Genomic DNA, 1,144,330 nt, shown 5'->3' with positions numbered 1-1,144,330 from the left:
AAAAGCAAGAAGAGATATGAAGTAAGAGAAACTATTTCAGGGGTCTGAGGAACTTGGTAATCTCCTTAGCCTCTCCTGGCTCAGCCTGCTGGAGGATGGAAGTAGGATGACATGTCCAGAAGACTATCTTTTTCCTGTTCTTGTTTTGTCATTAGCTTCCAAGTATTGAATCTTTACAAAATCCTAAGTGCTTTTCACATGTAGACAAAAACCCTACCAAGGTTATTATTATTTTAATTTCACCAATGAGAAATTGAGGCTCAGAGGTGTTAATTCAGGCAGGTACCACAGTTGGAAGTGACAGAATCAGAATGCAAAACCTGGCCATTAGCCTCAAGAGTCTATGCTCTGAACCACTCCAGTTCAACAGGTCCATTCTAAGGTTCTTCTGCAGAACTTGGATCTCAGTTCAACAGATAATCATTGCACACTAACTCTGTGCAAGACATTGACCTAGGTCCTAGGGATACAGAAAGTCATTCTTAATTCAGCAAATATTCATCAAGCACCTCCCATGTACTAGACACTGTTCTGGGATTTGAGGATACAGGAAAAAAAAACAACACACAGAACAAAACACAACAAATGCCTATCCTTGGGGAGCTTACATTCTAGTGAGAGGACAGACAAAAATTAGCAAAATAAAGAAATGAATTATATAATCTATATAATGATAAGTGCTGTGAAAAAAAATAGAGTAGAGAAAGTGGGATTGGGAGTGCTAGTTGTGATAATTTTTGTTAGAGTTTTTTACCCTCACGTTTTTTAAAAAATATGTTTTATAAATTTCAGAGAGAGAAAGGAAGAGGGAGATAGAAATATTGATGAGAGAAACATCAATCTGCTGCCTTCTACACAATCCCCACTGGGGATTGAGTCCAAAACCCCAGCATGTGACCTAACCAGGAATTGAACTGGCAACCTCCTGGTGCACGGGATGATGCTCAACCAACTGAGCAACACCAGTTGAGCTACCCCCCACATTTTTAATGTGAAAAATTTTAAACATACAGAAAAATTGAAAGAAATTTACAGGGAACAAACACCAAATTGCCATCTAGATTCTTTTTTTAAAAAAACAAACAAACATTTAATCACCTTTATTTATTTTTTGTTTGTTTGTTTTTGTTAATCCTCACACAAGGATATTTTTCCATTGATTTTTAGAGAGAATGGGAGAGAGCGGGAAAGACAGAGAGAAACATATCAACTGGTTGCCTCCTGTACGAGCCCTGACCAGGGCCCCAGCCAGGGAGAAGTCTGCAACCAAGGTACATGCCCTTGACCAGAATCGAACTCGGGACCCTTTGGTCCGAAGGCCCAAACCAGTAGGGCTGCCATCAGGATTCTTATTAGCATTTTACTACACTTGCGTTTATCATGTATCTATCCTCCACATAGCCTCTCCAAGTTTTTTAAAAATGAAAATTTGCAAAAATACAGAAATGCTGAAAAATGAAAAGATAACTCACTGAATGAGAGAACATATTTGCCAGTGATACATCTGATAAGGGGTTAATATCCAAAATTTATAAAGAATTTATAAAACTCAACACCAAAAAAACAAACAACCCCACAAACAATCCAGTTTAAAAAGTGGGCAAAAGACCTGAATAGCTATTTATCCAAAGAAGACATTGCAGATGGCCAATAGACATATGAAAACATGCTCAATGTTACTCATTGTCAGAGAAATACACATTAAAACCACAATGAGGCATCACCTAACACCTGTCAGAATGGCTATCCTCCTATATAATAAAGAGGTAATATGCAAATTGACCATCACTCCAACATATAAGATGGCTACCTCCATGTGGTCAAAGATGGCTGCCCCCATGTGGACACAAGATGGCCACCACAGATGGCCTTCAGGGGAGGGGCCAGACCTGCAAGGGAGGACAATTGGGGGCAATCAGGCCGGTAGGGGAGGGCAGTTGGGGGGGGGGACCAGGCCTACAGGGGAGGGCAGTTGGGGAGAGAACCAGGCCTGCAGGGGAGGGCAGTTAGGGGCAATTGGGCTAGCAGGGGAGCAGTTAGGCTTTGATCAGGCTGGCAGGGGAGTGGTTAGGGGGTAATCAGGCTGGCAGGCAGAAGTGGTTAGGGGCAATCAGGCAGGCAGGCAGGCGAGCGGTTGGGAGCCAGCAGTCCTGGATTGTGAGAGGGATGTCTGACTGGGATCAGGCCTAAACGGGCAGTCGGACATCCCTTGAGGGGTCCCAGATTGGAGAGGGTGCAGGCTGGGCTGTGGGACACCCCCCACATGTACGAATTTTGTGCACCACGCCTCTAGCCATAAATAAATCAACAAACAAGTGTTGGTGAGGATGTGGAGAAGAAGGAACCTTAATCAGTGCAGTTTGTGGGAATGCAGTGCACTGTGGAAAACAGTATGGAGTTTCCTCAAAAAATTAAAAATGAAACTGAATTATGACCCAGCAATTCCACTTCTAGGAATATATCTGAAGAAACCGGAAACACTAATTTGAAAGAATATATTAATCTCTATGTTCATTGCAGCATTATTTACAACTAGAGGCCCAGTGCACGAAATTCATGCACGGGTAGTGTCCCTAGGCCTGGCCGGCTATCAGGGCTGATCTGTGGGGTTACTGGCGGGGTGATGGGGGGGGGGGGCCCTGCTGGCGCTGCCCACTGGCTGGCCCCACCCCCACTGCTGCTGCTGGTCACCTCCCTCTGTGGGGCAACCGGTAGAAGCTATTGGGGGGCCCCTGCCGGCACCCACCTTGGGGGGCCTGAGGCCTGCGGGCTAGGGGCAGCTCCTGCATTGAGCATCTGCCCCCTCATGGTCAGTGCATGTCATAGCAACCAGTCATTCCACCGGTCATTCTGCTGTTTGGTTGTTTTGCATATTAGGCTTTTATTATATAGGATAGTCAAGGTCTGGAAACAGCCCACGTGCCCATCAGAGTAGATGAGTGGATAAAAAAAGCTGTGGGACATTTACACAATGGAATTATATGCGGCCATAAAAAAGGAGGACAGCATAGATGGACCTGTAGACTATTATGCTAAGCAAAATAAGCCAGTCAGAGAAAGACAAATATCACACAATCTCACTTATATGTGGAATCTAATGAACAAAATAAACTGACAAACAAAATAGATCCGGAGACACGGAAGCATGCAACAAACTGACAATTCTCAGAGGGAAGGGGGGGGGGGGGCGGTCAAGAGGAGATTAGTCAAAGAACTTATATGCATATATGCATAACCTAAGGACATGGACAATAGTGCAGTGAAGGCCTGGGGAGGGGGCAGAAGGGGAAGGAGGAGGTCAATGGGGGATAAGGGGGATAAATTAAAAGTGGCTAAAGTTACAAATGCAATGTGAGAAACTGTAATACTTTCCACAATAAATACAAATTTTAAGAATAAATAAATTAACAAAGTGGAGGTAGATTCATGGATACAGAGAAAGACTGACAGCTGTCAGAGGATAGGGGGTTGAGAGCTGGGCAAGAAGAGTGAAAGGATTAAGCAAAGAAAAAAGAAAAAGACTCGTGGATACAGACAACAGTATGGTGATTGCCAGAGTGGGGGAAGAGGTAGAAGGTAAAGGGGGGATAAATAGTGATGGAAGGAGACTTGACTTGGGGTGGAAAACACACAATACAATACACAGATGATGTATTGTAGAATTGTATACCTGAAAACTGTATACTTTTAACCAATGTCACCCCAATAAATTCAACAAAAAAAGAAATGTTGAAATAATATCTTGTGACATTTGCTCTATGAATCTACCAACACTTTTTTCTGACCCATTCAAATGTAAGTTACAGATTTCATTTCACTTCTCCTCTAAATACTCCAGCAGGCATGTTGTAAGAATAAAGACCTACATACCTCAATATTATTATGCCATCAAAGAAAATTAACAATATTTTATATAATCTAATATCATATAATGTCCAGTTCTATATTCAAATTTCCCCCACTTGCCTTTTATATTTTTAACATCAAGAATCTAAGTAAGTTTCTCACATTGCATTTGTATCTTTAGCCACTTTTAATCTAGAACAACCCCAATTTAAAAAAAAAAACTTTATTTTGAAATAATTATAGATTTGCAAGGAAGTTGCATAGATAGTACAGAGAGGGCTGGTGTACCCTTCACCCAGCTTCCCTCGATGATTACATCTTACTTACTTAGTTATAGTACAACTAGAGACCCTGTGCACAAAAATTTATGCACTGCCGGCGGGGGGGGGGGGGTCCCTCAGCCCGGCCTGTGTCCTCTCGCAGTCCAGGAGCCCTCAGGGGATGTCCAACTGATGGATTAGGCCCTCTCCCAGTCGGACATCCTTAGCGCTGCCTCGGAGGCGGGAGAGGCTCCCACCACCACCACTGCACTGGCCAGCCATGAGCCAGCTTCTGGCTGAGCGGCGCTCCCCCTGTGGAAGCACACTGACCACCAGGGGGCAGCTCCTGCATTGAGTGACTGCACCCTGGTGGTCAGTGCATGTCATAGCGACTGGTTGTTCCTGGTTGTTCCATCATTAGGGTCAATTTGCAAATTACCCTTTTATTATATAGGATATCAAAACCAGGAAATTGACACTGGTACAATGTGTGCATAATTCTATGCCATTTTACCACCTGTGGAGATTCCTGTAACAACCACTGCAATTAAGATACAGAACTATTTTGTCACCACAAGATCTAGTAATGTCATAATTTCAACAGGTTGAGGGAAGTATTGAAACCCTACCTCCCTTTAAGTCCCTTTCTCCTGTCCCATTTATAGTATGATTATCTTAAATATTTCCTCTACATATATTGAACTCCACATCAGATGATGTTATACTTATTGCTTCAACCATCAAACCGAATTAGACAACTTAAGAGGAAAAGGAAAGTCTATGTACTTACATTTTTACTTATTCTATTATTTCTTCCTTCCTGATGTTCCAAGTTTTCTTCTTTTATCGTTTCCTTTCTGTTTTCAGAACTACCTTTAACCATTTTTATGGTGGATCTACCAGCAACATTCTCTTTGCTTTCCTTTGTCTGAGGATATCTTGATTTCCCCCTCATTTCTGAAGGATACATTCACTAGACATAGCATTCAAGGTTGGCAATTCTTTTCTTTCAACACTTGAAATATGTTGTGCCACTTCCTGCTGGCCTCTATGGTTTCTGGTGAGAATCCACTGACATTTGTTTTTCCCCTGTAGGTAACTTGCTACTTAACAATTTTTTCTTTGTCTTATTTTCAAACTAGAGGCCCGATGCACAAAATTCATGAATGGGGCTTGGCCCTTGCAGCCCAGCCGGCCCTCACAGCCCTGGCTTCGTCCAAAAGGTCATCCGGATGGTCGTTCTGCTGTTCAGTCTAATTAGCATATTAGCTCTTTATTATATAGGACTAGAGGCCCGGTGCACGAAATTCATGTGCTCTGGGGATGGGGGGAGCGGGGTGGTCCCTCAGCCCAGCCTGCACCCTCTCGCAGTCCAGGAGCCCTGTGATGGATTGCCCCTGCAAAGAGAGGCCCCACCCACCCGCCGCAGCCCGCCGGTTGGTGGCCTGGGCCTCTCTCTTTGCGGCGATCACAGAGCCCCCCAATTGATCGCCCCACTGGCCAGTGGCCTGGGCTTCCCTCTGTGGGGTGATCATGGGGTGATGGTGGCCCCCCCCCCAACCAATTGCATTGCACCTGCCTTGGCTGGCCGGGTGCCAGTGGGTATCATAGCATGGTCGTCCAGAAGGTCATTCCACTGTTTGGCCGTTCAGTCAATTTGCATATTATGCTTTTATTATTATTATAGATGTTTGATTGTAATGTGTCTTGACGTGGATTTCTTTGAGTTTATCCAATTTGAGATTTGTTCAGCTTCTTAAATAGGTAGGTTTATGCCTTTTGCCAAATTTGGGAAATCTTCAGCCATTACTTCTTGAGAACTTTTTCAGCCCCACCTGCTTTCTCTTCTCCTGGGACTCTGATGACACAAATGTTAGGTCTTTTGTTATAATCCTACATTTCTCTGAGGCTCTTCTTCTTCCTCCTCCTCCTCCTCCTCCTCCTCCTCCTCCTCCTCCTCCTCCTCCTCTTCTTCTTCTTCTTCTTCTTCTTCTTCTTCTTCTTCTTCTTCTTCTTCATCGTCTTTGTTGTCGTCTTTTTCTTTGTCTATTTTTCTGTTGTTGTTCAGATTTGATAATTTCTAATGTTCTATTTTCAAGTTCACTGATTCTTTCCTCTGTCCTTTTCCATCCTGTTGATGATCCCATCCACTAAAATTTTTAGTTTGGTTATTGTATCCTTCTGTTCTAAAGTTTCTATTTGATTCTTTATTGTATCTCCTGTTTCTTTGCTCAGACTTTCTATTTACTTTTCATTTGTCTTAATCTTGTTTGTAACTGTTTACTGAAGTATTTTTTGGTTTATGTTGGACAATTTAGGATCCTTGTCAGATCATTTAAAGTTCTCTGTCATCTTGGTGTTGCTATCTGTTGATTATTCCTCATTCAACTTGAAAATCTCCTGGTCCCTGGTATGATAAGTGATTTTTTTTATTGCATTCCAGATATTTTTGGATATTATGTTATGAGACTCTGAAACTTATTTAAATGTTTTTTTTAGAAAGTTTACTTCTGCAAAGTAGTTACAACTTTTTATTATTTTAAAATATATTTTATTGACTTTTTACAGAGAGGAAAGGAGAGGGATAGAGAGTTAGAAACATCAATGAGAGAGAAACATCGATCAGCTGCCTCCTGCACACTCCCTACTGGGGATGTGCCCGCAACCAAGGTACATGCCCTTGACCAGAATCAAACCTGGGACCCTTCAGTCCACAGGCCGACGCTCTATCCACTGAGCCAAACCAGTTAGGGCTAAATGTTTGTTTTTTGATATGCTTCTTCTGACACTGTTGCCAGGTAGGGGTAGAAGTTCAAGTGTCCTCCCCGCCCCCCCCCCCCCCCCCCCCCGTGGCACCAGTTGGTACTCCAAAACGGGGGCTCCTCCTTACTGTTGGGCAGGGGTAGAAGTTCCAGCTCTCTAGTGACACCTCTCTGTCTGGAAGTGGTTGAAGTGCCTTCTTCCTGATCTCCAGGGGGCTTCCACTGACCATGGTAGGTGTGAGGGTGGTAGAGAAGTGGGGTGGGGAGGAAAGGAGGGATATGTCAGGGGCAGAAGTCCTGGTGCTCCCCTAGGCCTCCTCTGGCACTCTGCTACCACCTGGTGGGGAGGAGAAGCCTTGTACTTTGTGGTGATAGAAGCCCAGACTCCCTATTCAGCCTTCTCTGGCACCACCCCAGAGAGTGTATGGGAGTCTGATGAGAGTGGAAGTTTGGGTTTCTACTTAGCCTTTTCTGGTATAGGTGGGGCTGAAGTTTTTTCTGTGATGTTCAGTTGCAGTAAAATGGTTACTGTCTAAGAGTTTTCTGTCTGGCTATGCTACCCATTTCCTAGTCTTTTAGCTAGAGAGAGCAGGCTTTTATTGAGGCCTTTCTTGGTCTGTGATCACTGGTATTTCCAGGCTGCTGACTTCTCTGGTACCCAGTCTGGGATATAAGAGGCATCAAGAAAACCCAGGGAACTCATCACCATGAGTTCAGATCACTGGAGTTCCTAGTCAGTCTGCCTTTTCCTCCTTCTTTCAGAATCTTATGTCTGTTTCATATATAATGTCAAGGGTTTTAGCAGGAGGGATAGGGAGAAGTGTGTCTACTCCAGCTGGGCCAAGAACTAGAAGTCTCATCTTTTTTCTTTTAATTAGCTTTCTGAAGTTTACAAATCAGCTGTTTTGTAGAATAGCCTATGTTCTTGATTTGTCTGCGCCCCCCCCCCCCATGGTGTCATTTATCTCATTCCTCTATGCCAGTGATGGGCAACCTTTTGAGCTTGGTGTGTCAAACTTTGCCAAAAAACTGAGCATAACTCGGGTAGTGTGTCACTTTGAGGAAAAAACATTATTTCGCAAATGTTTCATCCTCAGGAGCAGCAAATGTTTCATCCTCGGCATGCGGCTGTCTCAGCGGCTGCGTGTCATCAGAAATGGCTACGTGTGTCAGTGCTGACACGCGTGTCATAGGTTCGCCATCACTGCTCTATGCCCTGTATGTACTGTACACTGGAAATTAGAATAGAGGCAATCTTAAATAGGTTTATCAACGTCAGCCTCACTGAGAAGGTGACATTTGAGCAAAGACTTGAGGGAGGTGAGGAAGTAAGCCATGCAGAAAAGTAAACCTAGCCAGGGAACAGTCAGTGCAAAGGTCCTGGGTAAGCAGTGCACCTGGCTTGTTCAAGGAACAGCAAGGAGGTCCAAGTAGCTGGAACAGAGTGAGGGAGGATAGTACTAAGAACTGAGATCAGAGATTTAGTAGGGACCAAATTGTGTAGGGCTTGTAGGCCATTGTAAGGATTTTGGCTTTACTCTTAAGGGGATGGTGAACCATTACAGGGTTTTTGTGCAGAGAATTGACATGACATGACTTGGGTTTACCAGGATATCTCTGGCTCCTGTATGGATAATAGGTCATAGTGGACAAGGATGGAAACAGTGAGGCCAGTCAGGAGACTACTGCATTGATCTAGATGACAGGTGATGGTAATTTGGATCATGATGGCAGCACTGGAGGTGATGAGAAGTGGTTGGATTTCAGATGTATTTTGAAGGGAGAGTCAACAGGATTTGCTGACGAATTGGACATGAGGTGTGGCTCCAAGGTTTTTGGTCAGAGCAACTTGGAAGATGAAATTGCCATCAACTGAGATGATGACAGCTTTAGGAGGGGTCATTTTTGGGGAAAAGATCAGGTGTTCAGATTTGGATATGCTGATTTTGAGATGCCTATTATACTTCCAAGTGAAAATGAATAGTAAACAGGTCCTGCTGCTGAGGTGCTCAAAGTTAGAGAAATAGAAATATGGAAGCCAATTTTTACAATACCTGTGAAAAGTGCTATCTCAGAGGAGTGTATAGAAAAGCAAGTTATCAACTCTACTTGTGAGGAGAGAATGTAAGAAAAGTTTTACAAAGGACATGACATTTGTTATTTGATCCTGAAGGGCGATTAGGTGTTCATTAGGTAGAAGAAAGAGAGAAGAGCCTTGTTTTCTACATTCTTAGACCCTGGCACACAGTGGTTGCAGTCAGACCCAACCTAGTCACTAGTTGTGTGAACTTAGATGTTATTTTATTTTTTGTTAATCCTCATCCAAGGATATTTTTTTCATTGATTTTTTAGGGAGAGTGGAAGAGAGAGGGAAAGATAGAAACATCTATGTGAGAGAAACATATCAATTGGTTGCCTCCTGCATGAGGACTGACCAGGACACAGGCCAGGAAGGAGCCTGCAACCAAGGTATGTGCCCTTAAGCAGAATCAAACTTGGGACCCTTTGGTCACCAGGCCAACGCTCTATCCACTGAGCCAAACTGGCTAGGACAACCTTGGATGTTATTCTACTTCTCTGAGCTTCAGTTTCTTTATCTGTGAAAAGGAATAATCATAGGGTTTTTGTAAGGACTAAATGTGCGGGTGTACCGGTTAATAATGTGGATTTTTTTAATAGCTGGAGTTACACATATGTTGATGTATATGCAATTTGATATATTTGCTATTTTGTTATATTGACAGCAAGCTTCAAAACTTCATATGTCAAAATTTCTAAAGGTGTTAGCATCATAGATACTTTTTACGCTTAAAAATGTCAAATTTCATGCCAAAAAAAGAGCATTTGCGGGAAGTTTTAATTCATTACTTTATTTTGAAGAAAAGTGCTGCTGAAAGTTATCGTATACTTCGGGAAGCTTATGGTGAATATGCTCCATCTCAAGATACTTGTGAACGCTGGTTTAAATGATTTAAAAGTGATGATTTCAATGTGAAAGACAAAGAACATCCAGGTCAACTGAAAAAGTTTGAAGACCAACAATTACAAGCATTATTGGATGAAGATGCATGTCAAACTCAAAAACAACTTGCAGAAAGATTAAACGTTGCTCAGCAAACAATTCCCAATAATTTACAAGCAATAGGAAAGATTTTAAAGGAAGGAAAATGGGTGCCACATCAACTGAATGAAAGACAAATGGAAAACTGAAAAGTCATCAATAAAATGTTGCTTCAACAGCATGAAAGAAAGTCTTTTTTGCATCAAATTGTGACTGGCGATGAAAAGTGGATTTATTATGAGAATCCCAAATGCACAAAATCATGGGTTGATCCAGGTCAACCATCAACATCGACTGCAAGGCCAAATCACTTCGGAAAGAAGACAATGCTCTGCGTTTGGTGGGATCAGGAAGGTGTGGTGTATTATGAGCTTCTAAAACCAGGTGAAACCATTAATACTGATCACTACTGACAACAAATAATCGATTTGAACCATGTTTGATTGTAAAACAACCAGAATGGGCCAGAATACATGGCAAAGTAATTTTGCTTCCTGATAATGCACCATCACACACTTCAAAACCAGTTAAAGACACGTTCAAAGATCTTGCCTGGCCCTAACTGGTTTAGCTCAATGGATAGAGCATCGGCCTGCGGATTCAAGTGTCCCAGGTTCGATTCTGGTCAAGAGCATGTACCTTGGTTGCAGGCACATCCCCAGTAGGGGGTGTGCAGGAGGCGGCTGATCGATGTTTCTAACTCTGTATCCCTCTCCCTTCCTCTATGTAAAAAAATCAATAAAATATATATTTTTAAAAAGATCTTGCCTGGGAAGTATTAACCCACCCACCTTATCCACCAGACATTGCTCCTTCAGATTACCACTTGTTCCGATAGATGGCGCAGGCACTTTCTGAGCAGCACTTCAAAACTTACGAAGAAGTAGAAAATTGGGTCTCTGAATGGTTTGCTTCAAAACAAGAAAAGTTCTATTGGGACAGTATCCACAAATTACCTGAAAGATGGGGAAAATGTGTAGCTAGCAATGGACATTACTTTGAATAAAGAACTTTTGATGTTTCCCTTGACATTATCGTGTTTTCTTTGATTACAAAATCCACATTATGAACCGGTACACCCGTAAAACACTTAACACAATACCTGGTATACAGTGGGTTAGAGTTAATTATTATTGTTAAATGAACAAACGAGTGAATATTTTCCTTCATGCTAGACTGATAACCTAGGAGATTAAAGTCTTTTATATACTCAGCAGTTTGTCAATACAAAGTGGCTGGGGGGGGGGGGGCGGGGCGCTATATATAGCCTGGGCCCTCTGAATTGCTCTGATTGAGCAATGAGCATTGCTAAGCCTGGAGTGAGTGGAGAGGGTCAAACTATCCTTCCCACACCCCATCCCCATTGACTGGTTCTCTCTCTCTCTCTCTCTCTCTCTCTCTCTCTCTCTCTCTCTCATCTTTTCTTTTTTAATGAATCTGAGTAAAATCCCTTGAGATTCATAGTGAACTTCTCCCCACTCCTCAGGCTCTCTGAGACTCAGACTGGACTGGGTTGCAACCCTGAAATGCTTTGATATTGGAACTCCCTCCCAAATGCTAGAGCCTGGGGCACCAGGAAGATAGGAGTTCCCTACAGGTCCAAAGAAGCCCTGAGCACTGGCAGGCACTATGATTGGTAGGCTGCTCAGACTGAGGCAATGAATGAATGGGGAAGGGATTTCAGAAGAGAGAGACCATTTCTCAACCCATTCACCTTCTCTCTGGCGCCCTCAAGTAAATTGATGGAGTTGGGGCAGCACAGCCCATTGCTGTCTGATAATCTTGGCTCATTCTTAAAAGTAGAGCTTCGTTGGGTGATCTCAGTCTCTGTATGTGGAAAAATAATCACCCTTTCCCCAAAGCCATCTGGTTTCACCTGGGAACCAGAGTCTGGGGTCGCTGAATGCAGAAGTTTCTGGTTTGCAAGTAGGGGGCACGACTGTGAGTGTACATCCTTGGTCAATGGGAATTCTAGCAAATTGGGCATGGGTGTGAATAATTTGGGTGATTAGTCCAGTAAGATATCAAGATTTCCCCATCATTCCCCATGTATAAATTAGGGAACTCCTACTTTAGCTCATCCTATCTAATAAAAGAGTAATATGCAAATTGACCATCGCTCTGACACACAATATGGCTGCCCCCATGTGGTCAAAGATGGCTGCCCCCATGTGGACACAAGATGGCCGCCACAAGATGGCCAGCAGGGGAGGGCAATTGGGAGGGACCAGGCCTGCAAGGGAGGGCAGTTGGGGGTGATCAAGCCTGCAGGGGAGGGCAGTTAGGGGTGACCAGGCCAGCAGAGGAGGGAAGTTGGGGGCGAGCGGGCCTGCAGGGAAGGGCAGTTGGGGGGGGACCCAGGCCTGCAGGGGAGAGCAGTTGCGGGGGGACCAGGCTTGCAGGGGAGGGCAGTTAGGGCCAATCAGGCTGGCAGGGGGGTAGTTAGGCATCAATCAGGCTGGCAGGAGAGTGGTTAGGGGGTGATCAGGCTGGCAGGCAGAAGCAGTTAGGGGCAATCAGGAAGGCAGGCAGGCGAGCAGTTGGGAGCCAGCAGTCCTGGATTGTGAGAGGGATATCTGACTGCCTGTTTAGGCCCGAACCTACTGGGATCGGGCCTAAACGGGCAGTCAGACATCCCTTGAGGGGTCCCAGATTGGAGAGGGTTCAGGGTGAGCTGAGGGATACACACCCACCTGTGCATGAATTTCATGCACCGGGCCTCTAGTTAAAAATAAAGGCCTCATAGGAATGGCAGTATACAAAGGATCATTCTTACCTTGGTGGAGACAAGTTTCTCACGAGCTTTCCTGAACTAGTTTTCTCTATGGAGTAGAGAAAGATTCTGAGGTCTGTTGACCCCTGTGAGTAGGTACAGAGCCCAATAAGAGGGGAAAAATAAAAAGAATGGAAGGATGGTAAACAAAGAATTAGGCAGCTTTCCAGTGCTGTGTCTGGTTTGGGGCTAGCAAATTCCTGGCTCTGTGCCCTCCCTCTCTGCTACCCTGTCTTCATGAGAGCTTTTGAGGACCAGAGCTTTTTCTACTAGTAACCTAGCATTCTGGCCCAGGAGTAGGTCTAGGCAGTCCAAGGCTGGGGCCACAAAAACCCCTCCACTTGGGACTGTTTCTAGTAAAACAGGAGTGTCATTGTGGTGGAGCCCCAAACCACTGCAAATTTGGTGGAGAGTTGTGCCCAGGAGTCTCATGGTGGGCTTTTACTCAAGAGTTTCAAGGTATAGACACCATGCTAAGATTCTAGCAGCCAAAGAGGTACTGGTCCAGCTACTGCCCCAATCCACCACACCTCCACAGGGCATGATGGCAGGGGGAGGCTCCTTGTTCTATATGCTTCCACACTGAACTGGGTCGGGACTATGCCTCAGCTCTATTAATAACCCCCCTAACCCATTCTGGTTGTCCCAAACCCGGATGCTAGAAGCTGTGAGTCAGCAGTTAAAAATAAAGGAGAGCAACTGCACCCGAACTCCAATGAGCAGCTCCCCCTGACCCTCTGTCCTCAAGGTTTTGTCAGTTTCAGTCTCCAGTCCGGAGCCTCACAGAGCTTAAGTGTGCTGTCCAGTTCTCCTGGAAAGGCAGTAAGGATTTGCGGTGGCAGACTCAGAGCTGAGTACCCAAGGCTAGGGGCAAGGGGTTAGGGCCTGGGGCTGGGTTCTGCATTCTGTTGGGGGTCTGGAAGCTGAGGGTCTGGGAGCTGGTGGTTTAGCAGGCGGGGACTGGAGACCCTGGAGGTTGTCAGGGCGAGGTAGGAAGGAGGAGGGGAGGAAGAAGCTGCTGGGCTGTGAGGCTGGGCTACTGGGAGGGGAAAAGAAAAGTAGTGATGGGAAGCGGAGGTACATGCTGAGAGGTGAGAGCCTGCAGTGCCTGACAGGCTTGGCGCCCCAGAGCTGAGGCGGGCAGTCGGCCTGATTGAGGGGCGGGATCGGGAACGGGCAAAACTTAGGAAGGATATGCAGCCCAGAAAGGTACTGTGTGAAGGAGATCTGCTGGGTAGCAGGAGGCGTGGACCCGAAAGGACCAAGGACCGGGACTGCAACAGCCGCGGCGCGCGCGCGCAGCACGCCATGCCCTGCCCACCGCGCCAGCTGCAGGCCAGGTATGTTGGCGCGCACAGCGGCCTATGTGAGTGTGTATGTAGGGGCGGGGCGGTGAGAGGGGAAGGGACGAGGTCTGGGAGGAGTCGGGGTGGGAACAAAAATTCAAATTCGTCCTAAACTAAATCTGAGGCCGGAAGTGGCCGGGGATTCTGGGAAATATAGTTCCAGGGGCTTCCTTGCGACCGAGTAGGGGCTAGTCTCAAGGTGCTAGTGCACTCCCAGGTTCCAGTCTGGGTAGAGGGGAGGAATGGAGAATCGAACCTCCCTTGCCAAAGCCTCAATTCGATTTGGCTTCGTGTGGAGACACAAATTGGGGCGAATGTTGGTGCGGTGGGGTACCGAAGAGTCAGCCACAGGGCCCCTCCTGTTCATCTTTTTGCCTTAGTCCCACCCCTTCTATCTGACTGCTTATCCTAGGCCAGCTCCGCGCTAGTCACCCGGGAACTCACAAGCAGAAAACACACTGGAAACTTGCTCTTCGAGGGAAAGGCAGGCCGGGGACCCAGACCCTGCGCGCAGCCCAGATAAGCGAAAACGTGTGGAAACTACGACTCTGCCCTCAGGGTTTGCAGTCAAGGACACAGATCCCCAGCTGGCAGGGGAAACAAGTGTCATTCAGCAAACACGTCACAGCGATGACCGACGCGGCCCTCCTCTTGGGGAAGGTGACCACAAGGTGGAGCTACAAAACAACTCTATACTGTGCTCCTTGGGCCACCTGACACCCTCCCTTGGCAGTGACTCCCTCACTCCCCTCTTGCAGTCCTTCATTGCCTCAAGTGGTCCTCCTCCCACCTCCAACCCATACATCTCCTCATGACGACCCCTCATTGTCACGTCACATACAACCCTAGATGGAGGGTGTATCCTCCCCCTAGCACCAGTGCTGAAAAGATAAGACTGTGGACAAATGGAAATTAAATTCATCCATAAAAGGATTAATAGACAAGAAACACGAACCAAGGTGTCCTGAAGACAAAGGCTGTACGTAGTAAAAAGCCACCCGTAGGCATAGAACTACATGGTTAGATAGGCTCTTTAGCCCCCAGCCTCTACGCAGGAAAGCAGCTAAATTGCTGTGGTCGGGGCGACACAGTGAATGGAGTGGGGTGGGTTCTCCAGGAAGGCCGTTTTCATCTCTCCTTCAGTCACTGTTCCCAGCTGTTCCATCCCTGACACACCCTGTGCCTTCTACACAAGAACATGTGCACACAAGTCTGAAACATTTTCTTGGCAATCTCCCCTGTTCTAGAACGTTTTATTTTGGGAGAAATTTCTCATGATTTACTGTCTTCCACCACCACCTCAGGTCAAAACCCAAAGGGAAGAAGATTCCATAGAAGCTTGGGGCATATCCACCATTTCTCTCATAGTTCAAAGTTCACTCCACCCTCACCCCACCAACATTCCACTGTAGCCATGCTCCCTTCCTTGCTCTTGACAGATGTAGACAGGCCTCAGACTCTGGCTGGTGGGGGCCTAGAGCAGGGCATTCACTCCATTATGAGATTGTTGATCCTGGTCAGCAGCACAGCTGTTTCTAAGCCTGGAGAGAGGAGGGGGACATGGCAAGAGTGAGTAATGGGAATGCTAGTGGAAAAGAAAAATGAGGTGAAGGAAGAAAGTTCTTACCTCTTATCTCTCTCTTCTCAGCACATCTCCTACAGGGAGAAAAGCTTCCCATGGTGAGGTCAGCCACCTTCAAGCATGACCTTTTGAACCTGGGTTCCCCCAAACTGCTTTACCCAGGTTCAAGCCAATTTGGTGTCCAAGGAAGGGTCTAAGAATCTCAAAGGAACCAAACAGACCCAACCCCAAACTCTGGGCAGCAAGAGTCTGAATCAGTCCCATCACTAAGACCCTGGGGAGAATAAAGGTCCAGAAAGCTAAGGCACAAAACACTCACCCACGGAGGAGGAACAGCCACAAAATCAGCAGGCTGGAGACACAATCAATGAGGAGCCATATCATTAGGTAGGTTTTAGGGGGCTGTGAGAATTTAAAAAAGGCCCCTGTTGGTTGCCAGAGCCCCAAAGGTAGTATATGGGGAGAAAGGAAGAGAGGGACAGGGTTAAGGAGAATCAGGGAAGGGGAAATAGGAGGAGGGTGACAGTCTTAGAGTTCTCACAATAAGCCAGACGGGGTAACGCATCTGCTGCAGCAGCTGGCAGTCATTGGTAGTGACCGAATTCACCCCTGCACACCAGAGTATGGAAAAGAGCCAGGGCTTGTTCACGACAAATAGGTTCACTGAGACATTATCCTCATGCAGTGCCCTATGGAGGCAAAAAAGAAACAGGTGACATCCAGAACCATGGGGCACAAGGCACGGGAGGCAGCTCCTGTCTGGCTTGAATCTCCAGTATCACTGCAAAGGAGCTATCAGTTCAACCTTTGCTTGTCAGCCCCTGACCAAAAGTGATTTTCTTTGCATAGCTGAACTCTGTCTTTTGGTGGATTCTTAATTTTGCTGTCTGGGGTCACACAAATGTGTTTCTCCTCTTTGTTCCATGACAGCCCTTCAGTGGTCTGAGGAACATTGATCATGTCCCCCTGAGTCTTCTCTTTTGTAGGCCCAACAGTCACTGTCCTTTTAGCTGGGGCTTGGACCCTGGCTTATCATATCCTTCACTATACAAACCCATTTAACTTAATCTTACTCCAGTTTATCAATGTTCCTTTCAAAGTATGGGGTCTGCATCTGCACATGATATCCAGGTGGCTTGCATAAGCTTTGAGTAGAACAAAACTCTTCTTGCCTTCTCGGCACTATGCCTGTATGAAGGCAGCCCAGGGTCAGGTTAGTTTCAGCAATATGATGTGCACTAATGACTCATTATGCACAGTGTTCAATCAAAGCCCTGGTCTTTTGCACACATTTCTGCTGATGCCAGTGTCTCCTATCTTGTCTTTGGGCAACTGAGCTTCTTTTGGGCCCCAAATATAGGTTTTTACATCTATCCCTGTTGCATTTCATCTTGGTACCTTTGGCCTATCATCTCAGAGTGTTTAGACGTTTCAGGGCCTTGATTTCAACATTGGTGTATTCATTACCAATTCACATGTTTTGGAAATGTGATCAGCAGTCAGTGCTGACCAGGACAAGACTAAGGTGAGGGCCACCCCAATGTTGTCTCCCTCCATGGTGACAACTTGAGGAAAGGTCTTTGAAATATTTATCATAACTGGGCTATCTATCATTCAGTACACATTTTTTCCCTATCTGACCAGAAGAACATTAGAAGAGATCTTGGCGGCTGAATGTTTTGAGGTTGATCATGTTTACTGGATGGGTCAGCTTTGGGGGCCTAGCTCACATCAGTGACTCTATCACCTCTCTCCCTTGCATTCATCCTCTCTAGCACTTATCTCCTTGGTGTAGAATGAAAGCTAAAACACTTCTCTTGACCTACAAGGTCCTATCCAATTTGTTCCCTGCCTAACTCTCCAGCCTCACCTCCACCTTGCTCATTAGGCTGCTGTTCCTGCTCTTCTGCAGCTCTCCTCATTGTTCACTCCTGTGATGCATCAGGTCTCAGCCTAGGCACCACTTCTTTAACCATTCTTCCTAATGTGGCCCTTCCCTAACCCCTCCTTCCCAACTCCAATTGCTCTATTGCATCTCCCCATTTTATCACCTTCATATCATTTATCAGTGTCCAATATGCATATATTTTGTTCAATGGTTTATTGTTTTCCTTTCACTTGTATGCCCAAAGACGGCAATAAATAGTGCCTGACATACAGTAAGCATTTGATAAATATTTGTTGTATGAGTGAATGAATGAATGGTCTTTGCCCTCCCCGCATTGGCTCTTCCCCACCATTAAGCTGCATGTGATACCCTCAGCACCTTTCCTCTGGCACTTACTTCATATCCAACTGTGGTAGGTCATGATAGGGGAGGTTGAGAAACAGGGGCCTCTCAGTTCTGTTGACTCCCAGCTGTCCATATATCTGGCGCATTCTGGGTGCCCGTTGTTGGACATTAGCCCGATCTTCATCCGGGAGCCAAAGGACCTGTGGTTCAGGGAGGATGGATGTGAAGCTGGGGAAGGCCTGGGGATTCCAGGGGCAGGGGAAGAGCAGAAAGATTTGACCACAGAATGGGGTAAATGAGCTGGGTGGGGCCCTGGGGCAGGGACAGCTCAAGATTGTCACCGTGGCCTAGGGAAGGCAGTGTGGGGGGTGGTGAGGGGCACTTGGGATCCTGGCAATATCACCGTGGCTTGAGGGACCCTTGAATTCAGCACAGTCTCCAATGTCAGGTTCACATAAGTGTCATAGTATGTGTGGTTTCGTGGTGGGCGGCGTAAATCAAACATAATGGAAAGGTTGAGGACTGCAGCTTCCTTCAATAACTCTTCCAATGTTGGTACTGTCTGATTCTCAGCCTCTTTCCGATCAAGGCCCGATAGCTGTGTGGCCTCCCAGAAGGGTGGCCTCTATAAGAATAGAAAAATTATTTCAAGACCAGAAGAAGCCTCTGGGTCATTCCCCCATCCCCATTATCCCACTCATTCCCTGACTTGGGGTCCAGCTTCTGCCCACATCGTTGCCAGGGTCTTTCTTTCCTCAAACTATGGCCTTTTCCAGACCTTCTAATGCCTTAATCTGTTAACCCACCCTCCTACCTTCCCAGTTTCCTAATTTCCTTTCTCCCACTTCACTTTCTCTTTGGTTTCATGAAGATCTCTGGGATTGTGACCCCTTGGTTTTCTCCCAATATCAGCAGCTTTCTGGCTACACCTACATCCCCTTCCCATGGTCCCTCCACAGCTTGAACTACTCTTTCACAGCACCATCAACAGCTTTCTTAACCCACCTGTTCTACAGATCCCAAATTTTGATTCAATTTTACAATTGCCCCTAGTAGGCAGAGCACACTATGTAGACTTTTGGCACTGCAGTCCTGTTTTTCTCTTTGGTGCCACTTAGCCATCTGTTTACTTGTCCTTGGTATACTCTCTCTCCCATTTCTCCTAGAGGCTATTCCAAACCTGGGTCACTCTCCTCTCCTCCTTTTGTAATCAACAAATTACCTCCTAATCCCTTACCTGGAAAAAGCAAGCCACCTAGCACTTATTAAGTATTTACTATGTACCAGGTAGTGTTAGAAGTACTTTATGCAATAGACCAGTGATGGGCAACCTTTTGAGCTTGGTGTGTCAAACTTCGCCAAAAAACTGAGCATAACTCGGGTAGTGTGTCACTTTGAGGAAAAAACTAACTCCAAGACTCTAGTCGCAAATGTTTCATCCTCAGGAGCAGCAAATGTTTTATCCTCGGCATGCGGCCGCGTGTCATCAGAAATGGCTACACGTGTCAGTGCTGACACGCGTGTCATAAGTTCGCCATCACTGCAATAGACCCTGTCTAGGAGGCAGGTGAAAATGTCCTCTTTGAATGTTGCAAGATTAGGTAGACAAGAAGCACTCTGGAATGTCATAGTAAGGACTTCCATATATCCACATTTCCACAAAAGCAACAAGAACATGGCAAAAAAAAAGGTAAAAATTATGATTGATTTCTTGAATATAATAAAGATGTCAAGTATGACATCTTTAAAGTTATAGGGAAAATATCATTGATGAATTTTATATCCAGTGAAAATATCCTTCAAAAATAATGTCGGCCATGGCCGGTGTCTTGATTGGTTGGAGCATCATCTAGTGTACCAAAAGGATGTGGTGTACCAAAAAGGTTGCAGTTCAATTCCCGGTCAGAGCACATATCTAGGTTACAGGTTTGATCCCCAGTCGGGGCACATATGGGAGGCAGCCTATTGATGTTTCTCTATCACATCACATCAATGTTTCTTTCTCTCTCCCTTCCTCTCTCTCTAAAATCAATTTTTAAAAAACATCCTAAGGCGAGGATTTTTAAAAAGGAATAAAAAGTAATGGTGGACCCAAGCTCATTTTATGAAGCCAGCATTATCCCCCAAACCAGATAAAGACACTACAAAGAAAGAAAAGTATAGGCCAATATCCCTGATAAACATAGGTGCTAAAATCCTTAACAAAATATTAGCAACCAGATCCCACAATACATTAAAAAGATCATACACCATGATCAAGTGGGATTTATTCCGGGGATGCAAGTTTGGTACCATATTCGCAAATCAATGAACGTGAAATGCCACATAAACAAAATAAAGGATAAAAAGCACATGATCATATCAATAGACTCAGAAAAAGCATTTGATAAAACCCAGCACCCATTTGAGATAAAAACTTTCCTCAAAGTGGAAATAGAGGTAACATATCTCAACATAATAAAGACCATATATGACAAACCTACAGCCAACATCATACTCAATGGGCAAAAACTAAATCCATTTCCCCTAAGAACAGGAACAAGACGGCGATGTCCACTTTCACCACTCCTGTTCAACATAGTACTGGAAATCCTAGCCACAGCGATCAGACAAGAAGAGGAAATAAAAGCCATCCAAATTAGAAAGGAGGCAGTAAAACTCATTTTTTACAGATGACATGATATTGTATATAGAAAACCCTAAATATTCCACTAAAAATCTCCTAGATCTGATAAACGAATTTAGTAAAGTAGATACAAAATAAATATTCAGAAATTGGTTGTGTTTTTATACACTAACAATGAACTATCAGAAAGGGAAACTTGCCATGGCCAGCTCGCTTAGTGGTTAGAGCATCAGCCTGCACACTGAAGGATCTCTGGTTCAATTCCCAGTCAAGGGCACCTACCAGGGTTGCAGGTTTAATTTCTGGCCCTGGTCAGGTGCGTGCAGGAAGCAACCAATCAATGTGTCTCTTACATATCAATGTTTCTCTCTCCCTCTCCCTCCTTTCCTCCCTTCCACTCTCTAAAAGAAGCAATGGAAAAAATATCTTCAGGTGTGGATTAACAACAACAACAACAAAAGGGAAACTAAAAAAAAATCCATTTACAATTGCAGCCAAAATAAAATACCTAGGAATAAATTTAACCAAGGATATAAAAGACCTGTACTTGGAAAATTATAACACACTGAAGAAAGAACTGAAGAAGATACAAACAAGTGGAAGCATATATCATGCTCATAGATAGGAAGAATTAACATCATTAAAATGTCCATGCTACCCAAAGCAATCTATAGAATCAATACCATTCCTATCAAGATTCCAATGCGCCCAGCTGGCATGGCTCAGTGGTTGAGTGTCGACCTATGAACCAGGAGGTCATGATGCAATTCCTGGTCAGGGCACATGCCCAGATTGTGGATTGTGGGCTCAATCCCCAGTGTGGGGTGTGCAGGGGGCAGCCAATCAATTATCCTCTCTCATCATTGATGTTCTCTCTCTCTCTCTCTCTCTCTCTTCTCTCTCTCTCTCTCTCTCTCTTCATCTCTGAAATCAATAAAAATATACTTTAAAAAATATTCCAATGGCTTATTTCACAGAACTAGAACAATATTCCAAAAATTTATATGGAACCACAAAAGACCCCGAATAGCCACAGCAATCTTGAGAAAGAAAAACAAAGTTGTAGCCCTAGCTGGTTTGGCTCAATGGATAGAGCGTCGGCCTCCAGACTGAAGGGTCCCAGGTTCGATTCCAGCCAAGGGCACATGCCTGGGTTGTGGGCTCAATCCCCAGTAGGGGGCGTGCAGGGGGCAGCCAATCAATGATTCTCTCTCATCATTGATGTTTCTATCTCTCTCCCCCTCTCCCTTCCTCTCTAAAATCAATAAAATATATTAAAAAAAAAAAGAAAAATAAAGTTGTAGGTATCATACTACCTGATATCAAACTATACTACAAGGTCACAGTAATCAAAACAGCATGGCAGTGGCATAAAAACAGGCATGTAGATCAATGGAACTGAATAGGGAGCCCAGAAATAAACCCACACTTTTATGGTCAATTATTATTTGACAAAGGAAACAAAAACATACAATGGGGTAAAGATAGCCTACTCAATAAACGTGTTGGGAAAATTGGACATATAGGTGCAAAAGAAAGAAAGAAAGAAAGAAAGAAAGAAAGAAAGAAAGAAAGAAAGAAAGAAAGAAAGAGAAAGAAAGAAAAGAAAGAAAAGAAAGAAAGAAAGAGAAAGAAAGAAAGAAAGAAAGAGAAAGAAAGAAAAGAAAGAAAGAAAGAAAGAAAGAAAGAAAGAAAGAAAGAAAGAAAGAAAGAAAGAAAGAAAGAAAGAAAGAAAGAAACTGGACCATTTTATACTACACATAAGAATAAACTGAAAATGGATTAAAGATTGAAATGTTAGACTTGAAAATATAAAACCCCTAGAAGAAAACATAGCAGTAAAATCCTGGACAGTGCTCTTAGCAATATTTTTTCTAATATATCACCTCTGGCAAAGGAAACAAAAGAAAAATAAATAAATAGGACTACATTGAACTAAAAAGGTTTTTCACAGCAAAGGAAACCATTAACAAAAAGAAAAAAACAGCGCACCAAATGAGAGAACATATTTGCCAGTGATACATCTGATAAGGGGCTAATTTCCAAAAAATATAAAGAACTTATACAACTCAAGAAAATGAAGACAAACAATCCAATTAAAAATGGGCAAAGGACCAGAATAGACACTTCTCCAAAGAGGACATACAGATGGCCAATAGACATGAAAAAATGTTCAAGGTCACTAATCATCAGACAGATACAAATTAAAACCACAATGAGATATCACCTCACAATGCCTACCATCAATAAATCAACAAACAAGTGCTTGCAGAGATGTGGAGAAAAGGGAACCCTAGTACACTGCTGGTGGGAATGCAGACTGGTACAGCTACTGTAGAAAGCAGTATGGAGTTTCCTCAAAATATTAAAAATGGAATTGCCTTATGACCCAGCAATTCCACTTCCAGGAATATACCTGAAGAAACCCAAAACACTAATTTAAAAGAATATATGCACTCCTATGTTCATTTCAGCATTATTTACAATAGCCAAGAGCCCATCATTAGCTGAGTAGATAAAAAAAGCAGTTGTACATTTACACAATGGAAAACTGCTCAGCCATAAAAAAAAAAAAAGAGAGAAAGAAAGAAATCTTACTTTTGCAACAGCATGGATGGACCTAGAGAGCTAAGTGAAATAAGCCAGTCAGAGAAAGACAAGTACCATATGATTTCACTTATATGTGGAGTCTAATGAATAAAATAAACCAACAACACATTCATAGAGGACAGACTGACAGCTGTCAGAGTGGATGGGGGTTGCAGGGCTGGGTGAAAAAGGTGAAAGTATTAAGCAAAAAACAAACAAACAAAAAACAACCAAAAAATGCCTGGCCAGTGTTGCTCAGTGGTTGAGTGTCGACCCATGAACCAAGAGGTCACCAGTTCGATTCCCAGTCAGGGCATGGGAGGCAGCTGATCGATGATGATTTTCTCTCATAATTGATGTTTCTATCTCACCCCTTCTCCCTTCCTCTTTTTCTAAAAATCAATAAAAATATTTTAAAAAAACAACAAAAACTCATATACACAGACAACAATATGATGATTATCAGAGAGAAAGGGGGGTGGGGGAAGATAGAAGACAGCAAAGGGAGGATAAATGGTGATGGAAGGAAACTTGACTTAGGATGATGAACACACAATACAATATACAGATGGTGTATTATAGAATTGTACACCTGAAACCTCTATAATTTTAGTAACCAATGTCACCCAATAAACTCAATAAAAAAAGTTAAGTGATAATACACGTATTCTCTTAATACATACTTTCACATTTTCAAATAAAGGCCTAATAAAAAAAATAATGGTGCAAAAAAAGACTTTTCCAGATAAGTGATTATTGGGTGGATTTGTCACCAGCAGGAAATTGGAGCACAGTCATAATAAATATTACTCATTGTGTAAAATAAGAACAGATATGCCCATATTTACATGAGCAAATAAATTAATACAAAAATAAATGTGAGATAAAAGAAGTACTTTATGTGTATTAATTTATTTAATCCTTCCAATAATCCTGCAAGGTACGCTTATTATTCCCATTTCACAGATGAGAAAAAATGAAGCACAGAGAGACTAAGGAATGTAGCCCAGGCTCACAAGGCTAGGAAGTGGTGAAACCAGGATTCGACCCAGATATCCCTTGTTCTTAACACTCTGATATGTAAATATATAGTTAAATGGGGAAAAAAAGAAAGTTGCAAAAGAATATGTGAAGTGGTCCTATTTGAGCAAAATGAAAAATATATGTGTGTGTGCATATATCTGTATGTATGTATACATATGTATATATAGAATATGTACCCAATTGTTAACAGTGACTATCTCAGGGGGGATTGGATTATGAGAGAGTTTTCAATTTTTAAGTTATTTCTCTGATGTTTTACTTTTTTACAAGGAACATGTATTACTTTCATAATCAGGAAAAGAGGAACTGAAAAAACTAAGTATCCTTTGCAATGTATTCCATCACCTGCAGGATTGAGTCCACACACCTGGGCCTAGCATTTGAAGCTTTCTAAGACCAAGCCTTTGCTCCCCTCGCCAGTCTCCCCTCCCACTGCTCTTATCTCCTGGTGCCAGCCACTTTGTGTTCCCTGGAAACACTTCTTCATACTTCTGGGCTTTACCTATGCTCTTGCCTCTGACTAGAATTTCCATTTCCTGCCTTGTCCATCTTAAAAACTGCTCAAGTGTCCTCTCCTGTGAAACTACGCCTGACCCTCTCCCACACACACCCTGCAAACAGTGACCTCTCTACTCAGTAAGGATGCTGTTACCGCTCTAGGTTTCATATTCTGATAGCCTGTTGCCCAAGCTCTCATTTATACTAGGAGGTTATGACCTGAGGGCAGAGACTGTATACCTATTGCCCAGCACAGCACTCAGCACGTGCTTATCAATGATTGAACTCTGCCCCGAGGGCCCCTGCAGGTGGCTATCTCTTCCAGGATGCTGTCCTCACCTCTAGGAACCAGGCTCCGGCATTGAGTCTCTTCAGTTCAGCCCAGGAGAAGTCGCTGCTGTGGGCGGTGATTCGGGTTGGGAACACAGAGGCCACATCTGTGGTTCTGCTTAGGTGCTCATCATGCATGAGGAAAGGGATCCCATCGGAGCTGAGGGCACAAGGGATGTCAGAGGGCCAAGCTCTGGGGCTGCTCTCATTTTCGGAGCTCCCCTGCTATGTCTGTCAGCCCCCAGCTTTCCTCACCTGACCATCACATCAGTCTCAAACACATCGGCTCCACATTCTGCTGTCTTCCGCAGGGACATCAGGGTATTCTCGGGGGCCAGCTGGAAGAGGGAATTGGTGAAGAGGTCACAGGGAAGGGTAGGAGCCTGGGAACCCACAGGCCTAACCACTGCAGACCCTCCCTGCCTTGCCAGCATTCTGCCCACACTCACCATGGGGGCTCCTCGGTGTCCAACCAGCCCAGGCTTGGGGGATAAGTCTCCGGGTTCCATGATACAGGTTGAGGAGATGCATAGGGGGGCCAGGTAGATGGCCAGTACAATTGTAAAATACATGAACAGTATCACAATCTTGTGACCTGTGAGGAGTGGAGGACCAGCTGTGGAGAAAGGGCAGTGGGCAAGCTCTGGGGGCAGAAAGCAGAGTGAAGGTGCAGGGAATCAGGCAGCAGGAGGCTGAAGCATGGATGGCCAGCGAGGGTGTGTGTGGGAGTGGAGTTGGCACCTCTTTTGCGGATATGGTAGAAGTTATCAGCCACAGGCCAGGCCAGGATGGTGATGAAAGCAACAGCTCCAATGTGAAGGAACGGGGCTGTGGCCTATGGAGGAGAGTTGGTGAGGAGGGCTCTGTCCTCCCTTTCTCCTCTGAGGACCTGACTTTTAGAATTTAGAGCTACTTGCAGTTTTGGGGGACGAGGGAGCAAGATAGGTCCTGGGGTTGGCCACAGGCCCAGGCTCCCAACCAGGGAGTGGATATCAGCCACTCACCCACAGTGACAGACGTAAGCTAAGCCACTCCTCCTGCCATTGGACGTCCAGTACCACAAGGCCAGCGAGCACAAGAAGCACAATGAGGAGCAGCAGCACCTGGGGGACCCGGGATGAATAGGCTACCTGGGCTGCTCCTCATTCTATGAAAACAGAACCATTCTCTTCCTCTGACTCCGCTACTTTCCTTCTTTCAGTTAACAAATATCTACTGGGCTTCGGGTCTCGAGTTTGAGCCCGGGGTTAGAATAGTGAGGTTTTCGACAAATAGCCAACCAAATGCTGGGCTCAGGGGCCCCTTTTCCTGCTCACTCCCATTCCCACTCTACCTTGTGGACACTGTGCAGGTGTAGAGGCTGGCCACAGAACCACAGGAGCACAGCCAGGAGCTGGGGGTAGAGGGTGTTGGAAGTAATGAGGCGCCAAAAGAGGAGGACCACTGAGGTGGGCTTCCCAGGCTGACACCTCCCTCCTCCCCTCCCCACAGTGGGGCAGGGTAGAGCTGAACCAGAAAGAAGGGCCGAGGCGGGGGCTAGGCAAATGTCCCCCTGTACCCACCAATAGCAGGGATGCATATGTGACCAGTAGAGAGACAAAAAGCATAAATGCCAGGGACCAGTCCATCCAGTGTCCCCAGTGGCGGAACAGGAATCTGTGGGAGGGGAGAGGGTGGCACCCGAGTGCAGGAAGGGGTGTTAGCAGGGGCCTGAGGGAAGTTGGGGTGGGTGGACCCAGAAGGAGGACTACAAGGTAGTGAGGGGCAGCCTTTCACAGGGCCAGGGACTCCAAGGACTGGGGAGCCTTTGTGGAGGGGTCTTCTAAGGATGTTGGGCAGCAGGAGAGATGGGCAGGGCTGGGAATGACTGAGCACCCAGGGGTCCAGGGTGGGGAATAGGTTGACATGTTTGCTGAGGCAGGGGGTCCATGACACACTCATTGAAGTTGTGCAGGTCATTGAGAAGGATGAGCCCGATGTACAGCCAGGCCAAGGAGAGGAGGACAGTGAAGAAGAGCAGGCCAAACCACATATATTCACACTGTAAAGGAGCAGGAGAGAAGCTCACAGCCGATTCCCACTTTCAGCTCAAAGTCCCCAACAGATGGCAGCGCAAAGGACTTCCTGCCAGGTGTTGGGTTGCTTTGCTTTGCCAGCAGCTCTTTCCATATTTGAGAGAGATTTTCTTCCTGGGGAGAGAAAGCCCCTTCCCTCCACCCCCAGCTGCCTCTGAGCGCAGTGGCCTCCTTAGCCTCCTTCTCCCCTTCACGAGGCCTCTGCCTTGGACTTCAGGTGCCCCCATCCCTACTCCACCTGGCTGGTTTTCATCCTGTCTTTGGGGCACTTCCTCCAGTGGCAGCTATACAGGCAGTGGACGCTGCGGGCCCAGACGGAGCAGCAGTTGGGGTACTTGGCCATGGTGAGGGCCTGGGGGAAGAGATACTCTGCCATCAGGGACCCTGGTGAAGGCAGATCCCAGCCTTCCTCCCAGTGTATCTGAGGAGCCTGACGGAGAAGCAAAGGCCTGGGCTGCTGCCCAGCAATGGAGGTCATGGAGCAGGCCCCGTGTGCCAGAGTGGATAAGGAGGTGAGCAAAGGACGACAATCTCCAGGGTCTTTCCCTTTAATCTGGATACCTGGTCAGTCTGGGACACCTGGGACATCCACTCTGTTGGCCTGCAGGATGAACACGCAATCTCTCCTACTTAACAGCATGCCCATTTAACAGGAGAAACTGCCTGGGGTGGGGCAAACTCAATTCAACAAGTTGAGGCAGATTTAACCAAGCTTCGGGCAGCCCCAGGAATCAGGAGTAACAGGAGGCTGAAGTTCCAGTTCTGACCTGGGGCTAAAGGGAGGCCTAGCTAGTGGGCCAGTTACTATGGATACAGATTACACACATCACAAAGCCCTGACTGAAAGATCCTCTGTCTCCACCTTCCAGGGGGCAGGGGGCACAGTAAGAGGAAGCCAGGGGAACAGGCAGTCTGGGTCACTCCCAGAAATTGTTAAGGGGCTCTTTTCCTGTCGGCACACCTGGAAAATCCAAGCCCTCTTGCCCCAGTCAGATCACTTGCCGCCCAGTCATCCCCCCTCCCCACCCCATTCAGTAACCCAGTCTCCACTTCCTTCTTTTCAGGGCCCGACCCTCTGAGGTCCCTTAGGTGAAAGTGCAACAAATACAGGCCAAAGGTATGGGGGGTGTGGTTGTCCTGGGGCAGGCGATCCCTATACCTTGTGCTTTTGGGTCAGGCTGAGACTGAGCTGGCTTAACTGATCCCAAACTAGGCTGGGTGTGTGATGGTGATTCTCCAAAGAAGGGGTGCGATCTGTGTCAGCACTTGTCTGTGCGTGTGTACTAGTGGCTGGCAGTACAAATGGGTTTGTTGATGGCTTTGGTGGGTAAAGGAGCTCCTAAATATACCCAAAGTATGTGTGGTCTATGGGACACAACCCCTTGTCATCTGGGCTCTCCTGAGGCTGTGGAGTCTTAGAGGGGTGCACAGTGGCTGGGCCCCTAAAAGGAGGGAGGGTGTAGCTACTCCTGAAACTGCCCTCCTTACAGTATGCTTGCCTTGGGAAAGGAGGTTAGGGTAGGCTGTGGAGGGGTGGGGGCCTGAGACAGGGGGAAGGAAACCTCTCTGCTTCCTGAGCTGCCTCCCAGGAAAAAGTCATCCCAAATGGAGGCTCTGCCTCTTCCCACCCTGGGACTGGGTTATGGTAGCCTGCCCTGGGCTCCATCAGCACCTCCTGCCTCCCCTCAGGCCCCATACCCCAGGCACTGCCTGCCAGAGCCCCACCTCCCTCCAGGAGCTGTCTAGAGGATGGGGTCAGGTCTGAGCAGCCTGAAAACCCCTCAGGGAAGCTGAGCAGGGGTGCTACCCGATCCCTGCTGGTTGGAGCCGGCCTCTGCCCCGCTGCTCCCGCCTGTAGCCCCCAGCCTTCCCAACCCTCACACCTTTTCTCAGCGGCAGCTCTGCTCTCGGCTCTGCACTGCACTGCTTCCCAGATCCTCTCGGAGTTGTGTCTCCTCTCTTTCAGTCCCCCGCTCAGCCCCACCAAACAGGTGGCACTGTTGCCACCTACAGGAGGCTGTGTGGGTCCTCTCCGAAGGCCTGCAGCTGCTCTCTGGCTTGTGCCTTCAGGGCAGGAAGATGGGAGGGAGAGCAGATCTGCTTCTTTACTCGCTGCCGCTTTGGGGTGAGGAATTCTTTTGTGCAGCCTTCCCGGTCCCTCGGTCCCTCTCTCCCTCCTCCTGCTCCCCTCAGTCACTGCCAGGGCTTTGTCCTGCCTCTGGGAGGCGGGGGCTTAGGGCACTGGCAGGCGGGAGGGAAGCTGGGGGGAGGTGACTACACAACTTTGCAACTTGCCAGAGAAGGGGCCCAGCCAGCCCCCTGGGAAGGGGTGTGTGTGAGGGAGTCCAGCATTTGGTCTCAAGCTTCATGGGAGGACAGCCTTCGTTCATCAGCCTCCCTTCCCTCTTGGGAGTCTACTTCCACTTTTGCAAAGTGCACCAAGAAGAGAGAATTGCAAGTTACTTTCTGGTATCTGGATAGCAGATCACCCTGTTTCTAGGCCAGAGGTCCCCATGGGCTTTGTGGCTCCTACCCTTCCCATCCATCACCCCAGACAGTATATGCTCATTCAGGATGGCTGAGACTCGCATCATTCCAGCTGCTTTATCTCCAAGGCATCTAAAGTATCCTTCCAAGAATCATTTGAGGAGTGTCGGGTGTTAGGGTCACTGGGTTGTGAAAGATGAACACATTGTTGACGTAAGAAATGTTCAAACCTGTAGATAATTTTTATGAGTTTATTTGAGCCAAACCGACAATTGCTGGGAAGCAAAATCTGAAGGGATTGAGAAAATGCTCTGGAGAATGGCAGTTTCACAGCCTAGTTTATACACTAGAATCAAAGGAGGAGACTTAAGGAGGGTTACATGAAATCCATTGGTGGTAGATTAAGGGGTCAGGAGAAAGAAAAGAAGGAAAATCTCTAAGATTGGATAAAGAGTGAAATGGAGAGACTCAGACTCTTTTACATTGGTGGGTACAGGACAGTTAGCATTTACAGCACATAGAGATGGTATGTAGGCAACAAGATAATAATGAAAGGTTCATAGTCTCTGCTCTGGTGTGCCCTGAAGGGTCTGGATGAGATTACTCTGACATTCCAAGGATATGTTATCTTAGATGCAAAGACAATATACAGGCTCACTTAGGGTAAAGATTGAACTATGTCAAAGAAGATATACAGGCCTAGAATGTGACTCCCCCCATAAACTGGTTTTAGTTAGGAATTTTTATGTTCAGACCATCCTATGTGGTTACTTTAGGTCTCGGAGTCTGTAAGGCCACCACGCAGGCCTCCCTTGAGCTTGTCAGGTTTACTATGTGGCCTTTTTTTGTCCACATCGTACAAAAGATACTGTTACTACACCATCAGCAGACAGCGCTGGCTAGCACTTGTAGTCAGCTTAGCGCTAAAATGTAGGGCTCTGGGTGGGACTGACCTTCCCTCTATGATGCGATGGCTCAAAGCCTGTAGGTTAATGCAGTGTTGGTGGGAAAGGATGCCTCTCTGGGGATAGCTTGCTTACCCATCATCCCCCACACACTGGGTTTGGGAGAGACGACTGGCTCTCTTATGCCAAGAGACAGCCCTCCTCCCTCTCTGCCTTCTCATTGTATCCAGGGCCTCTAGTTGGCAATGGAAGAGGCTCTCTTGCTTCCTGGACATTAAAATGCAGAGAAGTAGGGCTGCCTGCTGGCAGAAGGCCAGAGAGGGCTGCAGGGCAGTTAGTCCTCCTGCAGGCTTCATTCCCAGCAGGCCGTCCTTCAGTTTCCTTTGCTTGGCTCTGGTGGATTTTAGAGGAGTCTGGGCTTTCATGTGCTGAGTTCTGGGGGGAACTCTGGAAGCTTTTACTGGGGGGGGGGGGAAGGGGGGGCTGGGATTCAGAATGCATGGATATGAGAGGCCCAGGGCTTGAAAACTCTTCAGAAGGCTGTAAGGCCAGTCAGCAACCTGTGTTTGGCATTTTAGGGCTGGCCCCCTTGCAGTTTTAAGCAGAGATGGAGAATTCGGATGCCCAGTAAGGAGTAAGCCACAGCCCTCTGCTCCCCTTTCAAAGGAGAAAGCAGGCAGCAGTGTGGCCCCATGCCCATGCTCATGTAAGAAGTCAGGATGCAGGGCTTTAGGGATTGGCACCACTGCCACTCTAGTAACACACGAAGCTTTGGTGTTAGACCTGGCTTCAAGTTCTAGCTCTATTACTCACTTACTTTGTGACTTCAAATAAAACTGTGGCAGGTGCATGGGGATGCCTAGTAAATATGTCCCTTCCTCATAAATCTAGAGGCTGGGCAGGCTGTACAGTGGAGATCGAGCCACTGGCCTTGCTAGTTTTATTCCAGTTTCCTGAGATAGCAGAGGGACGTGAAGACATGATGTACTGCTCCATATGGCCCTCAGGGGATAGGGGCCACGACAAGGCAGTGGGACCTGGCTACTTGCCTGGCGTTCCAGGGGCAAAGGAACATGGGTTGAAAGTATAGCAGAGAAGGATCTTTCCAAACAATAGAAGCACTAAGCTTTATTTCTTTTAAAAAACATTGACATTTTAAAAGATTTCATTTACCTCAGCACCATGGAGAGCCCCTTCCTGAGGTGGGTTGAAAGATGGGTGTCAGGCGTCCCACCCAGGGCAGGCTCTGTCATTAAGCTGAGAGAGCCTAGAGATAAGACAGCTCTGGGAGGCAGCCTGAACTGCTGGCAAATCAGGAAGAGCTAGACTATACGTGGGATTGGTTCCCAAAGAGTCAGCAGGAAGGTCAGCTGGTTCTGTCTTCAGCAGGCGGCTTAGCACCCTTCTAGAGAGGAGAGAGCAATCAATAATCTGGGGCTGGAGGGCTAGAGACTGAGGACTGAGAGCCAAAAAAATTCCTTCTTTTCAGTAACATGCTGTCCCTTTTATCAACAGCAAGAAACCTGAAATCTAGAGGAGTCATTAAAAAACCTCCTCTGGCTGTAACCAGAAGGCGTCTTGTAAACCAGACTAGGGCAGAGATGAGTCCAACTTTAGGGGGCTTCTTCTTCAATAGGGGAGCGGCCAGAGAAGAAGCTGACATTGCTGGCCAGAGCTCGTTTCTTTTTCTTCCCTGGAGCTTTATTTTCTTGGGATTCTGTGGCTACATGTTTCAACTCTGGGAGGCCAAGGGAGGAGGTGTCTGGAGAAGTCTTGAACAGAATCTGCTTTACTTCACACATATCTTTCAGGATCTAGGAAGGACAGAAACAGATATGACTACATCTCAGGTGGGGGCAGAGGCTCAGCCCAACTTAGCACCCACAGAGGCCCAGGACACTTCCAATAGTATGAGGTGTTCCATAAGATTGCTCTGCAGGAAGCAGGAAGAAACAGACTCTATGCTCCATTCCCCGTTCCCAACAAGCACACTGGCACTTTTTCCCCTTTCCCCCACCACTGTCGGTCAGAGCTAAGGCAGAGATGGACCATAATATAGCTGGAAATGCCTGCCTTTTAGCCTACCTACCTTGCTGTTTGGAGTGGCACAGACGGGGTTGAAGAAGCTTAATCCTGGGGTCACTTCTGTGGGATCCTCCAGTTGGAAGGAACCTTCAGAATCCTGGGTCCTCTCAACAGTTCCCAAGCTTTCCTGAGAATCAAGCAGACAGGCTATTAGAAATTCAGTTCCCAGGGTTATAGAATCACTGTTCTTCAACCAGAGAGACACCAGCTTGGAGGGCCTCATCAGTTTCTAAGCAAGTCTCAGGGAGACCCTGCTTGGGGGTCATAGTGCTTGACGGCAGCTTCTGAAGGCAAAGGACTAGGGAGGATACTGGCACAGGACGCATCACGAGGCGAGGTTTAAACAAGACCAAGCCTTGGTGATTTCTTTAACTTTCCCTTTTTCCAATCTGCAATATTCTTTTTAGTACCTATATAGGGTGTTGTCTGTATTATTATTTTTTTTCAGAGAAGGAAACCGAGGCCAAGAGAAAGAAGTTACTTAAGCAGTGAGGTGACTCTGGGGTAGCGCTTAGATTAGAATTATAACCTGCTGTTATGAAAAAAGAACTGGATTAAGAGTCAGGAAGCCTAAGGTATAATCTTTTATTGGGGTGACACTAGTCAATAAGATTATATAGGTTTCAAGTGTAAATTTCTACAGTACATGATCTGTACATTGCACTGAGTGCCCACCACTCAAAGTCAAATCTCCTTCTGTCACCATATATTTGACCCCCTTCACCCTTTACTACTCCTACCTCCTTCCCTCGGGTAACCAACAGGTTGATTGTTTCTATGAGGTTTTGTTTGCCTTTCTTGTTTATTTGCTGCTTTCAATTCTATATCCCACATGAGTGAAATCATATAGTTCTTGACTTTTTCTGTCTGACTTTTTTTACTTAGCCACAGGAATAGACTCCCAAGGTCCCTGAGACATCTACAATTGTTAGCCTTACCTCTAGCCTGCCGTTTTAATCCTCTAATGACTGCCTACCTTAGAAGTATTTTAAATAGAAAATCCAGGGCAAAACTGCTCACATGTAGATGTTCAAGAAATACATGATGAATGATCATTAGACTAAGCTTGCTAAAATTATTGTTTATCACATAGAGAGCTGTAGGAATGAGCTTTTGCCATGGGCACAGGTAGGCATAAGGCAAGTATGTGGACCTGACCTGCTTGGTGCTGCCTTTCTCAGCACACATTTTGTTTCCCTGAGATTTCTATTCCTGGAAGCAATATAAGGAGGACAGCTACAATTACCTTGGCTCACAACAGTGACCATCAGAAAGACCAAGTTCCTGTGAGTCTTTTCCTAGAGAATAGCTGGTTCCCATGGAGAGGGGCTAGGTAACTAATGTCTCAAGATGTCAGAAGGATTAACTTCCTTCCTGGAAGCTGCCACCTCAGCATGTGGCCCTTACAGTTCCAGCTAAGCCTCTGGATTAGCCTGATCCTGCATGTCTATATGCCTGTAAATGCCTGTTTTCTTGTTCCTGCCTCAGAAACGATAGAAACGTTATAGCCAAAGTGGGGAATGGGGAACTCATACCTGGGAATCTTCTGGGAAGGGCTGTGGTTTCTGAAGGGGATGTGTGGACAGGCTAGCAGTGAGGAAGTAGGATTAAGCGAACTGTGTCTTTTTCTGATTGCAGAGAAAAGAAGAGTAGAAGAGCTGTGCAGGAGATTCCAGATTTCACGAAGAAAAGGGCAGAAACTAGTGGGGAAAATGAGGGGCAATGGCACTGATCCTACCTTGTCTTGCTGACGGTTCCTACACTTGGTGGGGTCACAGCTGCAGTCCACGCCACAGTTCAACTTCTGTCTCCTGCACCCACACTGCTTATTCCCACACCAACCCTTGCAGGAACACTGCAAAACAGGTTTGTAGAAAGACTCATTACCACCTGGCCGGCGTGGCTCAGTGGTTGAGCGTCAATCTATGAACCAGAAGGTCATGGTTCGATTCCCAGTCAGGGCACATGCCTGGGTTTCAGGGTCAATCCCCAGTGAGGGGCATGCTGGAGGTAGCCAATCAATGATTCTCTCTCATCACTGATGTTTTTCTCTCTCTCCCTCCCCAATCCTCTCTGAAATTAATAATATATATATATTTTTTTTAAAAAGAAAGACTTATTACTGTCACCTGAAATGACATTGAATCAGTTTAACCCCACTTTTCACAGGGTAGGATAACTAGTTTAAAAGGCCTTCCCTTCATTTGCAAGCCTTTCCGAAAAGATGGAAAGTACCATCAACTTTACCAACTTCTATCTCCTCAGTCCTCTCTTGTTAATCCTCACTCGAGGCTATTTTTTCCATTGATTTTTTTTTAGACAGAGTGGAAGGGAGAAAAGGGGAGAGAGGGGGAGGGAGAGAGGGAGGAGAAAAGCAAGACATCAACGTGAGACACACTGACTGATTTCCTCTCACACATGCCCTGACCAGGGCCGGGGATCGAACCTGCAGCCCAGGTTCATGCCCTTGACCAGGAATTGAACCCAAGACCCTTCAGTGCACGGGCTGGCACTGTAACCGCTGAGCAATACCAGCCAGGGCTCCTCAGTCCTCTCTTTAGTGAAACAGTGATTAATGTGAACCACCAGAGGTTTACTAAGAACAAGTCAAGCCAGGCAAATCCATTTATTTGGGGATAGGATACTTGAAAGACATATCAGAAGGCTATAATAACAATGAAGGGCAACTGAAAGAGACTCTCATGATCATTTTAGGGGCAAAGTGAAGAACTGTGAACTAGATGGTAGTGGAGTTAGGTACAGTATATTTAAGGACTGAGCACAGTTGCTTGACATCTTTTGATCTACCTAACTGTTCTTCATCCAGCTCACTTTCTACAGTTTGTTCAGTGTCAGCCTGAACTTTGTCCTCAGCACTTTAATAATTTAGCAGTTTAATGAATCACTGATGAATGAAATGAGATCATTTACATTTGTATAGCACTTTACAGTTTTCAGAGTACTTTCATATAATATACAAATACAAAAATCTCATAACCGGTCTACAAGGTAGGCATTTTAATCTGCTGTAACAACACAAAACTGGAAGGATGATTAATATGTAAGATAATAGAATCACAATTCAAAAATATTTGGACAGGCTGAAATTATCGGCCCAAAGTAAAAGTTATAACAGGGATCAATTTCGGTTTGACATTTAGGTTCTTCCCAAATCAGCCATCCTATATAATAAAAGTCTAATATGCAAATCGACCGAATGGTGGACCGACTGGTTGCTGTGATGCGCACTGACTACCAGGGGGCAGATGCTCAATGCAGGAGCTTCCCCCTGGTGGTCAGTGGGCTCCCACAGGGGGAGCGCTGCTCTGCCAGAAGCTGGGCTCATGGCTGGCGAGTGCAGCGGCAGTGGCGGGAACCTCTCCTGCCACCATGGCAGCAGCGCTAAGGATGTCTGACTGATGGCTTAGGCCCGTGGGGACATCCCCCAAGGGCTCCCAGACTGCGAGAGGGTGCAGGCCGGGCTGAGAGAACACTCCCCTTCCCCCCGAGTGCACAAATTTTGTGCACCGGGCCTATAGTTAAAAAATAATATGGGAGGAAGATCTGGCTTAAAAGTAGTTGTGTACAATGGCTGTCAAAAAGCAATAGTCAGACAGAAGTTTGTAATTCAGAAATCACGGGGAGCAACTGCTCCCAGACACCGTTTGAAGTAGTCTATCCCGTTAAACAAAATAGAGATGCGTGACCCGTGTTATAGGAAGTGATGTTATGCCCTTACTGGTGTGGCTCAGTAGATAGAGCGTCGGCCTGCAAACTGAAGGGTCCCAGGTTCGATTCCGGTCAAGGGCATGTACCTTGGTTGCGGGCACATCCCCAGTGGGGAGTGTGCAGGAGGCAGCTGGTCGATGTTTCTCTCTCATTGATGTTTCTAATGAGAGAAACATCCCTCATTAGAAACATGGATGTTTCTAATCCCTCTCCCTTCCTCTCTGTACAAAATTAATAAAATATATTTTAAGAAAAAGAAGTGATGTTATAAGAGAAATAGTGGGAGAAAGTAGGATAGTTTGGCTTGAAACAAACAAGTGGCAGACCTCAAAGAATGATGGATGAGTCAGAAGAGACGTCGGCGACCATGTAAAGTCTGATGTGATGTTTGAAGCACCTCTCTAATGTCCCTGGTCTAATGATCCCAAACTCTATTTATCCCGAGATGAAAATTGTTTCCTATAACGTTTGACCATAGGACACAATTCTGTCATCTGGAATGACATGGAATCAGTTTAACCCCCTTTCACAGCACAGTTGTTCAAATCCTGAGCATAATTTTCACTCCCAGTGCCCCTCTGTCCAAATCGTCTCAAAGCTAAATATATCTAGCTCCTTCAATGATTCACCACGACATTGTTTCCAAGAATCCTTGCCATCTTAACTATATATCAGTTTGTCCAAGTTCATCTTTAATTGTGACATCCAGAAATGAGCATAACTTTCTAGATGTGGTGTGACCATTATGAAGTAGTAGGGTACTACCTCCCAATATTCTTATTAATGAGGCCTAAACTCACAGTAGCTTTCCCCCCACCCTTGTCATGTCTTTGTGGATTCATACTGGGTTTACCGTTAAATTCAAGCCCTTACATCTCTTTCATATGACAACCATCATCATTATTCTGCAGTTGTGAAGGTAAACTAAACCAAAATAACATCTTTTTGATTATGAGAATAATATATATCACTTTATAAAATTTGAAAATAAAAAACCATGATTTTAAAATTTAATAATTGTCTATAGTATTTCATTATGTGGAAATGTCGATTTATGAAATCAGACCCCTACATTAGATATTAAGATGGCATTAAAAGAAATTGTTTGCTATTATAAATCATGTTACAGCAAACATCCTGATACATAAATATAACGCAAATGTTACCATGATTGACAAGGCCCTCCATGATGTGGCCCTGACTACCCCTCTGATCTGCCCTTGTACTACTCTCTCCCACTTTTCAATACACTCTAGCCACACTGGCCTTCTCAGCTGCTCCTTCATAAACCAAGTTCATCCTGCCCCAAGATCTTTGCATTTGCTGTTTCCTTTTCCTAAAATGTTCTTCCCTGATTTGCTCCTTCACTTTGTTCAGCTCTCAGCTTAAATATCTCTTCCTCAGAGATACCTCTCCCAAGCACTCTTCTATCTATCTATCATCTATCTATCTATCTATCTATCTATCTATCTATCTATCTATCTATCTATCTATTTTTTCCAAGCCCTCTTCTGAAGTACTCTTTTCCTATCCTATCTGTGACTTCGCTATATTTTCCTATCTCTTATCATCTAAAATGATTGTTTTTCAGGTTATTGTGTCTCTCTTTCTCCACAAGAATGTCTTTCTTCAGTTTCATGAGGCCAAGGATCTTACCTGTCTCATATGCTGTATCCTCAGCACCTAGAAACAGTGCCTGATACTTAGATGCTCAAAAGATTTGTTGAGTAAATAAATCTTTTTTACACACCAATAACTTTTTTAGTATAAATTCTTATGTGTATAATTACTGTGCCAAAAGATAGGAACATTTTTAAAGCTTTTGATACATATTTTCAAGTTGCTTTACAGAAAGTTATACCAAATTTACATTCCTAATAGCAATAGACAGGAATGCCCATCTTAGTCATACTTGCCAACATTGGGCATTAAAATAAAATAAAAAATCTTTGCGTCTTTGAATAAGATAGGAAAAATGACAGAATTCTATGACATGTCCTAGACATATCTCACCAGGATGACACTGAATTGATTGCTATAGACTGGGTATGGTCCTCTGGCCATTTACAAATTCATCCAAAAACATTCTAGTACCCTACCCACATGTCTCTATTTTATGCAAAGGCTTAATAGTATGAGAGTATTATCTGAAAGGCTGTCATAAATAAGAACAATTAGACTTTTATATAGCCAAGACCTACTGGGATGATTTACAGGACAGCCTATTTTAGCTCAACAAGGAACAACTTTCTAACAGTTATGGAATACAATGGGCTTCCCGGTGAGATTCATCACTATCAGAAGTTTTCAAGCAAGCAGAGGCTAGAAATACATCTGGCAGTGTTGTTATAGAACAGTCATGACACACGTAACAGATGTATTCACATGAATGCCGTATGTACTACCTACAACTTCATCTTATTCTTTCTTACACCAGGACAAGATCAGAATGTGAGAGGGAGCATGACCTTGCCACAGACATAACCTCAATTATATAGCTATGTGTACACGTGTATCAGAACTGTTGGCAACCCACCCAGCATGTCCCAACACCACAGTTAAGAATCACTATAATCGAGGGACTCTTTACTATATAGAGTGGGAAGTAGAGCTGAAAGGAACCAGTGGGGTTTCTTTAAGCCAGTAGTTTTCAACTCCGATTGCACATATGAAATCTCTGGGAGAGTTTTCAGAAAGGCCAGGTTCCACCTCAACTAAATCAGAATATCAGGGGGTGGGGTCCCCAGCTCCCATGTTTAAAAGCTCCTTTGGGGATCCTAATGTGCATCCAGGCTTGAGAACCATTGCTTTAGAGTGTATAATTCTTCTAGCACTGATTTCAGCATTGTATTGTATCTCAGAATAAGATGTGATAAAAAAATTTTTAAAATATATTTTATTGATTTTTTACAGAGAGGAAGGGAGAGGGATAGAGTGTTAGAAATATCGATGAGAGAGAAACATCGATCAACTGCCTCCTGCACACCTCCTACTGGGGATGTGCCCACAACCAAGGTACATGCCCTTGACCGGAATCGAACCTGGGACCCTTCAGTCCACAGACTGACGCTCTATCCACTGAGCCAAACCAGTCAGGGCTGATAAAAATTTTAACATAAAGAACATGAGGCTAGGAATTAGGAAACTTGGGCTCTCATCCTATCCTATATAATAAAAGCCTAATATGCAAAGTTTCCCCTCGGGCAGCCGTTTGACCGGGAGTTCGGCCGCTTGCTATAACGTGCACTAATCACCAGGGAGCGGTGCGGAACATGGCGGGTGTCAGTGACTCGGCATTGGCAGCAGGGTGGCAGTGGAGGTGCTGCCAGTGCTGATGGGCCCCGACAAAAGTGGGATCGTGGCGAGATGGTGGAGCAGGTGAGCGGGTGGTGCCAGGCCAAGGCAGGTGCAAGCAGGGGCCTGACTGCCTTGCCGGGTTACCATGCAGACGGGTGACAGGCGGCAGCTGTGGGGGGTGGGGCCACCCAGATCCCAGGCATTCAGGGAGCTGGGGGGGGGGGCGCGTGGTCCCGACCTATCGCCCAACAACCAGAAGCGGCAGTGCAGTGGGCCCCCCCCCCCCCCGGCCCTGATTGATCACCTCGCAGGCAGGATGGTAAAGCAGGTGAGGGGGCGATGCCAGCCCAAGGCAGGGTGCAAGGCGGGGCTGCGAGGCTGGAGGCATGAGCTGGGGCCTGATCTCCACAGGCCACCCCAAGGGACCCCACCTGTGCACGAATTCATGCACTGGGCCTCTATTATTTAATACTTGGCATTACTTTGGATAAGTCACTTCATTCAAGTTCATCTCCATTCTTTCACTGCTAAGATGGAGACAAAAATACCTGCTTCCTAATTTCTGCCAAAGTATTAGTAAAATGCTTACTATGCTGTAATAACAATACCTGCATGATATTTTGTCACAAGGCGCTTTAGCATACATTCCTTCTTTTAACTTCTCAGATTACCATACAACACCATATAAAGGTAGAATTATTAAAACCCATTTATTAAAAACAATAACAACTTTGTTATTCTGACTCAGGATATTAGTGCTGGAAAGGGACTTTATATATCTCTTCTAATATAATCCCTTCATTACATAGATGAAGAATCTGAGGCCTAGGGAGATTAAGTGACTTGCTTAAGGTCATCTAACTCACCAGTGGCAAACTCAAGACTAGAATCCATGTCTAACTGGCTTCTAAGCTATTACTTTTTAAAACTATAGCACATGGCCTATCCCTCAGCATGTCCTTAGTATACACAGGAAACATGGCTGAGTGAGGAAGCCAACATTTTCAGCAGTAGCTTTGGACAAATCATCATTTTGGTGCCTTGCTGTAGTCTCCCTTTCAGTAAACTAGTGGTAATACCAGTCTGCTTCAGTTGGGTTGGAACAATAATAATCAGGATGGCCTTCATGCAAACCCTCAAGGTCTACAGTGTCTGTCTATGAGCAGTCTGATCAAAGAGCAGTCATAGCATCCGTGTACTTTGAGGTCACACAAAGGGAGAAACTAGATGGTATGCCAGCTTGCTCCCCTTAAAGCCCAGTTATAGTCTCTTCTTGAGTTTTAAAATCAAGGGGAAAGCCTAGAAAATAATCATCTCTCACTGTTTTAGGCATAGGATTTATCATTGATAGCAATACTATTTACTTGAAATATTTGTTATATATTTCTTTTTCAGGCTTAGAGCAACAGTGCTATAACATATAGTAAGTTTTCCTTCAGGAAAGTATACCTGTATTTGCTTCTCATTTGGAAACTTCCTCACCAGTTTTAGGCCTTCTTCCATGTATTTCTGTGAGTATTTTTCAACTCTGCTTCCTGTTACTTAGCTGACCTTTTCATCTGTACTCAGTTCATGCGCTCCACTTCAACCACAGTAGAGTCCATAAATGTTTGTTAAGTAAATGAAAGCCAGACATGTTCTGTCCCATTTCCTCTAAGTGTCTCAACTCTCTGTCCCTCTACTACTTCTACTACCAAATCTTTGCAATATGCTATTAATTGGGCCAGAAATGCTCTCCTAGTTGCCCCCAACTTATATTTCCCTTTCTATCCTATAATGCAGCAATAGTCATCTCTTCCCTGGCGTCTTCCTAAACTCTATCTACTTGGTTTGGCTTTATAGTCAGTCACCCTTAAAAACCCCTCAGTGCATGTCTCTGAGATGAAGATGCTGAGGTTCTACGGTGTGCTTCTATTTCTTTGCCTTGTTTTCCTATTAGATTATAAGCTCTCTGAGGCTAAGGACAAGCTGTTAGGCCCAATACGTTGCATTTTTGACTATTTTCAAATGACCGAATGCCAGCATGATTATCTAGTCCTCATGACTTGCTTCTCTCTGATGTTGTGGCTTTAGAAGGCTCAGTTCCCTGTGTGGTTCACGATGAGCTAATGAAATCAAGTAACCTTCCAGGAAGCCAGCTAGGATAGTTTGTGAACTGCTCTTAGGCAGAAGTGACTGTAGGGCACAGTTGTGGTAGCAGTAAACTGTAGTGCCCAGGAAGTTAATGTTTTAACATAAATTATCTACATTTGATAATTATGTAAGCCTGTCATCATGTAAATAAATAAAATATGCCTCGAAGTCAGACTGTTCCTAACTGACCTTAACTAGTGTGTTTGATCTGAACTCTTAGCCTTTTCTGTAATTCTCAATGTCCCTTAGCCTAGTCAGCAAAATCACTCTATTAGGCACTCAGCTTCTGGTCTATACTTTTTACTGATATGACCATGATGTGACAGCAACAAACTGGACTTGGAGTCAGAATATTCTATTTCAAGTCCTGACTATCACTTGTATAACCTTAGGCAAGTCATTTCCCTCCTGTGGGCCGCAGATCCATCTGTAAAATAAATAATAAGTATCTCACTGAATTTTTGGGCGACAATTGAAAAGAAATAACATATATGAAGATGCTTTATAAACTGTAAAGTGCTATAAAAATGTGAAGGATTATGATCACATTGGAACCAGCCTGAAGAAATGGTATAGAACACTACTACCTTTCAGACTGGTAAGAGTCCACAGACATGAAAAGAATCACCTGCACACTCAGGCAGCTCCTTCTGCTGGCCCCAGGTTCCACACAGAGCTGGCCTGATGAGCACCCCTCAGTAGAGCCAATGCCTCTGAATGGGATCCAGGGGCTCAGGTGCAGGGTATGGGGCCGGTACATTCCCATTGGCAGTGAAGACAGACTAGAACCCCATACAGAGATGAGAGCTGCCTCCTACCACTTGGATGTTCCTCTTGGGTATCTTAAATAATTTTGTTGGCTTCCATTCCTCATCATCCCCATCGTCAATATCACCATCCTCAGGCTCATTCACAGAATGCTCTGAATAATATTTTAGATCATCGATGTCCATGCTTTGCTCCAGGAACTTTTCTTTAAAATGGGAAGGTCTTGGCTAAGAACAAAGGTTTGGAATGGTTATTAATTAAAAAAACAACACATGTGGATTATATCACAGTAGCTGTTGCCAGCTATCTTCTCAAAGCAGAGATTTCAGACTCCCTCAAATATACTCCACTTGACTGTACTAATCAGAAGAAATTCTGCTTCTGCCTTTGGCCTTGCAGAGTGTTTGAAGAGACAGAAACTGCAGGGAGAGGTTGAGTAATCTGAGGAGGGAGGGACTCATGATCTGATAAGTATCTAGGGATGGACAGCTGAGTTCTGCTCTTTTACTCTGCTCCTCCTCTTCAGCTGTGTTACATGTCTGTACATGGCCAAGAGTCCATCTTCCAGGAAGGGAGAAGGCCTATTTCCCTCAAGAATGTCCTAGAGCAGTGGTTCTCAACCTTTCTAATGCTGCGACCCTTTAATACAGTTCCTCATGCTGTGGTGACCCCAGCCATAAAATTATTTTCGTTGCTACTTCATAACTGTAATTTTGCTACAGTTATGAATCGTAACGTAAATATCTGTGTTTTCCGATGGTCTTAGGCGACCCACAGGTTGAGAACTGCTGCTGTAGAGTCCACAGTCCGATGGTCTTAGGCTGCTGTAGAGCCTAAGACCATCAGAAAACACAGATATTTATGTTAGGATTCTTAACAGTCGCGACCCACAGGTTGAGAACCACTGCTGTAGAGCCTAAGACCATCGGAAAACACAAATATTTATGTTACGATTCATAACATTAGCAAAATTACAGTTATGAAGTAGCAACGAAAATAATTTTATGGTTGGGGGTCACCACAACATGAGGAACTGTATTAAAGGGTCGCGGCATTGAAAAGGTTGAGAACCACTGTCCTAGAGTTTTATCTGGGAGTCCAAAGAAAATCGTGATGCTGGAATTTGGATATTTAACTTCTCAACCTCTTCTGAAAGGCAATTTTAGTGTACTCACTCCAAACCTTGGCTATGGGAAGGCATCATAGGCACTGAGCAATTTACCTTAGGTGGGATATATTCGAAAGAAGAGTCTGGAGATAGAAGGGTATCCTTAGGAAGATGAGGTTTCTGTTTGCTGGCTACTTGGAGGAGAGTCAGTTTCTATTTGAAAAGAAGAGACAATGTGTATATTGCAGGGCAGCTTCTGAGAGTGTTCATGGCTCAAACATAAAGATTTCTAAGCTAGCTAAATTTGAAAGCATATTAAAGTGAGGCAGGATAGTAAAGTAGGTTGAAGGACTCCCACTTTACAAGATCAGGATTCAATTCAGAAAAGAGCAAAATAAAAAGTGTGTTTATATAATTTGAAATGCACATAACTATATCACATGGAAACTCGATGTCGACCTCATAAAATACAGCCAAGTCATCATATTCAGGCTTACTCCCAAGGATTGGCTTCAGTTGCAACAGGGTCTCCCCGGGCTTGTTCAGTGGGTGGGAGGCTGTATTACCTGCTTTATGATTTCATTCTCTCGGAGAAGCTGCTTATTTTGCGCATACACTTCTTGCATCTTCTCAAGTTCTTCTTCCTATTTCCAGAGAGTATAGAGATCAGTGGGATTATTTTGGGCACTACATGTGGGGTACCAAACAACTCACAGATATGAAAACATACTGCTGCCAAGTTTCTGGCAGCAGATGGTTTTTGTACAGCAGGCACTGGCACCCAGAAAAATGCCTGATTGCCACCAGTTTTTAGGTGTCCTGAATGCCACTCTATTCCAACATCCCAAGCAGCCCTGACAGCCATCATAGAAACCATGGACTCTGCCCTACATGCCTTCTTATTCTTTTCCATTCTCCAGTCTCTCACCCCTCATTCACATCAGGAAGCTGATTAAGAAACCTATGCAGACAGCTCTGTTTCTCTGAAGTCAGAGATGCTTTTAATCATCCTTCTCAACATAGACTAGGCACTTTATTTGCTACTCTAATAAGCCTGATTAAACTTCCTGGCATTTAAGACAACCAGATTCATGCATACGACCTTAACTATAGTTTGGTTATATCTTCGATGGGAGGTACCAAGGAAACCCTAGAGACTGGTGTTTCAGGAAGAAGATTCTAAGTTGGATAAAACAGTGCTCTGACATGCTAGTAAGGGTGTGGTGTTCCCAGCCTCTGGAAGAAATTTAGGCATTTTATAAATGTCAAGTCTCAGCTCAGAAGAACAGACTCAGGAAGAGACAGCTGAATGTCCCTAGGATTCTACTGGATGTTTTAATTTTCTCAACTATTTAGAGCTCATGTTGAGGCAAAGAATCAGGAGGCCTCAGAGTCTGGTATTGAGTATGCACCGTCATTTCTGTACCAAAAAGGAGGTTATTCTGTGTGGCTACCTTAATTTGATCAACTAGGACCAAAAAGCAATAGAACCTGCCATTATCAACCCTGTTTAGCACCTAATTGCTCTCTGCTGTAAGTACAATGGTCTAAATCAGATAATTCTGTCAGGCCCTCAGAACCCATCTCTGAAAACCTTTGCCTCATTATACCTGACACTTCAGTGTGCTCCGCAGCTGTTGTTTCTTTTCACTGACTGACACTTCTGGCTGCTTCTCTGCCATCTGGCTTTGCTGCAACTGGCTGAGAAGGTACAGCACCTAGAGAAAGATACAACCCAACGGGACCAAAGGAATAAGACAAAAAAGGAAATCGGGCTCAGTCCAAGTAGTGATCAGATGGACTCCTCTGTGATTCAGCAGTGAACTGTTCTCTCTCTTTTTTAAAATCCTCACCTGAGGATATGTTTTTATTGCTTTTTTAGAGAGAGAGTAAGGGATGGGGGAGAAACATCATGTGATCAGTTGCCTCCCAGACATGCCCCAACCGGGGATGGAACTCAAAACCTAGTTATGTGCCATGACCGGGAATCAAAACCACAACCAACTGAGCCACCAGGCCGGGGCTAAAGGTTCTCTTTTGCTCTCATGGCTTGAAGTAGTAAGGAGCAAGCACAACTGCATTGTTCACCAGTCATGTTAATCTTTTTTTTTCCCCCAGCTCCCCCCGCCCAGTCATGTTAATCTTAATACCAAAATGGAGGCTAAGATCTCTTGTCACTGGTATGTGTAAACTTAGACAAGTCATTTATTTCTCTTTGTTTCAGGTTTCTTATCTGAAAAATTTGGAAAAGACTACATGGTTGTTTTTATTGCTCAGAAAACTTTTTATAAAAGCAGCTTTCTAGCTTTTAAGTTTGTTTCCAGTGTTATATTTGTAAACCCAGAGTTGTTTGGTGAATGAAAATCTGAAAGTGCTCCTCTCCCGCAGCTTGTATATTTAAGGAGCAAATGACTGGAATCCTAGGTTAACCAGGATTTGGTACCTGGAGACTTCAGGTGAGTAGCTGGAGAACCATTTCTTATTTTGTGAATAACCTTAACTGCTTTCAATTTTGTTTCCTATAAATGTGTAGCCCAAACTTCATTTGTTCCAGCATTGGGGTGCTCTCTTGATCATCTGAGTATCCCAAATATCCAATTCTATTTTTTAGAGGCAAACCTTGAGTAAAGCCTGACCCCTTTGGCATAGCTTATAAGGCCTCTATGACCTTGATTCTGCTTAGGTGTGTAATACAGGCTATTCAGATGCCAGTTCTTCCATTTACGTGTGACCTTAAGCATGTTAACTGTTGGAACACAATGCCTGGGCGAGGTCCCCGGGGGGGGGGGGGAGTGTGTGTGTGGCACACAGGAGCTCAGGGGCAGGGGGTACCAGGGGAATCTGCCTCAGAGTTGTTGAACTCGGACGGAACATGAACAGACCCCTCCCTGCGCTGCCCAAACTAGCTGCTCCGGCTACATGGTCTTTTGAAGGAAACATCATATCCCCCACTATTTTTTAAAACTAACAACAGAAAGCAATGATGATTTATTCCTCAGTATTGCTTCTTGGCTCGCTAGTTTACCTTCTCTTGATGCTGTTGCTCCATTCTGAACAGCTCTGCCTGTAACTCTGTCTCTTTTTCAGCAATATGATTTCGTTCCTCAAACAGCATCTTCTGCATGTCAGCATAGCTGGCCTTGTTCTGTTTCAGATTGCTTTCAAGCTTGCTGACCTGTATCTTGGAGGAGACCAGCTGGAAGAGATAAAAGTAGAACATTTTCTTTGGAGAATGGCCACCTTTCCCCAATCATTAGGCAGACAAATGTCTGTTTTCTTGAAATGGGCTAAGAAAAGTTCCACCATATCCAAGTCCATTCTTATGTTTTCATGACATATGAATTCTACCATTGAATAGTAACAACACTACTCAGGTCAAGAGCCGATATTTCTGTTGAGGTAGATAACTTAAAGCCAGAAGCCATCACTAAGGTCATTCAATCTCTTGCTCTGCCTCAAGGCAAGAATAAACCCAACATGAACAGTAGCTGACAACTCCATATTCTGATATGTAAGAAGTTCTTCCTTAATTTTAAAGAGAAAAATCATAAGACACACCCTTATGGCCAATTATGTCCCATTTCAGAATGTCTGTGTTCACATGCTGAAACCCGTAGACATGTTAGCTGAGACTGCAGATCTGGCTCTTCAGGCTAGATTGATATCTTATGCTGGCCTAGTTATATATTCTCTATTAGCCTGGATGGCGAACATCATAAGCACCAGTGCTCATAAGACTAATGAGGATTTCTTTAGTAAGATAAATCTGCTAACCGAACACAAAATGTAGAAAGGATAGCATTGCTCACACTTGCAGAATCGGAGGAGTTTGTAAAGCTTGTCTCAAGAGAAAATGCTTTAATCACCAGAGGTGACCAACTTTAATTCCTCGTGATAATGTAAGATGATAGACTATTTTAAGTTCAGTGAAGATGCATTTTAAAATAAATCTTTGTATGCCAATTATTATTTTTTTAAAATATATTTTATTGATTTTTTACAGAGAGGAAGAGAGAGGGATAGAGAGTTAGAAACATCGATGAGAGAGAAACATCGATCAGCTGCCTCTTGCACACCCCCTACTGGGGATGTGCCCGCAACCAAGGTACATGCCCTTGACCGGAATCGAACCTAGGACCCTTGGGTCCGCAGGCCGACGCTCTATCCACTGAGCCAAACCGGTTTCGGCTGTATGCCAATTATTAATTTGTCTGTCCTAGATTGTATCTTAAACTTTTTTTATTGTTGTTAATCCTCACCCAAAAATATTTTTCCATTGATCTTTTTTAGAGAGAGTGGGAGAGGGAAAGACAGAGAGAAACATCGATGTGAGAGAAACACATCAATTGGTTGCTTACTGCATCGTGCCCCGACCAGGGCCTGGGCCGGGGAGGAGCCTGCAACCAAGGTATGTGCCCTTGACCAGAATCAAACCCGGGACCCTTTGGTTCATAGGTCAACACTCTATCCACTGAGTCAAAGTGGCTAGGGCTTAAACTTTTTGAATATGGGTGTTTCAAAAAGTACTACAGTATAATAGTTTATGTTTAGGTAGTGGCCTACTATGGCATCCTGATCTTTTCCTAATAATAAGAGCAAACATTTATTGAGCACTTGCTCACACCAACTTTTACCCATAAAACTATTTCTCTAATGTTAGTGTCATTGTGGTTTTTACCAGGAAAAGTGGCAATGACACAATGACAGTATTCCAGGCTAACATCTTATTTCAATCTACCAAGCCAGATCCCTAATTGCTGGTAGGAAGAGTAATATTTACCTCTCCAATTAAATATTTCATGGCACACTTGGCTTCCAGAATGGTAGCAATATTCTCCCAGCGATGTTTTGGCCTGTCTTCACTTTCTGCATCCAGTAGCTTCTGCTGCAGGTCAGCAATCTGAGCACTCCTGCAAGGAAAGAAACAGTGAGCCTTATTACCAGTAGTCTCCACACCCAGGACAGGGGAAAAGTTCTGAGGAGAAACTTCAAATAGTTTTACAGAAGGAGGTATCAGTTAAATATTATTTATATAATGATTTAGTCATTTGGTTAGGATGTGTGCTCAAATGTGAGCTCTTACAGTAGCTCAAATCCTGTTACAAAGAGACTCCAAAGACCATCCAAATGGTTTCATTTCATTAAATACTGGTTTAAATAAATGGATCATAAACGGGACTTGGAAAGATTTATTTTAGTAAGGCTTATTAGTAGTGCATCGACTGTAATATGACTTGTCTCAAGGCCACATAAGCTCAGATTGTGATATGGTGGTTCACCTATACAAGAACAAGATTCAGGTTGGAGACTGGAAAGAAAAAACCCCTCAAAATAACAAACACGTGGATGCTTTTTGCTGGAATTGAATACCAAATTGATACCTATGGTGTTGTGAGAGGTTATCTTGAAGTGCCTGCCACATGACTGAGAAGTTTCTGAGAAGACAAGATACCCTGATTCTGGTTATAGCTTCCAGATACTTTCTGATTGAGTATGGTCTGAGAGCAAGGTCGACACAATATTTTAGTTTCATTAATAGCTTCCTTCTTAAATTTTCTATGTGACCAGTGAGAGGGAGCACAACAGCATGTGCACAGCATGCAGTGCTATGTAAGGTACTATAAAGAAGATGGGACCCTAATCAGTTTGGCTCAGTATATAGAGCATTGGCCCACGGACTGAAGGTCCCAGGTTTGATTCTGGTCAAGGGCATATGCCTTGGCTGCAGGCTCGATCCCCAGTAGGGGTTGTGCAGGAGGCAGCTGATCGATGTTTCTCTCTCATCAATATTTCTATCTTTCTATCCCTCTCCCTTCCTCTCTGTAAAATTAATCACACACACACACACACACACACACACACACACACACACACACAACGAAGATGGGTACCAAAATAATGGGTACCAAGATAACCTAACATGGCAGTTCTCAAATTTAGGTCTCAGGACTTCTCTACACTCTTAAAAAGTATTGAGGGACATGACCACAAAACATTTTCCCAATAGGTTTTCTTTCTGCTATATTGGTAGCGTTCAGCCTATTGGGAATGTTAAAAAAAAAAAAAAAAAGCACCGAGGACCTAAGAAATTCCATTCATATACACATTATACCTACAGCATTAGAAAGTAAAACTGATAAATATTAAATATTTATTAATTCATTTAAAAATAAACACTCACTAACATTTTATGAAAAAAAAACATTTTTTTAAAACAAAAAATAATTTAGTGAGAATACTGGGATTATTTTTCACTTTTACAAAGCTCTATAATATCTGGCTTGGTAGATGACACCTAGATTCACACATCTCCCTCTGCATTCAGTCTTTGTTGACGTAAATGAAGACAATCTGGCCTCACATGGATATGTAGGTGGACAAGGGAGGAGCATTTTAATAGCCTTTTCAGATAATTGTGGCTATTCTTCTTTGAGAATACACCAAAACCCTACAAGTGGTAGCTTCTTAAAAGTTAGCTGAAAAGTAGAATCTGAAGAAAACAAAACAAAACAAAGTGGAATCTGAAACAATTATTAATAAACATTTCATACTCTCTTACATTAAAATTCATTGGTCTATCTTGAAATCTGAATGGGTCTTTTACCCATACGTGATTCTATAACATGCCATTTGTACAACACTGAGGCATGTAGCGTCTCCAAATATTAACACATTTCTTTATACAGTATAGAAAAATCACATTTGTTAATATCCCTATTGGTCTCATCAGAAAAGTAATGAAAAACTGTCAAGCTCACAGTAGCAGATATACATTTTCCAAAATTCTGACTGTCTCTTGAAAATTCAAATTTTTGGCGACAAACACTGTCAGCTGTTTTCCTTGAAGTGACAGGCTCACTCAGTTCATTTCTGAGAAATGTCTGCCACGTACCCAAGTCTGAATAACCATAGTCGGTCTGTCAGTCATTCTTCAAGTAGAAATGAAGTTCCATGCACAGAGGCCTGCTGTTCACCCTCCCAGCGCCAAGCGCCTTTCCTGGAGACACTACCACACACCTGCACGCTGCACATGCGCTGTGTTCTTCCCACTCCGTCACACGTACCAAAAAGCGCTGAACTCAAGGGTGCAGATTTCATGAAATGAACACTTTTTACTGCTCTCTCAAAGTCACTCTTAAGTGAGACTCGCTTTTTAAATCTGTGAGTGTGTGGTGGCGATGTATTCAGTGACCACTGCTACAGATTGGTACCACTGCTTTTGTTCAAGCCAAGCTGTCACCAGTTTGGTCCACTGTTGCTTTTGCACTATTATGGCAAATAACATCTTAATGTTATTATGAAAATAGTTTTGATCAGACTCCCTGAAAGGGTCTCAGAGACCCCCAGGAGTTTTCAGACCACACTTTGACAACCTGGTCTAATATGTAGTCCTTTCCTTCAACGGCTTACAATATTTCTAGATTGACAAGACTAATAAACATAAAACAGCTAATAAATATAAAGATAACATGTGTCATCTGTATCACATGATTGAGTACTGTAAGTTCTGAAGGAGGTTAGAGAAGAGGAAAAGAGGGAGATTAGTGAGGGATGAAGGGTCAGGGTAGGCTTCTTAGAAGAGGTGGGCCAGAACACTTCAGAGTTGTTGTCCATCATATGCCCTTTCCTGTTGTCTCTGACAATTTATGACCCTTGGCTATTTCAAAATTTAGTTTATGCCTCATAAATTTTAGAAAAATTTTCTTGATTAAACTCACCTCTGTCTGATTGCCCTCTACTCAGCACTTGCCCTACATTTAAGTAATCATTTACTTATGCCCAGTGGTATGCGGGTAAATGTTTAACATCCAGCACTTAAAAAACCAGACCTGATTTGTAGCTTTTGTTAGTTTCTGTTGTGTAAATCCCCTCACCATAACCAATTGTAAGCTATCAATGGCTTATAATATTTCTGAAATTTCAACAAATGATTCTTTCACATTATACTATTTCCACTTGAGAGTAAGGGTGATGCCATCTATTTTTTCTATATATACCAATTGCACCTAGGGCAGCACAAAGCAGAAACTCAAATGCTGAATGACTTATAGATGTATCCAAAGATAAACAGCTAGTGTGTATTGCTAAAAACAAATTAAATGACCTCCAAGCTCTTCTGGGCAATAAAATTCTATTATCTTAAGAAATTTATAATGTCTACATTCTGATTCTTATAGAAATATATTTTTAAAAAAGAAAGAGAACGTTCACTGAGCACTTCTACTATGCCAACTACTGTACTGTTATGTACTTTACTTACTAATCTCATTTAATGCTCATAATCACTTTGTTCTATCTACTTTGCTGTTGATCTCTAAAGTTCTCCTTCTATGTTGTTGCTCTTCTAATTTAAAAAAATATTTTTATTGATTTCAGAGAGAGGAAGGGAGAGGGAGACAGAGATAGAAACACCAACGATGAGAAAGAAACATCATTGATCAGCTGCCTCCTGCACGCCCCCCACTAGGGATCGAGCCTGCAACCCGGGCATTGAACTGTGACCTCCTGGTTCATAGGTTGACGCTCAACCACTGAGCCATGTCAGGCTGTTGTTACTCTTCTGATATCATTTCTTGGGTTCCTCTAAAGTTTTGTTTTTAGTCAGTTCCACATTTCAGAGATATTACTGCATCAAAAATTGTGGTGCAGCTTAAAGATCATGGGCTTTGGAGTTAGACAGCCCAAGTTCCGAATCCCAGCTATATATAATCTATAGCAAATATATTAAGATCTGTGAACTTCAGATCTCTAAAGTAAGAAGAATCATACATAACTCATAAGGTATACCTCATAGGGAAGGACTGAATGAGAAAATGTATCTAACTTGTCTAGTGACGTATATATTTAAAAAAAAAATTGCTACTTTCTCTTGTTTCTCCACCATCACAAAACTTTTGAATCACTGGACTAGCATGTTCTATTTTGATTCCAGGCATACATTTTTATAATGCCTTACAGACAGTCCCATTACCTGAGTTCTATTTCAGTCTCTAGGCTTTCAATCTGCTTTGTAATGGAATCCTCTGACTCAGAAACTTGGCCATGAAGTTCAGCAACTGAGAATGTGCGCCTCTGTAAGGAAGAATAGTGAGAATGAGGGTGAAGTACTCAAAGGAAAGTAACCGTCCAAAGCAGTGAGTGTATCTGGGGAGTACAAGAGTCTGATAATTGGTCAAATATTTCCATAATGGCACTTACCCGGAATTTAGAAGGTAGATTCTCCCCAGATTGCTTTTGTTCTTTGAGTTGAGCCAGATCCTGAGCCAGGATCTTTCTATCTTCAAGAAGGTCATTCAGATGGCGTTTGGCTTCCTCAGTACTAACCATAACCTCAATTTCATTTCCAAGCCAACTCTAGAAGAGTAATCAAGTGATGTTGGGTTAGGGATGCGGGTTCTCTGGCCCAAGGGCTCAATTCAGCTCCAGACTTAATTTTCCTCAGACCAGAGCTCAAGTAACTAGAAGTGAGATTTCCATTTGTACCTACACTCACCAAAAGTTCGAATAGGTCTCCAAGAGCCTTTACAGCAATATCCTAAAAGGTCACAATAAAGAGACTTTCTGCAGAAAATCTTCAGATATTCTATATTTCTCTGTACTCTGTCTTATCTTCTCCATTTTCTCCTTATCTAGTCATGATATAGAATTAAAGTATATTTTGACTGCCTGTTCTATTTAGTAAATAGATATTCATTCTTAATCTTTAAAGATAAAATATATTAAGCAAACAAAATTAACTAAATTCAGTTTTAAAAAAAGGACCATCCCTGAGAACACTTTCACATCAGATGACATACCACAATAAGAGTAATCAAAAGAAAGCTGGAGCGGATATATTAATATCAGGTAATGTAGAATTCATATCAAAGAATTACCAAGGATTAAAAAAGATGATTTCATAATGGTAGAGGAGTCAATTATTCAAGAGAACTTAATCCTCTAATAAAGCACCAAAATATGTGAAACAAAAGGAGATAATATGGAATTATAAAAACACTCAATTGATCCAAAAAGAAGCCAGAAAACTAGGAAAAAGTGAATGAAGAACAGGTGGGAAAAATAGAAAACAAATAGCAAGATGAAAGATTCAAAACTACCAATTGTAAGATTGGATTAAAAAAGCTAGACCCAACTACATGCTGCCTACATAAATCACACTTTAAAAGTGAAGGCATAACTTTTACCCTTTGTGACAGCATGGATGGACCTGGGGAGTATTATTCGTGCTAAGCAAAATAAGCCAGTCAGAGAAAGACAAATACCATATAATCTCACTAATATGTGGAATATAATGAAGAAAATAAACTGATGAACAAAATGGAACCAGAGTGTGGATACATGAAACAGACTGGCCAGTACCCAAGGGGAGGGGAGTGGGTTGACTAGATAAAGAAGGTGAAGAGATTAGCTTAAAGAACATATATGCAATACCCCATGGACACAGACAATAGTTTGGTGAAGGCCAAAAGAGAGGGAGGCTGGGGTGGATCGAGGTGGGCAAAGGGGATGGGGGAAAGGAGGACAACTTGCAATTATGTCAACATTAAAATTTTTAATAAAAAAAATACGAAGGCACAAATAGGTTAAAATTAAAAGGATTACAGTAAATACCTGTACTTGCTGCCTCTCACAACCACATCAAAACTACAACTAAGAGACAAAACAACTATCATCCAGAACCACGGGAAAGCTGGCTAAGTGGAAGTTCTACAACTAGAAGGAAAGAAAAAAGTGCATTGAGACGGGTAGGAGGTGTGGAGGTGAGGAGGTGCGCATGGAACGGGCTGGCAACCGGGTGCACTGCTATTTTTTTTTCAATTGGGAGTGGGATACAAGCTCCCACTTGCTCTGAACTCCAGTTCCGGGTGAGACTCTGGGGACCCAGACTCATACGGGGAAAAACTGTGCTATCTGGCATCGGGGCAGAATGCACAACCCCACCCAATCTGTGCACAGCAGCTTTTGCATATGAATGGCCTGTCCTTTCTAGCTTAAAACCTGTCAAACTGCAGCTGGGTCAGAGAGACCCAAGCTTCCTAAAGAAGGTCCAAGGCCCGGCAGCAGAAGCCTGCCTTGCTTCATAGCTGGGCTTCATCTGGGCACTTCCAAATCCCATACAAAGAGGAGGAATCTGAGAGCTCCTCAGAGTGCTTCAGTGTGCCTCGCTGGCAAACTTACCGAGGGTGCTCCTCTGAGCTGCCACTGGGAGTAAGCACCTATCCACCACAGGTACAGCATTAAAAACTGAGTCTGCCCACCCCACAACTACAGAACTCTGGGCAACACAGTCACGCCTTTCCAGAGTGCAGGCCCCCCGAACCACATCACCCCAACAGACGGTTCCTTGGAGCCACTGTGAGTCCCCACTGGGCAAGCGTAATTTCAATTTAGGGTGCAAGACAGAAAAATTGGAATACTACCCTCCACGACTGCTGACCTCTAAACACTGCAGTTGTGCCTCTCAAACTCGCAGGCCTACATCAAGAGAACCCAAATAGTTCAAGTAGGGAACTACACTAGATTACCAAGCCCAGGAGAACTGAGAGATTACATCAGTAGCACCATCACCAAAAGAACCTGGGTAGCAAAGCAATTGAAACTACAATCAAAACATTACAGGAAAACATGGGGAGACAGAAAGGAAATTCTCAAAGGAAGGAACAGGAAGAATCACCAGAAAGGGAGTTAAATGAACTTGAGGCTAGCAGCTTAACAGAAAAAGAATTCAGAGTATTCGTTATAAGGATGTTTAAACGGATGGATGACAAATACACACAACTCAATGAGAACTATAACGAGCTGAATGAAAACATCACCAACATGAAAAGAAACCAAGAGGAGATGAAGAACGACATAGCTGCAATAAAGAACACAATGGAAGGCTTAAAGAGTAGAGTAGAAGAGGCTGAGGACCGCATCAGCGAATTAGAGGACAAGGTAGGAAAAAACACACAAACTCAGCAGCAACTGGAAAGAAGACTTAAAAAGCAAGAGGAGAGCCTAAGGGAGCTTTGGGACGACAAAAAACGAAACAATATTCGAATAATGGGGATAAAAGAAGGAGAGGAAGAGAAGCAAGGACTAGAAAACTTGTTGGAAGAAATAATGACAGAAAATTTCCCTGATATTGACAAGAAAAAAACTATCCAAGTCCAAGAAGCATTCAGAGTCCCAAACAAGTTGAACCCCAAAAGACCGACATCAAGACACATCATAATTAAATTGACGAACACCAACGACAAAGCAAGAATCTTAAAGGCTGCAAGAGAGAGACAGAAAGTTACCTACAAGGGATCTCCTATCAGAATATCAACTGATTTCTCAACAGAAACACACCAGGCCAGAAAGGAATGGACTGAAATATACAAAGTGATGCAAAACAAGGGACTGAACCCAAGAATACTATATCCAGCAAGGCTATCGTTCAAAATTGAAGGTGGAATCAGAAGCTTCACAGACAAAAAAGGGCTAAAAGAGTTCATCACTACCAAGCCGGCAATGAAAGAAATGCTCAAGGGGCTGCTGTAAAAAGAAGATAGAGAAAGTCAAGAAGAAACATAAACACTAAGGAAAAATATGTCAACAAACAGGTACTTATCAATAATAACATTAAACGTAAATGGATTAAATGCACCAATCAAAAGACATAGGGTAGCTGAATGGATAAGAAAACATGACCCATATATTTGCTGTCTACAAGAGACCCACCTTAGAGCAAAAGATTCACACAGACTGAGAGTGAAGGGATGGAAAAACATTTTTCAGGCAAATGGAAATGAGAAAAAAAGCCGGGGTTGCGATACTTATACCAGATAAAATAGACCTCAAAGTAAAGGCCATAATAAGAGATAAGGAAGGCCACTACATAATACTAAAGGGAGCAATCCAGCAAGAAGATATAACTCTGGTAAACATTTATGCACCTAATGCAGGAGCGCCCAAATACATAAAAAATCTCCTGGAAGATATCAAGGGAGAGATCGACATCAATACAATCATAGTAGGGGACTTTAATACACCACTGACATCAATGGATAAATCCTCTGGACAAAAAATCAGCAAAGGAACAGCAATTCTAAATGACACACTAGATCAGATGGACCTAATTGACATCTTCAGAGTATTTCACCCCAAAGCCATGGAATATACGTTCTTCTCAAGTGCACATGGGACATTCTCAAAAATAGACCACATTTTGGGTAACAAGCAAAGTCTCCCCAAATTCAAAAAGATTGAAATCATATCAAGCATTTTCTCAGACCATAATGGCATAATATTAGAAATAAACTACAATAAAAACATTCCTAAAAACTCAAACACTTGGAAACTGAATAGCATGCTACTAAACAATGACTGGGTTATCAATGAGATCAAAGAAGAAATTAAAAACATCCTGGAAATATTTCGGCTCGCCGCGCCATGGCCTGTTGGCGCCCTGAGACCCCGCCCCACCCTGGGACCCGCCCCGCCCTGAGACCCGCCCCGCCCTGGTACCCGCCCCGCACGTTTTGAAGACCCGCCTCGCAAGTCTTGCAGGCGCACCTACGCTCCAAGCAAGGGCTTATGCATGTGGGTGGCCTGCCCTCTGGCAGCGGACCAGATGAACTGCTGTTCTAGTTGGACTGCTCCAGGGCCACTCAGACAGGAGGAGGAAACTACAGTTTTTGCTGTAATCCCTGCTGAGTGCCTAAGGCAGTGGCTGATATACGCCCCATTGGGGACCCAGAAACGAGGGCATCTGGTGGTCTGTGGGAAATGACACCAGACTTAAACCACGCGCATAAGGGACACATCCAACAGGCAGATTCAGTGAGCGCCAAAGCCTTGCTGCACCAAGACCCGGCCCATAGGAGTGTCTCCTGCACAGCAACTCTTCCTTTATAGACAAAGAGAGCCCTCCCAGTGGCACCAGCAACAATCAAGACTTAACTATACAACGGAGGACTGGGATGGAGGCATAGGGCGGAGGCCTCGATGTTGCCTGCCACAACAACTTTGAGGCTGCGACGGGAGAGCGGAGCAGACACCACCCAAGACCACCGTAGGGCTGGCTGAGTGGATGCTCTGCAGCTAGAATAAAAGAGGGGTATGCGGGATGATGCTGATGCAGATGACCCAAGGACCACACTTTGGGAACTGCGGCTCGGGCGACGCAGTGACGACCTGGAGCGTGCTCGACGCGGTCCCCCCGGCGGTCTCCGGCTGAGGGGGCGGCTCCACTGGCTGCCGAGCAAGGACAGACAGGCCCCTGTGAGACGTGGGGTGGGGGACTCCGCGCTTGCTGGCCTCCGAGTCCTTCAGGAATCTCGGTGCCCCGGGGGCGGCTGGGTGCACATGCTCGGCGACCGGCCGCCGCTGCGGACCCAGGGGCCGGCGCGGCGACGCCGGACCGGCCCGCCGCCACGCACCGGGCGCACCGGAGCTTCGCCGAGCAGCCGCCCGACGAGTTCTGCGGCGGCCGTCCTGGAGCTCTGGCAGGATGGCCGGGGGGGTTGCTGGGGGGGGGTTGACCGGCGGGAATTGGGATCGGGAGGACGGGGGCCCCGCTGGGACCCGGGTGCGGGCGGGGTTGCGCGTCTCTGGGCTCGGGAGTGGTCGCGTGCCTCCGGGTATGGATGGGGCCTCGCGTCCCTGGGTCTGGGAGGGGCCGCGTGCCCCTGGGTCCAGGTGAGGCCGGATTCCGGGTCCGGGTGAGGCCAAGTGCCCCTGGACCCGGATGACGCTGGGTCCCGTGCCCGGGTGAGGCCAAGCGCCCCTGGGTCTGGGAGAGGCCAAGCGCCCCTGGGTCCAGGTGAGACCATGTGTCCCTGGATCAGGGGGAGGCCTCATGCACCTAGGTCCAGGTGAGGCCACGTGCCCCTGGGCCTGGGAGAGGCCACGCACCCCTGGGTCCGGGCGAGACCATGTGTCCCTGGATCCGGGTGGGGCCTCGTGCACCTAGGCCCGGGTGGGGCCGCGTACCCCTGGGTCTGGGGGAGGCCAGGCGTCCCTGGGTCCGGGTGAGACCGTGTGTCCCTGGATCCGGGTGAGGCCTCGTGCGCCTAGGCCCGGGTGAGGACACATGCCCCTGGGTCTGGGAGAGGCCAGGCATCCCTGGGTCCGGGTGAGACCACGTGTCCCTAGATCCGGGTGAGGCCACGTGCCCCTTAGTCCGGGTGAAGCCGTGCCCCTGGGTCCGGCCGAGACCAAACCAGAGGGAGTCGGACCTCCGTTACCACCATTTGTCCACCATCCAGAGCTGAGGGGTCAGTGCTGACATGTACACATAAGGAACTGGTGGACATTGAAATTGGGTCTCAAAAGAACTGTTGGTCCAGAAAGAAACTCACTACAGACTGATCCATCTGCCTGTCAGCATAACTATTATTGCTCGTCTCACATTCAGTTCTCATAAGTATATATCTAGTGACATATGATCTTGCTCATCTAGGGGAAATGATGAACAACATAGACTGAGGAACAAGAACAGAACCAGAAGCAAGGAGGCATCGATCGGACTATCGGGCCTCAGAGGGAGGATAGGGGAGGGTGGGGGGAGGGGTAGAATTCAACCAAAGGACTTGTGTGCATGCATATGAGCCTATCCAACGGTTAAGTTCAACAGGGGGTTGGGGCATGCGTGGGGAGGGGGGGCGATGGGAATGGGGGGATGAGGACAAATATGTGACACCTTAATCAATAAAGAAATTAAAAAAAAAAACATCCTGGAAATGAATGACAATGAAAACACAACATTGCAAATCCTATGGGACACAATGAAAGCAGTCCTGAGAGGGAAGTGTATAGCTCTACAGGCCTATCTCAAAAAACAAGAAAAAATGCTAATAGATCATCTAACTCAACAACTCAAAGAATTAGAAAGGGAGCAACAAGAAAAGCCCACAGTGAGCAGAAGAAAGGAAATAATAAAGATCAGAGCAGAAATGAATGACATAGAGACCAAAAAAAAATACACATGATCAACAAAACCAAGAGCTGGTTCTTTGAAAGGATAAACAAGATTGGTGAACCTCTCGCCAGGCTCACCAAGAAGCAAAGAGAGAGGACCCAAATAAACAAAATCAGAAATGAAAGAGGTGAAATAACAACAGACCCCAAAGAAATACAAAGGATTGTCAAAAAATACTATGAACAACTCTATTCCAACAAAATAGACAACCTGGAGGAAATGGACACATTCCTAGAAAAACACAACCTTCCAAAACTTACTCAGGAAGAGACTAAAAATCTCAATAGGTTGATAACTATGGAAGAAATTGAAGCAGTCATCAAAAAACTTCCAGCAAACAAAAGTCCAGGGCCAGACGGGTTCACAGGGGAGTTTTACAAAACATTCAAGGAAGAGCTAAAACCTATCCTCCTCAGACTATTCCAGAAAATTCAAGAAGAAGGGACACTCCCAAGCTCCTTCTATGAAGCCAGCATCACCCTAATACCAAAACCAGATAAAGATAACACAATGAAAGAGAATTACAGGCCAATATCCCTCATGAACATAGATGCCAAAATCCTCAACAAAATTCTAGCAAATCGAATCCAGCAGTACATCAGAAACCTCATACACCATGACCAAGTAGGGTTTATCCCTGGGATGAAAGGATGGCACAATATTCGCAAATCAATAAACGTCATACATCACATAAACAAATTGAGAGATAAAAACCATATAGTCATATCAATTGATGCAGAAAAAGCATTTGACAAAATCCAACACCCTTTCTTGATAAAAACTCTCAGCAAGATGGGAATAGAAGGATCATACCTCAACATAATAAAAACCATATATGACAAACCCACAGCCAACATCATACTCAATGGGCAAAAACTAAAACCATTTCCCCTAAGAACAGGAACAAGACAGGGATGCCCACTCTCACCACTCCTATTCAACATAGTGTTGGAAATACTAGCCATTGCAATCAGACAAGAAGAAGAAATAAAAGGCATCCAAATTGGAAAAGAAGAAGTAAAACTGTCCTTATTTGCAGATGACATGATACTGTACATAGAAAACCCTAAAAACTCCATCAAAAAATTATTAGACTTAATAAATGAATTTGGCAGAGTAGCAGGATACAAAATAAACGCTAAGAAATCTATGGCAATTATATACACCAATAATGATCTTACAGAAAGAGAGACTAAAAAAGCAATCCCATTTACCATCACACCAAAAAAATTAAGATACCTAGGAATAAACTTAACTAAGGAGGTAAAAGACTTATACACGGAAAACTATACAACACTGAAAAAACAGATAGAGGAAGACATAAACAGATGGAGGAACATACCATGTTCATGGATTGGTAGAATCAACATCATTAAAATGTCCATACTACCCAAAGCAATCTATACTTTCAATGCACTTCCCATTAAAATTCCAATGGCATACTTCACAGACCTAGAACGAACTTTTCAAAAATTCATCTGGAATAAAAAAAGACCCCGAATAGCCACAGCAATCCTGAGAAAGAAGAATAAAGTAGGAGGGATCTCAATACCAGATTTCAAGCTGTATTACAAAGCCACTGTTCTCAAAACTGCCTGGTATTGGCACAAGAACAGACATATAGACCAATGGAATAGAATAGAGAACCCAGAAATCGATCCAAATTGCTATGCTCAATTAATATTTGATAAAGGAGGCATGAACATACAATGGAGTCAAGACAGTCTCTTCAATAAATGGTGTTGGGAAAATTGGACAGATACATGCAAAAAAATGAAACTAGACCACCAACTTACACCATACACAAAAATAAACTCAAAATGGATCAAGGACTTAAACATAAGACAGGAAACCATAAAAATACTAGAGGAATCTACAGGCAGAAAAATCTCTGACATATGCCAAAAGAAATTCTTCACTGATACTGCTCCTAGGGCAATGGAAGCTAAAGAGAAAATAAACAAATGGGATTACATCAAAATAAAAAGCTTTTGCACAGCAACAGAAACCATCAATAAAACAACAAGAAAGCCCACTGCATGGGAGAACACATTTGCCAATGATGTCAACGATAAGGGTTTAATCTCCAACATTTACAGGGAACTCATGCAGCTTAACAAAAAGAAGATAAACAACCCAATCAAAAAATGGGCAACTGATCTAAATAGAAACTTTTCGAAAGAAGACAGAAGGAAGGCCAAGAGACATATGAAAACCTGCTCTAAATCACTAATCATCAGAGAGATGCAAATCAAAACAACAATGCGGTACCATCTCACACCTGTCAGAATGGCCATTATCAACAAGTCAACAAATGACAAGTGCTGGCGAGGATGTGGCGAAAAAGGAACCCTAGTGCACTGCTGGTGGGAATGCAGACTGGTGCAGCCACTGTGGAGAACAGTATGGAGTTTCCTTAAAAAACTAAAAATAGAACTCCCATTTGACCCAGTGATCCCTCTTCTAGGAATATATCCTAAGAAACTGGAAACATCAATCAGAAAGGATATATGCACCCGTATGTTCATAGCAGCACAATTCACCATAGCTAAGATTTGGAAACAGCCTAAGTGCCCATCAGCAGATGAATGGATTAAAAAACTGTGGTACATCTACACAATGGAGTACTATGCTGCGGTAAAAAAGAAGGAGCTCTTACCATTTGCAACAATATGGATGGAGATGGAGAACATAATGCTCAGTGAAATAAGCCAGGCAGAGAAAGATAAATATCACATGATCTCACTCATTTGTGGAATATAAGGAACAACATAAACTGATGGGGGAAAAAATAGATCCAGAAACAGAGAAACATCAATCAGAATGTCAAACCTCAGGGAAGAAGTTGTGAGGTAACCAGAAACCCAAGAATGCACGAGAACGCCTTTCCAGCCATGCTAGCAATCATCAGATGTAAGGTAATTTTACTCGGGACAAGAGGGTAAGTATTTTGGACTTATGCTCCTGACTCTCCATGGGTAAGACCACTCATATAGGCTGATCCCCTGACTAACATAGTCACCAATAATACCAAACACCTTGGTTATCCAGGAGGTCCATGGGGGGGGGGGGCAAGAAAGTATATATACACAGGGGTCTCCACTCAGCTTCCCTTTTATATGACACAAAATCAAAACAATGCCCCTTTGTGTGTAAAATTAAAGAGAGGTTTCTGGCTTGTGTGGACACCAAAGAAAGGGTGTCACTACTATCACTACTTGCCCGTGGTAGAAGTGCAGAAAATGTAACCAAGACCTTGTCTATACAAAAAGAAATAGACAGCCAGTTTGAAAGGGTAATGCCATGGACTAGAACAAAGAATATCCTTACATGATATTATTCTACACTGTCATTAAAAATTTTCCCAGACTTGGATCACCCCCATTACATATAATAATTCCTCACACCCATGGGGGGGGGGAGGGGGAATCATCTGTTTGGTGCTTGGAGACAAACGTAACACATCTCTAGATATTTTAGAATTACAACAGCATATTATATAATTACCCCAAACAAACTTACAAACTAATTCTTTGAATGTCTGGCAGCAATTTAAAAAGGACATGAAAGGGTTTAATCCCTTCCACTATGTAGAGGGCCCCCTGCGAAGGCACCTGAGCATTCTAAATTGGCCCCTCTTGCCCTTTTAGCCAAGAGGGACCTGCTTCTCACAATCCAATTGTCCACAGCTGTTGCCTGAGCTTCTGTTCATGCCAAGGGTGAAACCTCATGATGGCTGGTACCATGGATGTGTCTCTCGCCCAGTGGGGTGAGCTGGGCCTCCTTGGAGAAGAAACCTGGGTTCCACAAGATATGTGATCAGTGCTGGGACCCTGCCAGCAGGCGAGGGGATCCCAAGACAGGTGCTGGGCGCGGAGGCCATGGGGGCATAGGCGACCAAGGAGACAGAACTAAACCTCACATCACCCTGCTTGGCCCCGGAGGATGGCTGGTTAGCCAGAGACGGGTAAGATTCCTCAGGGAAGGAACAACCTAAGACAGGCACAGTCGCACAGGGGCCATCAGGAGAGAACTTGGGGGTCAACAGAGGTGGGGCACAGACCTTCACCCCCCCCCAAGTTTGCAGGGGCCTGAACCCTCACCCCTGCTGAAGGAGATCTCCTGCCCCCATGGCTGCTCAGCTTCAGATGCCCAGCTCAAATCGGGAACCAGGCAACAGAGACTTGGCCGACAGCAGATGCCCTCTCACCGCAACAAGACTTGATGGAGATGTCTTGCACCCATGATCCGGGGAACTGGGGTCTAGGATATCTAAATCCAGCCTAGCACCAGGAATGCTCAGGGCCTACTCAAGAAGGCGAATAATCCTCTCCACTAATAATTACAGGGTAAAACAAGATGGTTGTTAGAATATTAAATTTGACAGTAAGATAGTAGTCAAGTTTTCAGACTAATTTAAATTGGCCAATCAAAATAAGCAAATACTCTAGAAAAATCAATTGTACTGGACAAAAAAGCTGTTACTAAAGTGTTAACTAAAATTTTTATTGGTAGTTCATCTCATGGTAAAATTGCATAACATATAATGAACCTAAAGCAGTCACATTTTAGTGCAAAAAATAAAATTTAAAAGCTATCAAGATTACAGCATAAAATTTCCAAAAGCCTCCCAATATTTAAACCAAAAAAGGGGGGATAGTAGAAGAATATCATGTAAGGAAAAATATCCTGCAAATAAATTACATCTAGAAAATTTTTACTTTAGAAAATTAACTTTCATTTGTAATGCTAACGGCAAGACACCCAGGTAAAACATACATGGTGTCAAAACAAGCCAAAGGAAAATCATTTGGGCAAAAAAATGAAAAAGGATCGCAAATCAAATTCATAGAAAATATTCCTTTATTAACTTTTGGTCGAGAATATGTTTGTATATTTTCAGAAAACAACTCCGAGACATGTGGATTCCTGCAACAGAGAGGAATTGACAGGAGTGCTCCAGCCATGAAGTCAGAAGAGAAACAGTCCAGAGATGGAAGACGCTGACGATGCCTAGCCATACTAGCAGTCAGCAGATATGCGTCACTGCAGATTGCCCAGGACCAAACCAGAGAGGGTCAGACCTGCAATACCACCATTTGTCCACCATCCAGAACTGAAATATCATTGCTGTTATGAACACATTAACAACTGTTGGACATAGAAACCGGGACTCAAAAGAACTGTTGGCCCAGAAAGAAACTCACTACAGACTGATTCATTTGCCTCTCAGCATAACCTTTATTGCTTGTCTCATTTTCAGTTCCTATAAGTGTATTCCTAGTATCACATGAGCTCACTCATCTAGGGGAAAAGATGAACAACATAGACTGAAGAACAAGAACAGCATTGATCAGACTGTCAGACCTCAGAGGGAAAGTAGGGGAGGGTGGGGACAAGGGAGATAGATCAACCAAAGGACTTGTGTGCTTGCATATGAGCCTAACCAATGATCACAGACAACAGGGGGAGGGGGGCTTGCGTGGGGGGGGGATTGGGAAGGGAACGGGGGGAGGGGGTTGAGGACAAATATGTGATACCTTAATCAATAAAGTAATTAAAAAAAAAAGAGGAGGAATCTGAAGATCTCTCTGTAGCTCCTGATGGGTGGCCTCAGCCAGTGGCTGACTTTGCACCTCCTTGGAGATCCAAGAGCCAGTGTACCCAGTGGTCAGTGTGAGACCATACTGGATTACAACTCTTCACATCCATAAGTGCCACATTCAAGGGGCAGACTCAGTGAGCACCAAAGCCCAACTGAAGCAAGCCCTGCCCCATAAGGGTGTCTCCTGCACAGCAGTCCTTCCATTGTAGACACAGCTGGTCCTCACAGCCAATTGGCTTAGAGGTCAATTCCTCCCAGTGATATCAACAGCAATCAAGGCTTAACTGCAAGACTGTGCACACAGCCCACAAAGGGGTGCACCAAGAGTGTCCACCTCAGGTGATTGGGGAGGCTGAGCCACTGGGCCCTATAGGACACCTAGCACACAAGGATACTCTATCAACACAGGGAAGCAGCCAAAATGTGGAGACAAAGAAACATGTCATGAATGAAAGAAATGGAGGAAAGCAAACTACTGAATATAGAGTTCAAAACCACAGTTATAAGGTTACTTAAGAATCTTCTAAAAACCTCCGAGGAACTTAGTGAGACCTCTGAGGAACTTAGTGAGACCTTCAAGGATCTTAATGAAAATGCCAAAAAGATGGAAAAGGACCATTCAGAAATTAAGCTTACACTGACTGAAATAAAGAATATACAGAGCTTCAACAGTAGACTAGAGGATCCCAAGAATCAAATAAAAGATTTGAAATACGAGGAAGCAAAAGACACCCAACCAGAAGAGCAAAAAGAAAAAAGAATAAAAAAATATGAAGATAGTGTAAGGAGCCTCTGGGACAACTTCAAGTGTACCAACATCTGAATTATGGGGGTGCCAGAAGAAGAGAGAGAGAGCAAGATATTGAAAACATATTTGAAGAAATAATGACTGAAAACTTCCCCTACCTGGTGAAAGAAATAAACTTACAAGTCCAGGAAGCGCAGAGAACCCCAAACAAGAGGAATCCAACGAGGACCACACCAAGACACATCATAATTAAAATGCCAAGGGCAAAAGACAAAGAGAGAATCTTAAAAGCAGCAAGAAAAAAACAGTTAGTTACTTACAAGGGAGTACCCATACGACTGTTAGAGGATCTCTAACAGAAACTATGCAGGCCAGAAGGGAGTGGCAAGAAATATTCAAAGTGATGAATAGCAAGAACCTACAACCAAGATTACTCTACCCAGCAAAGCTTATCATTTAGAATTGAATGTCAGATAAAGAGCTTCACAGACAAGAAAAAGCTAAAGGAGTTCATCACCACCAAAACAGTATTATATGAAATGCTGAAGGGTATTCTTTAAGAAGAGGAAGAAGAAGAAAAAGGTAAAGATAAAAAATTATGGACAACAAATACATATCTATCAACAAGTGAATTTAAAATTCAAATGAATAAAAAATCTGATGAACAGAATAAATTGGTGAATGTAATAGAATCAGGGGCATGGAAAGGGAGCGGACTGACAATTCTTGGGACGAAGAGGGTATGGGGTTGCGGGAAGAGACTGGACAAAAATCTTATATGCATGTTTGCAGTACCTATGGACACAGACAATAGGGTGGCAAGGGCCTGGGGTGGGGTGGAAACTGGGTGGAGGGGAGCTATGAGTGAAAAAAGAGGAACATCTGTAATAATAATAATCTCAACAATAAAGATTTTTTAAAAAGTAAATGGATGAGAAAAGAAATATCATGCAAATGGAAATGAAGAAAAGCTTGTGTAGTAAAACTTACATCAGACAAAACATACGTTAAAACAAAGGATATAATAAGAGACAAAGGAAAGCATCACTTAATGATGAAGGGATCATTGTAAATTATCCTCAAATATATCTCTAAATTCTATGCAGTCCCAATCATTGGAAAAAATCTTACACCTATGGACGAGGACATGGGGGGGGGGTGATGGCATGGGATAGGGTGGGAACTGGGTGGAGGCGAGCTATGGGGGGAGGGAAAGAGGAATATCTGTAATAATCTGAACAATAAAGATTAAAAAACACACCATAGGGAGAAATAAGGATCTCAATAGAGATCAATAGATGGGTAATTATAAAAGCTACTGTTGTAACAAAACAACAGCAACAAAAAAGGATAACAAAATATGCCATGCTAACATAAGTTGAAAGAAAGCTTTTTGTGTTATTAGCACAAAAAGTAGATTTCAGAGCAAATATTACCAGGAATAGAAAAGATTATTTTATAATAATGAAGGGATCAATTAATCCTAAGTGTTTGTTCCTCTAATAACAGCTTCAAAATACATGAAGCAAACCAGATAGAACTACAAGGAGAAAAAGAAAAAAACAAAATTTTAGTTGGAGATCTCAATACCAATTTCTCAATAACTGATAGAGCAAGTAGGCACAAAACCAGTAAGAACACAGTAAAATAAATAGCACAACCAATCACATAGACATGACTGACATTTACAGAATACTATCCAATAACAGCACTATACACATTCTTCTCAAGTACATCCAGAACATTAGCAAAGACTAACCATATTTTAGGCCATAATAAGTCTCAGTAAATTCAAAGGATTCAAGTCATACAAAGTATGTTCTCTAACCACAAAGGAATTAAATTAGAAATCACAACAGAAAGATATTGGGAAAAATTCCCCAATATTTGGAAACTAAATAACACATTTCTAAATAACCCATGTGTCAAATAAGGAATCAATAGGGCAATTAGAATGTATTCTGAATTGAATGAACATGAAAACATAACTATAAAAAATTGTGGGATGTCGTTAAGAGTACTTGCACCCTTATGTTCATAGCAGCATTATTTACAATAGGCAAGATCTGGAAACAGCCCAAGTGCCCATCAGTAGATGAATGGATAAAAAGCTGTGGTACATTTACACAATGGAATACTATGCAGCTATAAAAAAGAGGGAAATATTGCCCCTCGAGACAACATGGAGGGACCTGGAGAGTATTATGCTAAGCGAAATAAGCTAGTCAGAAAAAGACAAATATCAAATGATTTCACTTACTAGTATATGTGAACTCTAATGAACAAAATAAACTGTCAAAAAAAAATAGAGCCAGAGACATGGAAGCATGCAACAGACTGAGAATTCTTAGAGGGAAGTGGGGCGGGGGGGGTGTGTGGGGTGGGCAGGAAGAGATTAACCAGATAACTTATATGCATAACCTATGGAAACAGACACTAATAGTGTGGTGAAGGCTTGGGGAGGATCTAGGAGGGGTAAGAGGGGGTCAATGGGGGGGAGGAGAAAGGGGACATCTGTAAAACTTTTAACAATAAAGATAAAATTTTTAAAAAGAGCACTTAAAGGAAAATTTATAGCACTAAATGTTTATATTAGAAAAGAAGGAAGAATTCAAGTCAATGATGTCAGCTTGCCTGTGGTGGTGGGGAACTGGGTAAAAGGTGAAGGCAAAGAGAAGTACAGATTTGTAGTTACAGAATAGTCTTGGGGATGTAAAGTACAGCACAGGGAATCTAATCTAAGAATAGACAAATATGCAAATTGACCGCACCTTCGCTACACCTAAGCCACGCCCACCAACCAATCAGGACAACTATGCAAATTACCCCAACAAAGATGGTGGCTAATTTGCATATCAAGACAGCGTCGAAAGAAGCCAAGAGCTGCAGAAGGGAGTAAAGCTTCAAAGAAGCAAGCAAGCCGGGGGTGGGGGGTGGGGGAGGAGAAGGGAGGAGCGAAGTCAGGGCCGGGGGCGAAGGGAAAAGCAGGCGGGCTGGTGGAGAAGGCAGGGCGGGTGACAAGGGCGGAGCAGAGGTGGGGCCGGGGGAGAAGGGAAAAGCAGGCAGGCTGGCAGAGAAGGCGGGGCGGGCGACAAGGGAGGAGCGGAGGCGGGGCCGGAGGCGAAGGGAAAAGCAGGCGGGCTGGAGGAGAAGGCGGGGCGGGTGACAAGGGAGGAGGGGAGGCGGGGCCGGGGGAGAAGGGAAAAGCAGGCGGGCTGGCAGAGAAGGCGGGGCGGGCGACAAGGGAGGAGCGGAGGCGGGGCTGGGGGCGAAGGGAAAAGCAGGCGGGCTGGAGGAGAAGGCGGGGTGGGCGACAAGGGAGGAACGGAGGCGGGGTAGAGTGCAGCAGGAAATCCTATTGCAGGATTTTTCCTGCAACGGGAATGCTAGTATAGTCAATAATAATGTAATAACTATGTATGGTGCCAGGTGTGTACTAGACTTAGCAGGGATCACTTTGTAAGTTATAGAAATGTCTAACTACTCTGCTGTACACCTAAAACTAATATAATTATGAATGTCAACTGTAATTTAAAAAATAGACTGAAAGTGAAGGGATGGAAAAATATTTTTCAGGCAAATGGAAATAAAAAAAAAAGCTGGGGTAGCAATACTTACATCTGACAAAATAGACCTCAAAGTGAAGGCCATAACAAGAGATAAGGAAGGCCACTTCATAATGCTAAAGGGATCGATACAACAAGAGGATATAACCCTGATAAACATATATGCACCCAATGCCGGAGCACCCAAATACATAAAAAAAACTCCTGGAAGATATCAAGGGAGAGATCAACAACAATACAATCATAGTAGGGGACTTTAACACACCACTGACATCAGTGGATAAATCCTCTAGACAAAAAATCAGCAAAGAAACAACAATCCTAAATGACTCAATAGATCAGATGGACTTAATTGACCTCTTCAGAACATTTCACCCCAAAGCTGCAGAATATAAATTCTTCTCAAGTGCACATGGGACATTTTCAAAAATAGACCACATATTGGGTCACAAGCAAAGTCTCCCCAAATTCAAGAAGATTGATATCATACCAAGCATCTTCTCAGACCATAATGGCATAATATTAGAAATAAACTACAATAAAAACAATCCAAAAAACTAAAACACTTGGAAGCTGAATAGCATGCTATTTAATATTGATTGGGTTACCAATGAGATCAAAGAAGAAATTAAAAACATCCTGGAAACTAATGAAAATGAAAACACAACAATCCAAAATCTATGTGATATGATGAAAGCAGTCCTGAGAGGGAAGGTTATACCTCTTCAGGACTACCTCAAAAAACAAGAAAAAATGGTAGTAAATCATCTAACTCTACAACTCAAAGAATTAGAAAGAGAGCAACAAGAAAAGCCCAGAGTGAGCAGGAGTAAGGAGATAATAAAGATCAGAGCAGAAATAAATGACATAGAGACAAAACAAAACACAATACAAAAGATCAACAAAACCAAGAGCTGGTTCTTTGAAAGGATAAACAAGGTTGATGAACCTCTAGCCAGGCTCACCAAGAAGCAAAGAGAGAGGACCCAAATAAACAAAATCAGAAATGAAAGAGGCAAAATAACAACAGACCTCACAGAAATACAAAGGATTGTTAAAAAATACAATGAACAACTCTATTCCAACAAACTGGATAACCTGGAGGAAATGGACACATTCCTAGAAAAATACAACCTTCCAAAACTCAATCAGGAAGATTCTAAAAATCTCAATAGGCTGATAACTATGGAAGAAATTGAAGCTTCAGTCATCAAAAAGCTTCCAGCAAATAAAAGCCCAGACGGTTTCACAGGGGAGTTATACCAAACATTCAAGGAAGAACTAAAACCTATCCTCCTCAGACTATTCAAAAAAAATTCAAGAGGAAGGAATACTTTCAAGCTCATTCTATGAAGCCAGCATCACCCTAATACCAAAACCAGATAAAGACAACACAATGAAAGAGAATTATAGGCCCATATCCCTCATGAACATAGATGCCAAAATCCTCAAAAAGATTCTAGCAAATTGGATCTAGCAGTACATCAGAAAGATCATACACCATGACCAACCAGGATTTATCCTGGGGATGCAAGCATGGTACAATATCCGCAAATCAATAATAAACGTGATACATCACATAAACAAATTGAAGGATGAAAATCACATAGTTATACCAATTGATGCAGAAAAAGCATTTGACAAAATCCAACACCCTTTCTTGATAAAAACTCTCAGCAAGGTGGGAATAGAATGATCATACCTCAACATAATGAAAGCCATATATGACAAACCCACAGCCAACATCACACTCAATGGACAAAAACTAAAACCATTTCCCCTAAAAACAGGAAAGACAGGGATGCCCGCTTTCACCACTTCTGTTCGACATAGTACTGGAAGTACTAGCCATTGCTATCAGACAAGAAGAAATAAAAGGCATCCAAATTGGAAAAGCAGAAGTAAAACTGTCCTTATTCGCAGATGACATGATACTGTACATAGAAAACCCTAAAGACTCCATCAAAAAATCATTAGACTTAATAAATGAATTCAGAAATGTAGCAGGATAGAAAATTAACACTAAGAAATCTATGGCATTTCTATACACCAATAGTGAATTTACAGAAAGAGAGACTAAAAAAGCAATCCAATTTACCATTGCACCAAAAAAATTAAGATACCGAGGAATAAACTTAGCTAAGGAGGTAAAAGACCTATATGCAAAAAACTACAGCACACTGAAAAAATAGAGATGAAGACATAAACAGATGGAAGAATTACCGTGTTCATGGATTGGTAGAATCTTCATCATCAGAATGTCCATAGTACCCAAAGCAATCTATAGATTCAATGCAATCCCCATTAAAATATCAACGACATATTTCACAGACCTAGAATGAACTTTCCAAAAATTCATCTGGAATAAAAATGACCCCGAATAGCTACAGCAATCCTGAGAAAGAAGAACAAAGTAGGTGGGATCTCAATACCAGATATCAAGCTGTAGTACAACGCCACTGTTCTCAAAACAGCCTGGTACTGGCACAAGAACAGACATATAGATGAATGGAATAGAATAGAGAACCCAGAAATCGACCCAAACCACTATGCCCAATTAATATTCAACAAAGGAGTTATGAACATACAATGGAGTCAAGACAGTCTCTTCAATAAATGGTGTTGGGAAAATTGGACAGATACATGCAAAAAAATGAAACTAGACCACCAATTTACACCATACACAAAAATAAACTCAAAATGGACAAAGGACTTAAACATAAAATGGGAAACCATAAAAATACTAGAGGAATCCACAGGCAGCAAAATCTCAGACATATGCTGAAGCAATTTCCTCACTGATACTACTTCTAGGGCAATGGAAACTAAAGAGAAAATAAACAAATGGGACTACATCAAAATAAAAAGCTTTTGCACAGCAAAGGAAACCATCAAAAAAACAACAAGAAAGCCCACTGCATGGGAGAACATATTTGCCAATGTTATCACAGATAGGGGTTTAATCTCCAACATTTACAGGGAACTCTTACAACTTAACAAAAGGAAGATAAACAATCCAATAAAAAAAAATGGACAACAGACCTAAACAGAAACTTTTCAAATGAAGACAGAAGGCAGGCCAAGAAACATATGAAAACATGCTCAAAGTCATTAATTATCCAAGAGATGCAAATCAGAACGACAATGTGGTACCATCTCACACCTGTCAGAATGGCTATCATCAACAAATCAACAAACGACAAGTGTTGGCGAGGATGTGGAGAAAAAGGAACTCTTTTGCACTGCTGGTGGGAATGCAGGCTGGTGCAGCCACTGCGGAGAACAGTATGGAGTTTCCTCAAAAAATTAAAAATGGAACTCCCATTTGACACAGTAATCCCACTTCTAGGAATATATCCCAAGAAGCTAGGAACACCAATCAGAAAGGATATATGCACCCCTCTATTCATAGCAGCACAATTCACCATAGGTAAGATTTGGAAACAGCCTAAATGCCCCTCAGCAGATGAGTGGATTAGAAAACTTGTGGTACATCTACAGAATGGAATACTATGCTGCTATAAAAAAGAAGGAATTCTTACCATTTGCAGCAGCATGGATGGATCTGGAGAGCATTATGTTAAGTGAAATAAGCCAGGCAATGAAAGAAAAATACCACATGATCTCACTCATTTATGGAAAATAAAGAACATTATAACCTGATGAACAAAAAGATAAATACAGAGACAGAGAAGTATTGATCAGACTGTCAATCCTCAGAGGGAAGATAGGGGAGGGTGCGGGTAAGGGGGAGGGATCAACCAAAGGACTTGTATGCATGCATACAAGCCTAACCAATGAATACAGACAACAGGGGGGTGAGTGCATGAGTGGGGGGAGTTTGGGGGGGGTAATGTGAGGATGAGGACACATATGTAATACCTTAATCAATAAAGAAATTTAAAAAAAGATAAAACCTTAAAAAATAAATATAAATTAAAATTGAAAAAAAAGAGAAACTAAAAATATATGAGCCAATGAAATCCAAAGAGGAAATACGGAAATAAAAAAGATCAGATCAGAAATTAATGAGCTGGGGTTTTGGGGATATTTTTTATTGTGGTAAAATATACATAACATGAAATTTACCATTTTAACTATTTGTAAGAATGAACTGGTTCTTTGACAAACCTCTAGCTAAACTGATCAGGATAAAAAAGACACAAAATATCAATAACATGAATGAGATAGATGATATTAGTATAGCTTTTACAGACATTAGAAAGATAAAAAGGGAATATTATGAATAACTTCATAAAGAAAAGAAAATGATATAAAAGACACATATATTAGAGAGGAAGAAATAAGACCAGATTTACAGGTGGTATGATTGTCTACAAAGAAAATCACAAAGAACCTACAAAATAGCTACTAGACTAATAAAGTCACAAGAGAAAAGTTAATATAAAAATTGTATGTCTATTTACCAGCAATGAAAAACTAGATAAACAATTTGGCAGTTCCTTATACATTGAAACATACACTTACCATGTGACCCAGTAATCCCACTCCTAGGTATATTTACTCAAATGAATTGATTATCTATGTTTATACAGAAACCTGCATGTGAATGTTTTTATAGCAGTTTTATTCATAATCACCAAAAACTAGAAGAAAACGCAAGATATCCTTTAAAAGGTGAATAAACTGTGGGACATCCATTTAATAGAATGCCATTAAGTAAAAAAAGGGCCCAGACAACTGGTGCAGGTAACAACATGGATGAATTAAAAATACATTATACTAAGTGAAGAAAGCCATATTGTGTTTCTATTTATATGACACTGATGGTAAAGGAAAACAATAATGACCGAATACAAATCCATGTTTGCCAAGGGCCAGTGATGTGGGAGGAGTTTACTATAAAGGGATAGAGGAGAAATTAGGGGGATAATAGAACTATTCTATAGGTTGATTGTGGTGGTGGCTATATGATTGTATGTGTTATAAAAACTTGCAGAACTATATACTAAAAAGGGTAACTCTTATTATGTCAGTTATGCCTTCATAAAGTAAATTGAAAAAAATCAAGTCATTTGCCATACAACAGAGTAAAAACAAATAAACCATAAGATCATCTCAATAGGATTCAGAAAAAACTTTTGAAAACTACACCAACATCATTCATGATAAAAAACTTTCAGCAAACTAAGAATAGATAGAAACTTCTTCAAGCTGATAAGAACATATATATATAAATAAAAACTCCTTTCACCTACTCTACCCAATATTTTACTGGATATTTTGGCAAGTGCAATAAGGCAAGACAAAGTTAAAAAAAAAGGTATATAGAATGGCTAAGAATAAATAAAAATTGTCCCTATTTGCAGATTACATGATCATCTACAAAGACTCTATAAAAAAGCTACAAGAACAAATAAGAAGGTCCAAACAGTTGGAAATGGAATTTAAAAAACACATTTCCAATATCATAAAAATATGAAATAATTAGGGATGTATTTGACAAACGTGCAACACCTGTATACTGAAAATGAAAACACTGCTGAGAGAAATAAAAGACTTAGATTAATGGAGAGGTGTACCGTATTCATGGATCAAAAGACCCAATGTTGTTAAGTTGTAAATTATCCTCAAATACATCTATAAATTCTATGCAGTCCCAATCAAACTCTCAGCAGATTTTGTAGAAATTGACAATCTGTTTTTAAACTTTATACGGAAATGCAAAGGACTTCGTTTTCCCAAAATAATTTTGAAAAAGAATAACAACTTCAGAGAACTTATACTACCTTATTTCAGCACTTATTATAAAGCCAGTGCATCAAAGATAGACATGTAGATCAATGGAACAGAATCTAGAAATTGACTTATGGACAACTGATTTTGACAAAGGTCTCAAGTCAAAATGAATCATAGACCTAAGGATAAAGCTTAACATTATGTGACTTCTAAAAGAAAGCTTAGGGAAGGCAGCTATGCTCACCACTATACCAAGCAGGAAGGTTAGGGAGAGGTGGGGAAGATAAGAGATCAATCAAAGGACTTGTATGCATGCATATAAGCATAACCAATGGACACAAAACTCTGGGGGGTGAGGGCATATATGGGAGTGGGGTGGGGGGGCAATGGTAAGATATGTACACATATAATACTTTAATAAAAAAATTGAAAAAAAATAAAAAAATAAAAGAAAGCTTAGGGGTAAGCACTGACAAGCACTGACCACCAGGGGTCAGATGCTCCGACTGGTAGGTTAGCTTGCTGCTGGGGTCCAGCTGATGAGGACTGAGTGAGATGGGCTAGACACCCCCTGGAGCCCTCCCGTGGTCCCTCTCCGGCTGGCCAACCTCCTGTGTCCCTCCCTGGTCCTGATCATGCACCGGTGAGGTCCCTCGGCCTGGCCTGCGCCCACTCGCAATCCGGGACCCCTTGGGGGATGTCGGAGAGCCAGTTTCGGCCCCCATCCCGCAGGCCAGGCCGAGGGACGCCACTGGTGCAGGAATTCATCCACCGGGCCTCTAGTTAAAGCAGGGGTCCTCAGACTTTTTAAACAGGGGCCAGTTCACTGTCCCGCAGACCATTGGAGGGCCGGACTATAGTTTAAAAAAAACTATGAACAAATTCCTATGCACACTGCACATATCTTATCTTGAAGTAAAAAAAACAAAATGGCAAAAACACCCGCATGTGGCCCGCGGGCCGTAGTTTGAGGACGCCTGAGTTAAAGTAAAAAAGAAAAATGTCAATAAATTGGATGGCATCAAAATTAAGCTTTGTTCTTCAAAAGATACTGTTAAAAAACTAAAAGGTGCCCTAGCCAGTGTTCTCAGTTGTTGGAGTGTTGACCTGTGCACCAAAGGGTCATGCATGAGATTCCCAGTCAAGGGAATGTACCTGGGTTGCAGGCTTGATCCCTGGCCCCAGTCAGGGTATGTGCAGGAGGCAACCATTTGATGTGTCTCTCTCACATAGATGTTTCTCTCTTTCTCTCCCTCCCTCCCTCCTTCCTTCTCTCCCTCTTCCCTCCCTCCCTTCGTCCCTCCTTCCCTCCTCCCCTCCCTCCCTCCCTTTTCACTCCATTCCACTCTCTAAAAGTCAATGGAAAAAATATCTCCAGGTGAGGATAACAAAACAAAAAACAAACAAACAAAAATTTAAAAAAATGTGGTATATCTCTAGAATGGGATGCCACTTGGCAATAAAAAAGTATTGAGCTTGAAGATGGCGGCTGGCAGGACAGAGGTGAGGGAGAGGAAGTGAGTGAGGGATGAAAGGAGAGTGTGGGGATGTGTGTGATGAGTGTGTGAGTGGGTAAGGGACAATTAAATCTCACAGGAGCAGCAAGGGCTGGCAGACCAGGCTCCCTTGGACAGGGAGAGACTACCACCACTGCGGAGACTCCCCGGACTGCTGGACTCCTGCACGGTGCCCACACCATCTTGAAGGGGAGAACGGCCTTTTAAGGAACTCATCAGCACCACCAACCAGACAGGCCTTGGAACTGCCCCTTGACCCAGCAGCCACTCCAGCCAAAATCCTGCTGCCCTAGCTGCAGACCCGTGGACCCTGGGACCTCCACCTCCAAAGGTGCACGGCTCGGCAGCAGTAAGTGCAACCTTCCCCGTCCCCAGCGGCAGAACTCCGGACAACACATTAGTGCGTTTCCAGCACGCAGGCATCCAGGGCACTCCACTCCGTAGGCAGCGCCTGGGAGCCACTGGGAGCCCCCGCGGGTGTGATTTTGTACAGACAAGGGTGCGCGGCCCTGCAGTAGAAATTCTGAACCCCCTCTTCCTGAATAACTGCCCACAGACACCCCAACTGTGCAATTTCAGTGCCAGGGCCCCTCAGAGTGCCTCACAGCTCTGCGCCAGCAGAGGCACCTCCACAGTCACGCATTTCCAACGAGCAGGCCCCCTGAGCCCATCTACCCACAGCGCACTCAGAGGAGCAGCTGTGAGACTCTGCTGGGTGTGATTCTGCACAGACAAGGGTGCACTGCCCCGCAGTAGAAATTCTGAATTCCCACTTCCTGAATAACTGTCCACATGCACCCCAGCTCTCAACCTCAGTCCCAGGACCCCTCAGAGTGTGTCATAACTCTGCGCCGGCAAACGCACCTCCAGAGATGCGAATTTCCAACAGGCAGGCACCCTGAGCCCATCTATCCACAGCGCACTTGGGGGAGCAGCTGTGAGACTCTGCTGGGTGTGATTCTGCACAGAATTCCCTCTTCCTGAATAACTGCCCACATTCACCCCAGCTGCGCAACCTCAGTACCAGGACCCCTCAGAGTGTGTCATAGCTCTGTGCCGGCAAACGCACCTCCAGAGATGCGAATTTCCAACAGGCAGGCACCCTGAGCCCATCTACCCACAGGGCGCTCCTGGGTGCCACTGTGAGCTCTCCCTGGATGTGATCTTGGACAAACAGGGGCACACTCCCCTCCCCCTACCCCTCCCCCCCGGGCAGTACAAATTATGAATTCACTCATCGTGGATACCTGCCCACAGGTGCCTCAATTACACGGCTACACTGCCAGGGCCCTTCAGAGTGCTTCAGTGTGCCTCACAGGCAAACTTACCGCGGGTGCCCCTGGGAGCCGCCACAGGGAGTGAGCGCCTATCCACCACAGGTGCAGCAGCAGAAGCTGAGTCGGCCCACACCACAACTACAGAACTCTGGACACCACAGTCACGTCTTTCCAGAGTGCAGGCCCCCTGAGTCCCATCACCAACAGACAGTTCCTGGGTGCCACTGTGAGTCCCCGCTGGGCACGCGTGATTTCAATTAAGAGTGCAAGACAGCAAAAATTGGGACACTCCCCTCCATGGCTGCTGACTTCTAGACATCGCAGTTGTGCCTCTCCAGCTCACAGGCCTACATCAAGAGAACCCAAATAGCTCAAGTAGGGAGCTACACTAGATTACCATGCCCAGGAGAACTGAGAGATTACACCAGTAGCACCATCCCCAAAAGAACCTGGGTAGCAAAGCTACTGGATCTACAACTAAAACATTACAGGAAAACATGGGAAGACAAAAAAGCAATCCCCAAAGGAAAGAAAGAGGAATCACCAAAAAGGGAGTTAAATAAACTTGAGGCTAGCAGCTTATCAGAGAAAGAATTCAGAGTAATGGCTATAAGGATGTTTAAATGGCTGGATGACAAATACACACACTCAATGAGAATTATAAGGAGATGAATGAGAATGTCGCCAACATGAAAAGGAACCAAGAGGAGATTAAGAACGACATAGCTGCAATAAAGAACACAATGGAAGGCTTAAACAGTAGACTAGAAGAGGCTGAGGACTGCATCAGCGAATTAGAAGACAAGGTAGGAAAAAACACACAAACACAGCAGCAACTGGAAAGAAGACTTAAAAAGCAAGAGGAGAGCCTAAGGGAGCTTTGGGACAACACAAAATGAAACAATATTCGCATAATAGGGGTACAAGAAGGAGAGGAAGAGAAGCAAGGAATAGAAAACCTGTTTGAAGAAATAATGACAGAAAACTTCCCTGATATTGGCAAGAAAAAAAACCATGCAAGTCCAAGAAGCACATAGAGTCCCAAACAAGATGAACCCTAAAAGACTGACACCAAGACACATCATAATTAAATTGGCAAACACCAAAGACAAAGTAAGAATCTTAAAGGCTGCCAGAGAGAGACAGAAAGTTACCTACAAGGGTTCTCCTATTAGAATATCAATGGATTTCTCAACAGAAACACTCCAGGCCAGAAGAAAATGGAATGAAATTTACAAAGTGATGCAAAGCAAGGAACTGAATCCAAGAATACTATACCCAGCAAGGCTATCATTCAAAATTGAAGGTGGAATCAGGAGCTTCACAGACAAACAAGGGCTAAGAGAGTTTATCACTACCAAGCCAGCAATGCAAGAAATGCTAAAGGGATTACTGTAAAAAGAAGAAAGAGAAAGGCAAGAAGAAACACAAACATTAAGGAAAAAATATGACAACAAACGTGTACTTGTCAATAATAACATTAAACAGAAATGGATTGAATGCACCAATCAAAAGACATAGGGTAGCTGAATGAATAAGAAAACATGAGCCCTGACTGGTTTGGCTCAGTGGATAGAGCGTCGGCCTGCGGACCGAAGGGTCCTGGGTTCGATTCCGGTCAAGGGCATGTACCTTGGTTGCGGGCACATCCCCAGTAGGGGGTGTGCAAGAGGCAGCTGATCGATGTTTCTCTCTCATCGATGTTTCTAACTCTCTATCCCTCTCCCTTCCTCTCTGTAAAAAATCAATAAAATATATTTAAAAAAAAAAAAAAAAAAAAAAAAAAGAAAACATGACCCATATATTTGCTGTCTACAAGAGACCCACCTCAGAGGAAAAGACTCACACAGACTGAGAGTGAAGGGATGAAAAAACATTTTTCAGGCAAATGGAAATGAGAAAAAAGCTGGGGTTGCAATACTTATATCTGATAAAATAGACCTCAAAGTAAAGGCCATAACAAGAAATAAGGAAGGCCACTACATAATACTAAAGGGAGCAATTCAACAAGAAGATATAACTGTGGTAAACATATATGCACCCAATACAGGAGCACCCAAATACATAAAACAACTTCTGGAAGATATCAAAGGAGAGATTGATAGCAATACAGTCATAGTAGGAGACTTTAGTATCCCACTGACACCACTGGATAAATCAACTGAACAAAAAATTAGCAAAGAAACAGCAATCCTAAATGACTAATCCAGATGGACTTAACTTACATCTTTAGAACATTTCACCCCAAAGCCACAGAATATACATTCTTCCCCAGTGCACACAGAACATTTTCAAGGATAGACCACATATTAGGACATAGGCAAAGTCTCTTCAAATTCAAGAAGATAGAAATCATATCAAGCATCTTCTCAGATCACAATGGCATAAAACTGGAAATCAACTACAATAAAAACAATTCAAAAAAATCAAACACTTGGAGACGAAATAACATGCTATTAAACAAGGACTGGGTTACCAGAGAGATCAAAGAAGAAATAAAAAACATCATGGCAACAAATGACAACGAAAACAGAACAATACAAAATCGATGGGACACAGCGAAAGCAGACTTGAGAGGGAAGTTCATAGCTCTACAAGCCTACTGCAAAAAACAAGAAACAATGGTAATAAATTATCTAACCCTACAAATCAAAGAGTTAGAATGAGAGCAACAAGAAAAAACCAGTGTAAGCAGAAGGAAGGAAATAATAAAGATCAGAGCATAGATAAATGACATAGAGACCAAAGAAACAATACACAAGATCAACAAAACCAAGAGTTGGTTCTTTGAAAGGATAAACAAGATTGGTGAACCTCTCGCCAGGCTCACCAAGAAGCAAAGAGAGAGGACCGAAATAAACAAAATCAGAAATGAAAGAGGCGAAATAACAACAGACTCCAAAGAAATACAAGGGATTGTTAAAAAATACCATGAACAATTCTGTTCCAACAAACTGGAGAACCTGGAGGAAATGGACATATTCCTAGAAAAATACCTTACAAAACTCAATCAGGAAGAATCTAAACATCTCAATAGGCCAATAACTATAGAAGAAATTGAAGAAGTCATCAAAAAGCTTCCAGGAAACAAAAGCCCGGGGCCAGACAGCTTCACAGGGGAGTTTTACCAAACATTCAAGGAAGAATGAAAACCTATCCTCCTCAGACTATTTCAAAAAATTCAAGAGGAAGGAACACTTCCAAGCTCCTTCTATGAAGTCAGCATAACCGTAATACCAAAACCAGATAAAGACAACACAATGAAAGAGAATTACATGCCAATATCCCTCATGAACATAGATGCAAAAATCCTCAACGAAATTCTAGCAAATCGGATCCAACAGTACATCAGAAAGATCAAACACCGTGACCAAGTAGGATTTATCCCAGGAATGCAAGGATGGTACAATATCCGCAAATCAATAAACATGATACATCACATAAACAAACTGAGAGATAAAAACCACATAGTCATATCAATTGATGCAGAAAAAGCATTTGACAAAATCCAACACCCATTTTTGATTAAAACTATCAGCAAGGTGGGAATAGAAGGATCATAGCTCAACATCATAAAAGCCATATATGACCAACCCACAGCCAAAATCACACTCAATGGGCAAAAACTAAAACCATTTCCCCTAAGAACAGGAACAAGACAGGGATGCCCGCTTTCACCACTCCTGTTTGACATAGTACTGGAAGTACTAGCCATTGCTATCAGACAAGAAGAAGAAATAAAAGGCATTCAAATTGGAAAAGAAGAAGTAAAACTGTCCTTATTCGTAGGTGACATGATACTGTACATAGAAAACCCTAAAGACTCCATCAAAAAATTATCAGACTTAATAAATGAATTTGGTGATGTAGCAGGATACAATATTAACGCAAAGAAATCTATAGCATTTCTATACACCAACAGTGAACTTACAGAAAGAGAGATTAAGAAAACAATCCCATTTACCATCGCACCAAAAAATTTAAGATACCTAGGAATAAACTTAACTAAGGAGGTAAAAGACCTCTACTCAGAATACTACAGCACATTGAAAAAAGATATAGAGGAAGACATAAATAGATAGAAGAGCATACAGTGTTCATGGATTGGTAGAATCAACACCATTAAAATGTCCATACTACCCAAAGCAATCTATAGATTCAATGCACTCTCCATTAAAATACCAACGGCATATTTCACAGACCTAGAAAGAACTCGCCAAAAATTCATCTGGAATAAAAAAAGACCCGAATAGCCACAGAAATCCTGAGAAAGAACAAAGTAAGAGGGATCTCAATACCAGATTTCATGCTGTTTTACAAAGCCACTGTTCTCAAAACAGCCTTGTACTGGTACAAGAACAGACATATAGACCAATGGAATAGAATAGAGAACCCAGATATCCACCCAAGCCACTATCCTCAATTAATATTAAACAAAGGAGGCATGAACATACAATGGATTCAAGACATTCTCTTCAATAAATGCTGTTGGGAAAACTGGACAGATACATGCAAAAAAAAAAAAAAAAAAAGAAAAAAAGAAAAGAAACTAGAACACCAACTTACACCATACACAAAAATAAACTCAAAATGGACCAAGGACTTAAACATAAGATGGGAAACCATAAAAGTACTAGAGGAATCCACAGGCAGCAAAATCTCAGACATATGCTGAAGCAATTTCTTCACCAATACCACTCTTAGGGCAATGGAAACTAAAGAGAAAATAAACAAATGGGACAACATCAAAATAAAAAGCTTTTGCACAGCAAAAGAAACCATCAACAAAACAATAAGAAAGCCCACTGTATGGGAGAGCATATTTGCAAATGTTATCACTGATAAAGGTTTAATCTCTAAGACTTACAGGGAACTTATACAACTTAATAAAAGAAAGATAAACGACCCAATAAAAAAATGGGCAACGGACCTAAATAGATACTTTTCAAAAGAAGACAGAAGGAAGGCCAAGAAACATATGGTCAAAGTCACTATTTATCCGAGAGATGCAAATCAAAACGACCATGCAGTACCATTTCACACCTGTCAGAATGGCAATCATCAACAAATCAACAAATGACAAGTGCTGGCGAGGATGCAGAGAAAAAGGAACCCTCGTGCACTGCTGGTGGGAATGCAGACTGGTGCAGCCACTGTGGAGAACAGTATGGAGTTTCCTCAAAAAACTAAAAATGGAACTCCCATTTGACCCAGTAATCCCACTTCTAGGAATATATCCTAAGAAACTAGAAACACCAATCAGAAAGGATATATGCACCCTTATGTTCATAGCAGCACAATTTACAATGGCTAAGATTTGGAAACAGCCTAGGTGCCTGTCAGCAGATGACTGGATCAGAAAACTATGGTACATCTACACAATGGAATACTATGCTGCTATAAAAAAGAAGGAATTCTTACCATTTGCAGCAGCCTGGATGGAACTGGAGAGCATTATGCTAAGTGAAATAAGCCAGTCAATGAAAGAAAAATACCACATGATCTCACTCATTTATGGATAATAAAGAACATTATAAACTGATGAACAAAAAGATAGATACAGAGGCAGTAAAGCATCAAACAGACTGTCAAATTACAGTGGGAAGGTTGGGGAGGGGTGGGGGAGATAAGAGATCAAACGAAGGACTTGTATGCATGCATATAAGCATAACCAATGGATGCAAGACACTGGGGGGTGAAGGCATGTATGGGAGTGGGGTGGGGGGGCAATGGGAAGATATGTACACACGTAATACCTTAATCAATAAATAAAAATGATAAAAAAGAAGTATTGATACACATAACTACATAGATGAATCTCAAAACTAATTATGTTTAATAAAAGTCAGAAGAAATGTATTATTCAATTTTTAGAAAATTATAGAAAATGAAAAGAAATATATAATTACAGAAAATAGGGAGTAGGGAAGAATTGCAAAGGGTACAAAGTTTTACTCGTGATGGATGTTGATGTTATCTTGATTGTGGTGATTTCATGGGTACATGTCTGTGTCTAAACTTATTAAATTGTACACTTTAAATATGTACAATTTATTACAGGTCAATTATTCTGCAATAGAACAGTCAAAAAATTAACTGAACCTCAAAAGGGGTAGGGATAGAAAGGGTTCTCTACTTTTGGTCTTTAACAACCATTCATATATTCATATCTTTAGGAAATAAGGCTTTCAGGCAGACCTTCATATTTTGCAGTTTACTTCTAAATGAAAAGAAAACTATTTCCCATGTTCACCTTACCCAATATACAAAAAAGAAAAGGCCATTCAAGCTGTCCATACCTTCACTCGAGCTGCAGTGCCTTCCATTTCACGGCTCTGAGTCTCTTTCCGCTTATCTGCGACCTCCCGTTGTTTTTGGAGAGCATCCTTGAGCCTCTTGTTGGCAGCTGCTGCCTAAATAAAAACGGTTCACAGTAATGTTGAATTTAAAGGTAAAAAGAAGAACATTATAATTTTCAGCATATTAGTAAAGAAAAATAAAAAATTCTATGGTTTGAGTTTCTCTAGGAACCAAGTTTATAGGTCTCCATGTCAAATGTGTACTTCCCCTAGGTTCTAAAGCAGATACTGGTCAACAGTTACTGCTTTAGAGCCCAAAAGAGAGGTACACATTTCAAGGAAGTACTGCAGGCTTGAAAGTATATAGAAATGTCACATATAATATTATTCTGTGACTTTTTAGAAAGAAGCAAGCCCAATTAGAAAAAAAAATCCTTATTTGGATAGTACCACTTCATCAGGTTATCTGCTCATAGTTCATGACATAGAAACAGGGATCAAGACTTCGGAATTGCTAGTCAGGACTGGTATCCCCTGCCCTGGCCGGGTGGCTCTGTTGGTTGGAATGTTGTCCCATACACCTAAGGGTTGCAGGTTTGATCCCCAGTTGGGGTGTGTATGGGAGGTAACCAATGGATGTTTCTCTCTCATCCTCTCTAAAATCAAAAAAAATATATCCTTGGTTGTTGAATACTGATTGGCATCCTTAGTTTCTCAGGACACTGGCTCATTTAAGGGATACTACTTTGCCTGAATCTAAGCAATACACTTGACCTAGCAGATTGGAATTTCTTACCTCTTCAGTTTTACGTCTAAGCACATTAGACTGTTTCTGGAAGTTTCTTTCGAGTTTGAGCAGTTCATATTGCCTCTTTCGGTCCTGAGAAGAAATGAGACAGACAGCTAGATAAAATAAAACCTTATAATGTAAATAAAAAGTATTTCAATGGTATAGTCATTATGGAAAACAAGAGGTTCCTCAAAAAATTTAAAATAGGCCCTGGCTGGTATGTTTAGTGGTTAGAGCACTGGCCCACCCTGAAGCATCACAGGTTTGATCCCTGGCCCTGGTCCGGGCGTTCGTTCGTGGGAGGCAACCAACCAATCTCAATCTCTCTCTCTCTCTCTCTCTCTCTCTCTCTCTCTCTCTCTCTCTCTCCTCTCCCTCCCTCCCTCCCTCCCCTCTCTCTCTCTCTCTCTCTCTCCTTCTCTCCCTCCCTCCCTCTCTCCTTTCCTCTCTCTCTAAAACTCAATAAAAAAAATCCTCCGGTGAGGATTAACAAAAAATTTTTTAAAAATAGAACTACTATAAAATCTAGCGATCCCACTATTGGTTATATATTCAAAGGAAATGAAACCAGTATCTTGAAGGGATATCTGAAAAGATGAATGGATAATGAAAATGTGGTACATATACACAATGAAATATTATTCAGTCATAAATAAGAAGGAAACCCTGCCATTTGCAACAATACAGATCAACTTAAACTAGGCTAAGAAAGACAAATACTGTATGATGTCTTATAATGTGGAATCTAAAAGTCGAGCTAATAGAACCAGAGTGTAGGATAGTGGTACCAGGGACTGGGGGATAGGGAAAAGGTTAGTCAAAGGGTACAAATTTCAGTTATAAGATAAACAAGTTCTGGGGATCTATGTATAGCTTAGTGACTATAGTTAATAATACTATATTGCATTAGTTAAAATTTGCTAAGAGAGTATAAAGTATTTTCAACACACTAACAAAAGGGTGATAGATGTGACATCTCCAAATTTATTCTTCTCTTTCAAAATTATTATGACTATTCTGGGTCACTTGTATTTACATATGAATTTTAGGATCAGAATGTGAGTTTCTGCAAACAAGTCAGGTGGAATTTAGATTGGGATTGTGAAGGTGTACATCAATCTAGGGAGTATTCCATCTTAAGAATATGAAGTTTTCCCATCCATGAACATGGGTTATCTTTCCATTTAGATCTTTAATTAATTCAATGATGTGTTGTAGTTGTTAATGTCTAGGTCTTACAACTGTTTTGTTAAGTTTATTCCCATGTATTTTATTCTTATTGATGCTTTTATAAATGGAATTGTTTTCTTAATTTCATTTGTTAAATTGTTAGTTGCTAGTGTATAAAAAAACATCTGATTTTCACACATTGAACTTACACACTGCAACTTTGCTAAACTCATGCATTAGTTCTAATAGTTTTTTAGATTTTCTAGGATTTTTTGTCACCTCTTAACAGAGGTAGTTTTGCTTCTTCCTTTCCAATCTGGATGCTTTTTATATATTTTTCTAGCCTAAGTGTCCTGGCTAGAACCTCCCAGACAATATTGAATAAAAATGGCAAGAGCAGATATCATTCTCTTGTTCCTGATCTTAGGGTGAAAAGTATTCTGTCTTTTATCATTAAGTATGATGCTAGTTGCAGGGTTTTCATGAATGCCTTTTTATTAGGTTGAGGAAGTTCCTTTCTACTTGTTTTTTGAGTGTGTTAATTATGAAAGGATTTTATCAAATGTTTCTTTTGTGTCTATTAACATGATCCTTAACTCTAATAATAAGGTGTATTACATTAATTGATTTTCAGATGTTAAAGAAGCCTTGCATTTTTTTTTTTTGGACCTTACTTCGTCATGGTGGATCATTCTTTTTATATGTTGCTGGATTTATCTATATTCATGAGATGTTGGTCTGTGGTTTTCTTTTCTTAGAATGTCTTTGTATGGTTTTGGTATCAGAGAAAATACTGGCCTCAAATAATATTTTTGAATTCATTATGTGTCTTCTGTATATAGTATATATTAATAGATCTTGATTTTTTAATTCAGTCTAACAATCTCTGCCTTTTGAAGAGATTGCTTAATCTATTCAAATTATGCTATTGATATGACCAGATTTATGTTTTTGAGTTTATATTTTGTTTTCTTTTATCTTTTTGTTTGTAATTTCCTCTTTTAATTTTATTTTTATTTAAAAAAATCTTTATTGTTGAAAATATTATAGATTTCCCCTCCCCCCCCCCATTGCCCCATCCACCTGGATCCCACCTCACCCCAGCAGTTCACTACCCTATTGTCTGTGTCCATGGATAATATATAAATGCATGTAAGTTCTTTGGTTAATATCCTCCCACTTGCACCCCCCCCCTTCCTCTGAGATTCATCACAATTTGTTCTTTTTCATTCATTCGTTTATTTTGTTCATTAGATTCTTTGTTCATTTACTTTGATTTTTAGATTGATTTACAGATATGTATTTACTGACATTTTATTGTTCATATTTTTGTTCTTTCTTCTTCCTTTTCCCACTCTCCCTCTTCTTCTTCAAAAAGACCCTTTAATATTTCATGTAATACTGATTGGGTGGTCATGAACTCCTTTAGCTTTTTCTTGACTGTGAAGCTCTTTATCTGACCTTCAATTCTAAATGATAGCTTTGCTGGTCAGAGTAATCTTGGTTGTAGATACTTGCTTTTCATCACTTTGAATATTTTTTTGCCACTACCTTCTGACCTGTAAAGTTTATGTTGAGAAATCAGCTGACAGTCATATGGGTGCTCCCTTGTAGGTAACTAACTGCTTTTCTCCTGCTACTTTTAAGATTCTCTCTTTGTCTTTAACCTTTGGCATTTTAATTATATGTCCCGGTGTAGGCCTCTTTGGGTTCATCATGTTTGGGACTCTCTGTGCTTCCTGGACTTGTAAGTCTATTTCTTTCACCCGGTAGGTTAAGTTTTCTCTCATTATTTTTTCAAATAGATTTTGAATTTCTTGCTACCTCTCTTCTCTTTCAGCCCCTCCCCCTCCCTGCCCATGAGAACGTTGGTACACTTGAAGTTGTCCCAGAGGCTCCTAACACTATCTTCATATTTTTGGGTTCTTTTTTCTTTTTGCTCTTCTGCTTGGGTGTTTTTTGCTTCCTCATATTCTAAACCACTGATTTGATTCTCGACACCCTCTATTCTACTGTAGATTCCCTGTAAATTCTCACTAAGTCCATTGAAGCTTTCATTAAGTTCCTTAAGCACCTTATAACCATTGTTTTGAACTCTATCTAGTAGTTTGCTTGTTTCTGTTTCACTTAGGTGTTTTTTTCTAGAGATTTCTTCTGTTCTTTCATCTGTGACATATTTATTTGTCTCCACATTCTGGCTGCTTCCCTGTATTTGTTTCTATGTATTAGGTAGAGCTGCTGTGTCTCCTGGAATTGGTAGAGTGGCCTTGTGTAGTAGGTGTACTGTAGGACCCAGTGGCTCAGCTTCCCCAATCCCCTAAGCTGGGCTCTAGGTACACCCCTGTGTGGACTGTGTGCACTGTCCTGTTGTAGTTGAGCCTTGATTGCTGTTGGTATCACTGGGAGGGATTGAACCCCTCATCTCAGGCCAATTGGCTGTTATTACCAGTTGTGACTATAGTCGAAGAGCCCCTATGGAGCAGGACTTACTTCAGTGGGGCTTTGGTGCTCATTGAGTCTGCCCCTTTAGTGTGTTGTTTTTAGATGTGGTAGGGTTATAATCTGAAGGGTGTGTGGTCTGAAGCTGATCACTTGGTGCACTGGCTTTGGGGCTTCCTGGGAGGTGCAAAGTCAGCTACTCTCTGTGTTCTGCCTTGGGCCACCTGGCACGAGCTACACAGCAATCTACAGATGGCTGCTACTTGTGTTAGGGTTGGAGGTGCCCAGGAGAAGCCAAGCTGTGAATCTTGGCAGGCTGCTGCTAGTCAGGCCTGTGGCCACTTATCGAGAGGTATGGGGCACACTGAAGTCAGCTGCTACTTGTTTGAGAGATTTTAGAAAAGTCTGAAGCCTGAGCCAGGACAAGCCATTCACATGGAAAAGCCACAGAAAACAGTTTGGGTGGGGATGCAAAATGGGTGGGGTGGGGTCTCAGGGAATCACCAGGGTTGGGCAAACTGTGTGGGCCAGGTTGATGAAGACTCAGATCTGGCACCTGCCAGTCAGCTCTGTGGTGGGGAGGTCTCTGTAATGGAACAATGACCTCTGCCAGCATTTCTTCTGGGAGAAAGTTGCCCACCAGTTCCTGCCCAGATGCCAGACAATTTAGTTCTTTCCTGTATGTTCCTCATCCTTTCAAGCTAATGCCCCAGCACTGGAGCTCAGAGATAGTGAGGCCTAGTAAGTCTGTGCATGGACCCTTTAAGAGGACCTGCCTGGGAATCTTAGCAGCCTTTCATCTCCCTCAGCCTCAATCCCCACTGGTTTTTACAGCCCAAAGTTATGGGGACTTCTTTTCCCTGCACTGGAACCTTAGGCTGAGGGGTCTGGTGTTGGGCTGGAACTTCTTGCTCCTCATGGGGGACCTCTGTCACCAAGATATCCCTCCTGATTAAAAACACGCCACACATGGGTGTCAGGACCAGCCTGTTCTGTGCCTCCACCTCTCCTACCAGTCACAATGTGGCTTCTTTAATTCTCTAGTTGTAGGGCTTCCATTCAGCCGAATTTCAGGCAGTTATGAATGATGGGTGTACTTTATTTTAGCTGTAATTGTGATGTGGTTGTGGGAGGAGGTGAGTACCACATTTACCTACACTGCCATCTTGACCTTCCTTCCTTTATCTTTTTTTTTCCTTTATTCTGCCTTTACTGCTTTCTTTTACATTAAGGGAATACTAGTATAAATAATTTGTAGTATAGCATAGTAATTAGTTTAATGATTATTTCACTATATTTTTGAGTTACATTCTTTTTTTTTAATTTCAGAGAGGAAGGGAGAAGGAGAGATAGAAACATCAATGATGAGAGAGAATCATTGATTGGCTGCCTCTTGCATGCCCCCTACTAGGGATCGAGTCTGCAACCCGGGCATGTGCCCTTGATTGGAATCGAACCTGGGACTCTTCAGTCGGCAGAGTGATGCTCTATCCATTGAGCCAAACCAGCTAGGGCTTGAGTTACATTCTTAATGATTGCTCTAGTGCTTATAATAAATATCTTATCAGAATCTACTTCAGATTTCTATTAACTTAATTCCAGTGAGGTATAGAAATGTTATTCCTGTATTGCTCTGTTCTCTCTTCCTTTCTTGTGTTATATTGTTATGCATTTTTAGTCAATATATAACCCAAAATACATTATTATAATTATCCTATCTAATAAAAGAATAATATGCAAATTGACCGTCACACCAACACACAAGATTGCTGCCCCCATGTGGACACAAGATGGCCGCCACAAGATGGCCAGCAGGGGAGGGCAGTTGGGGCTGATCAAACCTACAGGGGAGGGCAGTTAGGGGTGACCAGGACAGCAGAGGAGGGAAGTTGGGGGCGACCAGGCCTGCAGGGAAGGGCAGTTGTGGGGGGACCCAGGCCTGCAGGGGAGAGCAGTTAGGGGCAATGAGGCTGGCAGGGGAGGGCCAATTAGGGGTGACCGGGTTGGCAGGAGAGGGCAGTTGGGGGGGACCAGGCCTGCAGGGGAGGGCAGTTAGGGGCAATCGGGCCGGCAGGGGAGCAGTTAGGAATCAATCAGGCTGGCGGGGGAGTTGTTAGGCATCAATCAGGCTGGCGGGGGAGTTGTTAGGGGGTGATCAGGCTGGCAGGCAGAAGCGGTTAGGGGTAATCAGGAAGGCAGGCAGGTGAGCAGTTGGGAGCCAGCAGTCCTGGATTGTGAGAGGGATGTCCGACTGCCCATTTAGGCCCGATCCCACTGCCTAAATGGGCAGTTGGACAACCCTCGAGGGATCCCAGATTGGAGAGGGTGCAGGCTGGGCTGAGGGACAGACTCCCCCCCCCCATGTACGAATTTCGTGCACAGGGCCTCTAGTATAATTATACTTTTAGAATTACCTATGCAATGCCTATATTGGCACTCTTTGTTTTTGTGTGCGTGTACAGATTCAAATTACTGTATCACTTGCTTTAGTCTGAAGTTCTTTTAAGTATTTCTTGTAACGTAGATCTTCTAAAAACAAATGTATCTGGCTTCTGTTTATCTGGGAATGCCATTTTGCCTTCATTTTTGAAAGAAAACTTTGCTCTCTATAAGATTCTTGGTTGATAACACCTTCAGATTTTAACTTCCCTAAATAAAGCCAGTACCCTTATGGAAGGCAGGATTCCTATGGCTGTTCCTATGGCCAGCTTCTCTCCCTGGGCATAACCTTGGTACCATAGCTCAGGATCTGGAGGCAGGCACAGCATCCTACTTCTTAGAGCAACATTTCTGTTCTGAGTTGGATGCTGGGCTGGGGCACTAGACTCTATTTTTCTTGGCTTGCCTCTCCTGACATGGAAGTGACATACTATGGTTAGATGGGTTGGGACAATCAGGCCCCAGTATTACTGGCTTTCTGCATCAGCGGCAGAGTTTCCACCCTATACATGAGGACTAGGTGGAAAAAGGGATACACAGACTTCTTATCTGCTCTTGCCTGAAACAGAGGTGTAGTAACATGGAGGTGAAGGCAAAGAAACAGAAGAAACAATAGCCATAGAATGGAAACTGGAGGGTCAGGGGAGGGAGTTGGTCATGGCTCAAATGACACAGATTCTTGCTATTCTTCCTGAGATTTAGTAGAGTTCCTTGAATAATTGTTTATTTGGTTTACACCCTTAGGACAATTTCTAGACCTTATAAATAGTTGTTTTTATAAACTTTATCAGCTGTGCTTCTTTCACTGAGTCCACAAAACTCCTCATGCTATCTACCATTCTGAAAGTATTTCTAATCTTATTTCTTGACCCAATGTATCACATTCTGGCCAATTCTAAAAATTTCTCCAAATCAATGTCTTTTCCAGTGTGCTTTCCAAGAATGCTGCTACTATTCTAATTTGGGCCCTTACTATCTTTCGGGATGATATAATGTCTTAACTTATATGTGTTCTGGCTTCCGATTTATCAATACTTCAGTTTGTTCTACACATTACTCCCAGACGTATCTTTCTAAAGCAGTATTTTGCTAATATCACATTGTTTCTCAAAAACCTTAAAAATCTTTACTCTGCTAACAAAATAAAGTTCAAACTTCTTGGATCTTTAACAATTCAGCTTCAATTTGTCTTTCCAATAGAATTTTCTACTACTATTCCACCTAGACCATTAGTCATGCCTTGAATATGCCTACAAAGTTGTCATTTCCTGCTGTCCCATCTATCTGGATGCCTGCATTTATCTCTAACAAAATCCTCCCTATTATTCAAGGCTTGTTCACCTATTGTCTTTTCACTCCGACTAGAAGTGTGCTTCCCTTTCTTAATTACTTTGGTGTTTTAGACCAGCGGTTGCCAACCGGTGGTCCGCAGACCACTTGTGGTCTGTGCGGTCCAAAAGGTTGGTGACCGCTGTTTTAGACCATTTGTAAAGCACAGATCTCTTTATTCTTTATATTGGTGAAAACCATGTTTATGTCTCACATTCCCCTTATACCAGGCTTCAAGGGCAGAGTTCATATACCACTCATCTTTATATTTTCCAAGGTATATATAGTGGATAATACCTTGCACCCAATAGACATTTAATAAATAGCTGTTAAATTCATGAATGTGTCACATTTTTGGAGACACCAATTATTTAAAATTAAAAAAAAGATTTCATGTCAGTCAGCCTAGAGAAGGGTTTATTACCTTTGAGGAGTATACTTACCTATTCTTTTTTTAAAAACTTTATATTTATTGTTAACATTATTACAGATGTCCCCATTCCCCCACCCCTTTGCCCACATCCACCCAGCTTCTGTATCCCTTCCCGCTGGCACTTACCCGTTCTTTTAATTGGATTACTTCTTTGTCTTTTTGTTGCTTCCATTGTCTAAATTTCTCAGCATCCTCTTTCATCTGACGCATTAACTGTACCCGTTGGTTTTTCATCACCTATAAAAACAAAAACCAGTACAAGTATTAGTCATCTGCATTTACTCTAGGTTGATGTGCATATGGACAGACTAACCATTAAGAGAGAAAACTAAGCTGAGAAAGCCGCCAATAGATTTTATGATTAAGCTTATCATACCCCTTGCTGTGCTTGCACAGGTTCTCTGAGTATAGACTACACAAACACTCTGAAGCAATAAAACCAAAAGTGTACCTACAAGCTAAATCCAGTCCTAAATTCATGCTATATAAATGAAGTTTCAAGGAAATATCTACTAATCCTCAAGAACAAATCCACCTAGCAACCATTATATCTAAAGGTTTTAGTACAAGTAGCCTGAAGCAACTACTTTGCAGATAAGTTTGAATATTCAATAGCTGAAAATTTTCTCTAGGTGTCTGTCATTTTGCAACTACTTTACAAAATTATTCCACATGATCATGGAAGGTGGTCAGGATATTACCACTAAATATTAAGGTACTTTTTTGCCCTTTGGTTTCAGAGAATCTAACATTAAACTCTGAATGTCAAAGAAGGGTTTTGTTATTCAGATTCGAGACGTCCACTAGAACAATGTTCTGCAAAAGGAACTTTTGTGGAGATTCACACACTTGAAATGATGACCCTGCCTGGTACTCTCTCACATGAAAACACTTCTATAGTATAATTCCATACAGAACACTTATGCTTATAAGTTTCCGTAGGATAAAATGCATCGATAGAGTTTAATACCCGTATCTCCTGGTTCAGTTTGGAGATGGTACACTCTGTGGATTCTTTCAGCTTCAGAAGTTTGGACTGTTCATTCAGTTTCTTCTTTAGATCAGCTATTTGACCCTCTAGCTCCTGGAGACGTTTGCGGCGGCGCTCACTCAACCTAAACACAGATGTTGTAGAAATAAAGACTAGAAACAGCAAAGCCTGACTTCAAAAGACATAATGTTAGACTCCCAGGCTCACAACCCTGATACATATAAAATAGGTGGCCGTCACATAGCCATCTTTAAATATGAATACCACCCAAACAATCAAAACTGCCTTAATAATGGGGCCTTAATACAAAGTCAAAGAACAATTTTTTTTGAGTATATAACAATGCAATTGCCTCAATACACGCCAACCCCCATACCACTATGTGTTAAAAGGATGGTTCTTTGAAGCCATTTCACTTCACTTTAACTGTAAGAAATAATTCTCATAAGTATGAGATAGAAAGTAAACATTTAGCATAACTTTTAAAAACATTACCTTTAGACTCAATAGAAAGATATAACAGTCACTGAGTAAAAAGAAGATAGAATAGCCAATAAGGCAGAAATTTGAGGGAGAGAAGGGTATTCTGGTTATCTATCTTGGTTTTATTCTTTTTTTTTTTTTTTTTTTAATTTCTTTATTGATTAAGGTGTCACATATTTGTCCTCATCCCCCCATTCCCATCCCACCCCTCTCCCCACGCATGCCCCAATCCCCTGTTGAACTTAACCGTTGGTTTTATTCTTAACTAAGAAATAGCTAGATTGATTTTTCATTTACTAGCCTGGACATTAATTCTATTCACAAACTAATTTACCATCAGTGCAGGGATAAATTGTTGCCATCTGGTAGGCCTGATAATTTTTCAAAATCCAGCACAAATGCTAACTTCTTGTAAAGCCTTCCTTGATCATACCAGCCTAAACTGATATCTCCTGCCTCTGAACTCTTAAAGCAATTACTGCCTAAGAAATTTATGTGGCTACTAATCATGTGCTGTGTTGTGTTACAGCCTTCTTTTATTGTCATCATGAGATGTTATTAAAAACCTCAATTAAATAACTTTTCTTTTGCTTAGGTCTCTCCTCCACAACTAAGTTTAAAATTTGTGGGTGCAGAATATGGCTCTTTTACTTCTCTACTTCCTCCACAGCTCCTCATACATAGTAGGAACTTTGATATGATATTTATTGACTTTATTCTTACTTGGCTTGGTTGATATCCTTTTTTGTTGTCTGAAGTTCAAGAACCAATTCTTCCTTTTCCTTTTGCAGATTGATGACTTCCAATTCTAGATTTTTAATGTTATCCTACAAATGTTATAGGTCAGAGAGAAAGAAGAGATTAAAGGCAAAGGAAGAAAATCACTTGAACATTCCACATTTAAGAAACTATGCACTCAATTTCACCACTTCAATTGCATACTAAAAACATTTGTACTTGATCTGATGGAGATTGATGTCATGTAGTGGGAAAAGTATGGACTTGGACCAAAAGGCTGGGCTTAAGACTTGATTCCAGCACTTACTATCTAAATATCTTAAGGAAAGTAACTTCATTTCTTTTCGCCCTAGTTTTTGTGCAGAATAGAATTAATATAGCAGGCATGAAGCTACTATCTTTATTTTTTAAATATATTTTTATTGACATCAGAGAGGAAAGGAGAGGGAGAGAGAGATAGAAACATCAGTGATGAGAGAGAATCATTTATCAGCTGCCTCCTGCACCCCACACTAGGGATTGAACCTGAAACCTGGGCATGTGTCCTGACCAGGAATGGAACCATGACCTCCTGGTTCATAGGTTGATGTTCAACCATTGAGCCACGCAGGCAGACTACTATCTTTTAAAAGGCCTGCTTGTAAGACTAGCCCATGGCTCATGTCTGGAAACTTGGATTTGGGTAGAGTTTCCACCATTCTCTAATTAATGAGTGGCTCACTATGCCTAAACTGTTCAAAAAATATAATTTATCCTAAATACATGCTTTCCTTCTGGGAGTTTAGAATTTTGATATATGCTAGGCAGAGAAGACTTATATAAATGACCCCTGGTAAAATCCCTGGATTCCTACGCTCAAGGGAACCTCCCTGATAGACAACATTTCACACGTGTGTCACAACCCATTGCTGGAAAAAGTAGGCACATACTGGGTGATTCCACTAGGAGAAGATTCTTAGAAGCTTGTACCTGGTTTCCTTGAGATTTTGCCCCATGTGCCTTTTCCCTTTGCTGATTTTGCTTTGTGTCCTTTCACTGTAATAAATCTTAGCTGTGAGTATGATTATATGCTGTGTCCTGTGAGTCCTCCTTGGAGAATTGTCGAACCTGGGGGTGGTCGTGGGGGCCACCAAGCATTTCCCTATCTATATAAACAGGTAACAACACCATTTACCTCACAGGGTTGTTGGGAAGATAAATAAGACAAAAAAGTAGACATTTTGTAAACTGTAAAGGGCTGCACAAACATCCTTATATTCAGAACTTTCAAACATATGTACTAGTATTCAGTAGCAACTGTAGTTCTGCATGCATTTAGGAAACCAATTCTAGAAAGTTAAGTTTGGTAATTTTCAAGATTGGGAAAACCCAATGAACAGATTATTTCCTGTTATCATAACTAAAAAAGATGAAAGGAAAATAGGTGACTGAGTGGTTGACAGCCAAGAAGATTATAAGCAGGCCTTAGACCAGTAGTGAAATCACACAAAGAAGCAGAGGCAGGTTAGGTGGGGTTTTATCAAACAAGCTTTCTAAATTGGCAAGAGCTGTTTTCCACAAAATATACTGAGCCACTTCTGTATAACCAACAAAAATCCATCTCATTGTTTATAGTTACCCTGCATATTTAAACTGGCAATAATGTATGTGTATATTTATAGAACTAACACATGAACACATTCTTGTAAAAAAAAGGTCCAGATAAAACATATAAAGGGCAAGTCCCCATGACTGCCCCACCCCTGCCAAAATTCCAGTCCCCTCTCCAGAAGTAACCACTGTTATTGGCTTAATCCAGACTTTCCAGATATTTTTCTAGATGTTTACATAGTCTAATTATTTACACATATATGTAAGTGCATAGACTATATACGTAATTAATAAATATACTGTAGAAAATTTCTAGTATATTATATGTCAGTAGATAATATATAAAGTATATACACACAAATGTGCATATATGTATCTGTGTGTACCTATTACAATGTATTACAGATAAGTAGAATTACACTTTATGTATATATTATTCTGTAACTTGCCTTTTTTAAAACCTGGTCTTGGAGATTTATTTATATCAGTGCTTATATAGATCTATCTCATTCTGTTTTTTTTCCATAATTAAATATTCTTATACTAGTACATGCCTTGTGCACATGTGCAAGGTTTTTCTAGGGTAGAGACAAGTGGAATTACAGGATCATGGCGGGTACACATTTTCAATTTCAATAGATACTGCCAAATTGTCTTCCAAAGTGGCTGTTCCAATTTACACTCTTGCCAGCTACGTATACGAGTGCTTGTTTTCCTGCACCCTTGTCAACATTTGATATTACTACACTTCCAAATTTGTAGCAATCAGACGGGTAAAAAATAGTATGTCTTCATTATATATCCCATATTCAGTCAATAATTGCCTCACCAACTCCACAAAAGGAATTATTCAAATGTGTGAGTCCTAGGCTATTATAACTCATGGTAATCTTCATTAGAAGCTATACCTTCTCAAATTTTTCTATGGCAATGCTTCACAGTGACAGAAAAATAGTTTAGAACAGTGGTTGCCAGCCTTTTGGACCCCGTGGACCACCAGTTGGCGAACACTGCTCCAAAGGTTTCCTTAAATCAGCAGTTGCCAACCTTTTAGACCTCACAGACCACCAGTGGTCCGCGGACCACTGGTTGGCAACCGCTGTTTAGAACAAAAAACTACCTTATTTTTTAGAAAAAGAGAGACAGTTGATGGGCAGAGGGCAGGGGGGTGGTGTAAGAGATCAACCAAATAACTTGTATGCACGTAACCATAACCAACGGACACAGACAATAGGAGGATGGTGAAGGCCTGGGCTGGGGAATGGGGGTGGGCTGGCAAAGGACAATGGGGGATAAAGTGGACATATGTAATACTTTTTAACAATAAGAATTAAAAAAAGAAGTACAAATTAGCAGGTATAGAATAGTCATGGGGCTGTAAAGTACAGCACAGAAAATATAGATAATAATCTATATATATAAAAGCCCAGTGACCAGAATGATGGAAGGACCAGTCGCTATGACACTCACTGCAGCAGCCAACTGGCCTGATCAGGACCCCTATTGGCCTCCCCAAACTTCTGCAGCCCCTCCCCCGGCCAGCCTGGCCCCCAATTGGCCCCCCCACCCTGATTGGGGATGGGGCCGGCTACCCAACTGCCCACAGTCCCTCCCCCTGGCCAGCCCCACCCTCAATAACCCCCCACCCCAATCGGGGGTGGGTCCATCCAGCCAACCACCCATGGCCCCTCTCCTTCACTGACTCACCCCCGATTGGCCCCCCCACCTCTACTGGGGGCGGGGCAGGCCAACCTCTTGCATCTCCCCCCCGCATCTGGACCAGCCGGACCCCACCTGTGCATGAATTCGTGCACCAGGCCTCTAGTCTATATACTAGTATATAAAAGGCTAATATGCTAAGTGTCTAACCAGTTGCTATGATGCGCACTGACCACCAGGGGGCAGACGCTCAACGTAGGAGTTGCTGTGATGTGCACTGGCCATTTACAGAGAAACGGCACTACGGACCTGGCACCCACAAAGCAACACTCAGCTTCCCCACAGTGGGACACAGGCCCTGCCGCCACACTGGAGTGACAGCCCACCAAATCGCAGCTGAAGCTGCTGAGACCCCATGGTGCAAAATGCGGCCCACAGGCCAGCCCAGCCTAGAAACGGTGGGTGTGGGTGCTGGGTAATGATGTCACGTAGCAATGCCCAGCTTACTCTCCCTAGCAACTAGCCTCCTTGGAGTTTCTTCAGCCCAGGAACACAACTTGCTTTATAGCAGGTAGAAACATTTTTACATTTTAACCAAATGTCTATGAAGGATTTTCCATGCCTCATCTCATTTGATCCTCACAGAAGTCCTGGAGTAGGTAGATAGGAGACTCAGTGGAATCCTATTTCCTTTTCATTAGCCAGAAAACGGAGATTTAGAAAGCTTAGAAACTTGACCCAACTGAAAAGAAGAAATGGTGTACCTTGAAAATGACTTCAGGTTTTCTCACTGTGCAGAATGTAGTCAAACACTGCTGCAGTTAAATATTTTACCCTTTGTTCTCTCTGCGTGATCTACAACAATAATCTACTTAGTGTTGATATTTACTGCTGTGTTGCTGACAATTACCTGAAAGAGAAGTTTCGTTGCTTCACTGGGCTGGAAAAAGTTTAGCTAAATCAGAAAGCAGGTCTAATTAAGCAAGTTTATATACACTGAGTGGCCAGATTATTATGATCTCTGAATGCATAATAATCTGGCCACTCATTGTGTGTGTGTGTGTGTGTGTGTGTCCATATATATATGTGTGTGTGTGTGTGTGTTTATATACATACACACACAAACACACACACACACACACACACACACACACACACACAATGAGTGGCCAGATTATTATGCGTTCATAATAATCACTGACATTTGAGGCATGTTTCTCATATATATATGTGTGTGTGTGTGTGTGTGTGTGTGTGTGTGTGTGTGTGTATATAAAAAGAAGGAACTCCTACCATTTGCAATAGCATGGATAGATCTGGAGAGCATTATGCTAAGTGAAATAAGCCAGTTAGAGAAAGATAAATATCACATGATCTCACTCATTTGCGGATTATAATGCACAACATAAACTGATGAACAAAAACAGATCCAGAGACAGAAGCATTGATCAGACAGTCAAACCTCAAAGGGAAGGTAGGGGAGGGTGGGGGTAAGGGGGAGAGATCAACTAAAAGACTTGTATGCATGCATTATAAGCATAACCAATGGACAGAGACAGCAGGGGGGCGAGGGCATGTACAGGAGTGGAGTGGGGGGGCAATGGGGGATATGGACATGTATGTAATACCTTAGTCAATAAAAAAATTAAAAAATACATAGACTAGTAAAGAAATAATACAAGAAAACCTCCCATTAAAGGAGAATTCAAATTTCTAGTTTGAAAGGACACACCAAGCACCAAGCACAATAAATGAGAAAAGACCCATACCAAGGTGCATCGCTATGAAATTAAATAACACTTTGGGACAACGAAAAGATTCTAAAAGTTTCCAAAGGGAAAAATACAGGTAAAATAAAAAAACCATCACAAATTATAATGGACTTCTTAACAGCAACAATGGAAAAAGAAGACAAGGGAGCAAAGCCTTCAAAATTCTGGAAAAAAAATTTCCATTGTAGAATTCTAAATCTAGCCAAATTAACAAGTGTAAGAAGAACAACAACAAAAAGTATTTGCAGGCATGCAACTGCTTAAAACATTTTCCTTTCATGTATACTTTCTTAGAAAGTTATTATGGTTTGTATTCTACAAAAAGGTATATCACAAGAAGGAGGAAGACATGAGACATGAAACAGATTCCTAGGATGATGCTCACAGATTAACGGCTGGGCAGTAGGCCTAGAGAAAGCAAACCAGGACAGAGGATTTCAGGAGGGTTGTCTCCAAAAAATAAAGGGATTGATAAATCATCTGGTGTAGCTGACCACACTGAGAGGAGTTTCATCATTCTGTTAAGTTTGGAGATAAATTATTAACAGGTATATAGAAGACTAAGTAAATGAAAAAATGAGATTATTATAGTCAGTCAAAGATGGTACCATAGATGCTGAGCTCACATTCTTGCAAGAATATATCAAATGTACACCTGTATTTAGATCAAATCCTCCTAAGAAAAAAATGTGAGCCAACTGAACAGCCTCTGCACAATAAACAAGAGAGAATGACTATCTAGAGAAGGTTGGGGAACCACGAGGGCTCTCTTGGAGCAGAGAAAACAACCCAGTACTGGAGGAATGGGTGGGCCCCATTGTTAACATCTCCCCTGAACCTGGATAGCAGGTGAGAGCTCCATCCAGGTTCTCTAGCAGACCTGCAGGGTGCTTTAGCATGTCCCCAGCCACCCCTACTTGAGCTAGACCCAGCAAAAACAGGAGAGTACCAAAGTGTGCACACAAGGGGACCATCTAATCCAGCAGGTGCAGCTGCTTTGTGCTCCCACTTGGCTGCACACACAAGGGTTTCTCCTACCTGGAGAAAGTATGGAGCCAACAGAATACTGCAGTACTCACTTGTAGGCTGACCTGTCCAAAAACAGTGTGGAGATAGTGGGGTGCTACTGTGTGCTCATGTGGGGTCCTCACTCCTAGAAAGAATGGGGAGCTAAAAAAACACTATGGTGCCCACACACAGGACTGCCCATTCCAGAGAAATTGCGGAGAAAGTGGGGCACCACTGCATGCATAAATGGGGCTGCCCAACCAGAAGAAAAGTGTGGAGTCAGAAAAACTGCGTGGTACCCACATACCAGACTGCCCCATGTGGAGTGAGTGGGATGCTGCTGTGCACCCACCCATGGCAGGAGCTCCTGCCACCGTCCAGGAGAGATTTCAGAACTACCAAAGTGTTGCTATGTGCACCCATGCAAGGCTGCCTCAACAGGAGAAAGGGCCTAGCGAGCAGGACATTGAGCTGCAGGAAGGCAGAGTGGCCCAGCCCAGACCCTGCTCTGACTTAGGATAATTTAAGCAACAGGGCATGTACACAGGGCTGCCTATGGAGTGAGAGGGGTGTGGTTGAGCTTGCAAGGAGCTGTACTGCTCAGAAAGGGAGCAGAACTAGTAAAGTGCTGAGGTGTGTACACACAAGGCTGCCCCAATGGGATAGAGAGTGGATTAGGTGGGGTCTAAAGATGCAAGCTCACAAAGCAACTCTGCACAGACCCAGCTCATATCACAGCCAATTAAAGCAACAGGGCACTCCAGGAGCCCAGGGAGCAGCCCCATGTACATTAGGCAACCCCACCCAGATAATAAGGACAAGGAAGCAAGCACACATCAGGCTACTCCACCCAGAACACACCCACCCCTTCAGCCCAGGTGACGCATCGGGCACCACACATACCTGCCCCAACCAGCACCCGCCTGCCAAAACTATTCAATACACAATCTACTCAGAATCTACTCTTTCAGACTGAGAAAGATACTTATTCTATCCAACTCACAGTAATAAACACATAAAGTCAAACAAAATGGGGAGACAGAACAATATGCCTCAAATAAAGGAACAAGGAAAAACCCTAATGAAATGGAGATAAATAATTTGCTTGATAAAGAAGTCAAAGAAACAGCCATAAGAATGGTCAACAAACTTGTGACTACAAGAAAAACTTCATAGAACACTTTAACAAAGAGATAGAAAATGTAAAGAACAAATCAGAGATGAATATAATAGGTGAAATAAAAAACACATTAGAAGGAATAAACAGCAGATTAGTTAAAACAGAAGAATGGATTAGAGACCTGGATGGCAAATTAGTGGAAATCACCCAATAAGAACAGCAAAATGAAAAAAAAGAATTTCAAAAATGAGGATAGTATGAGATCTCTGGAATAACACCAAGTACACTAACATTTGCATTATAGGGATTCTAGAGGAGAAGAGAAGAGAGAAAGGGGCAGCAAGAATTTATTTGAATAAATAATATCTGAAAACTTTCCTAATCTAGGTAAGGAAACAGATATTCAGGTTTAGGAAATACAGAGAGTCCCAAGTAAGATGAACCCAAAGAGACTCATGCCAAGACATACTCTAATGAAAATGGCAAAATTTAAAGATAAAGAGTCAATCATAAAGGCAGAAAACAAAAACAAACAAGTCACAGACAAGGGAAACCCCACAAGACTATCATCTGATTTCTCAGAAGCAACTTTATTGGCCAGAAGGGAATGGCAAGATATATTTAAAGTGCTCCAAGATAGGAATCTATATCCTAGAATACTTTACCCAGCAAGTTTATTACATTCAAACCTCAGTTCTCGAATGTCTCCCTCCCATCTCCAACAATTCGCTTCTCAACCTGACAACACTTTCATGTCTCTCAGGTGACAAACAAAGGAGAGAATGCGAGAGAGTATGAGTCAGTTTACCACTAAAGCTCATATTGTTAACATCTCAGGAAATTGTGCTATGAATATTTTTGTGTTATTTTGCTTTTGTTGCTGCTTATTATTAATTTTTCATTTTACTGTATATTTCATAACCTTTTTGTTAAATTTTCATTTACATTTCATGTCCCTTTTGCATCTAAAGTGTTTATTTGTAAATTAAACATTACATTAGACAGGTATTGTACATAAGAAAGTTTAAAACATGGAATCATTTGGGGGGGGTCTGAAATGGATTAATTCAATTCACACTAGTTCTAATGGGAATAATGATTCCATTTTCGAACAGCCCTCTAAAATGAATTAAGTTCTAGAACCAAGGTTTCATTGTATTTAGAATTGAAGGAGAGATAAAGGATTTCCGAGACATGCAAAAACTAAAGGAGTTCACCACACTAAATCAGCCTTGCAGAAAAGAACATACCGAGAAATAAGAAATGACAAGAAAGAAGAAAATCTCACTGGTAAAGGCAAATATACAATAATCAACCACTTAAAAAGTTAATAGGAAGGTTAAAGGACAACAGTAGCAAAATTAACTATAAGTACAATAAATAATCAAGATATACACAAAACAAAAAGATATAAAACATGACATCAAAAACAAAGAGGGGCCCTGACCGGTTTGGCTCAGTGGATAGAGCATCAGCCTGCGGACTGAAGGGTCCCAGGTTCGATTCCGGGCACATCCCCAGTGGGAGGTGTGCAGGAGGCAGCTGATCAGTGTTTCTCTCTCATTGATGTTTCTAACTCTCTATTCCTCTCTGTAAAAAATCAATAAAATATATTAAAAAACAACAACAAAAAAACAAAGAGGGGAGGAAGAGTACATATGTACTGCTTTTAGAATGCAATTGAACTTAAATGGTTATTAGCTTAATAAAGACTGTTATAGATATAGGTTGATATATATGAATCTTATAGTAACCATAAACCAAAACCATGCCAAAAATATACAAAAAAAATGAAGAGAAAGGATTCCAATTGAAACACTAAAGAATACCAACAAATCAGAAAGAGATCAAAAGAAGAAAAAGAGTAGAGCAACAAAAACAATAAAAAACAATTGACAAAATGGCAAAAAGCACATACTTATCAATGATTAATTTAAATGTAAAGGTTGTATATATGACAAGCCCACATCTAACATCATAGTTAATGATGAAAAGAGGAAAGCCTTTTCTCTAAATCAGGAAAAAGACAAAGATGTCAAATTAAATAACTATTATTCAACACTAGTGCCCTGGTGAACAGATTCGTGCACACTGAAAGGAAATTAATTAGAAGGTGGCTGGCTGGTCGGGACTGGGAGAGATGGGCCAGACACGCCCTGGAGCCAACCTCCCGCAGTCCCTCCCCGGCTGGCCGCATCTGGGGCGGCTCTATGGCTGGAAGGGCTGGAAGGGTGTTTGCGGAGTGAACGGGGTCTCTCCGGCAGGTGAGATCCCTTGGCCTCTCCTGTGGGGATCGGGCTGAAACCGGCTCTCTGACATCACTTGAGGGGTCCTGGATTGCAAGAGGGTGGTTCTCGGATAATGCACCCTGGAATCGGGCTCCCTCCTCTCTGGTTCCGGGGTGCGTCACCCGAGAACTGCCACTGCCAAGTCACTGCAGCTCGGCAGCTTCTGCATTGAGTGTCTGCTCCCTGCTGGTCAGTGCACATCATACCTACCGGATGGTCAGATGGTCGCTTAGCCTTTTATATATAGAGATAGTTCTAGACAGAGGAATCAGACAAGAAAAAGAAATAAAAGGCATCCAAATCAGAAAGGAAGAAACAAAATTGTCACTACTTGCAGATGACATAATACTGTATATAGAAAACCCTAAAGCATCCACCAAAAATTAATAGAATGAAAGAATTCAGTAAAGTAGCAGAATGCAAAATTAATATATGGGAATCTGTCAAATTCTTATATACTACTAATAAGCAATCAGGAGAAATGAAGAAAAACTCCCAGTTACAATTGCATCAAAAAGAATAAAATACCCAGAAATAAACTTAACCAAGGAAGTGAAATACCTGTACTCTGAAAACTATAAGATATTGAAGAAAGAAACTGAAGAGGACACAAGTAAATGAAAGGATATACTGTGCTCATGAATTGGAACAATTAATATGGTTTAAATGACTATACTACCCAAAGCAAGTTACAGATTCAATGCAATTGCAATCAAAATACCAATGGCATTCTTCTCAGAACTAGTACAAATAATCCTAAAATTGATATAGAACCACAAAAGATCCTGACTAGCCACTGAAATCTTGAGAAAGAAGAACAAAGTTGGAGGTATCATGATCTCAAACTAAAGTACAAATTTGATTTATAATAATCAAAACATATATTAAAAAGATCATACAACATGATCAAGTGGGATTTATTCCAGGGATGCAAGACTGGTACAATATTTGCAAATTAATAAACGTGATATAACACATAAACAAACTGAAAGTCAAAAATCACATGATCACATCAATAGACGCAGAAAAAGCATTCTACAACATCCAATACCCTTTTTGATAAAAAAACACACACACAACAACCTCTCAGCAAAGTGGGAACAGAGGGAGCATATCTCAACATGATAAACCATATATGACAAACCTACAGCATATCTCAACATGATAAACCATATATGACAAACTAAAACCATTTCCCCTAAGAACAGGAACAAGACAGGTATGTCCACTTTCACCCCTCTTATTCAACATAGTATTCGAAGTCATAGCTACAGCGATCAGACAAAAAGAAGAAATAAAAGACATCTAAACTGGAAAGGAGGAAGTAAAACTCTCATTATTCACCAAAGACATGATATTGTACATAGAAAACCCCAAATACTCCATCAAAAAAATACTAGATTTAATAAATGAATTTAGCAATGTAGCAGGATACAAAATCAACACTCCAAAATTGATGGCTTTTTTTATACACCAATAATGAATTCTCAGAAAGAGAAACTAAACAAACAACCCCATTTACCATTGCAACAAAAACATTAAGATACTTAGGAATAAACTTAAACAAGGAGGCAAAAGATCTGTACTTGGAAAATTACAGGACATTGAAAAGAAAGAGAAGATATAAACAAATGGAAGAATATACTGTGTTCATGGGTTGGTAGATTCAACATCATTAAAATGCCCATACTACCCAAGGTAATTTACAGATTCAATGCAATCACGATTAAAATACCAATGGCATATTTCACAGAGCTAGAACAAATACTCCAAAAATTTATATGGAATAAAAAAAGACCCCAAATAGCTGCAGCAATTTTGAGAAAGAAAAATAAAGTTGGGGAATCACAATACCAGATATCAAGTTATACTACAAAGACACCATAATAAGAAAAAGCCTGGTACTGGCACAAGAACAGGCACATAGACCAATGGAAAAGAAAAAAAGAACCCAGAAATTGACCCAAGGCATTACGCTTAATTAATATTTGACAAAGGAGGCAAGAGCATACAATGGAGTCAAGATAGTCTCTTCAATAAATGGTGTTGAGAAAATTGGACAGATACATACAAAAAAAATGAAACTAGAACACCAACTTACACCATACACAAGAATACACTCAAAATTGATAAAAGACTTAAATGTAAACCAGGAAACCATAAAAATCCTAGAAGAAACCATAGGCAGCAAAATCTCAGACATCTCTTGTAGCAATATGTTTACAGATATATTTCCTAAGCAAAGGAAACTAAGGAGAAAATAAACAAATGGGACTACATCAAAATAAAAAGCTTCTGCACAGCAAAAGTAACCATCAACAAAACAAGTAGAGAGCCCACTGTGGGAGAACATATTTGGCAAGGATACATCTGATAAAGGGTTAATATCCAAAATATATAAGGAACTCATACAACTTAACAAAAGGAAGACAAACAAGTCAAGTAAAAAAAATGGGCAAAGGACTTAAATAGACACTTCTCCAAAAATCACATACAGATGGCCAAGAGACATATGAAAAAAATGCTCAAAGTCACTAATCATCCAATAGATGCAAAGAAAATGTCAATGAAGTACCATCTAACACCTGTCAGAATGCCTACCATCAACAAATCAATAAATGACAAGTGTTAGTGATGATATGGAGAAAAGGGAACCCTAGCACACTGCTGGTGGGAATGCAGACTGGTGCAACCATCTGGAAAACAGTATGGAGTTTCCTCAAAAAATTAAATATGGAACTGCCATTTGATCCAGTGATCCCACTTGTAGGAATATATCCAAAGAAACCCGAAACACCAATCAGAAAGAATGTATGCACCCCTACATTCCTAGCAGCATAATTTACAATAGCTAAGATCTGGAAACAACCCAAGTGCCCTTCAGTAGATGAGTGAATAGGAATTCTGTGGTACATTTATACCATGGAATACTATGCAGCAGTAAAAAAGAAGAATATCTTATCCTTTGAGGCAGCATGGAGACCTGGAGAGTATCAGGCTAAGTGAAATACCAGGGGTACCAGTTAATAACATGGATTTTGTAATCAAAGAAAACACGATAACTTCAAGAGAAACATCAAAAGTGCTTTATTCAAAGAAATGGCCATTGCTAGCTACACATTTCCCCCATCTTTCAGGTAGTTTGTGGATACTGTCCCAACAGAATTTCTCCTGTTTTGAGGCAAACAATTCAGAGACCCAATTTTCCACTTCTTCGTACGTTTTGAAGTGCTTCTCAGAAAGTGCCTGTGCCATCGATCAGAACAAGTGGTAATCTGAAGGAGCAAAGTCTGGTGAATACGGTGGGTGGGTTAATACTTCCCAGGCAAGATCTTTTAATGTGTCTTTAACTGGTTTTAAAGTGTGTGATGGTACATTATCAGGAAGCAAAATCACTTTGCCGTGTATTCTGGCCCATTCTGAAACTATCGTTTCATGATCAAACGTGGTTCAAATTAATTATTTGTTGTTGGTAGTGATCAGTAATAATGGTTTCACCTGGTTTTAGAAGCTCATAATACACCACACCTTCCTGATCCCACCAAACGCAGAGCATTGTCTTCTTTCCGAAGTGATTTGGCCTTGCAATCGATGTTGATGGTTGACCTGGATCAACCCATGATTTTGTGCATTTGGGATTCTCAAAATAAATCCACTTTTCATCGCGTCACAATTTGATGCAAAAAAAGACTTTCTTTCGTGCTGTTGAAGCAACATTTTACTGATGACTTTTCGGTTCTCCATTTGTCTTTCGTTCAGTTGATGTGGCATCCATTTTCCTTCCTTTAAAATCTTTCCCATTGCTTGTAAATTGTTTGCTGAGCAACGTTTAATCTTTCTGCAAGTTGTTTTTGAGTTTGACACGCATCTTCATCCAATAATGCTTGTAATTGTTGGTCTTCAAACTTTTTCGGTTGACTTGGATGTTCTTTGTCTTTCACATCGAAATCATCACTTTTAGAGCGTTTAAACCAGCATTCACAAGTATCTTGAGATGGAGCATGTTCACCATAAGTTTCCCGAAGTATACGATAACTTTCAGCTGCACTTTTCTTAAAAACAAAGTAATGAATTAAAACTTCCCGCAAATGCTCTTTTTTTGGCACAAAATTCGACATTTTTAAGTATAAAAATATCTATGATGTGGGAACGCCAAATCCATTTGCGGCTAGGGTTCAAGGTCTGGAGAAGGGGCTGCGCACAAATGAATATTCTAGACAAGAAATATAAATTTAGAATGCATGGGGAGCCAGGCGGAGACCTTTCTAGCGGAGAGGCTCCCTGATTTCTTGGTCTCCTTTGCTTTTATTTACTAGAATACACATTTGTCCTTAGCAAAGCAAACAGGGATATCAAAGGTAATGTTTGGTAAACAGTAAAAGGATTATCAAGGTTAGGGGATTGCCTTCAGCCATTCAGGCAAAAGCTGGGCAATATTATGTTGATTTTCAGCGCTTGTTGAATATCAAAGTCTATTAGCCTTCCAGTGGACCTCTCGCATAATTATGCTAACTACTTGTTGGTCTTAGCCTCTGGCATTTTCCCTTTTTGTTTTCTTAATAATCTTAGAAAGGTGTATGCCATTCGCTGGGCTTGAGTCCTTTTAAGACTTTTAGATTCAATGAAAAGGATTGAGTTCTTTCATGTCCTTTTAAATTGCTGCCAGGCATTTAACGAATTAGTTTGTAGTAGGCTGCTTTCTGGGCCATCAGTTCTTTGAGTCACTGTCCCCTGTGACATGACAGCAATGATATTCGAGTTATCAATGGTGGACAAACAGTGGGCAATGGCAATGCAGATCTGACCTTCTTTGGTTTGGTCCAGGGCAACCTGTACCAATGCACAGCTGATGACACCTAGCATGGCAAGGTGTCTTTACCATCCCCCATCTCTGGACTGTTTCTCCTCTGTCTCGTCAGCGTGTTGCTTGGGGCTACTGCTATCTGTGGTTGGAGTAGTCTGGTCAGCTCCTCTCTCTGATCCATTGTTGAAGTTTCCACATGGATTTGGGAGAGTTTTCTGGAAATACACAAGCATATCCTAGACCAAAGGTTAATAAAGGGACCCTTCCATAAACCAGACTGGGGATCTTTCCATTTAACCAGACCATTTTCTTTTGGCTTATTCTGACACCAGTGTAGTTCCATGGGTGCTTTGCAATCAGCATTACAAGTGAAAAAATTTAAAGTAATTAGGGATTGATGTAGTTTACTTATAGGATATTTCTCAACTATTCCCCCTTTTTTGTTTTAACATGCAAAGGGGATATTTTTTTGCTTGCTGTACAATATTTTGGCTTTTGAAAATCCTTCAATGCAGCCCTGATAGCTTTTAATTCAATTCTTAGCACAGAAGTATGACTGGTCTAGATGACTTGGTCTTAATTCATTGCATGATAAGCAGCTTTACTATAAGATGAACCATCAGTAGAAAATAGTTAATGATTTAGGAATAGGTTCCTGCCTAGTACAACTAAGGTCCCCTGAATATTCACTTATTTCAATTTGCCAACTTAAATCAGTCTGAAATAAGGCTTATTTTCTAACTTCATTTGTCCTTAGGTGTGGACAGTAAATGACACTAATTGTATTTCTGCTATTAGTCTTTGAGTATATTGACATAAGCTTTTTTAGGGAGGCAAAATGCAAATTATTTACTTTTCTTTTTGAGGCCTAATACATTGATGTTTAATTACAATTTTCTAGATATTTGAAGGGAATCTCCTTCTGCTTTTTTTTTCTCCCAGAGTAATTTCTAGGCCACATCTAGTGAGTTTCTTTAAAAAACTTTTTCTTTCTTTTAAACAGAGCAACAAACTTGGTTGCTTTTCAGACGCTGGCCAATACTGCAATGCATACATATCAAGTAAAAGTAACTCTTTTTACTTATGGTGTCTTATTAATGGAGAGATTCAGTGCTTGAAGAGTAACTTTTAGTTTACTTTGTAAATAGTAGCAGAAGAGATTTTAAAATTTCTTCTTTTTATTAAGCTTAAAATTTACTTTTAAACAGCATTCTTTTTGGCTAGTGCTCATTTGCATATGTATGAAAATTTTTACTTTGGCCTTTACTAGAACCAGGTTGCTTATAAAATATTGGCTTCTCATATAAATGAGTTTATATGAGACCTTGATTATATTGTAGAAAGTTAACTTATTAAGTAATTAAAGTATGCACCTTTATTGAAAAAACAGGGTAAGCAAACTTATACATTTGACCTATGAAGTACAGATGCTGCCCCATCCCCCTAGTATATTTGAAGAGCAGGCTGTTTGAGGCTTCTTGTCTTAAAATTCCTATGCTAAATAATCTGGTTTTGCTTAAGAGGTATTCAGCAACTTTGTCCTGCCCTCCCTTAGAGGTTGAAACTTTTATAATATTTAAAATATATGTATGTAAATAGAACAGTTATTAATTTTTATTTGATAAAGCTTCCCACGTGATTTCAAGCACATTAGATTGGCTTAATTTGGTTTAAAAATATTTCTTTTAAGAAGAGAGAATAAATCCTTGAATCATTCCAGGGCCCTTGAAATGTCCCAAGGCTATCTCTCGGTTAAAGTCTTGAAATTTAACTTGGAACGACCATCAAATATACATAACCCAAAGATTATATTATATACTTTTTGTAATTATTCTAAAAGATATTAATTAAATTTAAACTGGTTTTTATATTAAAAATTTGGTTCAGATCATAGAATTAATTCTTCTTTTTTAATTAGACCATATAAAGTATTATATTCTAGGTTGAAATTTTACCACATGTAGTACACATAAGGACAACAATATATTTTGAACTACTAATTTCTCCAGAGAAAATACAAGAATTATTTTTTCAAAAATGAATTTCTATACTTTATGTATTTTATTATTATAACTATATAATCTTTCCCAATTTAATTTGAACTTAAAACTCTTAGAAGCTTCAAAAAAAATTTTTTAGGTGGCAAGTTAAATACTTAGCATTTCTCAGATTAGTAATACCTTCACATTTTTAAGAATATGTTTCAAATAAAATATAAGACATATTTAATTAATAGATTCAAATCTATCCTCTAGATTTTTCATATGAGGCAAACTCAGATTACTAGTTCAGTATTTTGTTATTTTAAAATATCTATTTATTTAATAATTTTTTATTATTTAATTTAGTAAACTCCAAAGCTTTAAGTTGCCAAAGACTTTGGAAGCAGGCCTGTAGCCCTTTGAATTTTAAAATTGCCACATTCTTTCTTAGAGATAACATCTAAGGTTACTGCTGCAGGAAATGCGACTGGCCCCCTCCTCCATCAGAGAGCGCAGCCAGTCTCCCCCCGAGTGACTGGGCCCCCACCATTAATATACCTATAGTTATCACTGAAAAACTCCACCACAAATTCTTCATTTAGTTACATCTATCCATTCATGTTTCAACAATTTTGAGATTATAAAGCCAATTATTATTATCCAAGGCATTTACTTTGGCAAATTGTGTAACAGAGATAACTTACTTTCAGTGGCTTTAATATTAACCTTGGAATGCAGTCTATTATTATTCAAGAACTACCTATTATTATGGAAACGCTAATCTTGTTGCCCAAACACAGCCTGTATATTTTTCTTGTGTCATTTTTGCCATCTTTTAAAGAAAAACAGTCTTGAGTTTATTCTATAGCATCCTTAAAGAGATGGGGCTCAAGAGGCCACCCAAAATCAGGCGGGGCACGCCTTCTCTTAAGCTAGCCTTTTTCTCTTCACAGGTACAGAAATCCCAGATGCATCCCCAAATTTTGAGAAATGTCTTATTTATCCAAATTTCAAATGACAGACTGGGAAATAAAAACATGGGAAAAACGAGACTTTTAATAGCACTCTCGGGAGTGGGCGTCCATTTTACAGGATCAGCAAGACCTAGTAATTAATGGGCTGGGGCCTTTTTTAGTTCTCTATACCTCCCATTGTCTCCTAGGATATGTACCATAGGCCACGTGTCTCCCCACCCCCACATCCTGTTTGCTCTGGGAAAATTCAGTAAATGGCCTGGCCACCTAGGTTTCTTTTCTTATTAAATTAAATCAAATCAAAGGCATGCTTAATAGACTAACAATAAACAATAAAGACAGATAAAACAACAATCAACAGACAAGCCTTAACAAATCAGAGTTCTTTTCATGGATCTTTTCCTATTCTGCTCTCCATAGCATTGACTGGCCTCTAAAGTTATTTTAGGTAGAGACAGAGGATCCAGGGCCTTAGTATGACAGACTGTTGATCCCCAATATGAATTAGGCATAATGCAGTTTGAACAAGAGCCCATCTAGTTAAAGATGACAAGGGCATTCGTTTTCCTTGAGCCTGATTTAAGAGAGTACCTTTTGACATTTTAATTTCTTTGTCCTTGAGCATACAAGCTAAAAATTTACAATATTTTTGCCTTTTATTCGAATTCTTCACCATTGTAGCCTGGCTTGAAATAAAAGACGTCCCCGCCTACTTATGGCTCGCGACTTCCGAAGCTTGGCGCGGGCTTTGTGCGCAGTGAGTCTTCCCACCTTTCCAGTGCACTTCCCACCTTTCTGGTGAACTTTATTTGTTTTTCACTCTGGTGAATCTTCTTCTCCATGTCCCTTTCCGAGGTGCCAGATATGAACGCCGCATCCATTTGTGGCTAGGGTTCAAGGTCTGGAGAAGGGGCTGCACACAAATGAATATACTAGACAAGAAATATAAATTTAGAATGCATGAGGAGCCAGGCGGAGACCTTACTCTCTAGCGGAGAGGCTCCCTGATTTCTTGGTCTCCTTTGCTTTTATTTGCTAGAATACAAATTTTCCCTTTAGCAAAGCAAACAGGCATATCAAAGGTAAAGTTTGGTAAACAGTAAAAGGATTATCAGGTTAGGGATTGTCTTCAGCCATTCAGGTAAAAGCAGGGCACTATTATGCTGATTTTCAGCCCTTGCTGAATATCAAAATCCATTAGCCTTCCAGTGGACTTCTTGCATAATTATGCTAACTACTTGTTGGTCTTAGCCTCTGGCAATGATGTTAACACCTTCAGCAAATTTAACATATGAAGTTTTGAAGCTTGCTGTCAATACAACAAAACAGCATACATATCAAATAACATATATATCAACATATTTGTAACTCCATCTATTGAAAAAAAAACACATTATTAACCGGTATACCTGGTAAGTCAGTCAGAGAAAGACAAGAATCACATGATTGCACTCATATGTGGAATTTAATGAACAAAATAAACTGATGAATGGAGTGGATCCAGAGACATGGAAGCATAGAAAAGAGTGTAGAATCTCAGAGGGAAGGCAAGGGAGGGTAGGTGGGAGGTAATCAACCAAAGATCCTGTATGCATACATGTATAACCCGTGGACACAGACAATAGGGTGCTGAAGGCCTAGGGTGAGGGAGGGGAGGCAGAGGTGGGCTGGAGTGGGTCAATGGGGGAAAAATGGAACATATGTAATACTTTCAACAATAAATAAAAATAATTAATTAATACAAAAATATTCAAAACAGTATGATACTGGCATAAAAACAGAGAGCCCAGCAACAAACCCTCACTTATATGGTCAACTAATCTATGATAAAGAAGGTAAAAATAGTCCGATAAAAGAAAATGGCGACGGAATAGAGTCGGGTTTGGAGTCTGTTCCTGGGGCGGAGAGTCGGAGCAGCAGAGGCTCGCAGAGGGAGTGTATGTGGGCAAGCCAAGGGACAGCTAAACTCCAGGAGAAGGCGGGGGAGTGCTGGGCAGTGTTCCTCTGACCGCGCAGCACCCACAGGGGCTGGGTCCCCTCCTGGAGCTGCGGGCTCGCCGGGTGCCTCGCCATCTTGCAAGGAAAGGAGGATTTTAGGGGAAACCTGACTTTCCGCGACAACTGCAAACACTGAACTGCTGGGAGCACCAGACCACCGGTCCCCTATCAGCGCAAACATTCGGATTCAAAGAAACTCTTCACTGCACCACGGAAAGGTCAGATTTTGTCTGAAATAAGCTGCGGTTTCTGATCCCCGCGGTGGGTGAGGGAAGCGCTGGGTGAGGGAAGTGCGGCAGCCGCAGGACCGGCAGGAGCCGGGGGAGGTCTGTGCCTAGAAAAATCAGCGGCAGTTGGAACTGCCGTGATCCGTGAATGAGGAGGGGGGTCTTCTGAGCTGCTAACAGAAGTGATCTCTTGAAAGCAACTCATTTTAATCTGACCAGGAGGGTCAGACTAAGAATTTTCAAAGGAGCGCAGGCTCCTTAGTCTGGGGCACAGACCCACGGTCCGCACACCTGGGCTCTTTCCGACTCTGATTGCTAAGCCCAATACAGAGGCAAACCCAGGTGGAAACCCTGAAAGACTGCAGGGGGAAGGTGTTTTTTCGGAACCTGGGGCCAGAGCTGCGTGTGACCATCAGAGAGGCAGCTCTGAGGCGCACACCTCTACAAACCGGTAGTGAGTGCCATAGAAGGGGAAAAAAAAAAAAAAGAAAAAAGAGCTAGAGAGGCCCGGAAGTCAATTCAGAAACACTGCCACCCAGGGGCTGAAACGCTAATTGTCTCTGGTGTAATCAAAAATAAATACGAGAAATTAAGATAGGGCTGGCTTAAAAAGCAGGACTGGCTTCCAACACTGAGGAGCCCTGGAATGAAGCTGAACTGAAATACCGCCCAGACTGGGAAAAAGGCGTACCAAACAGAATAATAGAGGAAGTGAATGACAGCCGCTACTGCACATTTTAGTCTTCCTATTTTTTAATTTTCAATTCTTTTTTAAATTTTTTAAATTTTTTATTCTCATATTTTTTTATTTTCATTTTTTGCATCTTTTACTTAAGAAACTAATATTTTTTTCTTTTTCCTCACTTGATTTTCACCTTTTTAATTATTACATTTTTATATTCAATCAGCACTATTATTACTATTATTTTACTTTTTTTTTTTTTTTTTTGTAATGTCATTTGATTTTCTCTTTCTTTTATTTTTGGATTAGTGTCCTACATTCGATTTGCATCTTTCCCTTACAATCGCTTTACCCTATCTCAAAGCTAACATTATGCCATCACTCTCCTCCTAACCTTTCCCCCTTGGTCCCCAGTTTATCTTAACCCTTTCTGGCTTTAGATTTTCCCTACTTTTTCAGTTTACTCCCTGCTAAAACTTCACCCTACTTATATATCTAATTCCCAACCCCCTGCTCCAAATCCATACAAACCTCTCTCTACGCTACCTTTAAAAAATTATTTTTCTCTCGGGCCTTTTGTTGTTGTTTGCTTGAATGTTGATTAGATTGAATTTTTATGCTTTTTTATGAGATTGTTTAGATTATTCTTTTTGTTGGTTTGGTTGGTTCTTTTGTTTGCTTTGTTTTTGTTTGTTTTTTACTTTTGTTTTCCTTTGCCTCACTTGATATTAGCTGCTGTTGCAGTTTGTATTAATCTCCAGGCTCGTGTTGCTGGAATTTGCTGGGAATAGTGGTTGTTCTAGTGGAGTTTACTCCCCATATATATAGTTTGTTCCCCTTTTCTCTCTTAGTATCATTCTTGTCTCTCTTACTTTTTTTTTCTTTTCTTTTTCTTTTCTGTTATTTCTTTTCTTTCTTTCTGCTCTTTTCCCAAGTTCAGATTCACACTCTTTGTTGTTGTTTTTTTCTTCGTTGTTGTTCTTTCTTTTTACTCTCCCTCTTCCACTCCTATTCCCTAATTTGTCTTTCTCTAGTGGTTACCTTTATTGGAGGTTATTAATATCGTGAATACAATTCTGTTCAGTGCCTTTTCTGTTGTGCCTGGTTGTGTTGTATTTTATACCTTTAAATCAACGCCAGAGAGAGAAATCTATATAACCAGACATCCGGAGAAGAGAGACCATGGGGAGACAAAGAAACAGCCCCCACAGGAAAGAAAAGCAGGCATCACCAGAAAAGGAAGTAAACGATTTAGAGGCAAACAACCTATCAGAGAAAGAATTCAGAGAAATGGTCATAAAGTGGCTGAAAAGGATGGAAGACAAATTCGACAATATGAGTAAGAACCAAGAAGAAATGAAGAAGAACCAAGAAGAAATGAAAAGTGACATCGCTGCTGTAAAGAACTCAATAGAAAGCATCAAGAGTAGACTAGATGAAGCAGAGGACCGCATAAGTGAGCTAGAAGACAAGATGGAAAAAAATACCCAATTACAACAGCTTCTAGAAACAAAAATTAGAAAGATTGAGGAGAGCGTAAGGGAACTTCGGGACAATACAAAACAAAACAACATCAGGATAATAGGGGTGCCAGAAGGAAAGGAAACTGAGCAAGGAATAGAAAACCTGTTTGAAGAAATAATAACAGAAAACTTCCCTGATATAGGGAAGAAAAAACCCACACAAATCCAAGAAGCTCACAGAGTTCCAAGCAAAATGAACCCCAAAAGACCGACGCCAAGGCACATTATAGTTAAGTTGGCAAACACCAACGACAAAGTAAGAATCTTACGAGCGGCCAGAGAGAGACAGACAGTTACATACAAAGGAACCCCCATCAGACTAGCAACTGATTTCTCAACAGAAACTCATCAGGCCAGAAGGGAATGGAATGAAATATACCAAGTCATGCAAAGGAAGGGTCTAAATCCAAGAATACTGTACCCAGCAAGGCTATCAATCAAAATTGAAGGTGAAATCAGGAGCTTCAGAGACAAAAAAGGACTAAGGGAGTTTATCACCACCAAACCAGCAATGAAAGAAATGCTAAAGTGTCTGCTGTAAAAGAAAGAAAGAAATAGGAAGCAAAGAAGGTACACAGGGGTATAGAATAAAAATGGCGTCAAATAAGTACCTATCAATAATAACTTTAAATGTAAATGGATTGAATGCCCCAATCAAAAGACACAGGGTAACAGACTGGATAAGAAAACAAAACCCAGATATCTGCTGTCTACAGGAAACCCACCTCAAAAAAAAGGATGCATACAGACTGAGAGTAAAGGGATGGAAAAAGGTTTTCCAGGCAAATGGAAATGAAAAAAAAGCTGGGGTTGCAATACTTATATCTGACAAATTAGATCTCAAAGTGAAGGACATAACAAGAGATAATGAAGGCCACTTCATAATACTAAAGGGAGAAATCCAACAAGAAGAAATAACTCTGGTAAACATATATGCACCCAATACAGGAGCACCAAAATACATTAAAAAACTCCTGGAAGATATCAAAGGAGAGATTGACAGTAATACAATCATAGTAGGAGACTTCAATACCCCACTATCACCATTGGACAAATCCTCTAAACAAAAAATCAGCAAAGAAACATCAATCCTAAATGACTCACTAGAACAGATGGAATTAATCGACATCTTCAGAACATTTCACCCCAAAGCCACAGAATATACATTCTTCTCAAGTGCACATGGGTCATTTTCAAAGATAGACCATATGTTAGGACATAGGCAAAGTCTCTCCAAATTCAAGAAGATAGAAATCATATCAAGTATCTTCTCAGATCACAGTGGCATAAAACTGGAAATCAACTACAATAAAAACAACCCAAAGAAATCAAACACTTGGAGACTAAACAACATGTTATTAAACCATGACTGGGTTACCAAAGACATCAAGGAAGAAATAAAAAACATCATGGCAACAAACGACAATGAAAACACAACAATCCAAAATCTATGGGACACAATGAAAGCAGTCCTGAGAGGGAAGTTCATAGCTCTACAAGCCTACTTCAAAAAACAAGAAACAATGGTAATAAATTACCTAACCCAACAACTCAAAGAGTTAGAGAGAGAGCAACAAGATAAGCCCAGTGTAAGCAGAAGGTAAGAAATAATAAAGATCAGAGCGGAGATAAACGACATAGAGACCAAAGAAACAATACAAAAGATCAACAAAACCAAGAGCTGGTTCTTTGAAAGGATAAACAAGATTGATGGACCTCTAGCCAGGCTCACCAAGAAGCAAAGAGAGAGGACCCAAATAAACAAAATCAGAAATGAAAGAGGTGAAATAACAACAGACCCCGACGAAATACAAAGGATTGTTACAAAATACTACGAACAACTCTATTCCAACAAACTGGACAACCTAGAGGAAATCGACATATTCCTAGAAAAATACAACCTTCCAAAACTCAATCAGGAAGATTCTAAACAGCTCAACATGCCAGTAACTATGGAAGAAATTGAAGCAGTCATCAAAAAGCTTCCGGCAAACAAAAGCCCGGGGCCAGATGGCTTCACAGGAGAGTTTTATCAAACTTTCAAGGAAGAACTAAAACCTATCCTCTTCAGACTATTCCAAAAAATTCAAGAGGAAGGAACACTTCCAAGCTCCTTCTATGAAGCCAGCATCACCCTAATACCAAAACCAGATAAAGACAACTCAATGAAAGAGAATTACAGGCCAATATCCCTCATGAACATTGATGCCAAAATCCTCAACAAAATTCTAGCAAATCGGCTCCAGCAGTACATCAGAAAGATCATACACCATGACCAAGTAGGATTTATTCCAGGAATGCAAGGATGGTACAATATCCGCAAATCAATAAACGTGATACATCACATAAACAAATTGAGAGATAAAAATCACATAGTCATATCAATAGATGCAGAAAAAGCATTTGACAAAATCCAACACCCTTTCTTGATAAAAACTCTCAACAAGGTGGGAATAGAAGGCTCATACCTCAACATAATAAAAGCTATTTATGATAAACCCACAGCAAACATCATACTCAATGGGCAAAAACTAAAACCATTTCCCCTAAGAACAGGAACAAGACAGGGATGCCCACTCTCACCACTTCTATTTGACATAGTACTGGAAGTATTAGCTATCGCAATTAGGCAAGAAGAAGAAATAAGAGGCATCCAAATTGGAAAAGAAGAAGTGAAGCTGTCCTTATTTGCAGATGACATGATATTGTACATAAAAAACCCAAAAGATTCCATCAAAAAACTAATAGACTTAATAAATGAATTCGGCAATGTAGCGGGATACAAAATTAACGCCAAGAAATCTATGGCTTTTCTATACACCAATAATGAACTTACAGAAAGAGAGACTAAAAAAGCAATCCCATTTACCATCGCACCAAAAAAATTAAGATACCTAGGAATAAACTTAACTAAGGAGGTAAAAGACCTATATGCAGAAAACTACAGGACACTGAAAAAAGAGATAGAGGAAGACGTAAACAGATGGAAGAACATACCATGTTCCTGGATTGGTAGAATCAACATCATTAAAATGTCCATACTACCCAAAGCAATCTACAGATTCAATGCACTCCCCATCAAAATACCAACAGCATATTTCACAGACCTAGAAAGAACTCTCCAAAAATTCATCTGGAATAAAAAAAGACCCCGACTAGCCTCAGCAATCCTCAGAAAGAAGAATAAAGTAGGTGGGATCTCAATACCAGATTTCAGGCTGTATTACAAAGCCACTGTTCTCAAAACAGCCTGGTACTGGCACAAGAACAGACATATTGATCAATGGAACAGAATAGAGAACCCAGATATCGACCCAAACCACTATGCTCAATTAATATTTGACAAAGGAGGCATGAACATACAATGGAGTCAAGACAGTCTCTTCAATAAATGGTGTTGGGAAAACTGGACAGATACATGCAAAAAAATGAAACTAGATCACCAACTTACACCATACACAAAAATAAACTCAAAATGGATACAGGACTTAAACATAAGACGGGAAACCATAAAAATACTAGAGGAATCCACAGGCAACAAAATCTCAGACATATGCCACAAGAACTTCTTCACTGACACTGCCCCTAGGGCAATGGAAGCTAAAGAGAAAATTAACAAATGGGACTACATCAAAATAAAAAGCTTTTTTACAGCAAAAGAAACCATCAACAAAACAACAAGAAAGCCCACTGCATGGGAAAACATATTTGCAAATGCTATCACTGATAAAGGTTTAATCTCCAACATCTACAGGCAGCTTATGCAACTCAATAAGAGGAAGATAAATGATCCAATAAAAAAATGGGCAACAGACCTAAACAGAATATTTTCAAAAGAAGACAGAAGGAAGGCCAAGAGACACATGAAAACATGTTCAAAGTCACTTATTATCCGAGAGATGCAAATCAAAACAACAATGAGGTACCATCTCACACCTGTCAGAATGGCTATCATCAACAAATCAACAAACAACAAGTGTTGGCGAGGATGCGGAGAAAAAGGAACCCTCGTGCACTGCTGGTGGGAATGCAGACTGGTGCAGCCACTGTGGAGAACAGTATGGAGTTTCCTCAAAAAACTGAAAATGGAACTCCCATTTGACCCAGTAATCCCACTCCTGGGAATATATCCGAAGAAACTAGAAAAACCAATCAGAAAGGATATATGCACCCCTATGTTCATAGCAGCACAATTTACAATAGCTAAGATTTGGAAACAGCCTAGGTGCCCGTCAGCAGATGAGTGGATCGGAAAACTGTGGTACATCTACACAATGGAATACTATGCTGCCATAAAAAAGAAGGAATTCTCATCATTTGCAGCAACCTGGATGGAATTGGAGAACATTATGCTAAGTGAAATAAGCCAGTCAATGAAAGAAAAATACCACATGATCTCACTCATTTAGGGATAGTAAAGAACATCATAAAGTGGTGAACAAAAAGATAGATACAGAGACAGTAAAGCATCAAACAGACTTTCAAAGTACAGGGGGAAAGTTTGGGAAAGGTGGGGGAGTTATGAAATCAAACGAAGGACTTGTATGCATGCATATAAGCATAAACAATGGACGCAAAACTCTGGGGGGGGAGGGCATGTGTGGGTGTGGGGTGGGGGGGGTAATAGTAAGATATGTACACATATAATACCTCAATAAAAATATTAAAAAAAAAAAATAAAATAAAATAAAATAAAATAAAAAAAAAAAAAAAAAAAAAAAAAAAAAAGAAGGTAAAAATATACACTGGAGTCATAACAGTCACTTAAACAAGTGGTGCTGGTAAAACTGGACAGATACATGCAAATAAAACCCCAAAACTGGACCACTCTCTTACACCATATATAAAACCCCCTCAAAATGGGTTAAAGACTTAAATGTAAGGACTAAAACCATAAAAACTATAAGAAAACATAGAAAGTAAACTATTTCACAACAGTCTGAGGTAATATCTTTTAGGGTATGTCCCCTCAAGCAAGGGAAACCAAAGCAAAAATAAACAAATGGGACTACATCAAATTAAAAAGCTTCTGTACAGCAAAGAAAGCCTTCAATAAAACAAACAGGTAACCAACTAAATGGGAGAAGATATTTGCAAACAACACCTCCAACAAGGGGTCAATATTCAAAATATATAAAAAACTCATACAACTCAATAACAAAAAAAGTAAATAATCCAATTGAAAAATGGGCAGAGGACATGAAAAGACATTTCTCCAAAGAAGACATACAGATGACTAAGTCATGAAAAGATGTTCAATATCAATTATCGTTAGGTATATGTAAATAAAAACAATAATGAATGGCTATTATTAAAAAAGTCAACCAATAACATATGTTGATGAGAATGTATAGAAAAGGGAATCCTTTTGTACTGTTGGTGGGACTGCAAACTGGTGCAGCCCTATGGAAAAGTGTGGCGATTCCTTAAAAAAACTAAAAACAGATACACAATACAACCCAGCAATTCCACTTTTGCATATTTATCTGAAGAAATTCAAAATCCTAATTTGAAAATATTCATTCACTGCTATGTTCACTGCAGCATTATTTACAACAGCCAAGATGTAGAAGCAACCTAGGTGTCCATCGATAGATGAATGGGAAAAGATGTGGCATACATACACACACACACACACACACACAATGGAATATTACACAGCAATGGTTTCATTAGTATGTGGAATCTAAAAACAAAACAAATAAATAACAGACCCATGGAAACAGACCAAAGAGATGGTGATTAGAAGGGGTGGTGGTGAGATGCCCTTGCACTGAAAGAGGCCCTAGCCTAAATAGGGGAAGGGGAATATAGTAAATAATATTGTGACAAGTTTACACAGTGAAAGATGATTACTGGAACTAGTGGGGTGGTCACACTGTAAAGTGTAAAAATGTCAAATCAGTATAGTGTACACCTGAAATGAACATAATATTGTATACCAACTATACTTAAATAAAAAAAATAAATTTAAAAATGATATTATTAACTCCAGGATAAACAAAAAGCTATACAAGAAAGGAAAGGAATCATATTATACTATGTGACTCAGCTGTAAAACATTTACATACAGACATAGTCATAAAAATGTAAACATTAACTATTCATTTAATCAAACGCTGTGATATAATACTTTTTATTTCTTTCTTTTTATATATAATCATCTTTAAAGATAGAGGTGAGGCAGTGTGCATGGGTGGCTGTGTAAGAGAACTATGTTCCAATCTTCCAAAGTGGAAAATCAATTGATGATGTTAGTATTGTACTATCTGACTTTTACAAATTATAGACATGAATTTGTTTGACATAAATAAAAATTAAGTTTTAAAAAAGTTAAGTAAGACTGTGGTAATAAAAAAAAAATAAAACCTCTATTGGCATATTGGCAACTCAATTATTACTTTGGAAGCAACCTCTACTCTAGGGGTATAAAGTGGCAAAAATCACATAGTAAAACCCCCCCTTTTTTTGTTTTTACTCTGAAAAACTAGGGGAAATGGTGGTAGAAATGCATTAGTGTTTCAGGGATTTCTTGATACTAGCATATAGGACTTTGGGGTTATAGCTGGATGGGAAAAGAATGCACCCTTTTCCACCTACCAGCCCTGTTAACAGCCCTTTGTGGATGGGAAACACTGGGCTGCAAGGAAAAATGAGGTCTGGAGCAAGGGTAACCTTGTGGATAACCTGAAAGCCAAGACTTGTGTTTAAGTAAAGATAAATCCTCTTAATTAACAAGAGCAAATTAAAACCACCACAAGGATAAACAAGTTCAGCCATTTGCCAAGTCATGTGATATCCACTACAAATCTCTTTATAATTGACACTCTGAGACCATGTACCATTCTCAGAACCCCATCATAGTTATTAGAACACAATTTCTCCAAGCAGGGACCATTTCTATTATAACATTATCAAACTACTAGAGGCCCGGTGCATGGATTTGTGAACCAGTGGGGTCCCTCGTCCTGGCCTGAGCCTCTCGAAATCTGGGACCCCTCAGGGGATGTCGGAGAGCCGGTTTCAGCCCGATCCCCGCAGGCCAGGCTGAGGGACCACACTGGTGCACGAATCCATGCACTGGGCCTCTAGTATGCATATAAAATCTTTGGTTAATCTCTTCCCGTCCTCCCCCTTACCCCCTTCCCTCTGAGATTCATCAGTCTGTTCCATCTTTCCATGCCTGTGGTTTCCATTCCTGCATTGAGCGTCTACCCCTGGTGGTCAGTGCGCGTCACAGCTACCGGACAGTTGGCTGGTGGGCCGGTCACTTAGGCTTTTATATACATAGATTTATTAAAACCTATTGTAGAAGGCATTAAATTAAGTAAAACAAAATTATAGGTTCCCTACCCAGAATGTATTCTTTTTTAAACCAATAGTAGTTGTACTACACACATTATGTTGTCTTGTCAACATCAAAAACAGTGTGCCTGTTTTCTTTGCTTACAATTCAAGAGAGATGGTAGACATTAACAAATACTGCTCTAGTAAAGATTTTACCTGGTACTGGAACTGAATTGGTTGTAATTGGCTGCCATCTTGAGTCATCTTCCTGGCTAGGGCCTCTTTCAGTGCAAGGGCTTTATTCAACTCAACCAGCTCCTTAGACATCTGAGCTTGACGGAGAACATGTTGAGTGGTGAATCCATCAGAAGATCTGCTTGTCTGTAGACAGGTTTCCACTTTCTGGAAAAGATCAGGATAATGATTTGTAAAAGAAACAAGCAATTGGAGCTCCTTAGACACTACTTAATCAAGTCTCACAGCCATTTCTCCATTACCAGTACCTTTGATCTTTTAAAACTCTGGTTTCTCATACATTCAATTTAAATATCTAAAATAAATTGAGCTAGCCTATTTCCCTGCTCTCACAAGCATTTTATTTCTTATATCCTTTAATTTACTATTTTAGAGCAAACTAAGTTTCTTATTCTTTTCTTTTTCTTTTTTTAATCCTCACCCAAGGATATGTTTTTATTGATTTTTTAGAGAGATGAAGGGGGAGAGAGAAAAAAAACAAAACACAATGATGTGAGAGAGAAACATCGATCATTTGCCTCCTGCATGTGCCCCGATTGGGGATTGAACCTGCAACATTTTGGTTCACAGCACAACACTTCAACCAACAACCGGCCATGGCTCTTGATTTTTTTTTTTTTATTAATCAGGCCAACATTTCTCACTTTTACCTCATTCTAAGGGATCCTTAAAGGAGAGAAGGCTCTGGAAATGGCACTTTAGGAATGGTGGAAATGGAGAAGAGGTTTCATTTATTCTCAAAAACCTGACCTCTGGCACCTGATTTATCTCTCATCTGTCTTCTTTCAGAATATGAAAATTACCAATATGTATTGGCTTTAGGGAGAAAAAGCTGTCTCAAGTAAACCATTGTCCAGGCTTTCATTTTGACTTTGCTCTATAACCTTTAGCCAACATCTAATATATTTTATCTGTTCTTACAACTTGAATACTCAAAATGTTTTGGTTCCTTTAGCTTTTAACCATCCCATACATAGAAAAGTATGCTGAGAAAAAAATTCTCTTTCATTTCCTCTCTAATGCTTTTGTGACCTTGCCATGATTTCCTAATTTGTTCCCTTCCTCATTTTAACTTACTAGATAGTTGATGCAGAATATTAGCACCTAACAAGAAATCAGTAAGCCAGTCTGAAAATATAGAAAGTGACAAACCTGAGAAGCCTTGCCACCCATTACCACTAATGTTAGAGATAGAGCCTACCTGAGTTAGGAATTTTACAAAGCTGAGATTTATATTCAAGATTTCTGGATTTCCATGGCATTCTATGGAGGATGGCAGCAATCAGGAATTCTCTTCTCAGCTGAGTGATAAATTATAGGCAATGGCACAGTTAAAGCTCCTGATTCTACATAAGGGGCAAATTACTTACAGCTTCTGGATCCACTCCAGCATCAATGGCTGCAGCCATGCAAGCAACAGTTTCATCCTGCAATGACAAATGATGTCTCATTTTAGAAAAAAATTCTGAAGTGAAGCTTACTAGTGGATTTTATACTGGTTATTTAATTTTTTCAACTGTATACAGAGACCATCTAAGGTGCTAAACACTTTTATAGTAACATATACTCCAATAGCCACATGTTTCCATTTCCCACCTCTCAAGAGATTCTCTTCTTTATCTAGATCAATTGTGCAGTCTTTGTAAAAAATAGGGTCATGTGGCAACTTACATACAAGGTGGGGCAAAAGTAGGCTTACAGTTGTGAGTTCATGAAACAAAGTTTACTCTTGTATTTTTATTTATTAACTAGTGGCCTGGTGCATGAAATTCATGCAGGGGGGGGGGATTTGTCCCTCCGCCCAGCCTTCACCCTCTCCAATCTGGGACCCCTCGGGGGATGTCTGTCGGTTTAGGCCTGATACCTGTGGGACATCTTGTGACCACATGGGGGCGGGCATCTTGTGACCACATGGGGGCAGCCATCTTGTGCAAGGGTGTGATGGTCAATTTGCATATTACCTCTTTATTATATAGGACTAGAGGCCCGATGCATGAAATTTGTGCATCGATAGGGTCCCTAGGCCTGACTGGCAATCAGGGTGGATCTGTGGGACAACTGGAGGGGTGATCGGGGGGGCTCTCACTGGCACCCACCTTGGCTGGCCTGGCACCGCCTGCTCGCCCACTCCCTGCCATTGCCACTGCAGGTCACCCCCCTTTGTGGGGCAACCGTTGGGGTGATCAAGGGGCCCCTGCTGGCACCCGCCTCGGCTGGTCTGGGGCCTGAGGGCTGGGGGAAGCTCCTGCATTGAACTTCTGCCAATGGTGGTCAGTGCACGACATAGCAACCGGTTGTTCCACTGGTGGTTCCGCTGTTCAGTCGATTTGCATTTTAGGCTTATATTATATAGGATTATTGCATTATTTTCCATACAAAAGACTGTAAACCTACTTTGCCCCACCTTTCCTGCTTGGATAGAGGTCACAGGGCCAGAGTGAAAGACTTAACCATTTCAATAGGTGAAAGTTTAAGCTTTATAGACTACACCCTTTCTTCTTATGTTTTTAAAAAATTAAAGGAGATATCCTTGTCAGAGGACATGCAGAGAGGGAGGCGAAAAGGGAGAGAGTGGGAGAAATAGAGAGGAGGAGAGGGAGAGAGGGGGAGGGGGAGAGAGGAAGAGAGGGGAAGAGGGGAAGAGGAGAAAAGGGGGAGAGGGGGAGAGGGGGAAGGAGATTGATGTGAGAAACATCGACCAATTGCCTTCTGTACGCTCCCAAACTGGGGAATGAATCTGCAACCCAGGCATGTGCACTGACCGGGAATCAAACCAGCAACCTTTCTGTGCACAGGATGACACTCAACCAACTGAGCCACTCTGGCTGGGCATCTTTTTATGTTTTTACCACTAAATCTACTTTATAATACACAGGTGTAGCCAGTCCTCATGGACACACAATCCTAAGAAAAGACATCCTATATAATAAAGAGGGAATATGTAAATTGACCACAGCACAGGCGGGGTTTCTGTAACACAAGATGGCTGCACCCACAGTGGAGGCCAAGTTCATATAACGAGCCTTAAGGAGCAATCAGCAGGGACCTGAGGCTGCACCTCCCACCCCCGCCCCAGTGGGGCTTGACAGGGGACCTCAGGCCACACCCCCCACCCTGGCGCCAGGCTGGGGGACCCCCACCTGGCAGGGCTTGACGGGGGACCTCAGGCCACGCCCCCCACCCGGCAGGGCTTGATGGGGGACCTCAGGCTGTGCCCCCACCCCGGCTCCAGGCCAGGGGATCTCAGGCCGTGCCCCCCTCCCTGGTACTGGGCCAGGGGACCTAGGCCATGCCCCCTGCTCCGGCGCCAGGCCGGGGAACCTGAGGCCACACCTCTCACCCGGCAGGGCTTGACAGGGGACCTCAAGGTGCACTCCTGCGCCCCAGTGCTGGGCTGGGGGACCTGAAGCTGTGCCCCCCACCCAGCGGGGCTGGACAGGAGACCTGAGGCTGTGCCCCACGCCCGGCGGGGCTTGATGGGGGACCTCAGGCCATGCCCTCTGCCTGGTGGGGCTTGACAGGGGATCTCAAGGCGTGCCCCCTGCCGCGGCTTGGGCTGGGGGACCTTAGGCCATGCCCCCCACCCCGGCGCTGGGCCAGGGGACCTGAGGCTGCGCCCCTCACCTGGCAGGGATTGACAAGGGTGGGACCGGCCAGGTCTGGATCTAGCCCAATGGGGGGGGCGGCGGGGCGGCTGGGTCTGAGTCTTGCGCGATTTTGAAGTGCACGTGGGTGGGCAAGGACTTGACTCTGGGTCCTGTGGTGCACCCCAGACTCTGACAGGAGGAAGATTTTCATATACATTTTACTAATTTTCTTTCATCTCTGACACTTCTATTATAGAGAAAGGGCAAATAGCAGTATTAAAATATTTCCTCAAATTAATCCCCTTTTAATGTGCACAAATTTTGTGCACTGGGCCACTAGTATCAAATAAAGGCAATGCAGCAGAAGACTGATTAGAATAAAGAATTATTTTTGATTTTTATTTTATAGTCAGTCAAGGTAACAAGAGCTTACCCTACAAGGAAATAAATGCCATGGTAAATACCCCAGAAAAATGTGCCCCTGAAGTCAAGACAAATAACTGTAGCCTCTGTCCCTCTTACACATCACAACTGCAGCTACTCCAGGTAGTGGAAGGAAAGGATAGGCACTGATTCCCTCCCAGAGAAGGGCCAATTCCTTTTATGGGCAATGGAACACCACCTAGAAGGGAAATCTAAACCATTTATTAGGATTAATGTGTTTATAGGTTAGCACATGAGCAAGCTTAGTTCTCCTGGTGAAATTCAGGATTTGGCATGGCAATATATGAATTACCACTACTGTGTAAGTGATCCTGAAAAGCCCTAGCAAGAAAGGATTATTTCTGAAAAGGAGGTCGTAAGTGAAATTGCTACTGGCTCAACACCAAGGAAAGAATTTAGGGTTAGCACATGGAGTCTCAGCACCAGCCCAGTGAAACATTACATAGTTGATGAAACTTAAATCTCAGTACCTTTAAGGTAAGGAGTGAAATGGCCCTCAGTAAGTGCTGTTTATAAAGCATTTCCCTTATTCTGCCCAGAAATTCTCAACTAGTGAGACTCAAAGAGAATTCAAAGGAAGCTCCAATGTTCCTACATCCTGTCTCATCATGATTTACAATACTGGCAATTCTTTAAGAGCAAGACATACTAAATCCTTCTTATAAAAAACAGAACTACCACACTTCAATATATTATAGGTTAACAGTTACCTCTTCCTCTCTCCCATATTATATATAAGTTTCAGTAAAAGGACTAGGTATAGGCCTAGTCTAGATTAGTAGGGCCTAGAACAATGGCTTTTGGAGACTTTTTCTAGTACCTTCCAGAGGATCAGGAATCAAAGTAGATTTGTTACTGTTGATTTACTTTGTGGCCCAATGAAATTTTACAATGTTAAGGTTTTAGCTTTGGTGACATGTTCTACATGAACATGGCAAGTTTCTGCCTTCATAATCCTAAATGTAAATATCCTATATAATAAAGAGGTAATATGCAAATTGACCCTCACGCATTCATATCACAAGGTGGCCGCCCCCATGTTGTCACAAGATGGCTGCCCCCATGTCGTCACAAGATGGCCGCCACAAGATGGCTGTCCCCATGTTGTCACAAGATGGCCACCACAAGATGTATGTCCCCACGTTGTCACAAGATGGCCACCCCATGTTGCCACAAGATGGCTGCCCCCACAACGTCACAAGAAGGCTGCCACAAGATGGCCGACCCTACATTGTCACAAGATGGCCAGCAGGGAAGGGCAGTTGGGGTGACCAGGCCTGCAGAGGAGAGCAGTTGGGGGGGACCAGACCTCTAGGAGATGGGTGTAGGCTCAGCTGAGGGACACCCCCCCCCCCAGTGCATGAATTTTGTGCAACAGGCCTCTAGTGTAACAATAAAATTTATTTCGCTCTAACAGCCTCTTTCTCCTTCATTCTAAGGCTACAACTAAGAACCTTTTGTAAGGTAAAAAGATATGATTTGCTGAAGGTGATGATCAGGTGAATAAGGCTCAGGTTCAGTGAGATACATTAATCAGCAATACCCTCCAAAATGAAATCTGTGCTTGTAGGTTGTAGGCAATACAATTACTGGGCATGCAAAATGCATGTTATGGAAGTAGTCTTGAAGTAGGGGATAAAAAAAATGATTTTGTTGAAAGGAATGCATGAATTTCCTTATAGGTAACTATAACAAGGAGGCTAACTTGAATTATATTTTAAAGAAATAAATGGTGCAATTTAGTGTTTAAAGCCCCAGGAAAAAGATCTGAGAACAATGGCTGCCTTCATAACTGAAAAGGGGGTGTTCACCCATTACTTAAAATAAAAATAGTTTTAAATCAGAATGAAGGGCACAGCACTTACATTTGAAACATTTTGCTTTCACGGTAGTGTGTTTTAATAAAAGCCAAAGGACACATTGTTGCATATTTCCAAAAAAAATATATAGCTGGGAGAGTCTCCAAAGAATAGATATGGAGAACTCTGATTTAAGAGTCCAGCAGGAGCCGTGGGTAAAAAGGGTTTATTCTGCCTGTGACAGTGGATGGAAGCCAGGGACTTTATCAGTTTGTAGCAATCTTTAACACCCTCCTCCTGCGTGTACTAAATGAATTTCAGTGGCAGACACAGTGACTCTACAGAGTTCCCCTAAGCCGGCCCCCATTAGCAACTTCCTCTATAGACATGACTGGCACCAGTCATATTGCCAGATCCTCACTGAGGCTATGCCTTCTCTTCTTCTTTTTTAAGAAAATATGTTTTTATTGATTTTAGAGAGAGAAGGGAGAGGGATAGAGAGACAGAAACATTGATTGGCTGCCTCCTGCACACCCCTTACTGGGGATAGAGCATAACAATCCAGGCATATGCCCTTACTGGGAATGGAACCAGTGACTTCTTGGTTCATGGGTCGACACTTAACCACTGGGCAACACTGGCCGGGCTATACATTCTCTTATCTTGGTTCCATGGGTTTCCCTTTTCACCTTTCCTATGTGACTCAAAGACCCAGAAATGAGGTTGTGTGACCATAAACAATGGTACCCTGGATCACTCTTTTCTGATCTTATAAGTTTTGGCTCCAGTAGGGTTCTGCAGCCTAGATTACTTTAATTCTGAGGCAACTTATACGAGGTTTTCATACATTAGATGTTCCAGCTATAGTTAAGTGGAATTACAGATTAAAATGACCTTGTGATAGCCATTCTCTGGCATATACTCTATACTTCAGCCACACCATTGTATTCTTACTGTGTTCTAAATTTGCATACCATTGTTTTTGCATATACCTTTTCCTCTCTATAGATGGTCCTTTCTCCTTGGTGTGGGTGGCAATCTCATTCATTTTTAAGGACCCAGTTTCTTCTGTGCTGCCTTCCTTAATTTTCTAGGTAGTTAATCACCCCTTCCTTTGTGCTCCCAACACACTTTGCTCATAGTGCTAATGTAAGAGGATTAAAACACATGAGACCGGGTTCCTAGTTTTCCCTTGCCTCCTTTCCCTTTCCACCTTCTGTGCCACCTGTGAACCTGGCCCAACTGACAAACTACAAGGCTTGCAAGAATAATTGTTGAAAGTAATTGAATAGTTGTCAGGATGGAACTGCACTGACGTTCTTGAGCAAAAGCCAGGAAAACTCTAATAGCCGTCACCCAAAAGTTTCGCAGCAATTAATAACAAAAACTGCTATCTGAGCCCAAATCCAGGTAACTAGCCGAGTCAAAGTAGGATTGGAGTATGGTAGGCACTCCCTGATTGCATCAGCTGAATAATGCTTTTAACTGCTATTGAGTCACTAAAATTATTTTCTTTTGCTATTAATACATACTTAGCAAGGGTACACAACTAGTGAGTGGCAGAATTGGCTTTAAACCAGGGTCTGTCTGGCTCTGGAGCCCAGGTTCTCAATTACTATGGTCTGTTTGTTAGATAAATGAACTGTCATCCTGAACTGCTCCTGACAGTTTTGTATAGTACCACTTATGAAACACTTTCTAGTATTTTGGGAGTTTAGTCATTTAATTTCTTGGAACTGGCCACCCTAACCCCTTTCTCCAGAATACTATAAGGTACTTTTTCCAGTGACTCTTTAGAGCAAAATATAGGTGTGGATGATTTTGTAATACCATTCTGACAACTCTAAAAAACACTGGGCAAGACCTGGGATGGAGAATCACTATTCTGATAAAAGTAAAACCTCTGCCCAAGAGCTAGGAATTACCACCAGGCATTTACATACACATTACTGCTTTAGAATGATAAGTAAGAGGGTATAGATGGGACAAAGCCAACCATAACCCCTTAACCAACCATGACCCCTTAATATAATATGATTTCAACTTTTAAAAAGTATATATGCCTAAGTACTAAGAGAAGCAAGGCTATAAATAGAAGAATTTTTCTTCTGGGAAAAGCAACAAATAACCACACCCTCCAAAAAACCCACTCACAACTACCATAATAGTTCTAAAAATAAAACAATGGGAACTTATATCAGAATGATGATTCAAACTAATTTATGACTGCTTATAAAAAAGAGCTAAGTATTCCCTGGTTATTATAAGCTACCAGTGGCCTGGTGCACAAAATTCGTGCACGGAGGGGGGGGTTCCCTCAGCCTAGCCTGCACCCTCTCCAATCTGGGACCCCTTGGGGGATATCTGGCAGTCGGACATCCCTCTCACAATCTGGAACTGCTGGCTCCTAACCGCTCTCCTGCCTGCCTGCCTGATCTCCCCTAACTGCTTCTGCCTGCCTGATCTCCCCTAACTGCTTCTGCCTGCCTGATCACCCCTAACTGCCCTCCCCTGCCAGCCTTATCTCGCCCCTAACTGCCTCTGCCTGCCTGATCTCGCCTCCAACTGCCCTCCCCTGCCGACTTGATATCGCACCCAACTGCCCTCCCCTGCCGGCCTGATCTCACCCCCAACTGCCCTCCTCTGCCAGACAATTTGGTTCTGATTGGTTGGTTTCTATGTCAGTCAGCGTCAAAAGCTCTGCCTCCTAGGCAGCCATTGGCTCCTCACAGTTGACCCAGATTTGGTTCTGATTGGTCAGTTTCTATGCCAGTCAGTGTCAAAAGCTCCACCTCCTAGGCAGCCACTGGCTCCACACAGTTGACCCAGATTTGGTTCTGATTGGATAGTTTCTATGCCAGTGAGCATGAGAAGCTCCGCCTCCTAGGCAGTCATTGTTTCCTCATACTTCACCCAGATTTGGTTCTGACTGGTCAGTTTCTATGCCAGTCAGCATCTCTGGGCCTGTCAACGGGGCCTGATCAGAAAGGCTGGGCTGATCAGCAGCCCCAGTGGAGGCCTGGAGAGAAATGGAGGCGCGGCTGCTGGCCAGACTGGGAGAGAAAGAGAGAGGCAAGTGCTGATCAAAAGCTGCCGCAGAGGCAATGGATCAGTCCCTGCTTCTCTCTTCAGGCCTCTCTCTGGCCCTGATTCACAGCCCCCTCAGCAGTCAGTGCTGGGGCACCACGCTTACAGCAGAAGCAGTCAGCGCTGGGTGTAGGACTTACTTCCAGTTGGTCGAGCCTCGGTCATTACTGGTCATTACAACCCAGGGTTTTTATATATTAGGATTTGTCAGAAACCAGCTTATGTAAGATTGGGGTATGGTACAGGGCCTCTTAATTAAGTTAGCCTACACTGAAAGGGAAGCAAATCAATGCTGCTTGTGCTATCTGGCAATTTCACACTGCATAGATAATGGGGGTGTGTGCAAAAGTAGATTTACAGTTTCCATATGGAAAATGATAAAATAATAAATAAATAATACAAGAATAAACTGTGCTTTACTCACAACTGTAAATTTGCTGTTGCCTCACCCTGTATGTTGTTGCTCCAGTATTTGATTAATGTATTATTGCGTATGTAACCTCAGGGTGTTTAATTTAACAAATTCATACATCATATTCAATGACCCACGATATCTGTCCTCAAACCTAGCTCACAATCTAGGTTGTTTCAGCAAAAGACACAGAGTTAGACATGTTTATATACAATAAGAGAAACAAATAGGACTTTTGGTCAAGATGGTAGCATAGGTAAATGCAGTACTGGCCTCTTTCCACAACCACATATAAATTACAACTAAAGCTTGGCTGGTGTGGCTCAGTGGTTGAGCATCGACCCATGAACCAGGAGGTCACAGTTTGATTCCTGGTCAGAGCACATGCCCAGGTTGCAGGCTCGATCCCCATTGGGGGGCGTGCAGGAGGCAGCCAATCAATGATACTCTCTTATCACTGATGGTTTTTATCTCTCTCCCTTCCTCTATGAAATCAATAAAAAAAAATTACAACTGAACTACAGAAAAACAGTCATTGAGAACCACCTGGCTCCCCCTCCAGCGATCTCCCTACACTCCCCAACCCCCAACCCCCAACCCTTAAATAAAAAATAAAAAAAGAAAGAACCACCTGAAGTCTAGCCACTGGATGAGGAAGCCACATTCAGACTGGTAGGAGAGATGGAGATGCATAAGAGGCTGGTCCCATGCCTACAAGTAGCAGATAAAAATTGGGAGAGAAATCTTGGATGCAGAGGTACCCCATGAGGCGCTAGGAGCCCCAGCCCCATACCAGGGCCTCAAGACCAAGGTTCCAGTGCCAGGAAGATAAGTACTGACAACTTCTGGCTGTGAAAAGCAGCAGGGATTGAAGCTGAGTGAGATGGAGGGCTGCTGGAGTCCCTGGCAATTCCTCTTAAAGGGACCATGCACAAACTTACTCAGCCACACACTCTCTGAGCTCCAGCACTGGGAAAACAGCTAAAAAGGCTCCAGGAACTGAACTGTCCAGTGAGGGCTGGAGGGGCAGCTTTCTCCCAGACAGAAGTGCAGGCAGAGGCCATTGTTCCCTTCCTGATCCCTCCCCACACAGAGTCGGGAGGTGGGTGCCATCAACCTGGTTAATACTGTTTACCCAGCCCTGCTGATTCTCTAAGATTCTGACCCACACAAGTTTCAGGCTCTCCCAAGCTGCTTCTAGTGGCTTTTCCATACAAATGGCCTGTTGTGGCTCATGCTGTGGACTTTTCGAAAATCTCTCAAAGGACAACAAACCCCAAACAAGAGTTAGTGTGTCCTTGCTTATAGCTTAGTGGCCTGAGGCACCAGACTAGCAGCAGCCAGCCTTGGTTTACAGCTTGGCCTCTCCTAGGCACTTCCAAGTCCAGCACAAGTACCAGACAACTGTAGATTTCTCTGTAGCTCATGCCAGGTGGCCCCAGGCAGAACACAGGTGGCAGCTGATCTTGGCCTGCACTTCCCAGGAGGCCTCAGAGCCAGCATACCCAGTGGACAGTTTCAGATCAAGCTGGAGCACCAGCCAATTATCTCCATGAGTGACACACTCAAGAGGCAAACTCATTGGGACCAAGAGATCTGCTGAAGCGAGTCTTGCTGAAGATACCTGTGGTTTGCTCCTGAACAGCAGATCCTCTGTTGTAGTCTTGGCTAGTCCTTTCAGCCAATTAGCCTGGGAGTAAATCCTTCCCATTGAGATGCCAACAGCAATCAAGGCTCAACAAAACAGGAGTATGCACACAGCCCACACTGGGGGCACACCTTATGCACCCTGGTTGGGTGACTGGAGATGCTGCACCATTGGCCCTTCAGGACACCTACTACATAAAGCTACTCTACCAAGCCTGGGAGACACAGCAGTTCTACCTAATACATAGAAACAAACACAGGGAGGCAGCCAAAATAAGACAAAGAAACATGTCCCAAATGAAAGAACAGAACAGAACTTCAGAAAAAGAACTAAACAAAATGGAGATGAGCAATTTACCAGATGCAGAGTTCAAAATACTGGTTTTAAGGATGCTTAATGAACTTAGGGGAAGATTAGATGAACTTAGTGAGAAGAACCTTAAGAGAAAGATAGAAAACATAGAAAAGAACCAGTCAGAAATGAAGAATACACTAATATGAAGAATGCATTACAGGGAATCAACAGTGGGGTAGATGAAAGAGAGGATCAAATCAGAAATTTGAAAAATAAGGGAGCAGAAAATACCCAATCAGAACCGGGGGAAAAAAATGAATCCAAACAAAATAAGGATAGTTTAAAAAGCCTCTAGAATTTCAAGCATACCAATATTCACATCATGGGGATGCCAGAAATAGAAGAGAGCGCATGGAATTAAAAATCTATGTGTGAAAAAATAATAACAGAAAACTTCCCTAACCTGGTGAAGGAAACAGACATACTAAACCCAGAAGCCCAGAGAATCCCAAACAAGGTGAACCCAAAGAGGCCCACACCAAGACACATCATAATAAAAATGCCAAAGGTTAAAGACAAAGGGAGAATCTTAAAAGCAGCAAGAGAAAAGCAGCTAGTTACCTTCAAGTCATCTCTCATAAGACTGTCAGAGGATTTAACAGAAACTTTGCAAGTCAGAAGGGAGTAGCAAGAAATATTCAAAGGGATGAAAAGCAAGGACCTGCAACCAAGATTACTCTACCCTACAAAGTTATCATTTAGAATCATAGGACAGATAAAGAGCTTACCAGACAAGAAAAAGCTAAAGGAGTTCATCACCACCATAGAAATGTTAAAGGTACTTCATTAAGAAGGAGGAAAAAAGAGAAAAATATGAATAGTGAAATGGTAATAAATACATATCTATCAAAAATTACTTTAAAGGACACATATGTAATACCTTAATAAATAAAAAAATTACTTTAACTGCAAATGGATTAAATTCTCCAATATAAAGATAGGATGGCTCAATGGATAACCGAAACCCTTACATATGCTGTCTACAAGAGACTCACTTCAGATTGAAAGATACACACAGACTGAAAGTAAAGGGATGGAAAAAGAAATTTCATGAAAATGGAAACAAACAAAAAAACACTGGGGAAGCACTGTTTATATCAGACAAATTAGACTTTTAAAACAGAGAGATAATGAAGTACTCAGTAATTCTACTTCTGTGTATTTATCTGAAGACATCAAAACACTAAGTCAAAAAGCCATATGCATCCATGTTTGTTAAATTACAACTAGAGGCTCGATGCATTAAATTTGTGCAAGGGGTTTGGCCCCAGCTGCTGTGGTGTCTGCCTTGGCCCCAGCATGCTACAGTGGCCAGATGCCTCTGCCACCTCTGCCTCGGCCCCTGCCTGCCTGCCACAGCAGCCGCCTCTGCCTTGGCCCCCGCCACAGCAGCTTTGTCCAGAAGGTCATCTGGAAGGACATCTGGTCTAATTAGAATATTACATTTTTATTATTATAGAGGCCCAGTGCACGAAATTCATGCATGAGTGCAGTCCCTAGGCCTGGCCGGCAATTGAAGTATGAGTGACTGACATGGAAGGGCAGGTCCCAGCTGACCTCTGTGCCCTAGGCAGCACTTTGGCCCTCCGGGCATTGGCGTGCCCCCCTCCACTTGAGTCATCGGGCCCCGCCCAGCTCCCCAGCGCCAGGAGCCAGGTGGCGGCCCCGCACCCAGCCGCCGTCAGTCGTCAGTCGCCATCTGCAGGGCGATCAGGCCCTGCTAGCACCTGACTTAGTCTGGCGTCCCCCGCTCACCAGCTCCACCATCCCTCTGCGGTCCCACTCTCGTTGGGGCCCATCAGGGCCAGCAGCGCCACTTTGCCAACGCCCTCCATGTTCTGCGCCACCCTCTGGTGGTCAGCACACATCATAGCGAGCAGTTGAACTCCCGATCAAACTCCCAGTTGAGGGGACAATTTGCATATTAGGCTTTTATTATATAGGATAGCCAAGAGATGGAAGCAACCTAAGTGTCCATTAATAGATAAGCGGATAAAAAAGTGGTGGTGCATATATGCAATGGAATATGACTCAGCTATTTAAAAAACTGAAATCTTGCCACCTGCAACAACATGAATGTCCCTAGAGGGTATTGTACCAAGTGAAAAAAGTAACACAGAGAAAGACAAATGCCATATGATTTCACTTATATGTGGAACCTAAAAAGAAAATAAACAAGCAGAACAGAAACAGACTCAGATAGAGGCTCTATCTCTCTACCTCTCTCTTCTTCTCTCTTAAAAAACAAACAATCGAGGAACCAAGATGGCGGCATAGGTAAACACCTGTACTTGCTGTCTCCCACAACCACATCAAAATTATAACTAAAATTAAAAAAACACATCATTCAGAACTGTCTGAGAGCTGTCTGAATGAAAGTCCTACAACTAGAGAAGTAAAGAAGAAAGTGCATTGAGACTGGTAAGAGGGAAAGAGGCATGGAATGGGCTGGACTGGCACCCACGTGGGCTGTTTCTGTAATCTGGAGATCGTCTATGCCAGGTGTCCTCAAACTACAGCCCGCGGGCCACATGCGGGTGTTTTTGCCGTTCTGTTTTTTTACTTCAAAATAAGATATGTGCAGTGTGCATAGGAATTTGTTCATAGTTTTTTTAAAACTATAGTCTGGCCCTCCAATGGTCTGAGGGACAGTGAACTGGCCCCCTGTTTAAAAATATTGAGAACCCCTGGTCTATGCAGAGGCTGCCCATGAGGAGCAAGGGGTCCCAGCCCCACACCAGCCCCCTAGCCCAGGATTCCAGAGCTGGGAAGACCAGTAGGGATAACTACAGGCTGTAAAAACCAGCAGGGATTAGGGCTCAGGGACATGGAGGCGGTTGGGGATCCAGGTGTTCCTTTATTGTTTTGTTTTATTCATTTGAACATATTTTTATTGCTTTCAGAGAGGAAGGGAGAGAGAGAGAGATAGAAACATCAATGATGAGATAGAAACATCATTGATTTGCTGCCCTATGCACACTCCCCACTGGGGTTCCAACCCCCCAACACATGCATGTGCCCTGATTGGGAATCGAACCATAACCTCTTGGTTCATAGGTCAACGCACAACTGCTGAGCCACATCGGCTGGGCCCAGGTGTTCCTTTTAAAGAGCCAGCACATGTGCTGAACTTAACAAGGTCCCGCTTCCATTGAGCTCCAGCTCCAGGGCGAAGCTCTGGGGGACCCAGGCACATAAAAGGAGGAACTGGATTATCTGGCATTGGGGCAGGAACTTGGGGTCAGCTTTCTTCCAGAAGGCGGTGCTCACGAGGTCCTTGTTCATGTGAGGCTGACTGGCAGCCATATCTGTTTCCTCCACCCTAGTGATTCCGAGACCCATCCCCATCCAATTTGCAGCCCCACCCAACCCATGTGCAGTAGCTTTTGCATATGAATGGCTTGTCCTTGCTCAGGCTTCAGACTTTGCTAAAATCTCTCAAACAAGCTACAGCTGGGTCAGCATGCCCCAAACCTATCAATACTAAAAGGCCCAAGACCTAGCACTAGCATGAGCCTGCCTTGCTTCACAGCCCAGCTTCACCTGGGCACCTCCAAGCTTAATACAAATAGCTCATGCAGGGTGGCCCTAGGCAGTGGCTGACTTTGCACCTCCTATGTGGTGTCAGATGGGTACTAGATTTATCAGGGTTATAATTTTGTAAGTTCTATAAATGTCTAATCACTGGGTTGTACACCTGAAACCAATATTATATTGTACATCAACTGTAACTGAAAAATGAAAAAATAAAAAGAGAGAAACAAATGAAAACAATGTGCCTGTTTACACTGTCCCTACTTGGCTTACCGATATCTGGTTAATCAGTTCCTGCAGGTTACAAATTTTCTCTACATTTTCTTTTAATTCCTGGTCTTCCAAATTTCCCACTAGCTTTTGAAGATCCACTTTACAGCTGAAAATTCAAGCAAAGGAATCCAAGAGTTAATCACACTGTCAAGGCCAGAGCATCTATGATTACATATTATGTGCTATAAGGTCAGTAACAAACATCTGGTAAGAAACTTACGCTGCATGCTGCTTGAGTTCTTCTAGCTTGGCATTCATTTTTTCATTCGCTTGTTCTGTCTATAACAAAGACCCAGGAGATCATCAGTGGCAGTGCCTGACAGCCTCACTTAAGTATGCCTTCTCTCCTACTTCTATAGTTTAAAAGCCAGGTAGAGTGGCTGACTCCTTTACTATAATAGAAGATTTAATGGGCTTTGTTTATTTAGTGAGAAATGTTTTATAACAGTCATGGAAATTAGCCCTTCAGTCAACATGAAATACTAAAAATAGCATCTAAGCAGCTGGGTCTAATGTTTGCCATGAAGCACAAACTATGGGGTGGAGTGTGAAGCCTCAATTCCATAGAGAATTTTGCAACTGAGGGAGAAAGCAATAGTTTCTGGCATGCTACACCCTGCTGTTTGCAAAAAAAACCACTTACTTTAAACTACCTCCTACACTATACTGTTCCCTGGTCCCAGCAGAAGGGCATTTAAAACATAAAAGGGCCTCACATTGCATATGAGCTAAATTTTTTCACATTAAACTATCTGATATGGTAGGCTAGTTTTAACAAAAGAAAGTAAGAAAAAGGGAGAAGCACAAGAGTGATGGCAGAGAAGAAATGGCAGAGGCAGCTACTTTTGGGCAGGGTAATTGACAGTTTCTGTTCTATTCCAATCACAGTATCTATAATGTACTAAATGCACTGTTGGGGAAGAACAGTTTATATAGGACAACAATTTGTGCTTGCTATGAAGTTCTGATAGGACATCAAACAATAAGCCCATCGGGCAGCTACTGTAACAATCTTGTAAAGGTCAGATGGGTATGTGGCTAGAATAACAAGTACTGTTTACATCTGCCACACTCACAATCATGTGAGGCATATCTTCTAGAATTACTTCACAGGCAAAAAATGCATCATGGAGACAGAAAACTATATAAAAATCCCCTAAATCCCATTTTAACTCTTCTGCTAATAATGGACAATACAATGGACATAGGATTTGGCCCCCTTTAAAGAAATCTTTAAGTAGCTTACCCTTTCTTGACAAGAGAGCACACATTTTGATGGAAACTCATTTTTGCTTCTGGCAATCATTGTGCTATCAAAAACTGAATTGTATTAAGACTAGTAGAAAAATGTTATTGACAGAGCCAGCATGCACTGATCCAGGAGGTTACTATCAGACAGATAGTAGGATACAGACTAGTGTAATAAGTTACATAGTGATCCACTATTTGGAAGTTAACCATATGTGAAAGGAATTAATTTCCTAGCCATTCTATCTCACCACTATAACTGTTAGGATGGGATATGAATGTGACCTCATGATAGAGGAAGTGAGATAGAGAGGAACTAAAATCTTATTGAGGGAATAGTCACTTGGTATTATAGATAAAGATTAGTCAGGACTTAAGGTGAGAGGGACCTAGTTCTGTCCTCTCTGGCATTTTAGAACAAATCTATTTTAAAATGGGATTCATGTAGATTCTTTGTGGTGGATATATAGGTGTTCACTGTACAATTCTTTTAACTTTTCTGTATGTGTGACTATAAGCCCATGTATTTACCTCAGAGGGGCTCGATGGAGAATATGGAGGATATGGTAATACTATCCATTTCTTTCCATATAACTTGCCTCTCATAATGAGAAGCATGTTAAATATTTCAGAAACTAAAGCTGGTAAATGTCCAGATTGCCAGTAGTTTAGTCTTGGGGTCTCACCAAAATGATCCTCTCCAATAGCTGGGATGTCTGACCAACTGCCTCACTCAGACCACGACTTAATTTTTCATTCTCCTCCACCAGGGACTGATTCTTCTCCATCAAAGACTGTAGATTCTCTGATGGTTTCACACTAAAACAAAGAAAGTAACATTAGGAAAATACATGATTAATAACACTTATATCAAAGATGGATAAAAGTATATCCCACAGGCCTTTTGGGTGGAGCAGCTGGTTTAAAATTACCCCCCAAAGTCTGGAAAAAGTGTGTCTATTCCAATCTATTCTCTCAGTCAGGGAATATGTTGTAAGAATAAGAAACATATGCCTGCAATACTTTATTATTTTTATGTATTTTTATTGAATTTATTGGGGTGACATTGGTTAATAAAATTATACAGGTTTCAGGCATACAATCCCATAATATATCATTTATATATTGTACCACCCCAAGTCAATTCTCCTTCCACCATCATTTATCCCCCTTTTACCACTCCTTCTACCTCCTCTCTCCTCCCTTTTCCCTCTGGCAATCACCATACTGTAGTTTGTGTCTATGAGTTGTTGTGTGGTGTGTTTTTTGCTTAATCCCCGCACTCTTTTCACCCAGTCCTCCAACACCCTTCCCCTCAGATATCTGTCAGTTTGTTCTCTGTATTTATGAGTCTGTTTCTCTTTTGTTTGATAGTTTATTTTGTTTATTAGATTCCACATATAAGTGAAATCATGATTTGGAGGACAATAATGATTCAGGGACAGATATGGTTGCAACAGGAAGGACTAACCTCTATCCTTGGTTCTTGGTTTAGGATCTTTGTGCCACATAGATAAGAAGTGAAGGCTAACTGTGGCTAAGACAAATGTTTTCTCCTCCTTCCCACTCTTAATCTCTTATTAAAGATTAGGGATATAGGGAAGAAAAGGTACAGAGGAGATAGGGTCTAAATTTTACCTCATAAGTCAATTACCTATTTAGTGTATAGTTTACTTCCAATAGAATTTAAGAAGTCAGAAAGTTGAAATGGTGAACAGTGGCCACTAAGACCTCATTTCACAATTCTCCATAAATATGTGCTCCCTTCTTAAGTGCTCGTCTTGTTTGAAACTGATGACCCATAGCCTTCTGTTCATTTGTCTATCAGTTTTAAATTGCTTAGAGTGGGTGGAGGCAACAATAATTTCCATTTCAAATAGGAGTGGAAGGGACAGAAAAAAATTTCAAGGATACCTATAAATAAGAACCTTTGGAATTTATGCAGATTACTTCATAGTGGTCCCAGACTAATGAAGCAGGCCATTAAGAAGTATAGTTTTGGGGTATGTTTTGTAATCCACTGGGATTAGCTATTCACAACACTGAAAAGTTGGACTGGCGAAAAAAGATCAGAAGAGCCTGGCCAGTGTGGCTCAGTGGTTGATTGTCGACCCATGAACCAGGAGGTCACAGTTTGATTCTAAATCAGGGCACATGCCAGGTTTGCGGGCTTGCTCCCCAGTGGGAGGTGTGCAGGAAGCAGCCAATTCTCATTCTCTCTCTCCCTCCTCCCCTCCCTCCCTCCCTCCCTCCTCACTTCCTTTCTGAAGTCAATAAAAATATATTTTAAAAAAAGATCACAAGAAATATGAAGATTTGATCTTAAGAAGACTGAAGGGAAAAGTTAATAGCTGTCAAGGCTATAATAAAGGGTAAAAGGACAGGGAACAGCTGTTCTCAATCTCAATAAAGGATAAAAAATGATTACAGTAACAGATGCCCTCTCACATCCATGAATTATCTTTTTATTTTTTAAAAATTATGTTCAATTTCTCTTGAACTCTAAGTATTTTTTTTCTAATATATTTTATTGATTTTTTTACAGAGAGAAAGGAAGAGGGATACAGAGTTAGAAACATCGATGAGAGAGAAACATCAATCAGCTGCCTCCTGCACACCCCGCACTGGGGATGTGCCTGCAACCAAGGTAAACGCCCTTGACCGAAATCGAACCTGGAACCCTTGAGTCCGCAGGCCAAAGCTCTATCCACTGAGCCAAACCGGTATGTTTTTATTTATTTTTAGAGAGAAAGGGAGGGAGGAGAAGAGGGAGGGTGGGAGAGAGAAACATTGATGTGAGAGAATCATTGATTGGTTGCCTCCCTCATGTGCCCTGACTGGGGACCGAAGGAACCTTCAACCTAGGTATGTGCCCCAACAGGGAATTGAACCCGAAACCTTTTGCTGCACAGGACGACGTTTTAATTAACTGAGCCACCCGGCCAGGGCAAGACCTCCATGAATTTTTATGGAACATCTTTATCAAAAAGTTAATAACAAGGTCACACTATAAGGTCTCATATTACACTGTTGAGAATTTACTAAGACTCTTATGAAGGAATGTTCAATTAAAATGTGTATTATAAAAATGAACTATCAGTACATTTAGTGTTATTTTAGATTGCTCTGATATTTCCTTCTTTCCTTACTGATATTAACTGAAAACTTCCATGCATCATTCATGAAAGTGAACAAGTGCCAAAGTAATTATATTAAAGTACAGTTGACATAAAATATATTAATTTCAGGTGTATAACATAATTCAATATTTATAAAGCTTACAAAGTAATAGCCACATTAAGTCTAGTAACCATCTGTCACTGTACAAAGTTATGATATTATTGACTACTAGAGGCCCGATGCACAAAATTTGTGCACAGGGGTGGGGGGGGGGATCCCTCAGCCTGGCCTGCGCCCTCTTGCAATCCGGGACCCCTTACTCCTAACCACCCCACCTGCTCACTCCTTACCTCTTGGCTCACAACTTCTTAGTGCTGCCGTGGAGGCAGGAAAGGGTCCCATCACCGCCACTGTGCTCCCCAGCCATGAACCTGGCTTCTGGCTGAGCAACGCTCCCGCTGTGGGAGCGCACTGACCACCAGGGGGCAGCTCCTGCATTGAGCATCTGCCCCCTGGTGGTCATTCTGGTCGTTCGGTCATTCCGCCTTAACGGTTGCTGGGCTTTTATATATATAGATGTTCCATATGCTGTACATTATATCCCTGTACATTTCCCCCCTAACATTTCTAAGGCTTCTCTAAATGGGGAAAAAATACAATGGAAAACAAATGTTTCCTCTTTCACAAGCTATTTAATTGCCAAAGTAGGAATTCAAGTTAGCTGAGCATGTGCAAATTGACAAACACTTGCAGAAAATCAATATAAAAGCTTCAATGACACACATTCAAAAATAGAATATGATACAAGGACAAAAAGCAAAAAAAGTTTATAAATTGTACATTTTGTTAAAAGACTTACTATGAAAGGTCTCTAAAAATATAAACATATTTTTGAGATAAAGAGTAGCATGTTTATTTATCTGGAAAACATTGAACAACTGATTTCAATTGTTTGATTCAACAACTGTTTCTTAGAATTGATTACTTTTGCAGCTGAAAGTATATCCTATAGTATATCCTAGGTCGTTGGAAGTCTGGAATGGTCTTCATTAGTCTTGTGTTACATAAAATAGGCCTGTGCTAAATTCAAAGTAAAGGAAGATGGGCCAATTGCTTCTAAATCAAGTATACTAGAATATGTCTTTAAGAGACCCTTTAAGAGAACACAGCTTTCTTCAGTTTCTTTATCCAACATTCTTAAAATATTACCAAGGAAATCAAGATTAAATTACCAAAAGGGGGAGAATTACAAAGACAAAGTTGGTCATCTGTGGGTGACAAAATTATGGCAATTTTAATATTTATTTTTTTATACTTTCTAAATATAGCAGTGTATCACTTTTATAATAAAAAAAACTGATTAAGGGTTACTAAAAAGTTAGTAAAAAAAAAAATAGGCTCACACCATTCATAAGAATAAACTCCAAATGAAAAGTGAAACATAAAACCAACATAAGGACTAGAAGAAAACATTGGTGAATTCCTCTCTAACCTTGGCATAGGAAAAGGTTTTCTAATTATGAATCAAACTCCAGAAGCATGAGGAGAATGTAAACAGTAGTCACTTTGGAAAACAGTTTGGCATTTTCTTAATCATACAATCTAGCAATTCCACTTCTAGGTATCTATCCAATAAAAAACACATGCCCACAAAAAAAATTGCCAGTGAATACTCATAGCATTACTCATAATAGCCAAAAAGTTGAAACAACCAAAAAGTTTATCAACTGCTGAATGGATAGACAAAATATGGTCTATCCAGACAATGAAATACTATTCCGCAATAAAAAGGAATAAAGTACTGATACAACATGGATGAATCTCAAAAACATTACAGGTGAAAGAAGCCAGACAAAAATGTCCACAAACTCTATGATTCCATGTATATGATATGTTCACACTAAGCAAATCTCTAGGAACAGAAAGAAGGCTAATGGTTGGCTGGGGCTGGGAGTGGGGTGACTGCAAATAGACAGGAGGGATCATTTTGAGGTGATGGAAATGTTCTAATATTGGGTTGTGGTGATCGTTGTACAACTTGGTGAATTTACTAAGGGCCATTGAATTGCCCTAGCTGGTTTGGCTCAGAGGATAGAGCATCAGCCTGAGGACTGAAGGGTCCCAGATTTGATTCCCATCAAGGGCACATGCTTGGGTTGTGGGCTCAATCCCCAGTAAAGGGTATGCAGGAGGCAGCCAATCAATGATTCTCTCTCATTGATGTTTCTATCCCTCTCTCCCTCTCCCTTCCTCTCTGAAATAAATAAATATATATTTAAAAAAAAAATAAAAGTCATTGAATTGTACTTAAAGTGAGTGAATTTTCAGGTATACAAATTATCTCAATAAAGTTGCTAAGGAATGCAGAAGCAATAAAAAATGACTGATAAACTTTTTACTACATAAAAATTTAAAAATTTTGCATGACAAACACTATAAACAAAGTAAAAGAGAATACACTTGAAGAAAAATACACTATAGACAAAGAACTAATATTCACCAATATATAAAGAACTATTTAAATAAGGGCCAAAATTAGGGTGACTATTATGCAGCCACTATGGAAAAAAGTATGGTGGTTTAAATAAAAAGTTTTAAATAGAATTACTATATGATCCAGTTATTCTCCTTTTGGTTACATATACAAAGGAATCAAAAGCAGGGTCTTAAAGAGACATCTGCACACCTATGTTCATAGCAGCATTATTCACAATTTCCAAAAGGCACCTTGTGTCCATTGATGAATAAATGGATACACAAGAAATGGTATATACAAGATGGGGCAAAAGTAGGCATACAACTGGGGTTACGCAAAATACAAAGAATTTATTCTTAGAGTATTTATTAACTAGAGGCCCGGTGCACGAAATTCGTGCACGCGAGAGTCCCTAGGCCTGGCTGGTGATCAGGGATGATTGGGGCCTCCTTTCCCCCGGCTGTCGGCTGGGGCCTTTCTTCATTCCGCAACGCCCGCTGGTGGTCAGTGCACGTCATAGTGAGCGGTCGAACTCCAGGTCGTTTGAACTCCCGAGGGGATAATTTTCATATTAGCCTTTTATTATATAGGATTATTGTATTACTTTCCATATGAACAATTATAAACCTACTTTTGCCCCACCCTGCATATTCAATGAAAAAGGCCAGTCACAAAAAGACAAACACTGTACGATTCCACTTATATGAGATATCTAAAGTAGTCAAGTTCATAGAAACAAAAAGTAGAATGATGGTTACCAGGGGCTGAGAAGAAAGGGCACAAGGAGTTATTGTTTAATGGGTATATAATTTCAGTTTTACAAGATGAAAAAGTTCTGGAGATCTGTTTCACAACAAGGTAAATATACTTAATGCTACTCAACTGTGCACGTAAAAATGCTTAAGATAGTAAATTTTATGTTATTTACCATAATTAAAAAAGAGAAAAAAACTTACAAGAAAACTAGAAGAAAATATAGGTGAGGGTAAAGAGCATTCTATAAATACAAGCAATGGCAGGAAACTCCAAAAGAATAGATAGGGGTGGGGTGGGGAGTTGTTGTTTAATGAGTATGGAGTTTCAGTTTTGCAAGAAGCAAAAGTTCTGGAGAGTCATTGCACCACAATGTGGCTATACATAACACTTTTTAACTGTACACTTAAAAATGTTAAGACGGTAAATTTTATGTCATATATAGTCAACCTTCCTCCTATATATGGGCATTTAGATTGTTTCCAATATTTGGCAATTACAGACATGCTGCAGTGTGTATATATATTTGTGTTGTTAGTGATTTATCTTCAGGGTAGATTTTTAGAAATGGGATTGCTGGGACAAGTTAAGTGCATGTCTGGTTTTGTCAGATATTGCCATATTCCCCTCCAGAAGGGTTATACCCATTTGCATTCCCAACAGCAGTGTATGACAATGTTTGCTTTCTCCATAGCCTCGCCAATGGAATGTGGTGTCATATTTTTCAATTTTTTACTAATCTAATAGGTGAGAAATACTGTCTCAGTGTTTTTTGAATTTGTATTTCTTTAATTATGAGTGGGCTTGAGCATTTTTTAATGTTTCAGGGCTATTTTTATCTCTTTTTCTGGTGAATTGTCTATTCATGTGTCCCATTTTTCTATTGAGTTTTTTGATCCCTTGGCCCTTTTTCTAAAAATTGTGGTAAATATACAAAACAAAAAATGTACCATTTAAACTATTTTTAAGTATACAGTTCAAAATGTACACTTGAAACCTATATAATCCTATTAACCGATGTCACCCCAATAAATTTAATTTAAAAAATAAAGTGGATTTGGGGCGGGGGAAGAACTTTCACAATGTTGAGCAACCATTACCAACATCTATCCTTAAAACTTGTTTATCTTGCAAAACTGAAGTACTGTATGCACTTACAATAACTGCCCATTTCCTCCTCTCCCCAGCCCCTGGCAAACATCATTCTACTTTCATTTGATTACTGTAAGTACCTCATATGGGGGGAAATCATACAGTATTTGTCTTTTGTAACTATCTTGTTTCACTTAGCATAATGTTTTCAAGATTCATTCATGCTGTAGCATGTGTCAGAATTTCCTTCCTTTATAAGCCTAAATAATAGTCCATTGTATGAATAGACCACATTTCTTTATCCATTCATGTTGATGGACAGTGTGTTGCTTCCCTGTCTTGGCTGTTCGGAGCATGGGAGTGCAGATATCTCTTTGAGACCCTGCTTTCAATTCTTTTAGGTATATATCCAGAAGTAAAATTGCTAGATCATATGGGATTCTATTTTAAATTGTTTGAGGAAACTCCATACTCTTTCACATAGCAGTTATACCATTTTACAACCCCTCCAACAGTGCACAAAAGTTCTAATTTCTCTACATCCTCCTCACATCCTTGACAGTAATGGTTATTTCCTATTTTGTTTTGTTTTTATAGTAGTCATCCTAATGGGTGTACAGTGATCGCATCATGGTTCTGATTCACATTTCTCTGCTGAGTATATTTTTCTGTATAACTCTGCCTTAGAGCATCATATTTCACATACCTTTCACATATGCAAAATATAAACAATTAAAACCAACCAAGATGTAGAGGGGACCCAACCCAAAATGGAATAAAAAAGGTGACTGTTGGAAATACCACGTTGCCTGGATTATCTAAGCCTAAAGACAAAAAGAACTGTACATAATCTAACTCATACAAGTGTTTCTTACAGTGTATGGGCTAGCAATCCTGAAACTACTTTATGTGTATACTAGAACTGAACAAGTAAGTAAGTAGACTGCAGATAATGACAGATGGTTTCTCACTGTTGAAGAAATAAGTTTATAAATAAGGAGAGGAAGGCTAAAATGAACCCTGTAGGATTGGACTGGAATCAGAGGTATCAGTATAAAATCATGGATTTTAATATACAGGGTTGGGCAAAAGTAGGTTTACAGTTGTTTGTAAGAAAAATAATACAATAATTAATAATAATAATAAAAGAATAACCTCTATTTCATGTACTCACAACTGTAAACCTACTTTTGCCCCACCTTGTTTATATAGGTACATAGATGTAAAAATATAGATATGAGCATATGTGTATTACTATGCATACAGATATTTCCTAGCATTACTCACTGAGGGTGCCTAGAAGTAGTGACACCCCAGTAACAATGAGCACACCTATATGCCCAGATCTGGTTTCTAAACACCATTTTCCATTTTAAAAAAATACCAGGGCTCCTTGGAGATTTGGTTGATTCCAGAACTGGGGTGGCAAAAATACAAGACAGGTGTGGAACATTTTATGGAAAGGCTCAAAAAGTTGAGGATATTTTAAAGAAGACAAGAGCCACCCTAAAGGAGCTCCTAGTGGACAAAACATGAACAATTTGAGCAATAAAACAAATAATAAATATCAATGAGACTATATGGATATAAATAAGAAATCAAGTAAATAAACGGGAGAGAAGTGACAGCTCTTTCTCATAGAATTCCAATTAATACATTTCTAAGGCCAACCCTAGCCAGTTTGTCTCAGTGCACAGAGCATCGGCCTGCAGATTGAAGGGTCCCGGGTTCAATTCTGGTCAAGGGCACATAGATCGGTTGAAGGCTCGATCCCCTGTACCAGTCAGGGTGTGTGCAGGAGGCAACCAATCGATGTGTCTCTCTTACATAGATGTGTCTGTTCCACATTGATGTTTATCTCTGCCTCTCCCCGTCCCTTCCACTCTTTCTAAAAATCAATGGAAAAATATCCTCGGGTGAGGAATAATTAACTAACTAACTAAATAAGTAAATTCCTGAGGCCAGAACCTATGTTCTTCCTATTACATCAGGCTTACTCAAAGCTAACTAGTTAAGTCCAAAACAGTCAGCAGGTTTGGTAAGATCCCAACCTTGACATCAGTGTTACTAGAAACTTTAATATATCAGGGGAAAACAACCATCAGGAGAAATAGCCTTTGCTAGATTTTACATTTAAAATTAATATATGACTCTTACTTTATAGATCCAGGCAAGGTACCTCCATGGGCTTGTAGCAACAAGACCTGTAGCTGCTGTACCTGGGAAATGCAAAGGAAAATAGTCACCAATCAAAAGCTATTCATCCCTTTATCAGTGAAATTACTGCAAGAACCGTCACATAATTGTATTCAATACATAGGAAATCTAAGTCACTATCTTAGGTATTACAGAAAGCATCAGGGTTGATGATTCAATGATTAAAGGACAATCAGCATTACATGAATAACTAGTATTTAGAAGATAAGCTGTCCCTTTCACCTAAGTCTCTTAATGACTTTAATTGAGACTCTTTTTTATTATTAAACTAGAGGCCCAGCCTGCGAAATGGCGCGAGACCCAGACCCACCTCGCCACGGAACCCATCACTGCACCTCCTGGTGACCGGTCATTTCGTTGTTATGGCCACAGGCCTTTTAAAATATAGATTTATTGGGGTGATATTGATCAACATGAACATACAGGTTTCAGATGTGTGGATTTTTATTTTTTGTATTAAATTTATTGAGGTGACATTGGTCAACATGAACATATAGTATTGAGCCTTGATTTAAAAAATAAAAAACCAAACCCAGCCCTGTGCTAAGCAATGTGAAGGGGAATATGAGAATAAACTCTTGTGGTTTATTCTCAATTTTACAATCTAGTTAATGAAGACAAGCCTAAGGCCTGAAATAGTAGTAGGAAATAATAAAAGACAGAAGATGCTAAGTCATCAAGTATAAACTAGAGGCCCGGTGCATGAAATTCGTGCACAGGGGCGGGGGGGTGTCCCTCAGCCCAGCTTTCACGCTCTCCAATCTGGGACCCCTCGAGGGATGTCCCACTGCCTGTTTAGGCCCGATCCCACCAGACATCCCTTTGACAATCCAGGACTGCTGGCTCCCAACTGCTCGCCTGCCTGCCTTCCTGATTGCCCCTAACCGCTTCTGCCTGCCAGCCTGATCACCCCCTAACCACTCCCATGCCAGCCTATGCCAGCCTGATTGATGTCTAACTGCTCCCCTGCCAGCCTGTTTGCCCCCAACTTCCCTCCTCTGCTGGCTTGGTCACCCCTAACTGCCCTCTTCAGGGTTGATCGCCTCCAACTGCCTTCCCTTGCAGGCCTGGTCCCTCCCAACTGCCTTCCCCTGCTGGCCATCTTGTGGTGGCCATCTTGTGTCCACATGGGGGCAGGATCTTTGACCACATAGGGGCAGCTATCTTGATCTTGTGTGTTGGAGTGATGATCAGTCTGCATATTACTCTTTTATTAGATAGGATAGAGGCCTGGTGCAAGGGTGGGGACCAGCTGGTTTGCCCTGAAGGGTGACCTGGATCAGGGTGGGGTTCCCTTGGGGCGTGGAGAGGCCTGGGCGAGGGGCCTGTGGTGGTTTGCAGGCCAGCCACGCCCCTGGCGACCCAAGCAAAGGCCCTGGTATCTGGAATTTATTTACCTTCTACAATTGAAACTTTGTAGCCTGGAGTGGAGACAAGCCTCCTGCTCGCTCCGTGGCCAGCAGCCGTTTCTGTTTGGATTTGTTTACCTTCTATAATTGAAACTTTGTATCCTTGAGTGGAGGCTTGGGCCCGTCAGAGTGTGTGGAAAGCTTGGCTTCCTCTGTTGCCGGGGAAACCCAAGCCTCCCTCCTGGTAGCCATCTTGGTTGGGGTTAATTTGCATACTCGCCCTGATTGGCTGGTGGGCGTGGTTTGGCTGGTGGGTGTGGTTTATGTAGCAGAGTGATGGTTAATTTGCATATTACTTTTTTATTAGAGAGGATACTTTAGGGTTCTGGGAAGTGGCAAGTGAATGGAATCCTAAAACAATCAAAAGGAGGATTCATAGGGATGTGTAACCATCCTCTCCCATTCCCTTGTATGATAGAAGAGGAGCTGTTCTGTCTCCTACAACCAGTCTCCTCACTTATAATTTGGATCCCAACTCTTCTTGCCTCCTGATGAATCTTCCTCTATTCGTTATCCCTTCTCTCTTCTCCATCTTTGACTTTTCCCTTTTTTCAGGATACTTCCTATTAAGATGAAAACATGTTCAAATCTCACCTATCTTAAAAGTATGCTTCCCAATCCCACTACCTTTTGCCCTATTTCTCTCCTTCACAAACTTTGAAAGAATAGTTTATACCCATTGCCTCCATTTCCTTTTGCTCTTTTCTCTCACTTGCTCCTCAACCTCAATATTGATTTCTGCTCACAGTATTCTACTGAAATAACTCTTGCTAAGGTCACCAATGATCTGCATACCACTACATCCCATGGTAATTTTTCAGTCTTCAGTTTACTTGACTATTTGGTAGTATTTGGCTTAACAGACAGCATACTTTCCTGCTTTTCCTTTTATTCCTCCAGCTGATCTTCTAAGTCTCTTTCTTGGCTCATCTTTGCTCCAACTGTCCTTTAAATGGTAAAGTTCCTCAAAGCCCAGTATCATGCTATTCACTTTATACTCTCTTTTTAAAGTCCCAACTCTGCCTATGGCTTCAATTACCATCTACAAACTAGTGACTGCCCAAATATATCCAATACACAGATCTTTCTGAATTTAGACCCATATATTCAACTATGTACTTAATATTCCACTTAGTTGTCTCCTATATCCAAACCTGGCCCTTCTCCAGTGAGCTCCTGCTCAGGGAATACGCAGCTTCACACACTGGAAATCTGGGTGCTGTACCTTCATCCCTTTAACTAATCTACTGGTCACTTCTTTTTATCACCACTACCACCCTAAATGTAGCCACCATTATCCTCACTTGGATCACTGTAGTTAGTAACTTCTCAGGCGGTCTCTAGGAACCTACTCTTCCTCCATTACAATCCATTTCCACACAGTGGCCAGACCATCTTTTAAAAATGTAAATTATCAAGAGAAACCAAGATGGCGGCATAAGGTAAACACCTGTACTGCTGCCTCGCACAACAATTTTAAAACTGCAACTGGAAGACAGAGCGGACATCGTCCAGAACTACCGGAAAGCTGGCTGAGTGGAAATTCTACAACTAGAAGGAAAGTGAAAAGGACACTGAGACTCAGAAGCTGTGGAGGTGCAGAGACCCGTGCGTGCGGAAAGGGCGAGTGACTGAATACACGGCTTGCTTAATCGCGGCAGCGCTCAGAGTCTCGTGGCGGCACTCGGAGACTCACGGTGCACAGAGAAGGTGGGCAGTAAATGCGCAGCTAGCTTTCTTGTTCGGGAGGAAAACAAAACCTCCCACTGCACTGAAATCCAGCTCCGGGTGAGACTTTGGGTACCAGACTCATTCGGGAAGAAACTGGACGGTCTGGCAGCAGGCGAAACTTGACAGCAGCCTTCTCTCAGAGGTGTGTGCAGCCATTGCTGCGGGGCAATGAGACATAGGCCCTCTTAGGGCGGGGCTGACGGGAAACCAAGGCTGTCTGCTCCACCATCCCATCCAAGCTGAGAACAGAGGCCCTCCCAGTGGCTAGCTTTCTCCTTTGGGAGGGAAGCAAAACCTCCCCATTCTACTGAAATCCAGTTCCGGATGAGACTTTGGGTACCAGACTCATTCAGGGAGAAACTGGACTGTCTGGTAGCGGGCGAAACTCGAGAGCAGCCTTCTCTCAGGTGCGCAGCCATTGCTGCGGGGCACTGAGACACAGGGCCCTTTTAGGGCGGGGCTGAAGGGAAACCAAGGCTGTCTGCTCCACCCTGAGACTCCGCCCCATCCAAGCTGGGCACAGAAGCCCTCCCAGCGGAGATACTGCTGATCCTCACAGCCAATTGGCCTGGAGGTGAACTCCCCTCAGTGATACCAACAACAATCAAGGCTTAAATACAACAAGACTGCACACACAGCCCATAAAGGGGTGCACCAAGAGTGTCCACCTCAGGTAACTGGAGAGGCTGAGCCACTGGGCCCTGTAGGACACCTAGCACACAAAGCAACTCCATCAACTCAGGGAAGCAGCTAAAATGCGGAGACAAAGAGGCAGGCCACAATTGAAGGAAATGGAGGAAAGCAAAAGACTGGATATAGAATTCAAAACCATGGTTAAAAGGTTTTTCAATAATTTCCTGGAAAAGGCTGATAAATTTAACAAGACCCTCGAGGATATGAAAAAGGATCAACTAGAAATTAAGCATACACTGACTGAAATAAAAAATTATACAGAGATCTAACAGCAGACTAGAGGATTGCAAGAATCAAGTCAAAAGATTTGGAATACCAAGAAGCAGAAAACACTCCTCCAGAAAAGAAAAAAGAATCCAAAAAGTTGAAGATAGTGTAAGAAGCCTCTGTGACAACTTCAAGCGTACCAACAACAGAATTATGGGGGTCCCAGAAGAAGAGAGAGGGCAAGATACTGAAAACCTATTTGAAGAAATAGTGACAGAAAACTTCCCCCACCTGGTGAAAGAAATAGACTTACAAGTCCAGGAAGCACACAGAACCCCAAACAAAAGGAATCCAAAGAGGATCACACCAAGACACATCATAATTAAAATTCTAAGAGCAAAAGACAAAGAGAGAATATTAAAAGCAGCAAGAGAAAAACAGTTAGTTACCTACAAGGGAGCACCCATACGATTGTCAGCTGATTTCTCAACAGAAACTATGCAGGCCAGACAGGAATGGCAAGAAATATTCAAAGTCATGAATAGCAAGAAACTACAACCAAGATTACTCCACCCAGCAAAGCTATCATTCAGAATTGAAGGTCAGATAAAGAGCTTCACAAATAAGAAAAAGCTAAAGGAGTTCATCACCGCCAAACCAGAATTATATGAAATGCTGAAAGGTATACTTTAACCCTTTGCACTCGCTTGCTTTTTTCTCGATTCCTTTATTCTACTCGGGATTTAATTTTTTAAATACCCCAGATTTTACAAAGCGCAGCAGTAGAATAAAAAATTGGAGTTTCTTTTCATACAAACTTATTTATTTGGATTTTTTTATATTTCAAATACATATGAGCTGCTACCTATGCTAACTGTGTCCGAGTCACACTCGACATCCGAGTGCAAAAGGTTAAGAAGAGGAAGAAGAAGAAAAAGTTAAAGATAAAAATTATGAACAAATATGTATCTATCAACAAGTGAATCTAAAAACCAAGGGAATAAAAAATCTGATGAACAGTATTAACTGGTGAATATAATAGAATCAGGGGCATAGAAGAGAGTGGACTGACAATTCTCGGGGGAAAAGAGGAGTGGGGGGTGTGGGAAGAGACTGAACAAAAAGTGTATACCTATGGATGAGTGTATACCTATGGAGGGGTAAGGGAAGAGGGTGGGGTAGGAACCGGGTGGAGGGGAGCTATGGGGAGAAAAAGAGGAACAATTGTAATAATCTGAACAATAAAGATTTATTAAATTTATAAAAAGTAAATTATCAATAATTTTTAACACAGTCCATGAGGCTTTGATCAGGACTCTACTTTTTCTCTAGTCTAATACTGGAATACTCTTTCCATGCTATCTCCACTCTAGCCACATTAGCATTATTTGATTTCTTCAAATGCACTATACTTCTTCCTCACTTAAGACCTTTGTAGACTTGTAATATACCTGGTACTGTTCTAAGTTCTTTACATGTATTAACTCAACCCCCACAAAAATTCTATGAAGCGGGTACAATAGTAATTTCCTTTTTATAGATAGGGAAAATAAAAAACAAAGAACTTGCTCAAGGTACATAGCCAGGATTTGAACCTGGGCAATCTGGCTGCAGTGTCACTGCTTTTAATCACTGTACTTTGCTACACATCCTATTTCTTTTCCCTGGAATCCTCTTCCTTCTTTTCTGCATAGATAATCCCTATTCAATCCCTTAAACCTCAGCTCAAATGTTGCTTCCTCAGGACGTCTTCTCAGATTAGATATATAACAGAAGATCCTATTCTATACTTTCACAGCACACTAGCCCAGTTTATAAGGATGTGTTGGTATGATTATCCTATATAATAAGAGGCTAATATGCAAATCGACCAAATAGCAGAACAACAGGTCACTATGATGCACACTGACCACCAGGGGAATACGCTCAACGCAAGAGCTGCCCCGTGGTGGTCAGTGTGCTTCCACAGGGGGCACACCGCTCAACAGAAGCCCTGAGCCGGGCTCAAGGCTGGTGAGCACAGCCACGGTGGTGGGAGCCTCTCCCTCCTCTGAGGCAGCACTAAGGATATCTGACTGTGGGCTTAGGACATCCCCGGAGGGCTCCTGGACTACAAGAGGGCAAAGGCTGGGCTGAGGGACTCTCCCTGAGTATACAAATTTCATGCACTGGGCCTCTAGTAGTTTGTAAGGATATGTTGGTATGATTATAGTTTATAAGGATATGTTGGTATGATTATGTATTTAGTGTCTATTTCTCCTAATAAGTTCCATGAAGGCAGCAACTGTGACTGCTTTGCTCAACAATGTATCCTAGCACAGTACCTGATACATAATAGTGTTCAATAAACATTTATTGTTGGGTCTTGACCACCCACCAAGACCCAGTTAGGAACTTATGATCTATCACAACATCCCTTTTTTCATCCACAATGTAAACTTGTCAGGGATCCATAATCCTGAGTAGTGGGATCAAACCTGGGAATCGACATTGGCAATGCATTCGGGGTAAAATCTTCAGCATCCAGCACCATGAAGGAGTTAAATGAATAGTTAAGTACTACATGGAAAAAGACGGAATTTCTTAATTCCCTGTCCAATGTGCTTTCTTTTTAAGAGGAAGAAGAAGAAAAAGGTAAAGATAAAAATTATGAACAACAAACACATATCTATCAACAAGTGAATCTAAAAATCAAGTGAATAAAAAAATATTATGAACAGAATAAACTGGTGAATATAATAGAATCAGGGGCATAGAAAGGGAGTAGACTGACAATTCTCGAGGGGAAAAGGGTGTGGGGGGTGCGGGAAGAGACTGGACAAAAATTGTACACCTATGGATGAGGACAGTGGGGGGCGGGAGGTAAGGGCAGAGGGTGGGGTGGGAACCGGGTGGAGGGGAGCTATGGGGGGAAAAAAAGAGGAACAACTATAATAATCTGAACAATAAAGATTTATTTTTTTAAAAAAAGAGAGGAGACAGTAAATAAGCAAGCAAACAAATAAGAATGGCTTAATCTAATCTTCCTGCAACCCCTTAGTTGAAAGTGATAAATACTTTATCTCTTGGGAACTTGTGACACTCCAATACGATATGCATATCAGTGCTTTGTCATATAAATGCCTGATGTCAAGGTATCAAATGACTTGGCCAATATAACATAGCAGTCTGCAACAAATGTTTAGCACTTAATTATATAATTGCCTTAAAAATTTATTAGCTACTCTGGAAGGGCATCCTGTACAGATTTCCCTAATTTCATCTTTGAATTGGACAATTGTGAATCCTTTCTAAGTGGCCTCTATGACTCTATGGCTTAGACTTGTAGGGCCCCTTTATATTAGAGACTAGAGGCCTGGTGCACGAAATTTGTGCACTGGAGGGGGGAGGATGTCCCTCAGCACAGCCTGCATCCTCTCCAATCTGGGATCCCTCTCATAATCCGGGACTGCTGGCTCCCAACCACTCGCAAAAAAACACACAAACATTTATTGTTGGAACACATAAATGACTAAGAAGAAGAGCATTTTGGGCAATAAGCACACACATGAAAGAAAATAGAGGGAAAGATCTGAGTGTGTGGTATTTTATAATTTAGATGATACTGTGAACAGGTAAATTACATGTATTTCCTATAGTGACTCCCTGGGAGGGAAGGAGATAAACGAGGAGAAGGGGAGAGAAGAAGAGAGACTACCTGAATAGTAGTTGTTATCACTGAGAAGGAAGGCCAGAGGCGGAGTGAGCTCTGGACAGTTGGCAAAACACTGAGAAGATAAAGTCATCAGGATGAAAAATCCTCAATTTATCTTCTCCCTCTAAATTAGTGTCACTGTATTATTCCTATCTTAACCCTTTTCTTCTAGTCTTAGGGCAGGTGATACCTCTAAATTAGTGTCACTGTATTATTCCTACCTTAACCTCTTTTCTTCTACTCTTGGGGCAAATTGCAAGTCCCTTGTCTAAAGCAAATCCATCTTTATTTTTTCTCAGAACCTCAACTACTCAGACGACCCCCTATCAACTAGTCCCAATTATCAGTTTCAATCTCTCCCAATTGGTTCTTTCACTTGTTTAAGTTTCTTCCATATTTTAAAAACAAACAAACCTACATCCCTTGACCCTTGATTACTGCCTCTTGTCTTCTTGTATCTTGCCTTCTTTCAAGAAGAGCCTATCAGCTTCTATCACTTCCTTATCTAGTATTCACTATTTATTGGACAGCATTTTGCTCTTTTATTAAGCAACTCTATTTAGATATCCCCTCAATCCCTTCAAATTCAAACAACACAAACTGAGTTTCATCATTTTCTACCTGACACTGTTTTTCTAGCCTATATTCCCTGACTTAATCACTGGTACTAACATTTATTATTGTGTCCAAGCAAGAAACCTGAAAATTAACCTTGATTATCCTCTCCCGCCCTTCCACATCAAATTTGTTACTAAGTAAGCCTATACATCCTACTGTACTTCCTTATTTGTTTGTTTTTCTAATTTGTCCCCTTCTCTCCACCTCTATTGCTATTGTCTTTAGTTCAGGCCTGAGCTATTATAACAGCCTAATTTCTTTTCCTATTTCTAGTCATGCCCCCCCAAAATCCACTTTCTTGAGACTTGTTAGAGTGATCTGCCTCTTCCAATGGCTTCCCAAAGCTTTCAGGTTGAATTCCAAATTCTTTACAAGTCATGTGAGGACCTTCAGGATCTGATCTGATTCCTGCCTACCTTTCATCTTATCTCTTAATGTTCACTTCTTTATCAGTAAAATCTCCAATGCCCCCCCCCCATCTTAAATGTGACAACAACCATATTAATAGAAATTATTAACATGGTAATAATTCCCCAACAAATATGCTTAACCAATATGTCTAAATTTCTGATAAAGGAGAAACTGAGAAAGAGAAGAAGCTCTATCATTCCATTCACATTCTTATAATTTTTCTCATCAAATTGCAAGTCCCTTATACCTGTTGCTTCAGATGATTAAGTTCAGCTGTCCGGGGATCAATATTAACAATAGGTTTGTTCTTGATTTTTCTTGCTCTGTCAGCATAGCGAAGGGTATTTAATGTTTCTTCTAGATTAGAGTCAGCAGGACTCACACAGGCTATCATAAGAGTGTGGCTATTACCTCCTAGAGAATCTGAAAAGGAAATGAAATCAAACAAGTAAAATGCAAGCAAAGCTGTCTATATGGGCTGGTGACTTCAAAACCAGAGCTGTAACAACAACAAAATGAGTATCTACCCATTTCCTATTTGTGACAATATAAAAACACAAAGATGTTTGATGTATAAAATAATAATAGCTTAAAATCCTATTGGATGTGTCCTCATGTGATTTCAGCAGTTAATCATGTTAAAACAACTGGGGGCTGGCCTAAGTCAGTCAGGAGCCACTATAGAGATTAAACATTCCTAGGATGTCCCCACTAGGTGGGTTTTAACTCTTCAGGGAATTCTGCTTATCAGCACTAATTAAGAAATAGTAACCAAATTCATTTTCAAATACAAAGTATAAGTACAGTTGGCATTCTGCAGACTTCTTGGCTCTCAAACCATATATGAAGATATCTTCCAATTATCTTACAAGTCTGCTTGCCAACAGGTCTCTCTCCTATTTATCAATTAGACAGCTCTGTATGTGACAGTCCAAAAATCTGGCTTTTTACCTGTTCCATTTCTGCTTTCTCAGCACTATCATAATTACTCTCTTATTTTTAGAGGCACTTTGTGCTTACCTTGAAGCAGTCGAGTCAACTTGGAATCTCTATAGGGCACAAAGCCACCCTTTTTGTCATCTCCAAGAGCACTGATCACATTCCCCAAGCATAGGAGGCCTCGGTTAATATTAATACCTAATAGCATGAAACAAAATTTAAATTGCTTGGTAAAGCATCGAACTTATAACTTACATTTATCCTAAGAAAGGTAAAACAAATAAATACCCCATAGAAATATTCACTCATCAATCTTAAGGAAACTTCTCAATCCTGTTCACTTTTCTTAGAGTGCCTGCCTCTTTAAATAAAATGCAAAGGACAAAGGTCCAAATATTAGATATACACAATTGAGTCTGTTGCCACTTCTCATACTTTCCCATGGAAACAAAGCAGACAGACAGATAACTATCACTATGTCAACAATCATTTGCATAGTTACTTTCTATATCCATTATCACACATAATCCTTAAATTAATTCCCTGAAATTAGAAGAAAAGCTATTTTTTATCATCTTATTATCATTACTAAAGTGCCTGCAGAGGGATGATAATGAGGAAGAGAGTGATAACAGCTAAGTTTATACAGTGTTTAATATAAGCCAGACACTGCTTTAGGTACTTCATATAGGGGTGGGCAAAAGTAGGTTTACAGTTGTTTGTATGAAAAATAGTACAATAATCCTATATAATAAAGAGGTAATATGCAAATTGACCATCATGCCAACACACAAGATGGCTGCCGCCATGTGGACACAAGATGGCTGGCAGAGGAGAGCAGTTGTGGCGATCAGGCCAGCAGGGGAGGGCAGTTAGGGGCGACCAGGCCTGCAGGGAAGGGTGGTTAGGGGCAACCAGGCCAGCAGAGGACGGCAGTTAGGGGTGACCAGGCCTGTAGGAGAGGGCAGTTGGGGGGGGGACCAGGCCTGCAGGAGAGAGCAGTTGGGGGGGACCAGGCCTGCAGGAGAGGGCAGTTGGGGGCGACCAGGGCTGCAGGGGAGGATAGTTAGGGGCGAACAGACCTACAGGGGAGGGCAGTTGGGAATAACCAGGCCGGCAGGGGAGGGCAGTTAGGGGCGACCAGGCTGGCAACCGGGCCCGCAGGGGAGAGCAGTTAGGGACGAACAGGCCTGCAGGAGAGGGCAGTTAGCGGTGACCAGGCCAGCAGGGGAGGGTAATTAGGGGCAATCAGGTTGGCAGGGGAGGGCAGTTAGGGGTGACCAGGCCAGCAGGGTAGGGTAGTTGGGGGCAACCAGGCCTGCAGGGGAGTACAGTTAGGGGCAACCAGGCTGGCAGGGGAGGGCAGTTAAGGGTGACCAGGCCAGCAGGGGAGGGCAGTTTGGGGTAAACCAGGCTGGCAGGGGAGGGCAGTTAAGGGTGACCAGACCAGTAGGAGAGGGCAGTGGGGGGAGACTAGGCCTGCAGGGGAGGGCAGTTAGGGGCGACCAGGCCTACAGGAGAGGGCAGTTTGGGGGAACTAGACCTGCAGGGGAGGGCAGTTAGGGGCAACCAGGCCAGCAGGGGAGGGCAGTTAGGGGCAACCAGGCTGGCAAGGGAGGCAGTTAGGAGTGACCAGTCCAGCAGGGGAGGGCAGTTGGGGATGATCAGGCCTGCAGGAGAGGGCAGTTAGGGGGGCCCAGGCTGGCAGGGGAGGGCAGTTAGGGGCAATTGGGGTGGCAGGGGAGGGCAGTAAGGGGCGACAAAGCTGGCAATGGAAGGAAGTTAGGGGTGACGGGGCCAGCAGGGGAGGGTAGTTGGAGACAACCAGGCCTGCAGGAGAGGGCAGTTGGGGGTGACCCGGACTGCAGGGGAGGGCAGTTGGGGGCGACCAGGCCTGCAAGGGAGGACAGTTAGGGGAGACCAGGCTGGCAGAGGAGGGCAGTTAGGGGCAAATGAGCCGGCAGGGGAGGGCAGTTAGAGGGGACCAGGTTGGCAAGTGAGGGAAGTTAGGGGTGACTGGGCCAGCAGGTGAGGGCAGTTGGGGGCGACGAGGCCTGCAGGGGAGGACAGTTAGGGGTGACCAGGCCTGCAGGGGAGGGTAGTTGGGGGCGAGCAGGCCTGCAGAGGAGGACAGTTAGGGGCAACCAGGCCGGCAGGGGAGGGCAGTTAAGGGTGACTAGGCCAGCATGGGAGCAGTTAGGCATAGATCAGGCTGGCAGGGGAGTACTTAGGGGGTGATCAGGCTGGCAGGCAGAAGCGGTTAGGGGCAATCAGGTAGGCATGAAGGTGAGCGGTTGGGAGCCAGCAGTCCTGGATTGTGAGAGGGATGTCTGACTGCCCGTTTAGGCCCGATCAGGATCCTAAACGGGCAGTCGGACATCCCTCGATGGATCCCAGATTGGAGAGGGTGCAGGCTGGGCTCAGGGACACCCCACCCCCCATGCACGAATTTCGTGCACCAGGCCTGTAGTTAATAAATAATAATACGAGAACAAATTCTGTTTCATGTACTCACAACTGTAAACCTACTTTGGCCACCCCTGTACATAACTCATTTAATCCTCACAATAGTCCTATAAAGTATGTATACAGTATGATTACCCATGTATTGACAGATATGAGAGTTGAGGCACAAACAGGTTAGATCACTTGTCTTAAGGTCACATAGCTAATAAGTGGCAGACTCAGATTTCAAATGTAGGCAGTCTGGCTCAAAAGTCCATGGTCTTAATCTCTGTGCTCTATGGAAATGAACTATGTTGCTCACTTAAAGGCACCAGGTACCTTGGAAAGAGGAGAGACTTAAAGTAAACAAGAAGTGATTGACAGAATATGTATATAAAGAACTATTTCTCTCACATCGATGTTTCTCCCTCTCTCTCTCCCTCCCCCCTCCATCCTTTCCAATTTCTCTAAAAATCAATGGAAAAAATATCATCAGGTGACTATTAATAAACAAACAACATTTAATAAAAGAACTCTTGAACCCTGAAGTTTCTCCTCTAGAGCCATGCAACTGTTTCCCCATTCTCAATCATTCCCAGTCTACTTAATGGTATAGTCTTCCCAAATTCCATCAAGTGTTGGTATTCTCTTGGGACTGTCTAAGCTCTTTTCTTACTATATATACTCATCCATTCCTAGAATTCCAATAAATACTTATATTAATGATTTCTAAAATCCATATCTCCAAGCCAGACCTCTTTCCTGTTGTCCAAAGCGATATTTTGGTTGCCTGCTAAATAACGTCCAGTGGGCTGTGCCCGTGTAAATTTGCATAAAAACATTGAACAAAACAGAATTCACCTTTCGGTGCAAATATATTTCCAGTACTATTCCTTTTCACTGTCTAACCATCTAACCAGTTACCCAACAAACAGCAAACCTGAGACATCCTGGACTCTTCCTTTTTTCCTCACTCCACACATCGGAGGCTTTTCACTGAACACTTAGTGAATCCATACAATGCTCTAGGCACTCTACCAGGTATCATAGATATAATCATAGATATAAAGATGAATAAGTCACAATCCCTACTCTCAAGGAGTTCAAATCTACCAGGAGAGATAGACACACAAATAATTGCAAATATAATGTTAAAGGAAGAGATGTGTATAGTAAAAATGGGTTCACATAGGAGGAAGTGATAAACTTTACCTGAGAAGGTAAAGGAAGGCATCAGAGAAGAACTGAAAATTTGAGCTGAATTGTGAAGGATAACCAGGACAATGCTGATGGAGGAGGGAAGGGTAGGAAAGAAGAATGTAAGTGAATTCCAGGAATATGAAGCAGCACCTATCAAGGCACATGTTTGTGAGAGAGAATTATACATTTAGGAACTACAGGTAGTTCAATATGAATACAAAAAAAGCTATGAGATGGAGAGTGACAAATAGTGAGGCCAGAAGATAGCTGAGGACATATTATAAAGGGCACGATAGATATGTCATGTTAAGGTATTTGCATTTATCCTGCAGGGCAGTGGTTTTCAAATTGTGTCCCTTAGAACCTTAGGGATAATTTAGGGAACCACAGAGATATTGCAGAGTTTCTGCCACTGCAATTTGGATTTTGTTTTTAAAATTATTTTTTATTGGTAACAAAATTTACCATTTTAACCATTTTAATTTTAAAATTGAGTGGCATTAAGTACATTCACATTGTTGTACAACCATCACCACTATTTAAAGTTATTTTAAGTATTTAAGAAAACTGCATTTAAATGTCTCACTCCAATGTGCTATATAGTACCAAATATTAACATGCTGAAGTCTACCAACACATTATATTGTGTAGCAAGGTTTATTAATTTTCTGCAATCTTTAAAAATACCTCTATTATTTGTGCATATGTTTGAATATTTTGAAAATGTATAATTTAAGGTTGTAGCTTTGCACTAGACTTTTTGCCAGTTCACATGCTCACTCATGGAAAATTGTGCAAGTAATTATACCACTATAGCATGTGAGCTTATAGTAAAACACCAGACAGAGGCAGGTACACAATTCATGTGCTCATCAGTGCATCCAAGTCAGTTGGGAAGTACCAGATGAATATGGAACTCAACATGTTAAGGTGATATAGTATTAAAGGTAGATTCACAATCTAAGCGTCCATTGATGGATGAATGGATAATTAATATGTGACACATATATATGCATGTGAGTAATGGAATATAATTCAGCCATAAAAAGAAGCAAGCCCTGGGTTTTGTGATATGATGAACCTTGAAGCATTATGATAAGTGAAATAAGTCAAAGATAAGTGAAATAAGTCAAAGACAAATACTGTATGTTCTCAGTTATACGTGAAATCTAAAAAGAGCTATACTCATAGAAAGATAGAAAGGTGGCTGCCAGAGATTGAGGGATGAAAGAAATAGGGAGATTTTGATCCAAGGGTATAAACTTCCAGCTATTAAGTGAATAAATTCTGGGGATCTTATGTATAGAATGATGGCTATAATTAACAGTATTATATTATATACTTGATAGTTGTTAACAGAGGAAATCTTAAATGTTATCACCATACATGCAAAAAATTAAGGATATAATACCTGAAATGAAGAATATACTAGGAGGAATTAATAGCAGATCAGGTTAAGCAGAGAACGAAATCAACAATTTGAAAATCAAGGTAACAAAAACACCCAGTTGGAACAGCAAAAAAAGAGAAAAGAATCCAAAAAAATGAGGATACTTTAAGGAACCTCTGGGACAACATAAAGCAAAACAATATTCATATCATGGCAGTACCAGAAAAAGAGGAGAAAGAGCAAGAGGTAGAAAATGATTTGAAAAAATAATAATTGAAAACTTCCCTAAACTGGCAAAGGAAATAGACATAAGAGTGAGGAAGTGAAGAGTCCCAAACAAAATGAACCCTAAGAGACACACACCAAGACACATCATAATTAAATTATAAAAATTATAGAGAGAGAATCTTAAAAGCAACAAGAAAAAAGCAGCTAGTTACCTACAGGGTGCTCTCATAAGACTATCAGTGGATTTCTTAGCAGAAACTTTATAGGCCAGAGGGGATTGGCAAGAAATATTCAAAGTGATGAAAAACAAGCATCTACAACAAAGATTACTCTATGCAGCAAAACTATCGTTAAGAATTGAAGGACAGATAAAGAGCTTATCAGACAAGAAAAAATTAAAGGAGTTCATCACCACCAAACTAGTATTATAAGAAATGTTAAAGGTCATTCTTTAAGAAGAAAAAAAAGATTTAAAAAATCTGATAATAAAAGTGTAATATGCTAATTAGACCAGACATCCTTCCGGACGACCTTCTGGACGAAGCCGGGGCTGCGAGCAAAGTCCCAGTACCGGGTGCCTGCCATCAGCTGGAGGAAGAAAGGCCTACTCTTGCACGGATTTTGTGCATCGGGCCTCTAGTGAATAATAAAATGGCAATCCTACCTTATAATAGGGAAACATGCAAATTGACCGCACCTCCGCTATGCCCATGATTGGGCCTGCCAGAGGCTGGGGGCGGGACTCCAGGTGGCCTTTCCGGCTGTTGAGAAGACCAAGATGGCGGCTCCAAAACCTCTCAGTTCCAGGGGTCCCGGGTGGCAATCGCCACACGGGGGCGTGGCCGAGCCCAGCGGGCGCTCCCGGGGTGATCAAGGAAGCAATCGCCACCCGGGGGGCCGTGGCCGGGCCCAGCGGGCGCTCCCGGATCAAGGCGGCTATCGCCACCTGGGGGGCGTGCCCGGGCCCAGCGGGCGCTCCCGGGTGATCAAGGCGGCGATCGCCACCGGGGGGGCGTGGCCGGGCCCAGCGGGCGCTCCCGGGTGATCAAGGCGGCAATCGCCACTGGGGGCCGCGTGGCCGGGCCCAGCCAGGCGCTCCCGGGTGATCAAGGAGGCGATCGCCACCCGGGGGGAGTGGCCGGGCCCAGCCGGGCGCTCCAGGGGTGATCAAGGCGGCAATCGCCACCCGGAGGGGAGTGGCCGGGCCCAGTGGGTGCTCCCGGGGTGATCAAGGAGGCGATCGCCACCAGGGGGGCGTGGCCGGCCCAGCGGGCGCTCCCGGGTGATCAAGGCAGCGATCGCCACCCTGGGGGCGAGCCCGGGTCCAGTCGGGCGCTCCCGGGTGATCAAGGCGGAGATCGCCACCTGGGGTGGCGTGGCCGGGCCCAGCCGGGTGCTCCCGGGTGATCCAGGCGGCGATTGCCACCGGGGGGCGTGGCCGGGCCCAGCCGGGCGCTCCTGGGGTGATCAAGGCGGCGATCGCCACCCTGGGGGCGTGCCCGGGTCCAGCAGGGCGCTCCCGGGTGATCAAGGCGGCGATCGCCACCGGGGGCGCTCCCGGGGTGATCAAGGCGGCGATCGCCACCTGGGGGGGCGTGGCCGGGCCCAGCCGGGCGCTCCCGGGGTGATCCAGGCGGCGATCGCCACGGGGGGCGTGGCCGGGCCCAGCCGGGCGCTCCAGGGGTGATCAAGGCGGCGATCGCCACCGGGGGGCGTGGCCGGGCCCAGCCGGGTGCTCCCGGGTGATCAAGGCGGTGATCGCCATCCTGGGGGCGTGCCCGGGCCCAGCCGGGTGCTCCCGGGTGATCAAGGCGGCGATCGCCACCCGGGGGTGCATGGCCGGGCCCAGCGGGCGCTCCCGGGGTGATCAAGGCGGCGATCGCCACCGGGGGGGCGTGGCCGGGCCCAGTGGGCGCTCCCGGGGTGATCAAGGCGGTGATCGCCACCCTGGGGGCGTGCCCGGGTCCAGCAGGGCGCTCCCGGGTGATCAAGGCGGCAATCGCCACCGGGGGGGCGTGGCCGGGCCCAGCGGGCGCTCCCGGGGTGATCAAGGAGGCAATCGCCACCCGGGGGGGCGTGGCCGGCCCCAGCCTGGCGCTCCCGGGTGATCAAGGCGGCGATCGCCACCCTGGGGGCGTGCCCGGGTCCAGCAGGGCGCTCCCGGGTGATCAAGGCGGCGATCGCCACCGGGGGCGCTCCCGGGGTGATCAAGGCGGCGATCGCCACCCGGTGGGGCATGGCCGGGCCCAGCGGGTGCTCCAGGGGTGATCAAGGCGGCGATCGCCGCCCGGGGGGGCGTGGCCGGGCCCAGCAGGGCGCTCCCGGGGTGATCCAGGCAGCGATCGCCACGGGGGGCGTGGCCGGGCTCAGCGGGCGCTTCCGGGTGATCAAGGTGGCGATCGCCATCCTGGGGGCGTGGCCGGGCCCAGCGGGCGCTCCCGGGGTGATCAAGGAGGCAATCGCCACCCGCGGGGGCGTGGCCGGCCCCAGTCGGGCGCTCCCGGGTGATCAAGGCGGAGATCGCCACCTGGGGTGGCGTGGCCGCGCCCAGCCGGGTGCTCCCGGGTGATCCAGGCAGCGATCGCCACCGGGGGGCGTGGCCGGGCCCAGCCGGCCGCTCCTGGGGTGATCAAGGCGGCCATCGCCACCGGGGGGCGTGGCCGGGCCCAGTGGGCGCTCCCGGGGTGATCAAGGCGCGATCGCCACCGGGGGGGCGTGGCCGGGCCCAGCGGGCGCTCCCGGGTGATCAAGGCGGAGATCGCCACGGGGGGGGGTGGCCGGGCCCAGCCGGGTGCTCCCGGGTGATCAAGGCGGTGATCGCCACCTGGGAGGTGTGGCCAGGCCCAGTGGGCGCCCCCGGGGTGATCAAGGAGGCGATCGCCACCCGGGGGGCATGGCCGGGTCCAGCCGGGCGCTCCAGGGGTGATCAAGGAGGCGATCGCCACCCGGTGGGGCATGGCCGGGCCCAGCCGGGCGCTCCCGGGTGATCAAGGCGGCGATCGCCACCCTGGGGGGCGTGGCCGGGCCCAGTGGGCGCTCTGGGGGTGATCAAGGCGGCGATCGCCACCCGGGGGGGCGTGCCCGGGTCCAGCCGGGCGCTCCCGGGTGATCAAGGCGGCGATCGCCACCCATGGGGCGTGCCCGGGTCCAGCCGGGCGCTCCGGGGTGATCAAGGCGGCGATCGCCACCCGGGGGGGGCGTGGCCGGGCCCAGCGGGCGCTCCCGGGGTGATCAAGGCGGCGATCGCCACCCTGGGGGCGTGGCCGGGCCCAGCGGGCGCTCCCGGGGTGATCAAGGAGGCAATCGCCACCCGGGGGGGCGTGGCCGGGCCCAGCCGGGTGCTCCCGGGTGATCAAGGCGGTGATCGCCACCCTGGGGGCGTGCCCGGGTCCAGCAGGGCGCTCCCGGGTGATCAAGGCGGCGATCGCCACCTGGGAGGTGTGGCCGGGCCCAGTGGGCGCCCCCGGGGTGATCAAGGAGGCGATCGCCACCCGGGGGGCGTGGCCGGGTCCAGCAGGGCGCTCCAGGGGTGATCCAGGCGGCGATCACCACCCGGAAGGGCGTGGCCGGGCCCAGCCGGGCGCTCCCGGGTGATCAAGGAGGAGATCGCCACCCGGGGGGGCGTGGCCGGGCCCAGCCGGGTGCTCCTGGGTGATCAAGGCGGCGATCGCCACCGGGGGGGCGTGGCCGGGCTCAGCGGGCGCTCCCAGGGTGATCAAGGAGGCCATCGCCACCCGGGGGGGCGTGGCCGGGCCCAGCCGGGCGCTCCCGGGTGATCAAGGCGGCGATCGCCACCGGGGGGCGTGGCCGGGCCCAGCCGGGCGCTCCTGGGGTGATCAAGGAGGCGATCGCCACCTGGGAGGGCGTGGCCGGGCCCAGCAGGGCGCTCCCGGGGTGATCAAGGCGGCGATCGCCACCCATGGGGCGTGCCCGGGTCCAGCCGGGCGCTCAGGGGTGATCAAGGCGGCGATCGCCACCCGGGGGGCGTGGCCGGGCTCAGTGGGCGCTCCCGGGGTGATCAAGGCGGCGATCGTCACCGGGGGGGCGTGGCCGGGCTCAGCGGGCGCTCCCGGGTGATCAAGGCGGCGATCGCCACCGGGGGCGCGTGGCCGGTCCCAGCGGGCGCTCCCGGGGTGATCAAGGCGGCGATCGCCACCCCACGGGAGGGTGGGCGACTTGCCCAGCTGCTCCCAGGGTCCCTGGGAACATTGCAGGCATGTGGTTGCTGAGACCCAGACCAGGCTTCTGGCCACAGATTCATAGCTTTGCGGAGACCTAGGGCAGGGATCTGCTTCATCTTCAGAGAGACAGAGGTTCTGCAGTGCCCCCAAGACGTGGGTGGGCCCAGCCAGGGATCAAGGGGCATGGAAGGACTCTTGGCAGAGGGGCAAGGACCCTCACCCCTGAGGCGGGGGTTGAAGGGTGGGGCCACCTCAGTGAAGGGGTGCTGCACTGCAGGGTACTGGACTGACTGATGTGATTCAGAGAAGCTCCCAGTGCTAATGAGCCTCGCTCAGGCGGCCTTCACACTTCAGAGGCAGTGACTACTGCTCCTGCCTTCACCCAAAAGCAAGCTAGCTACACCCTGCCCCATAGCAGAGCATGCCTAGGCAGTGAGTGGGAAGCCTTCCACCTGCTTCGGAGAGGGGGCGTGCAGTAAAGAATGGGGGGAGAGGAAACAATGTGGAGCATCCGCAATGAAGAGGTGCTTGAGAAAGAGGCTGGGAAGTCTGACTGGAACGTTTGTTCTGTTTGCTGGGCCGCTGCCCCTTAGGAAGCGAAAAGAGCATGGCTCTGAGGGCTTCCTGTGTGCTCTGAGGGCTTCCTGAGTCAAGTTCCACAGCCAACTGGAATTGGCCTCAGTTTCCTGGTCTGTAAAATGGATGAAGCATGTCCCAGTGCCTTCACTGATCTTTGATGGCCAATTGAGATACTATATAAAGAAAATGAGGGAAGAAGTGACAAAGAAAAGGAAGGACAAAAAACACAAAAGAAAGATTGAAAGGAACCTGTAAACCCATTGTCACTTAAATAGGGAATATAGTCAGTAGTGTTGTAATGATGGTATGATGCCAGGTGGGTACTAGAAATATCGGGTAACACTTTGTAAAGTATATGATTGTCTAACCACTATTCTGTAACTAATATAAAACCTGAAACCAATACAAAATAATGTTGAATGTAAAGAAATGAAAATTGGAGTGAAATTTTTATGAATTTCAAAGATTAAATAAAAGCTGTAAAGGAAAGAAGGGGAGAATAAAAAGTGTTTTTCATTTTGCCACTTCATTAAAAAGACAGTTGTCTTTATGTGGTGCTTTTATGCTTTTCTAAGTCATTATCTCATTTTAATTTCCGGGCAACTTAAATACAAGATAAGTATTCCCTCCACTATTCAAAGAAAGGAAATCTTGGTGTGTGGTCCTAATGATTCAATCATCAAGCCCTTATTGTAAAGCAGGGTTAGTAAAATTTTCTGTGCAGGGTCATATCTATACTAATAAAAGCCTTGGGGGTGATCAGGCCCGCAGGGGAGGGTATTTGGGGGCAATCAGGCCCGCAGAGGAGCAGTTAGGGGTCAATCAGGCCATCAAGGAAGCAGTTAGGGGGCAATCAGGCAGGTAGGTGAGCGGTGAGGAGCCAGCAGTCCCGGATTGTGAGAAGGATGTCCCCCGAGGGGTCCCATATTAGAGAGGGTGCAAGCTGGGCTGAGGGACACCCTCCCCAGTGCACGAATTTCGTGCACCGGGCCTCTAGTAACTACATAACTATCAATAAACATGTTAAATGTAAATGGATTAAATGCTGCAATCAAAAGACATATAAGGTGGCTGAATAATAAGAACATAAAGCCCTAGCCAGTTTAACTCAGTGGATAGAGTGTTGGCCTGCAGACTGAAGGGTCCCAGGTTTGATTCTGGTCCATGGCACATGCCTGGGTTGTGGGCTCGAGGCAGCTGATCCATGATTTTCTCTCATCATTGATGTTTCTATCTCTCTCTCCCTCTCCCTTCCTCTCTGAAATCAATCCTATATAAAAAAAGAGGTGATATGCAAATTGACCGTCACTCCAACACACAAATGGCTGCCCCCATGTGGTCAAAGATGGCCGCCAGGGGAGGGTAGTTGTGGGTGATCAGGCCAGCAGGGGAGGGCAGTTGGGGGGGGGGACCAGGCCTGCAGGGGAGAGCAGTTGGGGGGAACCAGGCCTGCAGGGGAGGGCAGTTGCAGGGAACCAGGCCTGCAGGGGAGGGCAGTTGGGGAGGAGATCGAGGCCTTCAGGGGAGGGCCTTTGGGGGGGGCATCCCTGCAGGGAGGGAACCAGGCCTGCAAGGGAGGGCTGTTGGGAGGACCCAGGCCAGCAGGGGAGGGCAGTTGAGGGGGACCCAGGCCTGCAGAGGAGGGCAGTTGGGGGGAGACCAGGCCTGCAGGGGAGAGCAGTTAGGGGTGACCAGGCCAGCAGGGGAAGGCAGTAGGGGGGACCAACCCTTCAGGGGATGGCAGTTGGGGGCGACCAGGCCTGCAGTGGAGGGCAGTTGGGGGCAACCAGGCCTGCAGGGGAGGGCAGTTAGGGGTGACCAGGCCTGCAGGGGAGGGCAGTTAGGGGCAATTGGGCTGGCAGTGGAGCAGTTAGGCATAGATCAGACTGGCAGGGGTGTGGTTAGGGTTGATCAGGCTGGCAGGCAGAAGCAGTTAGGGGCAATAAGGCAGGCAGGCAGGCGAGTGGTTGGGAGCCAACAGTCCTGGATTGTGAGAGGGATGTGCGACTGCCCGTTTAGGCCCAATCCCACCGGACAGTCAGACATTCCTCGAGGGGTCCCAGATTGGAGAGGGTGCAGGCTGGGCTGAGGGAAACCCCCTCCCCATGTATGAATTTCGTGCACCGGGCCTCTAGTAAAAATATATTTAAGAAAAGAATATAAGACCTATACATATGCTATCTAAAAGAGATTATCTTCATATCAAAAGGCTAAAAGTAAAGGAATGAAAAAAGTTCATGCAAATGGAAAAAAAAGCTGAGGTAGCAATATTTATACCAGAAAATAGACTTAAAAACAAAGGCTATAATAAGAGACAAAAAAATACATTTCCTGTTCATACTACCCAAAGCAACCTATGGATTCAATGCACTCCCCATTAAAATATCAATGGCATATTTCACATACCTATAATAAACTCTCCAAAAATTCATCTGGAACAAAAAAAGACCCTGAATAGCTGCAGCAATTCTGGGAAAGAAGAACTAAGTAGTAGGGATCTCAATACAAGATATCAAGCTGAAGTACAAAGCCACTGTTCTCAAAATTGCCTAGTACTGGCACAAGAACAGACATATAGACCAATGGAATAGAGAACCCAGAAATCAACCCAAACCACTATGCTCAATTAATATTTGACAAAGGAGGCAAGAACATACAATGGAGTCAAGACAGTCTCTTCAATAAATGGTGGTGGGAAAATTGGACAGATGCACGCAAAAAAATGAAACTAGACCACCAACTTATACCACACACAAAAATAAACTCAAAATGGATAAAGGACTTAAACATAAGACGGGAAACCATAAAAATAATAGAGGCCTGGTGCATGAAATTCGTGCATGGGAGGGGGGGTCCCTCAGCCCAGCCTGCACCCTCTCGCAATCCAGGACCCCTCGGGGGATGTCTGACTGTGGGATCAGGCCTAAACCAGCAGTTGGAAATCCCTCTCACAATCCGGGACCACTGGCTCCTAACCGTTCGCCTGCCTGACTGCCTGACCTACCCTAACCTCTCTGCCTGCCTGCCTGACCGTCCCTAACCACTCTGCCTGCCTGATCTCCCCTAACAGCCTCTGCCTCGGCCCCCACCACTGCGGCTTTGTCCGGAAGGATGTCCGGAAGGTCGTTCGGCTGTCTGGTCTAATTAGCATATTATGCTTTTATAATTATAGATTAGAGGAATCATAGGCAGCAAAATCTCAAACATATGCCGAAGCAATATCTTCATCGATACAGCTCCTAGGGCAATGGAAACTAAAGAGAACTACATCAAAATAAAAAGCTTCTGCACAGCAAAAGAAACCATAAAAAAAAAAAAGCCCACTGCATGGGAGAACATATTTGCCAATGTTAACACCGATAAGGGTTTAATCTCCAACATTTACAGGGAACTCATACAACTTAACAAAAGGAAGATAAACAACCCAATCAAAAAATGAGCAACGGACCTAAATAGATACTTTTTGAAAGAGGACATAAGAAAGGCCAAGAGACATATGAAAACATGCTCAAAGTCACTAATCATCAAGAGATGCAAATCAAAATGACAATGCGGTACCAACTCACGCCTGTCAGAATGGCTATCACCAACAAATCAACAAATGACAAGTGCTTCGGAGGATGCGGAGAAAAAGGAACCCTCTTGCACTGCTGGTGGGAATGCAGACTGGTGCAGCCACTGTGGAGAACAGTATGGAGTTTCCTCAAAAAACTAAAAATGGAACTCCAATTTAACCCAGTAATCCCACTTCTAGGAATATATCCCAAGAAACTAAAAACACCAATCAGAAAGGATATATGCATCCCTATGTTCATGGCAGCACAATTTACCATAGCTAAGATTTGGAAACAGCCTAAGTGCCCATCAGCAGATGAGCGAATTAAAAATCTGTGGTACATCTACACAATGGAATACTATGCTGCGGTAAAAAAAGAAGGAATTCTTAACATTTGCAACAGCATGGATGGAACTGGAGAGCATTATGCTAAGCGAAATATGCCATTCAGAGAAAGATATATATCACATGATCTCACTCATTTGTGGAATATAATGAACAACATGAAGTGATGAACAAAAACAGATCCAGAGACAGCGAAGCATGGATCAGACCGTCAAACCTCAGAGGAAAGGTAGGGAAGGGTGGGGGTAAGGGGAGAGATCAACCAAAGGACTTGTATGCATGCATGTAAGCCTAACCAATGGACACAGACACCAGGGAGGTGAGGACATGAGTGGGGGGTGGAGGGGCAATGGGGGAATAAGGATACATATGTAATACTTTAATCAATATAGAAAAAAAAGGACATTTCATAATGTTAAATCAACAAAAGGATATTACGTTTGTAAACATTTATGCACCCAACATAGGCACACCTAAATATATAAAGAAAATATTGATGAACATAAAGGTAAAGATCGACAGTAATACAGTCATTGCAGAGAATTTTAACATCCCATTGTCATCAAGGGATAGATCTTTCAGACAGAAAATCAACAAGGAAACAGAGGCCTTAAACAACACATTAGACCAGATGGATTTAATTGACATTCTTAGAGCATTTCATGGCAAAGCATCAGAATATACATTCAAGTGTACACGGAACATTTTCAAGGACAGACCACATGTTAGGCCAAAACACAGTTTCAATAAAATTTAAGGAGACTGAAATCATAGCAAGCATCTTCTCTGATCACATTGGTATGAAACCAGAAATCAAGTAAAAGAAAAAAAACCTGTAAAACACACAAAAACATGGAGGCTAAAATAACATACCACTAAACAATGAATGGGTTAACAATGAGATCAATGAAGAAAGCAGAAGATTACTTGAGACAAATGAAATTAAATCACAATGACCCAGGCCCTGTCCGAGTAGCTCAGTTGATTAAAGCATCATTCCAATTCGCCAAGGTTGTGGGTTTTATTCTTGGTCAGGGCATATTTAAGAAGCGACCAATGAAATCATAAATAACTGAAACAACAAATCTCTCTCTCAATCTCTCTGTCTCTCTGTCTGTCTCTCTCTCTCTCTTTCTCTCTCCCCCCCTTCTCTCTAAAATCAATTAAAAAAAATAAAGAAAACCCAAAATCTAGGGTACAAAGCGAAAGCAGTCCTAAAAAGGAAAGTCATACCAATAGAGGCCACCTCAAGAAACAGGAACTTGGATTTTTAGAATGAATAATAGTGATAGAAATAGTGAGAGCTCCAGAATTACTGAGTCTTCTGTCACCAAATTTTTTTTAAATGAATAGAATATAATGACCAAATGCATTTTAACTTGATGTTGAAACCTTTGAGCAACATGAGCATCCACTATAGTCAGTTTCATTATCTATAAAATTGGCATAATTATATCATCTCAGTAGTGTGAGATGATTGTGAGATATTTGAACTTCAATGGTGAAAAAGCCTTTGGTTCTAATAAGAAAAGAAATTCCTAAAACATCTGTTAAGTGGTCAAACAATTAAGAGGGTTGTCTGTCATTACAAGGACTTCAAGAACAGGAGAGTAGAAGCCATCCATTCTTTTTTTTGTTGTTGTTGACTTTGTTCTAAGAATGTTTCTTCCCAGGTTCACTAGGGAATGGCAGAAAATATAAGAACCATACTTGACATGATGCCCAGAGACAGAAAACTGTCCTTACTTGGGTCAAATGATAATAGGTCTTTTGATGGAGTCAACCAGAAGACATCTGTAGTGGGTTAAGTGGCAACCCTCAACACAATGTGTCCATATTCTAAACCCCCTAATGTCTGATTCACTTATTTGATAAAAGGACGAATGTTACTTATTTGGGGGAAAAGAGGGTCTTTGCAGAGGATACACTTCTCCTGGCTTTACTGGGTGGCCCTAAGTATAATGCCATGTATCCTATCTAATAAAAGAGTAATATACAAATTAACCATCACTCCACGACAAAAATGGCGGCACCCATAGACACAAGATGGCGGTGCCCAGTCCTCTCAGGCCCTCAGGAGTCCCCCAGTCCCAGGGAAGGCTGCCGCTGAGAGCAGGCAGCAAGCAGCCCAGCCTGTTGGCCTGAGAGGCGGCTTTTCCCCCCCGGCAAGATCCTCACCTAGCCCTGAACCTGGCCGTGGGTCTGGGAGGCGCTGCCCACGGAGGCCCTGGCCATGGGTCTGGGAGGCACACGCACACGGCCTGCACGATCAGCTGCCCACCCCGCCCCGGGCCGTGGGTCTGGGAGGCGCCTACGCATGGCCGGCGCGATCAGCTGCCTGCCCTGACCCGGGACGTGGGTCTGGGAGGTGCCAGTACTGGGCCGGTGCAATCAGCTGCCCACAGAGGCCAGGGACGTGGGTCTGGGAGGTGCCAGTACTGGGCCGGTGCAATCAGCTGCCCACAGAGGCCAGGGCCGTGGGTCTGGGAGGTGCCCACACTGGGCTGGCGTGATCAGCTGCCCGCGGAGGCCCCGGCCCTGGGTCTGGGAGGCTCCTGCGCATGGCCGGCGATTCAGCTGCCCGCTCGCAACCCGGGCCATGGGTCGGCACGATCAGCTGCCCACAGCGGCCCGGGCCTTGGGCCTGTGAGGTGCCCGTGCAGTGCTGGTGCCATCTGCTGCCTGTCCCAGCCTGGGCTATGGGCCTGCGAGACCCAGGAGCTGCCTATACACCTCCCCCTACTCTGATATCAGCTCTCATTTGCAGCTGGGGGTGTAGGTCTGGGAGGCAGCCGTGCCTCCCAAAGCTATTCCCTCCAAGAGGCAGCCTGGGGTGTCAGGCTGCACCCCCATGGAGTGATCCCCCCACACACTATAGCCTTGGAACGTCCCTTGCCACCAGCCGAGTGATTGGAGATGGGCGGTGATATGTGGGCGATGCTGCCCAGCAAACCTCTCCCATTGGGTAGAAACTTCTGATCAGGTTAGGGAGGTAAATGGGTTTTGTTTAAAATCTTTAGAAACCACAATGGAAATGTCTGAGGTAGGGTTTCACATCGGAAGTAACTTACAACTAATTTCTGAAGGCAAACCTGGACATTGCAGTTACATTACTGGAGAGTACCCCAAGGTCCGGAGGTTGGCTCTGCAGTGGCGGTGCAGAGTGCTCCCCACCCTGGTTCCTCAGCACCTTGGGCAGGGCTTGAGCCCTCCCAGGAAGGCCTTTTCCCCTACAGTTTTCACCAAGGCAGGGAGGTTTTGTAGACATGAATAAGAAGTGCCCATGCACAAGTCCTGAAGATACTGGGGCTGGAAGAAATGAAAAGAGCAAAACCAGAAACACCACCGATCCCATCATAGATCATCTTTTTCTTCAGATGACTGTGTGTTTCCCTCTTCTTTGTCTTCTGGAAGCAAGACAGATTCAAGTACTGACGATTCTACCAACAGAAAAGTTAAGAGAAAGAGAGGACAGAAAAGAAATAAAAGGAAAAAAGAAAGAAAGGACAAAAGTTGAAACATCAAGAAAAAGAAAGAAGGAAAAAAGGAAGAAACAACCACATCATATCACCTTTCTAAGGTCTCATGAAATTCCTGTTTAAGTTTATTTTATGACACTTTTAGTTTGGGTTTACATTTTTACTGGTTTGTGAAGACCACGGCAGGTACACTGTCCAATATGTTAAAGAAAAAAACCCTATCTACTAAAGAGGTAATATGGAGGGGAGAGCATTTGGAGGTGACTGGGCTGTCATGGGAAGGCAGTTAGGGACGACTGGGCTGGCAGGGGAGCAGTTAGGCATTGATCAGGCTGGCAGGAGAGTGGTTAGGGGGTGATCAGGCTGGCAGGCAGAAGCGGTTAGGGGCAATCAGGAAGGCAGAAAGGCGAGCAGTTCGGAGCCAGCAATCCTGGATTGTGAGAGGGATGTCCAGTAGGATCGGGCCTAAACGGGCAGTCGGACATCCCTTGAGGGGTCCCAAATTGGAGAGGGTGCAGGCTGGGCTGAGGGACACCCAGCCCCGTGCACGAATTTCGTGCACTGGGCCTCTAGTTTTTAATAAAACAGAAGTGGAGGAGACAGAAAGGAGGAAGCAATGTGACCAGGAAGACATATTGGATAGATGCAGCCAGTATTTCATTTCTGGTATTTGATCATTTTTGCCTTACAAATCTGTCATTTTCATTGGAGTCTAATGTAACTTTTATCACTCTTTTCTATTTCCCAATAATATATGTTAAATAAATTTGCCCTAATACTGAAAAAGAAAGAAACAGGAACAATATCTAATAAACTATCTATCCTTACACCTAAATGAACCAGAAAAAGAACAAACAAAACTCAAAGTGAGTAGAAAGAGGGAAATAATAAAGATCAGAACATAAATAAATGAAATAGTACCAAAAAAAATCAATGAAACCAAGAAGTAGTTTTAAAAAAAGATAAACAAGATTGATAAACCTTTAACCAGAACTCATCAAGAAAAAAGAGAGGACCCAAATAAATAAAATCAAAATAAAAGAGGAAAAATGACAACTGACACAATAGAAATACAAAGGATTATAAAAAAAAATACTATGAACAATTATATGTCAACAAATTGAACAGTCTTGAAGAAATGGATCAATTCCTAGAATCAGGCAGTCTTCCAAACTGACTCAAGAAGAAACAGAAAATCTGAACAGACCAATTACTAACAAAATAAAATCAGTAATCAAAAAACCCCCAACAAAAACAGTCTTGGACTGGAAGGCTTCCCAGGTGAAGTTTACAAAACATTCATAAAAGAATTAGTACCTATCCTTCTCAAGCTATTCCAAAAAATTCAAAAGAAGACTCCCAAGCCTATTTTATGAGGCCACCATTACTGATTCCAACACCAAATAAAGACATTACAAAAAAAAAAGAAACTTATACGCCGATATCCCTGATGAATATAGATGAAAAAAATCCTCAACAATTATCAAACCAAATTCATCTCTACATTAAAAAGATCATACACCATGATGAAGCAGGATTTATTCCGGGGATGCAAGGTTGGTTCAATATGCACAAATCAATGAATGTGATACACCACATAAACAAAATATAAGATCAAAACCATATGATCATATAAATTTAAAAAAAAGCATTTGACAAAATCCAGCACCCATTTATGATAAAAACTCTCAGCAAAGTGGTAATAGAAGGAACATACCTCAACATAATAAAGGAAATATGTGACAAATCCACAGCTAACATCATACTAAATGGGGAAAAAGGTAAAAGCATTTTCCTTAAGATCAGGAGCAAGATAAGGATGCCCACTCTCACCACTTATTCAACACAGGATTGGAAGTCCTAGCCACAGCAATCAGAGGAAAGGAAGGAAGGAAGGGAGGGAGGGAGGAATTTAAGGTATTTAAATTGAAAAGGAAGAAGTAAAAGTGTCATTGTTTGCAGATGACATGATACTATATAGAGAGAACCCTAAAAATCCCACCAAAAAGTATTAGAACTGATAAATGAATTCAGTAAAGTAGCAGGATACAAAATTAATATTGAGAAATCAGTTGCATTTTTATACCCAATAATGAACTACCAGAAAGAAAAATGAAGCAAACAATCCCATTTATAATTGCATAAAAAATTAATCTAGGAATAAATTTAACCAAGGAGGTAAAAGACCTTTACTTGTAAAATTATAAGACATTCAAGAAAGAAGTTGAAGAAGATACAAATAAATGGAAGCATGTACCATGCTCATGGATGGGAAGAATTAATACTGTCAAAATGTCTATACTACCCAAAGCAATCTATAGATTAACCCTTTGCACTCGCTTGCTTTTTTCTCGATTCCTTTATTCTACTCGGGATTTAATTTTTTAAATACCCCAGATTTTACAAAGCGTGGCAGTAGAATAAAAAACTGGAGTTTCTTTTCATACAAACTTATTTATTTGGATTTTTTATATTTCAAATTATTGATACATTCAAAGAGTAATTTTAATCTCTATAATTTTTCAAGGTGTGATATTTTTTGAAACATTCACCCACATGAAGACCTGGTTTACATTCACATGTTTTGCAAATATAAATCGTCTCTCTTCTTCCTCCTTTGATTTTTCTATTAGAACAAACAACATAATTTTTGTGTTTTTTTGTTAGGGTGAGGTGTGATTATATGGAGCTTTCCATCTAAACGTTGCTCTAAGTTAGTGGATAATAATCTACCCCTGGAAGTTAGTGTACCATCTCTGAATTCTCCAACAAGATCATGTACTAGTTTCCTAATAAATTTCACATGCGTTATCGGTTTTTCTTTTTTTTTTTTTTTTGGCATTCTTTGTACAATATATAGGAATTTACAACACTGACCTCAAGCCCCCAGAAAAACAATTTACGCCACCATTTTAGAGTCTTCCTCATAAAACAGTATGTGCCTGTGTAGTGATCAGCTATATCAACACCCCCCATAAACTTTGTATAGTTGGTCATGACCTTGGGTTTGAGAACTATTTCCTTCCCACCACCACGCACTCTCCTTTCCACAGACTCAGTCTCTGAAGTGTCCCATGTACTGAGCATTGTGACTATCCTCTTGTCTTTCCACGCAAGAAGCATTCCATTTTCATCCCTGAAAGCCACTATCTCTCCTTTCATTAGCTTTGGATGTTTGATAACAGGTGGATTATCTTTCCTATTGGGCATTATTGTCCCTGTCAAGTGTGTTTTTTCCTTGAACAATTCCTTTGCAAGAGTGACACTAGTGTAATACCTGTCAGTGAAGAAATGATAACCTTGAGAACCAGGTACTGAGTTCTTCAATCTTTCATGAAGCTCTAAAACTATTTATTCTGCTAGTAAAAGGGAGATCAGGTCTCACCAACGTTTCAGATGTTATTCCTCCATAATAAGGGACAAATGAATGCACGTAACCACATTTTGAATCTGAGAGGACATATAGACGAATACCCCATTTTGTTGGCTTTTTAGGATTATATGTGATGAAGTGTATCTTTTCCTTGAAACCAACAACAGCCTCATCAACAGCAATCTCTCTTCCAGGACAGAATCTCTCCCTAAATTTCATTTCTAAGTATGACAAGAAGCAGTTTACCTTCTCGGTTCTTGTTCTCAAATCTTTACTTGACTTTTGGTCGTTTTTCAAGTGTAACATCCAAAATATTTGCAAGAACCTTTCTCTTTTGATAACAGATCGAAAAAATGGTATATGAGACTCAAAATCCATGGACCAATAACTCTGCAAGTTGGGGTGATTCAATACACCCATATTTAGTATTACACCAAGAAAAGCCTTCATTTCCTCTATCGTCACATCTTTCCAATTATTCCAAGTGGATCGCTGGGATAGTTCTTTCTGGCTAATTTTATGCCTAGCATACTCATTTGTCTCATCTGTTATATTTTTTATCAACGTCTCAGTAAAAAACAACTGAAAAAAGTCTATTAGTGTGGCACATCCAGAAGGAACTTGAGGTCCAACATGTAACTGACCAGTGGAGAAAGGGATTCTGCTAGGCTCTTTTGTCATTCACAGATGTAGATGTCCACTTTTCTTTTTCCTGTTTTCCCCTAGAAATGTAACTTTTCACTGGGTCTTATACCCGATTTCTCAATGATATCACCTATATCTCCATCACTCTCACTCGAATAAACAATTATGCGTCTTTGTTTTGCCTTTATGAATTCAATGTCACTATCCCTGTCAGTACTTTCAGCCAGATCTTTGGGCAAAGCAAGGGACTTTTTCCTTTCTGTAGTTCCACTAGGACCAGCAATTTGTTCATCATCTCCACTCGCATCCTCGGAGAACTCACTTTCGTCACTATTACATTTTTTCACTTTTTTCTTCGTTTTTGAAGTAAAATTCATCATCGCTGCTTTCTATGTCTTTGGAAAACTTATCCATCCTGAGGAGGGGAAATTCACTCAGAACGTGCGACTGCTAGGGGGCAAACCAATCATCCAACTAAACCCTGTGTCATGACAACATCTGTGATATGCTAATAGAAACCTAAACAAACCTAGGAGACGAAAAGATAAGGAAGGTTCTTTACCAAGGGAAGATGATGCAAGCTCAAAAAGGCATGATGCAAGGACTCATGCCTTGGACCCTCCTGCTCAAGATTGCTGCCTATGCAAAAGATAAGCTTAGGTGGTGGCATCAGTTGAGAAGGCATTTACATTTTACTTGTCCTTTCATGCTAATGAAAACAAGAAAAGATACTGGAAAAATAGACAAAAATCCCCCTCCCCCACCCCCCGTGGTGAAACTATGTGTGGAGTGTGGCTCGACATAGGAGCTGCTACCGATGCTAACTGTGTTGAGTCACACTCGACCTCCGAGTGCAAAAGGTTAAATGCAATCCCTATCAAAATACCAAAGGCATTTTTTACAGAACTAAAAGAAATAATCCTAAAATTTATACAGAACCACAAGAGACCCTGAATAGCCATAGCTACCTTGAGAAAGAACAAAGTTGAAGGTATGCTACCTGATATCAAACTATATTGCTACAAGGCTATAGTAATCAAAATAGCATGGTACTGAAAAAAAAAAAGATCTGGGAACAGAATAGATGACATTAAAAAGATCTTTGGAACAAAACAGAGAGCCCAGAAATAAACCCACACCTACATGGTCAATTAAACTATGACAAAGGAGGCAAGAATATACAATTGGGTAAAGACAGTCTCTTCAATAAATGGTATAGGCTTGGGGAGGTCAATATGGGGAAATGGAGACATATGTACTAATATTTGTAATTCTTTAAACAATAAATAAATAAATGATATAGAAAAAAAACTCTATAGATACATGAGTATCTCAAAATGGACTAAAGACTTTAAGTGTAAGACCCCAAACCACAACACTTCTAGGAAACAACAGAGGCAGTAAACGCTCTGACTTTGCACTTGGTAATATTTTTAAAGATATCCTCTTTGGAGAAATGTCTGTTTAGGTCATTTTTATTGTTTCCCTAAGAAGGCAAGGGAAACAATAAAAAAAGTAAACAAATGGAACTACATCAAACTAAAATGCTTTTGCACAGCAAAAGAAATCATCAACAAAACACAAGACAACCTACTTAATGTATCACCAATGATACATCCAATAAAGGGTTAACATCTAAAATGTATAAAAAATTCATACAACTTAATACCAAAAGAGCAAATAATCTGATTAAAAATGATCTAAACAGACATTTCTCCAAAGAGGACATACAGATGACCAATAAACATATGAAAAGATGCTTAAGGCCACTAATCATAAAAGAAATGCAAATTAAAATCTCAATGAGATATCACCTCACACCTGTCAGAATGGCTATCATGAATAAATCAGCCAATAACTGCTGGCAAAGATGTGGAAAAAAGGGAACCATGTGTGTTAGGACTACAAATTGCTACAACCACTAAGGAAAACAGTATGGAGGTTCCTCAAAAGTTAAAAATAGAGCAGGACCACCTTACGACCCAATGATTCCACTTCTGGGAATTTGTCCAAATAAATCTTAAACAGTAATTTGAAAAGATACAGGATATGCATCCTTATGTTCATTGCAGCATTATTTACAATAGCCAAGATATGGAAGCAACCCAAGTGCCCACCAACAGACACGTGGATAAAGAAGCTGTGGCACATATATACAATGGAACATTACTAGGCCATAAAAAGGAATGAAATCTTACCATTTGTGACAACCTGTATGCATGTATATTATGGTAAGTGAAATATAACAGAGAAAGGCAAACATACCATATAATTTTAATTATATGTAGAATCTTAAAAAAATAAATGAACAAGCAAAACAGAAACGGACTCATATATATAGAGAACAATGTGACGGTTTTCAGATGGGTTGGGATTAGGGGCTGGGTGATAGAGGTGAAGGTATTAAGAAGTACAAACTGGGCCCTAACCGGTTTGGCTCAGTGGATAGAACATCGGCCAGCAGACTTAAGGGTCCCAAGTTCGATTCCAGTCAAGGGCATGTACCTTGGTTGTGGGCACATCCCCATTTGGGGGTGTGCAGAAGGCACCTGATCGATGTTTCTAACTCTCTATCCCACTCCTTTCCTCTCTGTAAAAAATCATAAAATATATATAAAAAAAGAAGTACAAATTGGTAGTTATAAAATAGTCTTGGAGATGTAAAGTATAGCAGAGGGAATATAGTCAATAATATTGTAATAACTATGTATTATTGCAGGTAAGTACTATACTTGTGGGGAAATCACTTTGTAAATTACAAAACTGAGTAACCACTATGCTATACACCTGAAACTAATATAAAGTAATACTGATGTCAAGTGTAACTGACAAAAAGAACAAAAGAGTTCCTCTGCTTTAAAGGGAAGGAAGATTAAAAACATCTGTTATAGATGGTGGGAAGAAATGAAAGTTTTTAAGGAGTGGTAAACATGATCAATTTTGGATTTAAAAAATATTACATTTGGAAGATAGATTTAGGAATAAAAAACTGGTGTTTAAGAAACCATTTCGGAAATTTAAAAATATTGTTTTACAAGTTCAGGTGAGGATCTCTAAGGACTGGAACAATGAAAGTTATTTAAGACATAAAAATGACATTACCAAGCGACCATTTGGATGTGGAAGATGAGGAAAAATAGAGAACAAATATAATCTGTGCTTAGACATAAAAATGACATTACCAAGCGACCATTTGGATGTGGAAGATGAGGAAAAAAAGAGAACAAATATAATCTGTGCTTAGACATAAAAATGACATTACCAAGCGACCATTTGGATGTGGAAGATGAGGAAAAAAAGAGAACAAATATAATCTGTGCTTACATTCCAGAAATAAAGCAGATATTCATCCATTCGGCCAGCCAATAATTGCTGAACACCTGCTGTGAGCCAGGCACAGTGCTTGGCTCAAGTGACAGGAAAATAAGAATTGGTTTCTACCTTCAAAGAACTCAAAATCTACTGGGAAAAACAGACAAGTAAATAAGTACAATTAAAATGGAGAATACTGTGAGACCTCGTAGGGTAGCAATAGACTGGGAAGAGAGGTAATGTATATCATGATAAGGCTTTGGGTTAAAGGCTTTTAGGCAAATGGATTTGTCAAAACCCAGTTAATATATATTTAAAATTTGTGTTTCTCGGAGAGTCTTGAAGATGGCTGCTGGCAGGATGGAGGTGAGGGAGAGGAAGTGAGTGAGTGAGGGATGAAAGGAGAGTGTGTGGATGTGTGTGGTGAGTGTGTGAGTGAGTGAGGGACAGTTAAATCCCCGTAGGAGCAGCAGGGGCTGGCAGACCAGGTTCTCTTGGACAAGGAGAGACTACCACCACTGCGGGGACTCCCCAGACTACGAGACTCTGGCACGGAGCGCACGCCATCTTGAAGGGGAGAACGGCCTTTTAAGGAACTCATCAGCACCACCAACCAGACAGGCCTTGGAACTGCCCCTTGACCCAGCAGCCACTCCAGCCAAAATCCTGCTGCCCCAGCTGCAGACCCGTGGACCCTGGGACCTCCACCTCCAAAGGTGCACGGCTCAGCAGCAGTAAGTGCAACCTTCCCCGTCCCCAGCGGCAGAACTCCGGACAACACATTAGTGCGTTTCCAGCACGCAGGCATCCAGGGCACTCCACTCCGTAGGCAGCGCCTGGGAGCCACTGGGAGCCCCTGTGGGTGTGATTTTGTACAGACAAGGGTGCGCGGCCCTGCAGTAGAAATTCTGAACTCTCTCTTCCTGAATAACTGCCCACAGACACCCCAACTGTGCAATTTCAGTGCCAGGGCCCCTCAGAGTGCCTCAGAGCTCTGCGCCAGCAGAGGCACCTCCACAGATGCGCATTTCCAACAGGCAGGCCCCCTGAGCCCATCTACCCACAGCGCACTTGGGGGAGCAGCTGTGAGACTCTGCTGGGTGTGATTCTGCACAGAATTCCCTCTTCCTGAATAACTGCCCACATTCACCCCAGCTGCGCAACCTCAGTACCAGGACCCCTCAGAGTGTGTCATAGCTCTGTGCCGGCAAACGCACCTCCAGAGATGCGAATTTCCAACAGGCAGGCACCCTGAGCCCATCTACCCACAGGGCGCTCCTGGGTGCCACTGTGAGCTCTCCCTGGATGTGATCTTGGACAAACAGGGGCACACTCCCCTCCCCCTACCCCTGCCCCCCCGGGCAGTACAAATTATGAATTCACTCATCGTGGATACCTGCCCACAGGTGCCTCAATTACACGGCTACACTGCCAGGGCCCTTCAGAGTGCTTCAGTGTGCCTCACAGGCAAACTTACCGCGGGTGCCCCTGGGAGCCGCCACAGGGAGTGAGCGCCTATCCACCACAGGTGCAGCAGCAGAAGCTGAGTCGGCCCACACCACAACTACAGAACTCTGGACACCACAGTCACGTCTTTCCAGAGTGCAGGCCCCCTGAGCCCCATCACCAACAGACAGTTCCTGGGTGCCACTGTGAGTCCCCGCTGGGCACGCGTGATTTCAATTAAGAGTGCAAGACAGCAAAAATTGGGACACTCTCCTCCATGGCTGCTGACTTCTAGACATCGCAGTTGTGCCTCTCCAGCTCACAGGCCTACATCAAGAGAACCCAAATAGCTCAAGTAGGGAGCTACACTAGATTACCATGGCCAGGAGAACTGAGAGATTACACCAGTAGCACCATCCCCAAAAGAACCTGGGTAGCAAAGCTACTGGATCTACAACTAAAACATTACAGGAAAACATGGGAAGACAAAAAAGCAATCCCCAAAGGAAAGAAAGAGGAATCACCAAAAAGGGAGTTAAATAAACTTGAGGCTAGCAGCTTATCAGAGAAAGAATTCAGAGTAATGGCTATAAGGATGTTTAAATGGCTGGATGACAAATACACACACTCAATGAGAATTATAAGGAGATGAATGAGAATGTCGCCAACATGAAAAGGAACCAAGAGGAGATTAAGAACGACATAGCTGCAATAAAGAACACAATGGAAGGCTTAAACAGTAGACTAGAAGAGGCTGAAGACCGCATCAGCGAATTAGAAGACAAGGTAGGAAAAAACACACAAACACAGCAGCAACTGGAAAGAAGACTTAAAAAGCAAGAGGAGAGCCTAAGGGAGCTTTGGGACAACACAAAAATGAAACAATATTCGCATAATAGGGGTAACAGAAGGAGAGGAAGAGAAGCAAGGAATAGAAAACCTGTTTGAAGAAATAATGACAGAAAACTTCCCTGATATTGGCAAGAAAAAAACCATGCAAGTCCAAGAAGCACATAGAGTCCCAAACAAGATGAACGCTAAAAGACTGACACCAAGACACATCATAATTAAATTGGCAAACACCAACGACAAAGTAAGAATCTTAAAGGCTGCCAGAGAGAGACAGAAAGTTACCTAAAAGGGTTCTCCTATTAGAATATCAATGGATTTCTCAACAGAAACACTCCAGGCCAGAAGAAAATGGAATGAAATTTACAAAGTGATGCAAAGCAAGGAACTGAATCCAAGAATACTATACCCAGCAAGGCTATCATTCAAAATTGAAGGTGGAATCAGGAGCTTCACAGACAAACAAGGGCTAAGAGAGTTTATCACTACCAAGCCAGCAATGCAAGAAATGCTAAAGGGATTACTATAAAAAGAAGAAAGAGAAAGGCAAGAAGAAACACAAACATTAAGGAAAAAATATGACAACAAACGTGTACTTGTCAATAATAACATTAAACAGAAATGGATTGAATGCACCAATCAAAAGACATAGGGCAGCTGAATGAATAAGAAAACATGACCCATATATTTGCTGTCTAAAAGAGACCCACCTCAGAGGAAAAGACTCACACAGACTGAGAGTGAAGGGATGAAAAAACATTTTTCAGGCAAATGGAAATGAGAAAAAAGCTGGGGTTGCAATACTTATATCTGATAAAACAGACCTCAAAGTAAAGGCCATAACAAGAAATAAGGAAGGCCACTACATAATACTAAAGGGAGCAATTCAACAAGAAGATATAACTGTGGTAAACATATATGCACCCAATACAGGAGCACCCAAATACATAAAACAACTTCTGGAAGATATCAAAGGAGAGATTGATAGCAATACAGTCATAGTAGGAGACTTTAGTATCCCACTGACACCACTGGATAAATCAACTGAACAAAAAATTAGCAAAGAAACAGCAATCCTAAATGACTAATCCAGATGGACTTAACTTACATCTTTAGAACATTTCACCCCAAAGCCACAGAATATACATTCTTCCCCAGTGCACACAGAACATTTTCAAGGATAGACCACATATTAGGACACAGGCAAAGTCTCTTCAAATTCAAGAAGATAGAAATCATATCAAGCACCTTTTCAGATCACAATGGCATAAAACTGTAAATCAACTACAATAAAATCAATTCAAAAAAATCAAACAAACACTTGGAGACTAAATAGCATGCTATTAAACGAGGACTGGGTTACTAGAGAGATCAAAGAAGAAATAAAAAACATCATGGCAGCAAATGACAACGAAAACAGAACAATACAAAATCTATGGGACACAGCGAAAGCAGACTTGAGAGGGAAGTTCATAGCTCTACAAGCCTACTGCAAAAAAACAAGAAACAATGGTAATAAATTATCTAACCCTACAACTCAAAGAGTTAGAACGAAAGCAACAAGAAAAGCCCGGTGTAAACAGAAGGAAGGAAATAATAAAGATCAGAGTGGAGATAAACAACATAGACACCAAAGAAACAATATGAAAGATCAACAAAACCAAGAGCTGGTTCTTTGAAAGGATAAATAAAGTTGATGAACCTCTCGCCAGGCTCACCAAGAAGCAAAGAAAGAGGACCCAACTAAACAAAATCAGAAATGAAAGAGACAAAATAACAACAGACCCCACAGAAATACAAAGGATTATAAAAAAATATTATGAACAACTCTATTCCAACAAACTGGATAACCTGAAGGAAATGGACATATTCCTCGAAAAATACAACCTTCCAAAACTCAATCAGGAAGAATCTAAACATCTCAATAGGCCAATAACTATGGAAGAAATTGAAGCAGTCATTAAAAAGCTTACAGCAAACAAAAGCCAGGGCCGGACGGCTTCACAGGGAGTTTTACCAAACATTCAAGGAAGAACTAAAACCTATCCTCCTCTGACTATTTCAAAAAATTCAAGAGGAAGCAACACTTCCAAGCTACTTCTATGAAGCCAGCATTAACCTAATACCAAAACCAGATAAAGACAACACAATGAAAGAGAGTTACAGGCCAATATCCCTCATGAACATAGATGCCAAAATCCTCAACAAAATTCTAGCAAATCGGATCCAGCAATACATCAGAAAGATCATACACCATGACCAAGCAGGATTTATCCCAGGGATGCAAGGATGGGATAATATCCGCAAATCAATAAACGTGATACATCACATAAACAAATTGAGAGATAAAAACCACAGTCATATCAATTGATGCAGAAAAAGCATTTGACAAAATCCATCACCCTTCCTTGATAAAAACTCTCAGCAAGGTGGGAATAGAAGGATCATAGCTCAACATAATAAAAGCCATACATGACAAACCCACAGCCTACATCATACTCAATGGGCAAATCTAAAACCATTTCCCCTAAGAATAGGAACAACACAGGGATGCCCGCTTTTACCACTCCTGTTCAACATAGTACTGGAAGTACTAGCCATTACGATTAGACAAGAAGAAGAAATAAAAGGCTTCCAAATTAGAAAAGAAGAAGTAAAACTGTCCTTACTTGCAGATGACATGATACTATACATAGAACACCCTAAAGACTCCATCAAAAAATTATTAGACTTAATAAATTCGGCAATGTAGCAGGATACAAAATTAACGCCAAGAAATCTATGGCATTTCTATACACCAATAGTGAACTTACAGAAAGAGAGACTAAGAAAACAATCCCATTTACCATCGCACCAAAAAAATTAAGATACCTAGGAATAAACTTAACTAAGGAGGTAAAAGACCTCTACTCAGAAAACTACAGGACACTGAAAAAAGAGATAGAGGAAGACGTAAACAGATGGAAGAACATACCATGTTCATGGATTGGTAGAATCAACATCATTAAATATCCATACTACCCAAAGCAATCTATAGATTCAATGCACTCCCCATTAAAATACCAACGGCATAGTTCACAGACCTAGAAAGAACTCTCCAAAAATCCATCTGGAATAAAAAAAAAAGTCCCCAAATAGCCACAGCACTCCTGAGAAAGTAGAGCCAAGTAGGACGGATCTCAATACCAGATTTCAAGTTGTATTACAAAGCCACTGTTCTCAAAACAGCCTGGTACTGACACAAGAACAGGCATATAGACCAATGGAATAGAGAACCCAGATATTGACCCAAACCACTATACTCAATTAATATTTGACAAAGGAAGCATGAACATACAATGGAGTCAAGACAGTCTCTTCAATAAATGGTGTTGGGAAAATTGGACAGATAACATGCAAAACAATGAAACTAGAACACCAACTTACACCATACACAAAAATAAACTCAAAATGGATACAGGACTTAAACATAAGATGGGAAACCATAAAAATACTAGAAGAAACCACAGGCAGAGAAATCTCAGACATATGCCGAAGCAATTTCTTCACCGATACCACTCCTAGGGCAATGGAAACTAAAGAGAAAATAAACAAATGGGACTACATCAAAATAAAAAGATTTTGCACAGCAAAAGAAACCATAAACAAAACAACAAGAAAGCCCACTGTATGGGAGAGCATATTTGCAAATATTATCAGTGATAAAGGTTTAATCTCCAACATTTACAGGGAACTCATACAACTCAATAAAAGGGAAATAAACGACCCAATAAAAAAATGGGCAACGGACCTAAATAGATACTTTTCGAAAGACAGAAGGAGGGCCAAGAGACATATGAAAACATGCTCAAAGTCACTAATTATCCGAGAGATGCAAATCAAAACGACAAGGTGGTACCATTTCACACCTGTCAGAATGGCAATCATCCACAAATTAACAAACGACAAGTGCTGGTGAAGATGGGGAGAAAAAGGAACCCTCATGCATTGCTGTTGGGAATGCAGACTGGTGCAGCCACTGTGGAGAACAGTATGGAGTTTCCTCAAAAAATTAAAAATGGAACTCCCGTTTGACCCAGTAATCCCACTTCTAGGAATATATCCTAAGAAACTAGAAACACCAATCAGAAAGGATATATGCACCCCTATGTTCATAGCAGCACAATTTACAATAGCTAAGATTTGGAAACAGCCTAGGTGCCTGTCAGCAGATGACTGGATCAGAAAACTATGGTACATCTACACAATGGAATACTATGCTGCTATAAAAAAGAAGGAATTCTTACCATTTGCAGCAGCCTGGATGGAACTGGAGAGCATTATGCGAAGTAAAATAATCCAGTCAATGAAAGAAAAATACCATTTATGGATAATAAAGAACATTATAAGCTGATGAACAAAAAGATATATACAGAGGCAGTAAAGCATCAAACAGACTGTCAAATTACAGCGGGAAGATTAGGGAGAGGTGGGGGAGATAAGAGATCAACTGAAGGACTTGTATGCATGTATATAAACATGACCAATGGACGCAGGACACTGGGGGGTGAGGGCATGTATGGGAGTGGGGTGGGGGGGGGCAATGGGAAGATATGTACACATGTAATACCTTAATCAATAAAAAATAAAAAAATGAAGAAAAAGATCTGTGTTTCTCATTGTAAAATTTACATTAAAAGTAAACAAATATTAAACTGCAATTAATAATATGTAAGTTTAAGTATTTAGATGTAAGTATACAAATGTATGCAATTTACTTCAAAAGGCATTTTAAAAAAGAATATGACTTAATGAGTAGATAGATGGACAGATTTGTAATAAAGCAAATATAGTAAAATGTTGTTCCTGTAAAATATTCCAATTTTGTCATATCTTTGAAAAATTTCACAATAAAATGTCACAAAAAACACTATGGAGCACCAATTGATGGAATAACTTTGATCCAAAGTGAAGGTTTCATAAGTGGGGGAGTCAGCCAGGTAAGGCGATGACTGTAATACTGATTTGGGGTACTGTTAGTGTAGGAAAAAGGTAAATACTAGATGTCATAGGGGGTAGGAAGTGGGTGGTCAAATAAAGTTTCTTCAAGGGGATGAAATTGGAGCTGAGTATTGAAAGGCAAAATAAAATTAACCCAGTGAAGACAGAAGGAAGGCATTTCCAGCAGAGAAAGCAGAATACATAAAGATGCACAGACAAGCGAGAACCTGGCACACTTAGTATGGCTTAGCTGATTGCAAAGAAAGGGTGGGGAAAGGGGAAGCTAGCCAGGTAGGTAGGGCTACAGAACAAAGGCTATGTTAAGCAGCGAGACAATGAGCTCTGGAAAGAACTCTAACCAGGAATATCCAGTTTATAATGAACATATTGGCTGCTAGTTGGTGGATGACTTGAAAGAGTAGATGACTTGAAAGGGAAACCAACTGGAAAGCTTGCTGTAAGCTAAGAAATGATGAAGGCCTGAACTAAGGTAGTGAAAGAAAGCAATTTGAGATATAAGAGTCACAGGACTTGGTGATTGATGGGATTGGGAGGAGCCAGTGAAAAAAGAATATGGAATGATGCCAAGGATTCTGGTATAGATGACTGGGGGGATGTTGGTATTATTTACTGCAGTTGATGGAGGGGCTGGTTTAACAGGGGCAGGAAGAGATGAGGAGATCCGTTTTAGATATGTGGAAAGGGAGGTGCCTGTGGGTCATTTATGAGATGCCCCACAAGCAACTACATTTATATGCTAAAATGTAGATGCCAGACACGAGCTGGAGATAGAAGTTTGGGATCAGCAGCATAAAGGTAGAAGCCATAGGCATCTAAGTGGGTGAGACTACTTAGGATGTTGCAGAGGTGGCAAGAAGATGGATTTAAACAATGGGAAGAGAGAGAAAAAAAATCCCAGGACAACCTGGGCTATTTCAGGGTGGGTGGATAGAAGAAAAGGAGCTTGAGAGAGTCCTCAAAAAAGAGGATACACAGGAGACAGGGAGGAATGAGACTGTCCAGAGAAGGGGCAGGGTGTCAGACACTGCAGTCACCAAGTAAGGGGAAGACTGAAAAGAGTCCAGTGGATCCGGTTGTTCAGGTCATTGGTGACCTCAGCAGGGACAGTTTCAACGGGATGAGGATGGAGGTCTAGCAAAAAAGCTGAGTAAAAGGAAAAGGGAAGAGAGGTATAGAATGAGGGGGATGAAGGATTCTGTTTTGTTTTAACATGGGGAAAACACATTAGTACTAGGTTGAGGGGGGAAAGTCAGTAGAGAAGGGGAGTTAAACACCGAAGAAATAGGAACACTTGATGGAACCGGATTTCAAAGGCAGTTGAGGAGAAAAAAAACAACACAGCGGAGAACCTATGAGTACAACAGCACAGAGATCTGAAACAAGAGTACTGTTTGGAAAATGATGAGTAAACTGCTGTGGCTGGAAACCTGTAGTTTGTGAGGAAATTCTGGGAAATGAAACTGGAAATACAGAGAGGCCAGAAAATGGCAAGGTAGTCACCTGATACTACATAATTTCAGAGAGAAAAAAAGTACATTAGATGATATGGTTACAAAAGGCAACATCAAAAACCCCAAAACTAAAGTTGGACCTTGAAAGATGACTATGTTGAGATAGTCTGATGGGGGAGTAGGGGAATCATAGCATTCTGGAAGAGAAGAAGAGACGGTTATAATGGAAGTGCACAGAAGCCAGAATTAGCAGGGCATGTGGTGGAGGGATTGTAGCTGGAGTGGAGAGTGTGGGTAGGGAAGCTGTAAAAGATAGCTGAGGAATCAGCTGGGTATGAAGGGTCTGGAAGGCCTGGCTATAGATTTTATACTTCATCCTGTAAGCAGTGATGTGCCACTTAGTTTCTAACCAGGGAGGTACCATGTACAAAGTGGTATTTTAAGGAGATTAATGTAGCTGTGGTATTTAGAATTGAATGCCTCCTAAGAGCCAAAGTGTTAGGAGGCTCTTGACCAGGTGTGTGCAGTGTGAAGGCATGGACTTTGTAGAGAAAGCAGGAACAGACTGGAAGTGTATGCATCTCTATAATAGTGCTAAGGAAGAACTCACAATAGATAGTGGGTACTTATTCCTAATTGAGATCAAGCTTGAGAGCAATAAATAGCACAATGGAATAGGAAGAAAAGGAAAGAGACTGAAAAGGAATAGTTTGAGTTAGGAAAAGAACTAGGAGAGTGAGGATTTACAAATCAGAAGAGTTTCAAGAAGAGTATGTTCAAGTGTCAATGTCACAGAGAGGTTAGATAAGATGAGCACTAAAAAGAACCAAATGGTTTTTTTGTTGTTAATCCTCACACGACGATATTTTTCCATTGATTTTTAGAAAGAGTGGAAGGGAGGGGGAAAGAGAGAAAGAGAGAGAGAGAGAGAGATGTGAGAGACACATCGATTGACTGTCTCCCTGGCAAACAGATGGAGCCTGCAACCAAGGTACGTGCCCTTGACCAGAATTAAACCCAGGATCCCTCAGTCCACAGGTCAACGCTCTATATGGCTAGGGCAATAAAGGTATCACTGTTGATATTTTACACATTGGTTTTGGCAAGGTAGCTAAAGACAGACTACCAAGAGAGTGAATCAGTCAGGTCCCTAGATACAATATTAAAAATGTTATTTCCATACACTATAAATAAATTTAGAATACAAAATTTTAAATGATTCTATATATGCTGTTTACATGGATTTATTCAATTTGTGAAAATTCAGTGAGCTATTCACTTATGATATACACTGAGTGGCCAGATTATGATCTCTGAACGCATAATAATCTGGCCACTCAGTGTGTGTGTGTATACACACACACACACACACACACACACACACACACACACACACACATATATATTTATATATGTATATTAGAGGCCCGGTGCATGAATTCATGGGTGGGGTCTGGCCAGCCTGGCCAGGGGGAGGGGACATGGGCGGTTGGCCGGCCTGCCTGCTGGTCGAACTCCTGGTTGAGAGGACAATTTGCATATTAGCCTTTTATTATATAGGATATACACTGAGTGGCCAGATTATTATGATCTCTGAACGCATAATAATCTGGTCACTCAGTGTATGTGCTTTTCTGTTTGTATATTATACTTGAATAAAAATATTTTAAAATATCACTTCCAATACTGTCAAAATATTAGGGGCAGAATTAGAATATTGGGGACTAACTATTAGTTATAAGAAATACCAGTCATGCTCTGTTAACTGTGATTGCTTTGTTCTGATTAAAGAAAGCACATTCTAACCTAGCTGGGAGTTGTACGCCCCAGGTCCTGGAAGTCAACCTTGGAATATGGTCCAGTCTCATCTGAGAATTGCCTATTATCATACAAAGATTAACAACCTTATTACCCAAACAGTAGAGCCCCGCCCTAGCCCCACTGTAATCTGTAATCATTATACTTATTTTTATTCCTTTTGCCAACTTTCCCATGCCTGTAATACCCATTTTGCATACCCATTCTTATTCCTTTTGCCTACTTCTCCTTGTAATCTTTGTCCTTGTATCCCACATAGAAGCAGCTGATTTATGGGGAGGTACAGAGCAGATTTTCCTGGATGACCTGCTGCTCTCCCATACTGCCTATATTACTGGAATAAACATTCATATATGATCCAACCCTGTCTCTGCTTAATTGGCTCAAGTAGTGACAGGCAGCCTGGACCCATTGGTTTTCTGGTTTCATATTCTGGCTACTTCGGTGGGACTGGCTAGTGAGGGACTCTCTGGGGTGAATACCGGGGATCCCACTTGCTGCTTGGATTGGAGTTCCTGGGGTTGAGGCCTGGACTCTTTCATTCACAGCGCTACCAGGAAGTTTCCTGTTTTGAGTCCCAGCCACAGCCTCAGCAATCCCTTGGCTCTCACCTAAGAGTCAAGTTGCATCAAGCGTTTTTGTATGACATGGGAAGCATTTGCTGCCTCTCATCCGGGCTTCTTTGTAAGGCATGGGAAGCATTTACTGCCTCTAGTCTGATCCACTCAGGGACGAGACACATTGTTCTGCATCAGTGTTGTTTAACACAGGACATTCTGAGGTTTCTGTGTCTGGACAGGTAAGCACGGTGTGAAGCTCTTGCCTGTGGGTTATGCATGCCTATAAATATTATATATAAGAATATCTGTTGTTGTTTTGTATCTCTTTGTTGTTTGGTTTAATTTCTTTAAAGATGGGGGCACATTCCACTTTGCTGGGGGCCCCAAGCTGCTTATGGCAGGTTGAACCCTTGGCAGGGATTGCAGGAAATTCCTAGCAGCTGCCGAGAATTCTTAATCTTGGGGACCCTCTATGCTCTCCCATCTCAAGGCATCAGTGGCCTGAAATCTTAGCCAGTGAGAGTTCTTGTCTGTCTGTAATGTAACTTTGGTTACAGATGTTCCTTGCTTGCTTTCTTACCTTCTGGGGACTTAGTTTACGCTTCGCCATTTTATGAACACAGGGAATCCTCTGTCTCTGCTGTTTGGGCTTTGTGCCACTCAGAACTGAAGGTCCCTTGATGTGCTCAGTTAGTGTGAGATAAGATTCTAAGGCTATACTGTCCCAGTCTCTCCTTTTGAGAGTATTCATTTATTTACTTTAGGAGTTTTGTGTTTCTGTTTTGAAACAGAATAAGATATCTCCTTATATGCAAGATTTCATGTTGTTAGAGTCTACTCAGAAAGAAAAATATGGGGAATAAAACCTTCTGAACCCCCCCAAGTATTTCCCCTAGGACAGTGGTCAGCAAACTCATTAGTCAACACAGCCAAATATCAACAGTACAATGATTAAAATTTCTTTTGAGAGCCAAATTTTTTAAACTTAAACTTCTTCTAACGCCACTTCTTCAAAATAGACTTGCCCAGGCCGTGGTATTTTGTGGAAGAGCCACACTCAAGGGGCCAAAGAGCCGCATGTGGCTCACGAGCCGCGGTTTGCCAACCAGGGCCCTAGGAGGACCGGAGCTGCAGAAGTGCCCTCCATCAGGCTGCAGAAGCAGCAGTGGGGCCACTCCAACTTTGTAAAGGAAAAAAATGGTGAAGTCTTTGGTAACTTAAAACTTTGGAGTTCTGCTGGGTTAAATAGTAAAAATTATTAAATATATAGGTATCTATATATAGAAAAGCCTAAGTGATCAGCCAACCTTTTGACCGTTAGCTATGACGTGCACTGACTACCAGGGGGCAGATGCTCAATGCACAGGCATGGCAACATGGAACAGACTAATGAATCTCAGAGGGAAGGGAGGAGGAGGGAGGGTGGAAATAGATTAACCAAAGATCTTATATGCATACTAGAGGCCCGGTGCATGAATTCATGCATGGGTGGGGTCCCACGGCCTGGCCTGCGGGGATCGGGCCAAAACTGGCAGTCCACATCCAACAAGGGGCCACGGATTGTAAGAGGGTGCAGGCCAGGCCGAGGGACCCCACCGGTGCACGAATCCATGCACTGGGCCTCTAGTTTTGAAATAACAGGATACTAAAATATTAATTAATCTGAGTTTGCCTGCTTTTGGCTTCTTATTATAGAGAATCTAGAGGATGCATTTGATTCTGTTAATGAATACATCTTGTATCTTATTTGAAATATATCTCTTAAGAATGAGAATGTGTTGCTAATCTGAGGAATGTTAATTATTTACTTGTCACCTAAAAATCAAAGTTTCTAAGAGTTAAGAATTCTAACAAAATGGAAAGAAATTGTAATAGTTTTTGGTAATAGAAGGCATGAGGTATAGAGATGCATTTTGAAGGAAAAAAATAAATTATCCTAAAGCTTATTATTTCTGAATGGGTAAGAAGGTTTGGGTTGTGAAGAGAAATCTTAAAAGGAATTTATAATCTGAATAATAAATTTAATTATATAAATGACTCTAAAGCTAATACAGAATTTGTTTAGTCCTTTCCCAGTCTGTTAAAAGGGGGAAAGTCCTGTATTTGCCCAGGATGCAAAAGTTCTATTATATATTATGTTATATTAATCAGTTACTTGATTACTTTAAAAAGCCATCTTCTTAATTATAGGAATTGAAGTTTTGCTAGCCCCGTGGTCGGCAAACTGTGGCTCGGGAGCCACATGTGGCTCTTTGGGCCCTTGAGTGTGGCTCTTCCACAAAATACCACGGCCTGGGTAAGTCTATTTTGAAGAAGTGGCGTTAGAAGAAGTTTAAGTTTAAAAAATTGGGCTCTCAAAAGAAATTTCAATCGTTGTACTGTTGATATTTGGCTCTGTTGACTAATGAGTTTGCCCACAACTGTGCTAGCCTATGTTTGTGTTTAATACCCTCTTGTTGTCACTTTGAATGAATAAATAGTCTAATACTGTTTCATAATCATAAAATATACAATCTTTTGATAAAAATAAGTCTGAGAACCTTCCTAGGGTTTGAATTTTAAGAAACTTTTTCTTGACCTAGAATTGGCTTTAAGTCATTCCAATAGGCCCTGGAATGGCTCAAGGATTTCTTTTCTCTACTTATAAAGAAAAAATGTATACTTAAGGTACATGGGAAGCTTTGCCCAATAAAGAAGTAATAACCATATTCTATTTATATATACATACTATTAAAATAGTAAAATACTCAGGAATCCATAAATTCTGATACATGTTCATTTATAACTCTGATTGTTAATTTGGAATATTATGTTTTGCAGAAAGAACAGGATTCCATGTCAACTGCATTACAAACAAACCTTCTTGTCATATAGAGACAGTCACTGTTTTGTTATATAACACATTTGCAAAAATGTTACATCTTCTGAGAGATCCATAGAAAGGACTCTGACTTGCTTTAAATTACATTATCTCTGAGAATAAATTTTCAGATCATCCCCTTCGAACTAGATGAAAATTATTAGAACTCTATATAGAATATCTGGATTTATATAAGTACCAGAGTGGCCTGGTGCATGGATTCGTGCACCAGTGGGGTCCCTCAGCCTGGCCTGTGCCTGCTCAGAATCTGGAACCCCTCTGGGAATGTCAGACTGCCTGGCCTGTGGGAATCCGGCCAAACCCGGCAGTCCGACACCCCCCAGGGATGTAGTAGTGCGCAAAGCAGCAGGTGGCTGGGTGCCGCACCGCTCCCACTCATCCCGGCCTCACTGTGCCTGCTGCCGCCGCTGCCACCACTGCCGCTCGGTAGCACTGTAGTGGAGGTGGGAGGCTCGTGCTGCTACAGCTGCGCTCAACAGCCATGAGCCCAGCATCTGGCGCCCAATGGTCCGCTAAGCGGCATTCCTGCAGTGGGAGGGCACTGACCACCAGGGGGCAGCTCCTGCATTGAGTGTCTGCCCCCTGGTGGTCAGTGTGCATCATAGTGAGTGGTCGACCAGTCTTTCGGTCGCTTAGGCTTTTATATATATATACTAGAGGCCTGGTGCATGGTGGGGGGGGGGGGCCTCAGCCTGGCCTGCACCCTCTCCAATCCAGACCCCTCAGGGGATGTCTGACTGCTGGTTTAGGCCCGATTCCAGTGGCTCCTAACTGCTGGCCTGCCTGCCTGCCTGATCACCCCTAACCCCCTCTGCCTGCCTGCCTGCCCCTAACCACCTCTGCCTGCCTGCCTGATCGCCCTTAACTGCTCCCCTGCTGGCCTGATCAACCCTAACCACCACTGCCTTGGCCCCACACCCAGGACCCAGGATTCCCTCCTCCGGCCAGCTGCAGGCACCCGGGACCCGGGCTTCCCTCCCTCTGGCCGGCCGCAGGCACCCAGAACCTGGGCTGGCTTCACCGGGCTAGCCGCAGCTGGCAGGCACCAGGACCAGCGGTGGCTGGCTTCGCCCAGGCCACAGCTGCTGGCGCTGGCACACTGGGACCGTGGGTGGGCGGCTTCTCCTTCTCCCAGGCCACAGCCACAGCCACAGCCACTGGCAACCCGGGACCACGGGCAGTCGGCTTCAGCTTCTCCCAGGCCGTAGCCGCAGCCACTGGCGCCCGGGACTGTGGGCGGGTTCGCCCGGGCCAGGCTTTGTCAGGAAGGACGTCCAAAAGACGTCCGGTCTAATTAGCATATTACCCTTTTATTAGTATAGATAGGCAAGAAAAATCAGGAGAAACAAATTGATTATGGGACTGAATTAACTGAAAATATAGTTTCTATAATTTTCTTGTCAAAAGTATTGCTACTTTTTAATCTGTTTGCTTTTCAGACATAAGGAAACTTGTGTTTTGTTTTTTTCTTAAAGCAATTTAGTGAATTATATATTTTTCTCCCTACCTGATGGATCCAGAATTTGGCAATTCTTAATGAGTGAGTCATGCCAACACATTTCTTTGCTTGAATTCAATAAAATCAGTTTCCAATTTTGGTATTATTAACCAAAACTTTGACTAGAATGTCATGTCTAAGAAGGAGACATGCCTGGCTCTGGATGTCACCAGAAAGCCTTAAGAAGCCAATAAGAGTCTTTGGAGAAAGTCTGGTACCTTACTTGATCACCTGGTTCATGGCAGTCTTTCCAGGTAAGGAACAAAGTTTGCTTTCCTGAGAGGTGGCAAGGAAGGAACTTCAAGACCTCATTGGAGACCTCCAGAACTTGAGGAATTCACCCAAGTCTACAGGTATTGCAGGAAAACCTGATGGCAGCTAGGTGGCTCAGCTTCTTTGCCCTGAGGGACTAATTAAAGCTCAGTGATGAGATTCCAGCAAAGCAGATTTTTTAAAGCCTATATAACCAATTGCTATTCTTTTTTTTAAAAAAGGATTTTCTTTTTTAAAAATATATCTTTATTGATTTCAGAGAGGAAGGGAGAGGGAAAGAGAAATAGAAACATCAATGATGAGAGAGAGAATCATTGACTGGCTACCTCCTGCATGTCCCCCACAGGGGATCAAGCCCGCAACCCAGGCATGTGCCCTTGACCAGAATCGAACATGGGACCCTTCAGTCCGAAGGCTGAGCCAAACCAGCTAGGGCAACCAATTGCTATTCTTATTGTGTCCATGAAATCAGGTCAATTTTAGGGGGGGAAATTGTGTTTCAATAGACTCTATAATACACAATTGTGAATATTAGCCTCTAATTCAATTGTCTTCAAAGTTTTCTTTCTGTCCTAACTTTTGCCCCAATCATACAAAATTTTATACTTAAGTGTGTCTCCACCAGGTTATAATCCCTACTAGCACTCAAGGAATACCATCTCTAGACACCATTGCCACCTCCTTCCATGCCCAGGCCTCATTGTCCCTCTGACAGCAAAGATCTCTTGGCTCTGAAGGAGAGATCTTGCACCTCCTTTCTTTTAAAAGATTCAGAGCCAAGATCCTTGAGGGGGGATGTGGTAGGCAGTTAGACAGATATGATTAGAGCAAGGATGATGGGCCAACAGAAGTAAAAATGGATGGGACCCTGACATGCATCTCAACCACTCCAGCTGCTCTGAAGCTGGCAGTGGTAAAGCCCTGGATCCACCCACCAGAGTGAAAAGAGCGCCAGAAGGAGAAAAATGGGTAGCTGAACCCAAGGAACATCTCAAGGTCGTCTTTTGAAGGCAACATTTATTATACTTGCGCTCATGACCACTGCTGATCTGGTTGAAGGAGAACTAATTCCATTTAGAAGAGATAAAAATATTTGGGTACATTTAGCAAAAAAAATGTTAATTATCTCTGACTTTTGCCTTTCAGGAGGAACCTATATAGAACGGACTTCTACATCTTGCCTAGTAGGAGTTGGGACCCACTGTCCAGGAAAAGGATGCAGGGATGTTTTCTCTAAAGGTTGCTGCAATAGCTTCCTGTGGCAAATGTCTGACTTTTACTGAGTGTTCTAGTTATTGTCTTTCAGTATCTAATAACTACAATATAAATTGTTCTGACAATTTCACCCTCTCTTATAGTAATAGACATACTAAGCTGATAGCTGGTTGGTTTCTATTGCCCTGCCAACAGCACCGGGGGTTGGGGAATGCTTGTTCCTTAGGATGACTGACTGTCTTTATGCCCCAGAAACATCACAGGGTCCAAACCAAAAGTGACCTTCCCACACCCATGGCACCAGACTACAATGATGATCACCTGTGGATCCCTGCTGAACATATTATTTTAACCATTTTTATCATGCTAGTAACAGTAGGCTCCCTTAATATAGACGTGATCCAACTGGCTTATAGCATGGTAAAAGCCCTGAATGCCACTCCCATAAGCTATACATAGGATAAATCAAGAGCCAGGTTAGGGAGGCAGTTCTAGAGAATCAGACAGCAATAGATTATCTACTGTTGCAGCATAACCACATTTGTGAGAAATTTAAAGGAATGTGATATTTAATCTTTCTGACAATTCTCAATTGATAGAAAACAACATTCAACAAATTAGGGAAACCATTTCCAAGGTAAAACAATGAAAAGGATTTTTAAAATTTTTATTTTATTGTTTAAAGTATTGGATTTGACTTATCCAAATTAACTTCCTGGCTATCCAATCTGTCTGGTTGAAGGAATTCTTTTTTTTTTGTAGTCTGATTACTTACTGCTGTATTCAATGTCTTCCTCTTTTTACCGGTAGATACTGCATTTGCTGTATTCCACCCCCATGAACTGCTTTCAAGGCAGAAACAAATGTAATCCAGCAGGATGAGACTTTTCATCTAAAACTTATCTCACAGATATGAGATGATAGAAATAGCAGTGGGGAATGTAAGGAGCCGACATAGAATACTGGAGACTAGCTATTAGTTATAAGAAATATTAATCATGCTCTGTTAATCATGATTGTTTTGTTCTGATTAAAGAAAGCACATTCTAACCTAGCTGGGAGTTGTACACCCCCAGGTCCTAGGAGTCAACCTGAGACCTGGAAGTCAACTTTGGACTGTGGTCCATTTTCATCTGAGAACTGCCTATTTTCATACAAAGAATAACCACCTTGTTACACAAACAATAGAGTCCCACCCCAGCCCGCCTGTAATCTGTAACCATTATACCCATTTTTATTCCTTTTGACTACTTCCCCATTTTGCGTACCTATTCTTATTCCTTTTGCCTACTTTCCCATGTAATCTTTGTCCTTGTACCCCATATACACAGCTGGCTTATGTGGGGGTGGGGGAAAATGCAGAGCAGATTTTCCTGGATGACCTGCTGCTCTCCCATACTGCCAGAATTATTGGAATAAACACTCATATATGATTTAACCCTATCTCTGCTTAAATGGCCCAAGTAGTGACAGGCAGCCCAGACGCATTGGTTGTCTACCTTCAAAAATGCAAATTACCTAAGAATAGAACAAAAGATGTATAAGATTTCTACAGGGAAAATCATTGAAAAGTATTAAAGAAGTTTAGGGGCTATATAGTATGTACATATATTTAGAAGACTTAATTTGACTTAACAAAAGGAGTGCCACTGCTTATGGTGAGGGGGGCAGGTGGGAGGAAGGATGGACTTTTTAATACATAGTGCTAGGACAAATAGGAAAACAAAATTGGATCCCTACATCATACCATGCACAGAAAACAGTTATGGGTGGATTAACGACTTAAATGTGAAATGCAATACTATGAAGCTTTTATACAAGACATAAAATTTAAAAAATCAAATGAAAAGAGTAAAAATATAAGCCAGAGATGAGGCATAAGATATTTGTAAAACGTGTGGGGGTGGGGAGGCTTGCTATTATTATAAATGAACAGTGACTAGAATCTATAGTATATATATATAGCATACTATTTTTGAAATCAGTAAGAAAAAGACAATAGAAAAATGGGCAAGACTAGAACAGGCATTTTATAGAAAAGAAAATATACATGGCAATATACATGAAAAGGTGATCAACCCTTTAGTCATGGAGGTAATGACAATTAAAATCACAGTGAGGTCTTCCACACCTGTTAGATTAGCAAAAATTTAAAATTCTGACAAAATATTGTTTGGGGAATGTGGAGCAATGACTCTCATACATTGGAACACTTAGGAAGACAGTTGGGTGTATATGTACCCTATGACCTAGTAATTGTACTTCAAGGTCTATACCCTAGAAAATTCTTACACATACTAGTATGCACCAGGATACATAAACAAGAATGTTCATAAGGTCATTTTTTTTAACTTTTTAAAATTGATTTGAGAGAGAGATTTGTTGTTTCACTTATTTATGCTTTCATTGGTTGCTTCTTGTATCTACACTGACCAGAGATCTAACCTACAACCTTGGTGTATTGAGATGACTCTAATCAACTGAACAACCCAGTCAGGGCCAGGGCATTGTTGATAATAGCCCCAAACTGGAAACGACTGAAATATCCATCAGCAGTAGAAAGAATAAATAGTGGTATAGTCATACAATGGAATACTGTACTGAAATGGAAATAAAGGAACTATAGCTATATGCAATATAGATGGATCTCACACAATATTGAATGACAGATGTAAAATGCAGGATTATATACAATATGATTCCATTGATATAAAGTTTAAAAATAGACAAAACTAAATTATGTTCTTTAGAGATGTATACACAGGGCATCCAGGAAAGCAAGAGAATTACTATCACAAAAATCAGGAGTAGTTACCTCAAGAGGGAGGGAAGGGGATCGTTACGTGAGAGGAGTATACATGAGTGTTGAAAATGACAACTAAGTGACAGTTTTACTTTAAAATATACACAATTTATGCATGTGTGCTAATTAATATCTTACCAAAAAAAGCAACTAAGAATGAATCATGTGTGTTTCTAAGCAGAGTGAACTTTTTTGAGGAGCTTGACTCTGAAGGGAAGGCGATAGAGTAGCAGTTATAGGATTAAAGATTTAAGGAATTTGTGTACATATGCTCACCAAAATATATGCACAAGAATATTCATAGCAGCACTATTTATAATAGCCCCAAACTGGAAATTACCTAAATGCACATCCAACAGTAGAAAGGAAAAATAAAGTGTTATACATTCACCAATGGACAATGCATAGTTATGAAAATTGATGAACTCTAACTACATGCAATAATATGGATGGCCCTGGCTCGGTTGGAGTGTCATCCTGCACACCAAAAAGTTGTGGGCTCCATTCCCAGTCAGGGCACATACCTAAGTTTCAGGTTTAATTCCGGTTGGGGCATGTACAGGAGGCAACCAATTGATGTTTCTCTCTGATATCAATTGTTTCTCTCTAAAAATATATTAAAAAAGCATATCCTTGTGAGAGGATTTAAAATAATAATAATATTGATGATGATGAATCTCACAACGTTGAGTTAGGGTTACTAGATTTAGCAAAAGAAAAAAAATGAAGGCATCCAGTTAAATTTGAATTTCAGATAAATGATGCATCATCCTATATAATAAAAGGCCAATGTGCAAATTGACCAAACTATGGAATGACCGGTAGCTATGACGCACACTGACCACCAGGGAGCAGACGCTAAATGCAGGAGCTGCCCTCTGGTGGTCAGTGCGCTCCCACAGGGGGAGTGCCACTCAGCCAGAAGCAGGGCTGATGGCTGGCAAGCGCAGAGGTGGTGGCAGGAGCCTTTCCTGCCTCTGCGGCAGTCAGACATCCCCAGGGCTCCCAGACTGCGAGAGGGCGAAGGCTGGGCTGAGGGATCCCCCCACCCCCGGCCCCGAGTGCACAAATCTCATGCACCGGGCCTCTAGTTTTTAATATAAGTATGTTCCCTATCAAATGATTGTCATTTATCTGAAATTCAAATTTAACTAGCATTCTTTATTTTTCTCTAGTGATCTTACATTGAATAAGAGGAATCGGACACAAATGTTACCTTTTGGGGAAGACTGAGACTGAAGTGGGCACAAGTGGTACTCCTGGAATGCTCGTAACATGTTTGTTCTTTTGGTTAATCCTCACCCAAGGATATTTTTCCATTGTTTTTTCTTTTTTCAGATAGTGGAAGGGAGGGGGAAAGACAAAGAGAAACATTGATGAGAGAGACACACCAATTGGTTGTCTCCTGCACTCGCCTCTGTGCAAATCAAGCCTGCAACCGAGGGACATGCCCTTGACTGGAATCTAACCTGCAACCCTTCAGTCTGTGGGCCGATGCTCTGTCCACTGAGCCAAACTGGCCAGGGATTTAATATGTTTTTTTTATGTGGGTGCTAGTGATATAGGTATATTCACATTGTGAACATTCATCAGAGTAGAAAATTATGATTTGGGCATTTTTCTGTATTCTGTATCATACTTCAGAATAATCTCTTATCCACCTGTAATCTATTTATAATCTACCTGGCATTGAGCTGAATATGTTTTATATTCAAAGTCACAACAAAAAATAGGGATAAACTTAACACGAAATGTGCAGCACCAACACACTGAGTAAAGGGAGATAAATACCTTGAATAGGTGAGTTAATACAGAATATAATGGTCTATAAATATAAAAGTATTTTTAACTTCACTGATACCTACAAGAAAGAAAATAAGATAGCATTATTCACTTATCAAATTGGTAATAATACTTAGTAGAAAAGTTAGAAAACTTTACAAAAATAAGTAATAATATACCTTTATGGGAATTTGGTAGTGTATTTTTTAAATGTAGATGGATTTTGGGAAGATTGTAAGTTAAAGATAGCCCAGATCCCCTTTATTACCAAGTCTGTTCCATCTACTCTGTTCTTGAGCCAAGTAGTTGCTGAGAGTGAGCTCACAGGATAGATCTGAGATCTGTGAGTAAGTTCTCTCTGGTACCGATGAGAACTCCAGGCCACGGATCAGGACTCTGATGTAGTATAGCCAAAGTGAAAGGATGGGAACATGGCTTGCAGGACTCTATGAATCCTAGAGAACAGTTGATATTGCCTATGTGAGTGTGCCAGGTTTCGCTGGACCTGAAAATGCTGAGAAGAAACTGAGGGGTTGGGTTGAGTCCTCTCTACCTTGAGACAAGGATAGCACCAGAGAACAAGAGTACAGAGAGGCGTCCTCTTGATGTCTCCCAAGGGTGTGACAAGCTGACTGGCAACATGATGCTCCTACAGTGCTGTCTCATGGGTACAAACCACTGTGCCTTTTCCACACACACAGCTGCTATGACTTAAGGGACCCAGCATTAGACTTGAGCCCCGATGAGCAAAGTAAGGAAAATAACAATACACATAAATAGATCCAGAAGCCAAAGAGAGAGAGAAGCAGAAAATTTCAAATAGGCATTTAATGAGAAGGAAACAGACAACTTGAGCCTTAAAAAAGATAACTGAAGGAGATTAAAGTACAGCATAAAAAAGACTTTTTGGAACTATAAGAATTAAATACCATTTACTAAAATCAGTAGCAATTATTCCAAATATTACAACAATAAAACCATTCCAATTAAAATCAGAAACTAGATTATTCCCCCACCTCTCAAGGAAAGCAATTTCCCAAGTCCAGGGTGTATCCTTCAACATCCTTTTCCTTACTAATAAACAAAAAATATGAGAAATGGTAGAAATAAATATTGGCAAAGAGATCACTTTCTTTTTACTGATATGATTTTATACTAAGAAAACCCAAGACTAGTTTAAAATAAAAAGAATACAGCTATATGCATCAAGATGGATGAATCTCACAAACATAACATTGAGCAGGAAAAAAAGTGACAAAAAAACCCCCACATATTTTATGAAACTATTTATGAAAAGTTTAGAAACAGGCAAAATACCACCACATTGTTAAGGGATACAAGAATAAGAAATTTAATAAAAAAGATAAACACCACATTCATAATGGTAGTTAAATTCTCCCCTCAACCTGATATAACCTGCCCTGATTCCTTACCACTCAACCTATACCACTGTGGCAAAGATCCCCAAAACCTCAATGGACAAATCTCTTCTCAGTCCTCATCTTATGTAACCACTCTGAAGCATTTGACACAGGTGACGATCCCTTCTTTCTAGACACTACCTTCCATTGACTTTAGTTGGCTCTTTTACCCTTGACCCTTAAGTATCAGTGCTCCTTACTAATAGTTAATGTTGTCTCACTCATAATCTAGTCTTTCTCTATACAACTCACCTGGGAAACCTCACCCATAGATTCCAAATGTTTATCTCCAGCCCACATGTTACTTCTAAGCTCAAGCTCAGAATTTCCCTTTTCTTTAGGGACTCTTCCAATACTCATTCTAAATCTGACATGTCCAAAATCAAACTCATTATCTTTCTCTCTGCTGTCTGCTTCCTATATACCTATGCCTGGTTTTCTAACTAGCTTCCCTTCAGCTAATGGCAGCTCCACTTGATCTAAGACTCAACTGTGATTTGTCATAAACCTTTTGGCCTCACAAAACAAATCTGACACTTGAATACACCCCCTTCTTTCACCCCCAGTAATACGCAACACAATTCTGTTGGGCCATATCCACCCTCTGAAAATATTCTAGAGGGGCTAGCAACTTTTCTAGTTCTCAAAAGGTATAAAATCATTCCCTCTAACAGTGGGGAAGAGCTTGGCTTTGGTAATACTGTGTTAGCTAAGAAAAAGGTTTTTGTCACACACCTATAAGCCTCTTCCACCCACAGAGTCTACCTCAAATGTTGACAACCACCATCTCAAGCTTCTGGGGGGTCTTAGTTCAGCTGGATTTATCTACAAATATCAGTAAGGTCCACATATTCCTTATTAACCACCACTCAGATCAAGTAAAAACACAGAAGACAGAATTACAAAGAGGATACTATACACCAGAAATTATGTTATATGTCTTACATACACTGAGTGGACAGATTATTATGATCTCTGAACGCATAATAATCTGGCCAGTGTATATCCTTTATAACAAAAGGCTAATATGCAAATTGTCCCCTTGACCAGGAGTTCGACCAGCAGGCAGGCCGGCCAACCACCCATGTCCCCTCCCCCTGGCCAGACCCCACCCATGCACGAATTCATGTACTGGGCTTCTAATACACACACACACACACACACACACACACACACACACACACACACACTGAGTGGCCAGATCATTATGCGTTCAGAGATCATAATAATCTGTCCACTCAGTGTCTATAAGTTTACTTAATCCTCACATCTCTGTGGGGAGTATATATGCAAATCCTATCTTATAAATGAATACTTTGAAGCTCTGAAGCAAAGATGGGAGGGGGTAGCTATAGAAGACCTATCTATAATAATAAAAGCGTAATATGCTAATTAGACCCAACAACCTTCTGGACGAAGCCGGGACTGTGAGGGAAGCCTGAATTCTGGGTGCCAGAGGGAAGCTGGTGCCAGCAGCCGGGGGAAGGAAGGCCTACTCTTGCATGAATTTCGTGCATCAGGCCTCTAGTCAATTAATAACAATGTATGGACTTTGTTTGGATCCTGATCCAGATAAATAAAATCCTAAGACTAATGGAAATGTGAACACTGACTAGACATTTGATGATATTAAGGCATTATTATTAATTTTATTTATTTATTTATTTAATATATTTTATTGATTTTTTACAGAGAGGAAGAGAGAGGGATAGAGAGTTAGAAACATCGATGAGAGAGAAACATCGATCAGCTGCCTCTTGCACACCCCCCACCGGGGATGTGCCCGCAACCAAGGTATATGCCCTTGACTAGAATCGAACCTGGGACCCTTGAGTCTGCAGGCTGACGCTCTATCCACTGAGCCAAACCGTTTTCGGCTATTATTAATTTTAGGTGATTATTTATTTAAAACTAGTGACCCAGTGCACGAAATTCGTGAACATTAAAAGGAGATTAGTTAGAGGAAATAATTTAATATTGCTATTTGCCCTTTCTCTATAACAGAAGTGTCAGAGATGAAAGAAAACTAGTAAAATGTATATGAAAACCTTCCTCCTGTCAGAGTCTGGGGCTCACTATGGGACCCAGAGTCAAGTCCCCGCCCACCCACATGCACCTCAAAATCGCGTTGAGACCCAGACCCGGCCGGACCGCGGCCCCATTGGGCTAGATCCAGACCCAGCCAGTCCCACCCTTGTCAATCCCTGCCAGGCAGGGGGCATAGCCTCTGGTCCCCTGGCCCGGCGCCAGGACGGGGGGCGTGGCCTGAGGTTCCCCAGTCCAGACCGGGGCGGGGGCGTGCCTTGAGGTCCTCCTTCAAGCCCCACCAGGTGGGGGACACAGCCTGAGATCCCCTGTCAAGCCCCGCTGGGTGCGGGACATGGCCTGAGGTACCCCGTCAAGCCCTGCCAGGCGGGGGGGGGGGGGGTGGGGGTGGAGGGGGGCACAGCCTCAGGTCCCCCGTCAAGCCCCGCTGGGCAGGGGCGCGGCCTGAGTTCCCCCAAAACAGCACTGGGGGTGCACCTTGAGGTCCCCCGTCAAGCCCCGCTGGGTGGGGAGCACAGCCTGAGGTCCCCTGTCAAGCCCAGCCAGACAGGGGGGCGCAGCCTCAGGTACCCTGGCCCGGTGCTGGGGTGGGGGGCGTGGCCTGAGGTCCCCTAGCCCAGCACCAGGACGGGAAGCGCACCTTGAGGTCCCCTGTCAAGCCCTGCCGGGTGGGGGGTCGCAGCCTGTTGTCCCCTGTCAAGCCCTGATGGGTGGGGAGCATGGCCTGAAGTACCCTGTCAAGCCCCACCTGGTGGGGGGTGTAGCCTGAGGTCCCTTGGCCTGGCGCTGAGGCGGGGGGAGCAGCCTGAGGTACCCTAGCCCAGCACCAGGACGGGAAGCGCATCTTGAGGTCCCCTGTCAAGCCCTGCCAGGTGGGGGACGCAGCCTGAGGTCCCCTGACGAGCCCCATGGGGGTGGGGGAGGGCATAGCCTCTGGTCCCTGCTGATTGCTCGTTAAGGCTCTTTATGGGAACTTGGCCTCAGCTGTGAGTGCAGCCATGTTTGTGATGGAGTGATGGTCAATTTGCATATTGCCTCTTTATTATATAGGATAGGTCTTTTTTTCAGGTACAAACTGAAATAAACATGTCTGAGATTTGGTTCAAAATAATATCAGAGGGAGAATACAAATGCAGCAAGACTATTTGGTCAAAATTAGTCATTGTTGAAACTGCATGACAGGTACATGGGGGGATTCATTATTCCATCCTGACCTCTTTTGAAATACTTGAAAAGCTTTTAAAAAGAAAAAAGAAGAGAACTAGGCTTTCAAACTCAGAAAATGAGAAGACTAGAACAAACCAAAATAAAGCTACCTAGAAGGAAATCATTAATTGAGAGTAAAAAAAAAATGGGGAAAAAAGTTGAGTTAATCAATAAATCTGTCAAACATGATAGAAAAATAACATATAATCAAATGAAGTTAGAGACATAATTTATGAAAAATGTAGACATGAAAAATATAAAGTAAATCAATATATAATATAACAATAAGTTTGACAATCTAGACAAAATGAATAATTTTATAAGAAAATATAAATGAACAAAATTGGCTCAAGATAAAAAAAAACAAATCTTCAAGAAACCTTTAGAGATAATTCCCATCCTACATAATAAAAGCCTAATATGCAAATTATCCCCTCAACTGGGAGTTCGACCGCTCTCTATGACGCATGCTGACCACCAGGGGGAGGCACAGAACATGGCGGGCATAAGACATGGTGCTGGCAGTAGGTGGCAGTGGAGGCACTGCAGGCCCCGATGAGAGTTGGATTGCGGCGGGGTGGTCGAGCTGGTAAGCGGGAGGCAAAAAGCCAAGGTTAGTGCGAGCAGGGGCACAATCGCTCCATAGACAGCAACCAGTGGCAGTGGCAGGGGGCTCAGCCCCAATCGATCATCCAAAAGGCGGGATGGTGAAGCAGGTTAGGGGGCAACGCCAGGCCAAGGCAGGGTGCCATGTGGGGCTGGGAGGCTACAAGGCTGGGGGCGTGAGCTGGGCCTGCAAGCCTGGGATGCGATCTCCACAGGCCACCTCAAGGGACACCAACCATGCACAAATTCATGCACCAGGCCTCTAGTGTTAAATAAACTGTACTAGAGCATAGAAAAAAATGAAAGCTTCCCAACTCATTTTATACAGTTGGTAAAACCTTTAAACCTTTAAATCAGAAAAAGGAGAGCAAACATGCAAAAATGTTATAGGTCACTCTTTCATAGGAACAGATATACAAATATCCTAAACTGAAAAGTAGTATATGAAACCCAGGAATATACACAAATAATAACATATCCTGGTCAATCAGAGGGGATTCAATGATGTTGCATTTTTACAATTCCTTCTATAAACAGGTCAGAAAAAGAAAAAGTACATGATAATTAATTTTCAATCAATGATAAAACTGAGCACTCATTCCTTATTTTAAAAATATCTAATTCTTAGGAAACAAGAAATGAAAGGTCACTTCCTTAACTTGATAAAGAATATCAGCCAGAAATGTACAATAGAGAGTTAAAGATGAAACACAACATTTCAGTTAGAGGAGGAAAAAAAATAATTGCTACTATCACTGGTATTACTCAACTTTATAATAAAAGAAGATAAGCCTGGATGGTGTGGCTCAGGGGTTGAGCAGCAACCTATGAACCAGGAGGACACGATTCGATTCCCATCAGGGCACATACCCGAGTTGTGGGCTTGATCACCAGTAGGGGACATGCAGGAGGCAGCCAATCAATGATTCTCTTTCATCATTGATGTTTCTATCTCTCTCCCTCTCCCCTACTTTCTGAAATCAATAAAAATATATTTTTTAAAAATTAAAAACAGAAGGTATAAATGTTGGAAAACAGTGAGCCAAAGTGTTTATTTAAAAATGTTAATATCCACCTAGAATATCCAAGAAGCACAACTGACAATGAAAACCTAAGAAAGCATTTATTAATGTGGTTACAAACAAAACCAAATTTTGAAAATTAATTAGATAGGATTACAGAATAAAATACTGTCACATAAACAAATAGAGAGATAAAAATCACACAGTCATATAAATTGATGCAGAAAAAGCATTTGACAAAATCCAACACCCATTTTTGATAAAAACTCTCAACAAGGTGGGAATAGAAGGCTCATACCTCAACATAATAAAAGCTATATATGATAAACCCACAGCAAACATCATACTCAATGGATAAAAACTAAAAACATTTCCCCTAAGAACAGGAACAAGACAGGGATGCCCACTCTCACCACTCCTGTTCGACATAGTACTGGAAGTATTAGCCATTGCAATTAGACAAGAAGAAGAAATAAAAGGCTTCCAAATTGGAAAAGAAGAAGTAAAGCTGTCCTTATTTGCAGATGACATGATATTGTACATAAAAAAACCCGAAAGACTCCATCAAAAAACTATTAGACTTAATAAATGAATTCCGCAATGTAGCAGGATACAAAATTAATGCCAAGAAATCTATGGCCTTTCTATACACCAATAGTGAACTTACAGAAAGAGAGACTAAAAAAGCAATCCCATTTACCATCGCACCAAGAAAATTAAGATACCTAGGAATAAACTTAACAAAGGAGGTAAAAGACCTATACGCGGAAAACTACAGGACAATGAAAAAAGAGATAGAGGAAGACGTAAACAGATGGAAGAACATACCATGTTCATGGATTGGTAGAATCAACATCATTAAAATATCCATACTACCCAAAACAATCTTTAGATTCAATGCACTCCCCATCAAAATACCAACGGCATATTTCACAGACCTAGAAATAACTCTCCAAAAATTCATCTGGAATAAAGAAAGACCCCGAATAGCCACAGCAATCCTGAGAAAGAAGAACAAAGTAGATGGGATCTCAATACCAGATTTTAAGCTGTATTACAAAGCCACTGTACTCAAAACAGTCTGGTACTGGCACAAGAACAGACATATAGATCAATGGAACAGAATAGAGAACCCAGATATCGACTCAAACCACTATGCTCAATTAATATTTGACAAAGGAGGCATGAACATACAATGGAGTCAAGACAGTCTGTTCATTAAATGGTGTTGGGAAAATGGGATAGATACATGCAAAAAATGAAACTAGACCACCATCTTACACCATACACAAAAATAAACTCAAAATGGATACAGGACTTAAACATAAGACAGGAAACCATAAAAATACTAGAGGAATCCACAGGCAGAGAAATCTCAGACAAATGCCGAAGCAATTTCTTCACCGATACTGCTCCTAGGGCAGTGGTCGGCAAACTCATTAGTCAACAGAACCAAATATCATCAGTACAACAATTGAAATTTCTTTTGAGAGCCAAAAACCGACTTCTGCGCATGGGCCATGAAGTTTCAATTGCACTGTACGTTTAAAATGCACAGATATTTTATGGACGAGCCACACTCAAGGGTCCAAAGAGCTGCATGTGGCTAGCGAGCTGCAGTTTGCAGACCACTGTCCTAGGGCAATGGAAACTAAAGAGAAAATAAACAAATGGGACTACATCAAAATAAAAAGCTTTTTCACAGCAAAAGAAACCATCAACAAAACAACAAGAAAGCCCGCTGTATGGGAGAACATATTTGCAAATGTTATCACTGATAAAGGTTTAATTTCCAACATATACAGGCAACTTATATAACTTAATAAAAGGAAGATAAATGATCCAATAAAAAAGTGGGCAATGGACCTAAATAGAATCTTTTCAAAAGAAGACAGAAGGAAGGCCAAGAGACACATGAAAACATGCTCAACGTCACTAATTATCTGAGAGATGCAAATCAAAACGACAATGTGGTACCATCTCACACCTGTCAGAATGGCAATCATCAACAAATCAACAAACGACAAGTGCTTGCAAGGATGTGGAGAAAAAGGAACCCTAGTGCACTGCTGGTAGGAATGCAGACTGATGCAGCCAATGTGGAGAACAGTATGGAGTTTTCTCAAAAAACTAAAAATGGAACTCCCATTTGACACAGTAATCCCACTTCTAGGAATATATCCTAAGAAACTAGAAACACCAATCAGAAAGGATATATGCACCCGTATGTTCATAGCAGCACAATGCACCATAGCTAAGGTTTGGAAACAGCCTAAATGCCCATCAGCAGATGAGTGGATTAGAAAACTATGGTACATCTACACAACGGAATACTGCACTGCTATAAAAAAGAAGGAATTCTTACCATTTGCAGCAGCATGGATGGACCTGGAGAGCATTATGTTAAGTGAAATAAGCCAGACAATGAAAGAAAAATACCACATGATCTCACTTATTTATGGAAAATAAAGTATATTATAACCTGATGAAAAAAAAGATAGATACAGAGGCAGTAAAGCACCCAACAGACTGTCAAATTACAGCGGGAAGGCTGGGGAGTGTTGGGGAGGGGGGGAAAGAGATCAACCAAAGGACTTGTATGCATGCATTTAAGCACCACAATGGACACAAGACACTGGGGGGGGGTGTGGAATGAGGGCATGCAACAGGGGTTAGGGGAGGCTGGAGGAAGTTCAATGGGGGGCAAAAAAGGTGATATATGTACTAATATATGTAATACTTTAAACAATAAAAAAAAGAAAAAAAAGTTATATAAATAAATAAATAAATAAAAACTTTGTAGCCTTAAGCGGAGGCCAAAGCAGGCCAGGGCTGCAGAAGCTTCGCTTCCTCCTTCGCTGGGGGCAACCCTAGCCTCCTGCTCTCTCAAGCTCCTTGGCTGATGCCATTTTTGTTGGGATTTATTTATCTTCTAAAATTGAAACTTTGTAGCCTTAATGGGAGGCCTGGGCCGGCCAGGATGTGCCGAAAGCTTGGCTTCCTCTATCGCCGGGGAAACCCAAGCCTCCCTTCTGCTCTCACTGTGGCCGCAGCCATCTTGGTTGGGTTAATTTGCATCCTTGCTCCTCATTGGCTTGTGGGCGTGGCTTGTGGATGTGCCGGGGTGATGGTTAATTTGCATATTACTCTTTTATTAGATAGGATGAAATATAGTTTAGTGGTTGCCTAGGACTAGAGAAGGTGGAGGAATGGGGAGTGACTGCTTATGGGTATTGAGTTTCTTTTTGGAAATAAAGAAAATATTCTAAAATTAGATTATGGTGGTGGCTGCACAACACTGTGAATATGCTAAAATCCACTAAAGTGTACAGTTTAAATAGGTGAATTTTATGTTATGTGAATTATATCTCAATAAAACAATTAAAAAATAACTCAGAACTGTACACCTGAAAAAAAGATAAAGGGGGCACAAGAACCTTTAAATAAAAGGGTTAAATTGCAAAGTGCAAACATAGAACAAAAAGGGCACTTTTGAATACATTTAGAACAAAAAATTGAATGAGGAAGAAATAGGTCTCTGCACTGTGCCAGCAGTATCCTATATAATAAAAGCCTAATGTGCATATGTTCCCTCAGGCGGTCGTTTGACTGCGAGACCGGGAGTTTGACCCCTCACTATGACATATGCTGACCACCAGTGGGTGGTGCAGAACATGGCAGGCATCGGCGATGTGGCACTGGCAATGGGTGGCAGTGGAGGCGCTGCTGGCCCAGACGGGCCCCAACCAGAGTGGGACTGTGGTGGGATGGTGGAGCAGGTGAGCAGGTGGCGCCAGGCCAAGGCAGGTGTGAGCGGGGGCCCAATCGCCCCGCCGATTGACCTGTAGATGGTGACCAGCAGCAGTGGCGGGGGGCAGGGTCACCACCTGGCTCCCAGGTGCTGAGGGAGCTGGGTGGGGGGCCCGGCCCCAATTGATTGCCCCACAGGAGGGATGGTGGAGCAGGTGAGGGTGTGGCGCCAGGCCAAGGCGGGGTGCCAGGTGGCGCTGGGGGCTGTGAGGCTGGGGGCGAGAGCTGGGGCCCGATCTCTTCAGGCCACCCAGAGGGATCCCACCTGTGCAAGAATTCGTATACCAGGCCTCTAGTAATACTGATAAATGACAAAGAGGTAAAATACCTTAATTATTACTTTTGCTTCTGCCTTCTCAGTTCCGGGGGAAATGAAGCCCAATATGAGTAAAGAGGTAGTGATACCTCAACTACTTTAATGAAAGTTCAAACATCTTGGACCAGATGAATTCTTGCCAAGGAAACTAAGAGTAATTCAAATGAGAGTGCTGAAGCTATATCAAAGACCTTTGAGAAATCACGAAGAAAAGATGTTCAAGAACATTGGGCAGATATAATTTCAACATTAACAAAAAAGAGGTAAAAGTTAATTCCATAAATTACAGACCAGTATATTTGATACATATTCTAGTTTATAAATGGATTACTTGCAGTAACATAGAAACAGAAGAATGAGCACTAGAAGCCAACTTGAATTCACTAAGAAGTCAGTTTAAGCTAATCCTTATTTCTTTTTTGTATTGTTACTAAGTCGGTGGCTATGAGAAATATGGTAGACATATTTAGCAAGGCATTTGGTGAAATCTTTTATGAGATCCTTAAGCACAAAACTGAGAAATAGGAGCTGGTTAATTTTCGTTAGGTAGATTAATAATCGATTAAAAGACTATTCGCACAGCATGCAGATTACCATGCTAGATGAAGGTTTCTAACAGCAAACACTATGGTTGTCCTAGCCTTAGAAGTTTCACCATGTATATCCAACAACTTAAATGAAGCCAAGCTGATAAAGTTTATGTGACAACATCTGGGAAGAACAGTAAATAGTTGAGGATATTGATTTTAATAAGTAGTTGGGGATAAAACAAAACATAACAATAACAAAAAATTGCCTGGACCAGATAAAATCAAACCAAGGGCCAGATCCAAATCTCATACTTAAATTAGAAAATGACTGCAAGGGAAAGAAACAATTTTTTAACTATTTCTGAAATCAGCCTCAAGCTTGAATTGTAGGTACTATTATATTGTGACCTATCCAGTCAAAACACCAACAATACCAATAGCAGGACTAGAAGTTTTTATCTACAACTGTGGCCTTAATTATTCTCACCCTCTTTTAAACGATCCCCTTCAGCCTTGGTTTTCTTTTGTCTTTCTGATCCAGCAAGGTCTACAAGATGCAGCTTGGAGCGAAAGCTGCTACTCCTGTGATAATGACAGGAAGACACAAGTGAGAATAATACACAAGCTTAAGGATAACTGAGTATCAAAGTTGAATTGCCAGCTCTTCTTTTCCTTTAAGTCAGTCAAAATGGCCCCAAAGGTTACTAGTGCTCAGAGTATTGATGTCAGATATTTGTCAAATCAATTAAAGAAGCAACCTAATATTCAACTTCAGTAGAACTAACATTAAAAATCTTGACTCTTTAAATTGTAACTTACTTGTCACTTTTCTTTCTTTGCTCTATGGAGATTGTAAAGATGGCATGAGATCGGGATGACTGGGAGTTCATAGCTGTGGAGGCTACAGTCCTACAGTTGTTGCCCTGTTCCAAACAGGAAACAGTATCCTGGGCAACTAAAACATTCTTCTCAGTGAGTCCCACAATCTAATTCAGAGAAGGAAAAAAAATTCCCTTATGATTCATACTTAAATACTTCATCAGAAATATAAGAATTGGTGGTTTAAAAATGTCTTGATGTTCCAGTACAATCTTAATAAATGGAATAGTCATGATTTTATCTAGCAACTCTGATCATTGTGATCCCTGCAAACCAAGGTCTCCAATCTCCACTAGGGGCTTCCAAAACAAAGGTGCCAGCCAATACTAGAGCTAGAAAAAATCTCTAGAGTTTTAGGGTAGCAATGGATAAGATACCTTTCAGGGAGCCCCAAGTGAATGTAAGCTTTGGCCCAAAGGACAGCAAGGGCAAACAACAATAATATTTCTCTTTGCTACTTTCTCTTCTATGTAACTCTAGGCTCCTCCTTATACCTCTGATCTGTTTTTGTTTTTGTTTTTTGTGTTGTTTTAAATATATTTTTTTATTGATTTCAGAGAGGAAGAGAGAAGGAGTTAGAAACATCAATGATGAGAGAGAATCACTGATTGGCTGCCTCCTGCACACCCCCTACTGGGGATCGAACCCACAACACAGGCATGTGCCCTGACTGGGAATCGAAACTGGGACCCTACAGTCTGCAGGCCAACGCTCTATCCACTGAGCCAAACTGGTCAGGGCACCTCTGATCTGTTTTAAACGTATGCATGTCATAGTTTTCACTGGATTATAAAGCCAGAAAAACAGGGGCCTAGGCTTGGTACTATATTTAGCTATGAGGGCTTATACAAGTTAAAATCTCTTGGAGCCTCTGGAGATTGAACTAGAGTATGTCCCTGCTACCCCCAATATGCTATGATTTTATTACCCCACTAGAGGCCTGGTGCACGAATTCATGTACGGGTGGGGTCCAGCTGGCCTGCCCCAATGGGGGCCGATTGGGGCGGGGCTGGCGCAGGGGAGGGGCTGCAGGAGGTTGGTCAGCAGCCCTGCCCCAATGGGGATGAGGGGGGTCAATCGCAGGTGGGGCTGGCTGTGGGGAGGGGCCGCGGAAGGTTAGGGGTGGGTGATTGGGGCCTGGATGGGGCCGGTTGGCCACCACGTGCGTATCATAGCAACTGGTTGTTCCATTGTTTGGCTTTATATATATATATACTAGAGGCCTGATGCACGAAATTTGTGCAAGAGTAGGCCTTCCTTCCCCCGGCTGCCAGCACTGGCTTCCCTCTGGCACCTGGACCCGGGCTTCCCTCCGGCCGCTGGCAGGCACCCGGGACCTGGCCTTCCCTTGCAGCCCCGGCTTTGTCCAGAAGGACGTCCAGTCTAATTAGCATATTACATTTTTATTATTATAGATAGCTCCCAAATCTACATTGGTACCCTAATTTCTAGTCTTCTGTTTATAATTGTCTGCTACTTACTTTGAAATCAGTAAATTAAAAATCAAACTCATCTTCCTCCCACCAATACTGATTCTATCCACTCCTTCTCCATTTCTATTAATATCTGTAATCTCAAAACCTCAGCTTTATCTTCAACTCCTCTATATCTCATCTATCACCAACTCCTAGTCATTCTTTTTTTTTCCCTAGTCCTTCTTTTGAACCCATTGCTTCCTTTTCCTTTATACTTGCCTAGTCCAGGCCCATATTACCTCATGCAGGGAAAATAAGGCAGTTTTCCAAATTGGCTTTTCTCATCCTAGTCTTTCTCCTTTTCAATCCATGTCTGTTTAGTCTTCCTAAAAACCTTGTTTCCTAAAAATTTATCAAACTACAAAGCCTTGTGCTAGATAATGAGGATAACATCCAGGAGCTAACTTAGCTAGAGAGATAAGCACATTAAGATAAAGAATTGGTAATAGTAGCAACAGCAAACCTTCATTCAGAAGTATTAAATAGCTTATACAGTATTCATAGGAATAGAAACTAAATTCTTTAACCTGGACTCCTAATCTGCTCCTAACATATCTCATATTACTTCCCAACCCATATCCCTGAATTCAGACTGACTGGTCTGTCTTATTACCCCTAGGAGTATATTTTCTACTTTCTTGCTTAACCTATTCTTTACTACAAGAATACCCTTATTCTTTTCTCTACTGACTTACGGTCCATTCACCCCATCTGAAAAGTATTTACAAACTTGTCCTTACGCGCCCCAATTTGAGTCCAAAATCTACACATCTTTGTATTGCAAATTTCACCTCAAATAATGCTTGACATTTAATTCCTGTTTTAGCATGGGGCATATAAAATATCTTGGAATCCAATCAAGAGCTAGCTCTCCACCAAACATTATTTTTGGTGATAGCATGCATTTTGTCCAGGTTTATCCCCACTATCCAAATCTATCCCCTATATTCCAAGCTTATCAGGCTTTCAAATATGTCTGATTCTTTAAGCCTTGCTTTAGCACTTGGCTAATGGCTTAAGGATTCAAAAGGGGAAAAAAACACACAGAAGCGCAAGCATCTGCCCCTCAGGCACCTGTACCCTAAACCTTCAATTTTCTGTGCAGGGAAGAGTGAAAGGAGAGAAAGATGGGTAAACTATTATTTTACCAACCTTTCCCATGTCTATACTACCTATTCTCATCTATTTCTAGCCTCAGAGTCTCCCAAGCCTGAATACTCAAATTGGTGCTAGACCCAAGCTCTGCCTGTTTTCAACACTAGCTTCTGGATTTGGCCCACTCCCAGATACAAAACTCCCAACCTTGCCTCAAATTTTCTGTTCAGCTATATCTCCACATCCTGCATTTACACCATGTGACAGAAACCTCTCAAATAAGTAATTGCTTTTTTCCTAAGGTACTTATGAATTTGAAAAACTTTATATTACTTAACTTTTTAATTTTTAAATATCATCCCAGACCCTAGCACAATGTCTATTCTAGTGATGTCCAACAGACTTTTCTGACCATGGATAAGTTCTGTATCTGTGCTGTCCAATACTATAGCTACTAGCCACATGTAACTATTAAACCCTGATGTGTGGCTGGTGTAACTAAGGGACTGAATTTTAAATGTTAGTCAATTTTAGTTAACTTAGGTTTAAATAGCCATTTGGGGCTAGTGGCAACTGAACCGGACAGCCCAGACTTAGAACTCTATAAATAGTTAATAAATATTTAATTGATATTAGCATTCTTTGAAGAGGTAACAGGAAGGTGATAATACATCCTCCCCACAAGAGATCCCATTTAGGAATTCTAGATTAACAAAGGAAATTAGGACCACACAAAATCTGAAAGATGTTAGTAGTAATTTAAAACCACAGTGGTAAATAAAAGGGATGTTAAATTTAGTAGTGAGCAACGTTTTTAAATAATAACAATAACAACAACAACACACATACCTTTATGCCTTCCTTAGGATCCTCTCGTATATTTATTTGAGAGGCTTTCTCACGAGATGAGCATAGAAGATCCAAGATTTCTTCATTGTAAATCTGTTATTGTTGAAAATAAAGTGGTAAAAAACAAGATGTTAACAGTGGTAATCTTGGGGTGGTGGGATCGTAGATGATTTTTAAATTCATTGTGACTTTCTGCATTAAAATATTTTTACCACAAACATATTATGTTTTTAATTAAGAAAAGGACTTTATACCTACATACAAACATCTGATACTTGTAAGAATTACTATAACAAAATTGAGAATGCTCTCTTAAAACAGTCTCTTAGAAATAGCAGACATAACAAAAAGTAACATGAGTGCCCAAATTCAATTCTTTGATGGTGTTATAACCGTGTCACCTTCACCCATTTTGTTATACTGTAAGTAATGTGCCCTTAGTGGAGGGTGGGAAGTGGGAAACAAAAGGGAGAAGTGACAACTGATATTTCAACAACCAGAACTTTTAAGTATATACAACAGTGTTTAAATAGTAAGTACTATATTTGTTTACTAGTACTTACACATAACAATAATGTATTATTGGATGTATTAACACATAGTAAGCACTATATTTGTTTGCTAGTATTGTTGTTCCTGCTATTTAACATTCCTAAGTTATTTTTTTATTTGATTACCTTGACCACAACTGGGTTAATGAAGATTCAAGAAGGCTAATTAATTTTAATGATTTTTAACTTCCCATCTTCCAACTCTAAACCTCCTATACCTATTAAAATTCAACTTCAGGATGAAGAATTCACATACAATTTATAATTGCATGCTTAAATCATATATGTTTAATTATTGCTCCTTAAAGATATGTTATCACTGCTACGGGACCAACCAGAAGCCATAAGTTCCCTAAACAAGTGTTTTTGATGTTAGAAGGTTAGATATAACTGGTCAATCTATACTGATATACACTAGAATGAAAACACCTACAAGGGCAGAGATTTTTATCTATTTCGGTCACTGATATAACCCAAGTACCTAGAATAGGGACTATAACATAGTAGACACTGAATAAATATCTTTGAATAAACACACTCTATCATCACCTATACAACTCAATATGTCACCCAAATTTTGTAACATTCTTCATGAATTAGCAGAATTATCACTTAAGCCTCAAAACAGTAAAAGGAAATCAAATATTTTTCTGCAGACTCTATAGGGAATCAATACAACAGGCCAAATTGGAATTAAAAGAATGCCTATCATCTTTCTATATGGCAATGCCAAGTCTTCTAACAATCAGATTAAACAGACTATTCTGACAATGAGGAAAGAACTGGGTGGAAACCAGATCCAATGGAGCCAGTAAGTTCTTCCTATCAATTTATAAAAATGTAATTTACTAAAAATGCAATTTATTAATTTGAGTCATGCCAGGAAAAACCTGATTAGGATTTATTTTTCTACCCAAAGATAAATTTAAACTCAGAATAATTAAAGATAAATCATTTACCTCTAAGTATGACACTTTCAGAGTAAATTCAAAGTCACTCTTCTTATCAATTTCTTTGAAGAGCAGTCGTATTACCCTAGGGATGACCCCAACTGTTGGTTCATTCTCTTGCTCTGTAGTGTATGCACTTCCCATTGAATAGGTTTTTCCAGAGCCAGTCTGTCCATAGGCCAGGATGGTTGCATTGTATCCTGGCAAAACAGAAGTCACATGCATGGTGATACTCAAAAATTTTAATCCAATCAATATATTCCATTTCCTTCAGTGATTGCTTGTTACAAAATTGAGACTGCTCTCTTAAGACAAGGGACTCACTCATGAGTAGCAAACACAGAGAAAACCTATATGGGTGTCATGAATTTGCACTGCTCCAAATAAGCAAAGAAGAAAAATACCAAACCCAAAATGTGTGCCCCTCTTGATAGCCTTTAAAAGATAGGAAGTAAAACACTTAAAGATATGACTGAGATCATGAAGATGGCCAAGTCACTGTCAAAGAGCCAGAGTTTTATAATTTTACTTTCTATCTACTTCAAGCAATTATAAATTATGGGAACTAAAGTCTTAGAAGCTATATAAATAGAAGGAATTCAAACTTGTATTTATTTAATAGCCGTCATTTTGTTAATACTCACTTAAGGATTATTTTTACCATTGCTTTTATTAGAGAGTGGGAGGGAGGGAGGAACCTGCAATCCAGGTACGTGCCCTTGACCAGGAATCGAACCCGAAACCCTTTGGTGCAAGACCTGATACTCTAATCACCAAGCCAAACTGGCCAGGGCAAAGTTGCTTTTAACAGTCAATGAAAGCATCTAATCCTTATCTGAACTCTCAGACTGTATCTGGACCATATTATCAGGCTCCTCATAAAAATGTCATCTTTTTAAGTATGATTCAATTGGATATGTGCCCTTTGCTTTTTTCTGAAAGAAGTTCTTTGTATAAATGAAGATCTTAATATACTGAAAAATCATAAGATGTTAAATTGAGGAGACAAAATGGCGGAGGAATAGGCAGACATGTCCTGAGCCTTGTCCTGGAGCAGATAGAAGGAGCAACTAAATCGAATAACATCCACCGCGAATTGGTGAAGTAGACACAGCTGGTGAGACAATTCACAGCCGGGAAGGGCAGAGGATGCCTGGAGAATGGTAAAATCAGGGATCTGGGCTGGAGAGAATTGCAAGACCTGAGTCCAGAGGGTCAGAAGGAAGCTGCACAGCACCAATGCCACATCCCTGGGGACAGGAGTAACATCTGACTGTGGAAAGGAAGTTCACAGGGCTGCTGGCGGCAGGGTATTCTAGATCTAAGCCCACAACCACGAGAGGCTGAGCCTGGAGGGGGCAGCCTGAACAACTGCCCAAGCCATGCCATGCCGGGGGGAGATAAACTCACAGTGGCGCAGCTCTTTCCCTTCTTTTTGGTCTTCACTTTTATTCACTAAACCAAGCTCATATGACCTTTCAAATACAAGCACCGTGGCTGAGGTGTGAACTTGTGGAGTCTGGGGAGAGGCTCGGGAGAAGAGCAGGTCGGGGAGAGGTGGCCGGGAGTCTGGCACTGAGACATACCTGACACGTGAGCCCTAAGCAGCCATTTTCTCCTGAAGAGATAGCCCCTCCTTGCAGTCTCCAGGAAACCAATACAGCCATACCCAGACTACAGCCTGAGCGGTACAAAGAATACAAAAAATAATCTAAATAGTCCTTGAAAGCCCTCAGGGACTGGCGTGAAGAGAGGCTGTTCAGTCCCGGAAAGCCATACAGAAACCTCTCCACCTATAGCCCTGTCAGAAACAGCCGCTTGAGAGATTTAAGATTGAAAGTGGGCAGACAGGCTAAGTGGGAAGATTGATCCTGCCAGCTGGCGGTCAAGGCTGTGGATATAGACACAAACAGAGGAGCGGTGGACCACTTGGAACTTCAACAATCTAACAGGAAACTGAGAAGTAGCAGACAGTACAGAACTGTGGGATCTTAAACCAGCCCCCACGGGGCATTAAAACGTGGTGGAAAAGAATGACACTTAAATTTTTCATTTTTATTGTGTTTTACTATTATTTTGTTATCTCTCTTTTTTTCTGTATTTCCTTTTGTCTTTTCTTTATTTTTATTTTTTATCGCATTATTTTTTCTTCATTCTATTTTTTTATTTTTATATTTTAACCTATTTTTAAGTATTTTGTTCTCCTTTCCTTTCTCTTTCTTCTTATCCACTCATCCTCTTTCTATTTCCTCTATACTGAACTAAGGTCCTCCCCATATTCATCCAATTCCTTAACCTTACTTTCTGTATATAAGCTCGGCCTCTACAGATTCTGCCCCCACCCTCTTTTCTGGGTCTTTGGTGTTTGCATTTTTTGGTTTATCTGTTTGTTCTGTGGTGTTTTCTCCGTATATATGTATATATGTACACACACACACACACACACACACACACACTGAGTGGCCAGATTATTATGATCTCTGAACGCATAATAATCTGGCCACTCAGTGTATATCCTATATAATAAAAGGCTAATATGCAAATTGTCCCCATGAACAGGAGTTCAACCAGCAGGCAGGCCAGCCAACCGCACATGTCCCCTCCCCCTGGCCAGGCTGGCCGGACCCCACCCATGCACAAATTCATGCACTGGGCCTCTAATATATATATGCCAGATTATTATGCGTTCAGAGATAATAATCTGGCCACTCAGTATATATATGTTTTTTTCCTCTGTTCCTTTTTCTTATTCTTTTCTCTCTTACAATTTATTCTCTCCTTGATATCATTTGTGTTCTCTTTTCTCTCCCCTAATTCTCTTTTCTCTGGTGGTCACTTATATTGGGGTTATCGGTGTCATGAGTACATTCGTGTTTTGTTTCCTTTGTGTCGTGTCTTCTCTAATTGCATTTTGTCCTGTTTGGTCAATGTGGTAGAGAGTGGGCCACATAACCAGACACCCGGAAAGGAGACTCCATCCACAAATGGGTCAGTAACACTCCAGACCAAACTACAGAGACAGGAAGATGGCGGCAGTGAGGGAGAGAGCGTGAGTGAGGGAGCAAAAGGGGAGTGTTTGGATGTGTGTGTGTGTGTGTGTGTGTGTGTGTGTGTGTGTGTGTACGTGAGTGAGGGACAGTTTGATCCCGCAAGACCTATGGGGGCAGGCAAATCGGACTCACCTACAAAGGCAGCCTCTGCTACCGTTGCAAACACTCCCGGGGGGGCTTGCTCTAGAACAGAGGCCACGCCATATTGAAGAGGAGAGCTGCTGTGACTGGGAGCACAGCCTCACCTCCACCCAGGGTGCCCTCAGACACCATCCGGGTCTATACAGACACCCCCGCTAGGGAACTGCTTCCTCGGCTGCGGTCCCATGGTCACTGAGACTCCACTACCCCGGCCACAGGCTCCTGTGAGTTCCAAAGTGCACTCTGCTCTGGCCGGCTTATCACTTTAGCCCAGGGCACTGTGACCATGTGTGCAGCAGCTACGCAAGCAGCCCACGCCCGTCCGAGGAGCAGCAGCCATGTGGGCATCTTGCACCCATCCAAACAGCAGCGAGACCGTGAGCAGCCCAGACCCATATGAAAAGCAGCAGCCTCACGTGGCCTGCCCCCGTCAAAGGAGCAGCAGCCCCACACAGCCCACCCCTGTCCAAGGAGCAGCAGCCCTGCAAGCAGCCTGCCCGCCCCCGTCCAAGGAGCAGCAGCCACACGAGCAGCCAGGCCCCATCTGAGGAGCAGCAGCCCAGCAAGCAAACCACCCCCATCTGAGGAGCAGAAGCCTTGCTAGCAGCCTGCCCCTGTATGAGGAGCATCAGCCCTGCAAACAGGATGCCCCTGTCCGAGGAGCAGCAGCTGTGCGAGCAGTCCGCCTACGTCCGAGGAGCAGCAGCCACATGAGCAGCCCGCCCCATCCGAGGAGCAGAAGCCTCATGAGCAGCCCACCCCCGTCAGCCAGAGGAGCCACGACTGCTGCAAGCAGCCATACAAACAGTGCCCACCAGAGGAGCCATTGCCAACTGAGGAGCAGCCGCTGCCATGACCGCCCAAGAAGCAGGTGCTGCCTGAGGAGGCACTGTTGCCCAATGACCAGCCCGCACACAACTCGACACCTAGATCCTTCGGTGACAGCAAAAATGGGGAGAAAAAAGAAACCCTCAAAAAAAAAAGAAAAGGAGGAATCACAAGAAATGGAGGCATGCAATATGTCAGAAAAAGAATTCAGAATAAGGGTCATACAGTTCATAACACAGATGGATGAAAAAATCAACAACTTATGTAAGAATCAAGAAGAAATAAAGAGTGCTATAGCTGCAATACAAAACACCATGGAAAGTTTCAACTGTAGACTAGGAGAAGCAGAAGACCGAATTAGCGAATTAGAAGACAGGGAAACAAAACACACCCAAACTGAACTGCAATTGGAGAAAATAATTAAAAGACAGGAGGAGAGCCTAAGGGAGCTTTGGGACAACATGAAACGAAGCAAAATACAAATAATAGGGGTGCCAGAACGACAGGAAGAGGAACAAGAGTAAGGAAACATATTTGAAGAAATAATGTCAGAAAACTTCCATGTGAGGAGGAAAAAAAATCACACAAGCACAGAGAGTCCCAAACAGATGAACCCAAAAAGACTCACACCAAGAAAGGTCGTAATTATGATGGCAAACGTTCAGGACAAAGAGAGAATCTTATGGGCTGCAAGAGAGAGACAAAAAGTTACATGCAAGGGATGTCCCATTAGATTATGAAATAATTTCTCAACAGAAATGCGTCAGGCAAGAAAGAAATGGAAGGAAGTACACAAAGTGATGCAAAGCAAGGGACTGAATCCAAGAATACTCTATCCAGCAAGGTTATCATTCAAAATTGAAGGGAAAATAAGGAGCTTCACAGACAAAAAAAAGGCTAAGGGAGTTTATCACCACCAATGCAAGAAATGCTAAAGGGACTGGGGTAAAGAGAATAAAAAGGGAAGTAGGAACACAGGCACAAAAAAGGAAAAAGGCTACAAACAAGTACCTTTCAATAATAACTTTAAATGTAAACAGACTAAATGCTCCAATCAAAAGACATCGAGTGGCTGAATGGATAAAAATACATGACCCATATATATGCTGTCTATAAGCAATCCACCTCAGAACAAGGGACTCAGATAGACTGAAAGTGAAGGGATGAAAAAATATCTTCCAGGCAAATGGAAATGATAAAAAAAAAAAAAAAGCTGGGATAGCAATACTTATATCTGACAAAATAGACCTCAAAGTGAAGGCCATAACAAGAGATAAAGAAGGCCACTTCATAATACTTAGGGATCGATACAACAGAGTATATAAACCTGGAAAACATATACGCATCCAATGCAGGAGCACCCAAATACAGAAAAAAACTCCTCAAAGATAACAAGGGAGAGATCGATAATAATACAATCATAGTAGGGGACTTTAATATACCACTGACATCACTGGAAAAATCCTCTAGACAAAAATAACAGCAAAGAAACAACAATCCTAAATGACTCACTAGATCAGGTGGACTTAAATGACATCTTCAGAACATTTCATCACAAAGCCACAGAATATTATGTTCTCAAGTGCATAAGGGACATTTTCAAAGATAGACCAAATATTGGGTCACAGGCAAAGTCTCTCCATATTCAAGAAGATTGAAATCATATCAAGCATCTTCTCTGACCACAATAGCATAATATTAGAAATAAACTACAATAAAAACAATAAAAAATATTCAAACACTTGGAAGCTAAATAACACACTATTAAACAATGATTGGGTTACCAAAGAGATCAAAGAAGAAATTGAAAACATCCTGGAAACAAATGACAATGAAAACATAACAATCCAAAATCTATGGGACACAGTGAAAGCAGTCCTGAGAGGGAAGTTTATGGCTCTACACGCCTCCTTCAAAAAAAACAAGAAAAAAATGGTAATAAATCATCTAACTCTACAACTTAAAGAAATAGAAAGAAAGCAATAAGAAAAGCCTAGAGTGCCAAAACCGGTTTGGCTCAGTGGATAGAGCGACGGCCTGCAGACTGAAGGGTCCCAGGTTCGATTCCGGTCAAGGGCATGTACCTTGGTTGCGGGCACATCCCCAGTAGGGGGTGTGCAAGAGGCAGCTGATCGATGATTCTCTCTCATCGATGTTTCTAACTCTCTATCCCTCTCTCTTCCTCTCTGTAAAAAATCAATATATTAAAAAAAAAGAAAGAAAAAAAAAAAGAAAAGCCCAGAGTGAGCAGAAGGAAGGAGATAATAAAGATCAGAGTGGAAATAAATGACATAGAGACAAAAAAAACAAAAAAAAAACAATACAAAGATCAATGAAACCACTAGCTTGTTCTTTTAAAAGATTAACAAGATTGATGAACCTCTAGCTAGGCTCTCCAAGAAGCAAAGAGAGAGGACCCAAATAAACAAAATCAGAATGAAAGAGGTGAAATAACAACAGACCCCACAGAAATGCAAAGTATTGTTAACAAATGCTATGAACAACTCCATTCCAACAAACTAGAGAACCTAGAGGAAACAGACTTATTCCTAGAAAAATACAACCTTCTAAAACTCAATCAGGAAGAATCTAAAAATCTCAATAGGCCGATAACTATGGAGGAAATGGAAGCAGTCATCAAAATGCTTCCAGCAAACAAAAGCCCAGGGCCAGACAGCTTCACAGGGGAGTTTTACCAAACATTCAAAGAAAAACTAAAACCTATTCTCCTCAGACTACTCCAAAAAACTCAAGAGGAAGGAACACTTCCAAGCTCATTCTATGAAGCCAACATTACCCTAATACCAAAACCAGATAAAAGACAACACAAAGGAAATGAATTACAGGCCAATTCCCTCATGAACACAGATGCCAAAATCCTCAACAAAATTCTAGCAAATCGGATCCAGCATTACATCCGAAAGATCATACACCATGACCAAGTAGGATTTATCCCGGGGATGTAAGGATGGTACAATATTGGCAAATCAATAAATGTGACACATCACATAAACAATTGAGAGTTAAAAACCACATAGTCATTATCAACTGATGCAGAAAAAGCATTTGATAAAATCCAACACCCTTTCTTGATAAAAACCCTCAGCAAAGTGGGAATAGAGGAATCATACCTCAACATAATAAAAGCCTCATATGACAAACCTACAGCCAACATCATACTCAATGGGAAAAAACTAAAACCATTTCTCCTAAGAACAGGAACAAGACAGGGATACCCACTCTCACCACTCCTGTTCAATATAGTACTGGAAGTGCTAGCCATAGCAATTAGACAAGAAGAAGAAATAAAAGGTATCCAAATTGGAAAAGAAGACGCAAAACTGTAATTATTCGCAGATGACATGATAATGTACATAGAAAACCGTAAAGACTCCATCAAAAAATTACTAGATTTAATAAATGAATTTGGCAATGTAGCAGGATACAAAATTAACGCCAAGAAATCTATGGCATTTTTATATACCAATAGTAAACTTACAGAATGAGAGATTAAAATAATCCCATTTACCATTACACCAAAAAATTAAGAAACCTAGGAATAAACTTAACTAAGGAGGTAAAAGACCTATACACGGAAAACTACAGGACACTGAAAAAAGAGATAGAGGAAGACATAAACAGATGGAAGAACATACCATGTTCATGGATTGGTAGAATCAATCTCATTAAAATGTCCATACTACCCAAGCAATCTATAGATTCAATTCACTCTCCATTAAAATATCAATGGCATATTTCACAAACCTAGAATGAACTCTCCAAAAATTCATCTGGAATAAAAAAAGACCCCAAATAGCTGCAGCAATCCTGAAAAGAACAAAGTAGGTGGGATCTCAATACCAGATTTCAAGCTGTATTACAAAGCCACTGTTCTCAAAACTGCCTGGTACTGGCACAAGAGCAGACATATAAACCAATGGAATAGAATAGAGAACCCAGAAATCGACCCAAACCACTATGCTCAATTAATATTTGACAAAGGAGACAAGAGCATACAATGGAGTCAAGACAGTCTCTTCAATAAATGGTGTTGGGAAAATTGAACAGATACATGCAAAAAATGAAACTAGACCACCAACTTACATCATACACAAAAATAAACTCAAATTGGATAAAGGACTTAAATGTAAGCTGGGAAACCATAAAAATCTTAGAGGAATCCACAGGCAGCAAAATCTCAGACATATGCCAAAGCAATATCTTCTTCGATACAGCTCCTAGGGCAATGGAAACTAAAGAGAAAATAAACAAATGGACTACATCAAAATAAAAAGCTTCTGCATAGCAAAACAAACCATCAACAAAACAACAAGAAAGCGTACTGCATGAGAAAACATATTTGTCAATGTTATCTCTAGTAAGGGTTTAATCTCCAACATTTACAGGGAACTCATACAACTTAACCTTTTGCACTTGGATGTCCAGTGTGACTCGACACGGTTAACATTGGTAGCAGCTCTTTTTATACTCTTTGAATGTATCAATAATTTGAAATATAAAAAAATCCAAATAAATAAGTTTGTATGAAAAGAAACTCCAGTTTTTTATTCTACTGCCGCGCTTTGTAAAATCTAGGATATTTAAAAAATTAAATCCCGAGTAGAATAAAGGAATCGAGAAAAAGCAAGCGAGTACAAAGGGTTAAGAAAAGGAAGATAATCCGATAAAAAAAATGGGCAACAGACCTAAATAGGTACTTTTCAAAAGAGGACATAAGGAAAGCCAAGAGACATATGAAAACACTAGAGGCCCTGTGCACGAAATTCGTGCACGGGGCAGGGGGTTCCCTCAGCCCTGCCTGCACTCTCTCCAATCTGGGACCCCTCAGACATCCCTCTCACAATCTGGGACCGTTGGCTCCTAACTGCTCACCTGCCTGCCTGCCTGATTGCCCCTTAGTGGCCCCCCCTGCCAGCTTGGTCACCTCCAATTGCCCCCCTCTGCCAGCCTGTTCGCCCCTAACTGCCCCCCCCTGCCGGCCTGGACACCCCATGCAGCCTGCTGTTCAGTTGTTTGGTTGTCCCTCATTAACTCCTCTGCCGGCCTGGTTGCCCCATGCAGCCTGCTGATCAGCTGTTTGGTCGTCCCTCACAAAACCCCCTGCTGTCCCAGTCGCCCCACACAGCCTGCTGTTTGGTCATTACTGTGATGGTGTCCTGGACAATTTGCATATTCCTCTATTATTAGTATAGATGCTCAAAGTCACTAATCATCCGAGAGATGCAAATCAAAACAACAATGAGGTACCATCTCACGCCTGTCAGAATGGCTATCATCAACAAATCAACAAATGACAAGTGCTGGTGAGGATACAAAGAAAAAGGAACCCTTGTGCACTGCTGGTAGGAATGCAGACTGGTGCAGCCACTGTGGAGAACAGTATGGAGTTTCCTCAAAAAACTAAAAATGGAACTCCCATTTGACCCAGTGATCCCACTTCTAGGAATATATCCCAAGAAACTAGAAACACCAATCAGAAAGGATATATGCACCCCTATGTTCATAGCAGCACAATTTACCATAGCTAAGATTTGGAAACAGCCTAATTGCCTATCAGCAGATGAGTGGATTAAAAAACTGTGGTACATCTACACAATGGAATACTATGCTGCTGTAGAAAGGAAGGAACTCCTACCATTTGCAACAGCATGGATGGTCCTGGAGAGGATTACAAAATAAGTCAGTCAGAGAAAGATCCATATCACATGATCTCACTCATTTGTGGAATATAATGAACAACATGAAATGATGAACAAAAACAGATCCAGAGACAGCGAAGCATGGATCAGACCATCAAACCTCAGAGGGAAGGTAGGGGAGGGTGGGGGTAAGGAGGAGAAATCAACCAAAGGACTTGTATGCATGCATATAAGCCTAACCAATGGACACGGACACCAGGAGAGTGAGGGAATGATTGGGGGAGGGGGGAATGGGGGAATAAGGACACATATGTAATACCTTAATCAATAAAGAAAAATAGATGTTAAATTGAGATCTTCACTAGTAGAATGCTAGTATCACCTCATATGGTATAGTATGGCATAACTATGGGTCAAGAGAATAACATTCCATAATCTTCTGCAATACTACAGTATAGTAATAACTGGGGAAACTAAGCTGCAGTACTTTTTACAAAGCACTCTGTGGTATTGAGAGTTCAGAGTACAAGAAGGTACTGTTGAGCTGACTGAAAAATACTAGTTTGTCTTTGCAGAGCAATGTTAACCAAGCGCATATATATTGGAGTCATTTTCTACATTATATTGCTTCTAAAGACTATAATTTAATTCTCATAGTTTCCCAACTTAAAAATATGAAAGTAGAAGTATAGTACTTTTACTAAACTGTAAAGGTATATTCTGAGGAAGATGCTCAGATAGTGAAGGCTTTGGAAACCATATTTTTTTCAGGAATGGCTAAAGGAAAGGAAGGATGGTTAATGAGAAGAGAATTAGAATCATATGATGGTCTTTCAAATATGTAAATAAGAAAAAGATTAATTTTATAGTGGAAAAACCTGGCAGATAACACCTTAATCAAATCATCAAAATGAACATCAGGATGTGAGGGCCATCTGGCTGCAACATCTGTCACACCATTGATCGCCACGGTTGGTTTGGCTGATCTGGCTGGGTAGGCAGGTGTCCTCTTCCTCCCTCACTGATCCATGTGTATCCCTCCAGAAGCTGCAAGCTTGGTTGAAGAGAACATTCCCAGATAGAGGAGAGGACCGTATTCCGGTCAAGGGTACATGAGTAGCTGCACTCCCCTGCTAAAGCCTCCATCAAGATCTCAAAATGAACATCAACAGTAATGGAACAAAACAAAATCATGTGTTGACTGACAGGATTCAAAGAGAACCTGAATCTAATCAGAAATAAACATCAGACAAACCAAAAATTAGAAATGTTTAATAAAATAATTGGCCTGTGGATCTTCAAAAGTGTCATGAGTATGAAAGTAAAAAAGAGAATGAAGGAATTTTAGAATGAAGGAGACTACAGAGGCAGTACAAATAAATATAACATGTGAATTTGAACTAGAACCTCTGCTATAAAGGACATAATTGAGACAATTGGTGAAACTTGAATGAGGTCTGAGGGCTGGATAGTAGTATTATAACAATGCTAATTTCGTTATTTTGATGGTCGTATTGTAGTTATGTAGCAGAAAGTCCTTGTTGGTAGCATATATACACTAAAGTATTCAGGGAGCATCAGGTCAACAACTAATCTCAAATGGTTCAGGAAAAACATTTTTTATGCTATTCTTGCAACATTTTTATAAGTTTGAGATTATCACTTTTAAAAATTTAAAACAAGTATTCAGAGTCATGACATCACTTAAAAAGTGAAAAAACAATGTGAATTGCTGTGGCCTGGAAGAAGGCTTCTGTAGACTCTAGAGAGATAAACTAACATCACTGGGTAGAAATTACCAGGAGGCAAATTTAATCTCAGTATAAACTAATACAATTAGAGTTGTCTGAGAACCAATCAACAGTACTACACTGTGAGTCAGTGAGTTCCCTGTACAAAAATGAAATTAAATAGACAATGGAAGTTCACTTTACAAAGGTATTGCTAGAAAGCATTTTTCTTTGGAAAGCTAGACTAGATGATGTAAATGTCCTTTTCAACTTTATAGGACTAGTATGTCATGGTTCTACTTCTTTTAAATAGCCCTCTGCTTTGAATCCTGAGTAACCGCTGTTCTAGAATAATAATTAAAGACCTCCTAGGCACTTCCCCCTTCTTCAGAGCCCTGCTATGGTCTTTAATAACACTAAAGGCTTCACTTCTGCAATAAAGATTAGTAACTGGACAGAGTATTCAGGGACTTTAGGAAATCTCCTTTACGTAAAAGAATTCTACTCATCATTCAAGACTTATCTCAAAGGTTCCCTATGCTGTGAAATTCACTGGATTCCCCAAATAGTTTGTGTCATCCTCTTTGTATAAAAGCACTGCTACTTCTAGAGCAGGACTGGTGGATTCTATTGTATATTTTTCACTCCTAAAATACTTTTCCTTAAAGATGGGTGCAAAAAGTTTAACAATTTTTTATGCATCAAAAAGTATGTGTGTAGTCATCTACTTCTACTCCTATCCCTAAACTTTGCAGTCCTGTAGGGTCTGGAAGCTATTATTCATTTTTTAAATCCTTTCACAGGTCTTGCAGTGCTTGAGCCTCGAGTAGGTTGGCACACTAATTATCATCAGCACCCATCAAAGAGCTTAGAATCTAATAATGTTCCAGGACAAACAAAAATATATGTCTCCCTTTCTCTCTCTTTCCCCCTCCCTACCTTCCACTCTCTAAAAATTAATGGAATATATAGATATCAAAGATGAGCAGAACCACAGAAAGCAAATACAGTACAAAACTAGTATCAAGAATACAGAGACTGGGGACTTTTTGAAGTCAGGACTCATGTTTCATCCACTCCTGTACTTACAACATCCAAGCACAGTACCATAATATATGCTCAAGAACCATTTGATGAATGAAATAGTCTCACCTTTAAATATGTCTTTTATGAGTGGTGCTACTGCTGTATTGAAGATTTCCTCCTGCTCAGTAGAAGGGTCAAACACAAAGTCATAGGTGAAGGATTTGTCAGTACCAACCACCACCTAGAGAAGGCAGGAGACAGAGGAAGAAAAAGATGAAAGGTCAGACCACACCCCTCACTGTCCATTGGCCTGAGGTGTTCCGATGCAGGCCCGGGACTGTTACGCACCTGCGGTTCTCCGGGTACAAAGGAAAGGCACATCTGACAGCCCTCGCTAATCTCTTTGGGAACTAGAGGGCGACATCGTAGTGCCACTCTTACAGGAATTCCCTTCACCTCTTCAGTCATGATCCTACCTCAGCACCGTCTCTGACGGAAAAAAAGAAAAGAGGCTTGCTGATGAATCTCAGTGGGTTGGGAGCAGCGGGAGAGCGTCCTCCTTAGTGCTGACCCTCCGCAGGGGGTGGGGGATGGGTTACTGACCTCGGCGTAGGTGAGGCAGCTCCTTCTCTCAGCAGGGTCGCAGCCGCTGGAGGGTCAATCTCCCTCGGATTTGGCCACCAAAAGACGGCCCGGCAGCCCGATACTCTAAAAACAGCGAAGTGTCCTCTAAAATAGAAACTCCCAGCGAAGGCGTCGACAAAGACCCACAGCCCCAGGGTACCGGGAAAGGCAGTTCCTAAGGTCTCCCCTTCACTCTCCAAACTAAACGTACCTTCTCTGGTCTTCCCGCTGCCCTGTCCTAACCGGATATTTAACCGCCAAGTTTCAAATTGGCCCTGGAGACGCCAGCCAATCGGAATGCAGACAAGCGGCCAGAGGTGCACGCACGTCGGTTTGCGCAAACGCTTTAGGAAGGGGTGGGCCTGCGCGCGGCACGTCGATCCCGCCCCTGGGGACCCGTCGTAGCATCTGCTTCCGGTTCTCAGGCTGATTTGGCGGTGAGCGGAACCTACGCTGGCTGAGGCCTGTTGGCAGGTGAGCTATCATGGCAGTTACTTCTTAGAATGCGCGGAGCTCAGGCAGGAGGCGGGGAGGAGATTTGGAGGTGGCAGGTGGTGAAGGAAGGGTTGATATGGGGACCGCCACAATTACCGATCACATCTAGGGAATGTGGGCGGTGCCGTGCCTCCAGCCCCTGTGTGGTGGGCAGTTAGACGTGAGCAGAGCAAGGAGGAAGGGCCAGGCAGCCAAGGTCACCAGGGTGGAAAGCCCCGGATGCCTAGCAAAGGACTATTGTAGGGTGGGATCTTGCCCCAGAGTGACCTTTCCTCCCCTAGCTGCTAGGGCCTAGCATATCCAGTTTTGGACCCCCTGACTTTTCCTCCCTAGAGATAACATCTAAGCCTCAGTTTTATTTCAGCTCCAGGACCAGATAAGCAACAAAAGCAGCCACAGCTGACCTCAGGACCAGCTGCATTGGATAATGACCCCGCCCCACCTCTGGTGCCGGCCAGTCAATCAGTAGAGACCTAGACCTTGAAAGGACACACCTGGAAAACTGCTGAACAGTCTATTGAGATCTTCCCCTTGGACCTCCCCTAATATCTCCACCCTTACAACCCTTAGGGTACTCTCTCCCTCCAGGGAGCACTCCAGTGCCTTTCCCTTTACACCGCCGCCCGCCCCTCCTCCCCCCCAGGCTCCTCACCATTATCTTCCTTACTTCCAAGCGCCAAGGGCCCTTCCTTTACTTCTATAACTTGTTTCCTAAGCCCACCTCGTCTACAAATTACTTCTTCCATCTTTGTAATTTTATAAATAAATGTTCTCTTATAGTTTGGGTCTTAACTGTAAATTCTTTCCTAGCCAGAATTCAAGTACCAAGGTGGCTGAACCTAGGTACCGTCTGACCCCAGAGGTGTAACACCATGCCTGCCACCTACAACACCTGTGGATAGTTGGAGTCAGCACTCCCTTGGACTTTGAAAGTAGACAGATCTTTGTAGACGCCATCCTGCTTGCCTCTTCTCTAGGTTGAAGAGAGTAACATCTATTTTTCAGGTTGTGAAAAAGGACATCATCTCTATAGAGGACCTAGCAGGTTGCTTGGCATCCAGATATCCAGCAAAGTTCATTGTTTTCTTCCATCTGTTTTCTTCTTTCCACCAATCTATCACCTAGAAGTGAGCTGATACCATAGGTGAAAGCCTTAGATAGATTGGAGTTGTTTTCTGAAACTTGCTGGGCTACTGTCCCTTTTGAACCATCTTTGTCAGCTTTGATTCACTCTTCCATTCCAGAGCCTTGCCAGAGATGGACAGCCGAATTCCTTATGATGACTACCCAGTGGTTTTCCTGCCTGCCTATGAGAATCCCCCAGCATGGATTCCTCCTCATGAGGTGGGAACCATCTATACTCTTGAATAGCTGATTTTTCCCCATGGACATGAGATGATATATGAAAAGTAGGATAGCAGGGTTAGAAAACTCAATGGAGAATGATTCTTAGCCTTTGTTGTAGCCAAGGGACTCAGAAATTGGATTCTGAGCAACTGGGCCCATTGGAAGCTTATGGAATCCTTCCAGAGTCCATTCATACAAGATAATTCTTGAAATTCAGAGCCCTGCTTTCCATTCTGTCAAAGTAAAGAAGTGGAGAGCTACTGGACTACTAGCATTTCCCCAAGCTATCCACCTACCCATTTGGACAGTATTATCTGTTCTCTTTAGCTAAGTCCATGACTTTACCTTTTCCTGACTTCAGGGTGATACATTTGTGTTCCAGATGAAGATGGTTAAAAAATCTAAGTCTGGTAATAAGATTTCTGGGGTTGCTGTGTCTTGCAGAGAGTATACCACCCAGACTACAACAATGAGTTGACCCAGTTTCTGCCCCGAATCATCACACTAAAGAAGCCTCCTGGAGCTCAGGTGAGCTAATGGAACAATGATGTCTTATTCCAGGCTAGATTTGTTCACACCAGACCCCAGAAGTTAGCTGTGGTTGGGAGTACAGATTGGGAAGCAGGTAGGGAGGTAAGGATACTACCTTTATTGGGCAGAAAAGCTGAGGTACCATTTCCATAACTTCTGACTTCTCTCTGAGGGACACTTAGCCAAGCTATCATATAGTGATGCTACTAGATATTCTTGTGTTTGTTGTCAATATTGAGCCCCCATTCTGTGCTCTTGTCTTGCAGTTGGGATTTAACATCCGAGGAGGAAAGGCCTCCCAGCTAGGCATCTTCATCTCCAAGGTGAGTGTACCTGGTAGGCAATATGGATAGCTACTTCCCGTCGTTATCAGATTGCAGAACTGTGATGTCCCGGGGCCTGGGAGAAGGATGATTTAGTAGACTCTGAGAAGGGCCATAATGGGGAAACTCTTTCCCACTTAAAACTTCCCACTTGGCAAGCATCTGTTTCCCTACATTTTCACGCACATGTGCATGCATGCGTACACACACACACACACACACACACAGACACACACACACACACACACACACACAATAGAACCTTACATTTGGATAGCACTTAATTTCACTTACAGTCTTTGAAATTATCCCACCTCAATCAGACATATTCTCTCCTTACCAACAGGTGATCCCAGACTCTGATGCACATCGAGCAGGACTTCAGGAAGGGGACCAAGTCCTAGCTGTAAATGATGTGGATTTCCAAGATATTGAGCATAGCAAGGTGAGCACAGCACTTGGGCTGTGGTGAGGCAAGAAGCGATCCCAGGTAGGACAAGTTGGACAGGATTAGCCTAATCCAGTGGTCGGCAAACTGCGGCTCATGAGCCACATGTGGCTCTTTGGCCCCTTGAGTATGATTCTTCCACAAAATACCATGTGCGGGCGCGCACGTACAGTGCGATTGAAACTTCGTGGCCCATGTGCAGAAGTTGGTTTTCGGCTCTCAAAAAAAATTTCAATCATTGTACTGTTGATATTTGGCTCTGTTGACTAATGAGTTTGCTGACCACTGGCCTAATTTGTATGTAACTTGGTAAGAAAGAATCTCTCCTGAGGAAGTGTACCAGAAGGAAGCAGCTGTTAGTGACCCAGAAGGTTTGAGTGGCAAATGACTTTCCTCCTGTTATGTTCTGTCCTGGGTCATATCTTCATTTCTACAAGCTGTTTTGCTCCTTTCAGGCTGTTGAGATCCTGAAGACAGCTCGTGAAATCAGCATGCGTGTCCGTTTCTTTCCCTACAGTAAGTGTCACTCTCTTTTTTCTTACTTGGAAGGGCCCTGGGTAGGAACTCTTGAAGTCCTGATTATTTGAGGCCCCATGAGTTGGGAGCTCAGGCCTCAAGATAACCTGCATATTTCCTCCTTTTCTTTCTTCTTTTCCCCAGATTATCATCGCCAAAAAGAGAGGACTGTGCACTAGAGAGCTGCAACCCACAGCCCTTCAGATGAAATCTTCTAGGACAAGCTGGGAAGGCCTCAGGGAAGCCACATACACTCTCATATAGTCTCAGACATTTCTGAGACTCCTGTAGGACCCTGTTTTCCCTCCTCTCCCTCCTATTCTCTCCTCCAGAAAGTAAAATGCCATGCTGAAGAAATGTTGGTGTGACTTTTTGGATGATACTCATTGAGTGTAAAATGCTATTGAGACAAAAATAAAAGCTCTTTCAAAGATAAGAGCCACAGGATGTAACAGCAACACTATACCTACTTGACAATTTTCTCTATTTGCCCAGAATAGCAGGGAGGTCAGGGAATCTTAGCTACAGTATAGCTGAGGAATGGTATATGGTAGAGAGTACTGGAGGAAACCTGCCATTTCCTCTGTGATCTTTGGACATTTCTCTGTGGAAGGGGGGAGGGGGGCAGTATTAATATTGTTCTGTCCTCTCCTTTCCCTGATTCTTTGATCTGGAACATAAACTAAGGGAGAGGCTTAGGTGCATTTATTTTCAGGGATAACAGTAAGAAATTGGTTCCCAATTTCCAACTTGTAGGTTGAGTAGTACTGACAGCTGACTTCCCCCTTTTCTTCACCCCAGCTCCAAATAACCTTCTGCCATGTTTTTAGTTCTTTAGTTACAATCTTTTGTTAGAGATTCCAGACCACACTTTATGTCATTTTCATTGGCATGTTCAAAATACCCATTCAGAATAGAAACTTTTCTAATGAGGCATGGGCTGAAGTTCCCCCATAATGAAAGTCCCAATTTTTCCTTGAAAGAATCCTGGGAAGCTTAAATATATATTTCCAGGCCCTTCCCCTGGAGAGTGATTTCGTTGGTCTGAGGTGGAGCCTGGAAATCTGAAATTTTAAGTAAGGTAAATAAGTCTTCAAATATGGGAAACAGTTCTAAATACAGTAGTAGTGCTATATTTCTATGAGGAAGTTCTGGCTATTCCTGTAAATCCATCCCAGCTCTGCTATGGTACATCTTCTAGAGGCTTGGTGCCATTGTTGTGTAGCAACATCCTTGTGTGCAGAGCTGGAGGCAGAACTCATTTAGCAGTCTCTATATGTCATGGAAATTCCCTTTTACTCTGTTCCTATTGCTATGCTGCCCCCCAGTGGCCATATGAGAAAGAAACTCTTACTTGCACAAAGGCATATTGGCTGAATGTTGAGATCCAAGACTATCCCTATTGTTAACTCATCTAAGAGGTGTAAAAGGTAAAAAGTCCCAGCCAGGTACCATGGGCCTAGGAGGCAAAACCCCTCCTGCCCTAAATTGGTTCTCACTCTGTGGTACTTGGAATGGTTCAAGGTTGGTTGGAGTAGCAGATGATGCAATTGCATTGTGGAAGTATAGGTATAGCATGGAGAAAGTACAAGCAGTGACCAGTTGTTTATTGAGGGTGTAGATAACAAAACAGTGGAGAATGAAGTGTATTGGCCTTTGAGGTATCCCAGCTGCTGTAGAACTGCATCCCCTATAGCAGGGGTCCTCAAACTTTTTAAACAGGGGGCCAGTTCACTGTACCTCAGACCATTGGAGGGCCGGACTATAGTTTAAAAAAAAAAAGTATAAACAAATCCCTATGCACAGTGCACATATCTTATTTCAAAGTAAAAAAACGGCAAAAACACCCGCATGTGGCCCGCGGGCCGTAGTTTGAGGACGCTTGCCCAATAGTGATGCAGTTCTTAGTGATCAGTGAAGGTAAGGTGAGATTCCTGAGCCCTGCAAGAACACTTCACCCATAACTGGGAGATGCAGTCAAGGAAGAAATGCTGACACTTCCAGGTGTTTCGTTTTACTTCTAAGCCCCAGAATTAAGACAAGAGCTTAGTAAGTGGCTGAATATTTAAACCATAAACCTGAGGGTGGAGGGTAAGGACTGGTACTGGGAGGCCCAAATGCAATAAATTCATCAAATTAGGCAAACAGCCTAAGCTATCAACAGGAACAATGACTTTTGATGCCTACTGCATCAGAGTTCTCCAGTTAGATTTCAACCACTGAAGTGTGTTAAGGAAAGTAATAGAGAGGTGGCTGGGGTCAAAACTCAACTCTCGGGAGCAGCTTCTAGAAGACAGAAGAGGAATTCTGATTTTACAATCCCTTTCACCTAAAGGCAAACCAGGGAACTACTTTAGGCTGAGTTAGTCCCTTGTCTTTTCAATATTAGGGAGACAAATTGGCCTGGCCATCAACTCAGCAAGGGAAGTTTGCCTTCTCTGCTTGTAACTCCCTACCCGAGAAAAAAAGCTGGAATAAAGGACACTCTTCTTCCTTCAATGGAGATAAATTACTTCTGGAAGGAAGTTCAGAAACAATGCACAGGAATAGCTCTGTGTGTATGTGCATGTGTGTGTGTGAGAGGGAGAGAGGCGGTGATGGAGGGAGAGAGAATGGTGATGGGCAAAAGGAAAAAGACATGATTCTGAGCCTTTTCACTGCATAATGGGGACATGAACCGTACCCTCACCCCATGATAGGACAAGCCAAGGTTATCTGAAAGAGTAAGCAGTGGTGGGTGGCTAGAGCCAAGAGTGTTAGGGAATTATAAAGAATAGTTATTTTTCACATTATAACTGGTTTCAATAAACATTATATTGAAGTCTTTGGATTTTTCTTCCCCTTTTCTGTAGAGACTTGTCTGGACAAATGAGAAATTATGTAAGGGACCAGGTAGTGATAAGACCCTTTCTGACCAGATTTAGTGGCTAGAAATAGGTCCTTCTCAGGTATAATAATGCCTCTCTAGGAATAGGAACCCTAGAAGCCTTGAACCCATAACCTTCCTGATTCCTGACACTGGTAACTTCTCCCAAGTAAATAGAGCTTAGTAGACCCTCCCCACAGAGATGAATCTCTAGGTATTCCAGAAAAAGTTGTAGTTACACCTTACCTTTTGTTTGGATCAATCTTGTTAACCACCAACATGATGACTACATTATCACCTTTCTTCCTAAACATCTTCTACACTCTTATCTGTCTCTTTGAAAGAATTGATGTATACAAGAGAATGTGTTGTAGAGTGTTGAAACATTCAGTAGAGGTTTGGAGAGAATAAAGTATCTGTCCTTCCTCTCGCCTTTTCTCACCAAACTTGCTATTGCTTACCTCAATCCCTTTTTCAAATAAAACAGCATAACACTCCCCTTGTGATCATAGACAACCCCTGCAAATATTGAATCATAATGTAGCTAGGAATCAGGTTGCAAAAGTGCTCCTGGTCAGCTATGTCCCATAGCTGCAGTTGAACCTGCATAAAACAAAGGTGGAAAAAGATAGACAAGAAACTAGCCCTTTAAAGGGTAGGACTTAATAAAGGCAAAATAAAAAGAGTCAAGGAATCTAGGTCCCTGAATACTGGCTACTATGGCCACAAACCAAGTGACCTACCATCCTAGGACAGGTCCAATGTTATACTGTTTTGATTAAGGAAGACCCTATAGAGCAGCAGATTAAGAATTCAAGGCCTCTTGGATTTTGTCTGTGTTACAGTTGAAGTTTAAATGAGGACATAGAGAACAAGACACAGGACAGGGCTGATTGATGCTTTCCTTCCCCTTTATCCATAAATAATCTGGGATAATGAGAAATTATGTAAGGGACCAGGTAGTGATAAGACTACCCCATTGTGACCCATTTGCCCAAGCGGTTGAGGTATAGGGTTAATGATATGAGGGTGAACATTCACTATTTAGTCCTCCAAGTACATTATCTTAGACAGGAAGTCAATCCAATGGTTGCCTGCAAATAGAGATACTTTGTACTCCCCTCCCCCGATACCAGGCAGCCTTAGAACTGTAGTGGAGAATGGCCCTTGAAAAGGTTGTCCTGCTCAACTTCTCAACACTTACAATAGATCACTTTGAGGAGAAGAATGCCTGGGTGAATGGGCCAAGGAAGGGGGCAAAAATGTACCTCATGATGCCTTGGTGGAGGGCTCACCTGGCCAGCGCAGGTGAAGCTCTGGATCATTGAAGCTCTGGATCATTGAAGCAGGTGGTGATGGATGTCTTCCCCACTGTGAGGCAGAGGAGTAAGACATTTGTCACCTTGGGCGAACCAGAGAAGTCTCTACTCCATTCCATACTGTCACACCTCCTTATCCCCCAAGCCCAATGCAGACCTCCATCACTCTGCTCCCCCAGGAACAGGAATTTGGATTTACACAGAGACCTGTACTGGGGTCTCTCCTAGGTTTCCAGGTGGAATACTCTCAGAGCTCTCAGTCCAACCGCTATTCAAAACACCTTCGGACCTGGGCGCATAGCACTGTCCACTGGCAGGCAGCTCTAGCTGTTCCTTTCTCTGGGGCAATGGGCGATCACGGGGTGGGAGTGGGGGGGGGGGTGGGGGCGAGGATAGACAGCATCTGAGGGAAAGTTGAAGGACCCACCAAGGGGGCAGCGTGCCAGGAGGAAGTCAGGGGGTCATTTAGGGGAAAAACACCTGCTATATGGTAATATAATCACTGACGGGGAAAGGAGTGCTCCTTCTGGTAGTTCCATTACCCTCCTGGAGGAGGAAATATCAAAGAGATTGCCAGCCATGTCTGGACAAGCTGATTTATTAGAGCATTACAATGGGGCTCACACACAAGCGCCAGAGCCAGCTGCTCAACTCCCCTTGTCCCGCTCCAGGGCCAAAGCCTTCTGGCTCTCCTTGATGCAGCCACTGCTGGGGCTCCTGCCGGGTAAACTCCTGGATGACTATGTTCTCAGAGCATGCAGAAGCAGCAGAGGCGACTGGAGGGTTAGGAACAAGGTTCTGGGCATCCTCCACATTTCCTCTTCCTGATCCCAGAGAAGTGATCCCTTTCCTGTCTCCCGGCTCAGATCCCTGGCTGTCTCTCAGTAGCCCCCCTGCACTCCCAGATCAACCACATGAGATTGTTTCCCTTCACTCACTCCTTCCCTAATCACCCAAACACAAATGTCGCCTGAGTACCGAAAGGGAAATTAGAATGGAGGGATGGATGGAGGGAAGGGATCGAAGAATGAAAGAGGGAAGTAAAAGCAAGAGGGCAGGCTGGAATGGAAGAGAAGAGGGGAGTGGAGATCCCTAGAGGAGCAGGGGTGGGGAGTGAGGGGTGCAGGAAGGGAAAGGAGAGTGGCTGAAAAGCATTGAACTATTACAGGAAGCTAAACCATAAGTTTTCACTGTAAATGCATTGAAAGCAACATTCCTGGGAGCTTTTTTACATTTCCACTGTCAAAAAATGGAGGATGGCAGTGGGAAAAGGAGGATGGGACTCCCAGGCTTCTCATTTCCTTACCTAGTGGCCTCTGAGGCAAGCCAGGAGAGGGAGGAAAAATGAAGCTGAAGCTGATAAGGGGCTCTTCAGTTTCTGAAGAAATGTCTTCCCCCTTTTTATTTAAATTTTTTTTTTAATTTATCTTGCCCTAGCCGGTTTGGCTCAGTGGATAGAGCATCGGCCTGCTAACTGAAAGGTCCCAGGTTCAATTCTGGTCAAAGGCACATGCCCGGGTTGTGGGCTCAATCTCTCGTGGGGGACTTGCAGGAGGCAGCCGATCCATGATTTTCTCTCATCATGGATGTTTCTATCTCTCCCTCTTCCTTCCTCTCTGAAATCAATAAAAATATATTTTAAAAATGTATCTTTATTGTTGAAAGTATGACAGATGTCCCTTTTTTCCCATTGACCCCTTCCACCCCCACACCCCCACCCCACCAACTCATCCACCCCTCCCCATTCTGTGTCCATGGGCTATGCATATAAGTTTCCCCTTCCTTTTTAACCTTCTCCCTCCCACACAACACACACACACACACACACACACACACACACACACACACACACTACTTCCCCTGAAAACCTAGACACTTAACCTGCCTATTGCTGTCTCCACCCAAACTGCTAGTCCCCATCCATGAGATCAGAACTGGAAGGCCCACCATTCCTGTGAGTCCCACCTGGTCACTCACCATGAGATGGCTTTGGATGCATCAGGATCAGGGGCAGCTCCACATCACCATCACTGTAAGAATTCCAAGGCAGAGTTATAGATTTCCCTCCAAATCCACTGTTAAACCTCTCTCCCTCAGTTTTCCTGTTCTGGGATGGCCTCAGATTCCCTCATCACTCTTTTGGTCTCCTTATCTCCTCACCCTCCTCTCTTGTCCTGGTCCTCCACTCTATTACCTGGCTGTCAGGTTGCCTATAATGCTAAGGGTAGAATGACACCATAAAATTAGCAGCTGGAAATGGAAAAAGGTAATCTATTTTTACTGGGGGATGAGGGAATCCTAAAACCAAGTTAGCCACAGAACGGGTTTCTGGAAGGAAAGGTGGTTTTCTCACTGAGTTCACAGGGAACCTGATCTGTGAGAATGGTAGGGGACAGCTTGATTGGCTCAGTCAAACTGGGAGGAAAACAGAAGGAATAAACGTTCAGCTTCTCAACCCCTGCCCAGACAGACCCTGAACCCTCCCTCACCCTCCACTGGACAGCATCAGATTGACTCTGACTTTTTGTAGGACACCAGGATCCCCAGAAGCTCCTTGTTAATTCCAGGTCTAAGACTGGAGGTGGTAGTTTTCATTGTGTGTTTGTGGGGATGGGGGAAGGGGAGGAATTAATCAAGTCCCCCAGTCCCTTCCTGTGCACCTTTTGTCTTCCAACAGGTCTCCCAAGCTCTACTCTCTCTTACTCATTGGGATCACATTTCTGTTCCTAAAATGCAGTTTTACCATGTCACCCTCTCAAAATCCTACCTCTCTGAATATAACTACTCTGCTTAACAATATTGCCCCACCCAGCCTCTCTAATCTTTTCTGTCCTAATTCTCTAATACCTGGAAAACAACCTAAATGGACCCATCCTCTCACCATGCCCAAAACATGCCACCTTCTAGCCTTTGCTCATGCCATGTTCCCAAATGGAATGCTCTTTTCTTCCTCTATTGCTATCCAGATTCTACACATTCTTTTTGTTGTTGTTGTTGTTGTTGTTGTTGTTGTTGTTAACCCTCACCCGAAGACATTTTTCCATTTTTTAAAGAGAGTAGAAGGGAGGGGGAGAGACACACGGAGAGAAACATCTATGTGAGAGAGATACATCAATTGATTGCCTCCCACATGAGCCCTGATCAAGCCTGCAACCAAGTTATGTGCCCTTGTCCAGAATCGAACCCAGGACCCTTCAGTTCACAGGCTGATGCTCTATCCACTGAGCCAAACTAGCTAGGGCGGATTCTACACATTCTTTAAGATCTAGCTCATTCTATATCTCCAGCTATGTTGGCTTCTTTTACCTTCTATTGGATCTATAATCTGAACCACCTATACTAACATTTAACTGTTAGATTGCATTTGCATTCCTCTTTGTTCCCCATCTAGGCCATAAATTGACTGAAGGCAGAGATTGTCTTAATTTTTTTGTATTTTGTAATAGGTGCTCAATAGAAAAAAACCCATGATTGAAAAATAAGACAAAGAAAGCTGTATGTTCTTGGGAAAGTCTTCATTGGTTGGGGGTATTGATCTTCTATAAAATAATGCTGTTTGGATAATTTCTAAGGGTCTTTCTAGCATTAGTAATCTATAGCTACATGATTGATGAGGCATGAGGAGAGGCAGGAGGGAATGAACATATGTCAGATGGTTTTTCCTGGGAGATACATCTAACACTAAGGCCTCTGAAGTCAAAAGACCAAATGAATGACTTGATAGAATTCTATCAATTTGTATCATATCTTTCTCATTGTTTGTCTTCCTTTTCCTCCATTTTTCATCTCCTAATCTTTCATCCATTTCTATCTTCCCTAGAGAGTAGATACTGTAGAGATCACAGTGTTAGAACCAGATGACATGTGCTAGAATCCTTTCCACCTCTGCCACTTATTAGCTCTGCATGCCTGGACAAATTCCTTTGTCTTTTTCAGCCTCAGGGTCCTTAAGTATAAAATTGAACAACAATTTTACAGCCTACTTTACTGGGATTCTTTTTTTTTAAGTAAAGCAAAGTGGGATTTATTGAAAATACATTCCAAGCAAGGAGTGGGCCAGTTGAGAGAGACAATGGCTCTGAACTCTTGGGTTATATGATTTAAACCAAAAAGATGTTACAGGGAGGATGAGAGGAGGAAGAGGAGAGGAGGGAGGGAATAGCAAGAGGGGAGTGCTCCCTGGAGGAAGAGCACCCTGGGACTGAGCTGCTACTCATTGCTCCCCTGGTTACATGTCTCATGGGAGCCCTTAGAGGTTAGGGGAGAGTGGGGGGGTGGGGCAGGGGGGAGCAGAGGGATGGGAAGGAGATGGGAAAGGGAATGGTACAGGCATTCTCCATGGAGAAAGAGCACCCTGGGATTCTTATGAAGAAAACATAGTAAGGCCTTTGTGAGCTGTGAAATATTATACAACAGGAATTTTCTCTCTCCACTTTTACCTTTCTCGATACCTATGACCTAAGCCTGCCATTGATCCCATGGGCATTATTTAGCTTACTGTTGGCCCTTAGGCCCAAGGGATCGCTGAACACTAACCTAGGGACATTTAAAAAATAGGTAGGCTTTATTGAAGGTGAAACCTCACAACTGTATATATAACATGCATATATAAAATGGAGGCTGGGAGTCGCATTGAACCTACATCATGCTAGAGGCCAGATTGGTATCACCATGCTTGAGTTTGCCATCCAGTGCCAAGCCTCGTTTCTAGCAGTTGGCAGCCAGGAGTGGGGTTACTGCAAAGCTCTTGAAGAAGCTGGAGTTAGCATCTATTGTCTCCTTTTGAAAGGAGAAGAAGAGAAGAACTTAGGCTATGCTTGCCAACTAAGTGTACTTTTATTCTCGAGTATCTTCCACAATTGCACGAACTTACTGGAGTATCCAAGAGAGCTGACATGTCTAACTGTGGAGAGTGGGAACTGAAAGGTTTGCGACGCAGAAACAAGACACAGAGTCCAGGCCATGGAAAAGGGAGGGAGGTTTTAATCTTGCGCTCCCGGGCGAAACTCACCGGTCCAAGAGTGGGTCAGGGGAGTTCGCGCCAAAACGGGGGCTTAGGTACTTCCTTTATACAGCCGTTTGGTGAGGGGAGGGTGGAGAGCATGAGAGATGTGGAATTCCTGCCTCGGGCAGGGGTCTGGGAAGGCGCCAGTTATCTTTGTCACCATCTACCTTGCGGATGCTTGCATGGCTGTGGTCTTTCCCCCATGCCTCAACCTAACATCCCAGCCTTTTTGGTGATAGGGGGCGCCGAAATCGTCCTGGCTACTTCCTGCTGACCAGGGGCGAAGAGGGTGGGGGATGTTAAAGGCCAGGGTCAGGCAGAGGCGGGTTGAGGGGCAGCCGAGTGTAGGGATGGAACAGGAGCTGGTTTACAGTCACATTTCTGCGATCCGGGAGCGGATGAATTTGAGGAGGCAGGGAGCCCCAACATGACAGGGAGGAAGGCGGCCCGGCGGGCCCGGGGGTGGGATGAAGGGAGCAACCAGGCAAGCTCCGACTCTCCATACAAGGTTAGTTGGGGAACTACTGTGACCCCGAAGCGGCCCGGGGTCAGAGGAGTTTATGCAGTTGCTTAAGGTGCCATTGCACCAAAAGAAGGTACCCGGGCTGGCCTTGGTGGGACTGGCTGCAGTGTGGTTTTGGGTACAGTTCAAGTGACTGTCCCAGTTATCGGTTGCTGCTGGTCTGGTAGCATATCCGTGGGGGCAAGGTGGGCTCTGGAGTTTCGGGTTCCCAGAGGGGAATGCCAGTCAGGGGAGGCTGACATTCACCATGTCCTTGAGTTCCTGGAGGAGTCATGAGTGGGACAGCAGCCAGCAAAGGTCTTTGGAGAGAGACACATAAAAAGCAGTGCGAGACATTGGGCAGGGTGCGGGTCTCGTTAAGGAATAGTAGAGTGTGTTGGATAAATTGGAGCCAAGAAGACAGGACTTCTACCCGGGGGGAATCAGGCAGCTTCCCTTTAAGGGAATTTTCGGCCTGTAGGATGCTTTTTGGAGACCTGGATTTGGGCCTCCTGGGCCATGACATATTCCCGGGAGATGTAGATGGTCCCTGAAGGGGTTAAACTCCAACCATCCCCATATAGTTTTCCCATAACGCCTGCAACCCATCGCTGGTCCCAGGGGTCCCGGACCCTGATGTTGAAGGTCCCGTCCTTCCAGAAAAAGGGACCAGACCTGACCTCATTATAGGCATCATGGATGACACAGCCTGACCAGCGGCAACCCCCATAGGTGTTGACGTCTCGATTACACCTGTCTGGGTTCCGTTGGTTGTAAGCAGAGTAGGCATATGGTCGGCCACCATTGCACACTGACCGGAGGTCGACAGCAATCAGGATCTCCGCCTGGCATCCGACCAGAGGGCAGTCCTGAGATCCTACCTGCCGGGTGACTTGTGTGCTGTCCTGGTCGTAGGTTTCATGGACCTTGAACCTCCACACATAAGCAGGTGGGGGTGGGTGTAGGTTGCCCAGGGCTGGGAGGAGGAGGAGGAGGAGGAGGGGGAGGGCGGCTAAGGCAGACCTTAGTGGGGCCCAACACCTCACATTTATAGAAGTCATGCTGCTCCGGGGTCCTCTTGAGTCTGGAGAGGTGGTGCCCTGATGGATCATCAAGTAGTTTGGCCGCAGTGGGGGTTGTGAGGATTACTGTGTGCAGTCCCGTCCACCTGTCAGCCTGTTCCCAGAGCAGCTGCCTGCCAGTCCTGCCCTGGGAGGTGTCCCCTCATTTGATGGGTAGGAAAGTTGGGGCGCATTCCTCCCTGGGGTGAGCAGGAGGAGCAGGCACTTGTGACTGCCTCTCGCAGTGTGGGCGAGGTGAAGAGGGATGAAGGCCGTATCCAGGGTCCGCTTGAGTTACTATCGCGTAGGAGGCTTTCTGACGTCCCTGGGGGTCTAGACAAGAGCTTCCATCCACAAACAGAGTTAAATCAGGATTAGAGAGAGGAAGATCTGAGAGTCCTGCCCGAGGTTGAGTGAGGGCCTCTGACGACCTCGGGGCAGGAGTACTTTGCTGCAGGTTGGGTGGAGGCAGCAGGAAGGAGTGTGGCTGGGTTCAGGGCTGGGGACTGAGTTAGGGAGATGTCAGGACTCTCCAGGAGCAGGAGATGGAGTTCCTGCATGGGAGAGGGGGCAAGGAGAGATAAGGACCGGTGTGACAGAAGATCCTGGAGAAGACCTGTAAGGGTTGCTGGAGGCAAATCTTCTGGGCCTCCTTGGTGAGAGCAGCAGCTGCAGCCAGAGCCCGGAGGCAGGGCTGCCATTCCCGAACTGTGGGATCAAGCTGTCTGGACAGGTAGGCTGTGGGGTGAAGGCTGGAAGAATCCTACCAGCGGAGGCCAGCTGTATGCCTCTGAGACGTGTCCAGGGAGGGGCTGCAGAGAAGGAGATCATCTCCATACTGGAGGAGAGTGCTGGGTTCTAATGAGCATTGTCGGAGGTCTCTGTTAGGCCTGGCCAAACAGATGAGGGCTGTCTCTGAACCCCTGGGGCAGGACCGTCCAGGTGAGTGGGTCCTTTTAAAATCCTTGTCAACAGTTAACTTTAAAACTTCTTGGAACAGGCCTCTAACTGCTTGAGTTCCGAACTGAGTTTCTGATAAGCCTGTGCCAGCAAGAAAGTTGTTCTCTAGGGAGGGAGAAGAGGGGGAGAGGGCGGGGTGAGAAGGCGCTGAGGCCAGAGCATGTTTGCCATCAATACCCATGACCGAGATCGTGGAAGGGGCAATGGCCTGGAAAAGGAGGGCAAGGACAGAGCCGTAGCCCCCGTATGATCAGGAAGGAGATCTGCTTACCCACTACCTTGAGCGTTTACCTGGGGGCCCGGCGAGGGTGATGGGTCGTCGAGTCCTGCCATCTTCAGCCTTCAGCCAGTTCCAGCGTGGCCAGCGGCGGGTCATGACCTTGTGGGAGACGGCCTGTAGGCCGGCTATCAGGCATTGGAGCATCTGGTCGCGATGTCGGCGCCCCTCTCGCCCTTCCGGGGTATCTAGTTGGTACACCCAGCCTGGTTCCTCACGAGGAACGGCCTGGGGAGGTCGGGGAGTGAGGATGGGGGAAGGGAGGGAGCGGACGGCAGGGCAGAAGGAGGCAGGGCAGAAGGCGAGTCGGAAGGGAGGAGGAGGAGGAGGCGGGGCTGCGGACCCCGGGGGCTCGGGGGTCCGAGCCCGGTCGCTGTCCGGGGCGTCCTGTGGCTGAGCCAGCGGCACTGCCCGCCCTCCCCACGCCTGCTCCCTTGCCGCCTCCGCTCCCCCACCCCGGAGCGCGGGAGCCAGCTGTTTGGAGCGGCTTGCGGGATGGCGGGCGGGTGGCTCTCGTGCTGTGCAGCGGCGATGCTTGTGGCGATGGTTGCATTCGCGGGGAAGAAAGCGCAGCGGCGGCCGCGGGAGGGAGCGGCGCGGTCGCGGTGGTGTTACCCACGGCCGCGGAAGCCGCGGGTGGGCAGGTGAGGTGCTGCCGAGAAAGCACCTGCCAAGGGGAAGAAAGGGAGCCGTGGCGAAGGAGGAGGAGGGGGCTGAAAGTGTTCGGTGGGAGGAAGAGGGGTGGAAGTGAGAGAGCAGCTGGGTTCAGAGAGTCAGAGAATAGAAGGAGCAGAGGACAGAGTCAGAGAGAACAGAAGGAGCAGAGGGAGGGACGGGAGCGCAGATTGAAAAAGGCCTGGACATATGGAACCTCCAGCCCCTTCCCAGCTCGTTGGCAGAAGTTGTTAAGGTCGGTCAGGATGTTAAAATTGAAAGTCCCATGTTCAGGCCACTGTGACCTGTTGTCCAATTCATACTGAGGCCATGCCACGGTACAGAAGTAAATGAGGCGTTTAGGACGCAGATCCTGGGACAGGCCCAGCTTAGCCGGATTGTTGAGTAGGCACCCAGCAGCGCCTGTGAGTCAGTTTTGGATTTCTGGTGCCCATTTTGAAACCTAGGGTCAGTAGCAGAGGCCCAAGGATCAGCGTCCCAATCGTTGAGCCAAGGCTACGGACGGAATCCGAGGGATGGTGGGAGACGTCTCTCGCTGACCCCCTGGGATCGGAGTGAGGCCAAAAGGCCGGAGACCAAGGTGGAGTAGGAACGTCTTCACTACACCCCAGGGTCAGAACCTTTCCTGGAAAGGTCCGGAGGGCTATGCCCGGAAAGCAATCTCTGACGCGGACCGCGGTTTACGGACAGAGACGCCGACGGAGGACCCTAGGAATCAATAGGGACTGGGACTCACCAACTGACGCTGCCGAGCTGGAAAGAAGCCTGAGGGTTCCGGGAGACAAGTGGGGAGGGGTACCCCAAATGGGATACACACTCAATCCCCACCCGGGTTTCGGCACCAGATGAAAGGTTTGCGACACAGGAAACAAGACACAGAGTCCAGGCCATGGAAAAGGGAGGGAGGTTTTAATCTTGCGCTCCCGGGCGAAACTCACCGGTCCAAGAGTGGGTCAGGGGAGTTCGCGCCAAAACAGGGGCTTAGGTACTTCCTTTATACAGCCGTTTGGTGAGGGGAGGGTGGAGAGCATGAGAGATGTGGAATTCCTGCCTCGGGCAGGGGTCTGGGAAGGCGCCAGTTATCTTTGTCACCATCTACCTTGCGGATGCTTGCATGGCTGTGGTCTTTCCCCCATGCCTCAACCTAACAGGAACAATTTGTTCTGATGGGAAGTCCTTATGCCCCTGCCCTCTACCAGTATTTTGATTATCCTCTTGTGGGTATATTCCCTCTAGTTCTCCTGGAAATCCTTCCCTTTATCCAGGTCAACCCTCACTTTGATCTTTCTCAGTCCTGTGCTCTTACCCACTTCCTACTTTCCCCTGCCTCTAGCCCTCAAGCCTTCTCCCACTACCCCAACCTTTGGCTTTCTGACCCAGGCTCCAGCTCCAGCTCATGTGAACTCCTGAATGAATACTGTCTTGGTGTACTTTCCTAGTGAATACAGGAAAACATCTGTGATCTGGTCAACTAAACAGCCAGGAAAAGCACATAATTATAATTAATCAGTCATCCTCAAGACCCCAACTCACTGCCCTCAGATGTGACCTTATACAATATGCAGGTGCACTAAAATGTGCTCACAGACAAAGATAAGTATTTTGATAAACCTAAATTGGATGAAAAGCCTGGATGAATGCAGATTGAGTAAGTGGGGAAGAGTTTTAGGAAAAGATCTATGGATTCGGGAACAGGTGCAGGGGGATAGGAAAAGAAGTTAACCTGAAATCTTGATTTTTTTTTTATGATCTTGCTGATGGAGTTGTTGATAGAAACATTGACAGAGATGGGTTGGCCATGGTAGTGAACCTGAAGTTGGAAGAGAGAGGTCCATCATAAGGTTGGATGGAGAATGCCAAGATCAAGACATAAAATTCCTGTTTCCTTAGCACTGTTGCCACCTGGCTTCCATCCCTGTCTACCCAAGTAGTAAATCAGTGAAGAAAGGGTTTTAGAGGGGCTGTGGGGTAGAAGGCAAGAAGTGGGGTCACAAACCTCGCTCTCCATCAAGGCCTGAAATTGTAGGGGCTGAGCTGACAGAAGAAAGTTGCAGATGGTTTGAGTTCAGGGGCCATGGCCTGGTTCCAGAGGTGCAAACTGTACTTTCCAAATCACCAGCTTCACAGAGTCTGAGTAGAGACCAAAGGGTTAGTCAGAGCCTTTCCTTTGTGACCCACAGACGTTTCCCATGCCAATCCTATACCCCAGTCCTTGCTTGGACAGTGGAAGTGGGTGAAGGCATGCCTCAGAGAACTCCTTTATATCCTTGATGTGGGCATCTAGACCAGTGGTCAGCAAACTGCGGCTCATGAGCCACATGCGGCTCTTTGTCCCCTTGAGTGTGGCTCTTCCACAAAATACCACATGCGGGCGCGCACGTACAGTGCTATTGAAACTTCGTGGCCCATGTGCAGAAGTCGGTTTTCGGCTCTCAAAAGAAATTTCAATCGTTGTACTGTTGATATTTGGCTCTGTTGACTAATGAGTTTGCTGACCACTGATCTAGACCATCGGTCAGCAAAATAGGGCTCACTGGCCAAATCTGGCCTGCTACCTGGTTTCTATCGCCCATAAGCTAAGAATGATTATTATGTTTCTCAATGTTTGAAAAAAATCAAAGAACAATATTTCATGACATGTGGGAATTATATAAAATTCAAATTTAGTATCCATAAATAAAGTTGTATTGGAACACAGCCATGCTCATTCATTTTTGTGCTATCTGTGGCTGCTTTCACACTACAGTGGAACAGTTGAGTAGTTGCAAGAGAAAATAAATGGTTCGCAAAGCCTAGTTGTTTTTTGGCCCTTTACATAAAAGCTTGCTGACCCTTGCCTTGTTTAGAGCAAAGCAGAGAAGTCAGAGGGGAATCAGAACCAGGAGATACATATGAAAATACCCATTGTCTCAATGTTTGTCATAGCATAAAATTGGAAATAATTTAAATGTCTGTCAATGGGTAATACAGTTGTGCTATATTTATATAATGGAATACTAAACTGAGATTCAAATAAATGAACTAGAACTTCATGTGTTAATATGGTTAAATCTCAAAAAATAATGAGTAAAACAAGCTAGCTGCAGAATGATATGCTTATAAAAGTTTATGTTTATAAAATTTAAAGGCATGTAGAACAATACCAAAGTTGCTCAAAGATATATAAATATGAAGTAGGAATGTAGAAACATCATGGGAATAACAAACAAATTTGGGCTAGTGGACAGAAGTGGGGTGGGGTGAAGAGAGAAGGAAGAGGGAGGGAGGAAGGGGAATGGGATCAGGGAACTACACATGGGAGACTTAAGTTGTTTCTGTGATTGTGTTTGCATGTGTGTGTGTGTGTATGTAAAAGTCATATTTTATTTCTCTGTAAGATTAAATTAGCTCTTTTTAATTTATTATTTTATTATTATTTTTATTGTTGACAGTATTACAAATGACCCCCATTTCTCCTCCCCATTGGCCCACCTCTGCCCCGCCCATGCCCCACCCCAGGCCTTTACCACACTATTGTCTGTGAACAAGGGCTCCGTATATGTGCATACAAGTTCTTTGGTTAATCTCTTCCAGTCCCCCCAACCCCTCCTCCTCTGAGATCTGTCAGTCTGTTCCATGAGTCAATACCTCTGGACCTACTTTGTTCATCAGTTTATTTTGTTCATTAGATTCTACATATAAGTGAGATCACATGGTATTTGTCTTTCTCTGACTGGCTTATTTTCCTTAGCATAATACTCTCCAGGTCCCTCCATGCTCTGCAAAGCTAGTTGGTATTTATTACAGAATTCTCTGGGGTCAGAATACCTGGGCTTGAATATGACTTATATAAATCCCTCTAGTTCTCTGAGCCTGTTATTTCACCTGTCAATAATGGGACTGCACTAGGAATTCTACGTATGTTATTTAGACCTCACAGAATTCCTCTGAAGTATTATCTCCACTTTACAGGCAGAGAAAATGAGCTCACAGTAGTTAAGTGATGGCCCAGGATTTCAAGCCAGGCCTGTCTGACTCCAAAGCCCAGACTTATGCGTGCCCCACCTTAACTCATAGGACAGTTGTGAGGAGTTGATGTATAGGAAATTATAAAGTAATTATAGATGGGGATGATGATGATGATGATGGGAATATTGGCAGAAATGGAACAGTTAGAGGTGAACTCATACTTTGCAGTTGGTACCTAAGATTAGTGGCAAATAGAAGCTGCTACAATGTACTAGTGGAGTGTGGGATGAGGTGCAGAGGGATAACTGTCCAACAACATAGTGACACAGATTGAGGAAAGGAAGGCTGTAGAACAGAGGTGGGCAATATTAATTATATCAGGAGCCCTGAGCCAAAGAAAATTACTGACAGCCACACACTAGTAGAGAGCAACTTATTTCAGTATTTTTGAGAGAAACAAAATATCGAACAGCCAGATTATCTGCTTTTAAAATTAAGAACAAGGAAAATGAACCTACATTCAAAATACACAACAAAGACTGAAAGTAATGATAATGGTTGTGTTTATAAGAACTGGGGCAATGGGAAGCCTCACACACTGCAGGAGGAAGAGTTAATTGGTATACCACTTTGGAGGGCAATTTGACAATAGAAAGCTTAATACATGTATGAATGACCTTTGACCATTCATTCCTTTTCTAGGCATTTAGTCTAAAGAAATAATTGGGGGGAAAAGATGGCGACTGGCAGGAAGGTAGGGAGGGAGAGTGTATGAGAGAGTGAGGGAGCGATAGAGCAGTGTGTGGACCTGCGTGGGTGTGTGTGTGAGTGAAATAGGGACAGTCAGACCCTGCAGGTCTTCCAAGGGGCTGCCAATCCGGGCAGTCTTAGATGGCAAAACCCAGCTGCCGCCGCAAACACTCCGGGGAGAACACCGGCAGCACAGAGACCACACCATCTTGAAGAACAGAACTGCTTGAGACTAGGATCCTAGCCTCACCACCACCCAGTCTGGTCTTGGGAGCAAGCCAGGACCCTACAGCCGCTCTGATAGAAGACCTGCGACCACAGCTGCAGACACCAAGACTCCAGGCACCCCGGCTGCAGATTTCTGTGAGTCACAAAGCCAATCCCCCTCCCCACCGCCCCCGCGGCAGGGGATAGGAACTGCCAGACCCCAGCCGCACAATAGGGCTTTCTGCACACTTACAGCAGTGGTAGCTCTACCTGACTTTAAGCCTTGGTGTGGGACATGGGAAGTTTGTTTCCCGCGAGCAGGGTCCGTGCCAAGGCAGGGAGACTGCTGAATTTGACCCTAAGTGCGCATCTTCGGGGAGATTGTTTGCTGCGACCAGAACCCGCACCCATGCAGGCCAGGGAGACAGCACTGAATTTGAGCCTGGATGTGCGAAATAGGGGAATTTGTCTCCCGAAACTAGGCTCCACACCCAGGCAGGGAGACCTTGCTGAATTTGACCCTAGGCGCGCATCCTTGGGGAGACTGTTTTCTGTGACCAGATCCTGCTCCCACACAGGGCAAGGAGACAGCGCTGAATTTGAACCTGGATGTGCAAACTAGGGGAATTTGTTTCCTGCAACTAGGCTCCTAGCCCAGGCAGGAAGGCTGTGCTGAATTTGAGCATAGGTGCTCGACCTTGGGAAGTTTTCCGCGACCAGATCCTGCACCCACGTGGGGAGACAGTGCTGAATTTGAGCCTGGGGGTGCAAACCCAGGGAGTTTGTTTCCCACGACCAATCCCTGCACCCTAGCAGAGAGGCTGTGCTGAATTTGAACCTGGACGTGCGAACCCAGAGAGTTTGTTTCCCTCACCCAGGCTCCATGCCCAGGCAGGGAGGATGTACTAAATTTGAGCCTAGGTACGTAACCTTAGGGAGATTGTTTTCCGCGACCAAATCCCGCACCCATGTGGGGAGACAGTGCTGAATTTGAGCCTGGGGGCGTGAACCCGGGGAGTTTGTTTCCCAAGACCCAGACCCTGCACCCAAGCAGAAAGGCTACGCTGAATTTGAACCTGAACATGAGAACTCAGGGAGTTTGTTCCCCAAGACCAGACCCCATGCACACACAAAGGGGCAGCACTGAATTTGAGCCTGGGTGCATGGACACGGGGAGTTTGTTTACTGCAGTGCATACCCGCGGGACCAGACCCCACACCCACACTGAGCGGCAGTGCCACCTGACTTTGATTCAGGGCAAGCACACACAGAGGCTGTTTTCCACAGGGCAAGAGTGGACCTCCTGCCAACACAGTGTGACTGTGCAACCTGGTCTCCCAAGCAGATCAGACACCCTGAATCTCCATGCAAGAGGCAGCAATGAGCACCAGTGACTATACTCTTTCTCATTGCATGCGCATGGGATCCCTGATTCCCAGGACATTCACAGTAAGAGCCAGCAACTCCAATTCTTGGTGCATGCACACACAGGGACGCTGATTCTCGGTGAGAGGTAGCACCAAGCAACAGAGACTCTGATACTCGATTCTCAGTGCAGACACAGGGAGCATCTGACTCCTGACACACACTAGGGGACTTTGAATTTTGGCACACCTCATCAGGTTCTCTGTTTCAACGTGACGCAGGCAGGGCCCCAGATTCTAGGTGCACAAATGAGGCCACACTAAGCGCCTGTGACTCTGACCCGGGGCAAGCGAGGCTCCTACCATCCCATAGCAGCCGCATGTCATGGTGTCAGAGCTCTTCAGTGACACTTGGGGGGTGCAAAACTCCCACTGCACAAGGCCCAGGCCCCCGCAACTTGACATTTGAACCCTCTGATAGTCAGAATGGGGAGACAACAAAACAATCCCCAGAGGAAAGAAAAGGAGGAATTGCCAAGAAGGGAAATAAGTGAAACGGAGGCATGCAACATGACAGAAAAAGAATTCAGAGTAATGGTCATACAGTTCATACACCGGATGGACGAGAAAATCAACAACCTATGCAAAAATCAAGAAGAAATGAAAAATGATATAGCTACAATCAAAAACACCATGGAAGGCTTCAGCAGTAGACTGGAAGAAGCAGAAGACCGAATTAGTGAATTAGAATATAAAGTACAAAAACAAGCCCAATCTGAACAGCAACTAGAGAAAAAAATTAAAAAGCAGGAGGAGAGCCTAAGGGAGCTTTGGGACAATGCAAAACAAAATAACATACGTACAATAGGGCTGCCAGAAGGACAAGATGAGCAGCAAGGACTAGAAAATTTATTTGAAGAAATAATGACAGAAAACTTCCCTGATATGGGGAAGAAAAAAGTTACACAAGTACAGAGAGTCCCAAACAAGATGAATCCCAAAAGACCCACACCAAGACATGCCATAATTACAATGGCAAATGCTAACAACAAAGAGAGAATCTTAAAGGCTGCAAGAGAGAGACAGAGAGTTACCTAGAAAGGACCCCCATCAGATTATCAAATGATTTCTCAACAGAAACACAACAAGATAGAAGGGAATGGAAGGAGATATACAAAGTGATGCAAAGCAAGGGACTGTATGCAAGAATACTCTATCCAGCAAGACTATCAATCAAAATTGAAGGGGAAATCAGGAGCTTCACAGACAAAAAAAGGCTAAGGATGTTTATCACTACCAAGCCAGCAATGCAAGAAATGCTAAAGGGAAAGTTGTAAAAAGAAGAAATAAAAAGGTAAGAAGGAACACAGGCTCAAAAAAATAAAAATGGCTACAAACAAGTATCTTTCAATAATAACTTTAAACGTAAATGGACTAAATGCTCCAATCAAAAGACATTGAGTGGATGAATGGATAAAAAAACATGACCCATACATATGCTATCTACAAGAGAACCACCTCAAAACAAGGGACTCACACAGACTGAAAGTGAAGGGATGAAAAAATATCTTTCAGGCAAATGGAAATGATAAAAAAAAAAAAAGCTGGGGTAGCAGTACTTATATCTGACAAAATAGACCTCAAAGTGAAGGCCATAACAAGAGATAAAGAAGGCCACTTCATAATGCTAAAGGGATCCTATACAACAAGAGGATATAACCCGATAAACATATATGCACCCAATGCAGGAGCACTCAAACACAGAAAAAAAAAAACACAACCTCCTAGAAGATATCAAGGGAGAGATCGACAACAATACAATCATAGTTTGGGACTTTAATACACCAATGACTTCATTGGATAAATCCTCTAGACAAAAAAACCAGCAAAGAAACAGCAATCCTAAATGACTCACTAGATCAGATGGACTTAATTGACATCTTCAGAACATTTCACCCAAAGCCGCGGAATATACGTTCTTCTCAAGTGCACATGGGACACTTTCAAAAAGAGACCACATATTGGGTCACAAGCAAAGTCTCCCCAAATTCAAGAAGATTGAAATCATACCAAGCATCTTCTCAGACCACAATGGCATAATATTAGAAATAAACTACAATAAAAACACTGAAACACTTGGAAGTTGAATAGCATGTTATTAAATATTGATTGGGTTACCAATGAGATAAAAGAAGAAATTAAAAACATCTTGGAAACTAATGACAATAAAAAACACAACACCCACTTTTGATAAAAACGCTAAGCAAGGTGAAAATAGAAGGATCATACCTCATCATCATAAAAGCCGTATATGACAAACCCACAGCCAACATCATACTCAATGGGCAAAAAATTAAACCCCTAAGAACAGGAACAAGACAGCGATGCCCACTCTCACCACTCCTGTTCAACATAGTGCTGGAAGTACTAGCTATTGCTATCAGACAAGAAGAAGACATAAAAGGCATCCAAATCGGAAAAGAAGTAAAACTATCCTTATTCGCAGATGACATGATACTGTACATAGAAAACCCTAAATACTCTATCAAAAAAATTATTAGAATTAATAAATGAATTTGGTAAGGTAGCAGGATACAAAATTAACGCCAAGAAATCTATAGCATTTCTAAGACTGGTGCAGCCACTGTGGAGAACAGTATGGAGTTTCCTCAAAAAAACTGAAAATGACACGGAAAACTACAGGACACTGAAAAAAGAGATAGAGGAAGACGTAAACAGATGGAAGAACATACCATGTTCATGGATTGGTAGAATCAACATCATTAAAATGTCCATACTACCCAAAGCATTCTATAGATTCAATGCACTCCCCATTAAAATACCAATGGCATATTTCACAGACCTTGAAAGAACTCTCCAAAAATTCATCTGGAATAAAAAAAGACCCCGAATAGCCACAGCAATCCTGAGAAAGAAGAATAAAGTAGGAGGGATCTCAATACCAGATTTCAAGCTGTATTACAAAGCCACTGTTCTCAAAACTGCCTGGTACTGGCACAAGAACAGACATATAGATCAATGGAACAGAATAGAGAATCCAGATATTGACCCAAACCACTATGTTCAATTAATATTTGACAAAGGAGGCATGAACATACAATGGAGTCAAGACAGTCTCTTCAATAAATGGTGTTGGGAAAATTGGACAGATACATGCAAAAAAATGAAGCTTGATCACTAACTTACGCCATACACAAAAATAAACTCAAAATGGATACAGGACTTAAACATAAGACGGGAAACCATAAAAATACTAGAGCAATCCACAGGCAGCAAAATCTCAGACATATGCCAAAAGAAATTCTTCACTGACACTGCCCCTAGGGCAATGGAAGCTAAAGAGAAAATTAACAAATGGGACTACATCAAAATAAAAAGCTTTTCCACAGCAAAAGAAACCATCAACAAAACAACAAGAAGGCCTACTGCATGGGAGAACATATTTGCAAATGGCATCACTGATAAAGGTTTAATCTCCAACATCTACAGGCAGCTTATACAACTTAATAAAAGGAAGATAAATGATCCAATAAAAAAATGGGCAATGGACCTAAATAGAATCTTTTCAAAAGAAGACAGAAGGAAGGCCAAGAGACACATGAAAACATGCTCAACATCACTAATTATCCGAGAGATGCAAATCAAAACAACAATGCGGTACCATCTCACACCTGTCAGAATGGCTATCATCAACAAATCAACAAACGACAAGTGTTGCGAGGATGTGGAGAAAAAGGAACCCTCGTGCACTGCTGGTGGGAATGCAGACTGGTGCAGCCACTGTGGAGAACAGTATGGAGTTTCCTCAAAAAACTGAAAATGGAACTCCCATTTGACCCAGAAATCCCACTCCTGGGAATATATCCGAAGAAACTAGAAACACCAATCAGAAAGGATATATGCACCCCTATGTTCATAGCAGCACAATTCACCATAGCTAAGATTTGGAAACAGCCTAGGTGCCCATCAGCAGATGAGTGGATTAGAAAACTGTGGTACATCTACACAATGGAATACTATGCTGCCATAAAAAAGAAGGAATTCTTACCATTTGCAGCAACCTGGACGGAATTGGAGAACATTATGCTGAGTGAAATAAGCCAGTCAATGAAAGAAAATTACCATATGATCTCACTCATTTATGGATAATAAAGAACATTATAAACTGTTGAACAAAAAGATAGATACAGAGGCAGTAAAGAATCAAACAGTCTGTCAAATTACAGCAGGAAGTTAGGGAGAGGTGGGGAAGATAAGAGATCAACCAAAGGACTTGTATGCATGCATATAAACATAACCAATGGATGCAAAACTAGGGGGTGAGGGCATATATGGGAGTGGGGTGGAGGGCAATGGTAAGATATGTACACATATAATACCTTAATAAAAAAATTGAAAAAAAAAAAAGAAATCTAAAGCATTTCTATACACCAATAGTGAATTTACAGAGAGACTAAAAAAACAATCCCATTTACCATTGCACCAAAAAAAAAAAATTAAGATACCTAGGAATAAACTTAACTAAGGAGGTAAAAGACCTATATGCGAAAAACTACAGGACACTGAAAAAAGAGATAGAGGAAGACATAAACAGATGGAAGAACATACCGTGTTCATGGATTGGTAGAATCAACATCATCAAAATGTCCATACTACCCAAAGCAATCTATAGGTTCAACGCACTCCCCATTAAAATACCAACGGCATATTTCACAGACCTAGAACGAACTCTCCAAAAATTCATCTGGAATAAAAAAAAGACCCTGAATAGCTGCAGTAACCCTGAGAAAGAAGAACAAAGTAGGTAGGATCTCAATACCAGATATCCACCTGTATTACAAAGCCACTGTTCTCAAAACAGTCTGGTACTGGCACAAGAACAGAGATATAGATCAATGAAATAGAATAGAGAACCCAGAAATCGACCCAAACCACTATGCCCAATTAATATCCGACAAAGGAGGCATGAACATACAATGGAGTGAAGACAGTCTCTTCAATAAATGGTGTTGGGAAAATTGGACAGATACATGCAAAAAAATGAAACTAGAACACCAACTTACACCATACACAAAAAATAAACTCAAAATGGTTAAAAGACTTAAACATAAGATGGGAAAGCATAAAAATACTAGAGGAATCCACAGGCGGCAAAATCTCAGACATATGCCGAAGGAACTTCTTCACTGATACTGCTCCTAAGGCAATGGAAAATAAAGAGAAAATAAACAAATGGGACTACATTAAAATAAAAAGCTTTTGCACAGCAAAAGAAACCATCAACAAAACAACAAAAAAGCCCACTACATGGGAGAACATATTTGCCAATGTTATCACCGATACGGGTTTAATCTCCAACATTTATAGGGAACTCATACAGCTTAACAAAAGGAAAATAAACAACCCCATCAAAAAATGGGCAACGGACCTAAACAGAAACTTTTTGAAAGAAGACAGAAGGAAGGCCAAGAGACATATGGAAACATGCTCAAAGTCACTAATTATCGGAGATATGCACATCAAAACAACAATGCGGTACCATCTCACACCTGTCAGAATGGCTATCATCAACAAATCAACAAAGGACAAGTGTTGGCGAGGATGTGGAGAAAAAGGAGCCCTCGTGCACTGCTGGTGGGAATGCAGACTGGTGCAGCCACTGTGGAGAATAGTATGGAGTTTCCTCAAAAAACTAAAAATGGAACTCCCATTTGACCCAGTGATCCCACTTCTAGGAGTATATCCCAAGAAACTAGAAACACCAATCAGAAAGAATATATGCACCCCTATGTTCATAACAGCAGCACAATTTACCATAGCTAAAATCTGGAAACAGCCTAAGTGCCCATAAGCAGATGAGTGGATTAGAAAATGTGGTACATCTATTCAATGGAATACTATGCTGCGCTAAAATGAAGGAATTCCTATCATTTGCAACAACATGGATGGAACTGGAGAGCATTATGCTAAGTGAAATAAGTCAGTCAGAGAAAGATAAATATCACATGATCTCACTCATCTATGGGAAATAATGAACAACATAAACTGATGAACAAAAACAGATCCGGAGACAGGGAAGCATTGATCAGACTGTCAAACCTCAGAGGGAAGGTAGGGGAGGGTGGGGGTAAGAGGGAGAGATCAACCAAAGGACTTGTATGCATGCATGTAAGCCTAACCAGTGGTCACAGACAACAGGGGCGTGGGGGCATGAGTGGGGGGTGGTTTGGGATGGGAATGGGGGGATGAGGACAAATATGTAATACCTTAATCAATAAAGAAATTAAAAAATAAAAAAAAATAAATAAAATAAAATAAAAACTGCACTATCTATCTGGTTCACAATTTGATTTTTTAAGTGTTTCCTATTACTATCAAAGCTCACTCAAGGGATTACACACCATTGACTTGGTCTTGAAAGCTAATAAATTAAACACATTACTTCTGCCCATGTGTATATAGGATTTGGGTTTGCTAACAACCAGTCAGTAAATTCAAAAAAGAATAACTATTTTTATTCCCATTAGTTAAATTTTAGCTTTAATAATGCTTTACCTCACTTGTTTAATAAAATGTTTATTGAGCTTTGTTCTACTGATATAAAATGTAAGGTGTTTTTTTTTTATTAAAAAATACCAAAAAAAAAAAAGAAATAATTGGACAAGTATGATAAGATATATACAAGTATGTACTTTACAGGGTTGTTTATATATCCAACAACTGAAGACTGGCTAAACCATATAATACAGGACTAGGCAACTTAAAAATTATAGATTTTTATATATTGACAAAAGAAGATTAGAAAAAATTATTTATAATAGCATTTTAAATAAAAATGTAGATATTCTGCACAGAGAATATGAATAAATATGAACTAAAATATTACTAGTAATTATCTTGATTATCTGGGTTTTAGGATTATAGTGTCTTTCTCCTTCACCTGTACTTTCTAATCTTTCTGCAATTAAGATAAAGAACAATTTTCAAAATTGACCACAAATAAATTCACCTTGGTTCTCAATTACAGCCAATTAAAGTGGGAGAACGAAGAGAGGAAAAAAAAAGGAAAGACGGGGCAAAGGAAAAGGAAAGATAGAGAATGTGAGAAGAGGAAAAGAAGTGGCTGGAAGGAAGCAGGGGGAGGGAGGGAATGAAAGAGATGAGGAATAAGACAGAAAAAGATCAGAAGGGGTGAGTCAGAGGGTATCTAGTATTTCCTGAGGTGAGGGTATTAGTCAGATGATTTGTTCTTAAATCCCACTGTTTGCATGTGGAGAGGGCATCGCTTTGTCCCTCAAGATCTTATTGGCTCTCAAAGCAGTTTAGAATCATCTTTTGTTTGTGCTAGGACATATCTTGTTTTTATTTTTTTAAATTCAACATCTACTCTAAAGTTATTAATTTATATTTGTGTTTATTATACTAATAATACATATTAATTGTGTGAAAATGAGAAAAAACAAACAAAAAGATAACTCAAACTCCACCATCATATATCATATTCCAGAAATAACTTCTGTTTATAACTGTTGCATTTGTTTCTCAACTTTGTTTCTATAATTAAACATAAGATCAACTTAGGCATTTATGACTTCTCTCTCACTGCCTTTTTTAAATTAAACTTTTTATTTTGAGGCCATTGTAGTTTCACATACAGTTGTAAGAAATAATAGAAATCCCAAATAGATTTTTAATAGACAATACTTCATTCACACAACCACATATACTGCCCTAGAACTGGCCTTTAATCACTTAATGGTCTAGAATAAGCATATTTTACATCAACAAATGCACCTTGATAGAAGAAAAACATTTTATAAAATGTGATGCAAATAAGTTATCTTCATAAAAGTAACAAAACAAAATAGCTAAGGAATTCACTTAAGAAATGTACACAACTTAAGTGAATAACAATATCAAACTCTACTAAGGGACATATAGATGATGAGAATAAAAGGAAAAATATATTCCTGGACCAACATGCATTTTTTAAACTAAAGGTTTCTTTCTGTATGTTATTCTGAAGATTTTGTAGGAATGCGAAAAATGACTTAAGCTTTAGAAATAAAGAGCAATTGAGAATCTTAAATAAGTTGCTTAATTTACTGGCTACACCCCAATATTTCTCTGATATTTAAAACTGGCTGGTCTGCTTATTCATACTGCTTAATCTGACAGATTAAGACTGTTTTATTATACAATATCTAAAGGTTACATCTGAATTACTATTCATTAATCTGTTCTGAGCCTTCTGTTTTTTAAAAAAGTATATTTCTTTATTAATTTCAGAGAGCAAGGGAGATGGAGAGAGATAGAAACATCAATGATGAGAAAGAATCATTGATTGGCTGCCTCCTGCACGCCCCCTAGTGGGGATGAAGCCTGCAACACCAGGCATGCGCCCTTGGCCAGAATCGAACCTGGGACCGCAGGCTGAGACTCTATCCACTGAACCAAGCCGGCTAGGGCTGTTCTGAGCCTTTTTCAAAATCAAATAGAATTTTCAATCAAATAAGATCACAGAGTAAGAATTAAAAGAAAATAAAAAGCAGTGAAAAAATATTTCAGTGTAATTTTGATTTCTAGTACTGTGGCCAAAGTAATGTTTCTTGCTGTTATTTACTGTGGCTATTGTTTTGTTTATTTCTTTGTTTGGGATTTTTTTTAATGGAAAAGATAGGAGGTTTCCCAACACAAAAGGAGAGATGGAAAGACATATACCACAGGTTTCAAAATGGCAACCTTAGGGTCACAGCCAGCTTATAGAAAAATACAGTTTTTAAAAATGTGTCCAGGCCTTTAAAAATCTTTTAATTACCTGCCAACATTTGAAAATCAGGAAATTTGCATAAAAGATGGATTTCTGACATATTGGATCTTTCCATAGGCTGTCTAAACCCATGTTCTGATAAGCAGTGAAGCAGGGGCACCACCAACAGTAATGGAGAAAATCAGAAATTTTAGAAACTATTTAAATTTCAGCATGCATGTAAGTTGTGTGTAATTTTGAAAAATAACATTTTATTTTTGCTTTAAAACTATATCTATTTTTAAATATTATTTGGGGAAGTGGCACCATAATCTTTTCAGATTTTGGGCCTCTAAAAGTCTTATTCTGAGCTTCATTTCCTGTTCCTCTTTAACAATCAGAAAATTTGGCCCCACTGGGCTGGAATTCCCAGTTGTTAGCCCCCACCAGACAAGGCATTCATAGTTCCCAGCACTAATTTGGCTTTCTTATATCCCTCTGGTCCACTTGTCTAGTCCACTCATTCAGGTTACTTGTCTGGCATGTGTGACATTTCAGTTTGAGGCCCTTGACACAAAGACCAACAGGATTTTTTCTTACTCTTTAGAACAAGCATGTCAAACTTGTGGCCTGCCAGGTGTGAGTTTAACATGCTTGCTTTAGACCAGTGGTCGGCAAACTCATTAGTCAACAGAGCCAAATATCAACAGTACAACGATTGAAATTTCTTTTGAGAGCCAAATTTTTTAAACTTAAACTTCTTCTAACGCCACTTCTTCAAAATAGACTCGCCCAGGCCGTGGTATTTTGTGGAAGAGCCACACTCAAGGGCCAAAGAGCAGCATGTGGCTTGCGAGCCCACAGTTTGCCGACCACGGCTTTAGACCTTTTAAATAATCAGGGTCAACAAGGACTACACTATCTGTGGAGAGTAGGAGCAAAGGCATACCTGGTCAGGAAAAGCTCTCACACCGTGAAGTAGAAGTGGATATGTGAAATGGTTCCTCTCATTTCCCCCTCTAATTGCCCTTCTCGTGTGCACTGTCCTTTCTTGGCTTTCTTTCACTCCCTGGCTCCCATTTCCTTCTCCCCAGGCTCTTTCCCTTTTTGGACTCACATGGTCCATGAAGTCCCATTTCCCCAGGTAGCTGGAAAGTTGTTGTGGAACAACCTCCCATGTTATTCCCATAATCATTTTTTAACATAGTCATCTGAATCCTTCAACCCAAAGCACTGAAGCCTTGAAGGATGTACCCAACTATCCCTTTTGCCCTCTTTTCTCTCATCTTCCCATTGGAGCAGGTCTTCTTAAACACCCTATGGGGAGAAAACCAGAAAGAGGATAGGGTGGAAGATTGGGAGAGAATGGAAGAGGAGAGGAAGGGAGAGGAAAGAAAGGTTAAGTGGTGAGAAAAGGAAATATTCCTAGGATTAGAAGAGGCATAGGAGCATGAAATGGTGCAAAGATGGAGGTTGGAAACCCCTCTGCCCCAAAGGCAAATGCTTGGATTTGGGTAGGGGAAAAGTCACAGAATAATAGAATTAGAAGTTCTTACTTACCTGGAAATTTTGGCCATGGAGTTGATGTAGAGCCTTTTCTGGGAGAGGGGGAGATGGAGGAAGGCTCAAGCATTTGGCCACTAGTCTCCTTAATCCTCTTTACTATACCATCCAGGCACACCTGCATAATGTAACCTTCCTTCTCCCTTTAGATAAACACCCTTCTCCCCCGTGAAGTGCCTTTTCTATTTCCTCTCTTGCTAAAGGTACTTATTCAGCCATATTCTCACCCATCCAGTACATGGGGAAAAACCCCTCCCTGTTTTTATTTTTTACAAATTGTTGGCTAACTACATTGTCTATTCTTCAGAAAGTGCTGGCTTCCCTGGAGTAGCTGGGGCACTCTTGAAAGCCTTAGAGGGAAGAAACTTGTCTAAAGGGCAATAGATAAGCCTCTATCCAGCAAAGTGTGAGGAAAATTGGACTGGATGAGGCTGGACATCAAATACCACACAGTGGGCTCTAAGTCATGTTTGTTAGCTACCCAGTTGAATGAACAAACAAAAACAGATACTTTTGCTCCTACAGTGGATTCTGAGCCTGAGTTCACTTCACAGTGGCCTTATCCCTCAGCTAAGAAAGGAGAGGTGAGGGGGAAAGATGGTTGGTGCCCTCATGCTCTCCGTTGTTGGTGGCAGATACCTCTATGGAGGTTGAAAGCCTTTCTTGAACCTGTTCATCACTCTTATCACTCTCTCCAGATATTCCCATCATTTTTCTCATCCATATCCTAGGTGCTAGGCCTCAGAGAAGGGTACCATTAGAGTGAGGAAGATATCTCTGTAGTGCTTCTCTTTGATGCATATTAGGTCTGACCCTAGGGTGAGCTTAGGGGAGCTTCCAGAGGTCTCTTGCAGGGTCTCTCAGCCTGAGTGCGTGCTGGATGTGTCAGGAAAGGTGCCCCTCAACTATTATTAAGGGGAATGCTAAAGGCAAGGGGTGTGGGGCATTGTTTGGGCTAGAAATAGAGGAGTTTGAACTATTACCTGGAGAGAGAGATGACGCTCACATCAGTCTCCAGTTCTGGTTGCTATGCCTCTCTCCCCAGTCTCTTATACCCAAGGTCCTCTGAGTGCTCAGATTGGTGGGGGTCAGGGAAAAAGAATAGGTTTCTGATGGGGGATAGGGAAGTTAGCATGAAATGCTGCTTTATAAATAGCTCAGGTGCCAAGAATTTGGAAAGCAGATTAGTGGCTATAAGATTAATGGCTAAAAGATTAGCAGGCTCTTCATGTTGTGACAGGGTGGGGCAGGGTTTTGAATCTGATAGTGTTAAAGGCAGGGGAGCTTGAGAAGGGGAAATATAGGGCTTTGGCCATGTGAGGCCTTGAACTTGAGGACTGGGATCAAAGGGAATCAGAGGCCTTAAAGGAAAAGCATGGTGAGGGATAGAAATAGGAGGACTTAAAGTATAAGCATTTGTGTTTCTGAAAAGAGAGCTTTGTATCACCCTCCTCTTTCTATATCTCTCGATCAGCTTTTACAAGCCACACCAAAGCCAAGGATATAGGAAAGAATATTCTTTCCTCAGCCCCCACCACTTAGGACTTGAGACTCTTGAAGCAGAAGTTTAGAAGCACTGATTATCTCAGCTTATGTGCACAGCAGAAATCAGTTGCCGGTAAGAGGGAGTGGAGGTAGGGGAGGGGGCAATGAGTGCATTGAGCTGTGTGTGTACAAGTCTGTGAGCCTTGAGCTTCTTTTCTTGTTGGAGAGAAGGTAACAAAGGATTCTTGGCCCAAGAACAGGTTCTTCTGGCAGAATTTTGCATGTGGAGGGAATAGGCAGTTGACATATGCATCACCTTCACTTGGAGTAAACCCTTCCTCTCCCCCCACCCAAGCTCTTGACTCTCCAATCCCTAAAACTAAGTCCATGCTATAGGATATGTCTGTCCTACAGTTGCCAGTACCCCCTATAAATATTTCTCTCTTTTCCACGTCCAATGCGGCTAGAGCGGTCCAGTTCCTGAGGAGGGGCAACTGGGGATTGAGAAAATGAAAGAAAGAGACAGATACAGAGATAGAAGGAAAAAGCTGGGGCCCAGTGGGACAGCTGTCCTCTGATGGAAAGACAGTGACCCAGAGCTGATACAGTGCATTTATTTTATACAGCAAAATACCAGGAAGTTTTACTAAAGCCCAAGACAAAGGAGATTATGTGCATTCTTGTGGCTTCTTTGTAATCATCACTTCTGGGTGGGCCCGGATAATTGTGTTTGTTCCTGGTGCTTGGCTGGATTTAGATAATGAATCCCACCCCCTGGCACCTGAGCTGAAGGTCAGGCTGACAACACACCTGCCTCTGGCAAGGTGTGTTTCCAGGACGTGTCTGTGCCAATGCCACTGGATTCAGCTGACAATAATTAAAGAAATGCTCATGTGCCTTCCCAGGCACTCTCTACAACCCCCATAATGGCAGCAACAAAATTAATCTTCATTACTTGACTGTCCTTCCCACAAGGCCCACACCTAGGCTTCCTAGACAGGAAGAATGTAGAGACAGAATCTCCAAGATCTGGGGATATAGGGCCCTACCCTCCTCATCTCCCCTTAGAGCTGGCTGGTCTTTAGTATCTATCCACAGATGCAGCCTTCAATCCTCCACAATCAGATGTTCTTTTCTCAGAGGGTGGCTCAGAGGGCTGGGCAGGGCCTTCCCTACTTCCTGTTCCCCACTGTAGGTACTAAATAGCTGTCCTGTATTCCCTTTGCATAGCTAGCTGTGTTAGCCCTTGTCATTCCTTGCCAGCATGCATCCCAGAGCCTTGTCTTTTAGTGGCTGTAACTCTCTCCTTCTCAAGGATTTTCAGGTAGAGCCAGAAGCCCAGGCTCTACAGGGATCATAGGGTGATTGAAACAAATGCTGGACATACATAAAAGAGTCATATAACACAATACAGTGTACAGATGATGTGTTGTGGAATTGTGCAACTGAAGCCTGTATAATTTTGTTAACCCGTGTCACCCCAATAAATTCAATAAAAAGAAAAAAGAAAAGAGTCGTATACTTGCCAAGGTTGGTGTCTGTGGGGAAGGTGAAAAGTCCAAATGAATGTACTTTTGGACTAGCCTTTAGCCCATTTTTTTGTCTTCAGACCCATACTTGAGGCTCATTACTCTTTCAACTTAGGTCTATGGTACTCTCAGCAGTAGATCTGGCAGGTCTTTACTTCATTATTATGCTTGAACTTAAACCATCATGTCTTTTCCAGGAGTCTATGCATTTCTTCACTGGAGTATAATTTACAAACAGTAAAATGCATTAATCTTAATTGCACAGCTTGGTGAATTTTGACCTACTGTGGAAGGCCTAACAATGGCCCCCAAAGATGTTAGGTCCTAATCCCTGGAACCTATGAATGTTACCTTGTATAGCAAAAGGGACCTTGCAGGTATGATTAAACTAAGGATCATGACATGGGGAAATTATTCTGGATCATCTGGATGGGCCCTAAATATAATCACTGGTCTCTTTATGAGAGGGGGGCAGAGGGTGATAGGAAAAAAGTTAACTACAGAGCCAAAAGGATATGTGAGGACTGATATGGTGCTGGCTTTGAAGATGGAGAAAGGGGCAACAGTAAAAGAATGTAGCTCTAGAAGCTGGAAAAGGCAAGGAAACAGGTTCTCCTCTATGGTTTCTCATGGTTGCAAGGTTATAGTTCAGGTGTAGTCCTGCTGACACATTGATTTTGGCCCAGTGAAAGTGTTTTTGATCCTTTTCAGGTCCTTACTCCCACTTACTCTGCACAACTCAATAATATTCCCAACCAGGCCTTCCAGTTAGGAAGTGATCACATCTCTAAGTGAGGAAGGGATCTGTTATTCAGTAAGGGATTGTAGCAGACAGGATTGTTTATCAACTCATTAGCCATACCCCCTTCCTTTTTGTGGGCAGAACCCCCATTTTTGGGGTACTCCATCATCTTCTACTTGGTGTTCTGCTCTTCTAAGCTAGTCATGGTAATTTCATCCCCCTTTCCAGTGATAGATTTAACTATACGCTTAATTATAGGCATGATGGGATTCAGGCCACTGAGATGTGAGGGAAGTATGCTGGGGAGATTTTGGGAAAGGTTTACTGAGTGATAAAAATAAGTGCACAGGATAGAGGCTTTAGTCTCCTACCACTGAATATTACCATGTTTGGATTCAATGCCTGAGCTGCAGTAGTCACCTTGTGACCATGAGAGTTGCTAAACAACATGCTGAGGGTTGCAGATCAGAAATATGGAAAGAAACAGGATTTTTTTTATAACATTGTTGAACTAGCCAACTCCAAAGCTGCCCACTCCTGGGCTTAGATGCAAGATAATACATTTCCTTATTTTAAAGCCAGAAGAGTTGGAATTTTCTGTTATTGCAACTGAAGGCATACCAGAAAACTTAAGTGGGTTCTGGATCATGGCATTGGCTCAGTGAGGGAGAATGGAAAGGAGACAGGTGAATCAAATGGTAGAAAGAGAGACTTCCCATGCTGTCCTAGTTGCTGGAAACAGCAGTACTGATCGCTACCCAAAAGTTGTTAATAGCCTTGCTGGAGATAAAGAACAAACATTTAGAAAGCTACAGAAAAGATACTGGAACAAAACTAACTTTAATATAATCATACTAGTGGCCCAGTGCATGAAATTTGTGCACATTAGAAGGGGATTAATTAGAGGAGATATTTTAATATTGCTATTTGCTCTTTCTCTATAATAAAAGTGTCAGAGATGAAAGAAAATTAGTAAAATGTATATGAAAATCTTCCTCTTGTCAGAGTGTGGGGCATGCAACAGGACACAGAGTCAAGTCCCCACCTACCTGCAGCACCTCAAAATTATGTGAGACCCAGACCCAGCTGGCCCCACCCCCATTGGGTAAGATCCAGACCCAGTCGGCCCCAGCAGGTGGGGGGCACAGCCTCAGGTCCCCCTTCAAGCCCCGCTGGGTGGGGGGTGCAGTCTCAGGTCCCCTGTCAAGCCCCACCTGGCAGGAGGCACAGCCTCAGTTCCCCCAGCCCAGCGCCAGGCGGGGGGTGCAGCCTCAGGACCCCCAGAACACCCTCAGGTCCCCTGGCCTGGCGCCAGGGCAGGGGGCGCTGCCTGAAATCCCTCGGCCTGGGCCTAGGTGGGGGGTGCACCTTGAGGTCCCCTGTCAAGCCCTGCTGGGTGGGGGACATGGCCTGAGATCCCCTGTCAAGCCCGGCTGGGCAGGGGGCATGGTCTGAGGTCCTCCATTAAGCCCTGCTGAGTGGGGGCCATGGTCTGAGATCCCCCATCAAGCCCCACCTGGTGAGGGGCGCAGCCTCAGGTCCCCTGCCCCGGCGCCAGGCGGGGGGCCTAACCTCAGGTCCCCCAGCGCCGGGGTTGGGGGGGCGCGGCCTGAGGTCCCCCAGCCCAGGAGGGATGCACCTTGAGATCCCCCATCAAGCCCTGCCGGGCGGGGGGCATGGTCTGAGGTCCCCTGTCAAGCTCTGCCAGGTGGGGAGCGCGACCTAAGGTCCCCCGGCCTGGCCCCAGGATGGAGGGTGTGGCCTGAGGTCCCCTGTCAAGCCCCACCGAGCGGGAAGGCACAGCCTCAGGTCTCCTGCCCCAGCCCAGCGCCACGCAGCCTTAGGTTACTGCTGATTACTCGTTAAGGCTCGTACAGGAACTTGGCCTCCACTGTGGGTGAAGCCATCTTTTGTTACAGAAACCCTGCCTCCACTGTGGGCGCAGCCATCTTGTGTTACAGAAATCCCCACCTCCGCTGTGGGCACCACCACCTTTGTGACAGTGTGATGGTCAATTTGCATATTCCCTCTTTATTAGATAGGATGGAGCCAGTCACTTTCCCATGATTTTATTAAGTTTGCATTATCCAGGATTTCAGATTAGTGTTCTTTGCCATCAAAGTTGAGTAACTGTCTTATTTCTCTTCACATTGCACCTTATTCTCAATAGGTGACCTCATTTTATCACTTTGTAAAGAAAACAGGCAATTGGGGTGAGCTCTATCTGCAACATCCTCTGAATTCACCTATCTTATAATTCCTATTGATGAGGAGGGTGATAACTACCAGACCCTATACATTACACGCATTGCCTCATTTTCTCTTCACAAGACACATGCTAATATGCTCATTCTACATATGAGAAAACGCATGTTCAGGAAGACTTACCCACAGCCATCTATCTAGTAGGTGATGGAGCCAGAGTTCATCTGATTCCAAAGTTGCATTTCTCCCACTATTTCACTTACCTTCCCTCCCTCATTTCTTTCCTTCCTTTCCACTTTCCTTCCTCCCCTCTTTTCCCGCCATCACTTTCCTTTCTTCCTCCCCCTGCCTCCAACTCAGAAAAAGAGATTAGAAATCATGCCTTTCCCTTCTTTATGCCCCAAGGAAACAGCAACTATTGCAGAGAATTTGAGGGGCAAAGAGGGAAGGACTGGAAAAGACTGGAGAGTAGGGGAATGGAAGGATACCAACAATAATGGTATTTATACACTTATTTATCTTAGTCAGGGGAAAGAAGGTAATACACTTTGCCTGACATACTAAATTCTAGATGTCAATGAGATAGCCAAGTGGATATGTCCCACAGCAAACAATATATACAGAGCTTAGATTATAGATATGGGAATCATTCAATTCAACAAACTATTAGTGAGTCATTCATTCACTTAACAGACACTTATTGAATACCTAATATGTGCAAGATATCTGTTTTGTTAACTGTGAACTAGAAGGAAGATTTTTGGACCACAAGATGTATAAATTTGGAGGGAAATACCTGGAACATGCTTGGAAGATTTTGGGAAAGACAGAGGTAAAACCAGGTGTTTGTCCTCAAGGAGCTTTGGGTCTGGTGAGGGAAGAAATGAACAAAAATGTAAGTGGGTATAATTCTAGGTAGTTTATGGTATGTTTCATAATTTCAGTAGAAATCTTATTTAAGAAAAAAAACCAAGATGGCGGCATAGGTTAAACACCTAACCTGCAGCCGGGCACAACAATTTCAAAAATACAACTAGAGGTCAGAACGGACATCGTCCAGAACCACAGGAGAGCTGGCGGACTGAAATGCCCACAGCTGGGGGGAAGGAGAAGGCCACGGGGACAGTCGGGGAAGCCGTAAAAGCCTGAGGTATGGAGAAACGGGCGGAGACACGAGCACACGCGCCTGCGGGGAGGATGGAACCGGAGAGGAGGGGGCGGCTGATGACCTGGCCGGAGTTCACTGGCAGGAAGGAGATAAAGGCTCCGGAGTGCGCTGAGCACCGGCTCCGATTGCACTGAACCCCATTCCGGGCGAAACCCTGGGAAACTCACTCACTTTCGCAACTCCGCCGCCCCCGCAGGCCGCCCGGCCCGGGACGCTGGGGACGCCGCCGCAGCGGCGGCGCCCGGAGCCCGGCGGCCTCCCAGCATCTGTCCCCGCCACGCAGCCCCCGCGCGCCTGGTCCCGCGGGCCGCGCGCCCCGCACACCGGACGGAGGCCCGGGCGCCCTCTCCGTGCACCTCCCGGCGGCGCTAGACTTCAGTAGAGTTGACTGAATTCAAGGGATTAAAAAGTATAAATTGGGGGGACGCCGCGGCGGCGACGTCCGGAACACGGTGATGGCGGTGCCTGGAGCTCGGCGGCCGCCCAGCGCCCGTCCCAGCCGCGCAGCCCTCGCGCACCTGGTTCCGCGGGACGCGCGCACCGCGCACCGGACGGAGGCCCGGGCGCCCTTTCCGTGCACCTCCCGGCGGCGCTAGACTAAAGTAGAGTTGACTGAATTCAAGGGATTAAAAAGTATAAATTGGGGGGGCGCCGCGGCGACGACGTCCGGAACACGGTGATGGCGGTGCCTGGAGCTCGGCGGCCGCCCAGCGCCCGTCCCAGCCGCGCAGCCCTCGCGCGCCTGGTTCCGCGGGACGCGCGCACCGCGCACCGGACGGAGGCCCGGGCGCCCTTTCCGTGCACCTCCCGGCGGCGCTAGACTTCAGTAGAGTTGACTGAATTCAAGGGATTAAAAAGTATAACTTGGGGGGACGCCGCGGCGGCGACGTCCGGAACGCGGTGATGGCGGTGCCTGGAGCTCGGCGGCCGCCCAGCGCCCGTCCCAGCCGCGCAGCCCTCGTGCGCCTGGTTCCGCGGGACGCGCGCACCGCGCACCGGACGGAGGCCCGGGCGCCCTTTCCCTGCACCTCCCGGCGGCGCTAGACTTCAGTAGAGTTGACTGAAATGAAGGGATTAAGAAGTACAAATTGAGAAGTTTGAAAAAGATGGCGGCGGAGGTTAAAGGCTGTTCTGTTGCCTCGCACCCAGCGAAATCGGAGGGGATGAGGTGTGGAGGTGCGTGGGTCTGGCTGGTGGCGGGGGAAAGGGGCTTTTGTTCCAAACCTAAGGGAGATTAGCTCTCCATCACCCTGAAACCCATCTTCTGGCGAACCCCGGGAGACCCAGATGCCTGCGGGGAGAGGCGGGACTCTTGCAGAGGTGCGCCCAGCAATCAGTGTTTGCTGCGCTGGAGTGCGGAACGAGGGGACTTAGATACATGGAAGGCAGAAGGACCAGACTCACAGCCATCGAGGCTCGCCGCACCATGGCCTGTTGGCGCCCTGAGACCCCGCCCCGCCCTGGGACCCGCCCCGCATGTTTTGAAGACCTGCCCCGCAAGTCTTGCAGGCACACCTGCGCCCCAAGCAATGGCTTATGCATGTGGGTGGCCTGCCCTCTGGCAGCGGACCAGATGATCTGCTGTTCTAGTCGGACTGCTCCAGGGCCACTCAGACAGGAGGAAGAAACTACAGTTTTTGCTGTAATCCTTGCTGAGTGCCTAAGGCAGTAGCTGATCTACACCCCATTGGAGACCCAGAAACGAGGGCATCTAGTGGTCTGTGGGAGATGACACCAGATTTCAACCACGTGCATAAGGGACACATTCAACGGGAATATTCAGTGAGCGCCAAAGCTTTGCTGCACCAAGACCCGGCCCATAAACGTGTCTCCTGCACAGCAACTCTTCCTTTATAGACAAAGAGAGCCCCCCCAGTGACACCAACAACAATCAAGACTTAACTATACAAAGGAGGACCAAGATGGAGGCATAGGGCGGAAGCCTGATTGTTGCCTACCACAACAACTTTGAGACTACGACAAGAGAGCAGAGCAGACACCATCCAAGACCACCATAGGGCTGGCTGAGTAGATGCTCTACAACTAGAATAAAAGAGGGGTATGTGGGATGATGCTGATGCCGGTGACCCAAAGACCACAATTTAAGAACTACAGCTCAGGCGACACAAAAGAACTATGGCTCAGGCGATACAACAGCGGCCTGGAACGTGCTCGGCGCAGTTCCCCCGGCGGTCTCCGGCTGAGGGGACGGCTCCACTGGCAGCCAAGCACGGACAGACGAGCCCCTATGAGACATGGGGTGGGAGACTCCGCGCTTGCTGACCTCTGAGTCCGTCAAGAATCTCAACGCCCCGGAAGCGGCCAGGTGCGCATGCTCGGCGACCGGCCACCTATGCAGACCCAAGGGCCGACGCAGCGACGCCAGACTGGCCCACCGCCATGCACCGGGTGCACCGGAACTTCGCCGAGCCGCCGCCCGACGAGTTCTGCAGCAGCCATACTGGAGCTCTGGAAGGATGGCCAGGGGAATTGCTGAGGGGGGATTGACCGGCAGGAATTGGGATTGGGAAGACGGGGCCCCGCTGAGACCCGGGTGCGGGCGGGGTTGCGCGCCTCTGGACTCGGGTGTGGTCACACGCCTCTGGGTATAAGTGAGGCCTCACGTCCCTGGGTCTAGGTGAGGCCACATGCCCCTGGGTCCAGGTGAGGCCGGACTCCGGGTCCAGGTGAGGCCAAGTGCCCCTGGACCCGGATGACACTGGACCCCATGCCCGGGCGAGGCCAAGCGCCCCTGGGTCTGGGAGAGCCCACACACCCCTGGGTCCAGGCGAGACCATGTGTCCCTGGATCCGGGTGAGGCTGCGTGCACCTAGGCCCGGGTGAGCCCAAGTGGCCCTGGGTCTGGGAGAGGCCAAGCGTCCCTGGGTGCGGGTGAGACCATGTGTCCCTGGATCCGGGTGAGGCCTCGTGCACCTAGGCCCGGGTGAGGCCACGTGCCCCGGGGTCTGGGAGAGGCCAAGCGTCCCTGGGTCCGGGCGAGACCATGCGTCCCTGGATCCGGATGAGGCCTCGTGCACCTAGGCCCGGGTGAGCCCAAGTGGCCCTGGGTCTGGGAGAGGCCAAGCGTCCCTGGGTCCGGGTGAGACCATGTGTCCCTGGATCCGGGTGAGGCCTCGTGCACCTAGGCCCGGGTGAGCCCAAGTGGCCCTGGGTCTGGGAGAGGCCAAGCGTCCCTGGGTCCGGGTGAGACCATGTGTCCCTGGATCCGGGTGAGGCCTCGTGCACCTAGGCCCGGGTGAGCCCAAGTGGCCCTGGGTCTGGGAGAGGCCAAGCATCCCTGGGTCCGGGTGAGACCATGTGTCCCAGGATCCGGGTGAGGCCTCGTGCACCTAGGCCCGGGTGAGCCCAAGTGGCCCTGGGTCTGGGAGAGGCCAAGCGTCCCTGGGTCCGGGTGAGACCAGGTGTCCCTGGATCCGGGTGAGGCCTCGTGCACCTAGGCCCGGGTGAGCCCAAGTGGCCCTGGGTCTGGGAGAGGCCAAGCGTCCCTGGGTCCGGGTGAGACCATGTGTCCCTGGATCCGGGTGAGGCCTCGTGCACCTAGGCCCGGGTGAGCCCAAGTGGCCCTGGGTCTGGGAGAGGCCAAGCGTCCCTGGGTCCGGGTGAGACCATGTGTCCCTGGATCCGGGTGAGGCCTCGTGCACCTAGGCCCGGGTGAGCCCAAGAGGCCCTGGGTCTGGGAGAGGCCAAGCGTCCCTGGGTCCGGGTGAGACCATGTGTCCCTGGATCCGGATGAGGCCTCGTGCACCTAGGCCTGGGTGAGCCCAAGTGGCCCTGGGTCTGGGAGTGGCCAAACGTTCCTGGGTCTGGGTGTGACCATGTGTCCCTGGATCCGAGTGAGGCCTCGTGAACCTAGGCCCGGGTGAGGCCACGTGCCCCTGGGTCTGGGAGAGGCCAAGCGTCCCTGGGTCCGGGTGAGACCATGCGACCCTGGATCCGGACGAGGCCTCGTGCACCTAGGCCCGGGTGAGCCCAAGTGGCCCAGGGTCTGGGAGAGGCCAAGCGTCCCTGGGTCCGGGAGAGACCATGTGTCCCTGGATCCAGGTGAGGCCTTGTGCAACTAAGCCCGGGTGAGGCCACGTGCCCCTGGGTCTGGGAGAGGCCAAGTGTCCTTGGGTACGGGTGAAGCCAGATCCTGGGTCCGGGTGAGGCCGTGCGCCCCTGGATCCATCCGGGTGAGGCTGGGTCCCAGGCCCGGGTGAGACCACGCGCCCCTTGGATATGGGTAAGGCCACGTGCCCCTTAGTCCAGGTGACGCCGTGCCCCTGGGATCGGCCGAGACCAAACCAGAGGGAGTCAGACCTCCATTACCACCATTTGTCCACCATCCAGAGCTGAGGGGTCAGTGCTGACATGTACACATAAGGAACTACTGGACATCGAAATTGGGTCTCAAAAGAACTGTTGGTCCAGGGGGAAGCTCGCTACAGATTGATTCATTTGCCTGTCAGCATAACTATTATTGCTCGTTCACATTCAGTTCTTATTAGTATATATCTAGTGACATTTGATCTCGTTCATCTAGAGGAAATGATGAACAACATAGACTGAGGAACAAGAACAGAACCAGAAGCAAGGAGGCATCGATCGGACTATCGGGCCTCAGAGGGAGGATACGGGAGGGTATGGGGAGGGTGGGGGGAGGGGGAGAGTTCAACCAAAGGACCTGTATGCATGCATATAAGCCTACCCAATGGTTAAGTTCAACAGGGGATTGGGGCATGCGTGGGGAGAGGGGTGGGATGGGAATGGGGGGATGAGGACAAATATGTGACACCTTAATCAATAAAGAAATTAAAAAAAAAAAAAGAAATCTTATTTAATAAAGAGGGAATATGCTAATTGACTGTCACGCCCTCAAAGATGGTGGTGCCCACAGTCACAAGATGGCGGCGCCCAGTCCGTCCAGCCCCCCAGCTGCCCAGGGCCAGCCCGAGGCTCAGGTAACGAAGGCTGGCAAAGGCATGTGCTACCGGCAGTGGCAGCAGCAGAAGTGTGATAGGGCGTCACCTTCCCCTGATCGCCGGGTCACCTCCCACCCCTGAGGACTCCTGGACTGTGAGAGGGGGCAGGCTGGGCTGAGGGACCCCCCCTCCAGTGCATGAATTTTCATGCACTGAGCCTCTAGTAAAATATAATAGGAATGTGAGATTAATTTTGATTAGAGAAAGATCTGTATGCTGGTGTCTCATATGTCAATATAATTATTCATAACTTCTAAGTTAAATCTTGAGAGTGGATGTTGAGAGAGAGAGGAGAAATGGGGGGGCGTGGCGAAAGGGGAAGAGAGAAGAAAGGAGGAGATTAGAAAAGGGGAGTGGAGAGAGGCTTTCCGAATAAGCCTTGGGGAAGGGTCCCACTTGGGGAAAGGAGGACAATAAGGAACCAGGGAAGGAGTCTGAAGGAATAGCCACAGGAACAGGAGAACCAGAGTAATCCCCAAATCACAGTTACAAAAGTGAGGAAGAGTTTCACAGAAGAGAGCAAGTCTGGACAGCAGCATTGCATAAGGCACAAATAATTTCTTCTGGCCTCTGTAACTTTAGCAGAAGCTAGCTGCTGATTGGGGAACTTTGGAAGAGGTCTTTTCCTGAAGTAGCCACTGGGTGGTAGTGGTGGCAGCAGTGGCAGCTGTAGCTGTTTCCAGTAGAAACCTAGCAGAGTTAAGCCAGTTTGAAGCTGTGGGAACCAGGAGCTGGCTTAGTCTAGGGCAACCCTAGTATAGTGGATATTGGACTGACCCTTTGGGTGTATGCCATGCCTCAAATCACACTTGTCCACTGAAGTGGCCATCTCCATCCCTGGGAGCAAAGTAATGATACAAAATATTTTATGGATTAAGCAGCATTTTATGGTTTACAAAGTGCTTTCACACCTATTAATCAATTCAATGTGCAGGAAACCCTAAATGGTTGTTATTATTATCCCCATTTCACTGGTGAGGACACTGAGTTACAAAGTGGTGTTCAGGGTCACACAACTCATACAAGGAAGAACAAGAATTTGAATTCAACTCCATCTGGCTCCAAACACCTGATGCAGTATCACCATCTTTTATGCAGTATCACAGCTGTTCAGGACTCAGGCTATAACTGCTTCCTCCATGCAAATACCTTTTATTTGCCCCCTACCATGACACAGAGCAAAGAACTCCACATTTCCCCATCCAGGTTTTTGGGTCTTCCAGGAGTTCTGAATTCTAGATTCTAGAGCCTCTCTTGTAGGCCTGCCTCCTCCTCTCACTTGTAGGATCCAGCTGGGCAGCATTCTTAGGACCTGAAGATCAGGTTCAGAGTCCCCATTGTTTGCCAGTTCCCTTCAGAGTGGATTCTGCTCTAGCCTGCTCCCTTTCCCCAAGCACTACCCACTTTATCCTCAGAGGCCTTCAGGCCCAGAGCTTGCCTCCTATGCCTAAGACCTCCATGATCACTAAGACTGTAGTTAGCCCCAAGAGAGCCTAGGGTCCAGAACTCCTGACAACTGGGCATTCCTGGACACATGACTCTCAAACATCTAGGCTTTATCTGCTATATTCAGACCAGTATTGCCTGTAGTGATAGAGAGAGATGAGTTGGTGTGTAGGAAGGGATGGAGTCTGTAAGGGAGTTGGCTAGCATATGTGGGGAGGAGAGAACTGCCTCCTGGCCATCTCCTCTGACATAAAGTAATAAACATCTTGAAATATTGACAGGCTGAACATTGAACTCCCTATCTTTCCTCTTACAGCCGTCAATAACTCCATCTCTGTCAACATTAACTCATTCTTCCAGTTGCTCAGGCCAGAAATCTTGTAGTCATTATTGACTCATCATCCCTTTTTCACACACCCCACATCAGGAAATCTGGTATCTACTTTGAAAATCTAGCCATAATCTGACCACTTTGCACCACTTTCACCAGCCTGGTTCACCATCATCTCTATTGGCAACAGCCTCGGAACTGGTCTGCCTCCTGTGTCCCCAGCCCTGCAGTCTATTCTCAACCTGGAGCTAGCCAGTGATTCTTCTGAAGGGTACATCAGATCCCGACAGTTGTCTCTTCTAAGCCCTACATGGCTTCCTATTCACTGAAAGTAAAAGCCAAGGAGTCCTCGCAATGGCTTCCAATGACCTTCATGATCTGGCCCCTGCCAAAATCTCTGACCTCATTTCTATGTTTCCCCTTCCTCACAACCACCTGGTCTTTATTCAAAAGTCACCTTAATATTTAAAACAGCAATCCTCTCTTCCTTCAGCATTCCCTTTTCCTCCTTTAGTTTTTCTCTATAATAATGATAAAAATCTATATATTTTACTTGTTAATTTTATCTTTTCCCTCCCGCTAGTGTGTAAGCTTCATTAGAGTAGAAGTTTTTGTCTGTTCTGTTTACTAGAGTTGGGCCAAGTACATAGTTATCTCTCAGGAAATATTTGCTTATCCATCTGTGGTTTATGGCCAGTGGCTTAGAGAGGTGACTAAGCATAGTAATTAAGTACATGGATGCTAGAGCCTGATTCAAGGGCAGGCCTGCTTGGATTCAAATCTTAGTTCTACCATGAATTAACAAAATACTTAAACTCTCTGTGCTTTAGTTTTCTCATCAGCAAAATAGGGACGATAATATTACCCACTTCAATAGAGAGCCTGGGGGCCATTAATAAGTGTAAAGCACTTAGTGCCTTGCACAAAGAAGGTGCTACATAAGCATTTGCTATAATCATATGCACATGGAGTTAAGATTTATATGAGAAGCTTAGATTTTATAAAATCTTTCAGTGTGTTATCTTGTAGTTGCCCATGTTAACATTTATTTATCATGTTTCTGCTCACTTACACAGAATGTATGATCATCTTGTAGTTTTATTTAACTCAAGTGGCCGGGCTCTTTATCTGTTAACTTAGACGTTTCCTTGTGTACTCTCTCCTACAGTCATTTAGAAGCTGTTAAATAGTAATCTCGCTGGGCCTCTTTTGCAATCTATATAGTGAGTGGGTTGGACTAGATAATCTTGATGGGCCTTTCTTGCTCTGACAGTCTCCCAGGACAGGAAGAGGGACAGGCCCCACCCCAACCCTGCCCCCAGGAACAGGCCCTCTGGCTGCCAAGGAGAAGGGTGACAGAGTCATCTGGGCTCAGCTTCAAGGGGACCAGGTAGGAGACCTGCCAAGTTTCTTGGGTAAGAGTGGTGATGGGGTTCCTGGGCTGGACCAGGCGTCAGAAGTAACTGTAGTGCAAAGATACTGGGAGCAGGGTGAGAGGAGAGGTGAAGTTCCCTAATGGAGAGATGTTCTCTTCACAGGGACACAGCTGCTGTGATGATCTAGGAGGTAATTAGAGGTTGGGCATCTTCTTACATTGGAGAGTCCTAGTAGGCCTCTACCCACTTCAGCTAGCCAAGCTCTGGAAGACAGAGTCAGCCCTAGAATGAGAACAACCCCAAAAAACTGACTGTCTTCCCAGCACTGCCTACTACTCACCACTCTCCTGGCTGGACCAAGAGATTTCGGGCAGGGGCCCAGCTGGCCTGGGTTACATCCAGATTTACTCTTCTCAGCTCAGCTCCCACTAATGCTTCAACCATTGCCCTCCCTGTTCTCTCCCTTCCCCTCCCCCCCCCCCCCAGATCAGGGCTGGGGGTAGGAGGGACAGGGAAATACAATACCCTCACTTCTGCCTTTTTCACCTCTAGGAGGGACCATGGCCAGTGCAGAATCCTCACTGCTCACAACCCCAGGGCCCAACTCAGATCCTGGCAACAGTGAGGTGGAGCTGGACTGCTGGTTTGATGAAGAGTTCAAGTTCATCCTGCTGCCTGTGAGCTACGCAGTTGTTTTTGTGCTGGGTCTAGTCCTCAATGCTCCAACCCTCTGGCTCTTCCTCTTTCACCTCCGACCCTGGGATGCAACGACCACCTACATGTTCCACTTGGCTTTGTCAGACACTTTGTATGTGCTGTCACTGCCCACCCTCATCTACTATTATGCAGCCCGAAATCACTGGCCCTTTGGCACTGAGCTCTGCAAGTTCATCCGCTTCCTTTTCTACTGGAACCTCTACTGCAGTGTCCTTTTCCTCACCTGCATCAGTGTGCACCGCTACCTTGGAATCTGCCATCCCCTGAGAGCAATACGTTGGGGCCGCCCAAGACTCGCAGGCCTTCTCTGCCTGGCAGTTTGGTTGGTTGTAGCCAGCTGTCTTGTGCCCAATCTGTTCTTTGTCACAACCAGCTCCAGGGGGGATACCATCCTGTGCCATGACACCACTCGGCCTGAGGAGTTTGACCACTATGTCCACTTCAGCTCAATAATCATGGGGCTGCTCTTTGGCATACCCTGCGTGGTCACTCTTGTCTGCTATGGGCTCATGGCCCGGCGCCTATATCGGCCTTTGCCAGGGGCTGCCCAGTCATCTTCTCGTCTGCGTTCTCTCCGCACCATTGCAGTGGTTCTGACTGTCTTTGCTGTATGCTTCGTGCCTTTCCACATCACCCGAACCATTTATTACATGGCAAGGCTGTTGGAAGCTGATTGCCAGGTGCTGAACATTGTCAACGTGGTATACAAAGTGACCCGGCCTCTGGCCAGCGCCAATAGCTGCCTGGATCCTGTGCTCTACTTGCTCACTGGGGACAAGTATCGTAGGCAGCTCTGGAAGCTCTGTACTGGTGGCACTCCCCAGCCCCCCAGGGCTGCCTCCTCCCTGGCACTGGTGTCCCTGCCTGAAGGTAGCAGCTACAGGAGGACAGCAAACCCCAGGATAGTGGCTGCCCTACCCCTAGGGCAGATAAATTGTAGCACTGGAAGCCTGGAAGGAAGAGAAAAGGGGGTGAGTGCAGGGCAGAGGTGAGGGATCCTAATGGTGACAACTCATATTGTTGCCTCCTCTTTGTTCCAGGCTCTGGTGAGAGGCCCTCCCTCTGAGGGTTAGGGGGAGCCAGGAAAATCACTTGTGACCCCATCTCTCATAAATCCTTCAGTTGCCCTCTACTTTTTAGCCAAAGGCAGTAGCAGCCACTCTTTCTCCTCTACTTCTTTCTCTTAGTTTTCTGGGGCCATTGGTCCTGTTTCTTGATCCTAGGAGGCTTCCTGGAACCTTTCCCCAGCCTTCCTTTCCCCCACATCCTTGTATAGCATGCGTTACTCTAGTCAGACCAGAGCATTCAACTGGAAGAGTGGAGAAGCTGGAGTAATCTCAGGGTTGACCTGATTTATCTGACGGTGACAGCCAGAATCAGGAGGTAGGGGCACCAGCATGTCACAGATGCCAAGGATCTGACATATGTAGCTCCCATAGCCACTTCCTGGTTTCCCTGTGAGGACAAGATAGTCTGGCCTACTTAGGTGCTGAAATAGGGCACAATCCAAGACAGCCTGCAGGGTTTCCACATTCAGCTGGAGGCATGGCACTGTTGAACTGGTGTGTAGCTGCTAGGTAGAGAGGGAACCCTGAGTCTTACCATGGGCTGGGAATTTTGAAGAACCTCAAGGGCAGGGCCCAATCTGATAAAAGACTTTGGAACAGGAATGGGACAGGACCTCCTTTATGAAGTTTGCTGAGAGTATATTTGACACTTCTGTATGTAATGAAAGGAAGAGGGGAATGGCTCAGAATGGGAGTGAAGATATTTCATGTCTATGGCTGTAAGTTCCAGCATCAAGGGGTAGAGCAGGTTTGTGCAGAGGTTGGGGGTGGTGACAGGGATTGACGTCAGAGCTGGCTGTTCACTGGTTTCTTCCATTTCTCTAGCTCCTGCCCTAGATAAATAATAAACCTGTCACCCATTATTTCAGATCAGGATTTAGGGTTTTGAGGCCAGAGAAGGGCACTGGGACCAGGACAGCTTCCCCTCAGAGTCTCCCATTCAGTCACCCACCCTCTCCCAGCTGCATCTTAGTGCTTAAGGGCTTATGGATATGGGGGGGGGGGAGCGGTTATGGAACTTGGGGAGCTAATTCCCAAGCATTGGGAAGTAGGAGTTTCTGGGCAGGCTTTCATGAGAAGGGTGGAATCACACTTCTAGGAAACCCCTTCTGAAATGGCCTTCCAGCCCATTGGTCTCCTGAGTCTTCAGCCTTCCTTTTCTTTTGCCCCACCCTTGCTGACCTGCCTCTGATCTTTCACTTATCTATTAGATTACTCAGTCTTACTAGTTCTCTCTGGAAAGTAAGGTTGGGACTGGTCTGGAGAAATAAAATGACTTCAATGCCCCCGAGTTCCCTTTTCCATTCTTTTAAATGTGCTCTTTTCCTCCCTAGATATCCAGGACCCAGCTGCTACCTGGGACCCTTTCTTTTAGGAGTAAATGAACTGGCCTTCTTACTAATCTCCCAGCCTCATAGCCACTGCCTAAACTGTTACACAACCTGTTCCTCATCTGTACTCACTTCCTTTTATTCCTACGACCACAGCCTCCTTGTCCATCATCTCTCCTACCCACAAGCCCCACCCATGAAAGCTGCTCTCTCTATCACAACAGACCCAGCCTCCTCCATTTTGACAGTTCATTTAATTCCCATATGCTTAATCGAGACTAACTCCCCAGACTTTGGACTGCCTTTCCTCTCACTCCAACCTTAGTTAAATATCTTGATTTTAACCGTGGGCCAATATTCTCCTCTCTCCTAGACTGTAGGAGACTGCAGATGAAGCCAGAACACAAGTATGGCTTGACCCACTAAAACTTGTCTTGGAATTTCATCTAAACCTCCATGCTTCTTAGTCTGCTGAGTTCCTAATGAACATTCCAGAGGGATTGTTTCCTATCTTTTCCACTTTCTCAAGACATCAATTTCATCCTGCCCTATGATCTCTTAAGATTTACCTTGCCTCCTGGGCCATTGGTCCTGTTTCTTGAGGCTTCATAGAATTGAGAAACTCTAATACCTCAACTTCTTTCTGCTTCATTTAGGATAACTCTAGTTCTATATCCATCCCATCTTTCTCCCTTTCTTCCCTGCAGTCCCAGAATAAGAGGTGGCCTCTTGTTTTTTCTTTTGTGTATATCTTTCCTCATCATTTTCCATCTCTTCCATAACTAATTTCGTTCTGTCTTAAAACACACACACACACACACACACACACACACACACACACACACACACACACCAAAAGCCAACCAAATGAAAATAAAGCATTACCACTGATATCTTAACTCTGCTGTCTCTTCTAGCTATCATTCTATTCATCTTATTCATTTCACTGTCATTTTTAGAAAGAGTACCATAAAACTTGTTTCCTCACCACAAAGTCACCCCTTAACTCTTCTAATTTGGTTTCCTTTCTACACTTTTTTTTTTGTATCTAGAAGAACACAAATTACCTCATAAGCAAGATCTTTAATGATCTTTTTTCTACCTTTATTGTCTTTGACTTCTCTAGGATGCCCTTATTGCATATTTCCTTTAAAATTTTTTGTGTATTTTATTTTTAAAATTTATCTTTATTGCTGAAAGTATTACAGATGTCCCCTTTCCTCCCCTATTGATTCCCTCCACCTCACTCCCGCACCCCCCCACTCCAGGCCTTCACCGCACTATTGTATGTATCCATGGGTTATGCACATATGCATGTAAGTTCTTTGGTTAATCTCTTCCTGCATAAAAACAGCACTAAAAATTCCACTATGACAACATCAAAGGAAATTTTTAAAGAAAATAATCACCTATACTTCGAAGCCCTCAACAATGGCTTTCATTTTTTCATGTTCCATGCTTTTTCAGTTTGTATAATACATACATATTTTATATAAGTATAATCATAGTGTACATATTTTTTGAAATTCTGCAAAAATATTTTATTGTAAATAGTCTCTTTGTGCTACAGTCTTTTCTGTTTATCATTTTCAATGACTGCATGAAATTATATCTATCAGTAAATTATACTTTATTAGACTATTCCCCTATTATTGGACATGTAGGTGACTCCCAATTTTTCTGTGCTTTGAATATCTTAATGCATATGGCTTTTTTCTTCTTTGTAATTCTGTTCCTAGGACAAGTTCTCAGGAGTGGGACTGCCAGATCCAAGAACATGAACGTTTTTATGGATCTTGATTTTCAAAAGGACTGCACAAATCTGCAATGCCACAATGACACATGAGTTTTTCCAGTTCCCTTACAGCTCTAGCATTGGACTTGATAAGAAATCTTTTGGAGTGATTTAAACATTAATTTGTTAATTTCACTGCTTTGGCTACTCATGGGATTGAACACTTTCCCATATGTTTACCATTTGCATTTCCTCTTGTGTTAACTATTTGTTCTTATCCTTCTTCAACTGGCATTTTAGTGGTATTCTTATATATCTAAATATATTCTTTAACATACATATTAACCCTTGTCATAGTTGAGATATTTAATTTCTTCCATTTATTGTAGTACTTTTAATTTTAGTTTCTTATTTTATACCACTGATTTAAAATTTATCTACTTTTATCTCTCTTATTACTTCTTCTCTCTTTGCTGGATTCTCTTTATCCTTTACTCCCTAAAGTGAACAGAATTCCAAGCTCTGTCATAGTTATAGCATTTGGGGATTATTTAACCCCACTGCCCATCAGATCCTTGATTTTTTTTTTTTTTTTGGAGAGAACATATATGCACAAGAATACAACTTAGTTGACTCATAGTCCTTGAGTACCGTAGAAATCTTCCAGGGCCTGAGCACTTCCTCACTTTACAGAGGACAAAACAGGCCCATAGATATGACTTGCCAGTGACTTATCAAATTAATGGCAGAGCAGGTACTAAGTTTCAAGTTTCCTGATTCCCAGAGATCCTTTTATAAGCTTGAAAACTTTCAGGCAACTTCATCTCTTCTCCCTCCCTGTTCCATGAGATTCTGGAATTTCTTTCTTCATCATGTCAATTACAATTTTATGATCCCAGCGCTACCATTCTAATATTGGCTCTTGTCACTTTATCCTTGACTGACAGTCTCAGCCTCCTAATTGATCTTCCTTGCCTCCAGTCTCTCCTCACAAGATTGCATTATATACAATGCATACTGCCGCCAGATGAATTGGCTCAAACACTGATTTCACTCTATTACTCAATACTCTTTCATGGTTCCCCCATGTCTACAAAACAAATTGAAATTCTTTTTTTAAAAAAATACATTTTATTGATTTTTTACAGAGAGGAAGGGAGAGGGATAGAGAGCTAGAAATATCGATGAGAGAGAAACATCGACCAGCTGCCTCCTGCAACCAGGGATGTGCCCGCAACCAATGTACATGCCCTTGACCGGAATCGAACCTGGGACCCTTCAGTCCGCAGACCGATGCTCTATCCACTGAGCCAAGCCAGTTTCGGCCAAATTGAAATTCTTTAGTCAGAAATTCAAGAGGGCTGTTTCAGTCTTATTTTCCATTCTTCCCCAATACAAATCTATCTTCTTCCACTCATTTGATCTCCTCATTCTTTCTGCAAATAAGACTTGCACTTTCCTACCTCTGTACCTTTATTCTTCCTTTGCCCCACACTAGAATGCCTTCCTTTTCTTCTCCCACTGTCTTTTTCCTACTTCATTACCAAGGCCACTTCCTCTTTGAGACCTTCTCTGCAGAATCTCACCCAGTGAACTTTCTGGTCACTCCTATGGTTATTATTATCTATGAGTCATTTGTCACTTTTATTGTCTTTTGCTATCTTATATAATAAAAGGGTAATATGCAAATTGACTGAATGGCGGAATGACCAGTCGCTATGATGCGCACTGACCACCAGGGGGCAGACGCTCAATGCAGGAGCTGCCCCCTGGTGGTCAGTGTACTCCCACAGTGGGAGCACTGCTCAGCCAGAAGCCAGGATGATGACTGGCGAGTGCAGCTGCAGTGGTGGGAGTCAGACATCCCCCGAGGGCTCCCGGGCTGCAAAAGGGCACAGGCTGGGCTGAGGGACCCCCACACCCGAGTGCATGAATGTGGTGCACTGGGTCTCTAGTTATTTATACTATTATCTTGAATTGCTATTTAACTCTTGATGCATGTCTGTTTGGGTTCCCCCCTGTAAACACCTTGACTTACTGTGATAGAAAGAAAAGAGCATAGAACGGAAAGTCAGAAGACCCAAGTTTGAGCCCTGGTTATGGAGTGGGACTCAAGTGTGTGACTTGGGCGAGTCGCTCAGACTCTCTGAGCCACAATTTGATCATCTGTAAAATGAGCATCATAATGTCAGCTTTAAGTATTTCAGATTGTGGCCATCTCTGCAAATTTAGAGATCTAAGCAAATATAAGTAGTTGTTATTATATCATCTCATTTGCTTAATAAATGGTGCTTAATAAATATTTGTTGAATGATTACATGTCAGTAATTCAGTTTAATGTTTCTTCTCCTGGGTATATTCCCATATTAAGGGGCCACAGGAACCCCAAGTGCGCCTTTAGGAACAGTGGGGGTAGGGAGGGCATTGGAAAAATATTTTGAAGAAAAGTAGGACTGTTCAGGATCTCTCACATCCCACTACATTGGCTACTCACTACTTGGCCCACCTGTAAGGCTAGCCTGGAAGTGAAGAAGAGGAGAAGGTGGTACACCTGAACTTTCACTTTCTCCACATTTTCTACTTTTTCATCCCACAATCCCTAACTAGTTAGGCTAAATGCTTCACCTGAGACTCTTCTCCTTCATTGATGGGATGAAGACCAGCATTTTGGTGAAGGAAGTGATGAGGAGTAGTAGAGAGAACAAGCAATTGTTGTCAGATAACCAGACTTGGCTTTGAATCATTGATGTTCAGTTTCTTAATCTCTCTGGGATTCAGTTTTCTCATTGGTAAATTGGGGATAATAATAGGTCTTTGGCAGGGCTGTTGTGAAGTGTTAATGGAATAATAAATGAATAAACATTACTTATAGTGCCTGTGCATGGAAACCTCTTTTCAACAGTTCTCAACTTTAGTGTAGCTGGACAAGGAATCAGAATTCTAGATTTGGATTTGGTGCTGCTTAGTAGTGATAGTCAAGATCATGACAAAGAATGAACCCTTGAGTGTGAGAAGCTGAAGGCTAAGAATTGATCACTGAGAGATGACCACAGTGATGGATAGGGAGGAAACAGATTGGGACTCTAGCATTGTACCAAGGGATAAGAGAGTTTCAAAAAGAAGGACTTATACAAGTTGTTTTTTTTAAATCTCTTTGAACAAAAGAAAAATATTAAGAAAGCAAGCAACAGGGAATGGAGGAGGCAGCTGTTCTATATTTCTCTTTCTCCCTCTCCCTTTCACTCTCTAAAATAAATGAAAAACATACTTAAAAAAAGAAAGCAAGCAACAATGTCAAATGCCTAAAAGAATTTGGGGAGGATGAGACACTCAGAAAGATAATGAAAAATACTTGATTTCCTGCCAACCTGAATCTATACATACAAAGGATATTAGCCAATGGCATTATCTAAAGAGGCCAATCTCAAATAACTTTTGTAATCAAGATCTGTTCACATGTGTTTATACTCCTCTTTCCCTTTGAGTTCCCTAGGTGCCTTTACCTCTTTCAATAGATGTAAGAATAACCCACTTGAATGGGTTACTTGCTGAAACCTACAGAGCTAATATTCCCAGTATGAGCTGAGATGTGGTTTGTCACTAAAAGGCAGACCAAAAACTGAGTCTGCCTATGAGGGCACCCTTATGTATTTGATTGCCAGAGCTTATGTATTTAGGTCACAAAGAAGGAAGAAGACAAATTATTTCTCCTGAGTTAAACTGTAAATTATTAAAATATGAGAACTCTCCAAGAGAAGGAGAGAGGTGAAATCTTTCTTGGGGCTGGCTGGTTATTACTGTAAAATTTGTACCACAGTTTGAGGCCATACCCATGCTCTTACATCTACTGTTGGAAAGAAGAAATCAAATGTACTTGGAAAACTCAAGAGAAAAATAAACTTATGCCCTCTCAGGGGACATCGTGCTGCTGGCACCTGGTCAATTTGTGTATTTCATTGATATTTAACTCACTGCTCATTGTAAGCCTCATTCTCTTTACTACCAACAGTCCTTTACCTACAATGTTAATAAAACATTTATTTTTACTCATTCAGACTTGCAAGATTCCTTTCCCGAAAATAGCAATTGTTCTGGTTCTTTGAAGATTTGAGCTAGTTTGATTTTATAAGTTTTTGTCTTTATTCATTTCTCTAATACACTCTCCCAAAACACACATTCCAGGATGGTAATTGGTATTACTAAGTTTTTAAAGGATTGGGTTAAGCAATAAGAAGAATTCTTTAGAGCCTTTAACATCATAATGTCCATGGTGAATTTCTAAGAGGAAGGGGTTCTATATGTGATATCTACCAAACTTACTGACCAACGGAACTTTACTTCTTCTTTCCTGAGGTGCATCTCAAGAACTTACTATGCCAAAACACTTTAGGTGACTGCTCTAGAAATGGAAATCTAATATTTTGATCCTACTTGATCAAAGGACAGGAGTTATCTTATGTTTCCTGTTCTCCTAGATTTCTTGCTCTCCACCATGGGCAGATACAGAACTGGAAAAGAAAAGTACTTTCTTGCCCAGCTGGTGTGCTTCAGTAGTTGAGAAGCACCCTATGAACCAGGAAGTCACAGTTTGATTCTCAGTCAGAGCACATGTCTGGGTTGCAGGCTTGATCCTCAGTAGGGGGTGTACAGAAGGCATCATTGGTGTTTCCATCTCTTGCTCCCTCTCACTTCCTCTCTGAAATCAATAAAAATATTTTTTAAAAAGAGAAAATATTTCTTTTTGCAGGAAATACCCTTGCTTTTCACATCCAAAGAAAGACTCCTCCTACTTCTCCTAACAAAACATAAAATATTTTTCCTGCAAATCTTTCTCTTTTCTCTCTCTTTTGTTAATCCTCACCCAAGGATATCTCTCTCTCTCTCTCTCTCTCTCTCTCTCTCTCTCTCTCGCCAAAGACAACCAAGAACATATCTGTAGTTGAACAAATTGTGTTTATTACTCATTTCTGTGTGGGAGAACACATGTCATGGGAACCATGGGATGTTTCAGTGAGAGGGTTTGGGGGAGGCTCTAAGGAGGTGAGGGTTCACTCTAAATTGAATGCTGTGAAAAACTGGGGAAAATTCAATGATTAGTTATCTCAATAAATCTTATTTACAGGGAGGGGAGAGGAGAACAAGGATAAAGATTTTATAATTTTTTTTATTGATTTCAGAGAGGAAGGAAGAGGGAGAGAAAGAGAAATATCAATGATGAGAGAGAATTATCGATCAGCTGCCTCCTGCATGCTCCCCATTGGGGACAGAGCCCAAAACCTGGGCATGTGTCCTTACCAGGAATCACACGGTGACCTCTTGGTTCATTCCCTTCTGGCCTAATGCATTTATGTTGAGATATCATTTGATAATATAATGGGAGGTCCCTTGTAGGTAACTCTCTCTCTCTCTTGCAGTCTTTAAGATTCTCCTTTTGTTGTTAACGTTTGACATTGTAATTATGATGTGTCTTGGTGTGGGTATTTTTGGGTTCATCTTCTTTGGGGCTCTCTGTGCTTGTTTAACTTTCTTCTTTCCCAAATCAGGGAAGTTTTCTGTCATTATTTATTCAAATAGGTTTTCTAATCCTTCTCCTCTTCTTGTCCTTCTGGCACCTCTATTATACAAATTTTACTTCATTTTATGTTGTCTTAAAGCTCCCCTAGGCTCTCCTCTTGCTTTTTAATTTTTTTTCTCCAATTGCTATTCAGATTGGGTGTGTTTTTCTGCCCTATCTTCTAATTCACTAATTCGGTCCTCCACTTCTTCTAGTCTCCTGTTGAGACCTTCTGTTGTGTTTTTTATTGTAGCTGTATCATTTTTTATTTCCTCTTGATGCTTACATAAGTTGTTGATTTTCTCATCCATCTGGTTTATGAACAGTATAACCCTTACTCTATGTTCTTTTTCTGACATATTTCATGCCTCTGTTTCATTTAGTTCCTTTTTAGCGATTTCTCTTTTTCTTTGCTTGGGGAGTTGTTTTTGCTGTCTCTTTCTGGCCCTGGGCACCCTGCTTAGGGTTTGAGAGGTTGAAGACCCTATTAGGGCAATGGTCCAGAAATCATTAACCCAGAGGCTGGGTCTGCCTTGAGTCTCACGCCTTTATTGTCTCTGCTCTGAGTTGTAGCCCCTTCTCCCATTGATCTGGCCACTCAGTTGTCTGCTTCAGATGCTTGGGGTGGTGGGAGTGTGTTCACAGTTCCACTGAAGTGAGACTCCCTGTGAGGACCCAGAACCCTCTGGCATGCAATTTGCTGTGAGGCCCCTGCACCTGTGGCAGAGTGGTGCCCTAGGTCCCTCTGGCAGTGCACTTGCAGCAGGGTCCTGTGGCCACTGGCTGGGCACACTGCATTGCTCCATGTCACCCAAGCAGTGTTCTCCTTTGGCCCAGAGTGGGGCATGTGCTGGGTTGCTCCAGGTAGCCCCTGCGGGACTTTCCCAGGGGCCAGGGAGAAGTGAGTGTGAGTTTCTCTGGGTCACACAGTCAGAGCTCTCCTGTGGCTTGGAGTGGGGTATGTGCTGGGTTACTCCAGGTCACCCCGGCAGCAAGTCCCTGCACTCAGTGTGGAGTGGGTGTGGGTTGCTCCGGCTCACATAGTCAGAGCTCTCCTGTGGCCCTGAGTTATGGGCATGATGGGTTGCTCTGGATCACCCCTCCAAGGCTGGGGTGGAGCAGGGGCGGGTTGCTCTGGGTCACACAGCCTGTACTCTCCTGTGACCTGGAGTAGGGCATGCTCTGGGTTGCTCCAGGTTGCCTCTGCAGCAGGTCTCAGGGCTGGGGGTGGAGTGGGCGCCAGGTGACTCTGGGTGAGGCTAGCAGCATGGTTCTGGAATCCAGGGCAGGGTGGGGCACAGGTTCCCCCTGGCTTCCTCTCACTGTGGGATCCTGGAGCCAGATCCAGGGAGGCTGGGTCCTGGTGGGCTGGTGAGGAGTCCTGGTTCAGGATGTCGCTCTGGCGAGCACTCCCTGCAGACATCTGGGTGCCTGCCAGGAGGTAGTGAACCACTCACTGCCAGGGCACAGTGGTGGTTCCATATGGATTATGACTGGAAAGCAGCATTCTCTAGGCATCCTCTGCCCTTTCTTATTGAAAATTGTCTCCTTGGCTGTGTGTAATTTGTTAATTCAGGGCGGATGTTCTCTAATTTATTTATTTATTTATTTATTTATTTTCAGTTATAAATATTTTATTTTGTCTATGCTTCTATGGTTACCTGTCAGAGATAAAATTCTGATTTCAAGAGAAAACAATTGGATTGTTACCTCTTTCTCTACCTCATACATAAATATTTATTTCTTCATAACTCACTATATTATGATTAATTGGTTTATATGTCTGTCATTCCCTCTAGATAATGAATCTCTTCAGGTCAGGAATTATATCTTTTAAAAAAATTATTTATTTTATTTTTTATTAAGGTATTATATGTGTACATATCCTACCATTGCCCTCCCACCCCACTCCCATACATGCCCTCACCCCCCAATGTTTTGCATCCGTTGGTTATTCTTATATGCATGCAAATAAGTCCTTCAGTTGATCTCTTATCTCCCCCACCTCTCCCTAACCTTCCCACTGTAATTTGACAGTCTGTTTGATGCTTTACTGCCTCTGTATCTATATTTTTGTGCATCAGTTTGTAATGTTTTTTGTTATCCACAAATGAGTGAGATCATGTGGTATTTTTCTTTCATTGACTAGCTTATTTCACTTAGCATAATGTTCTCAAATTTCATCCAGGTTGCTGCAAATGGTAAGAATTCCTTCTTTTTATGGCAGCATAGTATTCCATTGTGTAGATGTAACACAGTTTTCTGATCCAGGCATCTGCTGTCGAGCACCTAGGTTGTTTCCAAATCTTAGCTATTGTAAATTGTGCTGCTATAAACATAGGGGTGCATATATCCTTTCTGATTGGTGTTTCTAGTTTCTTAGGATATATTCCTAGAAGTGGGATTACTGGGTCAAATGGGAGTTCCATTTTTAATTTTTTGAGGAAACTCCATACTGTTCTCCACAGTGGCTGCACCAGTCTGCATTCCCACCAGCAGTGCACGAGGGTTCCTTTTTCTCCGCATCCTCTCCAACACTTGTCATTTGTTGATTTGTTGATGATAGCCATTCTGACAGGTGTGAGATGGTACCGCATTGTCGTTTTGATTTGCATATCTCAGATAATTAGTGACTTTGAGCATGTTTTCATGTGTCTCTTGGCCTTCCTTCTGTCTTCTTTCTAAAAGTTTCTATTTAGGTCCGTTGCCCATTTTTTTATTGGATCATTTATCTTCCTTTTATTAAGTTGTATAAGCTGCCTGTAGATGTTGGAGATTAAACCTTTATCAGTGACAACATTTGCAAATATGTTCTCCCATACAGTGGGCTTTCTTGTTGTTTTGTTGATGGGATCTTATGCTGTGAAAAAGCTTTATATTTTGATGTACTCCCTTTTGTTTATTTTCTCTTGCCCTAGGGGCAGTATCAGTGAAGAAGTTCTTTCGGCATATGTCTGAGATTTAGCTGTCTGTGGATTCCTCTAGTATTCTTATGGTTTCCCGTCTTATGTTTAAGTCCTGTATCCATTTTGAGTTTATTTTTGTGTATGGTGTAAGTTGGTGATCTAGCTTCATTTTTTTGCATGTATCTGTCCAATTTTTCCAATACCATTTATTGAAGAGACTATCTTGACTCCATTGTATGTTCATGCCTCCTTTGTCAAATATTAATTGAGCATAGTGGTTTGGGTCGATATCTGGATTCTCTGTTCTATTCCATTGGTCTATATGTCTGTACTTGTGCCAGTACCAGGCTGTTTTGAGAACAGTGCCTTTGCAATACAGCTTGAAATCTGGTATTGAGATCCCTCCTACTTTATTCTTCTTTCTCAGTATTGCTGTGGCTATTCGGGGTCTTTTTTTATTCCAGATGAATTTTTGGAGAGTTCGTTCTAGGTCTGTGAAATATGCTATTGGTATTTTAATGGGGAGTGCATTGAATCTATAGATAGCTTTGGGTAGTATGGACATTTTAATGATGTTGTTTCTACCAATCCATGAACATGGTATGTTCTTCCATCTGTTTATGTCTTCCTCTATCTCTTTTTTCAGTGTCCTGTAGTTTTCCGCTTATAGGTCTTTTACCTCCTTAGTTAAGTTTATTCCTAGGTATCTTAATTTTTTTGGTGCGATGGTAAATGGGATTGCTTTTTAAGTCTCTCTTTCTGTAAGTTCAAGATTGGTGTATAGAAATGCCATAGATTTCTTGGTGTTAATTTTGTATCCTGTTACATTGACGAATTCATTTATTAAGTCTATTAGTTTTTTGATGGAGTCTTTTGGGTTTTTTATGTACAATATCATGTCATCTGCAAATAAGGACAGCTTTACTTGTTCTTTTCCAATTTGGATGCCTTTTATTTCTTCTTTTTGTCTAATTGCAATGGCTAATACTTCCAGTACTATGTCAAACAGGAGTGGTGAGAGTGGGCATCCCTGTCTTGTTCCTGTTCTTAGGGGAAATGGTTTTAGTTTTTGCCCATTGAGTATGATGTTAGCTGTGGGTTTACCATTTATAGCTTTTATTGTGTTGAGGTATGATCCTTCTATTCCCACCTTGTTGAGAGTTTTTGTCAAGAAAGGGTGTTGGATTTTGTCAAATGCTTTTTCTGCATCAATTGATATGACTGTGGTTTTTATCTCTCAATTTGTTTATGTGATGTATCACATTTATTGATTTGCAGATATTGTGCCATCCTTGCATCCCTGGGATAAATCCTACTTGGTCATGGTGTATGATCTTTCTAATGTACTGCTGGATCCGATTTGCTAGAATTTTGTTGAGGATTTTGGCATCTATGTTCATGAGGGATATTTGCATGTAATTCTCTTTCATTGTGTTGTCTTTATCTGGTTTTGGTATTAGGGTGATGCTGGCTTCATAGAAGGAGCTTGGAAGTGTTCCTTCCTCTTGTATTTTTTGGAATAGTCTGAGGAAGATAGTTTTAGTTATTCCTTGAATGTTTGGTAAAACTCTCCTGTGAAGCCATCTGGCCCCAGGCTTTTGTTTACCAGAAGCTTTTTGATGACTGCTTCAATTTCTTCCATAGTTACTGGCCTATTGAGCTGTTTAGATTCTTCCTGATTGAGTTTTGGAAGGTTATATTTTTCTAGGAATATGTCCATTTCCTCCAGGTTGTCCAGTTTGTTGGAACAGAGTTGTTCTTAGTATTTATTAACAATCCTTTGTATTTCGGCGGGGTCTGTTGTTATTTCACCTCTTTCATTTCTGATTTTTTTTTATTTGGGTCCTGTCTCTTTGCTTCTTGGTGAGCCTGGCTAGAGGTTCATCAATCTTGTTTATCCTTTCAAAGAACCATCTCTTGATTTTGTTGATCTTTTGTATTGTTTTTTTGGTCTCTATGTCACTTATCTCCACTCTGATCTTTATTATTTCCTTCCTTCTGCTTACACTGGGCTTTTCTTGTTGCTCTTTTTCTAACTCTTTGAGTTGTAGGGTTAGGTAATTTATTACCATTGTTTCTTGTTTTTTGACAGTAGGCTTGTAGAGCTATGAACTTCCCTCTCAAGACTGCTTTCGCTGTGTCCCATAGATTTTGGATTGTTGTGTTTTCATTGTCGTTTGTTGCCATGATGTTTTTTATTTCTTCCTTGATATCTCTGGTAACCCAGTCATTGTTTAATAGCATGCTGTTTAGTCTCCATGTGTTTGATGTTTTTTGGATTGTTTTTATTGTAGTTGATTTCCAGTTTTATGCCACTGTGGTCTGAAAAGATGCTTGATATGATTTCTATCTTCTTGAATTTGAAGAGACTTTGCCTGTGACCCAATATATGGTCTATCTTTGAAAATGACCCATGTGCACTTGAGAAGAATGTATATTCTGTGGCTTTGGGGTGAAATGTTCTGAAGATGTCAATTAATTCCATCTGGCCTAGTGAGTCATTTAGGATTGATGTTTCTTTGCTGATTTTTTGTTTAGAGGATTTGTCCAATGGTGATAGTGGGGTATTAAAGTCTCCTACTGAAATGAGAGAAAGATGGCGGCAGAGGTGAAAGGCTGATCTGTTGCCTCGCATGGCAGTTTCGGAAATACAACTGAAACATGGACTGGTGAGGGTGGCGACTGCTGCTCACGTCTCCCCAGACCAGGCGGCTGCTCCTCTCAGTCAGCACCTCAGCCGGGGCCATGGGCTCATGGGCGCCGCGGCAGCTGCTGTGGCGGCGGCCACGGACTCGGCGCAGCGGCTCTTGGTGAAGGAAGAGACCATCTTTCTGCAGGAGGGGCTCATCTGCGCCACCGACCTGGCCGAGCTGCCCAGAGAGATCCTCGGGGCCCCGGAGGCCGCCAACACCGATTTGGAGGATTCTTAGGATTTCCCATCTTACATTCAAGTCCTTTAGCCATTCTGACAGAGGAGAACCAAGAAGGCAGCAAAGTTAAACAAATGAACCGCGCACAGCAATTTCAGGGGCACGACTGGAGGACAGAGCGTCTGCCACCCAGAACTACAGGAGAGATGGCTGAATGGTAGATTTACAGCTAAGAGGGAAGAGGAAACCAGAGAAATTGGAGGGGATGAGGTGCGGAGGCGCGTGGGTCGGGCTGGTGGCGGGGGAAGAAACGCACAGCTTTTGTTCCAACCCTAGGGGAGATTAGCTCCCCATCACCCTGAAACCCAGCTTCTGGGGACGCGCAGGAGACCCAGATGCCTGCGGGGAGAGGCGGGACTCTTGCGGAGGTGCGCCCAGCAATCAGTGTTTGCTGCGCTGGAGTGCGGAACGAGGGGCTTAGAAACGTGGAAGGCAGAAGGAGCAGACTTGCAACTTGCCGTGCCATGGCCTGTTGGCGCCCTGAGACCCCGCCCCGCCCTGGGACCCGCCCCGCCCTGGGACCCGCTCCACACGTTTTGAAGACCCGCCCCGCAAGTCTTGCAGGCGCACCTGCGCTCCAAGCAACGGCTTGTGCATGTGGGTGGCCTGCCCTGTGGCAGCCTGACCAGATGAACTGCGGTTCTAGTCGGACTGCTCCAGGGCCACTCAGACAGGAGGAGGAAACTACAGTTTTTGCAGTAATCCCTGCTGAGTGCCCCAGGCAGTAGCTGACCTGCACTCCATTGGAGACCCAGAGACGAGGGCATCTAGTGGTCTGTGTGAGATGACACCAGATTTCAACCACGCTCATAGGGGACACATTCGGGAGGCAGATTCAGTGAGCGCCGGGGCCTTGCTGCACCAAGACCCGGCCCATAGGCGTGTCTCCTGCGCAGCAACTCTTCCTTTGTAGACAAAGAGGGCCCTCACGGCCAATTGGCCTGGAGGACAATTCCTCCCAGTGACACCAACAACAGTCAAGACTTAGCTATACAAAGGAGGACCAAGATGGAGGCATAGGGCGGAACCCTGATTGTTGCCTACCACAACAACTTTGAAACTACGACGGGAGAGCAGAGCAGACACCATCCAGAACCACCAGAGGGCTGGCTGAGCGGATGCTCTACAACTAGAATAAAAGAGGGGTATGCAGGATGATGCTGATGCCGGTGACCCAAAGACCACACTTTGAGAACTACAGCTCAGGCGACACAATGGTGGCCTGGAACGTGCTCGGCGCAGTTCCCCCGGCGGTCTCTGGCTGAGGGGATGGCTCCACTGGCTGCCGAGCACGGACAGACGAGCCCATGGGAGACATGGGGTGGGAGACTCCGTGCTTGCTGACCTCCGAGTCCTTCAAGAATCTCAATGCCCCGGACGTGGCCAGGTGCGCACGCTCGGCCACCGGCCACCGCTGCAAACCCAAGGGCCGACACAGCGACACCGGACCAGCCCGCCGCCGTGCACCGGGCACACCGGAGCTTCGCTGAGCCCGCCGCCCAACGAGTTCTGCGGCAGCTGTCCTGGAGCTCTGGGAAAATGGCCGAAGGAATTGCTGAGAGGGAATTGACCAACAGGAATTGGGATCAAGAAGACGAAACCCCGCTGAGACCCGGGTGCGGGCGAGGTTGCGCGCCTCTGGGCTCGGGTGTGGTCACACGCCTCTGGGTCTAGGTGAGGCCTCACGTCCCTGGGTCTGGGTGAGGCCACGGGCCCCTGGGTCCAAGTGAAGCCGGATTCCGGGTCCGGGTGAGGCCATGTGCCCCTGGACCCGGATGACGCTGGGTCCCGTGCCCGGGTGAGGCCACGTGCACCTGGGTCCGGGTGAGGCCATGTGCCCCTGGATCCAGGTGAGGCCACACGCCCCTGGGTCTGGGTGAGGCCACGCGCCTCTGGGTCTGGATGAAGCCAGATCCCGGGTCCGGGTGAGGCCATGTGCCTCTGGATCCGGGTGAGGCTGGGTCCCGGGCCCGGGTGAGGCCACGCGCCCCTGGGTCCGGGTGAGGCCACGTGCCCCTGGGTCTGGGAGAGGCCACGCGCCCCTGGGTCCAGGTGAGGCCATGTGTCCCTGGATCCAGGTGAGGCTGGGTCCCGGGTCCGGGTGAGGCCACGTGCCCCTGGGTCTGGGAGAGGCCACGCGCCCCTGGGTCCGGGTGAGGCCATGAGTCCCTGGATCCGGGTGAGGCCTCGTGCACCTAGGCCCGGGTGAGGCCACGTGCCCCCGGGTCTGGGAGAGGCCACGCGCCCCCGGGTCCGGGTGAGGCCATGTGTCCCTGGATCTGTGTGAGGCCTCACGCACCTAGGTCCAGGTGAGGCCACGTGCCCCTGGGTCTGGGAGAGGCCACGTGCTCCCGGGTCCGGGTGAGGCCATGTGTCCCTGGATCCGGGTGAGGCCTCGCGCACCTAGGCCCGGGTGAGGCCACGCGCCCCTGGGTCTGGGAGAGGCCACGCGCCCCTGGGTCCGGGTGAGGACATGTGTCCCTGGATCCAGGTGAGGCTGGGTCCGGTTCCGGGTGAGGCCTCGCGCACCCAGGTCCGGGTGAGGCCACGCGCCCCTGGGTCCAGGTGAGGCCACGCACCCCTGGGTCTGGGAGAGGCCACGCGCCCCTGGGTCCAGGTGAGGCCATGTGTCCCTGGATCCGGGTGAGGCCTCGCCCACCTAGGCCTGGGTGAGGCGACGTGCCCCTGGGTCTGGGAGAGGCCACGCGGCCCTGGGTCCGGGTGAGGCCATGTGTCCCTGGATCCAGGTGAGGCTGGGTCCGGTTCAGGGTGAGGCCTCGCGCACCCAGGTCCGGGTGAGGCCACGCGCCCTTGGGTCCAGGTGAGGCCACGCACCCCTGGGTCTGGGAGAGGCCACGCGCCCCTGGGTCCAGGTGAGGCCATGTGTCCCTGGATCCGGGTGAGGCCTCGCCCACCTAGGCCTGGGTGAGGCGACGTGCCCCTGGGTCTGGGAGAGGCCACGCGCCCCTGGGTCCGGGTGAGGCCATGTGTCCCTGGATCCGGGTGAGGCCTCGCGCACCTAGGCCCGGGTGAGGCCATGTGTCCCTGGATCCGGGTGAGGCCTCGCGCACCTAGGCCCGGGTGAGGCCACGTGCCCCTGGGTCTGGGAGAGGCCACATGCCCCTGGGTCCGGGTGAGGCTGGGTCCTGGGTCCGGGTGAGGCCTCGCGCATCCAGGTCCGGGTGAGGCCACGCGCCCCTGGGTCTGGGAGAGGCCACGCGCCTCTGGGTCTGGGTGAGGCCACGCGCCCCTGGACCCGGGTGTGGCTGGGTCCCTGGGCCCGGGTGAGGCCACGCGCCCCTGGGTCCAGGTGAGGCCTTGCGCCCCTGGTCCCGAGTGAGGCTGGGTCCCTGGGCTTGGGTGAGGCCACGCGCCCCTGGGTCCGGGTGAGACCACGTGCCACTGGACCCGGATGAGGCTGGGTCCCTGGGCCCGGGAGAGGCCATGTGCCCCTGGGTCCGGGTGAGGCCTTGCACCCCTGGGTACGGGTGAGGCCGGATCCTGGGTCCAGGTGAGGCCGTGTGCCCCTGGATCCATCCGGTGAGGCTGGGTCCCGGGCCCGGGTGAGGCCACGCGCCCCTGGGTCTGGGTGAGGTCACGTTCCCCTTAGTCCGGGTGAAGCCGTGCCCCTGGGTCCAGCCGAGACCAAACCAGAGGGAGTAGGACCTCCGTTACCACCATTTGTCCACCATCCAGAGCTGAGGGGTCAGTGCTGACATGTACACATAAAGAACTGGTGGACATTGAAATTGGGTCTCAAAGGAACTGTTGGTCCAGAAAGAAACTCACTACAGACTGATTCATTTGCCTGTCAGCATAACTATTATTGCTCGTCTCACATTCAGTTCTTATAAGTATATCTCTAGTGACATATGATCTCGCTCATCTAGGGGAAATGATGAACAACATAGACTGATGAACAAGAACAGAACCAGAAACAAGGAGGCATCGATCGGACTATCGGGCCTCAGAGGGAGGATAGGGGAGGTTGGGAGGAGGGGGGAGAGATCAACCAAAGGACTTGTGTGCATGCATATGAGCCTATCCAACAGTTAAGTTCAACAGGGGGATGGGGCATCCGTGGGGAGGGGTGTGGGATGGGAATGGGAGGATGAGGACAAATATGTGACACCTTAATCAATAAAGAAATTAAAAAAAAATAATAAAGTCTCCTACTATGATTGTATTGCTGTTAATCTCTCCCTTGATATCCTCCAGGAGTTGTTTTATGTATTTGGGTGCTCCTGTATTGGGTGCGTATATGTTTACCAGAGTTTTTTCTTCTTGTTGGATTGCTCCCTTTAGTATTATGAAGTGGCCTTCCTTATCTCTTTTTATGTCCTTCACTTTGATATCTAATTTATCAGATATAAGTATTGCTACCCCAGCTTTTTTTTCATTTCCATTTTCCTGGAAAACCTTTTTCCATCCCTTCATCCTCAGTCTGTGTGCGTCTTTTTTTCTGAGGTGGGTTTCTTGTAGACAGCAGATATATGGGTCTTGTTTTCTTATCCAATCTGTTACCCTATGTCTTTTGATTGGGGCCTTTAATCCATTTAAATTTAAAGTTACTATTGATAGGTACTTATTTGTCGCCATTTTTATTCTTTACCCCTGTGTTCCTTCTTTGCTTCCTCTTTCTTTCTTTCTTTCTTTCTTTCTTTCTTTCTTTCTTTCTTTCTTTCTTTCTTCTTTCTTTCTTCTTTCTTTCTTTCTTTCTTTCTTTTTACAGCAGACCCTTTAGCATTTCTTGCATTGCTGGTTTGATGGTAATAAATTCCCTTAGTCTTTTTTTTTTTTTCTGTGAAGCTCCTGATTTCACCTTCAATTTTGACTGATAGCCTTGCTGGGTACAGTATTCTTGGATTCAGACCCTTCCTTTGCATGACTTTGTATATTTCATTCCATTCCCTTCTGGCCTGATGAGTTTCTGTTAAGAAATCAGTTGCTAGTCTGATGGGGGTTCCTTTGTATGTAACTTTCTGTCTCTCTCTGGCTGCTTTTAAGATTCTTACTTTGTCATTGGTGTTTGCCATTTTAATTGTAATGTGCCTTGGTGTCGGTTTTTTGGGGTTCATTTTGCTTGGGACTCTGTGAGCTTCTTGGATTTGTATGGGTTTTTTCTTCCCTATATCAGGGAAGTTTTCTGTCAGTATTTCTTCAAACAGGTTTTCTATTCCTTGCTCAGTTTCCTCTCCTTCTGGCACCCCTATTATGCAGATGTAGTTTCGTTTCGTGTTGTCCCAAAGTTCCCTTAGGCCAGTGATGGGCAACCTTTTGAGCCTAGTGTGTCAAACTTCGCCAAAAAACTGAGCATAACTCGAGTAGTGTGTCACTTTGAGGAAAAAACTAACTCCACAAGACTCTAGTTGCAAATGTTTCATCCTCAGGAGCAGTAAATGTTTCATCCTCGGCATGCAGTCGCGTGTCATCAGAAATGGCTATGCGTGTCAGTGCTGACACGCGTGTCATAGGTTCGCCATCACTGCCTTAGGCTCTCCTCCTGCTTTTTAATATTTTTTTCTAGAAGCTGCTCTACTTGGGTATTTTTTCCCATCTTGTTTTCTAGCTCACTGATGCGGTCCTCTGCTTCTTCTAGTCTACTCTTGATGCTTTCTATTGAGTTCTTTACAGCAGCGATGTAATTTTTCATTTCTTCTTGGTTCTTCTTCATTTCCTCTTGGTTCTTACTCATATTGTTGAATTTGTCTTTCATTCTTTTTAGCCACCTTATGACCATTTCTCTGAATTCTTTCTCTGATAGGTTGCTTATCTCTATTTCGTTTACTTCCTTTTCTGGTGATGTCTGCTTTTCTTTCATATGCAGGCTCTTTCTTTGTCTCTCCATGGTCTCTCTTCTCCAGATGTCTGGTTATGTAGTTCTCTCTCTCCTTACAAGCTCCTTGGAATGTCTTCAACACCAGTTTTTTTCAAAGATCCTAGCACTTAGTAGGTGGCAGCAGGGGGCAGTGTGACACAGTGATTCAGAGCTTGGACCATATGCTTGCTCTGGGCTTCCTCTTCCTCATCCTCCTGGGCTGCAGCTCTGGAGGAGGAGTGAAGGATTGCAACCCCGACTCAGGTGCTCGGATTTTAAGACCTGCACCTGTGAGATGCGACCCAAGTTTTAGCTTTGACCAGCAATGGCTTCTGGTGTCCAGGGGCCACCTAAAGTTCTTTATTGTTTAAAGTATTACATAAGTCTCCTTTTCCCCCATTAACCTCTCCCAAGCACCCCCACCCCCAGCACATACCCTCACCCCCCTACTGTCTGTGTTCATTGGTTATGCTCATATGCATGCATACAAGTCCTTTTGTTGATCTCTTACCCCCTCACCCCCCGCATTCCCTCATAAGTTGAATAGTCTGTTCATTGCTTCTATGACTCTGGTTCTATTTTTGTTCATCAGTTTATGTTGTTCCTTATATTCCACAAACAAGTGAGATCATGTGATATTTATCTTTCTCTGACTGGCTTATTTTGCTTAGCATAATGCTCTCTAGTTTCATCCATGCTGTTGCAAATGGTAAGAATTCCTTCTTTTTTACAGCAGGGTAGTATTCCATTTTGTAGATATACCACAGTTTTCTAATCCACTCATCTGCTGATGGACACAGGCTGTTTCCTAATCTTAGCTATTGTAAATTGTGCTGCTATGAACATAGGGGTGCATATATCCTTTCTGATTGGTGTTTCTGTTTTCTTGGGATATATTCCTAGAAGGGGATTATTGGGTCAAATGGTAGTTTTGTTTTTAATTTTTTGAGGAAACACTTGCTCTTCTTCTTGTCCTTCTGGCACCCCTATTATACATATGTTGCTTTGTTTCATGTTGTCCCAAAGCTCCCTTAGTCTCTCCTCCTGCCTTTAATTTTTTTCTCCAATTGCAGTTCAGATCGGATGTGTTTTGTTGCCCTGTCTTCTAATTCACTAATTTGGTCCTCCACTTCTTCTAGTCTACTGTTGAAACCCTCCATAGTGTTTTTTATTGTAGCTATATCATTTTGTATTTTTTTTATTCTTACATAAGTTGTTGATATTCTCATCCATCTGGTTTATGAACTGTATGTCCCTCATTCTGAATTCTTTTTCAGACAAATTGCATGCCTCCTTTTCATTTAGTTCCTTTTCTGGCGCTTCCTCCTTTTCTTGTCTTTGGGGGTTGTTTCTTTTTCTCCCCATTTTTGCTCTCACTGAAGGATCTAGGTATCGAGTCACACTGGGCTCATGACTGCAGCTGCAGGCTTGTTGGCGGATTGCATGGTCACCAGGCCTGGAGTCGATGTGTCACACTTGGTGGTAATTCGAATGGTCATGGTACCTGGGGTTGTTGCGTGAAGCACCTGGTGCTGCTTCATAGGGCTTGGTTGCTCACGCTCGGTTGCAGTGCCCAGGTTGCTGCATTGGGCTTGGTGGCAGCTAGCATCTGGGATTGCTGCATGAGGCATGTGGGGTTTCTGCATAAGGCTTGGCTGCTCATGCTTGGTTGCGGTGCCCAGGGTTGCTGTGTCGGGCTTGGCAGCACTTAGTTTGGTCGTGGCATCCAGGGTTGCTGCATAAGGCTTGACTGTTTACGTGCAGATAGGGATCCCAGGGTTCCTGCATAAGACTTGGCTGTTCACGCGTAGTCACTGAGCCCGAGGTTGCTATGTAAGGCTTCTGTTGTCTGATTCAGTTGCTTTTTTGGCCTGGCCCCAGGAGGAGGTGCATGACACTTCTGCCTATTTGGCCGCCATTTTGTGTCTGATGTTAGTTTCTTTAACCTTATTTTTGTGTAGTTAGACAAAATTATAAAATGGCCTTGGTTTGTTTCACTTTATCATGGTGTCAGAATAACCTAGTCTGAGATTGGTATGTGTGAGATGGTTTATGTTGAATTTACCAATCTCACAATTTGAGAATAGCATAGCATTGCTGTGCCAGGACAGCTTTTGGATATCAATTGCTTCTATATCTGTCTCTGTCTGTATCTCATTCTCTTTACATGCACGCACACACACACATACACACACACACATGTGTGCACATACTATATACACATTCACACACTATTTTTACAAAAATTAAATAATTCTATGCATACTGTTTTGTAAATTCTTTTTTTCACTTAACCATTTATTTGATAACATTTTTTTTCCTGTCAAAAGTAATAATTCTGTGAAAGGATTGAGAAGTACAGATTGGTAGTTACAAAATAGTCATGGGGATGTAAAGTACAGCATAGAAATATAGTTAATGATATTGTAATAACTATTCATGGTTTTGGTTGGGTAGAGGAAATGTCAGGGGGAACACTTTGTAATGTTATATAATTGTGTAACCACTATGCTATACACCTGAAACTAATACAAAATATTATTGAATATAAACTGTAATTTATTTTTTCCATTTTTTCTTTATTGATTAAGGTATTACAAACGTGTCCTTATCCCCCATTGTTCCCCCATCCCTCCAGTCCTGCCCTCACCCTCACTCCCTGTTGTCTGCATCCATCGCTTATGCTTATATGCATGCATACAAGTCTTTTGGTTGATCTCTTCCCCTTACCCCAACCCTCCTCTACCTTCCTTCTGAGATTTGAGCATATGATCAACGCTTCTCTGTCTCTAGATTGGTTTTTGTTCATTGGTTTAGGTTGTTTATTATAATCCACAAATGAGTGAGATCATGTGATATTTATCTTTCTGTGACTGACTTATTTCACTTCACATAATGCTCTCCAGCTCCATCCATGCTGTTGCAAATGGTAGGAGTTCCTTCCTTTTAACAGCAGCATAGTATTCCATTGTGTAGATGTACCAAAGTATTTTAATCCACTAATTTGCACATGGGCACTTAGGCTGTTTCCAAATCTTAGTTATGGTAAATTGTGCTGCTATGAACATAAGGGTGCATATGTCCTTTCTGCTTGGTGTTTCTAGTTTCTTGGATATATTCCTAGAAGTGGGATTGCTGGGTCAAATGGCAGTTCCATTTTTAGTTTTTTGAGGAAACTCCATACTGTTCTCCACAGTGGCTGCACCAGTCTGCATTCCTACCAGCAGTGCATGAGGGTTCCTTTTTCTCTGCATCCTCACCAGCATTTGTCATTTGTTGATTTGTTGATGATAGCCATTCTGACAGGTGTGAGATGGTACCTCATTGTTGTTTTTATTTGCATCTTTCGGATGATTAGTGACTTTGAGTATGTTTTCATATTCTCTTGGCCTTTCTTATGTCTTCTTTCAAAAAGTATCTATTTAGGTCTGTTGCCCATTTTTTTATTGGGTTGTTTCTTTTCCTTTTGTTAAGTTGTATGAGTTCCCTGTAAATGTTGGAGATTAAACCCTTATTGGAGATATCGTTAGCAAATATGTTCTCCCATGCAGTGGGTTGTCTTGTTATTTTGTTGATGGTTTCTTTTGCTGTGCAGAAGCCTTTTATTTTGATGTAGTCCCATTTGTTTATTTTCTATTTAGTTTCCATTGCCCTAGGAGCTGTGTCGGTGAAGATATTGCTTCAGCATATATCTTAGATTTTGCTGCCTGTGGATTCCTCTAATATTTTTATGGTTTCCCATCTTACGTTTATGTCCTTTATCCATTTTGAGTTTATTTTTGTGTATGGTGTAAGTTGGTGATCTAGTTTCATTTTTTTGCATGTATCTGTCCAATTTTCCCAACACCATTTATTGAAGAGACTGTCTTGACTCCATTGTATGTTCTTGCCTCCTTTGTCAAATATTAATTGAGCATAGTGGTTTGGGTTGATTTCTGGGTTCTCTCTTCTATTCCATTGGTCTATATGTCTGTTCTTGTGCCAGTACCAGGCAGTTTTGAGAACCGTGGTTTTGTAATACATCTTGATATCTGGTATTGAGATCCCTCCTACTTTCTTCTTTCTCAGGATCGCTGCAGCTATTCGGGGTTTTTATAAACTGTAATTTAAATAAAATTAAAAATATAATGAAAAAAAGAAAAAGTTCAACACTGTCTATTGTAGGAATAACAACATTTACTCTTCTGGAAAAATAGATGTTGGGTTTCTTTTTAAAAAAATTCTACGATGTCACTTTTATTGGTTACATAGTATTCCACTACATAGATGTACTTAAATTTGCCTTTTATTTATTTAACCTTTTCCATATTGGTGCACATTTAGATTGTTTCCATCAGTTTGCTATTGTACACCTGACAGTGTAAACCCTACTGATTGAAAAGCCAATTAGAGTCTAGATTCTGACATGGAATATTTCTTAGTTCTGAAAGCGATCTTCTTATGCCCTGGGTGTGATATGGGGTATGTTATGGATTGAATTTTGTGTCCCCAGACAATTCATATGTTCAAACACTAACCCCCGGTGTGGATGTATGGAGATGGGGCCTCTAAGGAAGTAATAAAGCTTAAATGAGATCCTAAGGTTGGAGCCTGATCCAATAGGATAGTGTCCTTAGAAAAAGAAACACCAGAGTGTGAGCTCTCTTGCACACAATGAGGAAAGACAATATGAAGACAGAGAGAAGATGACTGTCTATGAGCCAGGAAGATAGCTCTCCCTAGGAACCAAATTTGTCAGCAACTTTATCTTGGATTTCTCAGACTCCAGAACTATGGGGAAATAAATTTCAGTTGTTTCAGCCACCTAGTCTATAGTATTTTCTTATAGTAGCTTCAGCAATCTAATACAGTGTTCATTGGCCAAATTCTATGAATCTACCTGGGATTTATTTTATATATTTACTAGAGGCCTGGTGCACGAAATTCGTGCATGGGGGTCCCTCAGCCCTACCTGTACCCCCTACAATCCAGGAGCTCTCAGGGGATGTCCTACTGATGGCTTAGGCCCACTCCCCATGGTTCTCTGCTCTCTGTGGGCCTAGAGGTTTCGCTGCAGCCATGGAGATGAAGCCTCCGTGCCCTGCTCTCCGCTCTCTGCCTGCCTCCGCCATGCGCCATGTGAAGGAAGCCCCAATGCCCTGCAGTGTGCTCTGTCTGCCAGGCCTGGGTGTTTCGCCTACACCGACACACTAAGGAAGCCCCCATGCCTTGTTGTCCTGGCTCTGTCTGTGGGGCCTGTGGGTGTTCCGGCCGCCACCTTGCTAAGGAAGCCCCCAAGCCCTGCTACCTGGGCTCTGTCTGCCATGTCTGGGGACTTCTCTGCCACTGCAGCACTAAGGAAGCTCCCAAGCCCTGCTGTCTGGGCTCTGTCTGCTGGGCCTGGGGGTGTTCCCGCCGCCTCTGCTCTAAGGAAGCCCCCAAGCCCTGCTGTCTGGGCTCTGTCTGCCATGTCTGGGGACTTCCCCGCCACTGCCATGCTAAGGAAGCCCCAAAGCCCTGCTGTCTGGGCTCTGTCTGCTGGGCCTGGAGCTTCCCTGCTGCCACTGTGCTAAGGAAGCCTCCATGCCCTGCTGTCCGGGCTCTGTCTGCTGGGCCTGGGGCTTCCCCCGCCATCACCCTGCAAACGAAGCCTCCATGCCCTGCTGTCTGGGCTCTGTTTGCCAGGCCTGGGGCTTCCCTGCTGCAGCCGCGCTAAGGAAGCCTCCATGCCCTGTAGTCCGGGCTCTGTCTGCTGGGCCTGGGGCTTCCCCCACCATCACCCTGCAAATGAAGCCTCCATGCCCTGCTGTCTGGGCTCTGACTGCCGGGCCTGGGGGTGCTCCCATCGCCGCCGTGCTAAGGAAGCCTCCATGCCCTGCTGTCTGGGCTCTGTTTGCTGGGCCTGGGGCTTCCCTGCTGCCGCTGCGCTAAGGAAGCCTCCATGCCCTGCTGTCCAGGCTCTGTCTGCCGTTTCTGGGGGTGGATCAAGCCTCACTGCTTGGTCCCCCCGAACCCCGGCGGTGCTGACAGGCCCAGACACTGCAGCAGCGGTGGAGCGGGTAGGCTGGATCCTCCCCTTTCTGGAGGCAGATCCAGCCTTGCTGCTCCTGCGGACAGGCCAGACACTCTAGCAGCAGGGCTGAGGGGACTGGGCGCCACCATCTTATGGCTATGGGGGCCGCCATTTTTGTCATGGAGTGACGGTTAATTGCATATTACTCTATTACTAGATAGGATATTTAACGATTACATGTTTACAGTATATAAATATCCTATATAATAAAGAGGTAATATGCAAATTGATCATCAATCCAACACACAAGATGGCCGCCCCCATGTGGTCAAAGATGGCTACCCCCATGTGGACACAAGATGGCCGCCACAAGAAGGCCAGCAGGAGAGGGAAGTTGGGGGTGATCAGGCCTTCAGGGGAGGGCAATTAGGGGTGACCAGACTGGCAGAGGAGGGCAGTTGGGGGCGACAAGGCCTGCAGGGGAGACAGTTGGGGGGGACCAGGCCTGCAGGGGAGGGCAGTTAGGGGTGACCAGGCCTGCAGGGGAGGGCAGTTGGGGGTGATGAGACTGGCAAGGGAGGGCAGTTAGGGGTGACCAAGCTGGCAAGGGAGGGCAGTTAGGGGTGACTGGGCCAGCAGGGGAGGGCAGTTGGGGCAACCAGGCCTGCAGGGGAGGACAGTTAAGGGCAACCAGGCCAGCAGGGGAGGGCAGTTAGTGGCAATCGGGCCCTCAGGGGAACTGTTAGGCATCAACCAGGCTGGCAGGGGAGTGGTTAGGGGGCGATCAGGCAGGCAGGCAGGCAAGCAGTTGGGAGCCAGCAGTCCTGGATTGTGAGAGGGATGTCCAACTGCCTGTTTAGGCCTGATCCCACTGGACATCCCAGGAGGGGTCCCAGATTGGAGAGGGTGCAGGCTGGGCTGAGGGACACACCCCCTCCCCCTGTGCATGAATTTTGTGCACCGGGCCTCTAGTATATATATATTTAAATTTTTTATTTATACACACAAACTTGTATTCATTTTCTATATATTCTAATTTATATACAGGGGTTGGGAAATGTAGGTATATAGTTGTGAGTACAGGAAACACAGAATTTATTCTTGAATTATTATTTATTAATTATTGTATTATTTTCTACATGAACAACTGTTAATTTTGCCCACTCCTGTATTCTAATTAATTAGTGAACTTTCCTTTCACTTTTTAAACTTTTCAGATAGGGGTATAATTAATTGCTCTCTCTACTTTTATTATTAATATAAACATTTAAAAGTTATGAGTTTTCCTCTCAGTATTAGTTTGGCATCAACTCACACATTTTTAATATTTTTATTGACTTTTATAGAGAGAGGAAGACAGAGGGAGAGAGAAATAGTAACATTTATGTGAGAGCAGACCATCCATCTGCTGCTTCCTGAACACCCCCTACCAGGGATTGAGCCCGCAACCTGGGGATATGCCCTGACCAGGAATTGAACCAGTAACCTTTTGGTGCACAGGACTATGCCCAATCAACTGAGCCACACCAGTCAGGGCAACTCAGACATTTTTTAAAATAAATTTTATTTTGAAATAATTTTATACTTACAGAGAAAACTGCAAAGATCATATACAGTTCCCATATAACCCTCACTCAGTTTCTCCTAATGTTAACATCTTCTATAACCACAGTACATTTATCAAAACTAAGAAATTGACATTGGTACATTACTAATTAAACTCCACACTTTACTGGGATTTCACCAGTTTTTTCACTAACATTTAGGATACCACATTGCATTTAGTCATCATGTCTTTTTAGCTTTCTGGCGTGTGATTTTCTTTTCTTGTTTCCATGACTTCAATGATTTTCATGAGTACTGGTTAGGTATTTTATAAAATGTTCCTCAACTTGGGCTTTTATGACGTTTTTCTCACAGTTAGACTGGGTTTGTGGGTTTGGAGAAGAATACTACAGAGGTGAATGCCTTTTTCATTACATGATATCAACATGGCTTACTGCTTGTGTGTTCACCTTGATCAGCTGGTTTAGGCTGTGTTTGCCTCGTTTTTCCACTGGAAAGTTACTATTTTTCCCTTTCCACACTCTATTCTTTAGAATTGAGTCACTAAGTTTAGTCCAAACTTGGAGGTGGCAAAAGGATCAAGCTCCATCTACTGGAAGGGAGAGTATCTACATACATTATTTGTAATTCTGTAAGGAATTACAGAATTGCCATTTATCCATTTATTCAATCATTTATTTATATCAGTATAAACCCGTGTATATTTATTTTATTCTTTGTTTTTTAAATATTTTTATTGACTTTTAGAGAGAGAGGAAGGGATAAGGATAGGGAGATAGAAACATGGATGAAAAACATCATCAATCAGCTGTCTCCTGCATGCCCCCTACTGGGGATCAGTTTGCAACCAGGGCATGTGCCCTGACTGGGAATGGAACCAATGACCTCTTGGTTCATGGCTCAATGCTCAACCACTGAGCCACATGGGCAGGGTTATTTTATACTTTGAATAATAATCCAATACTAGCCGAAACCGGTTTGGCTCAGTGGATAGAGCGTCGGCTTGCGGACTCAAGGGTCCCAGGTTTGATTCTGGTCAAGGACATGTACCTTGGTTGTGGGCACATCCCCAGTGGGGGGTGTGCAGGAGGCAGCTGATCGATGTTTCTCTCTCATCGATGTTTCTGGCTCTCTATCCTTCTCCCTTCCTCTCTGTTAAAAATCAATAAAATATATTTTTTAAAAAATAATCCAATACTACATTATTTATCTTGTTGCTCCAATTGTTCCAGCTTTGGCCATTGAGAGCTCTTCCTGGTTGCTCCTGTATATCCTTTTGACATGCTCCCATCCTTTTATCTTTTGAGCACTTCCTTGCTATATTTATATTTTGTTTGTTTCCCCTAACATATTCTATTAGGGGCCCAGTGCATGAATTCATGAACTTGAAAGGAACTGTGGGCCACAAGGCTGCAGTGGGCACAGGGGCGGGTCTCAGCCCATCCTCTGCACCCCTGCCTGGCCCCTCCCACCATGACCCCCGGTCCCCTCTCTGCCAGCAGCCCCGCTCCCGCTGCAGCCACTCCTGCTGCAGCCGCTCCCATGCACTGACAGTGCCAGCCCCGTTTGCACGTGCTGACAGCACGGAGTGATTGGGGCCAGTGCCAGCAGCGGGTGCTAGTGGGGCCAGTGCTGTCAGTGGGTGTGAGCAGCGGCTGCTGCCCCAATAGCCCCTCAGGAGCACAGGGTAGTGGAGAAGCCCTCAGGGGCAATTGGGGCTGGCAGCTGCCACTCTCACCTGCTGATGGTGCCAAGCAATCAGCACCAGCGCTGGGGGCTGGCAGCAGGTGTGAGCAGTGGCTCTGGCACCAGTTGCTGGTGAGAGCAGGGCCGGCACAAGGAGTGGATGTGAGCAGCAGATCTGGCGCCAGCAGTGGGTACAAGTAGGCTATCCCCAGCAGTGGGTGCAAGAGGCGGCTGCCGGCCCTTATTGCCCCTCAGGAGCAGGAGGAGGTGGAGAGCCCTCAGGGGCGATCAGGGCCGGCAGCTGCCACTCGTACCCACTGATGGTGCCAAGTGATCAGCACCAGCGCTGGGCATTGGCAGCAGGTGCAAGCACTGGGCAGGACCGATGCACATGGGAGCAAAGAATTTTCAGTAACCACCAGAGGCTCGCCCCGATGACAGAGACCGGTGCCCCGCCTTGGTCTGGTGCCCCCTCTCACCTGTTCCACCATCCTGCTGCAGCCGATGCCTGCCATGTTCAGCACTCTGCCACTTGCTGCTGACGCCCACCATGTTTCACATGTGCCCCCTGGTGGTCAGTGCACGTCATAGTGACCAGTTGTTCGGTTGTTCCACTGTTCTGTCTATTTGCATATTAGGGTTTTATATATACAGACTAGAGGCCCAGTGCATGAAATTCGTGCACGGGGGAGGGGTGTCCCTCAGCCCAGCCTGCACCCTCTCCAATCTGGGACATACCTCTAACATTCTAGGACTGCTGGCTCCCAGCCTGCCTGCCAGCCTGATTGCCCTTAACCTCTTCTGCCTGCCAGCTTGATCACCCCCTAACCACTCCCCTGCCAGCCTGATCGATGCCTAACTGCTCCCCTGATGGCCCAATTGCCCCTAACTGCCCTCCCCTGCAGGCCTGGTCCCCCCCCACCTGCCCTCCCCTGTTGGCCTGGTCACCCTCAACTGCTCTCCCCTGCAGGCCTGATCACCCCCAACTGCCCTGCCTTTCAGGCCTGGTCCCTCCCAACTTCCCTCCTCTGCTGGCCTGATCGCCCACAACTGCCCTCCCCTGCTGGCCATCTTGTGGCGGCTATCTTGTGTCCACATGGGGCAGCCATCTTTGACCACATGGGAGTGGCCATCTTGTGTGTTGGAGTGACGGTCAATTTGCATATTACCTCTTTATTAGATAGGATTATTGTCTCTAATTTTTTCTGAGATTGTTTGTCAGGAGAAGATTTTTATTTTATTTTATTTTATTTTATTTTATTTTTTATTTTTTTTTTGAGGTATTATATGTGTACATATCTTACCATTACCCCCCCACCCCACACCCATACATGCCCTCTCCCCCCAGAGTTTTGCTTCCATTGTTTATGCTTATATGCATGCATACAAGTCCTTCGTTTGATTTCATAACTCCCCCACCTCTCCCTAACTTTCCCCCTGTAATTTGAAAGTCTGTTTGATGCTTTACTGTCTCTGTATCTATCTTTTTGTTCATCACTTTATAATGTTCTTTACTATCCCTAAATGAGTGAGATCATGTGGTATTTTTCTTTCATTGACTGGCTTATTTCACTTAGCATAATGTTCTCCAATTCCATCCAGGTTGCTGCAAATGATGAGAATTCCTTCTTTTTTATGGCAGCATAGTATTCCATTGTGTAGATGTACCACAGTTTTCCGATCCAGTCATCTGCTGATGGGCACCTAGGCTGTTTCCAAATCTTAGCTATTGTAAATTGTGCTGCTATGAACATAGTGGTGCATATATCCTTTCTGATTGGTGTTTCTAGTTTCTTCGGATATATTCCCAGGAGTGAGATTACTGGGTCAAATGGGAGTTCCATTTTCAGTTTTTTGAGGAAACTCCATACTGTTCTCCACAGTGGCTGCACCAGTCTGCATTCCCACCAGCAGTGCACGAGGGTTCCTTTTTCTCCACATCCTCGCCAACACTTGTCGTTTGTTGATTTGTTGATGATAGCCATTCTGACAGGTGTGAGATGGTACCTCATTGTTGTTTTCATTTGCATCTCTCGGATAATAAGTGACTTTGAACATGTTTTCATGTGTCTCTTGGCCTTCCTTCTGTCTTCTTTTGAAAATATTCTATTTAGGTCTGTTGCGCATTTTTTTATTGGATCATTTATCTTCCTCTTATTAAGTTGCATAAGCTGTCTGTAGATGTTGGAGATTAAACCTTTATCAGTGATAGCATTTGCAAATATGTTCTCCCATGCAGTGGGCTTTCTTGTTGTTTTGTTGATTGTTTCTTTTGCTGTAAAAAAGCTTTTTATTTTGATGTAGTCCCATTTGTTAATTTTCTCTTTAGCTTCCATTGCCCTAGGGGCAGTGTCAGTGAAGAAGTTCTTTTGGCATATGTCTGAGATTTTGTTGCCTGTGGATTCCTCTAGTATTTTTATGGTTTCCCGTCTTATGTTTAAGTCCTGTATCCATTTTGAGTTTATTTTTGTGCATGGTGTAAGTTGGTGATATAGTTTCATTTTTTTGCATGTATCTGTCCAATTTTCCCAACACCATTTATTGAAGAGACTGTCTTGACTCCATTGTATGTTCTTGCCTCCTCTGTCAAATATTAATTGAGCATAGTGGTTTGGGTCGATATCTGGGTTCTCTATTCTGTTCCATTGATCAATATGTCTGTTCTTGTGCCAGTACCAGGCTGTTTTGAGAACAGTGGCTTTGTAATACAGCTTGAAATCTGGTATTGAGATCCCACCTACTTTATTCTTCTTTCTCAGGATTGCTGTGGCTATTCGGGGTCTTTTTTTCTATGAGAATGACCCATGTGTACTTGAGAAGAATGTATATTTTGCAGCTTTGTGATGAAATGTTCTGTAAATGTCAATTAATTCCATCTGATCTAGTATACTAGTATAGGTTAGGATCACTCTTTCCTTGTTGATTTAAAAAAATAATTATTTATTGTTGAAAGTATTACATATGTCTCCCCTTTTCCCCCATTGGCCCCCTCCAGCCCCCCCTGCATCACCCTCCCCTCCCACCCAGGCCTTCAGCACCCTATTGTGTGTGTCCATGGGTTATGTATATATGCATACAAGGTCTTTGGCTGATTACCTCCCACCCACCCACCCTCCCCAGACTTCCTCTGAGATTCCACATTCCTTGTTGATTTTTTTTTGTCTAGAAGATCTATCCAGGGATGTCAGTGGGGTGTTAAAGTCCTCTACTAAGATTGTATTGTTGTGGATCATTCCCTGAAGTATTTTTTATATATTTAGGTGCTCCTATCCTGGGTGCATGTATGGTTACCAGGGTTGTATCTTCTTGTTGTATCGATCCCTTCAGTATTACGAGGTGTCCTTCATTATCTCTTGTGATGGCTTTCATTTTGAAGTCTGTTTTGTCAGATATGAGTATTGCTACCCCAGCTTTTTTTAATTTTCCATTTGCATGAAAAAATTTTCCCATCCCTTCACTTTCATCATGTGTGTGTTTTTTGTTCTGAGGTGGATCTCTTGTAGACAGCATATATATGGGTCATGTTTTCTTATCCATTCAGCTACACCATGTCTTTTGATTGGAGCATTTAAGCCACTTACATTTAAGGTTATTATTGATAGCTATGTATTTATTGCCATTTTTATTCTTTATGCCTATGTTCCTCTCTTTCTCTGTTCCTTCTTCTTCTTCTTCATACACCAGTCCCTTTAGCGTTTCTTGCAGTGCTGGTTTGGTGGTAATAAAGTCCTTTAGCCTTTTTAAAAAAATCTGGGAAGCTCTTTATTTCACCTTCAAGTTTGAATGATAGCCTTGCCAGATAGAGTAGTCTTGGAGTCAGTCACTTGCTTTTCATCACTTTGTATACTTCATGCCATTCCCTTCTGGCCTGAAGTGTTTTTATAGAGAAATCAGCTGACATTCTAATGGGAGCTCCCTTGTAGGTAAGTTTTTGTCTCTCTCTTGCTGCCTTTAAGATTCTTTCTTTGTCTTTAATGTTTGCCATTTTAATTATGATGTGTCTAGATATGGGACTTTTTAGGTTCATCTTGATTGGGACTCCCTGGATTTCCTGAACTTGAGTGACTTTTTCCTTCACCAGTTTAGGGAAGTTTCCTGTCATTATTTCCTCAAATAGGTTCTCTATTCCTTGCTCACATTCTTCTCCTTCTGGTAACCCTATGATGCAAATATTTTTCTGTTCATGTTGTCCCAAAGCGCCCTTAAACTATCCTCCTGCTTAAAAAATTTTTTTTTCTAATGTTGCTCTGATTGTGTTTTTTTTTCTACCTTGTCTTCTAATTTGCTGATTTGGTCCTCAGCTTCTTTTAATCACTGGGGTGTACGCCTGACACTAATGTGATATTGTATGTCAACTATAATTGAAAAACAAAAACGATTTAAAAAAAGAAAAGCAGTGGCTTAAATAGAAATCCATCTGTTCTTTTACTCTTTCAGTTATAGCTTTGTTCCCATGTGTTCCCTTCAGACTCTTTTCTGGAAAAAATTTTGCTTTCATTTCCCCTTCCTGAGCAAGTTAAACATGTAAGAACAATTCATTGCAATTCCCCTTTTATTCAATTATTTTCTGGTCACCCCTTATGAGGCATCAACCCAGCCCCAATGACTCCTACCAAGGTAGGACCATTGTAATTAACCTAGTTATTAATAATAGGAAAGGAGCAAAGGAAAATCCAAATATTATAGGCATGTCATTTGGGCAGCTTTGCCAGGAAACTACTGCTCCCCATGGAGCTACCAATCCATTCTCTGAAGATCCCTGGTGGAAGGGACTGGACAGGGGAGAATAAATGCATTTCTAGTAAAGTTGGGGAGACTAGCAAATATGCTTGCTGTCAGTCATATCTGGGAACAGGTCATTGGCTAGAGTAGGGATGGCCACTGCAAACACAGGAAAATTTGAGATATTTAATCCCCTAAACAAAGGAGTTCTCTCTCTTGTGTTCTTGGTTCTCTTGGGACTTTTGTTACAGGGGGAACACCCTCTTAGCTACACAATGGTTTGATGCTGAACTGGACCTGGCTACAATACGGAATGGAAATTCTAGACACTGGCTCTGATTTTAGTTCTACTGAATCCCCAGCTGCACTTCTTCCAGGACTGGATTCAGAGAAATGGGATTTTAAAAACACAGAAATGTAATTCCATGCAAATAAAAATCACTCATATTCCCATATGAGTCCCCAAAAATATTTTTTCTCATATATCGTAAGGATTCCACCCCCAGAACTTAGTGGGGGAAAGGATATCCCATTTCCACTGATAACACTGATGGGTACCAAAGTTAAATCAGCCACTTTTCCTGTATTACCAGCAGCCTTCTCTGCCATGGTAAGGAGTTTGAACTTTATCCTATATTTCCAAGACCAGCATTTCTAAGACTATATTTAGAGGAACCCTAAATGTTACATGAGATGGTAATATGTGTTATTTAAAGCAAGTGTTACATTGTCAGATAAGTTTGGGAAATGCTAAATACTCCCTCTTATATAGTCACAGTGCCCATTAGTGTAGTAAAGACTCTCAAAATATTTCAGTAAATACATCTATATAACTTGGTTTAATCCAGCATATCCCTATAGTTTTTAACCACAGAGCCATTTTTTCTGTGCAATGTTCATTAACATCTTTGGAATATAAGTAGTATCCAGAACATAATTTAGGATATGGTGGTAGAAGCATTGTAGGATCAATAAAGGATTTTAAGCAGAGGACTAACAAGTCAGACTTAAGATTTAGGAATAGCATCCTGTTGGCAGTATGATGAATGGATTGATTACAGAGGACTTTACTAGAGGGAGTGACAGTAGTCTAGGAAATTGGTGAAGTCTTTCTTTCTTTTGTTTAAAAAATAAATGTTTATTGTTCAGATTATTACAGGTGTTCCTCTTTCCCCTCCCCCCCATAGCTCCCCTCCATCTGATTCCCCACCCCATCCCATGCCCTTACCCCCCGCCACTGTTTTCGTCCATAGGTGTAAGATTTTTGTCCAATCTCTTCCTGCACCCCTTAGACCCCCTTCCCCCTGATAATTGTCCATCCCCTCCCTTTCTATGTCCCTGATTCTATTGTATTCACCAGTCCATTCTGTTCTTCAGATTTTTTATTCACTTGATTTTTAGATTCACTTGTTGGTAAGTATGTATTTGATGTCTTTTTGTTGTTAATAATTTTTACCTTTACCTTTTTTTTCTTCTTCCTCTTCTTAAAGAATACCCTTCAGCATTTTATGTAATCCTGGTTTGGTGGTGATGAACTCCTTTAGCTTTTTCTTGTCTGTGAAGCTCTTCGTCTGACCTTCAATTCTGAATGATAGCTTTGCTGGGGTAGAGTAATCTTGGTTGTAGGTTCTTGCTATTCATCACTTTGAATATTTCTTGCCACTCCCGTCTGGCCTGCATAGTTTCTGTTGAGAAATCAGCTGATAGTCGTATGGGTACTCCCTTGTAGGTAACTAACTGTTTTTCTCTTGCTGCTTTCAAGATTCTCTCTTTGTCTTTTGCCCTTGGCATTTTAATTATGATGTGTCTTGGTGTGGTCCTCTTTGGATTCATCTTGTTTGGGGTTCTGTGCACTTCCTGAACTTGTAAGTCTATTTCTTTCAGCAGGTGGGGAAGTTTTCTGTCATTATTTCTTCAAATAGGTTTTCAGTATCTTGTTCTCTCTCTTCTTCTGGCACCCCAAAAATTCTGATGTTGGTATGCTTAAAGCCATCCCAGAGGCTCCTTAGGCTATCCTCACACTTTTGGATTCTTCTTACTTTCCGCCTCTCTGGTTGGGTGTTTTTTGCTTCCTCATGTTCCAGATCTTTGGTTTGACTCTTGGGGTACGGTGATCTACAATTGAGTTTCTGTATATTCTTTATTTCAGACAGTGTATGCATAATTTCTGACTGGTCCTTTCCCATTTTTTTGGTATTCTCATTAAGGTCCTTGAAGGTCTCTTCAAGTTTCTCAGCGGTTTTTAGAAGATTCTTGAGTAACCTTATAAATGTGGTTCTGAACACTGTGTCGTCCATTAGTTTACTTTCCTCCATCTCTTCTATTCGTGACATACTTTGGTGTCTCCACATTTTGGCTGCCTCCCTGTGTTGATGGAGTGGCTTTGTGTGGTCAGTGACCTATAGGGGCCCGTAGCTCAGCTTCCCCAATCACCCTAGGTGGTTGCTCTTGGTACACCTCTTTGTGGGCTGAGTGGAAAGTCTTTGTGTAGTTAAAAGCCTTGATTGCTGTTGGTACACTGGGAGGAATTTACCTCCAGGCCAATTGGCTGTGAGGACCTGCTGTGTCTATAATGGAAGCGCTGCTGCGCTGGAGACACGCTTGTGGTACAGGGCTTGTTTGAGTGGGGCTTTGGTGCTCACTGAGTCTGCCTCCCGAATGTGTCACTTATGGATGTAAGGAGTTGAAATCTGGTGTCTCACGCTGACCACTAGGTGCATTGGCTAGTTCAGCTGCTGTCTGAGGCTACCCTGCAGGAGCTACAGCGAGAACTGGCATCCTCTCCTCCCTGCTTGGAGTTTGGAGGCCTTGGAGCTGTCTGTACTGGTTGCAAGTTTACTAGTTTAAACTGCAATAGAGAAGGCTATTCATATGCAAAAGCCGCTGCTAGGAGCTTGGGTGTGTTTGTGGATTGTGCGGGGCGGAGTCTCAGGGCATCACTAGGCTAGGGCGTGGCCAACAGCAATGGCTGGCAGTGAGCCGCCTCCAACGAGTCCCCGCAACCGTGTCCCTGCAGTCTCGCACCCCAGCGCAGCCAACAATTCTACCTCCACGCAGCTCTGCTAGTAAGCCACCCTCACTCTCCGACCCACTGGCAGACAGCCCAGTCTCTTCCCAGAAACTGGATTTCAGAGAGATTGGGGGCTTGTCTCTCTTCAGATTGAAGAAAGCAACACCTGCCTCCAGCTGGGCCCCGCCGCCAGTTCGTATCCCGCGTGCACTCCCCTGTACCTCAGTTTTTCAGTGTTTGTGCCCTGATTGCTCCCGTCTCTTTCAGTCTAGTTGTAGAGGTTCTACTCAGCCAGCTTTCCCGTGGTTCTGGGTGATAGACGTTCTGTCTTTTAGTTGTAGTTTTGGAAATTCTGGGGAAGTGTTTCAATAGGTGTGACAGTGGAGAAAAAAAAGAGGTTGTATTAATATTAAAGTGGTAAAATTGATAGAACTTGGTGTCAAAATGTGAGGTTAGAAAGGGGGGAGATTGTTCACCAGATATTGGATATGTTGAAGTTAAAGTGCTTACTGGAGATTGGTAAGTTGGATATAGTGGTTTTGAGGGAAATTACGTATAAGGAAAATCTGGGTTAGAAGTAGATATTTCAGACCTGAAACAGTGTAAAACTTAGAGAAGAGGGTGGGATCCCACAGAAGCCTAATATTTAAGGCTTAAGGAAAGGAAAAAATGCTAATCTAAATTATCCAGATTTATTGAGATATAATTGACATATAACATTGTGTAAGTTTAAGGTGTACAACATGATGATTTGGTATATAGATATATTGCAAAATGTTTACCCCAGTAAGGTTAGTTAACACAACCATCACCTCACATAATTACAATTTTTTTTGTGGTGAGACCATTTAAGATATATTCTCTTAGTAATTTGCAAGTACATAGTACATTGTAGTTTATTATAATCACCATGCTGTACATTAGATACCCAGAAATTGTTAATCTTATGACTGGAAGTTTGTACTCTTTGACCACCATCTCCCATTTCCCTCATTCTTCAGCCCCTGGCAACTGTCACTTTATACTCTGTTTTTATGAGTTTCGCTTTTTATTTTTAGATTCTACATATAAGCGAGATCATACAGCTTTTGTCTTTCTTTGTCTTATTTCACACCAATATCTTCTTTAACCATTCATCTTTCAAAGGACACTTAGGTTGTTTCCGTGTATTGGCTATTGTGAATAGTGTTACAATGAACATACAGGTGCAGAAATTTCTTTAAGGTAGTAACTTCATTTCCTTCATATATACACCCAGATGTGGGATTTCTGGATCATATGGTAGTTATATTTTTTCTCTTAAATATTATTTATTTTAAATTTTATTTATTTTATTGTTGAAAGTATTACATATGCCTCCTTTGCCCCATTGGCCCCTTCTTGCACACACCCAACTGCCCTGGCATTCACCACACTATATTCTATGTCCATGCGATATGCATATATGCATACAAGTTCTTTGGTAGATATCTTCCCACCCATGCAACCACCCCACTGAGATTCAACAGTCTGTTCCATGCTTCTATGTCTCTGGTTCCATTTTGTTCTTCAGTTTATTTTGTTCATTAGATTCCACATATGAGTGAGGTCATGTGATACTTGTCTTTCTCTGACTGGCTTATTTCGCTTAGCATAATATTCTTCAGGTTGCTCCATGCTGTGTCAAAGGGTAAGATATATATTTCAGAGAGGAAAGGAGAGGGAGAGAGAGAGATAGAGACATTAATGATGATAGAGAATCATTGATTGGCTTCCTCTTGCATGCCCCACACTGGGGATCAAACCTGCAACCCAAGCATGTGCCCTGACCGGGAATTGAACCGTGACCTCCTGGTTCATAGGTTGACACTCAACCACTGAGCCTTGCAAGAGATCCTTCTTTTACACAGCTGCATAGTTTTCCATGTACCCCAGCTTTTTAATCCACTTATCTACTGAGGAGCACTTGGGTTGTTTCCAGATCTTAGCTATTGTAAATTGTGCTGCTATGAATACAGAGGTGCATACATTCTTTTTGATTGGTGTTTCGGGTTTCTTAGGATATATTTCTAGAAGTGGGGTCACTGGGTCAAATGGCAGTTCCATATTTAATTTTAAGGAATCTCCATACTGCTTCCCCTAGTGGCTATACCGATTTATAATTCCACCAACAGTTCACAAGGCTTTCCTTTTCTCCACATCATCGCCAACACTTATCTTTTGTTGTTTTGATAATAGCCATTCTAACAAGTGTGAGGTGATATATCATTGTGGTTTTAATTTTCATTTCCCTAATTATTAGTGAAGTTGAGCATTTTTTAATGTACCTGTTGGCCATTTGTATGTATTCTTTGGAAAAATGTTTATTCAGGTCCTCTACCCCATTTTTAAATTGAATCATTTGTTTTTTGTGTTGTTGTGTTTTGTTTTTGTCTTTGTTATTGAGTTGTATGAATTTCTAAATGGTCTTTTAACTTTTGTTAAATTTTCTTTTCTGTTTTTACTAGTAAATAGGTCATTTGTTGATTGCCTTGTGAAAGAAGAGACATCGTGGGAGTGGGAGGAGATAGAAAAAGCTATAAGGGTGATAAATGGTGATGGAAGGAAACTTGACTTGGGGTGGTGAGCACCCATACTATAGAGATGATGAATTATAGAATTGTACATCTGAAACCTATATAATTTTATTAACCAATGTCATCCCAATAAATTCAATAAAAATAAAAATAGAAGAGATATCTGTGTTTTTATTTACTCTTTTAAAATTCTCAGAATACAGCTTTAAGAAAAACTTAAGGATTTAAAATAAAGATATAAAGTGGATCCCCTGTAATAGACTCCTAGGAAGGTAGCAAATAACTTGGGATTATGGTGTTAGAACAAAATGAGGACAAAATGACCTATGTGAAATACCTCTGATGACTGAAAAAAACAAACCCTAAATAAGATGCCTTTGATCTATGTAAAGGTGTGCTTGTTAGCTCAGTGGTGTGGACATAAGGTAAGCCTTGATATTTGGAGACAGCAGTTTACCTCACAAATATACATGAATGTTTATAGCAGCATTATTCATAATAGCCAAAAACTGGAAACAACCCAAAAAGTCCATCAGCCAATGAATGGATAAAAAATGTAGTGTATATGTACAATGAAATATTATTACTCAGCCACAAAAAGAAATGAAGTACTGATACATGCTACAACAATGGTGAACCTGGAAAACATTATGATAAATGAAAGAAGCCAGACATAAAAGACCACATATTCTATGATTCCATTATATGACATGTCCAAAATTGACAAATCCAGAGACAGAAAGTGGATTAGTGGTTGCCAGGGTATGGGTGAGATGCGGGAATGAGGAGTGATGGGTAATGTGAACTGGATTTATTTTTTAGGGGGGTCCTTAAAAATGCTCTAAAATCAGATAGTGGTAGTGGTTGCACAACTCTGTGAATATACTAAATACTGAATTTCATACTTAAACTAGATTAAATTTATGGGATGCAAAATATATGTCAATTTTAAAAATGCATGAAGACAACAACAATAGCAACTAGAGTGGTGGCTACTCAGGCTGCTTGGCAGTCACTTGAGCCCTCCAGGTCCTGAGAGGTTGGCCTCAGAGAGGAAAGCCAGAAGGGAGCCCAGCAGGGAGCATGCGTGTCTGGGCCTGAGGGGCCTCAGGATGTCTTCATCTGAGTAATGACTGAGTGAAGCAACTCAGGGACAGCAATTACAAGGACTCTGTGCCAAGGAAGGAATTCCGGATGCCCTCCCTGACCACACATAGCCCTTCTTCATCTTCCTTTTCCCACTTTTGGGTAGTAGCAAATGAGTCTCCTCTTCAAGGCACAGTCTCTTCAGTCACAAGAAAAGCAGCTTTTTAGTCTTTGAGCAGCCCAACAGGGTCTTGTGCTGGTCAAACAGTTTGTGCAGGGCTTCCATATAGAGTGTGTGGTATTTGTCCACTACCTCCTGGCTCGGCTTCTCAATCTTGGGCACTGGCAGAGGCTCCCCGACTGCCAAGAGACATGAGAAAGGAGAAAGGACAAGTGTTAGAATATTGGGTTCCGTAAACCTCCTTCTTTCTACCTGGGCCCGATCCTCTCACATTTCAAATTAACTCCCAGCTTCTCCCCATCTACTGCCCTCTTCTTTGGTGGGGGCAGGGCGGTCAGGGTTCAGGTGGAAGTTGAGAAAGAGCTGTGGTGCCCTTGGGCTGAGACCAGCACTCACCCACGGTGGTGATAGGCAGCGGGTATGGCAGGAGCCCAGCAGAGCCTCTGCTGAAGCCTCGTCCATAGAAGACACAAAAATAGAAACCAAAGAGACGGCGGAAACAGCTCTGAAACTTATACATCCAGCTGTCCTTCTGGTACAACACCTGCTCATACACCTCCGTTTCTCCAAAAGTAAAGGTAGGGACCAGATGAGCCCTGTAGGAAAACCCCAATTTATTTCTCAGACACAGTCTAGAGTGGAAACCACCCAGGAAAAATACTTGTTCATGGCCAGGCCCCCCTCCATTATGAAATCCCTGTGGCATAAAGTATCTCTTCTTGCACTAAACAGGGCTCCCACACTTAGTGTCTCTTGTCCTGGAATTTTCAAGGCCAGTGAAAGTGTTATATCTGGGCCAGGATTACAAGGGCAAAATATGGGGGTGCAGGGAAGAGTGAATAGTTTGGGCAGAGATCCCCAGAGACCCACATAGTGCAAAGAAAAGCTTCCAGGAGAAGTCAGGGAGGGGAATAGCTGACTCTGTTTCTACTAGTAGGATGCACAGAGATGACAATAATTTTGTACAGATGTGTCTATACAATATGCCTCTCACCCACAGAGACTATGCATATCGTATTCTGTCCTTGGATCTTTGGATTAGTGCAGAGAAAAGTTGTTCCCTTCTCATAGGCCATGGGAATCCACCCTGACAGTGCCCCAGGTAGAGAATCAGGCTCCTTAAGTCTTCCTATGAGAGAAGCGTAAAGAGAACACAATCTCTCTTATACAAATCTTTGTGAGTTACTAATAGTAATCTCTCAGCACTCTGACCTATGTTACCTTACTGGCTCTTCATAGCAGAGATAGTGAAGGACACAGTGGGGGGTTATTTTCGTTACCTTCCAGATCCAGAAGCCCAGGTTCAGAAGTGGGAAGGTTACTCAGGTAGTCAGTGAGTGGCAGGACCTGGACTAGGACCCCAGGACTCCTTCCTCTGAGCTCAGAACACTATCCCCCTACATTTGCTCCAAACTAATCAACAGACCACTCAGGCCAGGTCATTAGAAGAAATGCTTCCCTCTTTTCTGAGTCTGTAGTAGGACAATTGTTCCTGTGTTCAGTGTGTCTGCCTGCTGATCTGATGGGACACCTTGGGCTCCAGCTCCTTATCTCCTCTCTTTTCTCCTATGTCAGTGTGACTAATGTGTATCTATCGCTTACTGTGTGCCAGGCACATGGTCAGTGTTTTATGAACATGAATTCATTCAAACCCCACAATAATCCAATGAAGTAGATACAATTATTAGTAGCCACGTTATAAACATGAAAACATGAAGGCTCAGAATAGTTAAGTAAGCTGTTCCAGAGTGGAGGGTAAGTCATGGAGCCAGGATTTTAAATCAGGCCCCTGACTCCAGATCCTGGTGCATACTGACCATACTGTACTACCTCTTGCACTTAACATTAAGGGAAAATGTAGATATTGATGTTGATAGAGATAATGTAGGAGTCCTTTATATACCAGGGCAGCTCTAGCCAATTCCCCTCATAATGAATCTGGGTTTGTGCTTTGGCTTGCTGGGACAATGTCCAGTTAGCTCAGAAGGAGTATCTGACCTGAATCTTTTTGAAATTCTATAACCATCTCCCCTACTCACTAGTAAGTTCAATGAGAGCAAGAGTCATGTTTCATTTATCTTGGCATTGCTTATCAGGGCATGCTGCTCAGAGAAGGCCACCCACCCTTGCCCTGGGAGGAACACCTACCCATGTTGGAGGGCAGTGCGCACAAACCCTTTGCGCTTCTGGAGGATGAGGGTGGTGGTGTTGGGCACACTTTGCAAGGCCTCACCCACCCCTCCTACTACAATGCCCACAAGGTTGCCAGTGCCGTGGCTCAGCAGGTAGTCGATGGCTGGCTGACTCACGGAGCACACACCTGAAAAAATCAAGGAGCACAGACAAGAGCAAAATGATCAGGAGAGGAGTAGAGCTGAGAGGGAACACCCTCTGCTCTACTCCTTACTGGCTTGTTTGTGTGCCCTTTGTTCCCGTGTGTCCCAGGAGGAGAGGTAATGAGATGGGACAAAGGGTGTGGAGAAGAGAAGGCTGTGGGCAAACAACACATTTCACTTTGAGGCAATATCTCCACTTTTGTAGGAGGCACTGGGTCAAAACTGTAACAGGAAGGTTTTCAGTGGGACAACCAGGACTTTCTGAATTCCATTAAAATTCTACTCTTTTCCTTTATCACCATTAATTTCAACAGCGATTATTTATTGAGCACATATTCTTTGGCAGACTCTATATTGCACACTTGACTTGTATTGTCTCATTTAGTCATCACACCACATCTGAGGTCAGATAATCAGCAGCAGCACCACTTTACATATGAGGAAACTGAGACCATTAGAGATTTGGTAGATTGCCCTCCAAGCATGTCAACCTTGCAGCCTCAAGGCATGTGTTCTGCTGGCCACGAGTTTGACATGCTTGTGAGACCGCAGTTAAGCTCCAGAACATATGCTTTTAACTACTATGCTATAATGACAGGGGAGAGGATGAGAGGGGGTTGAGAGGCAGGATATGGGAGGCTTAAAAAGGTTCATCTCCAAGCAGAGAAATGGGTGAGAAGATCTAGTATGGTCAGAAGCACCTTTTGCCATGAGGTAGTCCCTAATCAAGGGGATCTTGAAGAACCAGGACAGCGTGGCCAAGTGGGGAGTAATGCCTGGGAAGATCTTCGAGAAGCCTGTGGCCTCAGTGCAGAAGTTGCAGAAAGCGCCAAAGGTCAAGAGGCCATGGGGATGAACCCCCATGAGGTAGTTGTGTTCAGGTGACAGGTCTTTAGTCTTCAGGATCTGCAGTCATGGAGAGAAATTACAGAGAAGGTGGAATGAGATCACATGGGGAAGCAAAGGTGGAGACACTTCAGGGATAAAGGCACTCTCTAAACCAGAGCTTTCGAACACATAGGCCATGAGTGGGTTTCAGGGGCTGAGGTACTGGTCTCCTCAGTCCCTGAGAAACCAGGTAGAATCTGGGGCAGCTGAACTGCTGGGTCTCTTGCCTATAGCTGCAAGGAGTCTCGACCATTTATGTCAGTGCACTTCGTGAATGGTATCATTTTCTGAGTGCTCTTAAATGGAAAAGATCAGCAAGCTCTGCTCTAAAAATCAGGGAAGTGTTTGTTGTCTGTTCCAAAGTGTGCTCAGAGGATCAGTGTAGCCGTATATTTATAGAACCTCTTCCTGGTATTTTCTCCCCAACCCCATTTCAGTGCCCACCTAAGTAACTTTCATTGAGTGCCTTTCCTTATCCATCACTTGAACTACTTGCATACCTTGTACTAAACCATAAATATACAATCTGTCCTCCTCATTAGATGTAAGCACCTTGATGGCAGAGGATGGTATTCTACTCACTTCTCTGTACCCCAAACATGTGGCACAAAGTAGGCTTTCAATCAATGTTTGTTAAACTGAACTGAACTGCATTTCCATTTCTGCCTATGTCATCTAGTAGGCCATGCCAAGGGCATCCAAAGTGTCCTAGCAGAGTAATGAGCACTTGGCAGCAATGTTGGATCATAAAGTATGTCTAGCCTGCACTGAGATTTGTGTGGGATGCTCATTCCCCCTATGGACAACCATAGTCATTTGACATAAATGCCTAGTATTTGGGTAACTGTGAAGGGTGCTAAGGAAGAGACACTTACCGTGATGGGGAAATAGTCCCTGATCTGGGTCCAGACATACCAGTTCCTTACCCAGGCGGATCGCCTGCCACCTGAGACAGAAATATCAGTGGGGATAGTGTCTGTGTATGTCAATCCAACCGTTCCCAGGGCTTTCCTAGCAGCATAAAGGGACCGTGGCTTTTCTAGAGAGCTGGAAAAGAAAGAGACCCCAGGAGGGTCCTGGCTGGCCCAGTTCCTGTAGCTCTGAAAACTGTGATGGAAGGCCTGTGGTATGGAGCATGGGACTCCCTAGTTACAGGTTAAGATGGAACATTCTTAGGTCCTGTTCTTTCTAGGCCCATGAGTCTTACCTTGTTCTGGGGTCTTCCAGTCCAGGAAAAGCCAGGCAAAGTAAAGGGCTGGTAGCGGCCACAAGAATGTAAACAACAGGTAAATGAACAATGGCTGCACGATCCAAACTGATGAGAGAGCAAGTAAGACCAAATTTGTGCTGCCAGCAGAACTTGACCACGTTCAGCCCCATTAAGAAACTACTCAAGCCTCTGGTCCTGGCCTTCTGCACAATTCAGCTCATTCCCATCCACTATCCATGTCTACTCATCCTTCGAATATTTCCTCTATCATCTAGCACACATCAGCCCTATTTCTCTGCTTACCTGTCACCGCAGTCTACCTGCCTTCCTGCGGATCCACCATCCCACTACTCCTGCTTCCTGCCTGCCACCAGCTTTTACCCGGCTCCCATTTGCCCACCATCTTGCTTCTTTTGTTTCCCTTCCTACCCATTATGCCTGAACCCTGTTAAACCAATAGCCCACCCTCCCTTGCCCATATACTGTCCATATCTCCCCACACCCCACCCAAACAACATCTGTATCCCATCCACCATTCTTGTCCTCTCGCCCTTCACCATTACTTCCATTATCTTTATTCTCTATCTCTCCCCCCCCGCCCATATTCGTTCAAACACAGGCTATATACTTCTCTAAGTCTGTAATGCTAATGCTTCCTCTCTCCCACTCCCCATTCTTCCTAATGATCATGAACTTATCATGCCTATTCCCTGGACCTCCTTTCCCTTCTCCAGATAGCAAGGGTTAGGAAGTGGCTGAAAGGAGCTAGAGCTACTCATATCCATCATGATCCTTGTTCTACCCCCCTGCCTGTCTTTACAGCCCCTGGGCTTCTATCTTTTCCTTCTCCAGGGCACTCATGAAACCCCAGACTCCTTGCCTTTACTCTGCAGTACCATCTGAGATGATGAAAGGCCAAAGATGAAACTTTTTATGAACTTAAAAATCACCCCAGATCTATCCCTGGCCCCTGACTCTGGCTTCTTGCCATGCATTCTTAGATTAGTACTCACATAAGGCAAGGTAGCTCAAGGGCCAATGCAGAAGTATGAGACTCTGGAAATGTTTAGGCTGCTTAAAACAAGGCATGATGCCCAGGAGCCTGACAGAAGTGAAGATCCCAGAACAGTGTTCCAAACAAAGGTGCCACCAGCCTCTGGAAGCTCACTCAGTAGTGACTATGAGGCTTTTTACCTGCTGTCTTCCCTTCTTGTGCTGTCCCACACCTACCACCCGCTTCAGGGGAAGGCTCTGGAGTACTAAGGATTGCCCTATCAGATCTGAGCCCTGGCCTCTGCACATTTGCCCTTTGGCTCTTCCTTCGGCAATTATTGGGAAATCAGGATGGAGAAAGGTGAGGACTGCAATCTAGTCCTACTGACCCAGAAATCCAGAGAAGAAAAACACCTCTCACAGGCCACTTCGAGAGTACAGGGTTGGTGACCTCAGGAAGATGGCGGGTGGGAGGGGAGCTCTGGAGGTTTGTGGGGGGTGGGGAGCACCTGGGATTAGTCAGTTGTAACTGACTGTTGACCTGAGGCAGCCTGTTTTGGGGCTGTTCCCTCTTTTAACTTTCTATTATAAAAATTTCCAAACACACACAAAACTAGAGAAAGCAACAAATTTTCATCTTTGTGTTCATCTTCATACTCTTAATATTTTGCCATACTTGTTTCATTTATCTCCTCACTTTCTTTTTTTCTTGGAGTGTTTTTAAGAAATTCTAAGGCATGTCATTTCATTCCTAAATACTTCACTATTCATCAACAAAAATATGGATTTTTCTTCCATAATAACAATGCCACTATCAGCCTTAACAAATTTATTAATTCTGTAATAACATCTAATAGCCAGTCCATATTCAAATACATTTTTACTAGAGGCCTGGTGCACGAAATTTGTGCAAAGGGGGGGTCCTTCAACCCAGCCTGCACCCTCTCCAATCTGGGACCCCTCAGGGGATGTCTGACTGCCGGTTTAGGCCCGATCCCTGCTCACAATCCGGGACCACTGGCTCCTAGCTGCTCACCTGCCTGCCTGCCTGATCACCCCTAACTGCCCCTCCTGACAGCCTGATCACCGCTAACTGCCTCTGCCTACCGGCCTGGTCACCCCCAACTGCCCCCCCTGCTGGCCCGATTGCCCCCAACTGCCCTCCCCTGCCAGCCGAATCGCCTCCAATTGCCCTCCCCTGCTGACCATCTTGTGGTGGCCATCTTGTGATGACATGGGGGCGGCCATCTTGTAGCGGCGTCGGGGGCAGCCATCTAGTGATGATGTGAGGGCATCGCGCGAGGGCTTTTATTAGTATAGATAGTTAGTTCATTTGAATCAGGATCCAAATAAGATCCACAGATTATATTTGGATGCTGTGTCTCTTAAGTTTTTCTCACTCTCTAATTTTTTTATTGTGAAATAAAACTCAAATAACAAAAAACTACCTAAAACAAATGTATAGCTTAATGAATTATTATAAGATAAACACCTTGCAGCCACCACTAGGTCAACAAAGAAAACATTTCCACCCACTCCAGAAGCCTCCCCCTGTGCCCCATTTCAATCACAACCCTCTTTCTTTTCCCAAACTAACCATTATCTTGACATTTAGAGTAATTTTTCCTTGCCTTTCTATGGTTCTATTACCCAAATGTACTTCCCTAAGGACTATGGTTTAGTCTTGCCCATAAAAATAGATAGGTCCCTTAAATTTTCTATTTTAAATTTTGGAATAATTTTAGATTTATGGGAGAGTTCAAAGATAATAGAGAGTTCCCTATACCCTTCACCTAGCTTCCCCTTGTTAACATCTTAAATAACCATCATATAGCTATCACAGATTATTTATCCCTATACAGATTGTTTATCTGTTGAAGAACCCATGGCATTTGACCTAGAGCAGTGGTCCGCAAACTGCGGCTCGTGAGCCACATGCGGCTCTTTGGCCCCTTGAGTGTGGCTCTTCCACAAAATACCACGTGCGGGTGCGCACATACAGTGCGATTGAAACTTCCTGGCCCATGCGCAGAAGTCGGCTTTTGACTCTCAAAAGAAATTTCAATCGTTGTACTGTTGATATTTGGCTCTGTTGAATAATGAGTTTGCTGACCACTGACCTAGAGCAGTAGTCGGCAAACTCATTATTCAACAGAGCCAAATATCAACAGTACAACGATTGAAATTTCTTTTGAGAGCCAATTTTTTTAAACTTAAACTTCTTCTAACGCCACTTCTTCAAAATAGATTCACCCAGGCTGTGGTATTTTGTGGAAGAGCCACACTCAAGGGGCCAAAGTGCTGCATGTGGCTTGTGAGCCGCAGTTTGCCTTACCGACCACTGACCTAGAGAATTGCCCACAGCCTGGATTTTGTTTACTGCATGCTTATGGTGCATTTCAGCAGGTTCCTAGGGATTTCCAGTAGATTGGCAGTTGGATTCAAAGACTAGATTGGACTCAGGTTTCAGCCCTTTGGTAAGATCTTTATTTGCTTTATTTTCTTTCTTTCGTGTGTGTGTGTGTGTGTGTGTGTGTGTGTGTGTGTGTGTGTTAACTCTCACCTGAAGACTTTTTTCCCATTGATGTTTAGAGAGAGTAGAGGGAGGGGGAGAGAGAGAGAGAAACATCAATGTGAGAGAGAGAGAAACATCAATGTGAGAGAGAGAGACACATCAATTGGTTGCCTCCCGTACTTGCCCCGATTGGGGTCGGGGATCTAACCTGCAACCCAGGTACATGCCCTTGACCTGGAATTGAACCCACAACCCTTCAGTGCATGGGCCGATGCTCTAACCACTGAGAAACAAGGGCCAGGGCTTTATTTGCTTTTAATACAGAACAATCCCCCTTCCTACCAGCTATTTTTTTTCCATCATGCCATTGACCTATTGAAAACTGTTCTCACTTGGAGTAAGCCAGTCTTCCAGACATTAGCACCAGCTCTCATGAGCAGGGGGTGGAGTGTGGAACCTGGTTCCTGGGTGAGTAGTTCCAAATACAGTCCAAAGTGGGAGGGGGAAAAGGAAGCCCCATATCCTTCTCTGACTCCTGTCTCTTACCTTGTAACTGTATGCTCACTGAAGCAAGTAGGGTTGCGGGGTTGTTTTCTGTTTATGTTGTTTTTAAATATATTTTTATTAATTTCAGAGAGGAAGGGAGAGGGAGAGAGAGATAGAAACATAAATGATGAGAGAGAATCATTGATTGGCTGCCTCCTGCATGCCCCACACTGGGGATCGAGCCCGCAACCTGGGCATGTGCCCTTGACCGGAATCGAACCCAGAGCACCTTAGCCTGCAGGCCAAAGTTCTATCCACTGAGCCAAACCAGCTAGGGCTTCTGTTTATGTTTTTGGTGGGATTTTTTGTTTGCTTTTGCTTTTCACACCTGAAGACTATGCTCCTAAAGGTGTAGGGGCCACATTTTATTATCAGTGCATCTGCCCTCAATGCCTGGAAAGTTTAGGTCCTCAGTAAGTATCTTAGTTTGAGGTCAGTGATCAGGATGGTTTCTTATGGGTAATGTGATCACAGGAGTTCTTTGGAGAAGTGTGTCCTAGAGACTTTGAGTAGGGGAGATGAGGCTGCCCAGAAATAGAGGGCAAAGGACACATTACAAAAGGAAAGAAGAATGAGAGGAAGGAAGGCAGCTGCTAACCTTTGAGTCAGTTTGGCAAAAGACAAAATTCTGCTTACTTTGCCTCCTCTACACCTGGGGGCCTGCCCCACTCCAGGTGATTTTGCTGATTGGATACTAGCCTGGCCCTCCAGCAAATGTCAGCTCTTAGGTATTGCAGCATCTCCACTCTACTGAACTGTTGACAATCCCTGTGGTTGAGGTTGGAGACTAGCCCCTGGCTATACAGGGGAGATTAGAATTCTGTCTTTTCATGATAGAATTTTCTGGGCCTACATCAACTCCCTCTCCATTCTCTCTCATCCTTCTAAATTCTCTTCTCCTGGATTAACTTTCAATAATGTGTGCTTTTTCAGTTTTCCCCTCTATTTCTTCCTGTCCCCACCCCATAAAAAGGAAGTAAGCTGTTGATAAGACACTCAAACTACAGAAAGTTGATCTATACATACATTTTTCCTCTTAGCAGCAGGTCCCATCCCTTGCTTTTGTATTTTAATGCTTAAAATGTCACAGACTTCCACATGATAATGGTTGTATTTTTAATATCTATTGATTGATAAATTTATAATGAACTCAAGGACTATGGGTGCACATCATGGCAGTATACATCATGACATTTGAAAAAAAAAACCTATGTAGAAGCACATTATGTATTCCTTCTAGATAGTGCTTGGGCCATGTAGGAATTTCCAGAACCCTTGTAATAAAGTTACTCCCCGCCATTTGCCAGCAGTTTGCTGCCTACAGATTGGAAACAATGGCTTGATTGCTTTTTTCAAAATGGAAATTGATTTATTGTTTTTCCTGATTATAAAAATAATCCATGTAAATCATGAAAATGTCAGACTACTCAGGAAAGCATAAAGGGAACAAAAGTCACTCATAATCACACCACCCAGAAATAACCAGTTAACTGTCAACATCATGGTATCTTTCTTCACTTTTTTCTGTACAAATATAGACATAGATATAGTTCATTGTGAAGAGTTTGGGCTCTTCAACACATCTGCCACTTAAGTGAACGATGGCAAATTAATTCCTAGTGCCTCAGTTTCCTCATCTTTAGAAGAATGAGTATAATACCTGTGTACATCATAAGGTTGTCATGAGGATAAAGTAATTAATGTAAAACATTACTTAGTGCCTTGCTCATATATATGCTCATATTTGTTAGTTATTATGTATAATTTATTAACCAAACTAGAATCACATTATACTGTTTTGTGTCCTGCTTTTTCACCTAATGGTACAATATGGGTATTTTTGATGTCAATATTCTTCTATAACATTATACAGAGCATTTCATTGTATGGATATGCATGGTTCATTTAACCAATCTCCTATTATGGAGGAAGCACTAATTTTTAGGCATGCCTGTTCCACCAACTGGTCATATTTCTAGGTCTTTTAATGGTAGGTGAAAAGTCACTGATCAGAAACCCTCTTACCCACAGCCCTTTCTGTGGCACTGCTCAGTTTCCTCTCTCCCAGAAGGTTTTAGGAATTACTGGTGCAGAAGGTGGACACTTCTTCAAGCCTCCATTAACCTGGGTCCAGGAACCAGATAGCCTGGTCAGCAGAATTGGCTTCTCCCCCTGAGGAGATGACTGGGTCTAAAGAAAGAGATTGAGCCTCTTATTCAAACAAGTCTGGAAACAAATTTCTTCATGAAGACCCCCCAAATCCTACTAGACCTGGCAAGGCTGCTACATAGATTCACCTCAGCTCAAGTTGAGGGAATGTTCAAATGCAAGTTAAGTCCAGGACTGAGCTGAAGTGTGGAAAATGAGACTTGTTAGCTTTAGATCACTGAGATCTGCCTGTACCCTGGAAAAACTAGGGTAAAAAAAATCTGTTCTATCACTACGTTGGTTTTTATACTTTCATATTGTTTTCTTTTTTGAGAAAAAAAATCAGATCTCACCTGAACTAAAGGTGAGAGTGATTGGAATTTCCTAGGCTAGAGACTTTCTTGGTATGTGGGTGGTCCTGGCCACCCTACATTGTCAAAGAAAATGGAATGATAGCCAAAGAAATGAGGAAACCTGGGAATGTGAGAACCTGTTGTTAGTAAGTACACTGATCCTTACTTTTAAAAAAAATATATATTTTATTGATTTTTTACAGAGAGGAAAGGAGAGGAAGAGTTAGAAACATCGATGAGAGACATCAATCAGCTGCCTCCTGCACATCCCCCACTGGGGATGTGCCCGCAATCAAGGTACGTGCCCTTGACCAGAATCGAACCTGGGACCCTTCAGTCCGCAGGCCGACGCTCTATGCACTGAGCCAAACCAGTTATGGCATGATCCTTACTTTTTTTTTAATGTGATCTCACAGAATTGTATTAATCATACTCCTTGGTTGATGACACACTCGCATCACTGTTTTATGGATGTCCTCTTCTCTATCTATATATTTTTATTGATCCACATTTTTCCAGTAGGGACTTTCCTTTTTAGCACTATACATGAGAAGTATTGTCCTTGCCCTGGGTCACAATTTAGCAGCTAATTGTCTGATCTTGGACTTCACTTCCTTCTCAAAGGCCTGCAGGTATCTTCTTGATACTACAGCTTTGGTAATAGAGTCCTTCTTTCCCTTATCTTCAGTCCCTGGCCTGGTAAGGATTGATCAGAGCAGCATCAAATCCTCAAGTGAGTTCTGTCACAATAGGATGTGGGCAGCAAACAACTAAAGCAGGTCACAGAGAAATATTGACAGGCATCAATATTCCGCCTAAGCCAATGCCTGGTCATATGGAGATCTAGGTATCAGAAACAAGTTGAAGTTCTAAGATCTGGGAAGTCAGCAAGGTGTGGAGATCAAATCAAGAATAAACCAAAAAAGAATAAATCAAAAGGCAAGACCATTCTCAAAGGTTACACAGCCAGTGAAAACCACCCAGGTCTAGTCCTAGATCAAAGGTGAGTAGAGATGGAAGGTAAGTGATCTTGATCTCTCAGTTCAGGTGATTAGAACAATCAGACAGGGGTCTTGCCATTTCCCCACCTGCTTCGGCCTGCTGGTCCAGCCTGTCATGAAGTGTCACTGACCAACCTCAGTTTATCCCCCAATGGACACTGCCTGCCCCTGGCTATCTGCCTGTCCATTCTAAGCCTGTTTTGCCTGCTAAACAATTAGATGAATTCATGCTGTATGGTGTGTACAGAAATAACCAAGCTGGGGGTGGCAGGGATCAAGGATTTGTTTAGTGCAATGTGATAACTGTGGGAGTGAAAACCGGAGTTTGCGAAGAAAGCACATGTCATATCACTGAACATGGCTAGAAAAATGCTAACTGGGAAGCTGCTTCAGGTTCCCTAATGTCATTGGACTCTGAGAAATAAGAAACAATCAGTATGTAGAGGAATGGTTTATTGCCTACAAATGCTGTGCCTGTGCATCCTCAATGAATTCTTTTCACTCCCAAGTCCAAGCAGAGGTAACAGTAATTTATCTCATCCACTAGAGGCCCGGATGCATGAAATTTGTGCACTTGGTGGTGGTGGTGGGGGGGGGGGTCCCTCAGCCCAGCCTGCACCCTGTTGCAGTCCAGGAGCCCTCGGGAGATGTCCAACTGCCTAAGCCGGCAGTCGGACATCCTTAGCACTGCCACTGCTGCTGCGCTCGCCAGCTGTGAGCCTGGTTTCTGGCTGAGCAGCACTCCCCCTGTGGGAGTGCACTGACCACCAGGGGGCAGCTCCTGCATTGAGCTTCTGCCCCCTGGTGGTCAGTGCGTGTCATAGTGACCAGTTGTTCTGCTGTTAGGGTTAATTTGCATATTACCCTTTTATTATATAGGACTAGAAGCCCAATGCACGAAGATTCGTGCTAGAATGGACTTGCCTTTCCCTGGCTGCTGGCACCGCCTTTCCACTCCGGCCCAGCCCCTTTCTGCTCAGGCCCCGGAGCTGCCTTTTTCCACTCTGGGAGCCGCCTCTTTCCGCTCCAGCCCCGCCTTCCCATGCTGCCCAGAGGCCCTGAGAGACTGGGGGTGGGGCAGAATGCCTGCGTCATCACCACAATGCAAGCGTCCCATCTGCCCCCTTCACTCGGCAACTGTGTATGCAAATTAACCGCCATCTTTGTTGGGTTCATTTGCATATCACTCCTGATTGGCTGGTGGCGTAGTGGAGGTATGGTCAATTTACATGTTTGTCTATTATTAGGTAAGATGGTTGTCTTACAGTTGATTTTTTATTTATTTTAATTTAACTATCCTACCTTATAATAGAGAAACATGCAAATTGACTGCACCTCCGCTATGCCCATGATTGGGTCTGCGACAGGCTGGGGGCGGGACTCCGGGTGGCTTATCCGGCGGTTGAGAAGACCAAGATGGCGGCGCCCAATCCTCTTAGTTCTGGGGGTCCCTGGGGCGATAGCCACTCTGGGGGGGCGTGGCTGGCCGAGCCAGGCGCTCCCGGGGGTCCCGGGGGCGATTGCCACCCTGGGGGGGCATGGCCGGCCGAGCCAGGTGCTCCCGGGGGTCCCGGGGGCGATTGCCACCCTGGGGGGGCGTGGACGGGCCGAGCCAGCTGCTCCCAGGGGTCCGGGGGCGATCACCACCCTGGGGGGGCGTGGCAGGACTCTCCCAGCCCCTCCCAGGGTCCCTGGGAACATTGCAGGCATGTGGTTGCTGAGACCCAGACCAGGCCTCTGGCCACAGATTCATAGCTTTGCGGAGACCTAGGGCAGGGATCTGCCTCATCTGCAGGGAGACAGAGGTTCTGCAGTGCCCCCAAGACGTGGGTGGGCCCAGCCAGGGATCAAGGGGTATGGAAGGACTCCTGGCAGAGGGGCAAGGACCCTCACCCCTGAGGTGGGGGTTGAGGGGTGGAGCCACCTCAGTGAAGGGGTGCTGCACTGCAGGGTACTGGACTGACTGACATGATTCAGAGAAGCTCCCAGTGCTAATGGGCCTTGCTCAGGAGGCCTTCACACTTCAGAGGCAGTGACTACTGCTCCTGCCTTGACCCAAAAGCAAGCTCGCTACACCCTGCCCCAAAGCAGAGCATGCTTAGGCAGTGAGTGGGAAGCCTTCCACCTGCTTCAGAGAAGCGGGGGCAGTAAAGAATGGGGGAAGAGGAAAGAATGTGGAGCATCAGCAATGAAGAGGTGCTTGAGAAAGAGGCTGGGAAGCCTGACTGGAAGGTTTGTTCTGTTTGCTGGGCCGCTGACCCTTAGGAAACGCAAAGAGCATGGCTCTGAGGGCTTCCTTTGTGCTGAGTCAAGTTCCACAGCCAACTGGAATTGGCCTCAGTTTCCTAGTCTGTAAAATGGATGAAGCGTGTCCCAGTGCCTTCACTGAGCTTTGATGGCCAATTGAGATACTATATAAAGAAAATGAGGGAAGAAGTGAGAAAGAAAAGGAAGGATGAGAAATACAAAAGAAAGACTGAAAGGGACCTGTAAACCCATTGTCACTTAAATAGGGAATATAGTCAGTAGTGTTGTAATGATGGTATGATGCCAAGTGGGTACTAGAAATATCGGGGAACACTTTGTAAAGTATATGATTGTCTAACCACTATTCTGTAACTAATATAAAACCTGAAACCAATACAAAATAATGTTGAATGTAAAGAAATGAAAATTGGAGTGAAATTTTTATAAATTTCAAAGTTTAAATAAAAGCTGTAAAGGAAGGAAGGGGAGAATAAAAAGTGTTTTTCATTTTGCCACTTCATTAAAAAGACAGTTGTCTTTATATGGTGCTTTTATACTTTTCTAAGTCATTATCTCATTTTAATTTCCGGGCAACTTAAAGGTAAGTATTCCCTCCACTATTCAAAGAAAGGAAATCTTGGTGTCTGGTCCTAATGATTCAATCGTCAAGCCCTTATTGTAAAGCAGGGTTAGTAAAATTTTCTGTGCAGGGTCATATCTATACTAATAAAAGCCTTGGGGGTGATCAGGGCAGCAGGGGAGGGTATTTGGGGGCAATCAGGCCTGCAGAGGAGCAGTTAGGGGTCAATCAGGCCAGCAAGGAAGCAGTTAGGGGGCAATCAGGCAGGTAGGTGAGCAGTTGGGAGCCAGCGGTCCCGGATTGTGAGGGGGATGTCCAACTGCAGGATTAGGCCCGATCCTGTGGAATCGGGCCTAATCCTGCAGTTGGACATCCCCCGAGGTGTCCCATATTAGAGAGGGTGCAAGCTGGGCTGAGGGACACCCTCCCCAGTGCACGAATTTCATGCACCGGGCCTCTAGTAAATATATATTCATGTATATTTTTATTAAATTTATTGGGGTGACATTGGTTAATAAGATTATATAAGTTTCAAGTGTACATTTCTTTGATAGATGATCTTCATATTGCACTGTGTGCTCACCACCCAAAGTCAAATCATCTCCCTTCACTATATATTTTACACCCTTTACCCTTTACTGCCCATTACCACCCACCCCCCATCCCTCTGGTAATAACTATGAGGTGTTTTGTTTTTTTCTTGTTTGCTCATTTGTTGCTTTCAGATTTATATCCCACATATGAGTGAAATCATATGGTTCTCAACATTTTCTATCTGATTTATTTTGAAGAAGATGTGGTGCATGTATGCAATGGAATACTTCTCAACCATAAGAAAAGATGAAACACTGCCATTTGTGATAACATAGATTGACCTTGAAAGCAGTCTTTTGTAAGGATTCATGCTTGATCCAAATGTCATTCTCTTATTATTTTCCCACTCTCACTTTGATGTAGCCTCACTGGCCTCAATAATGTTATTTGGACTTGCCAGGCCATAAACCTTTATTCCATCTGTTCCCTATGTCTGAAAACTCTTACTCCAGATATCCACTTGCCTAAATCTCACCTTCTTCAAGGCTTTGCTTATATCTCAACTTCTCAATGAGCACTGCCTTAAAACCCCCATCTCTTCACAAAGCATTTGTTATCCCTCTTACTCTGTTCTACCATTTTATAGATACTTAATCTTTGCATATCATTTATTGTCTCTCTTCCCCCTTTAACATATAAGTTCCTCAAGGGTCTCAAGGGTCATGAATCTTGTCTGTTTTATCCTATGGTCTTAATATATCCAAGAATCTAAAATGCTTCTAAGCAAATACGAGATGTTTAGGAAATATTTATGTTGACTTCATTGGTAAGTTATCAGAGTGATGTGTTAATGTTGGCTTGTTGAATAAAAATACTGAGTGATTAAAATAAAGCAACAATAAAACTGAATGTGGACACTGACAAATGGTCCAAGCTGTCAACAGGCCAGATATAGATACCTTTGTGAAAGACTAAAACCCAAATAATCCCACTCCTAATGTTTAATAAGTAATATTATTTATAACTAGAGGCCCAGTGCATGATTAAATCATGCACGTGTAGGGTCCCCTAGGCCTAACCTGCCAACCAGGCCATATCCACTGCCCTGCAAAGCCTAGCATGCTCCGCGGACACTGCTAGCAGCCTGGTCCCCACTTTTGATGGTAGGGGGTCTGCTGGTGCTGGAGCGGACACACAGCTCCCCGCTTTCGATCGCGGGCGAGCTGGGTGCCTGTCCTCTGGTGCACCAGGCCTTTCAGAAGCCTCCTGCGTGGCAGAGTCTTCTGAAAGGCCTGGAGCCGGAGCGGACAGGCACCCAGCTACCCCGCTTTCGCTTTCGATTGCAGGTGAGCTGGGTGCCTGTCCGCTGGTGCACCAGGCCTTTCAGAAGCCTCCTGCGTGGTGGAGGCTTCTGAAAGGCCTGATGCCAGAGCGGATAGGCACCCAGCTCCCCAGCTTTTGATGGTCCGCGGTGGGACGTGGGCTCGCTGCCCCAGAGGCCCCTTCTGTGCTGCAGCACAGCCATGGTGCAGACACTGAGCTCACGCCGCTGCTGGCCACGTGAGCTCAGCGTCCCGCCGGCCCAATAGGCCACCCTGGCCACCCCGAGTCCTGCCCCTTTCACGCCTCCTGGCCAATCATGGGCATAGCGAAGGTATGGTCAATTTGCATATTTGTCTATTATTAGGTAGGATTGTATCCCTGATCCAGTAGTTTGCCCCACTGGTCCCTTGATGTTCCTGGAAGATCTTACTTTCCCACCCTTTTTTGGTGCCAGATACACTGCAAGAGTCATAAAAATCATAAAATTCTTCATCTTATCTTCTGGGATAAAGGCCCCACCTTTATCTTATCAGGTATAGTACTCTTGCGAAAGTTGCTGTAGTTGCTGGGAGGTGGGTGAAGAGGGCTTTACTCTCCACTGCATGGTTGTGGGGAATTATATAAGGTCATGTTGTACTTAACCTGTTCTAAAAAGCAAAATTTCATGTATGGTTTATTTGGCCTATGGGAATGAGAGAAATGCCTGTCATGTCCCTACACCATGATCTGTTTACATGCAGGGGATAGGGAGATCTAGGAGGGACCAAAACCAACAAGCAGGGCCCCAGGTTGCAAATTCAAATGTCTCTAGGGACCAGAGGTACTAGAAATGATGTAACAGGCTGAGAGATATTAATAAGGAATAGTGGGGGTGGCAGTGAACTAGAGAGAGCATGCTCCTTCTAAAGGCCTTTAAAGGTAGTTTTTCCAACTTTTTCTTGTAAAAAATTGAAACATTCAGGAAAGTTAATAGCATAATACATACCTGTATATTATCTACCTCTTCCATTTAATAATTATCAATACTTTACATATTTATTTTATCTCTCTATATATGAATGTATGTATATATGTACCAAGACTTGATTATTTTCACTCAAGACTAAGATTTAGAGATTCATCTTTGCTGACATATGTACCTCCGGTTTCTGTATTCCATTGTATAAATATGGATGGATGTACATTTATGTGAATGTGTGTTTTCTTTTCCTGAACAATTTCTAATTTTAAAAACAATAATAACTGTAGTGTCTAAACAAAATGCAACTGCAAACAGATTTTGCCCAAGGGCTGCTAATTTGTGACTGCAAAGAAGGACTAGTACAAAGAGCACCAACCAAATATGGGGTCCCAGGAGGAAGTCCTAGAAGTCCAGTCAGCATCTGGAAATCTGACATAGAGCAAAGGGTGGACCAATAGAAATATGCATGATTTTGCAGCTCTGCCCCAGCCCTCTTGATGCTGAAAAGAGTATATAATCCTTTCTATATCGGCTAGGCTCTTTCTTTTTGTTTTCTTTGTGTTATTGTGAAATATATCCTATCTAATAAAAGGGTAATATGCAAATTGACCATCACTCCAACACACAAGATAGCCACCCCCATGTGGTCAAAGATAGCCACCCCTATGTGGATACAAGATGGCTGCCACAAGATGGCCAGCAGGGGAGAGCAGTTGTGGGCAATCAGGCCAGCAGGGGAGGGCAGTTAGGGGCAACCAGGCCTGCAGGGGAGGGCAGGTGGGAGGGACCAGGTCAGCAGGGGAGGGCAGTTGGGGGGGACCAGGCCTGCAGGGGAGGGCAGTTAGGGGTGACTGGGCCAGCAGAGGAGGGCAGTTGGGAGGGACCAGGCTGGTAGGGGAGGGCATTTGGGGGTGACCAGACCTGCAAGGGAGGGCAGTTGGGGGTGACCAGGCCTGCAGGGGAGGACAGTTGGGGTGACCAGGTCAACAGGGGAGGGCTGTTGGGAGTGACCACGCCTGCAAGGGAGGGCAGTTGGGGGTGACCAGGCCAGCCAGGGAGGGCAGTAGGGGGTGACAAGGCCAGCAGGGGAGGGCAGTTGGGGGTGAACAGAACTGCAGGGGAGGGCAGTTAGGGGTGACTGGGCCAGCAGGTGAGGGCAGTTGGGGGCAATCGGGCTGGCAGGGGAGCAGTTAGGCTTTAATCAGGCTGGCAGGGGAGTGGTTATGGGGTGGTCAGGCTGGCAGGCAGAAGCGGTTAGGGGCAATAAGGAAGGCAGGCAGGCGAGTGATTGGGAGCCAGCAGTCCTGGATTGTGAGAGGGATGTCCAACTGCCCGTTTAGGCCTGATCCTGGGAGGGGTCCCAGATTGGAGAGGGTGCATGCTGGGCTGAGGGACACATACCCCACCCCCATGCATGAATTTCCTACACTAGGCCTCTAGTCATACATATAAAAGAGTTAAGAGAATAATAAGGACAACATGTGTATTTACCACCCAAGTAAAGAAATAGTATGCTACCAGTAGTTTCAAAGACCCCTGCATGCCTCCCCCTCATCTCTTCCTCCACCATCAATAACCACCATACTGGGATCTCAATACCAGATATCAAGCTGTATTACACAGCCACTGTTCTCAAAACAGCCTGGTACTGGCACAAGAACAGACATATAGATCAATGGAATAGAATAGAGAACCCAGAAATCGACCAAGCCACTATGCTCAATTAATATTCAAGAAAGGAGGCATGAACATAAAATGGAGTCAAGACAGTCTCTTCAATAAATGGTGCTGGGAAAATTGAACAGATACATGCAAAAAAATGAAACTAGGCCACCAACTTACACCATACACCAAAATAAACTCAAAATGGATAAAGGACATAAACGTAAGATGGGAAACCATAAAAATATTAGAGGAATCCACAGGCAGGAAAATCTAAGATATATGTCGAAGCAATTTCTTCACTGATACTGCTCCTAGGGCAATGGAAACTAAAGAGAAAATAAACAAATGGGACTACATCAAAATAAAAAGCTTTTGCACAGCAAAAGAAACCATCAACAAAACAAGAAAGCCCACTGTATGGGAGAACATATTTGCCAATGTTATCACCGATAAGCATTTAATCTCCAACATTTATAGGGAACTCATACAACTTAACAAAAGGAAGATAAACAACCCAATCAAAAAATGGGCAACGGACCTAAATAGATACTTTTTGAAAGAAGACAGAAGGAAGGCCAAGAGGCATATGAAAACATGCTCAAAGTCACTAATCATCTGAGAGATGCAAATCAAAATGACAATGAGGTATCATCTCACGCCTGTCAGAATGGCTATCATCAACAAATCAACAAAGGACAAGTGCTGGCAAGGATGCGGAGAAAAAGGAACCCTCGTGCACTGCTGGTGGGAATGCAGACTGGTGCAGCCACTGTGGAGAACAGTATGGAGCTTCCTCAAAAAACTAAAAATGGAACTCCCATTTGACCCAGTGATCCCACTTCTAGGAATATATCCCAAGAAACTAGAAACACCAATCAGAAAGGATATATGCACCCCTATGTTCATAGCAACACAATTCACCATAGCTAAAATTTGGAAACAGCCTAAGTGCCCATCAGCAGAGTGGATTAAAAAACTGTGGTATATGTACACAATGGAATACTATGCTGCAGTAAAAAAAGAATGAATTTGTACCATTTGCAACAGCATGGATGGAACTGGAGTGCATTATGCTAAGTGAAATAAGCCAGTCAGAGAAAGATAAATACCACATGATCTCACTCATTTATGGAATATAATGAACAACATAAACTGATGAACAAAAACAGATCCAGAGACAGAGAAACATCAATCAGACCATCAAACCTCAGAGGGAAGGTAGGGGTGGGTGGGGGTAAGAGGGAGAGATCAATCAAAGGACTTATATGCATGCATATAAGCCTAACCAATGGACATGAACACCAGGGGGTTGAGGGCATTAGTAGGGGGATAAGGACACATATGCAACACCTTAATCAATAAAGAAAAAAAAAATAACCACCATACTGATGTTTCCAAGACATTGTTATACATGTCTATCATTCCCATTGTTTTTATTTGTAGTTGAATCACATATGTATGAATGTCTCACTAAACAGTCTTATCTACTTTTGTGTGTGTGTATACATACATAAACATATGTATACATACATAAACGTATATATATATATATGTGTATATATATATATATATATATATATATACATATATATATATATATATATACTAATAAAAGAGTAATATGCTAATTAGACTGGGAGACCTTCCAGACATCCTTACAGACAAAGCCATGGTGGTGGGCCAGAGGCAAAGGCAGTTAGGGGCGATCAAGCCAGGAGGGGAGGGCAGTTGGGGGCGATCAGTCCGGCAGGGGGGGGCCATTGGGGGTGGGCAGGCTGTCAGGCAGAGGGGTTAGGGTAGATCAGGCAGTCAGGCAGGCAAGCGGTTAGGAGCCAGCGGTCCCGGATTGAGAGAGGGATGTCCAACTGCCGGTTTAGGCCCAATGTGGGATTGGGCCTAAACCGGCAGTCGGACATCCACCAAGTGGCCCCAGATTGAAGAGGGTGCAGGCCGAGCTGAGGGACACTCCCCCCCCCACCCCATGCACAAATTTCGTGCACTGGGCCACTAGTGTGTGTGTGTGTGTGTGTGTGTGTGTGTGTGTGTGTATCCTATATAATAAAAACCTAATATGCTAAGTGTCCAGTTGTCAGGTCGTCCATTTAATCAAAGTGTAATATGCTAATGATATGCTAAGGCTGCTCAACTGCTCACTATGACATGCTTCGACTGGTAGGTTAGCTTGCTGCTGGGGTCCAGCCAATCAGGACTAAGAGAGATGGGCTGGACATGCTCTGGAGCCCTCCTGTGGTCCCTCCTGGCTGGTCAACCTCCCATGTCCCTCTCCGGCCCCGATCGTGCACCAGTGGGGTCCCTCAGCCTGGCCTGCACCCTCTTGCAATCCGGGACCCCTCAGGGTATGTCAGAGAGTCAGTGCACGATACATATAAAGCTCTTGCTGGTGCCAGTAACATGTGTGTGTTTCAATCTGTCATTGTCAATCATGAATTTGGTTGACACTTCTATTACAGAGAAAGGGCGAGTAGTGATTTTAAAATATTTCTTCTAATTTCCTTTCAATGTGCATGAAGTTGTGCACCGGGCCACTAGTATACATATAATAGTATTCCTCTGTGACTTGATTATTTTCATTCAAAGTAAGATTTTGAGATTCATCTTTGTTGACATATGTATCTCTGATTTTTGTATTCCATTGTAAAAAAAATAGGTGGGTATACCATGATTTATTTATCCATGCTCTTATTTTTTAAAAAAAAATTTAAAATTGCTTTTTAGAGAGACAGGAAGGGAGAGAGAGAGAGAAATATCGATGTGAGAGAGACTGCTGCCTCCTGCAACCCCCCTACCTGGGATCATCCGAAACCCAGGCATGTGCCCTGATGGAGAATTGAACCAGCAACCTTTCGTTGATTGGCACAACACCTAAACAACTGAGTCTCACTGGACAGGGCTCATCGATGCTCTTATTGATGGAAATTTGGATTGTTTCCATCTTATTTTTGCTATTATGAACCATGCTTCTAGGACATTCTTATACACGTCTTATGGTACTCATGTGTAAAAGTTTCTCTAGGATATATATCTAGGAGTGTAACTGCTAAGTCATAGGTTCTGTGCAATTCAGTTTTACTAGGACATGCTAGATTGTTTTCCAAAGTGATTGTATCATATGCTTCCACCAGCCATGAGTTCACATTGCTCCACATCCTAACATTTGGCTTTAAGTGACTTTAAAAAAATTTTCCCATCAGTTTAGTATTGAATGCTACCTTATTGCAATTTTAATTTTTCTTTCCCTAATTATGAAAGAAGTTGAGCTTGGGTTCACATATTTATGGGCCATACTGTATTTCTTTTGGAAAACACCTGCTTATTTCTTTTGCTCATTTTTCTACTGATTGTTTTTCTCTTAGTGATTTGTAGGAGCTCTTAATATAGTCCATATACTAATCCTTTGTGAGTTAAATTATATGAATGTCAATATACCAATTTTCAATAAGGTATAGAGAACATGGCTTCTGGAGCCAGACTGCCTGGGTTCGAATCCCAGCTCCACCCTCTACTAACTGTGATCTCAGACAATTAACATCTCTGTGTCTTAATTTCCTTAACCTTTTTGAGCTTCATTTTCCTCATCTGTGGAGTGCCTAACTCATAGAGTTTAGTGCCAATTAAATTAGTTAGTATATGCAAAGTACTTAGAATGGTGCCTGACCTGTGGTAAACACATTTTCAATAGAATTAACTTCAAGAGCAGGGATTTTGTTTTGATTTGTTCTCTGGTTTATCCTATGAACCATTAACAGTGCCTTCACATAGTAGGTGCTCAATAATACTTGCTGAATGAATGATCTTTCTTCTAGTTTGTAGGTTGTCTTTTCACTATCTTAAGATATTTTTTTAAAGTTCTTAATTTTAATGTGATTGAATTTCAATCCTTTTATTTAAGCTTTGTACTTTCGTGTGTCATTTCAAAAAGTATTCCCCACTCTGTGGTTATGAAGTTATTTTTTGTATTTTCTTCCAAAAGTTTAAAATTTTGTTCTTTAAACAAATTTATAACTTTAGGAAAAAGACAGGGATGCAAAAATAGCAGATTTAGTTAGTTATATAAAACTTGAAAATCTCTACAAAAGTTAATCTGAGCACTTTTAAGTCTGTAATGGGACTTGGCTAAGCTTCTTAGATCCTCTTCAAGCTCCTTCCCCTGTGATTTTAGTCTCAGGGCTGAGTTTTTATTTTACTTTATTGATTTTTTTAGGAAGGGAGAGAGATAAAAATCGAGAGAGAGAGAGAGAGAGAGAGAGAGAGAGAGAGAGAGAGAGAGAGAGAGAGAGAGAGAGAGAGAGAGAGAGAGAGAGAGAGAGAGAGAGAGAGAAGCGGAGAGGAGAGGAGAAGAGAAGAGAAGAGGAAGAGGAAGAGAAGAGAAGAGAAGAGAAGAGAAGAGAAGAGAAGAGAAGAGAAGAGAAGAGAAGAGAAGAGAAGAGATAAAAAAAATCCATGTGAGAGAGATACATTGATCAATTGCCTCCCATACACGCCCTGGCTGGGGACTAAACCCATAATCTAGGTATGTGCCCTGACTGGGAATCAAACCCTCGACCTTTCTTGCACAGGAAGACACTCCAACCAACTGAGCCACATTGGCCAGGGCTCAGGGATGAGTTTTCCATTCTAGCCCTCCCCTCTTCACCTCTGTTGACTCATACTTTTCTTTAGCCAACACTCCTTGAAGTACTGGTAAAAGGATTTAAGTGAAATCTATTTAATATCTCATTCATTCATTCAACAAATACTTATTGTGTGGAAGCTATGTTTTATGCAGTGTTTTAGGTGTTGGGGTTACACTTACATGTTGATGCTTATAGTCTAGGGAGAGAAGACAACAAAAATCAAGTTAACATATAATATAATGTAAAGTGCTGATACATTCTGTAAAGTAAAATAAATCCAAGTAAGGGAAATGGGAAATGGGCAGCCATTTTAGGTAGATGGGTTAGGGAAGACATGTGGCTATCTAGGGGAAGAACCATTTCAGACAGAGGAAACACCAAGTACAAAGGCCCTCCAGGCAGGAGCATACTTGTTCAAGGAATGTATTTAAGGAACAGCAAGCTGGAGTGGAGTTGGCAACAAGTAGAGAATATAGTAAGAAGTGGGGTTTGAGAGTTAGTCATGGTAAGTCATTGAGAAAATAAGTTCTCTTGGGTCATCAGTGACTACCTGTTGGATAGAAGCAAGGCATAAGCCTGGGTTCCTATTCTGGTCTCCTGGTCTCTGGTTTATCTTCCCTTCTATACTACTACTCACTTAATCTTTTGAAAATCCCTATTATCATCTTCAGGGCCTCTCTATTGCTTATGAGATAAAGGTCAAATTACACAGCCTCTGAAACCCCATCTATAATATTCCCTCTACCAGGAACACCCTCTCAGCTCATCTTTGCTTAAGGTCACATTACCAATAGAATCAAGTTGTCTTGACTTCCAGTCATGGCAATCAGAGCATGTTAGAACTAGAATGATTTGCATTAGGTAAGATGTAGGTTTAGTGCATGTGACAGAGATACAAAATAAAACGTAGCTTAAATAAGATAAAGATATATTTCTCTCTCCTTCAGACATTGTGACATGTTTGAGCTGTTGTGCAGGTCTACTCAGTGAAGTTGTCAGGGTCCCAGGCCCCTCCATCCCTAGGGTGTTGGGATGATTCAAGATGGCTCATCACATTTCCCTAAATAATTGTAGCAGCCTCTTAATGATCTCTCTGCTTTGGCATTTGCTCTTTTAAAATCTATTTTTTATAAGCCTGTCAGAGGAAGACTCTAAACTGTAAGTCAGATTTTGCCATTCTCTTGCTCAAAACCAATAATGAGGAAGCTCTTCCTCCAACAATGAAGAAGATCTAGAGATACAGATATAGAGTGATTTCCAGGATATAGTTAAGTTGAAAAAGGAAGATACAGAATAGCATGTATAGTAATGCAACTTTTGTCAAGAAGGGGGGGGGGAGGATACAAATAAATACGTATATATGCTAATGTATATAATACAAATGCTTCTAATTGCAAAAAGAACTCTAGAAGGGGAAAAAACCTCAAATTAACAAAAATGCTTACCTGTAGGGAGAGGGAAGGGAGATTAGAAGGGGTAGAGTTGGAAGTGAGACTTATCAACATACAGCATTATGGCTCTGGCTGGGTAGCTCAGTTGGTTAGAACGTCGTCCTGATACGCCAAGGTTGTGGGTTGGATCCCCAGTCAGGGCACATGCAAGAATCAACCAATGAATGCATAAATAAGTGAAACAACAATTGATGTTTCTCTTGTTCACTTTCTTTCCCTCCCTTTCTCTAAAAATCAATAAAACATATATTTTAAAAATACATTAAGTGGCCGAAACCGGTTTGGCTCAGTGGATAGAGCGTTGGCCTGTGGACTCAAGGGTCCCAGGTTCGATTCCGGTCAAGGGCATGTACCTTGGTTGCGGTCACATCCCCAGTGGGGGGTGTGCAAGAGGCAGCTGATCGATGTTTCTCTCTCATCGATGTTTCTAACTCTCTATCCCTCTCTCTTCCTCTCTGTAAAAAATCAATAAAATATATTAAAAAAAATAAGAACTTTAAAAAAAATACATTAAGTGAGCTAATAAGTGTGGATGGAATGATAGAAATAGAAAAATATTGTAAAACCTCTTATGAAAGAATTGTGTCATGCAATGATTATCATTGATTGCTAAAACCATGAGGTGAAAGGTCGATGTGGAATGTCACAATGAAAAAGATCAGGCTATCACCACCCACACTTTCAATCAATTTTACAAGTACTAAAAGGGGGATAGCCCCAGTGTGAAGTATCTACCTATATCTACCTATAAAGTATTCTTTCCTCTAAAGTTGACCCTGAATCTAAACAAGACTCTGGCTAACTTCCAGTTTACAGGAAATAGGAGGAATAAAGAAACAAGTTAGACACCATGAGAAGGCTAACAGACAAACACAGAATATGGGACTTTTACAAGATTCTTCAATAAGATAATGGTATTTTAAAAATGGGAGAAGGGAAAGGGAGGATTGTTCTACATTAAAATAATTATAGAATGCCATAAGCCAACTGTAAAAAAATTTTTTTGAAGGCAATGAGGGAAATTTGACTATGGACTGAATATCAGATGACACTAAGGAACTATAGCCATTTTTAAGGTGTGATATTGGCTTTATTGTTATGTAAGAAAATGGTTATTTTTTTAGACGTGAGATACATAAGGGTGAAATTTGTTTTAAAACATTTCTGCTAAAAAAAGGAAAAGTTGGATTAGATGAAACAAGTGGCAGTGTCTTGATAATTGTTGAACCCAGGTGACATTTATGGAGGTTCATTATACTATTTTCTCTAGTTTTGTGTATCTTTAAAATGTTTCATAAAATTTTTTTTTTAAACATTCCAACAACTCCTCATCTAACTTAGCGGAAAATCCAAAGCCATCACATTGGCTTATAAGGGTCTACTTGATCTCTACCTCTCTCATCTTGACACTGGATGGCACCCAGGGAGGCCAAGGGAGGTCTCAACCCCATCCAGGTTCCTGTCATGGCCCAAGAAGGAATTCGAGAGTGTGACAGAAGGATTTAGTAAAGCACAGCAAAATTATTAAAGTGATACCATGCATTTAAGAAGTGAGGGTGGTTGACATCAGAGAATCAGATGTCTGATGGGGTCTGGATATAAGGTTTTTATTATACGTGGGAAGGATGGGATAGGGTGGTCCTCTGCTTCTCACACTGGTGAGGTGACTGCCCATGCAGCTGGTCCTTGTCTCTCTTCTCCAGATAGCGATTTCTTTTTGGTCTCCCAATTCGAGGTAATTGGGTAGGAGGAAAGGGGGAACAGGTGGTCAGTGAAGGTCTGGTCTATGAATGTTCCAGCCAAGACAGAGAAGGGGAGGGTTGGAGCTTGAGGTCTTGGCTCCCTCATCTAACTTTCCTGCCTCCATCTCATCTTCCATCCTCCCAGTTCACTCCACTCTAACAAGTTACCAGGCAATCTTGCTGTTGGTTGAGTCTGCCAAGTAGATTTCCTCTCAAGCTTTTTGTCCTCGCTGGTCCCTCCACTAGGACTGATCTACCCCCAATGTTAACATGACTGGCTACCTCACTTCATTCAGATGTCTGTTCAAATAGAACCTTTCCAAGGAAGTTCTCCCTCACCACCCTTGCTGAAATAGGACTCCTCATCACACACTAACCCCTTATTGACTTTCTTTTTCTTCATGGCACTTATCAGTATCTGGTAGTGTTGCTTGCTTGATAAGCATTGTGAGGGCAGGGTCTTTGTTTTATTCAGTGCTACATCTAGAATAGTGCCTGTCACATTGTAAGAATGCCATAGCATTTATTAAAATAGTGAAAAAATCATGTTGTGCACTGAGTGAGGTGGGACAGATAGCAATTCATCTTCACACATTTGCTGAACTACTAATCCTCTACAAACAGCAGGTGCTGTAATGACCTGTATATGTCATATGGTGTGAGAGATCTTGGGGATAAGGAGTGAGGCATCTCCCAGACTCTGCTTGTGTTCAGGGAGGACTTGTTTGCACAGATGCTTTTGGCCTGTGGCCCCTGGCTTACCTCCAGGCAGTTGGGTTTGCCAAGAGGGTAGAGTCCCCCTCCAGCTATCATCTTAACTGCTCTGTTTTCTGACTCACCAGTTCCCAGTCCTACGCCATCCCTAAGCTCAATTTGCCTCCAGTTACTGGGGGAAAGAACACTGGTTATTGAGAAAAAGCTCCACCAGGTCCTGAGATACTGAGATTAGGCTCTAAAAACGTCTTAGTTTTTCCTCAGACATTATTTTGAAACTGTCCTGTGGTGGTTTCTTTGTGGATATCCCAAAAGGGTGAGTTCCCTATGATAGTCTTGGATGTGGGAGCTCTTTCCTCCCCCCACCCCCACAATAAGGAAACCTCACCTTTATCTATTTTCCCTCCAACCTCTCTCCATTGGATCTCTTGATACTCTCTTGTTATGTTATGCAGCCACAAGACAGAAATGAGCTTGGGCTTGTGGCACTTGATGAAAGCCTGTTCAGGGATGACTGTTCAGAGCCCCCATTCAGTTCTTCAGCTCAACAAATTCTGAGGGACCTTGGCCACTGATTTTGCTGCACACTCAGACAACAGTGTTGTGCATTGGGTTTGGCTCTTGCTTTTGCCTAGAAAACACCAAGGCCAAGGAAAAGCTTCATGAGGGAAGAGAACATGAGGGAACTATAAGCAGAGAGACTAAACCCTGAGCCCATTTCCTGAGGTTCCCACATTTTCTTCTGCTATTTTTATGGTTTAGAGCTTTAAATTAAATTCTTAAATCTAATTAGAATATAAAGGATGGGGCAAAAGCAGGTTTGCAGTTGTTCATATGAAAAATAATACAATAATTAATAAATAATAATACAAGAATAAACTGTGTTTTGCATACTCACAACTGTAAACCTACTTTTGCCCCACCCTGTATTTAGGTATACAGTATCAAGTGACATTATAGCTCATCCCTCAGATACATATTTCCACTATAATACCATTTATTGAACAATGTACCCCTTCCCATTTATTTGTGAGGCCTTCTTTATCTTGTGTTCAGTCTAGGCATACCTTGTTTTAATGCACTTTGCAGATACTGCATTTTCATCAACATTGAAGCAAGACCCTCCACCAGCAAAAATATTATACCTTGCCGAAGACTCAGATAATGGTTGGCATTGTTTAGCAATAAAATATTTTAATTAAGTTAGATACATTTTTAGACATAATGCTATTGCACACTTAATAGACTACCATATAGAGTGAACATAATTTTTATATGCACCAGGAAACAAAAAAAATTGTGTAATACCCTTTATTGTGGTGGTCTGGAACTGAACCTGCAATATTTCCAAGATATGTCATGGATAGACTTATATGATATAGATATAGTAAATCTATCTATCTGTCTATCTATCTCTGTTTCTGTGTTCTGTTCCATTGACCTATGTATCTATCATTGTACCAATACTATTCTGTTTTAATGTTTGAATATTTATAATGTGTTTTAACATCTAGTTGTGCTAGTTCCTCCTCATTATCCTTCATTTAAAAAAATTGCCTGGGTATTTTTGATGAATTTTAGAATAACTTCAAGTGCCAAAACCCTATTAGAATTTTAATTGGCAGTGCATTAAACATTCAATTTAATTTGGAAATAATATCTTCACAATACTGGGTTTTCTTATCCAGGAACATGGTATATCTCTCCATTTATTTACCCATTCCTTTATATGTCACAATAAAATTTTGTAATCTTTTTCTTAGTCTATTTTAATTGCTTATTATTAGTTTACAGGACAATTGAATTTTGTATATATTATCATGTATTTAGCTACACTGCACTGAACTCTTATCAATTCTAACAATTTCTCAGTTTATTCTCTTGAGTTTTTAAACAATCATTGTTTGCAAGTAACTTGTAGACTCTTGGTTCCTGGACCAAGTTCAGTAATTTAGCTCTCATAAGGTAAACTCATATTCTATTGTTACAATATAATACAGGCATACTTTGAGACATTGTAGGTTGAGTTTTAGACCACTGTGATAAAGGGAGTATCACAATAAATAAAGTTGTAATCTTTTTGCTGGTGTAGGGTCGGTCTTGCCTTTGATTTGTAAAAGATGTAACATTGTTACCAAACCAAAATCCTTGTGCACATGCTTGAAAGGCCAAAACTCAAATCATCAGAGTTTGGAATAAGAAAAGGTTTATTGATCGAGAAAGTGCCAATGGAGAAGATAGGAGACTTAATGATGCCTCAAATCCATCTTGTTCAATGAAACAGGCCAAGGGTTGGGGGAACAGGTCTGTGGAAGTGCTGGTGGGGCGATTTTTAATTGGAAGACCTTGGAACTTGGCCATTTAGAGTAAAGGGGCATCAACACTGGATCTTCCTGTACAATAGACCCTGTTAGCTTCTGTAAGGGTTCCGGTGTTCAAATTCCAGTTATGTCCAGGTCCCTTGGTTCTCAGTGTGGGGGTGGGGGATGGGGGTGGGAGGCAAGAGGCTTTGGTTCTGGATGCAGCTGGAGGCCAATGTTCTCTCCTCTGCACATGCTGCAGCTGTGACTTGTGGTTTTGGTCTGTTGTCTCTGGACAACTCAGCACCTCATCAAACAGGATAGGACCATTTTGACCTGGTTTTGTAGTTGCAACATCTGTGAAGTCCAATACTGCAAAACACAATAAAATGAGGGATGCCTTTTCATTGGAATTTGTTCATAAAAACTCATCTCACACTATAAAAATACCAAAATTGATAATGAAAAGAAAATACAAATATATGTTGTTTTAAAACCTTTGTTAACTATGCAAAGCAAAACACTAAGTAGAAATGATGTATCATAAATACTTCTTTTGGAGGTTATTTTCCTTCATGGTTTGGTTTGTCTAAGATGTCCATTGTGATTATGTGGGGGGAAAACCCCACACTGAATTGTATACTTTAAAAAGGTGAATTATATGGTCTGTGAATTATGTTTCAATTTTTAAAATAAAGAATACAAGTTATTGAAGTTTGGAATTAAGGTGTCACATTTTTCTGCTAAATATTCCTTGAATAAACATAGGTATTCTTTATTACTCTCAAGACTTTCCAAGTGCATTTTAGAATAGGGTCATCTTTCTGGAAAGTTTTTGTTGATGACATGTGTATTGACACATGGTTAATATTTGGAGCAGGCTCATTTTTATGGCAACTCTAACAGTGACCTCTTGCTCTGTCATTTCAATAAAATCTTTATAGCTGAGTTCCTTTGAAAATGTACCAATTCAAACGCCTCTGCTTTGTACCCAGGCCTTGCTTTGTATTTCTTGGGATTATAGATTTGTGATAACATTAGATTACACAAAGTCCTGTTTCATTGATATTAGACACCTATTTGGACATAGTTGCCTTCCTCTTCAATGAATTCAGTTAACTTTGCCAGGAACTTCTTCAATGCTTCTATGACGGGACCTGCAGATACCCCCTCTCCCAATTCTGATGTTACAACAAACAGTTCTCTTCTTGTCCCTGATAAATCAGAAGTACACTTTGCTCAGGGTAAAATGTTTTCCTTGGAGAGCTCATGCTGGTTGTTTTTGTATGTTCTTTAAGCAAGATGGTGTGTTTTTTGTTAGGTGGTTTTTTGTGTTTTTTTTTTTTTAATATATTTTATTGATTTTTCACAGAGAGGAAGAGAGAGGGATAGAGAGTTAGAAACATCAATGATAGAGAAACATCAATCAGCTGCCTCCTGCACAACCCCCACTGGGGATGTGCCCGCAACCAAGGTACATGCCCTTGACCGGAATCGAACCTGGGACCTTCCAGTCCGCAGGCCGACGCTCTATCCACTGAGCCAAACCGGTTTCAGCTTGTGGGTTTTTTTTGGTCCAAATTGTTGCTTGGCTCATTATGCATTAATGGAGTCAAAATACAATATTTTAATTTTAAGTTATAGCTTTTCTTTTTTACTGATTTCTTTTTTTCATATATTGGGGAGAGTAAAAAAAAAATTTAAAGAAAAGTGACCAGACTAATTGAAGAGTGTTTTTTAAAAGGGATCAGATATTGTTACTTCCCTATACAAAACTTTTCAGTGGTTTTCCATATAACTCAGAATAGCATCCAAAGTACTTACCATGACCTCCAACACCTTGTGTAATTTGATTCCTGCTTATCTCTCCTACCCTGTTCTTATTCTTCTCCCACACTTCAGCTTATTATCAATTGATGTTGTATCAGTGTAAATAAGGATTTGGGTATTACTGTGGGGACTTTAGTTTTGATAATAAAGGAATAACTTCTAAACATAATTTTGGTGCCTTCCTTCCTATATGTATTCCTCTCAACTCTGTTTCATTTTATGAAAGAGAAAAACACAGGCCCAAAATGGTGTCACTTATGCTAAAGCCTATGACACAAAACCTGGATTTAATACCTGACCTAATTGCTGTTTCAACTTCTCCCAGAAACAAAACCTTAAATCAACCAGTCTGAAATTTTCTGGTCAACAACAATGAAGTAATTTATCAAGACTAGTATTCTCCAACCCCTCCCTATAAAAAGAAGAGGCAATCTGCATGTAAAAAAACCCTTGCCTGTGTGTCCCCCCTTCCCCCAAAAGAAAATGTTCTGGTTAGAAAATAATCCTTTTTCTTTTGTTAATAGCTCCCTTGCCCCACCCTTCTTCCTATAAAAACCTTCCATTTTATACAACCCCTTGAACACTCTTCTAGTTTCTAGGTGGGATGCTACCTGATTCGTGAATTGCTTAATAAATTGCTTAAATAGATCTTTAAATGTACTCATTTGAATTTTATTTTTAACAACTTGTTACTTTGGCCAGAAATTTAAAAAGAGTGATGAATAACTGTATTGGTAAGGGACATTTTTTGGTCTGTTTCTGATTTTAATAGAAATGTCTATAGGGTTTCATTATTATACTAGAGGCCCAGTGCACGAAATTCGTGCACAGAGGGGGGTTGTCCCTCAGCCCAGCCTGTACCCTCTCCAATCTGGGACCCCTCAAGGGATGTCTGACTGCGCATTTAGGACTGATTCCAGTGGGATCGGGCCTAAACGGGCAGTCGGACATCCCTCTCACAATCCAGGACTGCTGGCTCCCAACTGCTTGCCTGCCTGCCTTCCTGATTGCCCCTAACCGCTTCTGCCTGCCAGCCTGATCACCCCCTAACCACTCCGCTGCCAGCCTGTTTGCCCCCAACTTCCCTCCTCTGCCGGCCTGGTCACCCCTAACTGCCCTCTCCTGCAGGGTTGATCACCTCCAACTGCCCTCCCTTGCAGGCCTGGTCCTTCTCAACTGCCCTCCCTTGCAGGCCGGGTGCCTCCCAACTGCCCTCTCCTGCTGGCCATCTTGTGTCCACATGGGGGCAGGATCTTTGACCACATGGGGGAAGTTATATTGTGTGTTGCAGTGATGATCAATCTGCATAGCACTCTTTTATTAGATAGGATAGAGGCCTGGTACAGGGGTGGGGGCCAGCTGGTTTGCCCTGAAGGGTGTCCCTGATCAGGGTGGGGGTTCCCTTGGGCCGTGGGGCGGCCTGAGCGAGGGGCCTGTGGTGGTTTGCAGGCCGGCCACGCCCCCTGGCAACCCAAGCAGAGGCCCTGGTATCTGGAATTTATTTTCCTTCTACAATTGAAACTTTGTAGCCTGGAGCAGAGCCAAGCCTGGGGCTCCCTCTGAGGCCCGCAGCCATTTGTGTTGGGGTTATAATTGAAACTTTGTTGCCTTAAGCGGGTGGGCCCGGCCAGAGTGTGCGGAAAGCTTTGCTTCCCCTGTTGCCCGCGGCAACCCTGGCCTGCTCTCTCAAGCTCCATTCTTCCGCCATTTGTTTGAATTTGTTTACCTTCTATAATTGAAACTTTGTAGCTTGAGTGGAGGCTTAGGCCTGCAACGGCTGGCAGAAAGCTTGGCTTCCTCTGTTACCTAGGAAACCTTGCTCTCTGTGGCTGTAGCCATCTTGGTTTGGGTTAATTTGCATACTCGCTCTGATTGGATGGTGGGCGTGGCTTGTGGGTGTGTCAGAGGTATGGTCAATTTGCATATTTGTCTATTATTAGATAGAAGATGATGTTGGCTATTGATTTGAGATGGATACCATTTATGATATTATAGAGTATCTTCTATTTGTAGATTTTAGAGTTTTTGCTCAAGAATGGGTATTTATTTTATGTGTTTTAGTATGTATTAAGGTATTACCTTAGGTGTTACCTTAGTATTAAGGTAATTGCACAGTTTTTCTTTGTTGAACCATTGTTATGTCATAGGAATAGATTTTCTAATATTTAATCATATTTGAATTCTTGGGATAAATCCTTCTTGATAGTGAACCTTTTGTTAAGGGAATTTTTATTCCAATTTATTCTTATTTTATTCAAGAGTTTACATCTTTGTTTATAAGTAATATTATTCTATAGTTTTCTTTTTGGCATGTGTGTTGTCTGTTTTGTATCAGGTACTGTCAATGAAAACACTTGAAGGAAATGAACCATCTTTGTGGTATTCTCTGAGGGAGGTACAGTGGTTCCATTTGCTCTGGATTACACTTTGTACATAATCAAAATTTTATTATTTCCTTATCATTTATATAAAAGTTAATTCAAAATGAACCATGAGCTTAAGTGTAAAACATAAAACTAAAAAATTTTAGAAAAACACATGGGAGAAAATCATGGGGACCTAGGGCTTGGAGAAGTGTTCTTAGACATGACACAAAAGCAAGAGCCATGTTGTAGGTTGAATAATGGTTCCCCCCACCAAATGCCCACATCCTAATTCCTGGAATTTTAAATTTTCACCTTACATGGCTAAAGGGACTTTGCAGATATGATTGAAAGATGGGGAGATTATCCTGAATAGTTTATGTGGGCCCAATGTAATCACAAGGGTCCTTATAAGAGGGAGCCAAGAAGGTAAGAGGCAGAGAAGATGTGACAATAAAAGCAGAGCTCAGAATGATGCCTTTGCTGGAAGAGGGTCATGAATCTGACACAATAGGGACTTGGGTCTGAGAATGGAAAAATACTGAATGTCTAGGAAGCATAGTTAAGACCAGGTAGCCAGAAAATGTTAAAACCACTCTTCCACATGCACAGTTGATCAAGGACTGGCCACTATATGACCTTCCTGGGGTGGTGATAATGAGCAACACCACCATCTTCTTTTTTCTCTTTGTTTTGTTTCTTTGTTTGTTTGTTTGCTATTGTGTTTTTTTTTAATATATTTTATTGATTTTTTACAGAGAGGAAGGGAGAGGGATAGAGAGTTAGAAACATTGATGAGAGAGAAACATCGATCAGCTGCCTCCTGCACACCCCCTACTGGGGATGTGCCCGCAACCAAGGTACATGCTCTTGACTGGAATTGAACCTGGGACCCTTCAGTTCGCAGTCCGATGCTCTATCCACTGAGCCAAACCAGTTAGGGCTGTTTGCTATTGTTTTAATTTAAAAATATTTTTTATTGATTTCAGAGAGGAAGAGAGAGGGAGAGAGAGATAGAAACATCAATGATGAGAGAGAATCATTGATTGGCCGCCTCCTGCATACCCCCTACTGGAGATTGAACCTGTAACCCGGGCATGTGCCCTTGACTGGAATGGAACCCAGGACCCTTCAGTCTGCAGGCCAATGCTCTATCCACTGAGCCAAATGGGCGAGGGCTATTGTTTTAATTTTTTAAAATTTATCTTTATTGCCGAAAGTATTACAGTTGTCCCCTTTTCCCCCAGTTGACCCCCTCCACCCCACTCCTGCCCATCCCCAGGTCTTCTCCACACTATTGTCTGTCCATGGACTATACATATATGCATATAAGTTCATTGGTTAATCTTCTGCTGACCCCTCTTCCCTCTGAAATACATCAGTCTATTGCAGGCTTCAATGTTTCTGACCTTTTTTGTTCATCAGTTATTTTGTTCATTAAATTCCACATATAAGTGAGATCATGTGATACTGTCTTTCTCTGACTGGCTTATTTCACTTAGATAATACTCTCCAGGTCCCTCCAGGGATAAGAGATCCTAATTTTTTACAGCTGCTTACTATTCCATTGGCAACACCACCATCTTGTTCCAACAGTGCAGGTGTGGAGATGCGGATATAGATGCCAAGCAACTTTACAGAAGGAGAAAGTAACCCCACCCTGGCATGGAAAATTTCACTCCTCAACCCTACACAAGCCCACCTTTTTGAGCAAGCCCACTTTTTCCCCAGCTTATAAAAACAGCCTAGCAGAGGCGGACCCCAAGCCAGTTCAGAGGACCTTCTTTCCTCTGTGCTGCCTCCCTTGTGCTCAAGCATAAGCTTAATAAAATCTGTCTGGAAATTCTCTGGGGTTTCCTCTTGATTTCTATCTTGGGGAATCTAAGAACACCAACACAAGTAACAAAGTGAGGAATGTGAACAGTTTTTAAAAGCAGGAAAAGGCAAAAAAATGGCTTCTCTCTTAGAGTTTCCAGAAGGAATGCAATCTTGCCAACACCTTGATTTTAGACCAGTGAGACCCTTTTTGAGGTTTTTCACTTCCAGAATTGTAGGATAATAAATTTGTTGTTTTAAGTAACTAAGTTTGTGGTAATTTGTTACAGCTCCAATGTAAACTAATACATTAACAAAATAAAAATTTGAGTGGCAATTAGAGCACGGGAGGGAGAAGCAGGGTCACTCAAAAACTCAGTTACCTAGGTCACCCTGGGCTTTCTAAATGGGAAATTTCTTGGATGTAGTGGCCTGGCTCTTTATCTGATTAGGTAGCTTCCAATATGTTTATTTGAGATGGATGTCTCTGAAATGAATGCCTTGGCAATCAAAAAAGGTTAATATCAGGCACTTACATTAGAATAAAAAAAAGCTAATTATCAGGCACTTTTACTACAATTTTCCTATTGGCTAATGATATTGAACATCTTTTCATGTGCTTGTTTACTGTCTATAAATCCTCTTCAGTGAAATGTCTCTTCATGTCTTTTGCTCATTTTCTAATTGGATTGATTAGATTATTTATTTATTTATTTATTTATTTATTTATTTATTTATTTTTACTGCTGTGGGTTATTTATATAGTCTAGACATTAGTCCTTTGTTGGATATATGGTTTGCAGATGCTTCCTCCCAGTCTATAGCTTGCTTTTTCACCCTCCTTAACAGGGTCTTTTGCAGATAAAATATTTTTAGTTTTGGTGAAGTCCAATTTATCAAATTTTCCTTTTGTTAATGTGAATATACAATTGCTCCTACATCATTTATTGAAAAGAGTATTCTTTCCCTCCATTGAACTGTCTTGGCACCCTTGGCAGAAAGCAATTGAGCATAAATGTATAGGTTTGCTTCTGGACTCTCAATTCATTCTATTGATATAGAAATTTTTTTTTCATTAATGTTATTTTTTCTGAGGGGGAACACTCTGAGTAGAATCCATGTCATTTTCCCCCCACACTTATGAGCTAATTTAAGTGGGGTGCCATGCAACCTCATTGAGGAAAATTAAGCTGATTAATAGGTCTCCAGGAAATGAGAAATAGAAAGTGTGGTGATTGGTGCATTAGAAAGAACTTTGGATTGGAATTAGTAAGACCTGTATTTGGATGTCAGTTCTATCCAGAGCTATGGGCAAGTTACTTAACCTCTATGAGTTTTAGCTACTGTGAAATGGAGATGATGGCAATCTTGCAGGGTTGGTGTTAGCATTAAGAGACAAAGGTTTGGAAAATGATGGCATAGTCCTTGGTACACAGTAAGTACTTTACATAAAGCAGACTCACAGCTGGTGGATGGTCTGTGGCTCCCTCCTTTGTGACCCAGGATAGTTATGTGGGATCAGGAGGGATGGGCTCCTCAGTGTCAGTCCCCACCATTCTGCTTCTATCTCCTGCACTGTGCAACAGTTATGGTTCCATTCCCTCACATTTTCTGTCAGGAGCAGTATAAAGGGCAGATGAAGAGGAAAATGGCTCTCCACAGACCAGCTTTCTGGCCAGATTAGAGGGAAGTACAATAGTGAACCACAAAGTAAGTAGGAAATAGTCGTATATGGTTTTATATATCTAGAGCTTTATTTTAATAAAAGAAACAGCATAACTGCATGCAACAGTTTTTGTCAATGCGGAATTGTGTCACAACTGAGGGAATCCTCTCTGCTTAGGTCAGGAAACCACAGTTCAAGTCCCCAGTTTATCTTGTGGTGGTCTCAAATTGTAGGGAATGGGTTTAGGAGGAAACAAACCATCCCTGTTTTCAGTAAGTCTTCTAAGTCTAAATGCAAATAGTGATGGTGTCACTAGGCTCAGGAGGAAGGAGCATGGTGTTCTTTGGCTTCTCATTCTTCTGATTAGAGAGTTGGCTGGAGTCGGGGGGGCAAAAAAGATCTGTTGACTCACAAGACTGCTTGATCAACTGGGTTGTTGCCCAGTCTTCCCCTGTCCCTCTAGTTCCTTCCCCAAAACTTGACTCATTGTATACTTTCTGGCTTGGTTGGCTCCTATCTCACACCTGAGATCCTCTACTCTCCCCAAATTCTTCCTTCTATGTGACCTTACTTGGATCCCTCAATGCTTTGAGGTTCAATAATAAGGGAATCGAGCTCTTGTTATATGATTGTCAGCTCCTGGGTCTCAGAAAGGCCATACTGAACTTTGTGCTGGTCAAACAACTTGCGCAGGGCACTGATGTAGAGTGTGTGGTATTTGTCCACTGTCTTCTTGTTTGGCCTCTTAATCCTGGGGATTGGCAGGGGCTCCCCAACTGTGGGGAAGAAGAGACAAGCATCAGAGCTCCCTCCCAACTCAAATTACCCATCCCTCAAAGGGGACCACATACTGAAACTCAGTGTCTGGGTCCCCTCCCCTTCCTTTGTTTTTTTCTTCTGTCCCAACCTCATCCTTTCCCATAATTTCCAAATACCTAACCTCACACATGCTCAAGAGAATGAGAACAAGCTCAGGAGAGTGCTGAAGGAATAATGATGCTCTCATGATAGCTGTTGAACTCTGTCCTACTGTGAATGGCCATAACTCTTACCTATTCAGTTGTCCTCCCCACCCTGCCCTCAACCACACCCAATGGACTTTCCATTGGCCATCACAGCTGTGTTCCAGGTCCCCTGGGACTTGATATGGGACTCAAGGATCAGGGTGGTTCAGAGATACTAGAAATCTCACCAACAGTGGTAATGGGCCGATTGAAAGGCAGGAAGCCCCAGGATTCTTGAGTGAGGCCTCGGCCATGGAAGGTACAGAAATTTAGTCCCAGGATTTTTTTGAATGTGTCCTGGAAGGCTTTTTGGAAGAACCTTAACCATGTGCCCTCAGGGAAGGTTTCTTGATTGTGCACCTCATTCTCTCCAAAGGAATAAGAAGGGACAAGGTGTGCTCTGCAAAAAAAGGGACAGAAGTGTAAGTTCTCCCAGGAACTTCCCCCAGTGAAATCCTAGCCAAGGTGGGAACCCTGTAAATCTCTCCATTATGGGGAAAGAACCCAAATATCTTCAGCCTGTGTCTCATTCTTGCCATCCCCCATCCTCCCAACTGAACCGTTTGTGGGTAGCTGCTACACGTTTTCCCATGATTGGAAGAAACCAATCTCAGGCAACCTAATTGCCTTTATTGCACCTAGCATCCAGAGGGGTCTTCCTAAACTACGTATCTGGACCTGTTGCTCCTCACTTTAAAACTCTTCCAGAGCTCCCACCTTTACCACATTGCTTAACATGGCCTCTGTTCTGTAGCCCTACCTACCTGGCTAGCTTCCCCTCTCCCCACCTCTTCTTTGCAATCTGTTAAGCCATACTAAGTGTGCCACGTTCTTTGTCTGTGCGTCTTTGTGTATTCTGCTCCTCTGATAGAAATGTCTTCCTTCTGTCTTCACTGGGTTAATTTTATTTTGCCTTTCAATACTCAGCTCTGATTTCATCCCCTGAAGAAACTTTGACCACCTCCAATTCCCTTCCCCACAATGTGGATTAGGTACTCCTCGCCTAATGCTTACCTTTCTCCTGCACCAACACTATCTTAACTCTAATACAGTCATCTCCTTATCTGTCTGACTCCCCAGTTATCTGTCAAACTAATCAAAGTTGGGAACTGTATCATTTACCTATGAATTCCTAGGGCCTGGCATAGTGCCGGATATGAAAAATTCCCAAGTTCTTTCTCTCTTTGGGTCTGATCGGCAAATCCTACTGATATTTCAATTCATAATTCAGATGTCACCCACTAATGAAACTTTTACTTCGGGTGAAAATCTTTCCATCAACCAGTGCTTTTATGACACTTTGTACATATATCCATTATAATACATCATTCATTCAATACATATTTATTAAATTCTTTCTATGTGCCAATACTGTTTTAAGCCCTGAGGATACATCATTGAACACAATGGATTAAAAAAAATCTGTCATCATGGAGTTTACCTTTTATTGAGGGAAGACAGATAATAAACAATAATAACAAATAGATAAAAGCTGATATATAAATCAAAGTGGTACTATATAAGCAAATGATAAGTGCAATAGGGAAAAGAAAGCAGGATAGTAGGGATAGACTTTACTGAGAAGACAGACAGCTAGAGCACAGGCTCTAAGGCAGGAACATATAGCTTGTTGGAGGGACAGCAAGGAAGCCAGTATAGCTCTAATGGAGTGAACAAGGGGGAGATCAGTAGGTGATGAGGTCAGAGAGGTGGCCAATGGTGAGATTATTTAAGGTCTTCCAGGATTTTGGAAAGACTTTGGCTTTTGCTTATAGTGAAATGGGAGTTGTTGGGACATTTGGAATAGTGACATGATTTGACTTATGTTTAATAGGATCATCCTGATAGAGGGAGCATACCTCAACATAATGAAGACCATATATGACAAACCCACAGTCAGCATCATACTCAATTGGCAAAAACTAAAAGTGTTTCCCTTAAGATCAAGAACAAGACAGAGATGTCCACTTCACCAGTCTTATTCAACATAGTACTGGAAGTCCTAGCCACAGTAATCAGACAAGAAGAAGAAATAACAGGCATCTAAATTGGAAAGGAATAAAACTGTCATTATTTGCAGATGACATGATATGTATATAGAAAATCTTAAAGATTCCACCAAAAAATACTAGATTTAATAAATGAATTCAGCAAAGTAGCAGGACACAAAATTAATATTCAGAAATTGTATATACCAATAGTGAACTATCAGAAAGAGAAATGAAGAAAACAATCCCATGTGCTATTGCAACACAAAAAGGTACCTAGGAATAAATTTAACCAAGGAGGTAAAAGACTCATAATTGGAAAATTATAAGATACTGAAGAAAGAAATTGAAGAAGATACAAATAAGTGGAAGCATATACCACGTTCACGGATAGAAAAATTAACATCATTAAAATGTCTATATTATCCCAAACAATCTACAGATTCAACACAATTACTATTCAAATAGCAGTGCCATATCTCGCAGATATAGAACAAATATTCCAAAAATTTATATGAAATCACAAAAGACCTCAAATAGCCTAGCAATCTTGAGAAAGAAGAACAAGGTTGGAGGGATCACACTACCTGGTATTAAACTATACTACAAGGCCATAGTAATCAAAACAGCATGGCATTGGAATGATAACAGGCATATAAAGCAATGGAACAGAATAGGGAGCACAGAAATAAACCCAAGCCTTTATGGTCAATTAATATTTTACAGCCTCTTCAATAAATGGCACTAGACTACCTTTTTACACCATACACAAAAACAAACTTCAAATGGATTAAAGACTTACATGTACAGCATGAAACTAGACTACCTTTTTACACCATACACAACAACAAACTTCAAATGGATTAAAGACTTATATGTACAGCATGAAACCATAAAAACCTTAGAAGAAAACGTAGGCAGTAAAATTTCAGACATTTCTTGTAGTAATGTTTTTGCCAATATATCTCCTTGGACAAGGGAAACAAACAAACAAAAATAAACAAATGGGACTACGTAAAACTAAAAACTTTTTTCACAGCAAAGGAAACCATCAACAAAATGAAAAGACGACTTACTAAATAGAAGAACATGTTCCCCAGTGATACATCTAATAAGGGGTTAATATAAAAAAATTATTAAAAAAATTATAAATAACATACAACTCAACGCCAAGAAACATAAATAATCCAATTAAAAAATAGGCAAAGGACCTGAACAAAGACTTCTCCAAAGAGGACATATGGATGGCCAACAGACATATGGAAATATGCTCAATGTCACTAATCATCAGAGAGATGCAAATTAAAACCACAATGAGATCTCACCTCACACCTATTGGAATGGCGATCATCAATAAATTCACAAGGGTGTGAGGAGAAGGGAACCCTCGTGCACTATTGGTAGGAATGCATATTGGTATAACCACTGTAGAAAACAGTATTAAGTTTCCTCAAAAAATAAAAAATGGAACTGCTTTTTGACCCGTAATCCCACGTCTGGGAATATATCCCAAGAAACCCAAAACACTAATTCAAAAGAATATATGCACCCATGAGTTCATTGCAGCGTTATTTACAACTAGAGGCCCGATGCATGAAATTCGTGCAAGAGAAGGCCTTTCTTCTCCCCCCACCCCAGCACTGGCTTCCCTCGAAGCCCCAGCTTCATCCAGAAGGTTGTCCAGATGGACGTCTGGTCTAATTAGCATATTATGCTTTTATTATTATAGATAGCCAAGATTTGGAAACAGTCCAACTGCCCATCAGCAGATGAGTGGATAAATAAGCTGTGGTACATCTACCCAATGAAATACTACCCGGCTATAAAAGAGAATGAACTCTTACCTTTTGCAACAGCATGGATGGACCCGGAGATTATTATGCTAAGTGAAATAAGCCACTCAGAGAAAGGCAAGTACCATATGATCTCAGTTATATGTGGAATCTAATGAACACAATAAACTGATGAACAATATAGAAACAGAGGCATGGAACAAACTGACAGCTGTGAGAGCAGAGGGGGTTGGGGGCTGGATGAAAGAAGATGAAGGAATTAAGGTATATATATATCACATAGACACAGACAACAGTGTGGTGATAGCCAGAGGGGAAAAGGGTAGAGGTAGGAAAAGGGGGGATACATGGAGATGAAAAGAGACTTTGCTTGAGGCTAAGGGTGCATGGTGCGTGCAGTGTGCTGATGGAGTTTTGCTGAGTGGTACACTTGAAACCTATATGGTTTTGTGAACCAATGTCACCCCAATAAATTCAATTAAAAATAGGATCATCCTATCTACAGTTGGGAATAGACTTTCGGATGTGGGGGAGGCAAGGATGGAAAGTGGTTGGCTTTTGGATATATTTTGTAATTATATGTGCATACCACTATGTCTGTCTTCCCTATTGGACTGAGTTCCTTAAAGGCAAGGACTAGGTCTTATTTATCTTTATATAGTCAATGCATAGTACTATGTCTAGCAGAGAGCAGGTGTTCAATAACTACTAAATAAATTTATTCTATTTCTCAAACCATATTATATGCTCTTTGGTGGGGAAGGCAGTAATCATATCTTTTTAAAATAAATGTTATTGGGGTAACATTGGTGAATAAAATTATATAGTTTTCAGGTATACAATTCTTACAATATATTATCAGTATATTGTATTGTGAGTTTACAACCCCCAATCAAGTCTCCTTTCATCAGCATTTATACCCTCTTTGTCCTCTTTTACCTCCTCCCATCTTGCCTTCCCTTAGTAAACATGTCTTATTCATTTTTGCAATCTCTACAACATCAAACCTAGTGCCTTCCTTGCCCTGAGTAAGGTCTCTCCGCCTCTCAGTTAATAGGTTGATATAGAGTAAATCTGCATTTTTCCATAACCGCGGCCAGCAGGCTAATGAGTAGAAGATAAAGGTCTTCTTCTATTGTTCTTTCTCCAACTTCAAGTAAAATAGTGCCCACTGAAACCTGTCTGGAGGCTAAAACACCTTTAAGATACAATGTGAGGAAGTAGAGATAATTAATCAGAGTGAAGAGGGAGCCCCCTCTAACAGGTTTCCAAGGAAGGACACCATTCTGGAGAGGTGCTACAGAGGATCTATGGCACCCAGACAATAGGGCACCAGAACCTAAGGACCCACCCTGTCTTCAGTGCCAATTTCACAAAACCTTTACGCTGTTTAAGGAAGATGGTAGAAACTCCTGGCCGGCATAAGAGGGCTTCAGCAGCTCCGCCCACCACGATAACCACGGCATTGCCTGAGCCTTTCTGAGTCAGCAAATACTTCAAGGCCAACTCACTCACGGGGCACACACCTGTGAAATCAAAAAGTCAACAAACTTGATGTCTGAGGATGGGGTAAAGGGATTCCTCTATGCTATTAATGATGGAGACAGTTCTGTTTCCTGACTACTGTTTCACTCTTCTGTTTTTAACCTCCACATCTTGGGTTACCCTTAGTCTGAGGTTGGTTCTTAGGGTCAGTTGCTTGTGTTGGGAGTCTATGCTACTACAGTTTAGGAGACATTGAGTTCCTCTGCCTACTTCCTCTTACTTCAATATAAATACTATTGAAGTAAGTATTTATACTAGCCTATCCCTTATCTCTCTACTCATGAATCACTCTCCCCAGAGTGACAACACTGGAGACTCACCAGAGTTCTCTCTCCTAGGGTGATCAGGACTAGCCACCACCAACCTGCTTCCTCCCTAGAGCACCTGCTGAAGGGGAGCCATTGGCTGGGGTTTCTTGAGAGCAGGCAGGCCCAGGAGCCTGCCCAAGCCAAATTGAAATGTAAATGAACCATGGAATAAGGATGACACCCTATTGTTCATTCAACAACAGTCACAGAATCTTTCCTCACTCCTGCTTCCCATCTTTGCCCTGAACTTACCTTCTATTCTCTCCTGGGATGGCAGAAATTGCTTCCAGGCCTCAGTCATTGAGAGAAACTGCTGCTCCAGGTTCATGCCAACCTCAGAAGAGAGTAGAACCATCCTCTGGGACTCTAGTGTTCCCATCTGGTCCCTCCAGATAAATGTATGTTACCTTTTAATACTTGGCTTTAGTTGTTTTCTGGTGTCCAGAGGATGGATATTCATCCAGAGAGAAGGACATTTGTCACAGTACCCTGGCTTGAAGCCTGGCATGGGGAGGTTGTCCTTGATTCTGACGGATGTTTATTCTTTATCGCTTGATGTCTTATGCAAGTTTGAAGGGGTTCCCAGGAGATGAAGGTCATGGGCCAGGAAAATACCAGCTAATATGAAAGACTTAAAAATGTCTTTAATACTCCATGGGATGAGAGCTGCTTTATAAATGACTGGCCATAAGAAGCCAATTGATATCCCAGAAAGAATCTGACAAAATTCATCTGAGCTACCTCTTTCATGACTAATTTTCCCAGACATTTGGGTGTGATATTTGGCGTTTGCCTTCTGCTTTCCACTTGGGCTTTGATCCTCAACTCCAGCCTTCTCCTTCCTCCTCTGAATGTATTCATGATAAATCTTATGAATTCCAGTAACTTACCTTGCTGCCTAACCAAACACTGCCTCCCAGATCTTGGACAGAATCTGATGCTTAGCCACATACTCCCCTTACTGGTCCAGTGTGTTCTGGACTCATTTTCTACTAAGTCCTCTTACAGCAGGGAGTAAGAATTAGACTGACTCTCAGGGCTTAGTGAGGTTGGAGCCCTGAGGTAGGTCAGACAGAGGATGGAATGATTTCTTATACTCACCCATAGACATCACATATTCTCTCACAATTGGGATCCAGAAGATCCATTCCAAGGTCCCTACAGAAGGAGTGATGCCTGGGAAAATCCGAGCAAAGTCAGTGGCCTCAGTAGCAAAGTTGATGAAGACACCGTAAGAGACAATACCATGGGGATGGTTGGCAATGATATAGTTGTGTTTGGGAGAGAGGTCATGAGTCTTCACCAGCTGTCAGAGGGAGATTGAGTCAGAACAGTGGATAGGAAGAAGGAAAAGAGGACATGCAGATTCATCCCAGCAGGTAACCTGTGTTTCCCCTGGGGAGCCCAAATTCCTGTTCATTGGGATGTCGCCAGGGGTTATGATGCTCAGAGAGGCTGACTTGGGTTTGTCACTGTGAGGAAAGGCTGCTATCCAGCCATCTCACACCTGCCCATCCATTTTGGGCCCCAACCTCTGAGCTTTGACCTTCAACTACTAGCCACCAAACCATTTGAAAACATGAAGCTGAGTGGAAAGGGAGAATCTGAGCAACAGGGTCCAAATGCACCCAGAAGGGGTAGTCACCTTTATTGGGAAGTAATTTCGGAAATATTTCCAGAGGGTCCATTTTCGTACCCAAGCTGAACGCCTACCACCTGCGGGTACAGAAGGAAAGGGAAGAGCAGGTGAGATACTGCCAATTCTTCTACCTTTCCCAGAGGTGGATGGTTCTTCCTACAGTCCTCAGGTAAAAAAAAAAAGGGGGGCCTTCTTCTCACACTTCCATATTTCTAGGGCACAGAGCTGTAGTTACTGTCCCTGAATCCAACCATGGGAAGCCCCTGAACCTGCCCCAAAACCTCAACATTTTTTGTTTGTTTGTTTTGTTAACCCTCACCCGAGGACATTTTTCTATTGATTTTTAGAGAGTGGAAAAAGAGAGAGACACACACAGAGAGAAAAATCAATATGAGAGAGACACTTCAATTGGTTGCCTCCGCATGCACTCCCTGACCTAGGATTGAGCCTGCAACTGAGGTAGGTGCCCTTGACTGAAATCGAACCCAGGACCCTTCAATCCTTGTGCTGTATTGACTGAGCCAAACCTCAACCTTTTAATTCTTCCTGGGAAGCCTGGCAGAGACCTCTGTTCCCTGCTGAGCCTTGCTGCCCTCTCTCACTCCCCTTCCCTCTAACCCCGTGTTGCACCTCCCCCCTCTCCATCACCCCCTCCTTTCCTTTCCCTTTCTTTCCTCTCCCCAGTCCTTCTCCCTCTGCCTCTCCCATTCTTTCCCTCCACCTCCCTCCCTGTAGTGTTATCCTTGGCACAGACAGACAGGGACCACCACTCTTCCAATCTCTTACCTTGACTGTGGGTGTTCCAATCATAGGCGAGCCAGGCTAAGGTGAGCACGGGCAAGGTCCAGAAATTAGTGAACACCAGAAAGTAGGGTATAAGGACAATGGGAATAGCTCCTGAGGGGACACAAAGGGTTCATGCCTTTCAGTTCTCTTCAATTTTAATATGCCTTTCATAACTCTGATCTTTGCTCTATACTGAAGGAGCAGGTCAAGGCTAGTGTGAGACCCATCTCTCCTTTTCCCCCCAATCTCCATCTAGTTCTTCTGTGGTCCGGGCTGGCTGCTGAGTCCCTGGATCTGGGTCCCCTTGATGGATGAGATCTTAATTGAGGAAACAGCAGAACCAAGCTAGCACATTCCAGTGGAGAGGGGCTGCCTGTGGTGCACAGGCTGTTTGTTGCTGAGAGGAAAACTTTTTAGAAACTGCTTTTTACTAAGTTCAATTTTGGCTCATTAAAAATGTCTCAAAGGTTCATTGGGTGGGGGGGATGATCTCTGTTAGCAAAGGGCCACAGAATGCTGTGAAATGCAAATGTGATACATCTTATAGCAGTTGGAATTGAATTCCATTTTAAAATCTGCATTCATGAGAAAGGGGCTAAGTACACATCCTATATACTAAAAGCATAATATGCAAATTGACCAAATAGAGGAACGACCCGTCAATATGATGCACACTGACCACCAGGGGGCAGACACTCAATGCAGGAGCTGCCCCCTAGTGATCAGTGCACTCCCACAGGGGGAGTGCCACTCAGCCAGAAGTTGTGCTCATGGCTGGCAAGTGCAGCGGTGGTAGCTGGTAGCGGGAGCCTCTCCTGCCTCTGCTGCAGGCCGGACATCCCCTGATGGGTTCCAGACTGCCTGCAAAGGGCACAGGCCGGGCTGAGGGACCGCACCCCCACCCCAGTGCACAAATCTCATGCACCGGGCCTCTAGTATTGTGAATAAAAAAAGAGCTAGCTAAGGGAATGACTTCTTTGACCAGGTAACCACATCATGGTAGAAAATATTTCAGAGAAGGAGAAGAAAATCAAGAGTTACTTACCCATAGGTTTGTCTCCTACATTTTGAGATGAAAATAACATAGATGAAAATAAAACAAAACAAAATGACATAATGGGCATTTCTTCAAAAAGTTATGTTATGAAATAGAAGAAACCTTAGTGATGGGCTGAATTCCCCTTGTAAGAGCTGGCTGAGATGGTTGTTGTAAGCATGCTGATTAAATAGAAGATAGTGGTGGGAGGAATTTTATGAGAAGCCTCTCATGGATGAGAGTCTTAACACCTCTGACCCTCATGAAATATGAGAGTTAATTTGCTGGATAAGCTTCAGAGAAAACTCGATCAAGTTTAATAAGAATGATTATTAATTAAAGGTAGTCTAAGTGTATCCTTTCTTTTATATCTTTCTTTAAATAAATTTACTTTGTATCCCTAACATTTAGAATAGAGCCTTACATACAGAAGGTGTTTAACAAATATCTGTAGACTGACTGAAAGATAAATGTTTTCTCTTTTCAAGAGTAGGTGAACTTAATTGATTAGTGTTTAGTCAGCATTTATGTTAAAGTGAGCAGTTATTTTTTAAAAGCATAGATGGATTAATTGTGTGCCTTATATCCGATCTCTTTCAACTACCCACAAGTCCCAAAGGTAATCTAAAAGTGCCATACTTGGAGAAACATCATCCCCTTGTGGAATCTATTTGAACTGCAGGTGTGGCATCTCAGGAGACCATAAGTGTTTATGAGGGCAAGCCTGCCAGACCCAGCCTGTGTGAATGTAATCATTCTGTAATCCAAGGTGACAGAAGTGGGATTTAAAGAAATAGGAGGAACAGAAGCCAAACATGGAAGAGCTAAAGCTCATGGAACAAGAAGTTCCTTCACAAAAAGTGAGGGGATTTGAGGCAAGAATGATGAAGAACAACCATTTGTATGTATGTATGTATGTGTGACCCTTCCTTCTTAGATATTATGGCCTTGATACCAGGAGATGCTTCCAGAATCTTGTCCATGTTCAAGGGAGGACTCTTGGAGTGGATTATCAATAAGGAAGTTCACATAAAATAAGCTCCTAATTTAGTTTGTACTAAAGATAGTCAAGCCATTCTACTAGATATGTACTGTGGTATCTCATCATAATTGTAACTTGCATTTTCCTAATATAGTTTAACCTCTATTCTCGAAGTTGATTCATTCCAGAAGGTTGTTTGAGAAGAGATTTGTTTGAAAACTGAATCACCTTTCCCATTGGAAATAATGTAATTTGAATTAATCCATTCCAGACCCCCAAATGATTCTCTGTTTTAACCATTATTATATACTAGTAGCCCGTTTGCACAAAGATTCGTGCAATAGACCTTCATTCACCTGCTGCCTGCACCAGTTTTCTGCCAGCACCGGGGACCCAGGCCTTGGCTGTGGCCACCGCCTTCTGCCATCTTTCAGGGTCTGGGCTTGGCCTCGGGCGGTGGCCTTGGGCTCGGCCGCACCCAACATCCCTGCTAAGGATCGCAGGAGCCAACCCGCAGTGGTTTCCTGCGATTGGCGCAGGCTCCCCGCTGGTGCCCAAGGCTTTCCCGGCCTTGGGCTCGGCCGCACCCAGCGTCCCTGCAACGGTTTCCTGGTGGGCGTGGCTGATGGGCATGGCTTGGTTGGTGGGCGTGGCTTGGGCGTAGCAAAGGTGTGGTCAATTTGCATATTTGTCTATTATAAGGTAAGATAGTACATGTCTAATGTACTGTTTAATCTATAAACACTTCTTTCCTTAAATTTTTTTTTTAAATTTCTTTATTGATTAAGGTGTCACATATTTGTCCTCATCCTCCCATTCCCATCCCACACCCCTTCCCACGGATGCCCCAACCCCCTGTTGAACTTAACCATTGGATAGGCTCATATGCATGCACACAAGTCCTTTGGTTGATCTCTCCCCCCTCCCCCCAACCTCCCCTATCCTCCCTCTGAGGCCCGCTAGTCCGATCGATGCCTCCTTGTTTCTGGTTCTGTTCTTGTTCATCAGTCTATGTTGTTCATCATTTCCCCTAGATGAGCGAGATCATGTGTCACTAGAGATATACTTATAAGAACTGAATGTGAGACGAGCAATAATAGTTATGCTGACAGGCAAATGAATCAGTCTGTAGTGAGTTTCTTTCTGGACCAACAGTTCTTTTGAGACCCAATTTCAATGTCCACCAGTTCCTTATGTGTACATGTCAGCACTGACCCCTCAGCTCTGGATGGTGGACAAATGGTGGTAACGGAGGTCCGACTCCCTCTGGTTTGGTCTTGGCCGGACCCAGGGGCACGGCTTCACCCGGACTCAGGGGCACGTGGCCTCACCCAGACCCAGGGGCGCGTGGCCTCACCCGGACCTAGGTGCGCAAGGCCTCACCCGGATCCAGGGACACATGGCCTCACCCAGACCCAGGAGCGCGTGGCCTCTCCCAGACCCAGGGGCGCGTGGCCTCACCCGGACCAGGGTGCGCGAGGCCTCACCCGGACCCAGGGGCGTGTGGCCTCACCCGGACCCGGGACCCAGCCTCACCCGGATCCAGGGACACATGGCCTCACCTGGACCCGGGGGCGCGTGGCCTCTCCCAGACCCAGGGGCGTGTGGCCTCACCCGGACCTAGGTGCACGAGGCCTCACCCGGATCCAGGGACACATGGCCTCACCCGGACCCAGGGGCGCGTGGCCTCTCCCAGACCCAGGGGCGCGTGGCCTCACCCAGACCTAGGTGCGCGAGGCCTCACCCGGATCCAGGGACACATGGCCTCACCCGGACCCAGGGGCGCGTATCCTCTCCCAGACCCAGGGGCGCGTGGCCTCACCCGGACCCGGGACCTAGCCTCACCTGGATCCAGGGACACATGGCCTCACCTGGACCCAGAGGCGCGTGGCCTCTCCCAGACCCAGGCGCGTCTTTCCTTAAATTTATCGAACCACCACTACTAGCCTTAAATGAATTTTTCTTTTTCTTTTTTTAAAAAATAAATCTTTATTGTTCAGATTATTACAGTTGTTCCTCTTTTTTCTCCCCATAGCTCCCCTCCACCCGGTTTCCACCCCACCCTCGGCCCTTACCGCCCCCCCCCCCCACTGTCCTCATCCATAGGTGTATGATTTTTGTCCAGTCTCTTCCCACACCTCCACCCCTCTTCCCCCCCGGGAATTGTCAGTCCACTCCCTTTCTATGCTCCTGATTCTATTATATTCACCAGTTTATTCTGTTCATCAGATTTTTATTCACTTGATTTTTAGATTCACTTGTTGATAGATATGTATTTGTTGTTCATAATTTTTATCTTTACCTTTTTCTTCTTCCTCTTCTTAAAGAACACCTTTCAGCATTTCATATAATACTGGTTTGGTGCTGATGAACTCCTTTAGCTTTTTCTTATCTGTGAAGCTCTTTATCTGACCTTCAATTCTGAATGATAGCTTTGCTGGGTAGAGGAATCTTGGTTGTAGGTTCTTGCAATTCATCACTTTGAATATTTATTGCCATTCCTGTCTGGCCTGCATAGTTTCTGTTGAGAAATCAGCTGACAATCATATGGGTACTCCCTTGTAGGTAATTAACTGTTTTTCTCTTGCTGCTTTCTCTCTTTGTCTTTTGCTCTTGGCATTTTAATTATAATATTCTCTCTTTGTCTTTTGCTCTTGGCATTTTAATTATGATGTGTCTTGGTGTAGTCCTCTTTGGATTCCTTTTGTTTGGGGTTCTCTGCACTTCCTGGACTTGTAAGTCTATCTCTTTCACCAGGTAGGGGAAGTTTTCTGTCATTATTTCTTCAAATAGGTTTTCAATATCTTGCTCTCTCTCTCTTCTTCTGCACCCCCATAATTCGGATGTTGTTATGCTTGAAGTTATCCCAGAGTCTCCTTACACTATCTTCATATTTTTGGATTCTTTTTTCTTTTTGCTTTTCCGGTTGGGTGTTTTTTGCTTCTTCATATTTCAAATCTTTGACTTGATTCTTGCGATCCTCTAGTCTACTGTTGGATCTCTGTATATTATTCTTTATTTTAGTGTATGCTTAATTTCTAGTTGGTCCTTTTTCATATCCTCGATGGTTTCACTAAATTTATCAGCGGTTTCTAGAAAATTCTTGAAAAACCTTATAACTGTGGTTTTGAACTCTATATCCAGTAGTTTGCTTTCCTCCATTTCTGTCATTTGTGACCTGTTTCTTTGTCTCCACATTTTGGCTGCTTCTCTTGTGTTGATAGAGTGGCTTTGTGTGCTAGGTGTCCTATAGGACCCAGTGGCTTAGCCTCCCCAGTTACCTGAGGTGGACACTCTTGGTGCACACTTTTGTGGGCAGTGTGGACAGTCTTGTTGTAGTTAAGCCTTGATTGTTGTTGGTATCACTGGGAGGAATTGGCCTCCAGGCCAATTGGCTGTGAGAATCAGTTGTGTCTACAGTGGGAGAACTTCTGTGCTGGAGACACCATTATGGGGCAAGACTTGCTGCAGTGGGCTTGGTGCTCACTGAGTCTGCCCCCTGAGTGTGTCCCTTATGGATCTGAGGAGTTGTAATCTGGATGGTCCCACTCTGACCACTGGGTACACTGGCTCTTGGATCTCTAAGGAGGTGCTAATTTAGCCTCTGCCTGAGGTCACCCAGCAGGAGCTATGGCGAGATCTGCAGATTCCTCTTTTTTGTTTGGGGTTTGGAGATGCCCAGATGAGGCCCAGCTGTGAAGCAATGCAAGCTGCTGTGGGGCCTTGGCCCTTCTTTTGGATGTTCTGTGTGCCTTAAATGAATTTTTCATATATTACTGCCTCCGAAATGCTATCACCAGCTAACTGCTTTTCGTTTATCCAATCAACAACAGTTTTTCTACCTGTTCAATTGCCTGTGGTTGTTGTTTTGTGAGCACTTTCACACCCTTAGCAATATTGGCATTCTTGATGGTCTCTTTGTTTTAAAATTGTGCTAATCTTTGACTTCTTCAGCAACAAAAGCATTCTCTCCTTTGTTGCCTCAGAGACTCTTTTTGTCTTGCTGAGGTATCAGCATGAAAGGGTTATCAGGTCGAAAACTGAAGTTTTGGTCCATGGCCGAAACATTTTTTTTTCCGTGAACAACTTGATGGAGAACTGAATTGTTCAAGGTGGGAGATGCTGGAGAACTGAAGTTTTACTGTATTTAATGATGCTTAACACCTTTTCATGTGCTTGTCTGCTTAACACCTTTTCATGTGCTTGTCTGTATATGCTCTTTGGTAAAGTGTTTGTTCAAATATTTGGCCAATTTTTCAATTGGCTTGTTTCTTTTCTCACTGTTGGGTCTTGAAAATTCTTTATATATTCTGGATACAAGTTCTTTGTTGGATATGTGCTTTGCAAACATTTTATTCCAGCCTGTGTTTATCTTTTCACTCTTCTAACAAGGTCGTTCTTAGAGCAAAACCTTTTAAATTTGATGAAGTCCAATTTATCACTTTTTGGTTTGTTTTTGTTTTTACATATTGTGCTTTTGATGTCAAATCCAAGAACTCTTTTTAAAAAAAATATATTGTTATTTTATTTCAGAGAGGGAGAGAGAGAGCTAGAAACATCAATGATGAGAGAGAATCATTGATTGGCTACCTCCTGCATGCCCCCAATTGGGGACTGAGCCTGCAACCCAGGCATGTGCCCTTGATCAGAATTGAACCTGGGACCCTTCAGTCCACAGGCCAACACTCGATCCACTGAGCCAAACTAGCTAGGGCAATCCAAGAACTCTTTACCTAACCATGGGTCATAAAGGGTTTCTCATATGTTTTTTTCCTAAAAGTTTTACTGTTTTGTGTTTTACATTTAGATCTGTAATCCATTTTGAGTTAATTTTTTAATTAAATGTGAGGTTTTGGTCAAGATTTATTACATATGAATATCCAATTGTTTCAACATCATTTGTTAAAAAGACAATCCTTCCTCCATTGAATTGCTTTGCATCTTTGTCAAAAATGATATGGCCAGGACTTCCAGTCAAGATGCTGGCATAGGTCAAATTCAGTACTTGCATCCTTCCATAGCCATATCAAAATTACAGCTAAACTACAGAACAACTATCATTCAAATTAAGGTAGATAGTTAGACAGACATAAGCAGAGCAAGGATGATGGGCCAGATACAGAAGTTCACCAGGTGGAAAGCCCCAGGTGCCTAGCAAAGTTCAATTGTAGGATGGGACCTTGCCCCCAGGGTGACCTTTCCTCCCCTAGCACATTGTTGGTCATGAGGTTTGGACCCCCTGACCTTTTCTCTCTAGAGATAATATCTAAGCCTCAGTTTTATTTCAGCTCCAGGACCAGATAAGCAACAAAAGCAGCCACAGCTGACCTCAGGACCAGCTGCATTGGATAATGACCCCGCACCCCCTCTGTTGCCAGCCAGTCAATCAGTAGAGACCTAGACCTTGAAAGGACACACCTGGAAAACTGCTGAACAGTCTATTGAGACCTTCCCTGGGACCTCCCCTAGAATCTCCCCCCTTAAAACCCTTAGGACAGAGTACCCAGTGCTCTCTCCTTTCTGGGAACATGCTTGCCCCTTTCCCTCTCCCCAACCCCAGGCACATTACCATTACCTTCCTCACCCCAAGCTCCAATTTATAATTTTTTTCCTAAGCCCATCTATTCTATGAATTACTTCTTCCAGTTTTGTGATTTTATAAATAAATTTTCTCTTATAGTTTGAATCTTGGCTCTGAATTCTTTCCTAGCCAGAACGCAAGCTCTGAGATTGCTGAACCTAGGTCCGTTCTGAACACACGGGCCTAACACCTGTTGCTATTCCTGCTGCCTACAACAAAACTGTCTGAAATATAGTTGCATAGAAGTCCTACAACTAGGAATATAAAGAAGAAGCCACATTGAGACTGGTAGGAGGAGCGGAGACATGGCCCCACACCCACATGTGGTGGATAAAAATCAAGAGCGATATCTCAGCTGCAGAGGTTCCCCCTGAGAAGTGAGGGATCCCAGTCCCACATCAGGCCCCCAAGCCTAGGGTTCCAGTGCTGGAAAGAGAAGTACCCACCTGGTGGACAGCTTCAGATGATGTCCAAGCACCACCCAACCACCTTTACAAGCGACATATTCAAGGGATGGACTCAGCGGGAACCAGGCCCTGCTGAAGCAAGTCTTACTCCATGGGGTGGGCCCCTGCATAGCTGGTTTTCCATGGTGGTACAGCCAGTCCTTGCAGTGGATCAGCCTGTGGATAAATCCCTCCAATTGATGTGCCAACAGCAATCAATGCTCACTACAATAGGAGGGTGTACACAGCCCACATGGGGTGAGGGGAGAAACAAGAGTGCCCAGCTTGGGTGATCAGAGAGGCTGTGCCACTGGAACCTACAGTACACCTACTGCACAAGACCACTCTGCCAAGCTTGGGAGAAATAGAGTTCTACCCAATATACAGAAACAAACATGGGGGCTGCCAAAATGAGGATGCAAAGAAACACAACCCAAATTAAAGAACGGAACTCCAGAAAAAAAAACTAAACAAAATGAAGACAACCAATATACTAGATGCAGAGTTTAAAACACTGGTTATAAAGATGCTCAATGAATTTAGGGGAAGAATAGATGAATGCATGAGAACTTCAACAAAGAGATAGGAAACATAAAAATGAAAATAGAAAACATAAAAAGAACCAGTCAGAAATAAAGGATACACTACATGAAATGATGAATGATTTACAGGGAATCAACAGTAGAGCAGATTAAACTAAGAATCAAACCAGTGATTTGGAATATAAGGAAGCAAAAAAACACCCAATCAGAACAGAAAAAAAAATTCAAAAAATGAAGATGGTATAAGGAGCCTTTGGAATATCTTCAAGTGTACCAACATTTGCATCATGGAGTGCTGGAAGGAAAAGAGAGAGAACAAGAAATTGAAAGCCTATTTGAAAAAAATAACAGAAAATTTCCCTAAACTGGTAAAGGAAATAGACATACAAGTCCAGGAAGTGCAGAATGTCCCAATCAAGATGAACTCAAAGAGGCCCACACCAAGACACATCAGGATTATAATGCCAAAGGTTAATGACAAAGAGAGAATCAAAAGCAGCATGAGAAAAGCAGTTAGTTACCTGCAAGGGAGCTCCCATAAGACTGTCAGCTGATTTCTTAGCAGAAACTTTTCAGGCCAAATGGGATTTGCAAGAAATAAAGTGATGAAAAGCAAGGACCTATACACAAGATTATGCTACCCAGCAAAGCTGTCATTTAGAATTGAAGGTCAGAAAAAGAGCTTCCCAGACAAGGAAAAGCTAAAGGAGTTCATCACCACCAAACCAGTATTACATGAAATGTTAAAAAGTCTTTAAGAAGAAAAAGGAAAAGAAGATAAAAAATATGAACAATAAAATGGCAATAAATGCATATCTATCAACAATTTAATCTTAAAAACAAAATGAATTAAAAAGTAGAACAGAAACAAATTTGTAGATACAGAGAACATTTTTAAAAATATCCTCACCAGAGGATATTTTTCCCATTGTTTTTTTAGAGAGAGGGGAAGGAAGGGAGAGAAGGGGGAGAGAAAGAAAGAGAAACATTGACATGAGAGACACATATTGATTGGTTGCCTCCCACACGTGCCACTACAAGGGCTGGGGATGAACCTGCAACCTAGGTATGTGCCCTTGGCCTGGAATCGAACCCACGACCCTTTGGTCCACAGGCTGACACTCTAACCACTGAGAAAACTGGCCAGGGCACAAAGAACATTTAAAAAAAGATTTTTATTGACTTTTAGAATGAGAAGGGGAGAGAGAAAGAGAGAGAGAGAGAGAAAAAAAAACATCAATGTCAGAGAGTAACATCAACCGGCTGCCTCCTGCATGCCCTCTGCTAGGGATTGAGCCTGAAACCTGGACATGTGACCTGACTGGGAATCAAACCTTAACCTTTCCGTGCATGGGACAATGTTTAACCAACTAAGCTACACCGGCCAGGGCTATACAGAGAACATTTTGACAGTTTTCAGATGGGAGGGTATTGGGGGATGAGTGAAAAAGGTGAAGGAATTAAGTACAAATTGGTAGTTACAGAATAGTCATGGGATATAAAGTATAGCATAGGAAATATAGTCAGTAATCCTATATAATAAAAGCCTAATATGCTAAGTGTCTGGTCTGTGCAGAATATAGTCAAACACTGCTGCAGTTAAATATTTTACCCTTTCTTCTCCCTGCGTGATCTACAATAATCTGCTTTGTGTTGATATTTACTGCTGTGTTGCTGACAATTACCTGAAAGAGAAGTTGGGGTGCTTCCCTGGGCTGGAAAAAGTTTAGCTACATCAGAAAGCAGGTCTAATTAAGCAAGTTTTTTCTATATCTATAAAAGGCTAAGTTGACTGGCACATGCACGATACATATAAAGCTCTCACTGACGACAATCGCATACGTGTGTTTCTATCTGTCATTGTTGATCGTGAATTTAGTTGACACTTCTATTATAGAGAAAGGGCAAATAGCAATATTAAAATAGTTCTTCTAATTAATTTCCTTTCAATGTGCATGAATTCATGCACTGGGCCACCAGTCCTATTTAATAATAGAGTAATATGTAAATCATCACTCCGCCACACTCACAAGCCACGCCCACCAACCACGCCCACCAACCCATCAGAAAGCGAATATGCAAATACACCCAACCAAGATGGCCACAGCCTCGGAGAGCGGCCATGGTTGGAACTGGGCCATTGGAGCCGAAGATCAGAGGGGAAGATCGGAGCCAGCTGGGGTCCCCCACAGGCGATCAGAGCCAGCTGGGGGTCCCTGCCCAGGGCCTGAGCCTCAAACAGAGGCTTGCAGCATTGGCTGGGGTGGAGCTGGGCCATTGGAACCAGCTGGGATCCCCTGCGGTGATCGGAGCCAGCTGGGGGTCCCTGACCAGGGCCCAAGCCTCAGCCAGAGGCTTGCAGCCTTGGCTGGGGGTGGAGCCTGGTGATCGGAGACAGCTGGGGGTTTCTGCCCAGAGCCCAAGCCTCCGCCAGAGGCTTGCAGCCTTGGCCATTGGGGCGGAGCTGGGCGATCAGAGTGAGCTGGGGGTCCCTGCCCAGAGTCCAAGCCTCGGCCGTGGATGGAGCCGGGTGATAGAGCCAGCTGGGGTCCCCTGAAGGCGATTGGAGCCAGCTGGGGATCCCTGCCCAGAGCCCAAGCCTCTGCCAGAGGCTTTCGGCCTTGGCCGTGGGTGGAGCCGGGCGATTGCGCCAGCTGGGGGTCCCTGCGGGCGATCAGAGCCAGCTGGGGGTCCCTGCCCAGGGCCCCAGCCTCAAACAGAGGCTTTAGGCCTTGGCTAGGGGTGCAGCCAGGCGAGAGGAGCCAGCTGGGGTCCCCTGCAGGCGATCGGAGCCAGCTGGGGGTCCCTGCCCAGAGCCCAAGCCTCGGCCAGAGGCTTGCAGCCTTGGCTGGGGGTGAAGCAGGGCCATGGAGCCAGCTGGGGGTCCCTGCCCAGGGCCCGAGCCTCAAACAGAGGCTTGAGGCCTTGGCCAGGGGTGGAGCCAGCTGGGGGTCCCCTGCCAAGGGCTGGAGGCTTTAGGCCTTGGCAGGGGCGGAGCCGGAGATCTGAGGAGATAGGTGTGAACTACAGAGGAAACACCTTTTCTGACTGCTCATTGGCTAAGCTCCCTATATGCCACTGGTAATGTTCTTAGTAACTTGGGTATAAGAATCCAAAAAGGTGATCTAGGGCTTTTCCACCACACTCCTGGGGAAAAAAACGAAGGTCCGCAGCTGGAGGGCTAAGAAATGTCATAACCTGCCCTACACGGTTTGGCTCAGTGGATAATGACTAGGTTTGCCAACAGCAGAGTCCAGGTTAGATTCTGATCAAGGGCATGTACCTAAGTTGCAGGCTCCTCCCTGGCTGGGGCCCAGGTCAGGGCTCATGCAGGAGGCAACCAATCAAAGTATTCCTCTCACTTTGATGTTTCTCTCTGTGTTTCCCTTTCTCTTTCACATTCTCTAAAAGTCAATGGGAACATATACTCAGGTGAGGATAAAAAAAAAAAAGGAAAGAAAGAAATGTCATATTCTATGAAAGACACATCTTGAAAATGCCTAAAGAAAGTTGTCATTTTTTCTTGGTGACGGGACTGGAGTTCGTGTTGATGAAAACACCTTGGTGGCTGCGGTGACTGGCAGTGGCTCCAGCAGCGGGGTGGTGGGGCTGGTGCCTTTCCCTGATCAGCCTGGTTGTCTCTCACAAAGGGAGGCCAGACTTCGGCTTAGGCCCACTCCCTATGGAGAGCGGGCCTAAGCCGTCAGTAGGACATTCCCTGAGGGCTCCCAGTATGTGAGAGGAGGCAGGCTGGGCTGAGGATACCCCCCCCACACACACAGTGCACGAATTTCATGCACCGGGCCCCTAGTATTTTAATAAAATCCCATATAACCTTCAACTATATCTCCCTCTTGTTAACATTTTACATTTGATTTATCTCTAAATATAAATACACTAGAGGCCCAGTGCACAAAATTTGTGTACTGGGGGGTGGTGTCCCTCAGCCCAGCCTGCACCCTCTCCAATCTGGGACCCCTCAGGGGATGTCCGACTGCTAGTTTAGGCCCGATCCCACGGGGCAGTCAGACATCCCTCTCACAATCCGGAACTGCTGGCTCCCAACCACTTGCCTGCCTTCCAGCCTGATCACCTCCTAACCACTCCCCTGCCAGCCTGATCGACACCTAAATGCTCCCCTGCTGGCCCGATTGCCCCTAACTGCCCTCCCCTGCTGGCCCGGTCACCCCCAACTGCCCTCCCCTGCAGGCCTGATCCCCCCAACTGCCCTCCCTCCCCTGCAGGCCCAGTTGCCCCCAACTGCCCTCCCCTGCTGGTCTGGTCGCCCCCAACTGCCCTCCCCTGCTGGCCTGATTGCCCACAACTACCCACCCCTGCCGGCCATCTTGTGGTGGCCATCTTTGACCACATGGGGGTGGCCATCTTGTGTGAGGGTTTGAGGGTCAATTTGCATATTACCTCTTTATTATATAGGATATAAATATATATGTTTGTATTTGAGAGTACATTGCAGAGATGACAACACTTTGCCCCTAAATACCTAAGTGTGTATTTTCTAAAAACAGACTTTCTCTTCCTTTATAACACCCACAGTGTTTTATTAAATTTGGAAATTTTAATATTTATGCAAAATTCTTATCTAATACACTCTGCTTGGATTTTTACTTGAATTGCATTACATTTATAGATCAATTCTGGGAGAATTGACATCTTTACATACTGAGTCTTCCAATCTATGAATGCAGTATAACTCTAACTGTTTAGGTCTTTAATTGTTTTCATTAATATTTGATAGTTTTCAGCCTACAAGTACTGTAAAGGTTTTGTTAAATCTATTCATACATATTTCATTTTTGGGAAGTATTGAAATGGTATTGTTTTTTAAGTTTCTATTTTAAATTTTCAATTGTTCTCTACTAGTATATAGAAATGTAGTTAATTTTGTCTCCATTGTTTAATTTCTTTATTGTTTGAAGTATTACATATTCTCATTTTCCCCCCATTGACCTCTACCTGGCCATCCCCCCCCAGCACATGCCCTCACCCCCCTACTGTCTGTGTCCATTGGTTATGCTATAAGCATTGCATAAAAGTCCTTTGGTTGATCTCCTCCCACACACCCTTCCCTGCCTTCCCTCTGAGGTTTGACAGTCTGTTTAATGTTTCTGTGTCTCTGGATCTATTTTTGTTCATCAGTTTATGTTCTTTATTATATTCCACAAATACATGAGATCATGTGATATTTCTCTTTCTCCGACTGGCTTATTTTGCTTAGCATAATGTTCTCCCGGTCCATCTATGCTGATGCGAATGAGTTCTTTCTTTTTACAGCAGCAGAGTATTCCATCAAGTAGATGTACCACAGGTTTCTAATCCACTCATCTGCGGATGGGCACTTAGGCTGCTTCCAAATCTTAGCTATTGTAAATTGTACTGCTGTGAACATAGGGGTACATATATCTTTTCTGATTGGTGTTTCTGATTTCTTTTTTATATGTGTCTTGTATCCTGTCATTTTGCTAACCTGATTTGTTAGTTCTTGGGAGGGATTTTGTTTTTGTTTTTGTTTTTAGTAAATTCCTTGGGATTTTCTACACAATCATATCATCTATGAATTAGGACATTCTTAGATTTTTTTTTCAATCTGCATGCTTTTCTTCTTGCCCTATTGCCATTGCTAGTGTGATGTTGAATGTATATGGTAGGAGTGGACATCTTGCTTTGCTCCCAATCTGAGGAAGAAAGCTTTAAGTCTTTCACCATTAGCATAATGTTAACTTTAGGTTTTTTTTGTAGATGGTCTTTATTAAGTTGAGGAAGTTTCCTTCTATTCCTAGTTTACTGAGAGAGTTTATCATGATTGAAGTTGATGTCTGTCAACTGCTTTTTCTACATTTGTTTATATTATCATGTGTTTTTTTCTTTCTTGGATGGTTAATAGTTTACATTGATTAATTTTCAAGTATTTACACTTGCATTCCTGGAATAAAGCTCACATGGTCGTGTCATATTATGCTTTGTAATATATTGCTGGATTCGATTTGCTGGGATTTTGTTGAGGATTTTTGCATTTTTATTTACAAGGAATAGTGGTCTATAGGTTTTTTGTGTACTGTTTTTGTCTGGCCTTGGCATCACAGTTTCGCCTCATAAGGGAGTTGGCAAGTGTTCCTTCCTCTTCTATTTTCTGGATAAGATTGTGTAGAATCTGTGATATATATCCTTTAAATTGTTTGGTGGAATCCATTTAGGCCAGCAGATTACTGTTTTGGAAAGTTTTTAACTTTCCATAATTGATATTTAATTTAACTAGTAGTTGTAGATTACCTATTTTATCTAGGGTGGGTTTTGGTTGTTTGTAGTTTTTGAGAAAGTCTCCAAATACCATTGCTGATTTGTCTATTTTTCTTTTCAGTTCTGTCAGTTGTTGTTTCATATATTTTGAAGCTCTATTGTTAGGTGCATACAGTTAGGATAGCTATGTCTTCTTGGTAAATTGACCTTTTTATCATTATGTAATATATCTCTGGTGCTGACTTTCTTAAACCTGTACAGCCTCAAATTACAAAGGATTACTTAAAGATAGTACCAATATGAATCTAAGTTTGTCCTCTCTTCAAGTCATCTTTGATTCATCTCACTTGCTCACTTTCCCCATATAGTAATAGCCAATATTTACTATATACTCATTATGTAAAACTGTTTTACATGCATATTTTATTTAATCTTTGTACATACCTCATTAGGACAGTAATTCTCATTTTGTGGATGAGCAACTCAGGCTAAGAGAGGTTAAATAACCACCTGAGGTCACATAGCTAGCTTGTAGGGAAGCCAGAGTTGAGAACACAATGTGTCTTATTCCAGAGACTGTACCTTTAACCATTAACTTGTTCTTATTGCTTCCTGTCAGTTCTGTCTTCCAAACATCTTTCAAATTATCCTATTCCCATCTCCATGCTACTACCTTGTTCAAACTTTCATCACCTATCTCCTGGATGACTGCCACTATTCCTAAGTAGGCCCTGTGCTTACATTTGAGCCATGACACAGTAGCAAGCTGAATAAAAATCAGAGTCTGTCCCTCTGCCACATATAACCAAAAATGGCTGGCTTATCAAAGATGCATTTCTGTGGCTTTGTGATTACTTAGTAGATCTAAATTAACTATAGATATCATAAGCTGTGGGAATAAATGCTGATTTAAAAATTCAACAACTAACATGTCTTCCCATCACTCTTAGGATCAAGTCCAGTCTTGTAACCTTGATTTCAAAGGCCATCCATGATGGAGCCCCGGCCACCACCTTGTTCTCTGCATGCCACCATCCTGTTCTGTCAGTTCTTTCAACTCTGTGCACGTTGTTCCTTTTACCTAGAAGATTCTTTCCTCAGCTCTTTGCCTGACTAGTTGCTATTCATCTTTCAGACCTCGGGAAAAATCTCAGTTTCAATATTTTGGAGCTGTTGTTGACTTCTCTCCCTTTCCAAAAAAAAAAAAAAAAATCTCTCCAATTCACCCTCCTGCCTCTGTCTCCATTGCTACTTCTTTGGTCCAGGACTTGATCTCCTCTGGTCTAGATTGCAGTCATGTGTCTACTCTTTGTCTTCTAGTCTCTTCCGCTCCAGTCCATTTTACATGCTACTGCCAGATAATTTTTTAAAGAACAGTCATAATGTCCTTTGCTTCCTCAGAAACCTTCTATGTTTTCCTACTGCTGACAGAATAAAGTCTGAACATGTTAGCTTGGCATTTAAGGCTCTCTATGGACTGCACCCCCCCCACCACCACTTTCCTAGCCTCATTTCTCAGTACCTGCATTCACACCCTTTATGCTTTAGCCCAGTATTCCTCAAAGTGTGGTCCCATACCACTGAAAGGACACTAGATGATGTGAGTTGGTGTATGGATAAAAAGTTAGTTTAATGTGTAATGAATAAAAGTGAATTCATGGCAGTGATATAAAGTTTCTGGTTGAAATACATAAATTTAGGTTACATAAATGAACCAATTTGGAAAAATGTTCAGTAATAATAGCATAGGAGGTATTCATCCATGGAAAGAACCAGAAGGTGGGATGTAAATGGCTGAAGTATGGGAAACAGGGGCTCAACTACCTTAGTTTACTCCTATTTCCTCAGTCCATCATGTAATTTCACATCTTCATGCCTTTGGGGATGCTGTTCTTATTCTGACTACCCTATCCCCAACATTCTACCTATCAAAATTCTCCCAACCTTTAAAGCTTAGCTCACATGATACCTCTTTGGTGATATGTTTGCTGCTTCTCTAGTCAGAATTAAGGGCTTCCTCCTCCACATACCCATAGCACATTACTTTATGCTTCTACTTTCCCTGTTTGATTTTGCTGCTTGTGTAGTTAGTAGCTTACACATATGGTCCTTTCCCTACTAGACAGTAAGATTCTTGAAAACAGCCATTAGCACAGTGCCAAGCAGGGGCAAGATGACCCATAATAAAATGTTACATTAAATTGTACCACTGGTAGAAGTTTGATTTCAAAATTCTCCATGAGTAGGTGAAAGCTAAGAGTAAGAGAAACCACCAACAGAAGGAATTGGCCCTTATTCCAAACAAGTAAAGGCCTTCTGAGGTTCCAGGGTGTGCATGTGTATATAAGGCTATAGGCAATCAGTTATTTCCAGTGTAAAGCAAAGACCCAGCATTCTAATCAAAGCCTTAAAAAAAATCTAAGAACATGGCTGGTGTGTCCAAGGTGAGTATCTGTGGTTTTGTGGTTATTTTTTGGATCCAAATTAACTATAGATCTAAGAATCTGTGGGAATCAAAGGTAATCTAATAATTCAACAAACATTGAATGAGCACACCTCATGTGAACTCTCTGTGCTACAGGCCATGCAGACAGGGCTGGGGACTAGAAGGAGAAGGGTAAATATGGAAATTATGAAAATAATTTAAGTACAGTCATTGATACCATGTACACAGGATTTTTAATTAAGAAGCACTTAAGGTACATTATCTCATTTAATCCTCTCATGACCCTGAAAGTAGATAATTTTATCATCCCTGTTTTATATATGAAGAAGCCGAGGCTCAGAGAGGTCATGTGCCTTCACTCCAAGCTTTGGGGGAGAAAGTGTAGTGTTTGTTGAGTCTTTATTATGTTCCAAGAGCTATTTTAAGCACAATGTGTGTGTTAACTCATATTAACACATGTAGAAAATAAATTTCTTGCTTTCCAGAAATTCATAGTCTAGTGGGGAAGAATGAACCATAAATACATCCCAGAGAGTAAGAACTATGCAGTCAGAGCTCCAATGTCATTCTATGGGAACCTAAGGAAAAGACTATTCCTTATTAATGGAGAATCAAGAAAGACTTCTTGTAGAAGGGAAGATTTAAGTTGAATTTTTGGAAGAAGAATATAATTTTCACATATAGATTAGTGAAGGAAGAGCCTTCCATGTACAAGGAAGAAATTTAGCAAAGGCCTGGAGGTAGAGGAGTCTAAAGCCCAGGAGTAACACCATAACCTCCAAACTCAGGAAGCCATGGAATAGGAGATGAAGCTGGGAAGGAAGCTGGGTAGATTAGGCCTGGTGCTGAAGGGAATGAGACACCAGTAAAGGTTATTAAGCAGAGGAGTAGTATGACCATATCTGTGTATCAGGAAGGTATTTTAGGCTAACTGTGGGAACAAGAGAAACCGTAGGCAGGGAGATAAGCTAAGAGTTGCAATGATTTAGGTGAGAGGCAATGGGAACCTGAAATGGGTTGCTATTTACCAAATCATTTTGAAAGATAATATGGAGGTAGAATTTTCAGGGTTTGGTGATTGGTTGTATGTATGGAGTGAAGGAAAAGGATTAGTGAATAATGCTTTGAAGGGGCCTGTGGGAATGCTGGCAATGTATCAAAGTCTCTATTTGCCCAATTTTCTAAGATCTAGTTAATGCCAATTTCTATAACAGAAGGAAAGAAAATAAATATCTATTAAGGATTTTCTTGCTTCTTTGATTTTTGGAATGGTCTTCAGAGGCAGGTATTATGCTCTGTTTCTACAATGGTGGAGGGTGAATGACTTGCTCAAAGTCACACAGAAAATAATAGTGACTTATTTGTACAGGGTCACATAGCAAGTAAGTGGCAGACCTGGTCTGTGTGACTTCCAAGACAATGATCTGTTTTTGTAGTATCAGAAACTAGAAACATAAGTAATGTGTATTTATAAAAATAATTTTTTAAAAAGAAACTAGAAAAAGAAGACACACACAGATGTTCAGGAGAGAGAAAAAAGAATAAGATGTGGACTTAAAGGTCTCTACTGAGGAAGCAGAAATCTAGAAGAATTGTCAATTTAGTGTCAAGTCTGGTCTTAGGAGAAATATAATGACAAGACATGGCTGGCTCCTGTTCTCATGGAGCTTATTGGGTAGAAGGGGACAACAAATATAAAGGCTGCTACCCAACCTGTTTGTACAAAGTGCTCTGGATTTTTAGAGTTGATGTAGTCTCTGGTTGTCTGGGAAACATTGTAGAGAAGCTGTGACTTAAGCAATATCTGAAAGGAAGGGTTGTCCATGGATAATCCAGGAAGAGTGATCAGGGCATTTCCAGTGGAGGAAATAGAGCAGAGGTGAGGCAGTGGGAGAGTACCATTAGTGTTTGTTTTGTGAATAGATTGCCTGGAAGACAAGCTTCATATAGGGTAAGAGTAGGAGGATGAGCTAGTAAAGAGAGCAAGAGAGTGGAGGAGGGCCTTGAATGTCCAAGCTAACACATTTATGCTTCATTGAGTAAGCGATGGGAAACCACTGACTATTTTTGAGCAAGAGAGGGCTGTAATTAAAGATGCTTTTGAAAGACTCTTCTGGGAGCAGGCAGTGGAGTAGATTGGAGAGGGTAGAGAGTAGAGAATAGAGGGCTAGGAAAGAGGGTATTGTAACATTTTAGGTAGATCGTGATATACTAGTAAGCCCAGAAAAGAAGAGACAGATTGAAAGCCATCTTCTATATAGGACAGTGATGGCGAACCTATGACACGCGTGTCAGCACTGACACGTGTAGCCATTTCTGATGACACGCGGCCGCATGCCGAGGATGAAACATTTGCTGCTCCTGAGGATGAAACATTTGCGACTAGAGTCTTGGAGTTAGTTTTTTCCTCAAAGTGACACACTACCCGAGTTATGCTCAGTTTTTTGGCGAAGTTTGACACACCAAGCTCAAAAGGTTGCCCATCACTGATATAGGAGCTGGCCTTCAGAGGGCTCTCAGGGCTGTAGCCTAATTCTAAGAGTCATGGGCATTTATATTCCACATCTCCCTCAAACAGTTTTTTAATTCCTTTCTTCTCATTCTTCCCTCCCTCCTTCTTGTCTCTTTGCCTTTTCCATTTTTCCTCTCCCATCACTTTCAGTAATGCTCAGTAATTAGCCATGATTCTGAACATCATTTGGGAAGGAGAAGCACTGAGAGATGCTCTGAGCAAGACAGAGGAATAAAGGAAAGAGGGTGAGAAAGAGAAAGAAGAAGGAAATTAGTAATGAAGTAAAGAAGGAAGGAAGGAAGGAAGGAAGGAAGGAAGGAAGGAAGGAAGGAAAGGAAAGGAAAGGAAAGGAAAGGAAAGGAAAGGAAAGGAAAGGAAAGGAAAGGAAAGGAAAGGAAAGGAAAGGAAAGGAAAGGAAAGGAAAGGAAAGGAAAGGAAAGGAAAGGAAAGGAAAGGAAAGGAAAGGAAAGAAGGAAAGGAAAGGAAAGGAAAGGAAAGGAAAGGAAAGGAAAGGAAAGGAAAGGAAAGGAAAGGAAAGGAAAGGAAAGGAAAGGAAAGGAAGGAAAGAAGGAAGGAAGAGAGGGAGGGGAAGGAAAGAAGGGAGGAAGGGAAGGAGGGAAAGAGGAAGGAAGGAAGAAAGGAAAGATGTAAGAGAGGGAGGGAGGGGAGGAGGGAGGGAGGAGAGGAGGGAGGAAGGACAATTTTTTTTTGTATGGAGCATTTACTGTGGACCGGGCTAGAGGATGGAGATACTGAGGTATCAAGATGTTACAGTACTTGTCTGAAGTCACACAGCTAATGGTTTTATATCCAAGTCTGACAAACTCCAGAACCCACATCCTGTTCATCATGCCACACTGCTTTCCTTTCCTGCCTTCCCTGATCCTCTCAACTTAGTGTAATAATTTCTTTTTTGAAACCCTAATATCAATTTGTTGTGGCTCTTTCACTTACCACAGTCTGTCCTACATTGTAGTGACTTGTGCATATGCCCAGCACTAACACATAAAATGAACAATGGTGAACAATGGTGGAATGAGCGATTGGTTTATCTTTGTTACTAGATAGTAGGGGCATGGACAGCCAAGGTCTTATAATTAGTATTTTCTCTATTACTGCTGAACTGATTTGAGTATCTCTTAGGTACATCTGTGTACATCACAACTGTTAGATGCTTGGTAACCTCCAACACTCAGGATTTGTGTTGTTCTTTCTAGCATAATCACTAAAAGAATAGAAACAGAATGTATAATACCTAAATCAGTAGAGGAAGACAAATGGAATAATAATCAATTGGAAAAAAGTCAAGACAAATGGCCAAAAAGCATATGAAAAGATGATAAAAACACTGATCATTAGGAAAATTCAAATTAAAACGAGGAGATATCATCTCACATCCATTAAGATGGTTACTATAACAAAGAAAATAAAGAAGTGTTGGCAAGGATGTGGAGAAATTCAAACTCTTGTGCACTGTTGGTGGGAATGTAAAATGGTGCAGCTGCTATGGAAAACAGTATAGCAGTTTTTAAATTTTTTTAATGGTCCAGCAATTCCACTTCTGGGTATATATCCAAAATAATTGAAATCATGTCTCAAAGAGATAGTTGAACACCCATGTTCACAGCAGCACTATTCACAATAGCCAAGAGATGGAAGCAACCCAAGCATCCATCTATAGAAGAATGGATAAACAAAATGTGATATTTACAGACATTGGAATATTATTCAGGCTTAAAAAGGAAAGAAATCCTGTCACATATTATAACACGGATGAATCTTGAAGACATTATATTAAATGAAATAAGCCAGTCACAAAAGAACAAATAGTGTATGAGTCCACTTATATGAAGTACCCAATGTACACTTATATGAAATACCCAATGTAGTCAAATTCACAGAGATAGAAAGTAGAAGGCTGGTTGCCATGGGCCGGGAGGAAGCGAGAATGGGGATTGTTGTTTAATGGGTACAGAGTTTCAGGTTTGCATGATGAAAAAGTTCTAGTGATGGATGGTGGTGATGGTTGCACAACACTGTGAATGTACTTAATGTCACTGAATTGTACACTTAAAAATGGTTAAGGTGGTAGATTTTATGTTATGTATATTTTAGCACGATTTTTAAAAACTTTAAAAAATGCAGGTGAAAGAAAAGATTCACATTTATTATTAGTGTTTTTACATAAGACACATCAATGCCATCATTTGTCTCTGACATCCTCAGTCCACTTCTCCAGCTCTTTCAGGATGACTATAAGCTGGTAAGATTGGGTGTGGGCATTACCAGGAAGTGAGCTCTCACCTTCTTGGACCCTTACATATTCAGTGTTGGCTATGCCTTCTACCTTATCCCTGTCCAGAGACAGTGTCCTTTGAGAGGGGAAAGGAAGAGAAAAAAATGTTTAAGAATAAACTTTTTTCTGGGAGAAAAGTGAGAACATTTCCTTGAGGACAGCTCCCCAGAAGAGCCAGAACAATCTGAGCCCTTGTGTCAAATACCATACAAAAGCTTTCTGTGGTGGGATAAACCCAACACCTAAAGAGGCCAGCTCACACAGCTCTTTCTCTTTTGACCTTCTCTTCCTGCTCTCTTTGCCCCATCTCTCTGGGATCCAGACTTGAAGTGGCGGCTGCCATCACAATGACAAGTCTCTTAGGACATTCTTGTGCCCCTCACTTCCCTAGCTAAGGGCTGGAACTTATCAAAGGGGTCTTTTTGAGGAAGTTAAGATGAATACAAAGGAAAACAAGAAGAAAATATGAAACAATAGAAACAAATACATTTACAGAAAAAGTGCTTCCTTCTCTTATTACCAGAGTCAAGCCTATGATGGACTTGATTTGACTTCAATAAAGCTCAATAAGTTTTCATCTTTTTGGGGGTGATGGGCCCCTTTGACAGAACGGTGAAGCCTATGGAACCTTCCCTGAATAATATTTTTAATGCACAAAATAAAAAAACAGATTTACAAAGGAAACTCAACATATTAAAACACAGTTATCAAAACATTACAAAAAAGTGACATAGTAACATGGGGTTCTTGATTTATGCATTAAATAACCATACCTAATGGTAGTTCAAATATCTATAAGAATTTCAAAACAGTCATGAGCATAAATGAAATATCTGCAGCAACTGGCATATACGATGTGTACATCTCTGCGATGTCTATTACTAACACATTCACAAGTACTGCTAACACTTCTGTGGTTTGTTGTCTACACTCATCAATTCTATTTGAAAATAGTGATAATAAAGAGGCATTTTTTCCCCATCCAAATTCAAAGTGACCCAACCCCCAATTCGAGGTCCTAGTTAAGAACCTCTGCTTTAAGGGGTCATACAGCCAGATGTCCATGGATTGGAATAGGCTGCCTCCTACTTGTCTCATTCTTCGGGATGACATTTCTCCCTGTCCAGTTTTAAGCTTGCCCCTTAATTGGCTACCCACAAAGTCCTGGTTTCTGACTGGGAGTCCACTGAACAGCTGGCCTTTTCTCAAAATTCTTTCTAATGAGTTACTCAGGAAGCCCTGAGATTTTTCAGAATTCTCTCACTATTACCTTATATTGGGAAATCACCTTACACTTACCTAGTAACACCAATGCTGCAAGCCACCACCACCTTTGCCCCAGTCCATGAATCTGACTCTGAACTAGAGGGGGCAGTCTTGAGAAGGCTGGGGTGATCTTTAAACTAGAACAACTACAGCCTCATTCCTGGCCTTCACACCCCTCAGTTGGAAAGAGAGAAATCCAGTGAACTCAACAGTAGCCATATCTTGAGTGAGGAGGCACAGTCCTTCCCAGAGGGAGGGTACCAACCAAATGATCTCTTTGGAGCCTTCCTCATTTGTGGATTCCTGGCCTCTTTCTTGGCCTGTTTCCATGTGTTCTCTAGCTCTTGGGGTTCACTCACCTAAAATTATGTAGACTGGGAGCCACTGCAGAACTGAGAAGGTTTGAAGGATCTCCTGAAGATTCTGTCGGGAGAGGAAGGCCATGACCATGGTGCTGTTCTGTTGTGGCAAGAAGCCCAAAAGGAAGGCCAGCGTCTCTAAAGCTGAGGTGCTTACAGGTGCTTTGCTTTAATCTGTTATCACTGAGTCCCTTTAGCTGCTGGAGATTTTAGGGTTGACCTAAACTTTCCTCCAGTCTTCTCTGTTTCTCTGCCCCGCCCCAACTTCCTACACACATCAGATTTCAGATCCTACGATCTAATCTCCCTAATATACATATATCCTTTCTCCATGGGTGCTCAGTTGCAATGAGGCAGAAATGGCCTTGGGGTGGTTCTAGCTATGTGTGTGTGGGGAGGGAGTCCCTGATAAATTTGTGCAGAAAAAAGAATGTCTTAGGCCTCAAATAGGACCTCTGAGAGCAACCTGCTACCTTTCACTGCTTAAGAAAAGGGACCTGGGAACTGCATTTGTTTCTGCCCTAGTAGCTACTCTTTGCTCCCTCCTGTCTCCTGCTGAGGGGTCTTTTTCTGCATGGATATCTATACTTCTCAAATCCCTCTTTGTGCCTCTATTCACAGGGTCTCTGTATCAGTGGTCAGACACCATATGATAGAGTGGGAAAAGCATTTCACAGAGAGCAGACCTAAGTTCCAGTCCTAGCTCCACTATGTTTTTCCTATGACACTTTTGGAAATTGCTCATTTCTCTACAACTCAGTTTGACCATTCATTGTTGGGAGGCAGTGTACTGGTTAGGGACATGGACTTCAAAGCACAGATGTGAAGAGGGCTGGAGTATTCAGTTCTGACACAAATTGGTAAAACTTTGTGCCTTGGTTTCCCCTATCTATAAAATGGCAATAATAATAATAATAGTACCTACTTCATAGGGTTGTTCTGAGAATTAAGTGAGTGAATGAATATGAAGTGTACAGCCTGGCACACAATAGGCATTAAGTGTTTCCTGTTACTATAATTTGTCTATTGAATATCTACTAGGTTCCAGGGTAAAAGGCTTTCTCCTGCATACTAGCCTTTGCAAAATTAAAGATTGTCCCCAGGTCCCAGACTGCTGGACTAATTTTTTTTCTTTAATTATTTATTGAGTGACTGCTGTTTGCTGTACACTATTTCTGGTGTTGAGGATTCAGTGAGGAAGAAGATGGACATGATTCATGTCTTCACCAAACATACAATCTAGTGAAGGAGACTGTACAAACAAACAAAAATCATGAAAATGTCTATACACTTGAATTTGTGATTGTGTCATAAAAAAAAGACTAGTATTCTCAGCATAAGGCCTTGTGTATACAAAGTGTTAAAAAACAACAACACTTTGAATGTCATTAAAAGGGTTGCTAGGAAAATCAAATACAAAAATACTATCAAGTGTCCTACAAGTGCAAGGAAATATTGATTCCTTAGCTTTCTCCAGGGAGGTAAGCAGAACTCTGTCTTTTCTCCTCCCAACCACCCAACTCTGGCTTGGGTCTCCTGATTAGACTGACTAATACTACTCTTTAGAGTTGGACTTAGACAACTTTTCTTGGTATGTTTGGGCAGGGGAGTGCTTTCATTCTCCAATGTACCCTAGATGGCCATCTGACATGTTGCCCCTTTCTCCACTTCCTTTTTTAAAAAATTTCTTTATTGATTAAGGTGTCACATATTTGTCCTCATCCCCCCCCATTCCCATCCCACACCCCTCCCCACGCATGCCCCCACCCCCTGTTGTCCTTAACCATTGGTTAGGCTTGTATGCATGCACACAAGTCCTTTGGTTGATCTCTCCCCCCTACCCCAACCCTCCCCAACCCTCCCCAACCCTCCCTCTGAGGCCCGACAGTCTGATCGATGCCTCCTTGTTTCTGGGTCTGTTCTTGTTCATCAGTCTATGTTGTTCATCATTTCCCCTAGATGAGTGAGATCATGTGTTACTAGAAATATACTTATAAGAACCGAATGTGAGACGAGCAATAATAGTTATGCTGACAGGCAAATGAATCAGTCTGTAGTAAATTTCTTTCTGGACCAACAGTTCTTTTGAGACCCAATTTCAATGTCCACCAGTTCCTTATGTGTACATGTCAGCACTGACTTTTCAGTTCTGGATGGTGGACAAATGGTGGTAATGCAGGTCCGACTTCCTCTGGTTTGGTCTTGGCCGGACCCAGGGGCACGGCCTCACCTGGACTCAGGGGCGCATGGCCTCTCCCAGACCCAGGGACACACGGCCTCACCTGGGCCTGGGACCCAGCCTCACCCGGACTCAGGGGCGCGTGGCCTCTCCTGGACCCAGGGGCGCGGCCTCACCCAGACCTGGGACCAGCGTCACCCAGACCCGGGATCCAGCTTCACCCGGACCCAGGGGCGCACGGCCTCACCCGGACCTGGGGGCGCGCGGCCTCACCCGGACCCGGGGGCACCCAGCCTCACCCGGACCCGGGGGCATGCGGCCTCACCCGGACCCGGGGGCGTGTGGCCTCACCCGGGCCCGGGACCCAGCCTCACCTAGACCCAGGGGTGCGTGGCCTCTCCTGGACCCTGGGGTGCGGCCTCACCCGGGCCCGGACCCAGCCTCACCTGGACCCGGGGGCGTGCGGCCTCACCCGGACCCGGGATCCAGCCTCACCTAGACCCAGGGGCGAGGCCTCACCCCGACCCGGGACCCAGCCTCACCCAGACCCAGGGGAGAGGCCTCACCCAGACCCAGGACCCAGCCTCACCCAGACCCAGGGGCGTGGGGCCTCACCCAGACCCAGGGGCTCATGGCCTCACCCGGGCCCAAGGGCGTCCACTTCCTTTTTTTTTTTTTACTTTCCCATAGCTGCAGTTCTTATGCTGCTTCTTGGGGCTACTTGACTACATACACGATGAGATGTATTGGAGCATGTCTACTCAGAATTTGCAGGGGAGGAGGAAGAAAGGTAAGAGAGGTAACAGAAAGCACAGATGTGAAGAGGGCTGGAGTATTCAGGATAAACAAGATCCCCAATGTTGATAGCTCTAAGTCTCCTTACAGATCAGGCCTCTATCCACTTCACTTTCAGATTGGTAAATCAAGAGGCCTAGAAAGGACTCAAGATCATATAGGACACCAGAGGCAGGGCAAGTACAGACCAATTTTTATTTCTGTGGCTCAGGGCCTGAAACAAAGTAGTCACTGAATTAAATGCTTGTGGAACAAATGAAGAAGATCTGGTCTCCTGGTTCTTTGAGTAAGAGTGACAGGCAGGTCTTGGCCCAGACTCTGATTGGCCACATTTTCCTCCACTGAGCAGAGAGTGCCATTCAAGCTGCAGTTCTCTCTTTAAAAAACATATTTTCATTGATTGCAGAGAGGAAGGAGAGGGAGAGAAAGACAGAAACATAAATAATGAGAGAGAATCATTGAATGGCTGCCTCCTGCACATCCCACACTGAGAATCGAGCCTGCAACCCGGGCATGTGCCCTGACCAAGAATTGAACCATGACCTCCTGGTTCATAGGTCAAGGCTTAACCACTGAGCCATGCCGGCCAGGTGAGCTGCAGTTCTCTTGAGCCAAATGGACAAGTGTAAAGTACTAGGGAGTATACAAAAAGCAAGAAGAAGAGAAGTAAGCCAGCAGAAAAACCCTGAACAGCCACCACTCATATGTCCCAATTACAATTCAACCAACCAGAAAGCAAAAGTTTAGCTGCCTCAGAGAAAGCAGTACCAAAGGAATGGTGGCCAAAAAGTACAAAAGGTCTGCCAATTTCATTCGCAAAAAATTAGGGCTGACATGATTCTAACCCTGGAGAAATTCACATTCCAGCGTCCAAGGTAGACAGACATAAGCCCAGACACCTGTATGGGGAACCATGGGGTGAGCAGGTGAAAAGCAGCCACTAGCCCAAGGTGATCTGGGAAGGCTTGATGGAGCAGGGGCTGCTGCAGTGAATAGAAATGGACTAGGCACAAAAGAGCAATCCAGGGTAGACTGCAATTAGTTTGCCAAACCAGAAAGAATGGGGAGTCTGGGGTAAGCTGTGAAGCTAAGAAGCTCCTAGGGAGCAAGAGATTAATAATAAAAAAAAAAAGAACAAAAATGGAAGGAAAAGAAGGTGAAGGGGACCAGGGAGCTCAGAAGGAGTGGTGGAAGTGAGGGTATCTGAGAGGAAAAAAAAAGCAGTTCCACGATTATTCTTCCTGGATTCAAAGGTTCACCCTCATCATTCAGAATGACTCATTTCCAGAAAGCTTTGGGTAGCTGAGGTTTTGCCACAGTGTGTTTTCTTCTGATATTCCTCCTCTGACATATTCTTATTTAAAAGCATTTTGTGGTGAATCTACTTAATGCCAGGCACCAGGCTACATAGTCCTTTCATTCACCAAATTTCTATTGTGGTCCTACCAGTAATAGTAGGTATTATTCTAGGTTGTCTAGTTTTGTTCTAGGTTGGCAGTTGTGTGTGTGGTTGGTCCTGGGGGCAGGTAGATAGTGAAAGAAGTGCGTACATCATCAATACAAAGATTGGGGCCATCAAAGAATTACAAAGAAGACAGAGGGGAAGGCTAGTAGCTGTGTGACCTTAAACAAGACACTTCCCCTCTCTGAATCTCAGTTTCCTCATGTGGAAAAAGGGACTAGTCACATTTATTTGCTGTGAGGATTAGTGGTAATTTTTGAGATGCTCCTCTGGAGTTATCTAACACCCAGACACTGCTCTATAGAACTGGTATTGACCTGTGGGGAGGTGATATTTGCTACGGGCTCCAGCAGACAGAGAAATAGGGAACATGACCTTTCCTGTAATGGCTCAATGGACACAAAAGTCTAAACGTTTGTTTTGGCACAGGAACTAGTTGAGTTTAACTGGAGCCTCAGTTTTGTGGAGGGGAGTAGGAAAAAAGGCTGGAAATTGGTAAGTGGGGATATTTTTCTCAAAAATCTCTTATGTCTAGAAGTCAATGGGTCTAGAATCAGTGAAAATCAACAGGAGTGGTGGTTCGAGGAAGGGCCTGTGGTGGTAGAGGGTAGGGTACAACTGGGTGGGTATTTCAAAGTCTCCTTGAAGTCACTGGGTCACTTCTCAGGGTAGGTAGGCCTGCAGCAGCAGGTTAGGGTGACCAATCATCTCTGTTTGCTAGGGACTGAGGAGTTGACCAGGATAGCTGGTCCTCTAGTTCTGGTCCTTGCCACTGTGTCCTGGACATCAACAGGCTGTTCCCCACTGGGCTCCCTTCCTTTGGTCCCCATACTGTTGCTAGAGGATCACTGTCACACACAGCTCTTTGCATATTCCCTGTTTCAAAACCTCCAAAGTCTCCCATTGCCTCCACAATTAAGTTCAGACCCCAGAGCCTGGCACCCACATCTGTGACTACACTGGTTTCTGTCTTCCTTTAAAGTCTCATTTCCAATCATTGACACCCCACACTAGATATAGCATCCTTCCCCAAACAGAAAGTGCCCTTTCCTATCCTGGGCCTCTTCCCACAGTGGTCTCTTACCAGTTGGACCAACTCCTACCCAAGCTTCAAGGTTCAGTGAAAATGTCATTCCTTGCCCACTTTTCTCCTCTGGGTTCCTAAGGCACATTAGACATACTTTTGGGACAGCCCATATGAGGGAGTTAGCTTGGAGCATAGACCCCAGTTCTAAACCCAGCTTCCAGGGCACTGCTTAGTAACAATTGGTATCTATATTTTGAACAGTCAGACTATTCACATTACTCAAAATTCAAGAGGGATGATAAGGAATTCTGTGAAAAGTTTCCTTCCCATTCTTGGCCTCTAACAGCCAACACCCCTCCTTCTCCAGGGATATTTTATGTACATACAAGCAAATAATGTAATTTACTTTGTTAAATGAATAAAGGAACAAATAGTAAAAACCTGGAAATAATCCAAATCTTCAAAATCTGTGGCTGGCTAAGTAAGCCATTATACAGCAACATTATAAACTAACCTGCAGTCATTAAAATGATTGTAAGGCAGACTCTGTAGTATATGATATGTTATAGACCATCTCACCCAAAAGCTTCAGAATATACATTCTTCTCAAGTGCACATGGGTCATTCACAAAGTAGACCACATGTTAGGACACAAAACAAGTCTCTAGAAGTTCAAGAAGATTGAAATCATGTCGATCATCTTCTCAGATCACAGTGGAATAAAATTAGAAATCAACTACAGCAAAAACACCCCAGAAAACATTCAAACACAAGGAGGACACATAGTATGTTATTAAACATACTATAAATGAATGGTGTACTAACAAGATAAAAAATAAAATAAAATAAAAACTTCCTGGAAACAAAAGAAAAGGAACACACAACACAAAATCTCTGAAAAATAGCAAAAGCAGTCCTGAGAGGGAAGTTCATAGTATTACAGGCCTACCTCAAAACAACAACAACAACAACAACAAAAACAAGTGAGGTTAATAACAAACTATCCTACAACTTAAACAATTAGAAAGAGAACAATAAGAACAGCCCAGAGTAAGTAGAAAAAAGTTAATAGTAAAGATTAGAGCAGAACTAAATGACATAGAGACTACAAAAACAATACAAAAAATAAATGTAACCACGAGCTGGGTCTTTGAAAGGATAAACAAGATTGATGAACTGTTAGCCAGACTCATCAAGAAACAAAGAGAGAGGACCCAAATAAAATCAGAAATGAACGTGGAGAAGTAACCACTGACACCACAGAAATACAAAGGATTTTAAGAAAATACTATGAACAACTATATGCTAGCAAGCTGGACAATGTGGATGAAATGGACAAATTCCTGGAAAAATACAATTTCCCAGAACTGAATCAGGAAGAATCAGAAAACCTGAATAGGCCAATAATAACTGATGAAATAGAAGCAGTAATAAAAAAAACTCCCAGCAAACAAAAGCCTGGGTCCGGATGGCTTCACAGGGGAGTTTTACCAAACATTCAAAGAAGAATTAACATCTATACTCCTCAAACTTTTTTTAAAAATCCAAGAGGAAGGAACACTTTCAAGTTCTCTTTATGAGGCCAGCATTATCCTAATTCCAAAACCAGATAGACACTGCAAAGAAAGAGAATTACAGGCCAATATCCCTGATGAACATAGATGCTAAAATTCTCAACAAGGCTGGATGGAAGATGGTGACCAGCAGGAAGATAGGGAGGGAGAGAGTGTGGGAGTGATAGAGGAGTGTGTGGCGTGTGTGGTGTGTGTGTGTATGAGCTAGGGACAGTTAGATTCTGCAGGTCTTTCAAGGGGCTGCCAAACCAGGCAGTCTTAGATGGCGGAGCCCCACACACAATGCAGACACTTATGGGCAGCCAGTGCGGGCACAGAGACCACGCCATCTTGAGAAATAGAGCTGCTTGAGACTAGGATCCTGGCCTCAGCACCACCCAGTCTGGTCTCAGATGCAAACCAGGACCCTGCAGCCACCAGGGACAAAGACCTGTGACCACAGCTGCAGACCAACAGACAACAAGAATCCAAACATCCCAGCCACAGATTTCTGTGAGTCAAGGAGCCTATCCCCCTCCCCGCAGGCTCATGGGCAATGCCATAGTAACTGATAGACCCGCCCCTCGCAAGGGCCACAGTGCCGCTATAGGAATTTGAGCCTGCAACACTGGGAATCTGCTCCCCACAACGCAATTGGGTGACCAAACCTGAAGCCCACGCAAGGCGCCAGTGCCACCTGACTTAGATTCTGGGCAAGCACACATGGAAGTCTGTTTCCCACAGCGCAGGAGCAGACCTCCGGCCAACACAGTGCTACTGTGCAACCCGGTCCCCCAAGCTGACCAGGATCTCCATTCTCTGGGCGGGAGGCAGCACTGAGCATCACTGACTTGACTCTGTTTTTTATCACGTATGCCTGGGATCCCTGAATCCCAGTGCACTCCCACTAAGAGTCAGTGTCTCCAATTCTTGGTGCATGCACTCACAGGGACCCTGATTCTCAGCGAGAGGTTGCACAAAGCAACAGAGACTCTGATACTTGATTCTTGGTGCAGACATAGAGGAACTCTGACTCCTGGAACGTGCTAGGGGACTCTGATTTTAGGCACTTGCCAACAGTGTGGTGCAGGCAGGGTCCCTGATTCTAGGTGTGCTCACGAGACCACACTGAGCGCTGGTAACATTGACCCTGGGTGAGCCTGGTTCCCACCAACCCATGGCAGCCACACGTCTTAGTGTCAGAGCACTTCAGTGACACTCAGGTGGTGCGAAGCTCCCACTGCACACGGTCCGGGTCCACACAACTCGAAGTTTGAACCTTCTGGTGATAGTCAGAATGGGGAGATGACACAATCCCCAGAGGAAAGAAAATGAGGAGTCACCAAGAAAGGAAATTGGTGAAATTGAAGCATGCAACATGACCGAAAAATAATTCAGAGTAATGATCATGCAAGTCATACATAGGATGGATGAGAAAATCAACAACCTATGCAAGAATCAGAAAGAAATGAAAAGTGATATAGCTACAATCAAAAACACCATGGAAAATTTCAACAGTAGACTAGAAGAAGCAGAGGACCGAATTAGTGAGTTAGAAAATAAGGTAGAGAAACAAGCTCAATCTGAACAGGAAATGGAGAAAAAAATTAAAAAGCAGGAGGAGAACCTAAGGAAGCTTTGGGACAACATGAAACGAAGTAACATACGTATAACAGGGCTACCAGAAGGACAAGAAGAGCAGCAAGGATTAGAAAATCTATTTCAAGAAATAATAACAGAAAACTTCCCGGATATGGGGAAGAAAAAAGTTACACAAGTACAGAGAGTCCCAAGCAAGATCAATCCCAAAAGACCCACACCAAGACACGTCATAATTTCAAAGGCAAATATTAACAACAAAGAGAATCTTAAAGGCTGCAAGAGAGAGACAGAGAGTTACCTACAAAGGATCCCCCATTAGATTATCAAAGGATTTCTCAACAGAAACACATCAAGCTAGAAAGGAATGGAAAGAGGTATACAAAGTGTTGTAAAGCAAAGGACTGAATCCAAGAATACTCTATCCAGCAAGACTATCAATCAAAATTGAAGGGGAAATCAGGAGGCTCGCATACAAAAAAAAGGCTAAGGGAGTTTATCACCACCAAACCAGCAATGCAAGAAATGCTAAAGGGAATGCTGTAAAAAGAAGAAATAAAAAGGTAAGAAGGAACACAGGCACAAAAATAGAAATGACTACAAACAAGTACCTTTCAGTAATAACTTTAAATGTAAACGGACTAAATGCTCCAATCAAAGGACATCGAGTGGCTGAATGAATAAAAAAACATGACCCATATATATGCTGTCTACAAGAGACCCACCTCAGAACAAGGGACTCACACAGACTGAAAGTGAAGGGATAGAAAAATATCTTTCAGGCAAATGGAAATGAAAAAAAAGCTGGGGTAGCAATACTTACATCTGACAAAATAGACCTCAAAGTGAAGGCCATAACAAGAGATAAGGAAGGCCACTTCATAATACTAAAGGGATTGATACAACAACAGGATATAACACTGATAAACATATATGCACCCAATGCAGGAGCACCCAAATAAATAACAAAACTCCTGGAAGATATCAAGGGAGAGATTGACAACAATACAATCATAGTAGGGGACTCCAATACACCATTGACATCACTGGATAAATCCTCTTGATGAAAAATCAGCAAAGATACAGCAATCCTAAATGATTCACTAGATCAGACGGACTTAACTGACATCTTCAGAACATTTCACCCCAAAGCCACGGAATATACATTCTTCTCAAGTGCATATGGGACATTTTAAAAAATAGACCACATATTGGGTGACAAGCAAAGTCTCCCCAAATTCAAGAAGATTGAAATCATACAAGCATCTTCTCAGACCACAATGGCATAAAATTAGAAATAAACTACAATAAAAACAATCCAAAAAACTCTAACACTTGGAAGCTGAATAGCATGATATTAAATAATGATTGGGTTACCAAGGAGATCAAAGAAGAAATTAAAAACATCCTGGAAACTAATGACAATAAAAACACAACAATCCAAAATCTATGGGATACAATGAAAGCAGTCTTGAGAGGGAAGTTTATAGCTCTACAGGCCTACCTCAGAAAACAAGAAAAAAATGGTAGTAAATCATCTAACTCTACAACTCAAAGACTTAGAAAGAGAGCAACAAGAAAAGCCCAGAGTGTGCAGAAGGAAGGAGATAATAAAGATCAGAGCAGAAAGAAATGACATAGAGACAAAAAAAAAATACAAAAGATCAATGAAAGCAAGAGCTGGTTCTTTGACAGGATAAACAAGATTGATGAACCTCTAGCCAGGCTCACCAAGAAGCAAAGAGAGAGGAGTCAAATAAACAAAATCAGAAATGAGAGAAGAGAAATAACAACAGACCCCACAGAAATACAAAGTATTGTTAAAAAATACTATGAACAACTCTACTCCAACAAACTAGACAACCTGGAGGAAATGGACATATTCCTAGAAAAATACAACCTTCCAAAACTCAATCAGGAAGATTCTAAAAATCTCAATAGGCCGATAACTATGGAAGAAATTGAAGCAGTCACCAAAAAACTTCCAGCAAACAAAAGCCCAGGGCCAGACAGCTTCACAGGGGAGTTATACCAAACACTCAAGGAAGAAATAAAACCTATCCTCCTCAGACTATTCCAAAAAATTCAAGAGGAAGGAATACTTCCACGCTCATTCTATGAAGCCAGCATTACCCTAATACCAAAATTAGATAAAGACAACACAATGAAAGAGAATTATAGGCCAATATCCCTCATGAACGTAGATGCCAAAATCCTCAACAAAATTCTAGCAAATCAGATCCAGCAGTACATTTGAAATATCATACACCATGACCAAGTAGGATTTATCCCGGGGATGCAAGGATGATATAATATCCACAAATCAATAAACGTGACACATCACATAAACAAATTTTTTTAAAATATATTTTACTGATTTCTTACAGAGAGGAAGGGAGAGGGATAGAGAGCTAGAAATATCGATGAGAGAGAAACATCGACTAGCTGCCTCCCGCACACCCCCTACTGGGGATGTGCCCGCAACCATTGTACATGCCCTTGACCAGAATCGAACCTGGGACCTTTCAGTCTGCAGGCCGACGCTCTATCCACTGAGCCAAACCAGCTTCGGCCACATAAACAAATTTAGTGATAAAAATAACATAGTCATATCAATTGACGCAGAAAAAGCATTTGACAAAATCCAAAACCCTTTCTTGATAAAAACTCTCAGCAAGGTGGGAATAGAAGGATCATACCTCAACATAATAAAAACCATATATGACAAACCCACAGCCAACATCATACTCAATGGACAAAAACTAAAACCATTTCCCCTAAGAACAGGAACAAGACAGGGATGCCCACTCTCACCACTCCTGTTCAACATAGTACTGGAAGTATTAGCCATTGTGATCAGACAAGAACAAGACATAAAAGGCATCCAAATTGGAAAAGAAGAAGTAAAACTGTCCTTATTTGCAGATGACATGATACTGTACATAGAAAACCCTACAGACTCCATAAAAAAACTATTAGACTTAATAAATGAATTCGGCAAAGTAGCAGGATACAAAATTAATGCCAAGAAATCTATGGCATTTCTTTATACCAATAGTGAACTTACAGAAAGAGAGAGTAAAAAAGCAATCCCATTTACCATCGCACCAAAAAAAATAAGATACCTAGGAATAAACTTAACTAAGGAGGTAAAAGACCTATATGCGGAAAACTACAGGACACTGAAAAAGGAGATAGAGGAAGACATAAACAGATGGAAGAACATACCGTGTTCATGGATTGGTAGAATCAATATCATCAAAATATCCATACTACCCAAAGCAATCTATCAATTCAATGCAAACCCCATTAAAATACCAACGGCATATTTCACAGACCTAGAACGAACTCTCCAAAAATTCATCTGGAATAAAAAAAGGCCCCGAATAGCCACAGCAATCCTGAGAAAGAACAAAGTAGGTGGGATCTCAATACCAGATTTCATGCTGTATTACAAAGCCACTGTTCTCAAAACAGCTTGGTACTGGCACAAGAACAGGCATATAGATCAATGGGATAGAATAGAGAACCCAGAAATCAACCCAAACCACTATGCCCAATTAATATTTGACAAAGGAGGTATGAACATAAAATGGAGTCAAGACTGTCTCTTCAACAAATGGTGTTGGGAAAATTGGACAGATACATGCAAAAAACTGAAACTAGACCACCAACTTATAACATAGACAAAAATAAACTCAAATTGGATAAAGGACTTAAACATAAGACAGGAAACCATAAAAATACTAGAGGAATCCACAGACAGTGAAATCTCAGACATATGCCGAAGCAATTTCTTCACTGATACTGCTCCTAGGGCAATGGAAACTAAAGAGAAAATAAACAAATGGGAGTACATCGAAATAAAAAGCTTTTTCACAGCAAAAGAAACCATCAACAAAACAATAAGAAAGCTCCCTGCATGGGAGAACATATTTGCCAATGTCATCACTGATAAGGGTTTAATCTTTAACACTTACAGGGAACTCATACAACTTAACAAAAGAAAGATAAAGAATCCAATCAAAAAATGGGCAACAGACCTAAATATATACTTTTAGAAAGAAGACAGAAGGAAGGCCAAGAGACATATGAAAACAAACTCAAAGTCACTAATTATCCGAGAGATGCAACTCAAAATGACAATGCGGTATCATCTCACACCTGTCAGAATGGCTATCATCAACAAATCAACAAAGGACAAGTGTTAGCAAGAATGCGGAGAAAAAGGAACTCTTTTGCACTGCTGGTGGGAATGTAGACTGGTGCAGGCACTGTGGAGAACAGTATGGAATTTCCTCAAAAAACTAAAAATGGAACTCTCATTTGACCCAGTGATCCTACTTCTAGGAATATACCTTAAGAAGCTAGATACACCAATCAGAAAGGATATATGCACCCCTATGTTCATAGCAGCACAATTCACCATAGCTAAGATTTGGAAACAGCCTAAGTGCCCATTAGCAGATGAGTGGATTAAAAAACTGGTACATCTACACAATGGAATACTATGCTGTGGTTAAAAAGAAGGAATTCTTACCATTTGCTACAGCATGGCTGGAACTGGAGAGCATTATGCTAAGTGAAATAAGCCAGTCAGAGAAAGATAAATACCACATGATCTCACTCATTTATGGAATATAATTAAAACATAAACTGATAAACAGGGACAGATCCAGAGACAGAGAAGCATTGATCAGACTGTCAATCCTCACAGGGAAGGTAGGGGAGGGTGGGGGTAATGGGGAGAGATCAACCAAAGGACATGTATGCATGCATATAAGCCTAACCAATGGACACAAACACCAGGGGGGTGAGGGCATGAGTGGAGGGGTGGTTTGGGGGGGTTAATGGAGTATTATGACACATATGTAATACTTTAATCAATAAAGAAATTTAAATAAATAAATAAATAAAATTCTCAACAAAATACAAGCAAATCTAATCCAACAATATATTAAAAAGTTCATACTCCATGACCAAGTGGGATTTATTCCAAGAGTGAAAGGCTGGTAGAATATTTGCAAATCAATAAACATGATATCCTACCTTATAATAGAGAAACATGCAAATTGACCGCACCTCTGATACACCCACAGCCAATCAGAGTGAACAAGATGGCGGTTAATTTGTATATGCGGGCGCTGAGCAGCCTGGGTTCAGGAAACATCCTCCGGACCCAGGCTGCTCCTAGCCTGTAGGCCCGTGCTTAGGTCCTGAGCGGCAGGGGTCTCAGAACGCCCTCTGGCCACTCAGCACCTATGGGTGTAGGCACCAAGCAACCTGGCAGGCAGGAACATCCCCTATAGCAACGCGGGGATGTTCTGCCCTGCCCCCAGTGGCTTGCAAAGGCTCCTGCACAAAGCAGCGGTTTGTGGCCACGCCCTCAGCCAGGTGCCCAGGACCAGGGGCTGGCCGCTGGCCTCTGGGGTGTGCCGAGACCCTGGAGGCCACTTCTGTGTGCTGCTGGCCTCCCCAAGCCGCTTGCAAAGGCTCCTGCACAAAGCGGTGGTTTGGGGCCACACCCCCAGCCAGGCGCCCAGAACCGGGGGCTGCTGCTGGCCTCTGGGGTGTGCCGAGACCCTGGCGGCCACTGCTGTGTGCTGCCCAGGGTCTCTGCAAGCCCTGAGCCTGAGGCCCATGGTCAGGCTGGCTGCTGGCCTCCCCAAGCTGCTTGCAAAGGCTCCTGCACAAAGCAGCGGTTTGGGGCCACGCCCCCAGCCAGGCGCCCAGGACTGGGGGCTGCCGCTGGCCTCTGGGGTGTGCCAAGATCCTGGCGGCCACCACTGTGTGCTGCCCAGGGTCCCTGCAAGCCTCGAGCCTGGGGCCCTTGGTGGGGCTGGCTGCTGGCCTTGGGGCGTTTGGAGACGGGGATGTTCCCGCCCCGCCCCAGAGGCTTTCCAAGCTCCAGCACCAAGTGGCAGATTGTGTCCATGCCCGGGTGTGCGGAGACTCCAGCAGCCACCACCGGGTGGCAGGGACACGCCCCTCACCCAGTGGACACAACCCAGGGGCTGCATGAGCTGCAGAGGATACACCTTTTTAAAAAATATTTTTATTGATTTTTTTTTTTTTTACAGAGAAGAGGGGAGAGGGATAGACAGTCGGAAATATCAATGAGAGAGAAACATCCATTAGCTGTCTCCTGCACACTCCCCACTGGGGATATGCCTCAAACCAAGGTACATGCCCTTAACAGGAATCAAACCTGGGACCCTTCAGTCTGCAGGCCCACGGTCTATACACTGAGCCAAACCATTTTGAGAGTAAATACCTTTTCTGACAACTCATTGGCTAAGCTCCCTGTAGGCCACCAATTGCAGTGTTCTTGGTAATTTGGGTTATAAGAATCCAAGAATGTAATCTAGGGTTTTTCCACCACACTCTTGAAGGAAAAAATGAAGGTCCCTTGAGGGGTCCCAGATTGGAGAGACTGCAGGCTGGGCTGAGGGACAACACCCCCTGCTACCCCCTCCCCGTCGTGCACGAATTTCGTGCACCGGGCCTCTAGTATCATATAAACAAATTTAAAGACAAAAATCACATGATCATATCAATAGACACAGAAAAAGCTTTTGACAAAATCCAACACCCATTTTTGATAAAAATTCTCAGCAAAGTGGGAATAGAGGGAGCATATCTCAACATGATCAAGGCTATCTATGACAAACCTACAGCCAACATTATACTTAATGGGCAAAAACTAAAACCATTTCCCCTAAGAACAGGAACAAGACAGCGATGTCCATTTTCACCACTCTTATTCAACATAGTACTGGAAGTCTTAGCCACAGCAATAAGACAAGAAGAAATAAAAGGTATCAAAATTGGAAAGGAGGAAGTAAAACTCTCATTATTTGCGGATGACATGATATTGTACATAGGAAACCCTAAAGACTCCACCAAAAATGTACTAGATTTAATAAGTCAATTTGGCAATGTAGGAAGATACAAAATCAACATCCAAAAATCAATAGCTTTTTTATACACCAACTAGAGGCCCAGTGCACAAATTCATGCACGTGTGGGGTTCCTTAGCCTGGCTGGTGATCAGGGCCAGCAGAAGCGGGGGGAGGGGAAAGAGACCATGGGAGGTTGGCCAGCCATGGGAGGTTGGCTGTGGGAGTGCACTGACGACCAGGGGGCAGCTCCTGTATTGAGTGTCTTCCCCTGGTGGTCAGTGCATGTCATAGCTACCTGCTGGTCATCTGGTCGTCTGGTTGTTTAGTCCTAACAATCGCTTAGGCTTTTATATATATAGATAATGAATTCTCAGAAAGAGAAGCTAAACAAAAACCCCATTTACTATTGCAACAAAAAAATTAAAATACTTGGGAATAAACTTAACCAAGCAGGTAAAAGACTTGTACTCAGAAAACTACAAGACATTGAAAAAAGATATAAACAAGTGGAAGAATATACCATGTTCATGGATTGGTAGAATCAACATCATTAAAATGTTCATACTACCCAAGGCAATCTACGGATTCAATGCAATCCATATTAAAATACCAACAACATATTTCACAGATCTAGAACAAATACTCCAAAAATTTATATGGAACCAAAAAAGAACCCAAATAGCTGTAGCAATCTTGAGAAAGAACAACAAAGTTGGAGGAATCATAATACCAGATATGAAGTTGTACTACAAAGCCACCGTAATCAAAACAGCCTGGTACTGGCACAAGAACAGACATACAGATCAATGGAACTGAACAGAGACCCCATAAATAAACCGAAGCCATCATGCTCAATTAATATTTGACTAAGGAGGCAAGAGCATACAATAGAATCAAGACAGTCTCTTTAATAAATGGTGCTGGGAAATTGAACAGATACATGCAAGAAAATGAAACTATACCACCAACTTACACCATACACAAGAATAAACTCAAAATAGATAAGAGTTAAATGTAAGTCATGAAACCATAAAAATCCTAGAAGAAACCATAGGCAGAAAAATCTCAGACATCTTTCGTAGCAATATGTTTATGGATACATCTTCTAGGGCAAAGGAAACTAAGGAGAAAATAAACATCAAAATAAAAAGCTTCTGCACTGCAAAGAAAACCAACAAAAAGAAAGGGAATCCACTGTATGGTAGACCATATTTGGCAATGATACATCCGATAAAGGTTTAATCTCAAAAATATATAAGGAACTCATACAACTTAACAAAAGGAAGACAAACAATCCAATTAAAAAATGGGCAAAGACCTAAATAGACACTTCTCCAAAGTGGACATACAGAAAGCCAAGAGGCATATGAAAAAACGCTCAAAGTCATCAGAGAGACGCAAATTAAAACGACAATCAGTTATTACCTCACATTTGTCAAAATGGCTACCATCAACAAATCAACAAATGGCAAGTGCTGGTGAGGATGTGGAGAAAAGGGAACCCTAATACACTGCTGGTGGGAATACAGACTGGTGCAGCCACTATGGAAAACAGTATGAAGTGTTCTAAAAAAATTAAATATGGAACTGCCATTTGACCTAGTGATCCTACTTCTAGGAATATATCCTAAGAATCCTGAAGCACTAATCAGAAAGAATGTATGCACCCTATGTTCATAGCAGCACAATTTACAATAGCTAATATCTGGAAACAGTCCAAATGCCCATCAGTAGATGAGTGGATAAAAATGCTGTATTACATTTATACCATGGAATACTATGCAGCAGTAAAAAAGAAGAATCTCTTACCCTTTGAGACAGCATGGAGGGACCTGGAGAGTATCATGCTAAGTGAAATAAGTCATTCAGAGAACTACAAGTATCACATGATCTCTCATATATGGAATCTAAGTAACAAAACGAACTAATGAGCTGAGTGGATCTGGAACAGAGTGTGGAATCTCGGAGCTGAAGGTTGGAGAGTGTGGGTATATATGCATATATGCATAACCCATGGACACAGACAATAGGGTGCTGAAAGCCTGAGGTGGAGGTGTGGGGGTGGGCTGGAGGGAGTCAATGAGGGAGATGGGGGGACATACATAATATTTTCAACAATAAAAATTTTTTTTAAAGTAAAAGATGAAAAAAAGATAAAAAATAAAATAAAAAGTAAAATATTTACTTGTACAAAGATCAGGTAGGTCTGAAAGGGCAGAGGTGGGCCTGGCTCTGGGAGCAGGAAGGTTCCCTTGTGGCTTGCAGGATTGGGGGATGTGAGGTCCCAGGAAGTGGAGATTTCGAAGGAGTCGGGCTTCCCTTGGTGAGCAGGTCTCACAGGTGCCCCTGAAGGGCCTAGCAGGCAAAGCTGATGAAACTGTTGCTCAAAACTTAGAGAAAGGGGAGAGGTTGTCCTCAGAGCAATGTGCTACCAGGCAGTGTTGCCCACCTTCCTGTGTCCCCTGTACTTTGTGCTTCCTAGAGAAGCAGTGTGGTAGACCTTGGAGTCAGGCCAACTAGTAATCACTCTTCTGAGTCTCACTTTCCTCATTTACTAGTACAAATTGAGGCTACAATACCATCTACCTTGGGCTGTTGTGAGGATTAGGAATAATGTAAAGCTCCTAATATATAGTGGGCGCTCAATAGATGACCACTAGTATGTACCTGCATGGCTACTATTTTTATTTGTGCGACCACCAAGAATAGGCAGGCCCAAGGTATTGCTGAGCGGTACTCTCTTTGAGAGATGTTCATTGCCAGCTGGGACAAGACACTGAATTCTAAGGCTGTTCACCACCCTTTCACATACATTTGTCAAAGGTGCCTTGGCAGGCAGATATATAAAAACTGGTTCCTGGTTCCCACTGCACGTAACAATTTTCTTTGTTGCTCATCTCAGCACACAAAGAAAAGTATTTCACAAACCTTTTGCTGGTGCTGTTATATAGAAGATAGATTGAGAAATCATTAGAGGGGCAGGGATTAAATAAAGTTGTGAAACACTGATGAAGAAAAAACTGCATCTGCTCTCTGTCCCCCTAGCCTATCAACAGCCTGCTACTCTCACTCCTTGTTCCTGTGCCCCATTTTAGAACTGTTCAAAATGCTTCCACGTATGGATTTCATTTGCTCCTCACTCTAGCCTGTGAGGTAAGTAGGGCATTTGTTGCCTGCAACAGAGGAGCTAAGGTAATGACAGAATTGGGATTTGGAGCCAGGTCTCCTTGTTACAGAACATGAGTGAACTGTGCCAGGTTCAACTGTACCTTGGATGAATGGGTTCAAAGCAACCTGTGGGGAAATGATGTCTTGCAAGAAGATAGTGATAACAACAGCACCTTGCTGCAGAGTGTCCAACAGAGATAGTGGCAATGCATCTGTTCTATTGATGAGCAAACTAGAGGCCCAGGGGAAGCAGAGGACAACTTTGGAGTTCAGATGACACGGAAAGGTAGATTTATTTCAAACGTTTCACTTTTTCAGGTTGTTCTAAATGACATAAGTGATGGAGATGACTTGGATGCTCCAGGGTCACCCAGCTAGGGAGTGGCAGAGCCTCCAGGATTGAGATTCTAACTTAGGGCTCTTAAGTGCGCTTCTGGGGCTTGGAATCAGCTCCTTCAGTTACTTGGCCTTTCTCACAGGGGTGTTGAGAGGAACAAGAGTGGAAAGGACAAATCACTGCATAATAGCATTAAAAGAAACAGTGCTCCAAGTTCACCTTTCCTATTCAAATGGGCCTCTAGGTGAGAGCTATTGAGAGCAAATGTGGCCACATTGATATGCTTGCACTGTCTACTTACTAGCTGTGTGACTGAAATAAGTTACCCACTTCATTTTCCAGAGCCAGTTTCCTTCTCTGTAAGATGAAGACATCAATTCCTGCCTGACAGATTGTGGAAATGAAATAAGCAGCATATGTGAAAGCATTTTGTAAATTATGGAGCAGTATTATTGTCTAGTTGAAAGCTTTGTATCCTCACTTCCCAGAGTCCCCCAAACCCAACTCACTCTAGGACCCTGAAAGGCCTGGCTCTGGTGGGAATAGAGAAGGTGGTTCTATTTTGATCTCTCCAGCCTGAAGACCAGAGAGGAAAATGGGGTTGCTCACAGCCTGTCTTCTTATCCCCCAGCTGAGGGGGAAATGGCAGGGGAGCTGGCATAACTTCTTCTTTGGTGAGTCAGCTAAGAAAGAATTTCTAGAGCTCCAATTATGTATAAGTGTTGGTTTAGGTTTGGATTTTTAAAGCTGCTTCCTCTTTTAAAGCAGCTTTAAGACATAATTAAAAGCACAAGTAATTGGCAAACACATGGAAAATGATAGAAGCACAGCTTCTTACTAGTGTGAACTTGAGAAAATTACTCAGCTTCTCTGGGCCTGTTTTCTCACCTGTAAAATGGGGACACTGCAGGGTCATTGTATTAATAGTATGTGAAAGTGCTGGGTCCAATGCCTGGCACACAACCGAGGCCCAATACCTGTCCATTTTCTTTCCCTTCCTAGTGGACAGACTGTGGACATTGAGCTCAGAGGAACAGAAAGCACTTACTCTTCAGTTGCTTGATTCTATTATAGTGGCTGCCATTACTCATTTAATTCTCACTACCCCATGAGACAGCTCATCTACAGACATCAAGGAAACAGGAGAAGTTTTATTGCCCAAGATCACACACCTTGCAAATTTTTTTATTGACTTTGAGAGAGAGAGAAACTGATATATTGTTCCACTTATTTATGCATTCATTGGTTGATTCTTATATGTACCCTGACTGGGAACCAAACCCACAACCTTGGCGTATTGGGCTGAAGCTCTAACCAAGTGAACTACCTAGCCAGGGCCAGCTTGCAATTTTAAATCCTCACCCAAGGATACTTTTTCATTGATTTCTACAGAGAGGGAAAGAGAGAGAGAAATATCGATGTGAGAGAAACACATCAATTAGTTGCTGCCTGCATGTGCCCCTACCAGGGCCTGGGCTGGGGAGAAGCCTGCAACCCAGGTACATGCCCTTGACTGGAATTGAATCTGGGACCCTACGGTAGCAGGCCAAAGCTCTATCCACTGAGCCAAACTAGCTAGGGCCAGCTTGCAATTTTTAAAGGCAGGACTCACACCCACCATGTCTAGTTTGCTTTTTAGATAATCAAAATGTATGAGGGGGGTTAATCAAGCTGGATCTTCTGGAAGGCTCATCTTTAAATAGAGTTGGGTCAACAGGGTAACCCCAAACTGGCCCATTTTGAGAATAAATTCAAGGTGGAGCTTCAAGGACAGGAAACAGGCCATAGCCAGAGGCAGCCTGGCAGTAATTGAAAGAGCTAAAAACTGAATGTTTGCTTCCCAAATCCTTGGGGAATTTAATCTGTGCTCTATCAGTTTCAGGAGCTTATGCTGTGAGGGTGAGATGAGTCCTTTATTAAGCAGTATACAAATATATAATCGGTAGTCTTCTGTCATCTCCCACTAAACACAACCTCCTACTCATCACCTGACAGCCCTCCACTTCCCTCCCTAAAAATAAGAGGGAACCGAGTCTCCTTTTCAAACCCCCTCCTAAGCTAGACTGCAGAAGCGAGAATAGGAAGGCTGAGTCATCATCCTCTTAGAAAATCTAAGTGTACCAAAGGCACTAGAACAAAGTGTTTTTTATACATATCTTTAACACATGGCTGCTTTTTAAAGCTATCAACCCAAGAGCTGAGGACATGTCTTCTTTCTACTGCATAAAGTAGGTACCTCTCAGTGTCATCTGTACCAGTGGTCGCCAACCTTTTGGACCCCATGTACCACTGGTGGTCCGTGGACCACCGGTTGGCAACCGCTGATCTGTCCCACACCCCTCCTCCACACCCAGTCATGGGCACCTTACTCATCAGCAAAATGACCGCCTTGGCACATGTATCACTTCAGACTGTGTCAGGTATTGCACAGCACAGGTAAGAAGGGCCAAAATGCTCTATGGCGGCCCATTTAAGAGCTATGTTATAGCCTGAGGTGCTCTTCTCCCTAAGTAAGGGTTATGGCAAATAGTTCCATGAGGGTAAAGACACCAGCCTCATATGCATAAACAAGGATGGCTTGCATAACACCTGATCTATTTCTCTCATTTTTCCTGGCCAAGGCAAGGAAAACCAGTTAGAAAGGATTGTTATGATCCATTCATTTACAGCTGTAATTCCTGAAAAAAGTGTTGTCTGGCAGAGCAAGTCCTGTGTTTTGTGCTCACCCCTTGTAGAGCGGAATTAAGTCATTTCACAGTGCTGGGGTAGAAGAGTGAAAGCCCCAGCTCTGCAGTTCTGAGGCTGAGAAACTCACTGCCCAGATCAAAGGCAGACAACCAGGATCTCTCCATAAGCCCAGGGACCCACTCCTGACCCCCTTCCCCCGCACAAGCACACACAAAACCAGCTGACACCAGTATTTCTGAATAGATGTAATAGAAAGGACTTTATTTTTAAGGAAAATTCATTCAGCCATTGATTATAGAGCCATTTCTCAGTACTCCTTTTCTTCCTACCTAGGAATCTGAAATACAACATGATTAAGATAATGCAAAAATAAGAATCACTGGTTCATCACCTAGGGAACAAAACACACTTAATTGCTTGACACTTTATTGAACGCAAAGCAAGATTAGGTGTCTTTGCCTTCCTGGTAGAGCTGAAGCAGGAGCCCAGGGAGGGGGAGACTGCACAGCTTTCCTTTGTGGGGAAGATGTGCGCGCCCTGTAGTCCCATCTTGTTGTAGAAAGACTAACCCATGTTCTTTCGGTTGCCATAGCCCCTAGGATGGGTATCCTTCCAGTCATCCCACTCCCGAGCTCGGTGGAGTGTTTGCTCATCATCCTCTTCCTCCCTTTGTTCTTGATCTTCTTGTTGAGCTGCTCTTTTGGCCTCTGCCAAAGTAGAAAAATGAGAAATTGACGGAATGTCAGGAACCTCAGCACCATTCTAAACACAATCACATAAAAGGAAAGGCATATGGCAGGCTGCATGCCTGGGGCCAGCAGAAGCAGGGAGAGCACTTAGATACCTAACAGAGGACATGTTCAACAGTAAGAAAGGGTGCTCTGAGTACTTTTCACAAGAAAGCTAAAACATAAAAGTTGCCCCTCAGGATGAATTCTATTTTGGGAAAGAATTATTACTAAAATTGCTAAATACCCCAGTCTGCCCTCCTAAAAGAAAAAGACCCACAAAAAAGCAAACTACCAACTGACCAACAAAACCCCAGCAAGCCAAAACACTAAAGTAAAAAATATGTATGATTTTATAATTTGTGATATGCTAAGGAGCGGGAACTACAGGCGACTTCCCCTCCTCCACCCATTTCCTGTTAGTTATACAATTTTGCTTGTGTGTAAAATTGGAAATCACAGGGCAGCTGAACCTACCAGAAGAGAATATCTGTGTTATTCTGCACATGCCTGGAACAGGGTCTAAGGTCCAAATGGCACTTGTCATGCGGTGTACACCCAAAAGAAATTGAACCAACTGCTGTATCTCTTTTGCACTAATTGTTTTCTCTTCCGAGGTAAAAGAACATATCCTGGTGACTGAGTTTGCTTATGAGAAACAGTTTCATGACTATGATAAAGAATGAAATGTGTGGGGATCTGATCTACTCTAATAGCTTAGGAGCCTTGTGTTCTTTAAAAAACACTTTTATTGTAAAACAAAGAATACTGTAAATCATATATATTTAACTTCAGTTTTCACAAGGAGGCAAAGCTATACCTATATAGCCTCCACCTGGGTCAAAAGATCTTCTGTACCCATTCCAAAAGCTTTTCCATGAGCATCTTCCAAATTAAAACACCCTCCCCCCTCTGCCCCAAAGGTAACCACCTTTTATAGAAATAACTTTCTGACTTTATTACAGCTTTATAATCCAAATGTGCATCTCAAGACACCAGAGTTGTCCATTTGTACATTCACATTTTACTCAATGACTTCTAGTACGGAGTTGGGGCTCCATCACCACAATCCAATTAAAAAAATTCTATCACCTCGAAAAGACCCCTTGTACCCATTTACAGTTAGTTCACATTCCCTCCCTTCTTCCAGCCCCTGGAAATCACTATTCTGCCTTCTTTCTCTATATATTTGTCTATTACTAGTGGCCCGGTGCACGAAATTCGTGAAGGGGGGGGGGAGGGGTTCCCTCAGCCCAGCCTGCATCATCTCCAATCTGCGACCCCTCGGGGGATGTCCAACTGCCGGACAGGGATTGGGCCTAAACTGGCAGTCAGACATCCCTCCCACAATCTGGGACCGCTGACTCCTAACCGCTCACCTGCCTGCCTGCCTGATTGCCCCTAACCCCTCTGCCTGCCTGATCACCCCTAACCTCTCTGTCTGCCTGCCTGATCTCACCCCCAACTGCTCTCCCTTGCCAGCCTGATCTCGCTCCCAACTGCCTCTACCTTCCTGATCACCCCTAATTGCCCTCCCTTGCTGGCCTGATATCACCCCCAAGTGCCCTCCCCTGCCGGGCTGATCTCACCCCCAAATGCCCTCCCCTGCTGACCTGGTTGCCCCCAACTGCCCTCCCCTGCTGGCCTGATCTTGCCCCAACAGCTCTCCCCTGCCGGCCTGATCTCGCCCCCCAACTGCCCTCCCCTGCCAGCCAATTTGGTTCTGATTGGTCGGTTTCTATGCCAGTCAGCGTCAAAAGCTCTGCCTCCTAGGCCGCCATTGGCTCCTCACAGTTCACCCAGATTTAGTTCTGATTGGTCAGTTTCTATGCCAGTCAGTGTATCTGGGCCTCTCTCCAGGCCTGATCAGAGAGGCGGGGCTGATCAGCAGCCCCCGTGGAGGCCCGGAGAGAATCAGAGGCGTGGCTGCTGGCAAAGCCAAGAGAGAAAGAGAGAGGCAATGGCTGATGAACAGCTGCCAAGGAGGCTGCGGATCAGACCCTGCCTCTCTCTGGGCCTGATCCACAGCCCCCTGGCAGTCAGAGCTGGGTCGCCTCGCCCGCACTGGCAGTAGTCAGTGCTGGGTCTCCACGGCAACCCAGCACTGACTGCAAGACTGACTTCCAGTGTTCAGTTGAGCCTTCGGTCAGTTGTTACGGACCCTGGGTTTTTATATAGTAGGATGGGCATTTCAAAGAAACAGAATCAAGTAATATATAGTCTTGTATCTCATTTCTTTTACTTAGCCAAATATTTCTGAGTTTAGTCTTGCCCATTTAAAATATTTTGGTATCTTTTTGGTTTTTATTGTTAATCCTCACCCAAGGATATTTTTCTACTGATTTTTATTTATGATGTATTTATTTATATTTTATTTTTTGTTAATCCTCACCCAAGGATATTTTTCCATTGATTTTTAGAGAGTGGAAGGGAGGGGGAGAGACAGAAACATCAATTTGAGAGATACACAATCGGTTGGCTGCCTCCTGCACACGCCCCAAACAGGGCCAGGGATGGAGCCTGCAACCAAGGTATGTGCCTTTGATCAGAATCAAACCCAATACCCTTCAGTCCTCGGGTAAATACTCTATCCACTGAGCCAAACCAGCTAGAGCTATTTTGGTATCTTTTTAATCTAGAGGTTCCTCTTCCATCCTTTCCCTTCCTTAAATGTTGTCTTGAAGAAGCTGGGGGTATCTGATCTGTAGAGTTTCCTCAAATCTGGGATTTTGTTAATTGAATAGTCATGATGCAGTCCAACATGTTCTTTTGAAATTCTGCAGATTAGCAAGTTCATACAGAGGCTTGATCTGATTCAGGTTGATCCCTTCATCATGATTATAGGAGGTGCTGCCTTCCCTCATCAGGTGGCACATATGTGTCTCATGTGTTGCAATGTCAGCAGCTGTTGATGCTCAATGCCTAGATTCATTAATTTTCCAGATGTTTCAAAAAGGTAACACACTTATTTTTAACATTCCCTTTTTATTAACTAGAATACATTTATAAAGAGAGGTTACCACTCATCTACTACTATTTGGTTACCCAGGAGAAAAACAAAATAAATGCTTGATACTTTCACTTTATTTACCACTTTTCAAGATAATTGGCTCTTTATCATCCTCTAAAATTGAACAGTTTTTTTTTTAAAGGACTATTATGAACTCATGGATTTAAACATATTTGATGGGTTTCAATAAATTGCAATGATTTCTAAAAAATCTTAAATTCTCGCTGAAACCGGTTTGGCTCAGTGGATAGAGCATCAGTCTGCGGACTGAAAGGCCCCAGGTTCGATTCCGGTCAAGGGCATGTACATTGGTTGCAGGCACATCCCCAGTAGGGGGTGTGCAGGAGGCAGCTGGTCGATGTTTCTCTCTCATCGATGTTTCTAGCTCTCTATCCCTCTCCCTTCCTCTCTGTAAAAAATCAATAAAATATATTTTAAAAAAATCTTAAATTCTTAAATTTTAGAATAGTTTTAGATTTACAGGAAAATTGAGAAGATAGTACAGAGAGTTCTTATACATTTATACCCAACTAGAGGCCTGGTGCACAAATTCTTGTACGGGTGGAGTCTGGTTGGCCTGCCCTGATGGGGGCTGATTAGGCTGGGCCGGCAGGGGGGAGGGGCCATGGGAGGTTGGCCGACTGGCCCCGCCGCCAATCGGGGTTGTGGGGGCCAATCGGGGCCAGGCTGAGGGGCTATGGGAGGTTGGGGGGCGGCGATCAGGGCCCCAAACAGGCCGGTTGGCCGCTGCAGTGCGTGTCATAGTGACTGGTCGTTCTGTCATTCCAGTCGCTTGGCTTTTAAATACATAGACTAGAGGCCCGGTGCATGAAATTCGTGCACGGAAGGGGTTGTCCCTCAGCCCAGCCTGTACCCTCTCCAATCTGGGACCCCTCGAGGGATGTCCGACTGCCCGTTTAGGCCTGATCCCAGTGGGAATCACAATCCAGGACTGCTGGCTCCCAACTGCTTGCCTGCCTGCCTTCCTGATTGCCCCTAACCGCTTCTGCCTGCCAGCCTGATCACCCCCTAACCACTCCGCTGCCAGCCTGTTTGCCCCCAACTTCCCTCCTCTGCCGGCCTGGTCACTCCTAACTGCCCTCTCCTGCAGGGTTGATCACCTCCAACTGCCCTCCCTTGAAGGCCTGGTCCCTCTCAACTGCCCTCCCTTGCAGGCCTGGTCCTTCTCAACTGCCCTTCCCTGCTGGCCATCTTGTGGTGGCCATCTTGTGTCCACATGGGCGCAGGATCTTTGACCACATGGGAGCAGCTATATTGTGTGTTGCAGTGATGATCAATCTGCATATTACTCTTTCATTAGATAGGATAGAGGCTTGGTACAGGGGTTGGGGCCAGCTGGTTTGCCCTGAAGGGTGTCCCTGATCAGGGTGGGGTTCCGTTGGGGCATGGGGCGGCCTGAGCGAGGGGCCTGTGGTGGTTTGCAGGCCGGCCACGCCCCCTGGCAACTCAAGCAGAGGCCCTGGTATCTGGAAATTATTTACCTTCTACAATTGAAACTTTGTAGCCTGGAGCGGAGCCAAGCCATTTCTGTTGGGGTTCTAATTGAAACTTTGTAGCCTTAAGTGGGTGGGCCCGGCAAGGGTGTGCGGAAAGCTTTGCTTCTCCTGTTGCCGCCGGCAACCCTGGCCTGCTCTCTCAAGCTCCATTCTGCCACAATTTCTGTTTGAATTTGTTTACCTTCTATAATTGAAACTTTGTAGCTTGAGTGGAGGCTTAGGCCTGGCAAGGGCAGGCAGAAAGCTTGGCTTCCTGTTACCTAGGAAACCTTGCTCTCTGTGGCTGTAGCCATCTTGGTTTGGGTTAATTTGCATACTCACTCTGATTGGATGGTGGGTGTGGCTTATGGGTGTGTCAGAGGTATGGTCAATTTGCATATTTGTCTATTATTAGGTAGGACTAGTGGCCCAATGCACAAATGAAGATTCGTGTAAGAATGGGCCTTCGTTCCCCTGGCTGCTGGCACCACCTTTGCTCTGGCTGGAGCCGCCTTTCTGCCTTCCCATGCTTCCCAGAGACCCGGAGCTGCTGGGGTGGTGCAGAACACATGCATCATTGCCATGGCGACAATGCAGGCGTCCCACCCTGTCCCCGGCCACTCGGTGCCTGCGTATGCAAATTAACCAATCTTTGTTGGGTTAATTTGCATACTCCCTCCTGATTGGCTGGTGGGTGTCACGAAGGTATGGTCAATTAGCATGTTACTCTTTTATTAGGTAGATGGTTTCTGTCACAACTAGTGAACCAATACTGTTATAATATTAACTACTAAAGTCCATACTTTATTCAGACTTCCTTGGGTTTTTTTATGCTGGTCAATTTTTGTATTGAATTTATTGGTGTGACACTGGTTAACAAAACCATACAGGTTTAGCCCTAGCCAGTTTGGCTTAGTGGATAGAGCAGACTAAAGGGTCCCTGGTTCGATTCCAGTCAGGGGCATATGCCCAGGTTATGGCCTCGATCCCCAGTAGGGGGCATGCAGGAAGCAGCTGATCAATGATTCTCTATCATCATTGATGTTTCTATATCTCTCTTCCTCTCCCTTCCTCTCTGAAATCAATAAAAATATATTTTAAAAAAACCATACAGGTTTCAAGTGTACAACTCAATATGCTGGTAAATGTTTAGCAACTAGCTTTGGGAAGGGATTGGGTAGCATTTGATGATTTCCATAGTATAATCCTCCCACCATGGCTAATTTCAAACTACTAGCATGGCATCACTGAACAAAATTGGGAATAGATGTGCAGTAGCACACATTATATAGTATTTCCACCTACAGATACAATAGGCATAAATAACCCCGAGAGTAATAGTAAAATGTAGCAAAATACATATGATGTGATGAGATTTGAGTATTTCCTTTGTTTTTTGTTTTTTAAAAAATTTTTAATGTTGAGAGTATTAGATATATTGACCTCCTTCACCTGGATCCCACCCTGCCCCAGGCCTTTACTATCTATTGTCTGTGTCCATGGGTAATGCATATATCTTTGGTTACTCTCTTCCTGTCATCCTTCCCTCTGAGATTCATCAGTCTGTTCCATGTTTCCATGCCTCTGGTTCTATTTTATTCATCAGTTTATTTTGTTCATTAGATGTCTTGTTCATTTATTTTGATTTTTAGATTAAATTGTTGATATAGGTTTCCTTAGGTTTTACCTAATGCCCTTTTTAACTGTCCCCTGATCCCATCCTGAACACCACAGTGCATTTTGTCATCATTTCTCCTCATGTCCTCTTGGTTGTGATAATTTCTTAGCCTTTCCTGTGTTGAGGAGTCCTCATCAGGTATTTTGCAGAATGTGCCTCAATTTGGGCTGTGTGATGTTTTTCTCATAATTAGTCTGGGGTTGTGGGTTGGAGGAGACCACAGAAGTGAAGTACCTGTCTCATCACATCAAATCAAGGCTACATACACATCATCATGATTATCACTGCTGATGTTAACCTGGACCACCTGACTAAGGTAGTGTTTGCATGGTTCCCAATAGTAAAGTTACTCCTTCCCACTCCTTATATACTGTAGACCACAGCCCACACTTCAGGAGTGAGGAGTTATGCTCCACCTCCTTGAGACAGAAGCATATAGACAAATTATTTGGAATTTTCACATAGAGATTATTCTCTTCTCCCCCACTTATTTACTTAATTTATTTCTATCACTGTAGAATCATGGATATTTATTTTATTCCTTGTGTTATAATCCAATTCTGCTATTTTACTGCTCACTCAATTCTTCCAGTTTTTGGTCAGTTAGAGTTCTTTCAGCTGGCCTGTGTCCCAATAACATACTCCAATTGTCTTTTTTTTTTTTTTTTTTTTAGCTCTTCCTTCTTCAATGCTTATCTTGTATTTTTCCTGTCCCAGATTTGAAATTAGCCACCCTGGCTTCTTTTTAATGGGAATGGTATTTCAAAACCACAATCTGAGTGACTAGGTATGCTCATTGCTGCTGGGCTGGTCATTGTTTCTAAGCCTTTTCAGTGGATAAAGCAAAGGTGTATATGTTTACTTTTAAATAAAATTTCTCATGGTTTCATATTTAGGACAACATTGTTTTATTTCTTAAATTCTTTTGAATTACGTCTGTATTCTACATTAAAAGTCTTAGTTGTCAAAGAAAGGATAAAATAAGAGTATCATAATTACTTATTTATAATACCTCATATTACAGTCTTGTAATAACACTAATATTGTCTGTCACTAATATAACTGAGAATCGTTCTTTTTTTTTTGCATATGCTTTCCCCATTTCTCCATTTTTAAAAGGCCTACATTAAAAATTTAAATAAAAAGAATCTACATGATCTGAGTACTGAGTATATAGGCACTGCATACTCTACTCTCTCCCCTTTATGCCTCATTTAGTCTTAGTTCTACAAGTCACTATATATTTAACTAGGGGTCCAGTGCACAAAGATTCGTGCATGGGGGGTGGGTCCCTCAGCCCAACCTGCACCCTCTCCAATCTGACAGCCCTCAGGGGAGCCCTCTTCAATCTGGGAGTTTCTGGCTGTCTTTGCAATCATATAAGGGAATTGTTTGAGACCCCAACCCAGTTTGGTTTGTTGCTCACAGAATAATAAAGACTTGTTTTTTTCTTTGCTTCATTGGTGGAGATTTCCTGGAAGTTTTAGGATATCTTCCCTTTAATTTTTCCTAGTCACTCTGATTTTACTTATGTCTCTCACCTTTGCTTTCCCTCCATCCCCCACTGCAACAGTAACTTGCTCCAGGCTCACTTTGCTCTAGTGTCTAGGACAGTGGTCGGCAAACTCAACCGTCAACAGAGCCAAATATCAACAGTACAACGATTGAAATTTCTTTTGAGGGCCAAACTTTTTAAACTTAAACTTCTAACGCCACTTCTTCAAAATAGACTCGCCGAGGTCGTGGTATTTTGTGGAAGAGCCACACTCAAGGGGCCAAAGAGCTGCATGTGGCTTGTGAGCCGCAGTTTGCCGACCATGGGTCTAGGAGATCCGTCTGCCACCAGAACTATGAGTCCCAGCATTCCTGGTGCTTCCCCGTGCTCTGGGCTTCCACTTCTGGTCCTGGGGCTGCCACCAGAACTACTACTCCCAGAATTCCTGGTGCTCCCCACGCTCTGGGTTTTCCCTTCCTGTTCTGTCTCTGTCCCAAGGCCTCCCACTCTGTCAAGTCCTCCAAACCACCAGCTCTCCCTCTCTGCTCTCCGTCTGGCAGCTTGGGGAGCCAAGTTCCTCAAGCTGCTCCACTCTCCGCCAGCTCTCCCCCTCTGCTCTCCGCCCAGCGCCTGTGTATGCAAATTAACCCACCATCATTGTCAGGTTAATTTGCATACTCACTCCTGATTGGCTGGGGAGCGTAGTGGAGGTATGGTCAATTTACATGTTTTTCTTATATTATATAGGATGCTTGCCATCAGTCCTTATGTTAATGTCTCTCACCATTTTGGTTGTCTGAAGCTCATTCTCTAGCAATTTCCTCAGGAAGAAATCATGGGAACAGTATCTCTTAAGTTACTGCATACTGATAAATCTCTGTACCCTTTATTTAAAAGACAGTTTTAGCAGATATATATCCTTGGCTCACATTTTTCCCCTTGAATATTGTAATATCTGTTACTCCACTTTTTTTGGCATGAAATGTTGGTGTCAAAGTTTCAGGGTGATCTAATTTTCTTCCCTTTATAAACCACCTGTTCTTTTTGCTGAAATTTCCACAGCCATTTTTCTTCTTTCCAGCTTAGTACTTTTATTATCATTTGTTGGTCATTTTGGGTCAGAATTCTCAGGTACACAGTACACTTTTTATAATCAAATCTTTTTTTTTTTTTTTTTTTAAGTTTCAGGAAAGTCTCCTTACTATTAGTTTTTAGCATTTATTCTTTTTCCTTGCTTTGGTTTTCTTCTTCAGGTAATCCTACTATCCTACGCCAGGTCTTCCTTACTTTCTTTGATATGCCAAATCTTTTTATTTAAAACATGTTCCTTTTTACTTTAGTAAGGCATTTCCTATTGCTTTCCTCTGCTGCAGACTTCATTTCTGAAATGTTTTTTAAAATTATCTTTATTGTTGAAAGTATTACAAATGTCCCCTTTGTTTTTTTTTCATTGACCCCCTCCATCCTGCACTTGCCCCTCCAGACCTTCAGCACTCTATTGTCTGTGTCCATGGGCTAGGCATATCCTATATAATAAAAGCCTAATACGCAAACTGTCTCCTCGGGCGGTCGTTCGACTGCTCGCTATGACGTATGCTGACCACCAGGGGGTGGCACAGAAAATGACGGACATTGGGTGATGTGCTGCAACCTCTCACTGGCTACCTGGGGGTGGGGGTAAGAGGGATGGAGGTGCGGTGAGAATGCGGGGTGTCCAAGCTTGCTCTCACTCCCCCTACTATCCTCCCCTAGAACACCAGGGCTTGCACACTGGGGAAGCCACCACACTCAGGTGCCAGGTGCCCGTGAGGAACCCACCCTGCATCTGTGCGGCCTCTTCCGGGTGAGCCAGGCTGCAGCCAACTGGACTGCAGGGACCAGTCGGGCTCCCCATGGGTTTGTGCAGGAACTGGTCTGTGAGGCCAGCTGGGAGAGAGTGCACTGCACACCCGGCTTCCATGCAGCACTGCTGGGCAGCCCAGAAGCCCATGCTGAGCCCAGGACCACGGTGTCCGGCCAAGCTCACCGCCATCTTTGCGTGGAGACTCGGGCACCATGACTCAGGTGGAGGGGGGTGCGTGGGGGCTCAGGAGCCCAGGTGCTGCCCAGGACCCAGAGGTCAGCTGGGACCTGCCCTTTCACGCCAGATGCTCATGCTTCGGTCGCCAGCAAGGCATAGGGACTGCACCTGTGCAAAAATTTTGTACACTGGGCCTCTAGTATGCATGTAAGTTCCCTGGTTAATCACTCCCTACCCACCCTCTCATTTCCACCTTCCCTCTGAAATTCCTCAGTCTGTTCCATGATTCTATGTCTCTGGATCTACTTTATCAGTTTATTTTGTTCATTAGATTCCACATATGAATGAGATCATATGATACTTATCTTTCTCTAACTGGCTCATTTCGCTTAGCATAATATTCTCCAGGTCCATTCATGTTGCAAATGGCAAGAGTTATTTTTTATAGCTGTGTAATATTCCATTGTGTAGATGTACCACAGCTTTTTTATCTACTCGTCTACTGATGAGCACTTAAGCTGTTTCCAAATATTAGCTATTGTAAATTGTGCTGCTATGAACATAGGGTGCATATATTCTTGCTGACTGGTGTTTTCTGGTTTCTTTGTATATATTCCTAGAAGTGGGATCACTGGGTCAAATGGGGAGTTCCATTTTTAAGTTTTTGAGGAAATGCCATACTGTTTTGAACAGTGGCTGCACCAGTCTGCATCCCCACCAGCAGTGTACTAAAATTCCTTCTTTCTTTTTTTAAAAAGTATGTTTTATTGATTTCAGAGAAGGGAAGGGAGGAGAGAGGGGTAGAAACATCAATAAGAGAAACATCACCAATCAGCTGCCCCCTGCATGCCCCCAATGGGGATCGAGCCCACAACCAGGGAATGTTTCCTGACCGGGAATCGAACCGTGACCTCTTGGCTCATAGATCCTGAGCCACACTCTCCAGGTGAAATGATTCTTTCTTATTTTCCCTAAGTTGTCACCACATTTCCGAGTTCTTCTAACCCTGCTTTATACTGTTCTTCCATGTCTTATATAATTTTCTTAATGTCTTTCAACTCATTTTTAAAAAGTATATTTTAGATTTGTTGTGTTTTGGAATGCTCTTGATTCTTTTTCCCCTTATAGTAATTTTGTGTGAACTTTGGCCTTGATAATTTTGTTCACTTTCTAACAGCTTTATTGTATATATTTCACATACTATAAAATAAAATTCACCCATTTAAAGTGTACAGATCAGCGGGGTTTTTTTGTTTTGTTTTGTTTTGTATAATCAGAGCTGTGCAATCATCACCACAGCCTATTGTTAATTCTGATGTGTGGTTAAGTTGTCCTTTACTTTTAGAAAGAAGTAGGTTCAGGGTGGCTTTTCTAACTTGACAGAAGCTATCTTTCTGTTGTTAAAGAAATAGGCCTTGTTTAATTAGTTCTTGATTCTGGTCCTTTCTTACACTTTTATCTGGACTTTCTCTTTCCTTCTTTTCTTTATTGTGCCTCTTCTCCTCAATTTCAATTCTATTCTCAACAATTTCTCCTCAGGGTAGAACCCTGTCCTGGAAGGGAGATCTGGTGGGTCATTTTCAAAAGTTCACTAAGGACTAGACTACTCCACCCCTTTCAGACCTTCTGACCACAAGCCCCTTGTATTTACCCAGGTGTTTTTTTTTAATCCTCACCTGAGGATATGCTTTTCAAAATTGACTTTAGAGAAAGAGGAAGGGAGATGGAGAGAGAGAGAAAAAAATCAATGTGAGAGTGAAACATCACACAAGCCCTGACTAGGATTCAAACCCAAACCCTTTCAGTGAACAGGACAACACTCCAACTAAGCCACACTGGCCAGGGCTCACCCAGTTTTTATTGGTGGCAAAACTCCTATTTCAAGTGTTGTTCTTAAATGGACTGTCATGCTTTTTAGTGAATACCTGTTTGCTGTTTGGAATTCTTGTGTCTGTCAAGTTGTTCACATGGTCTGTCTGTCAACTCTTCTGCTTTCTTCCACACAGATGCCAATCACCTATTGATCTTGTGCTAAGGGTGATTTCCCTTACCTGTTTAGTGTGAGAGTCATGGGGATACATTGTTACCTAGTTCTGTTGTGAATATTATCTGTCAGTTTTCTTTTGTGTTTTTATTAAAGTACTAGAGGCCTGGTGCACGAAATTCGTGCATGGGTGGGGTCCCTAGGCCTGGCTGGCAATCAGGGACAATAGGGGCCAGGCCAAATAGGGTCAGGCTGAAGAGGAGGTGACAGCTGCTGGGCCGGGCACAGAAGGAACGGATGCTGAATGTGGATGCCACCATCGTCGGCGCTCCACCACCACGCGGGTCCCTACCTCCTCCCTCCTCCTTCCCTCGCTGCTGCACTGCCACCGCGGTGGGCAGGCAGCGGGGTCTGCCGGCTGGGGGTGTGTGGACAGGGCACGGGAGGTTGGCCGCTGGCCCAGAGGAGGAAACCAGCCCTTGGCCCCCCTGGGAAAAGAGCCACATCTGCTGCCACCCACCCCTGGCTCCCCGTCCCAGCCCAGGGCCCAAAGGCCCTGGCGGGGTTGGGAGAGGAGGCGACGGTTGCTGGGCCGGGCACGGAAGGAACAGATGCCAGATGCTGACACCACCGTCGGCGCTCTGCCACTGCACAGTTCTCCGCCTCCCCCACTCCTCCTTCCCTCGCCACCACATTGCCACTGCGGCAGGCGGACGGCAGGCTGGTTGGGGCCTGCCAAGCTGGGTGGAGGGACAGGGCATGGGAGGTTGGCTGCCAGCCCCAAGGAGGGAGCCAGCCCTCAGCCCCCCTGGGAAAAGAACCGAATCTGCCGCCACCCACCCCTGGTTATCCATCCTAGCCCAGGGGCTGGCCCCAATCAGGCAATCGGGGCCTGCCGGCTGGGGAGAGGGACCACAGGAGGTTGGCCGGCCAGGGGAGGTTGGCTGTGGGAGCACACTGACCAGCAGGGGACAGATCCTGCCTTGAGTGCCTGCCTCCTGGTAGTCAGTGCGTGTCATAGCGACCGGTCATTCTGGTCATTCTGATCGCTTAGGCTTTTATATATATAGATAACATACATGTAGAAAAAACATAGTATATAGCTCAATAAATTTTCATATCTGAACACATCTATGTAATCAGTACCCAGATCAAGATAGAAAACAGTACTGTTCCTTAGAAGTTCACTTAAGGTCCCATTCCATTCATAAGCCTCCACTAAGGATGAACACCATACAGGCTTTTAATCAGCAAATAGAAGCTTCATCTGTTTGAACTCTATACGAATGGAATCATACAGTATATACTCTTTTGTGTCTGGCTTTCTTCACTCATGAATATGTTTACAAAATTTGGCTATATTTGTCCCTTATGGCTGATAAACTACCATTAGTATAAACTTTTTGCTAAGTAGGATTTCATTGTGTGAACATAGCAACATTTATTTATCTATTCTATTATGTAGGTGCATTTGAGTAGTGTCCAATTTGGGGTATTACAAGCAATGCTGCTAGGAACATTATTGTGCAAGTCTTTTGTGAATGTATAGTCTCACACTCTTAAATATATACCTAGGAGTGAAACTGCCAGGTCATGGGGTTGTACATTATGTTCAACTTTTTTGCATCACTATCACTACCACACCACTAGACTCTCTATTTTTGTTTCCTTTATTCTATGTACTTTGGGCTTATTATGTTCTTGTTTCCCTCGAATTCTTAAGGTAGGGCCTCAGATAATTGATTTTTTATATTTTTTTCTAATGTAAGTACTGAGGAAGAAACTGGTCTTGCAAGGCGTTGTCAGGCCATAAAAACTGTGAACAATGCACTGCTTTGGGGTGGAAGGGGAAGGTCGTTATCGTTGGCCCCAGGACAGATCATCGGATATAGCCTGGGGACCCCCAACACCTGGGGGCCTTCCTGTAAGCCCACGAAAGGGGATGGAACCATATCTGCAAGACAAAGACCCCAGAAGGTTATAAAAAGTGAAGCCCTCTGCGTGTTTCTTCATTCTGATTTGGAAATTATTCCCGGAGTCCACTAGTGTTAATAAATGGGGTCCCTCCCTTTCTCTAGGAAGTGTGCTTGGTATTTCTTTGGTCTTCTGCAACATTTGGTTCCATGACCGAGAATCTAACTGCGTTTGGCTCTTGCCTCCGGTGAGTGGACGGGCTTTGGGACCTGGGGGCGCAGGACAGGTCTCCAGAAGGCGCGCCCTGCTAATTTTAAAAGAATTGAACCTGGGGGGACTCCAGGTGCTCCCAGACCTCAGCCCAGGACCCGGCCGGCATCTGGAGAAAGTGGATGGACACTTCTGGACCTGTTGACAGAATCGGTAAGGTAGGGGCCCCAGTCAGTCAGGCCCACTCCAAGTGAATGGAAGGGGGAGCTTGATCACCTCCTGGGAAGTCATAGGACTTCGTCAGGTAAATCAGGAATCAGGACTTCGGAGGTGAGTGAATTCAGATTTGATTAAGGAATTATGGGTTCACTCTTCTGTTTGTTTGTGTGTGGGACTAGCCAATTTGCTACTGAGAAGGGGGGCTGGACACAGTCTTAACTCCTCTGGTAGGTTCTCACCGAGACGTCGGTCGAGAATTCTGTTCTGGGGTGTGGGTGCCGGGAGTGCCCCCATGCCCATCTGGGGAGTTGGGCATTATCTGCTCAGCTCCAATCTGGGCTAGTCTACTGAGAGAGTGTGAGTATGGATGTTTGTCTGTCTTGGCATAATTATCTGCTGATTAACTGGTCTGTGTGAAAGCGAAAGCTACTTTGATTTTCTGTTTGCTCATCTGGTTAAAACATTTGGTTTACTGAAGGCTGAACCCATGATGGTCTGCAAAAGTCTCAAGCAGTGCTGTTGAGTTAGTTTTCTCAGAGACGTTTGATAAAAACTTCTGTCTATGTTTGTGTACTAGGGGCTTTGGTTTGCTCTGTGATTTTGCTGTGTTAGGTTGAAATTTTGGAATTCTGGGGTAGATTTAAAGGTATTTTCAGCTTTTCTTGTCTCTTTAGGCTGGCTGGGACTTTCAGGGACTGGGCTCACAGCTCTGCAGGGTGAAGAGATTTTACCCGCCCTGCCCCTGCCTGTGCTGATTAATGATCTTTTCTTTAAGGAGACCCTCCATGCTTTTAGTAAATCTCCCTGAACCCTTGTGTGTCTCTCACCACCAATCATCTTGGGGTTGGGACAAAGTAAACCCACTGTTCTCAATTGCACATTGGAAATTTTTGAAAAGGGTTTCATTGAGGACTATGGTATTAAAATGAACCCCAAAACACTGAGGAAATTCTGTGAATTAGAATGGCCAGCCTTTGGGGTCGGCTGGCCCCCAGAAGGCTCTTTACATGTAGGACTGGTCAGGGAGGTCTGGAATGTAGTCACGACAGACCCCGGACACCCAGATCAGTTTCCTTACATAGACAGCTGGTTAGGAATTGCTCAAACCTTGCCGTCTTGGATCCGGTTCTGTAAGGTTTTAGTAGTAGGAGAAAAGAAACAGGTCTCTCAGAAGGGAACACAACCCCTTGTTCTGTCAGGATCCCCTGAGGAAGTCCCGCTAGTTTTATCATCTCCATATGTGCCACAGGCAGCACCAAGTGCTTCCCCAGCTGGTCTGAAAGGTCCAGAAACACCGCCCCCTTCCATTTCTCCTCAACCAGGCTCTCCAGAGCCAGTTGGGCGGCACTTGCGTTCAGTCGATCAAGGGCCCAGGCCACAACCAGCACGTCAGATGCCTCTAAGGGAGACTCGGGGTGCCCAAGTAGTTGGTGAGGATGGGACCTTGCAGGAGGGAGGGCCAGTCTATTATTATCAGCCCTTTACCACCACTGACATCTTGAATTGGAAACATCACACCCCAGCTTATTCTGAAAAACCTCAGGCCATGGTAGACCTCCTAGAAACGATCTTCCAGACCCAGAAGCCCACCTGGGTGGACTGCAAGCAGCTCCTTTTCACATTCTTTAACACTGAGGAGCGCATGAGAGTAGTAACAGAGGCTCGGAAGTGGCTCCAGACCCAGGTCCCGGCAGGAATATTAGATACAGACAGATGGGCAGGAAGGCCTTCCCAGATGAGGAACCCGATTGGAACCCAAACTCAGAAGATGGAAGGACTGGGCTAGAAAGATATCATCTGGCCTTCCTCCAGGGGGTCAGGGCCAGAGCCAAGAAGCCCACCAACATGGCTAAAATCTCTGAGGTTTTCCAGAAGCCTGACGAAAGTCCAGCAGCTTTCTATGAGAGACTATGTGAGGCATACAGGATCTACACCCCCTTTAGACCTGAGGCCTCAGAAAATGAAACCATGGTAAATGCCGTTTTTGTAGGCCAAGCCCAGCCTGACATCAGGAGAAAATTACAGAAACTGGAAGCGTTTGCAGGAAAGAATGCTACTGAACTGCTAGAGATAGCTAACGAGGTTTTCATCAATCGAGATAGTGCAGCAAGGGAGGAGGAAGAAAAGAGAATACAAAGAAGGGCCAATATAATAGCAGCGGCTTTTAGAGGCTCAGGCTCCCAGACAGATCAGTAAGGATACAGACCAGGGGGAAAAGGAAGAGCGAACCTGAGACGAGACCAGTGTGCCTATCGTAAGGAAACAGGACACTGGAAGAATGAATGCCCCAAACAGCAAAGTAAAAAGACTAGGCCCCCTTTTCCGCCCAGTTGCAATCAACCAGAGCCATCTGAAGCAGATCTCATTGGGCTAGCAATGGCCAATTCCGACTAAAATAGACCGGGCTCACTTCAGCTAGGCCCCCATGAGCCCATGGTCAGAATGAAAATAGGGGGCCAGACTGTGGACTTTATGGTTGATACAGGAGCTGAGCACTCAGTAGTCACTCAGAAAGTAGCACCTCTCTCAGGAAAGGAGGTCACCATTATTGGAGCTACTGGGGATCAGACCCATAGACCATTCTGCCACCCTCGCCGATGCCAACTTGGCGGTCATCAAGTAATTCATGAATTCCTGTACTTGCCAGACTGTCCAGTGCCTCTAATGCTTAGAGACCTTTTAGCCAAAATGGGGGCAAAAATCACTTTTGCTCCAGATGGCTCAGCACAGCTTCGCCTAGGTGAGGAGACCTCCCCAATGATCCTGTCCTTAGCAGTGCCAAGGGAGGAAGAATGGAGACTTTATACCCCCCAGACAAAGGCCTCATCATTAGAACCTGAATTAAGAGAAAGAATTCCTGCTGGTCTGGGCGGAAGGGAATCCTCCAGGCCTGGCTAAGGACCACGCCCCGGTGCTAATCGAGTTAAAGCCTGGGTCACAGCCTGTTAAAATCCACCAATATCCAATTCCAAGGGAAGCACGCCTAGGAATCCAGGTCCATTCAGACCGGCTGCTTCAGTGGGGACTTGTTAAACGATACAGGTCTCCATGGAACACGCCTCTCTTGCCTGTCAAAAAGCCGGGGACAAATGACTACTGCCCGGTGCACGATCTACGGGCTGTTAATGAGGCTGTTATAAGCCTGCATTCAGCACTGCCGAACCCCTATACTCTTCTGGGACTCATCCCATCAGAGGTGGAATGGTTTACATGCCTAGATCTGAAAGATGCCTTTTTCTGTCTTCAATTAGCACCTTACACTCAGCCTCTCTTCACTTTTGAATGGGAAAACCCAACTACAGGGGCCAAGGAGCAGTTCACCTGGACCAGACTGCCACAAGGGTTCAAGAACTCCCCTACTCTTTTTAGTGGAGCACTAGCATCTGATCTAAGTTCCCAGGACAGGACTTGGGGTGTGTTCTACTCCAGTATGTAGACGACCTCCTTCTGGCCAGCTCCACACGAGCTCAGTGCTGGGAGGGAACACGAGCCCTTCTGAGACTGTTAACTGAAACAGGTTATCGGGTGTCTAAGAAAAAGGCACAGATTTGTCAGAAAGAAGTCAAGTATCTAGGCTTCAAGATCACGCAAGGGAAACGAAGGCTAGGGACTGAAAGGAAGCAGGCAGTATGTGCCATCCTAATCCCTAGCACCCGGTGGCAGATTCGGGAATTCCTGGGAGCAGCAGGGTTCTGTCAATTTGGATCCCAGGGTTTTCAGACCTGGCCAAGCCTCTCTATGAAGCTTTAAGAGGAGAAGAGAAGGCACCCATCGACTGGGGTCCCGAACAGGAGAAAGCCTTCATCACCATAAAGGCAAAGCTCACTGAGGCCCCAGCACTAGGGCTACCAGATGTGACACGAGACTTTAATCTTTTTGTTCACGAGAACAGCAGGGTAGCACTAGGAGTTCTAACCCATGAGTTTGGACCCTGACAAAGACCAGTAGCCTATCTCTCCAAGCGGATTGACCCAGTTGCCTCCGGGTGGCCCCTGTGCCTCAGGGCCCTTGCAGCCATGGCATTATTAGTCAAGGAAGTGGACAAGCTTACCTTAGGACAAAACTTAAATGTAAAAGTACCTCATGCTGTTGTCACCCTGACGGAAGCAAGGGGGCAGCACTGGCTGACTCATGCTCGAATGACTCAGTATCAAGGGCACGAGAATCCGCGGGTACGATTAGAAGCAATGAGAACACTTAATCCTGCCACCTTTCTACCCATCGTTGATGGGGCCCCTGAGCATGATTGCCTGGAAGTCCTAGAGGAGGTTTATTCCAGCGGGCCAGACCTAAGGGATAGGTCCCTGCAAAACGCGGACTTGGTATTGTTCACAGATGGCAGCAGCTTCTTAGATGAAGGAAAAAGACGAGCCGGATATGCAGTGGTATCAAACTTTGATACAATTGAAGCACAGGTCCTGCCTGAAGGATGGTCAGCACAGAGGGCAGAACTTTGGGCCCTAGTAAGAGCCCTAGAATGCAGTAAGAATAAGCGTGCCAACATCTACACTGACTCACGCTATGCCTTTGCTACCCTGCATGTCCATGAGGCCATATATAAGGAAAGGGGGCTCTTGACAGCAGGAGGTAAAGGAATTAAAAATCAGAATGAGATTTTAAAGTTACTAGAAGCAGTCTGGAAGCCTAAGGAAATAGCCGACATCCATTGCAATGAGGTCATCGAGCAGGAGGTCACCAGAAAGGGAAAGACTCAGTGTCAGAAGGAAACCAGTGTGCTGACACCGCAGCCAAGCTGGCTGCTAAAGAACAAGTAGCACCGTCACGGATCATGTTGGCCCCCACATTACCTGAACCTCCAAAATACACTCCTCAGGAAGAGAAATGGGCCCAGAAAGAAGGGGGCAAGAGAACAATGGAAGGCTGGTGGATACTCCCAGATCATAGGGTCTATGTCCCAGAACAGTTACCCCATAAGGTAGTCCTCCAGCAGCATGGACTCACTCATTTAGGAAAGGCTGCCCTAGAAGCTTTGTTAGGCAGGTACTACCTAATTGCCCATCTACCCTCCTTGTGTGCCTCAGTCTCTCAGCGTTGCCTCCTCTGTGCTCAGAACAATGCCAAACAGGGTCCTGTGGGACCAATAGGAGTTCAGTGCTGTGGGCAAGCTCCTTTTGAGGACTTAGAAGTAGATTTTACAGAAATAGGGCCACCAGAGGGAATAAATACCTGCTAGTCTTTGTTTGCATCTTTTCAGGTTGAGTAGAGGCATATCCCACTCGCACTGAAAAGGCGAGAGAAGTCACTAAGGCATTGCTAAAGGATATAATTCCACGGTATGGAATGCCTCTGACCACAGGGTCTGATAATGGCCCAGCCTTTGTAGCAGAAATAGTACAACAGGTAGCCAAGGCTTTAGGAATTAAATGGAATCTACATACAGCTTACAGGCCTCAGAGTTCAGGTAAAGTGGAGCACATGAACCGGACTCTAAAGCAGGCTATGGCTAAGCTATGTCAAGAGACAAACTTACCCTGGACAGATATCTTGCCTCTTGTACTCCTGTGGGTATCCTGTGCCCCAAGGGCCAGGGTAGGTTTCTCTCCCTTTGAAATTCTATATGGTAGACCCCTCCCTTAATTCGGCCAAAGGGAGATTTGGGGGAAATAGGGAACTTAGAAATCCAGAAACAACTACAAGGACTTGGAAAAACTGTCTTTGAGGTCCACAGGTGGGTTATCGACCAACTATCCATCTCTCTAGGAACAGCTGTACATCCTTACAAACCTGGAGACCAGGTTTGGGTCAAGGATTGGAAAAAGGAGCCCCTCAAGACTACCTGGAAGGGACCCTATCCAGCCATATTAACCACCACCACAGCTCTTAAGGTTGCAGGACTAAACACCTGGATCCACCATTCCCGGGTGAAGGCAGCCCACCAGCCAAGTGATGCCCAGCCTGAGTGGAAGGTGACCTCTGACAAGAAACACCCACTGCAGATCACCCTCAAGAAGACAGCAGACCTGGCCGAGCAACCTGCTCCAAGGAATTCAGATAACACCCTGCTGAATTCTCCCTAACTCTAATCTTTCTTTCTTATCTCCTCCTAACGTAACATGCTCTATTTCTGGATAATCACTGGGTTTGTCTAATAATTCTTATTTTGTCTTTTTATGAGTGCCAGCGGAATCCGAGACTAGTACCAGGAGGAGAACTCATCTGCTTTTGCTGGGACACAGAAGCACCATAAAATTACTGCTCCCCACACAGCAAGGAAACAAAGGCCTTATCATAAATTGTTGGATTACACCTTGTCATGCCACCGTTTGCTCCTTGCTTAGAAACGCGCTAACCAAATATGCTAGACCGGGTAGTCCACGAGAAAACGCAATCAAGTCAGATTTTTGTTAGCTATACTTATCAGCCTGCTGCATGTTATGACTCTACTATCAAATGCACGTGGGGGGGGGGCGGGAATTGTATTAGACGGAAAAAATAATAATAGGACCTGTCACGGCCAATGTGCAGCTAACAATTGTTGCTCCTATTTGTTTCAGCAGTATGCAGGGCCAACATCCAACAGGTCATCTCCCAGATGAAAATGCAACTCTACCCCCAAGGCTGAAAACACCACCTACCCCTGGTGCCCCCTGCAGGAACATTCTACGCGTGTGGGACCACTGCTTACCTCTGCCTGCCTGCAAACTGGATGGGAATGCCTTTAAACTTCAGATGGCCCTACAAATCAGAACTCACTACAAACCCCTCTGAGAGGAAGAAGCAGGATGCTAACCCCTTGGTCATCGTCCCTTGCCAGCAGGAAGTAGCTAAAAGCGGTTGTCACCCCTGTTCACTATAACATCCCGTGGTTGTTGCTCCACAAGGCTAAAAGAAGCTTGTGGGACAAGGGGGGGAATGAGGAGGAAACTGGTCTTTCAAGGCATGTCAGGCCATAAATACTGTGAACAATGCACTGCCCTGGGGGGGGGGGTCGTTATCGTTGGCCCCAGGACAGATCATCGGATATGGCCTGGGGACCCCCAACACCTGGGGGCCTTCCTGTAAGCCCATGAAAGGGGGCGGAACCATATCTGTAATACAAAGACCCCAGAAGGTTATAAAAAGTGAAGCCCTCTGTGTGTTTCTTCACTCTGATTTTGAAATTATTCCCGGAGTCCAATAGTGTTAATAAATGGGGTCCCTCCCTTTCTCTAGGAAGCGTGTTTGGTATTTCTTTGGTCTTCTGCAACAGTACTAAAAGTTATACATTTCCCTCTCAACACTGCTTTGGTTGTACTCCACAAATTTTTGATATTCTATTTTCATTGTTTTCAGTTAAAAATATTTCTAATTTTCCTTGTGATTTCTTCTTTGACCCAGGGTTATTTAGAAGTGTGTTGTTTAATTTAAAAATATTTAGGGCCCTGGCCGTTTGGTTGCGTGGATGCAGACTGAAGGGTCTGGGGTTTGATCTCTGTCAAGGGCACATACCTTGGTTGCAGGTTTGATCCCAGGCCCTGGTTGGGGTGCATGCAGGAGGCAACGAGTCAATGTGTCTCTCTCACATTGATGTTTCTCTCTGTCTCTCCCCCTCCCTTCCTCTCTCTCTAAAAATCAATAGAAAAATATCCTCCAGTGAGGATTAACAACAACAAAAAATTTAAGGATTTCCTAGGTAAATTGTTATTGATTGCTAATTGAATTCCATTGTGGTCAGAGAACATTTTCAGTGTGATTTCAATCTTTGAAAATTTATTGAGACTTAATAGATGGCCCAGAATATGGTCTGGCTTGGTGATTGTACAATCGTGTATTTGAAAAAGGGTGCATTTTGCAATTGTTGGTTATATTTTTCTATAAATGTCAAATAGGTAAGGTGGCTGCTAGTGTTGTACAGATATTATGTCTTTATTAATTTTCTGTCTAGTAATTCTATCAATTACTAAAAGAGAAGTGTTAAAATCTCCAACTATGATTGTAGATTTGTCTATTTCTTCATTTAATTCTGTTAACTTTTTCTTCATGTAATTTGAAGCTTATTAGGCACAAACATGTTTATGATTGCTATGTCTTCCTAATAAAGTGCCCCTTTTATCAGTATGAAATGTCTTTTTTTATATCCAGTAATACCTTTTGTCTTGAAGTCTATTTTATCTGATCTAACTGTACCTACTAATGCTTTTTGTTAGCACAATATATCTTTTTCAATTTTTTACTATCCACCAATTTGTGTCCTTATACTTAAAATGCATCTCATACCTCATGTAGCAATATGTTTACAGATTCATCTCCTAGGGCAAAGGAAACTAAGGAGAAAACAAACAAATAAAATAAAAAGCTTCTGCACAGCAAAAGAAACTACCATCAAAATGAAAAGGGGAACCACTGAATGGGAGAACATATTTGCCAATGATATATCTGATAAAGGTTAATATCCAAAATATATGAAGTACTCATACAACTCAACAAAAGGAAGACAAACAATCCAATTAAAAAATGGGCAGGGGACCTGAATAGACATTTCTCCAAAGAGGACATACAAATGGCCAAGAGGCACATGAAAAAACGATCAAAGTCACTAATCATCAGAGAGAAGCAAATTAAAACCACAATGAGATATCACCTCACATCTGTCAGAATGGCTATCACCAACAAATCAACAAACAAGTGCTGGCAAGGATGTTGAGAAAAGGGAAACCTAGTTCACTGCTGGTGGGAATGCAAATTGATGCAGCCACTATGGAAAATAGTATGGAGTTTCCTCAAAAAAATAAAAATGGAATTTCCATTTGACCCAGCGATCCCACTTCTGGGAATATATCCCAAAAACCCCAAAACACCAATTAGAAAGCATATATACACCCTATGTTCATAGCAGCATTATTTACAATAGCTAAGATTTTGAAACAGCCCAAGTGCCCATCAGATGAATACATAAAGAAGTTGTATGACATTTATACTATGGAATACTATGGAGCTGTAAAAAAGAGGGATCTCTTACCCTGTGGGACTACAGCATGGATAGACCTGGAAAATATTATGCTAAGTGATATAAACCAAACTGAGAAAGACAAATCTCACTTATTTGTGGAATCTAATGAACAAAATGAATTGACCAACAAAATAACACCCAAAGCATAGAATAGACTGACATACCTCAATGTGGGGGTTGGGGATGAAAAGAGATAAACTACAGAACTTATATACTTACTAGAGGCCCGGTGCACAAATTCGTGCATGGGTGGAGTCTCTCGGCCTGGCCTGCCGTCAGGGCCAATTGGGGGGCCTGGCTGGCTGGGGGTTGGCTGACCAGACCCCGCCCCCCCATCAGGGCCGATGGGAGGGGGGGTTGGCCGACCAGGGGGAGGGACCGCAGGAGGTTGGCCCCAGCAGCAAGCTAACCAATGGCCAATTCTGCGAGGAATCAGGCTCCCTCCTCCCTCCTGTCTGGGTCTGGGGTGCAAGTGAACCAGATTCGGGGCTGTCAGGGCCCCAGTAGCAAGCTAAGGCATAGCCAATTCTATGAGGAATCGGGCTGCCTCCTCCCTCCTGTCTGGGTCCGGGGTGTGGGTGAACCAGATTTGGGGCTGTCAGAGTCCCTGCAGCAAGGTCTGGGTCAGTGCACATCATAAATACCAGCCAGTTGTTGGTCGTTCCTGTCGTTCAGTCCTAATGGTTGCTTAGGCTTTTAAGTATATAGATATGCATAGCCCAAGGACACGGGAAATAGGGTAGTGAAGATCTGAGGGGTGGGTAGATGCTGGGAGGAGGGCAGAGAAGGGGGGGAAATGGGAGATATCTGTAATACTATCAACAATAAAAAATATACTTAAAAAATAAAATGAGATCATTGAAAATCTAAAAATAAAAAAAAAATAAAATACATCTCTTACAGACAGCTTGCAGTTGAGTCTCATAATAAATTTCTAATTTGTCTAATGATATGATTTCTAATTTGAAAGTTTATTGGGTTGGCCTGAGTCAGTGTGGCTCAGTTGGTTCGATTGTTGTTTCAAGCACCGAAGGGTCTTGGGTTTGATTTCTGGTCAGGGCACATACCCAGGTTGCGGGCTAGATCCCTGGTAAGGATGCATAGAAAGCAACCAATCTCTCTCTCTCTCTCTCCCTCCCTCTTCCTCTCTCTACAACCAATGAAAAACATATCCTCAGGTGAGGATTAAAAAAAAAGTGTTTGTTGCATTTATATTTAAGATAATTATTGATATGGCTGGATTGGAGTCTACCATTCCACTATTGGATTTCTGTTCATCTGTTTTTTTTTTCCTGTTCATTCTTTCTAGCCTTTTAATTTCTCTACTGACTACAGCTTTGTTTCAGCATTATTTTAAAAAAACTAGACTTGAGGAATGGAGAAGATGGCTGCCGACCAGAAGGCAGACTGCAAGATACTGTGTGAGTGAGGGAACAAAGGGAGAGTGTGTGGCTGCACGGGGAGTGTTTGTTAGTGAGTTGAGGGACAGCTATACTCCAGGAGACTGTGGGGTACGGCTGGACGGGGATTCCCTGACTTGGCAGCCCCCACTACTGCTGGGTTCCCTCCCGGAGCAACCAGCTCTGACATGGAGACCACGTCATCTTGAAGGGGAAAATGGATGTTATCGGAAGCCTGAAAACCTACAACTACGGCACCCAGCGAACAGCTGCGAACCCGAGAACACCGGTTCCCAAGTGGCACAAGCACGTGGATTCAGAGGAGCTCTGCACCCATTCACGAAAGGTCAGATTTCGCCTGGGATAAGGTGAGGTCTGTGGTGTGGGCAAGAGAGAGAAATGCGCACTGCCAGAGCTGGAGGTCCTGGGGAAGTCTGAGAGCAAAAAAATTCGTGGCCGTTGGGGCTGGTGTGATCCACGAATGTGGAAGGGGGTCTGCAGAGCTGCTAACAGAAGGAAACTCTAAAAAGCAACCCAGAGCTGAACTGGGCGTAGAAGGACAGCCTAGAGATTTTGGGGGGGGTGGTGCCGGCTGCTTGGACCCAAGGGGAAAGGAGACTGCACAGACTTGCACGCAGCGCCAGGGTTCGCACGCTTCCTCCGGCTTTTCTCTCTCTCTCCCTCTCTTTTTCTGTTTGGATCCTTGCTTTTGATTGCTGAGCCCCTTTTGTTGTTGTTTGCTTGATTGTTGATTATATTGGTTTTTTTATGCTTGTTTGTGAGATTGTTTTTCTTTTTTTAATTTTCTTTTTGTTTTTTGCTTCTGTTTTACCTCGCCTTGCTTGATATTAGTTTTTGTTTGTAGTTTGCATTCATCTCTAGGTATTTGTTGTTGGCATTTGTTTGGATTAGTGGCTGTTCTATTGGAGTTTTCTCGCCATATAAATAGTTTTTCCCCTCTTCTTTCTTATTCTTTCTTTTCCCCTCTTCTTTCTTATTCTTTCTCGCCATATAAATAGTTTTTCCCCTCTTCTTTCTTATTCTTTCTTATTCAATAGGATCACCCAATTGGGGACACTCTAAGAGACTGCAGGGGAAAGTTGTTTTTGTGGAACCTGGGGATCAGTGTGGGGAATAACAAACAGAGAACCAGGTCTGGAGCAACCCCTTCCCTTAAACCGGTACTAAGTGCCACAGGGAAAACAAAATCTAAACACTAGCTGGAGAGGAACTATAGGCCCTGAGTTCAATCCAGAAACACTGCCACCAAGGGGTTGAATCACAAATTGACTCTTGTGTAAGCACAAAAAAAAGGGGCATAAGAAATAAAGATGTTACTGTCTGCTTGAAAATCAGGACTGTGACCTACAACACTGAGGAGCAGTGGAATGCAGGAAACTTCAATACTGTCCTGACTAGGAAACAGGCGTGGCAAACAAAACAATAGAGGAAGTGAATGACCTTCACTACTGCACATTTTTATTTTTTTCATCTTTTACTTAAGAAACTAAATTTTTTTCTTTTTTCCTCATTTGATTTTACCTTTTAATTATTACATTTTTATTTTTAATCATTATTATTACTACTACTATTTTGGCCTTTTAAAAAAAGTGTCATTTTATTTTCTCTTTATTTTATTTTGGGATTAGTGTTCTACATTCTATTTTCATCTTTCCTTTAGCATCATTTTACTCTATCTCAACTTTACCTTTATGCCAATACTCTCTTCCTCACTTTTCCCCTTTTGTTGTCCTGTTTCTCTTACCCTATAGCTGCTTTAGATTTTCCCTATTCCTTCTTTTTATGCTGTTAAAATTTCACCCAACTTATATATCTAATTTCCAATCCCCTGCTCCAAGTCCATACACACATCTCTCTTCTCTTTCTTCACTATCCAAATTTTTTTTCTCTCTGCCCTTTTGTTGTTGTTTGCTTGATTGTTGATTATATTGGTTTTTTTATGCTTGTTTGTGAGATTGTTTTTCTTTTTTTTTAATTTTCTTTTTGTTTTTTGCTTCTGTTTTACCTCGCCTTGCTTGATATTAGTTTTTGTTTGTAGTTTGCATTCATCTCTAGGTATTTGTTGTTGGCATTTGTTTGGATTAGTGGCTGTTCTATTGGAGTTTTCTCGCCATATAAATAGTTTTTCCCCTCTTCTTTCTTATTCTTTCTTTTCGCTCTTACTTTTTTTCTTCCTTTTCCCAATCTCATTTTTGCACTCCTTTTTCCCCCCCTCTTCTTTCTTTCTTTCCTATCCTCTAATTCGCCTTTCTCTGGTGGTCACCTTTATTTGGCGTTATTCATATGGTGAATACATTTGTGTTCAGTGCCTTGTGCATTGTGCCTTGTTGTGTTGTATTTTGTGCCTTTAAATCAATGCTGGAGAGAGAGAACTACAAAACCAGACACCCGGAGAAGAGGGATCATGGGGAGACAAAGAAACAGCCCACATATGAAAGAAAAGCAGGCATCACCAGAAAAGGAAGAAAATGAAATGGAGGAAAGCAACCTGTCAGAGAATGAATTCAAAGAAATGGTCTTAAGGTGGATGAAAAGCATGGAAGACAAATTCAACAATATGTGTAAAACCAAGAGGAAATGAAGAAGAACCAAGAAGAAGTTAAAAATGACATTGCTGCTATAAAGAACTCAATAGAATGAATCAACAGTAGACTAGAAGAAGCAGAGGACCGCATTAGTGAGCTAGAAGACAAGGTCGGAAAAAATACCCAAGTAGAACGGCTTCTAGAAAAAAAAATTAAAAAGCAGAAGGAGAGCCTAAGGCAGTGATGGGCAACCTTTTGAGCTTGGTGTGTCAAACTTTGCCAAAAAACTGAGCATAACTCGGGCAGTGTGTCACTTTGAGGAAAAAAACATTATTTTGCAAATGTTTCATCCTCGACATGCGGCCGCCTCAGTGATGACCCGTGTGTCATAGGTTCGCAAATCACTGGCCTAAGGGAACTTTGGGACAACATGAAACGAAACAACATCTGCATAATAGGGGTGCTAGAAGGAGAGGAAACTGAGCAAGGAATAGAAAACCTGTCTGAAGAAATAATGACAGAAAACTTCCCTGACATAGGGAAGAAAAAAACCACACATATCCAAGAAGCTCACAGAGTCCCAAACAAAATGAACCCCAAAAGACCGACGCCAAGGCACATTATAATTAAACTGGCAAACACCAACAACAAAGTAAGAATCTTAAAAGCGGCCAGAGAGAGACAGAAAGTTACCTACAAAGGATCCCCCATACAGAAACACACCAGGCCAGAAGGGAATGGAATGAAATATACAAAGTCATGCAAAGGAAGGGTCTGAATCCAAGAATTCTATACTCAGCAAGGAGATCAATCAAAATTGAGGGTGAAATCAGGAGCTTCACAGACAAAAAAGGACTAAGGGAGTTTATTTCCACCAAACCAGCAATGCAAGAAATGCTAAAGGGTCTGATGTAAAAAGAAGAAATAGGAAGAGAAGAAGGAACACAGGGGTAAAGAATAAAAATGGTGACAAACAAGTACCTATCAATAACAACTTTAAATGTAAATGGATTAAATGCCCCAATCAAAAGACATAGGGTAACTGAGTGGATAAGAAAACATGGCCCATATATCTTCTGTCTACAGGAAACACACCTCAGAAAAAAAGATGCACACAGACTGAGAGTAAAGGGATGGAAAAAGGGTTTTCAGGCAAATTGAAATGAAAAAAAAGCTGGGGTATCAATACTTATATCTGACAAATTAGATCTCAAAGTGAAGGACGTAAAAAGTGATAAGGAAGGCCACTTCATAATACTAAAGGGAGCAATCCAACAGGAAGAAATAACTCTGGTAAACATATACACACCCAATATAGGAGCACCCAAAAACATAAAAAAACTCCTGGAGGATATCAAGGGAGAGACTGACAGCAATACAATCATAGTGGGGGACTTTAATACTGTACTATCACCATTTGACAAGTCCTCTAAACAAAAAATCAGCAAAGAAACATCAATCCTAAATGACTCACTAGGCCAGATGGAATTAATTGACATCTTCAGAACATTTCACCCCAAAGCCACAGAATATACATTCTTCTCAAGTGAACATGGGTCATTTTCAAAGATAGAACATATATTGGGTCACAGGCAAAGTCTCTTCAAATTCAAGAAGATAGAAATCATATCAAGCATCTTCTCAGATCACAATGGCATAAAACTGGAAATCAACTACAATAAAAACAATCCAAAAAAACCCAACACATGGAGACTAAATAGCATGCTATTAAACAATGACTGGGTTACCAGAGAGATCAAAGAAGAAATAAAAAACATCATGGTAACAAATGACAATGAAAACACAACAATCCAAAATCTATGGGACACAGCGAAAACAGTCTTGAGAGGCAAGTTCATAGCTCTAAAAGCCTACTGCAAAAAACAAGAAACAATGGTAATAATTTACCTACCCCTACAACTCAAAGAGTTAGAAAGAGAGCAACAAGAAAAGCCCAGTGTAAGCAGAAGGAAGGAAATAATAAAGATCAGAGTGGAGATAAACGACATAGAGACCCAAAAAACAATAGAAAAGATCAACAAAACCAAGAGCTGGTTCTCTGAAAGGATAAACAAGGTTGATGAACCTCTAGCCAGGCTCACGAAGAAGCAAAGAGAGAAGATGCAAATAAACAAAATCAGAAATAAAAGAGGAGAAATAACAACAGAGCCCACCGAAATACAAAGGATTGTTAAAAAGTACTATGAACAACTCTATTCCAACAAACTGGACAACCTGGAGGAAATGGACATATTCCTAGAAAAATACAAACTTCCAAAACTCAATCAGGAAGAATCTAAACATCTCAATAGGCTGATAACTATGGAAGAAATTGAAGCAGTCATCAAACAGCTTCTAGCAAACAAAAGCCCAGGGCCAGATGGCTTCATAGGGGAGTTTTACCAAACATTCAAGGAAGAAATAAAACCTATCCTCCTCAGACTATTCCAAAAATTTAAAGAGGAAGGAACACTTCCAAGCTCATTCTATGAAGCCAGCATCACCCAAATACCAAAACCAGATAAAGACAACACAATGAAAGAGAATTACATGCCAATATCCCTCATGAACATAGATGCAAAAATCCTCAACAAAATTCTAGCAAATCAGATCCAGCAGTACATCAGAAAGATCATACTACATGATCAAGTAGGATTTATCCCAGGGATGCAAGGATGGTACAATATCTGCAAATCAATAAACGTGATATATCACATAAACAAAATGAAAGATAAAAATCATATAGTCATATCAATCGATGCAGAAAAAGCATTTGACAAAATCCAAAACCCTTTCTTAATAAAAACTTTCAGCAAGGTAGGAATAGAAGGATCATACCTCAATATAATAAAAGCCATATATGACAAACCCACAGCCAACATCATACTCAATGGGCAAAAACTAAAACCATTTCCCCTAAGAACAGGAACAAGACAGGGATTCCCACTCTCACCACTCCTGTTTGACATAGTACTGGACGTATTAGCCATTGTGATCAGACAAGAACAAGACATAAAAGGCATCCAAATTGGAAAAGAAGAAGTAAAACTGTCCTTATTTGTGGATGACATGATACTGTACATAAAAAACCCTCAAGACTCCATCAAAAAATTATTAGACTTAATAAATGAATTCGGCAATGTAACAGGATACAAAATTAACTCCAAGACATCTATGGCATTTCTATACACCAATAGTAAACTTACAGACAGAGAGACTAAAAAAGCAATCCCATTTACCATCGCACCAAAAAAATTAAGATACCTAGGAATAAAATTAACTAAGGAGGTAAAAGACCTATACGCAGAAAACTACAGGACACTGAAAAAAGAGATAGAGGAAGACATAAACAGATGGAAGAACATACCATGTTCATGGATTGGTAGAATAAACATCATTTAAAATGTCCATACTACGGAAAGCGATCTATAGATTCGATGCACTCCCCATTAAAATACCAAAGGCATATTTCACAGACCTAGAACAAACTCTCCAAAAATTCAACTAGAATAAAAAAAGACCCCGAATAACTGCAGCAATCCTGAGAAAGAAGAACAAAGTAGGAGGGATCTCAATATCATATTTCAAGCTGTATTACAAAGCTACTATTTTCAAAACAGCCTGGTAATGGCACAAGAACAAACATATAGACCAATAGAATAGAATAGAGAACCCAGATATCGACCCAAACCACTATGCTCAATTAATATTTGACAAAGAAGGCGTGAACATACAATGGAGTCAAGACAGTCTCTTCAATAAATGCTGTTGAGAAAATTGGACAGATACATGCAAAAAAATGAAACTAGACCACCAACTTACACCATACAGAAAAATAAACTCAAAATGGATAAAGGACTTAAACATAAGACAGGAAACCATAAAAATACTAGAGGAATCCACAGGCAGCGAAATCTCAGACATATGCCGAAGCAATTTCTTCACTGATACTGCTCCTAGGGCAGTGGTTGGCAAACTCATTAGTCAACAGAGCCAAATATCAACAGTACAACAATTGAAATTTCTTTTGAGAGCTAAATTTTTTAAACTTAAACTTCTTTTAACGCCACTTCTTCAAAATAGACTCGCCCAGGCCATGGTATTTTGTGTAAGAGCCACACTCAAGGGGCCAAAGAGCCCATGTGGCTCGCGAGCCGCAGTTTGCCGACCACAGTCCTAGGGCAATGGAAACTAAAGAGAAAATAAACAAATGGGACTACATTAAAATAAAAAGCTTTTGAATAGCAAAAGAAACAATCAACAAAACAACAAGAAAACCCACTGTATGGGAGAACATATTTGCAAATGTTATCACTGATAAAGGTTTAATCTCCAACATTTACAGGGAACTCATACAACTTAACAAAAGGAAGATAAATGATCCAATAAAAAAAAAGGGCAACGGACCTAAATAGAAACTTTTTGAAAGAAAACAGAAGGCCAAGAAACATATGAAAACATGCTCAAAGTCACTAATTATCCGAGAGATGCAAATCAAAACTATAATGTGGTACCATCTCACATCTGTCAGAATGGCTATCATCAACAAATCGACAAATGACAAGTGCTGGCAAGGATGCGGAGAAAAAGGAACCCTCATGCACTCCTGGTGGGAATGCAGACTGGTGCAGCCACTGTGGAGAACAGTATGGAGTTTCCTCAAAAAACTAAAAATGGAACTCCCATTTGAGCCAGTAATCCCACTTCTAGGAATATATCCCAAGAAACTAGAAACACCAATCAGAAAGGATATATGCACCCCTCTGTTCATAGTGGCACAATTCACCATAGCTAAGGTTTGGAAACAGCCTAAATGCCCATCAGCAGATGAGTGGATTAGAAAACAGTGGTACATCTACACAATGGAATACTACGGTGCTATAAAAAAGAAGGAATTCTTACCATTTGCAGCAGCATGGATGGATCTGGAGAGCATTATATTAAGTGAAATAAGCCAGGCAATGAAAGAAAAATACCACATGATCTCACTCATTTATGGAAAATAAAGAACATTATAACCTGATGAACAAAAAGATAGATACAGAGGCAGTAAAGCATCGAACAGACTGTCAAATTACAGCAGGAAGGCTGGGGAGTGTTGGGGAGGTGGGGAAAGAGATCAACCGAAGGACTTGTATGCATGCATATAAGCACAACCAATGGACACAAGACACTGGGGGGGTGGGATGAGGGCATGCAACAGGGGGTAGGGGAGGCTTGGGGAAGGTCAATGGGGGAAAAAAGGAGATATATGTACTACTATATGTAATAGTTTGAACAATAAAAAAATACTTATGAATAAAACAAATAATAATAAAAAGACTGCATTTTTAAAAAATGTAAAAAAACTAATTAAATAAAAAATAGACTTTATTTTTAGAGCAATTTTAGGTTCACAGCAAAATTGAATGGAAAGTACACAGTATTCCCATACACTCCTGCCTCCACACAGCAACAGCCTCTCCCACCATCAATTTCCTGATCAGAGTGATACATTTGCCACAATAGATGAACTTAGACTTATCATCATCACCCAAAGTCCCTAGTTTACATTAGAGTTCACTCTTGATGTTGTTCATTCTATGGGTTTGAACAAATGTATGACATGTATCCACCATTATAGTATCATACAGAATAGTTTCACTACCCTATTCACTGCCCTAAAAATCCTCTGTGCTCCACATCTTCATATCTCCTTCTCCTCTAGCCCCTGACAACCACTGGTCCTTTTATTGCCTCCACTAGAGGCCCGGTGCATGAAATTCATGCATGGGTAGGGTCCCTAGGACTGGCCAGGGATCAGGGCTGATTGGGGCCTTCTGGCTGCCGGCCAGGGCCTTCCTTCATTCTGCACCACCCCCGGTGGTCAGCGCACATTATAGTGAGCAATCTAACTCCCAGTCTCGCAGTTGAACTCCTGGGTGGACACTTTGCATATTATCCTTTTATATATATAGTTTTGCCTTTTCCAGAATATCATATAGGTGGAATCATATAGTATGTAGCCTTTTCAGATTGGCTTCTTTCACATGTTAATGTGCATTTAAGGTTCTTCCATATATTTTTATGGATAGCTCTTTTTTTTTTTTTTTTTTTTTTTTTTTTTTTTTTTTTTTTTTTTAGCAATGAATACTACTATTTCACTGTCTGGATGTACCACTCAGTTTATCCCTTCTCCCACTGAGGACATTTTGGTTGTTTTCCAAGTTTTGGCAATTATTAGTAAAGCTGCCATAACCCTTTGTGTGCAGGTTTTTGCCTGGACCTGTTTTCAACTCATTTGGGTAAATATCAAGGAGCATAATTACTGGACTGTATGAAATGAGTATGGTTAGTTTTGTAAAAAGCTGAGAAACTCTTCTAAAGTGGTTGTACCATTTTGCATTTTCACCAGCACTGGATAAGAATCCCTGTTGTGGCTTGATCCCCAGTGGGGGGGGGGGGGGGGGGGGGGCGTGCGGGAGACAGCCGATCAGTGATTCTCTCTCATCATTGATGTTTCTATCTCTCTTTCTCTCCCTCTCCCTTCCTCTCTGAAATCAATAAAAATATATTTAACAAAAAGAATCCCTGTTGCTCCATATCTTTGCCAACATCTGGTGTTCTCAGTGTTTTGGATTTCAGTCATCCTTGTAGTGGTATCACTGTTGTTTTACTTTGCAATTCCCTAATGACACATGATGTTGAACAACTTTTCATGGGCTTATTTATTCCTGTATATTTCCTTTGGGGAGGTGCCTGGTCAGGTATTTTGCCCATTTTTCTTAAATTGGGGTGTTCATTTCCTTATTGTTGAGTTTTAAGAATTCTTTGTACATTTTGTATTAATAGTCTTTTATCAGATGTGTCTTTTGCAAATAATTTCCACTAGTCTACAGTTTGTCTTCATATTTTCTTGATGCATTATTTAAGGGTTGATCTAAGGCAGTAATTTTCAACCTTTTCATTTTTGTGGCAAACATAAACTAGTTACTAAAATTCTGGGGCACACTAGAATGTTATATGTTTTGCTGATCTGACAAAAATGAGTATATTTTTTTTCTTTTTAAAAAATATTTTTATTGATTTCAGAGAGGAAGGGAGAAGGAGATAGAAACATCCATGATGAGACTCATCAATTGGCTGCCTCCTGCACTGGGGATGGAGCCCACAACCCGGGCATGTGCCCCGACTGGGAATCAAACCATGACTTCCTGGTTCATAGGCCGACGCTCAACCACTGAGCCACACTGACCAGGCATGTATAATTTTGATTCATTTACACTGGATGGCTATTGTTGTGTTGGTTGTTATCATTTTTTTTATTTGACAATCTAAGGGAAAAGAGGTCAATGCCCCTGACTAGTCAGGTATTGCATGTTTTAAAAATTCTTGTGGCACACCAGTTGAAAATCGCTGCTCTAAGAAATACAATCATCCCTAACTTCCCAGTCTACCTGTCATTAATATTATACCATGAGACAGCCTCAAAGACGGATCCCAGGTATTCATGCTCTTATGTAGTCCCCTCACACTGTATTGGGGTTGGCGACCAATGGAATATGGCAGAAGTCATGGTTTGCAACTTCCAACACTAGGTTTTAAAAGATAATGAGGACTCTCGCCCTGGCCAGTATGGCTCAGTTCAGTGGTCAGCAAACTCATTAGTCAACAGAGCCAAATATCAACAGTACAACGACTGAAATTTCTCTTGAGAGCCGAAAACCGACTTCTGCGCATAGGCCAGGAAGTTTCAATCGCACTGTACGTGCAGGCCCGCACATGGCATTTTGTGGAAGAGCCACACTCAAGGGACCAAAGAGCCGCATGTGGCTCACGAGCCACAGTTTGCCGACCACTGGCTCAGTTGGTTGGGTATTGTTCCATGCACCACAATGTTGCAGGCTTGATCCTCAGTAGGGGGCTGCAGGAGGCAGCCAACTGATGTTTCTCTCTCTCTCTCTCTCTCTCTCTCTCTCTCTCTCTCTCTCTCTCTCTCTCCCCCTTCCTCTCTCCCTCCCTCCCTCCTCCTCCCTCTCTCCCCCTGTCTCTCCCTCCCTCCCACTTTCTCTGAAAAGCAATGGAAATAATATCCTCAGGTGAGGATTAACAAAACAAAAAAATGCTTTAAAAAAAGAAACTTAGTTGTTCTCTCTTGAATCATTCACTGAGGAAATGAAGCTCTTAAGCTGTGAGCAAACCTGAGAGACCCACATGAGAAGGCTTCTCGCCAACAGTCACATGGATGAGTGAATGAGCTGGAAGCAGATCTTCCAGACTGAGTCAAGCTTTCAGAAGACTGCAGCCCCAGCTGACAGTAACCTCAGAACTAATCAAGAACCAACTAGGTAAGTTGCTCCTGGAGTCCTCACCTTCAGAAACTACACGTGACAATGTGTATTATTTTAAGTGCTAAATTTTAGAGTCATTTGTTAACAACAATAGGTAATTGCACCACTTCACATAAAATAGAACTATCTCACAAAAATAATTCCATTTACTCCCTGTCCTTTTTGCTATAGCTGTCACGTTTTACATCTATATACATTATAATCCCCACAGGACAATATCATTTTTTGCTTTAAGAAGCCATATGTAGTTTTTAAAAGTTGGAAGTGAGAGGATAGATAGCCCTTTGTATTTACCCACTTAATTACTATTTCTGTGCTCCTCATTCTTTTTTTAAAGAATAGTTTATTGATTTTGAGAGGAAGGGAGAGGGAAAGAGGGTGAGAAAGAGTGATGTGAGAATGCAACATAGATCAGCCGCTTCCTGCATGGGCATGTGCCCTTGATCAGGAATTGAACTGGCAACCCCCTGGTGCACAAGATGAAGCCCATTCAACTGATCCACACCAGCCAGGATTCTTCATTCTTTCTTGAATATCCAAGTTTCTTTCTGGTATCATTCCTTTCAGTCTGAAGAAGTGGCATTTCTCATGATGCCAGTTTCCTGATGAAGAATTCCTTGGCTATCATTTATCTGAAAATGTCTTTATGCCTTCATTTTAATGAATGTTTTCACTGCAAATAAAGCTCTGGGAAGAAAAGGTCCTCCCCCCCCCCCCCCATGCTTTAAAGATGTTGCTCCACTATCACTGGCTTCCATTGTTTCTAATGGGAACTCAGCAATAATTCCTATCATCATTCTGCTATTTGTAATGTGTACTTTATTTCTGGCTGCTTTCAAGACTTTTTCTTTAAAAATTTTTTCTGGCCCCTTCTCTCTCTTTCTCCTCTCTATTGGTATTGTTATTTCTATTTCATGTATAATTGACCTTTATATATTATTCCACAAGTCACTGAGGCTATGTTTTTAAAAAATATATACAATTTTATTGATTTCAGAGAGAAGAGAGGGAGAGAGAGAACTATCAATGATGAGAGAGAATCATTGATCAGCTGCCTCCTGCACACCCCTACTGGGCATCAAGCCTGCAACTCGGGCATGTGCCCGCATGTGCCCTGAATGGGAATTGAGCCATGACCTCCTGGTTCACAGGTCAATGTCAACCACTGAGCAACACCAACCAGGTGAGGCTATGTTTTTTCCAATCGTTTTTGTTTTTCAGATAGGCTAATCTGTGTTGATTTATCTTCAAGTTAACTGACACTTTCTTCTGTCATTGCCAATCTCTCAAGCTCATCCAATGGTTTTTAAAGTTCGGATACCATATTTTTTGTTCCAGATTTTTTTGTGTATAGTCTCTACTTCTCTGCTGAGACATCTTCTCTTTTAATTCTTTACAAGCAAATTTTCCCCTCTGCCTTGAGCACAGAAATAAGCTGCTTTAAAGTCCTTGTCTGCTAATTTCAACATCTGAGTCATCTTGGAGTTGGTTTCCATTGATTGCTTTTCCTCTTGAATATAAGTCACATTTTTCTGTGTTGTTTTTTTTTTCATATGTAGTTTATGACTGAATACAAGACTTCATAAATGGTATGTTATACAGATTCTGAATTGTTTCATTCCACTAAAGAGTATTGATTTTTCATTTTAGCAGGCAGTTAATTTATCTAAAACTAAATTCCAAATTCTATTTCCTATGCATTGGGCAGTAACTGCATTTTCCATTCAGTTATTTTAGACCCTCCCTAGGGTGCTTGTAATCTATCCTATGCATGTGGAGCTTTAGTCAGCCAGAGATATGGGCAGGTTTATGTAGAGAATCAGGACTCCTCTGTGGTTCTCTTCTTTCTGGGATATTCTTCTCACCTTTCAGTTCCTATAGTCACTCCAACTCAGTTCTCACATTGTACAACCAAAAAGACTGTTTCTATCCAAGTTTTACTCCCATCACAGCATCTGAAGCCTGCCCATGGGTGAAAAGCCATAAAAAAACACCCAGAAAAGCCTTTAAAATTGACCACTCTTCTTTCCTTTGTGCTATATTTAAAACAGCCCTAGAACTTGGAATATAAAGGCCTGAATTAAAATCCTAACCTAGCCACTTTTTAGCTATGTTAACTTTGCATGTGTCAGTTCTCAGACACCATTTCCTCATACTAAAACGTGGTTAAAATGTCTGCTTCATGGGTTAAGACCAAATGAGATAATACATGAGATAAGGAAACTGAGGCTCAGAGGGTCTACATGATGTCCTATCAAGTAATAGGAATAATTGGTTACCCCAGCTCTGTCTGTGCTTTTTCTGCTAAAACCATATTGTTTTCATCTTTCTAATGACCACCCTTCACCTTTCCCTCCCAAAGACACCTTCAAGTATCTCTATGATCTAATTACCAATTTGGGCACCAAAAATACAGTAAGTCAAAATCCCTGCCCTCAAGAAGTTCTAAGTACCACTCTTATCTTGTAAGTGTTGACTGAGCTCCAGTCTATGTCTGCTTTTGGTCACTCTCCAGTGCCTTTAGGTAGTTATTTTGTTATAGCTTTTCCAGTTTGTAATTGTTAACCATAGGACATGTTGACCTAATACAACCTGTTCTGCTAATACCAGAAGCGGAGCTGCTATTGGTGGATTTTTGGTTTTACTATCTTGTTGCTCAGTTTGTTTTTATGCCATAATATTTGCAGAGGTTCAAAACCTACACTTCTCCACTGCCCCAATCCTCCCAGAATCATCGGCTATTTATTTTACTAATAAGTGAAATAAAATACTGCCTAGAGTCTTTATGTTACTCAGAATCTTTGTCCAGATTACTTCTGCTCCTAAAGGACAGCAATACTTGGTCAGAATTTCATTGCTGGGGAATAAGGAACCATAGTGTAACTACTTTCCTCCCAGCCCTTCATACCTGATGTTGTTCTGGCTATTCCCTGATCTGGTAAAGCTCCCAACTTCCGATGCTGATCATACCAGTCATTCACTGTCATGGTTGCCAGACTTGGATAACCAGCTCCAAATACTCTGCAAAAATCACATTGTATTTAGAAAACTAAACATAAATAGCACTATTAAAAAGCCTCTTCTCTTCAGTGGCAAAACCTATGTCTGTTTTATCCTCCCTCCTCTAATCAGGCATCTTCTGAGGAGTTATGCAAACTCCTGTGAGGATATGTAAAAAGAGGCATCCAGGAAGGGGCATTAAAGTCTTTCATGAGATGATAAATAGCCCAGGACAGTGGTCGGCAAACTCATTAGTCAACAGAGCCAAATATCAACAGTACAACGATTGAAATTTCTTTTGAGAGCCAAATTTTTTAAACTTAAACTTCTTCTAACGCCACTTCTTCAAAATAGACTCGCCCAGGCCATGGTATTTTGTGGAAGAGCCACACTCAAGGGGCCAAAGAGCCGCATGTGGCTCGCGAGCCGCAGTTTGCTGACCACAGGCCCAGGATAATCTCCCAATAAGCAATTCCAGAGGCCAATGCCCCACAGAGCAATGATGATACTGTGAAAAGGGTACTTATACTTGGTGAGTCTAAAAGGTATGCAGAGGAAGGAGACTCTCCCGCCACCTTATGGAAAAGCATCTCAAGAACTCAGATAGGCAAACATGTCGTTTTGAGAACTGTAGCTGAAGGCAATGGGAAAAAATTTTAAAGTGTACAATTCTCCATTTGATTCCTTTCTTCTTTGTTTTTAATTAATTAACAGATTATTTTTATTGGTTTCCTTTTGAGATCTTTTTAAGCTCAGGTTTGTGAGGGAAATGTTTGCTGAAGGCCAAAGACAGAGACATTATTAGAAGAGATAATATCCCTTTGATGAAAGAATAGCCTCCAAGGCAAAGCCATGCCCTCTTAATAATGCCCATCTGCTTGGCACCATGCACTGCAAATGAACCACAAAAGCAAGGGGCTTGCAAAGGCACCCCACTTTTTAGTACTACCTACTTGGCTTGGGCTGCATCCCGAGTGAGAATAAAGGGTTTCATTGGAGGCCTGGACGGACGAGATGAGTGAGAAGTTGATGCCTAAAAAGGAAATTAACTATCAGAAGTGTATTTGCCTTTGCCCACCCCACTGTGCAGCCACTTAGGTCTTCAGATGCTCAGAAAGCCCTGGATTCAAAATTCAGTTACTCCCTGCATATCAGTCTCTGAGACATATCAGCAGATATTAATGATGGAGGTTGCTTAGCTCTCTTGAGGACACCCGAGTACCTTGCTAAAGAGAGAGAAAGAGAAAGCTCACTCAGGAATCATCTCACCACAAGTAAAAAATTGTTTGGCTTTAAAATGTCCCTCCTCTAAAGGAGATGCCAAAGGCTTCTTCAATGATCCATCTTAATCCCTTGAGATAAATTTTAAGTCCCTTTCCTTAGCCTGGCCTTTAGTGCTAAAGTTCAATTATGACCCTGTAATTATGCTATTAACTGTCAATAACCCCTTAGGGTACTTTAGAAGTGGATGTCCCTAAATGCAAGGGGGAGAATGGGTTAGCAGTTTTCATATATAGCTATACAGAAATGTTTCAAGGAACCCTGGCTATCCAGGTGCACAAAGAAACAAAATCTGGTCAATGAAAAGGTGTTCACTTGGTTCAAGCTCCATCACTCCCAGAGCCAATCTCAATACCAAATGAGAGAGCATGCAAAAAGAAAAAAACAGCCCTAACCGGTTTGGCTCAGTGGATAAAGCTTCGGCCTGCAGACTGAAGGCTCCCAGGTTTGATTCCGGTCAAGGGCATATACTTTGGTTGTGGGCACATCCCCAGTAGGAGGTGTGCAGGAGGCAGCTGATCAATGTTTTCTCTCATTGATGTTTCTAACTCTCTATCCCTATCCTTTCCTCTCTGTAAAAATCAATAAAATATATTTTTTTTTAAAAAAAAGAAAAAACCAGCAGCAAAGAAAGGGGCAGGGGAGGACCCAGAAGAGTCCAGTCTCATACTGTTTAAAACCACTCTAGATATGCTCAAGGGGCCTCACGATTGTTCATACTTTAATCCTTTAACATGAGGGACTAGGTTGGTGTTACCTGAGGCAAAACCTCCTGGGCTAATTACTACAAATCAAATTAGGGAAAGGTTTCCCTGAGGACTTCAATACATGCCTATGACCAGCTGATAAATTCAACTCAATTCCTCTTATGTCAGAACCAAAAAGTAAGTGGCAGCAGAGCCTAATCTTTTGAAGCAGCAGCTCCAAAACAGGATCATGATGTTCAAATACAGCCAAAGCTGTAAGACACCAGGTGTTCATCACCAGTATGCCCAACATTTTGCTGTGTCTCATACTGGAGGATCAAAAGGGGTGAGTGTGCATCACTATGTATGGTTAAACTGGGATTCATCTTTCTACTCTTTTCTCTCTCCCCTGTTCCACTTTTCTTCTCTATTCCCATCCAATTCCTCTTTCCCTTTGTTTATTATAGCCAAGCAGATTTTAAAAGCCTATCTCCCTATGCCTCCTTCAGCAGTTATGACTTTCCATAGCCAAAACCAATTTTTACTTCAGGGAAATCTCCCTCCCCCGAGGCATGTCACAAAATTACAAATGACTAAAAGTGTGTTACAGGTTAGTAGGCACTGGGGAACGAAACTGTAAACCAGAGAGAAAGCTACCCTAGTGAACCTTCAGCCTTCTTCCACTGAACTTAATAAGAACAATGATTTTATGAAGACTCAAAAGCATTTAAATTTGATTATTGTCCTATAGAACATTCAAATCTCTGATAGCAGTTGTTTTTTTTAATTATATAGCAGTGAACAGACTTACCTCTTTTGAAGAGTCTTTTCCTCTCAGGATATTCATCTCCTGGTCAATGCTCTCAATCTCTTCTAAGCAGATACCAATCCACCTTCGAAGGTGAAGGAGGTAATACTCACGAACATGCTCATCATCTGCTTCACCACTTTCCACAGCAGATTTCATTTCAGACAACCTATGCTCCATCTCCTTCTTCTGCTTGTATCTGTTCCACAGGAAAGCATTACCCGTGAACTTAAAAATAAAGAGGTTTTCCTTCAAAAGAAGGCCACAGTAAGATTTTACCTTCGCAAGTGACCAGGAAGTCAGCACGCCAATTTCCACTTTGGCAACAGTACAGATTCTATACTTCAGAATTTGCCAACAGTTCTCTCAAGACTACAAGGCAAGGAAGGGATCAGCAGCAGCTGAGAAATACATCTGAAGCCAGAGAAGTACAGACATAACTTGATTTGAGCAACTCCTCCCATCCTCTTTAGAGATGGAGTGCCTTAGTCATTTTATATCAACCTTTATTAGGTTGGGTGTTTAGTACCACATAATATCCACTTGGGAATTACAACTTCAAAGAATCATAGAATCTTAGGGGTCATTTACCTGCCACTGATGTAGGAATTCCTTGTGAAACAGCCTAAAAAATGATCTTTTCTTTTCTGCTGAGCAAAACATTCCCAGCTCTTCTGATACATCTTAATAAAATTTGAAGTCTCATAATCACCTTGCCTACCTTTCTCGGGATGCACTCTAGTGTCTCATCTATCATTCATTTAACAAATATTTACTGAGTACCTATTGTATGACAGGCACTGTTCTCAGTGCTGGAGATACAGCTGTGTATACAAGTCCTTACTCTCCTGAAGCTTTCGTTCTAGTGGGAGAAGACAAAAAGAAATAGATGAGGAGTCAGGTGGTGATAAGTGCTACGAAGAAGCAAAAAGCAAGGCAGAATGGGTAGACCGATGGTGTGAAGGTAGGGGTGCTATTATATACAAGATGATCAGGAGAGACTTCTCTGAAGAAATGACATTTGAGCAAAGATTTCAAAGAAATTGGTAAGCAAGCCATGTCAATATCTGGAAGGGTATTTTTGTTTTTTTACAGGAGAAAAATCAAGTTTTAATACATGCGCATGGGGAACTCACATAAGTGTAAATTTGAAAAGACAGTGAGGCTACATTGGGTATATAAGACAGTTTTGGACAAAGGAGAAAGGAGTGGGGATGGGGTATTAGATTTCAGAAGTGAGAATGGACTATTTACTGGTAGTTCAGGAAGAGTGGAACATGCATGGCATGGCAAGGAAGTCCTTGCTAGGTGACGCAGAGACAATGGGACACAAGGGGTATCTAGCTAACAAGAGCCTGCCGGAAGCCCTCTCATTTACCACACTTAATTCAAATAGGGCTAAAGCTGCATCCTAGGATCTCTGTCTGAATCTCTTGGGCAGGAAAGGGGGGGAAATCAAAGGTTCTAAGTCTTGTTTCTTAATAAACAGCTTAAAATCACTATCTCAAAAAGGCAGCTTCAGGGTGGCAAAACTTTGGTTCCCTCTGAGTATTTGTTCTAAGGGGGAAAAGTAAATCGGAAGGTCCTGGCTGGAAGAGTGACTGGCCAAACATGTTTGAGAAATAGCGAGGAGGCCAGTGCACTAGTATAAAGTGAAGAACGACAGGAAATGGGGTCAGATATACAGCCAGGGCCATAATTTGCAGAACCCTGTAGGGAATAAGACCAAGCACATCAAATGCCATGATATTTCGAGTGAGATGGAAAAGCCACTGAAGGCTTTTAGATAGAATACAGGACAGGAATAGAGTGACATGAAAACTCTTTTATATGGACCACTCTGGCTGTGTGTGTGGACTCTAGACTAGCGGTTGCCAACCTTTCGGACCTCACGGACCACCAGTAGTCCGCCGACCACTGGTTGGCGACTGTTGCTCTAGACCATGGGAGCTGGGAACAAAGAGTGGACACAGGGAAATCAAGTAAGAGGACACTGCCAAAATCCAGGTAAGAGATAGTGATCTGCAATAGGGAGGCGGTGAGATATGGATATATTTAAAATATAAAACAGGACTTGCTAATTTTTTAATGTAAAGGCTTGAGAGAAAGAGAGGAGTCAAGGAAAAACTCCATGGTTTCCAAGAGAAGTATCGTGAAATATCCAAGTCTGAAACCCCACTCTAGCCCTCCAGAATCGGATGCTCTTCTGGAGGTGTTCACCCAAAACTGCAGTTCTTACCATGAGATCCTAGACAGAGGTTTTTTTGTTTGTTTGTTTTGTTTTGTTTTGTTTTGGGGGGGCAGTGGTCCTTGAACATTCTAAAATTTTATATAGAATTCTATAGATATGCACTTTTCTTGTAATAGTAAGCCATTACATAAAAACACTCCCTTATCACCCTAGGAACCCCAATGCCTATCACCCTTTTGACTCTGGACAACTTTCACTGTTCCCTTTTCCAGTTCCCAAGCTGAAGAGAGCTAATGAATTATAAATTTGTGACCACTTTGAGTGGTCACTCTTGCTCAGCTATCCTTTTGTTTATCTTTTGTGGATCCCGTGCCACCATCATACCAGATGGCCTGCAATTCAACTTCCCCTTTTACCTTAAAATCTCTTGCCCAGCCAGTGTGGCTCAGTAGTTGACCGTCAACACATGAACCAGGAGATCATAGTTCGATTCCAGGTCAGGGCATATGCCCGGGTTGCAGGCTCGATCCCCAGTGGGGGCTGTGCAGGAGGCAGCTGATCAATGATTCTCTCTCATCACTGATTTTTCTATATCTCTCTCCCCCTTTCCCTTCCTCTCTGAAATCAATATAAACATAATTAAAAAAAAATCTCTGTAGCTTCACCTTTCCTCTAATCCATAAGGGGCTAATGCTATCTTAAGGAGCCAAGGCCATCTCTTTACCATTCCACTCTTGCTACAAATCCTACCCCCACCCACATTCTTCCAGGCCTCACTCTATCAATTACCCTCCGTCATTAGCAGTTACAATTTTTCACTCTACTGGTGCCTTTCCCCTTTCCTAGACACACCTTACCCCAAACATATTCTATCTCTTTGTTCTATGCTATAGTGGAAATGGCACCAGAACTGGGAGGTTGAAGACCTAGGTTTAAATCCTAGCCTGCACTTACTAGCTATGTAACTTGGACATGTCAATTCTCAGAGCCAAATTCCTTATCTCTAACATGGGGATAATATTTGCTTTGTGGAGTCGTTAAGAGGATCAAATGGAACAACACACATGAAATTGCTTTGTAAGCAGCAATGTAATACGAATATTGTTAGCTAATAAAAAAATTTGAGTCTAGGCAGGGCTAGATGATGCCCCACCAATTAAGTGGTAGAAATTGGTCACCCTAGGTGTGTCTGACTAAAAAGCCCAGGCTTTTTCTGCTATACCACATTGCTTCCATCTTCCTGAAGACCACTCTGTCTCTCCCAAAGACAACTCAAGTACCTACTATAATCCACTTACTGGGCACCAAGAATACAGTGATACAATTGGGATACAAAAGATACAATTAGCCGAAACCGGTTTGGCTCAGTGGATAGAACGTCGGCCTGTGGACTCAAGGGTCCCAGGTTCGATTCCGGTCAAGGGCATGTACCTTGGTTGCAGGCACATCCCCAGTAGGGGGTGTGCAAGAGGCAGCTGATTAATGTTTCTCTCTCATCGATGTTTCTAACTCTCTATCCCTCTCTCTTCCTCTCTGTAAAAAATCAATTAAAAAAATACAATTAGTCAGACTCTGACATTTAGGAATTTCAAGTCTAGAGAATAATAGCCTCTCTAATAAAAGAGTAATATGCAAATTGACCATACTTCCGCCAAAACCACACAAGCCATGCCCACCAGCCAATCAGGAGTGAGTATGCAAATTAACCCAACCAAGATGGCTATGGCCACAGAGTGAGCAGGAGGCTTGGGTTTCCCCGGCAAGGGAGGAAGCCAAGCTTTCTGCACACCCTGGCCGGCCCTGGACTCCACTCAAGGCTACAAAGTTTCAATTATAGAAGATAAATAAATCCCAACAAAAATGGTGGCAGCCACAGAGCTGAAGAGAGCAGGAGGCTTGGGTGGCCCCTGGCGATGGAGGAAGGCAAGCTTCCCGCCCGCCCTGGCCTGCCCTGCCCTCCGCTCCAGGCTACAAAGTTTCAATTATACAAGATAAATAAATCTCAGATACCAGGGCCTCCACTTGGGTCGCCAGGGGACATGGCCGGCCTGCAAACCACCACAAGCCCCTCGCCCAGGCCGCCCCGCGCCCCAAGGGAACGCCCACTCTGATCTGGGACACCCTTCAGGGCAAATCAGCTGGCCCCCACCAGTACACCAGGCCTCTATCCTATCTAATAAAATAATATGCAAATTGACCATCACTCCAACACATAAGATGGCTGCCCCCATGTGGTCCAAGATGGCTGCCCCCATGTGGACACAAGATGGCCGCCACAAGATGGCCAGCAGGGGAGGGAAGTTGGGAGGGACCAGGCCTGCAAGGGAAGGCAGTTGGGGGCGATCAAGCCTGCAGGGGAGGGCAGTTAGAGGCAAACAGGCTGGCAGGGGAGCAGTTAGGCATCGATCAGGCTGGCAGGGGAGTGGTTAGGGGGTGATCAGGCTGGCAGGCAGAAGCAGTTAGGGGCAATCAGGAAGGCAGGCAGGCGAGCAGTTGGGAGCCAGCAGTCCTGGATTGTGAGAGGGATGTCCGACTGCCTGTTTAGGCCCGATCCTACTGAGATCGGGCCTAAACGGGCAGTTGTACATCCTTTGAGGGGTCCAAGATTGGAGAGGGTGCAGGCTGGGCTGAGGGACACCCCCCCCCCCGTGCACAAATTTCGTGCACCAGGCCTCTAGTAGTTATTATAAGAACCATAAACTAAGTGTTACAATATGTGGGAGGAGGGTGGTGATAGGTAGGGAGAAGATTCAAGGAGGACATGACTTTTGCTCTCTCTTCCCCAGGCTTCTACAAGTAATTTTATCTGTACCTTGTTCAATCTCTTTCTTACTTCTGGTTGCTCTTTCATTTCTCTTCCTTCTCCCTTAACTTGCCCCCAAGGTTTTATCCTTGGCTTTTTTTCCCTCTACATGTTATTCCTTGGCAAACTATACAAACCCAAACTATACAATCATTGTACTGTTGTTATTTGGCTCTGTTGACTAATGAGTTTGCCGACCACTGGTCTAGACTAAGGTATGAGATAATGGAGATGGAGAGAAGAGAAGGACATGATACATTTTGTAGCTAGAATTGGCAGGCCTTGAAGACTGAGTGGATGTGGAGATTCAGAAGGGACGAAGTGAAGCTAACTTACAGGTTTCTGGCTTAAACACCTGGTGAATGGTGATAAACCTATTAAGATGGTGAAGTCTTGGGTGTGGGAGGATATTTGCAGGTTAAGAAACCAAGGGTTCAATTAAGGGCATGTTAAGTTTGAGATGTCTATGAAACATCCATGTAGGACAGAGATTTTCAATCGATGTGCTGCAATAATTTTTAAAACAGGCAATACCTGACTATTTAGTCAGGAGCACTGACCTCTTTTCCCTTAGATTGTCAAATAAAAAAATGAGACAACAGCCAACACAAAAATAGCCACCTGGTGTGAACGAATCAAAATTAGACCTATTTTTTTGTCAGATCTGCAAAAAGTATATTTTTTGATGGGTTGCAGAATTTTACTAATTATTTTATGTATGCCACGAGATGAAAATGGTTGGAAATCACTGATGTAGGGTGTTGGAAGTATGAGTCTGAAAGTAAGAACATGCTGATATCTCATCTGTCAGGCATGTAAAGAAAATGTTCAAAGATCAAGCTTTCTAGCTAAAGAAATGCAAATCAAAACAATGAAATACTTCTGTTTGCCCAATTGGATTTTCCAAGTGTTAACATCCAAGATCAGTGTAGTGGGACACACTCTGCAATTTGTTATTGTGGAAAGCAACGCACTGTTACAGTCAAGAGTCTTAAAATACCCAGGCATGGCTCAGTGGTTGAGCATTGACCTATGAACCAGGAGGTCATGGTTTAATTCCTGGTCAGGGCACATGCCCAAGTTGCCAGCTTGATCCCATGTGGGGTGTGCAGGAGGCATTTGATCAATGATTCTCTCTCATCATTGATGTATCCATCTCCCTCTCCACCTCCCTTCCTCTCTGAAATCAATAAAAATATTTTTAAAAGTCTTAAAATATTTAAAACCTTTGATCTAGTCACTGGTCCTTCTAGAAATCTATCCTAAGGAAACAATAAATATTTGTGTGACAGATGCAGTTAAAGATGTTTGTTTGAGCAAAAAAGAAAAAAAAGAGAACTCATGGACATGGACAAGTGTGGTGATGGCAGGAGAGGGGGATGTGGGGTTGAGGGGGTAGGGAGTGGGGGCTGCAGGTGGAAGAGGGCATAGAGGAGATAAATGGTGGTGGGAAAATTAAATTAAAAAAATATATGTTTGGCCTGGCCAGTATGGCTCAGTGCTTGAGTGTTGACCCATGCACCAAGAGGTTGCTGATTTGATTCTGGGCTTAATCCCCAGTAGGGGGCATGCAAGAGGCAGCTTATCAATGTTTTTCTCTCATCAATGTTTCTCTCTCCCCCTCTCCCTTCTTCTTTTTCTAAAATTAATAAAATCATATAAAATAAAAACAGATGTTTGTTAACATTATTTAGAATATCAAAAATAAAAGCCCAAACCATAAATAGTCTAAGTATTTGACAATAAAAGATTAGTTTAAATACTTATGGTATATCTATGGGCTGAAATGTTATATAGTCATTAAATACCATGGTTTCAAAAGACACAGGGAAATGATCACAATATAATGTTAGGTTAAAAAAGATGAAAAACTATATATACAGTATTATTCCAAATTTATTAACTAAAATAACTACATCATATCTAAAAGGAAACATTCAGAAAGTTAACAAAGTTCATCTCTGAGTGCTAGGATTAAGGATTACTTTAATTTAAAAAATATTCTCTATTTTTCCAACTTTCTACTATGGGTATTACCTTTACATTCAGGAAAACCTGTAATGTCTATTTTTAACCATCCTTCAAGGCTTATCTCAAATGCTGTTACCTTCTGAAACCTTCCCAATCCCTCCAACCAGATCTGAGCACTCCCTGTTCTTTCTCTATAACGCTGTGTGGATGAAAAGGGGTCACACACTAATCTGACTAATTCAGGGAAGGCCTGCATGGCAGTCTTGCAAACTAAGAGACCTAAAGTAACCACAAAGGATGGTCTGAAATTAAAAATTAAAAAGCAGCTTATAGTGGGTAGTCATGTCCTAGGCCAGTATCTTCTCTGACAAAGATCAACTCTTTACTGAATCTCTTGTCTTTCTGCATCTAAGATAATATAGCTGTAGAATGTCAGGGTAACTTGTAACTTCCCTTTGTCTGGACCCCTCAGGGTATGACAAATGGCACCAGGGTGAAGACCACAAACTCCCTCATTATTGTTATGTTAACCATTGATTGAGGTTGTACCTTCAACTTCCTCACACCCCAAGCTCCCCTAGGTCTCAAAGCTCCATTCTTGAGCATTATTCCTTCCCCTTCTTCACAACCCTCTTTGCATTCTACCACCACCTAATTGCTTATAGTTATTCCCCACCACACATCTCCAACCTGGCACAGCTCTTTAATGCCCCTATATTTTAGTAATGCTATCTGTGCTGCCTAATGCCCTCCTTTCATCTTCTAGATAATATTCCTATTCAACCTTAAACAACTCATCATAAGAGTAACCTGTTCCAGGGAGCCTTCTCCTCTTTCTGCTCCCTCTTTGGTTAGGTGCCTCTCCAGTCTGCTCTTAGAGTACCTTGTACATCTTTCTATCACATCATTTTATGTTGATACTGTTTCTATGCCTTTTTTCCTCACCAGATTGTATAGTTCTCATCAACGACTTGCATAGTTCCTAGACACTGTGAGCATTCTTTAAATACGTTAAAAAAAAAAAAAACTAAACTGAGAGCAAACAACTTGTTCAAGGTTACACGATGAAGCTATGCCAGGGCTAAGATTAGTTCGGGATGTTACACACCTGATCAAGTACTGTTAGAACAGATTCTCAATCAATGGATTGTAAATGGACTACAACTACAAGATATTGTGCCCTACAGAGCTATTTGCCCCACAGTCCTCTACAAATATTACCATGTTGTGATGTGGGAGAGACTGGGAGACATTCTGCTAAACTACATTGCTGCTGTTGGCAACCATAAGGAGTCTAATGGTTAGGAATGATCATCTCAACAAAGGTAGAGGGTTCTTGAAAAACTCAGTAGAGTTTGCTAGCACCAGGGCCTATGCTCAATAAAAATGAAAAGAGTTACATATATCATTGTCCACCCGCTCCCCCCCCCCACCAAAAAAAAAATGCACCCTCCTCAACAGCACTTGCCATTGGGTAGTTTTCAAATTATAATTACTGACCCACCTCTCTATTTTTGCCTGTCTTTGAGATGCCATAGCAACGAGGCTAGGATGGGCCATGGAGGAACTAGCTGTGTTATTTTCAGCTGAGTTGTTCTTGGTTTTGGGCAACTCAAACTCTGCCACATGATAGTGCTGGCACTGAGTTAAGTAGTTTAAAAAGTGTTCTCGAGCCCACTGCAAATGATCTAAGCGCTTGCTGGGGTTGCCTTGTTTCATGGCGAGGGCTCCTTGAAATGCTGGCACCATCAGGTACTTCAGGTCGGTGGAAGCAATCTCTTCCAAATCTTCATTTTGGCTGGAAAAAGCAAAGAGGAGGCTGTGAAGCCTGGTTGGGCATCAAAACTGTGGCCCTTGCTTCCTGAGGGTGGGAAGGGTTGGGGTGGGAGTGAGGCAGAGGGAGGAGGCTAGGGGAACAGTGGTCTGGTTTCTTCCAAGTGGCTGGGCGCTCACACCCGTCAACAGCCGATACTATGTAACAGAGTCGTGGGATATTGACTACTTGGGAAGAGAGGTGGCGAATGTAAACAATGTACCGGAGATCACAATGGGAGGTAGGCACGAGAGGCCCTCAGTCTAAGTTACCTCCACCCAGGCCCAATGGCTCCACCCTTGGTAACTATTATTACCTACGTTGTCAGCTATCACCCTCTCCCCATACCTGAACAAGTCGAGCTGCGCTAACATCTCGGCGGCCTGCTTAAGGAGCTGGAGTCCTTTCAACACCTTCTCTTGGACTGCCCGGGAGCCGGTGGGCTCAGTCGCTCCTTCCACTTCGTCCAGAAGCCGTCTGCTGATATCAAACAGCTCGGGTAGCCGTGGCGGCGGTAACTCGTTCTCTTCGGCCGCGGCCATCTTGAGGGAGGGAGGAACCCGGAAGACCTCACTTCCGGGGTAAAACACAGCTACCGAGCTCCGTGAGAACCTACGAAACCGGAAGGGGCGCTACTTCGGTCCAGCGGTCCCATTGTTGCCGAAGCGCCGAAGAACCTTCTGAAGCAGCTGATGGCCTGCCCTGGCAACCGTTTCCACGGGCCCGTTTGACCAGGCTGTTGTTACTTGTAGGCGGCCTCGGAGAAAAACAAGCGCATGAGCAAAACGCGCAGCCCTTTTTACGACTTGCTCCTCGTCGCGGAGGCTGAGCTGGGAAGCTCCGAGGGCTCAGAGACCCAGCTGTGGCGAGGCTGAGTACTGAGCACGAGCGGCGCGCTTCCCGGAGCCGGCCTGCCGCGCGCCGGACCCCGCTAGGCGCGGGGCCGCGGCAGCCTGGGCTCCAGCCGCGCCGCACCCGAGGCCCGCAGGTCTGAGCGCCTAGTGCTAGCGTCGCCTCCACAGCTGGAGCTCCAGGATCCTCCCACCCAATCCTCTCCCTCCCGCTTCCGCCTCAGGTCCCCCTTCCTCCCACCCACTGCCTTTCAAAAGTTTTCCTCTGTGAAACCTTCCTTGGCACCCCCTCACCCGCCCCAGCCAAGCACAGTTCTGTGCATCTACAGTTCTGTGTATCTCCCTTACTAGAGTGAGTCTGATTAATTTTTGCTACCCTCTGGCTAGCCCAGTTGGTACTTATGAAGTAAGTGCTCAGTGTCAATACATAGCCACTAGCCACATGGGACTATTGAGGACTTGAATGTCTATTTTTAATTGAGATGTGTTGTAAATGTGAAACTGTAATGCCCAGTGTTCAGAATCCCCAAAAACCCCCCAGGAAGGAGCCAAGACCCGCTGTAACTGCAAGAGAACCTTTATTCGTGCTAGCACAGCGCTCACCGGGGACCAAGAGAGCTTCTGTTGCCAACACCAAGGCTTTAAGGGGGTCTCAAGCAGTGGGCAGGGAGAGTGTTTATGATTGGTCAGGGGTAGGGTGAGGGGTCCAGTTACACAAAGGCACACTGGGCAGCTTGCTTAAGGTGGACTGAGTCCACCTCTCTACATTCCTATTGGCAGGTTCATGCAATTGTTACATTCTCGCGGTTTTCTAAGAAAAAGGAGTTATATACATAGTTACACAGGGTGGAGGGTACAGTACATTTTGTGCTGTCCTGCTCTGCCCTTTCAAAACAGACACCGGAGTTTGAAAAGTTATTACTAAACAAGAATATATCAGTAATTTTTATACTACGTTGTTGAAATGCTGTTATTTTGTATATATTGGGTTAAATGTATTAAAATTAATTTCACTTGTCTTTTCACGTGCCTACTAGAAAACTTAAATTTACATATTGGGCTCACATTTGTGGCTTACATTATATTTCTACTGGACAGTGCTGATGTAAAAATATAATTTGGGGGTGTCATTGCTTTGAACAAATCATTATAAATATATACTGATTACCTTAGGATACACCCCGAGTTGTCCTAGTAGATTTAAGATAAGTAGAAAATAAGCTTATTTTCTGGCCTGGAAAATAAGGTTTTAAACTAAATATAGTTGAAAAGAAAAACATTTTCATGTGAAAACAACTAGAGGGCAATATAGGACAGTATATAACTAGGTGATATGTAACATTGCACAGGCTTTTAGAAAACTAAGAAATGACAAGTCATTCTATGCTAGGAATTCAGAAAGCTTCTTAGACATATGCTGTCATAGAATTTCAAAGTTGGAAGGGGACCTCAAAAGTCAGAGGAAAAACTGACACCAGAAAGGTTAAGTGACTTGCCCAACCAGTTGTGAAAAAGCCAGTGTCTTCCAAATTCAATTGTTTTTACTCCATCAATCTTAAATTGAGCTGGATTTAAAAAGATGGACAGCCCTAGCTGGTTTGGCTCAGTGGATAGAGCGTCGGCCTCTGGACTGAAGGGTCCCAGGTTAGATTCTGGCCTAGGGCACATGCCCAAGGTTGCACGCTTGATCCCCAGTGGGGGACTTGCAGGAGGAAGCAGATCAATGATTCTCTCTCTCATCATTGATGTTTCTATCTCTCCCTTCCTCTCTGAAATCAATAAAAAAAGATGGACAGGGCCTTTTATGTGGGGCAGAATGAAGTCCTTGGCTAAAACAATGCTTTGCAAGAGGGAGAGGAGAATGGGACCTAAGTATAGGTTGGAAAAGCTTCCCAGATGATTCTAATAAACCTCCCCTTGAGACCCCTCACTTTAGCTGAGAGGAAGGGAGACTGGCAAATTACCTAGTGTTTTATTTGTCTGGCACCTCTAATGACTAATAAATTTAACTTTCAGGGTCAGCCTTGGGCAGGAATACAAAGTAATAAGGTAGTACTTGTGGAGGAGACTTGGAAACTCAGTAATTGTGAGACTAAAGAAAATTTGTTCGTGTTCATTTGCTTGGATTAAGGTATAGCTTTACTGTTGTCTAAGAGAAAAAAAAAAAAAAGCAGAATTTGAATTTGGTCCTGAACTTTATGAGCCATTTATTTCTATGGCTTCCAAAATGACAGTCTTTATGGGAGTTGCCAATTACTTTCAGAGTGCATATTAAATTGTCATTATAAGCATTGCATTGCATCTTATTTTGAGATACCAAGATTAATAAGTAAAGAATAATATAAATTAGTTGTTTATTGTGTTTCTGTATGTAAACACCTTATCACATTAAATCCCTGTTGTATATAGAAGATTTTTTAAATTTTAAATATATTTTTATTGATTTCAGAGAGGAAATGAGAGGGAGAGAGAGAAACATCAATGATGAGAGAGAATCAATGATCTGCTGCCTCCTGCACACCCCACACTGGGGATTGAGCCCGCAACCCAGGCATGTGCCCTTGACTGGAATTGAACCCGGGACAGGCTGATGCTCTATCCACTGAGCCAAAAAAGCTAGGGCTATATAGAAGATTTTTATAAAATCTTAATTTAGGAGAACTGGAAGGACCATTAGAAATCATCTATAATAATAAAAGCATAATATGCTAATTAGACTGGACGTCCTTCTGGACGAAGCCGGGGCTGCAAAGGAAAAGTCTGGGTCCTAGGTGCCTGCCGGCGGCCCGAGGGAAGCCTGGGTCCTGGGTGCTGGAGGGAAGCCAGTGCTGGCAGCTGGGGGAAGGAAGGCCTACTCTTGCACGAATTTTGTGCATCGGGCCTCTAGTGTAAGTATAATTGTACTTAAGCTTTTTGTTGTAGCAGAACTCTTTTTCCAAACCAAGTTTTAGACAGGCCATGATTTCAAAAGGGCTGCTGTGCTGGAGATGGATACCCCTGCCATGCCTACTCAGCCCATCTTTTCCCTAACCTGCTTAGGGGCACCCACAACACCAAGGTTGAGTGTCTGAGGGACTTAAGGGCTCTAAGTAACAGTATAAAAAGCACTAATCTGGCACAGCCTCCTCCTTTAGCAGTTGAGGAAACAGACCCTGAGAAGTTAAGTGACTTGCCCAAGGTCACACAGCTAAGATAAACTGGGCAACAGCATATAGAGTGAGGTGGGATGGGGAAAAACTAGAGTCCAGAATGTAGAAAGCATTTTAATTAATCTACGCATGACCATAGAAATGAGATGACCTTTCAAATATTTCCTGATGTGACTTCACTGGTAGAGATGATAGATGTTCTTTTGTTCCATAAGGATCTTAACACAGATTTGTTATCTTGGATAATTGTATGATTCATGAAAAAAATGTTAAAGTAGACCTTTTCCTTCTCATCTGAATTGAGGTGCTTGGCTGGCAGTTGAGGCATTCTTTGGTTGGCTTTAGTGTGTCTACTGCTGTTTTATCTTGAGTAATACTCTACTGACATTTGTATCTGTAATGCCAGCAATAACACCAGAAAAGTTCAAATTGTGTGTAGTGTAATTTGCCAAAAATTTATAGAATAATTACTTAATCCATAAGTGTTCAAACTATCTTTACAAAGTATTTTTGATATTTGACTTTACCTGGTAGTGTCAAGAGTTTTCATTAAGCCATGAAAGGAAAAACTCCAATATAATGAAGCTTGCATTAAATGAATTAAATTCTTACTTCTATAGCCAACTCTGAGAAATGTGGTACAGCACTTAAAAATACTCTGGAGATCTGGATTTGAATCCTACCTCTTCTACTGAGTAGCTGTGTGACTTTGCAGAAGTCCCTTCCTTCCTTCTTTCTATATTCATTGTGTGCTATCTGAATGCTAGGCCCTGGGAATTAAAAGAACAAGACACAGGGTTTGAGCCCTTAAGGTGTCCATAGTTCAACAGAAGAGACAAGTAAACAATCAAATCGTAATTTGGTAAGAATGCAGGAAATAACTTCGGCATTGAGGGAGCATTCTCTTAAAGATCAAACTCCTTATCTGACTTATGAGATCCTTTCTGATCTGATATAACATCCTTCTTCCCCCCCCCCCCCCCGTTCCTCCATGGATCCTAACCTATATTTTACCAGATTCTCCTAATTCTCCAAATCATATTCTCTTAGGCTTTCATGCATTAACATGGAATGTGCCTTCTGCTTGGAATGTCCTTCTCTCCCTTGTCTGCCTGGCAAATTTCTATTAGTTACTTAGGATTTGACTCAAGGATCACTTCCTCCAGGAAGCATTTCCTATTTTTTACCTGCAGGTGATACGCCCTCCTCTTTACTGTTAGTTACAACACTTTATTCTGCTCCCTATGTTAGTGTTGGACTATGATTTTCTTTATTCACAGCTGTCTTTCACTAGACTGAGAACTGCTTGAAGCCAAGGAGAGTACCTTATATGTCTTTATTTACCTCAGCATAGCATGTTAGGTATGTTAAATGAATAAAGTTGCATAATAATAATACCTAGCCTTCTCTGAGTACTCACTTCCTGCCAGGAGACTAGTCTACATACTTTACATGGATTTTCTCAATTAATCCTCACAACTGCCATAAGAATAGGTGTTGTTATATTTGTCCTTGTTTTATAGATGGGAAATTGTGGTTCAGAGACTTAAAGTAACTGATCTAACAGTCTTCCCTTATACTGGGATTTGAACCCAACTCCATTGAATCTAGTTTCCAGAGCCCAACCACTAAGCTATATTACAAAAGAGGGCAAAATGAAAGACCTACTGAAGAACAAAAGAGGAAATGGACATGTAACAGACTTGTGCTAATAAGTAAAAAGAAGCAAGATTGAATCAGTAGGCTGGCCTGCCTTAGGGAGGATGTACATACAGTCAGCCAGAAGAGTGCAGACTTGATTTGCCATAGCAAGCAGGAGGCATTTGATTCAACTAAATATTTATTGAGGACCTATTATGTGCCAGCCACTGTGCTAGTTGCTGGGATATAAATATGCATACTCTGCTCCAAAGGCAGAGACAACACATGTTACGGTGATACACACAGGGTATGACAGAAACACCCAGGAGGGAAGCCTCTCCAGGAAATTCATAGAAGAAATCTTGTTAAAGGAGTTGATCTCAAACGTCAGTAGTGAATGGTAATAGCATATGTAGACAACCTGAAGCACTTCCAACATTATTGAAACTTACAGTTGGAGACAAGAGATAGGTGATTATTTCAACATGTACAGTAGTTTGGAAAAAAGAAACCCCCAAACAGCCCACGATACAATCCCCACCACCACCACCACCAAGAACTAGGCAAAAGGCATTCTATCTAAGTAATCCAGTATATTCATGGACAATCTGAAGATTCTGAGCTAAACTGATTTTCCCCAAGTTAAGAACGCCATCAAACCCAGTTTCCATTTTAACCCCCAAATTATTTGTAACAACCAATTCTCATCGGCCAGGGAGGCAAAAACCCTTAAGGGCAAGATGTGGTTGGAACTTTAAAACAGGACGCCCCTCAAGTTGTTCAATACAGACCCCTTCCCTGTACCAAGTCCCTGTTCCCCACCTTGCTAAGGAGGCACGGAGGGAAAGGGGGAGGAGGAAGAACGACCAGGTGGAAAAGCGGGGCTGGGGGCTGTTAAATTTTGAATAAGACGAAGAAAAAAACCAGAGCAAGGCAAAGGAAACAACAAAGCCTACTGAGGAGACCAGGTGGCGGCTCGGGCAGCCAGGGCAACAGCAACGGCAGCACAGGCAGCACAGGCGACGGCCTACAAGAACTGCGGGGCGACGCCCCCCACGGCGCCGGCTTCGGCTTCGAGGGGCTTCACCGAGTTGTAGTGCTCCCCGCCAAAGCTGGAAGTGTAGCGCCTGTAGACGAGGGTGAGCGGCTTCTTGGTGTACTCCTCCCCGATGAGGAGGACGGGCGACTCCGTCTGGATCACCTCGATAGGGCACTGCAAGACGTGCGACAGGGCCCTCAGCTCGAGTTGGCCTCCCCACGATGCGTTGTGCACGATGTTGTCGCAGTAGTTGAAGAAGTCGTCGTGGGTGTAGACGTCGCCGGTTTCAGGGTCGCTGAAGAAGGGCAGGAATTCGTCGACGTGCTTCCGCATGTAGTTGGCTGCGCGGCCCCGCAGGCTCTCCACGGTCACGGAGAACGACAGCTGGTCTTGGACGGCGCGGTACATGCAGTGGCTATCGGCTGGGATCTCCTTCATCTCCAGGTTCTTGGCCTCCAGGATGACCGCTAGCTTCTCCTCCTCATCGCGGCGACAGCCAGCCAGGTACCCCACATCTTCCGTGTCGGCCGCCGCCATCTTCTGGCGCTCTCTCTGGAGTGCCGCCCTTCTTTCGCGCCTTCTCTGGGCCCTCGAGAGGCAAGGAGGCCCGTTCTCAAGATCCATCTTGGCCAGACCCTCAGTGAGGGAATCGAGGTTGCTGTTAGCAGGGGGAAGCTCTGTGAACTTCTCCAGCTCCTGCTGTTGTTTCTGCTCCATTTCAGCCTCAAGGCGGGCCACGTCAAGGAGCAACTGCTTTCTTTTCTTCTTGTCATTCTTAGGGACTGAGTTCTTCAAGGCCTGGATGCGGTCCTGCAGCTCTTTTTTCTCGCTGAGGTGGCGACGTTTTAGCCGCTGATACTCAAGCTGCAGATCTTCCATGGTGTTTAACGGTTGGCAAGAACCGAAGTTTGGTGGCAGCGAGAGGACCCGCTACAGTTCAGTCCAACTGCTCAAACCGTCCAACAGGTAGCTGATCTCAGCCTCAAGTGGCGGGCTGCTCTGTTCCTTTAAGACCCTGGTTGCCCGCCCACTATTCATTGTCCTCTCTGCCATTGGCCACTGTCTCAACATGGCCACGCCCCCAAGGCGCTGGCACTGGGATTGGCTGCTGGGAGACCCTAGACATGCCCCTATTAGACACCATAGCAACTGGTGTTTCCGGTTCAGAGCTTGGTTTGAAACTAGGCCTGGAAGATCCAGCCTTTGCAGGTTTTGTGCAGGATTCTGCCTTTGCAGGTTTTGTGCAGCAACTGGGCTTGTAGAATTTTTCATGGGCTTTTACTCCCTACTTTATTTCCAAGCTTGAACACAATGCAGACACTTGTCGTGTTTGAGAATTACATAACACATATTATACCAACAGCTGAAGGTGCTCTGACACTGGACTTCCCATAACTCCTAATGTCCAGGAGGCAATGTGGCTTTTTCCAATTTTTCAGGTCTCTTGACCAGCGAACCATTAAGTTTGTGTATTAGAACAAAGGCATTTCCTTACATTCCTGGGAACAGAGTCCTTTCAGTTTAGGTCTCAAATCTACCCTGTCCCATCTCACTTTTAAAATGCCACAACCACTCTCCTTAAAGTCATTCACTACAACTAGCAGACCTCTTGGTTTGTACCAACTGAATGTACCTTCCCTAAACTTCTTTCCCACCTTCCAAAATGGGCTCTATTGAATGCCCAGGAAGCACTTCTTTTTTTTTTTAAATAAATCTTTATTGTTCAGATTATTACAGGTGTTCCTCTTTCCCCTCCCCCCCCCCAATAGCTCCCCTCCGCCTGATTCCCACCCCCCCATGCCCTTACTCCCCCCCACCCCCCCGCCACTGTCTTCATCCATAGGTGTAAGATTTTTGTCCAATCTCTTCCTGCACCCCTCAGACCCCCTTCCCCCTGATAATTGTCCATCCCCTCCCTTTCTATGTCCCTGATTCTATTCACCAGTCCATTCTGTTCTTCAGATTTTTTATTCACTTGATTTTTAGATTCACTTGTTGGTAGGTATGTATTTGATGTTTTTTTGCTGTTCATAATTTTTACCTTTACCTTTTTTTTCTTCTTCCTCTTCTTAAAGAATACCCTTCAGCATTTCATGTAATCCTGGTTTGGTGGTGATGAACTCCTTTAGCTTTTTCTTGTCTGTGAAGCTCTTCGTCTGGCCTTCAATTCTGAATGATAGCTTTGCTGAGTAGAGTAATCTTGGTTGTAGGTTCTTGCTATTCATCACTTTGAATATTTCTTGCCACTCCCATCTGGCCTGCATAGTTTCTGTTGAGAAATCAGCTGACAGTCGTATGGGTACTCCCTTGTAGGTAACTAACTGTTTTTCTCTTGCTGCTTTCAAGATTCTCTCTTTGTCTTTTGCCCTTGGCATTTTAATTATGATGTGTCTTGGTGTGGTCCTCTTTGGATTCCTCTTGTTTGGGGTTCTGTGCGCTTCCTGAACTTGTAAGTCTATTTCTTTCACCAGGTGGGAGAAGTTTTCTGTCATTATTTCTTCAAATAGGTTTTCAGTATCTTGTTCTCTCTCTTCTTCTGGCACCCCAAAAATTCTGATGTTGGTACACTTAAAGCCATCCCAGAGGCTCCTTAGGCTATCCTCACACTTTTGGATTCTTCTTTCTTTCCGCCTCTCTGGTTGGGTGTTTTTTGCTTCCTCATATTCCAGATCGTTGGTTTGACTCTTAGGGTACGTTGATCTACTGTTGAGTTTCTGTATATTCTTTATTTCAGACAGTGTATGCATAATTTCTGACTGGTCCTTTTCCATTTTTTTTGGTATTCTAATTTAGGTCCTTGAAGGTCTGTTCAAGTTTCTCAGCGGTTTTTAGAAGATTCTTGAGTAACCTTATAAATGTGGTTCTGAACACTGTGTCGCCCAGTAGTTTACTTTCCTCCATCTCTCCTATTCGTGACATACTTCAGTGTCTCTGCATTTTGGCTGCCTCCCTGTGTTGATGGAGTGGCTTTGTGTGGTCAGTGACCTATAGGGGCCGGTAGCTCAGCTTCCCCAATCACCCTAGGTGGTCGCTCTTGGTACACACCCCTTTATGGGCTGAGTGGAAAGTCTTGGTGTAGTTAAAAGCCTTGATTGCTGTTGGTACACTGGGAGGAATTTACCTCCAGGCCAATTGGCTGTGAGGACCTGCTGTGTCTATAATGGAAGCGCTGCTGCGCTGGAGACACGCTTGTGGTACAGGGCTTGTTTGAGTGGGGCTTTGGTGCTCACTGAGTCTGCCTCCCGAATGTGTTACTTATGGATGTGAGGAGTTGAAATCTGGTGTCTCACACTGACCACTATGTGCATTGGCTAGTTCAGCTGCTGTCTGAGGCTACCCTGCAGGAGCTACAGTGAGAACTGGCATTCTCTCCTCCCTGCTTGGAGTTTGGAGGCCTTGGAGCTGTCTGTACCAGGTTGCAAGTTTACTAGTTTAAACTGCAATAGAGAAGGCTATTCATATGCAAAAGCCGCTGCTAGGAGCTTGGGTGTGTTTGTGGATTGTGCGGGGCAGAGTCTCAGGGCATCACTAGGCTAGGGCGTGGCCAACAGCAATGGCTGGCAGTGAGCCGCCTCCAACCGCATCCCTGCAACCGCGTCCTCGCAGTCTTGCGCCCTGGCGCAGCCAACAATTCTACCTCCACGCAGCTCTGCTAGTAAGCCACCCTCACTCTCTGACCCGCTGGCAGACAGCCCAGTCTCTCCCCAGAAACTGGATTTCAGAGAGCTTGGGGGCTTGTCTCTCTTCAGATTGAAGAAAGCAACACCTGCCTCCAGCTGGGCTCCGCCGCCAGTTCGTATCCCGCGCGCACTCCCCTGTACCTCAGTTTTTCAGCGTTTGTGCCCTGATTGCTCCCGTCTCTTTCGGTCTAGTTGTAGAGGTTCCGCTCAGCCAGATTTCCCGTGGTTCTGGGTGATAAACGTTCTGTCTTTTAGTTGTAGTTTTGGAAATTGTTGTGGGCGGCAGCAGCCCAGATGTTTATCTATGCCGCCATCTTGGATCCTTCCCAGGAAGCACTTCTTTATGTTTGTTCTTGAGTCTCTAAAAGTTCTAAAATTTTTACATTAAAAATGTTAAAGCCCTGTTCTCATCTTGTCCCACCCTGCTCATCTGTATCTTGAATTCCCAAAATGGAAGGCCCTTGAGACAACCCCCCCCCACTTGGAACAAATGAAGGAAGTGGACATTTGTCCAAGTTGTTGTATATATCAATATTTCATTCTTTTTTTATTGCTAAGTAGTATTCTGTGATTTTGATGTACTGTACTTTAACCATGCACCTGTTGAAGGACATCTGGGTTGTTTCCAGATTGGTGCTATTATGAATAAATCTGCAATAAACATCCATATACAGGTTTTTATGTGACCACAAGTCTTTGTTTCTCTAGGAGAAAATGACCAAGAGTGCAATTGCCCATAATGCCCGTAAGTGTATGTGTACTTTTTTAAGAAACTATTTTCCAGAGTTGGCTATGTATGAGGGATCCAGTTTCTCTGAATCCTCACCACCATTTGGTATTGTCATTTTCTTTTTTGTATTTTAGCCATTCGGTAGTGACATCTCACTGTGGTTTTAATTTGCATTTCCCTAGTGGGTAATGATGTTCATCTTTGCATGTGATCATTTACCCTCTGTGCCATAACCTGTTGGGTAAAATGCTTATGTCATTTGCCCATTTTACTGTTGTTTTGAGATTTTTAAAAAATATATTCTAGATAATAGTTCTTTGTTGGATAAGTGGTTTTCAAATATTTTCTCCCACTCCATGACTTGTCCGTTCATCTCTTTACCTGATGTTTCTCAGAGTGAAAGTTTTAAATTTTGATGAAGTCCAATTTATCCCTTTTTCTTTCTATGGGTTCAGTTTATTATGGCAAATCTCTTTGTATTACCCAACAATTTTCAATCTTTTTCATCTCATGGTTCACATAAACTAATTGCTAAAATTCTGCAGCCACCAAAAACACATTATTATATATTTTGCCAATCTGACAAAAAATATGCATAATTTTGATTCATCATACGGGACAGCTATTGTTGTGTTAGCTATTGTCATTTTTTATTTGACAATCTAAGGGAAAAGAGGTCAGTGCCCCTGACTAAATAGTTGGGTATTGCATGTTTTAGAAACTCCTGCAGCACACTGGTTGCAAATCCCTGGTCTAATACTAGATTCCAAAGATTTTGTGCTGTTTTTTAGGAAAAAATGTTTTGCATTAGGTTATAAATTCAAATCTGTGATCCATTTTGTGTTTATTTTTATGTAAAGTTTATTTTTGTGTAAGGCTTAGGTCAAAGTTCAGTTTTTAACCTACGGTTGTCCAATTGCCCCCGCACCGTTTGTTGGAAAGTCTATGCTTCTTCCATTGAATTGGTTTGTACCTTTGTAAAAAATCAGTTGGGCATATTTGTGTGAGTCTATTTCTGGGTTCTCTGCTCTATTCCATTGATCTATGTGTCTATTCTTTCACCAATACCATACAGTCTCCATTACTATAGCTTTGTAATAAGTCTTGAGATTAGGTAGACCCTTTCCTTCAATTGTATTCTTCTTTTCCAAATTGCTTTTCTATATAAATTTTTGAATAATCTTGTTCATATCTATCAAAGAGTCTTACTGTGATTTTCATAGGAATTGTTTTAAAACCATATATAAATTTGGGGAGAATTGACACCTGGGTATGTATTACCATTTATTTATATTTTCCTTGTGTTACTTCATGAGTGTTTCATTATTTTCAGCATATAAGTTTGTCTTATATTTTGTCAGATTTACACATAAGCATTTTAATTTTTGAGGTATTGTTCATGGTATTATATTTTTAATTTCAGTGTCCATATGTTTATTCTAGTATATAGAAATACAGTAGACTTTTATATGATTATCATGCATTGGGTGACCTTGCTCAACTGACTTACTCTTTCTGGGAATATTATTTTGTGTGTAGATTTTTTGGAATTTTATACCTAGAGAATCATGTTATCTATGAATAGAGACATTTTTATTTTATCTTTCCCAATCTGTATCCTTTTATTTCCCTCTTTGCCTCATTGCGTTGGTTTTAACTTTCAGCACTATGTTGAATAATAGTGGTGAGGACGGGCAGCCTTGCTTTGTTCTGGATCTTGGGGGAAAGCATTTCAGTTTCACCATTAAGTATCATAATAGTTATAGGTTTTTTGTAGATGCTCTTTATCAAGTTGAGGAAGTTCTCCTCTGTTTCTATTTTTCTGAGAGATTTTAACATGAATGGTCTTGAATTTTGTCATTTTTTCTGCATCCATTGAACTGTTTATTTTTCTTATTTAGCAGGTCGATATGGTGGATTGCATTGATTTATGGTCAATATTTGAGCTAGTCTTATACTTGGTCATGGTTTAAAATTCTCTTTATATATTGATATATTCTATTTGCTAATATTTTAAATCTACATTAATGACAGACATTGGTCTGTAATTTTCTTTTTTGGTACTTTTTTGTTTGGTTTTGGTATCAGGGTAATTCTAGCTTTATCAAAAGAATTTGGAAGTGTTCCCTCCTCTTTAGTTTTTCTGGAAAAGACAGTTTAAAACCAATATTAATTCTTTCAATGTTTTGGTGAAAACACCTGGGTCAAAAGATTGCATTTTGGGGAATTTTAAAATAAGAAAATGTTTTCCTGCTCGGCCAGCTTGGCTCAGTGATTCAGGGTCGACCTATGAACCAGGAGGTTGAGGTTCCATTCTGGTCAGGTCACATGCCTGGGTTGAGGGCCCAATCCTCAGTCAGGGCCATGTAAGAGAGAGCCAATCAGTAATTCTTTCTCATCATTGATGTTTCTATCTATCTTGCCCTCGACCTTCCTCTTTGTAATCAAAATATATTTTAAAAATGGTTTCCTTAACAGTTATAGGGCTAATCATACTGTATTTCATATTGGATGAATTTTGGTTGTGTTTTTTGAGGAATTTTTTCATTTCATATAAGTAGTCAACCTTATGTGTGTGGAGTTGTTTGTAGTATTACATTATTAGTGTTTTATGTCTGCAAGATTTGTAGTGATATTTCCTGCTTTATTCCTGATATTGGTAATTTGTGTTTTCTCTCTTTTTTTTATTTGTGTGTGTGTGGTTTTTTTTTTTGTCAGTCTTGTTATATATTTGTCAATTTTATTGGTCTTTTCAAGGAACCAGCTTGTTTCATTGATTTTTCCCTATTGCTTTTTTGTTTTCAATTTCATTGATTTCTGCTCTGTTTTTCTTTCTTCTGCCTTCTTTGGTTGTAGGTCACTCTTCTGGTTCTTGAGGTGGGAGTTTTGATGATTGATTTCAGACTTTTCGTCTTTTTCTAATGTATGCATTCAGTGCCATAAATCTGCTTTTCTGTATTACTTTGACTGTATCTCATATGTTTTGATATATTGTATTTTTATTCTCATTCTGTTTAATATACTTTTAGATTTCTTTGAGATTCTTTGGCTCATGAATTATTGAGAAGTGAATTATTGGTTTCCAAGTGTTTGCAGATTGTCCTGTTACCTTTCTGTTACTGAATTCTACTTTGATTCCTTTGTGGTTATAGAATACACACCATATGATTTCAATTCCTTTAAACGTATTAGGGTTTGTTTATGGTCTAGAATCTATTCGATCTTGACATATGTTCCATGGTCACTTGAAAAGAATGTTTATACTGCTGTGGTTGGGTGATGTGTTCTATAAATGTTGTTTAGATTCCCCCGATGGCTGATAGTGTTATCAACTTGTCTATATTCTTTCTGTCCAATTCTTCTATTTATTGTTAACAGAAGAGTATTGATGTGTCCAACTGTAATTTTTACTTTTTCTATTTCTTCTTCCAGTTTTATCAGGTTTTTCTTTACGTATTTTGCTCCTCTGTTGCAAATCAGCACTTAGGATCACTTTGTATTTTTGGTGAATTCACCCTTTTATCATTATGCAATGCCCCTCTCTGTCTCCAGTAATTTTCTTTGCTCTAACATCTACTTTATTTGATATAAACATAACCACTACCTTTTCTTTATTAATGTTTTCATTATGTGTGTGTGTGTGTGTATGTGTGTGTGTGTGTGTGTGTGTGTGTGTGTATTTCTATCCTTTTACTTCCAACATCATTATATTTTGAGATTTTACCTCTAATTGGGTCATATTTTTAAATCTACTCTGCCAGTCTCTGTTTTTTAATTGCCATTCTAGTATATACTAGTAGATAATTTACTTTTAAGGTAATTATTAATATGTTAGGGCTTAAGTCTGCCATTTAATTTTTTGTTTTCTGTTTGTTCTTTCTGTGTTAATTTATCTGTTTCTTTGTCCTACCTTCCTTTGGGTTACTTGAACATTTTTTAGAATTGCATTGTGATTTATCAGTAGTGTGTGAGAGTGTATCTCTTTGTATAACTTTTTTAATGGTTACTCTTGGTACATTTGTGTCTGTGTGTGCAGGCAGGAGCACACATGCCAAAATCTATTATGTTGCCATTTTACCAGTTTGAGTGAAGCATAGAAACCTACCTCCTTTTGCATCCCTTTACCCTCACCCATTTCACAATACAGTTGTCTTAAATGTCCTCTACATGAATTCAGAACCACATTAGTTTCTAATGTTTGCTTCAACCTTCAAACATAACAGACATTTCAATAGGACAAAGAAAGTCTATTGTATTCCCCATAGTTTTGCTTATTATGTTCTTCCTTCCTGATTTTCCAGTATGTGCCTTTGACTGGAATTGAACCCAAGACCCTCCAGTGTGCAGGCAGAAGCTCTAACCACTTAGCATACCAGCTAGGGCTTGTCTTCATTCTTTTTTTTCCCTCTCATTTTTAATTGATTTCAGAGAGGAAGGGAGAGGGAGAGAGATAGAAACATCAATGATGAGAGGGAAACATCAATCAGGTGCCTCCTGCACACCCCCTACTCGGGATTAAGCCCAAAACCCAGGCATGTGCCTTGACCAGGAATTGATCCGTGACCTCCTGGTTCATGGGTCAACCCTCAATCACTGAACCACACTGAGCCAGGCTTTGAGTACTTTTTCAACCACATTAGATCCTCTGTTGTTGTCCTATAGGTCCCTGAGTTTCTGTTCAATTAAAAAACATTTTAAATAGATTATATTTGGTAGGGGTTCTTTTTTTTTTCAAATTCTATTTTTGAATTACAGTTAACATTCAATATTATTTTGTATTAGATTCAGGTGTACAGCATAGTGGTTAGACAATCATATACTTTACAACAAGCATGTCAAACTCATGGGTGTGGGCCGCATGTGGCGCACAACCAATATTTTTGCAGCCCAGCCAATATAACGGTATGTAAGAAACGTTTTGATAAAAATTTCATAACTTAATTTTTACAATATCCTGTTAGACATAATTATTAAGAACAAACTACAATGTTTGCTAATGACTGATTACTATAATTGTGTTGCATTCCTTTCCCTTATGCGCCTTACATGCAGGCACACCATTTCTCTCCACTAATACTATCAGCAAATATTTTAGCAGCCGATTGCCATGTCATTAGTCTTAGACTGACTTGTTTGGTGTGCGCAACAGGAAATATTTCACTTTCAGAGAACAAGAAAAATAGGTTTATTTGCTTATTAATTTGTGCAGTTATTCAGTGTCTGGTAAGTTAATGTTCAAGAAAAAATATTAATTTTTATTAAAATGTTCTATTATTTTATGTTAATGATTACTCATTTATTTCAGCCCTTTGTATTCAGCATGTCTCTATCGAAATAAACTTACGCTTCTATGAAAATTGAAGCTTTTGTTTTTTTGTGGCCCACATCAACTTAAACCTTGTTTATTTGGCCCGTGTTAGCCTTTGAGTGTGACATGCTTGCTTTACAAAGTGTTTCACTCGATATTTCCAGTGCCCACCTGGCACCGTACAGTTATTACAATACTATTATATTCCCTATGCTGTACTTTACATCCCCATGTAACTACCAATTTGTATTTCTTAATCCCTTCATCTTTTTTTACCCAGTCTCCCAAATCCCGTTCCCTCTGGCAACCATCAGTCTGTTTTCTGCATCTATGAGTCTGTTTCAATTTTGTTTGTTCATTTATCTTTGTTCTTTAGATTCTACATATAAGTGAAATCCTATTGTCTTTCTGTGACTGACTTATTTCACTTAGTATAATACCTTCTAGGTCCATCCATGCTGTAGCAAAAGGTAAGATTTTATTCTTTTTAAAAAAATCCTCACCCGAGAATGTTTTTAGAAAGAGGAAGGGAGCCCTAGGCAGTTTGTTCAGTGGATAGAGTGTCAGCCTGAGGACTGAAGGGTCCCAGGTTTGGTTCGGTCAAGGGCATGTGCCCCGGGGGGGGGGGGCGGGCGGGGCGTGCAAGAGGCAGCCAATCAATGATTCTTTCTCATCATTGATGTTTCTATCTCTCTCTCCCTCTCCTTTCCTCTCTGAAATCAATAAACATATATTTAAAAAAGAAAGAAAGAGGGAGAGTGGGAGAAAGGGAATGAGATATAGATGTGAGAAACATCTGTTGGTTTCCTCCCATACACACCTTGACCAGTGATAGAAGCTGAAACCTAGGTATGTGCCCTGATCGGGAATCAAACCCACAACCTTTTGTATATGGGATGGTGCTCCAACCAACTGAACCACCTTGCCAGGGCCAGATTTCATTCTTTTTTACGACTGAGTAGCATTCCATTCGGTATGTGTACCACAGCCTTTTTTAAAATCTACTAGTCTATTGATGGAGAGTTGGGTTGCTTCCATATCTTGGCTATTGTAAATAAATGCTGCAATGAATGCAGGAGTGCATATATTCTTTCAAATTAGTGTTTTGGGTTTCTTTGAATATATACCCAGAAATGAAATCGCTGGTACATAAGGCTGTTTCATTTTTAATTTTTTGAGGATGCTCCATACTATTTTCCACAATGGCTGCACCACTTTGCATTCCCACAAACAGTGCACAAAGGTTCCCTTTTCTCCACATCCTCACCAGCACTTGTTGTTTGTTGATTTATTGATGATCACCATTCTGACAGGTGTGAGATGATATCTTATTGTAGTTTTTTTTTCTCATTGTAGTTTTAATTTGTATTTCTCTGATGATTACTAATGTTGAGCATCTTTTCATATGTCTATTGGCTATCTATATGTCCTTTTTGGAGAAATGGCTATTTAGATCCTTTGCCTATTTTTTAACTGGATTTTTTTTTTGTGTGTGTGTTGAGTTGTATGAGTTCTGTATAAATTGTGGATAATAACCTCTTATCAGGTGTATATTGGTGAATATGTTCTCCCATTCACTAGGTTGTCTTTGCATTTTGTTAATGGTTTTATTTGCTGTGAAAAAAATGTTTTAGTTTTTTTTTGTTTGTTTGTTTGTTTAATATATTTTATTGATTTCAGAGAGGAAGAGAGAAAGAGGGAGATAGAAGCAATGATGAGAGAGAATCATTAGTTGAATGTCTCCTGCATGCCCCCTACTGGGGATCGAGCCCGCAAGCCCGGCACGTGCCCTTGACCAGAATCGTATCTGGGACCCTTGAGTCCACAGGCCAACGCTCTATCCACTGAGCCAAACCGGCTAGGGCGGTTTTAGTTTTATGTAGTCCCATTTGTTTATTTTTCTTTTGTCTTCCTTGCCTGGGGAGATGTATCAGAAAAAGTATTGCTAAAAGAGATGTCAGAGAGTTTACTGCCTATGTTTTCTTCTAGGGGTTTTATGGTTTTGAGTCTTGCAATAAAGTCTTTAATCCATTTTGAGTTTTATTCTTGTATACTAGTATGGTGTAAGAAAATGGTCTAGTGTCATTTTTTTGCATGTATCTTAGACTTTATTTTTTAGAACAGTTTTAGGTTCAGAGCAAAATTGAATGGAAAGTACACAATGTTCGCATATACCCCTGCCTCCACACAGCAACAGCCTCTCCCACCATCAATATCTTGATCAGAGTGATAGATACATTTGTCGTAATAGATGAACTTAGACTTATCATCATCACCCAAAGTCCCTAGTTTACTAGTAAATTAGAGTTCACTCCTGGAATTGTACATTCTATGGGTTTGAACAAATGTATGATGACATGTATCCACCATTATAGTATCATACAGAATAGTTTCACTGCCCTAAAAATCCTCTGTGTTCCACATCCCTGTTTCTCCTCTAGCCCCTGGCAACCACTGATCCTTTTACTATTTCAATAGTTTTGCCTTTTCCAGTATTTCATGTAGTTGGAATCATATGGTATGTAGTCTTTTCAGATTAGCTTCTTTGACTGAGCCATATACATTCAAGTTTCGTTCCTTTGTCTTTTCAAGGCTTGATAGCTCATTTTTTAGCAATCAGTACTATTCCATTGTCTGGATGTACTACACAGTTCATTCATTCTCCCACTGAGGACATTTTGGTTGCTTTCCAAGTTTTGACATTATCAGTAAAGCTGCCATAACCCTTTGTGTGCAGGTTTTTGTGTGGACTTCGGTTTTCAACTCATTTGGGTACATACCAAGGAGTGTGATTGCAGGATTGTATAAGAGGATGTTTAATTTTTTTAGTATTTTATTTTTAAATGTTTAATTTTGTAAGAAACTGCAAAACTGTCTTCCAAAGTGGCTGTACCATTTTGCATTTCCACCAGCAGTGAATGAGAGTTCTTATTGCTCCATATTCTTGCCTGTATTTGGGTGTTGTTAGCATTTTGGATTTTGCCCTTCTAATAGGTAAGTATATAGTGCTATCTCATTGTCTTAATTTGCAATCTGCTAATTACATATGAAGCATCATTTCATATGCTTACTTACCGTTTGTATGACTTCTCTGCAGAAGTGTCTTTTGCCCATTTTAAAATTGTTCATTTTCTTATTGTTGAGTTTTAATATTTGATTTTTTGTGTTTTTTTAAATATATTTTCATTGATTTCAGAGAGGAAGGGAGAGGGATAGAGATATAGAAACATCAATGATGAGAGAGGATCATTGATTGGCTGCCTCCTGCATGTCCCCTGCTGGGAATTGAGCTCACAACCCAGGCCTGTGCCTTTGACCGGAATCGAACCTGGGACCCTTCAGTCTGCAAGCTGATGCTCTATGCACTGAGCCAAACTGGTCAGGGCTGTTTTTTTCTTTTTAAAAAATCTTTATTGTTGCCTTGGCCGGTTTTGCTCAGTGGATAGAGCGTCGGCCTGTGGACCGAAGGGTCCCGGGTTCGATTCCGGTCACGGGCATGTACCTCAGTTGCAGGCTCCTCCCTGGCATGGGTCCTGGTCAGGACACATGCAGGAGGCAACCAATTGATGTGTTTCTCTCACATTGATATTTCTTTCTGTCTTCCCCTCTCTCTTCCACTCTCTCTAAAAATCAATGGAAAAATATCCTCGGGTGAGGATTAAAAAAAAAGTTTTATTGTTGAGTGTATTACAGATGTCCTCTCCTTTCCCCCCCCCCCCCCCATTGCTCTCCTCCACTTGGTTCCCAGACCTTCACCACCCTATTGTCTGTGTCCATGGGCAATGCATATATGTATATAAATTCTTTGGTGAATCTCTTCCCCCCCCCTTCCGTCTTAGAAGAGTGTTTTAATATTTTGGATAACAGTCTTTTATCAGGTATGTGTTTTGCAAATATTTTCTGCAAGTGTGTGGCTTGTCTTTTCATTGTCCTGATTAAATTTTTTGCCTGTTTTCTCTCTGTTGTTCAGATGGAGTAATATTTATTGTTCTGTCTTAAGTTCATTGATTTTTCCCCCTTCCATTCTGCTGAGCTTATTATTGAAGATTTTTTAAAATCTGGTTATTTATATTTTAGTTCTTCTATTTCTGTTTGGTTCTTTATTGTAGCTTCTATTTTATGCTGACACTTTCTATATCTTTCTTTGTCTCTGTATTCTCTCATTTTTTGCCGAACTTCTTTAATTTTTCCATTGGTTTCAAGCATGTTGGTTACTTGTTGAAGCATTTTTAAAAATATATATGTATTTTATTGATTTTTTACAGAGAGGAAGGGAGAGGGAGAGAGAGTTAGAAACATTGATGAGAGAGAAACATCAGTCAGCTGCCTCCTGCACACCCCCTTCTGGGGATGTGCCTGCAACCAAGGTACATGCCCTTGACCTGAATTGAACCTGGACCCTTGAGTCCGCAGGCCGAGGCTCTATCCACTGAGCCAAACCGGTTAGGGCTGTTGAAGCACTTTTATGATGGCCCCTTTAAAAAACTTTGTCAGATAATTTTCACATCTCTTTCATCTTGGTTTTGACATCTTTATATTTATTATTATCTAAAGATTTTCTGTCTTACTAGGTTGATCTTTTCCTAGTCCTTTAGCTAGGGAGAGTGGGCTTCAGTTGGGGCCCATTTAGTCTTTGCCTGTTGGCGTGTCTGGGTTGCCGACCTCTTCAGCTCCAAGTCTGGGCATATGAGGCAAAAAAATTCATATCACTACTCCCATACTGAGGACCTAGGTGGTCTGCCTTCTTCTCTCTTTCAGAGCCTTCTTAGGTTTGTTTTATATAATGTTCAGAGTTTTTAGTTGTAATAGCAAGAGGAAAAGGGCAAAGTACATCTCGTCCATCTTCCCTCATCTTATTTTAAATAAACAGAAATACTTCACACCCTCCCTTACTGTCATTTGTATCTTTCAAAGAAATACTGTGGATTAAAATGAATCAGTGCAATGATAATTTCAGAAAACCATTATGCTGATCCTGAAAGAGACATCTTTTGGACTTCAATAGCATGATAGTAATGGTCACATAAAGTCTGCTTGTTTGCTGCAATCAAGATTGCCCCTTTGAATGTCAAGCCCCATTGCATGGGTTTATTTTTGTGGCCTGAAGTGTAGAAAAACCAGCTTTGCAAATGTTGAGCTTTACTGTCTGTAGTTTGTAAACCATAGTTATTACAATATCCAATGTGCCTTTTCCAGCTCTGTACTGAGGTCTACCACCCTCTCTACCTCCACCCACATCATCCCCATCCTTTGCCCAAACACACTCTCACATCTGGAGATTATGATACAACCTCCAGGTAACACAACCTGCCTTGTAGAACCACACATCTCCAGCAATGGATGGGCTGCCTGCTTTTCAGGCAGTTCTCTATGAACATCTTTTTTCACAACTCAGCTTTTATCAAAGGGGTAAATGGCCGGGAGTTCAAGGTTACCTTTTCCAATAACAAGCACTGGGAATGGCAATAGGCTGTCTTGTAGATTAATACCATATGCTTTGCCAGTCACTAAGGAGGGAGGGGCAAGAGAATTTTTTCCCAGGTTGCAGGAGGCTGTAATGATCAAATGTATGTCAAGCCCCAAGCCAAGTGCCTGGCACCAAAGAAGACAGTAATGAATGGCAGGTCCTTCCCTCTACTATACCTGAGTCCCTATCTCCTGCTCCCATTCCATTACTTCCATATATCCCCTTTCCACTTCATCTCACCCATTCCTTCTCCCTTCAGAGGCCACCAGAGACAGCAGTTTCCATGGTAATCAGTGTCCTCATTAGTTTGGAGTTTAATGGTCCCTAAGTGTCTGTCTGGACTGGGTTCATAGTTCACATCAGAGGGAGCTTTCCAGTGAGCTCAAAGGCTGTTGAGAAATTGTCAAACACAAGCCATTTTGTTCAAGTCAACCTAATTACACACAATAGCACACAATATTTTGGTGTAACGAGAGAGGATGTGAAGAAATCATGTCATCTTGTCCAGAGCTCACAGCTCCTGGGCATTTAGAGAGTCACTCTCTACCCTACACTCACTGATGAGGAATTACATCACTGAGCTATAGGTGTTGGAATGTGAGTAAGGGGGTATGGGAGACTGGGCAACAAGGAGCCAACCTCACTAAAGGTTTTTTTTTTTTAATATTTATTTATTTATTTATAAAATATTTTTATTGATTTCAGAGAGGAAGGGAAAGAGAGATGGAAACATCAATGATGAGAGAGAATCACTGATCGGCTGCCTCCTGCACGCCCCCTACTGGGAATTGAGTCCACAACCTGGGCATGTGCCCTTGACCGGAATTGAACCCGGGACACTTTAGTCCCCAGGCTGGCACTCTATCCACTGAGCCAAACTGGCTGGGGCGTCACTAAAGGTTTTTTAGTACATCACTGAGGATTTGCTCTTTCCTCATCCTCCCACTTGTCCCTTAAGGGTCTATGATCACGGAGTTTTGTGCTGTGTTCATGCTTACTTTCTGTACCGACCCCAACCTTGTTTCTGACCTTGCTCCTACCCTGACCTGTTTTGCTCATTCATTCATTCATTCATTCACTTATTCAGCCCCAATTTATCAGTCCTACTATATGCCAGGCCGTGTTCCAGGCACTGTGGATAAAATAAACAATGAATAAAATAAACAAAGATCCCTCAAGGAGCTTACAGCCAAACAAGGGAAGACAGACAAAAAACAACTACAGAATGACATGCAAACTTGAAGCTGAGCTTTGTAACAGAGGTTCACAATCTCCCTCTTGACTAGTGGCCTAGCCCTGTTCCTCTGTTCCTCCTCATAGACGGTTTTTATACTCAGAGTAACTTCTCCTGTCCCTTCCACATCTGCTAAGGGACCACACGAGTACACATGGGAGAGTGAGACCCAATGCCAATGGCATGATGTTAGAGATGGGAGTGAGTCTTCTGAGAGAAATGGCCATGTGAGACCCCCAAATCCTGGGGGCCCTTTGGAAATAGGAAAGTTCCCCATTGACCAGCAGGGCAGAGGAGAGCAGCCTTCTCCAATCCTTTGAGGCATTTGGGGCCTGCTCTGGCACCTTCCAGCTGAGTCAGTCTTGGCTTTTCCTGTCCCCCCATTACTTAGCTTCAGTTTTGGTTTCTTGGTCAGGCTTCCATCCCCTGATTATTCTTATTTTGCCAGATGAGAGATAGGGAAAACTGGCATGTGAGCCAGATGGCCTAAAAGCTCTCCCCAGCAAGCAGAAAAGATGGATGGGATCGGGTGAGTGTGAGGTATGCAGGAAGAACCCCCTAGCACAATGAGAATACTCCTGAGAGAATTTGACTAAATCATTAAGTGCAGAGAATAGGGACTAGCCTGATCTCTGGGACAGCTGAGAAATTGAGGGTAACACACAGACTTCTTGAGCCACTGAGTATTGTCTGCTGTCTAGATGTGATAAACAAGGCTTGGCTTTGGCTGCCACAGTGTGCCAACTACTGACTATATGATCCTGGGCCTTAGGGTTGACAGATTGAGCAAATAAAGGCAAAGGACTCCATTAAATTGGAATTTCAGGTGAACAACGAATAATTATAAGTATATCCCATGAGATATTCGGTACATACTTATATTAAAACACTATTGATTCTTTATGTGAAACTCAAATTTAACTGATGTCCTATGTTTTATCAGGCAACCCTGTTACCAAAGGCAACTGTCAGTCTGAGCGTGGGCCTGGTTGGCCACTTCGGAGGAATGGGAATGTGGGGGCTGCAAAGAGGACACTAGCATACTGGGATCCAAGGGTACCCCCTGGACCCCACAGGGACCCCAACCGGCTCCCCAAGTTGTAAGGGTATTGTGTCCAGCTTCAGGAGACAGGCTGAGGGCTTCAGCATCTCCAGGCTTCCTGATAAGAGGTCCTGCAGCACTCCCCAACCCCTCCACCAATGACCCGGCAATGACCCTCAGGGAGCACCGGGAATCTCCCCCATTGACCAAGATGGCACATGGGGTGGTTCTTACACCAACTACACCAAAATATGAATGGACAGGGCCCAAGCATGCCAAAAGCTAGTAAGATAACTGCATAGAGAAAAAAAAAAGCCCTCCCCTCCCTATCCCTATAGCAGTGATGGCGAACCTATGACACGCGTGTCAGCACTGACACTCGTAGCCATTTTTGATGACACGCGGCCGCTAAGGTGGCCGCATGCCGAGGATGAAACATTTGCTGCTCCTGAGGATGAAACATTTGCGAAATAATGTTTTTTCCTCAAAGTGACACACAACCCGAGTTATGCTCAGTTTTTTGGCGAAGTTTGACACACCAAGCTCAAAAGGTTGCCCATCACTGCCCTATAGGAACCGTGGGCTTAAGCAGGAAGAGGAAATGGTCTTTGAGACAATAGTCCACCAATTTCCTAGCTCACGGCAGGTGAATAAACCTCTTCCCTTTTGCACCAGGACCTGCCTCAGGAGTCTGGCTTTTGTTTTGGCAGGTAGCTGAACCGGTGTTTTTGGTTACAACCCTTCCTGAGTGTGGTGAAAACTGCTATGTGCCCTAGCCAGTTTGGCTCAGTGGATAGAGCGTTGCCTGCGGACTAAAAGGTCCCAGGTTTGATTCCAGTCAAGGGCACATGCCCAGGTTGTGGGCTCGATCCCCAGTAGGGGGCGTGCAGGAGGCAACCGATCAATGATTCTCTCTCATCATTGATGTTTCTCTCCCTCTTCCTTCCTCTCTGAAATCAATAAAAATATATTTTAAAAAGAACTGCTATGTAAGGGAAGGACTAGCTTTATTTTTTGTCTGTTTCCAGGGGCCTAGAGTAGGACCACTGGGGAGTGGGCCTGAGTCTGAGAGCAGGAAGAAGGATTTCACTGGCAGGGGGCTCAGTGAAGGCCATGAGGAGCCCTCCCTAGATAGTGTGGAATTGGAAACCTCAGAGACCTTCCCGTTCTGACAGTCTCTGAGCCTCAGAATCTCCAGGGATTTTGAGAGGATGAGGTGAGGAGATGATGAAGTGAGATAGGACTGAAGACTGTGAAGCCCCCCAACAGCCTTGACCATTTCTCTGTTTAGTGTTAGGATGGTGGGATATATGCAGATGCATCAGCTAGGCACATAACCTTCTCTGTGCAGATGGGGAGTCAGAGCTTGTAGAATATTTCAAATGCTCATGCTGTCATTGATTTTGCTCTTGAGTTTCTGACACCCTTTCTCCAAGGTAACACTCTTTGGAGGGAATCCCATCTCAGGACAGGCCCAGTTGAACTCTGGGCTTTCTTTCCTTAGTGCCTTGTCCTATCCTCCCCACCCCTTCTCTTAATGATAGCAACAGCAGCAACTTACATGTGGATACCATTTCACAGTTCAAAAAGTGATTGGCCATTTTGTACATGTCTGGATTCTCACAAGTCTGAGAAGCAGGTACTCATCTCCTATTGACATTTGAGGAAACCAAGCCCCAGAGATTTGTCCAGTAATAGTCACCAGGTTGGGCCTCCACCCACTCAGGCATTTTTATAACAAATGTCAGTGTGTGCCCTGTGGTAGGGGCTGGGCATATGACAACAGTATGATCCAGTATCACTCAGTTTCTGCTCCTGAGAGTTCCCAGACCAGAGTGGGTAGTGAGAAGTCAGGGTTGGTGAACAGATGAACCGGCAGAAATAACAAAACATAAGTCCTCTGGGTGGCTGAATATGAATGAGGACACCCTCAGGGCTGGCTCAGTGGAGGGCGTGTCCACTCACCCGCAGGCATTCTTCCTTTTCAGTAGCAGCTCTTTCTCTTTTTTCAGGCTGGCCACAGGCTCCATTGCTGCCTTGGTGCTGGCCCCTGGAAGTGTCCCTTGGCCCACAGCCCACTATGGCAGCTTCTTGGTGGGGAAGTGCAGATCCTTTCCCTGCTAGGCTCCCCCAGGGTCTTGCAGAACCTTCTCCTCCCCTACATGGCCACTTTCTTAAATACAATCTTTCGTGGAATTCCTATTGGAAACAGATTAAAGGAGAGCTGGTGCTGTTTTGAATGGGAGCTGGCAAGCCAGAGTCTTCTGCTCAGCCCCCGCCGTAGTTGCCCCTGGAGCACTGAAAGCTCAGGGTCAGCACAAACACTTTACAAGCAGCAGCTAGTTTTACTAGCCATCACAGAGTCTGCTGATCTTGCAGGCCCCTCTCACAAATGGTGGCCCAAACTAAGCTGATAATTTGCTCTAGCCACCCTGCAGAAGTGCTCCTCCTCCCATCTTCCCCATTCTCATGACCCAAGTCAAAATCTTGGCTGTGGCTCCTCTCCCCCACACCTCCACACCAGATAGCCAGACAGGACTATTTCATGTCTGCCAGAGCCTTTTCTATCCCTTGCCATTCACCTGTGTCCAGTGTTTATGGAGTTTTGTTCCCCAATAGGGGATAGTCTCAGAAAGTTTTCCCAACAAAACCCTGGATAAGGAGTATGCTACCCCACCCCCAAACTATCAAGTCTGTCTAGTGGGGGAGAGACAGCAAGTCGGTAGGCTTTTCTGTGCTGGGGAAAGTCCCATAAGCTCATCCACTTACTTTGTGTGGAGGTGGAGCTGGTCTTGCAAGTAGGTATCAGAGAGGAGAAAAAGGTGAGCCTGTGTGTCAATCATGGGAGGAAGCTGGGCCCTTGTGCCCTGACAATCACCCTGTGTCTAAAAGTCATCCTCATGTAACATTTGGCACAAGTCAACATCCCTGCTCAGAAGCTCTCACCTCCTCAGTGTCCACAGGATTAAGCCCACACTCCTTGTCCTGGTGTCCAGACTCTTTCAGAGATTGGCTCTGCTGCCATTTTCAGCCTCACTTTCCACCAGCCCCTTCATAGAACCACAATTCCATCCAAGCAGGCAAGTTGCACCCAACACTCTCCGCAGGTTCCCTGAAGAACTGTATGGGACCAGGCTGAATGCAAGGAAGGTACCCAGGCCAAGGCAGGACCCAAGGTGGCTGTGTGAGATAGGACAAGGGTCTCAAAACTAGGCAGTTCTAAATGTTATTTGTTATGAGGCGTAATATTTTATAGATGAAGCTGTAAGCAGGATGAGCTGTCAGAAGCTCAAATGGATGACAGTAGCCAACTGCAAAGAAGAAGTCAACATGAAATTGACCAAATACTGGTAGAGTATGTGAACAATGGCTAAGCCTCCCTTACCCAGGCAGGGCTTTTGATATTAATCCTATCTCTTTTACTTGCTACAAGTAATAAAACTATCTTGCAACAACCACATTGTGAATAGAGAACCTCAAAATGCGAATCCCTTGAGTTTGGTAATGGGTGCTCACTAACGGGACACCTCTGTAGAGGCATCTGAGGTTCAGAGAGGAAAGGGCCTGTGTGGGGCCTCTGCTTCGGAGGACATATCCAGATGTGACCACTTGCCACCATCCTGCCAACAGTCTGGCCTGAGCCACCATCATCTTTCACCTAGATTACTGTTATTACCTCTCCAAAGTCTCCCCCTTCTTCCTTGGCTCTTCAAAACCGCAAATCAATCCTGTCTCGTCTCTGCTCAAAATCCTACAAAGGCTCAGTCAAAGTCACGAAGGCCTTACCCCATCTGGCCCCACCAAGCTCTCTGACCTCACCTTCTCAGTTCCTCTCACTCACTTGGCTCAAGTCTTCTGCTCCTCAGAAACTGGCAGGCCCGCCTACCTCACAGTCTGTGCACCAGCTGCGCTCTCTAGCGGCTGGAACATTCACAGTCCAGACAGCCGCGGGGCTTGCTTCCTCAATCTCATCTCAATGCTCAGTTGCTACCTTTTCAGTGTGGTCTTCCCTGACCGCTCCTTTTGTTATTTTATTATTTTCATTATTCTTTTGTCAATCCTCACTGGAGGATACTTTTTCCATTGATTTTTATTTACAATATTTTTTGTTTGTTGTATATGTAGTCTTTTTTAAAATAATTTTTATTGTTGAAAGTATTACATATGTCCCCATTTTCCCCCCATTAACCCCCGCCAGACTGCCCCTGCTACCCCTCTCTGGCTCTCACTGTCCCATTGTCAGTGTCTATGGGTGAGACATATATGCATACAAGGTCCTTGGTTGATTACCTCTGACCCACCAACCTTCCCCTGCCTTCCCTCCGAGATTCCACACTCTGCTCCATGCTTCATGTCTCTGGATACACTCCATTCATCAGTTTATTTTGTTAATTAGATTCCACATATGAGTGTCATCATGTGATACTTGTCTTTCTCTGACTGACTTATTTCACTTAGCATGATACTCTTCAGGTCCCTCCATGCTGTCTCAAAGGGTAAGAGATTCTTCTTTGTTACTGCTGCATAGTATTCCATGGTATAAATGTAACACGGCTTTTTTATCCACTCATCTACTGATGGGCACTTGGACTGTTTCCAGATCTTAGCTATTGTAAATTGTGCTGCTATGAACATAGGGGTGCATATATTCTTTCTGATTGGTGCTTCAGGATTCTTAGTATATATTCCTAGAAGTAGGATCACTGAGTCAAATGGCAGTTCCATTTTTAATTTTTTGAGGAAACTCCATACTGTTTTCCATAATGACTGCACCAGTCTGCATTTGCACCAGCAGTGTATTAGGGTTCCCTTTTCTCTACATTCTTTCCAGCACTTGTCATTTATTGATTTGTTGATGGTAGTCATTCTGACAGGTATGATGCATCTCTTTGATGATCAGTGACTTTGAGCATCCTATATAATAAAACCCTAATATGCAAATCGACCAAAGAGCAGAATGACTGGTGGAACGACAGTTTGCTATGATGTCCACTGACCACCATCGGGGAGACGCTCAACGCAGGAGCTGCCCCCTGGTTGTCAGGGCGCTCCCACAGCAGAAGCGTTGCTCAGCAAGAAGCTGGGCTCATGGCTGGCAAGTGCAACGGTGGCAGGAGCCTCTTTATGCCTCCACTGCAGGCAGGCGGTAAGAAGTGAGGGGTCTTGGACTGCGAGGGCCCCGAACTGCGAGAGGGATGTCTACCTGCTGGTTTAGGCCCAATCCCCAGGTGGACATGCCCCAAGGGTTCCTGGACTGTGAGGGTGCAGGCTGGGCTGAGGGACCCCACCTGCAGTGCATTGATTTTGTGCACTGGGCCTCTAGTTTCTTTCATATGTCCCCTGGCCATCTGTATGTCCACTTTGGAGAAGTGTCTATTTAGGTCCTTTGCCCATTTTTTAAATTGGATTGTTTGTCTTTCTTTTGTTAAGTTGCATGAGTTCCTTACATATTTTGGATATTAACCCTTTATCAGATGTATCATTGTCAAATATGTTCTCCCACACAGTGGACTCCATTTAGTTTTGTTGATTGTTTCTTTTGCTGTGCAGACGCTTTTTATTTTGATGTAGTCCCATTTGTTTATTTTCTCCTTAGTTTCCTTTGCCCTAGTGGTCGGCAAACTCATTAGTCAATAGAGCCAAATATCAACAGTACAACGATTGAAATTTCTTTTGAGTGCCAAATTTTTTAAACTTAAACTTCTTCTAACGCCACTCCTTCAAAATAGACTTGCCCAGGCCGTGGTATTTTGTGGAAGAGCCACACTCAAGGTGCCAAAGAGCCGTATGTGGCTCGCGAGCCGCAGTTTGCTGACCACGGCCCTAGGAGATGTATCCATAAACATGTTGCTACGGGAGATGTCCGAGATTTTTCTGCCTATGGTTTCTTCTAGGATTTTTATGGTTTCACAACTTACATTTAAGTCCTTTATCCATTTTGAGTTTATTTTTGTGGATGGTGTAAGTTGGTGGTCTAATTTCAATTTTTGCACATATCTGTCCAAATTTCCCAACACCATTTATTGAAGATACTATCTTTACTCCATTGTATGCTCTTGCCTCCTTTGTCAAATATTAATTGAGCGTAATGGCTTAGGTTGGTTTCTGGGGTTCTCTGTTCTGTTTCATTGATCTATATGTCTGTTCTTGTGACAATACCAGGCTGTTTTGATTATGGTGGCTTTGTAGTATAACTTGAAATCTGGTATTGTGATTCCTCCAACTTTGTTTTTCTTTCTCAAGATTGCTGCAGCTATTCAGGGTCTTTTTTGATTCCATATAAATTTTTAGAGTATTTGTTCTAGATCTGTGAAATATGCTGTTGGTACTAGGGATTGCCTTGAATATGTAGATTTGCAAATATTGTACCAGCCTTGCATCCCTGGAATAAATACCACTTGGTCATGGTGTATGATCTTTTTAATATATTGCTGGATCCAATTTGCTAATATTTTGTTGAGGATTGTAGCATCTATGTTCATCAGGGATATTGGCCTGTAATTCTTTTTCTTTGTAGTGTCTTTATCTGGTTTTGGAATTAGGATAATGCTGGCCTCATAAAAAGAGCTTGGAAGTGTTCCTTCCTCTTGGATTTTTTGGAATAGTTTGAGGAGTATAGGTGTTAGTTCACTGAATGTTTGGTAAAACTCCCCCATGAAGCCATCTGGACCTGGGCTTTTGTTTCCTGGGATTTTTTTTTTATTCCTGCTTCTATTTCATCAGTTGTTATTGGCATATTCAGGTTTTCTGATTCTTCCTGATTCAGTTTTGGGAGATTATATTTTTCTAGGAATTTTTCCATTCCATCCACATTGTCCAGCTCATTGGCATATAGTTGTTCATAGTATTTTCTTACAATCCATTGTATTTCTATGATTTCAGTGGTTACTTCTTCACTTTTGTTTCTGATTTTACTTATTTAGGTCCTCTCTCTTTGTTTCTTGTTGAGTCTGGCTAATGGTTCATCAATTTTGTTTACCCTTTCAAAGAATAAGCTCTTGGTTTCATTGATTTTTTTTGGTATTTTTTTATTCACTATGTTATTTTTTTCTGCTCTAATCTTTATTATTTCCTTCCTTCTACTTAATCTGGGTTGTTCGTGTTATTCTCTTCCTAATTGTGTAAGTTGTAGGGTAAATAGTTTATTATTAACTTTTCTTGTTTTTTTGAGGTAGGCCTGTAATGCTATGAACTTCCCTCTCAGGACTGCTTTTGCTGTGTCCCAGGGATTTGGGGTTGTTGTATGTTCATTTTCATTTGTTTCCAGGAAGTTTTATATTCTTTTCTTGATCTCATTGGTAAAACATTCATTGTTTAATAACATACTATTTAGCCTCCATGTATTTGAATGTTTTGGGGGGGTATTTTTACTGTAGTTTATTTCTAATTTAATTCCACTGTGATTTGAGAAGATTCTTGATATGATTTCTATTTTCTTGAACTTGTAGAGACTTGTTATGTGTCCTAACATGTGGTCTATCTTTGTGAATAACCCATGTGCACTTGAGAAGAATGTATATTCTGCTATGTTGAGGTGAAATATTCTATAAATGTCAATTAAATCCATCTGATCCAGTGTGTCCTTTAGAGTCACTGTTTCCTTGTTAAGTTTTTGTCTGAAAGATCTATCCAGTGAAGTCAGCGGGGTGTTAAAGTTCAGACTGTGACTATATTGATGTTGATCTCTCCCTTAAAGTCCTACAGAAGATTTTTTTATATATTTAGGTGCCCTTATATTGGGTGCTTATATGTTTACCAGGATTATATACTCTTGTTGGATTGATCCCTTTAGTATTATGTAATGACCTTTTTGTTGCAATGGTAAATGGGATTTTTTTGTGTATTTCACTTTCTGAGAGATCATTATTGGCATATAAAAATGCCTTAGACTGCCGAAGCCGGTTTGGCTCGGTGGATAGAGCATCGGCCTGCAGACTCAAGGGTCCCAGGTTCGATTCCGGTCAAGGGCATGTACCTTGGTTGCGGGCACATCCCCAGTAGGGGGTGTGCAAGAGGCAGCTGATCAATGTTTCTAACTCTCTATCCCTCTCTCTTCCTCTCTGTAAAAAATCAATAAAATATATTTAAAAAAAAAAATGCCTTAGACTTATGGGTATTAATTTTGTATCCTGCTACATTGCCAAATTCATTTATTAAGTCTGGTAGTTTTTTGGTGGAGTCTTTAGGGTTTTCTATGTATTCTATGATATCATCTGCAAATAATGACAATTTTACTTCCTCCTTTCCAATTTGGATGCCTTTTATATTTTCTTGTGTTCTGATCACTGTGGCTAGGACTTCCAGTACTATCTCTCTATATAAAACCCTAATATGCGAATAGACCGAATGGCGGAACAACTGAACCGGTTGTTATGATGTGTGCTGACCACCAGGGGGCGCATGCGGAACATGGCTGGTGTTGGCCACAGTGGGATGGTGGAGCAGGTGAGCAGGGAAGCCAAACAAAGGTGGGGCGCTGATTGCTGTCATCGGGGTGAGCCTCTGGTGGTTACTGAAAATTCTTTGCTCCCACACGCTGCACCTGCTGCTGGTGCCGGAGCTGCCACTCACACCCGTTGCCGGTGCCCAGCGCTGGCCCCAATTGCCCCTCAGGGCTTCTTCACCTCCCCTGCTCCTGAGGGGGCAATCAGGCTGGCAGCCACCTCTCACACCCACTGCTGGCAAGGGCCCCGCTTGCACCCACTGCTCGCACCAGCTTGCACCGCTGCAGGTGCCCAGCTTTGGTCCCAATCGCTCGGCACTGTCAGCAGGTGCGAGTGGTGGCTGCCAGCCCTGATCGCCCCTAAGGGCTTCTCCACCTCCTCCTGCTCTTAATGGGCAACGGGGCAACAGCCGCCACTTGCACCCACTGATGGTGCCAGCCCCACTCGCATCCTCTGCCAGCACCGGCCTCAATCACTCCACACCGTCAGCGGATGCGAGCGGGGTTGGTGCTGTCAGCTCATGGGAGGAGCGGGGTCTGAAGCGGGGGGGGGGGGGGGGCTGGGCAGGGGTGCGGAGGATGGTCCAAGACCTGCCCCTGTGCCCACCTCAGCCTCGCGGCCCACAGTTCCTTTCAAGGTGCATAAATTCTTTCACAGGGCCCCTAGGGTTCAATAAGACTGGTAAAAGCACACATTCCTGTCTTGTTCTTAGGGGGAGTGCTTTTGTTTTTTCCCCATTGAGAATGATGTTGGCTATAGGTTTGTCATATATGGCCTTTATTATATTGAGGTATGATCCCTCTATTCCCACTTTGCTGAGAGTTTTTATAAAAAATGGCTGTTGGTCCAAGAGATGCAAATCAAAATGACAATGAAGTACCATCTCACACCTGTCAGAATGGCTATCATCAACAAATCAACAAACAACAAGTGCTGGAGAGGATGCAGAGATAAAGGAACCCTCGTGCACTGCTGGTGGGAATGCAGACTGGTGCAGCCACTGTGGAAAACAGTATGGAGTTTCCTCAAAAAATTAAAAATGCAACTCCCATTTACCCAGTGATCCTACTTCTAAGAATATATCCCAAGAAATCAGAAACACCAATCAGAAAGGATATATGCACTCCTGTGTTCATAGCAGCACAATTTACAGTAGCTAAGATTTGGAAACAGCCTAAGTGCCCATCAGCAGATGAGTGGATTAAAAAACTGTGGTACATCTACAAAATGGAATACTACACTGCTGTAAAAAAGAAAGAATTCTTACCATTCGCAACAGCATGGATGGACCTGAAGAGCATTATGCTAAGCGATATAAGCCAGTCAGAGAAGGATAAATATCACATGATCTCACTCATTTGTGGAATATAATCCTACATAATAAAACCCTAATATGCAAATCGACTGAATGGCAGAACGACCAGTGGAATGACTGATCGCTATGACGCACACTGACCACCAGGGTCAGACGCTCAATGCAGGAGCTGCCGCCTGGTTGTCAATGCGCTCCCACAGCAGGAGCGCTGCTCAGCCAGAAGCTGGGCTCAGGGCTGGTGAGTGCAGCAGCGGTGACGGAAGCCTCTTCTGCCTCTGCTGCAGGCGGGAAATAAGGAGTGAGTGGTCCTGGACTGCAAGAGCCTCGGACTGCGAGAGGGATGTCTTACTGCCAGCTTAAGCCCAATTCCCAGGGGGGATCAGGCCTAAGCTGGCAGGCGGACATCCCCTGAGAGGTCCTGTTGTGGAGTGAAGGCGAGTGAATGACCACTGGAGCCCAGACCAAATTAAAATTTAGGGAGCCTTTATTAGCCGGCCGGCTGGCCAGCCAGCTGACCAGTGACTGCTCTGCCTTTCTCCACATAGGGAGACCAGAGAGCAGCAGCGACCCTTTGTGTAGGACCGCTTTTAAGCACATTAACCACATCCTGTTCTTGCAGAGCAAGCAACCCAAGACAAAACAGTTTTTCCCAAGCAACATCAGAGTCATGCCATTGATGACCATGTTATTCACAGGGTCATCCTGTTCTTCAGAAAGCTGACAGTGTTCTATGAAAGAAGGCCTACGTGCTGGGAAGGGGCCATGAGACCATATCTCAAGGCCTGGCCTGGTGTCAGCACTGACAACTCTATTTGGGGCATCGTCCACGGCCTCTCTGGAGTGCTCAAAAATTCTCACTGTCTAACAGTCCCAGACTGTGAGAGGGTGCAGGCCAGGATGAGGGACTCCCCCCCTCCCCAAGTGCACAAATTTCATACACTGGACCTTTAGTGAACATCATAAACTGATGAACAAAAATAGATCCAAAGACATAGAAGCATTGAACAGACTGTCAAACCTCAGAGGGAAGGCAGTGGAGGGTGGGGGGTGGTGGTAAGAGATCAACCAAAGGACTTGTATGCATCCATATAAGCATAACCAATGGACACAAACAGTTGGGGGGGGGTGAGGCATGTGCTGGGGGTGGGAGCGGCTGGGGAGAAGTCAATGGGGGGAAAAGGAGACATATGTAATACTTTAAACAATAAAGAATTAAAATAAAAAATGGTTGTTGGATTTTGTGGAATGCTTTTTCTGTGTATGTTGATATGATCATGTGTTTTTTGTCTTCCAATTGGTTTATGTAATGTATCACATTTATTGATTTGCAAATATTGTACTAGCCTTGCATCCCTGGAATAAATCCTGCTTTTAATATATTGCTGGATCCAATTTGCAAATATATTTTTAAAAATATATTTTATTGATTTCAGAGAGGAAGGGAAAGGCAGAGAGAGATAGAAACATCAATGATGAGAGAGAATCATTGATTGGCTGTCCCTTGCAGGCCCCCTCCTGGGGTTGGAGCCCACAACCTAGGCATGTACCCTGACCAGGAATCAAACTGTGACCTCCTGATGCTCAACCTCTGAGTCATGCCAGCTGGGCCGATTTGCTAATATTTTGTTGAAGATTTTAACATCTGTGTTCATCAGGTATATTGGCCTATAATTCTCTTTATTTGTAGTATCTTTATCTGGTTTTGGAATTAGGATATTGCTGGCCTCATAAAAGGAGCTTGGAAGTGTTCCTTCCTCTTTGATATTTTGGAATAGTTTGAGGAGGATAGGTGTTTGTTCTTCTTTGAATGGAGAAACCACAGTTTGAAAATTTATTTTTACTATGACCTTTAGGGACCTATTTCCCCCCAAAGTCCTACTGTAACTAATTTCAAGCCCACAGAAGAGTTGAAAAAATTGCAGTGAACACACACCACCTAGATTGTTCAGATATTTTGTTAAATGAATTTATCACACATCTATTTAACATATCACTCGATTCATCCATCAATACATAATATATGCATTTCAAAATGAATTGCAGCCATCAGTACTCTTCACCCCTAAACACTTCAGCACTGAGTTCAATATTTGTTTACTTTATAGGTAAAATTTACATGCAGAGAAATGCACAAATCTTAGGTGCATATTTGCTGAGTTTTACCTGTTCTAGAATTTCATGTACACAGAATAATTTGATAAGTACTCACATTTGTTTCTTCAATAAAAAATTTTATTTAGCACCTACTATACACTTATAGACTATATCTGATGTCAGTTCATGGAAAGCAGTGAGTTCTGGACTGACCAAAAAGCCAAAGGTATTTCTTGACCTGGCCTGTGACCTCTCTCCTCCCCTCCAATCACAGTGTCACTGAGAGACCATAGATAGCTGTGTTACAAAACTCAAGGGGTTTGCAGCTTTGGATGCTTTATTAAAAAATGAGAGGTGGTTGTCCCCAGGTAGTTTTATTTATGTGCAGCAAGTAAAGGAGACAGGGGATTCACATCCAAAACTCTGCCTCACCGAATGGAGGCTTAGCCTTCCTTGCAGTTGGCTACTTTCATGGATTGAGTTCTTAGCTCATCTTAGTTCTTAGTTCTTACAGCTTCATCTACAAAATAGTCTGCTACATTTTAACATTTAGTGAGAAATAACATTTAGAACTACCCAGACTTTGAGACCCTTGTTTAATCTAATAGCTGGGCCTCAAAAATAAATGCAGACCTGTGTGCCCTGGGCTCCTCCCTGCCCCCCAACTCCCATCCACACTGGCTCCAAAGGCCTCTCATCAGCTCCACCCTCACTCCCACTTACTTCCCACATCAGAGTGTCACCCTCGGTTCTCTATGCAGGTGTGCAAGAGAGTGTCATAATCTCATCCCATGTCATCTCCAGGTGGGTAAAAGTGCAGGTGGTTAGAGAGGTGAAAGGAACTGGACAAGCAGAGACAGCACGCAGTACTGTGATCCTGTGAAAGGATGGGGACAGGGGGAATGAGGGCATGGAGACTAGGCAGGGGCTGTAGAAGAAAGCGTGAAGAGGGGAAACATGGCAGGCCCCTGAGCATTTGGGACTGGGCATCCAAACAGCACTTACCTGGAGCCACTAGGACCCTGGGCATAATGCTCTTTTCCTCTAAGAAGGACCTCAAGATTGCCCCGGAGTTCTTTGCTATTTTCCACTGGGCCCTCAGTATCTTAGTTATTGGTGAGACTTTAGCCTTCGGTAGGGTGACCATCTGCGTTTGCCTGGGACTGAGGGTTTTTAGGGTTTAGCAGGACTTTTTTTTTTTTTTTTAAGTTTTTTTTATTTTATTTTTTTATTGTTTAAAATATTACATATGTCTCCCTTTTCCCCAATTGACCCTCCCCCCACCACTTCCACCCCCAAGGGCAAGCCCCCACTGCCCCAGTGTCCGTGTCCATTGGTTATGCTAATATGCATGCATATAAGTCCTTTGGTTGATCTCTAACACCCGCTCCCTCCCCTACCATTTGTCTCTGGATCTATTTTTTTTTCCCATCAGTTTATGTTGATCATTATATCCCACATATGAGTGAGATCATGTCACGTTTATCTTTCTCTGACTGGTTTATTTCGCTTAGCATAATGCTCTCAGGTTCCATCCATGCTGTTGCAAATGGTAAAAGATCCTTCTTTTTTATAGCGGCGTAGTACTCCATTGTGTAGATGTACCACTGTTTTCTTTTTTTTTTTCTTTTTTTTTAATTTCTTTATTGATTAAGGTGTCACATATTTGTCCTCATCCCCCCATTCCCATCCCACCCCTCTCCCCACGCATGCCCCAATCCCCTGTTGAACTTAACCGTTGGATAGGCTTATATGCATGCATACAGGTCCTTTGGTTGAACTCTCCCCCTCCCCCCCACCCTCCCCCTACCCTCTTCTATCCTCCCTCTGAGGCCCGATAGTCCGATCGATGCCTCCTTGCTTCTGGTTCTGTTCTTGTTCCTCAGTCTATGTTGTTCATCATTTCCTCTAGATGAACGAGATCATATGTCACTAGATATATACTAATAAGAACTGAATGTGAGACGAGCAATAATATTTATGCTGACAGGCAAATGAATCAATCTGTAGCGAGCTTCCCCCTGGACCAACAGTTCTTTTGAGACCCAATTTCGATGTCCAGTAGTTCCTTATGTGTACATGTCAGCACTGACCCCTCAGCTCTGGATGGTTGACAAATGGTGGTAACGGAGGTCCGACTCCCTCTGGTTTGGTCTCGGCCGGACCCAGGGGCACGGCGTCACCCGGACTAAGGTGCACGTGGCCTCACCCATACCCAAGGGGCACGTGGCCTCACCCGGGCCTGGGACCCAGCCTCACCCAGATGGATCCAGGGGCGCACGGCCTCACCCGGACCCAGGATCTGGCTTCACCCGTACCCAGGGACGCTTGGCCTCTCCCAGACCCAGGGGCACGTGGCCTCACCCGGGCTTAGTTGCACAAGGCCTCACCTGGATCCAGGGACACATGTTCTCACCCAGACCCAGGGACGCTTGGCCTCTCCCAGACCCAGGGCCACTTGGGCTCACCCGGGCCTAGTTGCACGAGGCCTCATCCGGATCCAGGGACGCATGGTCTCACCCGGACCCAGGGACGCTTGGCCTCTCCCAGACCCAGGGCCACTTGGGCTCACCCGGGCCTAGGTGCACGAGGCCTCATCCGGATCCAGGGACGCATGGTCTCACCCGGACCCAGGGACGCTTGGCCTCTCCCAGACCCAGGGCCACTTGGGCTCACCCGGGCCTAGGTGCACGAGGCCTCACCCGGATCCTGGGACACATGGTCTCACCCGGACCCAGATATGCTAGGCCTCTCCCAGACCCAGGGCCACTTGGGCTCACCCGGGCCTAGGTGCACGGGGCCTCACCCGGACCCAGGGACGCATGGCCTCACCCAGACCCAGGGCCACTTGGCCTCTCCCCGACCCAGGGCCACTTGGGCTCACCCGGGCCTAGGTGCACGAGGCCTCACCCGGATCCAGGGACACACGGTCTCACCCAGACCCAGGAACATTTGGCCACTCCCAGACCCAGGGCCACTTGGGCTCACCCGGGCCTAGGTGCACGAGGCCTCACCCGGATCCAGGGACACATGGTCTCACCCGGACCCAGGGACGCTTAGCTTCTCCCAGACCCAGGGGCACGTGGCCTCACCCGGGCCTAGGTGCACGAGGTCTCACCCGGATCCAGGGACACATGGTCTCACCCGGACCCAGGGACACTTGGCCTCTCCCAGACCCAGGGCCACTTGGGCTCACCCGGGCCTAGGTGCACGAGGCCTCATCCGGATCCAGGGACACATGGTCTCACCCGGACCCAGGGACGCTTAGTTTCTCCCAGACCCAGGGGCACGTGGCCTCACCCGGGCCTAGGTGCACGAGGTCTCATCCGGATCCAGGGACACACGGTCTCACCCAGACCCAGGAACGTTTGGCCACTCCCAGACCCAGGGCCACTTGGGCTCACCCGGGCCTAGGTGCACGAGGCCTCACCCAGATGCAGGGACACATGGTCTCACCCGGACCCAGGGACGCTTAGCTTCTCCCAGACCCAGGGGCACGTGGCCTCACCCGGGCCTAGGTGCACGAGGCCTCATCCGGATCCAGGGACACATGGTCTCACCCGGACCCAGGGACGCTTGGCCTCTCCCAGACCCAGGGCCACTTGGGCTCACCCGGGCCTAGGTGCACGAGGCCTCATCCGGATCCAGGGACGCATGGTCTCACCCGGACCCAGGGACGCTTGGCCTCTCCCAGACCCAGGGCCACTTGGGCTCACCCGGGCCTAGGTGCACGAGGCCTCACCCGGATCCAGGGACGCATGGTCTCACCCGGACCCAGATATGCTAGGCCTCTCCCAGACTCAGGGCCACTTGGGCTCACCCGGGCCTAGGTTTAGCAGGACTTTTAATGTTAAAATCTGGATGGTCCCCAGCACATCAAGATGGTTGGTCCTCTGGCCTGTAGGCTGACATACCTGGGCATGGTACTCGTGGGGTCTGTGAATGTGCATGCGGGGATGTGTGTGCTTATGGGTGTGTGCCTATGTAGGGGCATGTGTGCACATGTGTGAAATAGGGTCTTGCTGCAAATGTGCATGTTGAAACTTCCTGGGTTTGCACTGGGGCACAGAGGGCATGTTTTGGGAAAGTGGGAATAGCCAAGGAAAAGGGTTTAGCTGCAACCTGAAGAACTTGAGTGGACCATCATTAGGAGACAATTGTCCTAGTGACAGAGGGAGGCTGTGAAAACCTTTGGTGTGGAAGAATTCATTCATCTATCTGTCTGCTTTTCCCACTTTCTCCATCACAGACACGTTGTGAAAGTTATCTGCTGGCCGCTGTGTTCTAGGTGCTAAAGCAAACCATCCCTATGGGAGGAGGGTTTGTGGAAAATACTCATTTGTCAGGTGGTTTAGGTGAGTACTGACTGGAGGCAGGGGCATGAACTAAATGAACTTGTAAGATATCTGGGAAGGAAAATGCAGAATGAACTAGAGGACAGGGAATGGGGATTAGAGGCCTGCCTAAGGTGGGCACCAGGAGCCCCAATACTGAAAAGAACAGTGTTAATCTAGGAAAGACAGGCAATCAGAGCTGGAAGCGACCAGGAGAAATAAATTCTTGTGTTAGGTACTTACAGTGTTCACATGCCAACTTTATGAGGTAGAAGCTATTGCTATGTATAATAATACATCCTAATAGTTACACACTCATAATGATAGCTAATGCTCACATAACATTAGCCAACATTTATTGCACCCCTTTTTCATGCAGCCACTGTTCGAAGCACCATATGTGCCTAATAACCTTCATTGTATAGCTGAGGAAGCTGAGGTTCATGTAGTGAATGGTCTGGTCAAGATCAAACAGATCCAAAGTGGAGGAGGTGGCCTGGGACTTGAGCCCACAGGACCTGATTCTAGCCTATGGGTTTCTCTCCTTACGTCTTCCATCTCTTCACTCACTGCTAATTAGGAGGTTCGGTGGATCTGTTTCTGGAGTACATTTGTGACCTTTGCCCATTTCTCTGTTGAGTTTGAGTTTACTCTTGAAGGACAAATAAGAAATAGGTGAAGAATGAGGAGTGTTCAGGGCAAAGGGTGGGCAACATATGACAAGGCTAGGGTGAGGGGAGAGCATAAACCATTCGGGGAGCTGCCAGTGGTAAGTGAGATGAGGGGGTGAGAGGCACAGAATTGATGCTTCATACATATCGAATGAATGAATGAATGAATGAATGAAACAGAGAGAGAAAGGAAAGGAGACTGGATATGCAGGCAGGGGACAGATAGTACAGGGCATTGTAAACCATGGAAAAGAGTTTGGACTGTTTCCTGAGAGCCATGTGGAACCATGATAGGGTTTGGCACAGGGCAGTGTCATCAGATTTGTGTTTTTGAGAGATTGCTATAGCTCTGTGTAGCAAAGCAATGACAAGAAGTGGCTGTTGTAATAGCCCGGGTGAGAGGTGGTGGTGATTAGGCCAGACCAGTAGTAGTCAGGACAGAGAGAAGAGGAAAGAAGAGAGATTCAAATAATTGGAGTATAATTAATAAGATTTGATCACAGAAGATGTAGGAGAAAGGCAGGAGGCAAGACTGAGGGTTCAGGTCCCAGTGTGAGCTGGCAGAAGGGTCAGAGGAGCAGAGAACGGTGAGGAAGGAGAGTGGCTGAAAAAGAGATGTATATGGGGAGGAGACTGTCACTTCATTTGAGTTGGACTTAGCACATACAGAGAGGCAGTGTGGAGCAGGCAGGAGAGCTCGTCCCTCCCTCACTAGCTCACATGGGCACATGGTGTCTTTGAGCCTTCCCAGTTCTTTGCCCTAGGAGTCTTAGGAGTCTGTGAGTGGAATCATATCCATTTGGACCCTAAATGCCTTAAGCGGAGACCTTTACTGTAAGTCTCTGGGGAAGATAAGGCAGACATTGATATTGTAAAACATTGGTCCCCAACACTGTCTGGGGTGGAATAAAACCTCAGGGAACCAGGGTGGTCTCCTCCAGACTACACCCATGCCTCCCTTTACTTCTTGGAAAACTCAAAAATTTTTTTTTTTTTTTGTTTTTTGTTTAACCTTACCAGAGGCAGCTACATTTATTTATTTGGGAGAGAGAGGACAGGAGAGAGAGAGAGAGAGAGAGAGAGAGAGAGAGAGAGAGAGAGAGAGACATCAACTGGTTGCCTCTTGTAAGTGCTCCCACTAGGAACAAACCCACAACCCAGGTATATGCCCTGACTGGGAATTGAACCCACAACCTTTTGGTGCATGGGACAACGCTCCAATCATCTGGCTAGGGCAAGTCAAATAGTTTTATAACATGTATGTTAAAAACCTAAATTTCTGGCCTTCCCCCACCCCCCCTTAGATCTGTTCCCCAGAGGCCGACATTTTCAACATTGTTAGCTCTTTTTTTTTCTGGAATTTACCTCTATATGTCTCAATTTTACTATTTAAAATTTTGAAATATTACTACTTCCTGATTTAACAATTTTAAACACTGTCACTGACTCCCCAATATGAAGATGAGATTTGGCCCTGTAACTGTCACTAGATTTTCCTCTTTCCCCTCCTCCCCATATTGTTATAGCACAGGCTTTAGTTAAACGCCTAACTAGAACTAGGAAATATTACTCACAATTGAGCTATTTAGTGCACTAAAATTATTTTTCTTTCTTGTGAACCTTCTTTTCCCCCTCAGAACTCATAATTGCCTCATTTGAAATTTCTTTAGCTATCTGTTAGATATGTATTACTTATCACTAATTCTCCACAGACATGTGAATCTCTCAATATGTGCAAACACTTCAGGAATCTCTAAGTCTCCTTCTCTCCCCTGCCACTTTTAATTTCCTGGAGGACATTGCTGCCTCAGAGTGCAGCATCCTCCTGTTACAATCTTGTCTCATGCACAGCTGCATCCCCAGGGCCCTCGAGGCACCATGGAAGCATAATTTAGGAAGGTGCTTCCTCTCAGGGTTATGCAACCGTTGAGTCAGTACTTGCCTGACCCTGAGATCAATGTCTCCTTGAAGTTTGTGCCCTAGCCACCTTGTTTGCCTCACCCTGGTCCTCACCGTGTTTACTTCCTTCTCTAGTTAGGTCCTTTTTTTTCTTGGGCCTCATGCCTTTCTTGGTTTACTCCCTCATTTCGGTGGAGCACATTCTCCAGGAGTTTCTTGAGAAAGGGATGCGTAAGACAAACTCTCTGAGACTGTATGCCTGAGATGGTCTTTATTCGACTTCATACTTGATTAAGAATTGGGCTGCAGATAGAATATCTCAGCTGCATCTAGTGCAAGTACCCGAGTCTAGAGTTTCTTTGGTTCAGTTTTCCAGAAAGTAACCTTTTCATTGTCCAGTTGTGTGTGTGTTGGGGTGGGGGGAAGGGGTTGAGGTTCTAACTACTTCTCTGATAGACTTGCAACCAAGCCCTATGACTCACACCCACTTTCCGTGACACCTGGTGGCTCCAAATTCTGAGTCTTTCCCAGATTCTCCAGTGCAGATGGACTGCTTGCTCTTGTAGGCATTGGCCTTGCAAAGGTGTCAGCTTTCCTCAATCCACTTGCCAGTGTGCAAATATTTTGCTGATATCTTCAACCCACCACTGGCATCTCTCTAATTCTCTTTTTTCTTGTGATCTATATCTTTTTTTAAATTCTTAAAATTGATTTCAGAGAGGAAGGGAGAGGGAGAGAGAGATAGAAACATCAATGATCCATCGGTTGCCTCCTGCACCACTCCCACTGGGGGATCGAGCCCGCAACCCGGGCATGCGCCCTTGACCAGAATCAAACCCGAAATCCTTTAGTCCCCAGGCCGATGCTCCATCCACTGCACCAAACCAGCTAGGGCTGTGGATCTATATCTTTAAAAACATTCTTATGGTAATTTTCATGAGGCACCAGAGAGGAGTCAAGATAAAAACTTGTGCTCACTCTGCCATGTTCAATTAAAGGTGTTTTTTTGTTTTTTTCTCACCTTTATTTTGACCCATTTTTTCTCCCAGTCTTGTTTACAGCTGTTTAAAAACCGAGCCCAGTAATAATTCTTAGTATGGCTCCCTATGAGTCATCTCCATTAGGTCTGTCCTAACTACTCTAACCTAGCTGAAGGTGGGTCTTCTCTTTCCCTGGTATTCCCTCTGCTGATGCTTCACAGACATGTGGGCAGGAACGTGGTGGTTGGAGGAGAACTGTTCCTGCTCTGTCTTTCCAGGACTCCCAACCTCTGATGGCAAGATCTGTATGACCCACCACTGGCTCTCGGCCATTGAATGCAGCCCAGAGCAGTGCTGGGGCAGGTCCTGGGGCTTACTGCCTGGCACACAGCTGGAGAGGAAAATACCTTCCTGGAGTTGTGCATTGCCCAGCTTGCATGGCCCTTGCCCTTCCAGGTCTATGGCCAGAAGAAGAGTCATTTTCTCTCCCCTGTCCATACCCGTCCTGACTGCTCTTTCTTCCACAGCTTTTGAAGACTCATGGCATCTCCCCCCACCACAACTACATCCTTGTCTGCCACCATCATGGGTTCATGTCCCATTCATGCTTCGGCAACTTTGCCACAGAGGCCTTAGGCTTCACCAAGATCTTTCCTGGTATCACCCCTTATGTACTCACTCTGGGAGCCTTTCCTCAGAGACTATGCCATGTCGACAGGTGAGTTGGCTCCTAGGACATAAAAGCCAAAATAAAAATGGCTTCCTGAGGAAAAAGTGTTGGGGGAGTGGGTGAGAGCAGGATCAGAGGGGATCAACTGTGTGATCCCCTCTGATCCTAAACAGTAGCCCTAGGCTCGCCTGCCTGTGATGAAGCTCTCTCCTCCTGTGAAGAGGTAGGGAAGAAGGCTAGGAGGTTTGGGAAGTGGCCAATGATCTTTTGAATTTTTCTGCCTGCCAGTGGCCTGCTCTGGGAGCCAGTTCTCCATGGACTATCTGCTTACCGAAAAGGGTACAGGCAACATGCTGGTTGTGGTAGTCAGTGGCCTGGTGGAGTGCAGATACCACACACTCTATAGGGAAGCCCTTACCCATGCTGTTCTTGAGGAACTGGACTGGGTTTGTACACAAGACCCTGCAGCATGGGTAAGGACAGTCCTGGTCCCTATTAGGGAGAGCTTTTCCAAAAGTCCAGCAGGGAAGGAGGAAGGGATTTGGAGGAAATTATATATAAACAGGGATGGCAAAGCTTCTGTATTGGAGTAGAGCCTGGGCCAGGTCCCAGAGGCATTTCTGCTTCTGAGGAAATACTAGAGGGCCAGTCCTGAGCCTGCTGTTCCTCACTTCAGCTTTTCATCTGGTCCAGACCCTCTATGAAAGGTGAGTGGCTGCAACCCCCTCTCAGAAAGGTGAGTGGCTGCAACCCCCCTTACCTTTCTTCCCTTTTGCCACGTGGGTAAAAGGGAAGAAAGGTAAATGAAATGTTTCTTAAATTTTTCCTTCCTGTTTCAGACCTGTGGGTTCACAGGAGAGTTAGAATTTGCTGCTTTTGGCTTGCTGCTGCTTTGTCCCCACAGGAAGCCTGGGGTAGACCACAGGGCCCTCACGCTTGGCCTGGACATAGGCCCAGTTACGTTAGGGGCTGCGGATCATATAGGCAGACCCCGAGACCACTGGTGGTCAGCATGTCTGGCTTTCAACAGGGTCCCTACCTTTCTGGCCTTCAAAGGACATGCCTTTGCTCCAAAGGGTGGCTCTAATCCCTGCCTGTGCCTTTGGGGAGGTAGACCTTTACCATCAGCACATTTTCACTCCTGGGGGTTTGGTCAATCACTTCCAGAAGTGGTTCCAGAGTGTGCTCTCATTTACTCTTGTGCTTTCAATGAGCGCAGCTTCATTGAGAACTCCTAGGGCCTTCTGCCCTATGCCAGCCTGTAACCACCATTGGTGAGTGGGCCCTTCTGCTGGCAGCCTTGTCTGGGATGTAGATCCAGTTCTGAAGCTGAGTCTTGGCTTTGGCTGTGTCTAGAGCTGGGGAGGATGGCCAGGGTGGGTGGTTTTGGGGTGGTAGGGGGGAGCTGGAGGGCTGAGGCCCATTCTGAGGAGTGAGCTATTCCGATGCTTCTCTTTTCCTTCTGTCTTCTCTGGCAGTCGGGGAGCCTCTGCCAGTGCCCAAGACTGAGAAGCCGAGCCAGAAAGTGGTGGACAAATACCATGTACCCTGTAGGGAAGCCCTGCACAAACTGACCAGCACAAGACCCTGTTGTCTGCTCAGAGACCCAGGAGCTGGTGATAGTCTCACAGATATCCCTGGAAGCTACTTAGCCTGGCTGGAAAGTGTGGAACTGTAAACAGGGGACAGAAATCTCCTATGGGGCTTCTGCTCCTGATTTGGCCAGTCCTCATTGTGAGGAGGGGCTGTCCAATTTGGTTGTTTTCTAACCCCACTTCTCCCTTCATTTCTGTCCTCCTTCCAGTGCTTCTCTGTGTTTTCCTTAGGGCTATAAGGGAGATGGTTTTAAGAGACAGACAAGGCCCTGGGGAGAGGTGTCCTTTAGGTGCCCATTCGTCAGCATTGGGGAAAACAATGGACAGAATAAAAATCCAGCCTTCTGATACTGCTTGGGTTCTAACTAGTATGTTTGAGGGCCCAGGATCGCTGGACACCTTTCTATCTGTAACTCTCAAGCAGCCCCATCTCCTGTTATCGAGACTCCTGCAGGACTGGGTGCCTTGGGATCCAGTGGGCTTTGAGTGCAAGCTCCATCACCTTCAAGCCATGTGAGTCAGAGCAATTAGTCACCTATGAGCCTCAGTTTCCTTATCTGTAAAATGGGACTAATGATCCCTCATGTGCTTACCTCAAAGGCTGTTGGGAAGATCAAATGATATTGAATGTGATTGAACTTTGTAAATTTGGAGAGCTACACAAAGTGATTCTCCTGCAACCATTTTTCCCATTTCCTATCCTTGAGCAAAAATGCCCTAAAGCTGGCATCTCAATGTTTAAAAGAAAGTGTACAGTGGAATATCTTGTCAGCAGTCCTTTGAAAATTTAAGCAACTGATACCCTCTACCAGCCCTGGTCCACACTCAGTTTCCACCTCATAATGCTATAATAGAAGGGTCAGGCCTGGTCCAATTTCCTGTCTTCTCCCCCCACCCTACCCCCCAGCAACTTGCTTAACCTTGTCTGGTTCTCTGACTCTGCCCTTTGTATAACTCAGCCATCTTGCTTCAGATGGAAGTGAGTGCCTGACTTCCGGCCACCATAAAGCTCATCTCCTGGATGGTGAGGCTCTCAGACTCTTGGCCCAATAATTGTTGGCAATGGCAGGCTACACAATTTGGCCCACAGCCTGCTGTTCCATTCCTCTTGGGTGGATGCCTTTTGGCCCTAATGATTTATCCACATTGACCTGTCAGTTTGGTCTAGGACAGTGGTCGGCAAACTCATTAGTCAACAGAGCCAAATGTCAACAGTACAACAATTGAAATTTCTTTTGAGAGCCAAATTTTTTAAACTTAAACTTCTTCTAACACCACTTCATCAAAATAAACTCGCCCAGGCCTTGGTATTTTGTGGAAAAGCCACGCTCAAGGGGCCAAAGAACCGCATGTGGCTCGCGAGCCGCAGTTTGCCGACCACGGGTCTAGGAGATCCTGTATAGTTACCAGTGTGACCTGCTGCCTCTGCCCTGGGTGCCTGCCTCATGTGATGACTGTACATAGCGCAAAGACCTAAGGTAAAGGGGACAGGCATGTGGTCTGGGGCAGAGAGAAGGTGAGGTACTGCCAGGAAGTTCAGACTACATTCCTTCTGCTGCCCCCTCTGAAATGGGTGCCTTGGGCTTTCTTCTGGCTCATCGGCAGCACCTGCATACAAGCATCTAGTGTGTAGGAATTGCTCAAGCTGATTTCAAAAACAGAGGGGGGGAAAAGCTTTATTTTCAAAGAATAAACCATTAATTTATACAAACTTACATCCCAGTTTATATACATTATGTATAGTTTATATACACAGTATTTCACACTGGATGCTGACCCCCAAAGCAGCACTGGGCCTGCTCCTGGCCATTCTCACAACAAAGTCCATACCCACGCCCCAGCTGGAAGCTTTTTAAATAAAGAAATGATACACCCTGACTCCTCTTGGAGTGATCCCTGACACAGATTAAAAGAAAAAATCTAGTTCCTTCTTTGTGCTCACTTTGCCTAGGGGAGACTCCAGGAAGGAGCAGGCTGGAGGCAGTGCCAGGGTGGCCTCAGGACTTCCAGGTATTAGGCCAGTCCAGAGGCAGGAGCTGGGAGAACACCTTAAGAGGAGCAAGAGTTCTGATGAAGGCTGCAGCTTCTCTCTCCCTGCCTAGCCAGGCTCCTGAAGGGGGCTTTCACTTTTAGCCTCGAGTCTGGGAGTGAAAGAAAGAAGGGGGCTGTGTGGGACAGGGACCGCTCCACCCCCTCACTTTGCTGAGTCTGTGAGTCATGGCTCATTCATCGTGGGCAGGCCACCTTCTCTCTCTGGGCCTCAGTCTCCACATGAGTAACATGGGGCAGAATGTAGGTTGGGCTAGATTCCCTCTAAGGTCCTTTCTAGCACTAAATTTCTCTGAATCGATTTGCACCTACCAGAAGTTACATAAAACGCACATAATCACATGTGGATCAAAATCTTTTTCACTTCCAGGGTTTCTAGTCCTTTCCTGCTCAGCAAAAGAAATTTGGTTCAGGATGGATGAAGGGGAAATAAGGCAAAGACTACATTTTCCAGGGAACCAGTAACTGAGCAGCCCCGACAGCTGATTTTTGTGCCAGTTTTGGCTGTTGAAGCCCAAGCAGCTGGCAGAGGCTCCTGCCATGCAATTCTCCTTCAAACTTCTGTTATCTGCCTGCTCACAAATGCCCTTGTCCTGTTCTCCATGCAAGACTTGGCCTTCTGGTAAACTCACATCAGCATAAATTCAAATGCTTAATCTATGTCCGCATTCTCTTATTAGTAAATTGCTTCACTACTTTGTCAATAACTTCACTGCAGCAAGGCTCCCCAGCTACCGATTGCTTCCCTCCTCACCCCCCTCCGTCTCGGGTTCCCTTTGATGGTTCCTAATGAATAAAGGGTTTATGTGAATCCTGTCTCCCTATCATCTGGAGAATAGGATAGGTGTCAGAATGTCCTTTAGGGCCACAATTAAGAAACCTTTTCCTTTCCTATTCTCACAGCTTTTTGGCTATAGAACCAGTCCTCACTCTTCACTCCATCCCTGGGAGATCCTGGGAGTACAAAGTCCTGTGTGGTTTGGTAGAAAGAGATAAGGAGTCACTTAGCTATGGGGAGTGGCCAGCTCCTGCAGCCCGTCCCTAGGGTAACCAAAGGAGGACCTCATTTGCAGTAGGGGCTCCATATGTAATGGTTGCTTGGTTCATTCAGTGGGTGAAAGAACATAAGGGGTTTAAGTTCTGTGGGTACCGGGGACCTGCTGCTTGGACCTGGTGCCAAGACAGTTATTCTGAACATGAAAGCTCTAAGTCTGATGGCTGTTTCCCAAGGAAATGCCCTACTCTTTTGCCACAGAGCCTCTGGCAGTCAAGACAACAGGCATTACCATCAAGGATTGAAAATGAGCATCTCTGGGTCCCTCCCTAGAACCCACAAGGATTTAGGGTCTATATTACCATTTTTATTTGGGTTCCCTAGGGACCCCAAATTCAACACAAAGCTGAGGTGCAATGGAATAGTGTTGGAGTCAAACTGGCTGAATGAAGCCCCAGGCCTGTGACTTCATTGGGTGAGATCTCGGTCAAAGCACTTAAACTCTCTTGAGCCTTGTCTAAACAATAGGATTTGTAATATCAAAGGAGATAATAAGAGAGAAAGTACTTTCCAAGTTTTAAGGAGAAATTCTCATCTGTTCCTGCTACACCTGAGGACTGTCCAAGGCACTCTGTAAGAGCCCGGCCAGACCCGTTCCTCACGTTTGCTTCACCTGACATTAGCAACCAGACAATGGCTGTGCCTCCTGCCCTGACCCTTGAAGGGCCCAGCAGTGTAGTGGATTAGAAAGAGAAGGCACAACTGCAGAACCTGTTGTTCCTGGTAAATTTCAGCTGCTCAAAGGAACCTATTCCCCATTTCCTCAAAAGTAACTTGTTTCTGATTTCACAAGCAAGAGTAGCAGACTGTATAAGACTGGCCTTCCCAGCTTTGGGCTGGACCATGTACCCAGGAGCCAGGTTGGGCCCAGGCAGTTAGAAATAAGGCTCTTGTATGGTCCCACCATATGATCTGTGGGAAGCTTGGGGAAGTGGTAATGGTGTCTTTGGGCCTGACTAGAGGGTAGAGCCCTGCCCGAATGCCTAGACCCCAGCTTCTCCCAAACCTTGATTCAGGGGAGCAGCACTGGAATCCACGCTGACCATGCTGTTCTGTGGCTTTCTGAAGCCAGAGCACAGGCCAGGGTGTCAGCAGGGCATTAGCTGCTACCCTTTCAGATAAGGCTTGGGTGACTGGCCGCTTGGCTTCAAGATAGGGAAGCCACTTGAAAAACCCCTGTCCTATCCCCACCTCTTGTCCTTTCTAGGTCTGGTAGAAAAGCTCTGCCCTGCTGAGGCCCAGGGGCAGGTGAGGGTTGGGGATTTTAGTAGGCTATTAAAGGAGGTGCCTAAATATTGGGATTTGAAGGGACTTCTGGAGGTCACCCAGTCCAACACTTTGCCGCCAGACACAAATCGACTAGATAAATATTGTGTTGCTTAATAAATGGAAGAAGATTCTCTTTGTGCCCAGGTAATCTCAAGAGTATCCCAGACTCACATAAGCGCAGGTCCCAGGTTAGGCACCTGTCTCAGACAGAGGTAGGCTCTGTGGAGAAAGACATAGGAGGTCTAGTCAGGCTGGGAAGGGGGGCAATTGGGAGGGATCCCAGGGAGTTTTCTGAGCCTACAGCTGTAAACAAAGTGAAAGACATGTGGCCCCAAGTCTGGCTTTAGGTTCTTATGCAGGCAGGTTTGTGGTCATTCCCAGTAATCACTCCAAGGAAGAGCAAACCTCCTGTCCCCGAAGCCTGGGGAGCTGCTGCACTGGCTCTGCCTGTGTGGGAAGAGCTCTGACCCTCTGGCTGGCTGCAGGCAGAGCAGCAGGAATGCTTCCACTGCCCAGGGCACCTGCTCAGCAGGTTTGTTTCTTGGTCTCTGCCACAAGCACAGACCTTTCCCCTCCGACCCCACCCCCACCTCACCTCACCCCACCCCACCCCACTCCACCCCACCCCAAAGAGGGTTTGCTCCCCAGTCTGGAGTATACCTCTGCTTTCTCTTGCCTGCTGCCCCGGACCCTCACTTTAGTGCAACAAATGATAACTTTGACACCAGGGACCTTGAGATTGAAGAGTCATGCCATTAAGCCAGTCAACACGGAGACAGGGAAGCCAATTCTGCTTCATGTAAACCCTGGGGCTTCATCAACTGTCCTGATAACTCAAGGTCATTTGGGAAAGGCAAGCAGGCCTTGTTGTCCTGGAGTCACTGGGGAATAAATAGCCTTGGGGCCTTTCTCTCTACACACATGCCTCACTCCACAGCAGCACTTCGAGGTTCTGGGGATCCCGGCTCCCAAACCTAGGGCAGGGGCACAGGCAGGGACCAAATAGGGGGAATCTAGGATGCAGGGGCCTCGCCCAGCCTGATGGCCCCAAAGAAAGTGGTGTGCTTGCTCATGTTGATAGAGATGTCAGCGTGCACCATCTTCACAGCGATCTTCTGCCGCGCTTTGAGGAGGCAGACGCCCGCGGTGTAGCAAGTGTTGTAGTTGGTCTTGCCCGTCTCGATGCTGCGGGTACACTGCAGAAAGGGCTTCTCATCCACCACCACCTCATAGCTGGCAAAGTCAGTGAAGTTGATGTAATATACCTGGGTGAGAGGCAACAAGAAGGGATTGGGGGAGAGGGAAAGAGGGTGGATGGGGCCCTCCCCTGTCATGACGAACTGCCAGTAGACCTCGTGGAGGGGCAATGCCACCTGAAGGCATGCTAGTTAGCTGACAGGAAAGGAGGGGTGATGGGCTTATACTCTGTCCTTCCCCTACTCTTTGGGGCTCAGGTGCCTGAGCAAATCTTTCTCTCAACAGCACAACAGTTGTAAACTCTGAGGGCAAGAACCCTGCCTTATTCATCTCTTTACCTCTCCCAAGCACCCCCCCCCCACCACCACACCCACACCCTCCTCTACCCTGGCTATGGACACAAATAAATGAAAACTAACTTCTAGTTGCAAGCCCCAAGGACTATTTTCAGATAAAGTTAGAAGTCACTGATTTTCCAGAGAGGGAACAGTGACAACTTGCCATTTCTTCAGCTCTTTTGAAGCCCGCCCCTGCCCCTGCTGCATTTCTCTCACTCATTCTCAGTGTCCCTTAGCCCTCTCGTTTGACAATTGAGGAAACAGATCCAGAGAGATGGAGAGCTATCCACCACAAATTATATCAAGAATTTGGAAGGGCAAAACCCAGGCACCTAACTCTATTTTGTGGCCAGGAGGAAGTTCGAACCTATGTTCAATGGCCTGGTGTTAAGGGGATTTTCCCAGTTTGCATGGTGTCCAAAGCCTGAGGCTACTCCCAATTCTCCCCTAGACCCAGAAAATTAATTCATCTTTCACTACCAATCTTTGATCCCCTACCAAATGGAGCTTAGGACAAATGCCCCATAGGACACTGGAATTACATTTATGTGCCCCCTGGGGATTGGGACCCTCATCTCTCACCCTAAATCACTATCAAAGGTTGCTTTCTCCATGGGCTCTGTAGGAGGGAGCAGAGCATTCTGGTGCCATATAATTTCTTGGGTCAGCACTCAATCTCTGCCAGGATGCTTGATGGACTTAGCAAATACCTATTAACCCACCTTCTCTGGCCACTCCCCTGTGAGGCCCTTCTGCTGGCTCCACAGTCCTGCTATAATCTGCCTGCTTGTTGCCCACCCCACAGAAGCCCCAACCTCAAGGCTCATCTACCTCCTAGCTCATAGGAGCCACCCAGTGGAGGCAACCAACAGGGGTAGAAGCAGATAGGCAGTAGGCCTGGGCAGGACAAGGACAAAAACAGAGGGAGAAAAGGGCTGGGAGAATGATAGCAGGAAGGAGGCAAGAATAACCGAGAAACAGAAAGTAGAGAAATAAATGGGAGGAAGAACAAGGAAAGATAGTCAGAAATTTTTTTGAGGTTGAGAGCAAGTCCACAGGAGCACTCTTCATTGCAGACCCAGCAGCATGGGGGAAGGGGTTCTCAGCATCCCTGGAACTAACTTTCAAAGAATGTACTGAGATAGAGTTCAAGTTTGTCAGTAGAACCAAATAACTTGGAGGGTGGTGGTGGTGGGGGGGGGTAGGGAAGAACAAGGGCCTGGTGCCCTGCAGGAGGGAATCGATGCCAGGGTGTGAGAGGGACTTCTTTTCAGTTTTTCAATGATATATGGCTAGGAAAAAATCCAAACATTCCCTTCTCTCTTTTCTCTTTTCAACTCCCTCCCAATATGGTTCCCCCAGCCCTTCACCCACCAAAGCAGGCTGGTCTTGGCTGGCTCCACAGGACCCCTATATGGCCTGCACGGGATCTGCATTCTGGATATAAGAAGAGTTAGGCCTAAGACCGTACTCACTTCTACCTGACTATAGATGAAGTAGGTGCCGTCCACCAGTACCTCCAGCTCCCCACTGCGGGGATGTAGCTTAAACACCTTGGGGTTCATAGTGATGCGAGACCAGTCATTGAGCACTCCACCTGAAAGATCTCAGTATGAGAGAAGGCAGTCACTCAGTACATGTCAGAATAATCTGGGCAATAGAAACAAGAATTATCAAGTTGTACACAACCTCCACCCCATCCCTATGCAACCCGAGTAGCTCAGGAGGCCAAGCTTTAAGAAGAGCATTTGCAAGCTCAGGGGTCTGCCTGTCTGTCTTCCTCTCTTTCCCTGACCCCTCCATCCAGTAGGGTCTTTAACCAACACCTTGTAGCTGGAATTGTAGGTGGGGAGTAAAAAGAGAGTGGGCACACTGACCAATTTTCTTTGTTGTTCTGGGGCCTGCACAGGCAAAATTCAGACACTGAGTGGCAGGCTAGCTCTTATTATGCCAGTTGATTTCACCAATCTCTCTCCTGTCATAGGTTCATGGATTTTGTCCTCTATAAGAGATTCCTCTACACCCACTCCTTTCTGAAAAGCCTCCCTGGGCCCCCAGGAAACCACTTAGCCCAAGCATTGTCGACCTGGAGAACCTTAGGGATCAGGGGTGAGTCAGACTTCATGGCAGCCAGAGAGTGTAACTACCAGTAATAAGGCCCATGGGGGAGAAGGATATTTATAGAGGTAGGGGAAGACTGCCAGGCAGCATTAGAACCAGCCAAGAGGATGTCAAAGGTGTCTGGGAGCAAAGGCACCCCTGGCAAAGTTTCTGTCTCTCAGCCCCACCCCATTTGGGGTGGAGGGGCCACCATACTGCCTTGGCCTTGGCCCGACACAGAACCAGCATGTGAGGGTGGAGGAAGAGCCTCCTTTTCCATCCTGCGGGGGAGGGGTGCCTTCCCACCACAAGAGAAGGAAGTCCAAGCCTATGGGCCTTTTCCCCCTCAAAACCATCTGTTCTCCACCCAAGAAATTATGTTTTGAACATCCATCCTTGGCTAGTCTCAGGATGCCTGCCTCTTTGAGGCATAAGGAAACTGGCCTTCTGGAAAAGGTGACCATCTTCCCTTGAGGTGATGGGATAGGAGTTAGGAAGAGATTCCTTGGTTCAACCCCTTCAAATCCACTCTGCATATGTCCTACTACCCCTAGCCCCTCACTTCTGCTCCTGGTGCAAGTGAAGATTAGCAGAGACTGCTACTGGGGACTAGCCTAGAGGGGGTGGGACTAGTCTTGTGATGTGCTAATGGGAGCAAAATCAGTAGATTCTGGCACAGAATAAACACAGAGGCCACCCATCCAGACACCCAAACATGTCTATTTCCTGTCTGTCTCACTCCTCCTGGACAGATGGTGGTCATGGCTCACCCAGAGCCCTGGGGCCTAAGGCACCTGGTCCCAGCAGGACTGCTTGGGTTTTGATGCCATTCTGCTCCTACTTACACTTCTGAGGCATGCATCCAGATGGCAGTCCCAGATGTAGCTAAGCCAAGTCATTAAGAAAGCTGAGCCCAGCCAGGTCGGAACTGACTGGCCTCTTCAAAGCTGTCCCCATGTAGTAGGTTCCTTAACATTCATTTACTGTGTTCATACTCACAGCCCAGCCCTTCCCTTCCCCTCCAAGCTCTGTACGCATCTGGCATCTTGGCTGGCTTGCTGCTTCCCAAGGCTCCTGGGGGTTCATGCATTTTAGGCTCTGTGCATCTTGGGGACTGGACATTATTTCAAAACACTTTTATTTAGTGAATGTCTCTTTGGGGGAGAAAATTAACCTAATCATTTAGTGGTGTGTACACATACATCACTGAAGTAGCACAGTGCAGTGGAAAGAGTCAGCCAGATGTGGTTTTGAATCCAAGCTCCTACACTTAACTGAAATCTTGGGTGAGTTAATTAACCTCTCTGAGATTCAGTTTCTGGTTCTGTAAGAAGGAGCTAATACCTACCTCATAGGGTTGTTGTGAAGATCAAATAAAATAAAATACAAAGAAAGCATGTTGAAAACTGTAAAGTACCATACAAATATAAGGCACTATGATTTATTATGGTATTGTCCAATATCTCTGGGACTCTGTTTCCCCATCTCTTAAAAGCAGGAGTTACATTAAATTGGTGTTTCTTAACCTCATTACACCTGTTCTCCCTTTTTATAGACACTAGCATAGCATACTTCCTGGAGAATCTAACATGCCCCCCTCCTCCCTGTACAGACCTACCAGACAATTATTTGAAGTTATGTAGTTTTTCCCTTCTCTGATTTGTATTGTGAAAATGTTGATCAAACTACACATATCCTCATGGTGACTCTGACAGCACCTCCATCTCCCAACAATTCCATTCCATCTAAATGAAGTCTCAAGTCCCTTTCAGCTTCCTCACCAGTGTTTCTAATTGCAATTTGGGTGTTGCAGCTGGTCGTGGTGCAAGCAATTACCCAGGACAGACAGCAGAGGGCAAAATGGAGTAGAGAATGGCCCCCTAGTGCCCAGGGTATCTCAGGGGTCTGGGAGTAACTAGTCTGGGTGATTATTTGGAAGCTGGGAGTAAAGAGGAGGAGCAGCTCCTCTTATCTACAGAGCTGACTCTGACTCTTACCATTCTTGACTTGAATTGCTGACCCTTGGCCCTGCAGATGCACCACAGCTGGCTGGAAGGATGACAAGGATAGAGAGAAGAGTCACTGTGAGAAATGACTGCTCACTCAGCCACCAGTTTCCACCTCTGACTTCTAGTCTCCTTTCTGATTCCAATTCTGATCCTTCTCCCGTCTTGGGATGCTAGTGACCACAGCGTGACAAGAGGATAATACGATTTTGTAGTTTGGCCACTTCCTAGCTATGTGACCTCTGCCAAATGTAATGCCTCTGAGCCTCGTTTTCCTCACTGTGAAGTGGGGATTAGGAAATTTCTGGCTTCTCTCACAGAATGTTTGAAGATCAAATGAGGTGATGGATACAAAATTGCCCTGGAAGCCATCAAGCTCTATGCAGCTATGTAGGTTTAATTGTGGCCAAACAGCTGTAGTGAGGGAGGCTGAGATGAAACAAGGCCAGGCAGCAGAACCTGCCAATAAAGACAGATTAGGAAGCTCAAAGACTAGGGAGGAGCCCTTCAGGCCTTTAAGGCTGGGGCTGGCCTGGAGCTGGTTGGCTGATTTTCAAGGACGTACTCTTAACCTTCTAAGCTCCTGATCCCAGGCGGTCTGAGTGCTGACATGGTGTCTGGGGTGGCCGGTGGAGTTGGAGGCCAAGGTGAATAGGGCCTGTCTAGTGGCTCATTTTACCTGACTACCATGTGTGGATATAGTAACCCTCTGTCTCCTGTGGAATGGGGAAAATGGCCAAGGGAGAACTCAGTTCCCAGAGCTAAAGGCAGACCCTGGGGCAAAGCTTTTGTATTCACAAAGACAGGAGTGCCTCTGAGGGAAAAACCTCAGAACCTCCAGTGTATCCTCACAAAATAAAGCCTGAGCAAATTTAATAGGTGGAAAACTCAAAGGTGGCTCTAGTCTGTGGCCTTCCCTCCTCCCCAGGAAGAGAGCAATGCCCAGCCAACCTGGTTCTCTCGAGTTCCAGCTTTATCTGCAGCACCTGTGAAAGAGGACAGGCCAATTAGAAGACTCACTCTTCCTACTTCCCTTTCTCCTCACCCAGGGAGCCCGTGATCCCTGCAGCCAACCCTTTCGTCTGTCACTTGTCCCTGACTAGCAAGTCCTACTGACACCCATAGAGACAGATGAAAGAGCATTCCTGTCACTGTGTGACCCTGAGACAAGTCTTTAGTCTTTTGCTTGATTTCTATTAATTTTCTTCATAGAATGCATTGCCATTTGTAAGTATCCTGCTTCTTTAATCGTCTCTCTCCTCCTCTAGGACATAAACTACACGAGAACAAGAACAACTCTTACACATAGAAAGTGCTCGATTAATATTCATGGAAAGATTAAATGGAAAAAAAATCCAACTCCATCTCCTGTGGCCACGGTAACACTGATTAGCCCTGTTTGAACTATGAATCAAAGAATCTGAGTCCTGCTGCAGAATTTGTGGACCTAGAGAAGTCAGCTGTAAAGAGTTCATTTCTTTAAAACCTCAGGATACAGAAAGGGAGCAGGAGAGGGAAATAAGAACTGGCCCAAGCCCAGGCAATCTGACTCCTGTCAAATCCAGTTAGGTAGTTTTGGATCTGCATCTATATTTCTTGAATGCCCTTCTGGGCCCATAGGGAAAGATGCAAAGAGACGAAATGTTATTCGAACGGGTAACATGGTTGGGTAAGGATGTAGTACAAGGAGCACTTGGTTCCTCGACAGGATGGTCTTGATGCCTGGGTTTGCTTCTCCCATAGCCTGAGTAATTCATAAGTTTTCAACTCCTTGACTCTCAGAAATTACTTGTCTACCTCTAAGAAGGGCATCTTAGAATTCATGGGATAAGACTGTTGTAGGGCTGGTATCTTGCCCAGTCCTGAACATTCCTCCCCATATCAACATCAGCACAGGAATTAGATGCTGGGAATCAGAGCAGACCCAATCCATCTCCTACAGGAAGTTCAGTGAACCCTCAGGGCCTCTGTCTCAGGCTCATATGAGTCTATTGGCCCATTATAGGGAGGCCTAGAGCCGTGGTCGGCAAACTGGCTCGCGAGCCACATGCGGCTCTTTGGCCCCTTGAGTGTGGCTCTTCCACAAAATACCACGGCCTGGGTGAGTTTATTTTGAATAAGTGGTGTTAGAAGAAGTTTAAGTTTAAAAAATTTGGCTCTCAAAAGAAATTTCAATCATTGTACTGTTGATATTTGGCTCTGTTGACTAATGAGTTTGCCGACCGCTGGCCTAGAGTAAGGGAGAACTTGTGATAGAAGGGTTGAGACAGGTCAAGAACAGGTGACTCCTGGACAGTTTGGTATAAACAAGAAGTTAGAGCAGGTCAGATCCTACTGGCTTGTTTAATCTCTAGTTTTACACTGAGCTAGGAGACCTGCATTTTTGATTGCACAGCCATACCACCAGAAGCATTTGAAACTGCTCTCAGGATCACCCACCCCTGCTCTATTAAAGTACTGGTAAAGGAACCTGGGGGAGGGCGGAAAAACAGGAACTCACCAGAAGGCCCTTGGAGGCCAGGAGGTCCTTGAGGACCAGGAGGACCTGGAGGGCCAGGTGGGCCCATAACAGTTGTTCCTGGAATTCCAGGAATCCCTGGAATCCCTGGGGGTCCCTGGGGTCCTGGAGGTCCTGGAGGTCCTGGGGGGCCATTTGGCCCAGGAGGTCCTGCCTTCTTTCCTGAAAAACAAGAGTCAGTGTTCTATTTGTAGTTATTGAGTGAGGATATACTACCAGTTCAATGGACTTGCAATGACAAATAGTCAGCACTCTGAGAATTCCTGCTATTAAAGAGGTGAACACCTTTGTCACACATTTCTCCCCCCACCTCCTTTCATGAATAATCATTTACGGAGTTGGGTTTGAAGATAATAGAAATAAATGGCCCTCAAGGAGCTCAGTCTAGAGAGGAGACAGTCACAGGAAAGCAGAAGTGCCATATTCATGGTGGGGACAAAATGCTGAAGAGGTCAGGAAGGGCTTCATAAAGGATGTTATATTTCAGCTGAGTCCAAAGGATCTGAATTACCAAGTGGCCAGTTTTCAGAATACTGAGAATTGGGCTATTGTGAAAGAGAGTGGCTTCATGTTTACTTTCCTGTTTGGTGGATTGATGCAGATGGAAGAGAAAGCTAGGAGGACAGCCTGCCCTTAGGAGTAACATCAGCTGCAGGAAGGTTTCCTATAGGAGGCAGGATGTACAGGAACTGGGGTCATGGAGGAAGTGCTTGTTGGGAATGAGGAATGGGAGGGAGGGAGAGAGGGAGGGAGGGGAATAAGGAGAGGCTGGGAGTAGAAAAAGCTGAGGAGGAGGCAGCAGACTTTACTTTCTCAGATGACCTCTCAATCTTATTTTTAAAGATCTCTGGGGAAGGAAATTCTGCACACTCCCTTGGTAACATGTCCCAACGTTCATTACCCCTCACTGTTAGGAAGTTTTTCTGTATATTTAACTGAAATCCCTTCTACAACAGTTTAAGGTCGTGTAGATAGAGAAGAATAGTTACCATCATACATATAATAACCCTTGTATTCTCTATAACTTCGTGTAGATAGAGAAGAATAGTTACCATCATACATATAATAACCCTTGTATTCTCAAAGACATTGTCACCTATTAACCTCTATTTTATAGGCTAAATAATCCAGCTTCCCAGTCTTTCCTTAGAGGCCCTATTCTCCTATTCTTGAATGTATTATTAATCAAGCCCACCAAATCCTCCCCTTTTTGTCCTCACTATCCTTTCAGAACAGTCCCGATCCTCCTATTCCAAGTTCCAGTCCTCCTGACAATCCCAACAGCATATAGTTATGTTCAGTGAGTGCTAACTGCAGTCTTGAATCCAAACCTGCAGCTCATCCTGCTTGGTTCCTCTGCTCTGTGCAGCCCATTCAAGCACTGTAGGTGGTCACAGGTGGCTGTCTCCTTCCTCCCTTCCCAATTTTCTCACAGTTTGGTGGAAGTCTCAGGAATGGAAGCCTTTTATCAGACTCCACCACAATGTCTTCACCAATGGTACTTTCTTAGTTTTAAATACAACCCTCTCAAGTCTCACTTAAATACCTCCTTACTGCTCCCCAATTCCCTGCTCTGCAGCCTCGTAAGCAGAAGAATCTTGTCTGATTTAGCATGTCCTCCTTTAAGAATAATGCTGCATGTTTAAGAAACCAAATACCCATGGCAACATATTCAAAAGTCGAGTTGTCCATGTCTAAGCACACCTGCATTTGGGATGAAACAATGGGGTCATTGTGGGGCCCCTTGCCAGGAGAAGAAAGGAAGGAAGGTCCTGAGAGCCTCTCTCCCAGGGAAGGCCCTATTGCCATAAAGACCTAGAGGTAGGAGCTTCAGCATTTTCACTGCACTTAGAAGCAAAAGATTGGATCTTCCTAGTTTCTAGATCTAGCCAATTTCAAGATGCTGAACAGGAAAGCCATTTTCCTTCAGATTCTGGCAGCTTCCAAGTAAGTCTCATTCAGCACCCAAGTTTCAATCCCAGCTAGTGTAGTGGAAAGAACATGTAGTCAGGAGATAAAGCCATAGCTCCCAAATCCGCCATGGATACATTTTGGGCAAATCCCTTCCTCTCCCGGAGCCTTAGTTTCTCCATCAGTGACTTCTCTAAGTTTCCTCCCAAGACTGAGGTTCCTTAAGAAGCACTGACTTCCCACTGGCAGTCAGGAAACTTCCCTAGTCTGGATGTAAGGGTTGCTTCTCCCTCACTGTTCTCTGGGCTGTGTGGACACAGAAGACTATGCATATTGGGCTGTGCTATGTTCCAGAATTTGCAGGCCTCACAGTAATTTTTCAAGCTAGAGGTATTCTGTGGGTAGTACAACCTTGGTGTCAATACTGTGCATCTCTTGTGATTGCTAATGTAATTTTGGAAGAATTACAGCCAGAAACTCCTCCAGTCAAAGAGAATAATGGTTGCAGTGTAAACAAAGAATGTTCACTTATGAAAATGTTAGAAGGCATTTAGGGAAAAGCTCTTGCTGTGATCTAGTTCTGCAGCTGGTCCTCTTTGCTCCTCAGCACCCAGTTTTAGTCAAGTGTGCTTGCATACTCGCAGAAAAGCAGGCCCAGAGAGGAGCATGACCCCTGGACCAAGAAGATGGCTTTAGAGGATTGAATTTGTTCTCCGGATTTCCTTATTTTAACAAAGCACTTAATGATACAAAAGCCCAGAGACTTTTGTACTTAGAAAGTTACCCTTTGTAGTCTTAGATGAAAGTATACATTCTTTTCAAATATAACCTTTACAAAAGGGTATTTTGCTAACCTATTAGCAAAGTCCAGGTAGTTGAAAGAACAACTAAAGGCAAGTGAGTGAAAATGTGTGTGTGTGTGTGTGTGTGTGTGTGTGTGTGTGTGTGTGTGTGAGAGAGAGAGAGAGAGAGAGAGAGAGAGAGAGAGAGAGAGAGAGAGAAATTCCATTCAAGAATGGAAATTAACTCAATTTAAATGTGCCTATTCACTGTGTCCATAGAAATTTGTATTAAATGGCTTCTAAATCACTTTCAGCCAAAGTAGATGTTTAAGTCCTCTATGCATCTCCTCCCAGTAATGGCCCATACACAGGTAGCAGTGTGAGGCAGTGACCCAAGTCCTTGGCAGAGGTATTGAAATCTGAATGTAATTCCAGAGCTTCTGGCCTAGACAGCTGTCTTCTATTGCCATTCTAAGGGCTCACCCATCAGATAACACTGAGACTGGGAGCTGCTTTCCACCACACACATGCCCTACCCTCTGGGAAATCACTAGCCTACTTGCTTCTCCCTAAACATGCCATGCTCTTTCATGTTTCTGTGAGACCTGAGTATGCTATTCCCTTTGATGGAGTGTCATCCCCCCTCTTTTTTCCCCTCATACTTCAAGTCCAGGTCAAATACTGTTTTCTCTGAGTTTGGTCCCTCACTCTCCCAAGGAGAACTACCAGTACTTGCTCCTTCTTGGTGCTCCCAAGCATGCTGTTCATGCTTTGATGACAGCATTTTTTAGACTAGATAGTAATTATTTGTGTGTGTACTTCCACAATTCCAACTGCACTGGGATATTTTTGAGGGAAGGCACCATTTTCTTCATCTCTGTATCTCTACTCCTGACAAACATAAGATGCTTATTCACTGTCTAGTGAACAAACAAGTAGAAAAAAATACTAGTAGCTGTGATTAGAAAGTACTCTCAAGTCTACTTATTAGAAAGGCAAGTCATCCCCAGGCTTGTGTTAGGAGCAGAGGGTGTCCTTCAAGCCAGGTGAGCATTCTGGGCTTGTTATAATGTCTGTCTTAAAGGAATATGACAAGTGTTAAAAACTGCATGTTTGAATGTCAAATTTACTTTCTTGGTGAATGCCCAGGCTCTGCAGAAAAAGGTTTTTTTTTCTCTAGCTCCAGCTCTCTGGCTGTTTTCCAGCTTTGTTCAGCTCAGGTCCACAGGAGGCCAGGCTTCCTTACCGCAAGGACATAGGTTTTTCATGTAGCCACCACACCTCAACCCACCAGAGCACCCTCGTGCTCAGAGAAATGGTAGGCAGCAGCTGAAGTCAGTCTTTGTGGCTAGTCTGGGGATGATAATGTACTCTATAAAGCTCCAGAAATCTTAACAGACAGAATCATTTCACTTAAAACATTTTAATGAAAAGTGATTAATTTCACTCTATTTTCCTCCTAGGTCAGAACACATAAACAAATAGATATTTAGAACTGGTTTTGCAATAGGTTCTTCAGTCCCAAGGAGTGAACCATATTGCCTGATCCTGTACACTATTTTGGAACTTTTTCTGTTTTTGGGTTCTCCTTAAGTAAGCAAGCACTTGGGCTAGTCCTATGGCAAGCACACCACAGACTTACTGACCCAACAGTGGCACAATGGATCTGCTCAACTAGAGCTTCTTTGAAAAGACTAAAAGATCAGGGTATTACTCCAGCCTAGTTTTTCCATTACAGAGAAAATTATATTGAAACCCCAAAGCAAGAAATACCTTCCCTGATTATCTGAGATATACGATAGGGATAACTTTCAGGCCAAGAAATAGGGTACTGACATCCATCAGGAGGTAGTATATATACCTACTCCCTACAGGCTGTCTCAGGATTTCATTAATACCTGATCACTGACTTATTAAAGGAGGGGGAAAAAGAGAAAGAATAAGGGCAGGGGAAAGGGGCAAGTAAGAATAAATGAAAGAGAGAGAAACTAAATTGTATGGACGAAGGAGCAAGAAAGAAAAACAAAATCAACATTCATATGTTGCCAGAGAAGCAATTCTATCTTTTGTGGATCATCACTGAGAAACAATCTCTTTTTTTTCCTTTGGAATCTATAACACTCAAGAAGATCCCATGTGAGTGAATAAAATAACAGACAACCAGACTATAAAAATCCCACTCTTTTTCTTCTAATTTTAGAAAAGATAGGACACGACAGCAATTTAATCAAATCAGGAACTTACCCTTTTTCTTGTTTTTAACTGGACCTGTTACAAAAAGAAAAAGGAAAATTAAATCACTGGAAATTAATAGAAAGTGTTTATTCTCCAAGATAGTCATAGGAGGGACCCCAAGACAATGCAAATTTGAAGAAGCCCCATGCCAAGGTCAGGTAATTGACAAGGTGTCTCCCAACTATCAAACTTCCCCAGTCTGTTTATGATTGTTTTGCTACTGTTGTATCAAGAAAGTTACAAGGAAGCTTCTTTCCTAGGGAGAAAAAAAAACCATTCAGGCTGCCTTTGGAGTGAGGGAATGGCTGCTTCTCCATAGAGCCAAAATGCCCAGAAACGCAGAACTCCACAACCTTAGGACGGCATTCCAATAATTCTGCAAGTCCTGAGACTGAAGAGTCATGCATTCAGGTGAGGAGCTGATAGGAAGTGTCATGCGCTGAATCTGGAAGGAAAAAAGGGTCATTTTCATGGAAGGAGCAGAGCAGCGGCAGTTAATGTTTTAGTCACTTCCTTATCATAATTTAGTTAGTAATTAAAACAGTGCGACCACAGTGTATGTGGGGGCCACATGAACTCTTACTGTAATTTACCATAAGTTAACAGACAATTTAAGGAAGTGTCAATAGTTTTATTGACAATGGAATCACAAGCACTTTTGGGGAAATTACCTCCGAAGAAAATAATTCTAATAATTGAGGGCACTCAAAAAACCCGTCTTTCGGATTCAATCAGTTTCTAGCGGGGTTTAGCCGGATTCAATCAGTTTCTAGCTGTGTTTAGCCAGTAAAAGTCACTGCAGGACACAGAAGCCTGGAGAAGTGAGATCTATAAAGAATCATTCTGGAAGATGGCTGCCGACTGGAAGGCAGGCTGCAAGATAGTGTGTGAGTGAGAGAATGAAAGGAGAGTGTGTGGATGTACGTGGAGTGTCTATTTGTGAGTAAAAGACAGCTATATTCCAAGGGACTGTTGGGGACTGCGGGACAGGGCTCCCCTAACCAGGCAGCCTCCACTGCTGGTGAAATCTCTCCCGGAGCGACCAGCTCTGCCACAGAGACCACGCCATCTTGAAGGGGAGAGTGGCTGTGATCGGAAGCCTAGCCTTACCTTCGGATACCTCCCGGGACCCTACAACCACAACACCCAGGGACCAGCTGCGAACCCACAAACACCGGGTCTCAAGCATCGCGAATATGCGGACCTGACAAGCTCTGCACCTTCTCACGGAAAGGTCAGATTTCGCCCAGAGAAAGGTGAGGTCTGCGATCCAGGCTGAAGGGAGAAACACTCTCAGTGGGTTCTGGAGGTTGAGAGGAAGTCTGCGCCCCACAAAATCCGCGGATGTTGGGGCGAGCATAGTCCGTGAATGTGGAAGGGGGACCACAGGGCTGCAGACAGAAGGGAACTCTAGAAATCAACCCATAGCTGGGCTAGGCACAAAAAGGCATCCTGAAGCTTTACCAGTAAACTGGCTGCCCTGTGCCTGGGAAAAAGACCTGCACAGAGACGTGAGAAGTCGCGAGTTTGTGCACTTACTCTGGCTCTTTTTCTCTTTAAATCATTGCTTTTGATTATTAACCCCAATACATAGGACCACCCAATTAAAAACACTCTCAGAGACTGCAGGAGAAATTTGTTTTTGTGGAACCTGGGGATCAGAGCAGGGAGAAATGATCAGAAAACCAGCTCTGGGGCAGTCCATACCCCCAAACCAGTATTAAGTGCAGCAGGGAAAACAAATTCTAAATACTGGATAGAGAGGACTTATAGCCCTGGATGTCAAAACAGAAACACTGCCACCCAGGGGTTGAATCACAAACTGACTCTTGTGTAAATACAACCACAGGCAGGCTGAATAACAATGAAATGCTGCCTGCTTGAGAAAGATTGTGGTTTACAACACAGAGGAGCTGTGGAACACAGGGAAATTCAATACTGTCCTGACTACCTGACAGGAAACAGGCGTGCTGAACAGAACAGTAGAGGAAGTGAATGACCTTCACTACTACACATTTTTATTTTTTATCTTTTACTTAAGAAACGAATTTTTTTTCTTTTTTTCTCACTTGATTTTACCTTTTTAATTATTATATTTTTATTTTTAATCAATATTATTACTACTACTATTTTACTTTTTTTAAGTTTCATTTTATTTTCTCTTTATTTTATTTCGGGATTAGTGTTCTACATTCTATTTTCATTTTTCCTTTAGCATCATTTTACTCTATCTCAACTTTACCTTTATGCCAACACTCTCTTCCTAACTTTTCCTGTTTTGTTGTCCTGTTTCTCCTATCCTATTCCTGCTTTAGATTTTCCCTATTCCTTCTTTTTACCCCGTTAAAAATTCATCCTACTTATATATCTAATTTTTGATCCCCTGCTCCAAGTCCATACACACTTTTCTCTTTCTTCACCATCCAATTTTTTTCTCTCTTCCATTTTTTGTTTTTTTAATTTATGTTTTTTGTTTTATTTTGTTTTGATTTGCCCTTCTTTCTCTATGTCCCATTATCTTTTTTGTTTTCTTCCATTTTTCCTCTCCTTGCTTGTTATTAGTTGTTTGTAGTTTGCATTCATATCTGGGTGTTAGTTGTTTGCAATTTTTTTTGGAATAGTTGTTGTTCTATTGGCATTTTCTCCCCATATAAATAGTTCTTTCCCCCTTCTTTTTCATTCTCCTTCTTTTCTCTCACATTTTTTTTCCTTTTCTCAATATCATTTTTGCACTCTTTTTTTTTTTTTATCCCGTAATTCTTTTTTCTCTGGTGGTCACCTTTATTTGGGGCTATTAGTATAGTGAATACATTTGTGTTCGGTGCCTTGTGCGTTGTGCCTTGTTGTGTTGATTTTGTGCCTTTAAATCAACGCAGGAGAGAGAGCGCTACATAACCAGACACCCGGAGAGGAGAGATCATGGGGAGACAAAGAAAGAGCCAAATACGAAAGAAAAGAAGGCATCTCCAGAAAAGGAAGTAAACAAAATGGATGTAAGCAATATGTCAGAGAAAGAATTCAGAGAAATGGTCATAAGTTCGCTAAAAAGGTTGGAAGACAAATTCAACAATATGTGTAAGAACCAAGAAGAAATGAAAAATGACATCACTGCAATAAAGAACTCAATAGAAAGCATCAACAGTAGGCTAGAAGAAGCAGAGGACCGCATCAGTGAGCTAGAAGACAAGGCAGGAAAAAATAACCAAGCCGAGCAGCATCTAGAAAAAAAGATTAAAAAAAAAGAGGAGAGTATAAGGGAACTTTGGGACAACACAAAACGAAACAACATCTGTATAATAGGGGTGCCAGAAGGAGAGAAATATGAGCAAGGAATAGAAAACCTGTTTGAAGAAATAATGACAGAAAACTTCCCTGACATAGGGAAGAAAAAACTCAAGTCCAAAAAGCTCACAGAGTCCCAAACAAAATGAACCCCAAAAGACCAACGCCAAGGCACATTATAGTTAAAACGGCAAACACCAACAACAAAGTAAGAATCTTAAAAGCAGCCAGAGAAAGACAGAAAGTTACCTACAAAGGTTCCCCCATCAGACTAGCGACTGAATTCTCAACAGAAACACATCAGGACAGAAGGGAATGGGATGAAATATACAAAGTTAGGAGCTTCACAGACTAAAAAGAAATTAGGGAGTTTATCACCACCACACAAGCAATGCAAGAAATGCTAAAGGGTCTGCTGTAAAAAGAAGAAATAGGAAGTGAAAAAAGAACACAGGCATAAAAAATAAAATTGGCGACAAACAAGTACCTATCAGTAATAACTTTAAATGTAAATGGATTAAATGTCCCAATCGAAACACATAGGGTAACTGAGTGGATAAGAAAACATGACCCATATATCTGCTTTCTACAGGAAACCCACCTCAGAAAAAAGGACTCACACAGACTGATGGTGAAGGAATGGAAAAGGGTATTTCACGCGAATGGAAATGAAAAAAAGCTGGGGTAGCAATATTTATATCTGACAAATTAGATCTCAAAGTGAAGGACAGAAAAAGAGATAAGGAAGGCCACTTCATAATACTAAAGGGAGCAATCCAACAAGAAGAAATAACTCTGGTAAACATATATGCACCCAATACAGGAGCACCCAAATATATAAAAAATCTTTTGGAGGCTAACAAGGGAGAGATTGACAGCAATACAGTCATAGTAGGGGACATTAATACCCCACTAACACCACTGGACAAATCCTCTAAACAAAAAATCAGCAAAGAAATATCAATCCTAAATAACACACTAGATCAGATAGAATTAATTGACATCTTCAGAAGATTTCACCCCAAAGCCACAGAATATACATTCTTCTCAAGTGCACATGGGTGATTTTTAAATATAGACCATACTAGTAGCCCTGCGCATGAATCCGTGTGCCAGCAGCTCTCTGCGGTGCCTGGCTGCTCCGTACCCGCTGCCCAGATGCTCTCCGCGGCCCAGAGGCCCATTTGCAGCCGGGTGCAGAATGCTTGCCTCGATGCCGGGGCGACGACACAAGTGTTCCCCACCACCCCCCGGATGCTTCGTGCCCGCTGCCCAGAGGCCCTCTGCAGCCAGGGTGGAAAGCTTGCCTCATTGACGTGGCAACAAAGCAAGCATTCCACCAGGCCACTCACAATGGGATTGAGGGACTCCGGTGGGTGTAGGAGGACTGGGCACTGCCATCTTTGGGCTATGGGCACCACCATCTTTGTGATGGAGTGATGGTTAATTTGCATATTAACCTTTTATTAGATAGGATGTTGGGACTCAGGCAAAGTCTCTTCAAATTTAAGAAGATAGAAATCATATCAAGCATCTTCTCAGATCACAATGGCATAAAACTAGAAATCAACTACAATAAAGACAATAAAAAAATAAAAAACCTGGAGGCTAAATAGCAAGCTATTAAACAATGACTGGGTTGTCAAAGAGATCAAAGGAAAAATAAAAAGCAGCATGGCAACAAACGACGATGAAAACACAACAATCCAAAATCTATGGGACACAGTTAAAGCAGTCTTGAGAGGGAAGTTCATAGCTCTACAGGCCTACCTCAAAAAACAAGAAACAATGGTAATAAATTATCTAACCCGACAACTCAAAGAGTTAGAAAGAGAGCAACAAGAAAAGCCCAGCATAAGCAGAAGGAAGGAAAAAAAAAAGATCAGAGTGGAGATAAATGAAATAGAGACCAAAAAACAATACAAAAGATCAACAAAACCAACAGCTGGTTCTTTGAAAGGATAAACAAGATTGATGAACCTCTAGTCAGGCTCACCAAGAAGCAAAGAGAGAAGACCCAAATAAACAAAATCAGAAATGAAAGAGGTGAAGTAACAACCAATCCCACAGAAATACAAATGATTATGAAAAAATATTATGAACAACTCTATTCCAACAAAAAGGACAACCTAGATTAAATGGACATATTCTTAGAAAATTACAAGCTCCCAAAACTCAACCAAGAAGAATAAAAGAAACCTTAATAGGCCAATAACTACCAACGAAATTGAAACAGCGATCAAAAGTCTTCCAGAAAACAAAAGCCCTGGTCTGGATGACTTTAGAGGGGAGTTCTACCAAGCATTCAAAGAAGAACTAAAACCTATCTTCCTCAGACTATTCAAAAAAATTCAAGAGGAAGGTACAATTCCAAGCTCTTTCTATGAAGCCAGCATTACCCTAAACCCCCAACCATATAAAAGCACCACAAAAAGAGAGAACTATAGGATAATATCCTTGATGAACATACATGCTAAAATACTCAACAAAATTCTAGCAAATAAGATTCAGCAATACATTAGAAAGAGCATACACCATGACCAAGTGGGATTTATTCCAGGGATGCAAGGATGGTACAATATCCAAAAATCAATAAATGTGATACATCACATAAACAAAATGAGAGACAAAAATCACATAATCATATCAATTGATGCAGAAAAAGCATTTGACAAAATCCAACACCCTTTCTTGTTAAAAACTCTCAGAAAAGTGGGAATAGAGGGATCATACCTCAACATAATAAAAGCCCTATATGACACACCTACAGCCAACATCATACTCAATGGGCAAAAACTAAAACCATATCCCCTAAGAACAGATACAAGACAAGGATTCCCACTTTCACCACTCCTGTTTGACATATTACTAGAAATACTAGCCATATTGATCAGACAAGAAGAAGAAAGAAAAAGCATCCAAATTGGAAAAGAAGAAGTAAGACTGTGCATATTCCCAGATGACATGATTCTATACATAGAAAACCCCAAAGACTCCATAAAAAAACTACTAGACCTAATAAATGAATTTGGCAATGTATCAGGACACAAAATTAACACCCGGAAATCTACGGCCTTTTTATATACCAACTAGAGGCCCAGTGCACGAAATTCGTGCATGGAGGGGGGTTGTCCCTCATCCCAGCCTGTACCCTCTCCAATATGGGACCCCTCAAGGGATGTCCGAATGCCCGTTTAGGCCCGCCTAAACGGGCAGTCGGACATCCGTCTCACAATCAAGGACTGCTGGCTCCCAACTGCTTGCCTGCCTGCCTTCCTGATTGCGCCTAACTGCTTCTGCCTGCCAGCCTGATCACCCCCTAACCACTCTGCTGCCAGCCTGTTTGCCCCCAACTTCCCTCCTCTGCTGGCCTGGTCACCCCTAACTGCCCTCTCCTGCAGGGTTGATCACCTCCAACTTCTCTCCCTTGCAGGCCTGGTCCTTCTCAACTGCCCTCCCTTGCAGGCCGGGTGCCTCCCAACTGCCCTCTCCTGCTGGCCATCTTGTGGTGGCCATCTTGTGTCCACATGGGGGCAGGATCTTTGACCACATGGGGGCAGCTATATTGTGTGTTGGAGTGATGGTCAATCTGCATATTACTCATTTATTAGATAGGATAGAGGCCTGGGGGGGGCCAGCTGGTTTGCCCTGAAGGGTGTCCCGGATCAGGTGGGGGTTCCCTTGGGGCATGGGGCGGCCTGAGTGAGGGGCCTGTGGTGGTTTGCAGGCCGGCCACGCCCCCTGGCAACCCAAGCAGAGGCTCTGGTATCTGGAATTTATTTTCCTTCTACAATTGAAACTTTGTAGCCTGGAGCGGAGCCAAGCCTGGGGCTCCCACCAAGGCCGGCAGCCATTTGTGTTGGGGTTATAATTGAAACTTTGTTGCCTTAAGCGGGTGGGCCCGGCCAGGGTGTGCGTAAAGCTTTGCTTCCCCTGTTGCCGGCGGCAACCCTGGCCTGCTCTCTCAAGCTCCAATCTGCCGCCATTTGTTTGAATTTATTTACCTTCTATAATTGAAACTTTGTAGCTTGAGTGGAGGCTTAGGCCTGGCAAGGGCAGGCGGAAAGCTTGGCTTCCTCTGTTACCTAGGAAACCTTGCTCTCTGTGGCTGTAGCCATCTTGGTTTGGGTTAATTTGCATGCTCGCTCTGATCAGCTTTGGGCATGGCTTGTGGGCGTGGCTTGTGGGTGTGTCGGAGGTATGGTCAATTTGCATATTTGTCTATTATTAGGTAGGATAATGAGCTCACAGAAAGAGAAATGAAAAAAACAATCCCATTTACTATGGCACAAAAAAACATTAAGATCCCCAGTAATAAGCTTAACTAAGGACGTAAAAGACCTGTATTCGGAAAACTACAGGACATTGAAAAAAGAGATAGAGTAAGACATAAATAAACAAATGGAAGAACATATCATGTTCATGGATTGGTAGAATCAACATCATTAAAGTGTCCATGCTACCTAAAGCAATCTATAGATTCAATGCAATACCTATTAAAATACCAATGGTATATTTCAAAGATCTAGAACAAACTCTATAAAAATTCATCCTAGCTAATAAACCGTCACTCCATCACAAATATGGTGGTGCAAATTAACCGTCACTCCATCACAAATATGGTGGTGCCCATAGCCACAAGATGGCGGTGCCCAGTCCCCTTAGCCCCGCCAGAGTCCCCCGATTCTGGGGGGCGGCCACTGAGAGTGGGCAGCATGAGTGGCCTGGCAGAATGTTTGCTTCCTTGCTGCAACAATGAGGCAAGCGTTCTGCCTCTGTGGAAGGCCACTGGGCAGCGGGTGCGGAGTGGCCGGGTCAGGAGGCTTGATTTGAACCAGCAGTTATGAGGGCAGCTTTCCGCCCGGGCCACAGAGGGCCTCTGGGTTGTGGAGAGCCTCTGGATAGCAGGCACTGAACAGCCAGGCCCCGCAGAGAGCTACTGGCACTTGAATTCTTGCGCAGGGCTACTAGTCTGGAATAAAAAAAGACCCTGAATAGCCACAGCTATCCTGAGAAAGAAGAACAAAGTTGGAGGGATCACAATTCCAGACATCAAGCTATATTACCAAGCCATGGTTCTCAAAACTGCCTGGTACTTGCACAAGAACAGACATATAGACCGATGGAACAGAATAGAGAACCCAGAAATTAACCTAAGCCATTATACTCAATCGATATTTGACAAAAGAGACAAGAGCATACAATGGAGTCAAAACAGTCTCTTTAATAAATGGTGCTGGAAAATGTGGTCAGATACATGCAAAAAAATGAAAGTAGATCACCAACTTACACCATACACAAAAACAAACTCAAAATGGCTAAAGGACTTGAATGTAAGATGGGAAACCATAAAAATCCTACAAGACTCCATAGGCAACAAAATTGCAGACATATGTCGTAGCAATATCTTTACAGACAGATCCTAGGGCAAGAGAGACTAAGCAGAAAATAAACAAATGGGACTACATCAAAATAAAAAGCTTCTGCACAGCAAAAGAAACCACCAACAAAACAACAAGAAAGCCCACTGCATGGGATAACATATTTGCCAATGTTATCTCCGAGAAGGCTTTAATCTCCAACATTTACAGGGAACTCATACAGCATAACAAAAGGAAGATAAATGGTCCAATAAAAAAATGGGCAAAGAATCTAAATAGACACTTTTAGAAAGAGGACATTCAGAAAGTCAAGAGACATATCAAAACATGCTCAAAGTCACTAATTATCCAAGAGATGGAAATCAAAACAATGAGGTACCACCTCACCCCTGTCAGAATGGCTATCATTAACAAATCAACAAACGACAAGGGCTGGAGAGGATGCAGAGAAAAAGGAACCCTCCTTCACTGCTGGATGGAATGCAGACTGGTGTAGCCATTGTGGAAAACAGTATGGAGTTTCCTCAAAAATTTAAAAATGGAACTGCCATTTGACCCAGTAATACCACTTCTAGGAATATGTCCTAAGAAAACAGAAACACCAATCAGAAAGGATATATGCACCCCTATGTTCATAGCAGCACAATTTACAATAGTTAAGATTTGGAAACAGCCTAAATGCCCATCAGCAGATGAGTGGATTAGAAAACTATGGTACATCTACACAATGGAATACTATACTGCTATAAAAAAGAAGGAATTCTTACCTTTTGCAGCAGCATGGATGGAACTGGAGAGCATTATGCTAAGTGAAATAAGCCATTCAGTGAAAGAAAAATACCACATGATCTCACTCATTTATGTATAATAAAGAACATTATAGCCGAAACTGGTTTAGCTCAGTGGATAGAGCGTCGGCCTGCGGACTGAAAGGTCCCAGGTTCGATTCCAGTCAAGGGTATGTACCTTGGTTGCGGGCACATCCCCAGTAGGGGTTGTGCAAGAGGCAGCTGATCGATGTTTCTCTATCATCGATGTTTCTAACTCTCTATCCCTCTCTCTTCCTCTCTGTGAAAAATCAATAAAATATATATTTTTTTTAAAAAAAGAACATTATAACCTGATGAACAAAAAGATAGATACAGAGGCAGAGGAGCATCGAACAGAGTGTCAAGTTACCGTGGGAAGGCTGGGGAAGTTGTGGGGGGAGGTAAGAGGTCAACCGAAGGACTTGTATGCGTGCATATAAGCATAACCAATGGATGCAAGACACTGGGGGTGGGGTGGGCGGTGAGCACATATGCCGGGGCATAGGGGAAGCTGGGGAAAGGTCAATGGGGGAAAAAAAGGAGACATATGTACTACTATTTGTAATACTTTATACAATAAAACAAACAAACAAACATACAAACAAAAACCGTCTTTCTCATAGTCTTAGGTGACAATCACTACTCAGACATACACAGTGTAGGTGTCTCCCAGATATGTTTTCCCTTCTGGGGACTCAATTCTCTTCACTCTGTAGGTGTATTTGATGTTCTTTTCCTTCTTTTTTTTAAATTTTTTCTTTAGATACAGTTATTTAAAATCTGTTCAATATCTCCATGAGGACACTATTGGACAACATTAAACCATGGAGCTTACAAAAAGAACACCAAGCGTTTGTACTAGTATATCTATATATATATAAAACCCTAATATGCAAATAGACTGAATGGTGGAACAACCGAACAACTGGTCACTATGACGTGCACTGACCACCAGGGGGCATGCACGGAACATGGTGAACTTCAGCAGCAGGCAGCAGAGCATGGAATATGGTAGGCGTCAGCCTTGGTGTGATGGTGGAGCAGGTGAGCGGGGGCACCAGACCAAGTCCGGGCACTGGTTGCTGTCATCGGGGCGAGCCTCTGGTGGTTACTGAAATTTCTTTGCTCCCATGCGCTGCGGTACTGCCGGGCAGTCACACCTGCTGCCAGTGCTGGCCCCAGTCACACCTGCTGTTGGCACCGGCCACGCTCGCACCTGCTGCCAGTGCTGGAGCTGCCGCTTGCACCCACTGCCTGCGCCAAAGCTGCCACTTGCACCCGCTGCCAGTGCTGGCCCCAATTGCTCTGTGCCATCAGTGGGTGCAAGCGGGGCTGGCACTGTCAGTGTGTGGGAGCAGCGGCGGCGGGAGTGGGGCTGCCGGCAGACAGGGGACCAAGAGCCGTGGCAGGAGGGGCCAGGCAGGGGCACGGAGGATGGGCTGAGACCCACCCATGTGCCCACTACAGCTTGGTGGCCCACAGTTCCTTTCAAGGTGCATGAATTTGTGCACTGGGCCCCTAGTTGTTTTATAAAACACTAGTGACCTAGTACACAGATTCATGTACATTGAAAGGAAATTAATTAGAAGGTGGTTGGTGGGGCGGGACTGGATGAGATGGGCTGGACACGCTGTAGAGCCAACCTTCCGTGGTCCCTCCCTGGCCAGCTGCACCTGGGGTGGCGCCATGGCTTGAAGGGCGTCTGTGGACTAAGCAGGGTCCCTCTGGCAGGTGGGGTCCCTTGGCTTGGCCTGCAGGGATCGGGAAACCAACTCTCCAACATCCCCCAAGGGGTCCTGGAGTGCGAGAGGGCACTCTGCAAAGTTGCTGTCATACAAGGTGTGGAATGCAAATGCAAGTGTGTGGTAAACCAGATTCGGGGCCGATAGTGCCCCAGTAACAACATAACCCACAGCTGAAGGTGGAATTGCAAGGCCCCATGAGGAATTGGGTTCCCTCTTCTCTGGTTTAAGGGTGCGTCACCCGAGAACTGCTGCTGCCAAGTCACTGCAGCTTGGCAGCTCCTGTGTTGAGCATCTGCCCCTTGGTGGTCAGTGCGCATCATAGTGACCGGTTGATGGTTGGACACTTAGCATATTAGCCTTTTATATATATTGATATTTATATAACATATTTCCATTTATCATCTCATTTTATCCTACAACAATCCTGGAATAATCTTTACCTCTAAGAGCAAGATCTATCAGAGGCTGTATTTGAGCAGGCTAGATCAGAAGTCAGTAAAGTATCGAACCTGGAGGGCTGCCAAGTGTGGTCAACAGAGCTTGCACAGGTCCCTTGGAAACCAATGTCTGTGTAGACTTCCCTGTCAAAGTAATTTCATGTGTAATGGTAGGTATTAATATGTGCAAGGGGTGTTTTAGGTTGAGTTTAGTGACCGGCTATACTTAAGGTAATAAATCTTCATTCTTTTATTCTCACTTTTTTCCTTTTCTCATCTTCCAGTCCTTTGTATTGGTTCTCTGCTGCCTATCCTTTATGCTTTTAACAGTATTGAGAATTCTTGAGAATGTGTATGGAGATTCTAATGAGAAAGATTCTACTGACCAAAGGCAGCAATCAAACCTGAGAAAGTCCACCTCTTTGAACAAGAAAGATATTTGAGAAGGATTTACACAGAAAGGCCCAGCACCATCATCCATCTACAAGCCAGCCAGTCAGCCACCTCAGTCTGGGAAAGCACTGGCATGACAGCCATTTTAGCCACACTGCCGCCAGGAACAAGGTGGAGCTACAGTGGCAATTTGCTGACCATTTCAGCTGGTTAACGGTTTAGTTAGCACTGTTACATCAGACTTCAAAGCAGTCTTTGAGGAATTCAGATCATCATCAAGCACCCAGCCTTTAACCAGGCATGCCCATGTAAGGTAGGCCAGTAAATAATGAAACACAACTCCTTAAAGAACTTACAGTTGGATAGAAATACACTAAAGAGAAGACTTAAGGATAGTGGAAGAAAAAAAAATACTTCCTGGAGAAAGTCTGACCTAAATCAGCAAGTGAAAGGAGGAAAAAGAAAGTTAAAAAAATTTTAACATCTACTATATTTATGCCAGAAATAGCTATTCATTATACATATTTAATTGCATGCATACATAGATACATGAAAAGGGGAGCAAGAAGGGAAAATAGTTTATTACACTACCCACAAAAATTAACATTTTTATGCACATTTCAAAACTTTATATGCATATCAATATGTAATTTTTAAATAATGGGATAAAAATGTTGTTTGATAACGTTTTTATATGTCAACAGCTACATTTTGACATTATCATTTATTTTTTTATTGATTAAGGTGTTACATAGGACTATATCCCTCCATTGCCCCCCCCCCAATCCCATACATGCCCTCACCCCCAGTGTCTTGCCTCCATTGGTTATGCTTAAATGTATGCATACAAGTCCTTCGGTTGGTCTCTTACCTCCCTTCCCTCTCCCAGCCTTCCCGCTGTAATTTGACAGTCTGTTCGATGCTTCACTTCCTCTCTATCTTTTTGTTCATCAGGTTATAATGTTCTTTATTATCCATAAATGAGTGAGATCGTGTGGCATTTATCTTTCTCTGACTGGCTTATTTCACTTAGCATAATGCTCTCCAGTTCCATCCATGCTGCTGCAAATGGTAAGAACTCCTTCTTTTTTATAGCAGTATAGTATTCCATTGTGTAGATGTACCATAGTTTTCTAATCCACTCATCTGCTGATGGGCACTTAGGCTGTTTCCAAATCTTAGCTATTGTAAATTGTGCTGCTATGAACATAGGGGTGCATATATCCTTTCTGATTGGTGTTTCTAGTTTCTTGGGATATATTCCTAGAAGTGGAATCACTAGGTCAAATGGCAGTTCCATTTTTATTTTTTTGAGGAAACTCCATATTGTTCTCCACAGTGGCTGCATCAATCTGCATTCTCACCAGCAGTGCACGAAGGTTCCTTTTTCTCCGCATCCTCGCCAGCACTTGTCATTTGTTGATGACAGCCATTCTGACAGGTGTGAGATGGTACCACAATGTCATTTTGATTTGCATCTCTCGGATGATTAGTGACTTTGAGCATGTTTTCATATGTCCCTTGGCCTTCCTTATGTCCTCTTTCAAAAAGTATCTATTTAGGTCCATTGCCCATTTTTTGATTGGGTTGTTTAACTTCCTTTTGTTAAGTTGTATGAGTTCCCTGTAAATGTTGGAGATTAAACACTTCTCAGAGATAACATTGGCAAATATGTTCTCCCATGCAGTGGGCTTTCATGTTTTGTTGATGGTTTCTTTTGCTGTGCAGGAGCATTTTATTTTGATGTAGTCCCATTTGTGTAGTTTCTCTTTAGTTTCCATTGCCCTAGTAGCTGAATCGGTGAAGATATTGCTTCAGCATATATCTGAGATTTTGCTGCCGGTGGATTCCTCTAATATTTTTATGGTTTCCCATCTTACATTTAAGTCCTTTATCCATTTTGAGTTTATTTTTGTGTATGGTGTAAGTTGGTGGTCTAGTTTCATTATTTTGCATGTATCTGTCCAATTTTCCCAACACCATTTATTGAAGAGCCTATCTTGACTCCATTGTATGTTCATGCCACCTTTGTCAAATATTAATTGAGCATAGTGGCTTGCGTCGATTTCTGGGTTATCTATTCTAGTCCATTGGTCTATATGTTTGTTCTTATGCCAGTACCAGGCAGTTTTGAGAACCGTGGCTTTGTAACACAGCTTGATATCTGGTATTGAGATCCCTTCTACGTTGCTCTTCTTTCTCAGGATTGCTGCAGCTATTCGAGTTCTTTTTTTATTCCAGATGAATTTTTGGAGAGTTAGTTCTAGGTCTGTGAAATATGCCATTGGTATTTTAATGGGGAGTGCATTGAATCTATAGATTGCTTTGGGTAGTATGGATATTTTAATGATGTTGATTCTACCAATCCATGAACACGGTATGCTCTTCCATTTATGTATGTCTTCCTCTATCTCTTTTTTCAGTGTCCTGTAGTTTTCTGAGTAGAGGTCTTTTACTTCCTTAGTTAAGTTTATTCCTAGGTATCTTAATTCTTTTGGTGCGATCATAAATGGGATTGTTTTCTTAGTCTCTTTTTCTATAAGTTCACTGTTGGTGTATAGAAATTCCATAGATTTATTGGCATTAATTTTGTATCCTGCTACATTGCCAAATACATTTATTAAGTCTAATAATTTTTTGATGGAGTGTTTAGGGTTTTCTATGTACTGTATCATGTCATCTGCGAATAATGACAATTTTACTTCTTTTCCAATTTGGATGCCCTTTATTTTTATTTTATTTTATTTTTTATTTTTTTAAATTACTTTATTGATTAAGGTATCACATATTTGTCATCAACCCCCTGCCCCCGTTCCCTTCCCAATCCCCCCCACACGCAAGCCCCCTTCCCCCTGTTGTCCGTGATCACTGGTTAGGCTCATATGCAAGCACACAAGTCCTTTGGTTGATCTATCTCCCTTGTCCCCACCCTCCCCTACTTTCCCTCTGAGGTCTGACAGTCTGATCAATGCTGTTCTTGTTCTTCAGTCTATGTTGCTCATCTTTTCCCCTAGATGAGTGAGCTCATGTGATACTAGGAATACACTTATAGGAACTGAAAATGAGACAAGCAATAATGGTTATGCTGAGAGGCAAATGAATCAGTCTATAGTGAGTTTCTTTCTGGGCCAACAGTTCTTTTGAGTCCCGGTTTCTATGTTCAACAGTTGTTAATGTGTTCATAACAGCAATGATATTTCAGTTCTGGATGGTGGACAAATGGTGGTATTGCAGGTCCGACCCTTTATTTTTTCTTCGTGTCTGATAGCTATGGCTAGCACTTCCAGTACTATGTTGAACATGAGTGGTGAAAGCAGGCATCCCTGTCTTGTTCCTGGTCTTAGTGGAAATGGTTTTAATTTTTGCCCATTGAGTATGATGTTGGCTGTAGGTTTGTCATATAAGGCTTTTATTATGTTGAGGTATGATCCCTTATTCCCACTTTGCTGAGCGTTTTTATCAGAAAAGGGTGTTGGATTTTTGTCAAATGCCTTTTCTGCATCAATTGATATGATTATGTGATTTTTGTCTCTCACTTTGTTTATGTGATGTATCACATTTATTGATTTGTGGATATTGTACCAGCCTTGCATTCTTGGAATAAATCCCACTTGGTCATGGTGTATGATCTTTCTAATGTAATGTTGGATCCAGTTTGCTAGAATTTTGTTGAGGATTTTAGCATCTATGTTCACAAGGGATATTAGCCTGTAATTCTGTTTCTTTGTGGTGTCTTTATCTGGTTTTGGGATTAGGGTAATGCTGGCCTCATAGAAAGAGTTTGGAAGTGTGCCTTCCTCTTGAATTTTTTGGAATAGTCTGGGAAGGAATGGTTTTAGTTCTTCTTTAATGTTCGGTAAAACTCTCCTGTGAAGCCATCTGGTCCAGGGCTTTTGTTTGCTGGAAGCTTTTTGATTACTATTTCAATTTCACCAGTAGTTATCAGCCTATTCAGGTTTTTTTAATCTTCCTGATTGAGTTTTGGAAGCTTGTATTTTTTTTTAGGAAAGTGTCCATTTGTCGAGGTTGTCCAGTTTGTTGGAGTAGAGTTATTCATACTATTTTTTTACAATCCTTTGTATTTCAGTGGGGTCTGTTGTTATTTCTCCTCTTTCATTTCTGATTTTGTATCTTTGGGTCCTCTCTCTTTGCTTCTTGGTGAGCCTTTCTAGAAGTTCATCAATCTTGTTTATCCATTCAAAGAGCCAGCTCTGGGTTTCATTGATCTTATGTATTGTTTTTTTAGACTCTATGTCATTTATTTATGCTCTGATCTTTATTATCTCCTTCCTTCTGGTTACTATGGTCTTTTCTTGTTGCTGTCTTTCTAGTTCTTTAAGTTGCAAGGTTAGATAATTTATTACCATTTTTTTTGTTTTTTGAGGTAGGTATGTAGAGCTATGAACTTCCCTCTTAGGCCTGCTTTCATTGTGTCCCATAGATTTTGGATTGTTGTGTTTTCATTGTCATTTGTTTCCAGGATGCTTTTAATTTCTTCTTTGATCTCTTTGGTAACCCAATCATGGTTTAATAGCATGCTATTTAGCCTCCAAGTGTTTGATTTTTTTTCATTGTTTTTATTGTAGTTGATTTCTAGTTTTATGCCATTATGGTTTGAGAATATGCTTGTTATTATTTCTACTTGAATTTGAATAGACTTTGCCTGTGTCCTAATATGTGGTCTATCTTTGAAAATATTCCGTTTGCACTGGAGAAGAATGTATATTCTGTAGCTTTGGGGTGAAATGTTCTGAAAATGTCAATTAAATCCATCTGATCTAGTGAGTCATTTAGGATGGCTGTTTCTTTGCTGATTTTTTGTTTAGAGGACTTATCCAGTGGTGTCAATGGGGTATTAAAGTCCCCTACTATGACTGTATTTCTAGCGATCTCTCCCTTGATATCTTCGAGAAGATTTTTAATGTATTTGGGTGCTCCTATATTGGGTGCATATATGTTTATCAGAGTTATATCTTCTTGGTGAATTGCTCCCTTTAGTATTATGCAGTGGCCTTCCTTATCTCTTGTTATGGCCTTTACTTTGAGGTCTATTTTATCAGATATAACTATCGCAACCCCAGCTTTTTTCTCATTTCCATTTGCCTGAAAAATGTTTTTCCATCCCTTCATTCTCAGTCTGTGTGAATCCTTTGTTCTGAGGTGTGTCTCTTGCAGACAGAAAATATATGGTTCATGTTTTCTTATCCATTCAGCTACCCTATGTATTTTGATTGGTGCATTTAATCCATTTACATTTAATGTTATTATTGATAAGTACTTGTTTGTTGTCATTTTTATTCTCAATGTTTCTGTTTCTTCTTGCCTTTCTGTTTCTTCTTTTTACAGCAGTCCCTTTAGCATTTCTTGCATTGCTGGCTTGGTGGTAATAAACTCTCTTAGCCCTTTTTTGTCTGTGAAGCTCCTGATTCTGCATTCAATTTTGAATGATATCCTTGCTGGGTATAGTATTCTTGGATTCAGTCCCTTGCTTTGCATCACTTTGTATATTTCATTCTATTCCCTTCTGGCCTGCTGTGTTTCTGTTGAGAAATCCATTGATATTCTAATAGGAGATCACTTGTAGGTAACTTTCTGTCTCTTTTTGGCAGCCTTTAAGATTCTTACTTTGTTGTTGGTGTTCGCCAATTTAATTATGCTGTGTCTTGGTGACGGTTTTTTTGGGTTCATCTTATTTGGGACTCTGTGCTTCTTGGACTTGCATAGTTTTTTTTTCTTGCCAATATCAGGCAATTTTTCTGTCATTATTTCTTCAAAAAGGTTTTCTATTCCTTGCTTCTCTTCCTCTCCTTCTCGTACCCCTATTATGCGAATGTTGTTTAATTTTGTGTTGTCCCAAAGCTCCCTTAGGCTCTCCTCTTGCTTTTTAAGTCTTCTTTCCAGTTGCTGCTGTGTTTGTGTGGTTTTTCCTACCTGTCTTCTAATTTGCTGATGTGGTCCTCAGCCTCTTCTAGTCTACTGTTAAAGTCTTCCATTGTGTTCTTTATTGCAGCTATGTCATTCTTCATCTCCTCTTGGTTCCTTTTCATGTTGGTCTCATTCTCATTCAGCTCCTTGTAATTCTTTTTTTTTTTTAATATATTTTATTGATTTTTTTACAGAGAGGAAGGGAGAGGGATAGAGAGCCAGAAACATCGATGAGAGAGAAACATCGATCAGCTGCCTCCTGCACACCCCCTACTGGGGATGTGCCCGCAACCAAGGTACATGCCCTTGACCGGAATCGAACCTGGGACCTTTCGGTCCGAAGGCCGACGCTCTATCCATTGAGCCAAACCGGTTTCGGCAGCTCCTTGTAATTCTCACTGAGTTGTGTGTATTTGTCATTGAGTTGTGTGTATTTGTCATCCAGCCGTTTGAGCATCCTTATAATCATTACTCTGAATTCTTTCTCTGATATGTTGCTAGCCTCAATTTTATTTAACTCCCTTTCTGGTGATTCCTCTTTTTCTTTCCTTTGGGGATTGCTTTTTTGTCTTCTCATGTTTTGCTGTAACTTTTTAATTGTAGATCCGATTGCTTTGCTACCCAGTTTCTTTTGCGGATGGTGCTACTGTTGTGATCTCTCAGGTCTCCTGGGCTTGGTAATCTAGTGTAGCTCCCTACTTGAGCTATTTGGGTTCTCTTGATGTAGGCCTGCGAGCTGGAAAGGTACAATTGTGGTTTCTAGAAGTCAGCAGCTGTGGAGGGGGCGGTGTCCAAATTTTTGCTCTCTTGTGCCCTTGACTGAAATCGCACATGCCCAGTGGGGACTCACAGTGGCACCCAGGAACCATCTGTTGGGGTGATGGGACTTAGGAGGCCTGTGCTCTGGAAAGGCATGACTGTGGTGTCCAGAGTTCTGTAGTTGTGGGGTGGGCAGACTGAGCTTTTGCTGCTGCACCTGTGGTAGATAGGTACGCGCTCCCAGTAGTGGCTCACAGGGGCACCTGTGGTGCGTTTGCCAGCGAGGCACACTGAAGCACTCTGAAGGGTCCTGGCACTGAAGCCATGTAATTGAGGTGTCTGTGGGCAGGTATCTAGGATGAGTGAATTCAGAATTTCTACTGCTGGGGGAGTGCTTCCCTGTTTGTACAAGATTGCACCCTGTGAGGGCTCACAGCAGCTCCCACGAGCACCCTGTGTATAGATGGGCTCAGGGTGCTTGACTGTTAGAAATGCGTGACTGTGGCAGTGCGTTTGCTGGTGCAGAGCTCTGATGCACTCTGAGGGGCCCTGGCACTGAAGTTGCACAGCTGGGGTGTTGTTGTGAAAACGGTGCCCCTTTGGAGGTTTAGGTCCCAGGGTCCTTGGGTCTGTTGGTGGGGTAGCAGGATTTTGGCTGGAGTGGCTGCTGGGTCGCGGGCAGTGTCCAAGGCCTGTCTGGGTGGTGGTGCTGATGAGTTCCTAGAAAAGGCCGCTCTCCCCTTCAAGATGGCGTGGACTCCTACATTATCATTTTTAATATGGGTACACCAGTATTATATAGGTAACTATTTATATATTTCTAGTTATTTTTGTGGTTGAATTTTTAAAATTTAAATATTTAATTAATGTGGTATAAATTTTGATATACAAGAAATTCCAAGATGGCAGTCGACAGGAGGGCAGTGAGGAAGAGAGAGTGAGTGAGTGAGAGAATCAAAGGGCAGTGTGGGGATGTGGGCTGTGTGTGTGTGTGTGTGTGTGTGTGTGTGTGCGTGTGTGCGTCTGAGTGAGGGGCAGCTAGATCTCACAGGACCTTCGGGGGCTAGTGGAACAGATTCGCATAGCTGGGCAGCCTCTGCTACGGCTGTAATCTCTCCCAGAGCACCAGCTCTGCCGCAGAGGCCACACCATCTTGAAGGCAAGAGCTGCTGTGACTGGGGGCCCAGGCTCACCTCCACCCAGGGTGATCTCAGACACCACCACAGATAGTACAGCCACTCTGTCCAGGGACCTGCTGCCTCAGCTGCTGACCCACAGAAACCGGTACTCCAGCCTTCCTGGCCATGGGCAACTGTGAGTTCCAAAGGGCGCTCCCCTCCTTCCATCCAAACACTTTAGCCCCAGGCATCGTGACCATGCACACAAACAGCCAAGCCCTATGCAGCAGCCCCAGGCTCTGCAACCGCCAACAACCCAGCACTACCCAGCACCCCCAGGCACCACTACCACTCCAACAGCCATGTGAGCAGCCACCACATGTGACTGTGGGAGGAGCAACCACTGCCCACAACCACACTAGGAACAGCTGCCCCATACACCCCCGCCAGGAGCAGCCACCACCTGCGACTGTGCAAGGAACAGCTGCCCCACGACAGCGTGAGGAGCAGCAACCCAGCAGCCATGTGAGGAGGAGCAGACCTGTGGCTGCGCAAGGAGCAGCCACTTCCTGTGACCACCCGAGGAGCAGCTGCCCCATGAGCAGCCGCAGCCTGCGACCACCTGAGGAGCAGCCGCCATCTGCAACAGCACTGCCCAAGTGGCTGCCCATGACCGCACGAGGAGCAGCTGCCCCGTGACTGTGCAAGGAGTGGCAGCCCTGTGAGCACCTGCCACTCTGCTACCACACAAGGAGCAGCTGTCCCGTGACCACCCAAGGAGCAGCCACCGCCCACAACCTTGTGACCCATGACCAAGCACACCACTGCAGCCACAGGCCCCAAGTGACTTGACACCTAGATCCTTTGGTCAGAGCAAAAATGGGGAGAGAGAAGAACAACCCCCAAAGGAAAGAAAAGGAGGAACGGCCATAAAAGAAACTAAATTGAATGGAGGCATGCAATGGATAAGAATACATGACCCATATATATGCTGCCTACAAGAGACCCACCTCAGAATGCGAGACTCACAAAGACTGAAAGTGAAGGGAGGGAAAAATATCTTTCAGGCAAATGGAAATGAAAAAAAAAGCTGGAGTAGCAATATTTGTATCTGACAAAATAGACCTCAGAGTGAAGGCCATAACAAGAGATAAGGAAGGCCACTTCATAATACTAATGGGATCAATACAACAAAAGGATACAACTCTGGTAAACAAGTATGCACCCAATGCAGGAGCACCCAAATACATAAAAAAACTTCTGGAGGATATCAAGAGAGAGATTGATAGCAATACAATCATAGTAGGGGACATTAATACCCCATTGACATCAATGGGTAAATCCTCTAGACAAAAAATCAGCAAAGAAACAGCAATCCTAAATGACTCACTAGATCAGATGGACTAAATTGACATCTTCAGAACATTTCACCTCAAAGCTATAGAATATACATTCTCCTCAAAGTGCACATGGGACATTTTCAAAGATACACCACATATTGGGTCACAGGCAAAGTATCTCCAAATTCAAGAAGATTGAAATCATATCAAGCATCTTCTCAAATCACAATGGCATAATATTAGAAGTCAACTACAATAAAAAACAATCCAAAAAATTCAAACACTTGGAAACTGAATAACGTGCTATTAAAAATGATTGGGTTATCAAAGAGATCAAACAGAAAATTAAAAACATCCTGGAAACAAATGACAATTTAAACACAACAATGCAAAACCTATGACACACAGTGAAAGCAGCCCTGAGAGGGTAGTACATAGCATTACAGGCCTACCTCAAAAAACAAGAAAAAAATAATCTAACTCTACAACTTAAAGAATTAGTAAGAGAAAAACATGAAAAGCCCAGAGTGAGCAGAAGGAAGGAGATAATAAAGATTAGAGCAGATATAAATGACATAGAGACCAAAAAAATGAAAACAAACAAAAAAATCAATAAAACCAAGAGCTGGTTCTTAGAAAGGATAAACAAGATTGATGAACCTCTAGCTAGGCTCACCAAGAAGCAAAGAGAGAGAACCAAAAGAAACAAAATCAGAAATGAAAGAAGCGAAATAACAACAGACACCACAGAAATACAAAGGATTGTAAAAAAATACTATAAAAAACTCTAACAAACGAGACAAGTTGGCAAAAATGGATATATTCCTAGAAAAATACAACCTTCAAAAACTCAATCAGGAAGATTCTAAAAATCTCAATAGGCCAATAACTATGGAAGAAACTGAAGCAGTCATCAAAAAGCTCCCAACAAACAAAAGCCCAGGGCCAGACGGCGTCCCAGGGGAGTTATACCAAACATTCAAGGAAGAACTAAAACCAATCTTCCTCAGACTATTCCAAAAAATTCAAGAGGAAGGAGCATGTCCAAGCTCATTCTATGAATCCAGCATTACCCTAATACCAAAACCAGATAAAGACAACACAATGAAAGAGAATTATAGGCAAATATCACTCATGAACATAGATGCCAAAATCCTCAACAAAATTCTAGCAAATTGGATCCAGCAGTACATCAGAAAGATCATACACCATGACCAAATAGGATTTATCCCGGGGATGCAAGGATGGTACAATATCCGCAAATCAATAAATGTGGCACATCACATAGAAAAATTGAGAGATAAAATTCACATAGTCATATCAATTGATGCAGAAAAAGCATTTGACAAATCCAACACCCTTTCTTGATAAAAACTCTCACCAAGGTGGCAATAGAAGGATCATAACTCTATATAATAAAAGCCATATATGACAAACCCACAGCCAACATCACACTCAATGGGCAAAAACTAAAACCATTTTCCCTAAGAACAGGAACAAGACAGGGATGTCCACTCTCACCACTCCTCTTCGACATAGTACTGGAAGTACTAGCCATTTCGATCAAACAAGAAGAAGAAATAAAAGGCATCCAAATTGGAAAAGAAGAAGTAAAACTGTCCTTATTCACAGATGACATGATAGTGTACATAGAATACCCTAAAGACTCTATCAAAAAATTATTAGACTTAATAAATGAATTCGGCAATGTAGCATGATACAAAATTAATGCCAAGAAATCTATGGAATTTCTTTACACCACTAGTGAACTTACAGAAAGAGAGACTAAGAAGGCAATCCCATTTACCATTGCACCAAAAAAATTAAGATACCTAGGAATAAACTTAACTAAGGAGGTAAAAGACCTATATGCGAAAAACTACAGGACACTGAAAAAAGAGATAGAGGAAGATATAAACAGATGGAAGAAGATACCATGTTCATGGATTGGTAGAATCAACATCATTAAAATGTCTATATTACCCAAAACAATCTATAGATTCAATGCAATCTCCATTAAAATACCAACGGCATATTTCACAGACCTAGAACAAACTCTCCAAAAATTCATCTCGAATAAAAAACAACCCTGAATAGCTGCAGCAATCCTGAGAAAGAAGAACAAAGTAGGTGGGATCTCAATTCCAGATATCAAGCTGTATTACAAAGCCACCGTTCTCAAAACAGCCTGATACTGGCACAATAACAGACATAAAGACCAATGGAATAGAATAGAGAACCCAGAAATCAACCCAAACCACTATGCCCAATTAATATTTGACAAAGGAGGCATGAACATACAATGGAGTCAAGACAGTCTCTTCAACAAATGGTGTTGGGAAAATTGGACAGATACATGCAAAAAAGTGTAACTAGACCACCAACTTACACCATACACAAAAATAAACTCAAAATGGATAAAGGGCTTAAAGATAAGATGGGAAACCATAAAAATACTAGAGGAATCCACAGGTAGCAAAATCTCAGACATATGCAAAGTAATTTCTTCACTGATACTGCTCCTAGGGCAATGGAAAATAAAGAGAAACTACACTAATGGGACTACATCAAAATAAAAAGCTTCTGCACTGCAAAGGAAACCATCAACAAAACAACAAGAAAGCCCACTGCATGGGAGAACATATTTGCCAATGTTATCACTGATAAGCATTTAATCTCCAACATTTACAGGGAACTCATACAACTTAACCAAAGGAAGATAAACAATCCAATCAAAAAATGGGCAACGGACCTAAATAGATACTTTTCACAAGAAGACAGAAGGAAGGCCAAGAGACATGTGAAAACACGCTCAAAGTCACTAATCATCTGAGAGTTGCAAATTAAAACGGCAATGCAGTATCATCTCACACCTGTCAGAATGGCTATCATCAACAAATCAACAAACGACAAGTGTTGGCCAGGATGCGGAGAAAAAGGAACCCTTTTGCACTGCTGGTGGGATTGCAGACTGGTACAGCTACTATGGAGAACAGTATGGAGTTTCCTCAAAAAACTAAAAATGTTACTCCCATTTGACCCAGTGATCCCACTTCTAGGGATATATCCCAAGAAGCTAGAAACACCAATCAGAACGAATATATGCACCCCATATGTTCAAAGCAGCACAATTCACCATAGCTAATATTTGGAAACAGCATAAGTACTTATCAGCAGATGAGTGGATTAAAAAACTGTGGTACATCTACACAATGGAATACTATGCTGTGGTAAAAAAGAAGGAATTCTTACCGTTTGCAACAGCATTGATGGAACTGGAGAGCATTATTCTAAGTGAAATACGCCAGTCAGAGAATGATAAATACCACATGATCTCACTCATTTATGGAATATAATGAACAACATAAACTGATGAACAAAAACAGATCCAGAGACAGAGAAGCATCGATCAGACTGTCAAACCTCAGAAGGAAGGTAGAGGAGGGTGGAGGTAAGGGAGAGAGATCTACCAATATACTTGTATGCATGCATATAAGCCTAACCAATGGACACAGACTACAGGGGGATGAGGGTAGGAGTGGGGGGGTTGGGGATTTAATAGGGGGATGAGGACACATATCTAATACCTTAATCAATAAATATATTAAAAAAAACATTCACCGCGACTGCAGGGGAAGGTGGTTTTTGTGGAAACCGGGGGAGCAGAATAGGGAGAGACGAGAGGATGCCAGCTCTGGGACCATCTGTCCCTCCAATCCTGAATAGACATTTTTTTCCTGAAGACCAGGGTCCTCCTAACAGCACATCGCACCCAGTCTTGAGCACAGAGGGAAACGAAGATTCTAAATACCCCCAGGGATCCCTGGGGGACTGGGTTGAGGGGCCATTTGGTCCCAGGAAACTAATACAGAAACACTGCCACCTAGGGGCCATGTCAAAAATAGACACTTGTGTAAATATGACTGAATGTAGGCAGAAAAACAAAGTGGGCAGATTGATTCCGCCTGCTTGAAACCAAGCTTATGGTGTGTATGACACAGAGGAGTGGTGGATCGCTGGGAACTTCAACACTTTGCTGACTACCTGACAGGAAACTGAGACGTGGCAGGCAGAACAGTAGAGAGGGGTCTTAACCCTTCGCACTCGCTTTTTTCTCAAGCTGCTACTGATGCTAACTGTGTCGAGTCACACTAGACATCCGAGTGCGAAAGGTTAAACCTGTCCCCATGGGACACTGAAGCTCCGCTGAAGTGAACAAACTTCACTACTTCACTTTTTATTTATCTTTTACTTAAGAAAATAAATATTTTTCACTGTATTTTATTATTATATTTTTATTTATTATAACTTGTTACCATTTTTAATTTTTTGGATTACTGTTCTACATTCTATTTTTATTTTTTAATCATTATTTTACTCTAGCTCATTTTTTCCTTTATGTTAAAACTTTCTTCCTCACGTTCCCCATTTTCATCCTTTTTCTCTTCTGTTCCTGCTTTAGTTTTTCTCTATCTTTTCTTTTTACTCCCTGTTAAAAATTGATCTTCATTATCTGCTTTATTGATGCATTACTATTAAAGTAGTCTCTGTTGGCATACTCATATATCTAATTTCCTCTCCCCTGCTCCAATTCCATGCACACTTCTCTTTTATCTTTCTTCACTAGCCAAAAAATTTTTTCTTTCTCTCTGTTGTTGTTTCTTTGTTTGTTAGTCTGGTTATTTTTGTTTTTGTATTTATTTTATGCTTTTGTTTTTCCTCTCCTTGCTTGTTCTCTTCTTCTACTAATAGCTTAATTAGTTTCAACCACCAAATCAGTCCTATCTGCTCTCAATTCTCCTTTTTCAAAAATAGATGTATAGATAGATGGATTAAAGAAAGGGAACATTTTATATATACAGTATATATATATAAATTATTATTTTTCTCAATTATTATTTTCTTTTTCTTTAGTATTTTTTTTTTTTACTTTTCTTCTTATACACTCATTCTCTTTCTGCCCCCTCTAAACTGAATTGTGGCCATTTCCCCATTCATTCAATTCCTTGAACTTACCTTCAGGAAATAAACTCTGCCTCTTCAGATTCAGTGTCCCTCCTTCTTTTCTGGGTGTTTGTTGATTGCATTTTTTGGATTAGTTGTTTTTTTTTTTTTAGTTTTCTCCCCATATACATATATTTTCCCCTTATTTTTTCTTCTTTTTCTTTTCTCTCTTACCTTTTCCCTTTTCTCAATATCATTTTTGTGCTCTTTTCTCTCCCCTAATCCTCTTTTCTCTGGTGGTCACCTTTATTTGGGGTTATTGGTATTGTGAATACATTCATGTTTTGTGCCCTCTGTGTTGTGTCTTGTCGAATTGTATTTTGTACCTTTAAGTCAATGTGGTAGAGAGAGAGGTACATAACCAGACACCTTAAGAAGAGTGAACATGGGGAGACAAAGAAACAGCACCCATATGAAAGAAAAGGAGGAATCACCAGAAAAAAGTAAGCAAAACAGAGGTAGGCATTTTTTCAGAGAAAGAATTCAGAGCAATGGTCAAAAGGATGCTGAAAAGGATGGAAAGACAAATTCAACAACATGTGTAAGAACCAAGAGGAAATGAAGAAGAACCAAGAATAAATGAAGAATGACACAGCTGCAATAAAGAACAGAATAGAAGGCATCAACAGTAGACTGGGAGAAGCTGAGTACCACATCAGTGCACTAGAAGACAAGGTAGGAAAAAATACCCAAGCAGAGCAGCAACTGGAAAAAAACTTAAAAAACAGGAGGAGAGCCTAAGGGAGCTTTGAGACAACACAAAACAAAACAAAAAAAATCTGAATAGCGGTTCCAGAAGGAGAGGAAACTGAGCAAGGAATAGAAAACCTTTTTGAAGAAATAATTACAGAAAACTTCCCTGATATAGTGAAGAAAAAACCCAGTCAAATCCAAGCAGCTCACAGAGTCCCAAGCAAAATGAACCCCAAAAGACTGACACCAAGGCACATTATAATTAAATTGGCAAACGCCAATGACAAAGTAAGAATCTTAAAGGCTGCCAGAGAGAGAGAGAGAGAGAGAGAGAGAGAGAGAAAGTTGCCTATAAGGGATCTCCCATCAGACTATCAATTGATTTCTCAATGTAAACACATCAGGCCAGAAGGGAATAGAATGAAATATACAAAGTCATGCAAAGCAAGGATCGGAATCCAAGAATACTATACCTAGCAAAGCTATCATTCAAAATTGAAGGCGATCATAAGGTGGCTGAAAAGAATGGAAGACAAATTTGACAATATGAGTAAGAACCAAGAGGAAATGAAGAAGAACAAAGAAGAAATGAAAAATGACATCACTGCAATAAAGAACTCAATAGAAAGCATCAAGAGTAGACTAGAAGAAGCAGAGGACCGCATCAGTGAGCTAGAAGACAAGTTCGGAAAAAATACCCAATTAGAGCAGCTTCTAGAAAAAAAAAAATTAAAAAGCAGGAGGAGAGCCTAAGGGAACTTTGGGACAACACGAAACAAAACAACATCCACATAATAGGGGTTCCAGAAGGAGAGGAAACTGAGCAAGGAATAGAAAACTTGTTTGAAAAAATAATGACAGAAAACTTCCCTGATACAGGGAAGAAAAAACCCACACAAATCCAAGAAGCTCACAGAGTCCCAAGCAAACTGAACCCCAAAAGACCAATGCCAATGCACGTTATAATTAAACTAGAGACCCGGTGCATGAAATTCATGCATAGGGGGGTTATCCCTCAGCCCAATCTGCACCCTCTCCAATCTGGGACCTCTCGGGGGATGTTCGACTGCCTGTTTAGGTCCGATCCCACAGGGATCCCACAGTGGCCCGGTGCATGAAATTCGTGCACATTAAAAGGGAATTAGTTAGAGGAAATATGTTAATATTACTATTTGCCCTTTCTCTATAATAGAAGTATGAGAGATGAAAGGAAATGAGTAAAATGTATATGAAAATAATATATGAATTTATTAATAAACAATAACAAAATGATATAAGAACAACAAAGACATATAAAAATAACAAAAACATCATATAAAAACAGCAAAAATATGATATAAAAACAACAAAAACATGATATAAAAACAACATTGATGCAAACAATGACTGATAAACTGATTAAACTTATTCTAATATCTCCCTGTATACCACATTAAGAGTGAAAACACTTTCAGAGTGCTTGACTAATTTCCCTTGGGATGAAGTATTCACAACTTTAACTTTAACGTCACATGCTCTTCGAACTCGAGAGAAAGCAACATATAACTGACCATGTGCAAAAACAGGTTCAGGTAGGAATATTCCTACTCTGTCTAGAGTTTGTCCTTGTGATTTATTAATAGTCATCGCAAATGCTGGCATCACGGGAAACTGTCATCGAATTAATTTAAATGGGAGACCAGTGTCAGATGGGGACAAATCAATTCTTGGAATCAGAACAACCTTTCCCTCTGCAGATCCTGTTAATACTTCAGCTTCGATTATGTTAGGTAGCAATCTTTTGATAATAAATCTGGTACCATTACAAAGACCCCATTTACTATTAAGATTTCTCAATAGCATGATGATTGCACCAACTTTCAATTTTAACTTATGACATGGCATTCCCGAAGGAGTAATACTATTAAGAAATTCAATGGGAAAATTTTCCTTTTCAGCATCATCTGTTGAGTCAATGGAATCATCACTCAAATAGGTGTGAAAATTTCCATCGAGTATATCCAAAATTTCTTCATTTAATTTTTGAACGTGCTCATTTTTTGGACAAAGAATTGCGTGTAATTTAATATTACCTATAGACATACTATTTCCAAAGGTAGCTTCAATAATAGATCCATTACAAATCATTTCCTGGGGGATTTCAATAATATCCATTCCTAAATGAAAACTGCTATCAAGTTTGCCATCTCCAAGTTTTACTAACCATTCACTATAAGCAGGATCCTCTGATATCATATTTGTTGTAAGAGGCAACTTTCTGAAACATCCCCAAACATCACAGTACTTTAAACTCGTTTGTATTATGGACGATCGCATAGCATGCGGCACAATACTGAGACATTGTCGAAAATCTCCTCTGAGAAGGAGAACTTTCCCACCAAATGCAATATTCAAATTCATAGTTTCTCTTAGTCATCTGTCTATGGTATTTATAGCATGACTGGATGCCATGGTGCATTCATCAATAATAAGAAGTTGGGCTTTTTTAATGGTTTTAGCAACTTTGCTCTTTATATCGAGTCTAGAAATTAAAATTTCATTTAATGGAATTGGTAATTTATATTGGGAATGAAAGGTTCTTCCACCAAGAAGTAAATTTGCAGCAATTCCTGTAGACGCTGTGGGTAAAACAGTACCACCATGACCTCTAATATAATGTATTAAAACTTTATACAGATATGTTTTTCCACTACCACCTGGACCATCCAAGAAAAAACATTTGGGGTGTACAGTTTGATCTTCGATGGCTGAAGTTATCTTTGAAAGGCTGCCAACTGTTCATCGTTCAGAGAATTTATCAAAACCTCTGCCTGTTGTTGCTCATACAATTCATCACATGTATTTGCATCCATTAATAAAGAATAGTCTGGAAGTTTGAAATGTGAACATTTCATTCCATGCAATGTGAATACCTCCTGAATTTCGTTAAGGGCATGCGTTTCACAGTTTACACAGGCACCTTCTCTTCGGTGCAATTTCCAACAGAAATCTTCAATAAAATGAGATTTATTCTCATCCCATAATTTGTGTGCAGCAGAAGGACATCCAAATACACATATGTATGCAAAAAGTTGCCATAGTTGTTTGGGCATATTAAGGACGATTGCATTGTCAATCGTATCTTTCCAGATAATGTCGTCAAGTAATAATCCTCGGTGTTTTGCAGCTTCACAAAATGTATCATAAGTTACACCTCCTACAGTTTGCAGATCCTCAAAACTTATCACACCTTTTACATGCAGAAGCAAAGGTAATATCGCTCTGGTTCTCTAAAGCTGACAGTGAACAGTCTACCTAATACTTTATTCCCACCCTTTTGGCGTTTTGTCCACAAAGAATTATTAAACACATAATGCTGTGGAATCTCCCAATAATAATAATTATGGGGAGAATCTTCTCTATTCAATAAGAACCAAGCCATAAAAGTTGAGTTATGCCTTTTAGCCCCATCTAAAACTTCAGCAAAATCATCATTATGAAAATACAAATTCTGATCATTTGGCAAATGAATAGCTAATCTTGTGATTGCATGAGATTGGTCATGCATTTGCATTGCAAAAAATCTTCAAACAGCCTCAGGAGTGCTCACATACCTGGAGTCAATGAAGTCCTGTACTTCGTCATGATTGATAATACTTTTTTCAGAAATTTGAATATCTGCACAATCGTGCCCTTTATAGATGTATTTAAATAAATATTTCACACTTTTAATTGATGCACAGACTTCAACATTTATATGACAGTTATATTTAAGGCACAAATATGGGTTATAAGGGACAATCCAAGTGTTATCGGCAACTTTATTTCCAATAGACATGGTGCTACCAGATCTTCGTTTGTATTTGGGATATCCATCAATATTTCCAATGGTCGCATTTTGAAATTCTTTTGGATATCCCTTTGAACTTTTTCCATTTTCCATACATGGACTATTTGGATTTTGTATTCCACATGGTCCATGTACCATATTTGATTTTACAATTTGAAAAAGTCGAGGATACTGGTCTTCATCTGGAATTTCTGCCTTAACTATACGGTCAACGTCATCTTCCGTTCGTAATTTGGACTCACTATCTAATATCAATAATATGTGAGTGTGAGGCAGTCCATGTTTCTGAAATTCAATGACATGAATTTTAGCTATTACTTTGCCAAATAAATTGAATTTACATATATCATTTAAAAGAGCATTCAGCTTAATATTAAAAACTCTGGCTACCAAGTCAGGTCTGTTTTCAACTTTTTGCCAGCGTTGTAAATTGTTTGTAATATCTGCCCATTTGGGGTTGCATGTCATGGTTATGAATAAATCGGGCTTGCCATACTTTGTTACAATTGCCATAGCATCCTGATATCACTGCTGCATATTTCTGGGACTACCCTCAAAAGATGATGGAAGAATTATCATTTTACCAATTGGCACATTGTCATTTTCAGATCTAGATTTGAGATAATCCATCAAACCACTATATTTTTCAACTCTCAACTTAGATTGGTTTGGTTTAATGAAATTTATCTGATTTGCCTCCATTTTTGAATATGAATCCACAATAAACTGTTGAGTTAACTTTCCTGCATTTAAAATAGGATTGAACATGTCCCTCACAGAGAGATGAAATCCATAATACTGCATTTGTGTGACTCGTGTCCTTACATTTTGTCTAGTATTATTGTTGATTACACTGTTGTATCTGAGTCTTAATGCAATATCTGTTCCCCAGCCTTTTTCACCATGTGGAAAAAGAATAGGATATGTAATTGCATCTAATGTAGGAAAGAGGATACTGATTTGTTTCATTTTAGTGGCACTTGGATTATTGGGATCCGGTTTACAATGAATGAGCAAGTCCCTTTCAAAAGGAGGTTCTCCATCTTCATTTCTGAATATGACAGCAACCTCGGTTACACGGGGAGAATTATATCTACCTGGGTCACTGTTACGGTCATATTTAATTGCCATAGTTACCTCTGTGGGAGCTATACCTTTTGCTGCTGCTTCAGATTGGGCTTCCTTTTTTGCCTCATGTAGCATCTTGTACGATTTTGTTAATTCATTTATTTAATGCATGAGGTTATTGATGTTGATCATGAGTCTTTCTGAGCAGCCCTGGTTTTCTGGCATTGCTAATCGTTTACTGGTAGCTTTGGCTGTATCCAAAATATAGAGTTGAGCAAACTTCCGAGAAACACCATCCGAAGGATGTAAAGTTCCAGTACGTTGATAAACTTGTCCGTGTATTCTAAAACAGTGTGGCCCATATCCTGATGGTGATGCAATATTTGTACCCATGGAAGCAAAAGCAAAAGAACTATTTATGGAACGAATATTTTCTATGAAATTTTTACTGTCAGAATCTTTGTCATTAATCTTTTTAAATATGCTGGGTATTCTGGAAAATGTATATCATTTGGACAGACTTTACCTTTGCTACAACATCGAGTAAATTTTCCATCAGATGGTTTTTCATCAGAGAAATTTAGTGATAAGCAAAATTGACATCTAATAGTCATTGCACCACAACTATGTTCGAGAATTGCATCCTCATGTACTCCATTTTTTATGAGAAGGCAGTTCCTACCAGTATTGTTAGTACTTGTTAATGACTGTTCTTTGGACATATTCTGTCGACACTACCACCTTCTTTCAAGTTCAGAGGCACGTTGATCTTTAGACATTTTTTGTCGATGACACCAGCTTCTTTCAGCTTCAGAGCGACGTTTTTCCAATAGCTGCTCTTCAGATACATTCTGTCGCAGTTGCCGCCTTCTTTTAAGATCAGAAGCACGTTGGTCTTCAGACATTTTCTGTCAATAACGCTGGCTTCTTTCGGCTGCAGAGCTACCTTGTATCAATAGTAGATGTTTAGACATAGTTCTACCTCCTTGCTGTCAGGTGAATGAGAGTCCTGGCTGTCAGGTGGCAGGGAGCTGTCTGACCATTGGTCAATTCTCTAAGGGTGGGACTTCCTCTTTCCTGCTGTCAGATGGCTGTCAGACCACTGAGAGTTGTCTGACCAATGGGTGATTCTGGCTGATTCTGTTTGGGTGGGACTTCCTCCTCCCTGCTGTCAGAGTCTGGGCCAGCACAAACTGGGACACAGCATCAAGTCCCCCTGCGCCAGAAGACCCAGAGTCAACTCCCCGCCCACTTGTGTGTCCCCTGAAAGCAACATCCAGCCTCATGGAGAGGCTGACAGGCCTAGACATGCCAGAGGCTGGGGAGCAGTGAGGCTGGATCTGCCACTGGAGTAGGTGGATCCCGCCTGTCCACTTGGTCCCCACAACCCCTGGCCAGGCCAACAGGCCCAAACATTCCAACCTTGCTGATCAGCCCCAGACACTCCAGAGGTTGCAGAGCAGCCATGCTTGACCTGCTACTGGAGTGGGCGCATCCCACATGACCCCTGGCCAGACACCCCAGGCGCCTCCCAGCCGCACATCCCGGTCGCTGGCGGTGGGGACCGGTGTGTAGGGATCTGACGCTTCCCACCCGCACACCCTGGCTGCTGGCTGCGTGGGGATCTGACGCTTCCAGTGGCCAGGGTGTGCAGCTCGGACGCACACCCCGGCTGCTGGCCGCTGGCGGCCGGGACTGGTGCGTGCAGCTCAGACGCTTCCCAGCCGCACACCCCGGCCGCAACCGGTGCATGGGGGCATGAGTGCCTCCCAGCCGGACTGTGGGACTCCAGAGGGGCTGGACTGGGGGACTCTGGCGGGGCTGAGAGCACTGGGCGCCACCATCTTGTGGCTATGGGTGCCGCCATTTTTGTAGCGGGGTGACGTCTAATTTGCATATTACTTTTTTATTAGATAGGATTGGCAAACACCAACAACAAAGTAAGAATCTTAAAAGTGGCCAGAGAGAGACAGAAAGTTACCTACAAAGGAACCCCCATCAGACTAGCAACTGATTTCTCAACAGAAACTCATCAGGCCAGAAGGGAATGGAATGAAATATACAAAGTCATGCAAAGGAAGGGTCTGAATCCAAGAATACTGTACCCAGCAAGGCTATCAATCAAAATTGAAGGTGAAATCAGGAGCTTCACAGGCAAAAAAGGACTAAGGGAGTTTATTACCACCAAACCAGCAATGCAAAATTGAAGGTGAAATCAGGAGCTTCACAGACAAAAAAGGACGAAGGGAGTTTATTACCACTAAACCAGCAATGCAAGAAATGCTAAAAGGACAGCTGTAAAAAGAAGGGGAGAAGGTACACAGGCATAAAGAATGAAAATGGGAACAAACAAGTACCCATCAATAATAAATTTAAATGTAAATGAACTAATGCCCCAATCAAAAGACATAGGGTAGCTGAATGGATAAGAAAACATGACCCATATATCTGTTGTCTACAGGAGACCAACCTCAAAGTATATCACAAAATTCAAAGTATATCACACATCCTGATAGTAAAGGGATGGAAAAATATTTTTCAGGTGAATGGAAATGAAAAAAATAGCTGGGGTAGCAAAATTTATATCTGATAAATTAGACCTCAAAGTGAAGGCCAAAACAAGAGCTAAAGAAGGCCAGTTCATAATACAAAAGGGAGCAATTCAACAAGAAGATATAACTCTGGTAAACATATATGTACCCAATACAGGAGCACCCAAATACATTAACAAAACTTCTGGAAGATATCAAGGAAGAGATCTACAGCAACACAGTCATAGTAGGGGACTTTAATACAAAAATAAATACAAAAGATCAACAAAACCAACAGCTGGTTCTTTGAAAGGATAAACAAGATTGATGAACCTCTAGCCAGGCTCACCAAAAAGCAAAGAGAGAGGACCCAAATAAACAAAATCAGAAATGAAAGTGGTGAAGTAACAATTGATCCCACAGAAATACAAACGATTATGAAAAAATACTATGAACAACTCTATTCCAACAAAATGGACAACCTAGATGAAATGGACATATTCCTAGAAAAATACAAGCTCCCAAAACTCAACCAAGAAGAATAAAAAAACATGAATAGGCCAATAACTACCGAAGTAATTGAAACAGCGATAAAAAATCTTCCACCAAACAAAAGCCCTGGTCCGGACAGCTTTACAGGGTAGTTCTACCAAACATTCAAAGAACTAAAACCTACCCTCCTCAGACTATTCCAAAAAAAAATTCAAGAGGAAGGCACACTTCCAAGCTCTTTCTATTTAGCCAGCATTACCCTAATTCCAGAATCCGATAAAGACACCACAAAGAAAGGAGAACTATAGGCCAATATCTTTGATGAACATAGATGCTAAAATACTCAACAAAATTCTAGCAAATCGGATCCAGCATTACATTAGAAATATCATACATCATGACCAAGTGGGATTTATTCCAGGGATGCAAGGATGGTACAATATCCAAAAATCAATAAATGTGATACATCACATAAATTGAGAGACAAAAATCACATAATCATATCAATTGATGCAGACAAAGTATTTGACACAATCCAACACACTTTCCTAATTAAAAACTCTCAGAAAAGTGGGAATAAGGGATCATACCTCAACATAATAAAATCCTTATATGACAAACCTACAGCCAACATTGTACTAAATGGGCAAAACTAAATCCATTTCCCCTAAGAACAGGAACAAGACAGAGATGCCCACTCTCACCACTCCTGTTCGACATAGTACTGAAAGTGCTACTCATAGCGATCAGACAAAAAGAAGAAATAAAAGGCATTCAAATTGGAAAAGAAGAAGTAAAATTGTCCTTATTCCCAGATACATGATACTATACATAGAAAACCACAAAGATTTCATCAAAAAACTACTAGACTTAATAAATGAATTTGGCAATGTAGCAGGATATAAATTAACACCCAGAAATCTGTGGCCTTTTTATATACCAATAATGAACTCAAAAAGACAAGCTAAAAAAACAATCCCATTTACCGTTGCACCAAAAAATTTAAGATACCTAGGAATAAACTAAGGAATTATAAGACTTGTACTTGGAAAACTACAGGACATTGAAAAAAGCGATAGTGGAAGACATAAACAAATGGAAGACCATACCATGTTTATGGATTTGTAGAATCAACATCATTAAAATGTCCATACTACCCAAAGAAACCTATAGATTCAATGCACTCCCCATTAAAATGCCAATGGCATACTTCAAAGGCCTAGAACAAACTTTCTAAAATATTCATCTGTAATAAAAAAAGACCCCAAATAGCTGTAGCAATCTTGAGAAACAATATGAAACTTGAAGGGATCACAATACCAGATATCAAGTTGTACTACAAAGCCACTGTTCTCAAAACTGCCTGGTACTGGCACAAGAACAGACATGTACACCAATGGAACAGAACAGAGAACCCAGAAAACGACCCAAGACATTATGCTCAATTAATATTTGACAAAGGAGGCAAGAGAATACAATGGAGTCAAGACAGTATCTTCAATAAATGGTGCTGGTAAAATTGGTCAGATCCATACAAAAAAATGAAACTAGATCACCAACTTAACACCATACAGAAAAACAAACTCATATTGGCTAAAGGACTTAAATTTAAGATGGGAAACCATAAAAATTCAATATGCAGCAAAATATCAGAAACAAGTCGCAGCGATATCTTTACCGATATAGCTCCTAGGGCAATGGAGACTAAGGAGAAAATAAACAAATGGGAGTACATCAAAATAAAAAAGCTTCTGCACAGCAAAAGAAACCATCAACAAAACAACAAGAAATCCCCCTGCATGGGAGAACATATTTGCCAATGCTATCGTAGATAAGGGTTTAATCTCCAAAATTTACAGAGAACACACACAACTTCAGAAAAAGAAGATAAACAATCCAATCAAAAAATGGGCAAAGGCCTTAAATAGACACTATTCAAAAGAGGACATACAGAAGGCTGAAAGACATATGAAAACATGCTCAAAGTCACTAATCATCTGAGAGATGCAAATCAAAACAATGAGATACCATCTCACACCTGTCAGAATGGCTATCATCAACAAATCAACAAATGACAAGTGCTGGAGAGGATGTGGAGAAAAAGGAACCCTTGTGCACTGTTGGTGTGAATGCAGACTGGTGCAGCCACTGTGGAAAATAGTATGGAGTTTCCTCAAAAAATTAAAAATCTAACTGCCACTATTCCAAAAAATTCAAGAGGAAGGCACACTTCCAAACTCTTTCTATGAAGCCAGCATTACCCTAATCCCAAAACCAGATAAAAACACCACAAAGAAACAGAATTACAGGCCAATATCCATGGTGAACATAGATGCTAAAATCCTCAACAAACTTCTAGCAAACCGAATCCAGCATTACATTAGAAAGATCATACACCATGACCAAGTCGGATTTATTCCAGGAATGCAAGGCTGGTACAATATCCGCAAATCAATAAATGTGATACATCACATAAACAAAGTGAGACAAAAATCACATAATCATATCAATTGATGCAGAAAAGGCATTTAACAAAATCCAACACCCTTTTCTGATAAAAACGCGCAGCAAAGTGGGAATAGAGGGATCATACCTCAACATAATAAAAGCCTTAAATGACAAACCTACAGCCAACATCATACTCAATGGGCAAAAAATAAAACCATTTCCACTAAGAACAGGAACAAGACAGGGATGCCTGCTTTCACTACTCCTGTTCAACATAGTACTGGAAGTGCTAGCCACAGCAATCAGACAAGAAGAAGAAATAAAGGGCATCTAAATTGGAAAAGAAGAAGTAAAATTGTCATTATTCGCAGATGACATGATACGGTACATAGAAAACCCTAAAGAATCCATCAAAAAATTATTAGACTTAAATGAATTTGGCAATGTAGCAGGATACAAAATTAATGCCAATAAATCTATGGCATTTCTATACACCAACAGTGAACTTATAGAAAGAGAGACTAAGAAAACAATCCCATTTATGATTGCACCAAAAGAATTAAGTTACTGAGGAATAAACTTAACTAAGGAGGTAAAAGACCTCTACTCAGAAAACTACAGGACATTGAAAAAAGAGATAGAGGAAGACATAAATAGATGGAAGAGCATACCGTGTTCATGGATTGGTAGAATCAACATCATTAAAATGTCCATACTACCCAAAGCAATCTATAGATTCAATGCACTCCACATTAAAATACCAACGGCATATTTCACAGACCTAGAACTAACTCTCCAAAAATTCATCTGGAATAAAAAAAGAACTCGAATAGCTGCAGCAATCCTGAGAAAGAAGAGTAACGTAGAAGGGATCTCAATACCAGATATCAAGCTGTATTACAAAGCCACTGTTCTCAAAACTGCCTGGTACTGGCATAAGAACAGACATATAGACCAATGGAATAGAATAGAGAACCCAGAAATCTACGCAAAACACTAGGCTCAATTAATATTTGACAAAGGAGGCAAGATCATACAATGGAGTCAAGACAGTCCCTTCAATAAATGGTGTTGGGAAAGTTGTACAGATACATGCAAAAAAATGAAACTAGACCACCAACTTACACCATACACAAAAACAAACTCAAAATGGATAAAGGACTTAAATGTAAGAGGGGAAACCATAAAAATACTAGAGGAATAAACAGGCAGCAAAATCTCAGATATTTGCCAAAGCAATATCTTCACCGATAAAGCTCCTAGGGCAATAGAAATTAAAGAGAAAATAAACAAATGGGACTACATCAAAATAAAAAGCTTCTGCACAGCAAAAGAAACCATCAACAAAACAACAAGAAAGCCCACTGCATGGGAGGACATATTTGCCAATGTTATCTCCAATAAGGCTTCAATCTCCAACATTTACAGGGAACTCATACAACTTAACAAAAGGAAGATAAACAACCCAATAAAAAAATGGGCAACGGACCTAAATAGAATCTTTTCGAAAGAAGACAGAAGGAAGGCCAAGGGACATATGAAAACATGCTCAAAGTCACTAATCATCCGAGAGATGTAAATCAAAACGACAATGTGGTATCATCTCACACCTGTCAGAATGGCTATCATCAACAAATCAACAAACAACAAGTGCTGGTGAGGATGTGAAGTAAAAGGAACCCTCATGCACTGCTAGTGGGAATGCAGACTGGTACAGCCACTGTGGAGAACAGTATGGAGTTTCCTCAAAAAACTAAACATGGAACTGCCATTTGACCCAGTGATCCCACTTCTAGGAATATACCCCAAGAATCTAGAAATACCAATCAGAAAGGATATATGCACCCCTATGTTCACAATGGCACAATTCACCATAGCTAAGATTTGGAAACAGCCTAAGTGCCCATCAGCTGATGAGTGGATTAGAAAACTAGGGTACATCTACACAATGGAATACTACGCTGCTTTAAAAAAGAAGGAATTCTTACCATTTGCAGCAGCATGGATGGAACTGGAGAGCATTATGCTAAATGAAATAAGCCAGTCAGTGACAAAAAAATACCACATGATCTCACTCATTTATGGATAATAAAGAACATTATAACCTGATGAACAAAAAGATACAGAGGCAGAGAAGCATCAAACAGATTGTCAAATTACAGCGGGAAGGCTGGAGAGGGGGGTGTGAGGTAAGAGGTCAACCGAAGGACTTGTATGCATGCATATAAGCATAACCAATGGACACAAGACACTGGGGGTGAGGGTATTTATGGGAGTGAGGTGGGGGGGGGCAATGGGGAGATATGGACACATGTAATACCTTAATCAATAAAAACAATTGAAAAAAAATGTAACTCCCATTTGACTCAGTAATCCCACTTCTAGGAATATATCCAAAGAAACCAGAAACACCAATCAGAAAGGATATATGCACCCCTATGTTCATAGCAGCACAATTTACAATAGCTAAGATTTGGAAACAGCCTAAGTGGCCAGCAGCAGATGAGTGGATTAAAAACTGTGGTACATCTACTCTATGTTAATAATGCGGATTTTTTTTCAATAGATGGAGTTACACATATGTTGATATATGTGATTTGATATGTATGGTATTTTGTTGTATTGACAGCAAGCTTCAAAAATTCATATGTCAAATTTGCTGAAGTTGTTAACATCGTAGATATTTTTACACTTAAAAATGTTGAATTTCGTGCCCAAAAAAGAGCATTTGCGGGAAGTTATAATTCATTACTTTACTTTGAAGAAAAGTGCTCCTGAATACTCCGGGAAGCTTATGGTGAACATGCTCCATCTCAAGATACTTGTGAATGATGGTTTAAACACTTTAAAAGTGATGATTTCTATGTGAAAGACAAAGAACGTCCAGGTCAACCGAAAAATGTTCGAAGACCAACAATTACAAGCATTATTGGATGAAGATGCATGTCAAACTCAAAAACAACTTGCAGAAACATGAAACGTTGCTCAGTAAACAATTTCTGATCATTTACAAGCAATGGGAAATATTTTAAAGGAAGGAAAATGGGTGCCACATCAACTGAATGAAAGACAAATGGAGAACCGAAAAGTCATCAGTAAAATGTTGCTTCAACAGCACAAAAGAAAGTCTTTTTTGCATCAAATTTTGACTGGCGTTGAAAAGTGGATTTATTTTGAGAATCCCAAATGCACAAAACCATGGGTTGATTCAGGTCAACCATCAACATCGACTGCAAGGCCAAATCACTTCAGAAAGAAGACAATGCTCTGTGTTTGGTGGGATCAGGAAGGTGTGGTGTATTATGAGCTTCTAAAACCAGGTGAAACAAGTAATACTGATCACTACTGATAACAAATAATCAATTTGAACCACGCTTTGATCGTGAAACAACCAGAATGTTCCAGAAGACATGGCAAAGTAATTTTGCTTCATGATGATGCACCATCACACACTTACAAACCAGTTAAAGACACATTGAAAGATCTTGCCTGGGAAGTATTAACCCACCCACTGTATTCATGAGACCTTGCTCCTTCAGATTACCACTTGTTCCAATCGATGGTACATGCACTTTCTGAGCAGCACTTCAAAACGTATGAAGAAGTGGAAAATTGGGTCTCTGAATGGTTTGCCTCAAAACAAGGAAAGTTCTATTGGGAAGGTATCCACAAATTACCTGAAAGATGGGGAAAATGTGTAGCTAGCAATGGACATTACTTTGAATAAAGCACTTTTGATGTTTCTCTTGAAATTATTGTGTTGTCTTTGATTACAAAATCCGCATTATTAACCGCCACAGCTAGTACTAAAATATAATAGAAGTAATCCTGTTATTTGCAGATTTTTAATATTTCCTATAACTTTTGTGATACCATACTATGTTAGTACAGTTTGGGTAATATTATTATCAGGTATACTTAAAATCCTTTTATTCTTGAAATATTAATGTTTATTGCATGTAATATTATTATATGTAAGAACATTTTTCTTGCATAACTGGTGTTTATTGCATGTGACATTATCATATTTAAAATCATTTTTCTTGAGATATTAATGTTTATTGCATGTAACATTATATTTAAAATTGTTTTTCTTGAAATAAAAAAAAAACTGAAGAAAAAAAATCACTTAACTTAATCCATCACACATCAACAGGCTAAAGAAGAAAAATCATATGATCTTATCAACAGATGTAGAAAAAAATAATTTGACAAAATCCAAGATCCATTCATGATAAGAACTCTCATCAAATTATCAATAGAGGGGAACTTCATCAATGTGATAAAAGAAAGAAGTCTACAAAAAAATCTAGAGCAAATACCATACGTAATTGTGAGAAACTAGATACTTTCCCTCTAGGACTGAGAATAAGGCAAAGATGTTCCTTCTCACCACTCCTATTCAACATCACACTGCAACTCCTAGCTAATGGAAGAGGGCAAGAAAAGGAAATAAAAGATATGCAGAATAGAAAGGAATAAATAAAAGCATCTTCATTTGCAGATGACATAATTTTCTATGTAAAAAATTCAGATAATTTATAAAAAACTGAAACTAATAAAGAAATATAAGGCTGAGGGATACAAGACTAATATGCAGAAGTCAATTGCTTTTCTATATACCAGCAATGAACAACTGTTCAATATGCTAAGATGTCATTTCTTCTCAATTTGATCTATAGATTCAATGCAATCCCAATTCAAAATCTCAGCCCTTTACTTTGTGGATATATAAAAAAACCTAATTCTAAAGTTTATACGTACAGTAAATCAACTCATAATATCCATCAAAATATTGAAAAACATAACAAAGTTGGAGGGCTGACATTACCTGATTCAAGATTTAGCATGAAGCTATAGTAATCAAGATAGTTCAGTATTGGTGGGTTAATAGAAATATAGATTAATGGACCAAAGTAGAGAGCCCATAAATATACCCTAACAAATATAATCAACTGGATCTTTGACAAAGCAGCAAAGGCAATCCAATGGAAAAAAATAATTTATACAACAAATGGTGCTGTTACAATTGGACATCCACATGCAAAAGAAAAAGGGGGGTGGGTGGGTAAAAAGAGATTAACCAAAGAACTTATATGCATTTATGCATAACCTATGGACACAGACAATAGTGCTGTGAAGGCCTGTGGGGGGGGGGAGGGTCAGGAGAGGAGAGGAAGGGGTCAATGGGTGAAAAAAGGGGAACATCTGTAATACTTTCAACAATAAAGAAAAAAAGAAAAAAAAGGATCCAGACACTGACCTTATACCTTTCACTAAAATGATCTCAAAATGTATCACTGACCTAAATGCAAAACACAAAACTCTATAACCCCTATAAAATAACATAGAAGAAAATCGAGTTGACCTTGGATTTGGCAATAGGTTTATAGGCAGAGCTCCAAAAGCACAATCCATGAGAGTAAAAAAAAAATGATTAGTTAATCAAAAGATAAGACATAGACTCGGAGAAAATATTTTTAAAACACATATCTGATAAAGGACATGTATCCAAAATATATAAAGAATTCTTAAAACTCAACAATCAGAAAACAAACAATCCAATTATGACATGGCAAAAGATCTGAAAGATGCCTCACCAAAGAAAGATATATAGATTGCAAATAATCATATGATATTCAACATAATATGTCATTAGGGAAATGCAAATTAAGACAATTAGATAGCACTACATACCTATTAGAATGACCAAAATTCAAAACACTGATAACACTATATGCTGGCAAGGATGTAGAGCAACAGAAACTCTCATTCATTGCCGGTGGGAATGCAAAATGGTACAGACACTTTGTAAGAGAGTTCAGCAGTTTCTTACAAAGCGAAATAAAGTCTTAGCACACAAATCAGAAATTAAACTCCTAGGTATTTACCCAAATTTGTTGAAAACTTATGTTGACAGAAAACCCTGCATATAAAATTTTATAGTAACTTTATTAATAATTGCTAAAATTGGAAACAACCAAGATGCATTCAATAAGTGAATGGATAAACAAATTGTGGTCCATCCATACAATAGAATATTATTCAGCAGTAAAAAGAAGTGACCTATCAAGGCACAAGAAGACACAGAGGAACCTTTAATGCATGTTGCTAAGTGAAAGAAACATGTCTGAAAAAGCTAAATACTGTGTGATTCCAATCATAGGACATTCTGGGAAAGGTAAAACTATGGTAAAAAAAAAAAAAATCAGTGGTTTCCAAGGGTGGGAGGAGACAGAGTATATGGAAACTCTGTTTCTGCTCAATTGTTTTGTAAATCTAAAACTGCTCTAAGATTCTTCTGACTCTATATTCAGTATGAAAAGAAAGTTATAAAACATCCACTAGTTTAAATGCAATACTGAACTGCTTGTAGTTCAACAAAGACCTCTAAGCCCTAGCTCTATATCCACCACACTCTCCTTCCACATACCTCTTGCCTCTGTACCTTTCTTCATGCCATTCCCTCTGCCTGAAGTGCCCTTCTCCAATCCATCTTTCTTTCAATGCCTACTTGTCCTTTGAGACTCAGCTCAGACAACAATTCCTATGTGTACTCATAATAAATTGTTATACTTATCAAGTTGTAATTTTCTGAGTATGTGATTGTTCCATTTACTAGATTGCTATGTCTCCAGCACGTAAAAACATTTCTTTTATAGTGGACTAGAGGCCTGGTGCACGAAATTTGTGCACGGTGTGTGTGTGTGTGTGTGTGTGTGTGTGTGTGTGTGTGTGTGTGTCCTTCAGCCTGGCCTGCACCCTCTCCAATCCAGGACCCCTTGGGGGATGTCCAACTGCCGGTTTAGGCCCGATCTTGCAATCCGGGAGTGCTGGCTCCTAACTGCTCACCTGCCTGCCTGCCTGATTCCCCCTAACTGCTCTCCCCTGATGGCTTGATCCCCCTAAATGCTCTCCCCTGCCGGCCTGATCCCCCTAACTGCTCTCCCCTGCCAACCTGATCCCCCTAACTGCTCTCCCCTGCTGGCCTGACCCCACTAACTGCTCTCCTCTGCCGGCCTGATCCCCCTAACTGCTCTCCCCTGCCGGCCTGATCCCCTTAACTGCTCTCTCCTGCTGGCCTGATCACCCCTAACTGCCTCTGTCTCGCCACCGTGGCTTTGTCTGGAAGGACATCCAGAAGGTGTCTGGTCTAACTAGCATATTACACTTTTATTAGTATAGATTAGTATAGATGCTCAATACAATATTTGTTGAATGAATAACTGAATAACTGAAGGAAATGGTAATCTTGGGATGTGAACAAAGATTCTTCTGACTCCAAGTTATTGTATCTTCTACTAAATCAGTCATGCTAAGAATACCAATAACAGCATCAAAATGAACATGATTCTACCAATTTTTAGAGTTGTTTTGCAGCCATTGGGATGGGATGGGATGGGATGGGAAGGGATGGGATGGGATTGGATGGGGTGATATGGGAGGGGATGGAACGTGAAGGGAAGGGAAGGGAAGGGACAGGAAAGGATGGGATGGGAAATAAGTGTAAGTGATGCACTTATAGTAGGTACTCGATAAATGTTTATGTAATTTTATTTGCTCTTTGGTTATACAGGTAGTAGGCTGTATGCTTTAATGACTTTCTCCCATTATACAGAGAGCTACATCAGAGAACTGGACATGACCAACATTCTTCAGTACCACAGTGAAGCAAAATGAGAGAAAGAAAGACAATGGCTGGCAGATGAGGAGGTATAGGATTGGGAATTTTTATTAAAAAATGCAACCTTCAACATAGTCTGTATCTTCAAATCCTGTAACCTTAAGAGTTTATTTCACGTTCTGTCTCACACCATTAGAATTGTAAACAGAGAGAATGTACAAATATGTGCATCAAGTTCAATACTTTTGAAGAAAATGAAAGCTATTAGCTTCAAATAGTAAGAATTTTGAATGAGAACCACATGGAATGTCCATGTTCAGAGCACAGATTATTCTAATATCTGCACTAAGCATGACAAAAAGACAAGTAAAGGTAAGGCTGTGCAAATTGATTCCCATCCCATCCCATTCCATCCCATCCCATCCCATTCCATCCCATCCCATTCCATCCCATCCCATCCCATCCCATCCCATCCCATCCCATCCCATCCCATCCCATCCCATCCCATCCCATCTCTTCCCATCCCATCCCAATCTCTAAAGGTATTTCTGATGTGAGTAGGCTTGTGTCCTCATCCAAGGATTTCCTCTCTAGTCTTTGCAGCAGAGGCTCATGCCTGGGGCTTCAGGCTCCAAAAACATGACTTACAGTATGTCATGATCAGCTGCAAAACTATGCTGGCCCAGTTATGGTTTGGTTTGGTAAAGATGTAAAAATCTTATCAAAACATTACTGTGCGCCCTAGCCAGTTTGGCTTAGTGGATAGAACATCGGCCTGTGAACTGAGAGGTCCCAGGTTCGATTCTGGTCAAGGGCACATGCCTGGGTTGTGGGCTTGATCCCCAGTGGGGGACTTTCAGGAGGCAGCTGATCCATGATTCTCTCTCATCATGGATGTTTCTATCTCTCTCTCTCCCTTTTCCTTCCTCTCTAAAATCAGTAAAAATATATTAAAAAAATTACTGTGGTCCAGGCAACACTAAAACAAGTCCTACTAATTGCTGACATTTCAGACGCTTAATAGTTTCTCAAAGTTCCATGAGCTATAGGTTTCTATATTACCAAAGATGTTCTCAAATTGACAAGTGTATGTTCTTGCTAAGGAAATATTTGCAATACTGAGTCTTTGGTCACTTTAATGGTTAGGATAAAAAAGGCAGACAGACCTAAGAGCAACAATCTCTGAAGCGAATTAGAAAGGTGAATGGAATGGACTGCATGGTCTTGTGCAGAATATTTCATACCATGTTTCAGGGAGCAGTAGGGTCCTGTGTGATATTAACAGATGTTCTTAGAAAAAGTATTCCTAGGTCAAAAGAGTTTGGGAAACAAAGGGTTAAGGAAAAATAAGCAGATTTCTTCATTGAAGACCTCTCAGACCTTTTAATACGCAAATGGGAAAAGTGACTCTCCAACATGATATATGAAAAGCAGCATTTCCCAAACTTATTTGACCACAGAACTTTTTTCAAGAAATAGCCATCTTCTGTTGAATTAAGGTTCTAAATTATACTGTTTGGGAAATACTGAGGTTAGGGAAATACCATGAGCTTTGCTATTCTTTCAGAACTGGGCTTGAATTCTAATTCTAACATTCAATAGCAGTTTACTTTACTTTTCCGAATCATTTTTTTTTAATTTATGAAAATTGGGACAATAATATATCTCTCTAAAGGGATGTCAGGAAGATTGAGTGAGATAATGCATAGTTCTTAGTACAATGCCTGGCACATATAGGTAATAAATAGCAGCTATAATAATCAAATTCATTTTTTCATCACCATTATTATCAAGCCACATACCTACCTGGCAGACCTGCCAAACAGCTTCAAAATAGTTCTGGCCTAAGGACTCAAATGGCTATATTTCTGTCTGTTTTGGGAACTCATTGAAGGAGAACTGGACTAAGTTGTTCAGAGATATAGCTCCATGATTTATTTGCTATCTGACCTTGTGGGAATCACTTCATCTGTTTGCCAAATATAGGTATAGACTAGATAGCCTCTTACTCTAAAATGTTGTGGACCTGAGGTCTAAAATGCTATATAAGAGTTTTATAATTCTATTATTGAAGAAGTCTGTGGTACAGGTTAAGCCCAATTATAAAGGATGGTTCTATATAACAAAGCTATATTTATGATCCAGCAGATGGCTGGCAGAAACAGTGTTTTGACAATCTGGTTACACTGAACTCTGTATAGTGACTAATTCTGTTTAACAATTGTTTTCTCTGGTCCCTGACCCCATAATCATCACTCTCTACCATTGCTCTAATCAACTAAAGAACTTGATTATATGTTGTTTTCATTGTAGACACAGAGAGGAAAGCTGAGTTAAGCTATAGAATTTCTAGTTGAGATTTTTATGTCCAATTTCATTATTTTACAGGTGAGGAAACAGTACAAGAGAGGTTAAGGAACTTGTCAGAGGTCACACAACTAGTAAGTGGCAGGGCTTTGAATGGGTTTCTGAACAAAATGATTCATTATTTGTGAACTTACAGATTTCATTGCAAGACCACATATAAAAATGTTAAAGCAAACCAGAATGAGCTATTATAGAAACTCTTCTGTTTATACTTCCCAACCAAGCAAGATGTGCATTTATCATTATCCTTTATCCCTGAGTTAAAGCACTCTTCATAGGATGGTCCCTCTAACACCATGGTGCATGGTGACACAACTTAGAGCATAATAACCTTTGCTGAAGAACTTCAATTAAAGGTTTCTTGAATGTCTAAATAAATTCCATTGATCCCTTTAGACACATGCACAGTTCCTTCCACAAAGGCCTCCATTAGTCATGTATGTTTGTGTTAGGGAACTATCATTTTCTCTTCCTTTGAACCCAATTTCCATTGCCAAGACTGTTATGAAGAAAATTGTAATAAGTGGGGGAAAAAATGAAAGATTTTGCATCAAGATACCTGTCCTTGCCATCTTCTACACATTGTACTCTTCAGAACTTTGTTCCAGGAAATACCTTTTCCCTTGCAGGGATACTGAATACATAATTGTAAGCCACAGAACTGCATTCAGTTCCCAACCCTGCCACTTACTAAGTGCTATATGACATTGAGCAAATTGCTTCATCTCTCTGAGTGCAACCTCATTTGTAAAATGGGGATACAGAGTTGTTGTAAGGATTGTAAAAGATAACATAAAAAGCACGTATAAGATAGTCTCTAGGCACTCAATAAGTATAAGTTCAATTATTTGCAAAATTTCCTAACTATATAAATTCATTTATCTAAATCTGAAGCACACAGAAAGCTCAAATAACCAAGCCTTTAAACCCAATATGAATTGATGTTCAAAATTATGATCCTAAGGCAAGATACTGAAATGGCCTTGGAAGATTTAATTTCTTGTAGAAGGTTTTTTTCTTTCCAATTCTTTCAATTATATCCAACTCTTAATGTTGTTTGAACTTCACAAGTAGTTTGGCACTATATTTATTCTACACAGAACAGACAATGTGAGACCTGACCACCTAACCGCCCACCTGCTCACTGCTTACCACTTGGCTCGCTGCTCCTTAGCACTGCCACAGAGGCGGGAGAGGCTCCTGCCACCACCACTGTGCTTGCCAGCCATGAGCCCGGCTTCTGGCTGAGTGGTGCTCCCGCTGTGGGAGCGCACTGACCACCAGGGGGCAGCTCTGGCATTAAGCATCTGCTCCCTGGTGGTCAGTTCACATCATAGCGACTGGTCATTCTGGTCGTTCTGTCATTTGGTTGTTCCACCTTAATGGTCACTGGGCTTTTATATATATAGATCTTTTCAATCAATTATCTTGGATTTTCTAGTTATAGAACAAATCTGTAAATAATGATAGTTTGTATAATTCCCCAATAGTTACACCTATTATTTCAGTTTCTTGCCTTACTACATTGGCTAGAACATCAAGAATAATGCTAAAGATCAGCAGTTGTAATGAGCATATTTGTCTTATTACTGATTTTGGCAGGAATGCCTCTAATACACTTACCATTAAGTATTATGCTATTTATTAGTCCAAGAAATTATTTATCATATTAAATAACACCCTTTTATTCTTAGTTTCTAAGAATGATCAGAAAAGTGTGCTACTTTTTTGTCAAATGCCTTTGTGGCATCTGAGCTGATCATATGATTTATATTTTTTGAGTTGATAATGTAATGTGAATTTAACACATTAAATCCCATGTCAGTCATCGGTGACTGACACTATACTTTCCGTCAGAAAGACAAAACAGGCTGGGCACTTAACATGTTAAGATACTTCCTATTATTGAACCACCTTTGCTTTCTTAGGACAAAACCTACTTGGTCATGACATATTATACTTTATAATTTACTGGTAGTTTATTTAGAATTTTTATGTGTGACATCTTTAGTTTTCTTTTTGGTGCTGTCTTTGGAATAGCTTGTGATCAAGGTCATACCAATTTCAAAAATGAACTAGGAAGCATTCCTTCTCTCTATGCTCTGCAAAAGTTTATAGAACACGATAAGTATTTGTTCTGTAATATATTAATTTTGGCCTAACTCCTTTGTTTAATAGGATGCCATTGGGTATTTTTTCTCCCTGATAGAGAAAAAAGTATAATAGCCTTCTTTTAAAAAATGTACTGCTATTCCTAGTTTGTAGCACTTCCTTGAGGCACAACTGATACTTGACCTCAATTGTTATTGTTGTTTTTTAACAGTTTACCCAGGCATACTAACTTTTAAAAAGTCCATTGACCTTGTATCGGTTTTCTGTTAATTTTCATTTCAGGGACTAATGTCATTGCCTTGAGAGGAATCAGATATGGGAAGAATGAAAGATGAGGTGCAGGATTAGGGAAGAGGATGGATGGACTCTAAGGAGCATGAGAAATCTGGGAAGTTTGCTCTAAAAGGTTTACTTTAAGGTAGGGGTAAAGCTCACATTGCTCTTTGGAGGAGGGCTAGTTGCCAGCCAAAGTGACTAATGTGGGAGTTGGAAAAGGAAATATAATTTCAGTTTATTACCTTCAATTAATATTTACATACTTATTGGCATGTTGGCATTTTTTAATGCACAACTGTAACTGAAACAGACCTTTGATAGGAATGTAGTGATTATATTTACAATTGGAGGTACTGAACCCAGATGATAAGCACCTTATATTTCTTTGTGAAGCTGTTGTTAAAGGTCTTTGTCTATTGTCTTTAGGAAATTAGCTCTTTAGCTCTCCCCCGCGTAGAGTGCTCACTTTCTACATAGACAGAAACCGAAGTGAGGAGCACACTAGAACACCAGCTGTGACTGAAAGGCCTGGTTATACATTGCCAGAGTCATGAATTTCAGTTATTCCTAATAATTTGAGAAGTCAGTGCTCAGCAACTGCCCTACATCTGGAACAGAAATAGTCTGGAAGCCCATCTGCCTGAGCAACTTTGAATCGGCTTCAAACTGTATCTTTCTAATTGGCCCACTCTTTTCCTCTACCCTTTCCTTCTCTAGCAATGTTCCCACTTGCCTAATTTGCTGAGAGCATCTGTGTCAGTAACTTTTGTTGGGCACTTGATTTTTATATCCTCTGAGCTACAGGGCTGTTATAAAATCTATCTAGGCTGTGATTCAGCATGGTTTGATACAAAGCCTAGACTTAGCATCTGAAAAATACAAGTTCACCCTTCTGTACCCAAATCTGTCACACTGTCTTTAACAAATAACTGGATGGCAGTGTCTATACTCTGTGAGGACTCTATGCCTTCTGGCCTAGTGATTTCCCCTTCTGTAATTGAGGAGTGAGGTTAACAAAAAATAACAAACAATTAGATTTGCCTTTTTATAGAAGTTTATATTAAAAAGTTGAACACATTATTTAAGATAACTATTTTTAAACAAAGCCCTTGCTTCCACATTATCCCAACAATCTAGTGCTGGCTCTTCCCATTCCAAGGAATGAGGTCATGCTTTATGGGAGACATCTGCTTCTGAGGATATTACTGCACTGAGCACAGAACATGACTTCATTAGAGGGAACAGTGGACCAGAGAGATTCAACAGGAGATCTGCATATGTGACAGCAAAAACAAAAAGAATCAGTTGAGATTCTCCTCTAGTCTCTAGCCTTCAGAATAGACGGAAGATCTGGTGATTTCACTCTCATCTGACCTCCTTTTGCTTTGAAATCATAAACTATGTATGAAAACTTCCAGAAAACTGTAACTCATAGCAACACCACCTGTATTTGTAAATAAAGAAGCTGTCTTCTATCAAGGGACTGGATAAATTACATTCTGGGAAGAGACCAGGTGTTGAAACTTTGGGGTTGCTACTGAATGCACACCCAGGCAGAGTAAGCTCTGTTTCAAAGAAGCATTGCTTCAAACAGTGCTGCAAATGTATATGATGTCATCTTTCAGTTCTGAAAAGCAAATTCAGAGTGTTAGCAGGGATTTTCGCTTTCCAGGAAGGTGATTTCCAGAGCAGTTTTATAGGATTTTTGACATATGTTGTTTATAACCTTAATTTTTAAAATGAGCAAGTCCAATAAATCTGTTACCTACTAACCATGCTCTGGTCTACTTGCATCTGTTCCCATTTTATTTGATACTCCAAAGAACTTTCAATAGACAGCTAAGTATTTTGGTGTTATTTGTCTTACTAGTATGCTCCTATTGACTAAGACTTTTCAAAGAAAATCCTTGAAATCACTAGCATTTTAAAAGGCAATAATTGCTGGTTTAATTTATCAGGCTATATTTATTTCTAAGGACTCATGATGCAGCTGGAATCACATAAGTAAAAGGAAATGTCAAGAGAACATGTGGCTAGGTCCCCTTTGACCTAGGAGGGGTAGGAGTTTGGAACATTATGAAAGGCTGGTTTGCAGCCTCTTACAATAACCTGCTTTAATCCTGAATCCCACCCAGGGTCAAAAATTCTTATTGGCATATAATGAAAATTGGTCTTGCTACCATTTAAGCTCATTACCTATTGGTTATTTCACTGCACAAATGGGGAACAACTTGTCTAAGTCTTCAAAATAACCCACTGTGAAATAGGAAAAAGGACATAAAATGGCCCCTTTCTTTGGTCCCCTCTGAAGATCCAGTTCTCTAGCCTTCTAGTCTTTGGAGAGATTACTGTTGTTTTTCCATTATTTATTTCTAGATTGATTCCATATGATCAAAGAATATACTCTATTATAACAATTCGCTTAAATTTTGGTAAGGATTGTTTTATGACCCAGGGTATGTTTTATTATTGATAAATGTTCCATGGGTATTTTAAAAAAACTGTGTAGTTTGGTATTGTTGAGAGTAGTATTCTACACAATTCAATTAAATTTTGTGGGTTCGTTGTGTTGTTCAGTTCTTCTCTTTCCTCATTGATTTTCTATCCATTGTTGCAAACTGTTGAAGTACCCAGCTATAATTGTGGATTTATCAATTTCTTCTTTGTAGGCTCTGTTGTTTGGTGTGTACACACTTAGAATCATTATGACATCCTGATAGATTGATTCATTTATCATATCAATGTCCCTCTTTGTCTCTAGTAATTTTCTTTGCTTGGAATTCCACTTTATCTTATATTCAAAATCATTCCTTCTTCTTTTTCATTAATTTTTGCATAATATATATTTTTTTCTATTCTTACTTCCAGCCAACCTATTTTGTTGTATTCAAAGAGTTTTTTTATAGACAGCATAAAGTTGGGTATTATTTTATTTTTTAAATTTTATTTTATTGTTTAAAGTATTACACATAGTAGTACATGTATCTCCTTTTTTCCCCATTGACCTTCCCCCAGCCTCCCCTACCCCCTGTTGCTTGCCCTCATCCCCCCCCCCCAAGTATCTTGTCTATTGGTTGTGCTTATTATATGCATGCATACCAGTCCTTCGGTTGATCTCTTTTCCCCCCTGCCCAACATTCCACAGTCTTCCTGCTGTAATTTGACAGTCTGATTGATGCTTTACTGCCCCAGTATCTATCTTTTTGCTCATCAGGTTATAATGTTCTTTATTTTCCAACAATGAGGGAAATCATGTGGTATTTTTATCTCATTGCCTGGCTTATTTCACTTAGCATAATGCTCTCCAGTTCCATCTATGCTGCTGCAAATGGTAAGAATTCCTTCTCTTTTATAACAGCATAGTATTCCATTGTGTAGATGTACCATAGTTTTCTAATCCACTCATCTGCTGATGGGCATTTAGACTGTTTCCAAATCTTAGCTATGGTGAATTGTGCCACTATGAACATAGGGTTGCATATATCCTTTCTGATTGGTGTTTCTAGATTCTTGGGGTATATTCCTAGAAGTGGGATCACTGGGTCAAATGGCAGTTCCATTTTTAGGTTTTTGAGGAAACTCCATACAGTTCTCCACAGTGGCTGCACCAGTCTGCATTCCCACCAGCAGTACAAGAGGGTTCCTTTTTCTTCGTATCCTCGCCAGCACTTGTCGTTTGTTGTTTTGTTGATGATTGCCATTCTGACAGGTGTGAGATGGTACCGCATTGTCATTTTGATTTGCATCTCTCAGATAATTAGCGACTTTGAGCATGTTTTCATATGTTTCTTGGCCTTCCTTCTGTCTGCTTTCGAAAAGTATCTATTTAGGTCCGTTGCCCATTTTTTTTATTGGACCATTTATCTTCCTTTTATTAAGTTGTATGAGTTCCCTGTAAATGTTGGAGATTAAACCTTTATCAGTGATAACATTTGCAAATATGTTCTCCCATACAGTGGGCTTTATTGTTGTTTTGTTGATGGGTTCTTTTGCTGTGAAAAAGCTTTTTATTTTGATGTAGTCCCATTTGTTTATTTTCTCTTTAGTTTCCATTGCCCTAGGAACGGTATAGGTGAAGAAATTGCTTTGGCATATGTCTTGGATTTCACTGCCTGTGGATTTCTCTAGTATTTTTATGGTTTCCTGTCTTAGGTTTAACTCCTTTATCCATTTTGAATTTATTTTTGGGTATGGTATAAGTTGGTGGTCTAGTTTCATTATTTTGCATGTATCTGTCCAATTTTCCCAACACCATTTATTGAAGAGACTGTCTTGACTCCATTGCATGTTCATGCCTCCTTTGTCAAATATTAATTGAGCATAGTGGTTTGGGTCGATATCTGGGTTCTCTATTCTATTCCATTGGTCTATATGTCTGTTCTTGTGCCAGTACCAGGCTGTTTTGAGAACAGTGGCTTTGTAATAAAGCTTGAAATCTGGTATTGAGATCCTACCTACTTTGTTCTTCTTTCTCAGGATTGCTATGGCTATTCGGGGTCTTTTTTTATTCCAGATGAATTTTTGGAGAGTTCTTTCTACGTCTGTGAAATACGCCGTTGGTATTTTAACGGGGAGTGCATTGAATCTATAGATTGCTTTGGTAATATGGACATTTTAATGATGTTGATTCTACCAATCCATGAACATGGTATATTCTTAGATCCGTTTATGTCTTCCTCTATTTTTTCAGTGCCCTATAGTTTTCCGTGTATAGGTCTTTTACCTCCTTAGTTAAGTTTATTCCTAGGTATCTTAATTTTTTGTGGTGAGATGGTAAATGGGATTGCTTTTTTAGTCTCGCTTTCTGTAAGTTCACTATTGGTGTATAGAAATGCCATAGATTTCTTGGCGTTAATTTTGTATCCTGGTACATTGCCAAATTCATTTATTAAATCAAATAGTTTTTTGATGGAGTCTTTAGGGTTTTTTTATGTACAATATCATGTCATCTGCGAATAAGGACAGTTTTACTTCTTCTTTTCCAATTTGGATGCCTTTTATTTATTCTTCTTGTCTAATCGCAATGGTTAATAATTCCAGTACTATGGTGAACAGGAGTGGTGAGAGTGGGCATCCCTGTCTTGTTCCTGTTCTTAGGAGAAAAGTTTTAAGTTTTTGCCCATTGAGTATGATGTTAGCTGTGGGTTTGTCATATATGGCTTTTATCATGTTGAGGTATGATCCTTCTATTCCCACCTTGCTGAGAGTTTTTATCAAGAAAGGGTGTTGGATGTCAAATGCTTTTTCTACGTCAATTGATATGACTATCTGGTTTTATCACTCAATTTGTTTATGTGATGTATCACATTTATTGATTTGTGGATATTATACCATCCTTGCATCCCCGGGATAAATCCTACTTGGTCATGGTGTATGATCTTTCTGATGTATTGCTGGATCCCATTTGCTAGAATTTTTTTGAGGATTTTGGCATCTATGTTCATGAGGGAGATTGGCCTGTAATTCTCTTCCATTGTGTTGTCTTTATCTGGTTTTGGCATTAGGGTAATGCTGGCTTCATAGAATGAGCTTGGAAGTGTTCCTTCCTCATGAATTTTTTGGAATGACTGAGGAGGATAGGTTTTAGTTCTTCCTTCAATGTTTGGTAAAACTCCCCTTTGAAGCCATCTGGTCCCGGGCTTTTGTGTGCTAGAAGCTTTTTTTTTTTTCTTAAAATATATTTTATTGATTTTTTACAGAGAGGAAGAGAGAGGGATAGAGAGTTAGAAACATCGATCAGCTGCCTCTTGCACACCTCCCACTGGAGATGTGCCCGCAACCAAGGTACACGCCCCCGACCAGAATCGAACCTGGGACCCTTGAGCCCGCAGGCCGACGCTCTATCCACAGGTTTCGGCTGTGCTGGAAGCTTTTTGATGACTGCTTCAATTTCGTCCATAGTTATTGGCCTATTGAGATTTTTAGATTCTTCCTGATTGAGTTTTGGAAGGTTGTATTTTTCGAGGAATATGTCCATTTCCTCCAGGTTGTCCAGTTTGTTGGAATAGAGTCGTTCATAGTACTTTTTAACAATCCTTTTTATTTTGGTGGGGTCTGTTGTTATTTATCCTCTTTCATTTCTGATTTTGTTTATTTGGATCCTCTCACTTTGCTTCCTGGTGAGCCTGGCTAGAGGTTCATCAATCTTGTTTATCCTTTCAAAGAACCAGCTCTTGGTTTTGTTGATCTTTTGTATTATTTTTTTGGTCTCTATGTCGTTCATCTCTGCTCTGATCTTTATCATTTACTTCCTTCTGCATACACTGGGCTTTTCTTGTTGCTCTCTTTCTAACTCTTTGGGTGGTAGGGTTAGGTAATTTATTACCATTGTTTCTTGTTTTTTGCAGTAGGCTTGTAGAGCTATGAACTTCCCTCTCAGGACTGCTTTCGCTGTGTCCCATAGATTTTGGATTGTTGTGTTTTCATTGTCGTTTGTTGCCATGATGTTTTTTTATTTCTTCTTTGATCTCTATGGTAACCCAGTCATTGTTTAATAGCATGCTGTTTAATCTCCATATGTTTGATTTTTTTTGGATTGTTTTCATTGTAGTTGATTTCAAGTTTTATGCCATTGTGATCTGAGAAGATGCTTGCTATGATTTCTATCTTCTTGAATTTGAAGAGATTTTGCCTATGACACAATATATGGTCTATCTTTGAAAATGACCCATGTGCACTTGAGAAGAATGTATATTCTGTGGCTTTGGGGTGAAATGTTCTGAAGATATCAATTAATTCCATCTGATCTAGTGAGTCATTTAGGATTGATGTTTCTTTGCTGATTTTTTTGTTTAGAGGATTTGTCCAGTGGTGATAATTGGGTAATAAAGTCGCCTACTATGATTGTATTGCTGTCAATCTCTCCCTTGATATCCTCCAGAAGTTTTTTTTATGTATTTGGGTGCTCCTGTATTCGGTGAGTATATGATTACCAGAGTTATTTCTTCTTGTTAGATTGCTCCCTTTAGTATTATGAAGTGGCCTTCCTTATCTCTTTTTATGTCCTTTACTTTGAGATCTAATTTGTCAGATATAAATATTGCTACCCCAGCTTTTTTCATTTCCATTCGCCTGAAAAACCTTTTTCCATGCCTTCACCATCAGCCTGTGTGAGTCCTTTTTTCTGAGGTGGGTTTCCTGTAGAAAGCAGATATATGGGTCATGTTTTCTTATCCACTCAGTTACCCTATGTCTTTTGATTGGGGCATTTAATCCATTTACATGTAAAGTTATTATTGACAGGTACTTGTTTGTCGCCATTTTTATTCTTTACTCCTTAGTTCCTTCTTCACTTCCTATTTCTTCTTTTTACAGCAGACCCTTTAGCATTTCTTGCGTTGGTGGTTTGGTGGAAATAAACTCCCTTAGTCCTTTTTTTGTCTGTGAAGCTCCTGATTTCACCCTCAATTTTGATTGATAGCCTTGCTGGGTATAGTATTCTTGGATTCAACCCTTCCTTTGCATGCCTTTATATATTTCATTCCATTCCCTTCTGGCCTGATGTGTTTCTGTTGACAAATCAGCAGCTATTCTGCTGAGGGATCCTTTGTAGGTAACTTTCTGTCTCTCTCTGGCCGCTTTTAAGATTCTTACTTTTCGTTGGTGTTTGCCAATTTAATTATATGTGCCTTGGCATCGGTCTTTTGGGGTTCATTTTGTTTGGGACTCTGTGAGCTTCTTGGATTTGTGTGAGTTTTTTCTTCCCTATATCAAGGAAGTTTTCTGTCATTTCTTCAAACAGGTTTTCTATTCCTTGCTCAGTTTCCTCTCCTTCTGGAACCCCTATTATACAGATGTTGTTTCATTTCATGTTGTCCCAAAATTCTCTGAGGCTCTCCAGCTTTTTAATTTTTTTTCTAGAAGCTGCTCAGCTTGGATATTTACCTACCTTGTCTTCTAGCTCACTGATGCGGTCCGCTGCTTCTTCTAGTCTACTGTTGACGCTTTCTAATGAGTTTTTTTATAGCAGCGATGTCATTTTTCATTTCTTCTTGGTTCTTCTTCATTTCTTCTTGGTTCTTACACATATTGTCAAATTTGTCTTCCATTCTTTTCATCCACCTTATGACCATTTCTCTGAATTCTTTCCCTGACAGGTTGCTTGCCTCCATTTCATTTACTTCCTTTTCTGCTGATGCCTGCTTTTCTTTCATATGCAGGCTGTTTCTTTGTCTCTCCATGATCTCTCTTCTCTGGGTGTCTGGTTACGTAGTTCCCTCTCTCCTGCATTCATTTAAAGGCACAAAATACAACACCACAATGTACAACACACAAGGAACTGAACACAAATGTATTCAAAATACTAATAACCCCAAATAAAGGTGACCACCAGAGAAAAGAGAATTACGGGATAAGAAAGAAAGAAGAAGAAGGAAAAAAAGGAATGCAAAAATGAGATTGGGAGAAACCAAGATGGCGGCATAGATAAACACACCTAAACTGGTGCCTCGCACAACAATTTCAAAACTACAACTAAAAGACAAAACGTCTATCACCCAGAACCATGGGAAAGCTGGCTGAGTGGAAGTTCTACAACTAGAAGGAAAGAGAAAAGAGCATTGAGACATGCACAAGCGCTAAAAAGGTGAGGTACAAAGGCATGCTAATGGGGTTGGTGGCGGGCGACTGGGTGCCCTGCTTTTTTCAACTCAAAGGAAGACCAAGTCCTGATTACTCTGAACTCCAGTTTCTGGGGAGACGCTGGGGACCCAAACTCCTACAGTGAGAAGCTGGACTGTCTGCCATCGGGTCGGAAAGTGAGGGTGACTTTCTTGTAGAGGTGCACCCAGTAATCATTGTTTCCTGTGCTGGGGTGTGGGACGCAGGGACTTGGAAATGTGGAAATGCAGAGATGGCTGAATGGAAGCCATCGCTGTTTGCCACACCCTAGCCTAGTGACTCCTTGAGACCCCACCCCGCACAATCTACAAACCCACCCAAGCTCCACACAGCAGCTTTTGCATATAAATGGCCTGCCCTATCTCAGCTTAACCTAACAAACTGCAGCTCTGGTCAGAAAGCTCCAAAACCTCCAAACTCCAAGCAAAGAGGAGAAAACTGTAGTTCTCTCTGTGGCTCCTGCAGAGTGGCCTCAGACAGTAGCTGACCTGCACCCCATTGAAGATCCAGAAGCTAGTATATCTATGGTCAGTGTGAGAGGACACCAGATTTCAACTACTCACATCCATAAGTGACACATTAAAGAGGCAGACTCAGTGAGCACCAAAGCCCAACTGAAACAAGTCCTACCCCATAAGTGTGTCTCCAGCACAGCAGTTCTTCCATTATAGACACAGCGGGTCCTCACAGCCAATTGGCCTGGAGGTCAATTCCTTCCAGTGACACCAACAACAATCAAGACTTAACTACAACAAGGGTGTACACACAGTCCACAAAGGAGTGCACCAAGAGTGTCAACCTCAGCTAACTGGGAGGCCAACCCATTGGGCAATATAGGACACCTAGCACAGAAAGCCACCCTATCAACTCAGGGAAGTAGCGAAAATGTGGAGACAAAGAAACAGATCACAAACAAAAGAAATGGCGGAAAACAAATGACTGGATATAGAGTTCAAAATCATGGTTATAAGGTTTTTCAAGAATTTCCTTGAAAAGGCCAATAAATTTAACAAGTCCCTCAAGGATATGAAAAAGGACCAACTAGAAATTAAACATAAACTGACTGAAATAAAAAAATATTATACAGAGACCCAACAGCAGACTAGCGGAACGCAAGAATCAAGTCAAAGATTTGAAATACAAAGATGCAAAAAATGCTCAACTGGGAAAGCAAAAAGAATCCAAAAATTTGAAGATAGTGTAAGAAGCCTCTGGGACAACTTCAAGTGAACCAACATCAGAATTATGGGGGTGCCAGAAGAAGAGAGAGAGCAAGATACTGAAAACCTATTTGAAGAAATAATGACTGAAAACTTCCCCCACCTGGTGAAAGAAATAGACTTACACATCCAGGAAGTGCACATAACCCCAAACAAAAGGAATCCAAAGAGGACTACACCAAGACACATCATAATTAAAATGCCAAGGGCAAAAGACAAAGAGAGAATATTAAAAGCAGCAAGAGAAAAACAGTTAATTACCTACAAGGGAGCACCCATATGATTGTCAGCTGATTTCTCAACAGAAACTATGCAGGCCAGAAGGGAGTGGCAAGAAATAGTCAAATTGATGAATAGCAAGAACCTACAACCAAGATTATTCTACCCAGCAAAGTTATCATTTAGAATTGAAGGTCAGATAAAGAGCTTCACAGATAAGAAAAAGCTAAAGGAGTTCATCACCACCAAGCCAGTATTATATGAAATGCTGAAAGGTATTCTTTAAGAAGAGGAAGAAGAAGAAGAAAGTAAAGATAAAAATTATGAACAACAAATACATATCTATCAATAAGTGAATCTAAAAATCAAGTGAAGTAAAAATCTGAGGAACAGAATAAACTGGTGAATATAATAGAATCAGGGGCATAGAATGGGAGTGGATTGATAATTCTCAGGTGGAAAGGGTGTGGGGGGTATGGGAAGAGACTGGACAAAAATCGTACACCTATGGATGAGGACAGTGGCGGGGAGATAAGGGCAGAGGGTGGGGTGGGAACCAGATGGAGGGGAGCTATGGGGGGGAAAAGGAGAAACCATTGTAATAATCTGAACAATAAAGATTTATTAAATTTAAAAAAATGAAATTGGGAAACGGAAAAAAAAGTAGGAGAGGAAAGAGAATAAAATAGAAAAGGGGAAAGAACTATTTATATGGGGACAAAACTCCAATAGAACAGCCACTAATCCCAACACATGCCAGCAACAAATACCTAGAGATGAATGCAAACTACAAACAACAACTAATATCAAGCGAGGCGAGGGAAAACAGAAGCAAAAACAAAACAAAACAAAAAAAAACACAAAAAAAGTGAAACAATCTCACAAACAAGCATAAAAAAACAATATAACCAACAATCAAACAAACCACCACAAAAGGACAGAGAGAAAAAAACTTTTGGATAGTGAAGAAAGAGAGGGGAATTCAAAAGATGGCGACCAGCAGGAAGGTAGAGAGAGAGAGTGTGTGAGTGAGGAACCCATAGAGGAGAGTGTAGACGTGTGTGGTGTGTGTGTGTGTATGAGCTAGGGTCAGTTAGATTCTCTAGGTCATCCAAGGGGCTGCCTAACCGGGCAGTCCTAGACGGAGGAGCCCCGCGCACAAAGCGGACACTTCTCGGCAGCTGGTGCGGATGCGAAGACCACGCCATCTTGAGAAACAGAGCTGCCTGAGACTCAGATCCTGGCTTCTGACACAAACCAGGACCCTGCAGCCACTGGGGACAGAGAACTGCTATCACAGCTTCAGACCAATAAACAATAAGAATCCAGACTTCCCGGCAGATTTCCGTGAGTCAAAGAGCCTATCCCCCTCCCCGCAGGCGTGCGGATAGCGCCATAGTAACTGATAGACCCGCCCCTCGCCCAAGATGCAGAGTGCCCTCAGGCTCTCGGATAGCGCCAAGGTAACTGATAGACCCGCCCCTCGCCCAAGCTGCAGAGCTTTGCGCAGGGACTCACTCCCCCTTAGGGAAGTTGGCGCATGGGACAGAAGCAGCTCCCCTTCGGGGAAATCTGACAGTGCGCACAGAGGGCTCCCCTTCGGGGAATTTGGTGGAATTTGGCTTGCGGGTCACAGCTCCCCTTCAGGGAATCTTAGAGCGCGCACAGAGGTGCTCCCCTTTGGGGAATTTGGCACACAGGACGGACTCCACTCCCCTTCAGGGAATCTGGGAGAGTGCACGGAGGCAGCTCACCTTCAGGAATTTGAGAGTGTGCAAAGCCCTAGCCAGTTTGGCTCAGTAGAGAGAGCACACACAGGACGCAGCTCCACTTCAGGGAATTTGGCACGCCGGACACAGCTGCCTGGGATCCCTGACTCACAGCGCATTCACACTAAGAGCCAGTGACCCCAATTGTTGGTGCATGCACACACAGGGACCCTGGTTCTCAACGAGAAACTGCACAAGGCAACCGAGACTCTGACACTCGATTCTTGGTGCAGACACAGGGAAACTCTGACTCCTGGCACATGCTAAGGATCTCATTTTTGGCACATACCAACAGTGTGGTGCAGACAGGGCCCCTGATTCTAAGTGTGCACACGAGAGCACACGGAACACTGGGGACACTGACCCTGGGCAAGTCTGGTTCCCACCAACCAAAGGCAGCCACACATCCTAGTGTCAGAGCACTTCAGTGAAACTCGGGTGGAGCGAATTCCCCACAGCACACGGCCCAGGTCCACGCAAACGGAAGCTTGAGCTTTCTGGTGATAGCCAGAATGGGGAAACGAAATAACTCATAGAGGAAAGAAAATGTGGAGTCACCAAGAAAGGAAATTAGTGAAACTGAAGCTTGCAACATGACTGAAAAGGAGTTCAGAGTAATGGTCGTGGAATTTATACATCGGATGGATGAGAAAATCAACAACTTATGCAAGAATCAGGAAGAAATGAAAAGTGATATAGCTACAATCAAAAACACCACGGAAAGTTTCAACAGTAGACTACAAGAAGCAGAGGACCGAATTAGTGAGTTAGAAGACCAGGTACAGAAACAAGCTCAATCTGAACAGCAATTGGAGAAAAAAATTAAAAAGCAGGAGGAAAGCCTAAGGGAGCTTCGGGACAACATGAAATGAAGTAACATGCGTATAATAGGGCTGCCAGAAGGACAAGAAGAGCAGCAGGGTTTGGAAAATCTATTTGAAGAAATAATGACAGAAAACTTCCCGGATATGGGAAATATAAAAGTTACGCAAGTACAGAGAGTCCCAAGCAGGATCAACCCCAAAAGACCCACACCAAGACATGTCATAATTTCAATGGCAAATATAAATGATAAAGAGAGAATCTTAAAGGTGGCAAGAGAGAGACAGAGAGTTACCTACAAAGGAACACCCATCAGATTGTCAAATGATTACTCAACAGAAACACAACAAGCTAGAAGTGAATGGAAGGAGGTATACAAAGTGTTGCAAAGCAAAGGACTGAATGCAAGAATACTATATCCAGCAAGACTATCAAGCAAAATTGAAGGGGAAATCAGGAGCTTCACAGACAAAAAAAAGGCTCAGGGAGTTTATCACCACCAAACCAGCAATGCAAGAAATGCTAAAGGGAATACTGTAAAAAGAAGAAATAAACAGGTCAGAAGGAATACAGACACAAAAATAGATATGACTACAAACAAATACCTTTCAGTAATAACTTTAAATGTAAACGGACTAAATGCTCCAATCAAAAGACATTGAGTGCCTGAATGGATAAAAAAACATGACCCATATATATGCTGTCTACAAGAGACCCACCTCAGAACAAGAGACTCACACAGATTGAAAGTGAAGGGATGGAAAAATATCTTTCAGGCAAATGGAAATGAAAAAAAAGCTGGGGTAGCAATACTTATATCTGACAAAATAGACCTCAAAGTAAATGCCATAACAAGAGATAAGGAAGGCCACTTCATAATACTAAAGGGAGAAATCCAACAAGAAGAAATAATACTGGTAAACATATACGCACCCAATATAGCAGCACCCAAATACATAAAAAAACTCCTGGAGGATATCAAGGGAGATATTAATAGCAATACAATCATAGTAGGAGACTTTAATACCCCACTATCATCATTGGACAAATCCTCTAAACAAAAAATGAGCAAAGAAACATCAATCCTAAATGACTCACTAGACCAGATGTAATTAATTAACATCTTCAGAACATTTCACCCCAAAGCCACAGAATATACATTCTTCTCAAGTGCACATGGGTCATTTTCAAAGATAGACCATATGCTGGGTCACAGGCAAAGTCTCTTCAAATTCAAGAAGATAGAAATCATGTCAAGTATCTTCTCAGATCACAGTGGCATAAAACTTGAAATCAACTACAATAAATACAATCCAAAGAAATCAAACACATGGAGACTAAACAGCATGCTATTAAACAAGGACTGGGTCACCAAAGAGATCAAGGAAGAAATAAAAAACATCATGGCAACAAATGACAATGAAAACACAACAATCCAAAATCTATGGGACACAGCGAAAGCCGTCTTGAGAGGGAAGTTCATAGCTCTACAAGCCTACTGCAAAAAACAAGAAACAATGGTAATAAATTACCTAACCCTACAACTCAAAGAGCTAGAAAGAGAGCAACAAGAAAAGTCCAGTGTAAGCAGAAAGAAGGAAATAATAAAGATCAGAGCGGCGATAAATGACATAGAGACCAAAGAAACAATACAAAAGATCAACAAAACCAAGAGCTGGTTGTTTGAAAGGATAAAAAAGATTGATGGACCTCTAGCCAGGCTCACCAAGAAGCAAAGAGAGAGGACCCAAATAAACAAAATCAGAAATGAAAGAGGTGAAATAACAACAGACCTCGCTGAGATACAAAGAATTGTTACAAAATACTATGAACAACTTTATTCCAACAAACTGGACAACCTGGAGGAAATGGACATATTCCTAGAAAAATATAACCTTCCAAAAATCAATCAGGAAGAATCTAAACAGCTCAATAGGCCAATAACTATGGACGAAATTGAAGCAGTCATCAAAAAGCTTCCGGCAAACAAAAGCCCAGGGCCTGACGACTTCACAGGAGAGTTTTACCAAACATTCAAGGAAGAACTAAAACCTATCCTCCTTGGACTATTCCAAAAAATTCAAGAGGAAGGAACACTTCCAAGCTCCTTCTATGAAGCCAGCATCACCCTAATATCAAAACCAGATAAAGACAACACAATGAAAGAGAATTACAGACCAATATCCCGCATGAACATAGATGCCAAAATCCTAAACAAAATTCTAGCAAATCGGCTCTAGCAGTACATCAGAAAGATCATACACCATGATCAAGTGTGATTTATACCAGGAATGCAAGGATGGTACAATATCCACAAATCAATAAAAGTGATACATCACATAAACAAATTGAGAGATAAAAATCACATAGTCATATCAATTGATGCAGAAGAAGCATTTGACAAAATCCAACACCCTTTCTTGATAAAAACTCTCAACAAGGTGGGAATAGAAGGATCATACCTCAACATAATAAAAGCTATATATGATAAACCCACAGCAAACATCATACTCAATGGACAAAAATTAAAAACATTTCCCCTAAGAACAGGAACAAGACAGGGATGCCCACTCTCACCACTCCTGTTTGACATAGTACTGGAAGTATTAGCCATTGCAATTAGACAAGAAGAATAAATAAAAGGCATCCAAATTGGAAAAGAACAAGTAAAGCTGTCTTTATTTGCAGACGACATGATATTGTACATAAAAAATCCGAAAGACTCCGTCAAAAAACTAACAGACTTAATAAATGAATTCGGCAATGTAGTAGGATACAAAATTAATGCCAAGAAATCTATGGCCTTTCTATACACCAATAGTGAACTTACAGACAGAGAGACTAAAAAGGCAATCCCATTTACCATCGCACCAAAAAAATTAAGATACCTAGGAATAAACTTAACTAAGGAGGTAAAAGACCTATACACGGAAAACTACAGGACACTGAAAAAAGAGATAGACGAAGACGTAAACAGATGGAAGAACATGCCATGTTCATGGATTGGTAGAATCAACATCATTAAAATGTCCATACTACCCAAAGCAATCTATAGATTCAATGCACTCCCTATTAAAATACCAATGGCATATTTCACAGACCTTGAAAGAACTCTCCAAAAATTCATCTGGAATAAAAAAAGACCCCGAATAGCCACAGCAATCCTGAGAAAGAAGAATAAAGTAGGTGGGATCTCAATACCAGATTTCAAGCTGTATTACAAAGCCACTATTCTCAAAACAGCCTGGTACTGGCACAAGAACAGACATATAGATCAATGGAACAGAATAGAGAATCCAGATATTGACCCAAACCACTATGCTCAATTAATATTTGACAAAGGAGGCATGAACATACAATGGAATAAAGACAGTCTCTTCAATAAATGGTGTTGGGAAAATTGGACAGATACATGCAAAAAAATGAAGCTAGACCACCAACTTACGCCATACACAAAAATAAACTCAAAATGGATACAGGACTTAAACATAAGACGGGAAACCATAAAAATACTAGAGGAATCCACAGGCAGCAAAATCTCAGACATATGCCAAAAGAACTTCTTCACCGATACTGCCCCTAGGGCAATGGAAGCTAAAGAGAAAATAAACAAATGGGACTACATCAAAATAAAAAGCTTTTTCACAGCAAAAGAAACTATCAACAAAACAACAAGAAAGCCCACTGCATGGGAGAACATATTTGCAAATGGTATCACTGATAAAGGTTTAATCTCCAACATCTACAGGCAGCTTATACAACTCAATAAAAGGAAGATAAATGATCGAATAAAAAAATGGGCAACGGACCTAAATAGAATCTTTTCAAAAGAAGACAGAAGGAAGGCCAAGAGACACATGAAAACATGCTCAACGTCACTAATTATCCGAGAGATGCAAATCAAAACGACAATGCGGTACCATCTCACACCTGTCAGAATGGCTATCATCAACAAACCAACAAACGACAAGTGTTGGCGAGGATTCGGAGAAAAAGGAACCCTCGTGCACTGCTGGTGGGAATGCAGACTGGTTCAGCCACTGTGGAGAACAGTATGGAGTTTCCTCAAAAAACTGAAAATGGAACTCCCATTTGACCCAGTAATCCCACTTTTAGGAATATATCCTAAGAAACTGGGAACACCAATAAGAAAGGATATATGCACCCCTATGTTCATAGCAGCACAATTTACAATAGCTAAGATCTGGAAACAGCCTAAGTGCCCATTAGCAGATGACTGGATCAGAAAACTATACTTCGGTATAGTTTTCTTAGTGGTTCTTAGTGGTTCTTAGGTTCATTCTACACAATGGAATATTATGCTGCCATAAAAAAGAAGGAATTCTTACCATTTGCAGCAACCTGGATGGAATTGGAGAACATTATGCTGAGTGAAATAAGCCAGTCAATGAAAGAAAAATACCACATGATCTCACTCATATATGGATAATAAAGAACATTATAAACTTGAACAAAAAGATACACAGGCAGTAAAGCATCAAACAGTCTGTCAAATTACAGCAGGAAGATTAGGGAGAGGTGGGGAAGATAAGGGATCAACCAAAGGACTTGTATGCATGCATATAAACATAACCAATGGACGCAAAATTCTGGGGGGTGAGGGCATTTATGGGAGTGGGGGGGGCAATGGTAAGATATGTACACATATAATACCTTAATTAAAAAAATTGAGCCCTAACCAGTTTGGCTCAGTGGATAGAGCGCTGGCCTGCAGACTCAAGGGTCCCAGGTTCGATTCCGGTCAGGGGCATGTACCTTGGTTGTGGGCACATACCCAGTGCGGAGTGTGCAGGAGGCAGCTGATCGATGTTTCTCTCTCATCGATGTTCTAACTCTCTATCCCTCTCCCTTTCTCTCTGTAAAAAATCAATAAAATATATTTTTAAAAAATTGAGAAAAAAAAAAGAAAGAGAAGAGAGAGGTGTGTATGGATTTAGATCAGGGGATTGGAAATTAGATATATAAGTAGGGTGAAATTTTGACATGGGGTAAAAAGAAGGAATAGGGAAAACCTAAAGCAGGAATAGGGTAAGAGAAACAGGACAACAAAAGGGGAAAACTGAGGAAGAGTTTGTTGGCATAAAGGTAAAGTTGAGATAGAGTAAAATGATGCTAAAGGAAAGATGAAAGTAGTATGTAGAACACTAATCCCAAAATAAAATAAAGAGAAAATAATATGACACTTTTCAAAAAATGGTAAAATAGTAGTAGTAATAATACTGATTAAAAATAAAAATGTAATAACTAAAAAGGTAAAATCAAGTGAGGAAAAAAGAAATAAAAATTTAGTTTCTTAAGTAAAAAATTTCATTCTCTCACTCATGCACTATCTTGCAGTCTGCCTTCCTGTCGGCAGCCATCTTCCTTCCTCAGTTGGGTAATATTTTATAATCCACCTTGCTAATTCTGTCTTTGAATTGGTGTGTTTAGAATATTTACATTTAATGTAATTATTAACCTGATAGGACAGTGATGGGCAACCTTTTGAGCTTGGTGTGTCAAACTTCGCCAAAAAACTGAGCATAACTCGGGTAGTGTGTCACTTTGAGGAAAAAACATTATTTCGCAAATGTTTCATCCTCAGGAGCAGCAAATGTTTCATCCTCGGCATGCGGCTGCCTCAGCAGCCATGTGTCATCAGAAATGGCTATGTGTGTCAGTGCTGACATGCGTGTCATAGGTTCGCCATCACTGTGATAGGACTTAAGTCTGCCATTTTATATTTTGTTTTCAGTTTATTTCCTCTTTTTATAATTCCTATTTTCTCTTTTCTGCCTTCTCATGTGTAATTTATTTATAATGTTTTTGAATATTTCATTCGGTATAGTTTTCTTAGTGGTTCTTAGTGGTTGCTCTAGGCATTGCAATACATATATAACTTATGACAGTCTACTGGGATTGATGATTTAGCTCTTCAAGTGAAGTATAGAAACCTTACTTACATTTAGGTCCATTTGCACTCCCCATTTTTTTAAAAAATAATAACACTATGGAGATATAATTCATATACCCTACAGTTCATCCATTTAGTATTTACAATTCAATGGTTGTTAGAGTTGTGCAAACATCACCACAAATCAATTTTATTATTTTCTAAATTTAATTTAATTTTGTTTTTTAAGGTATTAGAAATAGTAGTACATATGTCTCCTTTTTTTTTTCCTCCACTAACCTCCCCCTGGCCTCCCCTACCCCCCGGCACTTGACCTTGTCCCCCCGGCCCCAGTGTCTTGAATCTGATGGTTGTGCTTATAAGCATGCATACAAGACCTTAGGGTTGGTGTGTGTGTGTGTGGGGGTGCGTGGCAAGAGATCAACTGAAAGACCATAATCAATTTTAGAACATTTCAGAAAGAAACCTTCATTTCCATTCAACTTCCCTTAGTGCCACTGAACACTAATTTACTTTATGTCTCCATGGATTTGCCTGAAAATTTCATATAAGTGGAATCATAGAATGTGTTACTGATTTCTTTCACTTAGCATGTTTTCCAGATTCATCCATTTTGTACCACACATCAGTATTATTGCCAAATAAAGTCCCATTGTATAAATATGCCACAATTTATTTATAGATCCATCAGTTAATGGATATTTGAGTTGCTTCCAGTTTTTGGCTATTATAAATAATGCTGCCATGTACATTTATGTATTTGTATTTGTTTGAATATCCATTTCAATTTTTTGGTTATACACTTGGGAATGGAAGTGTTAGGTCATATGATACCTGCATGCATAACATTTTGAGGAACTGCCAGACTGTTTTTTCCCCCAATACAGGTACATTGTTTAATATTCCTACCAGCAGTGTATGATAGTTCCAATTTCTCCATGTTCTTGTCAACTGTTATATTACTGAGGCCCGGTGCAAGAAATTCATGCCTGGGTGGGGGTTATTCCTCAGCTCAGCCTGCACCCTCTCCAATTAGGGGATTGGGCCTAAACGGGCAGTCGGACATCCCTCTCACAATCCAGGACTGCTGGCTCCAAACCGCTTGCCTGCCTGCGTGCCTGATTGCCCCTAACCACTTCTGCCTGCCAGCGTGATCACCCCCTAAACACTCCCCTGCCAGCCTGATTGACGCCTAACTGCCCTCCCCTGCCGGCCTGATCACCCCTAACTGCCCTCCCCTAAATGTCTGGTTGCCCCCAACTGCCCTCCCCTGCAGGCTTGGTCCCCCCCAACTGCCCTCCCCTGCAGGCCTGGTTGCCCCCAACTGGCCTCCCTGCAGGCCTGGTTCCCCCCAACTTCCTTCCCCTGCAGGCAGGCCTGGTTGTCCCCAACTTCCCTCCCCTGCAGGCCTAGTCCCCCCAACTGCCCTCCCCTGCAGGCCCGGTCCCCCCCAACTGCCCTCCCCTGCGGGCCTGGGTCACCCCCACCTGCCCTCCCTTGCAGGCCTGGTCCCTCCCAACTGCCCTCCCCTGCTGGCCTGATTTCCCACAACTGCCCTCCCCTGCTGGCCATCTTGTGGTGGCCATCTAGTGTCCACATGGGGGCAGCCATCTTTGACCACATGGGGGTAGCCATTTTGTGTGTCGGAGTGATGGTCAATTTGCATATTACTCTTTCATTAGATAGGATATTTTGTTGTTAAAAATATGTTTTTATTGATTTTTAGAGAGAGAGGAAGGAATAAGGGGAGAGAGATAGAAATATTGATGAGAGAAAAAATCAACATCCATCAGCTGCCTCATGAACACCCCACACTGGGGACTGAACCTGCAACCTGGGCATGTGCCCTGACTGGGAACTGAACCATGACCTCCTGGTTCATAGGTCAATGCTCAACCACTGAGCCATGCCGGCTAGGCTGTCTATTTTTAATATATATATATATATATATATATATATATATATATATATATATATTCTCTCTTTTTTTATATATATAGAGAATATATATATATTCTCTATTTTTAATATATATATATATATATATATATATATATTCTCTCTTTCTTGATTAAGGTACTAAATATGTGTACTTATTCTCCCATTGCCCCCCCCCCCCACCCTCCACTCTGGCCTCACCCCCTGGTGTCTGTGTCCATTGCTTAGGCTTACCAGGTGTACAGGTTATGAATACGGATTTTATAATCAAAGAAAACATGATAATTTTAAGAGAAACATCAAAAGTGCTTTTGTCTGGTGAATACAGTGGGTGGGTTAATACTTCCCAGGCAAGATCTTTTAACGTGTCTTTAACTGGTTTTGAAGTGTGTGATGGTGCAACATCATGAAGCAAAATTACTTTGCTGTGTCTTCTGACACATTCTGGTCGTTTCACGATCAAAGCGTGGTTCAAATTGATTATTTGTTGCCAGAAGCAGTCAGTATTAATGGTTTCACCTGGTTTTAGAAGCTCATAATACACCACACCTTCCTGATCCCACCAAACACAGAGCATTGTCTTCTTTCTGAAGCAATTTGGCCTTGCAGTCGATGTTGATGGTTGACCTGTTATATTTGAATGGAAGTATAAGCTCAGCTCCCTGGTGAACCCTGCTGAAGGGAGGAGAAGAAATAAATTATCACCTTTACTACCTTGTTAAGTGTCACTACTGTGACTTGTGGTGGAGGCTTAGCTCCCCATTGGGCTTCACTGACACCAGGGAGTGGGTACAAGAGTGCTGACTAGCTCTGCTTCACACTGCCTCTTTCAGTCTTATTGCTGCCAAGTGGGTGTGGAGGTTCAGCTTCCCACTGGCCCTTCCTGACACCACAGATAGGGTGAAAGTGGAGTGCTTGATAGCCCTGACACGCATCCCTTTGCTCAGTCTTTTTGATGTGAAGGGGGGTAGAAGCTCAGCCTCCCCACTGGGTCCCACTGACATGGAGATGAAATCCTGTGGCAGCTAGTCCTGCCTGTACCAAGTTGCTAACAGTCCTTGATTCTGGGTGAGTGTGGCAACTTAAGCTTGCCACTGGACTGGGATGACACTACTCTGGAAGAGAATAGGAGCAACATCTGCTTCTTCTGGATAGAGGAATTAGAGGGATTGTCTTCTTAGTTCTTCCAACACGACCCCAGCAGTGGAATAGGAGCATGCTGCCTGCTTTTATTGTGGGAAAGAGTGGGGTGGAAGATTAACTTCCTACTAGGTTGCATTGAAGCTGCAGGGCAGTAGGGGTGGTAGTGCAATATTTTTTTCATTGGTATTGGCTGGAGTAGGGCAGGAATTGTAAAAAAGGTTTTGTTATTAGGAACTCTTTCCCCCTTTCCTTTAAATATGGGTATCAGGCTTTCTTAGAGCTTTTTTTTTTTTTTTTTTTGTCTGTGTCTGTTGACAGTTATGGATTGGAGGCTTCTGTATAGCTTTGTCAGTGCTATATGGGAGGCAGAAAAAACAAACAAACTCAGGAAGCCCACTGTTGCATTGTTCAAGTTACTAGGTAGTCTGCCTTGTTCTTTCCACTTTTTAGAGTCTTGTTCACTGTATTATGCCCGGGGGAGGGGGGGGAGTTGTAAGAGGGAGGATCTAGAAGAAATGGAGTTTCTCCATTTTGGGAGAAACACAAGTTCTCCTATTTTTTTAAGAAAAAAATCCAGCAGAGCATACAATATCCTCGAAAATTGAGTTGTTGTTGTTGTTTTTAATATCTAAGTGGATTTCTTACAGTAGTAATGATTTAAGGAATAACCATGGTGAAAGAGTATGTAGGAGAACTCAAAGAAAGAGAGATGGATATTACTAGTTTTATGGAAAGCCATTTAAGATACCTTTCCTAATGTCACTGGAAATCTGTGGAATGCTAAACATATCACTCTTGGTGTGGCCCAAGTTCTCTTTCTATACAATGCACTTTTGTGGGTTTGTAAAGTTCTTTATGTTTCTTGGGAGAAAGATGTAAGTGGCAGGGAAACTTTGGCTCCTTGTACAGAAAACAAGATTTGACATTCATACTTACTGTTGAATAAAAGTAAGAATTGTGGAAGTAGGAACCCTGGTGGGTTGCAATAGCAGCTGCTTTAAGTCTCAAGAGCAATAACAACATTTCCTCATATTCACATTCTCAACTCTAATTACTAGTGACATCTATTTGTTGGGATTCTTGGTATAAAGTATACAATTTCAAACTCATTGTTTCAGAAGAGGCCCATATCTTCAATTTATAACCCCTATCATAGATGTCATTTTCTGGCCCTTAAACCCTCCCCTTCCTCTCATACCAATATCCTTCACATGCTCCTGCATTACTAGTACCAAGCTTATTCCCACACTGAACATTATAAGGAAATATCAACTGTCTGATCACACTAAGTCACTTGGAGGCAGTGCAGCTGAAAGAACTCTGGAGTCAAAAAGGTCTCGGATCAATTCTTGCATCTGCCACTAAAGAGTTGTGTGGCTTTACACAAATTACTCAATCATTCTGGGCTACTGTTTGCTCATCTGTAAAATTAGAATAATACTGACTTTACAGGATTGTTATGAGAATTCAATTACATAAAATACATAAGTGAGGGCACAAATCTGGTGCTCAACAATTCTGAAAAAGTTTCAGGAGAACATGATTAACCTCTGACAATTATGTCTGCATTCATCTAATATTTCTCCCATTTGACCATGTAATTACTGTTTCCTGCTTCTCCCATGTCTTAAATTCAAACTCTGTACTCATGTATATTACAGCCTATGGACAAAGAGCCATCATTCACTTTGAACAGAAAGGCTGATATGCTCATCTGTTATTTACAATTATTTCCTACTGCTAGTCTCTAATGTCCTCAAAAGAAAACTAACAAAACTTTAAAAAATTTTTGCAATGCAACCTAAACATTTTCTGTTCAGTTCTTGTCTATTTCATAGTACAGGTTTGTTTTTATAATACAACTAGAGGCCTGGTGCACAGATTCATGCACTGGTGGGGTCCTTCGGCCTGGCCTATAGGGATCGGGCTGAAACCAGCAGTCTAATATCCCCTGAGGGGTCCCAGAGTGTGAGAGGAGACTCTGCAAAGTTGTTGTTGCTCAGCAGCTCCTGCGTTGAGCATCTGCTCCCTGGTGGTCAGTGTGCATCATAGCTACTGGCCGGTCAGCCAGTTGGCCAGTTGGCTGGTAGCTTAGGCTTTTATGTATATAGATATTACTTTTATGGTATAGGAATAGGGCAATTGAACCTAAATTTTGAGTTTCAATGGTGTATTAATGATACTCTATGCCACTGGCAATAATGTCCAAGGTCCTATCCAACTGACCTAAAAGAATCTAGTGGTAAAGAGAGATAGACATCACAAGACAGCAGTTTTGGGGTGGGTATATGTCTTGTGGTTTTACTAAAGATTCTAAACTTTCATTGAAAAAATTCACTTTCAGCTTTTTTCCACCCAGAGACAGTAAAGTGAGCTGATACCCTGTAACCCCACTGAAATGCTTATGGCTAGAAAAAGCTTCCAGCTAAGTCGCTCAGAAAGAACAGCCTGCCTGACTCAGGCAAGAGACAGTCAACATGAATACTTACTTTAAGGTTAAGATTAGGTCTGAATGCATCAAAAAGGTAAAATGAACTGCCCAGAGGAGCAAACTAGGACAAGGAAGATTTTATTTTTGTTCTTATTTTTTTCTCACCACCTGTACCCTCTATTCAAGTTATTTAACATCTCTAAGGTTGATGTCTGTATCTGTATGTAAAATGAGAATAATCTCAATCTCATGTGTAGGGTGAAGTGAGAATTAGAATTCCTAGCACAGTACCTGCAACACAGTAGGAATGCAATAGATGACAGTTATTTTTACAACAGAGTTTGAGGTCTACATCACATAACACTTGACTTATTTAATCTAGGACAAATGAATTAGAGATGTTATACAGTTTTTATTAAATAATTTCAACTCTGCCTAAAATTAATATAATTTCATGGCTGAAAGGAACCCAAGAGGTCATCGAAGGTTTTTTATTTAAATGTGTAAGAGTTTTTTTCAGGCAGAAATTTGATCTCATATCTTAGTTAGCTCAGACAAATTATTTTCTTAAGGCACTCTGTAACTAAGCTATTCTGAAAAATATAGGTTGCTAGAGCCACACAGCTAAGTCATAGTTAAATGCTACAAAATACTTACTATACTAGTAGTTGGTCTTTTTAAGCAAAATTCAATCAATTATTAAAGAAACCATGTATAGGTTGGTTAGATGTTGTCTATGGCTATAACTTCATTTCATTTCTGCCAACTGTAAGACAGGAAGGAATAGTCATTATAGAAAGGTAAGGGAGAGGAAACACTGACGCTTTGTCTCCCAGTTTTATAAACTATGTAGTTCTGCAGGGAAACTAAGATGGCAACATTAGACTACCATTGTCAAAGAAGCTATGGAGACCTGTAAGTAAATAGTAAAATCAGAGCCACTTGAGTTGTGACTGAAATCAAATCACATGGGGAGTTGAAAAAATACCCTAGATTTTTCTTCTCTAAGCTATAACAGAAACATTAAAAAATAACGAGGTACAAAAGTGACAAAAGAAATAAATAAATTAGACTTCATCAAAATTAAAAACTTTTGTGCTGAAAAAGATACCAACAAGAAAGTAAAAAGACTACCCACAGAATGGTAGAAAATATTTGCAAATCATATATCTTATGAGACTTGAACATGTATCAGTCTGGTGAACACCATTCACCCCTACCTGATGACTCACTGTGAACCTACCTAATACAACTCGAGTACAACCAGAGGCTCTTTTAGTGACTGAGATTAATAGGCAGCTAGAAGGCAGAGGCAGGTAGGAGTGGATCTCGAGGTGCCTTGGGACATTTGTTGACCTGCCCCCAGGGCCCGGGGCCAGTAAAAGCCAGCCTTGGTGTACAACTTGGTCCTTCCCACACAAATCCACGCCCAGCAGCGATAGCTACAAACTGTGGATTACTGTAGCTCTAAATAGGTTGTCGAGTGCCAGTCACAGGTAGCATCTTACAATAGCCTGCACAAGAGGTCCAGAACCAACACACCCAGTAGCCAGCTTCAGACAACACCAGAGTGGGATCAAATAGCCTTCACAAGTGGCACACACAAATGGAGATCTCAGAAGGCACCAAACCCTGCTGAGGCAAATTCTGCTTCATGTGGTCAGCACCTGCACTGCAGCTCACATGGCAGGGTCGGAATTGAGCCTTGTAGTCAGTAAGCTTGAGGGTCAATCACATGCATGAATGTGCCAATAGCAATCAAGACTCAATTACAACAGGAGGGCCCACATAACCCACACAAGGGACATTCTTGGAGAACCCAGCTCAGGTGATCAAGGGTTTGCCACTGGGTCCTATAGGACACCCACTACATCAGGCCACTCCACAAAGACTTGGAGTCTAGCAGATCTACCTAATACATAGAAATAAACATGAGGAGGCAGCCAAAATGGGGAGGCAAAAAAACAAGCCACAAATAAAGGAACAACAGAAATATCCAGAAAAAGAGCTATATGAAATGAAGGAAAGCAATTTATCAGACATAGAGTTCAAAGTAATGGTTATAAGGATGGTCAACAGCATGAAAAAGGACAAAGAAACCATGAAAAAGAACCAATCAGAAATGAAGAACACATTGGAAGGAATAAAGAGTATGTTGGATGAAGCAGAAGATCTAATCAGTGATTTGGTAGACAAGGTAGAAAAAACACCCCATCAGAGCAACAAAAGGAAAAATAATTTTTTTGAAAAGAGGATAGTTTAAAGGACTTTTGGGACAATATGAAGTGTAACAGCATCTCCATCATAGGGATACCAGAAGGAGAAGACATAGAGAAAGGAATGGAGAAGCTATTTGAAGAAATAATGACTGAAAATTTCCTTAACCTGTTTAAGGCAAAAGAAACACAAGTCTAGGAAGTGCAGAGAGTTCCAAACACAAAGATACATCATAATTAAAATGGCAAAGGTTACAGACAAAGAAAGAATCTTTTTTTTTCTTGTTAAAATATACTTCTTTTTATGTTTTCTGCCAGAGACTTTGGGGAATTGCTTAATAACTTTGTATCTTTTATATAAGCAAAAAGGTGTGCAAAAATCATGATTAGATTAATGTTAATATTGGAAACTAGAGACATTTTTCTCAGCAAGCAACCAGAAGTCAGCAAAAATGACAGTTCTACATTAATGACACCAGCACAGCTTGAAAAGCATTTAAACCTTACTTTTCTTGCCAAGAGACATATGAAAACATGCTCAAAGTCACTAATCATCTGAGAGATAAAAATCAAAATGACAATGAGGTACCATCTCACACCTGTCAGAATGGCTATCATCAACAAATCAACAAATGACAAGTGTTGGCGAGGATGCAGAGAAAAAGGAACCCTCATGCACTGCTGGTGGGAATGCAGACTGGTGCAGCCACTGTGGAGAACAGTATGGAGTTTCCTCAAAAAAATGAAAATGGAACTCCCATTTGATCCAGTGATCCCACTTCTAGGAATATTTCCCAAGAAACTAGAAACACCAATCCGAAAGGATATATGCACCCCTATGTTCACAGCAGCATAATTTACAATAGCTAAGATTTGGAAACAGCCTAAGTGCCCATCAGCAGATGAGTGGATTAGAAAACTGTGGTACATATATACAATGGAATACTATGCTGCTGTAAAAAGGAAGGAACTCCTACCATTTGCAACAGCATGCAAAGAGAGAAACTTAAAAGGAGCAAGAGAATGACAGTCAGTTACCTGCAAGGGAGCTCCCATAAGCCTGTCAGCTTATTTATCAACAGAAGCATTTCAGGCCAGAAAGCATTGGCATGAAATATACAAAATACTTGGGGGGGGGGGGAAAGACCCACAACCAAGACAACTTTACTCAGCAAGGTCATCATTTAAAATTGAAGGAAAAAATAAAGAGCATTCCAGATGAAAAAAGCTAAAGGAGTTTGTTACTACCAAACGAGTATTAAAAGAAATGTTAATGGACTTGCAAGAAGAAGAAGAAAGAAGAAGAAACCCAGAGGAACATAGTTTAAATATGTACCTACCTAGAATCACTTTAAATGTAAATGTGTTAAATGCTCCAATCAAAAGACATAGGGTAGAAGAATGGTTAAGAAAACAAGACCCATATATACGCTGTTTACAAGGGACCCACCCAAGAATAAAAGATATACACAGGCTAAAAGTAAAGAGATGGAAAAAGATATTGAATGTAAAAGGAAATGAAAAAGAAAAGGTGATATACTAATACTTACGTATATCTGACAACAGACTTTAAAACAAAGGCTATAATAAGACACAAAGAAGGACACTACATAATGATAAAGGGAGTAACCCATCAAGAGGATACAATCCTTGTAAACATTTATGCACCCAACATAGGAACACCTAAATATGTAAAGCAAATCTCAATGGACATAAAGGGAGAGATTGAGAGTAATACAGTCATAGTAGGGGATTTTAAAACCCCACTGACATCAATGGATAGATCTTCCAGATGTAAAATCAACAGGGAAATGGCAAACTTAAATGACACATTATATCAGATGGATTTAATTGATATCTTCAGAGCATTTCACTCCAAAGCAGCAGAATATAAATTCCTTTCAAGTGCATTTGGAACATTTTCTAAGATAGACCACATGTTAGGACACAAAACAAGTTTCAATAAATTTAAGAAGACTGAAATTTTATCAAGTATCTTCTCCAACCACAATGGTATGAAACTGGAAATCGATCACAAGAAAAAACTGAAAAACACACAAAGACATGGAGGCTAAATAACATGTTACTAAACAATGAATGGGTTAACATGAGATTAAGGAAGAAATCAAAAGTTACCTGAAAACAAATGAAAATGAACATACAACAACCCAAAAGCTATGGGAAACAGTTAAAGTAGTCCTGAGAGAGAAGTTCATAGCTTAACAGGCCTACCTCAGGAAGCAAGAAAAATCTCAAATAAACAATCTAACTTTACACTTAAAGAAACCTGAGAAAAATAACAACCAAGATTGGAGAAAAAAAATGGCGACGGAATAGAGTCGGGTTTGGAATCTGGTCCTGGGGTGGAGAGTAAGAGAAGCAGAGGCTCGCAGAGGGAGTGTATGTGGGCAGGCCAAGGGACAGCTAAACTCCAGGAGAAGGCAGGGGAGTGCTGGGCAGTGTTCCCCTGACCGTGCAGCACCCACAGGGGCTGGGTCCCCTCCCGGAGCTGCGGGCTCACTGGGCGCCTCGCCATCTTGCAAGGAAAGGAGGATTTTATTGGAAACCTGACTTTCCGCCACAACTGCAAACACTGAACTGCTGCGATCACCAGACCACTGGTCCCCTATCGGCACAAACATTCGGATTCAAAGGAACTCTTCACTGCACCATAGAAAGGTCAGATTTCGCCTGAAATAAGGTGTGGTTTCTAATCCCCACGGTGGGTGAGGGAAGCGCTGGGTGAGGGAAGCGCGGCAGCCACAGGACCGGCAGGAGCCAGGAGGTCTGTGCCTAGAAAAATCCGCGGCAGTAGGAACTGCCGTGATCCATGAATGTGGAGGGGGGTCTTCTGAGCTGCTAACAGAAGGGACCTCTTGAAAGCAACACATTTTAATCTGACGAGGAGGGTCAGACTAAGAATTTTCAAAGGAGTGCAGGATCCTTAGTCTGGCGCACAGACCCACTGTCCGCACACTTGGGCTCTTTCCGACTCTGATTGCTAAGCCCAATACAGAGGAAAGCCCAGGTGGAAAACCCTGAAAGACTGCAGGGGGAAGTTGTTTTTTCGGAACCTGGGGAGCAGAGCTGGGTGTGACCATTTGAGAGGCAGCTCTGAGGCGCACACCTCCACAAACCGGTAGTGAGTGCCATAGAGGGGGGGGGGGGGAGAAAAAGCTAGAGAGGCCTGGAAGTCAATTCAGAAACACTGCCACCCAGGGGCTGAAACGCTAATTGTCTCTGGTGTAATCAAGAATAAATATGAGAAATTAAGACACGGCCGGCTTAAAAAGCAGGACTGGCTTCCAACACTGAGGAGCCGTGGAATGAAGCTGAACTGAAATACCGCCCAGACTGGGAAACAGGTGTACCAAACAGAATAATAGAGGAAGTGAATGACAGCCGCTACTGCACATTTTAGTCTTCCTATTTTTTAATTTTAAATTCTTTTTTCAATTTTTTTAATTTTTTATTCTCATTCTTTTATTTTCATTTTTTGCATCTTTTACTTAAGAAACTAATTTTTTTTCTTTTTCCTCACTCGATTTTCACCTTTTTAATTATTACATTTTTATTTTCAATCAGCATTATTATTACTATTATTTTACTTTTTTTTAATGTCATTTGCTTTTCTCTTTCTTTTATTTTTGGATTAGTGTCCTACAGTCGATTTGCATCTTTCCCTTACAATCGTTTTACCCTATCTCAAAGCTAACATTATGCCATCACTCTCCTAACCTTTCCCCTTTTGGTCTCCTGTTTATATTAACCCTTTCTGGCTTTAAATTTTCCCTACTTTTTCAGTTTACTCTCTGCTAAAAGTTCACCTTACTTATATATCTAATTCCCAACCCCCTGCTCCAAATCCATACAAACCTCTCTCTACGCTAACTTAAAAAAAAATTATTTTTCTTTCTGGCCTTTTGTTGTTGTTTGCTTGAATGTTGATTAGATTGAATTTTTATGCTTTTTTATGAGAGTGTTTTGATTATTCTTTTCGTTTGTTTGGTTGGTTCTTTTGTTTGCTTTGTTTTTGTTTGCTTTTTACTTTTGTTTTCACTTGCCTCACTTGATATTAGCTGGTGTTGCAGTTTGTATTAATCTCCAGGCTCGTGTTGCTGGAATTTGCTGGGAATAGTGGTTGTTCTAGTGGAGTTTACTCCCCATATATATAGTTTGTTCCCCTTTTCTCTCTTAGTATCGTTCTTGTCTCTCTTACTTTTTTTTCTTTTCTTTTTCTTTTCTTTTCTTTTTTTCTTTCTTTCTTTCTGCTCTTTTCCCAAGTTCAGATTCACACTTTTTTTTTGTTCTTTCTTTTTACTATCCCTCTTCCAATCCTATTCCCTAATTTGTCTTTCTCTGGTGGTTACCTTTATTGGAGGTTATTAATATCGTGAATACAATTCTGTTCAGTGCCTTGTCTGTTGTGCCTGGTTGTGTTGTATTTTGTACCTTTAAATCAACGCCAGAGAGAGAAATCTATATAACCAGACATCCGGAGAAGAGAGACCATGAGGAGACAAAGAAATAGCCCCCACAGGAAAGAAAAGCAGGCATCACCAGAAAAGGAAGTAAACGATTTAGAGGCAAACAACCTATCAGAGAAAGAATTCAGAGAAATGGTCATAAAGTGGCTGAAAAGGATGGAAGACAAATTCGACAATATGAGTAAGAACCAAGAAGAAATGAAGAAGAACCAAGAAGAAATGAAAAATGACATCTCTGCTGTAAAGAACTCAATAGAAAGCATCAAAAGTAGACTAGAAGAAGCAGAGGACCGCATAAGTGAGCTAGAAGACAAGATGGAAAAAAATACCCAAGTACAACAGCTTCTAGAAACAAAAATTAGAAAGATTGAGGAGAGCCTAAGGGAACTTCGGAACAACACAAAACAAAACAACATCAGGATAATAGGGATACCAGAAGGAAAGGAAACTGAGCAAGGAATAGAAAACCTGTTCGAAGAAATAATAACAGAAAACTTCCCTGATATAGGGAAGAAAAAACCCACACAAATCCAAGAAGCTCACAGAGTTACAAGCAAAATGAACCCCAAAAGACCGACACCAAGGCACATTATAATTAAGTTGGCAAACACCAACGACAAAGTAAGAATCTTAAAAGCGGCCAGAGAGAGACAGACAGTTACATACAAAGGAACCCCCATCAGACTAGCAACTGATTTCTCAACAGAAACTCATCAGGCCAGAAGGGAATGGAACGAAATATACAAAGTCATGCAAAGGAAGGTTCTAAATCCAAGAATACTGTACCCAGCAAGGCTATCAATCAAAATTGAAGGTGAAATCAGGAGCTTCACAGACAAAAAAGGACTAAGGGAGTTTATCACCACCAAACCAGCAATGAAAGAAATGCTAAAGGGTCTGCTGTAAAAAAAAAAAAAAAAAAGAAAGAAATAGGAAGCAAAGAAGGAACACAAGGGTATAGAATAAAAATGGTGTCAAATAAGTACCTATCAATAATAACTTTAAATGTAAATGGATTGAATGCCCCAATCAAAAGACACAGGGTAACAGATTGGATAAGAAAACAAAACCCATATATCTGCTGTCTACAGGAAACCCACCTAAAAAAAAAAAGGACGCATACAGACTGAGAGTAAAGGGCTGGAAAAAGGTTTTCCAGGCAAATGGAAAGGAAAAAAAGCTGGGGTAGCAATACTTATATCTGACAAATTAGATCTCAAAGTGAAGGACATAACAAGAGATAATGAAGGCCACTTCAAAATACTAAAGGGAGAAATCCAACAAGAAGAAATAACTCTGGTAAACATATATGCACCCAATACAGGAGCACCAAGATACATTAAAAAACTCCTGGAAGATATCAAAGGAGAGATTGACAGCAATACAATCAGAGTAGGAGACTTCAATACCCCACTATCACCATTGGACAAATCTTCTAAACAAAAAATCAGCAAAGAAACATCAATCCTAAATGACTCACTAGAACAGATAGAATTAATCGACATCTTCAGAACATTTCACCCCAAAGCCACAGAATATACATTCTTCTCAAGTGCACATGGGTCATTTTCAAAGATAGACCATATCTTAGGACATAGGCAAAGTCTCTCCAAATTCAAGAAGATAGAAATCATATCAAGTATCTTCTCAGATCACAGTGGCATAAAAATGGAAATCAACTACAATAAAAACAACCCAAAGAAATCAAACACTTGGAGACTAAACAGCATGCTATTAAACCATGACTGGGTTACCAAAGACATCAAGGAAGAAATAAAAAACATCATGGCAACAAATGACAATGAAAACACAACAATCCAAAATCTATGGGACACAGCAAAAGCAGTCGTGAGAGGGAAGTTCATAGCTCTACAAGCCTACTGCAAAAAACAAGAAACAATGGTAATAAATTACCTAACCCAACAACTCAAAGAGTTAGAGAGAGAGCAACAAGATAAGCCCAGTGTAAGCAGAAGGAAAGAAATAATAAAGATCAGAGCGGAGATAAACGACATAGAGACCAAAGAAACAATACAAAAGATCAACAAAACCAAGAGCTGGTTCTTTGAAAGGATAAACAAGATTGATGAACCTCTAGCCAGGCTCACCAAGAAGCACAGAGAGATGACCCAAATAAACAAAATCAGAAATGAAAGAGGTGAAATAACAACAGACCCCGTTGAAATACAAAGGATTGTTACAAAATACTACGAACAACTCTATTCCAACAAACTGGACAACCTGGAGGAAATCGACATATTCCTAGAAAAATACAACCTTCCAAAACTCAATCAGGAAGAATCTAAACAGCTCAACATGCCAGTAACTATGGAAGAAATTGAAGCAGTCATCAAAAAGCTTCCGGCAAACAAAAGACCGGGGCCAGACGGCTTCACAGGAAAGTTTTACCAAACTTTCAAGGAAGAACTAAAACCTATCCTCCTCAGACTATTCCAAAAAATTCAAGAGGAAGGAACACTTCCAAGCTCCTTCTATTAAGCCAGCATCACCCTAATACCAAAACCAGATAAAGACAACTCAATGAAAGAGAATTACAGGCCAATATCCCTCATGAACATAGATGCCAAAATCCTCAACAAAATTCTAGCAAATCGGCTCCAGCAGTACATCAGAAAGATCATACACCATGACCAAGTAGGATTTATACCAGGAATGCAAGGATGGTACAATATCCGCAAATCAATAAACGTGATACATCACATAAACAAATTGAGAGATAAAAATCACATAGTCATATCAATAGATGCAGAAAAAGCATTTGACAAAATCCAACACCCTTTCTTGATAAAAACTCTCAACAAGGTGGGAATAGAAGGCTCATACCTCAACATAATAAAAGCTATATATGATAAACCCACAGCAAACATCATACTCAATGGGCAAAAACTAAAACCATTTCCCCTAAGAACAGGAACAAGACAGGGATGCCCACTCTCACCACTCCTGTTTGACATAGTACTGGAAGTATTAGCTATCGCAATTAGGCAAGAAGAAGAAATAAGAGGCATCCAAATTGGAAAAGAAGAAGTGAAGCTGTCCTTATTTGCAGATGACATGATATTGTACATAAAAAACCCAAAAGATTCCATCAAAAAACTAATAGACTTAATAAATGAATTCGGCAATGTAGCGGGATACAAAATTAACGCCAAGAAATCTATGGCTTTTCTATACACCAATAATGAACTTACAGAAAGAGAGACTAAAAAAGCAATCCCATTTACCATCGCACCAAAAAAATTAAGATACCTAGGAATAAACTTAACTAAGGAGGTAAAAGACCTATACGCAGAAAAGTACAGGACACTGAAAAAAGAGATAGAGGAAGACGTAAACAGATGGAAGACCATACCATGTTCATGGATTGGTAGAATCAACATCATTAAAATGTCCATACTACCCAAAGCAATCTACAGATTCAATGCACTCCCATCAAAATACCAACAGCATATTTCACACACCTAGAAAGAATTCTCCAAAAATTCATCTGGAATAAAAAAAGACCCCGAATAGCCACAGCAAACCTGAGAAAGAAGAATAAAGTAGGTGGGATCTCAATACCAGATTTCAAGCTGTATTACAAAGCCACTGTTCTCAAAACAGCCTGGTACTGGCACAAGAACAGACATATTGACCAATGGAACAGAATAGAGAACCAAGATATCGACCCAAACCACTATGCTCAATTAATATTTGACAAAGGAGGCATGAACATACAATGGAGTCAAGACAGTCTCTTCAATAAATGGTGTTGGGAAAATTGGACAGATACATGCAAAAAAATGAAACTAGACCACCAACTTACGCCATACACAAAAATAAACTCAAAATGGATACGGACTTAAACATAAGACGGGAAACCATAAAAATACTAGAGGAATCCACAGGCAACAAAATCTCAGACATATGCCAAAAGAACTTCTTCACTGACACTGCCCCTAGGGCAATGGAAGCTAAAGAGAAAATTAACAAATGGGACTACATCAAAATAAAAAGCTTTTTTACAGCAAAAGAAACAATCAACAAAACAACAAGAAAGCCCACTGCATGGGAGAACATATTTGCAAATGCTATCCCTGATAAAGGTTTAATCTCCAACATCTACAGGCAGCTTATGCAACTTAATAAAAGGAAGATAAATTATCCAATAAAAAAATGGGCGACAGACCTAAACAGAATATTTTCAAAGAAGACAGAAGGAAGGCCAAGAGACACATGAAAACATGTTCAAAGTCACTTATTATCCGAGAGATGCAAATCAAAACAACAATGAGGTACCATCTCTCACCTGTCAGAATGGCAATCATCAACAAATCAACAAACAAGTGTTGGCGAGGATGCGGAGAAAAAGGAACCCTCGTGCACTGCTGGTGGGAATGCAGACTGGTGCAGCCACTGTGGAGAACAGTATGGAGTTTCCTCAAAAAACTGAAAATGGAACTCCCATTTGACCCAGTAATCCCACTCCTGGGAATATATTCGAAGAAACTAGAAACACCAATCAGAAAGGATATATGTACCACTATGTTCATAGCAGCACAATTTACAATAGCTAAGATTTGGAAACAGCCTAGGTGCCCATCAGCAGATGACTGGATCAGAAAACTGTGGTACATCTACACAATGGAATACTATGCTTCCATAAAAAAGAAGGAATTCTCATCATTTGCAGCAATCTGGATGGAATTGGAGAACATTATGCTAAGTGAAATAAGCCAGTCAATGAAAGAAAAATACCACATGATCTCACTCATTTATGGATAGTAAAGAACATTATAAAGTGATGAACAAAAGGATAGATACAGAGACAGTAAAGCATCAAACAGACTTTCAAATTACAGGGGGAAAGTTAGGGAGAGGAGGGGGAGTTATGAAATCAACGAAGGACTTGTATGCATGCATATAAGCATAAACAATGGACGCAAAACTCTGGGGGGTGAGGGCATGTATGGGTGTGGGGTGGGGGGGGTAATGGTAAGATATGTACACATATAATACCTCAATAAAAAAAAAAGAAAAAAAAGAAAAAAAAAGAAAAGAAAAATAACAACCAAGAAAGCCCAAAGTGAGTAGCAGGAATCTATCCTACCTAACAAAAGGATTATATGCAAATTTACCCTAACTCCGCTACACCCACAAGCCATGCCCACCAGCCAATCAGAGCGAGTATGCAAATTAACCCAACCAAGATGGCTACAGCGATGGAGAAAGTAAAAGGGAGGCTTGGGTTTCCAAGGCGATAAGAAGTCAAGCTTTCCCCTGCTCTGGCTGGCTTAAGCCTCCACTCAAGGCTACAAAGTTTCAATTATAGAAGGTAAACAAATCCAAACAGAAATGGCTGCCAGCCATGGAGCAAGCAGGAGGCTTGGCTCCACTCCAGGATACAAAGTTTCAATTGTAGAAGGTAAATATATCCCAGATACCAGGGCCTCCGCTTGGGTCGCTAGGGGGCATGGCCGGCCTGCAAACCACCACAGGCCCCTCGCTCAGGCCGCCCATGCCGTAAGGGAACCCCCACCCTGATCCGGGACACCCTTCAGGGCAAACCAGCTGGCCCCCACCCGTGCACCAGGCCTCTATCCTATCTAATAAAAGAGTAATATGCAGATTGACCATCACTCCAACACACAATATAGCTGCCCCCATGTGGTCAAAGATCCTGCCCCCATGTGGACACAAGATGGCCAGCAGGGGAGGGCAGTTGAGAGGCACCAGACCTGCAAGGGAGGGCAGTTGAGAGGGACCAGGCCTGCAAGGGAGGGCAGTTGGAGGCGATCAACCCTGCAGTGGAGGGCAGTTAGGGGTGACCAGGCCTGCAGGGAATGGCAGTTAGGGGCAAACAGGCTGGCAGGGGAGCAGTTAGACATCAATCAGAGCGAGGCAGGGCTGGACCGGCGACTCGAGGGTGGGGGGTACCGCACGATTTCAAATTGCGTGCTAGGCTCCTAGTAAAATAATAAAAATAAAGAGAATAGCAGAAATAAACAAAATAGAGTATAAATAAAAAATACAAAAGAGTAATGATACCAAGAACTGTTTTTTTGAAAAGATAAACAAGATTGAGAAACCTTTAACCAGACTCATCAAGAAAAAAAAGAGTGGACCCAAATAAATAAAATTAGAAATGAAAGAGGAGAAATAACCATGGATACTAAAGAAATAAAAGGCATTGCAAGTAAATATTACAAACAACCATATGCCAACAAATAGGACTATCTGAACAAAGTGGATAAATTCTACAAACATACACTTTCCAAAACTGAATCAGGAAGAATCAGAGAATCTGAATAGACAGATTACAAGTAGGGTAATTAAAGCAGTAGCCAAAAAACTTTCAATAAACCAAAGCCTTGTACCTGAATGGTTTCACAGGTGAATTTTACCAAACATTCAAAGAACTGACAACCATTCTCCTCAAACTATTTCAAAAAATTCAAGAGGATGGAAGACTCCTAAGCTCATTTTATGAGGCCAGCATTATCCTAATTCCAAAACTAGATAAAGAAACTACAAAGAGATAAGTGCTGGCGAGGATGTGGAGAAAAAGGAACCCTCATGCACTGCTGGTAGGAATGCAGACTGGTGCAGCCACTGTGGAGAACAGTATGGAGTTTCCTCAAAAAACTAAAAATGGAACTTCCATTTGATCTAGTGATCCCACTTCTAGGAATATATCCCAAAAAACTAGAAACACCAATCAGAAAGGATAGATGCACCCCTATATTCATAGCAGCACAATTTACAATAGCTAAAATTTGGAATCAGCCTAAGTGCCTGTCAGCAGATGAGTGGATTAAAAAACTGTGGTACATCTACACAATGGAATACTATGCTGCTGTAAAAAGGAAGGAACTCCAACCATTTGCAACAGCATAGATGGAGCTAGAGAACATTATGCTAAGTGAAATAAGTCAGTCAGAAAGATAAATACCACATGATCTCACTCATTTGTGAAATATAATGAACAACATAAACTGATGAACAAAAACAGATCCAGAGACAGAGAAGCATATATTAGATGCTCAAACCTCAGAGGGATGGTAGGGGAGGGTGGGAGTAAGGGGGAGAGATCAACCAAAGGACTTGTATCCATGTATATAAGCATAAGCAACGGAAGCAGACAACAGGGGGTGAGGGTGAGGGCAGGATTGGGGGAGTTGGGGGACAATGGGGGGATAAGGACACATTTGTAATAACTTAATCAATAAAGGAAAAAAATAAAAATAAATATCCTGTATAATAAAAGCCTAATATGTTAAAAAAAAAAAAGGAACTACAAAGAAAAAATTATAGGCCAATATTCCTGATGAACACAGATGCTAAAATCCTCAATAAAATATTAGCAAACCAGATCCATGAATACATTAAAAAGATCATACACCATGATCAAGTGGGATATATTCTGGGGATGCAAGGTAGGTACAATATCATAATAAAAAATGTGATATAACACACACACACAAACAAAACTTAAAAACCACATGATTATATCAACAGATGCAGAAAAAACTTTTGATAAAATCCAGCACCTATTTATGCTAAAAAGTGTCAGCAAAGTGGGAATAGAGGGAACATAACTCAACGTAATAAAGGTCATATATGACAAACCCACAGCCAATATCACATTCAATAGGCAAAAACCATAAGCATTCCACTTCAGATTTGGAACAAGACAAGATGTCTGCTTTCACCACTCATTTTTTTTTTATGGTTTAAAGTATTACAAATAGTAGTACATATGTGTCCTTTTCCCTCCATTGACCTCCCCCTCCCCCCCTCCCCCAGCACATGCCCTAGTGTCTGTGTCCATTGTTTATGCTTATATGCATGCATACAAGTCCTTTGGTTGATTTATTACCCCCTCCCCAATCCACCCCTACCTTCCCACTGAAGTTTGACAGTCTGTTGGATGCTTCGTCTCTGTATCTATTTTTGTTCATCAGTTTATGATGTTCACTAGAGGCCTGGTACACAAAATTTGTGAACTCAGGGGGGTCCCTCAGCCCAGCTCATGCCCTCTCACAGTCCAGGAGCCCTTGGGGCAGTTGGACATCCTTAGCACTGCTGTGCAGGAGGGAGAGGCTCCCGCCACAGCGACTGCACTCACCAGCCGTAAGCCTGGCTTATGGCTGAGCAGTGCTCCCCCTGTGGGAACGCACTGACAAACAGGGGGCAGCTCCTGCATTGAGTGTCTGCCCCCTGGTGGTCAATGCGCGTCATACTGACAGGTCATTCTGCCGTTCGGTCAATTTGCATATTAGCCTTTTATTATATAGGATTATATTCCACAAATGAGTGAGATCATGTGATATTTATCTTTCTCTGACTGGCTTATTTCACTTAGCACAATGCTCTCTGGGTCCATCCATGCTGTTGCAAATGGTAAGAATTCCTTCTTTTTTACAGCAGCGTAGTATTCCATTGTGTAGATGTACCACGGTTTTCTAATCCACTCATCTGCTGATGCATATTTAGGCTGTTTCCAAATCTTAGCTATTGTAAATTGTGCTGCTATGAACATAGGGTGCATATATCCTTTCTGACTGGTGTTTCTGTTTTCTAGGGATATATCCTTACAAGTGGGATTACTGGGTCAAATGGAAGTTCCATTTTTAATTTTTTGAGGAAATGCCATACTGTTTTCCACAGTGGCTGTACCAGTCTGCATTCCCATTAGCAGTGTACGAGGGTTCCTTTTTCTCTGCATCTTTTCCATTTTTTGATTGGATTGTTTATCTTCCTTTTCTTAAGTTGTATGAGTTCCCTATAAATTTTGGAGATTAAACCCTTATCAGAGATAGCATTGGCAAATATGTTCTCACATGCAGTGGGCTTTCTTGTTGTTTTGTTGATGGTCTCTTTTGCCGTGCAGAAGCTTTGTATTTTGATGTAGTACCATTTGTTTATTTTCTCCTTAGTTTCCATTGCCCTAGGAGCTGTATTGGTAAAGATATTGCTACAACATATGTCTGATATTTTGCTGCCTATGGTTTCTTCTAGGATTTTTATGGTTTACCATCTTATGTTTCAGTCCTTTATTCATTTTGAGTTTATTTTTGTGTATGGTGTAAGTTGGTGGTCTAGTTTCATTTTTTGCATGTATCTGTCCAATTTTCCCCAACATTTATTGAAGAGAATGTCCTCACTCCATTGTATGCTTTTGCCTACTTTGTCAAATATTAATTGAGCATAATGGCTTGGGTCAATTTCTGGGTTCTCTGTTCTGTTCCCTGTCCTATATGTCTGTTCTTGTGCCAGTACCAGGTAGTTTTGAGAACAGTGGCTTTGTAATATAGCCTGATATCTGGTATTGTGATCCCTCCAACTTTGTTCTTCTTTCTTAAGATTGCTGCAGCTATTTGGGGTCTTTTTTTTTTTTTATTCCAGATGAATTTTTGGAGAGTTTGTTCTAGGTCTTTGAAGTATGCTGTTGGTATTTTAATGGGAATTGCATTGAATTTATAGCTTGCTTTGGGTAGTATGTACATTTTAGGGATGTTGATTCTACCAATCCATGAACATGGTATATTCTTCCATTTCTTTATGTCTTCTTCTATCACTTTTTTCAGTGTCCCGAAATTTTCTGAGTACAGGTCCTTTACCTCCTTGGTTAAATTTATTCCTAGGTAGCTTAATTATTTTGTTGTAATGATAAATGAGATTGTTTTTTTAGTTTCCCTTTCTGTGAGTTCATTATTGCTGTATAAAAAAGCTATAGATTTCAGCATGTTAATTTTGTATCCTGCTACATTGCCGAATTCATTTATTAATTCTAGTAGTTTTGTGATGGAGTCTTTAGAGTTTTCTAAGTACAATATCATGTCATCTGCGAATAATTACAATTTTACTTCTTCTTTTCCAATTTGGATGCCTTTTATTTCTTCCTCTTGTCTGATTGCTATGGCTAGTATGTCTAGTATTATGTTGAACAGGAGTGGTTAGAGTGGGCATCCTGTCTTGTTCCTGTTCTTAGGACAAATGGTTTCAGTTTTTGCCCATTGAGTATGATGTTGTCTGTAGGTTTGTCATATAAGGATTTTATTATGTTGAGGTATGATCCCTCTATTCCCACTTTGCTGAGAGTTTTTTTTTTATTATTTTTTATCAGGAATGGGTGTTGGATTTTGTCACATGCCTTCTTTGCATCAATTGATATGATTATGTGATTCTTGTCTCTCAAATTGTTTATGTGATGTATCACATTTATTGATTTGTGGATATTGTACCATCCTTGCATCCCCATGGTGTATGATCTTTCTAATGCAATGCGGGATCCGATTTGCTAGAATTTTGTTGAGGATTTTAGCATCTATGTTCATCAGGGATACTGGCCTGTAATTTTCTTTCTTTGTAGTGTCTTTATCTGGTTTGGGTAACGCTGGCTTCATAGAAAGAGCTTGGAAGTGTACCTTCCTCTTGAAACTTTTGGAATAATCTGAGAAGGATAGGTTTTAGTTTTTCTTTGAATGTTTGTTTAAACTTCCCTGTGAAGCTGTCCAGACCAGGGCTTTTGTTTGCTGGAAGATTTTTGATTACTGCTTCAATTTAATCAGTAGTTATCAGCCTATTCAGGTTTTTTTTCCTTCCTGGTTGAGTTTTGGAAGCTTGTATTTTTCTAGGAATATATCCATTTCATCAAGGTTGTTCAGTTTGTTGGAGTAGAGGTGTTTGTAGTATTTTTTTTTTTTTTAACAATCCTTTATATGTCTGTGGGGCTGGTTGTTTATTCTGCCTCTTTCATTTCTGATTTTGTTTATTTGGGTCCTCTATCTTTGTTTCTTGGTGAGCCTGGCTAGAGGTTCATCAATCTTGTTTATCCTTTCAAAGAACCAACTCTTGGTTTCATTGATCTTTTGTATTTTTTTTGTCTCTATGTCATTTATTTCTGCACTGATATTTATTATTTCTTTCCTTCTGCTTACAATGGGCTTTTCTTGTTGCTCTCTAATTCCTTAAGTTGCAAGGTTAGATAATTTGTTACCATTTTTTCTTGTTTTGTTTTTTAAATTAATTATTATAATTATTATTTTTTAATTTAGGCCTGTAGAACTATGAACTTCCCTCTCAGGACTGCATTTACTGTGTCCCATAGATTTTGGATTGTTGTGTTTTCATTATCATTCATTTTCAGGATGCTTTTAATTTCTTCTTTTATCTCTTTGGTAACCCAATCATTGTTTAATAGCATGCTATTCAGCCTCCAAGTGTTTGATTTTTTTTATTGTAGTTGATTTTTAATAATATGCCATTGTGGTCTGAGAAGATGCTTGATATGATTTCAATCTTCTTGAATTGGAGAGACTTTGCTTGTGACCCAATATGTGGTCTCTTTGAAAATGTCCCATGTGCTTTTGAGAAGAATATATATTCCATAGCTTTGGGTGAAAGGTTCTGAAGATGTCAATTAAGTTAATCTGATCTAGCGAGTCATTTAGGATTGCTGTTTTTTTGACTAGAGGATTTATCCAGTGGTGTCAATGGGGTACTAAAGTCCCCTACTATGATTGTATTGCTGTCAATCCCTCCCTTGATATCTTCCAGAAGTTTTTTTTTTTTAATTTTGGTGCCCATATATTGGGTGCATATATGTTTACCAGAGTTATATCTTCTTGTATTGATCCCTTTAGTATTATGAAGTGACCTTCCTTATCTCTTATTATGGCCTTCACTTTGAGGTCTAATTTGTCAGCTATAAATTTTGCTACTCCAGCTATTTTTTTCATTTCCATTTACTGGAAATATATTTTTCCATCCCTTTACTCTCAATCTGTGTGCATCCCTTGTTCTGAGGTGGGTCTTTTGTAGAGAGCAGATATATGGGCTATGTTTTCTTATCTATTCAGCCACTTGATATATTTTTATTGGAGCATTCAGTGCATTTACACTCAAGGGTATTATTTATAGGTACTTGTTTGTAGACATTTATATTTTTTGTGCCTGTGTTCTTTCTTCCCTTCCTATTCTGCTTTTAACAAAAGTCACTTTACCATTTCTTGCATTGCTGACTTGGTAGTGATAAACACCCTTAGGCTTCTTTTGTCTGTGAAACTCCTGATTTCCCCTTCAATTTTGAATGATAGCCTTGCTGGATAGAGTTTTCTTGGATTCAGTCCCCTGCTTTGTATCACTTTGTATACTTCCTTCCATTCCTTTCTAGTCTGATGTGTTTCTGTTGCGAAATCATTTGGTAATCTAATGGGAGATTTATTTATTTTTTTACTTTTTTTTTGTTTCAACTATTACATGTAGTAGTACATATATCTCCTTTCCCCCCCTTGACCTTCCCCCAGCCTTCCCTACCTACTGTTGCATGCCCTCATCCCACCCCCCCAGTGTCTTGTGTCCATTTGTTGTGCTTATATGCATGCATACAAGTACTTTGGTTGATCTCTTTTCCCTCCTCCCCAACACTCCCCTGTTTTCCCAAGGTAATTTGACAGTCTGTTTGGTGCTTTACTGCCTCTTTATCTATCTTTTTGTTTATCAGGATATAATGATCTTTATTTTCCATAAATGAGTGAGATCATGTGGTATTTTTCTTTCATTGCCTAGCTTATTTCACTTAACATAATGCTCTCCAGGTCCATCCATGCTGCTGTAAATGGTAAGAATTCCTTCTTTTTTATAGCAGCATAGTATTCCATTGTGTAGATGTACCATAGTTTTCTAATCCACTCATCTGCTGATTGGCATTTGGGCTGTTTCCAATTCTTAGCTATGGTGAATTGTGCCACTATGAACATAGGGGTGCATATATCCTTTCTGATTGGTGTTTCTAGTTTCGTGGGATATATTCCTCGAAGTGGGTCAAATGGGAGTTCCATTTTTAGTTTCTTGAGGAAACTCCATACAGTTCTCCACAGTGGCTGCACCAGTCTTCATTCCCACCAGCAGTGCACGAGGGTTCCTTTTTCTTTGCATCCTCGTCAGAACTTGTTTGTTGATTTGTTGATGATTGCCATTCTGACAGGTGTGAGATGGTACCGCATTGTCGTTTTGATTTGCATCTCTCGGATAATTAGAGATTTTGAGCATGTTTTCATATGTCTCTTGGCCTTCCTTCTGTCTTCTTTCGAAAAGATTCTATTTAGGTCTGTTGCCCATTTTTTTTATTGGATCATTTATCTTCCTTTTATTAAGTTGTATAAGTTCCCTGTAGATGTTGGAGATTAAACCTTTATCAGTGATAACATTTGCATATATATTCTACCATACAGTGGGCTTTCTTGCTCTTTTGTTGATTTTTTTTTTTTTTTTTCTGTACAAAAGCTTTTTATTTTGATGTAGTCCCAATTGTTTATTTTCTCTTTAGTTTCCATTGGCTTAGGAGCGGTATCGGTGAAGAAATTGCTTCGGCATATGTCTGAGAATTCTTTGCCTATGGTTTCCTCTAGTATTTTTATGCTTTCCCATCTTATGTTTAAGTCCTTTATCCATTTTTTTAAAATATTTTTATTGAGGTATTATATGTGTACATATCTTACTATTACCCCCCACCCCACACCCACACATGCCCTCCCCCCCAGAGTTTTTCGTCCATTGTTTATGCTTATATGCATGCATACAAGTCCTTCGTTTGATTTCATAACTCCCCCACCTTTCCCAAACTTTCCCCCTGTACTTTGAAAGTCTGTTTGATGCTTTACTGTCTCTGTATCTATCTTTTTGTTCACCACTTTATAATGTTCTTTACTATCCCTAAATGAGTGAGATCATGTGGTATTTTTCTTTCATTGACTGGCTTATTTCACTTAGCATAATGTTCTCCAATTCCATCCAGGTTGCTGCAAATGATGAGAATTCCTTCTTTTTTATGGCAGCATAGTATTCCATTGTGTAGATGTACCACAGTTTTCCGATCCAGTCATCTGCTGATGGGCACCTAGGCTGTTTCCAAATCTTAGCTATTGTAAATTGTGCGGCTATGAACATAGTGGTGCATATATCCTTTCTGATTGGTGTTTCTAGTTTCTTCGGATATATTCCCAGGAGTGGGATTACTGGGTCAAATGGGAGTTCCATTTTCAGTTTTTTGAGGAAACTCCATACTGTTCTCCACAGTGGCTGCACCAGTCTGCATTCCCACCAGCAGTGCACGAGGGTTCCTTTTTCTCCGCATCCTCGCCAGCACTTGTTGTTTGTTGATTTGTTGATGATAGCCATTCTGACAGGTGTGAGAGGGTACCTCATTGTTGTTTTGATTTGCATCTCTCGGATGATTAGTGACTTTGAACATGTTTTCATGTGTCTCTTGGCCTTCCTTCTGTCTTCTTTTGAAAATATTCTGTTTAGGTCTGTTGCCCATTTTTTTATTGGATCATTTATCTTCCTCTTATTGAGTTGCATAAGCTGCCTGTAGATGTTGGAGATTAAACCTTTATCAGTGATAGCATTTGCAAATATGTTTTCCCATGCAGTGGGCTTTCTTGTTTTGTTGATGGTTTCTTTTGCTGTAAAAAAGCTTTTTATTTTGATGTAGTCCCATTTGTTAATTTTCTCTTTAGCTTCCATTGCCCTAGGGGCAGTGTCAGTGAAGAAGTTCTTGTGGCATATGTCTGAGATTTTGTTGCCTGTGGATTCCTCTAGTATTTTTATGGTTTCCCGTCTTATGTTTAAGTCCTGTATCCATTTTGAGTTTATTTTTGTGTATGGTGTAAGTTGGTGATCTAGTTTCATTTTTTTGCATGTATCTGTCCAGTTTTCCCAACACCATTTATTGAAGAGACTGTCTTGACTCCATTGTATGTTCATGCCTCCTTTGTCAAATATTAATTGAGCATAGTGGTTTGGGTCGATATCTGGGTTCTCTATTCTGTTCCATTGATCAATATGTCTGTTCTTATGCCAGTACCAGGCTGTTTTGAGAACAGTGGCTTTGTAATACAGCTTGAAATCTGGTATTGAGATCCCACCTACTTTATTCTTCTTTCTGAGGATTGCTGAGGCTAGTCGGGGTCTTTTTTTATTCCAGATGAATTTTTGGAGAGTTCTTTCTAGGTCTGTGAAATATGCTGTTGGTATTTTGATGGGGAGTGCATTGAATCTGTAGATTGCTTTGGGTAGTATGGACATTTTGATGATGTTGATTCTACCAATCCAGGAACATGGTATGTTCTTCCATCTGTTTACGTCTTCCTCTATCTCTTTTTTCAGTGTCCTGTAGTTTTCTGCGTATAGGTCTTTTACCTCCTTAGTTAAGTTTATTCCTAGGTATCTTAATTTTTTTGGTGCGATGGTAAATGGGATTGCTTTTTTAGTCTCTCTTTCTGTAAGTTCATTATTGGTGTATAGAAAAGCCATAGATTTCTTGGCGTTAATTTTGTATCCCGCTACATTGCCGAATTCATTTATTAAGTCTATTAGTTTTTTGATGGAATCTTTTGGGTTTTTTATGTACAATATCATGTCATCTGCAAATAAGGACAGCTTCACTTCTTCTTTTCCAATTTGGATGCCTCTTATTTCTTCTTCTTGCCTAATTGCGATAGCTAATACTTCCAGTACTATGTCAAACAGGAGTGGTGAGAGTGGGCATCCCTGTCTTGTTCCTGTTCTTAGGGGAAATGGTTTTAGTTTTTGCCCATTGAGTATGATGTTTGCTGTGGGTTTATCATAAATAGCTTTTATTATGTTGAGGTATGAGCCTTCTATTCCCACCTTGTTGAGAGTTTTTATCAAGAAAGGGTGTTGGATTTTGTCAAATGCTTTTTCTGCATCTATTGATATGACTATGTGATTTTTATCTCTCAATTTGTTTATGTGATGTATCACGTTTATTGATTTGCGGATATTGTACCATCCTTGCATTCCTGGAATAAATCCTACTTGGTCATGGTGTATGATCTTTCTGATGTACTGCTGGAGCCGATTTGCTAGAATTTTGTTGAGGATTTTGGCATCAATGTTCATGAGGGATATTGGCCTGTAATTCTCTTTCATTGAGTTGTCTTTATCTGGTTTTGGTATTAGGGTGATGCTGGCTTCATAGAAGGAGCCTGGAAGTGTTCCTTCCTCTTGAATTTTTTGGAATAGTCTGAGGAGGATAGGTTTTAGTTCTTCCTTGAAAGTTTGATAAAACTCTCCTGTGAAGCCATCTGGCCCCGGGCTTTTGTTTGCCGGAAGCTTTTTGATGACTGCTTCAATTTCTTCCATAGTTACTGGCATGTTGAGCTGTTTAGAATCTTCCTGATTGAGTTTTGGAAGGTTGTATTTTTCTAGGAATATGTCGATTTCCTCTAGGTTGTCCAGTTTGTTGGAATAGAGTTGTTCGTAGTATTTTGTAACAATCCTTTGTATTTCGTCGGGGTCTGTTGTTATTTCACCTCTTTCATTTCTGATTTTGTTTATTTGGGTCCTCTCTCTTTGCTTCTTGGTGAGCCTGGCTAGAGGTCCATCAATCTTGTTTATCCTTTCAAAGAACCAGCTCTTGGTTTTGTTGATCTTTTGTATTGTTTCTTTGGTCTCTATGTCGTTTATCTCCGCTCTGATCTTTATTATTTCTTTCCCTTTATCCATTTTGAGTTTATTTTTGTGTATGGTGTAAGTTGGTGGCCTAGTTTCATTGTTTTGCATGTATCTATCCAATTTTCCCAACACCATTTATTGAAGAGACTGTCTTGACTCCATTGTATGTTCATGCCCCCTTTGTCAAATATTAATTGAGCATAGTGGTTTGGGTCGATATCTGGGTTCTCTATTCTATTCCATTGGTCTATATGTCTGTTCTTGTGCCAGTACCAGGCTGTTTTGAGAACAGTGGCTTTGTAATACAGCTTGAAATCTGGTATTGTGATCCCACCTACTTTGTTTTTCTTCCTCAGGATTGTTGTGGCTATTAGGGGTCTTTTTTTTATTCCAGATGAATTTTTGGAGAGTTCTTTCTAGGTCTGTGAAATATGCTGTTGGTATTTTAATGGGGAGTGCATTGCATCTATAGATTGCTTTGGGTAGTATGGACATTTTAATGATGTTGATTCTACCAGTCCATGAACATGGTATGTTCTTCCATCTGTTTACATCTTCCTCTATCTCTTTCTTCAGTGTCCTGTAGTTTTCCACGTATACCGTATTTTCCAGCGTATAAGACAACTTTTTAACCCAGGAAAATCTTCTATATGCCCAGTCGTCTTATACGCTGGAAAATACGGTAGGTCTTTTAACTCCTTAGTTAAGTTTATTCCTAGGTATCTTAATTTTTTTGGTGGGATGGTAAATGGGATTGCTTTTTTAGTCTCGCTTTCTGTAAGTTCACTAGTGGTGTATAGAAATGCCATAGATTTCTTTGTGTTAGTTTTGTATCCTGCTACATTGCCGAATTCATTTATTAAGTCTAATAGTTTATTGATGGAGTCTTTCGGGTTTTTTATGTACAACATCATGTCATCTGCAAATAAGGACAGCTTTACTTCTTCTTTTCCAATTTGCATATCTTTTATTTCTTCTTCTTGTCTAATTGGAGTGGCTAATACTTCCAGTATTATGTTGAACAGGAGTGGTGAGAGTGGGCATCCCTGTCTTTTTCCTGTTCTTAGGGGAAATGGCTTTGGATTTTGCCCATTGAGTATGATGTTGGCTGTGGGTTTATCATATATGGCTTTTATTATGTTGAGGTATGATCCTTCTATTCCCACCTTGTTGAGAGTTTTTATCAAGAAAGGGTGTTGGATTTTGTCAAATGCTTTTTCTGCAACAATTGATATGACTATGTGATTTTTTATCTCTCAATTTGTTTATGTGGTGTATCACGTTTATTGATTTGTGGATATTGTACCATCCTTGCATTCCTGGGATAAATCGTACTTGGTCATAGTGTTTGATCTTTCTGATGTACTGCTAGATCTGATTTGCTAGAATTTCGGTGAGGATTTTGGCATCTATGTTCATGAGGGATATAGGCCTGTAATTCTCTTTCATTGTGTTGTCTTTATCTGGTTTTGGTATTAGGGTGATACTGGCTTCATAGAATGAGCTTGGAAGTTTGCCTTCCTCTTGAACTTTTTGTAATAGTCTGAGGAGGATAGGTTTTAGTTCTTCCTTGAATGTTTGGTAAAACTCCCCTGTGAAGCCATCTGCCCCTGGGCTTTTGTGTGCTGGAATCTTTTTGATGCCTGCTTCAATTTCTTCCATAGTTATTGGCCTATTGAGATGTTTAGATTCTTCCTGATTGAGTTTTGGAAGGTTGTATTTTTCGAGGAATATGTCCATTTCCTCCAGGTTGTCCAGTTTGTTGGAACAGAGTTGTTCATAGGATTTTTTAACAATCCTTTGTATTTCGGTGTGGTCTGTTGTTATTTCTCCTCTTTCATTTCTGATTTTGTTTATTTGGATCCTCTCTCTTTGCTTCTGGTGAGCCTGGCTAGAGGTTCATCAATCTTGTTTATCTTTTCAAAGGACCACCTCTTGGTTTTGTTGATCTTTTGTATTATTTTTTTGGTCTCTATGTCATTTATCTGCACTCTGATCTTTATTATTTCCTTCCTTTTGCTTACACTGGGCTTTTCTTGTTGCTCTCTTTCTAACTCTTTGAGTTGTAGGGTTAGGTAATTTATTACCATTGTTTCTTGTTTTTTTGCAGTAGGCTTGTAGAGCTATGACCTTCCCTCTCAAGACTGCTTTCGCTGTGTCCCACTGATTTTGGATTGTTGTGTTTTCATTGTCATTTGTTGCCATGATTTTTTAAATTTTTTCTTTGATCTCTCTGGTAACCCAGTCATTGTTTAATTGTATGCTGTTTAGTCTCCATGTATTTGATTTTTTTGGATTGTTTTTATTGTAGTTGATTTCCTATTTTATGGCACCGTGATCTGAGAAGATGCTTGATATGATTTCTATCTTATTGAATTTGAATAGACTTTGCCTATGACCCAACATATGGTCTATCTTTGAAAATGAACCATGTGCACTTGAGAAGAATGTATATTCTGTGGCTTTGGGGTGAAATGTTCTGAAGATGTCCATTAATTCCATCTGGCCTAGAGAGCCATTTAAGATTTATGTTTCTTTGCTAATTTTTTGTTTAGAGGATTTGTCCAATGGTGATAGTGGAGTATTAAAGTCTCCTACTATGATTGTATTGCTGTCAATCTGTCCCTTGATATTTGTCAGGAGTTTCGTTATTTATTTGGGTGCTCCTGTATTGGGTGCGTATATGTTTACCAGAGTTATTTCTTCTTGTTTGATTGCTCCCTTTAGTATTATGGAGTGGCCTTCCTTATCTCTTGTTATGTCCTTCACTTTGAGATCTAATTTGTCAGATACAAGTATTGCTACCCCAGGTTTTTTTACATTTCCATTCATTTGAAAAACCTTTTTCCATCCCTTCACCTTCAGTCTGTGTGCGTCTTTTTTTCTGAGGTGGGTTTCTTGTAGACAGCAAATATATGGGTCGTGTTTTCTTATACAGTCCGTTACCCTATGTCTTTTGATTGGGGCATTTAATCCATTTACATGTAAAGTTATTATTGATAGGTACTTATTTGTCGCTATTTTTATTCTTTACCCCTGAATTACTTGTTCGATACTTATTTATTTTTTTTACAGCAGACCTTTTAGCATTTCTTGCATTGCTGGTTTGGTGGTAATAAATTCCCTTAGTCCTTTTTTGTCTGTCAAGCTCTTGATTTCACCTTCAATTTTGATTGATAGCCTTGCTGGTTATAGTATTCTTGGATTTAGACCCTTCCTTTGCATGACTTTGTATATTTCATTCCATTCCCTTCTGGCCTGATGATTTTCTGTTGAGAAATCAATTGCTAGTCTGATGGGGGTTCCTTTGTAGGTAACTTTCTGTCTGTCTCTGGCCACTTTTAAGATTCTTACTTTGTCTTTGGTGTTTGCCAATTTAATTATAATGTGTCTTGGCATCGTTCTTTTACAGTTCATTTTCTAGGGACTCTGAGAGCTTCTTGGATTTGTGTGGTTTTTTTTTCTTCCCTATATCAGGGAAGTTATCTGTCATTATTTCTTTAAACAGGTTTTCTATTCCTTGCTCAGTTTCCTCTCCTTCTGGAACCCCTATTATGCAGATGTTGTTTTGTTTCCTGTTGTACCAAAGTTCCCTTAGGCTCTCCTTCTGCTTTTTAATTTTTTTTGTCTAGAAGCTGCTCTACTTGGGTATTTTTTCGTATCTTGTCTTCTAGCTCAATGATGCTGTCCTCTGCTTCTTCTAGTTTACTCTTGATGCTTTCTATTGTGTTCTTTACAGCAGCGATGTCATTTTTCATTTCTCCTTGGTTCTTCTTCATTTCCTCTTGGTTCTTACAGATATTGTCGAATTTGTCTTCCATTCTTTTCATCCACCTTATGACCATTTCTCTGAATTCTTTCTCTGACAGATTGCTTTCCTCCAGTCGTTTACTTCCTTTTCTGGTGATGCCTGCTTTTCTTTCATATGCGGGCTGTTTCTTTGTCTCCCTATGGTGTCTCTTCTCTGGGTGTCTGGTTATGTAGTTCTCTCTCTCCTGGCTTCATTTAAAGGCACAAAATACAACACAACTAGGTACAATGCACAAGGCACTGAATAGAAATGTATTCATGATATTAATAACCTCAAATAAAGGTGACCACCAGAGAAAGGCAAATTAGAGGATAGTAGAGAAAGAAGAAGAAAAAGAAAGAAAGAAAGAAAGAAAGAAAGAAAGAAAGAAAGGAGTGCAAAAATGAAATTGGGAAAAGGAAAAAAAAGTAAGAGAGAAAAAAGAAGAGAATAAGAAAGAAGAGGGGAACAAACTATATATATAGGGAGAAAACTCCAATAGAACAGTCACTATTCCTAACAAATGCCAGCAACAAGTACCTGGAGATGAATACAAACTACAAACAACAACTAATATCAAGCGAGGTGAGGGAAAACAAAAGCAAATAACAAACAAAAACAAAAACAAAACAAAACAAAAGAATAAGCAAAACAATCTCCCAAACAAGCATAAAAAATCGATATAATCAACAATCAAGCAAACAACAACAAAAGGAGAGAAAAAATATTTTTGGATAGTGAAGACAGAAAAGAGAGAGGTGTGTATGGACTTGGAGCAGGGGATTGGAAATTCGATATATAAGTAGGGTGAAATTTTAACAGGGGATAAAAGGAAGGAATAGGGAAAATCTAAAACAGGAAAAGGGTAAGAGAAACAGGATAACAAAAGGGGGAAAGTTAGGAAGACAGTGATGGCATAAAGTTAAAGTTGAGATAGAGTAAAATGACGCTAAAGGAAAGATGAAAATAGAATGTAGAACACTAATCCCAAAGTAAAATAAATAGAAAATAAAATGACACTTAAAAAAAGGTAAAATAGTAGTAGTAATAATACTGATTGAAAATAAAAATGTAATAATTAAAAAGGTAAAATCAAGTGAGGAAAAAAGAAAAAAAGTAGTTTCTTAAATAAAAGATGAAAAAAAATAAAAAAATAAAAATGTGCAGTAGTGAAGGTCATTCACTTCCTCTACTGTTCTGTTTGGCACGCCTGTTTCCTAGTCAGGACAGTATTGAAGTTCCCTGTGTTCCACTTCTCCTCAATGTTGTAAGCCAGTCCTGATTTTTAAGCAGGCAGTGTGTCTTCATTTCTTGTCTTCCTTTATTTGTGTTTACACAAGGGTCAATTTGTGATTCAACCCCTGGGTGGCAGTGTTTCTGGATTGACCTCCAGGTCTATAGGTCCTCTCTAGCCAGTGCTTAGATCCTGCTTTCCCTGTGGCTCTCAATACTGGTTTGTGGGAGTGGGTTGCCCCAGAGCTGGTTCTGTGATGGTTTTTCCCCGCTCTGATCCCCAGGTTCCACAAAAACAACTTTCCCCTGCAGTCTCTTAGGGTGCCCCCAATTGGGTGATCCTATTTATTGGGCTTAGTAATCAGAAGCAAGGATTTAAAAAAAAAGAATAAATTAAAAAATAAAAATAAAAAAGAGCCAGTGTAAGTGTGCGAACTCCGGGGCTGCACGCAAGTCTGTGCAGTCTTTTTTTCTCCCTTGGGTCTAAGCAGCCGGTCCACTTTTAAAATTTTTAGGCTGTCCAAAATGAGTTCCCTTCGGTTAGCAGCTCTGAGAATCCCCTTCCACATTCATGGATCACGCCAGCACCAACAGCCACGTATTTTTCTAGGTGCAGACTGCCCCTGGTTCTCCAGCTCCCACAGTGGGCGCATTTCTCTCTCCTGACGGGACCAGAGACCTCACCTAACACCAGGCAAAATCTGACCTTTCCAGGGAGTGTAGAGCTCCTCTGAATCATTGTGTTTGCGCCAATTAGGGACTGATGTTCTCGGATTTGCAGCTGTTCGGTGGGTGCCATAGTTGTTGATTTTCAGGTGTCTGATAACTTCCACTTTTCCCTTCAAGATGGCGTGGTCTCTGCATCTGAGTGTTTTGCTCCGATTGGGAACCCAGCAGCAGTGGGGGTGCCCAGTCAGGGGAGCCCCGTCCAGCAGTTCCCCATAGTCTCCTGGAGTATATCTGTCCCTCAACTCACCAACAAACACTCCCCGTGCGACCACACACTCTCTCTTTGTTTTCTCACTCACACAGTATCTTGCAGCCTGCCTTCCCGTTGGCAGCCATATTCCTTCCTCTAATGGGAGATTTCTTATAGGTCACTTTCTGTCTCTGGCAGCCTTTAAGATTCTTACTTTGTCATTGGTGTTTGCCAATTTAATTATGATGTGTCTTGGTGTCAGTCTTTTTGGGTTCATCTTGTTTGGGACTCAGTGTGCTTCTTGGACTTGTGCTTTTTCTTCCCCATATCATGGAAGTTTCCTGTCATTATTTCTTCAAACAGGTTTTCTATTCCTTGTTCCATTTTCTATCCTTCTGGCACCCCTATGATGCAGATGTTGTTTTGTTTCATGTTGTCCCAAAACTCCCCTCCTGCTTTTTATGTGTTTTTTTCTCCAGTTGCTGCTATGCTTGGATTTTTTTTCTACATTGTCTTCTAGCTCGTTGATGTGGTCCTCAGCTTCTTCTAATCTACTGTTGATACTTTCCATTTTCACTGCAGCTATATCATTCTTCATTTCCTTCTGGTTCTTCTTCATTTCCTCTTGATCCTTACAGATGTTGTTGAATTTGTCTTCCATCCTTTTCAGCATCCTTATGACCATTGCTCTGAATTCTTTCTCTGACAAATTGCTTGCCTTCATTTCATTTATTTCCTTTTCTGGTGATTCCTCCTTTTCTTTCATATGGGGGCTGTTTCTTTGTCTCCCCATTTTTGCTCTTCCTTTGTGGTTGTTTCTTTGTATTAGATCAAATTTTTATGTCACCCAGAGTTTTCTGAGTTTGTCTTACATAGTAAATGTTTTGCGGGACCCAGTGGTGCAATCGCTTAGGTCTTCTGGGCTGGGTATTCTAGGGATGCCCCTTACTTGGGATATTTGGGTTCTCGTAGTGTAGTTGGGTCTTGAGTGTTATTGTCCCATTCATGGATGTAGTCTCCTCTCAGGGTGTCTGGTTATGTGGCTCACTCTCTGCCAAGTTGACCGAAAAGCACAAAATACAAGTCGACAAGAGATGACATAGAGGAAACAAAATACGAATGTATTCACAACACCAATAACACCAATAAAAGTGATCACTGGAGAAAAGAGAATTAGAAGGGATAAAAGCTAGCAAAAATGATATTGAGAAAAGGAAAAAAGGTAAGGGAAAAAAGAAAAAGAAGAAAAAAGAAGGGGGAAATATACATATACTAGAGGCCCGGTGCACGAAATTTGTGCATGGAGGGGAGGGTGTCCCTCAGCTCAGCCTGCACCCTCTCCAATCTGAGACCCCTCTCACAATCCAGGACTGCTAGCTCCCAACTGCTCACCTGCCTGCCTTCCTGATTGCCCCTAACCGCTTCTGCCTGCCAGCCTGATCACCCCCTAAACACTCCCCTGCCAGCCTGACTGATTCCTAACTGCTCCCCTGCCAGCCTGTTTGCCCCTAACTGCCCACCCCTGCAGGCCTGGTCACCCCTAACTGCCCTCCCCTGCAGGCCTGGTCCCCCCTAACTGCCCTCCCCTGCAGGCCTGGTCCCCCCTAACTGCCCTCCCCTGCAGGATTGATCACCCCCAACTGCCCTCCCTTTCAGGCCTGGTCCTTCCCAACTGCCCTCCCCTGCTGGCCTGATCGCCCACAATTGCCCTCCTTTGCAGGCCTGGTCCCTCCCAACTGCCCTCCCTTGCTGGCCATTTTGTGTCCACATGGGGGCAGGATCTTTGACCACATGGGGGCAGCTATCTTGTGTGTTAGAGTGATGGTCAATTTGCATATTTCTCTCTTATTAGATAGTATAGAGGCCTGGTGCATGGGTGAGGGTTGGCTGGTTTGCCCTGAAGGGTGTCCCGGATCAGGGTGGGGGTTCCCTTGGGGCATGGGGTGGCCTGGGCGAGGGGTCTGTGGTGGTTTGCAGGCTGGCCATGCCTCCCAGCGACCCAAGTGGAGGCCCTGGTATCTGGGATTTATTTATCTTCTATAATTGAAACTTTGTAGCCTTAAGTGGAGGCCTCGGCCAGCCAGGGTGTGTGGAAAGCTTGGCTTCCTCCATTGCTTGGGAAACCCAAGCCTCCCTCCTGCTCGCTCAGTGGCCACAGCCATCTTGGTTGGGGTTAATTTGCATACTCGATCCTGATTGGCTGGTGGGTGTGGCTGGCGGTGTAGCAGAGTGATGGTTAATGTGCATATTACTCTTTAATTAGATAGGATGGGGAAAAAACTCCACAAAACAAATAAACCAAAAAATGCAAACAAGTAACACCCAGAAAAAAAAAAGGTGGTGGTGGTGGTGGTGGTGGTAGTGGAGGGGGGGGGGGGACAGAATCTGTAGAGGCAGAGCTTATTTCCAGAAATTAAGGTAAAGGAATTGAATGAATAGGGGAATGGTCACAGTTCAGTATAGAGGAGGTATAAAGAGAATGAGTGGATAACAAGAAAAGTAAAAAACAAAATAATCAATCAATAAAAAAATAAAAATAAAATTTTTTTTCTTTAATCTATCTGAGTAGATAGGCTTGAGTTTAGTGAGTGAAACTAATTAAGCAATTAGGAGAAGTAGAGAGCAAGAGAGGAGAGGAAAAACAAAAGCATGAAAAATTGGTTAGTGAAGAAAGAAAGAAGCGTGTATGGACTTGGAGCAGGGGATTGGAAATTAGATATATGAGTAAGCCAACAGAGACTACTCTAATAACACGTCAATAAAGCACATAAAGAAGATCAATTTTTAACAAGGGGTAAAAAGAAAGGAGAGAGAAAAACTAAAGCAGGGACAGGAGAAGAGAAACCAGATGAAAAAAGAAGTGAGGAAGAAAAGGGTGGAGAAAAAAGAAAAAATAAGATAAAGTAAACGAATGATTAAAAAAAAAAAAAAAAGAAGAAAAATAATCCAAAAAATAAAAGGTTAATAAAAAATTTAAAATAATATAAAGAAAATTTTTTTCTTTCTTAAGTAAAAGATAAAAAATAAAAAAGTGAAGTGTTGTTCACTTCAGCTGAGTTTTAATGTCCCATGGGGGCTGGTTTAAGACCCCTCTCTATTGTTCTGTCTGCCACTTCTCAGTTTCCTGTTAGTTAGTTAGCACCTTGTTGAAGTTCTCAGGGATCCACCATTCCTCTCTGTCTGTCTCTACAGCCTTTGTTTCAGGCAGGCGGGACATATCTGCCTGATGTGTTTGTCTACATGCTTTCACACAAGCATCTTATTTCTGACAGGGGCTTCAGGTGGGGGTGTTGCTGTATTAGTTTCCAAGACCAAACAGCCCCTCAACCCATTCCCTGAGGGTTCCCTGGGGCTATTCATATTCTTTGTTTCCTCTGCAGAGCTCAAGGCTAGGTGCAGCTGTGATAGTTGCCCGAGGGTGCTGGGAGGGGCTGGCTCTTCAGGAGAAAAATGGCTGCTTAGGGTTGGAGGGACCAGAATGTCCCAGTGCTGGATTCCTGGTCACCTCTCCCTGTCCTGCTCCTCTCCACAGCTTCTCCCCAGCCTCCACAAAAACTGCACCTCAACCTGCATGCAGCCTCAGTAAGTGTTTGTAATTGAAAGGTCCTATGAACTGGGTTTAGTGAGTAAAAACGAGGAAAATATAAAGGCAAAACAGCCACGCTGCTGCGTGTTTTTCCCGCCCACCCCATACTGTGTGGCTAGGATAGTTCTTCAGGCTACCTTTCTGGGCATAGCCTCTCACAGCTGTAGACTTGGATCTAGATCCCCCAGCTGCCAGCAGCCCTGTGGACCCCCTTCCACAGTCAAGTGTTACACGTGTCCCCAAGGGAAGCAGACTTTGTGCAGTGCAGGTTCCTTCTGACCCTCTTGTCCTGGTAGTTGGGCGTCTTTCTCCCCAGCCCAGATCTCCAATCCTACTATTTTCCAGGCTTCCTCTGTATTTTCTGGCTGTAGATTGTCTCACCAGCTGTGTTTAATTCACCAATTTCGGGTGGATGTTTTTCAATTTCGTTGTTTCTTCTATCTGCTCCGTGAGAAGGTGCAGGACACGTCTGGTTATTCAGCTGCTATTTTTCCTTCTGTTTTATGGCAGAATAATTTCTTATTGCACCTATCTGTATACACCTTTTTCTTTATCCAATTATCCATTGATGGATACTTAGGTTGTTTCCAAGTCTTGGCTATCTATATTATAAAAGGCCAGTGGCCATAACGCCGTAACGACCAAATGACCGCTCACCAGTAGGAGCATGGAGCATGTCTCGGTCCCTCCCCCATGGCAGTGGGGCAGGGCTTGCGCACAACTCGTGGCTCGCGCGGTGCAGAGGGACTTGCGGCTCGCGAGGCGGGGCTCACGGCAGCAAGCTACTCATGCGTGGCAGGTCTGGGGTCCCACTGGCACGGCGGGTCTGGGGTCTCGCACTATGTTGCATGCTGGGCCTCTAGTTGTAAATAATGCTGTAATGAACATGGGAGCACAGATATCTCTTTGAGATAATGATTTCATCGCCTTTGGATATATACCCAGGCTTTTTTTGTTGTTGTTTTAGTTTTTGTTTTTTTACAACTTTGGCATAGGAGACTTCCTTTTTATAAACTTAAAATTATATTAGTAAAATTTATTCATACCACTCAGCATTGCTGCAGTTCATTGGTATGACTGTTTAGTATTTAATTGTATGAATATATCATAGTTTATCCATATGTTAGTCTGTTGATGGGCATTTGAGTTGTTAGATTTTGTTACTGTAAATTCTTATCTAAGTCTATTATTGTATACACGGATGTGGTTTTTCAGGGTCAGTGGATGAGGGAGAAGGCATTGGAGATCATCCAGAGTGTTGCAATATGTGTCAGAACCAGTAAGAAGAGCAACTGGTAGGGATGGGGATGCTGTGGAAGCCCAAGAAACATTATGAATGGCAGTTGGTCCTAATTTTCCAATCTTCTTTTTCTCTACTGGGCTGCAGCAAGTAGAGTTAAAGCTTGGAACAATAGCAGTGGGTACAGATGGGACCTAGTGCCATATAAAATTTGACAATGCCAACACATCTAGAGAACTTGGGTTCTGTCTTCCCTAGACCCTCCACCCTTCTTGTTCTTGGTGATCAGTCCCTTTCCTTTGCGGGATTATCCCCTAAGTTTTCTTTCTGCAGTGGGCTATGATATATACTAGAGGTGCTGGCACGGCAAGAGAAGAGCCTGACTTTGGGTGTACATGAAAGCATTCTCTGGGAGTTGGGGAAAGATGGAAATTCTAAAATAAGGAGTTTTTAACTGTTCTTGACTGCATGAAAGTTAAATATGAAAGTAAAATAAGAATCACTTCCAGGAGTTAGGGTTTATTTTAGCTGGTTCTAATGGAAAAACATGAATCTGGGACTGTGAGCTGGATCATCTACAAGGGAATGAATCTGAAGGAAGAGGGGAAGAGGGATTTACATAAACTTAGGAATGAGACAAAGCAATAGGTAGTTCAGCGCCTAAGCCAAGGGCTTGGCAATGTGGAAAAGGAAAATTGCACAGGTACATACGGAGATATAGAAATCATATTTGATCAGGGCTTTACATTTTAAATGAGCTTTCAAATCACACTATATCTAATATCCACACTAACCCAGTAAAGTAGGTATTACCATTATTGTCATTTTATAGGAACTCAGGCTGAGAGATAAGTAAGCACATTCAAAGTTTCATAGCAAATAAGTAGCAGACCTGCAACTTGAACCTAGGTCCCTAAATGCAAAATCAAAGTCTGAGTTATTGCCCCAGTGATTTAAAACTAAGTTATTGAAGGGTGTTGCAAATACTTTATTGCTAACAGAGTACTGAAGGTCACTAAATATTTACATAAATAAAACCTGGGATAGATTTAATAGTGTTTCTATAATAGTGTCACTTTCATTTGAAGTCTTATATGTTTCTTGAGCATGAAAGAAAGGGGCCAGCATGCTAGAAAAATCAGAAAATCCCAAGGACCCCAGAGAGGGCGTCTCCCATGTGAATGCTATTCAAGCTGTGAATTATGCTGACAAAAGGTCAAGATCTGTCATGCTATACCATAACAGAGAAATAATAAAATCTGGGAAATGAAGGATGAGATAATAAATATGCAATGATAAATTACAATGCAATTTTTATTTCTTCCTTTGTGTTTAAATGTGAAAATGGAACATTATGTGTGTTGCACAGAGCTGCCCTTTGAAGAAGCCAGTAGTAGACAGCATTATTACTGTGGTACAGGAAGAAAACTAGAAAGGGCCCACAGGCTGTTCCCTCACGAACAAATATTTATAATAACTCCCTCCCTCAATCTCTCAATGATTTACTAAATATATGCCATTCTATACAAGTCCTGTAGCTTCATAGACATCTGCATTGTCTACTGCCTATGACTGAAGATCTTTCAAATACAGATTTCTCTTTTAAAACAGGGACTTTTGAATGGGCCTATAACATGATTATTTCAATCTACAAACATTCATTAACTACTTGACTATTAGGTCATCTTATGCTAGTTGCCATGCTGAGGTAGAAGGGATCCCTGGCTTCTTTTGGCTTATAACCTAGCTGAGAAGATGAGAGAACATGAAAGAAATATAGAAAATATGTTTTTTAAGCATGCACACAGAAGAATATAAACTAAGAAGATGAGCTACCTGAATGGAGGTTCATTAAGGCCATAACACTTCATAATTGGGTCCTGAAAAGATGGATAAGGATTAGAAGTAGAGAAGTAAGAAGGCAGTCCAGGAGGGGGATTGGTTTAGCAAAACCAAGAGGCTATAACCAGCAAGGTCTGGTGAAAAAGGTAAGAGTACTTACTTGGCTGCTGTGGTTGCTGCCCCATGACAATGTTACATGACATATTAAGCAAGAGTATGCCTTTGGTTTTCTTGTAGTCTTTGATTTCTTTGAAATCTCCAAATCAGTAAGCTCTCCCACACCACACTGCTTCTGTATTCAACTTTCATGAGAAGTAACACTTCACATTTTTACCTCACCATATAGTTTACATAGCATTTGCACATAGATTATTTCGTTTGACCTTTATAGCACTTCTGTGAAATGACATGGAGGCTGACTTGTTACAAGTCACAGGACCACAAAGTGGGGAAGCTCAGGACTTCAACCCAGATCAGATTCAGTCCAATCTTTAACATTTACATGTACAGTTTTGACCAATAATTGATATTAATAAATAATATTATTAATATTCTATAAGATTATGAACACATCTTGCATCAGAAATTATTAAATTATGTCTGGGGTAATTTTTATGTTTAGTACCAAAGATTTAAAAACTCCATATGAAATATTTAGAATTTATTATATGATCTTTAAGATGGCTTTTAATAGGCTTAGTTGAATACTATGCCTGAGATTTCTTTCTAATTACAATGTTATATAATCCTCACCTAACAGCCTTATACACAGTTAACACCTTACTGACTGGGCACCATTTAAGAGGTTCCACAGAAGTGAGCTTTCCGAAGTTACACCACTAATAGCAAACTTTAAAATGTGACAGGAATCTTTCAAAAATATTTTGAGATTTCCCTGTCTTGTCATGTCAGATACAGTTGTCCATTGAGGACTAAGCATCCTTATGAAAATCCCTTACTGGGCTATACAGTGGGATACTCAGTATTTACCAAGGTATGCAGGGAAGTGTGAACCCCCACATGAACAGTCCCAAATGATTTCACTTTTCTAGTATTCTGTTTTTAGACTTTTGCTGTTCTTTACACTGCTAACTGTGCCTTCTGAGGGTATTGGTGTTCTCACAGCTAGTAGACCCCTTCTCCCATTCTAATTAGTTGTCTTCCAACTAAGCTAATTTCACCAGTAAGTTACATTTAGTTTATAAACAACACTAAGACTAGAGGCTTAGTGAGGTTGACGCCAAGCCCCTCTTACAGGTGTAGAGTGAGAGGCCTCAGTGGATTGAGAATTTGCTCCCAGATCATAGGTTTTCTATCCTCCTTCCTTTTGGGGGTTCTAGGCTGTGTTCTAGATGTTTGAGGTTGCTAAATAAAAGACCTCAGAATAATTGGGTTGTAACAAGAATAATTACATTTTGTTTACAAAACTCACATTCTGTATGTTTCTGAAAGATGGAACAAAATCAGATATAATGATTAAACTATCAAAGTGATACCAGTTTGTGATATACAATTTTTATTCTTTAATTTTAAAATCATTGATGGGAGAAGAAAAAATAACTCTTAAGACATACCTTATTTAAAATATTTTATTTTAATCTTTAACAGCACTTTCTATTTTTCTAAGTGCTTTAGTGTGTATTATCTCTTTTGATCATCAAAATCCTGTGAAAGAAGCAGGATAGCTCCTTTTCTCAACTATTAAAATGGCTACATGATTGTGGTGTTTAAGAAAAGGCATTCTTATTTGTTGTACCTATATCCTGAGAAGTACTAGATGGATTAGTATTGTTTTCAGTTTACAGTTGATACTAATAATTAACAATTATTGAGTACCTGTTATGTGCCTGTATTGAATTAGGCATTTTACATTATCTCTAATCCTTATAATAGTTTATCAAAGGAAGCATCATTACGGTTTTTATACAATGAGAAAACTTATGCTGAGAGAGAGTATAAGACTTGGCCAAGGCCACAAAGGTAAAAGTGGTAGAGCTAGGATTTGAAATTTGGTCTATGTGATTTTAAATTTGAAATCAGGTCTATGTGGCATTAAATTCTATGCTTGTTAACCCAAGCTGTCTGAGAGAGAAACCAAGGGCTTCTTGATATCAACTGAATTTTTCTTTCATATATATACTAGAGGCTCGGTACACGAAATTTGTCCACGGGGGGGGGGGTGTGTCCCCTCAGGCCAGTCTGCACCCTCTCCAATCCGGGACTCCTCGGGGGATGTCCAACTGCCGGTTTAGGCCTGATCCCCAGGATCAGGCCTAAACCAGCAGTAAGACATCCCTCTCATAATCCAGGACTGCTGGCTCCTAACTGCTCACCTGCCTGCCTGCCTGATCGCCCCTAACTTCCACCCCACTGGCCTGGTCACCCCTAACTGCCCCCCGCTGCTGGCCAGGTCACCCCCAACTGCCCCCTCCCTGCCAACCTGGTCGCTCCTAACTGTCCCCCCCGCCGGCCTGGTCATCCCTTACTGCGCCCCCTGCTGGCCTGGTCACCACCAACTGCCCCCCTCTTCCGGCCTGGTTGCACCTAACTGCCTCCCCCCCGCCAGCCTGGTCACCCCTTACTGCCCCCCACCAGCCTAATCGCCCCCAACTGTCCCCCTGCCAGCCTGGTTGCCCCCAACTGCCCTCCTGCTGGCCTGGTCACCCCCAACTGCCCCCCCCCTGCTGGCCTGGTCACCCCTTACAGCTCCCCCGCCAGCCTGGTTGCCCCACGCAGCCTGCTGTTCAGTCGTTTGGTCATGCCTCACTAAACCCCTGCTGGCCTGGTTGCCCCACGCAGCCTGCTGTTCAGACATTTGGTCCTCCCTCACTAACCCCCCTGCCGGCCTGGTCGCCCCATGCAGCCTGCTTGTTCAGTTGTTTGGTCGTCCCTCACTAACCCCCCTGCTGGCCTGGTCGCTCCATGCAGCCTGCTTGTTCAGTTGTTTGGTCATCCCTCACTAACCCCCCTGCTGGCCTGGTCACCCCACGCAGCCTGCTTGTTCAGTCGTTTGGTCATCCCTCACTAACCCCTCTCCCGGTTTGGTCATAGGCAGCCATCTTGTGAGGACATGACAGTCAATTTGCATAGTACCTCTTTATTATATAGGATATATATATATATATATATATATATATGTGTATGTGTGTGTGTGTGTGTGTGTGTGTGTCTATGTGTGTGTGTGTGTGTGTGTGTGTCTGTGTGTGTGTGTATACATATATATATTTTTTCCATGTACTGGGAACTTAACTACACTAAATGTGGGCCTTGTTCCTGAAAACTTCTGGATTTTTCATGCTATGCTAGGGGGTAGGAAAAACAAATTAGATTCAAATTAATGAACTGAAACTTGAAAATAAGCTCTGAGATAAAATATTTGTACCACAAATATATCCTTCTCCTTTAAGTTGGTTACAATGTAAACCTATGTTTTTAAAGTGCTTTGGAGATAACTTGTAAAGATAATGTACTATACAAACCAATGACTTTATGACTCATGTTAAGAACTTTGCTTTTTCTTTTGAACAAAATAGAGATTTAAATGTGTGACATAAAATATAAAATTTCATTTTTGGAAGCATACAATTCATACTTTAAAGTTTGATAATTTCAATGTAGAGATGAAATATATCAGAAAACCAAGGAGAGAATAAAATTGCTATATTTATAATAACTGAACATCCTCTCAGGAGATACTGTGAAACTATCATGAAAAACACATTCTTTTCCTATTTCCATTTTAAGAAATAATATTTCTAAACAGATTAGGATCAAAACAGCAAATTACCAAGTAAATCTTCTCATTCTTCGGGCACAAGGTAAGATAACACACTGAATTTCATCTATAAAGATACTGCCAATTATCTGGTAGTTGTTTTGGTATAGGGAGAATATATCTGCACAAAGCCACATTCTTTCTAGTTCACCATGTGACAAACAGCCTAGATTGGTTAGAGCCCTGGCATGGGGTACAAATAACCCCAGTGAGGCTAGATACTAAACTAACCTAATGCACAACAGTACTAGGGGCCTGATACTGGACGCAGTGGTAAAATGCAGCTGATAGTCATAATCTTACAGCAAAGTGTTCTTCATACACCACCATTTCATAAATAGCTCTCCCTATATTTCTATACATGTTAATGGCATTGGACCTATGTCGTCTAAGTCAACTTGGAGTCCATTTCTGAAGTGTAGTGAAGTGGGGAAGATGCAAAGATAATTGGGATTAAAGTGCCATTTATCAAATGCCTCAGTGGGCATTTGAAAGCCCCTCAGGTGGTTTGGGGCTCTTGTCAACTTTTCTTCATCCAATAATTCTGGACTTCCTCAGTCCTTCCTCTAAGCCTTCCATGTTACATATTAGATTTCTTTCCTTTCTTTTTTAAAAAATATATTTTTATTTATTTCAGAGAGGAAGGGAGAGGGAGAGAGAAATAAAAACACAAATGATTAAATATAATCATCCTGATGAAATATAATCATCCTGCATGTCCCCTACTGGTGATCAAGCCCATAATCCAGGCATGTGCCCTGACCAGGAATCGAACCATGACCTCCTGGTTCATAGGCTGATGCTCAAGCACTGAACTACAATGGCTGGGCTCTTTCTTTTTTTAATCCTCACCCAAGGACATGTTTATCCTTGATTTTTTTTTTAGAAAGAGAGGTAAGGAGAGAGAGAGAAAGAGAGAGAGAGAGAGAGAGAGAGAGAGAGAGAGAGAGAGAAGAGAGAGAGAGAGAGATTATTTGCAAGAGAAATTTATCAGTTGCCTCCTATATGTGCCCTGACTGGGGAATGAACCTGCAACCCAGGTATGTGTCTAACCTGCAATTGAATCCACAACCTTTTGGTGTATACCTGGCCAGGCACATAAATATTACATTTCTTAAGCCAAGAGGAGCGCCAACAAATCTAGGGGATTGGTTAGCCTTGCACTTGCTATTCCCTTTGTCAGAAACACACTTTCAACTTTTCTTAATTAATGTCTCATTCTTTCTCCAAAATCCAATTCAAATGTCACCCCATTAATTCGCTTATGCATGCCTGGTATGTGTCAGCCATTGTGCACTTCTTGGAAATGTATTTAATGTATTTGATCAGCCATTCAGTGGCTTCCTTCTCTATGCTTCCAAGGCAATCTCATCCTACCTCCATATTGGTACTTATCACCTCTGGGAATCATTTACAAGATTCTCTCTTTTATGAAGACCACTAGAGGCCCGATTCATGAAATTTGTGTGGGGGGCGAGGGGAGGGGGAGGTCCCTCAGCCCGGCCTGCATTCTCTCGCAATCCAGGACCCCTTGGGGGATGTTGGACATCCCTCTTGCAATCCGGGACCCCTAGCTCCTAAGCACCCACCTGCTCACTCCTTACTGCTTGGCTTGTTGCTTCTTAGTGCTGCCCTGGAGGCGGGAGAGGCTCCTGCCACCACTGCTTGAGCTCACCAGCCATGAGCCCGGCTTCTGGCTGAGCAGTGCTCCAGCTGTGGGAGCGCACTGGCCACCAGTGGGTAGCTCCTGCATTGAGTGTCTTCCCCCTGGTGGCCAGTGCACATCATAGCGACCAGTTGTTCCATGGGTCGGTCTGCTGTTTGGTTGATTTCCATATTAGGGTTTTTATTATATAGGATGTGACTCCAGAACTAAGGAACCTTATCTTATGTATTTTTGTATCCCTGGGTGTAATATGACACAGCACTTTAGAAATAGTAGATGGTTAATAAATCTCTAGCTATTACTTTGTTTTCCCCCTCCCTTTCATTTACATTTGTTATTTTTGACTTATTCATTTGACTTGATTCTGAACCCTTCTGTCCCTATTGCTGTATTAAAATTGCTCTCACCAATGTTGCCAACAACATCCTTCTTACTGAATCCAATGGATGGATAAGACATCTTCCTTATATTGTGCTTGCTAAATTGGTAAGATGTAAGCCTAGAAATGCTAGTAGCTATTTTTGCCACCTTATGGTTAGAACCTGCCTGAAGAATGAGGCCAATAGAAAGGAAAGCTGAGAAAGTCCTGATGACATCATTTGAGCTCTAGGGTTCTGCTATCAGGGACTTTACAGTTAAATGAACCAATAAACCTCATGCCCCCCCCCTTTTTTAAATCTTAATCCAGTTTAGGCCAGCTATTTGTCACTTGTAACCTAGAGAGTTCTAATATAGCTAGTGACCTCCATATCTATATTTCCAGCCCAGATATTTTTCCCGAGCTTCAGCCACATATCTCCAACTGCTTACAGGTTTTCTCCTATTGAATTTCTCATAGGTACCTAAAACTCAATCTGTCTAAAACTACACTTCCTCCTCTGATCATTATCTCAGTGAATAGTCTAGCACCTTGCCAGAAACCTGGGTGGATTCCCTGATTCCTCTTTTTCTCCTTTCAGTAAAATCACCAAGTCCTATTTTTTTCTATCCACTAACTAAATCTGTCTACTTCTGTCTGCATTGCTACTATTCTAATTCAGCCACATCATTCCTTATGTATATCATGGAAATAGCCTCATAGCTGCCTTCTTCATCCCCCTGTCGCTCCACAAGTTCACTTTTCTCACTAATTTCTCTACTTTTTATTACATTTTTAATAAATTACAGTAACACATTCTCTATTGCAACAGAATTATACAGGGTGGGGCAAAATTAGGTTTACAGTTGTTAGTATGAAAAATAATACAATAATCTCTATATATATATAACCCTAATATGCAAATAGACTGAACTGCGGAACAACCAAACAACTCGTTGCTATGATGTGTGCTGACCACCAGGGGATGTGTGCAGAACATGTTGGGCATCAGCAGCAGGCAGCGGAGCGTGGAACATGGCAGGCGTCGGCCACAGCAGGATGATAGAGCAGGTGAGCGGGGGCGCCAGACCAAGGTAGGGTGCCGGTCGCTGTCATTGGGGCGAGCCTCTGGTAGTTACTGAAAATTCTTGGCTCCTGCCTGTCGCAGTCCCGCCTGGTGCTCCACCTGCTGCCAGCACCAGGTGCATGCCAGAGCTACTGCTTGCACCCGCTGCTGGCATCCGGTGCCGGCTCCAATCCCTTGGTGCTGTCAGTGGGTTCGAGCAGTGACTGCCAGCCCCAATTGCCCCTCAGGGCTTCTCCACCTCCCCCTGCTCCTAAGGGGAGATCGGGGCAGCAGCTGCCTCTTACACCTGCTGTTGGCACCAGCCCCAATCATTCCGTGCCATCAGCACGTGGGAGCAGAGGCGGTGGAAGCAGGGCTACTGGCAGAAAAGGGACTGGGGCTGTGGCGGGAGGGACTTGGTGGGGGCGCGGAGGATGGGCCAAAACCCGCCCCTGTGCCCACCACAGCCTCGCGGCCCACAGTTCCTTTCAAGGTTCACGAAGTAATTCACTGGGCCCCAAGTTAATAAATAATAATACAAGAATAAACTGTTTCACATACTCACAACTGTAAACCTACTTTCCCCCCACTCTGTATAAAGAACCACTTAACACAAGTATGTCAAACTTGCGGCCCACTGGTTGATAGCTTGATTAACAGCTATCCCTTTCCCATCCAACCTCCTTCCACCTAAGGTAATCAGTAATTCAGTCTGGTGCCTCTGCTTCCCACATCTGCTTCTATGTTCATGTCTATATATCTATATCTATAAACATTTTTAGGGCTTTAACATCCTTCTCTTTTTTTATGAAAATGGGGTCATATTACACTTCATTGCTCGGAAACTTGCTTTTTACTACCTAGCAAAGGAACATGGCTATTCTTTCAGGTGCATACATAAAACTCTAGCTTATTCCTATTAAACTGCATAATATTCAATAGTATGGCTATGTTATAATTTATTCAATCATTTCCTTATTTATAGCTACTAGGGTTATCCCTGTATTGCCACTAAAATTGTGCTATAATAAACATACTGACCTATGATTTGGTATCCTTATTTCTGAAGGATAGATTCCCAAAACTGTAAATTCTGGATCAAAGATATCTTAATGTTTAATTTTACTAGAGAGTTGGATTAATATCCCAAAATGGTGTAACAGTTTGTATTCTCAAATGTGACATACCACAATGTGACACAAATGAAGGATAAAAATCATATGATCATCTCAACAGATGCAAAAAAGCATTTGAAAAAAGTCACCATCCTAAACACTGATGAAAGAAATTGAAAAAGACATGAAAAAATGGAAAGATATCCTGTGTCCTTGGATTTGGAGAATTTATATTCTTAAAACGTCCACATTACTCAAAGCCATGAAATGCAATTTCTATCAAAATTCCAATGGCATTTCCAACTGAAACACAAAAATACAATCCTAAAATTCATATAAAACCACAGAAGTTTCAGAATAACCCTAGTTATTATAAGCAAAAAAAGAAAGAAAATGAAAAAAAAAGAAAGAAAGCTGATTTAAAAATATATTACAAAGGTACAGTAATCAAAATAGTATGGTAGTGGCACAATAAAAGGCATATCGAGGAATGGAACAGAATAAAGAGCCTAGAAACAAATACATGCATTGATAGGCTACTGATCTTTTTTTTTTTTTAAATACATTTTATTGATTTTTTTACAGAGAGGAAGGGAGAGGGATAGAGAGCTAGAAACATCGATGACAGAGAAACATCGACTAGCTGCCTCCTGCACACCCCCCACTGGGGATGTGCCCGCAACCAAGGTACATGCCCTTGACCGGAATCGAACCCGGGACCCTTCAGTCCGCAGGCTGACGCTCTATCCACTGAGCCAAACCGGTTTCGGCACTGATCTTTAATAAGGATGCCAAGAATACACAATGTGGAAAGGATAGTCTATTATGTTGGGAAAACTGGATAGTTCCATGTGTATACAAAAATCAACTCAAGGAGGAACCAAGATGGCGGCATAGGTAAACACATAGACTTGCTGCCTCTCACAACCACATCAAAACCACAACTAAACGGCAGAACAACTACCACCCAGAACCGCGGGAAGGCTGGCTGAATGGAAGTTCCACAAATAGAGAGGTGAAGAAAGCACATTGAGACTGGTAAGAGGTGCGGAGGCCCAGAAAGTGCTGGCACCTGGATGTTCTGCTCTTTTAATTGGGAGGGAGATACAAGCTCCCGCTTGCTCTGAACTCCAGTTCTGGGCAAGACTCTGGGGGACCCAGACACATATGGAAAGAAACTGGACTGTCTGGCAATGGAACAGGAACGCGAGGGCAGCTTTCTCTTAGAGGGGCTCGCAGCGAGCATTGTTCCTGCATGGGGGCATGGGATACGGAGAACCAGGGACTTCTCTGGTTCAAGGCTGACTGGCAGCCATTGCTGTTTGCTCCACCCTGGTGATTTCCAGAGACCGCGCCCCACCCAATTTATAACCCCACCCAAGCTGTGTGCATCGGCTTTTGCATATAAATAGCCTGTCCTTCCGCTTAAAACCTGCCAAACTGCAGCTGGGTCAGAGAGCCCCAGAGTTTCCAAAAGAAAGCCCAAGGCCCAGCCAGCATTGCTTCACAGCTGGGCCTTGTCTGGGCACTTCCAAACCCCATACAAAGAGGAGGAATCTTCAGGTGTCCCTGTAGCTCCTGATTGGCAGCCCAAGACAGTGGCTGACTGTGCACCTCCTTGGAGATCCAAGAGCCAGTGTACCCAGAGGTCAGAGTGAGACCATACCAGATTACAACTCTTCACATCCATAAGAGACACACTCAAGGAGAAGACTCAGTGAGCACCAAAGCCCCACTGAAGCAAGTCCTCCCCACAAGGGTGTCTCCTGCACAACAGATTTTCCAGTGTAGACAGAGCTGGTCATCACAGCCAATTGGCCTGGAGGTCAATTCCTCCCAGTGATACCAATAGCAATCAATGATTAACTACAACAAGACTGTGCATACGGCCCACAAAGGGGTGCACCAAGAGCATCCACCTCAGGTGACTGGGGAGGCTGAGCCACTGGGCCCTATAGGACACCTAGCACACAAAGCCACTCTATCAACTCAATGAGACTTAGCAGCTACCCAGTACATAGAAACAAACACAGGGAAGCAGCCAAAATGCGGAAACAAAGAAACAAGTCACGAATGAAAGAAATGGATGAAAGCAAAATACTGGATATAGAGTTCAAAACCATGGTTATAAGGTTATTCAAGAATCTTCTAGAAACCTCTGAGAAATTTAGTGAGACCCTCAAGGATATGAAAAAGGACCAATCAGAAATTAAGCATACATTGTGTGGACACCAAAGAAAGGGTGTCACTACTATCACTACGTGCCCCCGGTAGAGGTGCAGAAAATGTAACTAAGACCTTGTCTATATAAAAAGAAATGGACAGCCAGTTTGAAAGGGAATTCCCATGGACTAGAACAAAGAATATCCTTACATGATATTATTCTACACTATCATTAAAATTTATTCCCACATTTGGATCACCCCCAGTACTTATAATAGTTCCTCGCACCCTTGTGGATAAAAAAAAAAAAGTCATCTGTTTTGTGCTTGGAGACAAACTTAACACATCTCTTGATACTTTAGAATTACTACAGCATAATATACAATTATCCCAAGCAAACGTACAAACTAATTCTTTGAATGTCTGGCAGCAATTTAAAAAGGACATGTAAGGATTTAACCCTTTTCATTGTGTAGAGGGCCTCCTGGGAGGGCACCTGAGCATTCTATATTGGTCCCTCTTACCCTTTAGGCCAAGAGAGACCCTCTTCTCACAATTCAATTGCTCACAGCTGTTGCATGAGCTCTCTGTTCATGTCGAGGTTGAAGTCTCGTGATGACTGGTGCCATGGATCTGTCTCTCACCCAGTGGGGCGAACTGAGCCCTCCCTGGAGAAGAAACCCGGGTTCCAAAAGATATGTGATCAGTGCTGGGGCCCCGCCAGCAGGCGAGGGGATCCCAAGGCAGGTGCTGGGCATGGAGGCCACGGGGGCATAGGCTACCAAGGAGACAAAACTGAACCTCACGTCATCCTGCTTGGCCCCGGAGGATGGCTGGTTAGCCAGAGACGGGTAAGATTCCTCAAGGAAGGAACAACCTAAGACAGGCACAGTCACAGAGGGGCCATCAGGAGAGAATTTGTATATAGGAAGGAAGTGAAATTAGTATCTTGAAGAGATATCTGCACTATCATGTTCATTGTAGCATTATTCATTATGGCTAAGATATAGAAATAATCTAAATGTCCATCAACAGATGAATAAAAAAAGTGATACACACAATGGAATATTATTCAGCCTTTAAAAAGAAGAAAATGCTGCCATTTGTTACATGGATGAACCTGGAAGAAATTCCTCTGTAAGTGAAATAAACCAGATACAGGAAAACAAATGTAGCATGACATCACTTTTATATGGAATCTAAGAAAGTCAAACTCATAGAAGCAGTAAAAGTAGAATTTCTTAATCAGAGTATATGTATTTAGCATGTGAAGAGTAGAATGGTGGTTGCCAGGAGCTGGAGGGTTAAGGGAAATGGGGAGTTGTTGGTAAAAGGGTACAAAGTTTTAATTATGCAACATGAATAAATTCTGAAGATCTAATGCATAGTATGGTGAGTATATATATATATATATATATATATATATATATATATGCCTAATATGCTAAGTGCCCAACCGTTCGACCATTCGACCAGTCACTATGATGCGCACTGACCACCAGGGAGCAGACGCTCCAACCAGTAGGTTAGCTTGCTGCTGGAGTCTGGCCAATCAGAGATGGGCTGGACATGCCCTGGATCCAACCTCCCATGGTCCCTCCCCAGCCTCTAAAATATTTCTTCTAATTAATTTCCTTTCAATGAGCACAAATCTGTGCACCAGGCCTCTAGTAGTTAATACTGTATACTATACTTGAAATTTGCTAAGAGAGTAGATCTTAGGTGTTCTTACCACAAAAAAGATAACTATGTGAGGTGACAAAATGCTAATTAGCTTGACTGTAGCAATCATTTCACAATGTATAAAATATCACATTGTATACCTTAAATATGTACAATTTTTATTTGTCAACTATACCTCAATAAAGCTGGGAAAAACAATTTATATTCTTTCCAAAAATATATGGGTTTCACCTTTTCATTAGCATGAGATGGTATCACAATATAAAATTACTGATAATAGATTTCAGTGATAGGGAAATGGCAAAGTATGAATATTTTATTAACTTAAAAAATTAAACTCATTTATTTTAAATTAGTAGTACATGTAGATGTTTAAAAAAAACCTCAAAAGATACAGAATCTTGGACATTAAGTTAACTCTCTCCCCACCCCCACCTCAAATACTCAGTTTTCTTCCCCAGAGTTACCAATTATAGATTTATCATAATTTATTTAATCATTTTCTAAATAATGGATATTTAGGTTATTTCCACTTCTCTGCTATTACAAATGATACAGCAAAGAATATCATTGGTAAATGATTTCCCACATGTGAATATACCTAGCAGTAAAAGTAGAATTGCTCAATCAGAGTATATGCATTTAGCATGTTAAGATATTTGCCATATAATCTATTCTTGACATTGATCCTGTGCTTGCTTACCCATTGCATTTAGAAAAGTTTCTATGTTCCATAGACTGGATTCCTGCATGATTTGGACCCTGTTTGCCAACTAATTTATTGTCACCTCCCCTTTATAAATCTATACTAACCATACAAACTTCTTTTGGTTCATCAAATGAGCCAAGCTCTCCTTTATTCTAAGCCTTCCAACATGTATGTTCTCTCTGCCTAGTTTACCTTTCCCTTGAATCTTCATTTGGCTAACTCTTTAGCACTGGTCAGGTTGCAACTCAGATGCTACCCCAATTAGGAGACCTTCCCTTAACTCCAAGGTCTAGATCAGGTGCTGACATGTCCCATAGCACCCTGTGTTTACTCTGTTATACCACTTACTATACTATGTTGAACAAACTAGTATGAGTTTAATGAGGGTAGGGACTAATCTTGTTCACCACTGTGTCCCTAGTGTTCTGAGCAGTGATCAATAAACATTTATTCAATAACTAGTTGGTATTTAATAAACATTTATTAAATGAATGAATGGGAAAAAAAAGAAGCTGCAGTAGTTCCCCACCTGTGAGACAGAGGAGGCCCTGTAGGTCTAGGTGTAGAATCTAGAATAAGGGAGGGTTGCATAAGTAATACACTACAGTGCCAACAGGCGCTGTCTGCCTACACATCTACATCTGCCTGTGATATTTTGAGGAGCGATACACAACGAAGCCAGCTGGCAGTTCACTGCTTATCCAACACTTCTTAGTGTTCATTTCTTGAAACAATATGTGTGCTCTTAATCCTTATTGAGCCTCTTCATGAACACTAATGAAAAGGCTCATTTGAACATCCAAACTGAAACTGAGTATTTAATCATCCAGACTACATGTAAGTGGCTAAAACTACCTTAGCTATTATTATATTACTAGAGGCCTGGTGCACGAAACTCGTGCATGGGGGGAGGTCCCTCAGCCCGGCCTGTACCCTCTCCAATATGGGACCCCTCAGAGGATGTATGACTGCTGGTTTAGGCCTGATCCCTGTGGGATCGCAATCCATGACCACTGGCTCCTATCTGCTCACCTGCCTTCCTGCCTAATTGCCCCTAACCACCTCTGCCTGCTGGCCTGATCACCCCTAACTGCCCTCCCCTGCCAGCCTGATAACCCCTAACTACCTATGCCTCAGCCCCTGCCACCATGGCTTTGTCCAAAAGGATGTCCGGAAGACAACTGGTCTAATTAACATACCCTTTTATTAGTATAGATAGAAATCAGGAATAATTAGGAACAATTATAATACAATTGGAAGGAAACAATTAGACCATCTATTTCTTACCCTTATATAATTAGACCATCTATTTCTTACCCAATTAGACCATCTGGCCCCAATTAGAACATCTATTTCTTACCCCACCCATGCACTGGAATGACCCATTCCAGTCTATCCTATCTAATAAAAGGGTAATATGCAAATTAACCGTTACTCCGTCACAAAGATGGCGGCGCCCATAGCCACAAGATGGTGGTGCCCAGTCCTCTCAGCCCCACTGGAGCCCCCCAGTCCCGGGGGGAGGGGGTGCGGCCGCTGAGAGCAGGCAGCATGAGCGGCCTGGCGGAATGCTTGCTTCGTCGCCGCAGCGACGAGGCAAGAGTTCCGTGCCCAGCTGCTGATGGGCCTCTGGGCTGCAAAGAGCCTCTGGGCAGTGGGCACGGAGTGGCCAGGCCCCACAGAGAGCTACTGGCGCACGGATTTGTGTGCAGGGCTACTAGTATGACATAATCATCTCAGCAATAGTACCTCATTATAGATTTCTTCATGGTGCATGCAAAATGGTCAGAATTTCCAGGGGTGTGTATACCTTGAAAAAAAATCCTGAAATGATTTTGAATCTCTTATATCTGAGTTGAGAATGACCCATTCCAGTCTAACCTTTAGAAAGAACTATGAGCAGAGAAGGAAGGTTAAGTAAAGTTAAGACTTGCCCAAGGTCATACTGCTAGTATCTATATATATAAAAGCCTAAGCGACTGTTACGATGGAATGACCGAAATGACTGGTCGCTATGACACACAGTGACCACCAGGGGGCAGATGCTCAATGCAGGAGCTGCCCCCAGCCCACAGGCTCCAATCAGCAATGGGGCCTGCCAGTCAACCTCCTGGTACCTGCCTCCGGCTAGCAGGCCCCAATTGCCTGATCAGAGCCAGGCCCCTGGACTGGGATGGGGAACTGGGGGTGGGTGGCGGCAGATGCAGCCCCTTTCCCAGGGGGGATGAGGGCCGGCTCCCTCCTTGGGGCCAGTGGCCAACCTCCCGGGTTCCTCCTCTGTCTCTCCCCCCTAGCCGGCAGGCCCCAATTGGCCTGCTGCCTACCCACTGTGGTGGCCATCGGCCCCTCCTCCTGGCTGGTAGGTCCCGATTGCCTGATAGGGGCTGGGCTGGGACGAGGAACTGGGGGTGGGTTGTGGCAGACGTGAGCAGCGAGGGAAGGAGGAAGGGTTAGCCCTGATCACCAGCCAGGCCTATGGACCCCACCCGTGCATGAATTTCATGCACCGGGCCTCTAGTAACTACATAATGGCAGAGTTGGGACTAGAATATCGGTCTTCTGGCTTAGAGTTTATGACTTTTCCTAATAGTGAGAAACAAATATCTAGAAGGAATAAGAGAGAGTGAGACAGATCAGAAGTACCTTTGGAGAACTGCAAGTCAGTTGGGCCTGTGACCTTTAAGCAAGTAAGATATTCCTCAAATATATCTTACCTTTACAGCATTTTTCTAGGGGGAGGTGGGAATGTTCACATTTTACCTTATATGATTCTGTATTCTTTATGTTAGTTATAATGAGTAGGTATTATTTTTGCAATTAAAAAAATCTCATAAATATTTTTAAGCAGCTTAATCTTTAATTTCTATACCTAGTTCACTTAAGGACTTAGATACTGAGGACAGGAGTTTGTAGCTATACCAACCACAGAGCCTGGTACAATGTCTCACAAGTAGTTGGCTTTCTAAAAATGCTGTTAACCGTCTCAGTGATAAAAGCCTGTGAGATCATTTACTGCAATTCCATAAATGAAAATATACTTTTTAAATATATATATAATTGATTTTTTTACAGAGTGGAAGGGAGAGGGATAGAGAGTTAGAAACATCGATGAGAGAGAAACATCAATCAGCTGCCTCCTCCACACCCCTACTGGGGATGTGTCCGCAACCAAGGTACATGCCCTTGACTGGAATAGAATCTGGGACCCTTCAGTCTGCAGGCCAACACTCTATCCACTGAGCAAAAAGGTTAGGACAAATGAAAATATACTTTTAAAGGACATTTTGGAGTATGAGCAAGCTAAGACACTTTAGCTTACTTAATGTCTTATCCTATATAATAAAGAGGTAATATGCAAATTGACCATCACTCCAACACACAAGATGGCCACCCCCATGCGGTCAAAGATGGATGCCCCCATGTGGACACAAGATGGCTGCCACAAGATGGCCGGAAGGGGAGGATAATTGGGGGGGGGGGGAACCAGGCCTGCAGGGGAGGGCAGTTGGGGGGAACCAGGCCTGCAGGTGAGGGCAGTTGGGGAGGACCAGGCCTGCAGAGGAGGGAAGTTGGGGGGGACCAGGCCTGCAGGGGAGAACAGTTGGAGGGGACCAGGCCAGCAGGGGAGGTCAGTTAGGGGCAACCAGGCCAGCAGGGGAGGGCATTTGGGGGCGACCAGGCCTGCAGGGGAGGACAGTTAGGGGCAACCAGGCCAGCAAGGGAGGACAGTTAGGGGTGACCAGGCTGGCAGGGAAGGGCAGTTAGGGGCAATTGGGCCGGCAGGGGAGCAGTTAGGCATCGATCAGGCTGGCAGGGGAGTGGTTAGGGGGTGATCAGGCTGGCAGGCAGAAGCGGTTAGGGGCAATCAGGCAGGCAGGCAGACGAGCGGTTGGGAGCCAGCTGTCCTGGATTGTGAGAAGGATGTTCGACTGCCCGTTTAGGCCCAATTCCAGGGCCTAAACAGGCAGTTGGACATCCTTCGAGGGGTCCCAGATTGGAGAGGGTGCAGGCTGGGCTGAGGAGCACCCCCCCCGTGCACGAATTTCGTGCACCGGGCCTCTAGTTTGATATAAAGCTACTTTTTAGAGTGTTTTGCTTTGGGCACTGAGGGCATTCTTTTCATAATCAGCAGGCAACCTTGAGGAATCTGCCTTTGAAATCAACAACCCTCTTCAAGTCTACACACATTGACAACTCTCAAAAGCCTTTAATTTTGTCTTGTGAACAAGCCCTTCAGACTCTATCAGCTCTCAAAATTATTTTAGTCTCTCTCATTTGATAATAGCACAGTGATGGCTCATTGACAAGCAATAAATAGTAGAGCAATACTAGAATAAGGACACATATTAATTCTAGCTAACATTTGTACAGGCAGAAAGTCTGTTTCTTTGAGGCCATAGCCTTTCATGTTCATCTGTACCAATTTAATGGTAGGTATGCCCTCTTCCATTATTTTTAAGAAATAAAGAACAAAGGATATATTCCAATCTTATTTGTTTTTTCTCCTTTACTATTTTATAATAACAAAAAAGAATGATAACTTTTTTAATTTGACTAAAAGTAAAGATAACTACAAAGAAGAGATACTGACAAAAGGGGACATAGTCAGCCACCCAGCCAAACTACACAGCTGTGATCATTTGTTGTGATGAGGTGGTTCATAGTTTGAGGCTTGGAGTCTTCTTCCTATGGGCTTGGATAACATCCTATCTAATAAAGAGGGAACATGCAAATTGACCATCACAAAGATGGCTGCCCCCACAGTGGAGGCGGCGTTTCCATAACACAATATGGCTGTACCCACAGTGGAGGCCGAGTTCCCATAACGAGCCTTAAGGAGCAATCAGCAGGGACCTGAGGCTGCATGGTGCTGGGCCAGGGCAGGGGACCTGAGCCTGCGCCCCCCCACTCGGTGGGGCTTGACAGGAGACCTCAGGCCACACCCTCCACCCTGGCCAGGAGACCTGAGGCCACACCCCCCACCCAGCGGGGATTGACAGGGGACCTCAGGCCGCACCCCCACCTGGCAGGGATTGACACGGGACCTCAAGGTGTGCCCCCCGCCCCGGTGCTGGGCTAGGAGACCTCAGGCTGCTCCCCCTGCCCCGGGCTGGGGGACCTCAGGCTGTGCCCCCCCACCCTGGCGCTGGGGGACCTGAGGCTGCACCCTGCCTGCCTGGAGCTGGGCCGTGGACCTGAGGCTGCACCCCCTGCTCAGTGGGGCTTGACGGGGGCCCTGAGGCTGTGCCCCCCACCCAGCGGGGCTTGACAGGAGACCTGAGGCTGCGCTCCCCTCCTAGCGCCAGGCCAGGGGAACTGAGGCTGTGCCCCCTGCCCAGCATGGCTTGACGAGGGACCACAGGCTGCACCCCCTGCCTGGTAGGGCTTGACTGGGGATCTCAGGCCATATCCCCCACCCAGCAGGGATTGACGGGGGACCTCAAGGTGCACCACCTGCCCTAGGCCGGGGGACCTCAGGCCATGCCCCCACCCCAGTGCTGGGCCGGGGGACCTCAGGCCGCACTGCCCACCCTGGTACTGGGCCAAGGGACCTCAGGCCATGCCCCCCCCCCATCCTGGCACTGGGCTGGGGGACCTGAGTGTGCACTGGGGGACCTGAGGCTGCATCCCCTGCCTGGCGTGTGCTGGGGAACCTGAGGCTGTGCCCCCCACCCTGCGGGGCTTGATGGGGCCCTGAGGCTGCGCCCCCCCGACCTGGTGGGGCTTGACGGGGGACCTGAGGCTGCGCCCCCTGCTCTGCACCGGGCCGGGGGACCTGAGGATGTGCCCCCCACCTTGCAGCGCTTGACAAGGGCCCTGAGGCCATGACCCCCACCCGGCGGGGCTTGATGCAGGATCTGAGGCTGTGCCCCCCACCCGGCACCGGGCCAAGGGACCTGAGGCTGCACCCCCCCAGCCTGGCGGGGCTTGACAGGGGTGGGGCCAGCTGGGTCTGGATCTTGCCCAATGGGGGTGGGGCCAGCTGGGTCTGAGTCTTGCATGATTTTGAGGTGCCGCGAGTGGGCAGGGACTTGACTCTGGGTCCCGCAGCATGCCCCAGACTCTGACAGGAGGAAGATTTTCATATACATTTTACTAATTTTCTTTCATGTCTGACACTTCTATTATAGAGAAAGGACAAATAGCAATATTAAAATATTTTCTCTAATTAACCCCCTTTTAATGTGTATGAATTTTGTGCACTGGGCCACTAGTTAGTGAGTATAAAAAAGGACAATTTGACTGAAAGGGAGTATCTTTACAGGAATAATAATGGTTATCCAGAAATTAATGAATGAGTGCTTAAAATGCCTGGGAGATAATGTTTTTATGTTCATTTCCCAGAGATAATGTAGTATTAGCAGTTAATAATTTCTGAAGCATTTTTTTCATACATTAATGCTTCTGATCACCACAACAAATACATGAGGCAAGCAGGAATAATTATCTCCATTTTATAGCTAAGGAAATTGAGGCTCAGAGGGATGTCACTCCTCCAAGGTCACATGACTGGTAAGGTGGCAGTGATTTCAGGATTGGGATCCAGAAATTTTGTTGTTGTTGTTTTTGTTTTTGGGATCCAGAAATTTTGACTCAGTCTAGTATCCTTTCTATTATACTATGCTGCACTTTTATTTTTATTGTCTTACTAAGACAGAAACATGGGGAGAAGGTGGATGTGGAAAGATACTAATATTTTGATTGATTCCTGAAAATGCTCCTACAGGAAGAGAACAAATGGTTTTATAATATTTTTTAAATATGGAAACTAGCTCCATGGGAATTTTGGATTCATATGATCTGATTCTAAGATCTCCTGACTCTCTGAATATATTCCACATTTCATTCTAACTAGAAAATAAAGTTCTGAAGATTTGTAGAGTACCCTGTGAGAGATGACCAAGCAAGCCACCTAGAGCTATTATTACTTCAGAAACATATCACAAGGATGGGTCTCAGCAGGAAATCCTGGCACAGGTTTCTGGGACTCATAGCACCTACAACGGAGGGATCATGTTTTCCTTGAAGAACAACAACAACTGTATAATTAGCAAAAAATGAACTTCAAACCTGTATCAAAGACTTTTGGCCAACTCAAAACAGGAACAGTGAATTTAAGGCCAAGGTGTAGTAAAGAAAAAGACTTCACTTATTTTCTAAGAGTTGAAGTTATAAAGTGCCAAGATTTATATTAGAGGGGAACTAGCCCTGTGTTTGGGACTCCTGCTTCCTAGTCAAAGCCTTCATTTATGGAATAACCCAAACGAACAAACTGAGACAAATGCAATTGTTTCTTGAATAGTGGGTCATAAAATTTGGATATGCTCTGGATATAGCCACTGACATTCTAAAGGCAAAATAGACTATCCCTATGTTATGACTCAATTATCTAGTTTAGTAGCCAAGGATATTTTTTTCCTGAAGACAGAAAAATAGACTTCTGTATTCTGATTTATTCCTAGTGAACTTATGCATGCTTCTAAGGATCGCTACCACATTCCTTGCATTTACTCATTTTTTTGAAAAAATGTTTTCTCACACAGGGATTAGTGAAGAACATCAAAATCAATATCTGTAGTTCCTAGATAGAAAATATAGATTCCCCTCCTCCATTTTTTGCTCAATCATTCATTTACCAAATGTTTGAGTGCCTTCTATGTACTGATGCCATGTAAGGTGAAACTCCAGGACGTACTTCCCCCACCCTATCTTTGCTTCATTTTTTAAAAAAATATATTTTTTATTGATTTCCGAGAGGAAGGGAGAGGGAGAGAGAAACAGAAACATCAACAATGAGAGAGAATCATTGATTGGCTGCTTCCTGCACTCCCCACACTGGAGATTGAGCCCGCAACCCAGGTACATGCCTGGACCGGGAATCGAACTGTGACCTCTGGTTCATAGGTCACTGCTCAAACACTGAGCCACACCAGCCAGGCCTTTGCTTAATTTTTTACCTGTTGCCTATCAATGTATGTGATACCTCATTAAAGTTCTCTGAGGGTCTTATTCATCTTTACACTCCTTCTTGCAGTGCCTCGAAGGCTTGTTCAGTAATGAGAAAATTTTGGGAACTGAAGTGAAATTAAAGGATAGTAATAGGTCACAAAATTTTACAAGGAGCTAGAACCGATTTTTCCTGCTCTGATTTTAAACTTATCTCCATTTTTTACTTTAGAAAAGTGCTTTCTTCCTGAAACCTCTGTCATGGTCTATGTAAATTGCTTTTTCTTTGATGCTTGGAAAGCAAACCTGAGCTGGATAACTAATTTTTTAAATATAATATATCAAATAACTTGTGAATTTAGAATTAACATGTGCTTGTTTTTATTTTTGGCCTTACCTCACTCTGACCAACCTCTCCCATACTACTTCTTGCTCTGTTCAGATGGTTTCTAGATTGACTCAGTTCTTCAATGAGTTCTTTACTTTTATAGAACAGAGTCAGATCATTGTCTTGAGACATAGTGATACAGGGTATAGACTTACATATCTGGCTGCCTTGTTTTGTTTTGTTAATCCTCACTGAGGAGATTTTTTTTTCCATTAATTTTTTAGAAATAGTGGAAGGAAGGCAAGGGGGAAAGAGAGAGAGAGAGAGAGAGAGAGAGAGAGAGAGAGAGAGAGAGAGAGAGAGAGAGAAAGAAGAAAAGAAAGGAGGAGAAGGAGGAGGACGAGGAGGAGGAGGAGGAGGAGGAGGAGGAGGAGAGAAACATCAACATCAATGTGACAGTGACACATTGATTAATTGCCTCCTTCCTGCACTTGACCTAACCAGGCTGGGGATTGAATCTGCAATCTAGGTATGTGCCCTTGACAGGGAATTGAATCTGAAATCCTTCAGTGGGCGGGCCACTGAGCAATGCCAGCCAGTCTCTGGCTGCCTGGTTGTCTATCAGGCCCCTCAAACTTAGCATGCCTAATTGAATTCTTGATTCCTTCTCTACATCCCTTTACCCTGTTCTTCCCCTGTTGTTCTCATCTCAGAAATGGTAATTCCCTTATGTCCAAAACTTTGGGGTTCTCCTTGACTATTCTCTGTCTCTCATGCACCTTATTTAATCAACTCCAAAATCCTGTCAGCTATTCCTTCAAAATCTCTCCAGAATCTGACCGCTTACCACCCATATGGCCTCCATCCTGGTCTAAAACACCATCATCTCTTGCCTAAATTATTGTTATCCTCCCTTAACAGGTCTTCTTGCTTCTGTCCTTCTTCCTGGACCTATTTTCAATATAGCAGCCAGAGGGATTCTGTTAAAACATAAGTCAAATCCTGTCATTCCTCTGCTCAAAATCTTCCAATGGTTCCCTCTCAGGCAGTGTAAAAGTTGGAGTCCTTACCTTGGCCTACAAGGTTCTAGATTGAACTTTGCTCTCCGATTTCATCTACTTCCCTCTTCCTCTTGCTCACTCTGCTCCTAGCCACACTTATCTTTCTAGAAAAATGCCAAGTATTCTTCTGCTTCAGAACATTTGTATTGTTTATTCTCTCCTCCTCTGCCCATCCCCAAATGTTTGCATGGCTCATACCTTTATTTTATTCAGATTTTTTCTCAATTGTTCCTTTATTAGAGGAACCACCCCTGACCACATTATAACACACCCCGTCACTTTCTCTCCCTCTTGCCATGCTATATTTTCTCCACAACCAATTTTGTTTACTGCCTGTCTCTTTACATTGGAAGTTAAGGTCTTGAGGGCAATAAGACATGTTTATTGGGGATATACTATGTGCCAGGTTCTTTTCTAGGCACTGGGGATATAAAAGTAAACAAAACAGATAGATAGTAATAGTCTTACAGTATTTCCATTCTGGTATTACACAAATATTTTCTCAGTATTTGATAAATGCATTTAATAAATATAGCATACACCTAACAAAGTGACAGGAATAGTTTCAAAATAAAGGAGACTTAGATTGGCTTGTCACTTTTTAACTCACTGGAGAATCCAGCACATCTAAAGAAATGGTTGTATAGCCTCCCAGATGAAAGGCTGGAAACCTAATAAAATCCCAGAACTCACAGACATTCCATACTCCTAACTCTCAGGGGCTCGTAGATTCCTCCCAGTTTACTGCTTAATGAAAAAATATCTGATTGGCTCAAAGTGACTAGAGTCTAGTGACTGACTAGAGTATCAGATCAGGAGGAAATTAGATTATAAGTGCTAAAAACTAGTGAGAGGCTTTAGACTTTGCCAGAAAAAAAACTAGTTTGTATAAAAACAGAATAAACACTCTAAGAAAGATCAGAAGCAAAGATGTTGGTATCCAGATCCAGATAAAGTGGTTTAGGAAAGTGGAAGATGCTGCCTTCTTTAACAGAAAAAAATGGGAGGCCAAGGGAAGAGGTAAACTTTAAAAACAATTGGACTTCCCCCTTGGAGAGGAAGGTCATATTATTCTTACCATCTCTCTCCTATCCTTCTTAGCAATTAGGGAATATGAAAGATTTCATGGTATTGGGAACAGCTTTAGGGGGAAAGTCAAAGGTGGAAAGACCTACATGCATCAAAGGTGAGGTAACTGGGAGAGGAAAGGGCCCATGGCTGTCAGTTCTCAGCTTCAACATAGCCTTCTGAAGACTTCCAGGAAACTGGTTGCAAGTGAATAATAGTTGACTTTTACTTCCTGGACCACATTTCCTAGGTCAGTGATGGCGAACCTCTGACACACGTGTCAGTGCCATTTCTGATGACACACGGTCGCTGAGGCGGCCACATGCCGAGGATGAAACATTTATGTTATTTAAACTATAAATATCGCGAAATAATGTTTTTTCCTCAAAGTGACACACTACCCCAGTTATGCTCAGTTTTTTGGCGAAGTTTAACATACCAAGCTCAAAAGGTTGCCCATCATTGTGACCTAGGCTTAAACTTGGTCATCAATTGTATGCAAAGTGTCTGCTCTAGAGAATAGCCCCACTGGTCCAGTTCTGCATTTAAGGGCTCAATGCTGCTGCCACCTCCATTGACTAGACCCGTGGTTAGCAAACTGCGGCTCGCGAGCCACATGTGGCTCTTTGGCCCCTTGAGTGTGGCTCTTCCACAAAATACCATGGCCTGGGTGAGTCTATTTTGAAGAAGTGGCGTTAGAAGAAGTTTAAGTTTAAAAAATTTGGCTCTCAAAAGAAATTTCAATCATTGTACTGTTGATATTTGGCTCTGTTGACTGATGAGTTTGCCGATCACCGAACTAGACCATTCCACTTATCTTATTTCTCTGTCTTTTTTTTATTATAGGCTCCTTGTTCTGAGCTCTTTTTCAGATTTCATCCAGTTCTGTTTCTTCTGGTCCCTACAGACAAAGTCCTGGCCCCATTTCTTAAATAGCACATGCCTCCTGGAATTGCCTCCATTATTGGCCCTTACTCACGTTGACAAATGTCAACTTAAAAATCTCATTTTTATCTTTATAAAGTTATAGTTCTTTGTAACCCCCCAGACATATATCTTTGGCAGAGGTAGCCAGCACATGCTATCTCTGAATCCAGATGGCTTTGCAGCAGCCACGAGCTATGCATTCTACAAACTACTGTGCAAAAGAAGTAGTGTTCTATCAATTGACAGAGTAATATTGAAATAGGGTGATTCAAAGACCCTGCCCAGGAGCTAGCTCAACATCTTGTTATGCCCCAAAATGCATTGCTAGTTGACTCAAATCTATTTTACCCTCAATAGTAATCATTTTCATGGCACATCATAACCTAGCTGAAGGGGCAATAAACACCATCAACTTACATTATAAATACCAACAATTTGCCAAATACTAGTCTAGATTCTCTGGTTATACAAACAGAAATAAATTCCTGCCCTTAAGGTATTTACAAACAAGATCTAGAAGCTCTAGTTCATATTTGAGCATGGTAGCTGATACTAATATTGACATGCTTATCATTGGAATGAATATATTGTGTGAGTGCCACCATGGCACAACACTATGTCAATTCCAAGAATAGCACTGAATCCTCTTGGTGGCCTTAGTAGATATGGGATGTCCCCAGGAGAGATGAAGTCCTTATGGAGGGTGCATTTGAGATATACAAATGCTGCTATGGCTCTTAAACATACTGTGAAAGAACTGAAGCTATCTGGAGTTGCAGGTGAGAGGATTCTGTTTAATCAATTCTATGTGAAATGACTGATGGGTAGGCTAGGCTAAAAAAAAACTTCTGTGACTCTGGGTCTGTGAACAATCTATTAGATGGTGAAGCACACTTGTGAAGCTAGTTATCAGAATGGTACTCACATTAACAGATATGATAAAAGATCACCCAAGTAGACTTACCATCTGCTCCTTCACTGCTTTTGCTTCTTTTATTGCGATGGACACGCCTACTTTCTACTTCAGCATATGACTTTTCTTCAGGGAAGAAAAAATTCATCAGGGCCATCTGTAAAAACAACAAATAGATGAATAAGAGATTGATCCCAGTCAACCATAGCTGACATAAAAAACTAGTTTCCTGTAGACATTCTAGCTTCACCTTAAATTCAGCATGTCTAAAACCTGAGCCCATCTTCCCCTCCACTGTAGAAATCCTTTTATTTTTGTTACCATTATTATTCCAGTCATGTAGACATTGAATTTTGGCTAAGCTCTGAATCCCCTCTCTTCTGCCCTGAATGTCTTATGACTAATCCTCCGAGTCCCATTTCTCCATATAGTTCTGGGATTCAGAGAGCCCAGTCGTGGATTTCTTACTTCTCTCATGTACTACTGATGTCTGCCCAGAATTAGACTTGAGTTTGCAACTCCCTCTTGAACTTCATTAATATACAGTCATAAACTTCCCACATTCCTATTTATACTAAACTTTTGGTTTGTTACCATAATGCTCTGCATCCAATTATGATTGGAAGATGCCATTTATGTAAACATTCTTCTGGGAGTTAATTATGACAAAACACACTTATTTTCTCTGTTTCCTAGACTCCTACAGAACTCCTATAGCAGCTGGGTGTATAAGACTCATTTTGGTACTTGATCCTTTACTCTCTTATGATGATCTCTCATAATAATACAATATGTTTCTATGTGAATGGGCCTGGTTTCGCTAATGATAATCACAGCTTAAATATGTACTTGCCAAAATGAATCATAATATTTTAGCATAAGTGCCTCTTCCTGGTTAAAAATATGCTTGAGCTAAATAGTGGACAGAGTAGTAGGAATGAGAGTGATTTTAATCCGACTTTGCCAATTATAGCTGTGTACCTTGGGCAAATTACTTGAGTTTTAATTTCCTCATCTGTAAATAATAGAGATAGTAAACAGTACTTTTCTCATAAAGTAGTTAAATGGTTAGCACAGTACCCATCATGTAATATGTACTCAATAAGTGTTAGCTATTACTATCATTAAAAATCAATCTTCCAATCAATCTCTAGACTGGTTAGAGAGTTTGGGGGTTAAAAAAGAAGTGAGTCTGCATTTTCACCCTAGTGTTAATGTAAAAAAAATAAACAATTTCAGAATCCTCATGTCTGCTGCATCTCTCATTAATTGAAAACAAAAATTTGGTACAACTCACGAAAGCATTATCATTCTATACTAAATCTCTTCAAAACCCTATGGTTTACTGTTTACATAGAACAATTATACCCAACAGCTTTAATGTACAAGAATAGCATTTTGCATAATATATTCATGTGTTAAATAAATATAAAGTTAATAAATGAATGCTTAGGTAATTTCCAACTTGTCATAAGGTTAATTTAAAAACATTTAAGTTGAACAATATGAAACTGTCATTTTTGTAAGTAAAAAATGGTAGAATATTAGCAATTTCACATGGTTCAACTGAGCAGTGTTTTTGAATCACTTGATTGGAATGTAAAACACATTTTCCCATAAAATCAACATAATAAACTCTGGCTAGGTTTCCAGACAAAGCTCATAGAAAGTTACTTAACCCATAACATAAATAAGCTATTATACTACTGAAAATATAAACCCAAACTGCTATTTACAATAAAAGCTCAATAATTTGAAACTCCAAAAGAACAAATCTATCTGGATTGAACAGTTTTCTTGGTAACTCTGAGTACTGAAACTTATTTCAGCTATTTTTAATAGAAATTAATCCATAATATATTATTAAATTCAGGGTTTCTTGGAGGAGGTGTTACCTCTGTGAGTCCTGAATGATGTCAAAGATTTAGTGACGGAAAACAAAAAAGAGCCCTAGCTGATTTGGCTCAGTGGATAGAATGTCAGCCTGAGGACTAAAAGGTCCCGGATTCAATTCTGGTCAAGGGCACATGCCTGGGTTGTGGGTTCCATCCCCAGTGGAGAGCATGCAGGAGGCAACCGATCAATGATTCTCATCATTGATGTTTCTGTCTCTCTCTCCCTCTCCCTTCCTCTCTGAAATAAATAAAAATATATTAAAAACAATAAAACAACAAAGAAATTCCAGGTGAAAGGAGCATTGTGTTTAAAGGTTCAGAGGAAAGAGAGAGAATAGCAGTTTTTGGAAATATAAATAAATTAGAATAAGTGGTAGGAAGTTGGGAATAATGTTAAAGAATGAGCCAAAAGACATTAAATAAGGGCTAGATCATGTTAAAGAATTTAGATTATCCTGCAGCAGGGAGATCCTCTGAAAGATTTTTCCCCTTTGTAAATGTTGTACTTTGTGAAAATTTAAGTTGTAATCTACATACAATAAAATGCACACATTTTAAGTATAAAGTTTGAAGAGTTTTGAAAAAATGTACACACCTTAGTAACCACTACCCAAATCAAGACAGAACATTTCCATCATCCCAGATTTTTTTCTTATGTGCCTTCTTTAATGCAATCTCCCACCCAAGATAACCATTCTTCTGATTTCTATCACCACAGCTTAGTAATTTTTATTCTAGAATTACACATAAATGAAATCATACATTATGATTGCATGATTTTTGTATGTTGTTACTTTCATTCAACATAATGTCTGTGAGACTCATCCATTTTTCTGTGGGTATCAGTAGTTCATTTTTTTATTGCTGAGTATTATTTTATTGGATGGATATATCATAATTTCTAAATTCATTCACCTTTTGAAGGACATTTGGGTTATTTCCAGTTTGGGGCTATCTATAATAATAAAAGCATAATATGCAAATCAATCGAACAACCGAACAGCAGAAGGACTGTCCAGATGACCTTCCAGACGACCACGCTATGACACCCACTGGTGTCAGGCCAGCCAAGGTGGGTGCGATGCGATTGGTCAGGGGCCCAGCCATCACCTCCATGATCACCCTGCAGAGGGAGGCCCAGGCCACCGAACAGCGGCGCTGAGGTGGGTGGCGGGGCCTCCCTCTGCAGGGGGTATCCATCAAGGAGCCCGGCCAGATGGGCAGGGCCTACCTCTTTGGGGAGATCGATTGCGGGGCTTCTGGACTGTGAGAGGGCACAGGCCGGGCTGAGGGACACACACCCCCAGTGCACACATTTTGTGCACCAGGCCTCTAGTTATGAATAAAGCTGATGAACACTCATGTACAAGTCTTTGTGGGGGACATATGTTTTCATTTTTCTTGGGTAAACACAAAGGGGTGGAACCTCTGGGTTATATATTAAGTATTTGATGTAAGGAACTGCCAAACTGTTTTTCAGAGTGACTGTACCATTTTATACTCCCACCAGCAATGTATGAGGGTTCCAGTGCTCTGCATTTTCATTACACGATATTGTCAATATTTTTTATTTTAGCCACTCTTGTAGATGTGAAGTAGTTTCACTGTGGCTGGTTTTTGAAATCTTAATCTTCTTTTTAATGCTTTTTTATCTCTTACCTTGCTGTCAACTGCCAGATTTCACTTTACTAACCTGTAACATCTTTTCTAGTCCCTTCAAATTTGCTACTTATAATGTTATAGGCTTGACATCTTGTTAAAACTAATTAGAATCATGTACAAACAGAATAAACAGGTAGTCAATGAGTTTTTGAATAGTTTTTCCAATAAATAAGTTGCACATTCTCTGGCAGCTTAGAGGCCATTTGTTTATTGCTTAATTCCTGGCTGTGGTCTGGATAGGGGAATTTATCAGAAAACTGAGTTTTACATGATGTGTTATTACAATATAATGCTTTTTCTGGGGGAAAAGAATTTTGAAGTCCAAATGAAGAATCTCCCCACCACCACAACTACAATTCCAGAATTTCCTTCACACTCTTTTGTGTTCTGGCAGGGCCTCCAGAACCTTCTTGTGCCCTGATGGCAGCAGTAGGATGTGCTTACATATTAATTGTTCCAAGGGGTCTGGTGGGAGCTTGTAAGAACTTAAGAGTGATACAAAATCCTGTATATAGCAGATACAACTTCCGTTTCCATGGATACTAGGGGTAGCTTAAAATCCCTCAAGAGAGGCTATGGATGAGTATGGGACATTCATAAATCAAGTGCTTATTAGATGGGGACTATCTGTATATGAAAATGCTTTGAATATAGTTTCTATTTTCTCAGTAAAAACTGGAAGGAAACAACACAAAACACAGCTTAAACTGAAAGAGGATCCCTATTCACAGTGCCTTTATTTGAGTCTCAATTAGATGAAAGAGGGAAAACTATCCTCTGTGTAGTACAATGGTAAGGACAAAAATCAGTGGCTGCTCATACAAAAAGACTGGAATTCTATCTTGAGTTTTGCATTTATTAGCATGGCCTTCTAAGGCAAGTTGCAAAATATGAACAGAACAGCTTTCTCTCTTCAAATATTACTTTCTTATTGCACAAGGGGGGAGGCATCAGGAATGTTGGCCACAGGCAGGCATTTTGCTCAAGGGAAGAAAAGTTTAATTCTTTACACTTTATTAACTGATTACTCCCTTGTTTCTTATGGTAAAATTACATGGTAAATAGCACCTGCAGATTACAGAGATCTCAGCTGGAAACAATTCGTTAACAGTGAGACATGAGAGATGCACCCATTAGTGCTAGTGACTCTCCAGATATTGTTAGTATTTCCCCCTAATATATAAACCCACAAAATTTTATAATGTACTTTTTTTCTTTTTACCATGACATAGAATAAATTTAATTCATTTCATGGCTAATATATTTGATTGAATTAGCTCTGGGCCTGGCCCAAAGTAGGCCTCTAATAAATATCTATCTGTTGAAAAGATAATAGGACTATCAATAATCCATTCCTTAACCAGTTAACTGCCACGATATTTTGAATTTAATTTAACCCTTTGCACTCGCTTGCTTTCTTCTCAATTCCTTTATTCTATTCGGGATTTAATTTTTTAAATACCCCAGATTTTACAAAGCGCGGCAGTAGAATAAAAAACTGGAGTTTCTTTTCATACAAACTTATTTATTTGGATTTTTTTATATTTCAAATTATTGATACATTCAAAGAGTATAAAAAGAGCTGCTACCGATGCTAACCGTGTCGAGTCACACTCGACATCCGAGTGCAAAAGGTTAAAAAAGTTTCACTGCTTGTGTCTATAGATGCTTATGGCATCCAAATGGTTAAAGACAGGATTTTATTTTATCCTGATTGGACCTCATTTCTTAGGGTTAACCATGGAGAGGTAAACTAAGGACCCATTACACTACTGGCAGTAATAAGTCAAAGGGATTTAAGAATGAGAGACTGTAGGTCAGTGGCTCTCCAAATTTGGTGTGCATCACAATCATAAGACATGAGTGTGAAAATGTAGAATCCTGGGCACCCCCCTCCCCACATTTAGCTTGAGTAGGCCCCCAGAATCTGACTTTTCAACTTCCTCACTACAGGATTCTGATGTAGGTCATCCTTGAACCACATTTTGAGAAACTGTTTTATGTTCATTCCTCAACCCGTCCATTATCTGGAGACTGAAAAGGCTAAATCTAAAAAAAAAAAAAAAAAAAAAAAGGCTAAATCTCCCTTTGCCATTGGTAAAAGAGGGCTCTCACATAGACAGTGTTTTTCACCTCTATTCAGTCATTCCTAGAGTTAACCTTTTTATAGAAATTGGTACTTCACTTGTCTCAAGAGGAGGCAGGTATCTACCAAGCTTTCTAAAATTGATAAATCACCTATTTTTTAAAGAAAGATTTTTTCAATGTTCTTGAATAAATCCATTTTTCTTATTACAAACACTGCTATCATTACCACCACCCATCAGTCATCATCTGGCATCTTGAAATAAAATAAAATAAAACAAAATAAAAGTATTTATACTCTGAGATGTTTAACAAAATCTCCAAGTGATTCCACAATGCCAAAAAATGAGCATTTTATCTCAGTACCAATTAGTGAAGTAGGATTGCCCAAACTAGTTTCATGGGTATGCCATAGATAGAAAATGGATACAGAAGCAGGCATTGAGTACACTTCTAATTATAAGAACCCTTAACTCAACATGCTCTGATTTTCTTTTTAAAATTATTTTCACTTTGTGTATTTTTAGTACACTCCTTTCATTTGCTTATGCTATTGGTTGAATAGTATATGCCCAAAATTCATTTGCTGAAGCTCTAATCTCCAATAACTCAGAAAGTTACTGTATTTAGAGATAGGTCCTTAAAGAAGTAATTAATTTAAAATAAGACTGTTAGTATGGTCATAATCCAATCTAAATGATGTCCTAATAATAAGAAAAAATGTGGACATGCAGATACCAGGGATGCATATACACAGAGGAAAGACCATATGAGGACATAACAAGAAAGTGACCATCTACAAACTAAGGAGAGTGGCCTCAGGAAAAAAATCTGTTGACAGCTTGATCTTGGATACCTAATATCCAGAATAGTGAGAGAATAAATTTATATTGTTTAATGCCGCCCCCCCCCCATATTATTTTGTTATGACAGTCTTACCAAATAAATCCTCTTTATATAATGTCTTCATGCTGCTATACTGGTATATGCATAGTGATGATTTTGAATGACTAAATGACAGTCCATTGAGTTGCTATAGTTTATACAACAACTCCATTGAATATTTATTTATTATGATTATATATATGTGTGTGTGTGTGTGTGTGTGTGTGTGTGTGTATAATTGTTGACAGTATTGCAGATGTCTCCCATTCCCTCCCCCCTTTACCTCTCTGCACTCAGCCCCCACCCACCCCCAGGTCTTCAATACCCTATTGTCCATGTCCATTGGTTATGCATATATAAGTATATAAGTTGGTCTAGAGTAGGTAGGTACCATATGGAGGGCACTGAACTAGACACAATCTTTAACATTACACAAACAACATGCAAACAATCCTGAATTGCTTTGTAGTACATTGATAGCACTACATAAGAGGAGGTAGTAAGGGTTATTTATTTTTTTTAATCCTCACCCATGGATATTTTTCCATTGATTTTAGAGAGAGTGGAAGAGAGAGGGAAAGACAGAGAGAAACATCGATGTGAGAGAAACACATCGATTGGTTGCCTCCTGCACGAGCCCTGACTAGGGCCCAGGCAGGGGAGGAGCCTGCAAACAAGGTACATGTCCTTGACTGGAATCGAACCCAGGACGCTTTGGTCCACAGTCCAATGCTCTATCCGCTGAGCAAAACCAGCTAGGGCAGTAGTAAGGTTTTAAAAGCAGTGTGACAAGAGGAGAAGCATAGAATGTGCTGGTTGCTGAACACAGCATGCCAGCTCCAAGAGAGCAAGCAAATACTAGTAAGAGCACTCAACTTGATCACAGCATCTCATGGGAGCTGCCACCAGCAGGATGTGGGGGGAGAGGTGGCAGCAATCAACCCAAATGCTAAAGAAATTTGGCACCTTTGACATCTCTGGTGTGTGTGTCAAGAATTGCCATCGCATTGTAAAAATGTCTAATAATGACTGAAATTATGCAGCAAAGCTAAACATGGAAGCTAAACACAACCAACCTTTTCCACATAGAGCCAAAAGCAGTCACTGAATTTGTCTCCCTAGGAACTTTGACTTAAAAATCACTGCCCAGCCCCACTGGTGTGGCTCAGTAGTTGAGCATTGACCTATGAAGCAGGAGGTCATAGGTTCCATTCCCCATCAGGGAACATGCCTGGGTTGTGGGCTCAATCCCCAGAGGGGGGTGTGCAAGTGGAAGCTGATAAATGATTCTCTCTCATCATAGATGTTTCTATCTCTCTCTCCCTCTCCCTTTCTCTCGGAAATCAATAAAAAATATTTTTAAAAAATCACTGCCCAACAATGCAAGTAACTGTAAAACAGAAAGCAAAATAAAGAACAGTATCTTTGTTTCAGGATATTATCATAGTGTGGCATCAGCAAGAAATTATAGTACAGACCAGTTCAATCTCTGATTTTCTTGCCTCCCATTTTTGGGCTGTATGAATCATCTAACACTTATCAAACAATACCTACTATATCTTTAACATTAATTTTTCTTTCCCACATTGGTAGTAAGCCCCTCAAAGGTATCTATATTTGTAGGTTCAGAACCTGTGTGGACTTATCTTCTGGACAAGGTGAAATTTGTTTGATATGCACATTAAGGGGGGAAATGAGTTATTTTAAAAACACAACTACTGACACAAAGGGGGAGATTGACTTCTACTCTGATCATCTGTTTCCTAGGTTCGGCTCTGTTCCTAGCATCCAAAACAGAACTGGAAAAAATAGAAGCTTACTGAATTGATTATCATCAATGGACAATGCAAGTTATACCCAGCTTTTGTATAACTTTGAAATTCACACCCACCATAAATGTCATATCTACCTCACTGAGCTATTTTATTGCCAGAGTCCTGCTTAAAGTAAAATGGCAAAAGAGGACCACCACTACTGAGATTCTGGAAGTCATCTGGTTTATGTGCATGAAAACAATGTTCATTTATGATATATGCAGAGATGTCAATGACAGACAGGTACCCATGTATGTTTGGTATGATGAGCTTTCTGGCATAACCATAAGAAGGGGTAGCATAAAAAATACTCAAAGGATGCACTAAAGCATAGCTTCAAAAAACATGACATAACTGTGGTCTCTGGGAAAACAGCAGCAAAGACCAGCTTGGAATGCAATGATATGGAATTTGAAAACTCTTTTTGAGCAAGGCTTTTAGCTGACCACAAGTTGAACACAGAAATATAGACAGTGACAGGCTCTACAAATAGCAGCTGCAGCCACAGTTCAAAGAGCAGTTTGTATGTATGTCATATACAAAGAACGTGTAAAGATTTACTTTTTGCTCCCTACAAGTGTGGGTGAAATCAGTAGTGACGACTTTGAATAAGAAGGGCAGCAATATATACTGGATGTCACTGCTTTCCCTTAGGAGTGTCTGCTTATTTAATTTGTAATTCTTTATACTTCTAAAGTGATAGGCACTTTGACACATAAAGAGAAAAACATACACTTCCACTTGTAAAACCTGGAAATCACTAAGGGCTATCATTTTTTAATAGAATCTTTATATATATAAAAGGCTACTATGCTAAGTGTCCAACCATCCAACCAGTCGCTATGATGTGCACTGACCACCAGAGGGCAGAAGCTCAACGCAGGAGCTGTTGAGCTGCAGTGATACACCCCAAAACCAGAGAGGAGGGAGCCCAATTCCTCGCGGGGCTGTATGATTCCATCTTTGGCCGTGGGTTATGTTGTTGCTGGGGCACTGTTGGCCCCGAATCTGGTTTACTGCACACTTGCATTTGCATTCCACACCCTGTATGACAGCAACTTTGCAGAATGCCCACTTGCACACTGGGACCCTTGGGGGATGTTGGAGAGCCGGTTTTGGCCTGATCCCCGCAGGCCAGGCTGAGGGACCCCACCTGCTGGAGGGACCCCGCTCAGTCCGCAGATGCCCTTCAAGCCACTGTGACACCCCAGGTGCAGCCAGCTGGGGAGGAACTGCAGGAGGTTGGCTCCAGAGCATGTCTGGCCCATCTTGCCCAGTCCCACCCCACCAGCCACCTTCTAATTAATTTCCTTTCAGTGTGCATGAATCCATGCACTGGGTCACTAGTAAGTTTATAAATTAGAATGTTATCTGTAGTATGAGTTCAGCCAATCCTGAACTCTGGATTCAGAAAACATTAGCTCAAATACATCCTCTTAATTATGAATTCTTAAATGGCTCTTGAAAATTTTATAACAATGTGGCAGTTTACCTTTACAGAGTTGGACTAATGAGGTTTAGAGTAGTAGCATTATGACCAAAATGAAAGAGCCTGTGCAATCCAATTGGTTTACAGTAGGATTTTTCCCCTTGTCCAAAATGTCCCTATCATTATCTTTATACATAATCCATTCTGGTTCCTAATGGCGATTTAAATGATATAAACTACCTCTAAGCCATATTTAACTATAATATTAAAGGTTAAGTATGGAGGAGAGATTAAAAATGGCAGTGGAGTAAGTGGATGCTGCACAGACATGCTTCTAGGACCAAAGAGGAATTAAAAGTAAAATATGGAAAAACTTCCTGAATAATCAACAGAAGACTCGCTGGAGAGAACCCTGATAACCGAGGACTGAAAGTGAAGACTGCTTAGAGACTGGTAGGAGGGGTGGAGGCATGAAAGGGCTGGCCGAGCTCCCACAGACAGCAACTGAAGTTCCGGAGAGATATTTAATCTGTGGGGGGTTGCCACTGAGAATTTTGGGGTCTAATCCTCAAGTAGGTTACCCAAGCAGAGAGCACCAGAACTGAGAAGGGTACCCACATAACATCTGGCTTTGAAAAGCAGCAGGACTGCTATCTGCCAGGGAGAGACTGCTGGATATTCAGGCCAATGCACACAATTCCATCTGGAGTCACCCACCTTGTGCTACAACAGAAGGAGAGCAGAGTGGACTGGAGCTGTGTAAGCAGAAGCCAGGATCAGGGGCGCTGGGGTTAGAGCTCAGACAACAGACACCCTAATTTCCTGTGCTGAGTAATTCCCTCATGCTGCAGAGGTCATCTTTCTCACTAGACATTTGCTATATAAGCTACCTTGCCTGGGGGGAAGACAGTTGATCCACTCTATTGGAAAACACCTTGCCCCAAGGTGTGGAGTTACTCAGGCCCATGAGGAGACTGAGAATAGTAATTAGCCTCCAGGCAGAAGCAGTTGTCCCTGTTGAAAAAAAACTCTTGCCACACCTGTAGACAATTGGCTGAGGGCAATTCAAGACAAAATCCTATCAGTCTGGAGGCTTTTAATCTTTGTCTGATCTAATTAGCCAGAAACAGTATCTGACACTGTCCTGCACTAGAGATTGAGAAATGTACCAGATCTACCTAATTATTAGTCACAAACCCAAAAAGACAGCCAAAATAAGGATACAAAGAAACAACCTCCAAATGAAAGAACAAGGGAATTCTCCAGAAGAAAATATAAATGAAACGGAGATAAGAAATTTATCTGATACAGAGTTCAGAATAATGATGGTGAAGATGTTCAACATCATGAGAAAAGACATAGTAACTATGAAAACAGGAATAAAGAATGACGTAGCACAACTAAAGAACACACTGGAAGGAATACACAGCAGATTAGGGGAAGCTGAGGATCAAATCAGTGAATTAGAAGACACAGTTGAAAAAAAAAATCACTCAATCTGAGAACCAAAAAGAAAAAAACAATAAAAAAACAGGAGGACAGCTTAAGGGAGTTGTGGGACAATGAAATGTAACAATATTATAATAGCAGGTGTACCAGAAGAGGCAGAAAGGGATAGAGAATGTGTTTGAAAAAATAATGGCAGAAAGCTGCCTTAACCTGGTAAAGGAAAAAGTAACACAAGTCCAGGAGGCACAAAGAACCTCAAGCAAAAAGAACCCAAACAGGCCTATTGATAATAACCTATTGATAATAACCTTAAATGCAAATGGATTAAATGCTCCAATAAAAAGACATAGGGTAGGTGAATGGATTCAAAACATGACCCAACTATATGCTGTCTACAAGAGACCCACCTCAGAACAAAAGACTCACACAGGATGAGAGTGAAGGGATGGTAAAATCATTTCCATGCAAATGAAAAAGAAAAAAAAAGCTGGAGTAGCAATGCTCATATTGGACAAAATAAACTTCAAAATGAAGGCCATCACAAGAGACAACAAAGGTCACTACATAATATTAAAGGGGTCGATCCAAAAAGAGGATATAACTATGGTAAACATATATGCACCCAATATAGGAGCACCTAAATGTATAAAAAACTTCTGGAGAAATTTAAGGGAGAGATGGACAACAATACAGTTATAGAAGGGGACTTTAACACCTCACTGACTTCACTGGATAGATCTTCCAGACAACAACTTAACAAGGAAACAGGGACACCAAAGGACACACTGGATCAGATGGATTTAATTGACATTTATAGAACATTTCACCCCAAAGCTGCAGAACATACGTTCTTCTCAAGTGCACATGGATAATTCACAAAGATAGACCACATGTTAGGACAAAAAACAAGTCTTTACAAGTTCAAGAAGATTGAGATTATATCAAGCATCTTCTCAGATCACAGTGTAATGAAATTAGAAATCAACTACAGTAAAAACACCCCCAAAACATTCAAACATATGGAGACTAAATAGCATGTTATTAAACAATGAATGAGTTACCAACCAGGTCAAGAAAGAAATAAAAAACTTTCTGGAAACAAATGACAATGAACACACAACAACCCAAAATCTCTAGGACACAGCAAAAGCAGTTCTGAGAGGGAAGTTCATAGCACTATAGGCCTACCTCAAAAAACAAGAAAAATCAACAATGAACTATTTACTCTACAAACTTAAAGAATTTGAAAGAGAACAATAAGGGAGGCCCAGAGTAAGTAGAAGGAAGGAAACAATAAAGATTAGAGCAGGAATAAATGATATAGTGAATAAAAAAATACAAAAAAAATCAATGAAACCAAGAGCTGAATCTTTGAAAGGATAAACAAAATTGATGAACCATTATATAGACTCATCAAGAAATAAAGAGAGAGGACCCAAGTAAATAAAATCAGAAACGAAAGTGGAGAAGTAACCAGAGAAATATAAAGGATTGTAAGGAAATATTTTAAGCAATTATATGCCAACAAGCTGGACAATGTGGATGAAATGGAAAAATTCCTAGAAAAATACAATCTCCCAAAATTGGATCAAGAAGAATAAGAAAACCTGAATAGGCCAATAACAACTGATGAAATTGAAGCAGAAAAAAAAACCCCAAAGAAACAAAACAAAACTCCCAGCAAACAAAGCCAGGGTCCGGATGGCTTCATAAGGGAGTTTTACCAAATAATCAAAGAAGAACTAACATCTATGCTACTCAATTATTCCAAGAAATCCAAGAGGAACGACCACTTCCAAGCTCTTTTTATGAGGCCAGCATTATCTTAATTACAAAATAAGAAAAAAGACACCACAAAGAAAGAGAATTACAGGCCAATATCCCTGATGAACACAGATGCTAAAATCCTCAACAAAGTATTAGTAAATTGGATCCAGAAATATATTTTAAAAAAATCATACACCATGTCCAAGTGGTATTTATTCCAGGTCTGCAAGGCTGATACAGTATTCACAAATAAATAAATGTGATGCATCACATAAACAAACTGGAAGACAAAAATTACATGATTATATCAATAGACACAGAAAAAGCAGTCGACAAAACCCAACACACATTTTTAAAAATATATATTTTTATTGATTTCTGAGAGGAAGGGAGAGGGAGAGAGACAGAAACACCAATGATGAAAGAGAATCATTGATCAGCTGCTTCCTGCTTGCCCCACAAGGGGGATCGAGCCCCCAACCCAGGCATGTGCCTTGAACCATGACCTCCTGGTTCCAAGGTTGATACTCAACCACTGAGCCATGCCAGCCGGGCTCAACACACATTTTTGATAAAAACTCTCAGCAAAGTGGGAATAGAGGGAGCATATCTCAACATGATAAAGGTCATATATAACAAACCTACAGCCAACATCATTTCAATGGGAAAAAACTAAAACCAATTCTCCTAAGAACAGGAACAAGACAGGGATGTGCGCTTTCACCACTCTTATTCACAATAGTACTGGAAGTTCTAGCCACAACAATCAGACAAGAAAAGGAAATAAAAAGTCATCCAAATTAGAAAGGAGGGAGTAAAACTCTCTTTATTTACAGATGACATGATATTGTACATAGAAAACCATAAAGACTTCACCAAAAAAAACCTACTAGATTTAATAAATGAATTTGGCAATGTAGCAGGATACAAAATCAACATGCAAAAATTGATGGTGTTTTTATACACCAATAACAAATTCTCAGAGCGATAAACTAAATAAGCAATCCCATTTACCATTGTAACAGAAAAATTAAAATACTTAGGAATATACTTAACCAAGGAGGCAAAAGACCTGTATTTGGAAAACTGCAGGACATTGAAAAAAGAGATAGAGGAGGATATAAACAAGTAGAACAATATACTGTGTTCATGGGTTGGTAGAATCAACATCATTAAAATGTCCATACTACCCAAGGCAATCTACAGATTCAATGCAATCTCTATTAAAAATACCAACAGCATATTTCACAGATCTAGAACAAATACTCCAAAAATTTATATGGAATCAAAAAGACCCTGAATAGCTGCAGCAATCTTGAGAAAGAAGAACAAAGTTGGAGGAATCACCATACCAGATTTCAAGTTATAATACAAAGCCACCATAATCAATACAGCCTGGTACTGGCACAAAGAACAGTCATATAGATCAATGGAACAGAACAGAAATCGACCAAAGCCATTATGTTCAATTAATATTTGACAAAGGAGGCAAGAGCATAATACTATGGAGTCAAGCTAGTCTCTTCAATAAATGGTGTTGGGAAAACTGGACAGATACTTGCAAAAAAATGAAACTAGACCACTAACTTACACCATACACAATAATAAAGCCAAAATGATAAAACAGTTAAATGTAAGTCATGAAACCATAACAATCCTAGAAGAAACCATAGGCAGAAAAATCTCAGACATCTCTCTAGCAATATGTTTATGGATACATTTCCTAGAGCAAAGGAAACTAAAGAGAAAAATAAACAAATGGGACTACATCAAACTAAAAAGCTTCTGCACAGCAAAAAAAGCCATCAACAAAAGTAAAAGGGAGCCCACTGTATGGGAGAACATATTTGCCAATGGTACATCTGATAAAGGGTTAATATCCTAAATCTATAAGGAATTCATACAACTTAACAGAAGGAAGACAAACAATCCAATTAAAAAATGAGAAAAGGACATAAATAGACACTTCTCCAAAGAGGACACATAGATGGCCAAGAGACATATGAAAAAATGCTCAAAGTCACTGATTATCAGAGAGATGCAAATTAAAACTACAATAATGTATAACCTCATAACTGCCAGAATGGCTACCATCAACAAATCAACAAATGACAAGTGCTGGCAAGGATGTAGAGAAATGGTAACCCTAGTACTTTGCTGGGGGGAGTGCAGTCATTATGGAAAACAGTATGGAGTTTCCTCAAAAAATTAAATATGGAACTGCCATTTGATCCAGTGATCCCACTTCTCAGAATATATCCTATGAAACCCAAACCCAAAATACCAATCAGAAAGAATGTGTGCTCCTCTATGTTCATAGCAGCACAATTTACAACAGCTAAGATCTGGAAACTGTCCAAGTGCCCATCAGTAGATGAATGGATAAAAAAGCTGTGGTACATTTATACCATGGAATACTATACAGCAGTAAAAAGGAAGAGTATCTTACCCTTTGAGACAGCATGGAGGGACCTGGAGAGTATCATACTAAGTGAAATAGAGAAAGAAAAGTGTCACATGATCTCACTCATATGTGGAATCTAAGTAAAAAAATAAACTGATGAACAGAGTGGATCCGGAGACATGGAAGCATGGAACAGAGTGTGTGTAATCTCGGAGGGAAAGTGGGGGAGGGTTTAGGGTGGAGGGTAATTAACTAAGGACCTTGTATGCATATATGCATTGCCCATGGACACTGACAATGGGGTGGTGAGGGCGAGGGGCTGGGGACAGGGGCCGGCTGGAGGGGGTCAATTAAGGGGGACAAGGGGACATACGTAATATTTTCAACAATAAAGATTTATATAAAAAAAAGATTAAGTATAGCTAAGCAGAAGATGGCTGTCGATAGGAAGGCAGACTGCAAGATAGTGTGTGAGTGAGAGAACAAAAAGAGAGTGTGCGGATGTATGGGGAGTGTATATTTGTGGGTGAGGGACAGCTATACTCCAAGGGACTGTTGGGGACTGCTGGACCAGGCTCCCCTGACCAGCAGCTGCTGAAATCTCTCACAGAGCAACCGGCTCTGCTGCAGAGACCATGCCATCTTGAAGGGGAGAGTGGCTGTTATCGGAAGCCTATACATCCCGGGAATGTACAACAACAACACACAGGGAACAGCTGCTAGCCCAGGAACACCTGATGGACCTCAAGCAGCACGAATACACAGACTCGGATGAGCTCTGCACCTTCTCATGGAAAGGTCAGATTTTGCTAGGACAAGGTGAGGTCTGCAATCCAGGCTGGAGAGAGATACACGCACAATGGGATCTAGAGGTTCAGGGGAAAGTCTGCTCCCCACAAAATCCACGGCCATTGGGGCTAGTGTGATCCACGAATGTGGAAGGGGATCCGCAGGGCTGCTAGCAGAAGGGAACTCTAAAAATTAACCCATAGCTGGACTGGGCACAAAAAGGCAGCCTGAAATTTTACCAGTGTGCCGGCTGCTAAGTGCCAGGGCAAAAAAAATATGTGCACAGAGACATTCAAAATTGCATGTAGTGCCAGAGTCACAAGTTTTTGCACTTACTCTAGCTCTTTTTTATCTTTAAATCCTTGGTTTTGATTACTAAGCCCATTATATAGGATCACCCAATTAAAAACACTCTCAGACTGCAGGGGAAACTTGTTTTTGTGGAACCTGGGGATCAGAGAGGGGAGAAAGGATCAGAAAACCAGCTCTGGGGCAGTCCATAGCCCCAAACCAGTATTAAGTGCAGAAGGGAAAACAAATTCTAAATACTGGATAGAGAGGACTTATAGCCCCGGAGGTCAATCCAGAAACACTGTCACCCAGTGGCTGAATCACAAATTGACTCTTGTGTAAACACAAATAAAGGCGTCTAAGAAACAAAGAAATACTGCCTGCTGGAAAATCAGGACTGTGGCTTACAACACAGAGGAGCAGTGGAATGCAGGGAAATTCAATACTGTCCTGACTACTGGACATGAAACAGACGAGCCAAACAGAACATTAGAGGAAATGAATGACCTTCACTACTGCACATTTTTATTTTTTATCTTTTACTTAAGAAACTATTTTTTTCTTTTTTCCTCACTTAACTTTACCTTTTTAATTATTATATTCTTATTTTTAATCAGTATCAATACTACTACTATTTTACCTTTTTTTAAAAAAAGTGTCATTTTATTTTCTCTTTATTTTATTTTATTTTATTTTGGAATTAGTGTTCTACATTACATTTTCATTTTTCCTTTAGCATCATTTTACTTTATCTCAACTTTACCTTTATGCCAACACTCTCTTCCTCACTTTTCCCTTTTTGTTATCCTGTTTCTCTTACCCTATTCCTACTTTAGATTTTCTCTATTCCTTCTTTTTACCCCCTGTTAAAAATTCACCCTACTTATATATCTAATTTCCGATACCCTGCTATAAGTCCATACACACCTCTCTCTTATCTTTCTTCACTATCTACATTTTTTTCTCTCTCCACTTTTTTGTTGTTGTTGTTGTGTTTTGTTTTTTTTTGGTTTGGTTTTTTTGTTCCAGGTTTTGTTTGTTTGTTTTCTTTTATTTTGCCTTGCTTTCTTTCCATCCTATTGTGTTGTTTACTTGATTATTGATTAGATTTTTGTGTGCTTGTTTGTGAGATTGTTTCTCTTTTTCTTGTTTTTGTTTTTTGCTTCTGTTTTTCCTCTCCTCGATTGTTGTTAGTAGTTTGCATTAATCTCTGGGTGTTTGTTGTTTGCATTTTTTGGGATTAGTGGTTGTTCTATTGGAGTTTTCTCCCCATATAAATAGTTTTTCCCCCTTCTTTTTTATTCTTTCTTTTCTCTCCTACTTTTTTTCCTTTTCTCAATATCATTTTTTCACTCCTTTTTTTTTTATCCCCTAATTTCTTTTCCTCTGGTGGTCACCTTTATTTGGGGTTATTAGTATTGTGAATACATTTGTGTTCAGTGCCTTATGCGTTGTGCCTTGCTGTGTTGTATTTTGTGCCTTTAAATCAACACAGGAGAGAGAGAGCTACATAATCAGATACCCGGAGAAGAGAGACCATGGGGAGACAAAGAAACAGCCTGCATATGAAAGAAAAGGAGGCATCACCAGAAAAGGAAGTAAACGAAATGGAGGCAAGCAATATGTCCGAGAAAGAATTAAAAAAAAAATGGTCATAAGCTTGCTGAAAAGAATGGAAGACAAATTCAACAATATGTGTAAGAACCAAGAAGAAATGAAGAAGAACCAAGAAGAAATGAAAAATGACATTGCTGCTATAAAGAATTCAATAGAAAGCATCAACAGTAGACTATAAGAAGCAGAGGAATGCATCAGTGAGCAAGAAGACAAGGCAGAAAAAAATACCCAAGCAGAGCAGCATCTAGGAAAAAAAAACTTAAAAAAACAGGAGGAGAGCCTAAGGGAACTTTGTGACAACATGAAACGAAACAACATCCGCATAATAGGGGCGCCAGAAGGATAGGAAACTGATCAAGGAATAGAAAACCCGTTTGAAGAAATAATGACAGAAAACTTCCCTGATATAGGGAAGAAAAAACTCACACAAATCCAAGAAGCTCACAGAGTCCCAAAAAAAATGAACCCCAAAAGACCGATGCCAAGGCACATTATAATCAAATTGGCAAACACCAAAGACAAAGTGAGAATCTTAAAATGGCCAGAGACAGAAAGTTACCCACAAAGAATCCCCCACCAGACTAGCAACTGATTTCTCAACAGAAACTCATCAGGCCAGAAGGGAATGGAATGAAATATACAAAGTCATGCAAAGGAAGGGTCTGAATCCAAGAATACTGTACCCAGAAAGTCTGTCAATCAAAATTGATGGAAAAATCAGGAGCTTCACAGACAAAAATGGACTAAGGGGGTTTATTACCACCAAACGAGCAATGCAAGAAATGCTAAAGGATCTCCTGTAAAAGAAGAAATAGGAAGCAAAGAAGGAACAGAGGCATAAAGAATAAAAATGGTGACAAACAAGTACCTATCAATAATAACTTTACATGTAAATGGATTAAATGCCTCAATCAAAAGACATAGGGTAGCTGAGTGGATAAGAAAACATGTTCCATATATCTGCTGTCTACAGGAAACCCAACTCAGAAAAAAGGATTCACACAGATTCATGGTGAAGGGATGGAAAAAGGTATTTCAGGCAAATGGAAATGAAAAAAAAAAAAGCTGGAAAGCAATACTTACATCTGACAAATTAGATCTCTAAGTGGAGGACATAATAAGAGATAAGTAAGGCCACTCCATAATACTAAAGGGAGCAATCCAACAAGAAGAAATAACGCTGGTAAACATATACACACCCAATACAGGAGCACCCAAATAAATAAAAAAAAACTTCTGTAGGCTATCAAGGGAGAGATTGACAGCAATACAGTCATAGTAGGGGACTGTAATGCCCCACTACCACCATTGGACAAATCCTCTAGAGAAAAAATCAGCAAAGAAACATCAATCCTAAATGACTCACTAGATCAGATGGAACTAATTGACATCTTCAGAACATTTCATCCCAAAGCCACAAAATATACATTCTTCTCAAGTGCACATGGGTCATTTTCAAAGATAGACCATATATTGGGTCACAGGCAAAGTTTCTTCAAATTCAAGAAGATAGAAATCATATCAAGCATCTTCTCAGATCACAATGGCATAAAACTAGAAATCAACTACAATAAAAACAATAAAAAAACCCCAAACACCTGGAGGATAAATAGCATGCTATTAAACAATGACTGAGTTACCACAGATATCAAAGAAGAAATAAATAGCATCATGGCAACAAATCAAAATGAAAACACAACAATCCAAAATCTATGGGACACAATGAAAGCAGTCTTGAGAGGGAAGTTCATAGTTCTACAAGCCTACTGCAAAAAAAAACGAAGAAACAATGGTAATAAATTACCTAACCTTACAACTCAAAGAGTTAGAAAGAGATCAACAAGAAAAGCCCAGCATAAGCAGAAGGAAGGAAATAATAAAGATCAGAGCAGAGATAAATGAAATAGAGAAAAAAAAATAATACAAAACATCAACAAAACCAAGAGCTGGTTCTTGGAAAGGGTAAACAAGATTGATGAACCTCTAGCCAGGCACACCAACAAGCAAAGAGAGAGGACCCAAATAAACAAAATCAGAAATGAAAGAGGTGGAATAACAACAGATCCCACAGAAATACAAACGATTATGAAAAAATGCTATGAACAACTCTATTCCAACAAAAAGACAACTTCAGAAACATGTAGGTTGCTTGGTGTAAAAAAAAACAAACAAACATAAAAACAAAAAAAAGAAGAAATTGAAACAGTGATCAAAAATCTTCCAGCAAAAAAATGCCCTGGTCTGGACATCTTTACAGGGGAGTTCTACCAAGCATTCAAAGAGGAACTAAAACCTATCCCCCCTCAGACTATTCCAAAAAATTCAAGAGGAAGGCACACTTCCAAGCTCTTTCTATGAAGCCAGCATTACCCTAATCCCAAAACTAGATAAAGACATCACAATAAAAGAGAACTACAGGCCAATATCATTGATGAACATAGATGCTAAAATCCTCAACAAAATTCTAGCAAATCAGATTCAGCAATACATTAGAAAGATCATACACCATGACCAAGTGGAATTTATTCCAGGGATGCAAGGATGGTACAATATCCAAAAATCAATAAATGTGATACATCACATAAACAAACTGAGAGACAAAAATCACATAATCATATCAATTGATGCAGAAAAAGCATTTGACAAAATCCAACACCCTTTCTTGAGAAAAACTCTCAGCAAAGTGGGAATAGAGGGATCATACCTCAACATAATAAAAGCCATATATGACAAACCTACAGTCAACATCATACTCAATGGGCAAAAACTAAACACATTTCCCCTAAGAACAGGAAAAAGACAAGGATGCCCACTTTCACCACTCCTGTTCCACATAGTACTAGAAGTAATAGCCATAGCGATCAGACAAGAAGAATAAATAAAAGGCATCCAAATTGGAAAAGAAGAAGTAAAACTGTCCTTATTTGCAGATGACATGATACTATACATAGAAAACCCCAAAGACTCCATAAAAAAACTACTAGACCTAATAAATGAATTTGGCAATGTAGCAGGATACAAAATTAACACCCAGAAATCTATGGCCTTTTTATACACCAATAATGAGCTCACAGAAAGAGAAATGAAAAGCAATCCCATTTACCATTGCACCAAAAAAAAATGAGATACCTAGGAATAAAATTAACCAAGGACTTAAAAGACCTGTATTCAGAAAACTACAGTATATTGAAAAAAGAGATAGAGGAAGAGATAAACAAATGTAAGAACATACCATGTTCATGGATTGGTAGAATCAACATTATTAAAATGTCCATACTACCAAAAGCAATCTATAGAGTCAATGCACTCCCCATTAAAATACCAATGGCATATTTCAAAGATCTAGAACAAACTCTCCAAAAATTCATCTGGAACAAAAAAAGACCCTGAATAGCCACAGCTGTCCTGAGAAAGAAGAACAAGTTGGAGGGATCATAATACCAGACATCAAACTATATTACCAAGCCACAGTTCTCAAAACTGCCTAGTATTGGCACAAGAATAGACATATAGACCAATGGAACAGAATAGAGGTCCCAGAAATTGACCCAAGCCATTATACTCAATTAATATTTGACAAGGAGGCAAGAGCTTACAATGGAGTCAAAACAGCCACTTTAATAAATGGTGCTGGGAAATTTGGTCGGATACATGCAAAAAAAAAAAAAAAAAGAAACTAGATCACCAACTTACACCATACACAAAAACAAACTCAAAATGGCTAAAGGACTTGAATGTAAGACGGGAAACCATAAAAATCCTACAAGACTCCATAGGCAGCAAAATTGCAGACATATGTCATAGCAATATCTTTACAGACACAGATCCTAGGGCAAGAGAGACTTAGGAGAAAATAAACAAATGGGACTACATCAAAATAAAAAGCTTCTGCACAACAAAAGAAACCATCAACAAAACAACAAGAAAGCCCACTGCATGGGAGAACATATTTGCCAATGTTATCTCTGATAAGGGTTTAATCTCCAACATTTACAGGGAAGTCATACAACTTAACAAAAGGAAGATAAACAACCCAATCAAAAAATGGGTAAAAGACCTAAATAGACACTTTTTGAAAGTGGACATTCAGAAAGCCAAGAGGTACATGAAAACATGCTCAAAGTCACTAATCATCAAAGAGATGCAAATAAAAACAACAATGAGGTACCACCTCACACCTGTCAGAATGGCTATCATCAACAAATCAACAAAGACAAGTGCTGGAGAGGATGCAGAGAAAAAGTAAACCTCCTTCACTGCTGGTGGAAATGCAGACCAGTGCAGCCATTGTGGAAAACAGTATGGCATTTCCTCAAAAATTTAAAAATGAAACTGCCATTTGACCCAGTAATACCACTTGTAGGAATATATCCCAAGAAAACAGAAACACCAATCAGAAAGGATATATGCACCCCTATGTTCATAGCAGCACAATTTACAATAGCTAAAATTTGGAATGAGCCTAAGTGCCTGTCAGCAGATGAGTGGATTAGAAAACTGTGGTACATCTACACAATGGAATACTACGCTGCTATAAAAAAGAAGGAATTCTTACCATTTGCAGCAGCATGGATGGAACTGGAGAGCATTATGCTAAGTGAAATAAGCCAGGCAATGAAAGAAAAATACCATATGATCTCACTCATTTATGGATAATAAAGAACATTATAACCTGATGAACGAAAAGATAGATACAGAGGCAGAGAAGCATTGAGCAGACTGTCAAATTACAGCGGGAAGGCTGCGGCGGGGGTGGGAGGTAAGAGATCATCCAAAGGACTTGTATGCATGCATTGAAGCATAACCAATGGACACAAGACACTGTGGGGGTGAGGTGAAGGATTGTGTGTGGGGGGGTATAGGGGAAGCTGGAGGAAGGTCAATGGGTAAAAAAGGAGACATAAGTACTACTATTTGTAATACTTTAAACAATAAAATAAAAAATAAAAAAGATTAATTATGGAGGAAGAGTAAAAGGAAGGTAGCTCATGAAAACAGAATTATGATAGGCAGAAGTTGAGGGGCAGGGCAATAGGTCATAGGTACGAAGCAAATTAAGAAACAAATTACCATTGATTCTAAGAGGGCCAAGTGTTTTAAACATTGTAGAAAAAATAAGCAGTGGAAAAGTTTTTAAAGGAAGATGTGTTAAGTTCAGTTTAGGTCGATGTTGAAATATGTTGTAGACAAAGATTCCACAATTATAACTAGGGATATGATGATGGAAGGTTAGAAACAATGGTCCAAACATACCCATGGGTTGAGTCGATAATAAGGATAACACAAATATGTGGCCAGTGGACTATTAATCTAGAACTGGCTCATAGGAAGATGAGTATAGTAAATGAATCTCAGAGATCAGTACAAAAGGTAATGTCAGGCAGGATGGGGTAAGTACAGAAAATTGAATTCAAAGGAGAGTCTAAAATACAAGTACCTTAGGGGCAGGTAGGTTAATCAGTGGTGATATAATCATCATAGAATCACCTGCTATAGGTGCCTATGGAACACAAACCCGAAGATTGAAAAACAAAGGCCTGGGACACAGCTTCTGAACTTTAAACACTGTAAAACTAGAATCACCAAGGGCACAAAAGGACTGGTAAGAAAATTGTGAGGCCAGGAAAGCCATTTCACTGTGCATTTAGATAAACCTAAACTTGCAATGCTGTTCTCAGATAACTTGGTATTTTAGTGCTTCTTGTATACAAGTATGGCCAGCGTCTCACTTGAGATAAATATAAAACAACTGGTTATGTGACATAATGGCACAGCAATACTTTTTCAATAGTTGTAGACTGAGAGAATTTTCTTCAATATAGCCAGCATTAGGGTGTTTCTATGGAAATCCTTTTTTTTTCCTCAGAAGAAAATTCCTGACTCTTGCTTATGATTATGACAATGAGTGAAGAAAGCCTCATGCGGAGTATTGCCTCATAAATCTTTTCCACAGCATCTCAACAGAGTTACCCACTCAAAAAGAAATTAGGATAAAATATAAACAAATAAAATGAAGTATAGCAAAATACTCTATTCATTATATTCAATTTTATATATGTCCATTGTTTGATTTTTAGTTCAAGGACTGAAGCCAGCTTTCCATGAAACAATGGAGAATTAGATTTCATTGCTGCCTATTAATCTCTTTCACAGAGCTTTAACCCTAATGAATCCTTTAATTTCTACTAATGGGTAAACAATGTAGATTTCTCCAGTTTATAGCTAATTGCTCCTATTTACAAATATTTTCCAACATTTTCACAAAAAGCTTATAAATTTTAAAATTTGACAAGTATCTAGACATCTGGGTCAATGTGGCAGACCAAACAATTTTAGCTCCTTTCTATCTCTCAATATCCCATTAAACAAATAAAAATATAATAAAGAGAATACAGTGATTCAACAGAAAAGAGATTTTTCAGTATGTTTCTGAAAGACAGAAAGTGGATAGGATGCTGACTGATAAAGAAGGGCAGAAAAGTGACAGAGGTTACTTATATAGCCTGGGAGGATGCTGGTCTGCACTGTAGGACCCCAGAGAAGTTTGCAATTTGCAAATGCCAAGTAAAGAAGAGGGTGAAAATGAAGTGTGAGGAATTCACTGAAAGCCTGTGTACTGAATCATCATCTCCCCACCCCGCCCCACCCCATACAGAACCCTTAGTTTCAGGTATTTATTCCCAAGGCAAAAACATAAAATAAAAAAATAAATCAGAATGTTCTTCTGTAAAGAGATTAAGTCATCTAAAAATAGAAGTAGCACTTGTGAGCATTGGTGCCCCAGAACAAAGACATTTACATCCTGGACTTTAGAGATCCCCCAGCATAATGGCTTTATGCACATGGGTAGAGCTTACCAGCATCCTGTTTGGAGTAACCAGCCATTTTGCTCAACCCCTAGACATATTATAAAATGTCAGGACATCAAAGATAAAAGAGAAGACCCTAAAAACATGCAGAGAGGAAAATCATTAACAGTGAAAGGAACAAGAATTGGAATAGATTGGTCCCCTCATCAGCAATATTGGGTGTTAGAGAGAAAAATGGAGAAATACCTTCAAGTTTGAGGGAAAATTATTTTGAACCTATAGTTTTATTCCTAGCCAGGTATATATTGAGCTTGATAGAATTTTTTTTCCAGATTTCAAAAACTCAAAGTTCACCTCTCACCTCTTTCCTAGGAAGTTATTTAGGAATATACTCCAACAAAGGGAGTAAAAAGAAATAGAGATACATACTGGATTCTGGAAACAGTGGACCGAAAAGCAGACACTAATCAAAGTCCAAGAATGACAGCTATACCACAGGCCTAAGGAGCATTCAATCCAATAGAAGCAAGGAGGGGCTCCAGAGAGAGGCATCCAAAAAAAGAGGAGGGGGGCGGCTCACAATTTTATCCACCTTTAAGAAACTAGAGAACTATGGATGCTGCAGACAATGTGAGAAAAAAGAAAGGCAATTAGAAAATCCAGAAAAACAAAACATTATAGAAATTAAGTAATGTTCTCATTACACTTGACAGAAGACAAAAATTTCCATTAGCCACAATAATATAAACATTGTATACTTAATTTTTAAATTTCAGAAATAACCAATATATAAAAGCATGATGCTTAATTATAGAGCCACTTAATTATAGATAAAGAGTAAAGCATAAATGTTATCCCTCTTGGAAATGTGAAAAGTGAAAGTACAAATGACAAGAGTTAGTAGGTAAAAGAGATGAGCAATAAGGGAAAGAGCAGGGAACTAATGGCCTCATCTTACAAATGGAGTTAAGAGATATTGTCTATAGTTTACAGAACAAGAAATAGTTAGGTCTAAGTATATTCCTAAAACAAATGAACAGACAAAATGAAAAGCATGATAACTATATTGAGATGAGAGGCAGAATAATTGAGGTAAGGCCTCATTTATCACAATGGAAAATTAATAAAGTCTAAAATAGATAAATCAAGTAATGGCAGTATATAGGGAAGCAATCACCAGAAGAACTAAACAGAAACAGTTAATAGACTTAAAGATAATAATCTTAGAGGATTAGAAATGGGGGTAGGGAGAGTTAGAATAGCGAAATGTTGCTTACATTATAAGCCTTTATGTACATAGTTAGCATTTTTTAATTTTTTATTTTTAACTTTTTTATTTTTATTGATTCAGAGAGGAAGGGAGCGGAAAAGGGAGATAAAAACATCAATGAGAGTGAATCATTGATCTGCTGCCTCCTGCACGCCCCCTACTGGGGATCGAGCCCGCACCCCGGGCATGTGCATTTGACCTGAATTGAACCTGGGATCCTTCAGTCCGAAGGCTGACGCTCAATCCATTGAGCAAAACCAGCTAGGGCCATAGTTCATATTTTGTAATGCATGTATTACTTGGCTACTTCAAAACCAACCAGGAAACTTGAAACAAAAATATTTTGCCACTACTAACTCAAACCAGCCTCTGCGAATCCTCACCTGAAAAAGAGTGCTGGCAGGGGGTCATCTAAGTATAGCCTCTATTTCTATTATTCAACCTGCCTCTTTCCCCCAAGCCCTGCCCCAAAGCCCATGTTCTTTCTCTTAGAACCACGGAAATTTAACACAAACTTTGCATTAAGCTATGACCAGCTTCATTCTCAGCTACAGAGATAACTTTTCATGGTTTTATAGGGATAAAATAAACTGCACCCATTTAAGTGCTCATCTTGTTAAGTTTTGATATATGTATATACATATATGTACACCTCTGAAACCATCATCACAATAAAAAAAATGAAGATATTCATCATCCCCAAAAGTTTACTCAGACCACTTTGTAATACAGGAATACTCGGCCCAGTCTCTGTTGCCCTCTGCATTCTCAGGTGACCACTGATCTATTTTCCGTCACTATAAACTAGAATTTCATCTTCTAGAATTTTATATAAATAGAATCATACAATGTATAGTTATTTATTTATTTTTTTGGCGTGGCTTCTTTCACTCAGCATAATTACTTTGATATTCATCCATGTTATAACATGTATCCGCAGTTTATTTTTTTCTTTTTAAAAAAATCTTACTTGTTGAGAGTATTACTGATGCCCTCTCCCTTTTCCCTCTTGCCCCACACCCCTTGGTTCCTGCCCCGTCCCAGGCCTTCACCACCCTACTGTCTGTGTTCTTGAGCAATGCGTATCCTATATAATAAAGAGGTAATATGTAAATTAACCCTCACGCCCTCATAAGATGGCTGCCTACAACCAGGCCAGCAGGGGCGTTAGTGAGGGACAACCAAACGACTGAACAAGCAGGCTGCGTGGGGCAACCAGGCCGGCAGGGGGGTTTGTGAGGGACGACCAAAAGACTGAACAAGCAGGCTGCGTGGGGCAGCAGGCCAGCAGGGGAGGACAGTTAGGGGCAACCAGGTCGGCAGGGGAGGGCAGTTGGGGGTGGCCAGGCCTGCAGGGGAGGGCAGTTGGGGGCAGCCAGGCCTGCAGGGGAGGGCAGTTAGGGGCAATTGGGCCGGCAGGGGAGCAATTAGGCATTGATCAGGCTGGCATGGGAGTGGTTAGGGTGTGATCAGGCTGGCAGGCAGAAGCGGTTAGGGGCAATCAGGCAGGCAGGCAGGTGAGCGGTTGGGAGCCAGCAGTCCTGAATTGTGAGAGGGATGTCCAACTGCCGGTTTAGGCCCGATCCCCCGAGGGGTCCCAGATTGGAGAGGGTGCAGGCTGGGCTGAGGGACACCCCACCCTCCATGCACAAATTTCATGCACCGGGCCTCTAGTTGAAAAATAAAATTTAAAAATTGATTTGTTTCTTATTATTGAGTTTTAAAAATTCATTATATATTCTGGATATAAGTCTATTATAAGATATGTCACTAGCAAATATTTTTCTTCCAGTCCGTCTTGTCTTTTGTCTTAACAGTGTCTTATAAAAAACAGAGTTTTTCATTTTGATAAAATTTAATTTATCAATTATTTTTTCTTTTATGGATCATCTTCTTGGTGTCATACCTAAAAAAAAAATCTTTGCCTGATAGTTTAGAATTTATATTTAGGTCAACGATCCCTTTTGAAGTTTTTATTTGTTTGTTTTGCATGGAGTATGAGGTATTAATCAAGGTTGATTTTGTTGCTGTTGTTAATCTTTACCCAAGGATATTTTTTCCATTGAGTTTTAGAGAGAGTGGAAGGGAGGGAAGGAGTGAGGAGGAAGCTAGAGAGAGAGAGAAACATTGACGTGAGAGAGACACATTGATTCATTGCCTCCCACACATGCTGGACTGTGCTAGCCATTGAACCTGCAACCCAGGTTCTTGCCCTTGACTGGGAATTAAACCCATAACCCGTGGTGCTCAGGTCAACGTTCTAACCATGGAACCACACTGGCCATGGCATCAAGGCTGATTTTTTTTAATGATGTCCAAATGTTTCCAGCACAATTTTTATTAGAAAGACTATGCTTTCTCCATTGAATTGCTGTACACTTGACCACATATATATGTGTGGGTCTATTTCTGGGCTCACTCTTCTCCTTGATCTACATCTATCCTTATAATAAGAGCACTGTCTTGATTGCTGTTGCTTTCTAATAAGCCTTGGGATCAGATAGCGTAAGTCCTCCAAGTTTGTTCTTTTTCAAAGTTGTTTTGAATATTCTAGGTCCTTTTTCTTCCTAGATAAATGTTCAAATCACATGATCAACTTCTACAAAAAAATTAGAACATATCAAGTTGGGGAAAATGGACATGTGAACATTATTTCATATTTTGATGCTATTATAAGATTTCCTTTTTAAATGTCAATTTCTGATTATTTATTGCTAGTATCTATATATATAAAAAAGGCTAAGCGACTGTCCGACCATTCAACTGGTAGCTTTGATGCACAATGACCACCAGGGGGAAGACGCTCCGACTGGTAGCTATGGTGCGCACTGACCACCAGGGGGCAGACACTCAACGCAGGAGCTGCCGAGCTGCGGTGACTTGGCAGCAGCAGTTCTTGGGTGACACACCCCAGAACCAGAGAGGAGGAAGCCCAATTCTGGGTTGTGTCACCCAAGAACTGCCCTCTTGCAATCTGGGACTCCTTGGGGGATGTCAGAGAGCTGGTTTCTGCCTGATCCCTGCAGGCCAGGGGGATCCCACTCACTCCACAGACACCCTTCCAGCCACGCCACCCCAGATGCAGCCAGCCCGACTAGGGAGGGACCATGGGAGGTTGGCTCCAGGGCATGTCAGGCCTGTCTTGCCCAATCCCACCCTACCGGCCACCTTCTAATTAATTTCCTTTCAATGTGCATGAATCTGTGCACCGGGGCACTAGTATAGGAATATAATTGATTTTTAAATAGTCCATGTTCTGTGAACTTGTCATATTCACTTACTAGTTCTAGTTGCTTTGTAGATTTCATGTGATTTTTCTACAGAGATGGTCTGCATATAATGACAGTGGTTTTCTTTCAAAACTGGTTGCCTCTTATTTATTTTTTTCCAGTCCTTATTGCACTGGCTAGAACCTCCTGCACAATGTTGACTAGAAATGATGAGAGCAGACATCCTTAGCTTGTTCCTGATCTTAGGAGGAAAGCAGTCAGTCTTTTACCATACAGTATGATGTTGGCTATAGGATTTTTATAGATGTCCTTTACCAGGTTGAGGAAGCTCCCCTCTATTTCTAATTAACTTTCTCAGAGTTTTTTTTCCTTCATAAATTGGTATTGGATTTTATTAAAAATTGTTCAATATTATCATGATTTTTCTTCCTGAGCCTTTCAGTAGGATGAATCACATTGATTCCTGCCTCCTTATTTAAAAAAATGAAGGCATGCAAGTTAAAAGCACCCCAGTGGACACCTAGTTCTATATTCAGAGGCTTCAACAAGCACATTAGGAGAGGAGCTCAAAAGTCTAGGTAGAGTTGAGGGAGAAGGGCATTCCAGAAAAGTGGCCATAACTTAGGGCAGTGTTTTAGAAGTTTTTCCACACTCCCCAATGTCTTCCCTACCCATTTTAGAGGAATTTTGCATTCTATTAAAATACATATTTGTTTAAGTATAATGAAGTGATTTTCTTAAACCCAGAGTAGAATCCATGATACAGAAAGACACAGCCCAGACCCTCACATATCACTGCCAGTTTGTGAAGCACAGCTCTGTGAGAAGGAGCTGAGGGTCACTGGTAAATAATCAGAAATCAGGAGCAGCTTCTTGGGATAGTTGTCTAACCTCAGATCATGTCAATCAAGCATTAGGCATGCAATTGGAACTACTCTAGCTTCAAAGCTTGTATGTTTGCCTAAGGACCTAAATTATCATTTCCTCACTCTCTGATTACCCCAACTCCATGATGAGCCAAGTTCTACCTAGTCAAAAATGATCAAGAATGCTTCTAATAGCTTTAAACAAGTTTTCAAATTTCTTTGGCAAATTAAGTCAGCTGTACAGTATCTTGCTGGTTTTGAATTGACATTGAACTGGGACCATAAAGAGCCCAGTTCTTAGCAATAAATAACGTGAAGAATTATGTTAGTACTAAGATCCTTGAGCAATTTTCATTTTGACTTATACTAATGTAACTTGAATAGTAATCAGGGACCTCATTGCTGATCAGCTGATATCTAGTTGTGTGGAAAGTGCTGCCCTATCCTGCCCTATCCTGCTTTAGAACTGATTAGAAATGTTTTATATTATTTCTTTTTAAAATTATTTTTTATTGTTGACAGTACTACAGATGTCCCCAATTCCCCCTCCTCCCACTTATCCCCTTCCTCCCAGCCCCTACCCCAACCCAGGCCTTCACCACACTATGGCCATTGGTTATGCATATATGTATATAAGTTCTTTGGTTAATCTCTTTCCATCTCACCCCCCCTACCTCCCCCATCCAAGATATGTCAGCCTGTTCCATGCATCCATGCCTCTGGGCCTGTTTTGTTTGTCAGTGTATTTATATTATTTCTTGCCAATAAAGTAAAATTCTGTTAAAAACATACCTTTATCATATAATAGAAGCTTTTGTAGAATGAAGAAAGTTCTAAGTGTAAGTGGTGGCACATTTATTTGCAGCCACATTCAATTAAAAATACAGCTCATAGCCCTAACTGGTTTGGCTCAGTGGATAGAGTGTTGGACTACAGACTGAAGGGTCCTGGGTTCGATTCCAGTCAAGGGCACATACCTAGGTTGTGGGCGTGCAGAAGGCAGCCAATCAATGATTCTCTCTCATCATTATGTTTCAATCTCTCTCCCTCTCCCATCCTCTCTGAAATCAATAAAAATATCTATAATAAAAGCGTAATATTCTAATTATACCAGTCATCCTTCCAAACGACCTTCTGGACGAAGCTGGGGCTGTGAGAGAAGCCGGGTCCCAGGTGCCTACTGGCAGCCATAGGGAAGCCCAGGTCCCAGGTGCAAGAGGGAAGCCGGTGCTGGCAGAAGGGGGAAGAAAGACCTACTTTTGCACGAATTTCGTGCATCGGTCCTCCGGTATACTAGTATATATATAAAAATACAGCTTGCCTTGGCAGGTGTGGCTCAGTTGGTTGGAGTGTTGTCACAGACACCAAAAGGACACTAGTTCAATCCCAGTTGGGGCTTGTGTGGGAGGTAACCAACATGTTTCTCTCTCACATCTCTCTCTCTCTCTCTCTCCATCTCCATCTCCATCTCTCTCTCTATCTCTATCTCTCTAAAATCAATGAAGTCCTTTAAAATATTTTTTAGCCGAAACCGGTTTGGCTCAGTGGATAGAGTGTCGGCCTGCGGACTCAAGGGTCCCGGGTTCGATTCCGATCAAGGGCATGTACCTTGGTTGCGGGCACATCCCCAGTAGGGGGTGTGCAAGAGGCAGCTGATCGATGTTTCTCTCTCATTGATGTTTCTGGCTCTCTATCCCTCTTTCTTCCTCTCTGTAAAATATCAATAAAATATATTTAAAAAAATAAAATAAAATAAAATATTTTTTAAATACAGCTCAAAGCAACCTAAGGAGTTAAATCACCAAAGTGTTTGTGTTTAGTAAAGGGTATAAGGTTAGCAAAATTTTTCTGACTCCCTAGTATAGTGTTTCTCAATTATTTAAAAATGTAATCTATGCCCACTTTAATAAATGTTTAAAACATTTTATGCAGTTCCTCTTTCTGATGGCAACCCATTTCCCAAGGAAGTATCCCTGGTTTATAATTATCTGCTGTGTGTCTGCATCAGCTAAGTAGACTGTATCAGACTTTACTTTTTGTAATTTGCATTATGATAACAGTAGATAGTTAAGAGTAAAAATATGACAAACATTTCAAAAATCACTTCTACTGCTTCCCAAAGACTTAGTAGCTATCAAAATAAATTTACTCAAATGGTTCCAAATCTACCCATCCACAATACACAAAAGAATACCTGCATTTCCATAAAACCTCAACTCATTCACTTAATAAAAACTGACTCATAAGATACTGTGGAATTCAAAAGATACTATGAAATGTAGTAGGAAAAGCCACACAAAGACATGGATGAATCTAAAATATATATTACTAAGTAAAAAAGCCAGTTAGAAAGGCTACATACTACATCATTCCATTTATATAATATTTTGGAACGGACAAAACTATAGAGATGTTATACAGATGTCTGGTGTTTGTCAGAGGTTAGGGGAGGGGGATGCAATGTTGAATAGGTGAGGCACAGGGGATTCTTTAGGGTGGGGATGACACTATGCATTTTTCAAAACCCATAGAACCTGTCAGCACAAAGAGCAAATCTTTTTCTTTTGCTGTTGTTGTTAATCCTCACCTGAGGATATTTTTTCCCCTTGATATTTAGAGAGAATAGAAGGGTGGGAGGGAGAGAGAGAGACAGAAGCATGGATGTGAGAGAGATACATTGATTGGTTGCCTCCTGCATCCATCCCAACTGGGGCTGGCAATTAAACCTGCAAACCAAGTACGTGCCCTTGACCAGGAATTGAACCCTTGACCCTACATTGCATGGGTTGACACTCTAACCACTGAGCACACCAATCAGGGTACAAAGAGCAAATCTTAATTAATGCAAAGTTTAAAAATTCAAGAAGTCATCAGGGAATTGATCTCAGGATGGAATGCAGAATGTGACAGAAGGATCCAATTATATTACATACATATGAAAAACCTTACTGAAGGGGGTGGGGAGAAACAGGGCTGACCTAAGAAACTTTGGAAATAAGTAAAGTTTGTCAGACTAAATACAAAAGAAGCTATAGATAAGCATGTACTGCATTTGATAAAATTGTCCAATGGAGCTATGGGTTAACAATTCTGAAATCATTATACATGTGTATTAGAATTGGATAATTAATTAAGTGGATGATGGATGGGATTGGGAGGTTATAGGCAAATGGAGGAGAAGGCTAGAATAATCCATATAGTAAAGGATTAGAGTTAGAGACATCACTATGAACTCACGTTTAGTTTACTATAGATACAGACAGTTACATATAGAAGTACTTATAAATATGTGTATAAATGTGAGGTAGTACATAAATAGTACACATATATTTTCTTCCTCTGTCAGCTGACAAAACCTAGAAGTTATGACACCCCAGTAGCAATAAGCACATCTAGTACTCAGGTCTTGATTTTTATTTTTATTTTTTAAAAACAATATATTTTATTGATTTTTTTACAGAGAGGAAGGAGAGGGATAGAAAGTTAAACATCGATGAGAGAGAAACATCGATCAGCTGCCTCCTGCACACCCCCTAGTGGGGATGTGCCCACAACCAAGGTACATGCCCTTGACCGGAATTGAACCCAGGACCCTTCAGTCCGCAGGCCAACACTCTATCCACTGAGCCAAACCGGTTAGGGCAGGTCTTGCTTTTTAATACCATTCTCCAAGAAAAAGGAGCAAGGATCCTTGGAGAAGTGGTTGACAATAGGACTAACTGAGGAAGAAACATGCATGAGTCTGCAGCATCTTGTAGTGCCATAAAAGAAAGAAATATTCAGAAAAACTCCCCATGGATGGGAGTATGTCAAAGGGACACAGAAGTCAACTGAAAGAGCTACCAATGGCCAAAGCTAGAAAAATTTTAACATAAAGTAGTATTGAATTATAACCCAAAGTATAAAATAAATATTCTATGTCTATACTTTTAGAAATAAACGAGTAAAACAAACAAATGGGTCAGAATAGATGAATTAAACATGCAGAAAATCCCAATTAATTTACATAAACACTTCACCCTCAAGAAGGTGGAGCATAACTGCCCAGTCCTTACTGGTAAGTGTGGACTGCTCATCATGACTTTCAAAGAGGCCAGCATGAAAAGGGAAAAATAATTTCTCAGTGAAAAACCTGATGAACACTACCTCAGCCAGGTGATCAAGCTTAATATCAACAGTGAAGAATTTACCATTGATTTGAGGTGCTGAAAATGACATTTACCATTGTGGTATTCCTTCCCCAAATCCATAACCCTGGTCTAATCATGAGAAAAACTTCAGAGAAATTCCAATGGAGGGACATTCTACAAAATACCCTACCAGTACACCTCAAAACTGTGAAGGTCATTAAAAACAACAAAAGTCTAAGAAACCTCAGAGGTAAGGCACGGTAGGGTGGGTGTGGGGGTAAGAGATCAATTGAAGGACTCGTATTCATGCATATAAGCATAACACATGAACACAGACACTAGGGAGGTGAGGGCATATGCTGGGGGGTGGTAGTCATCAGGGAGAAGTCAATGGGGGAAAAAGGAGACATATGTAATACTTTAATCAATAAAGAATAATAAAAAAAGAAATTGTCATAGTCAAGAGGAGAGACAGAGACATGACAACTAAATGTAGTGTGGTATCCTGGATAGGATCTTGAAAGAGAAAAAGGACATTAGGTAAAAACAAAGGAAAATATGAATAAAGCTTGAATTTATTTAATAATAATATCAGTATTAGTTCACTTGATGTGACAAATGTACTATCCTCTCTAATAAAAGAGTAATATGCAAATTAACCATCACTCTGCTACATAAGCCACGCCCACCAGCCAATCAGGGTGACTATGCAAATTAACCCCAACCAAGATGGCTACCAGAAGGGAGGCTTGGGTTTCCCCGGCAACAGAGGAAGCCAAGCTTTCCACACACTCTGGCGGGCCCAGGCCTCCATTCAAGGATACAAAGTTTCAATTATAGAAGGTAAACAAATCCAAACAGAAATGGCGGCAGCCACAGATCAGATAGAGCAGGAGGCTTGGCTCCACTCCAGGCTACCAAGTTTCAATTGTAGAAGGTAAATAAATTCCAGATACCAGGGCCTCTGCTTGGGTCGCCAGGGGCATGGCTGGCCTGCAAACCACCACAGGCTCCTCACCCAGGCCTCTCAACCCTGATCCAGGACACCCTTCAGGGCAAACCAGCTGGTCCCCACCCGTGCACCAGGCCTCTATCCTATCTAATAAAAGAGTAATATGCAGATTGACCATCACTCCAACACACAAGATCAAGATAGCTGCCCCTATGTGGTCAAAGATCCTGCCCCCATGTAGACACAAGATGGCCACCACAAGATGGCCAGCAGGGGAGGGCAGTTGGGAGGGACCAGGCCTGCAAGGGAAGGCAGTTGAGAGGGACCAGGCCTGCAAGGGAGGGCAGTTGGAGGCGATCAACCCTGCAGGGGAGGGCAGTTAGGGGTGACCAGGCCGGCAGAGGAGGGAAGTTGGGGGCAAACAGGCTGGCATGGGAGTGGTTAGGGGGTGATCAGGCTGGCAGGCAGAAGAGGTTAGGGGAAATCAGGAAGGCAGGCAGGCGAGCAGTTGGGAGCTAGCAGTCCTGGATTGTCAGAGAGATGTCCGGTGGGATCGGGCTTAAACGGGCAGTCGGACATCCCTCAAGGGGTCCCAGATTGGAGAGGATGCAAGCTGGGCTGAGGGACACCCCCCAGCCCCCATGCATGAATTTTGTGCACCAGGCCTCTAGTACTAATGTAATAGGATACTGGACATGGGGTATATGGAAACTATACTATTTTGCAACTTTTCTGAAAATCTAAAACTACTCTAAAATAAAAAGTTTATTTAAAATATTGTTTTAAGGTATTATTTACCTAGAATAAAACTGGACAAAGATTAAGATAAAACTAAAAGAACTTGTAAAAACAATGGTGAAGGAGAAAGAGGAGAAGGAGAAGAAAAGGGTATTTCCAGAGTGGGATCACCCTATTATGATTCCCAACACAAAGGAAAAGAAGGAGAAAAGTATACATACAAAAGAAGCTGCTTTCACTGCAGTGACATGCAAAATCTTATCTGGCAAGGTTAAGTAGCAATGCTCTGGAATGTCATGATAGCACAATAGGAATTAGCCAAATAATTTAGCCTGCAGTAACCCACAGACTAATTTGTTTTCTGAAGAACTACATTCCAAAGTTTACACAAATCATGAAGCCTACAAGATTTATTTTTAGTGTCCTTTTATTCTTTAGATAATGCTCAAATTGAACTTGTAAATATATGAAATACAATTTGAAAGTTCATTATTGGAGATTCTAAACATAAACACTTATGATTTCTGATATGTTTACAGTTCCAAGCAGAATCCAAAATTTTCTCACCTCCAGATTTGGTCCCTTATTTTTGGTGCTTTACAATTGAATTCACAGTAACTCCAAACTCTTCTATGGCCACTATTGGAATTAAACTTGGAAAGACTCACCAGCACCAATAAAGGCAAAATTATGTAGGCCTGTGTACTAAGCTGGACTTGAAATATCCTACCTAATAATAGACAAATATGCAAATTGACCGTATCTTCGCTATGCCCGCGATTGGCCAGGAGGCGCGGGGGGCGGGACTCGGGGTGGCCGGGGTGGCCGATTGGGCCGGTGGGATGCTGAGCTCGCATCGCCGGAGGCTTCTGAAAGGCCTGGTGCACCAGCGGACAGGCACCCAGCTCCCCCATGATCGAAAGCAAAAGCGTGTAGGGGACCCTACACGTGCATGATTCAATCATGCACTGGGCCTCTAGTGCCATAATAATGTAAAATGCAAGACTGTTGGAGAGTGTGTGGGGAGGAGGGAGCTCAATGGCATCAGATGATTATTTCACACCACATACTTGTTAATCTGGACGAGACTAGGGTTATAAGTGTCTGCGACTGTCTCCTTGAGAAACAAGTTGGCAGTCTTATGGTTCTGAATTTCCCTGAAACATTTATTCTGTTATTCCTTTGGGTAATTACAGCTTATTAGCCCTAGTTATAATCTCATGTTGCATAGTAAATTATTCTCCTCTCTCCTTGGTGTTTACACCCTCAGACAGTTGTATCCCCACCCCTCCCGCTTAGTCATCACTTAGCTAAATTGTATAGAAAAAATTCTTTTAATCTTTGCTCATAAATCAATCCCTCTGGCCCCTTAATAATTTTTGTTACTCTTCTCTGAACTCTCTCCAATTAATCTATATCTTTTCAGTTAATGAGTTTAAAGAAGCTGAATAACCCAGGTGTGATTCAAGTTTTGTTTGGTGTCTACCAGTATGTGTTCATAAATGCACCCATGGGATGAAAAATGTAACAAATCAACAGTGGCTTTCTTGCCCCATTTTATAGTATCCCAAGTGGTTAATTATTTTTAGCTATGGGTTTCATCATCAATGGCCATTTATCAAGTTTCAACTCCTGCTAGACTATGAAATCAATTATAGTTCCTGCGATTAACCAGTCACAAACACTTCAAGGATCTGTCAGAAAGCAATCTATTTAGGCTGACCCATCCAGTTACTTTCAAAAGAATCCTATGCTTAATTTTTCCAGATTTTGTTTTCAAGCCAGTCTTGTGTATAGATACCACCAGAGTTGACTGTCTTCACTGGAGAAACTAAGATGAAGTTAAGAAATGGTTTTGAAAAAACTCAAAATGTCATACATTTTTTGGAGAACTGTCACTTTACAGTAAGGCAGATTATTTCAGAATAATTTTTTTTTTCTAGAAAGTGCAATTTACCTTTCACTTTCAATAGGTATTCAGCTTCCATTCGCAGAAATGATGTGCTATTTAACTATGGTAAATAATTCAGTTTGAGGGTAATTCATCCCCAGGAGTACTTACCATCATCAATTCCCTTCCATTTCCTTCCTGCTGATATTACTTTGTCCTGTTTATTGTACTTACACCAATGAGAAGATAGCTACATTGTGCAACATTTGTAAGTTACTGGAAATTGGATTAGGAAAAAATGGCGATGGAATAGAGTCGGGTTTGAAGTCTGGTCCTGGGGCGGAGAGTGGGAGAGGCAGAGGCTCGCAGAGGGAGTGTATGTGGGCAAGCCAAGGGACAGCTAAACTGCAGGAGAAGGCGGGGGAGTGCTGGGCAGTGTTCCCCTGACCGTGCAGCACCCACAGGGGCTGGGTCCCCTCCCGGATCTGCGGGCTCACCGGGCGCCTCGCCATCTTGCAAGGAAAGGAGGATTTTATTGGAAACCTGACTTTCCGCGACAACTGCAAACACTGAACTGCTGCGAGCACCAGACCACCGGTCCCCTATCTGCGCAAACATTCGGATTCAAAGGAACTCTTCACTGCACCATGGAAAGGTCAGATTTCGCCTGAAATAAGGAGTGGTTTCTAATCCCCGTGGTGGGTGAGGGAAGCACTGGGTGAGGGAAGCGCGGCAGCCACAGGACCTGCAGGAACCGGGAGGTCTGTGCCTAGAAAAATCAGCGGCAGTTGGAACTGCCGTGATCCGTGAATGTGGAGGGGGGTCTTCTGAGCTGCTAACAGAAGTGACCTCTTGAAAGCAACTCATTTTGGTCTGACGAGGAGGGCCAGACTAAGAATTTTCAAAGGAGTGCAGTATCCTTAGTCTGGCGCACAGACCCACTGTCAGCACACTTGGGCTCTTTCCGACTCTGATTGCTAAGCCCAATACATAGAAAAACCCAGGTGGAAGGGCCCTGAAAGACTGCAGGGGGAAGTTGTTTTTTTGGAACCTGGGGAGCAGAGCTGGGTGTGACCATCTGAGAGGCAGCTCTGGGGCGCACACCTCCACAAACCAGTAGTGAGTGCCATAGAGGGGAAAAAAAAAAAAAAAGCTAGAGAGGCCCAGAAGTCAATTCAGAAACGCTGCCACCCAGGGGCTGAAACACTAATTGTCTCTGGTGTAATCAAAAATAAATACGAGAAATTAAGACACGGCCGGCTTAAAAAGCAGGACTGGCTTCCAACACTGAGGAGCCCTGGAATGAAGCTGAACTGAAATACCGCCCAGACTGGGAAACAGGCGTACCAAACAGAATAATAGAGGAAGTGAATGACAGCCGCTACTGCACATTTTAGTCTTCCTATTTTTTAATTTTAAATTCTTTTTGCAATTTTTAAAATTTTTTATTCTCATTTTTTTATTTTTTTATTTTCATTTTTTGCATCTTTTACTTAAGAAACTAATTTTTTTCTTTTTCCTCACTCGATTTTCACCTTTTTAATTATTATATTTTTATTTTCAATCAGCATTATTATTACTATAATTTTACTTTTTTTTTAATGTCAGTTGATTTTCTCTTTCTTTTATTTTTGGATTAGTGTCCTACATTCGATTTGCATCTTTCCCTTACAATCGTTTTACCCTATCTCAAAGCTAACATTATGCCATCACTCTCCTCCGAACCTTTCCCCTTTTGGTCTCCTATTTATCTTAACCCTTTCTGGCTTTAGATTTTCCATACTTTTTCAGTTTACTCTCTGCTAAAACTTCACCCTACTTATATATCTAATTCCCAACCTCCTGCTCCAAATACATACAAACCTCTCTCTACGCTACCTTAAAAAAAATTATTTTTCTCTCTGGCCTTTTGTTGTTGTTTGTTTGAATGTTGATTAGATTGAATTTTTATGCTTTTTTATGAGATTGTTTTGATTATTCTTTTTGTTGGTTTGGTTGGTTCTTTTGTTTGCTTTGATTTTGTTTGTTTTTTACTTTTGTTTTCCCTTGCCTCACTTGATATTAGCTGGTGTTGCAGTTTGTATTAATCTCCAGGCTCGTGTTGCTGGAATTTGCTGGGAATAGTGGTTGTTCTAGTGGAGTTTACTCCCCATTTATATAGTTTGTTCCCCTTTTCTCTCTTAGTATCGTTCTTGTCTCTCTTACTTTTTTTTTCTTTTCTTTTTTTTCTTTCTTTCTGCTCTTTTCCCAAGTTCAGATTCACACTCTTTGTTTTTTGTTGTTGTTGTTCTTTCTTTTTACTCTCCCTCTTCCACTCCTATTCCCTGATTTGTCTTTCTCTGGTGGTTACCTTTATTGGAAGTTATTAATATCGTGAATACAATTCTGTTCAGTGCCTTGTCTGTTGTGCCTGGTTGTGTTGTATTTTGTACCTTTAAATCAACGCCGGAGAGAGAAATCTATATAACCAGACATCCGGAGAAGAGAGACCATGAGGAGACAAAGAAATAGCCCCCACATGAAAGAAAAGCAGGCATCACCAGAAAAGGAAGTAAACGATTTAGAGGCAAACAACCTATCAGAGAAAGAATTCAGAGAAATGGTCATAAGGTGGCTGAAAAGGATGGAAGACAAATTCGACAATATGAGTAAGAACCAAGAAGAAATGAAGAAGAACCAAGAAGAAATGAAAAATGACATCGCTGCTGTAAAGAACTCAATAGAAAGCATCAAAAGTAGACTAGAAGAAGCAGAGGACCGCATAAGTGAGCTAGAAGACAAGATGGAAAAAAATACCCAATTACAACAGCTTATAGAAACAAAAATTAGAAAGCATGAGGAGAGCCTAAGGGAACTTCGGGATAACACAAAACAAAACAACATCAGGATAATAGGGGTGCCAGAAGGAAAGGAAACGGAGCAAGGAATAGAACACCTGTTCGAAGAAATAATAACAGAAAACTTCCCTGATATAGCGAAGAAAAAACCCACAAAATCCAAGAATCTCACAGAGTTCCAAGCAAAATGAACCCCAAAAGACCGACGCAAAGGCACATTATAATTAAGTTGGCAAACACCAACGACAAAGTAAGAATATTAAAAGCGGCCAGAGAGAGACAGACAGTTACATACAAAGGAACCCCCATCAGACTAGCAACTGATTTCTCAACAGAAACTCATCAGGCCAGAAGGGAATGGAATGAAATATACAAAGTCATGCAAAGGAAGGGTCTAAATCCAAGAATACTGTACCCAGCAAGGCTATCAATCAAAATTGAAGGTGAAATCAGGAGCTTCACAGACAAAAAAGGACTAAGGGAGTTTATCACCACCAAACCAGCAATGAAAGAAATGCTAAAGGGTATGCTGTAAAAAGAAAAAGAAAGAAATAGGAAGCAAAGAAGGAACACAGGGGTATAGAATAAAAATGGCGTCAAATAAGTACCTATCAATAATAACTTTAAATGTAAATGGATTTAATGCCCCAATCAAAAGACACAGGGTAACAGATTGGACAAGAAAACAAAACCCATATATCTTCTGTCTACAGGAAACCCACCTAAAAAAAAAAAAGGACGCATACAGACTGAGAGTAAAGGGCTGGAAAAAGGTTTTCCAGGCGAATGGAAAGGAAAAAAAGCTGGGGTAGCAATACTTATATCTGACAAATTAGATCTCAAAGTGAAGGACATAACAAGAGATAAGGAAGGCCACTTCATAATACTAAAGGGAGAAATCCAACAAGAAGAAATAACTCTGGTAAACATATATGCACCCAATACAGGAGCACCAAGATACATTAAAAAACTCCTGGAAGATATCAAAGGAGAGATTGACAGCAATAAAATCATAGTAGGAGACTTCAACACCCCACTATCACCATTGGACAAATCCTCTAAACAAAAAGTCAGCAAAGAAACATCAATCCTAAATGACTCACTAGAACAGATGGAATTAATCGACATCTTCAGAACATTTCACCCCAAAGCCACAGAATATACATTCTTCTCAAGTGCACATGGGTCATTTTCAAAGATAGACCATATGTTAGGACATTGGCAAAGTCTCTCCAAATTCAAGAAGATAGAAATCATATCAAGTATCTTCTCAGATCACAGCGGCATAAAACTGGAAATCAACTACAATAAAAACAACCCAAAGAAATCAAACACTTGGAGACTAAAGAGCATGCTATTAAACCATGACTGGATTACCAAAGACATCAAGGAAGAAATAAAAAACATCATGGCAACAAATGACAATGAAAACACAACAATCCAAAATCTATGGGACACAGCGAAAGCAGTCCTGAGAGGGAAGTTCATAGCTCTACAAGCCTACTGCAAAAAAAACAAGAAACAATGGTAATAAATTACCTAACCCAACAACTCAAAGAGTTAGAGAGAGAGCAACAAGATAAGCCCAGTGTCAGCAGAAGGAAAGAAATAATAAAGATCAGAGCGGAGATAAACGACATAGAGACCAAAGAAACAATACAAAAGATCAACAAAACCAAGAGCTGGTTCTTTGAAAGGATAAACAAGATTGATGAACCTCTAGCCAGGCTCACCAAGAAGCAAAGAGAGAGGACCCAAATAAACAAAATCAGAAATGAAAGAGGTGAAATAACAACAGACCCCGACGAAATACAAAGGATTGTTACAAAATACTATGAACAACTCTATTCCAACAATCTGGACAACCTGGAGGAAATCGACATATTCCTAGAAAAATACAACCTTCCAAAACTCAATCAGGAAGAATCTAAACAGCTCAACATGCCAGTAACTATGGAAGAAATTGAAGCAGTTATCAAAAAGCTTCCGGCAAACAAAAGCCCGGGCCAGACGGCTTCACAGGAGAGTTTTACCAAACTTTCAAGGAAGAACTAAAACCTATCCTCCTCAGATTATTCCAAAAAATTCAAGAGGAAGGAACACTTCCAGGCTCCTTCTATGAAGCCAGCATCACCCTAATACCAAAACCAGATAAAGACCACACAATGAAAGAGAATTACAGGCCAATATCCCTCATGAACATAGATGCCAAAATCCTCAACAAAATTCTAGCAAATCGGTTCCAGCAGTACATCAGAAAGATCATACACCATGACCAAGTAGGATTTATCCCAGGAATGCAAGGATGGTACAATATCCGCAAATCAATAAACGTGATACATCACATAAACAAACTGAGAGATAAAAATCACATAGTCATATCAATAGATGCAGAAAAAGCATTTGACAAAATCCAACACCCTTTCTTGATAAAAACTCTCAACAAGGTGGGAATAGAAGGATCATACCTCAACATAATAAAAGCTGTATATGATAAACCCACAGCAAACATCATACTCAATAGACAAAAACTAAAACCATTTCCCCTAAGAACAGGAACATTTCTGATTTTGTTTATTTGGGTCCTCTCTCTTTGCTTCTTGGTGAGCCTCGCTAGAGGTTCATCAATCTTGTTTATCCTTTCAAAGACAGGGATGCCCACTCTCACCACTCCTGTTTGACATAGTACTGGAAGTATTAGCTATCGCAATTAGGCAAGAAGAAGAAATAAGAGGCATCCAAATTGGAAAAGAAGACGTGAAGCTGTCCTTATTTGCAGATGACATGATATTGTACATAAAAAACCCAAAAGATTCCATAAAAAAACTAATAGACTTAATAAATGAATTCAGCAATGTAGCGGGATACAAAATTAACGCCAAGAAATCTATGGCATTTCTATACACCAATAATGAACTTACCGAAAGAGAGACTAAAAAAGCAATCCCATTTACCATCGTACCAAAAAAATTAAGATACCTAGGAATAAACTTAACTAAGGAGGTAAAAGACCTATACGCAGAAAACTACAGGACACTGAAAAAAGAGATAGAGGAAGACGTAAACAGATGGAAGAACATACCATGTTCATGGATTGGTAGAATCAACATCATTAAAATGTCCATACTACCCAAAGCAATCTACAGATTCAATGCACTCCCCATCAAAATACCAACAGCATATTTCACAGACCTAGAAAGAACTCTCCAAAAATTCATCTGGAATAAAAAAAGACCCCGAATTGCCACAGCAATCCTGAGAAAGAAGAATAAAGTAGGTGGGATCTCAATACCAGATTTCAAGCTGTATTACAAAGCCACTGTTCTCAAAACAGCCTGGAACTGGCACAAGAACAGACATATTGATCAATGGAACAGAATAGAGAATCCAGATATCGACCCAAACCACTATGCTCAATTAATATTTGACAAAGGAGGCATGAACATACAATGGAGTCAAGACAGTCTCTTCAATAAATGGTGTTGGGAAAACTGGACAGATACATGCAAAAAAATGAAACTAGATCACCAACTTACACCATACACAAAAATAAACTCAAAATGGATACAGGACTTAAACATAAGACGGGAAACCATAAAAATACTAGAGGAATCCTCAGGCAGCAAAATCTCAGACATATACCAAAAGAACTTCTTCACTGACACTGCCCCTAGGGCAATGGAAGCTAAAGAGAAAATTAACAAATGGGACTACATCAAAATAAAAAGCTTTTTTACAGTAAAAGAAACCATCAACAAAACAACAAGAAAGCCCACTGCATGGGAGAACATATTTGCAAATGCTATCACTGATAAAGGTTTAATCTCCAACATCTACAGGCAGCTTATGCAACTTAATAAAAGGAAGATAAATGATCCAATAAAAAAATGGGCAACAGACCTAAACAGAATATTTTCAAAAGAAGACAGAAGGAAGGCCAAGAGACACATGAAAACATGTTCAAAGTCACTTATTATCTGAGAGATCAAATCAAAACAACAATGAGGTACCATCTCACACCTGTCAGAATGGCTATCATCAACAAATCAACAAAGGACAAGTGTTGGCGAGGATGCGGAGAAAAAGGAACCCTCGTGCACTGCTGGTGGGAATGCAGACTGGTGCAGCCACTGTGGAGAACAGTATGGAGTTTCCTCAAAAAACTGAAAATGGAACTCCCATTTGACCCAGTAATCCCACTCCTGGGAATATATCCGAAGAAACTAGAAACACCAATCAGAAAGGATATATGCACCACTATGTTCATAGCAGCACAATTTACAATAGCTAAGATTTGGAAACAGCCTAGGTGCCTGTCAGCAGATGACTGGATCAGAAAACTGTGGTACATCTACACAATGGAATACTATGCTGCCATAAAAAAGAAGGAATTCTCATCATTTGCAGCAACCTGGATGGAATTGGAGAACATTATGCTAAGTGAAATAAGCCAGTCAATGAAAGAAAAATACCACATGATCTCACTCATTTATGGATAGTAAAGAACAGTATAAAGTGATGAACAAAAGGATAGATACAGAGACAGTAAAGCATCAAACAGACTTTCAAATTACAGGGGGAAAGTTAGGGAGAGGTGGGGGAGTTATGAAATCAAACGAAGGACTTGTATGCATGCATATAAGCATAAACAATGGACGCAAAACTCTGGGGGGTGAGGGCATGTATGGGTGTGGGGTGGGGGGGTAATGGTAAGATATGTACACATATAATACCTCAATAAAAAAAATAAAAAATATATAAAAAAAGAAGAAGAAAAAGTTACTGGAAATTACAGAATAAACTATATATGAAAAGAGAATTTCATAATACATTTCATACTTGAATACTTGCATAGTGATCTTTTCAGGGTAGTAAAACAAGGCATAGAAAAATCTGAGATTGACTTACAACACACTGCATAAAAATGTTACTATTTAAAAAATTGAAAATCGAAATAGCAGGGAAATTAGGAGTAAAGGGCTGATTAACATAAAATAGAGTTAAGCTAGGATGACTTGATGAAAAAAATGAAAAGCGGCCGAAACTGGTTTGGCTCAGTGGATAGAGCGTCGGTCTGGGGACTGAAGGGTCCCAGGTTCGATTCCGGTAAGGGGCATGTACATTGATTGCGGGCACGTCCCCGGTGGGGGGTGTGCAGGAGGCAGCTGGTCGATGTTTCTCTCTCATCAATGTTTCTAGCTCTCTGTCCCTCTCTTTTCCTCTCTGTAAAAAAATCAATAAAATATATTAAAAAAAAAGAAAGAAAAAAATGAAAAGTGAATTGGACAATTTTCCTTCTTTGGCATGTAGGTTTTTTTGTTTTTTGTGTTGTTTTGTTTTCTACTTTTTTTTTTCTTTTAGTCATTCCTCACCTGAGGATATTTTTTTCCATTGATTTTAAAAAAATCTTTATTGTTGAGAGTATTACAAATATTCCTCTTTCCCCCCCTCCATTGTCCCCCTCCACCCAGTTCCAACTCCACCCCAGGCCTTTGCCACCCTATTATCTGTGTCCATAGGTAATGCATATATGCATAAAAGATCTTTGTTTAATCTCTTCCCACCCCTCAGCCCCCTTCCCTCTGAGAATCATCAGTCTGTTCCATTTCTATACCTCTGATTCTATTTTATTCACCAGTTTATTCTGTTCATTTGATTTATTGTTTGTTTATTTTGGTTTTTAGATTCAATTCTTGGTAGATATGTATTTATTGCCATTTTATTGTTCTTATTTTTTATCTTTTTTTTCTTTATCTTCTTCTTCTTCCTCTTCTTAAATACTACCCTTCAACATTTCATGTAATACTGGTTTAGTGTTGATGAATTCCTTTAGCTTTTTCTTGTCTGGAAAGTTCTTTATCTCACCTTCAATTCTAAATGATAGCTTTGCTGGGTAGAGTAATCTTGGTTGTAGGTCCTTGCTTTTCATTACTTTGAATATTTCTTGCCACTCCCTTCTGGCCTGCATAGTTTCTGTTGAGAAGTCAGCTAACAGTCATATGGGCACTCCCTTGAAGGTTACTAACTGCTTTTCTCTTGTTGCTTTTAAAATTCTCTCTTTGTCTTTAATTATGATGTGTCTTGACGTGGCCCTCTTTGGGTTCCTCTTATTTGGGATTCTCTGTGCTTCCCGGACAGGTAAATCTATTTTTTTCACCAGGTATGAGAAGTTTTCTGTCATTATTTCTTCAAATAGGTTTTCAATATCTTGCTCTCTCTCCTTGCACCCTCATAATGTGAATGTTGGTATGACTGAATTGTCCCAGCGGTTCCTTACACTATCTTCATATTTTTGGATTTTTTTTCTTTTTGGTCTTCTGATTGGGTGTTTTTTTCCTTCTTCATAGTTCAAATCATTGGTTTGGTCCTCAGAATCCTCTAGTCTACTGTTGAATTCCTGTATATTATTCTTTATTTCAGTCAGTGTACGCTTAATTTTAGATTGGTCCTTATCCATGTGTTTGGCATTCTCACTAAGATCCTTAAAAGTTTCACTAAGTTCCTTGCAGGTCTCATGAAGATTCCTGAGTAACCTTATAACCGTGGTTTTGAACTCTGTATCCAGAGTTATAGAACTTCCATTCAGCCAGCTTCCAGGTGGTTCTGGATGATGGTTGTTCTGTATTTTAGTTATAATTTTGATGTGGTTGTGGGAGGCGGTGAGTACAGGCATTTACTACACTGCTATCTTGGTTCTCCTCCATTGATATTTTTGACATGTAGTTTTTGATGAGAAAATGTGTTCAAACAATAGCTAAAAGCAGGTTTGAGGATTATCTGTGGATAATATTTATCCATGTAATGATATCCCTTTGTATATTATCACAAACACTAGGAGTTAGTCTTCATAAGCATACTTGGTTCTGATATATTCTTTTAGTTTTGAGTTCAAATACTTTAATCTATATGATATCAAATATGCAAATGTAAATATAACCCAGTGGGGGAAAGACAACATACTTTTTCTAAGTATAAATCATGTCTTGATTCATTTTTAAGAGTTCTTTGAGGAACTAAATAAGGATGTAACCAATGGGAAACCATTGGATACAATTTATCTGGAATTTCAATAAGTTCACACACAGAAAACTTCTTGAAAAAAGTGAATTAACACAGAATTTGTGGGATCAAGAGAATAATTTTAAGGACAGTAAACAACGTTAAGTGCTCTGGATGAAAAAAAGTAAATGATGGGGCACTCCCCAGATCTGTGTTGGTATTGATACTCTAGTTTATTGAGTGCCTATTATGCACCAGGTTCCATATTCAGTATTTTCATACTGTGCTTCTCATTTTTTTTTCTATGAAAGTAGCCATAAGAGCAGAAGAGACTAATGTCTGGGAGCATGCACCAAAATAGAAAATTCTCTTGGGTTATCTTAGAAATGCACATTAAACTTTGTATTCTACTTCATAATAAATACGTTTTTCTGTAAAAATAGTACATCAAATCAGTTATCATTAATTAAAATAGTCATAGGGACAAAAAAACAGTCATAGAAGGACAATGGTGCATGTTTATTGTATGACATTTCTGTAATCCCAGCCTTGCATATCTGACCTCATTTAATTCTCATACCAGCACCCTGAAATGGTTATTATTCCCATTTTTGTAGATGTGGAGCTTGGGGTTCAGAAAGGGTATAAAACTCAGGTGTATTAGCATTCAAATCTGAGCTTTTGGTATCATGCATATATCAACACTGATGCTGAAGAATTAACTAGTTAGAAAAAATGTTGAAGACTATCTTGACCAACAACTTCATTTTACTCATAGGAATACTGATGCCAAAAGGAGAGATAACAAGGAAGTCACACAAGGTAGTGGCAGAACTGGTATCACAATCTAAGTCTTCATTTGGAGGACCTTCTCTACCCTTGCCCCTCCCAGATAGGTAAGGTGCTACTATTATGAGCTCCCATAGCACCCTGCATTTACAATCATATCCACACTTTCTATCATTGCTTATTTAGTTGTCTGACTTTTCTACTAGACTGTAGAAGCCCTAGGAGGGCAAAGACTATGTCTGTTTTGCTAATTATTGTATCTCCTGGACTCAGCAAAGTGACAGGTTCAGAGTAAGCACTCAAAAAATAGTGTGTACATGCATGTACACCTGTTGTGATATTCTATTTGGTTAATCCTCACCTGAGGATATTTTTTCATTGACTTTTAGAGAGTAGGAGGTAGAAGGAGGAAGGGAGGGAGAGAAACACCTATGTGAGAGAGACACTTAGATTGGTTGCCTTCCACACACTCCCTGACCAGGGTGGGGATGAACCTACAACTGAGGTACCTGCCCTTGACCAGGAATTGAACCCTCAAATAAGTCTGTGGGCTGATGCTCTAACCAGTAAACCAAACCGGCTAGGGCTCTGATGCTCTTTTTATTCATTATATCACACTAGAGGCCTGATGAACGAAGGTTTGTGCAAGAATGGGCCTTCCTTCCCCTGGCTGCTGGCACCGTCTTCACTCCAGCTGGAGCTGCCTTTCTGCCTTTGCTCGTCCTGGAGCCACCTTTCCAACTTCCCATGCTGACCAGAGGCCTGGAGCTGCTGGGGTGGTGGGGAACGTCTGCGTCATTGCCATGGCGACGACACAAGTGTCCTGCTCCGTCCCCGGCCGCTCTGTGCCTGCATATGCAAATTAACCCACCATCTTTGTTGGGTTAATTTGCATACTCACTCCTGATTGGCTGGTGGGCATCGCAAAGGTGCGGTCAATTTGCATCTTTCTCTTTTATTAGTGTAGATGGTCTACTTTAACATTGTTGCTAATGATATAGAAGAGAGTGGGCTTAAGATGGTAGGTGACATAAAGTTCTCTCCATAAGATGCTAAAACAACAGGAAAACATTGCAAAGACTATGCCTAATGAGATTCAGGAGAGGATAGAAAAGATAAAATTTCCTCATGAGGGTGAGTAGAGTAATATATGTAGGAGGAAGGAGAATAATTTGAATTATGTATGATTGCAGTCTCTGAGCTTCTACTTTTCACACAGAAATTATATCTATACTCGAGGCCCAGTGCACGAAATTTGTACACGGGTGTGTGTGTGTGTTCCTCAGCCCAGCCTGCACCCTCTCCAATCTGGGATCCCTCTCACAATCCAGGACTTCTGGCTCCTAACTGCTCACCTGCCTGCCTGCCTGATTGCCCCTAACCACTTCTGCCTGCCAGCCTGATCACACACTAACCACTCCCCTGCCAGCCTGATTGATGCCTAACTGCTCCCCTGCTGGCCCGATTGCCCCTAACTGCTCTCCCCTGCAGGCCTGGTCCCCCACAACTGCCCTCCCCTGCAGGCCTGGGTCCCCCCTCAACTGTCCTCCCATGTAGGCCTGGTCGCCCCCAACTGCCCTCTCCTGCTGGCCTGGTCACCCCTAACTGCCCTCCTCTGCAGGCCTGACCGCCCCCAACTGCCCTCCCCTGCTGACCATCTTGTGGCAGCCATCTTGTGTCCACATGGGGGGCAGCCATCTTGTGTGTTGGAGTGATGGTCAATTTGCATATTAACTATTTATTATCTACACTAATAATAGACACATATGTAAATTGACCATACCTCCACGACACCCCACAGCCAATCAAGAGCGAGCATGCAAATTAACCCAACAAAGATGGCGGGCCTGTGGGTGTCGCAGAGGTATGCAGGCGCTGAGTGGCCAGGGGCGGGGCGCGGTGGGCATTCCAACCCCCTGGCCGCTCGGGGCCTACGCGCGTAGGTGCCACACGGTCTGGTCCTGTCAGCCCAGCCTGGGGGCTGCTGGAGTTCGCAGTCCTTTTAGTTTGTGCAGCCCCTGGAAAGGAAGCAGGAACCAAGAGTGCGGGAAGCACCAGGAATGCTGGGAATCATAGTTCTGATGGCAGACACCTTGCAGGATCTCCTAGACACTAGAGCAAAGTGAGCCTGGAGCAAGTTACTGTTGCAGGTGGGGGATGGAGGGAAATCAAAGTTGAGAGACATAAGTAAAGTCACAGTGTTGAGGAAAAATTAAAGGGAAGAGATCCTGCAACTTCTAGGAAATCTCCACCAATGGAGCAAAGAAAAAAAAAAGACCTCTATTATTCTGTGAGCACCAAACTGAACTGGGTTGGGGTCTCAGACAATTCGCTCATATGATTGCAAAGAGAGACAGAAACTCCTGGATTGGAAAGGGCTCCCCTGAGGGCTCCCAGATTGGAGAGAGTGCAGGTTGGGCTGAGGGACCCACCTCCCATGCACGAATTTTTGTGCACCGGGCCCCTAGTATAGGATAAGCCCCAACAACTATTCCTCAAAGATGTTGCTGGGGCTTCATTCAGAAAAGTCATTAGAAAAAAAAGGCAAAAGCAACTCTCCTCCTCTTATGTCATGAAACCCACTGCTGGACTATGGTAAGAACCTAAAAGAGATTAACAGACAGTAGGGAAAGGCTTAATGGGCATCTACAGGAAAAAGTAATTAAGATGATGGGAGTAATAGGTATTATATGCGCCGAGACAAAAGAGTCAGGACTCACTCATCTGGGAGAATAATGCCTGAGGAAAAGTGTTACTGATATTTAAAAATAACATATAGAGATACTGTGGATTTAGATCCAGAAAACCTGTATCTATACAGTAGCTCTACTAGTTTCTAGCCATGTAACATTGGGAAGGTCACTTAACCTTTCTGAGTCTCAATCTCCTCTTCTAAAATGTTTGAGTGGGTGTATTACAGGATGATCCCACTTCTGCTAATGGCCAACAAGTAAGCTCTTATCAGACTAACTCTCCTGCAGATAACAACTGTACACTATGCACAAAATAGAAAAAAAATTACCCGAAGGCACTGGAGAATAAACAAAAGCAGGCAGATATCATATGGGGGAGGGATGAGATTTAAAAGAAGGAAATGGCTTTTAGTACATCACAGGATGGCTAGAAATCTGTGTTCTCACTGGCTTGAAGAACTAGAGGACAGAGTTCAAGGGCAACCACAGCCATTGGAAAGTGAGAATTCCTGGAAAGGAAAGAACATAGGGGTATCACAAATTCTGCATATAAATTCTATCTGAATCTCTGGTTGACCCCTGAATTATACATGTGCAGAGCATACTAAAAGGAGCCCAGCTAAACCTAAATTTACTGAACTTAGATTTGAGCTGCCTCTCAATGCAGGAGAGATAGGGTTTATAGATTTTTAGCCAAGTTAAATACTTACTTTAAAAATATTCTTTAGAGGAACACAATAGAATCTAGCGCATCTAAAACATGATATTCTATACTATCCAGTATAACAAACCAAAATTATTTAACATGTATAAAACTGGAAATGTGATCCATTCACAAGAGACAAGATAATCAAAAGAGACCAACTCTGAAATGATGCATACATTTGAATCCAGGAAACAAGATTTTAAAGCAGCTATTGTAACTATACTGTGGGACAAAAGAAAATATACTTGAATTAAAAGACAAGAAATATCAACAAAGAAATAGCAACCATAAAAAAAGACCAAATGAACATTTCATACCAGAAAAATCCAATCTGAAATACAAATTAGACTTAACAGCTGCAATCCAGGGAAATGACAGTCAGTGAACTTGATGACAGACTCATAGAAAATTTCCAAGCTGAACAACACAGAAAAATAAAATTAGAAAACATAAGCAGAGCCTCAGAGACCTGTGATATAGTAAATAGTCTAACACATATAGTCTAAGAAATATATATATAATTGTCATCCTAGAAAGAAAGGAGGAAATAAGGCAGAAAAATATTTGAAGAAATGGTAAAAAATTTCCCAAATTTGGTAAAAGATATATTTTATTGATTTTTTACAGAGAGGAAGGGAGAGGGATAGAGAGTTGGAAACATCGATGAGAGAGAAACATCAGCTGCCTCTTGCACACTCCCCACTGGGGATGTGCCCGCAACCAAGGTACATGCCCTTGACCGGAATCGAACTTGGGACCCTTGAGTCCACAGGCCGACGCCCTATCCACTGAGCCAAACCGACCAGGGCTGGTAAAAGATATAAATTCATAGATTCAAAGAGGAGGATGTACAGTAAACCCCAGCAGTATCAACACACACACACACACACACACACACACACACACACACACACCACACACCACTTTATGGATGACATCAAAGATAACCTGTTGAAAACTAAAGTTAAAACCTCTGAGTAATGCCATTTGCTTCACAAGCACTTTAAAAAAGGAACAAAAGTAATAGGTATGAAATTGCCTAGCATATAGGCAATCACTAGCACATTGCACAATAACCATTGAACTATTCACTTAAAAAGATATGCATAATGGTTTGGGTAGATTTCTGGGTTCTCTGTTCTGTTCCATTGATCTATATGCCTTTTCTTGTGCCAGTACCGGGCTGTTTTGATTACAGTGCCTTTGTAGTATAACTTGATATCTGGTATTGTGTTCCCTCCAACTTTGTTCTTCTTTCTCAAGATTGCTGTGACTATTTGAGGTCTTTCTTGGTTCCATATAAAATTTTGGAGTGTTTGTTCTAGATCTATGAACTATGCTATTGGTATTTTAATGGGGATTGCATTGAATCTATAGATTGCTTTGGGTAGTATGGACATGTTAATGATGTTAATTCTACCAATCCATGAACACAGCTCAATTAAAATTTCACATTGGTGGCAAGAGCATACAATGGAGTAAAGATGGTGTCTTCAATAAATGGTGTTGGGCCCAGTTGGTGTGGTTCAGTGATTGAGCATTAATCTATGCACCAAGAGGTTATGGGTTCAATTCCTGGACAGGGAACATGCCTGGATTGCAGGCTCAATCCCTGGCAAGAGGCAGCCTATCCATGTCAATGTTTCTATCTCTCTCTCTCTCTCCCCCTCCTCTCTCTATAAAATTAATAAAAAAATTAAAAAAATAAATGGTGGTGGGAAAATTGGACAGGTACAAGAAGAAAAATAAAACTAGACAACCAGTTTACACCATATACAAGAATGAACTCAAAATGAATAAAAGACTTAAATGTAACTTGTGAATCCACAAAAATCATAGAAGAAAATGTAGACAGCAAAATACCAGACATTTCACAGAGCAGAATTTTCACTAATACATTTTCTAGGTCAAGAGAAACAAATATAAAAATAAACAAATGGGACTATATCAAACAGAAAAGATTCTGCACAGCAAAGGAAACCAGCATCACAATGAAAAGAGAAAAGAAAATGGATTCTAAAGCTGGTTATTTCTGAAAATTGTAAGGTTTCTGAAGAAAGATTTGTGAAAGTTGTAGAATTTTGTGAAGAGAAATGTTGAAAGGAAATTGTATAAATGATACAGGCCAGTAAGCCAGGAGTAGTAGAATAGGGAAACTGAGATGGTTAAACAGAAATTTGGAGCCATCTAGTACCAAGGACACTTAAGAGTGAATGATTTGCATTTTGCCTCCTAACCAGAGGGTAAATAGGTTATATCAATGTACTAAGGAAGACAGATAGCAGAAATCCAATTAGTGTCATTTGCTGACCACACCCAAGGACAAATGACTTTAGAGAATAAACCTTATTTTGGTTAGTCTTTTTCTAGTCTGTTAAAAGAAAAAATATCTTTCCTGTTTTTCTACCCAGGAAGGAAAAGTTCTCTAAATTATTAAAATGATTATATGTCATATTAATCAGGTATTTTTTAAAAAAAGGGCCATATTTTAATCATGGGAATTGAAGTTTACTAGCCTATGTTTGTGTCTAATACACTTTGATATATGATCTTTTGGTAAAATAAGTTTAACAATCCTTCCAGGGTTTGAATTTTAAGAAACTTTTTCTTGACCTAGAATTGGCTTTAGATCATTCCAATAGGCTCTGAAATGCCTCAAGTGTTTATTTTCTCTCTCATGAAGGAAAATTTTCTGTTTAAGGTACATGGGAAGCTTTGTCAAATAATCTATATATATAAAAGCCTAAGCAACTGAATGACGGAAGGACCGGAACGACCAGAACGACTGGAATGACTGGTCGCTATGACATACACTGACCACCAGGGGGCAGACACTGAACGCAAGAGCTGTCCTCTGGTGGTCAGTGTGCTCCCACAGCAGTAGTGCCACTCAGCTGACCAACCCGTCCTGGTGGCCCACCAGCCTGGCGGCAGCCACTCACTCCCTTAATAGTCCTGCAGGTCTAATCTCCAGAGAATTGACCAGGCACCAATGGACCAGCACCACCAGCACTATCCCGATAGCATTGCTGGCCTCCTGGTTGTTGGCCTCAGGCACCATGGCCGCTTCCCCTCCATAGATGCTCCACAAGGAAGAAAGAATATAAAAGCGGCCACCATGTGGCTCCCGACAATGGGTGTGAACATTAGTGGGACAGATCCAGATCCAGGGCCGGCAAGGGTGTTCCATCACCCACCTGAAGGGCTGATCGTGTCCCGTGTAACCTCCCCCCACACCCGGGGACCCCACCCATACACGAATTCATGCACCTGGCCTCTAGTAATAACTATATTATACTTTCATTTATAGCTCTAATTATTATTCTGGAATATTGTGTTTTACAGAATGGACAAGATTCCATTTCATTTGCATTACTCTATAAAGTATCTGGATTTATAGAAGTACTGGCAGGAAAAATCAGGAGAAACTAAAATTTTATTATGGGGCTGAATGAATGGAAAATATATAGTTTTGTAACTTTTGTTGAAAGTATTGCTGATTCTTAAACTTTCTGTTTTTCAGATATAAGGAAGCATTTTTAAAGCAATTTGGTAAATTATATATTTTTCTCACTACCTGTCCCTCCAGCATTTGGCAATTCTTAATAAGTGGCAATATGTTTCTTTGCACGAATTCAATAAAACCTGTTTCCAATTGCAGCTATATTAACCAAGAGAAACAGATAATGGGCCTGCTTATAGCAGCCTTGGCTTCACCGCCTTTTGTAGAACTTGGTCCATCCTGCATTCCATGGGAATCCCTTACAATCCACAAGGGCAGGCCATCATTGAACATGCTCATGATACCCTGAAGGGTATGCTAGTAAAACAAAAAAGGGGGAATATGGGACTCAAGGACCCTGCTATACTACTATCTAAAGCATTCTTTCCTCAATAACCCCACCTCAGAAACCACAAGTGTTGTGGCGAGATGTGGACACTAATAACTGGATGGGACCCAATGAATTATTAACATGGAGGAGAGGATATGCGTGTGTTTCTACCCCCACAGGGCTGCTGTGGATTCCAGCTCGCTGGATTAAACCCTATAATGGAATGGCATGGGACCAATCCTCTTCCGGAAATGAAGAATCTGAGCCTGGGGACTCCGCAGCACCAAATGTTGTGCCTTTGCTGGACCCAGAAGGCCCCCGGAATAACCTGGGGAATGATGAAGAAGCTGACAGCAGAAGCTGAGCAACTGTTGGAGCATACTTGCACTCCACGCATACCAGATAACCTCTTTCTTGCTATGACTTCTTTGATTCATCTCAACTCTTGTGCAGTATGGTTTGGTATTACCAATCAAAATGTCATCTCATTAAATATAAACACCATTATAATATTGAGGAGACAGGCTGAGGTCTTTTTACCCATTAACCTCACAAGGGAGTGGCAAGGATCATCACCCATTGAAATTTTAGAAGAGCATTAAGTCATTTGTGGCCTAAAAGATTTTTGGGGATGCTCATTAAAGCCATCACCTCAGCTATTGTTATTCTTATTACTGCCAGTGTAGCTGTGGTGGCCCTTTCTGAGTCTGTGCAGACTGCAGACAGTATGGCCAAGAATGTGACTAAAGAATTTACTATGCAAAAGCACAAAGATAAAAAAATTTTGGCTAGGTTACAGGGTGTAGAAGCATCTATAGAATATTTGGGGGAAAGACAGGATGCCTTAGCATAGAGACAAATGATTAATTGCAATTGGGGACATAAGCACATATGTGACACCCCCTTAAAATGGAACAGCAGTCACCATCAGTGGGTTGACATTAAGAAGCATTTGTGGGGAGTATTTCATGACAATCTTACTGAAGAAGTGAATGCTTTACAAAAACAAATCAAAGACTCTCTACTTGCTATTAATGAGCACAAACAGGAAACTACTGCTTGGAATGAAGTAAAGGAGCATTTAAACTGGATAAACCCCACCACAAGGTTTCCTGGAATCAATTGGCACCTGATCAAACTAACTATTGCCATCATTGTAATTCTTTTTGTATTTTTTTATAGTCTGTAGAATCGGAACTTGAGCAGTGAACAAGCTTCATAGAACCCAACATTCACAGGCAACAAGTTCACTGCAGCCCTCTCTTTTCTATACCTGGCAAAACAAAAAAGGGGGAGATATGGGGAAGCATGAGACTTGGTTGGAAAGTTGGTAAGGAGGACATTCCAAGAAAAGGGAAGTGTGCAGATGGCCGCCCACCCTGTTTATTGGAATTCCGGCTTAGGGGAGTGCCAAAGGTGGTGCCCCTAATTATTCCTTGACTTTTCCAAACAAGTCTGTGCACAAGCAGACCTCCAGGTGTTTACTGGAACCCTTATGTTTAATCTTTGGTGTCCTTGCATAAAGGACACTACAAACACAGGTGTCCTCCCAATATTACTTACCCTACTGATTGTATCTAAAAGATAAACGTTTTCTCAAACTGCTGCTACAATAAAAGCCTAATGAGGCAGGCAATTGAGGCTGTCTGGTTCCTTTAGCCAGGCAATCCCTTAGCCCTCTCTTACATAGCAAACGTGGTGTCAGAGTAATCATTCATCCATCTCTCATGGGCTGCTGGTCAGCCCTGGCAGGAACCCACCGTATGGGAGAACATATTTGCCAATGATACATCTGATAAGGGGTTAATATCCAAAATACATAAAGTACTCATACAACTCAACAAAAGGAAGACAAAAATCCAATTAAAAACTGGGAAGAAAACCTGAATAGACACTTCTCCAAAGAGAACATGCAAATGGCCAAGAGACATATGAAAAAATGCTCAATCATCAGAAAGATGCAAATCAAAACCACAATAATGTTTCACTTCACACCTGTCATAATGGCTATCATCAATAATCAACAAATGACAAGTTCTGCAACGATGTGGAGAAAAGGGAACCCTAGTACACTGTTAGTAGGAATGCAGACTGGTACAATCACTATGGAAGTTTCTTCAAAAAATTAAAAATGGAACTTCCATTTGACCCGGTGATCCCACTTCTAGGAATATATCCTAAGAAGCCTGAAACACCAATCAGAAAGAATATATGCACTCTTATGTTCATATCATCATTATTTACAATAGCTAAGATCTGGAAACAGCCCAAGTGCCTATCAGTAGATGAGTGGATAAAAAAGATGTGGTACATTTACACAATGGAATACTATGCAGCAGTAAAAAAGAAGGATCTCTTACTCTTTGAGAGAGCATGGAGGGACCTGGACAGCATTATGCTAAGTGAAATAAGCCCGTCAGAGAAAGACAAGTATCACATGATCTCAAATAAACTGATGAACAAAACAGACCCAGAGACATTTAAGCATGTGACAGAGTGACAATTCTCAGAGGGAAGTGGTGGGGAACCAGGGGGGAGAGTTTAACCAAAGACTTTATATGCATACTAGAGGCCTGGTGCATGGATTCGTTCACTGGTGGGGGGTGTGGCCTGTGGGGATCAGCCCACTGTGGGAGCACCGCACATCCTGGTCAGTTGACCGGCTGTGGATCCACCCTCTGAGTGGCTGCTGAATGAGGAAATTAGTCTGAACTGATATTTTGGGGTAATGTCTTGGGGAAAGGCATGTTCTGTGTCCCACAGGAAGCTGGTGGAGAGCTTTGCATCCCAAAGCCACTCAGTGAATGTCCTTGATGTGTGATGCCAGATTGGTGACACCATTGCAGATGTTCAGGGCAGCCGTGCTCCAGGATCCTCAGCCATCAGGACAGCCTCCGCCAGGGGTCCACAGTTATGTCCCCTCTTGCCATCCGCCTATATCAGCTCCCCACACTCTTTCTAGAACACACCTTAGAGGGCCTGCATCAGCTGATGTAGTTAGGACAGATCTGGATTATCTCAGGTATTTGATAGGTACAGAGACTTGGACTCACCCCGGGCCTGCTATCAGCTGCTCCTGCTATGGGAGCAGCTGCTCATCTTGGTCAGCCGAGCGAGCGGCACTCCCATTGTGATCATCAGGGGGCAGCTCCTACAATGAGTGTCTGCCCCCTGGTGGTCAGTGCGCGTCATGGTAACTTGTAGACCGGTCATTGTGGTCGTTCCGCCGGTCGGTCGCTGGGCTTTTATATATATAGATATGCATAGCCCATGGACACAGACAATAATGTGGTGAAGGCCTAGGGAAGGTGGGGGAGTGGGGTGGAGTGGTCAATGGGGGAGAAAGCGGGATATCTGTAATCCTTTCAACAATAAAGATACATTTTAAAAAATAAAGTAAAGGGAGAAGGCTTAGAGAAATAAAAACATATGCAACAATACTAAACATTTGTGCCAAAGAAAATACATACTACTTTACCCAAGGTTTGTGAATTTATTATCATTATACTAAGAAATGATTTGGACTGGATATAGAACTGTGTAAAAAATTTTAAATAAAAGTTATATACATTTGTAGACAAGAGATAAATTCATAATATTTAAAGAGAAGATACTGGAATGCTTGGGCTATATTCTTAATTTTGGGTGACAACCTAAACTACAAAACAGTCCTTGAAACATCTGTAAGACAGAATATATCACTGTGTGAATGGTAGAGAAGAGCAGTATACACTCCTTCTACAAAACAATTATTGACTTATTCCTTTAAAAATGTGGTTGTGAAGATTCCCCCCCTCAAACATGTAGATATAAAAGAAAACAGCAATTATATTTATAGTTAATTCTAATGATGCCAACTTTTATACAAAGTATAAACAAGCAGGGCTTTGATTAACACTATGAGTGCATTACTAATTTATTATATCTTTAAATGGGTTTTTGTGAAGGGAAGAAAGGAGAAAAGGTATAAAAAAAGGAGGAAAAACATTTGGGGAAAAAAGCTTTATAGATATCTGTTTTGTTTCAGTTTCTGACCCCTCTCCATCTTCAGCTGCAGTAATTTACAAAGATTCTCAAAGTGTGGTATCCAGTCTTGGTGAGTACCAGGCTGGCCAATAAAGAGAACATGATATCTGTGACTCTAACCTTGTTGGCTAGAATTCAAAGCTTTCTTATTTCTTTGAGTCCTGATTTTGTCATGCACATATTAGCTATTATTTCTAGCTTTATATGATGTAAAGATTTAATATTCTTAACTTCAATATCTTTGTGCAAGTTATTACTTAAAATGTTGAACAGGATAGAGCTCAGTGGCAAGCCACTGCATAATTATCTCAAGGTTGAAATAAATACACAGAGTTTAACTAATTATAAATCCCTCTAACTGCTATCAAACTCCTCTTTTGCACAAGGATAACACAAGATATAGGATTGTCTGACTGGATCCCTATTTCATGCTGTCTCTCCCTTAAAGTTTAATTTAGTAATTCTATCAGGAAATGACACATAGTTGTTCTTTTATTACTGACTTATTCTTACAGAACCAACTTAGAGATCTTGATGACCATTATTTTCTTTAATGAATGTCTATAAACTATTTTAGAATTATGCTGGGAGTAATTGTTACATTTACAGATCCATAGTTTTAGCATATCACTGCCCTCTCCCTTATTACCCCCTCCTCTGTCCTTTGAGAAAATCAGGGCATTTGTCCATCTAATCTTATGGAACTTTTTTTATGAGGTCTCAAAAACTGGTAATAGTAGTTTTGTGATTACCTGTGAAGCTTTTTTTTTTTTTTCAGTGCTCTCAGATCCAGTTATTCTATGCCTAGACACTTAAGATACTCAAAGGGAATAGATATATGCTTTCTAATTTTTCATTTACCTTGAATTTCAAATTCTTTCTTAGCCATGTTTCATCCACCCTTTTCTGTTTGAAGATCATTTCCATTGACAAAGAAGTCTGGGTGAATAGTTCTGTCAGCTTTTATTTTTAATAGCATAGCAAGCAGAACTACCTCCTCCTTGTTCTTCCTTTAAATGGAACGAAATATATACACAAATTCAGTGGTTCTTAACATTTTAACAAGGCTCTGACCTTCCTGACACTATTCTTAAAATTATTATGTCCTTCTCTGCAATGTGTACTTGGTTCTATGGTCTTCCAATTATTGCGTCACTTCTGAGCTTATCAAAGAATATCCTGGAAAGTCACACTGGTCATTGATGCTTTGGGTCTAGGGAAGGGAGAATGTCCCTTTGGGTGGGTTTCAAATACATATTCTCTACAAAGTGTGATATGTGTTCTTGTAGCTTCTTGAGTGAGCACTATGATTAGGTATGTGTTGTGTCCCTTCTGTCATGTTGGGACCTAAGAAGGTTGAGTATGGTTGTTTTAGATACTCCCTTCCCTCTCTATCACCCAGAAATTTAGAGTATTTGATTTTGAGAAGCTCTCATAATTGAAAAAAAAAAGTAATATGTCAGGACAAGTAGGACATATCTTTCATTCCACTAATTTTTGGAATATGTTCTTCTAAAGCCTATAATAGATGTGGGACCATAAGCAACAGTACTCCCTTCCTTCATTACTACACACTCTAAGATGACACATTCACTTTCTCCCAAGGTTCCTATCACCGTTATATCACTAACCAGCTCTCCCTTCTTGTACAGAAGTATGACTAGAGTAGCAATTCATTCCTTGAATTATTCTACATTCTGAGATGTGAAATTGTCATCAAGGCAACAATTTTAACTTTACCATATACTTATTGAATATCTTCTATGTTCCCAGCTAATTGTGGTAATAAAAAGAAGACAAGATATTATCTTTAGCTGAAGGTATTTCTTTTTCCTTCTACATAAATACTGTAGAACTCATACTCTAACAATCTGTGGGACTTTGTTGCCAATAAACCTGATTTTATGGTGCTGCTGTCAATTTGCACAGATTATTGGGAATACAGACCACACCACTGTAATATATCCCATCATCCTGGCTCGCATGAGGGAACAATAGAAAGACATCGAAAAAGCCACAGCATTCTGTGTCACAACTCCTAATTCAAAAGCTTCACAAAATCCAATTCAAATGACAGATGTGTCAGTGTGATATCCAGAGGAGAGAAGAGGAAGACTGTTGCAAATTTATCTTTGGGAAAGTACATTCACACCACCACCTCAATGTGATATTTTAAAAATTGCTTTAAAATGGAATTACCATGCTTCGTGGTGTCCTTATGCTCAAAAGATCCTCCCCACTGTTTGGGGCTTGGGTAGCCTCTCTGGAGAATAGAAAGTTGTTCCTTGTGCAACTAAAAGTATAAATGAACATTTGTGCTCTGTAGGAGATCAAGCAGGAGACTGACTACAAGGACAGTACACTGCATGAGATATTTGGAACCCAGGCAATCCTGAGAAAACAGTGCATAATAAAAAAAGTAAAAAATGAGTCTAAAATGAAGGAGGGTGGTCAGTTAGGAAAGAGGTTTGGTGTGAGAAGAGGGCACTTGAAAAGTTTCAAGAGTTGGTGATCACAGAAATATTGCCACTAGAAGTAGGAAGGTAGTTGAGGGGTGCTGGAGTGTATTCTATACTCAAAGGTAAGCAGAGGGCCATAGAGGACACTGTTTAATGAATAACCAGGCAGAGTTCAGCCAGAGGACTCTATCTAGGCTGGTGGTAGAAGCAAATATGGGAACTAGGATAAGACTATCAACTGATTAATTCAGTCAATAAGTATTGACTGAGTACTTTCTGTGTGCCAATAACTGTGTTAGGCATAGGATATATACAGATTTATACCAGTGAATAAAACAGGCAGGATGGCCTCCTTCCTTGTGGAGTTTATAATCTAGTGAAGTCAAGGGAAAAAATAACACTTGGGTTTGGTCAATAGTAACAGAAAGTGCCAGACTCAGTGAAATGGGTCCAGGCAAGAACAGGTTCTAACATTATACTGTGTACATATAGTTTTCTAACTACTATAGTTTATATTCTGAAATTCCTCGCACTGTAGCAGTCTCTTAAATTTTCAGTGGCTGAATGCTATCTATTGGAAAGAAGAAAACAGTCCAGAGTTATAATAATAAAGTCACAGCCCAGAGAAGGGACTGAACTTAAGCCTAGTGAGGTGGCACAAGAAATGACCAGTAGAAAAAGTCAGGAGTTTCATTTAGAAGTTTCTGGGTTTTAAGCACTTTCCTTTTTATTTCAGAGGAGGAACCAGAAAGCTAGTGATTGTTGATAGTATTGTTTAAGTGTAAAGTACCTAAATATAAAGTCTTAAGCCTTTTTTATTTTTTATTTTTAGAGAGAAAGTAGAAGGAAGGGAAGGAGAGGGAAGGAGAGAGAGAGAGAAACATCGATGTGAGAGAGACATTTCGAGTGGTTGACTCCCACATGTGCCCCAACCTGCAACCCAAGTATGTGCCCTTGATGGGGAATCAAACCCGAGACCTTTCAATGCATGGGGCGATGCTCTAACCATTTAACAACACTGGCCAGGGCTAAAGTCTTAAAACCTAAGTCTAAAGTCTGACAGTCCTAGTGTTAGAGAGGATAAAGGCAGGAGAAAATAAAGGGCAACTGAAATAATACAACTGGTGCTTCAGACCACTTCTCCCAGCCATGCCAGCCAATGCCCCAGTCATCACTCAGTTGGCTGGTCCTTTTATTTAACCCTTGACTATCCCTGACAAGGATAAGCAAAAGGAAGCCTCTTCTCACAGCACGGTTTTAAAGCAGAAAAATAAATGTTTAGGATATTTGGCTTGGCTGGCATGGCTCAGTGGTTGAGCGTCGACCTATGAATCAGTAGATCACGGTTCAATTCCTGTTTGGGGCACATGCCTGAGTTGTGGGCTCGATCCCCAGTGTAGGGTGTGCAGGAGGCAGCTAATCAATGATTCTCTCTCATCACTGATGTTTCTCTCTCTCTCTCCCTCTCCCTTCCTCTCTGAAATCAATAAAAATATATTTTAAAAATGCTTATGATATTTGTTTTCATTTCCTCAAAATGTATGCATGTGGTGGTGGTGGTGGTGATGATGAGGGAGTGTAGAGAAATTGCAGAGAGAAAATGTGCAAGCTACTATGTAGTAAATCAGTGGCATTGTTTGTAGCATGTAAGCTACAAAACTCCAAGAACCATGTCTTCTGAAGCAAATTGTTTCAGACTGGGTTCAGCATGTAAGCATAAAGAGTTAATGGAAAGAATTCAAAGAATATATAACACAAGAGTGAAGATGGGAGCTTAACCAGCCCTCTTTTTACTAAAGAATACAAGGGGGCTAGACGAGATGATCTCAGAAGACCTTTTTATCTCTAAAGAGCTTTGAATTGAATATAAATAATTTTGTTCAGAGAATTCAAGTGGCTAGTTGCATACATGTAAGTAGCATGCCGAGAGAGAATTCTATTTGGTCCTGGGAGAATATGGATAGACAAATAAAAATGAAGAGAGAGCCTATGAGATTATAAGCTCACTAAGTCTTTCAGCTAACATATCTTACAATTGTACATTTGTCTGAGTTAAGAGTGATTTAAAATTCCTTTTTCAGAATAGAATGACCTCAATCTCTTCCAAAGGAACATAGAAAGCTGATCTTGAAAGTATAATACCCGCTTAAAATTGACTTAGAATAATAAATAATTGCTAGCTGCACGGGAAGAGATGTCTCCTTAGGAAAAGGAAAACTGCCAAGTTTCTCAGCACGTTCTGAAGTTACCAGCTCCAGTAATTACTGGATTTTATTCCCAGATCCTGCAATGGTAACTTACTGGGCAAAGCGATAGCTAATATTGACATTCCTTCAGAGTAAAATAAAAATAAACCTAGAAATGTAGATGAAATTCTTTAAAGAAGCAATTAAAACATCAACAGTTATTAAACTGCCAGATCAAATAACTCTAAATATCAAACAGAACTTTTTTTAAAACATTATAGCTTTAGAGGAAAAGGAACTCTGCCTTTGCCCCAACATGCAATATTTAAAATTGGGAGCAGCTTGTTATTTCATTAGACTGTTCCCCATGGTTCAGCATGTGGCTTTGCCTCCAGCAGGAATGAATCAGGCAAGCGGTCAAACAGAATGAAAGCAAAAGGGAAGACAAAGAATCAATAGTCAAACTCTATACAACCTCTTTGGAACCAGCATGCTGCTATGCATTCCTGAGGGAAGCTATAAAATATGTATCTCCAGAGAGCCTTGTCAATCAGGGAGCCTCCAAAGCTCCACATAAAGAGTATTTGCAGACTCTGTTTGACCAAACACTGCTCCAAGACAGGAAGATAGAGAAAAAAGGGCTGAGTAAAAGGTGTCACCCATGAAATGGGAAGAAGAGAATGTCTGTAACCAGACAGAAAATTCATGAATGGTTTCTTTTTAAAAATATGTTTTTACTGATTTTAGAGAAAGAGGAAGGGAGAGGAAGAGAGAGAAGGTGAGGAAGGGAGAGAGGGAGGGAGGGAGAAGAGGAGGAGAGGAGGAGAGGGGGAGAGAGGGAGGGAGAGAGAGAGAGAGAGGGAGAGAGAGAGAGAGAGAGAGAGAGAGAGAGAGAGAGAGAGAGAGAGAGAGATTGGAAATATCAACTGGCTGCCTCCCATGGATTGAACCCGCAACCAGGGCATGTGCCCTGGCCAGGAATCGAATCGGTGACATTTTAGTGCACAGGATGACACTCAACTAACTGAGCCACAGCAGCCAGGCATAAATGTATTCTTAATTCTCTATTTGGGATATTACAATTCTGAATTCAACTCTGGCAAATACTAGTATTATGTACTTCATGGTAGCTGAAGACACAATTTTAGAGATTTTAATGCCCTGGCCAATAAAAAACAAATTGATTCAGTTATGAGATCATGCCTGATTTCATTTCAACATACAGTGTGTTCTACACCTACTATGTGCTAGGTATTGTTGGAAGCAGGTGGATGAATAAGAAATCATTTCTGCCCTACAAGAGGTAGTTTAGCAGGGGAGAGAGGACACATGCGAAGAACTGCAGTATAGGAAGAATGTGTGAATAGAAGTTTAACAGGTGCTGGGGTATCACAGAAAACTAACTTTCTTTCCTCTAGGAGCCTGTGCAGAAGTTGTGCTCCCTCGTCTCTCATCACTCACTGTGGCTTGTTAACTACACCTTAAGGAATCACATATGCTCACATTGGACCCATATTGCCTTTTTAAATCATTCTTTCTTCCCATTTTTCTTGCCCAGTTACTTCAAAGATAACCTGTCTTTCAGTCTCTTTGTTCTATTCATGAACCCTAAATTACCGTAGTCATGACTGATAGCTATACTGGTAAGAGTACTATTAGTGAGATACCTGTATTAAGGAAAAGGAACGCCATCCTTTCTGAAGTGAAACTAGACATAAAACCTGTGCCAAATTCTAATGTCCACTGAAAATACCCAGAAGTGCTCTTCAGAGAAAAATCTCCCAAAGCCTCTATCTACATCCTTAGCATGTAATTAATTCTGCTATTCTCATGCTGCTTCTTATTCAATTACATGTTTTTTGTTTTAATTACTAGTACTGAGACACATGTACAGTATTTTAGTTCTAGCACAGGTTAAATCCAATTTTGTGAACTAACCTGGGGTCTTCCCCATCACAGTAACATTGTTTCTACAAGAAAACATGCAATTGCCAAACAACCAACCTAAAAATAATATTTTGGAATAAACTGAGGATTGCCTACGAAGTTGTGCAGAGGATCCCCTTAATAAATGGGGTCTAATAAAGTTACTTATAAAGCAATTATAAGTAAATTTAATTTTTCAGTTAACTTCTAATATATATACTGGGAAAAAAACCTTGAAACTAGAAACGCTTTTTATCCCTAAATATAATATATCACAAATGTAGGCCCACACCACTATACACTGGAAACTTCATAGCATAAACAGTAAAGAGAAAAGTGTGACTAGGAAGTTATTATTTCTTACTTTTGCTAAAATAATTTTTCTAGGATCCATAATTTCACTTGAAAGGCCACTCAGCAATGGAATTGGCTCTGCAGTGAAGGCTCATTTTACCACACCACATTGATTGACTGAAAATAACTTTTTATATGACAAATACATTCCTTCCGAAGAACTACCATGACAACCAAACCACTGGCTTGTGTGATTAGACTATAGAGGACTGATGAATTACATATGCCATATACATTACACAACTGCCATACAGACACTTTGTGGGTTTCAGTTTGCAGCCAAGATGTTAGGAATAAGGCAAGTGGGGATTCTATGCATCAAGCATTGGGCTAAGCATGTTATGTGGATTAACTCAATTAATAGTCACTGCAGCCTTCTGTGTGTGACTAGCACTTTACGAGGAAACAGAGGCACAGAGGGTTGAAGGAACTTGACCAAGGTCACACAGTTAGTCAGTGGTAGAGTCTGGATTTGAATCCAGGCAATAAGCATTAAGTGACTTTGCGATCTTAACCAGCATGGTATGCAATAATGCCCCTGCTGATTATAAGAAGGATGATAATAATATAATAATGGCAACAAACACTAATATAATGTTGGCTACTTAAGGTGCTGTTCCAAATACCTTCCATATATCAACTCATTTAATCCTTACAATACCTATGAGGTAGGTACTATTATTATTCTCATTTTTCAAATGGGGAAAGTTTAGCATGGAGAGGTTTAATAATTTAGCTAAGTTATACTACTAGGAAGTAAAAGATATGTGATTCAAATCCAGGCAGTCTGGCTCCATTATGATACACTGCCTAATGTAACAAATAAAGCTGGGGTGTAATATGCAAAAGTAGTGGACTAGGATCTTAGAGAAATAATTCAGGCCCAACTTTTTCCTAGCTCTAAAATTTTACCTCCAGTTGAAAAGCCAAACCCCATGCCCCAATCAGAAATTTCTATAATCTTTACCTATAATATAGAGAAAATTTTTAAACTCACAGGGATAGTGTAAGGATTAAACAAGAATGTTATGTGGAAGTACTTTGGAGAATGTAAAGTACTATATAATTGTACGGAATTAATGAAAAGAGTGATAGAGTGGGTAGGAATGGTGGCGTCCCTCACTGGCTCTCCGACATCACCCAAGGGGTCCCAGATTGTGAGAGGGTGCAGGCCAGGCCCAGGGACTCCCACCAGTGCACGATTGGGGCCGAGGAGGGACCACAGGAGGGCTCCAGGGTGTGTCTGGCCTGACTCACCCAGTCCTGATTGGCGGGACCCCAGAAGCAAGCTAACCTACCGGTGGGAGCGTCTACCCCCTGGTAGTCAGTATGTGTCATAGCGACTGGTTGAATGGTCAGAGGGACAATTAGCATATTAGGCTTTTATATATATAGTTGTAAAGTGTGATAATTGGAACCTAATACTCAGACAGGAATTATGACCTTCCTCCTATTTGCAACATGGTCTTTTAAAATTTTGGGCTATGCTATTCAGAATAGTATATTTGTGATAATGTCTCAGGTAAACAGACCTGAGATCTATAGTAGGCTAAGGAAAGTTCATTATGAAACAATCAAAGACTGCTGCAAATGGCAACCTGGAGCAATGATAAAGCAATTGCTGGTTGTTATGATTAACATAGACCATTCGATAAATCCATTGCAGCAAATCTAGCCCACCAGATAGTGTGTCTCTCACAGAACTAGTTCGATCCCTAAGATGAGCAGTAGTGCTGGAGAAGAATAGAAGTGGTTCTCAAATATCTCCCTTCAATATATCTCTCTGTGTGGCTTATTGGATAGCATGATTTCATAAAAGGACCATCCACTAGAGTTCAACAGTTCTATCCCCACTACACAATAGCTCTTCTTCAGGACTATACTTAGTAATAGAGGAAAATACTTAAAAATCACAGTAAGAGTAATAGCCACCAACTTATAGGGTGCAATTGCCTACTCAAAGCCTTAGAAACTGCAAAGAGGAGAAGAAATCAAGATAACTGTCTCTATGAGAATCTGGCTCCAGACACATCAAATAATATAGTGGCACTTGCTATTCTAACCCCTGAAAACAAGGCTGGAGAAAAGCTGACAATGCCCATGAATTGTCACTATGAGAAGGAAAATTATTTGATAAGTACAGGGCAGTTCCAATTTTATTATTTTCAATAAAATTATTTAAATATAGCACTACTTACTTTTACTTTATATACCTAAGATTTTTATATAACTATATGCACAAATCAAGAAGAAATTCTTCCTCATAGCACTTTAGAACATTTTTAGAAGGTGAGAAACTTTTTGTTCAAATAAAATAGTAAATAAAAACTAAAATTTTAAAACATAAAAGTTATACTAGAGGCCTGGTGCACGGATTCGTGCACTGGTGGGGTCCCTCAGCCTGGCCTGTGCCCTCTCGCAATCCTGGACCCCTCATCCTGCTCATCCCGGCCCCGCTGCACCTGCTGCCTGCCACCGCCGCTATTCCATAGTGCGCTGCAGCGGAGGCGGGAGAGGCTTGTGCTGCTGCAGCTGTGCTCGCCAGCTGTGAGCCTGGCGTTTGGTGCCCGTCAGTCAGCTGAGTGGTGCTCCCGCTGTAGGAGTGCACTGACCACCAGGGGGCAGCTCCTGCATTGAGCGCCTTCCCCTAGTGGTCAGTGTGCGTCATAGCGACCAGTCGACCAGTTGTTCGGTCATTCGGTCATTCAGTTACTTAGGCATTTATAGATTATTTTAACCATATTCTAAATGGAACTTCCAGTTGAAAAGCCAAACCCCATGCCCTAATCAGAAATTTCTATAATCTTAAAAAACAAATCACTGTTTTATTATCTGATGTTGTCCAAATTATTGATTAAATAATATAGTCCTGTACTTGTTTTCATCCCCACATTCACATCCAGTCTGAGATCACACCAATCAAATTTAATCTATGTTCTTATCTCTTGGAGAGTCAAAAGTCATTAAGGTCATGGTACTGTACATATCTGCTCGACACATACGGATTTAATTGCCTTTGTACCTCAATGGCACAGACATCTATACTATTTTAGTGCCTCCCAGTATTTTTGTCTGTACTGAATAAGTGGGCAACAAGATCAAGCTCTGATACATTGCACTAGAGGCAATATGGGAGGAACCCTGCCCTGTTAGGCCTTCACACAGGGGATGACTTAACCAGAAGGATCTCTTAGTAATCAGCAGGGTAAGAGTGGGCAGCATGGGGGCTATGTTACTCAAAGGGACTAATTTAAAGAAAGGATTTTTGTCATTAAACACTATTCTCAAGAAGCAAACACCTAGGGATTTAGATAAAGGAAAGTGTTCCCTGGTCTACAGAGGTAACTAACTGTTGAGAAAAATAGCTTATGCCACTAGTTGAAGTAAAAGTAAACCCTCAAGGATTAAATGGAAGAGTACTAATTTTAATAAATCTTTTCAGTGTTTACATTCTATACTTTATAACCCCAAATCTCTTCCATTTCTGTTTTGATTTACACTCTAAAAAGGCAGAATGGAGAAGATTTAAAAGTGAAGGAAAGGAACATTTGCATTCAGAATTTTCTTTCCTTTCAGGTTCCAAGGTTTGAGCTTAAATACCTCTGGCTAAAGAAAGAACATTCAGGCAGTTTCTCACCACCAGTTCAATACTGATATTTACTGTCTTGGAGGGAGTGATGGGGAATTCCAGGGTGAGTGGAGAGGAGGGGTGTGTATCAAAGTTTCCAGAAGCCTTGACTTCCTACTGTAAGGAGAGGATAGGTCTGTACAAAGGGGAGAAGTATAGGTTTGAGCTAATCTTCTTTTTCACCTTGGATTCTGAGAAGGTGGAAAAAAGCCAAGGTTCCTTTGATTTTATAGTCCTTTGTCTATCCAGGTAAGGACAAGTTCAGTCATCTTAGAAAGATCCTGTTATTTTCAAAGCAAGAATAAAAAATGTATGTATAAAATGGAAAACTGTTAAGAAGTTAAGCAGAAAATCACTTATTTTTTTCTTTCAAAATGTGAACTGTAGAGAAGAATGAGTATAGGAAAATAAAAATATTGTTTTAAAATAGCTATTTTATATATTTTTCAAATATATCCCAAATGAGAGAGACAGAGACTAAAGACATGAATAAATCAAATGAACTAAAGTAGCAACATGCCATGGTGGAAAGGGTATGGAACTTGGAGCCAGGGGACATGTTTTCTAGTTCTCCTCTGCCACTAACTCTTTGTGGCTTGCCTTAGGAAGTGTCTTAACCTCCCTATGCCTCAGTGTCTACCCCCTGTAAAATGAGGGGCTGGTACTAAAGTTTGCAAAGTCCCTTCTAATTGCAGTAACTCAAAATGTGTAAAATAATATGGTAGATGGTATGGACTGAATTGTGCCTACCCCATCCCCAATTCACATGCTGAAGCCCCAACTCCCAGTTCTCTATTTTGAGAATAGGGCCTTTAAAGAAGTAAATAAGTTAAAATGTGGCTGTCAGGATAGGCCATAATCCAATCTGACTGCTGTCCTTATAAAAAGAGAAGATTAGGACACACAGAGATACACCAGGGATATAAACACAGAGAGAAAACTCTGTAAAGAGATAGCAAGAAAGTGGTCATCTGCAAGTCAAGGAAAGAGGCCTCAAAAGATACCTTGATCTCAGACTCCCAGACTCTAAAACTGTGAGAAAAGAAACCACTGTTATTTAAGCAAGCCAGTTTGTGCTATTTCAAATGGCAGCCATAGCAAACTAATATACTGCATCATTTGAGTAAAAACTCTTTATTTCAAAGGGAATGAACTTTTACATCTTAGCTAATGAACCGTACTCAAGATGATTTTTCTGGAGGTTCAAATTTCTTGGTTCCTCATTTCAGAACTTGTAAGCTTCCCAAACTAGCCACAGAACAAATAATAATTGCTGTTGTGGAAAGTTGTAGCCTATAAAGACTAATATCAAGGGGATTGAAACCTTAGAGCACAATGAAGAGAAACCAAGCATGGTGACTCTGGGGGCAGTGGAGGGGGCGCAAAGTGAGGGAGTGGAGATGGAGAGGATGGAGAGGGATAAATGGTGATGGGAAAATAAAATACAATAAAACATTGTATCAAACCAACTAAACCGAAGTATTATTAGAACAACTAGAGGCCTGGTGCATGAAATTCGTGCACTGGGGGGGGGGTTGTCCCTCAGCCCATCCTGCACCCTCTCCAATCTGGGACATCCCTCTCACAATCTGGGACTGTTGGCTCCCAAATGCTCACCTGCCTGCCTGCCTGTTTGCCCCTAACCACTCCCCTGCCAGCCTGATTGATGCCTAACTGCTCCCCTGCCAGCCCGATTGCCTCCAACTGCCCTCCCCTGCCGGCCCAATCACCCCCAACTGCCCTTCCCTGCCGGCCTGGTCACCCCCAACCGCCCTCCCCTGCCGGCTTGGTCGCCCCCAACTGCCCTCCCCTGCTGGCTTGGTCACCCCTAACTGCCCTTCCCTGCCAGCCTGGTCACCCCCAACTGCCCTCCCCTGCTGGCCTGGTTGCCCCTAACTACCCTCCCCTGCTGGCCATCTTGTGGTGGCCATCTTGGACCACATGGGGATGGCCATCTTGTGCAAGGGTGAGAGGGTCAATTTGCATATTACCTCTTTATTATATAGGATAGTAGCTGGGGGTCAAAGAATGAATATGACATTTTTGTTAGTTCATTTCTAAAGGAGAAAGCATGCAGACACTTCTTTTCTGGGATTATTTAAAATTGATAGGTCAGAAATTTTTCCTATTAAAATAAACACTTGGGGAAAAAAAATAAACACTTGGTTGGCCGGCCGGTGTGGCTCAGTGGTTGATCATTGACCTATGAACCAGAAGGGCTGAATCCCCAGTGTGGGGTGTACTGAAGGCAGTCAATCAATGATTCTCTTTCATCATTGATGTTTTCATCTCTCCCTTCTTTCTGAAATTAATAAAAATATATTAAAAAAAAACACTTGGTCTCTATCTGAATATTTTTCATTTACGTTACTTATTGGTATGAAAGAGAATGTAGTATTAGTTCACATCTAGCAAGACACCTTCACCTACACCTATGCTGTTCAGGAGAAAAGGCATTTAAAAACTCAGTTAACTTTCCATATATTCCCATTTGTAAGTATTTGTCCAAAAAGCACACATGTGGCTTATATTTGCAAATGGTAAAGTTAAACACTTTCTGAAAATGTGATATATACCTTCCAATACTTTGTAATGAAACAGTATATTACTAAGTTCATTATCATATTGCATTAATGAGAAAGATGAGGCTTTAACAACCTTAAAGTTGAGCTTCTAAAGACTACCACATAAGCCCTGGCCAGTGTGGCTTAGGTGGTTGGACCATTTTTCCATACACCAAAAGGTTGCAGTTTCAATTCCCAGTCGGGCACATACCAGGTTGCGGGTTGGGTCCCCTGTCTGGGTGAGTATAGGAGGCAACCAATCTCTCTCGCATTGATGTTTCTCTCCCCCTTTTCCTTCCTCTCTCTTTAAAATCAATAAAAAGCATGTCCTCAAGTGAGAATTTAAATAAATAAATAAACAAACAAATAAATAAATACCACTACATAACATTTTCTTCTGTCATTTTCTAACAATCCATATACCTCATGCACTCACTTTGTGTGTTTTTTAAATGTTATTTTTCAATTACAGTTTACATTCAATATTATTTTATACTAGTTTCAGGTATACAGCACAGTGGTTAGACAATTATATACTTTACAAAATGTTCCCCCGATATTTCTAGCACCTAACTGGCACCATATATAGTTATTATTGACTATATTTCCTATGCTGTACTTTATATCCCCATGATTATTTTGTAACTACCAATTTTTACTTCTTAATCCCTTCACCTTTCTCATTCAGCCCCCTAACCTCCCTCCCCTATGGTAACTGTCAGCCTATTCTCTGTATCTGAATCTGTTTCTATTTTGTTTGTTTTAGATTCCACATATAAGTAAAATCATATGGTATTTGTCTTTCTTTGTCTGACTTATTTCACTTAGCATAATACCCTCTAGGTGCATTCATGCTGTCACAAGTGGTAATATTTCATGTTTTATGGCCAAGTCATATTCCGTTGTATATATGTACCACATATTCTTTATCCAATTGTCTATTGATGAACACTTAGGTTGCTTCCATATCTTGGCTATTGTAAATAACACTGCACCATACATGGGAATGCATATATCTTTTTTTAAAATAAACCTTTATTGTTCAGATTATTACAGGTGTTCCTCTCCCCCCACCCCCGCCCATAGCTCCCCTCCACCTGATTCCCCACCCCACCCCATGCCCTTACCCCCGGCCACTGTCTTCATCCATAGGTGTAAGATTTTTGTCCAATCTCTTCCTCAGGCCCCCTTCCCTCTGAGAATTGTCCATCCCCTCCCTTTCTATGTCCCTGATTCTATTATATTCACCAGTCCATTCTGTTCTTCAGATTTTTTATTCACTTGATTTTTAGATTTACTTGTTGGTAGGTATGTATTTGATGTCTTTTTGTTGTTCATAATTTTTACATTTACCTTTTTTTTTTCTTCTTCTTAAAGAATACCCTTCAGCATTTCATGTAATCGTGGTTTGGTGGTGATGAACTCCTTTAACTTTTTCTTGTCTGTGAAGCTCTTCATCTGACCTTCAATTCTGAATGATAGCTTTGCTGGGTAGAGTATTCTTGGTTGTAGGTTCTTGCTGTTCATCACTTTGAATATTTCTTGCCACGCCCTTCTGGCCTGCATAGTTTCTGTTGAGAAATCAACTGACAGTTGTATGGGTACTCCCTTGTAGGTAACTAACTGTTTTTCTCTTGCTGCTTTCAAGATTCTCTCTTTGTCTTTTGCCTTGGCATTTTAATTATGATGTGTCTTGGTGTGGTCCTCTTTGGATTCCTCTTGTTTGGGATTCTCTGTGCTTCCTGGACTTGTAAGTCTATTTCTTTCACCAGGTGAGGAAAGTTTTCTGTCATTATTTCTTCAAATAGGTTTTCAGTATCTTGCTCTCTCTCTTCTAGAACCCCCAAAATTCGGATGTTGGTACACTTAAAACCATCCCAGAGGCTCCTTACGCTATCCTCACACTTTTGGGTTCTTCTTTCTTTCCACCTCTCTGGTTGGGTGTTTTTTGATTCCTCATATTCCAGATCTTTGGTTTGACTCTTGGGGTACGGTGGTCTACAGTTGAGTTTCTGTATATTCTTTATTTCAGACAGTGTATGCATAATTTCTGACTGGTCCTTTTCTATTTTTTTGGTATTCTCATTAAGGTCCTTGAAGGTGTCTTCAAGTTTCTCAGCGGTTTTTAGAAGATTCTTGAGTAACCTTATAAATGTGGTTCTGAACACTGTGTCATCCAGTAGTTTACTTTCCTCCATCTCTCCTATTTGTGACATACTTCAGTGTCTCCGCATTTTGGCTGCCTCCCTGTGTTGATGGAGTGGCTTTGTGTGGTCAGTGACCTATAGGGGCCGGTACCTCAGCTTCCCCAATCACCCTACGTGGTTGCTCTTGGTACACCCCTTTGTGGGCTGAGTGGAAAGTCTTGGTGTAGTTAAAAGCCTTGATTGCTGTTGGTATATTGGGAGGAATTGATCTTCAGGCCAATTGGCTGTGAGGACCTGCTGTGTCTATAATGGAAGCACTGCTGCGCTGGAGACACGCTTGTGGTACAGGGCTTGTTTGAGTGGGGCTTTGGTGCTCACTGAGTCCACCTCCCGAATGTGTCACTTATGGATGTGAGGAGTTGAAATCTGGTGCCTCACACTGACCACTAGGTGATTTGGCTTCTGAATCTCCAATGGGGTGCAGTTCAGCTGCTGTCTGAGGCTACCCTGCAGGAGCTACAGCGAGAACTGCCTTCTTCTCCTCCCTGCTTGGAGCTTGGAGGCCTTGAAGCTGTCTGTACCAGGTTGCAGGTTTACTAGTTTAAATTGCAATAGAGAAGGCCATTCATATGCAAAAGCCGCTGCTAGGAGCTTCGGTGTGTTTGTAGACTGTGCGGGGTGGAGTCTCAGGGCATCACTAGGCCAGGACATGGCAAACAGCAATGACTGGCAATGAGCTGCCTCTGACCGCGTCCCCGCCGTCTTGCGCCCCGGCGCAGCCAACAATTCTACCTCCAGGCAGCTCTGCTAGTAAGCCACCCTCACTCCGACCCAATGGCAGACAGCCCAGTCTCTCCCCTGAAACTGGATTTCAGAGAGACTGGGGGCTTGTCTCTCTTTGGATTGAAGAAAGCAATGCCTGCCTCCAGCTGGGTTCCGCCACCAGCTCGTATCACCTGTGCGCTCCCCTGTACCTCAGTTTTTCAGTGTTTGTGCCCTGGTTGCGCCCATCTCTTTTGGTCTAGTTGTAGAGGTTCTTCTCAGCCAGCTTTCCCGTGGTTCTGGGTGATAGACGTTCTGTCTTTTAGTTGTAATTTTGGAAATTGTTGTGGACGGCAGCAGCCCAGATGTTTATCTACGCCGCCATCTTGGATCTATCCTGCACAGACTTGCATATATCTTTTCAAGTTAGTGTTTTGGGTTTCTTTGTATATATAGCCAGAAGTGGAATTGCTGAGTCATACAGTAATTCCATTTCTAATTTTCTGAGGAACCTCCATACTATGTTCCACAGTGGCTGCTCCAATTTGCATTCCCACCAACAGTGCCAAGGGTACCCTTTTCTTCACATCCTTGCCAAAACTTGTTGTTTATTTATTGATGGTAGCCATTCTAACAGGTGTGAGGAGATACCTAATTGTGGTTTTAATTTTGTGCACTCACTTTGAATTAAAGAAAGGGGAAGAGGATGTCAAGATAAATAAATGAAGAAAGAACAGTCAACAAATGGTACTGTGGCAACTGAATATCCACATGCAAAAGAATGAAGTTGGATTCCTATGCCATACCATAAACAAAAATTAACTCAAAGTAGATTATAAAGACCTAAAGTAGATCATAGAGACTGAAATTAAAGTGCTAAAACAATAAAACTTCTAAAAGAAAACAAATAAATCTTTATGACCTTCAGCTAGGAAATGGATTTTTAGGTATAATACTAAAAGTACAAGCAACAAAAACAAAATATAGATAAATTAGACTTCATCAGAAGTAATTTTTTTTTTGTATTTTAAGGTAAAATAGAAGAATCAGAGAAAATATTTACAGTCATATATTTGACAGGGGACTTGTATACAAAATATATAAAGAAATCTTAAAATCAATAAAAAAGACAAAAAACAAAAATTGGGCAAAGGATTTGAATAGCTATTTCTCCAAAGAATATATACAAACAAGCAATAAAAGCCCATGAACAAGCTGAACATCACTAATCATTAGGGAAATACAAATCAAAACTATGAGATACCACTGTTCACAATAGTCAAAAGGTGGAAACAATCCAAATGCCCTTCAAACAATGAATGGATAAACAAATGTGGAATATTCATACACTGGATTATTGTTTGCCAATAAAATAGAATAAAGTTTTGAGTCATAATATGACCTGGGTAAACCTTGAAGATATTATGCTACGTCAAAGAAGCCAATCACAAAAAGACAATATTTTATATGATTCAATTTTTATATGAAATATCCAGAATAGGCAAATCTATAGAGATAGAAAGTAGATTAATGTTTGCCTAGGGTTTAGGGAGGTGTGGGAATATGGAATAACAGCTAACAGCTAGGTATAACTCACCTGTTGGGGAGATGAGAATATTTTAAAATTAGATTATGGTAATAGTTGCACAACTCAGTGAATATACTAAAAACCTATGAACCGTACACCTTAAATAGGTGAATTATATGGTAAGTGAATTATTTTCTATTTTAAAAGAGCTAAAAAGAGAAAGTGAAATATTTCATGTATATATCCCTCAATTTACTAGTTTTTTAAACTTTTTCTGTTTCAAATGGAAAGGCCAACCAACTATCTTAGCACAGATGTCACTTTGCATTTAGTTACTCTTTGCTATAGCTACTATTATCTTTATTAATATATATAAAATACTTATTTTGACACTGTAAGTTCTGTGAGCAATGTACATTGAAGTGAAATAAATATGAAAAGGTCATAATTATTTAAGGTTAGTCAAGCACAGCACAGCAATAATATTCTTCAATAGAAGTAGTTCTATTTACTTTAGCAACACTTTAAATATTTAATTGCTATGGGCAATAGTAAACATAGAGATGACTGTTCCCTTTTAAGATGATGATTGTTTGTCAGTTCCTATTGTCCTACACACAAGGTCTGCAATCAAATATTGATTGTGAGATGCAAACACACACCCACACTTAGGGAGGTAAACAACCCATTATCAAGAGACAGAACAATTGCCCTAACCGGTCTGGCTCAGTGGATAGCACCTCGGCCTGTGAAGGGTCCCAGGTTTGATTCTGGTCAAGGGCATGTACCTTGGCTGCGGGCACATCCCCAGTAGGGGGTGTGCAGGAGGCAGCTGATCAATGTTTCTCTCTCATTGATGTTTCTAACTCTCTATCCCTCTCTCTTCCTCTCTGTAAAAAATTAATAAAATATATTAAAAAAGAGACAGAACAATTAATAGAACCAGGCTCTGACGTGGAAACATAAAACAACCAAAGTTAATATGTCAGACAGTACTAAAAAGGTGGACAACATGAAAAGACATATGGGTAATTTCAGCAAAGAGACTTAAACTACAAGAAAGAATGGATATGCTATTTAAAAAAAAGTAACATACACATCCTTTATTGGTTTGTTCAGATATTCTATTTCTCCATGATTCAGTTTGGTAGGTTGTATCTAGAAATTTTTCAATTTCTTTAAGGTATCCAATTTGTTGGCATATAACTGTTCATAGTAGTCACTCATAATATTTTGTATTTCTGTGGCATCAGTTGCAATGTCTCTTCTTTCAGTTTTGATTTCGCTTATGTCTTCTTTCCCTTTTTGTTATTTAGACTAACAAAGGGCTTATTTATTTATCATTTCAAAAGAACTGAGTTTTATTGATTTTTTCTAATATATTTCTATTTTGTATTTAATTTATCTAATCTTTATTTACTTGCTTCTGCTAACTTTGGGATTAGTTTGTTTTTCTTTTTCTAGTTTCTTGAGATGTAAAGTTACTTTGCTTATTTAAGATCTTTCTTAATGTAGGCATTTATTGTAATAAACTTCCACTTAGTACTGCTTTTGCTACATCCTATAAATTTTGGTATGTTGTGTTTTCCTTTTCATTTGTCTCAATAAATTATAATAAAGGCCATATAAGAAAAACCCAAAGCTAACATAATACTCAGTGGTGAAAAAATTGAAGTACTTATTTTAAGATCAGGAACAAAGCAAAGATTCCCACTCTCATCATTTATATTAAACACTGTACTTGAAGTTCTAGCCAAAGCCATTAGGCAAGAAAATAAAAATAAGTAAAAGGTATCCAAATTGGAAAGGAAGAAGTAAAATGATCTGATTTCAGATGACATGATCATATATGTAGCGAACTCTGAAGAATCCACAAAAAAATCTGTTATATAACATAAATGAATTCAATAAAGTTACAGGATACAAAATGAACATATAAAAATCAGTTACTTTGCTATAGGCTTATGAGCTAACTGAAAAGGAAATTATGAAAACAGTCCCATTTACAATAGTAAAAAAAATAATAAAACAGGAATAAACTTAGGAGGTGAAAGATTTCTATGGCTGAAAACTATAAAACATTGATGAAAATTAAAGAAAGCACAAATAAATGGAAAATTATCCCATGTTTATAGATTTGGAGACTTATTATAAGTGTCTATTCTACTTGGCACAATTATAGAGGCAATGCAATCAATATCAAAATCACAAAGGCAATTTTTTACAGAAATAGAATAAAAAGCAATTCATATGGAACTACAAGGAGCTTGAATAGCCAAAGCAATCTTGATAAGGAAGAACAATGATGAAATCATCATACTTCCTCATTTCAAAATATATTACAAAGCTATGGTAATTTAAATTGTCTAGTATTACCCAAAACAACAAAACCCAGCGATATAGACTAATGGAATAGAACAGAAAGCTCAGAAATAAACCCATGAGTATATGGTCAACTCATCTTTGACCAAGCTGTTGAGAATGTACAACTGGGAAAAGATACTCTCTTTAACAAATGGTACTGGGAAACCTGGATATCCACATGCATAAGAATGATATTGGACCCTTATCTTACATCATATACAAAAATCAACTCAAAATGGATTAAAGACTTAAATGTAAGACCTGAAATTGTAAAACTTAAAACATAGGGACAAAGCTTCATGATACTGGCCTAAAGCAGCAATTTTCAACCTTTTCCATCTCATGGCAAACATAAACTAATTACTTTCCTTTTCATGGTGCAGGGCAGCAAGATGGCTGTGAAAATTTCCAAGAAGAGGAAGTTTGTTGCTGATGGCATCATCAAAGCTGAACTGAACGAGTTTCTCACTCAGGAGCTGGCTGAAGATGGCTACTCTGGAGTTAAGGTCCAAGTTACACCAACCAAGACAGAAATTATTATTTGGGCCACCTGGATGCAGAATGTTCTTGGTGAAACAGGCCAACAATTATGGGAATTGACTGCCATGGTTCAGAAGAAGTTTGGTAATCCTGAGGGCAGTGTAGATTTTTATGATGAAACTGCGGCTACAAGAGGTCTATGTGCCATTGTCCAGGCAGAATCTCTGCATTATAAACTTCTAGGAGGCTTTGCTGGGTGGTGGGCGTGCTATGGCATGCTGCAGGTCATTATAGAGAGTAGGGCCAAAGGCTGTGAGATCATGGTGTCTGGGAAACACCGAGGACAGAGAGCTAAATCCATGAAATTTGTTAATGGTCTGATGGGGACCCTGTTAACTACTATGTTGACACTGTCGTGCGCCGTGTGCTGCTCAGGCAGTGTGTGCTGGGTTTCAAAGTGAAGACCATGCTTCCTTGGGCCCAAATGGTAAGAGACGCCCTAAGAAGCTCCTGCCTGACCATGTGAGCACTGTGGAACCCAAAATGAGATACTGCCCACCCCAATCTCAGAACAGAGGAGTGGGAAGCTAGAGCCTCCTGCCATGCCTCAGCCAGTAACCACAGCATAACAGGGTCTCCTTCACAGTTGGATCTGGAGTCTGCATGTTATTCTATAAAGACCTTTAATAAAAATATTTTTAAAAGAAAAAGAAAAAGCCCCATAAACTAATTACTAAAATTCTGCAGTACACCAAAAAACATATCTTTTGTCGATATGACAAAAAATACAGCGATAGTTTTGATTAATTTACTAAAAAAATAATAGTAATTACCTACCCAAAGTGACTATTAAAAAAATGAGGTGCCTATACTTGTATGAAAGGATTTCTGGTACCAAAAATTAACTAATTAGAAGCAACCTTATTATATGACCTATATATTTATGGTTCAAGACAGGGCATTCATATTAGATTATTGCTGTTGTGTTGGTTGTTGGCACTTTTTTATTTGACAATCTAAGGGAAAAGAGGTCAGTGCCCCTGACTAAACAGTCAGGCATTGCACGTTTTAAAAATTCTTGCAGCACACTGGGTGAAAATCTCTGGTCAAAAGCAATGATTTCTTGGATTTGACACCAAAAGCACAAGCATCAAAAGGAAAGAGACAAATGGGACTACATCAAGCTAAATGCTTTCTGCACAGGAAAGGAACCTCACAGAGTGAAAAGCAACCTACAAAATGGGAGAAGGTATTTGTAAATCTTATCATTTATAAGGGATTAATATTCAAAATATATAAGGAACTGTTACAGCAAAAACAGAACCCAATTTAAAAATGGGAAAAAAAATAAAATAAAATAAAAATAAATAAAATAAAATAAAAATGGGCAAAGGACTTGAATAGACATCTCTCAAAAGAAGACATACAAATGGGCAACAAGTAAGTTAAAAGATGTTCAAAATCACTAATCATCAGTGAAATGCAGATCAAAACCACATTAAGATGTTATCTTACACCTAAGATGGCAATTATTAAACAAAAAACAAGAGATAACCCCCTGATTCCTGATCACGGCATATAACCAGGTTTCAGTTTTGGTCCCTGTTCAGGGTGCGTGTGGGAGGCAACTGATCAATGTTCCTCCCTTCCCTTCCCTCCCGTCTCCTTCCCTCCCTTCCCCTCCCTTCTCTCTCTCTCTCTGGAATCACTGAAAAAACATATCCTCAGGTGGGGATTTAAAAAAACAAGAGATGGGTGTTGGTGAAAATATTCTCATGGTCATTATAATATTATTCATAATAGCTAAGGTGTGAAAACAACCTAAATGCATTTCAACAGATAAATAGATTTTAAAAATGTAGTATATAGATACAGTGGAATATGATTAGCCTTAAAAGAAAAAGAAATCCTGCCATTTGGGACAATGTGGATGAACCTGGAGGACATTATACTAAATGAAATAGCCAGATATAGAATGACAAATACTGCATGATTCCACTTATTTTAGGCATCTAAAGCAGTCAGATTCATAGAATCAGAAAGTAGCCGGTTGTTTTTTAGGTGATGGTGGGAGGGGGAATATGAGTTGTTCTTCAATGCATATAAAGTTTCAGTTATACAAGATGATTAAGTTCTAGATCTCAGTTCTATAACATTGTGCCTACAGATAATAATAGAGTATTATACACTTAAAAATTTGTTAAGAGGTAGATTCCATATGAAGTGTTCTTACAATTAAAAAAAAAACAGGTAGTAAAAATACGTAGTAAAAAGTATAGAAGTATGATGAACTGTTAATTAATGATATATGTTATAATATATTCATAATGGTATATAATATTTATACATTAGTGCTCCAGATTTTGGGATGTTTTGGTGTCAGTTTCTAAAAAACTGTATTTTTTTGTAATTTATTTTCTCATTCTAAGTAAATATTAACTTTTATACCGCCCCCCAAATGTCAATCAATGTGTGAGTGGATAAACAAACTGGTACATTCATACTGAGGCATACTACTCAGCAAAATTGGAATGATGAATAGGATGTAGTGGAGGTACAGATGAAAAAGGGAAAAGTTAGACGAATCTCAAAGGCATTATGCTGAATGAAATACACCAGTTTCAAAAGGCTACATGCTGAATTTATGCATTTACATATCTATAATAATAAAAGCATAATATGCTAATTAGACTGGACGGCCAAACAGCAGATCTACCTTCTGGATGAAGCCGGGGCTGCGAGGGCTGAGTCCCTTGCATAAATTTCATGCATCGGGCCTCTAGTATTTATATAATAGAGGCCTGGTACACAAATTCATGCACTGGTGGAGTCCAGCTGGGGTGGGCCGGCTGGGGCCGGGGGTGGGAGGGCGATTGGGGGCAGGGCTGGCCAGGGCAAGGGTCTGCAGGCGGTTTGCCAGCTGGCCCTGCCCCTGATCTGGGTGGGGATGCCCACTGGGGGGCAGGGCCAGCTGGGGTGAAGGGCTGCCAGTGATCTGGTCATTCAGCCATTCAGTCTATATGAATATTACTCTTTTATTATAGAGGATGCTTGAAAAGACAAAACTACAGTGACAGCACAGATCAGTGATTGCTAGGGATAAGTGGAAAGAGGTAGCTATGAATAGAAACAGGTACTACAAAAGAGGTTTTTTTTTGAGTGATGGAACTGTTCTGAATCTTACTGTGGTAGTAGTTAAATGAATCTATCTATACATGTATTAAAACTCATAGAATGGTACAACTCTCCTTCTCCCAAAAAAGTACATTGTAGTGTATGTTAATTTAAAAACTTGAATAGTAGGCATTGATTTATCAGTTCTCCCAATATTTTGGAAACCTTGCTTGTCCAAATATCTGGTATATCTAGCACAGGCCACTGAGGGTTAAATGTCCTTAAGAACCTTGCTCATCGATGCTAAAAAGGTACTTGCATTACTTCTATATTGGATATCTCAATAAACATCAATAATTGTTATCACAGCCCTGGGTTCCACTTCATTTTTCCAAATTCCATTCCACAGGATGATTCTCATATCAACCAATTGTTCAAAAGTACCAGTCCTCTACTCTCATTAACATCTGAACAAGCTACTTAAGTCTCTTCTATTTTCACATACTCATAATTTTCTGCTCACTTCATTCAATTATGCAGTGAAGATTATTAGGTACAAGTGAGGGAGCAATAAAGTTTGGGGATAGATAGTATCAGTGGGTTCCAAAGCACATTTCCCCCCCTGGAATCTGAAGAGACCAAGATTTTCTTTCAGGCCCATCTGGTATTGCTCAGTGGTTGAGCATCAACCTATGAACCAAGAGGCCATGGTTCGATTCCTGGTCAGGGCACATGCTCAGGTTGCGGGCTTGATCCCAGTGTGGGGCATGCAGGAGGCAGCTGATCAATGATTCTCATCATTGATGTTTCGCTCTCTCTCTCCTTCTCCCTTCCTCTCAGAAATCAATAAAAATATATTTTAAAATTTTTCTTTTGAAGCATAGTAATCTCCATCTTGTATAAAACTGCTGTTTGAATTCTCTGCTATTGTTAGATAGTCCCTAGTCCTGTAAACTCTGTCACTTTAAGACAGTCTGTTATTCTGTAAAATGACTTTGTTTTTAGTTCTAATAATAGAAAAAGATAAACTTAACTGCCTGACCTTGCAAGCTAGCCATCCAATGTAATAGACTAATACTGATAATAATTATGCCAAGTAAAAACTCATTATGTATTCAAGGTTACAACTGTCTGTAACAATAACTCACATAGAGCCCTTTGTAATATCTGCAAACAAAGAGGCTTGAAGAGTATAAATATGGAATAACTTCCTGTATGGGTTGCTCAGAGATTTGGAAAAAGACACCTCCCTCTGGGCTGCGAGCAATAAGTGACTCTTAATTAATTGGCTCATTAAGACGTCTTGTATCTCATTCGATGATTTACAATACAACACTTTCAGTACTTCTCAGGAATTAATTAGATAAATGTTTCTCATTCGATGATTTAAAATACAACACTTTGTAAATCAATGTGGATTTCCCAGTGTTCAGAATTTCCCAAATGTTTCTGGAGTTATATATTTGGTAATATGGGAACAAATCTTTATTCCTTCTCAATACTAATAAGTCAAATCAGTGAAGGTAGGAACCACATTATTGTTTTCTAACAGAGGCAGTCCCTTCTCAACTATTTTATTTCTTTTTGGTACTTGATGGAATTAATAACACAAACAATAACATGAAGAAAAAAAGTATAACTTTCATGAGTTCTATTTCTCTATATCCCTGTTTTAAAAATAATTGTTTATTTGAAAACTAATTCCTTGACCATAACAAACATTGACTCCTGTATTAGCTATCTATTGCTATTTAGCCAATGACTCCAAAACTTAAGTGTCCTAAAACAACAAATATTTATTATATCACACATTTTCTGGGATCTGAAATTCAGGAGCAGCTTAGCTAAGTAGTTCTGTTCTAACGGTCTCTCATAAGGGTGTAATCAAGATGTCAGCTAGGGCTACAGTCCTCCAAAGACTTAACTGAGAGTGGAGGATTCTTCTAAAATGGTGAACTCACAGAAGACCTCAGCTATTTTCTGGTTATTCATAGGAGGCCTCAATTCTAGGCTCTCTATGGAATGCTTGAGTAGCCTCACGATAGGGCATTGGCTTTCTCCAGAACAAGTGTCCAAGAGGCAGTTTTTTTTGTTGTTGTTGTTATTTCAAAAAATATTTTTATTGATTTCAGAGAGGAAGGGAGAGGGAGAGAGAGATAGAAACATCAATGATGAGAGAGACTCATTGATTGGCTGCCGCTTTCATGCCCCACAATGGGGATTGTGTCCACAACCTGGGCATGTGCCCTGAACGGTAATCAAATCATGACCTCCTAGTTCATAGGCTGACACTCAAACACTGAGCAACTCCAGCAACTCAATGTTTTTTCTGACCTAGCCTTGAAAATCACACTCCATTTCCACAGTGTACTACACAGATAAGTCCTAGTCATTGTGGGAAGGAACAAAAACAATGATGTGAACATACCAGGAAAATGGGATAAATAAGGGCCATCTTAGAGGTTTGCTATTACCACTCCAGACCAAGGAAAGACTTTTATAACTTCTCAAGCTAATAGGTTTGATCAAGGCCAAAGGCTAACCAATTAAACCTGGCAAATGAAGGCAAACAAAGAAATGATACCTAACATTGCTAATTGTACATTCTCCTTAGGATGTCAAGTATTTGACAAATAAAGTCTTGTACAGGTAAGGCTGAAGCTATAATTAGGCACTGGGAGACAAAAGCACATCAAAGAGAAAAATGAAAAATAAGTATTCTGAAAAGCCACAAAAGAACAGAGACCAATTTCACTCATGTTCCAATTAGCCAAATGTATGAAAAATATATCCAAGGGGACAGAATCAGAGAACATCCATCCAGAATTAACAAATTAGACCCAGCTGGGGAGACAACGTACAACACCCAACTGTGAAAAGGAAAAGCCGCAGGGCTGCGCAGGGCTGCAGGCAGCCATGGAGTCTGAACCTAAGACCACAGCCTCAAAAGGCTGCCCTTCGAAAGGTGGCCCCCTGCAAGGCAAAAGCAGCATAGTGCTGGGGGGAGAGAAAACATCAGTTTCATTGTTGTTTTTGTTTTGTTTAGTCTTTGTTTTTATTCTCTAAACTCAGAACACAGAATTTGTCAATTGCAATCACTCACCCAAGTCTTTGGTGCAGGGAGGGAGGCACGGATTTGAGGTGCCTGAGGAGGGAAGCAGGGCAGGGAGATGTGGCCAGGAATCCTGCATTGTGACCTTCTTAAGCTTCCAAACCTAAGTGGCCATTTCTCCCTAGAAGAGTCAGCCCCTTCCAGTAGCCTCAAGGCAGGAGATACAGCCTGCACACCTTGCATTTTGAGCTTTACAGAGGAAACAAAGGCAGAGGCCAAGCTTAAGGGTCTGAATACTCCCAAGGAACCCTCAGTGACTGGATTGGAATATGGGCCATCCACACCACTATTCTGGGAACCAGACTGATAAAAACTCCAGGTTGCTAGCCAATCCCATTGGCCTCCATACAAGGATCTCTGACTGACCAAGGTGTAGACAAAAGGAGCCACATGCTAACCTGACAAGCTCAGGGGAGGCTTGTGTGGCAGTCTTGAAAACTCAGAGACCTAAAATAACCACAAAAGATGGTCTGAAAATTAAATATTTAACTACAAACAGGTTATAGTGGGCAGTCATGTCCTAGGCCGATATTTTCCCTGACAAAGATCAACTTAGATCTTTCCTGAGCCCATTTGCCTTTTGCCTCTAAGATAAGGTGACCAGACGTCCCGCTTTTGGCGGGACAGTCCCAATTTTTAACAATTTGTCCTGCGTCCCGCGGCGTTTTAAAAAAGTCCTGATTTTTGGAAAGAATGCACGACAAGCTAGGGAACGGCGGGAGAACGGGAAGGGAATATACGGTTTTCGGCGGCCACGTGGCTATTTAGCCAGGATATGAGTTTTATATTATTTTTGTTAATTTTATAATGTTAAACTTTAATAATAACAAATAATTGTTGAGAACTGATTATCAAGAACTGCTTATCAAAGTTCGCCTTGTTGATCAGTTGTTAGAATTCGACCACCATTGTTTGGACTTAATGAACAATGGCATTTTTTGGGATTGGCAACGACGAAAACATTTTGTAACTGTCTCTCAGACGATACACATCGTACTGCGTGCTAGTAAGCTAGTTAACAAGTGATGACATTACAAATCAGCTATTCAGATAATTTAGGTAAGTAATTTATTTATTTACTTCATAAATACATACATTTTCTTGAATTTAGCAGACAGTACTCGTATTATTTATATTTTATAGTGGCGGCAAAAAGTTTAGCGCCGGCCTTGAAAGTGACACTTACGACTTACATTACGGCAAATTCATGACCTTTTAAACAACGACAGCAATCTACTAAAAAAAATTCACTCAAATGAGAAATATGCCAAAGAATAAAATAATACTATACATAATTTTTTATTTATTATATTTGTAAATTGTACTTACGTTGAAATTTAAAAATATATATTACAATACTATTTTTGCATTCTATGAAAATTTTTGTTGCTCCATATAGACCAAATTTTTAATCAAGAACCCCCCCCGCCCCCCCCTAGGTCAATGGTGTCCCGCTTTACCAATGTTAAAATCTGGTCACCTTACTCTAAGATAACATATCTGTGAGATGTCTGGGTGACTTGTAACTTCCATTTTTTCTGGAGCCCCTGGGGCACAACCAGATGTGGTGGGCGCCAGGACAGATACCACAAATTCCTTCATTATCATGGTAATTGTTCCTGCACTCACCTAAGTAAGTGTCCATCATTTTACTTTTTATCCAATCCCAGGGGTTTCCCACCGCTTTGCTTTATCCCACCTCCATCACAATGAATTTCATGTAACCCACCTATGTCCCTCCTTTGATTGCAATGTATAAATACAAATGTAACCCGCCATTCTTCGGAGCATTATCTCAATTCATTGAGGTTCTGCTTCCCGGCATATGTCGACAGTTTGGCTCAAATAAACTCACAAAAATTCTTTACAGGTTTCAATGTTGTTATTTTTTACGTTAACAAAGGGCAGAGTAATATTTTGGGCCATTCATGGAGGAGTAGCTCTGAGTCAGGGAAAAAACACACACCCATCTTATTCCCTGAAAGCAGAACAACACCAATCCACCTCAACCCTTGTCAGAAACAGACACTTGAGTGATTAAGATTGACAACTAGCAGACAGGCAAAGAGACAGACTGGCCTTGCCTGCTTGCAGCCAAGGCCTGTGGAGACAGATGTAACCAGAGGACTGGTGGATCGCTTGGAGCTTCAAGCAGGGTGCTGAAAGCCAAAAGACAGTACCTGACAGTGGCCAGCACCTAAGTACCCAACAGGAAGCCCAGAATTGGCAGAGAGAACAGAACAGTGGTGTCCTAAACCAGTTCCTATGGGGCATTAAAACACAGCTGAAGCGAATGACACTTCACGTTTTAAAAAAATGGATCTTTATCTGCTTTATTGATGTGTTATTATTCTAGTCTCTGTTGGTTTATTCGTATATCTAATTTCCACTTCCCTGCTCCTACTCCATTCCCCTTCTCCTTTCTTTTTCTTCACTACTCAATTTTTTTTCTCTCTTTTCTTGATCTTTTCCTCTCCTAATTTTTAAACTTGTTTTACTTCCTAAATTTAGGCCTATCTGCTCTCTCCACTATTCACATTTTTAATGTATTTATTTTATCTTTCCTTCTTGTTTTCCCATTTCTTTTCTCCCTCCTCTGTTCAGGGAGTTAGAAGACAAGGTAGAAAAAACACCCAATCAGAGCAGCAACTGAAAAAAAATTTTTTTTAAAGCTGGAGGAGAGTCTAAGGGAGCTTTGGGACAATGTGAAACGAAACAACATCTGCATAATAGGGGTGCCAGAAGGAGAGAAATGTGAGCAAGGAATAGAAAACCTGTTTGAAGAAATAATGACAAAAAATTCCCTGACTTACGGAAGAAAACAGTCACACAAGTCCAAGAAGCACAGAGTCCCAAAAACAATGAACCCAAAAAGACCGACACCAAGACTCATCATAATTAAAGTGGCAAATGTCAACGACAAAGTAAGAATCTTAAAGGCTTCCAGAGACAGAAAGTTAACCATAACACTATCAACAAATTTCTTAACAGAAACACATTAGGCCAGAAGGAAATGGCATGAAGTATACAAAGAGATGAAAAGCAAGGGATGGAATCCAAGAATACTCTATCCATGAAGGCTATCATTCATAATTCAAGGTGAAATCAGGAGCTTCACAGACTAAAAAAAGGCTAAGGGAATTTATCACTACCAAGCCAGCAATGCAATAAATGCAAAAGGGACTATTGTAAAAAGAAGAAATAGAAAAAGAATAAGGAACACAGGCATAAAGAATATAAATGGCTACAAACAAGTACCTATCCTATATAATAAAATCCTAATATGCAACTTGAGTGAATGGCGGAATGACCTATGCAACAACCGGTCGCTATGATGCGCACTAACCACCAGGGGTAGACAATCAATGCAGGAGCTGCCCCTAGCCTGTAGGCACCAAACCAGTCAAGGCAGGTTCTAGCGGGTTCCCCCCAATTGCCCCGCCAGTCGCCCTGCAGAGGGTGGTGACCAGTGGTGGCGGCAGAGGGCAGGGCTGGCAGGCGAGTGTGTGGTGGCGGGGGGCAGGGCTGGCCAGCAAGTGGGCCGGTGCTGCCCCACAGATCAGTCCTGATCACCAGCCAGGCCTAGGGACCCTACCCATGCATGAATTTTGTGCATTAGGCCTCTAGTCAATAACCTTAAACATAAATGGATTAAATGCTCCAATAAAAAGACATAGAGTAGCTGAATGGATAAGAAAAAATGACCCATATATATGCTGTCTACAAGAGATCCACCTCAGAACAAATGACTCACACAGACTGAAAGTGAATGGATGGAAAAATTTTTTTTCAGGCAAATGGAAATGAGAAAAAAGCTGGGGTAGCAATACATATATCTGACAAAATAGACCTTAAAGTGAAGGCCATATCAAGATATAAAGAAGACCACTACATAATACTAAAGTGATCTATACAACAAGAGGACATAACTCTGATAAACATATATGCACCCAATAGAGGAGCATCTAAATATATAAAAAAAACTTCTTGAGGATATCAAGGGAGAGATTGACAGCAATACAACCATAGTAAGGTACTTTAATACCCCACTTACATCAATGGATAAATCTTCTAGACAAAAAAATCAACAAGGAAACAGCAATCCTAAATGACACTCTAGAACAGATAAAACTACCTGACATCTTCAGAGCATTCCACCCCAAACCTATCAAATATACATTCTTCTCAAGTGCACATGGGACATTTTCAAAGATAAACCACATGTTAGGACACAAGCTAAGTCTCTACAAATTCAAGGAGACTGAAATCATATCAAGTATCTTCTCAGACCACAATGGCATGAAATTAGAAATCAGCTAAAATAAAAACACTCAAAAACAATCACATACATGGAGGCTAAAAAGCATACTATTAAACAATGACTGGGTTACCAAAGATATAAAAAAAGAAATAAAAAAAAATCCTGGAAACAAATGAAAATGAACACACAACAATCCAAAACTTATGGGACATACTGAAAGCAGTCCTGAGAGGGAAGTTTATAGCACTACAGGCCTACCTCAAAAAAACAAACAAACAAGAAAACCTGGTAATAAGTTACCTAACACTACAAATTAAACAATTAGAAAAAGAAAAACAAGCAATGCCCAGAACAAGTAGAAGGAAGAAAATAATAAAGATCAGGGTGGAAATAAATTATATAGAGACCAAAAAGAAAACAATATAAAAGATCAATAAAACCAAGAGCTGGTTCTTCGAAAGGATAAAGAAGATTGATGGTGCTCTAGCCAAGCTCACTCGCAAACAAAAAGAGAGGACCCAAATAAACAAAATCAGCAACAAAAGAAGTGATATAACAACTGACCCAACAGAAATAGAAAGGATTGAAATAAGTTACTATGAACAACTTTATTCCAACAAACAGGACAACCTGGAAGAAATGGACATATTCCTAGAAAAATATGACCTGCTAAAACTCAATCAGGAAGAATCAGAAAACCTGAATGGGCTGATAACTACTGGTGAAATTGAAGCAGTAATAATAATAATAATAATAATAATAATAATAATAATAAACCTTCCAGGAAACAAAGGCCCTGGTCCAGACGGATTCACAGGGGAGTTTTACCAAATATTCAAAGAAGAACTAACCCCTCTACTCCTCAAACTATTACAAAAATTCAAGAGGAAGGAATACTTCCAAACTCTTTGTATGAGGCCAGCATCACCCTAATTCCAAAACTAGATAAAGACATGACAAAAAAAGAGAACTACAGGCCAATTAACCTAATGAATACAGATGCTAAAACCCTCAACAAAATTTTAGCAAACTGGATCCAGCAATACATTAAAAAGATTATACATCATGGCCAAGTGGGATTTATTCAAGGGATACAAGGCTGGTACAACATTCACAAATAAATAAATGTGATACAGCACATAAACAGATTGCAAGACAAAAATAACATGATCATATCAATCGATGCAGAAAAAGCATTCAACAAAATCCAACACCGTTTTTTTTTTTAATAAAAAACTGTCAAGCAAGTGGGATAGAGGGATCATACTTCAACATAATAAAAGCCTTACATGACAAACCTACAGCCAATATCATACTCAATGGGCAACAACTAAAACCACTTCTAAGAACAGGAACAAGACAGGGATGCCATCTTTCACCACTCTTGTTCAACATATTTCTGGAAGTCCTGACTATAGCAATCAGACAAGAAGAAGAAATAAAAATGCATCCAAATAGGAAAGGAGGAAGTAAAACATTCATTATTTGCAGATTACATGATACTGTATAAAGAAAACCCTGAAGACTTCAAAAAACACACACACTAGATTTATTAAATGAATTAAGAAACGTAGCAGGATTCAAAATTAACACCCCAAAATCCACAGCATTTTTATACACAAAGAGTGAACTTTCAGAAAGGTAAATTAAAAAAAACAACAATCCCATTTACCATTGCAACAAAAAAACTTAAGATACTTAAGAATACACTTAAACAAGGAGGTAAAAGACCTGTACTCTGAAAACTACAGGATGTTGACAAAAGATATAGAGGAAGATATAAACAAGTAGAAGAATATACTATGTTCATGGATTGGTAAAATCAACATCATTAAAATGTCCATACTACCCAAAGCAATCTAGATTCAATGCAATCCCTATTAAAATACCAATGGCATATTTCACAGATCTAGAAGCAACACTCCAAAAATTTATATGAAACCAAAAAGGACCCCAAATAGCTGCAGCAATCTTGAGAAAGCAGAACCAAGTTGGAGGAATCACAATACCACATATCAATTTATACTACAAAGCCACTGTTCTCAAAACTACCTGGTATGGCACAAGAATAGGCATATAGATCAATGGAACAGAACAGAGAACCCAGAAATCGACCCAACCCACTATGATCAATTAATATTTGACAAAGGAGGGAAGTATATACAATCGAGTAAAGACAGTCTCTTCAATAAATGATGCTGGGAAAATTGGACAGGGACATGCAAAAAAAATGAAAGGACACCAACTTACACCATACACAAAAATAAACTCAAAATGGATGAAAGTTGTGAGACTATAAAAGTCCTAGAAGAAACCATAGGCAGCAAAATCTCAGACATCTCTCATAGCAATATGTTTACTGAAACATCTCCTAAGACAATGGAAACCAAGGAGTAAATAAACAAATGGGACTACATCAAAATAAAAAGCTTCTGCACTGCAAAAGAAACCACCAACACAATAACAAGTGAGCCCACTGCATGGGAGAACATATATTTGCTAATGATACATGTGATAAGGGGTTAATCTCCAAAATATATAGGGAACTCATACAACTTAACAAAGGAAAACAAACAATCCAATTAAAAAATAGGCAAAGAACCTAAATGGACACTTCTCCAAAGTGGACATACAGAAATCCAAGAGACATATGAAAAAATGCTCAAAGTTACTAATCATCCTAGAGATGCAAATCAAAACAACAATGAGATATCACCTCACACCTGTCAGAATGGCTATCATCAACAAATCAACCAACGACAAATGTTGGCGAGGTTGCAGAGAAAAGGGAAATCCTAGTACACTGCTGGTGGGAATGCAGAGTGGTGCAGCCACTGTGGAAAACAGTATGGAGTTTCCTCAAAAAATTAAAAATGGAACTCCCATTTGACACAGTGATCCCACTTCTAGGAATGTATCCCAAGAAACTAGAAACACCAATCAGAAAGGATATATGCACCCCTATGTTCATAGCAGCACAATTTACAATAGCTAAGATCTGGAAACAGCCTAAGTGCCCATCAGCAGATGAGTGGATAAAAACAACAACTATGGTACATTTACAAAATGGAATACTACATGGCAATTAAAAAAGAAAGAACTCTTACTATTTGCAACAGCATGGATGGACTTGGAGAGTATTATGCTGAGCGAAATAAGCCAGTCAGAGAAAGATAAGTATCACAGGATCTCACTGATATGTGAAATCTAATGAACCAAATAAAGTGATGATAAAAAATAGACCCACAGTCATAGAAGCATGAATAGACTGTTGAACCTCAGAGTGAAGGCAGGGAAGGGTTTGTGGGAAGAGATCAACCAATGAACTTGTATGCATATATGTATAACCTGTGGACATGGTCAATGGGGTGGTGAGGGCCTGGGGTTGCGGGGAGGATGGGAGTGGGCTGGAAGAGGTTAATGGGGGGAAAAGGAGGACCTATGTAATACTTTCAACAATAAAGATTATATATATATAATCTCCAAGATTCAGACAGATCCCTGTGTTAAAAAAGGCCATATCTAAAACCAACTGTAAAAAAACTAGATGTGAACGGTTATCCATAAACTTCCATATAACCAAAGTCTTTGTTTCAAATTATGTATGTAAAATGAATTGTTTTTTCCTGTTGAACTGTGTTTAAACTAGAACTACCCTAACATATGAACATGTTTGAATATATCTAGAATTTCTAGGAGAATAACCACAGTTGAATATACTCTGCATGCTATTCTATGAGTGCTATGAAAAACTAAGTTTATTAGTTTACCAACCAGTGATAATTACTTATTTTCCTTTCCCTCATTTCATTCTTCTCCACTAATCAAGACTTTTAATTACACATTCCATGAGAATCAAATTTAAGCCTGAATAGGTGAAAAGTATACTGAGGTCGCTCCTTGGAAACAATGAGTGGAACTAGGCTATAGCTGATGTCAATTATGTAGGTGGCAGTGGGAAAGAACGCATTGGTCACCATTACAGCAGGTTTCATCATCCTCATTTCATGCCATTTATTTTATAGGATTGAATGAATTATGCTTATGGGACTTTGGATACAAAAGCAGATGTGGAGTGTTCTAAACTAATGTCTGCAGAGGGGAAACATATGCAAGTGGTGGCCAAAGTTGCAGAGATACAACCTAAAACTATTGAGAAAAGGAGATCTGCATTACAGAATTTATTCCGCCAAGTCTAGGAGGACTGGGCTTATGATAATTTGGTAGGCTGATAAATTTTGTCCAATACTCCTCCAGGCTGAGGTATAAGGGATAGACATACACACACTCTGAGAGTACTGGATGGCTCTGCCAAGGCAGAGAAAACTAACTTATGTTTGGGAGCATAACTCTACCAGAAATTCAAACACCTTGATTTCTATGAGATCAACATAACAACATAACAGCAGCCTAGGAGGAGATCCTTTATTTATCACTATTTAATAAAAGGAGGTAATCAAAAGTCCATTTAGATTTTTTCCGAAGTCAGAAAGTAGTGATCCCAATCAATGTTTTTTTAGAGTCTATCAATTTTTTTTAGAGTCTATTTAAGGTTTTCTCATCCTGTCTTCAAATTTTCCATCTCAATTGGGTCATAATTGTATCAAAATTCCTTTCTTGATGCCTACAAACCATAAAAGGGTAGGTTACAAATACACTATAAACCACATTTATTTCTCATTATATTTTTCTTCTCCACCCCTTTTTTGTAAGGGGGTTGTCTCATTTACTAGTATACTCTGCATCATTTTAATTAAGTCTCATTAAATTAATCACATTCCATATATATTGTACTTTATAGTTTAGAAAGTATATCTATGAGGTAAGCACAGCAAGTCTTATCATCCTATTTCACAGATAAGGCAACTGACTTATCCAGCTAATGTAGACCAAAGTTGGGATAGAAAAAAACTGATCTCTTTTTTTAAAAAAATATCTTTATTGTTGGAAGTTATACAGATGTACCCTTTCTTTCCCCCAAATGACCCCTCCTAACCCGCACTCTCCCCCTGCACTAGGCCTTTACCACAATATTGTCTGTGTCCATCGATTATGCATATATGTATTTAAGTTCTTTGGTTAATCTATTCCCACCCACCCATCCACACCCCCCTTCACTCGGAGATTTGACAGTCTGTTGCATGTTTATGTATCTCTGGATCTATTTTGTTCATCAGTTTATTTTGTTCATTAGATTCCACATATGAGTGAGATCATGTGATACTTGTCTTTCTCTGACTGGCTTATTTCACTTAGAATAATATTCTCCAGGTCCCTCTATGCTTTCTCAAAGGGCAAGAGATCAATCTTTTTTACTGCTACATAGTATTACATTGGGTAAATGTACCACAGCTTATTTATCCAATCATCTACTGATGGGCACTTGGGCTTTTTCCAGATTTTAGCTATTTTAAATTGCACTGCTATGAACATAGGGGTGCATACACTCTTTCTGATTGGTGTCTTGGGTTTCTTAGGATATATATGTCATGAAACCATAAAAATACTAGAAGAGAACAGGCAGCAAAATCTCAGACATCTCTCATAGCAATATGTTTGCCAATACATCTCCTAGGGCAAGGGAAATAAAGGAGAAAATAAACAAATAGGACTACATCAAAATAAAAAGCTTCTGCACAGAAAAAGAAACCAGCATAAAAATGAAAAGGGATCCCACTGTATGGGAGAACATATTTGCCAATGATACATCTGATAAAGGGCAAATATGCTAAATATATAAGGAATTCATACAACTTAACAAAAGGAAGACAAACAATCCAATATAAAAAGTGACTTTTTAGGGCAAAGAACTTAAATAGAAACTTCTCTAAAGTGGACATACAGATGGCCAATAGACATGAAAAGATGCTCAGTGTCACTAATCATCAGGGAAATGCAAATTAAAACCACAATGAGATATCACCTCACACCTGTTATAATGGCTATCATCAATAAACCAACAAGCAAGTGTTGGTGAGGATGTGGAGAAAAGGGAACCCTCGTTTACTACTGGTGGAAATGCAGATTGCTGCAGCCTCCATGAAAAACAGTATGAAGGATCCTCAAAAAATTAAAAATGGCACTGCCTTATGACCCAGTGATCACACTTCTGGGAATATATCAGAAGAAATCCGAACCACTAATTTGAAAGAATAGCTCTAGCTGGTTTGGCTTGGTGGAAAGAGTGTCGGCCTGCAGACTGAAGAAACCTAGGTTCAATTCCAGTCAAGGGCATGTACCTTGGTTGCCAGCTCCTTCCCAGCCCAGGCCCTGGTTAGGCGTGTGCAGGAGGCAACCAATCGATGTGTTTCTCTCGCATCGATATTTTTCTCTGTCTTTCCCTCTCTGCCACTCTCTCTAAAAATAAATGGAAAAATATCCTTGGATGAGGATTTTTAAAAAATGAAAGAAAGAATATATGCACCCCTATATTCACTGCAGTGTTATTTACAAGAGCCAAGATCTGGAAGCGGCCCAAGAGTCCATCAGAAGATAAGTGGATAAAAAAGCTGTGGCACATTTAAACAATGGAATACCATGCAGCTGTAAAAAAAAAAAAAATGGAAGTTTTACATTTTGCAACAGCATAGGTGGACTGGAGAGTATTATGCTAAGTGAAATAAGCCAGTCAGAGAAAGATAAGTACCATATGATTTCACGTATAAATGAACAAAATAAACAAACAAAATAGAAATAGACTCATATATACAGAGAACAGATTGACAGCTGTCAGATGGTAGGGGACTGGGTAAAAAAGTAAAGAGATTAAGAAAAAAAAAAAAACCTACCACAAACAAACTCACAGACACAAACAATAGTATGGTGATTATCAATAGGAAAGGGTGGAGGGTAGAGATAGAAGAAGGTATAGGGTGGATATATGGCGATGGAAGGAGACTTGACATGGTGTGGTGACCCCACAATACAATATACAGATGATGTTTTATAGAATTATACCCCTGAAACATATATAATTTTATTAACTAACTAGAGGCTTGGTGCACGAAATTCATGCGCTGGAGGGAGGGGGGGTCCCTCAGCCTGGCTTGTGCCCTCTCCCTGTCTGGGAGCCCCACAATTGATCACCCCAAAGAGGTAGGCCCTGCCCACGTGGCCAGGGCTCCTTGATGGATTGCCCCTGCAGAGGGCGGCCCACCCACCGGCTGAAGCACCGCCACAGGGTAGCCTGGGCCTCTCTGATTGTGCCCTGCAGAAGGAGGCCCTGCCCACCCGTCGCAACCCGCTGGTCAGTGGCCTGGGCTTCCCTCTTCAGGGCGAACTTGGAGCCCCCCAATTGATCGATTGTCCCACTGGCCAGTGGCCTGGGCCTCCCTCTGAAGGGCCATCATGGGGCGAAGGCCAGATCCCGACCAATCGCATTGCACCCACTTTGGCTGGCCTGGCACCAGTGGGTTTTCCATGCATGGTCGTCTGGAAGGTTGTTATGCTGTTCGGTCGTTTGGTCGATTTGCATATTACCCTTTTATTATTATAGATGTCACTCCAATAAATTCATTAAAAAATTTTTAAAAAGGAAAAATATTTTTCTGTCTTCTCAATGTCAGAGAAACAAAATGACAAAACTGAAAGAGTGGTGTAGAAACTGTATCTTTTCCATTACCTTTAGGTGGGACTATACTCAGCCTAGTTCAGATTAAAAAAAAAGCACACACACAAAAAAACATTATTATCCAGATCTCTTGTTACTAAGAGCTCTCATGGGTGGAAGATGCCACAAATCTCACGAATTCATTGCTTTAAAATACTCATCTACTGTACAAAAGTTTATTTCCATAATGCTATAATCTATATATAAAAGCCTAAGTGACTGTTAGGAGCGAACGACCTGTCGACCAGTCGCTATGATGCGCATTGACCACCAGGGGGCAGATGCTCAATGCAGGAGTTGCCCCCTGGTGGTCAGTGTGCTCCCACAGCCAACCTCCCGTGGCCGGCCAACCTCTCGTGGTCCCTCCCCTCAGCTGGCTCCAATCGGACCCAATTGGGACTGGGTGAGACAGCCCTGATAGGCCCCAATCGCTGGCCAAGCCGAGGAATCCCATCTGTGCACAAATCCGTGCACCGGGCCTCTAGTTCATTATAATTTACATCCCATACTGATTATTCAGCTTTCAATGGAGATTACACAGTAGAATGAATCTGCCAGAAGAAGAAAATGAATTGCCTTAGTGTTTCTGCAATAATTCTGTATCCCAACTCCCCTAAACCTGTCCAAATTCTCCTTCTCTCTCAACACAAAAAGTTGGAGCAAAAAACTTGGCACTCTAATAAGGACTTTTGAAATTCCTGTTGCTAATCCTAGTACTATTCTCCATAGTGATGAGGCTAATCCATTGACATTTCTTTTGATCAACTAGACTCCTAGATATAGTATTTCCTACTTTCTTTTTGACAACTTTTCACTAATTTCATTCATTTATTTATTGGGCTTGTACCACATGCCAGACAGTGTTCTATTTTCTGTTAATATGAAGGTAAGCAAGATAGGCAGGATCTCTGCTTTCATTCTAGTAGGGGAATGAGTGACAATCAACAACAAAAAATAATTATACACAATAATTCCTATGAAGGAAATAATGAAAGAAAAGAATGGATTTGGAGATATCTCTGAGGAGCTAGCATATGAGGTGAGACCTGTAAAAGAAGTGATCTCTCTCGCCACCTATGCATAAGCTTGCTGAAGAGTTTTCTAGGCAGAAAGAGGAGCACATGCAAAGCCTGAATTAGGAACAAGCTTGGTGAGTTTGAGGGGGGAAAAGAAAGGCTTGTGTGGCTGGAGTATAGTTGAATTCAGATGAGCATAGCACCAGATGAGATTCTCAAGGTGGGCAGAAACTTGTAGTTGATGCCAGAGAGTAGCTATTGAAGAATTTTAGGCAAGGGAGTGATAAGTAAGCAAAGCAGGTTAAGTGTCATCACATCTCTCTTCTTTTGTATAACACATGTTAACATATTGCAGCAGAGTTTGGGGAAAATTGTTACAAGAGTCAGCCCATTCTAACTTTTAGTTTTAGGCTCATAACAATTATAATAACATATTGCTCCCCAGCCCTAGCTGATAATGCCATTCTTAAATTAATTCACCACCTTATTGATAATCTTATCTTCCTCTCATCACCCTTACCCTCACTCTCCATCTCATACAATTCTTCAGTAGCAAACATTTGTGGGATAGTTTCTAAAAAGTAAGGGGAAGTCCTGGACAATGTTACTCAGTGGTTAGAGTGTCAGCCCATGCACCAAAGGTCATGGGTTTGATTCCCAAAGGCTCGTAACTGGGTTGCAGGTTTGATCCCCAGCTCCTGGTCAGCGTGCGTGCAGGAGGCAACCAATTGATATGTATCTCTCACATTGTTTCTCTCTCTCTCTCTCTCTCTCTCTCTCTCTCTCTCTCTCTCTCTTCTGGAAGATATCAAGGGAGAGATCGACAGCAATACAATAATAGTAGGGTACTTTAATACCCCATTGACATCATTGAATAAATCTTCTAGACAAAAAATCAACAAGGAAACAGCAATCCTAAGTGATTCACTACATCAGATGGAACTAATTGATATCTTCAGAACATTTCATTCCAAAGTTATGGAATATACATTCTTCTCAAATGCAAATGGGACATTTTCAAAGATAGACCACATGTTAGAACAAAAGCTAAGTCTCTACAAATTCAAGAAGACTGAAATTATATCAAGCATCTTCTCAGATCACAATGGCATAAAATTAGAAATCAACTACAATAAAAACAATCAAATATAGGGAGGCTAAATAGCATGCTATTAAACAATGAATGGGTTACCAAAGAGATCAAAGAAGAAATAAAAAACATCCTGGAAAAAAATGACAATGAAAACACAACAGTTCAAAATCTATGGGACACAATGAAAGCAGTCCTGAGAGAGAAGTTCATAGCACTACAGACTTTCCTCAAAAAACAAACAAACAAACAAACAAACAAAAAACTTGTAATAAGTTATCTAACCCTACAGCTTAAAGAATTAGAAAGAGAGTAACAAGAAAAGCCCAGAGTAAGTAGAAGGAAGGAAATAATAAAGAGTGGAAATAAATGACATAGAGACCAAACAACAACAACAACCACAACAAAACAAAAGATCAACAAAATCAAAAGCTGATTCTTTGAAAGGAAAAATATGATGGAAGAACCTCTTGCCAGACTCATCCAAAAACGAAGAGAGAGTATCCAAATAAACAAAATTGGAAAAGAATGAGGTGAAATAAAAATTGAAGAGATACAAAGGATCTTAAAAAATACTATGAACAACTTTATTCCATAAAACTGGAAAACGTTGACCAAATGGACATATTCCTAAAAAATACAATCTTCCGAAACTCAATCAGGAAGAATCAGAAAACCAGAATAGTCTAATAACTACTGATGACACTGAAAGAGTAAAACAAACAAAAAACAAACAAACAAACAAACAAAAACCAACAGAAAACAAAAGCCCTGGTCCTGATGGCTTCACAGGGGTGTTTTACCAAACATTCAAGGAAGAACTAACACCTATCCTCTTCCAACTATTCCAAAAAATCCAAGAGAAAGGAAACTTCCAAGCTCTTTCTATGAGGCCAGAATTACCCTAATCCCAAAACCAGATAAAGACATAGGCCAATATACCTGATAAACATAGATGCTAAAATCCTCAACAAAATTCTCGCAAATCGGATCCAGCAATACATTAGAAAGATGATACACCATGACCAAGTGGGCTTTATTCTAGGTCTGCAAGGCTGGTACAATATCCACAAATCAATAAATGTGATACACCACATAAACAGACTGAAAGATAAAAATCACGTGATCATATCAATTGATGCATAAAAAGTTTTCAACAGAACACAACACCCATTTTTTTTTAAAAATAGAGGGATGATACCTAAACACAATAAAAGCCTTATATGACAAACCTATAGCCAACATCATACTCAATGGGCAAAAACTAAAACCATTTCTCCTAAGAACAGGAACAAGACAGGGATGCCCACTCTCACCACTCCTGTTCAACATAGTACTGGAAGTGCTAGCCATAGCATTCAGACAAGAAGAAAAAATAAAAGGCATCCAAATTGGAAATGAAGAAGTAAAACTGTCATCATTTGCAAACGACATGATACTGTACATAGAAAACCCTAAAGACTATATCAAAAAACTACTTGATTTAATAAATGAATTTGGCAATGTAGCAGAATATAAAATTAATACCCAGAAATCCATGGCATTTTTATACACCAATAATGAACTCTCAGAAAGAGAAACTATAAAGAAATCCCATTTACCATTGCAATTAAAAAAATTAAGATACTTAGGAATAAACTTAATCAAGGATGTAAAAGACCTGTATTCTGAAAACTAGAGGATGTTGAAAAAAAGTGATAGAGGAAGATATACACAAGTGGAAGAATATACTATGTTCATGGATTGGTAGAAAAAACATCATTAAAATGGCCATACTATCCAAAGCAATCAATAGATTCAATGCAATCCCTATTAAAATACCAAGGGCATATTTCACAGACCTAGAACAAATATTTCAAAAATTTATATGGAATAAAAAAATATTCCGGGTAGTCACAGCATTCTTGAGAAAGAAGAACAAAGTTGGAAGGATCACAATACCAGATACCAAATTATACTACAAAGGCACTATACTCAAAACAGTCTGGTACTGGCACAAGAATAGACATATAGATCAATGGAACAGAACAGAGAACCCAGAAATTGATCCAAGCCATTAATATTTGACAAAGGAGGCAAGAGCACACAATGGAGTCAAGACAGTCTCTTCAGTAAATGGTATTGGGAAAATTGAACAGATGAATGCAAAAAATATATATATATAACTAGACCATCAACTTACACCATACACAAAAATAAACTCAAAATGAACAAAAGACTTAAATGTAAGTCATGAAACCATATAAATCCTAGAAGAAACCACTGGCAGAAAATTCTCAGACATGTCTTGTAGCAATATGTTTACAGATACATCTCCTAGAGCAATGGAAACTAAGGAGAAAATAAACAAATGGGACTACATCAAAATTAAAACCTTCTGCACAACAAAATAAACTATCAACAAAATAACAAGAGAGCCCACTGCATGGGAGAACACATTTGCCAATGATACATCCGATAAACGGTTAACGTCCAAAATTTATAGGGACTCATACCACTTAACCAAAGGAAGATAAACAATCCAATAAAAAAAAATGGGCAAAGGACCTAAATAGACACTTCTCCAAAGTAGACATACAGAAGGCCCGGAGCCATTGAAAAAATTCTCAAAGTCACTAATCATCTGAGAGATGCAAATCAAAATGACAATAAGTTACCACCTCACACCTGTCAGAATGGCTCTCATCAAGAAATTACATGTTGAACCCAGGCCCGGGTGAGGCCATGTGCCCCTGGGTCTGGGAGAGGCCAAGCGTCCTTGGGTCCAGGTGAGACCATGCGTCCCTGGATCCGGATGAGGCCTCGTGCACCTAGGCCCGGGTGAGCCCAAGTGGCCCTGGGTCTGGGAGAGGCCAAGCGTCCCTGGGTCCGGGAGAAACCATGTGTCCCTGGATCCAGGTAAGGCCTTGTGCAACTAAGCCCGGGTGAGACCACGCGCCCCTTGGGTATGGGTGAGGCCACGTGCCCCTTAGTCCAGGTGACGCCGTGCCCCTGGGATCGGCCGAGACCAAACCAGAGGGAGTCAGACCTCCATTACCACCATTTGTCCACCATCCAGAGCTGAGGGGTCAGTGCTGACATGTACACATAAGGAACTAATGGACATCGAAATTGGGTCTCAAAAGAACTGTTGGTCCAGGGGGAAGCTCGCTACAGATTGATTCATTTGCCTGTCAGCATAAATATTATGGCTCGTCTCACATTCAGTTCTTATTAGTATATATCTAGTGACATTTGATCTCGTTCATCTAGAGGAAATGAGGAACAACATAGACTGAGGAACAAGAACAGAACCAGAAGCAAGGAGGCATCGATCGGACTATCGGGCCTCAGAGGGAGGATAGGGGAGGGGAGGGGGAGGGTGGGGGGAGGGGGAGAGTTCAACCAAAGGACCTGTATGCATGCATATAAGCCTATCCAACGGTTAAGTTCAACAGGGGATTGGGGCATACGTGGGGAGAGGGGTGGGATGGGAATGGGGGGATGAGGACAAATATGTGACACCTTAATCAATAAAGAAATTAAAAAAAAAAAAAAGAAATTACATGTTTTGGCTACAATGTGGAGAAAAGTGGACCCTCGTACACTGCTGGTGGGAATGCAGATTGGTGCAGCCTCTGTGGAAAACAGTATTGCATTTCCTAAAACAATTTAAAATGGAACCTGGCTGGCATGGTTCAGTGGTTGAGTGTCAACCTATGAACCAGGAGGTTATGGTTCAATTCCTGGTCAGGGCACATGCCCGGGCTGTGATAGAAATTCAACAATTTAATAAAAATATTATAGAATGACTTAAAATGTAGTATAGGATGTATATCATTTAAAATGTACATTAGTTGGATTAATAAACTTCCATTTTCTGTATCTGTCATAATATGGGCCAGACACAAGAAGCAGCGAGCCTTGGTTCATAGCATGTGCTCAATCAGGAGCCTCCATGCAAAGCACAGGCAACTACCAATTGCAGATCACTTTGTACCTCCCACCAGGTGGCCCAAGGCCAGGCACAGGAAGCTACTGACCTTGGCCTACATAGGGGCCCCTCCCCAAGAGGTCAAAGAACCAACAACCCTGGTGACTGGCTTCAGACCACACCAGAGAGCCACCCAATTTGCCCCACAAAGGAGCTCTGTTCAAGCAAGTTAGGCTTCATGGGGTCAGCACCCTGCACAATATCTCAAATGTTGTAGCCATTGCTAGATCTCACAGGCAGTCAGTCTGAGGGTCAATCCCTCCCACTGGAATACCAACATCAATCAAGGCTCGACAATATACAACAGGAAGGTACACATAAACCACACAAGGGACACTCAAATCAGGTGACCAGGGAGACAGCACCACTGAGCAGTACAGGACACCTATTACATAAGGCCACTCTGCCAAGACTGGGAGATGTAGAAGATCTACCTATACATAGAAATAAACATAGGAAGACAAACAAAATGGGGAGACAAAGAAACATGTCCCACATGAAAGAACAAGAGAAAACTTGAGGAAAAAAACTAACCAAAATGGAGGCAAGCAATCTACCAGATACAGAGTAGAAAATATTGGTTATAAGGATGCTCAATGAACTTAGGGAAAGAATGGATAAACTCACTGAGAACTTACAAAAAGTGATAAAAACTTGACACAAGGATCTGATATAAATGAGGACTACAATAACTGAAATAAAGAATATATTAGAAAAAAAGAATATATTTGGTGAAATCAAGAGCACATAAGATGGGAAGAGGATGAAATCAGCAATTTGAAAGACATTAACACAAAACATTCAACCAGAACAGCAAAACACAACACAGAATTAAAAAAACTGGGACAGTTTAAGGAACTTCTGGGACAACATCAAGCATAGCATTTGCATCATACGGGTACCAGAAGGAAAAGAGACAGATTAAGGAATTGAGAACCCATTTGAAGAAACAATGACAGAAAAGTTTCCTAACCTAATGAAGGAAAAAGTCACTCAAGTTCAGGAAACACAGAGAGTCCCAATTAAGATGAACCTAAAAAGACCCACAACTAGACACATTATAATTAAAATGGCAAACATTAAAGACAAAGAGAATCTTAAAGGCTGTAAGAGAGAGACAGAACATTACCTACAAGGGAGCTCCCATTAGACTGTCAGCAGATATCTCAGTAGAAACACTTAAGGCCAGAAGGGACTGGCATGAAGTATACAAAGTAATGAAAAGCAAGGGTCTGAATGCAAGATTACTTTATTCAGAGAGCTATCATTCAAAATTGAAGGTGAAATAAAGACCTTCATAGATAAAAAAGGCTAAAAGAGTTTATTACCACCAAACCAGCATTGCAAGAAATGCTAAGGGGACAGTTGTAAGAGAGAGAGAGAGAGAGAGGAACACAGGCATAAAGAATAAAAATCACAACAAATAAGTAGCTATGAATAATAACCTTAAATGTAAATGGCTTAAGTCCTCCAATCAAAAGGGATAGGGTCACTAATGGATAATAGAAGATGACCCTTATATATATGTGGTCTACAAGAGATGCACCCTAGAACAAAAGACTCACACAGGATGAAAGTGAAGGAATGGAAATTTTTTCCCATGCAAATGGAAATGAAAAAAAAGCAGGGGTAGCAATAGTCATATCTGACAAAACATACTTCAAAATGAAGGCCATCATAAGAGACAATGAAGGCCACTTCATAATATTAGAAGGATCGAGCCAACAAGAGGACATAACCCTGGTAAACATATATGTACACAATATAGGAGTACTCAAATATACAAAAACAAACAAACAAATAAACAAAAAAGTCTGGAGAATTTTAAGGTAGAGATTGACACCAATACATCAAAGCAGGTGACTTTAACACCCTACTAACATTATTGGATAGATCTTATAGAGAAAGTATCAAGAAGGAAACAGCAATCCTAAACAATACACTAAACCAAATGGATTTAAATGACATTTATAGAACATTTCACCCCAAAGCTGCAGAATATACATTCTTCTCAAGTGCACATGGGACAGTCTCAAAGATAGACCACATATTAGGACACAAAACAAGACTCTACAACTTCAAGAAGACTGAAGCATCTTCTCATATCACAATGGCATGAAATTAGAAATCAACTATAATAAAACACCCTGAAACATTCAAACACATGGAGGCTAATGGCATGTTATTAAACAACTAGAGGCCCGGTGCACGAAATTCGTGCACGGAGGGGGGTTGCCCTCAGCCCAGCCTGTACCCTCGCCAATATGGGATCCCTCTCACAATCCAGGACTGTTGGCTCCCAACTGCTTGCCTGCCTGCCTTCCTGATTGCCCCTAACCGCTTCTGCCTGCCAGCCTGATCACCCCCTAACCCAGTGATGGCGAACCTATGACACGCGTGTCAGCACTGACACGTGTAGCCATTTCTGATGACACGTGGCCGCTGAGGCAGCCACATGCTGAGGATGAAACATTTGCTGCTCCTGAGGATGAAACATTTGCTAAATAATGTTTTTTCCTCAAAGTGACACACTACCCGAGTTATGCTCAGTTTTTTGGCGAAGTTTGACACACCAAGCTCAAAAGGTTGCCCATCACTGCCCTAACCACTCTGCTGCCAGCCTGTTTGCCCCCAACTTCCCTCCTCTGCCGGCCTGGTCACCCCTAACTGCCCTCTCCTGCAGGGTTGATCACCTCCAACTGCCCTCCCTTGCAGGCTTGGTCCCTCTCAACTGCCCTCCCTTGCAGGCTGGGTGCCTCCCAACTTCCCTCTCCTGCTGGCCATCTTGTGGTGGCCATCTTGTGTCCACATGGGGGCAGGATCTTTGACCACATGGGGGCAGTGATATTGTGTGTTGCAGTGATGATCAATCTGCAGATTACTCTTTTATTAGATAGGATAGAGGCCTGGTATGGGGTGGGGGCCAGCTGGTTTGCCCTGAAGGGTGTCCCGGATCAGGTGGGGGTTCCCTTGGGGTGTGGGGAGGCCTGAGCGAGGGGCCTGTGGTGGTTTGCAGGCCGGCCATGCCCCCTGGCAACCCAAGCAGAGGCCCTGGTATCTGGAATTTATTTTCCTTCTACAATTGAAACTTTGTAGCCTGGAGCAGAGCCAAGCCTAGGGCTCCTTCCGAGGCCAGCAGCCGTTTGTTTTGGGGTTATAATTGAAACTTTGTTGCCTTAAGTGGGTGGGACCGGCCAGGGTGTTCGGAAAGCTTTGCTTCCCCTGTTGCCGGTGGCAACCCTGGCCTGCTCTCTCAAGCTCCATTCTGCTGCCATTTGTTTGAATTTATTTACCTTCTATAATTGAAACTTTGTAGCTTGAGTGGAGGCTTAGGCCTGGCCAGGGCAGGCGGAAAGCTTGGCTTCCTCTGTTACCTAGGAAACCTTGCTCTCTGTGGCTGTAACCATCTTGGTTTGGGTTAATTTGCATACTCGCTCTGATTGGATAGTGGGCGTGGCTTGTGGGTGTGTCAGAGGTATGGTCAATTTGCATATTTGTCTATTATTAGATAGGATGAGTGGGTTACCTATGAGATCAAAGAAGAAACCAAACACTTCCTGGAAACAAATAAAAATGAACAAAAAACAACCCAAACACTCTGTGACACAGTAAAGCAGTCCTGAGGGGGAAGTTCATAGCATTACAGGCATACCTCTAAAAACAAGAAAAACCACTAATAAGCTATCTACCCCTACAACTTAAAGAATTAGAGAACAAGAGAAGCCCAGAGTAAATAGAAGGAAAGAAATAATAAATATCAAAGCAGAAATAAATGACATACAGTAAAAAACAACAACAATACAAATATCAATGAAACCAAGAGTTGGTTTATTGAAAAGATAAACAAGATTGATGAAACATTAGCCAGACAGAGAAACAAAGAGAGAGGACCCGAATAAATAGAATCAGAAAAGAAAAAGGTGAAGTAACATCTAACACCACAGAAATACAAAGGATTGTAAGAACATACGATGAATATGCCAACAAGCTGGAAAACAAGGATGAAATGGACAAATTCTTAGAAAACTACAACCTTTCAAAACTAATCATGAAGAATCAGAAAACATGAATAAGCTGATAACAACTAGTGAAATTGAAGCAGTAATAAAAAAAAATCCTAGCAAACAAAAGCCCTGGTCTGGATGTCTTCACAGGGGAGTTTTACCTAACATTCAAAGAAGAACTAAAATCTACCCTCCTTAGACTTTTCCAAAAATTCCAAGAGGAAGGAACACTTCCAAGCTCTTTTTATGAGACCAGCATTATCTAAATACCAAAATTATATAAAGGCATTACAAAGAAATAGAATTACAGGCAAATATCCCTGTTGATCAAAGGTGCTAAAATCCTCAACAAAATATTAGTAAATTGGATCTAGCAATATATTAAAATGACTAAATGGGATTTATTCCACAGATGCAAGGCTAGTACAACATTTTCAAATCAATAAAAGTGATACAGGAAAAAATATCGGAGAAAAGATGGAGGCTGGCAGGACGGAGGTGAGGGAGAGGAAGTGAGTGAGTGAGGGATGAAAGGAGAGTGTGTGGATGTGCGTGGGGTGTGTGTGAGTGAGTGAGAGAAAGTTAAATCCCCGTAGGAGCAGCAGGGGCTGGCAGACAGCCTCTCCTTGACAAGGAGAGACTACACGGCTGCGGGCACTCCCCCGATGGCGGGACTTCAGCAAGGAACCCACGCCATCTTGAAGGGGAGAACGGCCTTTTTTAGGAACTCATCAGCACCACCACCCAGACAGGCCTTGGAACTGCCCCGTGACCCAGCAGCCACTCCAGGCAAAATCCTGCTACCCCAGCTGCAGACCTGTGGACCCTGGGACCTCCACATCCAAAGGTACACTGCTCGGCAGCAGTAAGTGCAACCTCCCCCTCCCCAGCAGCAGAAATCCGATTCGCATGTTTCCAGCCGGATTCACGCCTTTCCAGCCAGATTCGCGGGTTTCCAGCTGGATTCGTTTGTTTCCAGTTGCGCAGGTAGCCAGCACTCCACTCCTTAGGCAGCGCTTGGGAGCTGCTGAGAACCCCCGAGGGTGTGATTCTGTACAGACAAGGGTGCGCGGGCCTGCAGTAGAAATTCTGAAATCCCTCTTCCTGGATAATTGTCCACATTCACTGCAGCTCAACCACAGTACCAGGACCCCTCAGAGTGCATCAGAACTCTGCGCCTGGAAAGCGCACCTCCACAGAGGTGAAGTTCCAATAGTCAGGCACCTTGAGCCCATCTACCCACAGGGCGCTAGTGGGAGCCACTGTAACCTCTCCTTGGGTGCGATCTTGAACAAGTGTGTGTGGGGGGGCGCACTCCCCTCCAGCAGTAGAAGTTTTGAATTCACTTAGCCTGGATACCGGCCCACAGGCACCTTAATTGTATGGCTGCACTGCCAGGGCCCTTCAGAGTCCTTCAGTGTGACTCATTGGCAAACATACCAAGGGTGATCCTGTGAGATGCCACTGGGAGTAAGCACCTATCCATCACAGGTGCAACAGCAAAAGCTGGGTCTGCCCACCCCACGACTGAAGACACCACAGTCACCCCTTTCCAAAAATCAGTGGGGCCACTGTGAGTCCATGCTGGGCATGCATGATTACAATTAAGGGTGCAAGACAGCAAAAATTGGGACACTCCCCTCCACAGCGGCTGATTTCTAGACACCACAGTTGTGCCTCTCAAGCTCGCAGGCCTACATCAAGAGAACCCAAAACTCTCAAGTAGGGAGCTACACTAGATTAACAAGTCCAGGAGAACTGAGAGATTACGCCAGTAGCACCATGCCCAAAAGAACCTGGGTAGCAAAGCAATTGGATCTACAATGAAAACATTACAGGAAAACATGGGAAGACAAAAAAGCAATCCCCAAAGGAAAGAAAAAGAGGAATCACCAGAAAGGGAGTTAAATGAATTTGAGGCTAGCAGCTTCTCAGAGATAGAATTCAGAGTAATGGTTATAAGGATGTTTAAATGGCTGGAGGACAAATACACACAACTCAATGACAAATACACACATCAGTGAATTAGAAGACAAGGTAGGAAAAAACACACAAACACAGCAGCAACTGGAAAGAAGACTTCAAAAGCAAGAGAGCCTAAGGGAGATTTGGGACAACACAAAACGAAAGAACATTCGCTCAATAAAGATACCGGAAGGAGAGGAAGAGAAGCAAGGAATAGAAAACCTGTTTGAAGAAATAATGACAGAAAACTTCCCTGATATTGGCAAGAAAAAACTATGCAAGTCCAAGAAGTACATAGAGTCCCAAACAAGTTGAACCCCAAAAGACCGACACCAAAGCACATCATATTTAAATTGGCGAACACCAACGACAAAGTAAGAATCTTAAAGGCTGCCAGAGAGACAGAAAGTTACTTACAAGGGATCTCCTATTAGAATATCAATTGATTTCTCAACAGAAACACAACAGGACAGAAGGGAATGGAATGAAATATACAGTGAATCCAAGAATACTATACCCAGCAAGGCTATCATTCAAAATTGAAGGTGGAATCATAAGCTTCGCAGACAAAAAAGGGCTAAGAGAGTTTATCACTACCAAGCCAGCAATGCAAGAAATGCTAAAGGAACTGCTGTAAAAAGAAAGAGAAAGGCAAGAAGAAACAAAAACACTAAGGAAAAATATGACAACAAACATGTACTTGTCAATAACATTAAATGTAAATGGATTAAATGCACCAATCAAAAGACACAGGGTAGCTGAACGGATAAGAAAACATGACCCATATATTTGCTGTCTCCAAGAGACCCACCTCAGAGCAAAGGATTCACACAGACAGAGTGAAGGGATGAAAAAACATTTTTCAGGCAAATGGAAATGAGAAAAAAGCTGAGGTTGTGATACTTATATCTGATAAAATAGACCTCAAAGTAAAGGCCATAATAAGAGATAAGGATGGCCACTACATAATACTAAAGGGAGCAATTCAACAACAAGATATAACTCTGGTAAACATATATGCACCCAATGCAGGAGCACCCAAATACATAAAAAATCTCCTGGAAGATATCAAGGGAGAGACCGACATCAATACAATCATAGTAGGGGACTTTAATACACCACTGACATCACTGGATAAATCCTCTAGACAAAAAAATCAGCAAATAAACAGCAATTCTAAATGACACACTAGATCAGATGGACCTAATTGACATCTTCAGAGCATTACATCTCAAAGCCATGGAATATACGTTCTTCTCAAGTGCACATGGGACATTTTCAAAAATAGACAACATATTGGGTCACAAGCAAAATCTCCCCAAATTAAAAAAGATTGCAATCATATCAAGCATCTTCTCAGACCAGAATGGCATAATATTAGAAATAAACTGCAATAAAAACATTCCAAAAAATTCAAACACTTGGAAGCTGAATAGCATGCTACTAAACAATAATTGGGTTATCAATGAGATCAAAGAAGAAATTAAAAACATCCTAGAGACTAATGACAATGAAAACACAACATTGCAAATCCTATGGGACACAATGAAAGCAGTCCTGAGAGGGAAGTTTATAGCTCTACAAGCCTACCTCAAAAAACAAGAAACAATGGTAATAAATCATCTAACTCAACAACTCAAAGACATAGAAAGAGAGCAACAAGAAAAGCCCACACCAAGCAGAAGGAAGAAAATAATAAAGATCAGAGCAGAAATGAATGACAAAGAGACCAAAAAAAAAAAAAATACAAAATAACAACAAAACCAAGAGCTGGTTCTTCGAAAGGATAAACAAGATTGATGAACCTCTAGCCAGGCTCACCAAGAAGCAAAGAGAGAGGACCCAAATAAACAAAATCAGAAATGAAAGAGGTGAAATAACAACAGACCCCACAGAAATACAAAGGATTATTAAAAAGTACTATGAACAACTGTATTCTAACAAACTACACAACCTGGAGGAAATGGACACATTCCTAGAAAAACACAACATTCCAAAACTTACTCAGGAAGATTCTAAAAATCTCAATAGGCTGATAACTATGGAAAAAATTGAAGCACTCATAAAAAAGCTTCCAGCAAACAAAAGCCCGAGGCCAGACAGCTTCACAGGGGAGTTTTACCAAACATTCAAGGAAGAACTAAAACCTATCCTCCTCAGACTATTCCAGAAAATTCAAGAGGAAGGAACACTTCCAGGCTCCTTCTATGAAGCCAGCATCACCCTAATACCAAAAGCAGATAAAGATAACACAATGAAAGAGAACTACAGGCCAATATCCCTCATGAGCATAGATGCCAAAATCCTCAACAAAATTCTAGCAAATTGGATCTAGCAGTACATCAGAAAGATCATACACCATGACCAAGTAGGATTTATCCCGGGGATGCAAGGATGGTACAATATCTGAAAATCAATAAACGTGATACATCACATAAACAAATTGAGAGATAAAAATAATATAGTCATATCGATTGATGCAGAAAAAAGCATTTGACAAAATCCAACACCCTTTCTTGATAAAAACTCTCAGCAAGGTGGGAATAGAAGGATCATACCTCAACATAATAAAAGCCATATATGACAAACCTACAGCCAACATCATACTAAATGGGCAAATATAAAACCATTTCCTCTAAGAACAGGAACAAGACAGGGATGCACACTCTCACCACTCCTGTTCAACATAGTGCTGGAAGTACTAGCTATTGTGATCAGCAAGAAGAAGAAATAAAAGGCATCCATGTTGGAAAAGAAGAAGGAAAACTGTCCTTATTTGCAGATGACATGATACTGTACATAGAAAACCCTAAAACTCCATAAAAAATTATTAGACTTAATAAATGAATTCAGCAAGGTAGCAGGATACAAATATAACGCCAAGATATCTATGACATTTCTATACACCAATAGTGAACTTACAGAAATAGAGACTAAAAAAGCAATCCCATTTACCATCGCACCAAAAAAATTAAAATACCTAGGAATAAACTTAACTAAGGAGGTAAAAGACCTACACAAGGAAAACTACACAACACTGAATCCAAGGAAGAACTAAATCCTATCCTCCTCAGAATATTCCAAAAAATTCAAGAAGAAGGAACACTTCTAAACTCCTTCTATGAAGCCAGCATCACCCTAATACCAAAACCAGATAAAGACAACACAATGAAAGAGAATTACAGACCAATATCCCTCATGAACATAGATGCCAAAATCCTCAACAAAATTCTAGCAAATCGGCTCCAGCAGTACATCAGAAAGATCATACACCATGACCAAGTAGGATTTATCCCAGGAATGCAAGGATGGTACAATATCCGCAAGTCAATAAACGTGATACATCACATAAACAAACTGAGAGATAAAAATCACATAGTCATATAAATTGATGCAGAAAAAGCATTTGACAAAATCCAACACCCTTTCTTGATAAAAACTCTCAACAAGGTGAGAATAGAAGGCTCATACCTCAACATAATAAAAGCTGTATATGATAAACCCACAGCAAACATCATACTCAATGGACAAAAACTAAAACCATTTCCCTTAAGAACAGGAACAAGACAGGGATGCCCACTCTCACCACTCCTGTTTGACATAGTACTGGAAGTACTAGCCATTGCAATTAGACAAGAAAAAGAAATAAAAGGCATCCAAATTGGAAAAGAACAAGTAAAGCTGTCCTTATTTGCAGACGACATGATATTGTACATAAAAAATCCGAAAGACTCCGTCAAAAAACTAATAAACTTAATAAATGAATTCAGCAATGTAGCAGGATATAAAATTAATGCCAAGAAATCTATGGCCTTTCTATACACCAATAGTGAACTTACAGACAGAGAGACTAAAAAGGCAATCCCATTTACCATCGCACCAAAAAAATTAAGATACCTAGGAATAAACTTAACTAAGGAGGTAAAAGACCTATACACGGAAAACTACAGGACACTGAAAAAAGAGATAGAGGAAGACGTAAACAGATGGAAGACCATACCATGTTCATGGATTGGTAGAATCAACATCATTAAAATGTCCATACTACCCAAAGCAATCTATAGATTCAATGCACTCCCCATTAAAACACCAATGGCATATTTCACAGACCTTGAAAGAACTCTCCAAAAATTCATCTGGAATAAAAAAAGACCCCGAATAGCCACAGCAATCCTGAGAAAGAAGAATAAAGTAGGAGGGATCTCAATACCAGATTTCAAGCTGTATTACAAAGCCTCTGTTCTCAAAACAGCCTGGTACTGGCACAAGAACAGACATATAGATCAATGGAACAGAATAGAGAATCCAGATATTGACCCAAACCACTATGCTCAATTAATATTTGACAAAGGAGGCATGAACATACAATGGAGTCAAGGCAGTCTCTTCAATAAATGGTGTTGGGAAAAGTGGACAGATACATGCAAAAAAATGAAGCTTGATCACCAACTTACACCATACACAAAAATAAACTCAAAATGGATACAGAACTTAAACATAAGACGGGAAACCATAAAAATACTAGAGCAATCCACAGGCAGCAAAATCTCAGACATATGCCAAAAGAAATTCTTCACTGACACTGCCCCTAGGGCAATGGAAGCTAAAGAGAAAATTAACAAATGGGACTACATCAAAATAAAAAGCTTTTTCACAGCAAAAGTAACCATCAACAAAACAACAAGAAGGCCTACTGCATGGGAGAACATATTTGCAAATGGCATCACTGATAAAGGTTTAATCTCCAACATCTACAGGCAGCTTATACAACTTAATAAAAGGAAGACAAATGATCCAATAAAAAAATGGGCAACAGACCTAAATAGAATCTTTTCAAAAGAAGACAGAAGGAAGGCCAAGAGACACATGAAAACATGCTCAACATCACTAATTATCCGAGAGATGCAAATCAAAACAACAATGCGGTACCATCTCACACCAGTCAGAATGGGTATCATCAACAAATCAACTAACGACAAGTGTTGGCGAGGATGCGGAAAAAAAGGAACCCTCGTGCACTGCTGGTGGGAATGCAGACTGGTGCAGCCACTGTGGAGAACAGTATGGAGTTTCCTCAAAAAACTGAAAATGGAACTCCCATTTGACCCAGTAATCCCACTCCTGGGAATATATCCGAAGAAACTAGAAACACCAATCAGTAAGGATATATGCACCCCTATGTTCATACCAGCACAATTCACCATAGCTAAGATTTGGAAACAGCCTAGGTGTCCGTCAGCAGATGACTGGATCAGAAAACTGTGGTACATCTACACAATGGAATACTATGCTGCCATAAAAAAGAAGGAATTCTCATCATTTGCAGCAACCTGGATGGAATTGGAGAACATTATGTTAAGTGAAATAAGCCATTCAATGAAAGAAAAATACCACATGATCTCACTCGTTTATGGATAATAAAGAATATTATAAACTTGAACAAAAAGACAGATACAGACTGTCAAATTACAGGGGGAAAGTTAGGGAGAGGTGGGTGAGATAAGAGATCAATCAAAGGACTTGTATGCATGCATATAAGCATAACCAATGGACACAAAACTCTGGGGAGTGAGGGCATATATGGGAGTGGGGTGGGGGGTAATGGTAAGATATGTACACATATAATACCTTAATAAAAAAAATTGGGAAAAAAAAAGAAACACTAGCTAGAGAGGACCTATAGACCCAGAGGTCAATTCAGAAACACTGCCATCCAGGGGTTGAATCACAAATTGACTCTTGTGTAAACACAAATAAAGAAGTATATGTAATAAAGATGTACTGCCTGTTTGAAAATCAAGACTGTGGCCTACAACACTGAGGAGCAGTGGAACGCAGGCAACTTCAATACTGTCCTGACTAGGAAACAGGTGTGCCAAACAAACAGTAGAGGAAGTGAATGACTTTCACTACTGCACATTTTTTTTTCTCCTTTACTTAAGAAACTAATTTTTTTTCCTTTTTCCTCACTTAATTTTTACCTTTTTAATAATGATATTTTTAATTTCAATCAGTATTATTACTACCACTATTTTACTTTTTAAAAAAATAGTGTCATTTTATTTTCTCTTTAATTTGATTAGTGTTCTGCATTCTATTTTCATCTTTCCTTTAGCATCATTTTACTCTATCTCAACTTTACCTTTATGCCATCACTCTTTTCCTCACTTTTCCCCTTTTGTTGTCCTGTTTCTCCGACCCTATTCCTGCTTTAGATTTCCCCTATTCCTTCTTTTTACCCCCTGTTAAAATCTCACACTACTTATATATCTAATTTGCAATCCTCTGCTCCAAGTCCATACACACCTCTCTCTTCTCTTTCTTCACTATCCAAAATTTTTTCTTCTCTCTGTCCTTTTGTTGTTGTTTGCTTGATTGTTGATTATATCGGTTTTTTATGCTTGTTTGTGAGATTGTTTCGCTTTTTGTTTTTGTTTGTTTTTTGATTCTGTTTTCCCTCACCTTGCTTGATATTAGTTGTTGTTTGTAGTTTGCATTCATCTCTAGGATTTGTTGCTGGCATTTGTTGGGATTAGTGGCTGTTCTATTGGAATTTTCTCCCCATATAAATAGTTTTTCCTTTTCTTTCTTATTCTCTTTCTTTTCTATCTTACCTTTTTTTCCTTTTCCCATATTCATTTTTGCACTCCGTTTTTTTTTTTTCCTCTTCTTCTTTCTTTCTTATCCTCTAATTTGCCTTTCGCTGGTGGTCACCTTTATTTGGGGTTATTAATATTGTGAATACATTTGTGTTCAGTGCCTTGTGCATTGTGCCTTGTTGTGTTGTATTTTGCGCCTTTAAATCAACGCTGGAGAGAGAGAACTAAAAAACAAGACACCCGGAGAAGAGAGATCATGGGGAGACAAAGAAACAGCCTGCATATGAAAGAAAAGCAGGTATTACCAGAAAAGGAAGTAAATGAAATGGAGGCAAGCAACCTATCAGAGAAAGAATTCAGAGAAATGGTCATAAGTTGGATAAAAAGAATGGGGGACAAATTAGACAATATGTGTAAGAACCAAAAGGAAATGGAGAAGAACCAAGAAGAAATGAAAAATGACATTGCTGCTATAAAGAACTCAATGGAAAGCATCAAAAGTAGACTAGAAGAAGCAGGGGAACACATCAGTGAGCTAGAAGACAAGGTAGGAAAAAATACCAAAGTAGAGCAACTTCTAGAAAAAATAATTAAAAAGCAGGAGGAGAGCCTGAAGGAACTTTGGGATAACAAGAAACAAAACAACATCTGCATAATAGGGGTGCCAGAAGGAGAGGAAACTGAGCAAGGAATAAAAAACCTGTTAGATGAAATAATGACAGAAAACTTCCCTGATATAGGGAAGAAAAACCCTGAACAAACCCAAGAAGCTCACAGAGTCCCAAACAAAAGTCGGACGCCAAGGCACATTTTAATTAAATTGGCAAACACCAACGACAAAATAAGAATCTTAAAAGCAGCCAGAGAGAGACAGAAAATTACCTACAAAGGACCCCCATCAGACTAGTAACTGGTTTCTCAACAGAAACACATCAGGCCAGAAGGGAATGGAATGAAATATATAAAGTCATGCAAAGGAAGGGTCTGAATCCTAGAATACTCTACACAGCAAGGCTATCAATTAAAATTGAGGGTGAAATCCGGAGATTCACAGACAAAAAAGGAAGAAGGGAGTTTATTACCACCAAACCAGGAATGCAAGAAATGCTAAAGGGTCTGCTATCAAAAGAAGAAATAGGAAGCACATAAGGAACACAGGGGTAAGGAATAAAAATGGCGACAAATAAGTACCTATCAATAATAACTTTAAATGTAAATGGACTAAAGGCCCCAATCGAAAGACATAGGGTAACTGAGTGAATAAGAAAACATGACCCATATATCTGCTGTCTACAGGAAACCCACCTCAGAAAAAAGGACTCACACAGACTGATGGTGAAGGGATGGAAAACGGTTTTCCAGGCGAATGGAAATGAAAAAAAGCTGGGGTAGCAATATTTATATCTGACAAATTATATCTCAAAGTGAAGGACAAAAAGATATAAGGAAGGCCACTTCATAGTACTAAAGGGAGCAATCCAAAAAGAAGAAATAACTCTGGTAAACATATACGCACCCAATACAGGAGCACCCAAATACATAAAAATACTCCGGGAGGATATCAAGGGAGAGATTGACAGCAATACAATCATAGTAGGATACTTCAATACCCCACTATCACCATTGGACAAATCCTCTAAACAAAAAATCAGCAAAGAAACATCCATCCTAAATGACTCACTAGACCAGATGGAATTAATTGACATCTTCAGAACATTTCATCCTAAAGCCACAGAATATACATTCTTCTCAAGTGCACATGGGCCATTTTCAAACATAGATCATATATTGTGACACAGGTAAAATCTCAAAATTCAAGAAGATAGAAATCATATTAAGCATCTTCTCAGATCACAATGGCATAAAACTGGAAATCAACTACAATAAAAAAAATCCCAAAAAATCAATCACATGGATACTAAATAGTATGCTATTAAACAATGACCAGAGAGATCACAGAAGAAAATAAAAAACATCATGGCAAAAAACAACAATGAAAACACAATAATCCAAAATTTATGGGACACAGCGAAAGCAGTCTTGAGAGGGAAGTTCATAGCTCTATAAGTCTACTGCAAAAAACAAGAAACAATGGTAATAATTTACCTAACCCTACAACTCAAAGAGTTAGAAAGAGAGCAATAAGAAAAGCCCAGTGTAAGCAGAAGGAAGAAAATAATAAAGATCAGAGTGGAGATAAATGACATAGAGACCATAGAAACAATACAAAAGATCAACAAAACCAAGAGCTAGTTCTCTGAAAGGATAAACAAGATTTATGAACCTCTAGCCAGGCTCACCAAGAAGCAAAGAGAGAGGAACCAAACAGGATCCGAAATTAAAGAGGAAAAATGAAAACACAGCCCACAGAAATACAAAGGATTGTTAAAATATACCATGAACACCTCTATTCCAACAACCTGGACAACCTGGAGGAAATGGACATATTCCTAGAAAAATACAACCTTCCAAAACTCAATCAAGAATCAAAACAGCTCAATAGGCCAATAACTATGGAAGAAATTGAAGCAGTCATCAAAAAGTTTCCAGCAAACAAAAGCCCGGGGCCAGATGGCTTTACAGGGGAGTTTTACCAAACATTCAAGGAAGAACTAAAACCTATCCTCCTCAGACTATTCCAAAAAATTCAAGAGGAAGGAACACTTCCAAGCTGCTTCTATGAAGCCAGCATCACCCTAATACCAAAACCAGATAAAGACAACAGACCAATATCCCTCATGAACATAGATACCAAAATCCTCAATAAAATTCTGGCAAATTGGAGCCAGCAGTACATCAGAAAGATCATATACCATGACCAAGTAGGATTTATCCCAGGGATGCAAGGTTGGTACAATATCTGCAAATCAATAAACGTGATACATCACATAAACAAATTGAGAGATAAAAATCATATAGTCATGTCAATTGATGCAGAAAAAGCATTTGAAAAAATCCAACACCCTTTCTTAATAAAAACTCTCACCAAGGTGGGAATAGAAGGATCATATCTCAACATAATAAAAGCCATATATGATGAACCCACAGCCAATATCATACACAATGGGCAAAAACTAAAACCATTTCCCCTAAAAACAGGAACAAGACAGGGATGCCTACTCTCACCACTCCTGTTCAACATAGTACTGGAAGTGCTAGCCATAGCATTCAGACAAGAAGAAAAAATAAAAGGCATCCAAATTGGAAATGAAGAAGTAAAACTGTCATCATTTGCAAACGACATGATACTGTACATAGAAAACCCTAAAGACTATATCAAAAAACTACTTGATTTAATAAATGAATTTGGCAATGTAGCAGGATACAAAATTAACGCCAAGAAATCTATGGCATTTCTATACACCTATAGTGAACTTACAGAAAGAGAGACTAAATAAGCAATCCCATTTACCATCGCACCAAAAAAATTAAGAAACCTAGGAATAAACTTAACTAAGGAGGTAAAAGACCTATATGCGGAAAACTACAGGACACTGAAAAAAGAGATAGTGGAAGACGTAAACAGATGGAAGAACATACCATGTTCATGGATTGGTAGAATCAACATCATTAAAATGACCATACTACCCAAAGCAATCTATAGATTCAATGCACTCCCCATTAAAATACCAATGGCATATTTCACAGACCTAGAAAGATCTCTCCAAAAATTCATCTCGAATAAAAAAAGACCTCAAATAGCCAATGCAATCCTGAGAAAGAAGAACAAAGTAGGTGGGATCTCCATACCAGATTTCAAGCTGTATTACAAATGCACTATTCCCAAAACAGCCTGGTACTGGCACAAGAACAGACATATAGACCAATGGAATAGAATAGAGAACCCAGAAATCGACCCAAACTACTAGGCTCAATTAATATTTGACAAAGGAGGCATGAACATAGAATGGAGTCAAGACAGTCTCTTCAATAAATGGTTTTGGAAAAATTGGACAGATAGATGCCAAAAAAATGAAACTAGACCATCAACTTACACCATACACAAAAATAAACTCAAAATGGATAACGGACTTAAACAAGATGGGAAACCATAAAAATACTAGAGGAATCCACAGGCAGCAAAATCTCAGACATGCCGAAGCAATTTCTTCACAGATTCCGCTCTTAGGGCAATGGAAGCTAAAGAGAAAATAAACAAATGGGACTACATCAAAATAAAAAGGTTTTCCACAGCAAATGAAACCATCAACAAAACAACAAGAAAGCCCACTGCATGAGAGAACATATTTGCAAATATTATCACTGATAAAGGTTTAATCTCCAACATTTACAGGGAACTAATACAGCTTAATAAAAGGAAGATAAATGATCCAATAAAAAAAAATGTGCAATGGACCTAAATAGAAAGTTTTCGAAAGAAGACAGAAGGAAGGCCAAGAGACATATGAAAACATGCTCAAAGTCACTAATTATCTGAGAGATGCAAATCAAAACGACAATGTGGTACCATCTCACACCTGTCAGAATGGCTATCATCAACAAATCAACAAATGATAAGTGCTGGCGAGGATGCGGAGAAAAAGGAACCCTCGTGCACTGCTGGTGGGAATGCAGACTGGTGCAGCCACTGTGGAGAACAGTACGGAGTTTCCTCAAAAAACTAAAAATGGAACTCCCATTTGACCCAGTGATCCCACTTCTAGGAATATATCTCAAGAAACTAGAAACACCAATCAGAAAGGATATATGCACCCCTATGTTCATAGCAGCACAATTCACCATAGGAAGATTTGGAATCAGCCTGTATGTCCATCAGCAGATGAGTCGATTAGAAAACTGTGGTACATCTACACAATGAAATACTATGCTGCTATAAAAAAGAAGTAATTCTTACCATCTGCAGCAGCATGGATGGATCTGGAGAGCATTATGTTAAGTGAAATAAGCCAGTCAGTGACAAAAAAAAATACCACATGATCTCACTCATTTATGGATAATAAAGAACATTATAACCTGATGAACAAAAAGATAGATACAGAGGCAGAGAACCATCAAACAGACTGTCAAATTACTGCGGGAAGGCTGGAGAGGGGGGTGGGAGGTACAAGATCAACTGAAGGACTTGTATGCATGCATATAAGCACAACCAATGGACACAAGACACTGGAAGGGTGGGGGATGGATGAGGGCATGCAACCGGCGTTACGGGAGGCTGGGGGAAGGTCAATGGGGAAAAAAAGGAGATATATGTACTACTATGTGTAATACTTAAAACAATAAAATGAAAATAAAAAATTAAAAATATTTAAAAAAAGAAAATGTGCCACTTGTTACATAGTACAAATGGAAAAATTTTCAATCTTGGACATCCAAATCCCTTATTTTTGGTAGAAGAGAAGTGCAAAATATCTCTAAGCAAGGACCTTCCAGCCCCCTAATGGCTTTAACATAACAGAAAACCCAACATGTGGGAGCGGGTCTTCATCTAGCCATATATCAAATATTCACCAAGTTCCTAGTTTATGCAAGACACTGTCCTGGGAACTAGGGATTTAACTGTGAATAAGACAGACAAGCTTCATGCATGTCCTCATGGAGGTTAAAGTTGAGTAGGGAAAGATAGGAAAAAAGCAAACATGAAAATTACGGAGTATAATCATTTATCTGAAGGAAATAAACAAGGTGATAAGATAGAGAGTAATAGGAGATGGAGGTGAATGTGGGGGTGAACTATTTTAAAAAGAATGCTCAGGGAAGGCCTTTCTGAAATAATGGCATTTGAGCTGAGATATGAATGATAAAAATGGCACTGTTATTTGAAGCTCTATCTAGGGAAAGAATACTCTAGGGCAGTGGTTGGCAAACTCATTAGTCAACAGAGCCAAATATCAACAGTACAATGATTGAAATTTCTTTTGAGAGCCAAATTTTTTAAACTTAAACTTCTAACGCCACTTCTTCAAAATAGACTCACCCAGGCCGTGGTATTTTGTGGAAGAGCCACACTCAAGGGGCCAAAGAGCCTCATGTGGCTCGCGAGCCGCAGTTTGCCGAACACGGAGCTAAGGGAACACTGTCATTGAATAAAATAGTATAACAATTTTTAAAGGTGAATACTTTTCACTGGTGGGCTAATGAAAAGTATGATATAACAAGAAACATGACTACCATTCAATGCCTTTTCTATCTTTTATAGACTAATGGAAGGATGACAGAATTTACTTAGTCTAATCTCCCACATAATATCCTCCACACAGTCATTCCTGTACTGCTTAAATGGTATTTAAGGCATTCCACTCAATTGTGAGGCATCTCAGATACTAGAGATTTTTTTCTTAATCTAAGTAGATATTGCCTTTTCAGAAATTTCCCTCATTAACTCTAGTTCTGCCCTTTCTTATATTCAAAGGCCAGTATTTCTTGCATTCAGTACTCTGCTCTAGGACCCAGGTCCTTCAACTGTTGCTTAGGGAGTGTAGATCATCTAGACATTATGCTTCCTCTGGACACACTATTGTTTCTTAGTAAGTTACTTTAAAACCATATTACCTCTGGGAACACCTACAAAATTTGGAAGGTAAAGAGTTAGGGCCCCAATTCTAAATTTCAGTGTTGTGGCATACTCACCAAGTACAGTGACTGGCCAGATTATTATGATCTCTGAACGCATAATAATATGGCCACTCAGTGTATATCCTATATAATAAAAGGCTAATATGCAAATTATCCCCTCAACCAAGAGTTCGAACAGCAGGCAGGCTGGCCAACCGCCCATGTCCCCTCCCCATGGCCAGGTTGGCCAGACCCCACCCATGCACGAATTCATGCACCTGGCCTCTAAAATATATATATTTACACACACGCACACACACACACACACACACACACACACACACACACACACACATATACTGAGTGGCCAGATTATTATGCGTTCAGAGATCATAATAATCTGGTCACTCAGTGTATATTTGACAATCATCTGATAATAACTTGATTTATACAAAACATGATGTTAGATGCTATTTAGACTTAAAATTGAATTCAAAATAGTCCTCTCTGGCCAGCATGGCTCAATTGGTTGGGTGTTGTCCTGTGCACTGAAAGGTTGCCAGTTTGATCCCCGGTCAGGACACATGCCTGGGTTATGGGCTGGATCCCCAGTAGGGGGCATCATGCAGGAGGCAGTGGATCGAATCAATGTTTCACTCTCTCCCTCTCCCTTCCTCTCTCTCTAAATATCAATAATTTAAAAATCTTTAAAATGGTCCTCTCAAGAAGGTTGCATTCTAATGGGAGCAAGAATCATGGTATGGTCTTAAGTGCCCTATAATAGTGCATTTAAATGCTGGTATATTCGACTTCCATCTGTATGCTTACTCCTATCTACACACACACACACACACACACACACACACACACACACACACGTCAGGATCTTGGGACTGAAATCTGAACTGCTGTCATTTATGCATTTAATTCAAGTTAAGCTAATGAAGGGTATTACTAAATTCATAAATTCCTTCTAAATTATTAGTGATACTAACCATTTAAGAAGTATTTTTTTCCTTGATTGCAGAATGTAACATAAATTAAATTGGAGGAACCTGGATCACAGCTATGAAATCTGAGATATATGGTAGGTATTTGAACGCAATTTTGGAAATTCAAACACTATCATTACTGATAGCTCCTCACAGCTTTATTAAAGGCAGAACCCTAGAAATAGACCATCTGTGTGTGCATGTGGTGCTCATCACAGTAATTAATAAAATATTTATCAGAATTGGTCTGTATAAATAGGTTAGAGGACACTGACCAAGAAGGGTTAAGTATAGTTAGATAGCACTGCAGGTGCACAAAAACTTCATTTATTTCAAGTCTTTTTAAAATGGAAATAGTCCCTGAGGTAGTTCCATATCAGGGAAATAAAGAAAAGGGTGTTTGGAATATACATTGATTATTTTGTTGGAAGAGAAATTTGTCTACAGTATAGGTTGTTGCCTAACGGCATAAATGTGTGAGTACATATGTACACAATCCTCTGGATTAATCACTTACTTTACTGTGATGTTGTCATTTACTACAAAAACATTTTTATGGCCAAAATGTACCAACATGCTAATATTATTTTTTTAAACTTCATTGAGGTGCACAAACAAAAAGAAACTTCACAGTTTAGAGTGACAAGCTGTATACATTATCATGTCAAAGCAGGACAATGCAAGGCACATTTGTAGAATACTAATCACCACCAGTCTGAGAAACTCCTTTAGTACAGAGCTTCTATTCTCAAGTAGCCAGATGTTTTTACCCAGGCCTAAAAGCACAGATGGTGTACAGCTGTCAGACAGCTGTCTCTGTGAAGTTCTTTAAAAACAAATTTCAGCATCTATTAAATGAAAAAAAATTCCAAAAGGTCGAGAGAAAAAGGAAACAGGGATATACCACTGAAAATTAACTGAGAAGTTTGAAGGTAATAATAATGTGGTTTTGTGTTCTTAAAGAAGCTCTATAGTTCTAATATTTATGTAGTTTCGTTCCCTTTTCTCCCTCAATAAATATTTATGTTTCTGCCAGGCACTATACTAGAAGCTAGGGATTCAAAGATAAATGAGAGTCCCGGCTCTCTAGGACTTCACAGTTTATTAGCAGAGATAGTTATAAAAGAAAACAGTGCAACACAATATAAAACATTCTAAAGTAGCAGAAAATACTCTATCTAGTGGTGATGTACAAGAAGGAGTGGCCAGCTATGCCTGGGCTGTCAAAGAAGGTTCACAGAGTACAGATACGTGAAATGAGTCTTGAAAAAAGTAGAAGTTAGTTACGTTTGGTGTCAGGAGTGGATTCCAGGCAGAGGAATAGCAAGAGCGAAGGTACAGATACCTAAAGCAACATAGCCCACTCAATAGTTAGATAGGGATGGAGCCTGTGTCTTGGAGAATGATGGAGGTAAGACTGATGGACTGGTAGGGGTTGTATTAAGGAGAATGCATGGAGTAGTAGCCGTGAGAAAGGCGGTAAAGGGTCGCAATGGCAACCACTGCCAACAGGAGAGGGGAATAATTAAGGATAGACAATGACTGTTAAATGGTGTGCTAAGGGCCCAGTTGAGGTCTTTAGAACCCATAATTTTATAGTATTAACAATCTCCACAGTTGTGTCATTTGCTGCGGAAGCATTCAGTCTTTATGGTAAGAGGAACACACAACTCCATAATCTGGAGAATAGGACCATTCAAACTAAAATTGTATCTTAATTAGAAATATATTAAATACTGCCCCAAAGTAATTCAAATGCCAAAAATATACTTTAAGAGTATCAAAAGTTCTAAGCTCAAAATGAATGAATTAGACAAAAAGCAGCAGGGTATTTACTTATACTTTTGTTTTGCTTTATACATTTCAAAGTACTTTAATATGAGGAAAATGGTAAAAATATTGTCCATATAATTATTATTCCCAGCACCATGTGCACACTTTTCACATGACAATTAGTATACCATATTGCAGTTGCAGACATGTATGCCCCACCACGCTGCAAGCTCTTTGAGAGCAGGAACGATGCCTTGCTTAGCTTTGTACCCTCAGCACCTTCTTCAATATCTATCTGATAGAAGATACTTCAAAACCTTTTGCTGGATGGATCAATTTACAGATGAAGAATATGAAGCAGAGAATAAAAGGTTTTCCTAACACAGCACAACTAGTTTGTGGTATAGAATGCAGGCCATTGATGCAGACCAGAGGTCTTAGCTTCTGGGGCGCAATATTTAGCTTTAAATAACAGGTAACAAATCTTACAAATAAAACCATACATTTTCAAAATAAAGCATAATATAAACTCTATATAGGACTCCAAAAATAGAATTACACAGTGAAAGGGACATACTGCTACATTTTAATTTTCAATATAATGGCAAAAAGAAGGCTGATGAATTTAATAAGAAGATATCTCAAATTATTAATATCACTACTTTAAAACATCAGTCATTTTTTAAAAAGTTGAACATGCTTTTCTTTTCATTCTAGCCTTCTTGTTTAGCTGGCAAGCTTCTCCTTTGCCTTCTATTGGTGGCACTGAAATTTATTTTTAGAGATGAACATTATAATAAAGAGTCTGATTCCATTTTTGATGTATAACCAATGATAGCTTTCAAGTCCCATCCCTCTTTCTTTCTCTTTTTGCCCCATATCAGGGCAAACTGACAAGAAAGGTCCGGGGACTCTTCATGGTGCTGGCAGGGAAGTTTAAGTAATGTAAGCCACAGCGAGCATATAAACCTTACTTTGGCCCTACCACCTAAACACCATAAAAAGCAAAGCCACTCACCCTCTCTTCACTCACACTATTTCAGACTGACTTAGGAGCCAGCCTTGCTTTCCCTAGAAAACCCTATTATGTCAGTAATAAATCTTTTCATTCTTTTTTAGTGTGTTCAAACAGCATTTTAGGTGAGGGATTTATCCCATATCTTTCAGGGTAACTATAAGAAAATTGGCACTGTGAGTAGGATGCTGAGGCAATAACCATCACCATCTGGGGGTCTTTCTTCTCTTGCTTTTGGCTTGCTGTCTGCTGCCCAGGGTGCACTTTGAGTCATGCAGCTGCCTGCTGACCAGCTTTTACTATGAGTTGCGCTGCACTGTACTGTTTGCTATGTCCTACTGAGCCTCTATTATGGATTTAACCAACCTAATTCAGAAGTTTCACTAGATGATGTTTAAGGATAGGTATCTGAGATTGAGGCCTTCCTTAAAGTTGTCCTTGGGTTGTGTATATCAGCTGGGGCCTATCTGTGGGTTTCATGTGATTATACTAGAGGCCCAGTGCACTAAATTTGTGCACGGGTATGGTCCCTAGGCCTGGCCTGCGATCAGGGCCATCTTCCCTGGCTGCCCACAGCCAACCCCGACCCCCCCGCCACCACCCACCCCCGGTTCCCCTTTCACCATAGGGTGATCAGTGCCTGATGGCCGGGGGAAGGGTCTGAGAAGTCTGCTGTTACCGCCCACTCACCAGCCCTGCCCCCAGCACAGGTTGCCCTCTGTGTGTGGGGTGACCAGCAGGGCGGGGGCCTTGGCCTGGTGCTGCCCACATCCCCCACCACCCACCCCCCGGATCCCCATTTGCCATCAGGGTATCAGAGCCTTCCAGCCGGGGGAAAGGAACCAAAAGGTGGTCAGTGCGCCTCATAGTGACTGGTCCAGCAGTCCTTCTAATCGTTCCACCTTTAGGTTCAATTTGTATATTACCCTTTTATTATATAGGATAATTATATAGGATAGAGGCCTGGTGCACAGGTGGGGGCCGGCTGGGGGGAGGATTCCTGATGGGGGCCTCGGATCTGGGTGGGGGATTCCTGCTGGAGGGTGGGGCTGGCTGGGGCGAGGGGCTGTGGTGGTTTGCAGGCCAGCCACGACCCCATCAGGGTAGGGGTCCTGGCTGGGGGGTGGGGCCAGACTGGGCGAGGGGCCATGGGTGGTTTGTGGGCTGTCATGCCCCCAAACAGGGTGGGGGTCCCTGCTGGGGGCATGGCCAGCCTGGGTGAGGGGCCACACCCCTGATCAGGGTGGGGGTCCCTGCTGGGGGTGGGGCCGGCCTGAGTGAGGGGCCACGGCCCAGATCAGGGTGGGGGGGTCCTCATTGGGGGTGGGGCCAGACTGGGCAAGGGGCCGTGGGCAGTTTGCAGGCCAGCCATGCCCCCATCGGGGTGGGGCCAGCCTGGGCAAGGGTCCGTGGGGGGGTGGCAAGCTGCCCCGCCCTCAATCGGGGTGGGAGAGGCTGATCGGGGGTGGGGCTGACTGGGGGGGCGGCTGGGTTTGCTGGCCACAGTGGGCTTCATAGCGACTGGTCGTCTGGTCATTATGGCGTTATGGTCACTGACTTTTTATATATATAGATGACTTAATGAGATGGTGGGACTCATTTTCTAGATTGTTCAGGGGAAAGACTACATCATGTACAATATATGGGCCCATTGGGTGGTTGCATGCTGAAGTCCACACTGTGAAAATCAGATGACTCAATAGGACCCAATGAAATGCCTTTGCTACTGCTGCTGCTGCCTATGTCACCAAAAAAGGTCCTTATAGTAGGGTTATAGAAACACCCATAGCACCTACTGGCATTGGACCTTATGAAAAGCATCCTTGATACTTTACTCCTACTCCTTTGAAAGATCCAGAGGACACCATCACTCTATTGGATGACTATGAAAAGGACCAACAAAGACTCTGGGTTCAAATGAATGCCATGGCTTGTCAACATGCTATGAGGTTAATTCAAGATCAACGTAAGTCCAGGGCCCTTAAGCCCACTAAAGCAACAACCAGTATGGAAGAGGCCCTTACCTCTGATGGTATTGAATTGGGACTCTCTATAGCAGCGGTTCTCAACCTTTCTAATGCTGCGACCCTTTAATACAGTTCCTCATGTTGTAGTGGCCCCCAACCATAAAATTATTTTTGTTGTTACTTCATAACTGTAATTTTGCTACTGTTAATGAATCGTAATGTAAATATCTGTGTTTTCCAATGGTCTTAGGCTCTACAGCAGTGGTTCTCAACCTTTGGGTTGCGACCCACAGGTTGAGAACAGCTAGCAGGGTCATCTAAGACCATCGGAAAACACAGATATTTACATTATGATTCATAACAGTAGCAAAATTACAGTTATGAAGTAGCAACGAAAATAATTTTATGGTTGGGGGTCACCACAACATGAGGAACTGTATTAAAGGGTCGTGGCATTAGGAAGGTTGAGAACCACTGCTCTAGAGGAAGACACTTAAAAAAATGTGAGCAGGGAATAGAGAACCTCCTCCCTGCAAAATATGTCCAATAAAAATAAAAACAAGAGGAAAATTTCCCAATAAAAAGAGAGGAGACAAAAAATAAGAGAGGTCCATGATTTTACCCCAACTAGAAACCCAAAATTTACTAAAACAATTTCTAAAACAAAAAGGTTATAAGGGTGCCAATCGGATTTTTCTCTACAATGTAGGTCCTAAATTAATTGTAACATCTACTGAGATGCACCAATTGGCAAATCTTCATGGCCTTAACCAATACTGAACCTCCAGTTATAATTATACCCAAGAATCCCACAAATTTAAAAAGCTACTTCCTATATTTTTAAAGGACTTACCAAACATAAAATAGAGGGGAAACGGGTATACTTCACCTTCACAATTGAAACTATTACCTTGCCTAAATTCCCCATGGCCATATTGTTCATTGACATAAAATATCCCATAATGGGCATTGATGCTCTGATTCAACAAGTAACAGATTGAAATAAAATTAAGTATTTGGCATGTAAAATAAGCTTGACAAATAGTACCCTAAGAGTTCTTTCCCATTCTGACACAGTTAAAATAATTAATATGGCCCAATATGATTCAAGCAAGGTCTATAGGAATTAAGGCCCATTATATAAGACCTACTGAAGAAAGAGGCCATTATTCCCATTGAATTTCCTTTGAACACCCCAATTTGGTCAATGCCTAAACCTGATATATAAATGATGTCTAACAGTGAATTATCGCAACCTTAATGCCCCAAAACACAATAATATTAAAATTAATGAATCTAGCTCTGGCCAGTGTGGCTCAGTTGGTCGAGTGTTGCCCAATGAACTGAAAAGTCACCAGTTCAATTCCCGGTCAGAGCACACACTCAGGTTGTGGGTTCATCAGTGTTTCTCTCTCACATCAATGTTACTCTCTCCCTCTCTTTTTCATTCTAAAATTACTAAATAAATAAAAATTGTAAAATGACTGATTCCATCCAAACAACAACTGAAAAATATTTTGCTTTATAGATTTCATTAATATTTGGTGCCTATTTCAATATCCTCTCAGCTATAGTTTGCCTTCACCTTCAGAGGGATTCAATATTCATTTACCTGGCTACTCATGGGGTACCTCAACAGCACTCTTGTCAAACACAATATTTGCCAGCAAGATATTAACTGCATCCAACTTTACTCAGTGCAGGTATGATATTATGCACCTGAGAATCTTATGGTGGGGGCTGGTCATGCCAGAAAAACCAACCATATCACTTAGGATGGGGACTTTGGATCAGTCAACCTAAAGATGGAGTTCATCAAATGGGCTAAAAATCAATCATACCTGTGTAATGAAGCCTCAATAAAAAGTCTGGACACTGAAGCTCAGGTGAGCTTCCTGCATTGGCAATACTCAATACGATGTGTACTGACACATACTGATGACAATGCAAGTTTCATATTTGAAACCGGCCCTGACGCTGTCTATGGGTTTTTTCCTTTGGTTGGTTGTAATCTGCAACCTTTCCATATAATTAATGACATAATAAATATACCATATACCAATAATAAAAATAATCAAATTAACAAAATAGAGATAAAATCAGAAGAAGCCAAAACACAACTCTAAAGTCAGTACAGTTGCTGTCATTGGTTATATAACTTGGTTTGGTATATCCTGTAACATTGATATTTGCATAAGGTTTCATAATTTACAAAGTATTTTTACTATAAAAATGTTTACTCATAATATAATTTACCACCTCATACCTACTTATAGAGGAAGTATTTTTCTTAGCCCCATTTTATACTTGAGGAAATTTAAGTTCAAAGCAGTACCAGGACTGGAAAGCCAGGTCTTCTGATTCCAAAATTCATATTCTTTTCACTGACACACTCAGGTCTTCTCCTACCCCACTTCTTTCTTAAATATCTCTCCTAGTATTCCCTGTTAGTTATCAGATGGGTAGACACTGGTAGCTCTGAACCAATGTATGACAGGAGCCTACTTCCTAATCTATCTATACCAATAAAAGGGTAATATGCTAATTAGACTGGGAGACCTTCCGGATGTACTTCCAGACAAAGCCATGGTGGTGGGGCCGAGGCAGAGGTGGTTAGGAGTGATCAGGCCAGGAGGGGAAGGCAGTTGGGGGTGATCAGGCCAGCAAAGGGGGGGCAGTTTGGGGCAAGAAGGTCGGCCGGGGGGGACAGTTGGGGGCGAGCAGGCTGGCAGGCAGAGTGGTTAGGGGTGATCAGGCAGGCAGGCAGGTGAGCGATTAGGAGCCAGCGGTCACAGATTGCGAGAGGAATGTCCAACTGCTGGTTTAGGCCCACAGGAATCAGGCCTAAATCGGCAGTTGGACATCCCCTGAGGGGTCCCAGATTGGAGAGGGTGCAGGCCGGACTGAGGGACACCCCCATCCGTGCATGAATTTCTTGCACCGGGCCACTAGTCCTAACTAATAAAAGAGTAATATGCTAATTAACCATCACTCCGCTACACCCTCAAGCCACTCCCACCAGCCAATCAGGAGCGAGTATGCAAATTAACCTAACCAAGATGGCTGCAGCCACAGAGAGAGCAGGAGGGAGGCTTGGGTTTCCCCGGCAATGGAGGAAGCCAAGCTTTCTGCACACCCTGGCCGGCCCAGGCCTCTGCTTAAGGCTACAAAGTTTCAATTATAGAAGTTACATAAATCCCAACAGAAATGGCTGCCTCCACGGAGCGAGCAGAAGGCTTGGCTTCGCTCCAGGCTACAAAGTTTCATTGTAGAAGATAAATAAATTCCAGATACCAGGGCCTCTGCTTGGGTCGCCGGGGTGTGTGGCCGGCCTGCAAACCACAACAGGCCCCTCGCCCAGGCCGCCCCACCCCCCAAGGGAACCCTGATCTGGGATACCCTTCAGGGCAAACCAGCTGGCCCCCACCCATGCACCAGGCCTCTACCCTATATAATAAAAGAGTAATATGCAGATTAACCATCATGCCAACACACAAGATGGCTGCCCCCATGTGGTCAAAGATCCTGCCCCCATGTGGACACAAGATGGCCAGCAGAGGAGGGCAGTTAGGAGGGACCAGGCCTGCAAGGGAGGGCAGTTGGGGGCGATCAAGCCTATAGGGGAGGGCAGTTAAGGGGTGACCAGGCTGGCAGAGGAGGGAAGTTGGGGGCAAACAGGCTGGCAGGGGAGCAGTTAGACATCAATCAGGCTGGCAGGGGCGTGGTTAGGGGGTGATCAGGCTGGTAGGCAGAAGTGGTTAGGGGCAATCAGGAAGGTAGGCAGGTGAGTGGTTGGGAGCCAGCAGTCCTGGATTGTGAGAGGGATGTCCGACTGCCCATTTAGGCCCGATCCTGGCAGTCGGACATCCCTCGAGGGGTCCCAGATTGGAGAGGGTGCAGGCTGGGCTGAGGGACACCCCCCCCCCCGTGCACGAATTTCATGCACCGGGCCTCTAGTATATATATAAAAGCCTAAGTGATCAAACAACTGGTCGACTGGTCAACTGGTCACTATGACGCACACTGAAAACCAGGGGACAGATGCTCAACACACAGGATCAGGCTCCCTCCTGTCTGGATCAGGCCTGTAGGGATTGGGCCTGCACCAGCTATCTGACATCCCCCGAGGGGTCCCGGATTGCAAAAGGGTGCAAGCCAGGCCGAGGAACCCCACTGGTGCATGAATTTGTGCACTGGGCCTCTAGTATATTCAATAAATTAAGTGGACCAGATGGTCTCTAGGGTACTACTGTACTTTGAAAGTGCATGTCATTAGAAGTGGTTGCTAGGTAGACACACACAGGATCCAGTCTAGGAAATAATTCTGCAACTTGTCTTTAGCAGAGACAAAGGCTAAGAAATCAATTTCCTCCATTCTGTCCTTCAGAATCTGAAATTATTATTCTGTGTTTTTGAGACACAGTGGAGTGTCTATATATGCCTTTGTCCAGTAATCCATATCTTACCCAGTATCCAGGGATGAATTCAATTCCAATTATCTTCATGTTTTCCCAGACTATCCTAGCCCACAGCCATTTCTATTTCTCTCTCATCAGCACTCACTTTAGCTCCTACTCATATACAGCATTATTTTTCTTATTTAGCAGTATCTCATACTATAACTGTTCAACAATATAATTTATATATTAAATTTTGCCTACTAAGTGGATTGAATCTACTATGTGTCAGATTTTAATTCTTACCTTTAGAATTTTCTTCTTAGTTCCTATTCACAACTGTATGTCACTCATCACTTAGTCACATTTCTAACTATTGTTTACTCTTCTTAATTGGTTGAGGTATGGAGGGCATATAACCACATAATTTCTTTGTAAAAACAATGGGTAAACATAAGTATACCATGTAAAATTATACCATTCCTTTTTTGAAAAGTAAAAATCAAGCTGTATTTAACCAAAATGCAACCAAGTTTTTAACATGGCCTATGAGCCTTGGCATGGTTTAGTGTCTACCTACCCTTCAAGCTTCCTTTTGCTTCACTCTCTTCCACTCTGATCCAGCTATACTTGAATCCTTTCATTTGTTAAAAATCACACAGGACCCTGCATGTGTCATTACCTCTGCTTGGAAATCACTTACCTATTCCCCTATCCAGTTAACTCCTACTCTTCCTTTGGATCTCAGCCTTAGCATCATTTCCTCAGGAAAGCCTCCCTCATTGTCATGACTGAATCAAGGAACCCTATCCTATGCTTTCATGGCATCATATTTTTCTCTTTTGTAGCATGTAACACAATTATAAATTTTATATTTATTGGTGATTTCTGGTGTCTCTCTCGATCCCACTAAATTACTGTAAGCTCCTTAAAGGTAGTATTCACTATCTTTTTTTGTCTCCCCACACCATTTTATCTCCAGCACGTGGCAAAGGGCCTTGAATATTTTAAGTACTTAAATATTTGCTGGATGAATAAACATGCACATCCAACAAAATACAAAAAACCTTGGCTATATTGATAATCACAATATTAAACATTCTCTCCTGTTCACAGAATGAGTTTATGAAATACTGTCAACACAGGCATACCCTAACATTGACAATAAATGATCCTTCTCCATTATACAAATAGAAAAATTGCAGTCTAGTGTGATTAGGTGACTTCCCCAAGGCAGAACAAGATCTAAATTCCAGATATCTTGATTACCTATCCGGTGTTCCTTCTACTATATATTACAAAAGGTAGATGGTATAAGCGAAGTACCGTAAATTATCAATTCAGGTAACCAGACCTTAAATTGTCTTATTTACCATGTGACAATGGGTAAAATACTTAACTTCTCCACACCTATTTTTTTAGTGTATTGAGGATAATGTCTGTCACATAGGGATTTTGCAAAAAAATTAGAAAAAAATATAGAGCCCTCAGCATAATGCTTGGTACATAGTAGTCAATAAATGGTAGACATACTGCAACCTAAACCTTTGTTTGTTCATTTTAATATTCAAATTTTTGTATATTGCATTTTCCTATATCAGAGCATATTATCTATCAAGTCAAATGCAAGTATATAAACGTTAAGAGACCTATTTGCCATTTGTACAGCTTTGAGTCCTTTTACACATATAGCATATCCTGATCGTATTGACTGAGTTAGAGTACAAACAGGGACCCAAGATGTTTAACTTCAACCAGCATCTTGGCATGTGGTTGTTTAATTAAAGCATTTTGTGTTGGTGCTGAGTTTAATAGCAGGACATGTTGTTAATTGCTGCAAGGAGTTTGACTTTACCACAACAAGCAAACCAACATGGAAGCTCCTACCTGGGAAACAGTGAAAGGTTTTGTTTGTTTGTTTGTTTGTTTAGTTTAGTTTTGTCTCATGTTTCCAAGCAGATAGGGTAAAATTAAAAAACTAATAATAATAAAAGAAGATTTATATTGGGGAAGCATTTTGAAAAATAAAAGAGAAGATATACCCAGCTTTGAAAATAGCCAGCTGCCCAGTGCAACAATATATGTCTGATTAGTAATAAAAAAGGCTAATTTCATTTATATCTATTCACTCATTAAACAGATATTTAAGTAACTTCTCTGTGCCAGGCACTGTAAATGCAGTAGTGAGCAAAAGTAAACCTGGTTCCTTTGAGTGTATTGGGGGAAAGACTGACTATAATTACCCAGGCCCCATAATAGGTTTCTGGAGCTTCCTGTAGCTCTGATACAGAATAGAATTTCACACATGTTGGCCCTGGACATCTCAGAGGACTTAGTTAGGATGTTTCAGAAAGCCATTGATTGTTAAAAGAAATACTCACCTCCAAACAGTCCCAGAACAGAAAGCCCAAGGTCACTAGGGTGATGTGATAGAAAACTCTGAACTAGGAGTAGAACTACAGATCTAGGTTCTAGTCCTGTGCCACTTTATTACTTTAGGCAAGTTACTTAATTTCTGATCCTGTGTTGCCTCATTTATTAGATTAATGTTCCAGCTTAAATAATAACAACAATGTCAATAACGAAGATTCTATAATAACAGAGTATTCTAGATTTCTATGTTAAATTGGTAGATACTTACTATAAACAATTCTACCTATTAAAAACTACATTATTTATTTTGGTAACAAGATTTAATTAAATTATTTTTACAAAATTAAAAGTTTGGAAGGAGTCCTAAGAGACCATTTAGTTACATGAAGATCATTCCTAGTAGCCAATCATCCTATCTAATAATAGAGTAACATGTAAATTACCATCACTCCGCTATGCCCACAATTGGGCGGCGGGAGGCTGGGGGGCGGGACTCGGGGTGGCCTATCCGGCCATTGAGAGGCACGGATCTGCTGCACTGAGGGGGGCTACCCTGCTGTTGAGAGGCGCAGGGGGCGGGACTCCTGCCCCCTGTGCCTCTCAATGGCCAGATCCGCGGCCGCTGAGGGGGCCTGCGGCGGACACCCAGCTGCGCCTCTCAACGGCAGGGTAGCCAGGTGTCTGCGGCAGCCTCCCTCAGCGGCCATTGAGAGGCGCAGGGGGCAGGAGTAGCCCCCCTCAGCGGCCGCGGACCATCAAAAGTGGGGGAGCTGGGTGCCTGTCTGCTCCGGCACCAGGCCTTTCAGAAGCCTCCGCCAAGCCAGAGGCTTCTGAAAGGCCTGGTGCACCAGTGGACAGGCACCCAGCTCCACCGCGAAAAGCGAAAGCGTGTAGGGGACCCAACACATGCATGATTCAATCATGCACTGGGCCTCTAGTGTTAGATAATTGCCTATCCTATTTCATAAGGTTTTTCTCAGGAGTGAGATTCAGCTATTGCCCTTGGTTGATTCTTTTAGCTTTGTTCTCATAAGAGAAATGATGGTTAACACGATCTTGTAATAGTACGTCACAGAGGTTGTGACTTAATCATTGGAGACAGCATTCTAGGCAGACTAAAGAATTTTACTGCACAACTGGTCCCCACACTTCAGGACCCCATGCACTAGGACTCTGCATGCCCAGACCCAGTTCTTCAGGGACACCACACACCCAGACTCAGTGTGCCCGGTCATGGTGCTAGGACCTGGCGCTACCGCCCCGCTTGTCAGGACACCATGTGCCAGTCCCCCACGCTCTAAGTCCCTGCACTTCAGGACCATGCACTCCCAGCACTTCCAGATCCTGTGCTTCAGGACCCCATGCTGTGAGTGCAGCCAGAGGGACCCCGCGCCCCTCCCTGCCCTGGCCCCAGGACCGTGCCAATGGGTGTGAACTGGAGACACATGGCCTGATGCCCTGCCCAGCCCACATGACTGTTCAGACAGTGCAAGCCAGAGGGTCCTAGGATGCCACCCTGTCACAGGCACCAGGGCCATGCAGTGAATTGCATGCCAGAGGGCTCTGGGACCTCACAGGGAGTCACAAAGTAGAGGAAGTGTGCACCTGCCTCCACTGAACACAAGCACCTGCAGCAAACAACTGAGGAACCAGATACATGGGGGAAAGGAATACAACTCAGAGCAGAGACAATAAAGGCGTGAAAATCAAGGCAGACCCAGCCTCTGGGATAAGGAGTCCTGAACCACTGGATGGCTAGGGGCTTCAACTTCTCAGACCTCAAGCAGATTGTTCAGGGCCAGAAAGTGACAGCAACTCACATTACATAGAAAGAAATACAAAGAGACAGTAAAATGGGGAGACAAAGAAAAAACCCAAAAGGAAAGAAAAGTACCTTATTTTCCGGCGTATAAGATGACTGGGCGTATAAGATTTTCCTGGGTTAAAAAGTCGTTTTATACGCTGGAAAATACAGTAGTCCAATATATCTAATCCATTATATCTAATCCCATCAATATAGCCCAATATACCGTATTTTCCGGTGTGTAAAACGACTTTTTAACCCAGGAAAATCTTATACGCCCAGTCGTCTTATACGCCGGAAAGTACGGTAGAAATCTCCAGATAAGCAAATAAGTGAAATAGAGGCAAGCAATTTGTCAGAGAAAGAATTCAGAGTAATGGTTACAAGGATGCACAGGCATCTAGATAAGAAACTCACCAACATGTGTAAGAATTAAGAGGAAATGAAGAATAACAGAGTTGCAAAAAAGAATATAATGGAACACTTCACTAGTAGACTAGAAGAAGCTGAGGACTGAATCAGCAAATTAGAAGACAGGGTAGAAAAAAACACCCAGTCTGAACAACAACGGGAACAAAATTAAAAAGTAGGAGGAGAGTTAAAGGGAGCTTTGGGACAACATGAAGCAAAGCAACATCCACATAACAGCATTGCCAGAAGGAGTAGAAGTTGAGGAAGGAATAGAAAACCTATTTGAAGAAATAATAACAGAAAACTTCATTGATCTGAGAGGGAGAAAAAGTCACAAAAGCACAGAGTCCCAAAGAAGAGGAACCCAAGAAGACCCACAATAAGACACATTGTAATTACAATGGCAAAGGTTAATGACAAAAGGAAAAACAAAGAATCTTAAGGGCTGCAAGAGAAGAGACAGGAAGTTACCTACAAAGGATGTCCCATTACACTATCAAATGATTTCTCAACAGAAACACACCAGGCCAGAAGGGAATGGAATGAAGTATACAGAGTAATGAAAAGCAAGGAACTGAATTCAGGAATACTCTATCCAGCAATGCTATCATTCAAAATTGAAAGGGAAATCAGGAGCCTCACAGACCAAAAAAAAAAAAAAAAAAAAAAAAAAAAAGGCTAATGAAGTTTATTACCACCAAGCTAGCAATGCAAGAAATGCTAAAGGGACTGGTGTAAGAAGTAGGAATAGAAAGAGAAGGAGAAACACAGACATAAAGGATAAAAATGGCAATAAAAAGTACCTATCAATAATAACCTTAAATGTAAATGAATTAAATGCCCCATTCAAAAGACATAGGGTGGCAGAATGGATAAGAAAACATGACCCATATATATGATGTATACAAGAAACCCACCTCAGAAGAAAGGAGTCACACAGACTAAAAGTGAAAGGATGGAAAAAAAATTTTCAGGAAAATGGAAAAGAAAAAAGAAGCTGAGGTAGCAATACTTACATCTGACAAAATAGAACTCAAAGTGAAAGCCATAACAAGAGATAAGGAAGGCCACTTCATAATACTAAAGGGAGCAATTAAACAAGAGGATATAACTCTGGTAAACATATATGTACCCAATACAGGAGCACCCAAATACATAAGAAAACTTCAGGAAGTTTAAAAAAAAGGTGAGATCGACAGCAGTACAATCATAGTAGAGGACTTTTAATACCCCATTGACATCACTGGATAAATTTTCTAGACAAAAACTCAACAAACAGCAATCCTAAATGATTAACTAGATCAGATGGAACTAATTTACATCTTCAGAACATTTCACCCCAAAGCTACAGAATATACAGTCTCCTCAAGTGCACATGGGACATTTTCAAAGATAGACCACATATTAGGAAACAGGCCAAATCACTACAAATTCAAAGATTGCAATCACATCAAGCATCTCCTCATATCACAATGGCATAAAATTAGAAATCAACTACAATGAAAAACAATCAAACACTTCGAGGTTAAATAGCATGCTATTAAACAATGATTGGGTCACCAGAGAGATCAAAGAAGAAATAAAAAATATCCTGGAAACAAATGATAATGAAAACACAACAACCCAAAATCTATGGGACACAGTGAAAGCAATCCTGAGAGGGAAGTTCATATCACTACAGGCCTATCTCAAAAAAAAAAAAAAAAAAAAAACTGGTAATAAGTTATCTAACCCTACAGCTTAAATAATTAGAAAGAGAGCAACAAGAAAAGCCCAGAGTAAGTACTAGTAGAAGGAAACAAATAATAAAGATCAGAGAGGAAATAAATGACATAGAGTCCAAAATAAACAAAAAAACAACAACAAGAAGAAAACACCAACCAATACAAAAGATCAACAGAACCAAGAGCTGGTTCTTCGAAAAGATAAACAAGATTGAAGAACCTCTAGACAGGCTCACCAAAAAGAAAAGAGAGAGAATCCAAATAAACAAAATCAGAAATGAAAGAGGTGAAGTAACAACTGACCCTACAGAAACACAAAGGATTGTTAAAAAAAAAATACTACAAACAATTCTATTCCAACAAACTTAACAACCTAGATGAAATGGACATATTCCTAGAAAAATACAGTCTTCCAAAACTCAATCAGGAAGAATCAGAATCAGAAACCTGAATAGGCCAATAACTACGGAACAAATTAAAGCAGTAATCAAAAACTTGCAGCAAACAAAAGGCCTGGTCCGGATGGCTTTACAGGGGAGTTTTACCAAACATTCAAAGAAGAACTAAAAGTTACCCTCCTCAGACTATAGCAAAAAATTCCAGAGGAAAGAACACTTCCAAGCTCTTTCCATGAAGCCAGCATTACCCTAATCCCAAAACCAGATAAAGACACCACAAAGAGAGAGAACTACAGGCCAATAACCCTCATGAACATAGACGCTAAAATCCTCAACAAAATATTAGCAAATGAGATCCAGAAATATATTAAAAAAATCATACTCTATAACCAGGTGGGATTTATTCCAGGGATACAAGGCTGGTACAGTATTTGCAAATCAATAAATGTGATACATCACATAAACAAATTGAGAGATAAAAATCCATAGTCATATCAATTGATGCAGAAAAAGCATTTGACAATATCTAACACCCATTCTTGATAAAAACCCTCAGCAAAGTGGGAATAGAGGGATCATACCTCAACATAATAAAAGCTTTATACGACAAACCTACAGCCAACATCATACTCAATGGGCAAAAACTAAAACCATTTCACCTATGAACAGGAACAAGACAGGGATGCCCACTTTCACCACTCCTGTTTGAAATAGTAGTGGAAGTGCTAGCCATAGAGACAGACAAGAAGAAGAAATAAAAGGCACCCAAATTGGAAAAGAAGTAGTAAAACTGTATAATTTGCAGATGACATGATATTGTATGTAAGAAAACAAAACAACCTAAAGACTCCATAAAAAAACTACTAGATTTAATAAGTGAATTCAGTAATGTAGCAGGATACAAAATTAACAACCAGAAGTTTATGGCCATTTTATACACCAATAATGAACTCACAGAAAGAGAAACTAAAACAAACAAACAATCCCATTTACCATTGCAACAACAAAAAATAAGATAACTAGGAATAAACTTAAATAGGAGGTAAAAGACCTGTACTTGGAAAACTACAGGTCATTAAAAAAAGAGATAGAGGAAGATTTAGCAAGTGGAAGAATACACAGTATTCATGGATTGGTAGAATGAGTATCATTAAAATGTTCATATTAACCAAAGCAATTTATAGATTCAACACAACCCCTATTGAAATACCAATGGCATGTTTGACAGACCTAGAAGAAACTCTCAAAAAATTTATAAGGAATAAAAAAAGACCCTGAATAGCCATAGCTATCCTGAGAAAGAAGAACAAATTTGGAAGGATCACAATACCAGATATCAAGTTATATTACAAAGCCACTGTTCTCAAAACAGCCTGGTACTGGCACAAGAACAGACATATAGACCAATAAAACAGAATAGAGAACCTAGAAATTGACCCAAGCCATTATACTCAATTAATATTTGACAAAGGAGGCAAGAACATACAAAGGAGTCAAGACAGTCTCTTCAATAAATGGTGTTGGGGAAAATTGGACAGATACATGCAAATAAATGAAACTAGACCACCAACTTAGACCATATGCAAAAACTAAAATGGATAAAAGACTTAAATGGAAGATGGGAAACCATAAAAATCTTAGAAGAATCCACAGGCAGCAAAATATCAGACATATCTCATAGCAGTATGTTTACCAATACATTTCCTAGGACAATTGAAACTAAGGAGAAAATAAACAAATTGGAGTACATCAAAGTAAAAAGCTTCTGCACAGAAAAAGAAACCATAAAAAATATAATAAGAGAGCCCACTGCATGTGAGAACATATTTGCCAATGTTACATCTGATAAGGGTTTAATTTCCAAAATTTATAGGGAACTCATACCACTTAACAAAAGGAAGATAAACAATCCAATCAAAAATGGGCAAAGAACCTAAAAAGACACTTCTCAAAAGCGGCCATACAGAAGGCCAAGAGATATATGAAAAATGCTCAAAGTCACTCATCAACTGAGAGATTCAAATCAAAACGACAATGAGGTACTACTTCACACCTGTCAGAATAGCTATCATCAACAAATCAACAAAGGACAAGTGCTGGCGAAGATGTGGAGAAAAGGATACCCTCGTGCACTGCTGGTGGGAATGCAGACTGGTGGAGCCACTATGGAAAACAGTATGGAGTTTCCTCAAAAAGGTAAAAAGGAAACTGCCATTTGACTCAGTGATCCCACCTCTAGGAATATATCCCAAGAAATCAAAAACATCAAACAGAAAGAACATATGCACACCTATGTTCACAGCAGCGCAATTTATAATGGCTAAGATTTGTAAACAGCCTAAGTGCCCATCAGCAGATGAGTGGATTAAAAACCTGTGGTACTTCTACACAATGGAATACTAAGTTGCTGTAAAAAATAAAGAACTCTTATCATTTGCAACAGCATGGATGGGCCTGGAGAGCATTATGCTGAGTGAAATAAGCCAGTCAGAGAAAGATAAGTATCACATGATCTCACTCATTTGTGGAATATATTGAACAACGTAAACTGATGAACAAAAATAGATCCAGTTACATAGAAGCATTGAACAGATTGTGAAACCTCAGAGGGAAGGAAGGCAGGGGAGGGTTGTGGGGGGCAGAGATCAACCAAAGAATCAAAGAATTTGTATGCACATAAGCATAACCAATGGACACAGACAATAGGGGGGTGAAGGCCTGGGCAGGGGAGTAGGGGCGGGTTGGGAGAGGACAATGGGGGATAAAGGGGGACATATGTAGTACTTTTAACAAAAAAAGCATTAAAAATGAATTTTATGTTTCCAACTGTGGTGTCTATGATCCTTTGAATTGTATATCTCCAAAGAAATAATCATAAATCTTGCCCTGGCTGGTGTATTCAGTGGTTAGAGCATTAGCCTGTGTCCACATTGATGTTTTTCCTCTCTCTCAAAAAAAGAAATCATCATAAATCTTATCTACTTTACTAGAGGCCCATTGTATGAAAATTCGTGCACTTGGTGGGGGGTCCCCTCAGCCTGGCCTGGACCCTCTCATAGTCTGGGACCCCTCTGGGGATGTCCACTTGCCAGCTTGTTGCTGAGCCAGCTCCCTCTGTGGGAGCGCACTGACCACCAGGGGGCAGCTTCTGTGTTGAGCGTCTGCCCCCTGGTGGTCAGTGCACGTCATAGAGATCAGTCGTTCCGGTCGTTCTGCCGTTAGGGTCAATTTGCATATTACCCTTTTATTATATAGGATATCTATAATAATAAAAGTAATATGCTAATTAGACTGGATAGCCAAATGACCTTTGGGACATCCTTCCAGACGACCTTCTGGACAAAGCTAGGGCTGAGAGGGCTGAGCCCCTTGCACGAATTTTGTGCATCAGGTCTCTAGTTAAAGAAATATTAGAAAGTAAAGCATATCTTTTCTCAAATATAAACTATGATACTGATGATAAAGAGAAATAGAATTCACTGATGTAAGGTATCATGCATGGCCCATGAACCATTTTCCTAAAATATTTTTTAAAATAATTTTTAATCATCTTTTTTAAATGCTAAAAAGACAGTCCATTTCAACACAGAGAATATTCACAGAAGGGTTGGTATGGATGTATCTCAAATCTCTTGGTATCTGTATCAGCTATAAAAATTATTAACGCCACCCACAAAAATCTTAACATACTAAAAGAAAAAACCAGTACCTACTGAATCTTCCCTTTGACCACTTTAAAAACAGACAGCTGATTCTCAATCATGTAGAACCTTCTATTTTAGGCCTAGCAAAATATCTTAGTACTCAGGGATAGAATAAAGAACTCACAAGGCAAAAACAAACAAACAAAAATATCCACCAAAAACCCTCCTAGACACAGACAACAGTATGGTGATGACCAGAGGGAAAGCAGGGTGGGGGTAGGTAGAAGAGCCTAAGGGGAGAATAAATAGTGATGGAAGGAGACTTGATTTTGGGTGGAGTACAGATGATATATTATAGAATTGTACACCTGAAACCTACATAAATTTATTAACCAATGTAACCCCAATGAATTCAATACAAATGTAAAGAAAAAGAGAGGGGGGAAAAAAGAAAGAAAAAGAGAGAACTCAATTTAAACACAATGTGGTCAGGTATGTGTTAGACAAAAGGTAAGTGTTCTGACATTGCAAGGTTTTATTTTAGTACTTTGTGGGCTTTATACATAATTTTCTTTTTATTTTCATGAATTTAGGTGAAACTGAGCAAAGCAGCACAGATCTTACCAGGAAGTCATTGGCAAGTGCTTATTATAGTCTGACAATGAATTTAAATAGACCCACCTTTTCTGTTATAAAAATTGTTCCAATTGTCTCTGTGAAGTTACTGGTCTATACGGCCATACTGTTGGTTACTGGCAAGATAGGGTTCCTCCCAACTCTACATTCAACTGAATACTCTTTAAAAATCCCTTTTGTAATGTTTAAAATTTATAATAAGGCACAAAGAATAACACAATAAACCCATGTCCCTACTACTCAACTAAAGAAATAAAACATTGCCAATACAGTTGAATTCCTATCCTGTACCTCATCCCTGATCATCTTGCCTTTCTTTGCTCAACAATTAAGCACCATCTTGAATTTCATGTTTATCATTTCCATGCCTCAGTATATAGACTTCTAAGTAAAATACATATTTCTTCTAATAAATATATAGAATTGTTTGGGATATTTTTAAATCTCATACAAACTGTATATATACAAATTCTGCAACTTGCTGTTTTTGCTCAGCACTTTGTGATATTCACCTATATTGATTCATGTAGCTCTAGTTCATTCATTTTCCTTTACTGCAGTAATTTGCAACCGGTGTGCCACAAGAATTTTTAAAATATGCAATACCTGACTATTTAGTCAGAGGCACTGACCTCTTTTCTTTTAGATTGTCAAATAAAAAAATGACAACAGCCAACACAGTAGCCATCCAGTGTGAATGAATCCAAATTATACCTATTTTTTGTTACATCTGCAAAAAAATATATTTTTGGTGTGCCACAGAACTTTAGTAATTAGTTTATGTGTGCCATGAGATGATGAAGGTTGTAAATTGCTACTCTACTCTACAAAATTCCACTGTAAAAATTCTATATAATAAAAGTGTAATATGCAAATTGACTGAATGGTGGAACGACGGTCGCTATGATGCGCACTGACCATCAGGGGGCAGACGCTCAATGCAGGAGCTGCCCCCTGGTGGTCAGTGTGCTCCCCCCTGCGGGAGCACTGCTCAGCCAGAAGCCGGGCTCATGGCTGGTGAGTGCAGCAGTGGTGGCTGGAGCCACTCCCGCCTCTGCTGCAGGCGGGCGGTAAGGAGCAAGGGGTCCCAGATTGCAAGAACCCTGGACTGAGAGAGGGATGTCTGTCAGCTGGCAGGCAGACATCCCCTGAGGGGTCCCGGACTGCGAGAGAGTGCAGGCCGGGCTGAGGGATCCCGCCCCCCACCCCCCCAGACACACACACCAATGCATGAATCTTGTGCACTGGGCCTCTAGTATATGATAATTTACTTATCTATTCTCCAATCATGGAGGCTCAAATTATCTCCAATATCCTGCTATTAGAAACAATGTGCCTTTAAAAATATATTCATGTGCAGGTCTCCTGAGTTATAATGAGAGAATTTCTCTAGGAATTCACATATAAGGTCTACCTGTAATATCTACCTAATAGATATTGCCATATTGTTCTCCAAAGTGGCTCTACCTATTTACACTCCTGCCAATAGTGTCTCAATGTTCTCTATTCTGGCCCAAAATTGGAACTGTCAGACTTGGTAACTTCTGCAAATTTGATAGGTGTGAAATGTTAAATCAGTGGTATTAACTTGCATTTTCCTGATTAATAGTGAGAATGAGTCTTTTCATGTTTGCTGATCATACATATTTTCTCTTCTGTGAACTGCCTAGTCAAACCATTTTTTAATGGCTATCATTTTTGTAACTGATTTGAGAAATTCTTTATATAGTCTAGTAACAATCCTTTGTTACATGTGTTACAAATATTTTCTCCCAATTTGTAATTATATTTTCACATCTTAATGGTGTCTTTTGATGTACAGAAATAAAATACTTTAATAATGTGTCAAATTTATCAATTCTTTATGTTATAGCTTATCATAAGAATTTCCCTACCCCAAGGTCATAATTATAGTTTCCTATAGTTTTACCTATATTTTCTAAAGTGTTGTTTTAATGATCTTTCCATTACACTACAATTATGTTTCAAAGAATGTACTGTACACAAGAAATATTCTTCATTCTACTTAGATGTCAGGCTCTGCTCTGGCCAACAAGGAACACATCATAAATGTGGCTGAACAAGGCACTCCCTGGATCAAATTTGGAACTATGCAAAGAGTCTCCATAATGCTCTTAGGTGCAACACAGTTCTGGTATTAGTAAATGTGCAGATGTCATGGAAAATATGACACTTTATTTATGAGTCTCTTTAATGGTAACTTTTCAAATATGCTTTGCTTTAAGAAACAGCAAAAATTTGATATGGAATGAATTCTATAGAAACAATTTACTTTCCTAAAAAGTAGAAAAATTATCTAATATTTTAAATTAAAAATGTATAGTAAGAAATGGATAAAGATGGTTACTATCACAACATACTCTATCAGTGACTGATAGAACTTCAGACACTGCTTTTCCTTTGCATAATTTTCTCACCTCCTTCCATTATTGTCCAGCATCTAACCTCTCTTAGAATATGGAACTTTGTTCCATGCCTGGTAACCCAATGATTCCACAGATTGCACCACAAACTTTTTTGATTGGTTACAATGTCTCTTGGTGCTTAACAGCAATATTATAGTCTACCAGAAGGTTTCAAGACCTTCCACATCAAGTACTCTAGCTTAAAATCCACGAATGAAGTATCAGATTATGTTTTTAATGATTTAAAGAATAGTAATAAAAATAAAATGTACATGTTCTTTGGTTCAGAAATTACACTTCTGGGAATTTATTCTGAGGAAATAATTAAGAAAGTTAAAAGTTTAGCTACAATTATGTTTACTACACCACTGTTTGTAAAAGGAAAAACTTGAGCCCTCGCTGGTTTGGCTCAGTGTATAGAGTGTCGGCCTGTGGACTCAAGGGTCCCAAGTTCGATTCCGGTCAAGGGCACATGCCTGGGGTTGGGGGCCGGTCCCCAGTGGGGGGTGTGCAGGAGGCAGCCAATCGATGATTCCCTCTCATCATTGATGTTTCTATCTCTCTCTTCCTCTCTGAAATCAATAAAAATATATTATTAAAAAAGGAAAAACTTGAAAAACAATTCTGATGTCTAACAGGAATGTTAAATGTCATAGTACACCCATACATAGAATGTTAAGTAGCTCCTCTTCTGAGCTTCAGAGACTCTTGTGAGTTTCACATCCAACCACCTACTCAACAGTTCTACAAGGTGGGAGCTTCTGATTTCCCTCCTAGTCCTTATCTCAGTGAATAGCACCACCTTCTATTTAGTTCTCCAAGCCAGAAACCTAGAGTCATTCTTAACTTTTCTTCTCTCAACATTCCATTAATTGATTCACCTAGTCTTATTTATTTCACCTCCTAAATACCTACTGAATCTAATTTGTGGCATCTTCACTGCCAACAACCTAGTCTGAGTCACCATCTTCTCACCTTACCAGTTTCAATAGCCTCCTCAGTGGTCTCCCCACATCCACTCTGGTTATTCAAAGCATTCTTTATAGTGCAGCCAGAGTGATCTTTAAAGTACTTATAGCTAAAAGGTGAAATACAAAAAAAGGTCTGTAACTTATTAGTAGTGTATCAATGTCAGTTTCCTGGTTTTGATAATTATACTATGGTTATTGAAGATGTTATCACTGGGGAAATAAGGTAAGGGATACACTGGAACTCCCTCTACTATTTTTGAAACTTGTGAGTCTAAATTATTTTCAAATAAAAAGTTCAAAAAACTTTAATGTGAAGCTGATCACAGCATTCCTTAAAGCCCTTCAATAGTTTCTCATTACTATTATGCTAATGGCTAAAACTCTCACTATGGCCTACAATGCCCTACAGAGTCTGACTTCTACCTCCATCTCAAACTTAGGGTTTTTTAATGTTTTTATTGATTTTAGAGAGAGGAAGGGAGAGGGAGAGTGGGAAAGAAACATCAATGATGAGAATCATTGATCGGCTGCTTCCTGCACTGCCCCCACAAGGCATGTACCCTGATTGGGAATTGAACCATGACCTCCTGGTTCATGGGTCTAAGCTCTATTACTGAGTCACACCAGCTGGGCTAGTTTGTTGTTGTTTTTAAACACTCTTTCCTTTGTTCTTTGTGCCTAACACACTAGTTTCCTTTCAGTTCCTTGAATATACATAGCACAATTCCATGATTTTTTTTTTTTATGCTACTGAGTCTTGGCATAGGGTATTTCTCCTATCCGGAATCTCTCCTAGTCACTCTTTTCATTGCCTAGTTAACTTCTATTCATCCTTCAGATTTCAACTTAAGCATTTCTGAGTAAAAATCATTCACTAAATATTTGTTGAGTGAAAAAATACAGGAAGGACAGGTGCTAATAGTGAGCCTCTTACCAAGATATATGTGAAGATATTTTGTTTTGTCAAAGCCACTTGGATTTGGATTTTCTGTATTGTGCAATTAAAGGGATCTTAATTGATAAAGAAGATATTATATGATAGAATACAGACTACAAAATAAAACTTGTATCAGAGGGTTTCTGTCATATTAATTGGGTTCTCTTTCAATACACTGGTATGACTTTACTTTGTCAAAGTTGAGTTAATCAAATGTTTACAAAATTAGAATTTACCTACTGGCATACATTATAATTTTATACAATACACCTTTCATTTTTGATTGACCTTCAATAGGATATCACATTTATTTTCTCCATCTTATCCCTTTTGTGTTGGTTAAGAACATAGTTTTTTGAGGCAGGTTTCCTGGATCAAATCCCAATTCTTTCACTTACAGGCGGGGTTCCCTAGACACATTCCTTCACTTTTCTGGGCCTCAGATGATTTTTATTACCTGTAAAATTGTAATAATATAGTTCTCACAAAATGGGGCTTTGTTAGGATTAGGCATTTAATACAAGCAAAGCACTAAAAAAGAGGTTTTGTACCAATATATACTAGTATCTATTTTTATTATTATATCCAAATTATCTCTAAATTCTATCAAGTTCTTAGATATAAACCGAAAATCTATAATTCATTTTCCAATTTTATAAAATCAAATTTTGTTTTTGAAAAATGACCAGGGGGGATTGCCTAATAGTTGTTGAAGGTGGGTGATGTATTTTACATGAGGAGTCCATTATATAATTCTATATGTTATATGCTTGGATTTTCTATAATAAAGGGTAAAAAAGCTTCAAGGAGGTACATATTCCCTGTCATAAATTACATACAAGCATATATGCCATTCAAAGGGCAATATTTTATTCCAGTGAAAAGCAAACCACTGTATTTGACTTACCATACAACTTCAATTGCCTGTTTTTTTGGGGGGGTGTATGTATGCAAACATTACACAAATAAGTAAGAAGAAAATTACTGGCTGCCACAATTTATAATTCATCCAATAACTTCTATAAGGCAACCTGCACTATGGGTGAACAGCTGGTACCAGTGGTATATTTAACTATTATAGTGTGGAGCAGACTGTCCAGAAACTTTGCTCTACTTACTCCAAGACAGTCAAACCCTGGTCCATATTAAACATACTATTCTGTAATACCACACAAAGTGAGAAGAATAACAATGAGTTTATTACCAGGCGTTTCATCTTTGGTTCTGCTATACTTGCAGGCCTAAAAAGTCTTACTGATATACAAGTGTACTACGTATATTAAGGGAATCCTGGCAGCAGGCTATTTCAATAATTGAGTTGGTCACAAACGGATATTCTTTTTTATTAATGCACTATCAACTGAACTAGGATTAAATAAACTATGTAGCTAAGCAACATAATAGGAAAAAGTATGATCTGATCTTTCTCTCTTTCCTTCTCTCTCTCTCTCTCTCTCTCTCTCTCTCTCTCTCTCTCTCTCTCTCTCTCTCTCTCACACACACACACACACACACACACACACACACACACACACACACACACACCTAGGCAAAAGAGGACTTAAAAGGCCTTCTCATGGTATAGGTCTTATTCACTTACTAAGTTTCCTTTATATATTTTCATTCACCAAAATCATTCAAATACAAGTCAGAGCTACTAGGATTTGTTAAGGATTGGATCATTTAGTTAAGCAGCAATTGCACTGTTAAGCAAAAAGTACTCAAGATACTCAAGATGTTCTGATAGAATAAAAGTGGAAAACATCTTCTAAAGGGCTCAAAAATAGGTCCTGGAATCAGAAACCTTATGTTCAAGTTAGATCCACTATTAATATGTCATTTTAACACTTACAAAATTACAAAGTACCTCTCTGCCTCAATTTCCCCCCTCTTCATTCAGGAAAGCTTTGCCATTGGCTACCTGAGATGTTAAATTATATTAAGAGATCACCTGTCTGCTTTCTGAAGCTATGACAAGAGACTACTATATTAACTGCAACCTAAAAGATAGTCTTACAAGAGAATGAATACAGAAAAGGAGGGGAAAAGAGACGAGGAGGGATACAGAAGGAACATTTAAAAAATATATATTTTATTGATTTTTACAAAGAGAAAGGGAGAGGGATAGAGTTAGAAACATCGATGAGATGAGAGAGAAACATCGATCAGCTGCCTCCTGCACACCCCCTACTGGGGATGTGCCCGCAACCAAGGTACATGCCCTTGACTGGAATTGAACCTGGGACCCTTGAGTCCGCAGGCAGACACTCTACCCACTGAGCCAAAGCATTTAGGGCAAAGGCACATTTTTTTAAAAGCAGAAAGAAAGCTAGGATGACACAGTATTACTGAGACCAATGAATACTTTTGAGAAGGTACATAAATTATGGCAAATAAACCATGAAGAATGAAGATTGAGTAAAGGCCAATGTGTTTGGGAATTTAGTTTGAAATTACATTGACAGTGGTTTTAATAGAATGTGGACAGTGGATGAATGCTATGCTGTAGGGTATTAAGGAAGAGCATAGAGAGAAAATATAGTGTTCCAGAGAAGTTATTTGAAAAATTTGCCTAAAGGAATCTGAGATGACTTCTTCACCCAATATTCCCGTTAATTTGGCCATTTTGCTGTTACCTTTGGTTCTGCTAAAAAATAAGGCCTGATTGTATTCCTTATTGTGGGGCTCATCAAACATCTCTTCTGTCATTCAGACTGTTCCAAGAATTTTCAGATCTCTATGGAAATACCCTTATTTCATGCAATGAGAACTATTTCACTGCTCTGCTTGACTTTTAAGCTCTAAGGATAATAGTGCACTCATCCCCAGCCCCACTATGTTTAATTTTAACTAAATTTATTTCTTTTTTTTTTCAGTGATGCTATCTTTTTTTTAAAATTTCTTTATTGATTAAGGTGTCACATATTTGTCCTCATCCCCCCATTCCCATCCCACACCCCTCCCCACGGATGCCCCAACCCCCTGTTGAACTTAACCATTGGATAGGCTCATATGCATGCACACAAGTCCTTTGGTTGATCTCTCCCCCCTCCTCCACCCTCCCCTATCCTCCCTCTGAGGCCCGATAGTCCGATCAATGCCTCCTTGTTTCTGGTTCTGTTCTTGTTCCTCAGTCTATGTTGTTCATCATTTCCCCTAGATGAGCGAGATCATGTGTCACTAGAGATATACTTATAAGAACTGAATGTGAGACGAGCAATAATAGTTATGCTGACAGGCAAATGAATCAGTCTGTAGTGAGTTTCTTTCTGGACCAAGAGTTCTTTTGAGACCCAATTTCAATGTCCACCGGTTCCTTATGTGTACATGTTAGCACTGACCCCTCAGCTCTGGATGGTGGACAAATGGTGGTAACAGAGGTCCGACTCCCTCTGGTTTGGTCTCAGCTGGACCCAGGGGCACGGCTTCACCTGGACTCAGGGGCACGTGGCCTCACCCAGACCCAGGGGGCGCGTGGCCTCACCCGGGGCCGGGACCCAGCCTCACCCGGATCCAGGGGCACACGGCCTCACCCGGACCCAGGATCCGGCTTCACTCGTACCCAGGGGCGCAAGGCCTCACCCGGACCCAGGGGCACATGGCCTCACCCGGGCCCAGGGACCCAGCCTCATCCGGGCCTAGGGGCGCGTGGCTTCACCTGGACCCAGGGGCGCGTGGCCTCACCTGGGTCCAGGGGCGCAAGGCCTCACCCGGACCCAGGGGCGCGTGGCCTCTCCCGGGCCCAGGGACCAAGCCTCACCCGGGTCCAGGGGCGCGTGGCCTCACCCAGACCCAGGGGCGCGTGGCCTCTCCTGGGCCCAGGGACCAAGCCTCACCCGGGTCCAGGGACACATGGCCTCACCTGGACCCGGGAAGCGTGGCCTCTCCCAGACCCAGGGGCGCGTGGCCTCACCCGGAGCTAGGTGCGCAAGGCCTCACCCGGACCCGGGACCCAGCCTCACCCGGATCAAGGGACACATGGCCTCACCCGGACCCGGGCACCAGCTTCACCCAGACCCAGGGGTGCGTGGCCTCACCCGGACCCAGGGGCACATGGCCTCACCTGGGCCCAGGACCCAGCCTCACCCGGATCCAGGGGCACACGGCCTCATCCAGACCCGGGATCTAGCTTCACCTAGACCCAGGGGCACGTGGCCTCACCCGGACCCAGGGGCGCGTGATCTCTCCCAGACCCCTGGTCGTGTGGCCTCACCCGGATCCAGGGGCGCATGGCCTCACCCAGACCCAGGACCCAGCCTTACCCGGATCCAGGGGCACACGGCCTCACCCGGACCCAGGATTCAGCTTCACCCGGCCCCAGGGGCACATGGCCTCACCCGAACCCGGAATCCGGCTTCACTTGGACCCAGGGGTGCGTGGCCTCACCCAGACCCAGGGGTGTGAGGCCTCACCTAGACCCAAGGGCGTGTGACCACACCCGAGCCCAGAGGCTCGCAACCTCGCCCGGACCCTGGTCTCAGCGGGATTTCGTCTTCTTGATCCCAATTCCTGTTGGTCAATTCCCTCTCATCAATTCCTTCGGCCATTTTCTCAGAGCTCCAGGGCGGCTGCCGCAGAACTCGTTGGGCGGCGGGCTTGGCGAAGCTCCGGTGTGCCCGGTGTGCGGCAGCGGGCTGGTCCGGTGTCGCTGCATCGGCCCTTGGGTCTGCAGCGGTGGCCGGACGCCAAGCGTGCGCACCTGGCCGCTTCCGGGGTGTTGAGATTCTTGAAGGACTCGGAGGTCAGCAAGCGCGGAGTCTCCCACCCCATGTCTCCCAGGGGCTCATCAGTCCGTGCTTGGCAGCGAGTGGAGCCGTCCCCTCAGCCAGAGACCGCCGGGGGAACTGCGCCGAGCACGTTCCAGGCCACCATTGTGTCGCCTGAGCCATAGTTCTTAAAGTGTGGACTTTGGGTCACCGGCATCAGCATCATCCCACGTACCCCTCTCTTTTATTCTAGTTGTAGAGCATCTGCTCAGCCAGCCCTCCAGTGGTTCTGGATGGTGTCTGCTCTGCTCTCCCGTCGTAGTCTCAAAATTGTTGTGGTAGGCAATGATCAGGCTTCCGCCCTATGCCTCCATCTTGGTCCTCCTTTGTACAGTTAAGTCTTGATTGTTGTTGGTGTCACTGGGAGGAATTGTCCTCCAGGCCAATTGGCCGTGAGGACCCTCTTTGTCTATATAGGAAGAGTTGCTGTGCAGGAGACATGTTTATGGGCCGGGTCTTGATGCAGCAATGCTTTGGCGCTCACTGAGTCTGCCTTTTGAATGTGTCCCTTGTGCGCGTGGTTGAAATCTGGTGTCATCTCACACCGACCACTAGATGCCCTCGTTTCTGGGTCTCCAATGTAGTGTAGGCCTGAGGCACTCAGCAGGGAAAAGCCTCTGCTCAGCTTGGATGGGGCGGAGTTACAGGGTGCAGCCTACAACCTTGGCTTCCTGTCAGCCCCGCCCTATGAGGTTCCTGTGTCTGTGTCCCTCTGTACTCCTTGCAAACACCTCTGAGAGAAACGCGCCCTGGAGTTTCGCCCGCTGCCAAACAGTCTAGTCTCTCCCCTAATGAATCTGGATTCCCAGATTCTCACCTGGAACTGGGTTTCAGTGTAGTTGGAACTGGGTCTCAGCGCAGTCTGGCGCTTTTGTCTCCTTCCCAGCAGGGCAATTCAGTGGCACAGGCATCAGTCCCTTCTCTGCGCACCTTCCCGTGCGCGCCTCTGGAGCTCTGCCTTCCACAGCTCCTCTGTGTCTGCGCCCCACAGCCCAGATTCATACCCCCAGCGTGCGCCTGGCTTCCCAGGGTTTCGCCCGGAACTGGGGTTCAGTGCAGTCGGAGCTGGTGTTCAGTGCAATCTGGAGCTTTTATCTCCTTCCTGCTAGTGAACGCCGGCCAGGCCGTCAGCCGCCCCTTCCTCTCCGGCTCCGTCCTCCCCGCACGCGCGCTTCCTCGTGTCTCCGCCCGTGTCTCCATACCTCAGGCTTTTACGGCTCCTCTGATTATCCTTGTGGTTTTCTCTTTCCTTCTAGTTGTGGGCATTTCAGTCCGCCAGCTTTCCTGTGGTTCTGAATGATGTCCGTTTTGACTTTTAGTTGTATTTTTGAAATTGTTGTGCCTGGCTGTAGGTTAGGTGTTTAACCTATGCCGCCATCTTGGTTTCCCCAGTCTAACTAAATTTATTTCTGACATAACAGAAGTTAATTCCTTATTCTATAATTCATTTTGATTTATTTATTTATTTATTTATTTTTAATTTCTTTATTAAGGTATCATATATTTGTCCTCGTCCCTCCATTCCCATCCCACCCCCCTCCCCACACATGCCCCCACCCTCCTGTTGTTCTTAACCGCCGGTTAGGCTCATATGCCTGCACACAAGTCCTTTGGTTGATCTCCCCCTTTACCCCCACCCTTCCCTCCCCTCCCCCCGAGGCCTGACAGTCTGATCCATGCCTCCTTGTTTCTGGGTCTGTTCTTGTTCATCAGTCTATGTTGTTCATTATTTCCCCTAGATGAGTGAGATCATGGGCTATTAGAAATACACTTATAAGAACCGAAAATGAGACAAGCAATAATGGTTATGGTGACAGGCAAATGAATCAGTGTGTAGTGAGTTTCTTTCTGGGCCAACAGTTCTTTTGAGACCCAATTTCAATGTCCTACAGATACATTTATACTTCACACCTATGCCACAAGCCTGAAATTCTGAAGAATATGACTATTTCTGTGACATGGTGAATGATGCACAGAAAATAATTTGTTGATGTGAACTCAATGCATTCTATACAAGAAGTAATTCTGCAGTACAAGTGAAGAAAGATGAAAATATCCTATATCTGTCACTCAAATCTCTTTTCATTTTGAGTGTGTGTGTGCATGTTGTTTTGCTCCAGTAATAGTTTGAGAGTTTAGCAGGTTATAGTACAGATGCTTTGTCAAGTTTCCCAGTTCTGAGTTGGCATCAAAGATCTTTTCACCTGTTTATTCACGAAAGAGAAGCCAGACATCATATGCTTTATTGGTTTATTCCTTAGTCCAGGCCTGTGATTTCTTACACTATATTTAAAATAGAACTCCATCACTGGGACACAGCAGTTAATAAATCCACTAGGAATAAGGCTCCTTCACAATGAAAGCGGCTTTGTTTCAAACGAGTGTCACTTCACAATCACACAAAGCACCACTAGTGTGTCTCACAGTTGAACACAGTTGATAAGCTACACATTTGTGTGGCCACAGACAAAGACCAAAATAATTTTGGGCAAGGCTCCTTAACTTTCCCTACTTCAGTCCAGCGCTCCTTGATGGCTGTTCAATGTTTTGTGTTTTTTTTGTTTTGTTTTGTTTTTAGCACATTCAATGTTATTGGTGTATACACAACTGAAAGTAAACAAAACTGTTCAGTGGACAACAAATCAAGTTTTCTGTGTGACTGCTTCAACTTTCTCCTCTTCCCCCTACCATCTCCATCCTGGTGGCCCTCCTCATTTATAATCTTTTTTCCCTTATCAAAACTGGAAATATCTGGATAGCCACCCCAGTATATCCAGATCCCTTTAGTGGAAAACAAGCCAGGAGGAACTTGGCTGTAGATGCTTCTGGGAACAAACTGAGCACTGAAGATTTTTCCAAGGTTTAACACCTGCCTTATCTTTAAAAGTCTGTCCAATATAGCTTATCTCTGAAAATCCCTCCCACACTATTTCTGCCTTACAAACTTAACCTTTTCCTCCCCATTCCATGAAATTCCAAGATATATAATTTCTATGTTCTGAGACATCATGTTTACTGCTATTTAATATTTTGGTACTATACTTACTTTTTTCTGGTATTTTTACAATTTAACACAAAGTTTTTTGTTTTGTTTTGTTTTCTCTTACCTTCTCATCAGCATCCTTTCTTTTTTTTCTTTTTTATTGTTTGAAGTATTACTTATGTCTCCTTTTTCCCCGATTGACCCCTCCCAGGCCACTGCCACCCACCAGGACAAACCTCCACTGCCCCAGTGTCCGTGTCTACTGGTTATGCTAATATGCATGCATACCAGTCCTTTGGTTGATCTCTTGCCACCCCCTCCCTGCCCCCACCTCTGCCTTCCTTTTGAGGTTGGAGGGTCTGTTCTGTGTTTTTTTGTCTCTGGACCTATTTTTGTTCATCAGTTTATGTTATTCATAATATTCCACAAATGAGTGAGATAATGTGATATTTATTTTTCTCCGACTGGCTTATTTCACTTAGTATAATGCTCTCCAGGTCCATCCATGCTGCAACAAATGGTAAAAGTTCCTTCCTTTTTATAGCAGCATAGTATTCCATTGTGTAGGATGTAACACAGTTTTCCAATCCACTCATCTGCTGATGGGCACTTAGGCTGTTTCCGAATCTTAGCTATTGTAAATTGTGCTGCTATGAACATAGGGGTGCATATATCTTTTCTGATTCGTGTTTCTGATTTCTTGGGATATATTCCTAGAAGTGGGATCACTGGGTCCAATGGGAGTTCCATTTTTAACTTTTTTAAGAAACTCCATACTGTTTTCCACAGTGGCTGCACCAATCTGCATTCCCACAAGCAGTGCAAGAGGGTTCCTTTTTCTCCACATTCTTGCCAGCACTTGTCGTTTGTTGCTTTGTTGATAGCGATTCTGACAAGTGTGAAGTAGTACCTAATTGTTGTTTTGATTTTCATCTCTCAGATGGTTAGTGACTTTGAGTATGTTTTCATATGTCTCTTGGCCTTCTGTATGTTCTCTTTCAAAAAGTGTCTATTTAGGTCCTTTGCCCATTTTTTTATTGGAATGTTCATCTTCCTTTTGTTAAGTTGTATGAGTTCCCTGTAATTTTGGAGATTAAACCCTCATCAGAGATAGCATTAGCAAATACGTTCTCCCATGCAGTGGGATTTCTTGTTATTTTGTTGTTGGTTGCTTTTTCTGTGCAGAAGCTTTTTATTTTGATACTAGAGGCCAGGTGCATGAATTTGTGCACAGGTGGGGTCCCTTGGCCTGGCCGGCGATGGGGGCTGAAAAGGGGCAGCCGGCTGGGGAGGTTGGCTATGGGAGCGTACTTACCACTAGGGGACAGCTCCTGCATTAAGCATCTGCCTCCTGGTGGTCAGTGTGCATCATAGTGACCAGTTGACCGGTCAGTTGTTTGGTTGCTTAGGCTTTTATATATACAGATAGTCCCATTTTTTAATTTTCCTTAGTTTCCATTGTCCAAGGAGCTGTATCAATAAAAGATATTGCTACAACATATGTCTGATATTTTGCTGCCTATGGTATCTTCTAAGATTTGTATGGTTTCCCATCATATGTTTAAGTCCTGTATCCATTTTGAGTTTATTTTTGTGTATGGTGTAAGTTGGTGGTCTAGTTTCATTTTTTTTGCATGTATCTGTCAATTTTCCCAACACCATTTATTGAAGAGACTGTCTTTACTCCTTTGTATGTTCTTGCCTCCTTTGTCAAATATTAATTGAGCATACTGGCTTGAGTCAATTTCTGGGTTCTCTGTTCTGTTCCATTGGTCTATATGTCTGTTCTTGAGCCAGTATCAGGCTGTTTTGAGAACAGTGGCTTTGTATTATAGCTTGATATCTGGTATTGTGATCCCTCCAACATTGTTCTTTCTCAAGATTGCTGCAGCTATTCAGGGTCTTTGTTTATTCCAGATGAATTTTTTGAGAGTTTTTTTCAGGTCTTTGAAATATGCCGTTGGCATTTTAATGGGGATTGCATTGAATCTATAGATTGCTTTGGATAGTATGGACATTTAAATGATGTTGATTCTACCAATCCAGGAACATGGTATATTCTTCCATTTGTTTATGTCTTCCTCTATCTCTTTTTTCAATGTCCTATAGTTTTCGGAGGACTGGTCTTTTACCTCCTTATATAAGTTTATTCCTAGGTATCTTAATTTTTTTGGTGCAGTGGTAAATGGGATTGTGTTTTTCGTTTCTCTTTCTGTGAGTTCATTATCTATATATATAAAAGCCTAAGCAACCATTATGACGGAACGACTGGAACAACTTTAATGACTGGAATGACCAGTCGCTATGATATGCACTGATCACCAGGGGGCACATGCTCAAGTCAGGAGCTGCCCCCAGCCTGCAGGTCCCGATCACTAATGGGGCCGACCGACCAACTCCCTGGTCCCTCCCCATAACTGGTAGGCCCCAATCTCCTGATTCGGGCCAGGACCCCGGGCTGGGACAGGGAACCGGGGGTGGGTGGCAGTGGATGTGGCCCCTTTCCCAGGGGGGCCAATGGCCAGCTCCCTCATCAGGGCCAGTGGCAAACCTCCCAGGTCCTTCCCCTAGGCCAGTGATGGCGAACCTATGACACGCGTGTCAGCACTGACACTCGTAGCCATTTCTGATGACACGCGGCCGCATGCGAGGATGAAACATTTGCGAAATAATGTTTTTTCCTCAAAGTAACACACTACCCGAGTTATGCTCAGTTTTTTGGCGAAGTTTGACACACCAAGCTCAAAAGGTTGCCCATCACTGCCCTAGGCCCTCCTGCCAGCAAACCTTCTGGTCCCTCCCCCTGGCCAGCAGGCCGCGATTGCCCGATCTGGGCTGGGACCCAGGCTGGGATGGGGAACTGGGGGTGAGTGGTGGCAGAGGTGGGCAGTGAGGGATGCAGAGAGGTGGGGAACCACAGGGTGGTTGCGTGTGTGCGGCAAGGGAAGGAGGCAGGGAGTGGGAAACCTCATTAGCCCTGATCGCCGGCCAGGCCTAGGGACCCAACCTGTGCACACATATCGTGCACCAGGCCTCTGGTTGGTGTATAAAAAAAGCCACAGATTTCTGGGTGTTAATTTTGTATCCTGCTACACTTCCAAATTAATTTATTAAGTCTAGTAGTTTTTTGATGGAGTCTTTAGGTTTTTTTAATGTACAATATCATGTCATCTGGGAATAATGACAATTTTACTTCTTCTTTTCCAATTTGGGTGCCATTTATTTCTTCTTCTTGTCTGATTGCTATGGCTAGTACTTCCAGTACTATGTCGAACAGGAGTGGTGCAAGTGGGCATCCATGTCTTGTTCCTGTTCTTAGGGAAAATGGTTTTAGTTTTTGCCTGTTGAGTATGATGTTGGCTGTAGTTTTGTCATATACGGCTTTTATTATGTTGAGGTATGATCCCTCTCTTCCCACTTTGTTGAGAGTTTTTATCAAGAAATGGTGTTGGATTTTGTCAAATGCTTTTTCTACATCAATTGATATGATTATGTGACATTTGTCTCTCAATTTGTTTATGTGATGTATCATGTTTATTGATTTACAGATATTGTACCAGTCTCGCATCCCCACAACATTTTTTTAATCATCTAATTTCTATCTAACATATAACCTGGAAGCTTGTTTTACAGTTTATTTTGTTTTAAGCACCTATAGGTTTCCATAGATCACTTAAGAGAGTCACACAAAGAAATGTACTAGAGAATTGATCTAATTAGCAGACTTCACTACAGTATTCAAAACATGACTACTTTCAACTTCAAGAGAATACCTCTATATCAGGAATTGGCACATTTTTTCTGTAAAGGGCCACATAGTAAATATTTTCCCTTTGCATGTCATATAGTGTGAATCACACAGTGTGAGTCACAACTACTGAACTCTGCCACCACCCTGTGAGAATAGTCATAGACAGTATGTAAATGAATGAGTGTGATGGTGTTCTGATAAAGCTTTATTAACAGCTGATAATAATGAATGTTTGCGAGTGTAGATAAATTGGAACCTTCATAAACTGCTGGTAGTAATGTAAAATGGTGCAGCTGCCTTGGAGAACAATCAGGCAGTCCTCAACAGGTTAAACACACAGTTAAAATATGCTCCAGTAATTCTACTCCAAGGTATATATCCAAAAAATTGAAGACATAAATCTACACGAGAACTGGTACACAAATTTTCATAGAAGCATTTTAATAATTGCCAAAAGATAGAAATAACATAAATGTTCAGGAACTGGTGAGCAGATAAATAAAATGTGGTACTTTCATACAATGGAGTATTCTTCAGCTATAGAAAAGAATTAAGTACTGATACATGCCACAACATGGGTTAAACCTTGTAAACACTTTGCTAAGGGAAAGAAGTCAGTTACTAAGGACCACATATTACATGATTACATTTATAAGAAAAGTCCATTATTGACAAATTCATAGAAATAGAAAGAATAGTGGTTTCAAGGACTGTGAGTATTAGGGGAAAATAGTAAATGACTACTAATGGGTATAGTATTTCTTGTAGGGGTGTTGAAAATATTCTAAAATTGATTGTGGTAAGGATTGCAAAACTGTGTGAATACACTAAGAATTACTAAGTGATACAATTTAAATGGGTAAAGTGCATTGTATAGTATGTGAATCTTATCTCAATAAAGCTGCTATCTAAAAACATTTATTTAAAAAAAATAGGTAGGAGGTTAGATATGGCCTGACCACCATTGTTTGCCAACCCTTGATATCTATATATATAAAAGGCTAATATGTGAAGTGTCCATCTGACCGGTCATTATGACGTGTACTGACCAACAGGGGGCAGACACTCAACAAAGGAGCTGCCATGATGCACACTGGCCATTTACAGAGAAACGGCACTGCGGACCTGGAACCCACAAAGCAACACTCGGCTTGCCCCAAGTGGGACACAGGACCTGCCACCAACCCTGAGCCTCACTCCACCAAATTGCAGCTGATGCTGCTGAGACTCCATTGAGCAAAATGCAGCCCACAGCCCAGCCCAGCCCAGAAATGGTGGCTGTGGGTGCCAGGTAATGACATCACATAGTAATGCCTGGCTTCCTCTCCCTAGCAACTAGCCTCCTTGGATTTTCTTTAGCCCAGAAACATGACCTGCTTAATACCCAGGTGCAAACATTTTACACTGTAACCAAATGTCTGTGAAGCATTTTCCCGTGCCTCATCTCATTTGATTCTCACAGAAGTCCTGGAGTAGGTAGATAGGAGACTTGATGGAATCCTACTTTCTTCTCATTAGCCAGAAAATGGATATTTAGAAAGCTTAGGAAACTTGACCTGACTGAAAAGAAGTAAGCAATGGTGAACCTTGAAAATGACTTCAGGTTTTCTCACTGCACAGAATATAGTCAAACACTACTGCAGTTAAGTATGTTATCCTTTATTCTCCCTGCGTGATCTACAATAATAATCTGCTTCATGTTGATATTTACGGCTGTGTTGCTGACAATTACCTGAAAGAGAAGTTGGGGTGCTTCACTGGGCTAAAAAAGTTTAGCTACATCAGAAAGCAGGTCTAATTAAGAAACTTTATTCTATATATGTAAAAGGCTAAGTTGACTTTGTGCATGCGTGATACATATAAAGCTCTCGCTGGCGCCAATCGCACGCGTGTGTTTCGGTCTGTCACTGTTGATCGTGAATTTGGTTGATACTTCTATTACAGAGAAAGGGTGAATAGCGATATTAAAATATTTCTTCTAATTAATTTCCTTTCAATATGCATGAATTCATGCACTGGGCACTAGTTTATATATATAAAACCCTAATATGCAAATAGACTGAATGGCAGAACAACCGAACAACTGAACAACAGGTCGCTATGACGTGCATTGACCACCAGAGGGCACACATGGAACAAGGCAGGTGTTGGTAGCAGGTGGAAAAGCGTGGAAGATGGTGGGTGTTGGCCGCAGCGGGATGGTGGAGCAGGTAAGCAGGGGGTCAGACCAAGGTGGAGCACTGGTCACTGTCATTGGGGCTAGCCTCTGGTGCTTACTGAAAATTATTTACTCCCATGCGCTGTGGTCCAGCCAGGCATTTGCACCTACTCCCAGTGCTGGCCCTGCTTGCACCTACTGCTCATGCCTGAGCCACTGCTCACACCTGCTGCCGGCGTCCGGCCCAATCGCTTGGCACCATCGAGTGGGAGCGGTGGCTGCTGGCCCTGATTGCCCCTCAGGGCTTCTCTACCTCCCCCTGCTCCTAAGGGGCAATTGGGACTGGCAGCCACCACTCGCACCTACTGATGGTGCCAGCCCCTCTCACAGCTACTGCTGGCGCCAGCCCAAATCGCTCTGTGCTGTCAGTGGGTGCGAGTGGGGCCAGCGCCATCAGCACATGGGAGCAGTGGCAGTGGGAGTAGGGCTGCCAGCAGACAGGGGAAGGGGGCTGTGGTTGGAGGGGCCAGGTGGGAGCACGAAGGATGGGCTGATACCCACCACTGTGCTCACCACAGCCTCGCGGCCCACAGTTCCCTTCAATGTGCATGTATTCGTGCACTGGGCCCCTCATCCTCTCTAATAAAATGGTAATATGCAAATTAACCATCACTCCGCTACATAAGCCACGCCCACCAGCCAAGCCACGCCCACCAGCCAATCAGGGCGAGTATGCAAATTAACCCAAACCAAGATGGCTGCAGCCACAGAGAGCAAGGTTTCCTAGATAACAGAGGAAGCCAAGCTTTCCATAGCCGTTGCAGGCCTAAGCCTCCACTCAAGCTACAAAGTTTCAATTATAGAAGGTAAACAAATTCAAACAAATGGCGGCAGAATGGAGCTTGAGAGAGCAGGCCAGGGTTGCCAGTGGCAACAGGGGAAGCAAAGCTTTCCACACACCCTGGCCGGGCTCACACGCTTAAGGCTACAAAGTTTCAATTGTAGAAGGTGAATTAACTGCCACAGAAATGGCTGCCACCCCGGAGGTGCGGCCTGAGGTCCCCTGTCAAGCCCCACGGGGTTGGGGCGGCGTAGCCTCAGGTCCCTGCTGATTGCTCATTAAGGCTCGTTAGGAGAACTTGGCCTCCACTGTGGGTGCAGCCATCTTGTGTTACGGAAAACCCTGCCTCTGCTGTGGGTGCTGCCATATTTGTGGTGGAGTGATGGTCAATTTGCATATTCCCTCTTTATTATATAGGATGTTCCAGAGGCTAAGGGTCAGGTACAGTATTCTTGAGCAGCGTATGTATAACACACAAACATGTACATATATAGGTAGTTTAACAAAATTTTGTTTTATTACGACTAGGGCCCGCAAGTTGTTTTTTTTTTTATCCTCATTAAAGTATATTATTTCATTGAGTTTTACAGAGAAAGAAAGGGAAGTGGAGAGACCAACAGAGAGAAACATCAATGTTAGATACATATCAATTGTTTGCTTCCTGCATGCACTCCAACTGGGGCTGGGGATTGAATCTGCAACTATGAAATGTTTCCTTGACTGAATCGAACCCAGGGCCCTTTAGTCCAAGGGTTGATGCCTTATCCACTGAGCAAAACTGGCTGGTATAGTACCCACAAGTTTTGTTTCTCTCTTTAAATCACAAATAATGAGTTTTGGTCAAGATGGTAGCATAGGTAAACACGGTACTTACCACCTCCCACAGCCACATAAAAATTTACAACTAAAATACAGAACAACCATCATTTAGAACCACTAGAAATCTAGCTGATCCAAAGTCCTACAACTAGGGAATTAATGAAGAAACACATTGAGACCAGCAGAAGGGGTGGAAATGTGGGGCAGAACTGTGGAACTGGCTAGTACCACACTCACCTATGGCAGTTTAAAATAGGAAGGGATATCTTGGCTGTGGAGGTTTCCCTAAGGAGCAAGGGGTCCCTGCCCCATACCAGGCACACAGCCCAGGGTTCCAGTGACAGGAAGAGAAGTCTCCACAACTTCTGGCGTAAAAAAACAGTGAGGATTGTGGATGAGTGACACAGAAGCTGCCCAAGTCCCAAGCAGTTCCTCTTAAAGGGCCTGTTCATGCACTTATTCAGACTCACTCCCTCTGAACTCCAGCACTGAGGCAGCAGATTGAAAGTAACCTGGGATATTCTAGGAGGAACTAACTTGTCTGGAATCAGGGCAAGAGCTGGAGGGGCAGCTTTCTCCCAGACAGAAGTACTGGCAGAGGCCATGGTTCCTTTGCTGAACCCTCCCTGCCACAGAGCTGACAGGCTGCATCATATCTTAATCTCCATCAACTTGGCTCACACTTTATGTCCTGCCCTATTGATTCATTGAGACCCTGCTCCCTCCTAGTTGCAGGCTCATTCAAGGCATTCCCAGTAGCTTTTCTATACAATTGACCTCTTTTGCCTCATGCTTTGGACTTTCCTAAAATCTCTCAAGCAAGCAGCAGCTTGCATCAGCAAGCCCGGTACCTCTCAATAAGTGGCTCAGGTTTAGCACTCAGGGAAGCCTGCCTAGGTTCACAGGTTGGCCTCTCCTGGGCTCCTTCAAGCTCAACACAAGTAGCAGCCATCTGAAGACTGCATTGGAGCTCATGCTGGGTGGCCCCAGTCAGGGAACAAACAGAGGCTGACTTTGTATTACCCAGGGAGCCCCAGGGCCAGAGCACCTAGTGATCAATTTCAAACACACCAGAATATAACCCAACAACCTCCATGAATGACACACACAAGGGGCATACTTAGTTGGGCTGCATCAGCACAGCCAGGTTCAGTGAGCCTGAGAGGGGGCAGTGAAGAATTAAGAAAAGACAGACAAGAGAATAAAGCTGGGTCTGGGTGGGATGCTGCCCTCTCTGATGGAGAGGCAGTGCAACAGCCTGCAATCTGAATCTTTATTTTATAGCCAGATTCCACGAGGCAAAGTAAGGTGTGGTTACAACATTTTCATGGGTTTCAAATCTACTCAATTACATGCACCTGATCAAGCTTTGTTTACTTACTGCACCTCCCGCAGCTTATATCACTTAGCCACATGGGACCACAGGTTCGGACCATAACCTGTCCAAACACTGTAGCCACTCTTCATACTCAGTGAGCAGCAAAGACCCACTGAAGCAAGTCCTGCTCCATAGGGTCGACTGCTATATAGCAGCTCTTTCACTGCAGTTGCAGCCGATCTTCACAACTGATTGGCCTGGGTGTCAATCTCTCACAGGGATGCCAACATAAATAAAGGCTCAACTATAATAGGACAGTGTACACAGGGGTGCAGATACCTTGGGATGCTGAGCCACTGTGCCCTACAGGACACCCACTACACAAGGTGACTCTACTAAGTCTGGGAGACATAGCAAATCTACTTAATAAAAATAGAAACAAACAAAGGGAAGCAGCGAAAATGCGGAGACAAAGAAACATGTCACAGATAAAAGAACAGGAGAAATCTCCAGAAATATAACTAAATGAAATGGGAGCAAGAAAACTACCAGATGCAGAGTTCAAAACAAAGATTATAAGGATGCTCAAGGAACTTACTGAGAATTTCAAGGAACTCAGTGAGAACATCAACATAAAAAAGGACCAGTCAGAAATGAAGCATACGCAACTGAAATAAAGAATAATTTACAGAAGAGGAGAACAAAATGGTGGCCAAATAGGCAGATGTGTCCTGTTCCTTGTCCTGGAGCAGATAGAAGGAGCAATTAAATCGAATAATATCCACCCAGAATTGGTGAAGTAGACATAGTTGGTGAGACAATTCGCAGCCAGGAAGGGCAGAGGATGCTTGGACAATGGTAAAATCAGAGATTTGGGCTGGAGAGAATTAGGAGACCTCCAAGCCCAGAGGGTCAGAAGGAAGCCATATGGCACCAAGTCCATGTCCCTTGGGGACAGGTGTAACATCTGACTGTGAAAAGGAAGTCCAGAGGGAGGAAGGTGTCAGGGGATTCTAGATCTATGCCCACATCCACAAGAGGCTGAGCCCAGAGGGAGCAGCCTGAACAACTGCCCAAGCTGCACTGTGCCAGGGGAAGAGGGGTTTTCAGTGGTGCAGATCTTTCCCCTCTTTTTGGTCTTTGTTTTTATTCACGAAACCCAGTTCCTAGGACCTTTCAAATACAAATACTCACCTATGGCTGAGGTGCAGGTGGAGGTGCAGACTGTGGAGTCTGGGGAGAGGCTGTGGAGAAGAGCAGTCTCCAGGCAGCCAATACAGCCACACACAGACTACACCTGGAGTGGTACAAAGGACACAAAAAAATCTGAATATCTCCTAAGAGCCCTCAGGGACTGGGTTGAAGAGAGGCCATTCAGTCACAGAAAGTGATACAGCAATCTCTGTAACTATAGCACTGTCAGAAACAGCCACTTGAGAGATTAAATTGACAGTAGGCAGACAGGCTTAGTGGCCAGATTGGACCCACCTGCTGGCAGTCAAGGCAGTGGAGACAGTCACAAAAAGGAGGAGTGGTGGATCACTTGGAACTTCAACATGGTGCTGACTACCTAACAGGAAACTGAGAAGTGGCAGACAGTACAGTAGAGTGGGTTCTTAAACAAGGCACCCTGGGGCATAAAAACATGGCTGAAATGAACAACACTTCACTTTTTTATTTTTATTTAAAATTTTTTTCCTTTATTTTTTTTCGCATTATTTTTTCTTCATTTTATTTTTAATTTTTATTGTTATTTTAATTATTTTGTTAATTTTTAAAACTATTTTACTTTCTCTTTCTTTTCTTCTAATCCACTCATCCTCTTTCTACCTCTTCTTTATGGAATTGAGGTCCTTCCCATATTCATTCAATTCCTTAACCTTATTTTCTGCAGATAAGCTCTGCCTCTACAGATTCTGTCCCCACCCTCTTTCTGGGTGTTTATTGTTTGCATTTTTTGGTTTATCTGTTCTGTGGTGTTTGCTCTCTCTCTCTCTCTCTCTCTCTCTCTCTCTCTCTCTCTCTCGTGTTTGTGTGTGTGTGTGTGTGTGTGTGTGTGTGTGTGTGTGTGTGTTTATTTTTTTTTCTTCCTTTTCTGGTCTGTATTACCATTTTGTCTTTCCTCAATATCATTTTTGCTCTCTTTTCTCTCCACCAACTCTCTTTTCTTCGGTGGTCACTTATATTGGGATTATCAGTGTCGTGAGCACATTTCGTGTTTTGTTCCCTTTGTGTCATGTCTTGTCGAGTTGTATTTTGTGCTGTTTGGTCACCATGGTATAAAGTGAGCCACATAACCAGGAACCCTGAGAGGAGACTCCATCCACAAATGGGACAATCACACTCAAGACCCAACAACAAGAGAACAGAAATATCCCACGAAGGAGGCATTTCTAGATTGCCCAGCTCAGAAGAATGGAGAGACTGAACTTCTGGGTCCCACAAAACATCTACTATATAAGACAAACTCAAAAAATCTGAGTGGCATAGCAGTTTGATCTGATACATAGAAACAATCACAAAAGAACAGTAAAAATGGGGAGTCAAAGAAACAAGACCCATTTGAAAGAAAAGGAGGAATCACTGGAAAAGGAAATAAATGAAATGGAGATAAGCAAGTTGTAAGAGAAAGAATTCAGAGAAATGGTTATAAGGACACTGAAAAGGATGGAAGGCAAATTCAACATGTATAAGAATGAAGGGGAAATGAAGAAGAATCAAGAGGAAATAAAGAATGACATAGCCACAATAAAGAACACAATGGAAAGTTTCAACAGTAGATGAAGAAGCTGGGGACCGCATCCATGAGTTAGATGACAAGGAACAAAAACCAACCAAGCACAGCAGCAACTGGAAAGAAAACTTAAAGAGCAGGAGGAGAGCCTAAGGGAGCTTTGGGAAAACATGAAAGGAAACAACATCTACATAACAAGGGATCCAGTAGGAAAAGAAGTGGAGCATGGAATAGAAAACCTATTTGAAGAAATAATAACAGAAAACTTCCCTGATGTTGGGTAGAAAAATCCACACAAGTCCAAGAAGCCCATGAGTCCCAAACCAGATGAACCCAAAAAGACTGACACCAAGACACATCATAATTAAATTGGCAAACATCAATGACAAAGTAAGAATGTTAAAGGCTGCCAGAGAGAGACAAAAAAGTTAGCTACCAGGGATCTCCCATTAGAATATCAACTGATTTCTCGAAAGAAACACCTCAGGCTGGAAGGGAATGGAATGAAATATACAAAGTGATGCAAAGCAAGGGACTGAATCCAAGAATACTAAACCCAGCAAAGCTATCATTCAAAATTGAAGGTGAAATCAGGAGCTTCACAGACAAAAAAAGGACTAAGGGACTTTATTATCACCAGGCCAGCAATGCAATAAATACTAAAGGGACTGCTATAAAAAGAAAAAATAGAAAGGGAAGAAGGAATACAGGCATACAGAATAAAAATGGCAACAAAAAAGTACCTACCAATAATACCCTTAAACAAAAATGGATTAAATGCTCCAATCAAAAGACACAGCCGACCTGAATGGATAAGGAAACATGACCTATATATTTGCTATTATCAAGAGACCCACCTGAGAACAAAGGACTCATAGAGACTGATAGTAAAGAGATGAAAAAAAAATTTTCAGGCTAATTGAAATGAAAAAAAAGCTGGGGTAGCAATACTTATATCTGACAAAAGAGACCTCAAAGTGAAGGCCATAACAAGAGATAAGGGGGCCACTTCATAATACTAAAGGGAGCAATTCAACAAATGGCTATAACTCTGGTAAACATATATGCACCCAATACAGGAGGACCCATATACATTAAAAAAACCCTTCTGAGAGATAATCAAGGGAGCAATACAATAATAGTAGGCTACGTTAATACCCCATTGACATCACTGCATAAATCTTCTAGACAAAAAAAATCAAAAAAGAAACAGCAATTCTAAATGACTCACTAGATCAGATGGACTTAATTGATATCTTCAGAACATTTCACCCCAAAGCTACAGAATATACATTCTTCTCAATTGAACATGGGACATTTTAAAAGATAGATCACCTATTAGGACACAGGCAAAGTGTCTTCAAATTCAAGAAGATAGAAATCATATCAAGCATCATCTCAGATAACAATGGCATAAAATTAGAAATCAACTACAATAAAAACAATGAAAAAAACCCAAACACTTGGAGGCTAAATAGCATGATATCAAACAATGACAGATTTACCAGAGATAAAAGAAGAAATAAAAAGCATCCTGGAAATAAATGACAATGAAAACACAACAATCCAAAATCTAAGGGACACATTGAAAGCAATCCTGAAGGGGAAGTTCATAGCTCTACAGGCCTATCTCAAATAACAAGAAAAAAATGGTAATAACTTATCTAACCCTGCAACTTAAAGAATTAGAAAGAGAACAACAAGAAAAGCCCAGAGTAAGAAGAAGGAAGGAAATAACAAAAATCAGAGTGGAGATTAACGACATAGAGACCAAAAAAAGCAATACAAAAGATCAATAAAACCAAGAGCTGGTTCTTTGAAAGGATAAACAAGATTGATGAACCTCTAGCCATGCTCACCAAGAAACAAAGAGAGAGGATGCAAAAAAATAAAATCAGAAATGAAAGAGGTGAAGTAACAACTGACCACACAGACATATGAAGCATTGTAAAAAAATACTACGAACAATGATACTCCAAAAAACTGGACAACCTTGATGAAATGGACATATTCCTAGAAAAATACAACCTTCCAAAACTCAATCAGGAAGAATTAAAAAAACCCTGTATAGGCTTATAACTACTGATGAAATTCAAACAGTAATCAAAAAAATTCTAGCAAACAAAAGCCCTGGACTGGATGGCTTCATAAGGGAGTTTGACCAAACAATCAAACAAGAACTAAAACCAATTCTTCTAAGACTATTCCAAAAAATTCAAGAGGAATGAACACTTCCAAGCTCTTTCTGTGAAGCCAGCATCACCCTAATACCAAAATCAGATAAAGACACTACACAGAAAGAGAATTACAGGCCAATATCCCTGATGAACATAGCTGCGAAAATCCTCAATAAAATTCTAGCAAATCAGATCAAGAATTAACATTACAAAGATCATACAGCATGACCAATTTGGATTTATTCTAGGTATGCAAGGCTTTTATAATATCTGCAAATCAATAAACAAGATATATCACATTAACAAATTGAGAGAGAGAAATCACATAATCATATCCATTGATGCAGAGAAGGCATTTGACAAAATCCAACACACTTTCCTGATAAAAATGCTCAGCAAAGTGGGAATAGAGGGATCATACCTAAACATAATAAAAGCCTAATATGACAAACTTGCAACCAACATCATACTCAATGGAAAAAAAATAAAACAATTTTCCCTAAGAACAGGAATAAGACATGCATGCCCACTTTCACCACTCCTGTTCATCATAGTACTGGAAGTGCTAGCCATAGTGATCAAACAAGAAGAAGAAATAAAAGGCATCCAATTAGGAAAAAAAAAAGAAGTAAAACTGTCATTATTTGCAGATAACATGATATTGTACTTAGGAAACTCTAAAGACTCCATCAAAAACTCATACAACTTAACAAAAGGAAGATAAAAAATCCAATAAAAAATTGGCAAAGAACCTAAATGAGCACTTTTCGAAAGAGGAAATATAGAAAGCCAAGAGACATATGAAAACATGCACAAAGTCACTAATCATCTGAGAGATGCAAATCAAAAACAATGAGGTACCATCTCATGCCTGTTAGAATGGTTGTCATGAACAAATCAACAAATGACAAGTGCTGACGAGGTAGTGGAGAAAAAGGAACCCTCGTGCACTGCTGGTGGGAATACAGACTGGTGCAGCCACTGTGGAAAACAATATGGCATTTCCTCAAAAAATTAAAAAACGGGGGGATAAAAGAGGGACATCTGTAATACTCTCAACATTAAAGGCTTTAAAAAAATAAATCACAAATACTAAAGTGACAAAGTCCTCAGAGAAAATTTTGGTTACAAGCTTTGTCATTTCTTGGTAGTCAAGTTGCATTGTGGTCATAAAAGCTTTTTCTACTACTTCAAAATAAAGTAACCAAAATGACGTCAGAGAAGAAGAGATTTCACAGAGATAGAAAAGGGAATTTACTCATGCATTGGGTAGAACAGGGGTCAGCAATCTATGGCCAATCAGGGTGTCTACCTTTTTTTTATTTTTCCCTTTTTTAATGAGGTGAAATTCATATAACATAAAATTAACCATTTTATAGTGTCCAATTAAGTGGCATTTAGTATATTCACAATGCTATCCAGCCGTCACTTCTAATTAGTTCTAAAACATTTTTATCACCCCCAAAGGAGACCTCATGCAACATTCCTGCATCTTCATAGCTCCCATAACCACTAATTTGCTTTCTGCCTTTATGGATTTCTCTCTTCTGGATAGTACCTGTAAACAAAATCATATAATATATGACTTTTTGTGTCTGGTTTCTTTCACTTGGCATAACATTTTCAAGGTTCATTCCTTTTTATGGCTGAATAATATTCCTTTATATGAATATGCAACTATTTAATTATCTTTTTGTCCATTGGTAGACATTTGGGTGGTTTCCACCTTTTGGCTATTGTAAATAGTAATTCTATAAACATTTGTGCACATGTATTTGAATATTTGTCTTCATTTCTTTTCTTTCTTTCTTTTTTTAATCTTCAACCGAGGATATTTTTCCATTGATTTTTAGGGAGAGTGGAAGAGAGGGAAAGACAGAGAGAAATATTGATGTGAGAGAAACACATTGACTGGTTGCCTCTTGTACAGGGCAATTGTCCAGGTTTAATACACCAGGTTTATTGAGTGTATTAAATGGAATACTACTGGACCAGGGCCTGAGCAAGGGAGGAGCCCACAACCAAGGTATGTGCCCTTGACCAGAATCCAACCTGGGACCCTTTGGTCTGCACGCTGATGCTCTATCCACGGAGCCAAACCAGCTAGGGCTGTCTGTTTTCATTTCTTGTAGGTATATACCTAGTAGAACTGCTGGATCATATGGTAACGCTATGTTTAACTTTTTGAGGAACCAAATTCCCTTTGAGAGTGGCTGCACAATTTCAATATTCACATCAGCAATTTCTCCACATTCTCACCAACACTTGTTAGCTTCCACTTTTCTTAAATTATAGAAATGCTAGTGAGGTACAACATGTTTTGTTTTGCATTTACCTACTGATTAATAATGATGAGCATCTTTTCATGTGCTTGTTTACCGATTGTATATACTCTTTGAAGGAATGCTGCCACCTGATTTTGTAAATACAGTTTTATTGAAACACAGCTGTGCTCATTTTTACATACTAGTGACTCAGTGCACAGATTCTTACACATTGAAAGGAAATCAATTAGAAGGTGGCTGGTGGGGCAGGACTGGGTGAGACGGGCTAAACAAGCCCTGGAGCCAACCTCCCGTGGTCCCTCCCCATTTGGCCGCACCTGGGGGGGTGCCGTGGCTCGAAAGGCGTCTGCAGAGTCAGTGGGGTCCCTAAGGGGTCCTGGAGTGCGAGAGGGAACTCTGCAAAGTTGCTGTCACACAGGGTGTGCAACGCAAACGCAAGTGTGCAGTAAACCAGATTCGGGGATGACAGTGCCCCAGCAACAACATAACCCATGGCCGAAGGTAGAATCGCACGGCCCCACGAAGAATTGGGCTCCCTCCTCTCTGGTTTCGGGGTACGTCACCCGAGAACCATCGCTGCCCAGTCATTGCAGCTCAGTAGTTCCTACGTTGAGTGTCTGCCCCCTGGTGGTCAGTGCGCATCATAGCTACTGGTCGGAAGGACACTTAGCATATTAGACTTTTATATATATATATAGATTGCCTATTTACTACTTATTCTCTAGAACAGAATTGAGTACTTAAGACAGAGATGTTACAGCCCACAAAGCTCAAAATATTTATCTGGTCCTTTACAGAGAATGTTTGCTGACCCCTGAGATAGAAGTTTGTGTCAGAAAATTATACAGTGTTTTTACTGTACATTCTAAAGGTGTCATTCACAGTTTGCTCAGTTTCATACTAAGAAAAAACTTGGAATAGAAGATTCAAGCTCAAACAGGAGGTTGCCTTAACTGCAATTTAAAAGTAAAGGGAACACTGGCCAGTGTGGCTCAGTTGGTTGGGCATCATTCTGTGCACTGAAAGGCTGCCAGTTCTCGGGTTCTATCCCCAGTAGGGGGCATGCAGGAGGCAGCCTATGGATGTTTCTCTCTCTCTCTCTCTTTCCCTCTTCCTTTCTATCCCTCTCTAAAAATTAAAAAAAAAAATTAAAGGAAGATAGACAACCAGACCTCTTACACTTTGTATGAACTAATGATTATTGTACTTAACAGCCAGAAAAAAATCCAATCAATTGTCAAAACCATAGGATGTAATCATGGTTTACCACAAGAAGTTTTAGTAGTTTACTTTGTAAGCTCTTCAAGAAGAAAAAATGAAGGGATACTCAAAAGCCAGAAATGTGTAAATAGATCACGGGGGAGCCATTTTACAATTACTGCCTGGCATTCTGACTCTTAAACCGTTAGTGGTAGGAATTTCAGTTCACTATCACTGTTTAGGAGTCTGGCTTACCTCCTGCCTCCAGTGATTTTTTTCTCAATCAGTAATATTAGGAACCAATAGCAAAACCATACTTCCTTTCATTTATCTGATATAGGTACGAAGAGTCTTGCTTTGGCCTGGCCAGTGTGGTTCAGTGTTTGAGCATTGACCTATGAACCAGAAGGTCACAGTTCGATTCCTGTCAGGGCACAGCCTAGGTTGCGGGCTCGATCCCCAGTGTGGGGCATTCAGGAGGCAGCCAATTGATGATTCTTTCTCATCATTGATGTTTCTATCTTTCTCTTCCTCTCCCTTACTCTCTTAAATTAACAAAAATATATTTAAAAAAATATTTTAAAAAATATTCTTACTTTGACTCACCAGTTTGAATTTAAATGTTTAATGAAAGTCTCAACTATATTTAGGGGAGCTTCTACTTGTTAGTATTTCTAAAATCCTAGCACATTAGTTTTGACTTTTGTATCACACTGATATAATCAAATGTAAATACTACTGAGAAAAACTTATACATTTAAAATTAAATGAAAGGTGTGAATTAAATTATAAACCTCACAAACTCAACTAAATGCAGCCACTATAAATTCAACAAGAATAGAAATTTAGACTTTGTTACAAAAACCCAGCAGTGTTTTATTTTTTTATTTTTTAAAAATTTCTTTATTGATTTCAGAGAGGAAGGGAGAAGGAGAGAGAGATAGAAACATCAATGGTGAGAGAGAATGATTGATCGGCTGCCTCCTGCATGCCCCCCACTGGGGACCAAGCCCGCAACCCAGGCATGTGCCCTTGGCCAGAATTGAACCTGGGACCCTTCAGTCCGCAGGCTGATGGTCTATCCAATGAACCAAGCCGGCCAGGGCCCCAGCAGTGTTTTATGACAGGAGTCATAAATCATACGAAGAGGAACCAATCTACAAGAATGCTTATTTACTGAAGGCCCATGTAAAAAGCATGCCCTAAACAAGAAATGGTATAAGCTTGTTTTCATATGCTGCATATTCAACATTCCCATGCACTATTAGCAAAATTGTTTCACAAATGCTAATTTATCTTCAATGTCATAAAACTATGTTTATTGTGTAGAAATGACTTCTTCTTAGTTTGGGGAAACTCATAAAACTCTTTCTCCATAAAACATCACAAGTAAAATAATGTAGTCTAGCTCAGTTCATGGCTTTGATCGTACCATGTGACATATAAGAAAGTGACAGGGCTACTTGAAGATCATAGTAAAAAGGGTACTGTCAATAATGAAAAGGCCTAGCACAGAGATTAAAGAAATCCTGTGAGACATTACTACCCTAGAGGATATTAGGTAGTCTTCTATTCCCAAAATAGAGGCCTGGTGAACAAAATTCGTGCATAGGTAGGGTCCCTAGGCCTGGCTGGCGATCAGGGCTGATTGGGGCCTACCGGCTGCCGGCTGAGGCCTCCCTTCCCTGGCTGCCGGCTGCTGGCTGGGGCCTTCATTCCGCGCCCCCCCTGGTGGTCAGTGAATGTCATAGCGAGCGATTGAACTCTCAGTCTCCCGGTCGAACTACCAAGGGGACAATTTGCATATTAGGCTTTAATATATATAATAGAGGCCCGATGCACAAAAATTCATGCAAGAGTAGGTCTTTCTTCCTCCAGCTGCTGCCACCTGCTTCCCTCTGGCACTTGGGACCTGGCCTACCCTCCCCCGGCCACCAACAGGAACCCGGGACCTGGGCTGCTTCCCTCCTCCAGATGCCAGCAGGCACCTGGGATCCAGGCTGGCTTCCCTCAGGCTGGCCGCAGGCACCTGGGACCCGGGCTGGCTTCCCTCCTCTGGCCCTGGCTTCATAAGGAAGGATGTCTAGTCTAATTAGCATATTACCCTTTTATTATTATAGATAGGTTGGTTTATGAAACACATATTAGATGTACTAAATTCACTGATGGTAACTCCAAACCCTAAAATGACAAACTGTATATAACGACACTAGAGGCCCGGTGCACGAAATTCGTGCACGGGGGGGGGGGGTTGTCCCTCAGCCCAGCCTGTACCCTTGCCAATCTGGGACCCCACTGGGATAGGGCCTAAACAGGCAGACATCCCTCTCAAAATCCAGGACTGCTGGCTCCCAACAGCTCGCCTGCCTGCCTTCCTGATTGCCCCTAACCACTTCTGCCTGCCAGCCTGATCACCCCCTAACCACTCCCCTGTCAGCCTGATTGATGCCTAACTGCTCCCCTGCCAGCCTGTTTGCCCCTAACTGCCATCCCCTGCAGGCCTCGTCACCCCTAACTGCTGTCCCCTGCAGGCCTGGTTCCCCCCAACTGCTCTCCACTGCAGGCCTGGGTCCCCCCCAACTGCCCTTCCCTGCATGCCTGGTCACCCCCAACTTCCCTCCTCTGCCGGCCTGGTCCCTCCCAACTGCCCTCCCCTGCTGGCCATCTTGTGGTGGCCATCTTGTGTCCACATGGAGGCAGGATCTTTGACCACATGGGGGCAGCAATCTTGTGTTTTGGAGTGATGGTCAATCTGCATATTACTCTTTTATTAGATAGGATAGAGGCCTGGTGCTTGGGTAGGGGCTGGCTGGTTTGCCCTGAAGGATGTCCCGGATCAGGGTGGGGGTTCCCTTGGGGCGTGGGGTGGCCTGAGCAAGGGGCCTGTGCTGGTTTGCAGGCCGGCCACGCCCCCTAGTGACCCAAGTGGAGGCCCTGGTATCTGGGGTTTATGTATCTTCTATAATTGAAACTTTGTATCCTTAAGCGGAGGCCTGGGCTGGCCAGGGTGTGCGAAAAGCTTGGCTTCCTCCATTGCCAGGGGCAACCCTAGCCTCCTGCTCTTTCCAGCTCCGTGGCTGCCACCATTTCTGTTTGGATTTGTTTACCTTCTGTAATTGAAACTTTGTAGCCTTGAATGAAGGCCTAGGCCAGCAAGGGCAGGGGGAAAGCTTGGCTTCCTCCATTGCCTGGGAAACTCAAGCCTCCCTCCTGCGCTCTGTGGCTGTAGCCATCTTGGTTGGGTTTATTTGCATATTTGCTCCTGACTGGCTGGTGGGCATGACTTGTGAGCGTGGCTTATGGGTGTAGCAGAGTGATGGTTAATTTGCATATTACTCTTTTATTAGATAGGATTAATTGGGTTCTCATTCATTCAAGATTTTTAAAGAAACACAAGTGAGAAATCAAAATTACTATTTTTAAAGATAAAACTTACTATGATTTATGGTCATCAAATCAGAGAGCTAACAAACTGTCAACAAAATCCCTACATGCCCATTCCCAACATTCGTTAGAGACACTCTAGCAAATTTAACTACCATACTGGGCAAGTTTATAAAACCTGTCTGGAAAAAAAACAACAGTATCAAAAGAAACCATTGCCATAAGCTACTGGAGAAAAGGCTCAAGAGTTTTTATAAAGGAAAATAATCCCTGACTAAAAGAATTTGAATTTTTTTTAGAAAAAAAATAAGAAAAATAAGTTAGCCAAAGGATAATGATAAATATTGAATTTTTGAATGGTTTTAAAACTACACTGTCAAAAACTCTAGAATACAGAGGTTCTCTAGGAGTTTTGCCAATACTTAATTTTAAAATCATTAAAAATATTTTTAGCTATTTTATTTTTCTACTTTTAGCTATTTTAAAAGCTGTAATAAAAATTACAAACTATCAAAACAAATGTTGGATTATATTACTAGTATATACCAAATATATAATGTTGAAGACTACCTACTCACTAACTTGTTTTAGCAAGTCAATTAGTATTTGATCAAACTTCATAACAAATCTTGTCCTGACATTTCTGTGCATTTATTAAAATTCTTCTGGATAGGTCTATGATTAGGAAGGTCATAGCTTCTCTTTTATTCAGGTCTGTGCATTTCTACTCATAGAAAAATTTAAAGCAAGTACAATACTATGGCATGTGTACTAAGACTTGCCTGGCATCAAATTAAGCCTCTGCAAATCTGTTCAAAATATGTCTTTGTCATTCTATAAGAATCAGTTGTAAAATAACAAGTGAAGATGTTAATAGACTGTTTTACCATGTATGCACTTATTCATGAGTTTTTAAAATATTCTTACTAGAGGGGGGTTGTCCCTCAGCCCAGCCTGCACTCTTTCCAATCTGGGACCCCTTGGGGAATGTCCAACTGCGGGATCGGGCCTAAACCAGCAGTCGGACATCCCTCTCACAATCCAGGACTGCTGGCTCCAAACCAGTCACCTGCCTGCCGGCCTGCCTGATTGCACCTAACCACTTCTGCCTGCCAGCCTGATCGCCCCCTAATCACTCTCCTGCCGGCCTGATTGACACCTAACTGCTCCCCTGCTGGCCTGATTGTGCCCACCTGCCCTCCCCTGCCAGCCTGATCACCACCAACTGCCCTCTCCTGCCAGCCATCTTGTGGTGGCCATCTTGTGATGACGTGAGGGCATTGCATGAGGGCCACCCAGGCTTTTATTAGTATAGATTGATTTCAGAGAGGAAGAGAAAGGAAGAGAGAAACATAAATGATGACAGGGAATCATTGATTGGCGGCCTCCTGCATGTCTCCTACTGGAGATCTAGCCTATAACCCAGGCATGTGCCCTGACCTGGAATCGAACCGCGACCTCCTGGTTCATAGGTTGAAGGTCAACCACTGAGCCACACCAGTTAGGCTCTTTGTGAGTTTTGAATGTAACTCTTATGTTTTTGTTAAAGAACATGAGTACTTGTCAGATAGTTAATGATTCAACTTTAAAATAAAGGTTTCCTACTACACTTTTTTAGGCTTCAGGATCAATTAATTCTTTTAGGCTTCAGGATCCGTTAATTAAATAATAAGCTATGATTGCAAGATGAACTATTAAAATTCGTTGGAGTTTAGAATAATTTTTCTGTATGAATTAGGATTTTCTCAATATTATGCATCAAAACCAAAATTATGAAAATAAGAGATATACACTGAGTGGCCAGATTATTATGATCTCTGAATGCATAATAATCTGGACACTCAGTATATATCCTATATAATAAAAGGCTAATATGCAAATTGTTCCCTTGACCAAGAGTTCAACCAGCAGGCAGGCTGGCCAACCGCCCGTGTCCCCTCCCCCTGGCCAGGCTGGCCAGACCCCACACATGCACGAATTCATGCACCGGGCCTCTAATATATATATATATATATATATATATATATATATATATATATATACACACACACACACACACACACACACACACACACACACACACTAAGTGGCTAGATTATTATGCATTCAGAGATCATAATAATCTGGCCACTCAGTGTAGAATGTAACTATCATCTACAGCCTCCTTACTTCAAATTTTGGTGTTCATTAAATCAATGTTATTTTAATTTGTTTTATTTATAACAAATGATAAAAAATTGAGCTTATAAAACAATTTATACCAATTAGGTGAGTTTTTATATAGATAATGGAAGGAATAAATTTGGTGAGTAATGATTAAAGTTACTTACAATGTGATGTACTCCAAGTTAATCGTATAAGTAAAAAAAGAAATATGGGATATTTCCAGAAGATATAAAATCAATGTGATATCTTTCCAACTTTAAAAAAATTTTAAAATTCTGGGAATTTTCAAGAAAGGAAAAAGAAGAATATTATGCTTCACCATCATACTATGATATAAATATTTTAGATATAATATAGAATACTAGGGGCCCAGTACACGAATTCCTGAAAGGAACTGTGGGCTGCGAGGCAGTGGGCACAGGAGTGGGTCTCAGCTCATCCTCCATGCCCCCACCCTACCCCTCTCGCCATGGCCCCTGGTCCCCTGTTGGCTGGCAGCCCCATGCCTGCCACCGCCTCTCCCAAGTGCTGACGGTGCTGGCCCTGCTCGCACCCGCTGATGGCACTGAGCAATTGGGGCCAGTGCCAGCAGTGGGTGTGAGCAGCAGATGCTGCCCCGATTGCCTGTCAGGAGCAGGGGGAGGTGGAGAACCCTCAGGGGTGATTGGGGCCGGCAGTCGCCACTCACACCCACTGATGGCGTTGAGTGATGGGGACTGGTGCTGGGCACAGGCAGCAGGTGTGAGCACAATTGTTTGTATGGAAAACAATACAATAATTAATAAGAAATAATACAAGAATAAACTCTGGCCCTGGTCAGTGTGACTCAGTTAGTTGGAGCATCGTCCCCTACACCAAAAGGTGGTGGGTTTGATCCCCAGCCAGGGCGCATGCAGGATGTAACCAATGATGTTTCTCAATCTCTCTCTCTCTCTCTGTCTCTCTCTCTCTCTCAGAAAAAAAAGAGAATTAATTCTGTATTGCATGTACTTAAAATCCAATTAGAAAATGAGAAAAATACATAAAGAGAAACACATTTTATCAAAGAGGATGTACAGAAGGCAAATAAGCACATCAAAAGATATTTCACCTCATTAGCCATTAGAAAAATGCAACTTCAAACTACACCTATCCAAATGGTTAAAATAAAAATTATCAATAATACCAAATTCTGGCAAGGATGTGTTAAAACGTAATCACTCATGTATTGCTAGTGGGAATGAAAAATAATACAGCTAGCTTAGATAACAATTTGGCATGTTCTTATAAAACTAGGCATGCAATAACCAGACAATCCAGCAATTGTACTCTTGAACAATAATCCCAGAGATATGGATACTCATACTAGTATTCATGCAAAACCCTATATGAAATGTTCCTATCAGTTAAATTTATTACAGTCATAAAGTGGAAACAGATCAGATATTCTTCAACATGTGAATGGTTAAGCTACAGCAATAAAAGGAATGAACCATTGATACACACAACGTGGAACTGCGCTGAATGAGAAAGAGCCAACCTCAAAAGCACATATACTATTTGATTTCTTTTATATAACATTCTAGAAATATAGAAATTATAGATAAAGAAAAAAATAGTGGATGTCATGATTTGGGCATAGAGAAGAGGTAGTGATTGTGACTAATAAAAGGGCAAAGGAGGGATTCTCATGGTAATGGAATTTTTTGGTATCATTATCATATCAGTGTCAACATCCTGGTTGTTACATTGTATGACAATCTTGAATGATTTACTATTGGGGGAAACTGGGGAAGGGTACACAGGATCTTTCTGTATTATTTCTCACATATACACACCAATCTAATATTACCTCAAAACTAAAAAAGTTATTTTAACTTAAAAAGATGAAATAAACACTTTCTCAAAAATATAAAAGCTGAAAAGGGGTTCATAACCAGAATACCCACAATATAAGAAATGTTACAACACATCATTCATGAAAAAGTAAAATGACAGCAGGCAGAAATATGGATCAAGAGTACCAGAAATGGCCCTAGCCAGTTTGACTAAGTGGATAGAGCATTGGCGTGTGGACCGGAGGGTCCCAGGTTCGAATCCAGTCAAGGGCACATGCCCGGGTTAGGGGCTCGACCCCTGGTCAGGGGTGTGCAGGAGGCAGCTGATCAATGATTCTCTCTCATCACTGATGTTCCAATCTCCCTCTCTCTCTCCCTTCCTCTCTGAAATCAATAAAAATGTATTTAAAAAAAAAAGAGTACCAGAAATGGGCCCAGCCAGTGTTGCTCAGTGGTGGAGCATTGACTCATGAACCAGGAGGTCACAGTTGATTAACAGCCATGTCACATGTCCAGGTTGTTCACTCAATTCCCAATAAGGGGCATGCAGGAGGAAGCCGATCAATGATTCTTTCATCATTGATGTTTCTATGTTTCTCTCCCTTCCTTTCTCTGAAATCAATTTAAAAAAAAACACAAAAATGGTAATTACAGGGATAAATATAATTTTTTCTTACTGTGTATACTATAAACCCAATGCAATCACTAAATAAGACAGAATTATAGCTAATCACCTAACAAAGGTCATGCAATTAAATAACAACTATACTCACTTAATCCAAAAGAAAGCAGAAGAAAAAATGGAAAAGTGTACAAAGAATAGATGGGAGAAACAGAAAACAAATGACAAGATGGCAGACTGAAGCTTAATTATATCAATGGTCCCATTAAATATAAGTGGTCTAAACACCCCAATTAAAAGGTAGAGGGCTCATGCTTCAGATTTTCCTAAAATCTCTCAAACAAGCAGCATCTTGCCTCAGCATGCCCTGTACCTCTTGCTAAGTGGCCCCAGGCAGCAGCTTGCCTTGGTTCACAGCTTGGCTTTGCTGGGTCAATTCTAAAATCCAACTCAAATAGGAGACATTGGCAGATCACTTTGTAGCTCATGGTGGATGGCCCTGGACAGAATACAGGTGGCAGCTGACCTTGACTGGCACCTCCCAGTAGGCCCCAGAATCAGCACACCTGGTGGACAGCTTCAGACCACATCAAAGCACCACCCAACCGCCATAAGCAACATACACAATGGGCAGACTCAACAGGTACCAGAGCTTTGTTGAAATCAGTCCTGCTCAGAGATCGAAGATGGCTGCCGACAGGATGGCAGGCTGCAAGATAGTGTGTGAGTGACAGAATGAAAAGAGAGTGTGTGGACGTACAGGGAGTGTCTATTTGTGAGTGAAGGACAGCTATATTCCAAGGGACTATTGGGGACTGCTGGACCAGGCTCCCCTGACCGGAGAGCCTCCACTGCTGCTGAAATCTCTCCTGGAGCGACTGGCTTTGCTGCAGAGACTGCACCATCTTGAAGGGGAGAGTGGCTGTATTTGGAAGCCTAGTCCAAATTTCAATCAGGAAGAATTGGATACTTCCCAGGACCCTACAACCACAACACCCAGGGACCAGCTGCAAACTCAAAAACACTGGGTCTCAAGCAGCCCGAATACACAGACTCAGATGAGCTCTGCACCTTCTCACAGAAAGGCGAGATTTCGCCCAGACAAAGATGAGATCTGTGATCCAGGTTGAAGGGAAAATGCATGCAGCTGGATCTAGAGGTTCAGAGGAAGTCTGCACCCCACAAAATCCGCAGATGTTGGGGCCAGTGTAGTACGTGAATGTGGAAGGGGGTCCACAGGGCTGCCAACAGAAGGGAACACTTGAAAACAACCCATAGCTGGGCTGGGCACAAAAAGGCAGCCTGAAGCTTTACCAGTAAACTGGCTGCGCTGTAACAGGGGAAAAAGACTTGCACAGAGACTTGAGCAGAGTCGAGCACAGTGCCAGGGATAAAAAGTCGCGAGTTCGCATACTTACTCAGGCTCTTTTTTTCTCTTTAAATCCCTGCTTTTGATTACTAAGCCCAGTAGATAGGATCACCCAATTAAAAACACTCTCAGAGACTACAGGAGAAATTTGTTTTTGTGGAACTTGGGGATCAGAGAGGGGAGAAACAATCAGAAAACCAGCTATGGTGCAGTCCATACCCCCAAACCAGTATTAAGTGTAGCAGGGAAAACAAATTCTAAATACTGGATAGAGAGGACTTATAGCCCCGGATGTCAATACAGAAACACTGCCACCAAGCGGTTGAATCACAAACTGACGTTTGTGTAAATACAAACACAGGAAGGCTGAGTAAAAAAGAAATACTGCCTGCTTGAAAACAAGATTGTGGCTTACGACACAGAGGAGCTGTGGAACACAGGGAACTTCAATACAGTCCTGACTACCTGACAGGAAACAGGCGTGCCAAAAAGAACAGGAGAGGAAGTGAATGACCTTCACTACTGCACATTTTTATTTTTTATCTTTTACTTACGAAACTAAACTTTTTTTCTCACTTGATTTTACCTTTTTAATTATATTTTTATTTTTAATCAGTATTATTACTACTATTATTTTACCTTTTTAAAGTTTCATTTTATTATCCCTTTATTTTATTTTGAGATTAGTGTTCTAAATTCTATTTTCATTTTTCCTTTAGCAACATTTTACTCTATCTCAACTTTACCTTTATGCCAACACTCTCTTCCTCACTTTTCCCGTTTTGTTGTCCTGTTTCTCTTACCCTATTCTTGCTTTAGATTTTCCCTATTCCTTCTTTTTACACCCTGTTAAAAATTCATCCTACTTATATATCTAATTTCTGATCCTCTGCTCCAAGTCCATACACACTTCTCTCTTCTCTTTCTTCTTTATTCAATTTTTTTCTCTCTTCCATTTTTTTGTTGTTTTTTTATTTGTTTTATTTTGTTTTGTTTTCCCCTTCTTTCTCTCTGTCCTATTTTTGTTGTTAGTTTGATTGTTGATTAGATTGTTTTTTTTTGTTTGTGTGATTATTTATCTCTTTTTTTTGCTTCTGTTTTTCCTCTCCTAGCTTGTTATTAGTTGTTGTTCGTGGTTTTCATTCATCTCTGGGTGTTAGTTGTTGCATTTTTTTTTGATTACTTGTTGTTCTAATGGAGTTTTCTCCCCAAATAAATAGTTTTCCCCCTTCTTTTTTATTCTCTTTCTATTCCCTCTTACTTATTTTTCCCTTTCCTTTTCTCAATATCATTTTTGCACTCTTTTTTTTAAATTGCCTAATCCTCTTTTCTCTGGTGGCCACCTTTATTTGGGGTTATTAGTATCATGAATACATTTGTGTTCAGTGCGTTGTGCCTTGTTATGCTCTATTTTGTGCCTTTAAGTCAACGCAGGAGAGAGATACATAACCAGACACCTGGAGAGGGAAGATCATGGGGAGACAAAAAAACAGCCCACATGCAAAACAAAAGGAGGCATCACCAGAAAATGAAGTAAATGAAATGGAGGCAAGCAATATGTTAGAGAAAGAATTCAGAGAAATGGTCAGAAGGTCGCTGAAAAGGTTAGAAGACAAATTCAACAATATGTATAAGAACCAAGAGGAAATGAAGAAGAACCAAGAAAAAATGAAAAATGACATCACAGCAATAAATAACTCAATATAAAGCATCAACAGTAGACTAGAAGAAGCATAGAACCGCATCAGTGAGTTAGAAGACAAGGCAGAAAAAAAATACCCAAACAGAGCAACATTTAAAAAAGCTTAAAAAACAAGGAAAGTCTAAGGGAACTTTGGGACAACACGAAACAAAACAACATCCGCATAATATGGGTGCAAGAAGGAGAGGAAACTGAGCAATGAATAGAAAACATGTTGGAAGAAATAATGACACAAAACTTCCCTGTTATAGGGAAGAAAAAACTTACACAAGTCCAAGAATCTCACAGAGTCCCAAACAAAATGAACCCTAAAAGACCAACGCGAAGGCACATTATAAATACATTGGCAAACACCAACGACAATGTAAGAATCTTAAAAGAATCCAGAGAGAGATGGAAAGTTACCTACAAAGGATCCGCCATCAGACTAGCAACTGATTTCTCAACAGAAACACATCAAGCCAGAAGGGAATGGAATGAAATATACAAAGTCATGCAAAGGAAGTGTCTGAATCTAAGAATACTGTACCCAGCAAGGCTATCAATCAAAATTGAAGGTGAAATCAGGAGCTTCACAGACAAAAAAGAATTAAGGGAGTTTATCACCACCAAACCAGCAATGCAAGAAATGCTAAAGAGTCTTCTGTAAAAAGAAGAAATAGGAAGTGAAGAAGGAATACAAGAATAAAAAATAAAAATGGTGACAAGTACCTATCAATAATAACTTTAAATGTAAATGGATTAAATGCCCCAATCAAAAGACATAGGGTAGCTAAGTGGATAAGAAAACATGACACTTATATCTGCTGTCTACAGGAAACTCACCTCAGGAAAAAGGACTCACACAGACAGATGGTGAAGGAATGGAAAAAGGTATTTCAGGCAAATGGAAATGAAAAAAAAAAGCTGGAGTAGCAATACTTATATATGACAAATTAGATCTCAAAGTGAAGGACATAATAAGAGAGAAGGAAGGCCACTTCATAATATTAATGGGAGCAAACCAACAACAAGATATAACTCTGGTAAACATATACTTACCCAATACAGGAGCACCCAATTACATAAAAAATCTTCTGGAGGACACCAAGGAAGAAATTGACATCAATACAGTCATTGTAGGAGACTTTAATACCCCACTAACAACACTGGACAAATCCTCTAAACAAAAAATCAGCAAAGAAATATCATTCCTAAATGGTATACTAGATTAGATGGAATTAATTGACATCTTCAGAACATTTCAACCCAAAGCCACAGAATATACATTCTTCTCAAGTGCACATGGGTCATTTTCAAATATAGATCATATATTGTGACACAGGCAAAGTCTCTTCAAATTTAAGAAGATAGAAATCATATCAAGCATCATCTCAGATCACAATGGCATAAAATTAGAAATCAACTACAATAAAAACAATTAAAAAATCAAACACCTGGAGGCTAAATAGCATGCTATTAAACAATGACTTGATTACCAGAGAGATCAAAGAAGAAATAAAAAACATCATGGCAACTAATGACAATGAAAACACAACAATCCAAAATCAATGGGACACAATAAAAGCAGTCTTGAGAGGGAAGTTCATAGCTCTACAAGCCTATTGCAAAAAACAAGAAACAATGGTAATAAATTACCTAACCCTACAACTCAAAGAGTTAGAGAGAGAGCAACAAGAAAAGCCCAGTGTAAGCAGAAGGAAGGAAATAATAAAGATCAAAGCAGAGATAAACTACATAGAGACCAAAAAAACAATACAAAAGATCAACCAAACCAAGAGCTGGTTCTTTGAAAGGATAAACAAGATTGATGAACCTCTAGTCAGGCTCACCTAGAAGCAAAGAGAGAGGACCCAAATAAACAAAATCAGAAATGAAACAGGGGAAGTAACAACCGATCCCACAGAAATACAAACGATTATGAAAAAATACTATGAACAACTCTATTCCAACAAAATGGACAACCTAGACCCGTGGTCGGCAAACTGCAGCTCGCGAGCCACATACGTCTCTTTGGCCCCTTGAGTGTGGCTCTTACATAAAATACCACGGCCTGGGCGAGTCTATATTGAAGAAGTGGCATTAGAAGAAGTTTAAGTTTAAAAAATTTGGCTCTCAAAAGAAATTTATATTTGGCTCTGTTGACTCATTAGTTTGCCGACCACTCACCTAGATGAAATGGACATATTCTTAGAAAAATATAAGCTCCCAAAACTCATCCAGGAAGAATAAAAAAACCTGAATAGGCCAATAACTACTGAAGAAATTGAAACAGCGATAAAAGATCCTCGAGAAAACAAAAGCCCTGGTCCATACGGCTTTACAGGGGAGTTCTACCAAGCATTCAAAGAACTAAAAGCTATCCTCCTCAGACTGTTCAAAAAAATTCAAGAGAAAGGCACACTTCGAAGCTCTTTCTATGAAGCCAGCATTACCCTAATTCCAAAACCAGATAAAGACACCACAAAATAGAGAAATACAAGCCAATATCCTTTATGAACATAGATGCCAAATTCCTCAACAAAATTCTAGCAAATCAGATTCAGCAATACATTGAAAGAGCATACACCATGACCAAGTGGGATTTATTCCGGGAATGCAAGGATGGTACAATTTTCGCAAATTAATAAATGTGATACATCACATAAATGAACTGAGAGACAAAAAGCATATAATCATATCAATTGATGCAGAAAAAGCATTTGACAAAATCCTACACCATTTCTTGATAAAAACTCTCAGCAAAGTGGGAAGAGAGGGATCATACCTCACCATAATAAAAGCCCTATATGACAAACCTACAGCCAACATCATACTCAATGGGCAAAAACTAAACTCATCTCCTCTAAGAACAGGAACAAGACAAGGATTTCCACTTTCACCACACCTGTTCAACATAGTACTAGAAGTACTAGCCATAGCGATCAGACAAGAAGAAGAAGTAAAAAGCATCCAAATTGGAAAAGAAGTAAAACTGTCCTTATTCCCAGATGACATGATACTATACATAGAAAACCCCAAAGACTCCATAAAAAAACTACTAGATCTAATAAATGAATTTGGCAATGTAGCAGGATACAAAATTAACACCCATAAATCTATGGCCTTCTTATACACCAATAATGAACTCACAGAAAGAGAAATGAAAAAAACAATCCCATTTACCATTGCACCAAAAAATTAAGATACCTAGGAAGAAATTCATATAAGGAGTTAAAAGACCTGTACTCAGAAAACTACAATACATTGAAAAAAGAGATAGAGGAAGACATAAACCAATGTAAGAACATACCATGTTCATAGATTGGCAGAATCAACATCATTAAAATGTCCATACTATCTAAAGCAATCTATAGATTCAATGCAATACCTATTAAAATACCAGTGGCATATTTCAAAGATCTAGAACAAACTCTACAAAAATTAATCTGAAATTTAAAAAAATGACCCCGTATAGCCACAGCTATCCTGAGAAAGAACAAAGTTGGAGGGATCACAATATCAGACATCAATCTATATTACCAAGCCACGGTTCTCAAAACTGCCTGATACTGGCACAAGAACAGACATATCAACCAATGGAACAGAACAGAGAACCCAGAAATTGACCCAAGCCATTATACTCAATATTTGACAAAGGAGGCAAGAGCATACAATGGATTCAAAACAGTCTCTTTAATAAACGGTGCTGGGAAATTTGTTCAGATATATGAAAAAAAATGAAACTAGATCACCAACTTATACCATACACAAAAACAAACTCAAAATGGCTAAAGGACTTGAATGTAAGACGGGAAACCATAAAAATCATACAAGACACCATAGGCAGCAAAATTGCAGACATATGTCATAGCAATATCTTTACAGACACAGATCCTAGGGCAAGAGAGACTAAGGGAAAAATAAACAAATGGGACTACATCAAAATAAAAAGCTTCTGCACAGCAAGAGGTACCATCAACAAAACAACAAGAAAGTCCACTGCATGGGAGAACATATTTGACAATGTTATCTCCGATAAGGGTTTAATCTCCAATATTTACAGGGAACTCATACAACTTAACATAAGGAAGGTAAACAATCCAATCAAAAAATGGGCAAAGGAATTAAATAGACACTTTTCAAAAGAGGACATTCAGAAAGCCAAGAGACATATGAAAACATGCTAAAAGTCACTAATCATCAGAGAGATGCAAATTAAAACAACAATGAGGTACCACCTCACACCTGTCAGAATGGCTATTACTAACAAATCAACAAACGGCAAGTGCTGGAGAGGATGTGGAGAAAAAGAACCCTCCTTCACTGTTGCTGGGAATGCAGACAGGTGCAGCCATTGTGGAAAACAGTATGGCGTTTCTACAAAAATTTAAAAATGGAACTGCCATTTGACCTAGTAATACCACTTCTAGGAATATATCCCAAGAAAACAGAAACACCAATCAGAAAGGATATATGCACCCCTATGTTCATAGCAGCACAATTTACAATAGCTAAGATTTGGCAATAGCCTAAATGCCCATCAGCAGATGAGTGGATTAGAAAACTATGGTATATCTACACAATGGAATACTACGCTGCTATAAAAAAGAAGAAATTCTTACCATTTGAAGCAACACGGATGGAACTGGAGATCATTATGCTAAGTGAAATAAGCCAGTCAGTGAAAGAAAAATACCATATGATCTCACTCATTTATGGATAATAAAGAACATTATAACCTGATGAACGAAAAGATAGATACAGAGGCAGAGAAGCATCGAACAGACTGTCAAATTACAGTGGGAAAGCTGGGATGGGGAGAGGTAAGTGATCAACCCAAGGTCTTGTATGCATGCATATAAGCATAACCAATGGATGCAAGACACTGGGGTGTTGGGGTGACAGCATGTGCCAGGGGCTAGGGGAGGAAGAGGTAAGGTCAATGGGAGAAAAAAAGGAGACATATGTATTACTCTTTGTAATACTTGAAACAATAAAAAAAGGGGGGTGGGAGAAAATAATCAGAACTTAAAAAAAGAAAAGAAAAAGAAATCAGTCCTGCTCTGTGAGGTGGGCCCCTGCACAACTAATCCTCCATGGTGGTTGGTGGTCACAGCCAGTCCTTGGAGCCAAACAGCCTGGGGGTAAATCCCTCCCACTGATATTCCAAAAGCAATCAAATCTCAACTACAATAGGAGGTTGTACACAGCCCACACAGGGAGGCTGTTAAAATGAGGAGACAAAGAAACATGTTCCAAATGAAAACACAGAACACAACTGCAGAAAAAGAACTAAACAAAATAGAGACAAACAATCTACTAGATGCAGAGTTCAAAACAATGGTATTAAGAATGCTCAATGAACTTAAGAGAGAACCTCAACAGCATAAAGAAAGACCTGTCAGAAATGAAAGATACACTAACTGAAATGAAGAATAATTTACAGGGAATCAACAAAGTGTAGATGTAGTTGAGAATCAAGTCAGCAATTTGGAATATAAGGAAGCATACCTAATCAGAACAGAAAAAAAAAAAGAATACAAAAAAATGAGCATAATCTAAGGAGCTCCTGGGACAACTTCAAGTATACCAACATTCACATCATTGAGGTGCTGGGAGGAGAAGAGAGAGGAAGAAATTGAAAGCCCATTTGAAAAAATAATGACAGAAGAACTTCCCTAACTCGTTGAAAGAGATAGACATACAAGTCCAGGAAACACAGAGAGACCCAAACAAGATGAACCCAAAGAGGCCCACACAGCACACATCATAATTAAAATGCCAAGGGTTAAAGACAAAGAGAGAACCTTAAAAGCAGCAAGAGAAAAGCAGTTAGTTACCTACAAGGGAGTTCCCATAAGAATGTTAACTAATTTCTCAACAGAAACTTTGCAAGCCAGAAGAGAGTGGCAAGAAATATTCAAAGTGATGAAAAGCAAGGACCTACAACCAAGGTTACTCTACCCAGCAAAGCTATCATTTAGAATTGAAGGTGAGAAAAAGAGTTTCCCAGACAAGAAAGAGCTAAAGGAGTTCATGAGCACCCAACCAATATTACATGAAATGTTAAAGGGTCTACTTTAAGAAAAAGAAAAAAAAAGATAAAAAATTTGACCAACAAAATGGCAATAAATATGTATCTTTAAAAAAGGAAGAGTCTGTCAGACTGAATAAAAAAAAACAAGATTCAACTATATGAGAAATATACTTTAAATATAAAGAAAAAATAGTTTAAATTAAAAGGATGAAAAAATATTTGTCATGCTAATATTACTCAAAAGACAACTGGAGTATTTATATTAATCATAAAAGTAGATTTTAAAGCAAAGAGTATAACTAGGGACCAAAAACATCATTTAATAGTGATAAAGGGGTCAATTAATAAAGAGGACAATTCTAAATGCTTATGCACCTAATGACAGAGCTTCACAATGCATAAAAATTTTAAAAATGGATAGAATTGCAAGGAAAACTAGACAAATGTACAATTATACTTAGAGATTTCATTACTCCTTCAATAATTGAAAGAATAGGTAGACAGACAATCAGTAAGGGAATATAAGACTTTGCAAACACTATCAACTAAGGTGAACTAATTGATATTTATAGAACACTTCACTAAGCATTTGAAGATTACACTTTTCCCACCTATATATGGAACATTTATCAACAAGTTTCCATAAATTTGAAAGGATTCAAATTGCACGAAGTTTTTTCTCACCACAAGAGAATTAAAAATAGAAACCAAAAACAAACTACATCTAGAAAATCACCAAATAATTAGAAATTAAATAAGATACTTCTAACTAATCCATGGGTCAAGGATGAAATCAAAAGGGAAATTGGAAAAAGATATTTGATCTGAATGATAATGAATATACAGTATATCATAATCAATAGTTCAGGGGAAATTTACTGCACTTAATGCCAATATTAGAAAAGAACAAAAAAGTTGTCAAATCAATGATCTCAGTTTCCTATCTTAAGTAGTAAAAGAAGAACAAATTAAATCCACAGAGAATAAATGTTTCTAGAAATAAACAAATTGATTATAAAATGCATAAAGAAATGTAGCCCTGCCTTGCTGGTGTGGCTCAGTGATAGAGTGCTAAACCAGGAACCAAGAGGTCACTAGTTCTATCCCTGGTCAGGGCACATGCCTAGGTTACAGGCTTGATCCCCAGTAGGGGTTGTCCAGGAGGCAGCCGATCGATGTTTTTCTCTCATCCATGTTTCTATCTCTCTATTCCCCTCCCTTCCTCTTTCTAAAAATCAATTTAAAAACATGTTTTAAGATAAAATAAAAGAAATGTAGTCCTGGCCAGTGTGGCTCAGTTGGTTGGCATGTCATCCTGTGCACCAAAAGATCCTGGGTTTGATTCACGGTCAGGGAGTATATAAGGGGCAATCAATCAATGTTTCTCTCTCACATCAATGTTTCTCTCTCTCTCTTCCCCCTTCCTCTCTCTCTTAAATCAATAAATATATCCTCCGGTGAGTATTAAAAAAAAAAAGAAATGTAAAGCACCTAGAATAGTGAAAATGAATAATGCTAGATAACTTACATTACTTTGTTCAGAACTTAATATAATACTACAGTAGTCAAGACATATATGATTGTGTAAATATAGACAAAATGACCTATGAAACATAGGAGTTCAGAAATAGACCCGTTCTTATATTGTCAATTGATTTCCAACAAACACGACAAGGCAATACTACACTGGAAAGTAATTATTTATTCAACAAATGGTGCAGAAAGAAATAGATATCCATATGCAAAAAATAAATATACCTTTACTCCTATCACACACTGTATATAAAATTAAGTCAATATGAATCACAGACCTAAATGTAAGAGCTAAAACTGTAAAATTTCTACATGAAAACATGGGAGAAAGTCTCAGTGTCCTAGAATTTGGCAGAAATGTCTTAAATATGACAAAAACCCACAAATTGTAATAGGAAAAATTATTAAATTGAATTTTATCAATTAGCCGAAACCGGTTTGGCTCAGTGGATAGAGCGTCGGCCTGCGGACTGGAAGGTCCCAGGTTCGATTCCAGTTAAGGGCATGTACCTTGGTTGCGGACACATCCCCAGTAGGGGATGTGCAGGAGGCAGCTGGTCGATGTTTCTCCCTCATTGACGTTTCTAGCTCTCTATCCCTCTCTCTTCCTCCCTGTAAAAATCAATAAAATATATTTTAAAAAAAATGTTTGCCCTTCAAGTGAAACCACTGTGAAAATTTAAAGGCAAGCCACAGACTGGATGAAATACAGTAAACTGCCATTTTGTGGAGCTCTATTTAATGGACTTTAGATTTAATGGACAAAATTTCTGGTCTGTATGTCATATGTGAAAATTAACAGCCTGTTAATCTTGAAATGATTTTTAATGAAGATTTGCTTATAATTAAATTAACAGATTATTTTTGTTATTAATTCACTGTTATTTTTAACAAATTTTAGTGAATAGGCCATATGTTGGAAAAACCACTGTAGTAATTTCGCCGACATAAATAACTATTTCCACAACTATAGTCTACATATTTAAATCCAAGAGTTACCATTCATAAACAATGTTCAGCAAATCATTAGAACATGATCACACCACATCTCATGTAGTAACTGGTTCTGTTGTTATGTCGAGTGATTTTCTGCAGGAGTTTTAATGCGCACTGGCCAATGTACACATGTGCAGTAAGTCACGCCCCAGCCATGTGCATTTGTTTCTTCCTGGGGACTGGTGAATGCACTCATTTACTAGACCTATTCCATATAAATTTAGTATTACAGTAATATAGATAGAAAACTTTTCTGTGAAATCAAACTTTTCATACATAGTTAACTGAATTACATAAACGTGTCTACATAAGTAAAAATATGTAAATGAATTTGTCAATTTTTTCACATACGCATTAGGAAAATTGGAAAACCTACTTTATTATATAAGGGACTCTCGGCTTTAACGGACACCTACTCATCAGAATTAGTCTGTTATATCGAGGTATTACTGTATTTGTAAAACATGTATCTGACAAAAGACTATGCAAGGAACTCTTACAACTCAATAAGATGACAAATCTATACTAATAAAAGAGAAACATGCAAATTGACCATCACTCAGCCACACCCACCAGCCAATCAGAGCAAGTATGCAAATTAACCCCAACAAAGATGGCAGCCACCACGGAGCTGGAGCAAGCAGGAGACTTGGGTTGTCCCCGGTGATGGAGGAAGCCAAGCTTCCTGGCCGGCCCAGGCCTCCGCTCAAGGCTACAGAGTTTCAATTATAGAAGATAAATAATTCCCAACAAATATGGTGGCAGCCACAGAGCTGGAGCAAGCCGGAGGCTTGGGTTGCCCCTGACGATGGAGGAAGCCAAGCTTCCCACCCGCCCTGGCCTGCCCTGGCCTCTGCTCAAGGCTACAAAGTTTCAATTATAAAAGATAAATAAATCCCAGATACCTGCTTCCAGCCTATGCTTGGGTCACTGGGGGGCATGACCGGCCTGCAAACCACACAGGCCCCTTGCCCAGGCTGCCCCACACCCCAAGGGAACCCCCACCCTAATCTGGGACACCCTTCAGGGCAAACCAGTTGGCCCCCACCTGTGGACCAGGCCTCTATCCTATCTAATAAAAGAGTAATATGCAAATTGACTGTTACTCCAACATACAAGATGGCTGCCCCCATGTGGACACAAGATGGCTGCCAAAAGATGGCCAGCAGGGGAGGGCATTTGGGAGGGACCAGGCCTGCAAGGGAGGGCAGTTGGGGGCAATCAAGCCTGCAGGAGAGGGCAGTTTGGGGTGACCAGGCCGGCAGAGGAGGGAAGTTGGGGGCGACTGGGCCTGCAGGGAAGGGCAGTTGGGGGGGACACAGGCCTGCAGGGGAGAGCACTTGGGGGGGGACCAGGCCTGCAAGGGAGGGCAGTTGGTGGAAATCAAGCCTGCAGGGGAGGGCAGTTAGGGGTGACCAGGCCAGCAGAGGAGGAAAGTTGGGGGTGATCGGGCCTGCAGGGAAGGGCAGTTGGGGGGGGGCAGTTAGGCCTGCAGGGGAGAGCAGTTGTGGGGGACCAGACCAGCAGGGGAAAACAGTTAGGAGCGATGAGGCTTGCAGGGGAGGGCATTAGAGGTTACCAGGCCTGCAGGGGAGGGCAGTGAGACCAGGCTGGCAGGGGAGGGCAGTTAAGGGCAATTTGGCTGGCAGGGGACTGGTTAGGGGGTGATCAAGCTGGCAGGCAGAAGTGGTTAGGGGCAATCAAGAAGGCAGGCAGATGAGCAGTTGGGAGCCAGCAGTCGGACATCCCTCGAGGGGTCCCAGATTGGAGAGGGTGCAGGCAGGCTGAGGGACACACAACCCCGTGCACGAATTTTGTGCACCGGGCCTCTAGTAACTTAATAAAAACAGGCAAAATACTTAGACATTTCACCAAAGAGTATATTTGGATGGCAAATAAACACATGAAAAGATTTTCAGTATCACTAGCCATCAAGGAAATACAAATTAAAATCACTATGAGATAATACTATATACCTACTAGAATGAGTACAATTAAAAAAATCTTGTTATTCCATATCTTGGGAAGGATGTGGAATAACTGGAATTCTCATGCATTCCTAATGGTAGTGTAAAATTTGGAAGTTTGAAAAAAAATTTAAAGGTAAATATATACTTACTCTATGCCCCAAACATTCCACTATCCATTTATCTAAGAGAAATGAAAGCATATGTAACCAGAAACACTTGAACACAAATGTTCATAGCAGCTTTATTTGTAATAGCTAAAAAGTGAACACAAGTCTAATATCTACCAATAGTTGAAAATAAAAACAAATTATATATTTATACAATATAATACTACTCAACAGTAAAAGTAGAATGAACTATTTATATATACATGAACAAATATAAAAATATTTATGCTGGGTAGAAGAAGCTAGAATTCATATTGTATAAATCCATTTATAAAAAAATTCTGGAATCTATACTGATGGCTAAAAATTCTGGAAGTAGGTAAGTAGTTGCCTGGGAGAGGAGAGGCGAGTGGGTAGAGAACAGAGGAAATATAAAGGGGCACCAGGGAATTTGGGGGGCGGTGCTGGATATGTTCATTATCTTGATTGTGGTGATGGATGCATGCATAAGATTGTACACTTTAAATGTGCTTTACTGTATTCCAATTATACCTCAATAAAAGTTTTATGAAACTGCAAAAAATATTATTTGTAATTATGTTACTACTTTTAAGGATTTCTAAGTGTTTAACATCAAGCCCCACGAAAATCCAGCTCTTTCACTTTTAGACAATCACCTCCCTACCCTACCCAAACACCATAGTTAAAACTGTGGCCCCACCCACATCAGCTTCTGAAAAGGCCAAGTGGGAAACTTAGATCTCCACTTTATTATATCTATAAGTGGATGCCCCTACTACCTCCCACTGGGGAGATGTCAGAGAAGTCTGAGTGGGGAGCTGGGACCTTTATCCTTGCCTGGAAGTACTGAGGTTTCACCTCCTTAGTGTCACAAACCTTTTGAGAGGCATGGCCTTGTACCCCTACCTAATGGTAAAGAGGCATTCCTCCCCCTCCCTGACAGTGGAGGCCTATTGGGGAGCCTGAACTCCCACCTCTGCCTGTCAATAATGAGGCATCCTCTCCCTAATGAGATTGTCAAAGAAGGTTGAGAGGGAAACCTAGACATCCATACCCACCTGGCAGGAAACAGTCTCCTCTTCCCCCACAGGTGCAATTTAAAGGAAGCCTACTAAAACAGATTAAATAAGAACCAGAAGTTACAGCATAATACTCAAAATGTCCAGGATTTAATTGAAAATTACTCACCATACTAAAAACCAGGAAAGCCTCAACTGAAAAAGAAAAGATAATCAATAGACCCCAATACTGACAAGAGATGAGAATTATCTGACTAGAATTTTAAATCAGATATCATAGTTCTTCAAGAGTCAATTATGAACACAATTGAACCAAATCTACAATAATAAAAGCATAATGTGCTAATTAGACTGGATGTCCTTCTGGACATCCTTCCAGATGACCTTCCAGACGAAGCTGGGGCTGCAAGGGAAGCCAGGGTCCTGGGTGCCTGCCGGCTGTCGGAGGGAAGCCTGGGTCCCATGTGCCAGAGGGAAGCCGATGCCGGAAGCTGGGGGAAGGAAGGCCTATCTTACATGCATTTCATGCATCAGGCCTCTAGTGAAAACAAATAGTCTCAACAAAGAAAAAGAAGATATAGAGAACCAAATGGAAATTTTAGAAATAAAAAAATACAATAGCCAAATTAAAAATTCAGTGGATGGCATCAACAGGAGAAGGCAGAGAACAAATAAAAGAATCAGTGAATTTGGAAGTACACTAAAATGGGCCAAAGATTAAACAAACTATGGAGCATCCATATAAGGGAATATTACTCAGCAATAAAAAGGAAAAAACTATTGATACCGGCAACAACTTAAAAAAAAAGTCAATCTCAAAAGGTTACATAGTATAGTATGATTTATTTTCTATAATATTACAGAGATGACAATGATTTACGGATGGAAAACAGATTAGTGGTTGCAGGGGTTAAGGTTGGGAGGGGTGGAGTTGACTTTAAAGGGGTAGGAAGCAACAGGGAGATCTTTGTGGAGCTAAAATAGCTCTGAATCTTGATTGGCTATACAAATCTTCACATGTGGTAAAATGACATAGAACTATATACATACATTGCACCAAGGTCAGTTTCCTAGTTTTAATATTGCATTCTAGGTAATATAAAATGTAACCATGGGGGAAAATGGATGAATGGTATAGTAGATCTCTCTACTATTTTTGCAATTTCCAGTAGATATTTTAAAATAAAAGGTTATTTTAAAGTATTTTAATATTATAATAAAGTTTATATTAGTTTTTTAAATTTTTAATTTTATATTTATAATTTCATATCATTTTTATAATTTATGTTAAACTATATTGATGAAAATAATTATTTTAACATAAAATGTTTAAAAAACTAAATCAAAACATTGGAAGTAACTACAAGCACAATTCAACAAACATGAATGATGGTTATACATTATGGGTAAGATTCTACAGGCTAGGGAGATATCCTACGGTCGGAGAACAAAAGCACTACACTTCATAATCATCTAAACTACATAGTACTAATTCACTGACTATGAAAGAGAAATAGAATTGAGGGTTATTCTAATTCAATCATAGGTTATTCATCATTAGAGAATGGGCATTCCCCAACTAGGGAACATTATGTTTTGGACAAAGCTGATAGAACAATGCTGGCAATATTTATTTGTGGAAGAACTGAATGGTTAAGCCAGTCCCCTTATTATCTATGTCACTATTGTTACAGTCTCTCACAGCCTTAGAAATCATTTTTTTTGGAGGTAGGGACTAGGGGAGAACAGATTTTTGGCTATTTGGTGATAAATTATTGTTCCTCTCCTTAGGATGGAGTTGTTGGAGAGTGGGAATTTTTGAGCATGCTTCCAGAGAGGCTATGGACTATGCCCCAGATAGAGATGTCACTGCTGACACTAGGCCAGGCCTTGAGATAGGGACTCATGGCCCCTTCCCAGCACGTAGGCCTTCTTTCATAGAACACTGTCAGCTTTCTGAAGAACAGGATGACCTTGTGAATAACATGGTCATCATTGGCATGATCCTGACGTTGCTTAGGAAAAACTGTTGTCTTGGGTTACTTGTTCTCCCAAAACCGGATGTGGTTAATGTGCTTAAAAGCGGTCCTACACAAAGGGTCACTGCTGCTCTCTGGTCTCCCTGCGTGGAGAATGGCAGAGCAGTCGCCGGGTAAGGCTCCCTAAATTTTAATTTGGTCTGGGCTCCAGTGGTCTTTCACTCGCATCTGCTCCACAACATTTGGAGATGCCCCAGCGAGATAACCAGCCTTTGACTGGTCCTGTGACCAGAGCCCACTGGGGTCCCTGGACTCTCCAACCCAGGGGGAGATCTCTGAGAGACGTTCCTCAGCCCCAGGACTGGTAGAGGTTGGAAACCCCGCCTGCTAAATTTCCTGATTGACTCTGATCGGAGCCACCTGGATCTGGTTCTTACCGGTAAGAAACTTATTTCTGGTTCTGTTCTGTGCGCGCCCATCTGGGGTCTCTGGAAGGCTGGACATAGCACAACTTCCGAGACCAGATCCCGGTGCACGACGGTGCCCGGCGATCCTGTTTGGTTGTTTTTGTCTTTTGTTATTCTGTGTTATTGTGGTCTAATTGTCTCTATCATTAGAATGGGTCAGTCTGCTTCATGTTCTTCTGTCTGTACTCCCCTGCAATGTTTTTTGAAAAAATTTCAGGAATTCAAGTGGCGAGCAGATGATTATGGAGCTTCCATTAATGCTTTTGATTTACAGAAATTTTGTGAGCAAGAATGGCCAACTTTCCCATATCCCAGTGAGTGGAAGGGGGAGCTTGATCACCTTCTCTAGGTCAAAAACTCAGACTGTCTGGTGTATAAATGTAAGTGTGAGAGTATTTGTTATCTCTTTCTGTTGTTTAATTTGTTTAAAGATAGGGCGGACCTGCTGTAACGGAATGCAAAAGTCTTTAGCAGCTGCTGAGACACCTTTTTCTCAGAGTCTTTTGTTCTCCGTCAGAGAGGGAATCAGCCCACTTAGCTAATAAAAATTTCTGTCTATGTTTGTATAAGTAAGGGTTTCAGTTTGCTCTGATTTGTAAATTTGCTGTATTAAATTGAAATTTTGGAATTCTAGGGTTAATTTGTGAAGGTAGTCACTCCAGAGAAGTTTAAACAAAGGCTTGTTGGGTTGAAACTTCTCCGGAGTAGGTGTAGAAAGGGTAGAGGTGGTAGAATTCACTCTCAGCCTGCTGAGATAGAGAAGCCCTAGGCTGGGCAACAGGGGATGGTTGGAGATATCAGAAGTGGTGAAGGTTGAGATCCTCTGCGGCCTTGGAGTAAAGAAGGAAAATCTGGGAGGGAGAGCAGCAGTTTCTTAAGTGTAAAAAGCCTGGTTATACAGAATCTCAGACCACTTGCCTTGTTTCCCCTGCTAAGGACAGAGTAAATGGTTAATGCAGAAGAGGGGGGCATCAGCGGAGAGAGCAGGGAGAGATAGGTTTTTGTTGATTTTGCTGGGGATGGTTGGAGATATCAGAAGTGGTGAAGGTTGAGATCCTCTTTGGCCTTGGAGTAAAGAAGGAAAATCTGGGAGGGAGAGCAGCAGTTTCTTAAGTGTAAAAAGCCTGGTTATACAGAATCTCAGACCGCTTGCCTTGTTTCCCCTGCTAAGGACAGAGTAAATGGTTAATGCAGAAAAGGAGGCATCAGAGGAGAGAGCAGGGAGAGATAGGTTTTAGTTGATTTTGCTGGGGATGGTTGGAGATATCAGAAGTGGTGAAGGTTGAGATCCTCTTTGGCCTTGGAGTAAAGAAGGAAAATCTGGGAGGGAGAGCAGCAGTTTCTTAAGTGTAAAAAGCCTGGTTATACAGAATCTCAGACCGCTTGCCTTGTTTCCCCTGCTAAGGACAGAGTAAATGGTTAATGCAGAAAAGGAGGCATCAGAGGAGAGAGCAGGGAGAGATAGGTTTTTGTTGATTTTGCTGGGGTCCTTGGTTTCTTGCTTATCTGAACTCTGCTGGCAAAACACAGTGGATCTTCCTCTGCCCCGTTTTCTTCTCTTTAACCCTTCCAATACACATGAAGACTGAGCCTGGCAGGGAGGGGTTACTGGGTACTTCTTGGGCGGTGGTAGAATATTCAGCAAAGGAATTTTAAGATATAATATCTTTAAGGCTGACAATTAGTTTAAGTTATAAAAATATCTGTCTCTCAAAAGGAAATATTTTTTCCTACTCTTGGTTTTATCACTGAAGGTCTAGTTATATTTTTTTGAAAAAGTACATTTAAATTGTGGTCATAAATGTTAATCTAAGAAATTCTGGCTGTTTAGTTTTTAGGAATCATTAAAGGATTGAGGTTACAAAGAATAAGGAATACTGAGTAGAAGGTCTGAGGCATGGTTATACATTTTTAAAGGACATAGAAAGAAGGTTTAAAGGCTAATTTAGAAGTGTCTATTTCAATAGAAGGTTGTGTAGGTGTAAGAAGGAGAAGAGATATGTTGTAAAGAAATCAAATAATACAGGCCAGTAAGCCAGGAAGAGTAAATAATTTGCATTTTGCCTCCCTAAACAGAAGGTAAATAGTTATGCCAAAGTACTTAGGGAGGGACTAATAAAAGAAATTCAACAGTTACTGTTTGTTATAATACATTCAGAAAATATTACTTTGGAAAGTCCACAAAAAGGACTGGCAAGAAAAATTCTATCTTAAAGCAGGTCAGTATATTTTTCTCCTTATACAATTCCTCCGAAATTTGGCAATACTTAATAAATCATGGCAATACATTTCTTTGCATAAATACAATAAGACCGGTTTCCAATAGTGGTTTTATTAATCAGAAACTTTGACTGGAGTATGTTTTAAAGAGCCCTGCCTGAACTCTGAAGACTTGAAGCCAATAAAAGTGCCATGGAGAAAGCCTGTTATCCTGCTTGGTAGCCCTGAAAATGGCTGGTGCTGGAGCATCAGGCCCATGCCCTACCATCACTGGCGGTTGGTCAGAGTAGAAGGGGAGCAATAAGGGCGCCTCTGCGTCCCTGCGGGACCCCCAAGCACTCTGAGCCGCGATGAGTAGAAGGGCTACTGAGATGGGCCTTAAAACCTAGGGCATGGGCCCAGGTAGAGCCACTACAGGTGAGGATTCACCTAACTCAGCAGGTACTACAGGCAGGCCTGACAGCAGCTGGATAGCTTGGCTTCCTGGCCCTACAGGGCACATTAAGATACAATCATGAAATTCCGGCAAAGGTAGTCAGTTACCATTCTTGTTATGTTTATGCAAACAATCAGGCCAAATTAAATACAATAGATAAATTAATCTTGATTTGGCTCTTTTGATAAACATGGGGGTAATTTTGAGGAGAAAAATTCTATTTCAATATTAGTTATTAAAACTGAAGGGTTTTCTTTCCCTTCCACCAGACCATTTGTTACAGTTTGTCTCCGCCAGGTCACAAGCCCACCTCCTTCTGTGCCCAGGCCTCATTGTCCCTCTGACAGACAGAAAGGATCTCTTGGCTCTGAGAGAAACTTCTGACCCGCCTCAGCAGGAAGTAGCTAGAAGAGCCTAACGACGTCCTTTTTCCCTAAAAGAATTCAGAGCCAGGATCCTTGAGGTAATATATTAGGCAGTTAGACAGATATGAGCAGAGCAAGGACAATGGGCCAACTAGCACTACCAGATGTAATTAAGTCTTTCCATCTCTACCTATGTGAGACAAGGGGACTCCCCAGAAGCAAGAGGGAACGAGGCTGCAGATGAAGCAGCCCAGGAGGCTGCCCTAAAACCAGTGGGGCCTCTACAGATTCTAGTGACTCTTCCAAACCCTGACCTACCCACCTCACCAGCTTACATAAAAACCCAATCTAGAAAAGCTGAAATCCATAACCAATCTTTACTCAAGTTCTTACAGGCTTCACAGTCTACCCAGAAAGCAGTCCAGAAGCATGTATACCAACTTCTGATCCGGTCCATCCTTCCACCCTGGTGACTCTGTTTGGGTAAAGAAATTTGCCACACAAGGACTGACTCCTACCTGGAAAGGACCACCTCCACAGCAGTCAAGGTCGACGAGATCCCAACGTGGCTTCATCACACCCAGCTTAAGATATCAAGCTTATAGTCCTCATGGGTCAATATAATTCCCTCGCCAACAATGACCCAAAAGAGTCAAAGATTTGACTCATGTACATAAAACCAGTGGGGAATGTTGGAGAGTGGGAATTTTTGAGCATGCTTCCAGAGAGGCCATGGACTATGCCCCAGATAGAGATGTCACTGCTGACACTAGGCCAGGCCTTGAGATAGGGACTCATGGCCCCTTCCTAGCACGTAGGCCTTCTTTCACAGAACACTGTCGGCTTTCTGAAGAACAGGATGACCTTGTGAATAACATGGTCGTCATTGGCATGATCCTGACGTGGCTTGGGAAAAACTGTTTTGTCTTGGGTTACTTGTTCTGTCAAAACCGGATGTGGTTAATGTGCTTAAAAGCAGTCCTACACAAAGGGTCGCTGCTGCTCTCTGGTCTCACTGAGTGGAGAATGGCAGAGCAGTCGCCGGGTCGCCCGGCCACCCAGCTAATAAAGGCTCCCTAAATTTTAATTTGGTCTGGGCTCTAGTGGTCATTCACTCGCATCCGCTCCACAACAGGAGTGATTATAGAATTTTGTTTCCTCTAGAAAGTAAATAGTTTAAAACCCACGTTCCAAAGCAGCAATTTCTAATTGTTAGGCTGTACCATCCTTATGACAATTTAATTTAGGGATCTTATCTAAATAATTTTAAGTTAAAGTGACTTTAAATTAATTTGGGTTTGAAAATTTCATGCTAACCACTGATAAGATTATAAATACCTAGGAGGCCAATCTACATGACAAAATGTCAGAGTGATTGAGATGCCATCCAGAGAATGCTGTTCCTTGGGTAAACAAAATGATCTCAGCTCTAGTCATTTATAATAGAGTCTCTTTATAAAACTATGGGAGAAGAGATTATATGACAAAGGTTTTATTTGAGTAACATCAATAAAGAAAGGTATGGAGGAAAGATAGAAAGTATTTTGCAAAAATACAACAAAAACGAAGAAAAACTGTTAGTTGTTCTTAGTGTTTCTCTTATGTAAGAGAAGGTATTATGTAATATGCCATAATAGGGCATTTTCATTAGGACAGAGGGTCTCAAGAGTAAGGAATGAATGTGGGTGGTAGTGATGGAAGAAAAGTAAAATAAGAAAGGATAAGGAGAGATATACCAGCAAGGTTCAGTACTAGACCAAGACAGTAGTGGCAGAGAGGAAGGTAAAGGAGGGTTATAAACTTTCTTTTGGTCTTATCTCATTATTTTCCTTCTCAGCCCAAAAAATGTTCATTCCATTTCTGGATAGCTCATCACTTGTCCCTATTATATCTACTGATACTTAATCAAGACTTAGAGCAATCTCCCCATAGACTTGGGCAGGTGAATTTACTCTGGTTTTCTAAAGGAAATTTCAATGCAGTTGACAGATGAAATGCAATTAAAGTCTAAAGCCTCAAATCTCATTGATTTATTGTAAATCTTACTGCCTATCATCAACAAATAAACAAACAACAAGTGCTGATAAGGATGTGGAGAAAAAGGAACCCTAGTACATTGCAGACTGATGCAGCCACTATGGAAAACAGTATGGAGTTTCCTCAAAAATTAAATATGGAACTGCCATTTGACCCAGTGATCCCACTTCTAGGAATAATGTCCTAAGAAACCTGAAACACCAATCAGAAAGAATGTATGTACCCCTATGTTAAATAGCAGCACAATTTACAATAGCTAAGATCTGAAAACAGCCATGTGCCCATCAGTAGATGAGTGGATAAAAAAGCCGTGTTACATTTATACCATGAAATACTATGCAACAGTAAAATGGAATAATCTCTTTACCCTTTGAGACAGCATGGAGGGACCTGGAGAAGATTATGTGAAGTGAAATTAGTCAGTCAGAGAAAGACAAGTATCACATGATCTTACTTATATGTAGAATGTAATAAACAAAATAAACTGACAAATAAAATAGATCCAGAGACATGGAAACATGGAACAGACTGATGAACCTCAGGGGAAAATGGGTGGGAAGGGGGCAGGAAATGATTAACTAAAGAACTTATATGCATATATGCATAACCCATGGACACAGACAATAGTGCAGCAGGCCTGGGAGTGCAGGTGTAGGACAGAGGGTGTTAAAGGTGGGAAGGGTGACATCTGTAATACTTTCAACAATAAAGATACATTTTAAAAAATAAAAATTAAAAAATAAATCTTGCTGCATAATACTCACCCATCATCATATCCTATTTAGCCAGAGAATTTCTAACCATACTGTTCTGGGGAAATTTGCTTAATGTCCCTCAAATACCAGGGGCTGGCCTCAGTGCTTACAAGCACTATAACAAGTAAAGCCTCTCTAGTGCTAGGTCCAAACATAACACATCAAGCCACTGATTGGTTTAATTCAGTAAGTGAGGCAATTTAAACCTTTAATAGCTTACCTTCATTATATTGCCAAAGTTGAGGTTACATAAGAGAGCAGTTGCAGCATTCTGTAGGCATAATTTATAGCTTTCCATTCGATCGAGATACTTCAGTTGCACTGTCATATTTTCAAACTGATAAATCAAATTATCTTTAGAGAGCATACCACTTGCTCCCTTAGAAAACATTTATCATTCACCAATAAACATCTCATCAGAGAAATTTGAATGCCCACCAAATGTATGTTCCTATAATAGACACTTAGACACAAAAGCAAAAACATGAAATTTTCTCCTGAAAGGTCAGTCAAAATGGATATACTGGCATGCAAAGCAGGACAACTACTAAAGTCCAAGGGCTTCTAGGAAATCTCACTAACTCTTCTCAAGGCCTAGATGCTGTGCCTATTTCTAAAATACTTTCATGCCTTACAAGCATTCATATAAAGACATCAGACATTGTATTCTAATAATCATTTTTGTAAATCTTATCTTCAATTACGGTTGCAAACAGCATCAAACCAGAAACTTTCTGCCAAAGCCCATTTCAGAGTCACAGACTACAGCTAATCCAAAATCATTCCCATGTTTCTGGGCACAAGGTATACACGGTATTTCTAGCTGACAGTAAAAGCAGCTCCTTTGTTCCAAACTATCTGTGCCAAGAAATAATTTCCCTCCCCAGCACTATGAAGAATATTATCTTACCTATCATGTAAGGCCAAGAGTTTTAGACTTTGCTGAGTTCTAATGATATCAACTGTTATTAATTTCATCCTTCAGCAGTGGGTAAAGGGCAATCACCTTTCCTCTTCCTCTCTTTCATTTCCACCAAGTTCCAGTTGCTTAATGAATGTACTGATTAGTCACCAATAGTCCATCATTTAAAAAATTAATGTGAAAAGTAGATTTGGAAAAAATACCATTTGAGATTAAAAATGGCGGTGGAGTAAGTGGATGCTGCACAGACATGCTCCCAGGACCAAACTGGAATTACAACTAAAATACAGGAAAAAATATCCTGAATAATCAATAGAAGACTCACTGGAGAGAATTCTGATAATCCAGGAATGAAAGTGGAGACCGCCTAGAGACAGGTAGGAGGGGCAGAGGCACAAAAAGGCTAGCTGAACTCCCACTGACTGAAACGGAAGTTCTGGACAGATATATAAGTGTGGGGAGGTTGCCACTGAAAACTTGGGGTTTAATTCCCAAGCTGGGCCCCCCAGCAGAGAGCACCAACATAACATCTGGCTGTGAAAAGCAGCAGGGTTGCTGTTTGCCAGAGAGAGACAGCTGGAGATTCAGGCACCCCCTTAGGGCCAACATACACAATTCCCTGTGGAGCCATCCACTTTCTGCTCCAGCAGAGGGAGGGCAGAGTAGACTGGAGCTGTGTGTGAGCAGATGCCAGGATTGGGGGCTCTGGGGTTAGAGCTCAGAAGCAGACACCCCAGGTTCCTGTGTTGAGTCATTCCCTCATGCTACGGAGGTCATCTTTCTCACACAGACATTTGCTATACAGGCAACCTTGCCTGGGGGGGAAACAGTTGACCCACCCCATTGGAAAACACCTTGACCCACAGTTTCAGAGTTGATCAGGCACATTAAGAGACAGAGAATAACAATTATCCTCTAGGCCAGTGGTTCTCAACCTTTCTAATGCTGTGACCTTTTAATACAGTTCCTCATGTTGTGGTGACCCCCAACCATAAAATTATTTTCATTGCTACTTAATAACTGTAATTTTGCTACTGTTATGAATCGTAATGTAAATATCTGTGTTTTCCGATGGTCTTAGGTGACCCTGCTAGCGGTTCTCAACCTGTGGGTTTTGACCCACAGGTTGAGAACCACTGCTGTAGAGCCTAAGACCATCGGAAAACACAGATATTTACATTACGATTCATAACAGTAGCAAAATTACAGTTATAAAGTAGCAATGAAAATAATTTTATGGTTGGGGGTCACCACAACATGAGCAACTGTATTAAAAGGGTCGTGGCAATAGAAAGGTTGAGAACCACTGCTCCAGGCAGAAACAATTGCCCCACCCTATTGAAAAAAAAAACAACAAAAACAACTCTTGCCACAACTGTGGATGATTGCCTAAGGGCAATTAAAGACAAAATCCTACCAGTCTGTAGATAAAGGAAGTCTCTGCGGCTTTGAATCTCTGACTGATCTAATTAGTCAGAAATATCATTTGACACTGTCCTTCACTAGATATTGAAAGGTGTAGCAGATCTACCTAATACACAGTCACAAACCCAAACAGGCAGCCAAATTGAGGAGACAAAGAAACAATCCCCAAATGAAAGAACAAGAGAATTTTACAGAAGCAGAAATAAATGAAATGAAGATAAGAAATTCATCTGATACAGAGTTTAGAATAATGATGGTACAGATGCTCAAAAGCCTGAGAAAAGATATAGTAACTATGAAAACAGAAATAAAGAATGAGATAGAATAACTAAACAATACATTGGAAGGAATACACAGCAGATTAGGGGAAGCTGAGGATCAAATCACTGAATTAAAACAGGGTTGAAAAAAATCACTCAATTAGAGAACCAAAAAAACAAACACAAACACACAAAAATACCACAAGAGGATAACTTAAGGAAGCTGTAGGACAATGTGAAATGTAACAATATTCGAATAGTAGGTGAGCCAGAAGAGGCATAAAGAGAGAAAGGAATAGAGAACGTGTTTAAAGAAATGATGGCAGAAAAGTTCCCATACCTGGTAAAGAAAAAAGTCACACAAGTCCCAGAGGCACAGAGAACCCCAAGCAAGAAGAACCCAAACAGGCCCATGCCCAGACACATCATAATTAAAATGCCAAAAATTAAAGACAAAGAGAGAATTTTAAAGGCAGCAAGAGAAAAGCAAACTGTTACCTACAAAGGAGCTCCAATAAGGCTGACACCTGATTTCTCAACAGAAACCCTACAGGCTAGAAGGGAATGGCATGGAGTACTCAAGGTAATGGAAAGCAAGGATCCGAAACCAAGATTACTATATCCAACAAGGCTATCATTCAAAATGGAAGGTCAAATAAAAAGCTTCGCAGACCCCCCCCCCCCCCCGCAAAAAAAAAGACTAAAGGAATACATCACCACCAAGCCAGCATTATGAGAAATGCTAAAGGGGCTGCTGTAATGAGAAGAAGAAATAGAGACAGAAACCGAGGCATACAGAATTAAAATGGCAATAAATAAGTACCTATCAATAATAACCTAAAATGTAAACCGAATAAATGCTCCAATCAAAAGGAATAGGATAGCTGAATTGATACAAAAAAAATGACCCAAATATATGATGTCTTCAAAAGACCCACCTCAGAACAAAAGATACACACAGGATGAGAGTGAAGGGATGGAAAAAAATTTTTCCATGCAAAAGGAAAAGAAAAAAAAGATGGAGTAGCCCTAACTGGTTTGGCTCAGTGGATAGAGCATCGGCCTGCGGACTCAAGGGTCCCAGGTTCAATTCCGGTCAAGGGCATGTACCTTGGTTGCAGGCACATCCCCAGTAGGGGGTGTGCAGGAGGCAGCTGATTGATGTTTCTCTCTCATCAATGTTTCTAACTCTATCCCCCTCTCCCTTCCTCTATGTAAAAAATCAACAAAATATATTTTTAAAAAAGCTGGAGTAGCAATACTCATATCAGACAAAATAGACTTCAAAATGAAGTACATCACAAGAGACAACAAAGGTCATTACACAATAGTAAAGGGATCAATCTAACAAGAGGATAAAACCCTGGTAAACATATATGCATCCAATACAGGAGCACCTAAATATATATAAAAAAAAAAAACTTCCAGAGGACTTTAATGGAGAGATCAACAACAACACAGTCATAGTAGGGGCCTTTAACACCACACTGACTTCACTGGGTAGATCTTCAAGACAAAAACTTAATAAGGAAACAGTGATTCTAAGGGGCACACTGGATCAGATGGATTTAATTGACATTTATAGGACATTTCACCCCCAAACTGCAGACTATACATTCTTCTCAAGTGCATACGGATAATTCACAAAGATAGACCACATGTTAGGACAAAAAAACAAATCTCTACAAGTTCAAGAAGATGGAAATCATATCAAGCATCTTCTCAGATCACAGTGGAATGAAATTAGAAATCAACTGCACTAAAAACACCCAAACATATTCAAACACATGAAGACTAAATAGCATGTTATTAAATAACTAGAAACCCAGTGCACGAAATTCATGCACTCGGAGGGCGGGGGTGGGGTGTGTGCCAGCCCGGTCTGTGCCCTCTCACAGTCCAGGAGCTCTCGGGGGATGTCCGACTGACAGCTTAGCCCCACTCCAAGTCAGATAAGCCATGAGCCTGGCTACTGGCTGAGCAGCACTCCCCCTGTGGGAGTGCACTGATCACCAGGGGGCAGCTCCTGCATTGAGCATCTGCCCCCTGGTGGTCAGTTCACATCATAGCGACTGGTTGTTTGGTTGATTTGCATATTAGCCTTTTATTATATAGGATGAATGGGTTAGAACAAGATCAAGAAAGAAATAAAAAACTTCCTGGAAACAAATGAAAATTAACAAACAACAACCCAAAATCTCTGGGACACAGTAAAAGCAGCCCTGAGAGGGAAGTTCATAGCACTATATACCTCAAAAAAAAAAAAAAAAAAAAAACACAAGAAAAAACAACAAAAAAGTATTTAAACCTACAAACTTAAAGAATTAGAAAAAGAACAAAAAAAGAGCCTAGAGTAAGAAGATGAAAGGAAATAATAAAGATTAGAGCAGAAATAAATGACCTAGAGACTACTAGCAAAAAGAAAAATATAAAAGTCAATGAAACCAAGAGCTGGTTCTTTGAAAGGATAAACAAAATTGATGAACCATTAGCCAGACTCATCTATACTAATGAAAGAGTAATATGCTAATTAGACTGGATAGACCAGACGTCTTCTGGACATCCTTCTGGACATCCTTCCAGACAAAGCTGCGGTGGCTGCGAGGGCTGAGGGCAGGCAGCCACAGAGGCTGGCAGTGGCAGCAGCAGCGGGGTGACCAGGGCGGCGCCTTCCCCTGATCAACCCAGTTGCCTCCCACAGCGGGAGGCCAGACTGCGGCTTAGGACCATTCCCCAGCCAGCAGTAGGACATCCCCTGAGGGCTCCCGGACTGTGAAAGGGGGCAGGGCAGGCCAAGGGACCCCCGCCAGTGCACGAATTTTCATGCACTGGGCCTCTTGTCATGAAATAAAAAGAGAGGACTCAAATAAATAAAATTAGAAACAAAAGCAGAGAAGTAACCAGACAACACAGAAATACAAAGGATTGTAAGGAAATACTATGAACAACAATATGCCAACAAGCTGGACAATGTGGATGAAATGGGCAAATTCCTAGAAAAATACAGTCTCTCAAAACTGAATCAGGAAGAATCAGAAAATCTAAATAGGCCAATAAAAACGGATGAAATAGGAGCAGTAATAAAAACAACTCCCAGAAAACCAAAGGCCAGGTCTGGACTGCTATACAAGGGAGTTTTACGAAACAATCAAAGAAGAACTAACACCGATACCCCTCGAACTATTTCAAAAGATCCAAGAGGAAGGAACACTTCCAACCTCTTTTTATGAGGCCAGCATTACCCTAATTCCAAAACCAGACACATAAACTACAAAGAAAGAGAATTACAGACCAATATCCCTGATGAACATAGATGCTAAAATCCTCAACAAAATATTAGCAGATCAGATCCAGCAATATATTAAAAAGATCATACACCATGACCAAGTGGGATTTATTCCAGGAATACAAGGTTGGTACAATATTCACAAATCAATAAATGTGACACATTACATAAAAATATTGAAAGAAAAAAATCACATGATCACATCAATAGACACAGAAGATGCATTTGACAAAATGCAACTCCCATTTATGATAAAACCTCTCAGAAAAGTGGGAATAGAGAGAGCATATTTCAACATGATAAAGGCCATATATGACAAACCTACAGCCAATATCATACTCAATGGGCAAAAACTAAATCCATTTCCTCTAAGAAAAGGAACAAGACAGGGTTGTCCACTTTCACCATTCTTATTCAAGATAGTACTGGAAGTCCTAGCCACAGCAATCAGACAAGAAGAAGAAATAAAAGGCATCCAAATTGGAAAGGAGGAAGTAAAACTCTCACTATTCGCAGATGACATGATATTGTACACAGAAAACCCTAAAGACTCCACCAAAAAACTACTAGATTTAATAAATGAATTTGGCAATGTAGCAAGATACAAAATCAACACCCAAAAATCTATGGCTTTTTTATTCACCAAGAATGAATTCTCAGAAGGAGAAACTAAACAAACAATCCCATTTACCATTGCAACAAAAAAATTAAGACACTTAGGAATAAATTTAACCAAGAAGGTAAAAGACTTGTACTCAGAAAACTACAGGACCTTGAAAAAAGATAGAAGAAAATATATACAAGTGGAAGAATATACTGTGTTCATGGATTGGTAGAATCAACATCATTAAAATGTCCATACTACCCAAAGCAATTTATAGATTCAACGTACTCCCCATTAAAATACCAACAGCATATTTCACAGACCTAGAACTAAGTCACCAAAAATTTATATGGAATAAAAAAAATAAAAAAAAGATCCTGAGTAACCACAGCAATCTTAAGAAAGAAGAACAAAGTTGGGAATCACAATACCAGATTTAAAGTTATACTACAAAGCCACCATAATCAAACAGCCTGGTACTGTCACAAGAATAGGCATATAGATCAATGGAACAGAACAGAGAACCCCAGAAATCAACCCAAGTCATTACACTCAATTAATATTTGACAAAGGCGGCAAGAGCATACAATAGAGTCAAGACAGTCTCTTCAATAATGGTTTTGGGGAAATTGGACAGATACATGTAAAAAAATGAAAATAGGCCACCAACTTACACCATACACAAGAATAAACTCCAATGGATAAGAGTTAAATGTAAGTCATGAAACCATTAAAATGCTAAAAGAAACCATAGGCAGAAAAATCTCAGACATCTCTCATACCAATATGTTTACAGGTAACCTAATGTTTGGGAGAACATATTTGGCAATGACACATCTGATAAAGGGTTAATAACCAAAATATATAAGGAACTATATAATAGAAGGAAGACAAACAATCCAGTTTAAAAATGGGCAAAAGAGCTAAATAGATACTTCTCCAAAGTGGGCATACCATCGGCCAAGTGACATATGAAAAAATGCTCAAAGTCACTGATAATCAGAGAGATGCAATTTGAAATGACACTGAAATATCACTTCACACTGGTGCAGCCATTACAGAAAACAGTATGGAGTTTCCTAAAAAAATTAAATATGGAACTGTCATTTGACCCAGTGATCCCACTTGTAGGAATAGATTCTAAGAAACCCGAAATACCAATTAGAAAGAATGTATGCACCCCTATGTCATAGTAGCACAATTTACCATAGCTAAGATTTGGAAACAGCCCTAGTGCCCATCAGCAGATGAGTGGATTAAAAAACCATGGTACATCTACACATGGAATACTATGTTTCTGTAAAAAAGATGGAATTCTTACCATTTGCAACAGTATGGATGGAACTGGAGAGCATTATGCTAAGTGAAATAAGCCAGTCAGAGAAAGATAAATATCACATGATCTCACTCATTTGTGGAATATAATAAACAACATAAACTGATGAACAAAAACAGATCCAGAGACAGAGAAGCATCGATCAGACCATCAAACCTCAGAGGGAAGGTAGGGGAGGGTGGGGGTAAGGGGGAGAGATCAACCAAAGGACTTGTATGCATGCATATAAGGCTATCCAATGGACACAGATACCAGGGGGGTGAGGGCAGAGTGGGGGTTGGGGGGGCAATAGGGGGATAAGGACACATATGTAATACCTAAATCAATGAAGAAAAAAAAAAGCTGTGGTACATTTATACCATGGAATACTATGTAGCAGTAAAAAAGAAGAATCTCTTACCCCTTGAGATAGCATGGAGGGACCTGGAGAATATTATGCTAAGTGAAATAAGTCAGTCAGAGAAAGACAAGTATCACATAATCTCACACATATGTGGAATCTAATGAACAAAATAAACGGATGAACAGAGTGGATCCAGAGTCATTGAAGCATGGAACAGAGTGTGTGTAGAATCTTGGAGGGAAGACACCGGAGGGTGGGTCGGTGGGAGGCATTCAACCAAGGACCTTGTATGCATATATGCATGGCCCATGGACACAGATGAGGCCATGCCCATATGGGGTGTTGAGGGCCTGGGGTGGGGTTGGGGGCTGGTTGGAGGGGGTCAATTGGAGGGTAAAGCGGCCATATGTAATACTTTCAACAATAAACATTTATTAAATTAACAAATAGAAAAAAACATCATTTCTGTTTGGAAATAGATGGGATGCTATCCACAGTCCACACATCTGAATTATGAACACACTGTGCCAGGTGTCACAAAATGCTTTATTTGGCCAGCTGGAGACACTGATTTCACACAGAGGAGTGCATTGCTTCCTACAGGAACAATGCCTCTGTATATAGTCAACAAATCTTTAGTAAAAAGCCTTCTCCACAGAAAAAAAAAGGAAGACACAAGTGAACCAGGGGAGGGATGGTTCTGTGACTGTTTATGGAGGGAAGACTTATTGGAGACAAAGGGAATGTCTGCAACCTTTCCAGCAGAGGCAGTTGGGGACTGAGAGAAGCAGTCACAAGTCATTCTGGAATAAAGGGGATTGGGCAGTCATTCTAAACCTTTGGTAACTAGATTGCTATTCCCCCAAAATGCACAACCTCCTGTTTGTAAAGCATCATCACATTTCCCTGTCACCAACAATAACATCTGTTTTTGAAAAGTAAGGGTCATGGTAACATTTTAAATCTATATATCTCACCTTTCTAGGTAACTTATCCAGCATTTTATACTATCCAGAATTAGCAAATAACCTACAAGACAGACAAAAATATACATCCTAAGGATGACCAAGCACTCAGACTTATGCTCTTTACTCATAAAAACATATAACATAACATTAGGATTAGGTTCTCATAAGAGGATCCCCTACGTCATCATTTAATGTAAACTTATTCTTAAAATTTTTTCTAAAAGTAACAAACATATTTATCTAGTTTTCAATGGCACAACTGATTAAGAGTAGCGGAGCTGCCAATTACATCAAGTAGTAACAGCTATCAGTGATGAAAGAGGTTAAAGAACTATAAAAAGCAGATATGAAATTTTAAAAGCATAGCAGTCTGGGGACATTCAGTGTAGGGGCAAACAATCCTATTCATATCAAATGTCCTCAGTAGAACAACTGTAGTAAAGCAAAGCAAAAAAAAAATGAGGTTCATAATGATGGCAAAACTCTAAACTTGTCCTGATTTTGTCATCTGGTAATATTAACCTAATAGCTCCAAGTAGAAGGCCTTCTTGAGGTGGTGTGATACAGAGGGGAGAAGGGGGGATGCACAAGGCACTTACTAGTTATATGGCTTTGGATGTATCAGTTAATTACTAAGCCTCGGATTTTTTTATTTGTAAAATGTGGATATTTACTACTTCCCTCATGGAACTGTCATGATGACAAAATAAAGTACTGTATGTAAAAGCTCTTTATCTATATATATAAAGGCCTAAGCGACTGAATGACTGAACGACTGGTTGACCAGTCGCTATGACGCGCACTGACCACCAGGGGGCAGATGCTTTATACAGGAGCTTTCCCTGGTGGTCAGTGTGCTCCCACAGCCAGCCTCCCGTGGCCCCCCATCCCCTGGCCAGCCAGCCAACCTCCCACGGCCCCTCCCCGTGGCCTGCCAACCTCCCGTGGTCCCTTCCATCAGCCGGGTGGTCTGATGACCCCAATCGGGGTTGTAGGCCAACTTTCTGCGGCCCATCCCCCCAGCCGGCCAGCCCTGATCGACCCCTCCCCTTAGCTGGCTGGCCCTGAGCGGCCCCTCCCCCTGGCTGGCCAGCCAACCTCCCATGGCCCCTCCCCCTGCAGGCCAACCTCCTGCCGCCCCAATCAGCCCTAATCGCTGGAGAGGCCGAGGGACCCCACCTGTGCAAGAATTCGTGCACCGGGCCTCTAGTTAAGTATAAGGTGCTAACTAAATAACTGGTAGCTTTCCACTTTCATCATTCTACTTTCTCCAAAATCCTATCTAATGAAAGAGTAATATGCAAATTGACCATCACTCCAACACACAAGATGGCTGCCCCCATGTGGTCAAAGATGGCTGCCCCCATGTGGACACAAGATGGCTGCCACAAGATGGCCAGCAGGGGAGGGCAGTTGGGAGGGACCAGGACTGCAAGGGAGGGCAGTTGGGGGCGATCAAGCCTGCAGGGGAGGGCAGTTGGGGTGACCAGGCTGGTAGAGGAAGGAAGTTGGGGTCAACTGGGCCTGCAGGGAAGGGAAGTTGGGGGGACCCAGGCCTGCAGGGGAGAGTAGTTGGGGGAGACCAGGACTGCAGGGGAGGGCAGTTGGGTGGGACCAGGCCTGCAGGGGAGGGCAGTTGGGGGGGACCAGGCCTTCAGGGGAGGGGAGTTAGGGGTGACCAGGCTGGCAGGGGAGGGCAGTTAGGGGCAATAGGGCTGGCAGGGGAGCAGTTAGGCATCAATCAGGCTGGCAGGGGAGTGGTTATGGGGTGATCAGGCTGGCAGGCAGAAGCAGTTAGGGGCAATCAGGAGGGCAGGCAGGAAAGCAGTTGGGAACCAGCAGTCCTGGATTGTTAGAGGGATGTCCGACTGCCCGTTTAGGCCTGATCCTACCGTGATCGGTCCTAAATGGGCAGTCGGACATACCTTGAGGGGTCCCAGATTGGAGAGGGTTCAGGCTGGGCTGAGAGACACACACCCCCATGCATGAATTTTGTGCACCGGGCCTCTAGTATGATTATAAGTATCCACAATGGTTATCTTACCTTTTTCCTACCTGTCTGTGCTTTCTAATTTAACACATCTCTCTCCATCTTATATTTGCAAGGGATTATGGTAGCATTACTCTAAGTAGACCTGAATTCTACAGGCATTCTTGACTCTTCCCTTTCCATTCTTATCTAAGCAGTGACTTTCTTCATCTTCCTAACCCCTCTTATAGATTTTCTTTTCTTTACATTCCCTCTGATACATCCTTGTCCAGGCCATTTTAGCTCATCTCTAACTGGTTTCCCCAAATCTAGTTTCCCCTCACTCATTCAAGCTTTCCTGTACCTGCTCTAAATACAGCTTTGTGTACATCATTCCCTGGATCAAAAGCTTTCGCTGACTTCCCAGTGCCCTTGGGATAAATCCAAACTCACCAAACTGGCATTTATAAAAAACCATGGGAGGAATTTCTCACAGGTCTCAAGAAAAATCTGTGCTTCTTCTGAGAAATTGGTTCCTTTAACCTTATGGACACCTGCAAATCTTGTAATATTTCCCTCCTTGATCTGTCTGCTAAGATACTCAGAGTCAAACTTAGGGCATAACCACAAAGTCCCAAATGCTGTTTACTTAACCTGGTCTCATTTTAGTTTCTTACATTTATTTTCCTTCACACTCATTTCTCTGCCAATTTATTAATAGTTATTGCATTAATTTCTCAATAAACCAAATCAAATCCTTGTTACAATGAGGCAGATTTTAAAATTATATTTTGAGACTAAAGAAAATACATGACTATGTGAACAGAGATGGAAGAGAGGCTGGGTAGCAAGAGAGGGGGCAGGAATGAGGGTGAGAATGAAGATCTTCACTCATGTGAAGATGAGTATTAGTTCAACTATAAGGAAAGTAGAGAGAGCCCTTTGGGGAAATCAGCTAACATGGAAAACAAATGAAGCATTTATAAAAAAAAATCTGTTCCAGCCGAAACCGGTTTGGCTCAGTGGATAGAGCGTCGGTCTGCGGGCTTAAAGGTCCCAGGTTCGATTCTGGTCAAGGGCATGTACATTGGTTGCGGGCACATCCCCGGTGGGGGGTGTGCAGGAGGCAGCTGGTCGATGTATCCCTCTCATGGATGTTTCTAGCTCTCTATCCCTCTCCCTTTCTCTCTGTGAAAAATCAATAAAATATATTATTTTTAAAAAAATCTGTTCGATAGACAACATCTATGAAAATACGAAGTTCTAATGTTAACCTTTTGTCTTAAAATATTTTACAAAACAAAAATTTAATGAAAGAAATCAAAGCTAAGCAGAATATGATAATGACTTACATTTATATTGCTTTGCTACTTACAAAGCCCTGTTATGTACAGTAAGTATCTCATTGGAACCAGTCTGGGCTATATTTTCTCTGTTGTAGAAGCCATTCATACTGGCAAGAAGCTGTTAAAAGCAGCTTTCTCCAGATCTGGGTCTTTAAAGATGTGGTATTTGCTGTAATAGAGAGTCATATGGTATGTCGTTTGCTGCCATTGCTAAATCCCCGTCTGCTGGCATTTCCCCTTGTTCTCTAAATCACCAAGCTCTACCATGCCAATGTCAGTCTGATCCCTTTACCTGTTCTTATGTTGAGCCTCTTTTCAGACACAGGATCCCAACCTTCCCTCTTCCCTACCCCCTAGCCTCCAAAGAACAGCCTTCAACTTCTTTGCACACCTGAGCCACTCCCTCACCAACTTCCCTTTCCAAGAATGCACTTGTTTTTGAAGCATTTCAGCTATGAAGACCACCCACCATGGGGCTCACTTATTGTTCTCTTTTCATATTGTATGGCACCAACTTGTGTCTTTAGATTGCAAGCTCCTCAGAAAAAGGATTTTCTTCTTTGTTTAGTGCAATCAACCTATTATAAAGCACTGTGTATACTTATAGACTATTACTAATGCGGTTCTTCCTGGGTTTCACTGGAATTAGCCATTGAGTCATGTGATTTCACTTGGGCATCATTTTCCTTCCCCTGAATTATTTTGGGCCCTCTTCCAGGTGTTTTTAAAGTAAAAATGAGCACTTCCTGTTTTCAAGAGTACTGTCAGCTACACATTTTAATGTACATGCTTCATCCTGCTTTATTTTATTTCTTACAGATAACAGTATCAAATTAAATACCTTCCAAGAGGCTGCTCCAAAAGTAAACACAAAGCCATTTTTCTTCAGGCTAATCTACAGATAATCTTATTCACTCCTGCTCTACAGAAAAAATGACACTGGTCCACTTGGAAATGAGTATATTCCAGCTACCATTAGTTACAATGCTGGATCAGGGGAACAATGCTGGTTAAGTAAATAAAGTCATTGTTTTCCCCTGAATAGAAAATCCCATTCTTCAATTAATGCAAATATTTAATGACTGGAGTAAACTTTAAAAATCATAATGTATAATAAGATAAACAGATCAGACAGTACATTAATTCTTATGTGAAACCAGGAGTCAAATATAATGCAAAATCCCCAACATCAGCAATCAGTCTCATTAAGTATCAATATAGAAAGAAAAAGACATGGACTCTATCTTTTTTGCAAAATTTTCTCTTTAAGTTTATACTTAAACATTTACTAAAAAAAATAATTTGTTGAATATAAATCCATTCCCAGGTCTAAGAAACAGTGAAAAGCCCAAATGTGGGCAATGGAAGATGGAAAAGCAAGCACACTAGGATAACCATAAACAGTAATTGTCAAACTAGCTCTTTCTAGACATAGAGGTAACACCTTGACACTGAATTTTCTCTCTCTAGGAAAACTTGCTCTATGTCATAAGAGCATTTCATCTAAAATCCCTATTTTGTCCAATTTATGGGCAATAGTCTTACTCCCTACCTCACTGGAACTTTGGGCTTATGCTCAATTATCTGGATGAATCACAATGCCTAACCCTTGCTCTTTGTGTATAGAGATGAAAATGTACACCTTCTAAACACTGCACCTGGTATTTTCACGTAGTTTTAAAGTTCCAAAGAAAAGCATATGGTAGTAGTAGAAATGGAAGAATAGACACATGAGTTATTTGTGAGCTTGTTTGGAGGTTCTAGCAGGGGAGCGCAGCTACTCGTATACCCTTGACCGAAGACCGGTCCTCTCCTCTTGGGGGAAGGTTGTCCTCTTCAACCGAGTGCGCAGCTTCGGGAGGGACGCACATGGATCGGTGAGGGAGGAGGGGGACACCCGCCTAGCCAGCCAGATCAGCCGAATCAACCCTGGCGATCAATGGGGTGACAGATGTCGCAGCCAGATCGCCCTCACATCCGACACATGAGTTATTTGTGTATCCAAAGTACAATTCAGTATAAACCCTACTTCTGAGTGACACACAACCAAAATGAGGCAAATTGCTTTAGAATGATGACTCCTTAGCCAAAATATGCCATTATGATCATATCTGTAGCCACATAAAAAATGAATTCCATAGAGAGACTGAGCCCATACAGAGACATTTGCACCAAGTATGTCAAACTCATACTTCCATCAATACCTGGCAATGCAAACATACCAGGACAGGTAGATTCCACCACCACTGCCCCTCAGTGAACATTTCAGAGGTGTGTGGCCAATAGAAATTAAAATATGATGCGACATGTAAAGTCCAGATTATTAAAATTTGGATTATTTAAATAATATCTCGACACAATATCTACAATAGCTTTATCATGAAAGTTCAGCTTTATGTTCACCACTAGAGGCCCAGTGCATGAAATTCGTGCAGGTGGAGGTGTGTGTCCCTCAGCTCAGCCTGCACCCTCTCCAATCTGGAACCCCTCGAGGGATATCTGACTGCCCGTTTAGGCCCAATTCCACATCTCACTGCCCGTTTAGGCACTGGCAGTCGGACATCCCTCTCACAATCCAGGACTGCTGGCTCCCAACTGCTCACCTGCCTGCCTGCCTGATTGCCCCTAACCGCTTCTGCCTGCAGGCCTGATCACTCCTTAACCACTCCCTGCCAGCCTGATCGATGCCTAACTGCTCCCCTGCTGGCCCGATTGCCCCTAATTGCCCATCCCTGGCAGCCCGGTCACCCCTAACTGCCCTCCCTTGCCGGCCTGGTCACCCCAAACTGCCCTCCCCTGCAGGCCTTGTCCCCCCCAACTGCCCTCCCCTGCAGGCCTCGTCCTTCCCAACTGCCCTCCCTTGCCAGCCTGGTCACCCCTAACTGCCCTCCCCTGCAGGCCATCTTGTGGCAGCCATCTTGTGTCCACATGGGTGCGGCCATCTTTGACCAGATGGGGGCGGGCCATCTTGTGTGTTGGAGTGATGGTCAATTTGTATATTACCTCTTTATTATATAGGATGCTTTGCAGTATCCCTCCAGGCAGAATTAAATAAGTAAGATGTTCTTCCTGTTGAATATGCTGCTGTTAAGCAACTAACATAGTATCTGCTGGAATGGAGGTAGAGTATCTTTTCAGTTAAGGAAAAAGAGGTATGCACTACAATAAGTCTTTAATGAAACCAGATGAAAACCTTCTACCTCCTAAAAGAGATACACGGGATTAAGATAATTTAACATTAACTACTTGGGATCATACAATTAACACTATGAAAAAAGGAGAGATTTCAACCAATGCTCATTTGGAATTAAGTTGGCTAAACAAATGTTAACTATGAGTTATCAGACTTGACCACTCAAGATTGGTCAGTACGCCCTTTAGTTACTAAATTACTTGCAGCATACCCTTTAATTACTAAAAAACAAAACAAAAAACAAACATAGCTTAACGAGTTTCCTCTTAGTCCAGCAGGAGCTACCAGGATTTTCTTATGGGCTGCATTCAGAAAAATGAGAAAATCAAAAGGACCTTGAGACTAACAAACACTGGGAAAAAGAAACGGTTAACATTAAACATGTTAAATACTGGTTAAAAATTTATTACTAATTGATCTTCTCTCAACCAACCCTTCTGTTTCTTTGGTTTGATAAGAAATTTATTTTATAATTGCTGTATTGCTAGAAATCACATTCCCAACCCATAGGACCAGAAAATAAGAGAACTCGCCTCATGCTGTTAATGGTGAATTAGTAAGTGACCACAACATAGAAGTAATGAGGAAAGGTTATAAAAGCAAACCTCTCACACCTCTTCTCCAGTTTTATCCTCTACCCCTCACAAAGCAGACACAAAAATAGACATTTATATTATAAACTAACTGTTACTGAATCAGGGCCAGGAAGGAAAAAAACACACATGTCTGCTTGTATAGGTTTGTAGTAAAGTAGTTAGTGCAAGAAAGCACAATCACTACTAGTATAGAACCTCCAAGAGGGATTTGAAATATCTTTGTTTTTGTAATGGGATTTTACTTGAATAAAAGGAAAAATGTCCTGACAATGAAAGTCCAAAACATAGAAATGACTTAGAAGGTGGTTACAAAATTTCATTCCCAAAGGCCCTTTAAAAATAACATATTCATCTTTCTAGAAAGGTTTAGGTAGAGTTGAGCCTAGAGGGAGGAAGATGAATGAGACCTCTCCAAACCCATGCTGCCCTATAACTCTAAAATGGGCCTCAATTCTGCTACATTCTGCAGATGGGATAAGCTGCTCAGAATTACTAACCCAATCCACCCACTGTTGTGGACTTTCACCATTTGATGCTTACAAAGCACTACCTGGTAGTTTCACTAACATATAAAGAATCCTATATAATAAAAGGATAATATGCAAATTGACCCTAACGGCGGAATGACCAGGAACAATCAGTTGCTATGATGCACACTGACCACCAGGAAGCAGATGCTCAATGCAGGAGCTGCCCCCTGGTGATCAGTGCACTCCCACAGGGGGAGCTCCGCTCAGCCACAAGCCTCCCCCACCTCCTCTGCAGTGCTAAGGATGTCCGGGGAGCGGGCCTAAGCCGGCAGGTGGACATCCCCCGAGGGCTCCCGGGCTGCCATAGGGATGTCTGACAGCCAGCTTAGGCCCAATCCTCCGGGGAGCGGGCCTAAGCCAGCAGGACATCTCCCGAGGGGTCCCAGACTGCGAGAGGGCACAGGCCAGGCTGAGGGACCCCCCAAGTGCATGAATTTTCATGCACCGGACCTCTAGTGTAAATATAAATCTTTTGGATGGCAATACTTGAGAAAAAGTGGGAGGGAGGAGAAAATGTACTGATTAATAAGAAAAAAATACACATTACATATGAACAAAGAGTTTAGAGTCACTTCTTTAAGAAAAAGGCAAACTATAAGAGAAAGATTTTTTTACTTCTCCTAAAAAAATCCCAGTGAGATAGTTTCTAAAAGGACACATTGAGAGTCATATTTAACTTTGGAAAAACAGTGGTTTTCAGGGACTAATATCCTATTAGACTGTATGTCAACGGGGAGTTAGTTATCTATAGTACTTGTATATAGTTTAATGTTCTTAGAGAACCTGTCTCTGAGCCTCAAGAGGTCTATATCAGCTCCTGTCCTGCAGCTAGGAAAAGACTTATCAAGTCATAAAGGATATCTCTGTTCCTACTTCTAAACCTATGTCTCAACTCCCAGTCAATTAGTTTCTCTGTTCTGCCTACTCTTTCCAATGACCTCTTATTCTGGACCAGTCTTAACATCCTTTGATTAGCCTCCTATCCAAGTGCTTATTTATTTTACCTTATTTAACAAACACTAATATGGATACTGCTTTAAGCACTACCTTATGAGGGAGGTTCTATTATCCTCATTTTATAGATGATAAAAACTTAGACTTAGAGAAGGTTAATTAACTGACCCAAGACCACACTGTAAGTAAGTGGTGGAGCAGAGATTAGAACTCAGGCAGTTCAAGAGTCCATGCTTTTAGCCATTATACTGTGCTCTGCTCACAAAGGACACAGTCAAATGATGGCTATTGGTTTATTGATTATCATAAAGATTCTCTGCTTTTCATATTAAAAATTGTAGTAACATTAAAGCTACAAGTCTTTAAAGGCAACCAGCATCACCAATCCTAACTTTCTCTACACTTACAACATATCACGTGACAAACCTTCTTACCACATTCCTTAGTAATAAAGTTTTGCACATTCCTGAGGGATGGGCAAATCACCCAATCAATTCTCTTTTACAAGCAGAAGAGTGTGGTTTCATTTCCAAAGACATCTATTAGAGGTTTAACTGATATACCTCTTGATCCTATTATCCCGAGGGCTAAAATCAAGGTACATATCTTGATTTTATGTCTCACAATGAAAGCAATAAGAAACACCAAACCCATCCCCTCAAATCCTGGAACTCCAGGTTTGTCCATTCTCTCCTAGGCCAGGCAGGATCTCTTCTGTATTTGTTAACTGCACTAAGCAGCTTCCCACCTTCAGTCTCCAAGGAGCTACTCCTCCATACCAGCATGGCAGCAGTTGAATGCTGCCAGTCTCATTGGACTTTTTCCTTTTCCAAATCACTGTCTTATCTGCTAGTCCTAACCACCATCCTCCCAACATTCTATTTTTGAGCTACTCAGTTACTAAAACTAGAAACAGACTAATTCTTTCCTTTCCTCTACCTTCACATCCAATCTGTCAGCAAGCCCTGTTCACTCTATTTTAAAATTACAACCCAATCCTTCCACTTTTCTCATACTCTCTTGTTACCATCTTAATTCAAGACCACATTATCTCTCTGTTGGAAAAAAACAGTTGTCTCTTAACTAGTCTCCCTGCTTCTACTCTTGACCTCCTATCATCCATTGTCCGCTCTACAGACAGTAATTTTGTTAAAATACAAAGTGTTCAATTGTACCAGTACTCCTTAAAATCTTCCAAAGGCTTCCCATTGCACTAAAAGTACTAAAAGAAAAATCCCTTACCATGGCCTATAAATCCAACTCTGAGTGATCTGGCCTCTGCTGACCTCTTACAACATTCATGTTTTCCCTTGGTAAAAAAAAAAAAAAAAAAAAAAAAAAAAAGCCAAACTCTTCCTAATCTCAGGGCTTTTGAACTCACTTTTTCCTTTACCTGTAACATCCTTTCTCCTCTGGCTCTTCATGTGGCTATATCCATCTCAGCTATAAGGCTCAGTTTAAATGTTACCTCCTCAGAGAGGCCTTCTAACCATCCAATAATAAGTATTCTTTACCACTTGTCTTACCACCCTGTTGATTTCCTCCTTCATATTTATTATATACTAGAGGTCCAGTGCACGAATTCATGCACCTTGAAAGGAACTGTGGGCCACGAGGTTGTGGTGGGCACAGAGGCGGGTCTTGGCCAATCTTTCGCGCCCCCACCTGGCCCCTCCTGCAGCAGCCCCTGGTCCCCTGTCTGCTGGCAGCCCTGCTCCTGTTGCAACCATTCCCACGTTCTGACGGTACTGGCCCACTCACACCCATGAGCTGACAGCACTGGCCCCACTGATGGTGTTGGCAGCAGGTGCAAGCAGTGATTTCGGCGCCGGCTGCAGGTGCAAGGGAGGCTGGTGCCAGCAGTAGGTGTGAGTGGGGCCAGCGCTGGGCACCGGCAGCAGGTGTGAGCTCCAGGCGGGACCACGGTACATGGGAGCAAAGAATTTTCAGTAACCACCAGAGGTTCGCACCAATGACAGCAACCAGCATCCTGCCTTGGTCTGGCGTCCTGCTCACCTGCTCTACCATCCTGCTGCGGCTGACGCCCACCATGTTCCATGCTCTGCCACCTGCTGCCAATGCCCGCCATGTTCTGCACGCGCCCCCTGGTGGTCAGCGCATGTCATAGCGATCAGTTGTTTGGTTGTTCCGCTGTTCAGTCTATTTGCATATTAGGGTTTTTTATATATATACTAGAGTCCTGGTGCACGAAATTCGTACACGGGTTGGGTCCCTAGTCCTGGCAGGTGATCAGGGCCGATCAGGGTCATGCTGATCAGGTCCTGAAGGCCCCGGTGGGGTGGGGAGAGGAGGTGATGGTGGCCGGGCCGGGTGCAGAAGGGACACCAGATGCTGACGCTGCCCTCAGAGCCCTGCCACCCCACTGTTTCCCGCCTCCCCCCTCTCCTTCCCTCAGTGGTGTGCCACCACCGGGGGCCTGCTGGCTGGAGAGAGGGGTGGGGTGAGGGGCCAGGGAAGGTTTCCATCCCCAGTTTGGAATGTGCAGGAGGCAGCCAATCAATGATTCTCTATCATCATTGATGTTTCTATCTCTATTTCCCTCTCCGAAATCAATCAAATATAACTGAGTGGTCATATTATTATGATCTTTGAACCCATAATAATCTGGCCACTCAGTGTATATCCTATATAATAAAAGGCTAATATGCAAATTGTCCCCTCGACCAGGAGTTCGACCAGCAGGCAGGCCAGCCAACCGCCCACGTCCCCTCCCCTGGCCAGGCTGGCTGGACCCCACCCATGCACGAATTCATGCACCAGGCCTCTAATACACACACACACACACACACACACACACACACACACACACACACACACACTGAGTGGCCAGATTATTATGATCTCTGAACACATAACAATCTGGCCACCCAGTGTATATTTTTAAAATGCAAGGTTTTTAGAGGAAGAAAGGTAAGGCAAGGGAGCTATTGACAGGGGGTGACAGGTGAGTAGTGGCAGTGGGTGGAGCAGGGCACTGAGGGCTGAGGAACAGGCGGTAATGACTGAGAATGTCTGTGACAGTGACACCGAGCATGTGTTGGGGCCATAGCTGGAATCAGTCATCCCCAAGAGGTTTTGATTCTGGATGAGAAGAGAAACATGGAGATCAGCAGGCCTTTCTTAGCCTAGAAGGTGAAGTGGGAGGCAGGAGCGGGCTGCCCTGCTTCCCTACAAATGTAAACATGCAGTGTAACTGCACATGGATGTCAGTCACATGGCCAAATCAATGCCCAGCCAGCGCTGGTGGCTGTGTCCTGCCACTCTCTGGCTGTGCTGCAGCACTATTGGCTGGAGGGGCAAAGCCACGCCCCCAAGCTCACATAGTATGCGAAGGGGCAGGCAGGAAGCCATAAGCTGGAAGCCAGAGCTGATGTGGTGTGGTGATATTGGCCAGGGAGGCCGAAGCCACACCCCCAAGCGTACATAGTCTAGGAAGGGGTTGGGAGGAAGCCAGTAGCTGGAAGTAGCTGCACATCACTGGTGAGTCCCTGCTAGCCCCAGAGCATCAGCCAGGCCAGGCAGGGCCTGGGGAGATCTTTCCCTTCTGGAGCCGTTCTTCCCAGGGTGGCAGCGTTGGCCATTTTTTTTCAATATTTTTTATTGGAAAGCAATCTCTAGGCTTGAGGTTCCTGGAATCCCTGGGCCATAGCATGTGCCTCCAGGCCTCACTGCGCCCCCCTCGCCCTTCTCCTGGGTTGAGTGTCTGGCCCCTGGTGGTAATTGCAGTTGTTATGCCCTTAGGGCTTTTATTATATAGGATGACATTTTCTTAGCTGTTTTTGAAATTTGTTATCCCTGCTAGGGCTGTAAGCTCTAGGATGGTAGCTAGTATGTCTATTCATAATATCTCCAGTGCCTAGATTTTTAGAACATATTTTTGGAAGTGAGGAAATAACTGCTCCTTACAGCACATGGAGGAAGCCCGTGCTAGTGTTTGACCTCTTAATGAATCCTAAGGTTGCCTCTTTCGATTGCTACATCGATTTCCTTCCCACTTGGGGCCACAGCAATACCAAGTATTTATTTTCATTCCATTTCTAGAGGCCATGAAAATATGGCCCACCTCTATTCCCACCACTCAGAGGCTAGTGACTCTCTTCAACTTCTTTGTCTGATGCTAAGAAGAGGGAGAGAAACCCTCTATTACCTGAGAAAGCCTTCATCTTTCCTTATCTGCATCCCCTTGCAGAAATTAAGACTGTTCTCTTTTCACTTTAAAACACTTCTGCTTCTACTCTAAGTCAGATTTTATATGCTCAAGACTCCAATTTAAACCCTCTTTTTTAAAATGAAAAAGAGCATATTGGAAATTACAGATGTTCTCTCTATGGGCTAAAAAAAATAAATGAAATCATAATAAAGGTCTGAAGAAATCGATCCTTTCCCTTAATAAAATTACACCCAAGTCTCCAAGAAGACACAATAGAAGAAAACCATATGTAGGAGAATAGAAGTTTTGGTTGGAAGGGTGGCTAAACTTCAGAGCTCTGAACTGTAATCTCTATGTAGAAACTTTCCCTAAATTATCAACCTTAGAAGATCTGGGTGTGATTTCACTAATGGAGCAGGCCAGTTTCCATAAAAGGCCTACTTGCAACATTTCCATGGCAACCTGGAGCAAACATGACTTCTTGCTTTTTGTTTGCATAAAAGACAGGTAGCTACAATGCAAACCATAGAGAGTAAAAACGAAGGGGGAAGGAGGGAGGGAGAGAAGGAGAGGAGATAGAGAATGAGAAAGAAAATGAGAGACAAAAAAAGAGAGAATATGAGCAAGAGATGATAGAAAACAAGAGAGAATGAGAGAGGGGAAGGAAGGGTGAAAGAGGATTGGAATAGAGGATCTTGGTTATCAAAATTTAGCTTTTATGACTACATGTTTCTGGGGTGCTCAATATTTTAGAACACTGATGAGATAAGTCAACTCCATTAAAGAGGCTTTTGGTATTTTATTTGTGGGGTCTCTTCCTTCTTAATGAGCAAAGAAAAGACTGCTTTGATGCACCAGAGCACAGGAGAGCCAAAGTAAAAATAAAAATTAAAGCTCGAAGCAAGCGATGTATTTGTTTTCCCTTTGTGATAGCTCTGATTAAAGATTAGTTAATGGAAGGCAGAATCATTAGCTGGCAAGATCACCAATCTCAAATAGTATTAACTACAAGAACCACTGCTCTGATCTATTACTGCAGTGGCTTCCAAACCTTCCACCAAAAGTTCTTTTATTCTATTCCCCCCTCCCCAAAGAACCCCATTTCTGAAAGGTTTAATCTCCTAGACAAATGTCAATTATTAATTAACCATTCTTTAAATTTTATTAATTAAAGACGTATCATAAATTGTGATCAAGATGAGATGATGAGTATTATCTTAAGTTGATAGAATTCCAAGGTAAAGGATAGAAACTGGATATGTTAATTAGTATGTGAGAACTTCGCAAAGACCCCCATCACTGTCCTTCACAGACTCCAGGTGGATTAAATGTGATTTAAAAATTACACATAGTTCTCCATTGGAAAAAAAGTAAGTGATGAAGTAATATACTTTTCTGTCCATTGAAAAATAATACAAGTGGGCTGACGTAGAAGAGGGTAAAGGGGAATAAATGGTGATGGAAGGAGACTTGACACAACACAATATACGGATGATGTGCTATAGAATTATACACCTGAAACCTATATAATTTTATTAACCAATATCACCTCAATAAATTCAATTAAAAATCAATTAAAAAAAGAAAAACAATAAAGAAATCCAAAGCAGAGATGAAGAGGAGCTAGTTGCAGGTTTGGTAAATATCTGGACACCACTTTAGGCAGAGTGAGAGGAAAACATGCGCTCTAGAGTAGGCACACCTGGGGGGTGAATGCAAAATTCTACAAGAACATATCATTTTCATTTAAAATGAAAAAGAGCATATTGGAAATTACAGAATATCTCAGCTTGTGCCTTTAAGCAAAGTATTAAGTTTCAAGTTCTTTAACTGAAAATGGGGATGGTATCACCTACTTTAAAGCACCATTATGAAGATCAGATGAGAAGTATATAAAGCACCTAGCAGCACTAACCATCCTGCCCTGCACTCTTATTACTCTACACCAGTGATTTTCAACCTTTCTCAGCTCATGGTACACATAAACTAATTATTAAAATACCGCAGCACACCAAAAAATATATTTTTTGCTGATCCGACAAAAATAGGTCTACTTTTGATTCATTCACACCAGATGGCTATTGTTGTGTTGGCTATTATCATTTTTAATTTGACAATCTAAGGGAAAAGAGGTCAGTGCCCCTGACTAAACATTCAGGCATTGCATGTTTTAAAAATTCTTGTGACATACCAGTTGAAAATTGCTGCTCTAAACCACAGTGTCTTTTTGCTTAGTCTGTAATATCCTCTTTTCTTGAAGATCACCTGCTGGCTGATAAAACCAGTGGGTGGATACCATTTAGGGGTCCAGGCCATAATACTTCTCTAGTTTCTTATATTTTTTCACCAAACTGTCATCTAACATGCAACCTTTAATTACCTGTTTTCTCTGTTAATCTTCTAGGTACAAAGATATGCTGGAGTATCCTTATAACATCACCTTTAAGAGTTCATGCAGCAGAGCCAATTAGAGAGCACTGCTATGACTAAAGAAATATTACAGTAATTATTACAATGATAAACTTTATGGGAGGCACAGGGCTTCAGAGTCAACAAACTCATCCAGAATTCCATATCTACCTCTGGCTTGCTATGTAATCTTGGAAAAGATGCTTCATCTTTTTGAGTTTTAGTTTCCTACTCTGTTAAATTGGAATATAATACCTACTTCCAAATGTGTCTATAAGGATTAAATGAGGTAATACATATAAAGGGCATAGCACAATGCTTGGCATACAAATGTTTAATAACAGATTGCCAGTTTTATTATAATATCACCTTGACATATACTGAAGAATAAAACACCAATGCACTATTTTCCTGAAAGACAAGGAAGGCTTTGAGGTCTCAAATCAGGGTATCTAAGTCAACAGAAGACATCCACTTGTTTTCTTCATGAGATATTATTGGTACCACATCACTTGTGCCCAGATAAGTAATTTAGCTTCTCTTGTACCACCAAAAGAAGATTCTGGGAACATTATGTAAAAATCTCTAAATCTGGTATTGCATAAAATGTCTCCATCTCACGTAGTACAAAGATTAAGTTCATTGATTCAGACCAGATGGAAATGCAACACATTTCCAACATTAGCCACCTTAACTATTTCCAGATCTTTATAAAATAGAAATATGCCATGGATATTCTGCTAATGCCTGGCTGGGTCTTGGACACATTCACCTACCTAGGGTGAATTATACTAAGACGTTTTGTGGGAAGTAAAAACTATACCTCAGCTTTTTTTAATCACACAATTTTATAGATGTACCAACACCAATTCCACTTGGATGGTGGTAGAAGAGGGCATTAGTTACAGAAAAGCCAAGTAATGTCATAGTGTGGCACCAAGAGCACTTAATGGAATGCAGAGACTGACTTTTCATGTAATCTTAGCCTAAGGAATCAGTGGTATAGGTCTTACTTTGTGTGCAAAGGAAGGTGATCTTTTCTAGCTCTAAAAGTCTACCATCTTTTTAAAAAAATATATTTTATTGATTTTTTGCAGAGAGGAAGGGAGATGGATAGAGAGCTAGAAACATCGATGAGAGAGAAACATCGACCAGCTGCCTCCTGCACACCCCCTACCGGGGATGTGCCCGCAACCAATGTACATGCCCTTGACTGGAATCGAACCTGGGACCTTTCAGTCTGCAGACTGACGCTCTATCCACTGAGCCAAACCGGTTTCAGCAGTCTACCATCTTAACTCTTTAAATTAATATAAATAAACAAAATCGTGTGGGTAGGATCTCTAGGCCTAGCCTCATGCAATCAGGGCCATCTTCTGCCAGTTTGCCAGTCCCCAGGCTGAACGCCACCTCTGCTGTCGGGCTCCCAGGCCGTTGGGATCACCAGCTCATCCCTGACTACTCGAGGGTTCAGGCCTACAGGAAAGTGGATGATGACGACTTCACTTCCATTCGCGTGCACCGGGCCAGCCGCTGATGGAACGCTCTGTTCTCTCGGGCTGCTTACATGGGCGCCGCTGCTGCTGCCACTGCTGCTGCCACTGCTGCTGGGGCTTGAGGCGCTGACAGAAGCTTCGGGGCATGCCTGCGACCTACCCTCCCCAGTGTGAGCGGCCCCGAGCAGGCAGTGTGTTCCTTCAGTGGCCAGCGTGGCGCACGTGAATAGAGGTGAAGTCACTAGTGCCTGCTTTCCCATAGGCCTGAGCCCCAGAGCAGCGGGGGATGAACTAGTGATTCCAATGGCCTGACAGCCAGCCCAGTCCTCCTGCCACCCACCCCGATTCCCCCATTCGCCATTGCTGATCCATTGGAGCCTGTGGCCTGGGGGCAGGGACCAAGAGGTCAGCCGTTCAGCCTGCTCGCCAGTCCCTCCCCCAACTGCTGCTCGCAGGCTGGGGGGGAGGGACCCAGATGTGGTCAATGCCACCTCATGGTGACCGGTCATTTGATTGTCCTGGTCATCATGGACAATAGCTTTTTATATATATAGATAGATGAGAGCTGATACATACAAAAAATCAACTGCTATATATTGTCAACTAGAAGCCCAGTGCATGAATTCGTGCACAGGTGGGGTCCCCAGGGGGGTGGAGGTGGGACCGGGACATGATCAGCCCTCCGAGTGGGTGGTGGGATGCCCTTGCTGGCCCAGGATCAAGATCCAACCTTCTGACATTTGTGCTGGTTGTTGGGAGCCACCTGGGGGTCGCTTTTATATCCTTCCTTGCAGAGCATCTAGGGAGGGGAATCGGCGGCAGTGCCCAAGGCCGACTTCCAGGAGGCTGGCAGCACTGTCGGGATTGTGCCAGCAGTGCTGGTCTGTCGGTGCTTGGCTCGTTCTCCGGAGATTGAACCTGCAGGACTACTGAGGAAGTGAGTGGCTGCTGCCAGGCTTGTGGGCTGCTGGGACAGGTTGGTCAGCTGAGCGGTGCTCCCACTGTGGGAGCGCACTGACCACCAGGGGGCAACTCCTGCATTGAGCATCTGCCCCCTGGTGGTCAGTGCATGTCATAGAGACCGGTCGACAGGTCATTCTGTTCATTACGGTCATTCAGTCACTTAGGCTTTTATATATACTAGAGGCCCGGTGCATGAAATTCGTGCAGCGGGAAGGTCCCACAGCCTGGCCTGCACCCTCTTGCAATCTGGGACCCCTCGGGAGATGTCTGACTGCCGATTTAGGCCCTATCCCACAGGGATCCCTGCAGGATTGGACCTAAACCAGCAGTCGGACATCCCTCTTGCAATCCAGGACCACTGGATCCTAACTGCTCACCTGCCTGCCTCATCGCCCCTAACCACTCGCCTGCCTGCCTGATTGCCCCTAGCCACTTTGCCTGCCTGCTTGATCACCCCTAACCACTCACTTGCCTGCCTGATCGCCCCTAACTGCCTCTGCCTCCCTGTCTGATTGCCCCTAACCACTCACCTGCCTTCCTGATCACCCCTAACTGCCTCTACCTGCCGGATGATTGCCCATAACCACTCACTTGCCTACCTGATCTCCCCTAACCGCCTCTGCCTTGGCCCCCACCGCTGCAGCTTCGTCTGGGCAGTTGGGGGTGAACAGGCTGGCAGGTGGGGCAGTTAGGGGTTACCAGGCTGGCAGAGGGGGGCAGTTGGGGGCAACCAGGGCGGCAGGGGGCAGTTGGCAGTGATTAGGCTGGCAGAGGGGCAGTGAGGGGCAACTAGGCTGGTAGGGCGCAGTTGGGGGTGACCAGGCTGGCAGGGGGGGCAGTTAGGGGCAACCAGGCTGGCTGGGAGGGGGAAGTTTGGGGTGACCTGGCTGGCAGTGGGGGAAGTTAGGGGTGACCAGGCCGGCAGGGGGGGCAGTTAGGGACGATCAGGCTGGCAGGGGGGGAGCAGTTAGGGGCGACCAGGCAGGCAGGTGAGCAATTAGGAGCCAGTGGTCCCGGATTGTGAGAGGGATGTCCAACTGCCAGTTTAGGCCCGATCCCTGGGACATCCCCCAAGGGGTCCTGGATTGGAGAGGGTGCAGGCTGGGCTGAGGGGAACCCCCGCTGTGCAAATTCCATGCACTGGGCCTCTAGTGTAAAATAAAGATACTAGTAGTAATGGTGGTGGTGGTGATAATGAGAGTGATGGTGGTAGTAGTAGTAGGTAGAACTTATCCAACTTCCTATCGACCATATCCTATTAGAAACATTCAAGTATTAACTCATTTAATCCTCATAACACTAGAAGGGAGGTACTCTTATTATTTCTACTTTGTAGAAAGGGAAGATGAGGCAAAGTGAATTGACTTGCTTTAACCACTGGAGGCATAATTCAAACCTAGAGTTTCAGCTCTTAATCATTGGTTACTTAATTGCTTTCAGCTCTTAATCACTGGTTACTTAATCCTACAAAGGAAATTAGCAGAAAAGCACTAAACCAGAAATTTTGCACATGGCCAAGATGGACTAAAAGGGACCAGATTTACCCTCCTTTCTTAAACAACCAGAAAATGTAATTAAAGAAAATTTTTTAGACAACATGTAGCACAGGATTGTGATCTCCCAAAAGAAATATAAACAGGGTAAGTGAAATTATTGCCCAGTTTATTGTGTGGAGGCAGTTTTCAAGCCACAGTGCAAGGAGAGGCAGTTCAAACAGAGCTCAGTAGTCTCACAGAGCTGAAGAGGCAGAGATTGGAGTTCAGAGGGGCCAATGAGGTTTGAAATTATGGAGGAGAGTACAGTAAACAAGGGAGCTGCACAGAGTTTAAGATCCAAAGAGCTACAAAGAGGTGAGCCTTTGGCTGATTACCAAATTTGCATATGCATGAGATGGAGCTATTCAAAGATGGGCATAAAACCTTTAGAAAGGAATAGGGATGGGGAAATGACTTTTAAAATAGTGGCATAAGGAGCTCAACAGATTTTCAAACAAGTTAAAGAACCATATTAGGTGAAAATATTTTTAAAAGGGAACAATTACTAAAATTCTCTGGAAATTATCAAAAGTTTACATAGCAAATGAAGAAACATCTCTTCAAGAACATCTTCTAAATTTTGGTAAGAGTAATGAGGGCATGTAAGATGTGATCCATCCCCTACCACCATCCCCACTTTGAGCTCCCCAGCTTAATGTGACAGAAACTCTTCTCTGTCAGTTGTAGCCAACAAACTCTACTCTGTCCTCTAGTTGACAACGTAGGATTACAGTGCCATGTGGGGTTCTGTATGGTGCCCACATTGATGATCCCCCAACCCTGTGATTCAGAAGCTTTAATTTGGGTGGGCATGGCTGAAAGCTCAGGGACCCTTTTCCTCTACCCAGCTACCACTTGTAGGGCCAAAGCTCTACTCTAGGCATGGGAGGCCAACAATACTGGGCCTTAAATGCCCTAATCTCAGCTAACTTATGAGATTCCACACCAGAAGAGGAAAATCAAGAAGTTCAGAAACTACCACTTGCACCCAGCACACCATGAATAAAGCAGGGATATAACTGATTGAAAAGTAGGCCACTGTCTCAACCTCTAGCTCTGGAGTGGTGGTGAAGACTTTTTCCCCAGGAGCGCAAAAAGGCCATAAGGATAGAAGACTGCATAGAGGAATCCTAGGAGTTATGCAGCCCTCTGTCCTTACTTTATTTGGAACAGAGCATGAGGAAGTTCAAGGTTCAGAGCACTGCAGAAAAAATGGAGATTTTGGTGGTGAGCACTTAGAAGAGGCTGGTTGCTCCATGACAGCAAACCATACATCAGCTCGAAGCATAACAGAGAGAACCAGGGAAAGATACAGCCTTTCGGGTCAGAATAAATCTTAGTCACTAGTCTCAAAACTATACCTGCAAAGAAGCCTGAATTTAATTGTATTAGATGGAGAAATTTATGACCCAGCACATTAAAAAAAAAACACAAAAAACAAAAAACAATAAAACAACCAGATGGCAACTAACAGCAGTAACAGCTGACTATGATACCTGTAGAGACAGGCACCTTAACAGAAAGATCAGGGAAATAGACAGTGAAATAGGGCCCTGCTAACTATGCACATACCAAACTTTGTGCCCTCTGAGGAGACATCAGAGATTTCACAATGTGAGGAAAATAGATTTTAATGAACTAGTATACAAATAAATAAACAACAAAAATCCCTGGAAGGGGAGGGCTGTCATCAGTATTCATAATGCTACAATATATCATCTAAAACATCCAGTTTTCAACAAAATAATTATAAGACATGCAAAGAAATAGTAAAGTGTAACTCATACACAGGAACAAAAGAGTAGGCAATAGAAACTATATTTGAAAGGGCCCATACATTGGATTCAGTAAATAAAGTATGCAAAGCAAACAGTATAAATATGTTTTAATATAAATTAAGAGATATATATTATTTTTAAAGAGAACCAAATGAAAATTCTAGAGTTGAAAAAATACAATAATTGAAGTGAAAATTTCACTAGAGGAGTCAATACTAGATTTGACAGGCAGAAGAATCATTACACTTTAAGAAAAATCAACATATTATATAACCCAAAGAACAGAGAGAATGAAGAAAAACAGAGCCTCAGAGCAATTCAGGGCTCAAATAAATACAGCAACATATGTAACAGAGTAACAGAAGAAGAGGAAACAGAAAAGGGCAGGAAAATTAGAAGTAATGGCTAAAAACTTCCCAAATTTGGTGAGAAACATTTACCTACTAGTACACATATAAGATTTTCAATAAACTTTAAGTGAGATATAAAGTTAAGGAGATCCAAATATATATATATGGATTTAAATACATTTTTAAAAAATATATTTTATTGATTTTTACAGGGAGGAAGGGAGAGGGAGAGAGAGCTAGAAATGTCGATGAGAGAGAAACATCGACCAGCTGCCTCCTGCACACCCCCCACCGGGGATGCGCCAGCAACCAAGGTACATGCCCTTGACCAGAATCGAACCCGGGACCCTCCAGTCCGAAGGCCGACGCTCCATCCACTGAGCCAAACCGGTTTTGGCTTAAATACATTTTTATTGATTTTTAGAGAGAGGGGAAGGAAGAGACAGAAACATTGATGAGAGAGAAACATCAACCAGCTGGCACCTGCATGCCCCCCACTAGGGACTGAGCCCACAACCTGAGCATGTGCCCTGACTTGGAATCGAACTGGCAACCTCTTGGTTCATGGGTTGCCCATCAGAGGGAGGAGACTGACGGCGGTGGCGGGGGAGGGCAGGGCTGGTCAGTGGGCAGCACCAGGCTGCCAGCTAAGGCAGGTGCCAGGGGGCTGCCCCCCCCCATCACTCCACCTACCGGTCTGTGCACTGGGCCTCTAGTTAAGTTAATAAAATTATGAACTGGATTATGATAAATTAAGATGTATATGGTAAGTCCTATAGCAACAATTAGGAATGTAACTCAAACAAATGTAGTGAAAAATAATAAACGTAATTAAAATGTTACACTAGAAAATATTCATTTAATGCAAAAGAAATCATCAAAGTACATATAGAGGGGAAAAAAGACACAAAACAGAAAACCAGAAGTAAAGTGACAGATGTAAATCCAACTACATCAATAACATTAAATATGAATGGTTTAAACAATCCAATCAAAAGTCAGAGGTTGTCATACTGTATTAAAAAACACAATTCAGCTAAATGCTGTCTAGCAGACATATACTTTAGATTGAAACATATAAATTGGTTGAAAGTAAAAGAATGAAAAAAGACATATCATGAAATAGCAACCATAAGAAAAGTGAAGTGGCCTTACTAATCCTCCTATATAATAAAGAGGTAATATTCAAATTGACCATCACTCCAACACACAAGATGGCCGCCCCCATGTGGTCAAAGATGGCCACCGCCATGTGGATACAAGATGGCTGCCACAAGATGGCCTGCAGGGGAGGGCAGTTGGGAGGGACCAAGGCTGGCAGGGGAGGGCAGTTGGGAGGGACCAAGCCAGCAGGGGAGGGCAGTTAGGGGTGAACAGGCCAGCAGGGGAGGGCAGTTGAGAGGGACAAGGCCTGCAGGGGAGGGCAGTTTGGGGCGACCAGGCTTGCAGGGAAGGACAGTTAGGGGCAACCAGGCTGGCAGGGGAGGGTAGTTAGGGGCAATCGGGCCAGCAGGGGAGCAGTTAGGCATTGATCACCCTGGCAGGGGAGTGGTTAGGGGGTGATCAGGCTGGCAGGCAGAAGCGGTTAGGGGCAATCAGGCAGGGAGGCAGGCGAGTGGTTGGGAGCCAGCAGTCCTGGATTGTGAGAGGGATGTTCGACTGCCCGTTTAGGCCCTATCCCACCAGGATCAGGCCTAAATGGGCAGTCGGACATCCCTCGAGGGGTCCCAGATTGGAGAGGTTTCAGGCTGGGCTGAGGAACACACACACACACACACACACACACACACACACACACACACCGTGCACGAATTTCGTTCATTGGGCCTCTAGTATTAAATATTTACTAATAAAACAGTTACATTATATAACAATGAAAGGGTCAATCCATCAGAAAGGAATAACAATTATAAACCATGTATATAGCTAACAACAAAGCCCTAAAGTACTTGAAGCAAAATTTGACAGAATTGAAGGAAGTAATAGGCAATTCAACAATAATAGCTGGTGACTTCAACACCCCATTTTCAATAATGATTAAAACAACTAGGGCCCTAGCTGGTTTGGCTCAGTGGATAGAGTGTCAGCCTGCGGACAGAAGGGTTCTGGGCTCAATTCTGGTCAAGGGTACATGCCTGGGTTGTGGGCTTGATCTCCAGTAAGGGGTGAGCAGGAGGCAACCAATCAATGATTCTCATCATTTATGTTTCTATCTCTCTCTCCCTCTCACTTCCTCTCTGAAATCAATAAAAATATATTTAAATAAAAAAAACTAGGCAAAACAAAAATATAGAACACTTAACAAAACTAACAACCAAACAGACATAAGAGACTCTTCATCTAACAAGAGCAGGGCATATATTCTTCTCAAGTATACACAGAACATCTCCTAGACATTTGTAGACCATCTGCCAGGCCATAAAACAATCCTCAATAAATTTAAAAGGCCATAAACCATACAAAGTATGTTCTATGACAACAATGAAATAAAACTAGAAATCAATAACAAATAAATTTGGGAAATTTACAAATATATGTAAATTAAACAATACACTTCTAAATAACCCATGGATCAATGAAGAAATTGCAATGGAAATTATAAAGTATTTTGAGATGTATAAAAATGAAGACATGACATACCAAATTTATGGGATGCAGTATCACATTGCTTGAGGAAAATTTTTACCTGTGTCTCCATTAAAAAAGAAGATCTCAAATCAAGAACCTTCTACCTTAAGACAGTGAAAAAATGAGTAAAATAAACACAAAGAAAGCAGAAGAAAGAAAATAAAGATTAGAAAGCAGGCCAATGAAATCATAAATAAAAAAAACAATAGAGAAAAATCAATAAAACTAGAATTTAGTTATTTCCAAAGTTGGTTCCTCTATAAAATTGAGGAACCATTAGCTAGACTGACAAAGCAAAACAAAGAGAATAATCAAATTAGTAGAACCAGGAAAGAAATGGAGGGCATCACTACTGACCTCACAGAATTTTATTTATAAAATAGAACTTCTAGAAATTAAAAATATGATATACAAACTAAAAAGAATAGTAGAATGAATTAACAACATAATAAACACTCCAGAAAAAGATCAGTAAACTTAAAGACTATATAATGGAAACTACCTCAAATGAAGCAGAGAGAGAAAATTCACTAAAAATAAAAGAACAGATTATTGGACTCCCAGAAATAGATAAAGGCAAAAAAATTAGCCAACAATTTACTAGTTTATTAAAAATGATAAACCTGAAGATTCAAGGTCAACAAATCTCAAGCAAGGCAATAAAGAGAATCACCTAAGGCATCCATAACATACGTAATTTTTTAAGCTACTGATAAAAAGAAAATGCTAAAAGCAACTAAATTAAAGGCATATTATACAAGCATATCTTGCTTTATTGCACTTTACTTTATTGCACTTCACAGATACTGTATTTTCTATAAGACCCTCTACCAGTAAAAAGATTAAAACCCACCTAAGTCTCAGAGGATGGTAAATATTTTTTAGCAATGAAGTACTTTTAAAATTAAGGTATGTACATTGTTTTTCTTTTTAATCATGATTACATTGTACACTAAGTAGACTACAGTATAATATAAACATAACTTTTACATGCACTGGGAAACAAAAAACAGTTGCAATATTTGCTTATTGCATGGTCTGAAACCAAACCTACAAGATCTCCGAGGTATGCTTGTAGAGAGGAACAAAAGCAAGAATGATCACAGACATCTCATCAGAAACTGTGCTATTTATAAGACAGTGGGGTAACATCTCTAAAGTGATGAAAGAAAAGTCTATCAACCTGGAATTCTTTATCCAGTAAAACTGTCTTTTAAAATTGAGCACTAAATAAAGATGTTCTCAGGCCAACAAAAGCTGAGAAAATTCATCACCAGTAGACCTACACTCTAAGAAATTTTAGATGAAGCTCTTCGGGCAAATAAAAAGATGATATCAGAAGAAAACTTTGGTTTATGTAAAGAAATGACGCATGCCATAAATGGTAAATAGAAAATACCTTTTATAATTCAAAATATTTCCTTAAAAGATAAATGATTGTTTAAAACAAAAATGATAACAATGCATTGTGGGGTTTACATGATGTGTATAAGTAAAATGTATGTATGACAATAGTGCAAAAAATAGAAGGGGCAAAATAAAACTATATCTTTGTATGGTTCTTACATTATATGTGAAGTAGTATAATAGTATTTTAAGGAAGACTGTAATAAGTGCAACTAGTGCAACCACTCAAAGACATATAATTAATAAGCCAATAGTGGAGATAAAATTAAGTTATTAAAAATTCAATTACTCCAAAATAAAGCAATAACAGAGAGAAAAAGAACTAGAGAGCAGATGGCAAAAAAGAATTCAAATAGCAAAATGGTAGATTCAAACCAAATATAACCACAATTACATTAAATGAAAATTACCTAAACATTCTAATTAAAACCCATATATTGTCAGATTGGATTTTTGTTTTTAAAGCACAAGCAAACTCTTTGCTGTCTATAAAAAGCACCTATTTGAAATGCAAATATACAAATAGTTTACAAGTGAAAGACCAATTTCCAGTTTTGGCCAAGATGGAGTAAGCCCTCAACAGCCTCACTCTCTGTTGATACAACTAAAAGTGATGGACAAAATACAAAAATAAAGTACCTGAAGACTGAAAATTAACCAAAAGCAGGAAGATTGGGAAAGGGAGTTAAAACTTGGAGAAAAGAGCTTGCACCAATGTAGATGTCCCATATTTGTTTTCTTTTGCAGATTTTCCCTGAGGGTGGATCTCAGTTGCAAAAGTGCACAGCAAAATAGTGGTGTGATTGGTGAAAATTTCCATAAAAACTCTGTGTTACCAGGCAGAGTAACTATAAATGGGTGAGGAGGTAATTCTGTTGGGTTTTTGTCTCGTTTTGAATGAATCCATACAAGTCTTATGCTCATCTTTAAACTGTGCATGTACAGGAAAGACCCAATGGATCATAACAAAAGCTTTGAAGAAAATAACTAAGATTTAAACCACCACCAAACACTCAAACACCTGAGTGATGCTTCTACAGAACACAAATAAAACAGCAAACTACTGACTTGGAAAACTTAACCGAAATTAGAATCCCCATCCACAGAAGGCAGGACAGAACTTGTGGTCTGAATCTTAATTAAATGTCTCCTAAAAATTTCTCTAGAGGATTATAATGTGACCCATAGTTTATACATCATTTCACAATGCCCAGGATACAATCCAAAATTGCTCAACATACAAAGAACAATGAAAATGTGACCAATTCCTAAGAGAAAAGCCAATGAACTGATGCCATACCCTATATGACCCAGATGTTGGTATTATCAAAGACTTGAAAGCAGCTATACAAGCAAATTTTAAGATGACTTCCCAATGATTTCTTGCCTCATTGAGCACAAGACTTGTGTGGATTCATTCACAGAATTAGGGGATCGTTATTTTCCATCTCTCTTCTGTAAAGAATTTCCTTCATGAGCCCACAGCTGGTAGCCGCAGCTTTGTGTAATCCTACCCCCTTGAGTTTGGGATCTGTGACTTGTTTCGAAGCAATAGGATATCTCAAAGTGATGGGATTTCACCTCAGTGATTATGTTGCTATGTAAGACTTAGTCTTAGCAAACTACAGAGAGAAATTCTTTGCTGGCCTAGAAGATGCAAGCTGCTAGTGAGCTGTCTATGAAGAGGACAATGTGGGATGAAACTACAGGCTTCAAAAAACTGAATTCTGCCAACAATCATGTAAGCTTGGAAGAGGACCCCAATATCCAAGTCAGAATATAGCTTAGGTGATGCATTATGATTACAGCCTTGTGAGATTACAGCTAGGCCATGCTCAGACTCCTATTGTTAAGCAGCAATAGAAAACTAATACACAACTAGTGAAAACATGCTATATGCAGTAAGGGTAAAACACTTTAAGTAAATGTAAGGATAGTCGTTTCAGAAGAAAAATTGAAACTAAAAGAATGAAAATGCAAATTTTAGAATTTAATAATGTAAGATCTTCATTTTTTAAAGTGACTAGGTTGGCTCAATATTACAATGGAAATTACAGAGCAAAAAGTCAGTGAGCTTCAAGAAAGAGCAACAGAAATGATCTAGTAAGAATAATAAAGAGGAAAAATATTGGCAAAATAACAGCATCAAAAATTCTAACATTCATGTCATTGGAATCCCAGAAGAGAAAGAAATGGGTATAAAAAACAGTTTTAAAGAAATAATGATTGAAAACTTCTCAAACTTGGTGAAAGGCATGTTTTCAAGATTCAAGAAGCTCATCTAATCCCAAACATGATAAACTCAAAGAAAACTATGCCCAGGTACATCATAACTAAAGTACTGAAACCAAAGTTGGTTTTTTTAAATCTTAAAATCAGTTTTGTTTTTTTTAAAATTACACATCACATATAGTAAAACAAAGATTCAAGGAAGTGGAAGAGGGCATAGTGGGGATAAATGGTGATGGGAAAAATTAAAATAAAGATTCAAAAAAAGCCATAGATTTCATATAAGAAATCATGGAGGTCAGAAGATAGTAGAAAAGCATATTTAACGTGTTAAACAAATAGAACTGTAAACTAAGACTTTTATATACAGTGAAATAATCTTCAGAAATAAAAGCAAAATAAATATAATTTCAGATGAAGGAAAACTAAGAATTTATCCCCAGCTTATCTGTTCTAAAGGAAATTCCTCTCAGGAAGAAAAATAATATCAGATGGAAACTTAGCTGTTCAAAATAATAAAAGAACAACAGAAACAGTTACTATCTGGTGAATATTAAAAGTTACACTCAAGCCCTAGATCAGTGGTTCTCAACTTTCCTAATGCCGCAACTCTTTAATACAGTTCCTCATGTTGTGGTGACCCCCAACCATAAAATTATTTTCGTTGCTACTTCATAACTGTAATTTTGCTACTGTTATGAATCGTAATGTAAATATCTGTGTTTTCCGATGGTCTTAGGCTGTTCCCGCTAAGGGCGAGGTTTGAGGCAGGAACTGCCCTTGGAGCATGGAGGCACTGGGTCCTGGGTCACCTTGGCAAAGGCTGCGCCTTCCCTGAGCTGTTTCCCTCGAGGCCTGAGAGAAGAACCCACCCTCAGAGCACCCAGTGGCAGTCAGTCCTGGGTTGCCTAGGTAGAACTCTGGGTCTGGCCCAACAGGGGGCGTGGCCGGCCTTCAAACCAGACCCTGACAGGAGGGAGGAGGGAACCCCATTCCTCACAGAATCCACTGTTGGATAGCTTGCTGCCAGTGGCCTGACAGCCAGGAACCGCATTCACCTGCACCCCAGACCCTGACAGGAGGGAGGAGGGAGCCCCATTCCTCACGGAATCGACAGGTGGCCAGCTTGCTGTCAGGGGCCTGCCAGCTAGGAATCCTATTCACCTGCATATCTGTATGTGCCCTGCCAGCACTGCCAAGGGTGACCCTGAGTGTGTGTGGGGGGGTGAAAGACTTAGAAAAGACAGACAAGAGAATGAAAGCTGGGTCTCGGTGGGACCCTGTTTCTCTGAGTGACAGCGACCGCGTCCACAGGCTGTGTCTTTATTGTATAGCAGATGCCACGAGGCAAAGTAAGGACGTGATCAAGATGTTTACAACATTCTCGTGGGTTTCAATCCTACTCAACTACATGCATCTGAACTCTATCAAGCCCACATCACTTAGGCACGTGTTCAGACCATAGGTTCAAGCCCACAACCATAGCTGTTAGCTATAATTGTGCTGGGAGGGCCCTGCCCTCCAAGCTGGGACTTGCACGTGGCAATGAGAGGACTGTGCCCTCTCATCAGTCCAAGGCTTGAACCTGTCCAAACACTGTAGCTGCTCCCCACATCTGTATAAAGTTTTAATACATTATATTAGAGGTCGCGGTGGTACTGTTTTACCCACAGCATCTACAGGAATTGCTGCAAAGTTACTTCTCGGTGGAAGAACCTTTCATTCCCAATATACTGTAAATTACCAATTCCATTAAATGAAACTTCAATTTCTAGACTCGATATAAACAGTGAAGTTGCTAAAACTATTAAAAAGGCCCAACTTCTCATTATTGATGAATGCACCATGGCATCCAGTCATGCTATAAACGCCATGGACAGGTTACTAAGAGAAATTATTCATTTCAATGTTGTATTTGGTGGGAAAGTTCTCCTTCTTGGAGGGGATTTTCGACAACGTCTCAGTATTGTACCGCATGCTATGCGATCGGCCATAGTACAAACGAGTTTAAAGTACTGTAGTGTTTGGGGATGTTTCAGAAAGTTGTCTCTTACAACAAATATGAGATCAGAGGATTCTGCTTATAGTGAATGGTTAGTAAAACTTGGAGATGGCAAACTTGATAGCAGTTTTCATTTAGGAATGGATATTATTGAAATCCCCTGTGAAATGATTTATAATGGATCTATTATTGAAGCTACCTTTGGAAATAGTATATCTATAGATAATATTAAAAATATATCTAAACATGTATTCTTTGTCCAAAAAATGAGCACATTCAAAAATTAACTGAAGAAATTTTGAATATACTCAAGGGAGATTTTCACACATATTTGAGTGATGATTCCATTGACTCAACAGATGATGCTGAAAAGGAAAATTTTCCCATCGAATTTCTTAATAGTATTACACCTTTGGGAATGCCGTGTCATAAATTAAAATTGAAACTGGCTGCAATCATCATGCTATTGAGAAATCTTAATAGTAAATGGGGTCTTTGTAATGGTACCAGATTTATTATCAAAAGATTACGACCTAACATTATGGAAGCTGAAGTATTAACAGGATCTGCAGAGGGAGAGGCTGTTCTGATTCCAAGAATTGATTTGTCCCCATCTGACACTGGCCTCCCATTTAAATTGATTCGACGACAGTTTCCCGTGATGCTAGCAGTTGCGATGACTATTAATAAATCACAAGGACAAACTCTAGACAAAGTAGGAATATTCCTACCTGAACCTGTTTTCGCACATGGTCAGTTATAAGTTGCTTTCTCTCAAGTTCGAAGAGCATGTGACGTTCAAGTTCTAAATACTTCATCACAAGGGAAATTAGTCAAGCACTCTGAAAGTGTTTTCACTCTTAATGTGGTATACAGTGAGATATTAGAATAAGTTTAATCACTTTATCAGTCATTGTTTGCATCACTGTTGTTTTTATATCATATTTTTGTTGTTTTCATATCATGTTTTTGTTGTTTTCATATAATGTTTTTGTTGTTTTCATATCATGCCTCTGTTGTTGTTATATTCTTTTGTTACTGTTTATTTATTAATAAATTTATATATTATTTTCATATACATTTTACTAATTTCCTTTCACCTCTCACACTTCTATTATAGCAAAAGGGCAAATAGCAATATTAAAATATTTCTTCTAATTAATTCCCTTTTAATGTGCATACTAGAGGCCTGGTGCATGGATTCATGCACCGGTATGGTCCCTCGGACTGGCCTGCGGGGATAGGGCCAAAACTGGCTCTCCGACATCCCCTGAGGGATCCTGGATTGCGTGAGGGTGCAGGCCAGGCCAAGGGACCCCACCAGTGCACGACTGGGGTCAGGGAAGGACTGCTGGAGGGCTCTAGGGTGTGTCCAGCCCGTCTCGCCCAGTCCCAATCGGCTGGACCCCAGCAGCAAGCTAACCTACTGGTTGGAGCATCTTCCCCCTGGTGGTCAGTGCACATCATAGCGACTGGTTGAACAGTTGAACAAATGGTCGGACATTTAGCATATTAGGCTTTTATTATATAGGATGGGATTGCTGAATCATATGGTAGTGTTCTATATATGTAGTTGACAGTATTACAGATGTCCCGCATCGCCCCCCTGCCTTTGCTCCCCTCCACCCAGCCCCAGCCCATCCAGGCCTTCACCCCACTATTGTCTGTGTCCATGGGCTATGCATATAAGTTCTTTAGTTAATCTCCTTCTCTCCCTGCCCCCCCCCAACCCCTCTGAGTTCCATTCTTAATTTGTTTAGGAAATTCCATAGTGTTTTCCATAATGGTTTTATTACTTTACAATACCACTGACAATGCATAAGAGTTCCAATTTCTCCATATTCTCACAAATACTTATTGTTTTCTGATATTAGCCATGGAAATAGGTGTAACAAAAAGTTTTTTAGAAATTAAAATCATACAAAGTATGTTCACTAACCACAATGGAAATAACTAGAAATAACATAAAGCTATATTTAAAAAATCCCCCACATATCTGGAAATTAAACAACACACATCAAAATAAGCCATGAGTCAAAGGCGAATTCTCAAGGGAATTTTAAAATATTTTGAACTAAATGAAAAGTCAACATATTAAAATTTCTTGAATGTAGCTACAACACTGTGGACAGGGAAAATTCCACCATTAAATTCTTATATTAGAAGATAAAGAAAAATTGAAATTAGTAATCTAAGCTCCCAATTTAAACACTAAAGAAAGCAAATTAAACCCAAAGCAATGAGAAGAAAAGATATAGATAAGAATAGAAATCAATGAAATTATTTGTCTCTGTTATGTTTATATTTTTAATCAACCCCAAATCTGGACCTTTAAAAAGATCAATAAAATTGTTAAACCTACAGCCATACCAACCAAGAAAACGGGAGAGAAGATACAAATTACAAATTTTAGACATAAAAAGGGGGCATCACTCTTGACACAAACAGTAAAGGATAATAAGGGAAAACTACAAATAACTCTCTGGCCATAAATTTGATAACTTAGACAAAATGGGTCAATTCTTTGAAAAATAGAAACTTTTTTATTTTATATTTGTTTCAGGTGTACAGGATAGTGGTCAGACAATTATATAATTTATCGTGATTCCCCCTAAAAATTCTATTACCCACCTGGCACTATACATAGTTATTACAATATTACTGACTATCCTATATAATAAAGAGGTAATATGCAAATTGACCATCACTCCAACACACAAGATGGCCACCCCCATGCGGTCAAAGATGGCCGCCACCATGTGGACACAAGATGGCTGCCACAAGATGGCTGGCAAGGGAGAGCAGTTGTGGGCAATCAGGCCAGCAGGGGAGGGCAGTTGGGAGGGATCAGGCCTACAAGGGAGGACAGTTGGGGGGACCCAGACCTGCAGGGGAGGGAAGTTGGGGGGACCAGGCCAGCAAGGGGGGGGGCAGTTAGGGGCAATTGGGCTGGCAGGGGAGTGGTTAGGGGGTGATTAGGCTGGCAGGTAGAAGCGGTTAGGGGAAATCAGGCAGGCAGGTGAGCGGTTGGGAGCCAGCAGTCCTGGATTGTGAGAGGGGTCCCAGATTGGAGAGGGTGCAGGCTGGGCTGAGGGACACTCCCCCGCCCCCGTGCACGAATTTCGTGCACCGGGCCTCTAGTATTCTATATGCTGTATTGTACATCCCCATGACTATTTTGTAACTTTTTACTTCTTTCACATTTTTCACCCATCCCATCTTTCTCTTCCTTTCTAGCAACCCTCAGTTTGTTCACTGTATCTATGAATCTGTTAAAAATAGAAAATATTAACCCTTTGCACTCGCTTGCTTTTTTCTTGGTTCCTTTATTCTACTCGGGATTTAATTTTTTTAATACCCCAGATTTTACAAAGCGCGGCAGTAGAATAAAAAACTGCAGTTTCTTTTCATACAAACTTATTTATTTGGATTTTTTTATATATCAAATTATTGATACATTCAAAGAGTATAAAAAGAGCTGCTACCGATGCTAACCGTGTCGAGTCACACTCAACATCCGAGTGCAAAAGGTTAAAGCTCACTGGATAATAAATAGATAACCCAAATAGTTGCACATATATTTTAAAAACTGATTTGTTGCTAAAAACCTCCCAGCAAGAAAAACTTCTAGCCCAGATGGCTTCACTGGTAAATTCTACCGAACATTTAAGGTACACACAATACCGATTTCACACAAACTTCTGGGAAATACAGAGAAGAGAGAACTTCCCAACTTATTTAATATGAGGCTAGTACTATCCTGATACCAAAGCCAAATAAAACATTACAAAAAGAAAATATAGATCAATATCTCTCATAAACATAGATGTAAAAATCAATAACATATCAAAAACTAATCAACATAATTCACCATATCAACAAAATAAAAAAAGCAAATGATCATCTCAATAGGTACCCAAAAAGCATTTAACAAAATTCAACATCTATTCTTTGCAAAAATTTCAAGCAAACGAGGAATAGACAAAAAAACCTTCAGTCTGCTAAAAATCATCTATAAAAATCTAGTGTTAACAAGATAATGGTGAAAGATTTAATGTTTCCCCCAAGGTTAAGAACAAAACAAAAATGTCTATTCTTGCCATTCCCATTCAATTGCTATAGCAGTATTCAGAAAAATTTATAGTATTAAATGCTTATGTTAGTACAGGAAAAAGTTCTCAATTCAATAATCTAAGTATTCAACTCAATAAAGCTAGAAAAATAGCAAATTAAGCTCAAAATAAGCAAAATGGAATAAGTGATATAAGAACAAAAAGTAAATGTTTTTTTAATTGAGAAAAATCAATGAAACCAAAAGCTGGCTCTTTAAAAATGTAAATATGCCCTGGCTGGTTTGGATCAGTGGATAGAGTGTCGGCCTATGGACTGAGGGGTCCTGGGTTCAATTCTGGTCAAGGGCACATGCCTGGGTTGCTGGCTCTATCCCCAGTTGGGGGCATGCAGGAGGCAGCCAATCAATTATTCTTTCTCATCATTGATGTTTCTATCTCTCTCTCTCCTCTCTGAAATATATATATCAATGAGTGCATTGGAACAAAAAATCGATGCTTCTCTCTCCCTGTCTGTCTAAAGTCAATTTAAAAAATTTTAAAAAGATAAATACAACTGATAAATCTCTAGCTATACAAACCACGAAAAAAAGGGAAAGAAGACACAAATTACCAATATAGGGAATAAAAGTGGGGTTAACACAACACACCCTGCAGGCATTAAGAAGACAAAAAGAGGCCTTGACCAGTTTGGCTCAGTGGATAGAGCATCAGCCTGCGGACTGAAGGGTCCAGGTTCAATTACGATCAATGGCATGTACCTTGGTTGCGGGCACATACCCAGTAGGGAATGTGCAGGAGGCAGATGATCGATGTTTCTCTCTCATCAATGTTTCTAACTCTCTATCTCTCTCCCTTCCTCTCTGCAAAAAAAAAAATCAATAAAATATATATATTTTAAAAAAGACAAAAAGAGGATACTACGAAAAACTCTATACCCATAAATTCAACACTTAGTTGAAACAGACCAATCCTTTGACAGATACAAAATAACAAAACTCATTCAAGAAGAAAGAGACAACCTGAACAGTTATATACCTTCTAAATAATTTGAATATATAGTTATAAACTTTCCATCAAAGAAAACTCCAGGTAGACATGATTTCATTGGAGAATTCTACTAAATCTTTAATGAAGAAATCCTATATTAAAAGCCTAATATGCAAATTGACCAAACAGTGAAATGACCGCTGAACGACCGGTCGCTATGATATGCACTGACCACAAGGGGGGAGACACTCAATGAAGGAGCTGCCCCCAAACTGCGGGCCCCAGGCTGGCCAAGGTGGGTGCCAGTGGGGGCACCCCTGATCGCCCCACAGATTGGCCCAGATTGCCAGCCAGGCCTAGGGACCCTACCCATGCACAAATTTTGTGCATCAGGCCTCTAGTAAAGTATAATAAAACTCACCAATTTTAAGTGAACAATTTGATGAAGTTTGACATATATGATTATCTTCTCAGGATAAAAGTAGAAAATTGATGTCTGGGAGTTAATACGCACTAGCACTAACTTACATAAAACAATGAAGGGGATAGGATAGCAGTCATAAATATTTTTCATTATGGTCCACTGAAGAAAAGTCACAAAATATAGAAACTACCTTACTAAAGCGCTCACAGCACTGGGAAATTTCCCTTTCCAACATCACATACACTTTTTAGCATCTCTTGGGTACACAAAACTGAACTAAGAAAGTAACAGTCTAGCTGCAAAAGCTAAACTGGCAATGTTAAATGAGGCTCCAGAGAGATATGGTTTGAGGGTTTGAAGGCTGTATACGATATAAAATGCAAGAAAATAAGGCTACCACATTCATTTACATCTTAGCAGCCATTTCTTAGTAGTAAGGCATAATGCTTGCTGTACCCCAAACCTTAGGAGCTCAATTCTTACAATCTTGTCATGGTAAATGACACTGCCTCTGTCTGGAATGTCCTTCCCCCATCTTTTCCACCAAGTCATATCCCCTCAAGTTTTGAAAACCCTCATGAACACTCATCTCCTTGAGGATGGATTAACTGATTGATTAATTCATTTGTTCATTCAGAAATATTTATCAGGGGACAGAAAAAATGGCAGTGGGATAGACAGACGTGTCCTGAGCCTTGTCCTGGAGCAGAAAGAAAGAACAGCTGAGGGTCGCACGGGGAGTGTTTGTGGGGGAGTTAAGGGACAGCTATACTCCGGGAGAAGGTAGGGGACTGCTGGAAGGGGTTCCCCTGACTGGGCAGCCCCCACTGCTGCTGGGTTCCCAACCAGAGCCACCTGCTCGGACGTGAAGACCACGCCATTTTGAAGGGGAAAGTGGGTGTTATCAGAAGCCTGAAAATCTACAATTGTGGCACCCAATGAACAGCTGCGAACCCCAGAACACCGGTCCCCAATTGGCGCAAACACGCGGATTCAGAGGAGCTCTACACTCCACTACAGAATGGTCAGATTTCACCTGGGACAAGGAGAGAAAGAACTACATAACCAGACATCCGGAGAAGAGAGACCATGGGGAGACAAAGAAACAGCCTGCATATGAAAGAAAAGAGGCATCACCAGAAAAGGAAGTAAACGAAATGGAGGCAAGCAACCTGTCAGAGAAAGAATTCAGAGAAATGGTCATAAGGTGGCTGAAAAGAATGTAAGACAAATTCAACAATATGAGTGAGAACTAAGAGAAAATGAAGAAGAACCAAGAAGAAATGAAAATGACATCGCTGCTGTAAAGAACTCAATAGAAAGCATCAAGAGTAGACTAGAAGAAGCAAAGGACCACATCAGTGAGCTAGAAGAGAAGGTGAGAAAAAATACCCAAGTAGAGTAGCTTCTAGATAAATAAATTAAAAACCAGGAGGAGAGCCTAAGGGAACTTTGGAACAACAAGAAACAAAACAACATCCGCATAGTTGGGGTTCCAGAAGGAGAGGAAACTGAGCAAGGAATTGAAAACCTGTTTGAAGAAATAATGACAGAAAACTTCCCTGATATAGGGAAGAAAAAACCAACACAAATCCAAGAAGCTCACAGAGTCCCAAGCAAAATGAACCCCAAAAGACCAACGCCAAGGCACATTATAATGAAGTTGGCAAACACCAATGACAAAGTAAGAATCTTAAAAGCGGCCAGAGAGAGACAGAAAGTTACCTACAAAGGAACCCCCATCAGACTAGCAACTGATTTCTCAACAGAAACTCATCAGGCCAGAAGGGAATGGAATGAAATATACAAAGTCATGCAAAGGAAGGGTCTGAATCCAAGAATACTGTACCTAGCAAGGCTATCAATCAAAATTGAAGGTGAAATCAGGAGCTTCACAGACAAAAAAGGACTAAGGGAATTTATTACCATGAAACCAGCAATGCAAGAAATGCTAAAGGGTCTGCTGTAAAAAAAAAAAAATAGGAAGCAAAGAAGGAGCACAGGGGTAAAGAATAAAAATGGCAACAAATAAGTACCTATCAATAAAAACTTTAAATGTAAATGGATTAAATGCCCCAATCAAAAGATTTAGGGTAACGGATTGGATAAGAAAACAAGACCCATATATCTGCTGTCTATAAGAAACCAACCTCAGAAAAAAAGACGCACACAGACTGAGGGTGAAGGGATGGAAAAAGGTTTTCTAGGCGAATGGAAATGAAAAAAAAGCTGGGGTAGCAAGACTTACAACTGACAAATTAGATCTCAAAGTGAAGGACATAACAAGAGATAAGGAAGGCCACTTCATAATACTAAAGGGAGCATTCCAACAAGAAGAAATAACTCTGGTAAACATATACACACTCAATACAGGAGCACCCAAATACATACAAAAAATCCTGGAGGATATCAAGGGAGAGATTGACAGCAATACAATCATAGTAGGAGACGTTAATACTGCACTATCACCATTGGACAAATCCTCTAAACAAAAAATCAGCAAAGAAACATCAATCCTAAATGACTCACTAGGCCAGATGGAATTAATTGACATCTTCAGAATGTTTCACCCCAACGCCACAGAATATACATTCTTCTCAAGTGCAAATGGGTCATTTTCAAAGATAAACCATATGTTGGGTCATAGGCAAAGTCTCTTCAAATTCAAGAAGATAGAAATCATATCAAGCATCTTCTCAGATCAGAGTGGCATAAAACTGGAAATCAACTACAATAAAAACAATCCAAAAAAATCAAACACATGGAGACTAAACAGCATGCTATTAAACAATGACTGGGTTACGAGAGAGATCAAGGAAGAAATAAAAAACATCATGGCAAAAAATGACAACGAAAACACAACAATCCAAAATCTATGGGACACAGTGAAAGCAGTCTTTAGAGAAAATTTCATAGCTCTTCAAGCCTACTGCAAAAAAAAAACAAGAAACAATGGTAATAAATTACCTAACCCTACAAGTCAAAGAGTTAGAAAGAGAGCAACAAGAAAAGCCCAGTGTAACCAGAAGGAAGGAAATAATAAAGATCAGAGTGGAGATAAACGACATAGAGACCAAAGAAACAATATAAAAGATCAACAAAACCAAGAGCTGGTTCTTTGAAAAGATAAACAAGATTGATGAACCTTTAGCCAGTCTCACCAAGAAGCAAAGAGAGAGGACCCAAATAAACAAAATCAGAAATGAAATAGGTGAAATAACAACAGACCCCACTGAAATACAAAGGATTGTTAAAAAAATACTATGAACAACTCTATTCCAACAAACTGAACAACCTGGAGGAAATGGACATATTCCTAGAAAAATATAACCTTCCAAAACTCAATCAGAAAGAATCTAAACATCTCAATAGGCCAATAACTATGGAAGAAATTGAAGCAGTCATCAAAAAGCTTCCAGCAAACAAATGCCCAGGGCCAGACGGCTTCACAGGGGAATTTTAACCAAACATTCAAGGAAAAACTAAAACCTATCTTCCTCAGACTATTCCAAAAAAGTTGAGAGGAAGGAACACATCTAAGCTCCTTCTATGAAGCCAACATCACCCTAATACCAAAACCAGATAAAGACAACACAATGAAAGAGAATTACAGGCCAATATCCCTCATGAACATAGATGCCAAAATCCTCAACAAAATTCTAGCAAATTGGCTCCAGCAGTACATCAGAAAGATCATATACCATGACCAAGTAGGATTTATCCCAGGAATGCAAGGATGGTACAATGTCCGCAAATCAATAAACGTGATACATCACATAAACAAACTGAGAGATAAAAATCACAGTCATATCAATTGATGCAGAAAAAGCATTTGACAAAATCCAACACCCTTTCTTGATAAAAACTCCCAACAAGGTGGGAATAGAAGGATCATACCTCAACATAATAAAAGCTATATATGATAAACCCACAGCTAACATCATACTCAATGGGCAAAAACTAAAACCATTTCCCCTAAGAACAGAAACAAGACAGGGATGCCCACTCTCACCACTCCTGTTCGACATAGTACTGGAATTACTAGCCATTGCAATTAGACAAGAAGAAGAAATAAAACGCATCCAAATTGAAAAAGAAGAAGTAAAACTCTCCTTATTTGCAGATGACATGATATTGTACATAAAAAACCCGAAAGACTCCATAAAAAACTAATACACTTAATAAATGAATTTGGCAATGTAGCAGGATACAAAATTAACAGCAAGAAATCTATGACATTTCTATACACCAATAGTGAACTTACAGAAAGAGAGACTATAAAAGCAATCCCATTTACCATCACACCACAAAAATTAAGATACCTAGATATAAACTTAACTAAGGAGGTAAAAGACCTATACGTGGAAAACTACAGGACACTGAAAAAAGAGATAGAAGATGTAAACAGATGGAAGAACATACCATGTTTATGGATTGGTAGAATCAACATCATTAAAATGTCCATACTACCCAAAGCAATCTATAGATTCAATGCACTCCCCATTAAAATACCAGTTCTTTCACAGACCTAGAAAGAACTCTCCAGAAATTCATCTCGAATAAAAAAAGACCCTTAATAGCCACAGCAATCCTGAGAAAGAAGAACAAAGTAGGTGGGATCTCAATACCAGATTTCAAGCTGTATTACAAAGCCACTGTTCTCAAAACAGCCTGGTACTGGCACAAGAACAGACAATAGACCAATGGAAAATAATAGAGAATCCAGATATCGACCCAAACCACTATGCTCAATTAATATTTGACAAAGGAGGCATGAACATACAATGGAGTCAAGACAGTCTCTTCAACAAATGGTGTTGGGAAAATTGGACAGATACATGCAAAAAAATGAAACTAGACAACCAACTTACAACATACACAAAAATAAAGTAAAAAAATGGATACAGGACCTAAACATAAGACAGGAAACCATAAAAATACTAGAGGACTCCACAGGCAGCAAAATCTCAGACATATGCCGAAAGAACTTTACTAATACTCCTCCTAGGGCAATGGAAGCTAAAGAGAAAATAAACAAATTGGACTACATCAAAATAAAAAGCTTTTTAACAGCAAAAGAAACCATCAACAAAACAAGAAAGCCCACTGTATGGGAGAACATATTTGCAAATGTTATCACTGATAAAGTATTAATCTCCAACATCTACAGGCAACTTATACAACTTAATAAAAGGAAGATAAATGATCCAATAAAAAAAATGGGCAACGGGCCTAAATAGAAACTTTTTGAAAGAAGACAGAAGGAAGGCCAAGAGACACATGAAAACATGCTCAAAGTCACTAATTATCCGAGAGATGCAAATCAAAACAACAATGCGGTACCATCTCACACCTGTCAGAATGGCTATCATCAACAAATCAACAAACGACAAGTGCTGGTGAGGATTCGGAGAAAAAGGAACCCTCGTGCACTGCTTGTGGGAATGCAGACTGATGCAGCCACTGTGAAGAACAGTATGGAATTTCCTCAAAAAACTAAAAATGGAACTCCCATTTGACCCAGTAATCCCACTCCTAGGAATATATCCTAAGAAACTAGAACCACCAATCAGAAAGGATATATGCACCCCTATGTTCATAGCAGCACAATTTACAATAGCTAAGATTTGGAAACAGCCTAGGTGCCCGTCAGCAGATGACTGGATCAGAAAACTGTGGTACATCTACACAATGGAATACTATGCTGCCATAAAAAGGGAATTCTTACCATTTGCAGCAACCTGGATGGAACTGGAGAGCATTATGCTAAGTGAAATAAGCCAGTCAATGAAAAAAAATACCACATGATCTCACTCATTTGTGGATAATAAAGAACATTATAAACTTATGAACAAAAATATAGATACAGAGGCAGTAAAACATCAAACAGACTGTCAAATTATAGCGGGAAGTTTAGGGAGAGGTGGGGGAGATAAGAGATCAACCGAAAGACTTTTATGCATGCATGTAAGCATAACCAATGGACGCAAAACACTGGCGGGTGAGGGCATGTATGGGAGTGGGGGGGCAATGGTAAGATATGTACACATATAATACCTTAATAAAAATTATAAATAAATTTAAAAAAGAAATATTTATCAAGCACCTAATTCATCTAGGTACTATGGATATAGCAGTGAGCAAAACAAAATCCTAATCCTAAAATAATACTGTCATTCTAAGGGGAGAACATAAACAAGTAAATAAATGAAAACTATTTAAAGTAGAGGATAAATGATACAAATAAAAATGAAGCAGATGTCAAACAAAGAGAGTAGGCAGAAGAGTCTTGTGTGGTCTGGGAAGGATAGCTGTGACTTGAAGACTTGAAAGAAGTAAAGAAGCAAACCAGATGGTGTGGATCTGTGGCAGCTGGAGAGAGACATTCCACACAGAGGGATCAGAAAGTGCAAAGGTCCCTTGGCAGGCTTGATATGCTTAACTGGTACTAAGAATAAGGGGTGAAGTGGCAGAAAGTGTGGTCAAAGAGGTAGCTTTGTGTAGGCCATATTAAGGACTGTTGAGCTCAGAAGCCAATTGGAGCAGAAGAGCAACATGATTTGATGTGTGTTTTAAAAGGACCATGTGTGGAGATTAGAATAAAATAAGGTGCAAAGGTGAAGCAGAGACACTTAGGAGGCTATTGAAACAATCTCGTTCAGAGATATCAGGGTGGTAGCAGTGGAGACGATGTGAAGTAGTTTGGATAAAATTAGACTGTTTAGATGATATAATTGCTAGGGGATTATCTGAGAGATGTGAGAGAAAGAGAAGAACTAGGGTTTAATTGTTAGAGCAATGTCCTTTTGTAGGCAAGAACTGTAATCTAGTGCATAGGTGAAAGGGCTGACTTTAGATGAAAAACATAGGCAGTGTATCAATAGTAACAGGAGAGAAAGAAGATAGAAAAAATAGGCACAGATACAAGTAGATGAGTAGGTGTGGGAGTAAAAACTTTTGGAGGTTTCACAATGGATTGCTTTCTCTTAAAATGGAACTGAAGAGGAAAGATGTGATGGAGATTTAAAGAGAGAAGAGTCCAGGAAATATAGCCATCCAAGGATACCACTCTAACCACACTCACCCAGATCCATTTGTTCACTTCACTAAACCCTAAGCACCTCCACATCGATTTCCACCCAGCTAGATTCATTTTCCTTATGTTCATCTATGCTGTGTATTTTCTCTGGCTCCTTCATTTCCCAGCTGAATCTGTCACTCCATCCCCTTCTCTTGTCTCACCATCCTATACTCTAACCATGCCAAATTACATTTGATCCCTGAATACTAGTACATCAAATACTTCAATTCCTGTTTCCTCTATCTGAAATGTACATCTGTCCTTTCTCCACAAGGTATTTTTTATTAATCATTATACACTTAGCTCAAAGGTCACCTATTCAGTAGCACCACAGGCAGATGTAATCTCTCTCTTGTGCTCTTATGCCTCCCCTATAGCACTTATTTTGCTATTTCAAATGTATTTAGCTATCTAACTTCCCCACTAGCTCTATTACTCATTCTTTATCATGAGCAGTCAGTGCAATGCCGGGCACATAGTCTATTGACAAATGTTTATTAAATGAGTTGATGCATAGGAATGATGCGATTAAAAATAATAATACAACAAAAATGTAAATTTACAGATGAAACAAAACAAAAATTTATTAATGTACCTAAACAAGATATATTTCTATGAAATGTTTTAGGAATAGGGGAAAAAAACAGGATATCTCAGTAATCTTAATGAAGCAGATTTAACTTTTAACAAATATGGTAAAATGAGACCTGACAGGATAATGCACAGCATAGCAAATACCCCTCTCTTCCCATCAAATACATACAGCAACAGATAGAACACGCTTTTAGTCTGAAGTGTTTTTAAGGCAGATGTTGACTCTAAAAGACAAATATCTGCAGATCTCTGATCATAATAGTAGATATATCCCAAGTTACTATATGTTCTATACAATAAAGAACAAATGCTATAATGTGTGTGAATCTGCAATACATAAAGCACTTTCACATGTATTATCTCATTTCATTCCCACAACAACCCTGTTAGATAGGTGTTATGTCCTCCTTTTAGACATGAGGAACTACGTTTCAGGGAATCACTAATCTAATATCACATAGTCAGTAAGAGACTAAGAGACAGAGCTGGGGTTCTAATCTGGTTCTGTATGACTGTAAATATACTGTTCACTACAGAGGCTAATTTTATGGGGGGGTTTTTCATAGTTTTTCAACAGGTACAATAAATGAAGCCAATAAATTATTGACATGGTTGTATTTGTTTTTGTCTCTTCTATCTTTTCCCCTTGGTCCTTCACTCTGAATAGAATATTTTCTATTGAATTATCTTTCACTTGACCAATGTTCTCTTGAACTATATCTAATATGCTGTTCAACTCAACGATCCAATTTTTTTAAATTTTAGTTGTTACAATGTTCAGTTCCAGAATTTCCTTTCTTTCATGTAAAATCTAGTTCTCTGCTGAAATTCTCTATAATAATCACCGTTAGACTGAGTTTCTTAAATCTAATGTCTCAACCACATGTCAAGGCCCTTCTATTGCCTGTTTTTTCTTGTAGTCCTATGACTTAGTATTATTGGTTGAACTGTGTCTTCCCCCAAAATTCATATGTTGAAGTCCTAACCCCTATTATCTCAGAATATTATCTTATTTGGAAATAGGGTCTTTACAGAAGTAATCAAGTTAAACTGAGTTAATTAGGGTGGGATCTAATCCAGTATAACTGGTATCCTAATAAAAAGGGATGCGTTTAGACAAAGAAATATACACAGAGGAAAGACAATGTGAAGAGACATAGGGAAAACATGTCTACAAGCCAAGGAGAGAGACCTGGGACAGGTCCTTCTCTCACAGCATTCAGAAAGCAACAGACCTTGTCAATACATTTATTTTTTACTTCTAGCATCCAAAACCATGAGACAATAAATTTTGGTTGTTTAAGCTACAAAGTCTGTGGTACTTTGTTATGTTAGTCCTAGCAAACTCATACTTGTAAGCCTTTAAACTTTTGATTAAATGCCAGATACTACATATTAAAAGTTAGAGGAGCTCTGTATGATATTATCTTCCTTCAGAGAAGATTTACTTTTGCTTCTGCCAGGTGATGAAGGACAGATCACTTTAATTCTACCTGAGATTGAGCTGATTCAAAGCTGTGTTTTAGTCTTTATGAGGAATGGTATTTTTCTAGTTCATCATTACTCTTAGAGTTTAGCCCTTTGGGGATCCCAACTGAAAACCTGGGGTAATTACCAGGGTCCCTCCTTTTTGGCAGGCTCTAAATTCCAATTTCTGTCTCTCTAGCATTGTGAAATTGCAGAAAGCTATTGCTTAGCTACTCAGATTTGTACCTGCCACTTTCTGCTTAACTGCTCAACCTCTTTACCTATACCACTTACAAATCAGCAAATCATGCAAGGGGAAATGTAGCATAAAATACTGGACTAAATTCATTGTTTTTTCCTATTTATTTATTTATTTATTTTGGTATCTTGTGCTCTGAAATCCTGATTATAATGGTATTCCTGAACTCTAACTTTTGTCTCTATAGCCCTATCAGACTGCTGAAATCTCTTTTCAATTTGTCTCTTAGTTACTATTTTCATTTTGGCTTTTTAGTCTCTCTACCCATAGCAGTTTCATTGGAAAATGCCTTGAAAAGAAATGTAGTACAGAATGTCAGGCTCACCTCAAAACATGACTTCCTCTCTAGAATTTTGACTCCTAGTTGTTGTGGTTGCTCTCTGGTGCTTTCAAAAAAGTATTTTGTAATTTTATTTAGCTCTTTTAGTTCTTCTTGAGGGATCATTTTAATACAAGTTAATATGTCAAACTCAGAAGCATAAGTCCCCACAGTCATGGTTTCTAATTCCATTGACATGCCTGCCCTTGGTTCATTCATTCATGAATTCATTCATGAATTCATTCATTCATTCATTCATTCATTCATTCATTCGTTTCAGCATGTATTGAGCACATGGTATGTGTCAATAACTCTATAAGACTGAGAAACAAAAAGTCCCCATTATTAAGAAACTCACAGTGGAATTGTTGGGGGTAGGACCACAAACACAAATGGTGAAAATACAATGCTGATGTGTTTAAAACTAAAGGTGTGCAGAAAATGTGATATGGAAAAAATGGAACTAACTTTTTCTGGTGCAGGGGTCAAAAACTGATCACGGGGTCCTGGCTGGTGTGGCTAAGTTGGTTGGAGTGTCGTCCCATATATGGAAAGCTTGCAAGACCAATACACGGTCAGCAAACATATCCAGGTTCTGGGTTCCATCCCCAGTTGGGGTGTGTACAGGAGGCAACTGATCATTGTTTCTCTCACATCAATGTTTCTCTCTCTCTCTCTCTCTTTCTCCGCCCCTCTGCCTTCCTCTCTCTCAAATCAATAAAAATATATTCTCAGGTGAGGATAGAAAAAGAAATTTTTTAAAAGTGATCACATGATAGAAGACATTTGAGGTTAAGTCAATAAGAATGTGCCAGATAAATAAGAAGTTGGAGAAATAGAAGAAAAGGACTGCAAGAGGATATAACATTATGTGAGTAAATATATGGCAGTAACCATGGAAAATTATGATTAGTTTGGTACTGCTGTAGCTAGATGAGTGATAGAGTGTGCTAGGACATAAAGAAGAAAATGCAAACAAAGTTCTGATTGAAGAGGGTTCTGTCTCTGTCCTAAGAGTTATTGATCATGTAGTGAATGGATAATGATATTCTCAGGGGTAGAAGTCTACTACATGTTCAGTCAGATTCATGGAGAATTTAACAACAGAAATTTAAGACTTCTTCAGCCAATGGCGTGTAAATTCAAAGGTAACATTATGATACTTACGAAGCAATGTAGTAGGATACAAAGCAATGAAGTAAAATCTTTGGTTCACCTGGCTGGTTTATAGGGGAAAGAAATGAAACTTCTAAAATTCTGTAGTAGATATTGTGTGGTCAAGAATTAAAATTATTTGAGTCTCATTTCTTAAGCTTATAAACTCAGCTATCTATTATAAAGTTCAACAGCAGCAAAAAAGTTCTAATTATTCTGAAGCTTTTTGTCCATGTTTGCCCTCAATTACATTGCCATCAAAGAGCAATGTATGAAGTGCCTACTTACTTGTGAGACTGAATATCCAGTAAGTCTGATAGGATTTCTCCCTTTTGTGGATTTAAAATATAAAATGGCAAACAATACATAACTATCCCACAAAGATACCAAGAAAGCAGTATAAACACATTGAACATCTACATAAACTGACAAGAAAAAGTGTTTACATGATCTATGCCTCATGGAGCTGTCACTTCTGTGACACTCAGGTCAGCAGAGTTTAATGAAGGAGATGAGATTTCTAGCTCTCTCAGTCTGACATCAGAGTAAGGGTTTGGCAGACAAAGGAGAGAATATTATTCCAGACACATGGTACAATGTGCCAACAGTCTAAGCAAGAGGCTCCTTCACAAAGAAGAAGCCAGAATATGTTTCCCTAAGAAAAGCGAAGTCATGGATTGAGCTAAAGGAAGAGACAAGGAAAGAGCAGTGGGCTACGAAAGCCTAGAGAGGAGTCATCTGTAATTAAGGCCCAAGGGCTCAGTCCCTTAAATCTACTTTTCTCTGGCAAATTATAGTTATGTAATTGAACAAAATCCATCCCCAACCACCACAAATCAATCCCTTATTCCCACAAAGGACTGAAGACCATTCTACAAGCATATAAACAAGCCACATCTGGAAATAAATTTACCAATGAAACATCATTGAGAAAGTACAGTACCTACCTAGACACTGCACACCACCATTTCATGATACCAACAAGAAAAAAACTAGATCTTGTGCCATTTCAATTATATTCCTGATAATGGAATCCAAATTACCCAAGTTAGAAATTGTTCATAATGCCAGTGTTGGCCCTCAAAAATAATCTAAAACATTTAAGAGGTTAGAGTTAGCAAGACCTTAGTTCCAAACATCTCCAAAAGAATAACAACAATTAGGATTCTTATTCTCCCCAGGGGAGGAGGTGAAGAGCTAAGAAAAACAACAAAAAATAGGTGGAGGAAAGGAGGAAAGGTTGAATCTCTGAAGAAAACTCACATCCTTAAGATTACATAACACTGCCCAGAACTAACTGAACTACAGCAGAAAAATCTCAAACACATTCCAACATGCCTCTGATTAAGATAGTTTTGGGAGTTCCAGAATTATAGGTATCAAACATGAAACCTAAAGAATTCACCAAGATTAAAAAGATTACCAACTCTAACTCAGAGGAAAATACACTGGAAGAAACAGGTTATTTAGAACACACTCATAATGATGTCAATTTGCTGACTTTCATACAATTGCTACATCATTTTAGGTACAATCATTAGTGATAAACATCTGAATGACAATGGTTTGGGCACTGTACAAAACATTAAATTAGGTATGATTCTTGTTCAAAAAGTTCAAATCAAGTACCTAATAAACTGCATTTTTCACCAGAAAAATATGTTGATGTTCTATAAACCATGAACTTATTTTACAACACAGCAAGAAATATAGGTAGGATATATGATAATGTGAAATGTCTAACAAGCTAGAATTTTTGTAGCATGTAGAAGCAAGCTGAGTACCACATGAGGTATGTATTTTGAAATATTTATGGATGGTTAACCAGAAAGGCTAATTTAACACCTACACATCAATTGCATGGAGACAGAGCTGTGAAACATTTGCATTTACTACTCAGTGAGAGGACCATCACCAACACTAGCATAAGAATGCCAGTCACAATTAAATTACATGAAATTTCACAGTTTAAAAGATATGCAATCTCTTTCCCTGAGAACCTTAATTTATATAAGCTGACTGGAAGGCTCTCAAAAATAAAATTCTGACTATAAAATTACAATAAAGGAGAATAGGATAGGTATCAAGAAATACTTGTAAAAAGTTTTCTATAATATCAGATTTTTAAAATTAATAGCATTTATTGAGTACTTACTCTGTCAGGAACTATGCTACATGCTTAACCTTTTGCACTCGGATGTCGAGTGTGACCCGACACAGTTAGCATTAGAATAAAGGAATCGAGAAAAAAGCAAGCGAGTGCAAAGGGTTAATGCTTATTATCTCATTTAATTAATCCTTATAACAACCCTATGAAGTGTTCCTATTAGTAGTAATATTATTATTTCCATTTTATGGGATTGGTTATTTAATCTTCTGAGCTTCCATTTCCTCAGCCAGGGGTTAAATAACCAATCCAAAATCAGACATCTAGAAAGAGTTAAAGGTGAGATTCAAACACATGTCTGCCTGACTCTCAAGTTGGTATACATCACTCTACTGATGTAACAAAGGAGATATTGAGAAGGCTAAAAAGGGCTAATTCCAATGTAACCCTGATATTTGGGGACTAGCAATCTGAATCCATGCCAGCAAGCTCAGTGTACATTCTTGATAACCTATAATTAAGTCACTAGCTCCTTCCCAGACACTGGTCTTGCAGAACCTGTTACAGAGGCAATAAAACTGTGAACAGTGTTCTGCCCCAGAGGGAGGGTTATTAACGCTGGCGCCAGGCCAAACCATCAGATATGGCCTGGATACCCCCAACACCTGGGGGCCTACTTGCAAGGCCTGCAAAAAGGACAGGAAGCATAATCCATATTTGTGGGACAAAGACCACAGGGAGATATAAAGAGAAGCCCCCTGCATATTTCTTAACTCAGATTTGGAAAGCTATTCCCTGAGTCCGCCGGCGTATTAAACAGTGTCCCTCCTTTTCTTTAAAGCGTCGCTTGGTTTTCTTTGGTCTTCTGCAACAATATAACCAGTGATAACTACAAGAGAGTGACATGTACCTGTAAAACACTAAAACAGCCAAGATTCAGAATGACCTGAGACTTGGAAAGATGTATATTCTAAAGATAACAAAAGGGGATATCTAATCGCCATCAGCAATGAGAGAAAATATATTGTTAGGTGACAAAGAAAAATAACCCAAGTCCTACTTTATTTTCATGTGTCCTGTTAAGAAACAAGAAAGGGTACAACAAACATTAGTAAAAGGAAAAAGAAAACAGATGTTATCGGATTCCTCTGTTGCAAGCATGAGAGAGGTTCTTGGGGCACTGTTGAAATGAACACTTTCAGAAGCCCCCATGGGAGAATAAGATGTGATAGAAGACTTTATTTGTATGGAGTTACATTCCTCACATTCCAAAGTCCTGTGTCCCTTAATCCAATCCTGCAAAAGGTATAGCTGAGGTTCCAGTAGAGCCAAAAGGAGGGCCAGTGTCCACAGCTTCCCTTTCATGTTGTAGCCGGGTCCAGTTCAGCTTCAGGTTAATTAAAGTACATTAGTCCATAGTGTGGAGCCCACATGGATGTGGGCCACATGGGAGAATGCAGGAGAATGTGGCCCTTGCAACAGGAGTCAAGCGCAAACAGTAAGCAATGTAGCCAAGAGCCAATCAGCGGGGAACAGACTTGGAGAGTGCTAAATTAGCAAAGATGTGTAAATGGCATGCCTATATTATCTAGTCTTTCCTTTACTCCTTTCCTGTTAAATAATAACCAGGTTATTACAACAGTATCACAGAGACACAAGAAGAGATAAAGAAACAATTGTCCTGGAATAATCACATTTCAGGATACTGGAAAGATCTTGGGCTAAAATTTCCAAACTGTTGTCTAGACAGAATTATGAATAATGAGAAAGGGACAGAAGTCTGGAGAGAGACAAATGGAGTTCTGATTTTCAAAAAGAAGAAAGTCATGTTTGCAAGCAGGTGAATTTAATCTCAATTCTCAGCAAGTGGTATAGAACATAGTATTAAAGAGAATGGAAAACTTCTGGTCTGATCAGAATGATATTTTTCCCTTCTCCTTCCAGCTAAGCACAACTATAAAACCTGGAAATGGCACAACAGACAACCAAAGGAGATCTCTGAAGAGTGGTAAGAAGAATCTGAGCTGTTTTGGGACCCCAGAACTAGAAGAACTACTCAATAACAGGATGTTTTGCCTCCCTGTACCCAATAGAGAAACGTCACCCAGACCCAGTGTTTCTAGATCCTCCACCCTAGAAAGAGAGATCAGCAGTCCAAGTAGACTTATTCCTCTCCAGAATCAAACAAGAGGCCCTCTGATAACATTAGGCAAGCAGAGCAACATCAGTACATAGGATCAATTGGGACTAAAAGGATTTTGGACCCAATTTCAATGTGTGGTTTGGGGGGTTGTTTCCACACCAACAATTCTCCAACACCAGCCAGGTCTCAAAGAATTCAACATAATTCTGACACTATCTACATGGATAGAGCTTCAGATTCCACAGGTTAAGGGCTCAGTTTTACAAAACTACCCTCCCCTGACTTCAGACATCAGTTGCAGGTCAATTCCAGGTCTAGGTTTATATTCTGTGCTTCTGACCAACCAGCTATAGATCAGAGGTTTCAATGACCCTCTCCTTGGATTTGATTAATTTGCTAAAGTGACTCACAGAACTCAAAGAAACATTTTACTTATAGGATTACTTCCTATAAGTCATATATATATATATATATATATATATATATATATATATATATATATATATATATATGACTCAGGAACAGCCAGATGGAAGAGATAAATAGGGCAAAGTATTAGGAAAGAACACAGAGCTTCAATACCCTCTCTGAATGTTCTACTCTCTTCCCAAATCTCCATGTGTTCGCCAATCTGAAAGTTCTCACAATATCATAGTAGCCTAGGTAAAAATAAGTAGCCAAGGGAGGTACAATCCTTCCCGACCCGGCCTGAGACTCTCCTTGACCACCTAGAAATACTGAAGTTGGCAGGCAGAGCATACAAAAGAGACCCTGCTACATCATGCAGCCTGGTCTAAAAAGCTTCTTTGTCCCTATGGGCCCCACTCTCACCCAAAGACACTGGTAGTGGAAGATAGAACCACAAATGGGACTCAAGTCACCACAAACATTCAGTTTCAGGAAGTTTGTTTGTCTCACAGACCCAACACACTCCTTCCCAGAGACAACGGGCCAGTGTGGGTTGGCCCCACCGGACACTGGTGGAGAATCTCACTGTGACCCTCCTTCACTCAGAGACAGTGGCAGGTCTGAGCAAATCCTTTCTGACTTATAAGACACATCAGCAGAGAACAGTGGGACCTCAGCAGATAAACCAAACAAACCAAAATGATACCACAAAATCTATAAAAGTCAAACTTTCATTTGAACCACAACCAACAAAAGTAGGCCAAGACTCACATGTTAAACCGTTTATGAAGCTGTCTGCTAAAATAAAGATTTAAATAGGACCCAGAGTCTCCTAACATGATAGATATACATCTACGGTACAGTAAAAAATTATCCATCATACCAAGAAACAAGAAAATAACAACCTGAAGGAGAAAAGATAATCATTTGAGGCCAGCACTAGTATGAATCAGATATTAGAATTATATGACAAGATTTTAAAGCAGCCATCATAAAAATGCTTCAAAAATCAATTATGAATAGAAATAGAATTTATTTAAAAAAAACAAGTAGAAACTATAGAAATAAAAAATATAATGACAGAAAAAAAAGATTGCTGGAGGGCTCAATAGTATAATCGAGATGACAAAGGTAGAACTACAGGCAGTCCTCAGGTTAACATCGGTTTATGGTTACGTCGTCATCTCCCATTTATTTATTTTAAAAAAAGTTCCGTCATTTCGACATATGTACATATGTGCTTTATGTTTTTTATTATTTATTTACCATAAGTAAAGGTCAGGAATTGTTATCTTTCTTTTAAAATTTTTTTTTACTTTTCACTTCATTACTGCTGTGTATATGCTCCATGTGAGTGAGGTAGGTGCTTATGTAGGTGGGTTCCGACTTACAGCGAGAATCACGTTACATCGCAAACAGATCTCTGATGTAACCCAAGGACATAGTGTAGTGAACTTGAGGACAGAACAGTAGAGTTCACCTAATCTGAACAGAGAAAACATAGACTGAAAAAACATAAACAGGGCCTCAGGTACTGTGGGACAATAATAAAAGATACAATACTTATATCATTGGAGTCCCAGAAAGAAAGGTGAAAGGATGTAGAGATAGAAGAATATTTCAAGAAATAATGGTTGAAACTTTCAAAATTTGGTAAAAGACAAACATCTAGGAAGCTCAGTCAACTCCAATCAGAATGAACTCAAAAGAAATTCATGCCAGGACACATCATAGTTAAAATTTGGAAACTGAAGATAAAAAAAAATTTAAAAGCAGACAAAAGTAAATGACACGTTACCTATAGGAGAACGCCAATTCAAAAGACACAGAATTTCTATTCTGAAACAATGGAGGACAGTAGAAAACGTGACAACATTTTTTTAAATTATGAAAGAAAAGGACTGTGAACCATGAATTCTATATCTGATGAAAAAAATCCTTCAGGAATGAAAGAGAAATAAACACATTCTCAGATAAAGAAAAACTGAAAGAATTTGTTGCTATCAGACCTACCCTGAAAGACTAGTTAAAAGATGTTCTTCAAACACAAAGGAAATGATAAAAGAAGGAACATCAGGAAGAAAATAGAAACAATAGGAAGAACAGAAATATAGGTAACACAACAGACTATCCTTTTTATCATGAGTTGCATAAATCTTATTTGATGATTCAAACAAAAATTATAATAACATCTGATATAAAAGACAATGATGTGTACTTAAATGTGAGGAAGAACGTAAAGAGTCCTAAATACAAGTGAAGTTTCCAAACTTCACTCAAGTGGTAAAATGTTACCAGTAGACTCTTACTTATGTACTGTATATTGTAATACCCAAAACAACCACTATAAAAATTATACAAAAGATGCATTCAAAGACATGTTTTTAAGGAAATACCTCTTTTAAAAATATTTTTTATTGATTTCAGAGAGGAAGGGAGAAGGAGAGAGAGTTAGAAACATCAATGATGAGAATCATTGATCAGCTGCCTCCTGTACGCCCCCTACTGGGAATCAAGCCCACAACCCAGGCATGTGCCCTGATCAGGAATCGAACAGTGACCTTCTGGTTCATAGGTCAATGCTCAACCACTGAGACATGCGGCCAGGCTCAAAGACATTATTAATAAATCAAGCTAAAAATGTCCTACTAACCCATGGGAATACAAGAAAAGAGAAATAGAAGAAGGCAAAGCAGTGAAAACAGATAAAATGAATAATAAAATGATGGACTTGAGCACCATCTGTGTGTATATATCCTTAAATGTAAATGTTCTAAATATAATAATCAAAATACCAAGATTTACAGATTGAATAAAAAATATATGACCCAATAATATATTCTTTGTAAGAAACTCACTTCAGATTCAACAACATAGGTAAGTTAAAAGTAAAATGATTGAAAAAGATATACCAAACACACATCACCTTTTTAAAAGAAAAAGCAAGAGTGACTATATTAATATCAGATAAAGTAGACTTCAGAGCAAGGAAAATTACTACAAATACGGATATTACACAATGATAAAAGATCAATCCACCAGGAAGATGCAGTGATTCTAAATGTGTATATAGTCATGTACTGCATAATGATATGTCGGTGAACTATGGACCTTATGGGACTGTTAGGTGGTCCCATAAGATTATATAAAAGATCTATATTTCCTGTAAGAAAGGAAGGAATGTGGTTCAGGAGGAATTTATTTTCTCTAATGGGAGCAATATCTGGAGGGGCTTAGCAATAGATTGACCTCACTCATAGCACCTCAGATTTGAGGGCACAGATAACATCCCAATCAGTCAGCCACTGACCTGTTTCATCACAGAGGAGCCTGTCCCCACAGCACTACATATTTAGAGGACACTACAGCCCATCCAGATCTAGCCTGATGGTTTTCAGAGTACATTTCTATTAATTCTTTGTTGAGAACCTGAAATCCTGTGCAAGGACAGAAGTCCACAGGAGCTATCTTAACAAGTATTCAGTACCACTACCAGTTTGCTTTCTGTTGTAGTGTGGGGCCAGCCTGTCCCTACATTTTGGAAATATTTTTAGGTTGCAATGATGTAAAGCATAGGTAAGTTTTATTTCTTCTATCAATTCAATGCCAGAGAGAACCCTTTGTGCCAGATACAGTCAATGAAACCAAACACAAATTTCCAAAGTAAAAAACTGAGTCCTCATTTCTACACCCTCTCAATGTTCAACACCCTCTTTTTAAAATATAAATACTGCAAAGTTCCTTAACGTGACCAACTGCTCCAACATGGAATAGCCAAAACTACATTTCCATGATAATCCCCTATGTTTCTTAATATCTCCATCTTGATTACTTATTCCTACTAATCCTCAAGCCACCTTTCACTTGCTCCTGACAAGTCACTATAATAATGATCTACGCCTTACCCAGCCAGTTTCTCCTTGATATTTCCAATCAATCCAGCCCACATCCCTGTTCATGGAGCAGCATTGACAGCTTCGATGTTCTATTTCTGACCCTGTTGAAAGGAAGCAGGGGGAGGACTTGTGGGACAGTGTTTATAAAGTCTACATTAGTCTACTAGGCCTTCCCATTCACTCACTACTTACTCACTGACTCACCCAAACCAACTTCCAGTCCTACAAGCTCCATTCATATTAAGTGCTCAATACAGGTTACCATTTTTATCTTTTGTACTAGAGGCCTGGTGCACAAAATTTGTGCATGGGTACAGTCCCTAGGCCTGACCTGTGATCAGGGCCATCTTCCCTGGCTGCCAGCAGTCGGCCCAGCCCCCCCCACCACCACCCACCCCCGGTTCCCCATTCACCATCGGGTGATCAGAGCCTGCAGGCTGGGGGGAGGAACCAAGAGGTTGGCCATTCCCACCTGCTCCCAGCCCCGCCCCCACCCCCACCCACCCCCGGTTCCCAATTCGCCATCGGGCAATCAAAGCCTGATGGCCGGGGGGGAGGGACCAAGAGGAAGTCTGTTCCCGTCCACTTGCAGGCACCACCCCTACCATGGGTCCCCTCTGTGTGGGGGCAACCAGCAAGGTGGGGGCCTTGGCCTGGCACCAACTCGTCCCCCGCCACCCACCCCCGGTTCCCCATTCACCATCGGGCAATGGGAGCCTACCGGCGGGGAAAGGGACCAAGAGGTGGTCAGTGCTACTCATAGTGACTGGTGGAGAGGTCGTTCTGGTCATTCTGCCATTAGGGTCAACTTGCATATTACCATTTTATTATATAGGATTGTATCTTTACTGTACCTTTTCTATGTTTAGAGATATTTAGATACACAAATACCAATATGCCACTATTGCCTACTATATTAATTATATTAACATGCTGTACCTGTTTATTGCCTAGCAGCAATAGTATATACAATCTAGTCTAGGTTTGTAGTAGGTTATACCATCAAGGTTTGTGTAAATGCAATCTGTAATGTTTGCACAACAATGAAACTGCCTAACAAGGCATTTCTGAGAATCTATTCCTGTCATTAAGGGATGAATGACTGTACAACAAACAATACAACCTCAAAACACATAAAAAAACTAATATAACTAAATGTAGAAATGTAAAAAATTCAGGATTAAACTTAGGGACTTAAACATCCCACCCTCAGCAACTGATAGATCTGCAAGAAAGTTAACAATGATATAGAAAATCAGAAAAATACAACCAATATGATCTAATTTCCATACATAGAACTCTCCATTTAACAACAGAATACATATTTTTGCAAGTGCTTATGTAACAGGGCATATCCTGGACCATGAAAAAAACATCAACAAGTTTAAAAAAATTAAAATCATACATATAAAAGCCTAAGCAGAGCTGTTAAAGTGTATATACAGAGGAAGATGGTGACTGGCAGGAAGGTAGGGAGGGAGACAGCGTAAGAGAGTGAGAGAGCGATAGAGGAGGGTGTGGACGTGTGTGGTGTGTGTGTATGAGCTAGGGACAGTTAGATTCTGCAGGTCTCCCAAGGGGCTGCCAACCCAGGCAGTCTTCGATGGCGGAGCCCCACTCCCAACACAGACACTCTGGTGCGGCCAGCGCGGGCACAGAGACTATGCCATCTTAAGAAACAGAGCTGCTTGAGACTAGGATCCTGGCCTCAGCACCACCCAGTCTGGTCTCAGACGTAAACAAGGACCCTGCAGCCACTGGGGACAGAGACTTGTGACCACAGCTGCAGACCCACAGACACCAAGAATCTCCAGACATCCTGGCCGCAGATTTCTGTGAGTCACAAAGCCTATCCCCTTCCCAGAAGGCTCGCGGGCAGCGCCATAGTAACTGATAGACCCGCCCCTCAAGCGAGCCACAGCGCTGCTATGGGAATTTGAGCCTGGGAGCTTGCGGACACTGGGAATCTGTTCCCCGCAACGCAATCAGGCAACCAAACCTGAAGCCCACGCAGGGTGGCACTGCCACCTGACTTCGATTCTGGGCAAGCGCACATGGAAGTCTGTTTTCCACAGTGCAGGAGTGGACCTCCAGCTTACACAGTGTAACTGTGCAACCTGGACCCTCAAGCTGACCGGGACCTCAATTCTCCAGGCAGGAGGCAGCACAGAGCACCAGTGACTTGATTCTATTTCTTATCGTGTGCAACTGGGATCCCTGACTCCCAGTGCATTCACACTAAGAGCCAGTGACTCCAATTCTCGGTGCATGTGCACATAGGGACCCTGATTCTCAGCGTGAGGCCACATAAAGCAACAGAGACTCTGATACTTGATTCTTGGTGCAGGCACAGAGGCACTCTGACTCCTGGCATGCGATAGGGGACTCTGATTTTTGGCATACGCCAGTGGGGTCTCTGTTTCAGTGTGGTGCAGGCAGGGTCCCTGATTCTAGGTGCGCACACGAGGCCACACTGAGCGCCGGTAACGCTGACCCTGGGTGAGCCTGGTTCCCACCAACCTATGGCAGCCACATGTCTTGGTGTCAGAGCTCTTCAGTGACACTCGGGTGGTGCAAAGCACCCACTACACAAGGCCCAGGCCCACACAACTTGATGTTTCATCCTTCTGGTGATAGAATGGGCAGATGACACAATCCCCAGAGGAAAGAAAATGAGGAGTCTCAAAGAAAGGAAATTAGTGAAATTGAAGCATGCAACATGACAGAAAAAGAATTCAGAGTAATTGTTGTACAATTCATACACCGGATGGATGAGAAAATCAATAACTTATGGAAGAATCAGGAAGAAATGAAAAGTGATATAGCTACAATCAAAAACAACATGGAAGGTTTCAACAGTAGACTAGAAGAAGCAGAGGACCAAATTAGTGAGTTAGAAGATAAGGTAGAGAAACAAGCTCAATCTGAATAGCAACTGGAGAAAAAAATTAAAAAGCAGGAGGAGAGCCAAAGGGAGCTTTGGGACAACACAAAACAAAGTAACATACGTATAATGGGGTGCCAGAAGGACAAGAAGAGCAGCAAGGGTTAGGAAATCTATTTGAAGAAATAATGACAGAAAACTTCCCGGATATGGGGAAGAAAAAAGTTACACAAGCACAGAGTCCCAAGCAAGATGAATCCCAAAAGACCCACACCAAGACACAGCATAATTACAATGGCAAATGTTAATGACAAAGAGAGAATCTTAAAGGCCGCAAGAGAGAGACAGGGAGTTACCTACAAAGGATCCCCCATCAGATTATCAAATGACTTCTCAACAAAAACACATCAAGCTAGAAAGTAATGGAAGGAGGTATACAAAGTGTTGCAAAGCAAAGGACTGAATCCAAGAATACTCTATCCAGCAAGACTATCAATCAAAATTGAAGGGGAAATCAGGAGATTCGCAGACAAAAAAAGGCTAAGGGAGTTTATCACTAACAAGCCAGCAATGCAAGAAATGCTAAAGGGAATGCTGTAAAAAGAAGAAATAAAAAGGTAAGAAGGAACACAGGGACAAAAATAGAAATGACTACAAACAAGCACCTTTAAATAATAATCTTAAACGTAAACTGACTAAATGCTCCAATCAAAAGACATCGAGTGGCTGAATGGATAAAAAAATACGACTCATATATATGCTATGTACAAGACACCCACCTCAGAAGAAGGGAATCACACAGACTGAAAGTGAAGAGATGGAAAAATATCTTTCAGGCAAATGGAAATGAAAAAACAAAAAGCTGGGGTAGCAATACTTATATCTGACAAAATAGACCTCAAAGGGAAGGCCATAACAGGAGATAAGGAAGGCCACTTCATAATGCTAAAGGGATCAATACAACAAGAGGATATAACCCTGATAAACATATATGCACCAAATGCAGGAGCACCCAAATAAATAAAATAACTCCTGGAAGATATCAAGAGAGAGATCGACAACAATACAATTACAGTAGGGGACTTTAATACACCAGTGACATCACTGGATAAATCCTCTAGACAAAAAATCAGCAAAGAAACAGCAATCCTAAATGACTCACTAGATCAGATGGACTTAACTGACATCTTCAGAACATTTCACCCCAAAGCCACACAATATAAGTTCTTCTCAAGTGCACATGGGACATTTTCAAAATTAGACCACATATTGGGTCACAAGCAAAGTCTCTCCAAATTCAAGATGACTGAAATCATACCAAGCATCTTATCAGACCACAATGGCATAATATTAGATATAAACTACAATAAAAACAATCCAAAAATCTCAAACACTTGGAAGCTGAATAGCATGCTATTAAATAATGACTGGGTTACCAATGAGATCAAAGAAGAAATTAAAAACATCCTGGAAACTAATGACAATTAAAACACAACAATCCAAAATCTCTGGGACACAATGAAAGCAGTGCTGAGAGGGAAGTTTATAGCTCTACAGGCCTACCACAAAAAACAAGAAAAAATGGTAGTAAATCATCTAACTCTATAACTCAAAGAATTAGAAAGAGAGCAACAAGAAAAGCCCAGGGTGAGCAGAAGGAAGGAGATGATAAAGATCAGAGCAGAAATAAATGATATAGAGACAAAAATAAAAATAAAAATACAAAAGATCAATGAAACCAAGAGCTGGTTCTTTGAAAGGATAAACAAGATTGATGAACCTCTAGCCAGGCTCACCAAGAAGCAAAGAGAGAGGCCCCAAATAAACAAAATCAGAAATGGAAGAGGCTAAATAACAACAGACCTCACAGAAATACAAAGGATTGTTAAAAAATACTATAAACAGCTCTATCCTAACAAACTAGACAACCTGGAGGAAATGGACATATTCCTAGAAAAATACAACCTTCCAAAACTCAATCAGGAAGATTCTAAAAATCTCAATAGGCCAATAACTATGGAAGAAATTGAAGCAGTCATCAAAAAGCTCCCAAAAAGAAAAAGCCATGGGCCAGATGGCTTCACAGAGGAGTTATACCAAACATTCAAGGAAGAACTAAAACCTATCTTCCTCAGACTATTCCAAAAAATTCAAGAGGAAGGAACACTTCCAAGCTCATTCTATGAAGCCAGCATTACCCTAATACCAAAACCAGATAAAGACAACACAATGAAAGAGAACTATAAGCCAATATCCCTCATAAAGAGAGATGCCAAAATCCTCAAAAACATTCTAGCAAATCATATCCAGCAGTATATCAGAAAGATCATACACTATGACTAAGTAGGATTTATTCCAGGGATGCAAGGATGGTACAATATCCACAATTCAATAAACGTGATATATCACATAAACAAACTGAGAGATAAAAATCACATAGTCATATCTATTGATGCAGAAAAAGCATTTGACAAAATCCAACACCAATTCTTGATAAAAACTCTCAGCAAGGTGGGAATAGAAGGATCATGCCTCAACATAATAAAAGCCATATATGACAAACCCACAGCCAACATCATACTCAATGGGCAAAAACTAATACTGTTTCCCCTATGAAGAGGAACAAGACAGGGATGCCCACTCTCACCACTCCTGTTCAACATTGCGATGAGACAAGAAGAAAAAATAAAAGGCATCCAAATTGGAAAGAAGAAGTAAAACTGTCCTTATTCGCAGATAACATGATACTGTACATAGAAAACCCTAAAGACTCCATCAGAAAACCAATAGACTTAATAAAAGAATTCGGCAATGTAGCAGAATACAAAATTAATGCCAAGAAATCTATGGCATTTCTTTACACCAATAGTCAACTAACAGAAAGAGAGACTAATAAAGCAATCCCATTTACCATTCCACCAAAAAAATTAAGATACCTAGGAAAACTACAGGACATTGAAAAAAGAGATAGAGGAAGACATAAACAGATGGAAGAACATACTGTATTCATGGATTGGTAGAATCAACATCATTAAAATGTCCATACTACCCAAAGCAATCTACAGATTCAATGCAATCCCCATTAAAATACCAACTGCATATTTCACAGACCTAAAACGAACTTTCCAAAAATTCATCTGGAATAAAAAAAAGACCCCAAATAGCTGCAGCAATCCTGAGAAAGAAGAACAAAGTAGAAGGGATCACAATACCAGATATCAAGCTGTAATACAATGCCTCTGTTCTTAAAACAGCCTGGTACTGGCACAAGAACAGACATATAGATCAATGGAGTAGGATAGAGAACTCAGATATCAACCCAAACCACTATGCGCAATTAATATTTGACAAAGGAGGCATGAACATACAATGGAGTCAAGACAGTCTCTTCAACAAATGGTGTTGGGAAAATTGGACAGATACATGCAAAAAAATGAAACTAGACCACCAATTTACACCATACACAAAAATAAACTCAAAATGGATAAAGGACTTAAACATACGATAAGCAACCATAAAAATACTAGAGGAATCAACAGGCAGCGAAATCTCAGACATATGCCGAAGCAATTTCTTCATTGATACTGCTCCTAGGGCAATGGAAACTAAAGAGAAGATAAACAATTGGAACTACATCAAAATAAAAAGCTTTTGGACAGCAAAGGAAACCATCAACAAAACAACAAGAAAGCCCACTGCATGGGAGAACATATTTGCAAATGTTATCACCGATAAGGGTTTAATCTCCAATATTTACAGGGAACTCATACAACTTAATAAAAGGAAGATAAACAATCCAATCAAATAATGGGCAATGGACCTAAATAGATACTTTTCAAAAGAAGGCAGAAGGAAGTCCAAGAGACATATGAAAATATGCTCAAAGTCACTAATTATCCGAGAGATGCAAATCAAAATGACAATGCGGTATCATCTCACACCTATCAGAATGGCTATCATCAACAAATCAAGAAATGACAAGTATTGGCGAGGATGTGGAAAAAAAGGAACCCTTTTGCACTGCTAGTGGGAATGCAGACTGGTGCAGCCACTGTGGAGAACAGTATGGAATTTCCTCAAAAAACTAAAAATGGAACTCCCATTTGACCCAGTGATCCTACTTCTAGGAATATATCCCAAGAAGCTAGAAACACCACTCAGAAAGGATATATGCACTCCTATGTTCATAGCAGCACAATTTACAATAGCTAAGATTTGGAAACAGCCTAAGTGCCCATCAGCAGATGAGTGGATTAAAAGACTGTGGTACATCTACAAAATGGAATACTATGCTGTTGTAAAAAATGAAGGAATTCTTACCATTTGCAACAGCATGGATGGAACTGGAGAGCATTATGCTAAGTGAAATAAGCCAGTGAGAGAAAGATAAATATCATATGATCTCACTCATTTATGGAATATAATGAATAAAATAAACTGATGAACTAAAACAGATCCAGAGACAGAGAAGCATCGATCCGACCATCAAACCTCAGAGGGAAGGTAGGGGAGGGTGGGAACAAGGGGGAGAGATCAACCATAGGACTTGTATGCATGCATATAAGCCTAACCAATAGACACAGACACCAGGGGGTGAGGATATGAGAGGGGGAGTGGGGGATAATATGGGGATGAGGACACATATGTAATACCTTAATCAATAAAAATTTTTTTTTAAAAAGCCTAAGCTACCTTTCGACCATTCGACCATTGGACCGTTTGTTAGCTATGATGCACACTATCCACCAGGGGACAGACGCTCAATGCGCAGGCATGGAAACATGGAACAGACTGATGAATCTCAGAGGGAAACAGGGAGGAGGGAGGGCGAGTAGAGATTAACCAAAAATCTTATATGCATACTAGAGGCCCAGTGCAAGAATTCATGCACAAGTGGGGTCCTTCGGCCTGGCCTGTGGGGATCGGGCCGAATCCGTGCACTGGGCCTCTGACATCCCCCGAGGTTTCCTGGATTGTGAGAGGGCACAGGCCAGGCCAAGGGCCCCCACCAGTGCATGAGGCCTCTAGTCTGATCATAATTGAATTAAATTAGAAATCAATAAGGCAACAGGAAATCTCTAAACACAGAGAAATTAGAAAACACACTTATTCATAATCCATTAATAAAAGAGGAAGTATGAAAAGAAATAAAAATAACATAGAACTGAATGAAAATGAAAATACAACATAGCAAAGTATCTGCTATGTTGTTAAAGTAATGCTGAGCAGCACATTTATAGCACTAAAAGTTGTAGTGAGAAATACAAAAAGGTCTTGTCAGTCTGGTGTGGGTCAGTGGCTGAGCATCAACCCATGAGCCAGGAGGACATGGTTTGATTCCCAGTCAGGGTACATGGCCAGGTTTATGGGCTCCATCCCAAGTAGGGGGCATGCAGGAGGCAGCCAATCAATGATTCTCTTGCTTCATTGATGTTTCTATCTCTCTCCCTCTCCTTTCCTCTCTCTTAAATCAATTAAAAGAAAGAAAAAGTAGAAGAAAATGTCTCAAAGCAATAACCTATGTTCCAAACTCAAGAAACCATGGGGTGGGAAGAGAGGAAAATAAACCCAGGGGAAGCAGAAGGAAGGAAATAAAGATGAGAGCAAAAATCAATGAAATTGAAAATAGAAAACAAAATAAAAAATTAATGAAACGAAAGATTGATTCTTTCAAAAAGCAATAAAGTTTTTGTCCATTGAGCATGATGTTGGCTGTAGGTTTGTCATATATAGCCTTTATTAGGTTGAGAAATGATCCCTCTATTCCCACTTTGTTGAGAGTTTTAATAAAAAAATGGGTGTTGGGTTTTCTTGAATGCTTTTTCTACATCTATTGATATGATCATGTGATTTTTGTCTTTAAATTTGTTTATGTGACATATCACATTTATTGATTTGTGAATACACACACATACACACACACACACACACACACACACACACACACACACACACATTTTTAGTGATTTCAGAGAGGAGAGGAGGAGACGGAATCATCAATGATGAGAGAGAATCATTGGTCAGCTGCCTCCTGCATGCTCCCCCCACTGGGTATTGAACCCACAACCCGGCATGTGCCCTTGACCAGAATTGAATCTGGGACCCTTCAGTCCACAGGCTGATACTCTATCCACTGATCCAAACCATCTAGGGCTTCTGAATATTGTATCAGCCTTGTATCCCTGGAATCAATCCCACTTGGTCATGGGGTATGGTCTTTTTAATATATTGCTGGATCTGACTTGCTAATATTTTGTTGAAGTTATTAGTATGTATACAATATTAGCCTGTAATTCTCTTTCTTTGTAGTGTCTTTATCTGGTTTTGGAATTAGGGTAATGCTGGCATTATGAAAAGAGGTTGGATGTGTTCCTTCCTCTTGAATTTTTTGGAATAGTTTGAGAAGGATAGGTATTAGTTCTTTGAATATTTAGAAAAACTCCCCTGTGGAGCCACCCGGCAAAACTTTTGTTTCCTGGGAGTTTTTTTTATTTTTTTATTACTGCTTCAATTTCATCAGTTGATATTGGCCTATTCAGGTTTTCTGATTCTTACTGAATTAGTTTTGAAAGGTTGTATTTTTCTAAGAATTTCTCCATTTTGTCCAGGTGGTGCAGCTTATTGGCATTTAGTTGTTCATAGTTTTTTCTTACAATCCTATGTATTTTTGTGGTGTCAGTTGTTATTTCACCTCTTTCTTTTCTGATATTATTTATTTGGGTCCTCTTTCTGTGTTTCTGGATGAGTCTAGCTAAAGTTTCATCAATATGGTTTAACTTTTCAAAGACCAGCTCTTGGTTTCATTGATCTTTTGTGTGTGTTTTTTTAGTCTCTACGTCATTTATTTCCAATATGATCTCTATTATTTCCTTGCTTCTACTCACTTTGGGCTCTTCTTTTATATATATAAACTAGTGGCCCAGTGCACAAAATTCGTGCACGGGGGGTGGGGGGAGGGTTCCCTCATCCCAGCCTGCACCCTCTCCAATTGGGGACCCCTTGGGGGATGTCCGACCACCAATTTAGGCCCGATCCCTGTGGAACCGGTGGTTGGACATCCTCTTGCAATCTGGGACCGCTGGCTCCTAACCACTCACCTGCCTGCCTGCCTGATCACCCCTAACTGCCTCTGTCTGCCTGCCTGATTGCTCCTAATTGCCTTTGCCTGCCTGCCTGATTGCCCCTAACTGCCCTCCCCTGCTGGCCTGATCTCACCCCCAACTGCTCTCCCCTGCCAGCCTGATCTCGCCCCCAACTGCCTCTGCATGCCTGATCACCCTTAACTGCCCTCCCTTGCCAGCCTGATCTCACCCCCAACTGCCCTCGTGTGCTGGCCTGGTTGCTCCCAACTGCCCTAACCTGCTGGCCTGATCTCGCACCCAACTGCCCTCCCCTGCCAGTATGATCAACCCTAAAGGCCTCTGCCTTGGCCCCCACCACCATGGCTTTGTCTGGAAGGAAGTTGGACGCCCAGAAGATGGCTGGTCGACCCGGTCTAATTAGCATATTACCCTTTTAGTAGTATAGATTATATAGGATAGAATTGCTTAGATTGGAGGGGGAAGCCTTTTTCAGCAGGAGGAGATGCTCTTGGCCAACAAAAATATATCTGGACTGATAGCCAGCCATATGCACTATACTGCCAAACCAGTCATGAAAAAATTGAACCGCTTTCTTACACCTTACACCAAACAGCTGTTGCCCTTAAAACCCCTCCTCAGCTCCCACCATAGGTTCTGCCTTCACAGTTCACCCAGATTAGGTTCTGATTGGTTGATTTCTATGCCAGTCAGTGTCAAAAGCTCCACCTCCTAGGCAGCCATGGGATCCTCTGACATCACCCAGATTTGGTTATGATTGGTCAGTTTCTATGCCGGTCAGCATCTCTGAGCCTATAAATGGGCCTGATCAGAGAGGCGGGGCTGATCAGAAACCCCAGCAGAGGCCAGAAAGAAAGAGAGGTGTGGCTGCTGGCCAGACCCAGAGCGAAAGAGAGAGGCAAGTGCTGATCAATAGCTGTCACAGAGGCTTTGGATCAGACCCTGCTTCTCTCTCTCCAGGCCTGATCCGCAGTCCCCTCGGCAGTCAGTGCTGGGTCTGGGCTCCCGCAGCCGAGGCAGTCAGTGCTGGGTCGCCACAGCAACCCAGCACTGACTTACGGTTGGTTGAGCCTCCAGTTGTTGTGGATGTTATGAACCCTGGGTTTTTATATATTAGGATATATATTTTTCATTGATTTCAGAGGGAAAGGGAGAAGGAGAGAGAGATAGAAATATCAATGATGAGAAAGAATCATTGATCAGCTGCCTCCTGCATGCCCCTGACTGGAGATTGAGCCTACAACCTGGTTCATCCTCTCACTGGTAATCAAACAGTGACTGCCTGGTTCATAGGTCTATACTCAATCACTGAACCATACAGGCTAGGTTCTGGGTTCTTCTTGTTATCTTTATAATTCTTTAAGTTGTAGAGCTTGATAGTTTATTGGGAATTTTTCTTGATTCTTGAGGGAGGCCTATAGTGCTATGAACTTCCATCTCAGAACTGCTTTTATTATGTCCCATAGATTTTGGGTTGTTGTGTGCTCATTTTAATTGGTTTCCAGGGTTATTTTTATTTATTTCTTCCATGATCTCATTGATAACCCATTCATTGTCTATTAACATGCTATTTAGCCTACATGTGTTTGAATGTCTTAGAGTGTTTTTATTGTAGTTGATTTCTACTTTCATGTCACTGTTATCCAAGAAGATGTTTGATGTGATTTCAATCTTCTTGAATGTTTAGAGACTTAGTTTGTGTCCTAACATGGGGTCTGTCTTTGAGAATGAAAAAGGAACCCTAGTACACTGCTGGTGGGAAAGCAGATTGGTAAAACCACTATGGAAAATGGTGTGGAGTTTTCTCAAAAAAATTAAATATGAGATAATTCCAAATGACAGCAGAGTAAGTGGAAACTACACTGACATGCTCTGAGGACAAAATTGGAATTACAACTAAAATGCAGGGGGGAAAATCCTGGTTAGTAAATTGAAGACTAGCTGGAGAAAACTCTGATAACCAAGAATGGACAGTGGAGACTGCATAAAGACTGGTAGAGAGCTGAGGTGCAAGAGGGATGGCAAGCCTCCAACAGACAGCAGCTCAAGTTCCAGAGTGATATCTCAGCTATCTGGGGGTTCCCACTATGAACTCTGGGATCTAAACTCCAAGCTGGGGCCAGAAGGCCAGAGCACCAGAACTGAGAAAGGTGCCCACATAACACCTGGCTGTGAAAAGCAGCATGGTTTCTGTCTCCCAGGGAGAGACATCTGGAAATGCAGGCACCCTCTTAAAGGCCAATGCACAAAATTTCATGTGCAGCTATTCACCTTGGCCTCCGGCAGAGTGGAATTGAGCTGTGTGAACAGAAACAAGCATTGGGGGCTCTGGGGATAGAGCTCAGAAAGCTGCTACCCGTTTCCTGTGTTGAGTCACACTCTCATACTGCAGAAGACATCTATATCCAGTAGACTTATACCATCCAGGCAACTTTTTCCTGGAGGGAGGGGGAGCAATTGTACCACCCTGTTGGAAAATACCTTGCCCCACCCTGTGCAGTTTCTGAAGCCCATTAAGAGACTGTGAATAAAAATCAGACTGCAGGCAGAAGCAATTGCCTAACCCTGTTGGAAAACCTTTCTCTCCACCCTGTGGTTGATATCCCGAGGCTAATTAAGACTATGTCAATCATACTGCAGGCAGAGGTGGGTCTCTGGAGGCTTTGAGCCTTTGCCTGATATAATTCAGGGCCTGGGGCTAGGAAAAGCAAACCTTGGTGCACATCTTGGTCCTTTACAAAGGCATCCAGCCACAGCAGAGGAAGCAAGAAGCTGTGCATTGCAGAGAGCTCCAAACAGGGTTTTCAGGGCCAGTCACAAACAGCGTCTGACATTGACCTGCACTACAGATTGAGAATCGAAGCAGATTTACCTAATACATAGACACAAACCCAAACAGGCAGCCAAAATGGGGGGTGAAAGCCTCAAAGTGAAATAACAAGATAATTCTCCAGAAGAACAGATAAATAAAATAAAGACAAGAAATTTATCAGATAGAGTACATAAAAATTATGGTAAAGATGCTCAACAGCAAGAGAAAAGATATAGTAAATATGAAAAAAAGATAAGTCGGAAATGAAGAATAGCATTGCACTAATAAAGAACACATTGGAAAGAATACACAGCAGACCAGGGGTAGCGGAGGATCAGATAAGTGAATTGGAAGACATGGTATAAAAAAATCCCTCACTCACAGAGCCATAAAGAAAAGACAAATAAAAAGCTGAAGGACAGCTTAAGGGAGCTGTGGGACAAAATGAAACATAATAATATTAACTTCATAGGAGTACCAAAAGGAGAAGAAAGTGAGCTAGGCATAGAGAACCTGTTTAAAGAAATAATGGCAGAAAACTTCGCTAACCTGGTAAAGGGAAATGTCACACAATTCTAGGAGGCACAGAGAGTTCCCAGAAGGAAAAACCCAACCATGCCCATACCTAGACACATCATAATAAAAATGCCAAAAATTAAAGACAAAAAAAGAATCTTAAAGGCAGCAAGAAAAAAGCAATTTGTTACCCACAAAAAAGCTCTAAGAGGCTGTAAGCTGATTTTTCATCAGAAACACAACAGGCTAGAAGGGAATGGCATGAGGTATTCAAGGTAATGGAAAGCAAGGATCTGAAATAAGATTACTATATCCTACAAGGCTATAATTCACAATAGATGGTGAAATAAAGAGTTTCTGAGACAAAAAAAAGAGATTAAAGCAATTTATCACCACCAAACTAGCACTGCAAGAAATGCTAAAGGCACTGCTGTAATGAGAAGAAGAAATAGAGAGAAAGAAACATAGATATAAAGAATTAAAATGGCAATAAATAAATACCTATCAATAACCTTAAACGTAAATGAATTAAATGCTTCAATCAAAAGATATAGGGTAGCTGAGTGGATTTGAAAACATGATCCACATATATTCTGACTAAAAGAGAACCACCACAGAACAAAAGACTCACACAATATGAGAGTGAGGAGATGGAAAAAATTTTTCCATGCAAATGGAAACAAAAATAAAGCTGGGGTGGCAATACTGATATATGACAAAATAGACTTCAAAATGAAGGTCATCACAAGAGACAACAATGGTCACTACATAATACTAAAGGGATCTATCCAACAAGAGAAAATAAACCCAGTAAACATGTATGCACCCAATAGAGGAATACCAAAATATATTTTAAAAAAACTTATGGAGGATTTAAAGGGAGAGCTAGACAACAATACAATCATAGTAGGGGGTTGAATACTGACATCACTGGATAAATCTGCTAGACAAAAATTCAACCAGGAAATAGAAACCCTAAACAACTCAGTAGATCATATGGATCTAATTGACATCTTCAGAACATTTCACCCTAAAGCTACGGAATATACATTCTTCTCAAGTGCACATGGGACATTTACAAAGATACACCACATGTTAAGACACAGGATAAGCCTCTACAAATTCAAGAAGACTGAATTCATATCAAGCATCTTCTCAGATCACAGTGGAATGAAATTAGAAATCAACTACAGTAAAAACACCCAAAGACATTCAAACACATGGAGGCTAAATAGCATGTTATTAAACAATGAATGGATTATCAATGAGATCAAGAAAGAAATAAAAAACTTCCTAGAAACAAATGAAAATGAACATACAACAATCCAAAATCTCTGGGACACAGCAAAAGCAGTCCTGAGAGAGAAGTTCATAGTACTACAGGCCTACCTCAAAAAAAAATAAGAAAAATTAAAAATAAAATATTTAATTATACAACTTAAAGTATTAGAAAGAGAACAAGAAATGCCCAGAGTAAGTAGAAGGAAGGAAATAATAATGATTAGAGCAGAAATAAATGACATACAGACTAAAAAAAAGAAATCAACACAAAAGATCAATGAAACCAAGAGCAGGTTCTTTGAAAAGATATACAAGATTGATGCACCTTGAGCCAGACTCATGAGGAAATCAAGAGAGAGGACCCAATAAATAAAATCAGAAACAAAAGCAGTGAAGTAACAACTGACATCACAAAAATACAAAGGACTGTAAGAAAATACTGTAAATTAACTAAATGCCAAAAGCTGAACAATGTGGATGAAATAGAAAAATTCCTAGAAAAACACAATCTTCTAAAACTGAATCAGACCAAATCAGAAAACCTGAATAGGCCAATAACAACTAATCTTATATACTAAAAGCCTAATATGCAAATAGACCGAACTGCAGAACAACCGGTCGCTAAGATGCACACTGAATACCAGGGGGCAGATGTTCAACACAGGCCCCAGGCCAGCCAACGAGGGGGGCCCCCGATTGCCCCACTGGTCACCCCACAGATCAGCCCTGATTGCCGGCCAGGCCTAGGGACCCCACCCATGCATGAATTTCATGCACTGTGCCTCTAGTAAAATAGAAGTAGTAATCAAAAAAACTCACAGAAAACAAGTTCTGGCCTGGACAGCTTACAGGGGAGTTTCACCAAACATTCACAGAAGAATTAACACCTATCCTCCTCAAATGATTCAAAAAAATCCAAGAGGAAGAACACATCCAATCTCTTTTTATGAGGCCAGCATTATCCTAATCCCAAAACCAGATAAACACAGTACAAAGAAAGAAAATTACAGGCCAATATCCCCAGTGAACATATATGCTAAAATCCTCAACAAAATATTTTCAAATCAGATCCAGCAATATATTGAAAAGATCTTACACCATGACCAAGTGGGATTTATTCTAGGCATGCAAGACTGGTACAATATCCACAAACCAAGAAACGTGATATTATCACATAAACAAATTAAAAGACAAAAATCACATGATTATATCAATAGATGCAGAAAAAGCATTCAACAAAATCAAACACCCATTTTTGATTAAAAACTCTCAGCAAAGCAGGAATGGACGACCGGTCACCAGGAAGTGCATGGAGCACCTCTCGGCCCCTCCCCCACGGCCCACAGGCTACTATCACAGCAAGGCTGGTGGCCGGCGGGTGGGGCGGCAGGGGGGGTGGGCAGGATGAGGCGGGCACAGTGAGGTTGTTAGCCTACAGCTCAAGGCCAGGCGGGAGGCCTAACCACCTCCCAGCTGCCGTGGTGGCTGCGGATCAAGCCTGGAGAGAGGCCTGGAGAGAGAAGCAGGGCCTGATCAGCAGCTGCCACAGAGAGGCCCGGAGACACTGACTGGCATAGAAACTGACCAATCAGAACCTAATCTGGGTGAACTGCGAAGGCAGAATCTAAGGTGGGGGCTGAGGAGGGGTTTTAAGGGCAACAGCTGTTTGATGTAAGGTGTAAGAAAGCGGTTCAATTTTTTCATGACAGGTTTGGCAGTATAGTGCATATGGCTGGCTATCGGTCCAGATATAGGGATTATGTATTTTTGTTGGCCAAGAGCATCTCCTCCAGCTGAAAAAGGCTCCCCCCCTTATTTAAGCAATCCTATCCTATATAATCTATCTATACTACTAAAAGGGTAATATGCTAATTAGCCCGGGTTGACCAGCCATCTTCTGGACGTCTGACTTCCTTCCAGACAAAGCCAGGGTGGTGGGGTGGAGGCAGAGGTAGTTAGGGGGAATGAGGTTGGCAGGGGAGGGCAGTTGGGGGCGAAATCAGGCCAGCAGGGGAGCTGTTAGGGGTAATCAGGCAGGCAGGCAGAGGTGACTAGGGGCAATCAGGCAGGCAGGCAGAGGTGATTAGGAGCAATCAGGCAGGCAGGCAGAGGCAGTTAGGGGCAATCAGGTAGGCAGAGAGGTTAGGGGTGATCAGGCAGGCAGGCAGAGTGGTTAGGGGCGACCAGGCAGGCAGGCAGGCAGGCAGGCAGGTGAGCGATTAGGAGCCAGCAGTCTCAGATTGTGATCCAACTGCCGGCAGCTGGACATCCCCCAAGGAGTCCCTAATTGGAGAGGATGCAGGCTGGGCTGAGGGGAACCCCCCTGCCCCCGTGCACAAATTTCATACACCGGATCTCTAGTATCAACATAATAAAGACCATATGTGACAAACTTTCAGCCAATATCATGTTCAATGGGCAAAAACTAAAATCATTTCCCATAATAACAGGAACAAGACAGGGATGTCCACTTTCACCACTCTTACTCAACATAGTACAGGAAGAGATAGCCACAGCAATCAGACAAGAAAACATAAAACGCATCAAAATTGGAAAGGAGGAAGTAAAACTCTCATTATTTTCAGATGACATGATATCTTACATAGAAATCTCTAAAGTCTCCACTAAAAAAAATTATTCGATTTAATAAATGAATTTGGCAACGTAGCAGGATACAAAATTAACATCCAGAAATCAATGGCATTTTTATAGACCAATAATGAATATCCAGAAAGAGAAACTAAAAAGAAAAAATCACATTTATCATTGCAACAAAAAAATTAAGATACTTAGAAATAAACTTAACAAAGGAGGTAAGAGACTTGTACTCAGAAAACTACAGGACATTGAATAAAATGATAGAGTAAGATATAAACAAGTGGGAGAAAATACCTTGTTCATGGACTGGCAGTATTAACAAAGTAAAATATCCATACTACCCAAGCAATCTATAGATTCAATGCAATCCCTATTAAAATACCAACGGCATATATCACAGAGCTAGAACAAATACTTCAAAAATTTATAAGGAATCGAAAAAGACCCCGAATAGCTGCAGCAAGCCTCAGAAAGAATAAAGTTGGAGAGATCACAATACCAGATTTCAAGTTATACTACAAAGCCAGTGTAATCAATACTGCCTGGCACAGGCTCAAGAACAGGCATGTAGATCAATGAAACAGAACAGAGATTCCAGAAATTGACCTAAGACACTATGCTCAATTAATATTTGACAACGGAAGCAAGAGCATTCAATGGTGTCAAATAATGGTAGTCTCTTCAATAAATGGTACTGGGAAAATTGGAGAAATACATGCAAAAAAAGAAACTTACCAACTTACACCATACACTAGAATAAACTCAAAATGTATAAAAGAGTTAAATGTAAGTCAGAAAACCATAAAAATCCTAGAAGAAACCATAGACAGCAAAATCTCAGACATCTCTCATAGCAATATATTTGTGAATACATCTCCTAGGGCAAGGGAAACAAAGGAGAAAATAAACAAATGGAACTACATCAAAATAAAAAGCTTCTGCACAGCAAAAGAAACCATCAACAAAGCCCACTGCATGGGAGAACAAACATATTTGCCAATGATACATCTGATAAAAGGTTAATATCCTAAATCTATAAGGAACTCATACAACTTAACAAAAGGAAGACAAACAATCCAATTAAAAAATTGGCAAAGGACCTAAATAGACACTTCTCCAAAGACTAGATACAGATGGCCAAGAAACATATGAAAAGTCACCAATCACTAGAGAAATGCAAATTAAAATGACAATGAGGTATCACCTCACACCTGTCAGAATGGCTACCAACAACAAATCAACAAATGGCAAATGCTGGCAAGGATGTGGAGAAAAGGGTACTCTAGTACACTGCTGGTGGAAATGAAGTCTGGTGCAGCCATTATGGAAAACAGTATAGAATGTTTTTAAAAAATTAAATATGGAACTAGCATTTAATCCAGTGATCGCACTTCTAGGAATATAGCCTAAGAAACCCAAAACATCTATCAGAAAGAATGTATGCACCCCTATGTTCATATCAGCACAATTTATAATAGCTATGATCTGGGAACAGCCCAAGTTCCCATTAGTATATGAGTGGATAAAAAAAGCTGCGGTACATTTAGACCATGGAATACAATAGAGCAGTAAAAAAGAAGAATCTCTTACCCTTTGAGACAGCATGGAGGGACCTGGAGAGTATCATGGTAAGTGAAATAAGCCAGTCAGAGAAAGACAAGTATCACATGATCTCACTCATATGTGGAATCTAATGAACAAAATAAACTGATGAACAAAATAGATCCAGAGACATAAAAGCATGGGACAGACTGTCAAATCTCAGAGGGAAGACGGGATTCAGTCGGTGGGTGGTAAGAAATCAACCAAAATATGTGTATGCATATATGCATAACCCATGGACACAGACAATAGTGTGGTGAAGGCCTGGGCCGGTGGTGGGGGTGGACTAGAAGGTGTCAATGGTGGAAAAGGCGGACATATGTGTTACCTTCAACAATAAAGATTTTTTTTTAATTAAAAATGGAACTGCCATTTGACCCACTGATCCCACTTCTAGGAGGAATATATCCTAAGAATCCCAAAACACCAATAAGAAATAATATATGTACCCTATGTTCATACTAGCATTATTTACAATAGCTAAAATCTAGAAACAGCCCAGCTGTCCATCAGTAGATGAGTGAATACAAAAGCTGTGGTACATTTACATGATGGAATACTATGCAGCTGTAAAAAAGAAGGATCTCTTACCCTTTGAGACAACATGGAGGGACCTGGAGATTATTATGCTACACAAAATAAGCCAGCCACAGAAAGACCTAAATCACATGATTTCACCTATATGTGGAATCTAATGAACAAAGTATGTTGTCAAACAAAATAGACCCAGAGACATGGAAGTATGCAACAGACTAACAATTCTCTGAGGGAAGGGAGTGGGGAACGAGGTGGGAAGAATTTAACCAAAAAATTTATATACATATATACATAACCCATGGACACAGACTATAGTTCGGTAAAGGCCTGGGGAGGGGGCGGGAATGGGGAGGAAGAAGTCAATGGGGGAAAGAAGGGAACATCTGCAATACTTTGAACAATAATGATAAATTAAAAAAACAAACCAAGAAACAAAAAGCAATAAAATTGACAAAACTCTAGAAGACTGACAAAAGTATAAAAATAGAAGACACAAGTTACCATTGTCAAGAATGAAATAGATTATATCACTAAATCCTACAGCCATGGAAAAGATAGTAAGGGAATGTTACAAATAACTTTATGATCATAAATTTGACAACTAAGAAGAAATGGGACAATTCTTTAAAACCCCCAAACTACTAGCTTCAACCAATATGAAGTAGCCTTATAACCAACAGAAAAATTCAATTTGTAATTTAAGGTTCCTGAAAAAGAAATCTCTATGCTCACCTGAATTCAATGGAGAATTCTGTCAGACATTTGAAAAATTATTTAATGCCAATTTTACAAAATCTATTTCAGAAAATAGAAAGAGGAAGTGACACTACCAAACTCACTTCATGAGGCCAATACTAACTTGATACCAAAACCAGGCAAAAGGTAATACAAAAAAAGAAAACCAAGGACCAATATTGCTTATGAACTTAGATGCAAAACTTCTCATCAAAATGTGAACAAATTGAGTTGAACATAATACATAAAAAGAATTATACACCATGACCAAGTCTTGTTCAACATTAAAAGAATCAATCAATGTAATCCACCATAATCAACATGCTGAAGAAGAAACATGATCATATCAATTGATGCAGAAAAAAATATTTGACAAAATCCAACACTCATTCAAGAAAATGAAAACAAAACTCACAGCAATTTAGAATCGAGGGGATGTACCTCAACTTCATAAAAAACATCTATAGAAATCCAACAGCTAACATCATACTTAAAGGTGAAAGTCTGAATATTTTCCCCTAAGATATAAATAAAGCAAGCATATCTGCTCTCAATACTCTTATGCAACATAGTACTGGAAGTTGAAAATAAAAGGACATAGATTAGAAGAAAGAAAACTATTCATGCTTGCAGATGCTATGGGTATGTAGAAATTCTCAATGAAACTACAGAAATAATCCTAGAACCAATAAGTCACCAAAGTTGCAGGGTAGAAGATCAACACACAAATATTAAATTGTTTTTCTATATACTAAAATAATTAATACAATACCAAAATTAAAACACAAAGAAACAAAATTAAAAACACAATACCACTTACAATTGCTCTTAAGAAAAAAAAAAACTTAGGTATACACTTAACAAAAAATGTACAGGACAGGACATATATGTTAAAAATTGCATGCTGATAAAAGGAATAAAATAAATAGATATACTGTATTCATGGATTGGAAGATAATAAAGTAAAGATGTCAATTCTCCCCCTGTTGATCCACAAGTTTATTCTAATTCCTATCAAAATCCTAGCATGTATGTTTGTAAACATGAGAAAATTTACTCTAAAGTTATATGGAAAATCACAGGCCCTAGAATATCAATAACAATGTTGGAATAGAACAAAAAGGTGAGCAGAATCATTCTCCCACATATTAAGACTTACTATATAGCTATCATAATCAAAAGAGTGTGGTATTGTTGGAGGGGTAAATGCAGAGATCCACTATATGTTTATATATATACCACGTCCCAGAAATCTATAATAACAAAAGTGTAATATGCTAATTAGACTGGACAGCCAAACGACCTTCCGGACGTCATTCTGGACATCCTTCCAGAAGAAGCTGCAGTGGCGAGGGGCCGAGGCAGAGGCAGTTAGGGGTGATAAGGCAGGCAGGTGAGCAGTTAGGGGCGATCAGGCAGGCCGGCAGAGTGGTTAGGGGAGATCAGGCAGGCAGGCAACTGGTTAGGGGCTATCAGGCAGGCAGGCAGAGGCTGTTAGGGGCTATCAGGTAGGCAGGAGAGCGGTTAGGAGCCAGCAGTCCCAAATTGTGAGAGGTATGTCCAACTGCCAGTTTAGGCCTGATCCTGCAGGGCCTAAACTGGCAGTCGGACCTCCCCTGAGGGGTCCCGGATTGCGAAAGGGTGCAGGCTGGGCTGAGGGACACCCCCCTCCCCGGTGCACTAATTTCATGCACTGGGCCTCTAGTAGAAACACATAAATAGGTTCAACTGGTATTTGAGGAAGGTCCAAAGTCAACTCAATGGAGGAAGCATAGTCTTTTCAACAAGTGGTGCTGGAGCAATGAATATCCACAGTTAAGAAAAGTAACCTCAACCTAATGTTCACTCCTTATATAAAAGTTAACTCAAAATAGATCATGCACTTAAAAAAGTAAAATTATAAAAACTTTAGATAACAACATAGGAGAAAATTCTTCGGGCTCTAGGGCTAGGTAAAGAGTTCTTACACAAGACACCAAAAGCATGTCCCATAAAAAAAAATTGATTAATTGACCCTCACCAAAATTAAAAACTGTTGCTCTGTGAAAACCTATGTACCCAGATAAGATTACCGACTAGGACAAAATATTTGCAAACCACATATTTTAAAAAGGACTTTTATCTAGAATATATAAATAATTATTGAAACTCAATAAAATAAAAAGAATAATCCTATTAGATAATGGACAAAGACATGAAGAGACATTTAACCGAAGAGGATATAAGATAGCCAATAGTACATGAAAATATATTCAATGTCATTAGCCATTAAGAAAGTGAAAATTAAAACCACTAAGATATCAATATACACCTATCTAAATAGCTAAAATCCTACCTAATAATAGACAAATATGCAAATTGACCATACCTCCGACACACCCACAAGCCGCGCCCACAAGCCACGCCCACCATCCAATCAGAGCGAGCATGCAAATTAACCCAAACCAAGATGGCTACAGCCACAGAGAGCAAGGTTTCCTAGGTAACAGAGGAAGCCAAGCTTTCCGCCTGCCCTTGCCAGGCCTAAGCCTCCACTCAAGCTACAAAGTTTCAATTATAGAAGGTAAACAAATTCATGGTGGCAGAATGGAGCTTGAGAGAGCAGGTCAGGGTTGCCACCGGCAACAGGGGAAGCAAAGCTTTCCGCACACCCTGGCCAGGCCCACCCGCTTAAGGCAACAAAGTTTCAATTACAACCCCAACAGAAATGGCTTCCGGCCTCGGAGGGAGCCCCAGGCTTGGCTCCACTCCAGGCTACAAAGTTTCAATTGTAGAAGGAAAATATATTCCAGATACCAGGGCCTCCGCTTGCGTTGCCAGGGGGCGTGGCCGGCCTGCAAACCACCACAGGCTCCTCGCTCAAGCCGCCCCATGCCCCAAGGGAACCCCCACCTGATCCGGGACACCCTTCAGGGCAAACCAGCTGGCCCCCACCTCTGTACCAGGCCTCTATCCTATCTAATAAAAGAGTAATATACAGATTGATCATCACCGCAACACACAATATAGCTGCCCCCATGTGGTCAAAGATCCTGCCCCCATGTGAACACAAGATGGCCACCACAAGATGGCCAGCAGGAGAGGGCAGTTGGGAAGCACCCAGCCTGCAAGGGAGGGCAGTTGAGAAGGACCAGGCCTGCAAGGGAGGGCAGTTGGAAGTGATCAACCCTGCAGGAGAGGGCAGTTAGGGGTGACCAGGCCGGCAGAGGTGGGAAGTTGGGGGCAAACAGGCTGGCAGCAGAATGGTTAGGGGGTGATCAGGCTGGCAGGCAGAAGTGGTTAGGGGCAATCAGGAAGGCAGGCAGGCAAGCAGTTGGGAGCCAGCAGTCCTGGATTGTGAGAGGGATGTCCGACTGCCCGTTTAGGCCCGATCCCATACCACTAAACACACAACTACCATATCACCTAGCAACTGTACTCCTGGGCATCTATCCCAGAAAAATTAAAACTTATGTTCATATAACTCTATATAAATATTCATAGCAGCTTTATTTGCAATTGCCCAAACTGAAGTCAGCCTTGATATCCTTCAACAGATGAATGGTTAAACAAACTATGGTACATCCATACAATGGAATACTAGCCAGAGGCAGATACAGGTTTTGGTGGACTTGAAGAACATACAAATCGCAAGATCATCTTTAAGAAAAAGAATACAAAATTAGCTATAGGGCCTTGGAAGGGACCCCTGCAATTGAGAAGCCTTGAACTAAAGCTTCATAGTAAATCTACTTAGTAAATCTACTAAGCTTGATAGTAAATCTACTCCTATTCACAGTTGTAGACCATGTTCCTAGTACAGCTCCTTGTGCATGTTAGGTGTTCACTAAAAATTTATGGAATTGAATAAGTGAACAATATGCAGTGGCATTAAAAGGTTAATATCAGACATATATCCAGATGAAGAAGGTGATTATGAGGCCTGCTTAGACCACATCTAGAATATTTTTTCTGTTTTAACAATAGGAAACAAAAGTCTTCTCTGATCCCAAAAGCCTTGATTGCAAACCATGTACTATGTCCTTCCAGTATTACAGCCTTATTACCTTGTTTTGTACTGCCCATTCCATCCTCTGTATCTCACATTAGATTTTAAGTTCCATGAAGTTGAGGAGTATGCCGGTCTCTTTCACTATTATAAAGATCAGCCTGCAAATGTCATGGGCTGTCTCTGGTGAGAGCAAATTCTCCATTACTAGTACATTTCAAGCCTAGGATGACAACCACTTGGTAGAGACATTGTAGAGGAGATGGGGACTTACACTGGATGACCTTTATGTCCATTCTAACCCAAATATTTTCTGATACTTTTGGTCTCTGCTTTAGATAGAGAGAGGGGAAAACATCAATCTTTTCTAACAAGAATTCTATACTAAATATATCTGTCCAGCTCTGTCTTAAGAAAACAATTGATACTTAATAGAAATTATGTCTATGTAGTACATATTAGACTTTAATCCCATCCCCCAAATTGCTTGTTTGTGAGATTTTGAAATATTGCTATCTACCACAACATATACAAGATGAAGTAAATGGGCTCTTTGAAGTCCCTTCTGCATCACTGTAGAGCTAATGACAAGCTTCCCAATTTTTCTGGATGTGACTAGGAAGAGGTTCCTCCATTCCCCCATTAGAATCAGCCACATTAAAGGAAGCACTTGTGAAGAAGCTGAGGAGGAACCAAGATGGCGGCATAGTTAAACAACTAATCTGCTGCCTCACACAACAATTTCAAAAATACAACTAAAAGACAAAACGTCTACCACCCAGAACCACGGGAAAGCTGGCTGAGTGGTAGATTTACAACTAAGGAGAGAAAGGAGCACAAACGCTGAAAAGCAGAGTGAGGTACGGAGGCGCGCGAATCGGGCTGGCGGCGGGAGACTGGGTGCGCGGCTTTTCTTCAACCCAAAGGGAGACAAGCTCCCGATCACTCTGAAATCCAGTTTCTGGGGACACTTGGGGGACCCAGACACCTACGGGGAGAAGCTGGACTCTCGGCCATCAGGTTGGAAAGTGAGAGTGACTTTTTTGCAGAGGTGCGCCCAGCAATCATTGTTTTACTGCGCTGGAGCACGGGGCGCAGGGACTTGGAAACGTGGAAAGGCAGAGACGGCTGACGCCAGCCATCGCCGTTGGCCACGCCCCAGCCTAGTGACGCCCTGAGACCCCGCCCAGCCCTGAGGCCCCGCCCCCAACATTCTACAAACTCGCCCAGGCTCCACACAGCGGCTTTTGCATATAAATGGCCTGTTCTGTGGCAGCTTAACCAAATAAACTGCAGCTCCAGTCAGACTGCTCCAAAACCACCCAAACAAAGGAGGAGAAAACTAGTTCTTGCTGTAGCTCCTGCTGGGGGACACACAGTACACAAGGGTACACCAAGAGTATCCACCTCAAGTAACTGGGAGGCTGACCCATTGAACCAATAGGACACCTAGTACACAAAACTACCCTACCAACTCAGGGAAGCAGAGAAAATGAGGAGGCAAGGAAACAGATCACAAACCAAAGAAATGGAGGAGAACAAGCGACTGGACATAGAGATCAAAACCACGGTTATAAGGTTTTTCAAGAATTTCATGGAAAAGGCCGATAAATTCAATGAGACCCTCGAGGATATGAAAAAGGACCAACTAGAAATTAAACATACACTGACTGAGATAAAAAAAATATTATACAGAGACCCAACAGCAGACTAGAGGATCGCAAGAATCAACTCAAAGATTTGGAATACAAAGAGGCCAAGGACACTCCTCCAGAGAAGCATGAAGAGAACAGAATTCAGAAAGTTGAAGATAGTGTAAGAAGCCTCTGGGACAACTTCAAGCAAACCAACATCAGAATTATGGGGGTGCCAGAAGAAGAGAGAGAGCAAGATACTGAAAACCTATTTGAAGAAATAATGAACGAAAACTTCCCCCACCTGATGAAAGAAATAGACTTACAAGTCCAGGAAGCACACAGAACCCCAAACAAAAGGAATCCAAAGAGGACCACACCAAGACACATCATAATTAAAATGCCAAGGGCAAAAGACAAAGAGAGAATCTTATAAGCAGCAAGAGAAAAACAGTTAGTTACCTACAAGGGAGCTCCCATACGATTATCAGCTAATTTCTCAACAGAAACCATGCAGGCCAGAAGGGAGTGGCAAGAAATATTCAAAGTGATGAATAGCAGGAACCTACAACCAAGACTACTGTACCCAGCAAAGTTATCATTCAGAATTGAAGGTCAGATAAAGAGCTTCACAGATAAGAAAAAGCTAAAGGAGTTTACCACCACCAAACCAGTATTATATGAAATGCTGAAAGGTATTCTTTAAAAAGAGGAAAAAGAAGAATAAAGATAAAAATTATGAACAACAAATACATATCTATCAACAAGTGAATCTAAAAGTCAAGTGAATTAAAAATCTGAGGAACAGAATAAACTGGTGAACTTAATAGAATCATAGACATAGAATGGGAGTGGATTGATAATTCTCAGGGGGAAAGGGGTGTCTGTGTGGGGAGTATGGGAAGAGACTGGAGAAAAATCATACACCTATGGATAAGGACAACGGGGGGGAGGTAAGGGCAGAGGGGGGGTGGGAACTGGGTGGTGCGGAGATATGGGGGGAAAAAGGAGAAACAGTTGTAATCTGAACAATAAAGATTCATTAAAATAAAAAAAAAAGGAAGCACTTGTATTCTCAGGTGTTTTCAGAAAACCCATTCATTCTCTTCTTCCTTGTTCCTACCCTGATTCTGGAACAATGAACCTGAGGCTAATTTATTACTATAAAACTGGTTATTATTTTCCCCAAATAGATTTAACACATTTGTTCCACCTGCTCAATTATGCTCCCAATTACTTTCTTCTGGTGTCATTGAAGTTTTTAATCCAAACCTCAAAGACAAATAAACTCTGAAACATTGCTCCTTTTACATGCTGCTCAAAAGTGTAAAGATTGCATGGGTGACAATAGAAGTAAGAAAAAAGGTGAATGTGTGTCACATCCTCTGGTAAGTAAACTGACTAATGTCAAGCCTCTTCCAACCCAACAGATTGGGGAAAGGGGGATGAGGAGGGGAGAAGGTGACAGGGTTGACAATCACTGCTCTGTTTTCTCTGGCTGCATAACCATCCTCACTAACAACAACAATTCTGCACACATGCCAAAATCAATCAGATCTCCAGAGGATGGTGTAGGTGGGTTGAAGTGTGGACCAAATGACATACTGTGCTGGGAAACATTTTATAAATTAAGTGCTAAACATACAATAATAATAATCATCATCATAAAATGATAATTCCACCTAATTCCTCCCCATGTTCATTCTCTTCCATTATCAGTCAGCTTTCTTACACCTTTTTGCTTTCCCACTGTAAACTTCATGAAGACACAACCAGCAACTACTAATGTTTAAATAATGCTTATACCATTTCACTGACACACACTTCCTTATCTGATCTTTACGACAATCCTCTGCAGTAGATACTATAAAACTTATTTCACTGCCCTGACCGGTTTAGCTCAGTGGACAGAGCGTCGGCTTGCGAAATGTGGGGTCCCAGGTTCAATTCCGGTCAAGGGCATGTACCTTGGTTGCGGGCACATCCCCGGTGAGGGGTGTGCAGGAGGCAGCTGATTGATGATTCTCTCTCATTGATGTTTCTAACTCTCTATCCCTCTCCCTTTCTCTCTGTAAAAAAATCAATAAAATATATATTTAAAAAACTTATTTAACAGAAAGGGAAACTGAAGCTAAACAAAAGTAAATAATTTGGCCAATTTCATGCAGTAACACCTCATAAGTGACAGAGCCAGTGTGTTTGATTACAAAGCACTTGCTTTCCTTAAATTCCTCCATATTCAGAGGACTGAGAATTATCACTAATTAACTATTAGGGATAAAAACACCTATGACTTGACTGCTCTCTCACACTGATGATTGACTTCTCATTGCCCCATCTCTTCTAATTTTGCTACTCTCCAACACTGTGACCATAGATAATCAAGTAAATTTTCACTTATCACTAAGAATAATGTCACTGAGCCCTCTCTTTCAGACTTCTCTAAATAGTCATTGATGTTTTTCAGCTTAAATTTATACCATTCACATAATCTTTCATCCCCTGTGAGCTTACTAACTTGGCTCTTCTCTTAGGTCAGGTACACTTATTTTGTTCTACTTTCTTTTTTTTAATTGCTTATTCGTGTTGCTCCACATGCCTAAATAAATTCCCACTATTCTATCAGAAAAAAAGATGAGAAAAAATCATGACTTAAAAAAGGCAACCAAATTATTATAATAAATATTTCATTATATTAAATATATAATCACTAGACCAGGAATTATAAAGGTCAAACACTTAATCTCCAACATTTACAGGGAACTCATACAACTTAATAAAAGGAAGATAAACAACCCAATCAAAAAATGGGCAATGGACCTAAATAGATACTTTTCAAAAGAAGACAGAAGGAAGGCCAAGAGACATATGAAAACATGCTCAAAGTCACTAATCATTTGAGAGATGCAAATCAAAACAACAATGAGGTACCATCTCACACCTGTCAGAATGGCTATCATCAACAAATCAACAAATGACAAGTGCTGGTGAGGATGCAGAGAAAAAGGAACCCTCGTGCACTGCTGGTGGGAATGCAGACTAGTGCAGCCACTGTGGACAACAGTATGGAGTTTCTTCAAAAAACTAAAAATGGAACTCCCATTTGACCCAGTGATCCCACTTCTAGGAATATATCCCACGAAACTAAAAACAGCAATTAGAACGGATATATGCACCCCTATGTTCATAGCAGCACAATTTACAATAGCTAAGATTTGGAAACAGCCTAAGTGCCCATCAGCAGATGAGTGGATTAAAAACTGTGGTACATTGTAAACAAAACATACATATACCTATATAAACATTTAAAAAAATAGTGGCAGTTCCAAAGAGAAAAAAATCTTTATATGTAATTCTTAATCATAAAATGAGGTTTCTGTAAAACCTGCCTGGTCCAAAGGATTACTTTCATTTTAAATTTCTGAATTCCTCTGTGGTCAATGTTGTATCTCACTAGAATTAAGCATGTAATACTGTAATATAAATATTAGAATATAATGCCTTTAAGAACTTGTTCTCTGGTGTCATGGGGATCTAGGTTTGATTCCCATGTTTGCCATCACTGGCTATAATGTATTAGGCAGTTACTTAATCATTCTGAACTTCAATTGTCATATCTGAAGAATTGATTATACTAACAGTACTTACCCCACAGGATTGTTATAAGGAGTGAATTTAAAAATAAAGAATATTATGTGCAAGCTAAATTGCAATTTGTCTATATATAATAAGTGCTCAATAAATGCTATTTAAGAAAAAAATAAATAAAAACTGTGGTACAGCTACACAATGGAATACTATGCTGTGGTAAAAAAGGAGTTCTTACCACTTGCAACAGCATGGATGGAACTGGAGAGCATTATGCTAAGTAAAATAAGCCAGTCAGAGAAAGATAAATATCACATGATCTCACTCATTTGTGGAATATAATGAACAACATAAACTGATGAACAAAAATTGATCCAGAGACAGAGAAACATCAATCAGACCATCAAACCTCAGAGGGAAGGTAGGGGAGGGTGCGGATAAGGGGGAGAGATCAACCAAAGGACTTGTATGCGTGCATATAAGCCTAACCAATGGACACAGACAACAGGGGGGTGAGGGCATGAGTGGGGAGGATGGGGGGCGGTAATGGGGGAAGAAGGACACATATGTAACACCTTAATCAATAAAGAAATTAAAAAAAAATAAGACAATAAAAATAAAGGTCAAACACAATGAAAACTCAACCCCTGACCTCAAGAAGATTATAATTTAATAGGAGACATAAAACATGTCTATACATGAAACCACAATTTATATGATTATATATGAGGTCCTAAGCATACTTTTAAAGTACCCAAAAAGTGGAAAAACAGAGAACTTTCTGTATGAGGTGACAGGGAAGCTAGGGAGCATTCTAAATACTATTATCCTCATTTTATAGATAAGGAAATCAAGGTACAGAGAGTGTAATCTAGGGAACTGAGGTTTCTCAAAGGCAAACATATTTAGCTCAACTGTTGAGCATCAACCTATGAAACAGGAGGACACAGTTTGATTCCCCATCAGGGCATGTGCCTGGGTTGTGGGCTCAATCACCAGTAGAGGGAGTGCAGGAGGCAGCCGATCAATGATTCTCATCACTGATATATATATGCCTATATATCTCTCTCTTCCTCTCTGAAATCAATAAAAATATATTTTAAAACAAACAAACAATATTTAAATAGCCCTGGCCGGTGTTGCTCAGTTTGTTGGGCATGATTCTGTGCACCAAAAGGTCTTCAGTTCAATTCCCAATCAGGGTACATGCCTGGGGTTTCAAGCTTGATCCCCAGTAGGGGGTGTGCAGGAGGCAGCCAATCAATATTTCATTCTCACATCAATATTTCTCTCTCTCTCTGTCTCTCTCTCTCTCTCTGTCTCTCTGCCTCTCCCTTGCTCTCCCTCTCTCTAAAAATCAATAAAAATATTTTTAAATATTTGTAAATGACAGTCCTTCTATATACTACTATAGGTAAGCTTTTGTATCTTAAAACATTAATGTAACAAAATAACTCAGATATCATCTAAAATATGTTTAAAGGGGGTTCAATCCTTAGTGCTTTCCTCCTGTTCAAGATTTCTCCTTTAAAAGTCTGTCCTGAATCATCCAAGGACTAGTAAAGGTATCTAAATTCCAATCAAAACTGATCCTCTCTTTGTTCTGCAATTTCTTTTTCTTTTAGCAGTATCATTCAGGTCGGCTGCTCGGACTCCTGCAACCCCTCCTTTCCTCCTAGACGTTAGAGAAAGAGAACACTGAGGAGGTAACACACTCTCAGTTTTCAGCTAGTCTATTTTAATTTAACTCTGGGTGTCATTAGTTTTGCTTGGGAAAGACAATCTTTCATCACCGAGGCTTCAGAAGGATTGGCTTCACAGTTCCATTCAAAATCTGTGATCTTATAAGCTAGTCTATCTAAATAAGGATCTAAAAGCAAATGTGGAAAATGTTCATGCTTATAAATTGACCAAACATAGGTATATAGGTATAAAAATAAAAGGTCTAATACACAATTATAAATGCCATTTCATTTTTTCAGTAAATCAATTTTTAAGCAAATTGATTACTGATGAAACCGGCATGTATATAGATTCTCTTTGAATCAGTGATTCAGAACTATGATTTCAGAAATGCCTCTTGTCTCAAAAATTGTTCCTTTGACCTGTTTATAAGTTCATGACATAGCTGCCAAAAATAAATGTCTACAGAAATCATAGTCTATACTAACAGAAATCTAATAACTGGATTAAAGGAAGGCATAATTTCACTGTACTCTTGGCTGAACAAATAATCTCCAAAGTATTAGGTCCACTTCTGTGTGCTCCATTTTGAAAGAGAAAATAAAAAAACTGAGAGCATGTTCCAATAGGTTCCAGAATTATGAAAACCCTGCAAATCATTCATACAAGGAAGGAATGAAAAAACTAGAGACGTGTGGCATAAAGGTAAAATTAAGAGGAATCATAAAACCTATCTTAAATATTAAAAACACTGATCTGAAGAGTATAGAACAGAGGTACTCTGTCAGGCTCCAGAGGACAAAATTTCTGAAAGTCCTATGAGATCTTGTTTATGGGCCTTCATTAGGTGGAATTTTCTCAACTGCAAAAAGAAGGGAATGGATGAGACAATCTTCTAGTCCCTCCTCTAACAGTCCATGATTTTGTTGTTACAAAAAATCAGATTTTAGGCCAACATCTTTCCCCTTTGCCACTAAATTTGTCAAAAAATGGAAAGAGCTGCCTCAAGAGAACAATAAACTGACCAATCTTGAAGATATTCAAGAAGAATATAAAATAATCTTTCAGGAATACTGTACAAGGAATACTTACAGTACAGGTGAGGAACTATATAGTGTATTGAGGAATATAGTTCTGGAAAACTCAGACTTGAGTTTGAAACCCGGATCTGTTGATTCTTAGACAAGTTAAACCAATCTGTTTCTTCATTTATAAAAATGCAGATAACAATAGGATACTTCTAGGGGATGTTGTGAGGATTAAAAAAATGATAAAGGTAAACCCTTATCATTGTGCTGGGTATACAATAAAAACTCAATAAATGTCTGCTATCATTATTATTGTATGGAACTAGATAATCTTTGAAGTATCTTTCAATTATGAGAGTCTATGGGGCCTTGTCTAGGTAGTTCAGTTGGTTAGAGTGCTGTCCCAATACACCAAGGTTGTGGGTTCAATCCCTGGTCAGTGCACATACAAGAAGCAACTAATGAGTGCATAAATAAGTTGAACAACAAAGCCATCTCTCTCTCTCTCTCTCTCTCTCTCTCTCTCTCTCTCTCTCTCTAAATCAATCTATAAAAATTCTTTTAAAAAAAGAGCCTATGGGTCCACAATCATACTTTGGTAATATCACCAAAGCAGATATATGTCTCCTGCCTATTATAATGCAAGAGTCTCTTCATCTATTGAGATTCACTTAATGTCATTATAACAACGTGCCAGCAAACAGGGTCTACTTTTCCTGGTAAGATATCATTTGGCCTAGCTGAGTTGGGGGCCTGGTCCATCCCAGACAAGTATGGAACACTAGCTGGGACACGGCAGGATTATAAGAGCTGGTGGCAATATATAAGTTAGCACAAGTATGGGCTGAGCAGAAACCAAAATAAGAGACCAGCAATGGCAGAGCTAGTTACAATTATAGGACAGGGTAAACAAGCATAGTTTGCTACCAGTAGTAACTTAGCTTGTACAAATCTTTAAAAAATTAAACCACATTTAAGGTCAAATACTCCAAAATCCAAAATTTTAAATGCAGTCAGAGAAAGCTTTAATGAACCTGTGCAATGCCCAGGTGGGTCATAGAAAAGAAGTTACCTTGACAAAGATTCTTTACAGTTAGCTGAGTACTGTGTTAAGTACTGTACATACATTATATTATACAATTTTAGAACCACCCTGTTATCACCACCCACATATTATACACATGGAAATGGAAGCTCAGAGAAATTGGATAATTTGCCTAAGATCACATTGCTAGTAAAGTACAGGAGCTAGCTAAGGCAGGTTTCTTAAGAATGAATTCTTCTCTCCATTCAGGAGTCTATACTGTCTATCCAATAAGGGGAAAAAATCTTCTAGCTGGAGTTGGGGATACCTATTGAGATGAGAAGTTGCTCCTGGAAACTCTACTGACATGAAACCCTGGGGGTGAAATGCTTTCCTATCATCAGGGTTAGAATCATGATAAAATGAGAAAAAGATGAAAATAACATAGAGCATAATGACTTATTATATAGGATCTCAGTTGCTTTTAGACTCATCTGTGATTAATATTAAACTATCATTATTTTATCTGATTATATTCAGAACTTGGTATGTACCTAAGTCTTAGTGAAAATGAGTATCATCTTGGTTCATGGCAGGCATACAGTGCAGAAAAATATATGAGAAGTCATTTTAAATGCTTACTATATTACATTAGACCTGACAACCAAAGAACAATGCAGGAAAACTAGGGTTAGTATAATGGGGCAAAAGAAAAGGATACGAACATTTATTGAAAATCTACCATAAATAGGTATTGTGCTAGAGATTTTACATGTTATTTCATCTAATCTTAGAGAAAAATCTGTGAGGCATCTCATTACCCTATTTATAAAATGAGCCAACTGAGGCTCCAAAATGTTAAGAAACATATGGCTCAAAACATACTGCCAATTATATAGGGGTTTTGTAGCTGCCTTCTAATTATTAATTCGATACTTTACTTTTCAAAGGCTATTTTATATTATTTGAAAAGATAAACAAAATTGGCAAAACTTTAGCTAGACTGATGAAGCAAAAAATAAATAAGACTCAAATTACTAAAATTAAGAATGAAAGAAGGGACATTACTACTGACTGTATAGATATAAAAAAGCATTATAAAGAAACAGCTGCATATATACAAAGTAGATAACTTAGCTGAAATGTTCAAACCCTTAGAAAGACAAAAATACCAAAACTGATTGAAGAAGAAATTGAAAATCTTTACAGAACTGTAACATGTAAAGAGATTAAATTAGTAATGAAATAAAATAAAAAACAACAACAAAAAAAGAAATGCCTAAGCTCAAATGACTCTACTGGTGAATTTTAATGAGCATTTAAGGAACAATTAACACCCATTCTTCACAAACTCTTCCATGAAACAGAACAGCAAAGAAAACTTCCCCACTTATTCTATGAGGTCAATATTAGCCTGATACCGAAACCAGACAAAGACATCACAAGAAAAGAAAGTACAGACCAATATCTCATGGATATAGCATAAAACCCCCAACAAAACACTAACAAACTGAATTCAGCAACATATAGAAAGGATTATACACCATGACCAAGTTGGACTTACCCCAGCAATATAAGATTTACCAATAATGAAATACACCATATGAAAAAAGGGAATAATACGAATATTTCAAAAGACATAAAACCATGTTGACAAAATTCAAAACCCTTTCATGATAAAAACTCAATAAATTAGGAATGTAAGGGAACTCCTCAACTCAATACACTGTACTTCAGAAAGACCCAGAGTTAATATAATACTCAATGCTAAATGACTGGAACAAGCCAAGGTTATTTGCTCTCACTATTTCTATTCCATATTTTACTAGAGGTTCCAACTATGAAATTAGGCAATAAAAATAAATAAAAAGCATCAAGATAGGAAAGAAAGAAATAAAACTATCTTAACCTGCAGATGACATAGTATATTTTAAAAATCCTAAGGAACACACACACAGACAAAAAATTATTCGAGCTAATAAATGAGTTAAGGAACTTTGTAGGACACAACAACAATATTAAAAAATTAGTTGTAGCCCATCCAGTGTGGATCAGTGGTTGAGCGTCAACCCATGCACCAAAAGGTTGCAGGTTCCTTTCCCCAGTAAGGGTGTATGCCCGGGTTGCAGCCCCCCCCCCCAGGTTGGGGACAGGAGGGGGGGACTGCTAATCAATGTTTCTCTCTCATTGATGTTTCTATCTCTCTCCCCCTCTCCCTTCCTTTCTCTCTAAAATAAATAAAAACATTTTTTAAAAATTAGTTGTAGGTCTATACTTATAATAAACTATTGGAAATAAAATTTAAACAATTTCATTGACAATAGCATTAAAAATAAAATAAAAACAAACAACCTGATTTTAAAATGGGCAAAGGAGGATACAAACACCTACAAGCATCTACTGTTTTTGTGGATAGGAAGAATTAAGATCATTAAAATGTCCATACTACCCAAAGCAATCTACAGATTCAATGCAATCCCTATTAAAATACCAACAGCATATTTCACAGAGCTAGAACAAATACTCCAAAAATTTACATGGAACCATAAAAGACCCCAAATAGCCGCAGCAATCTTGAGAAAGAAGAACAAAGTTGAAGGGATCACAATCAACTTATACTACAAAACCACTGTAATAAAAACATCCTGGTACTGGCACAAGAATAGTCATATAGATCAATGGAAGAGAACATAGACCCCAGAAATCCACCTATGACATTGTGGTCAATTAATATTTGACAAAGGAGGCAAGAGCATACAATGGAGTAAAGACAGTCTCTTTAATAAGTGGTGTTGGGAAAATTGGGTAAGTACATGCAAAAACCTGAAACTAGGCCACCAACTTACACCATACACAAGATGGATAAAAGACTTAAATGTAAGTCAGGAATCCATAAAAACCCTAGAAGAAAACATAGGCAGTAAAATCTCAGATATCTCACATAGCAGTATCTTCCCTAATACATCTCTTAGTGCAACAAAAAAAACAAGGAAAAAAATAAGTAGAACTACAATCAAACTAAAAAGATTCTGCACAGCAAAAGGAACCATCAACAAAATTAAAAGGGAACCCACTGTATGGAAGGACATATTTTCCAATGATACATCTGATAGGGGCAATTTCCAAAATATACAAAGAACCTATACAATTCAAGACCAGGATGACAAACAATCCAATTAAAAATGGGTAAAGGACCTGAATAGACACTTCTCTAAAGAGGACATACAATAGCCAATTGACATGAAAAAATGCTTAACTTCATTAATCATCAGAGAAATGCAAATTAACACTACAATGATGTATCACCTCACATCTGTCAGAATGGCTACTATGAATAAATCAACAAACAAGTGCTGGCAAGGATGTGGAAAAAAGGAAACCCTAGTGCACTAATAGTGGGAATGCAGACTGGTGCAGCCACTATGGAAAACAGTATGAAGTTTCCTAAAAAAATTAAAAATGGAACTTCTGTTTTACCCAGTGATCCCATTTCTAGGAATATAAATCTAAAAACCCCGAAACACCAATCAGAAAGAATATATGCACCCCTATGCCAATAGCAGCATTATTTAGAACTAGTGGCCCAGTGCACGAATCCATGCACATTGAAAGGAAATTAATTAGAAGAAATATTTTAATATCGCTATTCGCCCTTTCTCTATAATAGAAGTGTCAGAGATGAAAGAAAATTAGTAAAATGTATATGAAAATAATATATAAATTCATTAATAAATAAACAATAACATGATATAATAACAACAAAGACACAATATAAAAACAACAAAAACATCATATAAAAACAACATTGATAAAAACGACTGATAAATTGATTAAACTTATTCTACCACTGAAGCCAGTATCAGATGGAGACAAATCAATTCATGGAATCAGAACAACCTCTCCTCCGCAGATCCTGTTAATATTTCAGCTTCGATTATGTTAGGTCACAATCTTTTTAAAAAAAATGTATTTTATTGATTTTTTACAGAGAAGAAGGGAAAGGGATAGAGTTAGAAACATCGATGAGAGAGAAACATGGATCAGTTGCCTCTTGCACACCCCCTACTGGGGATGTACCCACAACCAAGGTACATGCCCTTGACTGGAATCGAACCCGGGACCCTTCAGTCGCAGGCCGATGCTCTATCCACTAAGCCAAACCAGTCAGGGCTAGATCGAAGTCTTTTGATAATAAATCTAGTACCATTACAAAGACCCCATTTACTATTAAGATTTCTCAGTAGCATGATGATTGCACATACTTCCAATTCTAATTTATGACATTGCATTCCCAAAGGAGTAATACTTTTAAGAAATACGATGGGGAAAAAAAAATTTTGGCATTATCCATTGAATCTAGTGTTATTGTCAATTACACTGTTGTCTCAGAGTCTTAATGCAATATCCATTCCCCAGCCTTTTTTCACCATGTAGAAAAAGAATAGGATACATCATTGCATCTAATGTAGGAAACAGAATACTGATATGTTTCATTTTAGTGGCATCTGGATTATTGGGATCTGGTTTACAATGAATGAGCAAATCCCTTTCAAAAGGAGCTCCTCCATCTTCGTTTCTGAATAAGACAGCAACTCGGTTACATGGGGATAATTATATCTACCCAGATCACTATTACATTCATATTTAATCACCATTGTTACTTCCATGCAATGCTGCAGCTTTCTTTCAGCTTCAGAATGTCAACAAAAACAACCAAATTCACAATCAACAATGACAGATGGAAACACATGTGTGTGATTGGTGCCAGCAAGAGCTTTATATGTATCATGCATGTGCGAGTCAACATAGCCTTTTATATAGAACAAACTTGCTTAATTAGACCTGCTTTCTGATGTAGCTAAACTCTTTCCAGCCCAGTGAAGCACCCCAACTTCTCTTTCAGGTAATTGTCAGCAACACAGCAGTAAATATCAACAAGAAGCAGATTATCCTATCTAATAAAGATGGAATATGCTAATTGACCATCACTCTCTCACAAACATGGCTGCACCCACAGCCGAGGGCAAGTTCCCATAAGGAGCCTTAACGAGCAATCAGCAGGGACCTGAGGCTACGCCCTCCCCAACCCCCATGGGGCTTGACAGGGGACCTCAGGCCATGCCCCCACCTGGCAGGGCTTGACAGGGGACCTCAAGGTGCGCTTCCCATTCTGGTGCTGGGCTAGGGCACCTCAGGCTGCTCCCCCTGCCCCAGTGCCAGGCTGGGGGACCTCAGGCTGCGCCCCCCCACCAGGTGGGGCTTGACAGGGGACTTCAGGCCATACCTCCCACGTGGCACCAGGCCGGGGGACCTCAGACCGCACCCCCCTGCCTGGCTGGGCTTGACAGGGGACCTCAGGCCATGCCCCCCACCCAGCAGGGCTTGACGGGGGACCTCAAGGTGCACCCCTAGTGCTGGGTCAGGGGAACTCAGGCCGTGCCCCTGCCCAGCGGGGCTTGACGGGGGACCTGAGGCTGTGCCCCCCTCCCGGTGCTGGACTGGGGGACCTGAGGCTGCGCCCCCCTGACTGGCAGGGCTTCATGGGGGACCTCAGGCCATGCCCCCCACCCAACAGGGTTTGATAGGGGATCTCAGGCGGTGTCCCCAACCTGGCGGGGCTTGATGGAGGATGTCAAGGCATGCCCCCCGCCCTGGTCTAGGCTGGGGGACCTCAGGCCATGCACCCCATCCTGGCGCCGGGCCAGGGGACTTGAGGCTATGCCCCCTGCCCGGCAGGGCTTGACAAGGGTGGGACTGGCTGGGTCTAGATCTAGCCCAATGGGGCGGGGCGGGGGGCGCGGGGTCTGTGTCTCACGCGATTTTGAGGTACATGTGGGTGGGCGGGGGACTTGATTCTGGGTCCTGTGGTGAGCCCCAGACTCTGACAGGAGGAAGGTTTTCATATACATTTTACTAATTATTTTTCATCTCTGACACTTCTATTATAGAGAAAGGGCAAATAGCAATATTAAATTATTTCCTCTAATTAATCCCTTTTTAATGTGCACGAATTTTGTGCAGCGGGTCACTAGTTATTGTATATCACACAGGGAAAACAAAGGGTAAAATATTTAACTGCAGCAGTGTTTGACTATATTCTGTGCAGTGAGAATACCTGAAGACATTTTCAAGGTCCACCACTTCTTACCGCTTTTCAGTCAGGTCAAGTTTCTAAGCTTTCTAAATCTCTGTTTTCTGACTAATAAAAAGAAAATAGGATTCCACCGAGTTTCCTATCTAACTACTCCAGGACTTCTGTGAGGATCAAATGAGATGAGGCACGGGAAAACGCTTCACAGACATTTGGTTACAGTGTAAAGTGTTTCCACTTGAGGCTAGTTGTCGCTAGGGAGAGGTAGCCAGGTTGTCATTACCCTGATGGTCGGACACTTAGCATATTAGCCTTTTATATATAGATAGCTAAGATCTGTAAATAGCCCAAATGCCCATCAGTAGATGAATGGATTAAAAAAACAACAACACTGTGGTACATTTACACAATCACCATACTGTAAAAAAGAAGGATCCAGCTGTAAAAAAAAAAAAAAGGATCCAACTGTAAAAAAGAAAGATCTATTGCCCTTTGAGACAGCATGGATGGACCTGGAGAGCATTATGCTAAGTGAATAAGCCAGTCAGAGAAAGACAAGTATCATATGATCTCATTTATATGTGGAATCTAATGAACAAAATAAAAGGATGAACAAAATAGGTCCAGAGGCATGGGTGCATGGAACAGATTGAGATCTCAGGGTGTAGGGGGAGGGAAGATATTAACCAAGGAACATATATTCATAGCCCAAGGACACGGACAATAGTCTGGTAAAGGCCTGGTGTAGGTCAGGGGCTGAGTAGAGATGAGCAATGTTGGGGAAAATGGGGGAGATCTGTAATACTGTCAACAATATATATTTTTAATCTTTCTTTTTTAATATATAATTTTATTGATTTCAGAGAGGAAGGGAGAGGGAGAGAGATAGAAACATCAATGGTGAGAGAGAATCATTGATTGGCTGCCTCCTGCGTGCCCCACACAATCCGGGCATGTGCCCTGACCAGGAATCAAACTATGACCTCCTGGTTCATAGGTTGACACTCAAGCACTGGACCACGCCAGCTCTGCAACAATAAATTTTTTCAAAAAGTATGAGCTACAACCTTAGCTCACAAAGGAATGGCTTAGTTGGCAGCTTTTTCATTGTCTTGAACCCAGATGACCATGTACTTGGCCAATGGGCCATCTTGTTCAATAAATTTCCAAGTTGATTTTAAAAATAAAGCAAAATAAAGAAGATATACAAATGTTCAAGAGGTACATGAAAAGGTACTCAACATCATTAATCATCAGGGAAAAGCAAATCAAAACCACAATGAGATATCAACTCACAACTGTTAGAATGGCTATCATCAAAAAGAAAGAGACCAAACACTGGTGAAAAAGTGGAGAAGAAGCCCAGCTGGCATGGCTCAATTCTTGCTCAGGGCATGTGCCCAGGTTGCGGGCTCCATCCATAGTAGGGGGTGGGGGAGGATGATTAATAATTCTCTCTCATCAATGATGTTTCTATCTCTCTCCCTCTCCCTTCCTAAGGGAAAAAATGAAAATGTGGAGAAAATGGAATCCTTGTACACTGTTAGTGGGGATGTAAATTATTGCAGCCATTTTAAAAATCAATAAAGAGGTTTCTCAAGAAATTAAAAATAGAACTACCCTACGATCCAGCAATTCCACTGCTGGGTATATATCTAATGGAAATTAAATCACTATCTCAAAGAAATATCTACAACTCCCATGGTTATAGTAGCATTATTTACAATAGACAAGTCATGGAAAGAACCTAAGTATCCCTCAATGGATAAAGAAAATGTGATATGTTTTTCAGCCATAAAAAGAAGGAAATCCTGCCTTTTATGACAACATGAATGCACCAGAAGGCATTATCCTAAGTGAAATAAGTCAGACAAAGAAAGACAAACATTGAATGATCTCTCCTATATATGGAATCTAAAAATACTTAAACTTATAGAAACCAAGAGTAGATTTTCAGGGGTGGTGGGATATAGGAATGTGTGAAGATGGTCAAGGGTTACAAACTTCTAGTTATAACACAAGTTCTGGAGCTATACTATACTTTATGTTGACTATAGTTAACAATACTAAATTGTATATTTAGAAGTTACTAAGAAAGTAAATCTTTAAAGATCTCACCTCATACACCAAAAGAATGGCAAGTATGTGAGGTGATAAATGTATTAACTAACATCACTGTGGTAATCATTTTGCAATATTGTATCATCTGTTATATACCATAAACTGACATAATGTTATATGTCAATTATATCACTATAAAGCTAGAAAAATTAAAATAAAAGAAAATACTTAGGAATATATTTTCCAAAAGAAGTACAAAACTTATACTAAGAACTACAAAATATTGTTGAAAGAAAATAAAGACCTAAATAACTAGAAAGACATTCCATGGTCATATATCAAAAGACTTAATATTGTTAAGATGGCAGTACTTCCCAAATTAATCTACATATTCAACTTAATCCCTATCAAAATCCCAACAAAATCTTTTCAGAAATTGATAAGCTGATCTTAAAATTCATATGGGACACAGAATAGCAAAAACAATCTCAAAAAAGAACAAAAATAGAGGGTTCATACTTCCTGATTACAAACATACTACAAATCTGCAATGTAATCAAGAGATAGTACTGGTAGAAGGATAGATATACAGATTAATGGAGTAAAATTGGAAGTTAAAAAATAAACCCTTAATTTACCAAGCAATTTTTCACAAGGATGGCAAGAAAATTCAATTCAATGTGGGGGGTGGGGTGGGGGGAAGAGAGTCTTTAATAAATGTGCTGAGACAACTGTGTACCCAGGTGCAAAAAACGTGAAGTTGGACTCCTTCTTTAAAAATCAATATTAACTCAAAATGGATCACAAACTTCAATGTAATATAAAATCCTTAGGGAAAAAAAGATGGCGGCTGGCAGGACAGAGATGAGGGAGAGGAAGTGAGTGAGTGAGGGGATGAAAGGAGAGTGTGTGGATGTGTGTGCTGTGTGTGAGTGAGTAAGGGACAGTTGAATCCCGCAGGAGCAGCAGGGGCTGGCAGAGAAAGCTCTCTTGGACAAGGCGAGACTACTACCACTATGGGCTCTCCCTGGACTGCAGGACTCTGGCAAGGAGCCCACGCCATCTTGAAGGTGACAGCGGCCTTTTCTAGAAACTCATCAGCACCACCACACAGTCAGGACTTTGACATTGCCCGTGACCCATCAGCCACTACAGCCAAAATCCTGCTACCCCAGCCCCAGACCCGCGGACCCTGGGACCTACACCTCCAAAGGTGCACCATTCCCGCAGCAGTAAGTGCATCTTCCCCCCTCCCCAGCGGCAGAACTCCGGACACCACATTCGTGCATTTCCAGCGCAGGCATCCAGGGCACACCACTGTGTAGACAGTGCCTGGGAGCCACTGTGAGCCCCTGCTGAGTTTGATTCTGTACAGACAAGGACACGCTGCCCCGCAGTAGAAATTCTGAATTCCCTCTTCCTGAATAACTGCCCACATACACCCCAGCTGCTTAACTTCAGCGCCAGGGCCCCTCAAAGTGCGTCAGAACTCTGTGCCAACAAACGCACCACCACAGTCCATGCACGCATTTCCAAAGGGCAGGCACCCTGAGCCCATCTATCTTGTGGGAGCTGCTGTGAGTCCTTCCCAGGTGTGATCTTGAACAAACAGGGACACACTGCCCCCGGCAGTAGAAATTCTGAATTCACTCATCCTGGATACCTGCCCACAGACGCCTCAATTACGCAGCTTCAGTGCCAGGGCTCTTTAGAGTGCTTCAGCGACCCTCACTGGCCAACACACCGTGGGTGCCCGTGAGCCACTACTGGGAGCATGCGCATAACCACTACAGGTGCAGCAGCCAAAGCTGAGTCTGCCCACCCCACAACTACAGAACTCTGGACACCACAGTTACGCCTTTCCAGAGCACAGGCCTCCTGAGACCCATCACCTCAACAGACAATTCCAGGGTGCTACTGTGAGTTTCCGCTGGGCATGCGTGATTTCAGTCAAGGGCACATGACACCAAAAATTGGGACACACCCTTCTATGGCTGCTGACTTCTAGACACCGCAGTTGTACGTTTACAGCTCACAGACCTACATCAAGAGAACCCAAATAGCTCAAGTAGGGAGCTACACCAGATTATCAAGCCCAGGAGACCTAAGAGATCACACCAGTAGCACCATCCCCAAAAGAACCCGAGTATCAAACCAATCGGACCTACAATTAAAACTTTACAGCAAAACATGGGAAAACAAAAAGCAATATCCAAAGGAAAGAAAAAGAGGAATCACCAGAAAGGGAGTTAAATGAAATTGAGGATAGCAGCATATCAGAGAAAGAATTCAGAGTAATGGTTATGTTTAAACAGCTGGATGACAAATACACACAACTCAATGACAAATACACAAAACTCAATGAGAATTATAAGGAGCTGAATGAGAATGTCATCAACATGAAAAGGAACCAAGAGGAGATGCAGAACAACATAGCTGCAATAAAGAACACAATGGAAGGCTTAAACAGTAGACTAGAAGAGGCTGAGGACCGCATCAGTGAATTAGAAGACAAGTTAAGAAAAAACACACAAACACAGCAGCAGCTAGAAAGAAGACTTAAAAAGCAAGAGGAGAGCATAAGAGAGCTTTGGGACAACACAAAATGAAACAATATTTGCATAATAGGGGTACCAGAAGGAGAGGAAGAGAAGCAAGGAATAGAAAACCTGTTTGAAGAAATAATGACAGAAAACTTCCTTGATATTGGCAAGCAAAAAACTATGCAAGTCCAAGAAGTACATAGAGTCCCAAAAAAGTTGAACCCAAAAAGACCGACACCAAGACACAGCATAATTAAATTGGCAAACACCAACGACAAAGTAAGAATCTTAAAGGCTGCCAGAGAGAGTCAGAAAGTTACCTACAAGGGATCTCCTATTAGAATATCAACTGATTTCTCAACAGAAACAGAGAAGGCCAGAAGGGAATGGAATGAAATATAGAAAGTGATGCAAGGCAAGGGAATGAATCCAAAAATACTATACCCAGCAAGGCAATCATTCAAAATTGAAGGTAGAATCAGGAGATTCACAGACAAAAAAGGACTAAGGGAGTTTATTACCACCAAACCAGCAATGCAAGAAATGCTGAAGGGACTGCTATAAAAAAAAAGAAATAGGAAGCGAAGAAGGAACACAGGGGTAAAGAATAAAAATGGCAACAAACAAGTACCTTACAATAATAACATTAAATGTAAATGGATTAAATGCCCCAATCAAAAGACATAGGGTAGCTGAGTGGATAAGAAAACATGACCCATATATCTGCTGTCTACAGGAAACCCACCTCGGAAAACGATATGCACACAGACTGATGGTGAAGGGATAGAAAAAGGTTTTTTAGGAGAATGGAAATGAAAAAGAAGCTGGGGCAGCAATAATTATATCTGACAAATTAGATCTCAAAGTGAAGGACATAACAAGAGATAAGGAAGGCCACTTCATAATAAAAAAGGGAGCAATCCAACAAGAAGAAATAACTCTGGTAAACATATACACACCCAATACAGGAGCACCCAAATACATTAAAAAAAAAAAAAAACTCCTGGAGGATATCAAGGGAGAGATTGACATCAATACAATCATAGTAGGGGACTGTAATACCCCACTATCACCATTGGACAAATCCTCCAAACAAAAAATCAGCAAAGAAACATCAATCCTAAATGACTCACTAGACCAGATGGAATTAATTGATATCTTCAAAACATTTCACCCCAAAGCCACAGAATATACATTCTTCTCAAGTGCACATGGGTCATTTACAAAGACAGACCATATATTAGGTCACAGGCAAAGTCTCTTCAAATTCAAGAAGAAAGAAATTATATCAAGCATCTTCTCAGATCACAATGGCATAAAACTGGAAATCAACTACAATAAAAAATATCCAAAAAAATCAAACACATGAAGACTAAATGGCATGCTATTAAACAATGACTGGGTTACCAGAGAGATCAAAGAAGAAATAAAAAACATCATTGCAACAAACGACAATGAAAACACAACAATCCAAAATCAGTGGGACACAGTGAAAGCAGTCTTGAGAGGGAAGTTCATAGCTCTACAAGCCTACTGCAAAAAACAAGAAACAATGGTAATAAATTACCTAACCTTACAACTCAAAGAGTTAGAGAGAGAGCAACACGAAAAGCCCAGTGTAAACAGAAGGAAGGAAATAATAAAGATCAGAGTGGAGATAAACGACATAGAAACCAAAAAAAAAAAAAACAAAAAACAAAAGATCAACAAAACCAAGAGCTGGATCTTTGAAAGGATAAACAAGATTGATCAACCTCTAGCCAGGCTCACCAAGAAGCAAAGAGAGAGGACCCAAATAAACAAAATCAGAAATGAAAGAGGAGAAATAACAGAAATAAAAAGGATTGTAAAAAAATACTATGAACGACTCTATTCCAACAAACTGGACAACCTGGAGGAAATTGACATATTTCTAGAAAAATACAACCATCCAAAACTCAATCGGGAAGAATCTAAAAATCTCAATAGGCAAAAAACTATGGAAGAAATTGAAACAGTCATCAAAAAGCTTCCAGCAAACAAAAGCCCGGGGCCAGAAGGCTTCACAGGGGAGTTTTACAAAACATTCAAGGAAGAACTAAAACCTATCCTCTTCAGACTATTCCAAAAAATTCAAGAGGAAGGAACACTTCCAAGCTCATTCTATGAAGCCAACATCACCCTAATACAAAAACCAGATAAAGACAACACAATGAAAGAGAATTACAGGCCAATATCCCTCATGAATATAGATGCCAAAATCCTCAACAAAATTCTAGCAAATCGGCTCCAGCAGTACATCAAAAAGATCAAACACCATGACCAAGTAGGATTTATCCCAGGGATGCAAGGATGGAACAATATCTGCAAATCAATAAACATGGTACATCACATAAACAAATTGAGAGATAAAAATCATATAGTCATATCAATTAATGCAGAAAAAGCATTTGACAAAATCAAACACCATTTTTGATAAACTCTCAGCAAGATGGGCATAGAAGGATCATACCTCAACATAATAAATGCCATATATGACAAACCCACAGACAACATCATACTCAATGGGCAAAAACTAAACTATTTCCCCTAAGAACAGGAACAAGACAGGGATGCCCATTCTCACCACTCCTGTTCGACATAGTACTGGAAGTATTAGCCATTGTGATTAGAAAGAAGAAGAAATAAAAGGCATCCAAATTGGAAAAGAAGAAGTAAAACTTTCCTTATTTGCAGATGACATGATATTGTACATAAAAAAACCCTAAAGACTCCATCAAAAAACTATTAGACTTAATAAATGAATTCGGCAAAGTAGCAGGATACAAAATTAACGCCAAGAAATCAATGGCATTTCTATACACCAATAGTGAACTTACAGAAAGAGAGACTAAAAAAGCTATCCCATTTACCATCACACCAAAAAAAATTAAGATACCTAGGCATAAACTTAACTAAGGAGGTAAAAGACGTATACGCAGAAAACTACAGAACACTGAAAAAAGAGATAGAGGAAGACATAAACAGATGGAAAAACATACCATGTTCATGGATTGGTAGAATCAACATCATTAAAATGTCCATACTACCCAAAGCAATCTATAGATTCAATGCACTCCCCATTAAAATACCAACAGCATATTTCACAGACCTAGAAAGAACTCTCCAAAAATTCATCCAGAATAACAAAAGACCCTGAATAGCCACAACAATCCTGAGAAAGAAGAATAAAGTAGGTGGGATCTCAATACCAGATTTCAAGCTGTATTACAAAGCCACTGTTCTCAAAACAGCCTGGTACTGGCACAAGAACAGACATATAGATCAATGGAATAGAATAGAGAATCCAGAAATCAACCCAAACCACTATGCTCAATTAATATTTGACAAAGGAGACATGAACATACAATGGAGTCAAAATAGTCTCTTCAATAAATAGTGTTGGGAAAATTGGACAGATAAATGCCAAAAAAATGAAACTAGACCACCAAGTTACACCATACACAAAAATAAACTCAAAATGGGAAAAGGACTTAAACATAAGACAGGAAACCATAAAAATACTAGAGGAATCCACAGGCAGAGAAATCTCAGACATTTGCCGAAGCAATTTCTTCACCGATACCGCTCCTAGGTCAATGGAAACTAAAGAGAAAATAAACAAATGGGACTACATCAAAATAAAAAGCTTTTGGACAGCAAAGGAAACCATCAACAAAACAACAAGAAAGCCCACTGCATGGGAGAACATATTTGCCAATGTTATTACAGATAAGGGTTTAACCTCCAACATTTACAGGAAACTCATACAACTTAATAAAAGGAAGATAAATGATCCAATAGAAAAATGGGCAATGGACCTAAATAGAAACTTTTCGAAAGAAGACAGAAGAAAGGCCAAGAGTCATATGAAAACATGCTCAAAGTCACTAATTATCCAAGAGATGCGAATCAAAACGGCAATGGGGTACCATCTCACACCTGTCAGAATGGCTATCATCAACAAATGAACAAATGACAAGTGTTGGGCGAGGATGCGGAGAAAAAGGAACCCTTTTGCACTGCTGGTAGGATTGCAGACTGGTGCAGCCACTGTGGAGAACAGTATGGAGTTTACTCAAAAAGCTAAAAATGGAACTTCCATTTGACCCAGTAATCCCACTTCTAGGAATATATCCCAAGATATATCAACAATCAGAAAGGATATATGCACCCATATGTTCATAGCAGCATAATTCACCATAGCTAAGATTTGGAAACATCCTAAATTCTCATCAGCAGATGAGTGGATTAGAAAACTACGGTACATCGACACAATGGAATACTACACTGCTATAAAAAAGAAGGAATTCCTACCATTTGCAGCAGCATGGATGGAACTGGAGAGTATAATGGTAAGTGAAATAAGCCAGGCAATGAAAGAAAAATACCACATGATCTCACTCATTTATGGAAAATAAACAACATTATAACCTGATGAACAAAAAGATAGATGCAGAGGCAGTAAAGCATCGAACAGACTGTTAAATTACAGCGGGAAGGCTGGGGAGTGTGGGGAAAGAGATTAACTGAAGGACTTGTATGCATGCATATAAGCACAACCAATGGACACAAGACACTGGGTGGGGGTGGGATGGGGGCATGCGACAGGGGGTAGGGGAGGCTGTGGGAAGGTAAATGGGCAAAAAAAAAAAAGGAGATATATGTACTACTATATGTAATACTTTAAACAATAAAATAAAATTTAAAAAATAAATAAATAAATAAATAAAATCCTTAGAAGAAAACATTGGAGTAAATCCTTGTTAATTTTGGAAAGGCCAGTGATTTTCAACCTTTTTCTTCTCATGGCATACATAAACTAATTACTAAAATTCTTCAGCACACCAAAAAAAGTTACATTTTTTTACAGATCTAAAAAAAAAAGTATGATTTGGATTCATTCACACTGAACAGCTATTGTTATGTTGGTTGTTGTCATTTTTTAATTTAACAATCTAAAGGAAAAGAGGTCTTTGTCCCTGACTAAGTGGTCAGGTATTGCATGTTTTAAAAATTCTTGCAGCATACCGGTTGAAAATCACTGGGTTAGGCAAAAGTTTCTTAGAAATAACACCAACAACACAAGCCACAAAAGCAAAAAAATAGATAAATTGGATATTATCAAAATTAAAACCTTTTATGTTACAAAAGACATAATTCAAGAAAGTGGGGGGGGGAACCCACATAATTGGAAAGAATATTTGCAAGTCATGTATATCTGATAAGGGACTCTTACCTGGACTATATAAAGAAATCTTATAGCTCAACAATAAATATATAATAACTCAATTAAAAATAAGCAAAGAATTTGCACAGGCATTTCTCTAAAGGAGAGATACAATTAGCCAATGAGGAAAATCAAACCAAAATCACAAGTGAAATACCTCTTGAGACTCAGTAGAATATATGTAATATTTCACAAAAAGACAAATAATAACAAGTGTAGGTGATGACATGGAAAAATTGAAATCCTATTATGTTCCTTGTAGGAATGTAAAACAGTATAGTCTCTTGGAAACACTCTGGCAGCTCCTCAAAATGTTAATCATAGAGTTACCATGTGACCCAGAAATCCCACTCCTAGGTATATATTGAAGAGAGTTAAAAAAAAAAGTCCACACAAAAGCATGTACGCAAATGTTCAAAGTAGCATTAGTCATATGAGCCAAAAGGTAGAAACAACCCAAATGTCTACCCACAAAATGTGGAGTCTATACAATGGAATATTCTTTAACCATAAAAAGAATAAAATACTGATTTATGCTATACCATGAATGAACTTTGAAAATATGCTCAGTGAAAAAACACCTCACCACACATTATATGATTCCATTTATATGAAACTAGAGGCCTGGTGCACAAAATTCCTACACTGGGTGGGGGGTCCCTCAGCCCAGCCTGCTCCCTCTTACAGTCCGGGACCCCTCGGGGGCTGTCCACCTGCCAGGGATCAGGCCTAAGCCGGCAGTCAGACATCCCTCTCGCAATCCAGGATCCCTCACTCCTTACAGTCGGCTTGCTGCTCCTTAGTGGCAGGCTCCTTACAGCTTGGCTCGCTGCTCCTTAATGCTGCTGAGGAGGCAGGAGAGGCTCCCGCCACCTCTGCTGTGCTTGCCAGCTGTGAGCCTGGCTTCTGGCTGAGCGGCTGCTCCCCCTGTGGGAGCGCACTGACTACCAGGGGGCAGCTCCTGCATTGAGTGTCTTCCCCTGGTGGTCAGTGCGCATCATAGTGACCGGTCGTTCTGGTCATTCTGCCGTAACAGTTGCTTAGGCTTTTATTATGTAGATGTCCAGAATAGTTGAATCTATAGAGATTAAGTAGAGTAATGTTTTCTAGGGGAACATTTAGCAGGGAATGGGGAGTGACTGCTTATAGAGACTGGGCTTCTTTTTGTGACTCTAAAGTCCATTTTCATAATGGTTGTATAATTCTGTAACTATATTAAAAACCATTGAATTGCACATTTTAAATGGATGAAGTGTATGATATGTGAAACATATCTCAATAAAGCTGTTGTTTAAAATAAAAGAAGTTCTGGATAAAATTGCTGGCACCTTGGCATGGATTAAGTCAGGGCACCAAACTATATTAGTGGGCATTGTATTTTTTTTAATATTTTTATTGAGGTATTATATGTGTACATATCTTACTATTATCCCCCACCCCACACCCACACATGCCCTCCCCGCCCATAGTTTTGCGTCCATTGTTTATGCTTATATGCATGCATACAAGTCCTTCGTTTGATTTCATAACTCCCCCACCTTTCCCAAACTTTCCCCCTGTAATTTGAAAGTCTGTTTGATGCTTTACTGTCTCTGTATCTATCTTTTTGTTCACCACTTTATAATGTTCTTTACTATCCCTAAATGAGTGAGATCATGTGGTATTGTTCTTTCATTGACTGGCTTATTTCACTTAGCATAATGTTCTCCAATTCCATCCAGGTTGCTGCAAATGATGAGAATTCCTTCTTTTTTATGGCAGCATAGTATTCCATAGTGTAGATGTACCACAGTTTTCCGATCCAGTCATCTGCTGATGGGCACCTAGGCTGTTTCCAAATCTTAGCTATTGTAAATTGCGCTGCTATGAACATAGTGGTGCATATATCCTTTCTGATTGGTGTTTCTAGTTTCTTCGGATATATTCCCAGGAGTGGGATTACTGGGTCAAATGGGAGTTCCATTTTCAGTTTTTTGAGGAAACTCCATACTGTTCTCCACAGTGGCTGCACCAGTCTGCATTCCCACCAGCAGTGCACGAGGGTTCCTTTTTCTCCGCATCCTCGCCAACACTTGTTGTTTGTTGATTTGTTGATGATAGCCATTCTGACAGGTGTGAGATGGTACCTCATTGTTGTTTTGATTTGCATCTCTCGGATAATAAGTGACTTTGAGCATGTTTTCATGTGTCTCTTGGCCTTCCTTCTGTCTTCTTTTGAAAATATTCTGTTTAGGTCTGTTGCCCATTTTTTTATTGGATCATTTATCTTCCTCTTATTAAGTTGCATAAGCTGCCTGTAGATGTTGGAGATTAAACCTTTATCAGTGATAGCATTTGCAAATATGTTTTCCCATGCAGTGGGCTTTCTTGTTGTTTTGTTGATGGTTTCTTTTGCTGTAAAAAAGCTTTTTATTTTGATGTAGTCCCATTTGTTAATTTTCTCTTTAGCTTTCATTGCCCTAGGGGCAGTGTCAGTGAAGAAGTTCTTGTGGCATATGTCTGAGATTTTGTTGCCTGTGGATTCCTCTAGTATTTTTATGATTTCCCGTCTTATGTTTAAGTCCTGTATCCATTTTGAGTTTATTTTTGTGTATGGTGTAAGTTGGTGATCTAGTTTCATTTTTTTGCATGTATCTGTCCAGTTTTCCCAACACCATTTATTGAAGAGACTGTCTTGACTCCATTGTATGTTCATGCCTCCTTTGTCAAATATTAATTGAGCATAGTGGTTTGGGTCGATATCTGGGTTCTCTATTCTGTTCCATTGATCAATATGTCTGTTTTTGTGCCAGTACCAGGCTGTTTTGAGAACAGTGGCTTTGTAATACAGCTTGAAATCTGGTATTGAGATCCCACCTACTTTATTCTTCTTTCTGAGGATTGCTGAGGCTAGTCGGGGTCTTTTTTTATTCCAGATGAATTTTTGGAGAGTTCTTTCTAGGTCTGTGAAATATGCTGTTGGTATTTTGATGGGGAGTGCATTGAATCTGTAGATTGCTTTGGGTATTATGGACATTTTAATGATGTTGATTCTACCAATCCAGGAACATGGTATGTTCTTCCATCTGTTTACGTCTTCCTCTATCTCTTTTTTCAGTGTCCTGTAGTTTTCTGCGTATAGGTCTTTTACCTCCTTAGTTAAGTTTATTCCTAGGTATCTTAATTTTTTTTGGTGCGATGGTAAATGGGATTGCTTTTTTAGTCTCTCTTTCTGTAAGTTCATTATTGGTGTATAGAAAAGCCATAGATTTCTTGGCGTTAATTTTGTATCCCGCTATATTGCCGAATTCATTTATTAAGTCTATTAGTTTTTTGATGGAATCTTTTGGGTTTTTTATGTACAATATCATGTCATCTGCAAATAAGGACAGCTTCACTTCTTCTTTTCTAATTTGGATGCCTCTTATTTCTTCTTCTTGCCTAATTGCGATAGCTAATACTTCCAGTACTATGTCAAACAGGAGTGGTGAGAGTGGGCATCCCTGTCTTGTTCCTGTTCTTAGGGGAAATGGTTTTAGTTTTTGCCCATTGAGTATGATGTTTGCTGTGGGTTTATCATAAATAGCTTTTATTATGTTGAGGTATGAGCCTTCTATTCCCACCTTGTTGAGAGTTTTTATCAAGAAAGGGTGTTGGATTTTGTCAAATGCTTTTTCTGCATCTATTGATATGACTATGTGATTTTTATCTCTCAATTTGTTTATGTGATGTATCACGTTTATTGATTTGCGGATATTGTACCATCCTTGCATTCCTGGAATAAATCCTACTTGGTCATGGTGTATGATCTTTCTGATGTACTGCTGGAGCCGATTTGCTAGAATTTTGTTGAGGATTTTGGCATCAATGTTCATGAGGGATATTGGCTTGTAATTCTCTTTCATTGAGTTGTCTTTATCTGGTTTTGGTATTAGGGTGATGCTGGCTTCATAGAAGGAGCCTGGAAGTGTTCCTTCCTCTTGAATTTTTTGGAATAGTCTGAGGAGGATAGGTTTTAGTTCTTCCTTGAAAGTTTGATAAAACTCTCCTGTGAAGCCATCTAGCCCCGGGCTTTTGTTTGCCGGAAGCTTTTTGATGACTGCTTCAATTTCTTCCATAGTTACTGGCATGTTGAGCTGTTTAGAATCTTCCTGATTGAGTTTTGGAAGGTTGTATTTTTCTAGGAATATGTCGATTTCCTCTAGGTTGTCCAGTTTGTTGGAATAGAGTTGTTCGTAGTATTTTGTAACAATCCTTTGTATTTCGTCGGGATCTGTTGTTATTTCACCTCTTTCATTTCTGATTTTGTTTATTTGGGTCCTCTCTCTTTCCTTCTTGGTGAGCCTGGCTAGAGGTCCATTGTATTTTTTACAACCATGCACTTGTGGAAAAATAAACCATTTCACCACTCACTTTTTTTTTTTTTTTTCTGAAGCAGAAAAAGAAAATGTTTAATAGTAAAACAGTAATAGTTTGGAATTAGGAGGGTGAAGGTAGCATGGATAAGTGGTCATTTTTGTTAGATCTTCGACCCTGGGAGCACCTTCAAGTCTGGAGGCCTGTGCTCCAGCACTGGCATTGCTGAGTGGCTGGGTGGTCTTAGACCGCATGACTCTGCCCAGGGCTTCCGCATTTTGCCAAATTTTGTCTCTTGATTGAAATCTTTCCTTCAAGAAGACAAGAACTGGGGTCTCGTTGTCTCGCTGGTAACATGGACTTCTTGGCGTCTACACTCATGAGTCTTTAGGAGTCTTTAGGTAGAACTTTGTCCTCCTCGGGAAACCTCAGTGTTTGCTTTGAAATCACCACTCACTTTTGTATTTAAAAATTAAAAATGATTCCAATAGAAGAATGTTCTCGATGAACCAGTAGAAATTATAGTTAGTGTTCATTAAAAATTATATTTATGCTAATGTATACTGTGTTTATTTTTATTTATAAATCTGTTTATAAAATTTTTAAAGTCTATAGAGATTCTAAGGAAGTTGTAGTGCTGCATAACATACTACATTTATATAACACTAGAGGCCCATTGCACGAAATTCGTGCACGGAGGTGGGGGTGTCCCTCAGCCCAGCCTGTACCCTCTCCAGTCTGGGACCCCTCGAGGGATGTCCGACTGTCCCACCGGGATCGGGCCTAAACGGGCAGTCGGACATCCCTCTCACAATCCAGGACTGCTGGCTCCCAACTGCTTGCCTGCCTGCCTTCCTGATTGCCCCTAACCGCTTCTGCCTGCCAGCCTAATCACCCCCTAACCACTCCGCTGCCAGCCTGATTGATGCCTAACTGCTCCCCTGCCAGCCTGTTTGCGCCCAACTTCCCTCCTCTGCCGGCCTGGTCACCCCTAACTGCCCTCCCCTGCAGGGTTGATCGCCTCCAACTTCCCTCCCTTGCAGGCCTGGGTCTCTCTCAACTGCCCTTCCTTGCAGGCCATCTTGTGGTGGCCATCTTGTGTCCACATGGGGGCAGGATCTTTGACCACATGGGGGCATCCATATTGTGTGTTGGAGTGATGGTCAATCTGCATATTACTCTTTTATTAGATAGGATAGAGGCCTGGTGCACAGGTGGGGGCCAGCTGGTTTGCTCTGAAGGGTGTCCCGGATCAGGATGGGGGTTCCCTTGGGGTGTGGGGCGGCCTTAGCAAGGGGCCTGTGGTGGTTTGCAGGCCAGCCACGCCCCCTGGTGACCCAAGAGGAGGCCCTGGTATCTGAAATTTATTTACCTTCTACAATTGAAACTTTGTAGCCTGGAGCGGAGCCAAGCCTCCTGCTCACTCCATGGCCGGCAGCCATTTCTGTTGGGGTTAATTCACCTTCTATAATTGAAACTTTGTATCCTTAAGTGGAGGCCTGGGCCTGGCCAGGGTATGCTGAAAGCTTTGCTTTCTCCATTGCTGGGGGCAACCCTGGCCTGCACTCTCCAGCTCCGTGGCTGCCGCCATTTCTGTTAAGATTTTTTTACCTTCTATAATTGAAACTTTGTAGCTTGAGTGGAGGCTTAGGCCTAGCAAGGTCAGGCGGAAAGCTTGTCTTCCTCCGTTGCCTGGGAAACCTTGCTCTCTGTGGCTATAGCCATCTTGGTTTGGTTTATTTGCATACTCGCCCTGATTGGCTGGTGGGCATGGCTGGTGAGCGTGGCTTAGGTGTAGCAAAGGTGCGGTCAATTTGCATATTACCCTTTTATTAGGTAGGATACCATACCATTCTAAACTTACTTCAGTTAGGTTGTTTAGTTTCTAGAGGTTAATAAATCTTGATTTATATTGGCAAAAATAAATATCCTCTTTTTTTTCGAGAGGGTAAAATATACACAAAATATTTGGGTGAGGATTCTAGAAACCTATTTGTGTTATTCGTCACAATAAAAAAAAGTTCTTTAAGAGAGAAGGATGGGGAGAAGGGAGAGGAGGAGAAAGGAAGAGAGGGAGAGAGAGAGAGACAGAGAAACACCCATTAGTTGCCTCTGCATGCACCCCAAACCCACAATGTGGGTATGTGTCCTGACCAGGAATCGAACCTGCCACCTTCTACTATATAGGACAACATTCCAACCAACTAAGACACACCAGTCAGGGCAGAAAGTTCTAAAATACATTGTTTAATTTCTCAATTTTTAAAATATGTTTCTCTATATCTTGAATTATATAATATATTGCAAGATGGCCTAAAATGCTAGCTTTAGATGTCATAGTTAATCCACGTTTTAAAGTGATTCTCCCAAATTATCTAGGTTCTAAATCTACTCATTCAAATACTTAGTGTACTTGTTTCTATATCACAAAGGCCCAGATATTATCAACTGATAAAGTACAACATTTGAATAAATGATCCCAATGAATTCATTTGCTGTAATCTTGCTACAACACAAAAGTTATTTGCTAACTGGCTCCAAGGGAGAATAAAAAAACTAGTTGAATAACTTATTTCAAATATAAGAGCTGTTTAGTACTGCAGTACTTTTAAAACTGAATTTTAGTTTTCTCCATTATGCAGAAACATATCAGTTGTACATGGTTCCATTTCAGGAAATTTTCTTGGTTCTCTTTCTCCCTGAGCAGTTACTGAAAAGACTTTTATGAAGATGCAAGCAAAAAAAGTTAAACAAGTAACGAATATTGCCAGACTATTAATCACTTAAGTGTTTGGCATCCATCTAATCTAATCTAATAATAGACAAATATGCAAATTGACCATACCTCTGACACACCCACAAGCCATGCCCACAAGCCACACCAACCATCCCATCAGAGCGAGTATGCAAATTAACCCAAACCAAGATGGCTACAGCCACAGAGAGCAAGGTTTCCTAGGTAACAGAGGAAGCCAAGCTTTCTGCCAGCCGTTGCAGGCCTAAGCCTCCACTCAAGCTACAAAGTTTCAATTATAGAAGGTAAACAAATTCAAACAAATGGCAGCAGAATGGAGCTTGAGAGAGCAGGCCAGGGTTGCCGCCGGCAACAGGGGAAGCAAAGCTTTACGCACACCCTGGCCGGGCCCACCCGCTTAAGGCAACAAATTTTCAATTATAACCCCAACACAAATGGCTGCGGGCCTCGGAGGGAGCCCCAGGCTTGGCTCTGCTCCAGGCTACAAAGTTTCAATTGTAGAAGGAAAATATATTCCAGATACCAAGGCCTCTGCTTGCATTGCCAGGGGGCGTGGCCCGCCTGCAAACCACCACAGGCTCCTCGCTCAGGCCGCCCCACACCCCAAGGGAACCCCACCCTGATCAGGGACACTCTTCAGGGCAAACCAGCTGGCCCCCACCCCTGTACCAGGCCTCTATCCTATCTAATAAAAGAGTACTATGCAGATTGATCATCACTGCAACACACAATATAGCTGCCCCCATATGGTCAAAGATCCTGCCCCCATGTGGACACAAGATGGCCACCACAAGATGGCCAGCAGGAGAGGGCAGTTGGGAGGCACCCGGCCTGCAAGGGAGGGCAGTTGAGAAGGACCAGGCCTGCAAGGGAGGGCAGTTGGAGGTGATCAACCCTGCAGGAGAGGGCAGTTAGGGGTAACCAGGCCGGCAGAGGAGGGAAGTTGGGGGCAAACAGGCTGGCAGCAGAGTGGTTAGGGGGTGATCAGGCTGGCAGGCAGAAGCGGTTAGGGGCAATCAGGAAGGCAGGCAGGCAAGCAGTTGGGAGCCAGCAGTCCTGGATTGTGAGAGGGATGTCTGACTGCCCGTTTAGGCCCGATCCCAGTGAGGGTGGCTGAGGCCTGTGTGGCCTGGGCACTGCTGCTGCTGTGAAGCAGGAACACTTCCGCCCAGAAGGCCTCGGATCATCCTCCACTCCATCCCGGACCCGTGGGTGCCTCCCAGCCAACGGCCACCACTGCTCTCCTCCCGCGTCTGGGTGGGGCTCCCCGCTCTGCACTGCCTGCACCCCACCTCTCGCTGGGTGTACCTGATCCGCCACCTGCGCTTGCTACCTCCTTCCGCATCAGTTTCCTTCCCCTTCTATTGTATGCTATCCTACCCTGGGCCTTGCAGCTGCCTGAGCAGAGGGCGGGGACGCAGCCTGGTGATCTGATCATGATCCGTGATGCTGTAACGGACAAATTTGCATATTCCTCTATTATTAGACTAGAGGCCCGGTGCACGAAATTCATGCACGAAGGGGGGTTTTCCCTCAGCCCAGCCTGTACCCTCTCCAATCTGGGACCCCTCAAGGGATGTCCGACTGCCCGTTTAGGTCCGATCCCAGATTGGAGAGGGTGCAGGTCAGGCTGAGGGACCACCCCCGGCCCCATGTATAAATTTCGTGCACCGGGCCTCTAGTATATAAATAAAATAAAACAAAACAAAGAGGTTTAAAATTGAAAACCTTCCAAAATAAAGTTTTCTTTCCACCTTCACTCCCCCAAGTTAAAAAGTTCCAAGTTCCGCCTTGGCTGGTTTGGCTCAGTGGATAGAGCATCAGCCTGTGGACAGAGGGGTCTCGGGTTCGATTCCAGTCAAGGGCATGTGCCTGGGTTGCAGGCTTGATCCCCATTGGGGGAGGCGCAGGAAGCAGCCAATCAATGATTCTCTCTCATCATTGATGTTTCTCTCTTTCCCTCTCCCTTCCTCTCTGAAATCAATAAAGATATTTAAAAAAAAGTTCCAAGTTCTTATCCAATCTCACTCAAGCTCAGATTCTCTCAACACTCTGGTGGTTAGAGATGTACAGCTATACAGCATCTAATAAAATTCCAGGCCACAGTCACTGACTAAACAGGCAAAGCTAAACAAATGGTATTTCTTATCAAACAAACACTAACATGATTGAGCATACAGCATTTCAATCAGTCAACATCTATTGTATAAACATATTTCCTATGTTATAAATGTAGTGTGAATGGACAATTCATTTTTATGAATTTACTGCCTCATGCTGCCTCATCATTGTATTTCAATTCTAGTTATAGGGACCTGAACAAGAAAGTATATGCTAAATGCAAGAAAATCTTATTATCCATAACCATTCAGGAATGGGTTATCCAAGTTGCCCAGCTAGTTACATAAGAGCTTAATACTTCAAAAACAAACACTTTTAATTTAATCTGTTAGACAGAAATCTACACAAAACACTCATTGCATATCTTCATAAGTAGAATATGGTGAATACCCACAATTTAATTGTTTTTTGATGGATCTGTGTCATTATTATGAACAGCATTTACTGCACTATGTTATAATGCACTGATGCCCTCAAAGCCTATTTAATCAAGGTAGAGCTATTCATTCCACACTGCTCTGAGTCCTTGGTTTTTTATTGGTTTTCCAATTCCTTCCTTACAGTGAGTGTCCCTCCCTTCTACTATCTTCTATGAGCCTTTCTAACATTTCTAAATTGCCTCTACAGCTATTGGCTGGAAAATCCGATAATCATGACTTAAACATGACAAGTAAATAAATTATGAATGAGGATTTGAGAAGCTTACCCTATAAAGTACATGAACTTATGGGCATGGATTTTGTGACACATACTTTATCTTCACAAACTTTTTTTCTCTTTTCTAGTTCTTATATCAGGCTACCAGACCACTGACTTCCAGCTATATGATACTGTTTATTTACTATCAGAATAATTTATGACCTGATACAAAGTCCTTAGGCAATTAAAACAAAAGTTGATTAAGACAAATTTACTTCTTCTGCAACTACAGATTTAAAAAAGTATAGTTTTCTAAGCTTGAACATTTAGAATACCTAAGAAATAAATTGCATAGAGATTTAATACTCCAGAAGCCTGGCTAAGAATTCTTAAAGTTCATATAAAATGAAGTATATAAATAGGAGAACAAGTTCAATTCAATCAGGAAATGTTTATTGGGCATTATACTAGATACCACAGGGGATATAAAAATGAATAACATACAGTTCTTGCTTTAGGAAATTAATATCTAGTAAGCAAGATTACATGATACAAATGACTAAGAGGAAAAGCAAAGAAAGGTAAGGGATGTAACAAAAGCATAAACAAGGTACCATGGGAGTTCAAAGAAATGAGATTAAATTTAGTTTGGGGAGAAGGATCAGAAAATCACAGTGTTCCATCATGGAATAAATGAGTGAGCCTTATAGGTTGGATGGGTTCTTGATGAGAAGTAGGAGGAAGAGGCAGCAGTAGTAGGCAACTCAGGCTAAGGATACTGCATTCATTCATTCCACAAATATTTACTAAGTGTTTATTATGTGTTAAATACTGTTGTAGTTACTGGGGCTAGAGTAGCAAACAAAACAGACAAAAACTCCTGTCTTCATAGAACTTATAGTGGCGGGGTTGAGGGGGTTGGGAGGGCATGGGATAGGGGGGGTGGAGGGGGAGGGAGAGGGAGAGGGAGAGGACAAAAAATAGTTAACATGTGTCAATCACTGTTTAAGTGCTTTACATATAAATTCCTTTCATCCTCAAAACATCTCTATGAAATAGATTACTATTATTCTATTTTACAGATAGAAAACTGAGTAGAGGTTAGATAAACTGCTCAAAAGCACAAAATGAAAAATGGAATCACGATCCAAACCTGGGGTATTCAAGCTATAGACTCTGTGTTCTTTTTTTTTTTAATTTCTTTATTGATTAAGGTGTTACATATGTGTCCTTATTCCCCCATTACCCCCCATCCCCCCCACTCATGCCCTTACCCCCCTGTTGTCTGTGTTCTTAAACATTATGCTATTATAAATAAGCATGATCTATAACATATTAAATGTTAATTTGTACTCTATATTCAGGGAGCAGTAATCCCATTTATTTGAAATATATAAGCGAATAGTAAAGGATAGAGCTAAAGAAATAGGATGAGCTTATATTATGGGTGGATTTCAATGTAAAACAGAGGAGTGCCTGCTGAATTAAGTGCAATTGGAAGCCATCAAAGATGATCATATGATTAATGCCTCACTTTATAAAGGATGAACAGGAGTGAAGAGAGAGGCCAGGAGAGGAAATGAGATTTACTACTGAATATTTGTTAAGAATATTGACACAGCCCAGGTAATAAGTAATTAAGTGATATAATATAGGGTGGGGCAAAAGTAGGTTTACAGTTGTTCATATGAAAAATAATACAATAATTAACAAATAATAATACATGAATAAACTCTGTGTTTCATGTACTCACAACTGTAGACCTACTTTTTCCTCACCCTATTATATATATGATATGATATATGATAAAATATAATTTAAATTATGGCAGTTCCAAGAAATGAGATCTCTCTCTCTCTCTTTCTTTCTCTCTCTCTCTCTCTCTCTCTCTCTCTCTCTCTCTCTCTCTCTCACACACACACACACACACACACACACACACACACACACACACACCAATAACTGAAAAACTCATTCTCCAGTTCAGGACAAAACTTTTAAGTCACCCTTGACTTCTCTGTTTCCTCTCACATTCTACATCCAATCAATAGCAAATCCAGAATCCAACAATCTTTCACCACTTTTACTACCACTACCCTAGTCCAAGCCATCAAAACTCTTGGCCAACTTACTGTAATAGCCTTCTTACTCACTGCTTCTACCCTTGCCCCACCTGCTACAATCTTATTCTCAAACCAGTAGCCAGATCCATCTTGCTAATAAAAAAAAAAAAAAAATAGAAAAAAAGACAAGCCAGGTTGTTCCTTTGCTCAAAACTCTCCAATGGCTCCCCACTTTATTCACAGTAAAAGGCTAAAGTCTTACAATAGCCTACAAAGCCCTACATGATCTGGTCCTCTTCCCTTCACCAATCTGAACTCACTTCCTACTACTTTTTCTTTCACTGACTATGCTTCAGTCATACTGCCACTGTGCTCTTTCTGGAACACTTATGTTCTCCCCATATTAGGGTCTTTACACTTGCTTGTCCCTGTTCATGTCTGCCTGACTCTCTCCTAACCTTCAAATCTCTGCTCAAATGTCACATTCTCAGTTAGCTTTTCTGGAGTATACCATTTAAAATTGTACACATATACACACTTTATCCCAATCTTCTCTATCCAACTTTGCCAATTTTTCTCCATATAACTTTTCATTACCTGACATTTATATATTTTACTTAGCTCCTTGTATGTCTTCATCCAACAGAATATCAGCTTCATAATGGCCAGGATTTTTGTTTGTTGTGTTTACTCCTATATCCTCAGTACCTTAAATAGTGCCTGGCACATAGTAGTTCTCAATACATATTTGTTGAATAAATTAATGAATTCAGGAAAAACAAAATGAGATAAACAAGGGATACTGAAGAATCATACTTCATGTAACCGGGTAACTGATAGAATGAACAGAGCAAGGAATGAGAACATATTAAAATGTCTTCATGGTGCCCAGACTCCAGAATGACAGTAGCATTATCAGAAATAGAATAGTTAGGGAAAGTGGAGAGAGAAAATTAACTAATTTTTAGACATGATGAATATTTGGTATGGAAAACTAATGAAAGATAAAGCAATGCAAATCTGGGTCTTAAGAAATCAGGGCTAAAGATACAGGTTTGGTGATTATTAATATAGAGATAATAGTGGTGGAGTGGATAGGAAATAACTTTGGGAAAGGCTATATTTAGAGGGGTTCAAGGAAGAAAATCAGTCAGGGAGATAGAAAGAGAACAAAACTAATGCCATGTCATCAAACCAAGAGAGGATAAAGTTTCAAGAAGGTGATGGTAAATTAGTATTAAATATCACAAGAGAAGTCAAGAGGGCTCTTAGAACAGGCAGGTTAATTTGGCAATTAGGATGCTATTGGTGACCTTTGAGAAGTGTTTCATTGAAGTGGTCGGAGCAGAGGCCAAATTCGAAGGCATTTAAGAAAGATACTTTTGAGACAAGCCAGCCATTTATCTAAGTGAACAGCAGTGGGACCCCATGTGCCTGCAGCTGACAGCTGTGGGGCCTTGCACTAGCCACCACAAGGAGCCACTACTACCACCACAGCCACTCCCTGGGTGCAGCTCCAGCTTGGAGAGTGTAATATCTTGAAGGGTTTACAAGGTCCTCTTTGGGAGGAGGCTGTGGGGAGCAGCAGTGACTAGGCGCCAAGGCTTGCCATCACTTGGACTCACACAACCTGGGCCTAATCCATGTGCACCCTGCTCCAGACCCCATGCACCCACAGAGGTCACTACCCAGACCTGCATGCCTGCAACAGACGCCAGTGGGTCCTCTGTACGCCTAGAAAGCTCCTCCTGACCCGTGGTAAGGGTCACGCAGTGGAGCTCAGAGCCAGCCTACACTAGACGGGTCTGAAGGACACACCCAACATTGAATTTGGAGGGACCCTCCATTTCTTGGAGGAACTCATGCTGGTGAGCAGAAAGGGGGCTGGACAGTAGGTCCGGGAAGGAGATCAGCCCTGCCAACCTGGAAAGCAGGGGGGGTCCCCTCTTTCCCACAAGCAAAACAGCTAGTTCTGACCCGACCTGCAGCAACCTGAGGCAAGGGGGAACAGCCTGGAGCAGGAAATCTGTGCCCCTACAGGTGATTGAGAGGAGGTGCCAGCAAGACAGACAGAGCTGAGGCATTAGGAGGAGAGGAAGAGCCCGGCCCCACTCCTACAAGCTACTAACACCACCCCCAATATGAGTCTGATCAAACCATCCCAGCTAAGACCAGGATACCCCCACAGAGCCCAGACCCATGGGGAAGGGGAGTAGAGCTCACAATAGGAACAATCAAAGCATGACACCCAGCCTCTGGGCTAAGGAGTCCCTGCCCACTGGACTACTCAGGACTTCAGCCTCTCAACCTCAATCAGATTGCGCAGGGCCAGAAAGGGACAGCTACTTACAATGACCTGAACCAGAGAAGTTCCCAGGAGGCCCAGGATAGACATACCAAGGGACCAGATTCAACATCAGAAAAAATCCATCAAGTTCCACAAATAGTGGACCCAAAGGTTTTTCAGTGTGTGAGTGTGTGTGGTTTTGTTTTTTGGTCTGTGTGTGTGTGAGTGGATTTTTTTGTTTTTGTTTTTTGTTGTGTGTTTGTTTTCCCTTTTTTTCTTTCCTTTTTTTTTCAATATCTCTAATTTCTCTCTTCCCTTTTGATTCTATTCAACTTTTGTCTATTCTTTTATTGTTATTATTAGTTATTTATTTTATTTTATTATAATTTTTTTCTGTTTTACTTTCTATCTATATCTTATATCCATTATGACTACATTTTTAATACATTATTATTATTATTTTATTTATTTTCTGTTTTGTTTTCTTTTTTCCTCCTATACTAGTTCTTTTAGCTTCCTCCTTGTTTCTATATAGTCATTTTTTCATTTTCTTTCTCCCTTTTCCTTTATATCCCCCCTAAGTCTTTGGTCATGTGTCTTTTAGTATTCTTTTTATTTTTTCTTTGCTTTGCTATCGTTTCTTTTTCTTTCTTAGTCTTTCCTGTTGTTGATGCATTGAGTAGCTTTGATTTTCATGGAATTTTTGGTTTGGTCCTATTGTATCTTATTCTGTTCTGTCAGCAGCTGTATAACACCTGGCATGATGATGTTGGGGTTGAACCTCACTGGCAACAGATTGGAGGGGAGATCCTTACCACGAATGGGACTGCAACAATCAAGTCCCAATTACAACAGGAAGAGCCCAAGTAAGACACATAAGGAGCATTCCAGCTCAGGTAAACAAAGAGACTATACTACTGGAACCCTCAAGACACTTTCTACATAAGGCTATACTACAAAGACTGGGAGGCATAACAGTTCTATCTAATACATAGGAGCAAATACAAAGAGATAGCTAAAATGGGGAGACAAACCAGCCCCAAATGAAGGAAAAGAAGGAATCTCCAGAAAAAGAAATAAATGAAATGGAGGCTAGCAACCTATCAGACATAGAATTCAAAGCAATAGTTATATAGATGCTTAAGGAACTTAGTGCAAATTACAACAGCATGAAAAAGGAAATAGAGGCCATGAACAAGAATCATACAAAAATGAAAAAAAAAAAAGAATCAGACAAAAATGAAGAACAATATATCTGACATCAAGAACACACTGGAAGGGATTAAAAGTAGATTGGATGAAGGAGAGTATGGAATCAGCAATTTGGAAGACAAGGTAGAAATAAATACCCAATTAGAGCAGCAAGTAGAAAAAATAATTAAAAGGCAGGAAGATAGCTTAAGAGAGCTCTGAGACAACATGAAACATAACAACATTTGTATTATAGGAATACCAGTAGGGGAAGAAGGAGAGCAAGGAACAGAGAACCTGTTAAAAGAAATAATGACAGAAAACTCCCCCAACCTGGTGAAGGAAAATGTCACATGAGTTCAGGAGGCACAGAGAGTCCCAATCAAGATGAACCCAAAGAAACCCATACCTACACACAACATAATTAACCCTTTGTACGCCATAAGTGTCTATAGTTGCAAACAGCGGACCTTCCCCACATGCCACATGCGTCTACTAATATAGCTTCAAACCTCGCATATCAACTCTGGTCACCCAATTTTAAAATCAGACTTGTTAGTGACATCTCTGGGTTTGTAAAGAAAATTATGGTAACTTAAATTCAAAAATATTCCAGCGCATATGGAAGAAATGGGGATGGCTTATGTTTTGGACGCGTGGCAGTTAATTGGTTAAAATGGCAAACATTAAAGACAAAGAAAGAATCTTAAACACAGCAAGAGAGTGACAGAAAATTACCTACAAAGGAGTTCCAATTAGAATGTCAGCTGACTTCTCAATGGAAACACTTCAGGCCAGAAGGGAGTAGCAGGAAATATTCAAAGTAATGAAAAGCAAGAGCCTAAAGTCAAGACTACTGTATCCAGCAGGTCTATCATTTAAAATTGAAGGTAAAATAAAAAGCTTTCCAGACAAAAAAAGGTTAAAGGAGTAAATTACCACCAAACCAGCAATGCAAGAAATGTTAAAAGGACTGCTTTAATAATAAGAAGAAAAGGAGAGAGGATCATAGGCATAAAAAAAGGGCAATAAATAAATACCAATCTATACTAATAATAGCCCAGGTGGTCGTCACACCCTCACACATCATGCCCTAATGTCATCACAAGATGGCCGTCACAAGATGGCCGCACACAGCGGAGGTGGTGCCTGGTGGAGGAGGCGGGTCGCGGCAGGGGAGGGCAGTTGTGGGCAATCAGGCCAGCAGGGGAGGGCAGTTGTGGGCCATCAGGCCGGCAGGGGAGGGCAGTTGGGGGTGATCAGGCCAGCAGGGGAGGGCAGTTGGGGGCCATCAGGCCAGCAGGGGAGGGATTGGGCCTAAACCAGCAGTCAGACATCCCCCAAAGGGTCCTAGATTGGAGAGGGTGTAGGCCGGGCTGAGGGACACCCTCTCCCATGCACGAATTTCATGCACTGGGCCCCTAGTCAATAATAACCTTAAATGTAAATAGCTTAAATACTTCAGTCAAAAGACATAGGGTGACTGAATGGATAAGAAAACATGACCCAAAACAAAACAAAACAAAACAAAATAAACAAACAAAAACAAAAGAACATAAAGAAAACATAACCCATATATATGGTTTTTACAAGAGACCCACCTCAGAACAAAAGATACATACAGACTGCGAATGAAGGGATGGAAAAAGATATTCCATGCAAATCAAAAGGAAAATAAAGCTGGGGTAGCACTATTGATATCAGATAAAATAGACTTGAAAACAAAGGCCATAACAAGAGACTAAGAAGGCCATTACATAATACTAAAGGTAATGATTCAACAAGAAAATATACCCTTGTAAACATATATGCACCCAATATAGGAGCACCCAAGTTCATAAAAAAAATCTTCATGGACTTATTGGAAGAGATTAACAGCAATATAGTCATAGTAGGGGACATTAACACCCCAATAGCACCACTGGATAGAGCTTCCAGACAAAAAATTCAACAAGGAAACTGAGTCCTTAAAGACACACTTGATCAGATGGATCTAACTGATATTTACAGAACATTTCACCCCAAAGCAACAGAACACACATTCTTCTCAAGTGCACATGGAACATTCTCAAAGCAGACCACATGTTAGGACACACACAAAAAAGTCTATACAAATTCAAGAAGATTGATATAATACCAAGCATCTTCTCGGATCACTATGGCATGAAGTTAGAAACCAACTATAATAAAAAAAGAAACCCCCAAAACACTCAACTATATGGAGGCTAAATAGCATGTTAATAAACAATGAATGAGTTATCAATGAGATAAAGGAAGAAATAAAAATTTCCTGGAAACAAATGAAAATGAAACACAACCACCCAAAATCTATGGATCAAGGCGAAAGCAGTCCTAAGAGGAAAGTTCATAGCATTACAGCCATACCTCAAGAAATAAGAAAAAGCACTAGTAAACTATCTAACCCTACAACTAAATGAATTAGAAAGAAAACAGCAAAAAAAGCTCAGAGGAAGTAGAAGGAAGGAAATAATAAATATCAGAGAGGAAATGAATGACCTCTATAGAGAATTTTTTTTTAAAGTATAAAATATCAATGAAACCAAGAGCTGGTTCTTTGAAAAGATAAACAAGATTGATGAACTCCTATCCAGACTCATAGAAAAACAAAGAGAGAGGACCCAAATAAGTAAAATCAGAAATGAAAGAGGTAACATAACAATAGACAACACAGAAATACAAAGGATTATAAATAAATACCATGAACAACTATATGCCAACAAACTGGACAACCTGGGTGAAATGGACAAATTTCTACAATCTTCCAAAACTCAATCAGGAAGAATCAGAAAACCTGAGTATGGCAATAACAACTGGTGAAATGGAAGCAGTAATCAAAAACCTCGCAGCTTTAGTCAATTTGGCTCAATGGATAGAGCATTGGTCTGTGGACCAAAGGGTCCTGGGTTTGATTCTGATCAAGGGCACGTACTTCAGTTGCAAGTTCCTCCCAGGCCCGGGCCCTGGTCAGGGCTCATGCTGGAGGAAACCAATCGATGTGTTTCTCTCACATGGATATTCCTCTCTGTCTTTCCCTCTCTCTTCCACTCGCTCCAAAAATCAGATGAGGATTTAAAAAAAAAACACACAACATTCCAGCAAACAAAAGTCCTGGACTGGATGGATTTACAGAAGAATTTCACCAAACATTCAAAGAATAACTAACACCTATCCTCCTCAAACTATTACAAAAAACTCCGGATGGTGTGGCTCAGCAGTTGAGTGTCGACCTAGGAACCAAGAGGTTGCTGGTTCCATTGCTGCTTTGATTCCCAGTCAGGGCACGTGCCCAGGTTGTGGACTCAATCCCCAGTGGGGGGCATGCAAGAGGCAGCCAATCAATGATGTTCTTCTCTCGTCTATGTTTCTATCTTTCTATCCCTCTCCTTCCCTCTGTAAAAATCAATAAAAATATTTTTTTAAAAAACTCAAGAAGAAAGAACATTTCCAAGCTCTTTTTATAAACCCAGAATTACCCTAATTCTAAAACCAGATAAAGACACTACAAAGAGAGAAAATTACAGGCCAATATCCCAAATGAACACAGATGCTAAAATCCTCAACAAAATATTAGCAAATCGGATCCAACAATGTATTAAGATCATACACCATGATCAAGTGGAATTTATTCCAGGGATGCAAGGCTAGTACAATATTAGCAAATCTATAAATGTGACACATCACATAAAAAAAATGGAAGAAAAAAAATCACATGATTTTTCTGCATTTATTGAAATGCAGAAAAGGCATTCAACAAAATCCAGCACTGTTTTTTGATAAAAACTCTCAGGAAAGTGGGAATAGAGGGATCATTCCTCAACATAATAAACACCATTTATGCCAAACCTACAGCCAACATAATACTCAATGGACAACTAAAAGCATTTCCCTTAAGAACAGGAACAACACAAGGATGTCCACTTTCACCACTCATATTCAACATAGTACTAGAAATCCTAGCCACAGCATTCAGACAAGAAGAAAAAATAAAAGGCATCCAAATAGGGAAGAAATAAGCAAATCTGTCATTATTCATAGTTGACATGATATCATACTTGGAAAACCCTAAAGACTCCACCAGGAAACTACTAGAGTTACCGTATTTTCCAGCGTATAAGACGACTGGGCGTATAATATTTTCCTGGGTTAAAAAGTCATCTTATACACTGGAAAATACGGTAGTCCAATATAACTAATCCATTATATCTAATCCCATCAATATAGTCCAATATACCATATTTTCCAGCGTATAAAATGACTTTTTAACCCAGGAAAATATTATACGCCCAGTCGTCTTATACGCCGGAAAGTATGGTAATAAATGAATTTGGTAAGGTAGCAGGATACAAAATCCATATCCATAAATCGGTGGCATTTTTATATACCAATAATGAACTCTCAGAAAGAGAAACTAAAAAAAGAATCCCATTTTCCATTGCAACAACAACAACAAAAATAAGATACCTAAATAATAAACTTAACCAAAGATGTAAGAGACCTTTACTTGGAAAACTATAGGACATTGAAAAAAAGGAAATAGAGAAAGATACAAACAAATGGAAAAGTAAACCATGTTCACGGATTGGAAGAATTAATATCATGAAAATGTTTATACTGCCCAAAGCAATCTATAGATTCAATGCAATCCCCATTAAAATACCAATGACATACTTCACAGAACTAGAACAAATACTCCAAAAATTTATATGGAACCATAAAAGACCCCAAATAGTTGCAGCAATCTCAAGGAAGAACAAAGTTTGCAGGATTACAATACCGGACATCAAACTATACTGTAAAGCTATTATAACCAAAACAGCCTTGTACGGGCACAAGAACAGGCATATAGATCAATAGATCAGAACAGAGACCCCAGAAATTAATCCACACCATTGTGGGCAATTTATATTTGACAAAGGAGTCAATATTACACAATGGAGTAAAGACAACCTTTTCAACAAATGGTGTTGGGAAAACTGGGCAGACAAATGTAAAAAGATGAAACTAGACCACCAACTTCACCATACATAAGAATAAACTCAAAATGGGTAAAAGACTTAAATGTAAGGCATGAAACCATAAAAATCTTAGAAAACATGGGCAATAAAATCCGAGACATTTCACATAGCAGAATTTTTGCCAATACATGTCCTGGGACTGTGGTTGGCAAACTGCAGCTCGGGAGCCACATGCAGCTCTTTGGCCCCTTGAGTGTGGCTCTTCCACAAAATACCATGGCCCGGGCAAGTCTATTTTGAAGAAGTGGCGTTAGAAGAAGTTTAAAAAATTTGGCTCTCAAAAGAAATTTCAATCGTTGTACTGTTGATATTTGGCTCTGTTGACTAATGAGTTTGCTGACCACTGTCCTAGGACAAAGGAAATAAAGGTGAAAATAAATAAGTGGGACCACATCAAAATAAAAAATGTTCTACACAGCAAAAGAAACCACGATCAAAGTGAAAAGGGAACTCACTGGATGGGAGAACATATTTGTCAATGATACATCTGATAAGTGGTTAATATCCAAAATATATAAAGTACTCATACAACTCCACAAAAAGAAGATAAACAATCCAATTAAAAATGGGAAGAAGACCTGAATATACATTTCTCCAAAGAGGACATAAAAATGACCAATAGACATATGAAAAAATGCTCAAAGTTACTAATTATCAGAGAAATGCACATTAAAACCACAATGAGATATCACCTCACACCTGTCAGAATGGCTATCATCAAAAAATCAACAAACAACAAGTGTTGGCGAGGATGTGGAGAAAAGGGAACCCTAGCTCATTGCTGATGGGAATGTGGATTGGTGCAACCACTATGGACAACAGTTGGAGTTTCCTCAAAAAATTAAAAATGGAACTTCCATTTGATCCAGCAATCCCACTTCTGGGAATATATCCTAAAAGCCCTGAAACACCAATCCAAAAGAATATATGCAATATATATTCAATAGCTAAGATTTAGAAACAACTCAAGTGGCCATCAGTAGATGAGTGGATGAAAAAGCTGTGGTACATTTACACAAAGGAATATTATGCAGCTGTAAAAAAAAAAAGGGATCTCTTACCTGTTGGGACAGCATGGATGGACCTGGAGAATATTATGCTAAGTGAAAGAAGCCAATCTAAAAAAATCCACATATCACATAATCTCACTTATTTGTGGAACCTAATGAACAAAATGAATTAAGCAACAAAATAAGACCTGAAGCATGGAGGCATAGGACAGACTGACATACTTCCATGTGGGGTCAGGGAGACAAGAAGTGATAAACCAAAGAACTTACATACTTACTAGTGGCCCGGTGCACGAAATTTGTGCACAGGGCGGGGGGTGGGGGTGGTGGCTGTTCCTCAGCCCGACCTGTACCCTCTACAATCTGGGACCCCTCGAAGGATGTCCTACTGCAGGTTTACAGGGATCGGGCCTAAACCGGCAGTCGGACATCCCTCTCACAATCCGGGACTGCTGGCTCCAGCCGCTCACCTCCCTGCCTGCCTGCCTGATTGTCCCTAACCACTCTGCCTGCCGGCCTGCTCACCCCCAACTGCCCCCTGCCACCAGCCTGCTCGCCCCCAAATGCTGCCCTGCCAGCCAGATCACCCCCAACTGCCCCCTGTGCCAGCCTGCTCACTCCAACTGCCCCCCCTGCTGGCCTTCTGGCCCCCACTTTCCCTCCCCACTGGACTGCTCACCCCCAACTGCCCCCCTGCTGGCCTGTTCACTCCAAATTGCCCCCCCCTGCTGTCCTGATCACCTCCAACTGACCCCCACTGATGGCCTGCTCACCCCCAACTGGCCCCCCTGCTGGTCTGCTTACCCCCAACGGCCCCTGCCATCCCATCCTGGCCTGATCACCCCCTGGCGACCCAAGGTCCCAGCCCCTCCTTTTTTTCTTTTTCTTTTTCTTTTTCAGTGCCTCCTTGAGTGAAAGCCAGGGCCGGCTGGAATCAAGTATCTAGGATTTATTTATCTTCTATAATTGAAACTTTGTAGCCTTGAGTTGAGGCCAGGGCCGGCCAGGGCGGGCGGGAAGCTTGGCTTCCTCCATTGCCAGGGCAACCCACGCCTCCTGCTTGCTCCAGCTCCATGGCCAGCTGCCATCTTGTTTTGGTGAATTTGCATACTCAGTCCTGATTGGCTGGTGGGCGTGGCTTGTGGGTATAGCAGAGTGATGGTTAATTTGCATGTTTCTCTTTTATTAGTGTAGATATGCATAGCCCGTGTACATGAGCAATAGGGTAGTGAAGACCTGGGGGGATGGGTAGGGACTAGAATGAAGAGGGTAATGGGAGGGGGAAATGAGAAATATCTATAATACTATCAACAATTAAAAAAATATTTTTAAAAGAAAAAGAAAGATACTTTTGGGCCCTAGCAGAATAGTTCAGTTGTGTAGAGCATTGTCTCTATACACCAAGGTTGTGCTGTTTGATCCCCCTTCTGGACACATACAAGAGTCAACTAATGAATACATAAATAAGTGGAACAACAAATCGATGTCTCTCTCTCTCTCTCTCATCCTTCCTCTTTCTGTCTCTAAAAATCAATTAAATTTTTAAAAAAGAAAGATACATTCTTTCAATAAGCTTAAAAAATAAAAATGTTCATACATTTTGCGTAGTAATCCCTCTCCTTGGAATTTGTCTATAAAAAATGGTTCACCAAAAGAATAATAGTAAACAAATACAGGAATGCAGGAAGATGCACATTTCATTGTTGCCAGTAATAATAAAAAAAAACTGTAAACTACTTGAATTGTCCAACTATAGGAAAACAGTTTAGTAATTTCTGACATAGTAAAAAAAAAAAGCAAATACTTGATAAATATTACAAAGAATATGAAGAAAAAAGGAAAATGATATTTTAAATAGAAAAAAAATATATATAAACTTAAAATATATGCCATCCATTCATTTGGCATTTAATTATGGAGCCCCTGCTATCATGATAGAAACATACTAGTTATACAGTGGCAGTCAAAACAGACAGTCCTCTAGCCTCATAAGACAATCTGTGATTAAGCTGTAAAAAATATATACATATATGCAAACAAAGAAAAGTATACTATCAAATAAAAAAGCTGCATGTTTTGTGGGTAGAATTATGGCTCTATTCCCTCCAATATACTTCAAGAAAAATAGCTCTTTTCAATAAATAAAGAGAAAAATAAATATTTATAGCAATGAATGTAAGAGCATTAAGAGGGTAGCTTGAGGGGGAAGCAGGGTTTGAGAAAATATTTTTTAGAAGAGGAAACCTGAGCAGGTGCCAAGACAAAGGATATAGCAAAGAGGCAGAGATTGAAAATTCACACATTTTTTTAACTGCAACAGCTAAGTTAGCATATCCATTCTGAGAGTTCTTCCAATTCTTTGGATAATGGACTTTGAATAGCCTAGAACAGTTGTCCTAGAGATGACATTTAAACACATCTGGTGAACACTAATAAAGATCCTATCCTCCACCTAAAAAATGCTTGATTCAGACAAAAAATCTTATAGTAAAACTGCTAAACATTGAGGAAACAGTTACTGAACACTATTACCTCTCATGAATTGCCTCAGACTATACAATATGTATTCGGTTCACTCTAATAACTTTGCTTCTAAATGATTATTTTCGAACAAAGTAAAAACTGGCTGGGTGTGGGATGTATTTTTATTACCATTTAAAAGAAAGACGTTTTAATAAAAGTGTGGTTTAGCACGTCTAATACTCTGACTTCTCAGTTCTAAAATTACAAATTCAAACATGGCATTCTCTGACCACAACCTTCCAGTTTCTGGTTCAACTACTCCCACTATCACCATTCTTTCAACTCATCGTGATCTCTAGTTCACTGAACCCACCCCTCTACTTTCTTCCTATTTATCGTAATTTTCTTCACTTCCTTCCTCATTCAACTTAGGTTTCACAATGCATCATTAAAATAAAACTATTGCAAAACAACAAATCTCTTGCCTCACTCACTATGATGTGTTCTTGATGAGGATAATGATGCTTTTATACTCATATAGCCAAAGTCCAAACACTGATCATTCCTACTACCCACTTTTTGTACACCAGTATTCAGTAGCCAATGATGGGGCAAAGTCACATGACAGGCAGATGGGTTTCAAGACAAAGTCAGAATCACTACCTATGGCCAGGCGCTGAACACTGCTCACCAATCCTGCTTTTTCTCTGATCAATACACTCTTTTTCACACTCTACCACAACTTTTTAGAATTTTCTCCACTCTCCTCAAACCTCCACACCATTATTCTGCAGTTCTACCCCTTTTCAGAAAGTGACTTTGCCTCTTACTTCCTAGAAGAAACAAGCCATTAGTTCCCTAAGGCTGGCACATAGCAGGTACAAATATATGCCCAATAGGGAAAAAAGATAAAAACATGAAAAGGAAAAAAATCTTGTCATGGTAACCTTAAACAAAGCACTTACTTTTCTTTAGGCCTTGGTTTTCTGATTTTTTTTTTCATGATCCCATTTTATTACTCTTTTTTATATCTTATTTTCAATTACAGTTTACATTCAATATTATTTTGTCTTAATTTCAGGTGTAAAGCATAGTGGGTTTTCTGATCTTAAAAAAGAGGTAGGTGTATGATATTATCTAAGTAGCCTCTAGCTCTAAATGCTGTGATAATAAAATTTAGGTTCACATATCAAGAGTTCTGAATGCAACCTGTCCAGAGAAAGATCTTCTCAAAAGTCAATAAACAATAGCCAGGAAATACCATGTTATGCCTGTGTTTCCAATTAGGGAAGATACTATCTCATTGTTCAATAAATATTTACTGAGTTTCTTCTATGTGTAAAGAGTTACAGGGGAGAATAAAGGCTATGTAAGACCTGTTTTTTGCCTTTATGGAACTTTCAATCTACTAGGGAAAGAAATACTTTATATAAACATCTCTAACTAGAGGCCTTGTGCATGAAATTCATGCATGGGGGGAGGGGTGTCCCTCAGCCCAGCCTGCACCCTCTTGCAATCCGGGACCGCTGGCTCCTAACCACTCACCTGCCTTCCTGCCTGATCACCCCTAACCACTCTGCCTGCCTGCCTTATCGCCCCTAACCACTTGTCTACCTGCTTGATCACCCCTAACCACTCTGCCTGCCTGCCTCATTGCCCCTAACCACTTGCCTGCCTGCCTGATCACCCCTAACCACTCGCCTGCCTGATCACCCCTAACCACTCGCCTGCTTGCCTGATCACCCCTAACCACTTGCCTGCCTGCCTGATCACCCCTAACTGCTCCCCTGCCTGCCTGATCACCCCTAACTGCCTCTATCTCAGCCCCCACCACCACAGCTTACTCTGGAAGGACGTCCGGAATGACATCAGGAAGGTCGTGCAGCTGTCTGGTCTAATTAACATATTACACTTTTATTATTATGGACTAGTGACCCGGTGCACGAAATTTGGGCACATTAAAAAGGAATTAATTAGAAGAAATATTTGCCCTTTCTCTATAATAGAAGTGTCAGAGATGAAAGAAAATTAGTAAAATGTATATGAAAATCTTCCTCCTGTCAGAGTCTGGGGCACACCACAGGGACTAGAGTCAAGTCCCCACCCACCCATGTGTGCCTCAAAATCACGCAAGACCCAAACCCGGCCAGCCGCACCCCCATTGGGCTAGATCCAGACCCGGCTGGCCCCACCCCTGTCAAGCCCTGCCTGGTGGGGGGGCGTGGCCTCAGGTCACCTGGCCCGGTGCCAGGGAGGGGAGTGCAGCCTCAGGTCCCCCATCAAGCACCATCAGGTGGGGGGCGCAGCCTCAGGTCCCTCGGGGCCGGCACCAGGACGGGGTGTGCGGCCTGAGGTCCCCCGGCCTGGGCCAGGGCAGGGGGCACACCTTGAGGTCCCCCGTCAAGCCCCACATGGCAGGGGGCGTGGCCTCAGGTCCCCAGCCTGGCACCGGGGCAAGGGGCACGGCCTCAGGTCACCCAGCCCGGCACTGAGGAGGAGGGCACAGCCTGCGGTCCCCCAGCCCAGCACTAGGGCAGGGGGCGTGGCCTGAGGTCCCCCATCAGTCCCCCGGCCCAGTGCCAGGGTGGGGAGTATGGACTGAGGTCCCCTGCCCCGACCCAGCGCCACACAGCCTCAGGTCCCTGCTGATTGCTCGTTAAGGCTCGTTACGGGAACTCGGCCTCCACTATGGGTGCAACCATCTTCTGTTATGGGATCCCCGCCTCTGCTGTGGGTGCAGCCATCTTGTTATGGTGTGATGGTAAATTTGCATATTCCCTCTTTATTAGACAGGATAGGTGATGATGTGCAGCAACTGAAAAAATACTAGTGATTAATGAGACTTAACAGTTCTTATTCCTTCCCAATCAACTGTGAAGAGCTGATGGTTGTCAAAAAATTGTCACTTCCTAAGATGAGATATACTGTAACAGCATGTGTTTCCTACAAGTCCTGGGACTATTCACAGCTACAGACAAGAGTGGGTGAGCAGACAAATATGAAGTTAAGTCTTAACTTACTAAAATGTTTTTCAAATTTCAAGACACTCTACTTTTTAAAATGTGTTTTAATGAAGAAACACCTTGGAAATATTTGTTAAACCTATTATCTGCACAAATTTTATGGTCAGTGGAATAAATCTGAATGTATCTGCTCAATGAAAAACAAAAAGGGGAAAGAGAAAAAATGGCGACGGAATAGTGTCGGGTTTGGAGTCTGTTCCTGGGGCGGAGAGTCGGAGCAGCAGAGGCGCGCAGAGGGAGTGTATGTGGGCAAGCCAAGGCACAGCTGGACTCCAGGAGAAGGCGGGGGAGTGCTGGGCAGTGTTCCTCTGACCACGCAGCACCCACAGGGGCTGGGTCCCCTCCTGGAGCTGCGGGCTTGCCCGGCGCCTCGCCATCTTGCAAGGAAAGGAGGATTTTAGTGGAAACCTGACTTTCTGCGACAACTGCAAACACTGAGCTGCTGGGAGCACCAGACCACCGGTCCCCTATCAGCGCAAACATTCGGATTCAAAGAAACTCTTCACTGCACCACGGAAAGGTCAGATTTCGTCTGAAATAAACTGCGGTTTCTAATCCCCGCGGTGGGTGAGGGAGGCACTGGGTGAGGGAAGCGCGGCAGCCGCAGGACCGGCAGGAGCCAGGAGGTCTGTGCCTAGAAAAATCAGCGGCAGTTGGAACTGCCGTGATCCATGAATGAGGAGGGGGGTCTTCTGGGCTGCTAACAGAAGTGACCTCTTGAAAGCAACTCATTTTAATCTGACGAGGAGGGTCAGACTAGGAGTTTTCAAAGGAGTGCAGGCTCCTTGGTCTGGCGCACAGACCCACGGTCCGCACACCTGGGCTCTTTCCGACTCTGATTGCTAAGCCCAATACATAGAAAAACCCAGGTGGAAACCCTGAAAGACTGCAGGGGGAAGGTGTTTTTTCGGAACCTGGGGACCAGAGCTGCGTGTGACCATCAGAGAGGCAGCTCTGAGGCGCACAACTCCACAAGCTCTGAGGCGCACACCTCCACAAACCGGTAGTGAGTGCCATAGAGGGGAAAAAAAAAAAAAGAGCTAGAGAGGCCCGGAAGTCAATTCAGAAACACTGCCACCCAGAGGCTGAAACGCTAATTGTCTCTGGTGTAATCAAAAATAAATACGAGAAATTAAGACACGGCTGTAAAGCAGGACTGGCTTCCAACACTGAGGAGCCCTGGAATGAAGCTGAACTGAAATACCGCCCAGACTGGGAAAAAGGCGTACCAAACAGAATAATAGAGGAAGTGAATGACAGCCGCTACTGCACATTTTAGTCTTCCTATTTTTTAATTTTAAATTCTTTTTTCAATTTTTTAAATTTTTTATTCTCATATTTTTTTTCATTTTTTGCATCTTTTACTTAAGAAACTAATTTTTTTTTCTTTTTCCTCACTCGATTTTCACCTTTTTAATTATTTCATTTTTATTTTCAATCAGCACTATTATTACTATTATTTTACTTTTTTTTTTTTAATGTCATTTGATTTTCTCTTTCTTTTATTTTTGGATTAGTGTCCTACATTCGATTTGCATCTTTCCCTTACAATCGCTTTACCCTATCTCAAAGCTAACATTATGCCATCACTCTCCTCCTAAACTTTCCCCTTTTGGTCCCCAGTTTATCTTAACCCTTTCTGGCTTTAGATTTTCCCTACTTTTTCAGTTTACTCCCTGCTAAAACTTCACCCTACTTATATATCTAATTCCCAACCCCCTGCTCCAAATCCATACAAACCTCTCTCTACGCTACCTTAAAAAAAATTATTTTTCTCTCGGGCCTTTTGTTGTTGTTTGCTTGAATGTTGATTAGATTGAATTTTTATGCTTTTTTATGAGATTGTTTTGATTATTCTTTTTGTTGGTTTGGTTGGTTCTTTTGTTTGCTTTGTTTTTGTTTGTTTTTTACTTTTGTTTTCCCTTGCCTCACTTGATATTAGCTGCTGTTGCAGTTTGTATTAATCTCCAGGCTCGTGTTGCTGGAATTTGCTGGGAATAGTGATTGTTCTAGTGGAGTTTACTCCCCATATATATAGTTTGTTCCCCTTTTCTCTCTTAGTATCATTCTTGTCTCTCTTACATTTTTTTTCTTTTCTTTTTCTTTTCTGTTTTTTCTTTTTCTTTTCTTTCTTTCTGCTCTTTTCCCAAGTTCAGATTCACACTCTTTGTTTTTGTTTTTTTTCGTTGTTGTTCTTTCTTTTTACTCTCCCTCTTCCACTCCTATTCCCTAATTTGTCTTTCTCTGGTGGTTACCTTTATTGGAGGTTATAAATATCGTGAATACAATTCTGTTCAGTGCCTTGTCTGTTGTGCCTGGTTGTGTTGTATTTTATACCTTTAAATCAACGCCAGAGAGAGAAATCTATATAACCAGACATCCGGAGAAGAGAGACCATGAGGAGACAAAGAAACAGCCCCCACAGGAAAGAGAAGCAGGCATCACCAGAAAAGGAAGTAAACGATTTAGAGGCAAACAACCTATCAGAGAAAGAATTCAGAGAAATGGTCATAAAGTGGCTGAAAAGGATGGAAGACAAATTCGACAATATGAGTAAGAACCAAGAGGAAATGAAGAAGAACCAAGAAGAAATGAAAAATGACATTGCTGCTGTAAAGAACTCAATAGAAAGCATCAAGAGTAGACTAGATGAAGCAGAGGACCGCATAAGTGAGCTAGAAGACAAGATGGAAAAAAATACCCAATTACAACAGCTTCTAGAAACAAAAATTAGAAAGATTGAGGAGAGCATAAGGGAACTTCGGGACAATACAAAACAAAACAACATCAGGATAATAGGGGTGCCAGAAGGAAAGGAAACTGAGCAAGGAATAGAAAAACTGTTTGAAGACATAATAACAGAAAACTTCCCTGATATAGGGAAGAAAAAACCCACACAAATCCAAGAAGCTCACAGAGTTCCAAGCAAAATGAACCCCAAAAGACCGACGCCAAGGCACATTATAATTAAGTTGGCAAACACCAACGACAAAGTAAGAATCTTACAAGCGGCCAGAGAGAGACAGACAGTTACATACAAAGGAACTCCCATCAGACTAGCAACTGATTTCTCAACAGAAACTCATCAGGCCAGAAGGGAATGGAATGAAATATACCAAGTCATGCAAAGGAAGGGTCTAAATCCAAGAATACTGTACCCAGCAAGGCTATCAATCAAAATTGAAGGTGAAATCAGGAGCTTCACAGACAAAAAAGGACTAAGGGAGTTTATCACCACCAAACCAGCAATGAAAGAAATGCTAAAGGATCTGCTGTAAAAAAAAAAAAAAAAAAGAAAGAAAAAGGAAGCAAAGAAGGTACACAGGGGTATAGAATAAAAATGGCATCAAATAAGTACCTATCAATAATAACTTTAAATGTAAATGGATTGAATGCCCCAATCAAAAGACACAGGGTAACAGACTGGATAAGAAAACAAAACCCAGATATCTGCTGTCCACAGGAAACCCACCTCAAAAAAAAGGATGCATACAGACTGAGAGTAAAGGGATGGAAAAAGGTTTTCCAGGCAAATGGAAATGAAAAAAAAGCTGGGGTTGCAATACTTATATCTGACAAATTAGATCTCAAAGTGAAGGACATAACAAGAGATAATGAAGGCCACTTCATAATACTAAAGGGAGAATTCCAACAAGAAGAAATAACTCTGGTAAACATATATGCACCCAATACAGGAGCACCAAGATACATTAAAAAACTCCTGGAAGATATCAAAGGAGAGATTGACAGTAATACAATCATAGTAGGAGACTTCAATACCCCACTATCACCATTGGACAAATCCTCTAAACAAAAAATCAGCAAAGAAACATCAATCCTAAATGAGTCACTAGAACAGATGGAATTAATCGACATCTTCAGAACATTTCACCCCAAAGCCACAGAATATACATTCTTCTCAAGTGCACATGGGTCATTTTCAAAGATAGACCATATGTTAGGACATAGGCAAAGTCTCTCCAAATTCAAGAAGATAGAAATCATATCAAGTATCTTCTCAGATCACAGTGGCATAAAACTGGAAATCAACTACAATAAAAACAACCCAAAGAAATCAAACACTTGGAGACTAAACAGCATGCTATTAAACCATGACTGGGTTACCAAAGACATCAAGGAAGAAATAAAAAACATCATGGCAACAAACGACAATGAAAACACAACAATCCAAAATCTATGGGACACAGCGAAAGCAGTCCTGAGAGGGAAGTTCATAGCTCTACAAGCCTACTGCAAAAAACAAGAAACAATGGTAATAAATTACCTAACCCAACAACTCAAAGAGTTAGAGAGAGAGCAACAAGATAAGCCCAGTGTAAGCAGAAGGAAAGAAATAATAAAGATCAGAGCGGAGATAAACGACATAGAGACCAAAGAAACAATACAAAAGATCAACAAAACCAAGAGCTGGTTCTTTGAAAGGATAAACAAGATTGATGGACCTCTAGCCAGGCTCACCAAGAAGCAAAGAGAGAGGACCCAAATAAACAAAATCAGAAATGAAAGAGGTGAAATAACAACAGATCCCGACGAAATACAAAGGATTGTTACAAAATACTACGAACAACTCTATTCCAACAAACTGGACCACCTAGAGGAAATCGACATATTCCTAGAAAAAGACAACCTTCCAAAACTCAATCAGGAAGATTCTAAACAGCTCAACATGCCAGTAACTATGGAAGAAATTGAAGCAGTCATCAAAAAGCTTCCGGCAAACAAAAGCCCGGGGCTAGATGGCTTCACAGGAGAGTTTTATCAAACTTTCAAGGAAGAACTAAAACCTATCCTCCTCAGACTATTCCAAAAAATTCAAGAGGAAGGAACACTTCCAGGCTCCTTCTATGAAGCCAGCATCACCCTAATACCAAAACCAGATAAAGACAACTCAATGAAAGAGAATTACAGGCCAATATCCCTCATGAACATTGATGCCAAAATCCTCAACAAAATTCTAGCAAATCGGCTCCAGCAGTACATCAGAAAGATCATACACCATGACCAAGTAGGATTTATTCCAGGAATGCAAGGATGGTACAATATCCGCAAATCAATAAACGTGATACATCACATAAACAAATTGAGAGATAAAAATCACATAGTCATATCAATAGATGCAGAAAAAGCATTTGACAAAATCCAACACCCTTTCTTGATAAAAACTCTCAACAAGGTGGGAATAGAAGGCTCATACCTCAACATAATAAAAGCTGTTTATGATAAACCCACAGCAAACATCATACTCAATGGGCAAAAACTAAAACCATTTCCCCTAAGAACAGGAACAAGACAGGGATGCCCACTCTCACCACTCCTGTTTGACATAGTACTGGAAGTATTAGCTATCGCAATTAGGCAAGAAGAAGAAATAAGAGGCATCCAAATTGGAAAAGAAGAAGTGAAGCTGTCCTTATTTGCAGATGACATGATATTGTACATAAAAAACCCAAAAGATTCCATCAAAAAACTAATAGACTTAATAAATGAATTCGGCAATATAGCGGGATACAAAATTAACGCCAAGAAATCTATGGCTTTTCTATACACCAATAATGAACTTACAGAAAGAGAGACTAAAAAAGCAATCCCATTTACCATCGCACCAAAAAAAATTAAGATACCTAGGAATAAACTTAACTAAGGAGGTAAAAGACCTATACGCAGAAAACTACAGGACACTGAAAAAAGAGATAGAGGAAGAAGTAAACAGATGGAAGAACATACCATGTTCCTGGATTGGTAGAATCAACATCATTAAAATGTCCATACTACCCAAAGCAATCTACAGATTCAATGCACTCCCCATCAAAATACCAACAGCATATTTCACAGACCTAGAAAGAACTCTCCAAAAATTCATCTGGAATAAAAAAAGACCCCGACTAGCCTCAGCAATCCTCAGAAAGAAGAATAAAGTAGGTGGGATCTCAATACCAGATTTCAAGCTGTATTACAAAGCCACTGTTCTCAAAACAGCCTGGTACTGGCACAAGAACAGACATATTGATCAATGGAACAGAATAGAGAACCCAGATATCGACCCAAACCACTATGCTCAATTAGGAGGCATGAACATACAATGGAGTCAAGACAGTCTCTTCAATAAATGGTGTTGGGAAAACTGGACAGATACATGCAAAAAAATGAAACTAGATCACCAACTTACACCATACACAAAAATAAACTCAAAATGGATACAGGACTTAAACATAAGACGGGAAACCATAAAAATACTAGAGGAATCCACAGGCAACAAAATCTCAGACATATGCCACAAGAACTTCTTCACTGACACTGCCCCTAGGGCAATGAAAGCTAAAGAGAAAATTAACAAATGGGACTACATCAAAATAAAAAGCTTTTTTACAGTAAAAGAAACCATCAACAAAACAACAAGAAAGCCCACTGCATGGGAAAACATATTTGCAAATGCTATCACTGATACAGGTTTAATCTCCAACATCTACAGGCAGCTTATGCAACTTAATAAGAGGAAGATAAATGATCCAATAAAAAAATGGGCAACAGACCTAAACAGAATATTTTCAAAAGAAGACAGAAGGAAGGCCAAGAGACACATGAAAACATGCTCAAAGTCACTTATTATCCGAGAGATGCAAATCAAAACAACAATGAGGTACCATCTCACACCTGTCAGAATGGCTATCATCAACAAATCAACAAACAACAAGTGTTGGCGAGGATGCGGAGAAAAAGGAACCCTCGTGCACTGCTGGTGGGAATGCAGACTGGTGCAGCCACTGTGGAGAACAGTATGGAGTTTCCTCAAAAAACTGAAAATGGAACTCCCATTTGACCCAGTAATCCCACTCCTGGGAATATATCCGAAGAAACTAGAAACACCAATCAGAAAGGATATATGCACCACTATGTTCATAGCAGCGCAATTTACAATAGCTAAGATTTGGAAACAGCCTAGGTGCCCATCAGCAGATGACTGGATCGGAAAACTGTGGTACATCTACACAATGGAATACTATGCTGCCATAAAAAAGAAGGAATTCTCATCATTTGCAGCAACCTGGATGGAATTGGAGAACATTATGCTAAGTGAAATAAGCCAGTCAATGAAAGAACAATACCACATGATCTCACTCATTTAGGGATAGTAAAGAACATTATAAAGTGGTGAACAAAAAGATAGATACAGAGACAGTAAAGCATCAAACAGACTTTCAAATTACAGGGGGAAAGTTTGGGAAAGGTGGGGGAGTTATGAAATCAAACGAAGGATTTGTATGCATGCATATAAGCATAAACAATGGACGCAAAACTCTGGGGGGGGAGGGCATGTGTGGGTGTGGGGTGGGGTGGGGTAATAGTAAGATATGTACACATATAATACCTCAATAAAAATATTTAAAAAAAAAGGGAGAAAAATGGGTATTGACATATTGATGCCTAGGGTTCTAAAGTTGGCCTTGCATTAGAATCACCTAGGTAATTTATTTTTCTTTATGTTGTGAAAAATAGGCAGTGTATTGTGGTGTTCAGTAACAGGCAATTTACACTTGACTCACTTCTCCAATAAAACCTCCATAAATTTGTGTGATCTGAAATCCTTGTTTCAGGACTGTTCATTAGTCCTTATTCCCTCCTGTTAACACACATGTTCATTAAATTAAGTTCCATATTTATTAATCAAGGTGGTTTTAAATGTTGTAGGAAAAAGAAACCATGAGCAAAGTAGGCCTCTGCACTTAAGAAGCTTACCTTAGTCAGTTAGGTAGACATATAGGTTACAGATTCTATGTCAATAAAGACATTTTTGGTTAACATGGCAGAAAGTAATTTTATTTTATTTTTATTATTTTTAAAAATAATTCATATGTACCTTTTTTCCCCCCATTGACCCCCTCCAGCCTGCCCCCACCCTCCACCCCAGGCCTTCAGCACCCTATTGTCTGCGTCCATTGGTTATGTATATATGCATACAAGATCTTTGGTTGATTACCTCCCACCCACCCACCCTGCCCGCCTTCCCTCTGAGATTCTGCACTCTGTTCCATGCCTCCATGTCTCTGGATCTACTCTGTTCATCAGTTTATTTTGTTAATTAGGTTCCACATGTAATTGAGATCATGTGATACTTGTCTTTCTCTGACTAACTTATTGCACTTAGCATGATACTCTCCAGGTCCCTCCATGCTGTCTTAAAGGGTAAGAGATTCTTCTTTTTTACTGCTGCATAGCATTCCATGGTATAAATGTACCACAGCATTTTATCCACTCATCTACTGATGGGTACTTGGGCTGCTTCCAGATCTTAACTATTGTAAATTATGCTGCTATGAACATAGGGGTGCATACATTCTTTCTGATAGGTGTTTTGAGTTTCTTAGGATATATTCCTAGAAGTGGGATCACTGGGTCAAATGGCAGTTCCATATTTAATTTTTTTTAGGAAACTCCATACTGTTTTCCATAATGGTTGAACCAGTCGGCATTCCACCAGCAGTGTACTACTTTTCCCCTTTTCTCCACGTCACCACCAGCATTTGACATTTGTTGACTTGTTGGTAGTAGCCATTCTGAAAAGTGTGAAGTGACACGTCATGATGTTTTTAATTTGCATCTCTCTGATGATCAGTGACTTTGAGCATTTATTCATGTCTCTTGGCCCTAAGTATGCCCACTTTGGAGAAGTCTCTATTTAATAGGTTCTTTGTCCATTTTTTAAATGGATTGTTTGTCTTCCTTTTGTTAACTTGTATGAGTTCCTTATATATTTTGGATATTAACTCTTCATCAGATGTAACATGGCCAAATACATTTTCCCATACAGTGGGCTCTCCTTTCATTTTGTTGATGGTTTCTTTTGCTGTGCAGAAGCTTTCTATTTTGATGTAGTCCCATTTGTTTATTTTCTCCTTAGTTTTCTTTGCCTCAGGAGATGTATCTGTAAACATATTGCTACTACAGATGTCTGAGATTTTGGTGCTTATGGTTTCTTCTAGCATTTTTATGATTTCACGACTTACATTTAAGTCAATTTTGAGTTTATTCCTGTGTATGGTGTAATTTGGTGGTCTAGTTCATTTTTTTTGCATGTATCTGTCCAATTTTCTCAGCATCATTTATTGAAGAGACTTTCTTGACTCCATTGTATGCTCTTGCCTCCTTTGTCAAAAATTAATTGAGCATAATGGCTTAGGTAGATTTCTGGGGTCTCTGTTCCACTCCATTTATCTATATGCCTGTTCTTGTGCCAGTACCAGGCTGTTTTGATTATGGTGTTTTTGTAGCATAATTTGAAATCTGGCATTGTAATTCCTCCAACTTTGTTTTTCTTTCTCACGATTGCTGCAGCTATTTTGGGTATTTTTTTATTGCATGTAAATTTTTGGAGTTTTTCTTCTAGCTCTGTGAAATATGCTATTGGTATTTTAACAGGGATTGACTTCAATGTGTAGATTGTCTTGGGTAGTATGGACATTTTAATGATGTTGATTCTACCAATCCATGAACACGGTATATTCTTCCACTTGTTGATATCTTCTTCTTTCTCTTTTTTCAATGTCCTGCAGTTTTCTGAGTACAGGTCTTTTACCTTCTTGGTTAAATTTATTCCTAGGTATCTTAATTATTTTGTTGCAATGGTAAATGGAATTGTTTGATTAGTTTCTGTTTCTGAGAATTCATTATTGGTATATAAGAAAGCCATCGATTTTTGGGTGTTGATTTTGTATCCTGCTACATGGCCAAATTCATTTATTAAATCTAGTAGTTTTTTGGTGGAGTCTTTAGGGTTTTCTACCTACAATATCATGTCATCTGTGAATAATGAGAGTTTTACTTCCTCCTTTCCAATTTGGCTGCCTTTTATTTCTTCTTCTTGTCTGATCGCTGTGGCTAGGACTTCCAGTACTATGTTGAATAAGCGTGGTGAAAGTGGAAATCACCTAGGTACTTGTTAAAATTGCATATTGCTGCCTGCCCCACTCCGAATCTCTGGAGTTCAGGCCCAGAAATGTGCATCTTTAAAGCTCTTCAGTTGATTGTGATGCACTACCAGGTTTGAGAACATTTAGATCACGCAATATCCCCAACCCCACAAGAATTTTGTATTATAGGATAGCAAAAGAAATTACCAATTTATTTCTATAAATATATTTCTTGAGGCTAGCAGCTTTTTAAAAAATAAAATATACTATACAATGGGTTTGTATATTAAGTGTTTTATGCACACTTTGTAATGTATTGATGTCGCTTGCATAATGATTGCATATACTATGTTTATATTCATTTTATAGGATTTGGAGAATAATTTTTAACTACTTTAAATGATTTGAGATTTATAGTTCCTATATATTTGCTTTAATGCCACATTATTGATTATATCTATGATTTATTTGATGCTGAGTCTTTGGTCAGGAAAACAAACCCCAGTTATAATATTGCTCTTATGGGAAAACATAAACCATTTTATGATGCAGTTTCCAGAAACACCTCGGTGGTGAAAATCAGGGCTTGCCTATGCAAGTGTAGCTCACTTTTCACAAAAGGTATGTTCCTGAAAAGTGGTATAAACTAAATTTCTATCAGTCAAGTCATTTAACATCTATCAAAGACCCACTTAAGCTAAAGAAACTCTTTAATAAAAAATACTTTTCAAAAATTAAAGCTCACCCTTATTTTATTTGCTCTGAAATTTTAAATTTAATACATGGTGCGCTATTAGAACAGGGCACACTAATATTTCAGTAGAGGCTAGTACAGTACAGTAATAAAGTACAGTACTGCAGATGATATACTTTGGAGTAAAAAAAATAATAACTGACCCTAGCCAGTTTGGTTCAGTGGTGAGAGCATCAGCCTGTGGACTGAAGGGTGGCAGGTTCCATTCCAGTCCAGGGCATGTACCTTTGCTGCAGGCTAGATCCAGAGGGCCGTGTGCAGGAGGCAAGCAATTGATATGTCTCTCTCACATCAATGTTTTTCTCTCTGTCTCTCCCCCTCCCTTCCACTCTCTCTGAAAATCAATGGAGAAAATATCTTCAGGTGAGGATTAACAACAACAAAAAAAGTAATCACTGGAGCTCACATCCAAGATATCTTTGCTCACACAAAGTTCCAATGAGTGACTGAAAATAGCAGGTGTGAGGATCCTGTTTTTCAGAAAGAGAAATGCAAGCACAGGTTGTAAGTGGTGAGGACTTCTGAACTTCAGACAGGTAAACTAAATACTAGAACCAACTCAATAATCCAAAGTCATTTGCACTCAAGAACAATGCTACTCAAAGTAGCCATTTCCTAGTGCAGAAGAAAGATGAAGTCAGAAAATTCATGCAAAAGTACTTTGTAAACTGTAAAGTACTATGCAAATATAGGAGGCAACATTCTTAGTTGAGAGTGAAGATGGAAATAGATCTGGAGAGAAAGTATGAAACAATCTGGAAAAGGGAGGGAAGGAATGGATAGGGAGGACAGCATTAAAGGTCTAACTTGAGTTTGGTGGTCAAGAACCAGTGAAACTGATACTGTTGTAATTAACCTAGTTATTAATAACAGGAAAGGAGCAATGGGGGAAGCCAGCCATTATAGGCAGCTTCAGCAGGAAGCTACAACTTTACACTCTCAAGGGGTCCAACAAAGGTAAGATAGACAGACACATTCCCAGTAAAGTTGCGGGGGGAGGGCACTAGTGAAGGTATTTGGTGTCTATCACACCTAAGGACTGAGATGGTTGGCCAGAATAGGCATGGCCACTTCATGTTCACATAAGATTTGGGGTATTTAATTCCCTGAACAAAGGAATTTGTGCTCTTGGGTCCTCTAACTGCCCTTGGGACTGTTGTTGCTTAGCGCACACTCTCCTGCATTTTTCTCTATGGCCCACAGCCATGCAGACCAGCCCACACAATGGACTAATGGACTGTAACTAACCTGATGCTAAACTGGACTCAGCTACAACATGGAACAGAAACTCTAAACACTGGCTCTGATTTTAGCTTTACTGAAGGGATATAATTCCATGCAAATAAAGCTCTCTACCATATCTCATCTTCATGTGGGGGCCTCTGGAAATGCTTACTCCAGTGGTACCCCAAGAACCCCCCTTTCACCAATAACAAGACCGGGCAGTGTGGTCACGTAGTTTCTTCCAGCCTCTTTTGCTGCATGGGTACAAACACCAAGCAGGCAGGAAGTTACCAAGATTGTGATTTTGCCAAATGAATAAAAGAAGTGAGAGAAGGCAAAGGAGTTAAGGGTATATGCATGCCAGGGGCTGAATTACAATGGTGGCAGTGGAAAAATAGAAAAGGAAAAGACTATGAGATTTCAAGACCAGATTGATAGGATTTAACTAAGATGGATGAGAGGCTCAAAAATGTGTCAACACCAGTTTTAGGCAATAGCATTTGAATGCTTGTGCACAGAGTACTGAACAGGTGGGATTTTAGAGGTCAGCTGTAATCCTAGATTTTCTCAAGTAGTGCTGAGTTACCTGAGATGGGCAGACAAGACCTATCAAACAATGTGCTAGGGAAATTAGGAGAGGAAGGCCAAGATAAGTTTGCCTAAATTGGCAATAGATTTAGATGGGCATGGAGGTCAATGGACAATGGAATGAATAGATTATCACCTAGTGATGGTGGGATGACGATGCAGAATGGGCTCCTAGGACAAGATGAGTGATGAAGACTGGAATCATGAGGCAGGAGAAGTATTTTGTTGTATGTGATTAGATGTGTCTGCTCTCACCCCCTCTTACCTTCTGCAGCATAATTTAAAACATAAAGTACATATATATATATATATATATATATATATATATATTCTAATGATATAAATAATGCTGGAGAATATTCTTAAGCTATACCACACACAAATATATACAACTGGAATGAATGAATTCAGACACATGGTAGAAGTATATGGTAAAAAGTCCTACAAATTTATACAAAATATTCTCATGCTAATAAGTTCAGAATAGAAGAAAGACAAAACTGGAGGTCTGAAGACCTGGCTCCTAGTCCAAGTTGTATAATCTGAGCTTCATCACCTTTAAAAGTAGGTAATGACACCCTCCCTACACAATCATAGGTCATAGGAATGAACGTAAGATTCATGAGGGGAGGGAACTTAACTGTTCTGTTTGCTAGTATATCTCTAGTACTTAGCCTGACACATAGCAGGAGCTTATGAATATTTAAGTGAATGAGTATAGAAAAGTGGTTTTATATATAAGAGTTCTACACAAATATCAAGTATGGACTTACCTCCTTAATAATAATTATATGAAATAAAAGCTGTTTCTGATTATAGCAATATGAAATGCTCTAACATTTTGATGAACATCTTTAAGCAATATATCTTATTTCTTCCTAATGAAATAGTTATGAACTAGCAGTAGCTCAAGAGTTGGAAAGTTTAAGCAGTTATTTCTAAAATTATTTCCTGGACTAGCTCCGTGGAGGCCAGAAGCAAAAGGTCAAAGACAAGAATGATGAACTTTTTCAACAGTGAAGCTACTTTCTACTGGGAGTTTTTAAGCTGGAAGCCTGCTAAAAAAGGCAAGATGAAAGTTTGTATAGTCACATATGAAATATATTAAGAAGTTTAAAAGCTCTTTTTTTTCTGCACCAAAAATATGTCCCTGCTGTCCCTAAGGATCCCTTTACTTTTTCTATTTGCCCTTATCCCCAGTCAATACCATATATTATTATTTTGTTAGAGGCAGGAATAGAATACTGGGGACTAGATATAATTATAAGAAATATTAATCATGCTCTGTTAACCATGATTGTTTTGTTCTGATTAAATAAAGTACATTCTAACCTGGCTGGGAGATGTATGCAGAACCTGGGAGCTAACCTGGAAATGTGGCCCATCATCCTCATCCAAGAGCTGCCTATTATGGAAAGATTAACAACCTTGTTGTAGAAACCAGAGGGGCCATCCCTTTGCAAACCTACAACCCGCATTGCCTATAATCTGTAACCACTATATCCATTCTTATTTCTTTTGCCTACTTCCCCAGTAATCATTGTCCTTGTATCCCATATAAACAGCTGGCTTATGGTGTGTGTGTGTGGGGGGTGTGCAGAGCAGATTTTCCTGGACGATCTGCTGCTCTCCCATACTGCTGGCAGTATTGGAATAAACACTCATATATGATTCAACCCTCTCTGCTGAATTGGCTCAAGTAGTAACAGGCAGCCTGGACCCATTTGTTGTCTGGTTTCAATTTCTGTCTTCTCTGGTACATCAGCCTTTTACATTTATAGTTATATATTTTGTTTAATTTAAAATTGTTTAATCCTCCACCTGAGGACATGCTTAAAGGTGGGAAGGGGAAGAAGAGGGAAGAGGGAAAAGTGGGGAGAGGGAGAAAGAGAGAGAGAAAGAGAGAGAGAGAGAGAGAGAGAGAGTGAGAGAGAGAGAGAGATCTATGTGAGAAACATCGATCGGTTGCCTTCCTTATGTGCCCCAACCTGGGACCAAACCCGCAAACCACGTATGTGTCCTGACTGCAAATCAAACCAGCAACCTTTCCTTGCACTGGACAAAGCTCAACCGAGTCACTCTGGCCAGGCTAACTTTAATAAGTTTTATATTTATATTTAATTTAAATATTCTTCACCTTATAGTGTATATGCTATATTAACTGTTAGGGGCAAAAATAGAATATTGGGGACTAGCTATGGCTATGGGAAATATTAATCATGCTCTGTTAACCATGATTGCCTTGTATTAGTTAAAGAAAGGACATTCTGACCTGGCTGGGAGTTGTATGCCCCCAGGACTTGGGAGTCAACTTTGGACCTGGGAATCAACCTCGGAACCAACCTCATTTAAAATCTGCCTATCCTCATGGAAAGATTAACATAACAACCTTGTTGCCCAAACAATGGAGCCCCACCCCAGCCTCCTACTTCCCCATGTAATCCTTGTCCTACCCTATACAAGCAGCTGGCTTATGGGGAGCTCCAGAGCAGATTTTTGTGGATAACTTGCTGCTCTCCCATGCTCCCAGCAATATTGGAATAAAAGCTCATATTTGATTCAACCCTGTCTCTGCTTAATTAGCTCAAGTAGTGACAGGCAGCACAGACCCATTGATTGTCTAGTTACATAAACACTCAAATTCTTTGTTGAATGAACAAATGGAAGAACTTTATCTAAACACCAATGTATTGAGCCTGCCACTTTCACATCTCCTCCTGTTTTCTTTTGCCCTCCTATCCAGCATATTTAATGACCTACCATTATGATCTTTCCAGTTCAGTTAGCTCGTCTGGCAAATCCTTGATCCTGGATAAATGCAACCATTTACCTACCCTAAATTTGCACCTGAGCAGCTGAATATTCCTAGAGGAAATCATACAACCTTGCTGACGGGTTGCACTTAAAGTCACAATCACAGACATCAAACAAATACTAAATGCTGTCTGTTTGAAATCCACTACATTTCTCTATTAACCTTAGTTCTCAGGAAAATTATTTTAAATGTTTTTCTCTCAAACCTCTCTTACCACTGTCCTCTGCCCTCTACCCTGATGATCTTGCCCCATACAGTACTACATTGAGAAGGGTACCATCAGAGGTGAGCACTCCTCCTCTTTCTACCAACCAATGTTTCAGCTGATCTGTATCTGCAAACATTTTGTCTTCTTTTCTCCTATTACAGTGGATGAACTTATCCTCTCCACCTCAAAGGCCAACCCTTCCACTTGTACTATTTCTGTCCCCACACTACCGGTCCTTCATCATCTGTCTCTCCTCCATAGATTGTCCTCAGGCATTTATATAAAAAATCCAAACTCCTTGTCCCTGCCAACCTCCCCTTCACTCAACACTAAGCTCTAGTCACACTGGCATCCCCTTATACCTTGAACATGCCAAACTTTCCTGTCTTAGAACAGAATCCAAACTCTGCTGTTGACCTTGGCCAGAAAGACATGGGTCCTCCTGCCTTTACAACCTCATCTTGCATAACTTTTGGTAATTTACTACATTCCAGTCATACAACATTCATTTCAGTTTCTACAACATTACAAGATCTTCCTTGCTTCACAACCTTCACACAATCTTTCTCAGTACTAGGTGTGGGACACCCCAATTCCCTTCTCATTCTATATCTCTCCTCCTTAGAGAGGCCTTCTATATTCATTCTAATTAAAGCAGGCCCTCCCTCCATGTTATTCCCTCACAGCACACTTCATAGCCCTTTGTAAACACATATTTACTTATATATTGGCTGTCTCTGCCATTAGACTATAATGGCATCAGGGCCTGGACACTATTTTGTGTGCTGTCATATACCCAGCATCTAATTACACAATACCTCGCATAAACTATTAGTAGCTAATTAATATCTTTCGGAGTGTGGACAAAAAGGGGTCACATACTAAACCTAACAAGCTCAAGGGAGGCCTGTGTGGCCTTATAAACTCAGAGACCTAAAGTAACCACATAGGATGATCTGAAAATAAAACTTTCTAACAGCAGTTCATGGCCTATAGTAAGGTAACCAGATTTTAACATTGGTAAAGCAGGACATCATTGAATGGGGGGTGGGGGGGAGGTTCTTGATTAAAAATTTGGTCTATATGGAGCAACAAAAATTTTCATAGAACACAAAAACAGTATTGTAATATATATATTTTTTAATTTCAACATAAGTGCAATTTACAAATATAATAAATAAAAAATTATGTATGGTATTACTTTATTCTTTGGCATATTTCTCATTTGAGTGAATTTATTTTTAGTAGATTGCTGTCGTTGTTTAAAAGGTCATGAATTTCTAGCAAATCGAATACAGCAATACATTAGAAAGATCATACACCACGACCAAGTAGGATTTATCCCTGGGATGCAAGGATGATACAATATTCGCAAAACAATAAACGTGATACATCACATAAACAAATTGAGAGATAAAAACCATAGAGTCATATCAATTGATGCAGAAAAAGCATTTGACAAAATCCAACACCCTTTCTTGATAAAAACTCTCAGCAAGCTGGGAATAGAAGGATCATACCTCAACATAATAAAAGCCATATATGACAAATCCATAGCCAACATCATACTCAATGGGCAAAAACTAAAACCATTTCTCCTAAGAACAGGAACAAGACAGGGACGCCCACTCTCACCACTCCTGTTCAACATAGTGTTTGAAATACTAGCCAATGCAATCAGACAAGAAGAAGAAATAAAAGGCATCCAAATTGGAAAAGAAGAAGTAAAACTGTCCTTATTTGCAGATGACATGATACTGTACATAGAAAACCCTAAAGACTCCATCAAAAATTACTAGACTTAATAAATGAATTAGACAGAGTAGCAGGATACAAAATAAATGCTAAGAAATCTATGGCATTTCTATACACCAATAATGAACTTACAGAAAGAGACTAAAAAAGCAATCCCATTTACCATCACACCACAAAAATTAAGATACCTACGAATAAACTTAACTAAGGAGGTAAAAGACCTATACGCGGAAAACTACACAACACTGAAAAAAGAGATAGAGGAAGACATAAACAGATGGAAGAACATACCATGTTCATGGATTGGTAGAATCAACATCATCAAAATGTCCATACTACCCAAAGCAATCTATTATTTCAATGCACTTCCCATTAAAATACCAACGGCATACTTCACAGACCAAGAACGAACTTTCCAAAAATTCATCTGGAATAAAAAAAGACCCTGAATAGCCACAGCAATCCTGAGAAAGAAGAACAAAGTAGGTGGGATCTCCATACCAGATTTCAAGCTGTATTACAAAGCCACTGTTCTCAAAACTGCCTGGTATTGGCACAAGAACAGACATATAGATCAATGGAATAGAATAGAGAACCCAGAAATTGATCCAAATCACTATGCTCAATTAATATTTGACAAAGGAGGCATGAATATACAATGGAGTCAAGACAGTCTCTTCAACAAATGGTGTTGGGAAAATTGGACAGATACATGCAAAAAAATGAAACTAGATCACCAACTTACACCATACACAAAAATAAACTCAAAATGGATCAAGGACTTAAACATAAGACAGGAAACCATAAAAATACTAGAGGAATCTACAGGCAGAAAAATCTCTGACATACGCCAAAAGAACTTCTTCGCTGATACTGCTCCTAGGGCAATGGAAGCTAAAGAGAAAATAAACAAGTGGGACTACATCAAAATAAAAAGCTTTTGCACAGCAAAGTAAACCATCAATAAAACAACAAGAAAGCCCACTACATGGGAGAACATATTTGCCAATGATGTCAACGATAAGGGTTTAATCTCCAACATTTACAGGGAACTCATGAGCTTAACAAAAAGAAGATAAACAACCCAATCAAAAAATGGGCAACTGATCTAAATAGACACTTTTCGAAAGAAGACAGAAGGAAGGCCAAGAGACATATGAAAACCTGCTCTAAATCACTAATCATTAGAAAGATGCAAATCAAAACAACAATTCGGTACCATCTCACACCTGTCAGAATGGCCATTATCAACAAGTCAACAAATGACAAGTGCTGGTGAGGATGTGGAGAAAAAGGAACCCTCGTGCACTGCTGGTGGGAATGCAGACTGGTGCAGCCACTGTGGAGAACAGTATGGAGTTTCCTTAAAAAACTAAAAATAGAACTCCCATTTGACCCAGTGATCCCACTTCTAGGAATATATCCAAAGAAACTGGAAACATCAATCAGAAAGGATATATGCACCCCTATGTTCATAGCAGCACAATTCACCATAGCTAAGATTTGGAAACAACCTAAGTGCCCATCAGCAGATGAGTGGATTAAAAAACTGTGGTACATCTACACAATGGAATACTACGCTGTGGTAAAAAAAGAAGGAGCTCTTACCGTTTGCAACAATATGGATGGAGATGGAGAACATTATGCTTAGTGAAATAAGCCAGGCAGAGAAAGATAAATATCACATGATCTCACTCATTTGTGGAATATAATGAACAACATAAACTGATGGGGGAAAAATAGATCCAGAAACAGAGAAACATCAATCAGAACGTCAAACCTCAGGGAAGAAATCGTGAGGTAACCAGAAACCCAAGAATGCCTGAGAACGCCTTTCTAGCCACGCTAGCAATCATCAGATGTACAGTAATTTTACCTGGGACAAGAGGGTAAGTATTTTGGTCTTATGCTCCTGACCCTTCATGGGTAAGACCCCTTACGTGGGCTGATACCCTGACTAATGTAGTTACCAATAATATCAAACACCCTGGACATCCAGGAAGTCCATGGGTGGGGCAAGAAAGTATAAATACACAGGGGTCTCCACCCAGCTTCCCTTTTGTATGACACAAAATCAAAACAATGCCCCTTTGTGTGTACAATTAAAGAGAGGTTTCTGGCTTGTGTGGACACCAAAGAAAGGGTGTCACTACTATCACTACGTGCCCCTGGTAGAGGTGCAGAAAATGTAACTAAGACCTTGTCTATATAAAAAGAAATGGACAGCCAGTTTGAAAGGGAATTGCCATGGACTAGAACAAAGAATATCCTTATGTGATATTATTCTACACTATCATTAAAATTTTTCCCAGATTTGGATCACCCCCAGTACTTATAATAGTTCCTCGCACCCTTTGGGATAAAAAAAATAATAATAATCTGTTTGGTGCTTGGAGACAAAACACATCTCTTGATACTTTAGAATTACTACAGCATAATATACAATTATCCCAAGCAAACGTAAAAACTAATTCTTTGAATGTCTGGCAGCAATTTAAAAAGGACATGTACGGATTTAATCCTTTTCATTGTGTAGAGGGCCTCCTGGGAGGGCACCTGAGCACTCTATATTGGTCCCTCTTACCCTTTAGGCCAAGAGAGACCCTCTTCTCACAATTCAATTGCTCACAGCTGTTGCATGAGCTCTCTGTTCATGTCGAGGTTGAAGTCTCGTGATGACTGGTGCCATGGATCTGTCTCTCACCCAGTGGGGCGAACGGAGCCCTCCCTGGAGAAGAAACCCGGGTTCCACAAGATATGTGATCAGTGCTGGGGCCCCGCCAGCAGGCGAGGGGATCCCAAGGCAGGTGCTGGGCATGGAGGCCACGGGGGCATAGGCTACCAAGGAGACAAAACTGAACCTCACGTCACCCTGCTTGGCCCCGGAGGATGGCTGGGTTAGCCAGAGACGGGCAAGATTCCTCAAGGAAGGAACAACCTAAGACAGGCACAGTCGCAGAGGAGCCATCAGGAGAGAATTTGGGGATCAACAGAGGTGGGGCACAGACCCTCACCCCCGCAACATTGCAGGGGCCTGAACCCTAGCCCCTTCTGAGGGAGGTCTCCTGCCCCCATGGCTGCTTCGTGCTTCCCATGCCCAGCTCAGATCAGGACCCAGGTGACCGACAGAGACTTGGACGACAGCAGCTGCCCTCTCACTCCAACAAGAATAGTTTGAGTTGTCTTGTACCCATGGTGTGGGGAAGTGGGTTTACGATATCTAAATCCAGCCTACCACCAGAAATGCTCAGGACCTACTCAAGAATGCAAATAATCCCTTCCACCAATATTTACAGGGTAAAATAAGATTGTTGTTAGAGTAATAAATTTGACAGTAAAATAGTAGTCAAGTTTTCAGGCAAATTTAAATTGGCTAGTTGAAACAAGCGAATATTCTAGAAAAAAAAATTAATTGTACTGGACAAAAAGGTGTTCCTAAAGTGTTAACTAAAATTTTTATTGGTACTTCATCTCTTGAAAAAATTGTGCACCATGTAATGAATCTAAAACAGTAATATTATAGTGCAAAAAAATAAAATTTAAAAGCCATCAAGACTACATTATAAAATTTTCAAAAGCCTCCTAACATTTAAATCAAAAAAGGAGGGGATAGTAGAGGAATATCATGTAAGGAAAAATATCCTGTAAGTAAATTACATCTAGACAATTAATACTTTAGAAAATTAATTGTAAGGCTAAAAGCAAGACACCCATGAAAAACACACAAGGTGACAAAACAAGCCAGAGGAAAACCATTTGGGCAAAAAATGAAATAGGATCCCAAGTCAAATTTATAGAAAATATTCCTTTATTAACTTTTGGTCGAGAATATGTTTGTATATTTTCAGAAAACAACTCTGAGACCATGTGGATTCCAGCAACAGAGAGGAATCGACAGGACTACTCCAGCCATGAAGACAGAAGAGAAGCAGTCCAGAGATGGAAGACGCTGATGTGGCCTTCCCATACTAGCAGTTAGCAGCTGTGCATCACTACAGGTTGCCCAGGACCAAACCAGAGAGAGTCGGACCTGCATTACCACCATTTTTCCACCATCCAGAACTGTAATGTCAGTGCTGACATGTACACATAAGGAACTGTTGGACATTGTAATTGGGTCTCAAAAGAACTGTTGGCCCAGAAAGAAACTCACTACAGACTGATTCATTTCCTGTCACCATAACCATTATTGCTTGTCTCATTTTCGGTTCTTATAAGTGTATTTCTAATAGCACATGATCTCACTCATCTAGTGGAAATAATGAACAACATAGACTGATGAACAAGAACAGACCCAGAAACAAGGAGGCATGGATCAGACTGTCGGGCCTCAGAGGGACGGTAGGGGAGGGTAGGGGTAAAGGGGAGAGATCAACCAAAGGACTTGTGTGCAAGCATATGCGCCTAACCAGCGGTTAAAGACAACAGGGGGGTGGGGGCACGTGTGGGGAGGGGGTGGGATGGGAATGGGGGGATGAGGACAAATATGTGATACCTTAATCAATAAAGAAATTTAAAAAAAGGTCATGAATTTGCTGTAACATAAGTCGTGTCACTTTCAAGGCTGGCGCTAGACTTTTTGCCGCCACTATAAAATATAAATAATATGCGTACTGTCTGCTAAATTCAAGAAAATTTATGTATTTATGAAATAAATAAATAAATTACTTACCTAAATTATCTGAATAGCTGATTTGTAATGACATCACTTGTTTAACTAGCTTACTAGCACGCAGTACGATGTGTATCGTCTGAGAGACAGTTACAAAATGTTTTTGTCGTTGCCAATCCCAAAAAATGCCATTGTTCATTAAGTCCAAACAATGGTGGTCAAATTCTAACAACTGATCAACAATGCGAACTTTGATAAGCAGTTCTCGATAATCAGTTCTCAACAATTATTTGTTATTATTAAAATTTAACATTATAAAATTAACAAAAATAATATAAAACTCATATCCTGGCTAAATATCCACATGGCTGCCGAAAACCTTATATTCCCTTCCCGTTCTCCCGCTGTTCCCTAGCTTGTCGTGCATTCTTTCCAAAAATCGGGACTTTTTTAAAACGCCGCGGGACACAGGACAAATTGTTAAAAATCGGAACTGTCCAGCCAAAAGTGGGACGTCTGGTCACCTTAGCCTATAGTCATGTCCTAGACTGGCATCTTTCCTGATAAAAATCAATCTTTCCCTTAATTGAGCCTGTCTATAGTCTTTTTGCATTTATAATATACCTTTGGAATGTCAAAGTAACTTCCCTTTTTCCGGACCCCCTCCAGGCACAACCACACCAGAGCACAGACCTTAAATCCCCTCATTGTTACTGTTATTAAGGGCTAATTGGTGACTGTTAACTATCCTGTACCCATCCCTGTAAAAGAAGTATGTGTCTATCATTTTATTTTTTATCCAATCCCAGATGTTTCCCTGCTTTGCGTTCTTCTGCCTCCCTAATCTATTACCAAGGGATTTCATGTAACCACCTAAGTCTCCTCTTTTGGTTGTAATGTATCAAGTGAGGTGCAAAACTGCCATTCTCTAGAGCATTTTCTCAATTCTTTGAGATCTTGCTTCTGGCAATTGTCCTCAGTTTGGCTCAAATAAACTTAACAATTCTCTACAGGTTTGAGCATTTCTTATGTTGACAGAAGGAAGGAATGAACAAATGCCCATCGTTTCCTTTTGATCTTCCTAATATCCTATGAAATAAGACTTTATTAGCCTATCCTATAGGTCAAGAGTCACACAGTAAGTAGTAGAACCCAAGTCTTCTTACTCCAAATCCAACATTCTTGTTTTATACTACCTTGCCAGGGAATGTTCTTTGTTGTTATGAACACAAATACTATAATAAATTCATTGAGTTACATTTCCAATAAAGATGTGGCAAATTCAACTACAGCTCTTCTGTTGAAAGAATTTCTGAGAAAAGTACTACCTCTTTCCTCACCCTCAGAAAAAAAGACTATATTTCACATACTACAAGGAGACAAAGGAAACAGGTTAGGGCAGTGGTCCTCAAATCTCGGCTAGCGAGCCACATGCGGCTCTTTGGTCCCTTGAGTGTTCTAACGCCACTTCTTCAAAATAGACTCGCCCAGCCCGAAAACTGACTTCTGCGCATGGGCCACGAAGTTTCAATCACACTGTACGCTCACACGTGGTATTTTGTGGAAGAGCCACACTCAAGGGGCCAAAGAGCAAAGAGCCGCATGTGGCTCGCGAGCCGTGGTTTGCAGACCACTGGGTTAGGGTATTCACTTTGCTTATTTATTTCATAGCATATAATGATATCCTACTGGGAAGCTTGCTATAAGCCAATAAAAGTAAAGAAATAATAGCCCTAAGACAGGCCAGTAAGCAAAGAAAAATGTAATAGGGAAACTGAGATAGTTAAACAGCAGTTTGCAGCCATCTAGAAAATCTACATCAGTGGTTCCCAATGTGGGGCACACGCCCCACAGGGGGGCAATTTGATTTTTAAGGGGGGCAATTCAAGAATGAGTTATTAACAGTAAATTTTTTGCAATTCTTATGGTTCTAGGGGCCTCATATACACTATATAAATACGTATATATTGTGATATATTTATGCATTTCAGTTCTCTATTATGTTTTGAAACTTTATTTGCTATTTTTTCATATCACTCCATATTATTAATTTTTAAAAATTTCTTAGTGATTTCCTCAGTACTTCAACTGTCCTTTCATTCTTTTATTTTTCTCTATAATGGATGCCATGTTCTTTGGAAGCTTGTTTAGATCAAGTTAATGGCCTTTTAGGCTTCCTTCATGTGAATAGGGGCTCACTTTTTGAATAAGAATTATATGTCACAGGGCGGGGGCGTGGGGGGGGAGCATCAGGATTTTAGAGATGCTTAGGTGGGGCATGGCCAAAAAAAAGGTTGGGAACCACTGATCTAGATGCAAAGCAGCTTGCAGCCATCTAGTAAATCCTAACTTCTCTAAACCAGGGACACTTAAAAATAAATGGTTTGCACTTCTCCCAAACGAGAGGGTAAATAGCTTAAATCACCCTACTCAGAGAGATAGCAGAAAACCTTAGTGCCATTTGCCAACCACACCCAAGGACAGATGAAATTAACAGAATAAACCTAATTTTGGTATATCAGCATAAAACTAATGAATATTCTATTGATCATCCCCCCAAGACCTCCCCTAAATTCCCAGCCTTTAAAACCCCTCAAGATAAAAGACCCAGAGCAAGTGCTCTACCTCCCAGGAGCACAGCTGTGCCTCCCCTACTTTCTGCCTCCCCCACTTCCTTCCTTCCCAACAGGTTTGCATCTCTTAAACTCTAAGGGACCCCAGGAGGCTTGCAACCAGGGCAGCTAAGGGTAGCAGCAATTTGTCCCAGGAAAACCCTGTGAACCTGTCCCCAAGGTCCCTTTTCTATGACTGAATGAGTGAAAGCAGACCAGCCTAGTTTCATTTCCCCAGCCTTCCTTATTTCATAGTCCCCAGCTTTAAAAAACATCCTCTAAAATTCACCTGAACGGGTATCAAATTTTTCCTGCATGAAGTCAAGAACCCACACACTACCAGCTGGCCCTAGGCAGACCCACTCATGGCCAGGTCCCCTTTCCAATAACAGCCCCCCTTTATAAATCTGTCAGTAAGTAGGTTCCCAATATTTAGTCCCTAAATAGATAATACAATTGCATTGTTTATGCGAGTTGATAGAGTTACCATTTTTCTATTGACTCTGACAATTGGACTAAATAGACCAGGTTATAATTTAGTAAGACTCACATTTATATACACTCAAAATTAACTGAAACCATTTCAGGAACTACTATATGCATTATCTAATATTCCATTTCATAAGAATTCAAATTATGACTAGCTCTTTGCGTTATCATATGCATTCTGATGCATTTTTATACTATAAGTAATAGTTATTCATTGTTGAGAGAGCCTATTATATACTAGGCATTAATCTAGAAATAGGGAATACAACAGTAAAAAAGAAACAGTCCTTGCTCACACTGAAGTTTATATTCCTTGGTTCCTCGGGTTATTCATTAGATTATAGATTTTTCTCAATAACATTTTTACTGTGGTTTAAAATAGAAGTAGAAAGACATTTACTAAGGGTATCTACAAATCTGTCAACAATTCCAGTGGTAGGTTCTTTCTACACACCAAGCAATTCTCTGCGACAACAGCTGGGTGTCCTACAGTTTAAAATTCTCACTGTCTGCCTAGAATGATGTCAGATCCTACAGATTAAGGGCTCAATCCTACAGGAATGTCCTCCCCCTTCAGATTCCAAATCTAAGTCTAGGTTGTCATGTGCACTTCTGATTTACCAGCTATACTAGTTGTACCGGTTAATAATGTGGAATTTGTAATCAAAGAAAACACGATAATTTCAAGAGAAACATCAAAAGTGCTTTATTCAAAGAAATTGCTAGCTACACATTTCCCCCATCTTTCAGGTAATTTGTGGATACCGTCCCAATAGAACTTTTCTCGTTTTGAGGCAAACCATTCAGAGACCCAATTTTCTACTTCTTCATATGTTTTGAAGTGCTGCTCAGAAAGTGCGTGTGCCATCAATCGGAACAAGTAGTAATCTGAAGGAGAAAGGTCTGGTGAATGTAGCGGGTGGGTTAATACTTCCCAGGCAAGAACTTTTAACGTTTCTTTAACTGGTTTGAAAGTGTGTGATGGTGTGTCATCATGAAACAAAATTAATTTGCCGTGTCTTCTGGAACATTCTGGTTGTTTCACGATCAAAGCATGGTTCAAACTGATTATTTGTTGTCTGTATTGATCAGTATTAATCAATAATTAAAAGAATAAGAAGATAAAACAATTTTTAACCTTTTGAACTCGGATGTCAAGTGTGACTCGACACAGTTAGCATTAGAATAAAGGAATCGAAAAAAAAAGCAAGCGAGTGCAAAGGGTTAAAAAATGACTATTTGTGGAAAAGGATAATAGAGGAGAGAGCAGATAGGCTTGAGTTTAGTGGGTAAAAATAATTAAACAATTAGAAGAGGAGAGCAAGAGAGGAGAGGAAAAACAAAATCATAAAAAATTGGTTAGTGAAGAAAGAGAAAAGAGAAGCATGAATGCCCTTGGAGCAGGGGAAAAGAAATTAGATATATGAGTAAGCCAACAGAGACTACAATAATAGCATGTCTATTAAGCAGGTAAAGACGATCAATTTTTAACAAGGGGTAAATAGAAAGAAGAGAGAAAAACTAAAACGGGGTTAGGAAAAGAGATACAGGATGAAAAAGGGAGAAGTGAAGAATGAAAGCATGGGAAAAAGAAAAAATTAAAATAAAATAATGATAAAAAATAAAAACAGAATGAAGAAAAATAATACAAAAATAAAAGATAAAAAATAAAAATAAGTGTTGTTTGCTTCAGCTGAGTTTTAATGTCCCATGGAGGCTGGTTTAAGACCCCACTCTATTATTTTGTCTGCCACCTCTCACTTTCCTGTTAGGTAGCACCGTGTTGAAGTTCCCTGTGATCCACTGCTCCTGTGTGTCTTTCTCCACAGCCATGGTTGCAAGCAGGCAGGACCAATCAGCCCGCTTTTCCTGTCTGCCTGTTGTCAGTCTTATTTATGCAAACCTCTATTTCAGACATGGGCTTTAGGTGGGGGTGTTGCTGTATTGGTTTCCAGGGCTAACACTCCCCTCAGCCCAGTCCCCAAGGGCTCCCTGGGGCTATTCAGAGTCTTTTGTTTCCTCTTCAAAGCTTAAGGCTGGGTGCTGCTGCAATAGTTGATCTGTGGCTGCTGGGATGGGCTGGCTTTTCACTAGAAAAACTGGAGGCCCGATGCACGAAGATTCATGCAAGAATGGGCCTTCCTTCCCTTCCACAGTTGAGTGTTATGTGTGTCCCCAAGGACGCGGACTTGGTGCAGTTCAGGTTCCTTCTGACCCTCTTGCCCGGGTTGGGTTCTTGCGCTTCTCTCTCTCCAGCCTAGATCCCCGATTCTACTGTTCTCCAGATATCCTCTGTCCTTTCCACACTCACACCAACCTTTACCTTATATGTGAAGAGAGACTCACCCAATTATAGTACAATTTAATAGTTACCATTTAATTTATTCATAGGAGCTATACAATTAATATAAATATTTTAAATAACTATCACTTCTTACATATTTTTCACCAAGCAGTATGCCAAATGCTTTACGTATATTATTTTTAATTAATTTTTTTTTTATTGATTGATTCTAGAGAGAGAGGAAGAGAGACAGAGAGAAACATTGATCCATTATTCTACCCATCTATGTATTCATTAGTTGATTCTTATGTGTGCCCTGACCAGGGATCAAATCCACAACCTTGGTGCATTAAGATGACGCTCTAACCAACTGAGCTACCCAGCCAGGGCCTACATATATTATTTCATTTAAATCTTACAACAGTTTTCTGAGGGAAGTTACTGCTGAAATATTCCACAGTGAATATTGATTGAAATTAATTTTTAATTGATTGTTCTAAATACTAAGAATAGTAAGCAAAAAGACAAAAAATTTCTACCCTCGTGGAGTTTATTGTCTACCATGGAGAAATATCAAAGAAGTTGAGTAACCCATAGATTATTAGCTAGTAAGTAATAGAGGCAATATTCAAAAGCAGGTCTGTAAATAAAATAGAAACCACAGAAGTAAGTCCTCATATCTACAGTCAGTTAAATTTTGACAAGGGTACCAAAGGCATCCAATGAAAAAAGGACAGTATTTGCAATAAATGATGCTGGGAAAGCTGGATATACACATGCAAAAGAATGAAGTGGAACCCTTACTTCAAAATGGAGTTAAGAGTTAAAACTATAAAACTTTTAGAAGAAAACAAGAGAAAAGTTTCATGACATTGGATTTGGCAATAATGTCTTGGATATAATACCAAAAGCATCATCACCAAAAGAAAAAATAAGGGAAGGTTTCAAAATGGTGGCCAAGTAGGTGGATGTCCTGCACCTTTTCACAGAGCAGATAGAAGGAAAAACTAAATCGAATAACATCCACCCGGAATTGGTGAATTAAACACAGCTGGTGAGACAATCTTCAGCTGGAACGGACAGAGGATATCTGGAGAACAGTAGAATCGGGGATCTAGGCTGGAGAGAGAGAAGCGCAAGAACCCAACCCGGGCAAGAGGGTCAGAAGGAACCTGAACTGCACCAAGTCCACGTCCTTGGGGACACACATAACACTCAACTGTGGAAGGGAAGGAAGGCCCATTCTTGCATGAATCTTCGTGCATCGGGCCTCCAGTTTTTCTAGTGAAAAGCCAGCCCATCCCAGCAGCCACAGATCAACTATTGCAGCAGCACCCAGCCTTAAGCTTTGAAGAGGAAACAAAAGACTCTGAATAGCCCCAGGGAGCCCTTGGGGACTGGGCTGAGGGGAGTGTTAGCCCTGGAAACCAATACAGCAACACCCCCACCTAAAGCCCATGTCTGAAATAGAGGTTTGCATAAATAAGACTGACAACAGGCAGACAGGAAAAGCGGGCTGATTGGTCCTGCCTGCTTGCAACCATGGCTGTGGAGAAAGACACACAGGAGCAGTGGATCACAGGGAACTTCAACACGGTGCTACCTAACAGGAAAGTGAGAGGTGGCAGACAAAATAATAGAGTGGGGTCTTAAACCAGCCTCCATGGGACATTAAAACTCAGCTGAAGCAAACAACACTTATTTTTATTTTTTATCTTTTATTTTTGTATTATTTTTCTTCATTCTGTTTTTATTTTTTATCATTATTTTATTTTAATTTTTTCTTTTTCCCATGCTTTCATTCTTCACTTCTCCCTTTTTCATCCTGTATCTCTTTTCCTAACCCCGTTTTAGTTTTTCTCTCTTCTTTCTATTTACCCCTTGTTAAAAATTGATCGTCTTTACCTGCTTAATAGACATGCTATTATTGTAGTCTCTGTTGGCTTACTCATATATCTAATTTCTTTTCCCCTGCTCCAAGGGCATTCATGCTTCTCTTTTCTCTTTCTTCACTAACCAATTTTTTATGATTTTGTTTTTCCTCTCCTCTCTTGCTCTCCTCTTCTAATTGTTTAATTATTTTTACCCACTAAACTCAAGCCTATCTGCTCTCTCCTCTATTATCCTTTTCCACAAATAGTCATTTTTTAACCCTTTGCACTCGCTTGCTTTTTTTTTTTGATTCCTTTATTCTAATGCTAACTGTGTTGAGTCACACTTGACATCCGAGTTCAAAAGGTTAAAAATTGTTTTATCTTCTTATTCTTTTAATTATTGATTACTTTGTTTTTTACTTTTCTTCATATCCACTCATTCTCTTTCAACCTCCTCTATACTGAACTGTGACCCTTCCCCTATTCATTCAATTCCTTAACCTTATTTTCTGTATATAAGCTCTGCCTCTACATATTCTCTCCCCCTTTTTTCTGGGTGTTTGTTGTTTGCATTTTTTTTTTGGTTTATTTGTATGCTTTGTGGTGTTTTCTCCCCATATATATTTCCCCCTACTTTCTTCTTCTTTTTCTCTTCTCTCTTACCTTTTTTTTTTTTCTTTTCTCAATATCATTTTTGCTCTCTTTTCTCTCTCCTAATTCTATTTCTCTAGTGGTCACTTTTATTGGGGTTATCGGTATCATGGGAACATTTGTGTTTTTTTCACTTTGTGTTGAGTCTTGTCAAGTTGTGTTTTGTGCAGTTCAATCAACATGGTAGAGAGTGACGACAAAACCAGGCACCCTGAGAGGGGACTCCATCCAGGAATGGGACAATAACACTCAAGACCCAACTACACCAACAGAAACCAAATATCCCAAGTCGGGGCCTCCCTAGAATACCAAGTCAAGAAGACCTGAGAGATTGCACCATGGGTCCCACAAAACATCTACTATGTAAGACAAACTCAAAAAAATCTGGATGACATAGAAGTTTGATCTAATGCATAGAAAAAACAACAAAGGAACAATAAAAATGGGGAGACAAAGAAACAACCCCTTACAAAAGAAAAGGATGAATCACCAGAAAAGGAATAAACAAAATAGCAGCAAGCAATGTGTCAGACAATAAATTCAGAGCAATGGTTATAAGAATGCTGAAAAGGATGGAAGACAAATTCAACAACATGTGAAAGAATCAAGAGGAAATGAAGACGAAGAAAGAGGAGTTGAAGAATGACATAGCTGCAATAAAGAACATAACTGAAAGTATTAACAGCACACTAGAAGAAGCAAGTTAGAAGACAAGGTAAAAAACACACCCAAGCAGAGCAGCAACTGGAAAAAAAAAATTAAAAAGCAGGAGGAGAGCTTACAGGAGCTTTGGGACAACATGAAATGAAACAACATCCACATGATAGGGGTGCCATGAGGAGAGGAAGCTGAGCAAGGAATAGAAAACCTGTTGGAAGAAATAAAACAGAACACTTCCCTGATTTTGGAAAGAAAAAACACACAAGTCCAATAAGCACAGAGTCCCAATCAAGATGAATTCCAAATGACCGACACCAAGGCACATCATAAATTGGCAAACATCAGCAACAAAGTAAGAATCTTAAAGGTTGCCACAGAAAAAGAGAGTTACCTACAAGGGATCTTCAATTAGACAACCAACTGGATTCTCAACAGAAACACATCAGGCCAGAAGAAAATGGAATGAAATATACAGGGTGATACAAAGCAATGGACTGAATCCAAAAATACTATACCCAGCAAGGCTAGCATTCAAAATTGAAGGTGAAATCAGTAGCTTCACAGACAAAAAAAAAAAAAAAAAAACTTAAGGGAATTTATTACCAACAAGCTAGTATGCAAGAAATGCTAAAGGGACTGGTGTAAAAACAAAAAATAGAAAGGGAAGAAGGAACACAGGCATAAAGAATAAAAATGGTGACAAGTACCTATCGATAATAACCTTAAACATAAATGGATTAAATGTTCTAATCAAAAGATGGAGGGTAGCTGAATGGATAAGAAAATATGACCCAGATCAGGAAGATGGCAGATTGCAAGATACTGCGTGAGTGAGAGAACGAAAGGAGAGTGTGTGGTCGTCGCCTGGGGAGTGTATATTTGTGAGTTGAAGGAGAGCTATACTCCAAGGGACTGATGAGGATTGCCAGACTGGGTTCCCCTCATGGGGCAGCCTCCACTGCTGCTGATATCTCTCCCGAAGTGAACGGCTCTGACACAGAGACCGAGGCATCTTGAAGGGGAGAGTGGCAGTTATCGGAAGCCTAAAAAAAAAGGGAATCTACAACAAAAACAGCCAAAGAACAGCTGCGAACCGAGGATCACCGGACCTAAAGCAGCGTGAATACATGGAATCGGAGGAGCTATGCACCTTCTCACAAAAAGGTCAGATTTTGCCTAGGAAAAGGAGAGAGAGAACTACATAATCAGATAACAGGAGAAGAGAGATCATGGGGAGACAAAGAAACAGCCCACATATGAAAGAAAAGGAGGCAACACCAGAAAAGGAAGTAAACAAAATATAGGCAAGCAATGTGTCAGAGAAAGAATTCAGAGAAATGGTCATAAGGACACTGAAAAGAATGGAAGACAAATTCAACAATATAAGTGAGAACCAAGAAGAAATGAAGAAGAACCAAGAAGAAATGAAAATGACATCGCTTCTATAAAGAACTCAATAGAAAGCATCAACAGTAGACTAGAAGAAGCAGAGGACCACATCAGTGAACTAGAAGACAAGGTAGAAAAAAATACCCAAGCAGAGAAGCATCTAGAAAAAAAACACAAAACTTTAAAACACAGGAGGAGAGCCTAAGGGAACTTTGGAACAATATGAAACGAAACAACATCCGCATAATAGGGGTGCCAGAAGGAGAGGAAACTGAGCAAGGAATAGAAAACCTGTTGGAAGAAATAATAACAAAAAACTTCCCTGATATAGGGAAGAAAAAAGTCACACAAATCCAAGAAGCTCACAGAGTCCCAAGCAAAATGAACCCCAAAAGACCGACGCCAAGGCACATTATAATTAACCTTTTGCACTCGGATATCGAGTGTGACTCGACACGGTTAGCATCGGTAACCCATCCCTACCCTCCCTCCATCCCTCCTCCTTTATTTGGGCTTTTCTTACATTAAATAAATAAGTTTGTATGAAAAGAAACTCCAGTTTTTTATTCTACTGCCATGCTTTGTAAAATATGGGGTATTTAAAAAATTAAATCCCGAGTAGAATAAAGGAATCGAGAAAAAAGCAAGCGAGTGCAAAGGGTTAAATTGGAAAACACCAATGACAAAGTAAGAATATTAAAAGCGGTCAGAGAGAGACAGAAAGTTATCTACAAAGGATACCCCATCAGACTAGTGAGTGATTTCTCAAAAGAAACCCATCAGGCCAAAGGGAATAGAATGAAATATACAAAGTCATGTAAAGGAAGGGTCTTTAATCCAAGAATACTGTACCCAGCAAAGCTATCAATCAAAATTGAGGGGATGCCCTGACCGGTTTGGCTCAGTGGATAGAGCGTAGGCCTGCGGGCTGAAGGGTCACAGGTTCGATTCCGGTCAAGGGCATGTACCTTGGTTGCGGGCACATCCCCAGTAGGGAGTGTGCAGGAGGCAGCTGAATCGATGTTTCTCTCTCATCAATGTTTCTAGCTCTCTGTCCCTCTCCTTTCCTCTCTGTAAAAAATCAATAAAATATTTAAAAAAAAATTGAGGGGAAAATCAGGAGCTTCACAGACAAAAAAGGACTAAGGGATTTTATCACCACCAAACCAGCAATGCAATAAATGCTAAAAGGTCTGCTGTAAAAAAAAAAAAAAAAAAAAAAAGGAAGCGAAGAAGGAACACAGGCATAAAAAATAAAAATGGCAACAAACAAGTACCTATCAATAATAACTTTAAATGTAAATGGATTAAATGCCCCAAATAGAAGACATAGGGTAGCTGAGTGGATAAGAAAACATGAACCATATATCTGCTGTCTACAGGAAACCCACCTCAGAAAAAAGGACTCACACAGACTGATGGTAAAGGGATGGAAAAATATTTTTTCAGGCGAATGGAAATGAAAAAAAAGCTGGGGTAGCAATACTTATATCTGAAAAATTAGATCTCAAAGTGAAGGACATAACAAGAGATAAGGAAGGCCACTTTATAATACTAAATGGAGAAATCCAACAACAAGAAATAGCACTGGTAAACATGTATGCAACCAATAAAGGAGCAGCCAAATACATTAAAAAACTGCTGGAGGCTATCAAGGGAGAGTTGGACAGCAAGACAGTTATAGTAGGGGACTTTAACCTTTTGCACTCGGATGTCGAGTGTAACTCTACACGGTTAGCGTTAGAATAAAGGAATCGAGAAAAAAGCAAGCAAGTGCAAAGGGTTAATACCCCACTATCACCACTGGAAAATGCTCTAAACAAAAATCAGCAAACGAATATCAATCCTAAATGACTCACTAGATCAGATGGAATTAATTGACATCTTCAAAACATTTCACCCCAAAGACACAGAATATACATTCTTTTCAAGTACACATGGGCCATTTTCAAAGATAGACCATATATTGGGTCACAGGCAAACTCTCTTCAAATTCAAGAAGATGGAAATCATATCAAGCATCTTCTCAGATCACAATGGCATAAAACTAGAAATCAATTACAATAAAAACAATCAAAAGAAATAAAACACCTGGAGACTAAATAGCATGCTATTAAGCAATGACTAGGTTACCAGAGAGATCAAAGAAGAAATAAAAAGCATCTTGGCAACAAATGACAATGAAAACACAACAATTCAAAATCTATGGGACACAATGAAAGCAGTCTTGAGAGGGAAGTTCATAGCTCTACAAGCCTACTTCAAAAAACAAGAAACAATGGTAATAAATTACCTAACCCTGCAACTCAAAGAGTTAGAAAGAGAGCAACAAGAAATGCCCAGTGTAAGCAGAAGGAAGGAAATAATAAAGATCAGAGCAGAGATAAATGAAATAGACACACACACACACAACAAAAAAAAAAAACACACCAAAAAACAATACATAAGATCAACAAAACCAAGAACTGGTTCTTTGAAATGATAAACAAGATTGATGAACCTCTAGCCAGGTTCACCAAGAAGCAAACAGAGAGGACCAAAATAAATGAAATCAGAAATGAAAGAGGTGAAATAACAACCGATCCCACAGAACTACAAACGATTATGAAAAAATACTATGAACAACTCTATTCCAACAAAATGGACAACCTAGATCAGTGATGGCGAACCAATGACACACGTGTCAGCACTGACACGCGTAGCCATTTCTGATGACACGCGGCCGCTGAGGTGACCGCATGCTGAGGATGAAACATTTGCTGCTCCTGAGGATGAAACATTTGTGAAATAATGTTTTTTCCTCAAAGTGACACACTACTTGAGTTATGCTCAGATTTTTGGCGAAGTTTGACACACCAAGCTCAAAAGATTGCCCATCACTGACCTAGATGAAATGGACATATTCCTAGGAAAATACAAGTTCCAGAAACTCAACCAAGAAGAATCAAAAAACCTGAATAGGCCAATAACTACTGAAGAAATTGAAACAGCGATCAAAAATCTTCCAGCAAACAAAAGCCCTGGTCCGGACGGCTTTACAGAGGAGTTCTACCAAGCATTCAAAGAAAAACTAAAACCTATCCTCCTCATACTATTCTAAAAAATTCAAGAAGTAGGCACACTTCCAAGCTCTTTCTATGAAGCCAGAATTACCCTAATCCCAAAACCAGATAAAGACACCACAAAAAAAGAGAGAACTACACACCAATATCCTTGATGAACATAGATGCTAAAATCCTCAACAAAATTCTAGAAAGTCAGATTCAGCAATACATTAGAAAGATCATACACCATGACCAAATGGGATTTATCCCGGGGATGCAAGGATGGTACAATATCCACAAATCAATAAATGTGATACATAACATAAACAAATTGAGAGACAAAATTCACATATCAATTGATGCAGAAAAAGCATTTAACAAAATCCAACACCCTGTCTTGATAAAAACTCAGCAAAGTGGGAATAGAGGGATCATACCTCAACATAACAATAGCCCTATATGACAAACCTACAGCCAACATCATACTCAATGGGCAAAAACTAAACTCATTTTCCCCAAGAAAGGGAACAAGACAAGGATGCCCACTCTCACCACTCCTGTTCGACATAGTATTAGAGCTACTAGCAATGGCGACCAGACAAGATGAAGAAATAAAAGGCATCCAAATTGGAAAAGAAGAAGTAAAACTGTCCTTATTCACAGATGACATGATACTATACATAGAAAACCCCAAAGACTCCATCAAAAAACTACTAGACCTAATAAATGAATTTGGCAATATAGCAGGATACAAAATTAACACCCAGAAATCTATGGCTTTTTTATAAACCAATAATGAACTCACAGAAACAGAAATGAAAGAACAATCCCATTTACCATTGCACCAATAAAAATTAAGGTACTTAGGAATAAACTTAACCAAGGACGTAAAAGACCTGTACTTGGAAATCTACAGGATATTGAAAAAAGAGATAGAGGAAGACATAAACAAATGGAAGAACATACCATGTTCATGGACTGGTAGAATCAACATCATTAAAATGTCCATACAACCTAAAGCAATCTATAAATTCAATGCAATACCTATTAAAATACCAATGGCATATTTCAAAGATCTAGAAGAAACTCGCCAAAAATTCATCTGGAACAACAACAAAAAAAAAACCCGAATAGCCACAGCCATCCGAGAAAGAAGAACAAAGTAGGAGGCATCACAATAGCAGACATCAAACTATATTACCAAGCCACGGTTCTCAAAACTGCCTGATACTGGCACAAGAACAGACATATGGACCAATGAAACAGAATAGAGGACCCAGAAATTGACCCAAGCCATTATACTCAATTAATATTTGACAAAGGAGACAAGAGCATACAATGGAGTCAAAATAACCTATTTAGTAAATGGTGCTGAGAAATCTGGTCAGCTACATGCAAAAAATGAAACTAGATCACCAACTTACACCATACACAAAAACAAACTCAAAATGGCTCAAGGACTTGAACGTAAGATGGGAAACCATAAAAATCCTACAAGACTACGTAGGCAGCAAAACTGCAGACATATGTCGTAGCAATATCTTTACAGACACAGATCCTAGGGCAAGAGAGACTAAGGAGAAAATAAACAAATGGGATTACATAAAAATAAAAAGCTTCTGCACAGCAAGAGAAAGCATCAACAAAACAACAAGAAAGCCCACTGCATGGGAGAACATATTTGCCAATGTTATCACCGATAAGGGCTTAATCTCCAACATTTACAGGGAACTCATACAACTTAACAAAAGGAAGATAAACAACCTAATCAAAAAATGGGCAATGGACCTAAATAGTTTTCGAAAGAAGACAAAAGTAATGCCAAAAGGCATATGAAAACATGCTCAAAATCACTAACCATTAGAGAGATGCAAATTAAAATGAGGTACCATCTCACACCTGTCAGAATGGCTATCATCAGCAAATTAACAAATGACAAGTGCTGGCGAGGATGCAGAGAAAAAGGAACCCTCTTGCACTGCTGGTAGGAATGCAGACTGGTGCAGTCACTGTGGAGAACAGTATGGAGTTTCCTCAAAAAAACTAAAAATGGAACTCCCATTTAACCCAGTGATCCCACTTCTAGGAATATATCCCAAGAAACTAGAAACACCAATTAGAACGGATATATGCACCCCTATGTTCATAGCAGCACAATTTACAATAGCTAAGATTTGGAAACAGCCTAAGTGCCCATCAGCAGATGAGTGGATTAAAAAACGGTGGTACATCTACACAATGGAATACTACACTGCGGTAAAAAAGGAGTTCTTACCATTTGCAAGAGCATGGATGGAACTGGAGAGCATTATGCTAAGTGAAATAAGCCAGTCAGAGAAAGATAAATATCACATGATCTCACTCATTTATGGAATACCATGAACAACATAAACTGATGAACAAAAATACATCCAGAGACAGAGATACATCGATCAGACCATTAAACCTCAGAGGGAAGGGAAGGGAGGGTGGGGGTAAGGAGGAGAGATCAACCAAAGGACTTGTATGCATGAATATAAGCCTAACCAATGGACACAGACAACAGGGGGGTGAGGGCATGAGTAGGGGGACTGGGGGATAATGGGGGTATAAGGATACATATGTAACACCTTAATCAATAAAGAAATTAAATTTTAAAAAATTAAAAAATAAACGTACCTTGCTCTTGACAGCACAGTTTTACTGCAATAACATTTAAATGCCGAAACCGGTTTGGCTCAGTGGATAGAGCGTCGGCCTGTGGACTCAAGGGTCCCGGGTTCGATTCCGGTCAAGGGCATGTACCTTGGTTGCGGGCACATCCCCAGTAGGGGATGTGCAGGAGGCAGCTGATCGATGTTTCTCTCTCATCGATGTTTCTAACTCTCTATCTCCCTCTCTTCCTCTCTGTAAAAAATCAATAAAATATATTAAAAAATAAAAATAAAAAATAAAATGTGGGTGACCGCCCAGCTGGCTGGTGTGGTTCAGTGGTTGAGTATCAACCCGTGAACCAGGAGGTCACAGTTTGATTCCAGGTCAGGGCACATGCCTGGGTTGTGGGATCAATCCCCAGTAGGGGTTGTGCAGAAGGGAGCCGATATCTCTCATTGACATTTCTATCTGTCCCTCTCCCTTCCACTCTCTGAAATCAATAAAAACATATTTTAAAAAAAAATTCAAGAAGACAGAAGTCATATCAAGCATCTTCTCAGATCTCAATGGCATAACATTAGAAATAAACTACAATAAAAACAATGAAAAAAAGCAAACACTTGGAGGCTAAATAGCATGCTATTAAAAAATGATTGGATTACCAAAGAGATCAAAGAAGAAATGAAAAGCATCCAGGTAACAAATGACAATGAAAACACAACAATCCAAAATCTATGGGACAAAGGGAAAATAGTCCTGAGAGGAAAGTTCATAGCTCTACAGGCCTACCTCAAAAAACAAGAAAAAATGGTAATAAATTATACAACCCTACAACTTAAAGAATTATAAAGAGAGCAAAAAGCCCAGAGTAAGCAGAAGGAAGGAAATAATAAAGATAAGAGCAAAAAGAAATGACATAGATACCAAAAAACAATACAAAAGATCAATAAAACCAAGAGCTGGTTCCTTGAAAGGATTAACAAGATTGATGAACCTATAGCCAGGCTCCCAAGAAACAAAGAGAGAGGACCCTAATAAATAAAATCAGAAATGAAAGAGGTGAAGCCACAACTGACCCCACAGAAATACAAAGGATTGTAAAAAAAAAAAAATACTATGAACAACTATACTCCAAAAAACTGGACAACCTAGATGAAATGGACATATACTTATGAAAATACAGCCTTCCAAAACTCAATCACGAAAAATAAAAAAAACCTGAAGAGGCAAATAACTACCGATGAAATTGAAGCAGTAATAAACAATCTTCCAGTAAACAAAATTCCTGGTCCGTAGGCTACACAGGGGAGTTTGACCAAACATTCAAAGAACTAAAACATATCCTCCTCATACTATTCCAAAAAATTCAACAGGAAGGCACACTTCCAAGATCTTTCTATGAAGCCAGCATTACCCTAATCTCAAAACCAGATAAAGACACTACAAAGAAAGTAAGTTACAGGCTAATATCTCTGATGAACATAGATGCTAAAATCCTCAACAATAGCAAACCGGATCCAGCATTACCTTAGAAAGATCATAAACCATGACCAAGAGGGATTTATTCCAGGAATGTAAGACTAATTCAATATCTGCAAATCAATAAATGTGATACATCACATAAACAAATTGAGACAAAAATCACATAATCATGCCGAAACCGGTTTGGTTCAGTGGATAGAGCGTCGGCCTGCGGACTCAAGGGTCCCAGGTTCGATTCCGGTCAAGGGCATGTACCTTGGTTGAAGGCACATCCCCAGTAGGGGGTGTGCAAGAGGCAGCTGATCAATGTTTCTCTCTCGTCGATGTTTCTAGCTCTCTATCCCTCTCTCTTCCTCTCTGTAAAAAATCAATAAAATATATTTTTAAAAAATCACATAATCATATCAGTTGATGCAGAAAAATCATTTTACATAATCCAACACCCTTTCCTGATAGAATCTCTCAGCAAAGTGGTAATACAGGGATCATATCTCAACATAATAAAAGCTTTATATGACAAACCTACAGCTAACATCATACTCAATGGGCAAAAACTAAAACCATTTCTCCTAAGAACAGGAACAAGACAGGGATGCCCAAATTCACCACTCCTATAATGGAAGATGCTAGCAATAGTGATCAGACAAGAAGAAGAAATAAAAGGTATCCAATTTTGGAAAGAAGAAGTAAAACTGTCATTATTCACAGATGACATGACATTGTACATAGAAAACCCTAAAGACTCCATCAAAAAACTATTTGGCTTAATAAATGAACGTGGCAACATAGCAGGATACAAAATTGATACCCAGATGTACGGCTTTTTTTTATACACCAATAATGAACTCATGAAAAGAGAAACTTAAAAAAAAAAACAATCCCATTTATCATTGTACCAAAAAAATTAAGATACCTAGGAATAAACTTAACTAAGTAGGCAAAAGACCTGTACTTGGAAAACTACAGGACATTGAAAAAAAAAAAAGAGAGATAGAGGAAGACATAAACAAATGGAAGAATATACCGTGTTCATGGATTGGTAGAATAAATATCATTAAAATGTCCATAGTACCCGAAGCAATCTATAGATTCAATGCAATCCCCATTAAAATACCAACAGCATATTTCACAGACCTACAACAACCTCTCCAAAAATTCATAGAGAATTTTAAAAAAGATCCCGAATAGCTGCAGCAATCTTGAGAAAGAAGAACAAAGTTGGAGGCATCACAATACCAGATATCAAGCAATATTACAAAGCCTGTTCTCAAAACTGCCTGGTACCTGGCACAAGAACAGACATATAGACCAATGGAACAGAACAGAGAAACCAGAAATCAACCCAAGCCATTATGCTCAATTAATATTTGACAAAGGAGGCAAGAGCGTACAATGGGGTCAAGACAGTCTCTTCAATAAATATTGTTGGGAAAATTGGTCACATACATGCAAAAAAAAATGAAACTAGACCACCAACTTGCACCATACACAAAAATAAACCTAAAATAGATAAAGGACTTAAATGTAAGACAGAAAACCATAAAAGTCTTAGAAGACTCTATAGGCAGCAAAATATCAGACATATGTCGTAGCAATATCTTTACTGATACAGCTCCTAGGACAATGGAAACTAAGGGGAAAATAAACAAATGGGACTACATCAAAATAAAAAGTAACCATCAACAAAACAAAAAGACAATGGATGCAGACACCAGGGGGGTGAGGGCATGAATGGGTTTGGGGTGGGGGAGTAATGGGGGAATAAGGACACATATGTAATACCTTAATCAATAAAAGAAAAAATATTTTGTAAAAAAAAACAAAAAACACAGCAAGAGAAAAAAAAAAAGAGAAAGAGAACAAAACAACAAGAAAGCCCACTGCATGGGAGAATATATTTGCCAATGTTATCTCCGATAAGGGTTTAATCTCTTAAATCTATAGCGGACTCATACAACTTAACAAAAGGAAGATAAACAATCTAATAAAAAATGGGCAAAGAACCTAAATAGACACTTTTTGAAAGAGGACATACAGAAGGCCAAGGGACATATGATAACATGCTCAAAGTCACTAATCATTAGAGAGATGCTAATCAAAACAACGAGGTACCATCTCACACCTGTCAGAATGGCTATCCTCAACAAATCAACAAATGACAAGTACTGGAGAGGATGTGGAGAAAAAGGAACCCTCGTGCACTGCTGGTGGGAATGCAGACTGGTACAGCCACTGTGGAAAACAGTATGGAGTTTCCTCAAAAAATTAATAATAGAACTCCCATTTCCCCAAGTAATCCCTCTTCTAGGAATATATCCCAAGAAATCAGAAACACCAATCAGAAAGACTATATGCACCCCTATGTTCATAGAGCACAATTTATAATAGCTAAGGTTTGGTAACAGCCTAAGTGCCCATCATCAGACAAGTGGATTAAAAAACTGTTACTACGCTGCTGTAAAAATGAAAGAACTCTTACCATTTGCAACAGCATGGATGGACATGGAGAGCATTATGCAAAGCCAAATAAGCCAATCGGAGAATGATAAATGTCACATGATCTCACTCTTTGTGGAATATAATGAACAACATAAACTGATGAACAAAAATAGATCCAGAGACAGAGAAGCATCGAACAAACCGTCAAACCTCAGAAGGGAAGGCAGGGGATATTTCGGGGAGTGGGGAGGTAAGAAATCAACCAAAGACTTGTATGCATGCATATAAGCATAACCAATGGATACAGACACTAGGGTGGTGGGGGCATATCTTGGGGGTGAGAGTGGCCAGGGAGGGGTCGATGGGGGAAAAAGGAGACATATGTAATATTTGAAACAATAAAAAATCATAAAAAATAAAAAATAAGTTGAACTATATCAGAATTAAAAACTCTTGTGCATCAAAGGACAACAGAATGAAAAGGCAACCCATGTAATGGGAGAAAATATTTGAAATCATATATCTGATAAGAAGTTAATATCCAGAATATATAAAGAACTCCTAAAACTAACAACCAAAAAAAAAAACCAAAACAAACAAACAAACAAACAATTCCATTAAAACATGGCCAAAGGACTTGAATAGATATTTCTTCAAAAAATATATGCAAATATCCAAGAAAAAGCCACTAATTAAGGAAATTCAAATCAAAACCATAAGGAGATACCACTTCACATCCATTAGGATGAGTATTATAAAAAAAAGAAAATAAAAAGTGTTGGCAAGGACGTGGGGAAATTAGAACCTTTGTGCATTGCTGGTAGAAATGTAGAATAGTGCGGTTGCTATTGAAAACATTTTGGTGAGGAATCAAGTAACTAAAAGTAGAATTACCATATGACCCAGCATATTCTTCTGGATACCCAAAAGAATTGAAAGCAGGGACTCAAACAGATATTTGTATACCATGTTCATAGCAGCCAAAGTGGAAATATTCCAAGTGACCATTGATGGATGAATGAATAAACAAAATGTGATAAATACATTCAGCCTTTAAAAGGGATTAAATTTTAACACATGCTACAACATGGATGAACCTTGAGGACAATATCTAAGTTAAATTAAGCCAGTCACAAAAGGACAAATACTCCATGAGCCCACTGATATGAGGTATGTAAAGTAATCCAACTTATAGAAACAGAAGGTAGAATGGTGGATGCAAGGGCTAGGGACAAGGAGACACTGGAGAATTACCATGTAATGGATACAGAGTTTCAATTTGGGAGGATGAAAGTATTTTGGAAATGGATAGTGGTGATGGTTGCACAACACTGTGATTGTATACCAACAATGGTTAAAATGGCAAAATTTATGTTATGTATATTTTACTACAATAAAAAATATAAACCAAATAAAACAAGCAGGTGTGTGACTCTTCAGCTTATACTCTTATCTACTATAGTCTAGTGACAACTAATAGCTGTTTAGACTCCCCTTAGAATGAAAAATCATTTTATAACACTATGTTCCAACCTCAGGTTTCATATATTATATCCACCAGTTAGTTACAGAATTCAAGCTTAATAATTAAGCAGCTTGAAGCAGTGATCTATCTGATATGGGTCTTTCCCAAGATAGCTAGTTCATTCCTTTAACCTCTCAGATCCTAAGAGCCAATTCAAGAATCCTTCTTTGCTCTCTAATTCCATCTTTTCTTTGACGCCACAATAGGAAAACTACTCTGTTCTCTGAGGAATGAACGCCCCCCCCCCCATCTGTTCATAGAAGGCCATAAGAAAGCAGGGTTTTATAATGTAGAGTTGCACCTTAGTCAGTAATTTCCTAATTTATCTGTTCTCTATATTAAAGTACACTTGTAGACTACTTGGCATACATAATTTTTACACGTTTATACATATTCTTTATACTTTTTCTCCCCATCCACATTGGATATTGAGTGACCATTTGTCATGAATGCTTCAAAATTAATCAGCTTGAAAACAGAAGGCCTGGACAAGACAGTCTCTTCAAATTCTCTTCAGCTCTATTGTGTGATCTCCCAGGGCAACATTAAAAAAAATGCTGTAGGAAAAGTTTCATTGTCTTTTCCTTCCAATCCTTGTCCCACTTGTAACAATGTCACAACCTTGCAATAACCCATTGAAGAAAGATTGAAAACTGAGATGGCATGTATAACAGCACAATTATTCTTTTTACAAAATATATTTTTATTGATTTCAGAGAGGAAAAGAGAGGGAGAGAGAGAAACATCAATGATGACTGATCCACTGTCTCCTGCACATCCCACAATGGGAATCAAACCTGCAACCTGGGCATGTGACCTGACAGGGAATCGAACCATGATCTTCTGGTTCATAGGTAAATGCTCAACCACTGAGCAATACTGGCTGGGCAACAGCACAATTATTCTTTGTCTGTTCACCTCACACAAACCCAAGTCCCACTAAGAGCAGAATCCTCTCAATCGATAAACAACTATGATAACAAAACACTACATTCTCAAGAAAGAAAAGTTTATCTGAACACTAGAGGCCTGGTGCACGATATTCGTGCATGGGGGGGAGGGTGTCCCTCAGCCCAGCCTACACCCTCTCCAATCTGGGACCCCTTGAGGGATGTCCGACTGCCCAACTCCAAATGGGGAGTCGGACATCCCTCTCACAATCCAGGACTGCTGGCTCGCCTGCCTGCCTTCCTGATTGCCCCTAACCACTTCTGCCTGCCAGCCTGATCACCCCCTAACCACTCCCCTTCCAGCCTGGTTGATGCCAAAATACTCCCCTGCCAGCCTGTTTTCCCCTAACTGCCCTCCCCTGCCAGCCTGGTCACCCCTAACTGCCCTCCCCTGCAGGCCTGGTCCCCCCAACTGCTCTCCCTTGCAGGCCTGGGTCCCCCCTAACTGTCCTTCCCTGCAGGCCTGGTCACCCTCAACTTTTCTCCTCTGCCAGCCTGGTCCCACCCCTGCAGGCTTGATCACCCCCAACTGCCCTCCCTTGCAGGCCTGGTCCCTCCCAACTGCCCTCCGCTGCTGGCCTGATCACCCACAACTGCCCTCCCTTGCAGGCTTGGACCCTCCCAACTGCCCTCCCCTGCTGGCCATCTTGTGGTGGCCATCTTGTGTCCACATGGGGGCAGGATCTTTGACCACATGAGGGCAGCCATCTTGTGTGTTTGAGTGATGGTCAATCTGTATATTACTCTTTTATTAGATAGGATAGAGGCCTGGTGCATGGGTGGGGGCCGGCTGGTTTGCCCTGAAGGGTGTCCCAGATCAGGGTGGGGGTTCCCTTGGGGCATTGGGCAGCCTGGGCGAGGGGCCTGTGGTGGTTTGCAGGCTGGCCATGCCCCCCAGAAACCCAAGTGGAGGCCCTGGTATCTGGGGTTTATTTATCTTCTACAATTGAAACTTTGTAGCCTAGAGCGAAGCCAAGCCTCCTGCTTGCTCTGAGGTGGCAGCCATTTCTGTTGGGATTTATGTATCTTCTATAATTGAAACTTTGTAGCCTTAAGCGGAGGCCTGGGCCAGCCAGGGTGTGCAGAAAGCTTGGCTTCCTCATCTCCAGGGGCAACCCTATCCTCCTGCTCTCTCCAGCTCTGTGGCTGCCGCCATTTCTGTTGGGATTTATTTATCTTCTATAATTGAAACTTTGTAGCCTGGAGTGGAGGCCTCGGCCAGCCAGGGCAGGCGGAAAGCTTGGCTTCCTCCATCGCCGGGGAAACCCAAGCCTCCCTCCTGCTCTCAGTGGCTGTAGCCATCTTAGTTGGGGTTAATTTGCATACTCATTCCTGATTGGCTGGTGGGCGTGGTTTGTGGGTGTAGTGGAGTGGTGGTTAATTTGCATATTACTCTTTTATTAGATAGGATTATTCTGACTAGGGATGAATGTTATTTGGCCCAGGAATTCATAATAAAATATCACTCATTCTTTTCCTCAAAAGTATGAGCAACAACCACAATAACAACTAAAAAAACAAGCAACAAGTTTGTGCATGTACTGTGTGTACATCATTCTAGGCACTAGAGATATAAAATAATATAAAGATATAAAAGATACAGAGTTTTGTAGAGAAGGACTTCAGATTAGTAGAGAAGAAAGAAAAATTAAATAAAATTCACAGAATACAGTACATTATAGTTAAGTGAAATGACAGGCATATGCCTAGAATTGTATGAACACAAAAGAGTATCTATTTTAGATTTGGCAGATAGTACTCAGGGGAAATATTTTGGAGTAGATGACATTTGAACTGAACTTGGGGGTGGGGGAAGAAGTTAAAATTAACTTGGGTGAGGTGGCATACTGGGCCTCCATAACATCTGGTTGTGAAATCCAAGGGGGGTTGTGTGCAAGAAGGACAATGGTCTTAAAGGAACCATGCAAAAACTCACCCACTCAGAGATAAAGTGCTGGGTCATCAGCTCAAAAAGTGCCAGGGACATATGGGGAGTAACTGAATTGACTAATTTCAATACAAGGACTGCAGAGATAGAGGTCAAAGCAACTTTCTCCAGGTCAGAAGTGCAGGCAAGCAAGCACCCTTATTCTTTTATTGAGCCATGCCCCCTATGCAATCTACCATCAAAGGTGAGCAACAAATCTGCGTGCTTTATAAAAATGGCAAACACTGTTTGCCCCTCCCTAGTGATTCCCTGAGGTCCCACCCTCACAAATCACATGTCCACCTGAACCTCTTTTAGTGGCTTGTCTAAATAAAAAGCCAGCCTTGGTTCAAGGTGTAAGCTTTCCTAAAATTAACCAGGAATCCAAAATTCCCAAACAACCATCAGCTAGACTGGTTGCACCCCATATACCTTTCTAAGTAGCCACAGTCCAGAACTAGTAACGGCCAGCCTCAGTTTGCAGCCTAGCCTCTCCCAAATGCCTAAAAGCCCATCAGAGATAGCTACCAATTGCAGAACACATTATAGCTCCCATCAGGGCAAATGCAGCAGATGACACTGGCCTTTATCTGAGACCCTTCTAAGAAGCACCCAAGAGCAACAAACCTAGTGGTCAGCTTCAGACCACACTAGAGCACCACACAAGCAACTCCACAAAGGATACACCCAAATATCAGACTAGACAGGCACCAGAGTCCCATTAAAGTGAATCCTGCACCAGAGGGTCAGTCCCCTCACAACAGCTTGTCCATTGTAGTCATGGCCAGTCCTCACAGCCAGTCAGCCTGAAGGTCAATCCCAACCACTGATGTGCCACAAACAATCAAGGTTCAACTACAACAGGAGGGCACACATAATGATACAAAGGACACCCTTGGAGCACCCCACTCAGGTGACAGGGATATAGCACCACTGGGCAGCACAGGATACCTCCTACATAAGGCCACTCTGCCAATACTGGGAGATAAAGCAGATCTACATAATACATAAAAACAAACACAGGGAGGCAGCCAAACTGAGGAGACAGAGAAATATGTTCCAAATGAAAGAACAAGACAAAACTCCAGAAAAAAATGTAAACAAATTGGAAGCAATCACTCTCCTAGATACAGAGTTCAAAACACTGGTTATAAGAATGCTCAATGAACTTAGGGGAAGAATAAAGGAACTCAGTGAGAATTTGCAGAAAGAGATAGAAACTATAAAAAAAGAACCAGTCATAAATGAAGACTATAATAATGGAAATGAGGAATATATTAGATACAATCAATAGCAGATTAGGTGATGCAGAAGACCGAATCAGTGATCTGAAAGACAAGGTAGCATTAAACACATAATCTAAAGAGCAAAAAGAAAAAAAAATTAACCAGGATAGTTTAAAAGACAACTGGCCCTAGCCAGTGTGGCTCAGTTGGTTGAGCATCATCCCATGCACTGAAAGGGATTCCCAGTCAGGGCACATACTCAGGTTGCAAGCTCAATCTCCGTTAAGGGTACATGCAGGAGGCAGCCGATAAATGTTTTTCTCTCACATCAATGTTTCTCTCTCCCTCCCTCTCCCTTCCTCTTTCTTAAGAAAATTAATTAATCAATTAATTTAATTAAAGGCAACTTTTAAAAAATAAATAAAATAAAAGACATCTGGAATGTCAAGTGTACCAATATTGGCATTATAGAGGTACCAGAAGGAGAAGGGAGAGAAGAAGGGATTGAACATCAATTTGAAAAAATAATGACAGAAAATTTCCCTACCTTGATGAAAGCAATAGACATACAAGTCCAGGAACAATAAGAGTTCCAAACAAGATGAACCCCAAAAAGCCTAAACCAAGACAAATCATAATTAAAATGCCAAAGATTAAAGATAAGGAAAGAATGTTAAAAGTAGCAAGAGAAAAGCAGTTAGTTACCTACAAGGGAGCTCCCATAAGACTATCAGCTGATTTCTCAACAGAAACATTTTAGGACAGTTGAGACTGGCATGAAATATTCAAAGTGATGGAAAGCAATGACCTACAACCCAGGTTACTCTACCCAGCAAAGCTATCATTTAGAATTGAAGGACAGATAAAAGAGTTTTCCAAAGAAGATAAAGCTAAAGGAGTTAATCACCTTTAAACCAGTATTAACAAGAAATGATACAGGGATTCTTTAAGAAGAAAATAAATTAAAAATATGAATAAGAAAATATCACAAAGTAAAATAATTTAACCAATAAAGACAATGTTGTAGTAAAAAAATATAGAAATGTTTAAAAATGCTTAAAGAATGTGCGAAAAATTAAAAAATGTTTGAGTTAACTTCCCTTAAAACTTAAAGTCTGATATTAAAGATTCATTCCCCAATGCCCTGAAGCGTGTGTACACCAGAGATAGGATTTGAACTGACGCATAGTGACTTGTGTCAAGATAAACACTTGTGTGAGTAGCCCCCTCACCGTGTTTAAGATTAACATATGTGCATTGACGTAAATCATTGATAGCCACCTGAGCTGCTATGGGTAAGAACAAGCTTTAAATATGGACCCCTGCCAGCCAACGATACTCGTCTTGTCGAGACATTACAAAGGCCCATCCCTTTGTTGGTCTGACAAGTGATACCGCTCCACGCTCCTTATCCTGCCAGATGACAGAAGAACGGCCAGTAATCCCCAATTGAGACGCGACTGAGCTCTTGGAAGAAGAACGCCAGCCCCCCTGCACCTGGACCAGACCAGTCTAGCTGCCGGACCACAGAGGACAACACCACGGGGATCCCTAACTAAGTTTGTACCCTCAGCCGCTAAGGAATTTGTGTGAGTAATAAAAAGCTTTGTGATTTGCAACTGCATATGTTTCATGTGGTGTAATTCCTCTGGCAGTTAATTGAATTGTTTTGCGTATGCCTAAAATTTAAATTAAAGCTTCTAGTCTTTGTTGGTCCTAAGCCTGCCACTCTAGTCCTGTTGATGCAGAGCAGTCTCTCCATCAGCAACTACTTGAATGTCCCAATTTCTGCACGGTTAAAGTCTATCTCAAGGGACGCCTTAGATGAACACCCCAGATCCTTTCCCGGGATCTACTTGGGACAGACAAGCACATAATAAAAGCAGTGGATCAATCAACACAAAAGTGAAAAGGCAAAAGTAGGAAGATCATGTGTAATTGTAACAATAAATTAGTAATACACATAAACACACACAAAAGAAATAAAAATATAACTGTGGAAGGGGTGATTAAACATATTAGTAATTGTAAAATGTGCTCATCCTCAAGTGACCATAAACTTAAAAATAGATTATTATAAAAATAGCAGGATATATATGAAGCACATGGTAACCACAAACCAAAAATTTACAAAAGATACACAAGAAATAAAGAGAAAGATATCCACATAAAACACAACAGAATATCATCAACATACAATAGAAGAGAGCAAGAGAATAACAAAGGAACAAAGAACCCCAAAAACAACAACTAGAAAATAATAAAGGAAAATAAGTACATATGTATCAATAATTACTTCAAATGTTAGTGGAATACATGCTCCAGTCAAAATACATAGGGTGACTGACTGAATGGATAAGAAAACAAGATCTATACATATGCTGCAGATCAAAGGACATACACAGACTGAAAATAAAGGGATGGTAAAATATATTTCATGCAAATAAAACCCCAAAAAATCTGGGGTAGTAATAATTATATAAGACAAAATGGACTTTTTAAAACAACCCTGGCTTATTTTGCTCAATGGTTAGATGTCAGCCTGTGGACTAAAGGGTCACATGTTTGATTCCTGGTCAAGGGCACGTACCTAGGTTGTGGTTCAATTCCCTGGCCCTGGTCGGGGTGTATGTGGGAAGCAACCAATAGATGTCTCTCATGCTGATGCCTGCCTGGCTCTCTCTCTCTCTCTCTCTCTCTCTCTCTCTCTCTCTCTCTTTCTTCTTTCTTCCTCCTCCTCCTCGATCCCTCCCTTCCACTCTCTCTAAAATCAATGAAAAAACATATCCTAGTGAGGATTAAAAACAACAACAACAAAGACAAAGGCTTTAATATGAGACAAAGAAGGGCATTTCATAATTATAAAAGGATCAATCCAAAAAGAGTTTATAACTTGTAAACATTTATACACCCAATGTATGAAAACCTAAATACAAAAGTAAATATTTATGGACATAAAGGGAGATATCCACAGTAATACAGTAATAGTTGGAAACTTTAATACCCCATTGATATCAGTGGATAAATTAACAGACAAAAAATGAACATGGAAACAGTGGCCTAAAATGACATATTAGATCAGATGTATTTAATTGATATTTTTAGAATATTTCACCCCAAGCATGCAGAATATATAATTTTTTCAAGTACACATGCAACATTTTCAAGGATAGACCATTTGTGAGGCCACAAAACAAGTCTCATTAATTTTAAGAAGACTGAAATAATATCAAACATCCTCTCCAATCAAAATGGTATGAAACTAGAAACCACTTACAAGAAGAAAATTGAAAAACACACAAACATATAAAGGCTAAATAACATGGTACTGAAAAATAAGTGGGTTAATGAAATCAAGGAAGAAATAAAAAGATACCTTACCTTGAGAAAAATAAAAAGGAAAACACAAGGACCCCAAATCTATGGGACATACAAATAAAAGCAATCCTAAGAGGGAAATTAAAAAAATATAGACACCTCAAATAAACAATTTAAAATTACACCTAAAGAAACTGGAAAATAAAAACAAACAAAGCCCAATGTGAATAGAAGGAAGGAAATAGTAAATATCAGAGCAGAAATAAGTGAAATAGAGCCTAAAAAGCAATACTAAAGATCAATGAAACCAATAACTGTTTCTCTGTAAAGATAAACAAAATTGATAAAACTTTCACCAAACTTATCAAGAAAAAAAGACAGAGGATCCAAATTAACAAAATTGGAAATGAAAGAGAAGATAACAATTGACACCACAGAAATTCAAAGGGTTTAATGAAATACTACAAAAAATTATATGGCAACAAATTGGACAATCTAGAAGAAAAAAATTCCTAGAAACATCCTGAATTCCAAGACTGAATCAAAAAGAGACAGAAAATCTGAACAGACTCAAAAGTGCTAACAAAGTCGAATCAGTAATCCAAAAAATCCCAACAAATAAAAGCCCCAGATTATATGCCTTCAAAGGTAAATTTTACCAAACATTGAAATAATTAACATATATCCTTCTCAAACCATACTAAAAAATTGAAGAGGAGGGAAGACCCCCAACCTCATATTATGAGGCAAGCATTACCCTAATGCCAAAACTAGACAAAGATATCAACAAAAAAGAGAGAAAATTATAGGGCAATATCTCTGATGAGCATAGATATAATACATTAAAAAATTATAGACTCTGATCAAGTGGGTTTTATTCTTCAGATAGAAGGTTGGTTCAATACCCACTAATCAACTAACATACCACATAAACAAAATAAAGAATAAAATCATATGATAATATGAATAGATGCAGAAAAAGCATTTGACAAAATCCAGTACCCTTATTTGATAAAAACTCTCAGTAAAGTGGGAATAGAGGGATCATAAATCAACATAATAAAGGCCATATATGACAAACCTACAGCCAACATAATACTCAATGCGCAACAACTAAAAGCATTTCCCTTAAGAACAGGAACAAGACAAGGATGTCTATTTTCACCACTCTTGTTCAACATAGTATTGGAAGTCTTAGCCACAGCAATCAGACAAGAAAAAGAGATAAAAGGAATCCAAATTGGAAAGGAGGAAATAAAATTGTCATTATTCACAGATGACAGGATATTGTACATAGAAAACCCTAAAGACTCCACCAGGAAACTACTAGGCTTAATAAATGAATCAGCAAGGTAGCAGGATACAAAATCAACATCCACAAATAGATGGCATTTTTATACACCAATAATGAAATCCCAGAAATAGAAACTAAAAAAGCAATCTCATTTACCATTGAAACAACAACAAAAAATAAGATATCCAGGAATAAACTTAACCAAGGAGGTAAAAGACCTGCACTTGGAAAACTGTGGGACAATAAAAACAGAAATAGAAAAAGATACAAACAAAAGGGAGCATATACAACGTTCATGGATTGGAAGAATTAACATCATTAAAATGTTTATATTACCCAAAGCAATCTACAGATTCAATACAATCCCTATTAAAATACCAATGGCATACTTCACAGAACTAGAATACTCGAAAATTTTATACAAAACCATAAAAGACCCGGAATAGCTGTAGCAATCTAGAGAAAGAACAAAGTGGGCTGGATCACAATACCAGATGTCAAACTATACTATAAAGCCATTACAACCAAAACAGTCTGGTACTGGCACAAGACCAGGTATACAAACTAATAGATAAGAACAGAGACCCCAGAAATTAACACACACCATTATGGTCAATTAATATTGGACAAAGGAGGCAAGAATATACAATGGAGTAAAGATAGTCTCTTCAACAAATGGTGCTGGGAAAACTGGACAGATACATGCAAAAAGAGGAAAACAGACCACCAACTTACACAAGAATAAATTCAAAATGGATAAAATACTTAACTATAAGGCATGAAACCATAAAAATCTTAGAGGAGAATATAGGCAGTAAAATCTCAGACATCTCATGTAGCAATGTGTTTACAGATACATCTCCTAGGGCCGTGGTCGGCAAACTACGGCTCGCGAGCCACATGTGGCTCTTTGGCCCCTTGAGTGTGGCTCTTCCACAAAATACCACAACCTGGGCAAGTCTATTTTGAAGAAGTGGCATTAGAAGAAGTTTAAGTTTAAAAAATTTGGCTCTTAAAAGAAATTTCAATCGTTGTACTGTTGACATTTGGCTCTGTTGACTAATGAGTTTGCCGACCACTGTCCTAGGGCAAAGAAAACTAAGGAGAAAATAAATAAATGGAACCACATCAAACTAAAAGGCTTCTGCACCACAAAATAAACCATCACTAAAATGAAAAGGGAACCCACTGTATGCGAGAACATATTTGCCAATAATACATCTGATAAGGGGTTAATACCCAAAATATATAAAGTACTCATACAAGTCAACAAAAGAAAGACAATTAAATTTAAAAATGGGAAGAATACTTGAATAGACATTTTTCCAAAGAAGTCATACAAATGGCCAAGAGCCACATGAAAAAAATGCTCAAAGTCACTATCAGAGAAATGCAAGTTAAAATCACAATTAGATATCACCCCACACCATTCAGAATGGCTTTCATAAAAAAATCAACAAACAACAAGTGCGGGATGTGCAGAAAAGGGAACCATAGTTCATTCCTGGTGGGAATGCAGATTGGTGCAGCCTCTATGGAAAATAGTATGCGGTTTCCTCAAAAAAATAAAAATAGAACTTCTGTTTGACCCAGTGATCCCACTTCTGGAAATATAGCCTAAAAACCCAAATACACCAATCAGAAAGAATATATGCAACCCTATGTTCATAACATCATTATTTATAATAGCTAAGACCTGGAAACAGCCCAAGTACCCATCAGTAGATGAATGAATTAAAAAGCTATAGGAAAAATTGAGAGACAAAAATCACATAATGATATCAATTGATGCAGAAAAGGCATTTGACAAAATCCTACACCCTTTCCTGATCAAAACGCTTAGCAAAGTGGGAATAGATGGATCATACCTTAACATAATAAAAGCCTTAGCCGAAACCGGTTTGGCTCAGTGGATAGAGCGTCGGTCTGCGGACTGGAAGGTCCCAGGTTCGATTCCGGTCAAGGGCATGTACATTGGTTGTGGGCACATCTCCTGGTGGGGGATGTGCAGGAGGCAGCTGGTCGATGTCTCTCTCTCATCGATGTTTCTAGCTCTCTATCCCTCTCCCTTCCTCTCTGTGAAAAATCAATAAAATATATTTAAAAAAAAAAGCCTTATATGACAAACCTACAGCCAACATCATACTCAATGGGCAAAAACTAAACTCATTTCCCCTAAGAATGGGAACAACACAGGGATGCCCCCTTTTGCCACTCCTGTTTGACATAGTACTGGAAGTGCTAGCCATAGTGATCAGAAAAGAAGAAGAAATAAAAGGTATCCAAATTGGAAACGAAGAACTAAAATTGTCATTATTCACAGATGACATGATACTGCACATCAAAAACGCTAAAGACGCCGAAACCGGTTTGGCTCAGTGGATAGAGCGTCGGCCTGCGGACTCAAGGGTCCCAGGTTCGATTCCGGTCAAGGGCATGTACCTTGGTTGCAGGCACATCCCCAGTAGGGGGTGTGCAAGAGGCAGCTGATCGATGTTTCTCTCTCATTGATGTTTCTAACTCTCTATCCCTCTCTCTTCCTCTCTGTAAAAAATCAATAAAATATATTTTTTAAAAAAGAAAAAAAATGCTAAAGACTCCATCAAAAAACTACTAGACTTAATAAATGAATTCAGCAATGTAGCAGGATACAAAATTAACACCAAGAAATCTATGGCTTTTTTATACACCAGTAATGAACTCACAGAAAGAGAAACTAAAAAAAAAAAATCCCATTTATCATTGCAACAAAAAATTAAGATACCTAGAAATAAATTTAACCAAGGAGGTAAAGGACCTGTACTCAGAAAATTATAGGACGCTGAAAAAAGAGATAGTGGAAGACATAAACAAATGAAAAATATACCGTGTTCATGGATTGGGAGAATCAACATCATTAAAATGCCCATAGTACCCAAAGCAATTTATAACTTCAATGCAATCCCCATTAAAATACCAACAGCATATTTCAAAGACCTAGAATAAACTCTCCAAAAATTCATCTAGAGTAAAAAAAAGACCCTGATTAGCTGCAGCAACATTGAGAACAAAGAACAATGTTGGAGGGATCACGATACCAGATATCAAGGTATATTACAAAGCCACTGTTCTCAGAACTGCCTGGTACTGGCACAAGAAAAGACACATAGACCAATGGAACAGAACAGAGAACCCAGAGACTGACCAAAGCCATTATTCTCAATTAATATTTGACAAAGGAGGCAAGAGCATACAATGGAGTCAAGACAGTCTCTTCAATAAATGGTGTTGGAAAAATTGGACAGATACTTGCAAAAAAATGAAATTAGATCACCAACTTACACCATACACAAAAATAAACTCAAAATGGATAAAGGACTTAAATGTAAGACGGGAAACCATAAAAATCTTAGAAGAATCCACAGACAGCAAAATACTAGTATGCCGTTGCAATATCTTTACCGATACAGCTCCTAGGACAATGGAAACTAAGGAGAAAATAAACAAATGGGACTACATCAAAATAAAAGGCTTCTGCACAGCAAAAGAAACCATCAACAAAACAACAAGAAAGCCCACTGCACGGGAGAACATATTTGCCAATGTTATTTCTGATAAGGGTTTAATCTCCAAAATTTACAGGGAACTCATACAACTTAACAGAAGGAAGATAAACAACCCAATCAAAAAATGGGTAAAGGGCCTAAATAGACAGTTTTTGAAAGAGGACATACAGAAGGCCAAGAAACATATGAAAACATGCTCAAAGTCACTAACCATTAGAGAGATGCAAATCAAAACAATAATGAGGTACCATCTCACCACTGTCAGGATGGCTATCCTCAACAAATCAACAAACGACAAGTGCTGGAGGGGATGCGGAGGAAAAGGAACCCTCTTGCACTGCTGGTGGGAATGCAGACTGGTGCAGCCATTGTGGAAAACAGTATGGCATTTCCTCAAAAAACTAAAAGTGGAACTTCCATTTGACCCAGTAATCCCACTTCTAAGAATGTATCCCAAGAAAACAGAAACACCAATCAGAAAGAATACATGCACTCCTATGTTCATAGCAGCACAATTCACAATAGCTAAGATTTGGAAACAGCCTAAGTGCCCATCAGCAGATGAGTGGATTAGAAAACTGTGGTACATCTACAAAATGGAATTCTCCACTGCTGTAAAAAAGAAGGAATTCTTACCATTTGCAACAGCTTGGATGGAACTAGATAGCATTATGCTAAGTGAAATAAGCCAGTCAGAGAAAGGTAAATATTACATGATCTCACTCATTTGTGGAATATAATGAACAATATAAACTGATGAACAAAAATAGAACCAGAGACATAGAATCATCGAACAGACTGTACAACCTATGAGGAAAGGCAGGGGGTTAGGTAGATAAGAGATCAATTAAAAGATTTGTAAGCATGCATATGAGCAAAACCAATGGACATAGACAGTAGGGGGGTGAGGGTTTGTGCTTGGGGGAGGGGGTGGCAGGGAAGAGGTCAATGGGGGGAAAAAGGAAACTCATGTAATATTTTAAACAATAAAGAATTTTTAAAAAGCTATGAGACATTTACACCATGGAATACTATACATCTGTAAAAAAGTAGGATCTCTTACTCTTGTGTACAGCATGTCTTGACCTGGAAAATATTATGCTAAGTGAAATAAGCGAAAATGAGAAAGACAAATATCACGTGATCTCACTTATTTGTGGAATCTAATGAACAAAATGAATTGACCAACAAAATAAGACCTGAAACATAGAGGCATGGAACAGACTGACATATCTCGATGTGGGGTTGGGGGAACAAGAAGTGATAAACCAAATAACATATACTTATATATAGTCTATGGACACAGGCAATAGGGTAGTAATGACCTGGGGGTGCAGTGGGTAGGGGCTGAGAGGAGGGGTGGAAATGGGGGGAAATGAGAGATATCTGTAATACTATCAACAATAAAAATACATTAAAAAAAGAAGTGGGGTACTGATACATGCTACAATAAGGATAGAACCTTGAAAATATTAAGAAAAAGAGGCCAGACACATAAGATTCCATTTATATGAAACTAGATGCCTTGTGCACGAAATTCGTGCAGGTAGGGTCCCTAGGCCTGGCCGGGAATCAGGGCTGATCAGGGCCTTCCGGCTGCCGGCCGGGGCCTTCCTTCATTCCGCACCGCCCCCTTGGTGGTCAGCACACATTATAGCGAGTGATCAAACTCCCGGTCTCCCAGTCGAACTCCTGAGGGGACACTCTGCATATTAGCCTTTTGTATATATAGACATTCAGAAGTGGCAAGTCCATAGAAAGGTTAGTAGTTGATTGAGGCCTGGGGGAAGAGGAAATCATGAAATGACAGCTAATAGTACAGGGTTTCTTTTTGGGGTAATGAAAATATTCTTGATTTAGACAGTGGTAATGGTTGCACAACTCTGTGAATATACTAAAAACCAATTAGTTGTATATTTTAAAAAGGGTGAATTTTATGATTTGTGAATTATATCTTAATTACAAAATTTTAAAACAAAACAAACATAACATTCAATATTCACTGAGGATCATTAATAGAAACAACTTACCACTAAAAAATTCATAATGTCAAATGACTTTCTCTGCTTATTACAAATTTTAAAAATAACAAGTGAAATAGGGAAGAATTGGACAATATCAAATATGACATAGAAGTGAAATATGATTACAACAAAAGATTCCCACTGAATTGTGCAATATGGAGAACCTTAGGAAGAACAGATTTAGTGGGGAGTAGGGCATAGAAACCTAACCATAGGAAGATAAATAATCAATCAGTTGTTAATATGCAGACAGCAAATTTATTACATGCCTTTCAGAAAGTTTAGTATTAGGTGAAATGGGAAATGGGATAATTTTAGGAAGATTTTGGGTCAAAGATAGTCTACCCACCTCCCCAACGTGACATGTGAACATGATCCTATCTAATAAAAGAGTAATATGCAAATTGACCATCATTCCAACACACAAGATGGCCGCCCCCATGTGGACACAAGATGGCCGCCACAAGATGGCCTGCAGGGGAAGGCAGTTGTGGGCGATCAGGCCAGTAGGGGAGGGCAGTTAGGGGTAACCGGGCTGGCAGAGGAGGGCAGTTGCAGGGGGATCCAGGCCTGCAGGAGAGGGCAGTTGGGGGGAACCAGGCCTGCAGGGGAGGGCAGTTGGGGGGGACCAGGCCTGAAGGGGAGGGCAGTTGTGGGCAATCAGGCCTGCAGGGGAGGGCAGTTAGGGGTGACCAGCCTGGCAGAGGAAGGCAGTTGGGGAGGACCAGGCCAGCAAGGGAGGGCAGTTGGGGGGGATCAGGCCTGCAGGGGAGGGAAGTTGGGGGGGACCAGGCCTGCAGGGGAGGACAGTTGGGGTGACCCAGGCCAGCAGGGGAGGGCAGTTAGGGGCAATCGGGCCGGCAGGGGAGCAGTTAGGCATCGATCAGGCTAGCAGGGGAGTAATTAGGGGGTGATCAGGCTGGCAGGCAGAAGCGGTTAGGGGCAATCAGGCAGGCAGGCAGGCAGGAGAGCGGTTGGGAGCCAGCAGTCCTGGATTGTGAGAGGGATGTCCGATTGCCCATTTAGGTGGGATTGGGCCTAAACAGGTAGTCAGACATCTCTCGAGGGGTCCCAGATTGGAGAGGGTGCAGGCTGGGCTGAGGGACGCCCCCCCCCCCCCCGTGCATGAATTTCATGCACCGGGCCTCTAGTTATATGATAAAAAGATAAAAACATTTGAAAGAGGTCAAAGATATGAAAAAAAATGACTGATAGAAAAAGGACTATGAATAAGTGGGAGGGGAGAGGATCCAAATTCCAGATGAAAGGACTGGTCTTGAACCAAAGGAACATACTTCCTCTACACCCATGGTCAGCAAACTGCGGCTCGCAAGCCACATGCGGCTCTTTGGCCCCTTGAGTGTGGCTCTTCCACAAAATACCACAGCCTGGGCAAGTCTATTTTGAAGAAGTGGCATTAGAAGAAATTTAAGTGTAAAAAATTTGGCTCTCAAAAGAAATTTAAATCGTTGTACTGTTGATATTTGGCTCTGTTGACTAATGAGTTTGCCGTCCACTGCTCTATACATACAGGAGCACAAGAGTGGATGTAAATAGAGTTCAATCTGTAGGTATTCCAGTGAGTAAGGAGAATGGGGCACCTACAGTTTTGGAGGTTTTGTTAAGGCAGGGAGAACTGGAGGCAAGGAGTCAAGAGACTTGAGGGTAATTGCAAGAGGGTGATTGAATTGATGGGTAAAGGTATCTAGACTGGTAAGAAAGAAGTCAAGCAAGTTCAAAGACATAATGTAAGCTGGTTGACCTTACATCATGTGGCCACTGCTCTATAGTTTTGTTGGGGTAGTAAGAAGAAAGACCTGATCCCTTTGGCTTCTCTTATTGAATACAGGCACCAAGATTTCCCATGCCACCCAAACTAATAATGAAGAAGAACTACTCCAAAAGAAACTGCAGTATTATTAAGGAAAATAAATGGAAACTGGGTGGCCAATAAATAACAAATGAACCATCATTTCACATTATACCATATGATAGCATACTATCACAAGAACTGTTGTAACACAATATACAGACCAAATAAGTAAGGGCCATGGGCTCTAAAGCTTTACCCAAATACATCTTCCATTCTGCTGTCTCCCTCTGCACAAAATGCTCATTTGCAATTTCAGCCTATCTCTAAGTTCAGGGACTTATTACATCTTTCTACCTCCTACAATGCCAAGTAGAGTGTCAGACATGTCATAAATGCTGATTTGAGTTCTGATGAAATAGAAAAAAAATCACTAAGGGCTAGGTAATCAGGAAAGGCTTTTTCATAGGAAAGTGTGATATTTTAGCTTGTCATTAAAGATGATGATTATTCTATTGCCCAAAAGAATTTTTTATTTAGTTTATTGGGGTGACAATGGTTAATAAAATTATATAGGTTTCAGGTGTACAATTCTAAAATACATCTTCTCTACATTGTATTGTGTGTTTACCACCCCAAGTCAAGTCTCCTTTCATCACCATTTATCCCACCCCCTTTACCTTCTTCTACACGCCCCCTTCCCTTTGGCAATTACCTAATGTTATCTGTGTCCATGAGTATTTCTTTTTTCTTTACTTAATTCAAGCCAAGCCCTGGCCAAGTAGCTAAATTGGTTAGAGCATCATCCAAATACACCAAAGTTGCAGGTTTAATCCCCGGTCCGAGCACATACAGGAATAAACCAATGAATACATAATTAAGTAGAACAACAAAAATCAATATTTCTCACCCAGCCGGTGTGGCTCAGTGGATGAGCGTCAACCCATTAACCAAAGGTCACAATTCAATTCCCAGTCAGGACATGTGCTGGTTGTGGGTTCGATCCCCAGTAGGGGTACATGCAGGAGGCAGCCAATGGATGATTCTCTCTCATCACTGACGTTTCTCTCTCCCTTCCTCTTTCTGAAATCAATAAAAATATTATTAAAAATGATATTTCTCTCTCTCTCTTTCTTTACTTCTCCCTCCCTCCCTCTCTCTGTCTAAACTCAATCAATAAATAAAAATAAAGTCTATTTACCCAATAAGTGACCTGGCCGGGTAGCTCAGTAGAGCATTGTACCAATACACCAAGGTTGCCAATTTGATCCCCAGTCAGCGCACATATAAAAAGCAACCAATGAATGCATAACTGAGTGGAACAATAAATCATACTCTGATTTCTCTTCTCTTCAGAATGTATAAACCGTTCCCCTTTAACCAAAAGAGAATTTTAACAGGAGGAGTGACAATGAAGATAGGCATATGCAGTAAGAAATTCAATATATATAAAACTGGGAGTTCCTATTATGAACAGTAGACAATGCTGGCAAAGCAACATTTATGTGGGTCTTGATTGACTAGCTAAAGCATTTGGACTACTATATTTATCTGGTCAGTGATTCTCAAAGCAAGGGAACAGGATAAGAAAACCTTGGGATGGGAGGGAAAGATGGAGCTTTTATTTAGCTTCAGGGATAAAATTCTTACAAAGAGACCCTATAGATCACTGAGTTCAATTTGCAACATTTTACAGATGAGGAGATTGAGAGCCAGAAAGGTAAAGTGACCTACCAAAGTGACCCAACTTAACTAGGGAAATATAATTAGATTAACCTGGGACCTAAACCCCTGGATCCCAATTTCCAGTCTTGTTTTCCTTCTATCACCTATGAAAAGAAACTATCACATATCCAGGCTGAAAGAAAGCATTTTCAAATATAAAAAGGAAGTATACATAAAGGCGTATAACTTGAAGAACTGTAATAACATCATCAATTCCTGTGAATTTTGTCAACAGACAGGGCAACTATATGGAATATATAAGGTAACAATCAGAATAACTGTTTTACACAATTAAGGAGACAAAGAGACACATTTATCAACAAGCCCTCTAAGAAATAACTATATTCACAAATCATATGCTTTGTGAGTCCTGCTAGATATGGAAAAATGCTGAAATTGCTTTTACTGGGATGATGTCAAAAGGCAAAATTATATTACCTACACAGGTGTGATATATAAAACAACATCTCCTGGTGGACAGAATTCACACACACACACACACACACACACACACACACACAAAAAAAAACAGGTGCACACAAACATAACCACAACCCTGGCTTTTCCCTAGGCTTTTATTTTTTGGAATACTGGCATATTTTGTGTTACACAAGATTAAGTGCTTACTCCTATTTACACATTAAGTGAGATATTGTTAAAAATTAAAAACAAGTCCTAGATGGTTTGGCTCAATGGATAGAGCATCGGCCTGAGGACTGAAGGGTTCTGGGTTCAATTCTGGTCAAGGGAACATGCCCAGATTGTGGGCTCAATCCCTAGTAGGGGGAGTGCAGAAAGCAGCCAATCAATGATTCTCTCTTATCATTGACTAGAGGCCCAGTGCATGAATTTGAGCACGGGTGGGGTCCCTCTGGGTGGCCTGCAGGGATCAGGCCAAAACCCACAGTCCAATGCTCCTGCAGCTCCTACCTGCCAATCCTGCTCATTCTGGCCCCACTGTGCCTGCCGCGGGCTCGCACCCAATCAGTCCTGATTGGGAGAGGCTTGCACTGCCACAGCAGCACTCGCCAGCCATGAGCCCTGTGTCTGGCGCCCTCCCAAGGGGAGTGGCCTGCGGGATCAGGCTGAAATCGGCTCTCCAACATATTCTGAGGGGTCCTGGATTGCGAGAGGGCACAGGCCAGGCTGAGGGACCCCACCAGTGCACTATCAGGCTGGGGGGGACCGTGGGAGGGTTCCAGGGCATGTCCGGCCCATCTCGCTCAGTCCCGATCGGCCAGACCCCAGCAGCAAGCTAACCTCCTGGTCGGAGCATCTGCCCCATGGTAGTCAGTGCACGTCATAGCAACTGGGCAACCAGTTGACTGTCTGCCCCCTGGTGGTCAGTGCATGTCATAATGAAGAGTTGAGCAGCCTTAGCATATCATTAGCATATTATGCTTTGATTGGTTGTTCGGTTCTGCCATTTGGTCTATTTGCATATTACCCTTTTATTATATAGGACTAGAGGCCCAGGTGCACAAAATTCATGCACAGGCGGGGGGTCCCTCAGCCCGGCCTGCACCCTCTCACAATCCGGGACCGCTGGCTCCTAACCGCTCACCTGCCTGCCTGCCTGATCACCCCTAACCACCTCTGCCTGCCAGCGTGATGCCCCTAACCACCTCTGCCTGCTGGCCTGATCACCCCCTAAATGCTCCCCTGCTGGCTTGACCACCCCTTAACTGCTCTCCTGCTGGCCTGATTGCCCCTAACCACCTCTGCCTGCCAGCCTGATGCCCCTAACTGTTCCCCTGCCAGCCTGATGCCCATAACTGCTCCTCTTCCAGCTTGATCACCCCTAACTGCCCTCCCTGCCAGCCTGATCACCCCTAACCACCTCTGCCTCAGCCCCCACTACCGTGGCTTTGTCTGGAAAGATGTCCGGAAGATGTCCAGTCTAATTAGCATATTACACTTTTATTAGTATAGATGTTTCTATCTCTCTCTCTATCCCTTTCTATCTGAAATCAATAAAAATATATTTTAAGAAATGAAAAACAAGAAGTTTAGTGAACTCTGATATGTGATGACGGAGGGCTTTTGACTTGAAAGAAAACTTGGGTACAGAGCCTCCAGTTAGGATCTAATGCCAAGAAATTGAGGTACCAACACTAGCCAATAGGGGAAATTAATTCCAACAGCATCATAAAAGCAAGGACTTGCAGGGTTGAGGAAATTAAGAAGTACATACCAGGACAAAGTGAGATTTGAATGTTGTACAGAAAGCTTCTAAAGATTTCAAAGAGGGAATGAAATTGAGAATGGGAGGCTCCAGGGTCCAATATGCTTTCTGGGAGGGTGCTTTACCTTAATCAGGGCTCTAAAATGAAACAAGCCTTAGTGACAGACCCCATTAATAATCACCAGGTCCTTAAGATAGCATGGAATTCCAATCGATGCATGTGTTCAACTGTGTTTTAGAGTTCAATATTAGGGAGATTATTTTAATATCTTAAGATTTTCTTTTATATTTAAAATAGTACAGATTGGGAAGAGGAAGATGGTGGCTGGCAGGATGGAGGTAAGGGAGAGGAAGTTAGTGAGTGAGGGGCTGAAAGGAGAGTGTGTGGATGTGTGTGGTGAGTGTGTGAGTGAGTGAGGGACAGTTAAATCCCCGTAGGAGCAGCAGGGGCTGGCACAGCAGGCTCTCTTGGACAGGGAGAGACTACCACCACTGCAGGCACTCCCCAAACTGCGGGACTCTGGCACGGAGGCACACCATCTTGAAGGGGAGAATGGGCTTTTCTAGGAACTCATCAGCACTACCAATCAGACAGGACTTGGAACTGCCCCTCGACCCAGCAGCCACTCCAGCCAAAATCCTGCTGCCCCACCCGCAGACCCGCAGAACCTGGGACCACCACCTCCAAAGGTGCACCACTCGGCAGCAGTAAATGCAACTTCCCCCTCCCCAGCAGCAGAACTCTAGACACCACATTCACGCATTTCCAGTGCGCAGGCATCAAGGGCACACCACTCCATAGGCAGCATCTGAGAGCCACTGGGAGCCCCCCTGGGTGTGATTTTGTACAGACAAGGGCACACAGCACTGCAGTAGAAATTCTGAACTCCCTCTTCCTGAATAACTGCCCACAGACACCCCAGCTGTGCAACTTCAGTGACAGGGCCCATCAGGGTGCTTCAGAGCTCTGCACCAGCAAAGGCACCTCCACAGATGCGCATTTCCAACAGGCAGGCCCCCTGAGCCCATCTATCCACAGTGCGCTGGGGGAGCAGCTGTGAGACTCTGCTGCGTGTGATTCTGCACAGACAAGGGCACGCTGCCCCGCAGTAGAAATTCGGAACTACCTCGTCCTGAATAACTGCCCATGGACACCACAGCTGTGCAACATCAGTGCCAGGGCCCCTCAGAGTATGTCAGAGCTTTGCACAGGCAAACTCACCTCCACAGTTGCGCATTTCCAACAGGCAGGCACCCTGAGCTCATCTATAAACAGGATGCTTGTGGGAGCCACTGTGAGCTCTCCCTGGGTGCAATCTTGGACAAACAGGGATGCACTCCCCCGAGGAAGGAGAAATTCTGAATTCACTCATCCTGGATACCTGCCCACAGATGCCTCAATTATGCAGCTACACTGTCAGGGCCCTTCAGAGTGCTTCAGTGTGCCTCCCTGGCAAACGTACCACGGGTGCCCCTGTGAGCCACCACTGGGAGCGAGCACCTATCCACCACAGGTGCAGCAGCAAAAGCTGAGTCTGCCCACCCCACAACTATAGACACTTTCCAGAGTGCAGGCTCCCTGAGCCCCATCACCCCAACAGATGGTTCCTGGGTGCCACTGTGAGTCCCCGCTGGGCACGCGTGATTTCAATCAAGGATGCAAGACAGCAAAAATTGGGACACCCTCCTCCACGGCTGCTCACTTCTACACGCCGCAGTTGTACCTCTCCAGCTTGCAGGCCTACATCAAGAGAACCCAAATAGCTCAAGTAGGGAGCTACACTAGATTACCAAGCCCAGGAAACCTGAGAGATCACACCAGTAGCACCATCCCCAAAAGAACCTGGGTAGCAAAGCAATTGGATCTACAATTAAAACATTACAGGAAAACATGGGAAGACAAAAAAGCAACCCCCCCCCCAAAAAAAAAAGAAAAAGGAATCACGAGAAAGGGAGTTAAATGAAATTGAGGCTAGCAACATACCTGAGAAAGAATTCAGAGTAATGGTTATAAGGATGCTCAAACAGCTGGATGACAAATACACACAACTCAATGACAAATATACACAACTCAATGAGAATTATAAGGAGCTGAATGAGAATGTCGCCAACATGAAAAGAAACCAAGAGGTGATGCAGAACGACATAGCTGCAATAAAGAACACAATGGAAGGCTTAAACAGTAGACTAGAAGAGGCTGAGGACCGCATCAGCGAATTAGAAGACAAGGTAGGAAAAAACACACAAACACAGCAGCAACTGGAAAGAAGACTTAAAAAGCAAGAGGACAGCCTAAGGGAGCTTTTGGACAATACAAAACGAAACAACATTCGCATAATAGGGGTACCAGAAGGAGAGGAAGAGAAGCAAGGAATAGAAAACCTGTTTGAAGAAATAATGACAGAAAAATTCCCTGATATTGGCAAGAAAAATACCATGCAAGTCCAAGAAGCACATAGAGTCCCAAACAAGATAAACCCCAAAAGACTGACACCAAGACACAGCATAATTAAATTGGCAAACACCAACGACAAAGTAAGAATCTTAAAGGCTGCAAGAGAGTCAGTAAGTTACCTGCAAGGGTTCTCCTATTAGAATATCAACAATTTCTCAACAGAAACACTCCAGGCCAGAAGGGAATGGAATGAAATTTATAAAGTGATGGAAAGCAAGGGACTGAACCCAAGAATACTATACCCAGCAAGGCAATCATTCAAAATTGAAGGTAGAATCAGGAGCTTCACAGACAAAAAAAAAAAAGGCTAAGAGTGTTTATCACTACCAAGCCAGCAATGAAAGAAATGCTAAAGGGACTGCTGTAAAAAGAAGAAAGAGAAGGGCAAGAAGAAACACAAACATTAAGGAAAAATATGACAACAAATATGTACTTATCAATAATAACATTAAACGTAAATGGATTGATGCACCAATCCAAAGACATAGGGTAGCTGAATGGATAAGAAAACATGACCCATATATTTGCTGTCGGCACAAGACCCCACTCAGAAAAAAGGATTCACACAGACTGAGAGTGAAGGGATGGAAATACATTTTTCAGGCAAATGGAAATGAGAAAAAAGCCGGAGTTGCGATATTTATATCTGATAAATTAGACCTCAAAGTAAAGGCCATAAAAAGAGATAAGGAAGGCCACTACATAATACTAAAGGGAGCAATTCAAGAAGAAGATATAACTCTGGTAAACATATATGCACCCAATACAGGAGCACACAAATACATACAAAAAACTCCAGGAAGATATTAAGGGAGAGATTGATAGCAATACATACATAGTAGGGGACTGTAATACCCCACTGACACCACTGGATAAATCAACTCAACAAAAAATCAGCAAAGCAACACCAATCCTAAATGACACACTAGATCAGATGGACTTAATTGACATCTTTAGAACATTTCACCCCAAAGCTACAGAATACACATTCTTCTCCAGTGCACACGAAACATTTTCAAGGATAGACCACATATTAGGACACAGTCTAAGTCTATTCAAAATCAAGAAGATAGAAATCATATCAAGCATCTTCTCAGATCACAATGGGATAAAATTGGAAATCAACTATAATAAAAACAATCCAAAAAAATCAAACACATGGAGACTAAATAGCATGCTATTAAACAATGACTGGGTTACCAGGAGATCAAAGCAGAAATAAAAAACACCATGGCAACAAATGACAATGAAAAGACAACAATCCAAAATCTATGGGACACAGCAAAAGATGTCTTGAGAGGGAAGTTCATAGCTCTACAAGCCTACTGCAAAAAACAAGAAACAATGGTAATAAATTATCTAACCCTACAACTCAAAGAGTTATAAAGAGAGTAACAAGCAAAGCCCAGTGTAAGCAGAAGGAAAGAAATAATAAAGATCAGAGCAGAGATAAATGACATAGAGACAAAAAAAAAAAACCAATACAAAAGATCAACAAAACTAAGAGTTGGTTCCTTGAGAGGATAAACAAGATTGATGAACCTCTCACCAGGCTCACCAAGAAGCAAACAGAGAGGACCCAAATAAAACAAAATCAGAAATGAAAGAGGAGAAATAACAACAAACCCCACAGAAATACAAAGGATTGTTAAAAAATATTATGAACAACGCTATTCCAACAAACTGGACAACCTGGAGGAAATGGACATATTCCTAGAAAAATACAATCTTCTAAAACTCAATCAGGAAGAATCTAAAAATCTCAGTCCTATCTAATAAAAGAGGAATATGCAAATTGACCGTCACTCCAAGACACAAGATGGCCACCCCCATGTGGTCAAAGATGGATGCCCCCATGTGGACACAAGATGGCCACCACAAGATGGGCTGCAGGGGAGGGTAGTTGTGGGCAGTTGGGGGTGACCAGGCCAGCAGAGGGCAGTTGGGGCAGCAAAGGCCAGCAAGGGAGGGCAGTTGGCAGGAACCAGGCCTGCAAGGGAGGGCAGTTGGGGGGGGGACCAGGCCTGCAGGGGAGGGCAGTTGGGGGGGCCAGGTCAGCAGAGGAGGGCAGTTGGGGGGGCCAGGCCAGCAGGGGGGAAGTTAAGGGTGACCAGGACAGCAGGGGAGGGCAGTTGGGAGCGACCAGACAGGCAGGTGAAGGCAGTTAGGGGTGACCAGGCAGGCAGGGGAGGACAGTTAGCGTCAATCAGGCCAGCTAGGGAGCAGTTAGGTGTCAATCAGGCTGGCAGGGGAGTGATTAGGGGGTGATCAGGCTGGCAGGCAGAAGCGGTTAGGGGCAATCAGGCAGGCAGGCAGGCGAGTGGTTGGGAGCCAGCAGTCTTGGATTGTGAGAGGGATGTCTAACCACTCGTTTAGGCCCCATCCCGGTGGGACATCACTCAAGGAGTCCCAGATTGGAGAAAGTGCAGGCTGGCCTGATGGACAACGCCCCTCCCCCCCGCCCCCGTGCACGAATTTTGTGCACTGGGCTTCTAGTAGGCCAATAACTATAGAAAAAATTGAAACAGTCATTAAAATGCTTCCAGCAAACAAAAGCCTGGGGCCAGACGGCTTCACAGGGGAGTTTTACAAAACATTCAAGGAAGAACTAAAACGTATCCTCCTCAAAATATTCCAAAAAATTCAAGAGGAAGGAACACTTCCAAGCTCATTCTATGAAGCCAGCATCACCCTAATACCAAAACCAGATAAAGACAACACAATGAAAGAGAATTACAGGCCAATATCCCTCATGAAAATAGATGCCAAAATCCTTAACAAAATTCTATCAAATTGGATTCAGCAAAACATTAGAAAGATCACACACCATGACCAAGTGGAATTTATTCTGGGGATGCAAGGATGGTACAATATCCGCAATTCAATAAACGTGATACATCACATAAAGAAATTGAGAGATGAAACCATATAGTCATATCAACTGATGCAGAAAAAGCATTTGACAAAATCCAACACCCTTTCTTGATAAAAACTCTCAGCAAAGTGGGAATAGAAGGATCATACCTCAACATAATAAAAGCCATATATGACTAACCGACAGCCAACATCATACTGAATGGGCAAAAACCAAAACCATTTCCCCTAAGAACAGGAACAAGACAGGGATGCCCACTCTCACCACTCCTGTCAACATAATACTGGAAGTGCTAGCCACAGCAATCAGACAAGAAGAAATAAAGGGCAACCAAATTGGAAAAGAAGAAGTAAAATTGTCATTATTCACAGATGACATGATACTATGCATAGAAAACCCTAAAGACTCCATCAAAACATTAATGTCAAGAAATCTATGGCATTTCTATATACCAACAGTGAATTTACAGAAAGATAGACTAAGAAAACAATACCATTTACCATTGCACAAAAAAAATTAAGATACCTAGGAATAAACTTAACTAAGGAGGTAAAAGACCACTATTCAGAAAACTACAGGACATTGAAAAAAGAGAGGAACACATAAATATATGGATTGGTAGAATCAACATCATTAAAATAGCCATACTACCCAAAGCAATCTATAGATTCAATGCACTCCCCCATTAAAATACCAACAGCATATTTCACAGAACTAGAAAGAACTCTCCAAAAATTCATCTGGAATAAAAAAAGACCCTGAATAGCCACAGCAATCCTGAGAAAGAAGAAAAAAGTAGGTGGGATCTCAATACCAGATTTCAAGCTGTATTACAAAGCCACTGGTCTCAAAACAGCCTGGTACTGGCACAAGAACAGGCATATAGACCAATGGAATAGAATAGAGAACCCAGATATTGACCCAAACCACTATGCTCAATTAATATTTGACAAAGGAGGCATGAACATACAATGGAATCAAGACAGTCTCTTCAATAAATGGTGTTGGGAAAATTGGACAGATACATGCAAAATAATGAAACTAGATCACCAACTTACACCATACACAAAAATAAACTCAAAATGGATAAAGAACTTAAACACAAGACAGGAAACCATAAAAATACTAGAGGAATTCACAGGCAGAGAAATCTCAGACATATGCCGAAGCAATTTCTTCACCGATACTGCTCCTAGAGCAATGGAAACTAAAGAGAAAATAAACAAAAGGGACTACATCAAAATAAAAAGCTTCCGCAAAGCAAAAGAAACCATCAACAAAACAACAAAGACCACTGTATGGAAGAACATATTTTCAAATGTTATCACTGATAAAGTTTTAATCTCCAACATCTACAGGGAACTTATACAACTTAATAAAAGGAAGATAAATGATCCAATAAAAAAAAATGGGCAAGGGACCTAAATAGAAACTTTTTGAAAGAAGACAGAAGGAAGGCCAAGAGTCATATGAAAACATGCTCAAAGTAACTAATTATCCAAGAGATGCAAATCAAAACAACAATGCGGTAACATCTCGCACCTGTCAGAATGGCAATCATCAACAAATCAACAAACGACAAGTGTTGGTGAGGATGCGGAGAAAAAGGAACCCTCTTGCAGTACTGGTGGGAATGCAGACTGGTGCAGCCACTGTGGAGAACAGTATGGAGTTTCCTCAAAAAGCTAAAAATGGAACTCCCATTTGACCCAGTAATCCCACTTCTAGGAATATATCCCAAGAAACTAGAAACACCAATCAGAAAGGTTATATGCACCCCTATGTTCATAGCAGTACAATTCACCACAGCTAAGATTTGGAAACATCCTAAATTCTCATCAGCAGATAACTGGATCAGAAAACTATGATACATCTACACAATGGAATACTACCCTGCTATAAAAAAGAAGGAATTCTTACCATTTGCAGCAGCATGGATGGAACTGGAGAGCATTATGCTAAGTGAAATAAGCCAGTCAATGAAAGAAAAAACCACATGATCTCATTTATGGATAATAAAGAACATTATAACCTGATGAACAGAAAGATAGATACAGAGGCAGTAAAGCATCAAACAGACTGTCAAATTACAGTGGCAAGTTTGGGGAGGGGGGGGAGTTAAGAGATCAACTAAAGGACTTGTATGCATGCATATATGCATAACCAATGAACGTAAGACACTGGAGAGTGAAGGCATGTATGGGTGTGGTGTTGGGGGGCAATGGGAAGATATGTACACATGTAATACCTTAATCAATAAAAAATAAATAAAAAAAATAGTACAGATTGGAGCCCAGAAATAAACCCACACCTATATAGTAAATTAATGTATGACAAAGGAGCCAAGAACATACAATGGAATAAAGACAGTCCATTCAATAAATAATGTTGAGAAAATTGGACAGATGCTTGCAAAAAATGAAACCAGACCACCTTCTTACACCATATCAAGAATAAACTCAGGAGAAACCAAGATGGCGGCATAGGTAAACACCTAAACTGCTGCCTCGCACAACAATTTCAAAACTACAACTAAAAGACAAAACGGACATCATCCTGAACCACAGGAAGGCTGGCTGAGTGGAAATTCTACAACTAGAAGGAAAGAGGAAAGCACACTGAGACTTACAGGAGCTGTGGAAGGCATATATATGAGGAGTGTGCACATGGAGGGCGCTGGAAACTGAGTACATGGCAGGCTTTCTCAATCAGGAGGGAGACAAAAGCTCCCGACTGCTCTGAACTCCAGTTCCGGGCGAGACTCTGGGGACCCAGACTCATACGGGGAGAAACTGGACTGTCTGGCAGCAGACTAAACTCAAGGGCGACTTTCTCTCAGAGGTGCTTGCAGCGATTACCGCGGGACACTGAGAACCAGGGGCCTCTTAGGGCAGGGCTGATGGGAAGCTATCACTGTTTGCCCTGCCCTGTGATCCCACCCCACGAAGCCATTGCTGTATTCTCTACCATGAGACTCTGCCCTATACAAGCTGAACGCAGAGCCTTTTACATATGAATGGCCTGGTTGTTTGAATTTTAAACTTACCTACAGCTGAGTCAGTGAGACCCAGAACATCCAAAAGAAGGCCCAAGGCCCCACAGCAGCTTGCATTGCTTCACAGCTGGGGCTCATCTGGGCACTTCCAAACACCAAAAAAGAAGAGGAATCTGCAGATCTCTCCATAGCTCCTGCAGGGTGGCCTCAGGCAGTGGCTAAATTAGCACCTCCTTGGAGATCCAAGTGCCAGTGTACCAACGGATCAGAGTGGGACCACCCAGGTTACAACTCCTCAGATCCATAAGGGACACACTCAGGGGGCAGACTCAGTGAACACCAAAGCCCCACTGAAGCAAGTCTTTCCTCATAAGGGTGTCTCCAGCACAGAAATTCTCCCATCGTAGACACAACTGATCCTCACAGACAATTGTCCTGGAGGTCAATTCCCCCCAGTGATACCAACAACAATCAAGGCTTAACTACAACAAGACGGTGCACACAGCCCACAAAGGGTTGCACCAAGAGTGTCCACCTCAGGTAACTGGGGAGGCTGAGCCACTGGGCCCTATAGGACACCTAGCACACAAAGCTACTCTATCAACTCAGGGAAGCAGCCAAAATGCGGAGACCAAGAAACAGGTCACAAAAGAAAGAAATGGAGGAAAGCGAATGACTGGATATAGAGGTCAAAACCACGGTTATAAGATTTTTCAAGAATTTTCTAGAAAAGGCCAATAAATTTAGTGAGACCCTCAAGGATATGAAAAAGGACCAACTAGAAATTAAGCATACACTGACTGAAATAAAGAATAATATACAGAGATCCAACAGCAGACTAGAGGATTGCAAGAATCAAGTCAAAGATTTGAAATACGAAGAAGCAAAAAACACCCAACCGGAAAAGCAAAAAGAATCCAAAAATATGAAGATAGTGTAAGGAGCCTCTGGGACAACTTTGAGCGTACCAACATCTGAATTATGGGGGTGCCAGAAGAAGAGAGACAGCAAGATACTGAAAACCTATTTGAAGAAATAATGACAGAAAACGTCCCCAGCTTGGTGAAAGAAATAGACTTACAAGTCCAGGAAGAGCACAGAACCCCAAACAAAAGGAATCCAAAGAGGACCACACCAAGACACATCATAATTAAAATGCCAAGAGCAAAAGACAAAGAGAGAATATTAAAAGCAGCAAGAGAAAAACAGTTAGTTACCTACAAGGGAGCACCCATACGATTGTCAGCTGATTTCTCAACAGAAACTATTCAGGCCAGAAGAGAGTGGCAAGAAATATTCAAAGTGATGAATAGCAAGAACCTACAACCAAGATTACTCTACCCAGCAAAGCTATCATTCAGAATTGAAGGTCAGATAAAGAGCTTCACAGAAAAGAAAATGCTAAAGGAGTTCATCACCACCAAACCAGTGTTATATGAAATGCTGAAAGGTATCCTTTAAGAAGAGGAAGAAGAAGAAAAAGGTAAAGATAAAAATTATGAACAACAAATACATGTCTATCAACAAATGAATCTAAAAATCAAGTGAATAAAAAAATCTGATGAACAGAATAAACTGGTCAATATAATAGAATCAGGGGCATAGAAAGGGAGTGGACTGGCAATACTCTGGGGGAAAGGGGTGTGGGGGGTGCGGGAAGAGACTGGACAAAAATCGTACACCTATGAATGAGGACAGTGGGGGGGGTAAGGGGAGAGGGGGGGTGGGAACCAGATGGAGGGGAGCTATTGGTGGGGGGGAGAGGAACAATTGTAATAATCTGAACAATAAAGATTTATTTTTTTAAAAATAAACTCAAAATGGATAAAAGACTGATATATATGACTCAAAACCCTAAAACTCCTAGAAGAAAATATAGGCAGTATACTCTCTGACATCTCTCTTAGCATTATTTTTTCTGATATATTTCCTGAGGCAAGGGAAACAAAAGATAAAATAAATGGGATTACATCAAACTGAAAGTTTTTGCACAATGAAGGAAGCAATCAACAAAATGAAAAGACAACCTACTGAATGGAGAAGATATTCACCAAGGATACATTGATATCCAAAATTTATACTGGTAAAGAACTCATACACCTCAACACCAAGAAAATAATCCAATTTTTTAAAATGGCCCTGGCCAAGAAATCTATGGCTTTTCTATACACCAATAGTAAACTTACAGAAAGAGACTAAAAAGGCAATCCCATTTACCATCACACCAAAAAAACTAAGATACCTAGGAATAAACTTAACTAAGGAGGTAAAAGACCTATATGCAGAAAACTACAGGACACTGAAAAAAGAGAGGAAGACGTAAACAGATGGAAGAACATACCATGTTCATGGATTGGTAGAGTCAACATCATTAAAATGTCCATACTACCCAAAGCAATCTATAGATTCAATGCACTTTCCATTAAAATACCAACGGCATATTTCACAGACCTAGAACGAACTCTCCAAAAATTCATCTGGAATAAAAAAAGACCCCGAATAGCCATAGCAATCCTGAGAAAAAGGAACAAAGTAGAAGGGATCTCAATACCAGATTTCAAGCTGAATTACAAAGCCACTATTCTCAAAACTGCCTGATACTGGCACAAGAACAGACATATAGATCAATGGAATAGAATAGAGAATCCAGATATTGACCGAAACCACTATGCTCAATTAATATTTGACAAAGGAGGCATGAACATACAATGGAATAAAGACAGTCTCTTCAATAAATGGTGTTGAGAAAATTGGACAGATACATGCAAAAAAAATGAAGCTAGATCACCAACTTACAACATACACAAAAATAAACTCAAAATGGATACACGACTTGAATATAAGATGGGAAAACATAAAAATACTAGAGGAATCCATAGGCAGTAAAATCTCAGACATATGCCAAAAGAACTTCTTCACTGATACCACTCCTAGGGCAATGGAAGCTAAAGAGAAAATAAACAAATGGGACTACATCAAAATAAAAAGCTTTTTTACAGCAAAAGAAAACATCAACAAAACAACAAGAAAGCCCAATGTATGGGAGAACATATTTGCAAATGGTATCACTGATAAAGGTTTAATCTCCAACATCTACAGGCAGCTTATACAACTTAATAAAAGGAAGATAAATGATCCAATAAAAAAATGGGCAACGGACCTAAATAGAATCTTTTCAAAAGAAGACAGAAGGGAGGCCAAGAGACACATGAAAACATGCTCAATGTCACTAATTATCCGAGAGATGCAAATCAAAACAACAATGAGGTACCATCTCACACCTGGCAGAATGGCTATCATCAACAAATCAACAAACAACAAGTGTTGGCGAGGATGCGGAGAAAAAGGAACCCTTGTGCACTGCTGGTGGGAATACAGACTGGTGCAGCCACTGTGGAGAACAGTATGGAGTTTCCTCAAAAAACTGAAAATGGAACTCCCATTTGACCCAGTAATCCCACTCCTAGGAATATATCCTAAGAAACTGGGAACACCAATAAGAAAGGATATATGCACCCCTATGTTCATAGCAGCACAATTTACAATAGCTAAGATCTGGAAACAGCCTAGGTGCCCATAAGCAGATGACTGGATCAGAAAACTATGGTACATCTACACAATGGAATACTATGCTGCCACAAAGAAGAAGGAATTCTTACCATTTGCAGCAACCTGGATGGAATTGGAGAACATTATGCTGAGTGAAGTAAGCCAGTCAATGAAAGAAAAATAACACATGATCTCACTCATTTATGGGTAATAAAGAACATTATAAACTGTTGAACAAAAAGATAGATACAGAGGCAGTAAAGCATCAAATAGTCTGTCAAATTACAGCAGGAAGGTTAGGGAGAGGTGGGGAAGATAAGAGATCAACCGAAGGACTTGTATGCATGCATATAAGCATAACCAATGGACGCAAAACTCTGGGGGGTGAGGGCATATATGGGAGTGGGGTGGGGGTTGGGCAATGGTAAGATATGTACACATATAATACCTTAATTTAAAAAAAAAGTGATTTGTAAAAAAATAAAATAAAATAAAAATAAAATGGCCCTGGCCAGTGTTGCTCAATTGGTTGGGTGTCATCCCATGCACTGAAAAGTTGCTGGTTCAATTCCTGGTCAGGGCACATGCCCAGGTGGCAGGCTCAATCCCCAGTAGGAGGTGTGCAAGAGTCAACATGTTTATGTTTTGCTCTCACATTAATGTTTCTCTCTCTCCCTTCCCCTCTCTCTCCCTCCCTCTCAATCTAAAAAAAATCAATTAAAAATGGCCAGAGGACCTTAATAGACATTTCTCCAAAGAGGGCATGTGGATGGCCAATAAGCATATGAAAAGATGCTCAATGTCACTAATCCTCAGAGAAATGCAAATTAAAATCACAATGAGGTATCACTTCATACATGCCAGGATAGCTACTATCAATAAATCAACAAACAGCAAGTGCTGATGAGGATGTGAAGAAAAAGGAACCCTAGTACACTGCTGGTGGGAATGCAGACTGGTGCAGCACTATGGAAAACAGTATGAGGGTCCTCAAAAAGTTAAAAATGAAACTTCCTTATACCCAGTGATTCTACTTCTGGGTATATATCCAAAGAAACCGAAAACACTAATTTGAAAGAATATATGCACCCCTATGTTCTTTGTAGCATTATTTATAATAGACAACATATGAAAGCAACCCAAGTGCCCATCAATAGACAAGTGGATAAAAAGTGGTGATACATATATACAATAAATATTACTTGGCCATAAAAACAATGACATCTTACCATTTGTGACAGTATGGGTGGACCTAGAGAGTATTATGCTTGGTAAAATAAGTCAGTCAGAGAACCACAAATACCATATGACTTCACTTGTATGTGGAATCTAAGGAACAAAATAAATGAGCAAAAAAAAAAAAATAGAAATGGACTCATAAATGTGGAGGCCAGACTGATGATTACAGAGGGAAGGGGGTTTGGGGGACTCGGTGAAAAGGGTGAAGGGATTAGAAGTACAGCATTGTAGTTACAAAATAGTCACAGGAATGTAACGTACAGCATAGGGCATACAGTCTGTAATATTGTAATAACTATATATGGTGAAAATATAAGCGGGAACACTTTGTAAAGTATATGATTGCCTAACCACTATGCTGTACACCTGAATCTAATACAAAAAAAATATTGACTGTAAACTGTAATTAAATAAAAAGCAAAAAAGTCTCAGTTCAGTTACTGGGGGGAAAAAAGAGTGCAGATTAGTATTGTAATTGTAGGAGCTACAGAGAAGTATAAAACTCAATCTCTGCCTTCAAAAACCTTCCCATCTAGTTGAAGAAACAAGGTAACCTACAACCCAACACAGTGCCAAATGAAGCGTTTACGGGAGTGTAGAGATGGAAGGGCAAGGAGTAATTCACTGAAGTGGTAAGGTTTATGTTGAGTTGTGAAGGACATGAAGGGATCCAAGAGACAGGTTGGAGGGAAGGACATTCTGCTTTGGGAAATGGTATTAAACATAGGCCAGAAGGTGAGAGGCTTATGAATGGGTCATTGTGGGTGGAACAGAATTCAGCTGAAGAGGAGCAGGAGGACGGGAGAGAAGCTCAAGCCTAATTGCAGAGGGGCTTGGAATGCCAGTTTAAGATATTTGAAGAGTGGCAGTAGGGAGACATAAAAGATTTCTGATGTGAGGGTAACATGATAAAGTGGCACTTGAAGAAAAATAATCTAGCATATGGAGTAGAGAAGAAAACAACTCTTAATTGGATAACCACTGCAGGAGTCAGGTAATAAGGAACTGAGGTAGAATCACAGATATTCTTGTTTGTGATGGACCTTGCAGCTCATCTAAGCCAAACACTAATAAAGTGGTAGCAGTGGAACTAGAATGAAAGGGAGTGATGCAAGAGACACCATAAACAGTATAAATCAACTTCACAAAGTATGAATCAGCTTAACAATTGATTGCTAAATATGAGTATCAAGAGAAAGGAAGAAGTAAAAAAAAACTCTCTTAAGGTTTTATGCTTGAGTGATTGAGAAAATGAAACTAGAAATTTTGTAAAATTCAGTGTGTATGTGGTGGGAGATGGGGATGAATGGTGATGATTTCAGTTTAATTTATTTGAGATGTCAGCTAGAAATCCTAGCAGAAACAAACTACCCCAAAAAGGTTTGTCTAATGGTATTAAGCCATTAAGAACAAAGTAGGTTTGCAGTCCTGGGTTGATCTTTGTTAGCTAAATCAACTTCAAGGAATAGAATCCTCACTAGCAATGTGTCCGGTTAATAATAGCGGATTTTGTAATTAAAGAAAACATGATAATTTCAAGAGAAACATCAAAAGTGCTTTATTCAAAGTAATGTCCATCACGAGCTACACATTTCCCCATCTTTCAGGTAATTTGTGGATAGCATCCCAATAGAACTTTTCTTGTTTTGAGGCAAACCATTCAGAGACCCAATTTTCCACTTCTTTGTATGTTTTTTTTTCTTTCTTTTTCTTTTTTTTTTATTGTTTAAAGTATTGCATAAGTAGTACATATATCTCCTTTTTTCCCCATGGACCTTCCCCCAGCCTCCCCTACCCCCTGTCGCATGCCCTCATCCCCCCCTCCCCCGCCCCAGTGTCTTGTGTCCATTGGTGTGCTTATATGCATGCATGCAAGTCCTTTGGTTGATCTCTTAAGTGCTGCTCAGAAAGTGCGTGTGCCATCGATCAGAACAAGTGGTAATCTGAAAGAGCAAGGTCTGGTGAATACAGTGGGTGGATTAATACTTCCCAGCCAAGATCTTTTAACGTGTCTTTAACTACTTTGGAAGTGTGTGATAGTGTGTCATCATGAAGCAAAATTACTTTGCCATGTCTTCTGGAACATTCTGGTAGTTTCATGATCAAAGCATGGTTCAAATTGATTATTTGTTTTCAGTAGTGATCAGTATTAATGGATTCACCTGGTTTTAGACGCTCATAATACACCACACCTTCCTGATCCCACCAAATGCAGAGCATTGTCTTCTTTCTGAAGCGATTTGGCCTTGCAGTCGATGTTGATGGTTGACCTGAATCAACCCATGATTTTCTGCATTTGGGATTCTCAAAATAAATCCACTTTTCATCGCCAGTCACAATTTGATGCAAAAATGTCTTTCGTGCAGTTGAAGCAACATTTTACTGATGACTTTTTAGTTTTCCATTTGTCTTCTGTTCATTTGATGTAGCACCCATTTTCCTTCCTTTAAAATCTTTCCCATTGCTTGTAAACAATCAGAAATTGTTGAGCAATGTTGAATTTTTCCGAAAGTTGTTTTTGAGTTTGACACGCATCTTCATCCAATAATGCTTGTAATTGTTGGTCTTCAAACTTTTTCGGTTGACCTGGATGTTCTTTTTCTTTCACATAGAAATCATCACTTTTAAAGCATTTAAACCAGCGTTCACAAGTATCTTGAGATGGAGCATGTTCACCATAAGCTTCCCGAAGTATTCAGCAGCACTTTTCTTCAAAATAACATAATGAATTACAACTTCCTGCAAATGCTCTTTTTTTGGCATGAAATTTGACATTTTTAAGTGTAAAAATATCTACGATGTTAACACCTTCAGCAAATTTGACATATGAAGTTTTGAAGCTTGCTGTCAATACAACAAAATGGTATACACATCAAATCACATATATATCAACATATGTGTAACTCCATCTATTGAAAAAAAATCCGCATTATTAACTGGTACACCTAGTAATAGGGACTCAATGTAGTGGTGGTTGAGTTGAGAGAACTTCTGAACTCTTCTCCTCTTCCTTCTTTCTCTCAGTCTTACTAACCATGAGAAGTGTTAAAATTATTCCTTCCATAATAAACTCTCAGAGTTTCCACAACCTGAGCATTTAAACTACATAGCAAAAGTGAGTTAGAGGTCTACAATGCTTCTGGGCACAGAGCCTTGTAGATTGATCCAAAACATTAATAATTTTCAAGCTTTTCTTGCCCTTGTAGGCCATAGGTATGGCAGGATGAAACAAGAATTACAATTCACAACCACACACAAAAAAAATCAGATGTAATCTCATTTTGAAAATCAATTTCATGGTGGCTACTTAGCTTCAACCCTTGCTATTCACCATCACTCCAATAAAAATTGCTCTTCATCTCTGAAGTGCAGACCCACTGACAGGTGAATATGTGTAGAGAATATTACTCAGCAGCCCATTATTTTAAAGTGCTTTCATCAGCTAGCAGTAGGAAAGTCCCCATAAAGCCACAGGAGATAGGAAACTACCCTCCTCCCTTGGCTATTCCAAACACACAGGACTATCATCTGGCTGAGAAACTGTCAACTAAAAACCCTCTCTCCCACAAAGGTAGAGTTTATAAATTGATTTCCCAGATGGTGTTCATTGAGCATTCACTATTACTCAAGCTCATAGTCCACTGGTCTTCAATGTTAGTCTTAGTATTACAGATGATAAATACTTAATAACCCATAACAGGAGCTGAGTTTAGGCACAGGGAACCAAATGTTATCTCCTTCATAGTCTTCCTTTATTTCTGCCATTTGAGCATTAGTTCTCAAATGGAATGAGCATCGGCATCACCTTAAAAGCCATTTTTTCCCCAAAAAATATAGGTATGCTTATGGTCCCACTCTAAAAAATCTGAGTGTAGCCAGGGATATGTGCATTTGGAATAAATTTCCTAGGTAACACCAATATGCACCCTTAATTAAGAACCACTGCAATAGATGATCTGTATTATATATATTAACCCAACAATCCTAAAAAAATCTAGGTAGGATCTGGAAATAGCTAGCTATTTTTATGAGGGGGAGGGAGGGAGGGAGGGAGGGAAGGAGGGAAGGAGGGAAGGAGGGAGGGAGGGAGGGAGAGGGAGATAGAGAGAAAGACTGATTTATTCTGGGCCAAGATTCCTGATTACTGTATAACCACTCTAGTGCAAATAGCCATCGGGCCCCACATGTTCCAACCATACCAAGCCATTCACCATTACATAAGTCACAGATTGTCACCCTAGAGTGCATAACAGAATTGCCCATAGAGTTTTAAATTTTACATGACAAAACCCCCACCCCTGGAGTTTCTGAGTAGGTTGATTCTGGGTTGGAATTCTGGACACATCAATTAGGGGGAGGTAGCTATGAGGGTAATTGGGATGACCAGTCTTGAAGATTCTCTTCCTCTAATGATAGGTATCACTCAGGAACAACCAATACTTCCTACATATTTATTGACCATATTCTATCTACCAGACACTTTAAAAAAATAACAGCTTTATCTAGATACTAGAGGCCCAGTGCATGGATTCATGCACCTGTGAGTTCCCTCGGCTTGGCGTGTGCCCTCTCATAATCTGGGACCCCTCGGGCGATGTCAGACTACCGGTTTCAGCCCAGTCCCCACAGGCGAGGCCGAGGGACCCCACTGGTGCATGAATCCGTGCACTGGGTCTCTATGCATGTAAGATCTTTGGTTAATCTCTTCCCACCCTCCACCCACCCCCCTTCCCTCTGAGATTCATCAGTCTGTTCCATGTTTCCATGCCTGTGCATTGAGCATCTGCCCCCTGGTGGTCAGTGAGCTATCAGTCAAATGGTCAAACAGTCTCTTAGGCTTTTATATATATATATAGGCTAGCAGCCCAGTGCACAAAATTTGTGCACGGGGAGGGGGCCTTCAGCCTGGCCTGCACCCTCTCCAATCCAGGACCCCTCAGGGGATGTCCAACTGCCTCTCACAATCCAGGACCGCTGGCTCTTAACCGCTCGCCTGCCTGATCACCCCTAACCACCTCTGCCTGCCTGCCTATTCGCCCCTAACTGCTCCCCTACCAGCCTGATTGCACCTAACTGCTCCCCTGCTGGCCTGATCACCCCTAATCACCTCTGTCTCGCCCCACACCTGGGACCCAGGATTCCCTTCTCTGGCCAGTCACAGGCACCCGGGACCTGGGCTTCACTCCCTCTGGCCAGCTGCAGGCACCCAGAACCTGGGCCAGCCTCGCCCAGGCTGGCCGCAGCCGCAGGGGACCGTGGGTGGGTGGCTTCCCCCGGGCTGCAGATGTTGGCGCCCGGGACCTCAGGGCGGGCGTCTTGTCCCTCTCCCAGGTGCAGCCCCAGCTGCTGGCGCCCAGGACCACAGGGCGTGTGGCTTGTCCCTCTCTCAGGCCAGGCCGTAGGCGCAGGCAAAGCCGCTGGCGCCCGGGACCACGGGGTGTGTGGCTTGTCCCTCTGCCGGGGTGCAGGCACAGTCGCTGGCACCCGGGACCACGGGGTGGGCAGCTTGTCCCTCTCCCGGGCCACAGCCTGGCTCGTCCCCATTCCTCTCTCAAGAGCTCATTTGTGTCTGGCTGGTCCCCATTCCTCTCTCACAAGCTCATTTGTGCCTGGCTGTTCCCCATTCTTCTCTCACAAGCTCATTTGTGCCTGCCTGGTCCCCATTCCTCTCTCCCCAGTGGTGAGTGTCTGAGCAGTCCTGGGGCAAGGGCACAAGGGCGTGATGACCATTTGCATATTAGCTCTTTATTATATAGGATAATTCACATACCATAAAATTTACCCATTTTAGGTGTACAGTTTAATGACTTTTAGTAACTCTACCAAAATTCTACTACTACCACCCTGGCGTGGTAAATCCATTCTAGAATATTTGTTTCCCTCCAACAACCTCCCTCAATAAATTATCTGGTACGCCTTAATCCCCATTCTCTCCATCTGCTCAAGGTATTCACTAATCTAATTTTTGTCTACATATTTGCCTATTTTGGATCCTTCATATAAACTGAATGATACATTATGTTTTTTGTGCCTGGCTTTCACTTAGTGTAATATTTTTGAGGTCATCCATGTTATAGCACACATCCATACTTTATTCCTTTTTGTGGCTGAATAATAATCCATTGTATAGAATATTATACTACATTTTGTTTACTCATCAGACATTTGGGTTCATTCCACTTTTTGGCTATCATGAATAATGCTGTTATGAATATTTGTGTAAAAGTTTTAGTGTGAATATTTGCTGTCACTTATCTTGGGTAAATCTAGTAGTAGTGCTGGGTCATGTGGTAACTCTGAGTTAACTTATTGAAGAATTACCAAACTGACTTCCAAAACAGCTGCATCATTTTACATTCCCACTAGCAATGTATGAAGGTTTCCATTTCTCTACATCCTCACTTCTTATTGCCTTTTTAATTATGCCATTCTAGTAAATGTGAAATAGACTCTCCATTGTGCTTTTATAAAAAAAGATTCTTTTTTAAAAATATGTTTTATTGATTTATTTGAGAGAAAGGGAGAAGAGAGATTGACCTGAAAGAGAAACATTGGTTGGCTGCCTCCCACACCTACCCGACCAGGGATCAAGTCCGCGACTTTTCGGTGCACAGGATATGACACTCTACCAACTGAGGCACACTGGCCAGAGCTCCATTGTGGTTTTTAAATTTTATTACTTTTATTGAGGAATAATTGACATGCAACATTATATTAGTTTCATATATAAAACATGATTCAATATTTGTATATATTGCAGAGAGATTAAAAATGGCAGCTGAGTAAGTGGATGCTGCACAGACATGCTCCCAGAACCAAACTGGAATTATAACTAAAATACAGAAAAACTTCGTGAATAATCAACAGAAGACTTGATGGACAGAACCCTGATAACAGAGCATGAAAAGTGGAGACTGCATAGAGACTGGTAAGAGGGGCGGAGGCACAAAAGGACTGGCAGGCTCCCACAGACAGCAACTGAAGTTTGGGAGAGATATCTCATCTGTGGGGGGTTGCCACTGAGAACTCTGGAGTCTAATCCCCAAGCTGGGCCCCCCAGCAGAGAGTATCAGAACTGAGAAGGGTACCCACACAACATCTGGCTATGAAAAGTAGTAGGGTTGCTTCTGCCAAGGAGAGGTGGCTGGAAATTCAGGCACCCTCTTAAAGGGCCAACACACAAAATTCCCTGTCAAGCCACCCACCTTGTGCTCCAGCAGAGAGAGGACAGAATGGACTGGAGCCGTGTAAGCAGAATCCAGGATCGGGGGCTCTGGGGTTAGAGCTCAGAAGGCAGACACCCTGGTTTCCTGTGCTGAGTCATCACCTCATGCTGCAAAGGTCATCTTTCTCATGCAGACATTTCCTATACAGTCGACCTTACCTGGGGGAAAGAAAGTTGATCCACCCAATTGGAAAATACTTTGCCCCACAGTGCAGAGTTGCTCAGGCCCATTAAGAGAGTGAGAATAGACCTTGCCAGTTTTGCTCAGTGGATAGAGCATCGGCCTGAAGACTGAAAGGTCCCAGGTTTAATTCCAGTCAAGGGCACATGCCTGGGTTTCGGGCTTGATCCCCAGTAAGGGGCTTGCTGGAGGCAGCCAATCAATGATTCTCTCTCATCACTGATGTTTCTACCTCTCTCCCTCTCCCTTCCTCTCTGAAATCAATAAAAATATATTTTTAAAAAAGAGACTGAGAATAACAGCCTCCAGGCAGAAGCAATTGCCCCACCCAGTTAGAAAAAAAACCTCTTGCCACACCTGTGGACGATTTCCTGCAGGCAATTCAAGACAAAATGCTATTAGTCTGTAGACAGAGGCAGTCTCTGGAGGCTTTGAATCTTTGCCCGATCTAATTAGTCAGAAAAAGTGTTTGATACTGTCCTAAATTAGAGATTGAGAGGCGTACCAGATCTACCTAATACATAGTCACAAACCCAAACAGGTAGCCAAAATGAGGAGAAAAAGAAACAACCCCCAAATGAAAGAACAAGAGAATTCTCCAGAAGAAGAGATAAATGAAATGCAGATAAGAAATTTATCTGATACAGAAGTCAGAATAATTATGGTAAAGATGCTCAACAGCATGAGAAAAGATATAGTAACTATGAAAACAGAAATAAAGAATGACATAGCACAAATAAAGAACACATTGGAAGGAATACACAGCAGATTAGGGAAGCTGAGGATCAAATCAGTGAATTAGAAGGCAGGGTTGAAAAAATATTTGTACATATTGCAAAATAATCACCACAATAAGTCTAGTAAACATGTCACCATACACAGTTACAAAATTTTTTTCTTATGAGAACTTTTAAGATCAAATCTCTTAGCAACTTTTAAATATGCAATACAGTATTATTAACTACAGTCACCATTCTGTACACTACATCTCCTTGACATTTATAACTGGAAAATTGTACCTTTTGACTCCCTTCACCCACTTTGCCCACCTCTTACCCTTCACCTCTGGCAACCAACAATCTGTTCTAGCTATGAGTTTATTTATTTTTTATTTTTTTAGATTCTACATATAACTGAGATCACATGGTATTTGTCTCCATCGTGGTTTTAATTTGCATTTCCCTGATGGATAATGAGGCTGAGCACTCTTTCATATATTTATTTAGCCATTTTAATAACTTCTGTGCTAAGCTATTTGTTTATATATTTTGCCCATTTTTGTTCAGGTTGTCTTTTCATTGTGTTCCAAGAGCCCTTTATAAATTCTAAATATAAAATCTGTTTTTTAAAATGTATTGATTAAGAGAGAGAAAAATAAATTTGTTGTTTAACTTATTTATACATTCATTGGTCGGTTCTTGTATGTGTCCTGACTAGGGATCAAACCAGCAACCCTGGTGCATAGGTACAAGGATCCAATCAATTGAGCCACCCAGCCTGGGATGGATATAAGTTGTTTATTGAATATGTTTTGCAAATATTTTCCTGTGGTCTGTCACATTTATTCCATTTTTAAATGTTGTTTGAAAAACAAAAAAATTTTTAGGTCCAGTTTATCAGTTTCATCTTTTTTTTTTTTGGTGGGGGGGGGGGCGCGTGGGAGGACTCTGTTTTTGGTGTCATACCTAAGAAGTTCTGTCCCGTCCAAAGTCTTGAAAAGTTTCCCCTATTTTTCATCTAAAAGTTTTATTGTTTTGACACATTTATGCCTTTCATACATTTTAAAATTTAATTTATTCAGGTAACATGGTCAATAATATTACATAAATTTCAGGTGTACAACAATATAATTCGATATCTGAAAACTCTATTGCATGCTCACCACCAAAATTCCAGTTTCCTTTCATAAGTTAATTTTTGGACATGGTATACAGTGAGGGTCTAAGTTGAACTTTTTACATGTGGATATACAAATGTCCCAGCATCATTTGTTGAACAGAGTATCTTTTTGCCCAATGAACTGTCCAGGTACATTTGTCAAAAATCAACTGACCATAAATGTTAGGGCTGTTAATATATAATCAATTCGGTTCCATTGATTGATATGCCCAGCCTATGCCAGTATCATACTGTCTTGATAACTGTAGCTTTATAGAGTTTTCTATTCCCTGAATATGCTATGTTCTCTCTCACCTCTTCCAGTTCTTTGTACATGTTATTCCTTCTGCCTAAAATAGTCTTATCTAGACAACTCTTACTTATTTTTCAGGTCTAAGGTGAAAAGATGCTTTGTCCAATAACTGTTCCTGATTTCAAAAGTCTGGGTCAGGTATTCCTTCTTAGTGCTACAGATCATCCGATAATTATCTTTATCATTGCATTGTCACATTGCATTACATTTGCCTGCAAGCTCCATGATGGCAAAAATCCTCTTTAACCAGTTCAGGAGTTTCAGTTTCATTACTATGTTCAGTGTCTGATGCATAGGAAATGATCAATAAATATTTATTGAATAAATGATGTACTGATTCTGCTTCTAGTTAAGGAAGACTAATTCAGACCAAATACCCTGCTGAAAACAAGAAAACTGTGGTAAAGTATAAATTATATATATATATATATATATATTTGAAGGCATGCAAGATCTAATAAGGCAATAAAGTATTATGGAGCCAAGATACAGGAGAAGAAGAAAACCAAGAGAGGCTGTTTTTCTCATCAGGACATTACAGAAGAGTCAGCTGAGAGACAGCTGAGCTTATAACAAGTGCAATAAACTAAAATAACAAACATTTGAATTCAGGACCCATCATTGAGGGGAACCCTAGATAAACCCTCAGATATTGGGTTCCAACTGAACATGTATACACACTGAAAGGAAGGCTAAATCAGCCTTCAGGTGGCCAGCATCAAATTACCCCAAACTTGGGCTGATTTTAGGTGATAATGGATTGCTAGTTCCACTAACCACCTGCCTGAAATGAACATAAATCCTTTCTGGATCAAGATTTTAAAAGCTGAGGCCTCAAACCATCTCTATTATAGTTTTTTGGATACAATGTCTGCCACTCAACCAAAACTAACCAGACATATGAGCAAACAAGGCAAAATAAATTTAAAAATCAAGAGAGATAATAGACAACAAAAACATACCTTAAAGGATTGAGATAGCTTCCAGATGAAGAATTTCAAATAATTGTGCTTAATATGCTCAAGAAAAGACTAAATTGTAAATTTTGGCAAAGAACTGAATACTATTTTCAAACGAACCAAGTGAAAATTCTAAAGTCTGCCTTGGTGTGTAGTATTTAGTGGAAGCGTGAAGTGGGGAGGCTCGAGGAACCAGAAATGACAATGGCTGTGGGGGGTGGGGCTACACAGGGTAGGGGGAGAGGGGAGCAGCTGGAGAACCAGGAAATGGCAACCTCTGGGGGCGGGGCTTAAGGTCCGGGAAATGACAACAGATGCTGTAACCAGGGGTAACAAAGGAAGCTTCTGTGGTGGTTGTGCTGGCCATTGGCAGCGGCGGGCGGCAGCAGCAGTAGACCAGAGTTTCCCTGCAGTGTCAAGTAGTTGTCAGCACAGGAAGAGGTAGTGGCGCTTCCGGAAGTAGCAGGGGAATTTTAGGGGCGTGAGAGGGAGTGTGAGCCAGGGCCAGGGTCCCTGGCTCACTCTTCGCCCACAGAAATGAGCCAGCAGAATACAACAGAGTTACCTACTGGGGCCACTGAGTGCACATCCCAGAGGATGCCCACCCTGAGGGGCACAACTGCATCCAACAATGATTTAGCCACCCTTTTTGAGTGTCCCATCTGCTTTGACTATGCATTACCACCCATATTCCAGTGTCACAGTGGCCATCTCGTGTGTAGCGACTGTCACCCAAAGCTCACATGTTGTCCAACCTGCCGAGGCCCATTGGGATCCATTCGCAACTTGGCCTTGGAGAAACTGGCCACTTCAGTACTTTTTCCTTGCAAATATGCCCCATATGGATGTGAAACAACTCTGCCACCCCAAGGAAAAATAAGCCATGAAGTGCTATGTGAGTTTAGGCCTTGCCCCTGCCCCTGCCCAGGTACTTTCTGTAAGTGGCAAGGTGCTTTAGATGCTGTCATCCCACATCTGAAGAATCAACACCCATTTGTTGCAACCCTGAAGGGAGAGGATATAATTTTCCTTGCTACAGACATCAATCTTTCTGGGGCTCTAGACTGGGTGATGATCCAGTCCTGTTATGGCTTTCATTTCATGATAGTCTTGGAGAAAAAGGAAAACCATGAGGGGTTCCAGCAGTTCTTTTCCATTGTACAGCTGATAGGAACACACAAGCAAGCTGAAAATTTTGCTTACCGGCTTGAGCTAACTGATCATAAGCAGCAATTGACTTGGGAAGCCACTCCTCTATCTATTCATGAGGAAATTGAAACAGCCATTATAAAGAAGGACTGCCTAGTCTTTGACACAAGCACTGCACAGATTTTTGCAGAAAATGGCAATTTAGGCATCAATGTATCTATTAACAAGCGTTGAAATGACAATAAAAATTTTTCTGGCCAGTGTGTAAAACATTGCATTCAATTTCACAGAGAATAGGTACCCTTTTGCCTGCCAACCTGAAACTTTTGGTAGGTGGAAGCTAGTCACATGAAAGTAAATAAAATAAAAGGCTGTTAAAAGGAAACAGGTGCATGTAGTCACACTAATATAGTTACAAATAAGTCAACAGTAAACCACTGAATACACACACACACACACACACACACACACACACTCAAGATGGGCATCTTTTGTATTAAGAAAGGAAGCATTGTAAAATAATTTGGAGCCCTAGCTGGTTTGGCCCAGTGGATAGAATGTCAGCCTGTGGACCAAAGGGTCCTGGGTTCAATTCTGGTCAAGGGCACATATCTTGGTTGCAGGCTACTCCCTGGCCCAGGCCCTGGTCAAGGCTCGTGCAAGAGACAACCAATCAACGTGTTTCTCTCACATTGATGTTTCTCTCTGCCTTTCCCTCTCTCTTCCACTCTCCCTAAAAATCAATGGAAAATATCCTGGGATGAAGATTAACAAAATAATAATAATAACAATAATAATAATTTGCATTTGTTGTAGAATGAATGTACTGTTGAAAAAATACTGGGTTTTTGGTTTTTTGGTTATTTGTTGGTGTTGCTTTTGTGTGCATGTATGTATGCGTGCATGTGTATTTGGGTGTTGTTTTTTTTGTCCTTTAACGGACAAGCCATATTGAGTAGTCTTCTCACTGCTTTTCCCTCTTTTTCAAATTAAATTCATTGGGGTGACATTGGTTAATAATATTATATAGGATACAAGTGTGCAATTCTATGATATATCATCTTTATATTGCATTGCCCACCACCCAAAGTCAAATCTCCATCTGTTATCATATATTTGACCCCTTTTCCCTCTGGTAACCACCATACTGTTTCTGTGTCTATGAGTTGTTGTTTGTTTTTCTTGTTTATTATTTGCTTTCAATTTATATCCCACATATAAGTGAAATCATATGTCTTAACTTTTTATGCCTGACTTATTTTGCTTAGCATGATATTCTTAAGATCTATCCATGTTGTCACAAATGATAGTATTTCATCTTTTCTGATGGCTGAGTGGTATTCCATTGTAAATATCTATCAAATCTTCCTTTTTATTTTGCCCTGAAACACATTTTATTGATTTTTTAACAAAAATAATCATTTTAACAAGCAAGAAAAATAAATATGTGTGAAAAGTGAAATTAGGAAATCAGTGGATGAGTTTAACAGAAGATAAGGCAAAGCTAAAGAAAGTGAGTTGGAAAGAAAATATTAAGAATAAAATACAGAGAGAAAAAAGGATGGGGTATAGAAAAAAGTGCGTTAGAGGCATAGGGGATACAGAGAAAATTTCTAAAAGAGGTTGTTACAGAATATTAGAGTAGAGCAAGAATAAGGCAGGAACAACATTTAAAGAACTGATAGCCCTGGCCAGGGTTGCTCAGTTGGTTGGGCATCCATCCCATGCACTGAAAGGTTGCCAGTTTGATTCTGGGTCAGGGCACATGCCCATGTTGCAGGCTCAATCCCCAGTAGTGGGAATGCAGGGGGGGGGGGGCAGCTGATAGATGTTTCTCTCTCTCCCCCTTCCTTTGTCTCTCTAAAAAATTAATAAAAAAATAGCCGAAACCAGTTTGGCTCAGTGGATAGAGCGTCGGCCTGCGGACTGAAGGGTCCCAGGTTCGATTCCGGTCAAGGGCATGTACCTTGGTTGCGGGCATATCCCCAGCAGGGGGTGTGCAGGAGGCAGCTGATCGATGTTTCTCTCTCATCGATGTTTCTAGCTATCTATCCCTCTTCCTTCCTCTCTGAAAAAAAATCAATTAAAAAATAAATAAATAAAAAAATAAATAATACCTGAGAACATTTCAAAACTGATGGACAACCATCAAACCACAAATTCAAGTACTATGATCCCCAATGAAGATAAACATAAAGAAAATTAGTCTAGGCAGTGTTGCTCAGTAGTTGAGCATCGACCTATGAACCAGGATGTCATGGTTTGATTCCCAGTCAGGGCACATGGGTTTCAAGCTCAGTCCCCAGAGGGGGCATACACAAGGCAGCCAATTAAAGATTCATTCTCATCATTGATGTTCCTCTGCCTCTCCCTTCATCTTGAAATCAATAAGAATATATTTTTTAAAATAATAAGAAAATCACACCTAGCCCTGGCTGGGTGGCTCAGTTGATTGGAGCACCATCCAGTACACCAAAAAGGTTGTGGTTTGATCCTTGTTTGGGAATGTATGGGAGGCAACTGATCTATATTTCCTCTCACATCAATGTTTTTTTTCTCTCTCTCCCTTCATCTCTCTAAAATCAATTTTTTAAATGGTGTATATTAAAAGTAGTTTTTTACAAAGGCAAGAAAAATCACACATATGAACATCATGGTAATATTACCAAAATCCAAAAATAAAGAGAAATATCAAAAGAATCAAGAGAAAGCAGCACATTCCCTACCAAAGACACAAATTTTTTTTTCAACTGATTTCCCATTAGAAATAATGGAAGCCATTAGGCAGTGACATGGTATCTTCAACATGTTTTAAGAAGAATAACTAACTTTGGCCTGAGGAACGATGGCGGCATAGGAAAATACTGGTATTCATCACCTCCCACAACCACATCAAAATTACAACTAAAATACAGACCATTATTCAGATCCACCTGAAAGCTGGCTGAATGGAAGTCCTACAATTAGAAAAATAAAGAAGAGAGCACATTGAAACTGGTAAGAGGGGTGAAGGTGTGGAACGGGCTGGTCCAACACCCATGTGTGGTGTTTTGTTAATCAGGAGGGATATCTCCAAGGCCTCCTGTGAGAAACAGGGGGTCCCAGTCCCACATCAGACCTCCATCCCAGGATTCCAGAGCTGAAAGAAAAGTTCCCATAACTTCAGGCTATAAAAACCAGTGGGGATTGGGGCTTTGTGACACGGAGGCTGCTGGAGTCCCAGGTGTTCCTCTTAAAGGGCCCAAGCATGGATATACACAATCCTGCTTTCTTTGAGCTCCACCACTGTGCAATGGCTTTGGAGAACATATGGGGAGGAAATGAACTGTCTGGCATCAGGAAAGGAACTTGGGAGCAGCTATCTCCCAGAAAAGGGTGCTCACAGAGGTCATTGTTCCTGTCCTGGGACCTCCCCTGTCTCAGAGATAACTGGCAGCCATATCTGAGTTTCCATCAGCATGGCCTACACTGTTCGTTCCACCCTGGTGTTTCCCTGAGACCCCATCACATCCAATTTGCAGACCCACCCAAGCTGTTTGCAGCTGCTTTTCCACATGAATGGCCTGTCCTGGCTCAGGCTTCAGACTTTGCTAAAATCACTTAAACAAGTAGCAGCTGGAGGCAGCATGCCCCAAACCTCTCAATAAAAGGCCAAAGACGGGGGGCACTAGCACCAGCCTGCCTTGCTTCACAGATGGGCCTCATCTGGGCACTTACAAGCCCAATACAAGTAGCAGCCACCTACAGATCTCTCTGTAGATCCTGCTGGGTGGCCCCAAGAGGCCCCAGAGCCAGTGAACCTGTTGAACAGCTTCATACCACATCAGATTACAACTCTACACATCCATGAATGATACACTCAAGGGGCAGACTCGGTGAGCACCAAAGCCCCACTGAAGTAAGTCCTGCTCCATAGGGGTGTCTCCTGCATAGTAGCTCTTCCATTGTAGACTCAGTTTGTCCTCACAGCCAATTGGCCTGGAGGTCAATTACTGCCAGTGATACCAACAGCAATCAAGTCTCAACTACAACAAGACTGTACACACAGTCCACACAGGGGCACAACTAGAGTGCTCAGCTCAGGTGACTGGGGAGGCTGAGACACTGGGCCCTACAGGAAACCTATTACACAAGGCCACTCTACCAATTCCAGGAGACATAACAGCTCTACCTAATACATAGAAACAAACACAGGGAAACAGCCAAAATGCAGAGACAAAGAAACATGTTACAAATGAAAGAAATGGAAGCAAGCAAACTACTGGCTACAGAATTCAAAACAATGGTTATAAGGTTACTCAAGGACCTTAATGAAAGCTTCAAGGGACTTAAGAAGAGCTTCAAGAAACGTACCAAGACTTAGCGATGATCTTAGTGAGAATGTCAAAGACATAAAAATACACCAGTCAGAAATGAAGCATACACTAACTGAAATGAAGAATAACTTATAGGGGATCAACAGTAGAGTAGAGGATGCCGAGAATCAAATCAAGAATTTAGAATATAAGGAAGCAACAAACACCCAATCAGAAGAGCAAAAAGAAACCAAAAAATATAAAGATAGTGTATGGAGCCTCTGGGACAACTTCAAGCATAACAACATTCACATCATGGGGTACTGGAAGGAGAAGAGAGGGAGCACATAATTGAAAACCTATTTGAAAAAAATAATGACAGAAAACTTTCCTTACCTGGTGAAATAGACCTACAAGTCCAGGAAGCACAAAGAGTCCCAACCAAGAGGAACCCAAAGAGGCCCACACCAAGACACATCATAATTAAAATGCCAGAAGTTAAAGACAAAAATAATCTTAAAAACAGTGAGAAAATCAGTTAGTTACCTACAAGGGAGGGCCCATAGGACTGTCAGCTGATTTCTCAACAGAAATATTCAAAGTGATGAAAAGCAAGGACCTACAACCAAGATTACCCTACAAAGCTATCACTTAGAATTGAAGGTCAGATAAAGAGCTTCACAAACAAGAAAAAGGTAAAGGAGTTCATCACCACCAAACCGGTACGACATGAAATGTTGAAGGGTATTCTTTAAGAAGAGGAAGAAAAAGAAGAACAAAAAGCAAAAAAATATGCACAATAAAATGGCAATAAATACAAATATGTCAACAACTGAATCTAAAAATCAAAATAAACAAACAAGAAATATAATGAACAAAATAAACTGATTAATGAAATAGAACCAGAGATGTGTTAACATGGAACATACTGACGAATCTCAGAGTGAAGGTGGGAGGGAGGATGGGGAGAGATAAACTAAAGAACTTATATGCATACTAGAGGCCCGGTGCACGAAATTCGTGCACTGAGGGGGATTGTCCCTCAGCCCAGCCTGTACCCTCTCCAAAATGGGACCCCTCGAGGGATGTCTGACTGCCCGTTTAGGCCCGATCCTGGTGGGCAGTCGGATCCCTAAACGGGCAGTCGGACATCCCTCTCACAATCCAGGACTGCTGGCTCCCAACTGCTTGCCTGCCTGCCTTCCTGATTGCCCCTAACCACTTCTGCTTGCCAGCCTGATCACCCCCTAACCACTCTGCTGACAGCCTGTTTGCCCCCAACTTCCCTCCTCTGCCGGCCTGGTCACCCCTAACTGCCCTCTCCTGCAGGGTTGATCACCTCCAACTGCCCTCCCTTGCAGGCTTGGTCCCTCTCAACTGCCCTCCCTTGCAGGCAGGGTGCCTCCCAAGTGCCCTCTCCTGCTGGCCATCTTGTGGTGGCCATCTTGTGTCCACATGGGGGCAGGATCTTTGACCACATGGGGGCAGCGATATTGTGTGTTGCAGTGATGATCAATCTGCAGATTACTCTTTTATTAGATAGGATAGAGGCCTGGTACAGGGGTGGGGGCCAGCTGGTTTGCCCTGAAGGGTGACCCGGATCAGGTGGGGGTTCCCTTGGGGTGTGGGGCTGCCTGAGCGAGGGGCCTGTGGTGGTTTGCAGGCCGGCCACGCCCCCTGGAAACCCAAGTGGAGGCCCTGGTATCTGGAATTTATTTTCCTTCTACAATTGAAACTTTGTAACCTGGAGCGGAGCCAAGCCTGGGGCTCCCTCCAAGGCTGGCAGCCATTTGTGTTGGGGTTATAATTGAAACTTTGTTGCCTTAAGCGGGTGGGCCCGGCCAGGGTGTGCGGAAAGCTTTGCTTCCCCTGTTGCCGGTGGCAACCCTGGTCTGCTCTCTCAAGCTCCATTCTGCCGCCATTTGTTTGAATTGGTTTACCTTCTATAATTGAAACTTTGTAGCTTGAGTGGAAGCTTAAGCCTGGCAAGGGCAGGCGGAAAGCTTGGCTTCCTCTGTTACCTAGGAAACCTTGCTCTCTGTGGCTGTAGCCATCTTGGTTTGGGTTAATTTGCATACTCGCTCTGATTGGATGTGGGTGTGGCTTGTGGGCGTGGCTTGTGGGTGTGTCAGAGGTATGGTCAATTTGCATATTTGTCTATTATTAGATAGGATATGTATTACGTATTGACACATACCTACATACAATAGGGTGGTGAAGGCCTGGGATGGGACTGTAACCTGGTGGAGGGAGGCAATGGGAGGAAAAGGGGACATTTTTAATACTCTCAACAATAAAGATTTTTAAAAATAAAAAGAAGAACTAATAACCTACAATTCTAGATCCATTAAAAAATGTCCTTTAAAAATGAAAGCGAAATAAACACATATTTTCTGAATAAGAATTTTAAAAAAATTTACACCTGATACAAACTAAAGGGAATGCTAAAGGGTGCTATTGCAGGAAGAGCGAGACAGAGGCCTGGAAACAAACAAAAGCAATGAAGAAAAAAGGGTAAACATCAGGGAATCTAAATAAATATTCACTATAAAACAACAACAATGATAATGTCTTGTGTGGTTTAAATTGTGTAGACAATTATTTTATAAAATACAATAGCATATTGTTTGAGAAAATGGAGTTAAAGTATTCTAAGGCCTTTGCACTGTATAGAAAGAGGTGAAAGAACTAAATTCTATCAAACTATAAGTCAAGAATGCATGCTGTAATCTTTAGTATATACACTAAAACAATAATAAAATAATGTACAACTACAAAGTTAACAAAGGGTAAAAAATGAGACAAAAATCAAAAAGAAAGTAATAGGCAAGTAGAATTCAAAGAGTATTATGTTACATTTAAAACCAAGTATATAATTAAATACATTCTATGAAAATTGATTAACTGTGCCACTTAAAAGAGATAGACTGTTTAAAAAATAAACTGATTTCTGTTTACAAGAGATGCATTTAAAATGTAAAGGTGGGCCTGGCTTGGCATGGCTCAGTGGTTGTGCACTGACCTATGAACCAGGAGGTCATGGTTTGATTCCTGGTTAGGGCATATGCCTGGGTTGTGGGCTTGATCCCTGATGTGGGGCATGCAAGAGGCAGCCAATCAATGATTCTCTCTCATTTCTCTCTCTCTCTCTCTCTCTCTCTCTCTCTCTCTCTCTCTCTCTCTCTCTCTCTCCCTCCTCTCTCCCTCCTTCCCTCCCTCTCCCTTCCTCTCTGAAATCAATCAATACATATACATATACATATACGTATACATATACATATACATATACATATACATATACATATACATATACGTATACATATACATATACATAATCTTAAAAATAAATAAATAAAACTAAAATGTAAAGGTGGCCCCTATGTTCATAGCAGCACAATTTACCATAGCTAAGATTTGGAATCGGCCTAAGTGCCCATCAGCAGTTGAGTGGATTAAAAACCTTTGGTACATCTACACAATGGAATACTACGCTGCTGTAAAAAGGAAGGAACTCCTACCATTTGCAACAGCATGGATGGAGCTGGAGAGCATTATGCTAAGTGAAATAAGTCAGTCATAGAAAGATAAATATCACATGATCTCACTCATTTGTGGATTATAATGAACAACATAAACCAATGAACAAAAACAGATCCAGAGACAGAGAAACATTGATCAGACGCTAAAACCTCAGAGGGAAGGTAGGGGAGGGGGGGTAAGAGGGAGGGGGAGAGATCAACCAAGAGACTTGTATGCATGCATATAAGCATAACCAATGGATGCAGACAACAGAGGGTGAGAGTGAGTGCAGGATTGGGGAGGTGGAGGGGCAATGGAGGGATAACCACACATTTGCAATACCTTAATCAATAAAAAAAAAAGAAAAAAAAAGGTAAAGGTGGGTGGGTGGCAAGGGATCAACAAAAGAACTTGCATGCATATATGCATAACCCATGGAAACAGATAATAGTGAGGTGAAAGCCTGGGGTGGAGGACAGGGGCGGACTAGAAGGGGTCAATGGAGGGGGTGGAAAGGGGGACATATGTAATACTTTCAACAATAAAGATTTAAAAAAATAAAAAGTTTACAAATTTAAAAGATGGAAGATATACCACACACATAACATCCAAAAGAAAGTAGCAGTATTAATATCAAACAATGCAGACTTTAAGGTAAAAAGCATTACTAGGGATAAAGAGGGACATTTTATAATAAGAAAAGGTTCAATTCAACAAAAAGATATAATAGTTCTAAATCTGTATATACCTAATAATGTAATCTCAAAATATATAAATCATAAATTCCCCCAACTAAAAGAACATGAATAAAATACATGGTCATCACGGGAGATTTTTAACACAAATATTTCAGCAACTGATAGAACCAGTAGACAAAAAAGTCAGAGAGGACAACAAATATTTGAAGATCACAACTTGACATGTATGATAATTAACAAGACACTATAGGACATATACACAGAATACTTATTAAAAACTGACTACATGCTGGGCCATAAAGCCCCATAAACAGCAAATACTTTAAATCAAACAGAGATGTTCTCTAATCATAGTGGAATTAAGCTGCAAATAAAAAACAAAAAGATAACTAGAAAATTACCATGCTTGGAAAATAACTTAAAATAAATAAAGCATGAACTACAAAAGAAATCAGAAAATATGGAGGCGAAACTAAGATGGCGGCATAGGTAAACACCTGAACTTGCTTCCTCCCACAACCACTTCAAAACTACAACTAAAAGACAAAACGTACATCATCCAGAACCACAAGAAGGCTGGCTGAGTGAAAATTCTACAACTAGAAGGAAAGAGAAAAGCACACTGAGACTCAGAGGAGGTGTGGAAGTAAAGTGCAGAGGTATGGAGGCGCGCACGGAAAGGGCTGGCAACTGAGTACGCAGTTGTCTTTTTCAATCCGGAGGGAGACACAAGCTCCCAACTGCTCTGAACTCCAGTTCTGAGTGAGACTCTGGGGACCCAGACTCATATGGGGGGAAACTGGACTGTCTGGTATTGGGCCGGAACACGAGGGCAGCTTTCTCTCAGAGGTGCTTGCAACGATTACCACGAGACACTGAGGCCCAGGGGCCTTTTAGGGCAGGGCTGAAGGTCATCCATTGCTGTTTGCTCTGCCCTGTTCATTCCCTAAGACCTCGCCCCAATCAATTTACAACCCCACCCCAGCTGTGCACAGAGGCTTTAGCATATGAATGGCCTGGCCCTTTGCAATCAAAAATTACCTAACAAACTGCAGCTGGGTCAGAGAGCCCCAGAACTTCCAAAAAAAGGCCCAAGGCTCCACAGCAGCCTGCATTGCTTCACAGCTGGGCCTCATCTGGGCACCTCCAAACCCCAAACAAAGAAGAGGAATCTGCAGATCTCTCCATAGCTCCTGCTGGGTGGCCTCAGGCAGAGGCTAAATTTGCACCTCCTTGGAGATTCAAGGGCCAGTGTACCCAGGGGTCAGAGTGGGACCATCCAGATTACAACTCCTCAGATCCATAAGGGACACACCCAGGGGGCAGACACAGTAAGCACCAAAACCCCACTGAAGCAAGTCCTGCCCCATAAGGGTTTCTCCAGCACAGAAGTTCTCCCATCGTAGACACAACTGATCCTCACAGCCAATTGGCCTGGAGGTCAATTCCCCCTAGTGATACCAACAACAATCAAGGCTTAACTACAACAAGACTGTGCACACAGCCCACAAAGGGGTGCACCAAGAGTGTCCACCTCAAGTAACCAGGGAGGCTCAGCCACTGGGCCCTATAGGACACCTACCACACAAAGCCACTCTATCAACACAAGGAAAACAGCCAAAATGCGGAGACAAAGAAACAGGTCACAAATGACAGAAATGAAGGAAAGAGAACGACTGGATATAGAGTTCAAAACCACGGTTATAAGGTTTTTCAAGAATTTTCTAGAAACCGCCAATAAATTTAGTGAGTCCCTCGAGGATATGAAAAAGGACCAACTAGAAATTAAGCATACACTGACTGAAATAAAGAATAATATACAGAGATCCAACAGCAGACTAGAGGATCGCAAGAATCAAGTCAAACATTTGAAATATGAAGAAGCAAAAAACACCCAACCGGAAAAGCATAAAGAAAAAAGAATCCAAAAATATGAAGATAGTGTAAGAAGCCTCTGGGACAACTTCAAGCGTACCAACATCTGAATTATGGGGGTGCCAGAGGAAGAGAGACAGCAAGATACTGAAAACCTATTTGAAGAAATAATGACAGAAAACTTCCCCTACCTGGTGAAAGAAATAGACTTACAAGTCCAAGAAGCGCAGAGAACCCCAAACAAAAGGAATCCAAAGAAGATCACACCAAGACACATCATAATTAAAATGCCAAGAGCAAAAAGACAAAGAGAGAATATTAAAAGCAGCAAAAGAAAAACAGTTAGTTACCTACAAGGGAGTACCCATACGAATGTCAGCTGATTTCTCAACAGAAACTATGCAGGCCAGAAGGGAGTGGCAAGAAATATTCAAAGTGATGAATAGCAAGAACCTACAACCAAGATTACTCTACCCAGCAAAGCTATCATTCAGAATTGAAGGTCAGATAAAGAGCTTCACAGATAAGCTAAAGGAGTTCATCACCGCCAAACCAGTATTATATGAAATGCTGAATGGTATTCTGTAAGAAGAGGAAGAAGAAGAAAAAGGTAAAGATAAAAATTATGAACAACAAATACATATCTATCAACAAGTGAATCTAAAAATCAAGTGAATAAATAAATCTGATTAACAGAATAAACTGGTGAATATAAGAGAATCAGGGACATAGAAAGGGAGTGGACTGACAATTCTCAGGGGGAAGGGAGTGTGGGGGGTGTGGGAAGAGACTGGACAAAAATCGTACACCTATGGATGAGGACAGTGGGGGTGGGTAAGGGCAGAGGATGTGGTGGGAACCAGGTGGAGGGGAGCTATGGGGGTGGGGAAAGAGGAACAACTGTAATAATTTGAACAATAAAGATTTATTTAAAAAATAAAAAAATCAGAAAATAGTTTTACAATTAATAATGAAAATACAGCATATCAAAACAAGTGACATGGTCAATATGGCAGAGTAGGAGGAAGCTGCAGTCACCTCCTCCCATGACATCAAAATTATAACTAAATTATAGAACAGTCAACCTGGATAACCATCTGAAGACTAGCTGAATGATAGTCCTATAGAAGGACTTCTCTATCTATACCTAAGAATATAAAGAAGAACTCATATCAAGACTGGTAGGAGGGGCAAGATGCAAAACAGGCTGGCCTCACACCCACTTTTATGGGTAAGTATCCGGAGGGGTGCCGGGTCAGCATGGCTCCGTGGTTGAGCATCAGACTATGAACCAGGAAGTCATGGTTTGATTCCCAGTCAGGGCACATGCCCAGGTTGCAAGATCCATCCCCAGTGTGCAAGATCCATCCCCAGTGTGGAGCATGCAAGAGGCAGTCAATCAATGATTCTCTGTCATCATTGATGTTTCTCTCTCTCCTTCTCCCTTCCTCTCTGAAATCAGTAAAAACATTAAAAAAGAAAAAAAAAGAAAAAGAATCCAGAGGGGTCTCAGCCCCACCCCGGGCTCCCCAACCTGGGACACCAGTACCAGGAAGAGTAGCCCACATTACACATGGCTATGAAAATCAGTGGTGATTCTGAGGGTCTAGGTGAGATAAAAGGCAGCTTTAAATTCAGGGCTCTTTCAGCTGCAATCAGACTAGGCCTACATTACAGTCTTTCTTTAAAAAAAAAAAAAAGAACTCTCAAGGAATTCTAGCCGAGCTCGGGGGTATCAAAGATATACAGAGTGAAATTGAGTCCTGAGGCTTCAGGACAGAGACTAGAAGGACAGTAACCATTGAGCCCATCCCCACAAGGCCAAATCTGATTCTGAATTAACCTGGAGAACTCCATTAGCACCACCCACAACTCCCTGAGACCCCACCCCACTGCAAAGTACCACAGTCCCCCAGCTACAGGCAGCAGGCCTACTCATACCCTTTTGCTGAGTGGACTCAGGCTCAGCACTGGGGCCAAATCTGAATCTGCATTAAACTGGTGAACACCACTCACCCCATCCGGGTGTCTCCCTGAGACCCTACCTCACCCAGCTTACAGATGACATGATACTAAGTATATATAGAGAACCCTAAAAATTTCAACAAAAACTACTAGAACTGATCAATAAATTCAGGAAGGTAAGACACAAAACTAATATCCAGAAATCAGTTGCATTTATATACAGCAATAATGAACTATCAGAAAAAAATAGTAAGATAATAATCTCATTTACAATTGCATCGAAAAATACCTAGGAATAAATTTAACCAAGGAAGTAAAAGACCTGTACTTGGAAAATTATAAAATATAAGACAATGAATAACAAAATTGAAGAAGATACAAATAAATGGAATTATATACCATGCACATGAAATGAGAAGTATTAACATCATTAAAATGTCCACACCATTAAAATACCAACGGCATATTTCACAGACCTAGAATGAACTCTCCAAAAATTCATCTGGAGTAAAAAAAGAAAAAGACCCCAAATAGCTGCAGCAATCTGGAGAAAGAACAAAGTAGAAGGGATCTCAATACCAGATATCAAGCGGTATTACAAAGCCACTTTTCTCAAAACTGCCTGGTACTGGCACAAGAACAGACATATAGACCAATAGAATAGAATAGAGAACCCAGATATTGACCCAAACCACTATGCTCAATTAATATTTGACAAAGGAGGCAAGAACATACAATGGAGTCAAGACAATCTCTTCAATAAATGGTGTTGGGAAAATTGGACAGATACATGCAAAAAAATGAAACTAGACCATCAACTTACACCATACACAAAAATAAACTCAAAATGGATAAAGGACTTAAACGTAAGATGGGAAACCATAAAAATATTAGAGGAATCCACAGGCAGCAAAATTTGTGAACTATGCCATTGGTATTTTGATAAGGATTGCATTGAATCTATAGATTACTTTGGTGTGGACATTTTTTTCTTTATTGATTAAGGTATTACATATGTGTCCTTATCCCCCCCCATGGACCCCACCCTCACCCCCAACTTATGCCCTCACCCCCCTGGTGTCTGTGTCCATTGGTTAGGCCAGTGGTCGGCAAACCGCAGCTCGCGAGCCACATGCGGCTCTTTGGCCCCTTGAGTGTGGCTCGGCGTTAGAACCACTTCTTCAAAATAGACTCGCCCAGGCCAAAAACCGACTTCTGCGCATGGGCCACGAAGTTTCAATCGCACTATATGTGCGTGCCCGCATGTGGTATTTTGTGGAAGAGCCACACTCAAGGGGCCAAAGAGCCGCATGTGGCTCGCGAGCCATGGTTTGCTGACCACTGGGTTAGGCTTATATGCATGCATACAAGTCCTTTGGTTGATCTCTCCCCCTTACCCCCACCCTCCCCTACCTTCCTTCTGGGGTTTGACGGTCTGATCGATGCTTTATATATTTTGGATATTAGCTCCTTATCAGATATACTAGCAGCCCGTTTGCACGAAGATTCGTGCAATAGACCTTCATTCACCTGGCTGCCTGTACCAGTTTTCTGCCGGCACTGGGAACCCAGGCCTTGGCTGTGGCCACCACCTTCTGCCTTCTTTCAGGGTCGGGGCTTGGCCCCGGGCGGTGGCCTTGGGCTCGGCTGCACCCAGCCTCCCTGCTACGGATTGTAGGAGCCGACCCCCGGTGGTTGCCTGCAATCCGTGCAGGCTCCCCGCTGGTGCCCAAGGCCGGGAAAGCCACAGCCCAAAGCCTTGGGCTCGGCCACACCCCAGTGTCCCTGCAACAGTTTCCTGGTGGGCGTGGCTGGTGGGCATGGCTGGTGGGTGTGGCGAAGGTACGGTCAATTTGCATATTACTCTATTATTAGGTAGGATGGTTTGCAAATATTTTCTCCCATTCTGTAGGTTCCCTTTTCACTCTGTTGATTGTTTCCTTTGCTGTGCAGAAGCTTTGTAGTTTGATAGAGCTCCACTTGTTTATATTTGTTTTTGTTGCCTATGCTTTTGGAAAAAAAAATCTTCACAGAAGGATATGCTTATTGATTTTAGAGAGAGGGGAAGGGAAATTGAATCCACAACCTTTCAGTGCACAGGACAACACTCCAACGAACTGAGCCACACTGGCCAGGGCTGTTGCCTGTAGTTTTGGTGCCATGCCCATGAAAAAAATCATTACCAAGGCCAATATTATGAAGTTTTCCTCTTGAAATTTTACAGCTTCAGATCTTAGGTTTATATTTCTAATCCAGTTTGTTGATTTTTGTGATTAAGGTTCCAATTTCATTGTTTTACAAGTGAATATCCAGTTTTCCTAACACTATTTGTTAAAGAGACTATTATTGCCCATTATGTATTTTTGGCACCTTTTCAAAGATCAGTATATGTGTCAATTTATTTTTAGGCTATTCTGTTTGATTGGTCTCTATGTCTGTCTTTACATCGATACCATACTGTTTTGATTACTATAGCTAGGTAATATAGTTTGATATCAGAAAGTGTGATGCCTAAATATTTGTTCTTTATTTCTCAAAATTGCTTTGGATATTCAGAGTCTTTTGTGGTTCCATACAAATTTTAAGATTGTTTGTTCTACTTCTCTGAAAAAATGCCATTGACATTTTGAATGTAATTTGCTTTAGGTGGTATGGATATTTTAACAATATTTAGTGTGGCAAATCACGAACATTGGATGTCTTTCCATTTGTTTGTGTCTTTTTAAATTTTTTTATCAATGTTTTGCAGTTTTAAGGACATAAGTCCTTGCCTCCTTAGTTAAGTTTATTCCCAAATATTATATTATTTTAGGTGTTTTCTTCAAATGGGATTGTTTTCCTAACTCTTTTTCAGATAGTTTGCAACTGAATTTTTGTATGCTGCTTTATTAAATTTGTTTATTAGTTCATGTCATTTGCAAACAGAGACAATTTTAATTCTTCCTTTCTGATTGGATGTCTTTTATTTTTCTTACCTAATTCCTGTATATAGAACTTCCAGTATTTTGTTGAATAGAAGTGATGAGAGTGGACATCCCTTCCTTGTTCCCTATCTTAGTGTATAAGCTTTCAGTTTTTCACCATTAAGTATGATATTAGCTTTGGGCTTTTCCTATATCAAGGTATTTTCCTTCTATTTCTAGTTTGTTAAGAATTTTTATCATGAAGGAGTGTTAAATTTTGTCAAATGCTTTTTATGCTTCTATTGAGATGATCATGTAATTTGTCTCTTTTATTGTTAATGTAGTGTATAACATTAGACCATTCTTTAATTCTAGGAATAAATTCCACTTGATCCTTTTAATATGCTATTAGACTTAGTTTGTTAGTATTTTGTTGAGGAATTTTTTGCATCTATATTCATCAGGGATATTGGCCTGTAGTTTTATTTTCTTTTGGTGTATTTGTCTTGCTTTAGTATCAGAGTAATGCTTGTCTCATAAAATGAGTTTGGAAGTATTTCCCCACTTCAATTTTTTGGAAGAATTTGAGAAAGATTAATGTTATAGCTTCTTTAAATATTTGGTAGATTTCACCAGTGGAGCCACCTGGTTCTGGGCTTTTCTTTGTTGAGAGGTTTTTTTTTATTATTATTACTGATTCAATCTTCATACCAATTATATGTGTGTTCAGACTCCTAAGTCTTCATGATTTAGTATGGGTAGGTTGTATGTTTCTAGGAATTTATCCATTTGTCTTCTAGGTTATACAGTTTGTTGAATTATAATTGTACATAGTAGTCTCCTGATCATTTTTATTTATGTGCCATCAGTTGCAATGTCTCTTCTTTCACTTCTGATGCTATTTGAGCCATCTCTCTTTTTTAGATTTAGTCAAGTTAATGGTTTGTCATTTTGGTTTATCTTTTCAAAAAACCAACTCTTAATCTCATTGATTGTTTTATCTTCCATTTTGTTTATTTCTCCTCTAATCTTTGTTATTTTCTACCTTCTTCTAAGTTGGGATTTGGTTTGCTCTTTTTCTAGCCTCTAGAGGTGTAGAGTTAGGTTGTGTATTTGGGATTTTTCTTCTTCTTTTAAAAAATATACTTTTATTGATATCAGAGAAGAAGGGAGAGGAACAGAGAGGGAAAAACATCAATAATGAGAGAGAAGCATCGATCAACTGCCTGCTGCATGCCCCCTACTAGGGATTGAGCAAACTGAGCATGGGCACTGACTGGGAATCAAACTATGACCTCCTGGTTCATAGGTCAAAGCACAACCACTGAGCTACACCAGCAGGGCTCTTCTTTTGTAATGTAGGCATTTATTGTTATTAACTAGAGGCCCAGTGCATGAAGTTCATGCATGGGGGCGGGGGTATCCCTCAGCCCAGCCTTCACCCTCTCCAATCTGGGACCCCTCGGGGGATGTCCGACTGCCTGTTTAGACCCGATCCCACAGGGATCCCTCTCGCAATCTGGGATGACTCCTAACCACTTGCCTGCCTGCCTGCCCGATTGCCCCTAACCACTTCTGCCTGCCAGCCTGATCGCCCCCTAACCACTCCCCAACTCCCCTGCCGGCCCAATCGCCCCCAACTGCCCTCCCCTGCCAGCCCAATCACCCCCAACTGCCCTCCCCTGCTGTCCTGGTCACCCCCAGCTGCCCTCCCCTGCAGGCCTGGTCACCCCTAACTGCCCTCCCCTACAGGCCTAGTCACCCTCAACTGCCCTTCCCTGTCAGCCATCTTGTGGTGGCCATCTTGTGGCGGCCATCTTGTGGAGGCCATCTTGTGATGACGTGGAGGCAACCATCTTGTGACAATGTAGGGGCAGCCACCTTATGATGACGTGAGGGCATCGCACAAGGACACAAGGGCCACCTAGGCTTTTATTAGTATAGACTAGAGGTCCAGTGCATGAAAATTCATGCACTGGAGGGGGAGTCCTTCAGCCTGACCTGGCCCCTCTCACAGTCCAGGAGCCCTCAGGGGCAGGAGGCGACCCAGCAGTTAGGGGAAGGTGACATCCCATCACACCTCTGCTGCTGCCACTGCTGGCAGCACAAGCCTCAGCTGGCCCTGGTTACCTAAGCCTCGGGCCAGCCCTGGGTAGCTGGGCAGCCACCATCCGAGGCTTGCCTGCGCCTCAGACTGGCCCTGAGCAGCTGGGGGACTGAGGAGACTAGGGGACTCCAGAGGCAGGCGCCCCGGCGGGGCTGAGGGGACTGGGCGTCACCATCTTGTGGCTGTGGGTGCTGCCATCTTTGAGGGCATGGCATTCAATTAACATATTCCTTCCTTATTGGCTGTGGGTGCCGCCATCTTTGAGGGCGTGGCAATCAATTAGCATATTCCCTCCGTATTGGCTGTGGGCGCCACCATCTTTGTGATGGCATGAGGGTCAATTACAATAGTCCCTCTTTATTATATAGGATTTCCCTCTTAGTACTGCTTTTGCCACATCTCATAAATTTTAGTGTGTTGTGTTTTTGTCCTGATGTATTTTCTAATTTCCTTTTTGATATCTTCTTTGACTCAATGGTTGTTCAAGAGTGTGTTGTTTGCCTGGCTGGTGTGCTCAGTGGTTGAGCATTGACCTATGAATCAGGAGGTCACAGTTCAATTTCCAGTCAGTGAACATGCCTGGGTTGCAGGCTCGATCCTTAGTGAGGGGGGTTCAGGAGGTGGACGATTAATGATTCTCTTTTTTCATTGATATTTCTAACTCTCTCTCCCCTTCCCTTCCTCTCTGAAATCAATAAAAAATATATTTGAAAAAATTGTCTTAATTTCCACATATTTGTGAATTTTTCAGTTTTCCTTCTGCTATTAATTCTAGTTTCATTCCATTATATTAAAAAATACCCAGTGTTTTAAATTTTCTTATATTTGTTAAGATTGGTTTTGTGACCTAACATGTTATCTTTCCTGGAGAAAGATGTGTGTGCTTGTGAAGACTATGTATTCTGCTGCTGTTGGATGGGATGTTCTGTACATGTTTATTATATTCATCTACTATATGTTATTGTTGAAGTTCTCTGTTTCCTAATTGTTCTAAGTGCTTATCTATTATTGAAAGTGGGATACTGGAGTCACCCACTATTATTCTATTGCTGTCTATTTATTCCTTAAGTTCTGCCAGTGTTTGTTTTACATATATACATATGTAATTGTCATATCTTCCTGTTGGATTGACTCTTATCATTATATAATGTCCCTCTTTGTCTCTTCTGACAGTTTTTTACTTAAAAGTCCATTTCATCTGATATAAGTATAGGCATCCCTGCTCTCTCTCTTTTTTTTTTAAAATATTAGAGGCCTGGTGCACAGATTTGTGCACCAGTGGGGTCCCTTGGTCTGGCCTGTGGGAATTGGGCTGAAACTGGCTCTCTGACATCCCCTGAGGGTTCCCGGATTGTGAGAGGGCCCAGGCCAGGTCGAGGAACCCCACTGGTGCACAATCGGGCGGGGGAGGGACTGTGGGAGGGCTCCAGGGCATGTCTGGCCCTTCTCCCCCAGTCCCGGTCAGCCAGACCCCAGCAGCATGCTAACCTACCAGTCGGAGCATCTGGCCCCTAGTGGTCATGTGTGTCATAGCGACTGGTCAAATGGTGGAACGAATGGTCGACATTTAGCATACTAGGCTTTTATTATATAGAATATGTTTATGGATTTCATAGAGGAAGGAAAAGGAAGAGAACTAGAAACATCAATGAGAGAGGATCATTGATTGGCTGCCTCCTGCATGCCCCCTACTGGGGATCGATCCTGCAACCTGGGCATGTGCCCTGACCAGGAATTGAACAGTGACCTTCTGGTTCATAGGTCAACACTCAACCACTGAGAGACACCAGCCAGGCTACCCTGCTCTCTTTTGATTACCATTTGCATAAACTCTCTTTTTCCATTCCTTCATGTTCAGCCTATGTTTTCTTAAATCTAAACTGAGTTTCTTATAGAAAACATATGACTGGGTCTTGCTTTGATCAATTCAGCTACAATATTTGTTTGATTGGAGAAGTTTTAACTATTTACATTTGAAGTAATTATTGATAGGGAAGAATTTAGTATTGCCATCTTGTTAGGGGATCAAGCCCACAGCCCAGGCGTGTGCCCTTGACTGGAACTGAACCTGGGACCCTTCAGTTTGCAGGCCAACACTCTACTCACTGAACCAAACTTGCTAGGGCATAATTTAACTTTTTACACTAGAAATAAAAGTTATATACTAAAATTACAGAAATACAGTATTCTGTATATGTCTATATATTTACTTTTACAGAGTTTCATACTTCTTTATGCTATCATGTAGCTGTTTAGTAATCTTTCAAGTAGATAAACTCCCTTTAGCATTTCATGTAAGATAGGTCTAGTTGTGATGAACTTCCTCAGATTTAATTTGTCTAGGAATGTCTTTATCTGTCCTTCTTTTTAAAGGACAGTTTTGGCAGGTATAGTAGTCTTTATTGGCAGGGTGTTTTTTTCTTTCAGAAGTTTTAATATGTCATACTACTTTCTGTCACCTGAAAGGTTTTTGCTGTAAATTTTTCTGATAGTCATATGGGGGTTCCCTTGTATATGACAAATCACTTTTCTCTTGATGCTTTCAAAATTCTCTCTTTAGTTTCACTTTGATAATTTGATTATAATGTGCCTTGATGTGGATTTCTCCAAGTTCATTTAGTTAGTATCCTTTAGGCCTCTTAAATCTGGTTGTCCATTTCCTTCCCCAGACTTGGAAAGTTTCCAGCCATTCTCTCTTTAAATAAGCTTTCTGGTCCTCTCTCTCTCTCTCTCTCTCTCTCTCTCTCTCTCTCTCTCTCTCTCTCTCTCTTCTCCTTCTAAGACTCCCCTAATACCTATATTGGTCCACTTGATGGTATACCATTAGTGTCTAAGCTTCTTTATTTTTTATTCTTTTTCTTTCTGCTCCTCTGGCAGAATTATTTCCCTAATCCTTTATTCTGTTTTATCTAGTCTGATGTTGAATCCCTCACATGAATTTTTCAGTTATTGTGCCTTTAGCTCTATGATTTATGTTTGGTACTTTTTTTAATCCTCACCTGAGGATATGTGTTCATTCATTCTAGAGAGAGGAAGGGAGAGGGAGAGAGGGAGAGAGGGAGAGAGGGAGAGAGGGAGAGAGAGGGAAAGAGGGGGAAAGAAGGGGAGAGAGATAGAGAAGGAGATGGAGGGGGGAGGGAGAGAGGGAGCGGGGGAGAGGGGGAGGGAGAGGGAGAGGGGGAGGGAGAGAGAGGGAGAGAGGGAGAGAGGGAAAGGGAAGGGGAGAGAGAGAGAGAAACATCAATTGGTTGCCTCCCATACATGCGCCTACTGCAGACCAAACCCACAACCTGGTTATGTGCCCTGAGAAGTGAACCCATGACCCTTAGGTGCATGGGACAATGCTTCAACCAACTGAGCCACACCAGCCAGGGCTGTTTTGTACTTTTTAATAATGTCTATCTCTTTGTTAATTTAGTTAGTATCCTTAGGCTTCTTGAATCTGGTTGTCCATTTTCTTCCCCAGACTTGGAAATTCTCACTTTGTTTATACATTGTTCTATAGATCTTGATGAGCATCTTTATATTTTGAATTCTCTGAATCTTATAATTTTGTTTCATTAGGGTCAGATTCTGGAGATTTAATGTGCTCCTTTTTTGGAACATCTTTGCTGATTCTTCATTTTCCTTGACTGTCTGTGTTGGTATTTGCACATATCACAAAACAAATACTCCTCACAGTCTTCATGGGCTGGCCTTGTATAGGAGAAGGCATGTGCCAATCAGCTAGGTCAGTGATTATTGGGGTTTCTATCAACTCTTCCCCCAGCCCCCAGGAAGAAACAAGCAGCTGTGTTTTTTGTATAATCATTCTGTGTTGAATGTGTATGGGAGATTAAACTATGGCGTTTACAGTCCGAACTACCATCTCCATTCCCCTCCAGGTAGTTACACTGTCAGACCCATCAGAGTTCCAAGACTGGCAAGATAGATGCCAATTCTTTGGACATCCCCAGAGAAGTTGTGACACTGAATGTACAGATCAATTCTTCTATCTCTAGGAGTAAGCTGAAATCTGGTATGTTTCATCCATTCACGCTGTGTGAACAGGGGGGAGGATCTATGGCATCTGCCAGTCCCAATCATCATCTCTATTCTCCCCCAGGAAATTAGACTATGCTATACCTAAACTGGCAAGTCAGGTGCCATTTCTTTGGGCAGCCCCTGGAGGAACTGGAGCACAGAATGCACAGAATAAATTATTTTCTTCCCAAGGTGAATACTGAGAGCTGGAATATTTTGTCTTCTTGTTCTTTGCTCAGAAAGAGGAAAGATCTATGGTATTTACCAGCCCAACCCACCAATCTCCATTCTCTCCTAGGCAGACCCCACAGAGTTCCAAACCTGGCAAGACAGAAGCCAGTAATCAGAAAACATGGTCTGGACATGTGAACCAACCTCCTCCCTCAACTAGGAGAAGCCGCCAGCTAGGGGGTCCCTTCTATATCATATGGTGCTGTGCTGGTGGCAGGGACTCTGGAGAAAAGGTGTCCCAAATATCTCTACCAGCTTCAGTGAGACTGCTTTCATCTTTGCCATCCAAATAGTTCCTTAATTTCTCACAAAGGGAATTTGTTCATAAATTGTTGCTGAATTTGTGTATTTGTTGTGGGGGAAGGGTCCAGGACTTCCTAATTCACCATCTTGCTAACATAATTCTCACAGCTACTCTTTTTTGTGTGTATGAAATGTGACAGGCTGATTCTAAAATACATAGAAAAATGTGAAGGGCCAAGAACATCCAAGGTACTTTTAAAGAAAATGAAAAAGATGAAAAGACTTGCTTTACCAGATATAAAGAGCTTGTTATAATCCAATAATTAAGACTATGGAATTGGTGCAATGAGAAACAGACTAATAGAACAGAACAAAATGCTCAGAAACAATTTCACACTTATGCAGACACTTGATTTATGACAAAGGTGACACGGTAGTGAAGTTGAGAAAAAGACATTCATTATAATAAATGTAGTGGGCAATTAAATATCTACATGGAAAAGGTAAAACTTGACCCCTATATTTCACCATACACAAAAATCAGTTCCAGATGGATTATTGATCTAAATGTGAATGGCAAAAGCATAAAACTTCTAGGAGATAATGTGGGAGAACATCTATATGACTTCAAGGTAAGAAAATACTTCTTAAATGGAACACAAAAAATACTAGTCATAAAGGAAAATATTAAAAAACTAGACACATTAAAATTAAAAACTTCTGTTTATCAAAGGATACTATAGAGATTTGGGAAGGATTTGTAACATAAAAAAAATACAAAAATGGTCCATAACCAGAGTATATAAAAATTCCTGTAAATCTATAGGAAAAAGACAAATAACCCAATTTTTTAAATGGGGACAAAATATTTGTATAGGTATTTCATAGAGGAAGACATCCAAACAGATAATACACATATGAAAAAGAGTACAACTTCACTAGTCTCCTGAGAAATTCCAATTAAAATCACAATGAGATATTACTATAAACTCACCCACCAGAATGGCTATAATTAAAAAGAGAGATGGTAAAAAGTATTAACAACTATAATTTTCATACATTACTGGTAAAAATGTAAATTGGTACAATCACTTATAAAAACTATTATAATGAATAAATTTGAAAATATGCATTCCCTGTGACCCAGATATTTGAATACTAGATACAGTATATATGCAATAGAAATTAAAGTACATATATTCAAAAACCATGTATGATAATATTCACAGCATCATTTTTATAATAACCACAATCAAGAAGAAATCCAAATATTCATTGTCAGTAGAATGAATAAATAAACTGTGGTATATTCAAACAAGGGAATAATACAAATATAAAACTACAACTTCAACTGCAACAACATGATGAATATCACAAACATACTGTAGTATTGAGCAAAATAACAAACAAACAAACAAACAAACAAAAAAGCCAGACTCCCAAAACACATACTGTTTGATTTTATTTATATCAAGTTCAAAATGGGCAAAACTAATCTATGATGTTATAAGTCAGGATAGTCATTAACTTTGGAGAAGGAGAATGGTATAGAAATAGGGATGGAGCATAAGGTGAGGGTTGTGATATACTAGTTCTATTTATTAACCTGGGTTCTTCTAATATTAGTACATTCATTTTATAAAAATCCATTGGTTTGATTTGTGACCTTTTCTGTATGCATGTTACTCTTCAACTAGAGGCCCAGTGCACAAAATTCATGCACGAGGGGGAAGTGTCCCTCAGCCCGGCCTGCACCCTCTCCAATCTGGGACCCCTCAAGGGATGTCATCCTAAACCGGCAGTAGGACAACCCTCTCGCAATCTGGGACCGCTGGCTCCTAACCGCTCGCCTGCCTGCCAGCCTGATCCCCCTAACTGCTCTCCTCTGCCGGCCTGATCCCCCTAACTGCTCTCCCCTGCCATCCTGATCCCCCTAACTTCTCTCCCCTGCCAGCCTGATCACCCCTAACTGCCTCTGCCTTGGCCCCACCACCATGGCTTTGTCTGGAAGGACGTCCGATCTAATTAACATATTACCCATTTATTAGTATAGATAGAGGCCTAGCGCACGGATGGGGGCCGGCTGGTCTACCCTGAAGGGGATCCTGGATCAGGGTGGGGGTCCCCTTGGGGGGTGGGGCCAGCCTGGGTGAGGAGCTGGGGCAGTTTGTAGGCCGACCACGCCCCCATTGGGGTAGGGGTGTCTCTGCTGGGGGTGGAGCTAGCCTGAGTGAGGGGCTGAGGGCCGTTTGCAGGCTGGCCATGCCCCCATCAAGGTGGGAGGTCCCCGCTGATGGGCATGGCCAGCCTGGGCAAGGATCTGAGGGCTGTTTGCAGGCCAGCCACATGCCCATCGGGGTAGGGGTCCCCGCTGGGGAGCAGGTGGCTTGGGCGAGGGGCCTCGGGAAGTTTGCAAGCCAGCCAGCCCCCTGATGGGGTGGGGGTCCCTGCTGGGGGTGGGGTGGCCTGGGCCGGGGGGCGGGGCAGCCTGGGCGAGGGCCTGGGGGTGGTTTGCAGGCCAGCCAAACCCCCCGCTTTGTCCAAAAGGACATCCGGAAGGTCTCCAAAAGGACTCCTGGTCTAATTAGCATATTACTCTTTTATTAGTATAGATAGAATTTCTATTTTCAAAAAAGAAAACAAATGAAGAGCTAAGTGATGAGTATTTATAGAGTAGAACAAAGATGGTCCTCTATGCCCTGGCCAGTGTGGCTCAGTTGGTTGGGCGTTGTCCTGTGCATAGAAAGGTTGTGGGTCAATTCCTGGTCAGGGCACAGGCCCAGGTTGTGGGCTCTATCCCTGGTAAGTGATATGCAGGAGGCAGCTGATTGATATCTCGCTCTACCATCAATGTTTCTCTCTCCCTCTCCCTCTCCCTTCCTCTCTTTCTAAAAGTCAACAAAAATCTTTAAAAAACAACACAATGATCTTCTATGAGGGCCACCCTACAAGAATGGCAAGGTAATGTTCTTGGGGATTAAATGGATTCAAAAGTTCTCTAATATAAAGAGATCTCTATAAGGTAATTATAGATCAACTAGAGGCCCGGTGCACGAAATTCGTGCATGGGGGGGGGATGTCCCTCAGCCCAGCCTGCACCCTCTCCAATCTGGGACCCTTCGAGGGATGTCCGACTGCCCGAGGGATCAGGCATACCTCTCACAATCCAGGACTGCTATATCCCAACTGCTCGCCTGCCTGCCTTCCTGATTGCCCCTAACCGCTACTGCCTGCCAGCCTGATCACCCCCTAACCACACACCTGCCAGGCTGATTGATGCCTAACTGCTCCCCTGCCAGCCTGTGTGCCCCTAACTGCCCTCCCTTGCAGGCCTGGTCATCCCTAACTGCTCTCCCCTGCAAGCCAGGTCCCCCCAACTGCTCTCCCCTGCAGGCCTGGGTCCCCCCCAACTGCCCTTTCCTGCAGGCCTGGTCACCCCTAACTTCCCTCCTCTGCTGGCCTTGTCACCCCTAACTGCCCTCCCCTGCAGGCTTGATCGCCCCCAAGTGCCCTCCCTTGCAGGCCTGGTCCCTCCCAACTGCCCTCCCCTGCTGGCCTGATCTCCCACAACTGCCCTCCCTTCCAGGCCTGGTCCCTCTCAACTTCCCTCCCCTACTGGCCAACTTGTGGTGGCCATCTTGTGTCCACATGGGGGCAGGATCTTTGACCACATGGGGGCAGCCATCTTGTGTGTTGGAGTGATGGTCAATCTGCATATTACTCTTTTATTAGATAGGATAGAGGCCTGGTGCACAGGTGGGGGCCAGCTGATTTGCCCTGAAGGGTGTCCCGGATCAGGGTGGGGGTTCCCTTGGGGCGTGGGGCGGCCTGGGCGAGGGGCCTGTGGTGGTTTTTCAGGCTGGCCATGCCCCCCGGCGACCCAAGTGGAGACCCTGGTATCTGGGGTTTATTTATTTTCTATAATTGAAACTTTGTAGCCTGGAGCAGAGCCAAGACTCCTGCTCACTCTGTGGCTACCGCCATTTTGGTTGGAATTTATTTATGTTCTATAATTGAAACTTTGTAGCCTTAAGTGGTGGCCTGGGCCGGCCAGGGCTGCAGAAACTTGGCTTCCTCCATTGCCGGGGGCAACTCTAGCCTCTTGCTCTCTGCAGCTCTGTGGCTGCCGCCATTTCTGTTGGAATTTATTTATCTTCTATAATTGAAACTTTGTACCCTTGAGTGGAGGCCTGGGCCCACCAGGGTGTGTGGAAAGCTTGGCTTCCTCCATCGCCAGGGAAACCCAAGCCTCCCTCCTGCTCGCTCAGCGGCCGCAGCCAACTTAGTTGGGGTTAATTTGCATACCCGCTCTGATTGGCTTGGATGGGCATGGCTTGTGGGCGTGGCTTGTGGGCATGGCGGAGTGGTGGTTAATTTGCATATCACTCTTTTATTAGATAGGATTACATATTATTTTTCACAAGATCTAAGACAGAAAGAAAGATGAGAACTAAAACAAAACATCAAATGATACATTACGGAAAGCTTTTGCACCATCTTAAAGGTAATATGGTTAGGACTCTTCTCCATTTCGCTTTCTAATGATTCTAGAAATCAGTGAAACATTGCCAATGGAACTACTTATTCACTTAAGCATAGCTGACAATTCACAGGGTTAGAAAGACCTGAGGAAAACAGGCCTGTTACACAAAAAGAAAATGTATTTGTTTTACATAAACATCTCTAAAAGGCCCCAAATAATATTCAACTCAACAAATATTTAAGTATTCTAAACATAACAAGTAGTACATCAGGTACTATAGAAAAAGACTAAAAAAAAAAATAAGTCAGATTTCTGAGGAGTTCTAGTATAAAGATACAAGATATATTAAACAAAATCAACAGGCATAATAACTACAAAATCATCCCAAGACAGGATATAGTGGGTGGGTTGCAAGAGTAGAGTTATTGAGGGGGTTGGGGGAGCAATGTGGGAATAAGGACACATATGTAATACCTTAATCAATAATAAAAAAAACAACTAAAACCACCTCATTGACCTATACATTTAAACTATATTCATTTTATTGTATGTAAATTATATATCAATAAAGCTGATTATTTTTAAAAAAAGTAGAGTTATTGAGAGAGAAAATGGGATAGGTATAACAGAGCCAGTTAGTCAAAAGCCTGGAATGTCATACTTAAAATTCTAGATTTAAATCTATGGGAAACTATTTTACCTAGATCCTACTCCCCTAAAGAATACTTTTTGATTTAATGATTCCTAGTTATTTTCAATCTTAATAAATAATGTTGAAATCTGGATAACTGAAGTTCTATCTAGTTAAAACAAGAGATGTTTTGTGAAAAGTTAAATTTGAATTCTGTAACATCACATCAAATAATTAAGAACATATTCCAAATATCCCCAACAATCCCAAATAAACCCTTATTAAATTACACATATATATTTTTCTAAATACTTCTTACACCTTAGCGTTTCAATTCATATTATCTCTTGGGGCAATCATTTTAATAAGATACTACTTTTATTTGCCTCCTCACCCAAATAATCTTTCAGGCATTAAAATATATTTAGTAGGTAACATAGTGTCTGGCTCATATCAAGATTTCTATTTATTGACCTAAGTAGATAAATTACCACAATATATTAAACTTAGTCATATCTCTCATGGTTTAGTAGACTTTCATTATATTCCTCCTTCAACCTTTCTCTCTCTTGACTGAAAAAAATAACCAGAAAGTCCCTCCATCCTTTTGATTAATTTAATTGGGTTTCTGGGGACTTCTATCAGCTGTTAGGTTTTTCTTAAGGAGCAACCACCAGAATTTCCTACATGATTGTGAATATAAATTTTCAATCTTTTGGTCTTTTACATGGAAAAGATAAAGGTTTTATTTTGTAATTGTTTTCAACACCCTTCCTTTATGATGCCCACCATATTCTTGGCTTTGAGGACCACAATCAAAAGTAGGCCAACTTCACAGACTGATCAACGGTGATTTTTATTTTTATTTTTTACTCTAACAATATTATTGTATATTTTATAAGTAGGCCAACTTCACAGACTGATCAACGGTGATTTTTATTTTTATTTTTTACTCTAACAATATTATTGTATATTTTATAACTCAGAGACTGATATTTCTCTTGAGATTATCACAACTATCCAGACAAACCTACAGGTACTCAGCTACTCCAGCTGAAGGAGAGTTATGATTCCAGGTCCAAAGGGACCCTCTCACTTTTTATGATCAGCAGCTGTGTCCCCACTGGGGAGGCTTTCCTATAACAATTCCCTTGGAGAAATTTGCTGATTTATGTATCCTGATTGCCCTAATTTCCTTGTGTATCCTGTTTTAAAAGTTTTTTTTATTGAGAGATGACATACATATATCTTCAGTGATTTCTAGATCCCTTTTTTGGGTTATAACTGAGTCTATTATATCATAAGCATGGATAGGTTTGAATAGCCTTATAAAAATGAAGTGCCTCTGACAGTTCTGCCCATTTGGTCTCAAGAGATCATCCTGCAATTTATTCTCATCAGTTTGCCTTCACTCCTTGCAAATAAACTGGTGAGAAACCTGAATGTTCTGCCCATTGAAGGGTGTATTATTTTATCTTTCTTCCTCTCCACCTAAGAGTTGTCGTAACAACAACTGTCTGTGTTAGAAAACTAAAACATAAAAATGTGACCTACGTGGCCAAATCCCACAAGGCTGTTTACTTCCTTATTTATGAATCAGAATCTGTCAGCACAACTTAGAATCTTGACTGTCAGCAGATATGCAATTAAATGTCCCTGCAAAGCCAGCAGAGGGTGCACCAGGGCACTAGAAATTTTACCCAAAATGTAGCAGTATCAACTAACTCTGTCAATCAACTTTTTTTTTTCTTTTAGGTATACTAAAACTATCCTCAAGATAAACTTAAGTTGAACCTGGGTTAAAATTCCTTCAAAGCATGTTCCAATTCTCCTGAAAGTGAAGTTCAGCAAGAAATACATAGTTAAGAGTGGCCAAAACATAGATGGAATAGAACTGATCCATCTATTTTGGAAAAATTCTACTGTGGAGATCCACTCCACTCTCCCCCAAAAGGCTTCTGGAGGTAGTATGATATAGGGGAATGGAAACTTAACTGGGAGTCAAGAGACCAACACCTAGGACAAGTCACTCCCCCCTCAGAGCCTATGTGTTCTCCAAGAGAATAAAACAAAATGGACTCATGGCCACTCACAACTCTAAAAAAACTGACTGAAATTGGTGTCAGCAAATGTAAAGAGCCAGTGTGCATACTTCTACTGCTCAAAAACATTAAAACAGAAAGAATAAAGGACAGAAGATAGGGAGCTGTATTTAAACCTAAGCAGGACTATTTGAAGTTCCATGCAAACAACAGGCAACTAAATGCCATTATAGACCTGTGAGAGTCCCACATCATCACAGAAGCCCTAGAGTACAGCTGTCCTGCCAATCCTCCTGGGTCTGTCTATTCTGAATGCCAAAAAGCCTTGGCTACCAATTGACTAAAAAAGTTAAATTCCTTCATCTTTTCACATAATATCAATGTTTAGCTGCTAAGTATTTCTACTGGGCATTAGAGGGGTGGTGGATAAAGGGAGCCAGAATTCTAGTTAATTATCATTTAGCTACAGTGTTTAAAGTCTCAAGTATGAGAAGCATGTCTACTGATTCTGTTATTTGATAAGCTGTTATATAAGTTGGAGTGTGCTAGCAATATATTTTAAGGCTCAGGGCAACTTTACAATTCACATCATGGAAAAATGTGTCAGTCCTAACATTACAATATTATCATCAATGTGATGCCAGCACAAATAACATTTATAGGGTATGACAATGACTCTGATGTGGTAGTAAATATAGAAGGCCTGGGACTCTCCCCTCAAGAAACTTATTATCAAAACTTGCCCTCTTCCCCAAGAGGAACAAATTCACTATTACTCTTTAACCACCTCAAAAGGATTTTTGGATGCTTCTCTAAAGTTTCGCATAAGACAAAATTTGGAGGTCAAGAGGATACTAATTTTAAGTGCACTAAACTTACTTGAAGAAAGAGTAGAAAACAAACACTGAAGCTGCTAACAAGGGCAAAAACACCATAAAGATTGCGACACACACACACAAATACACACAACTGCTCCTGAGAGATTAGAGTATTTATTCCATCAGTAGACTCCAGTTCTCAAGCTAGCAACAGCAAGACACTTCACACCCACCCTCTCCACCCCACTCCCCCAAAAAGAGTCCGAATGGGAGTTTTATTTCCATAGATTTTTTTAAATTGCTCTTCAGAAGTTGTCTAGCAAAATGGCATATTTCTACCAGAATTCCTCAGGGGCGCTGATCCTCACTACAACACCCAGGACAATCAGTCTCAAATTGCAGGTAAGTGTGAACAAGCCCACGTTCTGGTCAGCGCACAAGGATCCGCTCTGGAAATATCATTAAAAGTTGTTTCAACGGCCCTGGAGCAGTTATTACAGCTGTTTACAGCTCCAATTCCAAATGAGAGCCTGCTAGTGCTGGCATCAACTCTGGACACGAAAAAACAAGCACCGCAGGCAGAGAATCTAATCTCACCAAGAGGAGAGGGGCCAAACTGCAGCCGCTAGTCCGCCAGAGGGGCAGCACCCGTACCTCCTCACGGGCGGCCCAGCCGGGAGCTCAGCCAACTTTTCCCGAGGCAGCCCGTAGCCGGGGGCGGCGGACGCGGGCCGGAGCTTCCAAGTCCCGGTTCTCAAGGGAGCCTGGGCGCTGGGCGAGGGAAAGGGGACAACCTGCCCCAGGGCAACCTCTCTCCAGTTCGCCTGCTCCCTCCCAGTCCTGCCCTCCTACGTGGCTGGCGATAGCTGAGTCGCCCCAGGGGCCGGTGGGGGAGGGCCCCCGTCGTACCCATAAAGGGAGGGGGCCTCTACAGCCGCCGCCCCAGCCAAGTGACTCACCTGGTGCCCGTCCTGAGAGTCTGGTGGGAGAGTTGTTTCTCCAGATTCTAGCGGCTGCTGCTGAAGTGAAGGCTGCCTAAAGTGGCGGGTGATGGGACCATCGGGGTCCAGGCCACCGGGTCTACTCAGGGTGCCAGAGGTGCTAGGGGTGTCGGGGCCCCCAAAGCGGGACTCGGCTCCCCGTTCCCGCCGCAACTCGGAGCGCAACTCTAGGTAGCAGCACAATGTCAGCAGGTGGAGGGCCAGCGAGAGGCCGAAGAAGCCCAGGAAGAGCCGGCAGCTGTTCCCTTCACCCGCCCGGGCACGGGCCCCGCGACAGCCGCAGCCCTGACTCCCCTGCTCCCTTGGCGCTGCTGCAGGCAGGGGCTCCCTGCTCTCTACCTCGGGGTAGCCCATGGCCTCCGGAGACGCCCACTCTCTGAGGCCCGGGAGCCGCCGCGTCTGCCTCAGCCGTTTAGGACCCCTGACAGGCGGCTACCGTCCTGCCATGGGCTGGGGGCTGCAGGGACCCGTTCCTGCGCAACGGAGGCTGGGCGGGACGGAGCAGGGAGAAGCCGCATGTGCAGCTCCACTCAGAGGGGTGGGAAAGGGAGGAGGAGGAGGGGCGAGAGAGAGGGGCCGCTGGGCCGGCCAAGGGAATGAAGGAGGAGGCTCGAGACAACCCCGCCCCATCCCTCAAGCAGCTGCCCAGGCGTCCAACCACCTGGCTCGCCAAGCCCTGGGTGCCCCGCCCCTTGGTGTTCCACCCGGGGCCTCCGGCCTCGAGGCGGAGCCTGGGGGTGTGTGAGTTGCCGCTGCCTGATGGCCCCACCCAGCTCTTCCCGCTTGCCCCATTCCAGTTGGTGATTGCTGCTGTCGTTCATCACTGGACTCCGCCCCAATTTAACCCTTTATCGCCAGTACGGGGAAGGGGAGAGGGGGAGGCTGAGAAGAATTTGGGAACCTTGGAAAGTAAAGCAAGTAAAAGGAGGCAGAAACTAGTATTAATAGAAATGTTTGCAATTAACTGCAGTTGCTAATAACATCATCCAGTACTTATCTGTTGCTTTCAATCTTCAAAGCGTTTAACAGACGTTAAACTAATTAAAATAGTTCTGGGTTTGGAATGAAACCATGCCTGCTGTGTTTTCAATCCAATAGTGCGCCAAAGGAAAAGGAAACTCAGGAGCCAGGGAGCCAAAGGGAGTGAGAATGGGGAGGGATACAGGCAGCCCCACTCCTGGAGTAAGTCTGCAGCCTCAATGTAAGTGATGATGAAGTCCACCTATGAAGTGCTGTTGCCCTATGCAGGGTAAAACGGCCCCCTAGGGTGCCTTGATATATTAATTAATTCAACAAATATATATTGGTCCCTTTAAAATGTAGAAAGTGCTGCCCGGCTGGTGTGGCTCAATGGTTCAGCATCACCATATGAACCAGGTAGTCAAGGTCCAATTCTCAGTTAAGGGCACTTCCCCAGATTGCTGGCTTGATCCCCAGTGGGGGGCGTGCAGGAGGCAGCCTATGCAGGATTCCTTCTCATCACTGATGTTTCTATCTCTCCCTCTCCCTTCTCTCTGAAATCAATAAAAACATATTTTTTTAATAAAACAATGTAGAAAGTGCAGTATGAGAGAACCCACAGCCAATATAGCTTCTCTTCTTCCACCGCAGCAAGAGTTTTGAGTGGAGAACACGTGTCTTCAATGAGCAAATAAGGAAACTGAGAGCCAGAATGAGGTGAATTTTTACAAGGGTGGTCCGCAGAATGGCCAGACAATATTGGCATCTCTATTTGCAGGCAACTGTTCTGGCCTCTCCACCCCTCCCCTCTTCTCCCTGGAGTAGTCCCTGGGGAAGGTTCAACAAGTCAGCCAAATGTTCCAGATGCACACTGCTGTGACTGCAGCATCTTCAACAGCTGCACCAATCAGAAAAGGGTTTAGCCCTTTGCACTCGCTTGCTTTTTTCTCAATTCCTTTATTCTAATGCTAACCGTGTTGAGTCACACTCGACATCCGAGTGCAAAAGGTTAAAACCAAAAAACAAACAAACAAAAACAAGAGTGCAAATGTCAGAACAACAAACCCTGAAATGAACGATGGAAAGGATTAATTGAGTTGCCATTGGCAATAGTTACTAGTCTGAGATTGTAGAGAGCTAAATGACTATAGCAGGGGAAAAATATGTACGCTTTTTGGCCACTGTGCACTCCCATTCCCATATTATGAATAATTAGCAGTTTTATTGACTTGAAGAGGGTAGGCCTAAGTCCCAGGCTGACGGATAAAAAAAAAAAAGGAATACAAAAGAAGAGAAACAATGAAACAAAAACAAAGCATATGGGCGGTGATGGGGGGGGGGGGGGGGGGAGAGGAGTCAGTCCAGAGAAGACAGAGGTCAAAATCCTTAAATATATCAGCCACAGCCAACTTTTTTTTCACTCTGTGAATGGTCTTGGTGCTTTAGAAACATCTTTGTGTCTCCCTATTGGCCCTTACCCATGAAATATCAAGTTTGTAAAGAATACCATCATCATGCAGATAAAATAATTTAAAAGTGCATTTAACAGCTAATCTCATATGCTGCTTGTCTAGTCTAGGAATTCTAGATGCTAGGGGAACTGCCAGGCTGATTTATCTTCATTATCACAGCTCAGGACTATTAGAAAGAATGCTAGTCTAAGAGTCAGTAGACCTGCCCCTGTCACTGTGTTTGCTGGCTCACGCTGAGAAAATTGCTACACTTTTTGGGACCTTTGTTTTTCCCATTGTAAAATGAGTAGTGTGAACTTTAATAGCTGAAACATTGTCTTTTATCTATTTCATTACTGGCTGTGCTGACTTGGTCACAAATACAGTTCAAAGAGGATGCCCCTTCTTCCCCCAAAATGAAAAGGAAACAAATAACAGTCATCTTCTGGTAGTAGGGCTCAGGGGTCTTACTGGACTCAGATTACCATGTTATTTCTACCAGGTTTTCAACAGCTTGATGGAGAAACTGAGTTGCACCCTTGCCCTCAGAAGACTCTACAAGTTGCATTTGACCTGGGACCTCATATTGGTTCCCCAGAGGAAAAACACATGGCTTCATATGCAGTAAAAATGTTGAAATGGATAATGCATTGAGGGATTTACATGGTTATTTTTTTCTTTATTGTTGAAAGATTCACAGATGTTCCCTTTGTTTGTTTTTCCCATTGACCACCGGCACCCTGCACCTGCCCCTCGCTGACCTTCACCACTCAATTGTCTGTGTCCATATATGCATATAAGTTACCCTACTAATTACTCCCCACCCCATCTCCTATCCCTCTCTTCCCTCTGAAATTCGCCAGTCTGTTCCATGCTTCTATGTCTCTGGATCAATTTCATTTGTCTGTTTATTTTGTTCATTAGATTCTACATATGAGTGAGATCAAGTGATACTTGTCTTTCTCTGACTTATTTCCCTTAACATAATACTATCCAGGTCAATCCATGCTGTTGCAAATGGTAAGAGTTCTTTCTGTTTTTTTACAACTGCATAGTGTAAATGTACCATCATTTTTTATCGACTCATCTGCTGATGGACACTTGGGCTGTTTATTGTGTAAGTGTACCATCATTTGTGTAAATGTACCATCTATTGTGTAAATGTATCATCATTTTTTATCAACTCATCTGCTGATGGACACTTGGGCTGTTTCCAAATCTTAGCTATTGTAAATTGAGCTGCTATGAACATAGGGGTGTGTATATTCTTTCTGATTGGTGTTTCTGATTTCCTAGGATACTTCTTAGAAGTGGGATCACTGGTTCAAATAGGAGTACCATTATTAATTTTTTAAGGAAACTCCATTTGTTTTCCACAGTGGCTACACCAGTCTGCATCCCCACCAGCAGTATACTAGGCTTCCCTTTTCTCCACATCCTCACCAACATTGGCCTTTTGATGATTTCTTTTTTAAAAAAAATAAGCTTATTTATTGAGTAGAGAGAGAGAACCATCAATTTGTTGTTTCACTTATTTGTGCATTCATTGGCTGATTCTTGTATGTGCCCAACTGGGGATTAAACCCACAACCTTGGTATATCTGGATGATGCTCTAACCAGTCAGGGCTCTTTCAACTCTTTTATTTTTTAATTTAATAAATCTTTATTGTTCAGGTTGTTACAACTGTTCCTCTTTTATCCCCCCATAGCTCCCCTACACCCGGTTCCCATCCCACCCCATGCCCTTACCTCCCCCACCACTGTCCTCATCCATAGGTGTACGATTTTTGTCCAGTATCTTCCTGCACCTCCCACACCCCTTTCCCCCCGAGAATTGTCAGTCCACTCCCTTTCTATGCCCCTGGTTCTATTATATTCACCAGTTTATTCTGTTCATCAGATTTTTTATTCACTTGATTTTTAGATTCACTTGTTGATAGACATGTATTTGTTGTTCATAATTTTTATCTTTACCTTTTTCTTCTTCTTCCTCTTCTTAAAGAATACCTTTCAGCATTTCATATAATTCTGGTTTGGTAGTGATGAACTCCTTTAGCTTTTTCTTATCTGTGAAGCTCTTTATCTGACCTTCAATTCTGAATGATAGCTTTGCTGGGTAGAGTAATCTTGGTTGTAGGTTCTTGCTATTCATCACTTTGAATATTTCTTGCCACTCCCTTCTGGCCTGCATAGTTTCTGTTGAGAAATCAGCTGACAATCATATGGGTGCTCCCTTGTAGGTAATTAACTGTTTTTCTCTTGTTGCTTTTAATATTCTCTCTTTGTCTTTTGCTCTTGGCATTTTAATTATGATGTGTCTTGGTGTGGTCCTCTTTGGATTCCTTTTGTTTGGGGTTCTGTGCTCTTCCTGGACTTGTAAGTCTATTTCTTTCACCAGGTGGGGGATGTTTTCTGTCATTATTTCTTCAAATAGGTTTTCAGTATCTTGCTATCTCTCTTCTTCTGGCACCCCCATAATTCGGATGTTGGTACGCTTGAGGTTGTCCCAGAGGCTCCTTACACTATCTTCAAATTTTTGGATTCTTTTTCTTTTTGCTTTTTTGGCTGAGTGTTTTTTGCTTCTTTGTATTTCAAATCTTTGACTTGATTCTTGCGGTCCTCTAGTCTGCTGTTAGGTCTCTGTGTAATATTCTTTATTTCAGTCAGTGTATGTTTAATTTCTAGTTGGTCCTTTTTCATATCCTTGAGGGTCTCGCTAAATTTATCAGCCTAGTCTAGGAAATTCTTGAAAAACCTTATAACTGTGGTTTTGAACTCTATATCCAGTCGTTTGCTTTCCTCCATTTCTTTCATTTGTGACCCGTTTCTTTGTCTCCACATTTTTGCTGCTTCCCTGAGTTGGTAGAGTAGCTTTGTGTGGTAGGTGTCCTCTAGGGCACAGTAGCTCAGCCTCCCCAGTTACTTGAGGTGTACACTCTTGGTGCACCCCTTTGTGGACTTTTTGCTCAGCCTTGTTGTAGTTAAGTCTTGATTGTTGTTGGTATCACTGGGAGGAATTGACGTCCAGGCCAATTGGCTGTGAGGATCAGTTGTGTCTACGCTGGGAAAACTTCTGTGCTGGAGACACTCTTATGAGACAAGACTTGCAAAATTGCAAAAGCCTCTGTGCTCAGCTTGGATGGGGCGGAGTTTCAGGGCGGAGCAGACAGCCTTGGTTTCCCATCAGCCCTGCCCTATGAGGCCCCTGGGTCTCAATGTCCCTTGGTAATCACTGCAAGAACCTCTGAGAGAAAGCCGCCCTTGAGTTTCACCCACTGCCAGACAGTCCAGTTTCTCCCCAGATGAGTTGGGGTTCCTGGAAACTTGCCCAGAACTGGAGTTCAGCGCTGTTGGGAGCTTCCATCTCCCTCCTGCTTTAGAAAGCCACCTGTGCACTCAGCCTCCTGTGCACTCAGCAGTTAGTCCTATCTGTGTGTGTGCACCTCCAGACCTCTCCCTCCGCATCTCCGGACTCTCAGTGTGCTTTCTCTTTTCCTGACAGTCCAGATTCCCCCCGAATGAATCTGGTTTCCCAGCATCTCGCCCGGGACTGGAGTTCAGTGCAGTCGGGAGCTTTCTTCTCCCTCCTGCTTTAGAAAGCCAGCCGCACACTTAGCTGCCCATGCACACAGTCGCCTGTCCTCTCCGCATGTGAGTCACTGTACCTCAGCCTTTTGCAGCTCCTCTGAGTCTCAATGTGCTTTCCTCTTTTCTTCTAGTTGTAGAATTTCCACTTAGCCAGCTTTCCTGTGGTTCTGGAGGGTGTCCATTTTGTCTTTTAGTTGTGCGAGGCAGCAGTTTAGGTGTTTACCTATGCCGCCATCTTGGTTTGCTTTTGTTGATTTCTTAATGAAAGTCATTCTAACAGGTGTGAGGTGATACCTCTTTCTTGTTTCAATTTGCAACTCTCAGATGATCAGTGACTTTGAGCATTTCTTCATATGTCTCTTGGCCTTCTGTATGTCTGCATTGGATAAGTGTCTATTTAGGTCCTTTGCTCATTTTTTAAATTGGATTGTTTGTCTTCCTTTTGTTAACATGTATGAGTTCTTTATATATTTTTGAAATTAATACCTTATTGGGTGTATCATTTGTAAATATGTTCTCCCATGCAGTGGGCTCTCTTTATTTTGTTGATGGTTTCTTTTGCTGTGCAGAAGCATTTTATTTTCATGTAGTCTCATTTGTTTATTTTCTCCATTGTTTCTTTTAGCCTAGGACCGTAGTCGGCAAACTGCAGCTCGCGAGCCACATGCAGCTCTTTGGCCCCTTGAGTGTGACTCTTCCACAAAATACCATGGCCTGGGCAAGTCTATTTTGAAGAAGTGGCGTTAGAAGAAGTCTAAGTTTAAAAAATTTGGCTCTGAGAAGAAATTTCAATTGTTGTACTGTTGATATTTGGCTCTGTTGACTAATGAGTTTGCCAAACACTGGCCTAGGAGATGTATCAGTAAACTATGAGAGATGTCTGAGATTTTACTGCTTATGTTTTCTTCAAGGATTTTTATGGTTTCCTGACTTATATTAACTCTTTTATCCATTTTTACTTTATTCTTGTATATGGTATAAGTTGGTGGTCTAGTTTCATTTTTTTTTGGATGTACCTATCCAATTTTCCCAATACCATTTATTGAAGAAACTGTCTTTACTCCATTGCATGCTCCTATCTCTTTTGTCAAATATTAATTGAGCATAATGGCTTGGGTTGATTTCTATGTTCTCTGTTCTGTTCCATTGAACTGTATGCCTGTTCTTGTGCCAGTAACATGCTCTTTTGAGTAACATGCCTTTGTAGTATAATTTGATATCTATTATTGTGATTCCTTCAACTTTGTTCTTCTTTCTCAAGATTATTGCATCTATTTGGGGTCTTTTTTGGTTCCATATAAAATTTTGTAGTATTTGTTCTAGATCTATGAAATATGCTATTGGTATTTTAATAGGGATTGTATTGAATCTATAGATTGCTTTGGGTAATATGGACATTGTAATGATGTTGATTCTACCAATCCATGAACAAGGTATATTCTTCCACTTGTTTATATCTTCCTCAAACTCTTTTTTCTACATCCTGTAGTTTTCTGAGTACAGGTATTTTACCTCTTTGGTTATAGAGAGTGGTTATAGGGTTAAGCCTCGGACTGACCTGTTGGCAAAGCCACAAACAAGTCCCAGCTTAGAGGGAACAGCCCTCTTAGCATAATTAAGCTTGATCTTGTGACACTCCCTAGATCTTTCCTGGGTAGCTAATGGGCTGTGGGAGGTGCAGCAAGTGCTGCCAAAACAAGTGAAACTTACAAGAACATTGTAAATTACCTTATTTACCTCTGACTATAAAATGAAGGCTCACCTTGCAGTCTGGATCTTTTCTGTGGTCTCAGCCAGGCACAGAAGATCCACTTAGACCCAGCATATTCTCTTTGTCTGTCTTTTATTCATCCTTCGCCGGCCCCCCTCAGGCTTGCCAAATCCTTGGCTGTGCTAGCGCGGCACACCTGGTTAAGTTTATTCCTAAGTATTTTTTTTTTTTTCTTGCAAAGGTAAATGGGATTGTTTTGTTTGTTTGTTTGTTTGTTTCTCTTTCTAAGAATTCATTATTAGTCTATAAAAATTCTATTGATTTCTGGGTATTAATTTTGTATATTCTTAAGTTGCCAAATTCGTTTATTAAATCTAATAGTTTTTTGATGGAGCCTTTAGAATTTTCTATGTACAATATCATGTCAGATGAGAATGATGACAGTTTTACTTCATCCTTTCCAATTTGGGTGCCTTTTATTTTTTCTTCATGTCTAATCACTATGGGTAGGAATTCCAGTACTATCTATACAAATAAAAGGGTAATATGCTAATTAGGCCAGATTGACCGGCCATCTTCCAGACGTCCAACTTCTTTCCAGACAAAGCCATGGTGGTAGGGGCCAAGGCAGAGGCAGTTAGGGGCAATCAGGCCAGCAGGGGAGGGCAGTTGGGGGTAAGATCAGGCTGGCAGAGGCGGGCAGTTGGGGAAAAGATCAGGCTGGCAGGGGAGAGTAGTTAAAGGTGATTAGGCAAGCAGGCAGGTGAGTGGTTAGGAGCCAGTTGTCCCAGATTGGAGAGGGTGCAGGCTGGGCTGAGGAACTCCCCTCCATGCATAAATTTTGTGCACCGGGCCTCTATTATTAAATAAGAGTGGTTAAAGTGGACATTTCTGTCTTAATCCTGTTCTTAGGAGAAATGGTTTTAAATTTTCCCACTAAGCATGAGATTGGCTGTGGGTTTGTCATATATGTCCTTTATTATGTTGAGGCATGATCCCTCTATTCCCACTTTGCTGAGTGTTTTTATCAAAAAAGGTTGCTGCATTTTGTCAAATGCTTTTTCTGCATCAATTGACATGATCATTTGATTTTTGTCTCTTTATGTGATATGTTACATTTATTGATTTGCAAATATTGTACCAGCCTTATATCCCTAAATAAATCCCACTTGATCATACTGTATGATCTCTTAAATGTATCAGTGGATTCAATTTTTTACTATTTTGTTGAGGATTTTAGCATATATGTTCATCAGAGATATTGGCCTGTAATTATCTTTCTTTGTAGTGTCTTTATCTAGTTTTGGAATTAGGGTATTGCTGGCCTCATAAACAGATCTTGGAAGTGTTCCTTCCTCTTGAATTCTTTGGAACAGTTTGAGGAGGATGGGTGTCAGTTCTTCTTTGAATGTTTGGTTAAACAACCCTGTGAAGCCATCCAGACCAAGGCTTGTGTTTGCTGGGTGTTTTTTGATTACTGCTTTCATTTCATCAGTAATTATTGACCTATTCAGGCTTTCTGATTGTTCCTGATTGAGATTTGGAATATGTTCATTTCATCCATATTGTCCAGTTTGTTGAAGTATAGTCATTCATAGTGTTTTTTTAACGAACCTTTGCCTATCTGTGGGGTCAGATGTTACATCATCTCTTTCATTTCTGATTTTGTTTGTTTGGTTCCTCTATCTTCATTTGATCTGGAGTCTAGCTAAAAGTACATCAATCTTGTTTTCTTGTTTCTCTTTTCAAAGAACCATCTCTTGGTTTTATTGATTTTTGTGTTCTTCTTGTTCCTCCTCCTCCTCCTCCTCCTTCTTCTTCCTCTTCTTCTTCTTTTTTGTCTCTATGTCATGTATTTCTGCTCTGATCTTTATGATTTCCTTCCTTCTACTTACTCTGGACTTTTCTTGTTATTCTCTTTCTAATTCTTTAAGTTGTAGGGTTACCTAGCTTTTTAAAAGGTTTTCTTGTTTTTTGAGATAGGCCTGTAATGCTATAAACTTCTCCATCAGAACTGCTTTCACTGTGTTCCATAGATTTTGGGTTGTTGTGTGTTCATTTTCATGTGTTCCCAGGATATTTTTTATTTCTTCCTTGATATCTTTGGTAACTCATTCATTGTTTAATAACATGCTATTTACTAGTAGCCCCTGTGTGTTTCAATGTTTTTGAGTTTTTTATTACAGTTGATTTATAATTTCATGACATTTTGATCCAAGAAGATGTTTGATATGTTTTCAATCTTCTTGAAATTGTAGACACTTAGTTTGTGTCCTAACATGTGGTCTATCTATGAAAATGTCCCATGTGGAATAATGGCAGCAGAGTAAGTGGAAGCTATACTGACACTATCCCAGGACAAAACTGGAAATACAACTAAAATACAGAAAAAAAAAACACTCTGAAAAATCAACTGAGGATGAGCTGGAGAGACCCCTGATAACCAAGGACAGAAAGTGGATACTGCATAAGGATTGGTCAGAAGTACAGAGATGCAAAGGAGTGGCTGTGCTCCCACAGACATCAGCTGAAGTCCTGGAGGGATATCTCAGCTGTTGGGGATTCCCACTGAGAACTCGGGTCTAAACTCCAAGTTTGGATACTCAGCCAAGAGCACCAGAACTGAGAAAGATGCCCACATAACATCTGCTGTGAAAAGGAGCAGGGTTGCTGTCTGCCAGGGAGATATGGCTTTAAATGCAGGCATCCTCTTAAAGGGCCAATGCATAAAATTTTATGTGCAGCCTCTCACCTTGGGCTCTGGCAGAGGGAGGTCAGAGTGGACTAGAGTTATGTAAGGAGGGTCAAGGGTTGGGGACAGCCACCCCGCTTTCCTGTGCAGAGTCCTTCCCTCAAGCTGCAGAGGACATTTTTCTCCAAAGGACCTTTGCTTTCCAGGTGGTTTTGGCCTGGGGGAAAGGCAGTTGCCACACCCTGTTGGAAGAACTCTCAGGCCAAACCTGTGGTCAATTGAATGAGACCAATCAAAGCTGACAACAATCAGATTGCAGGCAGATGTGGGTCTTTGGAGGTGTTGAGCCTTTGCCTGATCTCCTTCTGGGACCAGGGCTAGGAAAAGTAGAGCCTGGTGCACAGGTTGGTTCTGTCCAAAGGAACACAGCCCCAGCAGAGGGAGCCACAATCTGTGGATTGCTGATATCCTCAGACAGAGGACTCAGGGCCAGTCAGAAACAGTGTCTGACATTATACTGCATTAGAGATTAGGAGTAGTGGCAGATCTACCTAATACAGAGACACAAACCTGAACAGGCAGCCAAAATGGGGAGACAAGAAACAAAACAAAACAAAAAACCCACAAATGAAAGAACAAGAGAATACTCCAGAACAAGAGCTAAATGAAATGGAGATAGGAAATTTATTTGATTTAGACTTTAGGATAATAACTGAAAAGATGTTCAGCAGCATGAGAAAAAGTATAACTACGAAAAAAGACCAGTCCAAACAAAAAAGTGACATAGCTCTAATAAAGAACACACTGGAAGGAATACATAGCACATTAGGAAAAGCTGAGGATTGGATCAGTGAATTAGAAGACAGGGTGGAAAAAATCACTCAATCATAGGACCAAAAAGAAGAGAAAAAAATAAAAACAGGAGGACAGCTTAAGTGAGCCATGAGACAAAATGAAATATAACAATCTAGGGAGAAACCAAGATGGCGGCATAGGTAAACACCTGAACTTGCTGCCTTGAACAAACACTTTAAAACTACAACTAAAAGACAAAACAGACATCATCCAGAACCACAGGAAGGCTGGCTAAGTGGAAATTCTACAACTAGAAGGAAAGAGAAAAGCTCACTGAAACTCGGAGGAGCTGCAGAAGTAAAGTGCAGAGGTATGGAGGCGCGCACACGGAGAGGGCTGGCAACTGAGTATGCAGCTGTCTTTTTCAAGCAGGAGGGAAACAGAAACTCCCGACTGCTCTGAACTTCAGTTCTGGGCAAGACTCTAGGGACCCAGACTCATACGGGGAGAAACTGGACTGTCTGGCAGTGGGCAAAACTTGAGGGCGGCTTTCTCTCAGAGGTGCTTGCAGCGATTACCAAGGGACACTGAGTCCCGGGGGCCTGTTATGGCAGGGCTGACAGGAAGCAATTGCTGTCTGATCCGCCCTGAGACTCCACCCTATCCAAGCTGTGTGCAGAGGCTTTTGCATATGAATGGCCTGGTCCTTTGAAATCTAAACTTACCTAAAAAACTACAGCTGAGTCAGAGAGACCCAGAAGATCCAAAAGGAGGCCCAAGGCCCCACAGCAGCTTGCATTGCTTCACAGCTGGGCCTCATCTGGGCACCTCCAAAACCCAAACAAAGAAGAGGAATCTGCAGATCTCTCTGTAGCTCCTGCTGGGTAGCCTCAGGCAGAGGCTAAATTAGCACCTCCTTGGAGATCCAGAGCCAGTGTACCCAAGGGTCAGAGTAGGACCATCCAGATTACAACTCCTCAGATCCATAAGGGACACACTCAGGGGGCAGACTCAGTCAGCACCAAAGCCCCACTGAAGCAAGTCTTTCCCCATAAGGGTGTCTCCAGCACAGAAGTTCATCCATCGTAGACACAACTGATCCTCACAGCCAATTGACCTGGAGGTCAATTCCCCCCAGTGATACCAACAACAATCAAGGCTTAACTACAACAAGACTGTGCACACAGCCCACAAAGGGGTGCACCAAGAGTGTCCACCTCAGGTAACTGGGGAGGCTGAGCCATTGGGCCCTATAGGACACCTAGCACACAAAGCCAATCTATCAACTCAGGGAAGCAGCCAAACTGCGGAGACAAAGAAACAGCTCACAAAAGAAAGAAATGGAGGAAAGCAAACAACTGGATATAGAGTTCAAAACCATGGTTATAAGGTTTTTCAAGACTTTTCTAGAAAAGGCTGATAAATTTAGTGAGTCCTTCAAGGATATGAAAAAGGACCAACTGACTGAAATAAAGCATAAACTGACTGAAATAAAGAATAATATACAGAGATCCAACAGCAGACTAGAGGATCACAAGAATCAAGTCAAAGATTTGAAATATGAAGAAGCAATAAACACCCAACTGGAAAAGCAGAAAGAATCCAAAAATATGAAGATAGTGTAAGGAGCCTCTGGGACAACCTCAAGTGTACCAACATCCGAATTATGGGGGTGCCAGAAGAAGAGAGATAGCAAGATACTGAAAACCTATTTGAAGAAATAATGACAGAAAACGTCCCCCACCTGGTGAAAGAAATAGACTTACAAGTCCAGGAAGCGCAGAGAACCCCAAACAAAAGAAATCCAAAGAAGATCACACCAAGACACATCATAATTAAAATGCCAAGAGCAAAAGACAGAGAATATTAAAAGCAGCAAGAGAAAAACAGTTAGTTACCTACAAGGGAGCACCAATACGATTGTCAGCTGATTTCTTAATAGAAACTATGCAGGCCAGACGGGAGTGGCAAGAAATATTCAAAGTGGTGAATAGCAAGAACCTACAACCAAGATTACTCTACCTAGCAAAGCTATCATCCAGAATTGAAGGTCAGATAAAGAGCTTCACAGATAAGAAAAAGCTAAAGGAGTTCATCACCGCCAAACCAGTATTATATGAAATGCTGAAAGGTATTCTTTAAGAAGAAGAAGAAGAAAAAGGTAAAGATAAAAATTATGAACAACAAATACATGTCTATCAA

At 41.7% G+C, this 1,144,330-nt stretch overlaps 11 protein-coding genes and 2 pseudogenes across 21 annotated transcripts; 5 read left to right on the top strand and 8 right to left on the bottom strand.

Annotated features, from left to right (window-relative positions):
* Positions 1 to 15,274: 15,274 nt before the first annotated feature.
* On the bottom strand, positions 15,275 to 29,022 carry GDPD2 (glycerophosphodiester phosphodiesterase domain containing 2). 2 transcript variants are annotated; one of them, XM_008155965.3, is made up of 16 exons: positions 28,909 to 29,022; positions 27,264 to 27,377; positions 26,888 to 26,991; positions 26,513 to 26,606; positions 26,284 to 26,343; positions 25,955 to 26,053; positions 25,692 to 25,785; positions 25,400 to 25,545; positions 25,206 to 25,288; positions 24,960 to 25,110; positions 18,267 to 18,488; positions 17,915 to 18,063; positions 16,172 to 16,319; positions 15,950 to 16,032; positions 15,676 to 15,704; positions 15,275 to 15,589 (listed from the first exon to the last, which is right to left on the bottom strand). In XM_008155965.3, exons 2-16 carry the CDS (start codon positions 27,366 to 27,368, stop codon positions 15,537 to 15,539), a joined length of 1,620 nt encoding a protein of 539 aa, XP_008154187.1. In that variant the 5' UTR covers positions 27,369 to 27,377; positions 28,909 to 29,022; the 3' UTR covers positions 15,275 to 15,536. The 2 variants fall into 2 exon arrangements, with proteins under 2 accessions (XP_008154187.1, XP_054572395.1); XM_054716420.1 differs by lacking the exon at positions 28,909 to 29,022 and adding an exon at positions 27,587 to 27,603 and having other exon boundaries at positions 25,400 to 25,566.
* A 2,860-nt stretch (positions 29,023 to 31,882) lies between these two features.
* KIF4A (kinesin family member 4A) lies at positions 31,883 to 235,894 on the bottom strand. The gene is made up of 30 exons (XM_008155964.3): positions 235,775 to 235,894; positions 235,553 to 235,667; positions 223,001 to 223,191; positions 221,491 to 221,583; positions 218,012 to 218,178; positions 217,680 to 217,774; positions 160,007 to 160,123; positions 159,234 to 159,409; positions 150,164 to 150,225; positions 141,252 to 141,384; positions 139,538 to 139,596; positions 139,318 to 139,423; positions 125,550 to 125,606; positions 124,141 to 124,326; positions 94,996 to 95,099; positions 93,769 to 93,913; positions 92,925 to 93,035; positions 84,995 to 85,078; positions 84,199 to 84,312; positions 52,736 to 52,891; positions 52,509 to 52,609; positions 48,318 to 48,447; positions 46,563 to 46,733; positions 45,148 to 45,255; positions 44,104 to 44,181; positions 43,652 to 43,750; positions 42,480 to 42,656; positions 34,241 to 34,357; positions 32,507 to 32,629; positions 31,883 to 32,231 (listed from the first exon to the last, which is right to left on the bottom strand). Exons 1-30 carry the CDS (start codon positions 235,892 to 235,894, stop codon positions 32,031 to 32,033), a joined length of 3,696 nt encoding a protein of 1,231 aa, XP_008154186.2. The 3' UTR covers positions 31,883 to 32,030.
* A 548-nt stretch (positions 235,895 to 236,442) lies between these two features.
* On the top strand, positions 236,443 to 240,067 carry PDZD11 (PDZ domain containing 11). Of its 3 annotated transcripts, XM_054716405.1 has the most exons (9): positions 236,443 to 236,524; positions 236,910 to 237,116; positions 237,551 to 237,689; positions 237,790 to 237,889; positions 238,337 to 238,420; positions 238,690 to 238,746; positions 239,093 to 239,191; positions 239,650 to 239,710; positions 239,855 to 240,067. In XM_054716405.1, the coding sequence occupies exons 4-9, from the start codon at positions 237,803 to 237,805 to the stop codon at positions 239,887 to 239,889; spliced, it is 423 nt and encodes a 140-aa protein (XP_054572380.1). In that variant the 5' UTR covers positions 236,443 to 236,524; positions 236,910 to 237,116; positions 237,551 to 237,689; positions 237,790 to 237,802; the 3' UTR covers positions 239,890 to 240,067. The 3 variants fall into 3 exon arrangements, with proteins under 3 accessions (XP_054572380.1, XP_054572383.1, XP_008154185.1); XM_054716408.1 differs by lacking the exon at positions 236,910 to 237,116; XM_008155963.3 differs by lacking the exons at positions 236,910 to 237,116; positions 237,551 to 237,689.
* A 4,475-nt stretch (positions 240,068 to 244,542) lies between these two features.
* On the bottom strand, positions 244,543 to 255,280 carry ARR3 (arrestin 3). The gene is given in 12 exon segments (XM_008155977.3): positions 244,543 to 244,605; positions 244,607 to 244,671; positions 245,873 to 245,925; positions 246,090 to 246,113; positions 246,385 to 246,419; positions 246,422 to 246,470; positions 248,538 to 248,671; positions 253,770 to 253,846; positions 254,099 to 254,117; positions 254,120 to 254,185; positions 254,372 to 254,505; positions 255,277 to 255,280. Coding segments are annotated over 12 exon segments (723 nt in total).
* Positions 255,281 to 284,801: 29,521 nt separating this feature from the next.
* P2RY4 (pyrimidinergic receptor P2Y4) lies at positions 284,802 to 285,898 on the top strand. The gene is given in 2 exon segments (XM_054716398.1): positions 284,802 to 285,849; positions 285,852 to 285,898. Coding segments are annotated over 2 exon segments (1,095 nt in total).
* Positions 285,899 to 326,993: 41,095 nt separating this feature from the next.
* On the bottom strand, positions 326,994 to 332,620 carry AWAT1 (acyl-CoA wax alcohol acyltransferase 1). The gene is made up of 7 exons (XM_008155961.3): positions 332,545 to 332,620; positions 331,529 to 331,636; positions 331,197 to 331,267; positions 330,135 to 330,339; positions 329,246 to 329,417; positions 327,494 to 327,693; positions 326,994 to 327,276 (listed from the first exon to the last, which is right to left on the bottom strand). The coding sequence occupies exons 1-7, from the start codon at positions 332,618 to 332,620 to the stop codon at positions 327,122 to 327,124; spliced, it is 987 nt and encodes a 328-aa protein (XP_008154183.1). The 3' UTR covers positions 326,994 to 327,121.
* A 32,366-nt stretch (positions 332,621 to 364,986) lies between these two features.
* Positions 364,987 to 397,781, bottom strand: DGAT2L6 (diacylglycerol O-acyltransferase 2 like 6). Its single transcript, XM_008155959.3, has 7 exons — positions 397,697 to 397,781; positions 373,976 to 374,086; positions 373,196 to 373,266; positions 372,652 to 372,856; positions 371,049 to 371,223; positions 366,105 to 366,316; positions 364,987 to 365,688 (listed from the first exon to the last, which is right to left on the bottom strand). Exons 1-7 carry the CDS (start codon positions 397,779 to 397,781, stop codon positions 365,534 to 365,536), a joined length of 1,014 nt encoding a protein of 337 aa, XP_008154181.2. The 3' UTR covers positions 364,987 to 365,533.
* A 21,857-nt stretch (positions 397,782 to 419,638) lies between these two features.
* Positions 419,639 to 470,549, bottom strand: IGBP1 (immunoglobulin binding protein 1). Of its 2 annotated transcripts, XM_008155958.3 has the most exons (6): positions 470,288 to 470,529; positions 469,631 to 469,924; positions 461,165 to 461,360; positions 459,340 to 459,419; positions 458,295 to 458,407; positions 419,639 to 420,113 (listed from the first exon to the last, which is right to left on the bottom strand). In XM_008155958.3, exons 1-6 carry the CDS (start codon positions 470,479 to 470,481, stop codon positions 419,971 to 419,973), a joined length of 1,020 nt encoding a protein of 339 aa, XP_008154180.2. In that variant the 5' UTR covers positions 470,482 to 470,529; the 3' UTR covers positions 419,639 to 419,970. The 2 variants fall into 2 exon arrangements, with proteins under 2 accessions (XP_008154180.2, XP_054573168.1); XM_054717193.1 differs by lacking the exon at positions 458,295 to 458,407 and having other exon boundaries at positions 419,978 to 420,113; positions 470,288 to 470,549.
* A 6,058-nt stretch (positions 470,550 to 476,607) lies between these two features.
* Positions 476,608 to 477,498, bottom strand: OTUD6A (OTU deubiquitinase 6A). Its single transcript, XM_008155976.1, has one exon. It carries the CDS (start codon positions 477,496 to 477,498, stop codon positions 476,608 to 476,610), a length of 891 nt encoding a protein of 296 aa, XP_008154198.1.
* Positions 477,499 to 506,964: 29,466 nt separating this feature from the next.
* LOC103299121 (acyl-CoA wax alcohol acyltransferase 2-like) lies at positions 506,965 to 516,107 on the top strand (annotated as a pseudogene).
* A 5,360-nt stretch (positions 516,108 to 521,467) lies between these two features.
* EDA (ectodysplasin A) lies at positions 521,468 to 1,131,460 on the bottom strand. Of its 7 annotated transcripts, none has more exons than XM_008155954.3 (8): positions 1,130,889 to 1,131,460; positions 667,878 to 667,983; positions 533,551 to 533,574; positions 528,596 to 528,775; positions 527,047 to 527,081; positions 526,087 to 526,138; positions 523,465 to 523,595; positions 521,468 to 521,719 (listed from the first exon to the last, which is right to left on the bottom strand). In XM_008155954.3, exons 1-8 carry the CDS (start codon positions 1,131,282 to 1,131,284, stop codon positions 521,468 to 521,470), a joined length of 1,176 nt encoding a protein of 391 aa, XP_008154176.1. In that variant the 5' UTR covers positions 1,131,285 to 1,131,460. The 7 variants fall into 7 exon arrangements, with proteins under 7 accessions (XP_008154176.1, XP_008154177.1, XP_008154178.1 ...); XM_008155955.3 differs by having other exon boundaries at positions 523,471 to 523,595; XM_008155956.3 differs by having other exon boundaries at positions 523,465 to 523,586.
* On the top strand, positions 747,993 to 748,709 carry LOC103299099 (40S ribosomal protein S3-like; annotated as a pseudogene).
* LOC103299113 (E3 ubiquitin-protein ligase Siah1-like) lies at positions 1,099,485 to 1,100,343 on the top strand. Its single transcript, XM_008155973.3, has one exon. It carries the CDS (start codon positions 1,099,485 to 1,099,487, stop codon positions 1,100,328 to 1,100,330), a length of 846 nt encoding a protein of 281 aa, XP_008154195.1. The 3' UTR covers positions 1,100,331 to 1,100,343.
* Positions 1,131,461 to 1,144,330: the final 12,870 nt, after the last annotated feature.

Source organism: Eptesicus fuscus, chromosome 1 (assembly GCF_027574615.1).
Source record: "Eptesicus fuscus isolate TK198812 chromosome 1, DD_ASM_mEF_20220401, whole genome shotgun sequence".
Lineage (NCBI taxonomy): Eukaryota > Metazoa > Chordata > Mammalia > Chiroptera > Vespertilionidae > Eptesicus > Eptesicus fuscus.
This window is presented reverse-complemented; position numbering and strand designations above follow the sequence as displayed.

Coding starts and splice junctions, on each gene's coding strand:
- GDPD2 (XM_054716420.1), bottom strand. CDS start 27,368: ATGGCCAAGTACCCCAACTGCTGCTCCGTCTGGGCCCGCAGCGTCCAC. Junction 25,111..25,205: donor GAGACTGATGTGATGGTCAG/GTGAGGAAAGCT, acceptor TTGTGCCCTCAG/CTCCGATGGGATCCCTTTCC. Junction 15,590..15,675: donor TGAGAAGAGAGAGATAAGAG/GTAAGAACTTTC, acceptor TCCTCTCTCCAG/GCTTAGAAACAGCTGTGCTG.
- KIF4A (XM_008155964.3), bottom strand. CDS start 235,894: ATGACTGAAGAGGTGAAGGGAATTCCTGTAAGAGTGGCACTACGATGT. Junction 223,192..235,552: donor CATAAAAGACATATTTAAAG/GTGAGACTATTT, acceptor CTGTTTTGCCAG/GATACAATGCAACCATCCTG. Junction 84,313..84,994: donor TTAGACGTAAAACTGAAGAG/GTAAGAAATTCC, acceptor GTTTTTATTTAG/GCAGCAGCTGCCAACAAGAG.
- PDZD11 (XM_008155963.3), top strand. CDS start 237,803: ATGGACAGCCGAATTCCTTATGATGACTACCCAGTGGTTTTCCTGCCT. Junction 238,421..238,689: donor AGAAGCCTCCTGGAGCTCAG/GTGAGCTAATGG, acceptor CTTGTCTTGCAG/TTGGGATTTAACATCCGAGG. Junction 239,192..239,649: donor AAGATATTGAGCATAGCAAG/GTGAGCACAGCA, acceptor TGCTCCTTTCAG/GCTGTTGAGATCCTGAAGAC.
- AWAT1 (XM_008155961.3), bottom strand. CDS start 332,620: ATGCCTTGTTTTAAGCAGCCTAAACATTTCCAGAGTCTCATACTTCTG. Junction 331,268..331,528: donor CTGGAAGACCCCAGAACAAG/GTAAGACTCATG, acceptor TTTCTGTCTCAG/GTGGCAGGCGATCCGCCTGG. Junction 329,418..330,134: donor GGACTACCTCATGGCAAAAG/GTGCTTCTGACC, acceptor TGATTTTTTCAG/GTGTGTGCTCCGTGAGTCAG.
- DGAT2L6 (XM_008155959.3), bottom strand. CDS start 397,781: ATGGCCTTCCTCTCCCGACAGAATCTTCAGGAGATCCTTCAAACCTTC. Junction 374,087..397,696: donor CCCAGTCTACATAATTTTAG/GTGAGTGAACCC, acceptor GTGTCCCCTCAG/GAGCTATTCCCATTGTCCTT. Junction 366,317..371,048: donor AAATTGGCACTGAAGACAGG/GTGGGTCCTTAG, acceptor CTTTTTTTGCAG/AGCACACCTTGTCCCTTCTT.
- IGBP1 (XM_008155958.3), bottom strand. CDS start 470,481: ATGGCCGCGGCCGAAGAGAACGAGTTACCGCCGCCACGGCTACCCGAG. Junction 469,925..470,287: donor GCGCAGCTCGACTTGTTCAG/GTATGGGGAGAG, acceptor TGCTTTTTCCAG/CCAAAATGAAGATTTGGAAG. Junction 461,361..469,630: donor AGACAGGCAAAAATAGAGAG/GTGGGTCAGTAA, acceptor CCTGTGGAACAG/ATACAAGCAGAAGAAGGAGA.
- OTUD6A (XM_008155976.1), bottom strand. CDS start 477,498: ATGGAAGATCTGCAGCTTGAGTATCAGCGGCTAAAACGTCGCCACCTC.
- LOC103299113 (XM_008155973.3), top strand. CDS start 1,099,485: ATGAGCCAGCAGAATACAACAGAGTTACCTACTGGGGCCACTGAGTGC.
- EDA (XM_008155954.3), bottom strand. CDS start 1,131,284: ATGGGCTACCCCGAGGTAGAGAGCAGGGAGCCCCTGCCTGCAGCAGCG. Junction 526,139..527,046: donor CTGGAACTCGAGAGAACCAG/GTTGGCTGGGCA, acceptor TCATCCTTCCAG/CCAGCTGTGGTGCATCTGCA. Junction 523,596..526,086: donor AGCAATTCAAGTCAAGAATG/GTAAGAGTCAGA, acceptor TCTCATACTGAG/ATCTTTCAGGTGGAGTGCTC.